Consider the following 1,153,433-nt stretch of genomic DNA (forward strand, 5'->3'; position numbering starts at 1 on the left):
CCACAACAAGAGAAGCCACCGCAATGAGAAGCCTGTGCACCGCAACAAAGAGTAGCCCCCACTCGCCACAACTAGAGAAAGCCCGCGCGCAGCAACGAAGACCCAATGCAGACAACAATAAAGAAAGAAAGAAAGATAAAAAAAAAAAGATATTGAGTATAGTTCCCTGTGCTATACAGTAAGTCCTTTTTGGTTATCTATTTTATATATAGTAATGTATATATTTTAATCCTAAACTCTTAATTTATCCTCCCTCCCCACTTTGGTAACCATAAGTTTGTTTTCTATGACTGTGAGTCTATTTCTGTTTTGTAAATAAGTTCATTTGTATCATATTTTTAGATTCCACATATAAGCAATATCGTATATTTGTCTTTCTCTGTCTGACTTACTTCAATCTCTAGGTCCATCCATGTTGCTGCAAATGGCATTATTTCCTTCTTTCTTATGGCTGAGTAATATTCCATTCTATATATGCACCACATCTTCTTTATCCATTTATCTGTGGATGGACACTTAGGTTGCTTCCATGTGTTTGGCTATTGTAAATAGTGCTGCTATGAACATTGGGGTGCATGTCTTTTCTCAAATTATGTTTTTCTCTGGATATATGCTCAGGAGTGGGATTGAAGGACCATATGGTAGCTCTATTTTTAGTTTTTTAAGGAACCTCCATACTCTTCTCCATAGTGACTGCACCAGTTTATATTCCCACTACCATCTCCTACAAAACTCTTGTTTCCTTCCTCTGTGTTTCCATCAGACCTTGTCTATGCTTCCATTACAGTATTTTCATATTACCCTTGTGTACACAGTTGACCTTTGTTATTCACTATTCCATATTTGCGAATTTCTCCACTCGCTAAAATGTATCTGTGATCCCCCAGGCAACACTTGTGGCACTTTCATGGTCACTTGTGGGTATACCCACGGAAGCAAAAGATTTGAGCCACCCATCATGCATGTTCCCTGCTGAGGTTAAAGGGGCAGCCTTCTTGTTTTAGCTCTCACAGATTGAACAATTATCCTTTTTTTTTTTTTAACAATTATCCTTTTGTGGCCTGTTTCAGGCTACGGTTTTCACATTTTTTGTGCTTTTTGTTAGTGATTTTGCTGTTTAAAATGCCCACCCCCAAACATAGTGCTGAAGTGTTGTATAGTGTTCCTAAGTGCAAGAAGGCTGTGATGTGCCTTACAGAGAAAATACACGTGTTATATGAGCTTTATTCAGGTATGAGTCACAGCCCTGTGGGCCATGAGTTCGATGTTAATTAATCAGCAATATATATTAAGTAAATTGTTTTTAAACAGAAACACACAAAAAACAAGGTTATGTATTTATGGGCTGAGAAAAATGTTATGACTGGAGGCTTGCAGGAACCTAACCCTATATTTCCTAGGAGCAGTGTTTCAGTATTTGCTAATTCAGCACTTGTGGTGATTTAATAGAACATTAACAATGGTGAATAATGAGAATCAACTATATTGTTCCTTCCTCAAGGAATTCCTTGGGACATGGAACCATCATCATTGTATACCTAACACTTGGAATAATGGTTAAAATTAAGAACATGGTAGGTGTTTCATGTTCTTGACATTAACAGCAAAGGATATTCCAAATACTGATTTCATTGGTAATTATGTGTTCTTCCTTGTTCCAGGTCTGCCAAGGATGCCTGCTTAAAGGCCAGATGGTTCTAATTCACTTTTTAGTATTAGCTTGGGCATCAACTCCTAAGGAATTGTTAATGGTCTTAAACATTTATTGACTTAAGGGGATTGTGGGCTTACTGCAGTGGGAGTTATGTAACTCTAGGAGAAGTCAAAGCATAGAATGTAGCACACCCAGACAGAAATAAGGCTCCTTAAGACAGAATTTTGCTAAAGCAATGAGTTTCAATGGTAGGGCCTAGGGAATTTGGGTTTTTAATAAGGACTCTAGTGATTCTGATGTAACATGTTCACGAACCACATTATGAGAAATACTGCTATTCCAGGTGTTCCTCACCTGGTTGTCCTTTCTGGGGATCCCTAAAGGGATCTTTAACTCAGTTTTTTTTGAAGATGAATAAAGTATTTTTTTGACAAATGAATGACTCCATAAGCCATCTATCTTTTATTATATATGTGCATTTATAATAAACTCTATTGGGTCTGTTTCATCTTTTCTTCACTAAGGAGCAGGTGCTGATCAGTTTGGCTAATGAAGAGCTCGGGTTCATTTTGGCTTCTCTTTTAGGTGTCTCCCACTGCCCTTCTAACCTTTACAGCCTGAGCTTCTAATGGCCGTCATAATGCTGAGTTTTAGGGTATGATCAGGATAGGCTGGGTTATGCTGTTGTAACAAACAACCGTCAAACTCTCTCTGTTTAAGATGACAAAGGTTTATTTTTTCTAATACTACACATCTAACTTGTGTTGGCAGGGGACAGTGTTCAACAATGGTCATTCAGGGGCCCAGGCTGATGGAAACTTTATCATCTTACAACATTGCTATCTCAACACAAGTTTTCAGGGTTTGCTATGACTGGGGAAATAAGCATGGATGATCCTGCACTGGATCTTAAATGCATCTGCCCAGAAGTGACACATCATTTTGCTCATATTCCATTGGCCAATGCAAGCCATTGGCTATGCCTTGACTTCAGGAGACAGGGAAGTACAATCTGCTAGTATTCCGAGAAGAAGAGGAGAAGAGAAATATTGGGAAGTAATCTGTAATGCCTACCATAATCTGGTAACCAAATGTTAGGTTAATTTTTTTTTTCCCTACACACAGAATATGGCCCTACCCCCTGTGTCTTAGTCCATTTGGACCACTATAATAAAATACCAGAGACTGAGTAGAATATAAGACAACAGATATTTATTTCTCATAGTTCTGAAGTTTGCAAAATCCAAGATCAAGATGCCAGCACATTTGGTGTCTGGTGAGAGCCCATTTCCTTGTTCATATATGGCATATTTTTGCTGTGTCCTCACATGGTAAGAAAGGGAGCTTTCTTGAACCTCTATTATAAGGGCACTAATCCCATTCATGAGGGTTCTGCCCTCATCAACTAATCATCTCCAAAGGTCCCGCCTGCTAATATCATCACCTCAGGGGGTTAGGATTTCAGCATATAAACTTTGGGGGACATATACATTCAGACCATAGCATCCTGCAAAAGAGAGAATCCCAAATCCCCATGAAACACTGTGAACTAAAAAAACAAATCATCTGTCCCTCCCCCTTTCTCTCCCTATAATGGGGACAGGATAACTTCAATAAATGTTCATATTCTATAAGAGGAAGGATGGGAAACACAACAATTCTAAAAACTTACTGACATGTGATGGTTCCCTACCTTGGAAGTAGAGAATATTCCTAGATTGGGCTCTATTCTGATCCCTAGGAAACTCTCCAAGTCCATCAATCTCCTTTACTTGGCCCTCTAGGAGGTCCTTCCTTCTCTATTATCATCCTTGGTCCCATATCTGAAGTGGGCATTGGATGATGCTTCCGTCTCAACATGGGGGTTCAGGCTTTGCTATGGCAGGAGAAGTGGAGAATTGCACTCTGGATCTTAAATGCTTCTGCTATGAAGTATACTATGTCATTTCATTGGCTAAAGTAACTTAAATGGGTAGGGTCATGTAATCCAACCATGTTTTCAGAAGGAGAGAAGAACCCATATATATTGGTAAGCTTTGGTATTGTTTACCACACTTAATTTCTGCTGATGCACTTGCTCAAAGTATAGAGTTCCAGCAGACAGATTGGGGTTCAAGACTGGCTTTGCTTCTTACTTTCCATGAGACTTTAGGTAAATTGCTAACCTGCTTAATAAACCTCAGTTTCCTTATCTATAAAATGGAGATTATAAGAGCACCTCCTTCCCTGGGTGGCTCCAAGGATGAATGCTTGTTAAATCCCTAGCCAAATGCTAGGCATATACTGATAGTAAGTGCTCTTAAATGTTAGCTGTGATGTTTGCTACCCTTTGGGCCACAATGTTCTGTACTGGGATGTTCTGGAAACTGTATTCTTTTTTGAAGAATAAGTATTCTCTGCAGTGGGGGCTGTAATCCCTCTGTTGGATTATCCTTGAATGTGGCAGAATGACAGGGAAAGATTGTAGAAGTCCTTTGGTGGGCAGAGTCTCTTACTGAGAGCCCCATTTGTGTAGCACATGACACCTGCTGTGTATCATCATTAAACATCTTCCTGGTGTAGTAGGTAGGGAAATTCTTCACTTCATGCCCAGTATCATCAGGGTCACAGACTTCTTCTAGGCACCTGCATTTCATTGCTTGAGTCATTGTACACAATAGTACAATACACAAAGGTTTCTGAGAAATGGGTGAATTTCAGCAAATCAGGAGAAATGACAGAAAATCAATGTATTAATAACATACTGAGGGGAAAAGCTCTCTGCTGTGGACATTGTCCTTTGAGCCTTCCGAATGCTGCTAATGACACCTCTTCCTTTACTATCCAGAAGGAAGATTTCAAAATAAAAATGGTGTCTAATTCCTTTGCACCAATGGAAAAACATCTGTTTTAACTTAGACTGCTATAGCAAAAATACCACAGACAGGGTGATTTAAACAACAAATATTTATTTCTCACAGTTCTGGAGGCTGGAAGTCCAATATCAGGGTTCCAGCATGAATGGGTGAGGGTCCTTTTCCTGGTTTGCAGGTGGCCGCCTTCCTGCTGTACCCTCACATGTTACAGAAAGAGAGCTGTAATCTCTTTATTCTCTTATGAGAGTCAGTCTCATCACGGGGGCTTCATTTTCATGACTTCATCTAAACCTAATTACCTCCCAAAGGCCCCAATTCCAAATACACTGGGGACTAAGGCTTCAAAATGTGGATTTTGGGGGCACACATTCAGTCCATAGCACCGTCCAGCTGACTCCCATAAAACATTGTGGACACCAGCGAGGTGCCAGGCATTATACTCATCACGGGGCACATAAGATGTTGTTCCTGCCTCAAGTAATCCCAACCCAATGGGGAAGAGATTGATAAGTGAGCTGAAAATTCCATACAACATATTATAAATACTCCAACAGAAGAAGAAACAAAATGCAATGGGCTCCCAAATGTGGCAACAACTTAGGTCTGCCTGGGATGTTAAGATCTAGTTTAGTTGCCATAGTGAGTGGGCTGAACTGATCATCAAAGTAGAGTTTTTATTTGTTTACTGTGACCTACTTATACACCCAAATCATGTTCACTTCAGTATCTTGGGAATTAAGCCAACTAGATTGTTGGTTCCTCTCAAATTTGCCTTTGCTTTATTATATTTTATAACAGTAGGATGGCCTGTTATTCCTTTTGTTTTGTTTTCTTTCCTGGGTCTGTGTAAAGAATTGTATATAAAATAAAATACTCATTTGGTTTATATATTGGCATCTGGGCATCCCTGATCAAAGACTGTTCATGATTTCACATTTTTAGTGTCTCTCTCAAGAACCTCAGAGATAGATTGGTTAATCTTATCTTTCAATCTGCCTTTCTTTTCATTTTTTGGCATGCTGAATTTGACCTTTTCCAGACCAGTTGCTTCATCTGTCTGGGACAAAGGGAGTAAAAAAGGCTGTAAAAGGAAGTCAGAGAGAAAGATTACTGATGAGAAAGAAAGCCTGATTCAGAAGGGAGGCAATGACATTCAGAGTTTTTAAAGTACTTAAGATGTCGTACTGTCTCAAGAGGATCTGTCTTCAACAAGCAAAAAAGAATGTCAGGAAATTGTATAGCTCTTGAAAATAGCTCTCCATCAAAGAGTGGTAAGAGAGCTCTCTGAAAGCATGAACCTTACAGAGTAGAGAGCCTGGGTAATACCAAGACTATCATCCAACAAACTTTCTGAGACTTTTGGTCATTATCTCAAAGTTGACAAAAGGTAGCTGAGTGAGGAATTAAAAACAAATCTGGGTTAGAGTCCACCTGTCAGAAAATAATACAGATATAACCCCAGTATCTAGTTAGACAAAAGCATAAACTATGCCTGGCCAGTCCAGGTAGAGGGACCACACGTGGCTGTGCACGTTGTCTGGTGCACAAAATACCACATTACAGAGGACATTGTCCACATCATAGATAGGGTAGATCTGTGCAGTAATTATTTTGGGGCAGATGGCAGTAAAGTATCTTGTTCTAAGAAATCCATATAGGAGGACAATTTTCTGATAGGTGTATATAACGGGTTTTTAAAAGGGGTTCCTTTTCAAATTTGGACACACTGTATGGGCCAGCAGCAGCTGCTTGCTCAGAAACATAAGTTCAGATGTATTCTTCAGCACTCTATAATGCTTGAGTCCACTCTGGTAGGATTGTGCCACTGGATCTCATTCATTCATCCAAACAAGCAAACACACAACTAATTGGACATCTGCCACATGCCAGCCACTGCTGTAGGCACTGAGACACAATGGAGAACAAAAATTCCTGCCCTCATGGGATTCACTTTCCCTCCAAAGTGAACTATGAACTGGGGAGGTGGGAAGAAGAGAGGATATGGAGATTTGGTGCAGAGTACCATGAATAAGCTTTGAAGGGAAAAAGATCCAGCATTTAGTCCCAGCTCCAGAACGGTGTGGCCTCGGGCAACTTGACTCTCCTCACTTTTGTGGTCTATAGAAATGGTTAATAATACTGTCCTCATTGGGTTTGTTGGAAGAGTTAAAGATAATATAGTAAGAAAAACTTTTACTGGGGAGCTTATGACATCACAAGTGTATGATGATGGTAGTAATGGTTATTATTATTATTGTAATTATTATCTTAGTAAGGATAATAGCATGGACAGTCCAATCCTCCATCTCCCCCTGGACAGCAACATTTGATGCTTGTGGTTGGCCTGAGATGAAGGGAGGGTGTTAGAATGGGAAGGTTTACTTCTTGTGAATTTATTTCTCTTCCCCACTGTGTAAAACTTGCTTTCTTAACCCCACTGAAGAAGTCCAGTAGAGTGAAAACAGACAGACCTCATGAGCTGCATAAGAAAAAGAACTCAGAAGGAATTAAGACCATAATAACCTATGTGGGAAATGGACGTTGAAATGAGACTCATCTGAGCTGGCAAGGTTATGCTGAGTTATGTTTCTACGTGTTTCCAGAGCGGTTGAGTTTTACGTGAAAAAGAGATTGAATCAGAGGTGGTCTCAGGTCAGTTCTGGCTCTGGGAGGCTGACTCTGAGATGGAGATTCGTATGCATGAGGCTTGTTGTGTGTGCTCCCGGGATCAGCATCTGTAGGCAGAAAAGACAGCAGGATAGGGCAGAAAGGGAAATTAAACTGTGGTGCATTGAAACAGAGGCCTCAGTTGAACCTAGAGAAGCTCTGGGGCTGGAGTGGCCCTTCAGACTTGACAAGAATTGGGGAGAGGAAGCCAGGACTTCACTCCCATTCTCCATCATTGAACAGTCATCCCCTGCAGGCTGTCCTGGGGGAGGGCAGTGACCCTGAGTCAGGTGGTTCTATTCAGCAGAGAGCGAGAGCCCCATTGAGGGACTCTGCTGAGAGCTGTCAGCTGCCATCACCCCCAACAGCTAGGGAAACAAGTGCTTCTGTCCAGGGAGGGGAGACCTGAGCAGCATGTCCATGACAAACCCAGGCCACCTCCAAGGCAAACCCATCCATAAAGAACCCTGCAGACAGATGTGTTTGCTGTGCTTTCTAATCTTTTCTTCATTGTGACATATCAAAAATAATATTTTTATACTGCATTAGGATAAATAGATTTGGCTGCTTGTGGCTAGAGATGACAAGCTCAGGGGCTCCAGCTACCACATGCCCACCTGACAGCCTGGGGCTTAGAGAATTAGTGTTTTAGCGAGCTGATTCATATAACCTGAGTCTAAGCACACCGCTTGGGAGATGCCGAATTAAGGTCATAAGGAAAGGTTTTGGTGGGTGCAAAGCTGATAGGAAAGGCACGTGATCACTGGTCCACATAAGGAGTAAAGCACAGGGGCTTCCCTGGTGGCGCAGTGGATGAGAGTCTGCCTGCCGATGCAGGGGACACGGGTTCGTGCCCCGGGCCGGGAGGATCCCACATGCCGCGGAATGGCTGGGCCCGTGAGCCGTGGCCGCTGAGCCTGCACGTCCGGAGCCTGTGCTCCGCAACGGGAGGGGCAACAACAGTATGAGCCCCGCGTACCGCAAAAAAAAAAAAAAAAAGGTAAAGCATAATTCTTCCTGTCACAATTCTTCCTGTATGTCTCACTCTTTGAGTACCTTAACTGCTAGAAAATCAAAGGCTAGGCTCAAGTTCATAGTGCCTTCACTTTGAAACCTCCCTCCCTCAAAGGGTTTTTTATTTTCATTTATTTAATTTATTTTTTTTTATTGGAGTAAATTGCTTTACAATGTTGTGTTAGTTTTTGCTGTACACTGAAGTGAATCAGCTGTATGTATACATATATCCCCTCCCCGTTGGACCTCCCTCCCCCACCATCTAGGTCATAACAAAGCACCGAGCTGAGCTCCTGTGCTAGACAGCAGGTTCCCACTAGCTATCTATTTTACTCATGGTAGTGTATTTACGTCAAACCTAATCTCCCAATTCGTCCCACCCTCCCCTTCCCCCTGTGCAACATGTCCGTTCTCAACATCTACATCTCTATTCCTGTCCTACAAATAGGTTCATCTGTACCATTTTTCTAGATTTTTCTAGATTCCACATATAGGCGTTAATATACAATATTTGTTTTTCTCTTTCTGGCTTACTGCACTCTGTATGACAGACTCTACGTCCATCCACATCTCTACAAATGACCCAATTTCATTGCTTTTAATGGATGAATAATATTCCATTGTGTATATGTACCACATCTTCTTTATACGTTAAGCTATTGTTGGGCATTTAGGTTGTTTCCGTGTTCTGGCTATTGTTAATAGTGCTGCAATGAACACTGAGGTACATGTGTCCCTTTGAATTATGGTTTTCTCAGGGTATATGCCCAGTAGTGGGATTGCTGTGTCGTATGGTAGTTCTATTTTTTAGTTTTTTATGGAAACTCCATACTGTTCTGCATAGTGGCTGTATCAATTTACATTCACACACAACAGTGCAAAAGGATTCCCTTTTCTCCACACCCTCTCCAGCATTTATTGTTTGTAGATTTTTTGATGATGGCCCTTCTAACCAGTGTGAGGTGATACCTCATTGTAGTCTTGATTTACATTTCTCTAATGATTAGTGATGTTGAGCAACTTTTCATGTACCTCTTGGCCATCTTTTGTCTTCTTTAGTGAAATGTCTATTTAGGTCTTCTGCCCATCTTTTAATTGGGTTGTTTATTTTTTTGATATTGAGCTCCATGAGCTGTTTGTATATTTTGGAGATTAATCCTTTGTTCGTTGTTTCATTTGCAAATATTTTCTCCCATTCTGAGAGTTGTCTGCTCATCTTATTTATGGTTTCCTTTGCTGTGCAAAGCTTTGAGGTTTAGTTAGGTCCCATTTGTTTATTTTTGTTTTTATTTTCATTACCCTAGGAGGTGGGTCAAAAAAGATCTTGCTGTGGTTTATGTCAAAGACTGTTTTTTCCTATGTTTTCCTCTAAGAGCTTTATGGTGTCTGGCCTTACATTAGGGTCTTTAATCCATTTGGAGTTCATTTTTGTGTAGGTAGTGTTCTAATTTCATTCTTTTACATGTAGCTGTACAGTTTTCCTAGCACCACTTATTGAAGGGTCTGTCTTTTCTCCATTGTATATTCTTGCCTCCTTTGTTGTAAATTTGGTGACCATGTGTGTGGGTTTACCTCTGGGCTTTCTATCCTGTACCATTGATCTATATTTCTGTTTTTGTGCCAATACCATACTATCTTTTTTTTTTTTTTTTTTTTTTTTGTGGTACACGGGCCTCTCACTGTTGTGGCCTCTCCCGTTGTGGAGCACAGGCTCCAGACGCGCAGGCTCAGCGGCCATGGCTCACGGGCCTAGCCGCTCCGCGGCATGTGGGATTTCCCGTACCGGGGCACGAACCCGTGTCCCCTGCATTGGCAGGCAGACTCTCAACCACTGTGCCACCAGGGAAGCCCAATACCATACTATCTTGATTACTGTAGCTTTGTAGTATAGTTTGAAGTGTGAGAGGCTGTTCCTCCAGCTCTGTTTTTCTTTCTCAAGATTGCTTTGGCTATTAGGGGTCTTTCATGTTTCCATACAAATTCTAAAAATTTTTGTTCTAATTCTGTGGAAAATGCCATTGGTAGTTTGAGAAGGATTGCACTGAATCTGTAGATTGCTTTGGGTACTAGAGTCATTTTCACAACTTTGATTCTTCCCATCCAAGAACATGGTATATCTCTCCATCTGTTGGTATCACCTTTAATTTCTTTCATCAGTTTTTTATAGTTTTCCAAGTACAAGTCTTTTGCCTCCTTAGGTAGGTTTATTCCTAGGTATTTTATTCTTTTTGTTGTGATGGTAAATGGGATTGTTTCCTTAATTTCTCTTTTTGATTTTTTGTTCCTAGTGTATAAGAATGCCAGAGATTTCTGTGCATTAATTTTGTATCCTGCAACCTTACCAAATTCATTGATTAGCTCTGGTAGTTTTCTGGTGGAATCTTTAGGATTATCTATGTTTAGGATCATGTCATCTGCAAACAGTGACAGCTTTACTTCTTCTTTTCTGATTTGGATTCCTTTTATTTCTTTTTCTTCTCTGATTGCTGTGGCTAGGACTTCCAAAACTATGTTGAATAAGAGTGGCGAGACTTCCGGGAAGATGGCGGAAGAGTAAGACGCGGAGATCACGTTCCTCCCCACAGATACACCAGAAATACATCTACGCGTGGAACAACTCCTACAGAGCATCTACTGAACGCTGGCAGAAGACCTCAGACCTCCCAAAAGGCAAGAAACCCCCCACGTACCTGGGTAGGGCAAAAGAAAAAACTAAACAGAGACAAAAGGATAGGGACCGGTCCTGCACCAGCGGGAGAGAGCTGTGAAGGAGGAAAAGTGTCCACACACTAGGAAGCCCCTTCGCGGGTGGAGACTTCGGGAGGCGGAGTGGGGGAGCTTGGGAGCCGCGGAGGAGAGCACAGCAACAGGGGTGCGGAGGGCAAAGCGGACAGATTCCAGCGCAGAGGATCGGGCCGACCGGAACTTGCCAGCCGAGAGGCTTGTCTGCTCGCCCGCCGGGGCGGGCGGGGCTGCGAGCTGAGGCTCCGGCTTTTGTCGGAGCGCCGGGAGAGGACTGAGGTTGGCGGCGTGAACACAGCCTGCGGGGCGTTGGTGCACCGCGGCTGGCCGGGAGAGAGTCCGGGGAGAAGTCTGGAACTGCCGAAGAGGCAAGAGACTTTTACGTCCCTCTTTGTTTCCTGGTGCACGAGGAGAGGGGATTAAGAACGCTGCTTGAGAGAGCTCCAGGGACGGGCGCGAGCCGCGGCTAGGGGTGCGGAGCCCAGAGACGGACGTGGCTAGGGCCGCCCAGAGCGGCTAGGGCCGCTGCTGCCGCCACCGGGAGGCCTGTGTGCGAACACAGGTCACTGGCCACGCGCCCTTCCGGGGAGCCTGTGCAGCCCGCCACTGCCGGGGTCCCGGGATCCAGGGACAACTCCCCCGGGAGAACGCACAGGCGCGCCTCAGGCTGCAACGTCTCGCCGGCCTCTGCCGCCGCAGGCCTGCCCCACACTCCGTGCCCCTCCCTACCCCTGGGCCTGAGTGAGCCAGAGCCTCCGAATCAGCGGCTCCTTTAACCCCGTCCTGTCTGAGCAAAGAACAGACGCCCTCCGGCGACCTACACGCACAGGCGGGGCTAAATCCAAAGCTGAGCCCCTGGGAGCTGTGAGAACAAAGAAGAGAAAGGGAAATCTCTCCCAGCAGCCTCAGAAGCAGCGGAATAAAGCTCCACAATCAACTTGATATACCCTGCATCTGTGGAATACCTGAATAGACAACCAATCATCCCAAATTAAGGAGCCGTGTGGATGAAAGGCTCTTGGGGCTGCAGCCAGGAGTCAGTGCTGTGCCTCTGAGGTGGGAGAGCCAACTTCAGGACACTGATCCACAAGAGACCTCCCAGCTGCACATAATATCAAACAGCAAAAATTTCCGAGAGATCTCCATCTCAACGCCAGCACCCAGCTTCACTCAACGACCAGCAAGCTACAGTGCTGGACATCCTATGCCAAACAACTAGCAAGACAGGAACACAACCCCACCCATTAGCAGAGAGGCGGCCCAAAATCATAATAAGTCTACAGACACCCCAAAACACACCACCAGACGTGGACCTGCACACCAGAAAGACAAGATCTAGCCTCATCCACCAGAACACAGGCACTAGTACCCTCCACCAGGAAGCCTACACAACCCACTGAACCAACCTTAGCCACTGGGGACAGACACAAAAAACAACAGGAACTACGAACCTTCAGCCTGCAAAAAAGGAGACCCCAAACACAGTAAGATAAGCAAAATGAAAAGACAGAAAAACACACCGCAGATGAAGGAGCAAGATAAAAACCCATCAGACCTAACAAATGAAGAGGAAATAGGCAGTCTACCTGAAAAAGAATTCAGAATAATGATAGTAAGGTTGATCCGAAATCTTGGAGATAGAATGGACAATAGAATGGACAAAATGCAAGAATCAGTTAACAAGGACCTAGAAGAACTAAAGATGAAACAAGCAACGATGAACAACACAATAAATGAAATTAAAAGTACTCTAGATGGGATCAATAGCAGAATAACTGAGGCAGAAGAACGGATAAGTGACCTGGAAGATAAAATAGTGGAAATAACTACTGCAGAGCAGAATAAAGAAAAAAGAATGAAAAGAACTGAGGACAGTCTCAGAGACCTCTGGGACAACATTAAACGTACCAACATTCGAATTATAGGGGTTCCAGAAGAAGAAGAGAAAAAGAAAGGGACTGAGAAAATATTTGAAGAGATTATAGTTGATAACTTCCCTAATATGGGAAAGGAAATAGTTAATCAAGTCCAGGAAGCACAGAGAGTCCCATACAGGATAAATCCAAGGAGAAATACGCCAAGACACATATTAATCAAACTGTCAAAAATTAAATACAAAGAAAACATATTAAAAGCAGCAAGGGAAAAACAACAAATAACACACAAGGGAATCCCCATAAGGTTAACAGCTGATCTTTCAGCAGAAACTCTGCAAGCCAGAAGGGAGTGGCAGGACATATTGAAAGTGTTGAAGGAGAAAAACCTGCAACCAAGATTACTCTACCCAGCAAGGATCTCATTCAGATTTGATGGAGAAATTAAAACCTTTAGAGACAAGCAAAAGCTGAGAGAGTTCAGCACCACCAAACCAGCTCTACAACAACTGCTAAAGGAACTTCTCTAGGCAAGAAACACAAAAGAAGGAAAAGACCTACAATAACAAACCCAAAACAGTTAAGAAAATGGGAATGGGAACACACATATCGATAATTACCTTAAATGTAAATGGACTAAATGCTCCCACCAAAAGACACAGATTGGCTGAATGGATACAAAAACAAGACCCATATATTTGCTGTCTACAAGAGACCCACTTCAGACCTAGAGACACATACAGACTGAAAGTAAGGGGATGGAAAAAGGTATTTCATGCAAATGGAAACCAAAAGAAAGCTGGAGTGGCAATTCTCATATCAGACAAAATAGACTTTAAAACAAAGACTATTAGAAGAGACAAAGAAGGACACTACATAATGATCAAGGGAGCGATCCAAGAGGAAGATATAACAATTGTAAATATTTATGCACCCAACATAGGTGCACCTCAATACATAAGGCAAATACTGACAACCATAAAAGGGGAAATCGACAGTAACACATTCATAGTAGGGGACTTTAACACCCCACTTTCACCAATGGACAGATCATCCAAAATGAAAATAAATAAGGAAACACAAGCTTTAAATGATACATTAAATGAGATGGAGTTAATTGATATTTATAGGACATTCCATCCAAAAACAACAGAATACACATTTTTCTCAAGTGCTCATGGAACATTCTCCAGGATAGATCATATCTTGGGTCACAAATCAAGCCTTGGTAAATTTAAGAAAATTGAAATTGTATCAAGTATCTTTTCCGACCACAACGCTATGAGACTCGATATCAATCACAGGAGAAGATCTGTAAAAAATACAAACACATGGAGGCTAAACAATACACTACTTAATAACGAAGTGATCACTGAAGAAATCAAAGGGGAAATCAAAAAATACCTAGAAACAAATGACAATGGAGACACGACGACTCAAAATCTATGGGATACAGCAAAAGCAGTTCTAAGAGGGAAGTTTATAGCAATACAATCTTACCTTAAGAAACAGGAAACATCTCGAATAAACAACCTAACCTTGCACCTAAAGCAATTAGAGAAAGAAGAACAAAAAAACCCCAAAGTTAGCAGGAGGAAAGAAATCATAAAAATCAGATCAGAAATAAATGAAAAAGAAATGAAGGAAACGATAGCAAAGATCAATAAAACTAAAAGCTGGTTTTTTGAAAGGATAAACAAAATTGATAAACCATTAGCCAGACTCATCAAGAAAAAAAGGGAGAAGACTCAAATCAATAGAATTAGAAATGAAAAAGGAGAAGTAACGACTGACACTGCAGAAATACAAAAGATCATGAGAGATTACTACAAGCAACTTTATGCCAATAAAATGGACAACCTGGAAGAAATGGACAAATTCTTAGAAAGGCACAACCTGCCAAGACTGAATCAGGAAGAAATAGAAAATATGAACAGACCAATCACAAGCACTGAAATTGAAACTGTGATTAAAAATCTTCCAACAAGCAAAAGCCCAGGACCAGATGGCTTCACAGGTGAATTCTATCAAACATTTAGAGAAGAGCTATCACCTATCCTTCTCAGACTCTTCCAAAATATAGCAGAGGGAGGAACACTCCCCAACTCATTCTACGAGGCCACCATCACCCTGATACCAAAACCAGACAAGGATGTCACAAAGAAAGAAAACTACAGGCCAATATCACTGATGAATATAGATGCAAAGATCCTCAACAAAATACTAGCAAACAGAATCCAACAGCACATTAAACGGATCATACACCATGATCAAGTGGGGTTTACCCCAGGAATGCAAGGATTCTTCAATATACGCAAATCAATCAACGTGATACACCATATTAACAAATTGAAGGAGAAAAACCATATGATCATCTCAATAGATGCAGAGAAAGCTTTTGACAAAATTCAACACCCATTTATGATAAAAACCCTGCAGAAAGTAGGCATAGAGGGAACTTTCCTCAACATAATAAAGGCCATATATGACAAACCCACAGCCAACATCGTCCTCAATGGTGAAAAACTGAAAGCATTTCCACTAAGATCAGGAACAAGACAAGGTTGCCCACTCTCACCACTCTTATTCAACATAGTTTTGGAAGTTTTAGCCACAGCAATCAGAGAAGAAAAGGAAATAAAAGGAATCCAAATCGGAAAAGAAGAAGTAAAGCTGTCACTGTTTGCAGATGACATGATACTACACATACAGAACCCTAAAGATGCTACCAGAAAACTACTAGAGCTAATCAATGAATTTGGTAAAGTAGCAGGATACAAAATTAATGCACAGAAATCTCTGGCATTCCTATACACTAAGGATGAAAAATCTGAAAGTGAAATCAAGAAAACACTCCCATTTACCATTGCAACAAAAAGAATAAAATACCTAAGAATAAACCTACCTAAGGAGACAAAAGACCTATATGCAGAAAATTATAAGACACTGATGAAAGAAATTAAAAATGATACAAATAGATGGAGAGATATACCATGTCCTTGGATTGGAAGAATCAACATTGTGAAAATGACTCTACTACCCAAAGCAATCTACAGATTCAATGCAATCCCTATGAAACTACCACTGGCATTTTTCACAGAACTAGAACAAAAAATCTCACAATTTGTATGGAAACACAAAAGACCCCGAATAGCCAAAGCAATTTTGAGAACGAAAAATGGAGCTGGAGGAATCAGGCTTCCTGACTTCAGACTATACTACAAAGCTACAGTAATCAAGACAGTATGGTACTGGCACAAAAACAGAAATATAGATCAATGGAACAGGATAGAAAGCCCAGAGATAAACCCACGCACATATGGTCACCTTATCTTTGACAAAGGAGGCAGAAATGTACAGTGGAGAAAGGACAGCCTATTCAATAAGTGGTGCTGGGAAAACTGGACAGCTACATGTAAAAGTATGAGATTAGATCACTCCCTAACACCATACACAAAAATAAGCTCAAAATGGATTAAAGACCTAAATGTAAGGCCAGAAACTATCAAACTCTTAGAGGAAAACATAGGCAGAACACTCTATGACATAAATCACAGCAAGATCCTTTTTGACCCACCTACTAGAGAGATGGAAATAAAAACAAAAATAAACAAATGGGACCTAATGAAACTTAAAAGCTTTTGCGCAGCAAAGGAAACCATAAAGAAGACCAAAAGACAACCCTCAGAATGGGAGAAAATATTTTCAAATGAAGCAACTGACAAAGGATTAATCTCCAAAATTTATAAGCAGCTCATGCAGCTTAATAACAAAAGAACAAACAACCCAATCCAAAAATGGGCAGAAGACCTAAATAGACATTTCTCCAAAGAAGATATACAGAGTGCCAACAAACACATGAAAGAATGCTCAACATCACTAATCATTAGAGAAATGCAAATCAAAACTACAATGAGATATCATCTCACACCAGTCAGAATGGCCATCATCAAAAAATCTAGAAACAATAAATGCTGGAGAGGGTGTGGAGAAAAGGGAACACTCTTACACTGTTGGTGGGAATGTAAATTGATACAGCCACTGTGGAGAACAGTATGGAGGTTCCTTAAAAAGCTACAAATAGAACTACCATATGACCCAGCAATCCCACTACTGGGCATATACCCTGAGAAAACCATAATTCAAAAAGAGTCATGTACCAAAATGTTCATTGCAGCTCTATTTGCAATAGCCCAGAGATGGAAACAACCTAAGTGTCCATCATCGGATGAATGGATAAAGAAGATGTGGCACATATATACAATGGAATATTACTCAGCCATAAAAAGAGACGAAATTGAGCTATTTGTAATGAGGTGGATAGACCTAGAGTCTGTCATACAGAGTGAAGTAAGTCAGAAAGAGAGAGACAAATACCGTATGCTAACACATATATATGGAATTTAAGAAAAAAAAAAATGTCATGAAAAACCTAGGGGTGAAACAGGAATAAAGACACAGACTTACTAGAGAATGGACTTGAGGCTATGGGGAGGGGGAAGGGTAAACGGTGACAAAGCAATAAAGAGGCATGGACATGTATACACTACCAAACGTAAGGTAGATAGCTAGTGGGAAGCAGCCGCATAGCACAGGGAGATCAGCTCGGTGCTGTGTGACCGCCTGGAGGGGTGGGATAGGGAGGGTGGGAGGGAGGGTGACGCAAGCGGGAAGAGATATGGGAACATATGTATATATATAACTGATTCATTTTGTTGTGAAGCTGAAACTAACATACCATTGTAAAGCAATTATGCTCCAATAAAGATGTTTAAAAAAAAAAAAAAAAAGAGTGGCGAGACTGGACATCCTTGTCTTGTTCCTGATCTTAGTGGAACTGCTTTCAGCTTTTCACCATTGAGTATGATCTTTGCTGTGGGTTTGTCATGTACGGCCTTTATTACGTTGAGGTAGTTTCCCTCTATTCCCATTTTCTGGAGAGTTTTTATCATAAATGGGCGTTGAATTCTTTCAAAAGCTTTTTCTGCATCTATTGAGATGATCATATGGTTTTTATTCTTCAATTTGTTAAGATGGTGTATCACATTGATTGATTTGTGTACACTGAAGAATTCTTGCATCCCTGGGATAAATCCTACTTGATCATGTTGTATGATCCTTTTAATATGTTGTTGGATTATGTTTGCTAGTATTTTGTTCAGGAATGTTGTATCTATGTTCATCAGTGATATTGGTCTGTAATTTTATTTTTCTGTGATATCTATGTCTGGTTTTCATATCGGGTGATGACAGCTTTGTAGAACGAATTTGGGAGTGTTCCTTCCTATGCAATTTTTTGGAAGAGATTGCGAAGGATCAGTGTTAGCTCTTCTCTAAATGTTTGACAGAATTCACCTGTGAAGCCATGTGTTCCTGGACTTTTATTTGTTGGAAGATTTTTAAATTTTTATTTATTTATTTATTTTTGGCTGTGTTTGGTCTTCATTTCTGTGCGAGGGCTTTCTCTAGTTGTGACAAGCAGGGGCCACTCTTCATTGCAGTGCGCAGGCCTCTCAGTATCGTGGTCTCTCTTTTTGCAGAGCACAGGCTCTAGACATGCAGGCTCAGTAGTTGTGGCTCACGGGCCTAGTTGCTCCGCGGCATGTGGGAACTTCCCAGACCAGGGCTCAAACCCATGTCCCCTGCATTAGCAGGCAGATTCTCAACCACTGCACCACCAGGGAAGCCCTGTTGGAAGATTTTTAAGTACAGTTTCAATTTTTTTAAATAAATAAATCTATTTGTTTATGGCTGCATTGGGTCTTTGTTGCTGCATGTGGACTTTCTATATTTGCAGCAACTGGGGGCTACTCTTTGTTGTGGAGTGTGGGCTTCTCATTGCAGTGGCTTCTCTTTGTTGCAGAGCACAGGCTCTAGGTGCGTGGGCTTCAGTAATAGTGACATGTGGGCTCAGTAGTCTGTGTCTTTCGGTTGGGGCATTTAATCCATTTACATTCAAGGTTGTTATCTATTTGTATGTTTCTATTACCATTTTCTTAATCGTTTTGGGTTTGTTTTTGTGGATCTTTTTCTTCTCTTGTGTTTCCCGCCTAGAGAAGTTTCTACCATTTGTTGTAAAGCTGGTTTTGTGGTACTGAATTCTCTTAGCTTTTGCTTGTCTGAGAAGCTTTTGATTTCTCTGTCAAATCTGAATGAGATCTTGCTGGGTGGAGTAATCTTAGTTGTAGGTTTTTCTCTTTCATCACTTTAAGAATATTGCCACTCCCTTCTGGTCTGCAGAGTTTCTGCTGAAAAACCAGCTGATAACCTTATGGAGATTCCTTTTTATGTTATTTTTTGGTTTTCCCTTGCTGCTTTTAATATTTTTTCTTTGAATTTAATTTTTGTTAGTTTGATTAATATGTGTCGTGGTGTGTTTCTCCTAGGGTTTATCCTGTATGGGACTCTCTGTGCTTCCTGGGTTTGGGTGACTATTTCCTATCCCATGTTAGGGAAGTTTTCCACCATAATCTTTTCAAATATTTTCTCAGACCCTTTCTTTTTCTCTTCTTTTTCTGGGACCCCTATAATTCAAATGTTCATGTGTTTAGTGTTTTCCCAGTGGTCTCTGAGATTGTCTTCAATTCTTTTCATTCTTTTTTCTTTATTCTGCTCCTTGGCAGTTATTTCCACCATTCTGTCTTCCAGCTCACTTATTCGTTCTTCTGCCTCAGTTATTCTTTTATTGATTTGTTCTAGTATATTTTTCATTTCAGTTATTGTGATGTTCATCTCTGTTTGTTTGTTCTTTAGTTCTTCTAGATCTTTGTTAAACATTTCTTGTATTTTTCTCAATCCTGCCTCCATTCTATTTCCAAGATTATGGATCATCTTTACAATCATTACTCTGAATTCTTTTCCAGGTAGATTGCCTATTTCCTCTTCATTTATTTGGTCTTGTAGGATTTTACCTTGTTCCTTCATCTGTGACATATTTTTTTGGCATCTCATTTTTTGTTGTTGTTGGGTGGGATTGTGTTCCTGTTTTACTGGTTTTTTGGCCTGAGGCTTCCAGGACTGGAGTTTTTAGGCTGTTGGGTAGAGCTGGGTCTTGGTGTCAAGATGAGGAATGATGAATATTCCCTGGGGTCTGGGGTTCTTTGTTAGTCCAGTGGTTCAGACTCAGAGCTTCCACTGCAGGAACTCTCACCTGACCCCAGCTTGTGAGCCAACATCCCGCAAGCTGCATGGGGTGGCAAAAAAAAAAAAACAGATAAAAAGGAGCAAAACAATAACGAAGAGTAAAAAATAAAATTAGATTAGAAAACTAACAGATACATTAGAAAGAATAAAAAAATAAAAATATAGATGAAACAAGAACCAGAAGTTAAAACAGAACCACAGTAGTTAAAAAGAGGAGAAAAGAAACAAAAAAAGAAAAAAAGCGAGAAAAAAAATGCCAGAAAATGTTTTGGCTGTGGGGGTGTGGGGTTTAGGTGGTGGGCAGGGCCTATACTTAGGACCCACAGCACAGGAAAAGGCCCTGGGGGGGTGGGGGATAGGGCTTAGGTCCAATGCAGCAAGAGGGGCCCAGGCCTGCCTCTAGCCTTGCAGGGCAGAGGACCAGGTCCAGGACCCCAGCAGGCTCACTGGGCCTGAGTGGGCAGGGGAAATGCTAGGTGCATTCCCCCCAATCCTCCTATCCTGTAGGGCCCCTACCCTTTGGCCTCTCTTCTTCTTCTGCCCCCTCCCTCTCTCCTATGCCCTTAGGACCCCCACAGCCAGAGGGGGCCTCAGTGGGCAGAGGACCAGGCCCAGGAGCCCAGCAGGCTTCCCGGGGGCCCAAGTGGGCAGGGGGAAATGCCCGCAGTGCTTCCCCTGATCCTCCGGTCCTGGAGGGCCCCTCCCACCTGCCTATCCTCTTCTCTCCCTGCCTCCCTCCTATGCCCGTAGGACCCACATGGCCCAAAGTGGGTCTTGGAGGGTGGGGGACACAACCTTGGAGTCCAGCAGGCTTCCCAGTGCCAAGTGGGTTGGGGAAAGGCCCACCGCAACTCCCCTGATCCTCTGGTCCTGGAGGGGCCCCCACCACCATCTGCCTCTCTTCATCTACCCCCTCGTCCATCCCTCCTATGCCCCTAGGACCAACATGGCCTGGAAGGGGTCTCAGAGGGTGGAGGACACAGCCCAGGAGCCCTGCAGACTTCCTGGGGTCCGAGTGGGCAGGGGAGATGCTAGGTGCACTCCCCCTGATCCTCCGAACCCCCAGGGTCCCCAGGAACCCCTCCCCCCTCCCAGCCACCCCTCAGGTGTGCCAGTCCTGTCTGGCCTCCACTTCTCCTCCCTGTTCACTCCCCCATCATCTTACCTGGTCACTTGGGGGTTCCTCCCATGTCCTTGGGTGTCAAGGTCTCCACCAGCATCTGGCAGGCACCCTAGTTGTGGGGAGATGCAAACTCTATGTCCTCCCCTGCCACCATCTTGACTCCACCCCCTCCCAAAGGGTTTTGAAACCCATGGAACCTCCCTGGGTCCAGAGATATGAATTTAGTTTCTCTAGGGCTGCCTGTTACTTTGAAACCAGAATTCAGATCATGGTTATATAGCCTGACTGAGGTGCCCCTAAAATATATTACTGATTCTTCTTCTCTTTCCTTTTCTATGTAATCAGCAAGAGAGAAGCAAATAATATTGTGTAGCTTCCATCTAGGATTCATTTCTCTGTACCACTCAACATAATATTATGGAAGCTAGAGAGCCGTGATGTGACCCATTGTCATTATCTGCCTGCTGCTGCTCATCACAGATTCACATATCATTGTCCTGTTAATACTTCTATTCTTTTTTAAAATTTTTATTTATTTTTATTTTTTAAATTTTTATTGGAGTACAGTTGATTTACAGTGTTGTGTTAGTTTCAGGTGTAGAGCAAAGTGAATCAGCTACATACACACATACATCCACTCCTTTCTAGATTCTCTTCCCATAGAGCCCACTACAGAGTACAGAGTAAGCTCTGTGCACTACAAGTAGTTCCTTATCAGTCATCCATCTCATATATAGTAGTGTGTAAATGTCAATCCCAATCCTCCAGTTTATCCCTCTCCACCCCACCTTGGCCCCTCGTAACCATAAGATTGTTTTCTATATCTGTAACTCTATTTCTGTTTTGTAGGTGAGTTCATTTGTACCCTTTTTTAGATTCCACATATAATTGATATCATATGATATTTGTCTTTCTCTGTTTGGCTTACTTCACTCAGTATGACAACCTCTATGTCCATCCATGTTGCCGCAGATGGCATTTTTTGGTTCTTTTTTATGGCTGAGTAATATTCCATTGTATATATGTACCAAATTTTCTTTATCCATTCCTCTACTTATGGATATTTAGGTTGCTTCCATGTCCTGGCTATTGTAAATAGTGCTGCAATGAACACTGGGGTGCATGTATCTTTTTGAATGATGGTTTTCTTCAGATATATGCCCAGGAGTGGGATTGCTAGATCATACGGTAGCTCTATTTTCAGTTTTTTAAGAAACCTCCATACTGTTCTCCATAGTGGCTGTACCAGTTTACATTCCCACCAACAGTGTAGGAGGGTTCCCTTTTTTTCCATGCCCTCTCCAGCATTTATTGTTTGTAGATATTTTGATGATGGTCTTTCTGACCGGTGTGAGGTGAGTTTTGACTTTCATTGTAGTTTTGATTTGCATTTCTCTAATAATTTGTGACATTGAGAATCTTTTCATGTGCTTTTTAGCCATCTGTATGTTTTCTTTGGAGAAATGTCTATTTAGATCTTCTGCCCATTTTTTCATTGGGTTGTTTCTTTAATATTAAGCTGCATGAGATTAATCTGCATTGTATATTTTGGAGATTAATCCCTTTTCAGTTGCTTAATTTGCAAATATTTTCTCCCATTCTGAAGGTTGTCCTTTGGTTTGTTTATGGTTTTGTTTGCTGTGCAAAAGCTTTTAAGTTTATTAGGTCCCATTTTTTAATTTTTGTTTTTATTTTCATTACTCTAGGAGGTACATGAAAAAAGATCTTGATGCGAGTTATGTCAAAGAGTGTTCTGCCTGTGGTTTCCTCTAAGAGTTTTATAGTATCCAGCCTTACATTTGGGTTTTTAATCCATTTTGAGTTTATTTTTGTGTAAGGTGTTAAGGCATGTTCTAATTTCATTCTTTTACATGTAGCTGTCCAGTTTTCCCAACACCACTTATTGAAGAGGGTGTCTTTTCTCCATTGTATATTCTTGCCTCCTTTGTCATAGATTAGGTGACCATAGGTGTGTGGGTTTTTCTCTGGGCTTTCTATCCTGTTTCACTGATATATATTTCTGTTTTTGTGCCAGTACCATACTGTTTTGATTACTGTAGCTTTGTAATATAGTCTGAAGTCAGGCAGCCTGATTCCTCCAGATCTGTTTTTCTTTCTTAAGATTGCTTGATATTCAGGGTCTTTTATGTTTTCATACAAATTGTAACTTTTTTTGTTCTAATTCTGTGAAAAATGCCATTGGTAATTTTATAGGGATTGCCTTGAATCTGTAGATTGCTTTGAGTAGTACAGTCATTTTCACCATATTGATTCTTCTAATCCAAGAACATGGTGTATCTCTCCATCAGTTTGTGTCATCTTTTATTTCTTTCATCAGTATCTTATAGTTTTCTGAGTATAGGTGTTTTGCCTCCTTAGGTAGGTTTATTCCTAGGTATTTTATTCTTTTTGATGTGATGGTAAATGGGATTGTTTCCTTAATTTCTCTTTATGATCTTTCGTTGTTGACACTTCTATTCTTAACCAACATGTCATACATCACAAACTGGGGTTACAGATGTGTTTCTTTTGTTCCTCATAGTGTTAGTTCATACAGTATATATATTAAATTAGTTGCCAGCATAAAAAAATTGGGAGATTTCTGAAAAAGTCAAAGGATTTGGAATGACTGGGCCCTTATTTTTTCCCACATGGCAACAATTGGTTGAAGAAGACAGCTGTTCCTTCTTGAGTTGGGGCATGTTCTCTCTAGTTTGCCTCAGTCCCCACCATGTCCTAGTGTCTCCCTATCCATTTCCTTCAGTCATTTATGTTACATACTGGACCTTCTAGGCATAAGAGTTTAATACTTGATTTGTATAATTTCAGGGACCTCTTGGGATTCATAAAGGGCATGAAGCAAAATGGTCAATATTAGTTTGGGGACAACATAGGTATTATAATTTATTGGTATAACATTTATTGATCAGCTAGACTAGAGCACAGCTGTGGTCATGGGGACCTATGGGTGTTGTGCACATGAGGGAAGAAGACAGCCAAGCAGCAGCTGCTGAAGTAGGATGGATGTGGAAAGGGTGAGATAGGGGCACCCTCCAGTGAAGGTCAGCAGTGAAGACCTGTGGTCAGAAATGGGATAGTGAGGGCTTCCCTGGTGGTGCAGTGGTTGAGAGTCTGCCTGCCGATGCAGGGGACATGGGTTCGTGCCCCAGTCCGGGAAGATCCCACATGCCGCGGAGCAGCTAGGCCCGTGAGCCATGGCCGCTGAGCCTGCGTGTCCGGAGCCTGTGCTCCGCAACGGGAGAGGCCACAACAGTGAGAGGCCCGCGTACCACACAAAAAAAAAAAAAAAAAGGAAGGAAAGAAATGGGATAGTGAGAGGCTGCTGCTGAAAGAGTCAGAGAGTTCAGGAGATGAGCCAAAAGATGTGTTCTAGGAACCTAGAAAAGGTAGTAGAACTGGAAAGATACCTGCTTTCCCCTGGTGGCCAGGGGTTCCCTAACATCAGTCCTGTTTCCCTTGTGTGGTAGACTCTTCATAGTTTTTAAGAGATCACGGATCTGGCCTTCAACACCACAAGGGAATTATACAGCTGACATACGAAAACTATTTGATTGAAAACAAACATATTTGTTCCAGATAGATAGTATTCTGTCCCATCCCAACTCAGAATACTAATTTCCTGACTTTTAATGACCAAAGCAAGTTATTATTCATGTAACTAGTATAAGCACAGGGGTACTTTAAGTTTAAAAGTCATGTCACACATGTGATTGGGTAACCATAATAGAATAGCTATGGTGAGATAACGTACGAAATCAACCCATTGTCAATAGATATCCCATCAGACTCCATAGGACGTTTGCTGCCCTATTTCTCCTTCTGGACAGCTCTGTGCCTTCCATGAGCATAGGAGTTTTAAGTCACGTATTAGACGGGAACCTGTGAAATTTGTGATGTTGGATAGTCCTGCTTTCTACAAAAGTCTGCAATTGCTACAAGATGACTGTACATGGAAAGAGTGGGTTCACCATGTTGGTTCTTTGACCAAGTTGTTACAGATAGTTCTGTCCTTTATGTTAGATTTCTGAATACCTCTTGTATAAAATGGTCACACTGTTGGGCTCTCTCCCCCCCTTGCTTTCTGCCCCCTTTCCCCTCATGCTCTTCCCTCACTATCCCCCCTGCTTTTCCTCCTGCTAGTGTTCACCTCCATCCTTCTTACTGCTGCCGAGGGAAAATCCTCTTCTTCCGTTTCTCCTTTCTTTGCTGCCCATACCTTTAGCTAACAGGCAGTCTATTTTTTCTTTGTTTGCTGGACTTCAGGGTTCCCTGCCATCCTGTGGCTGCCTCTCTCTGTTTTTATTCCTTTGATAGAAAAGGCAGTGCTTTAAGTCTCTGAGGAGTTGGGGGAGCAGACACTGGAGTCCTCCCCTCACCCATTTTTGGGGATAGGGAACTCCCTCTTTCCTGAGGTTTCTCCACCCCACCTGGGTTTTGGGGACCTGTGGCTGGAGTTTTGAAAGATTAGGCTAAAGCTACCAAATTAGTTATGTTTTGATCTATTTAGGCTCATCATTCTCAGGCGAGCTGTGGATCAGAAGCCTAGGTCACCAGCCACAGTGCCCTGCCAAGGGGCAAAGACATGAGGTCAGTGAGAAGCTGTGGGCATCTGAAGGAGGACTCCATTCCTCTGAGCCAACATTCTTGTTTGTGTAAGAATCAACAAAAGCAAGACAAAAATAATTTTAGAAAGACTGGGCATAACTGTGAAATTAAGATAGAAAGCAAGAATCTATACAGAATGAGAAAGAACTTCTACTTTGAATAAATTTTGTGGCCTTCTGAGCAAAGGTAGTTCCTGATGTTCCTTCCATTTGTGAGTTAAAAATGACCTTAATGAGAGTTAATAAGAACAGCTCCTGATTCACAGGAATTAAGAAAAAGGAAGCTGTGATTGCTCCAAGTGTAGATGTGTATCTCAAATGATTCCAAGCTTACCTGCCTGTATGTATAAATGAGCTTGTAGTAATACTAATTTCCATATCCCGTTGGTTCCAGGCCTGGCCCACCCACTCACCTATTCCCCCCCAGTATATTTGGGAGTCCCCAAGTCTTACTTAGGATCAGGACTGCTATCAGCCTCAGCAGCTGCTGGCTGCTTGCTGGCCTGGCCGACTGAGCCACTTCCAGGTTCCTGTGATACCTCTGTGAGCCACTGTGTTTCTGGGAGCAACGCCAGCATTGACATGGATGGCAGATCCAGGTCTTTCATCCTGGACCCGATAATGCTCAGTCTTAATTTAGGTAAGCAGTCTGCAGCTCCTGTCCTCTGTGATATGATTGTGTGTGTGTGTCGGGGCCTCACAAAACATAGTCACTTGGACCTAGGAATGTCACGGTGTTTCATGAAGTAGCTCACACACCAACAGTCTCCCCAGTGGGGTAGTGGGCCTGCCATGGACCACACTGCATTCATACCTTCCTGCCCTACTGCTTCATGGCAGGCCATGACAGCCCCCCCCAGCCCCCACCACCACCACCACCACCCCCCACCAAAGGAAGGCCCTAGAGGCCCTTTGTTCTGCGGCTCACCGCCTCCGCCTCTGCCCCAGGCCCGCACATGCCCAGTACGTGCTTCCCTGTGGACGGGGTTCAAGCGTTTTTCACAGAAGGCGCTCAGCTTCTAGGAAAAACGGTGGGTACAAACATAAACTTGGAGGCATTTCCTGACACATCTAGTTCTTATCTAAGTCCTGGCCTTGAACAAAAGGGCCAGTGGCCGTCTTATTTAACAGCCTTGAAGAGCAATGTTGAGGCCACTTCAGAGGATTCTTGACAAAAATATCAGTCTAGTCCCCACCCCTTTATCCGCATTTTCACTCAAGCACCAGAGTTCCAGAGAAAGATTTTTAAATCAATTTCTCCTCATTTTTGTCTTATGGCTATTTTGTCAGCTGGTCAGTATAAGGTAATATCTTTAGGGAATAAGGTAGGTTCACAGGTTTTAGTCTATTGCTTACTCGGTATGGATTAAAAAGATTTGCATGGAAACAAACCATCCTTTGTAACATGTCAGAAAAATGCACTCGTATTTCCAAACTTACAAATGATTTTTTGTGTCTGGTAATTTAAGACCTTGGTAAGGAAACTATTTAAATTATGTGCAACTACTATACCTAGTCTTCTAGAATGTACATGACGAATAAGAGTAAGTATTCCCAAAGAATGACAATGAAGTTATATTTTTTCTTTCCAACCTTTTTTTTTTTTTGAGTTATAGCTACTATTTTTATCACTTTGTATAATATTACTAATCATCATCATACTGGAGGTCTTCTGTCTTCTCTTGCCTCTGTGGAAAAATGATTTGGTATAATCTCAATCTAGCTTAGGATATTCATATCTTTTCTTTTTTCTCTTTTCTTTTTTTCCAGTCTTTAATTTATCCCTGTCTACAATCAGCTTACCAATTTCCTCTTTCCTTAAGAACAAAACACAACAAAAAAATTCTGTCTTAGTCCATTCGGGCTGCTATAACAGAATACCATAGACTGGGTAGCTTATAAATGACAGAAATTTATTTCTCACAGTTCTGGAGGGTGGGAAGTTCAAGATCAAGGCGCTGGCAGATTTGGTGTCTGGTGAGACCTGCTTCTTGGTTCATAGATGGAGTCTTCTTGTTGTGTATCCTCACATGTTGGAAGGGGGAGAGGGACCTCACTGGGGTTCCTTTAATAAGGGCACTAATCCCATTCATGAAGCTCCATCCTCAAGACCTGATCACCTCCCAAAGACCTACCTCCTAAAACTATCACACTGGTGGCTAGGTTTCAACACACAAATTTTAGGCACACAAACATTAGAGTCTGTAGCAGACTCTTAACTTTGTGATTCTTTGCAGCTGCAGTTCCTCTTCCACCTCCTTTACTGCTGAACGTCCAAATAGTAACCTCAACACTCACTGGTCCCACTTTATCACTTCCTCCTCTCTCCTCAACCTCTTGCAAGGCAGTCTGATTTCACCCTCACTGCTCTGTTGAAACTGCTCTTTGAAAGATTAAAATGATCTAATTGCCAAATCCACTTCTTATCATCCTCAACTCCTTGAAGCACTGTGAACATTATGTCCTATTTAAAACTCCTCTTTTGATTTCACTGAGGTTGTGTTCTGCTGATTTTCCCCTTTTATCTCTCATCTCTGACCTTTTTTCCTTCTCTGGGTTATTTTGTCCTTTAGATAAAGGGTTTTTAAAAATGAACTGTTTAATACATACAAAAATGGGTAGAGAATATATAAATAATACCCAAGCATCCATCACCCAGCCTAAGAAATAAAATATTATAGCTGTAGCCGAAGTCCCCTGTATAGGCCTTCTTTATTATTTGCCCCTATTTCCCCACCAAAGAGATAAACAGTGGCCTGGGCTGGGGTTATCATTCTCATGAGTGCTTTGTACTGTTACTAAAAATGTTTGCTGTGATACTTCCTTGTCCACCAGAACAGTGTGTGCTTGCACAAGTCTAGGGAGTTGCTATTTACAAAGGCTATGGGAGGGAAAGTGTTCCCTAAAACTGTGCAGTAGACAGCCTGCACAAAGAAAGATGCAGGACCTTCACTGTTTTGCCTACTTGGGGGCGTTTTATAAATAGTATTATACTGAATGTATGTATGTATGTAACTTGCTTCTTTCCCTGAACATCATTGCAAAATTGGGGAGGGAAGTATACCCTCATGTATGATACCAACTGCAAGTTCAGGGTGTCTCAAAACCACTCTCATACTTGGTAATTCACTAAAAGATTCACTGAGCACATTGAAAGCTGTTATACTCATATTTATGGCTTCATGTAGGGAAAACATACAGATTAAAATCAGCCAAGGGAAGAAATGCATACAGCAGGGCCAAGGAAACTACCACACATGGATCTTCTAGTCATCTTCTCCCTGTGGAGTCATGGATGGAGTTACTTTACCAGCAGAAATGTGTGACAACGTGCATGGAACATTACCAGCCTGGAAAGCTCACTCAAGCCTTGGTGTCCAGAGTCTTTATTAGAGCTCCACGGTTGACTGCCCATGTGGCTAACTTCTAATCTGCAGCCTTTCCAGAGGTAAAGTGGATACTGAGTGTCCCAACCCCCCACCATAAATCACACAGTTAGATTGTCTGGTGGCCAAGGCCCCCAGGCAAAGAAAGACACTCCTATCAGGTATGACATTCCAAAGACATGGAGATCAACTCCCACTAGCCAAGGGCAAAGAAGGTGTCTCTTCAAGTAAATTTAATTCTTGATTACTCACTTATGCTTGGGATATTTATTGATATTGTTCCAAGAAGCTGAAGTTTGCCTATTTTCCTCTTGAAACACATTTGGGGTGGTTTCCAGGTTTGGGCTATTAAAAACAGTGCTGCTCAAAAACAGAAATATAGATCAATGGAACAGGATAGAAAGCTCAGAGATAAACTCACGCACATATGGGCACCTTATCTTTGATAAAGGAGACAAGAATATAACAATGGAGAAAAGACAGCTTCTTCAATAATTGGTGCTTGGAAAACTGGACAACTATATGTAAAAGAATGAAATTAGAACACTCCTTAACACAAAAATAAGCTCAAAATGGATTAAAGACCTAAATGTAAGGCCAAACACTATAAAACTCAGAGGAAAACATAGGCAAAACACTCTATGACATAAATCACAGCAAGATCCTTTTTGGCCCACCTCCTATAGAAATGGAAATAAAAACAAAAATAAACAAATGGGACCTAATGAAACTTAAAAGCTTTTGCACAGCAAAGGAAACCATAAACAAGACAAAAAACAACCCTCAGAATGGGAGAAAATATTTGCAAATGAAGCAACTGACAAAGGATTAATCTCCAAAATATACAAGCAGCTCATGTAGCTCAATATCAAAAAAACAAACAACCCAATCCAAAAATGGGCAGAAGACCTAAATAGACATTTCTCCAAAGGAGATATACAGATTGCCAACAAACACATGAAAGGATGATCAACATCACTAATTATTAGAGGAATGCAGATCAGAAGTACAATGAAGTATCACCTCACACCAGTCAGAATGGCCATCGTCAAAAACTCTACAAACAATAAATGCTGGAGAGGGTGTGGAGAAAAGGGAACCCGCTTGCACTGTTGGTGGGAATGTAAATTGATACAGCCACTATGGAGAACAGGATGAAAGTTTCTTAAAAAACTAAAAATAGAGCTACCATATGACCCAGCAATCCCACTACTGGGCATATAATCTGAAAAGACTATAATTCAAAAAGAGTCATGTACCACAATGTTCATTGCAGCTCTATTTACAATAACCAGGACATGGAATCAACCTAAGTGTCCATCAACAGGTGAATGGATAAAGAACATGTAGCACATATATACAATGGAATATTACTCAGCCATAAAAAGAAACGAAATTGAGTTATTTGCGATGAGGTGGATGGACCTAGAGTCTGTCATACAGAGTGAAGTAAGTCAGAAAGAGAAAGACAAATACCGTATGCTAACACATATATATGGAATCTAAAAAAAAAAAAAAAAAGGTTCTGATGAACATAGGGACAGGACAGGAATAAAGATGCAGGCATTGAGAATGGACTTGAGGACACGGGGAGGGGGAAGTGTAAGATGGGACGAAGTGAGAGAGTTGCATTAACATATATACACTACTGAATGTAAAATAGATAGCTAGTGAGAAGCAGTCACATAGCACAGGGAGATCAGCTCGGTGCTTTGTGACCACCTAGAGGGGTGGGATAGGGAGGGTGGGAGGGAGAAGCAAGAGGGGGGGTATATGGGAATATATGTATACATATAGCTGATTCACTTTGTTATACAGCAGAAACTAACACACCATTGTAAAGCAATTATACTCCAATAAAGATGTTAACAAAAAAACAAAAACAGTGCTGCTATGAACCTTTGTATACATGTATCCTGGTGCACATATGCAAGAGTTTCTTTTGGGTATATATACATAACTAAGCAAAGAGTATATGCCTCTTCAGATTTACTAGACAGTGTCAAACTGTTTTCCAAAGTGAATACCAATTTATAATTCCACTAACAGTGTATGAAAATTACAGGTACTCCATGACCTCACCACATTTGTTATTGCTGGATTTTATTTTTTTGATAGGTCTCTAATGGTATCTTATGGTTTTAATTTGCATATCCCTGATTACTAGTAGGTTTTTTTCTAAGCATTTTAATTTTTAAAAATATTTTTCTTTTTATGAGAACTGCATTATTCTTTTTTCTTTTTTTTTTTTTTTTTAATTAACTTATTTTTTTGGCTGCCTCGGGCCTTAGTTGTGGCACACGGGACCTTTTGCTGTGGTGCGTGGGCTCTTTGTTGCGGTGCACGGGCTTCTCTCTAGTTGTGATGTGCAGGTTTTTTCTTCTCTAGTTGTGGCAGGCAGGCTCCAGAGTACATGGGCTCTGTAGTTTGCGGCACACAGGCTCTATAGTTGAGGTGCGCCAGCTCAGTAGTAGTTGTGGTGAGCTGGCTTAGTTACCCCACAGCGTGTGGGATCTTACTTCCCCGACCAGGGGTCGAACTTACGTCCCCTACATTGGAAGGCAGATTCTTTACCACTGGACCACCAGGGAAGTCCCTACTAGTGAGTTTTTATTTTTATTTTTAATTATTTATTTATTTATTTTTAATGTTTTCCTTTATATTGTTCTCTTTTGTATTTGTGTTGCTCTATTTTTTTTAATTTTTATTTATTTATTTATTTATTATTTATTTTTGGCTGAGTTGGGTCTTTGTTGCTGCGCGTGGGCTTTCTCTAGTTGCAGCGAGTGGGGGCTACTCTTCGTTGTGGTGTGAGGGCTTCTCATTGCAGTGGCTTCTCTTGTTGACGAGCACGGGCTCTAGGCGCACAGGCTTCAGTAGTTGTGGCGCATCGGCTCAGTAGTTGTGGCTCACGGGCTCCAGAGTGCAGGCTCAGTAGTTGTGGCGCACAGGCTTAGGAGCTCTGTGACATGTGGAATCTTCCTGGACCAGGGCTCGAACCCGTGTCCCCTGCATTGGCAGGCGGACTCTCAACCACTGTGCCAACAGGGAAGCCCCCCTACTAGTGAGTTTTTAAGTGAAAGAAACAGTTTTATTTTCAAATAAGCATTCAACAAGAATGTGATGTGAATCACAGGCACTCCGCTAAGAGACTGCAAATACAGGAAGAAATCTCACTCTTTTATGTTGCTACGTGGATACAGCCCATTGCATTCATATTTTCAGTATTAAATTGCTAATTTTCCCATATCTTTCTGAATGGAGGTAGATTTTATCATTTGGAGTCAGGAGACAGCTGACAAATTTTCAAATGACCCTAGGGGGCAGTACTGGGCCCTTTGAGGTCCACACATAGGAGTGAAATTGCAGGGTGAAGCATGAGCTCACCTTCAAGTCCATTAGAAATGGCAGTGCCTCTACAAATGGTCCTGCTGATTTAACAGATCCACCCCTGGTGGATTTGCACTCCAGTTGCTCAACATCTATACATTCGTGAGCTGCTTTTCATAGTGTTATTGGCCATTGGGTTTCCTTTCCTAAGAATTACCTGTTCATATTGTTGGTTCATTTTTCATCTGAGTTGTTTATCTTTCTCCTTATCAATTTGTGTGAGTCTATTACTGTTATGGGACTGTGGGAGCCACACTACTGTGGTTCTAGGCGTTGCAAATACATTTGCCTAGACAGTCTTTTCATTTTTGGTTTGTGATTTTAGTGTTTTGTGTGAGAATCACAAATACCTGAAGTCAATATATTGTAATCTTCTTGAAAGTTTGGTTTTTAAAATTAAGTTTTTAATCATTTAGAATTTACTTTTGTTTATAGTGTGAGGTAGAGGTATACTTTCATTTTTCTGCACATGGAAAAATCAATTTTAAAAAATCAATTGTTTTAGCATGATTTATTTAATAGTTTATACTTTACCTAACGACTTATGATGCTACCTATGTTCTAGATTAGGCCTTTATATATGCATGGGTCAGTTTCAGGGTCTCTATTTTGTTCTATTGGTCTTTTATTTATCTCCAGCTAATATCAAGTTGTCTTAATTACCACAAATGGATAATAAATTTTGATGTTAGGTAGGACAAATCCCTCAATCTTCTTTTTCTTCTTCAAAATTTTCTTATTCACTTTTGGTCATTTTCTCATATACATTTTAAATTCATATTGTCAAATCCGTGAAGACTAAGTTTTGACATAACATTAAATAATTTCAGGAAAACTGACATCTTTATAATATTGAATCTTTTTATCCACAAGCATTGAGGTTCTCTCCATTTATCTGAGAGAGACGTCTATAATATCTTTTAATATTTAAATATTTTTCTTCATAAAGTTCTCTGTACCTTTAGTTTGAATTTATTCCTCATTATCACATATGTGACATATATGTATATAAATATATATACATGATATGAGATGTATATGATATGATGCCCACATGATATATATATATATATTTCTTTTTTTTTCTCTTTAACATCTTTATTGGAGTATAACTACTTTACAATGGTGTGTTAGTTTCTGCTTTATAACAAAGTGAATCAGTTATAGATATACGTATATCCCCATATCTCTTCCTTCTAGCATCTCTGTCCCTCCCAACCTCCTTATCCCACCCCTCTAGGTGGTCACAAAGCACCAAGCTAATCTCCCTGTGCTCTGTGGCTGCTTCCCACTAGCTATCTATTTTACATTTGGTAGTGTATATATGTCCATGCCATTCTCTCACTTTGACCCACCTTACCCTTCCCCTCCCCGTATCCTCAAGTCCATTCTCTAGTAGGTCTGTGTATTATTCCTGTCTTGCCCCTAGGTTCTTCATGACCATTTTTTTGTTCTGTAGTTTAGATTCCAATTATATGTGTTATCATATGGTATTTGTTTTTCTCTTTCTGACTTACTTCACTCTGTATGACAGACTCTAGGTCCATCCACCACACCACAAATAACTCAATTTTAGGTTTTTTTATGGCTGAGTAATATTCCATTGTATATATGTGCCACATCTTCTTTATCCATTCATCTGTCGATGGACACTTAGGTTGATTCCATGTCCTGGCTATTGAAAATAGATGACTCTTTTTGAATTATGGTTTTCTTAGGGTATATGCCCAGTAGTGGGATTGCTGGGTAGTATGGTGGTTCTATTTTTAGTTTTTTAAGGAACCACTATACTGTTCTCCATAGTGGCTATATCAATTTACATTCCCACCAACAGTTCAAGAGGGTTCCCTTTTCTCCACACCCTCTCCAGCATTTACTGTTTGTCGATTTTTTGATCATGGCCATTCTGACTGGTGTGAGGTGCTACCTCATTGCAGTTTTGATTTGCATTTCTCTAGTGATTAGTGATGTTGAGCATTCTTTCATGTGTTTGTTGGCAATCTGTATATCTTCTTTGCAGAAATGTGTATGTAGGTCTTCTGCCCAGTTTTGGATTGGGTTCTTTGTTTTTTTGATATTGAGCTGCATGAGCTGCTTGTAAATTTTGGAGATTAATCCTTTTTCAGTTGCTGTATTTGCAAATATTTTCTCCCATTCTGAGGGTTGTCTTTTTGTCTTGCTATGGTTTCCTTTGCTGTGCAAAAGCTTTTAAGTTTCATTAGGTCCCATTTGTTTATTTTTGTTTTTATTTCCATTTATCTAGGAGGTGGGTCAAAAAGGATCTTGCTGTGATTTATGTCATAGAGTATTCTACTTATGTATTCCTCTAAGAGTTTGATAGTGACTGGCCTTACATTTAGGTCTTTAATCCATTTTGAGTTTATTTTTGTGTATGGTGTTAGGGAGTGTTCTAATTTCATTCTTTTACATGTAGCTGTCCAATTTTCCCAGTACCACTTATTGAAGAGGCTGTCTTTTCTCCATTGTATACTCTTGCCTCCTTTATCAAAGATAAGGTGACCATATGTGTGTGGGTTTATCTCTGGGCTTTCTATCTTGTTCCACTGATCTATATTTCTGCTTTAGTGCCAGTACCGTACTGTCTTGATTACTGTAGCTTTGTAGCATAGTCTGAAGTCAGGCAGTCTGATTCCTCCAGCTCCGTTTTCCTTTCTCAAGATTGCTTTGGCTATTCGGGGTCTTTTGTGTTTCCATACAAATTGTGAAATTTTTTCTTCTCCTATGAAAAATGCCATTGGTAGTTTGAGAGGGATGCATTGAATCTGTAGATTGCTTTGGGTAGTAGAGTCATTATCACAATGTTGATTCTTCCAATCTAAGAACATGGTATATCTCTCCATCTATCTGTATCATCTTAAATTTCTTTCATCAGTCTTATAATTTTCTGCATAGAGTTCTTTTGTCTCCTTAGGTAGATTTATTCCTAGGTATTTAATTCTTTTTGTTGCAGTGGTAAATGGGAGTGTTTTCTTAATTTCAAAATTTTTGTCATTAGTGTATAGGAATGCAAGAGATTTCTGTGTATTAATTTTGTATCCTGCTACTTTACCAAATTCATTGATTAACTCTAGTAGTTTTCTGGTAGCATCTTTAGGATTCTCTATGTATAGTATCAAGTCATCTGCAAACAGTGGCAGCTTTACTTCTTCTTTTCTGATTTGGATTCCTTTTATTTCCTTTTCTTCTCTGATGGCTGTGGCTAAAACTTCCAAAACTATGTTGAATAAGAGTGGTGAGAGTGGGCAACCTTGTCTTGTTCCTGATCTTAGAGGAAATGGTTTCAGTTTTTCACCATTGAGGAGGATGTTGGCTCTGGGGTTGTCATATACAGCCTTTATTATGTTGAGGAAAGTTCCCTCTATGCCTAATTTCTGGAGGGTTTTTATCATAATTGGGTGTTGAATTTTGTCGAAAGCTTTCTCTGCATCTACTGAGATGATCATATGGTTTTTCTCCTTCAATTTGTTAATATGGTGTATCACATTGATTGATTTGCATATATTGAAGAATCCTTACATTCCTGGGGTAAACCCCACTTGATCATGGTGTATGATCCTTTTAATGTGCTGTTGGATTCTGTTTGCTAGTATTATGTTGAGTATTTTTGCATCTATGTTCATCAGTGTTATTGGCCTGTAGTTTTCTTTCTTTGTGACATCTTTGTCTGGCTTTGGTATCAGGGTGATGGTGGCTTTGTAGAATGAGTTAGGGAGTGTTCCTCCCTCTGCTATATTCTGGAAGAGTTTGAGGAGGTTAGTTGTTAGCTCTTCTCTAAATGTTTGATACAATTCTCCTGTGAAGCCATCTGGTTCTGGGCTTTTGTTTGTTGGAAGATTTTTAATCACAGTTTCAATTTCAGTGCTTGTGATTGGTCTGTTCATATTTTCTATTTCTTCCTGGTTCAGTCTCGAAAGGTTGTGCATTTCAAAGAATTTGTCCATTTCTTCCAGGTTGTCCATTTTATTGGCATAGGGTTGCTTGTAGTAATCTCTCATGATCCTTTGTATTTCTGCAGTGTCAGTTGTTACTTCTTTTTCATTTCTAATTCTATTGATTTGAGTCTTCTCCCTATTTTTCTTGATGAGTCTGGCTAATGGTTTATCAATTTCGTTCATCTTCTCAAAGAACCATCTTTTAGTTTTATTGGGCTTTGTTCTCGTTTCCTTCATTTCTTTTTCATTTATTTCTGATCTGATCTTTATGGTTTCATTCCTTCTGCTAACTTCAGCGGTTTTTTTGTTCTTTCTCTAATTGCTTTAGGTGTAAGGTTAGGTTGTTTATTTGAGATGTTTCTTGTTTCTTAAGGTAGGATTGTATTGCTATAAACTTTCCTCTTAGAACTGCTTTTGCTGCATCCCATAGGTTTTGGGTCATCATGTTTTCATTGTCATTTGTTTCTAGGTATTTTTTTATTTCCTCTTTGATTTCTTCAGTGATCTCTTGGTTATTAAGTAGTGTATTATTTAGCCTCCATGTGTTTGTATTTTTTAGATTTTTTCCTATAATTGATATCTAGTCTCTTAGCATTGTGGTCAGAAGAGATACTTTATATGATTTCAATTTTCTTAAATTTACCAAGGCTTGACTTGTGACCCAGGATATGATCTATCCTAGAGAAACTTCCATGAGCACTTGAGAAGAAAGTGTATTCTGTTGTTTTTGGATGGAATGTCCTATAAATATCAATTAAGTCCATCTTGTTTAATGTATCTTTTAAAGCTTGTGTTTCCTTATTTATTTTCACTTTGGATGATCTCTCCATTGGTGAAAGTGCAGTATTAAAGTCCCCTACTATGATTGTGTTACTGTCGATTTCCCCTTTTATGGCTGTTAGTATTTGCCTTATGTATTGAGGTGCTCCTATGTTGGGTGCATACATATTTACAATTGTTTTATCTTCTTCTTGGATTGATCCCTTGATCATTATGTAGTGTCCTTCTTTGTCTCTTGTAACAGTCTTTGTTTTAACGTCTATTTTGTCTGATATGAGAATTGGTAGTCCAGCTTTCTTTTGCTTTCCATTTGCGTGGAATATCTTTTTCCATCTCCTCACTTTCAGGCTGTATGTGTCCCCAGGTCTGAAGTGGGTCTCTTGTAGACAGCATATATACAGGTCTTGTTTTTGTATCCATTCAGCCAGTCTATGTCTTTTGATTGGAGAATTTAATCCATTAACATTTAAGGCAATTATCAATATGTATGTTCCTATTACCATTTTCTTAATTGTTTTGGGTTTGTTATTGTAGGTCTTTTCCTTCTCTTGTGTCTCCTGACTAGAGAAGTTCCTTTAGCATTTGTTGTAAAGCTGGTTTGGTGGTGCTGAATTCTCTTAGCTTTTGCTTGTCTGTAAAGGTTTTAATTTCTCTGTCGAATCTGAATGAGACCCTTACTGGGTAGAGTAATCTTGGTTGTAGGTTTTTCTCCTTTATCACTTTAAATATGTCCTGCCACTGCCTTCTGGCTTTCAGAGTTTCTGCTGAAAGATCACCTGTTAAGCTTATGGGGATTCCCTTTTGTGTTATTTTTTGTCTTTCCCTTGCTGCTTTTAATATTTTTTCTTTGTATTTAATTGTTGATAGTTTGATTAATATGTGTCTTGGCATGTTTCTCCTTGGATTTATCCTGTATGGGACTGTCTGTGCTTCCTGGACTTGATTAACTATTTCCTTTCCCATATTAGGGAAGTTTTCAACTATAATCTCTTCAAATATTTTCTCAGTCCCTTTCTTTTTCTCTTCTTCTTCTGGGACCCCTATAATTCAAATGTTGGTGCATTTAATGTTTTCCCAGAGGTCTCTGAGTCTGTCTTCAATTCTTTTCATTCTTTTTTCTTTATTCTGCTTTGCAGTAGTTATTTCCACTATTTTATCTTCCAGGTCACTTATCCGTTCTTCTCCCTCACTTATTCTGCTATCGATCCCTTCTAGAGAATTTTTAATTTCATTTATTGTGTTGTTCATCACTGTTTGCTCGCTCTTTAGTTCTTCTAGGTCCTTGTTAAACGTTTCTTGTATTTTCTGCATTCTATTTCCAAGATTTCAGTCATCTTTACTATCATTATTCCGAATTCGTTTTCAGGTAGATGGCCTATTTCCTCTTCATTTGTTAGGTCTGGTTGGTTTTTGCCATGCTCCTTCATCTGCTACGTGTTTCTCTGTCTTCTCATTTTGCTTAACTTACTGTTTTGGGGGTCTCATTTTCGCAGGCTGCAGGTTCGTAGTTCCCGTTGTTTTTGGTGTCTGTCCCCAGTGGCTAAGGTTGGTTCAGTGGGATGTGTAGGCTTCCTGGTAGAGGGGACTAATGCCTGTGTTCTGGTGGATGAGGCTGGATCTTGTCTTTCTGCTGGGCAGGTCCACGTCTGCTGGTGTATTTTGGGGTGTCTGTGGCCTTATTATGATTTTAGGCAGCCTCTGTGCTAATGGATGGGGTTGTGCTCCTGTTTTCCTAGTCGTTTGGCATAGGGTGTCCAGCACTGTAGCTTGCTGGTCATTGAGTGGAGCTGGGTCTTGGCGTTGAGATAGAGATCTCTGGGAGATTTCGCCATTTGATATTACAGGGAGCTGGGAGGTCTCTTGTGGACCTGTGTCCTGAACTTGGCTCTCCCACCTCAGAGGCAGAGCCCTGACACCTGGCTGGAGCACCAAGAGCCTGTCATCCACATGGCTCAGAATAAAAGGGAGAGAAAAAAGAAAGAAGAAGAAAAAAGAAAAGAAAAGAAAAGAAAGTAATAGAAAATAAAATATAGTTATTAAAATGAAAAACAAAAAATAATTATTAAGAAAAAAAATTTTTTTAATAATAAAAAAAAGAAAGAAAGAAGAGAGCAACCAAACCAAAAAACAAATCCACCAGTGATAACAAGTGCTAAAAACTATACTTAAAAAAAACCAAAAAAACGGACAGACAGAACCCCAGGACAAATGTAAAAGCAAAGCTATACAAACAAAATCACACACAGAAGCATACATGTACACACTCACAAAAAGAGAAAAAGGGAAAAAAATATATATATCATTGCTCCCAAAGTCCACCTCCTCAATTTGGGATGATTTGTTGTCTATTCAGGTATTTCACAGATGCAGGGTACATCAAGTTGATTTTGGAGATTTAATCCACTGCTCCTGAGGCTGCTGGGAGAGATTTCCCTTTCTCTTCTTTGTTCCCACAGCTCCTGGGGTTCAGCTTTGGATTTGGCCCCACCTCTGCGTGTAGGTCACCTGAGGGCCTCTGTTCTTCGCTCAGACAGGACGGGGTTAAAGGGGCAGCTAATTAGGGGGCTCTGGCTCACTCAGGTGGGGGCGAGGGTGGGGTACACAGTGTGGAGCAAGCCTGAGGCGGCAGAGGCCGGCGTGACGTTGCACCAGCCTGAGGTGCGCCGTGTGTTCTCCCGGGGAAGTTGTCCCTGGATCACAGGACCCTGGCAGTGACGGGCTGCACAGGCTCCCGGGAAAGGGGGTGTGGATAGTGACCTGTGCTTGCATACAGGATTCTTGGTGGCTGCAGCAGCAGCCTTAGCATCTCATGCCTGTCTCTGGGGTCCACCCTGATAGTCGCGGCTTGCGCCCACCTCTGGAGCTCCTTTAAGCAGTGCTCTGAATCCCCTCTCCTCGCGCACCCCGAAACAGTGGTCTCTTGCCTCTTTGGCAGTTCCAGACTTTTTCCTGGGCTCCCTCCCGGCTAGCTGTGACGCACTAGCTCCCTTCAGGCTGTGTTCACATAGCCAACTCCAGTCCTTTCCCTGGGATCTGACCTTCGAAGCCCAAGCCTCAGCTCCCAGGCCCCGCCCGCTCCGGCGGGTGAGCAGATAAGCCTCTTGGGCTGGTGAGTGCTGGTCGGCACCGATCCTCTGTGCGGGAATCTCTCTGCTTTGCCCTCCACACCCCTGTTGCTGCGCTCTCCTCCATGGCTCCAAAGCTTCCCCTGTCCGCCACCCACAGTCTCCGCCCGCTAAGGGGCTTCCTAGTGTGTAGCAACCTTTCCTCCTTCACAGCTCCCTCCCATTGGTGCAGGTCCCATTCCTATTCTTTTGTCTCTGTTTATTCTTTTTTCTTTTGCCCTACCCAGGTACGTGGGGAGTTTCTTGCCTTTTGGGAGGTCTGAGGTCTTCTGCCAGCGTTCAGTAGATGTTCTGTAGGAGTTGTTCCACATGTAGATGTATTTCTGATATATTTGTGGGGAGGAAGGTGATCTCCACATCTTACTCTTCCGCCATCTTGAAGCTCCTCTCATGATGTATATATATTTGCTGCTATTATAAATGGCACCTTTTAAAATACATTTTTCTGTTGATGGTGTTTAGAAATGCAATTCACTTTTATATACTGATCTTCTATTTTCCAAATTTATAGAAAATTTTTTTATAAATTATTAATTATTTGTTAATTTAAAATAATTTTGCTATGCACCACATTGTCTGAGAGTAATATTTTTTATTCTTACTTTATAATCCTTTTATTTCTTTTTCTTGTCTTGCTATACAGGCTTAGACCTCTAGTGAAATATTGAATAGAAATGTTGATGGAGGATATTTTTATCTAGTTTCTGACTTTATAAGGAATGTTTCTAATGATATACCAGTGAGTATGTTTGCTCTAGGTATTCTTTATCATGTTAAGACATTTCTCATCTATTCCTAGCTTGCTAAGAGCTTTTTTGAATTCTGTCAAATGTTTTCTTTCTGCATTTATCGAAATGGTCATTCATTTTTTCTCATTTAAATTGGTAATATGGTAAATTATACTAGTAGACTTTCCATCGTTAAACCGTCTTTCAACTTCTTGAATAAATCTTAATTGATCATGTTGTTCTGTCTATATCTATCTGTTTACCTTTTCACATGCACACGTGCATTGTTAAATAAGATTTCATAATACTATATTTAGGGGGTTTCTTTTTCCTTTTCAATTTCTTAAATTTTTTTTTCCATATTCCGGACTGAGATTGTCAGTGAGGGCATTTTGTCTTCCACTCTCATATCTCTCACCAGATGCATCTCAGATCATTATCTCCAGCCCTGACATTTCTCTTGAGCTCCAGACCACACATAGTCACCTGAATAGTTCATTTGTACTTGCTCAAAAATCGTCTTCTGCCAATGCCTATTTTTGTTTTTCTAATTCCCTTAACCTAAAAATTACCCTTGATCCCTCCTCTTTGTTGTATCCAGTATCCAATAATTTCAATGGTCTCTTAGTTCTGCCATGTGACATACCTTTACTCTGTCTCTTCACTTCCAACCTGTCAGAATCCAGGTCCTCTTTACTGCTTGCCTTATTTTATTGTGAGAACTTTCTAATTAGTCTTTCTCCATGTAGATTTGATTCCCTACTCCTATTCTCCCATTCTAGTCTACGAGCTGTGCCAGATAATCTTTAAAACACACATCTCTCATTATATGGGTCTCCAGGGCATGCCATGGCTCTTGGTTATATGATAGTCAAATGCTTCCTGCTTTAGACTTGACATGTGTCTCCAGTCACAATTCCCATCAGTTCCCCTCAGAACTTATCCTCCAGCCATACTATTTGCCCCTAACATGTCCTGCATTTCCAACCTCCAAACTTTTCCCAGATTGTCCTTACAATGTCTCTGACTCAAAATCCTAAATCATCATAGCACATAGCTAGCGTTTCCTGAGCTCTTATTATGTTCCAGGTAATGCGCTAGCTGTTTGATATACATCTCATTTAGTTGTCACTATGTTCCTCTTACAGTAAAAATTACTACATTGACTGAATGCTTACATATTCCAGGCACTGTTCGAAGTATTCTCTTGTTTAATCCTCACAACAGCCCTATCAGATAGGTGCTATTATTATCCTTATTTTACAAATGAGGATATGAGATACAGAGAGAGAAATTAACTTGCCCAGGGCTATGCAGCTAACACAAGGGAGATCCAGGATTTGAACACAGCTGGTCAGGTTCTAGATACTCCATTCCTTACCATTACAGCTGAGGAGACCTAGACTAGGAGAGGTAGAATAATTTGTCCATCTGTGCCAGAGCATTGATTAATGACTCTTTCTCTGATTCTCTTATTTCCTCTTCCAGACCTTTACTTCTGCAGCTCCTGCCATGTGTTGTGTAAAGTCTAATTCCGCTACTAAATCCTTTATCCCATAATATTCACAATACTTTGCTTTCCTAACTGAACCCTGACACACTGACAGTACTTTTCAGGTTACACATAATTTTCAAAGATATGATCTCATTTACTTCAAAGCTTTCCTGAGATTCAAATTATTATTATTATTATTTTTTATGAGCCCACCTAAACTAATCCTGAACCTCTAAAGAGTGAAGATGGTAAAAGATGAGAGAAAATGCTCTCCCTGTAGTGCTCTCAAAAGTCTTAAGTAAGAAAATAGATACAAAATATTGGAGTCACAGTTCATGAGTTTGACAGATGAAAGTAATTCTGAACTTCCAGATGCTTTTTCAAGAAGGTAGAGGTTTGCAAGTCTGGAGGACAGTTCCTGGGGAGTGAAAATAAATTCTGCCACTTTCTGGGAGAGTTTTATTTCCTCCATATGTTTATGCATTTTTCTTTCCTTATGTTTGGGATTCATCTCTGGCCCAAGCCCTGTCTGTGAGCGATGCTGGGGAGATTGATGGCTGGGAAGGCTGCAGGAATGGTGAGATTGTTGCTACAGTGAGGTGATGCAATTCTTGGCATTTGCACAATGATGGAGAGTTCAGACAGCCACAGAGTAGTGGAAATAGCTCTGGGAACCCTGACGTTTACCAAGAAGTCATTTGATTTTCGGTGAGGCCAGGAGATCACAAAAAGAAGATTCATAACAAAAGTTTATAACAACTTGGGGATAGCCTTTTCTATGTGGAAACACTTTCACTAGCAGTAGCGAGGATTTTAGCCCGTGGTCAGACCAATGATGAGGCTTTCTCTGCTCCCTTGTCTTCTGCTTTCACACCTCTTTTTTTTTAACACTTTATTGGAGTATAACTGCTTCACAATGGTGTGCTAGTTTCTGCTCTATAACAAAGTGAATCAGCTTTACATACACATATATCCCCATATATCCTCCCTCTTGTGTCTCCCTCCCACCCTCCCTATACCACCCCTCTAGGTGCTCACAAAGCACTGAGCTGATCTCCCTGTGCTATGTGGCTGCTTCCCACTAGCTATTTATTTTACATTTGGTCGTGTATGTATGTCCATGTCACTCTCTCACTTTGTCCCAGCTTACCCTTCCCACTTCCCACGTCCTCAAGTCCATTCTCTATGTCTGAGTCTTTATTCCTGTCCTGTCCCTAGGTTCTTCAGAACCAGCTTTTTTAAGATTCCATGTATATGTGTTGGCATATGGTATTTGCTTTTCTCTTTCTGACTTACTTCACTCTGTCTGACAGACTCTAAGTCCATCCACCTCACTATAAATAACTCAATTTCGTTTCTTTTTATGGCTGAGTAATATTCCATTGTATATATGTGCTACATGTTCTTTATCCATTCATCTGTTGATGGACACTTAGGTCCCTTCCATGTCCTGGCTATTGTAAATAGTGCTGCAATGAACATTGTGGTACCTGACTCTTTTTGAATTATGGTTTTTTCAGAGTATATGCCCAGTAGTGGGATTGCTGGGTCGTATGGTAGTTCTATCTGTAGTTTTTTGAGGAACCTCCATACTGTTCTCCATTTACATTCTCACCAACAGTGCAAGAGGGTTCCCTTTTCTCCACACCCTCTCCAGCATTTATTGTTTGTAGATCTTTTAATGATGGCCATTCTGACCGGTGTGAGATGATATCTCATTGTAGTTTTGATTTGCATTTCTATAATGATTAGTGATGTTGAGCATCCTTTCATGTGTTTGTTGGCAATCTGTATATCTTCTTTGGAGAAATGTCTATTTAGGTCTTCTGCCCATTTTTGGATTGGGTTGTTTGTTTTTTTTGATATTGAGCTGCATGAGCTGCTTGTATATTTTGGAGATTAATCTTTTGTCAGTTGCTTCATTTGCAAATATTTTCTCCCATTCTGAGGGTTTTCTTTTCACCTTGTTTATGGTTTCCTTTGCTATACCAAAGCTTTTAAGTTTCATTAGGTCCCATTTGTTTGGTTTTGTTTTTATTTCCATTTCTCTAGGAGGTGGGTCAAAAAGGACCTTGCTGTGATTTATGTCATAGTGTTCTGCCTATATTTTCCTCTAAGAATTTTATAGTGTCTGGCCTTACATTTAGGTCTTTAATCCATTTTGAGTTTAGTTTTGGGTATGGTGTTAGGGAGTGTTCTAATTTCATTCTTTTACATGTAGCTTCCCAGTTTTCCCAGCATCAATTATTGAAGAGACTGTCTTTTCTCCATTGTGTATTCTTGCCTCCTTTATCAAAAATAAGGTGACCATAGGTGCGTGGGTTTATCTCCGGGCTTTCTATCCTGTTCCATTGATCTATATTTGTGTTTTTGTGCCAGTATCATACTGTCTTTATTACTGTAGCTTTGTGTATAACCTGAAGTCTGGGAGCCTGATTCCTCCAGCTCTGTTTTTCTTTCTCAAGATTGCTTTGGCTATTCGGGTTCTATTGTGTTTCCAAACAAATTGTGACATTTTTTGTTCTACTTCTGTGAAAAATGATACTGGTAGTTTGATAAGGCTTGCATTGAATCTGTAGATTGTTTTGTGTAGTATAGTCACTTTCACAATCTTGATTCTTCCCATCCAAGAACATGGTGTTAAACCTCCTGAGTTGTTTCTCAAAAGCCATTTCCCAGAATATTGCACAGGTAACAGAAAAGGAGAACCATTGTAAAGCAATTATACCCCAATAAAGATGTTAAAAAAAAAAAGAAAAAGAAAAGGAGAGGCAGACATTGTAGGTTAGTATAAGGTTTGAATGAAATAATCTATGTACAGCATTTAGCACAATGCTAGGCTCAAATACATAATAAAGTACCTGCCTTGTAACAGGCGATCTGCTGATTAATAGTAAAATCAAAATTAATACCAAGGACATTTGACTTCTATTTGATGCCCTTTGCACAGTAACTGTTTTTGTTTTTTAAAAAATTAGTTATGTTACTCATATAGGGCCTTCATATTCCATGTGGTGAAGCAGACACATGTGTTGTAATGCCTCATCTGGTCTGAGCCTGACTTCCTGGTTCTATTCTTTACGTTCCAACTTTTGCCTATCCTTCAAACTTCCTTCAGCAGGACTATTTGTTGGGCCTGCTTGATGCAGACACCAGGTGGCGCCTGACATCAAATTTGGAGAAGCAGTCGTCAAGGGAACCGGCTCTCTGCCAACTCAGTAGGCGAGCTGGCGTTCCCCCTCCAGAGAAGCTAGTCCAGAAGGGAGAGGTTGTATGCTGGATGCACTAAATTTCAAGAATTCTCCCTCTCCTGTCATTTGGAAAGGAAAGGAATTTTAATTTTTTTAAAGATAAACTCTAAATTTATAAGTTCACCCCTAAAAAAGGCCCTATCACACCCAGCTACCAAAAAATCCCAAACTGATAGCTTCTTGATGTGTATCCAAGGCCTTCACTGGAAACAACATTTCCAAAAGGGCCCATTTCTGTGGCAACAGAAGGAAGCAGAACATAAGCTCTAATAAGAAAAGCAGTTACTCAGACAGGGGCGGAGAGACTCCAGAGGGAGCTGAACTGCAGCTCTGAATGAGAAATATTACCATATTTCATAGAAGCTAAGGTACCATCAATTATAAGTCTCCTCACTGTTTTATTTGCACTAAGAAAGAAATAAATCTTGCCAATTAAATTAAATCATTTATGGTAAGGCCATCAGATATATTTCAGGTATATTAAAATGTGAAAAACTTTGTGTCTTTGAACCAATGAAATACAGTAAATCTGAGGACAGTATCCAGAACCAGTCACCTGCTGGATGTCTTAGCCTCTTCCCTCAATTCCTCTCTACGCTACAGCACTGAGGAGATGGGCTTGAAAACAGTCAAGTGTACTGGGCTGCCAGGAAAATGGTTCTTGCCTTTCATGAGGTTAAATGCAGACTGGTTTGTCATAGTCCATTTGGTCTGCTATAACAAAATACCAAAGACTGGGTAGCTTATAAACAACAAATTGATATCCCATAGTTCTGGAGGCTGGAAGTCTGAGATCAGTGTGATGGGTCATGGTCAGGTGAGGCTCCTCTTCCAGACCACAGACTTCTCCTTGAATCCCCATGTGGCTGAAAGGACTAGGGAGCTCTGTAGGGCCTCTTTTATAAGGGCACTAATCTCATTCTTGAGGGCTCCATCCTCATAACCTAATCACCTCCCAAGGGTCCCACCTAGTAATGCCATCACCTTTGCCATCACCTTTGCGGGGTTAGGATTTCAACATAAGAATTTGGGGTGGATACAAATATTCAGACCATAGCAGGTGCCTTCCACTTCTCCTTGAAGAGATAAATCAAGCCCTGGAGTTAGTGGTGACTCACTGCAGCCACTAGACCAAGGGTTGGCAAACTGACTGTTGGGCAAATCTGGCCCACTGCCTCTTTTTGTAAGGATTGTTTTTATAAATGAACATTTGCTATCAATTTGATGATAGGAAATATTGACTATGACCCCAATTAAGTGAAATATTACCCTCCAAAAGGGAATTTTATTCTTGTTGTTATTAGATCTATATTATAAAAACTTGTATTCAATTATTATCATTATATTTTGAATTTCATCAATAATACATAACATCCTTAATTTTGCTGCTTGGTACACAAGGTCTAAAATATTTACTGTCTAGTCTTTTACCAAAAAAATGTTTGCAGACCCCTGCTCTAAACCAAACTGGAAATCATAACTTATCATTAACAGGAATCCCAGGATATCTGAACAGAAGTCAGGCTGTATAAGTCAACTTGTTGCAAATGGCCAGACCCAATCAATGGATACATATTAGGAATGTGGCAATAAAGTAAGGAGATTTTAAAAACAGTGGAATTTACACATATAAAATCAGTGCTAATTCACTCAAAGTAGACACCTAAGAGAGACTGTGGTTATTCTAAAACTCTCAGAATGGTCTTCAGAACTAGTTTATGACCCATGCAATGAAATCTATTATCCGTTCTGACTAGCATTTCTTGAGAATGTGATCGTGTTAGACACTGAAAGGAGTAAAAGATGAATAACATATTCTGGCTATAACTTAATAGTCGTATTTTAGTTTGACCTCAAACTATATTTACCCAATTTTAATCACTAAATTTAACTCTAAATGACTTAGAACACATTTCAAAAATAATATACACCTCAAAGTTTGAAGATTCACTTCAAACTAAAGATATTGATATGCTGCAATCACAAAAGAGAATTATGAAGGAGTTTCAGAAATATCTGGAGTAGTGGCACAATTGCACAGCCTCCCAATGTGATTGGAAGTAGACACTCTCTAGAAATTGTCAAGCATACACAAGACTTATATTTTTGATAAAAAGTTTATTCTGATATTTTTATGATCAGCCTCCCAATGTGATTGGAAGTAGACACTCTCTAGAAATTGTCAAGCATACACAAGACTTATATTTTTGATAAAAAGTTTATTCTGATATTTTTATGATCACACTTCACAGACTCATATACCACACCAGACTATGACTTGGCAAGTAAGCAATTCCTTGTTTTAGTTGGAAGAAGGGCTGTATCTAAGTGGGTGGATGAGTTGGGGAAACTAAATCCCGGGTGATTTTCCATTTGAAAAATCATTCTGCTTCAGAATTAATGGTCGTGCTCATTTTAAATCCTCCATTCTCCAAATCAGATTTACACCTGATTTCCTTAGTGGAACCCATATCTGATAGACTGCCCAGGAATCACTAGACAAGTTAATTTTGACTAATGCAGACCATATTTGAAAAAGGAGAGAGAGAGAGAGAGATAGCGGGAAAGAAGGAGGGAAGGAGAAAGATACACATAGAGACAGAGAGAGAGGGATTGAGAAAGAAGATAAAACATTGCAAAATAATCCCGTGTGATCAGCGTACATTCAGGAGTTAGGAATTGGATTTAAAGTTGAACAAAGGAAAATGGGAAGGGCGCTCTACCCCCTCCCCCCTCCCCATTTATCCTATTTCTGTAATTAGATAGGTAGCTAGGGATGTAATAGTTTACATTTGTATTTGTGTAATTTGACCTGACATGCTGACCAGACAGACTGATTTCATTTCTTTCACTAACTCTCTGTTCTAGTTTCTTTCAAAACTATGTCTCTTCTTGGAACAAGGGAAATTGTACATTCAGGGACCTCTGTAAATTCACTTTTGTTAATTATCAGTTAGGATCTTATAGTCTGTGAACTTGGTTTGTTGTGGCTTTAGCTCAGATAGTAATGTTCTTAGTGGTCTCTGATATTTCTGTTTTGGGGGTGGGACAGATCTATAAGAAATATCAGTATAGTTCTATTAAAATGTACAATTTTATCAGGCAACTTTCCAAAGGACATTTTATTATTTATATCATAAGGATGCTTGTCTCAAGCTTTTTCCCCACTTTTTTAAATGAACTAGTATGAAGCAAGGTCATTTGTTGCAAAAGCTTATGTTAGCAGATGAAAAGGGGCTAGGGAAAACATGAAGCGTCAGGATTTGGCAATCTTCAAACTAAAGAGGATTGCTTGTTAAGAGGTATAATATCAGGTGGTCTTCTAATGCTTTGGGGAATGTGATGAGATGAATTATTTCAAGGGCTGTCAAAGCTTTGACCTTTCTTGGATTTTCAATATGGCAGGGCAGTCAAGATGCAACCTGGCTGAAAAGAATGAAATCTTGCCATTTTTGGCAACATGGATGGATCCTGAGGGCATTATGCTAAGTAAAATAAGTCAGACAGAAAAAGACAAATATCGTATGATCACATTTATATGTGGAATCTAAAAAAAGAAATACAGAGAACAGATTGATAGTTGCCAGAGATAGGAGGTAGGGGGTGGGTGAAATGGGTGAAGGGGGTCAAAAGGTTCAAAATTCCACTTATAAAATAAGTAAGTCATAAGGGTGTAATATACAGCATGGTGATTATGTTTACCACACGTATTGCATATTTGAAAGATCCTAAGGAAGTAGATCTTAAAAGTTCTCATCACAAGAAAAAATAGTTTAACTATGTGTGTTGATGGATATTAACGAGACTTACTGTGGTGATCATTTCTCAATGTATACAAATATTGAATCATTATGTTGTACACCTGAAGCTGATACAATGTTATCTATCAATTATATCTCAATTAAAAAAAATAGATGCAACCTGGTTGAATTCCTTGCTGTCTACTCCACCAAGATGGCAAAAGATTGTCTTTAGCTTGCTTCCATGGGAAGACACAGGTTGAATTAACATTTGTAATAAATGAAGTCATGAAATCTTTTATGCACTGGTCTTTTCTTTTGTCTTAAATGAATTCATATTTGGGCACAAAACCTCACCAGAAGCAGATTTCATGTCTTATAGCCAGGCAAAAGAGTTTTCTGATAGAAAGTAACGCTGAATATTTTGTTTTGTGTTTGACTTGTATGAAAAATGTTCTTTGTACAGAGCTGTCTGGAACTGATTATTCATTGAAGAATTTTCTTTTACATGCTTTAAATGTTCGTCCAGAAGATTCAGCCCTGGTTCATTAGATAAAAGACTCCACACACTTATGCACTCAGAATATTTAAATATTGCAAAATAAAGAGAGTTGAAATGCCTTTTTTTTTTTGTCCAGATGCTGATCTGTCATCTTTAACCTGGGAAAATCTTGGATGGCTTTGTTTTTCTAATTCCACGTAGATTCTGTATGTTGTGTTCTCTGTCTGCATGGTACGTGTGGCAGCAGTCCCTAGGAGTGGGTATTGAAGAGTACAGATGTAATTGGGGTTGCCCCTGGAACATCCTTCTTGAATAATATAAAGAAATACTATTCTAATGGATTTGACAGTTTTTAAATAAGGTATTTATACTGGAATTGGCACACAGAAGCTTCTGGTGACACCTGTAAATGTTAACAGCTGTAGGAGAGAGAAGGATAGAAGTATAATTGTGGCCATGACTGCCAACTTAGAATATAAGGTTATATAGCGTATTCTTTTATAAACTATCCATAACCTACCAGCACATTTAAACCTTTTCCCTAGTCTCACTGGAGAGGAGAGAGAGCTTCATAGTGCCTTGAGTTTATTCTTTGTTCATGTTCTATGAACCTTAGAGGAGCTTTCTATTCAAAATTCATCAGTATTACTACATTATATTTATGTATATAATTTATTGATTATATAGAATCTGCAGGCACTGTTCTAAATAGCTTTTGTGTATTGATTCTTTTAACCCTCACAACAACTCTATGAGGTATATGTATCCTTTTCCTTCCAAGGAAACGGCTACTAACACCTACTCACATACTAGCTAGTGCTAATAACCTCTTGATTTTATTCCTGTCTGGATTCATATTTTACTTTCAAACAGGGCTATTGGTATCATGAGGACTCTTTGGTATCATGAAAGGCTAATGAGGAGACACAGCAGATGGGCACTCTGGCATCCCTGAAATCTCATCCTCTTCCCTGTCATATTGGCCATGCACACTGGCATGGGTGAGTATTTCCTGGAAGACTTCACAGGGTCCTGAGCCATGGCAAAAGCACCTCAAGTCAAATATAGCATTTTCTTTGGTTCTTAAGCATTTTCATCACGTTGCCTATTATAGCAATACTGCTGGCTATGGGAGATAAAGATTGACTCCTTTTGTAATGTTTTTATTGTTGTTTGAATAAAGGGGGCATTGGAAATGCAAAGTGGTAACATTTCCTGTGATTCAATAACTATACATTTTATTTGGCTAGTGTCAGCACTAATGTTTTACATTTGGAAGTTAACTATTATCAGGGTGTCATTTAAAATTTTCTAAAGGGTAAAAAATGGCCTTAATGGAGACCTCATTCTGCAATCTGCCTATCAGGAAAAAAGCTATCTCATTCTTTGAGGTCTATTCACATATTTGAAAATTATATAGGTTACCCTTATAAATCAATTTGGAGTTTGAATATGACATGTATTGCATTTTTCAAAGGAAATATGCAATCTTTCATCTTAAATTCATATTAAGTCAACACCCCCTTCCCCAATCTAACAGATGAGAGAAACTGGGAAAAAACCAAGCAACCACTAATTTAACAAACTATAATGGTAAGAATGGAGATGGGAAATGTAGACTCAGAAGAATTTTTTTATAAAGATATTTTTATTTTGTGAAAGGAAAACCAAAATGGAGTCGGTATTGCTAAGAGAGCTCACTGAAATGGAGCCAGGAGACCATTAAGGAAGTGTGAGTTATGCACATCTCAGACTGGATGGAATCTGACCTTTTGAAGGTTAGATGAAGTCATCCAGGACACCTGCCAGAAATTCAAGATGCTTACAGGAAACTTACCCTAGAATAACTCATGACAGCCTATCTACTTATTGGACCCCTACCATGAAACAACTTGTGATTCCTTAAACGCAAATATTTTCTGTCTTGTGTCTTTTCTGTCTTGAATCGCAATTCTCACCAGGCAACTTTTACCAACCTTGTGACTTTTTGTCTTTGTAAGCCCCTGACTCTTTCTCTTCCTTGGAACTCTTTCAGAGTTACCCAAATCCGTGTCTTCCAAATTGCAGTTCTTAAGACCCCAAATACACTTTTCTTATTTGCAGCCCCCTGCACTATTTATTTTTTAGTAGACAATTTAAATAAGCCAATCAAGTAGTTTACCTTAAAGGCCACAGCCATGAACATAACTAACCCTTCTGTGGTTGTTGAGAACTGAGACTGTTTAGTTTTCTGGAGAAATAACCATCTCTTTCCTTTATAAGATAGTGAGTGCCATGATCTATAAAGGAAAACTCTAAAAGTGAGCCCTTTGGTTATCATAAAGATGCCGTGGTTATTAACTCCGCTAAATACTTTCCGAAGCCATTTTCCCTTTACATTTTGGACTTTCAGTTTTAATTCTCCCCTCCCTCAACTTTATTTCATCCCTTCTTGCCCTGACCTTGGAAAGGCAAACATTTTGTTTCTTTCTAATTGTAATTCAATCTTGCTTTCTTAATAACAAAGTAAGTCTTGTTTATACTAAGACAATGAAAAGAAGCAATTTTTCCCCCTCAGGGTACTTTCATTCACCTCCTTCCCCATCCTTGAAGTTGACAGTTCTGATGGAATCTTACCTTAAATCAGCAGAATATTTGGTTTTGTTATCAAGGAAGGCCGAGCTACAGAAATTGCTGGTCTGCAGATTCAGATAATCCCTAAGAGAATTCTAAGGTGATATTTTTGGCTCTATCTTAGAGGGGTGAATGCTCCTGGAACTAGCTGTCAGGATGTTGATATTTGGAGCTTTAATACCTTAATTTTGTTGTCACTTTAATGCTAACTTTCTTCTGCATTATTTTGCCCAGACGTGGTGATTCACTCCTCAGTCAAGAAACATTTCAGATAATAGTTTTGGTCAGGGAATCAACTTGTTTCCAGGAGGTTACTTTTTTTTTTAAGCACTTTGATTTCTTTAACTGTTCTCACTTGATGGGAAGTGAACAGTTTCCTTCTCTAGTAGCAATTTTTTTTTAAGTATTTTAAATTTGTCAATAAAAATAAAGAAGATTTGCCATCTGTGGTTTCTTAACTGGCTCTGACCATTGCATAGTTAAGAGAGATTACTGAGAAAAGTCTTAGGAAAGCCTGTTGCACTGTTCACTTGACTGTCTTTCTACCAGATTATGAGCTACTTGAAGGCAACAATTGTGTTTTATTCATATTCATATTCCCAGAGCTAGTGCAGGGCTTAGCATCCACTGGACACTCAACACAGGAAAAAGAATGAGTGAATTTTGAAAGAAGGTCCTGGGTCATTCTTCTACTTCTGAATAGGACTGCATCAAAGGCATCTAAGGGACATGATTATAGCATATCCTAGATTTTAAGAGTCTTTGGAAAAGAACAGTCAGCAGAAAAATATGCAGCATGTGGCATATTTACACAGTGAACTTCCCCCAAAACTTACATTATCACATCTATCCTAATGATTAGGTGATATGGAATTGATCCCATTTGGGCATTTGTTCATAGTAGGCACTCAATACTTGCTGAATGAGTGAAGAACTAAAAAACTTAGCAGATGAGGGAACTGAAACACAACTAGACTTTGACTGACTTAAAGTTGCAGAGCCAGTTAACATTAGAATTTGGACTAAACTCCAAGTCTCCTCACATGTAAACATATCATATTATCTCTTAGTGCATCTCTGACCTTACATATATAAAGTGACCACTTCTTCCAGATACTAGTAAATTTTTTTAAAGCTCACTAACAGCTTAATTTGGAGGAAGGTCAATATGAACTACTGTAAAATTAGAAGTATGATATTTTATAAAACGGTCTTTGACTTTCTTCCCTTGGTTTTCAGGACATGACATTTTCTCTTTTTTTTTCTACCTTAGTAGTTGACTCTTTTCAGTCTTCTTTGCTGAGTTGGAGTAGCCCAGGACTCAGCCTATGATCCTATTTTCTTCTCTATGTGCATTCACTCCCATGGTGATCTCATCCAGTCTAATTGCTTTAAGTACCATCTATATGCTGATGACTCCTAAATTCATATCTCTAACCCAGTTCTTCCTCCCAAACTACAGACCTGAACAACAAATAGCCTGCGTGATATCTCCACTTGGATGTCTCGTGGACATCTTAAATTTAACGCTTCCTAAACTGAGGTCCTGACCAGGTATTATTGAATACCTATTACATTAAGCTATAAAGTTAATAAAATTATTTTAATGACTCTGCTCAATAATAAAAGGGGTTAAAGAAAAAGTATCATCTCACCCTTTGTTGGATACATCTGGATCATTAAAAAAATCTCTTACACACATATTCTTTGTAAATTTACTGCTGCTAACATATAAGCTCTAGAGCAGACTTTTTATGAAGTTTTATGTGTTTTCTACATTGGGATCCCTTTTATAATTTGTGTGTATATTATAGTTTTCTATTCATTTTCTAGGACTTGAATCATACCTTCATTTTTTCAAGTGATTTTAAAGAATACGATAATTTTTTTTTTTTTGCGGTACGCGGGCCTCTCACTGTTGTGGCCTCTCCCGTTGCGGAGCACAGGCTCCGGATGCGCAGGCTTAGCGGCCATGACTCACGGGCCTAGCCGCTCCACGGCATGTGGGATCTTGCCGGACCAGGGCTCGAACCCATGTCCCCTGCATTGGCAGGCTGATTCTTAACCACTGCGCCACCAGGGAAGCCCAAGAATACGATAATTTTATTTAGCTTCTTATATGTATTTTTATTATATATATTATGTATTGTTTACTATAAATTTATTTAATTTTATTTTAGCTTTTATTTTATGGTCTTGAAATATATATTTCATATATATGAATTGTTGAATATGTAGTATTATTATTAATATTATTGTATATATTGATTTTAAATACCAAGCATTATTCTAGGCACTTTATGTATGTAACTTAATTTGATCCTCACAACAGCCTCTTAGGTCAGTAGTAGTATTATTCCTATTTCACAGATGAGAAAACTGAGGTATAGAGAGCTTGAGTCATTTGTCTAGCTCCTGTAGCTACTGAGTGGAGGAGCTGGGCTTTACAGCTGGCTCTAGACTGTGTCTCTAACCAGTATGTACACTGCCCATGGCTCTCACTACCTAAGGTACTCCATGGGTTACAGAGGAAGATGTGACTGAATAACCAGAACTTCTCTTAGATTTCTACTTGTAAGCAGATATGCTTTTTTCCTCTCCTGTTTTTAGAACAGAAGTTAACAATAGCCCTCATTCCAGGTGGATGAAGATACTTTTGTGTCCACCACAAAACTGCTGGTAGATATTCCACAGAGGCTCTATAAAGGAAAAAAAAGAAAGTCTTCCAGGTGGAACCTTTCTAATCAAACCAGGCAGGTTTTGGCAATAAATCATTGTCATTTTCCTCTTCCTCTTCTACCTCTCTAGGCTAGTCTAAGAATTAAATTGACGTGAAACAGATTTACAGGAGAAAATCAAGCAAAAGTTTAATAACATGTAAACATGGGAAAGACACAGGAGAACTGAGTACCTCCCCCAAATGGCTGAAACCCTCACCTTAAATACCATTTTCAGCTAAAGACAAAAGAGGATTTGGGGATAGTGGTTTGGGACTTCAAAGGGGAGGAAGGCAATTCACACAGAGATGAAAAGCAGATGTTTGGTAAATAACTGTTTGCTGGGCTGTGTAGAGATGATGGGACAAAGAGAAATTTTAACAAATAGACTTTGCTAGGTTTCTCCCTATTTATAATACAAACCTAGTTCATACTACAGTCATCTATGCTGATAGCTCCCTTCCTGGAACAGGTCCTCTACATCATTTAGGCAGTTGGCGGGGGAAGGTCAGTTTCTTCCTGAGCCTTTTGGGCCTTGATGGTTTTCAGCTCAAAATGATATGCATGCCAAAGAGACTTTCTTGGGATGGCAGGTTTTGCTCCCCTACACTCCAAATCATCAGGGCCTAGATCATTCCTATGCTTCAGAACGAGGCTCTGTCGAGGCCACAGGTGCAGATGCAATGAGGTCATAATGAGGATCTCTCTTCTGATGTTAAATGAATGGGAAAATGGTGAGTTGGCTCCAGTTGCAGCAAACTTAGAGGCAAATTTCAAATCTCAAAATTTTTATTACTGAGTGATATTTTAGATGGATAGATAATGGTAGAAGGTAGGTTGTGCTTAGTAACAAGACATATCCATTTTTTGGTCTATTTTCCAAGTCAGTCTGGAAACCTATTGACTCGTCCAATTTGAAGCCAACTCAGACATCTATCACCAATAGATCAAACTGATGCTGTGCAGAGATGCTGAGTGATGCCTCTGACTTTGGAATTTACTGTATCTTCTTAGAAAATGTCCCTAGCTCTTATGCATATGTCTTTTAATCCTCCTTTTGGCTCAGTTTTGCAAGTGGTATCTTCAGCTGATGGTGCAGAAATTTCCGTTATCTCACCCTTAACTGATTTGCCAGCAAACAGAATGATCCTGAGTGACTGCCATGGTCTTGGATAGTGGCAGTGGCTTAAAAAAATTATCAGCAGCCCCTGAGAAGGCTTTTTTATTTCTGTTTTTATTAATGAGCTTTGAACTCGAAATAGGCAAGCAGCTGCCTTGGATGGAATTTGGCCTGTTAAACTTTAAAGGAGGTCTGGATGACAAGCTAATGTTTCTTGACTTCTTTCAGTTTGTGGCTTTGTGTAGTGCAAAGCCATCATTTAGGATCTTCCCTCGGGCTGCATTGTGGCTCACCCAGGATCCTGTACTTTCCAGTTACTCTATGTGAGTCTCACAGAGATGTTCACAACGTCAATTCAGTTGATGTTTAATAACACAGTCTGGTACTCAGTCACACGAGATGTTCACAGTGTCTTGAACAAATATTTGGATCAAAGAATGTCCAAAAAGCAATCCTCTAAAATCTGTATTGTGAAGACTTCTGAGAATAAAATGTCTATAAAGAGGGTTTTTTTCATGATGAAGCCATGGCCAGGAATAAAAGTAAATCTTTGCTCCCTTGTTTTGGTAAAACAGAATGCTATTAATGTGCAAGCTAAGAGAGAATTTTCATTGAATTTTTAACTAGTTGTCCCTAGCGTTAGAAAAAGGACAGCAGGAAAAAAAAAAGAAAAAGAAAAAGGACAGCAGGAGAATGAACAGCTTATATAAAATTCTCTGCCATGTGGAGGTGAGGATTGTTGATTTGGATCAGAAAGAACTGATCATCCTTTAGCAAAAGGAGAGAACAACAAAGGCCTAAGTGGAACATTCCACTAGACAAGGAGGAAGTCTTCTCTATGACTTGAAGCCCATGGAGAATCATGTTGGAATTGTTTATTTCTGTTGGAAGCATCTGTGTACACCCAGGCGATGTCCAAGGGTGCCTGGCATGGAAGACTCCAAAGAAAGTCTCAGCTCATCAGAGGATTTCTCTTGGGATGCTTCAGGCCATCTCAGGCCTCGCAGGAGATGCTTTTGTATGCAGCTCTCCCTCAGCATCATCCTCAGGGGCTTTAAAGTATTTGGATGAACCAAATAAATCCACAGGGAAAATTATCCATTGAAGTGCACATCTCCGCAGAATAACGAGTTGTGAATTGCCATATTTTCAACCATGCCTCGGGGAGAAGAAAATGAATTACTGCAGTTTCAGCATCAAAGCAATAAAGTACATTAACCCCCTGGAGTCATGTCATGACCCCTCCAGATGCTCTGTGGTTGATAAAGATTCCTCAGCTGGAAGGGTGAGAAATCAACACTCCCACCTGTCAGGGTCACTTCAGGAGCTGGCCAACTTTAGTGCATTAATTAATGCCTTCTTTCACACAGCCTTAGGGCTTAATGAAGATATGGCCTCTCTTTTCTGAGACAAGAATCAGAGAATATCTTCTCAGTTATTGTCAAGTAAAAGGGGTTTTTGTGGAAACAAATGGTGAATCTAGACAAATATCTGCAAATAAGAAAATTAAGTAAGCTTGGGGGGCGGGCAGGCATTACAGGTCTACAGTACAGGTGCTCACCAATCAAAGCTTGAGAGAATTACAGTTAGATAACCAGGACTATAAAAGAAGTTCCTATAAGGTCCTGAACTGCTGTGGACATCATGGTTGTCACCCCAATTTCACTCTCCCTATTATGCTCTAGCCATGAGGGCTGGGGAGCTGATCCTCAGCTAAGGTGACCCCATTGCTCCTTTCCACAGTTATGGGTTCAGGGTTAGGTACGTCTGAAGCCAATTCAGAGCAATGAGACTTGATAAAGAATTTTCCAGAGCCTTCTGAGACAACATTTCTGGAAATGGTTCTCTCTCCTGCTGGATGTGAACAAAACAGCATGCGTTACTGATTGCTACCAGTCCCACGAGGGGAACTAGGCTTAGGAGGAAGCCAACTCTGTGGACAGGAGACTGGAGACATGGAACAAGGACCTGGGTCCTTGATAATATCATTGTGGTCCCTGGATGAACCAACGCTTTGGGCAGGGATCAAGAGAACTTCCGGGGCTTCCCTGGTGGTGCAGTGGTTGAGAGTCTGCCTGCAGATGCAGGGAACACGGGTTCGTGCCCCGGTCCGGGAAGATCCCACATGCCGCGGAGCGGCTGGGCCCGTGAGCCATGGCGGCTGAGCCCGCGCGTCCGGAGCCTGTGCTCCGCAACGGGAGAGGCCACAACAGTGAGAGGCCCGCGTACCACAAAAAAAAAAAAAGAGAGAGAGAGAGAACTTCCGGATCTTCCTGACTAGGCCAGCAAACAAGGGATGGCCACTCAGGGTGCAAAATTTTTAAATTGCAACATGTGAGATTTCGGAGAGGATAGTAGTATCCATGAATGAGTCACCTAGTGTTTAAACATGATCTAGTGTTCGCTCACAGGAAATGTTTTGTTATAATTAATTTCTGATGTGGTAGGACTTGTAGTCCAGGAACCTGACCCCACTGGATGCAATTGTTGATGGAGATAGTAGTGTATGAGGTCTGATGAGATATTACTGGTTTTAAAATATTCAACAGGACTTGGAAATAAAGATCAAGGTTGTGACTGGCTTGGGGAGATTTGGATGCAGTATGGAAAATCTGTTTAAACTGGGGAAAGGGGGAGTCACTGAAAGTTCTCCATATGAAATACTGTTTAGACGCTAGACTCACTTCACCTCTGTTCTGAGGTGGATGATACCAAAAAGTCATCTAATATTTAGGGGTGACATGGATATATGTGATATTTGAGGCTATTTATTGCAAAAACGTCTATTCTTTTCAAAACTAGGAAGTCTCAATAAAGGTTATCTCTCTCTCTCTCTCTCCCCCTTTCTCCCTCTCTCCCTCTTTGTCTCCCTCCATCCCTCTCTCGCTCTGACTCCATGTGCCTCTCTGTTAATCTTTCAAATTCTTGGTTCTTATTCTAGCAATAGTATGGAAGTGGGCAATGTGTATTGACATATCTAATTTTCATTTCTTTTTATACTCATGGGAATTTTCACAGCACACCGATCTGATGCCTTATATAATACTCTTATAAATTGTTGATTGAATCTTGTGGGTTTTCCTGACACCAGCTCAGAGTTTGTGAAGTTTAGTCATGTTTTTTTTTTGTTTCCGAGGTAAAACCCATCTGGACCAAGTGTCTGGGTCCAAATGCCTAGAAATCTCAGCAACAGCAGGGGCCCAGAGTCATCACTGTTCTTGTTTTTTTTTTCTTCTTCTTCTTCTTCTTTTTTTTTCAGTAAAAATTAACTCCCTTGCTTTGCTTCTGTTGCCTATCGAAATAACTGACTCTTGGTAGCAGGAATGAACCAAAAGATCCTCTGGATGTTTTAAGACTAAGCCTTGAATAGTGTGGCTAGGGTCACAACAAAGTGAAAAGATTATTTTGCAAATTCAAATATGGTAAAATTGAAGTTAGCATTACTAGACATTTTCAGTTACTCCATCCATCATGAAACTTTCCTTGAATCTCCCAGTGGTAATTAATCATTTTCTCCTTTGTACTTCTCTCTCATACACCTTACCTGTACCTCTCTTCTAAGATCTATGTCATTCTAATTTATAATATAGGCTTTGGGCATTGTTTTATTCATCTCCACATCCTAGTACCTGGTTTTAGAGCTAAATACATAGCACATGTTGAGTTAATACATGATCAGATGTGCATTTTTAAAAGGTCATCCTGGGCTTCCCTGGTGGCGCAGTGGTTGAGAGTCCGCCTGCCAATGTAGGGGACACGGATTCGAGCCCTGGCCCAGGAGGATCCCACATGCCGCGGAGCAACTAATCCCATGTGCCACAACTACCGAAGCCTACGCGCCGTGCTCCGCAATACGAGAAGCCACTGCAATGAGAAGCCCGCGCACTGCAACGAAGACCCAACGCAGCCAAAAATTAAAATAAATTTATAAAAAAAAAAAAAAAAGGTCATCCTGGTTGTGATATCTAGGATGGATTGCAGTGGTGTGCAAGTGGATGCAATGAAACACACTTGGAGAAAATATCTCCAGTAGAAGTGGATTAGAGTATAGGCGATGAGGGTGGTGAGCTGTGGTTAGATTCTTAATACAGTTTGGAGTTCGAGCTATCAGGATTTATTTTGACCTATTAAAACACTCCCACAAAGTTTGTACCTTATGAAAGTGACTCTAAAATGCAGGCCGATGCTTCTCTGCTCAGGTTGTAATCTAACACGGTGGTTCTCAAACTTTTTGATCTGCAGACTCTTTATACTCTTAAAAATTATTGAGGACCCCAAAGAGCTTTATTGTTTGTTTATGTGGATTAGATCTATTGGTAAATATTTTAAAATATGCATCTATTAATTAATTTTAAAACGATAATAATAAACCTAAACCTAATAAACTCATTACATGTTAACAGAAGTAACCCATTTTTTGTGAAAACTAGCTATATTCTCCACAATGAAAAAAATTTAGTGAGAATAATGCCATTGCTTTACACTTTTAAAAATTTCTTTAATGTCACTTAGAAGATAGATAACTGAATTCTCATATCTGCTTCTGCATTCAGTCTATTGTGGTATCATACATCCTGTAGCCTGGAGAACTCCACTGTACTCTTGTAAAAGGATAGGGTGAAAAAGGCCAATAACATCTTAGTATTATTATTTTTTAAATGTTGACCTCAGGATACTACACTTTGAGAATTGCTAATCTAAAGGAAAACAATCTTGGTGGTGAGACTACAACTCTGTCTAAAAGAGACATTAGCATTAATCTCATGAGTTAGATGATGAAGCCATTATAGAATCCCTTTATCACCTGTAATTACCAGCATTGGAGGTATATAGAAAACCAGACCAGAAATTTTTTTTTTTTGAAAAATTCTGTGCCTACAGATTTCTTTTCGAAATTTAAAAAAAATATTATTGAAGTATGTTTTTTTTTTTAAATTGGGGTGTAGTTGTTTTACAATGTTGTGTTAGTTTCTACTGTATAGCAAAGTGGAGTTCCCTGTGCTATACAGCAGGTTCTTATTAGTTATCTATTTTGTACATATTATTGTATACATGTCAATCCCAATCTCCCAATTCACCAAATTCATCCCATCCCCCACCCCCCACAGACCACAATTTAAAGATTGCTTTGAATTGGGGGTCCACAACCTTTTAAATCCTGATAAATTAATAGGGTTAAATGTGAAATGGCAAAGGTTCAGAGACAGCACAATAAAGCAAGGAAAAAAAGAAAGAAGAAATAGTGGTAGACCAATGAGAAGAAAGAAGTGATTATGTTCCTGGTGAATTTGAGGTTCTTTCTTCATCATGAAAGAATTCGGAGACAAAGTGATAGGTAAGAATCAGATTTATTTAGAGAGAAACACACCCCACAGACAGAGTGTGGGCCATCTCAGAAGGTGAGAGAGAGCTTGGGAGAAACACAGTCCACAGAGTATGGGTCATCACGGAAGGCAAGAGGCTTTGAAATATGGCGTGGTTAGTTTTTATGGGCTGGGTAATTTCACAGGCTAATGAGTGGAAGGGTTATTCAATTATTTTGAGGAAGGGGTGGGGATTTCCAGGAATTGGGCCACCGCCCACTTTTTGACCTTTTATGGTTGGCCTCAGAACTGTCATATCACTGGCAGGTGTGTCATTTAGCATGCTAATGAGTTACAATGAGCGTATAATGAGGCTCAAGGTCTACTGGAAGTCGAATCTTCCACCATCTTGGACCTCGTTGATTCTAACCAGTTTTTGTCGTTTCCTATGGCCATGTCATTCCTTTTAAGGTTGTGCCCTACCCCCTCCCCTCCCGGTTCAATTAAACAGAAAGGGTATACGCTGTGGGAGTAGGAGACGTACAATAAAAATTGTCTGCTCTGTGGCTCCAGGTACCCATTACCCATACTGATCTAACAAGCCGACTCTGTTTCAGCCATCAGTTCCAGATGGTGTGCCTGAGACCTTCCCCACAGATGGGCTCCAAAGGCGGAGACACTGACATGTCTAAAGCCGTATGTTGGTCTAACATTACTCCATAGTGTACAAACACAACCTCTGCCTAAGCTTTTCCAACTCAGATGCCAACACTTCATTTCTCCAAGTGAGACTCTGGCTTGAACACCATAGCTGCCATAAAATCCATGGCAGGTGAGTATGACTGAGTGTAAAATAACCCAGCAGCTCATTTGCCTGAACCAGAAACGGAATATAATCAGACAATCCTATGAGTGAGAGGAAAGGTCAAAACTCACCTCCAAACTGAGCATGAGACAAAAAAACCCAGCTTCTCCTTCCAGAAAATACAATGACTCCGTAAACAACATTCAAAACCAAGACTACATTAATGCTCAACATTTGTCCATGGGAGCCATAGGAATCCACATGATTACATGCCTTGAACTTCAAGGTGATGGGAGGGACAGAAGAGGTTTGAAGTTCAAGTACAAGTTTCCAAAGAAGTTCTACTGACTGCCACTCAGCCATAGACTACAAACCCAACTAATGCTAAAAGTAGTGTAGCTTCAAACTGCTGTGCTGGGCGAAAGGTGGCCAAGGCTGTAGTGACCTGCTCACTCCTGTTGCAGTCACGGGGCTTGGTATTCTGCCATGGGTGTGACACCATTGATAAAGGTGATTTAAGCCCATCAGGAATGGTGGGAAAAAGTCTAAATGCCTACCTGCTTGTGACTAGAACGGGTGTACCCCACTGGATTATCCCAGGATTGTGTGGAATTAATGTTTTTTTTTTTTAATCTGAAAAGTCCCTCTTCTTTTTCTTTTTAAAAATGCAAATGAGAATGGCACTGACGTCTGCGGGCTTTGAAGAGCAGAGGCTGCCTGTTGCGCTGGGAGTCATGACTCAGGGCAGACAGAGCAGGTGGAGAGTGGCGCATTCTCAAGAGCAAGGCGCGAATCCGTGAACCTGTGGGTTTAAGAAGGCCACGACTCATTTCTGACAACTTGTTTTTTTGGCACTGAGGTCAGTCAAGTGTTTACAGGTTTGAAGAGAGACTGATGTATTTACATAGATTGGTCTCTTTTGGAAAAAAGCACGTCTGAAATATTTCTGAGATTCTCGTAGCAGTTATCACTTTGTCTTATTTTAGTTCCAGTTTAGCAGAGAATAAAACGGGCTCTCCGTGTGTGTGAAAGTTGTATGTCAACTTCATCGTCAGGTAGAATTCTGTTCTATGCTGTGAAAACAGGCAGGCTGAAAGTCATTAGTCACTGCGCATGTTTTATCCGTGTTTTTCTGGTTCACTCTGGTAGCATTGGAGGCAATAAAACAGGCTGTCGAAACCACTTGTAGGCAAACTTCTAAGGTGGGAAGTGATTCCCTTTGGATTATTCCCCCTTAAAGGCAGTGGATGTTGCAGTGAGAGTGAATTACTGCCATGGGCTTTGCAATCAGAGACATCTGTGTTTGAACTGCACTCATTCAACACATATTTATGGAGGGCCTACTAAGTGCTAGACTCTGTTTGAGACCTTAGGATGCAAGAGTGGGGAAAAAGCAAAGCACGGTGCCCACCTTCTAGTCGGAGGGGCAGCCGCTATCATCCAGGGGACAAGCTCAAGGCTCACTTAGCCCTATGCTGGGCCAGTTTTGCAGGTGTTACTTCTCAGCTGCAAATCCCCCCTTCCACGCACTACTCTGTGGGGCTGGGCTGCGATTCTGTAAATTTCTCCTTTGCCAGCTGGCTTCCTGTTAGGGTCTGCAAATAGGGACAGCAGAAGGAGACGGTCAAGGATGGAGGAAGGGTCTTTCTCCTCCCTGTTTTCCTGTTGTTCCTCTCAGCAGCACCCCAGCAATGGGCTTCATCTGAGAGCAGCAGTTGGTTCTGGTCTCCAGTCTCTTTTGGCACTCTCAGAACTAGCCCCTGGGCATGTTCTCAGAATGTTAGCAGCAGCTGGGTCCTGCCCCTCCTCAGAGGTCCGAGGGATTCTCCCTGAGCTTCTGAGCTTCGGTGATCCAGCCTCTTCCCTGGGTAGCAGCTGCTCATGCTGTTGCATATCGGAGTTACCTTGGTGACCCCTTTTGCCCATTCAGCTTTCCACCACCTGGAAAACCAATTCCCTGTAGTAATGTCATGTTAAAAATACCCCCTTGGGCTTCCCTGGTGGCGCAGTGGTTGAGAGTCCGCCTGCCGATGCGGGGGAAGCGGGTTCGTGCCCCAGTCCGGGAGGATCCCGCATGCCGCGGAGCGGCTGGGCCCGTGAGCCATGGCTGCTGAGCCTGCGCATCCGGAGCCTGTGCTCCGCAACGGGAGAGGCCACAACGGTGAGAGGCCCGCGTACCAAAAAAAAAAAAAAAAAAAAATGCCTCCTGCGGTTTTTTTGTTTTTTTTGTCTGGACCCTGTCATACATATACCATACCAATTTATCTTAAGATAGTTAAGATTTGTAACAAGGATACTGGGGAATACTTACTTATTGATTATGAAGCACATCATCCTGGCTTAGTCACCATTCCCAATAATGAAAAGAGGGTGAGTACTTTTATTCGGTTGAGTATTTTGTATGATTTCGAAGAGGACAAAATACAAATGTCCACATTTACTTTCAGCAGTACAACTTTGCATCTTTGTGAAAATGAAACAAATGTTTCTTAACATTAGTTTAAGGTGGTGGAGAAATAGTTTCATGAATTTTTACCAAAAACGAGTTGGATATTGTAAATTTTATATATATATATATGTATTACATATATTTTAACTTGGGAGCAAGGCTCCTATTCACTCTCATCCTTAAACCTTCTCTCTGCAAATTTATTTTATTTCTATCTCTTTATACAATATAGATTAATTTAACCAGAATATGTGTGGATTCTATTGTAACGAATGCGCTTACAACAATTGTTGCTATACCCATATTCACTTTTAAACCAAGCCCTTACTACCTGTTGATGTTAATTTCTAAGTATAGAATGAAATGTTCCTTAAATGCAATCTAGCATGTAATGCACTGGACTTTAGAAAGCCAACTTCTTCACTTAAATAGGATCAACATCTCCCTCTCAGATATTGATATGCTTGTTCCAATTCTGTCAGATTTCTAACTGTAAACTTAATAATCTTCAACTATGGAATGAAAGTAGTATAATCTCTCTTTATAAATGAATATCAAGTGTTTGTCTCTCTATTTGCCAGGTCCTTTGAAAGTTGTTTTGATATGTCTTATAAATGAGTGTTTGGTAAGAAGATATAGACTTGTTCACAGGCAATGGGAATAAAAAGCCTAAAATGTACAAGTTCCAGTTTCACCGAGTTTTAAGTTTACAAACAAGGTGCCTCTTGTGGAAGTGAAAGACTATAATGAGTTTAATTAATGATGAGTGGTCACTTGATAAATCTCTGTAAAGTGACTGTTGTGGTTAGCTAGAGTTCCCAGGAACTGAAAAGTAAATGGCTCTAATGCCTCGATAACATACCCTTTTACAAGTCAGACTGTTTCTAATTCCACGTTATTAACAAAATTGAAGAGGACCCCTTTGAATTGTCAGATGAAAGCTCATGAAAAAAATAATTTTTGATGATAGATCACTGTGTGATTTTTGGCATCTAACTTAGGAGATCAAGAATTGAGTAACACTGTTATAACAGAACTCTGTCCATTTCCACTGAACGATTCCTCAGCACTTAAATGCATTAAAAGATTGATAGGATTGAACTGATATTGAATTATTTTTCATTTCAACACTAAATAATATTCATCCAAGCTTACATAAATTGAGAAAGAAATCTATCGTACTGAGGTGTATTCCTAGTAACATTTTACTTGTTTTGTCCAATAAGTACTTTTCAAAATTGGAAACATATATAGTTATATTGCTTTAATCAACCACCTACAACGAATAATTTTAAGAATAACACAATACTAAAAAATAATTTAACACTTAGATCTTCATGTTTACAAAAGAAATAGTTTCTTTCCTATAAATTTCATTTTAGAAATATATTTGTAGCAGAGAAATTGAGTGATCAATAAAATACTTTCCAGCATAGCATAATATTACATTAGGATAAAATTATGTGAGGGAAGTAGAATGGAAAAACTTCACAAGGAGAAAAAGTATTGTGTAAAATGTCCAAATGTCAGAGTATGTTCATGTATCTTTTATTTCTTAAAGATTTTTTTTTTTTGATGTGGACCATTTTTAAAGTCTTTATTGAATTTGTTACAATATTGCTTCTGTTCTGTGTCTTGGTCTTTTGGCCCTGAGGCATGTGGGATCCTAGTTCCCCCACCAGGGATCAAACCCACACCCACTGCATTGGAAGGCAAAGTCTCAACCACTGTCGGCTAGGTAAGTCCCTCATGTATCTTTTAAATAGATGATGGTGGGTATCAAGCATTTTGGTATTTAGATTCCACTGTATTTACTTAGAAGCATAATGAAACACGATATTTATAAATGCGAACATTTCCAATATGCTACAAATTATGTCTTTGCAACTATTTTAACTAATATTGAAACATTTAAGGTAATGGTCTAAGAATATATAAAGGGGTATTTAGTTTTTCATACTTCTGTTAGGGGACACATGAACAAGAAAGTGTGAAGACTATTGGCATACAGAGACCAGCATGTAGCCAGTTCAAAATAGAGAATTCAGTGGTTTTGATGGTGAATGTGCCTCTGCATCACCGTGGAGGCCCTGCATCCAGCAGCAGGGGATCTCTTCCAGGGTTCTCTGCTGTTCTTGGGCACAGGATACCATTTCTCAAAGGTGGGCCATGCATAATCATGAAAACAGCTGTAAAATTGCATTTAGTATTTTTCTTTCACATACATTAAAATTTTTTGAGGACTAAAATATTATTTGGCATTCTATTATTAATACCCAACAGATTGTTTTTTTCTCATGCACTATTAGTGTTCCATGGGTCATCATCTTGGTGTACTATTTTTAGTCTAACTCATTGACATGTACTTTGTACCTTGTACTTTCCTCAGCATGCAGAAGCTAGCTAATAAATGTTGTTGAGTTTAATTAAAATTAAGTAAGATAAAGGCCAATCCATCTTTTATTATTTAAAAAGGTGAGCCTTCAACATCAATAAATAAATTGAACTCCAGAGATGCAGAGAAAACTGATGCTTCATTCCATAACTTCAGTGTAACAGAGCAAGGGCTCATGTGCCCACAGCACAGAAAGCCAAATTCTGGCAGCTGGTGTTTGTAGCAAAGTAAGGGTTTATTACAGGGGGCTGAGCAAGGGAGTGGGAGACAAGTCTCAGCTCTACTCCAACTTGGCCTTTGAGTTTGGGGTTTTTTAAGGGGAACAGCAGAGGAGCTGAGATTAATCATCATTTTGCAACATTTCTGTGACATTTCTTAATCTTAGTTTTGGGAGTCAGGATGTCTCTGGTTTACAATTCTCTGGCCAGGTGGTCCTTGGCTCCAGGATCTGTTAGATCTTGCCCTGTAGAAACAACCTGATTTTGTACATTAATGATGGTACCTATAACAGTAATTTTGGTACATTAACAATGTTATCAAAAGCAGTGATTTGAGTACATTAATGCTGTTATCTACAACAGCAATTTTAGTCATTTGACTCTGATTGGTTAGTGTTCAGTTAGCATAGGATTGAGGTCAGAGGGGACAAGAAAGGGAATAAAGTTGTGGATAGAGAGATTATTCATGAACTCAGTGTGCAGGTTTTAGGGGGACTTGGTTTAACAGTTGAAATAACATCTCCAACCCAGCCATGTTCGGCTGGCCAAAGTGGGAAAAATGGTTACCTGTCACTTTTCTACACCCAGATTGAAAGGTCATGGACACTTGGTTCTAAATAGGACTTTTCAAGTCTACAGGGTTTGTAGGTTGCTGACGTTCATGATGAATCTGTAGCCTCTAGACGTAACTACAGATTGAAAATTCCATGATTATTCTGGGATAATATGAAGTTCTTTGCAATGCACATGGCAGTGGAACAACCAAAATTAACCTTGCAAATATATTGAAAGGTAAATGTCAACATATCCTCAATTGGATATGAGCATTCACAAAGTTGTGTTCAGGTGTCAGGGGTGCCCGGAGCATTCGAAAAGCAAACTCGCAACTCTTAAAAGACAAAAGCAAAAATGAAAGCTGTTTCTTCCTCTGTTTGCAAGTGTATTTTGCACAGGTGTCATCAAATCCTTGTTCACAGAACCCAACTTGAGTTATTCTGTTTAAATAAGCTGTCAGTGTCCTCTCTTATTTTCTATCAAGAAGTGGTTGTGCCCTTGAAACTGCTGTTATACAAGATTTTCTGCATTTCTTACCTCCAGCCTCACGCACTTTTGCCCTAAAATTGATTCCAAACAGCAGGCAGAAAACATAACCATGGAAAGTGTATTCTGTGCCAATCCAGCCTTCCTAAAAAGCACGCAATCTCTTTGCTCCTGCAATTTTGCGTGGCCATACTATAAATAGTCAGCTGTTGATGCTAGTTCGCTTTTTATTTACACTTTTATAAGGTTGGTGAGGCCACTCTTTGTCCAAATAATTTCACCAACTGGAGGGATGGGGGTGGGCAGGTCACAGTTGCCCGAGTACGTGTCAAGGTGTCTCTTAGTTTTGTACCTACAGTTAATTCTTTATTTAACTAACACAGTCAAGAAGGGAGTCAGAAGGTATAGTAGGAGGGGTGAACACCGTGCTGAGTTATTTTGTGAGAATGAGAAGCCTACAGTCAAAACTTTGGATTTGTCTCTTTTTATGTGCTATCTGGAGAGAGTTTTCTTAAAAACATCTTTGTGAACACATCCACTTTCTCAGTATAGTTGAAGGTAGGGTTTAATAAATAGCCTGAATCCTGTACCGCTGGTGCATTCAGTAACCACTATATTCGAGTAACATGTTTCAGTAGACATGTTTGTTCGTGTTGGCGTTGTTAGAAGACCAAAAAAGGGCAGCATTTTCAGCCCTAAGAGGATAAAGAGAACTGTGTTTTTACAGATATATATGAATGGCCTTGAATCATGGGCAGAAGAACTCCTCCTTCAATTTACATAACCTCTTGATGGCATTATACAGGTATCTCTTCCTCTAAATATTTTATTAGCCAAATTAGAGCATTCACATACACGCTCAGTAAAAATGGATTTTTTTCTTTTTTGGCTGTGTTGGTTTTTGTTGCTGCGCACGTGCTTTCTCTAGTTGTGGCGAGCGGGGGCTACTCTTCGTTGTGGTGCACAAGCTTCTCGTTGCGGTGGCTTCTCTTGTTGCGGATCATGGGCTCTAGGCACGCGGGCTTCAGTAGTTGTGGCTCGCAGGCTCTAGAGCGCAGGCTCAGTAGTTGTGGGACACGGGCTTAGTTGCTCCGCGGATTGTGGGATCTTCCCGGACCAAGGATGGAACCTGTGTCCCCTGCATTGGCGGGTAGATTCTTAACCACTGAGCCACCAGGGAAGTCCCTGTAATGGGATGGATTTTAAAGTCAGAAGTTCAGAACAGTTAATGAGTGTGTTGCAAGGTAATAGAAATCCTTAGAAACACTCAGCCAGTTTGGTCTTGTTTGGTGAGGCGAGGTCAGATGCACTGAGTAACCCCCTCTTCAGTCGACCGTTAAACAGCGGTAGGATGTATCCCTGAGGGTCCCAGCACTGCACGTGATGCCACCAGGAGAAGTAATGAGGACTGCAGGCCCTTGACACTTGTTGTCTTCATCACATCGAGGCTCTAGGAGCAAGCAGTTTAAGCTGCTCATCCACTGTGATGGGTTCTGAGGTGCGCGAACTTGAAACTTCTCTGGGAAAAGCTGTATTGTGGGCATTGATCCCTGTATCAGTGAAGAGGAGCTCATGGCTGCGGAGGTCAGAATAGTTAATAGCCTGCTCTGCTAAGAGGGGAAGGGCTAATAAATTAGAGAGCCCTTAATATTGGCACCACTGAAGGTGGTATGCGAATTGATAGGTCTAAGGGTGAGGGAAAATCTTGTGACACTACTAACAAACCCCCTAATCTTTAAACCTTTGTCACAGAATGCTGCGTTCCCTTAGTCTCGGCTGGACCCTGGTTCTCCCCCCAGTATGAGACTGTCCCTCCAGCCCTGTTCAGTATGCATACCACAGGTGGAGGGTCGGGGTGTGCATTAGTGTTCCCCATGCACCCCACTGCCGCTTCACACAAGCATGCATCTCCCTGGTGTAAAACTCATACTCTGGGGAGGTTGACACCACCAAGCTGTACCAGTGTATAAGCGACTACTGTTTATGGAGCCAGAATATCACTCTGACTAATTCACAGGAGCCTCTCGCTTTCGCTATCACTCTCCACGCCAACTCCTGCCATAATTGTAGGGTGTTTCAGGGTCCTGGAGGATAGATGAATCAACCCCCATTGGGCCCTCACAATTTTCCTGAACTTTCTAAACTCGTTCCATTTCAGCCACCTAGGTAGAAACCTGTGAATTCTCCTTGACTCCTTCCTCCCTACATCAAGCCCTACCTAATTACCTCTCAATTCTTAAATCCATCCTTACAACCATGCCCTAGTTTAGGGTCTCATTGAAGTGCTTCTCCACCTCCTAACATCTTTATCCAATATCTTTTCTACAAGGTTACCAGTGTGATATATTTTATTCAAATACAACTATATCAATTATTTATTTAAATGCTCTGGTTGCATTTTCTACCAGTTTTCTACAGGATGAAATTCAAAATCCTTACCATGACATACCTCCATGAGCTACTTCCTGCTATCGTTAGCCTCCTCTCTTCATGTTCACCACTCTCTGCCCTAGACCTTGTGGGCAGCAACACTGAATGGCTTGTAGCTCCCTGCACACACTTGCTTCCATGCTTTTACAGGTGCTGTTCCCTGTACCTGGACTACTCTTCCATTCTCCCTCTTGCTAAACTTCCTTTTATCTGGTAAGACCTCCTATGTGATACTCATTAGGAAGCCTTCTCTCACCTTATGACTTAGATATTCTTCCTCCATGCTGCTTACGTATCTCTCTCCCGATCTAGACTATGAGTTTCTTGAAGTCTTAGAAGCTGTCCTATTCATATTTCTATGTCAATGCTTAGCACAAAGTGATTGCAGGTGAGAAATAATGATGAAAATTGTAGCAATACATTGACAGTGTCTTATGCAGAAGGTATTTAATATGCATCCTATCTCATTTACTTCTCACCACAGCTCTTTTCTTTTTTTTTTGGTGTGTGTTAATTTAATCATACAAATATTCATTTATACAGTAAGGAAAAACCTCCTCATCTTCATCTCCTCCCAGGCACCATAAGGCCCCACCCCAAGCACCCACCCAGCTTGCTTGCCGCACACCACTGTCCAGGTGGAGAAGGCAGCTACTGCTGCTCCAGCATTCACACGAGGAAACAAAGAAAAGGCGAGGCAGGGTGGGGTGGGGAATCAGCTTGCATTTCTGAGCCCTGGCAACCCCACCACCCTCTCTCACTGGGGCTCACATTGAATTTGGAGGGGTGTTTATTCTTATGCCCACTTCCCACCTTGGCCACCCTTGGGCCACATCAGCTGTCTTGGTGAGGTTCTCTCCTGGTTGGAAGTGCCTTTGATGGACTTTAGGTAACAGCCAGTCCTTGCTGGGGGAAGAGAAGGCTGTTTCTTGGAGAAAAATGCCCCAAATTCAACTGTCCCCATGGCAAAAACACACACGCGCCTCACTCCGTGCACACAGATAGGTTCCTCCCAAGTCTGAGCCCCTCTGCCTCCCATGCTGGGCTTAAGGATGGTGCCTGCCTCACCTCATGGGTACCAGACACTCTCACCACTGCTCTTGATGTCCATTTTACAGCAAGGAAACTGAGATTCAGAGAGATGGTCACCTGACAAGTGAGTGGCAGACTTATGATTTGAAGCCATGTTTGTTCGTCTGACTCCAGAATATACATTCTGTTTAAGCAACCACAAGATGAAGGTCATCCTGGAGGGGTGCTCTTCTTTCTGAATCATAATGAGATGAAAAAGAATGAAAGCCACTGATAAGAAAGTTAGTACATTAAGAGGCTGGGCCCCTCACCCCAGGGCAAATGCAGAATTTCATCATTGCCTGCATTTTCACTTTCTTCACCCAGGTCCGTCTTGTGGCTATGGACGCTCAAAAATAGTTAACAGAGTGACTTGCTATAAAACATAACTTATTCATAGAGCAAAGACTGGCATAAAGAACATGCCTTTCAGATTTTGGTTATGTAAGGAAACTAAAGGCTTTACAGAAAAAGAGAACCCACAGATGCTGTTTCACTCAGTGTTATTTTTTTCCATGATTTGTATGAAAAATTCTTAAATGTATATAAATGAAAGTCATCAATGTAATTAAATAGTTACAAACTTCATTTTGAAAAGAATAAAAATATATGGATTGAAGACTGTACCAGAAAATGGAGAAAATATGAGCATTATATCTTCTGCACCATCACAGTATAGTTACAGTAAGTATTACATAGATGGCATCTATGCATATTTCAAAACAAAATATCTGTGACTTAGATTAGCATCTGTCATTGTGACAGCTGCAAACCATTCCCGAAGCTTCTCATCTTTATGTGGAGACTAAGCCAGCCCATTAGTCAGCATCAGGTCAAAATCTCTCTCCATGATGTCAGCAAATGGATTTCAATTAACTGAGAAAATTCAACAAATATCTATTGAACATCTGTTGCATGATCTGAGCTAGGCATTGTGTAGGATATAAAGGTAGTACATCTCTCCCTTTTTTGTAAGACTCTTTTACTCTATTTTGTAAGACTCTTACAAAATCGTTTCAGATTAAAAGTTAAATCAGAATACAAGGTATTGTATTAAAAATGAGTGTCACAGACTGTGGATATTAGAGACTCCCTTATCCTGCTTGATATTTCCTCATAGCACTGTTTCCTGGAGTTATAATGTATAAATGTAAATATAAATATGTGTGTGTGTGTATATATATATACACAGAGAGAGAGAGAGAGAGAGAGAAATTACATATATAATTTTGTTGTTGTTGTTAACCCTGGTCTTCTCCACTAGGATTTTAAGCTCAGTAAGAGTGGGAACTTGTGTGTCTCCCTCACCATTGTATCCACGGCACCTATAACAGCGCCTGACCTATAGTAAATGCTCAATAAATACTTGGTGAATGAATGAATTAATTTGGAGTATAGAGAAATTGCTATAAGGAGAGCTGATTGAAGAGCAGGGAGCGATTTAGCTCTTGAAGATTGAAGATGATTTGCATAGAAGCAGAGAGACATTTCAGGAGCGAGATATTTAAGGAGGGCAAAGGTTTGGGAGTGATAATAAACTTGCAGTAGATTTGCCTGGCTGGAGGGTATGTTTCCTATCGCGGATTATTCTGCCCTAAAACGGATTGGGGCCTCGTTGACCAATTCAGTAAGGAGTTTCCTCTGGAGCATAGGCACTAGAGCTATTTGAGACACTGAGTCACTCATGTCAAAGCAATTTATGTTTTCCCAAGTTTGTGGCCGTCTGTCTGTGCTTGTGATCACGGGTTCGCCTCAACTACCGGAGACCGCATGTGCATTGTCTTGCCTGTAGCAAACGCTAACGAGGCCTGCTTTGAGCGGGCTGTCAGCACTGACAGGCTCAAATGTTACACTCCACTGAGAATGACAGTTCTCTACCAATATGTGTTGCAGAAAAATCCTTCAGAGCAAGGACACTGGTTTTTTCAGTGTGTTTTAATCCTTACAATCCCTCACACGTGCTGGAAGATTCATCTATCTTGAATTCGCTCCCTAAGCACCCACAAAGGTTGATAATCATTCAGAGTTCAAAACCCCAGCACATCCTTTATCAATCCTCCAGATATATCTGAATAAAGACTCTCAGAAGTGTGCTAAGCTGAGTGACTTCGTCATCGAGGTCATCCTCAGTGGGGATGAAGTTGGAAATTTTAACTTTGGGTAATCTGAGTAAAATGTATCTCAACGTGGAGCGTTATGCAGAAACTAAAATTTATTAATTTGCTGAGTTTTTTACATTATTTTTTGCCCTTGGAGGTTCATCAAATCTGATTTTTGCCTCATGTTCTTCCCCAACTTTTAAAAATGAACAGCAGGAAACTTCTATATTTTACTTACAGAGATAAAAATTTAAATTTCCAACATTAGTACTTTGGTTAATATTTTTTTTAACAGACACTTTCGTTAAATCCTCTTAGCATCTCTAATGTATAAAACAGATCAGAAGAGAGGATTGCTCTGGTTAGAGAAGGGAGCTCAGAGCGCCCCCTGCTGATCTCCTGCTTTTCTTCCTCTCCACCCTCACCTGCATGGCAGGCATCATTCTTGAACTTCACTGAACACAATTTGATAACTAATGAATCAAAACTATATATAAGAATATTTAGCTGGACCACCATAAGGACAGCCATTAATCAAGAGCTCACTCTGTAGTACAGCTGCCCAGATTTACCCTTATTACCTGGTGAATTATGCCACCAATAGTGTTCTTATTTTTCTGGAAAACTCTTCCTCCATGTTCTGGGAATTTAACTGATAAAGTATAGTCTGCATTATGTTCTAACTAAATACAGAGCATCATAGCAACAATATAAATGATTATTGTGAAAAAAGAAACGTTTACTTGCAAAATTCTTTAGATTTTGCATGAACTCTCCATATTTCGGTCATTTAGTAAAACTTTACAGTCAGTCCACAAAATAGATGGTGGATCTGAGTTAAGAAATATTAGCATAGCACTTTGATCATCACTAGGCACTGTACGATTTATAACCTTTTGTTAATATGCAGAATCCCTGTTCATTAGTGATGCTACTTGCACTCCTGCACAGATGGTACAGTGTGGCTATGGAAACTCTTGTGAGGGGACAGGTCATGTCCCAGGCGTGGGATAGGCTTGGAGTTAGGCTTGGCTCTTACCCTTTGATCCTCTCCAAGAGTTATGCTCCTTTCATGTCACCTACAGTTGAAAAGTCACCAGTGCTGCCTGTTGGTAATTATATTTGGAATAATAAATTCACATGTAAAAATACTAGGTCAAAGTATTCATAAGAATTTACCAAGACAGTGTATAATTAATTAAACTTGGCAAAGGGCAGCCTCAGTCAGAGATGGTGCATAGATTGCAGGGGTCTTCAAGATAACCCATTGAGTTGGGAGAAGAAAATATTAGAAAATATTTCAATTTTTATAGCATTTTACAATTTTCCTACTTTTGTATTTTTTACAATGTACACGTTATGCTATTACGACACCACAAGTACATAATTTATGAATCTATACATGTTTGTGTATTGAGGTGTGTTCTGGAAAGATTTTACTAATAGGATGGGAGGACTACTTCATATGGCTCTCACTGCAAAAAAGTTAGTTCATCATTTTATGGTTCAGTAGTTCAAATGAATACAGATCCAAAGAGAGAGGCATAGGGACACAACGAAGACTTTGATACCAACAGATCCTGGGTTCAAATCTCAGCTGACCACTTACCACCCTGATCATGTAGGACAAGATTACATCTCTGAATATCAATTTCCCCATCTATGAAAAAAGGATAATAATCCCCATTATTTTAAATGAGGTAATTTGTTTAAAGTGCACACTAGATTGTTTGGCACAATAAATAGTACCTATTATCATTTGTAAAATCTTCTACTCTATCCTCTAAGTTATCATACAATTTGTCACATTTTCAGATGTGTCAATAGAACATGGTTACGTTAAAAACATAAATAATGTCTAGTCCTTTGGGCTAGAGATACAGATTTTCTTGTCCTTTCGACTCTTAAACCGTAAAGTGTGCATCCTGCACTTATTAATTTGTGCAAGACCCTTTGATTCTTGTCTTCATGGGCTCAGCTCTGCCCAGCCATGGCTGGATTAATGCATGTCCATGTCCACATTACAAGATTCATTAAGAAAAGTAGAGTCAGCTCACACTATGTGGTTAAGGATAATGGAAATTTGCTTATTAGAAGTCTTCCGGACAGAAAATTTCTTAATTGCTTGCTTTCGATTAAAATGAAGGTAAATAGAAGCACTTCTGAAGCAAAGCCTCGTGACTGTGTTTTCCTGAACATAGTGTGGGAGTCTGACAATTAGGAAGCAATTTCCTGCAGTTCTCTTACATTTGTCTGTGTCTCAGACAGTTTGCAATGAAACTAAAAAACAGGAGAGTCACCTCACATACTTTTTAGAAGAGGATGATGTATAAGCATGGAGTTTACCAGGAAAAAATTTCCATCAGATCAGCCTAACTCTTAAAGGAGTAATTAGGCCAGTTAGTCAAGGGACTGCTTTAGACATAATGTATCTGATTTTGGAAAAGCATTTGCAGGGTATATCCTGGCAACTCTGTAGTCAACATGGGATATGTGGTCTTGACCACATGATGGTTAGGTAGGTAAGATTGTAACCCAGTATATACAGGACAGGGAGTGATTAGGTAGTAATGCCTTGAGTGTTTTGAGGGAGATGGTTAATGGTGTAACAGTTTTGCACAATAGGGGAATTCATTTTTAGTTTGGACTATAAGAAGAAAGTGATTCTTCTGATTTTAATATTTAAAATGCTCCTCAAATTACTACAGGTTTCAGAAAACCCTGATTGCTTCAGAAACAATGCGACATACAGACAAGGTAGACAAAAAGAGATCCAAAGCTGTATCATCATTTTGTTTCCAAGGAAAGCAGAGGATCAGATTCTCCTGTAGTAATCAATTGGTAAAAAATGGTTGCCATGGTCAAGGGCATGAGCAGACTATTATCATTTTTCTAATTAGTAGGAAGGTCTTGAAGAGTGGTGTGCTGGGGAGTGTTTAACAATGTATGCATATAGATACCATAGAAATAAATAACCACAAGACCATAGATAATAGTAAAATGTAGTAAAATTGGGAAGTGATGTTTTGAGCATTTATTGTCTTTTTCAAAAACTTTTTTAAAAAGCTTTTAAAGCTTTTTATTTTGAAATTATTTTAGATTTATAGAAGAGTTACAAAATAGGATAGAAAGTTCCCACATACCCTTCAGCCAGCTTCCCCTGATATTAACATGTTTTAGAATCATGGTACATTTATCAAAACTAAGAAATGAATGTTGGTATAATGCTATTAGGTAACATGCAGGCTTTATTTGGTTTTCACCAGTTTTTCCACTAATGTTCTTTTTCTGTCCAGGATCCCATTCAGGATACTGTGTTACATTCAGTTGAAATGTTTCCTTAGTCTCCTCTGGTCTGTCACAGTTTCTCAGGCTTTCCTTGTTTTTCTATGACCTTTGTTTTTGATATAATTTATTTAATTGTAAGTTTATTTTTGAGCCATCTACTCATAGGTTCATAATTATTGAAGCACAATACCCAAAGAGTGTAGTTTAATGGATCAATGTCATGAGGATAGAGGTTTCTAAGGACATAGCCACAAGGAGTTGGCATTTGTCTTTGCTCTTCAAAGGTCTTAATAATGCCTTGGATAAGCTTGTTGCTGCCATGCAAATCATATTGGCATGTGATATCGATCTGGGAATGTAACAAATATGTTGGATTATAGTCTAGAACCACAGAGACCATAACATAATAGACAAATCTAACATCATACAATTTTATAGAGATAAATGTATTAACCAACATTTATGTACCAAAACCCACCTCCATAAATGTGCCTAGGGAGACATGATAACACATGCTTAGGGCTTTGGGGTTATCCATGTTCCTTTGTGGACAGAATGGGACCCCTAAGGCCTAGCAGGAAGTGACTTGGAGGCCTGGGTTCAGTTCAGGGGCATGAGCCCTCCTGAATGTGAAGATGTGGATATTGCCAGGGACATGTCCATCCACAATCGCATAACTTGTATAAAATGGGATGTGATAAGCATGATATAATTTTCAAGGGAGAGTGTCCAGATTCACAAATAGCCGCTACCTAGGGAGGAAGTTGTGAAAAGGGACATGGAAAGGTGAGGTTAGGCAAAACCACCTCAGCTCATGAGCACGTAGCCACAGAGGCCTTGTGTGAGGTTCCTGTGGCCAAGGGCAAGTGTGTGCCCTCAGGGATAAAATGGACTCTCTATGTAAGGGTATGGGTGACTGCAAGTGATGAGCCAATGATGTGATTTGACTGCCAGAGCTTATTCCCTTGCTCGGCATCCGTAGAAATACAGTGCCTGGAACAAATGAGCTAATAGTCTCACTCATGTCTATGTTGTTCAGCCAGATCTGGAGTGTTGTCAATTCTGGACATCAAAACCCGGAGCATTTTGAAGAGAGGTAGCCTGAGCGGTCAGAGAACTCTAAGCAATGCTGTATAAGGGGCATGTGAGAAACTTGGGGACGCTTAGCCTAGTAAAGAGAAGATGTAGGAGAGTGAAGATTTCCAAATACCTGAAAAGCTCTCTCATGCAGAAGCACAATTAGACTTGGATAAATGGCTGGGCACTACAGAAAGACAAATTTTAGCTCAACAAACAGAGAGCTTTTAATTATTAGAGCTCTCCAAAAATGGAGTAAGCTACCTGAGGCAGAAGTATTCAAGTAGAAGCAAAATAAACACTTGGTAGAAATGTTGTCTAGAAGATTGTTCTGCTCCAACAACCATGTGTTTCTAAGTGTGACTTAGCTCGTATTCCACTGGCCACTAGCATAATGCTATCAGTATGACGTGGGATGTTGTGTTGGATCATTTATGGTTCACATCAGCCCTTTGATGTTTTGCACCATCATTCAGTGGTGGCAAAGTGCCCTCACACTGCTGAACACGGCAAGTTCAGCCATGGAGGGGTGCAGTGCAGTATCCAATGGGACCACATTCCACACTCTGTATATCCAGTGTAGAAGTACTTCTTGTGTAGCTCTCCCCAATCTTTGTAATTTTCTCCATCAAACTAACTTCACCTTTTTTTTTTTTAAGGTTAAGTCTTATATTTACTATACCTACTTTTTTGAGGACGTAACATTTAAAAAACCATGCTAGTGTTTTTCTATTGTTACTACTTTTTGTTGCTGTTGTTAATGCCCTGGTTATCAAGTTGCATGTGTTTTCCATGATCTGCTTCTGTATCTATTTTGTCCATACGCTCAAGAATTTTCAGGGTATAACGTGGAAGAATAAATGGTGATAGAACAGAGTTGTTTCTACTGGGGGTTTGGACTTGTAGCGATGGTTCCCAATCTTAACTGCACATCCTAATCACCTAGGGAGCCTTAAATACTCCAAATTCCCAGGGTCCACCTCAGGGTCTCCCAGGGGCAGGACCTATGACATTGTGCTTTTAACAAGTTCTTTGCAGTCAGCCTGGAACCAGCTAAGAAGCTGTGATTTGAAATCACTAGACAGATGACCTCTTAGCTCTGTAATTCTGCCACCTGCCTCCTCCTGCCATCTATTAAGATGAGACAAATGCTATCCTTGAAATAGTGAAGTAGCAAAATAAGCATTTCAGTGTGGACATGGACATCTGTCCCCACAGTGGTGAACTTCAGGTATCCTGCACAGTGTGTATGTTAGAACCATGGGAATTTTGCAAGATAAGCATCTCTGGTTGAAATGGCCTTCAAATCACAACATTTTTCATACTGCTAAAGTTAAGCTCTCAAGAAGATTGTGTTTATTAAGTTATTTTGAAAGTGAGCTTATCTTTCACCCAGGCAGTCAGAAATTTGAACAGATTAGGATCATTATGAGGCCAGAATGCAAATTGGGAATAGGACGTGTCATCCCAGTGAACTCCCCATTGGCGCAGGACGTTTTGACATAATTGAAAATTTTCACTTGGGAGAACTGTTATCAGAACAGGAAGGGTGGAGCAGGTCAGCACCGAGGTATGTTAGCCCTGCAGCTGGTCATTCGCTTGGGAGTTGATCAAGTCAATTTTATGGCTATTAATCTCAATGTCCCAATTATAAAATTTACTTCAAAGGCCATTTGGATGGCATCTGCTCCCCGTTTCATGCTTGTCTTTCCCCCTCAGTAAATGTAATTCCACAGCGACTGCTTAACAGACAGTTTTAAGCAGGCACATCTTGAACTTTCCACACGAAATAGGGATCTAACTTTCTAGAAAGTTATCTATAGCAGTGAAATGTTTTCTCAGTCTTGTATTAAGCATAAATAGGCAGCTAAGCTACGGGCCCACTGCTGTCGAATCTTGATAAGAGAAATGCCAGGAGGTTTGAAGAAGAAGAAGAAGAAAAACCTGATACAAAGCTGTGCTTCAGTACTCTAGCAAATTAAAGGATATTTATAACCCATCCGAGTTGTCTCAAGTGCAGGCAGGCGTATTGTAGCAGAACAGAGAAGGCGCCCTCCCTTGCGTATTTCAGATGTTTGGCAAAACAGATTTAAAGCAGGAACCTTAACTCACAGATCGAAGATGGAAAAGAATTCCTTTTAAACATTTCCTTGAAATGACTAGGCCTGTTCAACAACTGTCCTCAACTGCCATTGAAGCAGAATTGCATTAGGATGGCAAGTGATACATCTGGCAGTCAGGAACCTGCACCTTGCAGCTGCTGGCTTCAGAGTCATCACCGCTTGCCTCGGTTTCTGGCTCTTGTCTTTACGACAAAGAGTCAAACCAGAACAGCATGTCTCCAGTCTTGTTCTAAAATAATGTGTGTACAAAATCGTACCTGATCGGTAAGACAGAGAGCTAAAGATTTAGCCAGCTAATTCAAAATAATGATAAGAAGAAGAAGAAGAAAAGGAAAAGGAGTGAAAACAAGCCCCAAGTAGAAACCAGAATCCCTGCTACCCTCCAACCTAAGCAAGAAAACAAGGTAAATGCAAAATTTTTACTAAACCCCAAATTCTTCTAAATGAGCAAGACTGAATTGAGACTTTTAATAGTCTCTAGGCTACTTTTTTAAAATTTATTTTATTTTGTTTTTTAAATTGAAGTATAGTTAATTTACAATGTTGTGTTAGGTTCAAGTGTACAACAAAGTGATTCAATTATACATATATATATATTCTTTTTCAGATTCTTTACCATTAAAGATTATTACAAGATATTGAGTATAGTTCCCTGTACTATACAGTAGGTCCTTGTTGTTTACTTATTTTATATATAGTAGTGTGTATATGTTTATCCTAGGTTATCTTCCCCCCTCTGCCCCCACTATCCCCTTTGGCAACCATAAGTTTGTTTTCTATGTCTGTGAGTCTATTTATGTTTTGTAAATAAGTTCATTTGTGTCATTTTTCTTAAGATTCCACAAATAAGTGATATCATATGATATTTGTCTTTCTCTGTCTGATTTACTTCACTTAATATGATAATCTCTAGGTCCATCCATGTTGCTGCAAATGGCATGATTTCATTCTTTTTTATGGCTGAGTAGTAGTCCATTTTGTGTATGTACCCCATCTTCTTTATCCATTCATCTGTTGATGGACATTTAGGTTGTCTAGGCTACTTCTTGAAGGAGAGACTCTTATCAGGAGCAATCAAATGAATGACTTCACAACAAAGTAACTGAAAATATAAACAAGAAATAAGAGGAGAGGAAGAATTGAGAGGGGGAAAAAAGAGGAGAAAGAGAGAAGGAGGATGGAAAGAGAAGAGAGTATTTGATGTATTGTGTACAGCAACATCTTAGAAACATCATTAGAAAATAGCTATTCCTTTTCCAGGAAGTTAAATTAAATTTCAATACATTTAGTTGTTCTTTTTCTACTCCACTGTAAGTTCCCTCTATTGTGATTCATCTTCTTCCAGAGTATTATCACACACCTAGCACATAGTAGCTGCTCAATTAATTGTGGAAGGGAGAGGGAATGGCAGGTTAATATTTGCTTTTTTATTTTAAAATTTAGTTTATTCTATTATTTTGAATAAATATTTCATTCACATGTGTTACAAACTGAATTGTATCCCCCCACCGCCCCAAATCCATATGTTGAAGACCTTACCCCCAGTGTGACTATGGATAGGACCTTTAAGGAGATAATTAAGGTTATAAAGGTGGGGCCCTAATCCAATAGGACTGATGTCTTTATAAGAAGAGGAGGAGGTAGAGGACTGTAGTCACACTGGGGAAAGGCCATATGAAGACACAGCTAGAAGGCAGCTGTCTGCAAGCTAGGAAGAGGGGTCTCATCAGAAACCAATCCTGCCAGCACCTTGACTTGGACTTCTAGCCTCCAGAGCTGTGAGAAAATAAATTTCTGTTGTTTAATCCACCTGGTCTGTAGTATTATGTATGGCAGCCCAAACAGACTAATACAATATGGTTCAAAGATTGAAAGGTGAAACAAAAAAACTTCTACTCTTGCCTCTTCCTCAAATATCCTTCCCTGCCTTTAAAACAGTAAGCAGAATATTATTGAACAATTCTCTTATAGATTCATGAATCATATGTCTTTTAATTACACAGTGGGCACTAACGGGCTGTGGGTAGTGATGTCCTTATGATATCACAAGTTATACAGGGCTTTGAACACTTACCCTCTTTTATCCTTACCCTGTGGTAACTTTCAAATTTTTTTATGTTTAATAAAAGATTAAAAAATAATTTCCTCTGTCAGGTTATCAGCAGTGACTGGAACAGTTCATGTGCTTACCGGTAGCATTATCTGTTCCACTTATGGCTGATTACCAATTCTGCTAACATTGTTTATTAAATAGGAGTTAGTAAGAGCTCAGCAAGAGCTGAGTTTTTGTATGAGGAAACCACGCAGGCTTTGATCTCTCTTTTACCTTTCCAGAAGTCTTTTGTCTTTGTTGTCTAATTTCTGGCTATGTTCTGGTAGCTGGCGTTACAAGAGAAGTAACTTCCAATTAGCATTCTGTATTCATAACTGGCCATCCTCCTCTATGTTTTCACTCTAAAATTACTGGCTTTCCCAGGAGATGACACTGGTTTACCGGAGAGCTTAGTTATAGGCTTTGCAATTCTTGTCTTTGAGAATTTCCAAAAGTCCACCTCTTCTCAACCTATAAATTCCATCTTATTCCCAGATGCTGTGATAGTTATTACAGAAAACTAGTTAGAGCAATATATTAAAAATTAAACAAGGAGCCCCTTTACTTAGGTAAAAGCTTTTCCATTAGGCATGCATGTGATGTTCTCTGGAAAGGCTCTCAGTGGGTGGTATTTGGGTTGAAGGCTAGACTTTGAGAGCTCCTCTGACCCGCTGCCTGCCAAGCATTGTCACTACCACATATTAAAACAAGATAGAAGAAAACTGCTCTTTAATACTCTCTCCTAGTCTAGAAAGGGAGCAGCACCTTTCTTGCCCCTTAGTTTAGACTTACCCATACAATAAAATATGACTAGTTGTCCATTCTTAGTCCATTTAGGAGAACCAGCCAGGCCTGCATGTATCTTTAGTTATTGAGACACACGAGTCTGGAGTCTGATGAACACGAGTTCAAATCTTGATTCCAGCACTTACTGGCCAAATGACTGTATTCAAGTTTCTTAACGTCTCTAAATCTCATTTTCCTTATACGTAAAATAGGAATATTATTAGTAGCTACCTCATAGGGTTGATATGAGGGTTAAGTGAGATGATAGATGTGCAGGACTTTTTACTGTGCCTTGCAATGTAGGAAACACCCAATAGTTGTGTTTCATTAACCCCAGTGTCTGCGTCCAGCACAGATTCACCAGAGGTGAGCGACATTTTGGCACACAGACCAATTTAGGACATATTAAATATTTATGAGCCACTTCAAAAATGGAAACTTAAAATATATTTAAGCCCTCTGGAAAGAATGTATATCTATACAAATTAAATTACCTACTTTGTTTAATAGAAGAGTGACAGCAAGAAAATGGCACTACTTATCCACAGAAATTTTGTTATCATGGCATTGCTCTCTAATCTTTCATCCTCAAATTAGCTCTTGGGACAAAAGGGTCCCTTAGATCTTGGAATTCTGGAACACAATGCTAATAGCTGACATATAATTTGACTGACTAGAATGACACATTTATTTGTCAACATCAATAAATCAATAAGTAGGACATGAAACCATACTACATACATTCAATATTATTGCTTCAATTCTCATCCTCTTCTCACAACATGAAGCATTTTACCTAACAAGATCTGTATCCTTCTTATTAAGATGAGTCTATAAGAAATGTCTTTAAAATGGTCGTCTAAGACCAGAATTGCACAAGAAACTTGTTAAAATGCAGATTTCTGAGGCAGGGCTGGTCCTGGGAATATGCAATATGAGGACCTCAAATAATGCCAAAGTTAGAGAATTGTTGCCCTAAAACATACAGAGGTTGACATTTCAAGCCTCTTTCTTAAGCTTTCTAGTTTGTTTGTTTTTTTTTGACACATTTTCCAAAAAAGGAATCAGTACAATGTAAAGCTAGAATGGTGAATTCAAACCCCAGGCTCCATCTGCTTCTGCTTTCAAAGTGGGATTCAATATATGGAGTAAGGTTTAGATCATTCTGATGTTTCTGCAGGAATCACTCTTCTGGAACTCCTGATTTTATCAAAGTTTTTGTGATTGTTAAATAGTCCTTCTGCATGGAAGGCAAATATCTTTCTTTAGTTAATTCTTTTTTCAAAAGTGGATTACAGTATGTTTTATCCTACTGTGGGCTTAAAAGAAAACTCATCTCAAACCTTTATCTGATGGAGTACTTTGTACTCTGAAACATAATGAAACATTTGGAACTTTCAAGAACAATCTAGAAATTTCAGGCTTGCAAAAATTTTTTAATATGCTAGGATCTGGATAAACAAATCCTTTTGTCTAGGCTGAGCTAAACCAGATAACTGTCCTAGTGCACTAATCCAGATTTGAAGTAATCTACGGCCCTGTCCCACTTCCATAACCAACAGTCTTGGAGAGGCACACACTACTTTGCCTCAGTAAAGCCATTTTTTCCCACCCTGGGGGGAAGCCATCCTCCTTGGCTATCACCTCAGTTGGTTCACTTATTTTTTAAGAAGTTAAATGATTTGGCTTCTATGTAACTGGAGGGGTTCAATTATCTTAAAAACCTCACTGGCTTCTTATCGGGTATCTTCAACAGTGACACACATGAGGAAAAAGAATACTTCTCTGAAGGTCCTCAAGAAGGTGGATCTCTCTTAAAATTACTCAGGCCTCAATACTCAACCTCTCAGCAAGGATAGGTGTCCTTCCTGTAAGAGGAAAAGTCAATATTCAGCAAATGTTTATTGAGTTAGAAACCTAGGTCTCAAGGAACAAGAATGAATAAGGTTTATGACTTTGCCTGAAGTCATGAGTGGTAGGCAACACTTATTTTAGTGGCTGTGATACAACATGATGGCCCCATTAGTAGGTGTCGAGCAAGGAGCTGGAGGAGCCCCATGCAGGAAATGATTAATCTACCTGAGAGGTGAGAACAGTGGTAAAGGCTCAAAGCAAGGGTTGGTTGGAGATGCTTTCCAATGTTTGAAGGCATCTTTCTTGTTTCACATTCTAGGTGGGAGGGGAATGAGTGGTGGGGAGAAAGGTCTACTTGTTCATTTTCCATCTTAGGTGGAGTATTTGACTTCTGGAGTTAAAAGCTGGCATTTCTGAAGTTTCATTTAAGATTAGTTTTATTGTTTCAATTGTCAATGATTTAAGATGTCCCAGGTGATCTCTTTTACACTTTGGTTAGACAGTGTGATGGTACTTCGATTGCTACTGCCAAATAGCTGAGCCACTTGCCAAATTTTGAAAAGCAGATCATCAATCCAAAGAGTGTGACATTGAATTTACATACAACGGAGAACTGCAAATGCAATTTTAGCACTAGACTTTTTATCTAAGCAGTTTGCCAGAACGCTTTGCATAAATCAATAGTTAAGATTATTTATAAAGTTCCCCAGTGATCTAATGATGCAACTTTTCTCGTTATTGATTATGCATAGACATCGGTAATCTATATAGTGTCTAATCAAATTGTCCGGTTTATACACTGAGACCCCTAGAGAAACCCAGAAATTTTCAGAGAAGGGTTAATTACCTCTAGAAATGTTAGTTTTTTCACTTTCTTTCTCATGTCACCAAATAATTCCTTATGAACTCTATAAGGAGGTAATCTATGTGCTCTGTTAGGTCTTTTGTCCATAGTATCTTGTGACAAAATAATTCTGCTGGTTTTGCTCTGAATCATTTCTGTGAGCTTAACACAGACACAATTCCTTCCCCATCAGACTGAGGAATGCCCTAAAACTTCCTTAGTCACTCCAGGCTGCATTCTTTCAGGATAACACCAGTGTATATGTAACTGTTGCTTTCTCTAATTCTGGTTCATCACAGTGGTATATATAACAATGCCCACCTTTCAGGGAGTGCAATACAACTACAGCATTTAATGTACACTATTTATTTTGATCCTCAGGAATATTATAATATATATTTACATAATGTATATCTGTAAAGAGCAATGTATATATTGCTCTTTACAGATGGTATTGGAACCACAGTGCAAGGGCAGTAACCCAAGGTTACTAAACAAGTGAGTAGTAAGATTAGGATTTTAACTAGTCTTTGGTTTCCAAAGCCTATTTTGATAAAACTCATAAAATAATTCTTTTGTTGAGCTAAGTCCCTTGCCTATTTATGTAGACCACTTTAAATTTATTAAGTTTACTAGTTAGAAATATTGTGATTGCTGGTGATAAAAACCCAACTCAAACTAGTTTAGTCAAAAATGGGAATCCATGTGGGTTCAGTTGTCTGCAGGAGAAAGCAGTGGTGCATCTGAGGATAGACACACTGGAGCCAGGGACTCTTGCTCTGCCAGACCTCTCCTTCTCTCCATCTCTTGCCTTTTATCTTTGCACACCAGATAACAAATGCTGGTTAGAATATAGCGAAAAGGGAGCCCTTGTACACTGTTGGTGAGAATGAAAGCTGGTACAGTCATAATGGAAAGCAGTATGAAGGTTCCTCAAGAAATTAAAAATAGAACTACTATATGATCCAGCAATCCAACTTCCAGGTTTATATCCACAGGAAATGAGACCATTAACTTAAAGGGATATCTGCACCCCCATGTTCACTGCAGCATTATTTACAATAACCAAGGTATGGAAACAACCTAAGTGGTAACAACAAATGAATGGATCAAGAAAATGTGATACACACACACAGAATATCATTCAACATTAAAAAAGAAGGAAATCCTGCCACTGCAACAACACGCATGAACCCAGAGGGCATTGCGCTAAGTGGCATAAGCCAACAGAGAAGGACAAATACTGCATGGTATCACTTACGTGTGGAACCTAAAAAAAAAAAAAACAAAAAACAAAAAGAAAACGGAAGTCCAACTCATAGAGTATAAAAGCAGCTGCCAGGGGCTGTGGGGTGAGGTTGGTGAAAAGTACAAACTTTCTGTTTTAAGATGAATAAGCCCTGAGTGTCTAGTGTATAACATGTCAATTGTAGTTGAAAACACTGTATTGTATAATTGAAATTTGCTAAGAGAATAGACTTTAAATGTTCTCACAAAAAAAGAAAAGAATAAATATGTGAGGTAATGAATGTGTTAAACAAATGCAAAATGACTTCCTCCACTTTGTGGGAAACAAAGCCTCTGGCAGTATCCTTGCCTGGTTTGGATCACATGCTCATCTTTAGACTCATCACTGGTGGGCAAAAGAATGGGGTCCTACCACAGGCAGCCCTCATTAGAACCTCTACGTTTATGAAGACAGGGGGAGAGAAGTTTCCAAAAAGAAGGGAGTTAGCATTCCCAGGAGGGTCGCATTGACCCCATACTGGGAGACTTCGCTGAGATGACTAAATGGAAATCTCCAGCCACCTTGTCCCTAATTTTATAAGGGGATGTCCTTGAATAATTTTTGACTTACATCTTCATAAGGATAGAAATGCATTTACCATGCCCCTAATTTAAATCATAATTTCTGATTTTCTTATGCCCTAACCACATTTCCTTATGCTATATCTCACCTAGCACGATACCTAGCACCCAGCAGATGTTCAACCCTTATTCTTGAAAGTATAAATACATTTTACCCATTCTACCTTCATCCCACTGCTTCACTTGCAAAATAATGTATTTGACACTATTACCCCTCTAAAATAATATATTAAAGTGGTAAGAATTCTGTGGTTTTCCCCAAGAAAATAATAGTCGTAAACCTAGTTCTAACCCCAGCTCTGCAGCCTACTAAATGACTTCAACCTCCTGACATTGTGGATAAGATTGTATGTAACTGGAATAAAAGCCAAGGCAAGGATTCTCATAGAAAGAACTTTAATCCATCAAACAAAAGTAATAAAAAGCAATTCACATCTTTGTTAGAGACTCTTAGAAAATATATAAGGAGATCTAATTTGTAACTCTGACTACATATACTTAAAATTCTTTCTTCAATCCTCTTGTTCTTAATTTAAAAATATTTATTAAATGTCTCTTATGTGCCACGCATGCTTCTATAGTGGACAAGGTTTCAATGCCCCAAGGGCTTGTAAATCTTCCATCCCTCCCCTTGCACTCAACTCTTAACCTCAAACAGACTGCCAAGTGCAGCCAGATGGGGCTCTTGGTTTCCATAGCCTCCCCCTCCCTTTCAAGGTCTTCTTTAATAGTGCGCTTTCAAAAAGGTTTTTTTCTAACAAGTACCTTGATCTTTAGATGCAAAATCTAGTGACCCAAAGGCAGCTCTTACCCTCCCTAGGACTTGGTGGGGATGGGGATGAAGAAAGAGCTGCTCTGCAAAGGATGGCTTTTCCTTAGTACATGGAACAAACTGTAAACACTGTAGCAGATAGTCATTATCTTTTCTGTTAATTGCATGACATTTTAAAAAGCATTTTTCTATGTTTCAGAAACTGAAGAAGGGGAAAGAAGAGGGGGGAAAAGGACGGGGGAAAATCATAGAAAATATGAGAATGGCTGGCAGCTGAGGAAGTGAGAGAGAGAAGAGATTCCCTGCAACCTCCCTGCTTCCTGCCCTCTCGTCTCCCCAAGTGCCTTGTATGCCAGCCTTCCTCTTCCATAGGCAACTGTTGTGAAGGCTCCATGGTGTACTTTTCTCTTACCACTGTCTGCTATTGACAGCACAGAATTATGTTTTGAAAAGGTGTGTAGTGGGAGAAAAATGCAGAAAAATGATCGAATGCAAATGGAATCATAGGAATTAACCAGGAGAATGGCTTAAAATAATATTCCAGGTTTTGAGGTCATTGACTGTCTCCTTTAATCTGCTGGAGCCTAATCTAGTAACTTCACTTGGCTTTCCCAACCAGACATCTCTTCTCCAAATATACCAGAAGAAAGCAAACTGACAGCTTTCAAATGGCCAATTTTCATGTACATTGATGAAATCTATAGGCTTTATTTCTTGAAGCCCAAGAATATTTCTTTCTATATATGTATTTCAAAAATACTTTTGAATTCTTAAATGGAGTAAACTTGTATTTGAAAGAAATGCATGTTTAACTTGTTTCAGGGTGAAAAGCAGACCTGTCTTTGAGATGATGCTAAAGCACTGTGAGGCGACCACGTGTATTTTCAAATCAACTTTGAAGAATTCATGAAACCTGGAAAGGGTGTAATAACATACTGCCTATAGCTGAGCCTCACAAAATCTTATCAAAGGGTTAGAAGAAATTCATGTAAACTCACATGAACATCAGAAGTTTCCTCTTACTGGGAAACTTTTGCAGTTTTGGAAGTCCCTTATAATTTAAAGACCTGGGTTGCAGTTTAGCTAATAGGCATCTAAATCTGGCACTAGAAGCAGATGAGAAGATATTTCAGTATACCTGGCCAGAACCTCATCATTAGAATTTCTGAATACCTTCTTATTTTTCACAGTTGCCTCACTCAAACTGAGGCAGTCTTTTAAATTTATGTCTAAATTGGACTGGCATCTTCAGGTATATTGGCAGCATTTTAAAAGCCACTTATTTTAAAGAATATGTGAATTTGAAAAAAAAGCATAGTATATGCAAACTACTGGATCAGGAAAGTTCCCTGCAGAGTGTCTGGATGTGTTTTATCTATAGTATTTGGCAAATACCTAGCTGTCACTCAAAAAAGACAGCTAATGTTCAGGTTAATCTAAAATACCTACTTGAAGTCTGTTTTATTTTTTCCAAGTTGGTCTGGTAACTAAACAGTTTGTATTTCTGGGATGAGAGGGAGGGGAATGACGGAAGTGTTTCCAGTAATTTAATTCAATTCCATATACTTTAAAATTTACATTGAACATTAGAGAGCTCTTCAAGCAAATGAATCTTAATATGCCATTTAACATTAGATTTAATGTACATAAGTCCCCAAATCAGTTTGATGCTAAACAGGACAATAGTCATTCTTAGTGTTAATCAACTCAGGCCCAGATTCATCTTTATTTTAAACCATGAATAACCAAATTACTGATGACTACATTTGCTGATGGAAGCTATTGTCTTAGTCTATTTGGGCTGCTGAATACCAGAGACTAGGTGGCTTATAAACAACAGAAATTTATTTCTTACAGTTCTCGAGGTTAGGGAGTCCAAGATCAAGGTGCCAGCAGGTGAGATGTCTGGTGAGGGCCTGCTTTCTGGTTTGTACATGATGCCTTCTCTCTTTCTTCACGTGGTGCAAGGGGCTAGAGATCTCTCTGGCATTTCTTTTATAAGGGCACTAATCACCTCCCAAAGACCGACCCCCCATACCATCACATTGGGCATTACGTTTTCAATATATAAATTTTGGGGAGACACAGACATTAGACCATAGCAGCTGTGGATCAGAAGTCAACAGGATTTAGGGGTTTGAGGTAGGGTAGTTTTTTTTGGAGTTTGTAAAGATCTTTCATGGGGCTAAAGCAGAGCCAGAATTCACTTCCTTGGTATTTGAAATTTATCCTTAGTGTATAATGGAGGTTTAGGACAACTGACTCGACTGGATGATGTTGATTGCCTACCTGCATCTTTTCTTCTTCTCCCTTTTTATCAGAACTTTGATTTTGTTTGGGTATTTCCTCCTCCCGCATGTAATCATGTGTTTTGGGAGTAGCTCACCCCAAACCTGGCTCTAGGGGTGGGCCTGATTGGCCGAAATATAAGCCTCACTTCCTTTGTCAATATTTGCTTGAGTGATAGACATGTGACTCAGCTGTGGACAATGAAACCAGAGGAAAAGTCTGCTGGGTCAGGGTAGGAGAGGGGTTCTGAGGAGCATTCTTGAGAAAGAGTTATAAGAAGATATATTTCTCTGAATGTTATTGTATCTGGATGTGATGCCTGGAACAGCTGCAGCTGTTTTGCTACCATCCTGAGGATAATGTGATACTGAGAAAGGCACAGAGGAATTGGAAAGAACCTGGGTCTTTGATGACAATGGGCTTTTGATGACAATGATAAGCCACTGAATCAACTAACTACCTCTAGACTTCTTCCTTTGTGAGATAATAAATTTTCCTATTGTTATGCCATTGGGTTCCTTTTACTGCCAGACAAATGGACCATAACTGATAAAATTGTCCAAGGGGATTTGGAGCCTTGGTTGATTCAGTTGCTGAAATAGCTTTTCTAGTGCCAGAACTTAAAATGATGTAGGCTTTAACTATTCTATCAAAGATGAAAGCTGTATGAGACAGCTTAATTTGAGTATACGCCATTTTGAGCAAGAATCAAAGCTAGTCTCTGTGATCTGGGGTGATCCAATAAACTTCAGTGTCACTTATTAACTTGGGCTAAAAGCACCTCTATTTCCAGGAATGCTTTCAAGAAAAATTAAATTACATAGTTTAAAATTACCTTTAGAAGAAAGATACGTCATGAATCCAAGTAATGATAGCCCTTTCTGACCTGTCTTTATATCTGCATAGGAACAAAGGCTTATCACATTTCCTCTCCTGAGCCTACAGGGTAATCATGCATGTGTGCTATTGTAATTTCAGTGGTAACAATGAAAAAAATATTTAAGGATGTTATAGAAAAAATCTTTTTAGGGATATACTCCCCAGATCCATTTTAATTATACTCAGACCAAATATCCACACATATGTGACATATTAAACAATATAGAATTTCAGTGCTAGGCTTCTGACACACCAGTTGAGTACTCATTCTTTGATACCATGCAAAATCCATAGAATGTTTTTGAAGCAAGTTTGAAGAAGTTAAAATTCAGTTATTTTAAGAGGAGAAACATGCCATGCTTATGGATAGAAAGATTCAAATTGAAACATGCTAAATGTTCATGAGCAGGAGAATGAATGAGTATGTTGGAATATTATATATAGCAGTGAAAATTAAGAAATAGAATCTATATACATTCATATAAACAGATCACATATCTATAAAGGCATGGACAGAAAAAGCAGGCTGCAGAATGTAAACAATATGATTGTATTAATATAAAGTATAGAACCATATGAAATGAAACTATTCTTTAGGGATACATACATTTATATAGTAAGTATTTTAGAAACTTATGATGATGATAGTCACGGATAATTGTTACCTCTGTGTATTAGGAAAGGGAATGTGATTGGAGGGAAAGGCATATGGTACTTTAAGCTTTAAATTATATTGGAAATATTTTATTTCTTAAGTTGAATAATGAGTTCACGAGTCTTCACTCTATTATTTTTTACAACTTTTTGTCTGAAATTGCATAATATATTAAAAACAAAACAAAATAAAAATCTCAGTTTTCTCCCCAATGGGGGTGCTAACAAATTTCCTGATTATATGAAGATGAGATTCTCACCCTCAATCTAGAAGATTCTAGATTCCCCATTCATTGTAATATTTTCTAACTATACAGGGATGGAAGCTCCTTAGTACCTATATAAGAAAACTAGACAAACATGTGAGTTTAATCACATTATCTGGCTGATATATCATAATTTATTATTTTTCTTTTAATACATGTCTGTTACTAGACTAGACAGTACTCTAGCAGGAAGGTGATACTATGTGGATACTCCTCTCCTGGCAAGGTAATTAAAATCATCTTTATCTTTTGTTACTGTCAGTCCATTGTCCTACTGCATCTTGCAGTAACTTCTCTTTTAAACTGTATGCTGCATACCTCTCCTCCACAGCAGTTATATTTATATTTTTGTGTGTGATTATTTTGTCAAGGTCTGTTTTCCAGACAGGAACGCGAGCTCCAAAAAGGCAGAGATTATCAGTTTTGCTCACTATTACATTCCCAGAGCTTAGTAAATTGCCTGGCACAGAATAAGTCTTCAATATATACTGGCTGAATGGATTGAATAAAATAGAATTGCATCACTTTTTCTTTCTTACCATAGCCTACTAACATCAAGACCTTCTCAAATTTTCCCCAGTGATATGAGAAAACTATCTTCCTTTTCATCAAATCCCTCTGCTTTGTTTTTCTTGAATATTCTTATCATTACTTGACTATTTTATTTTAGGTTTCCCCCAGCTAAAGCCTGATTTGGGTACAGACGATACTAGGAAATATTAGGAAAGAAATGGGAAGAGAAAGCAAAGAAGAAAAGCCAATGAGGGAGATTGGAACAAGATCCAGGACTGAGGAAAAGGGGCCTGGAAATTCATACCTTCAGCTGAAATGTCTGGACCTCATTTCTTGCTATAACCTGAAGGGGAGAATTGAAAGAGATGCTCACAATTAATCCAGTCAAGTCAGTTGGCCATTATCTCACTGCTCATGTAGGTTCTGGGGACATAGCATGGCATAGTAGTTGAGATCTATATTGTAGAGTCGGTAGCCAGATATTGTTTGACTCCTGCCTCTTCCGCTGCACCAACTGAGATGCTTTGGGTTACAAGTAATGGAAAACCTGGCTCTGACAAGTGTGATGAGAAAAACAACTTCTGTTTTTCTGAGTTGCTACCTAGGCATTTTACGGTGTGATAACCCTGCTCATACCCAGAATCTGGACTTTTAGATAAGAATTTGAGTTTAGGATTTCCTATGTAAGTTCCCACTTTGCTTTTCCCAGGGCACCTTTTAAAATAAGCACTTAGTGTTAAGCCTGGGAAAAGTTAGTGACCTCTGTCCCAACCAACTTATAAGTAATAGGTGTTTGCTACCCTGCTGTCCATCTCCTGCTCACTCATGAGCTAGGGTGGAACTCTGCCCTTTCCTTGACTCACTGCACCCACACCCTGCCCCCCTTGCCTCCTTTTGAGATCTGTAAGTAATAAATCTTGTGATTCTACTTTCTTTGTGAGGGTATATTGAAACTGACCTTTCAATCAAAACAACCCAGTAAGTTTCACTTTCACAAGGTGGGAGCTCAGATGTTGAGGGAGCTACCTGCTGACCCCGTGTGCGTGGCTTGTGCCCCCTCATTCAGCAGACCATAATCTGCATATTCTTAATTCAGTACAGCAGCTCCACTTCTAAACACAAGAAGATTAAACAATAAGAAAATGTACTGACATAACTGGAAATTCAAGGTAGGATGGCCTTCAGGGTTGACCTAATCCAGTGGCTCTGGCTCTTTTCTCCCCATATTTCCCCCCGTCAGGAAGTCAGTGTGTTTTCCTTCATCTGTTTGTTTTGTCACCAGGTTGGTATCCCCCTTGGTGACTGTGCATACACCAGCCTTTATCTTTTCTGAGAGAGCTCAGATTTTGTCAAGCGTTTGTTTTTCTATATATTCAGGGAAGTTTGACCCTCTAGAGCTTAAGGGGAATATTAATTAGTCAAACCAAACATGTTAATTCCAATCTTGCATGAGACTGGTTTAGTCATGGGCATGTGATAAAACCATGGCCAATAAGAACTAACGAAGCTACCTGTGATACCCAGAATAGTGTCAGCCTTCATGAATAGTGTCAGCCTTCATGGGGAGACAAGTGCAAGTATCAAGTCAACATGCTAAGCATGGAGGAGAAGAATAGTGGAAAATCCCAGTATTTTTTTCTCTTAAGGATATTGCTTAGCCAAGAAATTAACTCAAAGTTCCCTATCTACCTATAGGCCCTCTGTTTGTGAAGCAACAAATTTTCCTAATTTGTAAGCCAGTCTTAGTTGAGTAACCCATTTGCTGCCAAAAATTGTCCTGATACCATGGCAAAAACCTCTTATAGTTCCAAGCATTGTGTCTGCAAATCACCATGTTCGGGGAAAGAGTGTGCATCTCTAACAACGGCTACCTCTTACAAGTGGGGAGACTCTTTTGCAGGAACCCCAAGTCAACCTCCCTTTGTGTCTCATTGGCCCAGATGGGATCATATTCCTATTTTTGAACAAATCCTCCTGTTCGAGGAAATGCCATGTGCTAATTGTTATAGGCCTGGAACAAATTACTATGTTGGCAGGATGGAATTATCTTAGATGCATCACAGCTTTTTCTGAAGTGAAGGCCAGAACACAGTGGAGTATTGTTAGAAAAAGGACAGTGAGAATGGTTGTTTGGTAGGCCAACAATACCTTTTCCAGAGACTACTGCAAACTGCATCTCTAAAATGGGGGTAATAATTGTACCATCTTCATGGGGTTGCTATATGCCTTAAAAGAAATAATACTCTGCCTGGCAGAGTAAAGTACTTGACAAGTGTTTGTTATTATTGTTGTTGATGATATTCAGAAATCCTAGCCCCTTGCCCAGTCCTTTGGCATATAGCTAGTACTCAAATAGCCCATATTCTTTTTTTTTTAAGTATTCTTTTTCATCATGGTTTATTACAGGATATCGAATATAGTTCCCTGTGTTATATAGTAGGACCTTGTTGTTTATCCATCCTATATATAATAGTTAGTGTCTGCTAATCCCACACTCCCAATCCATCCCTCCCCCACCCCCCACCCCCTTGGCAACCACAAGTCTGTTCTCTACACCTGTGAGTCTGTTTCTGTTTCATAGATAAGTTAATCTGTGTCATATTTTAGATTCCACATGTAAGTGATATCATATAGTATTTGTCTTTCATTTTCTGACTTACTTCACTTAGTATTATAATCTCTAGCTGCACCCATGTTGCTATAAATGGCATTATTTCGTTCTTTTTTATGGCTGAGTAGTATTCCATCGTATATATATACCACATCTTCTTCTTTTTTTTTTTTTTCCACATCTTCTTTATCCATTCATCTGTTGATAGACATTTTGGTTGCTTCCTTGTCCTGATTATTGTAAATAGTGCTGCAGTGAACACTGGAGTGCATGTATCTTTTTGAATTATAGTTTTGTCCAGATATATACCCAGGAGTGGGATTGCTGGATCATATGGCAACTCTATTTTTAGTCTTTTGAGGAACCTCCATACTGTTTTCCATAGAGGCTGCACCAATTTACATTCCCACCATCAGTGTAGGAGGATTCCTTTTTCTCTGCACCCTCTCCAGCATTTGTTATTTGTAGACTTTTTAATGATGGCCATTCTGACCAGTGTGAGGTGGTACCTCATTGTAGTTTTGATTTGCATTTCTTTAATAATTAGAGATGTTGAACATCTTTTCATGTGCCTCTTGGTCATCTGTATGCCTTCTTTGGAGAAATGTCTATTTACATCTTCTGCCCATTTTTTGATTGAGTTGTTTGTTTTTTTGTTATTGAGTTGTATGAGCTGTTTGTATATTTTGGAAATTAAACCCTTGTCAGTCTCATCATTTGCAAACATTTTCTCCTATTGCATAGGTTGTCTTTTCATTTTGTTTATGGTTTCCTTCTGTGCAAAAGCCTGTAAGTTTTATTAGGTCCCATTTGTTTATTTTTGCTTTTATTTCTATTGCCTTGGGACAATGACCTAAGAAAACATTTGGTATGATTTATATCAAAGAATGTTTTGCCTATATTCTCTTCTAGGAGTTTTATGGTGTCTTGTCTTATATTTAGGTCTTTAAGCCATTTTGAGTTTGTTTTTGAAAACACAACCATACAAAACCTATGCGATGCAGCAAAAGCAGTTCTTAGAGGGAAGTTCATAGAGATACAGGTCTTCCTCAAAAAATAAGAGAAATCTCAAATAAACAACCTAACCTACCACCTAAAAGAATTAGAAAAAGAAGAACAAACAAAACCTAAAGTCAGCAGAAGGAAGGAAATAATAAAGATCTCAGAGGAAATAAATAAAATAGAGATTAGAAAAAAATCAATAAAACCAAGAGCTGGTTCTTTGAAATGGTAAACAAAATCAATCTTGGCCAGACTCACAAAGAAGAAGAGAGAGGACCTGAATAAACAAAATAAGAAATGAAAGAGAAGAAATAATAACCAATACCACAGAAATACAAAAAATCATAAGATAATACTATGAACAATTATATGTCAACAAATCTGACAACCAAGTAGAAATGGACAAGTTTCTAGAAACATACAGCTCACCAAAACGGAATCAAGAAGAAATAGATAATTTGAACAGATCAATCACTAGAAGTGAAATAGAATCTGTAAAAAAGAAAAAGAAAAAAAAACCCAAAACCCTCCCTACAAACAAAAGCCCAGGATCAGATGGCTTCACTGGAGAATTCAACCAAACATACAGAGAAGAACTTATACTGATCCTTCTCAAACTCTTCCAAAAACTTGAAGAGGAGTGAATACTCCCAAAGTCGTTCTATGAAACCACCATCACCCTGTTACCAAAACCAGACAAAGACAATACAAAAAAGAAAATTACAGGCCAATATCTTTGATAAATATAGATGCAAAAATTCTTAACAATATATTAGCAAACCGAATCTAACAACATGTAAAAAAGATCCTATACCATGATCAAGCTGGATTCATCCCAAGATCACAAGGATGGTTCAACATATGCAAATCAACCAATTAGATGCACCACATCAACAAAAGAAAAGACAAAAACCACATGATCATCTCAATAGATGCATAAAAAGCATTGGGTAAAATTCAACATCGATTTATGATAAAAACTCTTACCAAAGTGGGTATAGAGGGAACATAACTCAACATAACAAAAGCTATTTATGACAAAACCACAGCCAATGTAATACACAACAGTGAAAAGCTGAAAGCCTTCCTGCTAAAATCTGGAACAAGACAAGGATGCCCACTCTCACCACTTCTATTCAACATAGTATCAGAAGTCCTAGCCACAGAAATCAGATAAGAAAAAGAAATAAATCGTATCCAGATTGGAAGAGAAGTAAAATTGTCATTATATGCAGGTTACATGATACTGTATATAGAAAATCCTAAAGATGCCACACAAAAACTACTAGAACTGATAAACGAATTCAGCAAGGTAGCAGGATACAAGATTAACATACAGAAATCTGTTGCATTTCTTTACACTAACAATGAAATATCAGAAAGGGAAAATAAAAAACAATCCCTTTAAAACCACATCAAAAAAATAAAATACTTAGGAATAAACCTGACCAAGTAGGTGAAAGACTTATATGCTGAGAACTATAAAACATTGATAAAGGAAATTGAAGATGATTCAAAGAAATGGAAAGATACCCCATGCTCTTGGATTGGAAGAATTAATATTGTTAAAATGGCCATACTACCAAGCAATCTACAGATTTAATGTGATCCCTATCAAATTACCCATAACATTTTTCACAGAACTAGAACAAATAATCCTAAATTTTATATGGAATCATAAAAGACCCAGATTGCCAAAGCAATCCTGAGGAAAAAGAAGAAAGCAGGAGGCATAACTGTCCCAAGACTTCAGACAATACTACAAAGCTGCAGTAATCAAAACAGCATGGTATTGGCATAAAAACAGACATATGGATCAATGGAACAGAATAGAGAGCCCAGAAATAAACCCACACACCTACAGCCAGTTAATCTTCAACAAAGGAGGCAAGAATATACAATAGAGAAAAGACTGTCTCTTTGGCAAGTGGTGTTGGGAAAGCTGGAGAACTGCATGTAAACTAATAAAGTTAGAACACACCCTCACACCATACAAAAAATAAACTCAAATGTCTATGTTCTTATCCCAAGTTATAGGTCAGCAGTTTTAGTAGCAAGGAACTAAAAAAGTTACTCATTCAGCATTTCTTAAGAAAAAGGGGGGACTTACCTGGTGGTCCAGTGGTTAAGACTTCACCTTCCAATGCAGGGGGTGAGAGTTCAATCCCTGGTCAGGGAGCTAAGATCTCACATGTTTTGCGGCCAAAAAACCAAAACATAAAACAGAAGCAATATCGTAACAAATTCAATAAAAACTTTAAAAATGGTCCCCATCTAAAAAAATTTTTTAATAATAAATAAATACGTAAAAGAAAAAGGAGATTTAACTAAAGGATACCGATAAATTGAAAAGTTATGCCCTACTTCCCATTTGCATTTTTGCTTTAACAATACTAATTCTCCTTGAGCCACTTCAAATGTCTTATTGAATAAATGGAAAGACACAAACAAGGAAGTGCAGGGACAAAGCACTATTTGGGAATATATCATCCTTGCTACAAATATCCTTAACATAAATAGTTGAAAAAGAATTTAGTTGGTTTGGTTATCATTTTGAACCATGTCATATGTTACTGACTGCCCTTAGATGTACACCCTGTTACAATCAGCTATAGATTAAATCACAGGACCAACATGCCTGATGTGTTCAGTGGGATTACATGTGGTGCAGTAGGCAAGACAGTTATTCTGAGGCTTTCCCAGGCCTTCAAATCCTCTTTGTGATCAATATTCTTTCAACCCCTCTTAAGGATGTTATTTGTTGGCTACCATCCAGACATCTCCCCTACCCACACCGCCACTGCTTCCTCCTTCTTGAAAGAACAGACTTCCCCCAATATATAAACTGGAAATGCCTAAGCTTTCCCAGCCCACATTGCAGATAAGGCAGGGACATATGACCCTAATGTGACTGACGGTACTTGGGCTCTGTACCTGAGATCTAGAAAAGGTTTTCCTTCCCAACACAAAAAAGAAATGCTCTGTCTTCTTCTTTTATTTTTTTTGCCCAGAACATGTTCTATCTGAATATAATGCCTACAACTTCTGTAGTTATTTTGCAACCACAAAGAGTGAATGCTGATAATATGCTGAATTGAGAAGAAATATGGAAAATTCTGTGTCCTAGACTTTGCTGAGTCACTTGTACAAACTCTGGAACCGCCCTGCCTCTGGGCTTCTTGTTGTGTGATTAATTAAATGTATTTTTTTACCTGCTATTTTGTTCTTTGTAGCCAATTCTCCTTCCTCATTACAGTCTACTCTCCTCATTCTGTCTTCATTTTATACATTATCTAGTATGTGCGTCAGGCTGATGTGCTATCTACCACCCAGGAGCCTGTTGCTTGGCATTGAACTTCCGTTGTTCCCACTGGCTGGTGCAGAGCCCTTGGTTCACAGTTCCACCAATAGTAAATGAGCACTGATGATGTTCTGGGCACCATATTCGGGACTGGGAGATGCATAAGCATAAGTCCTATCTTTGAGAAGATATCTGTGTATTGAGAAACAAACGGATAACTCAAAATAATGTGGCAAATACATGATGATGTTATATGCGGATTACATATGGTCAGAAGACCTGAATGATCTCTATCTGGCTTTCTCTACTCTTAATTCTTGTGTAGGGTGTGGAAGTCAGAAAATGGGACCTACAGGGTCATGCTAACATTAGCTATTTCCTCACTGACATTTGGACATTTTTATTCGTCTAAAAGAATCCTTATTTCACTATTTGCAATAGCTGTTGAAACCCTTTCCCATTCTTCAAGCCTTAATCACATCACTCCCACAACGACATCATTATCATCGTTCATCTAAACAAATAACCTTGACTCTCATTTTGCTGAGCCATCAGGGCTTGCTACTCCATTCCTTTGACATTCCTTTCATTCACTCCTGCCTTTGAGAGAGTGTCCTTTTATGTAACGAAGGCTAATCCTTCCTCCTTTCTCTGTACCTTTCATTCAACAAATATTTACTGAGTGTGAAGTACTGGAAATACCAAGATGAAAAAGATACAGATTTTGCTTTCAGGGAGGTGATATTTATTTACAGTATCTAGCCTAGGTCTGACACATAGTAAATATTCAGAAAGTGTATTTTTTTTTCTTTTGCCTTGATCCCTTTTTCCCTCATGCTTTTGTTCAGTCTCTTCCTTTCCACCAGCTCCTTCCCAATAGCCTAATACTCAGGCCTCTCTTTTTTTTCACTAAAACCTTTCCTTGACCTTTTTCCTTCCTGAAGTCATATCTGAATCCTTCTTTACCCTTTATCTATGCCCACCAAATTCTCTTCTCTCCATTCCCTCCACCTACACTTTTGTGCATGTCCTTATCACACTGACATCTCTGGGTCTTCTTACCTTTAGTCTTTCCTGCTCCAGTACATCTTCTGCTTAAAGCACAACTTTGATCGTGTTATCTTCTGATCAGAAGTCTTCAGTGGATTGCTATCCTCTAACAATAAAATTTGTTATCTTGGACTCACTTTCAGAGTCTTCCACAACATGGCCCTAAATTGTCTTTCCAAATGTGCCCCACTTTTCCCTACACTTACGTACTGCTCCATCCACCTGAGTGTATGCTCTTCTTTCCCATTCCCTGCATTTGTTAACTTTGTTCACTCATTCTAGTAATTCATCTGCTTTTATTCCCAACTGTTAAAAAAAAAATCTTGGTTCTTTGCTTTTTGTTGTTAATATCTTGGCTAAGAGTTTTGGATAGTAGGAAATTCAGGTCTTCTGACAGGATAGTGGAGATGATACTTTAAGCTGGGAAAATTTGAGTGTCGTTCATTTCTAAAGGCTTACATGTCCATGCAGAGAGTGACTCAGTTATCTGAAATGGTGGGGAGCTAATAGCATCGGAGGGAGGGTTGAGAGCGATGGGTTAGAACTGGGTATTTCATTTAATGAACCTGATTTCGGATGCAGACAGCAGTAAGCGGCAGCAGTAGCTGGAAGCAAGATCTTAGTTCCCGGGCTGGGAGTCCTAACTGCTGGACTACAGAGGCCAGCTGCTAGGGCCTGGGTCCTTAGTTCTTGCCTGCCTTGTCAGGAATGAATTCAGGTGAGGAGGCAGAAGGTAAAGAGAAAAGTAAAAAGTTTATTGGAAAAGCAAAGTACACGCGGAAATACGCACGGGCGAACTCAGAAAGAGAGCCGCGCCTTTGGGAAGTTTAAATCCTTTATAAGGGGACAGTTTTACAGGGTTTTGTTTCCCTTCTGGCCAGTCATCTTGCTTTGTCTCTCCTGGCTAATTAGTCTCAGGACCTTCCTCATAGGTGCACATGCACCTCTCAGTCAAGATGGATCCCGCCGTGAAGGTGTCTGGGAGAAGCAAGACGCATTATGGCCTGTCCCCCCACTTTTGACCCCCAAGGAGCCTTTTTGTGCATGCGTAATGTCTCCCTTGTCCCAAGGAAAGGGGGGAGCAGAAATCCCTTGATCTTTTATTCACACAATGTTCTGCCCCTCTTTGTTCTTGCCATGACTGTTATCTTAAGACATCCACAAGAGACAAAGCTTGGGTATTTACCCTGTCTCTGTCATTGCTTCCATTTCGGAGAGCAAACAGGAGGCTCATTTTAAATGCCTAACCTGAAACCCACCTATCTCCTGTCTCAGGAAATGCAAACAGGAGGCTAGTTGTAAGTGTCTGGCCTGAAGCCCACTTTTTCCTGCCGCATATAGTGTAAACAGAAGGCCAGTTGTAAATGTCTAACCTGGAGCCCATCTGTCTCCTGCCTCAAACCCTGGATTTACATGGCTTTGCAATCAATGTTATTTGAAGTTGCACTTGTATTGATGTTATGTTGAATGATAAACTTAATTTATTAAATCTCATCCATGTTGTGCTTATTGAACTAAGTGGCTCAACTAGATCTTTTCCTGGAGTCCATGGAAAGGTGTGTCCACTGTATAGGCACTTATAAGTAATTTATTGAGTATTTACTGCTATGTAATGGAGGGTTTGATAGTGGGAGGTGTGATTAGTGAGGAAATTAATTTTATTTATGTAAATTATTGGGAACCAGGTTCCTTTATTTTATAACACATCTCAACTTTGGCATATAAAGGAGTTAGTAAGCTTAAAAATTTTTAAGGCTAAAATTATTTTAAAAATTTTTTTCTTAGTATAAAAACAATACATATTCATCTTAAGAATTTGGAAAATACAGAGAATAATAAGTAAAAAATAGAAATTATTACTAATACCACTAATATTTTTCATCTTAGAAAATCTCCTTGTATGTATTTTTATGTATGTGTATAAAAGCCAAGATGTTTAAAAATATTTTAAGCTATTTAAAATGTTAATTTTAACATATATGATATATAAGGTATAGCTATCTTTAACATACATATCTTCATACATATACATACATCTTTAAGATGTATCTATGTGTATATGTATATAAATCTCATAAAACGTGTTAAAACAGTTTGACTTTTATTTACATTTGGTTAGGCTACCAGACTTAATCTTTCCTAATTAGACATTTTATTAGATTTTTATAAACATGACATTGTTTTCCAAAAAGAAATTAATTTGAACTATATATATATAATACAATTATATACAGTATCTTTGTTTAAATGACCAAGTTATGTCTTTTACCTAAAGGTATTAAACCTAAGAAAAACAAATTTCCTTTGTTTTGGGGGTTTTTGTTAAGTTGATAGTACTTGTCTTTTTAGAATGCTTACCAGGTTTGAAATTGAATATTTGTTCTCTGGTTTTGCCTTGGGTTGTTTGATGTTGATTGGGGAATAGTTTGCCTGGGGCCTTCCTAAACCCACATTGAAGCCATTTCCTCATCTGGCGATTTCATGTCAGAAAAGTTCTGTGAACTTGTATCATATTTGCTCCCTGGCACAATGTTACCATGTTATCTGGGGAGCTCTTATAAATATATATTTACAAGCATAAGGATGGTAAATTGATTGTGAAGAATTCCCTTTATACATACAGAGGAAATATTTTTTAACAAAACTCCTAAGTCTAACACTGCCAAGAATATGAAACCCCAAATCCCTAGCCTGTGTAAATGTGTAATTATCTGTGAAACTAGATTTTTTTTTTCAGTCAAAACACAGTTTGGTCCCCATCACCTGTAGGTAATTAGCTGGGATTACAGGGTGCATCTGGCCATCCTTTTAGAAATCAGTCTCTGTTATGCAGAACAAATAAGGTTTCTGAGCCTGGAGACAACCCCCTGCTAACCTTGGTGAAATAGCAGTAGCACTCACAGCAGCTCTTCTTTGATTAAAAATTAATGGTGATGTGGGCGCTGCGAATTAATTATGAGCTGTGAAATCTATGTCTGATACATTTAAGAAAAAATGAAAACTATGCTCAAAACAGACTATTTTCAGTACCTTTTCCTCCATACAAAAAAAAAAAGTTTTAATTGATTTCAATAGTTTTTTTCCCTTAAAGAACAATGTTAACTACATGTTTTGTTCCTCTATGATTTTTTAAAAATCTCAAATAATATTTTCTTCCAAATAATTCTAATGAAATTGGCAATGCATTCTTAATTTTGTTAGCAATTTGAGTACAAGAATGTTTATATTTTATGGAGGGCTTAGAACAATGAAAATGAAATCAGAAGAGATTTGTTATTTACTATTCTCTGTTACTTGTTTAATATTTGTTTTAGTTAATTATTAGAATTACATGAAATATGTTTTGCATGAAATATTTCAGTATGAAGGAACAGATGCTTGGGAAGATATAAAATAATTCTTTTGCCTTGGGAATTTTTTTCTCCCATTTTTCATGATTTGGTATTTGGTGCTTTTCCAAGGTGTTCTAGTTGCTTAATGAGGCCTGAGAAAGATGAGATGACAGGCTTATTGGAAGTGCTAATTTTTACAAATGGCTTCCTTCAGGATTTGCCCTCAAGATTTCATTACCCTATGTTTTCAAAGCAAAATCTTGACGTAAGGTACTAACGTCCTGAAATATTTGTGGGATACATATTTTCCTCCATCCCCCCTGCCTGCCTGCCTTTCTCCCTTCTCTCTTTCCTCCCTTCTTTCCCCCCTTCCTCCCTACCTTCCTTCCTTGGAAAGGGAATATTGCCTGCCATTGCAGTAATCAAAGAATGTTGTCTGCCATCAAGCCATTAACCACTCCAGTGGCCAAATGTGCGCCCTGAGGGGAATTCAGGATGGAGAAAATCAGGAAGCATTCTGTGCTCTGGATACTGGCCCTAGATAGTTAAGATGCATATATAAGGAATCATTTCAATGGGCCCAGACTCTTCCATCTTCCCATACATAGAAAAGCACTAAAAACTTTAAATTGAGATGTCTGTTCTTTATGATTAACAGTAATCTTTTGATGTTTGGCTACAGGTGTTTTGTTTTCTGGTTTATTTTTAACAAAAAGTCCTATATATCCTGGCTCCTCCCTTACCTCTTCTGAGCAGTTCCTCTGAGCTGTCTGAGAGCTGTCTCCAGGCTATAGTACTCAGTAAGGTCCCCAAGTGAAACTTAACTTCCAACTTTTAGGTTATGCCTTTTTCTTCAGTTGACCTTCCCTCCCTCCCTCCCTCTCTCCCTCCTTTCCTCACTTCCCTCCTCCCTCCCTCCCTTCCTTCCTTCCCCCTTCTCTTCTTTTTCCTTCTCCTTCATTTATGTATTCAATCATTTATTCATCCTTCATTATTGATTACCTTCTAGATGCTCACTACATTTAGTTCTCTGAGGTGACCAGATAAAACAAAGCCCTAACTTTTTTTTAAGTTTATATCTTTTTTTTTTTTTTAATTTTGGGCGTAATGTGCAGCTTGTGGGATCTTAGTTCCGTGACCAGGGATTGAACGCGGGCCCACAGCAGTGAAAACACCAAGTCCCAACCACTGGACTGCTAGGGAATTCCCTGAGCTCTTATTTAATCCTCCTAACAACCCTATGATTTAGGGTTATTATTATTCTTATCTGCATTTAAGAAATTGAAGCTTCGAGATGTTAAGTCGTTGCTTGCCTAAGGTCATTGAGCTAATAAAAAATGAAAGGTCAGAGTCTTTTCTCCTCTCTTTGCCCGCCTCAGAGCAAACCCTCTCTCAGCGTATCAGAGATAACTCTGAACCCAAATCTGTCATTTTCCAGAATGGAAGCTCATTATGCTACCCCATTCTGCATTCACACACAAAGGTGGAAAAATGTGTGAAAGAGGAAGTGTTGGCTACTTTAAGCAGAATCAACTAAACATTAGAGGGATCCATGATGATAAAAACTTTGGGGAATCTTTGTAAGAATACGTACCACTTATTGAGCACTGTGAGGTCTAGGAAATTTTCATATTTATCTCCAACTCTTACAGCAGTTCTACAAAGGTTGCCCCCTTTACAGATGGAAAACTGTGGCCTAGTTTAGAACGATTATCTTGCTGAAAATCACAGTCTAGTAAGAAGTTGGGGATTTGAATTCAGGTCTATTTGATTTATGTTCTTTCCACTACACTACAGGATGTCTGGAGGATGAAGCCAGAAGGACCAACTAAGCACTCTCATACATATTCTCTTATGTGTATTTTTTAGATTTTTTTTCTCTTTTTTAAAAAAAAAAATTATTGGAGTATAGTTGATATACAATGTTGTGTTAGTTTCAGGTGCACAGCAAAGTGAATCTGTTATCCATACACATATATCCACTCTTTCTTAGATTCTTTTCCCATATAGGCCATTACAGAGTATTGAGTAGAGTTCCCTGTGCTATACAGTAAGTCCTATCTATTTTATATATAGTAGTGTGAGTGTGTCAATCCTAATCTTCCAATTTATCCCTCCCCCACTTACCCCTGGGTAACCATAAGTTAGTTTTCTGATAATACATCTGTAACTCTATTTCTGTTTTGTAGATAAGTTCAATTGTACCCTTTTTTCAGATTCCACATGTAACTGATATCATATGATATTTGTCTTTCTCTGTCTGACTTATTTCACTCAGTATGAGAATTTCTAGGTCCATCCATGTTGCTGCATATGGCATTATTTTGTTCCTTTTTTTATGGCTGAGTTGTATTCTCTCTCTCTCTCTTTTATTTTCTTTCAGTTTATTTGAATTTTCCACAGTGCAAAACATGCTGTTGATTGTCAGCCACTGAATGGAATTTATTTATTTATTTGTTTTTAAGTTTTATAACTTTAAGTATTTGTCGATTTTAAATATAGTTGGAGTATAGTTTTTTTTTTAATAGATCTTTTTTGGAGTATAATTGCTTCTCTTATTAAGTGTTTATTATGCCAGTGTTTCAGTGACTGAGGACAGACAAACAAACTCTTCCCTCATAAACCTACTCTCTAGTTCTTCTAATACTGAAGCCAAAGTTGTTTTTAGCCTATTGCCTATGAGAACATTTCTTACATGCTTATCTATTTTGGCTAAAAATGATGCATAAAATAGAGCCATATTTCTGAAAATGTTAATTAGGAGATTGGTTTTCTGTTTTCATCAAGGACAAATGTCTTTTGTGAGGAGAGGAAAGAATAGAAGTTCAGTGTTTATGTAACACTGGGCCACACTAGCCATCACATTAACTGCGGGATAAAAGTCAGCTTTGGTGTGGAGTTTTCGGTTTTAAGTGTTTAGAGCCCTCTAGTTAAAACGTTTCTGTGAAGTTGTTATGATTACATTTTATTCACAAAAGGAAAAGAGTAGAGGAAGTGACCTAAAGAAATAATAATAAAAAGCCAACATTTGCTGAGTGCTCACTGCAGGCTAGGTACTGTGCCTTGTGTGTACACATAGAATTTAACGTAATCCTCACAGCAACTCTAGAATGAGATAACCTTAGAGTCCCCATTTCACAGAGAAGACTGAAGCACAGAGAAGTCAAGTAATATGGCCAAGGTCACACAGAAGAATGGGAATTTGAATCTAAGCAGTTGATGATCCAGGTTAATTAAATTCACTTAACAATTGCTCATCTCTCCCTTTATTTTGCACATGTAAACACAGTATCACATTCATTTCATTTAATTCAACTGACAGTTTTGCTGTGAGACGTCTAAAGTGTCATAATTTTTCATTGTCATCACCAAACATTTATTTAGCACCACCTCATGCTAGGTGGCCAACATACACAGTGTTTGACAAAAGCTAAGTAATGTTTTTCTTCCAGGTTTTTTATTTGTGTCCTCTCAGTGTTGTATCTCTTCATATTCTTTCTGCAGAAAATGATAAGCTCTCTTCAGAATACCAGTGATTTATTCCTTTCTATTCTTGTGTAAGACATAATTCAGATTATGGAAAGGGCCGTTTTCAGAAGCTTAAGTTTAGGTCAGGTAGCACAAACGTGGGATTCATTCAGGTTCTAGTTTTTATAGCTTTCTAAAATCGGTGAGAACTGGAGTGTGTCTTGCTTTAAAATTTTTTGTTTATTTTTTCTTACAAGATGATCTTGAGGTGCAGCAAGAATCAAGGTCATAGGAAGCAAAATTCCATGCAAATGCAGGGCAAGGCTTTGGCTATTTGGTTATGGGAGATCAGATAGTGTAAGGACCACTGCAGCTTCCCAGTCCCACCTCTGGCAGCAGGGAGCCGGGTCCATCCTGAGCTGCCTCTTTTTAGGCCATTCCTCATCCTTTGATGTGTTGTATCTGCATGTCATTCTCCAGCTCTGATCTCCAGCATTTCATTGTCAGCCATGGATATGCACCCTGCTGCTTCTCACTTCCATCCCAAGGCCAGCCCCAGGCAGACTGTTTAAAAAAAAAACAAAAAACCCCACAAAAAACCTGTCTTGCTTCTCTGCGGATGGAATGTTTTACAAAGAGATAATCCAGCTGATTCTTTTCTCCCAGTGTGAGTAAGAATGAACTGGCCTCTGGATCAGGAATGAGCTACACTGTCAGAAGGAAAGGCAGTTAATGATGGAAGTCTGTGCTCTTGGTTTTGAGTTCTTAAGTACTGATTTTGACACAAGGTCAAGAATTCAAGTTCTATATTGTTACTCACTAGCCCCCTCTTTGAGTCTCAGTTTCCTCTTCCATGAACTCAAAAGTTGGTGCAAGAAGTCAAAGAGATGATTCATGCACAGTGTTTAGCATATGGCCTGATACATGCTGAGGGCTCAGTCAACGTTATTTATTACTGTTGTTGTTTTGGGTTTTTTTGGTGTTTTTAAAATAAATTTATTTATTTAATTTATTTATTATTTTTGGCTGTGTTGGGGATTCGTTCCTGCATGCGAGCTTTCTCTAGTTGTGGCGAGCGGGGGTTACTCTTCGTTGCGGTGCACGGGCTTCCATTGCGGTGGCTTCTCTTGTTGCGGAGCACAGGCTCTAGGAGCGCGGGCTTTAGTAGTTGTGGCTCACGGGCTCTAGAGCACAGGTTCAGTAGTTGTGGCGCACGGGCTTAGTTGCTCCGCGTCATGTGGGATCTTCCCGGACCACGGCTCCAACCCATGTCCTCTGCACTGGCAGGCAGATTCTTAACCACTGCACCACCAGGGAAGGCCTGTTGTTTTGGTTTTTATTTCGTGGAGAAGGAAAAAGCATCCAACTTCTGTTTTTAAATCTTCCCCAGAAGCATGGTCACCAGTGTCCTACAAAACAGCTAATAATGTTAACCCCTTCACACCAACCTCGTTCCCAGTGGAGCTAGGTGACTGTGCTTTGCCATATAAGCATGTAAGAGTGTAAGAGGCCCTTCAATTAATGAATGACTTTTTCAGGGAAGCCTCCACTGACATCTTATTGTAAATTTCAACTCCCTCCTCTTCCCCCATCTTCCATATCCTTCCCTACTTTTGACTCCTGATCCATCCATTTCAGAGGGATGTGTCTCTTTTTTTTTTTTTTTTTTTTTTTTTTGCAGTACGCCGGTCTCTCACTGTTGTGGCCTCTCCCGTTGAGGAGCACAGGCTCCGGACGTGCAGGCTCAGCGGCCATGGCTCACGGGCCCAGCCGCTCCACGGCATGTGGGATCCTCCCGGACCGGGGCACAAACCCGTGTCCCCTGCATCCGCAGGCAGACTCCCAACCACTGCGCCACCAGGGAAGCCTGGGATGTGTCTTTTAAAAATTATACTGTGATGGTGAATTTTAAAATTGCTCCTAGTAATTTTGTCAGGCAGTTTTCACTTTAGATACTTTGTGGTTATATTGTTAGAAGCATGGAAATTAATATTTATATTACTTTCTTGGCATAATGTGCATAACTTTCTTGGCATAACAGGCTTCTCCTGTTGTGGAGCATGGGCTCCAGGAACATGGACTTCAGTAGTTGTGGCATGTGGGCTCAGTAGTTGTGGCTTGTGGCCTCTAGAGCACAGGCTCAGTAGCTGTGGCGCACAGGCTTAATTGCTCTGTGGCATGTGGGATCTTCCCAGACCAGGGCTCGTGTCCCCTGCATTGGCAGGCAGATTCTTAATCACTGCACCACCAGGGAAGTCCCTTCCACACATTTTTTAACTGGATTGTTTGTTTTTTTGATATTGAGCTCCATGAGCTGTTTGTATATTTTGGAGGTTAATCCTTTGTCTGTTGTTTCATTAGCAAATATTTTCTCCCATTCTGAGGGTTGTCTTTTCGTCTTGTTTATGGTTTCCTTTGCTGTGCAAAAGCTTTTAAGTTTAACTCCCATTTGTTTATTTTTGTTTTTATTTCTGTTACTCTAGGAGGTGGGTCAAAAAAGATCTTACTGTGGTTTATGTCAAAGAGTGTTTTTCCTATGTTTTCCTCTAAGAGTTTTATAGTATCTGGTCTTACATTTAGGTCTTTAATCCATTTGGAGTTTATTTTTATGTATGGTGTTAGGTAGTGTTCTAATTTCATTCTTTCACATGTAGCTGTTCAGGTTTCTCAGCACCACCTACTGAAGAGGTTGTCTTTTCTCCATTGTATGCTCTTGTGTCCTTTTTCGTAAATTAGGTGCCCATATGTGTGTGGGTTTATCTCTGGGCATTCTATCCTGTTCCACTGATCTATATTTCTGTTTTTGTGCCAGTACCATAGTGTCTTGATTACTGTAGCTTTGTAGTATAGTCTGAAGTCAGGGAGCCTGATTCCTCCAGCTCTGTTTTTGTTTCTCAAGATTGCTTTGGCTATTTGGGGTCTTTCGTGTTTCTATACAAATTGTAAACATTTTTGTTCTAATTCTGTGGAGAATGCCATTGGTAGTTTGATAGGGATTGCACTGAATCTGTAGATTGTTTTGGGTAGTATAGTCAATTTCACAATATTGATTCTTCCAATCCAAGACCATGATATATTTCTCCATCTGTTTGTATCATCTTTAATTTCTTTCATCAGTGTCTTATAGTTTTCTGCATACAGGTCTTTTGTCTCCTTAGGTAGGTTTATTCCTAGGTATTTTATTCTTTTTGTTGCAATGGTAAATGGGAGTGTTTCCTTAATTTCTCTTTCTGATTTTTTGTCGTTGGTGTATAGGAATGCCAGAGATTTCTGTACATTAATTTTGTATCCTGCAACCTTACAAAATTCATTTTTTAGTTCTAGTAGTTTTCTGGTGGCATCTTTAGGATTTTCTATGTATAGCATCATGTCATCAGCAAACAGTGACAGTTTTACTTCTTCTTTTTCAATTTGTATTCCTTTTATTTCTTTTTCTTCTCTGATTGCTGTGGCTAGGACTTCCAAAACTATGTTGAATAAGAGTGGCAAGAGTGGACATCCTTGTCTTCTTCCTGATCTTCATGGAAATGCTTTCCGTTTTTCACCATTGAGTATGATGCTTGCTGTGGGTTTGTCATATATGACCTTTATTATATTGAGGTAGGTTCCCTCTATACCCATTTTCTGGAGAGTTTTTATCATAAATGCATGTTGAATTTTGTCAAAGCTTTTTCTGCATCTGTCGAGATGATCATATGGTTTTTATTCCTTGATTTGCTGATATGGTGGATCACACTGATTGATTTGCATATATTGAAGAATCCTGCATCCCTGGAATAAATCCCACCTGATCACGTGCTTTTAATGTGCTGTTGGATTCTGTTTGCTAGTATTTCGTTCAGGATTTTTGCGTCAATGTTTATCAGTGATATTGGTCTATAATTTTCTTTTTATGTGATATCTTTTTCTGGTTTTGGTATCAGGGTGATGGTGGCTTCATAGAATGAATTTAGGAGTGTTTCTCCCTCTGCAATTTTCTGGAGGAGTTTGAGAAGGATTGGTGTTAGCTCTTCTCTAAATGTTTGATAGAATTCACCTGTGAAACCTTCTGGTCCTGGACTTTTGTTTGTTGGAAATTTTTAATAACAGTTTCAATTTCATTACTTGTGATAGGTCTGTTTATATTTTCTAATTCTTCCTGGTTCAGTCTTAGAAAATTGTACCTCTCCAAGAATTTGTCTATTTCTTCATGGTTGTTCATTTTATTGGCATATAGCTGTTTGTAGTAGTCCCTTATAATCCTTTGTATTTTTGCAGTGTCAGTTGTGATTTCTCCTTTTTCATTTCTAATTTTATTGATTTGCATCCTCTCCCTTTTTTTCCTGATGAGCCTGGCCAAGGGTTTATCAATTTTATTTATCTTCTCAAAGAACCAGCTTTTAGTTTTATTGATCTTTGCTATTGTTTTCTTCGTTTATATTTCATTTATTTCTGCCCTGATCTTTATGATTTCTTTCCTTCTACTGACTTTGGGTTTTCTTTGTTCTTCTTTCTCTAGTTGTTTTAAGTGTAGGCTTAGATTGTTTGTTTGAGATTTTTCTTGTTTCTTGAGGTGAGATTGAATTGCTATAAACTTCCCTCTTAGTACTGCTTTTGCTGCATCCCATAGGTTTTGAGTTGTCGTGTTTTCGTTGTCACTTGTTTCTCTGTATTTATTTATTTTTTGTTGTTGTTGTATGTGGGCCTCTCACTGTTGTGGCCTCTCCCATCGCAGAGCACAGGCTCTGGACGTGCAGGCTCAGTGGCCATGGCTCACAGGCCCTGTCACTCTGTGGTATGTGGGATCCTCCCAGACCGGGGCACAAACCCGTGTCCCCTGCATCGGCAGGTGGACTCTCAACCACTGTGCCCCCAGGGAAACCCCTCTCTGTATTTTTTTAATTTCTTCTTTGATTTCTCCATTGATCTCTTGGTTATTTAATAGTGCACTGTTTAGCCTCCATGTATTTGTGTTTTTTACAGTTTTTTTCCTGTACTTGATTTCCAGTCTCATAATGCTGTGGTCAGAAAAGATACTTGATATGATTTCAATTTTCTTAAGTTTTCCAAGGCTTGATTTGTGACCTAAGATGCGATATATTGTGGAGAATGTTCTGTGTGCACTTGAGCAGAAAGTGTATTCTGCCACTTTTGAGTGGAATGTTCTATAAATATCAATTAGATCTATCTGGTCTATTTTGTCATTTAAAGCTTGTGTTTCCTTATTTATTTTCTGTTTGGATGATCTGTCTGTTGGTGTAAATGGCGTGTTAAAGTCCCCTGCTATTATTGTGTCACTGTCGATTTCTCCTTTCATGGTTGTTAGCATTTGCCTTATATGTTGAGGGGCTCCTATGTTGGGTGCATAAACATTTATAATTGCTATATCTTCTTCTTGGATTGATCCTTTGATCATTATGTAGAGTCCTTCCTTATGTCTTGTAACAGTCTTTATTTTAAAATCTACTTTATCTGATATGAGTATTGTTACTCCAGCTTTGTTTTGATTTCCATTTGCATGGAATATATTTTTCCATTCCTTCACATTCAGTCTGTATGTGTCCCTAGTTCTGAAGTGGGTCTCTTGTAGACAGCATACATATGGGTCTTGTTTTCATATCCATTCAGCCAGTCTATGTCTTTTGATTGGAGCATTTAATCCATTTACATTTAAGGCAATTATCAATATGTATGTTCCTATTACCATTTTCTTAATTGTTTTGGGTTTGTTATTGTAGGTCTTTTCCTTGCCTTGTGTCTCCTGCCTAGAGAAGTTCCTTTAGCATTTGTTGTAAAGCTGGTTTGGTGGTGCTGAATTCTCTTAGCTTTTGCTTGTCTGAAAAACTTTTGACTTTTCCATCAAATCTGAATGAGATCCTTGCTGGATAGAGTATCTTGGTGGTAGGTTTTTCTCTTTCATCACTTTAAGTATATCCTGCCACTCCCTTCTGCCCTGCAGAGTTTCTGCTGAAAAAATCAGCTGATAACCTTTTGGGGATTCCTTTGTATGTTATTTTTTGGTTTCCCCTTGCTGATTTTAATATTTTTTCTTTGAATTTAATTTTTGTTGGTTTGATTAATATGTGCCTTGGTGTGTTTCTCCTAGGGTTTATCCTGTATGGGACTCTCTGTGCTTCCTGGGCTTGGGTGACTATTTCCTTTCCCATGTTAGGGATGTTTTCCACTATAATCTCTTCAAATATTTTCTCAGACCCTTTCTTTTTCTCTTCTTCTTCTGGGATCCCTATAATTTGAATATTGATGCATTTCATGTTGTCCCAGAGGTCTCTGAGATTGTCTTCAATTCTTTTCATTCTTTTTTCTTTATTCTGCTCCTTGGCAGTTATTTCCACCATTTAGTCTTCCAGCTCACTAATTCATTCTTCTGCTTCAGTTACTCTGTTATTGTTTCCTTCTAGTGTATTTTTCATTTCAGTTATTGTGTTGTTCATCTCTGTTTGTTCTTTAGTTCTTCTAGATCTTTGTTTATCATTTCTTGTATTTTCTCAATCTGTGCTTCCATTCTATTTCCGAGATTCTGGATCATCTTTGCTATCATTACTCTGAACTCTTTTTCAGGTAGGTTGCCTATTTCCTCTTCATTTATTTGGTCTTGTAGGATTTTACCTTGCTCCTTCATCTGTGATATAATTTTTTGCTGTCTCATTTATTTGTTTTATGAGTGAGATTGTGTTCCTGTCTTACTGGTTGTTTGGCCTGAGGCTTCCAACACTGGAGTTTGTAGGCTGTTGTGTAGAGCTGGGTCTTGGTGCTGAGATGATGAACTCCTTGAGACCTCACTCCAATGAGTATTCCCTGGGGTCTGAGGTTCTCTGTTAGTCAAGTGGTTTGGACTCAGAGCTCCCACCACAGACGCTTTGGCCCAACCCCTGGCTCATGAACAAAGATCCTGCAAGCTGTGTGGGGCTGCCAAAAAAACAAAACAAAACAAAGAACAATAACAAAGTAAAACATAAAATTAGACTAGGAAGCTAACAGATATGTTAGAAAGAATGTAAAAATAAATATATAGATGAATCAACAACCAGAAGGTATATCAGTATCACAATAGTAAAAAAGAGGAGGGGAAAAAAAAGGGGGGGCGGGGAAGGGCTTGGCTGTGTAGGGTGGGGCCTAAGCAAGAGCGAGTTTTGAGCAGTGGACAGAGCCAATGCTCAGGAAACACAGGGCTGGAAAAGGCCCTGGGAGCCATGGGGAGTGGCACTTAGGCTCAAGTAACAGAAGGGGCCCAGGCATGCTCCCCACCCATGGTCTCAGAGGGAAGGGAACCTCACCTGGGAGCCCAGAAATCTTCCTAGGCTTGAGTGAGTGGGGCAATCGCCCTCCGCTTCTCTTCCGCCTCACCCAGTGGGCCCCTCCCACCTGCCTCTCCTGATCTCCCTAGCCTCCCTCCTATGCCCTCAAGGACCCACACAGCCTGGATGGGGCTTTAGGGGGTGGGGTTACTGGGTTGGGAGCTCAGCAGGATTCTCAGCCCAAGTGGGCCAGGCGATCACCCTCCGATCCTCTCCCTCTCTTCCTGGAGAGTCCCTCCTGCCTGCCTCTCCTGATCTCCCTGGCCTCAGGGCTGCCAATCCTGTCTGGCCTCCACTTCTCCTCCCCCCCCCAGTCCTCCTACGTCCTACTGATTCACTTAGGGGTTCCTCCCATCTCCTTGGGCATCAGAGTCCCCCACCAGCGGCCAGCAGGTGCCCTAGTTGTGGGGAGACGCAAACTCTGCGTCTTCCCACACCACCATCTTGACTCCCCCTTCTTCTTCTGGAATTCTAATTAGATATATGTTAGACTTCTTATTTTAACTTTCTAGTTTCTTAATATTCTTTTCACATTTCATATTTTGAATACTTATATCTCTTTGTGCTACATTGTCTTGGAATAATTTCCTTAGGTCTATCTTCCATTTCATTTATTCTCTTTTCACCTTTTAAGGATTTTTATTTCAATGAAGGATTTTTATTTCACTGTTAAAATGTCAATTTAATACCTTCCAAACATGCCTGTTTGTTTTTTATACTGTCCAGTTCTTGCTCTGTGTTTTCTGTTTCTACCTTTAGCTCCTTGCACAATTTAAATGTGTTTATTTCTAAGTCTCTTTCATTTTCTTTTATTATCCCAGGTCACAGTGTACAATTTCCACTCTCTGCTGTGTCTACATCCTGTTTCCCTATGTGGTTTGTAATTTTTGATCACAAGTTCATTTTCAGAAGGGTTGTTTCCCATGTGAATCCCATAAGGCCTGAGTTATGGAAGTGGTTTTGAGTTTGCCTCTGTGAGGTCCCTAGAAGTTTCATTCATCCTGGCCTAATTTTTATGTTTAACTTCTATGCTAGATTGTGTTTCCAGAGAACACCACAACAATATCTCCCCTCCTACAAGCTCTTTTATAAAGTACTCTTGCCACTCTCTCATCAAGAGGTGGAGTTTATTTTCCCTTCACCTGAATCTGGGCTGCCCTGTTGCTGGCTTTAACTAATGGAATGTGGTGGAAATGACATTTTGTAATTTCCAAGACTGGACCTTAAGAGATACCCAACTTGCACCTTCACCGTTTAAAATGCTCCCTCTTGGAGGCCAGTCATCATGTTAGAAGCCTAACTACCTTGAGACCCCCTTGTGAAGAAGTCCATGCTATCCACATATAGAGGGAGAAGCTGAGTGGCCACCAAAGCAATCAAACATATGAGTGGAGATTTCTTGGACCTTTGCCTCACTCAGCCTAGCTGAGTCACCAAGGGAATGACCACCAAGTCACCAAGTGAATGACCCCAGCCTCAAGTAGAACAGAAGAACGATTCAGCCAAGCTCAGCCTGAATCCCTGACTAACAGCTCACAAGCAAATAATTTTAATACATCATATAGCTTTAGGTTTCTGATTCTTAGTTGACTCTTTTCTGCTCATGGTGGAGGTAAATAGCAAGCTCTCTTAACACTGCTGTAGTTTAGTTGATACAGCCTTTCAATTCCATCATTCAGTGGGGTCTTTCTATGTTCCCCGCAACAACTGGAAAGGCATCCTCATTCATTAGGACCCAACTTAATTCTCAGTCTCCCTGGCCCAACTTTCTCTGATCATCATAAGGAAGAATGAATAATTATTTCATCTCTCATGCTACTCTTCTACCTACAACATGTAAGGGTTTCTAATTTTTTCATAGAATGAGATTTCATCTTTCAGTTCAAGATATTTTACCTGAGGAAAATCCCACATTTCCTATCTCACTAGTCCTTTTCACATATCTGTGTCTCGGTCAAACCGAGCTACCTACTCTTCCTGTACATACCCCATTCTGCATCCTGTATGCAGAGTTGCTCATGTTGTTCTCTTTGCATGAAATACCCAACCTTCTGGTGCCCATATGTAGATCTAACCAATCTTTCAGCCCCTGCTAAAGTGCTTCCTTTCCCATAAAGCCTTTTTTCATAGCTCAAACTATAATCTCTCCCTCTCTTGAAGTCCAATATTGTAATTGGTCTATGATTGCCTTGTGATTTCAACCTTCTCAAAACTTTAGAACATAGTGGGTTAGAACAGAAGTCGGCGAAGTAAGCCCACCACACATCCAGTCGACTGCCTGTTTTTGCATATAAACTTTTATTGGAACACAGTCACAGTCATTCACTAATATATCGTCTATGGTTACTTTTGCACTGTAATGGTAGAGTTGATTAGTTGCAACAGAGACTGTTAAGCCCAGAAAGTCTAAAACATTTACTATCTGGCCCTTTACAGAAAAATTTTGCCAATCTCTGGTTTAGAGCACGAGAATTGGACTTCGTATCACCCCTTAACATTTATCAGCTGTTTGATCCACAGGCTTGCTGTGAAGGTCAAATGATTGAATGGGAATGAACTATTTTGGAACGTTTAAAGCATGATTATAGAGTATTTTTATTGCTGTTACTTTTGGCTTAACTTAGACTATCTTATGGTTTACCTCTAACTGAGTAAACAGTTCTCATAAAGAAGTGGAAAGAAATTAGAAAGATCATGGTGTTATGTTAGCTATTATTGTATTCTTTTTATAAGAGTGTATAGATATATATAAACATGTGAAGTGCTCTAGACATGAGCTTCACTAAGCAAATACCCAGATTAAGCTTAGAAAAAGAGAGGAAAACCTTCCCTTTGTAAGCTCTAATGTGGTACGTTATGACTGCAAAACAGACCAGCACATCCTTAGTTGTTTGTGTAAAATATCCATTTCAAGATGATATTTAGAAAGTGAGGAAATTGATGATGCCATTTCTAGTCATGAAATGATCCCTCAGCTTTTGTGTTTTTGCAGAGCCAGATTTTGGAAAATAGAATGTCAAAGATGGTTTATCAGTATGGATAAAATAAGTGAAAGGCCACTGTTAAAAAACAACAACAACAGCAATCAAAAAATGGATAGCTCAGTGATGGTGGTAAAGGGAGCCCCCTTTTTTAAAAACAAATCTCCCAGCCAGTGGTATTTTTAAAGAAGGAATGTATTTCCATCAGGAAAGTTTGCTTCCTTATCCCTTCTGAAACAATATTAAATTTTCTTCTAGGGAGGAGACCCCAGTAAACCACAAATTGTTTTCTCCACTGTTTGTACAGTGAAAACAGCAGGTGGGAGGGGGGTGTTTAAGGAGCCTGGCACTCTGCAGAGCATCAGGGCCTCTTTAATTAGAGAGAGGCTGTTAGGGAAGATGAACAATGCTCCCTTTGTTAGAGCAACACAGTGTCTTTCAAAATCATATTTGTTTTTAAACTCAGTGGATTTGCACACAACCATGATGAGAAACACAGTTTAGATGGTGCATAGGAATATGAATAGGAGATGTTTGCTTTAAAAAATATAACAAATAAAGATACAGGCTTTGAAAACCTGGAGTTGCAATGAAAGAGTGCTGTAAAAAGTTCACTCAAACTTTGAAATTTTCTGGCAAACAAGTTATATCAGCTTGAGGGGAACTATAATACACATGGATACTTTGGATATGAAAATGGAATCAAAACTATTCTCTTCTGGCAGTCAAAGTAAGTTTTATGACAATGGATTCTTAGTTGCCTTTTTTTCTTTCTTAGGCTTCTTCAATTTTAACTACATTTGTATGATAGTAAAATGATAATAGATAGTGAAAACTTTAAAACTCCTAGGAATTTCATTGACTTGGGCAATGATATCAAGAGGGCTTGTTGTTTCCAAGTAGCTTAGTGATGAAAAGCACATCATCCAAGAAATTTTATTTTCTAGGACAAATGGTCTGATATGGCTACTCAATAGTGTATTTACATCTTAATGAAGCATTTCCTTTAAGAGAAGTGTCCTGGGGATCAGAACCAGTTATTGAGATTCTGCCTAGGTCTCTGTGCATATTAAATGCCTTTGTTGTGTTTATTTTTCCCAAGGCGGTTTTATGATAATGAAATGCTGGATTACCCAATGGGCAAAATGTACATATTCGAAAAGCATCAACAAAATAGAGACACCAAAAAAGAAACAATTTGGGGTGGACAAAAAGTTGATAGTGTGTGTGTGTGTGTGTGTGTGTGTGTGTATGAATATATATTTATTCTTCTTATGTATATTGTGTGTGTGTGTGTGTGTGTGTGTGTGTAAAGCATCAAAGTAATTTCCATGAAAAAAACAAACAAGAGCTTTGTTGGACTTCCTTCCAGCTAATTTGTTTTAGTAGGGTTTCTATGCTAAATTATATACTGAGGGAGGGGACACCATAATATTTTCAGTCAGGACTTGATTATGTGTCTTGCATCATACTGAGCCTTTCAGAGGAAATCAAAGAAAGAAAAGACACAGCCCTTTTTTACAAGGAGCGACTTACACAGGCATGAGACATAACCAGGAGACAGAGTTCTAGCCAGTATATAATGTAATTATAATTGTATTTGTTTGATGTTTTACTTGGTTTGATTATGTTGTTAACTCTCATGTTGATAGAGTTCTTTATTAAATTGTTAAATACCATTTGTTCAAAATATGGGTAATTTGCAGTTACTGATTAAATACCATGAGAGATAATCCACCACACCACAGGCAGATGATCAGAGAGCATCTCTCCATAGTTGGTTTGCCCAGCTGTAGCCCAGCAGACTAATGAGTATGGGAATAAGCTTCATGGGAACCCAACTAACTGGAACCTTCAAATAATTGGATTTTTCCCCTTGCACTTCTGTTTGATGAAAAAGAAGCAATGCTAAGACGGTAACCAATAAGAGGAACTTTTTCACCGAGTTCCTGAGCATGGTTTTGGATCACTATATATAAAGCCCAATTTCCTAGCCCACCTCCGTCTTAGTTCTGCTTAGTGAAAACTATTATTGCTAAGAGTGACCCTGAAAAATATCAGCCTTTAAAGAAATATTAATTCTGTTTGCAATATTCCTCTTATAAAGTGGACAAGCACATTCAGAAACACTTTTTGACCATAACAATTGAGGCAAAATAGTTCTCTATATAAGTCTTAGTTCATTTTTACTGAAATCGCACTTTTACTTACTTGGCTCTATTCTACCATTGAGGTAGTTTTGTATGTCTGGAAATGTGCTCTGTGGCCTGACATCCTTCTCAGGGTCTATAAGGATGGCAAAATCTCTAAAAAGGCCTATCAAAGAGACCCATCAACAAACTCATAATAAAACAAAGCTCACAATACAGTGAAGAATATCCCAATTACCATATGAGTCAGAGTTACAGTAAAGTCCACAGGAGTTTAGGAGAGGAATTGAATGCTGCAGGTTCAATAAGGCCAGGAACTGTGTTTGCCTTGTTCAGGGCTCCATGTCTAATGCAAATGAATTTGTTGAATAAATATTTCCTATTAGGATGGTCATCATCTAGATGGTAGCTTTTGAATGAGGTGTTTAAAGATGAGTTGAATTTTGACTGCTGAAGAGGAGAAGGGAAGACCATCCAGCTGGAGGAATGAGTTGTGAAAAAAATGCAGAGGTAGAAAGAAAAGTGGGGAATGAGGGGTGAGATTAAAAACTGCATAGAGCTGGATAAAGTCATTTACTAGATTATCCTTATGTATTATCTCATGGTTAGACTTGGTGGCGGCTTTGGAGAGAGATCATTTTGTGTTTGTGTTTTTATTCCTCTATCTATCATTCTTACCTGTCCTTCCCCTCCCCCAACACACAAATTTTGAATTAGGAGAAGGAGCATTGCTTATTGCTAGGGTCAGCTTGGGTTTTAGCTTTGAAACATCCTGAACAAAAATGATAACTGGGTACGTCTACCCTGAGGTGCAGAGCTAAAAGAAAGCTCTGCAGGACTCCAGAAGTATTTCATCTGACAACATGTCTTCAGTTTCATTCATGATGAACTTCTGGCTAAATCTCATTATTTTGCTTTTCCTAAATCCATAAAGAAGCCACCTGAAGTGTCGCTGAAGGACACTAGTGTGCTGATTGTTAGCATGGCTGGGCTGGTGCACAAGGTCTCTGGCACTGTGTACCCTGCGGAAATGCCGTCTCAAATGCATCATTTTGCTGAGTGCCCCTGCTCAATGCCAGCACTGGTTTGTCTTCTGAGTAGGTGTGCTTCCTAGAAATTAGCCTTCAGCTGACCCCACAGTACACCACACATGATAAGTTTAGTGATGTCACTCCCATGCCCCTACTGCAGACAAGAGATGCCTGAGAAGAGGAGGAAGTTTACCATTGAAGGGAAATGGAAAGTTTATTTTATGTCTCATCAGAGGCTCCACTGCCAGACACACGTTTCAGGGCCCAGTGTTCTGGACATGCAAATGCACACGGACACTGGAGTGTGGAGAATACAAGTGGAATGTGGGACAAAAAAGAGATGGGGTGGTCAGAGTTGTATGTAATTACTTTAATTTGTTGCAAGGGAAATGTCAGGTTTCACATGAAGAAGGATTTGGGAAAGATTAGAAGTACTGGAGCTGAATGTCCCTAAAGAATGTTGTAAAATTTCCTTTTCAAATATGATGGGCTCTCTCCTTTCTGAGATGCATTAAGTTAGCACAATCTTGCTTGAAAACAGAAGGTTAATTCAGATGCGCACTTAAGACATTATTAACATTTGTGCAGTAGCCACTGCTTCATGTCATTCAAAAATAGATAGAGCAATTCTGCAAATAAAGGGCCCGACTATACTTATTTTCTCTAATTCCTTCCTGGGCTTAGCAATATTTGGGTTTGCTGAAAATAAGAAAGCAAATAAAAAAGAAGTGTAGTTTAAAGGGAAAAACCCTTATTTAGTTATATGAGCACCTTGAATGTTTAGCAGAGCATCACTTATTCAACAGTAAGGCAGTCACCATTCTCTACATAGCTAAAGCTTTAATGACATTTTATGTAATCTCTGTTCAAAAGAAAAACAGAAAGTGTGTGTGTGTGTGTGTGTGTGTGTGTGTGTATGTGTGTGTAGCAGAAGAAACAAAAAGAAAATAAAATAAGATATTTTTGAACTCAGTGGGTAAATATTTCATTTTAAAGCATACAGTGCCTTGATGGAATATGGTGTCTGGGGTTGGAGGAGAAATAAATATTTTGAACCTGTGTTTACTTTATTATTTATTTAGTTGCACCAGGTCTTAGTTGCGGCTTGCGGCCTCCTTAGTTGTGGCATGCAAGCTCTTACTTAGTTGTGGCATCTTAGTTGTGGCATGCATGTGGGATCTAGTTCCCTGACCAGGGATCGAACCCGGGCCCCCTGCCTTGGGAGCACGGAGTCCTAACCACTGCGCCACCAGGGAAGTCCCATGAACCTGTGTATACTTTAGAATTAGTTAATATCAGTATGATTTTTACAAACTCTGCTTCCTAAAATGTTACTTGAGGCAGCTCACATTCATTCAACAAATACCACTGAATACCTCATATGCTTTTCCAGTTGCCTAAATTTGTTGAAGACAGGTACAGAGTACCAAATCAGACAAAATTCATAATGACATGTACAGTGAATGTGATTATTAGTAGGAGACAATTCTCAATTTGGTCTTTTAAGTTTGTGTATATCTTGCCTTTGTTCTGGATTATCTTTTCACGGATGTTTATAGAGTTACCAGTCTTGGAAGAGAGAGAATTCTCCTCAGGAGCAAAAGGCCAGCATGCTTATTGCCCATTATAAAAATTTGAGTTCCCTAAACTCAGGGTTCTTCTACTAAATGCAACCCACAGTGGGTGCAGGTATGTGGTTTTCAAGTTATGTTGTGAGGACTGGAGTTTGGGGAATGTGTGCAGGTGATGATACTCTGCCTGGGGTAATTGCTGTGAGTGTTAAATGCCCTATGCCTGTAAATTATAGTCCTATATCTCTGGTCCCAGGATCTTGGGCTTTAGCCAAGAGCCACAAACATGTACAGATAATTTCTTAGTTTGCATGTAGGGTAAAATCTCAGGCCCTTCACAAATCTTGTCAATTACTTTGAGTATTTGCATTTTATTCAGACAAGTACTTGAGCCAAACTAGTACTTTCTCAAGGTGAAATATCTCCGTTGGATTTTAATTTTCTTGTTAAATTTAAACTGAAAAAACTCCCAGGGAAAAAAGGGTAAAGGATGTTGTAAAAGAAGGAAGAGGTAAAATGGGGTGATGGGAATACCAAAGATAGTGAAAAAAAAACAGATCAAAGAAAAGAGCAGGACATAAGTATGAAACATTTTTGTATGTTTAGACAAATGTAGTTTATTTTTAAAATTTTGGGTTCATCCAATGGCTGTGCTAATAGACATACTTTTGTTGAAAATACAGAGAGGCTAGTTTATCAGGAGAGAGGTGGTTTAATACTTTTCACCTATTTTTAAATGGCAAGTGTTTATTACAATTCAAAAGTGGAGAAAACTGTAACTCATTTAAAATGTAAGCTGATAAGAGATAAAGGAAATGGCAGTTTTCCAGTGTTCTAATCATGCCATACTTATCCTAAATACTGCTGAATTCACCACTTGGAAGGGAAGACATCTTATTTGTACTATGCCATTATTTAGAATGTAACTTCTTACTATTTCTTAATTACAAAAGTGTCAGTAAAAACTGCAAACTCAGTTATTTAAATACTTGATATCTTTGAAAATCCAGATCTCTTCATCTATTCGACAAAACAAATTTATTTATAAGATCCTATTCATTTCATTTTAATAAAAATAAAGATAAAACAAAGTGGAATGAACTGAAAAAAATAATAGCGTAAGTCCCAAGTCATTTTTTAATGAGAATAAATATCGGATAAACATAATGCACTGTGACTGATTAAAAAATACTGTACGCAGTGATTTTTTAGAAAAAATATCATGATGGAAATAAGGCAGTTTTCATTTAGAAGAAAACCATCACTCTTCTTAATCAACTGAAAACAGCCACAGGGGTAATTACAGGCCACTCTTGTCGTTAAACATGGACTGCAAAATCCATCTAAATCAAGTAATCACTCTGTTAATTAAAAAATAAAAAAGACTAAGATGATCTGATATATGCCTTATAGAGAAATATAAGATGATCTGAGAATATCATATGTGGTGGTGGGATTACTAATACATGCAAAATTCTCTTCTCAAAATCTTTGAGTAGTATCCAAAATGATAGGACAGTCTGATTTTCAATTTTATAAATTTGTGGCTGCAAACACTTTCTCACTTGGCATTCTTAGTTATCTCTTCAGAGTTGCTGTGTTTCCTTGCTTGGGGCATAGAGAGGTGAAGGGTGCAAAGAAAAAAAAAAAAAAAGCCAGGAAACTTGTGATCTATTTGGGAAGTAAGACCAAAAATAAGAGTCAAAATAAAGATTCAGGTAATAGGACAAGTTAATGTTAGAAAAAATGCCACTAGAAAGGATGTGATTAACAACCAAAGATTTTTGCAAACAGTAATTGCTGGAATTCAAGTAGGGGAAACTACAATAGACTAGGGTGGTCCAAAAAGGCATCAAAGGCCAAATGAGATTTGATTCAGCCTTGAAGGATGGTGAAATCTGGCTGAAGTGTGCAAAGATTAAGAGATGGGGTTGGCAAACCAGTTTTGGGCTAAATCTGGCCTGGAGACTTCTTTACATACATGCAGAATCAAGAACGGATTGTACATTTTTAGATGGTTGAAAAAAATCAAATAAGAATAATATTTCATAACACTGAAAATTACATGAAATTTAAACTTCAGTGTCCATCAATAAAGTTTTATTGGCACACAGCCACTCTCCATTTGCTTATGTCTATGACTGTTCTTGTGCTACAGTGGCAGAGTTGAGTAGTTGTAACAGAGAACAAATGGCCTCAAAGTCTAAAATATTCACTGTATAGATCATTACTAACAAAGTTTGCTGACTCCTGATGTAAAAGATAAAGGGCAATAATGGAAAGGAATGTTGGAAGGCCTATAATACACCCAGCTCTGGAGATGAAAAGGAACCCCTGCAGGTTTTGAATATAGGAGGAAGCCAAACTGCCTCTGCTTCCTAAACACATCACCTGTGCCTGCAAATGTTTGTTAAATCAAAACAAATGAACAACAATTTTTAGATTCCTAATCCAACTGTTACTTTATATTTGTTGCTCTTCAAAAGGATGAATGACATTTCAGCATAGGAAATGTACCTTGACTCTCTGAGGTTGTCCATCCTAACCTCACACAGGTGTGCTATGAGCAGCTCTCACTGATTTTGACATTGTTGGACATGAAACAATACCTTGTATTTTGGGGATTTTCTAAGAGCGTATTTAGATGACACCTCCCTGGACCTTTCTTCTTTGGATTGCATGACATAATTTGTCTTCTACTTTTCCTACATAGCTCGGATATAGATACAAAAAGTGAGGGTTTATATTGACACAAAGAATCGGTAAAAAACCCTAGCTCTCTCTAGAGCCAGATCGTTAGAGAAAAAATGGTTCAGGCAAAGACACACTGAAGAAGGAGGCCAAGTGTTAAACCCCTCCTGTGGGTGTTCCCATCAGATCCACCATGGATACATTTCAGATACCAAATTTCCTCTCTAATATTTTAAGGCAACATGTCACCAAGCCTCACTAAGGGGTGAAATCTAAGAAGAGTGTAGAGAAACACACATGGGAAGAACATCACAATAAAAAGAAAACAAACTCTGGGAAATGTGGTTAAGAAATATCAGACTCAATTAATAGTGGAGACTTCAATAGCCTTGGAGAAATCCAATACAAACCAAATTCAAATGACATGTCAGTGCTTCCAGCCATGTTTGCTTTCAGTTGATTACGTTTTTAAAAAATCTTAGGGGGAATTCTTTAATGAAACCAAATCTGGCTAAAACCTACATTCTTCTAGGTAATAAAGATTAGGTAAAAACATTAATTTCAGATTTTTCTCTTTTATTTAAAAACAGGTATCTTTTAAAACATTTTTTGGTTCATTTGCAAAAAATGTTTTTGAGAAATTATGGGAACTTTCAATGGAAAGAGTAGAGCTGAGATGAAGTTAAGGGAGAACATTAAGAGAAAATGAGAAAATATACAATAGTTTAAAAATGCAACTTAAAGTCAAACTGCATAACTTGTTTTGGAGTTAATCCCAGATAAGTATCAGTATAGTCAGGGATAATGATGAATTCTGGATTAGAACTGTGTAAAGCTTTGTAAAAGCAGTAAGCTCAAGTCTTGGGAATGCAAAATCGATGACATTTTGGAATGAACTTGTACCCTAAATGGAGGGAAATAAAGTTTAACTCACATGTCAATATATTCTCATAAATATCCACCTAGAAGGGCACAGCTACAGGATACTTGGACACTTATACAGATACAGATACACACATGGACGTGGACAGATAGACATGTGCTTTAGGATATGAAAAAGTTCCTAGGTAAGAATTGTAACAGTGCAATGGTTTCTAGAAGAAAACCGTTTCCTATCCTGGCTCAGAATGTAAAAAAATGACTTTCCCCTAACATTGTATAATGGATCTTCCAGTCACAGTCGCCTATAGAAGCATAATTTATGTAGTGGATGACAAGAAGAGTTTTATGATATCTGGAATTCATTAAAAATTTTTAGATGGGAAAAACTGAGATCCAATTAAAACCTTAATAAATGTCTCTGTGTTGAATACAAATATATTAAGTTAATATGTGTGCAAGATGAAACTGGAAACGTTATGGGAGTCTGCATTTTAATTCTAGTTCTATCAGGAAACTATTTAACTCAGAGAATTACTTGGTAATGGGACTGTTTACAATGAAGCAAAACTGAATTTAAATAGGACATTTTAGCTCATGACTTGTCATAACTCATGAGATCTCAGCCTTAAGGCATGTTAAGATCTCACTGGTGAAAGGCTGGCGAGGAAAAGGAAGACGGACCAACTAGCGCCAAGAAGAGCCCTCAGGAGGCTAAGGCAGCGATAGGGCCAGTCCCCAAGGATCTTACCTTGAAGGGAAGCAAGGGCTGGCAGGATACTACATGGCAGGCCCCACCCATGTCATACTCGAGATACAGCAGTGACAGTCTTTGGTTGGAGATAATTCTCATGGACAGAAGGTGGTAACAGCTTGGTTTTACAGGAGACCTGGATGGGATGTGCAGTGTCTGTTAAAGTAGGACCCAAGAGCTTAGGGTTTATAGATACAAGTGAGTGTACCTATCCTGTATACTCAAAAAGATAGAATGTATCTATTTTCCACAGACTTACCTACTTGCTCTAGGTTTTGTATCCTAGGATGTATCCTAGGGAGGATATATTCTTACCCTACATTTTCTGACTATCAAATCTAAGACAATAGGGGACTTTCCTGGTGGTCCAGTGGCTAAGACTCCATGCTCCCAATGCAAGGGGCCTGGGTTCGATCCCTGGTTGGGGAACTAGATCCCCCATGCTTCAACTAAGAGTTCGCATGCCGCAACTAAAGATCCCTCATGCTGCAACTAAGACCCAATGCAGACAAATAAATAAATATTTTTAAAAAACTAAGACAATAGGCTACATTTGAATGGTGTCAAATGGTAGAGATTAGGCCCCTCACCTACTTGGCAGCCGAGTGTAGTAGTTATGATGGCAGAGGCAGAAGTCCAACTATCTGGGTTCAAATCTCTGTTCCCCGCCCTTACCAGCTGAGAATGACAACATTCATACAGATGTTGTGAGGATCAAATGGGATACTGCATATAATTGCAGGGTGCCTCCGTTTTGTTATTATTATTTTTGGAAACAGGCTTTTGGCTGTAAGTCACATAACTTGAGACTTGGAAAATTATACTATGTCTCTGGGCTAGACTAAGCTATTCCTGTAGTTTGGCCAGTTTTAAAACAAACAAACAAAATCCTGTCCATACCCTCCTCCCAGCCCCCACCCACCTGCACATCTAGCTGCACCTTCATCCCCTAATAGGTTCAGAATATGCTTTTATTACCATCTAACTGCTCTTCCCCTTCCAACTGCTGTCCGGATCAAAGTGATTGTTAATATTGTTCTGTGAAACTTCTGGTCCAGATTTATTCTAGAATTGATTGACTTTGTTTTTAGGTTGTTATAAAATATGACTATTCCTGTCTATATTTAGTTATAATTTATGGATGCTAATAAAAGAATAACATTTTGGGAAGTGTGGACATGGGTGGGTGGGAGTTTAATTGAGAGATCCATACTCAAGAGTGAGGGAGCTAGTGAAACCCTCCCTGTGGTATGCCCAAGTCACAAGATGCTAAATGTTTGCCTCCTCAGTGTTTAATTTTCTGAGACACCCGAGAAGAATGGCAATCATCCTATTCATACTCTCCTACAAGCTACCTTTAGTGAACATCCCCCCCCCCCCCCGTTAGGAAAAAGAGCTACCATTTTGAGAATGTTCATAGTGCCAGAGAGTGAGGTAAGTGGATTTACAAGCATTATCTTATTTAATTCTCACAAGGAATTATATATTATTAAATAAACTAAGGATTCAAGAGAGGTTAAGAAGATTGATCAAGGTCACCCAGCAAGGAAATGCTCAGCGGGGTTGCTCGCTGGATTCTGCCATGTTGTCTCCCAGACATGCAGACTTTCTGTGTGGACAAAGAGAGCTCTGCTCACCCTTGCCCTTCCCACCTGCCACCCTGTCAGGCTCAGTCCTTCTTTCCTTAGAGCTTTGCTTCCACTTTGGTTAAGGACCTTACCACGTTATTTTATCACGTATCTCTCATCTTTCCCACTCGGCTGAACCTCAACTGATGTCAGAGACCATGGAAATCATGCTCTCATCTCCGATAGGTCCTGTAGTACTTCCATAAAGGTTTCCTCCTCCAGTTAGTGGTAGCTCAAAAAAAGATTTATTCTTCCAGTAGCAGCTCAATAAAGGTTTATTGAATTCATAAATGGATGAAATACTGGGTTTTCCTGACCCACTAGAGACTGAGCTAAAGTAGTGGTTTGAAATATGCAGTCATGATCAAGGAGTTCTTCCTGAAAATACAGTAGATCTCTGAAGCAGATGGCGGGGCTGGAGGAAGGAGTGGGAGAGCAGAGTGTGGTCCCTCAGCGAGACTGAGAAGAGGAGCTTCCCTTGGGAGCAGGCAGTTCCTCCACAGCCCAGCCTCCACCCTTTCCCGAGGTTCCTCCTGCTCTCCCAGGATTCTGCGTATTCTCATCAAGAAAACACCAGATCTCTTGAAAGCCGAGGTTTCTGCTTTGCGGTTTGTGAGCCAATCTCATGACGCCACAGCCACCACCGGCAGCCCGCAGTGCTTTTCCTGACTCCACGGAGGCAAACTAGACTGGGCTTCCAGCAAGTGAAACCTCTTGGGTAAATATTTTGGGCCTGGTTTTTAGATTTCTCTGACAGACCAAGTGGTGGAGATCTGTGTATGTATACAGGACGGACGGTCTCTCCCTTTTTCTGCTATGTGTGTGATGTTACTTTCGTTATAGAAATAATTCTGCTTCTCTTAGTCAGCTCTTGCTGGGGAATTGGGCTTTCCTTGTTGATTTTCATTCAACAAGGAAAGAGGGTTTGTTGAGGAGAGGTGGAGAGGACCCACAACATGTCTTCTCACAGGCCACCTGCTTCTTAGGTTGACCTCCTACATCACCCTGTGTTTTAGCATCAGAGAGTTCAGGTTGGACGGTGAAAAATGGCCTTTCTGGGTTTCCAGTCCTAATAGGAATGTGTAGATCTAACCTTGTTACTGAAGTTGCAACAAAATTCATCAAATTCTAAACTTGTTGCAGGAAAGAGCTAAGTCCTGTGCATGTGCGTGACCGCCCGTGCCCACACACACACGCGCACACAATTTATATATTAATTATACAATTAATGTATATATGAGAATATACTATATTTTCATATACACATATATGCTATTTACAGTATATTTATGTATACACACATTTTTTCACAAACACAGAAGCTTAAAGCAGGAGAGAGCAATGCATTATATATACACACACATACATATACGTGTGTGTGTACTTACAAACAAAATATATCATACACGGTGTATGGCTCACGGCATCTTTCGGGGATAGGTATTTGTATTTGTGCTCCCCCCCTTTTTTTTTTTTTTTTAATTTTCAAATACTTGGGCCTCTCACTGTTGTGGCCTCTCCCGTTGCCGGAGCACAGGCTCCGGACGCGCAGGCTCAGCGGGCATGGCTCACGGGCCCAGCCGCTCCGCGGCATGTGGGATCTTCCCGGACCGGGGCACGAACCCATGTCCCCCGCATCGGCAAGCGGACTCTCAACCACTGCGCCACCAGGGAAGCCCGCTGTGCTCCCTTTTAATGGCAAATTATTTTTAGGTAAGGCCATCACAGAGTCTTTAAGCAGAGCGAAGGCTCTTTCCTTAAACAGCTCAGGGAGAATTTTGTTTGCTACTTTTGAAGAATCCTTTGATGTACCCAAAGCCTGTGGAGGGGTGATTCCAAACCCACTGAATTAAAAAGTGTGAAGTGTCTGCTAGGAGTTCGCTTATCTGTTAGGGGAGACGAATCGAGGAGAAGAAAAGGCCACTTTCTCTCCCCAGCGGGACCCAGATTCCTGCCTGCTGTTGAGCGACTTTATATACAATGAACTACAGAACGTTTACAGAAAAAAAAAGAGAAAAGAAAAAGTAGCAAGCACCGAGGGGCAGCCGCCGGCGCCCGGGATGGCACGTGACCTGGGGGGCGGGGTCCCGCGGCTCGCCAGCCAGTGGACGGGGCCGGGGGCGGGCCCACGACTCGGGGGGCGGGGCCTGTGCCCGCGCAGCTCTCACCGCGGTCCCCTTATTTGGATCTGCGGGAATGTGGGCTGGAGCGGTCCTGCAGCGGTACCAACCTCCAGCCTGTCGCCTGGACTGCCCCTGACCCAGGCGCCCCGCTGCTCGGTGGCAGGAGGGCCGGCGGAGCGCCATGGCCTGCATCCTGAAGGTAACGACTCGCATCTATGGCTTGGACGCGTGGTTGGGCAGCCTCTTGCTGCTAAGAGGCGTGGAGCCAGCCGCGGTCCCACGGCATCCTCATCTCAGTTGTCTTTTCCTGGCGTTGCTTTTCTTTTTGTTCGTTTGGCAAATGCATAGGGAGGGAGATTCTGAAACATGCAGCTGGCACGGCTTCTCTTCCGACCATTCCTGCTTCTCGCGCCTGCATTGAAGGAGCTGCAGACTGTTGGCTCCAGGGGAGAGCAGGGCTGTGTGCCGAATAATGGGGATGGCAGGGAGGGGAGGGGTGCGCCCGCGAGTCCCGCGGCTCTGTTGCCTGAGGCCTTTCTGGGGCCACGCAGAGAAAAGGAAAGGCTGGACATGGGTTATTGGTGCTGAGGGGTACAGGGCTTTGAATGGGGGTGAGAGTGCAGAGGGAGTTCTACCGAACATTTGATCGTATGAAGATAAAAACTTCAGAGTTTACAGGTAGTCCCTTAGGAATGAGTTTTCTGTGAGATCTGCTAACTCTGTATGCTGTTAGCTCTACTTCGGAAAAGTTCACAAGAGGGTGTATTTATTAGGTGAGAATTTCAAGCCTTCCTTTTGCTTATAAATTTAAACAGACAAACCTCCCTTGTGCTCATAAACAGACAAAATTATTTCACTCCCTATCAGAGTCTGTTCAGCCACCCCTTCTTTGTTGAGTTTTCTTTCTCCAAGTGTGTTCTTAGCCTGGACTGAGCATCTTTCTGGGTTCTTGTGGCATCAGGTGGGAGAACTTGGTACGAGTGCCTCACTTGAGAACTTTTTATTCCATAGGGAGTTTGTTTGTTTGTTTGTTTTTCTGACTACTGTTTCTACTCATGCCTAACCTGACTACATGAACTAAAAACATTCACAGCATGAAAGTTTCCTGGGCCTTGACTGGGAACGAAAGGCCTATTTGTTCCGAGTTTGGGAGAGCTGTGTGTGACAGAGGAAAACACCAGAAATCAAGTTGTTTGGTTGTGCTATTGTGAAAGAGCATTTACTTGTCTGTAGGATGATTTGAAGCCATCTACTGCTGTATTAGTTACCTGAATCCTCTTCCAACATGCCTTGGTGTTAATGATGCAAGTAAGAGACTAACCTAGTAGAGTTTGTTTCCATTTCTTAGAGTAAAGGAGATGAGGTATTTCCTGTGATTTTTCTGAACTTCCTTTGTTTGGTTTCAGAACATTTTCTGGGACATAATGGTAGCAAGATCAAGAGGAAATAATACCTTGGTATTACAATATGGGATTTTTACCTTGGAGACTCCTAGCCCAAGGACTGAAATATGAAGATGAGTCATCTCTACTATTTATTGTGTTATTAACTGAAAGAGAAGTTGAGGAGCGTGACATTTATTGTTGGCTGTCTTCTTCCCTTTTGATTTCTCCCCTGCCTCATCTTGCACATGTTCCAAACATGTTTAATACACATCCCAAGCTGCAAATGAATCTGATCCAACCATTCCTTCCCTTTCCAGCCCCTCACACTGACCTCAGACATTTGGGGCATATCTGATTCCTCCTTTATTTTTTTCTCCGCTGAAACTAATCTGGGGTGCAGACAGGTAAACTGCAAAGAGCAAAGGCTTTGGACTCAGAAAGACCTTGGTCTGAATGCAGGCTCTGCCATGTGCTACCTGCGTGACCTTGGATAAGCTACTTAAATGTCTCTGAGTCTCAGTTTCCTCAATATAAAATTAAAGTAATAGCACCTCAGGGTTGTAATACTCCACAGGGTTGCTGTGGATGAAATAAGATATGAAAAATACTTTGTGGCACAGGCATTCAATAGGTGCTATTTTTTCCTCACATATAATAATAACTACAATTTAATTAATCTTTACTATATCCTCAGCCCGTTTCATATAATATAACTCTTGGTCTTACATCAAACCCTGTAAGGTGAGTATCATTGTTTAAAACCGCATTTTACAGATGGGGAAGCTGAGGCTCCCGAGCTTAAGCGATTTGCCCAAGGGAACAGGGTTAAGGACAGAGTGAGCCTGGACTTAGACCCAGATCTGCCAACCTTCTTTATATTTTAACTCTGTTCCCTGTACTTTCCCAGATGATGACTTTCTAAGATGCCCTAATACCGTTCAGAGTCCTTACCACCTTTGAGAAACAAAGTACCTTTGTGCAATGGTCTTGATGGCCTCTGGTGGGCCTTTTCCCCTTGTCTTTGAAAGGCCATGCATGGGGGAGTGGAGAGTCCAGAGACCTGGGTTCAGTGCAAGCTTTTTCTCCTGCATATGATTTTAGACAGTCACTGCAACTTGCAACCTCAATTTGCCCAAGCTGTAGAATGCCTGATAGGGTTTTGTGAGGGTAAAATGATATACTGTTGTTGTTGTTTTTAATGAAATATTTTCTGCCCTATTGGTGTTGGTATCACAAGATGCATAAGCCATTGACCCCATTCTCCACTGGCTTACAGTATAGTAAGGGGGATAGAAAAGTAAATGAATGTGTTACAATGTGAAGAATAATAGGCCTGTGGAAGGCATAACAGAAGCATGGAGGGAGAAAGCAATGAACCCTCTAATTGGATAATTAGGATAGTGTTCCTACTTATGATTTGGAGCTGTGTTTTGAAGACTGAATATGATTTACTGTGATGAAGCTTGTGCTTTAGAAGGATAACTTTTGAGTCAGGGTCAACTTTATGCTGTGGGCAAAATCTACTCTTCTCAGCAGATTTTTGAGGTAGATCTTATTATCCCGAGATACAAAGAGGTTGATTAAAGTATCATTATTGCCTAAACAATAGTGACCCTAAATAGGAACCTTTGACTAGCTAAGAAGAGGAGCCTATACCATGGCAGCAAATGGTGGTCTTTTGGGGCATACAGAATATCCCCTCAAGGTATTGTGCGTGGTAAGGGCCCATTCTGCCCATGTGTAGACCTGGTTCTCAAAACAGAATAATGATTACCTCAATAATCATTTAATTGTGGAATACATACTTACTCCACGTTGCATGGGCTTCGAAGCCAGAAATATGTGGATTTTAATTATGGCTCCACCATTTACTAATTGTGTAACCATAAGCAAGTTTCTTGATTTCACTGCCTCAGTTTCTAAAATGGAGATGATCATGCATTCCTCAATGGGTTATTCTAGGGGTTAAATGGGAATATCTGCACATTAGTTAGAATAGGCTAGTTTACTGCAGAAAAAACAACCTCAAGTCTTAGTAGGTTCATTTCTTGCCATGCTCCTGGTTAGGCAGCTCTCCTGGGGAGCTGTGCCATTGTGAATAATGAAGTCAAGGGACAGTCTCTTTCCATGGGGTGTTTTAAAAGTCTTCAAAATTTGGTAGACAAGAAAGATATTTAATTTGTATTTATTTGGTTATTAGTGAAATAAAACTTAAATTTATAGAAGTCATTTGTTTTTCATCTCTTATAAATTACAGATACTTTAGTATTTTATATAATAAAAGCTGTTTGTATTTTCTTTTATGATTTCTACCTTTGGTCAGCAGGTACTTTTTTGAGAACAGTGTCACGTATACCTTTGACATTTAACACATATTTAGTGAATTGTATTAAGGTTTTTTTTTGGATTCAGTACTGAAATGGAAACTGAGTGAACATGTGGACACAGACACTTATTTCGGCCTTGGAGAAGATTATGGTTTTGCCAGGTTAATGATACTTAGGAACTTGAAGTAGTTAGACAATAACACAGTAGGTGCATGACTAAGCTACTGTTATCTTCTCTACCAGTCACCTGTCCTCGTATGACATTGATCCTTTTTTTTTGCTTTTTTGGCTGGACCTTAGTTGCTGGACCAGGGGTCAAACCCGTGCCCCTGCAGTGGAAGCACGGAGTTTTAACCACTGGACCACCAGGGAAGTCCCTACATTGGTCTTGATTGATGGGAAATTTGATGAATATTGATATCAAGTTATGGACTTGGTGTCTTCTTATTTACTTTTCCCCCACTGCCCCAGATCTAATCCTTCACCATACTGCATCAATTCTGTCTCAGGAAATCTCTCAAATATGCCCATTATTCTCTATCCCTATCACCTCTGCCTTGTCTAGAGCCTAGTATTTGGTCTGTCTTTTGAAATAGCTTCCTTTCCTTCAGGCGCCTCATAATCTCGCCCATCTTCCACATCACTCTCAGATTATTGTGCAGAAGTGCAGTGCTGATCAAGCCATTTGTAGGCTTAAATGCTTGTCTTGGCTTCCCAGGCCCTGCAGGGTAAACCCAGCTGTTTAGCTTGGCATTCAGGTTCCTTCAGAATCTGGCCCCTGCCCACATATCTGGCCTCACCACCTACTACTCCCTTCCTCATGATCTAGACACTTACCTAAATGAATTCCAAGTCTGCAGATATAGAACCTCCTTTCGTGGCTCTGTGCCTTTGTAGTATAGCACAGGGATTGAAAGCCTGGTCTTTGATGTCAGACCAACCTGTTCCAGCAGTGAAATCTCTAAGCCTCAGTTTCCTCGTCTGTGAAATGGGAGCAAAAACAGTGCCTACTTCTTAAGGTTATGAGGAATAAATGAGCTAATTTCTATAGAACAGAACCTGACACATAATAAGTCCTTGATAATTATTAGCTATTAGTTGTAGTTGTACATGCTGTTTTCTCTGCAGGAAATTCCCTCTGCTATCACTTTTCCTCCACTGAGAGTTCAATTTATCTTTCAACTCCTATTTCAGCATCACATCTGTGGTCAAGTCTTCCCCTGCCTCAGGCTTCCTCTGTGGCTCCATGGTTTGGTTCTTGTCTCTGTAGCAGCAAGTATTACCCTGTACTGTAAATAAGCTCAACTCTTTTGTTTTACTATGAACTCATATAGCACAGGGGCCTTTAGTAGGTCGATCAGCTAGTGTTTACTAAGCATATGTAAATGAATACTGTAAGATTACAGACTCAATGAGAAGAAAGGTATACCTAGTGAGTATACGAGTAGTGGTGGTGTTGGTAGTTACCTAATTGAATCTTGGGGGCAGAAAAGGCCTTGTCTTATTCAACTTGATATCCATAGCAACTAGTCTGACTCACAGTAAAGTGTTTCCTAAATGTTGAATGTATAAATGATTTAATTTTTTTTGAGATGCTACTTACAGACAACAGCCTAACCTGGTCTCCTCTAGGAGCAGCCTAATTCTTCTTAAACATGCGTGGAGTTTTCACTCTAGCATAAGCAAGCAGATTAGAGTTTATCAATTAGTTTTCTCCTTAAGTTCCTTCTCAGTTTGTTTCTTTTAGATCTGTTAGGGCTTCTCATAAAATCTGGAGCCAATTTGAAATCTAGAGGAGGGAGAAGAGAGACCTGGACTGGAAAGAAGAAAGAAGAAAAGTATAAGAGTGACTTATCTTTTGTCATGATCATTTCAGTTCCCTGGGTTAATAGAAACAAAAAAAGCAAAAGCAAAAAACAAACAACAGACCTCAGCATCCACACCACAATTTGTGGTTCTCAAACTATGAGGTTTCAAAGGATTGGAAAATAATATGGCTTCACTGAGACTGGAAAGCCACAGAAACTTCACAGGTACACAGATTGCAAACCTGAAACTCTACGATAACCCCAGCAAGTAGAATAGACAAGGCACTTTGTTTAATAAATCTGCTATGACATTTCTTTCTGCTGCCCAAAGAATGCTGAAGTCTCAGTAGCTGCCCTGCCTGATTTTTAGGCTTATTGTCACTGAGCAGATGCTTTTGCAAATTCTGTTAGCACACTTTGGGGAATGAGTTGCTTGTGTAAAAAGCTTTGCTTTTTGGATGAATTGAGAAGAACAGCAGCAATAACAGTTGTTCTTTATTGAACACCTAGTGTGTTCAGGCTGGGTCCTGGGCTGAGTGCTTTACATGTATCATCTCATGTAAACTTTTATTACAAATGAAGATACTGAGGTTCCGAGAAGCAAACTAACTTGCCCCAGGTCATGGTTAGTAAGTGGTGAAGGTGGGGTTGACTCAGGCTCTGGGTAGTGTTGTAGTGTGTATTTTACCTTCAGTGCCAATTCAGTGAATGTTTATAGGGGCTTTGAGTTTATTTCACCATCTTTTGAGTCTAGACAGCTTCCTAACAATCTCCTGATAGAGCTCTCTTTTAGCTGTGTTATTTTTATTTGTTCCTTCCTCAGAATTTCCTTTGTGACAGAGGAACTAGAGGATATAGAGGGGCCACAGAGACTGGGGAAATAAGAAGGTTCTAAGTCTGCCTCTAACACTAACAGCCTTTTGATCCTGGGCAAGTCACGTGACCACAGCCTTCTTTCCTGAGAAACCCCCATGTCCCTTTGAAGGTGGGAGTGAAGGAGAGGAGTGATAGAGTTAGATTTACCCTTAGGCTAAGCTTCAGGGCCCCTTCAAGGCTCTGGGAAGAGGTTCTGGCATGTTTGTATTTATAATTTATATTCATTTTCTTAAAGAGACCCACAGATCATATAAGCTTCAGGCTTCCCAGCCAGCATCCCCCCTGGGGCAGTGTTGGAATCCAAAAGAGATAAAGTTCGTGAATGCACTTTGTAAAGCAGAATGCACTGTACACATGTGGCAAAACTATTATTGGTATCATTAATAATTAGATAACAGCTTGAATCAAGGAAACCTTTCTTGGGGCTGGTGGGAGAAAAAAAGTTTAGATTTGAGGCAAGCAAAGGGAACCCATTAAGCTTTCCAGCAGATGACTGGGGAAAGTTATGATATCTCCTCCCCAGGAGGAACATATTCAGCTGTTTCTGAGAATTTTACACACGCTTATGCCTGAGGGTTGGGAATTGGATGAGTTCTCTATTTCCTGGATTCCGGGAAAAGTGGAGAAAGGCATTTTTCTAATTGAACAGAGTAGATTTACAAGTGTTACCAGGATCCCATTACAGAAAGCTGCAGTTAGATCCTGGTTATTAAAAGGGTCATTGTTCAATTTATGGATTATCCAGATCCTGTTGGTCCCTGGCCACTCTGATGTACACCTTTTATGCGTTTTACTGCCAATTAGCACTTCCACCAGAGCCTGGAAAGGGAGAGGAGCTAAACTCCAAATTGGTTAATTCCTTTTCCTTGTTAGCAGCTTTGTCAAGGTGTGTCAGCAGGAAGGTAAAGAAAATGGCTCAAATGCGGTGAAGAGATTATCTGTGCTTTCACTGTTGTTTTCTTTCTTCCTCAACTCAAATTTAAGAGTAGGCCCTGCTTCTGATTTTAACTTGATTTAAAGTCAGTAAATCAAAGATCTTGGCCTAGGGCATCCAGGGACTTCAATAAACAGCAGCCTTGGGGTAGGTAACATTTTCAGAGAGCCTTTTGCCCACACCCCATATCTCCAGGCCTGTCTCTCATTTCCTGTGTGATGTGGAGGGGTGGAGACTCAAAGAGAGGTCCAGTACTTAAGTCATTCAAGTGTTTGTGTAAAAAAATGTGTGTTTCTCTACATATACATGGTAAATATAAATAGAAATGTGCGCCCACATTCATTCAATCATATCTTAGTATTTATTGAGGTTTGAAAACTCTCGCATGTAAAAGCCTTTTCTGGAAGGGATTTCTCTCTAATTTCAAAGGCTATTGTGTTTCCTAGGGAATTTATTAGCTGTGCATTTACCAGACACAAAATAAAAACTTTGGTCAGTTATGAAAACTCTATTTGCATCTTGCTCTGAGAAGACCATGACCACAAGGGAATTGGAAGTAAAACGTGTGTGTCCTGCATGGGAATGAGTCATAATGTGCGATTAAAATGTGCATGTGGAGCTCATCTTAGATTTTAAGGATTGGAATGAGCAAGCGAGTGTCCTGGGACAATTCTCCTCCTTGGGACAAGTGGAATACCCACCTGTGGAGAGCAGGGCTACGATTCCTGGTATTGTTGTTTGTTATTCTTGGCTCCAACCGTGTGCCTGACTAAAGAAAGAGATGTGAAGGTCTCTCTCTGTGAAGGGCTTGCCTTACCAATCAGGGAAAATGGTAAGCAGGAAAGAAGGGCTGTTCTCTACGGTGTGGGCAGGAAGAGGACTGTGGCTTGCAGAGGTCAGAGCTACACAGACTCTGATTCCAGCTTTGTGATGAGTTTGAGTAATGACAATAATACTTTTATTTAATTCTCTGTAACAGTGCAGTCCAGGAGAAATACAATGACGGCCACTTAGGTAATTTTACATTTCTAAGAGCCACATTAAAAAGAAAGCAATAAGTAAATAAATAAATAAAAAAGCAAAAAGAAGTAGGCAGAATTTACTTAATAATATATATACATATATTTTTTGTTGTTGTTATTTTTTTTGCGGTACGCAGGCCTCTCACCGCTGGGGCCCCGCCCCACCGCGGAACACAGGCTCCGGACGCGCAGGCTCAGCGGCCATGGCTCAGGGGCCCAGCCGCTCCGCGGCATGCGGGATCCTCCCGGACCGGGTCACGAACCCACGTCTCCTGCATTGGTAGGCGGACTCCCAACCACTGCGCCACCAGGGAAGCCCAATAATATATTTTATTTAACACAATATATCCAAAACATTTTCGTGTCAATATGTAATCAATATCAACTTACGAATGAGCTATTTATATTCTTTTTTCATGAGTCTTCAAAATTCTGTATATATTTTGCCATTACAGCATATTTCAATTCGGATGCTAAATTTTCATCACAAATACTTGATCTCTATTTAGATTTTATAAAATGTACAGTTGAAAAAAGTAGATTCACATGTCTGAGTTGCTCCAGAGATGCTTAAAAGTTTTCCAAGAGTTGTATCGAGTATCAGGTTTTAAGTGTAAATTAAAGAAAATAAAATGAAATAAAAAATGTGGTTCCTCAGTCACACCAGCCATGTTTCAAGGGCTCAACAGCCAAATGTGGATAGTGGCTACTGTATAGGACATCGTGTTCATGCAGGTGGTCATCCTTAGCACCAGAAGAGACTGCTAAACTTAGAGGCAATGAGAACACTGTAAGGGGACCTGGGGGAAAGGATTGCCTACGGGGTAGGGATCAGAAGGGGAGGACACCTCTGTTCGTCAGACTCTTGGCACCCAAAGAAGGAGCAAATGAAGAGCATGTAATGAGTGCCAGACCCAGGGGTACACATTTGAGCCTTTGATGAGCGCTTGAGATTTCACCTGAAATGGAGTCCTAAGCTTTTCCATATTCTGAGCCTGATTGGCCCCCCAGATGTTGAGCAGCTGTGAATTCTCCCAAGAGAGTGCTGCTTTGGTCTCAGTGTGGTCATGTGAACTCCTGGAGGCTTTGAGATCAGAGACAGACTTTATACACTTTTATTTGAATAGTTCCTTTGCTCTAGGAGGGAGGTACACATATGGCAGCAATTTAGACATCCAGAATAAACCACATGTCTTCTTTCAAGTCAAGAGAGGTGATTGGAGTTCCTTTCTACAGTTTGCTTATTTATTTATTTATTTATTTTGCGGTACGCGGGCCTCTCACTGTTGTGGCCTCTCCCGTTGCGGAGCACAGGCTCCGGACGTGCAGGCTCAGCGGCCATGGCTCACGGGCCCAGCCGTTCTGAGGCATGTGGGATCTTCCCGGACCGGGGCACGAACCTGTGTCCCCTGCATCAGCAGGCGGACTCTCAACCACTGTGCCACCAGGGAAGCCCCAGTTTGCTTACCTTTTGACTGTTTATTTGTATCTATAAAGTCAGCAGTATGCTAATAGACGTATGTCCAATGGTGCTTAGAGCAAATCGGTTTGTAAACCTGCAGCTGTCTTGCTTGCCTGTCCTTCTGCATTGTACTCCTGCCCGGTTCCACCTAGGCTTCCTGAATCAGTGTTAGCACTTTTTCATGTGATGAACATTTCATTGTAATAATGACAGCAGGTACCCTTTGCCGGGTGCCTTCTCTCTGGCAGGTAGCCTGCCAGATATTTTACAGATATTTATTTTCCCACAACAAGATTGCAGGATGGGTATTATTACTTGCATCTGTCAGATGAGGAAACTGGTTCATATTGCTTAACAATATGCAAGAACACTAGACCAAAGTCCGCAAACTAACAGCCCTTGGACCAAATCTGGCCTGTTGCCTGTTATATATATATTGTGCTAGTTAAGAATGGGTTTTGCATTCTAAAATGGTTGAAAAAATCAAAAGAAGATTTAATGACGTGAAAATGTATGAAATTCCAATATCGATATCCCTAAATAAAGTTTTATTGGAATATAGCCATGTTTATTCATTTCTTAGTGTCTTTGTGTGCAGAGTTGAGAAGTTGACATGTAGACTGTAGGGCCTGCAAACCCTTAAATATTTACTGTCTTCCTCTTTACAGATAAAGTGTGTTAACCCCTATGCTGAACTGTTAAATTCTTACTGTAGACTGTAAGAGCCAGGGGCAGGGGCGGTGAGGGTCACACCTGGGGCCCCATGTCATGAATGTCAGGGATATTTAGTGGGTGTGGAGCCAAGCACTCCATGTGGAAGAGGAGACTGAAGCCTAGAGGGGATCAGTAACTCCCCAAAGTCACATAGTGGGACTGGAATCCGACTCCAAAGCTTGATACCTAAGTCTGTGGCTTCGCAGAGATAAGCTGACCACGATGCTGCTCAACTTGGACTGCACCAGGACCCCCTGAAGGGCTTGTTACACCAGAGATTGCTAAGCCCCACCTCCAGAGTTTATGATTTCATAGGTCTGGGCTGGGGTCCAAGAATTTGCCTTTCTAACAAGCCCCCAGGTGGTGCTGTTCATGCCCATCTGTGGACCAGCCACACTTCAAGTAGCCCTACCGTACTACATCCTGCTCAATAAATAGCTGCTGAGTTATGGAAGGCTTCAAACCCATGTATTCCCCAACCAAAACTAACGAGAAATTTAAGTCAAGTGCATTCTAATTACCTTTTTAAGCATTGTAATCGTTTGATTTCGGCCCCCATTGTTCTCATTAAACCCCGAGCTTTCTGATGCTATGGGACTCAGGCCACCCTGACTGTTGAAATGCATGTGCCTCTGTGCCTGGCAGCAAGGGGCTGGGTCTGAAATGAACCCATCACTGGTGGCATCCCTCTTGCCTGTCTAGAAACTCTGTTTCTTTCACATCAATTTCAAAATCAGTTTATGATGATTTATGAACCAGGAATTTGTTTCCTGCTGATTGTATGTCAAATCCTTTCTCGCTCTGTGCCCCCTATTTCTCTGCTAGCTAACAAGGAGCCCTGGGGGTGCAGGAAACAGCTTCTGTAGTCAGATTATACTGGCTTTGGTCATGGAAGTTAATGCGTTAGTGCTAGAGTTCACTATCTTAATTATTGATTTAGTCTCATATTTTAAAAGTCATTATTTAAGGATTAGGAATGGGGAAAATGAAGCCTGGTGAAAGATGATAGCTATTTTTTTTTGTTGATTCATAGCCTAGTTTGGGATTTTAATAAGTAACAAAAAGCATTGGAAACTGCTGATTTAATCTCTTCTTATAGGCTCATATTGGCATAAAAAAGAAAATAAATCTCTAAATTTTTGCTTTCTCCTGGCTCTCCATTATGTGCCTTTGTTTATTGTGGAGCCCATTTTTCTGATTTCCCCCCTTTCATCTTTGGCCTCCTAGCCCCTCTCCAGTACAGGTGTTATAGAGATCATTAGCTAGTACAGTTGTCCCTTATATAAAATGGCATAGTATTTGCATATGTCTATGCACATCCTTCCATATGCTTTAAATCATCTTTAGATTACTTATAATAATTAATACAATGCAAATTTTATGTAAATAGTTGTAAACACAATGTAAATAGTTGCCAGCACAAGGCAAATTCAAGTTTTGCTTTTGGGAACTTTCTGGAATTTGAGTGTTTTTGAATATTTTTGACCCACGGACAGCAGAACCAGGTTCAGCTGACTATGTCTAAAGAACGGTCATCTCAGCCCTGTACAAGGGAAGCCTTATAGAACTCTGTTGCTGAGCAGATAAAGCTATCTTGCAGAGTCCCATGATACAAGCCATTCCAACAGGAAGAATTCTTCTCTGGGAAATGTGAGTCTTTTCTACTCCTGGTATACAATCAGTGGTGTGGCATTCCTGAGAGCCCATGGTTGTCACCCCACACACCTTTGCCATGGTCTAGAGGCTGACTTTACTATCAGTCGCTCTTTTATTGCTGACCTTCTCAACCATGTCTTCCTTTCTTTCTCACTTGGTTCTCAGAGAAAATTCATTCCCCAGTAGCAGCAGATAACTGAACCAATGACACCTTACGCCTGTTTTCTTTTTCTTTCTTTCTTTCTTTTTTTTAAGATGTTGGGGGTAGGAGTTTATTAATTAATTAATTTATTTTTGCTGTGTTGGGTCTTCGTTTCTGTGCGAGGGCTTTCTCTAGTTGTGGCAAGCAGGGGCCACTCTTCGTCGTGGTGCGCGGGCCTCTCACTATGGCGGCCTCTCTTGTTGCGGAGCACAGGCTCCATACATGCAGGCTCAGTAGTTGTGGCTCACGGGCCTAGTTGCTCCGCAGCATGTGGGATCCTCCCAGACCAGGGCTCGAACCCGTGTCCCCTACATTAGCAGGCAGATTATCAACCACTGCGCCTCCAGGGAAGCCCACGCCTGTTTTCTTATTTATTTTCCTTTACATTCTTTCAGTTGGGAGTTAAGAGAATCTTTCTCTCCTACGCTGGTTTATGTCACTTAATTATTTGTTCCTTGGCTGGTTTAATGTTTATTTAATTCTGCCATGCTGTTTAACCCTAGTGGCCTGGTTGATTGCTTGAACTGAGCCAAGATTTCCTCATGTGACTTCTAACTTGTTGGTAAATTAGGGTTTGTTTTTTTCTCACCTATCCTGGACCCTTGATACTAAAATCTTACTTAAAGAAATTACCACTCTAGATTTCTGTATTGGAACAATTGAAATTCACTATTTTTCCAGATTTGTGTAGGTCTGTGTTTGACTTTTTTTCCCTCCTACCTTTGGGAAGTTTATTTTCAAGCATTTAGAGAGAAGCCAAGTACTATGGGTGAGAGGAGGGGTAAAGGGAATGGAGATAAAATAGAAGCTGAAGATTTTAATTCTTTCTGAAGGGAAATTAGGGTCTGTATGAATAATAGTAATTGTAACAATAGCTTACATTTATTGAGTACTTACAGCTACTGTGTCAGGGCTTCATAGTTTTGTATTAGCTCATTTAATCCTGACAAGTACCTCATAAAATAGGTACTATTATACATTCCCATATAGATGAGGAAATTGAAGCTTGGAGAGGTTACTTAGAGAGACTATGTAACCTCCCCAAGGTTGTACCACTATTAAAGGAGGGGGTAGGATTTGAATCCAGGAGTTTGGCCAAAGAAAATATTCCTATAGTCATGTATGGGCAAACCTATTTGAAACTTGCCCACAATAATTTAATAACTTAATGATAAAATAATATCAGTAAGCTTTTTGAGCACTTAATTGTAGGTACTGTATTTAAGGCATATACATGATTTCCTTTAACAGTCAACAATCCTATTAGAAAAATAGTATTATTATCATATCTATTTTACCTGGGAGGAAACACTGAGGCTTGCAGAAAACTTTGGTTTTTTGCCCAAGGTCCTTGGGCTAGTGAGTAGAAAATTTGTCTGACCATATTATTTTACAGTTATTGTTATTAGCTAGCATTTACTGTATGCAGTAAGGGCTGGGCACTATTCTCAACACTTTACACTTACTGATTCATTTAATGCCCATTTTTCAGATAAGGAAGCCAAGGCACAGAGTGGTTAGATAAGGTCACCAAACCATTTTTGGTAGTAGTGAGACTGGAACACAGGCACTTTGGCTCCAGGGTCTGTATCTGTAACAACCTTGCACAAGGCCACAAATCCCCCCTCCCCCCCCACTTTGGTGTTCTACCTCCTAGTGCAGAGAATCACTTAGGACTATTGAAATCCATTCCAGTATCAAATCAGCCCACTTCAAAGGAACTTGTGGCGATTAAAAAAAAATTGCTTGATTTTTGATGAGATAAACTGAATTAAAAAATAAATTTGTTGAGTTTATTTATTTTTTGAATGCCTTTGAAGATTTTTGAACCAGATACATTTAGAAGACCCACTAGGTCAAGTCAGACCTGGTGGAATTAGTTTCCTCGTGGAGGTGGAATTTGCAATTGAGCATGAGACAGTCATTCTGACTGGGTGGGGAATGCCAGGCAGTTCTCCCTCTGCTCTCCCCTTCTTCACCTGTACCCCGGAATAACTCCATGGGGAAGCCAAAGTGCTCTTTTAAACAGTAAATCAGGTCACGTCAGTTTCCTTATCTGAACCCTTTGGTGGCTTTCCATTTCACTTTGGATAAAATCTAAACTCCTTTCTATGGCTCACACTGCTCATGACCTTGCTCCTGCTTATTTTTGAGAAATTATCTCCTGCATCTTGGTCCCCTGCTTATTTTCATTCCATCCAGCTCTGGACCATGCCAAGTTCCTTCCTGCTTCAGAGCCTTTGGGCTGCTATTCCCCTGCCTGCCATACTTTGCCCCCAGGTTCTTTTTGAGGCTATTTCATCTTACCTTTCATGTCCCAAATTAAAGTTTACTGCCTTGGACAGGCCTTTGCTGATTTATACCAATGAGATAGAACTCTTCCTGATATTCCCTATTATGCTTCCCTGTTTACTGTGTGCATAACACTTTCTTAACATATGAAGCCATGCTTATTTGTTTGTTTGCCTCTCAGTCAAAAGACTAAAAGGGCAGAAATCATGGTTATTTTGTTTATCACTGTGTGTCTAACTTCTAGCATAATATAGTCAACAAACGAATGAATCATTTAATTAATTAATTTCAGGCAAAAAGAATAGTAGGTACAAAGATAGGGTGGCATGAAGGAACAGGTCATTTTGGGGAACAGTGAAAAGTTGCGGATGACTGTCACTGAGTTCGTTTTGGGAGCCGGAGGAGCTGATGTAGTTGGAGACAGATCATGAAGGACCACGTAGGTCCTACAAAGTAGTATGGACTTTATCCTTTAGAAATGGGGAAACACTAATGGGATTTAAACAGATCATTAAATGTGGTGGAGATATTGGGTCAGAGAGAATATTCTGTTGTCTTATTTTAGAGTACTTGGAGTCCTTGGATTAACTCTGGTCATTGTCGTTGGTATTTGGAAATTACTTGTCCCAATTATGATTTTGCTACAATGATTGCACAGGCAGAATTTCAAATAGAATGCTGGAAATGAAAATGTGCCGAAGATGTAAGTGTGCTGGTTTATAGCAGAGCTTGGTGTTTTATCTATCATTGCCTAACCGGTTATATTCTGGGAGAAAATATTTGCAAATCATGTCTGATTGGTTAATATACAAAATATATAAAGAACTCATACAACTTGATAGCAAAACAAAAAAACAAAAACAAACAATCCAATTAAAAATGGCCAGAGGATCTGCATAGGCATTTTTCCAAAGAAGACGTACAGATGGCCAACAGGTACATGAAAAGCTGCTCAACATCACTAATCATCAGGGAAATGCAAATCAAAACAGTAATGAGATAATCACCTCACACCTGTACCTGTTAGAATGGCTGTTATCAAAAAGATAAGAAATCACAAGTGTTGGCGAGGATGTGGAAAAAAAGGAACCCTTGTGCGCTCTTGGTGGTATAGTCACTGTGGAAAACAGTATGGTGGTTCCTCAAAAAATTAAAAATAGAACTGCCATATGATCCAGCAGTCCAATTCTGGATACTTATCCGTAGGAACTGAAAATACTAACTCGAAAAGATACCTGTACCTCTATGTGCATTGCAGCATTATTCACATATTTGGACATTGCTTGTTCTAAATATGGTGGCCTTAGTGATTACACAGCCCGAATTTCTCCTAGAAGGCTGTAAGATAAAACTTGGCAGTGTCATTTCTCTCCCTGGGTGTGGTACAGTCAGTCACATTTAAGATACATGTTCATTGAAGTCAAGGAGCTGGGCTGGGCCCAGTTTGTGTGTCCATGCTTTAATGAGAGTGTATCATCTGTAAAAGCTTTACAGTTTGGATAAGCAAATACATCAATCCATTTGAAAGTGCTAATAAATGTAAAATATTGTTGGCAAATGAAGCTACTTCTCCAGATGTTGAAATTTTCATTTAGCCTGGGGAATCCTAAGTTTAGAAGTAATCTTTTGAGCCCTTAGATCATTGAATGCACAGTTTAGGTTCTTTCTGGTATTGATGAACAGGTAGTGCTTGTAATATTAACTGTAATTTTGGACAAGTGAGGTACTTCTGGCCCATTGCACATTAAATGCCTGCGGTTTCCTGGACCTGACTTAGAGTGTGGTTTCGTATTACTGCCCTTGAGGCACCTGTTTATATAGCAGTACTGAGCTCCAGACCTCAAGCGAAGCACCACATATGTGTATATTTATCAGTTAAAGCTTCAACACCCCTGTGACTCTGTTTTGTAATCTCCCTGTAAATTTGTATCGTTAATGAGGAAATGTGGGTTTAGAGAAATTAAGTGCTTGAGGTCAAAGAGTTAGTGGATCTAGGGTCAGGGAGTCCAATGCAGTTCTGACTCCCAAAACCCTTGCTCTTCACCTCAGCCCTGTCCTAGACATAATGTTGTACTATAGACAGGTCAGAATGGTAGGTAGGAACAGAGGGAGATCTCCTTTCCTATAGACTGTACGTAAAAATGTCTCTCAAGCCATTTTGTCTGAAGCCCATCTTTCTGTCTTGGGTTCACTTCTATTTTTAGAGATACTTTGTTTTGCCTAATATATATATATATATATGTATATTAGTAAATATTGCAGGCATCAGTCTTTTGTAAACTGAATCATAGTTAAATAAAGAAGTTTGCTATTTAAAGGACCTTGTGGTTAATCCCTTGATAAAGAATTGTTTTGTAATTGAATATTAATGCCCTAGTTATACTGTTTTTAACTTGACTTTCAAAAAAGTAACAATGGCAAAAGCTAATATTTTTTGATATGTAACAGGTGGTCTTGTAAGCATTTCTTTTCTTATATGGGAGTTTCTAATTTGATGCTCGCAACAACTCTGCAAGATGGGTGCTATTATTTTGTCAGTTTTACAGAGGAGGAAACTGAGGTACATGGAGGCTAGATGAAGGGACAGCTTCATGGCATGTGACATGTATGATCACACAACCCCATGCTCAGAAGGGCCACACTTGATTTAATGTTCTGCAGTTGCTGTCTAAAAATTCTTCATAATTTTGAACAACAGGCTCCACATTTTAATTTTGCACAGGGTCCTGCAAATTATGTAGCTGGTCCTGCCTAGGTGAGCTGTCCAAGGTCACTCAATGGTTAGTGGCAGAGTTGGCATTCAACCCCAGACTGCCTGGCCTTAAGCTTACACGATTCCATTTACATCCCCTGGTTTCCCATATCTCATATCCTTAAAGCAAGGTCCCTCCTCCACCTTCTTTTTCTTTGGGCCTGTCTTTAGAGGCAGGTGGTTTGATTCATCTCGGTTCAATCCTTTGGATTTGAGCTTTGTTGGTCCGAGTGTCTGATGCATACAATTTCCCCATTAGGTTTGTAGAAGAGCAGTAGGGAAGATTTTGAAGATATGACAGGAATTGCACATCCTTGCCATAGTGAAAAGTCATAGCCTAAAAATAAATAGGAGTAACATGGAATCATTGTAACATTTTTGTTTTGGCGCAACTCTCCTGGGGGGAGGGAAAGAAAAGAAAAAGAAAGCCCCAATGTATATGAAAGGAAGGCAGTCCCTCAGACTGCTTATCTGCATGCGGTGCTCTGGGGACTAGTGACACTTAATTACCACATACAGTTTTATGGACTGTTTTATGAGAAGCTGCTTTTTAGCCTTTCATGGATTGCTGTAAAGGGAAATAGAGAAAGACAGAAGAGGATTTCTATCACTTTGGTAAACAAACTGTCTCTCTGTGGTCTATGCCTAGAACCTGAGACTGCCTGCGTTCCCTTTCAGCATTTCCTGAGAACTTTCTGTGAAGAGGTGGAGGCCAGCAAGACCCTGGAGCTCGACGATGGAAAAAAGCGTGACACAGTGTAGTCACCACACTACACAGTGTAGTCACCACACTACACAGTGTAGTCACCACAGGGCATCTAGGGCTCTGAGAGAGGCAGGCATCAGCCACGGGAGCCCCAGGAAAGCAGCAGCTGACAAAAGTTAAGAGGAGTCTAGGAAGATCAGGGGAATTATACAGGTGGAGAAGCGAGAGAGCATTCTAAACAGAGGGAACAGCAAGAACAAAAGCGTGGAGGTGAGGGAGAAAATGGTCAGGGTGAACTGCGAATATCTGCTCCTGGCTAAAGTGTTGGCGATGGTGTTGGAGAGGTAGGTGGGGACCAAATACTGATGAACTTTGTATGCTAAGTTAAGGCGTGTGGATTTCTACCTGAGGTATTAGGGATGATAATGACAACAGCCAACATTTACTGAGGGCTTCTCCATAAATTATAAATATCCACGTAGTCCCTGGTAACATGTATACCTGTTTGAGTGATGTGTGTGCACACTCACTACGTGAAATGATTGGGGACCCAGGTCAGTTATGTCCTCACTCTACCATTTACAGCCCTGGGATCTGGGAGCAGGAAGCTAACGTTCTGAACCTTTGTGTCCCTGTCTATAATCTAAATCATATCTGCCTCACTGACTGTTGGCAGGAACAGTATGAAGTAAGACTGTATACTTTGTATAGATAAAGTTTATTGTGTAAGTTTTCTCTAGTGTAAGAAATTTTATTTACTACTTTACTTTTTTTGGGGGTAACATTCATGGCAACTTTATATATCATTTCAAAGCTGGGGAGTTCTGGAGTTCTAGAGGTGGACTGTGGTTAATTAGCTGCCTTTTACAAAGACTGGGTGAATCATTGCCCTAATGGGCTGTGGGGACGATAACAGTTTCCTCCAGGCAGTGGGTCAGACTTCTCACTAGGTGTGATCTTGGACACATCACTTAACCTCTCTGAGCTACCATTTCCTCCTGGAAAATGAAGACAAAGCTGCCTACTTGTCAGGACTAATGTGAAGAAGATTAAATGAGATATTTGATGTAAAGTGCTTGACACATAGTAGGTGTTCAATAAATAGTAACTATTATTATTTTTATTCCTGAAAAGAAAGGAGTTAGTATTTTGGTGTTGAGTGTTGGAAGAGTAGGGCATGGGTGTCAGAGGTGTTTATATACTTTCTTTCCTCTTCTCTCAGTTGTCCCCTCCTTCCCTCATCTCCAGTCATTTTCTCCCCTCAAGGTGGAATGAAATTGGAGGTCTTGTAAATGTGGAGCAGCCTTTGTCATAGTGCCCTCAGACATGCCCTTCTAACACTCTGACAAATGAATCAAAACCTGAACAGCCAAGGGTGGTTGGTTGAATTTTCTAAATTTTCATCCCCTCACGAGCGGGGATAGTGCCAACTCTGCCTGGTGAACTCAGCCCAGACAGATTGAAGGAGCTGGCACTGCTGGGAGAGGGCTTGGTTACCTAGGAAACATTCACCTGTGCTGATGACAAAGGGACTGTCACCGCCACCTGACACATGCAGACGTGTATCAAGTTATGGGGAGATGGAAAGAAACAATTTCCTTTGAAATGAGGTAGATGCATCTGTTAATTTCTTTTGAATAGCAGCTAATTTTCTGTTTTCAGAGAAGCAGGATAAAGCTTAAACTTTAACTTCTGGCTAAAAATACTCAGTTTGTGAACCTGGCAAAGCCTCTTAAGAAAAAAAAAAAACAACCCAGTCCTGGCACTGGTCTGTTAGGCTTCCTGTCTTTCAGCAGCTTATTGCATTTACTTTACTGCTTTGGGGGATTAGAAAATAGTCTCTGAAGGCTATTTCTTTAATGACTTGGAATATTAATGTGGAAAATTTGCTTGTTGGACAGTACAGTGACTACTATAGTTTTTGCCTATAATTGGCTATTGGGTTTTTCACTCCCTGAAGTCTTTTTTTTTTAATGTTTTCTTTATTGTGAAAGATAATGCGCATTAAGAAAAGTGCATAAAACAATTAAATAGCCTAATGATTTATCATAAAGTGAATGTTTGTTAATGAGAAATGTTGCCTGCCATCTCAGTAAACAAAGGATGTTGCAACTCAACAAGCCATCACATTACAGCTACCCCCGACAATGAGCCCAGAGGGAACTCAAGGATGAAAACAGGCTGCTCACCATCAAGCCATCAGTAACTGCAGCCATCCCCCAACAGTGCATTCTGAGGAGACTGAGGATGGAAAACACAGCATACTGGCCCCCGATAGCTGTGGTACATATCAAAGGAATGATTTCAGTGAGCCCAGACTTTTTCATCTTCCTATACATAGAAAAGCGCTCAAATCATTAACTTGAGATGTCTGGTTTTCTTTAATTAACAGTAATCTTTTGATGTTCTGACTGCCTGGTTTTTGCTTCAAAACTCCTATATATCCTGGCTCCTCCCTTACCTCCTAAGAGCTGTCCCTCAGAGCTATCTGAGAGCTGTCTCCTGGGCTTCAGTCCTCAGAAAGTCCGCTGAATAAAACATAATGCTCAGCTTTTACGTTGTGCCATTTTTTTCATTCGACATGTTCATGATTATTACTGAGGTTCCAGAAGCACCCCTCCTATTACCTTCTCTCACTCCCAAGGAGATCACTGTCTTGACTTTATAAAGAAAAGCAAAGAAATTATTACTAGAAGTTTTGTCACCTAAACATATATTTCTAAACACTGTGGTTTAGTTTTGTATCTGTTTTGAATTTCATATACATGGAGTCATAAAGTAAAATATTGTTTTTTGTCTGGTTACTTTTTCCCCAGCATTTTGTATCTGAGATTCTTCCCTCTTGTGCTGTGTAGCTGTTATTCATTCACTTGCTACATTTTATTATCCTAATATACTACAGTTTCTTTACCCATTTGGCCATGGATGGATATTTGGGGTGCTTCTAGTTTTTAGCTATTATAAATAATGATGTTATGAACATTCTTGCACATGTCTCTTGGAGCACAGATGCACGTGTTTCTGTTGGTTGGAATTGTTGGGGCATAGGATAAATGTATATTCAGCCTTAGTGGCGTTAAACAATACTTTTTTTAAAAAAGTAAAATCATTACTCTAATACAAATGTAAAATGAACATGTGTCAGAGATTTCTTTTGACACATCAATTAATGAGAGAACCAATAAGATGTTACAACTAGTTCAAAGGAGTATTGAAAGACCCACACATATGTAGGCAACAAGGGATGCTGAAATGAATTTGAGTAGATGCGGTGCAATCGTCCATTGCATTCTACCGGACACAATTCATTTACATTTGTATGGATGAGAAGCATTTGTATTATTAGTAGTTTCTACAACTTAAGTAGTTGTAGAATAGCTCAAAGACAATGAAAGGCAGGATAACATACATAGGAGGGGCACTAGCCTGGACACTCAGTACTTTTTTTTCCCCTTTTCAAAGTCTTTCACAATTTTTTCTGGCAGTAGATAATACCAAACTGTTTTCCAAAGTGATTGTTTCAAATTACTCTCCCACTAGAAGTGTACCAGAGTTCCTGTTGCTCCGTATCCTTGACAACAGTTGGTATTGTCAGACTTTTAATTTTTGCCATTTGGTAGGTGTTTAGTGGTATCTCTTTGTGATCTTAATTTGCATTTCCCTGATAAGAATAAGGTTAAGCATTTTTTCACCTGTTTATTAGCTATTTGAATTTCCCCTTATGTGAACTGCCTATTCCAGTCTTTTACCCATTAAAAAAAAATTGGGTTACCTGTCTTTTTCCTTTTTTATTTGGTAGAAATTCTTTATATATATTCTGTACATTAATATATTATATATTTTCCAATTACACATGTTACAGAGATCTTCTCCCACTTTTTGGTTTGCCTTATTCTTTTACTGGTGTGTTCTGATGAACAGAACAATTTTAATACAGCTCTGTTTATTACTCCTATTTATAGTTCATGATTTTTTAAACTCTCTTCTTAAGAAGTCTTTGATTACTCAGATTTCTTGAAAATATTTTAGTATATTAACTTTCAGAAACTGTATTATTTTGCCCTTCAAATTTAGATTTAAAAACCATTTCAAATTTTTTATTTCTGTTTGATGTGAAATAAAGTATCCATCGCCTCTCCCCCAATTTGGTACTCAGTTTTCCTGGCACCACTCATTAAAAAGAGTGTCCCTCCATTCACACCCAGCGGGGGCACCTTGGTCATACACCAAGTGTTCATATGTGTTTGGATCTATTTCTGGGCCTTTTTGTTAAATCCCATAGATTTGCTTGACTATTTTTACAGCAACACCATACTGTAGTGTTTTTATAATAAGTTTTATAATGTCTTTATTTCTGATAGAGCCAGCACTTCTACCTGTAGCTATTTTAAGACTAAGTCTAACCCTTTATATTATCCTTTTGAGTTTTAGAATTAGCTCATCAAATTCCACAAAAACTAAGGAATTTTATTTGTGGTTTTTCATACTGCATTGAATCCTCAGAAATTTCACTCCTAGGTGTTTATCCTAGAGAAATGAAAATATATGTCCACGAAAGAGTTGTAAATGAATATCTATAGCACTTTATTCATAATTGCTCAAAACTAGAAAGAACCAATATGTTTGTACATTGTAAAACTACCATTGAAAAGGAGGGAGCAACAGGTATACCCAACGATATGGGTGCATCTCAAAAACAGTGCGCTGAGCAAAAGAAGCCAGACACAAAAGAGGACATACTGTGCAACTCCATTTATAAGAAGTTTTATAACAACCACAACTACTCTGTAGTGATAAATATCAAATCAGTGTTTGACTGGAGTAGAGAGTAGAGGAGATTGGTGGGGGGAATGAACTGCACGGGACATGGGGGTACTGATTGGGGTGGTGAGGTCATCAAACCGTACTCTAAAAATGTATGTATTTGATATGATGTATACAAATGATGTATTTGTATCCTATGCTTTAGTAAAGCGTAAAACATTCTTTTTTCAACCTTCATTAACTCTATGTAGACCTGTTTGGGAAGAACCGACGTTTTTACAAATTGGATTTTCCAACCTATGAATATGGTATATAACTTCAAGTGTTATTGTCTTTAAATTCTCTCAATAATATTCTATTGTTTTCTACATAGAGATCTTTCACATCTTTTAAAGAATTATTCTTAGGCACTTATTTTTAGATATTCTTGGGTATTTCTGATGTTATTATGAAAAAATTTCATTTTGTTTAGAGCTGGTATATAAACATGCAATTCATGTTTGTATATTGATTTTTTTTTTATCCAGCAATCTTGCTAAACACACTTATTGCCATTTATCTAGATTTTTTTGATTTCTACATCCATAGTACTATCATCTGCTAAAAATGACACTTTTATTTCTTCTTTTTAATTATTTTATCTTTTATATCATTTTCTTACTTGATTGTACTGGCTAGAACCAAGATGTTGATTTTAAAGAGAAACCTTTCAAAATTTCATCAATATGTGTTGGTTTTGCAGTAGTCTTTTTTAAAAAAGATACAGTTTTAAGGAATTTTCCTCTTATTTCTATTTTGCTAAGTTTTAATCATCAGTGGATATTGACTTTTATTTAAGCATTCTTGCATGTATTAAAATCATATGTATTTCATCCTTAATTCTGTTAATGTGGTGAATAACATTTTAAAAAAATGTTAAACAACCATGTGTTTCTGGAATAAGCCTAATTGGATCAAGATGGATTAATCTTTTTGTATAGTGCTATGTTTGGTTTGCTAATGATTTTTTAGGCTTTTTACCTCTGTTCATGAATGAGTGAGATAGACTTCAAATTTTCCTTTCTCACAAAGTGCATCTCAGGCTTTGGTTATTAAAGTTATGCTTAAAGTGAGTTAGAAAATGTTTTCTCTTTTTCTATTCTCTGGAGATGTTTGTGTATGATCAGCATTGTTTGTTCTTTAAATTTCTGGTAGAATTACTTGGTGAAACTTTCAAGATCTGGTGTTCTCTTTGTGGTAAAGTTTTACCACAAATGTATAATTATACATTATAATTATTTAATAGTTTAAGACTTAAGATTTTCTATTTCATTTTGTGGAAGTTTTGGAAAGGTAAAGTTTTCTAGAATTTGCCCCTTTCATCTAAATGTTCAAGATTCTTGGCATAAATTTGTTCAAAATATCTTCTTATATATTTAACCTCTGTATGATCTGTAGAGATGTCCCCTTTAAAAATTTCTGACATTGGTTTTTTCCTAATCAATCATTCCAAGGGTTTATCAATTTTATTAATCTTTTTAACATTTCCCTGGGTTGATCCTCCGTATTGTATTGTTTTTTCTTTACTCATTTCTGCTCTTTTTTTCCATTTCCTTCTACTTTAAGTTTGCTGAATTTTAAAAATGATTTCTTGAAATGGGGTGCTTTATTCACTGATTCTCAGCTTTAATCGATTGTAATATACATATTTAAATAATAAATTTCACTTGAAGCATTATTTTTATTGCATCCTACAATTTTATATGAAAACATTTTATTATCATTCAGATAAGAGTATTTTTTAATTTCTTCTGTGGATTTTCTAGCCATTATTTTGTTACTGATTTTTAGCTTCATTGCATTGTGAGCAAAGAACATACTCTGATTTCAGTACTTTAAATGTGTTCAGACTTGTTTGGTTTCATAGCACATGGCCCATGTTTGCTATGCACTTTCAAATGTGTATTCTCTGGTTGATGGATTCAAGGTTCTATACGTTTATTTGGCCAAGTTTACTGTTTATGTTCTTCAGATTTTCTATATCTTCACCAGTTTGTTTTGTCTTATTTGTTGTATAGGTTTCTGAGATGTGTGTTCACATCCCATGCTATGATCGTAGATTTGTCTTTTTCTTCTTGTACTTCTGTCAGTTTTGCCTATACATATTTGGAGCAATGTTAAAGAAATTTTAAATTTGGAGTTGTTATATCTTCCTGATGAATTGAACCTTTTGACATTACAATTTGACTCCCCATACACCAAATAAGAATTTTTGCCATAAGTTCTACTTTATTTGATATTAATAAAGCCACACGAGCTTTCTTTTGGTTAGTGTTTGCCTAGCATATCTTTAAAAATAAATCTTTTTAGTTCTCACGTTTCTATATCCATATTTTTTTTTTTTTTTTTTTTTTTTTTTTGCGGTATGCGGGCCTCTCACTGTTGTGGCCTCTCCCGTTGCGGAGCACAGGCTCCGGACGCGCAGGTTCAGTGGCCATGGCTCACGGGCCCAGCTGCTCCGTGGCATGTGGGATCTTCCCAGACCGGGGCGCGAACCCGTGTCCCCTGCATCGGCAGGCGGACTGTCAACCACTGCGCCACCAGGGAAGCCCCATATGTTTAAATGTGTTTCTTATATATACAGCATATTATTGGATTTGACTACTTTTTTCTGTTAACTGGAGCATTTAGTTCACTTACTTTTAATGTAATCACGTACATAGTTGGGTTGAAAATTATTATTATATTAAGTGCTTTCTTTTAGTCCTGCTTATTCCATGTTCCTATTTTTCTTCCCTTCTTTTGGATTGAGTTTATTTGTTTGTTTACCATTCCACATTTTCTCTCTGTTACCTTGGAAGTTTTACATTCTTTTATTATTATTTTAATGGTTACATTAGAGATTTTAGTATGCATTCTTTTTTAAAACAATTTTTTTTTTTATACAGCAGGTTCTTATTAGCTATCCATTTTATACATATTAGTGTATATATGTCGATCCCAATCTCCCAATTCTTCACACCCCACCCCCGCTCCACCACTTTTCCCTCATGGTGTCCATATGTTGGTTCTCTATATCTGGGTCTCTATTTCTGCCCTTCAAACCAGTTCATCTGTACCATTTTTCTAGATTCCACATATATGCGTTAATATACAATATTTGTTTTTCCTCTTTCTGACTTATTTCACTCTGTATGACAGTTTCTAGATCCATCCACATCTCTACAAATGACCCAATTTCGTTCCTTGTTATGGCTGTGTAATATTCCATTGTATATATGTACCACATCTTCTTTATCCGTTCGTCTGTCGATGGGCATTTAGGTTGCTTCCGTGACCTGGCTATTGTAAATAGTGCTGCAGTGAACATTGTGGTACATGACTCTTTTTGAATTATGGTTTTCTCAGGGTATATGCCCAGTAGTGGGATTGCTGGGTCATATTTTAATTTTATTTTTAGTTTTTTAGGGAACCTCCATACTGTTCTCCATAGTGGCTGTATCAATTTACATTCCCACCAACAGTGCAAGAGGGTTCCCTTTTCTCCACACCCTCTCTAGCATTTGTTGTTTGTAGATTTTCTGATGATGCCCATTCTAAATGGTGTGAGATGATACCTCATTGTAATTTTGATTTGCATTTCTCTAATAATTAGTGATGTTGAGCAGCTTTCCATGTGCTTCTTGGCCATCTGTATGTCTTCTTTGGAGAAATATCTATTTAGATCTTCTGCCCATTTTTCCATTGGGTTGTTTGTTTTTTTAATATTGAGCTGCATGAACTGTTTATATATTTTGGAGATTAATCCTTTGTCTTTTGATTCATTTGCAAATATTTTCTCCCATTCTGAGGGTTGTCTTTTCGTCTTGTTTATGGTTTCCTTTGCTGTGCAAAAGCTTTTAAGTTTAATTAGGTCCCATTTGCTTATTTTTGTTTTTATTTCTGTTACTCTAGGAGGTGGATCAAAAAAGATTTTGCTGTGATTTATGTCAAAGGGTGTTCTTCCTACATTTTCCTCTAAGAGTTTTATAGTGTCCAGTCTTACATTTAGGTGTCTAATCCATTTTGAGTTTATTTTTGTGTATGGTGTTAGGGAGTGTTCTAATTTCATGTTTTTACATGTAGCTGTCCAGTTTTCCCAGCACCACTTATGGAAGAGACTGTCTTTTCTCCATTTTATATCGTTGCCTCCTTTGTCATAGATTAGTTGACCATAGGTACATGGGTTTACCTCTGGGCTTTCTATCCTGTTCCACTGATCTATATTTCTGTTTTTGTGCCAATATCATATTGTCTTCATGACTGTAGCTTTGTAGTATAGTCTGAAGTCAGGGAGTCTGATTCCTCCAGCTCTGTTTTTTTCCCTCAAGACTGCTTTGGCTATTTGGGGTCTTTTGTGTTTCCATACAAATTTTAAGAAGTTTTGTTCTAGTTCTGTAAAAAAATGCCACTGGCAATTTGATAGGGATTGCATTGAAACTGTAGATTGCTTTGGATACTATAGTCATTTTCACAATACTTATTCTTCCAATCCAAGGACATGGTATATCTCTCCATCTGTTGGTATCATCTTTAATTTCTTTATCAATGTCTTATAGTTTTCTGCATACAGGTCTTCTGTCTCCTTAGGTAGGTTTATTCCTAGGTATTTTATTCTTTTTGTTGCAATGGTAAATGGGAGTGTTTCCTTAATTTCTCTTTCAGATTTTTCATCATTAGTGTATAGGAATGCAAGAGATTTCTGTGCATTAATTTTGTATCCTGCAACTTTACCAAATTCATTGATTAGCTCTAGTAGTTTTCTGATGGTATCCTTAGGGTTCTCTGTGTATAGTATCATGTGGTCTGCAAACAGTGACAGTTTTACTTCTTCTTTTCCAATTTGTATTTCTTTTATTTTTTTTTCTTCTCTGATTGCTGTGGCTAGGACTTCCAAAGCTATGTTGAATAATAGTGGTGAGAGTGGACATCCTTGTCTTTTTCCTGATCTGAGAGGAAATGCTGTCAGTTTTTCACCATTGAGAATGATGTTTGCTGTGTATTTGTCGTATATTGCCTTTATTATGTTGAGGTAGGTTCCCTCTATGCCCACTTTCTGGAGAGTTTTTATCATAAATGGGTGTTGAATTTTGTCAAAAGCTTTTTCTGCATCTTTTGAGATGATCGTATGGTTCTTCTTCAATTTGTTAATATGGTGTATCACATTGATTGATTTGCGTATATTGAAGAATCCTTGCATCCTTGGGATAAACCCCACTTGATCATGGTGTATGATCCTTTTAATGTGCTGTTGGATCCTGTTTGCTAGTATTTTGTTGAGGATTTTTGCATCTATGTTCATCAGTGATATTGGCCTGTAGTTTTCTTTCTTTGTGACATCTTTGTCTGGTTTTGGTATCAGGGTGATGGTGGCCTCATAGAATGAGTTTGGGAGTGTTCCTTCCTCTGCAATTTTTTGGAAGAGTTTGAGAAGGATGGGTGTTAGCTCTTCTCTAAATGTTTGATAGAATTGACCTGTGAAGTCGTCTGGTCCTTGACTTTTGTTTGTTGGAAGATTCTTAATCACAGTTTCAATTTCATTACATGTGATTGGTCTGTTCATATTTTCTATCTCTTCCTGGTTCAGTCTTGGAAGTTTATACCTTTCTACAAATTTGTCCATTTCTTCCAGGTTGTCCTTTTTTTTTGGCATAGAGTTGCTTGTAGTAGTCTCTTAGGATGCTTTGTATTTCTTCAGTGTCTGTTGTAACTTCTCCGTTTTCATTTCTAATTTTATAGATTTGAGTCCTCTCCCTCTTTTTCTTGACTAGTCTGGCTAATGGTTTATCAATTTTGTTTATCTTCTCAAAGAACCAGCTTTTAGTTTTATTGATCTTTGCTATTGTTTTATTTGTTTCTATTTCATTTATTTCTGCTCTGATCTTTATGGTTTCTTTCCTTCTTCCAACTTTGAGTTTTGTTTGTTCTTCTTTCTCTAGTTCCTTTAGGTGTAAGTTTAGATTGTTTATTTGAGATTTTTCTTGTTTCTTGAGGTAGGCTTGTATTGCTATAAATTTCCCTCTTAGAACTACTTTTGCTGCATCCCATAGGTTTTGGATTGTCGTGTTTTCGTTGTAATTTGTCTCAAGGTATTTTTTGATTTCCTGTTTGATTTCTTCAGTGATCTCTTGGTTATTTAGTAACGTATTTTTTAGCCTCTATATGTTTTTATTTTTTACATTTTTTTTCTCTGTAATTGATTTCTAATCTCATAGCGTTGTGGCCAGAAAAGATGCTTGATAGGATTTCAATTTTCTTAAATTTACTGAGGCTTGATTTGTGACCGAAGATGTGATCTATCCTGGAGAATGTCCTGTGAGCACTTGAGAAGATAGTGTAATCTGCTGTTTTTGGATGGAATGTCCTATAAATAGCAATTATGTGTATCTGGTCGATTGTGTCATTTAAAGCTTGTGTTTCCTTATTAATTTTCTGTTTGGATGATCTGTCCATTGGTGTAAGTGAGGTGTTAAAGTCCCCTAGTATTATTGTGTTACTGTTGATTTCCTCTTTTATAGCTGTTAGCAGTTGCCTTATGTATTGAGGTGCTCCTGTGTTGGGTGCATATATATTTATAATTGTTGTATCTTCTTCTTGGATTGATTCCTTGATCATTATGTAGTGTCCTTCCTTGTCTCTTGTAACATTCTTTATTATTAAGTCTATGTTATCTGATATGAGTATTGCTACTCCAGCTTTCTTTTGATTTCCATTTGCATGGAATATCTTTTTTCATCCCCTCACTTTCAGTCTATATGTGTCCATAGGTCTGAAGTGTGTCTCTTGTAGACAGCATATATATGGGTCTTGGTTTTGTATCCATTCAGCAAGCCTGTGTCTTTTGGTTGGAGCATTTAATCCATTCAAGTTTAAGGTAATTATCAATATGTATGCTCCTATTACCATTTTCTTAATTGTTATCGGTTTGTTTTTGTAGGTCCTTTTCTTCTGTTGTGTTTCCCACTTAGAGAAGTTCCTTTAGCATTTGTTATAGAGCTGGTTTGGTGGTGCTGAATTGTCTTAGCCTTTGCTTGTCTGTAAAGCTTTTGATTTCTCTGTCGAATCTGAATGAGATCCTTGCCGGGTAATCTTGGTTGTAGGTTCTTCTCTTTCATCACTTTAAATATATCATGCCACTCCCTTCTGGCTTGTAGAGTTTCTGATGAGAAGTCAGCTGTTAACCTTATGGGAGTTCCCTTGTATGCTATTTGTCGTTTTTCCCTTGCTGCTTTCAATAATTTTTCTTTGTCTTTAATTTTTGTCAATTTAATTACTATGTATCTCTGTGTGTTTCTCCTTGGGTTTATTCTGCCCGGGACTCTCTGCGCTTCCTGGACTTGGGTGGCTCTTTACTTTCCCATGTTAGGGAAATTTTCGACTATAATTCCTTCAACTATTTTCTTGGGTCCTTTCTCTCTCTCTTCTCCTTCTGGCACCCCTATAATGCAAATGTTGTTGCATTTAATGTTGTCCCAGAGCTATCTTAGGCTGTTTTCATTTATTTTCATTGTTTTTTCTTTATTCTATTGCATGGCAGTGAATTCCACCATTCTGTCTTCCAGGTTACTTATCCGTTCTTCTGCCTCAGTTATTCTGCTATTGATTCCTTCTAGTGTATTTTTCATTTCAGTTATTGTGTTGTTCATCTCTGTTTGTTGTTTAATTCTTCTATGTGTTTGTTCTTTAAATCTTCTAGGTGTTTGTTAAACATTTCTTGCATTTTCTCGATCTTTGCCTCCATTCTTTTTCCAAGGTCCTGGATCATCTTCACAATCATTATTCTGAATTCTTTTTCTGGAAGGTTGCCTCTCTCCACTTCATTTAGTTGTTTTTCTGAGGTTTTATCTTGTTCCTTCATCTGGTACATAGCCCTCTGCCTTTTCATCTCGTCTATCTTTCTGTGATTGTGGGTTTTGTTCCATAGGCTGCAGAATTGTAGTTATTCTTGCTTCTGCTGTCTGCCCTCTGGTGGATGAGGCTGTCTAAGAGCTAGTATTTATTCTTGATTTAGGCCTTAGAACACGTTAATATTATTTATGTCTCTTTTGACTTACAACCTTGTCTAATATGTCATTACAGTTGTGTATTTTACTTCTATATATTGCAAATACGCAAGGTATTATTATTGTTTTACACAATCATTTATTCTGATTTACTCATGTATTTATTCTGTTCTTTGCTCTCCATTTATTCTTGTGTCATTGATTTTTCATCTGGGATTACTTAATTTTTGCCTGAAGAACAAATGTCCTTTAGTGTTTCTTTTATTGTGGGTCTGCTTGTGACAGATTCTTTCAGTGTTTGTTTGTCTGAAATGTCTTTATTTCACCATCATTCTTAAAGGATATTTTCCCCATGCATAGAATTCTAGGCTGTCAGTTAGGTTCTTTCAACACTTTAAGGATATTCACTTATTTCTGGCTTCCCTTGTTTATGTTGATAAGTTAACGTCTAATTTTTGTTCCTTTATTTTTCCTTTGACTGATTTTAAGTTTTCTGTTTGTGGTTTTCAGCAGTTTTACAGTAATATGCTTAGATGAAGTTTTCTTGTTATTAATTCTGCTTGGAATTTCTAGGGCTCCTTGTCTTAGCTCCCTCTAAGGCCAGATGTTATTCTTCAGTTTTGGAAAGTTCTCAGCTATTATGTTGTTACATATTGCTTTCTTCCATTCACTCTTCTCTCCTCCTTGGGCTATAATTACTTTTATTTACTTTATTAATTACTTGGGCTTAATTACCATCTCACTTTATCCTATAATGTATCTTTTCCTGTATTTTCCATCATTTGTCTTTCTGCACTCCACTCTAGCTTTCTTCTGACTTCTAATTCCTACTTCAGCAGTATCTATTTTACTAAAGCTAAATTCATTCATTAACTTATTAGTTTTAGTTAATATATTTTTAGGTCTAAACTTTCCATTTGGTTCTCTTTTTTTTTGAGTTTCCCATTTATCTTAATTTCTTAGGGCATTTGTAATAATTTCCTATATTACTAAAAAGTGAATGGCCTAAAACAACAGAAATTTATTCTCTCATGGTTCTGGAGTCTGTAAGTCTGAAGTCAGGGTGTTAGCAGGGCCACACTGCCTCTGGGTGCTCCGAGGAGGAATCCATTCCTTTCCTCTTTCAGCTTCTGGTGGCATTTCTTGTCTTGTGATCACGTGTCTCTGTGCTCCATCATCACATTGTCTTGTCCTCTGTGTGTCTGTCTTAAAACTCCTTATGCTATTATCTTATAAGGATACATCTGGTTTCATTTTGGGCTCACCTGGGTAATCCAGGAATAGCTCCTCCTTTCAGCACCTGTAATTTCGTCAGATCTTTTACCATATAAGGTAATATTTACTCCTTTGCCATATGAAGTAATATTCACAAGTCTCAAGAATTAGGACATGAACATATCTTTTGGGGGTCCACCATTCACCCCACTATACCATTCCATGTTGAAATTTCTAACCTTGTAAAAAGTAAAACTTCTAATAAAAAGTTTCAGATAATTCCAAATATAGAGCCCTGTGGATATATTTCTGTTTCTCTTGTTCCTGCTGGTTTTTATTTATATCTTCTTATCTTCTCATGTGCTTAGTTATTTTTAATTGTGTGTGAAATATTATATTTGCACAGTTGTTTGCAGATATAATTTTTGGTCAACGTTATCCAACTCTAGAGGGGATTAAGTTTGCTTCTGCAAGTCCTTGGAGCGTTAGCATTCTAGAAGCACCTTATTTCAGTTTCAGAACTGAGATGGTTTGAAGATAAGCCACAGTCCTCTGCAGGGGCCTGTTAGCTTTTTGTTCTTCCTTCCTGCTAAGGTGTAGCTCTTTGGGGATCCTAACCCAAAGCAAATGATATGCTCAGGTCTATTCATCCTATTTCCAACAGACTGTGAACACAGATCTCTATCCCCCTGGCTCTTCAAAGCATCTGTAGAGGGACAACGGGTCCAAAATGTTGTTCTCTTTTCTCTGGACTTCCTTACTTCCCTTGATTCTCATTTAATGCTCCACCCCCACCCCTATCTGGTTGGCTTTGGGATGTTTTTAAGCATTTCATAAATATTTGTCTATCTTTCCTTCTTGTCTTTGATGGAAAGATTTATCTGGCAGATCTGGCATATCTAGTGGCTTATTATCAGAAGCAGAAGTCTCCCTGAAGCTTTTCTCTTCTATCTTAAATTTTTATGATGAAAAATTTCTGACATCACAAAAGTAGAGAGAACAGTGCAAAGAACTGTGGCCCATACCACCACCCAAATTCAACTGTTATCAAGGTTTTGTTATGTTTGCTTGAACATGTTCATGACGTATGAGAAGAGAAAGTTAGAAAGCAGGGCAGTATTTAAACAGAGTCGTCCCTTTACCTCTTACGTCCAGCATCAGAGGCAGGACTTCTTCCTTGGTTACGGCTGTGTCCTCAGCTCCTAGCATAGGGTGTAGCTGTTGCATATTTTGCACTTTGTGAGCTCCTGTTGAATGAATGAAATATTCTGTATAACCATAGACTGTTGAAGCTGGAAGAGGTCTTAACTTACCATAAGGAACCTCAGTTTATAGAAGGAGATGCTGAGATCCTAAGATTTGAGATGTGTTGAAGGTCACATAGATGCATAGTAGAGTTAGGCCAAGGTCCTAGCTCAGGGCTTTTTCCAATTTCTATACTTCTTCCCCACTTTGCTAGCTGTTTCACTACCACTTTTTCTTCTCTTCTGATAAAACTGAAGTTTACGAGCATTTCATTACAAGTATGATGATATAACTTGGCATTAAGATATGACCAGGCAAGTTTTATTGGCCATTACTACCTGCCTCAAGTGAGTGACAAAGCCTTTGACCACTCGAGGCATATATTCATAGCTCCATAAAATACATGCTGGATTTTTAGTGCTATTATCATCTGGCTATTACGTTTCCTAAAATTATTGTACAAATACCACTTTAAACAATTTTCTTTTTTTTCTTTTTAACTGGGAAGATTAGCCTTCTTTTAAGAGGGACAATTCTTCATTTGCTAAAGAAACTAGAATTGTCAGTTAACTTGGAAATTTCTGAGTATCAGCATTGGAGTCAGACTCATCTGTGTTCGTGTATTTGCTTTCTTATTTACTGGCTTTACAACATTTAGGCAACTTTCCTAACCTCTTTGAGCCTTCGTTTTCCCTGCTGTCAAATAACAACAAAATACCTATCTTTTAGAATTCATATGCGGAAAACACTTAACATAGTCCTTTGAACATAGTAAGCAGTCAGTAAATCAAATATTGTTGTCATTATTATGAAGTTTAATTGTATGTTGTTGTGATGATGAATGCAAAAGGGAATTTTTTTCCTTTGATTAGTCAATTTATTTGTAAGATTAAAAAATGTCTCAGAGCACTAACGTGAACTTTCGTTTAATTTCTTATTAATAAAAGAGCTAATGTGAGTTGAACATGTGCGCTGTTCCAGGCTGTGTACTAAGTGCTTAGGTACACTGTTTAATCCTGACTTTATGAGATAGGTGCTGTTATTATCCTCACAGGTGAAGCAATTTAGAAGATAAGTGATTTGTCTGGGATTTTCAAGCTGATAAGAGACAGAATTCATAGGAAACTCAGTGTTCCCCTTGCCTGTGGTCTTAACTGTTCTGCTGTACTGCCTCCCTCCAGGACTTCCGAAGTTCACAGTTGATGCCAGGGAGTTCATTGAAAAGAAAACATGTCTGATAAAAATTAAAATTGAGTGGGGAGAATTGGATCAGGAAAATGTTGCTAATGCAGATGGCTCTTGCTCATTTGGAGGCTGATGGAGGGCTTGGCTGCAAGTCTACACTGGTGCTTATTTTGAAGGTGGCCATGGTTAAACAAATGAATCATATAAACAAAGGGAATCTTGAACCTATTTAAGTAAATAGACTTTTCCCAAGCATTTTACCACTTCTCCACATACAAAATTTAATGCAATTTGTTCTAACGTGTTTATGATTATAGTGCCTTCAGACGTTCTCTGCTTGGCACACTTTTGGACATTTGTTGATTACTTTTTAGCATCCACCTCCTTTTTCTCACAGCACCTAGATAATTCTTTTGGGAACCATTTTATACCTCATTCGATAGCAGCCACTTAACCTGGGGGGGGGGGATGGACTCTGATTGGCAGGACCCATCTTTCAAATACCATCCTTCTTGAGGAGTATTGGGCAGACCTCACCCAGTCATTACTTAAGTCAGTGTATAACATTTTCCCTGTCTATGTTGATGAGGTCAGCACTGGGCATGTGATCTAAATTGGTCAAGTCAGTGTGAAGCACAGGACTTTTGTTTGAGGAAGAGAAAATTGCTCTTTCTCTGCATGGTCTGGGCTGCCCATGTGAGGCTTGGTGCTGCTGCAGCCATTTTGCTTCCCTGAGGTAAACCAGCCTAAGGATGATGCAGACACAAGGAGGAGGGCAAAGGTGAAAGAATTGCAGAGAGGGTGAGCTGGAGCAATGATCAAACCATCTCTAAAGTTTGTCCTACTGCAGGACTTTTTTGGTACATGAACTAATAAGTTTCATTTGTTGTCTAAGCTCGTTTAAGTTGAGTTTCCTGTTTCATGCACTTGAACTTATACTAACATTTTATTGCATTGTACATATACATTTCCTATGATTTGGGTTTTATGGTAATAGAGATTGAACCTCCCCATCATTGATTGGGATAAGCAAAGTTTAAGTATTAAGGCAAAACTCCCTGGCAGAAAGCAATGTTGTCCATTGCTTTTGAGGGCCGTGTAGCCTCTTGAGATGCCCTGGCAAGATTTTTTTTTTTTCTTTTATGCAGTACGTGGGCCTCTCACTGTTGTGGCCTCTCCCGTTGCGGAGCACAGGCTCCGGACGCGCAGGCTCAGCCGCCATGGCTCACGGGCCCAGCCGCTCCGCAGCATGTGGGATCTTCCCGGACCGGGGCACGAACCCGTGTCCCCTGCATCGGCAGGCGGACTCTCAACCACTGCGCCACCAGGGAAGCCCTGGCAAGATTTTAGATGTGTTATATTGTAGGTCTTCTCTGTAAGCCTCTCTACTGTGGGTCACTCTCTGTTTTACCCAGTTATGTGATATCTGTAACCCTCACTTTCCACATCTGTAAATTCAGGAGAGTAATAGTATCTACTTTATTTGGGGGGTGTAAGGCCTAAATGAGCTGATTTGTGTAAAGTGTCTAGCATAGCATATGTCACATAGTGAATGCTTAATGAGTGTTGGTTGTTTCTATTATTGGTATTATTATTGTTTTAGTTAGTTTTCTTAAAATTCTCTCCCAGAGCAAATCTTTGTTCCCTTTTTAGACCTCATGCCTAAAAAATTGAACAGTGTTGATCAGAGCAAGAGGGGCAGACAGAGAAGTTTTGCGAAGTCTATAAAATGACTTTGGAAACTGCGTCATTTCCCTTCTATGCTGTGCTTCTCAGACTTGGAGCTCTGTGAGCGGGCCCTGGTCTGTGCTTTGACCTCAGCCGTATGCCTTGTGCTTGGGTTGACTGTGTCCTCCACGTGATTCTGTTGATGGCCTGCAGGGCTCTGTGCAGGAATCATCGGATGGTGCCTCCGAGTTCTTTGTGAGCTGAATAATCATGTCACTTGGTGAGGTGAGGCGGAGCAAGAGCAACAAAATACCTTTGTTTGCCTTTTTGAATTAAGCAAACAGAAAATCCATTATTCAAGTATGAGGAATGGTAATTTTTAGCTGGACGAGAGTGAACTTATTAATAACAATGACAGCAGTCTGGGACAGAGAATGATGACGGAAATCAGGGGACCGAAGTATATAAATAAATAAAATAGGGGCACTTCCTAAGCATCTTTCCTGCCCCAGGCTCACTGCTGCTGTCAAGGGAAATATGTGTGTGGCAGCATTCACTCCGAAAAGGGAACACGTATATATTTCCCTGTGTCTGAGATTTGTACATTCTGAAGAGCCTAAAGACGATTTTTTGCTATCTTTCTGAGAAATTAACTTCTGTTTTTCCCTTCCTGTGAGCCAAAAGAATAGTCATCACATGCTCCCCGCTCATGAGTTTATGGAAAGAAACATAGGCCTCACTCGGGGTCTTCCCCAACTGGGTAGGGTTTAATTGGTCATGGAGGAAATTTCCAGTGCTGGTTTGCAGTTGTGGTACATGCACATCTCCAAGTCTGAGTGGGCTGGGCCCCTCTTTGTGGACTAACTTCTTCCCTGACTAATCCCATGAGTACCTGGCCGATGAGAATAAAAGCAACTGTTGCTAATTAAGTGCTCATCAAACACATTATTCTTTAAATGTGTTCTCATTCTATCTCATAATAATCAATAACCCAATGATATCTGTCTATTTTTATCCTCATTTCACTGAGGAGGGTTTAAACGGAGGCTCGGAATGTTCAGTAACTTGCCCAGGATACAGTCTTAGGAAGTACAGCCCCGCTCAACCTCAGGTTGGTCTGCCACCAGAGGATGTGTTCTTAACAATTATTCTACTCTCCCTGGATGCCATGATTATCCCCTTGCCTCGTAAATATTCTTGTATGTGGTATTATGTTTGTGTTCTTATTATTCTTGGTATGCAGAGGCATCTTTCTGCTTGCTTCTGCTTCCAGTTCCTTCCTTATTAATCAGTGTGCACCTCTTTATGACTGAGCCCCTTTTTCCTATTGCCCTACTCTCTAGCCCACCTCATGTTTACATACAGTCCTGTGGGTGGACCAGAGTGGGTAGCCCATGCGCATAGGCTTTTACAAAGATGCAATGTGGAGAAGAATGGAAGCTTCTGTGGCAGGTCTAGGTTCTTTTTTCCACCTACTTCTTCCTTCTGCACCCCAGGGTACTTACTGTCCTTGTCTTTTTGCTCCTACATGCCTTTCCATTATTCTTGCGGCTTACATTCTGACATTCTGTCTGGAGACATTTAGATCTCCTGGCATCTAGGCTACAGAGCCCTAATACTTGAAGCAATTTTCAAAAGTGTGGAAAAGAGTTATATATAAAGAGTAATGTTTGGTAAAAGAACTGAGGGACAGAACAGCAACTTGGTCAGAGCCTGGCTCTTACATATGTGGTAATAGCTCAATATCTCCAATTTTCTTTCCACCATCTTCTTTAAAGTGCTTCCAAAGAAGAATTTGATCATGGAAGGTTATGACTGGTGGTAAGCTGCTCTCCCTGAGTTCACTTATTCATTTATTCAACAAACGGTTATTGCCTGTACTCCTTAAGGTTCCTAAATTTCATTGGCTCACCAATGCTTTTATTGAAAGCTATGGATTCTTTTTCCATAAAAATCCACAGCCTTGCATGTAGTTTGAACGGATTCATGGGCCTTTGAAGCCCATCTGAAGACTCCCAGCTAGGAACCCCAGCTTTGTGATGTGCCACCTTTCTTGTTTAATCACATTCTAATCTCCAAATCAAGGCCTTCTTCATTGATGAATATAGAGAGAAATTCAACCCAGATTCTTGGATGGCACTGTGTTCAGTCAAGTTCTGTTTGTTCATCACTGAAACTATACAAGGCTGTTGAAAAAGAAAGAAAGTAACTATGCGGAATTACTTATGATCAAAGAGGTGTCCTTAGCAAAGGTGTGCTGTCTTCATCCATCGGCCTTCTGAAACTTGGTATGTAGGGAGGGTCTCTAAAATATTTTATGGGGAATTTAAATACTTTGAAATAAAGGTCCTAGGAGAGAGGAAAAAAAATCTCAGGTATGATTAGGCATAGTGGGTTAGGTAAGTCTCAGTCGTTTTGAAAAAAGTAATACCAATACAATGAGTTCTCAGATCTGTAGATGTGTTTGTGTATGTATGTGTGTGTGTGTGTAATGTCTGAAGAAAATGAAGGTTTTTACACCTAAAGGAAAGAGCATCTTCCTTTGGGGTTCCTTAGTCCACAGCAGTATGACAGCTAATCAGAAAGCTGCCACTCTGTGAGGGGTTTCATTGACTCTGTTTTCATCTTATTTTCTTGGATGATTTATAGTTTCTCTGACAGGTCTGGTGCACCCTTTGCATTCCTAGGAGGAATCATACATCACTCAGAGTCCTAGAATACAGAAAGAGAACCACAGGACCTGGGCTTCATTGCTGTTGTGGTTTACACTGACTTCTGTCATAAACAGAAGTTGACTGGTTACAAAAAAGCGAATGGAATTTTTTGCTGACTTCCTGGTTACACACTCACTGCTCCCTCTCCAGTAAGAGTAACAGGAGAGTTCTCAAGCTAGAGTGGCATTGTGTTTCCACGCAGAAAACCAGAGCCTCCTGTAAACTGAGGTGAGGTGGAAAGGGCATGAGATCCCAGGGCTGGACATTTGTCTTTTGTTTTTAGGAGCTATGGTATAATTGGTCAAAGGGACTCATTATCTAGAGCTTCCCGTATGTCATTCTGGAATGTTCTGCTCAAAGGAGAAGAAGCCAAGTCCTATCTTCACCTTCCTGAAGTCTTCAGTGGCTCCTGACCATTGGGTGGAGTGTTCTGCTCAGTGCCAGACTATTTTGCTGTAGCATTTTGGAGAACCCAGATTCCTCTCTGGTCTGGCAGATCCCCTCTCAGGCTGAGCAGGGAGTGGCTGAGGCCATATCTGCATTGCTTGCTCCTGGCGTTGCCTGCCTGTCAGGGCACCACGTAGAGCCTGGGTGAAGTCATTCTTCCCTGAAAACCGAGACGGGAAATTTCTTCTGAAGTATAGGAACTGACTAAGAAGGTTAAGAAGAGCCTAGCTGAGAATAAGGCTGAGGAGTGTGTTCTTTCAGGTTTAGAAAGGAATCACATTACTTTTACTTCTAGGGTTTCCTCTACTAACAAATTATTAAGATGAATTTCCACTGTAAAAAAAAATGGCCATTTGAAAGTCTTTGAAAATGTACTAAATTAAGCATTCATTTTTAAAACTATAAGGCACAGTATGAGACGATCAGGCAGTGAGCTGAGAATTATCATTGAAGTTTAATTTGCCTGTTTGACTCTTGATGTCTGGATGGAAACCAACGGGGCTGGCCATGCTCATTTCTTCTTTCTCTACCTTCTACCCACAGGGCCTCATTATAATTCCTTTTCATTCTTTTAGTTCCCTCATATCGTCCACATCCTCTCCTCCCCTGGAATCTTGCTCTCAGGAAAGAATCTGATCTCAGTTATCTATAGCTTATAAACCTTAATGTGAATGTAAACCTGGATAGTGATACTCCTAGGGGAATTAGAATGATATCACTTACTATGAATTAGAAGTCTTGCTTCTTTTATGAAGGCGGTAGAGACCAGTACCTAAACACATTTCAAAAATAAATTTGAATACTTACCTGGCAGGGGAGATACCATGATGAAGAAGGTGGTTTTCCCAGGGTGAGGCTCACCCATTAGGCTTGGGTGTGGTGAGCCCTACTATTTCCCCAAAATGTGGGAAGCTCGACTGCATCATTTGTCTAAATTAATGCTGAGTGTAACAGAGATATGAGATATGGAAATAAAATCCTGTAGGCAGAGTTTGACCATGAGAACATAGCCTCATATAGAAATCTGCAGAAATCTAAGCGAGAGATTTGTATTTCTATTGGGCATGGAGTTGAGGGGGTTCCTAGCCAATCTTTAAGATCTATCTAGATCTTAAAGGACAGATGAGGTTGAGGAGTTCCCAAATGACATTGTTATGGGATCTTCTCTGCAAACCTAGAGCTCTGATAAAGTAATGGTGGGTGAGCAACTTTGTAAGACCCTGGAAGGAAGAAGAAGAAGAACCTGGAATGTGTTCTTATATGCTTTTGATTATACCTTTGGTATGATGTGATGACCTCTTCCAGCTCTCAACAATGGCTTCCTTTTGGCCAGAGGTTATTTGACTGCTTCCGAGTGATCCTGAAAACATAATTCCTTGATTTCATCTGTGGCCACTTGTAACTCATTGATGGCTGTCTTGCCTACCGTTGTTTCCTGGGAATTCTTAGAGAAATTCTGAGATAAACAACTCCTTTGTCTGTGGAAGTTAGCTTTGGAAATGACAAATGAAATTTTTATCTTCAAGTCGTATGTACTATCCAATCCCAGGTGGATACAAACTTATGTATATTTAACAGTTTCTCTGAAACATTATAGGAAGCATTGGCACCAAGATATTAACTAGAGTAAGAGGTCCCATTATAGTTTTCATAGCATCCTATCCTGTATTTTTTTTCTTGTAGCATTTATCAGAATTGCAATTCATTACTTGTGTAATGAGTTATCAGTTTCTTTCCTAGAACAAGGACTGTGTCCTACACCAGGCCCGGAGTAGTGTTAACTAAACTTCTGAGTGATAGAATGAGAGGTGCTTATTTTCTTGTTTCTGGTTTTCTCTAGTTTTACAACTTCTACCATGAGCATATTTTTTTTTCCTCATTACAAAATATGTCTTACTAAAATGAAGGGTGCATAATTAAGTACTCTGTATTACTTTTAAGAGAAGATATTTGTGCAGCTGAAGAAAAAACCTCCATGGAAAGAACTAGCAAAGAAAGGGACATATGGAAGAGTGTGTGGAAATGATAAGTTTACTCTCCTGGATCTGAGAGCTTGCTAAGTGGAGGAGATACTCTAAAGGGAGTACAAAGTGTGCTGACATCAAGAAGAGAGAATCCCCATAATAGCAGATAATTGGCCTGGCAACTTTATCTTCACTTAAAATAATGACACAGTTCATAGTTTGTTCTCTACCTTTTAGAATTGGGCTTGTTTTTTCAAGAAAAAAATAAGTGAGACGGTTACTGTACAATCACTTGTTAGATGTATGATGTTTCAGGATATATTTCCAGGCACTTCATGGTGGAAATTTGGCCTTTGGGGGTTAGGCTTGGTTTTCATGTATTTTCTGTGTCAGTATATTTTAGTATGTCTTTAAGTAAATTGGGTAGCACACTCTCACCCCCAATGATTTATGACTGATTTGGGAGTAGCTACAATTTTTTTTAATGTCAGAAGCATTTAAATTTACTACATGACAATCATATTCCAAAGTCACACTTAGTAGTGAAACCACAGAAGAAGTCATTTACACTTAACAGGGACTGTAGGTCTTAAGCCGTGGTCGTTTGGTAATGTATCTTTTGATTTTAGGTTGAAAAGAAGCTTGATGTTTTGGGGTCTCTGGTTTTCAGGTGAGTGGCTAATAGTCTACTGTCAGAAAAGCACTGGGGACAGGAACATGTACTTGGCTTCTTCGAGTGCAGAAACTCTGCTTCTTGGTGGACCACAGTTTGACTTTGTTTTCAGGGTTGCCGTGGTGTCACAAAGCATCCCTGTGCCTTTGGGGTTGTCCTTGCCACCCATCACCTGCCAATTGGTTCCTGTCTATGGAAGTGTTCTGAGTTGGAAAATGAGGTGTGAGAAATACTTTATATAATTCTAGGCTACTCTTAACTTTTGGATACCGTTACATTTGAAAGTTTAGGATTTGGCCTGGTTCACTTGCTCATCTTTTCATTTGAAAATATGCATTAACTAATGTTTGAGCATTTGCTATTGCAGGGCACCATACTAGGCACTTTGGAATTAGATTGAGAGAGGAGAGATAGGCTCTGTTCTCATTAAGTTTACAGTGTGAGAGGCAAGAAAAAACCATCAACTGAAAAGCTATACAGCTTTTATAAAATATTTTTATTTTATATTGGAGTATAGTTGATTAACAATGTTGTGTTAGTTTGTGGTGTACAGCAAAGTGATTCAGTTATACATATACATGTATCAGTTCTTTTTCAAATTCTTCTCCCATTTAGGTTATTACAGAATATTGAGCAGAGTTCCCTGTGCTGTGTAGTACGTCCTTGTTGGTCATCTGTTTTGAATACAGCAGTGGCTACACAGCCTTTTAATTGAAGTTGTGATCTGGTCTGGTATAGGTGTTATGAGGAAGTCTAAGTGGAAGATACGCTAGGAGGAAGTAGCTAGATGGGAGGGAGGGAGAGTGTGGTGACTTTATGTGAAGACCTTGAAGTGAGAAGGAACTTTGTCATTGTAGAGATGCAGTGACTACAGCTCAGTGCGAGAGAGCGAGTGTGTTCCCAGGGCAGATAGAACAGAGGTCAGGGGCCAGATGGTGAGGCTCCTAGCCACGTTGAAGGCTCTGGACTCTGTAAGCTAGGAGCTTTCAGCTGATATAAACGTCTACTTCAGGAAGGATGTGTAGGGGACACATAGTATTCCATTTGTGTGTAGCTTGGCCGCCCCTCTGTTAGCCCCCTTGCTGTTTTGGAAATTGCTTCCCTATCACTATATCTCCATGATTATCATGGAGGCAGTCATGCTGCTTTAGGATACTCTGTGTCTGAACCACAGTGGATTGATCCAGGGGTTTTTCTTATTTGATGCCCTGGGGTATTGAAATTGGCACTGAGAAAGAGAAGTTAGTTTCTCTCCTGGGGGCTGAAACAGGGGACAAAAGTGCAGAGCTGTCTGGAGGCCATGTTCTGTCAGGTGGCCTGAGACACAGAGATGGAGGAATGAAGCAAATCCACAGAGAGAATTTAAGGTGAAATCAGAGACACAGAACCTATTCCTGAGTCCTCCACATGCTCCAGGCCTTGGTTCTAGACCTTTCTAGTATGTATCTTAGCCTTGGATTCCACAATATAATAGTATTCCTCTAAAAAATCTTCTCTCCCCACTTTTTGTTAAAATGAGCCAGAGTTAGTTTCAGTGACTAATGTAAAATTATTTTTTTCTGTGTGTGCAGACATTTATAGACATATATTACAATTCTGCTTTAGGCCCATCTTCTGATTGTAAGTGGGCCTCAAATCTTGTGAAGTCATGGAAAGTCAATTATCCTGTAGTTTAGTTTGAGGACACAAAGGAACAGGAGAAATTCAGTTCATCTAACACTTCCCAAGGATGAAAATGTGTTCCAAGGAAACTGCTGCATAAGCAGAAACACTTTAACAAGATAATTTATGGATTTGAGTGTAAAAACTTAATAACAAGTGAAATTTTTTACCTGTAGTATTCTCTCTCATCTGAGTCTTTAAAGCCCACTCAGGTCTTATTTCTTTTTAAAGGTGATACAAACTGCAATAGTATTAGCATAAATAAAAAATGTGGTTTATTTATGAGCATGACCGACTACATTTTCTGAATTCAGTCTTTGCTGCACTTGCAGCTCTTGGAGTGAGCAGCTTTGCTAATGGCAGGGCCACTCGCGCAGGTCTGGCCTCTGGACCTGCTCATTTGAATGACCAGCCTCTGCAAACCACTGCTGAGGTTGGAGAAAGCACTAGCCTGAAAATAGGCCAATTAAAGACAGTTCTATGGTGGTGTGATACCAACTAGTCCTCTTACCTAGTTACTGACCTCATCGTGAAACGGTGTAGTACAGCGGAGAAGAACAGGCTTCTGTGGATTCAGGCCTGTGTGGAAACCCCACCTCTGCTCTTCACACACTGAGTGACTTCAAGCAAGTTACCTGATCTTTCTAAATAAAATGGGTTACTAACAGTACCTACTGCATTAGAATATTATGCTTCGGTAAAATAATATTTATGAAGCACATAGTAAGCTTTTCATATTAGCAATTATTATGGGTATTATTATTATTATTTTTGCGGTACGCGGGCCTCTCAGTGTTGCGGCCTCTCCCGTTGCGGAGCACAGGCTCCGGACGCACAGACTCAGCGGCCATGGCTCATGGGCCCAGCCGCTCCGCGGCATGTGGGATCTTCTTGGACCGGGGCACGAACCCGTGTCCCCTGCATCGGCAGGCGGACTCTCAACCACTGCGCCACCAGGGAAGCCCCATGGGTATTATTATGTAAAGCAGTTACCACAATGCCTAGAATTTGATAAATGCTATGGTTCTTTTAATCCTTAAAATGTACATATCCATATCTTTAAAACTTCAGTGGGTAAACATCTCCCCTGACCTATCTGTCCCTGGGCATCAGGTGAAGAATTCTTGACTCATTCCAACGTCTCATTTGATAGGCAGAGAGATTGAGACCCAGAAGAGTGGCAGTTTCCTAAGGTCAGGCAGTGCCTGGCAGAGCTGGCTGTGGAACTCAGGGACCTGTTTCTTAATTCAGATTTGTACACACAGTGTTGCCTATTTCATGTGTAGAAGATCTAGCTCATTCTTTGGCTTCATTGATATGTATACAGAGGGCACATGACATTTGCAAAAGATGCAGTTTGAGGCCATCCCAGACCTTCAGACTTGTGAATATGGAAATGTTTATACAGATCCTTGTTTGTCCCAAATCATATTTCTGTTAGGGATCATGTGTTTCCTATGCAGAGCCTTATTTACTAAAGTATCTTCCTGAGATATGGGAACATATGTATATGTATAACTGATTCATTTTGTTATTAAGCAGAAACTAACACACCATTGTAAAGCAATTATACTCCAATAAGATGTAAAAAAAAAATTAAAAATAAAGTATCTTCCTTTGCTTGATGGCAAATTTTCACAAGAAACCTGAGTTTGTAATCACTTCGCAGGTATTACTGCACCCAAGGACAAGGAGGGAATCTCCAAGTTTTATTGCTAGAAAGATGCTGGGCACCTGGATTCTAAATGATTGCCCCAAACACTGGTTGCATCATGTAGTTGAGCCAAATTTGTACTTCAGTGAAATTTCACACTAGAACATGTCACGGATCTTTGGAATTGCGCATGAATAATTGAAGCAATGATTGTTAAGTCCTTTAATTCTAGACATTTACTCTATGATGGTTCCGTTATACTTGACATTGGTCAGACTACTGGGTTCCATGGAGGGCCATGTTTTAAGAGGGCTGCAGCCAAACATAATACACAAAGGAACAAGCAATGAGGATGGGAAGAAGTTCTAGGAGTTGGGTTCTGTGAGGGATGGTAAAGGAATTGGGTATATTTGCCCTGGAAGAGAGATGACGAGGGGTAATCAAATCTGCCTTCAGATATTTTAAGGCTGTCAGGAGGAGCATACCCAGTGTACTCTGTCATACTGGGTATTTCAGAAGACATATTTCAGGCTGTTTATTAAAAAAAATGTAGGTGATACTTGAATAACATTAACTATAACAATTAAAGCTTCCAGTTATTGAGCACTTAATGGGTATGAAGTACTATGCTAAGTGCTTTCCGGGGATTATAGTCCCTATTTTATAGATGATGAAACTGAGAGTCAAGTAGGTTTGGGAATTGGCCCCAAAGCGCCCCTTAAGTGGAAGGTCCACAGGACTCCAGAGCCTCGTGAAGAGCAAATGCCTCCCTCACAGGGTGGATGAGAGGTTCTAGGAGGGATAGGCTCTGGGAGCACCTCCCTGCTTTGTGTTCCACTCTACCTGGCCATCCTAGCACAGGGCTTGGCCTCAGCCTGGGCTCAGCAAATGGTTGTCCAATGAACGAATGAGGGGATCCTGCATTTGGTGGGAGCTTGGACTGTTTTGACTGGGCTCTAAGGCCCTTTCCAATCCACTAACCATTTAGTAGGAAATAAAATATACATCCCCATCACTCAGCTGTTGGATATAAGCAAGTCACAGCTAGTCTGGTGTGGCTGGATTTGGGGGGAGAGAGGCAGGTGATGAGAGTACTGAGGGTGGGATTTTCCTTACAGTCTGTTAATGGGGCAGCCCAGGGTTATCTGGTGTTTCCTCCAAGTGCTGCTCTGTGCATTCTGTGGAGCTGTGCAGGGACAAAAGACTTTAAAAGTCTTTGAAAAATGACTCCTGTTGGGTTAAGAGGCCAACTTATCGGAATAATAAATGCCTTATACTAGTGGGACACCCTGAACTTGCATAAAATGTCTCCTTTGATCCTTGAGGTGGATAAATGCGATATAACTCCATTTTACGGAAGACACTGAAGCTCAGAGAAATTAAAGGACTTGCCCAAGGTCGCGTGAAGTTCCAGTTTCCCTCTAAGCTGCGGCCTTGGTCATCATCTGTCTATTTGGTATCTCCACTTGGATAGGTTCATGAGTACCTCAAATCCAGCATGACCTAACAAGAGCTGCTGATTCCTGCTCCTTTTCCAGTGCTCTCTGTCTCAATAAATGGCATCATAGTAAACTCAGGTATTTTAGTTTCCTATTACTGCTGTAGCAAGTTACCACTACCTTAAAACAACAGTAACTTGATTATTTCGCAGTTCTGGAGGTCAGAGTTCTAAAACGGCGTGGCAGGGCCGCGTTTCTACTGGAGTCTCCATTTCCCTATCTTTTCCAGCTTTGGAGGCTGCTTGTATTCCATGGCTACTGGCCCTGCATCGCTCTGACCTCTGCTTTCATTGTCACATCTCCTTCTCTCCCTCTGACCCTCCTGCCTCCATATTTCCTTTATGAGGACCCCTGAGATACATTGGGCCCACCCAGATAATCCAGGATCATCTGCCCATCTCAAGGTCCTTAATTTAAACACATCAGCAAGTTTCTTTTGCCATGGAAGATAACATATTCACAGGTTTGGAGATTAGATTACACATATCTTTGGGAGCCATGAGTTGGCTTACCACACCAGATTCTAGGGCCAAAACCAAGGTGCTGTCCTCTGGTTTTTTTCATCCAGTCCATCAGCAAGTCCTGTTGGGATCTCTGCCATCACCACCTTGCCCACCACCCTTTCTCACCTGGTCCATTGATACTCAGGCCTTTTCGTCTGGTCTCCCTGTGTCCACCCTTGCCTCCCTACTGTTTGTTCTCCACATAGAAGCCACAATGGCCTTTAAAAATGTGGGTCAGACCACACCACTCCTCTGCACAAGCCCTCCAGGAAGTCTATATCTTACTCAGAAAAAAAAAAATCCATATCCCTTTCCATGGGTTATGGGCCTTACCGTTTGGCCCCCTTGGCCTTGCATTTCTGACCTCCTCTCCTCTCTCTGCCTTACTCTGCTCTGGCCGTGCCAGCTCTCTTGCTGTTTCTTAATCATGCCTAGGACATCCTTCCCTCAGATATCTACATGGCTCCCTCGCTCCCTTCTTTCCTGTCTCTGCTCACATATTACCTCCTCAAAGCATTTAAGAGGCATTGCTGTAGGAAAGTGATAATGACCATAGCAGATAGTTACTGTATATAGCACCATTGAGTTAAGAACGGGCAGTGTGTGAAGTACCAGCTGCCCAGGGAGGGGCATCAAATCTAAACGAGTGTGTGAGTGTGCTTTTATGTGTGGCACTTAGGGGATTGGTAGAGTGGCATTGACGGAAAAAGCCAGCAGAATGAGGTAATAGCTAGGTTAGCTTTGAAGAAAGGAGTAGAGATTTTAAGAACAATAATCATAGCTACCACTTATGGAACACCCTATAATGGTATAATAAGTAATAGTAATCACTTATATACTTAGCATGTTTCAGGGTCAGTGCTACTCATTTTAATTTCTATTACGCTTATTCAGTACATTAGCTCATTTTAATCCTCACACATTTCTGTGAGGTTGGCATGGTATTCTCCCCGTTTTTCAGGTAAGGAAACTAGTAGTAGAGGTCATTTGCCAAAGGTCACACAGCTAGCAAATGTCAGCAGTGAGATTTGGATTTGTCTTCAAAGCCTAATCTATTAACTACACAAACACTATTCTGCCTCTCCTCTTGGGGTGTGTGTGTGTGTGTGTGTGTGCACGTGTGTGCGTGTGCAAGCACGGGCGTGAGGGGGGGCACCAGCTGTATGTTACTACCAAAGTATGAAATGGGAGGTGGGGAAGGTAAGGACGTGTGAGACAGAAGGCTGGAGGGGTAGGCCTGAATCTGCTTCCATTTCCTAAGTTTAGGTGTTAACATTTCCCCCTTTCCTCTCCCTGGGGGGTGAGAGTTTCTAAGTAACAACTTTTGGAGTTATCTGAAGAGAAAAAGAATGCTCTTACTTTCAGGTGCAGCTGTGAGGTCTAAGCTGGAGAAGTGAGGCCAGCAAATTGAGCTGGGCACCTGACTAGGATTGCTGGAGTGCCCGGTGATCCTGAGCTGCGCAATTCGATTCATCTCCATCCGCCCTTCCTTCCTGGGCACCCGGCTTGCTGATGATGAGCTTGCGGTGGGAGGAGAGCCAGAGCCGAGTCCTGTTAACATCCCCACGATGAGGAAATCACATGCACCCTTTCAAGGTGATGTGAAGAGATGACTAAATGATTCTGAGAAGCTCCAGCTAGAAATCTTTTTAGATGGCATTGACCGGGCCAGAGAGGGGTTGGTTGCAGTTCCCCCCACCTGACCTTGCGTAACGTAGCATGTCCCTGGATGGTGACATGCAATACTCCACCCACTGTGTATTAAAAAGCTGTATTGACTTATTCCTAACAGGGAACCAGCTCTGATCTCCATTTCACAGCAGCTGTCGTCTGCTGCCCTGTTCATCAACGAGCACGAGGTCAGCCTGTCCCCAACTTCTTTTCCTTTTGTGACAGTGTTCAAAATAAAACAGCTCCCTAATTGTTCCAATTCTCCTTCATCTGGATTTGATATCCTGCTTGCTACCTAGGCCTTTCAGAGAGCTCTTGTTGATCATACACTTTTTCAGAGTTCTTATTTGTTTAAATAAAACTTGGGGAAAGGTAAAGTGTTTGTGTGTAAACTGCAAACCTGCATTGTCCCGTATGGTAGCCACCAGCTACATGTGGTTCCTGAGCACTTGGAATGTGGCTAGTCCAAATGAGATCTGCTGTAAGAGTGAGATACACACCAGGTGACAAAGACTTAATACCAAAAAAAAAAAAAGAATGTAAAATACCTCATTAATAATTTTTTATATCGATTACTTAGTGAATGATAGTATTTTGCTATATTAGGTTAGATAAAGTATGATACTAAAATTACTTTCACCTATTTACTTCTACTTTTTTACTGTAACTACTAGAAAATTTAAAATTACAAATGTGGCTTACATTCATGGCCTGCATTATATTTTTCTGGGATAGCCCCTCTCAACCTATAAGTAGCTAACACGATTTCTGTCTGCTGTAATCCATTCTTAGAGCAGAAGATCAAGTGAATTAAAAACTTCCCCTCCTCTCCTTACCCCTTGCCTTTGTGGTCCTGGACCCACTAATCAAATGCTGTTTAGGTTTTAGGCACTGGGACTACTGATCACCAAGTGGCTGCTGCTTGGCACTTTGCCTCATTCTTACCATCCTCTGGTCTTTCTCTGGGGCTCCTCTGCAGGCTCTTCTCAGTCAGCCAGCCCTAAATGTGAGCGATCTCACAGTTCTGGCCTCAGCCTTCTTCTTTCACTTCCCTCCTCTTCTTACTTTCCTCTCCTTGGATGATTCCATCCATGTTTATGGCTTCATTTACCATCTTTAGACAGATGACACCCAAATTTGTGTCTTCTGCCCCAACCCCTCTCCTGACATCATTAACTCAGCTGCCTCCTGGATGACTTCACTGGGTTGCCCTGTAGGTACCTCAAAGCTCAGCATGTCCTCAGTGAGACTCTTGACTCTTCCTCCCATGTTTGTGTTTGTCCTGTTTTGTCTTCAAATCTTAGGAGTGGTGCTAACATCCATCCATTTCTCCAAGTCAGGTACCCAGGCAATAATATCCTTCCTTGTTGCCTCTCTCTTACATCCCTACATCTGGTCAATACCCAGGCCCATCAATTCTGCTTCTAAATCTTTTTGAGTCCACCCTTTTTTCTCCACATTCTCTGCTACTGCAGTAGCTCAGGACACCGTCTTCTCTCTATCTATGTCTGCCTCAGTCTCCCCACTTCCTTCCTCATTGTCTCTAGTCTTGCTCCCTCCAGGACCCTTCTCTTCAGTACAACAAATAGGATCTTTGTAGAACAGAAAAGTCCTTGCTTTTATCATCAAGTCCATATTCCTTTCCATGACCTATAAGGACCTGTGTTTTCTGGATTCTGCCAGTTCTTCCAGCCTCATCTCTTGCTTTTCTCCCCACCAGCCCCAGCTCCCTACCCACTAGCCAAACCAGACTTTCTTTACACCTCACAGGACTGCCTTCCCTTGCCTTGCCTTGGCTAACTTTCTCAGTTTAGGTTAGGTGTTCCCATTGTGCTCCAGGCTTCCTCTACCACCATCCTGATGATGATGCTGGGCGGCAACTGTTGGTTTAATTGTCTTTCCCTTCCCTTTAGTCTATGAATCCAGGAGATCAGGGAGTCTGTCTTTCTTGTTTATCTGTATTACAAGGGCCGGAACAATGTCTAACCCATGCAAGAACTTCAGTAAATCTTCGTGGAGTAAATGAATAACTAATTCAACTATTAGAGGTAGTTATAACATTGGACAGGAAGTGGAAGCCACACTCACATCCCTTGGCTCCTTGCCTATGGGTGGAGTATGAGCACAGCCACTCAGGACAGGGCTGGCTGGCCATCGCCCTGGACTGGGTTCTGCTCCACCAGCTAGCTACTCACCGTTTAGTTACTAGGTCTTGGGGAGGCACAGAGTTAGCCACCATTTACCAATAACCGATATGGCTGAACTGGCACATACTGGTGAAAGATCTGGTGAGGGAAAGAGTTCACATTTAATGACTCAGAATAATTTTTATTTGTGTTTGTGTGTATCTGGAGCTTTCATTTACCTGTTCTGCTCTTACCTGAACTTCCTAAGACCCACTGGCAAATTTGGAACACTTTATAATCGAAATGCACGTGAGACAAGATCCCTATGGGAGCCCTTCTCTTTTCTGGCTGTGCAGCATTTACCTGAAACTCCTGAAAAGATGCATTTAACTTCCAGGCAATTACAAGGAACAATGGCCAAGTGTGAGATGGAGATAGTTACAGGACAACATGAAACATACAAGATGGGCTTTTCTTCTCGCTGAACGGTATATTTCACGTCTACTAGAAGGTGTGATTTAGAAGTGTTCTCTAAGTTATATAACCATTTACTGTCCAGTCCATTCCTACTTCCTTCCTCTGCAGGAAGACACAGGTGGTCTCTCACTGTGTTTCTGGGCTGTGTTGGCACTGCGTCTGCACTGCATCCCACCAAATTGTTCATGACTTTGGTAGGGTCTGAGGATTTGAAAATGTTTAGATACAGATACAGCAGAATGATGAAACATGGAGTGCTGGTGGTCAGAATATGAATGGTGGTTTGGGACGCAGCTTCATTGAACTCCTTTCACGTTGCAGTGCAAGACTCTGTTGTCCATCTGGAAGGAGCCATAAAGAATCTTCTGTCATCTTATTTCAGTACCTAGAATACAGTCAGAAGATCAGAAGTGGGTTTCTCTGTACAAAAAAAGCATGTGTTTCCCATCCGCAGACAGCAGACTGTTTTGTAGCTGGGTTCAAAATCTTTGTTGTGGACTGTTTCTGGCATCCTCTCAGATTCTGCAGATCTGGGGATGATTCCTTTTTGTGTCCCTGTCTTCTCTTTAACAGCAAGATCTGCTTCATCCTGATATAGTTGTAGATACCAGTCAGGATATGACTTGTGCCCTTGCTACGGTATTCACTGACACCCACCAGTCTCCAGTCTCCTACTTTAATTCCCAGTTTCTATGTTAGAATCCTGTTTAGATAGATGGAGCCAGTTGAGCGGGCCCTGTGGAAGAGCCACATTCAGTTAGTGTAAATCTTCCTGCTGGTGTTGGAGACAACGAGGTCTCCTGGGAGTCTGTCTGGAAATCTTACTGGATTTGCAAGACTTAAGTTAATATAGAAACCCTCCCCAGATAGTAAAGGGCCTCATTTCTTTGCCTTGAAAGATGTTTTCAGAGTTCTGTCTCAAGAGTGTTGCTGATAAGGAAGTTACTCCTAATATTTCAAGAAAAACAGAACACACAAAGTCTTCTATTAATACTTTCCCTCTCCAAGCTCTTCCATCTCTTTAGTGTCATTTTTATGCTTCTCCTCTACATTTCTTTCTCTCTTTCTCTCACTCACTCATTAACCTTAGGGCCCTGTTTCAAATGGAATTAATTACTAACCATGAAACTTGGTAGTGATGCCCTTAAGGGAAAAGTCCTTCTTTCTTTCATTTGTTTTCCTTTGGTGAGGAATGAATGTCTCTTACAGATGTAAGGGAGTACATTTCACGATGAAGTGCATTTTTTTTTTTTTTTTTATATAATCAAGTCAGCATCTCCTTACTCATATAATGGGTACTATTCTCTGACTGCTTCTCTGGGAAGCAACATCTAACAGAAGAAAGAGTGTGGGCCTTGGAGTCAGAACCATGAGCTAGAGACCCAGCTCCACCTTTATTCTGAGCACATGATGTCACTGCTCTGTATTTCCATTAATTTGTCTATGATATGGGGATAATAATATTTACCGTGCCATTATACGTTAAGAATTAAAAGAGTGTACACAAATCAAAACTACAATGTGGTATCACCTCACACCAGTTAGAATGGGCATCATCAGAAAATCTACAAATAACAAATGCTGGAGAGGGTGTGGAGAAAAGGGAACCCTCCTGCACTGTTGGTGGGAATGTAAATTGATACAGCCACTATGGAGAACAGTATGGAGGTTCCTTAAAAAACTAAAAATAGAGCTACCATACGACCCAGCAATCCTACTACTGGGCATATACCCTGAGAAAACCACAATTTAAAAAGAGTCATGGGGCTTCCCTGGTGGCGCAGTGGTTGAGAGTCCGCCTGCTGATGCAGGGGACACGGGTTCGTGCCCCGGTCCGGGAAGATTGCACATGCTGCGGAGCAGCTAGGCCCGTGAGCCATGGCCGCTGAGCCTGCGCGTCCGGAGCCTGTGCTCCGCAACGGGAGAGGCCACAGCAGTGAGAGGCCCGCGTACTGCAAAAAAAAAAAAAAAAAAAGTCATGTACCACAATGTTCATTGCAGCACTATTTACAATAGCCAGGACATGGAAGCAACCTAAATGCCCATCAACAGACAAATGGATAAAGAAGATGTGGTACATATATACAATAGAATATTACTCAGCCATAAAAAGGAACGAAATTGGGTCATTTGTAGAGACATGGATGGATCTAGAGACTGTCATACAGAGTGAAGTAAGTCAGAAAGAGAAAAACAAATATCTTAACGCATATAAGTGGAACCCAGAAAAATGGTACAGATGAACTGGTTTGCAGGGCAGAAATAGAGACACAGATGTAGAGAACAAACGTATAGACACCTAGGGGGGAGAGTGGTGGAGGGGGCGTGGTGGTGGGATGAATTGGGAGATTGGGATTGACATATATACACTAATATGTATAAAATCTAATAAGAACCTGCTGTATAAACAAATAAATAAAATTAAATTAAAAAAAAAAGTCACAGAAGGAAAAATAAATAAATAAATTAATAAGAGTGTACATATTAAGTACCTAGCACCTAGCGGACAGTGGACATTCAGATGGTAGTTCTAAACAACTCCAGCCGGGATCTTTTATAAATGTCTTGTTTCAGCCTTCTCGAGTCCAGGAGCCTTGTAACCTTCATGCCTTCAGTAAACTAGGTCTTGTACTTCCAAAACTCAGAGACACATGAGAAAATGATTAAAACAAAATTCAGAGTTTCCCAGATCTGCAGGGATGCTTTTAAAAGGGAAGTTTTGAGGTAGGAGATAGACTTCTGGCATCATCTTTAAGATTTTTGTGTGCTCATGTGGTGGGCTTTGTGAAATGCATGGCCTCAAAGATGTGGGTGGATGTGTAAACAAGGAAGCTGGTGTTACAGGAGCCCAGGCAGCATGGAGAGGCCCAAACAACTCCCTCTGGGGAGGGCTGACTGTCCTTGGGGCTTGGACTTTTATTCAACATGAAGAGCCATCATGGGGGCCCTAGGCCATTAGTAATATTTCTACTGACAGCAGAGTGATGCTGTATCTGCTTTGGCTAAAAAATATAAATTTTCTACTCTCTTAATAACAGATGGTGGTGAAGGGGTACATGGTAACCGTTGTGGACTGCCTGTTTGTGTGCCCCCCAAAATTCATATGTTGAAACCCTAATCTTCCATCTGATGGTATTTGGAGATGGAGCCTTTGGGAGGTCATGAGATCGTGAGGGTGGGACCTTTATGATGAGATTAGTACCCTTATAAGAAGAGATAGGGGAGAGCTTGATTCCCCTCTGTCTGTCTCTCTGTCTCTCTCTGTCTTTGTCTCTCTGTTTCTGTCTCTGTCTTAGTCTCTGTCTCTGTCTCTCTTCCTTTTCTCTTGGCCATGTGAGGATCCATCGAGAAGGTGGCTATCTATACACCAGACAACGGATCTGCAGCACCTTGATCTCAGATTTTCCAGTCCCCAGAACTGTGAGAAATAAATGTTCATTTAAACCACCCGGCGTATGTTATTTTTGCTATAGCATCTGACTGAGACAGCACCTAAAGGGAATATGGCAACAGGTATGTTATTCACAGGGTAGACTTTATTGTAAATTTGAAATAAAGTCAAGAGTCTGTATTTATTTACAATAAACGTTTTGTGTTAAGTGGGCTTTTCTATTCTTATGTTTTACTGGGTTGAAATAAACATTTATGATGTGCTTATGGCATGCGCTGTTTTCAACATTTTACGTGGATTATCTTATTTATTCCTCACCATGGTGCTGAGGAAGGTATTTTATTATTATTTTAAGTAGCATCAAGAGATTGGAATAAAGATTCCACAAAGCCACTTGGTAGTGTATCAGTGGTGTCTGTCTTCTGAGATGGCAGTGATGGAAGGGCTGTCTGCTCATTCAGGGAGGCAGCCTCCTGTTAGTGTTACGAGCCATGGATTGTGTGCCTGGGGACATGCACACAAGGTAGGTGACCACATGCACACCCTCCAGCTGATCCCATCACATTAGAACATCCACAGTCTTTATCTCGTCTTTAAGGTCCTATATGACCCAACTTCATCTTTTGTAATTCACCCCACGTCTCTCTTTTTCCATAACCTGATTTATGTTTCCACGTAGCAGTTGTTGCTACCTGACATTGTTATGTGTAGACAAGAAGATCCAGCTACCAGTCCCAGGTGAGGATTCCTACCACATGACGGATGGCAAAGAGCATAACGGTGCCAAGCCCCAGAACTAGGAGTCCACAGTCCTCAATCCACTGTAGCACCTGTGGGCTCCAAGCTTCCAAGGAAGACTTATCACACGACGTGCTAGTTGGAACAGGGCTTTACTCAGAAAGGAGAAGCGATGCAACAAGATCATCGTCTCTGGTGTGTGCTTGTCTCATGGCCAGCAAGTTTCTCCTGATAACTGACACAGGAGGATGGACTGCATAGACCCCTCTGCAGGCAAAGACCCCATTATCTTTCTGTGGAGAAGGCAGAGGGCACATGTGCCAGTGGGGCTGCCTAGGTGCCATGTACCACCCAGACAGGGAACACTTTCTTCTCATAAGGAAGAAGAATTTGGGGCCAAGTAGCAGCTTGGCACCTGGCCTCCCTATAAGGGAAGGTCCCAGGCCCAGAGCACCAATTGTCAATGCTGGGGAGAGGATACAGGTTGTGCGAAGGCTGCTCCCCCAACAGTCCACCCCCAGCCCTCACCGGGATGCTAGGAAAAAAAAACAAACGAAGCACATCACACCCAATGGGACCATTGGCCACCCTGAACATGAGGCAGAGGTGTGTTCTGTGTGGTTCATGCCCCACAGAGCCTCACAGAGCCTGGCCACTTGAGACAGCAGGTGGTCAGGGCCACTAACAGGGCCTTCTGAAGAAGTCAGACTTTCTTGGAGTATGCGCTCAGCCAGGAGCCCCGGGTGTCAGGGTTTAGCCAGCTGGAAAGATTAAGGAATGAGCGTGAATGGGACTGTGGATTTACAGATGCCCACCATCCTGCTTTGGCATGGTTTTTCTCCAGCTCGGTCTTGACTTTCCCCGAATTGTTGATGTACACGCAGCAAGAGGTGTTGGCTAGAACACCCTGTTCTGCCGGCAGGTAATCCAGGGTGATCTGGTTACCCATGATCAGCTTGGCTGGCGAGTTCAGTGAGTCCTCTTGGTCCTGAATGGCCTAGATGATGGAGTTAGCCATTTCTGCCATGGTCAAGGAGTGGGTGCCTATCATCTTTCCTGGGGCCTGTGTGCTATCCCGGTATTTAATTTTAGTTGAGTGGAACCGATTGTCAGTCTTCCCCTTGGGAAGGATGTCACCTGCCACCCTTCGACGGGCCAGCAGAGTGGGGACCCTCTAACCTGCCATGCAGTTATCCACGTGGATGGTGGGTCTTAAGACCCCGAGGCAGCAAGACTCTTCTGTAGGGGAAAGGCCATAGCCCATTGAGGTCCGCAAAGAAACATCCCAAGTGAGAACAAGGGACTCCCACCAGGGTGTGGTTGTTATATCATTGACTAATCCGGTTATACCTTGTCTCTGCCTGTTGTTGTCAGCTTGTGGCCTGAAGAGAAATATTTACACGTCTGCCTCTGCCCAGATTGCCTGTATGAGTCAGCGACACCTGACCCCCTGCGGGGTCGTTTCCAATCGTGTTATAGGTGACGTTAAAGCAGAGGACACTGGAGTGATCCTGCATGTGAACTTGTGTCAGTGGAGTCACTCAGTGGACAGATCCATTGATGGCCTGTGTCATTATGTATCAGCCAGGCCACCAAGGTGGGGGTCTGAGGCAAAAGAGTTCTCAGTCTTGGGTGGCAGATCCAGCTTTGTTTCAGGTCATCTTATTTGGCTACAGCAGCGCTGACTTTGATGAGGGTGTTGTCAGTCTAGGCATCACCATGCGTCCTGGGGAGGAAGAGAGATATCTGTGTTCCCCCCACCCCCATACCTCCCAAGGCAGAGGGTGCTCCTGTTGTCACTTGAGGTGTGGAGTGTCTGGGGATGGCCACGCACGCTGTCTGTCTTAACTAAGGGGCCAGTACCTCCTCCGGAACCCATTGCTCTTGCTGTCTCACTCAGTCCTTTCAGCCCATCATTCAATCCAGGCAATGAAGTTATGTCCTGTACAAACTTTGCATGTCTTATAACATCACCCGTACAGGGGAGTGGGACTTCCTGTTGCTACCAGGGAATCCTAGCATTGTGGTGTTCTGTGACCCCCCTCCTTATTTCCTGTGAAGTCCTAGAGGAGCTAAGCACCCTGGGGCAGCATGATTTCCAAGTTAGAGTGGGGGTGGGGGACCTGTGTCAGGTGTTACTGCTGCATGGACCACAAGCCATCCTGGGCAGAGGATTGAAGATGGAAAGAAGAAGAGGAGTGGTCAGATATACTGAAATTGGGATTCCTCAAGTATAAATTATTCAGGCTACTGCCTGGTTCTCCACCCCCTCCAAGCTCAGTATTCTCGAGTATGCCTTGCAGTGCTAGAGCATCTCTGACCTCAGGAGGTGTGGGGGAGCGGATACTGACCACTCCATCCCCCTGAGTGTCCGACTGTCTCTAATGAGACGAGGATACCGTCCTGCTAATAATCCTTGATGTCTCTTCTTTGTTATCTTGGTCTTCCATCCCACCATTCCGTGGCTCCTTTAGCTTGTGGGTGGTGTGGAATATGGAAGGTCCAGTGTATGCCATGGGCTTGTGCCCGTTGTTGTGTGGTTTGTGCTGGGAAAGAAGTTCCCTGATCTGACCGTGGGGCCAGAAGGTACCTGAACGTGTGGCAGAGATTTTTTTTCCAGCATGACTAGGGTGGTATTGGCATGTGGGTACCATATGGGGATGGCAGTTCCACATCCAGAGGAAGTGTCAGTGGCTGTGAGTCACCAGAGCAATGCATAGCTGGGTGTTAAAGATCCAGTATGATCAGTCTGCCAAACCCCAGCCTGCAGATGCCCCTGCAGATACGTCCTAATTCTCCTCGTACTGCCTGGGCTTGTTGGCAGGAATTGCAAGATGTGCAGAACCACATCCGGGGCTTCTGCATCTTGGAGGATTACTCCCCTGGATTTGGCCCATTCCTGCATCTGAGGTGGGCTTCCATGACTGGTTCCTAATGCACCCAGTAGACTACCATTGCAGCTTGTTGGCTAAGGAGTTCCATTCGTGTTCTTGTTCGAAAGGCCCTTTGCCATGAGCATCCTCATGAGTGATAGAGATTTGCCTGTTTCATGTGGCAAGGTATTGCCATAGTCCTTCTTCTCACACGGGGAGTCCTTTACTAGTCCAGTTGTTTAGTTGCTAGTCTCCTGACCACATGGCTAGACTGTTTGCCACAGCTCAGGAATCAGTAAAAATCTAGCGAGGCGTGTTGGGTGGGTTGACTTGCACAGCCATTACCACCTCACGCAGTCCACTGGGTGGAGCGTCCTCTAGTTTCTGTTAAGAGGTGGCCATCCATGTGGCAGATGGCCGTGGCAGCCCAGTGGACTCCACCAGCTTTCAATTTTGCAGAACCATCATTAAATCAGGCCATGCTTTCAGCCAGAACCTCTTCAAGGGGTGGCCCCCAGGTGGTTAGGGGAGGGGCCAGGGCATCCCTTACAGGACACTGTGCCTGCTGGCAGGGTGGCTATCTGCTCATGGAGTCCACGGATCCCTTGGGATCCTGGCCTGGCTCGGTTTTGGATGTACCATTTCCATTTGATGATGGAACTTGTCCAACTTTGTTAGTAAGATTGGTGAGAACCCAAGCAAAGATGGTTACCTCAAGCCTCAGGGTCACATAAGGTCCTTTGATGGTGAGATGTTCCGTCTCCACCAGAGCCCAACAGCAGTGAGAAGCTGCAGTTCAGAGGGTGTATATTGGGCAGTGGCTTCGGGTAGCTTGTGGGTCCAGAATCCAAGAGTCTGGCACCCTAGTGTGGTTTCCTGCTGTCATAGACTCCAGTCAGTGTGTGTGGGCATTGAGGATACCTGCAGTTCCATAGGGCTAGTGAGCACCAAGGTCACAAGGCCAGTGCCTGGGCCTCAGCTTGTTGAACAGCTTCCAGTGCTTGTTGTTAAGAGCCCCATTCTAAGGCAGCTTCCAGAAGGATACCCAGGTGGGTCTCGTGCTGTCCGCAGTATCTGGAGAGGCCCACTAACTGCTGGGCTTCCTCTTTACTAGTGGGTACAGCCGGCAGCAGTGACTTCTGTTCAGCCTTCCCTGGAATACTCTGTGGACTCTTGTTTGTGTACTCCTGACCACAAGGTGTGGTGACTGAACTTCTGCTGTGATTAGTGTTCTCCTGGCTGCCCCGAGAATGTACTGGTCCCTGTCTGTGTCATAAAAACCACCCTGCTTCAGACACACTGTCTCTTTCAAGAACTCAGTGGGTTTTTTTTTCTTCTTTAATTTCAGCGTATATATCTTATTCAATTTATAAGTCAAATAAATTTTAACAATAACCCTGGGACCGTTTATAATTTTAGTCTTATTTTACACAGTTAATTAAATACTGTCAAACATTTAATTTTTTAATTTATTTTTGTTGTTTGTGCTTTTTATTGTGTTTTTTTAAAAATTTTATTTATTTGTTTATACAGCAGGTTCTTATTAGTTATCTATTTTATACATATTAGTGTATATATGTCAATCCCAATTCATCCCACCACCCCCCCCCCACCACTCTCCCCACTAGGTGTCCATATGTTTGTTCTCTACATCTGTGTCTCTATTTCTGCCCTGCAAACCAGTTCATCTGTACCATTTTTCTGGGTTCCACATATATGCGTTAATATACGGTATTTGTTTTTCTCTTTCTGACTTACTTCACTCTGTATGACAGTCTCTAGATCCATCCATGTCTCTACAAATGACCCAGTTTCATTCCTTTTTATGGCTGAGTAATATTCCATTGTAGATATGTACCACATCTTCTTCATCCATTCGTCTGTCGATGGGCATTTAGGTTGCTTCCGTGTCCTGGCTATTGTAAATAGTGCTGCAGTGAACATTGGGGTGCATGTGTCTTTTTGAATTATGGTTTTCTCTAGGTATATGCCCAGTAGTGGGATTGCTGGGTCATATGGTAGTTCTATTTGTAGTTTTTTAAGGAACCTCCATACTGTTCTCCACAGTGGCTGTATCAATTTACATTCCCACCAACAGTGCAAGAGGGTTGGTTCCCTTTTCTCCACACCCTCTCCAGCATTTGTTGTTTGTAGATTTTCTGATGATGCCCATTCTAACTGGTGTGAGGTGATACCTCATTGTGAACTCCCAGTTTTAATAACTACCCTTTCCTTAAACTGTAAAATTTTGCCATTATAAAAGTAGTATTTTCTTCTTCAAAGAAAATTTCAGAAAGGAGAAAAACCTTACTCATAATCCCTCCATGCGAAGGTAGAATGGCTAAGGCTCTAGTGCTTTTCCTTCTACTCTGTTTTGTATATTTGTTTGCTCCATGGCACAGAACTGTGTTTATGTTAATGCTTTGCTTTTTGAACTTAATATGTATTTTCCGTGTTGTCACGTGACTTGTTTTAAAAAAGAACCAAATATTGAATATCTACTGATGTGATGGAGACAAATTGGGAGTTTCTACATAAGTTATCTCCTTTACTACAGCATCTAGTGAGGTGGACATTATTATCCCTATTGTGCTGTGAGGAAATGAAGGCTCAAAAGGTTTCTGTCACTTGCCCAGACCATAGAGCTAATAAGGGCCAACGTCAAAATTCATCTGATGTGGGGCTGACTTCAAGAACCTATGTTCTTTTGACTGTGTGTTTTGATGGCTAAAAATTATGCCATCTAATAGTTGTGAAACTGAATCAGTGAGAGCACCAGTGGTAGGGCTACCTGCCTCGTGAGACATCATTCCTCCTTTCAGGCAGCCTCTGTCTTCCAGGCCCGACCCGGCACACAAGCAGGCGGTAGAAAGGCGACTGCTTTCCTTCCCGGTGCAGCTTTCCATTCATGGGGCTCTGCTCTGATCTTGGGCACACGTAATCGATGCCAGGTGTCACACGTGTCTCTCGTTTTGTTGTGGCAAAGGGGCGCCCACAGCAGTGCTCTTGAAAGGCTCCGCCCCACCCTAGAGTTGTGCCCCTGAATCTGTGATTGGGTGCACACCCCGGGCTTTTCTGCTCTTGCTCATTAAAGACCTCTGCGCGGGATGGGGCTTTTTTGAGGTCAGGCCTTTCGTGCTGGCTCGTGTGCAATCTTCCGGAATCCTCTGCACAGGGCGAGGAAGCAGCACTGCCTACCACTAACAGGCTCACAGTGGACTTTTAATACAGGTGCTTTATTTGAGAAGTTTATATCCTTCACTGTAAAGAGCTAATAAAAAGAGACAGCTACAGGCCATTTGTAAGTGCACTTCCGAAAACAAAATGCAGAGGGTTTACTAAGTGGCAGGAGGCTGGTCAATAGCTGTTTTAAATGCATTTATTTCTGTTGGGAGGCAGACTTTCCCCCAAATACCTTTGTTGTCAATAGGCTCTTTGTTCCTTGAGGTACAGCGTACAAATAAATGCATTTATAGGACTTGCTAATGGGCGAGGGCTTTGAAATTAGTGCTAAGTTTGCAGTCTATGATATATCATCTAGTCATCTTTGATAAACTCAATTTTAATCTCATTAAGTGGTGTCTTCTGTGATTCTGTGTAGAGATCCCTGAGCTAATTCTATCCTACTTGGTTTTCACAGGAGAAAAAAAAATCCCCAATGGAACTGTTTACCAAATGTGTGTGTGTGTGTGTGTGTGTGTGTGTGTGTGTAAAATATTCCTTTTAGATGAGCAAGGCCCAGAAGATGCCTGGTAATAAATAGCTTTTACAGTTGGTTAAACGTCAGAGGTGGGGAGGCATCTAACCCCAGAATTATATGACATCTTTTGTGCATGCCAATTTCAGGAACCTTATTGTTGTTCAGAAAAGGTTTGAAATATTTGGGAAGTTATGTCTTTCTTTTCACTCCCTTGGTTAGGATGATTTGGAATTGTAGTCTTTGTCAGTAACCCTTTGATGAGATTATTCCCCCAAAGTCTGCTGAATCTGTAGGCCTCAGAAGTGGCAATTCTCCTACAAATCCTGGTACTGATGCTAACCATCATTTATCCAGTGTCAGCGTCAGCTGTAGGTGCTTGAAAAATAACATCTCACCTAGTTTTACAAAAGCTTATGAAGTTGACTTTTTTTTTTTTTTTTTTTGTGGTACGCGGGCCTCTCACTGCCGTGGCCTCTCCCGTTGCGGAGCGCAGGCTCTGGACGCGCAGGCTCAGCGGCCATGGCTCACGATCCCAGCTGCTCCGTGGCATGTGGGATCCTCCCGGACCGGGGCACGAACCCATGTCCCCCGCATCGGCAGGCGGACCCTCAACCACTGCGCCACCAGGGAAGCCCTGAAGTTGACATTTTTAACTTACTTTTTTGATTGGAAAGCCAAAACTCAGATTTGTTCAGTAACTTGGTCAACATTATACAGCCAGGAAGTGACAGAGGAGGGATTGAAAGTGAGGTTTGCCTGTGTGGGCATCGGTTTTCAGTCCACTCTGCTGCCACCCTGCCTGTTTATGCAGGGAGGAGGTTACTGCTAGGCTAAATGACTACCTGGCAGAAGACTCCGTGGAGCTGGTCCTTTCTATTATATCATGTCTGTCTGGGAAGCCTGAGGGTTTACGGACATTCTTTCCATTTTTTTAGGCACCTTCAGCTGTTAGCTGCTGTATAGACCTAACGTTTGGGAGAGTTTTTGGGAATCGATGATCAGTTGCGTGAGAATGAGATTTTCTTTAACTTGCTCTAAGTACACATGCTCCATGGTTGAAGTGTGTTGGTAGAAACATGTTTCTGGGAGGCAGGTGATCCAAGTGATAATGGTCAAGAAACATGAAATAGACAGAGATAGGACCCAAATAAATGCAATGAAAGTGCACGTCATTTTGTTCAAAGTAGAAACTTCCAATGGAGCAGAATCACCCTGCCCCCCACCTCCGTCAGCTCAAGATTTTGATTTGATAAATCTTTGTGTGTAATCTTCAGTATTTGAGCAAAAGACATTACTGGCTTCCTTTTTCATCCAGTTGAGATCACGTCCCCACAAGGGAAATTGTGGGTTACCGTGGGCTTCAGGGTGGGGATCGTCTAGGCTGGAAATCCTTCTGAAGGATTCAGTTCCTTACCCAGGGCCAAACTGCTTGTCTGATTCAGCAGGAAATGTCTACTTGAATATGCTTTTCTTGCTTTCAGCTGCTTGTGACTCTGAATTCCCTGCTGCCCTGAGGAAGCCTTCCCCAAATCCTTGACCCAGACACTCCTTGGTAAGCCACTGGCGTGGCTCAAATGATTTCAGAACCTTACAATACATGCTGTTGCATCACCTCCAGAACAAATCTTCATGCTTTTGTGGTAAAACTTGTCTCTGTGGTATTCAGACATATATTAGGTAATATCTCCACTCAGTTAAACATATGCCATGCACCATGACAGGTCTTGGGGATATGGAGAAAAAGTACATGGTCTTTGCTCTGAAAGATCATACAGTCTAGTGAAGAAGACTTCAGTCTCAGAATGCAAAAAAGTGCCGATTGAAAAGATGTCCTTTTCCTTAAACATGAGGAAAGGTACAATCATTTTCAGAAGGGCTTGTGGAGGGGAAATTTCTGGCCCTTTAGAAAGACAGCCCCTTAGTGCTTTAGAGGGGTGACAAAGCAGAGGGTCCTGGGGGTGATGTGTCCTCCTGCAAGGTCCCCCCAGATGACGCAGTGTGGGGTGCTTCCTGAGGGCAGTATTGGTACTGCCAGCCTGCTCAGGTGGAGGCCAGTTAGGAAGTGTGAACAAATACATTAGCCATAGAGCCAGAGCTTGATGCTTGAATCCTTGTACCCCACGTTACAGCAGCTCTAATGCTCTTCATGGGCACCTCCCTAAATTGGTCCTTATATGTAGATTCAAACAGCCTTCCAAGTACAATACCCCTCTCAACTCAATGAGTTTCTGTGTGCTTTCTCTCTAAAATGGAGAGAAGTGAAAGCTGCTAGTATTTATTGATTTGTGTACCATCGCTGCTGGTGCTTTTTTTTCCTTTTACAATTCAATGAGTTTTTAAAAATTGAGTTATAATCGGCATATAACACTGTATAAGTTTGAGGAGTACAGTGTGTTGGTTTGATACATTTATATATTGCAATACAATTACTACAGTAGAATTAGCTGACACTGTCACGTAATTATCATTTCTTTTTTTGTGTTGAGAACAATTAAGATCTAGTCTCTTAGCAACTCTGAAGTTTCATACAATACAGTATTGTTGACTATAATCACTATGCTGTGCCTTAGATCTCCAGAACTTTTTATCTATTGGTTTCAAGTTTGTACCCTAAAACAGCATCTCCCCAATTCCCCCATCCCCCAGCCTCTGGTAACCAACATTCTACTCTCTATTTTTACAAGTTCAGTTTTTTTTAGATTCCACATATAAGTGATACCATACACTATTTGTCTTCCTTTGACTTATCTTACTTAGCATAACGCCCTCAAAGTCGATTCATGTTGTCACAAATGGCAGCAATTCCTTCTTTCTCTTGGCTGAGTGATATTCCATTCTTCCTATCTATCTACCTACCTATCTATATATCTATCTATCTATCTATCTATCTATCTATCTATCTATCTGTCTCACATCTCCTTTATCCATTCACCTATCAGTGGATGCTTCGGTTGCTTCCATATCTTGGCTATTATGAATAAGGCTTCAAGGAACATGGGGTGCAGATATCTCTTCAAGATACTGATTTCAGTTCCTTCTCATATATAACCCAGGAGTGGGACTGTTGGATCATATGGTACTTCTATTTTTAGTTTTTTGAGGAACTGCCATACCGTTTTCCATAGTGGCTGTACCAATTAACATTCCCACCAATAGTGTATAAGGGTTCTCTTTCTTTACACCCTCATCAACATTTGTTATTTTTTAAAATAAAAGCCACCCTAATCATAGCTATATATATATATATATATTTCTTTAGGCTTCCATTTGCTCTTTAGAACTTCAGAATAATACATTTTTCATCCACCAAACACTAAAAAGGGCTTCTAGGCAGGTGATCCCCCAGTAACTATCCAGTGAGACAGACGCATAGTTTTGTAAACGCAGCCAAAACCAACAGAATATTCTTGTTTCCACTTCCTTCTTTTTCCCCCCCATGAATATAAGGTGGAGTTAAAAATATATACATAAATATATACAACTATATGTACAGACAAACACAGAAACACATATATATGCACACTGCTATAGACTGAATGTTTGTGGTACCCCCCTTCCCAAATCCATATGTTAAATCATAATACTCAATGTGATGTTATGTGGAGTGGAGCCTTTGAGAGGTGATTAGGTCCTGGGTGTGAGGTGGAGCTGTTGTGAATGGGATTAGTGCCCTTATAAAAGACCCCACAGATCCCCTGTCCTTTTCACCATGTGAGGACACAGTGAGAAGACAGTCATTTATGAACCAGAAAGCAGGCTGACACCAGACACCAGCACCTTGATCTTGTACTTCTAGCCTCCAGAATTGTGAAAAATAAATTTCTGTTGTCTATAAGCCACCCAGTCTATGGTATTCTGTTACAGTAGCCTAAATGGAGAAAGACAAATACGTACAAATTCACAAATGAGACCTTCACACACACACACGTTCACAACTCAGACACACGTATGTACATTTAAAGCACTCTCACATTCACATAGATACAAATACACGTAAAAACATGCACATGCATGTATATATGCATGTATATACACATCTAAACACACACACATACACTCTTACATGCACATTTCCTGTTTCCTGGGAAACATTTCCTGTTTCCTGTTTATTTGGTGACAGTGGCTTCTTTTTTTCCATTTGCAGATTTACTCCTTGGCGTTTATCCCTGTAGGAAGCCAGGCTGAAAGCTTTTAAACAGCAGCAGCTTTTGTCCTGATGGCTATGTCTTTGTGACATAGATTCTCAGAGAGACAGAGGTATTAAAGGAAAAAGGTCTCTAAGCAAAGCATAATCTTTCCCAGATAAGTACTTGTCTAGTGCCAGGTTTCTGGGCTCAAAGTGGATTAGTGGGACAAGCACTTGAGTGAACATTCAGGGCCTGAGTTCTAATTCTGCTTTTGTCACTAACCAGTAGGGCAAGACTCTTACCTTCTCTGACCCCAGATTCTTCACCCGTAAATGAGGGTCTGGCCAGATGATCTCCAAGATTTTAGCTCTGAAATTCCCTGCTTGTCTCTTTCCCAGTGATAGAGGAAGTACAAAGCAGAATAGGATGGAAATAGTATGTGAATAAGATCTGAAGATCTGAATCCCTACCCGTCTTGAGGAGTAGGAATCCCCATTCCAAAACAAGAGAACCTCTTTACTTCCTCCCTGCTTTGCTCAATGCCTATGTTAGATGTATCTGTCAATCACTGGTTTGTACATATGGTGCCTCTCACCGTGAAAAGTAGGCTCTTGAACAATATAATTGGTCTCATTTTGGTTTTCTGACTGCAGGAGCGGTTCCTTCCCCTGCCTGTCTCTTGCCTCAGCTCTTATTGATTTTCATGGTGAAAGGGATTCATCTGATGCTCTGTGGAAGTAGGTATCAATCCCTTGAGCAGAGAGTTTTGCATTCTACCTGTTTGGCGTTTATAAGGTATTTCATTAACACTGCGGGTGATTCATGCCCCTTTTACTTTTGGCCGCCCTTGCAATGAATGCTGCTGAGGTAAGGAAGGCCTTTCTTTTGCCAGGTGAGGATCAAAAAAGAGGTGGCTCTTAACACCGCCCTGGAGCCTGAAGGGCATCAGGTCCATCCCGCAGCGCCTGGTGGTCAGATGGTTCCCTGCTTACCTGCCTGTGCTCACCTCTGGCCGCTCCCACAGATCCTTGTACTTCCTTTAGCATACTGTTGAGCAGATTCTATTGAAATCACCTGTTTATTCTGCCTCTTACAGGACTGTAACAGCCTTGAGGCTTTGTCTTGTTTCTTATTGTATGCTCGATGACTTGCCTCTAGTAGGTACTCAACTCAATAAGTGTTTCTTGAAATAATTAACGACGGGTTGATCTGGGTGAAAGCAGGAATAAATGGAGGGCATTTCTGGGGGGGAGCCTGGAGATGTGGTTTTAGCGCCCCATGCTGGGATGTCCCTGTTGGCTCCGTCTACTGAGCTGGCACCAGGGAGTTTGCTAGTCTCCTTTGTGGCAGGCCTAAAGCATGTTTTCATTGGCCGGCATGGTCTATTTTATAAGGCTGAGTTGGAACACCCTGCATAGCCAGGGATTTCTGCAGTGGAGATGAGTTTTGAGAGCTGTCCCATTTCTGAATAAGCGATAGTTCCTCTTGTCTGTAACACAGGGAAGAAGTGAGTTTGTATGTCCGTCTACCTCTGGACAGGCTGAGAGGTGACCACAGCTACTGGCGTGCTAGACTGAAAGAGTCCAATATTCCTTCCAGCCACACTCGGAAGCAAATAGCTCCTCTTGTGTCCCCCAATACCCCTGTAAGGCTTGTGCTCAAGTCATTTGAGCAACTAGAGAATCCAGGTCAAATCTTGGGAGTCAAGATTCAACAAAAGAAAGCATGTGGTTTTTTTTTTTTTTAAATTGTGAAAGACTAAAGCTTATCTTTTATGCAGATGGTCAGCATCATGCTTGCTTGTGGCAGAAAAAGCGTAAAAGATGCATGAGGGTTTTTACAATTTAAAACACTTATTAAAATCCCTGTTGTATGCCAAGTTCTATAACTATGTTTTGGGGGAAATAACATGTACAGCTCCTCTTGTCTGGAAATGAAACGGAGAAATAAAATTCTTTGAGCATCTTCATTATAATAGATATTTTAGCTTGCTTCATTTTTGTCACAGCAACTATGATTAAAGGATATATTCCTTCATGTCTTCCTGGGAGGGGCAGTGTGGTATTTTAGGCTTTAACAATACACTGCATTGCCCCTCCCAGGAAGAGATGAAGGAAAATACCCATGAAACAATTGGAGTCCGTTTCAGTTAGTACCTGATCAAGTGCCAAAGCTTCAGATTGAAAGGGCAACAGAATCTCTAAGAAAGAGGGATCTGTAAAAGTGGACGAATCTTTAGAGGGGAGAGAGGAGAGCACGTAGACCTTGGAGGATGAATACATTTAGTCATGAAGAGGACGTCCCAGTAAGGGGCATGTACCCCTGAGAGCAAAGACATGGAGATGGGAGGGAATGTTGGGAAGGTTGGAAAAATTCTATCTCGGTTGGGATACAAGCCCAGCATGAGTGAATTCGTTAAGGAAGAGGCTAAGCTGTTAGAAGAGAGATTTAAAAAGTCGGGGGCTTAAATCCAATAGAAGTTTGTTTCTCTTTCACATGACAATATAGGCGTAGGTGGGTATCTAGAAAGGATAGTTGCCTTTGTCCAAGGTGCCTTCCAGGGACATGGGCTTCTTTTATCTTCGTGCTTCATCATCTCCTAGGGTACCGTCTGTGTGCACGTCGTCATGGCTGGCTTGCCACTGCTAGCCATGGGGAAGAGGAGGAAAGGCAGCCTCCTTTCCACGATGAGATGTGAAGCTACATGGCACTCTGAGGCACAGGATTGAGATGTCTGGCCGTGCCTACCTGCAAGGAGGAGTGATACTGTAGGTAGGGTGGCAAGATCTGTCGCTAAGAGAAAAAGGGAGACAGTCCTCTCTGCCACTGTGCAATAAGGAAGGTGGGAATAAAACTGTGAAAGACTTTAAATGCTTTATCAGAGAACTTGTAGTCTTTCTAAAGATACTGAAAAATCATTTTGGACCTTTTCAGCTGGTGAGGGAGCGGCCAGCTTTGGCTGTCTGGTGAGGGAAATGGGCAGAACTTGCTGGTAGTGGCCACGCTTCGCTGTCTTGAAGACCTGATTTTTTTTTTTTTTTTTTCTGAATTTTGCATCTGTTTCAGGACCACATTATGGCGAGCCACATTGAGTCAATTCACATGCAGTATTACATCTGGGTACACCATGTCTTTTATTTCTTTGGCTTTGTTCTGTTTGAATATGTTGGCCTGAAGTCAGAGCAGGGAGAGGGCGCAGGAGGGATTACTTTCCTATCACAAAGAAATTAGATGCCTAAACTAGTGACAGTGATTTTTTTAAAAACAGTTTTTAGAAAAATTGAACTTATTCTGTTTACCCTTATGGTAGGCTTTCTGGGTGGTGGGAAGGAACCTATTTTTATTTCATGAAATGGATCTTGGCAGTAGAGGATTTAAAACTAACTTTGAATTTATTTAAAAAGTAATCGCCTTACCACTAACTTGTCTTCTGTTCTTAAAGAGAGGAGAATGTTTATAGTGCTTATAGAATTTGCGGTTCTTTTCCAGTTGTGTGACAGTCTCATTAGCAAACTCATCTGTCAAAGCCTTGTTAGGTGATCACAAATTGCCCAGGACCCAATGTGGACTTCTAACCAAGCCGTGTGTGTATGTGTGTGTGTGTGTATGTGTGTCTACAGTATGCGTATGTCTGTGTGTGTGTGTGTGTGTCTGTCTATCTGTGCATATTTGAAATGTGGTGTTCAGGACATGGTGGTGAGACAGACTTTAACAGCATCCATGTTTTTCTCAAACAGTCCCTCTCATAAAAGGTTGTATCCAGAAGAGGACTTAAAACATGTGAAAGAAAAAGTAAATTGAACGGTTCTGTTAGAATATAATACCAAACACTATGGCTTTTTTTCTTCTTGCCTCTTCATGTTGGAGAATCCATGAACATTTTTCAAACGATTCAGTAAATTACTCTTTGGCTGACTCCCATGTTGAGATAAGAACCGCTGGGGAGAAAAACTGTTATCTAATAGCAGTATGGAGCCCTTTTTGCAGAGAAACAAAGACTATCTTTCCTACCGACTGCCACTCAGTCTCAGGTACCAAACATGTGCTTGAGATGAAGACTGTGAATCAGACAGCGTGATCACCAGCGCCTGCACTTTGAGAGGCAGTTTGGAGAATGGGTAGAAGAATGGCTTCTACAGCCAGATTGTCCAGGTTTTAAGCTCACTTGGCCACTTCCGAGCTGGCTGACCTTGGGCAAGTCCCTAGCCTTTCTGGTCCTCAGTCTCCTCATCTGTGAAATGGTGTGATGTCCCCTTGCACAGTTGCTGTGAGGACTAAATGATTGGTACCAGTAACGTGCTCAGAGCAGTCTCCAGTACGTAGAAGCACTCAATTAAAGAGCCAGGTTTTTAAAACTCCAGAGCCCATGTTTTTCTCACTTCAACACAATACCTCACTGAGAAAGGAGGGCTCAGGTATAAGAGCCGGCTCTTGGGCACGGAATGAGAGGACGGGGAAGCATGCTGCTCGGCCCCAATGGGTGGAGAAGTGTCACGAATGTCTGCTCAGAGGCCAAGAAAAGGGAAGGAGAAAGGAGCAATCAGAGCATCAAGTGTCACATAGCTTTCTTTCCAAAGTATTATTAAGAAAACAGATGTTAACTATTTGTAGTCAGGGACTATATCTTTCTTTTTTAAATTTTTTAGCCGCTCCGCGTGACATGCAGAATCTTATTTTCCCGACCAGGGATCAAACCTGTGCCCCCTGCAGTAGAGGCGTGGAACCTTAGCCACTGTACCACCAGGGAAGTCCGTCAGGGACTGAATCTTATTTATTTTTACATCCATAGTGCTTGGCCCCTACTAGGAACTCAGTAAATGTTGGAGTGTGTTGGCCTCTTTCTGGTTCATTCATTTGTTCAGCCATTGGACAAATATTTATTCAGTACCTGTTGTAGACTAAGCACGGCTTGAGGATCTTGGTGATCAGCAGTGAGGAAAAAAGACAGGGACACATCCCCCCTGCCCTGGCGGAGGCTTCATTTCATCTGGACAATGAACCTGTGCCGGCTTCTAATGTTCACCACCTCTTTTAATAAGTACAACACTCCACTTTCCCTCCCCGCCCCCAATTTTGTTAAGCAAACTAGCCTACAGTTCCTGATATTTTTATTTCTTGAAAGTTTGACATCAATGGTTTTCTCAAATACTGGTTACCAACAGTGGTTTGGGGCTCTCCTTGGCATGTTGTGTAATATAGAGGAAAGAACTTCTTTCTTGGTGTCAGAAAACTTCCTGGGTTTGAATCTTAGCTCTGTTATGAGTTGAGTGGACTTGTGCATCTTCTGTGTTTCCAATTCCTTTATTGCAAAATGAGAAGAATGCTTATCTTGCAGTGGCTTGTCTAGAACTTGTGTGGTCCTAAGAATCAGCTGGGAAATCTGACTCCTGTACCTTAACCCAGACTAAGCTAAGAATCCCCCTCTTTATTATTCTTAGCAGCTCAGAGTACAGAGTCTTGCACCAACACCACGCTATTATTACAATTTCATGTTTCTCCCTTGCATTTGTTCTTCCACAATTTGCTCGTATGATTTTAGAACCTGAGCTTTCCAAGTGTAACCAAACAGAAGGGGCGGCAACACTTTTATAGAAGGTTCAACAAGATTCACCAGGCAAACTAAGAAAGCAGTTCAGTCGCTTTCACTTTCAGCTTAATTCATCTAGCCATGCTGCCTCCCCTTAAGGCTCAGCCCTGGAAGATGATCCGTTGCTTTGCCACTCAAAGACTGCGGTATATATATAGCACCATGGGCATCTCTGGGGAGCTTGTTAGACATGTGGAATCCCAGACCCCACCTCAGACCTACTGAATCAGACTCTGCAGCTTAATAAGTTCCTCCCATTACTGTTTGAGAAGCACCTCTGGGTCAAAACACTATTCAGGTGTACTGTTCTTTTTAAATTATGGTAATAATTAGTGACTTGAAACTCACTTCTGATTTAGGACTGCATGGCTCTTTAAATAGATATATCTGCATTAATGCTGTAGTAATGACATCACAGAATTGCTGGGATTTATGAGCTAGAGAGTAAATTCTATATGTGTTGAAAAATTAGATAAATTTGAATTTCACATGACAGTTTAATGGGGGGGGGCTTTAAAATTTTAACATGTGTAAATCATCTTCTGAGATGATTGAGAAAAGCTTTCTCAATGGCTTTTCCTGAGTAGTGGGATCAGAAGAAATTTATGTTATTCTGAGTTTTTTTTCCAATGTGGACTTGTAGGTGATTAAATGATTAATTTATAAATTTGCTCTCTGATTAGGAGGTGACTTTGATAATCTGGATCTGTACTGGTCTTGTAAGACAACCTGGTAAATAAACAGAAATGGCTTCCTGGGTCTTTGTTTTTTAAAACTCACTGCCAGCTGAAAGATGTAAAGGGCAATTGAATAGATACAGACAACCTGTAAGCAGCTGAGGACAAGAGATGCTTGAATTATATATGTCTGTGTGAGTGGACAAGATGTGCTTTTCAAGATTGATGATTTAAGATGTTCTTCACATTCCTAGCCTGCTTAAACAAGTCTTAATTCTAAACAACATTTTCTTGTTTTCTTGCTTTTTCAAAATGCACTGTCCTTCCCCATCCCTTCAGGATTGATTGCAGGAGTGATCTAGGTTGCTGCCTGTCTGAAGCTGTAACTTCTCTGTTTTTATAAAAGGAAGATTATCCCTTTCTTAATTCTTTGTTTTCGTTGCTGTCAGATGGAAGGCTTTCAGAAGAAGTCAGTTAGCATTCATTGCACCTTCCCAGAAGGTGCCTCAACTTTTTTTTTTTTTTTTTTTTTTTTGCGGTACGCGGGCCTCTCACTGCTGTGGCCTCTCCCGTTGCGGAGCACAGGCTCCGGACGCGCAGGCTCAGCGGCCATGGCTCACGGGCCCAGCCTCTCCGTGGCATGTGGGACCCTCCCGGACCGGGGCACGAACCCGCGTCCCCCGCATTGGCAGGCGGACTCTCAACCACTGCACCACCAGGTAAGCCCCTCAACTTTTGATTGAGATGTTCTTGAGAATTGTGTTAGTGGCATCTTGGCATCCTCCTGTCTTCTTTGACTTTGGCGGCTCCTCGCCTCTCCTCCCTGTTCTGGCTGCTCCCATCAGGCGTTTGCCTCTGGCTGCTCCCATCAGGCGTTTGCCTCAGCTTGCCATTCAGCTGCTTCTCTCCTTCACAAATCCATCCTCTCCTTAGAATTTACAGGGTTTGATTACTTTCGCACTTGATCTGCGGTTCACAAACTTTGTCCTGCCAGGTTTTAATAGGTCTTCTGCTCTTCTTGACCCCTAAAAAAATTAATTGGTCAAGAAAGAGTGCAAATTGCTGATTTAGACAGAATTAAACATGGTTCTGCTTGTTTATTTAACAACAGGACAACTCAGAACGTTTAATATGCTGCCAGGTGGGGGTTAGGTTGTTGGGGGTCTTATTCTGAAATTTCTTTCCTGGTACAACCCTCTTAGGAAGTATCTAGCAAGACCAGTGTTCAGTGGAATGTACTTCGGGACCTCTTCCTTAGTATCTCTCCCACATGCCTCTCTCGGTTCTATGCTGTGTCTGACGATCTCATGTGCTGCTGCAAATTTAGTATTCTTAAGTTCGTCCTGAATGCACCACCACCACCAATAACTAACCTCTACTGATCACTGATTTTACTGCCAAGACATTTTCTCAGAAAAGCTCCTTTGCCTCTTCAGTGTCTGTGAAATCAAATTCAAACACCCTAATCTGATATTCAAGACCTTCTTGGACCAACCAGCCGGCAACCACACTTCTCCCTTCCCCAGAGTTCAGCATCCTGACTGTACCATTTATGTATTTTGTTTATTGCTTGTCTTCCTCAGCTAGAACATGCACTCCATGAGACTGGGATGTTTGTTTTGTTCGTGTGTATTCCAGGCATCCACCACAGTGTCTAGCAAGTGGTAGGTGCTCAGTAAATGTGTCAAATATAGATTGAACGAATGATGAAGTGCTCTCAGTTTTGTCTCCTGCCTGTGCTCAGTGTTGATTCTCTGCTCTCTGCTTGTTCTTGTTCACTTGTTTTAGCCCTTCATCTTGATCTGACATCCTCTCTCTACACCCTTCAGGATCTACCTAAGTACCATTTCTTCCAAAGAGTCTTCTGTAATCATGACCCTTCTCTCCTTGTAAGGATCCCTCTCTTTGGAATGTTGTTCTTTATACCTGTCTTGTCAGTAAATACAGTCAGCCTTGCAGTAAAGTTACTGTTAAGCTGAAAAAGGATCCTGGGGTATTCATGTTTGCCTCTTACGTCACTGTGGAATATGCTCAATACATTTATAAATGAAGAGAACAAACCCAGGATTGTGCTTTTTGTAAAGTGGGCCCTGTTTGTGTCTTTTCTGCACAGGGTGGACTGCGGCAGTGCTGTCACGCCTCTGCATCCTCACTTGAGCCTTTGACGTGAATGCTTGACATCCTCAACAGTCTGTTACTGGGAACTTTTAATTCTCCAATGTTTCTTTTTTCCCAGAAGACATTTCTTTGGTATGTTATAAAGCTTGGGTTGCAAAAATTTCAGCTGCTCATCGCGTTAGGAGAGGATGGGCTAAGAATTGAGAGATGAGAGGGTGGCCAGGGGCTCGATGAGTTTCTTTTCTTTTTGGTTTCATTTGCACATTTCATTCTTTTTTCCCTCTTTTGGGCAAACAGGTTTCCCACCTCACAGCAAAATTTCTGTTTAAATTTTTTTCCCCAGTATCTTTAATTCTTTCTCTTTGTTACTTGCTTCCCCTCCCTTCCCTCAGAGAAAATTCAGACACTCCCATATGTATAAACAAATGCTGGGAAATTGCAATTCTCTTTCATGCAAAGTACATTTTCTCGGGCAGCTCTAAGCCCCGTGTGTGTTCTAAGGCTGCTGACATGGGCTTTCCACTGAGCCACAAGAAAGTGTGTCATTCTTTCTCTTCCACAGCCTGTCTCCTGTCCCCAGGGGACTCAGCAGCAACCAATCCATAACTTGTCCTCTCTCTCATAAACCCTCTCTAATCCCCCAGGCCTTTTCTAATACAGCTTTTCCATTTATTCATGTATCACCAGCCATGACTTGTTCTGTTCCAAGGCGGGGACTGACCAAATGAATAAAAATGTATGTTTATTTGGGACGTAGGATAGCAAAGGCTTGGGAAGCAGGCAGACTTTCTTCCTCAGATTCCCATGTACTAGTTGTGTAACCATAGTTATTTTCCTTTCCTAAGCCTCAGTTTCTTCATCTGTGAAATGGGGATAGCGTGACTGCCTCATAGTGTTGTGGCAAGAACCAGATAAGAGAATTCATGTGTAATTTGGAGCAGAGCGTGTAGCACCTGGTGATCACTCTCTAAATGGCCAGGACAGTGTGGATGATGCTCTCAGCCTTTCTGGCATCTGGGGTCCTAGGGCCTGAATCTTTTTCATCCTTCTGTGCCTGACACATAATAATCAAGTCATTTTTGTTTCAAAGACAAAAATGCAGGATTTCGCCTTCCAAAGCCATTCAACTAAGTAAAGCAAGGAGCAGGACATGGTTGGTCTCAGTCTGCCATGTCCAGGCATTTAGAAGAAGAGGCTTGTACGAGAAGTGCAGTGGAAAGGTGTATATTTCCTGGGAGTCTGGCGTTCCCTATTAGTCTATAAGCAGACCTTTAAGCAAAGGAGGGCCTTTATGAGTTGTTTAGTCCGTTGGGTGACGTTTCTTGGATGATGTGGTGAGATTCTTAAGAATCTCATTTCATTCACTTATAAATGAATGGAACAAACCCAACATTGGGTTCCAGTAAAGTAAGCCCCATTTGTGTCTCAGGCTGCACAGAGTAGACTGCAGCAATGCTCTCCAAGCATCTGCGTCTCACTTGTGCCCTTGAGATGAATGCTTGCCGTCCCTCCTCAGAGCGTGGAGATGACCTGAGTCTGTACTCTGGCAGTGGTGCTAGACCTGCTCGGAAGAATGCGGATTTCTTCACATTTCCACACACGGTCCTGTATATTTCTGGCGTGTACTTTCTCCTGTGTAGAATGAGGAGATTGGCTAGATTATCTCTAAGATATTCTAGCACTGAAGATCACATTTTCAGCCCCAATTTAAGAGCTTCTTTATATTTCCTGAAGGGAAACTTCTTTATATTTCCTGAAGGGATCTTCACCAATCACTGCCTGGAGGACTGGCTTTTATGTTGAGTGCTCTGGTGTGAAAGGCAGACATCTTTCAAGTTGACCTCAGCTTTCCTCTTTTACCTTTTCTCTTTTGTTCCTGCTTCCTCTCTTCTTTAAAGACGTCAAGTAAAGCCAACAGTGATGCATCAGGTTTACTTTTCTTTTGGTGACGGTGAAATCGGTGAGTGGAGAGGTTTCGTCCTGTCTCAGTCTAGGTAGACTCCATTCCCTTCTCATTGCCTGTTTTCCTTTTGCTCGTTCACGTCTCCCTTACTGAAATTTCCCTGGAGCTTTAGCACGTTCTCTCTTCGTCATGTCTTTCCCTTTGTGATCTAAGATTTTCTGTGGATAGTGCCAGTTTTCTGCAACCAGCCATGGAGAGCAGCGCTGCTTAAACTCACAAGGCCCAGCAGATCCCCTGTGAGTGTGGCTTGCACAGGGGTGGGGCGATGGTGGGATGCTGTGAAACACCTCCAGATGCATGAGTACGGAGCTGGGTAAACAGTGTACACTCACTGCTTGGTTTCCATCTGTTTCATCTGGGTGATGACAGCACCTCGGACTGGGTGCAAAGATTTCTCCAGTGCTGGTCAAACGGTGGCCTGAACATACAGCAGGCTGGGAACCAGAGGTGACTATTTCAGCAGATCTGGGCTGCAGCTGAGCCTGTTTCTGCCAAGCCAGGGGTTGTCTTGGTCTCAGTGGAGCCGGGACTTCTGTAGCATTGTTACGCTCTGGGCTGTAATCCTGCCATTTCAACCTCTTGGACACTGAAGAGTGGTTGGGCCTCGCATCTTCAGCCACGACTCCCATTCAGCCTGCTTTGCGACCTGACATTTCTGGCATTTAGGCCTCTTTCTAAGCGTGTATTAACACATTGGGGGTCCCTATCAGAGAGGGAACAGGGAGCTCAGGAAGTGGGATAGTGGCCCTGTGTTGATGTCTTTAGATCACTGCCCTCTGTCTTTGTTGGGGATTCCTGGTGAGGACTCTGCTAGGGTGTCAGGAGGAGCCATCAGAGCCCCCCTTGTTAGAGGGGAGACACACAGCTAAGCCGTGTCACCTTCGAAACTCTGCATTCCTGTCAGCTCTGGGGAAAATTACCTCCTTCTCTCATCACAAGGAAAGAGTAACTGTTTAAGGACAGGCCATTTGCAAAGACCAAGACCCTGATAGAAAGGCACGTAACCCCCTGCTCTAGTTTGGGTTTCCACAGAAGCTGAACCTGAGACAGGAATTCCAGGGTGCATTAGTTATACGGGAGAGGATCCCGAAAACGGGAGGAAGGATGTCAGCAAAGGACGTGTTATCAAGCAAGCTGTCCCTGTGGACAGCTGGCACCTGATCCCCCCCGGGAAAGTCTGGGATACAGTGTAGCACGGGTGCCTCCGGGTCATCCCACCTGAGACGTGAAGGATCTGCTGGCCAGACAGTCTCGGGCAAAGAGATGCAAGGGGAGAAGTAATAAAGGCCACGGGGATGTGGTGTAGCACCGGCAGCTTTGCTCCAGCTGTTATCCCAGATTCACCTTCTGAAGGAGCTTGTCATTTTCTTTACAGAGAATAAATCCAAAACTCAGAAAAGCAGCTGTGCCTCAAGGTCACAGAGCCAGTTCTTGAGATTCAGGGTCACAAGGATCCAGGTTTCCTGACTCCGGTTCTAGTACTCTTCCCACTTGGCTACTCAAGGCAGAAATCTAAATTTGTAATGATTTATGAGGCGTATGGTATCAGATTAATGGAACAATATTCCCTTTCTGTCGTGGATTTGTTGGTCTTTTTCTAAGTGAAAAATTGTCAAAGGGATTCAATCCTGAGAGCCAGAGAAAGAGCAAAAAATGGCTGAAAGTGTAAAGTCTCCCAGGAAGATCATATTTTTGAAGGTATTCATTATTCATGTCTTTCTGTCATTGTCATGTCTTAAGTGTTTACTTGGGCTTCTAGCTTTTTGCTTTTCCAAGGACAAGCCTGATCCATTCTAGAAGAGCCTGACAGCCATCACCTTAACAATGACTTATTAATATCTAGGTTATTTAAGATGCGGAGGAAACATTTATCACAGAAGAGCAGCTTCTCAACATGTCCCGCCAGGTGCGATGACACATGTGCCTCGTGCATATCACGCATTTGTGGAGCTCTGGATGAAAGGGTCAGGATTGCTTATAAAGCATTGCGTTAGGTGAGAGTGGGCTTGCTCTTCGATTCCGAAATGCCCACAAGCCTTTGGTAATGCTGAGAGTGAAGCACCTGTGTGATTCCCAAGGCTGAGCCAGAGGCTTTAAGCAGCCTGCACCATAACCAGCTTACACCAAGGGGAACACACGCTGAGGATGCTGGCCGTGGCCGCGGCAGAAACAAAGCCCCTAGCAGACCGGAAGTGTTTACATTGGAAACAAAATGCCTGGGTGTGACTCTGAACTCGTGGGACCAGCTAGAAACATGACAGGTTATTCTGAGGTTTGGGCTAATCATGGGATTAGCCAAAGACCACGTAAAAGTGGAGAAGAGGCTTGGAGATTCCATCTACATTTTCTCTAATTGTTGGATGCATTTTGGTTGCTGAGTTATGTCTCCATTTTCTTATTTATCTGAGGCCAAAAGTGTAAGTCCTACTATGTGATCATTTATAAACTTTTGGAAAAGGGAGCTTCATATTGGAAAAGCTTGTCCAAGTCTTTCTTTAGAATTCCCAGAAGGGAATTGCTAGGTTTTAAGGCCAGCACATTTTTTTAAGGCATTGGGTGCATCTGGTCTTCAGAAACGGGAGACCGTTTTCATACTCCCTTTTCTTGTAGTTTCTGGTATCTCTTCCCTTAGATCTTCTTCAGTTACGGATGTGTCATTCCTTTTTACTTTGCCAGCCTGATAAGTAGAAAATGATATAACGTCATTGCTTTAATTTGTATTCCTTTGAATATTACTGTGATATTTTTTCTTGTGGCTATTGCCTATTCGCATGTCATATGAAGTTGCCTGTTCTTGAAGGACACTGATAATGCTCTCCTCCCCTGCCCTGCCCTTCTCTGCTGCTGGAATAACTTTAACTAAGCCAGGTGTTCCATTGCCTCTTCCCTTGGGTCCCTATATAGCTATGGGCTGGCTAGAGAGTAACTGTGAGACCCTGGGGAGATGGACCACCCACTAGAACTGCTCCCAGCTCAGGGCATCACCTGCCTGTGTGTGCAAATTAGACCAACTGGTAACTTCTGGTTAACAAACCTGTTTGGCAGAAGGGATTTCAATTGGGGATAATCCTCATTCACTTCAATAAAGCAGGGAATGAGTCCGGACAAGGGGGTCCACTTTTTACTCTCTAAAGTCAGACCTTTCTGTGTTTTGTTGTTGGTATCGCTTGCTCTGTGTTGCCAACTTTTGAACTCAAAATGTGTTTTGTTTAAAAAAAATAAACATGGGCTTCCCTGGTGGCGCAATGGTTGAGAGTCCGCCTGCCAATGCAGGGGACGCGGGTTCGTGCCCCGGTCCGGGAAGATCCCACATGACGCGAAGTGGCTGGGCCCATGAGCCATGGCCGCTGAGCCTGTGCGTCCGGAGCCTGTGCTCTGCAACGGGAGAGGCCACAACAGTGAGAGGCCCGCATACCGCAAAAAAAACCCAAAAAACAAAAAACAACATGACTTTCTTTGAGTGACTTACTTTTGCCTTCTAAGGAAGTGACTGGACGGGGACAACCATATTCTATATCAGGCCATCGACTCGGAGCCCCTTCATTTCTCATTTTCCTCTGTCTGGGGTGGTGCTCTGGGCTGCTGTTTTTGAGAGAAAGGTCTGTTAAAATCAAGAAATATTCACCCTTTTGGTATTTGCCCAGAGTTGGGCCCCTTGGAAATGGGCAACTTTCCCCATTTGGGTGTGTTCTTTAGGACCTTTCCTACTGGCTTAACGAGTTGGCTCGATCTGTATTTTTATTTTAACATCTTTATTGGAGTATAATTGCTTTACAATGTTGTGTTAGTTTATGCTTCATAACAAAGTGAATCAGCTATACATATACATACGTTCCCATATCCCCTCCCTCTTGTGTCTCCCTCCCTCCCACCCTCCCTATCCCACCCCTCTAGGTGGTCACAAAGCACCGAGCTGATCTCCCTGTGCTATGCGGCTGCTTCCCACTAGCTATCTATTTTACGTTTGTTAGTGTATATATGTCCATGCCACTCTCTCACTTTGTCCCAGCTTACCCTTCCCCCTCCGCATATCCTCAAGTCCATTCTCTAGTAGGTCTGTGTCTATTCCTGTCTTACCCCTAGATTCTTCATGACATTTTTTTTTTCTTAGATTCCATATATATGTGTTAGCATATGGTATTTGTCTTTCTGTTTCTGACTTACTTCACTCTGCATGACAGACTCTAGGTCCATCCACCTCATTACAAATAGCTCAATTTCGTTCCTTTTTATGGCTGAGTAATATTCCATTGTATATATGTGCCACATCTTCTTTATCCATTCATCTGTTGATGGACACTTAGGTTGTTTCCATCTCCTGGCTATTGTAAATAGAGCTGCAATGAACATTGTGGTGCATGACTCTTTTTGAATTATGGTTTTCTCAGGGTATATGCCCAGTGTTGGGATTGCTGGGTCGTATGGTAGTTCTATTTGTAGTTTTTTAAGGAAGCTCCATACTGTTTTCCATAGTGGCTGTATAAACCTACATTCCCACCAACAGTGCAAGAGGGTTCCCTTTTCTCCACACCCTCTCCAGCATTTATTGTTTCTAGATTTTTTGATGATGGCCATTCTGACTGGTGTGAGATGATATCTCATTGGTCTGTATAAGTGGTGAGGAGATATCAGCTGTCCGTGTCGAAGATGAGCTATAGGCCAGGTAGATGCTAATCAGGAGAGAAGTAAAGCTGAACGTGGCCCAGTCCGCCTGAAATTGGGTATATTTATTTCCCCCAGGAATTTTCTTGTATATGGGATGTGGCCTATTCTCTTGGAACACCATCAAGGTAATGAAAAGGAGAAAACAGAGCATGAACCAACAGCATGAACGCAACCTGCAACAGGTTAGGCAGGTGTCGGGCACAAGGTTTATACCCTGCATGCAGGACCCTTTCTTTCCCACTAGAGGGCACTCTTGTCACTCTTAAAGCGATAGTACCTGGGAAAAACTGGTTGCTTCTCAGTTGAAGTCCCCAGAAGCACACTGCATTTAAGATGCTACTTTGTGTCTCAGCTTCCATTCTCAAGGTGTGTTATGAACATAACACTCTCCAGCCCAGACAGGAATGGGAAGATTAGTGTCTGGAAACTTCTGTTGTAAGTTAAGCATAGTCAGTTCTTGCTTATTTGTGTTTCATTAATGAGATGTGATTGTAGCCCTGGGACTTTTTTACACTTGCAGAAGCAATGTCTACTTTTGAAGTGCTGTACATCCAGTCTGCTCTTCTCCTTTGCCCACATACTTGGTGTAAATGTGGCTGCAGCAGGTTTATAAGAAGGTCGGTGGAAGATGAGGACTTGATCCTCTGTGTTGATCCTGTTAATTTTGGGAGAGCTGCAGAGTACCCGTGGTTGGGGTGGGTCAGCCTGACAGGAGATTTTCCATTTAGAGAGGATTTAAAATTTCAAGCAAGGGAAATGCAAGCCATATTTTACTCACTCAATACATCAGGGAGTGCTACCATTTAAAAAAACCACCATTCTGACTTCTGGGGTTTCCAGGTCATCTGGCAGCTGCTGTATGGGATCAGTTCCTTGACCCTTGGTCAGAAGTTCCTCCAGATTACAAGGCATCTCTTTATGGACATCTTTGCATTTACATCAGTCTTTTCTTAAAAAATTTGTCAGCCTTGGAGGATGTGCGAGATGACTTGCCCTTTCCTTGTAAGAATGAGGAGTGACTCCCCCCCTAGAATGTCACCAGTGTTAATCAGTAGAGCTGCTGGCAGTGCTATTCCTGTTGGGGGTATAGGTTTTGGGAGTGGTTGTTGCTTGGCGACCAGCACAGTGACAGCTTGCTTTCTGGCTCCTTGAAACTAAATTTCCACAGGAAGAGCATAAAGGACTCACATAGCAAATATTCCCCCCTCCCACCCCCGATCCATGACTACTACTACCAGCATCATTACTAGCTAATAACTATATAGCATTACTATGCTCCAGACATGGTTTATTTTTGTTTATTTTCATAAGTTTATGTTTTAGAACAGGCTTAGATTTACAGAAAAACCGTGAAGACAGTACAGAGAGTTCTCATATGGCCTGTACCCAGTTTCCCTTATTATTAACAAATTAGTAGGCACATTTGTCACAGTTAGTAGACCAATGTTGGTGGTACATTACTATTAACTAAAGCCCGGACTTTATTCGGGTTTCTTTAGTTTTGACCCACTGTGCTTTTTCTGCTCCAGGGCTCCATTCAGGATACCACATCATATTAATTGTCATGTCTCCTTAAGAGCCCCTTGGTTATGGCAGCTTCCCAGACTTCCCTTGCTTTTGATGACCTTGACAGTTTTGAAGAGCGCTGGTCAGGTATTTTGTAGAATGTCCCTCTGTTGGAATTTGTCTGAGGTCTTCTCATGGTTAGAGTGGGGTTCCAGATTTTTTTTTTTTTTTGCGGTACGCGGGCCTCTCACTGCCGTGGCCTCTCCCGTTGCGGAGCACAGGCTCCGGACGTGCAGTCTCAGAGGCCATGGCTCACGGGCCCAGCCTCTCCGCGGCATGTGGGATCCTCCCGGACCGGGGCACCAACCCGCGTCCCCTGCATCGGCAGGCGGACTCTCAACCGCTGCGCCACCAGGGAAGCCCTGGGTTACAGATTTTGAGAGGAAGACCTCAGAGATAAAATGCCATTCCCATCACATCCTATCAAGGGCACATACTGTCCACATGATTTGTCATGGTTGATGTTGACCTTTGTCACCTAGCTGCAGTAGTGTTTAGCAGGTGTCTTTCCTGTAAAGTTACTACCCCCGTATCCAGACTGTGTTCTTGGAAAAAAGTCACTGTGTGGAGCCCACACTTAGGAGTGGGGAGTTACGCTTCACCTTCTTGAGGGCAGAGTAGCTACACAAATTCTTTGCAGTTCTCCTGCCCAGGCAATTTATCTCTTCTCATCCATGTATTTCTTTATTCAGTTGTTTATTTGCATCAGTATGGATATTCATGGAGATTTATTTTATACTTCGGGTTATCATAAAATATTACTTTTCTTTTTTGCTCAGATTGTTCCAGCTTTGGCCACTGGGAGCTCTTTCCATTGCTCTGTGTCCTCTGACCTACTTCTATCATTGTGAGATGGTTGTTGTGCTTTTGAGTACTTTTTTATTTTCTGACACAAGATACTCCAGGCTCATCTTAACACTTCCTGCCCTAGGTCTAGAATCAGTCGTTTCTCCGAGGGTGGTATTAAAACCAAGATCTGGGCACTAAGTGTTCTTGTTGCTACAGGGTTGCTGTTGCTTAGAGGCCCTCTCAGTGGACAGAGCAGGGAAATGAATGTGTGTGTACTAATTTATAAATTGATCTGTATGTAACCATCTGTATCTGTATTAAGCTAAACATGAGCATACTGATGTCTGCAATTCTAATCCATTACCACGTGGACCATTCTGGCCTCCTCCCCTTGAGGATCTGTGATCTCCTACTCCAACAGTATGGTAAACTTGGCTCCTACCATCCGCCATGTATTTACTTAATTGTTCAGTTCCAGTATGCATGTATAGCAGTGTCAGAATTGTTGACAAGACCCCCATGGAAAATAACTGTATCCACTAGAGTACAGTGCTGCTTACGTACAGTTTCCTTTGCCATAGTTTTACAGACTTCTTATTTCCAAAGTTGCTTAGGGAGCACCTTTTTTTTTTTTCCTCCACTCCTTTCAGTGAGGTTGTTTCATACATTTGTAATACAGTTAGATTGTTTGGTCACATTCTGCATTTCATCTTGGGATTCCCCTAACCTTTTACATGATTTAAAAAAAATTACATATATTAAAGTTCACTCTTTGTGGGTTTTGAGAAATGCAGGTATCGCCATTACAGTGTCATAGAGAATAGCTTCATCACCCTATGAATTCTCTGTGCTTCACCAGTTCACCTATTTAACCCTTCCCCAATCCATTGATTTCGTTTTTTTTGGAGCAGGAAAGGCCATAACCTCACTTTATTTGTATTTCCTCCTTACCCAAAATCATCAAAATAGGAACAGAGATGGGCAGGGAAAAGGGCTGAAAATTTGTTCAATCCACATGTTCTCAGGGCTATCCCAGAGAGCACTTGAGGCTGAGTGCCTGTTGGAGTAGCCGCAGATCCAACACGAATTCCTCATGCCTTGGCCTGAAGTCTTCACAGATCGGTGGCGTGAGCCCTGCAATTCTCATCCTTTGCCCATCTTGACGTAAGGCAGGAAAGTGGACTGAAATGCTCCTTTCTGATGGGCAAGGCAAATCAGAACCCATGGTGTACTTACTGCACCTTTGGTGCTACAGGGGTAAAACCTGAAGCTGCTTCCAAGGCTCTAGACACTTGCAGGCGGGGCTAGAGGCCGATGGTGTTAGAGCGGCCTGTGGGGTTCTGAGTAGCAGAACAGACTGGTGCTGTCACAGCCCACTCATACCGCACCATCTTGGAATTGCTGCATTTCCAGAAACGCACACAGGTGGTCTGGCCTTCACGCACGGTAATGGGCTGCTTAATGGGGAAGAGGGTGGGAAACCATGAAAACATCTCAGGAGAGTGAGTCTCTGGACAGATACTCAGAGTGATGTCCTGATAAAGCACAGTCTCAAAGTAGGCTGCAAACCCATGCAGCACTGTGTTCACCTCCACGGGAAACGCCAAGGTGCAGTAGCGGTTGTTGTCAATCATAGGATCTCTGTTGGGACGGCTGAAGGTAAAACAGGGCTGGGGTGCAGATGGCTGGTGGAAATTGTGCAGCCACAGCACATAAAGCATCTCAAACTGGGCTTCAGGGTGGCGGTCCTTTTCCCGACAGGCTCGGACCTCACTGTACAGCGTGGAGGACAAGATGGGAGCTAGAAAGGAGGTACACTCCCCAGGAATGCTCACGCCATCATCCGGTGACAGCTCATTATCAGCTTAGGACCCCAGAAGCTCACCAACAATCATATCCACTCTCTCTGGAGCCACCCATTCCCGCATGTCTGATGAGACTGCTGTCACCTGTCTTCCCCATTCTTCAAGCTGCCAGTTCTCCAGCGTCACCACGGCATTTGGGTTCTTCTCCACAGTGTACAGCTTTATCCTCCAGTCTGCCTGCTTGGCTGCCCGCAGGGAAGTGTTCACCAGGGGCCCCCGGCCTGTTCCCAGCACCGTCAGCGCTTGGACATTGGTGTCCTTCTCTTCCTCTGGCACTCGGTCTAACAGACATTTATAGATGGCCTGCTGGTATCGAGAGTATTTGATAGGGTCCTTTTTAAACACTTCGTATGTCTGAGATTCCAGATTATCCGTCAGTGGCTGGAGTGGGGACTGCAGGTAGTCTTCATAGCCCTTGGCAAAGAGTTCATAGGCACTGGGTGGAGGTCGATTCTGGCTCCAGTTTTCCAAGTACTGGAGGCAGGAGCAGAACTCTTTCTCTGAGTGGTGGTTGGTGCCTGTGATGATGAATTACACATCCAACTTGAGGAGTTGGAAGATCAGCCTCTGGTGCATCTTAGAAAGAACAGGAAATCCCTTCTTATTGGTCAGGAAAATGCTGGTGGGGAGAATGGTTGCTTTGATGGGCTTCCCCAAGCCAACGATCAATGACATGATTAGATGGGAGGTCAGCAGCAGTTTCGAGAGCCACCGCAATCCTCTTGCTATAATCACACAAGGTCCGGAAGTTGTGCCACCACATCCATGTCTTCTCCTCTCCACCGCGCTCCTCTGTGTGTGAAGTTGGCACATCTCTCAGGTCCTCTGGTGCCACCAGTGGCACCCACATCCAGAACATGGAGGAGTGGTGGCCAGTGGGATGTGGTTGGTCAAAACTCTCGCCAAGTTTGTGTTATCGTCCTGATTCAGGGGAAGCAGGAAAGCTGGAAGACCCAAATATGCCCCAAAATTCAGCTCCTGCAACATAGCTGCCTCAGAGTGCCTGCGGATCTTCTCCACTTTTGAGTCTGGACGAATCCATGGAGAAAGCTTCCCCACAATTAGTGTATTCCAGTCCCTTCCTGACAGCAGTAGGTCTGATCGTGTCTGAGGGCCTGGCCGATTCTTAGCAGGTTCCTGAGTGAACTCCCTCTTGAAACATGGGTGGTACACAGGCATACAGAGGAAATCAAACCCCTGCTTGGCCACAGCCCCCAGTGTGTCAGCCATTTCGGGGATGCAATTCAGGTCACTCCCGCTGGACACGCGACTTCCACTGGCACCGCCGACCACCATCGCCTCCACCTTTTCCCTCGCACTGTCCACGCTGAGATTCCCTGACCCCACTGATTTTTTTAACTGTCTCTGTGGTTTTGCTTTTTCCAGAACATCGTATCGTATAATTGTAATAATACAGAACATAGCCTTTTCAGGTTGGCTTCTTTCACTTAGCAAAATGTATTTAAGATTTATTCATGTCTTTTCATGGCTTGGTAGCTCATTTATTTTTATAATATTTCATTGTGTGGATATACTCCAATTTGTTTATCCAGTCACCTATTTAAGGACATCTTGGTTGCTTCCAAGTTTTGGTGGCTATGAATAAAGCTGCTATAACATTTGCTTGCAGGTTTTTGTGTGGACATAGTTCTGAAGTCAGTTGGGTAAGTACCAAGGAGTGTGATTGCTGGATTATATGCTAAGACTATTTTTAGCTTTGTAAGAAATCGTCAAACTGTCTTCCAAATTGGTTGTGCCATTTTGTATTCGTGCCAGTGAAGGATGAGTGTTCCTGTTGCTCTTTTTCCTTGCCAGCAATTGGCATTGTCAATTTTCTTTTTTGTATTTTAGCCATTCTAATAGGTATGGCTATAAGGTATGCTGTGGTATCTTGTTGCTTTATTTTGTAATTTCCTAATAACGATGTAAAACATTTTTGTCATATGCTTATTTGTCATCTATATACCTTCTTTGGTGAAATCTCTGCTCAGATCTTTTGTCCATTTTTATTGGGCTTTCTTACTGTTGAGTTTCATGAGTTCTTTGGATACAAGTCCTTTGTCAGATATGTGTTTGCAAATATCTGCAAATTTCTGTGGCTTCTCTTTTCATTCTTTTAACAGTCTTTTGCAGAGCAGAAGTTTTTAATGTTAATAATGTCCAATTTAGATCATGCTTTTGGTGATGCTTCTAAAAACTCATCTCCAAACCCAAGGTAGCCTGGATTTTTTCCTTTGTTCTCTTCTGAAAATTTTATAGATTTGCATTTACATTTAGGTCTGTGATCCAGTTTGAGTTAATTTTTATGAGACATGTAAGCCCTGTGTTTAGTTTTTTTTTTTTTTTTTTGCATGTGGATATTCAGTTGTTCCAGCACCGTTACTTAAAAAGACTATCCTTTCTCCATTGAAATATTTTTGCTCCTTTGTCAAAGGTCACTTGACTATTTGTGTGGATCTGCTTCTGGGCTCTCTGTTCTGTTCCACTGATGTATGTGTCTGTTCTTTCACCAGTACTGTGCTGTTTGGATTACTGTAGCTTTACTGTAAGTTTTGAAATCATTTGGTGTGATTCCTCTAATTTTTTTGTTCTTCAGTATTGTGTTTGCTCTTCTAGGTCTTTCGGTCCAGGCATGGTTTTAAGTCCTTTACATATATTAACTCATTTAGTCCTCACAGTAACCCACTAAGAGGCCCAAAGAGGCTAAGTGGCCTGTTCAAAGTCACATAGCAAATAAGTGGGGGAGGCAGGACCCAAGCCTCGGCAGTGTGGCTGCAGTCGCTGGCTCACATCCACCCACCAGGTGACCTCTGAAGGTAATAAAGAAGGGATCCTTGTTTATTTTTGACACCTTAATGAGAATACTTAGAGGGGATTTCCTGAACCCATTGTCTTGGGAAACAGGCAGCATAGTGGGGAGTCTCAGAGTTCTTGCTTTAATTTCAGAGACTTAGGTTGACACCTTGGTAGGGTTCCCAGCTCAGCCACTTGCCACCTTCATGATCTTGGGCATACTCCTAAACATCACCATTTCCTCATCCATAAACTGTGGCTACCGTTTCTACCCATTTGTTAAGGAGAATAAGCAAGCAACACAAGGGTGTGTAGTTTACATGATAAAACACTAGGTAAATACCAAGAGCTATCATTAGATAATAGTGAAAGCTACTAATTACCAGGTACTTACTCACTGACAGGCTCTGCTCTAAGTGCTTTGTACATTATCATTTTTAATCCTTGTAAGCAATATGATAGCTACTGTTATCCCTGCACTAACTAAGGTACCTGTAAGCAAGAGAGAGGTTGATTCTTCCTGGCTTAAGTTTTTTTTTTTTTTAATATACATTTTTAATCCAAATCTTGTGGTGTACCTTTTTTTAAAATAAATTTATTTATTTTTATTTATTTATTATTTTTGGCTGCGTTGGGTTCTCATTGCTGTGTGCTGGCTTGCTCTAGTTGCCGCGAGCGGGGGCTACTCTTCGTTGCGGTGTGTGGGCTTCTCTTGTTGCCGAGCACAGGCTCTAGAGTGCGTGGGCTTCAGTAGGCGCGGCGTGTGGGCTCAGTAGTTGTGGCTCGCAGGCTCTCGGCGCGCGGGCTCAGTAGTTGTGGTGCACAGGCTTAGTTGCTCCGCAGCATGTGGGATCCTCCAGGACCAGGGCTTGAACACGTGTCCCCTGCATTGGCAAGCAGATTCTTAACCACTGCGCCACCAGGGAAGCCCCCTGGCTTAAGTTTTAAAAAATAAAAAAAAGAAGGATAAAAAGGATAAGAAGGAGGAGGAGAGGATTAGAGGGGGAGCAGGGGGAGGAGGGGGAGGGGAAGAAGAAGAAGAAAATACATTTTTTAAAAGATACTGGAGTTACTCAAAGAATGAATCAGTCCCTAAGCATCCAGCCTGGGCTGGGTAGCGACCAGGGGCAACCCCAGAAACTGCAGCAGCAGACATTGATGGACCTGCTCTCCAGACTATATAAAGGTGCATAAAGGTGCCTCAACACCAAGAGCCCCTGTCACTGGGTTTCAAATTCCTAGGCTAGAGAAGTTAATTGGCCTGACTCAATAATTTATAGGAATACTTACTATATGTGAGGCACTGTGCTAAATGCTTTACATGAGTTAGTTAACTTAGTCTTCACATCCACCCTATGTCATTGTTCCTGTTTTACGGATGGGGAAACTGAGGCAGGAGATGTTAAGTAACTTGCCCAAAGTTATGCAGATAGGTGTTGTGGAGACAGGTTCCAGAGCCTGCCCTGTTATTTATGGCACTGAATTACCCTCCCCCCTTCACACCCACAGAGGGTCTGAATACATAGTTCTTTCTGGGATGGTTGTTGAGACTTTCAGAGGAGGCATTATTTGAACTGGCTATTAAAGGATGAGTAGGAGTTTATAGGTGGATTAGAAGGGAAAGAGTATTTCAAGTAGAGGAGACAATATGAGTTAAAGCACAGGTGGATGAAAGTATGTAATGTGTTCAGAAAATGACTAATAATTGCGGAGGTCAAGGGGTAGAAGGGAATGGCTGGTGATTAAGCTCAAAAGGTTAAAGCTAATGCAGTAGGCATTGGGGAGCTCTCAAAAGAATTTAAGCAGGGGAGTAATTGTCTAGATATGTTTCAAAACACTTCCTGTGGTAGCAGTGTGGAGGCTGGCTTGAACGTGTGTCAGAATAATTTGAAGGTAGGGGGACCTGCTGGAAGGCGCTACCATAGTCTAGATAAGACAGTGCATCAGCTTCTGAATAAGACAACAGACGTTCCTGCTTTTGGTGGTTTGGGGAAGTTGTACTTCACAGAGTGAAGGAAGAGATGCTACAGGTTCATCAGAGTCCCATTGGGAAATGCTACCTTATTAGTCTCCGACAGTACTCCATGAAGTAGCCAGTCTGGGAACTGTTTGTCACTGTTTGAACCAAGATAAGGGACTTGCACCAGAATGTAAATCAAGGCACTGCTTCCTTCATTGAGAAAGTCGTGGCATGCACCCCCCCCCCCACACACACACACATTGACTGAAGCAAACAGTAAGCTCGCTTCGTGACAAAGTTGATTTACATTCTAGAGCAAACTCCTGTCTCCTTGTAGCCTGATAACAATTTGTAGACCTTCACCAGTCCACAACCACAGTTAGAGGAGCTTGCTATATGATCAATTTATTATATTTATTATATGTAGGTGTTATACTTTAAATATCTTTTTCTCTCTACGGTCAAACCTTTAATGTGGAAAACATGGTTTCAGCGTTTTAAGAGTTTTCTTTTTATTCTACAGGCAAGCCACTTATGTCAAGGGCTCCTCTTTTGCTTTTTATTTTTTGGAATTGTTACATGATCACTTAACCTTGATTAATAATTAATAACTTTCTGTAGAGATGGGCTTGTGACCTCTTCCTGCTCTCCAGTATTGTTAAGAGCTAGTTGCCCTTCAGACCTCAGGTTCTCTCCAACCTTCAAGACTTGGGTTACGATGCCTTCTCCAGGTTCTCAGACATTATAGAACGCTGGAGAGGGAATGGAAGTAATGATTTCTCTATCACTTGAGTGTAAAGCGTAAACCGAATCAACACTTAGCAGTGATGTTATTAAAGGGATTCAAACATCAGTAACGTGTCTGAACTAATGGACCTTAAAGATTCTTGGTGACCCTGAGATTTTTCTATTTGACTAAGGTCACAGAGCTAGTGTACGGCAGAGTGGGGCCGGCATCTGGGTCTCCTGACCCTGTGTCACGCTGCTTCTCTGCTTGCTTCCCAGTCCCCTCCCCTCAGTCCTTCACTAAAAGCAGCAGAAGAAATGACAGGTTCCTTAGAGGATGGAATAGATGCCATGGGTCTTCATTTAATGATGGGACCTTTGGAGGTTTTTTCTCTGCTAATGACCACAGCAGAAAGATGCTTTACATACTGTATTGAGATCTAAATTTAGATAGCAGATGGGCTGACACTGATGTTCTAACGTACATGTTGGGAAGATGATTCCCAATCTCCTGAGGAAAGAGGTGTCAAATTCAGTTTTACTGAGGAGCTGAACTGTAATTTGGCTATTCCAACTCTGGCTTGCCCGAGCAATGAGCCACATAATTTGCCTTGAAAGGCCACCCCTTGATTTGGACACAGTCTGTACAGATGCCAGTTTAACATAGTGCCTAATGCTGAGTCTGTGCATTTCTATTGGTTTGCCTTGTCTAAATGCTATTTAATCATAGTGGTGCCTGTTACTGTTTCAGTTAAATATTATCAGGCTTTCCTCATAAACCCTCAAGTGAAGATCAGAGTTGGTCAGAAAAAGTTGTTAGAAATGGACATTTGTCAATGTCAATTGGCCAAAGACAGTCAGCACTTAGCTTGGGGAATAGGACCAAGAAAAAAAAAGAGATCTTCAGAAAGCGTGCTCCAGAATCCTCTGAAATCCATTGTCCAGACTGACAGCTCATCACCTTGGCTTTGCTGCTTACCAGCTGTGTGAGTGGGCATGTTACTTAGCTTCTCTGAGTCTCTTTCTTTACTGTAGTGTAGAGATAATAAGTCCAAATCCATGGTATGATTGTGAGAATAAATGACTCATATCAGAGGTGCTCAGCCCACTTTCAGGCAATTGGCAGGTCCTCGATAAGAGTTTAACTTGAATCTGATGCACATGCATTATCCATTGTATCTCGATGTCTCTCTGTACCACAACATGCCATTTTATTCCTGCCTCCATGCCTTCTGCTTGCGAGCTGGAGCTGGGTATGGCCTAATGGTTAATGACCTGGCTTTGGCGTCGGGCACATCTGGCTGGAGTTTGAATTCTCTGTTGTGAGACGTGGTTAAATTAATTGACTTCTTCAAGCCTCAGTTTCTTCACCTGATAAAACGGGGGAAATAATGGCACCTACCTTCCAGTGGCGTAGTGAGGATTAAAAGAGGTAAGGCTTGTGAGTGCTTTGTCAAGATACCCATGAGTCAACGTACTGAGCTTCTGTTATGTGTTATAAGCCCTGGAAGTAGAGTGGTAGGCAAACTGGACAGTCCCTGCCATCACGGAACAGCCAGGCCTAACAGGGTGTGACTATATACAGTTATAAATGTGGAAGTAAATAATTAGAAATAATTCCAGGGCTTCAAAGTATTGAAAAGAAGAATAAGTGCTGTGAGAGAACTTATAGGGGGACCCAGCCGGGCCTGGGAATCACATAAGACTTCACTGAAGGTTGATGTGAAGGATAAAGGGCGGGTGACTAGGTCCAGAGCCAGAGAAAGGCTGTTCCCGGTAGGGGGACTAGCGTGTGTTTAAACTCAGAGGTAAGAGAACGTGTGTATGTTTTGAAGGGGGTCTTGTTCCTTGAATAAAAAATGAGGATAATATTAAATAGTTCATTGATTTTAAGACTCACTTTTTTCTTCACATTTTAATGTATTTAAAACTTACATGTGTCTTACAATGAATGACATGTTATAGTATTGGCAGTATTCTTTTCTTTCTTGGTGGTGGCTAAAATAATGGGGTGTCTTACATTCAGAGCATTTTAAGATTTGATGAAATACAGTAACTTTTGCTTTTTTAAGATCGTTGTGAAAATTCAAGTTGAGGTACACAGTGCATCTGATATTTACCTGATACTTCCACAGCAGTTTGAAGGTAGCTGCAGACTATAAAACCAGACCCACGACCCGGTACAAACTTTGCAAACTGCCAAAGTTAAAAGCCGTTACGGCCCATGCTTAGTAAAGCATGCCAGAGCTCAGAGCCACCCACCCTTAGCCTTAATGCCTCCCAGTGTATTTTGCCAATTTTAATATTGTTAAGGTTCATGGCAAAATGCTCAAGATGTTGGCGTCTTTGAGAAGCTGTCTCTCCTGCCCAGGTTCTGAACTGACCGAGAAATAAGATGAAAGAACTGGCAGAGGGAGAACCAAAACGTCACTAGTTCTAGGTTGGAGTGTGTAGCTTGCATCTATGGGTAACTGGGCTCCCGGCTACTGCACCCAGAATTATCCTGTGCAATCACAGGTACCCCGATAGGGAAGGTGTGGAGGAACAACGGAGATCTGGGCGCTCTGTGGGCACTCCCTCCAAGGAGAGAAGGGAGGAGCAGACAACACAGGAGCCTCACAGATCAGACCAGTCACTCTCTAGGGCAGGAGGGGAATGCCAGTAGGGCCCCAGCCAAGGAAAGGAGACTGTTGGAGTTGGGTACCACCTTGTATTGAATAGGCATAAATAAACACATTAGGAAGGAGAAAAGAAAGGATGATGTTAGTCAATTACAAGGCTGAGTTGATGGAATCAGAATGAAAAAATACATTTGATTGAAGAAAGTGGGCATTTAAAAAATGTCCAAGACTTAAAAAAAATGCAAAAAGTAGTAATAAACTGTGTTGCTTTAGAGAGGGGACAAAATGTTTTAAAAGGAAATTATTTCAAATAATGGATTCTGTAAAGCCTTGGATTCTGTAAAGGCTGGTTCATTACTGGCCTGTCTCTCTGCCCGTCAGGGAGTTGACGCGGAAGAGAGATCTGTGGTGCTGAGAAAAAGCCATGGGTGTGTTTTGCTCCGCGTATGGTTTAGCTTTGTTTTTGTATCCGACAAGCTAGTTTAATTTACGCATGTAGTTTTGATACACTCAGCACTGTGAATAAGTACTGGGGGGTCTGGTGAAAGGCCACAAACCACAGTAGCTCATTTCCTTTCATTGATCCAAGCCCAAAGCATTGCTGTTGCATCCTAGAGATTAAAACCCTTGATTCACATAAGAATAGTCTGGTGCAATCTGGAAAGATGTTGTCATGGTCTCTCAGGAGTAAATAATATGAATTTTTAAACATTCCACAGGAATAATTAACATGATTTCAAGTATTCTAAAGCATCAGGATGTACAGTATTGCTTATTACAGTGGAAGAAACAGCCAGATATTTTGAGAAAAGTGTAGAGGTAGAACTGTGTATTTTTAAGGACTAAGTATTTCTTCTGTTTGTTCTTAACCCAGCAGGTATTTGCTGAGGCTATTGTGTGTGTGTTCTGGGGACAGTGTTATCCCAAATAATAATATTATATAGAGATAGTCTATAATCTCCTACTTACAAACTCTCTGATAGATTCTACCTCTTACCTTATGTTGGCATTTCTCTAGTGGAGCTATTGATATTATTGTCGTTTTTAGTGTTCTGCACTAAATTAAAAAAATAACTCTCCCTAAGTAATTACAGAATGTTCTAATTAATTTTATCATTAGCAGATATCCTAAAAATCGTAAACAAGCACAAAGGAAAAAAAACGGAGCTAACCACTGTTTACATTTTTGTGAATGTCTTTCTAATATTTTATTTATTTTTGTATACATACATATATAATAAAATTATGTAATTATATGTATCATATATAAATTTTGTGTGTATGATAAATTTTATATAAGTAAATTTATATATATTGTATAATTTTATTATATATGTATATCTGTATAAGCTAGCTTAATTTACAATGTTAATATAAAAATTTATATTAAATTTATATTTACATATAATTTAATACATATATTTATATGTATTATAAAACATACATTTATATGTTTGTAGTCTGCCCATTTCTTTAACTTAGCAATAGGTCATGAAGATTTTTTTCATATCAATAAATATGTTTCTGTGATGTGCTACTTAATGGTATCCATGTACAGTAAGTCCCCTACATACAAACGAGTTCCGTTCTGAGAGCACGTTCGTAAGTCTGATTTGTTCGGTAAGTCCAACAAAGTTAGCCTAGGTACCCAACTAACACAACTGGTTATATAGTACTGTACTGTAATAGGTTTATAATATTTTTCACACAAATAAAACATAAAAAACAAACACAAACAAAAAATAAATAAAACATTTTTAATCTTATAGTACAGTACCTTGAAAAGTACAGTAGTACAGTACAACAGCTGGTATACAGGGGCTGCCATCGAGTGAACAGGCATGAAGAGTTACTGACTGGAGGAGGGAGAGGAGGTGGGAGATGGTAGAGCTGAAGGATCGTCAGCAATAGGAGATGGAGGGCAAGCTGCCATTTCACTCATGCCTGACGTTGATGGCACAGGTTCTGGTTCCTTGCTGGATTCAATTCTACATACTGTCTTGAAAAAATGATCCAATGATGTCTGGGCATTAGCTCTTTTTCTCTCGTCATAGATGACACGGTAGCACTGGACTGCATTCTGAATGGCTGCTGCAGCCTTCGTGTACCGTTCTATGTTCTAAGGCACCATTCCTGTGCCTTAAAAACTAACAGTGCCTTCTCAAGTAAAGAAAATCCCTTGCTATTTCTTGCATTGTGAATCTCTTCGGTTCTTCAGTAACTTCTTGCTCTGTCTCTCTTTGTCCTATCTCTGGGTCTCCAATCCCATCAGGTCTTCATTAGTAAGCTCCACATTCACATCTTTGAAAGCTCTGAAGTTGAAGGTTCGAATGTAGGGGACTTACTTATAGTTTTTAGTGGTGTTTTTGCTGGGTCAACATTATACTTAAAGAAAAAAAGACTTTGGACATGTATAACCAAAGTGCCCTCCAGAGAGGCTGTAAACAGTTTACACTGTTTTTTGGGTGTTCTTATTTTTCCATACCCTCTCACACCAGATAATCTCATTATTTTTAATGTCAGGTGAGACTATACAGTTGACCCTTGAACAACATGGGGGTTAGGGGCACTGACCCTCCAAGCAGTTGAAAATCCATGTATAATTTATAGTCGGCCCTCTGTATCCTCAGTTTCACATCAGGAGATTCAGCCAACTGTGGATCATGTAGTACAGCAGTATTTACTATCAAAAAACAATCCACCAAAAAAAAAAAAAAAGAAACAATCCACGTATAAGTGGACCCATGCAGTTTAAACCCATGTGGTTCAAGCATCAACTGTATTTTCATGTTTTATTTGTATTTTTTGACTTTTTGATGGTAAATATTGCAAAGCTATTACTTGAGAGCAAAACAGAAAACATGAAGTCTTATTTCATCCATATCTTGGTTTGATTCATTTGCTTTGAATCCCTTGGGTTCAGCTGCTCTGAGGCACAGGCCTTTGGCGTTGGCCTGGCCAGGATGGGGACCCAGTTGGGAAAGCAGTGAAATTAAGGTAGTTTGAGAATATCATGGTCCCTGTAAAAGAAGTACCAGAAGATGAGAAAGAAGTATAGAGAAGAAGAAAGAGAGAAGTCAAAGACTTTTTTTTTTCCTTAAAAATATTCTCCTTAGGTCTATGCCACGAAAAGAAGGAAGAAAATTTCTTTCCCCCCTGTTAGCCACATTACCCCTTGGCCACTGTTCCAGAGCTCGGGACAGACTGTTTGTCCTATACTTTGTTTCTAATGTGGATGAAATAATTTTTGTGTGATCTTTTAAAAACGAAGATCCCAATCACATTGCTTCTCCAGAAAAAATACTTCCTACGTTACTAACTTTGGGAACATAAGTTATTGGTCATTTGGGAAACTACTTATCCTTTTATTTTTCCAATTTAAACATTAACCAAGGCAATCTAAGCTTTGCCTTTTTTTCTCTTGGGTAACTTGATTCCCCAATTATAAATAATGATTATTTAATGTCTGTTAATTCTATCGCAGTTTAGGGTGAATTCTAATTAGCCATTTCCCTAAGATGTGTGGTTTGTGGCTTGAAAGGTTTTCTAATGCCTTCCCACCCTAGAACTAATGACTCAGAACCAAGAAAGACTGACACAGAGCTTCATCTTATGCTGGGGCTGCAAATGCTCCAGAGGGTGCCTACACCTCTTGCAGCCTTGCTGCTACATGGCAAATAACACCATTATTAGGTGTTCCCATTAGGGTGGAAAGGCCACCAAGCTGGTCTCAGTATCATACCTGCTCTGCATTGTGCCCAGAAGGCTTGGTTTGACTTACAGGATGCTCATTTCTGGGAGGTCACAAGCACTGTTTCTTCACTGGAGTCCTAGATAGTCATTTTTCCTAGTGCTTTAAAAAGGTTAAAATGTGGTTTTATGAATAGTCATCACCCAGATTTTTGTGAAAGCGTCCCTAATCCTAATTAATGGTATAAACAGATTCAGAGAGCGTAAAGAAAGATATCTGTGGCTTCTGATTCAAATTAGGCTAACTGTAGTGATTGGTCACCCATTGTCTTAGTCTGTTGAGGCTGCCATAACAAACTACCATAGACTGTGTGACTTATAAACAACAGAAATTTATTTCTGGGCTTCCCTGGTGGCACAGTGGTTAAGAATCTGCCTGCTAATGCAGGGGACATGGGTTTGAGCCCTGGTCTGGGAAGATCCCACATGCTGCGGAGCAACGAAGCCCGTGAGCCACAACTACTGAGCCTGTGCGTCTGGAGCCTGTGCTTCGCAATGGGAGAGGCCGTGACAGTGAGAGGCCCATGCACTGCAATGAAGAGTGGCCCCCACTCACCACAGCTGGAGAAAGCCCTCGCCAGAAATGAAGACCCAACACAGCTAAAAATAAAATAAATAAATAAATAAATTTATTTAAAAAAAAAAAAGAAATTTATTTCTCACAGTTCTGGAGGCCGGAAGTCTGAGATCAGGGTTCTGATGTCACATTCTGGTAAGAGCCCTCTTCCAATTTACAGACTGCTGACTTCTCATTGTATCCTCACATGGCAGAAAGAGGACAACCTTGCTCTTTGGCATCTTTTTACAAGGGCACTAATCCAGTTCATGAGGGCACCACCATCAGAATGGGGATTAGGTTAGATTTCAATGCATGAAATTTTGAAGGACATAAACATTCATAACACCCACCAGCTTTGGTATGTAGATGCTTGGAGATTAAACATGACTTTCTGGAACAAAATAACAGTTCTTTCCTGAGCATAACGTATAAACTGGGCTTAAAATATAAGTTGATTCATAAAAAAGTTGGTCCTAATTTTACCCTATATAAGAATGAAACATCATTCAGAGTATTTAAAGAATGGGGAATTCTGTTCAGTAGAATTTTTTGATTGAGTTAAACAGAGGAAGGTAGGGAGTTATTGTTTAATGAGGACAGAGGTTCAGTTGTGCAGGATGAAAAGAGATGGATGGTGGTGATGTTTGCATAACAGTGTGAATGTGTTTAATATCACTGAACTGTGTACTTAACAATGGTTGAGGTGGCATATTTTATGTTATGTGTTTTTAAACAAAATTTTAAGAAAGAGTTAAATGGAAGTTTCCTTTTGGAGAGCTTTTCAGTCCACATTTTGATTTAGTAAATGTAGGAGATTAAATTTAACTGTGTGTGTACTGGCTGTTTGAGGGTCGTCATTATGCATGCAGCCCTCATTTTATAGGACTGGAGAGGCAGAATGTGTTTTGGATCTAGGACATGTTTGAGAAGGAGCTTAAAACTCCTTTATATTGTTGTGCATTCCTGTGATTTGCATTTCTGTCCTAAATGAGCAGAGAGAAAAATAAGTTGGATCCCAATTAACTGGGTTCTAATTTATCAGTGTTTTAGGCTCTATATTAAAAGATCAGCCACCTAACGTAGTATTTAATCGTAACCAATTTTGTATGTAACCGCACAGGAGAAAAAGAGTTGAAGTACAGCTTTCTTCCCATCCATGCTTTCCCTCGGCCATTGTGCTTTTGCGTTCTTGAGATTCAGTAAATTCTTTTGAAGGTCAGCTATGGCGCAGAGGAGAATTAATATTAAAATGCATTTAATAAATAAGCTGTCAGATGATTCTCTAAGATACCATAGCAGCTGAAAGTCTTCTCTCCTTTTTCTTTCAGGTCTCTGCGTACAGGGGGAATGATGGTTAATATAGAGTCTCTGTTGGCATCTCCTAATGGGCCTTCAGTAATCATTTCTATCACAGTGTTGCTCCATTGCTGTCATCAGCCTTGAGTGACGGAGCACTTTTCTCGCAGAATACAGCCCCTCCCTGGAAAGGAGGAAGCAGGAAGAGTCATCTATGTACCAGTGTAACAGGACGAGAATAGAAACAAAATCACAGATTTGGCAAAGAAGGCCTGCATGCTGACCCCGTGTTCCTGGCAGTCTGAGTGGGTTTTTGGTCTTTGGTCTGAATTGTCATGATTATTTAATGTTAAACCTGCAGAGTGTTATGAGGCCATGATTTTGAACTCTGTGCCCTTCAGAGGGGCTCTCCTTAAGGCACAAGTGCAGGAAGATTAAACATTAATTAAAGTATCCAAAGTAACTACACAGGAGAACAAAAAATGTAAAGAAGCAGAAAAATAATTGGCCTCCCCACTAGAGAAAGTCATTTTTAAAAGAAAGGTCTTGTATTGCACTTTAGAGGTGGATGTAATAGGACTTCTCTAGACCCAGAGGCATGAGTAATTTCTTGGTAGAGTATTCTGCCTCTGATTCCTCAAAAAAAAAAAAAATCAGCAGGTGCTGGACCATCTCAGGGGCCCTAATGGTATGGCGAGAAAGGAAACAAGAATGTGTTCAAGTTGTAAGTTGTAACTGTCCTTGATGTTTATTGAGAACCCATGGAGGGGTGGGGGAAGGGCTTCCCAAGCCTGACTGAATGCCTTTCCTCCCTGTAGATTCCAATTCAGTGTTTTGGATGTAGACCTAGGAGTCTGTATTTCCAAAAGATTTTTGGTACACAGCATGGTTTGAAAACTACTGGTCAAGGTCAATAGTTTTAATTAAAACGAGAGAGGGTGGTAGGACAGAGGGAAATTGACACAGAGAAAGAGGGAGAATAAGCTTTGGAACCCTTTGTTCAAATATCTGAGGAAGAGGAACATGTAAATCAGTCCAAAGCAGAACTGTGCTGGCTGAATTGGAGGCAGGAGACCTGTCTTCCTTTCCAAGGTCTGAGCAAGGGAGATTTAATCCTCATGCATTGGCCTGTGTGCTGTCATTTCCTTCCTCCCTGTCTGCTGCTGCCACCTTCAGCCTCTCTCGGCTGCTTCATCCCTGTGTGTCAACTCTACACGCACATGCTCTTGTTTTGCCCTTTCCGCTATCTCTCCTGGGTCCTGTCTGTTTTCTGCCTTGGCTCAGTGCGCTCACAAGTGAGCCTTCAGCATGACACCTGTCTGCTTCCCCGTAGTACCAGAACCTCCACTTTCCATGTAGGCAGGGGCAGCCTGGTGGACAGGACTGGACACTCAAGGTGGGTCTGAATTGAATTCCAAACTCATTTTGATAGATGGTGCACTGTGTGAAACGGCATGATGATTTCAAGAGAGCATGGACTTTGAAGGCTGATAGATTTTCTGTAGGCTTCTTTTCAGTAAATGGCCCAATGCCTTTCCATTTGCTAAGGGCAAAATCCTTGGAGTCGGGCTTCCCTGGTGGCGCAGTGGTAGAGAGTCCGCCTGCTGATGCAGGGGACACGGGTTCGTGCCCCGGTCCGGGAAGACCCCACATGCCGCAGAGCGGCTGGGCCCATGAGCCATGGCCGCTGAGCCTGCGCGTCCGGAGCCTGTGCTCCGCGACGGGAGAGGCCACAACAGTGAGAGGCCCGCGTACCGCAAAAAAAAAAAAAAAAAAAAATCCTTGGAGTCATCCTAACTCCTTTCTGTCTTTTACACCCCACACGTAAATAGTGAATTCTTTCAAATATATCCAGAAGCCATTTATTCTATCTCTATAGTTTTTTTATTTTTTATTTTATATTGGAATATAGTTGATTTACAGTGTTGTGTTAGTTTCAGTTATACAGCAAAGTGATTCAGTTATACATATACATATATCTATTGTTTTTCAGATTCTTTTCCCATTTAGGTTATTACAGAGCATTGAGTAGAGTTCCCTGTGCTATACAGTAGGTCCTTGTTGATTATCTATTTTATATATAGTAGTGTGTATTTGTTAATCCCAACCTCCTAATTTATCCCTTCCCCCATCTTTCCCCTTTGGTAACCGGAAGTTTGTTTTCTATGTCTGTGAGTCAGTTTCTGTTTTGTAAATAAGTTCATCTGTATCATATCTTAGATTCCACATATAAGTGATATCATATGATATTTGTCTTTCTCTGTCTGACTTACTTCACTTAGTAAAATGATCTCTAGGTCCATCCATGTTGCCGCTTTTTTTTTTTTTTTTTTTTTTTTTTTTGCGGTACGCGGGCCTCTCACTGTTGCGGAGCACAGTGGCCTCTCCCGTTGCGGAGCACAGGCTCTGGACGCGCAGGCTCAGCGGCCATGGCTCATGGGCCCAGCCGCTCCGCGGCATGTGGGATCTTCCCGGACCGGGGCACGAACCTGCGTCCCCTGCATCGGCAGGTGGACTCTCAACCACTGTGCCACCAGGGAAGCCCCAATTTTTTTATATACATATGTATATATATACACACCACATCTTCTTTATCCATTTTTCTGTTGATGGACACTTAGGTTGCTTCCATGTCTTGGCTGTTGCAAATTCACCATCTCTATTGTTAACATTTGGTCCAAACCACCATCACCCGTTGTCTGGATTATTGCCACAGTCTCCTAACTGATCTCACAGCTTCTGCCCGTGTTCCTAGAGTCTTTTCCCAACGCAGCAATCATAGTGATCCTTGCACATATTACTTAGGCCCTCTCTTCTTTGCTCAGAAGTCTTCCCTCTCAGAGTCAGAGCCAAAGACTTTATAGTGTCCTCCGAGACCCTCCATGATGCGGTTTTCCCAACTCAGTTTCTCTCACCTCATCGAAGGACTTATTTGTCCTTTGATCACTCTGCTCTAGCCATAATTTCCTCCTTGCTGTTTCTCATTTGGCCAAGCACATTCCTGCCTCTGGGTCACTGCCCTTGTTTCCTCTGCCTGAAGCGTTTTTAACTGAAATATTTGTACGGTTCCCTCACTTTCCTTCAAGTCTACTTAATTTTTGCCTTATTAGAGAGTCAATTCTGGACCAGCTTATATAAAAATGGAACCCCCTGCTTTGTTTTTCTTCATAGCACATTTCATCACCTGACATTATGTTTGTTTATTTTGTTTGTCAAGTGGTAGTAAATACAAGCCCTGTGAGGGCAGGGCCTTTGTTTTGCAGAAACATGGGGTTCTTTTGCAGAATAGAACTCATGCTTAAGTTTCCCAACAAAAGTGTCAGATCAAGTTTGCACTAAAAATATAATAGCTACTGTTATTGTTGTTAGTGTTGATTGAGGTTTGATTTAAAAGACTGAATTTATTCAGGTGTGTGGTTGGATTTCAATGAAAGTGGGATCCAGGACGTGGCTCCAGTCCCATAGGATAGTGTTGGTTGCTTCTATTCCACTTCTCCTAGAAGAGTGTGGGCTACCTCCTGATGGTTCCTGGGCTTTTGCTTGAATGATCTTTGTGTAGGTAAGGACTTCCACAGGATAAGTTTTCCAGCTGTTCTTAAGCAAGTTATTAAAATTAAATGCAACTACAGAATGGAGAATGTTCAACTTTTTCAATTACACAGGGTCTGTGAAGGGTTTTTAATTATATAGGGTTCATTCTGTGTCCCCTTATATTTAGTCAATATGCAGTATTTTAAGTGCTTTTATCATTCGTGTGTTGAGGAGGTAATATCCATGGTAACCAACTCTTTTCTACATTAGCCAAAAAAATATGGTTAGTGCTCCATCCTGTGAAAAACATGTATGCAGGTAGTTTGCTTATTAACCAGGTTTGGTGTCATCCACACGCTTAAAATGTTAATAATTACTAGCTATTAATATTGTAAATTTAGTTTAAATACTGTAAATGTCTGTTCTTCCAAGATTGAATGTTCAGATTAGAATTTCGTATAAGTATGTATAAATCATTTCAAATGGAAAAAAATGAATGCAAATCAGAGACCAGCTGGGAGGCAGATTTGCATGATTATTTTAATGTTACGACAGGACACGAACACCCAGAAATTCGAATCAGAATGCTTGTGTCTCATACCTGCGAGGGTTGCTGAATCTCTCTTATGTGGCCAAGTATCACCCTGTGTTATTTGCAGATCCTACTGATAGAAATTTGAGAGTCCAGGATCAAACTCACTCTGCCTATTTGTTTTCTCTGTAGCCTGGGTTTGAAGATTCAAATGGAATAAGCATTTTCACTACGTAAGCAGTGCTTAGCACTAACCTTCGTGTTCCTTAGAATTGCTCCAAGGTTTTTCAAAAGATAAATCATGCCATTTGATTATTGGCAATCATTTGTCCACTCAGCACCCTGATGCAGAATGCCCTCTGTGTACTGAGCAGACACACTGAAATGAGAATAAAAGAGTAACAGCATGGCAATTTCTGCGAATGAGTCTAGACATAGCCTCTTCTGTAGCATGAAACCAGTATCCGGCTGATTGAGTCTTGTTGCAGATCATTGCTCATACATGTGCTAAATCCTTTAGTGCTATTCATAAAGCTTCATAATGATGACTTCAAAGGAGTTTCTTTTCTTTTTAGAGATGTGATTAGCTCTCTGCTTTCAGTTTACACTGTGGCACTTGAAGTGTGCGTGTGTGTGTTTGTGTGTGTGTATGTGTAGGTATAATGTCCTCTGGCCTTTTCAGCAGTGATTCTCACTTTAATTATTCAGATGAATTGCTGATTAAAAATAAACTTCGATGGTCATGTTTATTTTTAAACATTGGGGATGATTCTGGTTTAAAAAGAAGGCTGGACAAGTATTTCTGAAAATTAATAAGTAAGGGTATCACTCCACATAAACAAAGTAATTTTTTAGGAGCAGAACACTTTATATATTGCTTGATGCTTTAGTCTGGTATGGTATTTGAAGAGCATAAAGTTATAACATAGATTTTTATTTTAATGGGAGAGTTGTAATACCCTCATAATTTTTTTTTTTTTTGCTTCTCATTACCTTTTACAACCTATGAATTACCTAAAACAACTTCAGTCATTTGAATTTTGACTTGCCACTTATTTTCCTATGAGCTAAATCGTCGTTTGAGAAATGGAGTCTATATTTATGGTATTGGTGTCTAAGGCTAGACGTGAGGAATATTACAGGGTTTGCAGACGCTGGCGTGTGTAACGCAGTTCTAATGCTATCTGTTTGGGGCTTTGTTCAATATATGATTATGGAGAAGAATAGAAAAGAATGACAATGAAGTAGTAGTTACTGTCAGTCTTGTGGTAATATAATGAGAATTTAGGAGACGTTTCTGTACACTGGTTTAGCTCTACTATTTTAGACTTGTCTGGAGGACATTTTGTATGATTTATTGTAAGCTTATTTCTCCAGTTCATTTATTTGTTGATATATTATTACATTATTCTTTACCTAAAAAAAAAAAGGTCAGCACAAAACTTCAAGTCTTATTGTCCTTTTTGTTGTTGCTGCTGTAGCTGACTTCTGTAATAAATTTCAGAAATGGCATTTTTAGGGGGTGGGTAGAGACAAGTAATAACTATATGTTCATATATACTTCATATATATTATTGAATATATGTTATATATATATGTATTGAAAGGGTGGAGACAAGGAATGTTTATACGTCCATATATATGTTATTGACTATGTTATATATGCTGCTGAAACCTCGGGGCATTGTCACATACTACGTATACATCAATACATGGTTCAGTGTATGCATCCGTATACAATTGTAACTATGGATATTGTTTAGTGTTTAGTCTCTCTTGTTTCTCTTCCCACGTCTCCTCTCCCTCTTCACTCTGAGCCCATCCAAGTAACCCATTTTAATAACTATTTTTATAATCTTTCATAATTTTCTGCCTTTAGCTCATTTCCAGTCATTAACCGTGTTATATGATCATCCCTTATGTGAGCAAAATGCATCTCCACAGGAGTATTTCTCTACGAAAACTGTTTCTGCTTCATTATAGATAAGCTAGCTTATCCAGGTCACAAAGCTCAGGAAGTTCTAGCTTTTCCAGGTTTGCCCAGGACAAAAACTAGAAATACAGAGTTGACCGTTGACCCTTGGAGAAAGGTCACTGGGAGCAAACCAACTAATGAGAGCCATCAGCGGGAACTGATGCTGTTTGGAGTTGGGCTGGAAATCAGGGCTCACTCTAGGGAGGTCATTTGCGTTGTGGCAGATCAGAGGATACTTTGTCGCCCAAAATGGGTTGTGTTGGCCTGGTTGGGGGGTCTCCTTTAGACATGGTTATCAGGGGGGGAGAGTTCTTATGTATCCAACTGTCTTACTGTGAGTTAAAAGGTTTGCAGGTGAGGATTTGCTCCAATTTTCTTCTCACACTCTCCAGCTGAGCACAGCCGTGGTCCTGTCCCTGTTGAGGAATAATAACGATAATGATCCTGATCGTGTTCTGAGAGCAGCAGGGACCATTTCCGGACTACCAAGTGCTCTCCTCTGCACTAATTGCTTTAAAGCAGCACGTCTTTTCTTGGGGCCTCTCACTGTTGTGGCCTCTGCCGTTGCGGAGCACAGGCTCCGGACGCGCAGGCTCAGTGGCCGTGGCTCACGGGCCCAGCCGCCTCGCGGCATGTGGGATCTTCCCAGACCGGGGCACGAACCCATGTCCCCTGCCTCGGCAGGCGGACTCTCCCCCACTGCGCCACCAGGGAAGCCCCGAAAGCAGCACGTCTTTTAACCCTCATCACAACCCTGTGAGCTACGGATGACCCATTATCTCCACTTTACAGATGGGGAAACAGGATCAGAGAGGTAAAGTCACTAGCAGACGGTCACCAGGCTAGTCAGTGGTAGAGCTAAGACTTAAATCTAGGACTGCAGTGCTTCCTAACCCAAGCCAGTGTTGTTCTGTGCTTCTGCTTCTCTTTTTTGTGTGTGTGCTACGCGGGCTTCTCACTGTTGTGGCCTCTCCCGTTGCGGAGCACAGGCTCCGGACGCGCAGGCTCAGTGGCCGTGGCTCACGGGCCCAGCCGCTCCGCGGCATGTGGGATCCTCCCGGACCGGGGCGCGAACCCGTGTCCCCTGCCTCGGCAGGCGGACTCTCAACCACTGCGCCACCAGGGAAGTCCGCGTCTGCTTCTCTTAATGCCTGACTTTGAGTTCAGTTCAAAAAATACCTCCTTTGCCCTTCCTGTGGGCCCGCAGGGACTGTAGCCAGTACTGCAGAATCAGAGATGACCAAGACATGGGCCTTGCATGGGAAGGCTCACAAATGAATGGAGGGAGACTGACACGTAAATCATTTTACTGTAACATAACTGAGTAGCGCTAGAATGTAAGTAAGCTCCAAGAAGAGAGGCCTTTTCTTTGTTTCATTCCAAAGCACTTAAAGCAGTGCGTGGGACATAGCAGGCACTCAAATGCATGTATGCATGTGTCATGGAGGGAAGCATTTTTTGCCTTGTCTGGGGTTTTCATTTGTGCTCTCACTCTGAACCCTACTCCTGGCTCCGGATCCCTAGATAGCTTTGCCCACGAGCTCCTAGAACGCTCTGCTGCCCTTATAATTCATCCCACAAATGCTTTATGGAGCACATACTATGTTCTAGGTATTGCTTTGCCATTAGGGACATAAGGGTGGACAGACCAGGCACAGGCTCTATCCTCATGGAGGAATACTCTTACACTCAGACAATCCGAATTCAAATCAGCTCCTTGCTCACACATGGTCCTCTGCCACCCACCATCACTGTGTCATCAGCAGGATTGATTCTTAATGGCAGAGAAGTCTGAATGGCAGAGAAGACCCACATACCCCAACTCTGACTTGACCAGGTGCCACACCCAATGAGTTTCTCTGTAAAGACCTCCTGCCGTGGATTCTCAGGTGAAATCTACTTCTTTGTTCACATGACATTGTCCATGGAGGAAAGAAGCAAACAGGTCAACATAAACCCATTGACCATTGGGAAGATAAAGATCTTTAACATGTATGAGCCCCCTACTATGTGCCTGGCAACGTTCTGGGCATTTCCTCCTTCATTTAATTTGCAAAGTAACCCTGAGAATACAGTGATGTTTTTTCTGTTTTTCCAGATGAGGCCCGGTGAGGTTAGTGGGGTGTCCAGGCTCAGAGAGCAAGGCAGGGGTGTTGAGTGAGGACGAGGAATGAAGCTCAGTCTCCCTGCAGACCTGCTTGTCTAGGACTGTGATACATTCCCAAGGCCTTGAGAAAGGATCAAGGAGAGCTGGAGAGCAAGCTGCCCTGTGGTGCCTGTTTATATCAGTGTCCTGAAAATTGTTTGCCGCCATCGTCTGCTTTCTGCAGCCTCACTGGGGGCCTTCCTTGTGTTCCTCTGTAGATTTATGAGCTGGTACACAGTACCTCCACTCCACGGCAGTCTTTAGAGTTCCCCGAGGATTCTCGTAGAGATCACAATTATTTAGGCTCTAAATTACCCTTGTCCAGTTTTAAGCAGATGAGCAGTATTTTCACCCTGTAAACAATGATTCTTGAGGCTTATTGCTGCAATAATATCACATTTAGTTTCCAAGGAAACTGCATATCCATCCCTTCTCTCCATCTCTTCTCTCCCATTTCCTCAAGCCTGAGTTTTTTTTTAAACTCAAAATGTGCCGTTTTAACCTCCTGCTATTGTTAAAGTTTTAGTTCCGGCACCAGTTCCTAAGAAATTACAGTTTTCCTTCTGATGTTCTTAATGTTTTGGATGCTTCTCTACAGAGTAGCCGTGCATTCTAAATGGCACTGAAACAAATTACTGCCTTCATAATGACACACAATAGATCAAAGTATCACACTTCAGAGTCACAGCTTCTTTAGCCAAAACACCCTGGTTGTTTTGCATCCTGCAGTTCTATAATTGCTTACTTGATATTCTGTTGTGAGGCCCAGGAAGAAAGGAAAGGTTAGGCTATGATATATATGTATATTTTACTCTCAGTATGTATGTATATTCCAGTTAACTGGATAGGTTCAGTAAATTTGCAACTTCCAGATAAATTAATCCTTGGATCTAGGCATCACTTTTTGTAAGTTATGCTACTGGTGACTAAAAAATATCCTTGGACGTTGTTTAAACCACTGAATTTGTTACTACGAAAGGCAAAGAAGTATGTACTTACTTTGTAATCCTGCTGGAAGGCAGGGGGTAGCCACACAGTGCCATAGGACGTCAGCATGGAGACCCATTGCTTAGGCATTTGAGCTATGTTGATTGAAACCTCTCTCCTGACTCTTCAGCTTCCCTACCCTAAACACACACACACACACACACACACACACACACACACACACACACACACACAATCACCTCCCCTTATAGAAAACAGCAGTGAACAGCCCTGTGTTTACAGAGACCCACTCGTGGCAGTATCCGCATGTCTGCAGCCGCTAACTTCCATTCACTGGGTCCATCCTGGGGGTTGCCTTGAGCCTTCATGCTTCCCTGCATTCTCTGAGCTTTTCATACAGAGATCTACACCTTAGGAGTTTTTTTTTTCTTAAAATTGCTCTGAGACTTAGCTCTTGGAGAATTTGGAAATTGGGGTCTGATCTGTCTTCAAAGAAATGAGCAGTAATTAACAGCCTATGAGTGGATACTAGTAGAGTCAGAAATAATCTGTATGGGTTTTGCAGGTAAGAGCAAAAGTGATTATTACTGTGCTTTTGGGATTTGGAAGGAATTAGTTCATGTAGGGTTAGAATTGTGAAGTCTGCGAAGGGATTGCTATATGTGGGAAATTGATGTTTCATTTACCTAGTCTTTTAAGCACTTGGAACTGCCTGGGCTTCTTACCAGGTACTAGCTTCTGGTAGGCAGCAAGTCCAGAGCCAACCTCTCCAGAAGAGTTGGATGGGGCTAAGAGGGTGTAATCCTCTGCCCCCCTCTCCCCAAAGGAGAATGGGAAAGGGAGTTTCCTTAAGGGATCCTGGCTTTGCCAGGGTGTATGATCTGATGGGAGAATTTGTTCTTCTACTGGAAGAATACACTTCGTGTGCCCATCTTCATACAGGTAAGTTCTTAAATTATTTTCTTACAGCAAAGCAACTTGTACTTTTTTGCCATTGTTTGTCACCACCACCCGTGTGCTAAGCCTACAACTTCCAGAAACCCAGAGAACAGCCATGGGTGCATAGGACCTCTCTGGCTGTTTTGTATCCATTTCTGTATGCAGTCACCGTGGGCTTCTTGGTGTCCCCTTTTTGTTCTGGGCTGGAGCCTACAGGTCAGTGGACAGTGGAGTGAAATGTGGATGGATTCAGATTCACTTTGTGATTAGTGAATTTAGAATTTTAAAATCTGAGATGAATACACCTTATGATGAACAGTGACTAGAAGGACTACTCAGATCAAAAGCCTGCAAAGAGTAAATCCAACAACAACAAAAAATAGCCTGGCGTTTGAAATTCCCTAATTTTAAATGGAAATGCCAGCTTCATTTGCAATTAGATTTGTCCCCTCACCCCACGTGGAATTGGAGAGAGAAAGGCTCTTGGGGGAAGTGTAAGTAGCGCAAGTGGAGAGTGAAAGGGCAGAGACAGGTGAAGGGCAGGGCCCAGCTACAGCTGCTGAAGGGTCTTCTGGTCCAGGCTAAGGAGCTGGAGCATCATCTGGGAGGCTTGAAGGGACCCTGGAGGGGTGTCAAGCGGGGGCTGGCATTGTGAGAACCTGACCCCGAGCCTGGCTGGAGGCATGAGTTTCTAAGTCCTTGGATCATAGAATGTGAATTCTGAGAGTTCCGTTGTGGCAGATAAAGGAAAGTTTATCTGATGATGCTCTTTTCCTTATGAGAACCTTCTGACTTTGCGGTAGAGCTTAACAATCCTTGCTTTAAGACAACTCATTGTGTCTAACTGGTAATTAATGCAACAAAAGTATTGTAGTTACTCATGACATTTCTCCCATATAGTAATTTATGCTTGTTTGTCCATGACTGTTCTGTGATAGGGATAGGACCCAAGGACTGTATTATCTGTGTCTGCACTAATAGATCGGGGGGTAGCGTACAATGAGAGTCAGGATCAGAGACAGGAAGGAAAGATTTTTGCAAAGCAGCACAAAGTTGTTAGAAGAGTACACAGTAGCACCTTTCTCCAGGGAAAGGCAATCCCTGTTGAGGCATAGCCAGTTGGGGAAGAACGCTCTTGCCTTAGAGAAAAATGCACAGTAAAAGAAGCTTTCAGCCTAGTCACTTCATGCTGCTTTGAAATGGTTGCTCTTTCCTTTCTTGTAAGCTTTGGGACATATGCCCAGCTGTTGGAGGGATTTAGCTTATATTATATCAAAACATAAAACCAAGCAAAGCAAACAAAACAGCATTACCCCCCCCCCCCCCCCACCACACACACAGGTAAGTACAAATAAAATTATTTGGTGAGGTAATTTCTTAAGAATTTCAGCTAGATGCGCAGTAGTGGTTCATGCCTCTGGTTCACAAGGGCTTCAGGCATTTAACCGCCCTTGTTGATCAGATTTGTAAAATAATGGTTCCGTCATTTGTCGAAAAACTTTATTTGCTATTCAGCATATTTGCTTATACACAGAGGTCCCCTTTTCTTGAGATAAAGCTTGTTAGTCATCCAGTCCAAACCCTGGCACCAATATACTGTTTGCCATTGTTCTTATGGATGTATATACACACACATATATATACATCTACATAAATATATGATATATAAGGGTGTGCTATATTTATTTGAGGCCCGCAGGAGCAAGGGGCTCTTACTCAAAGGACATAAGGGAATAGAATCAGGCAGTTTTCCCAGAATCCCCTGAATCCCATTCAAAGATGAATGTTGGTTTCTAGTAGCAGAAACTAGAGTGTAGAAACTTACTTTTCAAAGTGTGGCCTGCAGACTAGCAGCGTCAGCATCACCTGGGAACTTGTTAGAAATTTAGAATCTCTGGTGTTTCCCCAGTATTACTGAATCAGAATCTGCAACTCACCATGCTCCTCAGTTGATTGTGCATTAAAGTTTGAGAAGCACTGGTGTGGCCTACTCTTTCAGGAAGCTTGGCTGTGCAGAAAGTAGAGTAGATGTGGAGGGGGCCCTAGCTAAACTGGAGCATAGACTCACGGCATTTTTTTAAAAATTTGGACAAACCTCGAGTATGTATGTCCCTGTAGAAAAGGAGACGTCTAGGAATGCGAGGTTTCAGAGAAAGGAGAGAAGTGGCTGAGGTTCTTGGGGGAGCTGGAGGAACAGAGGTGCAGGAACAGGTGGGAGATTAGGTTGACCTGGGTGAGTGACACTTTGTTCTTTTGAGATGGGAGGGAGAGAGGAAAGGGTGGAGGTGCATATAAATTAGCTTGTATGTTGAGGAAGAATTAGGGAAGTTGAGAATAGTAAAAAATGATGACTTGCTTTTGCTAACAGCGGAGATGAGAGGTAAAGGGCAGGCCTGGTCATGGGACTTAAGGAAAGTCCCAGGGACCCTTGGAAGAACCCACTGTTGGGGGGTGGGGAAACAGTAGATAAGATTAAGGAGGTAACAGCTTGCTTTGGCCAGCTCTCTTTGACAGTTCAAAACACCTTCTAGATCTCTATAATGGAAGAGTTACCCTAGATCTAAATATATTAAATTCCAATGGTAAACATCATACAGGTCTTCCTCAGCTTAGGATAGGTGTGGTCCCCATAAATCCAAGTGGTAAATACCATGTCAAAAATGCATTTAGGAGGACTTCCGGGAAGATGGCGGAAGAGTAAGACGCGGAGATCACGTTCCTCCCCACAGATACACCAGAAATACATCTACGCATGGAACAACTCCTACAGAGCATCTACTGAACGCTGGCAGAAGACCTCAGACCTCCCAAAAGGCAAGAAACCCCCCACGTACCTGGGTAGGGCAAAAGAAAAAACTAAACAGAGACAACAGGATAGGGACGGGTCCTGCACCAGCGGGAGAGAGCTGTGAAGGAGGAAAAGTGTCCACACACTAGGAAGCCCCTTCGCGGGTGGAGGCTTCGGGAGGCGGAGTGGGGGAGCTTGGGAGCCGCGGAGGAGAGCACAGCAACAGGGGTGCGGAGGACAAAGCGGACAGATTCCAGCGCAGAGGATCGGGCCGACCGGAACTCGCCAGCCGAGAGGCTTGTCTGCTCGCCCGCCGGGGCGGGCGGGACTGGGAGCTGAGGCTCCGGCTTTTGTCGGAGCGCCGGGAGAGGACTGAGGTTGGCGGCGTGAACACAGCCTGCAGGGCGTTAGTGCACCGCGGCTGGCCGGGAGAGAGTCCGGGGAGAAGTCTGGAACTGCCGAAGAGGCAAGAGACTTTTACGTCCCTCTTTGTTTCCTGGTGCACGAGGAGAGGGGATTAAGAACGCTGCTTGAGAGAGCTCCAGGGACGGGCGCGAGCCGCGGCTAAAAGTGCGGAGCCCAGAGACAGACATGAGACGCTAGGGCCGCTGCTGCCGCCACCGGGAGGCCTGTGTGCGAACACAGGTCACTAGCCACACGCCCTTCCGGGGAGCCTGTGCAGCCCGCCACTGCCGGGGTCCCGGGATCCAGGGACAACTCCCCCGGGAGAACGCACAGGCGCGCCTCAGGCTGCAACGTCTCGCCGGCCTCTGCCGCCGCAGGCCCGCCCCACACTCCATGCCCCTCCCTACCCCCGGGCCTGAGTGAGCCAGAGCCTCCGAATCAGCGGCTCCTTTAACCCCGTCCTGTCTGAGCAAAGAACAGACGCCCTCCGGCGACCTACACGCACAGGCGGGGCTAAATCCAAAGCTGAGCCCCTGGGAGCTGTGAGAACAAAGAAGAGAAAGGGAAATCTCTCCCAGCAGCATCAGAAGCAGCGGATTAAAGCTCCACAATCAACTGGATGTACCCTGCATCTGTGGAATACCTGAATAGACAACCAATCATCCCAAATTAAGGAGCCGTGTGGATGAAAGGCTCTTGGTGCTGCAGCCAGGAGTCAGTGCTGTGCCTCTGAGGTGGGAGAGCCAACTTCAGGACACTGATCCACAAGAGACCTCCCAGCTGCACATAATATCAAACAGCAAAAATTTCCGAGAGATCTCCATCTCAACGCCAGCACCCAGCTTCACTCAACGACCAGCAAGCTGCAGTGCTGGACATCCTATGCCAAACAACTAGCAAGACAGGAACACAACCCCACCCATTAGCAGAGAGGCGGCCCAAAATCATAATAAGTCTACAGACACCCCAAAACACACCACCAGACGTGGACCTGCCCACCAGAAAGACAAGATCTAGCCTCATCCACCAGAACACAGGCACTAGTACCCTCCACCAGGAAGCCTACACAACCCACTGAACCAACCTTAGCCACTGGGGACAGACACAAAAAACAACAGGAACTACGAACCTTCAGCCTGCAAAAAAGGAGACCCCAAACACAGTAAGATAAGCAAAATGAAAAGACAGAAAAACACACCGCAGATGAAGGAGCAAGATAAAAACCCATCAGACCTAACAATTGAAGAGGAAATAGGCAGTCTACCTGAAAAAGAATTCAAAATAATGATAGTAAGGTTGATCCGAAATCTTGGAGATAGAATGGACAATAGAATGGACAAAATGCAAGAATCAGTTAACAAGGACCTAGAAGAACTAAAGATGAAACAAGCAACGATGAACAACACAATAAATGAAATTAAAAGTACTCTAGATGGGATCAATAGCAGAATAACTGAGGCAGAAGAACGGATAAGTGACCTGGAAGATAAAATAGTGGAAATAACTACTGCAGAGCAGAATAAAGAAAAAAGAATGAAAAGAACTGAGGACAGTCTCAGAGACCTCTGGGACAACATTAAACGTACCAACATTCGAATTATAGGGGTTCCAGAAGAAGAAGAGAAAAAGAAAGGGACTGAGAAAATATTTGAAGAGATTATAGTTGAAAACTTCCCTAATATGGGAAAGGAAATAGTTAATCAAGTCCAGGAAGCACAGAGAGTCCCATACAGGATAAATCCAAGGAGAAATACGCCAAGACACATATTAATCAAACTGTCAAAAATTAAATACAAAGAAAACATATTAAAAGCAGCAAGGGAAAAACAACAAATAACACACAAGGGAATCCCCATAAGGTTAACAGCTGATCTTTCAGCAGAAACTCTGCAAGCCAGAAGGGAGTGGCAGGACATATTGAAAGTGTTGAAGGAGAAAAACCTGCAACCAAGATTACTCTACCCAGCAAGGATCTCATTCAGATTTGATGGAGAAATTAAAACCTTTAGAGACAAGCAAAAGCTGAGAGAGTTCAGCACCACCAAACCAGCTCTACAACAACTGCTAAAGGAACTTCTCTAGGCAAGAAACACAAAAGAAGGAAAAGACCTACAATAACAAACCCAAAACAGTTAAGAAAATGGGAATGGGAACACACATATCGATAATTACCTTAAATGTAAATGGACTAAATGCTCCCACCAAAAGACACAGATTGGCTGAATGGATACAAAAACAAGACCCATATATTTGCTGTCTACAAGAGACCCGTATGCTAACACATATATATGGAATTTAAGAAAAAAAAAATGTCATGAAAAACCTAGGGGTGAAACAGGAATAAAGACACAGACTTACTAGGAAAAAAAAAAAAAAAAAAAAAAAAAAAAGAGCATGTGTCTCCTCTTGCCCTGAGTCAGAGAGAGGCGACACCTTTGTCACTGACGCCTTGACATCTGAGCTCCCACAACAACCTTAATATACATCACTACTGATTCTGACTGAAAATCCCTGTGCCTTTGTTTTCCCATCTCTCAAACGGGCATGATGTCATCCCTCTATGGGGTTATTGTCAGAAAACACAGTAGGATGCCTAGGAGGGCACCTGGTGCAGGTGTACAGAGGGGTTGATAAGTGTATATAAAATGAATTGATGGATCACACTGGAACCCATCATTTGACAATGATTGTGTGCCTTGTCCTGGGCTAAGTGCTCCAGAGGTAGTTTCTCATTAAAGCGAATTTTCACAACCTCAAAAAAAAAAAAAAAAAAAAAAAAAAATGCATTTAATATACCTAACCTACTGAACATTAGCCTATCTTACATTAGCGCAGCCTGCCTGACACGTGCACAGAACACTTACATTAGCCTACAGTTGGGCAAAATCATGTCACACAAAGCCTATTTTATAACAAAATGTTGAATATCCGTTGCTTACCCTCATGATTGCATGGCTGAGAGAAACCTGCTGCTGCCACCCAACATCACAAAAGAATATCATACTGCCTATCACTAGCACAGAAAAAGATCAAAATTCATGATTTAAAGCACAGTTTCTACTGAATGTGTATCACTTTCACACTACTGTAAAGTCAAAAAATCACTAAGTCCAGCCATTCTAAGTCGGGGCCTGTGTGTGTTCTTAAACTCATATAATGCTGGTCTAAAATGTGGGATTGCATTGACTATATTAATATCTCTTATTTCTAAAAAATCAGAGTATCTTTCCATATGAACTAATTTTCCTCCAAGGCCATTATCCTCGTGAGAGGTGGAGAATCTTAGGACAAAATTTTCCCATAGTCACAAACTGAGATTGGTACCAGGATCTGCTGGCTCCCACCAGAAGTTTCTTCCACTAGGCTATTTACAGTTCCTGATTTCTCCAGAGCCTGCACTCTACTTGAGCTGGCAAAAGAATTTTTGAAGAGTCCTGCTGTCACAGAACATCTGTGGGAATGCTGAAGGAAAAGTTAAATTGAGACGCACTTTAATATTTTATTATCTTGACACGGCATCAGAGTTCCTTTGCATTGTCTCTGCCAACAGGAAGTCATAGCTGCTTTTCATCCTTCTGTTGGCTGCTTGTTGCTGGGGCCTGTGTCTTGGTAAGAGGATGTTTTGTTTTAACCACCTGAGGCCAGGTGGTTAAAATAGACTGCCTTAGCTGGAATATTCGCCGCTATATACTTCTCAGCGCTGTGGATCATTTTTCGAATCTTTTCACTGCTTTTGTTCTTTGATCAGGAAAAATCACTTAACAGGGAGACTGGAATCTCCTTTCATAGACTCCCATGTGTCCTTGTTTTCACCTTACTGGTCTTTACTTCTCTGAAGAGTCTGACCTTATGAATTAAATTCTTTCTGATTGTAACATTAGTCGGGTGAATTGAGAAACTGGGGACTTTTGTTTATTGATCCTTTCATCTCTTGTTTTTTTGCCTGTAAAGGTCATTTTTCAATTGCCCTAGAAGATGATTCTACTTCTACCAGTAATTCTCAACAAACAGTAAGCTTAGGATATTAATATAAAGCCAGAATAAACATTAAGTTTAGAAGGGTCATAAAAAAATCTAGAAACAAGCATTTGTGCTACTGAATGTAGCTTAAATTAAAATCCATTGTCTAGCTTGCACTTTGAGTGGATTTTTTACCCATGCATGATTTTGTCACATCTTGCACCGGTCATTTGAAAATATTGGTTCACTGAGTTAATGAAGATCTTACAAATGTTGACACGTTTTATTACACAGTAGCCAAATATTACATTCCTTAATATCTCCTCTCAAATATCTTATCAGAAAAGTCTATAAGAACTGGGAAGCTGTCAAGCTCATGGTGGTAGATACAAGTTTTATAAAATCCTAATTTTCATTTGAAAACTAAATTTTTATCATCGGCATCAAATACCGTTAGTTGTTTTTCTTGAAGTGGTAGGATCACTTCCTTCATTTTTCAAGAAAAGATCTGCCCAATGCCCGAGTCTAAATAATCATACTTTGTTAGTTTTCCTTTCAAATAAAAATTGTGTTCAAGGAAAAAAGCAACTAGTTGAGCTCGTGACTCAAGCAGTTAGACAAGTGCTCTTCCTTGTAACAACAATTGTATTTACGTGTACAGAGGTGCTTTATTCATCTTCCCCATTTCATCACATAGAATATTAAAAGGAAGTATACTCAAGGTTTAATAAAATTAATAATTCTTACTGGTCCATTAAGAACCCTCTTAATTGAAACCACAATTTACTTTATAGCAAGTGCATGGCCTTGAGGAACACAATGACTACCACTGCAGTTTGGTGTCACTGTCTTAATTCATGCTAAGGCACTAACACTTTTACCTACTACCATTGCTTTTGTATCTTTGTGGCAATGTCAACAAAGCAAAAAAGGCAAATACATCTTAGTATTATTATAAAAACAGTTTTGCCCTTATAGTCCCCTAATGGGGTCTCAGGGACCTTCCCACCCTCAAGTGGACTACACTTTGAGAACTGCTGGGCTAGAGGAATTGTCTTGTGGGAATGAGTTCCCCAAGGGAAGCCAGGAACAGGCATGCACTTGGTTTGAGTATAAAGTTCAAGGATTAGCATGCGTACCCTTGTAGTTGCTAGATGGGATTCTGCCCTAATCATTAAATTGCCTAATAAAGTTCAAGGATTAGCACCTCTGAGATAAGTGTGGTATGGATGACAGGGGCAACCCTTAAATGAGGTTGGTAAGAGGGAGAAAGGTTTTAGCAGAGTCCTAAAGCTCAGAAGCTCAGATTCTGTGGTAATTGCTCTTCAAGGAAAACCAGAAGTTTCTGTAGTTCATAGGGACAGAATGATACTGTTCATCTGTTTCCTCATCTGTAAAATGGGAATGTAATATTATTATGGTGTGAATTAATGTATAAACAGCTTAGAACAGGGTCTGGTACATAGTAGGGCCTATGTAAGTGCTGCTGTTGTGAAAATGGAGTTGGGCCCTAGTTATAGGATGAATTAGGAAGCTGTTCTCAAACTTCAGTAAGCAGCAGAATGCCATGCAGGGCTTGTTAAAACACTGATCGCCAGTCCCCACCTCTGGAGTTTCTGATTAGGGATTTCTGAGATGGAGGTCTGATCTTCTGGATAGCACGCTCCCTGAAACTCTGAGTCGGAGGAATTCATTTGGCATCCTTTTTTTTTTTCCCGGGTTATTCAGCAAGCCATTGCCTTTTAGTTGATATCCTTGGATGAAAAGTAATGTCTACTTATTCTTCCTGTTTCATTTGTTTTTTTCATTTAACTTTGTCCCAGAACTGAAATGTTCTCTCTCTCTCGCGCTCTCTCTCTCTCTCTCTCTGTGTGTGTGTGTGTGTGTGTGTGTGTGTGTGTGGTTTTTCCTCTGGGACAGTTAACTGATTTAGTATATACTTTTTTTTAACAAGCTGTTTTGCCATGCCTCATTGTTATTAAAGCTAGGTCAGATGGCTGGGTTCCAAAAATTCACCTGATGCCAACAGTCTTACTCACCAGCATGGTTTTCAACAACTCTAAGTACCTTGACTAATATCACAGGGCATCTCTGCCACTTTTCTGAACTTGCCAAAGCTTACTTTCTTTTGGGTCTTTGAAGTTTAGACAAGGCTGCTGCTTTTAAGGCTGCTGATGAAGATGTGCTAAATGAAGAGTGTTGGTAGTTTGATGATTACCAGTGATGCTGGTTTCAAAGCATATTTCTTTTAATAAGTATGCAAGTGCCAGCCATATGAAAAGCTTTGTGTTAGATGCTGAGAACGAAACAGACGGCAAGATAGGCATGGACCAGTGTGGGTCACCGATAAGCCAACAGGCAGTTATGAAACAGGGAAGGACAGGGAGCTGATTGGGCTGAGGGGGGCACCTAATTCATGGGGCAGGGATGTGTTGCCAGTGTATGTGATATCAGAGCCGAAACCTTGAGAGAGGCTATGAATTAGTCAGGTAAAGAAAGCAGGAAAACCACACGGATAGTATTCCAGGCTGAATAAATAGTGTGCAGGAAGACCTAGAGGAGAGTGAGATCACAGTGTCTTTGAGAAAAAGTTTAATTTGGCTGGTTCGTTGAGGTTAGGTCTGGGGTGGGGGGTTGTAGAATGTAGTAAATCACCAGAAGGTAGGAAGGTTAGGCAGAGCTCTCTATGCCTTTTGGGTTTCTTAATCTCAGCACTGTTGACCTTTGGGGCCAGATCATTCTTTGTTGGGGCGGGGTTGGGGGTTGTCCTGTGCATTATAGGGCGTGTAGCCACATCCCTGGTCTCTGCCAACCAGCGTCACCCCCCTCCCCGCCCCCACCGCCAGTTGTGCCAACCAAAAATGTCTCCAGACATTGCCAAGTGTCCCTGGAGGATGGGAGGTAAAATTGCCACTGGTTGAGAGCCACTGTTACAGAGTTTTGTCTTTAAGGGCAGTGGAGGGCAGGTGCCAGGTTTTATTCCGGTGAGTGACATGAACAGATTTATACCTTTGGCCAAGCACTGTGAGAGTGGCGTGGAGAATGGTTGGGAGTTGGCAAGACCGGAGGCAGGGAAACATATTGTTGCGGCAATTTGAGTGGAAACTACCAGCCATTTGATCTAAGGTAGTGGCTGTAAGGATGGAGAGAAGTGTATGGACTTGAGATATATTTAGATGATAGCATTGACAGGCTTTGGTGACTAATTAGACATGAATGGCGAGGGAAAGAGAGGAATCAAGGCTGTCGCCAGGATTCTGCTTGGTCCCTGAAAAAAGATGGGGGTGCTGTTGCCTGATAAAGGGAGCACAGGAGGAGGAACAGATTTCTTCGGGAGGATCAGGAGAGAATGGCATGGATTTAGGTATGTCGAAATTGAGGTGCCTTGTGAGAGCCAAGAGGAGATTTTCATCTGTAGGCGGAGTTTTTGTTCTGGAACTGAGACGGATCAGAACCAATAACTATGTGAAAGTTGAAACTCTAGGTGAGCCTGAGGGAGAATGCATTGAGTGTGAAGAGCAGGACACTCAGGGTAGGTCCTGGCAAGAGTAGGAGGAGGGGCTGATACGGAGGAGGAAAACCAGGATGTGGCAGTGTCAGGGAAGTTTAGAAGAGCTCAGTTCTGTGAAGGGGAGCTAGCTTTGTGTCCATGGCTAAGGTCCTTTCTTTCCTTCAATGGATTTAAGTTTCATGTGGTGCCAGATGTTCATTAGGGTCATTCTACAGTGACTGGAAACTCCAAGAAAACAGAAGGGTGACCGGTTATGGAGATGGCCACATTTACGCCTGATACAACCCAAACGGAAGCTCTGAATCAATAAATCTAGAGTCGAAGACAGATGCCGTGCCTCTCCAGGATTGATGCTGGCCCAGGCTACTGAATCATGTAGTGGGCTCTGTAATGTAGGCAAATCTCCCCATCCAGAGGTAGCTTGCCGCTTCCGTAAAGAAAAATCTCTTTTGGGTTGATGAGTAGCAGAACTGTGTTTCTGTTTTATAAAAGCCACTTTTGATGAAAAAGTAATAACTTTAGAGATCGTGTAGCTGTCACTGAAGTGTTACGATGCCATATAGCCATATCTCCAGGATCAGCATTGTACAATACTGTATGATTTTTTTTCCCCTGAGTGGTATGTGTTCCAGATACCTGACTTTGGAAGGTACTAATGTATTATTTACATGAAACTAAGATCCAGTGCATTCTAACTGGGTGTGGTTTATCACAACTATTTCAGAGTTGGGTCCTGTGGCCATATGCTAATTTGACTTGAAGGAAATTCTGTGCTGTGTACTTGGATTTCATGCTTAAAAATTTCATCAATCGTTTCACAGCTCTATTAATTAAAATAAGATGCTTCATAACTTTTTCTGCATAATATGGAATGCACTTGGTAGCTCATATTTGAATTAAAACCCTTAGAAGCTTTACATTTTCTGGTCTGGCAATCTTTGTTTTTCTAATTTATGTGTCCCATTTGTCCGGAAGGAGTTGGGAAGTTGAAACTTACAGTCATCCCAACTGGGAGAGTTAAGACTCTTGATTAAATGAGAGCTTGTTTGTGTATTCAAACGGAAAACTGTGGTCGGGCAAAATAAAATTTGTAGTAAATTTCTAGCGGGTCATCTCCCAAACTTAGTGCAGTGTCCTCTTTCCTGGTAATTCCACCTGCCCAACCCCACATGCTGACTATGGGAGAAACCATTTTTGTATATACAATTTTATAGCAGTGACTGATTGGACCACAGTTGGGTTTCAATACCAAGCTATGCTCATCAGCCCCTGCATCTGGGACTTTGTAATTGGTTCTACCAGATTTCCAGCATGTCTTTGGGTGTGGCCATTTTCTGCTGTGTAAATAGGGAAATTGAGGAATCAGGTCTACAGACACGGAAGAAGGAAGGGAGAGGAGCAGAGACAAGCAACAGAGAGGAAGAACTCCCAGGTTTCTCTTGAGCATCTCAGTCCCCAGTTCCAGTATGTTCCCAAGATCCGGCTCATCTATGGCTTTGGAGGTCTCTCGCAGACCCCTGAATGCTTCTAATAAATCACCCTGTGAGCTTAAGCCAGCTCATGGTTTCCTGCACATGGGAGCAATGAAATAGGCTACATTGCCTAGATTTCTATTTTCTGATTGGGTGCTTATCATGCCTTGTTTATATCCTAAAACAAGCTCTCTTATGAAGTGAATATTGTTTGATAGCTTTAAGTTGAGCTAGTCTTTGGTTTAAATGTTATTGATATTTTCTGAAAAATATAACAATGAGTATAGGAAATGTAATACCACACACACAAGTTTGAAACCAGATTCTTAAAACAAAGGAAGGGTGTGTGTGTGTGTGTGTGTGTGTGTGTGTGTGTGTGTGTGTGTGTGTGTGTAAGCAATGGCTGGTTCCAGGTCTAGGAATCCAAGCCTTTTAAAGCTTGATGTGTAGACAAGGAAAAGAGAGTGTAGTGTCTCAGTGGGGGTTAGGAGCAGTACTGTGGTGACCAAAAGTAACCTTGGGGTGAAAGGTTGTTCCCAAGTCTTTTCCCAGGAGACTTTGTTTCTCATTTTCTAGTCCGATTCCTCTTTGTCCCCTGAAATACATGCTTTGGGAGCCCAGCCTAACTGGGGCCCTCTGATCACCCAGTGTTTTTTTGTTTTCTTTCTTTTTTTTTTTTTTTGCGGTACGTGGGCCTCTCACTGTTGTGGCCTCTCCCGTTGCGGAGCACAGGCTCCGGATGCGCAGGCTCAGCGGCCATGGCTCATGGGCCCAAGACGCTCCGCGGCATGTGGGATCTTCCCGGACCGGGGCATGAACCCGTGTCCCCTGCATCGGCGGGTGGACTCTCAATCACTGCGCCACCAGGGAAGTCCACACCCAGTGTTTTTAATGATTGGGAAGAAGACTGCTGTTGCATCTTTGACATTTGAAGATTAATAATAATATCCTTACAAAGTTCCTCTGTCCATAGCACAGTAATGCAAAAACAAATTGTATCCCAGCGTATCTAGTGTGTTCCTTTTTTATTATCCAAAAACTGTGAATAAATATGGGTTTATATACTGTATATAAACATATATTTGTATGTAGACATGCATTTGTATGTGGAGATAGATATGTCTTGGTATGTTTAGAAAGATTTTGTGATAGATAGCCCCTAAAGAGTTAAAAGTGATTACTTCTGGAAAGTGGGGTTGACAGCAGAACAGGAAACTTTCACTTGTTTTACCTTAAATTTTTTAAAGTGGTGACATTAAGATTGAGTTTAACTTTATATGCATTTTTATTACTATAAAAACAAAATTTTAAAGTTTTGTGATTTGAAATCATTATAATGAGAGATGAAAAACCAATAGTTGTGCTTACCTAAATATGATTAGCTATTAATTAGGTTGTTAGAATAGTGTGATGTGTGCGTGTCCATGAGTATGCATGTGTAAAGGTATAAGGAAAACTGATAACTGACTTCTAATTATAATAGATTGGGAAATTTTAGATGTCATATATAAATGTTTTAGATAGTGAAAGTTGTGAACATCCACTTCCATTATTGTGTAATTTCCACATTATTAATTGACATCAATTGGTCTTTATGTAGCATACTCCTATTTTGTAAATGTCAGTTATGTTCATTTAAAGAAACTTTCTCATAGTGACTTTTTAAATTTCACTTCATCTCATCCTGGTTATGGCCTTTAGAATCCCAACGTAAGGTTCTTAGAAACTTCTCGGTACTTTTACTGTGTATTTATGTTAACATCCTGTCATCAGTGTTTATGTAAGTGAGGGTATATGGAAAAATGTATAAGGGAAAGGGAAATTTGAGAAGCTGGTCCAAGTATTATTCAGTGTAAATATGAATGAGCTATATTTCTTGGTTTTTCTTGGAATGAAAAGAAATTGTTGCAAACATAGCAGTAAAGAGTCATACTTCTTGGTTCTGTTACTTGCTGGATCTTTGATTTTGGACAAGTTATTTAACCTTTCAGAGTCTTAGGTTTTTCATCTTCATTCATTCATCAAATATGCTACGACACCATGATGATTCAAAATTTCCCCTTGTACCTTACAGTCTACATTGCTTCTAAAATGTTAGCAAGCATCAAAATCACCTGCAGAGTTTAACGCAGATAACTGCATTATGCTTCCAGATTTCTGATTTAGTCCCTCCCAGGTGGGAGCCCCGAAGTTTCATTTCTAACATGTTCCCAGGTGATGCTGATGCTACTGGTCCCAGAACCACACTCTGAGGGCCATCAGTCTAGAGCTTGCAGGCATTAGTCAAAGTTGTCGAATTCCAACAGTGCTGACTAAGTAGTATGGAAGAGAAAGGGCCTGGTGCTACAAAAGGGCATGTGAACTTTGGGAGGTCAGGTAAGGTTGCCCTGACTGAGTGGCTCAAGCAAAAGGCAGAGAATGAGTGGGTAAAGGAGGAGTGAGACTGAGTAGAGGCTCTGAGGAGGGAGCCTGGAGCCTGCTGGGAACAGTTTAGCTGTCGTACTGAGAACCAGTGAGATGGAGGTCATGAAATGAAACTGGATGGACAGGTAGGGCCAGTACAGAGTCATGATAAGGATTTTGTCCTTTACTCAAAGGGCAGTGGGAGAGCATTAATGTTCCTAAGAAGAGACATAAGGAGAAGAAAGTACAGTGGAGTGGGAGGCAATGATGTGATCTCTTTAATGTTTCAAGACAAAGCACTTTACCATTGTCTGCAGTGTTGAGAACATGAATGTGGGGAGACGAGAAAGGAGACGATGTCTAAGTCCAGGTGAAAATTGATGGCACCTTTTAAAATGGGGTTAATAATACGTAAGGTTGTTACGCTGAAAAAGTAATGATGTGCATAAAATACTCAGTGCTGGCGTACAGTAAGTACTTAGACAATGTTATTTGCTATTGTAATTAATAAAAACAAATATTTTGAGGCCCAGATGCTCTCAGGGCCATGGAAAATGCCATTAAAATGTCATCTACGCTTGAGTTTTCAGGCTTCTCCTACTCTACCCCAGCTAGAGTGACTTTTGAAAGTGTGACAGTGAGCAAAAAAGAAAAAAAAAAAAGGAAAAAAAAAACGCAGATTATTAAATCCTTTCAGACTGAGCAGATTATTAAATCCTTTCAGACTGAGAATCTGAAAGGAAAGAGAATTCATCATTGAGAAGGAAACAGAATTTATAAGTGTCTATATGGCTAGTTGGCACTGATGATAATTGTTTGTAGTTCTCTTGTGTGTAGGAAAAAATAATGACTTTTCTGCTTAGGAGGTAGGTGGTAGGGAGAAAATAGCTGTCCAAAAAAGGAAGACTACAAAGAATAAGCTATATTTCAATGGATCTGCTAAATTAAAAATAAAAATAAGACGGAAAAGAAAGGTAAAGTGTGGGGTGAGATGTGGAGAGTCAGAGGCCTCAGCGGGAAGGAGGTAAAGAAGTACCTTAGATAGTATCATTTGGGATTCTAACAGGAGGACCTGCAACAGGGCATGAATCTGTCCTTGGATTCAGAGTGGCAATTTCTAGTTTATAATTACTAATATCCCCCATGTACATAGCATTTGGCATGTGCAAAATATACTGGTAAATGCATTAGTAAAATTTAACTATCCAAAGCTCTGGGAGCATTGACTTGGTAGAATAATGGAATCCCCATTAAAGCAAGAGTAATTAACTGACTCAGCACTCCTTCTGGCTAAAGTGGCTAGGTGTCAGAGATGACCGTGAAGGGCACAGAGGGCAAATCAGGGGAATTTTCTGGCTACAACAGAAGGATGACACATGGAGAGACAAAGCCATTGCACGTACCTTTGAGTTTAACTCAGAGGCACTGTTCCTTACCCAGCGAGCAGGGGAAAACTGTTAATAGATGTTTCTAAGGGGGTCCTTTAAGTATGTTTGGGCAGATTGTGTGTGTCTGTGTGTGTGTACATATATACGTACATATACAATTAACCCCAAGGCTTTAAAGAAATTCAGCACAAGTATTTATTGTAAACCTTTGTGTAAGGTCTCTGCAAGGTTGTGGAGGGGATACATACATGGGTGAAGCCCTAAACTCTGTTTTCTGAAAACTGAGCCTCAGACGAAGGTGAAGAGCACCCCGACCTCTACTGCAAGTCCTTCTACCTCATCCTCTTCCAGTCCTGGCTCTGTTGAAGCTCTGCGTGGGAACACACGAATGTGTTGGTGAGTTGTTGGAAAGGGAAGTAGGGGTGATACTTAGACAACATCAAAGGAGAAGAATGAAGTGTCTGCAATCAGAGACTGCCTATTTTATGCTGATGAGACCAGTTAGTCTTAGATGTTGAGATGAATTTTTTTCAGTGAAAAATCTGCCTAGAGTCTTTAAAAAATGTAGGCAAGTCATCTATATGTGGCCTTAGTGCATTGCATTTTCGAAATACTGATTTATTAGGAGTGTATTGATGTGGCCTTTGGACTGTTGGTGTTAAATAGGGAGATCTGAAAGTTCTTCAGTTCATCTTAATTGTGAAGTAATTGCCTATCAAGGAAGGAAATACTTTCTGAGATAATCAGGTCTGCAGTTTTATAGGGATCCAAGTATGGTAACTTTTAGCGTATAATTAAACTTTATTGTTTCTGATTAGTTTGTGGGAAGTTGTAGAATCAGAGTTTAGAAAATTTTAAACAAAATTGTTATTATATATTGAAGAAAACTTAATGGCTGTCAGCCATGTGCAAGTGCTGTGCTCGGTCTTAGGATAGGTGCCAAAGAAATGTAAGGTTGTTCTCAGTCTCAGCTTCAAAGTAGAGTCACCTGGAGCACTTAAGAGACTTTTGGGGACCCAGGTGAAACTCAGATCAATGAAAGCTTCACTCAGGTCAATGGAGGCTGCACTCAGATCAACGAAGGTAGAACTCACATCAGTTAAGTCAGAGTCTCTGGATATGGACCTAGGCATCACTAGTTTGTAAAGCTCCCCAGGTGATTTCAGTGTGTAGCCACATGTGAGAAATAGATCAAAGCTCGGGAGAGCTCTAAAAAAACTACCCAGTATCAATTAAATAAAACCTCTGGGGATTAAGGTCGGGGTGGGGAGGGCTCCCCAGGTGATTGTGACACACATTGAGGGTTTAGCACCAATGGGATGGGCCTTACCCTCCAGAGGATACAGTCAAATGAGAGAAAAGGGTGATTTACCTGTGAAACTGTTGAGGAAAAGTACGAGAAAGTCTATGTTTGAACACCAAAAAAATAAAAAAAAAAAGCCAAGGAGTGATAAGAAAACATAAGTAGTAAATATTTGATGATAAAATGGTTTGTATTTAGCATGTTGATTCAGACAGAAATTGTGTTTTTGAAGTGTAGAAATTCTTGGAAATCCTTTTTTCCATCATATGTTTTCACCATTTATTCTACATTATAGATTAAAACTTGATCGTCTTACCTGCCAGAATTACTCTAAATTCTAGAGTGAAAGATTTAGAATTGAGAACTGCCCCTTTAATCTGGTCTCTAAACAAAGTCTGCTGTCTGTTTGTCAAGGAGAGTAGGGTGGAGCTGGGTTCCCTGGGAGAGCCATGACGGTAGAAGGAGTCCTTTTTATCCCACTGTGGAGGTGGGAGGTGGGGTGTGTGTGAGAGTGGTTGTTGGCCTGGATATCCAGGAGCATGTTTCTCAAACGTGCACTGTTCGGAATACTCCATATTGCAGGATGTGTGTTTTAAGGCTAAAATCAGGCAATAGCAGTCTTTTTCTATGGGGTGTGGGGAGATTTACTTGATGGAACTTTCTCAATTTAAGTTTTTTTGCCATAATCTTTTAGCCCTTTGGTAACTGCTACTGATAGTTTCTTAAGAACATTGAGTGAGAGGTGGCACTGGAGATTTCTTTGGATTTCCACAGCACTCCATCAGAATGCCAATAGCCTTGGAATTTTATATTATATTGTACCTTACCTCACAGGGTCCTTACATAGACTTAGATGAATTGGTATATGTAAATGCGCTTAGGACAATGCTGGGCAGATGGTGAGCACTCAATAAATGTTAGCAATTCTGTACTTTTCCCACCACTGTTGTTACTTCCATCATTTGTTTCGGGGGCTGTGGGGCCCTTGAGGGCAGGCAAGATCTCTTCCTTGTCTTTATTTTCTGAATCCCCTAGCACAATGCCTGGCACAGAATCACGACTACTAAATGTGTGCTAAGTGAAGGATGGGCCAGCTTGGACCTGATCGGCCAAAAACACTTATGCAATTATTGTAAGTGTAGTATATCAGCATTTCAGTGGTGTTCTACCTGAGTGAAGAGCTCCATGCCTTCCAAATGCTCTGACATGTCAACATTGTGGAGAATGACTGCTTTAGAGGAAAGGGCTTGTTGTACATTCACTCGTCCAGGGTCTCTCTTTGCCTTCTTAATGGTGGAGAGTCCATTCCACCTCCCCGCCTACCTCCCTGACTGCTCAGTGTTCTCCAAATCACAGGTCGGTCCCCAAGTCATCATGCCCTGCAGAAGACTGACCTCAGGGCCAAAAACGTGGTAGATAAAGATGTGGAGAGAGAGATCCTGGTGATGTGCCAGCTGGACATCTGAGCCCTCTTTCAAAAGAGCATCTTGTTTGGTCCCATCCGGCATCCTCTGAGGGAAATAAGTGTGCGTTTGTGAATGGGACCCTTGCTGCTACTACTTTTCTGTTGTCAAGGAGGAGGGGAATCTACAATGGATTGAGACATTGAAAGTACATATATTTTTTTCCTCCCAAAGAAACCAAAAGCATTTCCATAGCTATATTAGCTGATGCTGCTGATTTTATGCTTCAAAGGATTGATAATGAGTACCTGGCAGTAAGTACTAAATCTGTGTGTGGTGAATGACAGATTAAGCACTAGGGATGTTAAAAGATTAGACCATGGATTCCCCAAACAGGAAATGTCAGTATTATTTTCCATCTTGGAATTGAATGAAGTTGCCTGTATGTTTCTCACCATAGCCAGTGCCATTACATTCTCCCAATTTGGTTCTTACATTGTTTCTCTCTTTAGGACATCATTCATTTATTCAAATAGTGTTTCTTGAGCTCCTTTCATGTTATGGCTTTGTTCTAGCTACTGAGAAAATATAACGAAATGTGAGACATGGTCTTTTGACCCTAGAAGCTTATATTTCAGGAAACAGAAAAATGAGACCATAAGATGTGAGGTCTTACGTGATAAAGTTCTATGAAGCCATGGTGAAGGAGTCCTTTCAAGTGAGGGGAGCAGCACAGAAAAAAATACCACCTTTCAGCATGAATATAATCATGCTTCATCTGTTGTCAGCCTGAGATAGCTGAGGGCTGGTGGCTTTTAATTTTCCTCTAGGCTGTGGAAGACAGTGGGGATGGTAGAACTAGGAGTATGGTCATTGGAGTTATTTCTGGATTTGAATCCTGACCCTGCCAGTCTTCAGTTGTAGGGCTTTAGACAGGTGACTTAATATTTCTGAGCAAAACTAACTACATCTGTAGCTTTCAGAGATGAGTAAGGAGTAGCACTAATGCTCACAGCTAGCAAAGTATTTGGCACTTAGGAGGTATTCAATAGGTGGTGATGGTTATTAACGGTAATCGTAGCAGTAAAGATATTTCTACTGGGCCACTAAACTCACACTTAAAGGGTTACTTCCTACAAAACAACTCCATTCACCTTGCCCAGGTTAACCTGTCTTTCTTTATATGAAAGATTTAGTACTTTTCATTCCCCTAAATTAGCAACATTAGACAATATATCATGGAGTAATGCTTGCTTTCGTTGAGGAAGCAATATGTTTTTTATTTTTCATTTCATTGACATTTCTTAAGAATTCCCGAAGAAGGAAGCCTCAAGTAGTTTCCACCTCATATTAAGAGGTGGTTGTCAGTCTAATATTTTAGACTTCTGGTTCCTCTTTCTGTCATTTCAGTGGTAACTAGCAACAACAAGCTTTTTCCTTCTTGTGTTTGAGTCACTGTGCTGAATATCTTACACGAGTAATCTCATTTAATTCTCCTAATAGTTCTGTGAGGTAGGTGTTAGCCCCATTTTATAAATTATGAACCCGAGTCCTCAGCTGGCCAGAGAGTGATAAGGTGGGATTTGAACTCTGGCAGTTTTGCTCCAGAGCCTGTGCTGCTCTCCCTGGTGCCTGGCTGTCAGCTCCTTGCACTTATGGTGTTTAGCACCATTTGGGAGACTACACAGTAAGGGTGGTTACCTGCCCCCATTTCAAATTGATGCTAAAGGATGGATGTTAAATTTATCTCCTCTCCAGTGTTGATTCTCCACAGTCCAAATTCTTTACTGGCTGTTCAATTTTCTCCTTGGATGCTCCAATGTACCTATCATATAAAATGACCTTGGAACCTACTTCATGAGGAAGCTGTACTGTCCTTAGACCTGGGCAAGAGGAACTGGGCCCTGAGCCCTGTCCCTATGCTTCAGAGGGATCCACTTTAGTGTTTGCTTTCAGCTGCTCCCACCCATGGAGTGAGGAGTCCCCATGGACAAGGAGATGGATTGCCTGGAAACTGCACCACCCCTTCGGCACCACAGGAACCTAGGACCCCAAGACTCTCCACCCACATAGCTCTTACCCTATCTCAGGACTTGCTGGGAACTTTTCTCTGGGCCAGTCCTCCTGAGAACTGACTTTGGCTCCCTAGAGGGAGCACCTCTAGGCTCAAGGGATATGGGAGGCTATTGGGATGATGCTGCATCTTACAGGGTGTCCTGACAATCACTAAGACACTGATTTTTCTATATCAAAGTGTTTTGCAAATGATAAGGTATTGTCTTAATCTGTTTGGTCTGCTATAACAAAATACCATACAGACTGGATGACTTATAACCAACAAAATTTTATTTCTCAGTTTCGGAGGCTAGAAGTCCAAGATTAGGGTGCCAGTATGGTTAGGTGAGGGCCCTCTTCTGGGTGGCAGACTTCTCACTGTATCCTCACATGGTGGAAGAGGAAGGAATCTTTCTGTACCCTCTTTTATAAGAGCACCAATCCCATTTGTGAGGGCTCCACCCTCATGACTCAGGCATCTCCCAAAGGCCCCCCCTCCTAATACCATCACCTTTGGGGGTTAAGATTTCAATATATGAATTTTGGTGGGGACACAAACTCTAGATTATAGCAGGTATCATACAAATTTAGCCATTATTATTTCATGCCTGCTTGAGCAACAGAAACTCAGATTACAATCCAACGTTTGGTTGGAGAATTAGTCTGTGGAAGGATTAGAATCTGGTTGGTCACAACCTACTGGAAGGAGAATGGAGACTCCATGTGCCTCTGCCTTCCAGAGCATTGGAATTGCCACTGCAGATGAAATCCTAGGACTTTCAGTCTAATACTTTCTGAGGGAAGCACTCAGGGGACTTTTTAGTGCCAAGCCATTGAGTCAGACCTCAAAGGCTGAGGGTGGGCTTGGGAAAGGTAGGGTGAGTCACTGTACCTGTCTCTGACTTTCGTCTTCGGTTAGGAGCTGAGTGGCCCTGTTGTACATAACAGGATTCTCTTTCTGTTATGATGATGGGGTTTCTGAAGTAATTGTTGGTTTCCCTTTTTTTAAACATCTGTCTCTACCATTTTCCAGTCACCCTGTACCTGGAGAAATATACATCATCAATGTTTTTCACGTTAAACGTTCTCTTCCAGTGGGTTTGCCTGTATTCTATAGGCTTTTCTCCCCCCACATTTCTCTGGACAGTTAGTGCTGATAAGGATTTTATGGGGCTTCTCTCTCTCTTTATCTCTCTCTTTGGTGTTTTCTTTCATTCTTCTTGGCCCAGTGTTGAGTTTCTTTGGTCTCCAGAAACCTTCCATGCATCATCTTTTTTTTTTTTTTTTTTTTTTTGCGGTACGTGGGCCTCTCACTGTTGTGGCCTCTCCCGTTGCGGAGCACAGGCTCTGGACGCGCAGGCTCAGCAGCCATGGCTCACGGGCCCAGCTGCTCTGCGGCATGTGGGATCTTCCCGGACCAGGGCACGAACCTATGTCCCCTGCATCGGCAGGCAGACTCTCAACCACTGCGCCACCAGGGAAGCCCTCCATGCATCATCTTTAGAGATGAATTTATCTTTTGTACTTCTCAAAGCTTTTGTGTTTAGTGGCTCATTTTGCATATATGTTGGTGCTTTCTCAGAGCTTTTATTATTTTATTCTCCTCTTTTCAAAGATGTCTTAGAATTTGCTGGGCTGATATACTAACGTTCACTTGGTAAATTGCTAAGTTGCACTTTCTTGAGGCTAGGTTTGTGATGTTGTGCCCATTATGATGGCTGTTTCTACCCTATGTCCGTTGCGCTTGGAGTGCTTCTTGTAGCCATTGAGCTTGTGCTGGGATGAAAGAATGGACTTTTTACTGTTGTGAGCACAGTGGCTCATGAGCTTCAAAAACTCTGTCTTTTACAGAAGAGCATCTCATATAGTTGTGCAGATTGCTTCCTGCTCAAGCATGCCGTCCCAAGGGCCCAAATGGGGGCTGTCTGCCAGCCTGTGCTTCCCTTGCCAAGCCTTGCATCCGGTGCAAGGCTGCATCCCCAAGGGAGGACCCTTTTCCTAATACACACGAGGGTGTCATGTGGGCCGGCAGCCTGTCTGCTTTAACTTAGCGAGGTATCTTTAGGGGAGAAGCTGGAAGAAGAGGTTGTGGTGTTTCTTGTGGGGAGCAAAGATCTGCTTACTTGCCTGGAATCTTGAAGTCTCCCAAGATGAAGGAAGTCATTAGGGACCAAAACAAATTGTTTAAAAGTTGGTAAAGAACCACTTGGCCTGTGCTAGCATTTTTCATGCCCAGGATGATTTTTATGTTCCATTGGTTATTCAGTATACTCAGTGGGGGACTTGCAGTAAGAGCTACAGATCCGATTTCAGCCTGTGTAGCCCCTTGGTCACCCTTGCCTGCTGAGTCCTACTCTCCTTAGAGAATTGCTGCCCCCTGAGCTTGTCCCCAGGGGCCTTCAACCACCTGGCTTTCCATTTTCCACCTACTTTGATCAATGCCTGGAGCAGCCCCACTTGGATTCAGGGCTACGTTTTCTAGATGTCAACAATGTAGTGACTTGGCAGGCTTTGCCACACTGTAGTTGCATCTGAGAGCTGCACGTACCTTAGGTTTTTCATTTTTTTCCTCATGTCAACCATAAATATCCTTCCTCTGACTAGTATGCTGAAGGGATAGTACGCTTCCATTTAGCAGACATTTCTTGATGTTGCCCTTTGTTCTGAATCTGTGACTTGGACCTTATCTATATTGAACTGAATTTGTTATCTATTCGCCTGGACGCCTGTTCTAACGTGGCCTGAGGCTTTCTGTATTCATCCTTGTATTAGTGCGCTAGGGCTCCCTAACAAAATACCACAGACTGTGTGGATTAAACAACAGAAGTTTATTTCTCACAGTTCTGGAGGCTGGAAGTCTAAGGCCAAGATGCCAGCACGGTTGGTTTCTGGTGAGAACTCTCTTTGGCTTGCAGATGGCTGCCTTCTCCCTGTGTCCTCACATGGCCTTTTCTCTGTGTGTGCATTTGTGGTGTCTCTTCCTTTTCGTATAAGGACATCAGTCCTATTGGATTAGGATCTCACCTGTATGACCTCATTTAATTTTAATTAAAAGCCTCATCTCCAAATACAGTCACAGTGGGGTTAGGATTTCAACATATGAACTTTGAATGGACACAATGCACTCTATAACAACCCACACTTGCTAGACTTCCTCATTTAAACATATCCAGTAGATATTAAAATAACAACATTTCAGAGGTACCTTTTTTGTCCATTTGGGCTCATGCAGCCAAGTTAAAGACTTCATTTCCACCCTCAGAAAAACACTCCATTTAGCAATAATTACACTTTGGATCTTGCCCCTTAGATGGAGTCCTAATTGTTATTTCCAAAAATCTAAGCCTCATTTTTGGAAACTGCTCCCCTATGTTAAATATAGCGAAATGCTTCCAGACAATCACATTTTGTTAAAATTAAACTGGTGTTTTCTGGACTCTATTTGTCCCATAAGCTGCATTCTCTAAGGGCTTGGCAGGCTGGGGCCCCCAGCCTGTGCTTGCAGTAATCATGTTGACTTTTAATCAAGAGCTTTATTTTGGCAGGTTCTCTTTTATGGTCATTTGAAAAATACTTCCTGATGGTTCAGAGTTTAAATTCACCAGACTTAAAGAAGTGCTGGATCATGAAGAGGAATTTTTCTTGGGAAAAAACGGCTATCCTTGGGGCTTCCCTGGTGGCGCAGTGGTTGAGAGTCCGCCTGCCGATGCAGGGGACACGGGTGCGTGCCCCGATCCGGGAAGATCCCACATGCCGCGGAGCGGCTGGGACCGTGAGCCATGGCCGCTGAGCCTGCGCGTCCAGAGCCTGTGCTCCGCAACGGGAGAGGCTACAACAGTGAGAGGCCTATATACCGCAAAAAAAACAAAAAACAAAAAAACAGCTATCCTTGTGTATAGTATTAATCGGCAATTTTGGTAATGATGGGGAGGATTTGATTATCCACCTGGACCTTTAAAAATTTAGGGAACATCAGGACTTATTTCACATCTACCATGCAGTATTGAAGAAATTCAACAGTTTGATTTTTTTTCTGGGAAGAAAAGTGATTTCCATGAGAAGAGGGTTTTTTTTTTTGAGACCATTTTGTAATGCAGGTGCATGATAAAAAGTGCACATTGTTTGGGGATTAATCATGAAATGTTTCAGGTTCGTTACAAGGAAGCTCATTAGTCTAGTGAAATAAGGGCCACTTTCTTGGTCATGAATTTTCTGTTTGCACTATTTGATCAGTTGCTTGCTGGGCTAGGTGGTATCTGTGGGTGCCACTGGTGGATCTAAGACACAGGAAGGGAGAAGGAAAACACCTGAGGCTTATATAGTAAAGTCTGATCCTTTCTGTGCTGGAAACATTTGGTAAATAGTTAAATCTACTGCATATGCTTGAAATGAATAACCGAATGAATAAATGAATGAATTTCATTAATTCAGGCTGGGCTATTTCCCAAATAACCCAAATTAGTGATACGCAAAGACAGTGCTATGTGTTCATCAAGCCCCTGTTCCTTTTCCTCCTGAGCGCATGGCTGAAATTGTACTTCTCACTCTTCCCTGTTGTTGGGTAGGGCCATGGGGTTGAATTCTAGCCAATGGAGTTTGGTGGGAATAACATATGACACCTCAAAACCTGGCTTCTGAAATCCTCTTACATGATCCTCCACATTTTGTCTCCTCCCTTGTCCAGTGATTGGATTCAGAAGATGCAGTGGAAAAGCTCAGGGACAGTAGAGCCATAGATGGAAGCGTGCTGGGTCCCTGAAACACTGCATGGCAAGAGTCCCCCATCAACTCACATGAAACTGTGATGTGGTTTGAACAAGACATAAATCTTTATTATGTTTTAAACCACTGATATTTGATTTTGGGGTCATGTCACAGTAGCTTGTATCAGTTACAATAGAGTTTCATCTTGGTTTTGTTTCTCAGTATCATTATGCTGAAAAATATTTGACCTGAAAGCAATGAACACGGCAACCAAATGTACCTATGCCAGTTTCTGCCCTATTAAGACCATATTTTTTGTTGTTGTTGTTCTACTTATTCCTAGTAGAACCACAGGGATGTGCTAACTTAGAGGCCTATTGAGCCCTCGTCAGAAATCTTGTGAAGTTACATGCACATTAAAACAACCAATAAACGCACAATCTTTTAGAGAGGGGAAGAGTGCCAGGTATTTATTCTGCCTCTGAGATGTGTTTAGGAGTCTGCCTTCCCTAGACATAAGCTAGCAAATGAGATCATCTACCTTTGCTGGCTACCACCATCTGACTAGGGGAAGGCAGACACCAGTTCAGGCACATATTCTTAATTGTGAAAATCCCACAAAAGAGATATATTTGCAGAGACAAAGCACATGAGTTCCATGTGTGACGACTATCTAATTTATTTTAGGTCCGAAGTGAATGCTTACTTTTTGTGAATGCATTAATGGACTGCTTGCCCCTTAGGATTGTTTCGGGAGAAAAGGATTAAATGTCATTGAAAGAAACCCAAGAAAAAGCAATGACCAAAGGCCATAAAGAGTGAGTTTATAAATTTTTTGTCCCTCTCCTCACTTTGAGAGGTAGTCATTTCATAACCTAGATTCCTCTAGAGCTGTGTAGCCCAATACGGCAGCTGCTAGTCATATGTGACTATTTAAATTTAAGTAAAAATTAATTAAAATTAAGTGAAATTAACAATTTATGTCCCCAGTCACATTAGCCACATTTCAAGTGTGCAATGTCCACATGTGGCTAGTGGCACAGACTGGACAACACAGATATACAATGTTTCCATCAATCCTGAAAGTTCTATTAGACAGTACTTGTATAGAGAGCTTGCTTCGATATTTTCATCCTTTCATGATGCAAACACATTTCCAGATTGTCTTACTTCTCAAATATTTAAAAGCACTATTAAAAACAAAACAACAGGCCCAAAATGGAGTCATTTATGCTAAGCCCGATGTCACCAAACTGAGACTTACTTACAGTTTTGCTTTTCCCAGAAATGGAATATTAAACCACTCAATCAGGAATCATCAGCGTTAGTTAGGTAATCTGCCTGATAAACCCCTGCTATCCCTAAAGGAAGTAACCTTGCAAGAACCAATCTGCTCTTTTTGCCCAGTGCAGCCTCCCTGTTCCTGCTCCCTTCTGTCTACAAAATCTCTTGACTTTTATAGCTCCCTGAAGCTCCTTTCTGTCTGCTAGATGGGATGCTGCCTGATTCATGAATTGCTGAATAAAGGCAATAACATGTTAAAACTTACTCAGTTGAATTTTGCTTTTTTAACAGCACTATGGTGTTTTTTAAAAGCACATGAGATGTTTTTAAGATTGTTGTAATATAAATTTTGGAAAAGGTTCTGGAACAAGTCACAAAAGGATGATTTCTGAGTACTTATAAAAGGAAGTTGTGACAATTAGGCGCTATCAAGGGTTCATCAGTTAAGTTATGACAGATTCGTTTCATTTTCCTCTGTGACTGGCATAACAATATAAGCTTCATAAAAGAAGAAATTTTTAAAATCTGTTTTCTTCATTGCTGAGTTCTCAATATTTCGGTGCTTACAGCATAGAAAGTATTCAATAAATATCTGTTGAACCACTATCAGAGAAATAGGTGGAGGCAGTTACATGCTGTCTTTGAAGCAGTGACTGCTGGATAATAAGACAGTTGGCTGAGTTGCTAACTAGTTAAATAACCATGAGAAGCAGCTAATGAAAAGAGCTTGTGAGTTGTAATCAGATTTAGAGCTACCTTCAGTTCTTGGCTTTTTCACTTAACCTGTGTGATCCCAGGTAGTGATTTCGCTTCTCTGAATAACTGTTTTTTCATCTTTAGATTGGGCATAATAATATCTAATCATGAGGTTGTTGTGGGTGTCAGCTATGGTGATATGAAAGGCTGGCATGAGCATAGCATGGAAGGAGGTCTCTAGTAGAATTTTATAGGGAGAGTCTTCACTGTGACCTAGCCAATGTTTGTATCTCTGACATCAATAAACATATAGTGATTGGATTTGTGGATGACCTAAGCTGGAGTAAAAATCAGAATTCAGAGGGACCTTAGTAGACTGAAAAGATAGGCTAAATCTAATCCTTTAAGGTTCATAAGGAGAAATATGATGATTACACTTGATTTAAAGAAACATTGCAATGGTAGTGGACAGACGACATGTGGCTTAACCTCCGTGTGCAAACAAACCTGGGGACTTAAAAACAGTTAGTGTCCCATGCACCATGTGCTGTGGCTGCCAGCAGTTAGTTTTAGCAAAGGAGTTACATATTGGAACTCCTGGGAAGTTAAAAGTGCTGATGACTGGGCCATTGCCAGGGTTTCTGATTTAATTGGTGTGGGACACAGCTTTAGCGCTGGGAGTTTTAACTTCACCTTCCCCACCCCTGGGCCCTTCTAGTGTGCAACCACGTTTGAGGTCTAGCTGAGGGAGGTCCTGCCTAGTTCTGTTTACTCCATATTTACACAGTCTGTAAATGTTACTTGCATGGAAGAATGCCTGATGGTGGTTCAGAATGCCCTGCTCAAGCTTGGAGTGTCTTCGGGGAAGATGTCAGGACAGTGAGTGGACTGGCAATTCTAATATTCTGAGGGGAAGTTTGAAGGAGCAAAGCCCTTTGTCTTGGAGAACAGTTGGAAGAGGTAACAAACAGCCTTGGACATTGCTTGCTTGGTCTGTCGTAGGAAGCTAGATTCAGTTCCTCTCTCCGGCATTTCAGAGGGTAGAGAGGGATCCATTGAGTGCAAGCTTCAGGAGATAGATGGGGAAGTGCTTTGCTGACAGTAGTGCTTTCTGGAGGTGGCAGGGTTGCCGGACTCTCGAAATTTACAGAGACCTCACAGATTTTGTGGTGAATTTAAAGGGATTTAAACAGGCTCGGCGATGGGTTCAACTACTGGCAAGTTTTCTTTCATCCGTGATTCACCACCTGCTCTCTCACTTTCATATCCTGCCTCAGGCATACCGGTCACATCGCTGTTCTTTGAGCCCCACTCGCTCCACCCCCAGCACTTTCTCTATCTCAGGGTCTCTGCAGTTGCTGTTTCTTCCTCTTGAAGTACGTTTCCTCCAGATATCTGGATAGCTCCAGATATCTGCACAATTTACCCTCACCTCCAGGATTTTGCTCAAAGTACAGTCTCTCCTTCTACTCCTTATATCCCTTTCTTTTTCATTTTCCTTTATCAGCATCTGAAATCACGCAGACATAGACACACCCACACCCACACCCACACACACACACAGAGGTGTATACCTCTGTATGTATTCCTTTAATAGACTGTAAGCCTCACATGGTCCAGGACTTTTGTCTGAAGTGTGCACTGATGTATCCCCCATGCCAGAAAAATGCTGGGCTTTCACAGGTGCTCAAGAAACATTTGTTGTTGCACAAATCTCCAGGGTCATTGAGTTCTATGGACTCGCACCAACTGTATCTTGCATTTTCTGTTCTGGCCTGGATGAACTTCCTGGAAGGAGGCCACCTAATTTATATCTTTGAAGGATAAATTTAGTAATATATGGGTAGAATGACCACTTTCAAACTGTTTCTCTTTTTTTCTTTTCTTCCCTTACATCAGATGGGAACAGCGTTTCTAAGGACAAAACTTTATTACTGATTAGCAGTTGTCAGGCAACCATTGAATGAAATCCAATGTGGAAAGGAAATACGAAACTTTACTGCAGTGTAATTTGTTTCTTCTGAACCACTTTGGGCACAGTAAGGGTCAGTAATGCACAGGAAAGCTAGGTTTATTTCCTTTGATGTGTAAAAATTAGTGCTTTGTCGTCAAGTACAGATGCAGGAGGACAAATCACCGGCACATTAAGTTGTTCCTGCTACATAAATTACAAATCTTGTTAGGATAAAAGTATTAGCATCATCCCTTGTTATTTTAAAAATGCCAACTCTGATAAACAGTCAGCCTTGGGCATGTATTAAAATGCTTGAATTGTCCTAAAATAAATTCAGCCTTTTAAGATAACACCTCATTTTAATTTTATACACGATTAAATCTGTCAATTCAGAAGTCTTTTAACATATAAGTTTTGAAATCATAATAGTACTCTTTAACTCCCTGTGGAAAAACTTAAAGCTCTCCCTGCTTCTTTAATAACTTTCCTTTATTGACTGAGAATTCTAAGAAATCCTCAGTTACTTTGTTTTGTGTTTTTGTGTGTTTCGCTCAAGGAGAAGAGGAAATTAAATTGTGATCCTAAATCCCTTTCATTTTTTGAAGGAGATTTTGCTTTTAATCATAGTACAGAAGGAGGTTGAAAAAGCTTTGTGAATCAAATATTTTATCTCTCTCATGATGAGATAGTCTAAATTATTGTCTTATATCCAGCAAAATCTTTATTCCTACATCCAGTGGAACTTTTGAATTTTTCATTCTTAGCAGAAATAGTGCCTCCTCCCTGCCTTTCACGGTGACTGCTTCTCAGCTGTTTTGTAACTTGAAGGCCTTTTCTTGCAAACGTAAATCTGAGGAGACGGAAGCTCAGGGCGGGTTCTCACTGCCTGGCCTGGCCCAGGAGGCTGTCTTCAGACAGAGCCGCAGTACCGCCTTTCCAGAAGGAGGCATCCTCCTGTCCAGTTCAGAGACCTTGGAGGCTTGAATAGCCTTACCTGTGTCCTCTTCAAAATCTCCTTTGAGAGGAAACTCTGTCAATACATATTTATTGTTATTGAGAACTTCTGCATGTCAGAGTTTGTGCTTGGGGCTGGAGGTACAGTGGTGAGGAAAACCATACGTTCTATAAAATACTCGACCTAAAGAATTAATGCAACATGTGCATATTACCTCTTTGAGATAAAGAAAAACTGGAAAAATTTTCACTTGCTGCAGAAAAAAGTTATATATATAATATATTCATACGTATCAGTATTTATCAAATATTTATTTTTTCTTTCCTCACTTCTTCCTCTTCCCCCCCTTTTATTCCTTCCTCCTTTTCTCCTCTTCCCTCTCTCCCTCCCTCTCACTCTTCCCTCCCTCCATCCATTCATGCATCTTGATTCCTATTACCTAAGTACTGTATTGCATATAAAAGAATTAAAAGTGAAGGCTTTAGAATCAGAAAGACCTATAGTTGAATTCTAGCTCTGCCACTTCATAGTAATATTGTTGCATTTGTCATCACTACTACTATTATCGTTGTTGTTATTATTTTTAGTATAGATAACAATTACTTTTGCTACTTGTATTTGTCTCTTACCATGTCAGGCACCCAGGGATTTGCATGCATTTTGTATTTAATCCTTTCAACAATCCTCTGATGAAGATAATACTATTGTCCCTATTATATAGCTAAGGAAACTATGCCTTGAGATTTTATATAATATGTTTCCCAAGGTCACATGGTAATTAAGGAATTGAGCCTAGCTTTGTGATTTGAACTGAGACTTGGTTCCTCCTTTGTAAAACAAAGGTACTAATTCCCACTGTGGAAGCTGCTTGGGATGATTCAATGAGATGAATGATTTCACATTTGCAGTTTGGTTCCTGGCAAACAGAATAACAAGATAATTGCTCACAAGGCATATGGCTGATCCTGCTCTGCCTTCAGCTGTCTTTTTTTTTTTTTTTTTGCGGTACGCGGGCCTCTCACTGTTGTGGCCTCTCCCGTTGCGGCGCACAGGCTCCGGACGCACAGGCTCAGCGGCCATGGCTCACGGGCCCAGCCTCTTCGTGGCATGTGGGATCTTCCCGGACCGGGGCACGAACCCATGTCCCCTGCATCGGCAGGTGGACTCTCAACCACTGTGCCACCAGGGAAGCCCCAGCTGTCTGTTTTTAAGACTGAAAAATCTGCTTCCTTTCTTCTGTCTTCCTAGCTATTTCCTAGCCCCTTACTTAAGTTTGGGACTTTGTTCTTGTCATCATCCTAGAAAACCCAGTGAAGGCTGGAGTACTGAGAACTCACGAAATGTTTTTGAGGTCCCATGTGACCCTGTGACAAATGCAGAATGGGCACAAATGCAAATTTCTGCGCTGGAGGATGTGAGACCTCTGCTGGTACTTTCTCCTAGCCTGTCTCTGTAGCCAAGCAGGTGCTGGGGGCTAAGTGGGTCTTCTAGGGCAGCCTTCCCCTGTGCACAGAAAGAAGCCCTCCCTAGAGGTGTCACGGGCTTTTCCTGGTGACAAGGGCCCTGAAGAGTGAAAGGGAGATTGGGCTTTGGCTCTATGTTGCTAAGTGTGTGTTGTGAGTGGCCTGAGGCAGCTGTAGGGTTGGATATGGCAAACATGTCATATGACATGTATGAAATGTCACTATTTGATAGTGTGCAATTTTCTGTCTGTAACTGAATAAAATTCCATGGTAGAAATGACATATTTGACACATAGACTTTGCTTCCTCTAACTCAGTTATAGTTCTTGTGTTAAGCAAGCTGGTGTTGGAGAATTGGATCTCTAGAGACCCATGGAGTGGTTCTAGATCTTTTTCTGTTTTCCTGAGATGTAGCCTGTCCCAGACCTGAGTCATTCCTGTGACTCACGGTGGTTGTTACAGAGAAGGTACTTATCAGTGAATGAAGAAGAGGCTTATTACTGCTATTTGTAAACATGATTTTGCTTGAAAATCTATAATGGCAAACTCTACTAGAGTAGAAACTTTTTTCCCAATTAATTTCTTTTTGCTCTAATTTTCTCTTAACTTTTTGAAGGTTTCCTGGTTCACATTTCAAAGAACTCACTTAATAATCTGGTAAATTTCATCAGAAGTATGAGGATAGGGTAAAACTTCTCAACTTTTTGCCCTGAAACTTCATAGTATGATTATAGGTAATTTCTTAAAGGCCTATCTATACTAATTTTGTATTTTGGGGCAGACATTAGAGACAGAAAAAATTACGTGTTGAGAGTATGCATATTACACAATTCCCATTGTTTACAGTTGTTCTTTAAATACATGCATTTTACACAGACTAAAAGTATTTTAGCAATTTGGTTCATTTTTAAACTATCTCATATCTTCATGCATGATTAACTGAGTCGTTCATTCCATTTAGTTAATACTTGAGTGTCTACTATATGCCAGGTAATGGGGCTACTCAGGCCTTCACAGGTCTTGTAATCTACTGACAGGTATGAACAAGTAATCAGATCATTGTAACTTAGGGGGAGCACTATGGGAGCACATAGTAGAGGTTGGCCTAACTCCGACATGGGGGGAGGTGGCAAGGACTTCCTCCTGGAAGAAGTAAGATATAAGCCAGGTCCTGAAGGGGCAGTGAAAGGTAACCTGGTGAAGCTGTTGTGGTGGGAGAGGGGGTTTGGACCAAGGAAGTAGCTCATGCAGATGCCTGGAGCTGGGAGCATGCCATGGTGTTATTGGGGTCTTCCTCTTCTCAGACATATTTACAAGAGCAAGAACTTCAAATTGTGCCTGATCGGGACATTTACAGTTTCAAAAATATTACAGAAGCCTGGTGAACACCATCCCAGTCTTGACAGGTGCGTGGTCTGATATGTCCAAAGATAGCACTTGTCACCCAGGTGATCCCCTGCCCTTAGGGCACAAACCTGAGCTTTTAGCAGTTTATTCTCACCTGGTGGCCAGGTTGGCTTTGGGTTGGTTAGTGCAGACTGGTGCACCTGGAATAGGGATCCTCCTGGGGATGAGGTGGGAAGCCCTTGTAAACTGAAGATTCCAGGACTGCTTCTGTTGGGAAGAGAGAGTGATTGGTGTGAGATGTAAGTATCAGGGAACTCTGCATTCTGGAACCCCTAATGAAGATGAGCTGTAGAGGCACATGGATCAGAGTCATGGAGTGTAATTTGATTAATTTCCCGAGAAACCAACTCAACGTTTTGCGGTGCAAAGAGCGCTGAAATTGGGAAAAGTCCAAAAGGTCTCGGTTCTAGTTCCAACTATGTGTCCTGTAACAAAGCTATTATTGTTTTGTGCCACCACCGTAATATGGACTTGGCTGTACAAGGACCTAAAATACCGTAGGACCAACTGTGGCTCTCACCAGGCTGTAACCATTGCTGGGCTTCGTAACTTCCCTCTCCCCATATACTCCTTGGAATGTATTTTGTCGTACGTTGTTCAGATCATCTTTCATCCATCATTCCAAGTCCTAGTCTCTTGACTAAGTGATCAGCAACGAGAACCTGTCACCCTACTTTTGCTTGCCCTCCCTCTTTCCTTTCATTTCATGTGCTCAGCAATTCAAAAGAAAAGAGGAAAACAGTAAGATATGCATTTCTTGTCAGACTGGAATGTAATTCTTGGAATAGGCTTTGTATCTGCTTGTTCCTTATAGCATATGATAGATTTCTCACTTAATTTAAGTGTACAGGTTATTGGTATAGAATTATTAAGATAAAAATACTTTGACTCAAGGAATATCTCTGCTGTTTCACACTCCATGCAATTTTGTTACCCAGCTCTTGGCATGAGCTTTGTGTTGAAAGAATGAACTTGCTTTTTTGACTCTGTAATGTGAGTGATGAATAGGGGAATGATTGGTCTGTTGCTAGGTGGCCACCCTCTTGAAGAAGAGAATTCTGAAATTCTCTTTTCATCTCTGTTTTTTTTTTTTTCCATTTTTGGCCTCATTGAAAGCTCTAAGTGTTAAAAATTAAACATCTGAAATGTGGTTTTGGAAGTATCCAGGCTACAGCTTACAAAAATCCATGTTACTGGGCTTCCCTGGTGGCGCAGTGGTTGAGCGTCCACCTGCCGATGCAGGGGACAGAGGTTCGTGCCCCGGTCCGGGAAGATCCCACATGCCGCGGAGTGGCTGGGCCCGTGAGCCTTGGCCGCTGGGCCTGCGCGTCCGGAGCCTGTGCTCCGCAGCGGGAGAGGCCACAACAGTGAGAGGCCCGCTTACCGCAAAAAAAAAAAAAAAAAAAAAAAATCCATGTTACTATCTTGCATTGTCCAGTACAGTTAAGAACCTGTTCAGTGGTGTTTTCTACAGTATTTCAACATTTTTCTGTTGTACTGACTCTACTAATTCACCTTTCCGTTCTGCTTATTGATGCCAGGATGATCCCCCTCACCACCACCCCCCCCCCAAAAAAGCACTTAATTATGTAGACTTTCTGGCTAAAACCTCCTAGCTTTAGGAATTCTTTCTTTCTTTTTTTTTTTTTTTTAACATCTTTATTGGAGTATAATGGCTTTAACAATGGTATGCTAGTTTCTGCTGTATAACAAAGTGAATCAGTTATATGTATACATATATTCCCATATCCCCTCCCTCTTGCATCTCCTTCCCACCCTCCCTATCCCACCCCTCCAGGTGGTCACAAAGCACCGAGCTGATCTCCCTGTGCTATGTGGCTGCTTCCCACTAGCTATCTATTTTACATTTGGTAGTGTATATATGTCCATGCCACTCTCTCACTTCGTCCCAGCTTCCCCTTCCCCTTCCCCGTGTCCTCAAGTCCATTTTCTATGTCTGCATCTTTATTCGTGTCCTGCCCCTAGGTTCTTCAGAACCACTTTTTTTTAGATTAGCTTTAGGAATTCTTAAACCTGGGTCTACAAATTGCAGTCAAGAAATTGGTGAACTCTCTGAGTACGTATGCAAAATTTTATGAATAAAGGATCCAGAGTTTTGGTCTAAGTCTCAAAGGCATCCTTGACCCACTCTCGAATATCCTAACTCTTTCATAAGAAACACACCTGTCCAACTTTACATGTGACCTCCAGCTATCATATGATGCTCCCCTCACATTGACCTGTTCAACATTTCCTGACCCCTCTGTTCATCCATACATTCCTGCCTTTGACACTGATGATCATTCTGCTTGCGATGCCTTTTCTTCATCCTTGGCTTTGTCTGGTGAACTTCTATTTTACCTTCAAGATTTTATTCCAGGGCCACCTTCTCTGGAGAGATTTTACTGCCTTTGTCAGGAACAAAATGCTATTCTCTCATTTTTTTGCCTCCCTTATAATACTTATCACATTTCCCCCCCTCAGTTTGAGGACAAGAAATGTATTCTGTTCAGCTGTGTGGACCCAGCCTAGAGGATGGTGCTGGCCCAAAGTAAATGCTCATTAAACATTTGTTTAACAAATAGGCAGATGGTCGGTTGGAAGGCCCTTCTTTACTTAGATGGAGCTGAGACTGCCTTACAGAGCCATAGCGCTGGAATCAACATTGCCTTCTTGCAGGTGAATGGTTTATGTAAGCTGAACATCAAGTTTCCTGTCCTGTGGATGAGGTATCTTGGTCTCCTGTGTTAAATAATAGTATATTGATTCTCTGTTCAACACAAACAGGTTATAATTGATTCCTCTAAGTTTTATGAAACGAGAGATTTCTGGTGCTGGAGATTGATTTTGGTGCTTATTAGCTTCTCAGTAAATCTCCAAGGGGACAAAGGGCCTAGACAGATAGAAAGATTTCCCCTAAATCAGCCTGATAAAAAGTTCTGCATGACAGGATAGCCTTTGTCTTGTATTAAAATGCACTGTTTTCTCACCAGGTGACTTTGGAAGGTGTGTGAATCCCTTATGAAAAGAGAGATCTGGTCTGGAGTTGTGGTCCCCTGGAGATTTAGTTGATATTGTGGGCATCTGATGATAGCAGAGAATGCAGGAGGGTCAGCTTAGTTTATTTCAGACTGCATGGGTGGCAACCTGGCATTAGAGGACAGCTAACTACCTAAGCAGATGGCTGCTTCCTGACTTGTGGATCAAGAACAGGGGTTGAACAGCAGCCAATGCAGTGATTCTTGTGATGCTCTTCTGAAGCCCTCTTTTATTTTTGTCTGCTGAGAAACTGAGCACCTACCTGCTTATCTATGAGACAAAGCCTTCCTTATTTCGTATATTCGATATAATCAAAATCCACTATTCCCAAAGACTTTAAAGAGCCTCTAAATTTCCTGAAATGAGATTTAATCTGATATTGAATTTCATGCCTTCTGTCCAAAGAACAACCCTTCCTCAGTCCCCATTCCTGTGTGTGGATGCCAGGAATTTCATAATTAGAAACTTGTTACTTTAGCTTAAGGCTTTGTCCCCTGTGAAGAACGCATTATACTTTTCATGCGATGACTATTAGTCTGATGAGTCCATCGGAAGCTCCTTTTCCTGAGATTAGCCACTGATGGAGGTAAGAAAAGGAGCTGTTACAAACATGAGGGGAAAAACAGACCCATTAAAGAAGGAAAAGAACCTTCCCCCCCGTACCCCACCAACAATAACATTTAAGGCCCCCAAAGGTAGCATTGCCTATGTCACTATTTATTCTGGAGGCAGTTTCTAACCTGCCATTTGCTTCACTGGATTTAGAGAGCCTAGTTAATGCCCTCTCATTTTGTAAGGAAATAGTATTACTTAGATAATAGCTTGCAGAAAAGTGGGGAAAATGTTTGCTAATAAGTTGCATACCTCTATGAATTACACCATGGAGAGAAAATGATGACAGATTGGGATGAGAGGGCAATGCATGTTGTATGGGAATCAAAGACTTAAGCTCTGAAAGGAGCTATTTTATTTTAAGAGCCACTTTTTCTTTTTCTGCTCATCTTAGGACCCCAATTATTACTTACTTGCTTCATCCTACCCCACTCCACTCACCCCCACACACACCAGTCACCCAAAATACCCCCAAGTGTTTTCTTTTAATGTTATTTTTGTGTTTAATCCTCATGAAGGTTAATAAAGTCTTCTCTCTCTCTGTGGTATAAAAGCATAACCGATGACTTTATTGGTGCAGATATATTATGGCTGCTTTGACATTTATGTTTTCAGCCCTGATAGATGAATGATTCTAATGAAAGTAAATCAATTGTACCCAGACTACGGGTATAAAATACCACACTCTGGGTTTTCTTCTTGTCTGGCAGATAGGGGAGGGTGAGAAATATTGAAATTTGACTTAATACTGTGTGTTTCTTCTGAAAAAGAGAATTCACTTTGTTGTCTTCTAAAGTACGTTCAGGATCAGTGTTTGGCCTGGCGTTTAGTGCTAACCTAGGGACAGAGGTCTCTAATGCTGGGGCCTATTTGCTCTCAAGGGACCCTAGACTGGAATGACTTCTTTTTTCTTCTAGAGTGTTGCACTCAATTAAAAATATTTACAAATATAGTTATTAAGATTCTTGTTAGAGATGGCAAATGGAGTTTTACTAGAATCCCCACAACTGGAAATCCCAGAGAATAATTCCAGTTCCTGGGTTAGGTTTAACTGACTTTTGTGATAAAAAGAGAAATATTTATTTATCAGGCAGAAATACAGGTTTGTTTTTCCTTTTTTGTTTGTTTTTTGTTTCCCCAAAATAATTTGAGTTTACAATGAAGTCGAAACCAGATGCAACTGGAAATGTCAGTTGGCTGTGCAAACTGACAGGTAAATTCAGGAAGCATATCCCTATTTTTTTTTTTTTTCTGAACCCTGGAACTCCTCCCTCCCCTACATTCAGGAGTGCTGTGGCCCTGATCAGTCAAAGTGGACTCGGGCTGTAAATATTTAGTATGATGGGCTTCCCTGGTGGCGCAGTGGTTGAGAGTCCGCCTGCCGATGCAGGGGACACGGGTTCGTGCCCCGGTCCGGGAAGATCCCACATGCCGCGGAGCAGCTGTGCCCGTGAGCCATGGCCGCTGATCCTGTGTTCCGCAACGGGAGAGGCCACAACAGTGAGAGGCCCGCGTACCGCAAAAAAAAAAAAAAAAAAAAAAAAAAAAAATCTAGTATCGTGCTGGTATCTGGGTTGAATGTCAGCCTTCCCAGGTCCTTCCTGGAAGAGGTCATTGCCTTCTCATTTTGGATGCCTGAGAATTTCAAGATCAATCTCTCTTGTGGCATTTATCACATAGTATTAAAACTATTTGTTTGTTTGTCCATCTGAATTTATCACTAGACAGTGAAGTCCTGAAGGCAGGGGCTGTATTTACCCATTTTTGTATCTTCATCACCAACTTGATGCCTAGCACAGAGACAGCACTTAGTAAATATCTGCAAAATGAATTAAAGCCGTAGCAGATATTTAGAATTTAACAGAAGCAGAGTCACAGAGTTAGAAGACAAACTTATGGTTACTAGGGGATAAGGGGGAGGGATAAATTGGGAGATTGGGATTGACATATACACACTACTATATATAAAACAGATAACTAATGAGAACCTGCTGTATAGCACAGGGAACTCTACTCAGTACTCTGTAATGGTCTATATGGGAAAAGAATCTAAAAAAAAAGAGTGGATATATGTGTATGTATAACCAATTCACTTTGCTGTATACCTGAAACTAACACAACATTGTAAATCAACTATACTCCAATAAAAATTGAAAAAAACTAGAATTTTTACTCTAAATAGATACAAATGTATCATTGTGTTGTGCACATATCAGGGTTTAAAATCCCACTTACTGGATGTGTGTTTTAGCAGCAATTTAGGTTGTCATCCTGATACTGACTGGGTGAATTTCTGACCTATATTTAAAAAATATTTAGGGAAGAAAATGCCAAAACTTCCTTCTTACTCTTTTTAAAAGTTCAATTACATTAATAATCAGCATGTATTGAGTATGAGCGTATTTCTAGGATTATTTGTTCTCATGTGACCGTATAGCATGTATCAAAAGTGCTGCAAGAGATTTGCAGCTGGACTATACTAAGACCTTGGAAAATATTGTGCTGAGCTTTTCTGTAAGGGATGTGGTTTCTATAATCTGTGTTCGGGGCGGGGCAGTGGGAAATATCTAAAACCTGCAAGTACTCATTTGTGGAACATTTAATTTCATTACTTTGTTAACAAAGTGTGTTTCTGGAGGTAAACACCAATCAGCTACAATTATGCTTCGGGCTCAAGAGAATTGAGGTTAGGATGTCAAGGCAGAAAGATGCATATTATAGCAAAATATATTTGCTCTAGATGAGGATGGATTTTCCTATTGAAATGTTGGAAATAAACCATGGCATAGTGGTTTGCCTACCGCTTAGGAATTTTTAAGAACATTATAGTTCAAGGGTGCCAAATTTTAAGCAAAGCCTTGAGGTTTCAGTAATACTGTGAATCAAATCATGACTCCTGTAAAAACAAGCTCTCTGACCAAGGTTGAGCTTTCTTCTCCATCTTGCATTAACCTGAGAAATTTATGGCATGAATCCAATTCTTTTCCTTAAACACTTGTATTAACCAGGTTAATTCATAGGTGGTCTGGTTACCCCAGAAAGAGAGGTCAGCTTGGAACCAGTGCACATGAAGCTCTTTCAAATTCATTTCAGCTCTATTTTGTGTCTGACTTAATCCACCACATTTCTGTGTCTACTCTGTGCTCTGGGTCAAACTGTTGCAGTACATTTAAAAACCTTTAAGAAGTGGGTCTCAGAACTCTGGAGGAACTATTATGCCCGTCTTACAAATTATTTTTTAATTATTTGTTCCTCAGTCTCCCACTTGGTTTACTTCCAGGAAAAATGTTATCTCTGTAAATGAGACATGCTTCATATTGTAAGAAAACATAAAATGTGTAACCCTTCTTATTTTAGCTGAGAGTAAATTTAGATTCAAATTGTTTGTTGTATATCAGTTTGTAAGTTTGAAATGAAGCAACATAAGCAACTGTTTCTGCCTGGAGAAGTTCACACCAGTCAGGGAGAGAGCCCTGTGTGTTGACGATCATTCTCAGATGATAAATGTTTACGGACATCTGAACAGAGAATAAGGCAGCTTGGGGAAGAGAGTCGCCCTACATTCAGATAGCCTTTATCAGATTCAAGTTAGACTCACCAGGCTAATGGCTGCACCGGCTTAGGTTTCATGTTGCGCTGAGAGACTGAATATACAAACAGTGTGCCAGACCATATATAAAAATAGAACTTTGACCTACGACCTGCAGCAACCTGCCCAGGAAACTAACCCCTTATCTACAATAAATAGCCCAGAGACTCTAGGAAATCATGCTATCTCTAGTAACAATCCAGGAGGCTAAACAACAACTTCTGATAACACTCAGCCTCACGTGGCCAGGACTTGATTAATGACTGACAGCTTCCCTAATTCTTCTTCCCACTTCTAGTTAAGGACCAACCAGAGAAAGCCAAATATGCCCACCTAACCAGTCACACAGGATGTCCCATTTCTAGTTAGCCTGTTTCCAGCTTCCCTGTGCCAACGGCCTTCAATCAGGACACGCCTGAAGCCTTCCCTTCTTTCCACCATGGGAAACTTTCCCACTCCTCTGCCTGCCTTAGAGTCTCTGCAAAAACACAAGTGACCGACCGTGACTAGCTGACTCCCTCGCTGTAGTAAGCGCTGGATAAATAGCCTGTGCTTGTTCTCACTTGGTTGGTCTTCGCTTATCTCCACAAGGCCTGGTTGGACAGGGAATGATATTATCCAGGAGGACTTTTTAATCTCCGTAGGTGGCTGATTCCGTGTGGCTGTTGTTTTTTCGGGTACATTAGCATTTCCTAGCTCAGGAGGGGCTGTGACTGGCCTGAGAGAGATGCACCATGGCCCTCCCAGTTGCCTTTCCACGTGTGGAAAGGGCAGAGCAGTAAAGCACATTACTAAATGTCAAGGCATGCGTTAGATATTTCTATTTGATGGAGGACTCCATTCTCATGGCACCGAGTGGGGAGGAGCAGAGGGCTTCTTTGTGACAGAGATCAATGGCCAATGGCTCTTCTTAATGTTAAAGTATAAAGGAAAACCTTTTCAAATATTATCCTCAAAAGCTTTGGAAATAGGAGATCTGAGTTTAGCGGGTCACCACTTGCTTATAGACAAGCTGGCTTAGAAGCTCCAACTTCCTCATACTCTTGTTTGTACTGATAATAGGACCCAGTACAACAGATCTGAGAAACAAAAGCCAAGTTATTCCTTTTCTTTTTTCTAATGAAAATTCAATGACATTCCAACAGTGACCTCTCCTCAAATTTGGAGTACATATGAGTGTTGATAAGAGTTGGAACAATGGCCTAAGAACAGTTTGTAACCGTATCACACCTTATTTTGTTATTATATTTGGTTCTTTCTGCACTGAGTTCATTATCTGTGTTCATTCCATTATTACTATATTTAAAAATTGCAATTATGGAGCTAATAAGATAAAAGAAAAGAAGGTACAAAAGTACTTAAACATTGTTCATGGTGAAAGATGTACATTATTTTCACATTATCTTTTATTAGGATCCTATGGAAATGAACTAGAGTCTAAGCATTTTTTCAAAATAATCTAATTTTATTCAATTATGATTAGGTAAACTTACTGATTATCAGTTTATAGGAAAACTGTGAGATTAACATTATTAAATTTCATATTTTAGTTTGGGGTTTGCCTTTTTAAAAAAGGTTTTAGATATAGAAAGTTATGTATAAGATATGTATATAAGATATAAGACATATATCTTATATAAGATACAATATCTTAACATGTAATATATGTCTTATATATTTAGATATATAAAGACTGAGCTATAGATGCCCATTAGTAACTGATGACTTTTCCTCATCTTTGGGATCAGGAGAAATACATTGGAAAGATATCAGAATCAACTCTGGTTTGTCAATTGGCAAACCTTTCTGGATTTCAAAGAATTGCAACAACAACAAACATAACAAAACATAGCAGTCCTGTATTGAATACTTACTATATGCTAGTCACTGTCCTTAGCACTTTACTCCTGTCACCTTAAGTGGTAGTTTCTTTGTGAAGATCCTTATAATTCCTTCCCAGCTCATGCATGCACGTTTGCAATCTAAATTTGATGTCTACCCCTCCCCACTCCATGAGGGGAGTCTATTTTTCCATTCTTTGAATCTAGGATAACTGTGTGACTTTCTTTAACCAAGTGACTGTGGTGGAAGTGATGTTTTGCAACTTGCAAGCCAGGGTCTTGAGAGGCCCCACTGCTTCCTCTCTCACCCTGGGAACACAGGGCTAGGATGAAAGACCACACAGTTTGGGAGGTCCAGCCAAGAGCTAGCACCAACCCCTTGATATTTGAGTGAGGCTGGAGTAGTCTGTGTTCTCCAGAGAAACAGAACCAATAGGATATATCTAGGTCTAGATTTATAAAGATATTTATTATAAGGAATGTCTTATACAGTTATGGAGGTTAAGAAGTCCCAGGATTTGCCTTTGGCAAACTGGAGGCCCAGGGAAGCTGATGCTACAGTTCCAGTCTGAGTCTGATTTCAAAGGCTGGAGAAGACTGACATCCCAGCTCAAACACAATCAGAGCAGATTCTCTCTCACCTAGCCTTTTTGTTCTATTTAGGCCTTCAGTGGATTGGATGAGGCCCACCCACATTGAGGAGGGCAATTTGCTTTACTCAGTCTGCCTATTCAAATGTTAATCTCATCTAGAAAAACCCTCACAGGCATACCCAGAATAACGTTTACCAAATATCTGTGTACCCCGTGGCCCAGTCAAGTTGACAAATAAAATTAACCATTACAGAAGCCACCTTGAACAAACCAGGTCCAGCTGAGCCACATGACTGCAGGCAAGGTCCAGCCCAAATTGCTGTTCCTGAGAATTGTGAGCCAAGAAAATGGCTGTTTTTTAAAATTTTTATAATTTTATTATTTTCAATTGTAAAATACAGCTAACATAAATTTACCATCTTAACCTTTTTTAAGTGTACGGTGTTCAATCTCCAATCTCCAGGACTTTTTCATTTTGAAAAACTGAAACTCTGTACACATTAAACAATTCCCCATTTCCCCTTCTCACCAGGCCCTGGCAACTACCATTCTTCTTTCTGTTTCTGTAAATATGGCTACTCTAGATATCTCATATAAGTGAAATCATGCAATGTTTGTCTTCTTGTGACTGGCTTATTTCACTTATTATAATGTCCCTCAAGTTTCATCCATATTGTAGCATGTATCATAATTTATTTCCTTTTTAAAGCCAAAAAACATTCCATTGTGTGTGTATACACACACACACAAACACACACACACATGCACACCCCATTTTTTGTTTGTCCATTCATCTGTCAGACATTTATGTTGCTTCCACCTTTTGGCTATTGTGAATAATGCTGATATGAACATGGGCATACAAATACCTCTTCAAGATCCTACTTTCACTTCTTTTGGATATATTTCCAGATGTGTGATGTTGCTAGATCATATAGTAATTCTGTTTTTAAAATGGTTGTTCCCTATCAAATTACCAATGGCATTTTTCACAGAACTAGAACAAAAAATTTTACAATTTGTATGGAAACACAAAAGACCCCGAAGAGCCAAAGCAATCTTGAGAAAGAAAAATGGAGCTGGAGGAATCAGGCTCCCTGACTTTGGACTATACTACAAAGCTACAGTCATCAAAACAGTATGGTACTGGCACTAAAACAGAAACATAGATCAACGGAACAGAATAGAAAGCCCAGAGATAAACCCACGCACCTATGGTCACCTAATCTATAACAAAGGAGGCAAAAATATACAATGGAGAAAAGACAGCCTCTTCAATAAGTGGCGCTGGGAAAACTGGAGAGCTACATGTAAAAGAATGAAATTAGAACACTCCCTAACACCATACACAAAAATAAACTCAAAACGGATTAAAGACCTAAATGTAAGGCCACACACTATAAAACTCTTAGAGGAAAACATAGGCAGAACACTCTTTTGACATAAATCACAGCAACATCTTTTTTTTTTTTTTTTTTTTTTTTTTTTTGTGGTACACAGGCCTCTCACTGTTGTGGCCTCTCCCGTTGCGGAGCACAGGCTCCGGACATGCAGGCTCAGCAGCCATGGCTCACAGGCCCAGCCGCTCCGCGGCATGTGGGATCTTCCCGGACCGGGGCACGAACCCGTGTCCCCTGCATTGGCAGGCAGACTCTCAACCACTGCGCCACCAGGGAAGTCCCCAACATCTTTTTTTTACCCACGTCCTAGAGTAATAAAAATTAAGACAAAAATAAACAAATGGGACCTAATTAAACTTAAAAGCTTTTGCACAACAAAGGAAACCGTAAACAAGATGAAAAGACAGCCCTCAGAATGGGAGAAAATATTTGCAAATGAAGCAACTGACAAAGGATTAATCTCCAAAATATACAAGCAGCTCATGCAGCTCAATATCAGAAAAACAAACAACCCAATCCAAAAATGGGCAGAAGGCCTAAATAGACATTTCTCCAAAGAAGACATGCAGATGGCCACCAAACACATGAAAGCATGCTCAACATCACAATTATTAGAAAAATGCAAATCAAAACTAGAAAGAGATATCACCTCACACTGGTCAGAATGACCATCATCAAAAAATCTACAAATAATAATTACTGGAGAGGGTGTGGAGAAAAGGGAACCCTCATACACTCTTGGTGGGAATGTAAATTGATACAGCCACTATGGACAACAGTATGGGGGTCCCTTAAAAAACTAAAAATAGAACTACCATATGACCCAACAATCCCACTACTGGGCATATACCCAGAGGAAACCGTAATTCAAAAAGACACATGCACCCCAATGTTCATTGCAGCACTATTTACAATAGCCAGGACATGGAAGCAACCTAAATGTTCATCAACAGAGGAATGGATAAAGACGACGTGGTACATATATACAATGGAATATTATTCAGCCATAAAAAGGAATGAAACTGGGTCATTTGTAGAGATGTGTCATAGAAAGTGTCATACAGAGTGTGCCTAGAAAGTGTCATACAGAGTGAAATAAGTCAGAAAGAGAAAAACAAATATCGCATAATAACGCATATATGTGGAATCCAGAAAAATGGTATAGGTTTATTCAAGTTCATGTGGTTTGTACTTAACAGGGCCAGACTTTGATCTTGGGAAATCTGATACCAAAATCCAGCTCTTTAGCACAACACCATGTAGTACTTTACAAAGACGCATACTCAGAATTGTTTTATCTATAGTGGTCTACACTGGATAGAGAGTTGCACCAGTAACCAGCAACATTGAAACTAGCTATGACTATCTATGACTAATATAGTTCAAGGAAGTGTGCTTTCCCAAAGTTGATAGTATTTATCCATCATATGGTGGTATGTTAGTCCATTAGGGCTGCTATAACAAAATAACACAGACTGGGTGGTTTATGAACAACAAAAATTTATTTCTCACAATTCTGGATGATGGGAAGTGCAAGATCAAGGTATGGTCACATTCTGGTGGGGCCATCTTCCTAGTTTATAGCTGGTGCTTTCTTGCTGTGTCCTCACATGGTGGAAGGGGCAAGGTATCTCTCTGGAGCCTTTTTTATAAAGGCAATAATCCCATTCACGAGGGCTCTGCTCTCATGACCTAATTACCTCTCAAAGTCTTTGCCTTCTAATACTATCACATTGGGCATTAGGATTTCAACATATGGATTTTGAAGGGACACAAACATTCAGACCATAGCAGGTGGCCTCTGAGCTTATTTCTGTGTTGTCAGTTGGGTTTAACGTCTAGTGGTAGTGAGAGTGGTACTGGGTGATCTATAGGGAGGTCCATTCACCCCACTCCATGGCCACTGGGTACATTTGGGGAAATTGGATCTGAACAAAGTCCCTTGCCTGCATGGACTCTGAATCCCAGCCTACATTCCACCAAGCCTATGCCCTGGCCATTTGGGAGAAAGGGCCCTTTTTCCAATTGACCCTGCCCAAGGAGCGTCCTTTGTACATTTCAACCAACCAGAGGAGCTCCTTTCTCTAAGGCCCTCTACGTGTCCTGCTCAGATTCCTCTTTTCCAGGATAGTAGGGCTGTAGTTGAACAGTCAATAAATTACTCCCTAGATCCCTCTATCCTCACCAACAAGTCCCTGCTTCCCGGTGCTGGGTGACTATTGTCCCTCCTCCTTTGGGTAACCTGTATCTTGGAAGAAGTAACAGGTACGACCTATGGTTAAGCAATGACAAACTCCTGACCTGATATTAATGCAAGGCCTGAGTGGTTTACAGCAGCAGTCCCTAACCTGTTTGGCACCAGGGACCAGTTTCGTGGAAGATAATTTTTCCACGGATGGGCAGGGGTGGGGGGATGGTTCAGGCAGTGGTGTGAGCGAGGGGGAGCCAAGCTTTGTTGCTTGCCCGCCGCTCATGTCCTGCTGTGCAGTTCCTAACACGCAGCAGCCTGGGGGTTGGGGACCCCTGGTCTACAGGAACTAGCCAAGCAGAGATAGACCCAGATGAGCCACCTGTCAGCATGAGATCAGGGAAAGTCTCTCTGCTACAGGAACCTATGGGCCTGAGCTTTGGAGCCAGAGCAATTCCTGGTTTTACCACTCAGGAACTGTATGATTTTGGACACTGTACTTAACCTCACCAAGCCTCTGAGACACGGGCACTTGAGGAGTGCCCGCCTCCTAGGGTTGTTATAGGATCAAAAAATGAACTCTCTAAATGGACTGGAATAGTGCTTACTTTATAGTAAATGCTCGGTTCATGTTTGCTGCTGCTGTACTACACCCATGCCTCCTGGTTCCTTCACTTTCTCGCAAATTCCTTTCCAGTAATAATAATATAAATACTGGAACTACCAATTCATACAGTGTTAGCACTGGAAGAGTCCTGTTTAGTTAGATTTGGTGTTTTCTAATATGACTAAAATTAAGAGAGTTATAAATAAAGACCTGCTTTCAATTACAAAAAAGTCACCTGCATAGTTATAGGATGCGTGAGATGCGGATTGGCAGCTATGTTATAAAAAAGACTTGAAAGTTTTAGTTGAGAGTAATCTAACATCCATTGGCCAAAGCAAGCTCACACGCAAACTCAAAAGTGAAGAGTGGGGAAGGGCATCCGCCAACCATGAGGTCAAGGCAAGGTGTGGGTGTATAATGTCTGTACAGGAGAGTGAAGAGTTATGACCTCCCGTCTAACCTACCACACAGGTTATGCAGTGGTATGGATGACCAGCTGTTAGAGCATTTATCTGTTCTAAACAGGCGGTGCCCATGCTTAATGGGTTAGTGCCAGCATTATACTAAGAACTTCGTCTACAGTGTATCGTTTACTCCTTAACAAGAACCCTGTATGGCATGCATTATCAGTAGGGACGAGTCTTAGTCAGCTTGGGCTGTTACAACAAATTACCAGAGACTGGGTGGTTTTGAACAATAAACATTTAGTTCTCACAGTTTCAGAGGCTGAGAAGTCCAAGATCCGGTATCTGGTGAGCACCTTCTTCCTTGTAGCCTCACATGGTGGAGAGTACAGAGGGAAAGGACTAGCTCTCTTCTTCTTATAAGGATACATTCCCATCAGTAGGTTTCCACTCTCATGCCCTAATTATTTCCCAAAGGCCCCATCTCCAAATACCGTCAGAGTAGAGACTCAACATATGAATTTTGGGAGGACGCAAATACTCCATAGCAGGTCAAGATCTCAACCAAGGGCAAAAATGATTCTTGGGAACAAATAATCTTACTTTGTTTATATGTAAAGTATATATATATATATATATATATATATATATATATATGTACAATATATAAACAGATGTGGAATATATCTGTGTATTAAAATTTAATAGGTGGGCAATTAAATATGTCTAAAGAGGCTCCTTAGGGGGTTGGTAATTTTTTAAAAATGTAAGAAGTACTGCCATCAGGTATTATTGTTCTTATTAAATAGATGTGAAAATGTAGGTTGAGACGTAGGTTAAATAATTTGCCCAAGAACACAAAATGATGAGGTGGGAGAGCTCTGACTTAAACCCACGTCTGTGGTGCCAGAGCATATGCTTTTATTCACTGCACCACACTGCCTCCTGGTGGCTTGCTCTGAGGTTGGGGAAAGAGCTCTGACCCTCCACCTTTCTCCAGGTACTTTTGTGCTTCCCTTCCGCCCAAGTCCCTCTGTGCCGGCCTGGGACCTACGAAACTGCTGTTTCCCCCTTTAGGATCTGAGATCCCACCTCCTTGGCTTCACTATTAGTCAGGAAATGCTCCAGGAGAATTTTGGCTGCGGGGTTGGAGGAATGGGTACTTGCATGTTAATATCATGCTGAGGAATTACCCAAAGTTACTGGCTCTTTCCCAGTGAGATTTCAGTCTCTTCCAGGCCAGTGGGAAGCAATCTGAAGCTATGTGCTTTGCGGATCCGTGCAAATCACAGCAGAATAGCAGATGCCTGTCTCTGACCCAAGCCTTGTATGCTACATACCTTCATCTGACCCTCTTGACTAGAATCTCCTGGTGCTGTTTTATAAACTAGGCTCTACACCTGAGTTTCTCTGTGTAGCCGTTCCAAGAACATTCAGTCTTCAAACACATTTCATAGTTAACAGAGGCAGCCATGAGAAACACTTTGTAGTTGCTTTGAAATGTTGTTGCTTTGAAAGGTTGTTGCTTTGGAAAAATTGAATAGACAGTCTCAGCTTTTTAACCAGGGTTTCTAGGATCAACTTATCAGGAATTAGTGGATTTCTTTCTCTTCTTCCCAGAGGGCCCATGGAAGATAAGGAATATAAGCAAGAGCAAATCAATCAAATTTACATTTAAATGCTTCCTTCACAAGAGCACCCCAGGGCTTCCCTGGTGGTGCAGTGGTTGAGAGTCCGCCTGCTGATGCAGGGGACGCGGGTTCGTGCCCCGGTCCGGGAAGATCCCACATGCCACGGAGCGGCTGGGCCCGTGAGCCATGGCCGCTGAGTTTGCGCGTCCGGAGCCTGTGCTCCGCAACGGGAGAGGCCACAACAGTGAGAGGCCCGCGTATCGCAAAAAAAAAAAAAAAAAAAAGATACACAAGAGCACCCCAGAGGGCCCTACTTAAGATAATCAGATGCTAACAGCTACCCTTTCCCCCATCAAATATAGCCCTCCTTTGGTCAGAACCAGGAAGGGTGGGCTTCAGCTTCTCCACAGAGATTCCACTGTTTAAACCTGAGGTATCAGGGCTTGACATGGGCGTTCTCTGTAGTGGGCACCGAGAGTCAAGTCCCTCAACTGATGGTCTCTGGCTCTCAAGAGAAAAGCAAGAACTGTTCAGAGCCATTGTTCAAAAGAGAAAAATGGTTACCCACCCCACATTTTTAGTGCCCAAACTCACATGTGAGTAAGTACCTTACCTACCTGGGATGCCTGTAAAAGCCAGGGTTATTTTCTTAGAACAGTAAGTAAATAGGTATCTCTCACTTGATATAATAATAAACTCCTGTGCTTCAGTTCCTCATCTTTAATAAATGGGGGTCATAAGAACACCCACCTATTTTAGTTTTCAAGGGCTGATATAACAAAACACCACAAACCGGGTGGCTTAAACAACAGGAATTTATTGTGTCACAGTTCTGGAGGTTAGAAGTCTTAGATCAAGCTGTTGGTAGGGTGCTTCCTTCTGAGGGCTTTTGGTGACCTGGTGGCAATCTTTGGCATTCCTGATCTCTGCCTTTATCTTCACGTTGTTTTATCCCTATGTGCATGTCTATATGCAAATTTCCCCTTTTTATAAGGACACCACTTATATTGAGTATGATTGGAGTAGGGGCCTGTCCTACTCCAATATAACCTCATCTTAACTAATACATCTGCAGTGACCCTATCTCCAAATAAAGTCACATTCTTAGTTACTGGGGTTTAGAATTTTAACATATGAAATTGGGGAGGGACACAATTTAACCTGAAGCACTACGTCACTAAAGTGCTGTGTGAGGATTAGCTGTAATTATTACTAGTAAGTAGACATATGAAAGAATTACAATATAAATAATTATTACTACTATTTGAGGCCCTACTATGTGTCAGGGACTATTTTGTTATACTCCCTTCTTTTTTTAAAAAAATGTTTATTTATTTATTTATTATTTTCTTATTAGTTATCCATTTTATACATACTAGTGTATACATGTCAATCCCAATCGCCCAGTTCATCCCACCCCCACCCCCCGCCACTTCCCCATTTGGTGTCTATACGTTTGCTGTCTACATGTGTGTCTCTAATTCTGCTCTGCAAACCGGTTCATCTGTACCATTTCCTAGGTTCCACATATATGCGTTAATATATGATATTTGTTTTTCCCTTTATGACTTACTTCACTCTGTATGACAGTCTCTAGATGCATCCATGTCTCTACAAATGACCCAATTTCGTTCCTTTTCATGGCTCAGTAATATTCCATTGTATATATATACAACATCTTTATCTGTTCGTCTGTCGATGGGCATTTAGGTTGCTTCCATGACCTGGCTTTTGTAAATAGTGCTTCAGTGAACATTGGGGTGCATGTGTCTTTTTGAATTATGGTTTTCTCTGGGTATATTCCCAGTAGAGGGATTGTTGGATCATATGGTAATTCTATTTTTAGTTTCTTAAGGAAGCTCCATACTGTTCTCCATAGTGGCTGTATCAATTTACAATCCCACCAACAGTGCAAGAGGGTTCCCTTCCCTTTTCTCCACACCCTCTCCAGCATTTGCTGTTTGTAGACTTTCTGATGAGGGCCATTCTGACTGGTGTGAGGTGATACCTCATTGTAGTTTTGATTTGCATTTCTCTAATAATTAGTGATGTTGAGCAGCTTTTCATGTGCTTCTTGGCCATCTGTATGTCTTCTATGGAGAAATGTCTATTTAGGTCTTCTGCCCATTTTTGAATTGGATTGTTCATTTATTTAATATTGAGCTGCATGACCTGTTTATATATTTTGGAGATTAATCCTTTGTCCGTTGATTCATTTGCAAATATTTTCTCCCATCCTGAGGGTTGTCTTTTGGTCTTGTTTATGGTTTCCTTTGCTGTGCAAAAGCTTTGAAGTTTCATTAGGTCCCATTTGTTTATTTTTGTTTTTATTTCCATTACACTAAGAGGTGGATCAAAAAATATCTTGCTGTGATTTATTCAAAGAATGTTCTTCCTATGTTTTCCTCTAAGAGTTTTATAGTGTCTGGTCTTACATTTAGGTCTCAAATCCATTTTGAGTTTATTTTTGTGTATGATGTTAGGGAGTGTTCTAATTCCATTCTTTTACATGTAGCTGTCCAGTTTTCCCAGCACCACTTATTGAAGAGACTGTCTTTTCTCCATTGTATATCCTTGCCTCCTTTGTTATAGATTAGTTGACCATAGGTGCGTGGGTTTATCTCTGCGCTTTCTACCCTGTTCCATTGATCTATATTTCTGTTTTTGTGCCAGTACCTTATTGTCTTGATTATTGTAGCTTTGTAGTATACTCTGAAGTCAGGGAGTCTGATTCCTCCAGCTCCATTTTTTTCCCTCAACACTGCTTTGGCTATTCGGGGTCTTTTTTATCTCCATACAAATTTTAAGATTTTTGTTCTGGTTTTGTAAAAAATGCCATTGGTAATTTGATAGGGATTGCATTGAATCTGTAGATTGCTTTGGGTAGTATAGTCATTTTCACAATACTTATTCTTCCAATCCAAGGACATGGTATATCTCTCCATCTGTTGGTATCATCTTTAATTTCTTTATCAATGTCTTATAGTTTTCTGCATACAGGTCTTCTGTCTCCTTAGGTAGGTTTATTCCTAGGTATTTTATTCTTTTTGTTGCAGTGGTAAGTGGGAGTGTTTCCTTAATTTCTATTTCAGATTTTACATCATTAGTGTATAGGAATGCAAAAGACTTCTGTGTATTAATTTTGTATCCTGCAAGTTTACCAAATTCATTGATTAGCTCTAGTAGTTTTCTGGTGGCATCTTTAGGATTTTCTATATATAGTATCATGTCATCTGCAAAGAGTGACAGTTTTACTTCTTTTATGATTTGGATTCCTTTTATTTCTTTTTCTTCTCTGATCGCTGTGGCTAGGACTTCCAAAACTATGTTGAATAATAGTGGTGAGAATGGACATCCTTGTCTTGTTCCTGATCTTAGAGGAAATGGTTTCAATTTTTCACCATTGAGAATGATGTTTGCTGTGGATTTGTCATATATGGCCTTTATTATGTTGAAGTAGGTCCCCTCTATGCCCACATTCTGGAGTTTTTATCATAAATGGGTGTTGAATTTGTCAAAAGCTTTTTCTGCATCTATTGAGATGATCATATGGTTTTTATTCTTCAATTTGTTAATATGCTTTATCACATTGATTGATTTGCGTATATTGAGAATCCTTGCATTGCTGAGATAAATCCCACTTGATCATGGTGTATGATCCTTTTAATGTCTTTTTGGATTCTGTTTGCTAGTAATTTTTGAGGATTTTTGCGTCTATATTCATCAGAGATATTGGTCTGTAATTTTCTCTTTTGGTAGTATCTTTGCCTGGTTTTGGTATCAGGGTGATGATGGCCTCATAGAACGAGTTTGGGAGTGTTCCTTCTTCTGCAATTTTATGGAGGAGTTTGAGAAGGATGGCTATTAGCTCTTCTCTAAACGTTTGATAGAATTCACCTGTGAAGTGATCTTGCCCTGGACTTCTGTTTGTTGGAAGATTTTTAATCACAGTTTCAATTTCATTACTTGTGATTGATCTGTTCATATTTTCTATTTCTTCTTGGTTCAGTCTTGGAAGGTTATGCCTTTCTAAGAATTTGTCTATTTCTTCCAGGTTGTCCATTTTATTGGCATACAGTCTCTTAGGATGCTTTGTATTTCTTCAGTGTCTGTTGTAACTTCTCCTTTTTCATTTCTAATTTTATTGATTTGAGTCCTCTCCCTCTTTTTCTTGATGAGTTTGGCTAATGGTTCATCAATTTTGTTTATCTTCTCAAAGAACCAGCTTTTAGTTTTATTGATCTTTGCTATTGTTTTCTTTGTTTCTATTTCATTTGTTTCTGCTCTGATCTTTATGGTTTCTTTCCTTCTGCTAACTTTGGGTCTTGTTTGTTCTTCTTTCTCTAGCTCCTTTAGGTGTAAGGTTAGATTGTTTATATGAGATTTTTCTTGTTTCTTGAGGTAGGCTTGTATAGCTATAAACTTCCCTCTTAGAACTGCTTTTGCTGCATCCCATAGGTTTTGGATCATCATGTTTTCATTGTCATTGTCTAGGTATTTTTTTTTTTTTTTTTTGCGCTACGTGGGCTCCTCACTGTTGTGGCCCCTCCCGCCGCGGAGCACAGGCTCCAGACGCGCAGGCCCAGCGGCCATGGCCCACAGGCCCAGCCGCTCCGCGGCATGCGGGATCCTCCCGGACTGGGGCACGAACCCAAGTCCCCTGCATCAGCAGGCGGACTCCCAAACACTGCACCACCAGGGAAGCCCTGTCTAGGTATTTTTTGATTTCCTCTTTGATTTCTTTAGTGATCTTTTGGTTATTTAATAACGTATTGTTTAACCTCCATGTGTTTGTGTTTTTTATGTTTTTTCCCTGTAATTGATTTCTAATCGCATAGTGTTGTGGTCAGAAAAGATGCTTGATATGATTTCAATTTTCTTAAATTTACTGAGGCTTGATTTGTGACCCAAGATGTGATCTATCCTGGAGAATGTTCCGTGTGCACTTGAGAATAAAGTGTAATCTGCCGTGTTTGGATAGAATGTCCTATAAATATCAATTAAATGTATCTGGTCTATTGTGTCATTTAAAGCTTGTGTTTCCTTATTAATTTTCTGTTTGGATGATCTGTCCATTGGTGTCAGTGAGGTGTTAAATTCCCCCACAATTATTGTGTTACTGTCAATTTCCTCTTTTAGACCTGTTAGCAGTTGCCTTATGTATTGAGGTGCTCCTATGTTGGGTGCATATATATTTATAATTGTTATATCTTCTTCTTGGATTGATCCCTTTATCATTACGTAGTATCCTTCCTTGTCTCTTGTAATATTCTTTATTGTAAAGTCTATTTTATCTGATAAGAATATTGCTACTCCAGCTTTCGATTTCCATTTGCATGGAATATCTTTTTCCATCCCCTCACTCTCAGTCTGTATATGTCCCTAGGTCTGAAGTTGGTCTCTTGTAGACAGCATATATATGGGTCTTGTTTTTGTATCTATTCAGCAAGCCTGTGTCTTTTGGTTGGAGCATTTAATCCATTCACGTTTAAGGTAATTATCGATATGTATGTTCCTATGACCCTTTTCTTAATTGTTTTGGGTTTGTTTTTATAGGTCCTTTTCTTCTCTTGTGTTTCCCACTTAGAGAAGTTCCTTTAGCATTTGTTGTAGAGCTGGTTTGGTGGTTCTGAGTTCTCTTAGCTTTTGCTTGTCTGTAAAGCTTTTGATTTCTCCATCAAATCTGAATGCTATCCTTGCCGTGTAGAGTAATCTTGGTTGTAGGTTCTTCCCTTTCATCACTTTAAGTATATCATGCCACTCCCTTCTGGCTTGTAGAGTTTCTGCTGAGAAGTCAGCTGTTAACCTTATGGAAGTTCCCTTGTATGTTATTTGTCGTTTTTCCCTTGCTGCTTTCAATAATTTTTCTTTTCCTTTAATTTTTGCCAGGTTGATTACTATGTGTCTCAGCATGTTTCTCCTTGGGTTTATCCTGTATGGGACTTTCTGCGCTTCCTGGACTTGGGTGGCTATTTCCTTTCCCATGTTAGGGAAGTTTTCGACTATAATCTGTTCAAATATTTTCTTGGGTCCTTTCTCTCTCTCTTCTCCTTCTAAGACCCCTATAATGCGAATGTTGTTGCATGTCATGTTGTCCCAGAGGTCCTTTAGGCTGTCTTCATTTCTTTTCATTCTTTTTTCTTTATTCTGTTGCATGGCAGTGAATTCCACCATTCTGTCTTCCCAGTCTCTTATCCGTTCTTCTGCCTCAGTTATTCTGCTATTGATTCCTTCTCGTTTAGTTTTCATTTCAGTTATTGTATTGTTCATCTCTGTTTGTTCTTTAATTCTTCTAGGTCTTTGTTAAACATTTCTTGCATCTTCTCGATCTTTGCCTCCATTCTTTTTCTGAGGTCCTGGATCATCTTCACTATCATTATTCTGTATTCTTTTTCTGGAAGGTTGCCTCTCTCCACTTCATTTAGTTGTTTTTCTGGGTTTTTATCTTGTTCCTTCTTCTGGTACATAGCCCTGTCCCTTTTCATGTTGTCTGTCTTTCTGTGAATGTGGTTTTTGTTCCACAGGCTGCAGGATTGTAGTTCTTCTTGTTTCTCCTGTCTGCCCTCTTGTGGATGAAGCTATGTAAGAGGCTTGTGGAAGTTTCCTGATGGGAGGGACTCGTGGAGGGTAGAGCTGGCTGTTGCTCTGGTGGGCAGAGCTCAGTAAAACTATAATCTGCTTGTCTGCGGATGGGTGGGGCTGTGTTCTCTCCTTGTTGGTTGTTTGGCCTGAGGCAACCCAACACTGGAGCCTACCTGGGCTCTTTGGTGGGGCTAATGGCGGATTCTGGGAGGACTCACACCAAGGTATACTTCCCAGAACTTCCGCTGCCAGTGTCCTGTCCCTTGTTGAGCCGCAGCCACCACCAGCCTCTGCAGGAGACCCTCCAACACCAGCAGGTAGGTCTGGTTCAGTCTCCCCTGGGGTCACTGCTCCTTCCCCTGGGTCCCAAGGCACACACTACTTTGTGTGTGCCCTCCAAGTGTGGAGTCTGTTTCCCCCAGTCCTGGCAGAGTCCTGCAATGAAATCCCACTAGCCTTCAAAGTCTGATTCTCTAGGAATTCCTCCTCCTGTTGCCAGGCCCCCAGGTTGGGAAGCCTGATGTGTGGCTCAGAACCTTCCCTCCACTGGGTGGACTTCTGTGGTATAAGTGTTCTCCAGCTTGTGCGTCACCCACCCAGCAGTTATGGGATTTGATTTTATTGTGGTGCGCCCCTCCTACCATCTCACTGTGGCTTCTCCTTTGTCTTTGCATGTGGGGTATCTTTTTGGTGAGTTCTAGTGTCTTCCTGTCGATGATTATTCAGCAGTTAGTTGTGATTCTGGTGTTCTCGCAAGAGGGAGTGAGAGCATGTCCTTCTACTCCACCATCTTGAATCAATCTTTGTTATACTTCCTTCTAATCCTCATAGAAACCTTCAAAATATGTTCTTTATCTCTAGCATCCGCAGTTTATAAATGGATAAACCGAAGCTTAGAGAGGTGAAATGATTTTGATGTGGTTGAAGCCTCCCAACTTGTTTAGAATTGTAAACAAGACTGTAAACTCAACATGATTGTGCAATCTTTGAATAACAGAAGAATATTTTAAAAATTTATAACTTCTTACTTGCTTTGTATGTAAAAGCAATTTTCCATGTGATGTATTGAGTTTTCATGATCAAGGTTCTGCCACAATTTTCTAGATAGAAAGGTCAGCCTTCTCATAAAAACTGTTAATTAGACTGGCATAAAATAGTCATTTTGATATTGTCAATAATTTCTTTAAAATAGTGATGGTTTCCTGATTTAGTTAACATTCAGTAAACAGAGTCCCCAATACCATATTAGGAATCATTAGACCAATAAAACCTGTCCCCTGCCTTCAGATAGCTTATGTTGAATTTCTGAGTGCCCTGAAGGGGATGGGCCATTGGCCAGGCCTGGAATGGGCTGAGCTGAGTGCAGTGGGCTGGGGCATGGTGAGGAAGAGTCATAGTGATGGTATCTGGGGGAGGGGTGTAGAAGGGCACATGGAGCCAGTGCATCCCTTCAGGCATTCTGATATTTATTTTCAGTAAGTTAGAGGAGGTGGGGATTCATTTCAGCTGCACCTTTAGGCTCATTGAAGGGGCCAGTCAACAAAGCTGCAAGGTCTGAGGTATGCTTACTTACATTGACCCTTGCCTGATTTCCCAGAAATATAGTAGAAGTTAAATGGTTATATAGGCTTAGAATTTATCAGGGAATCAGTGTAAGTGGAGAAAAGAAAACTCGTTTCCTTCTCTTAGGGCCATCTTCCATGGAAATTCAGACTAGAGTGAAAGGAAGTTATTTGGAGGGCATTTAACACCCAATGACCCACGAGGACTCCTGACAAAATGAATACGTTTCTAAATATGGCAATGCTGGGTTTGATGCCATGTGCAAAAATGAAAATGGCATGGTCCTTGCTTTAGAAGAGTGTATAGTCTAGTTGGGGAAGATAGATACTCCAAACTTTCCTCCTCACTGGTATGAATATGAAACACTTCCTGCTCTTGGATGAATTATGTTGATGTTGATGAATGATAATGGAATAATATTACTTTGCATTTGTAGGATGCTTTTAACTTTTCAAAGTGCTTTCTCATACTATTTTTCCTGCCAGACTGTCAAACAAACATGGAGATGGATGGGGTCAGGGCTAAGACCAGGACTGGTATGGGACTCCCAGGAGCCTGGCTGCCACTCTTGTGAGGGGAGTGGCTTTCCCTTGACATTGCTTCTTAGCCTTCGGCTTCTACTCTTCCTCTCCATTTTCCACACTGCTGTCATTGTTCTGGTCTTCCTTGCTGTTGCCTTGGAGTTTTCTACCTATCACGCTGGGCTCTTTGGAGGAAAGCTATTACAGAAATCTAATAAATAATAAATTCCAGTGTTCAGACAGATCAATAGGACGCATGATAAGCAGAGGCCATTATGGCAAATGAAAAATGCACTAGAGGATGCCCACAGCATGAGTCAACCTTCAGCCAGGAGAAGCTGAGCCTCTTGAAACACCAAAGAACAATAGGCCATCTTGAGGCATTTTGAAGTGTTCCTTTCTTAGTTCATCCACAGAAGTTTGTTGAAGATCTGTCTCCTGCCTGGCTGTGTGCTGGAAATTAGATGTGCAGAAACATTCTGCCTCCAGGGGCTCGACAGTTTAGCCAAGGACATGGGTGATGCAGCCATGGCTAATTGTAATGCAGTGCCATTGCCTCTGTAGACAATAAACAAAGAGCTCTGGGGAGCTCAGAGGGGGAAGAAACCAACTATGCAGAGGACAGGGGAGAGGCTTTCATAAAAGTGATGACATTGGATTTCAACTGTAAAGGATGGATTAGGACTTTTTTTCTGGTGGAAGAGTTGAAATAGGTGTGTGAAAATGTTTGCTAAGGGCGGGAAGTAGCATGTGCACACATGCTGGATTGAACACATACTGATACGTCCAGGGATTTTTTTGGTCCCGACTTTTTATCAGAACATTTAAAGTCTTTCTCAGTCTGGGGCAATGTAGGTAACCCGCCTTATCTTTTTACTCAGCCTGCTCCAATATTTTAGATTTTTACCGTTTAAGAATGTATAAGGTCCGGTAAGCAAGAAGTAAGCACAGGAGCAAGGAGGCTCAGCCTCAAGAGTGTTGGCAGAGCTGTTGTGGGCCGCCAGCTGTTTCCTGGGGCTCCAGGTTGGCCCAATAGAAGGGAAGGCAGAATCTGAAGGATATGGTCCAGCCTTATCATCACTCTGGTCACATGGAGAGAGCACATAGAAGGGGCATTTTGCCTCAACGATGCTCTTCTTTTTAACTCCCCAGTTTCCAAATATGTGGTCCAAGTCAGCATCCTTGAACTTGATCTATCAGTAACCCTAATCTTCTTCCATGGAGGAGGAGGGGAGGATGTGGAAATAGGAGCCTTGCATTCTCCTGGGAAGAAAAAACTTTGTTATGAAATCTGATGCAGGGCTGAAATGAGATGTGAAGAAGGCCCTGTGTTAATAGAAGTTTCTTCTCTCAGCACCTTAATCTTTTCTTCTGGATTCTCCTCCTTTTTTTATCTTCCTACTCTTTATTTCTACCTCTCAGTTGCAAGTTTTTATCCTCTGCCTCATTTCTTCTTTTTCCTATTAAGGTGGCCTTTGATAAATTAATTCTGGGGAAAAATATATACACTTTGAAGTCATAGGTGGGTTCAAATCTATGAACTATTACTAGCTTAGCTACATGACCTTTGGAAAGTTACTTATCCTCTCTGGATCTTAGTTTCCTTAAATGTAAATTGGAAAATCAATTTGTGTCTTTAGATTTGCTGGGAAGATTAAATAAGATAACGTATGTATAATACATCACATAGTGCGTTGTAGGGCAGGCACTCCATAAATGGTAACTGTTTTTTTTCACTGTTAGTTCTTTAGTGGTGGTGTGATATACTGCAAAGAACTTGAGATTGTAAGAGCACTCTCTCCAACAATTATTATCTGTTTGTCCATGGACAACTTATTTAACCTTGACTAATTTCAGTTTTTTCTTTGGGAAATTGAGAAAATGATACCCACTTCATTGAGTTTTTTTGCAGATTAATTGGGAGAACCTACATTAAATACATAGCATGGTTTTACATGAAAGGTGCTTACAAATACCAGCTTTTCCTCCTCTTTCAAGTCTATATATAATTTCTAACTCCTTCAATCTTTGCTAGCATTCTTTCTCAGTTCCTTGCAGAATTATATCTAAGTTAGCCATGTTGAGAAGTAACTTCTGGCTGATCACCCAAATCCATTCTCCTGTTCTTCTTTAGTTTGACCATCCTCACTGTTGTGGCCTCTCCCGTTGCGGAGCACAGGCTCCGGATGCGCAGGCTCAGCGGCCATGGCTCACAGGCCTAGCCGCTCCGCGGCATGTGGGATCTTCCCAGACCGGGGCACGAACCCGTGTCCCCTGCATCAGCAGGCGGACTCTCAACCACTGCGCCGCCAGGGAAGCCCCTTCCCAGCCTTCTTTATAGTTAAGTGTGGCTATCTGACAAAGTGTCCACCACTGGAATGTGAGTACAAGTGATGTGTGCCACTTCCAGGCTTGGCCATTAACTTCCTACAGGTCTCCTCTGGGCTGTTCCCTCCCTTCCAGACAACAGGGGTGGGGTGGCCAGAGCGACCTTGGAAGCCTGTCAGCTAAGTTGCCCTCAGCTTGAGTCCCTGAATAACTAGTGATCAGAGTAAACCCTCCACCACCACAACTAGCAGATGCGTGTTCACACACACACACACACACACACACACACACACACACACACACAGAATTGGAACATTTGGAAATAAACTTGTCTTTGTTCTGACAGTTTAGCCTACTGTAATACTATTTTTTTAATTCAATCTCCAAGTTTAAGTGAGAAAGGTGGAAAATGCCAAACTGTAAAGCACTTTTGAAAGAGCACTGACCTGTTTGAGACTTGCTTTGCACCTAACAGCTATGTGATCTTTTTATTTACTTACTCAACCCTTCTCCTTCTTGTTGAAAAGAAGTGATGATAATCTATGTGACTCTGTTAGACCATTTAATTTCTTCTGTCTCAGATTATTTACCTGCAAAATATGTCACAGAATTATTGTGACTATTAATTAGGAATATGCATGTCATAATTTTAAATTTGTAGAGCCCTATAGAACTTTACTGTCCAAAACGGGAGCCACTAGCCATGTGTGGGTATTGAATACTTGCAGTGTCGCTAGCCTGAATTGTGATACTTTGTAAGTGTAAAACATACACTGGATTTCACAGGCTTGTACAAAAATCTTGAAAAAGGAAGGTCAGATGGCTCAAAAATTTTAATTGTTGATTACACATTGAAATGATAATATTTTAGATATATTGGGTTAAATAAAATAAATTTTTGAAATGAATCCCCCCTTTTTTTAGTGTGGTCACTAGAAAATGTAAGATTATATATATAGCTCACATTATTGGACAGTGCTTCTCTAAACATTAAAGTTATCAGACATACATTTAGTATACTCAGATATCATCTCATACCTCTGAATATGGGACCTAGGTAGTGGGAATTGGGAAGCAAGTTTTCTTTAAATGGAGATGATGGTTCTTATCTTGCTGGGCTGTTACTGGGATTAAAGATCTTATATGTACAGTGCCTGGTGTGCAGAAGTTGTTCAGCAAATAGTAGCTGTTGTTACTCTCCCACCTTTTCCTTTCATCCAAAAGCAGCTTCCACGCTCATCAGTGACTGGCTTTGAATTTTCTCATTAAGGAAAACATTCTTTTGTTTTGTCTTTTAAAAGCGCTTCTAAAATGTATTTGCAGTATCAAAGCTGAGACTATTTTTGTTCTTTACAGCTTTCTTAAAGTCACCATCTCCCTAAGTATGCAGTTATAACAGCTAACCTCTCTCTCTGGGTCTAATTGAAGGAAACTGAGAGCGCTTAGCTTCCTTGGAATTAGGGAAATGGGTTTCAAGTCTAGCAATCCCTATTTAAAGCCCTTTGCTTAGCTAATGCTTTTCTTTAATCAAATCACTGCCTCAGTTTTTAAAAGGAGGGGGTGGTACTAAATGGCTATTACGCTAAGCCTAGAAGTGTTTTGGGTCAGAGATCCATAATTTGCACTGTGTACATGAAGTATGTGCTTTCCCACTCTGCTCTCTTGGAACCAAACACTTGTTTTCTCTCTTCTCTTGTCCTCCCCTCTCCTCCCTGCTGAGTACCTACTTCCTCCTCTCCCCTCTTTTCTTCTTCCCCTTCTGTTCCCTCCTTTTCCCTTCTCTCTCTTTTCTCTTCTCCTCCTTTGTTCACAAAGACAAAGATGGAAAGAGGTTGACACATTAGGAAGACTGAGAAACTGTCCCATGTGGCCACATAGAAACCGGAAGCCACGAAGATCGGACACTAATAAATTTCTTCTCGAAGCACTGATGTATTCTGTGTTAACACGACTCACTTCCTGGACAGAAATTGTTTATGTTCTTCCTCGAGGAGGCGGCCTTGAGAGATGTATGTATTTGTAAGTTTTCTTTCTTCCTTTTTAAAATAATAGCTTATTGAGATATAATTCACTTACCATAAAATTTATCCTTTAAAGTACACAATCCAATGGCTTTTAGTATACTCAAAAAATTGTACACCCATTTCCTAATTTCTTCATTTTTTTGAGCGCCCCCCTCCCCAAAGCAAGTACTTATTAGCAGTACTAACAAGTAGTCCCTGGAAACTACTAATCTACTTTTATCTCTATTGATTTACTTACTCTGGACATTTTCTATAAATGGAATCATATAGCATGTGGCCTCCTGTGACTGGCTTCTTTCGCTTAGTATAGTATTTTTGAGGTTCATTCATATTGTAACTTGTGTCAATACTTCATTCTTTTTATTGCCAACATTTTGTACTCTATGAATTTACCACCTTTTGTTTATCCATTCATCAGTTGTATTCACTTTTGGACTATTATGAATAATGTTGCTACAAACATTTGTGTATAGGTTTTTGTATGAACATCTTTTTAATTCTTTTGGGTATATACCTATGGGTGGGAGTGCTGATCATATAGTAACCATATATTTAGTCACCAAACTGTTTTCAAAAGTGGCTTCATCATTCTACAATCCTACCAGAAATGTATGAGGGCTACATTTCTCCTCATCCTTGTCAACACTTGTTATTGCCTGTCTTTCTGATTTTAGCCATCTTAGTGAGTGTGAAGTAGTAGTTTGTGGTTTTGAATTGCATTTCTCTAGTGATTAGTAATATTGAGTACCTTTTGATGTGCTTATTAGCCATTTGTATGCCTTCTTTGGATAAAGTCCTTTTCTAATGCTTTGCCCATTTAAAATATTGAGTTGTCTTTTTATTGTTGAGTTATTCTGCATGCAAGTCCCTTATCAGATATATGATTTTCAAGCATTTTCTCCCTTTCTGTGGATTGTCTTTTCACTTTCTGAAGCAAAAAATTTTAATTTTGATGAAGTCCACTTAATCTATTTGTTGTTGTTGTTGCTTGTGCTTTGAGTGTCACATCTAAGGAATCATGGCCTAATTCACAAAAGTTTCTTTCAGGGCTTTAAAAACAGAGACATGAAGAAGAGGATGGTCTATAATTTCTAACCTGCCCTTGTCAGGCCTCAATGGCTTCCAGACAGAGTTTTGGCTGTGCTATCAAAGAATTGTTAAAATCTTATTTTCATAGTGGGTCAGCGGTGGGAGGAGGGCACAGCTGCTAGGCATTTGGACACTGCATCAATTGCCTTAATTGGGCATTCCTCACCTCTCTAGTCTGGCTTGTTAATGGCTTTTTAAGTGAGACACACCAGCCAAGTGAATTAGACTGCTTGGCAAGTCATTTCTTGCTCACTTGGAAGCGTTAATCCATGGAAAATAAGCAGATGCTTTCATCCAGGAGGAAACCTGCATCTCATTTGCAGAGGTGAAAGAGAAAGAGCTGCTGTCTGCAATCTCAGGAACTTCCAAGTACACTTCTGAGGGCTGTCTGGAAAAGGTCTTCTCATCGAATGGCTCTGCCTTCTCCACTACTCTTCTTTAATTCAGCAAATGTTTGTTAGTGCCTGCAACATGGCTGTGAGGCACACGAGGGACATGTGCCACAATGCCTGCCCTAAGGAGCTTCTACTCATGGGAAGGGATAGAAAATACACACATGAACTGGTTAGAAGTAATTCACTACCAATGTAAGATACTTTCCATTCTCTCCTCAACTTTGGGTATTCTGGCTTCAGTCAACCACTCTACACAAGTTCTTCTTTCAGAGAACAACGAGAGTCACCAATAACCTGCTAGTTGCCAAATTTGATGAAATTCCAAATCTGTGCTTACAGCCTTGACCTTTCTTCTGGGTTCCACCCTGAATTTCCCCTTGTCTATCACGGATCTTTACCTAGAAGTCTTGGCAGCGCAAGTTTCAAACGTCTAAAATTGAACTTCTCTTCTCCCTTCTTTCTCACCTCTTCTACCCTCACCCGTCTGTTCTGCTCCTTTGATCACGGCAAAACCACCTACCCTAGGTACTAAATTCTCCAATTTTCACCCCAACGTCACCAGTTCTAGTCTATTTATGTTTCTTCTTTTCCAACCCCACTGTCTTTTTTCAGGTTTTGATGATCTCTTTCCTGGACATTACAGTGTAAAACTACTCTTCACCCAGTTTCTCCCCTAATCATTTGTCTACATTTCTGCCAAAATTATTTTTCAAAACCCTGAGCCCTATCCTGCCAGTCCCTTGTTCACATCTGCACTGAATCCCACAGCCTGGAGAGTAAAGTTTCAACTCTTTGTTATGCGGCTTCTGTAGACCTGTTGATTCTTGCCTCCCTTTCTAGCCTGATCTCACGTAGCTCTAAATTCCTCTCTGTTCTCTGATCACACTGGGGTCTGCTGTACATCCGTCCCTTTGTCCGCTCTCTTTCCTCTTCCTGGAGTGGTGGCCTTTCTCTTGCTTCTCTGCTCCGTGAACTCTTACTCACCTTGAAGTTCCCAGACCCGAAATGAACCCTGGAAAGGCTTCCTCGAGACCCATGGCACCTTGCGTTGGCTTCTGTTAGAGTTCTTCTCGTACTTCTGTGATTGGTCACAAGTTTCCTTCTGGCTCGAGTCCCTCACTCTGACTTTGATCAGTGCATTCTTCAATCCCTTGCTCTCCTTTCTCAGTCTTTCTGTGTCCCCCAAACTCCACTTATAAACCTGTCAGCTCCTAGAAAAGTAGAGACCCTCTTGCCTCAGCACCTAATGTAGTGCCTCACTCAGAAAAGATGTTAGATAAAGGTCCTCATGAATGAATTTGCTGACTCAAATATGATTAAAACTACTCTCCTCACCCACCGAAAGGCAAACATGTCCAAATTTCAAATTAGTCCACCGTATGGTTTTCGTGTGTTAATGGTTTTGTTTGGGTCTTTTTGGAAGGTGGGGAGAGTTATTATGTAAGTGTAACAAGAACCAGGGAAACAAATGGGAGAAACGTAGTGATGCTAAATTGGCCATGGAGGGCCACGGGCCAAGCCTGGGTGGGCTCATCTGGTCCTGTACTTGGCTCAGCAGCTTCTGTAACCGTGACACACAGTCCCATAGAGATGGCTTGTGGAATGGGTGGCATTGTAGTGTAGTAGTTATGTGGACACTGGGATTTGAATCCAGGCTTACAGGTCTCATTCAAGGTCATCTGCCTAACTTCTCTGCAACTTGGTATCTACCACTGTGGTATGAAACAGGCACCCCCTTCAAACTCTTTGTAGGAATAACTAGGATAATATGTGTGCCGAGTCCTTAAGTTGTCAAATGGGAGCTATTTCATATGTATGTTTGAAAAAGTATGTATGTATTATTTAACTAGTCTGGAAAATGTATAGATGATATTTGTAATACATCTGATCCAATTCCCTTAAGCACGGTTTCTTTTCATAATTTTTTGAATCTGGGACCAGGCTTGGACTCCTGAATGCTACTGGTGCTGAGAGAGATGTATGGTTAAAGACAGTGAACTGAAATTGGGCAAAGTGAAATTCTTCCTAGAATTTATATCCTTTGGGGGTATTTAAATAGCAATGTCCAAGGCTGTAAACACAGCTGAGAAATGCTGTTATTGCATTTAAGAATCTCTTTTCTGTAATATTAAGACATCTTGATTTAATTGGTAAGCTGCTCGGTGATAGCATTCAATTTAAATGAGGTTTGTGTATTGGGAGATCATAAGACAATCTCTCACAGATCAAAGATTGCTGATGAAGTCTACCTTATTGCCATGTGTCAGAAGTTAAATCACTGTCTATTGTCATGAACTGATCGATCAGATTCTCTTTTTTGATGGTATAATGCTAGTGGGGAGGAGGTAGAGAAAGTGAGGATACAAAATAGAATTTTACCACTTCTGTATTGTGCTGCTTACCTTATGGTATTGGAAGGGCTCTGTCTTACTGTACTGGGGTATTATCAGTCAGCATTTTCATATGAAACAAAACAGACACACACATATTGACACACAGACACATGCATGCACCCCAAGGCTGGAAATGTGAAGAAAATAGAATATAGAGAAAAGTATAATTTTGTTTTACAAATTCCCAGGAGCCTTGGGTTCCCATGTTTAGAATTATTTCCAATTTAAACTTTCTTCCGCATTGTCCATCTATTAGTAAATTGGCAACAAATTCCGTTTCTGAAAAAGAAGTAGAGATGAGTGTTTGCTGAGTTCCCTAAAGTCCTGGACAAAACATACTGTCATTGATATCTTTGGGCTCGGATGAAGATGGAGGAGCTCATTTAAAATGTGAAGCCTTTCACTATTAAAGCTTCAGATGAACCTGAACTGATGCAGAATAAAAGCTTTTTTGAGAGCATGATAGAAAGAGATTGATTATGTCAGCACCCCAGGTCTTGAAAATGTTTGTGAAGCATCAGACTTCCTAGTATATTCCATGACCCTGCTAGAATGTATCTCAAATTTGGTCAAATTAAAGGATTCTTTTACTGTTTCTTTTTTAAGATGGGCTTAATTGGAGCATACCCTCCATGGAAAATTTTGGATGCAATTACATTAACCCTGGTCACCTTGGTGACATATACCAATAAGCTTGGTTGAAAGCACTGTAAGGCAGGCATACTAGGCATCAGTTACTCTTTTAGCATAGGAGTGTGCCCCTCTTTTCAGAACATTCTGAATTTTTTAGTTTCCAATATTCTAGCAGATGGCCTAGGTTCTTGGGGGTACAATTAGTTCCCTGTGCACTGACTCGCATCTTTCAATGGGATTCTGTGGAAAGATGGTGTGTGCAGCACAGATCTTTTTTTTTTTTTTTGCGGTACGCGGGCCTCTCACTGTTGTGGCCTCTCCCGTTGCGGAGCACAGGCCCCGGATGCGCAGGCTCAGCGGCCATGGCTCACGGGCCCAGCCGCTCCGCGGCATGTGGGATCTTCCTGGACCGGGGCACAAACCCGCGTCCCCTGCATTGGCAGGCGGACTCTCAATCACTGCACCACCAGGGAAGCCCTGCAGCACAGATCTTGAGATCCTTCAAGGGATTCTCAGAGCCCCTCAGTGGCCAATCAGTAGTTAAGGGGGAAATGGTGGTAAATGAGATAGAAGCCCTCTGTGAATGAAGTAATGGTCTGGAAGGGGCTATAAGTTTGGATTCTCATTCTGTTAATTTTCTCTCTGACCTTGGCAAATGACTTTATTTCTCTGCCTTTGCAGAGAAAATTTCCCTGCTTTTGTAGGAAGGAATCATGCGAATAGTCATACGAAACCTTGAAACCGCAAAATGCTATAGAGATGCTAAATATACACCATCTAGGATGTGATTTTCCTCTGCTCTTAGGACAGTTACTATTTCTAGGCATAAGTGGATCAGAGGAGAATAGTACTCTGATACTCTAAGGAGGAAACGCGTGTTAAGCTGGATATTGGTGTGCTTAGCTACAATTAAGGAAGCTGCTGTGGCATTAGTGACTTACCCTTCATCAGGATGGCAAAGCTGTCTCATGCCGAGTTTTTGATTTTTCTCCCCTGTTCAGTTTGTTAGAAGTCTCTCTTCTGGGATAGGAGAAATGGCAATTATCCTCCTCTTGTGTTGTTTCCATTTTTGGTAAGCAGTGGGCAGAATTTTCATTGGATAAAGCTTCAAAGGCTGTTTTTGTGAAAAATCATTCCCTCTTGACAATGACAAAATGGTAAGGGAGAGACTATAGTTGGCTTTTATTTCACAAGGTTCAACCATCTCCAAAGGCTAAATTCAATGTCTGTCCCATAGACATTGGGTATCTAGTAATTGCCACAATCTGCCTGTGAATTTCTAGCTTTAAAGCTGTACTGAATTTTGCATTAAGCTGTTTTTGTCCTATGACGTTGACTACATTCCTGTGTCCGATTTCATCACCTGTGTCAATTTCATTGCCTTTCTCCCTTTCACCACTGAGTTGGTTGGGGTTGGGAGGAATACAAACTATTTTTAATTTTTATTTTGTTAGTTTGAACAAATTATAGTTAAATGATAAAATTTGTAGGAAAAGCAGTGCACACTGAGGCCATCTGTATGCAGATTTCATCTGCTCTTTTTTTTTTTTTTTTTTTGCGGTACGCGGGCCTCTTATTGTCGTGGCCTCTCCCGTTGCGGAGCACAGGCTCTGGACGCGCAGGCTCAGCAGCCATGGCTCACGGGCCCAGCCGCTCCGCGGCATGTGGGATCTTCCTGGACCGGGGCACGCACCCGTGTCCCCTGCATCGGCAGGCGGACTCTCAACCACTGCGCCACCAGGGAAGCCCTATAGTACTTTTCCATTGGTGCAAATAAGAAAGAGCCAATTGAACTTCCTGTCTGGAGAGAGAAAAAACAAGGCTGGAAATGCAGTCTTGCCGAGACTGTAAACTGGCCCTCTAAGGCTGAGTTTGGTCCCTGTGTGTATTCTGTTTGGTTGTTACAAATTTAAATTCACCTGCATTTAAGTGGCTTTCTAGTGCAGTTTGCTACTGTCCCCATTGCTCCTCAATGTCTTATCCTCTACCCGGTTCACTGCTTTATTGCCTCCTGCTCCCTGGATGAATTTGAGTTTGCAGCCCCCGTTGAAAGACTCATTCCTACTAGGAAGATGTGTGTGTCTATGCTAAGGGCTTGATCTTTTTCTCTTGTGTGTAGGAAAGGCTATCTATGCCAGAACAATAATTGGAAACTGAAAGGGTAGAAAGAAAACAAGGACAAAAGCAAAAGGCAGTAGAGGGGAGGGAGAAATGGAGTGTTGCTATTCAATGGGTACAATGTTTCAGTTATGTAAAATGATTAAGTCCAGTCCTAGAGAGCTGCTGTAGGACATTGTGCCTATGGTTGAATACACTGTATTTTATGCTTAGAACATTGTTAAGAGGGTAGATCTCATGTTAAGTGTTCTTACCACAGTAATACAAAAAGCAAAAGGGAATATATAAAAGTCAGAAAAATAATGATATAAGGAAAATAAAATAGAAATCAAATCCCTTTATTTCTAATAGAGCTCCTATAAAGGAAAAGGAAAAAACAAAGTATAATGATACAGGGTAAAAATAGAATTAAAGAAGCAAAAAAAATTCTCAATGGTAAAACACACGCGCGCGCGCGCGCACACACACACACACACACACACACGGTAAGGTATAATTAGGAAAAGCTATAAAGGGGCCCCAAATCTAACTTATTTAACCAGTGTGGGAAAATATAGCTACTTATAATATAAAACTCGGCAAAATTGAAACTATCTAATTTTAAAGGTACTTTAAAATAGTTTAAAAATATATTTTTACTTCATATGCATTTGACTTGTTATAACAAGTGTTAAATTACCTTTGTAATTTAAAAAAGAAAAGAAAAAGGTAATAGTCTTCCCTCCCTCTCTTCAATTCTTTTTCTTTGAAACAGCCATTGTAGAATAGATTGCAAATCCATTCACTTTTTTAAATTGTAGTAGTTTTTAAAGACAATCTTCATGTAAGAGAAGGCCAGCTATTTGGAATATTCCCTAATCATAACAAAAAGGCACTGAAACTCAGAGACAGGAAGAGACCCCCATTATTGGTGCAAAGAGTAACAATGGAAGGAAAAGAAGGTTCCTGAACAAGCTGTTTTCCAGCAGGGTTGGTGTATGTTAAAGTGGTATCATAAGTGGCATCCTCCTGCTTCCATGAGTTTAGATTGTATCAACCAAAAATAAAATGTAAGACAATTAAAAAAAATGGAATTTGGAGGATACATGTGGGTAGGTTAGAACTGGATGTGTGTTCTTTTAAGTATGATTTAAAAATATCTCCTTCTGGTATTTATTATGGGTTCACAGGATGGCAGCAGATATCTCCAGTGAAATGGTTTGGAGTACATCATAAAGTTCTGAAAACAAAATTACTTGGAATTTTTTTTCAGTCTTCACGAGACTTGAACAAGTGCTGTGTAAGTTATAAACAGGACACACTGAATAGTGATTTCACAGAAATGGGATAAATCTCAGCCACAAAAGTTAAAATCAGAGTAATCTGAGGCATTCACAATACTTTGAATATCCTGTCCATATCCAGGGCTACTGATTATATTTCTAAAGAAACTTACAAAACCAGATGTCTAGCTGGCAATTGGTTTTGATGAATCTCCAAATCTTAGCAATGAGAAAATTTGACAGTTGTCAAAAGTAGCTAGTTATTATGAGTGAGAGAGGAAATTTTCTTATCTGCAAGTATAGAACTATCACAGGGAGGCATTGCATTATAATGTTGAGTTTATAAAGAAGATTTCAGAGCATATGGTTTAAACCTCCAATTTTTAAAAGTGACGATGAACTGTCTTGGATGTTGGGAAGTTTTTTAATACCTATACTACATGAATGTGGTTTTATTATCACCAGCCAAAATGTCTTCATGTTTCTTAATTTAAAGAAATTCATTTTCTGTTGCCAAGATTCACACTGTGACACTGATGTGGCTTATAATCGTGGTTCTGAAGGCTGCCTGTGCATCAGAGTGATTTGGAGGGACTTGTGAAATATACAGTTGCCTGGGTCCCTCCCCACTCCTGGAGATTCTGCTTTAGTAAATCTAGGTGGAGTTCAGGCATCTATATTTTCAACAAGCCCCATGGGCAATTCTGAACCATAGTCAGGTTTGAAGACCACTGGTTTGGGTAGCACCTGATTTAGCTCAAAGAATCTTCAAGTGTCTTTAGCTGTGCTCTTCAGCAGTAGTAGCACTTCGTACCGCAGTGTATATTCCAGTAAATCTTCCTCATTTGCTCTTTCATTGCCCCACTTGAGTCTTGGCTTACGCTCTGTTGCTAAATCCACTGTTCACTAATGAAAACGGGTAGCTTGTGAAATGGGTTGAGATTCAGTTGATAATCACCCAAGAAAGAATGACAGATTATTCTGCTGAATGGTATTGGGGAAAAAGAGTGTGATAGAAGCCTGATGGTGTTATTTTATTTTCTGTTCAGTATCTTTGCGCTTTTAGGTGCTTTTCCTTTCATTAAGTTGAATCTTACGCAGAATCCCGCTCTATACAGCAGGTAAATGTGGAGTTCCTTGGCTGGCAGCCCTGCCCATTTGGCCTCCCTCTGACTCGGCCACTGGTGTTCAGGCACCTCTCGTGAACCTGAAAACTGCTGTGACCTTTAAGTTTTTGTGTCCCACCTAAGGAAATAAGCAAATCGCCGTGGCTTTGTTATGTTTAAATTGTCTAGTGTAACAAGTACGTTCTCAAAGTAGAACCGGTCCTTCATTAAAATGATTTGTATGTTATTTACAGTGTTTTTTGTCATAAGCCTGTATCTCCAACTTTTATGGTGAGATTTGATTGTAAAGTAGGATGAGGTGTTAAGTTTAATTTTTTTTGGAAGAAGATATTCATTCAATAAATATTTTTAAGCACTTGCTGTGTATGACACAATTCAGTTTAAAAAGTGCCATGTACTTCCTTATAAAATTGCATAATTGTTAAATTGGAAGGCCAGATATTCTCATCTAATCTTGCTTCTTCAGGTCCTTACTTCCTTAGCTTTTTAAAGAAACGGGCACCTTTAGCACAGATGGGTCTATATCTAGATGATAATTCCGGAGCCATCAGAGCTTCAGGTTGCTGAGGAAGGAAATCAATTTTATTGTCACTTGAAGGCTCCTCTGGGATGGAGCAATACTGGAGGAAGCAATGCAGTCTAGAGTGTCGAATTTCCAGAGTTTTGGAGTTTGCTTAGAAGATAAATGATCTCTGACAAAATTCTTTTGAGTGCTTGCTATATATAAGATTCTTTGGGAGGGCTGGGTGTGCATAGCATTGTAAGATGTGGCTCAACCCTCAAGGGGCTTGGAGTCCAGCCGGAAATAAAGATCTGGCAGTAAGAAAACACAATGAACCCAAATAAAGGGTTTGGACTCTACATACTGCACGATGCATAATATGATTGAAGAAATAGAAATCACCAGTTTACACATCAGACCTAGAAAAGCTGGTAAGTTGTTTTGGACATACGTGTGACCCTCCAAATTTACTTCCTCCAGAATTTTCTTTCTTTTTTTAAATTTTTAAATTTAATTTTATTGATTTTTTTATACACCAGGTTCTTATTAGTCATCAAGTTTATACACATCAGTGTATACATGTCAATTCCAATCTCCCAGTTCATCACACCACCCCCCCCCCCGCCGCTTTCTGCCCCTTGATGTCCATATGTTTGTTCTCTACATCTGTGTCTCAATTTCTGCCCTAAAAACCGGTCATCTGTACCATTTTTCTAGGTTCCACATATATGCGTTAATATACGGTATTTGTTTTTCTCTTTCTGACTTACTTCACTCTGTATGGCAGTCTCTAGATGCATCCACGTCTCAACAAATGACCCAATTTCGTTCCTTTTTATGGCTGCGTAATATTCCATTGTATATATGTACCATATCTTCTTTACCCATTCGTCTGTTGATGGGCATTTAGGTTGCTTCCATGAGCTGGCTATTGTAAATAGTGCAGCAATGAACATTGGGTTGCATGTGTTTTTTGAATTAAGGTTTTCTCTGGGTATATGCCCAGTAGTAGGATTGCTGGATCATATGGTAATTCTATTTTTAGTTTTTTAAGGAACCTCCATACTGTTCTGCATACTGGCTGTATCAATTTATAATCCCACCAACAGTGCAAGAGGGTTCCCTTTTCTCCACACCCTCTCTAGCATTTGTTGTTTGTAGATTTTCTGATGATTCCCATTCTAACTGGTGTGAGGTGATACCTCATTGTAGTTTTGATTTGCATTTCTCTAATAATTAGTGATGTTGAGCAGCTTTTCATGTGCTTCTTGGCCATCTATATGTCTTCTTTGGAGAAATGTCTATTTAGGTCTTCTGCCCATTTTTAGAATGGGTTGCTTGTTTTTTTTAATATTGAGCTGTATGAGCTATTTCTATATTTTGGAGATTAATCCTTTGTCCGATGATTCATTTGCAAATATTTTCTCCCATTCTGAGGGCTCTCTTTTCGTCTTGTTTATGGTTCCCTTTGCTGTGCAAAAGCTTTGAAGTTTCATTAGGTCCCATTTGTTTATTTTTGTTTTTATTTTCATTACTCTAGGAGGTGGATCAAAAAAAGATCTTGCTGTGATTTATGTCAAAGAGTGTTCTTCCTATGTTTTCCTCTAAGAGTTTTATAGTGTCTGACTTACATTTAGGTCTCTAATCCATTTTGAGTTTATTTTTGTGTGTGATGTTAGGGAGTGTTCTAATTTCATTCTTTTACATGTAGCTGTCCAGTTTTTCCTGCACCACTTATTGAAGAGACTGTCTTTTCTCCATTGTATATCCTTGCCTCCTTTGTCATAGATTAGTTGACCATAGTTGTGTGGGTTTATCTCTGGGCTTTCTATCCTGCTCCATTGATCTATATTTCTGGTTTTGTGCCAGTACCATACTGTCTTGATTCCTGTAGCTTTGTAGTATAGTCTGAAGTCAGGGAGTCTGATTTCTCCAGCTCTGTTTTTTTCCCTCAAGACTGCTTTGGCTATTCGGGGTCTTTTGTGCCTCCATACAAATTTTAAGATTTTTTGTTCTAGTTCTGTAGAAAATGCCATTGGTTATTTGATAGGGATTGCATGGAATCTGCAGATTGCTTTGGGTAGTATAGTCATTTTCACAATATTGATGCTTCCAATCCAAGAACGTGGTATATCTCTCAGTCTGTTGGTATCATCTTTAATTTCTTTCATCAATGTCTTATAGTTTTCTGCATACAGGTCTTTTGTCCCCCTAGGTAGGTTTATTCCTGGGTATTTTATTCTTTTTGTTGCAGTGGTAAATGGGAGTGTTTCCTTAATTTTTCTTTCAGATTTTTCATCATTAGCGTATAGGAATGCAAGAGATTTCTGTGTATCAATTTTGTATCCTGCAACTTTACCAAATTCATTGATTAGCTCTAGTAGTTTTCTGGTGGCATCTTTAGGATTCTCTATGTATAGTATCATGTCATCTGCAGACAGTGACAGTTTTATATCTTCTTTTCTGATTTGTGTTCCTTTTATTTCTTTTTCTTCTCTGACTGCCATGGCTAGGACTTCCAAAACCATGTTGAATAATAGTGGTGAGAGTGGAGATCCTTGTCTTTTTCCTGATCTTAGAGAAAATGCTTTCAGTTTTTCACCATTGAGAATGATGTTTGCTGTGTATTTGTCATATATGGCCTTTATTATGTTGAGGTAGGTTCCCTCTATGCCCACATTCTGGAGAGTTTTTATCATAAATGGCTGTTGAATTTTGTCAGAAGTTTTTTCTGCATCTATTGAGATGATCATATGGTTTTTATTCTTCAATTTGTTAATATGTTTTATCACATTGATTGATTTGCGTATATTGAAGAATCCTTGCACATCTGGAATAAATCCCACTTGATCATGGTATATGATCCTTTTAATGTGTTGTTGGATCTGTTTGCTAGTATTTTGTTGAGGATTTTTGCATCTATGTTCATCAGTGATATTGGTCTGTAATATTCTTTTTTCGTAGTATCTTTGTCTGGTTTTGGTATCAGGGTGAAGATGGCCTCACAGAATGAGTTTGGGAGTGTTCCTTCCTCTGCAATTTTTTGAAAGAGTTTGAGAAAGATGGGTGTTAGCTCTTCTCTAAATGTTTGATAGAATTCACCTGGGAAGCCATCTGGTTCTGGACTTTTGTTTGTTGGAAGATTTTTAATCTCAATTTCATTACTTGTGATTGGTCTGTTCATATTTTCTATTTCTTCCTTGTTCAGTCTTGGAAGGTTATACCTTTCTATGAATTTGTCCATTTCTTCCAGGTTGTCCATTGTATTGGCATAGAGTTGATTGTAGTAGCCTCTTAGGATGCTTTGTATTTCTGCAGTGTCTGTTGTAACTTCTCCTTTTTCATTTCTAATTTTATTGATTTGAGTCCTCTCCCTCTTTTTCTTGATGAGTCTGGCTAATGGCTTATCAATTTTGTTTATCTTCTCAAAGAACCAGCTTTTAGTTTTATTGATCTTTGCTATCGTTTTCTTTGTTTCTATTTCATTTGTTTCTGCTCTGATCTTTATGGTTTCTTTCCTTCTGCTAACTTTGGGTTTTTTTGCTCTTCTTTCTCTAGCTCCTTTAGGTGTAAGGTTAGATTGTTTATTTGAGATTTTTCTTGTTTCTTGAGGTAGGCTTGTATAGCTATAAACTTCCCTCTTAGAACTGCTTTTGCTGCATCCCATAGGTTTTGGATCATCATGTTTTCATTGTCATTTGTCTCTAGGTATTTTTTGATTTCCTATTTGACTTCTTCAGTGATCTCTTTGTTATTTAGTAACGTATTGTTTAGCCTCCATGTGTTTGTGTTTTTTACATTTTTTTCCCTGTAATTGATTTCTAATCTCATAGTGTTGTGGCCAGATGCTTGATATGATTTCAATTTTCTTAAATTTACTGTGGCTTGATTTGTGACACAAGATGTGATCTATCCTGGAGGATCTTCCATGTGCACTTGAGAATAAAGTGTAATCTGCTGTTTTTGGATGGAATGTTCTATAAATATCAATTAAATCTATCTGGTGTATTGTGTCATTTAAAGCTTGTGTTTCCTTATTAATTTTCATTTTGGATGATCTGTCCATTGGTGTAAGTGTGGTGTTAAAGTCCCCCACTATTATTGTGTTACTGTTGATTTCCTGTTTTAGAGCTGTTAGTTGTTGCCTCATGTATTGAGGAGCTCCTATATTGGGTGCATATGTATTTATAATTGTTATAGCTTCTTCTTGGATTGATCCCTTGACCATTATGTGGTGTCCTTCCTTGTCTCTTGTAACATTCTTTATTTTAAAGTCAACTTTATCTGATATGAGTATTGCTACTCCAGCTTTCTTTTGATTTCCATTTGCAATGAATATCTTTTTTTATCCATCCCCTCACTTTCAGTCTGTATATGTCCCTAGGTCTGAAATGGGTCTCTTGTAGACAGCATATATATGGGTCTTGTTTTTGTATCTATTCAGCAAGCCTGTGTCTTTTGGTTGGAGCATTTAATCCATTCACGTTTAAGGTAATTATTGATATGTATATTCCTTTGACCCTTTTCTTAATTGTTTTGGGTTTGTTTCTGTAGGTCTTTTTCTTCTCTTGTGTTTCCCACTTTGAGAAGTTCCTTTAGCATTTGTTGTAGAGCTGGTTTGGTGGTTCTGAATTGTCTTAGCTTTTGCTTGCCTGTAAAGCTTTTGATTTCTCCATCAAATCTGAATGACATCCTTGCCGGGTAGAGTAATCTTGGTTGTAGGTTCTTCCCTTTCATCACTTTAAGTATATCATGCTGTTCCCTTCTGGCGTGCAGAGTTTCTGATGAGAAATCAGCTGTTAAGTTTATGGGAGTTCCCTTGTATGTTATTTATCATTTTTCCCTTGCTGCTTTCAATTATTTTTCTTTGTCTTTAATTTTTGCCAGTTTAATTACTATGTGTCTCAGCGTGTTTCTCTTTGGGTTTATCCTGTATGGGACTCTCTGCACTTCCTGGACTTGGGTAGCTATTTCCTTTCCTATGTTAGGGAAGTTTTCGACTATAATCTCTTCAAATATTTTCTCGGGTCCTTTCTCTCTCTCTTCTCCTTCTGGGACCCTATAATATGAATGTTGTTGCATTTAATGTTGTCCCAGAGGTCTCTTAGGCTGTCTTTATTTCTTTTCATTCTTTTTTCTTTATTCTGTTACATGGCAGTGAATTCCACCATTCTGTCTTTCAGGTCACTTATCCGTTCCTCTGCCTCAGTTATTCTGCTATTGATTCCTTCTAGTGTACTTTTCATTTCAGTTGTTGTATTGTTCATCTCTGTTTGTTTGTTCTTTAATTCTTCTATGTCTTTCTTAAACATTTCTTGCACCTTCTGGATTTTTGCCCTCATTCTTTTTCCGAGGTCCTGGATCATCTTCATTATCATCATTCTGAATTCTTTCTGGAAGGTTTCCTATCTCCACTTCATTTAGTTGTTTTTCTGGGGTTTTATCTTGTTCCTTCATCTGGTACATAGTCCTCTGCTTTTTCATCTTGTCTGTCTTTTTGTGAATGTGGTTTTTGTTCCACAGGCTGCAGGATTGTAGTTCTTCTTTCTTCTGTTGTCTGCCCTCTGGTGGATGAGGCTATCTAAGAAGCTTGTGCAAGTTTCCTGATGGGAGGGATTGGTGGTGGGCAGAGGTGGCTGTTGCTCTGGTGGGCAGAGCTCAGTAAAACTTTAATCTGCTTGTCTGCTGATGGGTGGGGCTGGGTTCCCCCCCTGATGGTTGTTGGGCCTGAGGTGACCCAACACTGGAGCCTACCTGGGCTCTTTGGTGGGGCTAACAGGGGACTCTGGGAGGGCTCACGCCATGGAGTACTTCCCAGAACTTCTGCTGACAGTGTCCTTGTCCTCATGGTGAGCCACAGTCACCCCCTGCCTCTGCAGGATACCCTCCAACACTAGCATGTGGGTCTGGTTCAGTCTCCTGTGCGGTCACTGCTCCTTCCCCTGATGTGCACACTACTTTGTATGTGCCCTCCAAGAATGGAGTCTCTGTTTCCCCCAGTCCTGTCAGAGTCCTTCAATCAAATCCCGCTAGCCTTCAAAATCTGATTCTCTAGGAATTCCTCCTCCCGTTGCTGGATCCCCAGGTTCAGAAGCCTGACGTGGGGCTCATTACCTCCACTCCAGCGGGTGGACTTCTCTGATATAAGTGTTCTGCAGTTTGTGAGTCACCCACCTAGCAGTTATGGGATTTGATTATATTGTGATTGCGCCCCTCCCACTGTCTCACTGTGGCTTCTCCTTTGTCTTTGGATGTGTGGTCTCTTTTTTGGTGAGTTCCAGTGTCTTCCTGTTGATGATTGTTCGGTAGTTAGTTGTGATTCTCCTGTTCTCACAAGAGGGAGTGAGAGCACGTCCTTCTACTCTGCCATCTTGGTTCAGGGCCTGCACAATTTTCTAGTGAAGTGAGGGCATCAAAGAACTCTAGACTCTTTCAAATGTGATTGGGGAGTCTTGTTTCTATGAGAAGATTTATAGTCTCCCTGCCTTTTCAACCCTGTTTTTCTATCTTATATGCTATAAAGAAACCCCAAGAAACAAGAACATAGAAGATGAATGCATGCTCTGCAAGAATGTAGAATTATGTCACTCATCTCAATGGCCATGATTTCTTTTAGGAGATGAAAAAATTTAAAACGTAGGTGAGAAGCATTAGAATAAAATGCTCTAGGTTACCATTTGCTTACAAAATATTAGAAGCAGCTGCAGCAATGGAAACTTCTAATGGCAGAAGAAATCAAATGCTAGATACTGGAGGGACCAAGGACTTTAGAGACCTAAATGAAAGGTAAGAGCTAGGGCCCAGAGGAGAGACTGCCTGGATCTAAACTGTGGGTTATCACTCCCTGGGAGTGGTTACTTAACCTCTTCTAGTCTATTTCACATGATAGTATGTATCACATGAATTGTTGGGTAAAACACTCAGCATAGTGCCTGGCACCTGGTTAGTGCTCAATAAATGTTAGTTGCTAGTACCACGACCACCACCATTCTTCTTTTTTTTTTTTGGATTGGAAACAATTTATTAGGAAAAAATATGGAAGCTTTTTTTATAACAATTTTGATAAAAAAAAGTTGACAAATCAGTGTATAGAGAGAATATTGGTTATTTTGGAAACTATCATAAAATGGATGGGCTCCACAAATTCTTCGATGTACTTGAAGAAAAGAGTGCTGAGTCAGTTTGGGCTGCTGTCACAAAGTACCAAAAACGGGGCGGGGTGGGGTCTGGTAAACAAAAATGTATTTCTCAGTCCTGGAGGCTAGAAGTCTGAGATCTAGGTGCCGGGTGTAAGGTCGGATCTTAACAAACGGCACCGCGAAACAGAGGAAAGCTTCAAGTGAGCTTTATTAGGGAGCGCTCCCGGGCGAGGTTCACTGGTCCGAGAGAAAGGGGCCAGAGAAGTCGCACCCGGCGAGGGTTGGGCAAGATTTTATAGGGGAAGAAGGGAAAGGGGTGTGGTGAATCTGGGAGGGCGCAGGGTATTCCTTATTTGGTGGTCTTTTCGGGTATCCTGGGGAACCGTTAGTCCCGCCCCTCGAAAGGCGGGAAGGCTGGGCCGGGTGCAAAGTCCCCAGGTCAGTTCCTGGAACTGGGTGGTCCAGAATGTCTCCAGGTCAGTTTCCGGAACTGGGTGGTCCGGAGAATTTCGGTCTGATGCAACCTGTGAATCTGATTGTGTTCCCCTGCCTCGGCCCAGTTGGCCTTACACCGGGATCATCGCCTTCTGGTGAGGACTCTCTTCCGGGTTGCAAACTGTCCACTTCTCATTGTGTCCTCACAGGGCAGAGAGAAAAAGCCAGCTCTCTCATGACTCTCACAAGGATAAGAATCTCATCATGAGGGCTTCATCCCGATGAGCTCATCAAATCCCAAAAGACCCACCTTCTAATACCATCACATTGGAGGTAGGGTGTCAACACGTGAATGCTGGGAGGACCCAAATATTCAGTCTATAACAAGTACTAATGGGGAAATGAGAGCTTCTCTTGAGGATGTTAAGGGCTGCTACAAAGGTCAACGGTACATGTGTTTCCAGAGAGAACTACAATATAGAATAAGTTCTATAAGGCGTTCACAGAATAGATTCATCTTTCTTCCTGAAAACAGTCCTTGGTAACCAGGGACCCATTCCTGGAAATTCACTCTTGCTCAAGGAAATCCATCCTCTCATTAAAAAAAAAAAATCTTAGGAAGCTACATGAATGACACTAAGGACTTTTCCAGCTCTAAGATTCTGTGTGTAAAACCTGTTAGTCTAAATTTATTTTCAAAAGATAGACCCTCCGCGGGGTCTGCTCCTGCGGGAAAGGTGGGACCCCCACTTGTGTCCCGGCCCCCAGGTATGGCTTCCTCAAGTTTGGGGTGAAGCCCCCAGCCCCCTTGGGCTCTGCAGCGGGGCGGTGGGCTCGGGGGAAGGAGCATGGTCTCCGGGGGTTTCTCAGCAGGAGATGCCGGGGCTGCCAGGCAGGAACCCAGCGGCCCTGGGTGGGGCGCAGACTCGCCAGGCCTGGGTGTCCCTGCTGTGCACGGCTGCTGAGAACAGGGTCCGCGATGAAGCTCTGCCTGGCAAACGCGGACTGTGGGCAGCTCCATCCTCCCCTTCTGTCGGCAGAGCCCCATCGCAGCCCTCCCTTCCAACAGGCAAAGCCTGTGACCTGCGGCCGGACAGCTCCACACCCTCACACCCCGGTGCTCGCCCCACGCCGGGAACAGGCACAAGCCCTGTGCCGGCCTCTCCGGACGGCTCGAGCGGGACATCTTCTTCGGCGTGCCTGTCACCCACCCCGAGCCCAGGGGCCGGCAGGGAGGTCTGAGGGCCGCTCGGGCCCGGGTGGGGCGGAGGCACGGGCTTCGCAGCTGGGCCGGCCCTCCTCGCCGCCTCCTGCCTCTGCGCCCCGGCCGGCCCGTGGTGGGCTTCCCGTGGCCCCGTCTCCTTCCCACCCCAGTCGCGCCTCTTGCTCCCCAGGCCGCGGGCTCCACCCGGAGCAGCACCGAGTCATGAGGGTGCGGGAGGGCGCCCGCCCTCGGGGCTTCCCCGACACCTACCCCCTGAGGATGGTCCGACTGGCACCGCGCACGAAGCGGCCCTGGCAGGAGGGAGACCAGGGGGGAGGGGTCGGTGGGGAGCTTGACTCGCAGTCACTTCCGAGGGGACGCTGAGCCCCCAGGGCTGGGGCCTGACCGGCCTCAGCACTCCCACGAGGGTGTGGTCAGGAAGCAGGGACCCTGTCCCCGGGGCCCAGGGCGCTCCCGGGTCAGGCAGAGTCGCCAAGTGTGTCGGGTGCCGTGGACAGCTGAGGCACATTTTGCCCAAAGGTAAGTTCTAGCGCATCGCAGAGAGCAGACGAAATACACACACGGTGGTGAAAACTCCCTGTTGCTAAGGGTTGAAACGAACCAATAATTCCTCCCGTTTCTCAGGGTGTTCCTTTTGGCTGTTAATGAAATGTATTTCCAAGGAATGCAGGCATGTGGCTAAAAAGGCCAGCAGTGCCTGGGGGGGGGGGTCACAGTGAGACCCTCCCATCTCACCCCCCTGGGCCATCCTGTGCTCTGGGAGCAGAGCTCTCAGCCAGAAGTGAAACATAGTAGCTTCCATATCCAGATTCTAAGATTTTCTAAAGCCCTTTAAAGGCCCCCCTTCTCTGAGTGGTGCTTGACCTGCTGGTGTTTGGGGCGGGAGGGTGGGCTGGGTGGAGGGTCTGAGCGCCATCCCCAGGGAAGGGCTTTGGAGGCCTGTGTGAGCCTGAGACCGGGGGCCCAGTGCCCATGGCCGAGGGGAGGCTAGCGCTGACTCCAGCCAAGCCGAGCCAGACGTCGCCCTCCTTCCCGACAACCCAGCAAAGCCTGTCGCTCACATTCCTGGCTGTGCTGCTTACACTTGCCCTCTGAGAAGGCCAGCCTGGCAGAGCTCTGTTCCTGCCCTCTGGGCTGCTGGGAACTGAGTACCTAGGCTGGGTGCTGGAGGGGAGGAGCCATAGATGGTGGAGGCCTAGTCCCCGCCCAGGGTGCTGCCCCTCTGCTGAGCTGAAACTTCTAATCAACGTCTTAATAAAACCAAAAGGGACGTGATATTGTTCTGCCACCTGTGCCCGACCAATGTTAGCCCTTTGTCATATGGGGCAGTGCTGTCTAATGGTAAAGCTTCCAGTATCAGATCCCCAATCCCTTCTCCTACCCCCTCCCATGGGGGTTCAGTGGGTACATCTGTATTTCATAGAACCTGAAACTCTGATTTTACAAAGGAGCTGGAGGTCTGGGGAAAGAACTGGTCTGATCTCAGTTAAGAATGCAACTTTATACCTGGACGATACTAGAGCACTTTAGCACCTCATGTGTTTGAAAATGAGATCTTCACAAAGACCTCATGGGCAGGAGACACAGGCAGGAGAGGGGACAGACTGAAGCTCTGTGATCAAGTAGCAGAGGTCCAGCTGACTTCCAGGCCTACCGCTGATTTACTATCACCAGAGCCACGTAACACACCTTCCACATAGAGAACCAGCAGAAAAATGAGTTTGAAGTTCATTTTAGCTAAATCCAAGGTCATTTTGATCATTAGTGAAAGTCATTCTGTTCCTACACGCTGCCCACACCCTGACCCTCCTTCCTAGAACCAAATGTGTTCTGAGATTAACGTGCAAGTGACAAACCCGGGGGTGACCAGGCTTTACTTTATCATCTCTTTCTTCTTCTTCCACGTGTGTTGCCGGTCTTACTCTTCCCGGTTCTTCTTCCGGGGGCGGTCCAGCAACCCGTTCTCTGGATGTAACTCTACGTCTCTTTTCCTTGTAGACCGGCAACGGCTGCGGGTAGACGGCGGGCTCGGCCCCCACAAGCGACTCCAGCCTCAGCTCCAGCTTCTCCCCCATGTCTTCGCGCGCGGCCCCTGCACCGTGCTAGTCTGACGGTTGGGGGAGGGGCACGGCGCCGCCGGCGGGGGCGGGGCAGACGGGCAGGCGGGAGGCTGAGGGTTGGGGGCCTGGCCTGGGCCTCAGCTGCCGCCGCGGCGTTCCCATCCAGCCCCCGGCTCCCTCTTTGTGGTCACAGGCCAGAGGCCTCCAGCGCTGCTGCGAACTCGGGCCGGCATGAGGCAAGCACAATGAGCCAGGGGCCGGGCTGAACCACTTGAGTCGTGCGCGGCACCACCCCCCCCCCCCCCCCGCCACCATTCTTCTGTAATAAAAATTAAGCCCCGTTGTAGCTCTATTTACAATAGCCAGGACATGGAAGCAACCTAAATGTCCATCAGCAGAGGAATGCATAAAGAAGATGTGGTACATATATACAATGGAATATTACTCAGCCATAAAAAGAAGAAAGTAATGCCATTTGCAGCATCATGGATGGACCTAGAGATTGTCATACTGAGTGAAGTGAGCCAGACAGAGAAAGACAACTATCATATGGTATCATTTATGTGTGGAATCTAAAAAATGGGTACAAATAAACTTATCTACAAAACTGAAATAGAGTTACATATGTAGAAAACAAACTTATGGTTACCAGGGGGTTGGGGGGAGGGATAGATTGGGAGATTGGGATTGACATACACACATTACTATATATAAAATAGATATAAGGACCTACTGCATAGCACAGGGAACTCTACTCAGTACTCTGTAATGGCCTATATGGGAAAAGAATCTAAAAAGGAGTGGGTATATGTATATGTATAACTGATTCACTTTGCTGTACACCTGAAACTAACACAACATTGTAAGTCAACTCTACTCCAATAAAAATTAGAAGAAAAATTAAGCCTTATTTCTTGGAGAAGTCCATAACCTAATACCAATGCTTCCTTTTAAAAAGTTTTAAAGCAGCCAGCACTCCATAGATTGCTGTGGGGAAATTGTAAGTGAAATGGGTGCTATGACCTACATGGTATTGGCAATAATACCTCTCTATCAGTGTGTAAGTACAAGTGCTGAGTATACACACTCTGAAGCTGAATTTAACTAAAATTGGGCAGTAACATTTTCACTGTTGATAAGCTAGTATTTATTTGCTCTGGTTTACAAGGCAGCTGGGGTTGCCCAAAAATCTAGGAATCTCTTTCCAAATTTAAAATTTTCTCCTTCATTCATACAGTTGCTCTAGAACCTACAACAGCACTCCAGAGGGTGAATGGAGACTGGCTCGTCTGTCCTCCTTTCTCATTCTTATGCCCTCATTTTGCTTTTTTCTTTCATTTTGCAGCTGAAGCGTGAAATAACTAGGCTGTGTCATGGAGCTAATTACCTCACCTGCTTCAGGGCCTTAGAACCCAAAGACCTGTGGGTGCTCTGTGATCATGGCAAACAGGAAGCTTTGGGGACCATGCTTCACATTTGAAATCATTCTGGTTTGAAAATGCGGGCGGGAAGCCGAGCAGCTGGAGAGTAGCATGTGGCTGCCTTATCAGAAGACGTTGAAATGGAAAGATGTTGCAATAGAAAATCAAATGTCATTTATTCATCAGCCCACGCTTTCACAAGTACCTTCCTGGAAGCCTTGGCATATTCTTTGTGGTGGTGGCCTTTTAAATGTCAATCTACAGAAGGGTTTCTGTTTTTAGCAAAGGCTGATTTTGAAGGCAATTAGATTATAGTTAAAGTAATAGTCACCACTTATTGAGCACTTGCTATGTGCCAGGTACTGTGTTTGGCACTTTCTTTACATTATCTCATTCAATCAGGACAATATCCCTATAAGGTGGAATATTCTTAGCATCATTTTTAGTTGAGGCAACTGAGGCTTAGAGATACGTAACGTGCCCGAGGTCACAGGTAGTTAGTCGTAGATGATATATGAACCTGGATCTGTCTGATTGCAAAGCTTGTGCTCTTAACCACTTTTCTATATTTCTTCATGTACGTTTCATGGGGGTACAGTTTCTACTAAAAGCGTATTTTAGTTTTCCGATAAATCAAAGAAAATTAGGTCCAGGCTCAGATTAGATTCAACGTGTCCATCTCTGTCTTATTCTCCTTGGGCTCATTTTTTCATTTAACAGTTTTTTTAAAGCATTCTTTTTTTAACTTAACAAAATACCATGAACATCCATCTAGGTTAAAACGTATCTGTTTGTCTGCAATGGCTGCATGATATGGTTTGGATATACCATAATTTATTCAATTATTTTTTTATTGGAATGGCTGCACCATAATTTATTTAATCATTCTTTTATTCCAGATTTTTGCCAATTAGGTGACTTTTCTATTTGAAAGCTGCTGTTGTCTGTATCTCAACTGCTATGTGATAAAAGTCGAGTATTGGCAATGCTTGGACAATCAGGAGACACAAGCCCAGCGGTGAGCACCTGGATGGTAGAGTCAGCCAGATCCTGGCCCTGTCATCCATCTGCTGTGTGACCTTGGCCAAGACATCCAATCTCTCTACGTCTCAGTTTCTTCATGAAAAATTAGAGAAATATTGTTGTTCTCCAAGAATAAGCCATAGGACCAATGGAATACCATGTGCAGAGGGCTTAGCACAGAGCCAGGCATGGAGCAGGTGCTACACAACAGGGCAACCATATCGCTGGGACCCAACAAAACGTCCTGTGATTAGAACTGGGACATGAGTTCTCTGAGGGCAGGAGCATGCCTTTCATCTTTGGGCCGGGTGCATAATAGAGACTCAGTGATATGTGTTGATCAAAGAGGTCTGAAAACTTACTACTGCTCTGGGCAATATTTGCCTCTTCTCTCCTATATCTTTATTCCAACAGTTGCTGGACCACATTTCAAGAGTGTCTGGGATGGAGAACTTCCGGTGGTTTAAGTAGTTTTACCAAGGAAATGTTTTTCACATGGAAAGAAGACAGGGTGGAATTTATAGAGACCTTGACTCACAATTTTCATTTGCCCAAACCATGTGTTTATGACTCCAGTGTCTGAGCTCTTAACCACTAAGCCACAATGCTGTAATAATCATGATATGATGATAGCTAACACTTATTGAACACTTGTCATGTACCAAAAAATGTGCCCAGCACCCTTTACAAACTACCTCCTAATCAGCACAGCAATCCTGCGAGGAACATACCCTCATTATCTCCATCTTACACTTGGGGAAACTGAGACTCATTGAGATGTATCAGATTTGCCCAGGTTGGTGGGGCCAGAACTCTACCTCAGCTCTGCCCAACCCCAGAGCCACCACGCTAATTCCATGCCATTCTGCTGTAACTGTGTATTATTGGGCTCAGTTTTTATGGAGGTCTGTATTTGTAAAGATACGGGAATATTTACTATAATACTTATGGTATTAAAAGAAGGATATACAGAGGGCTAATACAGGAGAGTATTGCTTTGTCAACTTTTTTTTGTTTATTTTGTTTTTTTGATGTGGACCATTTTTAAAGTCTTTATTGAATATGTTACAATATTGCTTCTGTTTCATGTTCTGGTTTTTTGGCCACGAGGCATGCGGGATCTTAGCTCCCTGACCAGGGATCGAACCTGCACCCCCTCCACCGGAAGGCAAAGTCTTAACCAATGGACAGCCAGGGAAATCCCTTGCTTTTTCAACTTTGATGCCTTTTCTTTGATGTTAATATTTGGGTTGTATAAGCAATTAAGTTGTAATCAGTTTGCCAACTAGGTTGGTGTAAGATGAATACAAAATTCAAGAGTCTGTCTGGCTACTTTGTGTAGAACAAGGTAGAGGTGGTAGACACTGGAAATGATGAAGGCAGCTAAGAGACCTTTGCATCATTAGGCGTGACGTGAGGAAATCCAGGATGAGAAAGATGTAAGTGGAAATAGAAACAAATCAGCAAGTGTGAAAAACGTTTGTGGTAGAACTTAAAATGGGTAATTAGACCTCCATCCTGGAGTGGGCTGGAGAGCAGGGAGCCTGGTTTGTCATCCTTCAGGATGTCATCTGTCCCTGGAGATTGGAAAGGTGTGCCTGAGGATTTCCTGCTTCCCCTTGAAAAACTTTAGGGAATACTCACAGGTGGTATTTCCTGACCTCTCGGAGTGATGGCTGTCATATCCTTGACGAGGAAGTACTTTCTTTTCTCTGAGGCTCGCTGGGGCCAGGGTTACGTGGTGATCTGAAGGCCATATCTGTGAGGATCTTGTCTAAGGGTACCTCAGGCAAGGGTTCTCAGCAACAGTCTTATCTGAGCCACCATGGTCCAGATCTGATCTTCAGTCTTATGAGTATAGAAAATGGTTATCTTCAGGTCATCCGGTTCAGTCTCTGTCTCATGAAAACTAAATTAGAAGAACAATATAAATGTTATGGATTAAGTCCTTTGCCACTTTTTTTTTTTTTTTGGCGGTACACGGGCCTCTCACTGCTGTGGCCTCTCCCGTTGCGGAGCACAGGCTCCGGACGCGCAGGCTCAGCGGCCATGGCTCACGGGCCCAGCCGCTCCGCGGCATGTGGGATCTTCCCGGACTGGGGCACGAACCCGTGTCCCCTGCATCGGCAGGCGGACTCTCCACCACTGCGCCACCAGGGAAGCCCTGCCACTTTTAACTGTGTAGCCTTGGGTAAGTTACTCAATCTCTCTCAGCTTCAGTTTCCTCCTATTAGCATGGGATCTTCCTTGTAAGATGCTGTGTTGATTAAGTAGGCCCATGTGTGTAAAGCGCTTACAGTAGTGCTTAGAATATAGCAAGTGCTTGATAAATATTATATGCTAATACTATCATGACTGATCTATAAGTCAGAATTAACTTATCATACAGTATCCTTTTTATAGGGGCATCAAAATTTAAATTCATATATCAAGTCTCTCTGTGCCCCACCCGCTTGTCACTTCTTCTGTCCTCTACCCCCATTCTCTTACTGAGGTTACTTGGAAACAGTATCATTAATCAGATGGTAGCTCAAGGAACATGGAGTCAACAAAGAAAGAAGATCATTTAGGCATGCAATACTGAAGCTCTGGAAAAGTGACAAAATATTCAAACCTCATAATAGTGGTTACCTTTCTGGTAATGGAATTGGTTTAGTTTTCTCAGCTCCAGTGTCTCATTCTTTTGGACACTGCTAAGTAAACACATTTGCCTCTCTGAACATCATGTTTCTCTAATGCTTATCCCTGGCAATTGGCATATTCTTTCTGTTGATGTGTTAGCATTATTCATTAAACCAAAGTCAGGGTCACCTTTTTTGTGGGCCTGGGAAGTGCTCTTTTTCTGTCTTTTATCTGTTGATTAGCTCTTGTGCCTGATTGGCATTTTGCAATGGCATACCATTATAATACCATTGTTACTTTGTATAGCATGCAGAAACCATCGCATACTCATGGAGCTGGAAGGAACCACACAGATTACCTCTGTCTCCCTCATTTTACTGATGAGGAAATTTACTTAAGTAATAGCCTGAAATTCTATTAGAACCAGCAGAGGATGTGTCTGGAGGGGGTTGGGGTTAACTCTGCAGCCACATCAGCATAATAGTAGTAGCTTCAGTTTTTCTTTATACTGCAGTGAATTCATTTGTTATAATGAATCTATCTATCTATCTATATTATAGCCATCAAATTATCTTCAGTAACTAGATAGGTGTTATTACTTTAAATGTTTAAGACCCAGGAAAATATTTCAGTTCACCAAGCACATCTGCCGTATGCACTTAAGGAGATTCTTCCCTGAATGGTAATTGTAGTAACTGCTGCCCTACTCTTGTAATATCTTCTATAAAAATAATAATTTGTGCTTCAAATGTCTCTTTCTGTGAGTTGCTCAAAGTACTTTGCAGGAATCACTGATTTAAATCCATCCTTCGAGATGGTGTATGGATTAGTTTACTGTGGAGCGGCTCAGAAGGAGGTGGGGACGAGTACCAGGAGCTCCTAAAATCCAAGTCAAAACCCGGTCTTGGGGCTTCCCTGGTGGCGCAGTGGTTGAGAGTCCGCCTGCCGATGCAGGGGACACGGGTTCGTGCCCCGGTCCGGGAAGATCCCGGAGCGGCTGGGCCCGTGAGCCATGGCCGCTGAGCCTGCGCGTCCGGAGCCTGTGCTCCACAACGGGAGAGGCCACAACAGTGAGAGGCCCGCGTACCGCAAAAAAAAAACAAAACTTGGTCTTGTTCAGACGTGATCCTTATTAATCACATTAGAATAAGAACTTAGGTATTCAAAGCTATTTCTCATTGATTGAATTAATAGATTCTTGTTAAATTCTGCTGAAATAATAGTGGTAGATATTGTATCAGGTGATTAAAACAAGATGGGGAAGCCTTTTTTTGCCCCTAAAACCACCAAACTGATTATTGATGGACCATACCCCAAGACTCTTGACTATAACTCTAAAGCTTTGTCTACTAGATTATATTTCTTAGAGACATGTTTTCCACTTTTAAGGAATGGCCTTTATACCTCTAGATTCTAAAAAATAAATTCCCTGTTTATCATTATATGAAGCCAGTTAGCTCTTGCAGGAACGTCAAGAGAGCATTTACAGCATGCAAACGATAAAACTCAATGCCATTTTGCTCCAGGAATATTTATATGGGTGATATTTGACTGTGGCAACTGCTTTGAAGAAAGAAGAAAAGCCACTTCGACTAGGGTAAGGGACAATTAAAAATCAACACATCAGCTTTCAGTGTGTCATGTTTTTTGGGCACAGTTCAATTTTTTGAGACCCTTTATGGTTGCATCGTCCATCAAGGTTACCTGTAGGCAGGTCACAATAGTTATATGGGGTGGTGATATTGGTACAGTGTCATGGTCTAAGCATGTTATAGGCTAATAACCCAGCATTGCTAACCATTTTAAATCAAGACCGTGAAATTCAACTGTAACATTTCACTTCAGTGTACAAACATTGCATTGCTCATCCATGTTGCTATTTTCCTCCCTTATGTTTTCCCTGCCTCTACTCTCCTCACGTTCGTAAGCTGTGAAAACATGAGTGCACACAAATGCAATCACATTTCCTCTGAGTTCTTCACCACAAGCATATACGGTCATCAAAACTAAAGGGAAATAAGACTGAACGTGAGACACAGAACATTCTACATTTTATTGGTTCTGTGTCCAGTGTTCATTGAACTCATTCCTATGTGTAAGAGCAAGGATTTTGGATTTAGGCAGACCTGGGATGAATTCTGGCTCAGCCACTTACTGGCTGCGTGACCTTGTTCAAGTCAGTTTCCTTATCTATAAAATGAAGAGGATAATACTTGCCTCATGGCATAATCATAAGGGTTAAATGAAAGTGTATATGAAGTCTCAAACTTAGGATCTAGAATAGAGGATTTTTCAGTAAATGTAAGTCTCAGTGTTTCTCAAATTATTGTATGCCTGAGTATCACCTGCAGTATTTACGAAAGCTTCAGATTCTTGTGCTCACGGCCATCCCCCTCCAAGGATTTGGGAGCAGTAGGTCTGGTTAGGGCCCAGGAATCTGCAGCTTCACAGGTAGATGGCCTGAGGATCCTAGTTAGAAAAATTATGCTTGAGGTTCTAAGCAAATGGGCTATATATAATGAGTTCTTCAAACATTTCTGGGTTATGGTCAAATTCCCTCAATTTTTCAGAGGCAGAAATTCTAACTTTCAGGGGTCACTTCACCAACTGCAAATAGCTAGTAATAGAAACTTGGCTGTTGTGGAATTTATTTATTCACTTACAGTATGTTATTGGGCACCTTGTCTCCAGCAAACCCTCTCCTAGCTCCAGGAAACACAGGGACAGACAAGGCAGGTGTGAAGGTAGAGCACTGGATGACCACCTCCCTTCCCTGGGTGCCCAGGGCTCCACTTCTCAGGACATTTCTTCCTTAGCCTCACGGTGACTCTATCAAGTAGGTCTGTAGATTCTTTCAAGTCCCCACTTTCCAGGATTTCTACTCTTGCTCCAGAAAGATGCTGGGTCTCAAAAGAAGTCATTTCAGAGGAAGTAGAGCTGGAAGCCCCTGCTTTGTTGGGACCAAACCCTGCATTCCCGGATAGGACCAGGAATTTACTTGTTCTTATCATCAGATGTGGAGCACAGGCTGTTAGGGCGGCAGATGTGACCTCGCGCCTATGAGGGTAAAGCCTTCTAAAGCCTAGAGGACAAGGCTTGGTCTCTAGGAACAAGAGAGCAGCTATTGCTTTGAGGGCCTAACAACTGGCTCAGTGGGTACCATCTCCAGCTCTCATCTCCCTGCTCCGTCTTGATTCCAGCCACCCATCTGAGCTTCCTGCTGCCACCTTCCCTGCGAGTATACCGGCCACTAACCATGCTACCTTTTCTTCCACTCGGGGCAGAAACAATCCTGCATGTCGGCAAGTTGGGGACTATCAGTCCTCGTTTCATGTGCCTCTCAGCCATGTATTAGTTTTGTGCCTACCTGCCATCTCAGGCTCAGTCGCTCTGTGGAATCGGTCACAAATGGCCCAGGGAAGCGTTTTCTTTGGGTTGGGTCCCATGGAGGGTCATGCTTAGGTCTTCTTGAGAGGCAGCACGGTGAGTGGTGAGAGAACTGGGCTGGGAGCTAACACTGCCAGCTAAAGCCCCTCTGCTCCAGCCAGCTTCCCAACCTTGGCCAAGTCCCCAGTCTTTCTAGAGGATTCCAACTCTCCTTCCAGCCCAGGACGGCTGTGGGGCAGCAGCAGACAGTGTCTGTATTGAGATCTCTTTCCTACATCCTGACCTCTTTGACTCAGGTTGCTGAGCCCTCGTCCCCAGTTGTCTTCCCCAGTGTGGATCCTCAAGGCCTGGCCTCTTGATCATGACTCTTTGCTTGATGGACCCGTGGAACTCTCTGCCTCCTTCTTCCAGCTTGAACTGACCTGTCTTGGACTTGGTCACTAGTCTGCTTCATGTAGGGTCTTGATAAGTCACCTACTCTGTTGCCTCCCTTCGCATCCCGCCCAAGCTCTGACCCACTGTGGTCCAAAGTCAGACGACACGGAGCTGCCTTCCTCGCAGTATTTTCCCCTTGGCTTCTCTCTTTCCTTCTCTGTGCCAGAGAAGAGCACCCGCATTCCCCGCACTGTACTTTTGCCACCTTTTCTTCAGGGCCCAACTGAAAATCAGATAAAGATTATGAAGGAAAGTATGTTAGTCCTGAGGCTGAACGTGAATCTGATCTTCATAATTCTCAGATTTGAAAAAAAAAATACATATTTTCTGAAGAAAGTAGACTATTATCTTAATTATCACCTTTGTAAAATTGCTATCGGTCAGAGGCCCAAGAAATGACTTTGCTCTGACTATGTGTGATGTGCAAATGAAATGAACTCATGGCTACTGAAACCCCGGCTTTAAAATCAGCTCTTTGTGAATCAAAAGCAGCCAATATTCTGTAAATCCTCCCCAGAAAGGTTTTCTTACAGAAATACTGGCAGACTCTGTAATGACTGTGGCTGCTTTGATATGAGGATGTAGTCAATATCTCATGAAAAAAATTTCAACTTTCTACCTTCTGCAGTATAGAGAGAAGGGGAGGAAGTTCCCGATGTTCTCATGTCCTTCTGACTCAGCGACCAAAATGCTTTATAAATTTTTAATTGATTCATCTGGATAGAGTCCATTCCCTGTAGAACTCACAGATCTCCATTTATGTAGGGAAGAAAATTGTCGTCCTATTCGCACGGCTGCTTGAAATTCCATTATTGATGTGATGAGCTCTTTGTTCCCCATTGTGATACAGATAAGATATTGAACTGAAGAAAATGCACTAAATACGTCTTTCTCCACGAATAAACCGAGCAGTGGTAGTGGTGCTGTTTGTTAATTCAAGATTTGTTTTGCTTTGCCAGATGGATTTGCCATTAATTTTACTCAGGCCACACAAAATTTTACATCAGCAACGTGCAGAATAGAGGTGGGATTGTTGAGTAGTTGCCAGAATTTGTCTCGATGATGTTTGATGCAGATTTAAGAGAGAGAGAAAGCGAAAGCGATACACTGTGCTAGGGTACCAGAGCCAAGGGCGGGACTGGCGCTCTGGGTGGACCCTTTCCTTCCTGAGCACCGCCTGGTGACCCTCAGCCTTTCCTTCAGTTCCCACACCCGTCATCTAGTCAGCAAAGCCACGCGTGGGTGATCTTGATTGGAAGAGAGAGAGAAATTGGGTCTCGAAGTCTCAGAGCTGAGGTACTTATGCCCTAAACTCTAGGAGGCACTTCATTTTTAACTAGCGTCGCGTCTCCCATAGTTTCACAACGACTCAAAGAAAATACTTCAGGAAGAAAGCAGAGCTGCTGGAAATTATGGGCAGCACCTGTCGGCTGAATGAACCTGACACGTTTTTTTTCTATTGTTTTGACATGATTGTGTTTTCCTTTATGCAGCCCGTAGTGAGCTCTGTGTAACCGTGATGTACCTGTCTTTCCGAGCCCAACCAAGGGCTTCTTTGTCAGATCACTTTGTCACCAATACCACATATTTTGGCACTTTGTGTGGCCTTGTATTGCTGTTTCATGTTTAATAGCTTCATGGGATTTAATGTTATTACTATAGAAAGACTGTATTTCGCTAAAGGGGAGATATTTGGCTTTATTTGGGTTTTAGACTCTAAGCTGCAGTCAGTCGTGAAGAAGTCGGGAACCAGATTCGCAGCCCATCTCCAGCTAAGTGGACAGGACTGTGTGGTGGACACTGGGACATGGCCCTATTCCTGGCTTCATCGCGTGCTTTCGTCTCCTTCCTCTCCTTTCTCCTTGTTGTCTATCTCTTCTAAGCCTCTTTCAGTCCTTTTAGGGATTAGGCAAAGTATAAATAACCTTCCATACGCTAAGCCAGAGGTCAGCACAGATGTTTGCAGCCTCCAAGTGGGTAATGAAATGACTCAGCCCAGAGCGCCTGGCCTGTCTCTGCCCAGCACCAGGCGCAAGGGGCCACACTGGAACGAGGGCTTGTTACTGCCCAATCTTTAGATATTTTCAAAAGAAGTCAGAAATCCAGAGGCTTAAGTAAACTCCACAATTTTTAAACATAGGCAATTAATGTATGTGTACATATATATATTCCTAGGTGCTATCCCAATTACCATCCCAATACTTAGCTGCCATAGTGCACCACTGGTTTGCACCATCTGCTTTTAAGTTTTATTTGGTAGCTGCCCAGTTGTAATGGGATTGACTATCCTACCGTGGCTCCCTAGTATAAGGCCATGCATATTTCATCACTTACCAAGTGCTGTTTGCTGATCAGCAAAAGCTGTCGAAGGATTCTGAAAGGAATAGAAAAAAGGAAAGCTCATGGCTTAGTTCCGTAAAGACCACATCCGCTATGAATGTACCCTACAAAATCCTGGACCTTGCTAATGAGCCCTGTCTTCTCACCCAGACTGTAGCTGCTCTAGAGCACTGTGACTTAGAATGGATCCCAACTGTATGTGTGCCTGAAACCCGGTGAGGCATTAAATTAGAGTCGTAGCCATCTCCCCAATGGCAGAATCACTCTGAGGTTTTATCATTCTAGATAAGGGATTCGGGGGCACTTACAGCAATGCTCTCCAAATGCTGGCTCCTGAGAAAATTTCTCTGACCTATAGCTCATACTGCGAGGAAAACCAGGTATTTCATGAAGTTAAACTTGTTAAACTCATTTTGAGATTATGTACTTATTATTTCCCAGGAGTGCGCCAAAATACCCTGCTGAGCAGGTCTTTTTCGAAAGAGTGCCTTTGCTTGACACAATAAAAAGTTGACAACCTTAGAGCGGTTCCTCCCAGCTCCCTTTATTTCTTCACTTCTAGATTGTATTTGTCTGTGAAATGGAAAAGTCTGTGACCAGACTTGTGCAAATCCCTTAGCTGATGGAAGGTGCAGAGAGGGAGGGAAGGAGGGGAAGGGCCGGGAGCTCCTGTGCGGGATGAGCACACCCATTCTTACTGAAAGTGGTCACCTTTGTGAAGGGAGCCTATCCTTATTCAGTCCACGCTTGGAAGAGATTTATCCAAAAGCTGTTGCAAGCAGCTCAGGTTTTTTTTGGGGGGGGGAGGGGAGAGGGGTTGACCTTTACTAGTTTTGGAAGGAGAATGTATGACTCTTGAGAAGCAAAAGATCTTATTGCCAGCGTGTTTGAATTCAGCAAATAGACCTGGAGATGGCCCCAAGGGATGATGGGCTCAAAGAACATGGATGAGACCATGTAACTTTGACCTATTTCACATGAGCGTTGCTGAGCCTGCTTTTTGGAACTGGCTGCTTTGTTTGTTTTATAAATTGATCCTCATATTGATTCCTTACTTGATGGCTGTGGAAAAGAAGTCTCCCTGTTGTTTGAACTCATGTCTCTGTGGGGACATGATAAGTAAAGGATTGGCCTGTTTATTACATAAAAGTCTCTCTAGCCCTGGTTGATTTGGCAAGTGACTTCCTTGCTGAGAATTTTGCAAGCTGTAGTGTGGGTGTAAAGTGATCTGCTGTAACGGGAAAGGTTAGAAGAGAGGATCCTATCTCCATTTTAAAATGACACTTAACTGATGTCACTTCTTGGAACCAGAAGAACTTATTCTTGGAGTGAGAGAGATTATTGGTAAATTCATAATTAGCCACAATAATTTATTGAGGACCCCCTTTGTGCCAGGCTCTATTCCAGGCACTGGAGCTATAAGCAGCCACTAAACAAAACAGACCCAAAGGCCTGTCCTCAGCGATCTTATGCTCTAGTGGGACGAAACAGACAAAAACAAAACAAAACAAAATCTACAACATAGGAGTACTATCACACAGTATGTGAGGCGGACACAATTCTATGTGGGAAATAGAGCTGGATAAGGGTGATCAGGAGCATGGGAAAAGGGACTGCTATTTAAAACAGGGTGGTCAGAGCAGGCGTCCCTGACTAGGTGACATTTGAGTGACAACTTTATTTATGCTTTAAAAAGACTGCTTCTACTGGGAAAAGACCACAGAGGAGCTGGGGTGGAAGCATGGGGGACCCATTAGGAGGCCATTGCAATAATCCTGGTGAAAGAAGCTGGTGGCTGGGAGCGGGGTGGCAGCAGTGGGGGGGGATGAGAAGTAGTCAGATTCCAGTGTATTTTGAAGGTATAGTTAACATGAATTTCTGATGGATTGGATACGTTTATAAAGTAGGCTGGGACTTTAAGGATTGTTTAGACCTCTTCTGAAGCCAGGTAGGGAACGTAAGTGATTGAAACTAGTTGCATGACAAAGGAACTTTTAGAGACTCAATGCTATGCCCTATTACATTAAAAAAATTAAAACACCATGTGAACCAAACTAAATATATTTGCACAATTGGCCTGTGAACTTCCAAACTGCATCCTGTAATAGTCAAGCCCTTCATTTTACAGATGAGTGATCCAAGGTCCCAGGAACTTCACTGACTTGTCCAAGGTCATTAGTGGCAGAATCGGGATTGGAGCCTCAGGCTTCTTTGTTTCTAGTCCAGTGTTCTTTCATTACGTCTGTACTTGAACCATGAATAGCTTTTCCACCTTAGTGTCATTCTCTGAGTAAGCGCCAGTGGAGTAAAATGCTCTTTTTTTTTTGCACTGAGGCAGCATGATATATCCATTTTACTTTTCCTTTCAACTCTATCAAGTGTCATCTTCTTAAACTTGCAAGCCTTTCTGTCTCTGTCCCAGCTACCCCACAGAGCTCCCTTGGGACTGACTGACCCAATGTATGTGCCCTAGGGACTGTGAGTGTTGAGAGGATAGGGGTAACAGCATCCTCACTAGTTTGATGGACACTGCAGTGAGGTAAAGAATAACGGAAAGAGCCTATATAGAATGGGAACAGAGGGCTATACTTTGCTTTGGGCAGCTTGGTGGATGGACCAGTATTTACATAACAGATAAAAGAGGTAGTTGTGGGGCTTCCCTGGTGGCGCAGTGGTTGAGAGTCCGCCTGCCGATGCAGGGGACGCGGGTTCGTGCCCCGGTCCGGGAGGATCCCCGGCTGGGCCCGTGAGCCATGGCCGCTGAGCCTGCGTGTCCGGAGCCTGTTGCTCCGCAATGGGAGAGGCCACAGCAGTGAGAGGCCCGCGTACCGGGAAAAAAAAAAAAAAAAAAAGAGGTAGTTGTGGGGAGAGAAGAGGCCATTTATAAGAGTGTTCAAAGGTTCACTTATAGTCCTTTCAGTGATGAGAGGTTTATTGCATTTATAAAGTTAAAAAATTATAGCCTTTTTCCTATTATAAAAGAAATCCGGTATATGGAATAATTTAATGTATTTCATAAAGAAGGTATTGTTAGGAAAAGAATGTCGAGGAAATTAGATATCTGAGGAAACATCAAGTTATATTTTCATCTCATGTCATAGACAGAAATAAAAATCTCCACAGATTAGAATATAAATGAAAAAATCATAAAAAACTAAGGAAATTTAGTGAATATTTATTTGATCTTGGAATATAGAAGGATTTTGACTGTTTAAAAGCAACGAAAACAGAAAAAAACAGCATTTATTACATAAAAAGTTAAAACACAACCAGAAAAATATTCATAATACATATTTGACAAAATTTAACCTTAATGTAAAAAGTTTATATATATCTTGAAGGAAAAAACCAAACATGAATAGGTAATTGAGTTGAGAGGAAGAGCTCACAATTCACTAAAGAGGAAATATAAATGGCAAATAAACTTATAGGAAAAGCTTTAGCCTTCCTAGTATTCAAAGAAGATGAAAACTTCTTTGATACCATTTTCTGTTTGTCAAGTTGGTAAAAGTTAAATACAAATTTTAATGCTTAAAGCTAGGAAATTAAGATAGACCCATTTGTATGTTCCCAATATAAATATTTCCTGGTATATCAACCTGGAAAGCAATAGGCAACATGCATTGAGAGCCTTAAGATGTTACTATTCATTGATTCATTAATCTTACTTTTGAGACTTTATTCTTGAAAAGAAAAAGCTAAAATTTGAGCAAAGATTTATATCGCAGACTTGTTTATAATAGGGAACAGTTGCAAACAATCTAAACATCTACTCAAGAAGTGTAAATTTTGCTATACGATGGTGGAATGATATTTCTGGACGTTTACCTCTCCACACGTTTAGTCCTCATGCCACTCTTGTGCTTTATATACTGTGGAGGTCTATTGTTAAGAATCTCTGGCCATTTCCAAAGCCAGTGGCACCTCACTGCTTCATTCAGTGGGAACGTATTATATGGCTCGGAGGTGAGAGTCTCATTTGTCACAGAAACTTTGGAGCATAAAACTAAAAGGAAGAAAAAGACCAGCCATAATCATAACATCCAAAGTTAGACATAGTTAATATTTTGGTATTTTTCCTTTTAATCTTTGTAAAATATATTTATAGTTAGAAGGAATTTTACTTAGCTGTCATCTGTCAATAATGAAAAACCCCTTCAAACTATGCATTAATTATATATGTGTGTACTTGTGTGTACATATGTATCATGTATACATGTAAGCAACTTTTATCCTAATTCTCCAACTTCATATAGACTCTGAACCTATTCCAACTCATATTAATTTTTTATAAAGATTCTAATTTACCCACAGCCTTTTAAAAACACACCTGCTGTGCAAAGTGAAGTTGGAGGACCCAGCTGTGAAATCTGTCTCTGTAAGTTTTTTAACCACACAGTGGCCTGGAGCAAGTATGGGGTGGTCTTCTATGGTTTGCCCTCAGCTCTCCCAACCTCCAGTAATACAACCTTATCTCTGATCAGCGTCTTCTCCCATTACTCATTATTTCCACATCAGGAATCCACAAGCAAGCAGTTCAAGAACCTTGAGTGGAACATGAGTTAAAACTATTCTTGTGGCCCACACTACTTCAATCAATAAAAATTGTCAGCAGTTCTATAGGCAGAACTTAATAAATTCTAATACTATTCTTTTTTTTTTTTTTTTTGCGGTACGCGGGCCCCTCACCGCTGTGGCCTCTCCCGTTGCGGAGCACAGGTTCTGGACGCGCAGGCCCAGCGGCCATGGCTCATGGGCGCAGCCGCTCCGCGGCACGTGGGATCTTCCCGGACCGGGGCACGAACCCGCGTCCCCTGCATCGGCAGGCGGACTCCCAACCACTGCGCCACCAGGGAAGCCCATCTAATACTATTCTTATATTGTTTTTAAAATGCTAGTCCCAGTCTTCTCTGTCTCTTTTCTAATCTGTGAAGGAAACAGTAAATGCAAACATAAGCATTTTAAGGGGACAGGCATGGAAATGGGATGCTTTTCCAGGATGCTCTCTTACTGTTTTCTTGACAAACTTGTGTGATTCAACACTTACTGGTAGAGACTTTCACCAACAGTTTGCTGCTGTGACAGCAGGAGCAGTCAAATTTGGGGAATGTTGAACTTCATCTTGTGGTGAATTCAAACCTGGCGGAAGGCCATTGCTTCACTAGGAGATGGAAAAATGTCACTCTCCGAGACTGCAGTAAGTGGAGCCTAGAGTTCTGCTTTGAATACTGAGTGAGAGGGTAATGATATGGCGTCCTTGAAGACAGAGAGGCTGACTTCTTATGCCATATGGAGACTGTGTTTTCCAAAATGTGTTTGGTGCAATTATAGTTTTTCGGCTTGTGATAGATGTCCCTCTGGAAAAGTTCATTGCTCAAATGCATTTAGAGAAAGATTCATTGCAGGGCTTTAATATTCTAAGATGCATTGTGAATCAATGTGAATAGGTTGTAGCATACAACATTTCCTAAACCTGTATGAACATGAAACCTTTGTTCACGAGAGAGTAGTGTTTTCTAAAGCTTACTTTGGGAAATTCTATCCTGGGGTCTTGCAGGTGTAGCAGATTTGAATCTTGGTCTACAAACTCAGATATGTAAGAAATAGCATTTTTATTTTTAGAAATATTAAATTCTGATTTTAAAGCCTGTCTCTCCCAGGTGGCAAGAAACCTTTCTTGGGGCTCTGTCCCTACCTGTGCCAAAGTTCTGATCATTGCTCATTCGTCTACACTTGACCAGTTACCAGACAGTGCCTAGTAACCATCTTGAGGTCTTCCCTGGACAATACTTGAGTCTTCATTGCTAGAAATGGGGATGTGAATCTTTTTTCCCCCTCCTGACTCCCTCTCTCTACCCCAAAAGTTTTTTTCCTCCCTCTTCTTTTCTTTTAATTTAAGCATAGTTGATTTATAATATTGTGTTAGTTTCAGGTGTACAGCAAAGGAATCAATTATATATATATTTTTTTCAGATTAATTTCCATTATATGTTATTATAAGATATTGAATATAGTTCCCTGTTCTATACAGTAAATCCTTGTTGCTTATTTATTTTATGTATAGTAGTTTATATCTGTTAATTCCATACTCCTAATTTATCCCTCCTCTCCTTGCCTTTCCCCTTTGGTAAGCATAAGTTTGTTTTCTTCTGTGTATCTACCATTAGGTTCTCCTGTTTTGTTTTTTTCTTAATTGATTGTTTCTTGGTATTTAATAAATCCCTCCAGGATTTATACATTTTAAACAACAAGGGGATTTACTGACTATATGTCTGGGTGGTCCACTGATGGCGCTAACTTCAGGACTGGTTTGATTCAACAGTTTAATAGTATCATCATGGTACCAGTTTCATTCTTCCTGTGTACTGTGTTAATGTGATATGAGGTTGCGCCTAAGATGTATTTCTTTGTGGGGGGAAAATGGTTAAAGTGATTCCAGGCTTTATATTTGCATACCATGTCTTCCAGAAGGAGAGACAGTTGGCCTTGGGTAACTTCTCAGAATATGAAGTATCTTTCTCTCATAATAACTCCCATCAAACCTCTCCTAACATCTTATTGGTCTTCATTGGATCCCACAAGTCCATTAACATTATTTTATACCTATAAAAATATATATAACCTATAAGATAATGAAGAATAATATAATACAAACCCATGGACCTACCACCCAGCTTAAGAAATAGAGTATTACCAGTTCTGTTGGAGGCCCCTTCTAGACTTCCCTAGCTGTACCTCCTACATTCACTGCCAGAGGTAAGCTTTCTTTGTGTTTATTAATACCTTGCTTTTTAATATAATTCTACTCCATATGTATATATTCCTAAACAATATATTGTTTAGTGTTGTGTGATTTTGAATTTTATATTGATGATAGCATCTATGTATATTCTTCTGCAACTTGCTTTTTTCATTCTGCATGGTTTATGAGATTTGCCTATGTTGATGGACTTTTTCACTGATATAGCATTCCACTGTGTAATTAAACCACAGTTTATTCATCTGTCTACTCTTGTTAGACCTCTTTTGGTTTCAGTTTAAGGCTATCATGAATGATGCCGCCAGGCATCTCTCTTGTGCATTCTGGTGCCTGCATGGAAGGAGTTCCCAAAATATACATATATATTTGTTTATTGGTATTTTTATTTCCTCTTTTGTAAAATATCTGTTCATGTCTTACCCATTTTGCTGCTGGGTTGTTTTTCTCTTCTAAATTAATCTGTAGAAGTTCTCATATATTCTGCTTATAAATCAAGTGTCAGTTATTTACGTTGCAGTATCTTCTCCCGATTTGTGATTTAGAGTTTCACTTTTTCTATTTTTTAAAATAATGTCTTTTAATAAATTAAAAAATTTAAGATGGTTAAATATATCAAACTGTTCCTTATGATATATAGTTCAGTGTCTTATTATAAAAATATTTCTTACTTCAACTTCATTATACACCCGCACCCCCTTCCCCACATGCATCTTTAATTGACCTGGGATGAAAAAGGGGCACTATTCCGTTTATTTTTTGAATATGACTATTGTATTAATTGTCTCAGCACCACTTATCTTTTCCCAGTGATCTGCAATGACATCACTGTTATCTACCAAGTTTCCATATATGTGTGGATTCATTGCTGGGCTGTTGTATGCCACTGTCTGTGTGTCTGTGTTTGTGTCAGTACCATAGTGTCATTGGCTTTTATAACTTTATAATAAGCTTTACATCTGATTAGGCTAGTCTCTTCCCTTATTCCCTTATATAAGTCTCTACCTTATTCTTCAGGAGTGTCTTGGCCATTCTTGACCTTTTGCTCTTCTGAATAAGTTTTATAATTGGCTTGGAAATTTCCAATATTTTTACTGAATTACATTAAAATTATAGATTTGGGGGAGGATTGACATCTTTATAATTTTATAAGTTTGAGCCTTCCTATCTGTAGCTTAATCGACCCATATCTTTAACCAATTTAGGTCTTTGTGTCCTTAGTTGCTATGATAAATGATATCTTTCAACATCACATTTTCTAACTATTGCTAGGCATTTTTCCCAATGGACTTTAGTGTTTACATAACACAAGAAAGGCCTTTGATATTGGCTTACCTCTACTTTTTGATGAGCCCAAATCCTTGAGTCAAAGAATGATAGAGTTTACCTACTTGTCAGAAAGGAGAAGGAACAGAGAATTAGAAATAAAGGGAGAACAATACAATTTAGAAGTAGTTTTTGTTTTGTTTTGTTTTTGCGGTACGCGGGCCTCTCACTGTTGTGGCCTCTCCCGTTGCGGAGCACAGGCTCCGGACGCGCCGGCTCAGCGGCCATGGCTCACGGGCCCAGCCGCTCCATGGCATGTGGGATCTTCCCGGACCGGGGCACGAACCCACGTCCCCTGCATCGGCAGGCGGACTCTCAACCACTGCGCCACCAGAGAAGCCCTAGAAGTAGTTTTGATAAATGTTCCTGCCACACCTATATGACCTTACTAAACCTGACCTCTCAAGGTAGGTGTAGTTTCTCCCGTTTCAATGACAAGGAATCCAAGGTTTAGAGGAGCCAAGTGACTTGCTCAAAGTCACACAGCTGATGTGTTTATGGCAAAGCCAGGGTTTAAAAGTAGGTGAATTTCACTCCAAAGTGGTTTTACTCATCATACTGTACATTCCCTGAGGCAAAAAGAATGTTCAGAATTTTCTAAGCACTGAGTACAATGACCAGAATGAAGAATTCATTCTATAGCCCAATTACGTGACATTCTACCCCCTCCCCAAAGTCAGCAGAGGTTCGATAGTACTCTCTCCCACTCCTTTTGTCACTGTCGCGGGCAGAGGAGGCCAACTGTCCCCCAGGGAAGAGTTTTTACACACCTGAGGAAGCAGATAGCAGACATCACCAGCATGCTTCCCTTAGACTGCGTGTTGATGCGCACAGCCAGGCTGGCGAACTGAAATTGTAAAGCAGAAGTCTGTGTGTAGATTTTTAATATTTTCTTAAACAGTCGGTGATGGAAAACTCCAATAACAACTCAAGTAAAAGCTTATAGCTGTGAAAAATCTCCTCTGTGGATCTGACTGGGAAGGTTTCTCTGCTGAATATGGCCAGGATGCCTGAGCCCAGTGTTCTTTGGTGAGAAAATTACCTCGAGTCATCTAGCCATCTATGATCCTCATGGGTGGGATAGTCCCCTGGAAGACACAGTTGTTATCAATCAACTTGCACTATCCAACAGGCCCCGGAGCTGTGGCGGGATGTTTTTACGGCATAAATGGGAGAAGACTTTGTGGGGAAGAGATGACTAGTGTTCCTGATGGCTTGTCAGAGGCAGGTAGTGGCCATAATCAAGTGAGTGCAGCACATGAGAGTGCTGGGTTCAGCTGTGGTGCCTGGGGTAATGTCTGCCAGTGGTGGTCGGTCCATCTGTCCAAGGCAGAAGAGGAGTCCACAGTGGCCATGGCCTCAGGCAGTCTCCGTGCTTTATAGAGCCAGAGCAGAACTGTGACACCTGTGCCAGGCATGCCAACCTCAGGCACCTCACCTGGGTCTCCTCACCTGTGTTGCCTCAGAATCCAACAATGAAATAGGAAGAATTAGGTAGAAAGTTTCCAAAACTTAACAGACATCCTCAACGTAGATGCAACTTCAGAAACAGGGTAGAGATATAGGTTATTCAACCAGAAGAGTGCTAAATGTTTTCCTACCATAAAGGCTTTTTGAGAAAGCAGGTGCTCAGTAAACATTTCTTCTGTTTCCTTTCCTCTATTTCTTGCCTCTCCCCTCCATCCTGTTCTGCCCTTTGTCCTTCTCTCATCTGTCATTCTCTTTTCCATTCCTTCCCCCTGCCCACTTCTCTTTCCTTCACTTGCCTATGTCTCCTCTTTCCTCCCCTCTACCATTTATGTCCTGAGTCAATGATGCCAAAGTAGAAAGTTGGAAAAAATTTCAGAAGTCCTATTTATATTTACTTCATCAGTTGTATAAGTCTGCCTTTTGTGTGAGTAAATTGAGGACATGTTCTTAACCATATGTGGCTAGGAGTAAAGAAGTACTGGAGACTGCTGCTTACAAATGTCTCTGTTTTCATCTTAGAACCATTGTGTCCTTTCCAGTTTGGGTACATGAATTATGTTTTTTTGAATGGTTCTTTCAGCATTTACTATTTTTGGTAAATGAATACCCAGCGTGCCATTTGGGGAGCTGTAACTGTTTCGATCAAGGGTGAGGACTGTGATCTTCTTTTGGCATGTCCCTCACTGATGCCACCAGAGACAGCAGATTGAGTTGGATGCACTATGGGCCATGGCAGGGGCCGGTCCTATGTACTATCACTAAGGATTCTTGTAAGAATGAAGTGAAATAATGGGCATAGAATTGAGAATGAAATAAATGGTAGCTGTTATCACCATTATTAATGTTATGTGCATGGTGTTGTACAAAGATTTGGACTCAGATCAACCTCTATTCAGATTCCAACTCAGTCACTTGCTAGCAAGTCACTTTATTCTATTTGAGACTCTGTGTTCTTTTCTGTAAAATGAGATCAAGAACACCCATTTACAATTTGGTCGTAGAGACAAATGAGATAATATATGAAATCATCTGATACAAGGTAGATGCTCACTGAAATTGCCTTCTTTCTCCCCACCCAAGTCTATAAGTGTTTTATAAATTTGACTCTTTAATATCATAATAACCTTTGAGTACTGACTGTTATTACATTATTACCCCATTTTACAGATAGGGAAGCTAAAGCACAGAGAGGTTTAATGACTTGCCCAGAGCCACATGGATAGTCACTGGCAGAGTCACTGTTATTTGGGGGAAGACACCTTATTGTGAGCTTTCTTCCTTTTCATTGAAGATATTATTACCCTGAGATATTGCCTAGGAGCAATACGGATTTTTCTCGAGTCTGCAAATTTTCTTAGGAAGAAAACAACATGAAACAAAAGCACACTTAATTATGAGTTTATTTTCTGTGTTAATGAAGTAAGGGGGCGAATGAACTTCGTTTGGTTCCAGTCTGAGGGAGGCGTCAGACTGCAGCCCTGGCTGCTTGTCAGTGGTGAAGCTGGCCAGACAGAGATGCCTGCAGCCTGCGGGGCAGAGCCTGTGCCAGCCGCTGCAGCCGTGTGCCTGCGCTCCTCATATGCACAGAGTGCACGCAGTGTGCAAAGGCACACAGAGGGGAATTCAAGTAGGGCCAAGGTCACTGGGAAAAGCATTGGAAAGTGAAGCCTGGCCAACAGACAGCACCCTTCTGTTTCACCGGAACTCAGGAGCTGGATCCAGAGGATAACGACTACAAACTGGCTGTGGTTTGGGTTTATTCAGCGTCTTGTTCTTGTTTTCAAACGCTTGGTCCTTGGGAAGGCCCCAGACCTCACTTTGCTACACAATTGTACTGCCTATTTAGGAGCTTTCAAAGAAAATGTTAATCCATGTGGCCTACACTTATTATTCTTGAAGATCATTAACACATGTTTAGGCACAATTGACAGTAAAGAGAGGGAGGAAGAGACTGTATATTGAGTCACACCAGGTGCCGGGTGCTGTGATATCATCTCTACCCATGTTAGCTTAATTGATGACACCAGAGAAGCAGAAATATCTTCAGACAGAAATGGAAAAGGGAGGAAAAGGTTAATGGAGAAGGTAGGATGCATGGAAAATGGAAATGAAAAAGGTAGGACGTCTGTAAGCCTTTTTGATGCCAAAATCCATGCCCTCAAGTCACCTGAGGTGATTAGAAACAATATATAACCACCTTGTGTGAGGAGACAAAATCATATTACACGTATTTCTCATTTTTCTCTTCTTCTGCCTGCTTGAAGGAGTTCTGGCTTTATTTGTTCAATTCCTTTCCTTCCTTTTGTCCTGCCTTGAGAGACTGGTGATATTAAGCTTTCGTGAAGGATTTTAGGAGGTGGGGAGAGGGCAAGAGGCTTATGGACACAAATACATATTCATATGTATATGTGTATTGATATTTTATATATTATATAAATATATAGTTTCATACGTGATAAATACATAGACAATGTAAAATGAGATCATACCATACTTAATCTCTTTTTTTATGTTTGAAACCCTTCAGATTTATTATGAACATCTTCCCATGTCAAAATGTTTAAAACTACACTATCATTCTTAATATTGCCTAAAACTCTATACTAACTGTATCCCAAGACTTGATTATTGGGTATTTAGGTCGTTTCCAGTTTTTAACTTTATCAACAGTGCTGCAAATAAGACTTGGAAAAAAAACTTTTTAGTACAAATTCCTATTTCTCAGAGAAAAGCTTTATTGAGTTTTCTTTTAAGTCAGAGGAATTATCTATATTTTCAAACTAATTTTTTTTTTTTTTTTTTTTTTTTTTTGCGGTACGCGGGCCTCTCCCTGTTGTGGCCTCTCCCGTTGCGGAGCACAGGCTCCAGACGCGCAGGCTCAGCGGCCATGGCTCACGGGCCCAGCTGCTCCGCAGCATGTGGGATCTTCCCGGACCGGGGCATGAACCCGTGTCCCCTGCATCGGCAGGCAGACTCTCAACCACTGCGCCACCAGGGAAGGCCTCAAACTAATTTTTTTAAACCACTGAGATCATTCTTGCAACAGTGTATTATGTAAGACGCACTGTGTTAAAGTCCTAGAAATGTCACTTCCTTCCATGGTTTCCCTCTTGTCCCCCAGTGACCCCAGAGCCTCCACAGTACCTCAGAGTGCCCCAGGACACTGTGGTAAAGCCACCGAGCTAGGTAGTAGCTTTGTTTTTTTTTCTATGATATTATTATTTGCTTATGTTACACAGGACTGAAAATTTGTTTTTTCCATGTAAAGAGGAAACTCCATTTTCTTTTTCTAACTCACATTGAGTTTGGATGTACGACTTAACCAACTGAATTAATAATAACATTTATTTCTATTTTTATATATTATAATAGAGCCTTTATATTTAAACAAATTCAAATGTATTCAGGCAGTCTGGGGTAGAGCTCATTGAAGGGTCGCATATGCCTGAGGAGGAACCGGTCCATTCGGTTTCCTTTGTCCCATCAACTTAGGGGAAGGCACAAGGGATCAGGATCTTCCATAGCTCCTGAAATCAATAATAAAAAGAAAATCTGGCCTGGTTGGTACCCCTGAGCTTCTCCATGTCTTGCCCTTTTTGCTCATCTACCTTAAGTTTGGGTTTGAAATGTTAACCCTACACATCTTGTCATGACTTTAACCAGTTAGATTATTTTCCTGTGCAACAAGGTTTTTTATCCCTATGATTTCTATGTTTCTTTGACGATGCTGAGATGGGGAGTCGGGAAATATAAATACAGGCATCCACCTTTGTGTTTCCATTGCATTTCTTTTGTTTGTGTCCTCCAAGGCGAACCCAAGTGTGAAAACAGTTAGCTAACAAATAAATAGGTGGCTGGGTCATGGATGGACCTAGAGTCTGTCATACAGAGTGAAGTAAGTCAGAAAGAGAAAGACAAATACCGTATGCTAACGCATATATATGGAATCTAAGAAAAAAAGAAAAAGGTCATGAAGAACCTAGGGGCAAGATGGGAATAAAGACACAGACCTACTAGAGAATGGACTTGAGGATATGGGGAGGGGGAAGGGTGAGCTGTGACAAAGTGAGAGAGAGGCATGGACATATATACACTATCAAACATAAGGTAGATAGCTAGTGGGAAGTAGCCACATAGCACAGGGAGATCAGCTCGGTGCTTTGTGACCGCCTGGAGGGGTGGGATAGGGAGGGTGGGAGGGAGGGAGATGCAAGAGGGAAGAGATATGGGAACATATGTATATATATATGGCTGATTCACTTTGTTATAAAGCATAAACTAACACACCATTGTAGAGCAATTATACTCCAATAAAGATGTTAAAAACAAATAAAGAAATAAACAGGTGGCATCTTTTCTTCGGATGTTGGGATTCAGATTGCTTGGAAATTCACATGTTGAGCTTAACTTATAGACTTCGTGTGACCATGCAAAAGGGAACCTTCATGAATATGTTATTAGGAACCTGATCTCCTTGTCATTCATCCTTTTTGTGTCCTTGCTTGTCGGAAGATGAGAATTTTTTGATTGGTTCAAAGCAATGGAAATGTCAGAGAACTGAGTTAGATATGCATAGGATATTGAAAGGACAGAAATTTATGCCTTAAAGTATTACCGTTATTAGATTTATAATTTTAATTTTTTTCTCTCGTCTTTGATAAGGTGAATCGTTGACAGGTCTCTGAGACCAGAAGGAAATTAGAAGGTAAATGTGTGCAGGTAACACCAAAGGATCAGAGAGGAAAATCCATTAGCAAATAAAAGCAAATAGGAAGAGGACATTATTGTAAGCAAAACTGGCAAAAAAGGTTCAGGGCCAGAAATTGTCAAAATCATTGGAAAAGTGAGAATTCTAATTTTCAAAGAGCACATTGGACCTATTTTTATTTTACTGGGGCCAACGGAAATAGATAGGAAAGTATAATTGAAACAGGTGGGATTTAGTTGTTTTTCGAAACTTTAACAAGCATAAAAGGACATTTTGGGGGGTTCCAATTAGTAGCATTAAGATAAATTTAATGTGCTGGCTTTCTGGGATTTGTGCCTTCAATTTATAAGCTTTACTGATAAAGAAGAAAATCAATTTCATTGATTCTGTTTCCCAGGGAAATAGCAAAAAGCTTAGGGATTTTGGGGGGGACTTTTTAATTAGGACTATTACAGAAACAAGTTAAAGAACCAAATAGCAAACCTGAAAACTGTCTCTGGGGACAGAGTGTGGATGGTGGTTAGGTTTGGAGGCAAATGATTATTCTCAGTCTTCCCAGGCTAAGGTGGTCAAATGTGGCCACTTGCTCCCTACCCCCACCACGTGTCATCGCCCAGCTAGCTCTCTGAGAAGACGAAGCAAGCTTCATTATGTGTGAGATGCCAAGGCATCCTTAGAGAGATGATGGTGGTGTGAGTTGTGTCACAATGGGGTGCCAGTACATTTGTGGATAGGAAGATGCATGGCCGCACATCCTTCTGCCTTTATCCAGCCAGGTCTCCCAGTAAGAGAGGCAGGAAATGAGGCAAGGAAAAGAGCATCTGAGTCGGGCTGGAGCTTCAGCTACATCCCCAAGGCAGATGTCTAGTGGACTCGACCTGGCTGCGTGGAGAACTCCTTGTGCCTAACCTAGAATTTGAAACAGGCAGAAACACACACTTTGTTTCTATCCTGAAGCTCTCACCAGAAGCTTCAGTTGTAACTTTCCCGAATAAGGACAGGACAAGCGTTACCACCCTAACCTGTGAGAAGTGGAAGAATGTGCCGGAACAAAATAACATTAGCCCCAAAGCTTAGAGCAAAAGTAGACTAGATGATCTTGCTTACAACTTTCTAAGCTGGGAACGCAGGGTCAGCCTTCTGTTGGAAGGGTGTGGTATGTGTGTGTGTGCAGGTGTGAGTGTATATAGGGAAAGACTCTGACTGCAGGGCATGTTGCCTCAGGCCCATGATAATTTTAGGGGGTCCATAAAATATTTAATTAATTTTTTTAATCAGGAGAAAGACTAAATATAATAATAATGAATATACAGTTATGGATCCATCCTGGATTATATTTGTCTCTCTACCAAAGCGATCATAAAATGTGTTGCAATATTTTTTTCCCTAGAGGAGGGAGCCCATGAAGGCAAAAGTGCTGGGCCTGTGAAAGTCATCGTGCAGGCCTGAATGACTGGACAACCACGAGAGAAGCACAGATGGACCAGCAGAGCCTCAAAGAGGCAGACAGGGACAGCAGAGAGAGGAAGGGACGGGAAGATACACACAGGCTGAGAGAGACAGAGACAGAGAGAAGGAGCTAAGGAAGGACACATACTTGGAGGGAGAGACAGGCAGATACAGGCACATGCGCACGCACACACACACACACACACACTCAGAAACAATCTGACAGATACAGAGAGGCAGAGGGAGTGATGGAGAGCCAGGACAGACATACTGAGCTAGACAGACAGACACAGACAAAGGTATCACAGGGAGCATTCTGCTGGACAGGGGCAGCCATCACCCCAGTGTGATGTTTTCAACACCGCAGGAGCAAATGTGTCTGAAGAGTCACAGGCCTCTCCAGGCCCTCTCTCATCTCCAGCCACAGAGAATCAAGTGAGAGAGGAGAGAGGGCCAGGCCTTCTCTTTTCCTGTGCTCCTGGGTACATAGCAGTCCCAAGAGGAAGGTTTCTGCCAGTCCTTGGTTTTGACTGTGGGCTGTACTCCTTCTCTCTGTGGGTGGAATAAGATGCAGTGGCCTTTCCCTTCCTCCGAAAAGTGCCACGGTCGATGCTATAAAGCCACTGAGCTCATGGGTGTACTTCAGCCAAGGCAGATGGGAATTGCAAAATTAGGCAAGGAGCGCCATAGCCTGAACCCTAGAACTGCTGCCTTGATTGTGAGTGTACCAGGAGAGTGGGACAATTGGAACATGAAGACCTTGTCCCTTAATTGAAATTCACAGTTTCTTTTCACTTATATTGTCTCTGGAAAGTAGGGTTGGAGGTTGTTTATAAACGACCCAGTTAAGATACACACCATTTGAAATGTCCTACAAGAAACCCCAATGAAATGAAATAATTTACACTAAAAAGTGTATATGCTTCAATCCGCTCTGAATTCTGGTCTGCTCATCTTGCCAGCAGATGGTTGTAGGAAGAAATCAATAAGGAAACAAAAGAAGTTATTAAACCAGGACAAGCTCGGCCTTTATACCTTTCAGGGCCAGAGAGGAAGCGATAGGCAATGGTACGGTGCCAGCCTTGAGGCAAAACTGCTTATGTGTCCTTGGTTGTGAAAAGTGTTTCTGTTTTTCTTTCTTTCTTTTTTTTTTTTTTTTATTTGTGGTACACGGGCCTCTCACTGTTGTGGCCTCTCCCGTTGCGGAGCACAGGCTCCGGATGCGCAGGCCCAGTGGCATGGCTCACGGGCCCAGCCGCTCCGCGGCATGTTGGATCTTCCCGGACCAGGGCACGAACCCGTGTGAAAAGTGTTTTTAGGTGAAATAATTTCTTATTTTGCACAAATGATCACAGCATGTGTCTGTTTGTAAATTCATTCATAGCCACTGTCTAGCATCATTATGAAGATAATTTGCTTAGTTAAGAGAATACGGGCAGTTGAAGTTATTTATAAGTTTGCTTTTTGTCAGTTGTAGGTTATTTTTCTGCCATTTGTTGACACCAGTGGAATGTGGGGTGGTGCATAAATCCCATAAGAAATGGAGTTATATGATCACATTAAACTGAAGCCTCCTTCCCCCACCTCAAGCTAACAGCTATTATTTTGGATTCATTTTAGTAAGTGTGAGAAGCTCATTTGTTTAGAAGATGAATAGTTTATCTAGGATCATCTGGTAGCAGCAGGTTAATTAAAGAGTGACTCTGTCATCTCTAGCCCAGATTGTGGGTGTTATAAAAGGCAGCCTGTATTCTATGTGTTTCTACTGTGAATAGTACATTACATGTTCTAACTGATGACTACACAAACACAGAGAGGGGGGCTTCCCTGGTGGCTCAGTGGTTGAGGGTCCGCCTGCCGATGCAGGGGACACGGGTTCGTGCCCCGGTGCGGGAAGATCCCACATGCCACGGAGTGGCTGGGTCCGTGAGCCATGGCCGCTGAGCCTGCACGTCCAGAGCCTGTGCTCCGCAACGGGAGAGGCCACAACAGTGAGAGGCCCACGTACCGCAAAACAAAACAAAACAAAACAAAACAAAAACCCCAAAAAACACAGAGAGGGTATTGATTTTTGCTATTGATTTTTAATCTGGCCAAATTACTGAATTATTTTATTCATTATATACTTATAGTAGATTCTATTGGCTGCCTTATGTGGACAATCACAGTACCTGCAAACAACAATATTCTCCTTTGTCTCTTGAAATGGTCTTACCATTTAATTTTATTTTCTCCCTGATTATATTGTCTATAAATTATTATTGTTGTCAAATAAATGTTTCAGGAATGTAAATAAATAAAAACCAGCCTACTTTATCCTGTCATGTGAGAAATGTACACAGTGATGCCCAAAGAGTTTAAGCATTGTTGAAAGTTTGTCTCTCTTTGTTCTTCTTCCACATTATACAGACATAAAGAGCATCTGCTAGTTTATTCTTTCCTGATTATATGAACTTTTTATAATATAATAAAAAAGTGATTGTACTTTTGTAAACAGTAGTGTAGCTAATGACACTCTTCTAAGTGTATCATATTTAATTGTTACCACAGTCTTTGAGGTGGGAATACTGTTATTAATTCCATTTTCAGATGAAGGAACTGAGACACAGAATAGTTAAGTAACTTATCCAAGGCTGAACAGCTTGTGGGCAGCAGCGCTGGGATTAGCAATCAGCCTGCCTTGGGAGCCAGTGTTCTTACTGCCTACACTCCACTGCCCTCCTCAGAAGTAGTAGGAAATTACATGTCCCGCTCTCCGTTGAGAGGATATTGATTCGTTTTGCGACTGAGAGGGCGGGCTCTTCTGCTTACTGGGATTTTTACCTGCTACCTTTTTAGCCTGTGGGCCAAAAAGCTTTTATACCTGTTGTCTGTTGTCTAGAAGCTTTGGGGGAACATATAAGATCACTGTGGAAACCAGAGCTGAAATGTTGATTATTTTATTCTCTCCATCCTTGTATCCAATATTAACGTTTTTTAAGTCCTGGGGTCCAATTTCTGCTTTCAGAGTGACCAAAACAATGTCTCCGCTCACTCCTCCAGATAGATGTTTTGGTATGCACGTTCTAAAAAGCAAACCACATCAGACCCAGTCCCTCAAACATGCCAACCCATCAATCACTATTTACTGGGCCCTGGGGAAAGTACCTAGAAGTGTAAGTCCTAGCCAAGCCTTCCCACCTGGGAATGGAGGTCTCGGAGGGAATGGCACACAGAACCAAGTCAACCCCTACCGCAAAGAGCTTCAGATGAGCATTGCGCTCGGTATGTGCTAGGAAGCTCAAAAGAGGGAGAAATCCGATCTGGCTGGCTGGGCAGGGGTCTTCCAGGAGGGGACAGGATGTGGGCTTGTCTGAGGTGGGGAGGAGATTGGATTTGAGGCAGACCCTCAAAAGTAGGCTGGACTTGGATGACATTGCATGTGCAGAGGTGTGTGAGTGAGCCTCTAGGAATATAAGAGACAGGTGTGGCCAGAGCCAGGGAGGGAGCACTGTTTTAGGAGTCCCAGGCGATGAGGTTGGAAAGACACCAAATGACCCAGGCTTCCCCACAGGGAGCAGGAAAACATATACATTGCTCAGTGATGTATGAAGGCATGGAGCTCAAAAATCTGATTTTTGCGTATGGTGTGTGGAACCAGTCTTCACCCTCCAAAGTTATGTCTTGTGCTATTGTGTGTTCTCATCTTGTTCTGTATTTTTAACTGCCATGAACTCTAGCAAAAACAGGTTTGTTTTGTCCTCCCACTTGTGTTCTTGAAAACTGTGCTTACAGGACCTTATGTTACTTACACTCTGGTGTGTTACCTTTAATCTCAACCTCTGCGTGCTGTAAACATGACGGAAGGGTGACAGTTTCATTCGGAATAAACTCCATTGATCTCTGTCTGTGAGGCAAGATATTTTTCTCAAGCATTTTGGGGCACATTTTCTCTGAGAAGCAGTGTGAACACAGAAGGAAGTCAGACTGTCTGGGTTCGGACCCCAGGTCTGACACTTATGACCATGGAACCTATGGTAAGTACTTATCTGTGCCTCAGATTTCTCAGCTGATTTGGGCGACTAAGTATGTCCAATCAGGTACGATGCTTTAAGCAGTACCTGGTACATAGTAAAGAATGGGTAGCTTACTTAAGTCCTCAACAGGGATGAAAGCACCCCCAAGAGGGCAGAAATTCATGAATGGTGTGATTAGGAAAAAAATTTGCCCTTTGGCATGGCAGGGGCTGCAAAAAAAGGGGTTGGGAAACACTGACTTAAATCAACTCCATTAAATTAGACTGAATGAAGCATTGACAGAAAGAAGCCAAAAGGAAGTTTAGATGTACTTTGAGGCCTAGTAATCAACAGAGTCTGACATCTACCAAGGGCCTATTGTAGGCCCAGCCTGGGGTCCACCCATTCACTTTTTGGTCATTTACACTGTGAGGTAACCAATGAAAGGACGTTCCACTTTCATTGGAGCCAGTCATGGTGGGAGAACTGAACTGAGGAGGGAGTTGCTTTGCCCACCTTGTCCAAGGAGAAAATGGCCAGGATATGTGGGGTTTGGCCTGGGCAGAGAAGATAGTAAAAGTTCACGTCTACCAAGCATTTTTTTGTTTTTTTCCAGAGTAGTTTCACACACGTATCTCACAAGCACTCTTTTCCTTTCAAAATAACTTTTAATTACACGTTTAATAAAGAAATACACTTTAAAAAATTTTATTGGAGTATAGTTGATTTACAATGCTGTATTAGTTTCAGTGTACAGCAAAGTGAATCAGTTATACATATACATATATCCACTCTTTTGTTTTTTAGATTCTTTTCCCATATAGGCCATTACAGAGTATTGAGCAGAGTTCCCTGTGCTATGCAGTAGGTCCTTATTAGTCTATTTTGTATATAGTAGTGTGTGTATGTGAATCCCAATTCTATCAATTTATCCCTCCCCCGCCTTACCCCTGGTAAGCATGTTTATTTTCTACATCTGTAACTCTAAAAAATACACTCTTTAATAAGAAAATTAACATATTACAAATAAGAGTAAATATTCCCTTTGAGCAGCACTTCTGTCTCAGTTCCCTGCTCGCCCCACAGGGCTAACCACTACCATTAATAGTGTATTATATCCAATATAGTTTTCTATTCATTTACATGCAAACTAAACATAAAAAAATGTACAATGTTACTTTGTATTCTTTTTACACTAATGATAGCATACTATGCATAATTTTTACTACTAGCTTTTTTTTTTTTTTAAGCCCATGCATGTCTTGGAAAAATCATTCCGTACTAAAACACACTGATCTATCTCATTCTTTTAAACTGCTGCTTGCCCATAGAATGAATATTTCATTATTTACTTACCCACTTCTCTTTCTGGTAGATATTTATGTTATTTCCATTTTTCCCTTTTACTACAGCTAAGACTACGGCCTCTTTGAGTATGTGGGTGTATTTCTATAGCTGCTCTTTGAAGCAGATATCCTCTTTCAGCAGAGGAAACCAAGGCCCAGAGAGGTGACACAGGACCAGAATCCAGGTCTTTTTGTTCCAAATTCAAGTTTGATGGCTGTTCTTCCCCTCCCCTTCCAAGGCTAGCTCACATTCTCCCAAGACTGGAACATTTGCATTTGGAGACCTATTTCCTAATAGCAGTGACATCCTAGGGGCTTCCCCAGACATTGCTGCTGCTTTTTTTCACTCAATGATAGATCAGCTACTGCATGTTCCCTGAAGGAAGGCGGCTTTCAGGAGGTGGACAGGTCTGTGTGAATAAAATGGAGGTGGAGGGGATTGTACAGAATGTCTGACCCGACCTATTTACCAAGCTGCTGTGCCGAAGCAGGCGCCGTGTTTGCCTGAATGGCTGAATATGAAAGCTCCAGCTGAGAAATGTCAGAATGAAGTAATGCTTAAATTATTAAATAAGAGGGTAGTAAAGAGGGTGAAGGATCATAATCTGTGGAGACTGGCTTGTTTTGAACTGGAAAGGAAGAGATGGATGTTCTAATTGGCTTTTACTTTAAAATAAAAAGGGTTCCTGGAGCCTACTAAAAGCTTAAATTTCAGAGAACCCAGAGCTTCTTTTTGATGAGCCTTCTTTAATATTTTACAGTATTGTTGAAAGAGTTTCTTACTTAATTAAAGTCTCCCAATACGTCACTGGAGAGGGTGCAGATCCGGATGGCTGGACCAGCCCTCTGTTTCCCAGCTGACTGAGACTGCAGTGCCTGAGGCCAGAGTGTCCCCTTCCATCAGCTGTCCCAGCCCTGAGCACGCCTGCAGCCCTGTCAGAGAAGATTCCAGTGGGAGCAGATACTGGCAGAGAGCATGGAGCCCAGCGAGTTCATCACGGCCTCACTGCCGCAGTTCATCCAGACACTCCCCTGGACCCAATTAGCAGATTGGAAATAGCATCCAAGTGTGTTGCAACCACTAAGGTAAAGAGGAATAGCAGACATGAAAGAATCAAGTGGGAAAAGAACATTTTGGATCCAGAAGGAGCAAGTTGCTTGTCAGAGATTTAACGAACCGAAAGAAAATAATTTGCTGCTCCTTAAGCCTTTTTTCTAACACTGCTGGATTTCATTAGCTTAGGGAAAAGCACCGAAATCGCAAAAGAAAAAAAGGAATACTTATTGTTCCCCTGTTCAGTTTCTTATTTAATATAACTTTTTCTGAAAAAAAAACAGATTTAATAGAAAAGGGAGGGCATCATTAATTTTAGAGTCTGCAAGAAATGAAACTGAAAAATGATCTGCTGATTAGTGATATGCAATTTGTTCCTTGAACGTCTTCAATAATGTGTGAATGTCACATTACATAACACTTATAATGATTAAACCAGAAGATGAAATAAGATGGGATAGATCTTGTGTTCTTCCCTTGACTAGTAGACAACCCATCTCATTAATCTCTCTGGGATTGCAGCCTTAAATTGAATAAGCAGTGGTACTGGGGGGAGATTTATAGCCACAAGACTTCGCAGTCTCACCGAGGAAATCTTACAGTGCTATTCTGAGAGATCTCCAAGACAATTGCTGGGATTTGTATTCGTTGTAGCCTGTCACAAAACATCAGCTGAACCAGTAATAATCAGTGAACCTTCTCAGGAACTTAATATTCTGACAGCAACATTGCAAATGGGTGGTTGTTGGTGCCCGATTTGTTGGGAAGTTAAAGCATTCTGGGTCCCCATTTAAATTATTTTGTTAGAAATGGTGGCTTCAGGCTAGTGGGAGACTGTGCAGTGATAGACCTGGGTACTGAGGAATTCTCATGAAAAACCGGTGAGTTTTCGACATCGTAAGGGCAGACCTCCACAGAGCAAGTGTGAGAGGAGCTTATGGAATGTTTGTTGAAAGAATGAATGAACTGATGACCATGACTCCTCATTTCATTTAAGTACTCCCTGTGACTGAAGTCCTGACATTTGGTATATAAATGCCATTAAGATCAGCTTATTTAATGCAATTTTTAAAGGAAATGCCCTGCCACACCTTGGACCAGTAGCCTGGAGTGAAATTTGTAAAGAAGTTTTGTTTTTCCATTCAGCTTTATTGAGGTGTAATTGACAAATAAAATTGTACATATTTAAAGTGTGCAGTGTGATGATTTGATATATGTATACATTGTGAAATGATTACAACAATCAAGTTAACTAACACATCCATGACCTGACACAGTTACTATTTGTGTGTGTGTGATGAGAATGACTAAGATCTATTCTCTTAGCAAATTTCAAGTATACAATACAGTATTATTTACTAGTCATCATACTGTACATTAGATCCCCAGAACTTTTTAATCTTATAATTGAAGGCTCTTACTCTTTGACCAGCATCTCCCCATTCTACCTATTCCCCAGGTTCTGGTAACCACCATTTGACTGTCTGTTTCTGAGTTCAATTTTTTTTTTTTTTTTTTTTTTAGATTCCACATTTAAGTGAGATCATAGAGTATTTGGCTTTCTCTGTCTGGCTTATTTCACTTAGCATATTACCCTCTAGGTTCATCAATGTTGTTGCAAATGGCAGGATTTGAACTTGAAGTTCTTTCTTTCTCATAGCTGAATAACACACATGCACACACACACACACAAACTGCTTGCAAAAGCAGTTTAACTTAACAAATCATCCAATACAAGATTTCCCTTTAAAAGTCACCGGTAAGCCTTTGCGTAACTACTTCCTCCTTTGAAGTGTTCACTTCCTCTCAAATTAGCCTATTTATTACTTGACTTGAGCTCAAGGACTTGAGCTCCTTGAGCATGAGTCTATGCCTATCTCTGTAGCCCCATATCTTGATTATGCCTAGGACATATTAAATACCCTGGAAACACTTTCCAGTATATGAAACAAAAGTTATTATTTGTATGAAGTCAAAATCTATCTCCCTGAATTTCCACTTGGTAAACCTAGTTCTATACTCAAAAAAAAATATGCCAACTCCTTCTTCTGTGTGAGAGTATTTTGATGTTTAATCACTCCTCAAGTTTTCTCTGTTCCAGATTAATCCTTAGTTCCCTCAATTAATTATTTTCTATAGCAGCTGTGTCAATCATTTTGAACTTTCTGGTCAACTAAAACCTTCTTTTTTTTCCTTCTAGCAATATCAAGGAAACATTTCCACCCATCTTTTATTGGAGCAATGCTTTTTTTTTTTCTCTCTGAATTTGTGACCTATCCCATTTATCATTGTAAAATTTAATCATATTGGTTTTTACCCATCTTTCTACCTTACTGAGAATTTTTTAAATGCTTACTTTGTCAACAATGTTGTTGCCGTAGTGTTATATCTTTGAAGATTTGATCAATAAAGTTGGTAACAGAAAACTGTGGGTACTTTGGTAGATGCCAGTAGGGTCCTCTTTTCCCTTTAGGGTGGCACTAATCTGTCATTTACCTTTCTTGTGTGTTCATTAGGCCTACAGAATTTCCACATGGTGCTAGAATTAGCTTTCGAAGATATTAAATCTGTTGATTCTATCCTCCAATTTTACATATAAGGATACTGAGTCCAAAAGAGCCCAAGGCTACATAGCTGGTTAGTAGATACACCCAGACTAGAACCAGAGCCAAGTGACACCCAAGGCAGGTGTTCTTTCCTTTTTATCACAGCTGCCACTCTTTTTTAAAAAAATAGACTGGAAAGAAGTTTTAGGTTCACAGCAGAATTGAGCTGAAGGTACAGAGATTTTCCATATACTCTCTGGCCCCTTTCATGAGTAACCTCCCCCGCTGTCTACATCCCTCACCAGAATGGTACACTTGTTACAACTGATGAACCTACATTGACACAGCATTATCACACACAGTCCATAGTTTACATTAGGCTTCATTACTGGTGTTATACATTCTGTGGGTTTGGACAAATTTATAATGATATGTATCCATCACTGTAGTAACATACGGAGTAGTTTCACTGCCCTAAAATTCCTCTGTTCTTCCCCCATTCATCTCTCCCTCTCGCCTAACTCCTGGCAACCACTGATCTTTTTACTATCTTCATAGTTTTGCCTTTCTGAAGTGTCATATAGTTGAAATCATACAGTAAGTAGCCTCTTCAGATTGGCTTCTTTCATTTAGTAACATGTATTTATTAAGGTTCCTTCATGTCTTCTCATGGTTTGGTAGTTCACTTCTTTTTAACGCTGAATACTCCATTGTCTGAATGTACCTCGGTTTATTTATCCATTCACCTACTGCAGGACATCTTAGTTGTTTGCGTGTTTGGGCAATTATGAATAAAGTTGCTGTGAACATCTCTGTGCAGGTGTCGTGTGGACATAGTTCTCAGCTCCTTTGGAGCACGATTGCTGGGTCATATGGTAATAGTATGTTTAGTTTTGTAAGAAACCACTAAACTCTCTTCTCCAGCTGCTGCTCTTCATATCATTCTCAAGGTTAACACTGGAAACATTAAATGTCTTGTTGAAATTCCAACGTATTGTGGAAGGTTTCTTAGTCTTTTAGGTGAAAGTCATGTACTAATGTTAATTTGAAGGTGGAGGGGTGGTCTTTTCCTCTTTCTTCTTCTAAGACCATCAGTAAAATTCCTTCTGTTTCTAACAACTGGTACATTATAGGTAGAAATAAGTGTGTGTGTGTGTGTTTGTGTGTGTGTGTGTAGGTGGATGTGCATTTGCTTTATGCCACAATTAAAGAGTAGGAGAAACAGGATGATTTACTGGTCAGTGAAAACCTTTCACATAATGGTAAACTGGTCATTTATGCACAGTCATTTGGGGGGAATGTGGCCTTGCTTTGTGCTCGGTAAGGGAGCTCTATCTTTGATGAGAGACTACATTTGTTCAATGGAAAGAAAATAGCTCTTTGTACCTTGCTGACTAAATTGCTAACTATTCTTCAGGTCTCATTGTTCCCATTATTCAGTATTTAAATACACATAATGTCTTTACTACCATTAGTCAGTATTTCAAAAGAGCTCTTTTTCTTAAATCTCTGAAACCCAGGACCAAAGAACACTTTTCTCTTAGGTATATTTTATTATTGGTTAGAATGGAACCCATCTGCAAATTTTCAGAGTCAATAAACAGTGAGAAAAAGTTTCCCTTAGAATCTTCTTAGAATTTAGCTATTAGATGGTGTTTTTGTTTTGAAAAAAAAAAAACAAACTTTAAAATCTGTTATTTCATCAGAATTGTTTGTAGGGAAAATATAAACCTCAGTATTGTTTAACTGCAGTCCAACAGAAGACTATCGTATCGCACTTCTAATCAAAAATAAATTGAACATAGTGGTAGGCTTACAGAAAGAGAGAGAATTAGATTTGATTAGATTAGCTTTAACCTGCCCGGAATAAAACTGTCTGCCTTTCCTGTTATTTGTTAGTGTTTATAGCAGGTTTCGTGTACAATGCTTTCACTATTATTTCCAGGTAGTAAAAAGCAGTCAAGCAGAAAAGACACTCATAAATGTCAGAAAAGAGTAAGTTTTTTTGCATTTCAAGGGCTTTGAAGGTCAAGTTCAACCCACTTAAGAGAAGCAGAGTGATGGGTCTGTAGTAGCATGTTGTTAGTTGGTGTTAGTTGGCATATAATTTATGTGAAATTAATAGTAATGTCTATTACTCTATGAAAGTGAAATATCCTGGGAGGATTCTATTTATTTTATATATTTTATTCACCTGTTAGAAGGTAAAATAAGCTAAATTTCCGTAATTTGGGGTGAGGAAGAGAAGATGTTCAATTTGTAAAAAGAGATCAGGTTATGGAGCGTTGTGATTCTTTCCTTGTTGCTTCCATTATATAATAATTTGATTCTTCCTGGTAGTTTCCCTCGTCCATGCTATGAGAAGAGCTCTGTTAAGAATTTTTGCAAACCAGTGAGAGATTTTTTTCCTCCAGAAAACCTTATTGAGATGTTTTCTTTTTCTGTATGAGACTTTATTTCTTTTCCCACCAGGGAGCCTGAGCAATTATAGTTTAAAGCTACTGAAAATAGGTATGTTCTTTGATATCAAAGAGCTTCTTGAAGATTTTTCCAACTGAAGAAACCCAAAGATTGTATTTCAGGGTGCCACTAGCATGGGCCTTTGTAGTTTAAAACTTTCAGAATGTTCTACCAAGTGGATTATTCTTTGGAGGTGTTGGACTTTAGTACTGTTGTATTTGGTAAAGGTAAGCTGTTTGAATCTGTATGTGTCTATGTGTTCCCCCCTCTGCTGAACTGAGACTCGGTAGCTACAAATTGTTTCTCTCATGATGTAGGATGAATAGAGAGAGGCTAGGGAGTAGGGAGTAGAGGAGACATTTACTGAGCACTCACTGTGTGCCAGTTACAGAATATATATTACTTTTCAGTCCTCACTGTTACTATGAGAAGTGGTAGGTTACTATCCTCATTTTCCAAATTACAGATTCAGAGCTGTAAATTTCACTTGTCTGGGAGCAAACTCAGGTTTCTTTAGTGTCCGTGGTTAGGTCCTCTGGAGCCTCCACTGGGCTTGGCTCCAGAGAGGAAGAATTATATATAAGGAAGAATAAAACCTGCAGATCAAAGCCAATTTCTTGGGAAAAGTGTGTGTGTGTGTGTGTGTGTGTGTGTGTGTGTGTGTCTGTGTGTGTATGTTAGGTGGGGGAGAATATACATGCAATATAATGCTTTGAGAACTGGAATATCAGTAGATGGTGAAAGTTCAGGTGTCATTTCCTAAGGAAATGTCTTTTGGTCACTCCACTTAGGTCCTGGCTTGCTCCTATTTTCCTGGACTTCTTGACTTTTTTCAACCTTCTCGTCCCTTCCTCTTGTCAGTTTGCAGTCTGCAAATTCCTGTTGCTTTTCCTACATGGAAAATTGATGATTCCAGACCATGCCTTATCTTAGAAACCCCAAATGTCCATGAGAGTATTTTACTAAACAATGAACTGTGAAGGTGTATTCAATAAGTATTTGTTGAGCACCATCTGTGTACCAGATATTATATGAGGATGATGTAGTAGCAACAAAAACAGACACAGTTCCTGCCCTTGTAGAATTTCAACCGTAATAGGAAAGAAAGACATTAAATTATTTTATGATGAATACATACTAGTTTTTCTTCTTCATATTTTTCTGCCATCATCAACTTTCTTATTTTAGGAGAATAGACTGAACTCAGACCCTGTATAGACACGGTGTAGGTGCTCAATAAATGTGTATTGATGTGTAGAAAATATTAAATTTCTTTAGCCCTCATCTTTCTTCTTACAAAAGTAATATTTTAAAATAAATAGTCTTTGAGGAAAATCATCGTCTGTAGTTGACTGTCAACATCAGTCAACATTTGTATGGAAATGAGGTGTTTGTGAAGAAAGGGCTTTTCATAGCCTTTATCAGAGATAAACCTCATAAATTTGTGAGGAAGGGGCTCCTATAATCTTCATTTTACAGTTTAGAAATCTGTATATAGGAACTAATTTGTCCACTGTGGAGCTGAGATTATAATCTCTGTCTCCAAATCAGCTTTTCTTTTGACTACATTGCCTCTTGAAAATGACTAAAACAAAACATCAAGAGATGTACAAGCATCTCAGTTTCCACTTACAATAACCGTTTTTTCACCTGAAAAGCACAAAGGCAAATTATTGTATTCATTTAATTTATTGATTCACCAACATTTCTTGAGCACCTAGTATGTGCCAAAGAATGAGTTTCCAGGACTAAGGGTCCAAGATGTAGTCCTTTCCTTCAAGGTATTATAGTTTATTGGAGTAGATAGAGATATAACTTAATCAATACAGGGCTATGAGAGAAGATATCCTTGAGGTATAATGGAAAGATCACTAGCTTTTTAGACAGTCTGGTTTGAATCTTGACATCGCTACTTATTAGCTGTTATCCTGGGAAAATCATTTTTCCCCTTTGACCAGCAGTTTCCTCAAAAGTGTAAAGTGGGGGATAAAAGTATTTATGTGTATTACAGTTGTAAATATTAGAGGAAATGTGAGTAAAAGGTCCAGCACAATTCCACACACATAGTAGATGCTCAGTTAATGCTACTACAGTTATAACATGGCTGACCCATATATGTATATATGTTCGTTTTGTTCTTATATCTCTATTTGTTATCTCTCTCTCTCTCTCTCTCTCTCTCTCTCTCTTTGTCTGTCTGTCTCTCTTTCTCTCTCATCTGGCTATGGACTCCCCAAGAATCTAGGGACTAATTTCCTGATGAGGCAGTAGAAAGGCTAGGGGAACGGTCTGAGAGGAGGTGAAGGTTTTTAGAGTATGAAGACAGATTTTTATTTTTTGTTTTGTTTTGTTTTGTTGTTTTCTTTCCCCCAAACTGAAATTTTGGATAGAAGGAACTATACCAGTATATGAAGCTATCAAAAAGCATGGAGCATTTCAAGGACCACAGGATGCTTACTATAGCTAAGATATGAAGAATGAGCTTGGGGAGGCCGAGAGCTAGGCTGGACAAATAGTCAGAGGTCAGACCATAAAGGGGCTTTTATATCATGCTAAGCCACTTGGGCTTTATCTTACCATACAGACAGCTTCTCACCTAAATAGAAAAAGACAAGCCTAGAATTAAAGTGGTTGAAACAACTTATCTTGGTTGGTGGAGTTCTTGATTGCATGGAAAGAAGAGGAAATCTACTAAAAACATATTTGAAAACCTAAGAAATGATATATATTGAATAAGAATTTTTATGATTGATGGATAATGGAGAGGTGAGCGTTCTAATGAAATACACCATTAGGAAGCATCTTAAATTAAGTCTCAGAAGGAGCATGTGAGGCTGAAATGTTACAGGCTAAAGCACCCTGGGGCAAATTTTGTCCCTTACATGGCAAGTTCTAAAGCAGCAGAGACAGGCTCAGAGTGCCTGGACCCCAAATAGGACACTTAACCTTTTTCCCTGAAAGTCAGCATAAATATTTGATACCATCTCCCTTTCTGTGAAGGGGCCCTCTCTCAGTGGGAGTGGTATCTGGTATTGCTCAGCAGAACAGAATTATTTGTTTTCTTAAGCCTTTCTTTATGTCCTGGAGGTGGATTCTCAAAGCTCTTAAAGTATTTTGATTTTGAATTCTCACAAAAGTATGTTTTCTTTCACAGTAATTCAATATAAAAGGCAATAAAAGTGATATATTCAGAAGTATTCAGGGCCTGCTGTCAGTGCCACGTGGGAATAAACTATCTTGCCACTTGCTCATCCCACTGGAGAAAAGAATCACAATTCACATACAGGAAATATTGCCTGTGTTTGCCTTCGTTTTGCTGGTATTATCTGCTTTGCTGAAAGGCAGATTTTTTTTTGCAGATAAAAGCTGCCCTGTCTTGCTGAACTGCTCATCTGTTTTGCTCAGGAAGAAGAGGCTTTGTTAAAATCAGGAGCAAAGCCCGATTTGCAAAATAACGCCCCAAAATAACAAAATGCAGAAAAATGTCAAAATATGCCGACTTTGGGCCAACTTCACGCTTTGGAAAATTACCTAACAAATTTGGCAGATATCGTTTTTTTAAGTGAACAGGAATGATGTGTTTTCTAAGCACCATCTTACGAATTGGTGGTCAGGTGCTCAAGAAGAAACGAGGGTGTGGAGGTGGCCTAGCCCTTGTCGCTGAGCTAGTCCAGGAGATATGTGGCTAGAGAAGGTGAACTGTGTCATACTCACCTGGGCCTCCAGAACCGTTCCCGGATTACTCATGTGTTTTGGAGTTTTGTTTACGCAAGGCTTCTGGCTTGGCTGCTTTTGCCAAAGGGGAAGCATTGATGAACAAGACAGGTAGAGCTTCTGCTTTTCAAGGGCTCGCAGTCCCACAGGGAAAGAGATATTAAGCCAGTCGCTGCAACAGTGAACAGAGACATTTAGTAAATGGGAGGCTCAGTGGTGGAGGTGGTGGGATTGTGAAAGTTCAGTCATTGGGACCTAATTCTGCAAAAGAATTCCCGCCTAGGCTGGGTCTTGGGCACCAGTGCTGAGAGTTTAGTTAAAATATGAAGATCTAGCACAAGCTTACCTCCCATCAACTGAACCTGTTTCTAAATTTGGGAAAGTGACCTTTGTTTCTTCACAACTATTTATGGGTAATTCTTTTCCTGGAACTACCTTTGTGTATATTTTTATGATAATGTTTACTGAATAAATGTGAATATTTGGTTCATAGAAGTAACAATTTCCAGAGAAACCTCATCTTTATGCAGTCACATATAAGACACAGGGACAGCTTTGGTTTTTGTTCTTGTTTTCATAAATATACGTAGAATTGAAAATGTTCAGACTCTCTTTGCTTTGATATCAGGTTTTCAACAAAATAACTCAGTGGACATTTAAAATTCCTATTGTGAGTGTCAGGGCTCAGTGGAAGTGGTTTGACTAGGGGTGTTAAGCCATCAGTGTCCATAGGCATATGAAAGACTGAACCTGATCCTATTCTGTATAACTGGGTGAAAGTATACGGAAGCTTCTTTTCAGACAGGGATTAAAAAGGAATGATCTCTTTTGCTGCAAACTTTTTCTCAGCAGGTGCAAAATCGCTGCAATCAGGTAGGCTTTGGTAAGTGTCAGCTGCTGTCTAACAAGTTGAGAGATCGCAAATTCTCATTCCATTTCTATTTCACTTACGTAAACACCATGTTCAATTTTCAAGTGTCTGAAGGCATGCGTAACTCTGTGATAAAAAATGGGCCTGGACCTAGAGTGGGGGCTATGTACAGAGCTGTTCTGCAAACCTTCCTCAAAGTGACATCAGCTACGACCAATCAGGGTTCCTGGTCATGATTATAGTGTCATTAGACTTGAGAGCCAGCTAGGGTCCTAAAAACATTCTATCATACGGATGAGGAAATTGAGACCTAGAGAGGATAACAGTCTTATCTGTGGTCCCATGGGTTATAGACTTATCAAGGTATAGCCTCTGGCCTTTAGTTGCTAACTGTTTTGTGCCACAAAGGTAAATATATCAGGTCGCATTTATCAGCATCACTACTGACTGGAGCATTGTGTTGAAAGTGTTCTGAATTTGCATCCTCACTTGGAGAGAAATGGTACTGCGGTTGATTAGTAATGTCTGTCTGGAGAGAATGTGGAGGCATGGTATGCCATGTGTTTGCAGAATTTGGTTGAATGATGAAGTTCACTGGTAATCAAATAATTACCAAGTGTTGTGAATTATGCTTCAGAAAAAAGTGCTCTAAAATCTTCGTGGAGAGTCAGGATCATTTCAGAAGAGATGACCTTTGGGTTTGGTCTTAAAGAATAAGTAGCAGTTTTCTGACAGAGAAAGGAAAGAAGAAGACATTCCACGAAGGAAGGATAGCTTGTGCAGGGGAACCAATATGTGGAGAAGAGAAGGAAATCAATGATCATTGATTGCCTGCTATGTGCTCGGTCCTAAGCTTGGTCCTTTATGTGTTACCTCATTATTTAATTTTCATAATGACTCTGTGATTTTATAGATGAGGAACAGGGAGAAAGAAAATGAAGATGCCCCATGTCATACTAAGCAAAGTTGAGATTTTAATTATTGGGGCTCCAAAGTAACGAGTGGTAGCTACTCAGAGGCACACTCAGAGGTAAGGGGGAGAGGGTTGTGGGTAGAGGATATCATTAGTTTGGATTTGGACTATTACTATTGAATTTGAGTTGCCTCAGACATCCAAATAGCGGTGGCTAGTAGGCTATTGGAAATATGTCACTGACTGATCTGGTTATGATAAAAAGAAATATCAAAGCCTCACTGATGGCAGACCTTGTGCGTAACAGGGGAGATCTTTCTGCCTTTGCTATTTTAGCACAGGGGACTACAAGTAATAAACTAATATGCTTTATGTTTCATGAGCAATTCAAATTACAGTCGAATGTTAAATCCAGAATTAGTAGGAAAACTGTTACTTAGAAATGCAAGTGTTTTTGGCACAATACTACTTATTATCATCATGAGACCTGTGCCCTTGAAAAACTGTACTTGTGTTCAGCGAAAGACTGTTTAATATGTATGCGTTCCTCAACCAAGGTTCAACTTTGACCTGTAAGAGGATTCTTTAAAGAGATGCTGGAAGGTGCAGCAGTTGATACCTGTGCATGAGGATGGGGTCCATATGAATGTGTGTGAAGGGTAGTCTAACTATTTTCAAAAAAAGGGGGTTTGTTGTTTTTTTAACTTGTGCAGTCTTGACAAGAAGAAAAAAAACCCAGAGGGTTTTTACATTGGTGAATTCCAATGTCCTGGGAAACTCCAGGACTCTGTCATCCTCTCTTCATGGATTTGAGGTTATACTTCCTTTAGGTTTTAGGGTGAGGGACAGGTGTTTAAAATAGTCCAGGCTCCGTTCCTGATTCTCTTTGTTCCCTAGAATGATGATGATGACAATGATAACCATGACAACTATAATAATACCACCATATTTCATGTATTTAAAAATGTTTTTCTATTTTTTCACATGTCTGAGAAGGAGGTGTGTCTTATACACAATACCTTGCAGTTGCTATTTGCCTACAACGAAGTTTAATTCTTCCAGATAGGATTTGTGTTGTTTCAGATGGTCACCTGGGGATACTACCATCTGGAGACCACTTTAAATTGAATTATTTACTGACTTTTACCTTGAATCACACTGGTAATGTGAACTTGTATCAAAAACCTGCATGAGTATCTGACTGTGGTTCAGGTTCTCAGGGGGGATTATTTTTCCTTTCTCTCTTCTTGCTGTGCCTTTCTGGATGGCAGCTCTATTTTTAGAATATTCTGACTTTAAGGGAATAGTATTTTGGTGTCAGCTTTTTGCAGAGACAACTTAGACTCCCCACCTTGTTTTCCTTTCTTATCATATTTAGAGTAACGGTGTGATGGACAATTGATGGTGTCTTAGATCTCATGAAATACTCTAACAGTAAAAGCTAACATGTGCTGAGCACTTTCCATTTTCCAGGCAGTACTGTAAGGCCCTTCATACGTAGTAACTCATTTAAACCTTTAACAATCATATTAGGCAGGTACGATTTTTTCTCCAATTTTAAGTAAGAAAACAGAAGCACAAACAGGTTAAACAATGTGCCCAAGGATACGTATATTGGCTCATTTAGTGTAACTTGACCACCCTGAGTCTACAGATAGGCTGCTGGTGAGAATCTAATTTCATCCCTATAAAGCTTCTGGCACAATACCTGATAACTTGCTGAGCACACAGCAAACAGTTGCAAGTTCCTTCTCTCAGAAAATGGGCCATTGTCCTTACTAGAAGGACAGGCAATCCTTCTTTTATGCACTTTTCATTCCATGATGCGGAATTCTAGCTTTAAGTGTTCTCCTCAGACAAGAGTTGGTTTTCTAAAAAATGTGAATTCTTGTAAGTCTTTTCATGATGTGCTGTATAAATGATGTTGCTCTAAGCAGATCTGAGAGTTCTATCAGGAACTTCAAAGCAGTGCTCAGCGAAAAGTCCGGTTTAACAAAGACTCAAATTCTTCCCACTTCACTTTATATTCCCCCTCCTAACCCTCCTCCCCGACCTCCCCTCCACACTCACATCAGATTTACACAGAAATCTCCAAGTGAGGTGAATTAAGAAGAAGAAAGAAAAGAACAATTTCCCCTCATAGAAAAACATTTTTCCTAATGATCCTAAACTAAAACTTTTTGGATGATTTACTGCTTATATTTAGAAGAGAATAACTTTGAATCCCTCCATTCTTTCTTCTTTCTCCCCTTTATTCTTTCCTTTCTTCCACAAATATTTACTGAATGTCTTTTAAGTTCAAGACACTGTGTTTGATGCTGTCTGTATGAGAGATGTTTCTCAGCCTTTGTTCACGTCCTCAAGGAATTTTTATAAAGAAAATTATAGAGGACTTTTTCCCTCTCCCCCTTCCTCCCTCTGCATTCCTCTTTATCTTTTTCTTCTATCTTCTTTCACTACCCACCACCCCCACCCTACCCTCATCCATGAACTGGAAGCCAGGGAGAAATAGAGGGCTTTGGGGGGGTACACTATTTAAGCTGAGTTATATTTGAACTTGTAGAGATGGGGATGGTAGAAAACAGCAGGGCACCAGTGCGGAGCAGCCTTGACAAAGTCATAGGAACTGGGTAGCCAAGGGCCGTTGGAGCATGGTGAGAAGTCCAGGTGGAAACATGGAGGGCATGAAAGGAGAAATGGGAGATGAGGCTTTCAAGCATCCAACCATCCCTTCTTACTTCACTGGCTATGTGGAGAATCATGTGAGGTGGTAGGCCTGAAACTGCTTAAAAGGTAAGTGTTTTATAGTGTAATGTCACATAGATTCATGTGACATGGTAAGAAAACTCGGTGTCATCGTCATCGTCCTCATCATTGTCATTCTCATCATTATCGTGGTGCTTCTGGGCAGGACTCCTTCCCTAATGACATTATGACCACCAGAATTTATCCTTATGCTCCACTTCTGTGTCCTAAACACAAAGTAAGAATTGGATTCTAAAAGACAAACATCTTTTTAAGAGTAAAAGATGCCAAGCAGATGTTCATAGAAAACAAGTAAGGCCAATGAAGACTATAAGTTGGCTGAGAATAAAACAAAAGCACCTGGTCTGATGACCTAATTATCTTCATTACCCCTGGTTAGTTAGCCCCTCTCTTCGCTCAACAGAATGTCAGGGGACAGGGAGAGGGCAACAGGTGGACTGGCACATATTTCTTCCCATAAGTACTAGGATTTAATGAAAAAAGGAGAAAAGATAACTTCAGGTTCATCTGCCCCAGTCTCTGAGGTTCTCATCATGAGAACCAGTCTTTTGGATTAAATTTCTCTGTGTCTATCTGTACAGCCACACTGAGAGACTGCTTGCGGGGTCCTTCATTTTTCATATTCAATATCTGTCTTCAGCTCTATCTTGTGGTTCTGAAGAACTTTCATTTTTTTCTGCTATGTGAAAGGATATATGCTGAAGCAATACGATAAAGATGAAGAAGCAAAATGATATAAAACTGGTTTTATATAATTTTACAAAATAGACAAACTCAGCGAATGTAGCCATGATTTTTTTCATTTGGTACTGTAGCAGTTTAAAAATCGAAATGGGTCAGGGAACCTAATTTCCTCCTCAAATAAAAGAAGGAAAATGTGCAGGCGTATTGAAAACTCATTGACATGTTTCATTAGGTTTTAAAATGTGTTAGAAAGTTCAGTGTGACCTCTTATCGTGCCATCTGACACTCAGAATGTTCACATTAACTTGAACTTCTCTAGTGTTTGCAGCTATAAGAAGTCTCCTTTGGGGGAAAAAAAAATCCCTGAAGAAGTTTTGGCCATCTGTAATTTTTCTCTAGGACTAGCGTTTTGAACAGAATAATTTATGACAATGGGGGTGCCCATGAGAACTCTATTGCTTTGGCTTTTGTTTATTGGATTTGTAATTCTTACTGGACTGTACCCAGCCTGAACTGGACTGTCTGAAGGTGATGTGTGATGTGGCTCCGAATTCTTTTTTTTTTTTAATTTAATTTAATTTATTTATTTCTTATACAGAAGGTTCTTATTAGTTATCTATTTTATACACATCAGTGTATACATGTCAAGCCCAATCTCCCAGTTCATCCCCCCCACCTCCACCACCTCCCACCCCCCGCTTTCCCCTCTTGGTGTCCATATATTTGTTCTCTACATCTGTGTCTCTATTTCTGCCCTGCAAACTGGTTCATCTGTACCATTTTTCTAGATTCCACATATATGCATTAATATACAAGTATGGCTCCAAATTCTTAAAGTAGATCACCGTATTGAAGATGTTCCACTACTGTAAAAAATTCATTTTAATTTTATTTATTTATATATTTATGCATGTATTTATTTAAAGAAACCATCAACATTTTTCTGTTTGGCTGCATCTTCACTGAATAAAAAGATTATAGAATTGTGGAGCTGAGAAAAAAAGACATACCCATTCTATCATGTTGGTTCCTATAAACTGTCTGAATTAAGGCTCCACACTATTAATTGACAAAGGGTACCTAATATTCTCCAGCAGAAGTGGAAGAATAATTGCTTTATTTTCCCTTAGTGCTAATCAATGGTACCCTGTAGTTGTTTTTTTTAATACTGGGAATAGAGCCAGAGTTAAATTTGTCCACAAATTACTGATTTTGAAATAATATAATTGCTATGCTTCAGATCAGCCTCTTAATTTTCCATATGAATTAGGTATTTTGCTTATTGACAAAATGTATTACAAAATCTGCTAATGGCTAGTACCAGTTTTTAAAATTTCTGAACCAATCCTGTAAGAGTATTCCTGTTGGTATGAGTAACAATTAACAACTTAGTTAATTCATACAGTAAAACACAGACTCTGGAGTCAGAATATCTGAGTTCAGTACCTGTCTTTACTATTTTCTTGCTCTGTGACCTTGGGCAAGTTACTCAACCTCTTCATATCTCTATTTCTTCATCTGGAAAGTAGGGATTACAGAAATATTTCTCCAACTAATAACACTCATTAAATATTATCTTCTCTTAAGTCTATGATGATTATTCATCCGTATCTGCTGTATCTGGACTTTATTCCCACTGGCCCTACTAGGAAAAGAAAAGCCAGTCTCTGAAAGTAACAATTGCAGTTTTCATATTGAGAATTCAGTGTCCATTAGTGATATCTGAAGAAGTAGTCCATTGTTGGCTTTTGTCATTATCTTTCCTGAAGGGTCTTTCCCGCCTCTCCATTCATTGACTACACCACCTCCAGAGTGAGCTTTCCTTGATCAGATCTGACCCTCTCTATCCCACACTTAGACCCCTTCTTTGTATTCTGCAGAAAAGTCCAGACTCTGGCATGATATATAACTTCTTATAACCAGATCCCTTTCCTGCCTCTCTAGCTTCACTTCCTCTGCCTTCTTCAAAGCCTGCTCTCAAAATATATTGCTTTTACCTATCACATTTTCTTCATCAGCCTCCTGGATTCTGAAATGCCACTCGTTCTCCCATGTTGACCTTGTTTTTGACATTCACTACTCCATTCTTGATGGCCTCTAAGATTCCATTACCAGCTATGCTGCCTAAGGCTGCCCTTGGTAAGCTCCTGTGTGGACTCCACCAGTCTAGAATTGTCCACCTTTTTTTACCCTCCTTTTCTTATCCCCCCAACAAATGAGTGAGATTTCCCCCAGAGTTCACCATAGTTTAGCAAGCAGGATCCAGTTTGTTGATTCAATAAATAAAGTGAAACAAATGAAGGGTTTTATGTATATACTCTGAGCTTTGATAATTCATCCTTGTGCAAATGGGATGAAGCTTTGTTGTATTCAGGGAGAACCAGATTTGGAGCTTGGCCAGTGGCACAACTTTTTATATGGGAAAAGAAATTATATTTGATCAGGTCACAAATAAGCAATGAGTAGGGTCCTATCAATGTGTGAGGTTACTGAGTAACGGTATAAATAATACAGTTGGCACTGTGCTTTCATATTTATTATTGAGTAGATGACAGCATATGGACAAAAGTGCACCATTTTACCATGTAAGCAACTAATTCAGTCATTAAATAATACGATTTAAGTAGAAAAATACGCCTTTGTACTGTTGTTTATCATTTACGAAAAAGAAGCCAAAAATCTAGCAACCGACTAACCTAAAAGTTAAAGAATTTATTCTGTGGTTGAAGTTTGTGGTAAAAAGAATAAAAACATAAAAATGTTAATAAAGGTTGCAAAATTGCTAGGTCCAAATCTCGGCAATTGTTTTCTCCCTAAATCATGAATTCTCTGTGGGTTTTATTTTGAAATAGGTATTTCTGCTATGAAGTCTGATATCCTACCCTAAAGAGCGAGCAACTGGAATGCCACATTTTTGATGCATATTTTTGCAGCACAGAGGGGATTAAATTCTAAATGTCTCAGCTGTTAAAGGCCCCTTCAGACTTGCCCAAAAGAAGGAGAAAGCTTTCCCTAAAGCAATTCATCAGATCTATTTGGGCACAGTGACATTCTCTCAGAGCTTGTGTGGATGAGTTGTACTGAATAGTTCAAGTGTTTGCAGCTGCTTGGAATATTTAAGAAAAAGATATCTCTCAGTTCTTATCGTTGTTCCCACAGGCTGGCCAATGCTCACCACTGGCTGATGTCCACCAAGGATCTCACAATTCGTGGTTATATCATAATAGGGACACCTTCCATTTTTGAGTGCTCACTATGTGCCTAAAACTGTGCTTTGCTTTTTCCACCCATTATATCATTTAATGTTCACATGTCTGATCTTAGGGCAATGCCTTATTAAATTTATGTCTGTTTTCTGCAGTACGAAAAGTTTGTTGAACTGAATCTTATGCATTATAAACTTGACAAGTACTTACTGTTGCTTTCTCTTACCTAATTGTTGGTTGTTGAATCTAGGGGATGCTCTGATTACCTCAATAAAGGCAACAGTGATCACATCCATAAACAAATCGTTAGACGTAGAACACATGTGTAAACAAGTAGAGTCTAATTTGCTGACTGTTGATAGACTCAAAACAGTTAAAAGAACAAGCAACTGATGGGATAAACTTAATTCAAACAACTGGAAACAAGGTGTGGTGCCTAAATGGCAGTTCGGAATAAAATGAAGTGATTGATACATCTGATTGGAAAGTGAAGAATATTTTAGAGTTATAAAACAGCACTTTGATGTATTTATCCTTTCATTATCCTAATGTAAGGTAGATGGGACAGATAAATGCATCTGACAATGCGTTCGGCTTATTATTTTTTGTTATGATTTGAACCTTGTCCACTTCCCAGCATATCTCCCACTACTTATCAAATGACTTGCATGTTTCTGACCAAATTAAGGCCTTTCAAAAACTCCTGTGCCTTTGTCTGTGCTGTTCCGTCTGCCTGGCATGGCCTTCCCATCTCCACTTGCCTAACTCCTTCTTGTTCTTCAGGACTGCATTTGAACATCACCTCCTCAGACAAGCATTCTTTGAATTGTCCCAGGCACGGCTCTCCCCCGTCTTCCTCTGGACTGCCACAGGGCCCTGTGCATACCTCCATCACCCCATTTGATATGTGGTATTATAATTTTCTGTTTACTTGCCAGGTGCACTGAACTGTGACTCTTTGGAAGCATGGTCTGTCTGTCTGTCTTTTATGGTTTTATTTCTGTTTTTCAGCACCTTGCCAAGTCTACACAGAATGTGGACTCAATGAGCAGTTGCACCTTGAAGGAGTGAATATATTCACGTATATCATGGATATTGGTATTTTGTTACTTCCCCAACTCCCACATCCCTACACAGAGACACACACATTCTCACTGCCTTCTGGTGTCTGTAGATTGTGAGTAGCCTCATCCATGGTTTTCATTGTAGTTGTTGAAGCTCAAGGTCATGATCTGGCAGAAGTGACTACTAGAAGAATGTACTTCATGTTGAGTCCCATTGTCCTTGTGTCCAGAATGTGCTTGACATTAGACCTCTTCTAGTGAAATTTCAGGGTGGTTTTATATCAGCACTATGGGAATGCGTTCATGTTAAACAAGAATATGGAAATATAAAGAAAGGCAAAGAATCGGGTTCAGACAATGCAACAGAAATGGGACTGGAAGCCGGAGCTGTGAAAAGAGCCCATCTGCCCACTGCAGACTGTGATCCAGGCTCAGCACAGAGGAGTCGGTGTCTGGCTTCCACTCCCCGTTTGCTCCCCTCGTCTGCTCTCTGCTCATTACTTGGTTCCCTTTGACAGAACATGGGAGGCAGACACGGATTACTTGGGGAGCGGGCTTTTACAAGTGTGATTTAATTCCATTTTGAAGTTTCTGTCAAAAGGGCTGATTTATTTTCCTCTCATGGATGCATTATGTATGTGTTGCTATGTGAGATCAGTGAATTCAGAAAGGCCCTCCATGCTTTGGTCCCCAGACCCTCAGCCGTGCAATGCAATGCGGCAGCTGAGAGAAGCAGAGAGCCATGCTGGGCTCTGGAATAGACAAAGGCACAAATCCCATCTGGGTCTCCTTCAAAGCAAGCTGCTGTTTTGCAACAATCTACCCGTAAAAAAAGGTTCTTACCAGTTTACTTAATGGGTGACTGGCCCTTTTGCTTTTATTTAGCCATCTGTTCTGGTCTATGTCCCTTTCAACTTGTAAGATCCGTCACCTCATTTAAGCTGTTACCTTGACGCATTGCGATGTTGTGGACATAGTGCTTCCACAGAGGAGCAAATTAAAACAGGTTTTCATGATTAGAAAGTTAAATGAGGTAAGGCTGTGGTAGTTACTGGTGAGATGAGGGGTTTTGAGGAGGCAGAACTCAAGGGACTTTCAGGTGATTGGAAGATGGGGCTGGCTGGACAGGGGGATGGATGGGCTTTTCCACATCACGGGAGCTGAACAAGAGCAAAGACTTCTTTTAGGTGTGTCTGACTTTGTGGCCTTGCTCTGCTGCCCTGACGGAGACTCTGACCAGGGAGGATACAGGGGCCACCTTTGGGTTTCTTTTCTCCTTTGGGACATTCTGTGACGAGTAAAAGGAAGCCAATTCCACCAGGAAGTGGTGAGCTAAAAATACAACAGCACCCATTCCCAGAAAGTTACTTAGTTTCCCTTAAGTTTGAAGAAGAATCAGGGGTGAAGCCCAACTTCAGGAAGGAATACTTCACTGTGTCTTTGAAATGGAGTGGGACCCTGTGGTCCCCACCCCCCATGTCCTCTGCCTGCCTTTTGTCTGTGGAAAAACTTTAGCCAGAGAATAAGTTTAATCAGAGAAGTGAGAAAATGCAGAAGCAAAGGAAAACGGTCCAGCAAGACTAAATAATAATAGTTTAGTCAGTAAGCCTAGTTGAGGACCTTTAGCTCCTCCTTAAGGGCTATAGATAACATTCTGAGCCGTATCCTGTGAGCTGTCTCATAGATACTGAAATCCCCACCAGGTGGAAGAAGTTAACTATGTGATGACAAGACTGTAGCCATGACATAAGCTGCCACAATTATGAGAATTGGCTTCAAAGAAATAGGAACCAACCGACCCTGGAACTTCAGACTAACTGTCCCTAACACAATTAAGATGATGCTGGTCAGACTGCCACATGACTAATTTCAAGATGACGGAGCTGATAGAACCCCCCATCTTTAAAAGCTCTTGACCACTGGTTGTCAGTGCGGGGGCCACTCAGCCTTTGGGCAGGCGTCCACCCTCCCCCGCGGCGCTGGCACCCAAAATAAAGCAAACTTTCCTTTCCATCAACCTTGCCTCTTTAGTACTGGCTTTTGAGCAGCAAGCAGCCGGACCCCCGCTTTCGGTTACATCTTCACCCTGGAGACAAGGCTGAGTTGTTCCTGACATCTGCCCTCAGCTCTGCTCTTTCTTCTTGCTCTATACTTGACTTTCTGCCTGACCCCTTGATGGCTCCGTCCCGACGACCCATCAGTCCTTGAAAAGTAGGACTTAGAAAGCCAAGTCTTCTTACTCTTTTAAATCAATTCTGCCGTAACCACCCTGGTTTCTCCTGATATGATCAGTATTATTGCAGTTACCTGGACTCAAAATCTCAGGCATCTCTGAATTTTCCACCTGCCACTTCTATCCAATCAGATTATTTTCTGTAGCCAAGTTCTCTGTCTTCCACCTAAATTGAGTTTCTCATGTCTTTTCTCACCTTTTTACACTCCCTGCCACCGCTCTCATTTCCATCCCTCCTAGCCAATTGGAATGCTCTCCTAACTAGTTGCTGCCTATCTTTGGTTTCTCCCTGCTCCAAAGCACCTTACACACTGGCGTTTGATTATAACTTAAAACATTCACATTTCAAAAATTAAACAAACAAAAGTCTCCTTCTGCTTTCCATCAACTAACAAATTCAGTAGAGACTTCTCAGCTTGGTATCTGAGACAGTCCATAAAGTTATCGTTTGTATTTTCAGCTTTTTCTTCTTCTGTGTCCCAGTAAAACAACGTGCTATGTGGCTATGAATAACGTCATGTTTTCTTGCCTCCTTACTCTGTTTCCTCTTCCTAGAAAGCTCTGATCGCACATCTCTATTGATTAAAATGCATGAATTTTATCAAGCTCAGTCTCAAATACATCTCTCCTTTCCCATGGCAGTCAGATGCAGTTGCTCCTACTCTGGTTTGATGACAACATGTTTAGGGGATGTTGTTATGCTGCTTGACATGGATTTGTTTTCCTACTCTTATTGTTAGCTTTTTGAGTCTTTTGCATATCGTATAGCACAAAGTTTCCTTCCTGTAGAGGGTGCTAGGTGAAGAAGCGGAATATGATCTGTAAGGAGACTGGGTCTATAAGAATGTGAAAAATCCATTTATTCATTCACTCAGGTGTTTGCTGGGTGCCTACAGTATGTAAGGTACTGTGTTAAGGACCTAGGATACGCAGAGCAGTATGGCACAGTACGCCCCCGTTCTCGGAACTCAAAATTACATGCAGGAAAAGTCACATAAGGAATTATACCATGAAAAGTGCACAACAGTAGAAGTGCCTTCGAAGTATTGGAGTGGTGGGACTTCTTACCTCTATTAGGGTAGATAGGCTGGGGCTCAGGGGATAATGGTGGGGAGGGAACTGAGCAGTTAGGAAAGGCTACCTGTAGCTGGGAATGTCTGATTTGGGTTTTGAAAACTGCATAGGAGTCACCAAGGAAGGTGGGAAGGTAAGGAGGGATTGGAATGGGATGGAAAGATAATCCAAGAAATCTGCTGTTTGTTCTCAGAGGCTCAGCACACTAGGGCAACCTGGTCACCAAATGATTATTTTCTGTCTCCAAGTGAAATATCCTAAATGACAAAGTCCTTTGATCCCTTTGAAAGAGAAAGGGAGAGGAAGCACCTCTCAGAGACTGCTTTTGACTGAAAGTCATTCATTCTTCTTTTCTTTTTGACTGTTTTGTAGAGAAAGTCTGTGATTGCAGTGAGCTTCATAGCAGCATTCCTCTTCCTGCTGGTTGTGCGCCTTGTGAATGAAGTGAATTTTCCATTGCTACTAAACTGCTTCGGACAACCTGGTGCAAAATGGATACCATTCTCCTATACATACAGGCGGCCCCTTCGAACTCACTATGGATACATAAATGTGAGGACGCAAGAGGTAAGACCTCAGAGGGTTACATAGGGTTTGAGGGTATCCATGGTAACAGCTTTTCTTTAGGAGCAAGGTGGCTTGCAATCAGTGAACTCATTACTCTCTGCCCCAGTGAGCTTCTTTGGGTCCCTGACATTTTCTGTTTTCTCCTTCTTGGACATTTACTGACACACGTCTAAAGTCTGCTGCCCCTCCTACATCAAATCTTCTGATTCACTGGCTTCATGTGGAGTTGAGGAAGCAATTACATGTTTTCCTGGTGGTTTGTGGCATAACATACATATCTTTCCATTTAGAAACTCTGATCAGCAGTTACCAGCTGGAGAACTGGCTGGCTTTATTTCTTGGAGGTCAGCTGGTTGGGAACGGCTCTTTGTAGAACTGCAGAGAAGCATTTATACTCGTTAAAACTCTGTAATCCTTAGACCTGGAGCTAGAAAAGGCCAAGCTGATTTAAAAATTCTCAGTGGCTGCAGAGAAAATGGGGTTTAAAGAGTTTCCAAATTTAAAGGGGTTAAAATCATTCAAATCCTATAATCACTGAACCTCTAAATCTTTGTAGCCAATTGATGGTATAGAAGAGGATGGAGGTATATTGACAAGTAGAAAGTATACACTGTGCCAGCACTTTTGCAAGCAAGGATTTGTGTCATGGAGCGAAGTAGAAATAAAATGGACCTCACAAAATGTATGAAGTGTATAGAAGTGATTAATAAAATTGTTTTCACCGTTTGTTTCAATGGAGTGGGATGAATGCGAGGTTAATATTCATCGATGCCAAGTCCAAGCCTGTTGGAAGTTGTTGGTGACAAAGGTACAAGTCATTAGTGTGTCTACATCACTGGGAAGAGTTTTGGATCAGATCCCGTTGAAAGGTCATTTTTGCAAAGATACGAGAGAGGTTAGTTTGCTTCTGGTTAGTTTGATTCTTTGAAAATTGTTTCTATATCTGCAGGATTTACAAGCTTTCTATTAGACCTTTATAGTTAAAAAAAAAAAGGCACCATTAATAACATAAATTTTTAGGAGCCTTGATGTTTATCCTTTAATTGGCTTTGAATTAATTTTTTTAAAAGTGTCTACTGCTTGAATTTGTTGAGTGTCCTAATAAATTGATTACCTATATAAAAATGTATCTCTTAGAGAATAGTTTGTGTTTCACTCTTGTCTTTTGCTACTTTTATTTCTGGCTGTCGTTTAATATCCTATAACTCTACTGGATTGTGTTAATCATTTCACAAGTGCCTGTCATGGGTAGAAAATGAAACATGTGACTGAATTGTCTCACGAATTACTTTCATGAGGGAAATCCCACCAAAGAGCCTTTCATTTCTTTAAATGTTAATAGACTGGATTTTGGAGTGTTAAGGGGAAAACTGACCTAGGGCTGCAGTTATTTAGTTAGACATATTAACCAGCCACCTTTGAAATTCTTTTGGTATAATTTTTAATACAATGACTTTACTACGGGATATTGATCATTATTTTGATCATGTGGAGGTAATTTCTTGAGAGGGAACATGATTACTGGATAGAGTTTTTAGACTACAGAGGCACACAGGCATGATTTGAGTGCCAGTTCTCACACTTACAAAAACAAGGTCAACTAGCAAGTTATTACGAGGATTAAATAGGACAAAGTACATGAGGTGCCCAGTTCCAAATTGATGTTCAATGAATGAGTTTCTTTTGCTGTCCCAGTACTTACCAGTTATGACATGAAATGCTCAGTGTGAACAACACCAAAATACCAAAGTCTAGAGTACCAGACTTTAAATTTTAAAGGATCTGGATTCAGGAAGTAAACATATGAAGGAGTTCCCAATCTCATTAGAAATCAGAGTTTTGCAAATTAAAACCACAATGAGAAGGAAGAAAACAGCACAAGGAGGTAAATGTACACTAAATGTCAGATTGGCAAAACATCAAGAATCCAACAATACCAAGTGTTGGTGATGATGTGGAACAATAGAAACTCATATATTAGCAGGGGGAACAAGCACTTTGGAAAAAACAGCTTCCCATTATCGATTAAAGCTGAAGATCTGCGTACCCTATGTCCCAGCATTTCCAGTCATCCGTATATTCACTAGAGACATCCATGAGCACATGCAGTGGGAGGCGTGGATGACATGTGTATCAGCATTATTCGTAACAGCTAGGACCTGGAAGCAACCACATGTCTCTCAGTAGGAGAATGGTTAAAATTGTGCTACATACACTGGAATACCACACATCGTTGGAAAAGAGGAAATTGCAGCCATATGTGATAATACGTATGAATCTTAGACAAACATAATTTTGAGCAAAAGATGCAAAAAATGAGAGAATACAAACAGTGTGATTCAATTTATAGATCACAGGAAGAGACAAAACTAAACGATGTTGTTTAGGGAAATGTATAGGAGGTAAAACTAAAAAGGAAAAAAAAGAGCAAGGGAATTAGATATCACATAAGTGAGAAGAGCAGTTACCTCTGAGAGAAATGTGTGGTTTGTGATTGGTGCGAGTTTCTGAGATATCAGCAACATTCTGTCTCTTGATCCAGCTGGAAGTTACATGGGGGTTCACATTCTGAATACTTATTAAATATGCATTCATGTTGTATGCACTTTTCTCTATGTCTATTTTATAATAAAAAATTAAAAATACATTCTGAGCCCATGTAGGATATTTAGGGACTGGAATCACACAAAGCGTTTTCATCTACTTTAACAGCAAGAAATATTTAACTAAAAAAAGCAATGGGATAGTAACCTATTTAAAATAAACTAAAAATATTTGAAATAGGCAATTTCATTTTATGTAAAAACTAGCAGATATACAGCTAACTTATTCCTCTAGTCTATGCATGATAGAAAGGGAGGCCCCATGCTGTGACATTAGTACAAGTAATAAGCAGAAAATTTTGCATGGAAGTTGAAAAACAATGTATAACACTCCAAAAGAATGACAGATTTTCCTCCAAACTCAGATAGTTCTAGGCTAAATTGGGAGGAAAACAAGTTTTGGTGACCCTTGTTGATTTCATCTTTCCTTCTCAAAATTCTACCCTTCCCACCCCATGTCTGTGCTCTACTCTTAGCCCAAATTCTCTGTGCATTAGTCATCACCAAATAATGGCTTCAAGTGCAGGCCTTGCCAGAGATAATTGTATTAGACTATTAGACTCAGAACGAAAAATCTTCAAGAGCCAAAGTAATATAGCAAAAATGATAAGTGGTGGATTTGATGTTCTGGGGCAAATAGCTATAATAGTGGCCCTCAAATTTTGCTTCAAAGATAACTACACACTCCTGTGTGCCTATTCACTCTATTCTAATCCGGAGAAGGGTCAATAGCGATGGCTGAGCTGAGTCAAGTGGTAACCAAGATGCTCTATTTATTTGAAAATCTTGGTCCTTGAGGTTTTTTCAGAAATTTCTCAGAAGAAAGCACATGCTTTCTAGAAACCACCAGAAGTCCAAGAATTTTTTTAAACACATGGACATGCCAGCAATGATTTCCAGACTTAGAGCATCTGCAAACATGATCATTGTTGATGATGGTTTTGTGGCCCAGTGCTTTAGCTGGATCAGACATTGCTGCCACTAGACAAAAATTTTATGAGCGGAAATGTTTACAAGAAAGAATGTCTCTCCACTACTGTCTAAAAAAGATGGGGCGTGGGAGTGGCAGGATTAGGTTGAAGATTTCGCGGACACTGGAGAGCTGAGTTGCTTGGGAGCAAAATTTGATTCTCTTGTTATCTTTAAAAACACACCATTGTAAAGCAATTATACTCCAATAAAGATGTTAAAAAAAAAGAAATAGTAAGTGAAAAATTAAAAAAAAAAAAAAATAAAATAAAATAAAAAACCAAAGATGAGATGAGTTCCGGTCCCTTTGGCTTGGCACAAGCGGAAGTATAAGCAGTCTCATGAATCTGTGACAGTCTGTCGTGAAGGCCTCCCATATAGTAAATTATACCCAGTTCAAGCTCAGCTTCATTTTATCAATTCACCTAGTTTTTGAATGGTCTGCTCCCAAAGGAAGTACAAGAAGTAAATGTGCAAAGAACACAGGAGAGATAAATAGATGGACTTAGTTATATTTCATATGGTTGGAGTATTTTTTTTCTGGTCCAGATCCATAAAAAGGAATATGCAGTGAAAACTATGAGGACTAATCTAGAAGAGTTAAATTGAAAGAATTAAAATACCCATCCCATCGCAATAATGATGGTCTAAATATAATACAGTTGGTGATTGGCTCCCATTTTTTGCCCTGTCCCCCTTCCCTTTCCTAACCAGTGTAGGCTAAAGTTCTTATATTTGGGGGAGGAGAAGTCTTGAGAAGCAGGGAAACAAAATGAGTGCCAACTAACTCGATGAGTGCTGAAATGCTGAAAGTCCCTGCTGGCCCCAGAACCCAGAATTCCTCATCAGTACTTACGTTTGAGCTGCCCGCCACCAGGAGGTAGTGCCATGCTGAAGCTGGGACCGGGAAAGATTTAGATTTTGCAATAGGTCCTATACTTACCCTGTGTCCCACCCCTGCTTTAATCCCTGACCTGCTAGCTGTTCATACTTGCCCTCTCATGTCACTACTGGTTAATAATGCAGCCTTCCATTTTAACAGGACTGAATTTGAGAGAATCCCCTTATAGCTTTATGGCAGTTACTGTATTAACCTTTGACCTCGGACATGGTAAAAAGCGTATAACATCTATATGTGTTTCAAAAAAAAAAAAACCTCTGCTTTCTCCTTAATGCAAGTTTTAACGATTCATTTTAAATTAATTGCGGCAGAAAAAAGGTATAAAAGACCAAAGTACCGCAGGGCTTGGTTCCAGGTAATGGTTGTTTCTCCCTGTTGAGATCTTGTCAGATTTTGAGGAAAGAGAAGGAAATGAACTTTAGGCTAGATTCTATCTGTAATTTCCAAACCATGGAATCAGTCATTGTGTTATCTCTTTTGTGGTGACCTGGTGTGAGACATTGCTCAGAGCAAGCAACCTGCAACTCGTTTGCATTAACTACTAGATAAGAGAATCAAGCTCTGGAGTTCCATAGGATGCCACAGCCAGATCTTCCTGGTGATCAGGGGGGTGACAGATGTCTCCATCTGATAAGAGAGCCCTAACACATTACAGCTGCGGAGGATTTCAGGTACTTGGGGCAGAGTGCTCTTTCAGGTGGTGCTAAAGATGTGCTAAGTGAAGAAGCACAGGATTTCTAGAACATAGCAATCAAGTTGTAGGGCTTATATTGGTTTGCTTAACAATTTAATGAGGCCGAAATATGTCTCTTATAAAAAGAGAACATTTTAAAGCTTCAAGTAGACTAAATAAGAATACTTAGGATCAGTTGCTGAGACAGACAGGCCGCACTAACCTAATTAAAGACGTGCATAACATATTGATGTTGCAATAGCATTTCCCGAATTGTAGTTATAGCGACAATTAAGAAACAGAGCTGACTTTCTTGGAAGTAAAAGCACACACTCCACACATTCAAATAAATGTACACGTGTAACTAAAGCTGACATGAATAGGTTTTCGGTATTTGGGAATATAGACTTTGGATTTTACATAAGTATATTGAGAGCAATTATATGCAAATATATGTTCCAAAAATTTTAAACTGATCAATTTACTTGTTAACTGAAATCTGAACATTCCATTTGTGTAATCGTAAAGCAAAATAACTTTCAACTATTGGCTTGTTATAAGAAAGGAAACACCTAAATTAAAATATAGCAAAGATTACTTCCTTGGCATGGGCATATTGGTTTCGTCATTTTGAAGACAATTTATCTTTTTCCTAAGCATGAGGGAGTGTACTTATTGAGTGGAGACAAGATTATGTTTCTCAATCTGGTTGTGAAAGAGCAGCTCCCAAACAGTGGCCAGATCTCAAGGCAGTCTAAGCTCCACTGCCAAATGAGAGGGACGGACACTGCTGCGGGTGATAATTCCAGAAAGCTTTTGTGGGAGAGGTGAGCCACGTGCATAGCGTAAGGATTTGATGAGACTGAGAGAGAAGGGAAAGTAGAGTTGAAGAGAAGAGCGAAAGTTTTGCACTGGCCATTTTCCTTCGGCTCCTACCACTCCCAAGTAGGCCAAGAGCGCTACACTTAGCCATAGTCAACTAACGTCTGCACTAGGAATCACCACCGCCTCACACTCTGTTGATTCATTTTTCACCTCTCTCTGGTTCCATTACCCTTACTTTTTATCTTCCAGTTCCCTATATTGTTTGGTTGGTTACCCAGTCTTGGAGTGCTCTTACCTTGATCCTGATGCCACGAAAACTGTATACGAGGTCACTTCTAATAATGCTTCATTTTGTGTACCGCTGACAAGGACGTGGCACCCCATGTTCAAGGGGCTCCTGAGGCACCGCCATAGGCCTGAGTGCTCCTCTGACTTTCCAGAGAAAGAAATCAGACACCTGTGGGGGCAGTAAGTAGGGCAATCTGCCTGGAATGCAATTTACTCTAGGGGATAGAAGGTAGAGGATACATTCACTGGGTAATTATGATCTGGGGATGTGAATGGGATCCCTGGAAAAGGAAAAACTACACTCTTACTTGCAAAACAGTAATGCATATGTACAATGTATGTATCCATCCATAGTCATGAACCACTATGTAAAATATACAGAAAATAGATCCATATGCACATACATGCATGCAATATATACATGTACGCATGCTCACAGGACAATTTACACTTTCTCAAATACAAACATACAGAGACTATATACATATACACTATATTATATCATAAAATGGTTAATAAATATAATTATCTGGTTAAGTATATATAGTGCCTTTTATTGGTTGCCACTGTCCCTTTATTACAGAAACGATCCCTTCCCTTCTGACTACAGGGGTGAGCAGAAGATTCAGGCCAGTGATTGACCAATCTCTTGACGGGTCAAGGGGTGGACATATGGCCTGAGATGAGCCATTCTGAACCCTTCCCAGAGTTTATTGTTTTTCTGTGTAATGCTATGAGAAAGGCCCTCTTTTCTTTTTAGTGGTAGAGCTGTGGAGATATGATTCTCTGGGTGTCAGTGGCTGTGTTCCCTGGAGAGAATGAGACCAAGACGTTGAGAGAAGCAGAAACCAGTTGCAGAGCTCAAGCAAGGGCCTGGACCGTACTCTAGTGCTGAGACCAGCCATTCTTGAAGTCAGCCTACCCACCTCTGTGGTTTGACTGTAGAAGCCAGTAAATCGCTCTCTTTCATGTCTGCATGTTTCGATTATGTTTTGGTCATCTGCAACCACAAGAATCCTAGCTGAGATATATATACATTACATATTATAGTTATTTGACAGCAACAGCAACCAAACATTCTGAATCTCATCTTTAAACAAAGTGCTGCCTGGAGGATGTGAGGAGTTGTCTTTCCAAATCCATGCTTCAAACGTGCTGGGAGGCCGAATATGAGAAGACACATCCGTCATTCCATCAGTTGGCTCAGGTGTCTGCAGAGATGCGCCCTATATATCTCCCTGCTCAGGGACATATGTTTAGGAAATTAGTTTGTCCTTTTGAGGTAGGAATGTGAAGGTCACAATTTCCCAAGGTTATAAAGCCAGAAAATGACCCGATAAGACTCATTACTTACTGAATTTCTAGTCTTACTCAACAGATTAATCATATAGTTTTATGATGATTATTCAGATGAAATCTTCCTTATTGCTATGAGGCATCATCAGTCAAAACAGATTGATTTTTACTTTACAAATCACATCTGTTATTGATGAAAGATCTGGTATTATCATGGTTTTCAATGTTGTAATTGGTTCCCCAGGAAGATATAAGGGAATTTTATTCATCATCCAACCTTAGATAGAAAAATGCTCATTTGCCAGTTGTATGTTAACACTCTTGAAAGGGGCGTATTAGAAATTCAAATATCAAATTACCTCATATGTGACAAGCAAAGAAAAACAAAACAGAGTACCCACAAAGACCACCCTGACTTGAAAGTTGAAAAAGATAATAGAACTGGGGCCCCAATGGTAAGAGTTTTTGTTCATCTTTTCTCAAGTTCCAGCTAATAGCCTGACAGAGTGACTAGCACAAAACCATTCATCAAGTAGCAGTTCAGCCACCAAATATTGAATAAGTCCTTGTTCAGTTCCAGACAATGTGCTAAGGCTCAACAATGAACTCCACTTTAAAGAAAAATTAAGATTGGGGTTCACTACGGAAGAGAAAGAGATAGGTTTGGTTTGATTACAAGTATCCTGGAACAATACCACCTAGAGGGCATTGACATTTCAGCATAACAGATTTACTCTGTTGCTGTTAAGAATAGTGAACATTCAAGTAATTTCAACTAAACGATTGTATTCAATACCTGGAAGATAATTTGTCACTAAGTAGATGGCATCAGATTGTGATTTCTCATTTTCCAGAGTAGGCTCACAAAGGCTTACTGACAAAAGAAAAATATTCATTAAAAAATTTTTTATTTCAAGAGTAACTATATAGCTCCTATATTAAATATTATTCCGTAAGGCTTTGGAAGAGGTTTATCTAGTTAATTGAGTAATCTGGCTAATAGAATATTTTAAAGTATTTAACAAACATATTATTTAAAAGGAAAATGAAATTAAGAGTTCTGGTCTGGCAATACGGTGGCCTGAGATAACCTGACAATTCTGCTGTAACACCAAGACATGCTGGATAAAATAGGATATATTATTTACTGCCCAGCTGGCTTTGCTAGAAAGGAGGGAAATCGTCAGGCACCAGAAACTGAAAAGGAATGGAAAGAGAGGTATAAGCCCGAAGACTGATGGTGTGGTTTCCTGGGAGTTTATCAGTATCAGTGACTGAGGAGATGGGTTATATCCACCGTACAGGTTAGAGGGCAAGGCCTGGGTCCAGCAAAGGCAGAGAGTGAGAAACCCCCCTCCCCCATCCTAAAGCTGGGCTTTTACAAGCTTTCCCCAAGTGAAAGGTTGGGCTAGGAAAGAAATCATGAAAACTGGCACAGAAAACAGATGAGGAAGCTTATTTATATCTTTGGTCTTTAGATAACAAAAAATTGTCCCTGGAACTTCAAAATGCCAGACGTGTACCCTAGTGGTTTTACAATTTGAATTTTACTGCTTGCACTTTCTAGGAACTGTGCAAGCTGAGAAATCAACCAAAAATGTGGTCCCTAGCTGGTAATAAACTGGAGCTAAAGGAATTGGGACTCCTCTAGAGGGTGTTCCCATAACCCAGACACAAGGGATTCTTAGAATGCACTGTTAGAAATTATAAAACACAAGGAAATGGTCTATTTATTGTGATTATTCACATGCTTTGCTATAAAAAAATATGACTGTTTGACTACGATGTGTTTCCCTATGCCCAATCGTGGTGTTTCATAATATACTGAACATTTGCTCTATCATCCTCCTCAACTGAAAATTCTGAATTCCAAAATATACCTAGTCAAAAGAATTTGGGATAAGGGATCATAGGCCTGTGTGTTTAAACACCTCACACACCATTATCTTTTAGTCCTTACAGACAACCTACTATTTCACTAATCTAACTCATTTTCCAAGGCCCCAAATTGGTGATGCTATGCCTGTGACTTTGGTTATCTTGTGAGGCAAAGGAAGAGACTGAGAACGCCTTGGTCAGCAAATTACATTAAATGGTTTCATGGAGGCTTTATCCATTCAAGTCGGAAATCTCATTGGATCACACTTGCTGAAGCCACTACGTGCTGGGCACTTTGCTAGGCTCAGGAATTGTAAAGACGAGAACACTCTGTCTAAAACTACAGAACAATTTTTCTTAATGTTAAATGGTAATAAGTGAGATAAAGTAGTATATGCAGAGGATTATTTTAACTCTTTATATGTAGACATAGAAAGAAGTTTTGGAGACGATACCTCGAAATATTAACTGTAGTGGTCTATGTCTGGGTGGTACATTTTAGGTGACCTTTTGCTTAAACATGTTTTCCAGTTTTTATACAATGAGCACATATTGCACTTATTACTAGAACAAATTACTAGAATTAAATATTTTTTAAGCAATATCTATCTGTGAAACACAGATCTATCTGTGAAACAGCTGTTTCTGTTATCAAAAAAAATAGAATTAAAAATGTCTAGATAGGTATATTGTTTGGAGTACTTTTAGAAGTGAGTATTCTTTTACTCCGTTGTGGCTTGCTTATAGTGACTTCCTTCCAAAGTACAACATGGAAATGGGAAAAAAAGTAATTTTACAGTGGAGAAACTTGACAGACTCTACCTGAGCCAGGTGGTCAAGGTCAACATCAATAGCGATAAATCATGTTGGTAGTATGTTCCCTTAGGAAGATGTGATGAAAATGGCAGTTTGCCTCTGAAGTCTTCTTTCCCCAAACCCATAACCCCTGACTAATGAGAAAAACACCAGAGAAAAAACAAGGAAAGTCTGAGAAACTTCCAGAGCCTTGAGGATCCTAAGAAGATATGTCTACTAACTGTAATGTGGTATCCTGGATGGGATCTTGGAACAGAAAAAGGGCTTTAGGTCAAAACTAAGGAAATCTCAATCAAGTATGGACTTTGGTTAATAGTAATTTACCAGTATTGTTTCATTCATTATAACAAATGTATCATACCAAAATACGATTTTGATAATAGGGATAACTGCATGTGGGGTATATGGAAACTCTGTATTGCCCTCTTATTTCCTGTAAATCTAAAACTGTTCTAAAATTTAAAAAGTTATTGTAAAAAATGGATTTGGGTTTTTGACCTGTGTATCTATCTGGAAGGCTGGGATTGCCATTAACTGAGATGGAGGAAGACACAGAATGAGTGGTTGAAAATAGTTTGAAATATATACTAGTCCAGCTCCATAGGGAAGGGATGTATAAGACAAATGCATTGCGAATACATCATTGTTTTAATTTTCTATACCGAATACAACATACTTTCGGGGAAAAAAATAAGTATTATAGAAATAATTCCTGCCTTCTCCTCAAAAAACTTATGAAATACAAGTCCTTCAAAGATTCCCCCAAGAATACATGTGGAAGTCAGTGTTAGCTTTTAAATTCCTCTTAGCTGTACTCATACACTTCAGCAGTTTCTTTTATTGTACAGCAAACCACTTTTTTGGCAATGTAAATTATTTGTGGAATTTCTGGGAAGAAAATGTACAAACTAAACAACTTTTTGGTCATTCCATATAGTATTGTATTTTGCCAGTAACTCTTTCTAATAAAGTTTAATAATATTTGTTGGACTGAGGACACTTAGCTATCAATAACAGTGATGCTGATGGTGGTAATAAGCCAACACATGTAGTGCTTACTATGTGCCAGACATTGTTCTAAATGCTTTACATATACTAGTTTATTTAAGCCTCATAATAACCCTAGTAAGTAGGTATTATTATCATCCCATTTTTCAGATGAGGAAACAGGGGCATAGAAAGGTTAAGGTGGAGTTGCTGAGACTTATATCCTGGCTCCAGAGTTCCTGCTCTTGATCACCACACATACTGTCTCTCGTAATAATAGCTACCATTTATGTAATCACATCTCTGCTCTGGAAAGGCTTATGAAACTTGAGGATAAAGAGAGGGACCACTTTTCTCCTCAAAAAATGCCTCTTTCACATTCCTTATATATGCCAGAGATAGGCAAATGCTCACTGAAGCATTTTGATAATTTCAAAATGTCCTGTATAGGTTATTTTGCCTATAGTTTTAGTACATGGAAATACTGCGCACAAATGTTATATTTTTCTCGTCTTTGTTATTTCTCCCAAAACCCTTGAGACAGAAGTACTTTTATTTAAATATCCTGTTATGCAATCATTTTCTATATATTCTTTCTCTATATGCACATATTTGTGAAGTTGTAATTGTGGTGTATGTAAAAGTTTATGGATATTTTTTACATTGCTAACCATTTATCATTACTATCCTACAATCCTCTCTTTCCCTTTGTTTTGGGAAGCCCATTTCATATATATATATATATATATATATATATATATTTATGTTTCGATTTTCATACACTGTGAAATGATTACCACAGTAGGTTCAGTTAACATTCATCTTCTCATATAGATACAATAAAAAGAAAAGAAAGAAGAAAAGAAAAAAAGGATCATACAATTCTAAACACTTTTCTGAAAAGTATCTGTTTTGCCCACAATTTTTTTCTATTTTTTAAATCAAAATATAGTTGATTTACAATATTGTGTTAGTTTCAGGTGTACAGCAAAGTGATTCAGTTATATATGTATTTCTTCAGATTATTTTCCATTCTAGATTATTACAGCATATTGAATATTGTTCCCTGTGTTATACAATAAATCCTTGTTACTTATCTATTTTATGTATAGTAGTTTGTATCTGTTAGTCCCATACTCCTAATTACACCCCCTCTTCCCCTTTGGTAACCATAAGTTTGTTTTCTATGTCTCTGAGTCTGTTTCTGTTTTGCATATAGATTCATTTATATTATCTTTTAGATTCCACATATAAGTGATATCATATAATATTTGTCTTTCCTTGCCTGACTTACTTCACTTAGTATGATAATCTCTAGGTCCATGCATGTTGCTGCAAATAGCATTCTTTCATTCTTTTTTTATGGCTGAGTAATAGTCCATTGTGTGTGTGTGTGTGTGAGTGTGAATGTATATATGTATATATATGTATGTATGTGTGTATATATATATATTTTTATTAGCTCTATTTTTTGTGCTCATTATTTTGGTTCATTGATCAACATTTGTTTTTGGTAAATACTATTTTTTTTTTTTTTTTTTGCGGTACGCGGGCCTCTCACTGTTGTGGCCTCTCCTGTTGCGGAGCACAGGCTCCGGATGCACAGGCTCAGCGGCCATGGCTCACGGGCCCAGCTGCTCCGCGGCATGTGGGATCTTCCCAGACCGGGGCATGAACCCGTGTCCCCTGCATCGGCAGGCGGACTCTCAACCACTGCACCACCAGGGAAGCCCGGTAAATACTATTTTTAAAATTATTGTTCCTTGTGGGATTAGACTTGCTTCCTCTTTGCTCAACTTTTTTTTCAGAATATTAATTCACCTCTACATCATTTTGTTGAACAAAATGGAAAGTCTCAGTTGTATCAGCCAACTATGTGCATAACAGTGTTGTGTAACAAATCACCCCCAAACTCAGTGGCTTAAACAATAATAACTTATTCTTGCTCACTCTTCTGTGGGTCAGCGGGGATACTGCCCATCCAGTGGGCTCTGCTGGGCTTAGCTTCAAATATGCAAGTTAGGCCCAGGTCTGCTTCCTGTGTCACTCTTCACTGATGACCTCTGGGCCAACTGGAGTATATTCTTCTCACGGGGAAGGCAAAAGCACAAGAGATTAAGCCCAACTTTGGAAGCACATTGCAAGCTTCTGCTGGCTTCACATCTGCTGACATCTCATTGACCAAAAGCAAGTCACAGAGCCAAGCCCAATATGAAGATGCAAGAAAGTACACTTCACCCACCATGAGGCCAAGGCAAGTTACATGGCCGAGTCCAACATCATTGGAGTGGAGTGTACTCCTCCTATGGAGGTCAGTGTAGAGAGAATGCATATTTGCTTCAAGTAACTTCATCTACCCACACTAGTGAAATATTGATTGGAATTGCATTATATGCTAACTTAATAAAAAACAAATGTTTTAATAACAGTTGCTCTTTCTATTAAGAATGTATTATCTATACAAGTAATTTTTAAGTAATTTGCTGAAAAAGCATGTATATACATTTTAAACAAAGTTCTTGTGGCATCTAATAGGAGTTCAATAAATGTATGCTGAGCTGTTTTCTTTTTCTTATCTTTAGTACAAGCTAAAATCATATTTATAGCTGTTTAATTTTGGTATGCAGAAATGCTATTAATTTCACATATTTGTCTTGCATTTTTTGCTATACTAAAGAGTTCTAGTTAAGGTTTAGAAGTTTCCTTTGGATTGCTCTGGTGTGCAATCTCAATGTTTTTAAATGATCTTTTTCTCATTTCTTTTCAATGTTTATTGCACTGACCAGAGCTTATCAAACAGTTGCAAATTTTAAAAGAGTGCTTCTAATGCTTGGTCACTCAGCATAAAGTTGACCTGACTGGGTTTTCTTTACCATATTAAGGAATAACTCAATTGGTTTTAAAATTGTTTTTCTAAAATTGTATCTATATGTGTTGAATTTTATCAAACGACTTTGGGGCCTATATTGAAATGACTATGATTTTTCTCTTGAAACTTATCAAGATGGTACTTTCTTGTTTTAAACCATCTATGCCAAATAATTTCATCTGTTTCATGATGTATGTATTAGGATTCTCCAGAGAAACAGAACCAACAGGATGTGTGTATATATACAGAGATTTCTTTTAAGGAATTGGCTCATGCAGTTGTGGAGGCCTGGTGAGTTGGGGCAGTCCACTGTGCTTGAGACTCAAGGAAGAGTTGCAGTTTGAGTCCAAAGGCAGTCTGCTGACAGAATTCCTTTTCACTTGGGAGAGGTCAGTCTTTGTTCAGTTAGGACTTCAGCTGATTGGATAAAGCCCACCCACATTATTGAGTGTAATCTGCTTTACTCAAAGTCCAATTCAAATGGTACTTGCATCCAAAAAAACCTTCCCAGAAATATCCAGGATGATGTTTGACCAAATACCTGGGCATCATGGTCCAGGCAAGTTGACATATGCAATTAACCGTAACAGTGTGTATGTAAGTCTTTTAATGAAGCATTGAATTTGAAAATTTTTCACAAATAGTCTCTGAGTTATGTAAAATTATTCTCCTATATTGTAGATAAGGAAACAGAGACAAGGACAGGTTATACAACTGGCTCCAAATCACACTTGCTCAAAATGGCAGGGCTGAGTCTTGAAATCCAGACTCCAGAGCATCCAATGTGCTGAAACATTATTCTTTATACCGACCCTACTTCCTTTGCTCAGGGTTCAATGGCTTAGATCTTTCATATATGTCTTGATTGCTTTTGTTGATGATGATGTATAGGAGTTGCGATTTTTACTTACTAGTATAAGCTGATCTAAGTCGATTATGGTGTCACAGTTCACATCTGGACTGAGAACAAAAGCGAAGCCCTCCTGAATTTTTACTGTATTGTACTGGTAGGCACAACAACTAGAACACCACCATTCTTGCTATCTTGCTGATGAATTGACCTCATTATTCTCTCCTTAACATTTTTCAAAAGAAACTGCTGTTTTATGAGTTACTTAAGCCCTGTTTCAAAAGCAGTATGGTTGATAACTGTATTTCATCCCTGGCTGCACTGAGCCTTTGAACCCTGTATTCTTGAAACAATATGAGTGTTCAGACAGGATGTGTTCAGGACAGCCTTTCCGTGTGAAAATATTGACTTTCTCAAATTAAAGAACTTGGCGAATATGGTAATATATTCTCTTGATTTTAAATTAGGTGGAAGTTGATACCATCAGAAATCCACAGAGGATGAAAATGAGGCACAGTTTTAGGTGCCGAGCTATATGCCAAATAGCCCTTGTGTTTCCTTCTTGAATATCTCCTTCAAAGAGGCAGATTTGTCTTTGATATCCATGGGAGCCACATGAGTATGACCTGACTCCAATTGCCCTCATCATCTCCAGAATTTACTTGTTTATTTATTTTTAAATAAATAAGTGCATGAGTCTGTGGTCAATTTTCTTACTTGCTTCTTGAAACCAGCATGATCATTATAATTTTCCTTTTCATTAAATAACCCACTCTCAGCCTGTTCTTATTATCCCCACTTAGAAGTTGGGAATGGAGTCACCTAACATGAGGTCATTCATCTCTTCAGTGAGTGGCGTGCCTGTGTTAAAAATACTTATGCTGACAAACCCTAGGAATCATGGCAACAGAATAACTGAGCCACCTTGACATTTTCCTGCTAGTAGGAAGCTTTCTTTTTTCTTTTTTGCTTTTAATGTAGAAGAATGCATCTTAAATTCTGTAGGCTACATAATCATGCCCGTGAGCTTTCTCTTTTCAATGTGTCCTGCCCCCATGACTAGTTTTTTTTTCCATAAGTGATGTTAAGTATGCAGAAAGCCAAGTAGGAGATTCCACTTAGGATTCCTTCTCTTAACTGTTTCTCAAAGCTTATGTGCCATAACTACTAGAAAAGATGTTAGAAGAAGAAGAATATATTCTATATTGGCCCTTCAGTTTCTCGCCTTCATGCCTTAGTTCAAACTGGCAAGCTTCTGCTGTCTCCACATGTAGAAAATATACCCATTCCACAGAGCCCAGTCCAAAGGCCATTTCCTCCATGGTGGTTTGCCTGATTCTCTGTAAAGTCACAGCTCCTTCTTGTGACCCTCTTCAGCACTTTTTGTTGTAACTAATAATGATAAACACTTGTATAATTCTTTACGCTTTACAGTTTATAGACATATTATCCCATTTAATAATTTTGTGAACTTGATATGTTCTCCACTTTGAATTGAGAACATTTAACCAATGAAGCACAGAGGTTAAGTAATTTGTTAAGTGCCACACAACTATCCTCTGTCTTCTGACATCACATCTCTTCCTTTGTCAGGTATATCCTGTTGGTCTCAAATCATCATCTTCTTAGCTAGCCCTTATTAAGTACTTCTTTTCTCCAGGCATTCTTCTAGGTGGGTATATGCAGCAGAAGTAAAACCTAACACCTCCTTCCAGATACCCACATAGTCTTCAAAGGAACCCCACACAATATTATTATCCCACTATTTACAAATAGTAATCCAAGGGACAGAGAAGGTATATAACTTATTCAAGGTCAGATAACTGCAGGAAGCTACTGGGAATGCCAGTTTTCCACACCACAAATATGGTGTCTAATTAATGAAAATGCTACAATTGCCAGAGGCTACCCTTCAGCCAGCAATGCTACAGGAAGATTGAGCCCCATTTCCTTCTGCAATTCACATTTTGCAGGAGTGCTTTCCATTGGCAGAATGTAAATGGCATCCAGAACCGTAGTGGCCAGGAAATCTGGGAAATGTAGCTGTTAGTTTTCCAGCTCTTGCTATGTAGGATGGAGAAAGAGCACAGAAGGAGGTAAAAATGGATACTGAGGACCAAAGGACATTAGCTAGCATAGCTGTGATAATTATGTGAGGCTATTGGCCATTCCTTTTGAATAAGACGCTTTTAAAATGGTCATTGAATATTGAGTCCCTCAGATTTGCTGTGGTTTCACCCAACCAATGGAAGGAGACGAACCACTGCATGGTTTGATGTAAAGAACAATTGCTTTTTAACGAGTAGTGGAACAGGACGGAGGAAGGAGTGGATGTTTTCTACAGCTCATGAGGAGAAACTTATTCTAACTTTATTGGAAAATTAATCACACAAACAGATGCCCAGAAGGGTATATCCAGATGCATTCCTGGTTGCAGTCACTCACTCCTTCGACTCTCTAAGTAATGATTGAGTAGAAACTTTCTCCCCCTTTCCTGTTCAAATGCTACATCATTAGCATTACTTCTTGTCCATAACTGTTATTTCCTAAACGTTCTGCAACTTATCGATTTAAATACTGGATGAATTGCTATCAATTCCTCATCTGACCGGTCACTCATTTCACGAATCATTTATGGGTTCCCATTCTGGTAATGGTCTTATCCTGAAAATGTCCTATCACTGTCTTTTCCCTATGACTTCCAACTGATTAGGGCAAATTTTTCTCTGATGAGTAAGTGTCTCAAGTGGATCTTTGTTCGAAAAAGTGTCAAGACTCCTTTTATGGGGAATTAATGTAAATGCAGACATTTATTTACCAAAGAGTGTTAACTTAAGAATTAGTAGCTAATAATCACCCTACTTGTCAGTGTATTGTGTCTTTCCTGATTATTCCCCTCTTTTTATAAAGAAACCTGCCTAGAATATCTCATGGATTTACTCCCTCAAGTGTGCTTTCATGAAGTTTCCTGGAAGATTGATTGGAACACAAGGATTTCAGTTCATGGCATCCAGTTAATCAGCTCAGATTTGTTAAAGTCGTTAGTGCTATAAATTTCCTTGTGCTCACTTTCACGATTTTCCTAACCTGGAGTTAATTCTGTGGCAGTGCATCAGTGTGGACAGGCTACCTTTCACCAAATGAGTGTTTTGAATGGAGCTTCCCCAGGTTAATGACAGTGGGGATCCCCAAAGGGAAAACAAAACATTTGGTTCAGATGTCTTGTGGGAGCTGAACCTGCTAGAATGCTCCTCTGGAGGTTTCATCACTAATTGGCCAACAACTGGAGCCTGCACCCCATCAATTCCTCTTCACGGAAGCTTTGGGATGTGGTACACTTTCTTTATCCAGCCATTTCCTTTTTCTCATTTTCTAATTCATGAAAAAGACCCGGAAACATTTGGAAAACTTGGGACTCAACAAATTGTGAGATTGATTTTCCTCTGCTGGTCCCGTAGTGCTCAGATTGAGATGAGGTACTTAACTTCACTGAACTCTAAGTTACCTTGTATAGAACAGAGTCGATACCACGTCCTTGGAAAGAAATAAGGCCGTGATGAATCAAGTTTTTATCATGTGTAGGCTGTGCTAAGTGTCTCAGGGCTAATGGCATTCCCTGAGGTAGTGGATAAGGTGGCTGCAAGGGTAGAGCCTGTGTTTTGAATCAATCTATTAATACGACTAGTCCTTAAGACCACTCAGTCTATAGACTCTGACATCTGCCTGCCTCTCAGCTTATCACTCATTGAACTCCCTCCGCATGGTGCTCAAAGCTTTGGCCATGCTGAATCACTTTGAATTCCAAAATACACAATGTATTTCATGCCTTTCTGAATTTTCAAATGTCTGCCCCTCCCCCTCGTTTACCTGGTGAGCTACTACCTTCCAGGCCTTTTCTGATTACCTTCTTCTCCTTGGTGTGCTTGTGTTCCTAATGTAGCCTCTACCTATTTCTATCAGAGCACATATAACCATTTATTCCCATCACTTGTGTGTAGAGCTGACTTCCTCTATGTACCCATAAACTCCTAAAGGTCAGGTCCTCTGTATATCTCAAGTCCCTTCCATTCCCTTCCTGTCTGTAGTGGTGCCTTCACACAGAGAGAAGCACATGCAAAAATATTTTTAAATGTTTGAGTTTCAGGGTAGTATTTATTTCAACCCTAACAGAAAAATGAATTAGTTTTATCCAGCGATGTAGCTCTCCTCAGTTATAATATGTTCAGTGGGTGTGAATGCTCAGGAAGATTTGTATTTCGTAAGAATCACAGGAAGGAGGACAGTGATTGGAAGGTGTGAAGGCAGATTGAGCTCAATATAAGTAACAACTTTATGACATTAAAACTGTTCAAAATTCAAATGTGCTATGTTGTCAAATAACGAGGTCTCAATGACTGGAAGTATTTGTACCAAGACTCACAGGGATGCTACCAAATATATATTCTTCTATTGATTTGGAATACATGCTTTGCCAAGATCCTTTCTAATCTTAAGATTCTTTTTTTTTTTTTTTTTTTTTTTTTGCGGTACGCGGCCCTCCAGCTGCTGTGGCCTCTCCCGTTGCAGAGCACAGGCTCTGGACGCGCACGCCCAGTGGCCATGGCTCACGGGCTCAGCCGCTCCGCGGCACGTGGGATCCTCCCGGACCGGGGCACGAACCCGTGTCCCCTGCATCGGCAGGCGGACTCTCAGCCACTGCGCCACCAAGGAAGCCCAAAGATTCTATTTTTATCTCTATAATTTTGTTCAACTACCATTAAATTCTCATAATTGCCAATTATGGGTTTGACATCCATCAATTTATCTCAACCTTCATTTAAAATTTTCTTATTAATCAGTCAATGAAAAAATTATCTTCTGCCTCTCTTCTCAGTGAATCTAGCTATCCTTGTTTATGCATGTTTTCACTCCCTGTCTATATGTATTGTAAAATTCCTAAGACTTTTATTAATATCTTTCAATTTAAGAAAACAAATACTTGAATGATGGGCCAGATGCAGTAGGAGATAGAAAGAACATATGATAATGACTATGGTAGCTAACATTTATCAAGTGCTTACTGGTAATTTACGTATAAGAGCACACTTGTCACAGCGATCTTATGTGGTTGGTCCTATTTTCTCATTTTATAGATTAGAATACTGAGGCACAGAGAGGTTAATTAATTTGCCCAAGATCATAGAGTTGCTAGGTGGAAGAACCCAAGCAAATCTAAAATCTGAACCTGTAACCATTAAGCATTGCCTACCTTTGAGGAATAAATTTAGTAAGATAGTATCTCTTACTTCAAAGATGATTTCAGCTGGTAGAATTACATGTGTTTATTATATACTGGATAAGGCAGCCCTTGCTAAAGATTTCTTCTTTGAAGCTTCTCTTTATTGTTATTGCTTTCTAGTATTCTGACATTGGCCAACCAAATCCATGCTTACCTAATTATACCATTTATGATTTTCTAAACTTGCTATCTAACTATATATCTATATATTTTTTTTAATTTTTAAATTTTTATTGGAGTCTAGTTAATTTACAATGTCATGTTAGCTTCAGGTGTACAGCAAAGTGAATCAGTTATACATATACATATATCCACTCTTTTTTACATTCTTTTTCCATATAGGCCATTACAGAGCATTGAAGAGTAGTGTTCCCTGTGCTATACAGTAGGTCCTTATTAGTTATCTGTTTTATATATAGTAGTGTGTATATGTCCATCCCAATCTCCCAATTTATCCCTCCCGCCCTTACCTCCAGTAACCATAAGTTTGTTTTCTACATCTGTAACTCTATTTTGTTTTGTAGATAAATTCATTTGTACCCTTTTTTTTAAAGTTTATTTTTTATTTATTTAATTTATTTTTTGGCTGTGTTGGGTCTTCGTTGCTGTGGCCTTTCCCTAGTTGCGGCGAGCGGGGGCTGCTCTTCGTTTTGGTGTGCAGGCTTCTCATAGTGGTGGCTTCTCTTGTTGCGGAGCTGGGGCTGTAGGCATGCGGGCTCGGTAGTTGTGGCTCGTGGGCTCTAGAGCACAGGCTCAGTACTTGTGGCTCACAGGCTTAGTTGCTCCACGGCATGTGGGATCTTCCCAGACCAGGGCTCGAACCCGTGTCCCCTGCATTGGCAGGTGGATTCTTAACCACTGTGCCACCAGGGAAGTCCCCATTTGTACCCTTTTTTTAGATTCCACATATAAGTGATATCATGTGATTTCATCTTTGTCTGATTTACTTCAGTATGACAATCTCTAGGTCCATCCATGTTGCTGCAAATGGCATTATTTCGTTCTTTTTTATGGCTAATGTTCCACTGTATATAAGTACCAAATCTTTGTCCATTTCTCTGTTGATGGACATTTAGGTTGCTTCCATGTCCTGATTATTGTAAATAGTGCTGCATTGAACATTGGGGTGCATGTATCTTTTCAAATCTTTAGTTTGAACTCATAAGGATGTGATTCTGTCGCCATGTTTATGTTAATTCTCCTCCACTGAGACGTTTCCATTTATATTTTGCTTTTGTGGGAACCATAATAGTATGAAATAACCCAATGACAAATTGACTTCTTCTATAAGCACACCTAAGTCCCTGGAAAGTATAATTTAGAGAAGCAATTTTCAAACTTTAATATTCATCAGATTCACCTGAAGCATTGGGTAAAATACTAATTTCTGGGCCCTAATACAGGGTTTCAGAGTCAGTAGATCTGAGGCCAGTTTCAAGAGTTTGCATTTGTAGTATGTTTCCAGATAATTCTCATGCTTCTGGTCCTGGCACCATACTTTGAGAGGCTAGGCTTTTCAGAGGTTAGGCTGTGTCACAGATATCACAGGTATTTTTAGAAAGCTTCACAGGTGATTCTAATGCACACTCAGGAGTTACACATATTCATAGTATTATTCCAGCTCTTTCAAAATACTTGAGTTGATGCCATTTAATCCTCTACTGACTTTGTTAGTTTGATCCAGAACACTCTACATTTTTCACTATTTGATAATATGTCTGCATCTACTTGCTTCAAAAGGTCGTTTGGGAGTAGAACTCTACCTGATGCCTACCTCAATAAAGACCAAGCAAATAATTAACTGAGGTTTTTAATACCTACTTTTCCAAATTATGTTTTCCAATTGTCATAGAGCACGTAGCAGATGCTCAAGGAATGTTTGTTAAGTGAATGAATATCTCTTACAGGGAAACCTTATTCTACCAGCCTAGACTGACTGACCACCTATCTCTAACCATGCTGGAGTAAGAATAACTTATTCCTGGTAAAAATCATTAATTTTATTGATCCAAAAGAGCCATGTAAAATTGTTTTCCCCTTCTTACTTGCTATTTTCAATGTTGTCAGTTTGGGCTCAGCCAGCAGTGCCACAGCTGAAGGGGCTGCATGGATTTTAATAAGGACTCCTGTTTTGGGGAAAGAGAATAAGTGAATCTGGAACGCAGGGTCACACTTTCAAAGCCTGCCTGACATGAGGCAAAGATTAGAATGCTAGGGCAGGCTGAGAAGGCTGGGAGGAAGCTGCAGTTTCTCACCGTGGATTTCCTCAGAGTGCCATTAGCTTACCAAGAAGAACTCAGGGTAGATTGCATTTACATAAGGGAAGCAAGACAGGGCTCAGTTATCTTAATTTCTTTTCTTTTTTTTTTTACATCTTTATTGGAGTATAATTGCTTTAAAATGGTGTGTTAGTTTCTGCTTTATATCAAAGTGAATCAGTTATACATATACATATGTTCCCATATCTCCTCCCTCTTGCGTCTCCCTCCCTCCCACCCTCCCTATCCCAGCCATCCAGGTGGTCACAAAGCACCGAGCTGATCTCCCTGTGCTATGCGGCTGCTTCCCACTAGCTATCTATTTTACGTTTGGTAGTATATATATGTCCATGCCACTCTCTCACTTTGTCACAGCTTACCTTCCCCCTCCCCATATCCTCAAGTCCATTCTCTAGTAGGTCTGTGTCTTTATTCCTGTCTTATACCTAGGTTCTTCATGACATTTTTTTTTCTTAGATTCCATATATATGTGTTAGCATATGGTATTTGTCTTTCTCTTTCTGACTTACTTCACTCTGTATGACAGACTCTAGGTCCATCCACCTCACTACAAATAACTCAATTTTGTTTCTTTTTATGGCTAAGTAATATTCCATTGTATATATGTGCCACATCTTCTTTATCCATTCATCTGATGATGGACACATAGGTTGTTTCCATCTCCTGGCTATTGTAAATAGAGCTGCAATGAATATTTTGGTACAGGACTCTTTTTTTTTTTTTTTTTGCGGTACGCGGGCCTCTTACTGCCGTGGCCTCTCCCGTTGCAGAGCACAGGCTCCAGACGTGCAGGCCAGCGGCCATGGCTCACGGGCCCAGCCGCTCTGCGGCACGTGGGATCCTCCTGGACCGGGGCACGAACCCGGGTCACCCGCATCGGCAGGTGGACTCTCAAGCCCGACTCTTTTTGAATTATGGTTTTCTCAGGGTATATGCCCAGTAGTGAGATTGCTGGGGCATATGGTAGTTCTATTTGTAGCTTTTTAAGGAACCTCCATACTGTTCTCCATAGTGGCTGTACCAATTCACATTCCCACCAGCAGTGCAAGAGTGTTCCCTTTTCTCCACACCCTCTACAGCATTTATTGTTTCTAGATTTTTTGATGATGGCCATTCTGACTGGTGTCAGATGATATCTCATTGTAGTTTTGATTTGCATTTCTCTAATAATTAATGATGTTGAGCATTCTTTCATGTGTTTCTTGACAATCTGTATATCTTCTTTGGAGAAATGTCTATTTAGGTCTTCTGCCCATTTTTGGATTGGGTTGTTTGTTTTTTGTTATTGAGCTGCATGAGCTGCTTGTAAATTTTGGAGATTAATCCTTTTACAGTTGCTTCATTTGCAAATATTTTCTCCCATTCTGAGGGTTGTCTTTTGGTCTTGTTTATGGTTTCCTTTGCTGTGCAAAAGCTTTGAAGTTTCATTAGGTCCAATTTGTTTATTTTTATTTCCATTGCTGTAGGAGGTGGGTGAAAAATGATCCTGCTGTGATTTATGTCATAGAGTGTTATGCCTATGTTTTCCTCTAGGAGTTTGATAGTTTCTGGCCTTACATTTAGGTCTTTAATCCATTTTGAGCTTATTTTTGTGTATGGTGTTAGGCAGTGTTCTAATCTCATACTTTTACATGTACCTGTCCAGTTTTCCCAGCACCACTTATTGAAGAGGCTGTCCTTTCTCCACTGTATATTCCTGCCTCCTTTATCAAAGATAAGGTGACCATATGTGCATGGGTTTATCTCTGGGCTTTCTATCCTGCTCCATTGATCTTTCTGTTTTTGTGCCAGTACCATACTATCTTGATTACTGTAGCTTTGTAGTATAGTCTGAAGTCAGGGAGCCTGATTCCTCCAACTCCGTTTTTCAAGATAGCTTTGGCTATTCGCGGTCTTTTGTGTTTCCATACAAATTGTGAAATTTTTTGTTCTAGTTCTGTGAAAAATGCCAGTGGTAGTTTGATAGGGATTGCATTGGATCTGCAGATTGCTTTGGGTAGTATCATCATTTTCACAGTGTTGATTCTTCCAATCCAAGAACATGATATATCTCTCCATCTGTTTGTATCATCTTTAATTTCTTTCATCAGTGTCTTATAACTTTCTGCATACAGGTCTTTTGTCTCCTTAGGTAGGTTTATTCCTAGATATTTTATTCTTATTGTTGAAATGGTAAATGGGAATGTTTTCTTGATTTCACTTTCATATATTTCATCATTAGTGTATAGGAATGCCAGAAATTTCAGTGCATTAATTTTGTATCCTGCTACTTTACCAAATTCATTGATTAGCTCTAGTAGTTTTCTGGTAGCATGTTTAGGGTTCTCTATGTAGAGTATCATGTCAACTGCAAACAGTGACAGCTTTACTTCTTCTTTTCCGATTTGGATTCCTTTTATTTCCTTTTCTTCTCTGATTGCTGTGGCTAAAACTTTCAAAACTATGTTGAATAAGAGTGGTCACAGTGGGCAACCTTGTCTTGTTCCTGATCTTAGTGGAAATGCTTTCAGTTTTTCACCATTGAGGATGATGTTGGCTGTGGGTTTGTCATATATGGCCTTTATTATGTTGAGGAAAGTTCCCTCTGTGCCTACTTTCTGCAGGGTTTTTATCATCAATGGGTGTTGAATTTTGTCGAAAGCTTTCTCTGCATCTATTGAGATGATCATTATGGTTTTTCTCCTTCAATTTGTTAATATGGTGTATCACGTTGATTGATTTGCGTATATTGAAGAATCCTTGCATTCCTGGAATAAACCCCACTTGATCATGGAGTATGATTCTTTTAATGTGCTGTTGGATTCTGTTTGCTAGTATTTTGTCAAGGATTTTTGCATCTATGTTCATCAGTGATATTGGCCTGTAGTTTTCTTTCTTTGTGACATCCTTGTCTGGTTTTCGTATCAGGGTGATGGTGGCCTCGTAGAATGAGTTTGGGAGTGTTCCTCTCTCTGCTATATTTTGGAAGAGTTTGAGAAGGATAGGTGTTAGCTCTTCTCTAAATGTTTGATAGAATTCGCCTGTGAAACCATCTGGTCCTGGGCTTTGTTTGTTGGAAGATTTTTAATCACAGTTTCAATTTCAGTGCTTGTGATTGGTCTCTTCATATTTTCTATTTCTTCCTGATTCAGTCTCGGCAGTTTGTGCATTTCTAAGAATTTGTCCATTTCTTCCAAGTTGTCCATTTTATTGGCATAGAGTTTCTTGTAGTAATCTCTCATGATCTTTTGTATTTATGCCGTGTCAGTTGTTACTTCTCCTTTTTCATTTCTAATTCTATTGATTTGAGCCTTCTCCCTTTTTTTCTTGATGAGTCTGGATAATGGTTTATCAATTTCGCTTATCTTCTCAAAGAACCAGCTTTTAGTTTTATTGATCTTTGCTATTGTTTCCTTCATTTCTTTTTCATTTACTTCTGATCGGATCTTTTTGATTTCTTTCCTTCTGCTAACTTTGGGGTTTTTTTGTTCTTCTTTCTGTAATTGATTTAGGTGCAAGGTTAGGTTGTTTATTCAAGATGTTTCCTGTTTCTTAAGGTAGGATTGTATTGCTATAAACTTCCCTCTTAGAACTACTTTTTCTGCATCCCATAGGTTTTGGGTCATCGTGTCTACATTGTCATTTGTTTCTAGATGTTTCTTGATTTCCCCTTTGATTTCTTCAGTGATCACTTCATTATTAAGTAGTGTATTGTTTAGCCTCCATGTGTTTGTATTTTTTTACAGATCTTTTCCTGTAATCGATATCTAGTCTCATAGCGTTGTGGTCAGAAAAGATACTTGATACAATTTCAATTTTCTTAAATTTACCAAGGCTTGATTTGTGACCCAAGATATGATCGATCCTGGAGAATGTTCCATGAGCACTTGAGAAAAATGTGTATTCTGTTGTTTTTGAATGGAATGTCCTATAAATATCAATTAAGTCCATCTTGTTTAATGTATCATTTAAAGCTTGTGCTTCCTTATTTATTTTCATTTTGGATGATCTGTGCATTCATGAAATTGGGGTGTTAAAGTTCCCTACTATGAATGTGTTACTGTCGATTTCCCCTTTTATGGCTGTTAGTATTTGCCTTATGTATTGAGGTGCTCCTATGTTGGGTGCATAAATATTTACAATTGTTATATCTTCTTCTTGGATCGATCCCTTGATCATTATGTAGTGTCCTTCCTTGTCTCTTCTAATATTCTTTATTTTAAAGTCTATTTTGTCTGATATGAGAATTGCTACTCCAGCTTTCTTTTGGTTTCCATTTGCATGGAATATCTTCTCCCATCCCCTTACTTTCAGTCTGTAGGTGTCTCTAGGTCTGAAGTGGGTCTCTTTTAGACAGCATATATATGGGTCTTGTTTTTGTATCCATTCAACCAGTCTGTGTCTTTTGGTGGGAGCATTTAATCCATTTACAATTAAGGTAATGATCAATATGTATGTTCCTATTCCCATTTTCTTAATTGTTTTGAGTTTGTTATTATAGGTCTTTTCCTTCTCTTATGTTCCTTGCCTAGAGAAGTTCCTTTAGCATTTGTTGTAAAGCTGGTGTGGTGGTGCTGAACTCTCTCAGCTTTTGCTTGTCTGTAAAGGTTTTAATTTCTCCATCAAATCTGAATGAGATCCTTGCTGGGTAGAGCAATCTTGGTTGTAGGTTTTTGTCCTTCATCACTTTAAATATGTCCTGCCAGTCCCTTCTGGCTTGCAGAGTTTCTGCTGAAAGATCAGCTGTTAACCTTATGGGGATTCCCTTGTGTTATTTGTTGTTTTTCCCTTGCTGCTTTTAATGTTTTCTTTGTATTTAATTTTTGACAGTGTGATTTATATGTGTCTTGGCATGTTTCTCCTTAGATTTATCCTGTATGGTACTCTCTGTGCTTCCTGGACTTGATTAACTATTTCCTTTCCCATATTAGGGAAATTTTCAACTATAATCTCTTCAAATATTTTCTCAGTCCCTTTCTTTTTTTCTTCTTCTTCTGGAACCCCTATAATTCAAATGTTGGTGCGTTTAATGTTGTCCCAGAGGCCTCTGAGACTGTCCTCAGTTCTTTTCATTCTTTTTTCTTTATTCTGCTCTGCAGTAGTTATTTCCACTATTTTATCTTCCAGGTCACTTATCCATTCTTCTGCCTCAGTTATTCTACTATTGATCCCTTGTAGAGTATTTTTCATTTCATTTATTGTGTTGTTCATTGTTGCTTGTTTCATCTTTAGTTCTTCTAGGTCCTTGTTAAATGTTTCTTGCATTTTCTCTATTCTATTTCCAACATTTTGGATCATCTTTACTATCATTATTCTGAATTCTTTTTCAGGTAGACTGCCTATTTCCTCTTCATTTGTTAGGTCTGGTGGGTTTTTATCTTGTTCCTTCTTCTGCTGTGTGTTTTTCTTTCTTCTCATTTTGCTTATCTTACTGTGTTTGGGGTCTCCTTTTTGCAGGCTGCAGGTTCTTAGTTCCTGTTGTTTTTGGTTTCTGTCCCCAGTGGCTAAATTTGGTTTAGTGGGTTGTGTAGGCTTCCTGGTGGAGGGGACTAGTGCCTGTGTTCTGGTGTATGAGGCTGGATCTTGTCTTTCTGGTGGGCAGGTCCACGTCTGTTTGTGTGTTTTGGGGTGTCTGTGGACTTATTATGATTTTAGGCAACCTCTCTGCTAATGGGTGGGTTTGTGTTCCTGTCTAGCTACTTGTTTGGCATAGGTCCAGCTCTGTAGCTTGCTGGTCTTTGAGTGAAGCTGGGTGTTGGTGTTTAGATGGTGATCTTTGGGAGATTTTCGCCATTTGATATTTCGTGGAGCTGGGAGGTCTCTTGTGGACCAGTGTCCTGAAGTTGGCTCTCCCACTTCAGAGGCACAGCACTGACTCCTGGCTGCAGCCCCAAGAGCCTTTCATCCACACGGCTCAGAAACGTGTCTGTCCTCAGTGCTGTGTTTGTGGTGAAGTTCCATAGTTATTACATGTCCTAAGTATATATTCAAATATATCTATAAATGAAAAACAAAAGGCTAAACACTCACTGGCAAAAGATTGAGCTGCTCTATCAACATGTCAGGAGCACTTCAAATAAATGATCTCTTCTAAAATCCTTTGGAAGAATGATTGCATATATCTGGCTTTTCCTGTCTCCGCCCCTGCTGTATCTTAATTTCTTTTGGTATCATTTCAATTATTTGTTAGAATAATAGGACTTTGATCTAAAACATGTTTTATAGTATTGTATTTCTTAGCATGGCAAGGCACAGAATATTTTCTGTTTTACCCTAATGATTGTCATGGAATGCTCTTAAATTTACCATATAAGTGAATCCCAAGATGCTTAAGTATAGAGATCTCCAATTCTAAACAGTAGTGTATCTCTGTGGTATAAACAAGGCTTTTGTATCTCATTTGGCATTGGTGATGGAATCTCAGCATTTGGAGCGGTTTACAACAGTCATATTCATGTTTGACCTCCATTAGAAATTCATGAGATAATCATTGGGATCTTAGACCCATTATGTAGGTGAGGAAACTAAGTCACTACAAGTTTAAGTTGTTTTATTTTGTCCAAAATAAAACAACTATTAGTGGTGAGGACTGTGACAACATCTCAGATTGTTTTACCCCTGGCTCAATGCCAGGTTCGAGACACTGCACTCCCAGCACCTCTGTGAAGAGTAGCTCCTTTTATTTCCATTTATCTGCTGAGGAAAAATATGAGGCAGGGGAAAGGTCAAGGTCAAAGGGCAAGGCTGACTGGGTGGTGCAGGCAGGGGTGAGAACTGATTCGTTGGGGAACCGTATCTCTGAAATCTAAGCAGAAATCCATCCCACCCTGCCATAGCAAAGTGATTTCTTAGTGATTATCCCTTTCTTCCCCTCATGGTCTGGGCTGCTGTGAGATTGTGAACAGCAGCTGCATTAGCATGTAGTCAGGGCTTCCTCCAGATAAGCTAATATGCCGTGAGAGTGCAGACTAGCGGAGCTACCTTCACTGGCCAAGGAAGACATCTGCATTTGCCTCACAGCCCTAGTTGTTCAAATCTGCCCACAGCTCGAGGGATGCCGGTCAGTCCAGGCAGAGTTCAGCCTTTGATCTCCGGACTCTCCGCCCAGCTCTGTCCCCTCCTGTCATTTAAGCAGAGGCTAGGCTGAACCCCCTTGGACGTGGAGCACAGTCATTCCCACAGACCCCAAGCCCCTTCTGGCTGCTGTGTCAGCAGCTGGATACTCTCCCGGGCTCTGCAGGACTCTGGAGTCTGGAGCCTGCTGGCCCCGGAGGCAGGAGGGCTGCCAGATGTGTATGCTAACAAATGGCAGAAGCTACTGTGCAATTACAGTGATACAGAAATAAGTCAGGAAATTCTCCTATGGCTTGGAATGCAGAGTAACTGAGGCAGCAAACAAACTTCTCTTTGTGTGTGAGGCGGAACTAAGTGCACCAGTGGCTTCTGTTCAGGGATATCCTCCTCTTGGAATGAGGCCTTTTCCAGCTGTCTAAGGGTAAGGGGTTTAAAAGCAGGTTGTCTTAGTATTTGATACCTAAAGTGTGACCTATAGGTTACCATCACCTGTGGTGCTGGTTAGAAATGTGGAATCCCAGGGTCTAGCCCAGACCTACTGAATCAAAGTCTGCATTTTAACAGGATCTCCAGAGGGTTCGCTTGCATGTTTGAGAAGCCCTCACCTAAATAACACTCACGAGCCTGGGGAGAATCCTGGGGGCTTGTTCAACACTTGGGGGCTGTGACATTTTCTATGTACTTTCCTAGCATAACTTGGTCACATCGAATGGGGTTCTACCTCCAGTACTGGGGGATGGGGTGGTATTAACCCTCCTGTGCTTTCTGGCCCAGAGCGACACTTCCAAAGGACTGTGTGAAGTGGTGAATGCCCAGACAATGAATTACCAGTTGGGCAAGGACTGCAAAGCTTTCTCCCGGCAGCCCTTGAGCACGTGGCCCTCCGTGGACCAGCCACTTACATCGTGCCTTCTGGTCAGAAGAGCCCACAGCTGCTCTGGTAGGGGCACAGCGAAGGGAGGAAAAGCATACTGAAAATGACATTGTGGCTATTAACATTTTTATAGGCAGACTGCTTTACAAAGCAGAGGGAGAGTATTACTCTTCTAGGATTAATATTCTTAACAAAAAGTCTGCTAGGAGAGGAGACTTCTCTGCTAGTCTGATAATTCTGCTGCTGATTTATCTAGTAATGGAGACTTGAAATTACAGGAATCAATGTGTATGTGAAAGCCATTGTCATTTGGTTAATTATGTTTTGCCAGCAGCATGGGGAAGTACTTTATGCTCAGTGCAGCCAAATGTGTTTCAGCCAGAATTCTTTATTGTGATGGGTCTAATGTAGATAAAGACAAAGACACCTATAATTTCAGATTCCTGGACACGTGATTCATCTGGAGGCTTGACTTCCCTGCTCCCCTGCACCGGCGCTGTGGCATTTAGGTCTGCTTCCTCTAGAGCAGTGGTTCTTACCTGGGGTGATTTTGTAATCCCTCCCCCACCCCATGGGATATTTATGAATAATGGGAGACATTTTAGTTGTCATCACTGGGATGGAGGTGGTGTGGGTAGAAGACAAGGATGATGCTGGTGCTAAATATCCTATAAAGTGCAGGACAGCCCTCACTCTCGTCCCCCAGCAAAAAATTATCTGGCCCAAAGTATCATCGGTGCTGAGGCTGAGAAACCCTACGCTCGAGCACTTCTGCTTGTGATTCTGACCCAAAGAATTGGGGCCAAGTTCATGTCCTGTTTGTCAACAGATAAAGAAATTAGGTCTATGGACGTCACTGTCATCCAGGATTATCTACCAGGATATCCACCTAGGATGGAATCGAGGTGAGCGTACAATAGAAGAGGTTGGAATGGTCCCCAGGCCGCTGCCACCTGTGTGTCTTTGGTAGTGATGCTGTCTCAGTTTTCCTTTTCCTTCTTTCTGATGAGTCAGTCATTGGTTTGGAAAGCCTAACCTGCATTATAATCTCAGCGTTGCTATTTACTGAGTGACCTTGAGTATAGTAGGCAGAATAATGGCCCCCAAAGATGTCCATGTCCTAATTCCTGGAAACTGTGAATATGTTACCTTACATGGCAAAGGGGAGCTGAAGACGTGATTTGGTCAAGGATCTTGAGGAGATTTTCCTGGAGTATCCTAGTGGGCCCAGTGTGATCACCAGCGTCCTTATAAGTGAAAGACAGAGACAGGAGAGTCAGAATCAGAGGTTTAAAGAAGCTATGCTGCTAGTTTAGAAGATGGAGTGAAGTTGGAAGATGGGACATCAAGGCAAGCTACGCATGCTACCTCTAGAAGTAGGAAAAGGCAAGGAAACAAATTTTCCATTAGAGCCTCCAGAAGGAATGTAGCCCAGCCAATACTTTGATTTTAGCCCAGTAAGGCGCATTTTGGACTTCTGACCTCCATGACTGAAAGATAATGAATTTGTGTTGTTTTAAGCCAGTAAATTTGTGGTAATGTGTTATAGCAGAGACAGGAAACTCATATATTGAGTCAGACGTTTTTCCTCTTGATGTCCTACTCTGTTAATAGGGTGTGGTCCACTGTAAAATGGGCCTTGATCATTCATTCATTCATTCATTCATTTTTTCCAGCAGTTATTTACTGATTACCTATTATGTGCCAGGCACTATTCTAAGCACTTGGGATAGAGCAGTGAACAGCACAGACCATCTACAAAAAATAGGTAAATGTACAAGTGATACGTAAGTCATAAGTGCTATGAGGGAGAACTGAAGCAAAGAAAGGGAGCTGGAGTCCCAGTCTATTTCATAGGAGGTGTTTGGGGAAGGTTTCTGTGAAAAAGTGACATTCATCAGAAACCTCAAGGAAGAGAGGGAGAAGGCCATGCAGATAGCTGAAGGAAGACTGTTCTCGACAGAAGAAAAGGCAAGAACACATGTCCTGAGCTAGGAGTTTGTTTCAGGGATTTCAAGTACAGGGAAGGGACCAGTGCGGATAATGAAAATAATTACATCACAAGGCTGTCCTTAGAATTCCGGGCAGCTAACATGAAAATCCTTGGTGAATTTCAAAGCACCTTGCAAATATCAGTTATTATCATTTGTGGTCCCTCAGAGCATATTTGTGGGGCTTCCAAGTGACCCAGAGGTTAACCTTTATTTTTTGTCTCTATAAAAGTCAAGAGGAAACAGCTGTTGGCCCAAGGCTCTGGTAGTTGGGCACAGAGGCCCAGAAATAGGAGTGTTTTCCCAACTAGGAGCTGATGGTGATTCTGCGTGTGCCCTTCAGACTGACGAATCTTTGCGGGGTGGTGAGGACCGGGTAAGATGGATGGGAGATCTTTGTTGCTGTGGCCAGTCTCACCTCTTACACCTCTCTGGTCCAGGAGGGTGCTCCCCACAAGCCAGCTGGGGCTTTGAGCGGTCAGCTTGTCTCTCACAATGGTGCACAGCCATCCTGGGAAAGGAATCATTGAGGAATTTAAAGACCTTGGCCCCTGCCTGTCCAGGGACCAGAGAGAAGCTGTTAGGACCGCAGCCTCTGACAGCCCAGCCTTGCCAGCAACTAATTCCCCAGGAGAAATCAAACTCTGCCAAAGGATGAAATTGAAATATTTGAAATATAATCTGCACACTTCCTTTTCCAAGGCAGGTGATAAAATGGTCTAGTTTTTATAAAAGGCTGAGAAAATGAAAATGCTGAAAGGCTTTGTGTTTGGGAGTAAGACTTTCCTTGGCAGCGGGGGCCAGGGACTGGAGGAGGCACCCCGAAGGCTCTGGGAGTCTAGAGCTGGCCTGTGTGCTTACTCATTAACATCTTAGGTTTAAGGGGGCTTTTTCAGTGCATTTTGCATCACGAATCTTGGAATGACCACGGCAAGGTCATAGATGATGTGTGTGTATTCCATCCTCCCTTAGCTGAATAAACCACTTTTAGGTAAAAGGCATTTCAGTCATTAATTTGATTATCCTGTTCGATTTTTTTTTTCCCTAAATGCGTTTCTCTAAGCTGTCTTTCCCCACTTTTTGATAGATAAATATCTTCAGAACTGAAAGACTAATGTGTGTGCTTTATCATCTGAGTTCCGGAGCTTTCTCCTTTTAGACACAAAGTAACAAAAGTAAAATGGACATCTGCAGCCCTGCCACTTTTCAGCGAAAGAGTCTTTTTTTTTTTATAAAACTTATGCTTTAATATCAGTTTGTTCTGCAGTCTGGAGGGATTGTAAAAAAAAAGGAAAAGGAAAAGGAAGGCTAAGCATGATGACAACTCCAAACCAGGAGGAATGAAAATAAAAATGCGAGATCAGTGTGTGTTCTGAGTTCTATGGGAGCTGCATCTGCAACCTAGAAAGCTTGGGAAACTAGTCCAAACCAGACAGAAGTCAGGCACGCAGCCAGGACGAACAGCTAGAAAAACTCTGAGGCATCATGGCCTGTCAACTACTGGTATGCAGGCGGCCTTCCCCGTCCTCAAGGTCAGAACAAATGCCTACCTTACTTCTCCTTTCTTCTCCTCAACATCTAAAGCAAAACCCTACAGACTACAGGGGAGAAGTGAGGACCAAACACCTTCTAGCTTTGAAGTGCTTTGATATTCTCTGCCTTTTATTTTCTTAAAGCCTTGATAGCGTGTTAACGCCATGGAATAGCAGGAATCCCTTACATTATATGATAAATGTGCTGTGAAAAGTAATTGTAAAACAGGTTTTTACTGAGGAATTAAGGCTGTCTCTGAGGATTGCTATAAGTAGCAAATTCATTCATTTATTCATCAAAGAGTTGTCAGGCACTGAGCTGAGCAGTGGATGTGGACAGGTGTGGGACAAGACCTTATCCCCGGCCTCCTGGATCTCACAATATAAACAGTGGGGGAGACAAACATTCAAATAAACCAACATGCAATTGAATTACAAATTGCTGAAAGTGTTATGAAAGAAACAGATGTGATATTATGCTAGGGAGTTATGGCTGGTAAAGGATGAGGAAAGCAACTTTAGCCAGGATTGGCCTTCCTGAGATTTAATCTGAGACTTGAAGATGAGAAAGAGCCAGGTATACCATTACAGTCCAGGAATGGAAACCCTTCCCTCTAGCTCCTCTGGGAAGACGGGAGAGCCTGTCAAAGGGAGATTTTTTTTTTTTTTTTTTGCCGTACGCGGGCCTCTCACTGTTGTGGCCTCTCCCGTTGCAGAGCACAGGCTCCAGACGCGCAGACTCAGCGGCCATGGCTCACGGGCCCAGCCGCTCCGCGGATGTGGGATCTTCCTGGACCGGGGCACGAACCTGTGTCCCCTGCATCGGCAGGCGGACTCTCAACCACTGCGCCACCAGGGAAGCCCCAAAGGGAGATTTTTGATTGAGAAAGTCACATGGTCTAAGAGGAGCCTGTCACCCTTGTGCTTCTAAGGAGACGTTCCCTGGTCCCCCTTCCTACCCACCCCCTGTCTTTTGCATGTCCTATTCCCTTTCCCAGCATTTTTTTCTCCCTAGCTATTACTAATATCTGACGTACTTTCTAATTTGGTTATTTATCTAATTTATTGCCTGTCTACCCCACTAGAACGTGAGCTCTACAAGGACGTGCATTTTGTCCATTTTATTCACTGTGACTGTGTCTCTAGTGCCTAGAAGAATAGCCATGTGTTCAGTGAAGACCATTTCTGCTATATTAAGCTAGCTCTTTTTGCCCCTACAGAGGAGAACGGTATTGAAGAAAGATCAAGAATTTTGAGAACTGCCAGATCTGGAATAATATGCTATACTTACAGGGTTGTTGTGAGATTTAAATGAGGAAAATGTATGTAGAAATGAGTTCCATGCTGGTGTATCGTAAGAGCTGAGTAGCTATCATTCTCCAGTGGTTCCGCAACTGTCTTAAGAGAGCTATAAACATTGTGAAGCAGGAGAAGTTATCAGTATCAAATGTCTCTCCATTCCCTTGTTGGGGCCCCCCAGTCTCTTTCAGTTCTTTCTTCCAGCCTTCCTCTCTCTGTCACACACCACATCTATCTGCCCTCCTAGGCCCTCGGGACCCTTGGCTCTGGTTTACAAGGGAACAGCTGATTAATCTGCAACCGATTGCTGCTGAACCCCAAGCTGACAGCTGCTGTGCCTGGAGCAGGCCAGCCCTCCTTACCGTGCGTGGGTAAGTGTGGGTAAAGCAAGAAGACACCATCACCCTGCTTGTGGGCTCAGGTTTCCTCTCCCCCAGCGGTGAGAAGCAGACACTGCCCCTGTGGGCCTCTTTACCTATCCCGCTTTCCTGTTGCTGACTTTTTAAATCCCTTTTTGAATCCCTTTTCCTTAGAGTAAAAGCAGGAGAATGAAATAGTATAGAAGAACGAGAAAACAAGGCTAGAGAGCAGAGGTATAGAGAGAAGACAGAGTGCGGAGAGGAGAAGGGCGAGAGAAGGAGAAGGAGAAGGTAGCTAAGAGATGAACGAAAGAGCGAAGGAGAATAGAGGCAGTGGGTAAACAAGCCTGCTGGATGTTTATAAGCATATCTCATACCCACACAGAGGCTGTTAACAGCAAGGTCCATGAAAACCCTAGCAGGGTAGTGTCTCTACCTTGGAATATTATTTCTAACGCTAAAAGTAATAGCACAATAACATTCAGTAAACACAGTGCTAAGAGTTTTACGTCCATTATCTCCTCTGCATGTTCCTTTCAGCTGAAGACAAATCCTGTCATTCCTATGCTCAGAATTTTTCACTCATGCCCCATCTTAGAGTAAAAAGCAATATCTTTATGGGATCTGCTCCCATCCCCACCTCTCAGTAGGATCCACTTCCCACCCTCATCTCAGAAAGTATTTCCTCCTACTCGCTCCCTTGCTCCTTTCATTCCATCCGCATTGGCCTCCTTGCAATTCTTGTTCAAACTACCTGTCCTGCCTCAGGGCCTTTGCACTGGTTCTTACTTTTCCCCAAACAGTCTTTTCCCAGATGTCCTTATGCCTTTCTCTCTTGATTCCTTTAAGACTCTTCTTCCTTCCCTTCCTAAACAAAATTTCCTCCATCTCTTATAAAATGTCACAAAAGTTCCTCCATCTCTTATAAAATGTCAGCTCCTCATTGCCTTCCTGCTACTCATTTTCCTCACCTTGCTTTAGTTTTCTCTGTACTACTTATTATCCCCTGGCATATAATATTATTTTATATCAATTGTTGGTCTTTTGACTCTAGGCTATGAATACCAGGGCTATGTCAGCTTTCTTCTTGATTCATAGCAGACTTTGTTGGACAATATAATTTTCTTTGGCTTATTATTTACCATTGATTTTAGTCCAAACTCTATAAAGCTGATGTTAATGAATAGAAAACTATGGGATGCAAATCACTACTGTCCAATAGAGAAGCAAATGATTTCTAATAGTAGAGAACATTTTATCGGGTTTTATTGCTCTCTAGACCATTAGGCAGTTTTGTATATATATCTTAGAAATGTCTTCTAGCAATCTTTTCCCATCCATCTCTCCATCCATCCACCTGCCTATTGCCCTACCTACCTTCCTGTCAGTTTCTTGTATTCTCTTTTGAATTAGCTTTATTGCTTTCTGGTTCCTTCGTTAATGATTTTAACATATCTTTGACACAGGCCCCTTATGTATTTGTATGAGAATATTTACGTTTTTAACTTTGTGATATATATTAAAAAGAACAGAATAGAATGAGATGGAATGATAATATAATATAGTATGGTAATATTATATAGTATCGTTTCCTAGCAAGGAAATGGTGGTATCTAAGCTATTTAAATCCTGGTGAACCCTAACAACTATCTAGTTCCCATGGTGCTACCCCCGATGAAGTTGACTATTTATATAGTAGGGTTTACTGTACTTTTGCTTACTAGATATGAGAAGGGTATATAATAGTGGTTAGGAACCAGGGTTCTGGTGTCAAGACTGCCTGTGTTCAAGTTCTTGCTTTGCCATTTATTAGCTTTGTGATTGTGATGGTTAATTTTGTGTATCAACTTGACTAGGCCATGGGACACTCACATATTTGGTTAAATATTATTTCTGGGTGTGTATGTAGGATGTTTTTGGGTGAGGTTAACTTTTTTTTTTTTTTTTTGCGGTACGTGGGCCTCTCACTGCTGTGGCCTCTCCCATTGCGGAGCACAGGCTCCGGACGCACAGGCTCAGTGGCCATGGCTCACGGGCCCAGCCGCTCCGCGGCATGTGGGATCTTCCCGGACCGGGGCACGATCCCGTGTCCCCTGCATTGGCAGGCGGACTCTCAACCACTGTGCCACCAGGGAAGCCCGAGGTTAACAGTTTTAAATCAGTAGCCTGAGTAAAGCTGATCGCCGTCCCCAATATTGGTGAGCCTCACCCAATCCGTTGAAGGCCTGAATAGAATAAAAGAAATAATTCTTTGTCTGCCTGTCTTCAAGCTGGATTATTGGTCTTCTGCTGCCTTTGGATTTGGACTTGGACTAGAACACTAGAACAGTAGGATACTACTAGCTCTCCTGGGTCTCTAGCTTTCTAACTGTAGATCTTGGACTTCTCAGCCTCCATAATCATGTTAATCAATTCCTGATTTTAAAAAATCTTTTTATATATCTATCTCTATATCTCTAGATATATCTATCAATCTATCAGTTAATCTATCTAATCTGTCATCTATCAATCTCTCTCTATTTATCTACTTATCCATCTATCCATCTGTCCATTCATCCATCTTATTGGCTGTGTTTCTCTGGAAAACCCATACTAATACAGTGTTCTTGGACAAGTTGCCTAACTATACCAAAAAAATAGGGCCATATTTGTATGTCTTATCTCAGAAGGCATTTTTAGAAGTAAATGAAGTTATATATATATAAAGTGTTGAGCATGGTGTCTGGTATGTGGTTTAACAAATATTAGTTATTATGGTATGTGCTTGATGTTCGTCTTAGAAACTTAATAAAGAAAATGAAAGTTTACAAATCTATTGACAGTGTTTAATTAATATTCTCTCTGCAAACTGTGGCAGCAATTGTATAATAAGACAGCTTTCTTCCTGTTTTTCCTAGAAGCCTATGAACTGGAAGCTCTGAAAACAAGTTTTTACTGTAAAGGATATTCTATTCTTAGAGAACCCTACAAAATAAAATCACCCATGCTGAATGCACTTGAAAAGTAGCTCCTGTCAGCCTGGAGGGGTGGGATAGGGAGGGTGGGAGGGAGGGAGACGCAAGAGGGAAGACATATGGGAACATATGTTTATGTATGACTGATTCACTTTGTTATAAAGCAGAAACTAACACACCATTGTAAAGCAATTATACCCCAATAAAGATGTTAAAAAAAAAAAAAGAAAGAAAAGTAGCTCCTGTTATTTATTTTCTAACTTTCTATGCACTGTGTTATGGAAATAACTCATTATTTAGCACTGCCTGTCTAGTCTGTAGTTTTATTGTCTTGTGCACTTTTTGACCCTATTGATTTACCCTGAAAGTCTGATTTAGTGTGAGAGACCACCTGTGATTTTTGTACATTTCAGAATGTGGAAGTATCTTTCCCAGACACTTGTACATTCTGATTCCCTTTGCACATGAGAGTGGATGTGGAAAGGCAGCAGAGCAGAGGCTGGCAAGCTTTCACAGGTGCTGTGCCAAGTCTCCATTCACTCTAATTTAAGGTTTCTGTGCTAGAAGAACCTCCTCTCCTCTAAACCACTGCAGACCGAGAACTTCCAAGACACAGGGAGGCTACAGAAATGGAAATTATCATTGAATGATAGATTTTTCTTGCTCAAGCAACAAGAACTTTGAAAAAGCTGATGCCAATTTTATGCAATCCAGGCAGAATGATCATATATGTGATGAGGTGGTTGGTGGACAAGATTGGAGTTCTGGAATTTTTTAAGCTTTTCATGCAACATTTGTTATTTATGTAGCACATCTATATGCATGCACTGTGCATTCATTTAGTAATCCTATTGGGCCCCTATCTTTACATATGCCGTACTTAATTTTTTTTGAATAATAAGGAAGAAAATGTGTTTAAAGCACCTAGCATAGTGCCTGGCTAACAGTAGGTATTCAGTGATGAAAGCCAAGAGTTTTAATCTTCTCTTTAAAAATTCTACAAAGGTAATAAATGTACATAAAAAGAATCTAATAGTACACAAGAATTGAAATTCCCTGTGCTGCTTCTGTTCTTCCCCAGTCATGTTTTTTAAAGCCTCAGTTTAAAAAAAACTCAGTTCTTCCGATAGTTGCCTATATTCCTTCAAACAATATAGGTACCAGTGGTGCTGCATTCTCCACTGAACTCTTACAGAGAAATTCCCTGCTGGGCCAATCTAGATTCACCCAGTTCAGGGGCAAAGTTCCCTCTTACCCTTTTTCAGGTGGGGGTCTCACAAGTGTCCACGATTGTTGAACGCCAGACCCGTTGTCCAGCAGGGGATGGATTGGTATGGAGTAGTCCACAGCTGAGGACAGCTCATGTTCCGAATCCTTTCTGTGCTACTTTACAGAGCTCTGTGGGAGCTGTTCTCTTTCAGTCCCTCCAGGATATCTTCCCTTTCTTTCTTCTGTGTTGCCCCTCACCTTCTCTCATACTTTTCTCCACATCCAGTCTTACTCAGCCTCTCCTAGAGGAAAAGCCCTGCCAACCTCTTAGTCTGTGGCTCTTTGAAACTTTGTTTTCCCCTTTGGTGTCGACTGGGGATAGGTATGGAAGGAGGAAAATAACTCTTGGGGTACAAATAAGACAAAAGAACTGGAGGGAAATGCACAGGGAACAACTAGATTAATATTTTGAGATAGAACCTTCCTGCCTTATTTTACCACTCCTCGACCTATCAACTTTAGACATTATTTATTGACTCTGCTCTATGAAAAGGGGGGATTTCACTCTTCCTTTCTCCCTACCTTTCTTCTCCTTCCCTTCCCAGAGTTTGATGGTTATGTTCATATTTTGCTTCTTCTGCTTATTTTCTTTTTAACTTTAAATACTAAACTTAGACTTTGATTTTTTGTTCCATCACCATTAGGCAGCCTGTCTTGCCTCCCCACCAAGATGAGCATATTAGCTCCCCTGCTCTTCTCTCCCCTTTTACATTGGCAAGGTTGCTAGTGTTCTGTTCCATAACCATATTTGAAGTTTCCAAGTTTTATATATAATTTGATTATAAAAGTTTTAAACTAATAAACAGGATTTGTATTATAGTATTGATTGGCAAAATTTGAAAATGGACTCTATATTAGAAAATATTACTTTCACTAGTAAATTTCCTCATTTGTTAAATATATTGAGCTTAGAAAAGGAACCATCACTATACTCACAATATATATGCTGAAGGGTCATGAGGTCTGGAATGTATTTTCAAACACATAGCAAAAATATGTATATAGGGAAATATAGAATGATACATAGATGGATAAAGAGATAAAGTACATGTGGCAAAATTTTAACAACTGGTCATTCTAGGTACATAGGATATTCATGTTCATTCTCTTAGTCATGTAACTTTTATGTTGGTTTAAAGTTTTTCAAAATAAAAATTTGAAGGAAAAAAAACTAGTCCATTTCCAAATCCAGAAATTTGAACAAGTTTAAAATAGATGAATGTATTGAATGCTTACATCTCCCTCACAAGATTTACCAAGTACTGAATTTAAAAAGAGGTATTTTAAGCTTGAGGGTTTTTTTGTTTTTTGGGTTTTCTTTATTATTTTTTTCACATCTTTATTGGAGTATAATTGCTTTACAATGGTGTGTTAGTTTCTGCTTTACAACAAAATGAATCAGTTATATATATTCATATGTTCCCATATCTCTTCTCTCTTGCGTCTCCCTCCCTCCCACCCTCCCTATCCCACCCCTCCAGGCGATCACAAAGCACCGAGCTGATCTCCCTGTGCTTTGTGGCTACTTCCCATTAGCTATCTACCTTACGTTTGGTAGTGTATATATGTCCATGCCTCTCTAAGCTTGAGTTTTTTTAAGGTATTACTACTGAGAGTTAATAAGACTAAGAGAAAAACCATGAAAATGTTCTTTGAGTGACACATTTTAAAAGTATTCGTTTGAATCAGATTCTTCAGCTCAAGTGCAATTAATAGTCTAATAAAAGGATCATCAGTAAGACGGGTAAATGTAGGAATCATGTCTTAGATTTTTAAACCAAGACAGTTGAAAATAAACACGTTTTCCAGCTTCTCAGACAAGCTTTCTATTATACCAGCTATACGACATGGATTAAAATTATTGTTTTATCTCATCTAAAACATGAAATATTAGTGTCGTAAACTCTTTTAGTACTTACACTAATACAGGGGCTGACAGTTGTGAAGCAAACACTACATTACTGGAGCTTTCCTAAGCATTATTATTCTGATATATGATCATACTATTTTAAACACCACATCTCAAATTTCTGACACATTTTTCACTTTTATAGTTCTAAGGATTTGCAGCATCACATTCTTTTCTAACTCCTTACCCCTGTGACTAGGAAAAGTGTTAAATGAAGTACAAAAGTTCCAAGTGTAACTTAGTGCTGAGAAATTAAGGTAGATTTTGTCCTGAATCATGCATACTAATCAGCTTGTGAGAGTGGATTAATTTGCTAGAATTTCTTTGGATGTTCATGTCTATATTCATATGCGAGACTGGGCTACGGTTTTCTTCTTTGTGTATTAACTGTCAAGTTTTGGCATTAGGCTTGTGCTAGCTTTATAAAATGAATTGGAGAACTTTCTTTCTGTTCAGCTTGGAAACATATTATGTAGCATATCATTATGTGTGTTTTGAAGATTTCAAAGAATTTTTTTCCAAAGAAATGTATGGCCTAAATTTATCTTTGAAAACATTTCATTGATAACATTTTCTTTTCTTTTATGATTACTCATACTGTTTTTAAGTCCTTTTTGAGTTCATTAAAAAAATTTATACATCCCCAGAAAATTCCCTTTTTATCTAGACTTTCAAATTTCTTAGTACAGAATGTATATAGTGTTCTATGATATGTTTAAAATCTGTTATATCTATGTTTTTATATAATTTTATAACTTCTGATTTGCTTTGCGTTTTCTCTTTTTCTGTCTGTCTTAGATTTTCCATCTTTGCTCATTTTTTTCATTTTTTCTGACAAACAAGCTCTTAGATTTATTGATTTGTTCATTTTAGAATTCTTTTATTGCCAATTATATTTTTACAATTTTTTTTCAGAGTTCATGATGACAGGAGAATCACACACCCCAGTTTGCCTGGGACATTTTGGTGTTTGCCTACTGTCTCAATACAATTACCAATAACACCCTCTTTCCTCTCAAAAATATGTCAATTGGATAATAAATTATATGGTCATTCTAATGATGAGCGCATTACATAGTTTCCCCTAAGTACAACTTTAGCAGCAGCCTATAATTATAAAGTGTGCATTCTCAACCAGAGTGATGTTACATCCACAGGGGAGTGAAAATTGATTCTGGGGAGATTTGGGTGGGGCAAAAGTTATTTGATATTATAATGGTTTGTGGCCATTCAAAGGGCCACAGTACATAGATAATATATAGTCTATCTGTGGTATTAAAATGTCATGGGGGTGGGACTGCAATTAGGAAAAAATTGTTTAAACAGGCTCTGTAGAGGGACAATAATGAAATGTTGAAAAACGCTGTTGTAATACTGTTTTAATACTACCATTATTTTATTTCCTTTTTTGACTTACTAGTTACTCAGGTAATTTGTAACCAGTAAGTGATTATAGTTTATAATCACTTTATAAATTTGAAAGTGATTATAGTTTGTTTAAAAAATTCGTTAGTTTTTCAACACTGAAGTGCTCCTTCAAATGAAGGAAGTTGACTTCATTTGTGACATCAGTGTTGTCAACACAGTTGTTCGGTCTGTGTCCTTGGCTGACTTCACCTCTCACCAGCATCTCACCCAGTTGACTACTTCATCCTTTTTACAGCATGAATGCTACCAGCCTTGTAGATTCCCGGGAACTGACAGTGAAGCACTCATTGCAGTGCCTGTCTTCTGGTTTTTCCTCGACCTTGCTGGCTATTGTCAGACTTGTTCGATAGCTTTTTCACCTCTGGCTGATTTCTAATAGCTGGAGTGCTAAAGAGCTTGAGCCTTGGGTCCTCTTTTCTTCTCTATCTATATTTTATTCCCAGGTGACCTTATCCATTCCATCGCTTGAAGTACCCTTGTATAACTTTATACCTCTATCCCTGATGCCTACCATGAGTTCCTTACTTGTATATTCCATTGCCTGCTTGACACTTCCACGGGGCTGTGTATTAGTTATCTCAGGGCATGCTCAGAATCGAGTTTTCTGTTCAAATTTGTTCTCTTCCATTCCTCCCCATCTCAGTAAATGGCATGGTTATCCACCCAGTTTCCTAAGCCAGAAACCTAAGAGGCATCCTAGAGATTTCACTGCCTGTCTGCCCCTACATCCTATCTATCAGCATGCCAGCCAGCTATATTTCCAAACCTGTCCACTTCTCTTGATTTTCCCTGTGACTCTCTAATCTAAGACACCGCCAACTTCGTCACCTAGGCTGGTCTTCTGCTTCTACTCTCATCCTCCAATTCCCATCCCAATCACCCATTCTCGAGAGCTGCCAAAGAGATTTTTTAAAAATTTAAACCAGATTACTTGGTGCCTCTCCTTAAAATCTTTATTGGTATTTTATTGAGGTCAAAATAAATGCCAACTCCCTATCATGGTCAATAAAGGAACCCACCCCACATCTTCTCTCTAGCCGCACTGGCCTCCTTCTTTTCTGCTTTTTTTTTTTTTTTTTTTTCGGCTGTGCGCAGCTTGTGGGATCTTAGTTTCCCAACCAGGGATTGAACCGTGCCCCCTGCAGTGGAAGTGTGGAGTCTTAACCGCTGGACCACCAGGGAAATCCCCACACTGGCCTCCTTTTATCCCCAGAACATGCTGCACATATTTCTGTCAGGGGATTGCTTGCTGTTTCCTCTGCCTAGACACTGTTGAGGTCGTGGTCTTCACATGGCTAGCCATTCTTGTCTGAAAAATCTCGGCTCTGTCGTCACTTCCTTAGAGAGGCCTTCCCTTGTGGTACTACAACGAATGTTGGCCCCTCTACTCTGTGACTATGAAGTTACCCTGTCCCAGTTTTTTTGTTTGTTTTGAACCAGAGTGATTATTGCAGAAATCTGGCCAAGGTTTTAGTTGGGTGGTTCCATCTAATTTGGGGCTGGGCAGGCAGGATAGAGGAAGGGGTAGCAGAAGGCCGCTGGGTGCAGACCTCAGAGCTGCAAGAGGGTATTGGGAGCCAGGCTGTAGGTGAAGGCTTTACTCTTGGGCCCCACTTTCAGGGCCTTCACAATGCTGGCATCTATCGCCATGGAGAACTTCTTGTGTCATTTACCTCAAAGAGTAGCAGCAGAGAATTATCTAGTAATAAGTCTGTCCCCTTCCCAAAGGCCCCATGGGGTCAGCTAGGATTTGAACATTGCCTTCCATATTGTGGGCTCATCCCCACTTTCCAGTCACAGAGAAATTGACCTTCAGACATGGACTTGGGCCTCCTTGGTCTTTCTAGCCCCGTTCTGCTCCACAAACCCCAGCAAGTGGATCTTGGGACATCCCAGGGTAGAGGCACCCTTCTCGTCTTTGTACAGATCTGCCAGGTTCACCTTGTTCCCACGCTCCTTTCAAGCAGCACCAATGTCAGGATGACATCTGCCACCTTGATAGGGGCTATGGCTACAGAGGTGCCACTGAAGCTGTGGGTCCTGCCAAGTGTTCACCTTCCACCTCCTTCTGGTAGCTGTCCTGCTCCTGCTGCTGTCCCTGATGTAGATTCACAGTGGCTGCCCCAGTGAGAACCAAACCACTTTGATTTCCTGTCCCAGGTTGCCTGGGCCTGCCAGCCCTGCCTACCCACCAGCCCACCATCTACCCTGTACAGTAGTCTTAGAGTTGATCTTAGTTTGGGGAATGGCTCCTTTTTTCCTGTTGGCCTTCCACTTCTGTCTTGTCATCTTCACAAAAGAGGGGACCTTGTTGCTGCATGTACAACTCATCTTCAATAGCTAGAGCAGCCCCTGCCTCTCAGTGGGTATTTGTTGTGTATTACATGGAATGAATTTTTGGCTTAATTCTCATAGATCCAAATGATGGAACTTCAATTATTAAATGTCAAGGGTGTGCCGCATTTAGAGGATGATGGATTTGTCACTTTAAAAATCAAAGCAGTTTTTATTTATGTGAAATTTTATGGAATTTGGTGAGGTGTGTACCTATGTGGCTGGGTATATAGAGGAGAGGTTTCTTTTTTATTTCCTTCCAAATGATTAGTTATGCTTTGCAAGTATTGCTCCAGAACTTCTACGAATGTTGGTTTGGGGGAAGTAGACAGTACTGACAATTCTACATTTATCTATATTTAGCTATCAGGTTGGTTATTTACTCCTTGCATTTCTTCTTTTTTTTTTTTTTTAAATGGTCCTAAAACAAAGCAAACCAAAACAAACCAAACATTTTTGTAGACTCTAATTGAGATAAGAAGGGAAATTTTGAGGTTAAAAAATATAAATTATTTGAAATACTCTTTGGATGCAGAGGCTGACTTTATGTACTAAAACAGCATTTAAGAGGTATCTATGAATTTAATATAATTTGATGTATTTAGCATCTCATCGGGGTGATTAGAATTGCCTATGCTTTAGTCGTTCCAAAACACTCACGTGGTTTCTTTTTTGCTTAAACTCAAAGTGACTTGCATTGATATAAAAAATCCCCGTCGCTCCTCAATTAATTTCTTCTTTCCGTGGAGACTGCAAGCTGTCAGAATTTCTTTAAAATGACCCATGAGCTTATATTCAAGCAGCTTTAAACCAGTGATCAGTCTTTTAAAGCAACCTTTTATTTATTTTTTTCTAATTGGAGAGTAATATATATTCATTATAAAGAAATAAAGTAGAAAATATGCATATCCCCACCAAAGAAAATGTCCATTTTAGTGTATTTCCTTTCAGTCCTTTTTCTGATATATGACCTTTTTCTCTTTCACTTTGAGCTATGCATTGTGATCTCCCTTTGTGATAAAGAGGATAAATCTGCTAGCTCCTTTCCTTTTATAGACTGCCCCTTTCTCCACCAACCAAGAAAAAGGGTATTCTGGATTTCGCTTGGTTTGCAGCAATTTATGCTAGAAGAACTATAAAATGTAGAATCTGTAATCTGAATTTGGCCCACTCTGTATGAGAAAAAATAGCTTCCACCACAGGCAGAGAGAAAACTTTACGTATCACCCAGAGAGTCAGTGCTTTTGATACATATTTCATGATCACAGCTGAGGCTTTTCCAAGCTCAGAGTGCCTATCATTCATTCACTCTTTTAAACTACAAGATTATTTTTGGCCCTTTGTGTTGGCACGCAGGACTTCCTGATCTGCATGAACTATTTATCAAGTCAAGGGTTTAATCTATCAAAGTCACAATTTCTTTGTTCTGCCTCTCTCTGTCTCGCCTTCCCATATGGTATTGTCTCATAAGTGTCTACTTTTGGCTTAAAGAAGGTTATTTGGAATGCAAGGATTTATCACATTTCTCTGCTTTTTCAAAATAATATATTATGGTGCAAAGTAATATTTTATAGGAAACAATAATAATACTGTTAATCAGTTTCTAGAATATTAATCTCCAAACCTGCTTCTTTGCTGGTATCCCTGGTTCTGTTTTTGCCAGTAGCTCCTACTTTTCCTACTTACTTAGTCTGAAAACTTGAATTATCTTTGATTTCTTTCTCTCACCTTTTCTAAGCATTTATTGAATTGTCAAATACTTTGGACTCTCTACCTCCTGGATATTTTTTGAGTCCACCCTTCATCACTTTTGTTTACTGCACTCTTGACGCTGTCTGCTATCTTCTAAGAAGAAAGCCAGTCTGTTTAGAGTGCTTTTGATGGGATCTAGATATAAGCGCCAAAACGAATTAGGTAGTGCGTTCAATAACACGGAGTGCTTGCCATTTGCCAAACCCTCTTCTAAGCTCTGGAGATGCAGCATTGAACAACAGAGTAAAAAAACAAAAAATTACCTCACAGAGTTTACATTCTAGTGGGAAACGGGAGAGAGACGAAAAAAAAACAGCATAAGTAAGTAAAATATAGTGTGTGGTTGTTGTTAAGTGTTATGAAGAAAAGTAAAGCAATGAAGGGACATAAGGAGAGCTGGGGTGGACAAGGAAGGTATTAGATATAAAGCAGGTAATGGAGATGATAATGAAAGTTAATTAAAAATTAAAGGAGTATCATGAAAAAAAGAATACAGCAAAAGGCATTCTAGTTCTTTTAACTTTTTCTTGAATCTCCTAGTCTTGATACCAATCCATAGTGAAAATCTATGCCTGAGCATAATTCCATAAAAACTGTTACAATAGCCACAAACAATTCTCCCTCTCTCTGAGCCATCCCTGTACCAGGTCAGTACTTTCAGTGAAACCTTACTGAGATCCAAATATAATAATTGTACTGTCAATAAATAAGGAACGAGGGAAGGAAGAAAGCAAGGAAGGGAGGGAGGGAGGGAGGAAAGAATTCTGTTTGAGGGAAAGTACTAAGGTTGTTCCAAAGAGGCATGCCCACAGTACGTAACTCAAGGGACATAAAATGGGACTTCCAGGATGAGACACAAGTGGGAACCATGAATAACATTTAGTGAACTCTTACTGCCAATAAGAAACAGTCTAAAATTTTTAGCCAAATAATCATAGCCCTCCACCAACTAATTTTCCCACCTTTTCCCCCAGTGCTCCTATGCACACTCCCCAACACCAGTCTTCTGATTTCCTTCCCTGCTGCCTTTATTTTTTGGGTTTTTAAATTTTGTTTTGTTTTCCTAGCTGGAAGACCTTTTCCCACCATCTCATCAGTGTCTAAATTCTATTCACCCTACTGGACTCAGCTCAAATGTTTCCTTTTCTATAAAAACTTAATGAAAATAATGACCACCTCTTCTGAATGTTAATAACAGACTCTTTTGGGGGCACTTTGCATTGTATTTACTTATATATGAGTGTGCCCCCACATGTCTGTTGGACTGAAAGCTCTTTGAGAATGAGCTTCTGCTCTGACTAATCTTGTATCTTCCCCCATGACCAGCAAGTGTGTAACAGGGATGAGGGAATAATGAACAAAAGTGCTCTGTGGCATATTCATAATAGAGTGACTTTATATGAAGGCACTGGAAATGGGAATGTTGTGACATGCTTAATAGACGAAAGACATGAGATGTTTAGGTTGGAGAGGAGAAAAGTAATGACAGATAAGTTTTTAAATTCTTCTTCTTCCTTCCTTCCTCTTTTCTTCTTCCTCTTCTTTTTTTTTTTTTCAGTCTTTTTCTCAGCTGAACTACTGGCAAAATTTAATGGCGTTTACCACCCCTAATTTTTGAAACATTTTCTCCCTTCCATATCCGTGATGTGAATTGATCCTTTTCATCTCTTTTGCTGACTTCTCTTCTATCCGGTGTTTAAATGTTGCAGTTTAAGCTCAGTGTCTTAGGTACTTTCTTCTCCTCATTTTTGACTTACTGATGTTTATGGCTTCAGTTACAATCTACATGGTGGAGATTCATTATATATCCACCGTGGACAAGGCCTCCGATCCCCCAACTGCCCACTCAACATTTCCTTCAAGATGCCTCAGGGGCTTCTCAGACCCAACATGGACAAGCAGAACTCATAAGCCTTTTCTGCTCTTTCCAATTTTAACAAATGGCATTAACGGCCTTCCATGTACCCAGGCCAGAATTCTAGAAATTATCTCTGGCATTCCCTTCTCCCTGATTCGTCATAACCGATCCACTTCCAAGCACTCATTTTTTACCACCTAATATCTCTGGAACTCACTTAGACCATTTCCAAGCTAGAGAACACCATCATCTCTTGCCTGAACCTCTTCAATAGCTTCAAACTGGGCTTCTCACATCCACATTTGCCTCTTCCCCTTTGTTTTCTGGTTCTCTGCAGTTACCAGGGTGATTTTTTAAAATCACCTGGGTGACACTCCTGTGCCTTCCCCACACTCTTGTGGGCATGGCTGGGTAGGGCCCACAGGGCCCTGCTTTGTCTGGCCCTCCCTGCCACTCCAGCCTCATCTCACGCCAGGCTCCCCTCACCTTCCTTTAGTCTATCCTTTAAGCATGGAAGACAAGCTGCTCCCTCTCTCAGGGATGCCTTTCTCTCCCTTCTTCAAATACCTAACCTTCAGCTATTTCACTTCTCAGATTAGTCATCACTTCCTTGAGGAAGCATCCTCTCATCTCCCTCATTCGCTCAAATCCACTGTTAGAATCTCTTATAGCACCATGTTATGAAAACACATATTGCTATTATAATTTTACATTTATTGTTGATGATATCTGGGAGGGGGATGGGGAGAAAGAGTGTTCCAAGAAGTAAAACGAGAGAACCTAGGGGCCAGATTAAGAAGCATTTAGTAGGGCTTCCCTGGTGGCGCAGTGGTTGAGAGTCCGCCTGCCAATGCAGGGGACACGGGTTCGTGTCCCGGTCCAGGAGGATCCCACATGCCGCGGAGCGTCTGGGCCCGTGAGCCATGGCCGCTGAGCCTGCGCCTCTAGAGCCTGTGCTCCGCGATGGGAGAGGCCACAACACACGTGAGAGGCCCGCGTACCGGAAAAAATAAATAAATAAATAAAAATAAAAAGAAGCATTTAGTAAACCAGGGATTTTATCCTACAGGCAGTGGGGACCCATTAGATCATTTGAAGAGGAAATGACAGGATCATATTTACATCTTATAAGTGTTTTGAGTTGAATTATGTCCTCTCTGCCCACCCCAGAAAGTAGAATCAACTAGGACAGGTGAGAGATGGGCTTGGATTGTTGAGAGAGGAGAAGAAAGGCTTGAGAAATGATGGAGGATTTCAAGTCCCATTTATTAGCTGATGACTCCCAAATGCACACCTTTAGCTAAGACCTCTCTCCAGTCTTCCAGATTCTCATATCCAAATGCCAAGTCAGCTCCACTTGGATTTTCCACATCCACTTTGATGATGTTTGATTAAATGAATTAATTAAATTACTAATAATTAATAAGGGTTACCATATAGATAAATAACCCATCCCTCCAAATAATTATATGCTAAAGGGAGACATACATTCAAGAGTTTTTAATCAACCAGAACTTCTCAAGATGAAATGGATGCTCCTGGGAGGTAGATTTTTTTTTTTTTTTTTTTTTTTTTACGGTACACGGGCCTCTCACTGTTGTGGCCTCTCCCGTTGCAGAGCACAGGCTCCGGATGCACAGGCTCAGCGGCCATGGCTCACGGGCCCAGCCGCTCCGCGGCATGTGGGATCTTCCCGGACCGGGGCACGAACCCGTGTCCCCTGCATCGGCAGGCGAACTCTCAACCACTGTGCCACCAGGGAAGCCCTGGGAGGTAGACTTTTATCTCTGATGTCTTTTATCAGAGTCTAGATGACCATAAGTCTATGACTTCAGTCTATTTTTTTCTCTCTTTTGCATTCTTATAGCCCTTTGTTTATGGTTCTTTTATTATTCTCTCTACGTTTTAATTATATATAGAGGCCTAGCTAAATTCCTCATTTTGTTATAAGAGCTCTAAGAGCCCAGACTATGCTTTGTTTATTTTACCAGTGTAGCCTAACACTAAGCAGTATAACTTAATAACTGCTGCTCTGTTGAGAATGAACAAATTTGGGCCCTGATTTCAAATATTCTCTACCTCAACCATTTCTTTCAATAGTTTAATAATAAATATACTTGTTTATTTCCTTACTTAATAATAAAAATACAAAGTGTTGAGATGAAATATTTCTGGTGGCTAATCAATATTCCTGTTTTCAGTTATCCATGCTAGATTATATTATGTGTTAATTTAAAAAAAATTTTAATTTTATTTATTTTTTTATACAGCAGGTTCTTATTAGTTATCTATTTTATACATATTAGAGTATATATGTCAGTCACAATCTCCCAGTTCATCACACCACCACCCCCACCCCCCACCCCCCAATATTATGCATTAATTTGATTCCATGCTTTGCAGTATATGGTATGTGTATTCTGCAAAGGCATAATTGCTTGTGTTCATACATAATAAGTAGGTTGGGGAATTTGCCTAATGGTATACCTTAGTTATTAACAGTGATTGTCAAGTGTACATTTCAAGTTTAGAACCTCATTGGCCTTCTGGTGGTAGCATCGCAATTTCAAGGAAAATTTAAACCTTTCCTTTCGTGTACTCCTGTTCATTTAATCCTGTCAAAATAGGAGATTTTGTGTCTCAGAAAAAAGAGCTAGAGGCTAATTAAAGGGCTGATGGCAAGGGTTTCACGGCCCTCTGATTTCTTTGCAAATGAGTGATGAATTAAATGTAAGTGAGTCAGAAACATATCTTAGAGTTTGCTTTTGGTTTTGTTTTTTCAAATTGTGGTAAAAAATACATAACGTGGGCTTCCCTGGTGCCCCGGTCCGAGAAGATCCCACATGCCGCGGAGCGGCTGGGCCCGTGAGCCATGGCCGCTGAGCCTGCGCGTCCGGAGCCTGTGCTCCGCAACGGGAGAGGCCACAGCAGTGAGAGGCCCGCGTACTGAAAAAAAAAGAAAAAAAGAAAAAAAACCGTAAAATTTACCACTTTAACCATTTTTAAGTGTACAGTTTCGTTAGTGTTAGGTACATTCACATTATTCTGCAACAGATCTCCAGAACTTTTTCATCTTGTAAAACTGAAACTGTATATCAGTTAAACAACTCCCCATTCTCCCCTCCCCCATTCCCTGCTAACCACCATTCTTCTTTCCTTTTCTATGATTTGACTGTTTTAGATATCTCTATAAATAGAATCATACAGTATTTGTTGTTTTGTGGCTGGCTTATTTAACTTAACATAATGTTTTCCATGTTCAACCACGTTGTAGTATGTGACAGTATTTCCTTCCCTTTAAAGGCTGAATAATATTCCAGTGTATGCATATACCACATTCTGTTTATCCATTCATCTGTTAATGGATTTTTGGATTGCTTCCACCTCTTGGCTACTGTGATATTTTTAAACTAAGTATATTTGAAAATATAAAGTTCTTACATTAGACATGCTGTCAATTTTCTCTTTATAAAAATGAAGGAAGAATATTTTAATACACTTGAAAAGTTCTCAAAAATCTTCATCATTTAAGTCTCCTTATTCTAGATTGTTTTTCTCTGACAATAATGGTACCAAAATATTTCTGTAATCAGAAAAATATTGTGAAACTCAGTGCAAGAAACATTTAAAACTCCAAAAACAGATATTGGATGTTTTGACAGATAAGTGAATAGACTCTGGAAATGAATGACTCTTGACCTCCTGAAGGATCAAGGAAACTTGGGACAGAATTATTAAGAAAAACCCATCCCTTTTAAAAACTCTTTTAAAAATTAAATTCTTTTCCACAGTTACTGAAGATAAAGCTATTATTTTTGTTTTAACAAGATAATGTGCAGAATTTTCTGTGATACCTTAAATAATTTCAGGACCTAGAGTCTGTGGCTCTGAGGTTTGTGCCAGTGAAAATCAATGTGTCGTCCACATAATTAAGATGCTTTCGAAGAAGAATTCACAAGAGCTTTGAGTATGTTTGTAAAAGTAGGTCCTAGAATTCTTCTAAAATAATGACAAGCATAGTCTTTCCATTCTTTCACATTCTTAAAACTGATAAACTAACAGAGCCATGTACATTGTCTCTAATTTTCTGAGGATTAGGTTTATTAGTTTAATTCATGATTATCGTTCTTGTGTCAACTACATGGAAGTATGGATCTGTAAATATAATCTTCCACTTTCATTTGCTTTTTCTCTCTCCTTCAAGTCCTTATATTATCCACAATCCCTGGTAAAACATATGTGTTAGGTGTGAAATTACAGAATTGCCAGCCTCAGAAAAAGCTATTGCCTTACTACATCAGACTGAGTCCCTCCTGTTTCTCTTTTCACATTGGATGGTTTCTTTAATCAGATTTAACTTCTTGAATTTCTTTTTCTCTAAGCTGATTCTTAATACATTTCAGAATTCCTTTCAATGCATTCAGAATGCATTGTTTTCTTTATAAATCAATTTGTGCATGAAATATTCAATTTTTAACCCAGCTTAATTTTGTCCAATGCACTATTTGTTTTGCTTTCAAAGCAGGAAATAAATCTGTGAACTCAAGTCCATGGATCTCCTTTTGAAAACCCAGTCTGATTAGCCTCTCCAAATTCTTTTTCCCTGACTTTTAATTCAGCTTCTAAAATGAAGTATCTACTGTTTATACTGTTAGACATTTAGACATTTGAAGACATTTGTAACTAGATCTTAAGTGCAAAAAATGCACACAGTCAGTTCTACTTGATTCCTGAGTTTGTTGAAGCAACACCTGTGAGTTTTTTTCCCCTCCATGGATTATCTACTTCCCGAAAGAAGTAAATGATAAGAATAAGAATAAATGTAAGGACACAGGTTGCAAAATGAATGCCTTGTACCATGATCTTTCTCCCATTTTGAACATCTTCATTGAGGAGCTCTAGGTCTTTCCCTACTTGGTTTATTTCTTCTGTGTGATTGTGGGTATAAAATGATTAAACAGAAAGTCTCCACCCAGCAAATATCAAGGTGCCCCTGGTATCATAACTTGAAATCAATCAAGAAATGACTTTTTCTTCTGGGTAAAAACTGCCTCCCATTTCCCTGGTCTGACAGAAAATACAAGCGCTGAAAACTATAGCCGATAAATAGTACCGTTGCTAGGCATAAGATTTGGAAGCCAGCACTTTGCAAGGAAAATTGGAATAAACAAAGCTCCATAGAAATATGGTTCATTAAATCTTTATTATAGACGAGAGATTGAGAAGTCTTTAGAGTAAATATTAAAAATTCTGACGTAAAGAAATGTCTATTCTAGCGGATCAGTATTGGAAAATGGCAGTGTAGGACTCTGAGGCAGAGAGTCAGTGGGATTGCAAAATCTAGACAAAATAAAGCAGAAAAAGATATAAACTACAACCAGAAAAGAGAATATTCTCTAAGCAACCCCTGGCTAATTCCTCAGTGTGAGGGAAATGGTGGTTGATATCAGAACCATATGGCTCATTATTCATGTAATTATGCTTGTTAACTAAAGAGTGAACCATATATAAAACTTTCCTTTCATAACATTGATTCAATCATTATTGGTTTTTCCTTTTCATTAATACGTTAAATAAATATATACTGAGGACCCACAAATGTTTCAGGCACTGACATACAGTGGGAGAAGGTTACAGCGTTGCCCTCAGGGATCTTACAGGAATGAGGCAGATGACAGGAAAGAACCACCACTGTATGGTAAGTGCGCAGTGCACTATGGAAACAGGAAGTGGGGATATTTATCTGAATCCTTGTAGGCAATGGAAATAAATGTAACTACAAAGGATGGTAAGATTATAGGAGAGTAAGGGAGAAGGTTCCAGGCAGAAACATGCACTAAATTTTGAATGGGGCAAAAGTTCCGTGAAGCTTTTGTTGTCATTCTAAAACCCCAAAGTAAAGGTTTTCTGTTCATATATTACTGATACCTCTCTGAACCAGATGAATGTCAACTGTGATTTCAGTCAAGACCTGACAGTGTGGCCACACTGGGTGTGCCACCTGCCTTCAGCGTTTCATCTTAAGAGGGCTTGTCGTGTAGCTTGTCAGATAGTGTGTTTATTCTGCGTGTTGCTGGCAATTTGAGGCTATAATCTAGAAACACAGTTTTTGGTCCCAGCAGCACGTAATGAGTTACTGCCTCCCAGCAACTTGGATAAAAATATGTCCTATGGGGCTTCCCTGGTGGTGCAGTGGTTGAGAGTCCACCTGCCGATGCAGGGGACATGGGTTCGTGCCCTGGTCTGGGAAGATCCCACATGCCGCGGAGCGGCTGGGCCCGTGAGCCATGGCCGCTGAGCCTGCGCGTCCGGAGCCTGTGTTCTGCAACGGGAGAGGCCACAACAGTGAGAGGCCCACGTACTGCAAAAAAAAAAAAAAAAAAAAAAAAAATGTCCTATAAAAAGGCTCCACGAAGCACCAATGTAAAAACATACCACAAAGCACCTCTTCCTTTCATAGTGCCACAGGGGCTATTGCTTTGAGTTTGACTTGTAACCTGAATGGAAAAGTGTACCCGTCGACTCATTTCGTTTTGCTTTATACTTCTGTCCAATCCAACACCAGAAAAATGCTGAAGGAAATTCACTGGGAGAGAGCTCACCACTTTGCCACTTGCCCTGTTATGTTCTAGAATGTTTTTTTCTGCAAAGGTCCAGATAGTAAATATTAGTCTGTGCAGACCGTACAGTCTCTGTCACAACTACTCAACTCTACCATTTGTAGCACAAAACCAGCTATAGACAGTATGAAAGTGAATGTTCCAATAAAACTTGATTTACAAAAACAGGCAGTGGGCTGTGGGTCACACTTTGCTGGCCCTGCTTATAACAGTTCTGTATGGAGCGGCACCTGGACCCTCGCCCATACTATTGCCGTGGCTTAGAATGCCGCTCATCCCTGTCTCTGCCCAGCTAGATTGCAGTTATTCTTCAGCTCCTCAGCATAGAAGTCATTCCTTCAAGGATGGAGCCCTCACCGGTACCCCAAATCCACATTGTGTGCCCTCATGTGCTCCCCCAGCTCTGCATACCTTTCCCTCCAGAGCACTGACTGATTTCTAGTTGTCTGGGGACTTGTCTCTTCACTCCAGTCCACTGCAGACTGTGAGCTCCGTAAGGGCAGAAACTGGTCCGTTTTACGCTGCCTTGTATCCCTTATTGCATGTAACACACAATACCTGGGACATAGGAGGGGCTTAATAAGTATTTGTTTAATGCTTAAGGAATGAAATTATTTATTCCTTCTCTGACTTTATTAGGATTGTACATCTAGCAGGTGAAGTTTCTTTATGGCTTTAGAGTTTATGAGCCATGTCACGTTTTTAGTCTCTGTATTGTAACAAAGCAACAGTTTCATTGGATCTTGGTTCCAATGGCATTCAGAGGGCTGTGGACATCAATAGTTTCAGCCCTTCTTTAGCTGAGTGCCATGTGGGCAGTCTGTGACCACTAAAAGTTTTGTCCCCCATTCCCCATCCCCTCCCCCTCGACGGCTGCTCTGCGGAAGTGGAGAATAGCACCTCTCTGTCCCCAAGAGTGTCTTTCACTCTTTAGAGGGTGGTCCCAGGACCGTGCTATCTGTGCTCCAGTGTCTAATAGGATTTTAGTAAAATGTGTCTTCCCTTTTCAATATGGCTCATTATCTCCCTAGAAACAAATAAGTCTATTTGACTTATGAGACTAGCCTGAAGTCAGATCAGATATAATCAGAACAATTCTTTCCTCCACCAGGACCGAGGTTTCATTACTGGATCTAAATCGTGAAGCTCAACCCTTGGGAAGAATTCTTTCCCAGGAAGCTCCTCTATCCCTTACAGGCACACACGTCAAGAAGCCTGCCCCCCAATTTGTCAACATGCTCAGACATCACTTTGAATCCTAGCCAGAGGAAGCTGAGACCCTGGCCACAGAAGAATCTCTTTTTTTTTCCTCTTCCACTTGCAGGAAGAACAACTAACGAATACATGGAGCTAACTAGGCACCAGACATTCACTATCTACAGACAGTAACTTATTTAACCCTCAGGACAGTTCGATTGCAGTATCTTTATTTTACCAAAGAAAAAATTGTAGCACAGAGAAATTTGCTACATTGCTCAAAGTCACACAGCTAGTAATTGTGGAGCTAGGAGCTGAACTTGGACAAGCTGATTCTGAGCTGGTGCATTAACTCATTTCACTGATGCTATGGTCACTCACTTCTTACCCTCAGCCCTTCCGATGGCATACACAGCCTCCATTCTACTGGTCTCTTAGAATCTCAGAAAATAAGAAGGAAGAAGGGGCAGGAAACAAATAAGAGTGCATGACTTATGCTAGAGGCTGAGACTGAAGTGGAAGTGTTCACAGAGACCACATTAGCTATTAGGCAATACTGTCTCTACAATAGGTAGAAAATTCCAAATCAGAATATTGTGAGCCTTGAAAATCACAAAGGAAATGGAAATGCACTTGAATGGCTATGCTGCTTTCTCCTTTCAGAGAGCTAGCTTGGAACACTGAAAAGATGTTCTTATTCACTAAGTGTTTTTCACTAAGTTTGAAGTCGAGTTTTAGCCACAAATAGATGTTTTCTCTAAAATCGAATCAGCTTATGAAATAATGTGGAGAATATAATGCCTCTAGCTGTTTTTCCCAGTGACGAGGCAGCAGAGACCAAGCATGAGATGTGGCCACCTGTTGGAACAGGTACTCACCCCATCTGTAGAATGGTGACGCGTGAAATGATTCTCACCATTCCATGTTGCAAAGAAAAATTAGTAACTTAATAACAATAAGCTTAATGGACTCACTTGTGACACAGAAACTGGCCACTATGGGTCTGAAGATCTCAGGTCCCAACTGCTTTGTGAAAACTGTCTTCATTACAAGCTTGATTAAATTAGCATAAACAGACATCTATTTTTCAAAGTAAAAATCTTCCCTGTTTCTTCCAAACTTTTGCCTTCTCATATTTCCATCTTCAGTGGTTAATTCTTATTTGAAAACAACATTCCTTTTATAGGGGCATCCCCAGACTAAAATGTGCTCTTTCTGACCCAAAGAAACTGCTTCTTCATAAACTCATGGGCATTAAAATATTTTTTACAAGGTCACCAAAAGTGACTTGTGCAAGGGCATCTGAAATCAGTACAGCAATAAATTGAGAAATCAGATTCTCTGTCCTCTATTTATCTAAAATTATTGTGGATGAGATGAACCATCACTTTTTTGGCCTCAGAAACTGCTTTATATAGAGAATAGAAAATGTTCTGGGAAAGTTTATTTTCCCACTGATAAAGCCAGTTTTTTACTTTGTAATCCATCCATCTACCCACCCATCCACAACTTATTTATTTTGTTTATTCTCTGCCTCATAGTTTAGAATGTAAATTCTATTAGGTCAGAAATGCTAGTCCCCTTTGTTCACAGCATATCCCAGCACTTAGAATAGTACCTGGCAATAAGTGATGATGAATGTGAGGACTGTTGAGTGATTTTTTATTAGATAAATATTTATTTAGCATCTTCTACTTTTCAATGTACTGGACTGACAGCCAAAAAGGATCTAAGATGAAATAGATATGGATCTCACTCTCAAGGAGATTCCAGACTAATAAAGCCATTACCAAAATATATTCTTTTAATAGCATCACTTTACAGGGGAAAGTAGTTGTTTCCATATGAGAAATGAAGCAGAAGTGCTATTTATACTTCTCCCTGAGAGGAAAGCTTCCCTGAGGAAGTGACACGTGAGATAACCATTGAACAAGGGGGAAATTTTGGAAATGGGGAGTTGAAACGAAAAGGCATTCTACAAAAAAGTGATAGTAGGAATTAACAAGTGGAGGTTGGAAACACAGGATATATAAGAAATAGAAAAGCAAGTGATTCAGGTTAGAGGAAGCTTGGTAGTAATGGAAGATCTATTTGGAAAGAGTGATTGGGTCAAATTATGGAGAATTTTGATGTCACTTGCTGGCAGTGGTGAGTCCAAGATTCTCTTTCTCTGTTATCTGAACCTCTCTATCTCACCTACGTTATAACTTCTGAGTGACAATATTTTGTGCTCCATGTTTTGGGTTTCAGATCAGCAACTTGGCCAATCCAGTTTCTAGAGCCTGGAAGGAATCTTGTGGGAAATGCACTTTTGGTCTTTGATCTACATTTTGTAGGTCAACAGGCTTACTTACTTGGCAGAAATTACAGGGCTCACAAGGATGTTGTTCTTGAATAATTTATCTAATATATTAGCCGCAAACAAGCTTTCTGCTAAGCAGTTCACTACCCCTGTTCCTGCTTTGCAGGAGGGAGCTATGAATTGTTGCTTGTTCCAAGAGATTATTTCAAAGTTGATCTGGAGTATGGATTTCTCCATTCACCAGAGTTTTAGCCCTAGAGCTGTGAAAGACATAGTATTTTCTACTTCCAGTATCATTTAGGGAGGACACCAAAAAGTGTTTTTATCTTGGCATGTGAGCCTCTCGAGTGTGTCCTTGTTCCATAAGTGTACCTTGGCACCAGGAAGCGGAAGCAGCAGTTTTCAAGTGACAGGAGAAGCAGGCTGATTAAGAGCTCTGCATGGCCAGACGGTACTAAAGCTGCTTGCAGAGTCCTTGCCTAACAGTTGGGGGTTTTAATGGAAAATTTTTCAATTTTCAATCTTTTGGGTAGAATTTATTATTTCCCCCCTTCCCAGTTTCTTTTCTTCTAAATTCCTTCCCTCTCAATGAGTGCCACGACTGTCCTATCTTTCCAGGTACTCAGATTTGAAACTTTAGTGCCATTAAGAAAAACTGGTGATAACATCATTTATTGAAATAAATTTAAGTAATTTATTTATTTAAAAAATAGAGGGCTTCCCTGGTGGTGCAGTGGTTGAGAGTCCGCCTGCCGATGCAGGGGATGCGGGTTCGTGCCCCGGTCCGGGAAGATCCCACATGCTGCGGAGCGGCTGGGCCCGTGAGCCATGGCTGCTGAGCCTGCGCGTTCGTGCCCCGGTCCGGGAAGATCCCACATGCTGCGGAGCGGCTGGGCCCGTGAGCCATGGCTGCTGAGCCTGCGCGTCCGGAGCCTGTGCTCCGCAACGGGAGAGGCCACAACAGTGAGAGGCCCGCGTACCGCAAAAAAAGAAAAGAAAAGAAAAGACTAATTTATTTAAATTAGCGCTGAAGGCCAGAGCTGATTTCCATGGCATGGGTATTTGTTCTTTCAATTCATCTTCTCCCATTATTTTCACCTCCTATCTCTTGAATACATTCTGGAATGAAAATAATATCAAGTGCTAATCCATGAGTTGGTGATTTGAGAGTTCCCGTCGTCCTACTCTGTAGGATGTAGCACAGCTATCTCCTTAAGAAAGCGATCAAGGTCATTTTCCTAATGACTTCCCTGATCGAAGCAGCCAGACATGCTCCCTGCCTCTTCTACATTTCTAAAATAATAAAAGATTGTATCAGTAATGACACCATACTTATTTTGTACCCTCTTGAGGCTCTAATGACTGTGACTTTGAAGTGTTACCTTTTGTTGAAAGAGCTCAGGTGTGTGGCCAGGCAAACCTGGGTTCAAAGCTTTGCATTCCCCCAAAGCATTCCATAGCCTCACCCTTCCCATCCCCAGCATTCTTTTCTTCTGGTGCCTAGTAAACATGACATTAAGACATGAAGGAACACTCAGAGGTACCCAGTTGTTTACATTCAAGGGCCACAGATGAATTTCCAATTCTTTCTCCTGAGATTTATGTAGCCTATAGTTTCACTACCACTAGTTAGAGAGAAGGAAAGCTTACACATTTTGCAGTGAGCCAGGGTAAAAGAGAACTCTTTTGTCAAGGTAATAATAACACTTAGCACTTACATAGGGCTTTTATCTTCAAAGGGCTTTCTAAACATTAGCTAATTAGGAAGTCTGCTCAATGTGCAGCAGCTGTTGAAAAAATAAATGTGATGCTTGGGTGTATGAAAAAAGGGAGCAAAAACATGAGGACATCCTATACCAAGCAGCTGTGGTGCTCTGTCTAATTTGTTTGCTTCACCTGGTGGAATAGATCAGACATTAAAATAGTCCTGCCGCACAAAGTAATAATCTTTAGGGATAAGGCAGAGCTTGCACATAATGGAATATTGCAAGGGCTACAGAATATTTACCTGAAGAGGGAAAGCCAAAGAGAAGCCTCATCACCTTTCATTAAACTTTCATAATCACAGACACATGCAACACTAATGAAACAGACATCTGACATGTAGGTACAGATGCTTTAAGAAAACTCATTGACATAAACAGGCATTCTCATTTATTCATTCAAATTCACTCGACAAATATGCGTTGAGCACTTACCAGACACTGGAGATGTACGTTTAAAAATTACACGGGAACAATTTAAAAACAACTGTGGATCATCTTGGTACGTCATTTACCTATTGGGCCATAATTTTACATTAATATCAACACACACACGCGTGCACACAAACATATTCAGTTCTGTCAACATTTTCCTTTGTTGACTCATTGGCAGAAATGAGCTAACATACCAGTGCATGAGCTGAGCCATGACTTTGGTTATGAAAACAAAGTAAACAAACAACTGGAAAATGCTTTTTGTTGTGATTTTCCACAATTGGCATTGGGAAATAGCCAGCTTTTCTTTTTTCTTTCATGTTTTCTCACAGCAAGAACTTTACATTCTTTTTATATGTTATATATTATATATATTATTATACATAATTAGTATTATATATATAAATATTAATTTATAACTGCTATTCTGTTTAAAGTGTCTATTTGAAAGATTGGAAATTCCGCAGAGATGAGGGGAGGTGATACATAAAGAGGAGAGGGAAGAGAAAGTTGCTGTGGCTCTGGGAGCTACGGTCTCCGAGGCTCAGCTGGTGTCAGATCGCTGGCCGGAGCCGGAGTCCACTGGCCACGCTGGCTGCGCAAGGAGCCGAGGACTCGCACTGAGGCAAGATGCTCCCGGCCGGCGAGATCGGCGAGTCGCTGGCAACCACGTGTGGCTCTGAAAATGGTGACCGAAAGAAGAACATCAAGGAGAAAAGTGACATAAATATTGCAGCTCTTGTTGGAAACAAACCAGTCTGCGAAGGTACAGATAATGGTGATCTCCCTTCCTATGTGGCGGTATTTATAGAAGAGGAAGTCGGAAGTGACCTTAAATCTTTAAAGAAACTTGATAAACTCATAGAACAGATGACAGAAAGTAAAATGCAGTTAGAAGAACAGGTACCTACAGTTTCATCGGAAATCCCTAAAAGAATTCAGCATGCCTTAAAAAATGCAGAAGAATCAAAGCAATTCCTTAATCAATTTCTGGAGCAAGAAAGCCATTTTTTTTCAGTTCCATCAACAGCCATCTGCTGGACTGCAAAGCCCTGGATGGAAGATCTTGGAGCCATGGTTAACCAAATTGAAGAGATTGGACAGCATCTTGCTTATCTTAAATAGCTTTCCCTCTACTCTGGTCTCTATGGCAGAACTTGACATCAAGCTTCAGGAATCATCCTGTACTCATCTTCCTGGTTTCATGAGAGCCACTGTTAAATTTTGGCATAAAATTCTCAAGGACAAGCTCACAAGTGATTTTGAGGAAATTTTAGCACAGCTTCATTGGCCAGTCATCACACCCCCTCAGCTGCAAACTGTTGGCATAAGTCGACCAGTCAGTGCCCCTGAGATATGCAGTAACTTAGAGACACTATTTTGTCAGCTCCTGTAACTACAAACCTCGTATCTTTGTTGGAGTTAAAACTTATTAAAATTTCTTGGGCTTCCCTGGTGGCGCAGTGGTTGAGAGTCTGCCTGCCGATGCAGGCGACACGGGTTCGTGCCCCGGTCCAGGAGGATCCCACATGCCGCGGAGCGGCTGGGCCCGTGATCCATGGCCGCTGAGCCTGTGCGTCCGGAGCCTGTGCTCCGCAACGGGAGCGGCCACAACAGTGAGAGGCCCGCGTACCGCAAAAAAACAAAAACAAACTTATTAAAATTTCTTTTTTCTAGGGTGGATTTGTGGCCAGAGAGTAAAGTGACCAGAGGGTAAAGCTTTTTGAAACTGGCCAGGGAATACTGGGCTTGGTCTTGATCTGTGTATGCCCATGGAGTGGTGGACTGTTCTCCTTCCAAATAAATTGCATGGGGGTGGGAGGTCTGTGAGGAATTCTGAAATTCATGACTGTGCAAGTTTGCATCACATATAGGTCTCGTGGGACAATCAAAAAGATGGACAATTTGGAAGAAACCTTAGTAACTTAGTTTAATAACATGATTACTTGAATATGTTTCCTTACTACTTATCATTCTTTATTTTAGGAAAGACAGATTAATTCTAATAACATTTTTCATGTACTTTTTATTGAAGTCATATGTAATGTAAAGTTAGACTACATATTATCTGTATTATAATTCATTTTACTTAGTGTCATATATGTCTGATGGAAAAGTATATTGTGTGTATACATACATAAGAAAAAGAGGAAAGGAGGAGGGATCATATGATGTCAAAGTACAAGTGCCTGCTCCCCATTCAAGTACACACCATACTATTTATACCTGGCTACACGCCTGTGAGGCATATTACAACACGTCACTTCCCTTGTACTCAAAGAGAAAGAGCAGTTACACTTTTGATTGAGCTGCTTGTCAAAATGGGATTGTAGGAAAAAGTAGTTCCCCATTCTAGGAGGACAAGTCGTGGCAGAGACAGCAGGGAGGTGAATCAAGAAGAGAGGGTGCTCTAGGTTTTGGGAGACAATCAAGAGGAAACATGTTCTTAAAGTAGAGAAAAATGTCTGCAGGAAATTATAAGTAGGTTCGCTTTTACCAAGGGAAAGTTGCAAGCCTAAAAATAAAGTAACAATGAGAAGCTGAGTGATGCATGGTAACAAAGATAAATAAAAATCTGCTCAGTGTTTGTTAAGTTCAGAGCATAACACACCATAAAGTGATTAGAAGATCTAGGCGTGGCTCCCAAGACCCCAGAACCAAACCACCCTCGTTGTTTGAGCGTGCATGTATGGGGTAGGATTGATGTGGTTAGAAAAAAATCAATTCAGTGATTACTGGCTCACCTGGTGCATTATTTATAATAGGAACTAATTGGAAATAAGCCAAATATCTGTTTTTTGTTGGATCATGTTTTTCCGTGAACAAAGGATTGATTAAATAAATCAGTATCTATAGGAGGAATGCTATGCACCTATTAAAACAAGGTGCTCTATCACTACTAAAAGCTCAAAGATAAATTGATAAAGCAAAGTCGGGCGTGGGGGAAAGTGTACATGATGTTAAAATCTGTTTAAAAACTGTGTAAAAATCTGTGTGTACATTCACACATATTTCTATGTGGAGAGACTGCCGACTATCTCTGGAAGGATAAGTAGGAAAATAGCCACAGTAGTTACTCCTGGGGAAGAGAATAGAAGGATTGGGAGGCAGAAGCAAATGGAAGCCCTCCTTTTCAGTGTATATTTCTTCCTCCATTAAAAAACAACTTTTTATTTTGAGATAATTGTAGATTCATAGCAGTTGTAAGAAATAATACAGAGAAATTCTGTATACCCTCAGCCAGCTTCCTTCAATGGTAACATCTTGTGGAAGTATAATTTCACAACCGGAAAGTTGACACTGATGCAAATCCACCGCGCTTATTCAGATTTCACTGGTTGTACATGCACGTGTATGTCTGTGTGTGTGTGTGTTTACATCTATGCAATTTTATCACGTGTAGGTTTACATAACCAATACCGCAGTCATGATAGAGAACAATCCCATCACAAGGATCTCTTGTGCTTTTATCACCCTTTTATAGCCACAGCCAGCTCCCTCCTTTTCTCTTCTTCCTTACTCCTGGCAACAACTAGTCTATTTTCCATATCTATGATTTTACCATTTTAAGAATGTTGTGTAACTGGAATCACACAGTATGTAACCTTTTGAGACTGGCTTTTTAAACTCAGCATAATTCTCCTGAGAGCCGTCCAAGCTGTTGCATGTGTCTGTTCTTATAGACAGCGTATTGTCGGATTGTTGTTTTTATCCACTTTGCAGAAACCTCTGACTTTTAATTGGTGTTTTAGACCACTTACGTGGGAGGTATTTATTGATGTGTTAGGGCTTAAGTTTGCCATTTTATTAGTTGTTTTCTGTTTGTTTCCTCCATTTGTCATATTTCTCTGCTTCTCATATTCCTGAGGGTTACTTGAACATTTTTAGGATTCCATATTTATTGCTTTATAGTGTTTCTGATGGTATCACTTTATATAGTATTCTTAGTGGTTGCTCTGGGTATTGCAACATACATGTATAAATTAGCAAAGTTTGTTAGTATTATATTCCTTTTTTAACTTTTGGAAGTTAATAATGGAACCGACCTCACAGAACTATTGTGAGGATTTGCTGAGAAAATGTATGTAAAGTTCTTAGTATCATGTCTGGCACATGACAAAAATTCAAAGAAATTATTTCTATTATCTACCTGAATTGTCCCCTGAGTTCAGAGGTTGGGCCGGGCTCAGAGTTTGCAGTTGTAGAGTGACATGGCACATTCCTCAGGACAAGAAGCTAATGCCCCCAGACGTGCCTTTTGGTATTTCTCACTCCTCTGACTGCATGGATGGTACCATCTTTCTACTATTTTTCCCACAAAGGCCAGATTGTATCATATAACAATGTTTGGGGTGAAAAGGGCTTACTCCAGGCCTCTTGGCTCATTTCCCTACCCTTAGACTGATGGTCTTTGGTATTTTATAGTAGTTGGATATAAAAACAAAGGGTAACTAAAAGATAGATATGGATTCATAGGTTTATACCCTGGGAGGATGAGAGGAAGATGTCAGAACTGGCAGCATGGTCCCTAGCAATAAGATACATGATCAGTCTTTCCAACTTTCCCTGCCTCCTTGTTGATAGATCTTTGGCTAGAATCTCTTGTCGGGAATGAGTGATGCTTACTTGCTTTATACAGGACCCAGAATATATGTAAATGACTCTTACAGTTGCTTTTTTTTAGTGTTTTCTGTGGTACAAAAGATCATCCAGGTCTGTTAGATGCCACTTCACACAATCAGAATGGTCAGTTTAGGCTATTCTAACTGAATAGCCATTTCAGTGTACTTCCCAGAAATGATTTCTCTTTTCCTTATTCCTTACTTGATACAGAAATTCTCAGACCAGCAGAAAAATTACCATGAGACCTAAGAATGTTTTCCTCTTTTTGTGACTCCTCTCTTTATGGGTCCTCAGCCTTTATTTTAAAATTTCTGATTCATTTTGACTAACCATACTTTTTTTTTCCCCAGGGCTTTTTTCTCATGTGTCTTGCCAATATCCCTAACCCCACTGCACCCTTCACCAGACCCTTCTAAATCTCCCATCATGAATTTTGTACCCAGATTAGAAGTTTGGCCCCCTCTCCCATCCTACTGAGCAAACTGCAAAGAGATTAAGACTAAGGGCAGTTTAGAGTCAAAAAGAACTGAAAAAACTTGCAGCTGGTGGTACCATCTGTGCCTGTCAAACTGTGGCCAAGTAGTTTTCCATGGTGGAGAAAGATGGAGAATCTGATAATGGCTTTTGGTTTGAGGTTACTGAAAAATGAGGAATACTACCCAGGAGGAAGATTAGGAGAGCTGGTGGGCTGTTCGTTCTCTTTGTAATGTGTGGCTCATCTCTCAGAAAAACAGGTTTCTCCTGGCAAATGGTCAAATTTGACATCCAAGACTGTAGAGTGGTCTCCTGTGTGTGTTCTTTCTTTCCTAGTCCATCTGCAGAATTTAGTCGATGCCAGGTGCCCAACATGGCATAGGAGAGTGTAGAGTCATGAGAAGGAATTAAAAAAAAACCTCACAGAACTTACAAGAAACTGCTAAAGAGACGTTTCCTGGGCTTCTGGTGATTCAGAAAGAGAAGGATGGTATAGAGTAGCAGCAGGGGAGGAAGGGGGGGAGGATTCCTGCTGGCTGCAGCCCAGGCTCTCCTGTGTTGGGGAGAATCTGAGTCTTGGATGAAGCAAAGAGGTAAGGAGCAAAGTATGGCAGGTAGGCCACATCACCTTTGTTAAGGAGAATAAATGGAAGTAGGTGAGGAGGCATGGGGTGTGGCAGATTAGCCACTTGGGCTTCTGGGAGAAGAAAAGGAAAGCAGGAGACTTTTGAGAAGTGTTTTTAAACTGGGCAAGAAACTTGAACAGGAACTTCACGAAAGAGTGAAGGATAGTGAAATTGACAGTGAAAGGATACTCAACCTCATTACTCATCAGGATAATGCAAATTAAAACCACAATGAGGGGCTTCCCTGCTGGCGCAGTGGTTGAGAGTCCGCCTGCCGATGCAGGGGATACAGGTTCGCGCCCAGGTCCGGGAAGATCCCACATGCCGCGGAGCGGCTGGGCCCGTGAGCCATGGCCGCTGAGCCGGCGGGTAGGGAGCCTGTGCTCCGCAACGGGAGGGGCCACAACAGTGAGAGGCCCGCGTACCGCAAAAAAAAAAAAAAAAAAAAAAAGGAAAACCACAGTGAGATAAAAATATTACCTGAATGGCCAAACTAAAAATGACTGACAAAACCAAGGATATGCAGGAATTGGAACTTTGCTACGCTGCTGGTGTGAGTATAATTTTTTTTTTTTTTTTTTGCGGTACGCGGACCTCTCACTGTTGTGGCCCCTCCCATTGCGGAGCACAGGCTCCGGACGCGCCGCGCAGGCTCAGCGGCCATGGCTCACGGGCCTAGCCGCTCCGCGGCATGTGGGATCTTCCCGGACCTGGGCATGAACCCGTGTTCCCTGCATCAACAGGCGGACTCTCAACCACTGCGCCACCAGTGAAGCCCTGGTGTGAGTATAATTAATACAACCCCTGTGGTAAACTGTTTATCACTATCTCTTAAAATTGAACATATGGCATACCTTGTTTTATTGTGCTTTGCTTTATTACATGTTGTAGGTATTGCGTATTTTACAAGTTGAAAGTTTGTGGCAGCCTTGTGTCAAGTAAGTTTATTGGCACCATTTTTCAAAAGCATTTGCTCCCTTCTTATCTGTGTCACATTTTGGTAATTCTCACAGTATTTCAAACTTTTCATTATTACCATTTGTTATGGTGATCTGTGATCAGTGATCTTTGATGTTACTATTATGACTCACTGAAGTCTCAGATGATGGTTAGCATTTTTTAGCAATAAAGTATTTTTAAATTAAGGCATGTACATTGCTTTTTTAGACATAATGCTTTGCACAGTTAATAGACTACAGTATAGTGTAAACATAACTTTTATATGCATTGAGAAACCAAGAAATTTGTGTGACTCGGTTTATTGCAATATTTGCTTTGTTGCAGTGGTCTGGACTTGGACTCCCAATAGCTCCAAGCTATGCCTATATCCTATAACCTAGCAATTCTACTTCTAGGTATCTACTCAAACAAAATGAGTACATGTGAGCACAGAACGTCACGCACATACATGTTTATAGCAGCTTTCTTCATAATAGCTACATTTAGGAATAATAAAAATGTCCATCAATAGTGGAATGGATAAACAAATTGTATATTTATATCATGAAACACTATATAGCACTGAAGAAGAATGAAATATGGGTGAGTCTCACAAAGATAAAAAACAAATCAGATGTTAAAAGCTATATGCTGTATATCTAATTTATATAAAATTCAAAAGTAGACAAAGCTAACCTATGTTTGTTATAGTGGTTGCCTTTTGGGAACAGAGAGAGGGTAGTAATTGGGAAAGGGCAGAGGGGCTTCTGAGGTCCTTGTAACTTTCTATTTCATGACTTTTGGTAGTGGTTACATACCCAGGATCAATTTGAAATAATCCATTAGGCTATACATTTATTATTTATGCCTTTGTTTATTCTATACTTCAATTAAAAAGTTTATTTAAAAGGAGGAGGAGTGTTGGATTATAGCTTAGATCTCATTTATTTATCTATTTAGCTATCTATTTATTTTAAAATTTATTTTTGAGAGACCAAAATAAGATTGGAATTATTTTTAAATTAGTTGTGTTTTTCAACTCTATTCTTTTAACTGTGACATTGTGCCCAAACAATAGCACATGGAACCTAGAATGTCTGCCCTTCTATATAACATGCTTGGTTGTTCATCTTTTTTCTTTTTCCTTCCTAGTGCTTTCATACTACACACTTTTCTTCTGTGTAGCTCTCTTCTAGCAATGAAGAGCCTAACATTGACATTTAGACCATCTTGAGTCAGAGTTGCTTTTGATTGTACGTGATAACTCTGCTGCCTCATCTGATACTTGTTTATTCAGATGATAAACAGGCATAGTACTTAGGCCATGACGTGTATTTAGCATATTATGCAGGAAATGCATAATAACTTGGATTCTGATGAGCACTACAGAAGTGGAGTGATGTGTAAAAATCACCAGAAATTTTGGTTGAGCCATGCGGGGCCTTTCTATGGTGGGACTTAAAGAAGATAAAATGTTGGGCAATGTTTTCAAAATTATGGCATTAATATTTAAGGATTATTTTGTTTTAAGAGCTGCAGTGTCCAGAAATTGTCACTATGGTAGTAGTTTTTTTGTTGTTGCTTATTTATTTATTTGGCTGTGTCAGGTCTTCGTTGTGGCATGTGGGATCTTTTGTTCTGGCATGTGGGTTTTCTCTTCTCTAGTTGTGGTGGGGGCTCTAGAGCACGTGGGCTCTGTAGTTTGCAGCACATGGGCTCTCCAGTTGAGGCACACGAGCTCAGTAGTTGTGGTGTACGGGCTCACTTGCCCTGCGGCACGTGGGATCTTAGTTCCCCAACCGAGGATCAAACCTGCATCCCCTGCATTGGAAGTTGGATTCTCTACCACTGGACCATCAGGGAAGTCCCGGTAGTAGTTTTTAAACTGGGTTCCTCAGAGGTTTTGGGCTCCAAGACTGTACAACTCAGGAGTGTTTATCTACCTATCTATCTATTTATCTATGACAAGGAAGGTTGAGATAAGAGTAACCAGAACAGGCAGCTCTGGGTGCATTTATTGGGAATCTATGTAAGATTTGTTTTCAAATAGTTTGGGCTACTAAAAACAAAACCAAAAGCAAACAACACACACACACACACACACACACACACACCCCTTTAGAGGATTTTAAAGGACTTTTGATGGTGGTAAAAAACTACCAGACACCAGGAAAATCTAATAGCATGTAACCTAAAGGCAATACAGATGCACTTGCAATGCCAGGGGCAAGGGTTGGAATAAACAGCACATGGCATTGGAAGTTTGGAGTAAGGGCTCCCAGGAACATTCACTAAAAAATGCCCCTGAACTAAACATTAGCTAATATGTAGGAATAATAATATTAGTAAATACTTATTAAATATTTGCTATTATTTAGTGATGTTAGCTATTTTCTACATTATTTAATCCTGTAAGCACACTGCTTACAGACGTGATGGAGTAACTGGTATCAGACGAATTCCTCCACTAAGAAGCTGGATCAATTACTGCTTGAAGGCATCAGAGTGCACCTGAAAGGGCCAGAATTTGAGAGGTCAAGACAACTGAAAAAAAAGGACCTTCTCTGTGCCTTGTTTTTCTTCTGTGATGCATTTGTAATACATAAAAGGGGCATAGAGGCTGAACAGAAGGTAGTGGCCTAGATCTCACAGGAATCTCAGTGGAATTAGGAGACAGAAATTCATATTCAGGAGTACTAAGACAGCCATAATATGAAAGACCAAGATGCGAGAGAAAAGGGAACTCAGAGATATCTGAGCCAGCATTCTGCATGCAAATTTCCCTAGGAATTTGTGGACCTCTATCTACACTGTGCACTAGCAGACTGAGAAACCAAGAATGCAGCAGTTAAGAGATCAAAAGTCCAAAAAAAAAAAAAAGAGGGAGAGAGAGAGCAAAAGTCCAAACAGGGATTTAAACAATCCCGTAGAATTTAAGGGGCAGAAATTATAGTTCAGAGCCCCCTAAGGAGGAAGGGCCCTGGTAAAAATGGAGAACTCTCAGTTGAGACCCAGAAGAACTAGACTCTTAAAAGCAAAATAAAACTGGAAATAGACCATTTTCTACAGGACCAAGGTAATATGTCTATGCTGTTTTCCAGAAGCAAGTGAAATTCTCTGTGTAGGAAGATATCCTCCAAAGCCTTATCATCCTTAAAATGTACAATAATCAATGGACATTTCCAGGTATGTCAGGAAATAAGACCAAATAACTGAATTTCAAAAGAAATAGAGATATATTACATGTTATTGATATAATGAATTATCAAATTTTAAAATAACTGTGATTAATATGTTTAAGAAAAATAGATGTACAAATTGATTATTTCACAACTGGAATCTATAAACAAGGATCAAATGTTAATCCTAGAGTTGAAAAACATAAATTAAGACTATAAGAGATGGCTTTAATAGTACATTACACATAGTAGAAGAGAAGATTAGTAAAGCAGAAGATGTTAGTAAAACATGATAGATTGAAGCACAGAGAGGAAAAGAATGAATGATAAAGAAAAGAACACAACAGACATATGAAACCCAGTGAAAAAGAAAACATAGTGCTTCTCAAAGTATAATCTTGAGACCACTTTTAGTATCAGTCCCTGACAAGATGAGTAAATAAGGATAGAGTATTTACAAATATTTACAGCAATTGACTTTGCCACAAAATCTTTAATGTATTTTATGACAGAATTAGTCTACAAGAGATTATAAATAAAAGGAAAGAAAACATTCACTACAAATAGTTGGCATAACATAGGTGTACATGGAGTCCCAGAAGTCAAGGAGATAAAGAATGTAGCAGAAGTAACATTTAAAACTGTATTGGCTAAGGATCTTTCAAAATGTTAAAGACCTTAAGGTACAACTTCATGAAGGTCCATGAACCATAAGCCGCATAAATACAAATAAAACCATACCTAGGAGCATCAGAATGAAGCTGTTAGGAACCTAGGACAAAGAAAAAACACATTGAAGGCTGCCAGAGAAAAGGAAAAAAAAACCTTCAAAGGAACAATAGCAAGATTGAAGCTACTTTTTCAATAGAAATGGTGGAATCCAGAATTCCAATGGACAATGGAATGGCATTTTCAAGGTACTGAAAGAAAATAATAATTATTAGCCTGCTAACCTAATTCTATACAAAGTGAAAATACCCTTCAAAGTAAAGATGAAATAAAGATATTTGCAGGTGAATGAAAACAGAATTTGTTGTCAGCAGACTCACATTAAAATATTAAAGAGAATTATTTAGACAAAAGGAAGTGAACCTATTTGGAAGTACAGGAACAAAGAAAAAAGGGAATGAAGAGCAAGAGAAAGACTTAATATGAAGGTAAATATAGATAAATATCATGCAAAACAAAAATAATAATGTTCAGTTAAATTAAAATACATGACAATAATGGTAAAAAAATGTAGGAGCAAGGTAAAGTATTAAAATGTTGTAATATCCTTGCAATGTTTGGGAATTGACGGAAATACTAAATTATACTCTAATAAATCAAGGTTGAATAGTGTAACTTCTAGGGTAATAACTTAAAAAAAGTAATACAAGGATGTAGAGTAACAGGTCGATAAAGAAGAAATGGAAAAATTTTTTAATTACTTGATTAATTTTTTAAAAGACAAGAAAATAATAATAAAGAACAAATGGAAATAGGAAAAAAGAAGGTGGTAAATTTGAATCCAGATATATTCATAGTTATATTAAATATAAATGGTTTAAATATTCCCATTAAAAGATGTATCTCTCAACCATATAAAAATGGTTTTTATGCTACCTGAATAGACACACATTAAATATCAGGACATAGAAAGATTGGAAATAAAAGAATGGCAAAAGATATACCATGCAAACACTTATCAAAAGGAAGCTGGTATAACTATACTGATATTAGACATTGTAGATTTTAAGGAAAGAAGTCATACTAAAAATGAAAGAGGCCATGTCATGGTGATAAAATGGGCAATTTGACAGGAATATTCAATAATCTTAAAAGATATGTATTTAATAACAAAATATTTCAAGCAAAAACTGAAAAACCTTCGAAGTGGACAATCTGACAATCACAGTTGAAGATTTTAATAGATCTCACTCTCTCTTTAATTGTTAGCATTAGCAGACAAAAATATGAGTAAGAATATAGTATGTTTGAAGACACAGTTAAAAAATGTAACTTAAATGACATATATAGAACTCTATACCCCCGAGCTGCAAAATACACATTTTCAGATAAACATGAGACAGTCAATAAAATTGATTACGTACTAGTCAATAAAGTAAGTCTTTAAAAAATTCAGTGTATTGAAGTTACGTGTAGTATTTCCTCTGATCACAGTGGAATTAAGCTACAAATCAATAGCAAAAGGTAACAAGAACATACACATATCCTATGACCCAGTAATTCCATTCCTGTATACCTAAAACAAATGTGTACTTTTGGCAGGAAAGGAGATGTACAATTATGTTCATGAAGTCTAAAATAACCCTTTGTCTATCAGCAGTGGAATGAAAAAATTATATGTCATATATTTATATAATGGAATAATGAATGAGCTACTGCTATACATACAAAACAGCATAGTTGAGTCTCGCAGATGTAATGATGAGCAAACAAAGACAGACCCAAAGAATGCATCACATGTGGTTCCATTTATGAATTCCAAATCAGGTAAAATTATGCTATAATGATACAAGTCAGAATAGTGTTTTGTTTTCTTACTGTATATATGTTGTACCTCATCAAATGTCTTTTAATAAACCCCCCCAAAACAAAAAAACCTCAAGATTAAAAAATGAAGTACTTTCTGGGTGAAAAAGGTGGGCAAACATTACAAACAGGGCATTTCTTGGGTTTCAGTACTGTATTCTTCATGAGCCTTCCTCCACCTAATAAAGTCTTACTTTTAAACCCCATTAACATTCTCATCTATTATTTATTATGGAAATAAATATACCAGCTAATGGTATTATTTAATTGCCTCAGATCTTTTTTTCTCCCCCATCATATAGGGCCTGTCATGTGGGGCAGCATGATATAGTAGTTAAAGACACAGCCCTAGAGACAAGACTACTTGGTTTAAATCCCAGCTTAATATTTGGACAAATCACTTGAACTCTCTGTGTCTTATTAGTTTCTTCACTGTAAAATCAAGGTAACAATAATACCTATGTCATAGTGCTGTTTTGAGTATTAAATGAGTCAATTACTTAAAACAGTGTCTGGCACAAAAGTAAGCACTCTATAAATGTTTGTGATTGTCACTATAATTACCTTAGGGGATTGGACTGTTCCTTATATTTGTTTTAAATCCTTCTAATACCTAGAACTATACTGAGCAATCAAGAATATGGGATTTCCAGAAAGCTGGAGGCACAGATATTTTGGGAACTGACTGTTTTCTCTCTATGGATGAGGATGAGCTTACACTGATGACAAGGCTGGCTCATGAACCAGAAGCTTAAATAGAGCTGCATAAATTAGTGTAAGTGTTAAGAGTAAGATGAGAAGAATTTGTTTTCCTAACTCTGGTGGGACTCTACAACCCTGGAGAGTCAAGAGCAGCTTAGAACTGTGCTAAGACCCAAATGGTGAGTGCCAACACATGTGACATCAGTCCCTTCCCGATGTACTCACCTTGCTTCCACTGCTAAGAACTCATGGCTAAGTAAGTTGGGAACTTATAGCAAGGGCATGTATATGTCATTTTCTGCAAATGTATAAGCTACCTGAACTCTGAAAGCCTATGTATTTGAAAAACTAAAATGTTTGTGGATTTAATTCAATTAAATTATACTGATAGGAACTGAATTGAATCTTGAGAGGTGGGTAAGAACTATAGTAGTTTAGTGGTTTAACTTGTAGGCTTTGGAGTCAGATAGATCTGAATTTGATTTACCAGATATGTGAATTTTCACAAAATACTTAACTTCTCAGGGCCTCAGCTTCCCCATTTGTAATGTGTGGGCAATAGTCACAGAAACTCCACAGGGTCATTGTAAGGATTAAATGAGATATGTGTCTGGTACATGTATTAAGCACTCAGTAAATTATAGCAAATACTATTATTGTAGATGTTGTTTTTTAGTTACTCTCAGTCAAGAGGCTTAAACCAGGCTGACCTGAATTGTGAAAATGAGCTGTGAGCTTTCCAAGTGTGTCCTTTCCTTGTTTCTTAAAATCCATTTTGTTTTAGTCTCCTGATAACCCTTAGTTTGGATAGGGAGGTCCTATTATCAGCAATTGGCATATGAAATAACATAGAGAGATAAAGTGATTTGCGTAACAATCTCATAACTATGGGTGTTAGAGATGAGCTTAGAACTCAGGCCTCCTCAATGTTAGCCTTGAAATTTTTATTCCTTCCTGTTTTTTCTACATTCTTATCTCCAGATACCCAGTGAGAGAGTATTTATAACCCCTATGTAAAGGATTCTTGAAAGAGCCGGGTATTATCCTAAATTACTAGCCCAAGAACATCTCATCATTTCAGATGTGGTAGTTAGATAGTTGAATAAGTCAACAGAGGTTTTTTAGGAGATCTAAGAGGTTTGATACTAAAGCTTGATTTAAGGATGCTCCCACTTTTAGGACGCAGCATTTTCTCTCTCCCACACTAGAGCTCATTTTAGCCTGAACCTCTCTCCAGAATGGCCTTTCATCTTGCTGAATTCTTCTTGCTCTTAGTTGGGGCTTTTCTGTTCCTCTACTTCCTAGGCTGGAGATGATTGCCTCATCATGTCTCCCACGTTTGTTGCTCCTCATTTAAAGCTATCAGCTCGATGATGAGTTTTTACATTGGAGCTCAGGGTTTCCTTGAAGAAAATTTAGGTCAACAGACAAGCCATTTAATTTTTTTTTTTTTGGCTAAGGTAACTCTAAGGCTGCAGGAGGTGTTCTACCTTCCCTCTCAGTACTAAATGTGAGCTTCACGAGGACAGAGACTTTGTCTCTTTTTCCTGCAGAATCTCCCAGGGCATGGAACAGTGCATACGCTCATTAAGTTTTTCCTGAATGAATGAATGATGATCCAACTCAGAAATCCTTCAGATTTTAGTTAATTTCCTATCTTTGTTATCCCTTTTTCCATACATTTCAGATTTTTGGTTTAGATTCTGTTTAGATGCTTTTTTGGGTTTTGGTTATGTTACCAAACTCAGGTTTAGCTGCTCGCTGCTCAAAAGTCAATAATTTGAGAGGCAAGGGTCAGTAGAAAGGAAAGGTGCTCTAATCAGAAAATCTGGGGAGAAGGTGGACTTGTGTCCAGAGACCAACTCCAAAGATTCTGCTCAGCTATGACAGTTTTTAAAGAGAAAAATGGGGGGGAAGACTCTCAGTGAATCATTGAGGCAGGAGGTTGGGTTCTGCATCATTCTCCATTGTGTGCACACCGGCTGACTCTCTTTTCAGATGTTATTTTGCCCTCATGATGCAGGACTCCTTAGGGGTAGAGAGGTAATCATTCTTTAACCACTTCATGCTTCATTCTTAATTGTTTTTATCTAGGGAAACAATGGACAGGTTAGGCAAGGTATGGTGTGCATTCAGGAAAGTGTAAGTCAGGAATTAGTTTCAATTGCTTAGTGATCCCTGTAATTATAGTGAACCCTATAATTAGGTTTTTAAGGTTAGAGGGGGACAGAAATGGGTACCTAGGAAAGGGGCAAAAGAGCTGCTTTCAGGTACGTGGAAAGACTGTAGAATTACTTTGTGTTCTAGTTGAATTTTAAACTTCTGGCTTCTTAGTGTATTCTACCCATACTCTGGTCCAGGTGTTTATGGCCATGAATTTACCTGCTTTTGAAAATTGGATTTCAGAGTAAATGAATTAAAAATGAAGCTATTAGTTTGTCTTAATTAAATTCTAGAGCTAAGTTACTTAGAAAATTTCAGATATAAGATTTTCCGATGATTAAGATCATAGGGTATTCTTAAAATTGACTTTCTGTCAGATGCTGCTTTCCACCCTCATTGCCAGAGCACATAGGATAGCATTGGCTGCTATTAGTCATGTTTGATTTTCCCCAATAGGACTTTCAGCAACCTTTTCTGACCAAACAAACAAATGAGCCCCAAAATAACAAAGTGTAAACCAGCCTGTGCTGGGCCAAGAGATGAGTCTCTGGTGTACTCTGGACCGGAAGTGGTGAGCTCCTTCAGACTCCTGGGACTGCCTGATGCTACACGGGGAGCAGGGGGAGGTTTGCTCTGTTCCCCTTTAGTGCCAAGTCAACCAGAGACACTTTGATCCACTCTATTTCAAACAGTTGCAAGCAAAGGAAGAATGTCATGGGAATATCCAGACTTGGGCAGATAACAGCCCTACTCTTTATATCCCACTTATTAATCCCTAGGAAGGAAGGGGAGAAACGGTCTTTGAATGGTCAGCTATCCACACGCAGTAGCTGGATGCTGAGCCCTTTTCAAATGTACTCAATAAAAATGAAACCCTACTACTTGTTTTGCCTATTAGATACCATTATCTCCTTGGAACGCCAATTCATATCTCTTTGTGCTGTGTGTGGTTCTCACATATGGGATTTTAATAACCTCCATGCTGTGCTATGAATTTATAAGCAGGCCCGATAGAGGAAAAGCACCACAGGACTTTATTTTTTCATTATTATTCTTTTGAAAAACAGGTTCTGCCCTGTTTTGGCAGAAATGCCCTGCCACTTCTGCAAGGTTCTTCTGACAGCACTGGCAGTGTTGCAGCTAGAGGTATAGTTGTTACCATGGAAAGGAATGAGCTCTTTATTTATTTGCTATCTATTTTTTCTGGACTCCCTTTCCCACCCCCATCCTGCCTTTACGCACTTCCGTAACATCTTAGGCATTGTACTTGCAGCTTCAGTGAACTGATTGCACAGAAATAGGACCTGTTCTCCAGCTCTGTAGTTCATCTTACATTCTGATATTTTTTCTGCACATCCTTTTAAATGTGGTTGCATTTCTGCTCCATACACTTCTGCAAGTCCAAAAAGTCTGTTTAGTGTGGTGGGTAGGAAAGCAGACTCTGCAGTCATCTAGTCCTGGATGTGAATGCTAGCTTTGCTCTCAGATCCCGCAGAAATTATTTGGATTGTTTTAATTCATTTATAAAATAGTAATGATAAACCTTCCTCCTAAGGTTGATGTGATGATTAATTGGTATATTATTTATGAGCCGTTTAGCACAATATTTGACAGAGTGTTAATAGAAGTTGCTATTATTCATTTAACAAATATTTACTGATTGCCTACTAGATGTCAGACACTATTTTTTAATTTTTATTTTATTTTTTTTCAGACACTATTTTAGATGCTGGAGTTATACAAAGAATAAAACCATTTCCTTGCTTTTATAGAATTTATCGACTAATTAATCATTAAAATTGCAATCGAATATTACATATTGTACTCCTCTCAAATAACACTTAAAATCTGCCTTTTTCTTAAACATGAAGGTTAAAATTATTTTATAGTCTTATGTGTAGATGAATAATCCTACTGTGTTGTTATTTTTTATTTTTCTTGCTTTCAAGCCCCTCTTCCATTTTCATGTTGTACCCATTTGAACTGACCTGCTTAATGAAGAAAAAAATCCTGTGATCCTGGCTTCTCCAGCTATCATCACCTTTTTATTATAAATTCAAGTCTCTTTTAGATTCAGTCTCTCTAACTCAATATGATACTTTATCTGAAATTTCATATTAGACCTCTTGGATGCTAAAGTAAAATGTAGGTTAAAAAAGCAATTTTTGAAAAGTTCAGGAGCAGAAAGAACTCAAGGGCTAAATCCTCACATATCTTTATCATGAAAGTGTCCAGCAGAGCTCCTGACTAGGAATCTGCTATAGTGTGTTTTGACACATGTGCACATGTGCTTATATACACAAAGGCATATATTTGTGTGGTTTAGACACTGAATACAGAGTACAGTTTATATTTTATATTGTTTCCCAGTTCAATAAGAAGTTGGTGAACTGTATGACCCAGTGGTACCAGAGGTCTCCATATTCTTGGAGATTCCTCAGAATTCACTGCACTTAAAAAAATTTAAGACTTACGTTCTGAAAAATATAAGATGCTATGTAAATAAAGCAGAACACTATTTAACATTGACGTTTGGGTAATGGTGTTAAAACCACTCTATCAGTAAACATCGCAGATAACGAGTGTGATATTTACAGTACATCTGAATCTATTTTCATGCATTCAAAAATATTATTAGGGCTTCCCTAGTGGCGCAGTGGTTGGGAGTCTGCCTGCCAATGCGGGGGACACGGGTTTGTGCCCCGGTCCGGGAGGATCCCACGTGCCGCGGAGCGGCTGGGCCCGTGAGCCATGGCCACTGAGCCTGCGGGTCGGGAGCCTGTGCTCCGCGGCGGGAGAGGCCGCAGCGGTGGGGGGGCCTGCGTACCGCAAAAAATATATATATATATTATTAACACCTGCTTTGGGGCAGGTAGATTGTTAGTGCTGTTGATGCAGTTGCGAATGGATTGTTCTCTTCCTTCAAGAAATGTAGGGTTCAACCGGAGAGACTGACAATAAATGAGTAAATGGATTAATAAGTACACAGTTACAATTATGATAATGTCTCTGAGGGTACAATGCTGTGTGCTATGAAAAGACCTAATGGGGAGGATTTACTTTGAGCTGGATGGGTGGTCAGGATAAGACTTTGAGAAGCTGACATTTAAGCTTGGTGGTGCATGATGAGAAGTTACCTGCAAAAATGGCAGGGGAAGTGGAGGGCAAGTATTCCAGGGAAAAAGAAACAGAATAGTCCAAGTTCTGAGGCTGAGGCAAGAACATGACCTGGTCAAGAAACTTAGAGAAATTTGGTTGCTGGCTGATTATGACTGGGAACCTAATGCCAGAGGGCAGTGTCTTGCTTTGTGTCCTTTGTGTTTGGATTCAGTTACTTTCATGGACCTATATGCCTTTTGAGAGTATGAAATGTGGATTCCCAAGCTCAGGATCTCCATGTTTATTTTGAATGCTAATTACCACAGATATGTTTTTAATTGGTAACTGTGTATCTTAGGCACACTTCATTACATTTAACCTTTGAGATCACTTTTAATTTATCCTCTTAAAAATGTTTTCTATTAAGAAAGTATGGCACACATCAACCACATTTTAATTACTTTCTCCTGGAAGATTTTTGTGCTGGACACAATTTATCTGTCAAGGAGGAAATGAAAAAATGGTCATACTTTGAGAGAATGATGAAAATAAGATCAAATGCCAAACATCTCGATGTGTTTGTTTTCTAGATGATTTAGTATTCTGCTTTTACATAATACTGTTTATACACTCAGCCTAACTTTTTGGCTCCACATATTAAGAATGTATATGATTTAATTTTTTATAATAGCCAGCAATTTAACACAGCTGGATATTTGCTTTCTCCCCTATCAATAATCTGCTACCACTTTCTATCATTGTATCATGCTGACCTTTAATCCAGCCTTTACATACGAACTCAGTTATATGTCCAATTCCTGTTTTAATGGGTTTTGATAGATTTCCCTGTGCTCGTTTATTTATAGAAATGATTTACTATTTATATTGTTTTCACGGTATTTTTACTTCTGTGTTTCATTTTGTTTCGGAGGAGCCACCTTGTATCCTAACAAATATTTCTTCATTGGGTATACATGAATTTTAGATAAGTTGTTCCATTGTAAATAAATGTTGATGATTCTTTCTACCAGTATCTGCAGCTATCATTATCTTTACTCTCCAAGTTGTTGTTTTTTTTTTATTTTTTGAAAGGAATTTATTATATTAAATCTGAGCCATGAGAGGGACTCTGATGTTAACTAATAGGGATGGCTGCCCCTCTCTGGCATCTACATTATGGATTTATTGACTACTGAATTTCTATAACACTAGCATCCTTCAGAGTTCAAAACTTAGCTAAGATTTATTAAAGGTTCTGCTACTGGTAATCAACCTTTTAGCTAATGGAGCACATACTGAGTTTTTGCACAGAGAATGATGGTTCCCGACCAAGGGGTTTTGGCTCCAAAGACTAAGTGTTGCTCTGTGGCTTTGGCAGGCCTCAGAGGAGCCTGGCTGCTGGGAACTGAAATGCTCAGAGCTTGCCAACCCCAAACCACTGTGTTCTTCACAGCTCTCTAGTGCTAGGAGTTTGTGTGCCAAGGAAACAGAAACCTGTCTAGAATATAAACTGTTTTCTCTTGACTTTTCCTGTAGGAAGACTAGAAGAGGTTGAACCTGTAAGTTGTTTTATGATCAAAAAATAACTTAGGACTTTACCTTGGAAGTTGAATACTACAATTTCATACAGAAAACAAAATGGCACATTATTTATGCTCCCCAAATTACTTTATTCCCAATTATCAAAATGTCTATTAATTTTTTAAGTGATTAATAAAATTGTTGTGTTGGTGACAGTTATTTCAGCTCTTGAACTAAAGCAGTCCCTGTGTGTGAAAGGCCTCAAGTTTTAAGTGTGTGATGTAAGCCTGTGACAGGATGGAAATTATTCCACCTGCGTGGTTATATATAAATGAATGTGGGTTATGTGGGCAGGTAATGCTGATGATATTGGTAGCACATAAATTCACTAGCTAACAAACTTTTTGCAGGATTGCATATTCTTTAGAAATAAGTCTCAAAGCTATTAGGAATATATATGTTTGACTCATAACATTGGAATTGATTTTACTCACTTTCACTCAACCATCCCTGTCTCTTCTTATTTACCATCTTTCTATTCTTTCCTATTTCTCCTTCAGTACATACTTTTCTCCATCCAGTTTTCATCAGAGGGAAAGTTTTCTACATAATCTAGCACAAGACCGAGATGTAAACCTGGGATCTTACGAAATTAGGGCTTAACTTACATTCAGTACAATCAGTACTATTCTAAGAAGGTAGACTCTTGTGAAAAATCAGTAAAACTTGGAACACAGAAAAGGTTAAATTCATAGCATTTGTATAGCTTAATTTCATTAGACTGTTGCCTAATCGTTTATTAGGATTCCTTGATTTCTTTTAGACCTGAGTTTCTCCACCTCAGCACTACTGACTTTTTGGGCTGGATAATTCTTTGTTGTGGGGACCTTTGCTGTTCATTGAAAGATCCTCTACCCACTAGATGCCAGTAGAACCTCACCCCACACCCCAAATCTCTCCAGACATTTCCAAACGTCACCTAGGGAGGAAAACCGCTCCCAGTTGAGAACCACTATTTTAGACCCAGGTACCTGGACACATGATGTTATAAATCAATACATTAAGCATAGGTTTTTTTAAAAAGTCTGTTTTTAAAGACTGGATGTCCCCATCTTATCTCATTATTTCCAACAGCATTCAAATTCAAAAGCTGATGACCAATGCTAACAAAGCCTGAATAGATAGAAAGTAGATCTCTTCCTTTTTATTAGATAAGATGTCCGGCAATGAAAATCCCTGGATACAAAGAGCTTGTTAAGATGTATTATGTCAGATGAAAGTGCTATTTTAATAACTCGTTATTCTTAGCATGGACATTTTATTTTAGAAAAATGGATAATTAGCATTTTGGCTTATCACTTTCTCTCCATGAACACAAATACTTTGATAGACAGACAACCAAGAGAGACTTCATTAAATAATGGGTCTCATCAGCCTGGGACTAGAGTAAATTAGAGGTTAGACTTCCAGCTTGAGAGTTGGAACTCAGGGTTTGGTGGCAGTGTCCTCTCATTCATCCAGGATATTTTTGTGGATTGACCTCATGCTGCAGTCAAAAACCAGAGCACAGGTCAGTTAGCTAGAAATAAAAGTCGAAATTCAGCTTGGGAAGCCATAGGCTACTGCATTTAACTTGCAGCTGGATACTTGCAAGAACACATTCAAAGCATAACTACAAGTCCTATGGTGTCTGGACTTAGCAGCTTCAATTTCTAGATAATGGCCCATTATTAATGTGGAAATATTAGAAAGTTTTCCAGGGAAAAAATATCAGCCTGGAACCATTCCCCTTTGCATACATTATACACGTTACTGCCATCTGTGGTTATCCATACTACGCATAAAACCTAACTAGTTTTCCAAAAAGGACTACAAATAACACTCTATTTTTTTTGAGAACAGCCTTCCCAACACCCAGCTAGGAATCTATTTTAAAATTAATTTTATTAAAAGTTTTTTTTAGTGTAATCTGTCCTTTTGTTTCTAAGAAACAAAGCCCAATGCTGTTTGATTAGGAACTATCTTATCATCGCTCAGAGAAGACAAAAAGCATTAGTGGAATTTTCCTGGCCTTGGTCTTCTTTTAAAGCTTGCAGTGCAGTCTTAAGAACGGATCACAATTGTTACTTAGATTTCCTCTGTGGGGCAGCGGGGGAGCTCAGGTCTGAGAAATTCTTCTTATCATGAGATGGAAGAATGATTTTATTCACCATTCATAATCCACATGTGTGATCCAACCCACACAGAAGCCTTCGCTCTGTTTGTCCTTAAGCTGAATCTGACATTTTACCTCCTGATGTTTTCTAAGTAGCATTTTTCTACCAAGCAGGCTTGTGTGGAAAAAAAATGAGGGTAACAAGTGTACAATCCTTCTGAAACATATTTAACTTTATTACTAACATATTCTAAGAAAAATAACAGAGCAAAGCCTAAACAAAATGATTTTACAAGTTCTGAAGGGAATCCTCACATGATACAATGCAGGAAATAAAAAGCCTTTATTTCCCCGCGAAAATGTGAACGTGTGTGCTTCTGTTTATTAATCACATGATTTATTATCGATGCATCTCTACTCACCCCTAAGAAGCGTGGATCCTAATAACTAGAGAGTCTTTTTTTTTTTAATATCTTTATTAGAGTGTAATTGCTTTACAATGGTGTGTTAGTTTCTGCTTTATAACAAAGTGAATCAGTTGTACATATACATATGTTCCCATATCTCTTACCTCTTGCGTCTCCCTCCCTCCCACCCTCCCTATCTCACCCCTCCAGGCGGTCACAAAGCACCAAGCAGATCTCCCTGTGCTATGCGGCTGCTTGCAACTACCTATCTACCTTACGTTTGGTAGTGTATATACATGTCCATGCCTCTCTCTCGCTTTGTCACAGCTTACGCTTCCCCCTCCCCATATCCTCAAGTCCATTCTCTAGTAGGTCTGTTTCTTTATTCCTGTCTTACCGCTAGGTTCTTAATGACATTTTTCCCCTTAAATTCCATATATATGTGTTAGCATACGGTATTTGTCTTTCTCTTTCTGACTTACTTCACTCTGTATGACAGACTCTAGGTCTATCCACCTCATTACAAATAGCTCAATTTCCTTTCTTTTTATGGCTGAGTAGTATTCCATTGTATATATCTGCCATATCTTCTTTATCCATTCATCCGATGGTGGACACTTAGGTTGTTTCCATCTCCGGGCTATTGTAAATAGAGCTGCAATGAACATTTTGGTGCATGACTCTTTTTGAATTATGGTTTTCTCAGGGTATATGCCCAGTAGTGGGATTCCTGGGTCATATGGTAGTTCTAGTTTTAGTTTTTTTAAGGAACCTCCATACTGTTCTCCACAGTGGCTGTATCAATTTACATTCCCACCAACAGTGCAAGAGGGTCCCCTATTCTCCATACCCTCTCCAGCATTTATTGTTTCTAGATTTTCTTGATGATGGCCATTCTGACGAGTGTGAGATGATATCTCACTGTAGTTTTGATTTGCATTTCTCTAATGATTAATGAAGTTGAGCATTCTCTCTTGTGTTTGTTGGCAGTCTGTATATCTTCTTTGGAGAAATGTCTATTTAGGTCTTCTGCCCATTTTTGCATTGGGTTGTTTGTTTTTTTGTTATTCAGATGCATGAGCTGCTTATAAATTTTGCAGATTAATCCTTTGTCAGTTGCTTCATTTGCAAAAATTTTCTACCATTCTGAGGGTTGTCTTTTGGTCTTGTTTATGGTTTCCTTTGCTGTGCAAAAGCTTTGAAGTTTCATTAGGTCCCATTTGTTTATTTTTGTTCTTATTTCCATTCCTCTAGGAGGTGGGTCAAAAAGGATCTTGTTGTGAGTTATGTCATAGAGTGTTCTGCCTATGTTTTCCTCTAAGAGTTTGATAGTTTCTGGCCTTACATTTAGGTCTTTAATCCATTTTGAGTTTATTTTTGTGTGTGGTGTTAGGGAGTGTTCTAATCTCATACTTTTACATGTACCTGTCCAGTTTTCCCAGCACACTTATTGAAGAGGCTGTCCTTTCTCCACTGTACATTCCTGCCTCCTTTATCAAAGATAAGGTGACCACATGTGCATGGGTTTATCTCTGGGCTTTCTATCCTGTTCCATTGATCTATCTTTCTGTTTTTGTGCCGGTACCATACTATCTTGATTACTGTACCTTTGTAGTATAGTCTGAAGTCAGGGAGCCTGATTCCTCCAGCTCCGTTTTTCATTCTCAAGATTGCTTTGGCTATTCGGGGTCTTTTTTGTTTCCATATAAATTGTGAAATATTTTGTTCTAGTTCTGTGAAAAATACCAGTGGTAGCTTGATAGGGATTGCATTGAATCTGTAGATTGCTTTAGGTAGTAGAGTCATTTTCACAATGTTGATTCTTCCAATCCAAGAAAGTGGTATATCTCTCCATCTATTTGTATCATCTCTAATATCTTTCATGAGTGTCTTATAATTTTGTGCATACAGGTCTTTTGTCTCCTTAGGTAGGTTTATTCCTAGGTATTTTATTCTTTTTGTTGCAAAGGTAAATGGGAGTGTTTTATTTATTTCACTTTCAGATTTCTCATCATTAGTGTACAGGAATGCCAGAGATTTCTGTGCATTAATTTTGTATCCTGCTACTTTACCAAATTCATTGATTAGCTCTAGTAGTTCTCTGGTAGCATCTTTAGGATTCTCTATGTAGAGTATCATGTCATCTGCAAACAGTGACAGCTTTACTTCTTTTTTTCCAATTTGGATTCCTTTTATTTCCTTTTCTTCTCTGATTGCTGTGGTTAAAACTTCCAAAACTATGTTGAATAAGAGTGGTGAGAGTGGGCAACCTTGTCTTGTTCCTGATCTTAGTGAAAATGCTTTCAGTTTTTCACCATTCAGGACGATGTTGGCTGTGGGTTAGTCATATATGGCCTTTATTATGTTGAGGAAAGTTTCCTCTATGCCTACTTTCTGCAGGGTTTTTATCATAAATGGGTGTTGAATTTTGTTGAAAGCTTTCTCTGCATCTATTGAGATGATCATATGGTTTTTCTCCTTCAATTTGCTAATATAGTTTATCACATTGATTGTTTTGCATATATTGAAGAATCCTTGCATTTCTGGAATAAACCCCACTTGATCATGGTGTATGATCCTTTTAATGTGCTGTTGGATTCTGTTTGCTAGTATTTTGTTGAGAATTTTTGCATCTATGTTCATCAGTGATATTGGCCTGTAGTTTTCTTTCTTTGTGACATCCTTGTCTGGTTTTGGTATCAAGGTGATGGCGGCCTTGTAGAATGAGTTTGCGAGTGTTCCTCCCTCTGCTATATTTTGAAAGTGTTTGAGAAGGATAGGTGTTAGCTCTTCTCTAAATGTTTGATAGAATTCGCCTGTGAAAGCTTCTGGTCCTGGGCTTTTGTTTGTTGGAAAATTTTTAAATCACAGTTTCAATTTCACTGCTTGTGATTGGTCTGTTCATATTTTCTACTTCTTCCTGGTTCAGTCTCGGCAGGTTGTGCATTTCTAAGAATTTGTCCATTTCTTCCAGGTTGTCCATTTTATTGGCATAGAGTTGCTTGTAGTAATCTCTCATGATCTTTTGTATTTATGCCGTGTCAGTTGTTACTTCTCCTTTTTCATTTCTAATTCTATTCATTTGAGTCTTCTCCATTTTTTTCTTGATGAGTCTGGCTAATGGTTTATCAATTTTGTTTATCTTCTCTAAGAACCAGCTTTTAGTTTTATTGATCTTTGCTATTGTTTCCTTCATTTCTTTTTCATTTATTTCTGATCTGATCTTTATGATTTCTTTCCTTCTGCTAACTTTGCGGTTTTTTTGTTCTTCTTTCTCTAATTGCTTTAGGTGCAAGGTTAGGTTGTTTATTCGAGATGTTTCCTGTTTCTTAAGGTAGGATTGTATTGCTATAAACTTCCCTCTTAGAACTGCTTTTGCTGCATCCCATCGATTTTGTGTCATCCTATCTCCATTGTCATTTGTTTCTAGGTATTTTTTAATTTCCTCTTTGATTTCTTCAGTGATCACTTCATTATTAAGTAGTGTATTTTTAGCCTCCATGTGTTTGTATTTTTTACAGATCTTTTCCTGTAATTGAGATCTAGTCTCATAGCATTGTGGTCGGAAAAGATACTTGAAACACTTTCGATTTTCTTAAATTTACCAAGGCTTGATTTGTGTCCCAAGGTATGATCTATCCTGGAGAATGTTCCATGAGCACTTGAGAAAAATGTGTATTCTATTGTTTTTGGATGGAATGTCCTATAAATATCAATTAAGTGCATCTTGTTTAATGTATCATTTAAAGCTTGTGTTTCCTTATTTATCTTCATTTTGGATGATCTGTCCATTGGTGAAAGTGGGGTGTTAAAGGCCCCTACTATGAATTTGTTACTGTCGATTTCCCCTTTTATGGCTATTAGTATTTGCCTTATGTATTGAGGTGCTCCTATGTTGGGTGCATAAATGTTTACAATTTTTATATCTTCTTGGATCGATCCCTTGATCATTATGTAGTCTCCTTCTTTGTCCCTTGTAATAGTCTTTATTATAAAGTCTATTTTTTCTGATATGAGAATTGCTACTCCAGCTTTCTTTTGGTTTGCATATGCATGAAATATCTTTTTCCTTCCCCTTACTTTGTCTGTATGTGTCTCTCTGTCTGAAGTGAGTCTCTTGTAGACAGCAAATATATGGGTCTTCTTTTGTAACCATTCAGCCAATCTGTGTCTTTTGGTGGGAGCCTTTAATCCCTTTACATTTAAGGTAATTATCGATATGTATGTTCCTATTCCCATTTTCTTAATTGTTTTGGGTTCGTTATTGTAGGTCTTTTCCTTCTCTTGCATTTCTTGCCTAGAGAAGTTCCTTTAGCAGTTGTTGTAAAGCTGGTTTGGTGGTGCTGAACTCTCTCAGCTTTTGCTTGTCTGTAAAGGTTTTAATTTCTCCATCAAATCTGAATGAGATCCTTGCTGGGTAGAGCAATCTTGGTTGCAGGTTTTTCTCCTTCATCACTTTAAATATGTCCTGCCAGTCCCTTCTGGCTTGCAGAGTTTCTTCTGAAAAATCAGCTGTTAACCTTATGGGGATTCCCTTGTGTGTTATTTGTTGTTTTTCCCTTGCTGCTTTTAATATGTTTTCTTTGTATTTAATTTTTGATTAATATGTGTCTTGGCATATTTCTCCTTAGATTTATCCTTTATGGACTCTTCTGTGGTTTCTGGCCTTGATTAACTATTTCCTTTCCCATATTAGGGAAGTTTTCAACTATAATCTCTTCAAATATTTTCTCAGTCCCTTTCTTTTTCTCTTCTTCTTCTGGAACCCCTATAATTCGAATGTTGGTGCATTTAATGTTGTCCCAGAGGTCTCTGAGACTGTCCTCAGTTCTTTTCATTCTTTTTTCTTTATTCTACTCTGCAGTAGTTATTTCCACTCTTTTATCTTCCAGGTCACTTATCCATTCTTCTGCCTCAGTTATTCTGCTATTGATCCCATCTAGAGTATTTTTAATTTCATTTATTGTGTTGTTCATCGTTGTTTGTTTCATTTTTAGTTCTTCTAGGTCCTTGTTAAATGTTTCTTGCATTTTGTTCATTCTATTTCCAAGATTTTGGATCATCTTTACTATCATTATTCTGAATTCTTTTTCAGGTAGACTGCCTATTTCCTTTTCATTTGTTAGGTCTGGTGGGTTTTTTATGTTGCTCCGTCTTCTGCTGTGTGTTTTTCTCTCTTCTCATTTTGCTTATCTTACTGTGTTTGGAGTCTCCTTTTTGCAGGCTGCAGGTTCATAGTTCCCGTTGTTTTTGTTGTCTGTCCCCAGTGGCTAAGGTTGGTTCAGTGGGTTGTGTAGGCTTCCTGGTGGAGGGGACTAGTGCCTGTGTTCTGGTGGATGAGGCTGGATCTTGTCTTTCTGGTGGGCAGGTCCACGTCTGGTTGTGTGTTTTGGGGTGTCTGTGGACTTATTATGATTTTAGGCAGCCTCTCTGCTAATGGGTGGGGTTGTGTTCCTGTTTTGCTAGTTGTTTGGCATAGGTTGTCCAGGACTGTAGCTTGCTGGTCGTTGAGTGATGCTGGGTGCTGGTGTTGAGATGGAGATCTCTGGGAGATTTTTGCCATTTGATATTATGTGGAGCTGGGGGGGTCTCTTGTGGACCAGTGTCCTGAAGTTGGCTCTCCTACCTCAGAGGCACAGCACTGACTCCTGGCTGCAGCACCAAGAGCCTTTCATCCACACGGCTCAGAATAAAAGGGAGAAAAAGCAGAAAGAAAGAATTAGTAGAAGTAGAAAGAAAGAAAGAGAGGAAGGAGGAAGGAAGGAAGGAAGGAAGAACGAAAGGAAAGAAAGAAAGAAAGAAGATAAAGTAAAATAAAATAAAGTAAGATAAAATATAATAGTTATTAAAATAAAAAAATAATTATTAAGAAAAGAAATGTTTTGAAAATGGATAGAACCCTAGCACAAATGGTGGAAGCAAAGCTATACAGACAACATCTCACACAGAAGCATAGACATACACACTCACAAAAAGAGGAAAAGGAGAAAAAATCATAAATCTTGCTCTCAAAGTCCACCTCCTCAATTTGGGATGATTCATTGTCTAAAGGAGAGAAGGAAGGAAAGAAAGGAAGAAGATAAAGTAAAATAAAATAAAGTTATTAAAATAAAAAATAATTATTAAGAAAAAAAATTTTTTTAAAAAAAAAAGCAAGGCTAGAACCCTAGGACAAATGGTGGAAGCAAAGCTATAGAGACAAAATCTCACACAGAAGCATACACATACACACTCACAAAAAGAGGAAAAGGGGAAAGAATCATAAATCTTGCTCTCAAAGTCCACCTCCTCAATTTGGGATGATTCATTGTCTAAAGGAGAGAAGGAAGGAAAGAAAGGAAGAAGATAAAGTAAAATAAAATAAAGTTATTAAAATAAAAAATAATTATTAAGAAAAAAAATTTTTTTAAAAAAAAAAGCAAGGCTAGAACCCTAGGACAAATGGTGGAAGCAAAGCTATAGAGACAAAATCTCACACAGAAGCATACACATACACACTCACAAAAAGAGGAAAAGGGGAAAGAATCATAAATCTTGCTCTCAAAGTCCACCTCCTCAATTTGGGATGATTCGTTGTTTATTCATGGATTCCAGAGATGCAGGTACATCAAGTTGATTGTGGAGCTTTAATCCGCTGCTCCTGAGGCTGCTGGGAGAGATTTCCCTTTCTCTTCTTTGTTCTCACAGCTCCCAGGGGCTCAGGTTTGGATTTGGCCCCTCCTCTGCGTGTAGGTCGCCGGAGGGCGTCTGTTCTTTGCTCAGACAGGATGGGGTTAAAGGTGCCGCTGATTCGGGGGCTCTGGGTCACTCAGGCGGGGGCGGGGGAGGGAGGGGCACGGAGTGCGGGGCGAGCCTGCGGCGGCAGAGGCCGGCGCGACGTTGCACCAGCCTGAGGCGCGCCTTGCGTTCTCCCGGGGGAGTTGTCCCTGGATCCCGGGACCCTGGCAGTGGCGGGCTGCACAGGCTCCCCGGAAGGAGGTTTTGGAAAGTGACCTGTGGTCGCACACAGGCTTCTTGGTGACGGCAACAGCAGCCGTAGCGTCTCATGCCCGTGTCTCGGGTCCGTAGTTTTAGCTGCGCCTTGCGCCCGTCTCTGGAGCTCCTTTAAGCAGCGCTCTGAATCCCCTCTCCTCGCGCACCAGGAAACAAAGAGGGAAGAAAAAGTCTCTTGCCTCTTCGGCAGGTTCAGACTTTTCCCCGGACTCCCTCCCGGCTAGCCGTGGTGCACTAACCCCTTCAGGCTGTGTTCAAGCTGCCAACCCCAGTGCTCTCCCGGCGTTCCGACTGAAGCCCGAGCCTCAAGTCCCAGCCCCGCCCGCCCCGGCAGGTGAGCAGACAAGCCTCTCGGGCTGGTGAGTGCCGGTCGGCCCTGATCCTCTGTGCGGAAATCTCTACGCTTTGCCCTCCGCACCCCTGTTGCTGTGCTCTCCTCCGTGGCTCCGAAGCTTTCCCCCTCCGCCACCCGCAGTCTCCGCCCGCGAAGAGGCTTCCTAGTGTGTGGAAAATTTTCCTCCTTCACAGCTCCCTCCCACTGGTGCAGGTCCCGTCCCTATCCTTTTGTCTCTGTTTATTCTTTTTTCTTTTGCCCTACCCAGGTATGTGTGTGGGGGGGGGGGGGTTCTTGCCTTCTGGGAGGTCTGAGGTCTTCTGCCAGCGTTCAGTAGGTGTTCTGTAGGAGCTGTTACACGTGTAGATGTATTTCTGGTGTATCTGTGGGGAGGAAGGTGATCTCCGCGTCTTACTCTTCCGCCATCTTCCCGGAAGCCTCACTAGAGAGTCTTTAGGGGGCTGGGTGAATGGTAGGTGTGAGCATTCAACTTGGAGGAACCCAGAGAAATATACTGCTCTGTAAATAAATGGAGAGATATAGAGTTTATGATATGTTGCTTGGAAGAAATGAATGTTTGGAAGGGGAGAACCTTTTTTCCATATTCCCATATCATCTTCGGTAAAATTTCCATTGTCCACTTATACTCTGTGGGGTGGTTTTTCTTTTGTGGGAAATGAGGAGTAGTGTTGAATTTTACTCAGATTTGCTGTGGGACAAATATGGAGGTTGCTCACGGGTAGCCAATAAATTAGTTGCAGAAGTTAAGAAACAGAGAGTCAAGAGTTGAGAAATCGTTGCAAAAGTACGCAGCTAGAAAGGGGCAGGGAGGGATTTGAATGCTAGTCTGATGACAAAGCCAACTCTTGTTTTTATTCTACTATGCTGCTGGAAACTGGTTCCATTATAATTTTCCCAAAACAACTTAAGTTCTGATGAGATAGAAGCAGAATGTGAGAGAATGTAGAAGGTTGATGGTATTGAAATTACTCGATAAAATTATATATATTTATATATAAATGTTTATATATTAAACCTTCAAAGCCCTGGTGTTAATAGCTTTTATTTTAAATTATGTCTTTATTGTTTAACCCATTTTGGAAAGTATGGTTTATGGGCAAATGTATGCTTTTGGAACCAAAAAGGTATAGAAAGGATATGGCCACAGTATCATTAACTTCTTGTCTCCTCTAACAAGCAATAAACACTTAATTGGAGCAAATCCCATTTTTTGAAATGTTACCTAAACTTTGCCTAAAATTAGCACTTGTTTGTTTACAGCAGTTGCACACACACACACGAAAAATGTTTTCATAAAAAATAGAAATAGAAAAATTATTTGACTTTTCATACTCACCCTCTCTGCCTCACCCCCTCATTTCCCAACTCCCTACTCCCCACCAAGTGAATTATATGGTACTGAAAGGTTATTTATTTATTTTTATGATCAGGCCAATCAATAATATATTCCTACCTAATTCATTAGATTATTAATTAGGCCCTGTGTTTCAGATCTGCAGTTACAGACTGGAGCCCAGGAGTGAGGCAAGGAAGCTGTGCTGAGGATTTGTATGTTAGCTGCAGCACGCAGCCAAGATTCTTGCAAGGTTCAGATTTCCTTCTTTAAGGTGAGAAGGAATCCCACTCTCTCCATGGCCTGTCAGTAAACCTATTTTGTAAGTGAAACAAAAATTAAACAGTTGTTTACATTTTGCATTGGCTATGCTTTAACATTTTATGGCAACTGATCTGGTTTCACTTAAGGACCTTATTTTTTTTTTTTTCAGCTTTAAAACATGTAAAGTTGCTACAATATTTGGTACCTGCGAGATGCCCAAATTACTCTTTATCAAAATTATCCCATGGAGAGTTCTAAAATCTAGTTTCGTAGACTTTGGAGAAGACGCTAAGAAAGTCTGAAATCTGCTCTTAAAAATGTGGCCAAGATGTACCATAATTTTCAACAAAGCATTTTGGTTCATTCATCCTGCAAGTAATTATTTGTTTATTGTTGTCGTTTGATCTTCTGAAACCTGAGTGGAGTCTTTAGTTTGTCTAGTTTCTGCAATCTTGGGTCCTGGAAGAGTGGTATTTTTCAGTTTTAACTAATTGCTGTGCTTTACATGGTTATAGGGACTGTGCATTTTAGAAAGTCACTTCATTAAAGCATTAAAATACTGTGGGCTCAGTAATTTCATTTACTGGGTCAATAACCCATGATATCTAGAAGAAGATTTAAAATAGTTTAAAAATAATTATTCAAACAAGAAAGGGATTTCAAATTATAATTACCAATAGCAATAAAGGAAAAAGAGACTCCAAAGCAAGTATAAATATTATATTTAACCTTAATATCAGATTCCAATAACTCAAAGGGTTTGACTTGTCCAATAGTAGATTACAAGATCTTAGACCTGAAATAAACTTCAGCAATTATCTAGCCTGGATGTAGCAATTCAAGTTTTGTTTTGTTTTGTTTTTTTCTTAAAAACCACTTATAATTCTGTATCTGGACAGCCTATTGCAGTTCATTCTTATATAAGGTGCTCATTTTCTTAGAGCATTCACAAATTTCATATTCAGTTTTTTTCCCTAGGTATTTTTTCTGTTGGTTGCTACTGTACATTAGAGTTCTTTTTATTCTAGTTCTGGTTTTCCTGATGGTATTGTTGATAATTTTGTACATTCATATTGTAGCTGGCTACCATTTTTTAATCTGCTATTAGTTCTAATCATTTTTCTTTGGTTGGTTGTGTTTGCAAGGAAGATTATCATATCATTTGCAAATAATGATGATTTTTCTCCTCTGTTCCAGTATTAATACCTCCCCCAACCCTGCCTCTGGGCTTCAGTTATTTTATTGAACTTCCAGAACAATGTGAACTAATTATGATATCAGTGGGCATTCATGTCTTGCTCCCAGCCCTAACAAGACTATATCTAGTGCAGAGTTTCCAAACTATATTCCAAACTCTTATCCCATAAGATGTTAATCAGTTTCCTACACCCCCGTCCCCCCCAAAATAAGGTGAGGTTTCCAAATAATTTTCTGGAACTCTGAATTAAGCAAAATGAGACATATTTCCCTAGTGAATGACTTTACATAGCCTTTAGTGTTTAATATGCATTGGCAATCTAAGAGGTGGAGAATATATGTGGCATTTCTCAACATATTTGTCTACAAAAAACTGTTTTTGAAGACCATTTAGCTACCATCTTACAACACATGACTGCTACCCTGGTAGGGCACTGTGATGTTGGTTTTGGTTTTGGTTTCAGAATGATATTCTTTATCACATTAAAAAAAAATCTTACTCTTAGCTTACTAAGAGTGTTATATAAATAGAATCTTCTACTATGTGTTTCTTTGTATCTGGCTTTTGCTCAATGTAATGTTTTTAATATTCATCCATGTTGTTGATTTGTTTTCAATGCTAGATAGTATTCCCTTGCATAAGTGTGTTGATGAAAATTTGTGTTGTTTGCAATCTAAGAGTTTTATAAACAATGCTGCTCTAAATATTCTTGTACATGAATCCTGGTACATAAAATAATGCACTTTTATAGGATACATATATCAAGAAGTAGAATTCCTGGGTCTTAGGGTATATACATATATTCAGATATACAGGATAATGCTACAGTTTTTCAAAGTGTTAATATAAACTTAACACTCTTACCAGTTATTGCTTGAGATTTCCAGTTACTATACAGTACATTCTTTTTAACACTTGGTATTGTCAGACATTTTAATTTCAGGCAACCTGGTAAATTTGCAAACACATCTTATTGTTTTAATTTGTATTTTTCTGATTACTAATAATAGGCACCTTTTCTTATGTTTATTTGCCATTTGAATTTCCTTTTTTACGTAACAATTGAATTTTGTCAGTCTTTCTGTTGCTTTGGCTGTTTCCTGTCTTTTATTATTGATTTGTAAGAATTTGTTATATATCTTGTATATTAACTCTTTCTAGGATACACACACACACACACACCCTAGGAGAGGGAGAAAATATATACCGTGGACCCTTGAACAACGAGGGGGTTACGGGCACCAATCCTCCATGCAGTTGAAAATCCGTATATAATTTATAGTCAGCCCTCTGAAGACATAATTCCTCAACATCCGTGGTTTCACATCTGTGGATTCAACCAACGGCAGACCATATAGTACTGTAATATTTACTATCGAAAAAATAATCCCTGTGTAAGTGGACCCCTGCAGTTCAAACCTGTTGTTCAAGGGTCAACTGTATAAATACCTCTGTGGCCTGCCTTTTCACTCTCTTAATGTCATCTTTTGAAGGACAGCTATTCTTAAATTTAATATGGTTTATTTTCTCAGTCTTTTTCTTTCTTGTTAGTGCTTTTATATCCTAAGAAAAGATTTCCTATTGTGATATTATAAAAGTTTTCCCCTGTATATTTTTTTCTTAAAGCTTACTGTTGTCTTTCAGATACAGGTTTCCAATTCACCAGAAGCTGATTTTTGCATATAAGTAAGAGTCTAGATTTATTTTCTTCCATGAGTTTATCCAGTTCTTCCAGCTCCACTTTTTTTTAAAGCCTGATTTTTTTTCTCTACTACTCTGCTTGGTGCTTTCATCACAACTCTTTGGGCCCTTTACTGTGTTCCATGGGTCTCTTTGTTTGTCCTTGTGCCAGTACCACCTTGTTCTTCCTCAGGGGTGTTTTAGCTTTCTTGGCCCTTTGCATTTCCATATAAATGTTAGAATCAACTTATAAAGCTCCAGAAAAGAAATCCTGTGGTATTTTGATTAAGATTACCTTGAATCTATAGACCAGTTTGAGGAGAATTTACATCTTCACATCATTAAGTTTTCTATTCCATGTCCATGTTATAACCCTCCATTTATGGAGAGCTTTTTAAATGTTTATCAAGAAAGTTTTGTTATTTTCCCCACAGAGGTCTTGCACATATTTTATGATATTTATACCTAGGTATTTTATATGTTGATGCCATTGTAAATGATACACTTAAAAATTTTTTATTGTTGCTGATATATTGAAATACAATTGATTTGCATTCTGATTTGTACCTAACAATTCTAACTTTAATAAAAATTATAACAAATTATACGTGGATTATCTGATACCATTTTAGGGGAGGAATATTTTTCCCTTCTTTCTTTCTAGGTACTTTGGCCAGCCTAATAATTAAATTGACCTAAGAGATTTAACAGGAGAAAAACAAAATTAATTTTGTCGATATGAAAGCTCATAAAAATATGAGACTCAAAGAAGTGACCAAAGCAGGCAGCTTTTATACCTTTTAGAAAAAGAAAGAATAAATTTGTGAAGAATTAACAAAACAAAGAAGTTTGGGCTTGGGGTAGTAAATTAGTGAAGAAGTAACAAGTTTTGTTTATACAGCCTTCTTGGCCCTAAATTCTCTATCTCTGGTGATAAGGATGTCTCTTTACCTTCTGGTACAGGGAGGGTACCTTCTACGTGACAGATTTATTTCCTGTGTTCAGGGGAACAAAGGAGGGTCAGAGTATCCTTATTGCACAGGCTATTTCTTAAGTAACTCTAATTCAAAATGATCAATATGCCAAGTGGCGTATTTTGGGTGGCTTGCCTTGAACCGCATCACCATCATGTCATCTGTGAATAATTATATTTTTGTTTCTTCTTTTCCAATCATTATAGATTTCTTTTTTTTTTCTCTGATTTGCTGCACTGGCTAGGAACTCAGTACAATATTGCATAGCAATGGTGATAGTGGAAATCCCAACTTCAAAGAGACAGTTTCCAACATTTTACCATTAAATGTGAAGTGCAATGTTTGCTATAGAATTTTTGTTTTGTAGAAACATTTCATTAAATTAAGGAATCTCCCTGTTACTTTTTCTTAACTAAGAGTTGTTTGTTTTTTTGTCTTCGTTGGGTCTTCGTTGCGGTGTGCGGGCTTCTCATTGCGGTGGCTTCTCTTGTTGCGGAGCACAGGCTCCAGGCGCGCAGGCTTCAGTAGCTGCGGCATGTGGGCTCAGTAGTTGTGGCTCGTGGGCTCTAGAGCACAGGCTCAGTAGTTGTGGGCGCATGGGCTTAGTTGCTCCGCAGCATATGGGAATCTTCCCAGACCAGGGCTCGAACCCGTGTTCCCTGCATTGGCAGGCGGATTCTTAACCACTGCACCACCAGGGAAGTCCCTAACTAAGAGTTTTTAATCATTAGTTGATGTTGAATTTTATCAAACTCTTTTTCTGCATCTCCTGAGATGATCATATGGTCATATGATTTTCCTTTTGAAGTGATCATATGATTTTATTATTAATGTTGCAACTTACATTGATTTTTCTTCCTAATTCTTTTATTTTGAAAAATTTCATACGAGTTGCAAGTTTCACCGGACATCATTTTTACTTGAAATAACAGCCAACAGACAAATTATGAATATTCAGATTTAGGTGTTTGGCAGACATTTTCTAAAATGAGTGAAGTGAGCTTGTCAATAACAGGCAGTATATTTAACTAATGACAAAAATTGAACTTTCAAGTCAAAATTAGCATTTTGGAAAATTTCTATTTGTCACCATCAGCTTTCTGGTTTTCCAAAACTTAGAGGCTTTTCTGATGAGGTCAGTGGTAACATCAATAAATGTGTTTAAAATATACATTTGGAAATACCAATGTTTCAAATATCTGCATAACTCGTTGGACTAATATTTTTCCAGATTAGCAGTGTATGATGTTATAAAATCATGCATGAGTTGAAGATCTATGCAAGATACAAGCTAGACAAATGGATTCTGATGCAACATAGACAATTTTATTGATATGGTTTTAGATTCCATATTGCAAATAAACTTTAAGAAACTGCCATTTGTCAAATTTTGGTATAGATTCAAATAAAAATATCCAGTTATCTCCCTTTTACTATGACATATCTTTGTGAAGCTGGATTTTCTTCATCTACTTCAGCCAAAACATGTTTTAATGGATTGAAGCAGAAACAGATGTGAGAATCTGGCTATCTTCCATTAAGCTAGAGATTAAAGAAACTTGTAAAAATATAAATAATATCTTTTTCACTATTTTTGTGGAAACTATGATTACTTTTCATAAAAAAGTGTGTTACTTAGGTTATATGAAATGGACATATTGGTTTTTAAAAAATAAATATATATGTAATTTTTTAAAATTTTCTATTTCTAATATGGTAAATATTAATATATATTCAGCTCACATAAACAACAGATCCTTAGAATACTCAATAATTTTTAAGACTGTAAATGACACCGGAGACCAAAAAGGATGAGAACTACTGCCCTAGGAATAACACCAGACATCCTAAGTTTATGAAAGTATAATGTTACTTAGCACATTTATCCTCTTCCCATGACAATGTAAGAACTTTAAGATATTTGAACTCCATTTACCTCCCTCTCAAATTATATGCTATTTTATGGTACTTTTAATTCTAAAATTTCCTCTTTTTTTTTGTTCTTATGAAGCTTCACTATGATGTGTATAGATGTTGATTTATTTTTATTTATTTCGCCTGGGAGTCATCAGCTGAGCCTTTTGAATTTGTAGATTCTTATAAGTTCTGGAGAATTCTCAGCCATTGTCTTCTGTCCACTCTCTCTCTCCTCTTCTCTGGTCTTTCAAATAAATTTGTGTTAGGCCTTCAAATTGTATTCTCTGTGTCTCTTAAACTATTTCTTTTTAAATCTCATGTTTCATTCTGAACAGTTGCTTCTGTCTTCTAGTTCACTAATTCTCTTTAGTTTTGTTTGCTCTTTGTTCAGCTAATTTACTGTTAAATACATTCATTGAATCCTTCATTTCATGTATCATATTCATCAGTTATAGAACTTCTAAGCGGTTTTTTTTTTACGTCTTTATTGGAGTATAGTTGCTTTACAATGGTGTGTTAGTTTCTGCTTTATAACAAAGTGAATCAGTTATACATATACCTATACATATGTTCCCATATCTCTTCCCTCTTGCATCTCCCTCCCTCCCACCCTCCCTATCCCACTGCTCTAGGTGGTCACAAAGCACCGAGTTGATCTCCCTCTGCTATGCGGCTGCTTCCCACTAGCTATCTATTTTACGTTTGGTAGTGTATATATGTCCATGCCACTCTCTCACTTTGTCACAGCTTACCCTTCCCCCTGCCCATATCCTCAAGTCCATTCTCTAGTAGGTCTGTGCCTTTATTTCCATCTTACCCCTAGGTTCTTCATGACATTTTTTTTTCTTAGATTCCATATATATGTGTTAGCATACGGTATTTGTCTTTCTCTTTCTGACTTACTTCACTCTGTATGACAGACACTAGGTCCATCCACCTCACTACAAATAACTCAGTTCCGTTTCTTTTTATGGCTGAGTAATATTCCATTGTATATATGTGCCACATCTTCTTTATCCATTCATCTGATGATGGACACTTAGGTTGTTTCCATCTCCTGGCTATTGTAAATATAGCTGCAATGAACATTTTGGTACAGGACTCTTTTTGAATTATGGTTTTCTCAGGGTATATGTCCAGTAGTGGGATTGCTGGGTCATATGGTAGGTCTATTTGTAGCTTTTTAAGGAACCTCCATACTGTTCTCCATAGTGGCTGTTCCAATTCATATTCCTACCAGCAGTGCAAGAGGGTTCCCTTTTCTCCACACCCTCTCCAGCATTTATTGTTTCTAGATTTTTTGATGATGGCCATTCTGACCAGTGTGAGATGATATCTCATTGTAGTTTTGGTTTGCATTTCTCTAATGATTAATGATGTTGAGCATTCTTTCATGTGTTTGTTGGCAATCTGTATATCTTCTTTGGAGAAATGTCTATTTAGGTCTTCTGCCCATTTTTGCATTGGGTTGTTTGTTTTTTTGATATTGAGCAGCATGAGCTGCTTGTAAATTTTGGAGATTAATCCTTTGTCAGTTCCTTCATTTGCAAATATTTTCTCCCATTCTGAGGGTTGTCTTTTGGTCTTGTTTATGGTTTCCTTTGCTGTGCAAAAGCTTTGAAGTTTCATTAGGTCCCATTTGTTTATTTTTGTTCTTATTTCCATTTCTCTAGGAGGTGGGTCAAAAAGGATCTTGTTGTGAGTTATGTCATAGAGTGTTCTGCCTATGTTTTCCTCTAAGAGTTTGATAGTTTCTGGCCTTACATTTAGGTCTTTAATCCATTTTGAGTTTATTTTTGTGTATGGTGTTAGGGAGTGTTCTAATCTCATACTTTTACATGTACCTGTCCAGTTTTCCCAGCACCACTTATTGAAGAGGCTGTCCTTTCTCCACTGTACATTCCTGCCTCCTTTATCAAAGGTAAGGTGACCACATGTGCGTGGGTTTATTTCTGGGCTTTCTGTCCTGTTCCATTGATCTATCTTTCTGTTTTTGTGCCAGTACCATACTGTCTTGATTACTGTAGCTTTGTAGTATAGTCTGAAGTCAGGGAGCCTGATTCCTCCAGCTCCGTTTTTCATTCTCAAGACAGCTTTGGCTATTCAGGGTCTTTTGTGTCTCCATACAAATTGTGAAATTTTTTGTTCTAGTTCTATGAAAAATGCCAGTGGTAGTTTGATAGGGATTGCATTAAATCTGTAGATTGCTTTGCGTAGTAGAGTCATTTTCACAATGTTGATTCTTCCAATCCAAGAAAGTGGTATATCTCTCCATCTATTTGTATCATCTTTAATTTCTTCCATCAGTGTCTTATAATTTTCTGCATACAGGTCTTTTGTCTCCTTAGGTAGGTTTATTCCTACATATTTTATTCTTTATGTTGCAGTGGTAAGTGGGAGTGTTTTCTTGATTTCACTTTCAGATTTTTCATCATTAGTGTATAGGAATGCCAGAGATTTCTGTGCATTAATTTTGTATCCTGCTACTTTACCAAATTCATTGATTAGCTCTAGTAGTTTTCTGGTAGCATCTTTAAGATTCTCCATGTAGAGTATCATGTTATCTGCAAACAGTGACAGCTTTACTTCTTCTTTTCCGATTTGAATTCCCTTTATCCCCTTTTCCTCTCTGATTGCTGTGGCTAAAACTTCCAAAACTATGTTGAATAAGAGTGGTAAGAGTGGGCAACCTTGTCTTGTTCCTGATCTTAGTGGAAATGCTTTCAGTTTTTCACCATTGAGGATGATGTTGGCTGTGGGTTTGTCATATATGGCCTTTATTATGTTCAGGAAAGTTCCCTCTATGCCTATTTTCTGGAGAATTTTTATCATAAATGGGTGTTAAATTTTGTTGAATGATTTCTCTGCATCTATTCAGTTGACCATATGGTTTTTCTCCTTCAATTTGTTAATATGGTGTATCACATTGATTGATTTGCGTATATCGAGGAATCCTTGCATATAAACCCCACTTGGTCTTGGTGTATGATCCTCTTAATGTGCTGTTGGATTCTGTTTGCTTGTATTTTGTTGAGGATTTTTGCATCTATGTTCATCAGTGATACTGGCCTGTAGTTTTCTTTCTTTGTGACATCCTTGTCTGGTTTTGGTTTCAGGGTGATGGTGGCCTTGTAGAATGAGTTTGGGAGTATTCCTCCCTCTGCTATATTTTGGAAGAGTTTGAGAAGGATAGGTGTTAGCTCTTCTCTAAATGTTTGATAGAATTCACCTGTGAAGCCATCTGGTCCTGTCTTTTGTTTGTTGGAAGATTTTTAATCACAGTTTCAGTTTCAGTGCTTGTGATTGTTCTGTTCATATTTTTTATATCTTCCTGGTTCAGTCTCGGCAGGTTGTGCATTTCTAAGAATTTGTCCATTTCTTCCAAGTTGTCCATATTATTGGCATAGAGTTGCTTGTAGTAACCTCTCATGATCTTTTATATTTCTGCAGTGTCAGTTGTTACTTCTCCTTTTTCATTTCTAATTCTATTGATTTGAGTCTTCTCCATTTTTTTCTTGATGAGTCTGTCTAATGGTTTATCAAATTTGTTTATCTTCTCAAAGAACCAGCTTTTAGTTTTATTGATCTTTGCTATCGTTTCCTTCATTTCTTTTTCATTTATTTCTGATCTGATTTTTATGATTTCTTTCCTTCTGCTAGCTTTGGGTTTTTTTTTGTTCTTCTTTCTCTAATTGCTTTAGGTGCAAGGTTAGGTTGTTTATTCGAGATGTTTCCTGTTTCTTAAGGTAGGATTGTATTGCTATATACTTCCCTCTTAGACCTGCTTTTGCTGCATCCCATAGGTTTTGGGTTGTTGTGTCTCCATTGTCATTTGTTTCTACGTATTTTTTGATTTCCTCTTTGATTTCTTCAATGACCACTTCGTTATTAAGTAGTGTATTGTTTAACCTCCATATGTTTGTATATTTTACAGCACTTTTCCTGTAATTGATATCTAGTCTCATAGCATTGTGGTTGGAAAAGATAGATGCAGTTTCAATTTTCTTAAATTTACCAAGGCTTGATTTGTGACCCAAGATATGATCTATCCTGGAGAATGTTCCATGAGCACTTGAGAAAAATGTGTATTCTGTTGTTTTTGGATGGAATGTCCTATAAATATCAATTAAGTCCATCTTGTTTAATGTATCATTTAAAGCTTGTGTTTTCTTATTTATTTTTATTTTGGATGATCTTTCCATTTGTGAAAGTGGGGTGTTAAAGTCCCCTACTATGAATATGTTACTGTGGATTTCCCCTTTTACGGCTGTTAGTATTTGCCTTATGTATTGAGGTGCTCCTATGTTGGGTGCATAAATATTTACAATTGTTATATCTTCTTCTTGGAACAATCCCTTTATCATTATGTAGTGTCCTTCTTTGTCTCTTGTAATAGTCTTTATTTTAAAGTCTATTTTGTCTGATATGAGAATTGCTACTCCAGTTTTCTTTTGGTTTCCATTTGTATGGAATATCTTTTTCCATCCCCTCACTTTCAGTCTGTATGTGTCTCTAGGTCTGAAGTGGGTCTCTTGTAGACAGCATATATATGGGTCTTATTTTTGTATCCATTCAACCAGTCTGTGTCTTTTGGTGGGAGCATTTAATCCATTTACATTTAAGGTAATTATCGATATGTATGTTCCTATTCTCATTTTCTTAATTGTTTTTCATTCGTTATTGTAGGTCCTTTCTTCTCTTGTGTTTCTTGCCTGGAGAAGAGCCTTTAGTAGTTGTTGTAAAGCTGGTTTGGTGGTGCTGAACTCTCTCAGGTTTTGCTTGTCTGTAGAGCTTTTAATTCCTCCATCAAATCTGAATGAGATCCTTGCTGGGTAGAGTAATCTTGGTTGTAGGTTTTTGTCCTTCATCACTTTAAATATGTTCTGCCAGTCCCTTCTGGCTTGCAGAGTTTCTGCTGAAAGATCAGCTGTTAACCTTATGGGGATTCCCTTGTGTGTTATTTGTTGTTTTTCCCTTGCTGCTTTTAATATGTTTTCTTTGTATTTAATTTTTGACAGTTTGATTAATATGTGTCTTGGCGTGTTTCTCCTTGGATTTATTCTATATGGGACTCTCCGTGCTTCCTGGACTTGATTAACTATTTCCTTTCCTATATTAGGGAAGTGTTCAACTATAATCTCTTCAAATATATTCTCAGTCCGTTTCTTTTTCTCTTCTTCTTCTGGAACCCCTATAATTCGAATGTTGGTGCATTTAATGTTGTCCCAGAGGTCTCTGAGACTGTCCACAGTTCTTTTTATTCTTTTTTCTTTATTCTACTCTGCAGTAGTTATTTCCACTATTTTATCTTCCAGGTCACTTATCTGTTCTTCTGCCTCAGTTATTCTGCTATTGATGCCATCTAGAGTATTTTTAATTTCATTTATTGTGTTGTTCATTGTTGCTTGTTTCATCTTTAGTTCTTCTAGGTCCTTGTTAAATGTTTCTTGCATTTTCTCTATTCTATTTCCAAGATTTTGGATCATCTTTACTATCATTATTCTGAATTCTTTTTCAGGTGGACTGCCTATTTCCTTTTCATTTGTTAGGTCTGGTGGGTTTTTATCTTGCTCCTTCATCTGCTGTGTGTTTTTCTCTCTTCTCATTTTGCTTGTCTCACTGTGTTTGGGGGTCTCCTTTTTGCAGGCTGCAGGTTCGTAGTTCCTCTTGTTTTTGGTGTCTGTCCCCAGTGGCTAAAGTTGGTTCAGTGGGTTGTGTAGGCTTCCTGGTGGAGGGGACTAGTGCCTGTGTTCTGGTGGATGAGGCTGGTGGGCAGGTCCACGTCTGTTTGTGTGTTTTGGGGTGTCTGTGGACTTATTATGATTTTAGGCAGCCTCTCTGCTAATGGGTGGGGTTGTGTTCCTGTCTTGCTAGTTGTTTGCATAGGTTGTCCAGCACTGTAGCTTGCTGGTCGTTGAGTGAAGCTGGGTGTTGGTGTTGAGGTGGTGATCTCTGGGAGATTTTCGCCGTTTGATATTACGTGGAGCTGGGAGGTCTCTTGTTGACCAGTGTCCTGAAGTTGGCTCTCCCACCTCAGAGGCACAGCACTGACTCCTGGCTGCAGCACCAGGAGCCTTTCATCCACACGGCTCATAGTAAAAGGGAAAAGAAGTAGAAAGAAAGAATTAGTAGAAGAAAGAAAGAAAGAAAGAAGAGAGAGAGAGAGAGAGAGAGAGGGAGGGAGAGAAAGAAAGAAAGAAAGGAGGAAGGAAGGAAGGAAGGAGGGAAAGAAAGAAAGAAGATAAAGTAAAATAAAGTAAGGTAAGGTAAAATATAATAAAGTTATTAAAATAAAAATATAATTATTAAGAAAAAAATTTAAAAAAAAACAAACGGATGGATAGAACCCTAGGACAAATGGTGGAAGCAAAGCTATACAGACAAAATCTCACACAGAAGTATACACATACACACTCACAAAAAGAGGAAAAGGGGAAAAAATTATAAATCTTGCTCTCAAAGTCCACCTCCTCAATTTGGGATGATTTGTTGTCTATTCATGTATTCCACAGATGCCGAGTACATCAAGTTGATTGTGGAGCTTTAATCCACTGGTTCTGAGGCTGCTGGGAGAGATTTCCTTTTCTCTTCTTTCTTCTCACAGCTCCCAGGGGCTCAGCTTTGGATTTGGCCCCGCCTCTGCGTGTAGGTCGCCGGAGGGCGTCTGTTCTTCGCTCAGACAGGACGGGGTTAAAGGAGCAGCTGATTCGGGGACTCTGGCTCACTCAGGCCAGGGGGAGGGAGGGGCACAATACGGGGCGAGCCTGAGGTGGCAGAGTCTGGCGTGACTTTGCACCAGCCTGAGGCGCCCCGTGCGTTCTCCTGGGGAAGTTGTCTCTGGATCCCGGGACCCTGGCAGTGGCGGACTGCACAGCCTCCCAGGAGGGGCAGTGTGGAGAGTGACCTGTGCTCACACACAGGCTTCTTGGTGGTGGCAGCAGCAGCCTTAGCATCTCATGCCTGTCTCTGGGGTCCGCGCTGATAGCCGCAGCTCGTGCCCGTCTCTGGAGCTCCTTTAAGCAGCGCTCTTAATTCCTTCTCCTCGTGCACCAGGAAACAAAGAGGGAAGAAAAAGTCTCTTGCCTCTCCTAAGTGGTTCTTTTTCACGTACAGTCCATCACTTTTTATAGTTTTCATTTCCCTGCCAACATTCTTACTTGGCTTTTATCTCCTTGAACACAGTGAACATAGCTGTTTTAGTCTGCCCTGTAATTCCATATGTGGAGCTCCTATAGGACTGTTTCTATTGGTTTTCTCTAATGGTGTTTTGTCTTTTCATATATTTGAAATTTTATTTGTAGCAATAATTTGAGGCCTAGGGTGCCATTATGTTTCTCCAGGGAAGAGTTTCTTTGCTTTGTCCAGATGTCTAAGGTCATTTAGATGTTTAGGACTACATCATGTAATTTCCAAAATTGAGGTTTTCAGAGCCAACCAATTGACGTGAAAGAAGATGATAGATTTTTGCAAGACTGGTTTATTTCAAACTTACTCTTAGGATACCTCTTAGCAGTCGTAGTCTTGTCATGTCTGCGCACAGGTTGGGAGAAGAATTTCCAGACACGAAGTATTTTAGAAAAGAGTGAGTTTATGAAGAACAAAGAGCAGAGTTAGTGAGGGGCACTTCAAATACAGTGGGCCGACTTCCTGATAGACCAGGGAGAGCCGGCCCCCTTTGTGGGCTAGTAGCCAACTTTTATAGCCTCAAGACAAAGAAAATTCCTGCTGGCAGCATGGCATTAGGTGATTGGTTAGGATGCTACAAGGTTACTACATGGTGATTATTTTGCCTAATGTGGGGTGGGGGGGACACTGTCTGGTTTAGATTAGGAGAGCCCATGGCAACAGTTGCTTTTGGAGCTTGGTTAATTCTTGAATTTTTGTCCTGTGAACTTGATGTAGGGTGTCCTTTATGTAGGGTTCCACATAGTCCAAAGTGGATGTTGATTTACCCTTTTTGGGCTCTGGATTCTGATCTCTGTCCTCCTAGACCCAGGAGGCTGCCAGAAACAGAACTTAGCTAATTATTCCAGAGCCACAAATTCCTCCAGGGCAAAACTAGTCCTTAGTGTTGGTGTACCTCCCTGAGTTCCAGACTTCCCCAGACTGGCAACTCCTCACTATCTTGTTAGGTCTTGGATAGTCTTAAAGAGATGGTTTTTATATTTTTTTCAGTTATTTTAGTTACCATACATGGAAAGATGGTCTGAATTTTGCAAGTTAACATACTGAAGCAGATATTCTCATGCTGGTTTGTTTGTTTGTTTGTTTCTTTCTTTCTTTCTTTTTCTTTCTTTCTTTCTCCTATTGAATGATTCTTTAAATTCCACAGTGTTTTACAATTTTCAACAGTTTTTCACATACATGATTTCATATAATTCCATAATAACCCTTTTTTTCCCCTACCCCTATGTTGCCCCTCCCTCTTTCCTCTCCCCACAGGTAACCACTAGTTTGTTCCCTATATCTGTGAGTCTGCTTCTTTTTTGTTTTATTCACTAGTTTGTTATATTTTTTAGATCCCACATGTAAGTGATATCATACAGTATTTGTCTTTCTCTGTCTGACTTATTTCACTTAGCATAATGCCCTCCATGTCCATCCATGTTGCTGCAAATGGCAAAATTTCATTCTGTTTTATGGCTGAGTAATATTCCATTGGATATATGATATACCACGGCTTCTTTATCCATTCATCTGTTGATGGATATTTAAGTTGCTTCCATACCTTGGCAATTGTAAATAATGCTGCTATGAACATTGGGGTGCATGTATCTTTTTGAATTAGAGTTTTTGTTTTTTTCAAATATATACCCAGGAGTGCAATTGCTGGGTCATATGGTAGTTCTAGTTTTAGTTTTTTGAGAAACCTCCATACTGTTTACCATAGTGGCTGTACCAATTTATATTCCCACCAATAGTGTGCAAGAGTTCCCTTTTCTCCACATCCTCATCAGCATTTGTTATTTGTAGACTTTTGATGATAGACATTCTGACAGATGTAAGGTGATATCTCATTGTGGTTTTGATTTGCATTTCCCTGATGATAAGTGATGTTGAACATACTTTTATGTACCTATTGGCCATCTGCATTTCCTCTTTGGAAATATATCTATTCAGGTCTTCTGCCCATTTTTTAATCAGTTTTTTTTTTAATGTTGAGTTGTATGAACTGTTTTTATTATGTTGGATATATTAACTTCTTATCAGTTATATCATTTGCAAATATTTTTTTCCCATTCAGTAGGTTGTCTTTTTGTTTTGTCAATGGCTTTCTTTGCTGTGCAAAAGCTTTTAAGTTTAATTAGGTCCCATTTTAAAAATTTTTGCTTTTATTTCCTTTGCTTTAGGAGATAGATCCAAAAAAATATTGCTACAATTTATGTCAAAGAGTGTTCTGCCTATGATTTCCTCTAGGAGTTTTATGGTTTCTTGTTTTACATTTAGGTCTTTAATCTATTTTGAGTTTATTTTTGTATCTGGTTTTAGAAAATGTTTTAATTTCATTCTTTTACATGTAGCTGTCCAGCTTTCCCAACACTACTTATTGAAGAGACTGTCTTTTCTTCATTGTATATTCTTACCTCGTTTGTTATAGATTCACCATAAGTGCGTGAATTTATTTCTGGGCTGTTTATTCTGTTCCATTGATTTGTGTGTCTGTTTTTGTGCCAGTACCATGATGTTTTGATGACTGTAGCTTTGTGGTATATTCTGAAGTCAGGCGGCATGATTCCTCCAGCTCTGTTCTTCTTTCTCAAGATTCTTGTGGCTATTTGGGGTCTTTCGTGTTTCCATACAAATTGTAAAATTTTTTGTTCTAGTTCTGTGAAAAATGCCATTGGTATTTTAATAGGGATAGCATTGAATCTGTAGATTACCTTGGGTAGTATGGTCATCTAACAATATTAGTTCTTTCAATCCAAGAACATGGTACTTTTTAATGATAATGAATTTGAATATTCTCTGTTCTTTGGTTTTTGCATTTCCAAACTGGAAGGAATGACTTATACTACAGCTTCCTTCCTGAAGCCTGTAAGCCACATTTTTCTCCTTATTCGCCAAACAAGCATACCCTTAAGATATACAATACAAGCTTATCTCTCCCTGTCTCCAGTGAAGGAACATAACCCCACTAAGACATATTTGTTTCCTTATCTCTTCCATTTACTCATTTTCCTACCATTTCCTTCCACTTTCAGTTTGGAATTCATGTTACTAGTGCCCATAGTTATTTCTCAACTTTGAATTTTCAGTACACCACTTGCCTCAATCTCCAGCCCTGAATCAAGCTAGCTAAACTCTTTCTTCATCCTTGCCTCTGTGCTCCTAAACAGTGTGAGAAAGAATGCATAACCTTACAGTATATTCATCAAAAGTCTATAATTTCTAAATTCTAACTGTGGCATAATTGGCAATCCTTTTGATTCTTGCTCAAAATATTCTCTTTCTCAAAAGTTCATGTCTCTTCCGCCGTCTGTTAACCTTACCTCTAAGTCTCTCAATAATTAACCCTTACTTGCTTTATAGAAATATAAGGGAATCTGGAGTAAACCCTAGTTGTATTCCAGTCTTGTAAGGTTACATGTTTCTCCTCATTCTTAATTCTTTTTTTCCTGTCTCAGAGGAAGAGGTGTCTCTACTTTTTCAAAGGCTATTCATCCAACTGTGCTCTTAAGTTTTATTTATTTATTTATTTATTATTGAACTATAGTTGATTTAAAATATGTATTAGTTTCAGGTATACAGAAAAGTGATTCAGATATATATATCCGAATATAAAAGAAGTAAATATACATACATTTATATTTAAAATATAAAATTCTGAAAAGGATTTTCAGATTCTTTTCCATTATAGGTTATTACAAGATATTGACTATAGCTCCCTGTGCTATATAGTAGGTCTTTGTTTTTTATCTATTTCATGTGTAGTGGTATGTATCTGTTAATCCCATACTCCTAATTTATCCCTACCCCACCCTTTTCCCTTTTGGTAATCATAAATTTGTTTTCTACATCTGTGAGTCTGTTTTTGTTTTGTAAATACGTTCATTTGTATTATTTTTTAGATTACACATATTAGTTATATCATGTAATATTTGTCTTTGTCTGATTTACTTCACTTAGTATGATAATCTCTAGGTCCATCGATGTTGCTGCAAATGACAATATTTCATTCTTTTTATGACCTAGTAATATTCCTTAAATTATTGATTCCTATCTTTCCTGGGTTCTCACTCCATTAGTGGCTCCTTTTCTTGTATTTGCAATTACTCCCTCTTCACCAACCCCTTCCTCTCAAACTATAAACCCCCTAAAGCATCCTCCAGCCTAGAAAATAAAACAAGATGAAAAAAACCAAAAAACCTGTATTGAATGAATGTCAACAAATGTTCAATTTATCACTAGCCTTATATGCTGGCAGAAATTCTACATGACAATTAAGAGCATTTGTAAGGTAACATGATTTTCCTTGCTTCCAAAGCAAATTCTGGCGAGTACATAAAGAACACCTCTCATGCTATATAATTAACAATATCTTTGTGGAAATGAAGTTCTCATGCTTGGTACTACATGCAAACCTGCAGTATCTTTCCCATTTGTTCTTCATAACCTCTGACTTATAGGACTGATTTCAATCCTAACTGCTGCTCACCAATCTAGCAGTGTTTGAGGGGTAATGGAAGGATTTACTACACTAGCATCTAGTGCGTGAGGGATCCAAATTTACCATTTTGTTTTTCATCCTTTTTTATCAGGCATTATGGTCTAATTTGCCATTGCTATTTCCTCTAGGACAATATTTCTCAAACCTAGATGCCCACTGTAATCATGTGTGAAACTTAAAAAAAAAAACTTACGTGCAGGCACCATCCTCAAGAGTTGTCTGATTCAAATAGTCTGGGGTGAAGTCCAGCCATTATAATTTTTTTAAAGCTCCTTTGGTCATTGTAATGCACAGCTAGTTAAGAACCATGTCCCTAGTTGAGCGACATGTGAGATACTAATACCATAGCATAAATCAGCTTTCTCTCTTACTCTCTTTATGTGATCCATGAAGAGATAGTATGTTAGCACTGGGTCCTGAGCTCATCTTCCTGAAGGGAGAGGAAAATAATCCAGAGGTAAGTTGGCCTCAAAATCAGTCAAATTTTGGTATGATCTGATAGTGATAGTGAAATATGAATTACTCCCATTTTCTCAGTCTATAGGTGAAAACTCTTTTTTGGTTTGAAAAGACTCATTGTTTGCCTTCCAGTCCAGAGAAAGCAAACTGCTTTCCTTTGGTGTGCCTTCATGATTATACAGATGGCATTTTCTAAAGGAAGTTCCAAATAAAGAGAACACATCATCTACGGTGACTGAGAAACATAGTTTTATGGTGCTGGTTTTAGAATTATCTCTTGACATTAACATTTTTATGCACCCCCCTATTAAGTTTTATGCTTGGATGTAATGCCACCAGGTAGGAATCAAGGTAAATGCCATATCCCAAATCCACAGAGTCAGAGCCAAACTGTGGGTTATCAAATGTATCTTTTTATGTGCTGTTGCTCATAGTGTATGATTTATACACACTGCTTTTGAAAGCTGCATTAACTGAAAGAAGCTGGCTGTGGAGGGGTACAAAAGTACATATACAGGCTGGCTTAGTTGAACTGTGTTGATTTCTCTCTAGAACAGTCTTTACAATTCTTTGTTCACAGAGGTCTGCTGAAAGTGACTCAGTGTAGATGAAAACAGCTTGCTTAACCATTCCTGAAACACAGGAAAAATTAAAATACATTTTTTTCTTTGTCAAGCAATAAAAACAATGCCAGATTGTTAATGCCTTTTTTGTACCTTTCACTTGAAAGACCTCAAAAGAACATCGAGGAGAATAAAGGCAAAATCTGTTCCCCAATGGCGTCATTATACATGTTGAAGCCTCTAAAACTAAAATTCTAAAGACATTCAGGAAGAGTAGAGGAATAAATGACAGCAAACTGAAGAGTGTGTCTCCAGAGCTTTGTTCAACCTGCTTTGTTCAAATTTATTCAAATTGCATGATGAAAAGCAAAGATCTCATTTATTTCAACATTAAAGTAGTAGATTAGTGAATGGTGAGTCGCTAATTGTCCTGTAAAGCATTTAAGGTGCCAGGGGTGCCCCACTGCCGATACTTTAGATTGCATTCTCATGGTTGAAGTGAAAGCAACCCTTAGAAAATATAAAACAATGTTTTTAATAATTTAAGCCGGTTCGATTCAAACATGATTTTCGTTCTGAAATATTTATCGAAGCTCCTGCTTTAATTTGAGATGAGCAAGTTTCATTTTAGACTTCAAGACATCAAATAGAAATTCATTTTCAATATGGGGCTAAAGTAGGGAGATAGATTATCTCTGTCCAGTGCTGTGTGTCATCCCTGGCTGTGTCTGCTTACTTGAATTAGCAGGTTTGGTTAAATTTTACTTGAATTTTTAGTGACCTTTTCTAATCCTGACTGTTTCATAATTTAATGTCTTGACCTTCGTTTTCTGTAGAGCCACCTCAGTGATAAATGCAGAGATTTAATAACTAGAACTGGTTGACAGGTGACCTTTCGTACCTGGCCATTTCTCTTTGCTGGGGAAACCACACTGTTTTGCAAGTTTTAATTCACAGATTTTAATTATCTATTGTATTGTCTATAAGCTTATTCATGGAGAAAAAAGTAAAGGTTAAATATTTCATTCTTCTTACTGATTAAAATGTAAAGTGCTTGGCAGTTGTCCCAATATATCATTCAAAAAGGAAAGGGCAGTTTGTCAGATTCTTACCCAAAGAAGAGAGAAGGGGAATTTTCCAGAGTGGTTGGTAGCGAGCAGGATGGAGAAAGTGGCCAGGGGGTGAGCTGTCTCATTAGCTGGATGAGGGTGACCGTGTGTGTGTGTGTGTGCGTGTGTGTGTGTAAATTTAGAGCAGAAAAACAGAAAGAAGTCTTTAACTATATGTGTCCTAGTTTGAAGAGAAAAGTGACTGTGACTCAACAAAAGGTGAAACTTGCCGATCAGAGTGAATGACCTGTTAGTTTTGGTCATTTTTTCTTTTTTCAACCAGGCAAGGATCAGTTGGGCATGTCATGGTAAATTGGTTCCTAGAGTCCACCTAAATAATATTTACACACAGGAAAATAAGGCTAATTATTAAAATACCACAGACTCTTAAAAAGAGATGAGAAGAGCCACGTCTTCCTCCTTACCTCCATAGTAGCAAGGATTTCTGGCGCTTACGTTCTTCAACGTTTATGCAAACGAGAATCCATTTCTGTGCTACATGCTCATGCTTCGGAAAAGATAAAAATAAAAATCAGCATGCCTGTAAAATGACCTACAGGATGAGCATAGTATCCCAGGCAGCCAGTGTCCTAGAACCTACATGCCTTCTTCATATGGAGAGGGGAGCGACTCAAAGAGTTAGAGGAGGGCTTGGCGTCTCCAGCAGACTTTGCTTCCCAAGGACTTGAAAGCAACCACTGGGGGCTTCTAGAGTGCATTTGCCTCAAGGAGTCTTTCCGACAGGGGGAGGTATTCTCTTTAGCCACGGAGACCAGCTTATAACAGCATCTGCCATGGCCTTTTGTTTTCTCGGACATGGACTGTAATCATTTAATGCTTCAGAAAGAAACACGATTCACTGCTGCTATGAAAAAAAGTTTGAAAAGCAGATTGAGTGAAAAGATGTGGAGGACCATTTTAAAGCCAATAAAATTGGTCATGATTAGATTATCTTAGACTAAAATTTCAGCCGTATTTCAAACTGAAATATTAAGAAAAAAATGTCCACATAATTTCTTCTGCCATCATAATGCCATTGTCAGAAAGGAGAGGTTAATTCTACCCCCATGCAAACTGTAACACTCCTGAGGGGACTTTCATCAGCTAAGAACTTTGTCCTGTTTTGGTGAAATTCTTGGCCGCCAGCATGGTTAAGAACATTAATTTATAATTTAATATAAATAATTTTAATATGATACTGGGTGAGATTTGCGGTGTTTGCCTGTATGTATATTAGGAATAGTGCAAATTAATAGTAAATATTTCTTTAATATCCCCCACTTCTTAATAGTGCTGTGAATGCATTTCATGAAAGGTAATATATGCTCTCTTTTTAACCTGAAAGACATGTAGTACCCACTGGACATCATGTTTGTCTCAATTTCGTCAACTCATTAATGGGAAATAAAAACTAACTTTTGAAGAATTTATTATGAGAACTGAATGGAATAATGTAATAAAGTGCTGGGCAGGATGACTGGCCCATAGTATGTATTCAATCATGTTAATATCAATAAATGTAATACACCATACTTATACATCTCCCTCACACTGCTTCTTCCCTCTCTCATCCTCTCCCTGCATCCCAGACAGGAATCAAGTCCTTTTTCTTATAAGGAGGCAAATGTCAAGATTTGTTTTAGCAGAGAAAGGACCTGTTTTTCAAGGCAATCCCTTAGACCTTTAAAATAGTATATGAATTGACCCTAGCTGATCATAAAACTTCCCCACCTACCTCAAGGCTGTGTACTGAGGTTAAAACTCACACTGATTAGAATTCTAAAATTATTTTACCCTTAACAGAGCCTTGCACAGAATAGGTGCTAGGTAAAAATTACTTGATTGTTTACTAGATATCACCAAATACTTAACTTTCCCCAAGCTGACTGTTATTTCCAGATATGCAGGTATAGAGCCAGTATTATTTTGCAGAGGGAGAAAATACCCAAATCACATAAGGCAAATCTTGGAGATATTGCAGGTTCAGTACTGGACCACTGCAATAAAGTGAATATTGCAGTAAAGTCACACGAATGTTTTGGTTTCCCAGGGCATGTAAAAATTATGTTTACACTATACTATAGTCTATTAAGTGTGCAATAGCCTTATGTCTAAACAAATACATGCCTTAATTTAAAAAATACTTTATTGCTAAAATACTCTAACCATCATACGACAATGTGGGTTGCTGCACACCTTCAATTTGTAAAAAACGCAATATCTATGAAGCGCAATAAAACGAAGCCCAGTAAAACAAGGTATGCCTGTATAATGATGTTACCACTAAAAAAAAAAATCAGTGTCTTAGATGTCAAATAAAAGAAAGCGTTTGACATTTGCGAGCTTTCTCTTAACAGTGACACAGTTGCCTAGACAGGGTCAGCTGTATATTTGTGGTGATCTCAGTTTATAGACACAGCCCAAGCCCAAGCAAAGCGTTTGGCTTGATGTTTTGAGTGTGCAAGAGGAAAAGACAAAGAGGTCAAGTTTGTTTTTAATAAAGAAAAACAAAAAATAGGGACAAGTCAACTGAAAAGGAGAATTGAAAGTTAAGATGAGGCTTGATAAAGTGGAGCCAGATAAATCTTTCCAAAGGTCTCGGAAAATCCAGGGCCTCAATCTAGAAAGAAACTGCTTACTGAGGCAGAACTGAGCGAGTGGACACATATGGAATAAATTTTCAAGCAAGGGCCTCAAATCAAATAACATAAACGAGCTCAAGAAACAGCAGGACGTTTTAACAAAGAAAGTTGAGATCACAAGATGCAGCGATAAAGCTAATAAAAGGAACTGAGATAACCAGATAAGAGCAGCTCTTGGGTCAAACCATCCATTCATGCCCAGGTGCGGCTTTCTTTTTATCATAGCTTACTGTAGTTTGAAGGTGCCTTCAAACATATAAATGAGTCCCTTGTGCTTTAACAAGCTCTTTGTGTTACCTGAAGCTTCTGATTATGATTAGGATTGTTTCATTCATCTAGCCCTGCGCTCTTATCATGCTGTAAAGATGGTTCCTGCAACCAGGTGGTAAATAGAGCAGTCACTCCATGCAGCCATGTCTCCCGGCACCTCATTCAGGAAACCAGACAGCTAGGCAGGTCTGAGAACAAGAAGTATGACATGCAGAAGTTTCTTACCACTCTGGCCGTGGTGACAATATGGCCAAGCGAATAGTATAAAAGAAAGGGGCAATTTAAAGATCACAACCTATCCCCAAAGTCATTACATTCGTAGCACCCTGCCCAATTACATGTTTGTCACATAGACAAGCTGTTATTCCCAGTGTTTGCCCTCAAGTTGTTAGTCAGCTGCTGACCTCGTAAACTGCACAGCTGCAGCATCCTGATATGTTGTCATGAAACAGATTGTGATGTCTTAATTGATCACTCTCAGAGGTCACAATTGTCAAGTGAAACCAGTATACTGATTTTTATTAGTTAAATTAAGCTTTGTTACAGCAGAACCAGCTAATTCACTTTAACGACTTGGAAATCCAATGCAGATTGCTACATGTTGTAGATTAGAACACACCCAAGGCTTTTTCTTTATATCTTTCTTTTTGATTCTTTTTTTAATGTGTGGAGGCCTGTATCCTCAAAATGTTTTTATTATACAGTGAAGCAACTTCTTGGAACAATAAATGGAACCTAACCTCCCTGTACCATATGCATCTTGGTGATAAGTTGGAATGTGCCATGTGACCCACACAATTTAAATCAGGCATTGATTTGTGTGACTCTAAGTGAGTTTGGAGGACTCCGCTAAGTGTAATGGATGTCAGGCCCAGCTGCAAATCGCCTGGCAGGAAGAACATTGTGTTCTTCCTTATCATCCCCAAAGACTGTGGGCTCCTAGGTGCTTGAGGAAGGGGCTTAGATCAATGCCTGATTCTCAGAGGCATCCCCTTGTGCCTCCATTTGCCCACTGGTGAAGTTTTCACTATGACACCAACCTAGAGAACCCCATTTCCAAGTGCTCTAATATACTCACCCGCTTTGAGCAGACCTATTCTAACCTGGCGCCTGGATCACCTGCTGCCCACCTTAGTTCAGAAATCTTACTGTAGCAGGAGTGATGGACAGTCCCTTTCATAGCAGAGTTTTAAGGCACTTCACAAATGGACCTTTGTGGGCTGCATAAGTAAAGCTTTTTTGAAATTCTTAATTTGACATCTCAAATAAATACCCTTGTCATTCTAGTGTATTTTACAGTGTACCATGAAAACAAAATCAAAGAAGTAAAGTTAAATTAATGTAATAACTGTTAGCATCCAGAATACAATGGGAAGCATAAGGATGCTCATCAAAGCAATTTTTTTGTGATATAAAAAAATCAGATAATAGCTAATGCCCAGAAGGAGGCAGATAGGTACATTATGGTACATCCATACAATGGAATATTATGCAGGCATTAAAAATATCGCTAAGGACTATTTACTAACATGGGAAAGTTTAATGATGTGGAATTAATTGAAAAATCAAGGCGGCCAAATTGTATAAATGGTATTTCTCAACATGTCTAGAAGGAAGAAAATACCACAAAACATTGTAGCCGTTGTTGAGTGGTGGAAATATGGAGAGTTTTAATTCTTTTTATATTTTTCAAGTTTTCCACAATAAGCCCATATTACTTTAATAATCAGGAAGATAAATAAAAGCTGCTTGAGTAGTTTTGTTATAACATTTGCTGCAGGAGTCTGTGTTCAAGTCACCTTAAATCTAACAGGTCTGGAAATGAGCTCCTGCTTCCTCCCCCGGTCTGTTTCTCCTGAAGCCTTCTCCTTCTCAGTTAAAGGCAGCTCCAGGCTTCCAATTTCTTAGGCTAAAAATCTGAAGTTATCCTCGACTCCTTTCTCTCTCTCAGATCTCACCTTCCATCTACTGGTCAACTCAGCAAGCCCTACCTTCAGAAAATATCCAGCATGTGACCAGCTTCTTACCACCACCTCTGCTACCCAACCTGGTCCAAGCCATCATCCTCTCTTGCTGGGATTATGGCAGCATCCTGTTCTCACAGTTTCTACCCCTGCCTTCCTTGTGTCAGTTTTCCACACAGCAGCCAAAGCTGTTACAACGTGACTTGGATCAGTCATTCCCCTGCCCAGAGCCCTCAGTGGCTCTTAAGTAAAAGGCCCTAAGTGACGGCTCCCCTGCCACCTCTCTTGCCCCAGTACTCACTTGCTATTCTCAGTGCTCTGCCAGGCCACATTGCCCTCCCTATTGTTCCTCTCCTACCCTGGGGTATTTGCAGAAATGCCTTTTTTTTTTTTTTGCAAAATCCCATGGTCAGCCCTTTTACTTCGTTCAAGTCTTTCCTCAAATATAATTTTTTCCTGAGGCCTTTTCTGGTCACTCCACCAACACACACACATACATTCACATAGATACATCCTTACTTCCTTCCTTGCTTTAATTTTCCCTATTTAGTACTCACCTCCATCTAACATATACTGTGCAGATTTGTCTGTTACCTTTCTTCCCTCACTTGAATGTAAGCTCTGTGGGAGTAGGGATATTTGTTTAAAATGTTCACAGCTGAATCCCCAACCCCTAGAACATGGTACATAGTAGTTAGTAGTTAGTCAAATAACTACTTTGAGTCCCTACCATTGACAGTTGTGTGATAATTATCCTGGTGACTTTTCTGAGTCTCTTTGCTACTCAGTTTGCCCACCTAGATTGAACCTGTTGGTATGTTGATATGTTTCTTCTGGATTGCTTTTCTCTTTTCAACTAAATCAGTAATTCTAGATGAATTGGAAAAGTCCATTTCTTCCCTAATATTAAGTTCAGGGTCTTAATAAATTATCTTAATTAATGAATTATCTTAATTATCTAAATTAAATTGCTTTCATTTCCTGACTTAACCACTATATATTGAGCTACTATAGTATTCCAGGGACTTCTGGGGAGTGAGGTTAAAATGAAGAAGACAGACATTGATTCTGCTGTTACTGAGTTTACCGTCTAGTAGACAGGCATAATTAAATAATAAATTAAAGTGCAATACAACTACTGTTGGTTTGGTATAAATATATTTCAGAGGTATTCCCACACTCAGCAGTTATGCACAATATCTGGATTTTCTGTTTTCCCAGAGGAACTTGTTTGGATAGATGGAACTTACTAATTTACACATTTCTTCCCCCGCCCTGTTTCTCTTTTTGTTTTTCAGCCTTTGCAACTGGACTGTAACCTTTGTGCCATAGTGTCAAACTCAGGTCAGATGGTTGGCCAGAAGGTGGGGAACGAGATAGATCAGTCTTCCTGCATTTGGAGAATGAACAATGCCCCCACCAAGGGCTATGAAGAAGATGTTGGCCGCATGACAATGATTCGAGTTGTATCCCATACCAGCGTTCCTCTTTTGCTGAAAAACCCTGATTATTTTTTCAAGGAAGCAAATGCTACTATTTATGTTATTTGGGGCCCTTTCCGCAATATGAGGAAAGACGGCAATGGCATTGTTTACAACATGTTGAAAAAGACTGTTGACATCTATCCCAATGCCCAGATTTACGTGACCACGGAGAAGCGCATGAGTTACTGTGATGGAGTGTTTAAGAAGGAAACTGGGAAAGACAGGTGAGTCCTCTGAGAAGCAGCCTTATTGTCTTTTATGCTAAATCTTTGCTGAGTTCTTTTGCCAGCTGTCAAATGAACAGAGTAACTTTTCAAACTGATTGTTATATGTTTTGGACTATTATGATTACTTGATGAGCCAGCAGCTAGGCCCCATTTATTCCACCTACCCCACCTTCTGTTCTCTCCCTTTTGATTGGCTTGAGGCTCCAAAAAAGCACTGGCTTCTTCCCCAAGGTATCTTTAGATTTCTTCTTATTTAGCTCAATTTGCTATTGAATAAATTGGATTTTAGCCGAAAGAAGTCTACACATTTCTGTTTTAAAATAGAAATGTGAGAGAACTTTAGGACCTAAACTCCTTTGGAAGCTGTGGCAAAAATTTACTGAGAGCACAAAACAGAACAAGCTATTGATTCTCTAATAAGGTTGCATAGCTTCTTGCCTGCAAATAGGTCCTACGATCGTGAACACCATAACTTAGCATTTAACATGTTAAGCAGAATACCATGTTGAAATTATGCATTCCTTAAAATCATTAACAGTGGATTCTTGAAGGGAAATGAGATATACATACCGTTCACTCAATGATCTAAAAACCAATTTGCATTTTTCTCATTACATCCGGTTTTCTGCAGCATTCTGTAAACCGCCTTTCCCGAGGCCTGCCTGTCTTCTTCTTCTACTCCTTACTTTTGCTGCTTCCTCCCCCTGCTTCTTCTTCCTCTTCTCCCTTGTAACTATTGCTCACCACTCTTTCTTCCTCTTTAGAAAGGTAACCAGTATGTGAGAGAGAAGTAGAATTATAAATTAGTTTACCTTAGTTCATATATCTAGTTCTAATCAAGAACGGCTGCAGGAAAATATTGAAACTGATTGCTGAAAGTTTGAATTACTGTGAATTTTGCTTTTTTGTGTAATACTATGGATAAATTGAGCATTGACTATAATTCCAATGTTAACATTCTGATTTCCTCAAAATATCTGTCTTTTATTCTTCCTTATTATCAAATTTAAACTTTCAACTATATTGCAGTGTGTGCTTGAGAAGGGAAGTTTCTGATGTCTCTGGATGTAATTTAAATGCTGATAATTATTTTAAAATCTTATCTGGCTCAACTCTCCTACTGATAATGTAGGTGGAATTTAGTGTTTTCTACTTCTGAGCACCAAAAATGCATAGCTTCTAATGAAATGCAAGACAAATAGCCACGATAGTGGCCCCTTCCACTTTAGTGTTAGCAAGAAGAAGCCCAGTGTTAAGATTTGAAGCAGTGTAGCATAAACAGTCCAAAGAGACAGGCACTCGGGATAAAAGGAGTAGGTACGTGCTTCAAAGAAATACTCTCACATGTAGCACCATTCTATATAAATACGACCATTCTCAAGTGGCTTTGGAAATTTCTGGTCTCTCACTAGCCCAGAGCAGTGCAGTTAATTAGGTATATTTGGTTTTTCATTAGTAACATTTAGCCCTCGGGGTATGCCCTAGTCATAACTATAAGCCCTAGAATAATTCTGGGGTATCAGAGAAGAGCTCAGCATGCTGTCTGTCCCCATGTGTTTATATCATGCTGGCTTTGCTGTGAGCTTTCGGTGAGACAGCACTGTCACAGATGTGTGGATTGTACAACAAGCACCGGAAGAGAATAGCTTTGGGAGATTCAGTTTCCTACTGGCTGTGATGAGGAAAGCTGTTTGTATAGTGGGAAAAAGCACACTTGGTAAAATTAATTTGCAGGTATCATTCAGTTGGTAGAGTTACCAAAATAAAAGTAGAAAAAACAAGTCACAATGATTTTATGATGCTTTCTTGCTGTTTTCTTCCCCAAGTCTAATCCCGTCTGGTGCTTCACTGAATACTACAAACAGACCAAAGAAGACAACTATGCTAGAAATGAGCAGAACAGATGGTTTTGGTAAAATCTGGTTGGATGACAAAAGGTCTACCAAAACGACCTCAAGGGTAGCAGTCTCCACAATGATTTAAATCTGTACCCTAAATTTAGCCGTGTGGATTTTATTGTTAAAGATTTTCCCATAATGACCTGATGTTCATTGCCAGATTTCAAAGAAGGATATTTTTTAGCTTTTTATGAAGGAAAATGTCAGACTTATAGGGAGACTAATGCTGTAGTGAACTGCTGTATACCACAGCTCAGATTGAATAATTATTAACTCATAGCCAATCTTGTTCTATCTATACCCCTGTACACTTTCTCCCTCCCCAAGGATTATTTTGAAGCAAATGCCAGATATCATATTATTTTATTCATAAATATTTCAGCATGTATCTCTAAAAGATAAAGATTCTTAAAAATAAACACAATGTCATTGTCCTACAGAAAAATCAGCATACTTTCTTAATAACGATATATATTTAGTCTGTTTTCAAATTTCTCCAATGATCTCATTAATATTTTTAACAGTTAATTGAATCGGGACTAGTGTTAAATTCTGTGCATGTTCAAATCAGGATTAGCATAAGGGCTTTACAAATAATTGATACGTCTCCTATATTTCTCTTAACACATGGCTTCTTCTCTCCCACTCTCTCCCTGTATTATTGAAAAAAAACCTAGTCATTTGTGCACAATCTAGATTGTGCTGATTGCACCCCCATGATACTTCTACTTTGGTATCTCTATATTGAGGATTTATTGGATTCGGGTCTAATTTTTTAAAAAAAAATTATCAAGACTATTAGGTGATACCTCTATCAGGATGAAGACCATCTAGTTTTCTGTCTCTTTATGTTAGCATTCATTAATGATCATTGTCTAGATCGAATAGTTCATTAGAGATTACAGAATGGTGATATTTCATCATTTCTTTTTCATTTATTAACTAATATACCTTATAAAGAGAAACTTGGTCTCATTAACCATTTGGTTACCATGAGATAGAAGATGGTACCAATTCTTTCTCTTTATTAGTTATTTTTTGTTTTTCTTTTATTTTTTTATACAGCAGGTTCTTATTAGTCATCCATTTTATACACTGCAGTGTATATATGTCAATCCCAACCTCCCAATTCATCACACCATCCCACCCCCTGCTGCTTCCCCCCTTGGTGTCCATATGTTTGTTCTCTACATCTGTGTCTCAATTTCTGCTCTGCAAACTGGTTTATCTGTACCATTTTTCTAGATTCCACATACATGCGTTAATATAGGATATTTGCTTTTCCCTTTCTGACTTACTTCACTCTGTATGACAGTCTCTAGATGCATCCACATCTCCACAAATGACCCAACTTCGTGCCTTTTTATGGCTGAGTAATATTCCATTGTATATATGTACCACATCTTCTTTATTCATTTGTCTGTCGATGGGCATGTAGGTTGTTCCATGACCGGGCTATTGTAAATAGTGCTGCAATGAACAATTGGGGTGCATGTGTCTTTTTGAATTATGGTTTTCTCTGGGTATATGCCCGGTAGTGGGATTGCAGTGTCATATGGTAATTCTATTTTTAGTTTTTTAAGGAGCCTCCATACTGTTCTGCATAGCGGCTGTATCAATTTACATTCCCACCAACAGTGCAAGAGGGTTCCCTTTTCTCCACACCCTCTCCAGCATTTGTTGTTTGTAGATTTTCTGAAGATGCCCATTCTGACTGGTGTGAGGTGATACCTCATTGTAGTTTTGACTTGCATTTCTCTAATAATTAGTGATGTTGAGCAGCTTTTCATGTGCTGTCTTCTTTGGAGAAATGTCTATTTAGGTCTTCTGCCCATTTTTGGATTGGATTGTTTGTTTTTTTAATATTGAGCTGCATGAGCTGTTTATATATTTTGGAGATTAATCATTTGTCCGTTGATTTGTTTGCAAATATTTTCTCCCATTTTGACGGCTGTCTTTTCATCTTGTTTATGGTTTCCTTTGCTGTGCAAAAGCTGTGAAGTTTCATTAGGTCCCATTTGTTTATTTTTGTTTTTATTTCTATTACTCTAGGAGGTGGATCAAAAAAAGATCTTGCTGTGATTTATGTCAAAGAGTGTTCTTTCTATGTTTTCCTCTAAGAGTTTTATAGTGTCCGGTCTTACATTTAGGTCTCTAATCCATTTTGAGTTTATTTTTGTGTCTGGTGTTAGGGAGTGTTCTAATTTCATTCTTTTACATGTAGCTGTCCAGTTTTCCCAGCACCACTTATTGAAGAGACTGTCTTTTCTCCATTGTATATCCTTGCCTCCTTTGTCATAGATTAGTTGACCATAGGTATGTGGGTTTATCTCTGGGCTTTCTATCTTGTTCCATTAATCTATATTTCTGTTTTTGTGCCAGTACCATATTTTCTTGATTACTGTAGCTTTGTAGTATAGTCTGAAGTCAGGGAGTCTGATTCCTCTAGGTCTGTTTTTTTCCCTCAAGACTGCTTTGGCTATTCGGGGTCTTTTGTGTCTCCATACAAATTTTAAGATTTTTTTGTTCTAGTTCTGTAAAAAATGCCATTGGTAATTTGATAGAGATTGCACTGAATCTGTAGATTGCTTTGCGTAGTATAGTCATTTTCACAATGTTGATTCTTCCAATCCAGGAAAATGGTATATCTCTCCATCTGTTGGTATCATCTTTAATTTCTTTCATCAGTGTCTTATAGTTTTCTGCATACAGGTCTTTTGTCTCCCTAGGTAGGTTTATTCCTAGGTATTTTATTCTTTTTGTTGAAATGGTAAATGGGAGTGTTTCCTTAACTTCACTTTTAGATTTTTCATCATTAGTGTATAGGAATGCAAGAGACTTCTGTGCGTTAATTTTGTATCCTGCAAGTTTACCAGATTCATTGATTAGCTCTAGTAGTTTTCTGGTGGCCTCTTTAGGATTCTCTATGTATAGTATCATGTCATCTGCAAACAGTGACAGTTTTACTTCTTCTTTTCCAATTTGTATTCCTTTTATTTCTTTATCTTCTCTGATTGCTGTGGCTAGGACTTCCAAAACTATGTTGAATAATAGTGGCGACAGTGGACATCCTTGTCTTGTTCCTGATCTTAGAGGAAATGCTTTCAGTTTTTCACCATTGAGAATGATGTTTGCTGTGGGTTTGTTGTATATAGCCTTTATTATGTTGAGGTAGGTTCCCTCTATGCCCCATTTTCTGGAGAGCTTTTATCATAAATGCATTTTGAATTTTGTCAAAAGATTTTTCTGCATCTATTGAGATGATCATATGGTTTTATTCTTCAATTTGTTAATATGGTGTATCACATTGATTGATTTGTGTATATTGAAGAATCCTTGCATCGCTGGGATAAATCCCACTTGATCACGGTGTATGATCCTTTTAATGTGCTGTTGGATTCTGTTTGCTAGTATTTTGTTGAGGATTTTTGCATCTATATTCCTCAATGATATTGGTCTGTAATTTTCTTTTTTTGTAGTATCTTTGTCTGGTTTTGGTATCAGGGTGATGGTGGCCTCAGGGAATGAGTTTGGGGTGTTAGCTCTTCTCTAAATGTTTGATAGAATTCACCTGTGAAGCCATCTGGTCCTGGACTTTTATTTATTGGAAGACTTTTAATCACAGTTTCAATTTCATTACTTGTGATTGGTCTGTTCATATTTTCTAATTCTTCCTGGTTCAGTTTTGGAAGGTTATGCCTTTCTACAAATTTGTCCATTTCTTCCAGGTTGTCCATTTTATTGGCATAGAGTTGCTTGTAGTAGTCTCTTAGGATGCTTTGTATTTCTGCGGTGTCTGTTGTAACTTCTTTTTCATTTCTAATCTTATTGATTTGAGTCCTCTCCCACTTTTTCTTTATGAGTCTGGCTAATGGTTTATCAATTTTGTTTATCTTCTCAAAGAACCAGTTTTTAGTTTTATTGATCTTTGCTATTGTTTTCTTTGTTTCTATTTCATTTGTTTCTGTTCTTATCTTTATGATTTCTTTCCTTCTGCTAACTTTGGGTTTTGTTTGTTCTTCTTTTTCTGTTTCCTTTAGGTGTAACGTTTGATTGTTTGTTTGAGATTTTTTTTTTTCTTGAGGTAGACTTGTATAGCTATAAACTTCCCTCTTAGAACTGCTTTTGCTTCATCCCATAGGTTTTGGAGCATCGTGTTTTCATTGTCTTTTGTCTCTAGGTATTTTTTGATCGCCTCTTTGATTTCTTCTGTGATCTCTTGGGTATTCAGAAATGTATTGTTTAGCCTCCATGTGTTTGTGTTTTTTACGTTTTTCCCCCTGTAATTGACTTCTTAATCTCATAGAGTTGTTGTCAGAAAAGATGTTTGATATGATTTCAATTTTCTTAAATTTACTGAGCCTTGATTTGTGACCCAAGATGTTACCTATCCTGGAGAATGTTCCGTGTGCACTTGAGAAGAAAGTGTAATCTCCTATTTTTGGATGGAATGTCCTATAAATATCAATTAAATCTATCTGGTCTATTGTGTCATTTACAGCTTGTGTCTCCTTATTAATTTTCTGTTTGGATGATCTGTCCATTGGTGCAAATGAGGTGTTAAAGTCCCCCACTATTATTGTGTTACTGTCAATTTCCTCTTTTATAGCTGTTAGCAGTTGCCTTATGTATTGAGGTGCTCCTATGTTGGGTGCATATACATTTATAATTGTTATATCTTCTTGGATTGATCCCTTGATCATTATGTTGTGTCCTTCTTTGTCTCTTGTAACATTCTTTATTTTAAAGTATATTTTATCTGATATGAGTATTCCTACTTCAGCTTTCTTTTGATTTCCATTTGCATGGAATATCTTTTTCCATCTCCTCACTTTCAGTCTAGTCTGTATGTGTCCCTAGGTCTGAAGTGAGTCTCTTGTAGACAGCATATATATGGGTCTTGGTTTTGTATCCATTCAGCAAGCCTGTGTCTTTTGGTTGGAGCATTTAATCCATTCACGTTTAAGGTGATTATCGATGTGTATGTTCCTTTTACCTATTTCTTAATTGTTTTTGGTTTGTTTTTGTACGTCCTTTTTTCTCTTGTGTTTCCCACTTAGAGAAGTTCCTTTAGCATTTGTTGTAGAGCCAGTTTGTTGATGCTGAATTCTCTTAGCTTTTGCTTCTCTGTAAAGCTTTTGATTTCTCCATCAAATCTGAATGAGATTTTTGCTAGGTAGAGTAATCCTGATTGTAGGTTCTTCCCTTTCATCACTTTAAGTATATCATGCCACTCCGTTCTGGCTTGGAGAGTTTCTGCTGAGAAATCAGCTGTTAACTTTATGGGAGTTCCCTTGTATGTTATTTGTCATATTTCCATTGCTGCTTTCAATAATTTTTCTTTGTCTTTAATTTTTGCCAATTTGATTACTATGTGTCTCATCATGTTTCTCCTTGGTTTTATCCTGTATGGGACTCGCTGTGTTTCCTGGACTTGGGTGGCTATTTCCTTTCCCATGTTAGGGAAGTTTTCGACTATAATCTCTTCAAATATTTTCTTGAGTCCTTTCTCTCTCTCTTCTCCTTCTGGGACTTCTATAAGGTGAATGTTGTTGTGTTTAATGTTGTTCCAGAGGTCTCTTAGGCTGTCTTCATTTCTTTTAATTTTTTTTTTCTTTATTCTGTTCTGCGGCAGTGAATTCCACCATTCTGTCTTCCAGGTCACTTATCCATTCTTCTGCCTCAGTTATTCTGCTGTTGATTCCTTCTAGTGTAGTTTTCATTTCAGTTATTGTATTGTTCACCTCTGTTTGTTTGTTCTTCAATTCTTCTAGGTCTTTGTTAAACATTTCTTGCCTCTTCTCGATCTTTGCCTCCATTCCTTTTCTGATTCCTGTATCATTTTCACTATCATTATTCTGAATTTTTTTTCTGGAAAGTTGCCTCTCTCCACTTCATTTAGTTGTTTTTCTGGGGTTTTATCTTGTTCCTTCATCTGGTACATAGCCCTCTGCCTTTTCATGTTGTCTCTCTTTCTGTGAATGTGGTTTTTGTTCCACAGGCTGCAGGGTTGTAGTTCTTCTTGCTTCTGCTGTCCACCCTCTGGTGGATGAGGCTATGTAAGAGGCTTGTAGAAGTTTCCTGATGGGAGGGACTGATGGGGGGTAATGTTGGCTGTTGCTCTGGTGGGCAGAGCTCAGTAAAACTTTAATCTGCTTGTCTGGGGATGGGTGGGGCTGTGTTCTCTCCCTGTTGGTTGTTTGGCCTGAGGCAACCCAACACTGGAGGCTACCCGGCTCTTTGGTGGGGCTAATGATGGACTTTGGGAGTGCTCTCACCAAGGAATACTTACCAGAACCTCTGCTGCCAGTGTCTTTGTCCTCATGGTGAGACAGTGCCACCCCCAGCCTCTGCAGGAGACCCTCCAACTCTAGCAGGTAGGTTTGGTTCAGTCTCTATGGGGTCACTGCTCCTTCCCCTGGGTCCCGATGTGCACACTGCTTTGTTTGTGCTCTCCAAGAATGGAGTCTCTGTTTCCCCCAGTTCTGTCTAAGTCCTGCAATCAAATCCCACTAGCCTTCAAAGTCTGATTCTCTAGGAATTCCTCCTCCCGTTGCTGGACCCCCATGTTCGGAGACCTGACGTGGGGCTCAGAACCTTCACTCCAGTAGGTGGACTTCTATGGTATAAGTGTTCTCCAGTTTGTGAGTCACCACCCAGCAGTTATGGGATTTGATTTTATTGTGATTGAGCCCCTTCTACCATCTCATTGTGGCCTCTCCTTTGTCTTTGGATGTGGGGTATCTTTTTTGGTGAGTTCCAGTGTCTTCCTGTCGATGATTATTCAGCAGTTAGTTGTGATTTCAGTGTTCTCGCAAGAGGGAGTGAGAGCATGTCCTTCTATTCTGCCATCTTGAACCAATCTCTTCTTTTTTAGTTTTAAGGCATTCATGCCCTATCATTCTCCAAAAGTCACCAGTAAATTTATTATTTTCAGTATTTACATATTGACTTATGTACTTAAACATTTTTGAAATATTTTGATTCATTCCAGTTATGTTCTTATGCTTAACTGTCCTATTTTGAGCTGTGGGAACCTCTTCAGGCTGGATTTTGAGTGTTTTTGACATCTTTAGTAGTCTTGTAAAACAAAGTCTTTTAAATCTCCTTTGCTTCCTGGTATTATAGGATGTTTCAGGCTCTTCTTGTACATATCCTGATGCAAAAATGGATTCAGACTTTTTTTTCCAAAGAACTTTCGTCTTTTAGTATTGAAGAGAGCATAATCTTGGCACTACACATGCTCATTACTACTGGATTGGTCTTTGTTTTATGGTCTTTTCATTGGACAGAGCTAGTATATAAACAACATATGCTGTATATATTGTTTAAAGATAAAATTGTTTTGAGTTCAAACTGAAACTTCCAATACAAATTCAGGTCTACCAGATTTTTATCTTACCTCATCTATCTTACATCTGTTCTTCTTTCTGCCATGCTGACAATCACAGGTCCTAGAGACACCAATGTAAATACTCATCTGCTTTATGCCACAGAATACACACAACACTTTTAGAATAAAAATAACAGCACAACCAAAATATGATTACTATAAACATTTTAAGATTATTTTGCATCAAAGAAAGTGTTTTATGCAAGCATTCATGTAGGTACATGCTTACAAAGTGTGTGTTGGTTATATGCTAATAAATGTTTGAAATATTTTTCTCCTAAGTAAATAGGAGGGGGTTAAGTGGTATACATCACTGCAGGCATGAAGGGATGAGGAAAAAGCATTGTCCATATAATTTGACTTTTGTGTAAAGTATTTTGGTTGATTTACCTGCACTTCCTGGAAGCAAGTGCTAATTTTCGTCATCAGGTTTTTTTTTTTAACATCTTTATTGGAGTATAATTGCTTTACAATGGTGTGCTGGTTTCTGCTTTATAACAAAGTGAATCAGTTATACATATACATATGTCCCCATATCTCTTCCCCCTTGCGTCTCCCTCCCTCTCACCCTCCCTATCCCACACCTCTAGGTGGTCACAAAGCACCAAGCTGATCTCCCTGTGCTATGCGGCTGCTTCCCACTAGCTATCTTTTTATGTTTGGTAGTGTATATATGTTCATGCCACTATCTCACTTTGTCCCAGCTTACCCTTCGCCCTCCCCATATCCTCAAGTCCATTCTCTAGTAGGTCTGCATCTTTATTCCCGTCTTGCCCCTAGGTTCTTCATGACCATTTTTTTTTTTTTTTTAGATTCCATATATATGTGTTAGCATACGGTATTTGTTTTTCTCTTTCTGACTTATTCACTCTGTATGACAGTCTCTAGGTCCATCCACCTCACTACAAATAACTCAGTTTCTTTCCTTCTTATGGCTGAGTGATATTCCATTGTATATATGTGCCACATCTTCTTTATCCATTCATCTGTTGACGTCATCAGGTTTTTAATGGAGAAGTTATGTCACCATTATGATGTATAATTTATAAAATTAAAAAAATATTTTTCCGGGCTTCCCTGGTGGCACAGTGGTTGAGAGTCTGCCTGCCGATGTAGGGGACGCGGGTTCATGCCCCGGTCCGGGAGGATCCCACGTGTTGCGGAGCAGCTGGGCCTGTGGGCTGTGGCCGCTGAGCCTGCGCATCCGGAGCCTGTGCTCCGCAGTGGGAGAGGCCACAACAGTGAGAGGCCCATGTACCGCAAAAAAAAAAAAAAAAAATATATATATATATATATATATATATATATATATAGTTCCTAGTAGTTAGAGTGATTCATGATAGGAAAGTGATTAAATTAAGTTCTTCAAATAAAAATTTGCCTCTCAGCTTAATTCTTCAAATTGTCAAAATCATTTTTAAAAAATATTAGCCCCTCCTCCATTCAAGGCGGGCATCTTTTCAGTTTTACAGTGGTTTTAATTTTTTTTTTTTTTTTTTTGTGGTACGTGGGCCTCTCACTGTTGTGGCCTCTCCCGTTGCGGAGCAAAGGCTCCAGACGCGCAGGCTCAGCAGCCACGGCTCACGGGCCCAGCCGCTCCGCGGCATATGGGAATCTTCCCAGACCAGGGCACAAACCCATGTCCCCTGCATCGGCAGGTGGACTCTCAACCACTGGGCCACCAGGGAAGCCCCCCAGTGGTTTTAATTTTTATCCTAAGGGATTCCTTATTGAGAAAACATGAAGTAATAAAAGAAAATGTACCCTGTTAAATTTCTTAGAATGAGTTTAGATCAACTCATATGCATATTGGAATACTTTTTCAAACCAAATGAAATTTAATTTGCTTTCTTATCAGTTACTGACTAAAATTATTTGGCTTGCCAGTTAGAAACGGTGACCTTGTGGGAAAGGTTGAGAGAACAGAGAGAGAGACTGCTTGCCCTTTCTCTGTTCATCTTCTGGGGCTCAGTTTTCTTTGGAATTCTAGGTAATTTGGGCAGTGGTCACCTTTATATTTTTACTTACCAAATATTTTTCTGGGAAACAGCTACCTTCAACAAACCAGAAACCTTTGGAATTAAAAGTCTTGTAGTCAAAATAATCTGGACCAAAATGGATCTCCTTTCCCCCTTTGAATGATTGGTGTGCATGCATAATACTAGCTTGCTGACATTTCCACATTTGCATTAATACATTTTAAGACTGAAATACCCTAGAGGTACTGTAGGGCTGACAGTGGCACATGGTACTGCATTCAACATTTGCAGAATGTGATTATGTGCCTGGCCATGTACAGATGTAAAACGAATGTTAACTCTCTTGGAGAAGCAACAAATCCTGTATGAGGTGTTCTGCTTACCTATGGGCGTGTAGGCAGTTGCAGCTCGCATCCCACTTTAGAAATACATTGGCAAATGCAGGCACATTATTTAATTAAGTAATAATCCCATTAAAACTGCAAAGCTAATTCAGGGCTGATAAAGGGCCCTGAGCTCCCCTAAATAGGTCTTCATTAGCGGGCATAAATGTGGCTCTGCCTTCAGGGATGGATGAAATTAATGAAAGCTAGCAGCAAATAGATCAATATTTCAAGACCTTACTGCTTCAGGTGCAGAGGATGTGAAGGGAAGGAGTTACTTTTCAGGATCATTTAAGAAACAGGGTACACAAAAGTCAGTTTCAGAAGACACTGTCAAAATGGGAAACTGATTGGTAAATATCGAGATGGCTACATGGCTAATCATTGCCTGCATGCTCCATCCATTCCCACTCAGTCCTACAGAGAGAAAAAGAAATCAGTGATGTGTTGTTTCTCACAGCCTTGTGTTGGAGTCGGTTTTGTCATCTGGTGTGGGTTTTAAGTGCAGCCCAGGTTTCGCTGTTTTAGCTTTGGCCATTTTGAAAGTTTCTTGTGCTGCTGTGTGATCGATTTTAGGGATTAAATTGTCTCACATCCGTTAGGTTTACAAACCCTTAGTATTTCCTAGAGTGGAAAGAGGAAAGCGTCCTCCCTGAGAATTTAGAAACTCTCTGAGAGTCCCCTCTGTTGGGACACAAGGCAGGCAAACTGCCTCAACAAATGCAGTACAGCGAGAGGAAGGGGCAAAAGCAAAAACTGGAAGATGTGCTAGCCCGAGCACCAGCCAAGAGGCACAGACACGTGCCTAGTTCACCCAAAGAAGTCCTGTGACTCGACCTGGACTCTGAAAACAAAAATGTCTAGTTATTTCTAACTTGGAATAAATAGGTACTAACCTTAGGAAAACCTGGACCAAGAGAAAATAGGCAAAGTAGAAAAATTCTTGGATTGAGAGACAGAACCCAGTATTAAAAACAGTATTTTCCTTTTTTTTCTTTTTGAAGACAGCCTTTGCAAATATAGCATCTCAGCACTTTTACAGGAGCAATGTTGACTCATCTCTGTTAAAATGAATTAATGTTCCCACCCCAGCTGATGTATTTGGCAGGAACAATGAGTTCACACAGCAGTCACGGGCAGACCCATAGGACTTCGGAGTCAAAAAGCATAATAAGGCGTCCAGGGCTGTGTTTTCATGCTAACAAGCATTGGGAAATAGTTGACTTCCTTTTTCCCATTATTCATGATGGCATGTAGTGACCTACATTAGGCCTCCTCTGTAATACACACAGGCTGGAAATTAAAAATTCACTAAAAATAGGGAAGAACCTATTTTAATAATGGGAAGATGGAAGGGATGTTTTTAATTTATCAATATATCAGTACTGACCTCTCTTTTGTTTAAAATTACACACATTCGTGCAAGGGCACCTGCACGCACGCACTGGGTGAAACTAATTTGTCAAAACAGCTTAGTTTAGGAGTAAAACAAGAGAAACATCTTTAATTCAGTGACTATATTTTTAAAAGGAAGACTATTCAGACTACTGGTAGTTGTAGAAATCAAGACTTGCAACCAGTCTACTTCAGAAAATGATGTTCTCCTGCGCCTTAGGATATGACTTGACGGAATGGCTAGATACATAGCCAGATTATGCTGTATAGAAAGCAGTCCCAATAGACATTTATGCTAAACAGTCCCTCAATATAAAGGCTTTTGAACACTACCAAGGGTGTGAACCTCAAAGACAAATAGACCTTAAATCGAAAGCTTCGTTAGAGTATATCTAACGAAGGGCTTTAAACTTTATAAGGGCTTTAAGGGTCTTCTTTTCTTTTCTTTTCCTGTTTATTTATTTATTTAAAGTCACGGGATTTTTATTTATTTAAGTCATGAGGTTTAGCTCTTTGGTTGATTTGCTTCCCTACTATAACTTGGATTTCTCCTCTCCTTTGATTTTTTTTTTTCATCTCCCAAGTTTAGATCAAAATCAAGGAAATTAAGAATGGTTATATACTGTCCATGAAAACTATGAAGCAGGGGCAATCTCTTTCTTTTTTCCTCAATTCTTGTATACCTTGACTCTTAAGACAGAGTTGGTTTCTTTGAGACTTTTCAACCTATACGGTATCCATCTATACTACTAGATTTTTACTTGCTTGGACAACATTTCAAGATATCTTGCTGAGATGCTGTAGGAGCTCTACAAATGTTTGTTGAATTGAATTTTTGCTTCTTTGAAAACAAAAATAAGAGACTTTTTATTAGATGTAGTAATGTTGACCTTCTAAATGGACTTCCCTCCTTAGCTTTTTTTTTTAACTAAAGAATGAGTCCTCTAGATCAGTACAGTATTGTCTTTCTTTCCTTTTCCCTTCCTCGCTTCCTTCCTCCCTCTGTCTCCCTCCCTCTCTCTCTTTCTGTTTAGTTACGGTACTTTTCAAACTTGAATGTACATGCAGTCACCTGCTGATTCAGGTGATTTGGAGTGGAGCCTGAGAATTTGCATTTTGAACAAGCTCCCAAGCCAGGCCAGTGCTTTTAATCTGCTGATGACACTTAGAACTGCACTATGTTAAATTGCTTTGAATGAAGAGACAGGACAACGTTTCATTTTTCCTTGAGTCAGAGAAATACGTAAGGGAAGAATAACTATGTCTCAAATAGCCTTGGTAATCTACTTGTAGTTGGATGCCAGTTTCGTGACTATGACCTGTTCCTGGCCATTTAAGCATGATGGCACTCTGAAGTCCTTAAGAATTCAATGAGGGTCTTATTTATCTCATCTTACTATGTTTATTTGTCCTCTTCTCTCATTAGACAACACACTTCTTAAGAACAGGGACTTTGCTTATCTCCAGTTTATTTTCAGACCTAGCACAGTGGTGGTTTACCATCAAAAGAGCAAACAAACGTGTTGTTTTCACTCTACTTCTCTCAGCTAAATGGCCCACAGATATTTCAGGTTTCCTTGAAATGACCTCAGCAATAGCTCATTTTCTTTCTTCTATCGTTACCACTACTGCTGCTCTAGTTGAGGCCTTCCTTTCCTCTCATATGGGTGACTATGAATATAGCCTTGCCTCTATGCCTTTGCAGAGATTGCTCTCTCTGCCTAAATTTTACTTCCTCCCATTACCATGCACACAAATGCATCCTTTATGACCAAATTAAATGTTACCTCTTCCATGAAGCCTTTGGTAATATCTCTAATTAGAACTCATATTTCCTCCTCTGAAAATCCATAGCATTTGGACTTTTTTTAAAAATAAAAATCATCACTCTCTACCATGCATTATTATTTATGTCTAATCCTCCAGGTAGTCCATAAACTCTTTAAGGGAATATCAGCTCTTATATATTTGTTTCCCCAACACCTGATACAGTGTTTGACTCTAATAGGTGTTTGGTAAACATTTGATAGATGAATGAATAAATGAGTTAAGGAGTGAAAGAAATAATACCCAATAGTTTTGTTTTTTTTTTTAAGTTTCCAAGTCCCTTTGCCACTTGTTGAAATACTTGTGAATTTCCAAACACTTTTCTTCAGTATATAGGGGTCACAGTAATACCAAACGAGGCAAGTTATAGGATTGGATTTTGATAGAAAAGTTTCCACAGTTCTACTCAGACAGACCACTCCTTGCTCTGTCTTACCCAAAGGCTGGCAAGTCTATTACCTTTGCCAGATATTTTGCAACTGGGCACTGGGTTTTTAATTAGTCACTGACAGAGCCATTCCTCAAATACAGGTTTGCATTTTAGTTTCACTTCAGTGGCAAAGCAGCTTCCAAGACTTCACTCACAATTCTGTTAGCTGTCAGTTGCCTGGTGAAAAAACAATTCCTAGCACCCAAGGTCATACTCTTGGGCCTTAGGCAGAACGGCCACAGAAGGCAGGAAACCAAAGACCCAAGTAAAGGAGAACTGATCACTATCCAACTGTATCTTCTAATTGTCTTCTAGACAATATTTTCTTCACTGATAACAAAGAAAGTGAATTGCCTTAGTGAAAATAGTTTTAAATAACTTTATGAAGGACATAAAGAAAAGGAAAAAAATAGTAGCAGTATCTTTTAACCTGCTGCATAAATGGTTGATGAAACTGTACACAGACTTAGAGGAAAATCAATTATGACATAATTCAGATCATGTCACTCTTCTGCTCAGAACCCTGAGGTAGTCTCCTATTTCCCTTAGAGTAAAAGCATAAGTTTTTTTGTTTTTTGTTTTTAAACATCGTTATTGGAGTATAATTGCTTTACAGTGATGTGTTAGTTTCTGCTTTATAACAAAGTGAATCAGCTATACATATACATATATCCCCATATCTCCTCCCTCTCGCGTCTCCCTCCGACCCTCCCTATCCCACCCCTCTAGGTGGTAAAGCACAAGTTTTTACAACGACTTACAATGCCTTCCAGGGTGACCTGGACCCTTGTTTCCTCTCTGGCCTCTATTTATTAAACTTCCTTCATGCTCATTCTGCTCTAGCCACACAGTCTTCCAAGCTGCATCTCAAACACACCAGGCATGCTCCCTCTTGCAGGCCTTCATTTCAGCCCTTTGCTGGATCACCCTTTCTCTTCATGTATTGCATGATCAACTCCATCATCTTCAAGCTTTTGCTCACGTCACCCACTCAGTGAGTCTACCATGATACTACTTAACATTGAAATCCCCACTCCCAATAAGCAGCATCCCAATTCTCCTTACTTGGTTTAACTTTTCCTTTCTTTCCCCAACAGCATTGTTTACCTTCTAATATTTTTGTACTTATGGATTTTATCATTTATTGTTTGTCGTTCTCCCCTACTAGGATGTAAGTTCCTTAAGGGCAGGGATCATTGTCTGTTTTTGTTACTTATATATCTCAGCACCTAGAATAGTGCATGGCATATAGTAGATACTTAATACTTGCTGAATGAATGACTAAGGGGTGGAAAACCAATTAAGTAAATAAAGGATTCAGGCAAACTTGCAAAACTTGTCTCATGGGGTCTACCAAAGCAACTTAAAAGGAAGAAAATACATGTGTTCAGAAACTATACAGTTAAGGTACAGGGTTTTTTTTTAATTAATTTTTTTATTGCAGTACAGTTTATTTACAATGTTGTGTTAGTTTCTGCTGTACAGCAAAGTGAGTCAGTTATACATATACATATATCCACTCTTTTTTAGATTCTATTCCCATATAGGTCATTACAGAGTATTGAATAGAGTTCCCTGTGCTTTACTCTATGTAGGTTCTTACTAGTTATCTATTTTATATACAGTGGTGTGTATTTCTCAATCCCAATCTCCCAGTTTACCACCCCCCCACATTCCCCCTTGGTAACCGTAAGTTTGTTTTCTACATCAAGGTACAGATTTAAGGCAATTTGTTCTGCTGTTATTCTATAAAATGATACTAGGATGACAGTTCTCTTATTCGAAGAGATCATCATGTCACTCAAGGAACTGGTCTGACTGATTTTTATTCTTCAGCACATGGACCAGTAGTTTAAACAGAATAGACCAAATTAGCTAATTTCTTTGGTATCCACAAAAACAGCAAAAATCTCTCTTATTTGGGTTGGTAGAGTAGTAGTTCCCAAGCATGAGCCTATATCTGAATCGCCTGGAGGACTGGTTAACACACAGATTGCTAGGGCTACCCTGAGAGTTTCTGAGTTGGTGGCTCTGGGACAAGGACCTAGAGTTTGCAGTTCTTACAACTTCCCAGGTAATTCTGTCATTGCTGGTCCTGGGAACACACTTTGAGAACCTTTGTGGTACAGAAAGATTATAGGATATCAGGAGTTATATTCAATTGTTTTGAATACATTTGGTCCTATAATCTTTATACTGTTGGCGTAGTGTTCTGTGACCATCTAAAGTTACTTTTATTACGATTATTTTTAATGGTGAGGAATTTTTTAACTTGCTGTGAAAATCCTACTGCAGCTCTGTCATTCTATTCTTCACTTCCTTACAATCTTGCTCCTCTGTAGTCATGCCAGATGGTTCTGCTCATTAGCTTATGAAGAAGTGATGCTTTATCATTCTAGACAGACAAATCATTCTGTTCTCTGACTCTGAGTCAAGAATCAACATTTGGGTGTATGTTCAACCACTATTTGCTTTACAATTTTGCTCATTAGGTATTTATTACCCTGAAAATATATGAGCTAGTCACTATCCCTCTGTCATGTATTTCTCTCAAATTATATTCATTTAAAGTTCATATTGGCACCGTTTGACAACTGCCATCGTCACAGCATTATCTCCCCTAACATGTAATTTCTCTTTTGCCTGAATATCCGTAAAATTAAGATGCTGGATAATATTCCATTCTCTGACTCACCATGTTCCAAAGGGATAACTGGGGCAATTGGTGTTGCTGATTTGTGAAAAACAGTAAAACTTAAGGACAATACGTAGCATTATGATCAATGTCATCACATTCTTTTTAATTCATTGTATGTTTTCCTTATGAAGAAATCAGAATGAGGAGCCTATATGATTTAATGAGAAGTATAAAGAAACAAAACAAAACTAGAAACACTTAGCAAGACACTGGAAAGGTGGATGGGGAAACTTTTCCCATGTGAAGTGGAGAACTCGTTAAAACTCAAGATCTGGAAAATAAAATAACATACTTGTGCTATTCAATTATTGGAGCAAAACCACATTTTAAAAAGTTCATAATTTTCTCTAAAAGGGTAATTAAAGTTAGTGCTAGGTAATTCATGCCCAGGCACCATTACAGGCATACATGTAGCAGTCTCTTGATGTGAATAGGTCATTTATTCTCCCCAAGTATGCTTCTCTACACAGTTGCAATATTGAGCATGTCAGGTTTTCTTGAACTTTTGCTGATTGGAGTGTAGGAAAAAGAGAAGGGTGTATAGTTGGAGGCTTCCAGGAGAGGTTGTCAATCTGTCTTAATTCTTCTAGTTGAGAGTAGATCTTTGACTATTAAATCTTTACCAACTAAGATGTTCATATTACACAGCATAGTTGTATCATTGTGGAGGTGCAGAAGCACTGAAGGTAAATGCAAAACAAAGAATGGTTGCTTTTTCAAGGTAACTTTTCTACTCTGCATTCTGTATTTCTAATATGTTATGCAGTCCTAATCTGTCAGTCCATAACAAACACAGTTGGGTTTACTTAATTGTGTATTAAATTTTCTTCCATCAGTGGAGCAAATTTCACTTATTCTTCATGGTGACCATAGTTCATTTGTTCTTTATCATCTACTTCACCCATAACTTATAGCTCACCATCCCACCTTAATTAGGAGACAAGACCCTTCCGAAGAGTGAATCATTGGCCACTCTGTCACCTGGATAGAGTTACATAAAATATGTTAAAAACAGAAATGACTGCATAACTGGTTCATCATATTTTCCTTAGCAGGTGGATTCTTAGTGGGCCGAGAGTGTGTTTCTGGTGTTTTGGCTGCCAAGCACATTGTGGGTGTTCAATAAATATTAAATAATAAGAAGAATTTCCTAATTAAGATGAACATTTTTCTATATTAAGCAGGTGGTGCTCAGTAGGAGTAGCCCGTTATTTACAAGTAGGACACAAGGTGCTGCAACTGCATGGCTCCCACTTTGTATGCTGATTATATGTTAAAGCAAACTTTTGTGGCAAACAGCTTGATCAATATTAGTTAATGTTTGTGATAAAAACTGTGACTAGCGATGGACTTTGTGTGTATATGCCTGTAATTCTGCTGTTTTGATTGTTAATATTGGCTTCGACTATAAAAATGTTTCTTGCTGGTTGCTGCAAAGCAAGTGTTGGCAAATCAGTGTAGATCTGATTTTATCCCATAGGTTCGCCATTTGATTTGAATCCTCATTATTGCCTGATTTCTAAAGAGATTTTTCTTTCGAGCCCTTTGAGTATCTCTTTGGGTTACTGAAACTAGATGTGAACACCTCCATGATATTTGCAATGCTTATATGAGTAGCTAAAAGCTCAGTGGAACTAACTAGAGTTAATTAGGCATTCCCAAAATACACATCATTTTATGATTTTGCAGATCACCGCGATGAAAATAACAGTCTAATTTCGTCAAGTCATGTATATTATAGGGAGAGGGATGATGAGAGAAGGCAATTCTCAGTTCTTCGGAGGAGTTAATTTTGTTGTCAGCACATCCACATTTCCAGAAATCACAAACCACAGGCAGAACTTTCTAGCAAAAGTGATCACATACTGTTTCCGTTTCTAACTTCTGCCTTCTATAGTGTCTATGCAAATAGGGGCTTTCAAGGATGTAAAACTAGCAGCTTCGTCTATTAGGAGCTCAGCGAGCAGCTGCCATGCTTTCTCATAAAGGATAGAAAACATCCTGTTTACTAACATAGTCCCACATACACTCACACTAAGCTATTCTATTTAAGCAGAGCTTTTATTTTGGTTTGAGATAGGCAGCATGGAAGTAGAGCGTTATTCAAGTCTCTTGCAAACATTTCATTCATTCTTCAAGCACATATTCCCTGGGTGCTAACTAGGTGCCAGACATTGTCCTAGATGTGGAGAATCCACTGGTGTTTGAAACATGTTCTCCGGTTTTACCGGGAACTCATCAGAGGTTCTGGCATGTGTTGGCAGGTTCTTTGCACTGGGTCTCACCCCCTTATTTTTAATATTTATAAATCATGCTCATCAGGCTGTCAGTAGGTAGGAAATGAAAGCAGCTGTCAAGACAGAACAAATCCCAGAGTGAACTAAAAAATATGTTGACCACAGGGATGTGTGGCAGACCAAGATGTGTTCTTGAAGTGGCAAAAAATAAGTATGAAAAAAAAAAAAGTATGGTACAAAAGTCCAGGCTTTACCTCATTGTCAGATAATCAGTGGGCTAGAGATTTCACCTGTGCCCTCTACAGTCTCTGTTAAGGAGTCATGATCATGTGCTCTTCTGTAAGCCTGGAGTCTGCCCAAAACATGAGCTTATAAATATGTTAGCTTAAGTAAGGCTTATGATAATATAAAAGATGAATTATCTTCCTGTTTTGAAAAGCATGTATTCTATAACTCAATATGTCTGGAGTCCTCCCAGAGACCTGTATGATTTTTCACCTTCAATTCCTTTAGATCTTTTTTTAAAATTTTTATGTATTTTATTTTATTTATTTTTGGTTGCATTGGATCTTTGTTGCTCTGCCCGGGCTTTCTCTAGCTGCGGCGAGCAGGGGCTGCTCTTCGTTGCGGTGCACGGGCTTCTCCTCGCAGTGGCTTCTCTTGTTGCAGAGCATGGGCTCTAGGCGCGGGGGCTTCAGTAGATGTGGCACGCGGGCTCAGTAGTTGTGGCTCGCGGGCCCTACAGTGCAGGCTCAGTAGTTGTGGCGCACGGGCTTAGATGCCCCGTGGCATGTGGGATTTTCCCGGACCGGGGCTCAAACCCACGTCCCCTGAATTGGCAGGCGGATTCTCAACCACTGCACCACCAGGGAAGCCCCAGTTCCTTTAGGTCTTGATTCAAATGTTGCCTTATCAGAGAGCCCTTCTTTGACAACACCCTCCATCTGACGCCCCACCACAACCTACCTACCAAACTCTATTGTCCTTTATGTCACACTTATCATGGCCTGAGACATTCTCTTTTTGCTCTTGTTCTTCTACCCCCGCCCCACACTAGACCTGTAAGCACCATGAGAGTAGGACTGTGTTGTACCCAGTGCTGTACCTCTGCCCCCTCGAATAGTACCTGGCACATAGGAGATGCTCATTACACAGTTATTGAGTGGATAAAGTGAGTCTGTTTGGAATTGTTAGTTCCTTAATTTAAGAAGCAACATTAGTCAAGAACTCCTAGGGTTGGACTGGAACTTAGAAATGTCTATCCCACTGCATCCCAACATTTATGCAATTTTACCCTGTGGACTTTATGCTTTGAAAGATGTGATCTACAAAAAGGACACAGTTCAGTAGTATTTATTTCTCCATTTTTATAAATCTGAGACAAATACAACTGCCATTAAAAATTCTGATAACCAGAGGTGATATATTTTTAGCTGAAAAGCAAAAAAGTGGATGTGTCAATAAGACTTTGTGTTGGACAAATAAATTGTTGGACTCCTACATGACCTTTTGAAATTTTATACATAGCTCAAGAATTTCTATTGCCAACTTCATGGTACCCTTGTCCAGAGATTTCAGTAAGGAAACTCCAAAATGAGCCCAACACACACATCTCATGGGTGAGGAAACCTGAGACCAGGATACTTTTAGTGACTTTCTCAAGGTTGCACCTCTTATTGTAGTGAAGCTTCGATCACAGGGTGTTCTGAATCCTAGACCAGTGCCGTGTTTAGTGGTTCAGATATATACTCTGTGGAGCACCTGTTTCAGAATCTTCTGGAGAGGGTTGACAAAAACATAGCCTGTTAGCCCTGTAGATTCATAATCTCTGGGAATAGAACCTGGGGCTCTGCATTTTAATCAGTTCCCCAGGTGTGTCTTATGCATAGAAATGTTTAAGAACCAGGGACCTATTATGTGCCAGGATTCTTGATTCTTCTCCATTTGAATGGAAAAAAAATAAACCAATCAAATCGTATCACCAAACTATACGGATACATGTTTATTGAACACTTTAACCAACATCTTTACTCAAGGAGGGACACAGGGCCATGTTAAAACCTGTTTAGTTTTACCATCAAGTAGATTATATAAGTTATGAGGTACTTTGAAATGTGGGGCTTAAATCTAACTAGCTCATTAATTTCTTCCACAAACCTTGTAGAGTTCAAGGTGCCAGGGAGTCACAGATAATTGGGACAGCCCCAGTGTAGTTGGGGGAGACATATATGGTTTCACAGGGCTACAGGGAAGCCCTGAAGAGCTTGATGCTTCCATACAAGGCCTCAAGAACAAGTCACACACCAGCTAAGGCCAGGTGGTTAGCAGACTACGTTTTTAAATCTCTTTGCAAACTGCTAGGTCTTTCTCCAAGTCCCCCAGATAGTCTCAATCTTCACAGAAAGAATAATGAGTGAGTTCTCAGAGGTAGGGGTTAGAAGCAAAAAGTTTATCAGATGCTATTATTATTGTTGTTATTATCACTCGTTTTCAGGACCCACAATTACTGTTGCCATAATCACTGCCCAATCACATTGCCCTTGGCCTTTGTTCTAGTAAATGTCCCCCACTCTTCATCGTCTTTGGGGGTGGATCATAGTGCATCAGCAGTTTACTTCTTGACATACGACCCTGAGATTGAGCAATTCAAAAAATTTCTCAAAATGGCTTTGTGGGCTATTAATTTAACTCGCTGAATGGTGAAAACTGTTTAAGACATTTTTCAAAGGTTAGGCTATTGAATATTTCATACCATGGAAACTCTCTTAGGAGAGAGTTGGAGAATTAAGGCACCAAAAATGGAAGGAAATATACTTGAGGAAACCTTATGAACTAGAACTTCTTATAAGAATATTAATATATTCTTTTTCTCCATCTTGAAATTTCCTCAGGCGTGTATTGAATGCGCTGACTTCATGGCTGTAGTTTTGTTGTTCTTTCTATGTTACTTCGCAGTCCACCCTGTGGCCATCATATTGATTTCAACACTGTGGTCTTCACTATAGGAAAATGAAGGCATTAATAACTTGGTCTCTATGGACAGATTGTAGTAGAAAACCTTATAAATAATTGCCCACTAATGGGAAAATTGAAAATATGCACTGTACTATAGTTGTCATAATGTAATCATTAAAATTATAATTATGTGACAATGAAATAACTCATTATGCATTAGTTTATCTTTACATAATGTTAATAGCTAATGAAAGCGTGACAATTACATCTAATTTAGTTTAACAACATTTATGTACTTCTTGTAAATGGACTACATTTTGCTTGAAACCGTGTATGTGGAGGCATTAGTGAAACCAAGGTCCCTCTCTATTATGAGTTTTGAAATGCAACCATCAGTCCAAGCAGAAACTGTAACTTAATGCCTTTTTGTTAAATGAACTGCAAATGTGAGTTCTTACTAAGGGTAGCTTTATAAAAAAAGTTTCTTGGATTATGTCATTGATATAGTTAAAATACCCATTAGCCCTTCCCCTCCCACAAATGTGTGTGTGTGTGTCTGTATGTGTTTGACTCATGTGTTTTGTCTATAACTATAGACTAATTTTACTAGACTTTCAAGTTAGAAGAGGTTCACCCAGATTTGGGTTATAATGATGAATGGGGGTAGGTGTTCGTTCTTTGCTATAGATTATAGCACGCGACTGTCCCCAGCATCCTACCCACGTGACTTAGGCCAAGAGTAAACTCTCTGTGCTTCAGTTTTCCCATGTGTAAAGTAAGGTTGGAATAATAATATCTGCTCTCTGTACTTTTGTTAGAATGAAACTAAATAATATTTATAAATGTCATAGCTAGAGCCTGGTACATGGTAAGCATTAGTAAATATTTGTTATTATTAGGAAATATCTTACATCCATGTTATAAAATCAAGAGAATAATTCCAAGCTAATATCATGTTTCCTTCACTGACATTTTATTATATATAAAGTAATCTTTCAGACTTTGATTTTTCCCTTCCTTAAAAAAAGTCCCTACATGTATTCATATTGAAAACAGCATGGGGGCCCTTGATCTGTAATCAGCATGCTCTCCAGAATGGAGTTTTGAGACCCTTGAGCTCTGGAAGGCATTGGCCAAGTCACCAGGGTTTCCAGCTACTCAGGTTTCACTTTCAGAGCGATGGACTGTGGGATTCTTTCCAGACCCCAGGCCACTGTCATCATTCTTGGGTCATCAGGAAGCATCAGGAAGCAGAGGCTGTTCAAGGGAATCCAGGTGGAAGTCGGCAGACTTGGTCAGTTGCTACCGTACTTCCAAGAAGCTGTGACACTGGTCTTTTTCTTCTGTTCCCTTGATATGTTGAGCATAAATGAAACATTCCCTCCCCGAGAGAACTCATTCAATCCCATAGTGTCAACCATCATGGTTACATGTTATCTCCACCTCTGACATCACTTCTAAACATTAGTCTCTTAAACTAGGTATGCAATTTCTATAGGCAAATTAATCTGTCTAAAACTTGGCTAATCTTTCCAACCAAACTCTGATTGCATTACCAAGTCCACCATCTCTTACTTCATAATATTGATTACATGCTTTATTTCTATTTCAAGTTTCCCATCATCTCATGTTGAGACTACTAAAATTTTCTCCATCTATTTTCTCCTTTCCATCTTTTGCCCTTCAATCCACATTTTATACTTCTAACACGTTAGTCATCTTAAATCACCTTTGCATTTCATTCACCTACCCACAAATTTTTGATGGTTCCTCATGCCAATAGTATCTTTCATCTGGATTCTTGTCCCAAGAATTTTGCCCTACCTTCTCTCCAAGTTTGTCACCAGCTAGTCCTTACAAATCTTCGCTAGCCCAAGCAAATGAATCTGCTCCTTTTCCTCCAACATGCTCTGAGCTTTGTATCTTTGCTGGTACTGTTCCCACAACTGAAATGCCCTTCCTTCCGTATCCTTGTCATATAAATAAGTTCAGGCACAGCCCAAGAGTCAACTCTTTCATGCAGCTGTTTCTAACAGCCCTATTTGTCTCTCCCTGCTATGAATTTCTCAGCCATTTATTTTTCCTGCCCTGAATCTTACTTTGTTCAGACTGTTTTGGCTTTTCCTTATCCTTTACGTATGATTCTGGCTGGCCAATGAGATTGGCAAGATTGGAAGCCCCTCAAGACTGTCTTACATCTCTCTTGTGCAGAGTACTAGGTGTATATTAGGTCCTCAACAAATATTTGTTGACGAGAATGTCAATTTTGTAAACACTTGAAGACAATACTCAAAAGCCTTCTTGCAACTACTGGAATCTGCCTGGAGCTGATTTCACACTTAGAAGGATTGTTTTCTGAGCCTCCTCCTTATAGGAGTCTTGTGAAACCTCTTGGCAGAATTAAGCACAACCCCCTCTGCCCTGAATTCAAAGACCTTTTCCTTAGGGAAGTATCCTTTTAGCTGAGAGTTTATGGGAAAGGACAGACACACACGGATCAGCATCACAGCCCTGGTAGCCCCTCTCCTGCTAAGGGCAGCTTTCTCAATCTCCCATCTTAGTAGGGCCCTAAACTTACCTCATTTCTGAAAGGTGCTGGATCACCTGTAGCTGATTCCACTTAGCGAACCCCAAAAACAAAAGCAGGTGAACTCTGAGTATGCTTGCTTCAACTCACTAACTAACTGGGTAAACTTGGACAAGTCACTTCCCATAGTCTCCAGGCTTTATTTCCTCCACTCTAAAATGGATGAAGAGCTCAAACATCAAAATTTGATGACTTTTGTTTTTTAATCAGAAGCTAGAGGGGTCCAAATAAAATGAAAATCACATTTTGGTAAAAAAAATAAAATTCAAGGCAAGTCCACCTGATTTTTTGTAGCTCTTCATTTCATAGAGGGAAATCTATCTCAAATTCTGTCTTCTCTCTGTCTCTTTGTCTCTCTCTCTGTCCTTGTCTCTCTCTCTCTCACACACACACCCACAATTCTCTACCAAGTCAGTTTTTTCTCAGGTATCTCTTGCACACTTAGTTCTCCTCTATGTGGAAAGAGCTGCCAATGAAATAAGATATGGAAACGTGATAAGAAGCTGACCTTCTTTTAGAATGTCTTATTTCATACACTGAAAAAATTCCAGCTAAAATGTGTAGCTAAGTTACCTTCATTAGTTTTTTTTCCCTCTCTTTTATGGTACTGAGTGATTTTTTTTTGAGTTAGAAATAGTGACTATAACTGGAAGTCTTTTTCTTTCATTTGTACCATCTAAAATATTTCTATTGTTTAACAAAAATAAAACAAAAGAATCGGGCAGATCACAAACTTACACAGGTGGTCTTCGAGGGTGAGATGTGGCAGGTGGGCATCTTTAGTCTTATGCTGCTTTTCTTCTTGTGGTGACGCCCTTTTGCCATCCCTGCTGCCTTCTGACTCTTGTGCTCACTCTGTCCTCTCTCCTCCCGGTACCTGCTCACAGGGTTCCCTCTGGGTCTCTCTTTGTTCTTCCTCAGAGCTCTTGACTCTGCTACTTAATGCTTTTCAGTGCCATGGTTCTTTGGCACAAGCTGATTTGATCACTGTCTTTTTTTTCCCCTCCCTTTGAAAACTTTGTCTTGTGTATCTTCTAGATTTCTGGTAATGCTTGTCATTCTTGTTAGGTTTTGTTCTTGTTTAGATTTGATTTTTCGTTAAGTTTTTTTTTAACTCTATGAGAGGAAAAGAAAGAGATTTTATCCCCCCTCTTATTCCAGGTTTTCCCTTCTGCTGCATTTTGTACTTTGGGTATGCATTGTGCCTTAAAGTCTGAAGAAATAGTTAGCAGAGCCGGTGGCGGGGTTAGGGATGACTTCTACTTTCTTCATTATAGTATTCTATATCTTCTGAAATTGTTCCATGGTACCTATGTACAAATATTTATAGTTAGAAAAAGCAATGAAATGAGTTGCATTTTGGCAAGGAAAAATATCTTAACGAGTGCCTGACTTTGGGTCTTGCTTCTAGCCCTCCATCAAACCTCCTTTTTCATGTCTGTCTTCACCCACTGTGACTACAATGGCTGGCTGAGCTGGAGACGGACAGTAGTCCACGGGATTGCGGAAGTGAAACTATGGTTAGCAGGCGCCTACAAAGCTGCAAGTCATGGGTCACTTCTGTTGAATTCCCTAAGGCTAGGCGCTTGCTGCGAATTGTTCCTGATGGGAGGAAATGCAGAGAAATAGCACTGACGACCTTATGAAATCCAGCACCCTTAGTTTAACATGACAATTAGTTTTGAAAACTGCTGGTGATAGCAGATAGAGGTGAGATGTGATGAGACTTATTTATTATGATAGTATCACATTGTGATTACAGAGGTTTTTAAAAAAATCTTTTATCTATTTATTCATTCATTTATTTATTTTAGTCTTCTTATTGATTGCTCTTATTGATTACTGGGTACTCATTTAAGTTGCATGACCAATGCTGCTACTTGCTCACTCCTCACAGATGACAACCTCAAAAAGCAAACCATGGCAGGCCCCCTCAGGAACTAAGGTGGCAGGGCTCTGAGTAAAACCCAGGCTCCCAGATTTCCTTCCAAATGATGTGATCATTAACATGGGTTAAAACCTGTCTTAGGTGGCAAGAATCAGAGACAGAGGTAATAATCTTTGGCCAGAGAGCAAGCCCATTTTTACATGCCCCTAAAATTGCTACCTCTCATTGTATACATGTGAACATAAACATGGTATTTCACTCATTGTATACATGTGAACATAAACATGGTATTTCATGACTATAAACTGTCATGGTCTAAGCGCTTTGGTCTATCAGGTCGTTAACCGAACATATAAGCTTCTATCCTAAGAAATCAGCTCACATAGTAGACAAATCAGCATTTCATCTATTTATATCACAAGATTTATTAAACATCTCCTACGGACTAAAAACCCCGCAACAATGAAGAACATTGGAATTTCCTTAAAGCACTTCTTCCAGTGAGGGATGCAGACGTTTTAACAAATAAATGCAAAGCAAGATTATAAAAAAGTATTTTAGAAGAGGTAGCTATTTACAGGATACACTAGTGAGAGAAGTTAACGTTCTGGTAAACATTTTCTATTGTCATATAAACAAATATGTCTTTGTATTGAATTCACTGCAATTCGCTGATGTATGTGTACAACTGCACACTACAAGCTGTCACTGGAAGGTGACTTTTTATTGCCATTTTATATTTTGGTAATTCATATTTAGTACTCATAGTCACTTAGCTTCTCAGTATCTCATTTTCCTTATGAGTAAAGTTGAGGTAATATTTCATGTTTTTGATATTTAATAGGTTAAGGATATTAAAAATATATATCAAAGAGTTGATTGAAAATATCAAGTAAGACTGAATCTAAAAGCATATATATATATATAAGATGAAAGATACTGTAACTGTTATTATTATTAGCTTATATATGGGAAAATAAGTGATTAAATAAACATACATATATTTATGGAAGACAAATTTATGAAAAGTGTGACTGTAGCAAACGGTGAGAAAAATCTAGTATCTCCTTTTTCAGAAATAAAAAACATTCTTATTCAGTTGCTAAAGGTTAAAGGAATTCTAAGAGGTTTGACATTCCCATGTTTGAATGTTAGATCATAGATAATGATTGTCCTGAATGCTGGGTAAATAATTGACTAAATCTAAAAATGTGAAAAGCACTGCGCTGAGGTTCTGGTAATACTTTCCCTGAATAATGTTATTTGACCAAAGCTAAAAAGACTTAACTATAAATCTCCTAAAATGAATGTTTTTTCCTTCCTGAAAAAGTAGTTTCCATAGGACTTTGGTCAGTATTTCAGTATAACTTCAAAATAATATCAGTTTTGTTGTGTTCATGGTTGTATTGGCAAATTATTTTCCATTGATGATTAAACATCGATGAATCATCATAGAGAATATCAAATGACAGCAGACCTATTGCCTTATGTTTCAACCTTTTCTAAAATTCCTCAAATTGGAGTGAAAACCCAAATCTCTTTCTTTGTTCTTAAAACTCCTTTGAGTGAAATTTGTAATCCAATCTCTTTTGCATTAAAGCATTTGACTGCAAAAAGTATAAATTTTCTCTGTGTCAATATGCAATTTTCTAAACTCACTTAAGCTCAGACTGCTAATAATCAAATGAAACTGAGTTCTAAACTAGATTAAAGGACAGATGATTGAGGATGGCAGTAATTCCCCAAGAACCTGGAAGTCCATCAGCATATCACATTTGGGAAACTGTTGGTCATTAAGGCTATGGGTGGTAAATTTAAGCCTAAAGGGAAGTTGCTCTCTTTTAAAATTGAATCGATCAGTGTTACTATTGAGCAATCCTGAGTCACAATTTTTTCATTTAATGAGGACTGTGTATCTCTCAAAAAATCAGGGTCAACATTTCTGTTTTACCTGTTTGTGGTGCTTCAGCCATTATTTAATACATTAAATATTGGAAATAATCTCTTAACCAAATATACAGTGGGTATATAAATGTTAGGGCTTTATTCTTAATTTATTTAACAAATCCTTAGCTTTGTATTGGGCACTGTGCCAATTATTACATTACCTCATTTAGTTCTTACAATAATTTTATGAGGAAAAATATTCCTCCCCCTCCATACACACACACAAACACACACACATACACAGATAAGGGAATTGAAACATAGAGACCTTATGTATAATCCAAATTTGTTTTTGTCCAAGATGATTTACAACATATCTGAGGATTTTTTAATTTTAAAAATTGTCTGTATTTTGAAAACTGACACAACTATTGATTATGGATCACCAGTTTTAGGAATTGAACCATTGCATATTCTAGGGGTTTTATCTCCAATCCCCAATCCAGGTGGCATGATGTAAAGTGGTCTCTTGCTCTGACCAGAGGTTCAGTGTGAGTGAGCTTTGCTGTGCATTCAACTGACCTATTCTTTCTGTTGTCGACACAGGGTTCTGAAAGCTCCTTTTTGCCGGTAATCCCTTGCAACCTTGTGTACCCATACCAATGGAAAATGCAATACTACAAAAACGAGGAAGACATTTCCTAATCTTGTGTTAGGTTTCATATCATTGCCTCTCGGCAACCCTGTTCAATAAGATTTTTCTATTGCCCGATTATTTTCACAGGTGTGCTTTTTTGATTTCCAAGGTGAATTTGTTCTCTGATAAATACATCATTTGTTTACTCTTAGTGTTCAGTGAAGTCTTTTTCTTTTTTTTAACTTGCTGAATTCCTTATTATAGAGAGGCTACATATAATTTTAAATTAATAATAAGGTTAATTATTTAGTTTCATTTGGAACTTTTTTCATTTTTGTATTTTCTTAATTTCTTAAAATCAGTTCTATGAATGTACTTGGTTAATAATAGGTTCTCAAGCAGCATTATTTTTTAAATTAATGTCCACATATAAAGAACTGAATATTCTAAGTGTGATCAAGTCTTAATATAAACTTATTTTTGCCTAAGATAATTCATCTTCTAAAGTTTTGAACCAAACCTAGATACTGATTTTTCAAATACTGATGACTTGGGGACCATTTAGGAAGGCCTTATGATTTTCCTTAAAAAAATGAATTCTAATCATCGTTGTATGATATGCTATCAAACAACATTTTCTGACTTTGTAATAAATCATTTAATTGTATTTAATTCCTACAGACCTTTGACATCTTCCTTCTTAATATTCACACATAAGATTCATAGCTATAGCCTCTGCCTTCCTTATATGAAGTAGGAAAAATCTTATTATTATTCTCGTTCTTCCCCTCTCTCTCCTCCTTTTATGTCATTAAACACCCCATGCTCCAACAAAACAATATTTTAAGCTTCTCTTCTTGCCTTTGTGTTTGTAAATGTTTGCTTTTCATTCCACCTGTAAGTGTGGTCCCCACTTTGCCTCCTCCAAACCAACTCACCAGGCCAAATCTGGTGCTTCTTTGAGGCTCAGAAGTGGCACCTTTTCCATGAACCCTCCCTGCTCTGCCCATATGTAGGCAGAGTGATTCCTTCTTTCCTCAGGCTCTCATATTTCTTGAGTACGGGCCAGATTGTAGAACGGAGTAGCTATTTGAGTAGATGTCTTCCTGACCAGCTAGAAGTGAGCTTTCTTGAGAGCAAAGGGCAGTTTTATGCTTTTTTGTAACTGTAACACTGTGCTCAGTAAACATTAACTTGGAAATCAGAAACACAATGGTATCATGAGCTAAGTGTCCCATGATTTACTTTTTCTTCTTTGAAATAAGCACACAGTTGCTCATTGCCACACACCTTTCTTAAAGGCTGAATGGATACTGAGATGTCTTTGGAAATGTCTGAAGGATTTCTGTAATGGTATAGTAACTTTTCCATAGTAATTCTCTCGTTGGTCAACATATATTCGATGGAATATTACTAAACTAAACTTTGATCAACATATATTCGATGGAATATTACTCGGCCGTAAAAAGGAACAAAATTGGGCCATTTGTGGAGACATGGGCAGACCTAGAGACTGTCATACAGAGTGAAGTAAGTCAGAAAGAGAAAAACAAATATCATATATTAACGCATATATGTGGAATCTAAAAAAAATGGTATAGATGATCTTATTTCCAAAGCAGAAATAGAGACACTGACATAGAAAACAAACGTATGGATACCAAGGGGGAAAGGGAGGTGGGATGAATTGGGAGATGGGGCATGACATATATACACTACTGATACTATGTATAAAATAGATAACTAATGAGAACCCACTGTATAGCACAGGGAATGCTACTCAGTGCTCTGCGGTGACCTAAACAGGAAGAAAATCCAAAAAAGAGGGGATATATGTATACGTATAGCTGATTCACTTTGCTGTACAGCAGAACCTAACACAACATTGTAAAGCAACTATACTCCAATAAAAATAAAAATAAAAAAAAAACTTTGGTCAAGATAAGTGATGTCCATGGAGGGCATGAAATATATATTATCTGTTTTCTTGTGACACCTAACGGGAGAAGTGAGTCCTGGAGAAATGGGGTAGTACAAAGTTTTTGCAAAATAGTTACTGTCAAAACTAAACGAAGCTGTTTTAAGAGGCTCTTAACTCTCCTTAATATGTATAGCTTAAAATAAAACCTAATGTATAGAAATGAAAAAAAGGACTTTTTTAAAAAAGGTTTAGGCTTTAAAAAGCTATGCTTTATGTTTTCAATTTCTCCTTGTATGCTTCAGAAACTCTTAAGGATTTAGGAGTGTGTAAGGCATTGGGTTATTGCTTAGGTTGAAACATGTATTTTTACAAAAGTATTCCATCTCTGAAACTATTTCCTCTCATATACCCACGCTTATTTCTATCAGTTGCCACTATATCCATTTTTGCAACCAACTAAAGATGTAATAGCATACATGATGTTAGGGAAATCTGTAGAGAGCATAACTACATTTTTCTTTCTTGGATTCATGTAGTTGGTAACCCCTAGATAAGCACTAGTGACTACATGTAAGGTACAGTGCTGGACACTGAGAATCCAAAGGTAAACAAGAAAAGGAGCTTATAACACATCAGACTGTAACGAGCACCAAAATGGCAGTATAAACAAGATCCTATACTAGGAAAGAGGACAGAATTAAATCTAACTGATCAGAAATAGCTTCTACTTACCGTTAGTGTGACTGTGGACATATTACTTAACCTCTATGTGCCTCACTTTTCTCTTCTGTAAATAGAGATGATAATAGTACCACCTCATCGGATTTAGTGGAGATTGAATTAATGTTTATGTTGTAAATGCTTAGAACAGTCCCTGACACCCAGTGTGTGCTCAATAGAATATAAATATGACTGGTTTCATGAAGGTTATTCTGAATTTCTTAGGAGGGAAGATGAGAAAGGACTTCCCAGCCAGAGGTAATAGCTTGAGGAAAATCACAATGTCATGAAGGTATGAAGTGTGCTGGAGAGGAGTTCAGTGTTGGCAGAACTTTCTTTTAATGGAAAATATTGAGGAGATATCCTGGGAGTGAAGTTAGGCACTAGTTGAGAAAGAGCCTTGTATGCCAGATCAAGAATTTCTGACCCTGGTGTTTATATTTTCAAAAAGTGAGCTTTGGGCTTCCCTGGTGGCGCAGTGGTTGCGAGTCCGCCTGCCAATGTAGGGGACACGGGTTCGTGCCCCGGTCCGGGAAGATCCCACATGCCACGGAGCGGCTGGGCCCGTGGGCCATGGCCGCTGGGCCTGCACGTCCGGGAGGGGCCGCAGTGGTAAGTGGCCCACGTACCGCAACAACAACAACAAAAAAGTGAGCTTTGTGGCAGAAAATGATGTTTTATGAAAGGGTACCAAGGGTACCAAGGAGCCCAGTTAGGGTCATAACTGGTTACTACAACAGCCCATATTAGATATGATGGGGCCAGGATGGGGCCAGGCTGTCCATGGAAGGGCAGCAAGAATACGGATTTGAAAGCAGAGACTATACCAAGGGCAAAATACCCACTACAAGTATATCCTTTCACTTTCCCAGAAAGTAGAACTGTATTTGATAAAATCTTATTGTTCCTCATCAAATTATGTCTCAGATTTTTATCTTCAGACCACCCAGGAACATTATAGCCTCATGTACTATAATTGATTAATTTTATGACTCACTGTTTAAAGTAAATGGAAATTTTAAACTTGTTTTTTATCACGAGAGTCCTTGTCTGGCAGTAACTAGGCAGAGAAAATAAGATAAAAGATGTACTTTTTTTCACGAGCTGCTGAGTAGAAAGAGAAGCAAAAAGCAACATGGACACGAAATTTTAAGGAAATATGAGAGAATGTGGATTTGCTCAATCCAGAAGGTTGAACAAAGGTGTGTGGACCTATGATCATTATTTTAATGGTAATAAATATTTGTTGAACACTTACTATATGCCAGGCCCTGGGCTGTGTATTTCGTACCTCATCTCATTTGATAGTCTCAATAACCCTATGAGGCGGATACAATTATTAGCTTTATTTTACAGGTAAGGAAAGTGAACCTCGGGAAGATTATGTTACTTGCCTAAGCCAGCAGGGGGAGGGACCATAGAGGAGAAAATGTGCTCAAGGTGGGATTCCAACACAGATTTAATCCTAGAGCTTGCACACGTAGCTGTCCTATATACTAAGAGCACCCAAAAAACATTGCAGGAAACACCATGTGAAGAGCTAAACAATTTTAAATTGAGACAAATGCCATTATCCTTCATCAAGTAGGTTCCTTCTCTGGCCATGTTCTCTGAGGACACACTTTGGCAGGGTAAGCTTCCCTTTGATGCCCATCTCAGTCTTCAAGCATTTTAATTTCACTAAACAACCCTTTGATGGTGTCTCACTCATCAGTTTATTAGAACTTTTTGTCGTCTCATTTATGTTCTTCCAGTGCACTCTAAGTACTAATGTGCAGATGCATGGAGCAGGTAAGTGGTACTGAGTGGAAAGGACCTCAGGGTCAGAGGTAAGGGACTTCTAACGGTGTGACCTGGGTCAGGTGAAGAAACATCAGCTGCAGTTTCCCATTTCAGATGAGTTGATGTCCATTCCCCTTTATAATGGAATGATTAGTCAGCTCTAAATTTGCCACCTGGAATTTATCTACAGAAATGTTCCATTCTAAACTGATTTGCTCCTCCTACCTCAGTTGTCTCCTCTGCCAGTTGATGTGTACTTAGCGGCTACACATTAATATTCACATTTCTGCAAGTAAAACGCAAACACAAAGGTAAACCCGATGCCTGTCAAATAATACAGTATATTTTATAGACCCGAATAAGGGACTTTCTGATTTTGCACTCTTCTGGATTATCCACATCACTGTCTGCTTTCATTAGCATGACATAGTTCAGAGTTGACTAGATTGGTTTTACTCCATACACGTCCAAGAGGCAATCTATCTGTGTTGTGAAATAACTCACCTCAGGATTTATTGAGCAATGATGTAGACTAGGGAAAAAAGTATGAGGTGCTTTTTTTTTTGCTAAATCAACCAAGAAAAATTTCCTATCTTTTTTTTCATCTGTTTCCAGAAGCAGATCTGTTATCTGACGGGAACCTCCAATTTGTACTCAGCTTGACATTATTCTAATACCACCCAGCAAGGGACCCGACTCAGTGGGCTTTTTGACACTACCCCTTTTAGGATCCCTCTTTTGACTTTCACCAACGAAATGTGACTGCCAATCCAAAAATGTACTTCTTTCGTGGAATTTAAGACTCAAAAATTTGAGTGGAAACAACTTGGCTCTTCCTCTTTCATCAGACTCCTGGGGAATGCAGCCCTCATTTTTTCACACATAGGACTGATAAGGAAAGTCAAAATGGTCTCCTACTGTGTTTTAGACCTTTCCTTTTTCTTTTTTTCTCTTTAAATAACTGGCTTTCTATAGCTTCCTTCTGTGATTTCTGACATCGATAGTATCACAATTATGATTACTCAAGATTTCTCTTCCTTGAATTCTCAATTTCTGAAGTCTTTAAGAGCACCAACTTGGTTTTATTACAGCACATTTACTGGTATACTTTTTTTTGCGGTACGCGGGCCTCTCACTGTTGTGGCCCCTTCCGTTGTGGAACACAGGCTCTGGACGCACAGGCTCGGCGGCCATGGCTCACGGGCCCAGCTGCTCCATGGCATGCGGGATCTTCCTGGACCGGGGCACGAACCCGTGTCCCCTGCATCGGCAGGCGGACTCTCAACCACTGTGCCACCAGGGAAGCCCTACTGGTATACTTTTGAATTATAAGATCCAAGTGTCTTGGCCAGACCAAGACAAAGCCAAGCAAAGCCAAAAGCAGAGCTATCATTGTTAATTCAAACAGTTTCTGGGACAGGTTAAGGCTGTGTTATCCAACTTGGCCTTAAAGAGTGATGGGTTTATCAGTTCATTCAGCCTGGAATTGGGAGGGCTCTGCCTTCTGTCTGCAAGAACGTGTTGCAGAGTACAAGGCAGGACTTCTTAGAAGTCCTGACCATGGCCAGAAACCCATGGCCCTCTGTAGTTCCTAAGCATCTCTCCCCTTTCCTAACCTATCCCCATCAAGAATCCCTAAACCAAAAAGGATCTTACTTTCTGTTTTCAATAGCTTTGGCTGAAGTGTGAAGGGGACTGTGGTTTAGATTTTTTAGCCTTGTCAAGTTTTTAAAGCACAGCCTGATGCTGCATAAAAGTTATTTTATGAAGATTGAAGCAAAATGATTTGAAAATGAAGATATTATGATAGAAAATAGCCTTCTGGTCTTGACTTACGCATTCCAAAGAGGTCAGGCTCCCATGCAAGAGAGATGGCAAGAGAATTAGATTTCACTTAAGTGCTGTTTACTTTCACTCTCTAGGAGATTCTATATTGGGTGCAGTTGGGCATCTTAACAACTGTGGAAAATAGTGTTTCCAATAATTTCTCAATACAAATTTTCGTTAGGTTAGTTTTACTAGAATAGTTCATACCAATGTTTCAGGTAACTGGAATTGACTTTCTGCTTCTCACAGAATCAGAAGCAAAGAAGTCGGCATCTTTCTAGAGAAGGAGGTTAGCTTTTAATTTATGCTAGACGTGGCCAACTACAGGCTTCATCGTATCTCCATCCAGAGTTTTTCCTTTCCCAGTGAGTCAACTGATAGCTTCTAACATGACATCCAGTCTTTAGCATTCATCTCTCTAAAAATTGATCAGATTATAGATCCTTTGAGTTAGATAAAGGGATATTAGAAGATGTTTTTTCAATCTATCCATGTTTATGAGGCTGGATGCTCTAAATGTATCCTTCAGTTCTCTCATACAGCTTCTACAACATTTGCTTACCCGTTTATTTAACAATTTTTACTCAATACCAATTCAAGACCATGCTCTGTGCTAGGCACACAGTCCAGTGAGAAGCAGGCAAGTTCATGAAACACTGTGGTGAAACTGGAGAAGTTTTCAGAAATCAGCTCATGAAGAGCTTCATATGCCATTCTAATCTTGAAAATAATGTTGAAAATTCCTGGCAGATAAAATTGGCAATAATGTCATAATACATTTGCGTAGAACCTTTATTTTCTAAACTATTTTCTTGTTTTTGATGTCAGTGGATTTTGATGCCTACCCTGTGAAGCAAGGAAAGGGGATCTTTCTGTCTCCTGATTACAGATAAGGAAAAGGAGGCTTATCCAAGATCACTCAGCTAGTGAGAGACAGGGCAGCCATGAGGAACCAGGCTGTGGATTCCTAAATCAAAGACATTTCATCAGTCAGCCTCTGCTTATGCACTTTGAGTGCAGGGAGTGGTATTCCCACTAATGACATGTTTGCTCATGGACATGTGCTGTGTTATCTGGAAGATGACTGGGTCATCTCTCTATCCTTGTCAATGCTCACCACAGTGCCTTCAGCCTAGTCTGTGCTCAGTAAATGACTTTCTGTGTGATGTATTATATACTGTCTGAATTTCAAATCATATGTCTCCTTTATTTTCGTCCTTAGGAAAAAAAAATAAAACGTGAAAAAATCAATGAGGAGAAACTAGCTGACTAACATGTGAGCAGAGATTGGTTTTTTTTGATGCATTCTTACCATCCTAAACACCTAGGGATGTCCTTACCATTGCAGGGACTATCAAGGGCATAAGACAGTGTCTGGGCTCTGGTAGGAAGTCACTAATATTGGTCCTTCTCCACTTACCCTCTGCTCTGGAGAAATGAAGAGAGGAACGACGTCTGACAGGGAGCAGAGTCACAGCAAGGAGTAGTCCTGACTCTCTCTTAACCAGCTGGCGAGTCTTGTGTCCTCTGTTTATTAGACTGAATCAGGACCCAGACTTACTCGGGCCCCTCCCGGTCATCCCTAGCTCAGAAGATTTTGGTTATCAAACTACAATTCTTAAGTAATAATTTTTTCATTTCTCCATTTTGGTAATTAAAGACATAGAAAAATGCCAAGCAGAGCTGCTGATTTGTCTGAAATAACCAGTATTGACTAGAGAATTCTGTTCCAAAGCAGAGAAACATGATGCTGGTAGTTAGTATGTACAGTCTTGTCATTGGTAAATCTGGAATTTCTGGTAAGCTTTGTGAGCAGTTGAAAATGGTTTTCCAACTTGGTGAGAACTTCGGAGACCATTTAAGAACCATTTAAGATGCAACTTGGGAGCATCTTTTCCAGGAAGCCTTTGACGCCCTTGCTGTCCAAGCATCTCAGATAAAAGTATCAGTGGTTGGACTTCCCTGGTGGCGCAGTGGTTGAGAGTCCGCCTGCCGATGCAGGGGACATGGGTTCGTGCCCCGGTCCGGGAGAGTCCCACATGCCGCGGAGCGGCCGGGCCCGTGAGCCATGGCCGCTGGGCCTGCGCGTCCAGAGCCTGTGCTCCGCAACGGGAGAGGACACAACAGTGAGAGGCCCGTGTACCGCAAAAAAAAAAAAAAGTATCAGTGGTGCTAGAAGTGTGGTCCCAGGCCAGTAGCATCAGCATCTCCTGGGACTGTGTTAGAAAAACAAATTCTTAGGCCCTGCCCCAGACTTGTTAATCAGAAACTCTGGGTGGAGCCCTGAAATCTTTGTTGAAACAAGCCCTCCAGGTAATTCTGATGCATGCTCAAGTTTGCGAATCCCTGCATCCTATTGACAAACATATCATATCAAAACTGTCAGCTTATATGTGTGCCTCCATACTGGACTAGAAGTTGAGGGTGAGGACTGTTCATTTTTGTATCTACAGCATATACCCACTGTGTGTGTGTCTATATGTGTCCGTGTTTTACAAAAATGGGACTATACAAAATATACTGCTGTAGCCTACTTTTATTTTCCCCTCAACAATATATCATGAACATTCTTTCTTTTGGATACAGATGTTTTGTGATATGGTATTTGATGGCTGATAACCAGTCTTATATTGGTTATATCAAAAATTTTAATCCTCTATTATTATAGGACAACATGGAGTTATTTTTTATGAAAAGAATGCATGTGTATACTTAAAAGTCTGTTTAAAAATCGCAGCTCATCCACCACTCCCCACTCCTCATTCTTACCTCTAGTGGCAATCAGTTCTCATCTTCGGATGATACTCTTTACATCCATGTTTTTAAATAACATACATATATGTCTCTGGTGTCTCAACTTTAGACATCTCCTATGAAATTCCTGGGATGGCAGTTGAGAATTTTTTTCTCTCATGTCCCCACACACATTCTTCACCCATTCTCCCGGTATACCTTTGTCATAATTTTTACTTAAAGCAAAAGTTCAGCGTTTAAAACTGTATAAATAATGTTTATTGCAAAGGCAAGAAATAGGCTATGGTTGTGTTTCTTTTCCTGAAAAACTTTTTCCGGTGATATTAAATGCCTTGTATTTTTACTTGCATAGTTTTCTAAACAGTCCATCAGCACTGCCACGTGCACATCAGTATCTTTCCCTGAGTATTCAAACATATATTCTCCAGGCCTCTCGCATAGTTGACATTATAGGATCCCCACATCACATTTGTTGTTGCACCTCTGGTTCTCAGATCCTTGTCTTCCTCTTTCTTGGCAAATCCCTCATTTTGCTCTAGGACATCTTCCAGGAGCTCCCTAAGAAAGGGTGAATAAGAAAGATGAGTTGCTTTGCATTTTTTTCTGAACAAGTCTTTATTCTACCCTCCTGCTGGACCAGTAGTTTGTTAAGAATGGAATTTAGCTGGGAAATCCTTTCCCTGAGAATGTTGGAGGAATTGTGCCATCATTTGCTAGTTGGGAGGTCTGATACTATCTTGATTAGTTTCAGACCTTTTGCTCCTTTGCCTGACCTGATTTTTTCTCATTAGAAATTTTAAGCATTTTTCATCATCTCTGGAGTCATGATATTTCAATGTAATATGCTTAAGTGTGGGTCCTTTTAAATGAATTGAGCTAGGCTTCAGTAAGCAGTTTGAATATGCAGATTCTGGTTTGTTCTTACACTCTGGGAAATTTTCTTGAACTATTTCTTTGATGATTTCATCTATATTTTTCAGCTCTCTTTCTGAAACCTCTGTTAATCTTATATTAGATATGGCTTTGTTCTCTGGTTTTCTCTCCTTTTCTTTTCTCTTTGCTTTTTTATTCTGCTTTTGAGCAGGTTTACTTAAATGTATATTCTAATGATTAGGTTTTTGATATTCAGCTATTAAATTTTTCCTTTTCAAGAGTTCTTTTGCATTCTCAGTTTATTTCTGTTCCATAACAACCTGTTCTTTTTTTATGGATGCAGTATCTTTTTTATTTATATCATGTCATTACATTTTTTATGTTTCCTGCACATATTATGTGTGCATATTATTTTTTACCATTTCCTCTTTTTCTGTTTGTTTTGATTTTTGGCTTTCATTTTGGAAGCTTTCCTCAATTTATGGCGATCTTCTGCTGCTGATTTATATTTAAGAATAAAGCAGAGAATGAAAGCTGACTGAAAGTTGTGTGTTGGGTGGTGGGTTTTGTGTTCACTGTAGCTTGGTCTTGCTGATCCAGCTCTTTTGAGGACTCTTAATTTTGTATATGTAGGTTTTACTCTAGGGAGACATGCAATTTCTTCAGGAAACTCCCCACTCTCCTGGGGATATAACCTTGGTTGCTGGGATGCTGAGGATCTTGCCATTCAGTGTGCATATTTGTGAGTTTTAGCTACCAGGTTTTACCCCCACTTTCCATTGTGCCACTGCTCTCTTTATTTCAGTTACTCTAGATGAGAACTCTGCCTCCCCTCTGAGGGATGAGTAGTTCTCTAACTACTGACTTTGAAGAAATACTCCATCTCTCTTTCAGCCCAGCATTTTGCTTCGCCTTTTAGGGTACCTTGGATTCTTAGTCTAACTGTTACTATCCCTACAAATGAAAGTTGCTTAAGTTTTCAGAGCTTCCTTACCACTCTCCATGAAATGCCAACCTCGCAAAGGCATTGTAAGGATTGAGTGAATTATATATATACAAACACTTTGTGAACTAACTGCAATACATTTCTTTCTTTTTTTTTTTAACATCTTTATTGGAGTATAATTGCTTTACAATGGTGTGTTAGTTTCTGCTTTATAACAAAGTGAATCAGATATACATATACATATATCCCCATATCTCTTACCTCTTGCGTCTCCCTCCCTCCCACCCTCCCTATCCCACACCTCTAGGTGGTCACAAAGCACAGAGCTGATCTCCCTGTGCTATGAGACTGCTTCCCACTAGCTATCGGTTTTACATTTGGTATTGTATATATGTCCATGCCACTCTCTCACTTTGTTCCAGCTTCCCCTTCCCTCTCCCCATGTCTTCAAGTCCATTCTCTACATCTGCATCTTTATTCCTGTCCTGCCCCTATGTTCTTCAGAACCTTTTTTTTTTTTTTAGATTCCATATATATGTGTTAGCATACGGTATTTGTTTTTCTCTTTCTGACTTACTTCACTCTGTATGACAGTCTCTAGGTCCATCCACCTCATTACAAATAACTCAATTTCATTTCTTTTTATGGCCGAGTAATATTCCATTGTATATATATGCCACATCTTCTTTATCCATTCATCTGTCGGTGGACACTTAGGTTGCTTCCATGTCCTGGCTATTGTAAATAGAACTGCAGTGAACATTGTGGTACATGACTCTTTTTGAATTATGGTTTTCTCAGGGTATATGCCCAGTAGTGGGATTGCTGAGTTGTATGGTAGTTCTATTTTTAGTTTTTTAAGAAGCCTCCATACTGTTCTCCATAGAGGCTGTATCAATTTACATTCCCACCAACAGTACAAGAGGGTTCCCTTTTCTCCACACCGTCTCCAGCATTTATTGTTTGTAGATTTTTTGATGATGGCCATTCTGACTGGTGTGAGATGATATCTCATTGTAGTTTTGATTTGCAATTCTCTAATGATTAATGATGTTGAACATTCTATCATGTGTTTGTTGGCAATCTGTATATATTCTTTGGAGAAATGTCTATGTAGGTCTTCTGCCCATTTTTGGACTGGGTTGTTTGTTTTTTTGATATTGAGCAGCATGAGCTGCTTGTGAATTTTAGAGATTGACTCTTTGTCAGTTCCTTCATTTGCAGATATTTTCTCCCATTCTGAGGGTTGTCTTTTTGCCTTGTTTATGGTTTCTTTTGCTATGCAAAAGCTTTTAAGTTTCATTAGGTCCCATTTGTTTATTTTTGTTTTCATTTCCATTTCTCTAGGAGGTGGGTCAAAAACGGATCTTGCTGTGATTTATGTCATAGAGTGTTCTGCCTATCTTTTCCTCTAGGAGTTTTATAGTGTCTGGCCTTACATTAGGTCTTTAATCCATTTTGAGCTTATTTTTGTGTATGGTGTTAGGGAGTGTTCTAATTTCATTCTTTTACATGTAGCTGTCCAGTTTTCCCAGCACCACTTATTGAAGAGACTTTTTCTCCACTGTATATTCTTGCCTCCTTTATCAAAAATATGTCCGTGGGTTTATCTCTCAGCTTTCTATCTTGTTCCATTGATCTATATTTCTGTTTTTGTGCCAGTACCATACTGTCTTGATTACTGTAGCTTTGTAGTATATTCTGAAGTCAGGGAGCCTGATTCCTCCAGCTCTGTTTTTCTTTCTCAAGATTGCTTTGGCTATTCAGGGTCTTTTGTGTTTCCATACAAACTGTGAAATTTTTTGTTCTAGTTCTGTGAAAAATGCCAGAGGTAATTTGATAGGGATTGCATTGAATCTGTAGATTGCTTTGGGTAGTATAGTCATTTTCACAATGTTGATTCTTCCAATCCAAGAACATGGTATATCTCTCCATCTGTTTGTATCATCTTTAATTTCTTTCATCAGTGTCTTATAGTTTTCTGCATACAGGTCTTTTTTCTCCTTAGGTAGGTTTATTCCTCGCTATTTTATTCTTTCTGTTGCAGTGGTAAATGGGAGTGTTTCCTTAATTTCACTTTCAGATTTTTCATCATTAGTGTATAAGAATGCAAGAGATTTCTGTGCATTAATTTTGTATCCTGCTACTTTACCAGATTCATTGATTAGCTCTAGTAGTTTTCTGGTAGCATCATTAAGATTCTCTATGTATAGTATCATGTCATCTGCAAACAGTGACAACTTTACTTCTTCTTTTCCGATTTGGATTCCTTTTATTTCTTTTTCTTCTCTGATTGCTGCAGCTAAAACTTCCAAAATGCAATACATTTCTGCAATAAGGTTGTGACTCCTCTGTGTGGCATTAGCCGAGACCCTCATACTGTTGCACCAGCGGGCCCAATGCTACATTGCTGCAAATTTATATGTTCTACTGCAGTTTACAAAAGTGCTTTTATGTATTCCTGAAGGCAGAGAAGAATGAACCTACCTCTTCAGTGTCTGGAAACTGGTGAGAAATTTTTTTTAAGTCTTGTATAATCTTAAAAATACACATGGATCTTGCATCTTGCTCCATAAAGTATCTGTTTTAATATAAAAATAATTTCTTAGATCCCTTGTCATGGAAAGAAACTGACAATTCAGGAAGATGTACTATATCTGGGATTTATATACTCCTAGCATGTCAGTAAATATCACTAGGAGTGAACATACCTCTGCTTAAGTTGTATAGAAAGAACTTCTAAGCTATCAGTTCTGAGAAATTTGGTTTCTTCCCTTTCCTAGTTTTTTTTTTTTTAATAAATTTATTATTGTTATTTATTTATTTTTGGCTGCATTTGGTCATCTTTGCTGCATGCAGGCTTTTCTCTAGTTGTGGTGACCTCTTCGTTGAGGTGCACCAGCTTCTCATTGCGGTGGCTTCTCTTGTTGTGGAGCATGAGCTCTAGGTGCACGGGCTCAGTAGTTGTGTCTCACGGGCTCTAGAATGCAGGCTCAGTAGTTGTGGCACATGGGCTTATTTGCTCCACGGCATGTGGGATCTTCCTTGACCAGGGCTCGAACCCGTGTCCCCTGCATTGGCAGGCGGATTCTTAACCACTGTGCCACCAGGGAAATCCCCTTTCCTAGTTTTTAAACTTAGATTCAAGATGGCCTGGCAAATTAAAATAGTGTCCTTAGACAATAAGGCACCCCTGTCTAACAGAAATATGGGGATAGAATGGGATTGATTGTGGGCTGCTGGGAGGGAGTAGCTTATTACAAGTTTGTAAGCACGCTTGTTCCCTATCACTGTACAAAACAATAAAAATTGCCAGGAGAGTGGAGAAGAAAATTAGCAGTGTTTCCATATTACAGGGGAGAAAAATGGTGACACTGCAAGCAGAAATTATGGGCTATGCTCATTTAAATAAATACAAATAACAAAATATGAACTTGGTTGAATGCAAAAAGTCTATTTTATTTTCTGTGCATCCACTGTAAGGAATAGCATCCCATATTGATTATTTAAAAATGGAAACACTGGCTACTTCTATGAGATGTTTTAACATGTGCATTTAGCATTTAGCAGTGCTGTGGGATAGTTCTCATAAGTTTCTCCCTTCCTTAATCTCCATCATTCCCTGACTCCCAGCCATCCTAAGTAAATATCCAAATTAAGTGAAAATCATGTTTATGCTTAGCAAACACAGTTTTTTTTTTATTGAAGTACAGTTGATTTACAATAATCTGTTAGTTTCAGGTATACAGCAAAGTTATTCAGTTATATATTTTTTCCAGATTATTTTCATTATAGGTTATTATGAGATATTCAGTATAATTCCTTGTCTTATACATAAATCCTTTTTATTTATTTTACGTATAGTAGTTTGTATCTGTTATTCCCATACTCTTATTTTATCCCTCCTACCATCCTCCCTTTCCCCTTTGGTAACCATAAGTTTGGTTTCTATGTCTATAAGTCTATTTCTGTTTTGTATGTAGATTCATTGTATTATTTTATAGAGTCTACGTATAAGTGATATCATATAATATTTGTCTTTCTCTGTCTGACTCCCTTCACTTAGTATGATATTGTCTAAGTCCATTCATGAGGCTGCAAATGGCAATGTTTCATTCTTGTTTACGGCTGAGTAATATTCCATTATATATATATATATATATATATATATATATATATATATATATATATATAAAATCTTCTTAAACCACTCATCTGTTGATGGGTTGTTTCCATGTCTAGAGTACTGTAAATAGTGGTGTTATGAACATTGGGGTGCATGTATCTTTTCAAATTAGTTTTCACCTTTTCTGGATATATACCCAGGAGTAGGATTGCTGGATTATATAGTAGCTCTATTTTTAGTTTTTTTAAGGACTCTCCATACTGTTCTCCATAGTGGCTGTACCAATTGACATTCCCACCAACAGTGTAGGAGGGTTCCCTTTTCTCCACACCCTTTCCAGCATTTATTATTTGTAGACTTTTGGATGATGGCCATTCTGACCAGTGTGAGTTCATACCTCATTGTGGTTTTGATTTGCATTTCTCTATTAGTTAGTGGTGTTGAGTATCTTTTTGTGTGCCTATTGGCCATCTGTATTTCTTCTTTGGAGAAATGTCTATTTAGGTCTTCTGCCCATTTTTTGATTGGGTTGGGTTTTTGTTTTTCTTTTTCTTTTGGTATTGAGTTGTATGAGCTGTTTGCATATTTTGGAAATTAAGCCCTTGTTGGTTGCATCGTTTGCAGATATTTTTTCCTGTTTTGTATGTTGTCTTCTCATTTTGTTGATGGTTTCCTTTGCCGTGCAAAAGCTTTTAAGTTTGGTTAGGTCCTGTTTGTTTATTTTTAGCAAACACAGATTTGATGCAAAGCCTCTAGATCTTTTCAAACGTGTTGATGCCCTTAAGCACTTCCCTCAATTCTATATAGGACTTCTGGAGCTGCCATTGTGTGCTTGTGTGTCTGTTAAAATACACATAATATAAAAGTTACCATTTTAACCATTTTAAAGTGTATAATTCAGTGATGTTTAGTACATTTACAATGTGCAACCATCACTACTATCTAGTGTCAGATCGTTTGCATCCCACAAAAGGAAAAGCCATACCAATTAAGCAGTTACTCCCTATTAGCCCTTGACATTCACTCATTAATCTGCTTTCTGTCTCTATGAATTTGCTTATTCTGGTTATTTTATATAAATGGAATCATGCAATATGTGGTCTTCTGTATTTGACTTCTTTCACTTAGCATGATATGTTCAAGGTTTGTCCATGTTTTAGCATGTGTCAGTACTTTATTCCTTTTTATGGCGGAATAATGTTCCATTGTCTGGATATACCACATTTTATTAATCCATTGATCAGTTGATGAACACTTGAATTGTTTCTACCTTTTGGTTATTGTGAATAGTGCTGCTATGAATATTCTTGTACAAGTCTTTGTTTGAACACTAGTTTTCAGTTCTTTTAGGTATATACCTTAGAGTGGAATTGTTGCATCTTATGATGATTCTATGTTTAACTTATTGAGGAATTGCCAAATGGTTTTATACCATAACTGCACTATTTTACATTTCTTCCAGCAGTATATGAGGGTTTCAATTTCTTTATATCCATGCCAGCACTTGTTATTTTTTTCTTTCTTTTTTTTAATAGCTATCATAATCCATGTGAGTTGGCATCCTGTTGTGGTTTTGGTTTGCATTTCCATAATGACTAGTGAGAGTGAGCATATTTTCATGTACTTCTTGGCCATTTACATATCTTCTTTGGAGACATGTCAAATCTTTTGCCCATTTTAAAATGAGGTTGCCTTTGTGCCGTGAAGTTTTAAGCATAAAACTTGAGACAAAATGGAAGCTACTTGTGGTTATTTTATTAGAAGTTATACCACTTGGAAAAGTCTCAAGGATAAATTTTGCTAAGTTCTTTGTCCACTATTCACCAAGAAGTCCCTTTCTCATTTCTTTCCCTTTGATCATTGGTCCCCTGGCTCCATCTGTCAAGAAATAAGGCAGTCTTTGATTCCAGCAAATAAATGATGCACTGCAAAACCAAGTCCCACTATTGCACCTGAAGTTTTATCACTGTGGGTTTCCAGGAGTCGGCATTGCCTTCAAAGACAATTGTTAAATGGCCCCGGCTTCATTCTTCTTCATTTGCATTAGCAACTGCTGTAAGCAGTAACAAGATAATAACCCAAACCAGCATCCTGTTATTGTTCATTTATTTGATTTAATACATAGAGATGTAGTTTCTTAAAGAGCATTTACTTTTCTTCTTCACATCATCAAAATCATTCTCAGTGGAAACATTTAGCCTGATAATGGGGATGAATTCATTTTTAGATCCAGTGAATAGGCTGGGGACTCAGAATTTCTAATTTTGTTTAAGCATTTTGGGTAAATGGGTAGGAGAAGGAATGGTAGTAGATTTTACCATGGTTTGGTTAGGCTTCTGTAGTCAGGTGAGTAGGAGTAATGTTTGTGACCATTTTATTTGAATATCTTATTTATTAAAGTAAGATCAGAACATAAAAAAATATAACTTAGGAAAGATGGAAGTGGAAATTGAATCTTAGCAGTCAAGATTGGTCATTGTCTTATTTAATCTGTCTCTGGTTTTTTCTTCTTGTCTATAAAATTGTTCTTCATAATACCCCATATCTGCTGGTAGTTCATATTCTCCATAGACTCCTCTAACTATGCAAGACACATAGTGATCAACGATCAGTTATCATTTGAATCTTAGTTCAATTTAATGAGCTGTGCTTTATACTTGTCTCTCCGCTGGTGGTTGCCCATGGCAGCTCTTCACTCCTTATTTTACATTTCATCTCTAAGTAATTATACCCTGTGCCCTTAAGCCTCAAAAGCATCAAAATGCTTAAAATTACACAATTAAACTCTTCAGATGACAGTATTAAAACTTTAGGTAAAGATACTCGGGACCAATGATGCTTCATGCTGGAGCCTTTATTCTACATCTTTCTTCTCTAAAGACTTCAGGCCATGGTCTCCCTCTCAGCATGAACAACTGCCATGCTTGTACAAGTTCAGGGGACCCAGCCTTAAAAAGTACAGTCATTCAGGATATCATTTCGCAAGGGAGCTCTTGCCACCAGCGTTGAGGAAGAAAGCAGAATGATGATCTTGATGTTGACAGTGGTAGTGATAGTAGCAGCGAGCATGTGTTGGACTTCTGGTACAGTGCTAAGCTCCTTATTCTACATCGTCCTACTTAATCCTTATCACAACTTCACTAGGTGGGTATCATTACCTTTTCATTTTACAGATGGAAAGACTGAGGCTCAGAAGGCTGTTCAAGGTCACTCAAGTAGTAAAAGGCAGAATAAGTATTGACACGTTGGTTACCCTGACTGAAGCCCTGAAAAGGCAAGCTGGGCAGGTTCTTGAAGGTACCTAGCATGTCTTTAGCATGGCCTCCTGTGGGCAGTGTACCTGACTCTCCCAGTCTGGCTGATCACAGGGCCTCCTGCTTCCTCAGCATCCTGTACATCTAAAGCAGCTGATGTCATCCGTGTAATAATTATCCCCACACTTGTCTCCATCTTCCCAGATTGTGAACTGCTGGAGAGCATGGGTGCTGTGTTTTTTACCCTCTATATTTAGGACACAACACAGAGAAGGAACTCAAAATCTGTGGAATGAGTGGTTGAATTAATGGAAAGAAAAAAATGTGTGTGTGAGTGAACTAATAGGTTATTTCCTGGTCTTTCTCCCAACTCTTCATAGAAAATGGTCCCAGCCATCGCCATAGGTCCCTGGATAAATGATCCTGTTGTTTTTCTCTTTAGTTTCTCCAGTCCCCATTATTTCTTTTTTAGGCTGCACAATTGGCAGTTGTATATAAGCTAAGTCAAATCAAACCTTTTAGAATTGTGAATCTCTATCCATTAGTGGGTCTTGAAATTAATTTAGTGGGTAGTAGTCAGCAATTTTTAAAGAAATAAACAGACCAGAAAAGAATACAACTTATCAGCATGGATGGCACATAGAAAGACAAAGTATTTGTTTCAGATGGATGGATAAATAGAAGAGTCACTTGTATCAATAGCACTTTTTAAATATCATACATTAAGGCATGTTTTAAGTAGAGCAAATGCCACACTGGCATTTAGGAAAGTGTATTTCAAAATGTTTGACCACTATCTACACTAAGAAAAACATTTTATGTTGTTATTTAGTATATATCTGAGTGTGTGCTAGATTGCTATGTGAAGTATATTGCTTACTGTTTGAAATACACCATCCTAAATGACATCCCAATGTGTGACCTGTGACCCAACGTCACTTGTCCTGCTTAAACAGTTCCTAAAGTTTTACATTTACTCAACTTTTGTAAAAATTATGGCCAAGATTTAGGAATTTTTCTCCTAGTACAATTATTTTAACATTTTCTGATCAAAAATAAAAATACCACAGAGAATTTTAATAGGAAAAACATAGAAAGTTTTTAAAAATTTAATAGCGGAAGCTTAACTTTAAAATTCACAGGATTATTTCATTTTTGTACTCTTCTTTAAACTTGCTCCTCCAAATGTTAACCTAACAGCACTGCTACTTTAGGTAAATTGTGGGGCTCCATTTGTATCAGTCAATAGCATTAATATAGGATTTAAACTTCAACTTGCTGTGAGGGAGCCAAACTTTGCTGTGGAATGCATTCATGTGCAGAGCTGCCTTGCACAGCTCGTTGGAGATAAGACAGTTTTGACTTCACATGCCAAACTTTTGTCACTTTGTCTATTTTCATATTTCTCTATGACTCTGCAGAGACAAGCTTTTGATTGGTTTAGTAGCAAACTGAAAATGTTCTTTAAAAAATCCAATACTGAAGAATACCCAATCAATACTGCTCTTCCTAAAACAAACATTTGTTGGGTGCTTACTCTAAGCGAGGTAATTATTGGACAATAGGATTACAAAGTGAGCAATACCATTCCTGCTCTAAAGGATCACCTGGTCTATGAGCTTTCCCACTTTAAGACTTGGTTCCATCTTGCCTGGGTCTATGGGTAGACGGAAGGTCCTCCATCTGCCCTCCAGGCCCACTCTATGATCTGCACCTAGCTCTCTGCCCTGGGAGGTCGGCCCATATGGATTGCAGCCAAGGACTCCTTTGCTCTCTGCCCTCTGGTTGGGTTTAGCCAGTGGGTGGCCTGGCAGGAGATCAGAAGGAAGGAGGAGAATGAGGTAGGAGTATTTATTCTCCCAGCTCCCTCCTTGCAAAGTCATGCCAGGCAGGCTCTGTTGCTGTGCCGAAAATCAGAGCTCCTTTCAGGCACTGTCTCCACACAGTTGTTCTGTCTCTGTGTTCCAGTGACCGCTGCCCCTCCTCTTGTTTCTCCACTGCCCCACTGTTGCCAGGTCTGGGGTACAGCATATCACCATGGTTTCTCTACCCTGCCCACTTCTTTCTAGATCATCCCTTCAGCGTTGTGTGCCTTGACAGAGCACCACTTTCACTCTAACGTCTTCCTTTAAAATCTTCCAGTTCTCTTGACTTATGCCTTAGCTAATTTTCTGACAGACACAGTTGAAACAATTTCAGAAGACTTATTTATTTTTATATATGTTTCCAGGAGGCCATCTGATTAATCAATATGGAAAGGTATTTAAAACCACAACCGCTGGTTCCTACAAATATATTTTATCTCTATCTAACACATACTTGAAATGCTCAATAAATACTTGTCATTGTGGGTGATGTTGATCACGACCCATGAAGGGGTCACAGCCTTAGTCGTTAATTACCCAGTTCACTAGGCTTTGTGGCAGGTATCCTGGGAGGAAGACTCCTGTGGAAGAATGAGGGAACTGTCTTGCTAACAAATTTGCCCCCAGCCCCCAATTTGCGAGTCCTAGTTGGGTGTTGTCATCTGTTCTCAGGGAAGAATGAAAGAGTATGGGGTGATAACCTAAACCCTGGCAACAGCAATAACAGAGCCAGTGGCCATTTATTCATTGCCTGCTATATGCCACACTTTGTATTGGACAGGCGTCATACTAGGATCTTTACATTATCATCCTATTTAGTCATTGCAATTGCTCTACAAGGTAGCTCTTTGTTTTTTTAAACAATATTATTATTTTTAAATAAATTTATTTATTTATTTCTGGCTGTGTTGGGTCTTCATTGCTGCGCGCGGGCTTTCTTTAGTTGCGGCGAGTGGGGGCTGTTCTTCGCTGCGGTGCACAGGCTTCTCGTTGTGGTGGCTTCTCTTGTTGCAAAGCATGGGCTCTAGGCGCGTGGGCTTCAGTAGTTGTGGCACACGGGCTCAGGAGTTGTGACTTGCGGGCTCTAGAGCACAGGCTCAGACGTTGTGGTGCACGAGCTTAGTTGCTCCGCAGCATGTGGGATCTTCCTGGACCAGGGATCGAACCTGTGTTCCCTTCATTGGCAGGTGGATTCTTAACCACTGTGCCACCAGGGAAGTCCCTATAAGGTAGCTCTTAATTCCATTTTATAGATGGAGAAGCTGAGAGTTGAAGAGGATAAGTGTCTTGTGCAGGATTACACAGCTAGCTTCAGAACTAAGATTTGAACTTGGCCTCATCTAAGTCAGAAGCATTCTTCCCACTATTCCATCTCCCAAAAGCCTCTTTGTTTTTGCCATCAACTTTGCCAAAAGTCTCATTTGCCATCATGTTTGATCTCATCAAAGCTTCAAACATGTTTTAAAAAGCAGGCATTCTATAAATTGCGGAAAATAAAATCTGATTGGGATCCGTTTCTTCCCTTCCAGTGGTAAAAGATTAAAGAGAATGGAATTTGAAGGAGAAGGAGGAGGAATAAATGAACTATATATTAGCAAAGGACTTTGGAAACCCTCAAGTAAATAACAATCAAGCATTGAATTTCCTGCATTTTAGATATTGAGTTATTTGCCCTACAACCCAATGAGGCTTTCTCCTGAACTTGTGTCCTTGGAGAATAAAAGGCTTTACCACTGACCAACTGATTTACTTCTATGTGCTTTTAAAAGAACCCTACCTACCCTTTATTCCCTTGGAAGCAAGAGTTTCCCAGAGTTTCTATGCTAAGATGAGGGAATGGGGTTAAAAGAGAAAGCCAAGAAGTCTATCTGAAAACTGTCAGTATCATCTCAATGGGGAGTTGATGTTTTGACTTCAATGAAATAGTAAAAGCAAGCAAGCCAGCTGGTTATAAATTTAATTTGTGAAAATACTACCTGAGGCCTAAAACATTCAACAATACAGCCATTGATTCTTCTTTCTAGTTAGTTCACTGGGAGCCGTTGCTGTATTTGATATGGTGAACTTCAAATTGTCTTACTTTATCATTTAAATGTTGTATCAGCGGCACCCTGAAAGTAGCTGAGGAGTTGCATACTTACTGGAAAAAGACAAGAGAGTGTTTTTCACTTCTTTTAGGAACAAATATTCCTTGGTTGACAGGTTTTCCTTGTTAGTGAGGATTGCTATTGTTTCCTATTCTTTTCCAATCCTCCTTTGTTTCCACCATAATGTTGCATTTCCTCAGTTCTGTGTGAGGCACTGGGAGAGGGTAAATCATGAGGTTCCAGGTCTACGTTCTTTCTGGTCTTTCTTAACCTCAGGGATTATTTTCTTTAACGTAGTTCTTGGAAAGTCAGCTGTTACCTGCCAGAAAATAAAATAACCAATTTTTCATTCCAAGTTAAGTAAACATTGAAAAATCAGCATTCTGCAGGGACCATTAGCTTATGTATCACTGTAAAATGTTTTATGACTCTTGGTATAAAGAAAGCTCATATAGAAATAAATTGTGTCATAACAAACATTTCTCCCTGTGGTGGTTTGTAATAGCCTTAATATCAAATAAATCTAGATTGAATATTGTTAGTCTCCAGAAAAACTGACCTTCAATTTCAAATAGTTGTTTTAAATCATTGTGATGATGACACTGACTCAGATATAAGGAGATACAAACTTGTATCAACTCCCCAGATCATCTCTTATTTAGAAGGGGAGAGATGTCTCAATGAGCTGAAATTGCTCTGGAGTGACCCACTTTATTTTCATATCTGCTTGTTCTGACTACCACTTCATCAAATGAGAATCCAGCACATAGCTCCCCGGGGTTCTTGAGAGAGCAACTCATAGAAATACACAGATTAAAACCCATGAGCAGTTATCATTTTACATCTGTAGATTAGAAATTCTCTTAAAAGTATAATAGTCACTGCTGGTACAATATTGGTGAAGCTGCTGAACTCATATCCTATTGGTAGCAATACAGTTGCTTTAAAAAGCATTTTGGCAATACATAGACGTGTCTATATCCTTTAATCCTATATTTACACTTCTGGGGATTTAGCCTAAGGAAATCATTTAGAGGAATAAAAAAAACTAAGATGTTCATTGCAGAATTTTTTATATTAGTGAACAGTTAGAGACAACTCAGCACTCAGCAAATTGAGAGTCAATTTTTTCAATCTATGTGAATTTAGATACATGAAGTCTAATTGGTGACATATAAAATTTTATGATATAAGGCTCAGTGAAAAAATATGATTCTGAGGATATGAAGTTATTGTGAGTATATGAAGAAACAGAATTTGGTAAAATGTGTTCAGATTTAGCTTTTAAATTTAATTTTACAATGTTGTTTTGTGTTCAGCAATAATTAGGATCTAAAAACTACCTAACTCTAAAGATTAATATCAATGAGAAAGATTTTATATTTTTTATTGGAACTTTGCTAAGATATTGTAGCTGTTCAAATGTAAACCTTTGGGCCTGAGAGTGTCAAGGATTTGGAAAATTGACATTTAACTGATCACATTTAAGCAAAAGAGAAACCAAATAGGTAATCAGAAGAGTTAGACATCTTTCCATAATAATGAAATCTTCCATTCTTGTTCCTTTTGTTTTTTTTTTTATTATACTCGTGCCTCGAGTGAGAATCTCTCATCAGATAATTTAGACAGGAGTCATTTTCCTTAACATGTTGCATCAGTGTAGTTTGTGGGGCATGAACTGAAAAATCCTTATATGAGTGGGATAAATAGGCTTTGTGGGAAGGCTCTATCCCAAAGAACCACAGGACAGAAAGGGAATATGAAAATATCCCTGCCAGGCTTGAATCAGACCTAAAAGTATCCATGGAAAAAGACCTGTTGGAAATAACCTAAATACCCAACAATAAAGGATTGGTTAAATAAAGCATGTTCTAGTCATACTATGGACTATTAAATGGGCATTGAAAGTAAAGTAGAAAAATATCTGTTAATCAAGTAAATGTCTATAGTAAAGTTATGTGAAAAAAAGTGAGATAGAAAATTATGAATAAGACATGACTCCGATTTTTACACTCTCACTCATAAGAAAAAGAAATTAAAGAGGTGTAAACTTGTCAATAGTGGTCACCTGACTAGTGGGATAGCAGGCAACTAATTCTATATTCATCACGTATTCTCCAATTTTTTCTCCCTTAATTAAGAGAAAGTTGTTTGTAAAAATTGTTTCTTGAATTTAATACAGGTGCTTAAATACATAGTGATTGAACTGATGCCTGAAAAAATTTTAGAAAGAGGTAATATATAAATTAAAATAAAATGAAATAAAATGCAATTTTGATTGCATCAATTGACTGAAAGTCCACAGCAGTGTTCAGATAAGGTTATTTGCTTTTTATGTAACTCCACCTGTGAGTACCTTGTGTTGAAATGCCAAATATTGGTATTTATGCAAGCTCTTGCTGACACTCTCATGTTTTCTTTTTTTTTTCCGAAAATCTTTTTTTGCTAAAATTATGGTATTATATATACCAGAATCAATCATTCTTCCTCCTTGCCTTCCCTCCTTCCATCCTCCTTCCTTTCAGTTCTACAACAGTAAGCAGAGTGAGTGAGGATGGGTTTAGCTCAGTTTGCCCATTTGTGAAAAGTCTTGGGTTCATAAAATCTTGAGAAAATGAAAGCAGAGAGCCAAGACCCTCACCTAAGTACTGGTTAGCAACTAGATAAAGCCTTTACTTCCAAGCTGTTTAGTGCCTATGATTTAAATGGCTATTTGGGTCACATTGATGAAGAGCCTGTTAGCCTTCTAGATTCATACAGTAAGAAGCAAAAAATCCTTTAGCCTTGAATTTTACTAAATAGAACACCCTGCAAAAAGACAATGTTGTATGTATTTCTTGGTTGTAAGTATATTGAGGGAGATTTGCCCCCAAATTTGTCAGCTTCTCATCACTCAATATACCAGCCCTGCAGTAAATGAAACGATGTAAACTCTCGAGGCGCCTACCTTCACCCACACCACTAAAAGGACTGATAAATGGGGGTTTAGTCATAGTTTTGTCCAGGAACAAAAAAGGAACAAAAGAAACACCTCATTTTTTACCAAAATATGTCTTTTCTTGTTATACTTGAGAATCTAGACACCTATCATTTGAGATTGAGGGACTATGGAATTCCAGGTCCAGAATATGAAGGGCCAGTGTAGTTAATTAGAAGGGGTTTCTAATCAATAGCAAAAACTATGGAAATTTCTCCTAAACCTTTTAGTGGTTTTGAGTAAATATTTATGAAGTAAAGAAACGAAGGAGGCAAGAAAAGAAGGACGGAATCAAGAGAGGCAAGGAGGAAGGAAGGGAGATACTCTGGCATCACCCATGAAAAAAATAATAGTCTTTCCCAATGTATTTGCAGATGGGGACTCATTGCTTTTTCTGCCGCAGTAGTCTAAAAGAAAAAGTGACACGAAGGATAATTTATTGATTATTACAATATTATTAGCTAAGTAGTAAAATAATATTATTTATGCAGGAGACAATTATTGTATCTATTTCTTTTAAATTCCTCTGGTTATGTGTTGCAATGATTTAGCCTGGGAGTTAGCCAAAATTGTTGGGGGGTTTTTCCCTAACAAAAGACTATTGTTGAAAGACTTCTTTTTCCCTGTTTATTGCTACCCTAACACAACACACCTCCTCCTGTTTCCTCCTTCATGTCCTCCTCATTTACATTTTTGCTACTTTATTATGGATTTGAAGGATATCTAATAGCACAAAACATCAGATTGCCCCAGGATCCAGCACATTGTCTTGCATAGTGTAGGCGCTCAGTAAATATTGAATAAATTCAATTCAGAACCTTGGGGGGGAAAAGTCACAAATTTATCAAATAATTCACAAAGAGACAGATACCTGGCAGCTAATCCAGTTAACTATATTAAGGAAAGCTGAATCCAGAACATGTTTCAAATCATTTCTCTTCTTACAAAAGTTTTGTTTAGTGGCTAGAACACTTGTATCTCAGTATGTTGATCAAATGTGACTTGAGCCGGGGAGATTCATGATAAATAACACCAGAGGCTTATGAATGATGTATAAAGCCCACTGATTTGATGACAGGTGAGGCAGAGGAGAGCAGTTACTTCATTTCAGAACAGCCAAAGCCTTGGCAGTGGAATACCAACATGGGAATACTGAGTGGCTGTGACTGATTTGTAGTAAGCTCCTATAATGAAAAAAGTTTGAAATGTTCTGACGGGTATTTGATTTTTTTTTTTTTCTGTATTAATGGAGCCATTGCTTCCGGTAGGCACAAACGAAAATGGCCCCTTTTGCTTCTCTAGCATTTTCCCAGTGGAGATTATTTAGTCCAGCTGAGCAGCATTTCCAGTATTAACCTCTTTTCACTTGCAGCGAAACTATACTTTTTTTTGGAAACAGGATCCTTCATGACTTGTTTTCTCTCTAAAGCTTAGGTTCTGCCACACATCAATCAAAGGATTGATTGCATTGCTACTGTGTGCCTAGTACTGTGATTCTTTCTCTGTGATTGACTTACTAGAAACATATCATAATACTGTTGGGTGGAAATGAATCATAGCTCATGGGTGAAAGAGATTCTAAGTGAAACTAATTGACTGCCGGCATCTAGGAATGGGGCATGATATGGTAGATAGTCTAACAAAAGACTGGCCTCCTCTCCTACTAGGTCTATTCTGTTTCTGCATATAAAACCAATCACCCATTCTTATGTTTATTCCTTAAATAAAGCTCTTATTGTATCATCCAGGATCCTTTTTATTTCCAAGTTAGATGAAAGTTCCAGCTAAAAATGGCTTAAGCAACTTAGGAAGTTATTATATCACAAGCATAAAATACATTTTCTCCTGTGTTGTCTCTATTTTCAAACAGGTTTTTCCCTCATACTTACCCAAATCCAAGAGGAAGAAAAATCAAGGGCTTTCTTCCCCAAGAATTTGGACAAAAACTAAAGTTCTGATTACTTTAGTCCAAGTCAGTTCACATGTCCATCTCAAGAACCCATCACTGAGGCCAAGGTTTTGCCTGGGTGAACTGTTCTCCCCTGGAGCTAGGATCAGCTCCAACTGGGCTGAGCATGGGACGAAGATGATTTTGCTCAGGTGCTTTTACCAGAAGCAGGAACTGGATGCTGTAAGCAGATGGCAGATGTCTATTCTACTGACTGACAGCCAGGCCTTGTGCTGGTTGTTGACAGAAAGACAAGCATGACTTGGTTTCTTCTTACCCTCTCAGAATCTCACCCCTCCTGCCTATGTTAACACCCCATTGCCAATTCACCTTCTTAAGTCAAAGTTCTAATCCTTTCCTACTACTCCTCAATAATGTTGCTGGTTCCTTATTATCTATTGATTAAAATACTAACTTCTTGGTTAACCTCCCAATCCAGGCAAAAGCAACTGGTCACATGTCTTTTGGGTTTTCCTGCCTCCATGGCTTTGCCCTGGAACATTTTTCTCCATACTATCAATGGTAATCTGAATCTCTTTCAGGTCCAGTTCAAATATATCTTCACTGATACACTGAAACACCCACTGAGTTCCTTATTCTAGTGTTTGTAGCACTTAACATGAACTTATGTTATAGCACTGACTGTTTATTTAACAGATATGTATCGAATGTTTACTATATGCTTATAGCTGTTCCAAGTGTTTAAAAGTATTTTTCCTACTTTGTATTATTGTTCATGGTATTCTTGTCTTTTTTATCCAGTGATTTATAAGCTCCTCAAAAGTAGGATCCTTAAAGGCAGTGACATACCTACTCATTGTGGGCAATCGGCGTATGCCTCATGGATGAACAAATGTTCACCAGTTTGCACATATAGTGAGCTCTAGCATTTAAAGCTGAAAAGTGTAGGGCCTGTTTTTTCTCAGATCTCTCTCTGCACAGAGTACGGCAACATGCATACACTTAGCATTCAATAAACATTTGTTGACTAAATGAGATAGAAATGAAAAATATTCAAATATCTAAGAATGATCTATTTGCCCTTTGTTTTACATTCTTCAGTCTTTTGGCATAATTTGTGAAACTTCTTGTTGTCATTGTATTTTTCCAAACAGCTTTCACAAGAACGTCTAAGTTCTGTTTTCGAACTTGAAACAGGATGAAGGTTATTTTTTTTAACAATGGGGACTTCTTTCAGTAGTTGCACATTTCAACACAATTGACCAATTGTTATAAGACTGAGTTTTATGAAGTTCTTCTAACAGCCATAGTGCTTTGCAGGCCCATGTTCTGTGCAGGTGTTAGTGAGTAAGGGCATTCAACAGCCCTTGCAAAATTGGTGTATAAGAAGGTAAACACTCGATTTGTGGAGTGACTCGCAAGCACAATGAACACTTACCTTTATTTGTGAGTTTGTGATTTGAATTGACTAACATTTCAGATGTTTCCATGCAGAAATTTGTTCTAAAATACATAAGCCATGAATGGGCAGGAGAAAAGATCCATCTTCTTGGTCTCAGCCATGCTGGACAAGGACCAAATTTCCCATACTTTGCCTTCCCAACCTGAACAGGAGATGGAAAGTCTCTGCCCTCTTTCTTCCCTTTTCAGTTTCATTGTTCCTCATCCCTCTTCACAAATAATTTGTCAGCGACCTTAGATGAGTGTCAATTGAAACTGGCAACTAGAATAGCCTTGGTGATTTTGTGAGAGCAATTTCAGGGAAGCAGTAAAGGCAGAAGCCAGACTGCAGTGGACTGAACAGCATGAATAGTTGAGTCGCTGAAGTCTGATGAATGAGTCCACAGACTCTGGAGGTGGACCATCCAAGTTCAAACCCAAACTCTGCCAATCACTAGCTGTTGACTGTGGGCAGGTTACTAAATATCTGTCTGCCTCAGTCTCCTCTTCTACCAACTGAGAATAAAAGTAGAACCATCTCAAGGCTGTTATGAGGAGTAAATGAGATCAAGTGGGTAAAATGCTTAGAACAGTTCTAGTTTCCTTACAAGTCCTCAGTAAATATTAGCTGTGGATTTTGATGAGATTGCAAAGACAAGCTGAGATTACTTTTGAAGCTTGGCTGTAAGAACTTGAAAGAAGATGAGGTCATAGTTTGCTAGGGGGTAGAGATTAGGAAGTTTATTCCAGATAAGGGAAATATGAATTTTTTTTTTTTTTTTTGTGATACACGGGCCTCTCACTGCTGTGGCCTCTCCCGTTGCAGAGCACAGGCTCCAGACGCGCAGGCTCAGCCGCCGTGGCTCACGGGCCTAGCCGCTCTGCGGCATGTGGGATTCTCCCGGACCGGGGCACGAACCCGTGTCCCCTGCATCAGCAGGCGGACTCTCAACCACTGCGCCACCAGGGAAGCCCTGAAATATGGATATTTTATAAGCTGGAGGAAAAGAAGTGGTTCTCAGAGAGTGATGAGTTGAAGATGTAGAAAAATTATGGCTTAATTGATGGAATAGTATTACTGAGAAGATGAGGGAGGGTGGAACTTAGAGAAGGGGTGGATGGATGGATAACCCTTGGATAGAAGGGGTTTCTTGTTTCCTAAGGCTGGGGCTAGGGTGGGGGCAGTAAAGAGGGGCAAAGCTCAGGACACATATGGAGCAGAAAGTTGAAAGCATTCAAGACTAATAGCTGGTTGTCTTTGTGAAACAAGAACAAGCTCATCTGGTGGGAGAAAAAAAAGTGTCAGGAGTGAGAAATGGAGTAGGACTGATAAACAAAGTAGTTACACAGCAGTAACTTCCGGAGACAAGATGACACTAGCCAGAATGTATAGTCTGACAAAGGAGTGAGAATTCTGCTATGATGAGAAACTGTGCTCACAAAGTGAGACACTGGTGTTTGCTTCCACAGGTGGTAAGTCTAAGGTAAACATTTGAAAATCATTGTGGTCTACAATGTGAAGTTAGCATTTACAAGGATTCTCCACTAAAAAAAAAAAAAAAGGATTCTTCACCACAAATAAATGATTGACATATGTCCATACTTTTCTTGATTTATTGAGTCATCTTTCTCCTTACAAATTTGCAATGCTATTGGAAAGGTAGATGGTAGAGTTGGATTTGATGCTACCCCTATACCACCCAATCTGTCCTTGAATATACTTATAGATGGGAAATTAACTTTTTATAGGGCTGACCAGTCTATTTTTGAGTAGACTGGAATCCATTAAGGTAGAAACATAAGTGCTAGAATATGGATTTTATTTTATTGTGGATGGTCACACAAAAAGCCTTCCCATCCTACGTGCCCTTCTGCAATGTTATTTTGTCACTTTTCCCATCAAGAGGTGGAGTTTATCCCCTCCCCTTAAATCTGGGCTAGACTTGTGAATTGAATGAAATAAAAGTGACACAGTGCAACTTCTGTGCCTAGGCCCTAGGAGATATTGCCATTTCCGTGTTGGCCCTCCAGGAATCCTGAGCTACCATGTAAAAAAGTCCAACTTCTCTGGCCTGCTGGAGAGAGAAGCCAGGTAGATAGAGGCCCTGGGGATGAAAGATCATGGGAAGAGATAGGCCCAGGCAGCCCCAGCTGGCTCAGCCACCCAACAGTGTCACCAGATGTGTCAGTACTGCCAGCTTGATTCCTGCAGCCTCAAGTCAAGTTGCTCCAACCAACACATGTGGAGCAGAGACAAGCCATTGCCACTGAACTCTGCCCACATTGCAGAAACGTGAGCAGATGAGTGGTGGTTACTACTTTAAGCCTCCGAATTTTGAGAGCTTTATTGTGCTGCAGTGGGGTGTGAAGGGGAAGAGTCTCAAGACAGGGGGTCAAATTAAAAGCCCTTGGACATAATCCAGGTGTCAGGTGATGAGCTGGCAAGTACAGAAAGAGAAGTAGGTGAAAATGTGGGAGAGCAGTAGGCGGCCAGGTTCAGTATGACCTGGTGATTGGATGGGGGGCAAAGGAGAAAGGAAAATAAAATTATTATGAAACTCTATGTCTGGGAAATAATGTTGTTGTGGACAGCAATATGTCTAGATAAGGAACTGGATTCTTAAGGAAGGTAAGTCCAGTTTACAGTTGTTACTTTTGATGTGACAGCACAACTTCCCTGTAAAACTGCTCCCAGAACAGCTAGAGGCCGGTAACTGAGCACCTAGTCAGGGCTGGAGCTGTTAGAGGTTTCAAACAAAAAGATGCAACCAGCTCCCTTTCCCTTTTGTTCCAGCCTGAAGGGTATTTTCTAATTCCTTTCTCCTGCATTTAGTAGCAAAAGCGGAGACATCAAGCAGAAGGGAGAAAGAAAGGAGAGGGAGAGACACATGGGAGAGAAAACAAGCAACGTAGTGCCCTGTGGGATTGCACCTTATTTTAGTAACACCTCTTGGAAGGCTGCACTGCTTAAGTAGAAATAAGAAACACAACACTCAACTAAAATGATTGTCATTTACAGCCTCTCCCTTTAAATAGCCTCAAATGAAGATAAGAAACCCTAACCTCAGCTTTTTAAATCACAATGAAAGGAAAAGAGATGCTTTCCTTTTATGGATTCTTAAACTTTCAGAAAGGGTGCGTTTGTGTCTTGAGCAGGATGGCTGTGTGTGCGCGTGTGCGTGTGTGTGTGCGTGTATGTGCGTGCGTGTGCGTGCACATGTGCGCGCGTAGGGAGGAGGCTGAGATCCCAAGGTGTGAGGTTTCACCTAGCAGGCAATGTCAGGACTTCCCATTGGCCAGGTTGTGCTGTATTTGTGAAAAAAAGTGAAAAATAAAGTATACTGCATCTCTTCTAAGGGAGACATTATTGTGTTGAGATTGTATAGTGCAAAGATTACTTCCCCTTGCTCTGTGATCAGCTAGAATGGAGTCCAGATCCTTGTCCCATTGCTTACTAACCACGAGGCTTGGACATGCTATTAACCCCTCTGAGCCTCAGTCACTTCAGCTGTAAAATGAGGAGAAGGCTGTCTACCTCATGGGGTTGTTTTGAACAGCCAATGAAACATTGTATGCGAAGCACTTAATCTGGTAAGGGCACAATAAGTGGTACCTATAGTCATAAGAATTTGTGCTAATTTGGGGTCTTGTCATTTTTGGCCTATCATTGAGATGATTTTTCAGAAATGTTTACAGAATAAGGAAATGAGGTCTGAGTGCTTTTAGTCAATGATTTAAATGTAACAATTTAATATAATACTGTTTCATAACAGGTCACTTTATAATTTATGTGTCTTTATGATTTCCCTCTTAGGGGACAGATTCCGTTGTTTCACAGAATCTTTGTAAATCTTTAGGCAAACCAAAACTTACCTGTTGGTTCCTCCTTATTTCATTGTTCATAATTCTGGATGTAAGAAAATAAAAAATGTTCTAATGCAGGATTCAGCAAACTTTTTCTGTGAAAGACCGGATAGTAAATATTTTTGTCTTGCAGGTCACTGATGATCTCTGTCTCATATTCTTCTTTGTTATTTTTTTACAACCCTTTAAAAATGTACAAACCATTCTTAGCTCATATGAAAACCGGTTACTCGTTGAATTTAACCTATGGGCTATAGTTCGCAGACTCCTGCTCTAGTGTAAATTTGTATTGTTGATAACGAGGGTACTAGTAGTTAACTAGTACCCTAGTTATAATAAATAAATACTGAAAAACGAGTGAGAAAATACATTAAGTAAATAACATGTAAGCGATTCTGATTCTAATTTACACACATGCTGGCTTCAAAAAGACCGATGATTGCTTTCCTTAATGGAACAGGGCCATTTTCATGGAGAAGCAATGAGCTTAGGTATGATTTTCAGGACTGGAGACCATTCAGCAGATTAGTTCTGAACAATATCCTTGTACTTTGCACAAATTTCTTTCCCCTCCTCAGAGGAGCAGTTTGGATACAGGGTTTTATGGCATCAGGCACAAGCTTCCATTAAAACCCTAAACTGAAAGTCGTGTTGCCCTTTACGAAAATGAACAGCTGGTTAGCCTGGACCATTGGCTGCCGTCACATCTATTTGTGTTGTTTACAAGTAGCTTGAATATCCCTTCACGTTGAGGGGCTTTTAGGACGTGTTTCAATCACCCAGTGGGAGGGAAATCCTCGTCAGCGATTAGTGTCTCTTGCAGCGCCTGCACCTGCCTTGGCTCCTGCCTCTCTGGACCCAGGAGAAAAATATTCTCATGGATGCCATGATCTAAGATTGTCTCGATCTTTTCTTTTCTGACTTGTGTTCCAACATGCTTCCTTGGAAACACCAGTAATGTCTTTTTCCCCGGCCCTATTGTCGTGCCTATCTTTCTACTTTCCACTGACTACAAAGAGAAAAAGGGGAAATATTTTTAAAACCTATAAAGTACCCCAAAATATTTATCCCTGGATATGCTGAGAGCAGACCATATTCCTGTGTTTTAATCAAGCATGTTTTTGGTGAGTCCTATATTTTATGTTAAAAGAGACAGATGGAATCATGACCCACTATCTGAATAGCACCTTAGCTGAGGTCCTGGTACTCTGTGAGCCAAGCTGGACCATCAGAGATCCTTTTGGGTGGCTTGGTCTTAGTATAACCTAGAGTCTGGAGCAAATTAGGGCAAGGAGCTTCCTGTCTTCCTTTTACCCTAAGCCTACACTGGAGCCTGGCCTTTGGCATCTCACCCATCTAATAAGGAATGAAGGCTGGCTCTGGAAGAGCACATTTGTCAGAGAAGAGAAGCAGCTCAAGATAGAGACAGCCCGAGCGTGTTTGTCATAGTTGTCCAGGACAGAGCTGGCCTGTGCTTCCTCTCCTAGCTTTCTTGGGGCCCTTTGCTCCAGACGTTCTTGGGGCAAGTGTTGCACCAAGAGAAAGAGCGCCCTCCAGCCTCCACTCACTGCTTCATTCAGTTATTCATCCACCCAGCACAGATTTATTGAGTAGTGATCACGTGCCAGACACTCCTCTATGTCCTGGCGACAAAGCAGTGAACATGAAAGACAAGGTATCTCATCATTTTACTCCATACCTTGTTCCAAAGATACCACTTTTCCTCAGGCTCTATCTTTGATCACTTACCTTCAGTATTGTGACACCTGTGGGCCAGTGACCAAGGGAAATATCTTTGAACCAGACCAATCCATAGCATAGTGCTTCTTGGAAGGGTTGATAGGAGTGATGAAAAGGGAGCTGTGAGTTTCTTCTGCCTACTGGCCCTGTTTCTTACTGTGGATGACAATCTCTCATTCTAACCCCCCTCTAGTTCGTGAGAATAGGGGCAGTCCTGTTTGTTTTCATCTCCTAACCTCATCTGATCCTATTCTGTTCGTCTGGTCTGGGCTAATTTCCCTTTAACTGCTTTATGGTCTTTAAATGAAGTCTCAGCCTATTGTAGGCCCACCTTGCAGGTACCATCTCTATCATGTCATGTGGTCAAAGGTTGTTTTGTTTGGGGTAGGGAAGTTTCTTCTTCACCGGATGTAGACCACCTGTCCTGAGCTTTTGCAAACATGTCCTTTTCTGTTTTGTGGAGGCCCTTTTGGTTTACTTTCTGAGGAAATTTTGTTGAATCCCAGATTGAACCAATGCTTGTCCTATGTTTGATGTATCCAGGCTTTTCTGTTCTGGTTGATCTACTATAGGTAATTTTAGAGAGACTTCAGTTCCTCAGTGAAGTCAGATTCCTTGCCATCAGGCCCAGTATCTCTAACTCCCATTCAGATGGGAATGGGCTTTTAATACCCATAAGACAAAATGATGTTTTTTTTCTGTTCTAAAATCAAAATATTCCCAGTACTATTATTTCTTACAGTCATGTGGCTGTAGATTTTTTTTCTCTGGTTGACCTTCTTCTTCTCATGTTCAGATTTGTGGCTGTAGCTCTTCCTCTTGTTCAATAATTTATAATACCTTCCTCAGCACAGTATCAATATGCTTAAAGTGGTATTCTGGTGACATACAGCAGAACTGAAATACTACCCACTCCACATACATCTTCACATCATTAGAAGAGGCTACTCCAGGAAGTGATTTGGGAGGGGCCAGTCACTGGAATGTATAGAAAAACAAAGTCAACATTCTTCTTTTTTCCCCAAACCTCACATAACATCATACAATCAAACAAGATCCTGATGTATGGCCTGTAAGGACTCCCCTGAGTATGTGAGCGTCAAACCCTTATTATCCAAATTTTTTATCCCTTTACTGGTCAATCCACCTGTTAAAAAAAAAAGTCACATTTTTTATATAACATACTGATTTCAAAGTAGTGAAGTTGTCTATAGTTGTTGGTTAATAAATGCAACAAAATTGACAACTCCCACGTCTATAATTAAATGTGTGAAACTAACAAATGGAAGTAATAGAGGAAGATTTTTTTTTTTTTTCTTTACTGGTCATGTTGTGACATCAATTTGTATTAAATAATGAGAGTGAGAACTTAGAGGATTTGCTTTTCATTATGGTGCAAATTAACATTCAACTACTGATACGAAATAGATTTGCATAAAAGTTACCACTATCAATAATCATTTAGACTTCATTTTACCCAGATAAATTAGAATCTCCAGTGATAACAAGCAAGACTTTTCCTCTGTATTGCTGAAAAAAAGATTAAAATAATAGCTTTTTCTTATAACTGGATCTTGCGATTGGACACAAGCCTTGTATATGTGGCTTTCTATATCTGTTCTTAAGTTTAAGTGTAAACATGAATTAATCCTTCATGAAACTAAGAAAATAAGATGGAATTCAAAGATGATGTTGGATAGACAAAGGTCAGGAAATGATAGCTAGTAAGATACCAAAATATCACCTAGTCCATTCCCCTGCATGGGATGCATAGTACCTCCAGCTGCTATTGTACTTAATTGATCTCTGAGGAACAAAGAGGAAAAAGATCCTTCAGTAATCTGTTTAAGAGTCCCTTCACTCCTGCCCCAAATACTAGTCCTTCAAACCCTCTTTATAGCAGTAAATTCTTATGTATGTATATAGCTTAAAGTAACATATTTGTTAAGAGATGATAGAGGTAATGACAAGAGGTAATCACTATCCTTTATTACCCTGCAAATATGGTATATAACCGTAATATCAACCACAATCAAAACACCATAGAGTGGGTGTTTCAACAGGCTAGACACTTTTCTGAGTCTTTTTTAAAGCATCATTCCAATACTATCCATTGCTATTATCTACAAAGAAATAGAGACCTAGAGAAGATAAGTAATTTGCCCATTTCCACCTTTTGTAAGGGACAGAGCTCGAACTTAGATCATCTACTCCAAACCCTCCCTTTTAACCATTCGGATCCTTCATCATTACAGGGTAAATGTGAATCTATTGAAAAACTCTGGTTGGGTCCCCACTGGTGAGTTTTCTCCTCTCTGAATTAACTATATCCAGTTTCTAACAGTTTGTCAGAGTGTCATGTTCTACCATTAGTCGCTAACAGAGATGTATGGTGTATTGTTATTTTAAATCCACACACATCAAGAAAATAGGCCTAATTGGAGGAAATTAAGGTAGTTGAAGCTTCCTGATGATTAAGCACAAGAATTTGTTGCTTGAGGAAGTTGTAGAATTTTCTCTTCTGAAAATCTGAAAGCAAAACACAGATAAGGTTTTAACAAACTCTGACTTTGGCAAATGGATGGTTCAGAGTAGGTGATCTCCCTTGGGTCTCCTCAGTCCTAACATCCCACAAGTCTGTAACTTCAGATAGGGACTGGATGTTTTAACCTTGCAAGGTCCCTTTTAGACTTCTGTTTTTATGCTTGAGTGATTCTTGACTCTCTTTGGTTCAGCTCCACATTCTCGCGTCTCTTGTAAATGGAGATCTCATAAGAGCTATTATTTAACAGGTTCCCAATGCACAATGTACAGAATTATATACAACTGTGCATTTAGGACTTCAGCAGTCATAGTTCCTCAGCACTGTCTGTTCATTCTCCTATTTGATTAAGGTTAAACAACAAGACGATATTTCCTCACTGGGTAACATTTTAAAGTGCACTGTGTATGTGACAGATGGGATCTTATAAATGCATTAAGCATGCTTATTTTAATATCTAAGCATATGCAAAAGTTCTAGAAATATTTTACATGCAAATGTCGGGCTTTGCAAAGGCCTGTAATAGAAATCCATACTCTGACTTCAAAGCCTTAGTCTCGACAGCTAACCACTTGGCTATTTCCAAATCAAATTTCTTCAAACAAATCAAAGGCATTTGTCCTTCCCAAGAACCAAGTTCTGCGGCAGATTTGACATTTTAAAATCAAGCTGCTTATTGAGATATTAATGCACTGAAAAAAGCACCCAGAATTTCTTTCAAGGGATGAGAAACACCTTTTTTCATGCTCCAATGACTCAGAAATTTGTCAAAGAGAATTTTATCAAATTTTCTTCACATACACACACACACACACACGCGCACACACACACACACACACACACACACACCTCACCTTTGCAATAAGAGCCAGCATTTGGAATTTTAGCCCAAGAGAGCTTTCATTTTCTGAAAGGTTATGAGCCCCTGAGATTTCAATCCTTTTGGAGTCATGATCACTGTGTTGCTTCTGAGTTGTTAACAGTAACGCTGATTAAGAGGAAAAAAGAGAAAAGATCCCACATACCAATATTAAATGCTTCACAAAGTAAGAATATTTTAAACACCACAGCATTTGTAGTGAGTAGAATAAAGTGCCCAGTTTCCCAGGGAGCAGAGCAGAAAAGAAACAAAGAGAACGATCATGGTAAGTAACTAACCTTTATCTAGGGCTTCCTGTGTGGAAGGAAGTGTGCCAATGCCTTCACGTGCATTGTTTCATTTAATCCACCCAACAACTCTCCAAGGAGTTACGTTTACTGTAGCATTTTTAACTCATGGGGAAACTGAGGTTCAGTGAAATTAAATGACTTGACTGGAGGCACCTAGACAAAATTCAGATAGGGTTTATTCCATATCCCTGTTCTTAATTGCTTGACTATGTACTGTCTTCTCTAAGAAAGGAGTGGAACAAGAAGCCCCGGCAAGAAGAGGTATCAGGAAGGAACAGAAACAGGAAGATCAGGGTGGGCTTCCAATGGACAGTTCTCCAGCACCCACATCCCAGAGCATACAGGCTGGCTCAGAACCAACACTTAATAAATATTTATTGAATGAAAGACTACATGAATGAATGCAAAACAACGTAAGACAATTTCCAGGCATTCTGGCCTTCAACCCCCATTACTTCCCCAGCCATCCATTCTAGCTCATTCTAACATCTGTCATTTGTCCATGATTGTGTAACAACCTGGCTTCCACTTCCAGAACCATGCTGCACGAATTTGTAAAGAGAGCAAAATGCTTCTTGTTCTTTGCTGGTACCATTATTTCCCCAGCCCATGCCGTCCTTTATGCTGGCTGCTGGCTGTTCAGAACTCAGCAAGCCCAGGGCAAATACCACTCATGGACTTTTTGTGATCATCTTTCTTCTCCTTTCTCTTCCTCCCCGGTCAAAATTTCAGTATTTCTGGAACGAACTGTGTGTTTGCTTATCTGTCTTCCCCCTTTGAACAGTGAGATCTGTAAAGACAGGAGCTGCATCATCATTATATTTCACTGCCCATCATGATACCTGGAATAAAGAAGTTGTTTAGTCAACATTTGTCATCTCAATTAGTGAATGAATGGATGAATGCTTTCCACTGCAAATCTTATTTATCAAGATCGCAGGGAATTGGGTACTACCACCGTTAATAATTGTTATAATAATGTACTTATTTAGAGGTATTACTGTAGGAAACTTTATAGTTTCCAGAGTTGCAGGTGTATGTGTGTGTTCACACATATATATGTAAATGCAATATTTATTGAATACGTACTATGTGCCAGGGCTCTTCTAGCATCGGGGTATACTGTCAACTACTATGCAATCAAAGTGCAACTTTTGTTTTCTACCGTCCATTTACATTTGTTTTTTTGGAGAGGGATTCTCTTTCCCTGCTCCTGGATGAAAATTCTAGTAGGCTCCATAATTCCTCTGCTCACTCAAGGGTAAAATGGTCCTAAAATGCCTTGAAGTCACAAATACAGTCTCAATTCAGTAATTGTGATTTCCAGTTCTAAGGAATAATCAAAACTCTGAACCTGAGTTAGTATTCAATCTTCTCCCCTTCCCCAGATGGAGCTCTGCAGTCTGAGAGGGGACCATGGGCTGAGGTCCTTTCTCTACTCTCCTTTGCTCATCTCTTTTCTCATCTTATAGCTGCTGTTTAAGGTCACCTCAGCTCAGGGTTGAACAAGAGGTGGGAGGAAGGTTAAAGGGGATGGTACCACACTATCCTTACTTGAATAGCTCTTACTTGGCTGTTAGTTCTCTGAGCCTGACAGATGGTTCAAGTTGATCTGCCTGGTTGAGGAAGGTTTCATGGCTCCTTCAGAGGTTCCCCGCTGGGCCCCTTCTTCTGAGGACCCTCATCCTAAGCATGTTCCTAAGCATATTCTAGTCTAGATGGTTTCCTGTGGCTCTTTTCTCAGCTCTTAGGAGCTAGAGGGTACATATGCTGGGTGTGAGCCTTCTAGGCAGACATCATCTAGGAATGATGCAAGAAAATCCTACACTTGCTCTCTCTCCTATATGACCCACCACTGCTCCATGGGAAACATTCACATCCCTCCCCAGAGTGACTCTGGGAGGGGAGGCCGGTTAATCAGCGGTTAGTGAGGCATCAGTCTTTTCTAGCTCCTGACCAGGAAACACAGCCCATAGATGTCCCAGTGATCTTCTGCTTTTCCCCTCATCAGACTTGGGGTAGAAGTGGGGAGGTGGAGATTTAGGAAAGCAAGAGCCTTCTGATGAAGTCCCTTCATTCTTTCCCTTCCTTGCACCAGACTCTAGACCCTCTTGGATTCTCAAAGTGGGGATTAAGTTCTAGGATCCAGGAACAGTTTTTTGAAAATCTTCACATAATGGGTTGACCTTGGAAATTCCCATCTATTTTACATTGCAGTCTCTAGACACTTCAATTTTTAGCATAATATTTTATATAACATTTTTATACTGTTTTATATATATATATATATATATATATAGTGTGTGTGTGTGTGTGTGTGTGTATCTCAAATACGTTGAAAGCTAACAACTTGGAATGTAATAATAAAATTATTTTGTCACCTCTCTCTTTATTTTCAGTTTTTCCTCTGCTGCCAGATGAAACCTCAACTTGGATATACCCATGGGTTTTCTGATACCTTTTAAGAAATAAAAATATTCTGGTCACTTTAAGCAGCAAAATACTGTCACAATTTGGTACTTGAGATGTCCAGTCCCATGTAACAGTCAAACCTAATTTCATTCAAAATTATAGCTATTCTTTCTCTTCCCAGTGGGCCCACAGCCTGGAAATGGGATGCATTTGGTTCCTTTTTCCTCTCTTGCTTCTCTCTGCACTAGCTAGCTGCTATTTATAGACCATTTGGAATTGGAGCAAGAGGTAAGGAGGAGAGGCAAGCTCTTGCATGGCCAGTTCTGCTGTGGGCTGGCCTCATGCTCTCTGGGCCTGGCCTATATTAAAACACTTTTTCTCATTGAACACTTTCCTGGCTTCTTTGGAATCCCCCTTCTACCCTCAGTGCCGGGAATTTCCCAACTGCGCTGTTCTCTTGATATAGGCGATGATTCATTTTCCTCTGACTACTTCCTTACTCCTTCCATAGTCCCAAGGAACTGGAGGGGGGTGGATAAGAGGCCCACCCCCAGCCTCTATTTGATGAGTTTTCCCATCTCAGGGACGGAATGGAGCTAACACAACCTCATTCTGGTTCCCTTGCTTACGTGGCCTATGTTTAATCTAAGGCACACACTCACACAACTTTTGTCCCAAGAAACTCTGGGAGACACTTTTCAACTCATTATTGCCACTGAATGTTAGACGCCAGTTCCACTACATCTCCTGTGCTGCAGAGGACAGATACCAAATTTCCAAGAGGTCCTGTGAAAGTCCCTTTCACTTGATTGGCTGTGAAGGGATAAACACCCCTTTGGGGAAGGGACCTCACAGCATAGCTCATGCTGAAGTTCCCACTCATTCTTTCCTGTCCTAAGCCTCTTATATTCTGTGTAGTTGACCTGCTTAAGATCATGTAATTGGTTTTAGTTGTCTCCTTTTCAAATCCTGCAGACTGGTCTGTCTGATAAATCACTTTGACGTCTATTATCTATGAAAGCGGAGTATTCAGCCAAAACTTCCAATTTAACATCCTGATATGAATATACAATTTAATGTACACTGTCCCATGGCGTTTGCAGCATATATTATTTTTCCTGTTTGACAGATGAGTAAACTAAGGTTCACAGAAGTTAGTACCCTACACGGTGGCTAGTTAGGTTTTCTCACTCCATGATCTTTGCTCTTTCCCTGACAATGAGTTAACCTGTTGCCCTTCTAAGAATGGACTGGAGGCCCAGTGAGTTAATGAACAAGAATAATTTTATTGATGTTCTTTAGGCCAACAAAATTACCAAGAGAGCCTTACACTGGATAAATAAAACACACAATTAATGAGAAGTAAAATAAAGTAGTAGATTTAATGATGCTTTAGAATAAGTAGGCTTGAGTGAGAAAAATAGGCTTACATCAAAAAAGAAACAAAAAAGCAGACCAAAAAATATGAGCTTAGTAAAAATTAAGAAGAAAAAACATTATCTATTGTTGCAAATTAGGTATCTGGTTATTTGATGATAAAAACTTAATGTGGTTTGAAAGAAAACTGGTCAGCAGTAGCTTAGCACCAACACTGAACCCCACCCATGCCATATAAAATGTCTTAGGAAACCAAGCTACCCTTCATGTTATAACACCGTGGTAACACAAGGAAGTAGTTATGCAAAGCTAACTTGAGCATGGAAGTAGGCTATGGTATAGGACTACTTAGCATACAGTATAAGCCACCCTGAGGGAAGTACTGAGCAGGAATCTAGATGGACTCAAAATAAGAGAATGAATAAAGGGGAAACGTGGAGGTTAAATAAATACGTAAGACTAATAAGCACATGGGTTTGGAAGTTTGGGATACTGCAGATCTGTTGCAGGGTAATGTCATTCATAAGCCATGTTTCATCACCTGTTCTATCAACTAGCTGATTCTCCTGCAAGGAGAGGTCATCTCCTGGGGCCCTGGGATTGTCTGAATTGCCTCTAACCCTACACCCTTTCTTCACTCCAAGGGTTGGGCCTGCAAAGGGATGAGTGAGGGATACAGAACAGAGAGTTGACATCTTCTTACGTTTGTTGACTTATTTTTAAAGTACCACTAGACCTACATTTATAAATCATTTTACTCCCTGTTAAGTTCAATTTTAGATTCTTTTTCCTCTCCCGTTGCAGAGCACAGGCTCCGGACGGGCAGGCTCAGCGGCCATGGCTCACGGGCCCAGCCGCTCCGCGGCACGTGGGATCCTCCCAGACCGGGGCACGAACCCGTGTCCCCTGCATCGGCAGGCAGACTCTCAACCACTGCGCCACCAGGGAAGCCCTAGATTCTTTTTTTTTTTTTTTTTTTTTTTACAATTGCTTATACCATTCAGTAACTTTTCAAAACTGAATACTGGGGGCTTCCCTGGTGGCGCAGTCCCACGTGCCGCGGAGCAGCTGGGCCCGTGAGCCATGGCCGCTGAGCCTGCCCGTCCGGAGCCTGTGCTCTGCAACGGGAGAGGCCACAACAGTGAGAGGCCCGCATGCCGAAAAACAAAACAAAACAAAACAAACAAAAAAAAGAACTGAATGCTGTCTTTGGAAGTAAAGAATAAACAATTTGTGCTGGAAGTATTTCAAGTGGCTGGAGAGGTAGATGCTGCCGTGTAGAGTTGGCAAAGTCCAAAAGACGTGGCCTCAGGGCACACCTAGAAAACCTGATGAGGGGACTAAAACTAAAAAATAGCATTTGGAGTGGGACTTGTACGACAAGGGAATTTAGGGGATACCAGAAGTAGAAAGGTGATCTTGGTTTGAAAGAAAGACACGAAAACTACCCCTGTCATCTCTTCAGCTCTGGTGTCTCTGCTCAAGCGTATCCTTTGCTCCTGATTTTATGTTAAGATCTCAATGTACTGATTACTGACTTTGATTATTTCTCAAATGTGCCCTGTTAGTTTGACAGCTTCTAGTTTTCTAAAATGTAAGCCTTCTTGGACTGTCTGAAAGGAATGCCTGTCTTCCTGCTTTAAATGAGGTAACATATAGAGGTGTGTTTTCAGCTCTTCAGAGTAAAAGACAGTGCAGACATTGGTATGACTTCTGTCTTTTTATTATACAGTTTATTCTGATCTCAAAACATGTTTAATATGTATTGATTTATTTATTTGGTCCACATTGTCCTTTTAACATGTGCTTTAAAGAAGAAGAGGTATTGAATTTGGTCATTCAGAACTTTTTCAAATTGATATCAACAAACTTATCAAGAATCTCCACAATCTGAAAATGTTACCTACGTGCAGGGCCATTTCCTCAGAGGATATGAGCAGTTTCATGTATATGTCGCACACCTCCAGATTAGTTCCCCTTTCTCATCAGAGCTCCTTTCTCATCTCTGCTCAGGCTCTTAGTAGGGTCTATGCTCATATCTCTGTAAATCTCTGCAACTTTATGACATTTTTCAAATAGTAGAATATCTGTGAAAATGTCTTGGTGTTTATCACAACCTTGACTCAATCTTGGTAGTAGGATTTCTGAACGTGTTTCTTGTTCCATTTTCCTAATACATTTCCTATCCATTTTGAGACCTAAATGATATCTTAACCACATCCTGTGCTTTCTAGAATCTATACCACCTTAAATATCTAGAAATCTCATTTCTGACATTCTAATGGAGAATCCTGTTTTTAAGTAAATTTGCATTTTTTCTTGGAAGAAATTTTGGTATTATCAAGTCTCTTGAATTAAGTTTTCTAATCCATTCGTTCATTTACAAACACTCATTGGGTGTGTATTACAGTTCTTCAGAGAAACAGAACCAAAAGGATAGAATAGATACATACATATATAAATATATACATATATGATTTATTTTAAGGCATTGGCTCTCCTGGCATGGAGGCTAAGTTCCAAGATCTGCAGTTGGAAACTGGAGACCCAGGGGAGCTAATGATGTAGTCCAGTCCAAGGGCCTACAGGCCCAAGGCCCAAGAAGAGCCAATGTTGAGTCCACAGGCAGGAAAAAAACCAATGTCCCAGCTCAAAGCGGTCAGGCAGGGAAAGTTTCTTCTTACTCAGGGGAAGATCAGTCTTTTATTTCTATCCCAGCCTTCTACTGATAGGGTGGGGCCCACCCACATTAGAGTGGGCAATCTGCTTTACCCAGTCTATCGATTCATGTTCAACCAAATGTTTGGGCACCCTGTGACCCAGTCAAGTTGACATTTAAGATTAACCTTCACAGAGTGCACACTGTGTGCGTGTGCTAGGTACTTACTTAATACACATTTTTACTGGTATTAGAAAATGGAGAGAATAATAGAAAGATTGGATTTTACTATTATTAGAGAAGAGTGATAAAAATTACATATCCTTGTCATAATCTTGTTGCATATGAATTAGGTGCTTAAGGGGGGAATTTCTTGCTCTGGCTGGAATGTATGCTATGGCTGCCAATGGTGTGAAAGATTTCATGTATTTGTCAGGGTAAGTAATGGTATGTCCTGTAACAATCAACCCTTGTATTATGCTAGCTTAAGAAAAAAAGTTATTTCTCACTTTCGTCACAGTCTGATAAAGGTCAGGAGGCTAGCCTAGGTAACTCACATCCGAGTTGTAATATCTAGTTGTAGAACCCTTCCATGTGTTTAAATATGGATTTTTAAATCAACATGTATCTCACTGGACTTTGAAAAGGAAAGAGAAATAAAATCAACTCCAAACATATATATTTAATTGATTACTGGCTTAGAAGCCACATAATCTTAGACAAATGATTTTTCTCCATTGATGATCTCTGTGGAACCCAGTGGGAAAGTACTACAAGTTGAGATAGTAAGTTAAACTTTCAACAAGTTTTGTTATTTGAGAGTCTTCCTTTGCAGGGAATTTTGGAAATAGGGACTTGCTGTTAAGATGTAGCAGAGGGAGCCCTCCAATTGAGCTTTAGATTCAAGTACCAAACTCTTCACATCAAGCTGGGTAACCTAGGCAAATAAGTTAACTACTCTGTGCCTTAGTTTCCTATTTTGAAACTTTGGATGTTGGCCACACTGGTATGTCTAAGATCACTTCCAAATCAAAATTTCAACTCTTCTAATTGGACAGTCCTCCCTTTAGGTTTAAGAATGAGTTCTACTTGGAAGTGAGAGGAGGAAGTGGAAAGATGTGAAACGGTTCCTCTGTCCATATGCAACCATCCGTCTGGGACGTAGACAGGTGCTATTCAAATCTTTAAGCCCATGGAGCATCAACTGTGGTCCAAAGAGTGCTTTGTACCAGCAACACTGAGTCCACAGGTCTCACTTACAGAGTATTAGCTGCTTGTTAGTCACAATGTGCCAGAGACTTAGCTGGAAAAGCTGAAGCAGAACGCAGCTCTGTAATGCTGTCACTATCGCAGAGGGACATGGAGAACCCACACCAGGCATTCTGGCTTCTGGTTTGATTTCATTTCTGGATTAGACATCCTTATTTTAATCTTTATGCATTGTTTCAATTTGTTAGCATTGTTATATCTGAGCTTCACACAGAATGCAGATTTGCTCAGATGAATTCCCAAGAACTTGTAGCAGGAGCACTTAGAACAACCCTGGGCAGACCCCAGCTGTGCCTTACACAGGCACACCACTCTCAAGGAGTCACAAAGACACTGCCACTGAGCCACTCCACTCCCGACCACATTGCTACAACCCCAAGAGAAACCACCTGCCTCGAGAGCTTTCCTTTCCTGTGAAGCAAGAGGTATAATTAAATTGTGTCCCAACAGTGAAGGTTCCTTAATGATGATGAGCCAAAACTAATTGTATCGATTTGTTTATTACTGACTTAGGAGGCCCATCAAACAAATGGACTGAGACTATTTCCATATTCTTATCTGTTGGGTAAATGAGAAACAAATGACCTCTCCATATGTCCGCATCCTGAAGTCACTGCCCTTGAAAGCTGACTGCTCTGTGGCCTCAGGTGGGAGCTTTCTCCAGTGCTGGGGCCCTTCTGCCATCTGCCTTCTTCACATGCCTGAAGAAACGGAAAAGCTTGGTACTAGTTCTTTAGTTTTAATTTATTTGGGGGGATTCGTTTTTAACAATTACAATTTGGAACCTTACCAAAGGTGCCAGATGGTCTGCTTTCTTCAGGGGACCTAGTCAGGAGTATTAATAACCCTAATTCAGGATTCAAGAGTGAGGAAGGGGGAGCTACAATATTGGGATGGCAGGAAATGAGGAGTCATTGACAGCACAGAAATTCAAAGAAAGGGACTCTCCAGTTCCTAGAGGGGAATGAGGTATAACTGTGGGCAGCTTTTGAGGGGGAGGGGGGACAGAGGAAGAAAGTCTGTTGAACCTGAGCCTATTGGGAGCAGAGCCATCATCCAGTCTACTGCTCCATAAGTTAAGAGAAATGAAGCAGAATAGAGGAGAGTTCTGAAGAGGGCCATGGTAATGTCCAAGACTGGAACATTTGGGCCCAGGTGGAAAAAGATAAAAGAAATGGTATTGTTTAGCCTCAAAAGCATGAAGCCAAACCATGGATGGGAGGTTAATCTGTGACTGTTTGCCTTCACTGAGGTGAAGGAACAAAACTAAGCCTGATCCTTGTAAAAGATTTAGGTGATACAGAAAGAAAACTAACATTTATTGAGTTCACATTCTGCTCCAGTTACTCTGCTAATAGCCTTATATGTGTTGTCTCTTGAATTCTCCCCCTACCCAGCAGGTAGGCATTCATGTCCCAGGTTAGAGAGGAGGCAGCTAGGAGTCAGAGAATTTAAGTAACTTGCCTAATGGTACCCAGCTAGGGTCAGTAGATTCAAAGCCAAGATCATCCACATCAAAGCCCATAATCTTAGGGGATGAATACTGATCTCTGTCTCTCCTTCATGTTTCCAGTAGAAGACAAGGGAGTTCCTATCAGCACCTCTTCAACGTGGGCAATATTTTTAAAAAATGACCCTTCTTTCCTCTCTCTCAGTGTCCTCACTCTCCCCAAGGGAGGGCCTTATCTGAAAGGGGAGAATGCAGAAAGCCTGAGTGTCTTTGACCAGGCTGGTCAAGGGCAAGACGACAACACAGACCCTTTGGCTGAGCTCTCTCATGCCCTGTGCACCAGTCTGTCGCACTCTGAGGGCTTTGCCCCTGTGACTCCATGCAGCAAACGGGCCACACAAGAGCTGCTTCTGGCAGCCCAACCAGGGCGCTGCCCTCTTGGTCTCTGCATTTCTGCTTGTACCTGGTGGCCAAGTCAGAGCAGTGAGGTCCCAAGAGAAGGTGGTAAGAAGTCCTTCCACATTCTCCAATGCTTTTTATCACCCATAAAGCTGATGCTCTACTGTAATCACCAAATGGCTTGTTCTTTCTGTTCTCAATTGGTTAGAACCCCTACGATATGAAGAGTAAGTGGTTAGTGGGTTAGTGTCTTAAGTGTCCATCAACAGATGAATGGGTAAAGAAGATGTGGTGTACACACACACACACACACACACACACACACACACACACACACACAATGGAATACTCTCAGCCATAAAAAGGAATGGAATAATGCCATTTGCAGCAACATGGACGGACTTGGAGGGCATTATGCTAATTGAAATGTCAGACAGAGAAAGACAAATACTGTATGATATCACTTATGTGTGGAATCTAAAAAGTAGAACAAACTAGTGAATATAACAAAAAAGAAGCAAACTCACAGATACAGAGAACAGACTGGTGGTTACCACTGTGTGTGGGGGGTGTTACAATATAGAGGTGGGAGAGTGGGAGGCACAAATTATTGGATGTAAGATAGGCTCAAGGATATATTGTACAAAATGGGGAAGATAGCCAATATTTTGTAATAACTGTAAATGGAAAGTAACCTTTAAAATTATATAAAAAATTTAATTTTTAAAAAATAAATTTAAAAAAAAGAGTAACTGGTTAGGTTTTTCCTAACCACCAGTCTCCATGACTGAAGACACTTGAAGGAACTTTCTGAATGTGAGGGTCATTAAGATGCTCTGATAGCTTACAGTATCTGGGATGGTTTGGTGGCGCTTTGATCAACAATAGAAAGAAGCTTTCATAAAATCCTCTCTTTGCCTTGCTTGAAATTTATATAGTTGATTCCACAAATGTGAATTACTTTTTCCTATTTCAAGTGTTTATTTTTGAGGAATTCAGTTTCTGAAAATCTGTCACATTTCCTCCTTCATTTGCAGATCTAAACTACTTTACCATTCATGAACACTGTGTAGGGTGGAGAGCCTTTGATAAACTTTGCCTCATTCAGTTCTCAGGACAGCAGAGAAAAACAGAGGGAGACAGATGATAAAGTTTCCTCTCTGTAGAGGTAGAAAATTACTGAAGTTTATGTGACTTGTCCAAAATTGCTTTCCTGGTAAGTGGCTAGAATGAGATTCTGACTGCTTTTCTGTGTTCTGATACATTAACCAGCTGGCATTAAAATATAACAGCACTTCACAACAGAATCTGTAAGAAAAGCAATTGATGAATTTGATTACTTAAGAATATAAATCTTCTGGATAGCAATATTGATTAATTAATTAAACAACATAAAAAGATTAATAACAGATGGAGTAATTTGCCCCACTTAACAGATAAAGGATTAATTTCCTTAATATGCAACAAGCTCTTTACATATCAATAAGAAAAAATATAAACAACAGGAGCCAAAAAAAAAAAAAATAGGCAAAGAAGACATAGAATTGGTCAATGATCAAGAAAAGATGCTTAAACATATATAAAGAAGTACCACTGAGATATTATTTTTCACTAATTGGCAATAATTTAAAAGTTTGATGATAGAAAACATTGATGAGGGTTTAGGGAAAAACTTTAGGTGGGGGAGGAATTTGAAACCGCTTTTCTGGAGGGCATTTTGGCAATATTTATGATCACCTCTTAGTAATGTTCATAATATCTGGTAGAGTGTGAAGGTAGAGTCCCATTACTGGAAATAAAATGTACACAAAACCCAGAGGATATGTTTTCTAGCCTCTCAGCTCCCTTATCAGACTACACAGAGTTCAGCTCAGATGAAAACCAGGGAGCCTCTGCTCTAATCTCCTTTTCTATGTCCTCTCTTACCTCCTCTTTCCATGGTTTTTCCCTCATCAGATGGTCTTTTTATCTTTTGAGTCATTCTCCAGATTTGCAGCTCCCAGAGTCTCAGTTCTGTTAGGTCCTCCCCTAGTGGGATCCTGCTGTGTGCTGGGCTTAATGGAGGGGAAGGGGCCCTACGGACTTCAGAGTGAAAATATATAAGATAATAAAGCATTTCCCTTGCTGATTTTGACCGCCACATACAGTGTGACACAAATGCACTATACTAATAGAACTCCTCCTTGTGAGGAAGAAAGAAAATAAAGGAGGAATAGAAAACTCTATTCAACTATAATATAAATTGACCCAGAAATTACACGTGGAGGAATTTATTCCATAGACATTTTTGCAAGGGTGCATGAAGACACATTTGAGGAAACTGATTGCAATCTTGTTTGTAATTGCAGAACATAAAATATAAATGGCCGTCATAGAAAACTGGCAAAATAAACCATGGTGTACCTCTGTTACAGAATACCAGGCAGCCCTCAAGAATGGAGTAGATCTTCCATTATGCTCTCATAGAAAGTTGCCTAAAATAGAAAGCAGTCTCATATTCTTCAATGTGAGGCTTCTTTTTTAAAGGCTTTGGTTACTTAAAATGTATATGCTTTTACTGTTATAAATGGAATAGTCAAATGTCTACTTATATTTAATTTTTTAATCTAATTACACATTCACATTTAAGATCACATAATTGCTTTGGAAATGTTCCCACTTTCTGCATTTCTAGAATCAGTATTATTTAAATTATTTAAATATTAAACAAACTGGATTCCTTTCTGTGCCATCTAACATATAATTTCAGAGTACGTTTCACTTATTTCCATCTGTTACTTGAGATGCAACATTTGTTGGCCCACATATGACGCTCTCACTAGAAATTTTATCCTAAACCACAAGTCCCCGTTCACATAACATCAGGAAAATTGTTTTACTACCACTCATTCTGTAAGGGTATATGTGAGGTTTCACAGTGCAACTACTTATTCTGTTGTTTATTGAAAGATCTTTGAAAGGCTTGTTTACACAATGTCAAGCTTGAAATTTTGAGTTCTTACACTCAGGAATAAAAACTAATCTGATCAATTGATCAATTTCTTTACCCCCCTTTTAAGCAATTCCATCAGGAAACCTCAATAAACATTCAGAATTACGGTTGAACGAGGTTGTTTTAGGCTGATGCATCTTTCCCAAAAAACAATCTTTTGTTCAAAATTAAGTAATGAGAAAACAAACTTATGGTTACCAAAGGGGAAATGTGGCAGAGGGAGGGATAAATGAGTTTGGGATTAACAACATATACACACTACTATATATAAAATTGATAATAAACATGGATCTACTGTATAGCACAGGAAAGTCTACTCAATATTCTGCAATAACCTGTATGGAAAAAAAATCTGAAAAAGAATGGTTATATGTATATGTATAACTGAATCACTTTGCTGTACACCTGAAATTAACACAACATTGTAAATCAACTATACTCCAATATAAAATTAAAATTAAATTAAAAAATTAAGTAATGAGGAAAGCTCTCCATGATCTGAGAGACATTGTAAGAACTCCAAAATAATTATCCTTCTTTCCTGAAGGATAATTTTAGGAAAGTAATTTCATCTTTTACTCAGGCATCTTTTACTCATCTTTTATGGAATGTATATAGATGTGGGAAAATATCCAAGATATATTTTGAAGTAAAGGAACAGGTTGCAGAATAGTATTTACAGTGAACCCATTTATACAAAATAAAAATGCAATACTAGTACACATTAGCTCTAATTATACATGGCACGTAATCATAAACCTTTCCTGGAATAATACGCAGTGATTACTACTAAGGTAGTGGGGGGAGGACCCCAGGAGGAGGAGGAAGACACATATTTTTCTCTTTTTCCCTTGTTCTAGTGTTGGCAGTAATGTATTAAATGGAAATTAGTTTAAAATGCACTCCTTTTCTTTTCCTCCCTGCTTCCTCATCCAAGCCATTTCTCATTTGGATTTCTGCTTGCTATTACCTTGGGCCAAATTAAACTACTGACCTCCTGGTGGAAAAGGCCAGAGCCTGGTCGATGATTCCAGCCTCTTTCCCATCCATTCTCTACTGCAGGCACTCCCAAAGCCCTGGGCATGCTCCATCTATAACTTGTAAATCCCCAGATGTATACATGATGCTTTATAAGGCAAATCTTTCAAAAGGCAAGGTCCTTATCCCAAGAGATCATGCTCTAAGTCACACAAACACCAGGGAGACGAAATCATTTTGTTGAGCTGAAACAGAAAGAGAATCAGTTTAGGGAAAATTGACTGAAGGAAGCAAATTTTATGAGGTGAGTAAAGGAAAAGAAAAGAAAAAATATGCTTATGGACAAGCTAAATACAATTTTTCCAAATTAATGAAACCAAAGATTGAGAAGCAGGATATCCAGGTACCCTAAATGAGTAAACCTCAAGATGGAGAATGGGGAACAAAGCTACGGAGGCTTCAACAGGAGAACAAAGGGGAAAGGCGGCCCACGTTTAATGAGTGCATACTATGAAATAGCAGCCCTGTTGCTTCAGTTTGAGAATCCCTGGCTCAGATGCCCAAACAGTAGAAGTTTCTTTTCCTCATATAACAAGCAGACTGAAGATAGGGAGCTGCTGAAGTTGATTCAGCCAATCAATGAAATCAGAGCTCCTGATCATTTCAGCATCTCTCTGATACTTGTGCCCTCCCCAGCATTCCTGCATTCTGAAATGTCAGTGTTAAGCATCACATACTCCCACGATCCACTTCCAGGCCTTGAGACAAAGGGCAGTGTTTCTCCACCTGTGACTCTCTTATCCAGGAACAGGATCGTTCTCAGAACCCCTCCCCCAGCAGTTTCCCCTCACATCTCCTTAGCCATAGCTGCGTCACATGCTCACCCTATTCCAAGGATTGCATCCACATTTCTGAGATCAAGGGATATCTTCCTGATACCTAAAGAAAAATCAGAGTTCTGTTAGCAAGTAAGAAAAGGTGATGGTCTTTGGGGAAGTGACCAGCAATGTCTGACACATTAATCTTCTCAAATAACCTTTTGAGGTAAGTATTATTATTGCCATTAGTATTAGTTTTCTAGGGCTATCATACCAAATTACCACAAAGTGGGTGGCTTAAACAACAGAAATTTCTTGTTTCATAGTTCTAGAGGCTACAAGTCCAAAATTAGGGTGTTGGAGGACTTCAAAGGAAGGATCTCTTCCAGCTCTTTCTCTTTGGCTTGTAGATGGCTTTTTTTTTTCCCTATGTCTCTTCACATCGCCTACCTTCTATGCTTACCTCTGTGTCCACATTTCCCCTTTTTATAAGGGTACCAGTTACATTGTACTAGGGCCCACCTAAATGGGCCCTAGTAAATCATTTTAACTTGATTACCCCTGTAAAGACTTTATTTCCAAATAAGTTCACATTCTGAGGTACTGGAGGTTAGGACTTCAACACATGAATTTTAGGAGGGCACAATTCAATCTATAACACCATTGTACAGAAGAAACTGAGGCCAGTAAAGGTTAGATAACTTGCCCAACACCACAATAGCTCCAAACCTAGCTCTTTTTTTTTTTTTACAATAAACTTGTGTTCTTCCCACCATAACACAAGCAAGCAAAAGTTAATGAATGAAAAATAGTGAGTGAATAATATTGTGATATTTCTAATGTTTAGGACAGAATGTAGGAATATTAATATGGTTATGTTAAAAAAATATACATTCTCAGCTAAAACATTTGAATCTGTATCTGAGCATAGACAAAATTTAAATTACACTTACAGGCCAGATAACATGAAACAGACATGAAGTTAAGTATGCTTTAAGCTCTATACAGTAAAATAAATGAAGCCAGCAGAAGAATTCAAGGAAGTGGGGCGGAAAGAATAACTGGCCCATCAAAGACTATCGGCAAGCAGGAGTTGCCAGTGGAGAAGCCATTCAATGGTGCCTTAATTACATTTGCAAAGATCCTTATTTTATATAAGGTCACATTCTGAGGTTCCAGATAGACATAATTTTGGAGGGTCACAATTCAACCCACTACAGTATTGACTGAATGTCTGGGGGAATAAATGAATTAATATTCAGTGTGGCTTCACTATTTAGTGTGAGCATTTATACATTTATACTACAAGAAAGTAACCTGTTTATTGAATTATACAGAAATGTAAATGCAGATCAAACATGCAGATAGCATAGGAAACCCAGAAATGGATGTTTGAGGAACATTTAGATGTTTGTGTTCGAGGGTAACACCATGATATCTTGGGCCTTCATTGTGTGGAGTCTTAGAGTTGACAGAACCTAACATAACTGTGCTCAGTGGCATAATAGATCATATTACAGTGAGCTTTTGCTGTTGCTGGAGTTATATTCACAACTTGAGTGTCTCTAAACTATTAAGTAGTACTATTAATATTGATATTTTTAAAAGATTTAGACTGTAGTAATGTATTCTGATATGGAAAGCCTTTTTTTTTTTTTGCGGTACGCGGGCCTCTCACTGTTGTGGCCTCTCCCGTTGCGGAGCACAGGCTCCGGATGCGCAGGCTTAGCGGCCATGACTCACGGGGCCAGCCGCTCTGCGGCATGTGGGATCTTCCCGGACCAGGGCACGAACCCGTGTCCCCTGCATCGGCAGGCAGACTCTCAACAACTGTGCCACCAGGGAAGCCCTGGAAAGCCTTTTAATAGGATCATGCCACGATCATTTTTTTCTAGCATATTTCAGGTGTGGCCTTGTTCAGTGATAGATCAGAAGCTTCTAGTACTTCTCTCTTATCTTGTAATTTCACATTTGAAACCCAACATGACCAGCAAGGAGGTGGTATCATTACACCATAGTCCTACTAAACAGAAAGCAATTCTCTATCAGATAATGGGGCTAAATATTTTCTGGTACCTAATAGAAGCATTGTTATTTTAGGTAGTGATGTGCTAATTAGCATACTTAGGCAAAAAAATGGACAGCCAAAACTATTATTGAAAAACTCAGGATAATATTTAGACATGTAATCAAACTAGAGCTGTCTTATGTCATCAATTATTGACACCACAGGGTGGTCATTCTTCACTTTATAAGTAGATCCAAGTACAGTCTAAACTGGCAAGACTCAGTCAGCCTAAGTTGAGAATTTCATTTCCAAAGAGGCAAAGACTTCAAGAAGTTTAGATGTAGAGAAGCAGAGCTAGTCCCTCTGTCTGTACATTGCTTGAAATGCCGCACCGTATATTAAAAACACTGAAAACAGAGCTCAGAACGGAGGGCTGTAGACTGCACAATCATGAATATTTCCCCTTTGCTGATCTTAACAATCAGACATGATTTTAAAATGGACATATGGAGCAGCTTGTGCCTGGGGAGAAGAGGTGCCGCATAATTTCAGAGCCAGGCACAGTGTTGATTTGACTGTTTGTACTTGTCAATAGCCGCTGAGGGCAACCCTCTTTGTTTAACAGCAGAGGAAAAAATGAAACGCGTTCAGCTCCTACTCTGAGACGTAATCATTATTTAATAATGTGCTGTATATGAGACGTGAGTTTTATTTGACACCTCATATGCCAATAAACTTCAGAATGTTGCTGAGGCCCTTGGGAATGGAGCCCTTGAGATAAGAATGGTCTTCTGGTTTCATTAGGTAGTCCCCTGCACCCTATTGAATCTTGGGGCTCTTGCAAATCTTTACTAGCCGATGTATACCCAAGGGGAGAGAGAGGCTAATTTTACTATCACTGAAATATGACAGAAGTTCAATAGTAGTAGAATAATATTGCATTAAGATGGAATAAAGCAAGAAGACTCTTGTCCCAGGGTAAAAAGGAGTCTGGGCCTATCCCAGGCAAAAGTGTAAATTAAGTGAAAGATCTCTTACACTAAAACTTCACCTTTCCATTAATGGTCCTTTTCTCTCTTTCAGTGACCCACATAAACAGATGTTCATTGCCCTGAGGCTTTCCCTGGCTCTGTGCATCTTCCCAGTGCTGAGGTTGTCAACACAGCAAACTCTTCCTAGACTGTGCTGCTTGCCCCAGACCTTCCCAACCCATTCTTGAAAAACATTATTGAGCAACTGTTGTGTTTGACTCTGTATTGGGAAAAATATATGTGGGTATATAATGATGCTTTCCTTTCCAAGGCACATTTATAGTTCAAGGAGGACTTCTGTGCCTTATCCCAAAGGAGAGGCTAATAATGGGGGTTTTAGGTCCAAGACAGGAGGATTAGCTAGTGAAAAGGGGAGGCTGGAGACAATTTGGCTAAGGAGGCTTAGCTCAGACAACACTCAGATAATGTCATAAAGGCAATCAGCTGTCACCTCTCTGTGGAAGGCAGGCCCTGGAGAAATGACTAGAAATCAACAGAAGTAAATAGGCATGAATGTTGACATAGTGGAGTGAAGCCTTAGAGCATACGTGGAAGGTAACGGAAATAAATATTTAAGGTGAACATCCCCTTGGAAATAATGAAAAATGATATGCAGTTGGGCTCTGGCAGGACTTCTCAGGAAGAAGCCAGAAGGATTAAGCAAATGCCCCCTGCCATTCATTATTTCACAAACAAAACATACAAAATTCTGGCCAGCTTGGCACTGTGTCTCAGGAGCTGCTGCTGGTTTTGATTCTGTTGGTCCTAAGTAAAGAGGAGGTGGAGACAGAGGGAGAGCTGGTGGAGGAGGTAGTATGGGTTATGCAACCAGTGATGCAGCTCAGGATGCAATCTGGTGGGAAATATTCATTTGTTCCACTTCTTTTTTATAAAACAGGTTTGTTAAGATATAATTGACATGCTATATAATTCACTCATTTAAAGTGTATGATGCAGCGGCTTTTAGTACATTGGGAGTTGTACAGCCATCACCATAATTAATTTTAGCGTATTTTCATCACCCCAAAATGAAACCCCATACCCCTTAAGTGTCATCCCTCAGGTCCTCAACCCCCTCTAGCCCTAGGAAACCACTAATCCACTTTCTGTCTCTATGAATTTGCTTACTTTGGATATTCCACATAAATGGAATCATACAATATGTGGTCCTTTGTGACTGGCTTCTTTTAGCATGTTTTCTAGATTCATCCATGCTGTCACATGTATTAGTACTTCATTCCTTTTCATGGCTGAATAATATTCCATTATATGGATATACCATATATTAGTCATATATTTATTCATATATTTATTCATTCATCAGTGAATAGACATTTAGATTGTTTTGACTTTGGGGCTATTATGAATAATGCTGCTATGAACATTCATACAGAAGTTTTTGCATGGACATAAGTTTTCATTTCTCTTGGCCGTGTACCTAGGAGCAGAACTGCTGGGTCATGTGACAACTCTATGTGTAAACTTTTGAGGAAGTGCTAGACTGTTGTTAAAGCAGTTGTATCATTTTACTTTCTAGCCAGCAGCTTATGGAGGTCCAATTTCTTCACATCCTTGCCGATTACTTGTTACCCTCTATTTTTTAAATTATAGCTCTCCTAATGGGTGGAAAGTGGTGTGTCATTGTGGTTTTGATTTGGATTTTCCTAATGATGTTGATCACCTTTTCATGTCCTTATTGACTCCTTTCACTTTGTTTTGACTAGTAAACTTGCCTTAGATAGATTTGTCATGCAGAAGAGTTTCACCTCTGATGTCTGTGGACAAAACAGCCCCTAGAGTGTCTGCAGAAAGACTCAGGAAGGCTGCATCCTGCTTGAAGTCTGTCACTTGAGCCCTAGTATTGCTGAAGCATGATATACAGAAGTCTGCCACTAGAGCACATGTTGCTGAGAAAGGCATATAGAGGAGGCTCTAGAAAGGGAGGAAGGGAGAAAGGGAGGGAGGGAGGGAGGAGGGCCTCACGACAGGCACCAGACAGGGGCTGAGCTGGACCCCAGGCTCCTAGGTGAACATCAGGTAGCACATATCCCATGGCCTCCTTTCATTCTCTTCATTTTATGCTCTAAAATTTTACAGGTTTTGGAACACAGTGTCACTTTTAAGTTAATGAAAAGTTGGCAATTGATGATGATGTCTGAGACACTGAGCGTATTTCTCACCTAAGAACCAGTAAGAAAGGTTTTTATTGGCATATAAAGATATACCGAAACTGCCAGGAGAAACCAGATCATGAGCGTAGAGCGTCAATTTAGTAAGGACAATGTACATTTAGAATAAATATCTTACCACGTAGGACAGAATTTTCTAGGTCTGAGAAGCTTCTAATATAAAAGTCTATGAGTTGAACAGCTTGTCACTTTTAAGCTCATCAAGAAGTGGGAATGGCATTATTTAGAAAGACCAACGGAGTTATTCTTCAACTGTTGGTACAAAAAGTGTTAAATGATTTGAATGCTGATGGTCTAAGGAAGTATCTTTTATCACTCAGTGCAGTCTAAGGAGAAAAAACAAACAAACAGGTAAACAAGTGAACACAAAATGGAAGCTAGAGAAAAGGGGGAGGGGGGAGGATTATAGCTGCTATCGAATTTGCATTCAAAGAATGGTTCCAAAAGTATTGGCAAAAATTCAGAGTACTGGCTTGGGTCAAATTGACTTAACATATTAAGAATAGATGGAAATTTATAATATTGGGTTTGTTTGTGCTGATGCTACAGCCATATCTTGGTTAGAATCATAAAAAGAATGAAGAGTCATGCTTACTCTGACACTATGAAATGTAAGAGCAGTTCTTGAGATATTGGAACTACATCAAAGGGAACAAATAAACTGGATATTGTTTGTACCAATGAGATTTGAGTTAGGGGAGTGTATTAGCTTCCCACTGCTGTTGCTGTAACAAATTACCACAGACTTACTGGTTTAAAACAACCCAAATTACTTTTCTTACAGTTCAGGAATGAGAAGTTGAAAATGCGCTGGCAAGGTCCTTTGCGACTGGTCCTTCTGGAAGCTTTAAGAGAGAATCTTGTTTTCTTGCCTTTTCCAGCAAGATGTGTGCAAGGCTGTCCACATTCCTTGGCTCATGACCCCACATCACTCTGAACTCTGCTTCTATTGTCACATCTCCTTTCTTCCTCTCCTGCCTCCTTTTTTGCTTTTTATAAAACCCCTTGTAATTACATTGGGACTGAATAATCCATGATAATCTCTCCATAGCAAGATCCTCAATTACAATTTCAAAGTCTCTTTGCCCTGTAAAGTAACATATTCACAGGTTTCAGGGATTAGGACGTAGACATCTGTAGGGGGCCATTCTAACTACCTCAGGGAAAATGGAATTTCTCAGTTCTTTGAATATCAGCCTGAAAATGGTGGAGAGTGTGTTTGTTCTGTGAGGGCTGAGCCACACTCTCCAGGGCACAAGTTAAAACATGGTGGGCTGTTCTGAAGTGTCACCTGCTGATGATGAAATCAAAGGCTTGGATGACATAGATTTTCCACCTTAGAATAAGAGATCACAGCACCAACACATAGGACATGATTTAACCCACAACATACTAAGAGCTGTGGACAGGAACTTGAAAATGGGTGTCCACACTGAATTTATTACCTAAAAGGCATGTTTTTGAGCTAAAAATAGTACTGTAAGATATTATGGGCTTTGATTCCTACCCTTCACCAAAAATGCCTTAAATACCCTGAGTAAGGTAGTATGCTGGGTGCTAGGGAAGACAATACAGATGAGACATAGACATGCAGTCTAGCAGCTCACAGCCAGAGAAAGCATATACACCCTCCAAATGTGTCGTGATAGGAACAATAGAGTGAGGGAGAGACCAGAGGGAGGGGCACCAGAGGAAAGATGGTCCAAGAAGTCAGAGCAGAAAGTACTAAGGAGCAGAGAGAACATAGTAGATCCAAGAGCAGCATGTGGGATCTTCCCGGACTGGGGCGCGAACCCGTGTCCCCTGCATCGGCAGGCGGACCCTCAGCCACTGCGCCACCAGGGAAGCCCCTCAGACCCTTTTATATATAAATACATTTAATCCTCACAAGTCAAGTCTAGTAAATTGACTATCTAGGCAGAGTTTCTCAGACCCATGTCTACTTCCCTTACCTGCTGTTACCACTTTAGTTCGGGACATCAGGATCTTTTGCCAGTGTTTTCCTAACTGGTATCTCTGCTCCCTTCTCTTATCCTACACCAGAGAGATCCATTTATAAGGTAAATCTAACTCTGCGATTTAAAACCCTTCAAATCCCGCCCAGTATAAAATGTAAATTCTCTAACTCTCCATTCAAAGCCCTGGAGAGTCTGACCTCTTTGACCTCACCTCCACCCATCTCTTTCCCCCGTTCGCTCTTACTACTTACAATCCAGACACAGTGGATTCCGTCTCTCCATAGGCAGCTGCGTGTCTCACACCCATGGACCTGCCCTCCACACCTCGTTCCCCCAAGTAAATCCTGCTGTTGTTCTCCCCTTAAATGGCTGCTTGTCCTCGGAATTCTTTGCCAGTCCCCTCCTTCCCCTGCTGAGTGCAATGCTGCTCGCTCCCCTTCCTCCCACAGGGCCCTGAGCACAGGCCCAGCGTGTGCCTCTGCCCTCCCTGCAGATCTCAAGTGTCTTCACATCAAGACGTGGAATTTTCATCTTCCCCTCCCCAGCCCTTGCACAGTACTTGGCACACAAATGTTTGTTACAGTCAACTAAACTGAGCAAGAAGACCCTCTCCCTCTACTCGGACTGTGCTTTATTACATTCAGAGAGTGGTAGTAGAATCGCGGGTGATTCGAGCAAAGTTCAAACTGGAAAGGGCTCCACACTGAAGGCCTCTTGAATGTAGTGAAAATGAATATCAAAATCAATATGCTGCTCAGTTTAGGGATATGAATAAATGATTTCAAATGAATTGAATTTTCCTCTCAACATTTAGTGGTGGAACAACATGAATTATTAGGTAACATATTTGAAGGAATAGCTCTCTCCTGACTTCTCCTAAAATTTGTTTTCACTTCTCTTACAGACCTCTATACTTGTGTCATGGCCACCTGAGAAATATTTATCCCCCTTAACGTCCCAAAGGGCAGGGACTGTATCTTAGGCTCCAGATTCGCAATTATTTCCTGGCGTTAGTTTCTTCTTCTTCTGCGCTACCATAACATCATTTCTTCCTTAAGTGATTCTTCTTACATGAAAAAAACCTCATATTTGAATATTATGACTTTTGTAGGGGAAGAATTTAATAATATGTAAACTACAATTTAAAAATTTGAAAGATTGCCTCCATTTTTCCTTCAAAGTAACCTCTAGTAAGAGTCTAGCCCTTTTTCTATGCATAGACACACACCCGCACACACCCTGCACTTACATGGTGTTTGTTCTTTCTGCTGCTTCCTATTAGTAGATGCAATTATACTAGCATTATTCTGCCACTTGTTTTTCAATTTTTTATTTTTTTGAATTTTATTTAATTTATACAGCAGGTTCTTATTAGTTATCCATTTTATACATATTAGTGTATACATGTCAATCCCAATCTCCCAATTCATCACACCCCACCCCCCCATCCCCGACACTTTCCCCCCTTGGTGTCCATACGTTTGTTCTCTACATCTGTGTCTCAATTTCTGCCCTGCAAACCGGTGCATCTGTACTATTTTTCTAGGTTCCACATATATGCGTTAATATACGATATTTGTTTTTCTCTTTCTGACTTACTTCACTCTGTATGACAGTCTCTAGATTCATCCACGTCTCTACAATGACCCAATTTCGTTCCTTTTCATGGCTAAGTAATATTCCATTGTATATATGTACCACATCTTCTTTATCCATTTGTCTGTTGATGGGCATTTAGTTTGCTTCCATGACCAGGCTATTGTAAATAGTGCTGCAATGAACATTGGGATGCATGTGTCTTTTTGAATTATGGTTTTCTCTGGGTATACGTGCAGTAGTGGGATTGCTGGGTCATATGGTATTTCTATTTTTAGTTTTTTAAGGAACCTCCATACTCCTCTGCATACTGGCTGTATCAATTTACATTCCCACCAACAGTACAAGAGGGTTCCCTTTTCTCCACACCCTCTCCAGCATTTGTTGTTTGTAGATTTTCTGATGATGACCATTCTAACTGGTGTGAGATGATACCTCATTGTAGTTTTGATTTGCATTTCTCTAATAATTAGTGATGTTGAGCAGCTTTTCATGTGCTTCTTGGCCATCTGTATGTCTTTTTGGGAGAAATATCTATTTAGGTCTTCTGCCCGTTTTTGGGTTGGGTTGTTTTTTTTTTTAATATTGAGCTGCATGAGCTGTTTATATATTTGGGAGATTAATCCTTTGTCCGCTGATTCATTTGCAAATATTTTCTCCCATTCTGAGGGTTGTCTTTTCATCTTGTTTATGGCTTCCTTTGCTGTGCAAAAGCTTTTAAGTTTCATTAGGTCCCATTTGTTTATTTTTGTTTTTATTTCCATCTCACTAGGAGGTGAGTCAAAAAGGATCTTGCTGTGATTTATGTCAAAGAGTGTTCTTCCTATGTTTTCCTCTAAGAGTTTGATGGTGTCTACCCTTACATTTAGGTCTTTAATCCATTTTGAGTTTATTTTTGTGTATGGTGTTAGGGAGTGTTCTAATTTCCTTGTTTTACATGTAGCTGTGCAGTTTTCCCGGAACCACTTATTGAAGAGGCTGTCTTTTCTCCACTGTATTTTCTTGCCTCCTTTATCAAAAATAAGGTGACCATATGTGCGTGGGTTTATCTCTGGGCTTTCGATCCTTTTCCATTGATCTATATTTCTGTTTTTGTGCCAGTACCATATTGTCTTGATTATGGTAGCTTTGTAGTATAGTCTGAAGTCAGGGAGTCTGATTCCTCCAGCTCTGTTTTTTTCCCTCAAGACTGTTTTGGCTATTCGGGGTCTTTTGTGTCTCCATACAAATTTTAAGATTTTTTGTTCTAGTTCTGTAAAAAATGTCATAGTAATTTGCTAGGAATTGCATTGAATCTGTAGATTGCTTTGGGTAGTATAGTATATCATTTTCACAATACTGATTCTTCCAATCCAAGAACATGGTATATCTCTCCATCTGTTTGTATCATCTTTAATTTTTTTCATCAGTGTCTTATAGTTTTCTGCATACAGGTCTTTTCTCTCGCTAGGTAGGTTTATTCCTAGGTATTTTACTCTTTTTACTGCAATGGTAAATGGGAGTGTTTCCTTAATTTCTCTTTCAGATTTTTCATCATTAGCATATAGGAATGCAAGAGATTTCTGTGCATTAATTTTGTATCCTGCAACTTTACAAAACTCATAGACTAGCTCTAGTACTTTTCTGGTGGCATCTTTAGCACTCTCTATGTATAGTCATATGTCATCTGTAAACAGTGACAGTTTTACTTCTTCTTTTCCAATTTGTATTCCTTTTATTTCTTTATCTTCTCTGATTGCCATGGCTAAGACTTCCAAAACTATGTTGAATAATAGTGGTGAGAGTGGACATCCTTGTCTTGTTCCTGATCTTAGAGGAAATGCTTTCAGTTTTTCACCATTGAGAATGATGTTTGCTGTGGGTTTGTCATATATGGCCTTTATTATATTGAGGTAGGTTCCCTCTATGCCCATATTCTGGAGAGTTTTTATCATAAATGAGTGTTGAATTTTGTCAAAAGCTTTTTCTGCATCTATTGAGATGATCATATGGTTTTTATTTTTCAGTTTGTTAATATGGTTTATCACATTGATTGATTTGCGGATATTGAAGAATCTTTGCATCCCTGGGATAAATCCCACTTGATCATGGTGTATGATCCTTTTAATGTGTTGTTGGATTCTGTTTGCTAGTATTTTGTTGAGGATTTCTGCATCTGTATTCAGCAGTGGTATTGGTCTGTAATTTCCTTTTTTCGTAGTATCTTTGGTTTTGGTATTAGGGTGATGGTAGCCTCATAGAATGAGTTTGGGAGTATTCTTTCCTCTGCAGTTTTTTGAAAGAGTTTGAGAAGGATGTGTGTTAGCTCTTCTCTAAATGTTTGATAGAATTCACCTGTGAAGCCATCTGGTCCCAGACTTTTGTTTGTTGGAAGATTTTTAATCACAATTTCAATTTCTGTACTTGTAATTGGTCTGTTTTTATTTTATATTTCTTCCTGGTTCAGTCTTGGAAGGTTTTACCTTTCTAAGCATTTGTCCATTTCTTCCAGTTTGTCCATTTTATTGGCATAGAGTTGCTTATAGTAGTCTCTTAGGATGCTTTGTATTTCTGTGGTGTCTGTTGTAACTTCTCCTTTTTCATTTCTAATTTTATTGATTTGAGTACTCTCTCTCTTTTTCTTGATGAGTCTGGTGAATGGTTTATCAATTTTGTTTATCTTCTCAAAAAAACCAGATTTTAGATTTATTGATCTTTGCTATTGTTTTCTTTGTTCCTATTTCATTTATTTCTTCTCTGATATTTATGATTTCTTTCCTTGTGCTAACTTTGGGTTATGTTTGTTCTTCTTTCTCTAGTCCTTTAGGTGTAAGGTTAGATTGTTTATTTGAGATCTTTCTTGTTTCTTGTGGTAGACTTGCATTGCTATAAACTTCCCGCTTAGAACTGCTTTTGCTGGATCCCATAGGTTTTGGATCATTGTGTTTTCATTGTCATTTGTCTCTAGGTATTTTTTGATTTCCTCTATGATTTCTTCAGTGATCTCTTGGTTATTTAGTAATGTATTGTTCGGCCTCCATGTCTTTTTGTTTTTTAAGGCTTTTTCTCTGTAATTGATTTCTAATCTCATAACAGTGTAGTCCAAAAAGATGCTTGATATGATTTGAATTTTCTTCAATTTACTGAGGCTTGATTTGTGACCCACGATGTGATCTATCCTGGAGGATATTCCATGTGCACTTGAGAAGAAAGTGTAATCTGCTGTTTTTGGATGGAATGTCCTATAAATATCAATTAAATCTATGTGGTCTATTGTGTCATTTAAAGCTTGTGTCTCCTTATTAATTTTCTGTTTGGATGATCTGTCCATTGGTGTAAGTGAAGTGTTAAAGTCCCCCACTATTATTGTGTTACTGTCAATTTCCTCTTTTATAGCTGTTAGCAGTTGCCTTATGTACTGTGGTGCTTGTATGTTGGGTGCATATATATATTTATACTTTTTATGTCTTCTTCTTGGATTGTTCCCTTGATCATTCTGTAGTGTCCTTCCTTGTCTCTTGTAACATCCTTTATTTTAAAGTCTATTTTATCTGATATGAGTATTGCTACTCAGGTTTCTTTTGATTTCCATTTGCAATGAATACCTTTTTCTATCCCCTCACTTTCAGTCTATATGTGTTCCTGGGTCTGACGTGGGTCTCTTGTAGACAGCATATATATGGGTCTTGTTTTTGTTTCCATTCAACCAGCCTGTGTCTTTTGGTTGGAGAATTTAATCCATTCACGTTTAAGGTGATTATCGATATGTATGTTCCTATGACCATTTTCTTAATTGTTTTGGGATTGTTTTTGTAGGTCCTTTTCTTCTCTTGTGTTTCCCACTTAGACAAGTTCCTTTAGCATTTGTTGTAGAGCTGGTTTGGTGGTGCTGAATTTTCTTAGCTTTTGCTTGTCTGTGAAGCTTTTGATTTCTCGATCGAATCTGAATGAGATCCTTGCTGGGTAGAGTAATGTTGGTTGTAGTTTCTTCCCTTTCATCATTTTAAATATGTCATGCCACTCCCTTCTGGTTTGTAGAGTTTCTGCTGAGAAATCAACTGTTAACCTTATGGGAGTTCCCTTGTATGTTATTGGTCATTTTTCCCTTGCTGCTTTCAGTTATTTTTCTTTGTCTTTTATTTTTGCCAATTTGATTACTATGTGTCTCAGCGTGTTTCTCCTTGGGTTTATCCTGTATGGGACTTGCTGCGCTTCCTGGACTTGGGTGGCTATTTCCTTTCCCATGTTAGGGAAGTTTTTGACTATAATCTCTTCAAATATTTTCTCAGTTCCTTTCTCTCTCTCTTCTCCTTCTGGGACCCCTATAATGCGAATGTTGTTGCGTTTAATGTTGTCCCAGATGTCTCTTAGGCTGTCTTCATTTCTTTTCTTTCTTTTATCTTTATTCTCTTCCGCAGCAGTGAATTCCACCATTTTGTCTTCCACATCACTTGTCCGTTCTCTGCCTCAGTTATTTTGCTATTGATTCCTTCTAGTGTATTTTTCATTTCAGTTATTGTATTGTTCATCTCTGTTTGTTTGTTCTTTAATTCTTATAGGTCTTTGTTAAACATTTTTTGCATCTTCTCAATCTTTGCCTCCATTCTTTTTTCGAGGTCCTGGATCATCTTCACTATCATTACTCTGAATTATTTTTCTAGAAGTTTGCCTCTCTCTATTTCATTTAGTTGTTTTTCTGGGGTTTTATTTTGTTCCTTCATCGGTACATAGCCCTCTACCTTTTCATCTTGTCTATTCTTTCTGTGAATGTGGTTTTTGTTCCACAGGCTACAGGATTGTAGTTCTTCTTGCTTCTGCTCTCTGCTCTGTGGTGGATGAGGCTATCTAAGAGGCTTGTGCAGGCTTCCTAATGGGAGGGACTGGTGGTGGGTAGAGCTGGTTGTTGCTCTGGTGGGCAGAGCTCTTTAAAACTTTAATCTGCTTCTCTGCTGATGGGTGGAGCTGGGTTCCCTCCCTCTTATTTGTTTGGCCTGAGGTGACTCAACACTGGAGCTTACCTGGACTCTTTGGTAGGGCTAATGATGGACTCTGGGAGGTTTCACGCCAAGGAATGCTTCCCAGAACCTCTGCTACCAGTGTCCTTGTACTCACAGTGAGACGCAACCACCCCCCATCTCTGCAGGAGACCCTCCAACACTAACAGGTAGGTCTGGTTCAGTCTCCTGTGGGGTCACTGCTCCTTCCTCTGGGTCCCGATGTGCACACTACTTTGTGTGTGCCCTCCAAGAGTGGAGTCTCTGTTTCCCCCAGTCCTGTCGTAGTCCTGTAATCAAATCCCGCTAGCCTTCAAAGTCTGATTCTCTAGGAATTCCTCCTCCTGTTATCAGACCCCCAGGTTGGGAAACCTGACGTGGGGCTCAGAACCTTCACTCCAGTGTGTGGACTTCTGTGGTATATGTGTTCTCCAGTTTGTGAGTCATCCACCCAGCAGTTATGGGATTTGATTTTATTGTGATTGGGCCCCTCCTACCGTCTCATTGTGAATTCTTCTTTGTCTTTGCATGTGGGTTATCTTTTTTGGTGAGTTCCAGAGTCTTCCTGTCGATGATTGTTCAGCAGTTAGTTTTGATTTCAGTGCTCTTGCAAGAGGGAGTGAGAGCACATCCTTCTGCTCCACCATCTTGAGTTGTTTTTTAAATGTTCTCTAACAATATGTCTTGAGAATAACTATATATAGATATACGTACATATACATATAAATAGACGTATATATATATGTATCTATAAATAATCATATACATACATATATGTATGTGTGTATGTATTTATATACATATATATAAATTTTCTTCTTTCTCCTGTTGTTTTCTTTTAATGGAGGTATGGTTTTTCCTTTTTTTGTTGTTAATGTTTTGCTTAAACTAATTGAGTTGGGCTTCTGTAAATGGCAACTGAAAAAAATCCTCTCTGCTCTTTTTTTTTTTTGCTATTACTCAGTATATATGACTTTTGTATAAATGCAAGATTTTTGATAGGAGAGATTCCTAGAAGTGAGGTTTCTAGGTCAGGGAGTATATGCATTTTATATTTTGAGAGCTACACACTGACAGATTGCTTCAAAAAGAGTATATGTCTGGATAGCATCTGAACTTGCTCTTTTCACCACATTTTCAAAAATACTATCAATCTTTTCAACATTCTAAATCTAATATATAACATCTTCTTATTTTAATACTTATTCTCCTATATTAGTGAGATTGATGAATTGTGCCTAAATTTCTTAACCACATATATTTCTTTTCTTGTGAATGGTCCTATTTTAAGATTTCTAATATCTTGTCTTCATAATTTTTCCAAAGAACTCTGTATAAATTTAATAATAAACCATTGTATATTATGCATGTTATTGGTATTTTCTCCTAGTTACCTTATAACTCTGCTTACAGTAACTTTTTCAATATAGAAGTTTAAAAATACATTTTAAATAAAAGCTTTCAGTCTTTTCCTTTATTTTTTCTAAGTCCATTTATCATTCTATTTATAAATTTGATAACTGGTGAGACAGATCCGAATTAATTATGCTTTAATTTGTAAAGTTTTCTTTGATATACTTGAACCTTTTATTATTCTGTATAAACTAAATAATTCTCTGTTTAAATCTATAAGTAACCATGGATTGTGATTGAAATTTTATTAACTTTGTAGATTTATATTGAGAGAATCAACTTTTAAAATATGAACTCTTCTCACCCTGAAATATGATATATTGCTTCATTTATTCAAGGCTCCTTTTATGTCTTACAGTAAAATTTCTTCATTTTCTTCATATAGGTCTTGCACATTTTGCATAGATTTATGTCCTTGTGCTTTATACTTTTATTGTTCTAGTGAGTATGACTTTTTAAGTATGCTCTTAATGTTTTATTTTTGGCATATAAAAAAGTTAATTTTTTTACCTAACTTATCTCATATAGTTTTTCATTAGACTTGTCAATTTTTTATAGATCTTCTTTACTCTTGCAAAGAATCAGCTTTTGTTGTGATTAATCAATCTTATCTTTTTAAGGTTTACCTTCAATTATTGCTATGGTGTCTACATTCTACTTTTATTAATTCCTTCCTTTAACATTCTTTTGTTTGCTTTGTTGTTTATAACATTATTAAGTTGATTTTTTATTTTCTATATGTTTTTGTTTTTAACTGGTACATTTAAGCCCCCCCCATTTTTTAACATCTTTATTGGAGTATAATTGCTTTACAATGGTGTGTTACTTTCTGATTTATAACAAAGTGAATTAGCTATATATATACATATATCGCTTTATCTACTCCCTCTTGTGTCTCCCTTCCACCCTTCCTATCCCACCCCTTTAGGTGGTCACAACGCACTGAGCTGATCTCCCTGTGCTACACAGCTGCTTCCCACTAGCTATCTAGCTTATATTTGGTAGTGTATATATGTCCATGCCACTCTCTCACTTCATCCCAGCTTACCCTTCCCCTTCTCTGTGTCCTCAAGTCCATTCTCTATGTCTGCATCTTTATTCCTGTCCTGCCCCTAGGTTCTTCAGAACCATTTTTCTTTTTTTTTTAAGGTTCCATGTATATATGTTAGCATACGGTATTATTTTTCTCCTTCTGACTTACTTCACTCTGTATGACAGACTCTTGGTCCATCCACCTCACTACAAATAACTCAGTTTCATTTCTTTTTATGGCTGAGTAATATTAAATTGTATATATGTGCCACATCTTCTTTATCCATTCATCTGTCAATGGACACTTATGTTGCTTCCAATGTCCTGGCTATTGTAAATAGAGCTGCAATGAATATTGTAGTACCTGACTCTTTTTGAATTATGGTTTTCTCAGAGTATATGCCCAGTAGTGGCTGGGTCATATGGTAGTTCTATTTTTAGTTTTTAAGGAACCTCCACACTATTCTCCATAGTGGATGTATCAATCTACATTCCTACCAACAGTGCAACAGGGTTCCCTTTTCTCCCCACCCTCTACAGCATTTACTGTTTGTAGATTTTTTGATGATGGACATTCTGACTGGTGTGAGGTGATACCTCATTGTAGTTTTGACTTACATTTCTCTAATGGTTAATGATGTTGAGCATCCTTTCATGTGTTTGTTGGCAATCTGTATATCTTCTTTGGAGAAATGTCTGTTTAGGTCTTCTGCCCATTTTTGCATTGGGTTCTTTCTTTTTTGATATTGAGCTGCATGAGCTGCTTGTAAATTTTGGAGATTAATCCTTGGTCAGTTGTTTCATTTGCAAATATTTTCTCCCATTCTGAGAGTTGTCTTTTCAACTTGTTTATGTTTTAAAAGGATCATACACCATGATCAAGTGGGGTTTATCCCAGGAATGCAAGGATTCTTCAATGTATGCAAATCAATCAATGTGATAAACCATATTAATGAACTGAAGGAAAAAACCCATAGGATCATGTAAAGAGATGCAGAAAAAGCTTTTGACAAAATTCAACACCCATTTATGATAAAAACCCTCCAGAATGTAGGCATAGAGGGAACTTACCTCAACATAATAAAGGCTATGTATGACAAACCCACAGCCAACATCGTTCTCAATGGTGAAAAACTCAACCATTTCCTCTAAGATCAGGAACAAGACAAGGTTGTCCACTCTCACCACTATTATTCAACATAGTTTTGGAAGTTTTAGCCACAGCAATCAGAGAAGAAAAATAAATAAAAGGAATCCAAATCTGAAAAGAAAAAGTAAATCTGTCACTGTTTGCAGATGACATGATACTATACATAGAGAATCCTAATGATGCTACCAGAAAACTACTAGAGCTAATCAATGAATTTGGTAAAGTAGCAGGATACAAAATTAATGCACAGAAATCTCTTGCATTCTTATACACTAATGATGAAAAATCTGAAAGTGAAATTAAGGAAACACTCCCATTTACCACTGCAACAGAAAGAATAAAATAGCTAGGAATAAACCTACCTAAGGAGAAAAAAGACCTGTATGCAGAAAACTATAAGACACTGATGAAAGAAATTAAAGATGATACAAACAGATGGAGAGATATACCATGTTCTTGGATTGGAAGAATCAACATTTTGAAAATGACTCTACTACCCAAAGCAATCTACAGATTCAATACAATCCTTATCCAACTACCAATGGCATTTTCCACTAATTAGAACAAAAGTTTTTCGAATTTGTATGGAGACACAAAAGACCCTGAATAGCCAAAGCAATCTTGAGAAAGAAAAACGGAGCTGGAGGAATCAGGCTCCCAGACTTCAGACTCTACTACAAAGCTATAGTCATCAAGACAGTATGGTACTGGCACAAAAACAGAAATATAGATCAATGGAACAGGATCGAAAGACCAGAAATAAACCCACGCACCTATGGTCAACTAATCTGTGACAAATGAGGCAAGGATATACAATGGAGAAAAGACAGTCTCTTCAATACGTGCTGCTGGGAAAACTGGACAGCTACATGTAAAAGAATGAAATTACAACAGTCCCTAATACCATACACAATAATGAACTCAAAATGGATTAAAGACCTAAATGTAAGGCCAGACACTATAAAACTCTTAGAGGAAAACGTAGGCAGAACACTCTATGACATTCATCCTATTTTAGATTCTTTTGTTTTTTTCTGGAGCATATCCTCAAGTGCTCCCTTCAAAAAGAACCTATGGGATAATACATCCTGAGAACTTGTGTCTAAAAGTATCAAATTCATTTTCACAGTTATAAAATAATTTAAATGTGAAATTCTAGTTTGAAAATAATGTTTACTAGAACTTTGAAGACTTGGTTGGTTCTACAAGCTCTGTGCATCCAAATTTTCTGAAGAAGAGACTGACATCAATCAGTTCCTTGTTTCTTTGTAAATAATCTTTATTCACTGTATTGTCCAAAATAGTAACCACCCACATCACAGGTGGTATTGAGCCTTTGAAATATGGCTAGTAGATTTTTTAAATGAATTTATAATTTTATCACATTTTAATTAATTTAAATGTAAATTTAAATAGCCACATATAGCTAGTTACTATTGTACTAATGCAGCTTTATGATCATGCAGATATAGCTAGTTGTTTCGTTAATCTTTATTAATACTCAGGATGAGCTTCCATTCTCCATGAGTCATTCTTTCTTTCATACTTTTCAAGTCTTTCTTTTGTACTTTTTTGTAGTCGAATCCCTCAATTTGATCTTCTAGTTCATTGTTCATTTTTCAACCATTCTGCTGATTTATGTTTATCATAATTCTGTTTTTAATTTCAAGAACTCTGCTCATTTATTTTTCATAGCAGCCAGTTGCTTTTATCATAGATAATATATTTTTAAAATATGTATGAGATTAAAAATATGTGTATCTTTTTTTTTCTTGTTTTCTCTGTTAACATACTTTTTTTCCCTTGTTTCCTCTGTTAACTTCTGTTTCCTTGGTGGTTACTTCCTCTGTTTGTTGAGCCAGCGACTCTTTTCATGCTGTAGCTTCCCTCAAATGCTTAGTGATTCATGCATGTTTGCTCATATTTGTATCTAAGGATCTTGATTGAAAGGTATTGATAGTGACATTTATTTACTCAGTACAAATGAGAATCTCTATTGACCTAGCAGCAAATACAGGCTCTAATAACAGGAGCCTTTGTTCCCAGGACTAAGGAAGGGAAGAGAGACACATAACCAGACAGGCCTCTCTTGAGAGATAGTTCATAGCCTCTTATCTTGGTGCAGAAGACCATAAATTATCAGAGGTACTTCTCAGAATTCTCACTTTATATAGCTATACTTAGAGCTTAATCCTAGAGGCAAACATAGGAGTTGGCTGCTGTAAGAACCGGGGGTTGGTATAGTAAACACACACACACACACACACACACATACATACATACATACATACATACATACATACATACATACATACACACAAAATTATCTGACCAATCACCCACAGTCTATTATTTCTAGCCTTCATTACTACTTCTGATCCTGTGGTTAGTTGGGGTTCTCGTGGAAATTTTCACTTATTTGGGGGGCTCTCACTTTTATCTGTATGGCTTATAGATTCCAGAGACCTGCTAAGTTTGTGTTTTTTAATATCAGATGCATAAATGATTTAGAATTATTATATCTTCCTGGGGGACTGGCACCTTACTATATTATGACCTTGTTCAGCCCTAGTAATCCTTTTAGACTTATAGTTTTTTGAGCTGGTATTAGTATAGCTATACCAGTTTTCTTTGGTTAGTATTTACCTGGTACATAGTACCTCCTTATTGTTGTAAATACATGTAAGTTTTTAAAACCTAGCCTGAAAATATTAATCTTTTACTTGAACTACTTTGTCCATTTATAGTTAATGTACTTATATATTTGGGTTTACAACAACCCTCTTATTATTTGTTTAATATTTGGCCCATCTGAGGGTTTTTTAAAAAATGGTTTTTAGTATTTTGCCTTCTTTGGGATTAATCAAGAGATTTTTGTCATTCAATATTTTCTATCTAATATTTTCTCAGCTTTACATTTTAAATAATTCTCTTAATGGTTAACAGATCAAAATATTCATCCATGACATTACTAATACAAATGTTTATTTTTACCTCTTCCATAATAATAATAGAACTTATCCCTTTTATGTTATTGTCATCACACATTTTAATTCTGCATATATTTAAAATTCCTTAAACATAACCATTGTTTTTGTGCCATCTATATTCAGTTATATTTATCCATGTATTTATCTTTGTGTTGCTCCTAATTTCTTCCTCCATTTCCATATTTTCCTCTGTGATCATAACCCTTTGGCCTGAAAACTTTCTTTGATATTTCCTTTAGTACAATCCTGCTGACAATGAATTGTTTTAATTTTTCTTTTTCTAGTAATGTTTTTTCTTTTCTTTATTTTTGAGGTACATTTTCACTGGGTGTGGAATGCCACATTAACAGTTATTTTTTTAGCACTTCTAAGGTATTATTCCATTGCCTTCTGGCTTACCTCATTTCTACTGAGAAGCCAGCTGTTTTCTTATTGATGTTCCTTTGAAGATAGTGTCTTTTTCTTCCACTGGCTGCATTTAAGATTAATTTTATTAATCTCTCTTTTTTTTTTTTTTTTTTTTTTTTTTTTTTTTGTGGTACGCGGGCCTCTCACTGTTGTGGCCTCTCCCGTTGCGGAGCACAGGCTCCGGACATGCAGGCTCAGCGGCCATGGCTCACAGGCCTAGCTGCTCTGTGGTATGTGGGATCTTCCCGGACTGGGGCATGAACCCGTGTTCCCTGCATCAGCAGGTGGACTCTCAACCACTGTTGCACCAGGGAAGCCCCTATTTATCTCTTTTTTTAACTCAGTTTTTTATTGATGTACCTTAATTCTTTTTTTTTTTTCTTAATTCTTTTTAACAGTATTTATTTTGCTTTTAGTTTGCTGAGAATTTTGAATTTGTGAATTGATGTTTTTCTTTAGTTTGGAAAATTTTGTGCCATTATCTCTTCAAATACTATTTCTTTTCAATTCTCTCTTCTCCTTGTGCTAAACCAATTACATATATGTCATAATATTTCTCTTTTGCTCTGTTCTCTCCGCACTGGTTCTTTGGTCTCTCTCTGCTTCCATTTGGATCTTTTCCACTGTCTTCAAATTCATTATTTTTTTCTCTCAACTCTGTTCAATTTGGTGTTCTATGCATTAATTTAGTTCTTATTGTAAGATAGGACACTTTTTATTTCTGCAACCCCCATCTAATTATTTTTATAGATTCTTTGGTGGCTTTTTGTGTGTGTCAATTAAGCTAGACTGAACTACATTTCCAAGAATTCTCTTGCTTACATGTTTTGAGTTCAGGTGGGCCAGTGGGATTTGGAAGGTAGAATTGACATAGTAGCCATATAGATTTCACACTTAGAAGGTCATGCAGTGACATCAAATGCCATTGCACCTCACACACGTTGTCACTGATCTGTTTGTTCACCTCATTGGGGTTGGGCAGCAGTCAAGTGTTCAGCTGCTACTCCTCTTTCAGCTTCTCTGAACCCTCAGCCAAACGTGTGTTTAACTGGGTGATGGAGGGTAGGAGCTTCTTGTGCATGACAATTGCCATTAAAGTTAGAGGCAGTGAGAGACTGGTATGGGTGTTAGTCCATCCCTATCCAGCTCATTCTTTTGGATTCCAGTTTATTCTCACTGTCTGGAACTTTATGTCCGTCTTTCTTTCCCAAATACCTAACCTTTAGACATAAAGCTCCAGTATAAGACACAAGGACATCCACTGTATAGTGAATTTTAACCAACTGTCACAGTTGTGTAGAGATAAATCCCTATAAAAAATTAGAAAATCACATGTGAATATATATATATATATATATGTGTGTGTGTGTGTGTATACACACACACACACACATATATAATGTATGCAAATAAAAATAAATATGTAACATGACTGATTCAGATTCTTATTACCTGGGAAAATTCTCCAACATTTATCTTTTTTCTCTATCATTTTCCTTTTTTCTTCATATTAATCAGTTATTTTATACCCCTTATAGCACCAATGTCTGTATCACCTATGAATCTGTTTCTGTTGCCTGTTTTTTTCTCCCTTGGTTTTTGGACATATGGTCCTGTCTCTTGCCATATCTAGGATGATTTTTAATAAATGAAGAACACTGGGTATAACTATTGAAGAGGTCCCAGATTTGTCATCTAGCATCAGAAAAGGATTATTTTTTCTCCTGCTAGGTAGAGTGAGAGGCTATCTTAAATCATTCAAGAATGAGCCAGTTTGGGGGCTCTACTGAAGTTTTTATTAAACTAAACTAAAACTCAGTCTATTGCTGGTTTTTCCTGCCTCTCCTCCAGAGACCTCCATTACTTTCAGTTAAGAGCCTGCTGTATTCACTAGGCCCACTGGCAGGTCTGTCTTCTCAGCATCAGGAGTATACACATTTTTCCACTTTACTTCTCAGAGTTTGTGGTTTATCTCTTTAGTCTTCTATCTTGTATACTTTCACAGTTTGGTGTATATTTTGAGGGAAGAATCACTTCTGACTTGAAGCTCCTCAAGTATCCAATTTTGTGAGTCCATCTCATTTAAATGCCAAAGTATCTGCTGGTTTCTCTGTCTTTGGCAGTGGTCCTCTACCCAGTGAAAGCCCTGGTTCCCAGCCTCGTCTTGCAAGAATCAGCACGTTTCCAGGGAAAATGCCACTGAAGATTATTATTACACCCTTCCAAGTGTCTCCTCTTTCCACGATTTTAGCCTCTCTAGTCCTTATTATTTCTGTAGCTGTATATATCTTTAAACAGAGAATTTTTGTGTTCATTTTGCATTAAAAAAAATTCTCAGCAGGTGAATTGGTCTACCAAAAACTACCTTAATCTACAAGGGACAGAAAAACCTGTCAATCTGTTCTTATTTATATCATCCCAAATTCCTGTCAGTGTAGTGCTCTGCTGTTAGGATGCCCAGTTTTCCAGTCTTACCATGCTTTTATAATGGTTTTCTGTAAGGTCACATCAGAAGTAATTTGAGAAGAAAGGCAGTACCTGCAGTAAGCCATTTGAACTAGAAATCCCATAACATTTTGAACCTTCTGCATATTATTGTTATATGATTATGTCTGTCTCTACTACTCTATTATACGTTTCTTAAAGGTAAGAACTATACTGTATTCATGTTTGTGCTTGCTATAATACTTACCATATGTAATCACATGTAGGAGGTGCTTATCATTTACTTGTTAACTAAATTATGAAATAAATGAGTAAATGACCTCAAGATGTTCATGGTCAATGACTTTATTGATATCTTCCACATTTTGAATAGTATTGCTTTTAAAAATCTAACATATTGTATGAAATATTAGAGAAATAGAGACAAATATTTTGTTTCTTTAAAGAATGTAGTGTAGTCTATGCCCTTAAACAAAACTTACACAATAATAAAAACAATTTTTCTCTAGCTTCTAGGATTTCTCAAAGAAAATTCTTTAAAAATGAAGGACTTTAATCATCTGGTCCCTTTAGATTTTATAGTAGTTCAAAATATATAGGAAAAAATCCTGATATATATTTCACTTCTCTCCTAACACTTATATTTCCCTTTAGAAAAGAAAAAAAAAAAATCACATGAAAAAGAAAATTGAAAAGAAATGTTACCTAACACATAAAAAGTCATACTTTTCAAAGATTATATTTCCATTTCTACATAATATGCTCATTATGAAATCATCAGTGCATTTTTTTAGTCATAAACAAGGCACTGAAAAGAAAATGAATAGCAATGTAAATGACTTTCTGGAAAGTGACATCTATTCCAATCTCAGAAAAAATTAACTTTCTGAAATATTAATTGATCATAGTGAGGAGGCCAAACTAGATAAACAGAGGAACCAGGGAGTACTTCCCATAGGCCTGCAGCTTGTTGTGAAGACACCTATGAACACTGGCTTTGAATTTAAATTTAAAGTAAGTAAAAACAGATCAACGTATCAGGCTGTCAACTTGAAGACTTCAACTGGGAATGCCATGCTTCTGTTCCTTTGCTATTCAAACAGAGTAGGAAGAAACATAATTGTACTAGAAAAGAAAATTGCCAGGATTCCTGGCCATTAGATAGGAATTCCAAAAAGATCAGCCTCTGTTCCTTTCTTCCCTAACTTAGAAATAAGCTACGGCTGTAGGTCATCCCATGAGCCAGTGAACAAACGTCCAGTTGTTTTGGCAATATTCAAACCCAGTAGAGAGAACATTAACGTCTTTCTCATAACTGGTACAGGAGGCAGCACCACTAGCTACGAACTTCCCAACCCCTTGTACTCATCACATTCTGGACTTGCCCTTTTACTTTATACTTGCATATTTCATTTTCCATGAGACTGCTATTTATACAGCTTGTTTGCAAGGAATAGGACAACTCATTCAACAGAATTCCTTCAAATACCTAACTTTTATTACCAGAGACTTCAAATGAACACCTCTCTGCAGTGGGCCTAATGTGTGATGGAGTTAAAGATGGAAGCAAACTGTCCAGATTCAAGCTCAAGGACAAACACCAAAAACAATGACAAATGCAGAAGCTGTGCAGTACTGCAAAGCATTCAGAAAGTGAAGCCTGACCTTTCTTCATCTTTCCATTTTGTTCTAAATTTGCTACCACTGTATTTTGGAATAGCATAAACTTAGAGGAATGAAGGCTCATCTTCCCTCCTCTTTTGCATGTCTTTCCATGAAGCTAGAACTTTGCTTTCTCTCAGCATTCACCCTGTCCCTGTAGTTTACAATACTCCAGCTCTTCTCAATAGCTTAGTGGGCACATGACTTCTGTTTCCAGCACTGTTTTTAAAGCAGTGAACTACAGAACCAAAAGGAGGCAATTTTTTTTTTAGAATCTGGTCTCAGAAACCTAAAACCCTGTGATTACAACTTCAGATAGTTTTATGCCCAGAGAGGGAGCTGTAGCCCTTTGCAAATATTCATGCATGAAGCTCATTAATTTTCTTCTCTCGATACCTGAAGATGAATCCTTTAACTTGAAGTGGCCATAACACTAAAGAGTCATGTCATTACTCTGGAATCCTTTAAGTTGATTTTTTTTTTCCTCATTGACTCAGTGAGGTAAAAATTAAGGACAGTTCCGATTAGCTCTATATATGTCCTGAAGCATCTGCTCATGGTTGCAAATTGATCCATCCTAAATATTTATTTTTCTGTAAATGCCATGGAGTCAATGCTTCACTTTAGATTTCTTTCTTTTTTTTCCCCAACACAAAATTTCTTGTAAAAGTTCTGTCAGTAACATCATTTGCAATTTAAATGCTTTAAAAATATGATCCTTCCTGCTGTGTTTTTTAATACTTCCTTCATATTTAATTGCTGTAGACACTTTAGTTCCTAATTAAACTTTATTGTTTATAATGTTGCAGTCATTAATAGACATGATAGGGGAAAAAATGGCTGGTTCTAGCCCATTTTCTGACTGCTAATTCTAGTCTTAATACTTTTCATAGCCGTAATGAATTCATGGAGCACAAAGGAGGATGGGTAGAAAGTGAGACAAAAGCAAGTGTACAGTTCATGGTTTTGAGGATTTACTAGACGTTCTGGAAAACAAACTTGAATTGGACTTGAATTGAATTGGACTTCTTGATTTGTAGGGGAAATTACTTTAGAAATAGCGTCTCAAACACTTGCAAGATAAACATCCTCATTTCTCAAGGCTCCTTTCTCTATCATATCCCCAGGTTTTGCGCCAGTGACAGAGAGGAGGATATATTGCACACACAAAACTTACCTCATCGTCAGAGTCTTAAAAGACTTTTATTGTGAGAGAATGGAGACACTTGATGAATCTAACGGGTTTTGGTCATAGAAAGATTTGCTATGAACCACTGCACCAAGGGTGAAATGCCCAAGAGGCTGACAAGCTTATTGCCCTTTTCAGAGATTAAATAGTTTTGGAAAAATTTTCTCCCCTGGCAGTTGTAACTGTGTCCGTGAAATAAGTGTTCACTCTGCTTGAGCACCGTGGTTTGAATGCTTCCTTCTATATATTCCCCCGGTGGATTGATTCTAAAAAGATCTGCTCAGATTTCCCTATACCAATGCAAATTAAACCATGAACTTGATAACACCTCCCCTCAACCTTCCACATCCTTGCCATGTCCCAGGCTAATGGGTAATCAGAGGCACCATCAAGTGCCTTTATTATGGATTATCTTTGTAGCTGTTTGAAGGAAGGGAAAGGAGCTGAAAAATCTTCCAGGTTAATAATGTGGTGACAGGGAATTGACAAAGGCTACCATCAGTAACCTTGAGAGTCTTAAGCTGCCAGAGTAACACTCATGAGTAGGTAAAGTGGTCATTTAGTTGTTGGAACTTCCAAGGCATCTGGGAGGGCCTCAAATGCTCCAAATAAAATAGGGTGAGGATAACATCTCAAGAAGAGGGAAGAGGGTGCAAGCAGAAAAACACAAGCTCATCACAGACATATCATCTATTCCCTGACTTTGCCCACTGTCAACATTGCATGTTAGTCTGCTAACAGCTGGCAAGTATCTGACCTGTTGGGTGATTTAGAGCATTTCTGTTTCTAGCCTGTGCTTTCCTCTTACATGGCAGTCATTATCTAGAATTCCTGGGTTTATCATTTTAAAGCAGCCTCAATATCATACCTCAAAATTGAATGTGAGAATGTCAAAGAATTCTGGAGACAGTTAATAATCTTTATTTCTGAGTATTCAGTATATCCCTGGCACTGTGCTGAGCTGTGAGTGAATTATCTTACTTAATCCCTTAACAGTTCTACCAGGTAGGTTCTGGTATTATCCTGTGGTAACTGATACTCCGAGAGACTGAGCAACTTGCCTAAAATCACACGGTTAGTAATTAGTTTAATCAGTTTGAAGCCAGGTTCTCCTGACCCTAGAACTTGAGCTCATAACTATTTTCTTGTAGTGCCTTCCCTTTAATCCTCAGTACCTTGAGAAAGCAGAATGAGCTGATGTTAGAAATAAGATGATTGTTTATAACCAGGATTGTATGCTCACCTGCATTCGCTCTGATTTTTATGCCATTCTATTAACGGGATTGCCTTCACAATAATTTTTAAAGTATTGTTTGTGGCTCCAAAGCCTCCTAGGATGGTGTTTAGCCCTATTACCTTGTTCAGGTACCTTTCTCTATGCACCTTTTTGGGTTGTCAGTGGTGATTAACATCCATGCCTGAGGAGAAGCAGGGGCAGTCACAGTATATGAGTGAAAAAGTAGTGGCCAAGAATATCTTTGTTCAGGTGACTGGTGAGACCACCTCAGCATCTCCTGCTATCTAGAAGCAGCTGTTAGCCAGATGACAAGAGAACATGAAGGAATTCATACTGAACATAGCCAAAACCATACCAGATGTTAACATCAGGCAGATCCTTTTTGAGAAAAGTAGAATTGGGGTGGGAAACAGGACGTGGAATATACATATACAAATACTATGAAAATTTAAGGAGGAAGTCTTAATCAATGGAAATCGCCACCGATAAGGTTAAGTGACAGGTGTACGGGCATTTGAAGTGGATTGATCGCTGTTTTCTTACATTTATAACCAATCAGAAGTGAATAATGATTATTCTATGGATACTGTATGTTTAAAGTTTACGTGTCAAGGACAAACCTCTAAGTCAGAGGATATTCCTTTCGCATTCACTGCCCGCGTGTCTCTGTCACTCCCGGTGGCAGGCGTTTGTTTCCTTACTTGGTTTATCTGATTTTTTTTCTTCCTCCCTTCATCCACCAAGTATTTAGATACCAGCTTGTAGGGAGATGGGAGGCAGGTTCAGGAACCTTCCCTGAAGGTTCCATCCTTACATGGATGTTGTAAGGATTAATGAACTAACACATTCTAGAATAATTTTAAAAGGTGAAGTGCTATGTAAGTGTCAAGCATGATTAACTAGCAGCCAGGTTATTAGGCACCTGAATATTCTGCATCTTTTCTGAATTTCAGAAAAATGGATGTGCATATTCATTTTCAAAAGCACCATTATTTGAATGATAGTCAGGCACTGAAATAAATCCTAATTATCTCTACTCTTCTCACACCAGTCACATAGACCTTAAGAGTGACATATTTATGCAACTGTGAGTAGAATAGACATAATTAGCAATCTCATGGAGTTTTCAGTGCATCAGGAAAAGACACAATGCAAAATACTAGTTGCTTTTCAACCTACATCCCATTATCCTAGTACAAGAAATATTGAGGTCCGGTGGTTGGGAGTGTGAACACTGGCCCAGACTTCCTGGGGCCAAACCCTCACCCCACTGCTGGTTAAGTATTGATAACTTTGGGCAAGTTGCTTTACCTCTCCTTGCATGAGTTTATTTACATAAAAACTGGGGACAGTGTTAGTATCTATCTCGTAGCTGATATATATAAGTTGCTCAGAAAAGCAATTCCTGACTTGCAGTAATTGCTCCTTAAATATTAACTATTATCAGTATAATTGTCGTTAATACTGGCCTCGGCAGCTTCCACCCTCAGAGAAAGAAATAATAACTAGAATTGGTAGTTAATTTGCTAGGATTCACGGATGACGTCTGGCAGCTTACAAAGCCCATTTAAGTATAATATTAACCTGTGGTTGTTCAGCACTTGCCATGTGCCTGGGTGCTAACAACAACCTGATGAGATGGGTTAGGACAGGGGCAGCTTTTAGTTTTGCTTTATTTGCTCAGCAAGGTTTTGATTCCCCTTCTGGTAATTCACTCTGGCCACATCCTTTCACCGTAGGTGCAGGGGCGGGCACAATGCCATGCCCGTCAATCAGACTTCTCATCCTAAGGTTAACGTGTGAACCTGCGGGGCCAATCTCAGGCCTCCTCTGACATACTAGAGAAGGATTCCATCTGAAAGTGAAAAATAAACAGTTTTGCCACTGTGTTCATGATGCTAAAAGACTGTGAAATTAGGGTTAAGAGTGACCAAGTTCATTCCAAGTTGAAGAGGTATGGCTGCAGAAGGAAAGTGAAGCCAAGCGGAGCTGAGCTGAGCTGAGAGATGGAGGAGGGAGTGCGTTCTGGTGGCTTTGAGTCCTGATCCTAGCATTTGAGGGCCAGGCTCCCATCCCTTGATTGGGTCAGATAGCCCAATATCCCTCCCAGCCCTGTGAGCCACTAGACTTATTCTTCGTGTTTCTCTTAAAGTAGTTTGAATTAGGTTTCTGTCTCTTGCAACTTAAAGAATGCTTACAAGACAATTCACCCATTTTACGGATAAGGGAATTGAGGCTCTGAGAAGTTAACTGATTTGTTCATGAAGATCACATTACCAGTGATTTTCAGAACTTCATGCCCCATTTAATAAGCCCAAATGTTATATTCCAGGGAAGAGAGCAAAGCTGAGGAATTGGAGATGGAGCTGGTTATTAATGAAAGGGGCAGGGAAGTTTCGGGGCACACTCAGGTCACAGCTATTCACATGGCTAATTCATTCACTGGTTCATTAAATATTTGTTCAGTCACTAAGAAACATTCTAAAGCGAGTTGTTTGGCAAGAGGGAGTGAGTGGTCCGCAGGTGCCCTCAGCTCTGCTGGCTGGCTGGCTGCTGTCGGCATAGGAAGGGGTGAGAAGCCACAGAGCCAGCCCTCCTGTGTTTTTCGAACTGTTATTCCAGCGAATGCAGTGTATGCAGAAGGTGTCAAACCCTGGGGTCTCTCAGAAAATTGATTATGGAGCTTGCCCCTTCCTTAAAAAGCAAGCTTTTGTTTTTATTAGCATGCGTAAATACGGAATAATTTCTGAATGTAAATATGGATGATATTTTATTTTCCTGACATGTTTGGAAGCAGCCTGGGGCAGGGTGGCAGTGAATCAGTAAATGTCATGGGTACTACGCTGGGAATTCATCAACTGTGCACACAGTTCATGGACTTATGCCGTATGTTCCGTAATAGCATGTTTGTTGACGTGGGATTGGGCTGCCTAGTTGTATGACAGAGCTGCCACGTCAGTTTCTCGATGTATAGAAACAGGCTCTGCTAGCCAGATGTAGAAATCTAGCAAGGTCATTTTAGGAGTAATTTCCATTTTGTGTGCTTTTTTTCCCCCTCATTGACTGTAGGAGAATGTGGTTTGCCTCATTACAATGTGATGCCAGGTGCACAACACAATAATGACCTTTATGCCGAAGTCTGAAGTTCACATAATTGATTAGATAGACTCCCATTCAGCAATGTTGGAAACCATTAGCTAGAGGTAGGAACCGTGTTAACTTCTTGACATAGGAGGTCACAGGGTCAAGGTGAAAGCCCAGGTCTGGACTCAGATGAAAGGAAAACAGTGCTGCCTGGCAACACTGGGGTTTGAAGCCTTCCCTCTGAGAGTCAGAGATGCCCTGGAGCGTGTGGAAAGCTAAGGGGAGGCCTGGGGAACCAAGGTGAGAACTGATAAAAGGGCTGCAGATCCCCCTCCATCCCTCCCCCACCCTTGGCAACCACAAATCAGTTCTCTATGTCTGTGAGTCTGTTTCTGTCTCGTAAATAAGTTCTTTTGGGTCATATTTTAGATTCCACATATAAGTGATATCATATGATATTTGTCTTTCACTGTCTGGCTTACTTCACTTAGTATGATAATCTCTAGGTCCATTCATGTTGCTGCACATGGCATTATCTCATTTATTTTTATGGCTGAGTAGTATTCCATTGGGTATATATACCACATCTTCTTTATCCATTTATCTACCGATGGACATTTAGGTTGCTTCCATCTTTTTATTCTCTTGGATTCTGGATTGTTGGTGTTTACGTGGGAAACCAAGGATTTCTTATGAAGTCTTTACAATAACTTGGGAAATTTGAGGATTCCATTTTCACCCACCCAGGGATGGGTTTCCTGCCAAAACCATGCCTGACTTCTGTCTTTTATTGAAATTGGCCAAACAAGTTAAGTCCTCTGCTTGTTGATGATGGCAGTATTGACTGCCGTTTTATTAAACACACATTTACAAATGGCACCTGGATATCCAACAATGCTCCAGACCTCAGAACCCTTCCTAATACCACTGTGTAGGAGTTACTGACAGCCAGCTCTTGCCATTCCTTCTCTTTCTTCCATTTTCACTCTGACTGAGAATGCAGTGTTTCATATCTCCTACAAACTACAAGAACCCAGATGTAAAAAATAGGCGATGAAAAGGGCAAGTAAAAAGGCACATGTTATCTGCAACCTGAAGCTTGTAAATAAAGAAAGAAGTAATAACCAGATGAAAATGCATTTGGTCAGAAGGAAAAAGAATGGGAGCTTGAGGGTGTTAAGCAGACGAGACAAGATGCTTAAAATGATAAATAAAATGGCTTGTTTGTTTGTTTGTTTACATCTCTGGAGTTATAAGTATCTTTGTCTGACCACGGGTTAATAGTTTTTCAGTAGCAGCCTATTGTGTGTTTTTATCAGTGTTTGATTTCCAGAGCTTCCGGCTCAGCCTGGGACAAAGGCTCTGTCTTTCACTAATGCTCATAGACGAATAATGCCTTTTTAAAATATTGCCAATTCTGCTGTCATTTCAGGACCCCAGAGATTCTGCTTATTAGGATGGCAGGCAAGCGAAGAAATGAGTTGGACATACAGGTGGCAGGGGTTAATTTCATATTTGTCACGAGATCTTGCATGATTTCCCTAAAAGATATTTAATTTCCACTGGGCATAATAACTTGCAGCTGCCGGAATATGCTGTATACTAGTGGTGAGTTCTTGTCTTCAGAGATTTATGCAAGTCGTTATTTAAAAATAGAGATCCGGGAGTTACAGCTGGCTAATTAATCTACCACTAAGGAAAGCTAAGCAAGTGACCCACTTAACTGTTTTCAGGAACCACGGCTACACTGAAGCAAACTTTCAAAAACTGTCCTGCACAGAGAACCAAACTAATGCATCCCTGTGGCATTTTTGTGGTCTTCCCACAGTGTGTGTGTCCCTTCTTCATCTCCCTTTCTTCCCCACGGACACCACTAATTCAGCCCTCATCCACGCACATCTGCACGTTCCACAATTTGAATTCCTAGATGCTTCGCCATCTGGGTCCTTCTTCCCAAGGACGCTGGCAGGCTCCCCTTCCTTAGTCTCCTCTTTCACTGCATCACTCCCCTGCTCATGTTTTCTACTATCACCTCTGAGGCCTCTGCCCGACTTCTGAGGGTTCCCCTAAGAGACCCAAGCCATATATCTGCCCATACTTCCTCTACTCCCTCCACATGCACCTTCCCCTCTGGGCATAATGGTCTCTCCCCTCTCATACTGTCCCCTCACCTAGATCACCTTTTCCATTCCTCTCTCAGCCTGAACATGGTCTGTACAGCTTACAAAGCTCCACTGTGTCTGTCCCAGGCCACCTTGATTTTTTTCCCTGTACTTGATGTCAGAGAGTTGACTTAATCAGGTCATGACACAATTTCATCAACATTGGTCTCTGAGGGCCCTGATCTTATCTTTAAATTAGTCAATCAATTAATGTTTTTATTATATTTATTCCTATCTCCTTACCTCTCTGCATAGGCAGGCATCCTATTACGTTTTATGTGCATTATTTTTTATTGCATACACCTTTACCAAATAATTATTACTGTGATATGTACAATTATTTTGCTTAACACACATATTAAATTTCATGTGTCTCCTATTTTCACTCAGGCTTATACCGTTAAAGTCCATCCATGTCTCTAAATCTGGCTGCTGCATACTGCATTGTAGGCAACCATCACCTTCAACTCTCCACTTTCGCCATGATGTACACGCCCACATCCCTCCCACTCTCTGGATCTCCCCTTCTCTGAAATCACTCGGTATTCATTTACCCTACACTGGGCTCTTAATTGTACTGTATTTTCCTACGGTGTTTCATGTTTTTCCCTTATCTTTTGTGTAACTCCTTGGAAATCAGGGACTATTTCTCATAGTACTCCCTCTCCCACTCCACCTCTTCCCATCCCCACCTCTGCAGACCTTCTCTGGAACTCGGTGCATAATCAGCGCTCAGTAAATCCTTGTTTACTTAGTGAATTGAATAGCGTGACTCCATGAGGGTAGGCATTTTCTCTATTCTTAACCATATTTACAGTGTCTGGCAAATGGTGCCTGGAATGTTGTAGGTGATCAGGAAATATGACACAAATGAGTATCTCACTTTTCACAGAGGAAAAGGGATATGGAATAGTAGAATATACAGGGGTCAGGATACTATGTTCTAGTTTCTAATCTGCCACCAGCTAGGTGTTCAACACTTAGAACATCATTTAGGTCTTGGTTAAACTGAATGATTTCTTGAGTCCTTGTTCACTCTAACTTGCTAAGTTTCTGTAACTTCACTAAAGTTTTTCAACAGGAAGAGAGTCTTCAATATGAAATCATCTCTGTGGAATACAGTAATCATATGCAAGGCTCTACTGGGTTGAGGTGTTGGGTAGAGGTGAGAGTCTGTCCTATGGCTTCTGATCTTAGGCTCCCAGCATGATAGGAAGGACAAAATGATTACTACCTGTAAAGTGCTTAGAAGAGTGTCTGACACATAATAAGTGAAGTATAAGTATTTACTCTTATCTTTATAAATTTAAGAAAATCTACCAACATTTGCAGCAATCCCTTGTCTGGCATATGGAAGTCTGGTCTTCATGCTTATGTGCCCCAAAAAAGGCCCCAGGAACTCTAGTATCACTGCTGATATTAACAGCTCTCTTTTATAGGACAATAATCATCAGACAACAGTCTGATTTCTTTTAGGCCCAATCTGTTGTCTTTCTGATAATGGGCAGGTTCTTTTTTTTTTTTTTTTTTTTTTTGCGATATGCGGGCTTCTCACTGTTGTGGCCTCTCCCGTTGCGGAGCACAGGCTCCGGACGCGCAGGCTCAGCGGCCATGGCTCACGGACCCAGCCGCTCCGCGGCATGTGGGATCTTCCCGGACTGGGGCGCGAACCCGTGTCCCCTGCATCGGCAGGCGGACTCTCAACCACTGCGCCACCAGGGAAGCCTGGGCAGGTTCTTTTTTGAAGTAAAGCAAAAGAATATTGTCCTTCAGGATCATGCAGCAGCTAATAAAGATGTTGGGACAAGAATCTTGAGTTCTATATTTGGTATCTATCAAAAACAACTGTTTCCTCTATAGAGTAGTTAGAAATGGAAATTTAGAAATGGAACAGAATATGAATATATTAATATTTTATGCAGATGATATTTTTCCCTTTAGTAGGGAAGCAGTAACTAAATAATCTAATTGGCTTTCTCTTATCTTTAAAGAAGTGAATTCAAATATTGAACAAACCATTCTTAAAATTCTGAACAGCGTTTAAATCATGAGCTTCTTTGTTGCTAGATGGCTTCTTTTTCTCTAGGTCAGAGGTAAAGCTATTTGTCTTAAAGAAAAAAACACTAAATGGTGTTGGTAATGGGCTACAGGTATTATAACCTAACTATATTTGCTTCATGAGCAAAAGTAACATTTGATAACTCTTTTATTCTACTGTTGTACTGGGCAAATGAAGTCTTAAACAGCATTTCAGTTTAATGCTTTTACATACAAAATCCAATTTGTGAATATTAAAAGTTAAAAAAAAATCAGGTAAAAATACAAAATGAGAACTGGGGACTCCATAAGGGCTAGAAATTTTTGGACCAAAAAAGAAGTACAACCTCTAATTAAAGGTTGGAGAAATAAGTAGGTAAAATGTTCAATTACCAACAACAGCACAGGAAAACGACTTTGAATCATTTGTTTTAGAGATCAGAAACACTGGAGTAAACTGTAAGACTTACCTGGGAATGGGGAATGGGGATTTTTTAAAAAACACCTCGTGGTTTTGCTTCTGTTTCTGTTTTTCTTTTCTTTTACTCATGAACTTTATTTGGAGGAGTACCATTGCTTCCTATTAAAATAAAGATGGACTGTATTCTAATAACATCTTTCTGTGTTGTGTTTCTCAGGTAGTTCTCAGCTACAGCTGCCATTTATTTCCATATGGAATAAACTGAAGTAAAATATACACTTTGAATAGCCAAGAAGGATTGCCATGTAAATTCAAAGAGATATAAAATGTTGGAAGATGCTCTGAAAAATCTAAAGTCCTATACACATATTTGTTTCTGTTATTGCTGCATTAAGTGAAAATCAGAAGAGTGCCTGCCATGTACCAGGAAGTGCTTTAGGCACTGAGGATTCAGAGAAATAATAACACTGATTTTGCCCTTAAGGATTTATAATTAGGTTGGAGAAACAGGGAATGTCAGTGTATTGTGGAAATGATGGATATGTGCCAGGTGCTTGGGAGCATAGAAAGGGATAGTAAGGGATCCCTGACTAAGTTTTTAGAGCCAGGGAGCCAGAGGAAGTTAGGGAGAGGAGAGGAAGGGAGTCCCAGGAGGAGAGGACATGAATATAGCCTTGGGGTAAAAATTAGTGCAGTATATTCTGAGTCAGTAAGGGGATCAATATGACTAGAGCTTAAAATATCAAGCAGAGAATAACAAAAGGTGTCTTTGAGAGGTCAGATTACAGCAGGCCTGTATACTGTGTTAGAGGTTCAGATTCTACCCCATTGTTGACAGAAACCCAATGAAGCCACGGCACAACGCGGTCACTCTGGGAGAGGATTGGAGGTGGATTTGAGGGTCAGGGAGAGCAGTGAGGAGGATATTACTGTAGTTCAGGTGAAAGACGGTGAGAGCGGGGACTTAAGCTCTCAGATAGAACAAGGAGGGCAAATCTGAAAAATAGTGAAGAAAGGCAACGTATGGTGATTAATTTTATGAGAGTTGGTGAGGATGACCCTCAAGCTTAGAGTCTGATAGGCTGGGTGATTTGTAGTACAGTTTACGTACGGAATATTGAAGGAGAGTCAGGTATAGGGCATAAGATATATGTTCATTTTTTGTCATGTTTATCTCAAGGTTGCTATAAGACATTTGAGTGAAGGTGTCCAGGAGGCAGTTGGATATATGGCCCTGAATTATGAACTGCAGATCTGAGTAGGCAATTCAGGTTTCTAAGTCATGAGCATTTAAGTGGTGGTTAAAACCCTCAGAGAAGAGAAGCGAGGGCAGAAACCTGGGAAGGCCAGTGCTTAAAGAGCGGGCCAAAGAGAAAGCCAAGAAACCCTAGAGGGGACAGTGAGATGGTGCGAAGGCACCTGATACAGTGTCATAGCACAGAAACCAGAGGGACAGAGGATCAGGAACGTGGTGGGATCCAAAGGGAAACCAAAGCAATAAAAGCCAGTATAAGGACTTAAAAAGAATCCTTTAAATTTAGGAAACTGTGACTTTAGGTGACTGTATCAAAGCAGTCTCACTGCAGGGGTGGCAATCAGCTACAATCAATTGCGGAATAAATGTGGGGAGAATGAGCACAGGTCTTTCTCTGCAGAGAATTTTGGATGGGAGAGTGGAGAGGGATAGATTGGCTGCGAGAGGAAATGCAGGGGCAGGAGCAGGTTATTTTAGGAGCGTAGAAGTTTAAGTTAAGGTCGGAGGCTGAAGAGAAGGAACCAATAACGGGAAAGGTAGAAATATATCAGAAAACAGGAAAAAATGGTGTAGCATGTTCCCAAAGGAAGTGGGAGGTGTGGAGGGGATGGGATCCACAGGAAAGGTTGTCTCTATGCCAGAAGGACTTAAAGTCTTAAACCTCCAAGGCTGGAAGGATGGGTAGAAGGAAGAGAGTGGGCGATCGGGGAGTGGAGGAGGGAGGTCAGTCGTGCTTCATGGCTTCAGGACAAGGTCATTAGTATTTACTCATTCTCCTAAGGTCCAAACACACTGATTAGCAAGTGAAATCATCTTGGGAAGTCCTTCATCATCCTTTTCAGGGCTGCTCTCCCAGCAGCCATGAAAGCTTTTCCCCTGAGCAGCTTCAGTTCTCTTGCTGCTCCTCTCCCACCTCCATGCACAAGTTTTTCTCCAGCAGTGCTGGATTACCCCCCAGCCACTCCCCCTCACCCCACACTGGCTTCCCCTTAAAATATCCATTGAGGTCTTCCCTGGTGGCGCAGTGGTTGAGAGTCCGTCTGCCGATGCAGGGGACACGGGTTTGTGCCCCGTTCCGGGAAGATCCCACATGCGCGCGGTGGCTGGGCTCGTGATCCATGGCCGCTGAGCCTGCGCGTCCGGAGCCTGTGCTCCGCAACGGGAGAGGCCGCAGCGGTGAGACACCCGCGTACCGCAAAAAAAAAAAAAAAAAAAAAAAAAAAATCCATTGACTATCTGCATTTAAGTATATTACAGACTACCTCCTTCAAAGATGTAAATATCTGATACCCAGTCAACTGTGCCAGCCTTCCCAGAAGCATCTGCCCTATAGATGGGCACTCGGGCTTTCAGAGGCCCTGCCCTATTAGACCCACCCTCTCAACCTTTCTTCCCACACTCCATCAATATGCGCCCTCTGGTCTATTCACACATAAGTCTTCACTTTTTCAGAAAGTGAAGCACGTGGCATGAAGGTCACACAGTTGGAATAATAGGACAGTGAAGATTATTTGAGGTGTCCCCATTGTCAGGTATGCCACAGGCAGCCCTGTAAGGAAAGGTTGCTGCTACTTCTGACATGGCATATTCCAATATACGTTACCTCCATTCATTAGAAGTCTTAAGCTACAGATTAGGAGTACTGCTTACCCCTTCTGTCTTAATAGAAAGTCAGGAAATTTGAATCGGTGCTACTTTTTAAAAATCAGGCTTTACTGCTGTTTGCTGGTTAGTGTTACAATCACAAAAGCAAAGGCTAAGCCATTTTCTTCTTTAAAAACAATAGTGTTTTCCATTATGTCCAAACGATCTCCAAATGAGTAGAAGGAAAAAATACCCACAGCAGCTCCTTGGGCTCAGTATCATACCTAGATACCTTAATCCCAGATGTACTGGCTAAGCCCAGGCTGATAGGATGGCTGGGCTAATAATAAAACACCCCAGAGGCTCTGATCTCTATGGAGTCTGTATCTAAAATGTACAACTTTATGGTTAGGGGTACTGGTTTTACAGTCAAACTGATTTGCTTCCTGATTACCACTTACAACCTACGACACACGTCTCATAGAGTTGTGGGGAATAAGTATGATCATGAACTTAAAGGGCTTCTCCTCATTGCCAGTACACAGTAAGTTCTCAATAAATGGAGACTGCTATTGAATTATTACCATTAATAATTCATGCTTTGATTTAAGAAACTGCCTGGTCTAACTATCTCCAGGCAAAGGCTGCTTTCTCATCCAGTCTCCGCTATATGGCTATAAAATGGTGAGTTTCCTTTTCAGATGTGCACACACACTTGCTTTGCTCTCATCACTGATGCCTACTTTCTGTAGTCAATTAACATGATCGACCATTTAGGGTAATCATTTCCTAAGAACCAAATGTGCTTACATTCAGTGGCACCCACTATAATGCAATTAATTTTTCCAATAATATTCATCTAGTAGATAGGCACAGTATAAATGAGAGCTGTGATGATAAGCTACCTCCTGTTTTCTCATTTTAAAGAGAGATTCATTAGGGACAGTACTCCTCAATGTTAGTGAAATGACACAATCTAATTAGAGAATTGCAGTTATACACACTAGTGCTAGAAAGAGAGGAATTGCTACCTGACAGGTAATGTCACTGTCTGCATCTTGCTTCTGCCCTCCTTTAGTATGCTTCCACCTTGGTCCAGATCTCATCCTTTCCTTGGGCCTATTCAGCCATCTTATTAATGCTGGGAAAAGCCTAAGCTATAAATAACTTGCTTTTTGATAAGATGATTCATGCCTGAAAAAGTTGATAATGATTTCGGAATTTCTTGTAATTGAGTTTTTAATTACAACACAGATAGCCAATATCTCACTCATATGTAATTTTAACAGAGATGACAAGCAATTTTATATTCTTTGGAGATCATTTGACAAGTGTGGGAGCCTATAGTTAAGTACCAATGGCCTTGTTTTTGGACAGGAGTACCTGACAACCACTCACTCAGGGAAGATTGGAAACTGGAACATCTGGATCTCAATAAATTATTTGATAGAGCAATCCAAGTGCTATAACACGGGCTGCCACTGGGAATATAAACCTGATTGCTTGGCTTAGAATCTTGCTTTTCTAATTTATAGTCCGCATATTATGATTTGAGATACTGTAGAGCCAATTGGTATATGGACAAGGTTCTACCATAAATAAATTTTTCTATCTTTAGACTTTATCAGCACGTCAGATAAAATTGGCAAATAATTTTTTCTAATATATGCAGAGCTTAACCTTGGGATGGGTACCATATTTTCTTTACTCCTTTACTCCTTTAGCATTTACTTAAGAGTTCTAGAGGCCATGCCCAGAGTTCTAGAGCTAGAATTAGACCAAAGAAATTGCTCCATCCAAAAGAGCAGAGAACCAGCCCAGCATTGGCTGGTTCCTACTAGTACCTCCCACAAGCTTTCAAAAGCCACTCGCATAGACCGTTACATCCAGAGGTGCAAACTGATTTATCTTTTTCAACCACAGAGCAGTATTTCTCAGATCTTTGAATTTCAGAGACCAGGAAAAAAAAATTATTCTTAATTAGAGTCCTATGAAGGGTGGTAACTTTTTAATTTTACCAAGTAAAGATGTTTACATTTTTTCTTCCTTCCCACTCACTCGTGAGTGTTTATTGAGCACATACTATTGGCAGCTACTAGAGTATGCCCTGGGAATGCAACAAAAAGCCAAGCTAGACATAATCTATGCCCTCAAGTATCATAAAGTCTGGTGGGGGAGATAGTTTTTAATCACTTACACTAATGTATATAAAATTCACAGTGATAAAGGTGCTATTAAGGAAATAAACGTGGTTTTCTGACAGCATGTAACACATTAATTTTGTATGGACAGTGAGGGTCAGGGAACTCTTCCTCTTTAAAACTGATGCTTGGACTTAACAGGTCTCAGACTATGTAGGCCATGATGCGAAATTTGAACTTTATGGTAAGAGTAATAGAAAACAATTAAAGATTTTGAAGCAGGATTTATGTTCTTAAAAGATGCCTCTGGATGCTATTGGAGAATGGATTGGAGGGAAACACGAGTGGAAGGAGTGAGATCAGTTGGGACGAAATTTCAGTGGCACAGATGTAACTAGTGTGATGGCTATGGTGATGGTGAGTAGTTGGATTTGAAGAATATTTTGAAACTAGAATTGCTGAGACATACTGATAGATGAAGGGGTGGTGGGAGGAGGAGAGAGGTATCAAGGATTTCGCTTATATTCCTGTTTGAACAACTTGCCATTTAACGTACTGTTTACTGAGGTAGAAAGACCAAGAGAGGAAGAGGTTGAGGCAGGAAGGGAGACTTGAGCATCACTTTTTGGGCTCGTCAGTTTAAGGTGCCTGTGAGATATCCAGTGCAGGCAGATACATGAATCAGAAGCTTGGAGGAGTATTCTGCTACTAGATATACATTTAGGAGATATCAGCATATCGATGGTATTAAAGTCATGGGACTAGATAAGGTTTCACAGAAATAAGTATTATGGAACGTTGAGCATTTCGAGGCCCAATACAGGAGGGGAAGTCTTCAGAGCATCTTTCCTCCTATGAAAGGGATGACTTTTTAACACCCACAAAATAGAAAGAACACAATATCAGTCCTTCAAATTATGGACATTTAGTTGCATGAACTCCTCTCACCATTGTTGTTATCATTCTCATTTTGCTGCAGATCAGTCATGCTTCGTCATGAAGCAGCGGTTGCAAATCACTGCCCTAGAGTTTCTGCAACTGCCTTAGCAGGAATGACCTCATTTTGGTAGCAGAAGGTCATATCCACAGCCAGCTTCACCTGACCTCTTAGTCTCTCCACCCTTAAAAACACATCTGGGGTTTCTGATTCAGAGTAATACAGGATTGAAACTCACAGAATGACACAAGATCCTATGATATGACGTCAATTTCTCCCTACCCTGAAATGCAAAGTCCGTTCCCTCCTATGCACTCTGTGGCCTTCCTAAGTCAGAGGACCACATTGCGAGTGTAGTACAGTTATTTGTGTGCATCAGCATCGCTTAACACTTGCATGGCTTTCTCCCCCTTCTGCGCCTCATAGTATTGGCATCCATCACAGTATTCTTTTCTAGTGGACCTAGTAAATGTTTCTGAATGATCCTATCACAATGTTCCAGACAGCTTGATCAATCAGATTGAATGTGGGAGATAATAGTAAAACTACTACTAACAATAATAACCACTTTATTATTATACTTGTAACTGATATTATCAATACTAACATTCTAAAGACTTTGTGTAATGCATCATACTAAGTGTTATCCCTACTTCATATCATGAAAACCCTAACTACAACTTAGAAGAATGGTGCCATTTCACAGGTGAAGAAACCAAGGCTGAGAGAATGACATCCCAGGAGTACCTTTCGTTATTGTTTTTGCATTGGATTATAATTATATGCCGTTATCTGTTACAATGGAAACTCACTGAGACTCTGTACTTTTCCTGTTTGAAACCTCAGCACCTAATGATGCTTGGCACGCTTAAGGTGCTTATTAAAATTTGATGAATGTATATAAAAGCATACTCATTGCGCTTCCCTTTATTACATTTTTTTTATAAATTGAAGTTTTGTGGCAACCCGGCATCAAGCAAATCTATCAGCACCATTTTTCCAAAAGCGCTTTGCTCACTTCCTGTCTCTGTGTCACATTTTGGTAATTCTCACAATATTTCAAACTTTTTCGTTATTATATTTGTTACGGTGATCTGTGATCGGTGATCTTCGATGTTACTACTGTAACTGTTTGGGGGACACACCCATAATAGAAGGCGAACTTAATCAATGTTGAAATGACAACAAAGGATTTAGACTATGACATAAACTTAGTTGATAAAGTAGAGTTTGAGAGGATTGACTCCAATTTTGAAAGTTCTACTGTGGGTAAAGTGCTATCAAATAGCATCGCATGCTGCAAAGAAATCGTTCGTGAAAGGAAGAGTCAGGCGACACAGCAAACTTCTTTGTTCTCTTATCTTAAGAAACTGCCAGGGCCACCCCAGCCTCAGCAATTACCACCCTGATCAGTCAGTAGCCATCACCATGGAGGCAAGACCCTCCACTAGCAAAAAGATTACAGCTCACTGAAGGCTCAGATGATGGTTAGCATTTTTTTTAGCAATAAAGTATGTTTTAGCCAATGTATTATGTACATTGTTTTTTAGACATAATGCTATTGCACACTTCATTAATTAAGCATGGTGTAAACATAACTTTTATCTGCACTGGGATACTAAAATAATCTGTGTGACTCGCTATATTGTGCTATTCACTTTGTTGCAGGGGTCTGGAAGTAAACCCGCAATATCTCCAAGGTATACCTGTATTCTGTGAATCTAGAAGCCTCTTGAAGAGCAATAATTGTGTCTTACATGATTTGGAATCTCTCACAGCACCTAGCATAATTCCCAATACATGTTTGGAAGGTTGAGTGTGTGGGTTTAAAACTGGCTGAAAAACTACTGTAAACCGAGAAGGCTCTGAGTGATGCCGGTGGAGGTGGGGTCCCTGCTGAAGGAGGATGAAGATGTGCCGCCAGCTCTGCTGTTGGCACAACTGTGGGTCCGAGTCTTATTTAAGTGTTCGTATGGCCTGGATGGAAAGAGGGAAGAGGCTGCTTGTTTTTGGAATTCACTAATGGTTCCAATTTGGAAAGTAGAGCGAGCAGCTCAGGCAACAGAAATAAAATGCAAACGACCTTTGAGACTTGAGGTATGTAGGCTGGGAATAATGACTTTGTGAGCATTTGAAAAAGGCAAGGCAGTGAATACACCTGGAGGAGGAGAATCCAAACACAGAGCTGTTCTCTGGAAGTAGGCGCAGGGGGTACAGTGGTCTGCAAATTAAATTCAGGCCAGCCAGGCCGTCCGGCAGGATAAAAGGGAAGTCCAGGTTGAGGCCGCCTGTGCAGAAGGGCGTGGAGTAACAGTTCCTCTGTGGCCAGTTCTAGCTGAGTAGCACCTGGCCCCTCGTGCTGTGTTCCCACCACCTCGTTCCTAGGGAAGCTCAGGCAATTTGGAAGAAGTGCAGAGAATAGCAACAAGGTGAATGAATTCAGGAGGCTGAGGAGAGGATGCAGACGAAAGAGTAAAAAGATGAGAGAGCTAGAGTTTCGCTGCAGAAAGCTGAGGGAGAGAGGAGGGAGAGATCCAGAAACTAATAATAAATATCGAGGTCTATTCGAAAATAGCCGAGTGGAAATTCACAGAATACCCATCAGATTAAGATTTTTCAGATGAAAATGGACATTTTTCTTCCAAGCCATGGGCTTCTTGCCTGGACTGGCACTCTGCCTACTCAGGTGATCAGTAAATACTATCTTATAAAATAACCTTCATTTGCCATAAAATTATACGATCCAGGAAATAGGCCAATAGGAAGCACATTAGAAAATAAGCCAACCCTTTCCATAATGCCCAGTGAGGACAGGATTAAAGCAACTAGATTTTTGTTGTGCTGTTCAAATCAGACTCTCTTCAACAATGAAGTCACCTCTTCCCATTCAGATAAATACAGAACAAAACAGAAACCTTTGTAGCGTGGGAAATGCCTAAGACACTGTTGGCTAGACTCTGGTTAAGTCCTATCATTGCAAGTTACTTCATGTCAAGGGGGCTGGTGAGGTGCTAATTTTTTTTTTCCCCTCCTAGGCAGTGGAGGAGGGGGTAGAGGAAGCTGAATCTCTGGATTTAGGTGGACTAGGTGGACTTCATTTTTAAAAATTCAAACACAAAAACCCAAGTAGATTGATCAGGGGTTAATTCTTTGTTTTATAGAGAGGAGTCTCTAAAAATAGCAACTACCTGAGTGCTATTGAATTCACCTTTGTTTACAGATAGACTGTACTGTTCTTAGCTTGGAGCCTGAGAAAGAGAGTCAAGTATTCAGATTCCAAGCCAGCTGCAAACTGGTTCCTTTATCAAGCTCCAGCGTCGGGAGGGCTTCCCTGAATTCCTCAAACGTGCTGTCCCCTCCTCTGCTGGCCTTCTCTACCCTCCCTCTCCCCTGCCCCATCCTGCTTTCTGCAGGGTTCGCTTCCCCCCAGTCCCCTCCTCTCACCTTCAATGTCACATCTTCTCGAAGGTAGCTGTTTAGAATGATTTGGGCTGCAAAAGGAAATCTTATTAAAAGCGGCCCAAGCCAACAGATCTTTATAACCTGCTAAAAAGAAGTTCGGAGTAAACAGTCCACGGCTGGTATCATGGCTCAGCCATGTCATCAAGGGACCAGGAGCCTGTCCCTCTTGCTCTACCCCTGGAATATATGACTTCCATATTCATTCATCTCAAGATGTCTGTTCCACGCCCAACATCACATCCTGCTGCAGGCATGGAGGAGCTAAGGGGGCAGAAAGGCTTTCTTCCTGTGAGGCTTAGCTTTTTTATTCAGGAAAGGCCCCTGTCCCCAGAGGCTCCTAACTATATCTAATTGGTTAGAACTGCGCCAGATGCAAGGGAGTCTGGAAAATCATGATTAGCTTCCCAACCTCGATCGTAGAGGAAGGCAAGGGAGAAGGGGGGATGTGAATAGCTTCTAGGCAGCCAGACCTGCCACAGTATGTGCCTGCCCCAGTTATTCAGTCATAGTTCCCTGCTCTTCTCTTCATGGCATTGATCATGGTTTGCAGATGTACAGTTGTAATCCCACTGGAATATATATATATTCCCTAGCTGGATCTCTCACCACGGCATTGCCAGAACCTTGCTCTGTGCCTCATGAATGGCAGGCACTTAATAAATATTGCTTCAGTCGCGGGCTGCTTGGCTTCTAAAAGAAGAGAGAAGAGAAGCTACCTCTGAAATTATCATGGAATCAAAACCTCCTGGGAAAATATGATTCTGGTTATAAAATTTGATTTCCACATAGCTCCTTTTTATTTATTAAAAATATTTCAAATATAAAGAGAGGTAAAATATAAATGAAATGGAATACTGAACATTCAAATACCCACTACCCAGCTCTATCGGATTTGCAGATTTTGCCATAGGCCTTTGTGGTCAGTGGAGGCTATTGTGTTTTGACAAAAAAAAACCTTTCCAATACAGCTGAAGACCCTGTGTCCCTTCCCCTGGCTCCATGCTCCTGCTGCTACTCCTGCCTTTCTCTCACTGGAGGTAAGCAGTATCCTGAATTTGGGTTTACCAGGCTATGCTTTTATACTATGACTGTATACATATCCATAAGCAATATAAAACTATAGGGTATTATTGTACATGTTTCCCAGCTGTATATAAATATTCTACTTTGTATAAACACTATAATGAATTATATGAATATTAAAAGTATTATTCGCCAATATTTTTGAACTATCATGTTATTGATATTTAACCCTATTTTTGTACGTACTGTTTCATTGTATAAATATACCACAACTTAGTTATCCTTTTTTCTCTCGGTATTTTTGATTGACTGTTTACAGTCCTTTTCTATTACAAATAATGCTACCCATGATTAACTTTCTTCTACATATTTCTTTGTCACACGTGTGAGAGTTTCTTGTTCTAAGGTATTTATCCAGAAATAAAGTTACGGGGTGAAGGAGGTATATTTCTTCAATTTTCTTTGATTTTGCCAAAATTCTGTAGTGGATGAGTGAAACTGCTTCTGTACTCAACATTTGGTATCAGATTCTGATTTTTGTCAATCTATTGATGTGAAATGGTATCTCATTGTTTTATTGTGTATTTCCCTGACAATGGGGAAGGTTGAGGACCTTTCAATAGGTATGTCAGCCAATCAGGTTTCCTTTTATGAAAATTGCCTATTCACATCCATTGCCCTTTTTAGGGGAACAGGGAGTTGTTTTTTTTTTTCTTACTGATCTGTAAAGTTCTTTATATATTCTGGATAGCAATCCTTTTGGTTAACACACAGTACCAATATCTTTCCCAGACTGTTGCTTGACTACTCATGTTGTTTACAGTGTTGCTTTGTGAATAGAAGTATTAAACTTTAATACAGTAAAATATACCAACTTATGACTTTGTGGTTTGGGCTTTCTATGTCTTATGCAAAAAATTCTTTTCTTTACCTCCAAAATCTTAAAGATATCATCCCATATTCTCTTTAAAAAAAGTTCAAGTTTTTGCTTCCCACAGTTAGTCCAGGTGGAATTATTTTTATGTAACATAAAGGCATCTAGTTTTCTTTTATTTTTTCCACATGGATAACTAGCAATCTCAGCAGCATTATTGAATGCTTCCTTTTTGATCATTGCTTGATATCAGGTTTCCATTTATCCCTGGGTCACTTTCTGGGTTCAGTATTATATTTCAGTGGCTGTTTTTCTATCCCTGTGTCAATAAGACACCGTGTATGTCACCATAGCTTTAGAGACATTATTGCATAGGGTTAGGTGCAGGGGCTCAGGACCTGCTTGGGTTTAAATTCTAACTCTGCCATTGCTTAGCCTTGGTACCTTGAGAGAGCTCCTTTATCTCTTTGTGCCCTCATTTCTTTCTTAACTGTAAAATGGTGACAATAATTGTACCAAACTCATAACACATGAAAGGTTTTGCCTGGCATTTAATAAATACTCAGTAAAAGTCAGCTGCTATTATTTTAGCTGTAGTATCACTATTATTATTACTAATTGTGATATCAGATAGGTTGAGCCATGTCTGCCCTTTTCTTCTTCAAAATGGTCTTAACTATCATTGACCTTTTGTGCTCTTTCAAATGGATTTCAAGATTGGCTTATAATGTCTCATGAAAAAGGCTGTTGAAAATTCGAATGTCGTTGCATTTATACATAGATTAATTTGAGCCTTCTTATCCATAAACTTGGTATACCTCTCTGTCTATTTAGTTCTTTGATGTCGATTGGAAAGTAATTTTATAATTTATTCCACAAAGATCAACACATATTTGTTATATTTTTTCTTAGCTATGTTTTAGTTTGTTGTTATTGTAAATGAGGTACTTCTTAATATTATTGTTCTTGAATGAGTTATTACTGCTGTGTAGGAATCCTATTATTATTTTTAGTTTGATCCTGTATCTAGCCACCTTGCTGAACAATGACTAATTCTAATGGTCTGTGGATTCTCGTGGATTATTTACACAAACACACTGATCTTTTACACAAAAATACAGTTTTGTTTCTGTCTTTCCATGATGTACCTCATTTTATTTTTCTTTTCTTACTGTATTGACTGAGACCTCCTAACAGCATTAAAAAGAAGTAGTGATAGCAGGCATCCTTGTCTTATTCTACCTCTAATGGAGACATTGTTAAGTTTCATTGTTAAGTTTGATCCTGGCTATAGATTTTTGATAGATGATAATTATCAAGCTTAGGAAGTTCCCTTGTATTCTAATTTACTAAGAGTTAAACACAAATGAATGTTAAATTTTATTAAATACTTTTTTGGCATCTATTGAGTTTATCATGGATTCTTTATTCTTTACTTTGTTAATATTATATAATGCACTGATAGATTTTCTAATGTTGAAACATCTTTTACTTCTTAATATAATACACATTGGTGTTCAAAGAGAATTCCATAGAGACCCCTGGGTCATTTCCTAAAGGATAAGAAACGTTAAGGTTTTTAAGCAATTATTATTTTTATTTTACTTTACATAAGTTTCTTTTTAGATCTTTGTGTGTTTAGTTCATAATTTCTTTCCCTTTTTTGCATTTCTACATTTTTAAAATGAAATATGTAAGACGTGTAATAGCAAAAGGTATGAACAGTGAGAGATGAAGAGGGTGGAAGTATTAGCTCTGCTTATTCTGGACCATGAAATAAGGGGGTAGAAGAACTTCCTATCAGCCAAGGATTTCTGAGGTAACGTGATCCATAATGACCTTATTTGCTGAGTAGGTGAATCATGCTGGCCATTGGCTAAAAACTTGGTGAGGCCTGTATTAAGAGTCATTTAGGAAACAGGCCCTTAACTGCTCCAGGTAACTGGGTCCTGCTTGTGAACTGGGAGGGCTTGTCCTCCTAGAAGCTGTCCTGGGTAGCACGAATGGTGGTGAAGAATGCATCAGCTCTTATTCCCTTAGCTCCACTTTTGGTTTTTCCTCTGTTTTTATTCATCTTGGGTAATTGCATCATTTTTGAGACTCACATACATGTAAAACCTTTTGTAGTTCTGATGCTTAGCAAAGAAACTATATTCTGCTCAATAATTAGAGCTTCCATATTACAAAATTATTTCAGTGTAATTGCTCTTGGTGGTAAAATGTCAGGTCAGGGTAGAAATATAGTTTTGATGGTTGTTGAGCAATCCTGTTTCTGAATATCTATCCTAATTATATGCACATATTCATACAATTACTGAGAAGTTGCTGTACCAAAAGAACTGTACACAAATAGTAACAATAATGTGATGTCCTGGTCTGTTGGCTTTAAAAAAGATTTCAGAAATTGATTAAAACATTTAATGTTAGTTTTTCATTCCAGGTTTTGTGAACCAAGTGCCTTATTCCAATTGGAAATGTGTTACAAAGAGAATATTCTTTTGTCTTTCCTGCCTCATCATATAGAACATAGGGAGAAAGATACCAAACTCCTGGGAGTTATCTCTTTGATTAACTGTGAAGTGATAAACACAGGAAAGCAGCAACAATTCATGCAGTTGGGTACTAAATCTCCACTTTGTGGTCTGCATTTGCCAGCTGTCTCCATATTTGACAGATAAGGTGCATCTGTGAATTTTAAGTTTCTCAGATTACAGTTAAGATATGTAATGACTTTTCAAGTTATACACCTTCCCCCAAAACTTCTGCTACAGGGGGTAAAACCCAATTAAGCCAGCTTTACTCAGCTTCAAAACAAAACTTCAATGTGAAAATTGGCAGAAGAACTTAACTAATGAGGACACCCCTGCCCACCCTTGGAGAATGCTAGTGCTTGATGGAGCCAGTGCTCTCTGGGGACACAGGCTCTTCCTTCTCTTAAGGCTGAAGTCTGGAGGTTTACTTGGTTAATAAAGCCAGTTCCTTTAGACATCCGGATTGATGCAGGGACTGGTGGAAATTATTATTTGGAACATTTGTTGCATATAGTCTTATCAACATTTATACTTATTGGATAAAAGTTATCTGAGGAACTGTATTAACGCAAACAGGCCCATGAAGAGCACGTTCAAAGCTCTGAAGCAAAAATAAATTCCAACTATGTAAAAATCTTTGGGTTGCTAAGGACTGATTCCAGACTAGAAATACTTCCAATAACCATAATGACTATGATGATAAAAGTAACAGATATTGCCTGAGCGGATACCACAGTTAAGCACTCCCTAAACATTAAAGAGCATTAACTTGTACTCACGAAAAACATACATAATTGGTATTCTGTCATTTTACAGTTAGAAACTGAGGTTCAGACAAGTTGAGTAATTTACCCAAGGTTACCTAAATGTCCCCTTTGGCAGGTTAAATTCTTTATCTTCAGTGTAATGGAAACAGAGTGGTTGATTATTGCCTTTTATAAAATAGCCTTAATGCCCTTAAATGTAAAAGTTTCCTTGAATAATATAAGAAGGGAATTCAGGAAGACACGAGAAATGTCAGTTCATTAGGGTAAACGTATATTTTATCGTTAACGGGCACAGGAAATTCACGCAACATGAAGTTACTGTATATCTTCAAGAGGATTGTAATGTAATCAGGCAGATAAATACATGAGGAATTGCTTGAGGTAATTTTTTAAAATATCAACAAAGGCAAAGTAGGCAAGTGCTTGGAATTGAATTCTGTTTCCTCTGGACCCCATTTGTATCAGCTGTAAAACCAAAATGATGGGGGTAGGGTGGACAACTACTTCCCTTAAAACTTTCTTCCCACTTGCAAACCTATGTTGGTGACTCTAACGGGTGCACGTGAACAAATCAATGTGGAGAACACCGCAAAGCAAAGTGGGGCTGGTCATTTAAGGTCTCCTGGAGATGACATTTGAAGCAGATCCAAAGAAGGTGAGTCACGTTGATTAGTTCTGATTTGGGGATAGGGCAGAGTGAGGATCTTGAACAACTGGAGAAAGAGTGAGAAAATAGCAGGTGTAAAGAAGGGAGCACGAGTGGCAGATTGAATGAATTTTTCTAAAGTAGATGGGTCAGGAACACTAAAGGAAGAAGTTGATAAAGAGCACATTAGAATTACCAGGAATCTATATATTTTTAAGGCCAGGGTGCCAGAATAACTGAATCAGAAACTCTGGGAGTAGGGAATTTTTATAGGTTTATTGAGATATATAATTCACACACCACATAATTCATCCATTTAAAGTGTACAGCTCAGTGCTTTCAGTATAGAGCTGTGCAACCATCACCACGATCAATTTTAGAACATTTTTATCACCCCCAAAGAGAAACTGTACCCTTAGCAGTCACTCCCAATATCCCTAATCCCTCTCAGTTCTAGGCAACAACTAATCTATTGTCTGTATAGATTTGCTTATTCTGTATAATTCATATCAGTGGAATCATACAGGCCTTTTGTGACTGGCTTCTTTCTTTAGCATTATGTGTTCAAGGTTTATCCACACTGCAGTATGTATCAGCACTTTATTTTTTGTGGCAGAAAAATATTCCATTATATGGGTATATACCTATACATTTTATTTATTCATTTATGTTAATAGACATTTGGATTGTTTTTACTATTTTGACTTTTATGAATAATGCTGCTATGAGCGTTCATGTACAAGTTTTTGTGTGACATAAGTTTTTGATTCTTTTGATACATACCTAGAACTGGAATTGCTGGGTCACGTGCTAACTCTATGTTTAACATTTTGAGAAACTATCAGATTGTTTTTCGGAGCAGCTGCACCATGTTACATCCCCAGCAACAACATATGAGAGTTCCAGTTTCTACGACTTCGTCAACTCTCATTATTATCTATCTTTTGGTAATAGTCACCCAAGTGGTTATGAGGTGCTATCTCATTGTGGATTTGATTTGTATTTCCTCGATGCCTAATGGTGTTGGGCAACTTTTCGTATGCTTTTTGGCCATTTGTGTATCTTCTTTGAAGACATATCTGTTCAAATCTTTTGCCCATTTGTTATTGGTCTTTTTGTTATAGAGTTGTAATAATTCTCTATATATTCTAGATAGAAGTTCCTTATCAGATATATGATTTAGAAATATTTTCTCTCATTATTTGGGAGTCTTTCTACTTTTTGAGCACAAAAGTTTTTAATTTTGATGAAGTCCAACTTACCTATTTATTTTTTTGTCATTTGTGCTTTTGGTATCGTATCTAAGAAGGATTAGCCTAAGTCAAGGTTAAGAATATTTACTCCTGTACTGTCTTTTAAGAGTTTTATAGTTTCAGCTCTTACACTTAGGTCTCTGATCAATTTTTAGTTAATTTTTGTGTATGGTGTGAAGAACTTTATTCTTTTTCCTGTAGGTATGTAGTTGTCCCAGTACTATTTGTGAAAAAAATCTGTTTTTCCTCTATTGAATTATCTTGACATTCATGCGAAAAATCAGTTGAGTATAGCTGTATGGAGCAAATTTTGAAATCAAAAAGTATGAGTTCTCCAACCTTGTTTCCTCTTTTTCAAGAGTATTCCCTTGAATATTCATATGAATTTTAGGATTAGCTTGTCGATGGGATGTGGGTTTTTTCAAATTCCCCAGATGATTCTATGCGTAGTCAGGGTTGCAAACCACTAATATAGAACTGAGAGGAAGGCAAATAACATTTACTGATCATCTACTATGCATCTAGCGTTTGCATTGGGTAACTTACATTTTTTAAATCATTTGATCCTCACAGTAACCCTGTGGGACAGACACGATTATCTCCAATTACAGGTAATAAATCTGAATCTAAGAAATGTTGTCTCGTCAATAGTTAGTAGTGATACTGAGATTTAACTAGGTTTTTGCATTAATTATGCTAACTCCCTTCCCAAGAAATGGAAACTAACTCTTGCACTCCTATGGCCTTTGTATCACTATTATACCATTTATAATATGTTAGAGTTTATATGTATGCTGCTTGCATTTGGAGAATGGGATTGGGTGGGGACGTTCCCAGCCAGAAGCAAAGAAGATAAGAAACTAAGTCCTGTTTTTTCAGTATGGCTGCATCATCATAAGGTATGTAGGAGGAACATGACAAGAAATGAAGCTTCTTAGGCAGGAAGAGTCATGCCGTTTCACAAATGACAGACTGTGATAAATATTTCCACCAGTACACAGGAACATGAAAAAAAGAAGGGCTATCTGCTGAGTTTTTAATAAAGCTAAATTTACTTAAAATACTTAACTTCTGAGATTATTTTCTTTCCTGGTATGTGCATCCATGTAAAATACATTCTTGTTAAATTATGTAGAGAGAGTATATAAACACTATTTGCTTTACTTATTGCTCTCCCGAATAATAATAAAAAGTTTGCAACCTTACCTAAGTCTTCCAAAATTATTTTGCTTTTCTGGTTCATGGAGTCCAAGTCTAGAAATCAAACTACACTCAATAGGGAACTACTAAAGAATTTTGAGTGTGAAATGAAATGAAGCCATACCTTTATGTGTAGTAAAGAGCACCCTTTCAACAAACTGTGTTAGGACCACTGTGTATCCACATACAGAAGAATGGAGTTGGACCCTACCTCATACAATACACAAAAAGTAACAAAGTGGACTACTGACTTAAATGGAGTAAACAGAACTATAAAACTCCTAGGAAAAAACACAGGAGCAAATTTTTGTGATCTTGGATTAGGCAATAGTTTCTTACACCTGACACCAGAAGCATAAGAAACAACAGCAAAACAGATAAACTGGATTTCATCAAAATTAAAAACTTTTGTGCTTGAAAGGACACTGACAAGAAAATGAAAAGACCATCCACAGAATGGGATAAAATATTTGCAAGTTATTTATCTGATAAGGGACTTGTATCTAGACTATGTAAAGAATTATTACAACTCAATAACAAAAAGACAAATAACCCAATTTAAACATGGGCAAAAGATTTGAATAGACATTTCTCCAAAAAAATATATGAATGGTCAAGAGCACATGAAAAGATATTCAACATCATTAGACATCAGAGAAATGCAAATCAAACCCACAATGAGATACCACTTTCTACCACTTGGGTAACTATTATCAAAAGATTGATAATAAGAGTTGGCAAAGATGGAGAAACCGGAGCCCTCGTACATTGCTGCTGGGATGTGAAATGGTGCAGCTGCTCTGAAAAACAATCTGATAGTTTCTCAAAATGTTAAACATACAGTTGTACATGTTCTAGTTACTTCACTCCAAGATAATGAAAACTTATATTCACACAAAAACTTGTACGTGAATGTTCACAGCAGCAACGTTCATAATGGCCCAAAAGTGGAAACAGCCCAAATGCCTGTCAAGTAATGAATGGATTAAAAAAATGTGGTATATACATACAATAGAATATTATTAAGCAATAAAAAGTACAGGTAAGTGCTACAACATGGGTGAACATTGTAAACATTATGCTAAATAAGTCAATCAAAAAAGGCCATGTATTGTATAATTCCACTAATACGAAATATTCAGAATAGGCAAATCTATAGAGACAGAAAGGAGATTGATTACTGTCTCCTAGGGCTGGGGCAGGTATGAGGAATGACTGCTAATGGGTGCAGGGTTTCTTTGGCGCTGATAAAAATGTTCTAAATTAGGTCGGAATTGATACGAAACTTAGTGCATGTACTAAAACTCACCAAACTGTGTACTTTAATGAATAATGTGATATGTGAGTTATAGCACAACAAAGTTGTTACAAAGAAAAAACGACAGGTTATTAAGTGTGAATGTGGAAGACAGGGTGTCAGAGACTGAAACTGTACATAAGGAAACAAGCTCAAGAATGTAGATACGTCCTAAGATGTGATAAGTAGGGCTTGAACTAACATAGTGGTAAAGGGGATGGTACAGCGAGAACAAATGCAGGATTATAAGGAGGTCACTGGGCAGGCTCTCCCAGCATCATCCCTGATGGGTGGTGAAACATCACTTTATTTTAAAACAGCCAGAGCTGAAGCCTCTGTCCATCACTTCTTATCCTCCCACTGGCCTAGTTGGAGAATCATTTTAATTCATTCTATTGTTTCTGAAGCAAAATTTACTTGTCTACAACATCTATCCATTGTCTTTAATTCTGCCTTGTAAAAACAGATATGTTGCTGTGATAACTTTGGAAAACTTTGTTTAGTAAACGATCAGGATCTGTTGTGGATTATAGAATGTATACATGTTTGTACAATAAAGGTCAGAGAGCTTAATTCTCTAATTAGAATTCTATTTTTGAAAAACTAAACTGTTAATCAGATTGCAGATGAAGGGATCAAACCCCCATGTGGTGTTGATCCAGCTCTCTCACCATGAATACATCTGGACTATGCCTAAAAGGCCAAGCAGCCCCAATGCCATGTGGGGCTTTACTGATGGCATCTCTCTGGAATACTGAGCAGGTACTCTTGAGACTCCTGACATTCAGCTTAATCAAGAGGTGACCCTTTCAGGCGATCTAACAATATGTTTACATTACACAGACAGAATTTTTCTCTTAAGATTCCATTAAATACTTAACTAACACCACTAAAGAAAAATACAGCCAACAACATAGCTGTATCAAAATGAGAAATCAATCAGTTTTCAATCTTGTTTGACAACACTCTCACCAAACCAGGCAGGCAGGAGACCTGTGGAAAGGGAGGGAGGGATGTTAGGCGTTGAGCCAGAGTTGAAATTAAATCTTGTCGGCCCATCTATTTTAAAATCTGCATCACTTTCCATGTCCTGCAAAGGGAAAGACTGAGAGAGGCAGATGCCTGACGTCTCTTTTGTCTGGAGAATTCAGAGGTGTCTCAGAAGTCATGCTGATGGTTTCCAGCACTTTCTTTAAAATGTTGCTCTTTTTACCTGTACAGTTTTCTCCAGGATTCCCCAAAGGAAGATAGTACTTAGGATTTCAGAGTCTCAGCATCACCCTGACGAAAAGGTTAGGCATATTTAGTAACCAATTTAATTTTCACACCCCAAAGGAGTAGAAATAACAACGGTAACAACAATAATAAAAATATTTTACATTGATTTAGCAGGGTGCAATTACAAAGTACTTTGCATGTATTGCCTTATTTAATTTACACAGTGGAGAAAACTGTACTGGTTTGACGGTTCAATATATGTTTTGTTTGATTTTACTGTGAGAAAACGTGAAGCAAAAATTTTTCCTCCACAGAAAACTAAAGGCCATAGAAGGGATCTTAACACAGCTTCCATGAGAGCGCTCAGTAATGTTCTTTCTTCCTCCTGCCCCTGCAAAGAGACTTTGGCTAAGAGTCAATGTTCCTAATACCTTCAGCAGGACTAGAGAGTAGTAATGATTTCTTCCATTTTGTGCAGGAAGGATCCATTAAGCATCTCATGTCCAGGGAGAGGTAGAAGAGGCATGGGAGTGAGCATATTATGACCACGTTCCCCTTTCTCTAACAAGGCCCTTCATAGACAGGAAGTACGCTATCCTCTCCTGGTCTGCTATTTTGCCTCTAAGTAGACTGTAGACTTAATGTTGCAGCATAAGTTCTTATAGAAAACAGGGTAACATACTGGAATAAACTGAGGACCAGAGATTTAACATGAAGCTAAGGAACCTTGGACATCAGGGCCCCTTGCTTGCATGGAGTAAAGAAAAGGAACTAAATCTCCATGTCTTCAATAATTTGTTATGATTTATTTGGTCCTTCTAAATATTTCCTTTCATACCTAATTTGTATTCGTAATTTCATTTTTTTTCGTAAAGACCTTCATGGCCCCCAATCATATAGCCTTTAGGCTTCATATCACCTGGATCCATTCTTGCCGAGAATTTAATTCAAAATAATTATTCAGGGCTTCCCTGGTGGCGCAGTGGTTGAGAGTCCGCCTGCCGATGCAGGGGACACGGGTTCGTGCCCCGGTCCGGGAAGATCCCACATGCCATGGAGCGGCTGGGCCCGTGAGCCATGGCCGCTGAGCCTGCGCGTCCGGAGCCTGTGCTCCGCAACGGAAGAGGCCACAACAGTGAGAGGTCCATGTACCGCAAAAAAAAAAAATTATTCAGAAACCACAGCAAATGACTGTAACCTTCACAGCAAAGCCAGATTTGGATTAAATGCCAAATTAGTGGTAGATCCACTGGTGATACCAAACTGGTGAGATCCAAAGGTAACGCCAGATTCAAATATGCAAAGTAAACGTGGCATCTTTATTTTTCTGAAATTGATCTAAACTTCATGAGTTTTCACCTTCCTCCTGGGTAGGAGAGAAACTTTACCTTGACAGTTCTGTTTCTTCTTTTTATTTCTATTTACAGTACTCCTTTCTGGGAATTCCCTGGTGGTCCACTGGTTAGGACTTGGCACTTTCACTGCTGGGGCCCGGGGTTGGATCCCCGGATGGGGAAGTAAGATCCCATAAGCCTTGCAGCGCAGCCACAAAAAAAAAAAAAAAAAAAAAAAAACTTCTTCCTAGGAAAATGCTTGAATTCTTCCCCTCCCCCTTTCTGTTCCCAAAGATGGTGTCTGGGTATATGGGGGTGGGGCGGAAGGTCCCTTGGTCCTGGTTTGGGGTGGGAGGGAGGACCCCTCTGATCTCATTGATGATGCCCATGGTTTATTCTGAGCTCTCATTGGGTAAGTTCACAGGGACTTGCCATGCTGGGAACAAAATGACTCCAACTGAAAGTACGCCTGCTTCAAAGCTTACCGTGCATGCTCCTTCTGCTGTCTTCCAGAGCATAGGAGGAAGCTTCTGGATGGCCTCTATACCACACGTGAGTTGAGAAAGTTTCTGGAGTGCTAAACACAGGCCGTTTCTCTTTGGTGAGGCCGCCACTGCAGTCTCTTCCCAGAGCACAACTGTCCCCCCTTTCCCCAGGAGACATCAAGGCACATGTCTTCCTATTGGTTTCGCCTACCACTCTCTTCCTCGTTCTTCCCACAGAGAAATTCCTCAGAGAAAGGGGAGGCCCTTCCATTTTCTTTTCTCCTCTTGAATGAGCTTCCTCTAAGTCCGACCTTTTCTTCCTGGAACAATTAGACAGCAGCTCAGCTGAAGTGTCAGAAGGTGTGTCCTCTCTACTTATAGAAAAAGCACAAGCATACCTGATTTGTGCTTCAGGCCTGGTTCTTCGTGTGTTAATTGAAGCTAACAGATTTTAGAAAATCCTTTTCATGTTCAACAGAGCCAGTTGTTAAAAACTATTGTCTTGCCACCTGTACCAAAGATCTGAATAGCTGCATCTCAACTCTCCCCTGACCTTTGCAATCCTGCCCTAACAATCCTAATCCTCCCTGGGGCAGATGGATGCCTCTGGAACAATATAGGGGTGTGCACAAAGGAAGGAAGAGGAAAAGAGCGCATTAATTCAAAATTATTATCTCTACCATTTAGACTACTAAAAGTCCTTTTTAAAAAGATTTTCTTTTGAAAGTGTTTCTATTTTGAGCAGTGCTGTATTTTTTTTTTTTTTTTTTTTGTGGTACGCGGGCCTCTCACTGTTGTGGCCTCTCCCGTTGCGGAGCACAGGCTCCGGACGCGCAGGCTCAGCGGCCATGGCTCACAGGCCCAGCTGCTCCACGGCATGTGGGATCTTCTCGGACCGGGGCACGAACCCGCGTCCCCTGCATCGGCAGGCGGACTCTCAACCACTGTGCCACCAGGGAAGCCCCAGTGCTTTATTTTTATTTTAGTTTATTTCAGTTATTGTTCTAAGTGAGAGTTTGGTATTGTGATATACTTAGAAACTAGCCAGATAAGTACATATTTATATTTGGTTAATAAACAATTTTGTTCTTAAAGAAAAGATGACTTCTTCGGCTAGTAGGTATGAGGTAACAGTAAATGGCAGGTGCCATCGGGATCCCTAGAGGCTAAATTCCAAACAGCAAGTATCTCCCAGATTCTGAACCAAAATAGTGACACGCTATATCTCTGTATCGGTCTATTCAACCATGTACCCTTGCATCCTTCCATCCATCTGTCTATCTATCTCAGACTGGCTTGATATATAAAGCAGCTTTCAAAGGGGTGTGGCTTAATACCTGGAAGGTAAAGAGCAATTCATACTCAAAACATCCCCAAAATAGAGGAATTACGGCAAGAACTTCCTAACTCGTCTTCCTGCTTCTACCCTTTCTCCCTATAGTTTATTTTCTATACAGAAACCAGAACCTTTCTTATAAACTTGAATACCCCTCCAGTGGCTTCGAAACCAGACTCAGAGTAAAAGCTCACCTTCTTTACGATGTGCTGTCAGGTCCCCCATCTCCTACTTCCCGCTTCCTCTCACTCCATTCCAGCCACACTGGTCTCCTTGCTGTTTCTCCCACCCTTCCACACACTCCTGCCCCAGGGCCTTTCCCATTACTGGAATACCCTTCCCTGAGATACTATGCAGTCTTCCCTCATTTCCTTCCACCCTGTTGAAATGTCACCTAACCAGAAAGTTTTTGCTAAACCACCTTAAATAAAATGAGTGCTCTCCTTGCCTTACCCATCATTCTTTCTCTTATCCTGTTTCATTCTTCTTCCTAACACTTACTAGCTTTGTCAGAATTAATTTTTGGTCTCTCTTCATTGGAAAATATGCAGCATGAGATGGGATCTGCTTTATTTATTACCAAATGCCCAGCACCTGGAGTAGTACCTGAACAAAGCAGACCAGGCAGGAACTACTCTAGGTCAATTAACTGACCAGCTCATCCAGTTTGCTTGGAAATTTCTCAGGCTTATCAGTGAAAATTTCACATCTTTGGAACCCATTCTGTCTCAGGAAATCCCGGAGAGTTGGTCACCCTACTCTCAATAAATTGTTGTTGAATGAAAGAAAGGAAAAAAAGAAAAGAGTGAAGACAGGGAAGGAGGGAGGGAGCTAGGAAGGAATGGAGAAGGGGAGAGAGAGAAAAAGAGTCAGGGAAAGGATTAATATCTCCTGATTATTTATGTGGAAAGTAGAAGAGGTATTTTTGTACGGTATTTAGGGGAGATCTGGATCAAATTAAATATGTGCTTAAAGCCTTGAGACCCTTTTTTTCTGGGTTTTGATGCTTCACAGCGCTACAATGCATCTGATTGGAATTTCAATTCCGGGTTTAATATACTGTGCAAGTTGGTGTAGGCCCTGTAATTACACATATTCATGGGAGCAATCATGACCTTACTTTTGATGTGACTGGCAAAGTAAGATACCAACAAGAGAACAGTAATCAAAGAAACAGGGGAGGTACCAATTGTTATTTACCTATGACATTTTACTAGAAAAACTCAAGCAAAATGAAAGACTGTTTCCAGTGATGTACTAACAAAACAATATTATAAAATGCCATTTTTTCTTTCCATTTACACAATAAAACATTTTAAAGCTGCACAACTTGGCAGTCACACCACCAGATGTTATAATATCCTAATGTGAAGGTACTTAATGATATTGCAGTTTTAATTCCTTTGATATTTCAAAGATATACTTTGAACAGCCCAAATCAAATCAAACTTGTGCTTATGGGAAATAGGTGCTTCTCATGAATCCTTATATTGTGGTCCTAAGAACCTACTACGTCTCTTCTAGGTGCTTTTCAGTTATTTACCTCAACAATTTTTCAGCCTGTCTCAGGTGGGTGTGTGAATTTGTAATCAGTTTGTGGAATGTGATGAGGGAGGACCTGCCTTCCTAAGCTTGGAACTGTCAATTGGGTGTCAGGACTGCCCGTTCTCTATTGAGTATCTGTTTTATTTGACTTAAGCAAATATTTATATACCTCTGTGCCTCAGCAGCTGCGTCTGGTAAAAATAAGATTATTGCCTCTTGAGGTCTTATGACAAAGGGAGAAGAGGTTTTAGATATTAAGGAAAGGAAGAAACACTTGAAACTCAAGACAGGAATCACATATTATTTTGCATCCCCAGTGCCCTCAGAATGCCTGGATAACTCGCAGTGGGCATTAGAAGGTTGCTTACCTATTATGTCATCCTATCCTGTAAGCCCTCCTGTGAAGCGGGTGTTAATCACACCCTCCTGTGAAGCTCAGAGAGATTCAGCTCTTGCCCAGAGCTCAGAAGGCAAGTATAAGAGGCATGATTTGAACCCTGCCTTCCAACGATAGTCTGGTACTCATTCCAGGACACCTGTGCATTTTCTCCAGCAATTGAACTGATTTATACGCTAAGCACTTCACCTTGTTTTAACACACTGAAGTTCATGTACAAAAATGTTATGGAAGGTTTGTGCCCAAGCCTGCTTCCGTATCATGTGTGTACTTTCTTCCTGGCACTCTCTCAGACCATCTCTATCCCAGCGTGAGTGTTGTCTATAAACCCTGTGTGGTTGCATTGTAATTTGGAATGTCTACAGGAGCCCGAAATCATTGAACCAATGCATGAGTTAACACCTACTTCGACACACACAACCATTCCCCACCTATACTGGCAGTTTCTACCCAGCCAAACCATAGCAGACTGAGATTCTACATATGGAGAGGGGGCAATGGAAAGGCACAACGGAGACACTGACATGCTGCACATTACTTAGCATGCAGGTGCATTAATGAGCACTTGCTTCAAATCCCAGGTTTGCCAAGAGTGTCTCTGTTCGCATATCAAAGCAGTCATCTCGGGTGTGAGTGGAAATGTTAGTAGTATTCATTCCTGCCTAAATATTTCCTGGAACCCATTACAAAAGATTCATTTTCCAAATGGATTTTGTTAATTTAATTTATTGTGCTCTTGTTGCAGCTAGAAACCGAGAGGTAAATTGAGAATAAATGGGTTAAACTGCCCCAGGGGATGGCTTGTCTGGGGAAGCATCCCAGGGGTACAGAATGGACCTTAATGAGTACTGCTTGTCAAAGGATCTGATATGCATTTTGCAGAATAAAATAACTCTTTTTTCAGCAGTTGATAAACCATTCTTTAGGGAAATGAATGAAGGGCATATACTACTCTCTTGGCTGCCCAAATATACTCTTGTTTGAAGTGAAGGCAGCAAAAACAATACAATAAAAAAATAATAAAATACGGGTTTCTCTATTTTCAGGTTACCTTTTCCTTCCAAGACATATTATATTGTATTGGTACAAAACAAAGTTCAGTATATGCAAGGAGGAGAAAGTACTCCAGCCTGAAAATGGATTTCAGCCTGGCAAAAATGAATTGATAGAAACATGGAAAGTCAATTACTTAACCCAGTCCAGGGTCTGCCAAATTAACCTTGTGTGAGCTGAGACAACTAAAGAAAATTCTGTTTGTTCTGCCGCAAAATTAGCCCAGGCAAATCAAAACAAGACTCCTAAGCGAATCAAAATGACACTTTCAAAATAAAATCATGTTAATATGGATTGCAAATGCAACTTTATTAGCAAGTCAACTTTAGAAGTGCAGTCTGAATGTGAAAACCTGACTGCTTGAAATAATAAACAAGTAATAACTGGCCCAATAAGACTACAATTAAGATCATGTAGGACAGCATCTAGGGAGCTTCTTCCTGCTTATTCTCACCTTGTATGTTATTTATGGCTGCAGGTTAGGTTGTATCCCTAAATATCATATTTCTCACCAGAAAGAGCACTGAGTAATTGGATGCTACAGGGCTTAATGTGCAATACTGACTCATTTTGATTAGACCCATATTTTATCGCTTGTGCTATTAGCATCAGATATTTTTAAGCCATGAAACTTCTGTGTTCTTCGATATGATGTTCATAAAATTAGGGAAATCAGTTCCTAACATCTACTTTTCAAGAATCAAGTGACTTAGTATCTCAGCCATGTCTAGGTGGCCCAAATCACTGATCATTTTTGGTCTGAGGCTAGATGTGAACCCAATCCATTTTCTGTAACGAAGCAGCAAAGTTAAAGAAGGGCTGACCCATGCTCTGAACTATGGAAGTAATGGATCTAATAGTTAATTCAGTCATTTCTGAATAGTGTGCACTCATATTGGTTGAGCTAATAATGTCCATCTTAAATCAACATGAAATTTAAACCTTTATAGGATATCTTTATGAAAATATTTTTATAAAATATAAACCTTTATGAAATATCATTAAAATGTATATATAGTAATGGGCAATTCTTCACCTGTGCTTTGGATCTTCTGCCCTCAGACCAAGGGTCCTTATTTTGCCTCCCTCCTTCTCTCCCTCCTTCCCTCGTTCCCTCCCTCTTTCCCTCCTTTACTCCCTCCTTCCCTCCCTTCCTTCCTTCCTTCCTTCCTTCCTTCCTTCCTTCCTTCCTTATCTCCTTCCTTCTACACCTTCAATTATTTCTCTGTACTGTTGATTTTTCTCCATACAGCCTATGAACTTGCGTAATTCCATCCATTTTTTCTTATGTTTTATTTTCTCAGTCCCATGTTCTCCTGTATGTACTGTGGTAAAACTCTCCAATACTTCATATTAAAGTACTTCAAAGAGGTGTGCGCTTTCCATGTTTCTCTCCCTAAGTTTTCATTTACTCTGTAACCCATATGGCTGTTTTTTCTTACTACCACAGCAATAAACTTACCAATGACATTCTATGTTGCCAAAGTACATAGACATTTTCTGTTTTTTAAACTTCTCTTTCTGGGACATTTGACATATTTCCATTTATCAACATGCTCTCTTCTTTTGCCTTGGAGGACACCACTCTTTTTCATCTCCTTTGTTCTTTTTTCATCTCCTTCTATGGATTTTCTTCTTCTTAATCCAGAAATATTCTCCCTAGGACTTAGGTTCTCTTCTTCTCTTTTTATTTGTAGTCCTTAGGTGACTCCACCCACGCTCATGGCTTCAGGTACCACTTAGGTATTTGTATTCTTGGCCTATGCCTGCTGAGATCCAGACCCGAATATCAGTCATCTGCTAGATGTCTCTACTTCAGTACCCTTCAACAAAGCTAAAACTCAAACTGCCTGAAACTGAACATATTCTCCTTTCTCCCAAAAGTGTCCTTGGCTTATTTTTCCTAAAGCACAAAGATGATGCACATCCTTGGTGATGAACAAGGCTCCTTCCTATTCAGGCCTAAAGCCAGAATCTCAGTTATTTAAGATTCTTCTTCCTTGTTTACCACATTCAATTTTACGCCAAATCTTACCTATCCTACTTCATATCTATACACTGCTCCCCATTTCCACCACTTTTTAATTCTCTCTCCACTGAATTATTAAAATATTTTCTGGAATATTATCTCTACTTCTGATATGGCCTCCTACTAAATGCAAACCCAATCACATCAAACCCCTGATAAAAATCTCTCAGTGGCTTCCACCTGTATTAGTCAGGGTTCTCCAGAGAATATCTATCTATCTACCTATCTATCATCTATCTATCTATCTATCTATCATCTATCTATATCTATTTGTCATAAGATACTGGCTTGCACAGTTATGGAGGCTGAAAAGCTGAAGACTCAAGAAAGCTGGTAGTGTAGTTCAAAGACCTGAGAGCTGGAGAGCCAATGGTGTAGATTCCAATCTGAGTCTGAAGGCCTAAGTACCGGGAGTGCTGAGCAAAGGAGACAGATGTCCCAGCTCAGTCGGGCAGAAAGTGAATTTAACCCTCCTTTGCCTTTTTGTTCTATTCACACCCTTGGTGGATTGGATAGTGCCCACCCACATTAAGGAAGGTCATCTGCCTTACTCTAATTCAAATACTAATCTCTACCAGAAGAAGGAGCATGGCTTCCTGTTCAATTTTTTGGAATAGTGTGAGAAGGATAAGTAGTTATTCTTCTTTAAATGTTTGATAGAATTTTCCTGTGAAGCTGTCTGGTCCTGGTTTTTTGTTCGTTGGGAATTTTTTGATTACTGATTCAATTTCATTACTGGTAATTGGTCTGTTCAGATTTTCTATTTCTTCCTGACTCAGTCTTAGAAGGTTATATATTTCTAGGAATTTATCCATTTCTTCTAGGCTGTCCCTTTCTTCTTTGTGTCCAGAAGCATGCTCACAGACATACCCAGAAATAATGTTTAACCAATTATCTGAGCATCCCTTAGCCTAGTCAAATTGACACATAAGATTAACCATCACACCCACTATTTCTATGATAGAACTTCTATAGACATTTTCTTAGTGCTTACCATGGGGTTTACGTAAAGTATCTTGTAACAATCCATTTTAAGCTGATAACAGCTTAACTTCATTTAACTTCACTTCATACAAAAACTACACATTTACCTCTTCCCACACTTTATATGTTACTGATATCACATTTTACATCTATTTTTATTGTATCTTCATTAACATAATTTTATTTATAGTTATTTTTGATACTTTTGTCTTTTTCCCCTTATACTAGAATTAAAAGGGATTTATCCACCATCCTTTCAGCAGTACAGTATTCTGTATTTGTTTATATATTTACCTTTACCAGTGAGTTTCATACTTTCTTATGCTATCACGTTGCTGTTTAGTGTCCTTTTGCTTCAACCTGCAGAACACCCTTTAGCATTTCTTGTCAGGCAAGTCTAGTATTCGTCTGAGAAAATCTTTATCATCTCTCCTTTATTTTTGAATCACAATTTTGCCAGGTGTAATTCTTGTTCAGCAGGTGTTTTTTTCTTTCAGTACTTTGAATATATCATCTTGCACCCTTCTAGCATGCAAGGTTTCTGCTGAAAAATCTGCCGATAGTCCCATAGGTGTTCCTTTGTATATGACAAGTCAATCTTGTCTTGCTACTTTAAAATTATCTCTTCATTTTTGACTTTTGACAGTTTGGTTATACTGTGTCTTGGTGTGGATTTGGGGAGGTTCATCTTTTTTTTGGATCTTTTGAGACTCCTGGATCTGAATGTCTATTTCCTTCCCCAAATTTGGGAAATTTTCAGCCAATATTCTTTCGAATGATTTCTTCCCCTTTCTCTCTCTTCTCCTAAATAATATATACATTATACTCCCATAATGTGTATACAGGTCGGCTTATGGTGTCCCATAAGTCCCGTAAGCCATTTTTACTTTTTCACTCTTTTTCCTTGCTGTGCACCCACTATTTCTAGACCCTAGTTTAGCAGAAGAAACTTTTCTTTAACCTGTCCTGAACTTCTCTCCTACCTGCATGGCTTCCTCCTATGTCTACTGATACAACAAACTACTTTTACTCTCACAAGTACATTATGTTTTTGTTTTGTTTGCTTGTTTTTTACCAGTCTGTGCCTTCCTTTGCCCTAGGGAAACTTCCTATAGCCCAACCTCCTTCTTCTTATAGCTATCTCCTGCTTATTCTTCAAACCTTAGATCCATCATCCCCTCCACTGGAAACTCTGGTTTACACCCCCCTCTCAGGTTCACGTATCCTTCTCTTAGCACTTACTAAACTTTACTGTGGTAAAGTTTACTGTAATGTTCTATTTGCTTTCATATGCCTTGAACTTTTCATGCTACCTAGCTCTTGTGAGATGTTCAGTAAATGTTTTTAGAATAAATGAACAAAAAGAAGGTGAATAAATGACTGAGTCCCTCTTGATTCCTTGGACCAAAAACTGTGGGCTGCTTCTGTATCCATCTACTTTGAAAAGAGGTAACATCTACATTTATAAAGTCTAGTATCCTCATACCAGTTTAAGGGTTTTCACAGCCATGATTTTAGCAAGGTTGTAGAACTGAATCCTCTTTCTTTAAAAAAAAAAAAAATCATGTTTTGTTAGGGGACTGTGTTTAATTCTTCACTTCTGTTAACCTCTGTTTTAAATCTTCAGAGCGCTAGAAGTGTTTACTATATTAGAAATGCAAAGGATTCATTTTCCTGGATAAAAGAATGGAAAAGGATAACTAGAATTGTATATAGGAAAGAAAGGTCCACTGTGCATGAGTGAGTGGGTGCTCTTTATTTACCATATAGAAAGAGCAACTGAATTCATTATCATCCTATTATGTATGTGTTAATTCAAAACCATTGTGGCACTCACTATATAGTTAGTACTGTTTGGTTCTGGTGGTTTGTAAGGTAATGATTTATGCAAATTCCACATGACTTTCTTAATTCTCTTATTAAGAAAAAAAGAATATTTCTATGTTCTCTCATAGTAATTCTCTTAGAAGAAATTCTTCCCCTTTTAATCAAAATACATAATAATAACATCACTTTGTATCTTCTATTGTTATCGTACGTTAGGCATTTTTTTTTTTATCAAGCTATATTTTTCTCATGGAAAAGTGATACTTTTCAACAAAAAATCGGCCAGAATTTTTACTGTAATACCTTTTTCTTTTTATTTATTTTTTTATTGAGGTATAGTTGACATACAATATTATATTAGTTTCAGGACAATATTATATTAGTTTCAGGTGTACAACATAGTGATTCTACATTTATATACAGTACAAATTGATCACCACAGTAAGTCTAGTAACCATCTGTCACCATGCAAAGTTATTACAATATTGTTGACTAAATTCTTATGCTGTACATTATGTCCTCTGACTTATTTATTTAACATGAAGTTTGTACCTCTTAATCCCCTTCACCTACTTCATCCAGCCTCCTCAACCCCCTCACATCTGGTGACCACCAGTTTGTTCTCTGTATCCATTTATATGTTTGTTTATCTGTTTTGTTTGTTAGATTCCACATATAAATGAAATCATATGGTATTTGTCTTTCTCTGTCTGATGTATTTCACTTAGCATAATGCCCTCTTGACTTATTTCACTTAGCATAATACCCTCTAAGTCCATCCATGCTGTCACATATGGCATATTTCATTCTTTATTACAGCCAAGTAATATTCCATTGAATATATATGTACTATATCTTCTTTATCCATCCCTCTATCAATGGATACTTAGGTTGCTTCTACACCTTGACTATGGTAAATAATGTTGCAACAAATGCAGAGGTGCATATGTTTTTTATTCTTTGTAATTTTATTTTATTTTTTATTTTATATTGGAGTGTAGTTGATTAACAATGTTGTATTAGTTTCAGGTGTACAGCAAAGTGATTCAGTTATCCATATACATGTATCTATTTTTTTTCAAATTCTTTTCCCATTTAGGTTATTACAGAGTATTGAGCAGAGTTCCCTGTGCTATGCAGTAGGTCCTTGTTGGTTATCTGTTTTAAATATAGCATTGTGTACATGTCAATCCCAAACTCCCAGTCTATTCCTCCCCTGCACCATCCTTCCCCACTGGTAACCCTAAGTTTGTTCTCTAAGTCTGTGAGTCTGTTTCACATGAAAAGATGCCCAACATTACTAATTATTAGAGAAATGCAATGGATTGGATTTGGATTGTATGGTAGCTCTATTTTAATTTTTTTGAGGAACCTTAACACTGTTTTCTATAGTGGCTGCACCAATGTATATTCCAACCAATAGTGCACCAGGGTTCACTTTTCTCCACATCCTCACCAACACTTGTTATTTGTTGTCTTTTGATGATAGCCATCAGGTATGCGGTGATATTTTATTGTGGTTTTGATTTGCATTTCCCTGGTAGTTAGTGATGTTGAACATCTTTTCATGTGTCTGTTGGCCATCTGTATGTCTTCTTTGGTAAAATGTCTATTCAGATCCTCTGCCAATTTTTTAATCATGTTGATTATTTTTTGATGTTAAGTTGTGTGAGTTCTTCGTACATTTTGGATATGAACTCCTTATCGGATATATAATTTGCAAATATCTTCTCTCTTACAGTAGGCAACGTTTTTGTTTTATTGATAGTTTCCTTGGCTGTGCAAAAGCTTTTTATTTGATAAAGTCCCATTGTTCGTTTTTGCTTTTGTTTCCCTTGCCTGAGGAGACATATCCAAAAAAATATTGCTAAGAATGACGTCAAAAAGCATACTACCTATGCTTTCTTCTAGCAGCTTTATGGTTTCAGGTATTACATTTAGGTCTTCAGTCCATTTTGAGTTTATTTTTATATATGGTATGAGAAAGTAGTCCCATTTGATTCTTTGCATATAGCTGTCCAGTTTTCCCAACATCATTTATTGAAGAGACTATCTTTTCCCCATTGTATATTCTTGTCTCCTTTGTCATAGATTAATTGACCATATAAATATAGGTTCATTTCTGGGCTCTCTGTTCTCTTCTATTGGTCTGTCTGTTTTTGTGACCCTGTCCTACAGCTTTGATTACTATAGCTTTGTAGTATAGTTTAAGACCAGGGAGTATGATACCTCTAGCTTTGTTCTGCTTTAAGATTTCTTTGACTCTTAGTCTTTTGTGGTTCCATACAAACTTTAGGATCATTTGTTTCAGTTTTGCGAAAAATGTCATTGGTACTTTGATAGGGATTGCATTGATCTGTAGATTGCTTTGCCTAGTATGGATATTTTAATAATAACCAGTCTGTCAATTCATGATCACAGTGTCCATCTTTTCATTTTTCTGTGTTGTCCTTAATTTCTTTCATCCATGTCTTATAGTTTTCAGAGTACATGTTATTCACCTCCTTGAATAAATTTATTCCTAGGTATTTTATTTTTTTTGATGCAATTGTAAATGGGATTTATTTCTTAATTATCTCTCTCTGATAGTTCACTGTTAGTGTATAGAAACACAACAGATTTCTGTATATTGATTTTGTATCCTGCAACTTTACTGGATTCATTTATTAATTTAAATCATTTATTTGATGGAGTCTTCAGCGTTTTCAACATATAGTATAATGTCATTTGCAAATAATGACAGTTTTACTTCTCCCTTCCAATTTTGATGCCTTTCATCTCCTTCTTGTCTGATTGCTGCAGCAAGGACTTCCATTACTATGTTGAATAAAAGTGGCGAGAGTGGGCATCCTTGTCTTGTTCCTGAACTTAGAGGAAAAGTTGCAGTTTTTCACTGTTGAGTATGATGCTAGTGGGTTTGTCATATATTATCTTTATTATGTTGAGGTATGTTCCCTCTATACCCACTTTGTTGAGGTGGGTTTTATTGAATACTTTTTCTGAATCTATTGAGATGATTGTATGATTTTTATCTCTCATTTTGTTAATGTGTATCACATTGATGATTTGTGGATATTGACCACTCTTGCATCCCTGGAGTAAATTTCATTTAATTATGTCATATGATCTTTTTAATGTATTGTTAAATTTAGTTTGTTGAGAATTTGTTGAGAATTTTTACATCTATGTTCATCAGTATTATTGGCCTGTAATTTTCCTTTCTTTCTTTCTTTCTTTTTTTTTTTTTTTGTATTGTCTTTATCTGGTTTTGGTCTCAGGGTAATGCTGGCATCACAGAATGAGTTTGGAAGCATTTTGTCCTCTTCATATTTTTTGGAATAATTTGAGAAGGATGGGTATTTACACTTCTTTAAATGTTTTGTAGAATTTACCTGTGAAGCTGTCTGCTCCTAGATCCATTTATCATTATGTAATACTCTTTTGTCCCTTATTACAGTCTTTGTTTTAAAGTTTATTTTATCTGAGATAAGTATTGCTACCCGAGCTTTCTTTTTGTTCTCATTCACATAGATATCTTTTTCCATCCCTTCACTTTCAGGCTGTGTGTGCCTTTTGATCTGAAGTGAGCCTCTTGTAGGCAGCATATAGATGGTCTTGGGTTTTTTAATCCATTCAGACATCTTATATCTTTTTATTGGCATATTTAGCCATTTACACTTAAAGTAATTATTGATAGGTATATACTTATTGCCATTTTATTAATTGTTTTCTGGTTGTTTTTATAATTCTTCTCTCTTCCTTTCTTCTTCTCTTTTCATGTTATTTGATGACTTTCTTTAATTCTATTTGTGTATTCATTTCTCTTTATTTATTGTATATCTGTAATGGATTTTTGGTTTGTGGTTACAATGAGGTTTCTATATAACAACCTATGCGTATAGCAGTCTATTTTGAAGTTATGGTCACTTAAGTTCAAGCACATTCTAAAAGCACCACATTTTTACTCCTCCCCCATTACATTTTATGTTTTTGATGTCATACACATATGTATGTAAAAATGTAAATTTTGATGTCATACTTTACATCTTTTTATTTTGTGTATTGCCTAACAAATTATTTTTGATATAGATTATTTTACTACTTTTGTCCTTTAACCTTTATACTATCTTTATAAGTGGTTGATATACTACCTTTATTATGTTTGTCTTTACTGGTGAGACTTTTTCTTTCATAATTTTCTTGTTTCTCATTATGCCCTTTTCTTTTCAGTTTAAAGAAGTCCCTTTAACATTTCTTATAAAAGGCCAGTTTAGTGGTGATGAGCTCCTCTGCTTTTGCTTGTCTGGGAAACTATGTCTCCTTAGATTCTGAGTGATAGCCTTGCCAGGCAGAGTAGTCTGGTTGCAAGTTTTTTTCTTTCAGCACTTTGAATATATAATGCAAGTCCCTTCTGACCTGTAAAGTTTCTGCTGAAAAATAAGCTGATAGTCTTATAGGAGTTCTTTGCGCATAGCTAGTTGTTTTTTCTCTTGCTGCTTTTAAGATTTTCTCTTTAATTTTTGAAATTTTAATTACAGTGTATCTTGGTATGTATCTCTTTGGGTTCATCTTGTTTGATCCTCTCTTTGCTTCCTGGATTTGGATGTCTGTTTCCTTCACCACGTTAGGAAAGTTTTCAGCTATTATTTGTTCAAGTAGGTTTTCTGTCTCTTTCTCTCTCTCTTGTCCTCTAGACCCCTATAATGTGAATGTTAGTACCCTTGATGTTGTCTCAGAATTCCCTTAAACTATCCTAATTTTTAAATTCTTCTTTCTTTTTGCAGTTCTGATTGGCTGATTTTCACTACCCTGTCTTCCAGATCACTGATCTGTTCTTCTGCATCCTCTAATCTGCTATTGGTTCCCTGTAGTGTACTTTTCATTTGAGTTATTGTATTCTTCAGTTCTGATTCCTTCTCTATTATATTTTCTATCTCTTTTTGAACATCTCACTTAGTTGTCCCGAATTCAGTGATGAACTTTATGGCTATTATTTTGCATTTTTTATCTGGTAAATCGCTTAGCTCTCTTTTGTTTAGTTCTTTTTCCTGAGGTTACTTTGTTTGCTCATTTTGCCTAACTCTCTATGCTTGTTTCCATAGTTTCCAAGACTATGTCCCACAGTCTTGAAAGAGTAGCCTTATGTAGGAAGTGTTCTGTGGGGCCCAGTGGCACAATCCCCCCTGGTCTCCAGAGCTTGATGCTCCAGGGGTATCCCCTGTGTGGGTTCTTCTGTTGTGGTTGGGCCACAGTTGCTGTGAGCATGCTGGTGCATAGGGTTGTCCCCCAGGCCAGCTGGCAGCAAGGCCCAGCTGCAACTGTTATGGGCATGCTGTGACTAGGCTGGCCCCCCAAGAGTGGGAGCTGCTTTGGAGAGGTGCCAGTGCTGGTAAGGCCACTTGTTGGGCAGGCTGGGGCTAGCCCTCTGGAGGAGGAATTGCTTTGGAGGGGCACCAGTGCTGGCTAGGGCTGTCTGTCAGATCGGGTGGAAGCTTCTTTGGAGGGGCTGGCTGGGAGGGTTCTCAGAGGAATGCCAGGACAGGGTGAATGATGTTAGCTAGGTTAATGGAGAGTAACATAAATGGCACCTACCAGCTCCGGCCAGCTAGGTGGAAGGAGAGAAAAAAAATGGTGCCCACCAGTGCTCCTGTCCCCAGGGAAAGTTCCACCAGATCCCTGCACCTCCAGCATATGCCCTAACATTAGTCAATGAATCTCCTTCTCATATGACCTAGGTGCTTTGCAAGTCATTGCCTCTGAACTGGGACTTGGAGAGAGTGAGTTTGTGAACGAGCCCTTCAAGAGCAGAGTCTTGGTTTCCCACAGCCCTCTGGCTCTCCCTGACATAAGCCCTGCTGTTTTTCAAAGCCAGATGTTTTGGGGGCTCATCTTTTCAATGTAGGTCCTCCAGGATGGGAAGCCCAGTGTGGGACTCAGACCCTCACTGCTCAAGGAGGACCTCTGCCTGCAGTTGTAATATCCCTCCCACTTGTGAGTTGCTGCACTGGGATGTGGGTTCTGGCTAGACTGCATCTCTGCCCTTCCTATCTGTCTTGAAATGGCCTTTTATTTATGTTGTTAGTTGTAAAATGACCTGCTAGTCTTCGGGTCATTCCCAGAGATAGTTGTTCTATATGTATTTGTAGTTTTGGTGTGTCCATGGAAGGAGGTGAGCACAAGAGCTTTCTACTCTGCCACCTTGACCCAGATTCCCTCTTTTTTTTTTTTTTTTAATTTTGTGTCCAAACAACTGGTGGGTTGATTAGCTTTATAATTTTTTTACATGAACTAATTTTTTCTAACCTATTCCAGTAATATCTCAATATCTAATTTATATTTTAAACAAGATAATGATATTTTCTTAACCACACAACATATCTTTTCTTCTTTTAAAAAAAAAGGAAAATAGGAGACTTTGAGGTGACTTAAACAGTGCCTGACACATAGTAAGTGCTCCAAAAATGTTACATGAATGAAAGAACTCAAATCCAGGTAAACATAAGAATAAAGAAAAAATAAGAGTGAGGCTGTGATTAGTTCCTTTGTTTGTTTGTTTTCATATCCATCACTTCTTGGTAGTTTCCCAAGAATAGTTAATTTTTCGTGTGGCAAGAACTTTATATCCTTATGTCACCTGTCTCCATTCCCTCCCCCCACCAGGTTTTGAAATAATTTTACCAGACAACCTGATGCACACTCTTAGCTACTGAAGAATCTCTTGTCTGTCTCTTTAGCTTCTCCATAAATACACACATTTCTTCATTTGTTTTTAAGGCAGTGCTGTATGTGTAATCATGTGTGAATCTTTATTGAACACTTATGGAATGAGCCACCTGTTCTTACAAATTAGCCAGGTTCTCAAGAAGGCCCAGATTAGTGTATTAGTTGATGAAGGAAATTTGTTGCAGACAGCAGGCAGCTAAAGAATTTTTCAGCTTGTTAAAAGTATTGTTAGCCTCATAGCTTGGTAAAGAGACAAGAATATACAATTTTGAACAATTCTAGGTAGTGACTTAGTACCTTAAGCTCACCAGAGAAGAAAATAAAATTGCTTGTCTTATCAGCTAAGGGAAGCTTTGCTGATCTCAGACCACAGCCCAGAAAGTTAACTAAGTTTTGTAGAAGTGGATAATCTTTTCTCAGTGATCGATGGCTAGATTAGAAGTATGTTACCAGGGGAGTCATGGGGAAATAGGTTTCATTGTTTTAGCTGTACTTCTGGCTGAAGGCAAAGCTGAAAAAACCTTAGAAGTCACTTGGCCAGGTCTCATCCACGGAGCGTGCAAGGCACCTGATGATTTCTACAGGCACTTTTTTAAAGTAATTACCAGTCCTTGTGAGTGAAACTGCCTTTCAAGTCCCCTCACAAGCATCCAGTTACTCGTTGAAGCATCAAAGGTAATATGAACCCTCTGACAGGTCATTGTGTCACCGGCCTCCTCCTTTCACATTACAAATCCTGTTGTTGATTGGCAGGCAGCAGCATCCGTCACATATATTTTAAACACCCAAAGGTAGTGTTCTTATTTTCAAGGAAGCAGGGCTCTGCATGTGACTTGCACAGTAGGGGGCAACTCTAGATTGGACCCTGCCCTGATCCAACTGGGGAGCCCTACTGTTCAGCTTGTCTCTGCCCAGATCTTTGTGTGACTGTGTGAATTAGGTCACATTTCTTGTGCTTCATCCATACAGAGAAAAAGGGCAAACATCCTCTTGACGCTATGTTTATAAAGATGTTCCTCAGATTTGTACGAAAGTATGGCCAAGGTGGGATCTTTTTCCCATTCCACTTTCTTTTAATTTTGTGTTGTACTATTAATAAAAGTTCATTTAAGAAAAACTATTAAAAAATGAAAAAGCGTAAAGAAAAAATAAACACATTCATAATATAAATACTGCTAACATTTTGTATTTATCCTCTGGTCTTGTACTTCTAGGAAATAATGAGTGGTCTGGTCGTATTTAAATACTGAGAGCAATTATGGATAGAAGTGAGTGGCTGGCAGGAGCAGTGGAGAGGGATACAAGGAAAATATCTGCTGTAGACAGATGCCTTTATCTTTTTGTCTGGATAAGAAAATGTTCATTGTTCGATAAATGAAAACTGAATATCTACTATGCACCAAGCACTGTTTTAGATACTAAAAACACTGCAGGGAATAATGCAAAAATGCCTTTGTAGAAGTTATAATCCATGGAAAGTAGCCAGGAAAGGGTAAAAACACCCAGTGTAAAACTTGAAAATCCAATAAATAATTTGCAAGCAAATTGTTCTAAATAAGGACTTACAGGACCTGGTATCTGGCAGGTTTTGAGTGATGATGTGTTAAATTCATGATCAGGAATTTTTATCCAATTTGTGTGTCTAAAATAGTGTATTACATAAAAATGAGATAGTCATATCAGTCTTATTTCTAGATGGTATTTTACAGTTTTTGGACAATTATTTAAGCCTGCATATAGAACTTATCATAACTTGAGTCAAATCTATTAGGCTCATAGAATCTCAAAGATGGAAGAGACTTGAATGTTATATGGTCTGCCCGCTCTGTTCTTACCTGCTCTACACCCCTACTCCCCATGGCTGAATCCTCTCCCCAGCATATTAATTATCCACCTCTCATTGAAATCTTCAAGCACAGGAAGCTCTCTACTTCCTGGGGCAACCCATTCCACCAGCCAGTAACTCCAGTTTTAAAAATGATCTTCCTCCTATGAAGCTGAAATCCACGACCTATAGTTTCTTCTGTTGAAAGTAATGTGCAAGTCTCAGGAACCATCTCAGGCAGTGGAGTTGAGGCATGAGCAGATTTCTTTCCCAGGAGTGAAAGGTCATGCAGCCAGGAAGAGCCCTGAAACTGTCTAAGGTACTAAACTCTCTTCCATAAAACCAGTGAGGAAGATAATGGAGTGGATAAGGAAACACCAGTGAGGTATGGAAGGACGAGGGGGAAGTAATCTGGCTTTGACATCTGTCACTCCCTTGTCTGCAGGGCTGATTTTATCTGATTAACTAGTTAGAAATGTGTCACCTTCCTCCCTCACTTTCCATATGTGGCCTGCCTCAAACTGTAAGGCAAAAGAGATGAGCTTCTAAGCTCTATCTGGACTCCTCTTTGATCAAAGGTATCTGAATAGTTGAGTTATTTTAATAGAAAATCTGAATGTGGAATTGCAGTTTAAAGCAGCCCAAATACCTATTTTCATAGCTGAGGAGAGATTCTAACATGCAGAATATGTCATGGAGAAGCCAGTGATGAAATGTCTTCGTTTGAGCCATAACAAATGTTAATCTTGATGTGCAGAGGAAATGAAAATCCACTATAATTATCAATGGAAAGATAATCATTCTTAAGTTCCTTTCCAATATCCATCACAAACACACTAACTGTTTCATTGTAAAGATAAAACAACTGCATTTTTTTCTCCATCTTGTGATTTCCAATAGCACCTTAAAACTACAGTCATATTCACTTATGTCCTTTGTTGCCAATCAGGAGGCAGAAAGACTATTCATTAATTGCATCATTGATTCATTTACGAAACATATTGAGAACCTAGGCTGTGTCAGACACTGTTATTGTGCTGAGGATTCACAGACCGATCAGACAGAGCATCCTCTCATCTCCCAGAGGAACTCAAGGAGACAGACAAATATACAAGTTATTTTAGAGAAAAGCACAAGGATATGAAAACATCTACGAGGCATGTTCCATAGGACAAATGAGAGCTACTTAGAAAAAGAAGGGGTAGGACGTTCTGGGCATCGTTGGAAAAAGGCTTGTGCATCATCTGATGGTAGTGGAGAGCTACTGAAGGGCTTGAAGGAAGGGAATAACAAGAGAAGATTTGCATTTCAGAGCAATCATTCCGATTACAGTGTGCAGAAACAAGTAAACGGGAATAAGGCTAAAACAAGGAGGGCAGGGGACACTAAGAGTGGATTGCCATCTACTTGCTCTAATCCCAGTGAGAAATCGTGAGAGCCTAAAATGAAGTAGTAGAGTGTGGGTGGATTGGAGTGGACTAAGTTAGAAGGTATCAAGGAGAGAAGTTTGATGATAACTAAATATGGGAGTGTGGAAGGCATCAAGGGTAACTCTCAGGTTTCTGACTCGTAGTTAAGGGGATGGTGGTGCTCCCACAGACATAGGTAAGGAATCATGAAGGAGCAGCATACTGATGAAGATCTACAGGAAAAAGGAGTGAGTAATGGCGTGTTCACCAATGATGGTGGTCATGCACCAGGATCTGGGAACTTTTCTTTAGGTAGGAAGCCCGGGCTTGGTGGTGTGGTGGACTACATGATAAAGAACGGGCATCTTTTCTTTGAAACATTGGCTTTCCATTTTAAAATAAGAGCTCCTGGTTAAAGCTGTATGTCGACCCCATATGGGGACTCTAAGATCTAATTTTACTTAAGAGGCTAGCCAAGATCCTGAGAAGATATCAAATAAAAATCTTGGAACCTATGGAAAGCAATTTTCATAATTAGGAGGAACAGAACCCCATATATCATCATTAGTCTGAGACAAGGAACAGAAGGTTGGAGGAGGGAGGATGGTTTCTCTAAACAGGGAACAGGTGGCCAGTGTAGTTGGGGCCAGCTAGGGAAACCTTAGGCAACTCTGCTCAGAGAATTTCTCTGCTTCCCCCCTAGAGACTATCAGATGCAGTGGAGAACAGGATTATTAGCTACTTGGCAAAGGATGTTTCTCTTCATGATGGTGCTTTTATTCTTACAGCAACACAGGGAAAGGCCAAGGGATAGAACTTAATGGAACCCATTAGACACTATGGAAGATGGAGTGTTTTTGTATCCCTTGATAAACCAAAGTTTTTATATCACAGAATGTCCAAAAAGAAATTTGGCTCTCATTTGAATTGCTTCCTGCAAAGTTAATTGTTTACTCCCAATCCATAATTGATGATAGCTTTTCCCTTGCTGCAGTTAGACCAAGGAATCTTGGCAGTCTAGTGCTGTGGAAGCCAAGCACAAACAGGTAATAACACCCCAAGAAGAGTTGAAATATTGGTCTCCTGAGACACGGGCCGTGCAAATTTCTCTGACTTACAAAAGAGACATCAGTCACACCTTAGAGCCTGTCTTGTAGACTTAGTTTCATAAAAGTTGCATAATAACTCTGGAATGTACAGATGACATGTTAGACGAAACGCCAGAAGGACAAGCTCTGAGGAGCCTGATTAACCCTTTCCACAGTAGTCATGGAAACGAGAGTGTTCTGATAACTGAAGGACTAGATTTGCATGCGTAATGAATTCCTTTCAGTCTCTCAGAGAGATAGAAAGATAGATAGATAGAAAGAAAGATAGATAGATAGATAGAGAGATATACCTATATAGAAATGTATTTTTCTATATATATATTATATATACTTATATCTATAATGTGTATTTCTCTGAAACTTCCATACTCATTCATTATCTGGAGGCCAGAAACTCCATTACTGATCTAGCTGGATCTCTTGCCTGGAAGGAGTGTCCCTTCCCACTGTAGCCATCAAAATTCTATCCTCTTCCATGTCCCATTCAAGCCCTCACTCGTCATCTCTTCTTTATGGAGTCCCTTCCTGTTCACTGTGAATGTCCTTGATTTCCTTTCTCCATGAACTATTTAGAGTCTGAGACATAAGGCAATGTCATCATCCATTTTGCCAAACTGTGCCGCAGTGGTTACTCTCCCCTCCTCCCTAGACTGAGACCAAAACAAGTTCTGAAATGACTTCTCCACTCCCACGATGGCTAGTACAGAAGTGCCCATGCAGTGTCGCGTGATTGAACAGTGGCTGCCACCACCGGCAGTAGGAAGGAAGGAAAGAAGGAATAAAGACAAAAAGGAAGAAAAACAAAACCCATTTCTGTTTCTATGGTTCAAAGGTTAAAACTGAATCTACACAGTGTTCTTCTTTTGCTTTGTTGACTTGATGCATAACTATTCAGCTATAATGGTGATTTTTTTAAAAAGGAGGGAAAATTGTGCTATGTAAATATTTTTTCATACGAAGGTTTTCTTTCTTTTCTGATCTGTTTTGTTTTATTTAATTTGTCCTCATTGAATCTTATCCAAGCAAAACTTGTTCATCTTCCCATTACTCTGATTTTGATGACAAGACTATAGAATGGAGCTCATTTTGATTCCTTTAAGGGAATTGTTTTGTAGAAAGGCCACGCTAGGTTTCCATCACCACCGCATCCTTCTGCTGGGAAGGTAACCTTTAGCAAGAGCTATGGCCTCTTAATCTTTTAGTGGAAACTGCTCTTGTGAAAATGGGGCCTGATGGTATCTGGGCTCACTAATTCATGCCATGTGGGCCAAAATTAAAGCATTAAAATTTCATGGATATAATATCATTTATAAATCATGTCATAAAAGCATTCATTTCCCATAGACCTTGAAAACTGGGCATGTCTTCCTCCAGCTGTTGCTTAGAGTTCATTACAAACACACCAGTAACTGTCAAAAATAAAGCTGCGGGGAAGTGGGGGAATATTTAGTATTGACACCCGCAAAGCATCAAGGCACTGTCCTCTTCCCTGTGCACACGCTGCCCGCATCAGTGGTGATTTAACCTGCAAGGCTGCCTCAGCGCGGTGACGGAGCCCCGCAGAATTGTATTCATAGGCCAAGCAGCTCCGCGAGGGCAGCTTTCTCATTTTTTGTGACCGTATTCCGTTCAGATGGAGAAAGAGACTATTTATTACTTTCCCTAAGTTTCTCTTCTATAAAATTTCAATATGTTTAGTGAGTGAGCACAGTAGACTGATTGAGTAGATGGTCAACATTTGCTACATTTCAAAACATGACAGACGCTTCTTTTTGCCATAGCAGATGGGGAGTTAATAATCGTTTAAGTTACAAAAATAATTTGCCCTAGTTTACTACTCGGTTTTTAAAAAATTATTTTGGGCTACACCTGGATAAAATCCCTTTGTTCTTTTGAAATGGTGGAAATCAAGATATACACATTGAGGTGCTTCCGGGAGGTATATGGCACGTTTGTTTGACTTGCAGATGCTAATGGATATATAATCACATTTGCCAACCATAAAACCCCTGTTGGTAAATCACTTTCATCTGCAAAAATCCACTACTTTCTTGAAACATGCTAATTTGCTCTAATAATGCAGGGGCCCTTGAGGGTTTTTCTATGCTGTCTAAACAACTAGTTGTGGTAAGCAAACAGACGCAAGAGGCCATTATATAATAACCTGCCCTTTGTTAGTTTTCAGGAGTTTGGGGAGGGGAGTTGTTTGCTTTCCTGTGTTTCCTTTTAAGAATTTTATTGTGTTAACATTTCATAGGGCAGTTTTAAGATGGATGCTTTGACCTGTGATATGAAAAGTAGGTGATCTATCTTTTTATTGCTTGACTTGTTGGAAGAGTTTGTATGTATTCAGTTTTAAAGATTAACCCCAGGAAACTTGGAGCTGCTCTGCAGTGTGAATTCCTGGATCTAGTGCATTTTCTCCAGGCTGAAATCTACCTAGACGCAGATATTTGGTCATGTAGAATTCCCTTAATCATTGAGGTCCAGTGTCTGCATTCACATGGACACACTTTATATATTCTACCTACCCATGCCTCATTTGTCTGGTATATAATCTGAAATGTGGTTTTGTGCTAATTGAAATATTGTTTTATTTGCTTTCAGCCTGATCTCAGCCTTCCCCGACAAGACTAAAAACAGTGTCAAGCAGAATAGATCAAAAAGATGCATCTCGGGATATATCTATGCATACACACATTTGTGTGTATGTGGACATATATATATATTATATTCTACACAAATGCACCTTGGAGAGAGAGTTCCTATTTTCTTTCTATCATGTTTACATATATTCATATGCTTCTAGTGGGTATAGCTTTGGACCTGAGAAAAATCAGACCATTAGACGTATGTTAACGTGACTGAAAAACCTGAAACAGCTTCAATTAGCCAGTTTCTGCTGGTCTTTTGGGTATATGCGTTTATATGTCGACTAATTTTTTTTTTCTTTTTATTGTGGAGAATTCCAAACATATACAAACATGAACAGACTAGTGTAATGAACCTCTGCATATCTATCACCAGCCCCAACAAACATCAACTCATCAATCTACCCTGACCAGTCTTCACCACTAGCCACATGTGCCCAATCCCACTTTGTATTATTTTGAGGCAAATCTAAGATCATATTTTTTTCATTATTTCATTTCTAAATATTTCAGTATGGACTTCTAAAAGATAAAAACTCAGTTTTTATATATGATCAGAATACTAATGTCACACTAAAAAACTTAACCTTACTTGTTACTTAACCTTACTTGTATCATCAAATATCCAGTCAGTGTTTACATCTCCAGTTATTTCATAAGTGTCATAAATACTTATACCTTTAAAAAAAATCAGGATCCAAATAAAGTTTGTATATTACATTGATTGATAGGTCTTTAAGAATCTTAGAAATAGATAGGTACTCTCCTTCTTTTTTTTCCCTTGCAGTTCATTTGTTAAAGATACTTGGTTGTTTGTCCTGTACCTTCTCACAGTCTAGCTTTTGCTATTTGCATCTTCACGGTATAGTTTAAAATGTCCTTTGGTCCTCTTATTTCTATAGTTAGTAGTGGGATCTAGAAATTTGATCATATTCAGATTTGATTTTTTTTTTTATAAGACAGCTACGTATCTGATATTGTCTACTTAGTAGAAAGCACATACAGTAATGGCTAGTTGTTTCTTTTGGAGATGTTAGCCATTAGAGTTCAATGCCCAGATCCACTAATTCATTAGAGATTGATTACAAACTGGTGAGTTTCTTATTTTCTCATGCATTCTTCATTTACTAGATGTAATATTTCTACAATCAAAAAATTCCCCTTAATTACTCTTGGGTTAACAGTGGTACAGTTAGTGTAGAAAAGGGAGGATAAATTTTTTATTCTTTTGTAGTTTTCAGAGTAATGACTTAGGTCCCTGGCATTCTTTTTTTTTGCGGCACACGGGCCTCTCACTGCTGCGGCCTCTCCCATTGCAGAGCACAGGCTCCGGACGTGCAGGCCCAGTGGCCATGGCTCACGGGCCCAGCCGCTCCGCGGCATGTGGGATCTTCCCAGACTGGGGCACGAACCTGCGCCCCCCGCATCGGCAGGCGGACTCCCAACCACTGCGCCACCAGAGAAGCCCCCAATATTTTTTTTAACATCATGAAGAACACAGGAATTTAAAATTTATTGAAGTATTTCTATCCATTATAGTTATTATCCTTACTGATGCTCAAATTGTCCCATTTTTGCCCAGTAGGAGCCCCTTAAAGTTGGCTAAGTTCTTGTGACACATTTCTGTCCACTCTCCACTCTTTTGCAGTTTTGTATCTCAGAGACTTTGGAAATGGACTCCTGCCTCTCCACTGCATTCAGCCTAACATACCTCATTTTCAGCTCACTCCAGGGGTTCTGTCACATGATTTCAACTCTGGGATAACTTCTCAAGGAGCAAGTTTTTAAATGTAAATGACTGAGAGACACAAAAGTGCCAGAACACATTAGTTTTCAACCACATGTCTTATTCTTCTCACATTCTCGTGTTATCTTAGGGAACCAAATTGACCTGGTGTTTGGAATTCTGATGTGTTTTTGGTGGTCTCTTAGTCCCAGACTGCAAATTACTATGCTCTTGTGTCTCCTTCATCACTGCCTGGCACCTGGTAGCCACTGGAATATTTTTTGAATGAATCCATGATGGAAAAAAACAAATGAAAAAAACACCCATGACCTCCTTTGACTTTCAGGAATAAATTCAGTTTTAGATACTGTGCTGTGAAACTGAGCACAATATTAGCTGATGGGAGATAGGATATTGCATGAGCTGGATGAGGGTGGACTTCCTGAGCCATTTGGGAGGAGGGCTTCAACAGGAAATTATCCCTTGTGCTGAGAAGCATTCCCTATGCAGTCTTTCGGACGCTAATTTTGACAAGCACCAAAGCAAGACACATGCATTGGAGTGTTATGGGATTTTGTGTCAAGAGGTTAAATACTTCAGTGAATCTGAAGGAGCTGGAGGTAGCTTAGAAGTATGGTTGCTTTATCTATTTCTTCTTATCTGTTTAGGTAATTTATCTATTTTGATTTCCCTGAACTGTTTAGCGCCGAGATTTCATGGAAATAGGTGTTCTAAAAGCCACTAAATATTGTTTTTTAATTACCTCATGGCCTCAAAGGAACAAGTAATCCTCATCTTCTTGCACTAAAATTCTCTATAAGCACCAACTCCCATAAAGATCATTCTTTTTAAAGCCTTGTTTCTTCCTAAGGAATGTTGATTTTCTACATAGATCACTGCAGAATGGAGTCAGGCAAAGAATAATCATTGTCATTCAAGTCAGTGCTTCACAGTATATCCGGGTGCTAAGAGCCACTCTAACTGGAAGGGGTCCATGTGTTGTAATAAAATTATTTATCCCCCAGACAAAGAAAGCAATAATTTTGTAACTTGTCGTGTGTCAGTGCTTGCATAGACACAAGAGATACATACAGTTGGAGAGCAGTGGTAAACAGTTTCCTGTGTACACTAAATCCACGCTTATCATACGTCTTATTCCTTAAATCAGTAGTCTACAGACAATTTTTTATTGCCCTCACTCTAAAGGTAAGTGATTTTTGAACATTTAATCTCAATAAGTTAGGTTAAACCATCTATATGAAATGGACATTTTATGGGTCAAAATATTTGATTATTGGCAATTTCTTATTTTTTAACCTTCTATTTATATTTATTATTTACAAGTATGCACATAGATGCTATGATCACTAATACGCCAAAGCACAACTCTTTAAGGCAAGGGCCAGTAATATAATGGGTATAAATCTGTATTTTATATGCTCCTAGATAGTTTCTGAATTGCTTAGTTAGTTCTGTTCAGGTCGTCACAGCTTTCATTCTGGCACTGTGACTAGCAAGAAGCTTGACTTTGGAGGGGGAAGTGTCAGCTCTGCCCGGTTTCTGCTGTGTGCCTGTGTTTGCATTGGTAGTATTTTTTGTCAGTCTGTGGTTTCTTTGCAGGCATATATTTAAGGCTCTCGTGCACTTTGAAAGGGCTAATTAATAAGTCAAAGTTAAATAAAATAATAAATGTATAACCCAATTTGACTAAACCTCCTAAATCAGAGTGTGTCACAATATGCTGAAAAGAATGTTAATATGTTGACTCTCTGATATATGGATGAGTGATGCTGCCATTGTCATGTAGAATATTAAATGTTAGTAGAAGTTTACTTCTAATTTTTCAAATAGAAAATAGATATAAATGAAAGTTTAAATGTAATAGGGATTTTTCTTCCCACATGTGATCTTTCCACATGACTTGGATTTCTCACAGCACGGTGGCTGGGTTCTGAGAGAGAGCCTCTCAAAAGCGAGCATTCCAAGAACACAAGGCAGACACTGTGTAGCTATGACCTAGTTTTGGAAGTGACATAGTGTCACTTCTACCATCCTTTATTAATTAAAGCAATTACAAGCCTACCCAGATTCGAGGAGAGGCGACATAGACCCTACCTCTCTACAGAAGGAACGTCAATTTGTCAAATTGTCAAATTGTCAATTTGTAGCCATTGTTTATAAACCACCACACTAACCAATTAATGAGTCCCATATATTGTGTCTCTAACAAATGGTCATCCAGGATTACTACCTCTAGTGATAAGGAGCTCATTATTGCAGAACACAAACTATTCCTTTTTCGGACATATAAAATATTAGAAAAACTTTTCTCAACTTAGACAAAAATATGCTTTTTCATAATTTTTACTTTTTGGTCCTCCTTCTGCCCTCTGGAAGTAGACAGAGCATGTCAGCTTCACTTTTCAAGTAAACCTTTTTCTTTTGGATGTTCATATTCCTAGGTGCTCTAACCAACTTTCCCATATCCCTCATGACCTGGTTATCCTCTAAGCAAACAGTTTATTCTTACCCCTCTGAAAATGCTGCTGAATTTGAACACATGTTCCAATTAATACTGCCCCTTGCTGTCTGGGTAGCTACAATACTATTTGTATATGAAATAGTTTCCCAAAAGAAAACACATGCATTTATAGAACAATTTATTAAGGCACATTGTTAATATATAATTTTTCGGATCCTCGGAGTGTCGACGTACTCTGAGCCAGCGAGAGCTGGTGTGGTAGACTGTTCTATATGCTTCCAGGCAGCAAACATTCGTGCCCCACATGGCAAATATTCTCATCCAGCGAACACTCCACTGCACCGTATTGAGTTGAAAGTGTTCAGCAATGTGTGTTATATACCCCTCAGGAGCCTCTCTTTTTGCCATATATTTTTGTGTTCTGGTGAACGGCTTCAAACCGTAATGGCAGACAAAATGTATGCAAGTCTAGTGCTGAGAATGAGGCAAAGAAACACAGGAAGAGTATCATACTGGGTGTTAACATGCAGGGTTTCCAGCAGCTTGAGGAGCTTTTGATGAAAAGGTCAAGGTAGCAGATGGTAAAGATCAGCAGGAAATTAGGGATTGGTGTTAAGTCCTTTTGACATTCTGAAGGGCCTTGTAAAGCATCCCTGTAGGATTGACCAACAGTCGTCTGAAAAATTCCTAGAAGAAACTAAAGCTAGAGCATGTCATGATTCCTAGCATTTAACAAAAATGGTAGACTGCTTGCTAGCATATAATGCCAAGAACTCATCTTTATAGAGGCTATGTTCTTAGGACCCTGTGTGATGCAGATACAGAAACACATAGCTCACACCAAAAAGCATATTTCAATATTCTAGGTGAGTTTTGATCAGGGAAGACTGAAGGAGAATTAACCTTGCTAAAATATGACATTTTCCATCTATTATTTCAGTTGGATTTAGCCTTTAAAATAGCTACTTTACGCTGTTGACCCATCGTAAACTTCTTCAACGAAGACCTCCAGATCCTTTTCAAATGAAATTCTGCAAAGCCAGATTCTCTTCCTCACCCCCATTCCAACACCAAATGTGGTCATGGTGATGACGAGGCCCAGGACTAATGTTTATTGGACACTTGCTGTGCTCCAGACACAATTAAGTGCTTTCACTATCTCAGGAAATCTTTGCAACAAAAGTATGAGGCAGTTACTTATATTCTCTCCACCTTGGTATGGAGAAAATTATAGAAGCTAGGTAGGTCTTATAGTCAGTAAATGGTAGATCTGGGCTCAGTGTATCACTTGGGGTGATATCAGATATTGAATATGCCATTTATAAAGTCAGCTATCCCTACCCGTTTAGGTTGTATTTGTAAACTCCATGAGGACACGACTTTATGTGGGACAGTGCTTGCTTGGTTCACAGAAATGCTGAACAAATGAATGAATGAATATGTTATGGGCCAATCAATCCATGAATCCACTAATAAGCATCTATGATACACAGCCCAATTCCTCTTGATGCAAATCAGGTCTGTCACTCTTAATGTATACTGAAAATATTTATTTTAATCTACGATTCCATAATCATAGAATTCCATAAAAATATCCTTCTGGGAGATTCAGCAGCACTGAGACAGAGCAATCCTTTTTTCAGGACATGTTATGTGTTTGTGCTTTCCAAATATTTTAAAAGCTAGCAGCAGCCTCAGGCATGAAATTATTTAATGGGCAATCCTAATGGAAAAAACAAGCTCTAAAAGAAGAACATACAAGAAATCCTACTTCTGACTCTCAGTGGAAATTGACATGGCTCATGCCAACTTTAGAGAAATATGGTACCCACCATTGACATTATGTGTCAAAAGAAACAAAGCAAGATCATACAGTTGAGCTTTCTCAAAGGTGGAGTGAGGAAGGGAACCTTATCAATTAGCTAATTGTAGTAGATTGTTGAAAATATTGCCACTTCTCCTTATGGGCCCCTTCCTGTGGGGCATCTCCCTGTGGAAAGATGATACCCCTCCCCCCACTTCTTTGATATCCAACTTGGACAGTTGACTTTTTTGGGCCAATGGCATGTGAGCAGAAGGGATGTGTGCCACTTCCAACATAAAGTTTTTAGAACCATTATGGAGTATACTGCCACATGGCCTTTTTTTCTGTGACAAGGCCAGCAATATCCCAAATATGAGTATTCCATTAGCTTGGGTCCTGGAGTGAAGAAGACATATAGGAAACCCATTATGGTCATGTAATACTAGCAAGAAATAAGTTGTTATAAGCACTGAGGACTTGGGGTTATTTGTTACCACAGCATGCTTAGCCTAAGCTGACTGATACACTAGTGACTACGCTAATGAAATCTGAACTAATCTTGGAGAAACATGTTAGGCATAAAAGGAAGAGCAGCCCCTTGCTGTCCCAGCCACTTTCAGCAAAGGGAGAGCCCCATTACAGACACCGTTTCTGAGGGTAGAGTTGGACAGACTAGGGATAGAGGCATACACAGAGTGGATGCACAGCCCATGCTGAGACCAAGTCCACAGATGAGGGTGTGAGAATAATATGAAAGAAGATGGTATTTTCCTGAAGAGTGGCAGAAAGTAAATAACATTTACTTTTTCTAATCTTATTGCTTCTTCCCTATCATAATCAACTGATTCCATAATCCCTTCCTTTGAAATACATAGCGCTCTACCATCTGTGAGTACCTTAAAATCACTACAGTACCTTAAAAACAAACAAATACCAAATGGATTTTTGTTTTACTTACTTATGGGTTGAAATAGGAGTTTTAGGTTGTGCATCTCAGAGTCTACTGTGGCATTAAGCAGTCAAGGGTCTGGAGCACCCTGCCCCCCTCATAAATCAACTGACCTACTCCACTTCAATCCATTTCAAATATTTGGCTTCTAATTAGATTTCATTTGTACAAAGCGTTCTGTGACCAAAAATGTTTAGAAAACCACTGCCTCAGATAAGGCCATGAGATCATTTCCACTATGTGAAATGATTATCATCAAATTCTGCGGACTCTCTTCTGGTCTGTCCTAATCTCAACCCTTCTTTTCTGAGCATGTGGCAGCAGAATCGTCGCTGCAGAGATAAATATTCATGTGCATTGCATTTTGCTCACAGGCACTGTATAAACTATATTTAGAACTCTGAATGTTGAGATGTACTGTGTCAACATTGAAATTTAATTACTGTGATGGACTTTAAATCCATGTACCTTCTTACACCATGGAGTGAATATTACCTCCTATGTTTGTTCATTCTCCTTTACACTCCTGGAGGAAAGGGTTGCATTCTGTTTAACAAGAACACCCACCTGCCCTTCTCTTCCAAGTCAATGAAATGAACTCTCAGTTTTACGACTCTTTTATCTTTGTATTGTGAAAAAGAAATATTGTCTTGCTAAACTCTTGGGACACTTCCTAATGTGTGATATCTCCCTGCTACTCCTATTATCACTCTTTCTGGTAATAAATGATAATGTTCATTGCTAAGATTTGTAAAGCTCTGTCAAGTTAGCCTGTTATTTTAAGCTCAGGTTAAGGTAAGAAATTTAGATTTATATGAGCCTGGCACAGTTTCATTAAGAACAAAAAGCATTTTAACTTTTCTCTCTCTTTCTGCAATGGACTTTATATATCTTAATGTTACACAAATCAGTGTGTTAATATTTCTTTGAAATGTATCTATTCTTTGTATGCTTTGTCAAAGTCAATAGCAAGAATAAAAAGTATCTACATGATAACTCAGAAACTACTGCCTTCTTGGCCCTTAAATAATAGCTAAGTGGATGCTTTTAAAAATGAATCTATCCCTGGTACTTTTCCTATTCCTGTATAGGATTTTGATTTTATTTAAAATGAATAGCATAAACCCCAGGTCCTAAAACTAATAGAATTTTTGCATTTACCTGCTGACCCATAACATTTAGGTTAGAATGTGTGCCAGTTTTCAGTCATTCAGTTAGATAAAGCGGTGCTTTACAACTGAAATGAGATGATTTCTGTTATACTCCAGCAGGCACCAGATATGATGGCCAGTTTGGGTGGATTATTTTTAGAATAACTTTATAATAGTCTTGATAAGTGGTACAAAATAAGCTGTAGGAAGTAGATACAGGCCCCTAAATGAGGAGAGACAAGGAAAGAAATGTGTTTGATTACCTGACACTGATTTACCCTGTGAGATGGGAGGCTGATTAGAAGCCCAGGCACTGGGAGAGGATATTGTGTGAGTCCTAGTCAGTACACCAGGGGCATGTACATGTCAATGGCCAGCTGGGTGTCCACGAAGGCTTTACTGCCCATCCAGTTCTCCTCAGCTCCTGTGTGTGTGTGTGCAGAGCTGTGGCTGGGTTTGAGATGCCTGGTTAAATGACCAAGTTCTTTAGATGCTGATACCTGGTATAAGTGAGGAGTAGCCTGCAGTACTGCTGCTCTGTACTGGCCCTGGGCTGTCTGAGATGGTATAATGGAATACACGCTTGGACACAGAAGCTGGTTCAAATCACACATCTATGACTTACTGGTTGGGTGACCCTGGGCAAACTACTTAATCTCTGAATCTGTCTCTTCATATCCAAACTGGGAGTTCCCATGAGGATTAAATGAAAGAATACAGGCAAAGTATCTAGTCCAATTCCAGACACATAATGGGCTCTTGATAAAGGGAAGTCATGAAGAGAGCCCTACCCTCAGGAGGTGAGATTCAGGCCTAATAAGTTTCAGTGGCACAAGAGAAATGGCATATGGGCAGTAAAGCCTGGAGGCTGGGATTGTCTAGAGGCAGGCTCCTGGCACAGAAAGGTGCAGAAGATCCCACTGCTGTTTATGGCAGTACTAGCTCCCCAAGAGCATCTACCATGAAGGCTCTACCTGAGCCTCCAGGAACATGAAGAAGTTACCAGGTGCGCTATGCTCCAGGAAGCCTGGGGAATGCCAGATGGGGATGGAAGTGGGAAGCAGGGATGATAGATGCATAGAACACACTTTGCCCTTTTTTCCTTTTTTTACCCATAGCCATTCTACTCCTTGCTGGAACAGATCACAACCTAGAGCTCACTTCTGTTCATACTCTGTGTACCACTAAACCCATCCTAAAAATGAATGATGGGAGTCATTCTGGTCTTTTGAGCTGCCTGTACTCCTTACTTGGCCTTGCAATAAACACTGCAGTTTGCTTCACCACAACCTGGTATCAGTGGGCTGGCTTTACTGTGTGTAGGAGACGCTTGAATACTCCTAGACCAAAGGCTGGGTCCAGAAAATTATCAGAGCTTTTCTTGCAGACTCGGCTACAGCTCAGTGAGAAGTTGCAGGTGGCACAACTAATGGGAATAAGAGCTGATAAAAACAAAATGAGAAGGCAGAAGATGGGAATGCTTAAAATTATGCAGATAACTATACTTCACAGAAAATATTATTTGAACTAAACTCAAGAAACATTGATTGAAAAAGAAACTTGTCTTCTATTCCTAACATAATTGTAATGTGAAGAAATACAATTTGTCGTCTTTGAGAATAAAAAGTCCTTTGTGATACCAACACCAGGAGTGTTTTTAAGAGTTGTAAAAATGTAGTACCTTTAAAGCTACTGTCCAAAAATAAAGCATGGCAAAATAAAATTTCGAAAGTCCAAAAAAAAAGAACGATGGACTCAGTAAATGCTCACTAGTCATGAGTACTTTCTTTAAATGTAGACTCTGTCAAAAGAAACAAATTTAAATAGTGAAACTAAAACATTTCACCCAGATTTTTTATTAATGAAGCTATAATCGAATAAAGTGTACAATGTTTTCCCACTGTTCTCCGCCTTTGGTACATTCCTCCTGATCTCTGCTTTTCTGTCACAACAAACTTCAGCATCTATGTGTTACACAGGACACAAGGGATAGGTCAATAACAGTCAATAGAAATATAAGGAAAAGAAAAAGTTAACTGAATTGCAAAGCTTATAGCACAGAAGGAATGCACTTGATATTTGCCATGGATGGGAAGCTAGAGGGCAGCACACATGAGCTTGTTGGCCATTTGCCTGTTTGTCCTTAGGTCCATTTCCCTCCCTTCCCCTGCTCTACTGTCAATCACAGGAAACACCATTTTTCAGATTCCCTTGACAACCAACTTCCGGGTAGTTTTGGCCAGCAGAGGATACTGGCAGAAGACTGGAGGATGAGAAGAGGGAGAATTTAAGGTATTTCTCCCTGTGCCTTTGGAGGGTATTTCCAGCAGAAGCTGTTTCTCCTTTAGCTCCACTCCCACTGGACGTCCCTTCCCTCCACGGCCCCCAGCTTCTGCTAGGCAGCCTCCACAATGGTACATGTTTCAGCCTGAGTGTACTGGTTTCCAGAAATACCACTTCCTGGGGGAATTGGATTCCTGGCTGCTGCCTATATTTGGGATGCCTCATCTTCCCTTCATTGGCTTTTCATGTCTTTCTGTGTAACCAATTCCAGTATTAAATTTTCTCTATTTGAAGTACTTAGAGTGGTTTCTGTTTCGTTTCTAGACCCTGTTACATTACACATGGTGATAGGAACCTACTTCTGTCCAATGACTCAGTTAGAATGGAAAAGTTAATGTATTTCAGCAGATGTGTGTCTACACAGCTCTGAATAAAAACAAAATTGCATGAATAATGCACCAAGACATTCCATCCCAGCAAAATATTGCTTTGGTCTCTAATATTTCATGCCATTCGCAAATATCTCCCTGTTTGTTATTCTGAGGATTTTTCATTAGGGCTAAACTATTTCATATGACAATCAAACACTTCTACAGTAGTTTGCAAGAATTCTGTATTTTTCCAGCTGAGTAAAACAGCTCTGAACTCAGTTTTCCCTTCACCCTGTGCTTTCTAACATATAGTTCATTCCTACTCACCAGAAAGCCTGTCCATTGCCCTGGTGTAAAGAAATTTGCCTGGTTAGCAGGACGAATGTGCCCTGACCTGCTTTCCACTATCCCCTTCTGAATGAGAAAACCTGGAGAGAGATTTTATTAAGTGGTTAGAAAACAAAACTTGCTAATTTTTGTAAGATTTCAGACAGTAGCTTATAAAACGGGCCATTAAAAGAATTCATGTCAGGGCTTCCCTGGTGAGGCAGTGGTTGAGAGTCCGCCTGCCGATGCAGGGGACGTGGGTTCGTGCCCCTGTCCAGGAAGATCCCACATGCCGTGGAGCGGCTGGGCCCGTGAGCCATGGCCTCTGAGCCTACACGTCCGGAGCCTGTGCTCCGCAACGGGAAAGGCCACAACAGTGAGAGGCCCGCATACCGGAAAAAAAAAAAAAAAAGAATTCATGTCTGAAATTCAGTATTAATATGATGCAAAATGTCAGGTGGAGAACTGACTCCTCAGAGCTCTGGTCCTAACTGCATGGCTGCTTGAATAATATTCAGAGAACCCATCTGAAACAAGGGGCACTAAAAAAACTGGCTTGTTTTAAGGGTAGCTGAAATTGGCATCAAAAATAGCAAGATTCCACTAGAAACCGATAAACTGGGCATTCAGGTATCTAATGAGTTAGAAACCAATTCTTCCTTGACAACCAGCACTCCTTCATGCACAGAGCTTTTCGTCCACACCAGACTTGGAAAGGAGGGGGCAACGATACTCCTTAATTTCTCTCTGAGGGGTAGCAGGTGGGTTCCGCTTCTGTTCTTGTAACCCATTTTGTATTGTGTCACCTGCCTTTTCACTGGGCTAAGCACCCTGCAAACTGGGCATGTATTTTGGTCATCTCTGGCTGAGTCTAATGGCAGCTAAGAGCGAGATCAGCAAGGGGCCTTGGAAAATGTGTTCAGTGTGGCTAAGTTGTACCCATGTTGTACGTCTGTACTCAAGATGTGCCTCTATTTCTACTCCCCATTCACTGGGGTCCATAAAACCCTGTGTAATCAAGACCCACCCTTTACTGAGGTTCTGAACAACTGCTTAACGTGTCCACATTTCATCTGCCATTATGTTTCAGTGTCTTTTCATAGGAAAGAACCTATCTATTCTGTAAGAGAAATAGGATTAGGATTTTAGGAAGGCTATAAAATAAAACAACAATAAATTTTCCAATACCCAGTTGTCAGATATGTTTCACTACATTGCAAATATCAGATTACATTTTTAATCATTTCAAACTCACACTGGGAATTATACAAGAACCATACATTAGAGGAGAAAATAGGCTTACCTTTTCTATTGTCAGACTCCTGACACCCACACGGATCTTCGTGGTGGAGACTTCAGGAGCACTCTTGATACTGAATTATTTCCAATCAGAGCTGAGAGATCAAAAAAGATGAACCCTCTGTGGATCCACTCAGTTTTTTAAAAAACTCATGTTTAAAATTAATAATTTTCTTGGGCATTCAACAGTGAATAATAAAGCTGAGCTCATTCATTTAAAGTTTTTAAAAAGCTCTAGATTAGTTCTCTGTGATACAGGAAGCCAGTATGCAGAAACCCAGTAACTGTCCCAGGGTTTCATCCTTGACTGTGTGACTTTGGGCAGGTTATTTAATTGTTCTCAGTGTCTGCTTTCCCTGGAAAATGCAGATGATAATGGTGTTTACCTTGGATAATTATTATGAGGATTAAATTAGATCATTCATTTGTTTGTCATTCAACAAATACACTTTGAGCATCTCCTATGGAACAGACATGGAGCCTGTCCTTGTCAAGCTTATGGCTTGGAAGGGGAAATAGATATTGGTCAAATGATTACACAAATAAATATAATTACAGGTGGATAAAGGCTACAAAAAGAAGATATTTGATGCAACAAGAATACATGACAGGGGGACTTCACTTAATCTGGGGAAAGGGGGGATTAGAGAAGATTTTCTGAAAAAATGCAAATGAGTGGAGATATGAAGGATTATTGAGTTAACTAGGCGGGGAGTGTGTGTGTATGTGTGTGTAGGGTGTGGGGTGGATATGCTGTGCTCAGGTTCCCTCTGGAAGCCCACCACCCTGAGAAAACTATTATTAACTTTCCTGCCAGTTTTGTTTATTTTTATTCTTCAACAAAATGAGTTTTATTTTTTGATCTGGAAATTTGGGGGATTACTTAGACAGTAGGTATATATGTGGGTCCTCTGGTGATGTGTCTGTACTTTGTAGAACACAGGGCCAATGTGCATGAAGTCCATGTCTCCTGGACACGTATGATGGACAATATTTGTCATTCATTCAGAAAACATTTCCCAGCCATTTCCTCCTGCCAGGCACTACCCCATACACTGAGGATACAGAGATGAAGGAGGCACAGCCTCTGTCTTCAAAGACTTCAATCCTAGAATTTAGTGAGGACAAGAGATACCAAAGCACATATTTATAATATCCCATATCAGAGCTGTGTATGTTTGGTCAATAAATTCTGGTGGTACAGGAATGGCCTGGCTGCCTCTTCCTGGGAGAGACAGTAAAGGCTCCCCAGGACGGGCACTCCAGAGCAGCCTGTGCAAAGACATCATATCTATATCCTCAGGAACTAGCAAAGTGCCTGGCACCTTGTATCTAAATAATAAGTATCTGTTTAATTTACAAATGACACAGTATGGAGTTCTATAAGTTATTCTAAGTGGTTCAAATAAACCATGCAAGAGTCAACTTATAGATATGAGGCCAAAAATGTAAACAGGGGTAAAATAGTGAAGATTTTTTAATACAAGGTAAAGAATCCTAGCCTTGGTTCTCTCTCGTCTCGATGGTGGAAAGCAATAGAAGTATTGTAGGCAAGGGGAATGTTGTAATCAGCTTTGCTTTATAGAAAAATCACTGCGAAAGCAGTTTAGGAGATGGGTACATTGGAGAAAAGGCTGAAAGTAGAGAGACCAGTCAAGAAGCGATTATAGTTTCTTGGAACAGGGATGATTCGGTTCTAAGTGAAGGAAGATGAAGGGGATGAATCTGAGAAACATTATGAAGAAAAATCCAGCAATAACACGTGGAGTTAAGGGAAAACAAAGAGATGGAAATGATGAAGAAATGTTTCTGGCTATGTGACTGCTGACACCCTTAACCAAGACGAGGATACAGAAATGGGAAAACGGTTGAGAAAACACACAAAGATCAGTTGGGGACAGAGGAGCACTGTACACACAGAGGGAAATTGTCCAGATGGAGAAAGCCCTGGGCCTCTTGTTACATATTTGAAGATCATAAACTTACATCTTTATTTACGCCCTCACTCAGGGAAGAGAAGGCATAAAAGAGAACCTTGGAGCCCCTGATTCTCACCCCATCACCCTCTACTCATCTTCATCTCAGACCTCCTGGTCCCTCCTCTGAGTCACTGAAGACCTTGTAAACTGGCTCACATCTCCCCTCCGCCCAAATTCCTGCTATTGCCCAGCCATTGTCCTCAAGACAAATTAGCTATTATGTGTTAACCTCTTCAGGACAGGAAAACCAGGATAAATGCTACCCGACATCTTGCCCCTCCTGGCCATCCATCTGGGGATATAAAGGAGAGGGAGATGCACCTCACATAACTTGGAATGGTGAGGCTTGAACTATCATACAGAGAACATTTTACAGAACAGTTATACTCTGAAAAGAACCACTCATGTCCACACATGCAAAGAATACAAATTTTGTGCGTACGTGTTTTGTCTTCTTTTTTGTTTTTAAATGGGTGTTCACTCAGAGTTGCTAAGTTGCTAAGAATTAAAACTGTCAACGTGATTTCTTCTAAATAACACCCTGAGAAAGCACTTAAAACCTCCATTTATTATCCAAATGTAACTTAAGGACAAGAATGGAATAATTATTTTTGAAAGAAAATAATCAATGAATCATTTATCAGTTTTCCTGCCCCTTGTATAACAAATTGTAATTAGTATGATGTCTGTGCTGGCAAGTGATTATCAGACAAAATGCAGTATAGAAGCAAAGGAAGATTCTGTAAAGAACTGTGTTGTTTTGCAGAGCTAATTGTGATGCTATCACTGGAATTTTGTGTGATTGCATTGTTAATTTTTAATTTGGTATCTTTACTAGCAACAAGGTTATTAGCTCCTACCCTGAGTTCTTGGTGCCCACATTAGATAACAAAATCTTGGCATGGTGAGCATTTGGAAATGACTATTCATCTAAAATAGAAAAGAGATCCGGAGACTCTGCTAGCCTTGAACAAGGCACAATTTTAAGAAATTGAACTTGGCAGAATAAATAGATACTTTATAAACTATCTTTCTAAAACACTTTTATATTTTCTCTCTTTGGTAAAGAATATAACAACACTGTCCAGAGTTTCAAAATCACCTACCGGACTCTATCTGTGACTGTTTGCTCTACTTCCCCCAAAGTTTATTTTCATTCCAAAAATTAATCATTGAATACCTACTAGTTGTGATACTTGTTGGAGGATCAAAGATAAATGGGACCCAGCCTCTGCTCTCAGGGCACTCACACTGGAGTCTAATGGGAAACACAGCCGGCAAGCAAATGGTTTCAGTACAACGGAATAAACATGCTAATGTCATAGGTCATAGGTAGGTGCCATGACGGTGAAGCAGGGGCATTTACTCATTTGGAATCTGCAACCCATTCACCTGCAGAAATCTCTAAGAATTGTCCCAGTTCACCAAAGCCCATCACAATCAGCATAAGAAAGAACCTGGAGTGGAAGGCACCCTCGTGCTACATCTTCTCCCTGCATTTCATCCATAAGGAGCTCCTGGATTGGCTTAGGACAGGACTCTGAACATGGGTTAGGGGATAACTTTCAGTGGCTGCTGAAATCCAGTTATATGGCCGTGGGATTTTAGTTGTGATTCTTGGAAATAAATATATTTTTTCTGACAAATGTAGAGAATGAAAGAGTACTAACATAAAAATGAAGCTATTAAAAAAAGAAGCTATTTCGACAGATCTAGAACTGATTTTGTTTTTAAGTAGAGAGCTAGCAGTCCCATCAGTCAGTATTACAAATATGATATCCCATGATTTCCATTTGCAATACTACTTAGGGGTAAGCAGAAAAGAAGTAAAACATACCATATCTACCCAATTCTTTAAACGTTTTATCCTCCTTTTAGAAAAAAATATACTTGTCTCTAAGTATTTTTCTTGACTTTTGGGACCTTCAAACATATCAAAGATCTGTAATACCCTCTTGTTACATTTAGCTTTTGAGAAGACCTGAGTTACCAATTTACACTTCATAATAAGTTGTTTTTAACTATATCCTGATATTGTCCTCTCAGGAAGGAAAACCTCAATAACAATAGGTAAATAGATGAATGGATGGATGGATGGGTGGATGGGTGGATGGATGGATGCACAGAAAGGGAGGGAGAGAGAGAGAGAGAGAGGGACAGAGAGGTGTGACCCTTTGGGCCCTTTACCTTTTTTCTTTGATCATCTTTGAATTAACTGTGATTGCACAGAATTTGCCTGAACAATTACCGATACTACCACTGATCTTTGAATTGATTTATGCAACTACTCAATAGATGTATGAAAGTATGTCTGGGTGTATGAACGAACATATAATACCATTTCTCATCTGTCTGCAGCCTCTCTGAGGAGGTAATGATATAAGTAGTCAATATCCACCAGGCAGTGTTCCCCTAATAGGCTCACAGGTCTCCCATAGGCTATGTGTGGTAGTTTAGTTGCTCGGAAAACTTTAGGACAAGGAATACAGCCTGCCAGCAGGGCAGCATCAGGCTCTCCTCTTGGCGGACATCTTGCAGAATCCATACAACTATCCGGAAGCTATTCTCTTGGCATCCAGGTGACCGCTGAAGTGTAAGGAAATGAGCTTCATGCCAGGCAGGTGTGAGAGCTACCTTGGTCTAAAAGCCTCATGTCTCACAGAGCCACTATCTCCCACAGCACCATAGGTATAGCTTCCAAGGCCCCCGCAAGGGTCATGCCAATTAGGAGGAGCCTCCACACTCAAGTAAGCCTAAAGCTATGGCTTCCTATCAGGTGTTTATAGTTCTTCCAGCACAGATGCAGTTTATCAACCAGGTGACATTTTTATCATAAGCAGTGTTGGCCTAGTAACATAGATGATATTCTACCTTATTAGGTTACAGGGGAAGAGAGCTAGAAAGTTAAAATTCTCATGCAGAAAGAGAAAGGTAGCACTGACTGATGTATATAAGCTTTAAAAACAAAAAGGAGAGACGTTTCTAAAAGAAAGTTAAATTTTTGAACAGTTTTACATTTACAATATATTTCAAAGATTGTAGTACAGAAAGTTTCCATACACCTCACATCAGCATCTTACATTAATTTTTTCATTTGCCATAATTAATAAGCCAATATGTACAGATCATATTAGTATTAACTAAGATCCATGTTTTATTCAGATTACCTCCATTTTTCAGAAGACAGGAGACTTCTATTTGGTGATATATTCTATATTTAATCCATTGCATACTTAAAATGTTCAGAAACCACTCAGGATAGTTTAAATGAGACAGGAATCATTTCAAGTACTTACAACCCCACAGTATTTAGTGTGTAAGAATCTTCAGGTCCACATACTGATTTATAATTCTCAAGGCCCAGTAACTATCAATAAACATCATTTATGTGTATTAGGCCACTTCGGACCTGATTTTTACATTGAGTGAAGTTAGGTATATAAAAGTGAAGTTGTGGATTTTAAACCTTTGGCTTTTCTATACACATTCTATATACATTTCTAGTCCATCTATTACCCTCCTCCCAAAATAATGGTCCCCTTGGCTTAAGGCAAAGAAGCTGTCCTGTAGTTGCTTACTGTGGAAAAATAGTTCTCAGGTCTAGAGATAATTTGAATCACTTGGGGAAATTTTTGTGTGGGACCAGTGACTGAACTCACTCCAAAGACTGAATTAATTGATCTTTGTAGTCTCCTCCTCCCCATGTTCTGAGCTCACCCCAGGTGAGCTAATTCTAATTCTAATTCTAATTCTAATTCTAATTCTAATTCTAATTCACAACCAAGGCTGAGAACCACTGCATTGGAAAATGGAGACTTTATCTTTTTAATTCAGATAAACACATGACATGTGGGCGTTGTTTATTAACATGAGGCCTGGAGGACTCCTGGAAAACTCTTCAAGGACCTCCTGCTTTAGCTTTTGTTTCCCCTTTGCCTCCCCAAACAGAATTAATTATTCCCTCCTTAATAATTTATGAATGCCTCTTTTATTTGTCGCGTGAAGTTATCATAATTTTTTAATGCTTATCTCTCCAGTTAAATAGTCAGTCTCTGAGGTAGAGACCATCTTCTGTCTATGTAGATAGTCTCAGCTTTTAACACAGTTCCTGGCAAATAATAGTTGCTCAATAAGGGCTTTAGGAAGGGAGGGTGGTTGTAAATCTGAAAAAAAAAAGACAAAGTATTCCTTAGTATTAACTGAAAAAGTTCTTCTTGGACAGCACTAACTTCAAATTCCAAGAAATTCAGTAGAGACAAATCTGCACTTGTATTGTTACTGATAATTATAATATATATAGCACATATCAAGTTTTTATTTAAATAATTTAGCCTAGCATCTTAGTTTAGAAAACAAAGAAACATATAGTAAAATAGGGATTGCTAACAAGTATGACTAGTTCCATTAAGCCACAACAAAATTGAAATATCATCAGTCCAGGACTGTCTCCCCATATTTCATGTCAGAACATTTGTTATGACTGTTGCTGTCAATGAATTGTACACTTGGCCAGCCACAGTCTGGATCTCCACACACCGAGATGTCTAGGATGCTATTAGTCACTCTCTTTAGAACTGAATTCAGGGACTTCCCTGGTGGTCCATTGGTAAAGAATCCGCCTTGCAATGCAGGGGACACCAGTGCAATCCCTGGTCGGGGAACTAAAATCCCACATGCCGCGGGGCAACTAAGCCTGCGTGCCACAACTACTGAGCCCATGTGCCACAACTACTGAGCCTGCGTGCCTCACCTAGTGAGCCTGCATGCCGCAAACTACAGAGCCCATGCACCCTGGAGCCTGTGCACCACAACTAGAGAAGAGAAAAACTGCACTCCACAACTAGAGAGAAGCCCGTGCACCACAACAAAGAGCCCTCATGCCTCAAGGAAGATCCCGTGTGCCGCAAAGAAGACCCGAGACAGCCAAAAATAAATTAATAAATAAATCTTTAAAAAATAGATAAATAAATAAAATATTTGAAAAAAGAACTGAATTCAGTTTTGATTGAACATGTTTATACCTGTGAGCTTATAATTATCCTTGAGTTCATTTTAAGAGATGGTTTAAAAGGTTTTTGTTTTTTCCTTCTTGCTAACTACTGCTGTGTTTTCAGAGAGATTTACTAGTCTAAAAGATTTCTGGGGACATTAATAAAAGAAAGAAAATCCATAGTTTAGTCTGAGTCTGTAAGCATAAAGCAAAGAGATGGTAGGCAGTTTTCTACTGATTAGTTTTCCCAGTTGATGTGTGTAGGAGGCCTGCCAAAGACACTCCTACCCAGAACGTTCAGGGAGTGGCGAGAAGCTCTAATGAAGCAAAGAACCTAGGTATTCCAATTTGACTAATCATTCATCTTGAGTCATCTTCTCTTCATTTATTCAATAAATGTAAGTTGCTTGCTTACCATGTGTGGGGTCCTGGTGATGACAGTGGTGAGTTTCCTTCCCTTTCTAGTGGGCACCTATACCCACACACAGACCATACACACATACACACACACATACACGTATCACTTGACTTCACTTTTTCCGTATAAAGCTGAGTGGAAGCTCTAAATACCAATTAAGTTATACATCTTATACATCTGATTTTGTGTCCTGATATTCAGACCCACTCTCCGTTAACTCAAGAGTGGTCAAGCATGACTTGAGAAGCATGGGGAAATTTCTGATAAAACTACTCACCTGTGCTGAGAATGGTCCCATACGTTGGTAGACTGTTCAACTCTGCACCATGTGAAGAAGTGGGGTAGGCACTGAGTGCAGATGCTGGAGCTGGCAGTTCTCCATCTAACTATTGTGGGCATCATTTCTTGTGGGAGGGCAGCAGGCAGACTGTTTACCTTTCTCTCCAGATTTGCAATGGGCAAAAGAATTCTGTTTTTTAAAAAGGTACCCCCATAATACACCAATAATGAGGAGAGAAAATTTATTCCTTGCTTTAAACTTTGAAGGACCAGATTAGACTGCCATTTTGAAAGAAATTTAAAAATTGGTTACCTTGGACTTAACAAGCAAATGGACCTCTGAACAGCTGTTGATAATCTAAACTATTAGTAAGTAGAGGGCTTCTGTACTTTTACTGTCACTTTACTAATGAAGAAATTGAGACTTCAAGAGATTGAGTGATGGGCTCAAATTCACACTAATAAGTATCAGACCTGGGATTGGGAGCCCTGGGGTCTGTCTGTGCTCTCTCTAAAATAATGCATGGCTCACACTCTTTGCTCTGTCTGGCATGGCTCTTGTTCACCAGGACCTGATTTTAATCATCCAGGCTCAGTTTAAGAGCACATAACCAGATGCCTTCATAACCAAGATGGCAGACTCTTCATGAGAAGGGTGCCAATCAGACTCCAGAAGGGCAGGGATCCCATGCTCTTTTGCACTTCTGCCCACTCCAGAGTATCCAGGGCTTTCAGAAGGAGAGGCTGCCGCAGGGGACCAAAGGAACGACTGGAGTCGAGCTGACAAGTAGGAATGTTTTGCAAAATGTTGCTTACAGATTCAGAATTTAACTGATGTTGAGGCCTTGGGAAAGAAATATAAATTCTAATCCTGTTTCAATCTTTGTGGATCAAAACTTTTTGTATCTACTCCACTGTATTCAATGATGGAAAAAAGTAAAATACCTTTTCAAACCTCCATTAATCCTTCTACTGATCTCTCCTATACCATGATTCAGGTGTGCTTCATAGACAAGCACATAGTTTCACTGCCCATTCCTGCCATAAATACTTCTAAAATTAAAAAATAAACAGGAAACCTCTGTCAGACCAAAAGAAAGGATTCTTTTTACTAAGTGAGGAGTAATTAGGACGTTTCTTCAATAATACCAGCATCTACCATATACTTCCTAATATACCTATATAAAAAATAAATTTCTGGCAAAAAAATGTGAAATCTAAGTATATCTAGTTTTCATTGCATTTCTGTGTTTTTCCTGGAAAGTAAAAACACTTTATGAAACTGAGTATTGAAATATTTATTTTTCAAAAATAATCTACCTTTATTAGTATTATTTGATTTTTTTTTTCATGGTTGTAGTTTCATTGCACTGCTTTTTTTCTTACAGATATTTTTAGGATTGCAGATTTCCATAAATTTGATAGAAGAAATACCCTTAATACTTCTCATTTATTTTTCATTAGCTATTCACATTAAAATAAATCATCTTTTATCATTCTCTTGTGCATAAAATGATTGAAATGTTTATGTAAGAGTTCATGATTGTTTTCACTTTTAGAGTATGAGCTTATTGTAAAAGAGCAATTGTAGAGTGAACATTGTGAAAAGGAGCTGAGTGCTATGTCTACCTATGAATATCCAAGAAATTATCATAAAATGCATTATTTGCTTATTTTATTACCCTTTCCACTTTTTAGCTCAGTGTGTGTGTGTGTGTGTATGTGTGTATGTGTGTGTGTGTGTGTGTGTGAGAGAGATGGGAAGAGTGTTGCTTAAAAAATACTTCTGTTCTCTATCATATTTTATTATTTTTGGTAATGCATATCAATGACATTATGATCACTAATACACAGTTTTCAGGACACACAATTTGATAGCCTATGTGCTGTGTTTATCCTCTACATCTGGAAAACTGATCTAGTGTGAAGAGAGAAATAGGTAGGAATTAAAAAATCCATTTTTTATCAAGGTTATTTTAAAGGTATACTAATCTGGAAATGGGATGACCTTCACCTCTCTCAAATGAAGAGTCTTATTTCAACCCTACTCTCATTATTCAGTCCAACCTTCTCTGAGTACCCTCTCTGACGACATACATTCTTCAGGGAGCTAGGGATATAACGGCCAATAAGACAGGACCCCTGCTCATTTTTCTGTTTCCCCTTTCCCTCCAAAAATTCCTGGATCTGAGTGTACGCCTCACCCAGTATATAAATCTACCTTATCCAGTATATAAGCTCACCCAGTATATAAATCTCTTCCGCCTCTGTGGCTGTTGCGCTGTGCCGAGACTGCTGTACTGTGTCTTGAAGATGTCTGCTTGGTATGTTTTAAAACATGTCAGGGTTATTCTCAAACAAATGCATCAAAGTAACATTATTTGGCCAGCTTTCAACGTATGAATATGGATTAGCTTTAATAATTGGATTAGAACACTACTTCAGAAGCCATTTATCTAATGTATTTTTCCCAATCCCATTTCACTAAAAATTTTCCTGGAAATGGTCATCTATAAAATAGACAAAACATATTAAGGCCACCTTCAGGCTTTTTCAGGAAAACAGCATATTAAAGTTCGCTAATTTCAGTTCTTTTTACTTTTTATTTTCTAATATTCACTGAAATATAACCAAATAATAAAATTAAATGAGTAAGGTAGTTTGAGGGAAATGTATAATTATTTTTTTATTTTTTATTTTTTTTGCGGTACATGGGCCTGTCACTGTTGTGGCCTCTCCTGTTGCAGAGCACAGGCTCCGGACGCGCAGGCTCAGCGGCCATGGCCCACGGGCCCAGCCGCTGCGCGGCATGCGGGATCTTCCCGGGCCGGGGCACAAACCCGTGTCCCCTGCATCGGCAGGCGGACTCTCAACCACTGCGCCACCAGGGAAACCCTGTATAATTATTTTTAATAAATAAAGGAATTAGGACATTGGGTCTTGGTTAAAAGAGATAATTACGGGGTAAAAGAATTTTAATCATTAGCTCAAGAAGCAATAGAAATTTATTTTTCAATGTTAAAAGAGGAGATTAAAGAAAAGGCAACTAAATTAAAAGATAAAGAAAGGGAATTTACACACGTAGAACTCCTATCATGTGCTGGCATGAAGCTCAATTTCAAAGACTGTTTTATTTAATCCTCACAGCAACCCAATGATGTAGGGGTAATTACTCCCATTTACAAGGACACTGTGGCTGAGGAAAATTCCTTATCTTTCTTCCCAAGCTTGGAAGTTCGTGGCCAAGCCAGGATTAAAACCAAGTTCTCCTAAGAAAAATCATTTGGAGTCCATGGCCTAGAGACTGAATGGGAGAAGCCAGTTTGCACTGGAATGAGGAAGAAATGGGCTGGGAATAAAGAGATTATTAGCACAGAGAGTGCTGAAAGTAACCAGTTGAGGGAGAGAGCAGAGTGGTATCATGTACCAAGCAAAAGCCAGGAAAGGAGAGACTTTTTTGAAGGAGTACGAAGAAGTCTAACTAGAAGTTGGCAGGGACAGGATCCAAACATTGGGTCCTGGATGGAGTGGGAGATATCCCTCTCCACCCAAATAAATGAAAACAGATGACAAATGAAGAAAAGTTCAGAGACTTAATCATCTCTAATTGCTTTGCAAAGAGGTGAGAGAGAGAGAATGTTAATAAGGCTTCTAGAAAGAGAAAAAACGCTGTAAATGTACACTTGACAGCTGAAAAAAACATAACATGGGAGTTAAAATGGGTCAAAATTTAGCAAATAAAGTACTGTTTGGACGTGGGAGTTGTCATGAGGCTGTGTTGAAGTGACAACTATGCTGAGTAGACACTGAAATGGATTTGTTCAGCCATTTGCATTAGTCAGCATTTAAATGCAACAAATATAATTTCGGGTGACTTAACGTGAATTAATAAAAATCAGTTCTCTTGGATTAAAAAAAGAGAGAAAGAATAAAGAACTGAAGAAAAATGAATGGCAGCCCTAACTACTGACAGCTTGGTTAAGGATTGCGCATAGCAAGCACAGATAGAAAGAAGCGTTAAGTGTGAAAGTCTGTTGCTGGCAGTGCACCCGGGACCACTTCAGTGGCGCGGCAGAAACGGAGATGAGGGTAAGGAGAGAAAGATGTGCAGGTGCACCATTTGTGTGTGTGTGTGTGTGCGCACACGTGTGCGTCCACATGGGAAATGATGAGTGAGCAGAGACAAGGAAGGGGGCCAACAGGAGAGAAACAAATGTACACTTGAGGCTTCCTAAACCCTTTTGTTTGTAAGTTGTTAGTATAATAAATCGAAGTATAATAACAGGTTTGTGATTTTTAAGTGTAAGGCAAGGAAAGGAAATGTGCTTTTTAAAGAATCTTAAATTTGACATCCGATTAGGAATGGATTTCTTAAAAATAGCTCCCAAAGCACAAACTATAAAGGAAAAGATTGATATATTTGATTACTCTTATTAATTATGTTAGTTAATAAATTAATATATTAATTTTTATTTTTAAAGTTTTCATCAGTTTAACTGATTGATTAATTTTAAGTTTAAAAATTTCAAACTAAGTAAAAAGTAAAAGCCACAGAGGCAGAAGATACTTATACACATAACAGACTGGAGGAGCATAAAGGATTACTAAAAAAATCACTAAGCAAAAGACAACCCACTGGAAAAAGTAAGCAATAACCTGGACAGTTTCACAGAAGAAGAAACATGTATAGCTGATAAACATGTGAAAATATTCTTCACCTCATTAGTAATCAGGGCAATGCAAATTCAAACCAAAATTAAATACCATTATACACCCACCAGATTGGCAAAATTTTTAAGTCTGAAAATATATAGTATTACTGAGGATGTACAAACATCAGCAGGAGCTATTATACGCTATTGATAGACATAGAAATTGGCCCCAGCCTTTAGAAAACAATTGGGAATTACCATGTAGTTGAACATTTGCTTACCTTTCTACCTAACAATTCTACTCCGAGATATTTCCCTAGAGAAACACTAGTACAGGTGTGACTGTTCATAGTAGTAATGTTTGCAAGAGGAAAAAGAAAACTGGAAACATCTTAGATATCCATTGACAAAATAATGGATAAATAAATTGTTATGTATTTAATGGACTTTACTATGGTAGCAAAAAAAAATGAAGGAACTGTAGCCACAAGCATTAACAGACATGAATCTCACAAACAAAATATTGAATGAAAAAGACAAGTCACAGAGGAATACATTAAAAAATGATGCCATGTATATAAAGTTGAAAAACTCACAAAACCAAATAATATCTTGTTTATGGACACATACATGTGGAGTAAAAGTATACTAAATATAATATATAACTAATATATAACTAAACTAAATCCAAAAACTAAAGTAATGAATACTCCCACTAGGGAGACAAGGGATTGGAATACAAGGGTCTGAATTGATAATGCTGTGTTTTTCAAGCTTGGTAATTTATTATTCTGTGGACTGATGAACACATTACCTCTAGTCCTTTGTCTGTGTGAAATATTTCATAATAGTGAATGTAGATTTGGGCCAAAATGAAAAATCAAGTATATAGAAAAAATTTGGTATTAGTCTATAAGCATACATATCTGGTTTAAATGTATAAATCTTTGTGAATTTCACCCTGAACAACATAAAAATTGGTTGGTCCTTGCAAAGTCATAGCTCTTTGAAAGAATGGTTGACTATTTGAATTATAACAGATCAATTTAGTGTTTCATTTTTAATAGGTAAGAAGTACTTTATTATAATGAATCTGTCAATTTAACTTCTGTACATAACACAAGATTACTAAAAATATATAGTATAATTTTTTCCAGAATATGTTCTATGAAACATCAGAGCTTAAGTGTTCTTTAATCAGACGTGTTCAGGAAATGCTGGATACTATACCCACTCGTAGAAATTCATAAGTAAGCACCTAATCTGGCTGCTATATTGGGTTTTTTTCTATTAAAAACATTAATGAAAAGAAGAGTATGCACAATTTAAATACTCTTTATGAGAGATGGAGAGAGGATATAAATGTAATCTCTAGCAAGGTCTAAAAGGATCATGCATCAGATGACCTCTGACACTGTTTTCTCCATCTCTTTCTTTGACCCCTTACCCTCTACAGACCCATCAAATGTTGGAGTTTCTTAAAGATCCATTGCTGTTCCTCTTCTCTCCTTAATCTCCCTTCCTCCCCTAATCCATAGTCTGGTTATGTCAAGACCTCTCTATCTAGACCTGACTTGTCTGAACTCATATTCTAAATTTGATTTGGAAATTCCCAAGCTGAGGTTGCAAATTTCACACATCTGTACCAAACTCTGTTATCTTACAGCCTAAAATATTGTGGTCTCTGGATTCTCCATTTCCATTACGGTGTCACTATCCCACCTAGTCTTCAAATTAGAAATACCTTCAGTTGGCTCTTTGCTGCATCATCTTGCATTCATTTTGCTATTCTTCTAGAATGTTCCTTAGTTCTAGTCTCTCTTCTCTTTAATCCTTTGTCATACCTTAGTCTCCATCTTCATTATGTCCTAACTGGGCTTCCTGTCTTGTCATTTTATCACCAATATTTCCCAAATGTGGTTCATAATTCACATAGGCTTATTATCATAAAAATCAAATCATGTTATTTCCTAACAAACATGTGTGAGCTCTCTATGGGTTAAAAGGTACAATCAAACACATAAACATAGTGAAGAAGACTCTTACAGTCCAGATTTTAAAATCTACCTCTTTCACCTAATTTCCTGCCTTTCCCTCATGTATACTCTATGGTATGGTGATAGTAAACTTCTTATCATCCACTGAATGTGCCACAGTTTAACTTGTCTTTCATCATATACAGTCCATCCGTCAGGAATGCTCTCTCCTTCTTCATCCAACAAGCAAACTCCTATTCATACTTTAATACCCAGAAATATCACTTTCTATAGAATACCTTCTTCAACATTCCCAATATGGACATCCATCATAGCACCTAACACATTGTACTGTCTCCTCACCTAACTCTGTCCTCCTTGTATTTTCTGTAACCTATTGGCACTTGGAAGAATCTCACTAAATGTATGGATTCATGAAAAGAAGCATAGATGGAACTTCTATTTTAAACATTTATCAATTTTACTGAACTTAATTTTGGGTGTAAACTTATTCAGAGTCTTTTGTAAGGTCATGTTTCCAGGACTGTGCTCACTTTGGTCCCCTTGTTTTCATTTTTATTTCTTTATTTTTTAGTCAATGATTTAATATTGTAAAAAGCTAAGCAGATTTTGTAATCAGATTTTATAAGGGAATGCCATGGACAGGAAGGGGCTTTAGATCTCTTATTTGGCCTCAGGCTTTGGAGCAACAAACTGTGGAACAGGTTCTTAGAACCTATTCAATTAAGTCTCTTTGTTTTTTAAAAAAAATTTTTTTAGTTAAGCTTATTGGGATTTATTAAAACAAGGCATTTTGCTCCCCTAACTGCTAATTAGTAGAAACTCTTCCCAGGACCTTTCTTTTTCTTTTTTTTTTTTTTGGCAACAAATGTTCTATCTGTGGAATCTCTGATGATTTCCTTTTTTCTCTGCCTTCTGAACTAGACCTTAATATACTAAGGAAAGTCTCCAGTATGGTCAGGCCCAGTGCTATCATATCCCTTCATAACAGAAAAGAAAGGCGTCCCATCTAGGTGAGGGATTACTGAAAGTCATCCCTTTCCCTGGGCTTATGCAGCCAGAACCAAAGCATAAGTCTTGGCAAGCAGAATAAAGGCTGATTTCAGGCCCCACGTGCCCCCAGCCTCCTTCCTGGCCTTGTGCCCTTGTTTAGGGGACAAGCTGTACAGCCGTGACCTACAGCTCTGGTGCAGACTCAGCAATGCTGTATCTTATATGGTCCCATGACTTACCCAACCAAGCATAGCATTTGCCTAATTATCTCTGACAGCCAGCCTGCTGCTAGGTAACAAAGCCTCTTAAACTACCTCGCTTATAGGAATCTTCTGATACACTGAGATGAGCCAATCAGTCAAAACAGATGGGAATTTTCATAGGTCTGTGATGGATTTCGATTAAACTGTGGTTTGTACCTAGTTTGTATCAGTTCCTACTTCATATAAAGTACAGTTTCATTGTAAAAGAGCAAGTCTAGCCTAAGCCAATGAGGTAGCCCTAAGTACATGAACCTAAGGCATGAACATACTGATACGAATGAAAAAGACAGTTACATATAAAATAAATGAGTCAAAACATCCAGTGAATTTAGGAAATACTTAAGTAAATAGAAGAGACTAAATGGTATTTATTCAGTCAATCAACAAATTCTTATTGAGCCCCTACTATATGACAAGTATTACTCTAGATCCTGGAAAAACAGAAATTAACCAAATAACTGACACTCATGTAATTTACAGTCAAATGGGAGGAGAAAGAGTAAACAAATCTCTACTGGTATTTGTCAGGTGGTGATAAGTGCTGTGGAGGAAAATGAAGCTGGGTGAGGGGACTAGGGGTGAAGAGTCGTCAATTTGCTGTTGATACAGGGTGGTCAAGGAGAGCTCACCAAGAAGGAACACTTGTCAGACAGAAGACCAAAGTTCGTGAGCTGGAAAGGTGTGACTGTGTGCACCTGTGCCCACTTTATTCAGTGTTTGCCTTTTTAAAATCATTTTTAAAAAGCAATTATTTTCAACATCTTTATTGGAATATAATTGCTTTACAATGGTGTGTTAGTTCTGTGGTATAACAAAGTGAACCAGCTATACATATACATATATCCCCATATCCCCTCCCTCTTGTGTCTCCCTCCCACCCTCCCTATCCCACCCCTCTAGGTGGTCACAAAGCACTGAGCTGATCTCCCTGTGCTATGCGGCTGCTTCCCACTAGCTAGCTATTTTACGTTTGGTAGTGTATATATGTCTATGCCACTCTCTCACTTCATCCCAGCTTACCCTTCCCGCTCCCCATGTCCTCAAGTCCATTCTCTACGTCTGAGTCTTTATTCCTATCTTGCCCCTAGGTTCTTCAGAGCCTTTTTTTTTTTTTTTTTTTAGATTCCATATATATGTGTTAGCCTACGGTATTCGCTTTTCTCTTTCTAACTTACTTCACTCTATATGACAGACTCTAGGTCCATCCACCTCACTACAAATAACTCAATTTCATTTCTTTTTATGGTTGAGTAATATTCTGTTATATATATGTGCCACATCTTCTTTATCCATTCATCTGTTGATGGACACTTAGGTTGCTTCCATGTCCTGGCTATTGTAAATAGAACTGCAGTGAACATTGGGGTACATGACTCTTTTTGAATTATGGTTTTCTCAGGGTATATGCCCAGTAGTGGGATTGCTGGGTCATATGGTAGTTCTATTTTTAGTTTTTTAAGGTACCTCCATAATGTTCTCCATAATGGCTATATCAATTTACATTCCCACAATCAGTGCAAGAGGGTTCCGTTTTCTCCACACCCCCTCCAGCATTTATTGTTTGTAGATTTTTTGATGATGGCCATTCTGACCAGTGTGAAGTGATACCTCATTGTAGTTTTGATTTGCATATCTCTATGATTAGAGATGTTGAGCATCCTTTCATGTGTTTGTTGGCAATCTGTATGTGTTCTTTGGAGAAATGTCTATTTAGGACTTCTGCCCATTTTTGGATTGGGCTGTTTGTTTTTTTGATATTGAGCTGCATGAGCTGCTTGTATATTTTGGAGATTAATCCTTTGTTAGTTGCTCAATTTGCAAATATTTTCTCCCATTCTGAGGGTTGTCTTTTGGTCTTGTTTATGGTTTCCTTTGCTGTGCAAAAGCTTTTAAGTTTCATTAGGTCCCATTTGTTTATTTTTGTTTTTATTTCCATTTCTCTAGGAGGTGGGTCAAAAAGGATCTGCTGTGATTTATATCATAGAGTGTTCTGCCTATGTTTTCCTCTACGAGTTTTATAATGTCTGGCCTTACATTTAGGTCTTTAATCCATTTTGAGTTTATCTTTGTGGATGGTGTTAGGGAGTGTTCTAATTTCATTCTTTTGCATGTAGCTGTCCAGTTTTCACAGCACCACTTATTGAAGAGGCTGTCTTTTCTCCATTGTATATTCTTGACTCCTTTATCAAAGATAAGGTAACCATATGTGTGTGGGTTTACCTCTGGACTTTCTATCCTGTTCCATTGATCTATATTCTGTTTTTGTGTCAGTACCATACTGTCTTGATTACTGTAGCTTTTTAGTATATTCTGAAGTCAGGTAGCCTGATTCCTCCAGCTCCGTTTTTCTCTCTCAAGATTGCTTTGGCTATAAAAAGCAATTTTTATATTAAAACATTAACCCTTTGCATTCCATGTGTGTCACCAATGTTTTTTCCCCATTCTGTCAATGTATTTTACTTTTGTGATTATTTTTGCACCAGTGGAATTTTTTTTAATTGAATATGTTGATTTATAATGTTGTGTTAATTTCTGCTGTACAGCAATTTGATTCCATTATACATATACATACATTCTTTTTTTATATTCTTGTCCATTATGGTTTATCACAGCATATTGAATATAGTTCCCTGTGCTATATATACTGTAGGACCTTGTTTTTTATCCATCCTATATATAATAGTTTGCATCTGCTAACCCCAAACTCCAATCCATCCCTCCCCCAACCCCCACCTTGGCAACCACAAGTCTGTTCTCTATGTCTGTGAGTCTGTTTCTGTTTCATAGATAAGTTCATTTGTGTCATGTTTTAGATTCCACATATAAGTGATATCATATGGTATTTGTCTTTCTCTTTCTGACTTACTTCATTTAATATGATAATCTCTAATTGCATCAATCTCTAATTGCAACAATCATCTAATTGTTGCTGCAAATGGCATTATTTCATTCTTTTCTATGGCTGAGTAATAGTCCATTGTGTGTGTGTGTGTGTGTGTGTGTGTGTGTGTGTATGTATACCACATCTCCTTTATCCATTCATCTATCGATGGACATCTAGGTTGTTTCCACGTCCTGGTCATTGTGAATAGTGCTGCTATGAATGTAGGGTGCACCAGTAGAATTTTGGTCAGAATTGCATTCAAAATAATTAATTTGGGAAGAATAGACATATTTTCAGCCTTCAGTCTTCCCAGTGAGTGAAACTGGTAGTCCAGTCCTGAAAGCCCCACAAATTTTTATTAAGATTATTCTTTAGTATTTAAAAAAATATTTGTGCTGTTATTATGAATTTTAGGAATATTTCAGTACATTATATTTTCTACTTATTAGTTCTGGTTATAAGAGAAAACTATTCATTTTCAAATATATATATTTTGTATTTGACCATTTTATCAAGTTCTCATTCTAATAGTTTTGAGCTTCCTTCTACAATTTTTTATTTTCTTTATTGCAGTATAGTTGATTTGCAATGTTGCGTTAGTGTACAGCAAATTGATTCAGGTGTACAGCAAATTGATTCAATTATATATATATATATTCTTTTTCAGATTCTTTTCCCTTATAGGTTATTATAAAATATTGAGTATAGTTCCTTGTGCTATACAGTAGGTCCTTTCCTTCTACAATTTTTAAACAATTATTTCATGTAGGTATAAGAGCTCTGTTTCTTCTTATCATTAACATTTCATGTCTTACTCCATTCTCTAAAATTTCCAGAACAATGTTAAAGAAAAAAAATTATAACAGCATACACATTTTTCTTATTCCTGACCTTAATGACACATACCTTCTAGTATTTTACTGTTACTTATGATGCTGGCACTTAGTCTAAGAGAGGGATTCTTTATTACATTAAGCAGATATACCTTTGGTTGTAGATTAGAACAATTTTATTTGGATTGAATATTGGATTGTATCAAATTCTTTCTGGTATCTCCTAAAGAAATCATATGGCGTCGCCTTCAATAACTGATACAATGCATTAAATTAATATAGGCTCCACCAAAAATATTTCCCCAAGAACACTTTTTCCTCAGGCTGGTCCATCAAAAAAAGTTGAGGCGGGGAGGAAATTGTCATCTAGTCAAAGAGCTTGGGGAAATGCTGCCTCACATATTCACTTCTTAGAGATATATTAGCTCTTATCATATGAAGATGTTGAGAAGTCCAGCAGTCAAGAAATTCAGTTAAAAAAATATAGACACCATAATGCTATATGGTGAGTAATTCTGTATTTGAAGGTTGCTAAGAGAGTAGATCCTAAAATTTCTTATCGCAAAAAAAACCCACATGTTTTTTGTATCTATATGAGATGATGGATGTTAACTGAACTTATTGTGGCAATTGTGTCAAAATGTATGTAAGTCAAATCATTACGCTGAACATCTTAAACACATACAGTGCTGTATGTCAGTTATATTTCAGTTAAATTTGTTAAACCCACCATTCCCAAACATTACCTGTTCCTCTTTCCCTTGTATAATACTGTTTAGTATCCCACTGATTTAGGGTTCAAACAAACACACTTGAGAAGTGCCATATTAACAGCTTTACTTACATTAAATTATCCTTGCCCTCCTGGAATAGAACCTGTCTGGCCATAGAGTATGGCTATTTAATTTAGTGCTGTGGTCAGTTGGTTGGGTTTTTTTTTTTTTTTTTTTTTTTGTGGTACGTGGGCCTCTCACTGTTGTGGCCTCTCCCGTTGTGGAGCACAGGCTCCGGACGCTCAGGCTCAGCGGCCATGGCTCACGGGCCCAGCCCCTCCGCGGCACATGGGATCCTCCTGGACCAGGGCACGAACCTGCGTCCCCTGCATCGGCAGGCAGACTCTCAACCACTGCACCACCGGGGAAGCCCCAGTTGTTTGGGTTTTAATTGAAGATTTTTGAGTCTGTAATTATAAATGGGATTGTACTCTCATTTTTCATCCCTACCCCCTTTTGGCTCTTTCTTGGGTTTCAGTATCAGTGTGATGCCAGATTGGTTATATGAACTGGGAAATTTTCCATATTTTAGGGTACTCTGGAACAGTTTATGCAGCATAGGAATTATCATAGGTTTTTTTTAACATCTTTATTAGATGTTAAAAAAATTATTAGTATAATTGCTTTACAATCGTGTGTCAGTTTCTGCTTTATAACAAAGTGAATCAGTTATACATATACATATGTCCCCATATCTCTTCCCTCTTGCATCTCCGTCCCTCCCACCCTCCCTATCCCACCCCTCTAGGTGGTCACAAAGCACCAAGCTGATCTCCCTGTGCTATGCGTCTGCTTCCCACTAGCTATCTATTTTACTTTTGGTAGTGTATATATGTCCATGCCTCTCTCTCACTGTGTCCTGGCTTACCCTACCCCCTCCCTGTGCCTTCAAGTCCATTCTCTAGTAGGTCTGCGTCTTTATTCCCGTCTTGCCCCTAGGTTCTTCTGGCCATTTTCTTTTCTTTTTTTTTTTTTTTAGATTCCTTATATATATGTTAGCGTACGGTATTTGTTTTTCTCTTTCTGACTTACTTCACTCCATCTGACAGTCTCTAAGTCCATCCACCTCACTACAAATAACTCAGTTTTGTTCCTTTTTATGGCTGAGTAATATTCCATTGTATATATGTGTCACATCTTCTTTATCCATTCATCTGTAGATGGACACTTAGGTTGCTTCCATGTCCTGGCTATTGTAAATAGAGCTGCAATGAACACTTTGGTACATGACTTTTTTGAATTATGGTTTTCTAAGGGTATATGCCCAGTAGTAGGATTGCTGGGTCATATGGTAGTTCTATTTTTAGTTTTTTAAGGAACCTCCATACTGTTCTCAATAATGGCTGTATCAATTTACATTCCCAGCAACAGTGCAAGAGGGTTCCCTTTTCTCCACACCCCCTCCAGCATTTATTGTTTGTAGATTTTTTGATGATGGCCATTCTGACCAGTGTGAGATGATATCTCATTGTAGTTTTGAATTGCATTTCTCTAATGATTAATGATGTTGGGCATTCTTTCATGTGTTTGTTGGCAATCTGTATATCTTCTTTGCAGAAATGTCTATTTAGGTCTTCTGCCCATTTTTGGATTGGGTTGTTTGTTTTTTTGATATTGAGCTGCATGAGTTGCTTGTATGTTTTGGAGATTAATCCTTTGTCAGTTGCTTCATTTGCAAATGTTTTCTCCCATTCTGAGGGTTGTCTTTTTGTCTTGTTTATGGTTTCCTTTGCTGTGTAAAAGCTTTTAAGTTTCATTAGGTCTCATTTGTTTATCATAGGATTTTATTTTCTTAAGTTGAAATATTTTCTATAAAAAGAGAGATGAACCCAAACACAGCACCAACTGGTTGTCAGTGAGCTTGTAGAATCCCCCTGTTAGCTCTAGTTTTCTTTACTGAAGAGGCTTCAAGTGTCTCCATGTTTTCTTACTGTGAGTAAACACGATTGCTCTTTGCTCCGGAGGGTTAATCGTTCAGATAGCTTCCTCTGCTTAGAAGCAATAACTCCTTGTCTTGTCACTCCAGTTCACCACAGAACAGGGGGGCATCAAAGGTAGGTCAGGGAAGCAGGAAATGATAGAATCCCGGACAAGGGAGTCAAACTTCTCCATGAGCACGTTGTCCCTGATGCTGGGAACAAAGTGAGGAGACGAGGACAAAGGCCGGAGGGAGAGAGGAAACAGAGCAGGGTGAATTGTGAGGGTCTATGATCCCAAGAAGAGGGTCGAAAATTATCGATCTGACTTTTAAAAATACTTCCTTTGAAGCACTGTTGAGACAATGTTGGACATTCCATAAGGGGAGAAATGGGGTTTTAGGGCCACTTTTGACACCATTTCCTCCCCAAGCCATAGAACTCTTTATTCAGAGAAATGCCATATTATTATAGACAAAATACTTCATGGCTCTTCTAAGGGCTTGGGCATAAAAACACACAAAGATGTTTATGTGTTTTCCTTTTTGATACAAGAATTACTCAACATCAAAAAGCAAAATACCTTAGTGGTGCAGGGCCAGGCTCATGGCAGGCACCTTGCTGTGCTTGGTGTTTGTTGAGTAGCTGCACAGTGCTCGTTAAATAAATGCACACGTGTTGTCTTCCGCTGTTTTTATGCAACCAATGTGCTCCTGAAACAATGTGGGGCATAAATTATATTGTGAGAAACAAATCCTTTTTTCCATGTTTATATATATATATATATGTATTAAATAACACCTTAGGTACTAAATATATATTGTTTTTTACTCCTTCATTAATTAGTGTATTTCTTAGCACTGAATCTTTAAATTTCAGTTTTCTTTCCCTCAGTACTTTCAAGGTACAATAATCATTTCAGATATTTCAGCATATTCAAGAGGACTTAATATTCAAAATGATTCTTTCTAAATAAGCTAGTAAGTTACCAATTTTTTCTCCTATTTTCACATGCCAGGTAGCCTAAAAATAAAAATAACGTACCTTTGTCTAAAACACAAATTGCACAAGATGTAACTCTTGAACCAAATCCTGGATGTATTTCTTTTAAGACAAAAAGAAACTGCTAAGATCACGTATCCCTGAGTTATCCTCTGTAATGTCGTGAATGTCAAGAAGGGAAATATGTGTGTTAGTGGAAAATAATGGTTATCAAGAGAAAAGTGGTTCCTTCCCCTCTATGCTCCATCCCGCTCTTTACAGAAGCACATTTTTCTAGGTGACTTGTTGGGAGAAACTAATTCATCCATTCATTCACTCAAAGATCCTTCCACTTAATAGTGCTAGGCCTATGTTTAACATGCTTATTAAATACTGTTACTTTTGTATTGGTGTACAAAGGAAAAAATGATAATAATCGAAAGAAGTTTTGGGTGGTATGTTGCAATATGAAATCAGGACTTGAATGGCTATAATATTTTAACCAACACCGAGTTCTTTGAAACTCCTTGATTATCACAAAGCTAGAAATCATTCCTTACCCTTGATTAGAGAAAAATCTGATTTTCCTTTGCATTGCCTTCTTGAAAGAGATGATGGGGGAAAGTGCCGCAGTGAAGAGTTGAAACTGAATCAAAGAATATTGACTCTGTGTCTAGCCCAGCTTGTGCTTTTTCAGTTTCAACACCTCACCAGGAAATACAGAGAGGCTGTTTCCACAATAAAGTCACCTGTGACTAGAAAATTATTGGGTAGGGAGATCGGAAAACATATCTTTCTTCATAGCAATGCTTAAGTGTTTCCCTTTTTAAAAATTTTACCACCATCCCCGCTTCCTATTTTTTTGTGATTTTAAAGAAAATGCCAAGATTGTGAAGGGACGTCTTGGGTGTTGGTGGTGGCTCCCTGAGACTGGACTCATATCCACTGTTGCCTCCAGCCCAGCCACCACGTCATTCCCTTCTGTTAAATGTGTACACAGATTTCATAGATGTACCACAATGGGTGACTGTCCCAATCTGAAGCCTACATCCAAGCCACCTTGTTACCCAGGTTTTTAAAGTAGTAGAGGGATACAAAGAAACAGATGTGAGAGGTGACGTGAAGAGTTAACACAACCCAGTAACTAACGGGACACGAAGGATGAGGAAGAGGACAGAGTCGAGGGTGATGCACATATCCTGGAGAATCATGGAGCCGTCATCCAAACAAATAAATTAAACAAGATAATTCAGGAGCTGGAGCCATCTACTCTCTGACATCTTTCTTGGCTGCGTAATATCACCATTAATTCTCGAACTATGAATGGAAGGAAACAGTACTCACAGCACCACAGTTGCGAGCACTTAGGTTTTCTTCTCTTGCAATGTGCAAATCAGCAGCTGCCGGCTTGTTTTAGAAAGGCTTCTCAATAAGGCTGGGCACTGTCTCATGCATGAATCCTGTTAGCAGCATACTAGTTATGGATGATTGCTAGCCACAAGCACAGCCCGAAGTGAATGGCAAATGCTCTTACAGTCAGCGTGGCTCAAAGAAGTGGCAGGTCCAGAGCCATTTAAAAACTGGAAAGTGGCCTTCTGATAAATAAAACAGCACTTCTGAGGCCGAACATAATTGAATGAGCTCTGTGCTGACAGGAAGACTGAGGAAGCTTTTCCTACGGCGTCAGTATGCAAATGTCACTTTCTGGACTTTGTTGATTGCAAAACTGGAGGCAACAGTGGCAAGAGGGGTGCCTGATGGCAGCCAAAATCAGGGAGGAAAGAGACTTCCCTGTGCCTGTAGAATGACCTAAGACATTAATTGCCACAAGATTCCATTAAGCATGTGCTTTATGACTACAGGAAGGTACAAATGACACTTAATTTTCTGAGAGTTTGCTTTGCAGTGAAAAATTCAAAAGACTAAAATTAACTTAGGTAAATTGATATTTTACCTCATGATTTCAGGAATTTAACAGTGAATACACCTCTTGATGTTGATATGTCTACTGTGGGTCCAATAAATTACAAAAACACATCTTCCCACCTTTTGGAGCCCCATCTTTGTTTATTCTCCTTTCTTTGGCATGCCATGTATGGCCACCGCTGTGCTATGATTTGTTATTTATAAAAAATACAGAGCACATTTCAATCCTGATAGATGAAATCGGAATTTTGGCTGAGCTGTGGGTCAACTGACTAAAAAAAGGATTTTAAAATTTGATTCTATCTCAATTATAAGATAATAAGAGCTGGGGATCTAATGCACAGCATGGTGACTATAACTAACAATAACGTATTATATACCTGAAACATTTTGAGAGAATAAGTCTTAAATGTTATCAACACACACACGTATACGTGTGCACACACACACAAATTGTAATAACATGAAGGGATGGAAATGTTAGCTAACCTTATTGTGGTGATCATTTTGCAGTGTGTACATGTACCTAATCATTATGTTGTACACCTTAAACTTTCATATGTTATGTGTCATCAATATCTCAGTAAAGCTGGGGGAAAACCTGATTCTGGAGGTAAATCGATACAAGGGGTACATGTGAGGTTTACCAAATTTTGCATGGTGATTTGGCTTGTATCTCTGACATGTGGTATATCCTTAGACATATCAGTAAGTACCTCTGTTACATCATCAATGAGAAAACATTGGTAAACTGTTTAAAATTCCTTGGGGGAAAAATGTTAGCAATTTCTACTTAGGAACAGCCTGCCTTCCAAAAATTATTCAACTAAGTTGGACAAATTGAGCGCCTAATGTGTGCCAGACATAGTTATTAAGATGGGATCCATTTATATACACACAATGGAATATTATTCAACCCATAAAAAAGAATGAAATTTTGCCGTTTGCAACAACATGGATAGAACTTGAGGGTATTAAGCTTAGTGAAGTAACTCAGACACAGAAAGACAAATACTGTATGTTATCATTTATATGTGGAATCTAAAAAATAAAATAAATGAGTGTATCTAAAAAAATAGAAGCAAACTTACAGATATGGAAAACAAATTAGTGGTTACCAGTGGGGAGAGTCAAGACAGGGGTATGAGATTAAGAGATACAAACTACTGTGTATTAAATAGATAAGCAACAAGGATGTATTGTACAGCACAGGGAAATATAGCCATTATTTTGTAATAAGTTTAAATGGAGTATAATCTATAAAATATTGAATCACTATGCTGTACACCTGAAATTAATATAATATTGTAAATCAACTATACTAATCAATTATACTTTAATTAAATAAATAAACAAACTTTTCAAAAAAGTCAGGATACCTTTGCTTACCAGCATTCCTTCACTGGCAAGTTTCCAGTCAGTTTGCAAGTCAGCTCTTTATAAATTGGGACATATTTTCCTAAAGAAACAAATTTTAAAACAGTGATTAGATTCTCAGGCCATCCTCAAAAGCTAATTTAATTCATAATAAAGTGGAACTCAACTTCTAATAGAATCCTCAAACCTAACAAACATTTATAGCAGTGATTTTCAACCCTGGCTACACACATCGCATTATAATCACCCAGGAACCCCCCTTTTTTTTTTTAATTTTTATTAAGTACGAATACCCAGACTATACTCCCAGGACAATAAAATCAGAATCCATTATCAGTAGCAGTGGTGGTAAATGGAGCTTGGGAAAAGGTGCAGAGGATGGAAACAATGCCTCTAGGGAGAGTGGGATCAGGGCTATGGCTGGGAAGTGAAGCCAGGACTCTGGGTGTAGAGAGTGGGATCCCAGTACTGCATAGGAAGAAAGATGCCCCTGGGAGAAGGAATAGAATGTGGAATCACAATCATCACATCAGAGATTTGGGCCTCTGATGACAGTAAAGAGTTTTTCCAGAGTGGAAAAATGGTGGAAGTGTCTAGAATATTCAGCCTAGGAGCACAAGGATTGTGGCTGCAAAGATGGAGAGGGAGCTGGTCGACATCACTCACCAGTTCCCTTTAACCAGTTCATAAGGAAAGAAGGCAGCTTCCTTCAACCTATTTTCTTATTTTGGGGTGAAGCTTTCACAAAATTTCATGCCTCATATTTCCCCTCTACAAAAAACAACTATGTATTTCTTTTCATCCTCTTGGCATGATTATGGACACAAGACTAAGCAGGGGTAAGGGGAAGAGAGAGGAATGAGGGGAAGCCAATCCGTGGGCTCCAAAAATAGGAGCGATTCTGTTCATCTACTGCTGCTGTTCGAAAGCCTTCAGAGTTCAGTAGCTCTTCTCGTCACTTCTTTGCAGCCCCTTTAGTCAGAAACATGGGCATACACTGTTATCATCAGCTGGTGAAAGCAAATATGCAAGGTGGAGGATCTTCTCAACTGTTTTCCTGTGTCCTCATTTTTATAGCTAGGCGTGGAGATTTCTGACATTTTGTGACTGTTGCAATGTAGGAAAATCTGTGGAGCTAAAAACATTCTCATGTTTCAGTCAGATGCTCTCAAATAAGAGGAATTTTCTAAGTTCTATTCTGCATTTCTCCTGGCATCTTCTAAGATATATTGCTTTTGCTCTGTGTTCTAGTTCGCACTTTATGAAATTTTGTTTACTCTGGATCAACAATATTACTGGGCTTAATGTATATACAAAACAGAAACTGGCTCACAGACATAGAAAACAAATTTTTAATTACCAAACAGGTGAGGGAGGGGGGAGGGGCAAATTAAGGGTAAGAGATTAACACATACAAACTACTGTATATAAAATAAATAAGCAACAATGATATACCCTATTGCACGGGGGATTATACCCATTATCTTGTAATCACCTTGTAATAATAATTGTATAATGGAATATATATAATTTACAAAACACTGAATCACTATGCTGTACACCTGAAATTAACACAATATTGCATATCAACTATACTTCAATAAGGAAAATAATTACTGGGCTAGAAGAATTCCAGAGTCACATGAAAGTTATCTCTTCTGATTGGAAGAGTGGAATTATTGCCATTACCTTTTCTCTGATCAGAAAGATCGTCCTTAGATAAAAGGACCTTGTACAGGAGAAGTTTTGGTATGGGGAGGGTGTGCACAGAAGGACTTCACAGGTACAGATTTACCATAAGCAGCAGACACACAGGTCGTTTCCCCAGATTGCCAGCCAACCTGTGTATCAACGCTATGGGAAGACATACCTCCATGAAAGAAATTCTTTCCTTCACTAGGCAAGGAATCTAGCTCAACTGGAAAATCTGGATAGCTTTCAAACCCTATCCCATCTCAAGAATAGAGAGAACAGTGGATTTCTTAGGACTAAAATTCCTGGGCAGAATTAAATTGGAATAACATTCTACCTTAGTGGACAATCATCTTGTTTAATAGGTGAGACACCATGAGCTTTGACTGTTTCAAGGAAGATTCCATCACTAAGTCACCTGAATTCGGGTGTTCTTCTGGCGCAGACAGATGCCCCTCTTAGGAATCAGCTGGTACTGGAGTAGAAGAACTAGATAAGTGTCTGTTTGACACATTGATGATAGACTATAATTTGGCAAAGGTATTGTGTATAAGGTAGTCAATGAATCTCAGCCTATTGGAAAAATGACAAATAAAACCTCCTTCTCTAAACTGGAGACTAAAATTATCAGTCCCTGAAGACCCATATGTCAGTTGTTACTTCTGACCTTTTCTAATTGAATTATCCTTCTAATTGAATTATCTTTAGTGAGCCAAATAAAAACAACTTTAATAGACGGGGATGATGGGGGTACAGCTTAGCTTTGCCTATTGAAAATAAATATTCCCCTCAAAATAATTTATTTCAGGATTTATTGAGCCGTGTAACTCAGAATAGCGATAATAGATTCAGATAGACAGGAAGTGGCAGAAAAATTGGTCTTTCTTAATCAGAAGAAGGTCAGTGCTGCTTTGTATTTTTTTTAATTTCAGTTGTATGTGTAGCTGGCTGCTTGGCTGTGGACGAAGGTGGTTTAGTGATGATCCCAGTGATATTGGAGACCTTAGCATCAAGCATGGATACCCAATTCTCCTTCAATGGGGTGAAACCACCTCAAGTCTCTGTCTTAAATCCTTGTTAAATCCTGTCTTAATCCTTTTCAGTTGTTTAAAAATTATTTTTTAAATTCTGAAGCTGTGTGTGGTGACGAATGATAACTAGATTTATTGTGGTGATCATTTCGAAATATATACATACAAATGTCAAGCATTATGTTGTACACCTGAAACTAATACAATGCTGTATGTCAACAAGGGCTCATTTTTGTCAGAAGCAAGTTTGAGTCTGATTCTGTGCTAGAACTATTTCTAAAGGAAAAGCTTGGTTTAACTCAATTTCCAGTTAAGTCAAAAAGCTAAGGGAGGGCTTCCCTGGTGGCGCAGTGGTTGAGAGTCCGCCTGCCGATGCAGGGGACACGGGTTCGTGCCCCGGCCCAGGAGGATCCCACATGCCGCGGAGCGGCTGGGCCCGTGAGCCATGGCCGCTGAGCCTGCGCGTCCGGAGCCTGTGCTCCGCAACGGGAGAGGCCACAACAGTGAGAGGCCCACGTACCGCAAAAAAAAAAAAAAAAAAAAAAAAAAAGCCAAGGGAAAGTGAGTCCTTTCTTTTCTCTTCTAAAAACTTCAAGTAGCAGGAAAAAGTCTTTTATCTATTTAGATATTCTCCTACCTGATTACAATCTTTCCTTTTTTTTTTTTCTCCTTAGTCTTAGGGAAATATATGCAGAGGGAATTGCTGATAAGAGAAATAGGAGAGAAAGCCAAAACCTTCCTTTAATTACCTTTATCAGGTTAGCAGGGAACAGGCACCTATGCCTTAGGTAGAGACAGGTGATTAGCATTCAGAATACTGAAGACCACATCAATTTAGGAAGGGCATGATTTCAAGATAAGTTGAAGGGTAAGTTAGAAAGAAGCAACTTATTTAAGCCTAAGTATAGGACTTGGATCAGATCAGATAGTGATTGTTAATAAGAATTAAGGATTCAGTAGAAGCAAAGCCCCTATTTATACCTAGAGTATTAAATAGACTCATTATGTTAGAAAGGATCTTGGAGGTCAACCAATCCAACTTCAAATCTTTGGTTGCAAGGAACAGATGCCTCCTTCAGCTGACACAAGCCGAAGAGGACAATTTATTAAAAGGTTGCAGAACCTAAGGGCTGAAAGGAAGCCATGCCTGGGGAATGAAGTAAATCTAGGAACTTGATCTTTATTTTCAGGACTTACCCCTTCCTCCCTCCCTCCCTCCCTCCCTCCTTCCCTTGTCCTTTCCTCCTTTCTTTCGTTTCTTTTTTTTTTTTAATTAGAGTATAGTTGCTTTACAATGTTGTGTTAGTTTCTGTTGTACAGCAAAGTGAATCAGCCACACGTATATGTATATCCCCTCTTCCTTGGATTTCCTTCTCATTTAGGTCACCACAGTACATTAAGTAGAGTTCCCTGTGCCAAACAGTCTGTTCTCATTAGCTATCTATTTTATACATAGTAGTGTATATAGAGAAACTGTCATACAGAGTGACGTCAGAAAGAGAAAAACAAATATCGTATATTAACACGTATATGTGGAATCTAGAAAAATGGTAAAGATGAACTTATTTGCAAAGCAGAAATAGAGACACAGACGTAGAGGACAAATGTGTGGATATCAAGGGGGGAAAGGGGGGTGGGATGGATTGGGAGATTGGGATTGACATATATACCCTTTATTTCTTTTTAAAGTTAATGTACATATCTACATCAGTGGCCTAAAGCTATCGTTTGAACATGGCCATGGCTGAAATTCTAAAACGTGTTTTGAATGGTAAGGCTATAAACACAAATCTATAAAGTGGTGATAATAACTCTTTGCCAAAATACAGCTAGACATTCATAATCTCTCTAACATGGATTATGTTACTATAACTACAATTACAGAACTTCAGTGATGAAAGACCCTAAGCCTGCCTAGGTCAATCCTCTTATTCTGCCACCAAAAAAAAAAAAAAAAATGTGGCCCTAGAAGAAGCAACATGTTCAAGATTGCCTAGAGAGTTAACAATAGAACCAGAAGCATTGAGGTCTTTTGATGACTGCTCTATTAGACATGTGATACCTCCTCAGGCAATACTGAGAATGACGGTAACCAAGAAAGAACTTAGTTAAGAACCTGATTTCTCTGATATGACTGTCTTTGGGCAAGTACTTTATATCTCCCCAAACCTTCATTTGTATAGTGGGATATTAATACTCCCTATAGAATGGGGTTGTTGTGAGAATTAAATAAAATGACCTATGTACAGCTCTTGGTACAATGCCTAGTACATATAAATGCTCCATAAATAATAGCAGTTATTATTTATCAAAAAATGTTTACTTAGCTTTTTGCTGCATATCAAATAACCCTAAAACTCAGTGGCTTACAAGAACATTTATTTAGTAGTATTCACAGGTCTGTGATGAGCTATAGCTCTGCTAGGTTAGCTGAACTTGGCTCTAGTTTTGGGCTCGTATCTGCGTCACGGGACCCAGGCTGAAGGAGCACCCTCTACCTGGGATGTGTTGTTCTCATGACGGAGGGAAGAAGTGTAAGAAATGGGAACCATGTGACACTTCTTAAAATCTCCACTGAGAACTGTCTCAATGTTCACTTCTACTTATGGTCCACGGGTCAAAGTAAGTCATTTGGCCAAGCCTAAAGTCGTAAGGCAGGAAAGTTACTGACGCATGAGCAAGCCATGTTCAAGGAGGAGACAATCTATCACAGGAAAGTTGACAGAAAATCTATTGTTTTTGAGACAAGGGCCTCTATGGTAGCTTGAATAGTCTGAAACTAGAACCCACACAGACTATCCGTAATACCTCACGTCCTCAAAATTATGGGCCATTTAGGAAAACCGGAGATCCAGGGAAGGCAACAGTTACTCAGAGTGGAGGTTAGGTGTTAGTGTACATAGTGTAATCCCTTCTCCCAGAAGCTTCACTGGGTAAAGGAGATGTTACTATGGAAGTCATTTAGCTCAGCATTTCTAGACCAGAAAGGTATTTCAAAGGGTTCATGTCCTTAAAGCAGCAGTGGTATCCATTTTCATCTCCAATTAAAAAAACAAAACAAAACAAAAAAAGCAAACTCAGTAAATTAAATGTTTTTGTAAAAACTGTTTCCCTTTTAAGTGGAACAGGTTGTGAGCCTTCAGGTGTGTACTGAGGAAGTCGGCTTGGAGACTACGTGGAGATTAGATGAGTTTGCTCCTGCCTTGTAACTTAGTTTATAACACAGATGAACACCACTGGGTACCTCCAATAGCCTCACACATTTTTTAATTGTTTTTATTCTTAGTCATATATTGTTAACACTTTTCTCAGTTCTGAATTAATGAAGAATTTAATGAGGAAGAAAAAGTATAATTCTGCCAATGTTCCCCCTAGATACTTTTCTCCAGATCCATAAATTTCCTTCAGCTGAAAAAACTAGCTATACAGAATATCCAGATATCTCTAATATTTCAAAACATAATGTAAGGGGAAAAAAATAAGTCAGTGTTACTTATGCATCCTGTCTCTAACCAATAATTTATTATGGAAATTAAGCACTGATGATGCTTTGAGGTTTCTTCCAGATTAGAGGACAGACCAGAGCTACCCTGTATTCCCGTTAGTCTCATTCCTCAAGTGCAGCTGCACAGCCCATTCCCTCTGCCTGAAAGGCTCTCCTTCTGCTCCTTTTTCTGCCTGGTGTGCTTCCTTAGCCTTAATCTGCAGCTCAGCTCTCAAATCCTACCTTCCCCAATTCCCTCCAGCGACGTCTGTTGCTCTTCCCTCAGTACTCTCATAGCACTCACAGGGGAATTGATAACCCTATTTTTGAAAATAATCATCGAGTCTGTCTCCCTCCCTTGACCCTGATTTGAGATCAGGGGCAACTTGGTCTTTCCAGTGCCTGGCGCAGTGCCTCACACTTACAGTGCACCCAGCGAATCTTTCTTGAAAGGACGAGGGAATCAAAGCTTTATAAGATTAGAAACAGGAGAAGTCATGGGGAGAGCATTTCAGGAAGAAGGAACATGTACACAAGTCAAGAGAAAAAAAAGACAGAGGCTGACACATACAAGATGTGCTAAGGAGTCATAAATGGACCCATGTGACTAGACATGGGAGTTCAGGAAGAGAAGTCCTGGAAAATACAGTGGGAGGTCAGGTTTGTCAGGGGAGGGCCCTGAGAAGTACCCATTGCCTTAGTCTGCTTGGGCTGCTGGAACAAAATACCATATACTGGGTGGCTTAAACAACAGAAATTCATTTTCAGATAGTTTTGGAAGCTGGTGGTCCAAGATCAAGATGCCAACATGGTCAGTTTCTGGTGAGGACTCTCCTTCTGGCTTGTAACCTTCTTGCTATGTCCTCATATAGCATGAAAGGAGAGAGCTCTGCTGTCTCTTTCTCTTCACATAAGGGCAGTAATCCCATCAGTAGGGCCCTACCTTCATGACTAATTACCTCCCAAAGGCCCCATCTCGATACACCATCACAATGGGGGGTTAGGGCTTAACCATATGAATTTGGAGGGGATACAATTCAGCCAATACTGAATGGTTATGGAACCAGTCCTGCCTTAATGAAGTTGCCCAAAGAGATCTCCACTATCCATCCTTGCCATACCTGAGGTTCCATTGGTTCATTTAAAAAATTGAATGAAATCCCAGAAATCAACTTTTCCAGTTGAGAGGGCTTTAAAGCCCAAGGGTAAAAGCAAAATAACCTTTTAATTTCTGAGATGAATGAAAAAAGTAAACTTTGTGAGTGGTATCTGCTATTTCTACAGCAGTCATAAATCATATCTTTGGGAGCTATACTATTTTACTTTTAAATGTACATTTTGAAAAGAACACAGTCATTTCTTATTATGCTCCTTTTGTACAATTTCATTGCATGCGTCACTAGTCATAGAGTCCTGTTGATTCTACGGCAAGAAAATTGTTCGTTATATTTACAGTCCAAGAGCCTACTGATTAGCACAGGCATTTTGCATTAGCGGACTGGGATGGTAGTACAGTCCTCTAAGATTTATGGCTTTCTCCATTTACCCATGGTCCATTTTTCATTATTTTCCAGGCCTAGATCCTTTCATTTGGTGCATTCTCTTAGGAGTCATCCACAGTATGATGTTTTTATCCATTTGAAAAGTTTATGTCCATTTGCAAATGATTCAAGCCAAGATGGGGAGTTCTGCCGCCTGATTTGCAGAAAGTTGTTGCTGCCTAAAGATTTGCTGGGCATGTCCCATTGACAGATAGTACCAATATACAGTGTTAATACAATGGGCCAACTCCAGAGTATTACCATAGCTCCCGACTGTCGAATGACATACAAAAATATATGACTTGGGGACAGCTGAAATTGCTTCCACACTTTGAGCTCTCCTTTCATTAGACTGGTTCACAATATTAGATTGAATCCCAAGGTGCTACTGTTAATCACCAGCTGTTTTTCTTGGCCAGTCTCTTTGTTTAAATGTATGCTTTCATTATCCATGTGCTTTTGAAAAAAAATGGGGGAAGAATGCTTTTAATTGAATAATCTGTATTCTGTCAGGTATTCCGTCTCCCTAGGAAGGTATATGGAAACTTACTTTCTATTTTTATTTATCCTGCCAGTATAGTATAGTGATGAGAGAACTGAGATCCAACAGTGTTAAAACAAGACATGAAATGTTGATTAATTCTTTTATAAAATTTCCTTTTTGCTCCTGAGTATAGCAGATTTCAGAAACTGCTGCCAATGTCGTGCTGTCCAATAAATCTCCATTGTTGGGAGGGTCTGGATCTTCTCTGGGCTTTAATAAATGATTATTATGTTTTTGAAATTTTCGCTTGGAATGCCCCAGACCTTGTTTGCATTAGCTCATGAAAGAAATGAATTAGAAACAGTAGGACCAAAGGCCCCCAAAGGAACTATTCCATGAAGAAGAGGCAGGCACAGAGATGGAGGCAACTGGACTCTGCATCCTTGTTCCTTGACACTTGTTTCCCTTCCTCATTGTACGTCCCCCATTGCAGGCTACGACCTGCCCTTTGGGTTCAGGCCAAGTGAATTTGCTGATTCCTAGGGCTGTGTTGAAAGATAAGATAATAATTCAGTATTGAGCAAACCTGAATGGCTTCAGATAGACTTGTCAAGAAGGAGAAGGAAGTAAGATGCTTGGCTGGTGAGGAAAGCCAGTGGGACAGTGAGAAGCCAGACTGGGAACTGTAGATAAGGAGAGCCTGGAGAGCCTGCATTTGGGGTCAGAGACATTCCCATGGCAAACCCCCCTGAGCCAAAGACTATACACCAGGGAGTCAAGAAGTCTACTGCCCTCTTTGGGCTCAGGGGAGCTTGGAACAGAGAGGAATCTGGTGAAATGTGAAAGAGAACTTATTACACAGGACATACCCCACAACAGAGAACTGTCTCATTTAAAATAGGCCGAGGACTTCCCTGGTGGCGCAGTGGTTGAGAGTCCGCCTGCCGATGCAGGGGACGCGGGTTCGTGTCCCGGTCCGGGAAGATCCCACATGCCACGGAGCGGCTGGGCCCATGAGTCATGGCCACTGAGCCTGCGCGTCCGGAGCCTGTGATCCGCAACGGGAGAGGCCCACGTACAGCAAAAAAATAAATAAATAAAAATAAAATAAAATAGGCTGAGATTAAAAAATCGTAATATAGAGAAAGTGCTATTATTTTGCCCATCAAAGTATAAGCTTCTTGAGTTCAGAACCCAAGTCACTGAGCTAATGGTGCTCAATAATTAGAACATCTTGTGAATAGATAATAAGTTCAATGTAATTCAGTTTTCTTTTGAAAAGTAACCATTTCTGTGTCCTCAGTTCCTCTCCTGAAATTATCCCACAGGGAAATGTCACTCACTAGAAAGTTTCAGCTTGCCAGGCAATAGGAAAGAAATGCTTCATAATATGTTTCCAGAAAGGAGAAGGTGAGGGAGCATGCTCAGAAGCAAGCGTGCAGGTGAATGAAGGATGCTGACAGCCACAAATATTGAGACTGTTAAAAATAAGGCCAGCATGACAGACAACGAATCCTTGTGGCCACGTGATGGCCTTTAGACATCAAGGAACAGGGGTAAACATCAAGGGGCATGGTAGCTTATATTTTATTGGTAATAAACTAGATGAAAGATCATATTTTAAATGATATGCCTTCAAGCATGTGCTACATCAAGGTGTTGACAACATCATTTTTCCAAGAGATGAGCAAGTAAATTTAAGTAGTTTCCAAGTGGTAACTATCTTGATTACCAAGGAGCAGTGGGATGCAAAGCTTGGCCGGTGGAAACAAATGATTGATAGCTTCCTTTTAACACTCCTGCCTTTATTTTCCCCTGCATGGCTCATTATTCTGCTGCAGTAATTTAAGCTTTCTTATTGTACTGAATTAGGGGCTTAAATTCTCTTATCATCCCTATGGGAATCTTGATTGTTTATTTGTAGATGACAATAATTGTTTTTATCGATCCCCAGATGTGGAAGGTATAAAAAGTGCCATGGCTGATGGCCAGCTGGTACATAGTGTTGCGTGCATGAGTGACAAATTACAAGACAATATTTGGTCCCAGAAGAGACCCTTTTAGAATTTTTTTAAGGCATCTGATGGTTATCACTAGGTCTCTCTAAGCTGAAAAACATAAACAACTTCATGTACATCAGCTCAAGTCTTTTTGTTATTGTTTTTATTGAACCTCCAAAGGTCTCCTAGGGTGTATAATTTATACTTCCTCCTTTCTAGTACACCCACACAGCAGGAGAGTTTAGAAATGGTGCAGCTACAAGAATTCCCAGATACAATGCCATCCAAGCCAGTGAATTCCCTTAGGGACCCAGATCATCAGGACATTTATTCAGAAGAATTCCTGTATTAATCCAGCAGCTGCCATTATTCCACTGCAAGTATCGTTATATAGACATTAGCTCTGAGTATTTTGAGAAGAAACCACTTTGCTAGCCCCAGCAAGTATTATCGGTAGGAAACCTCACACGATATCACATCCCAAATATATCAGAGGCACCAGGGAAAAAAATGCAACTGTCTAATTAAGTGCTGTTTGTAGGACAGGGCACTTGGGCAGTATGAACCTCCCAGTCTGAATCAAATGCAACACAGCTTGCTTGAAGAGCTTTTGAGCTAATGATTATGATGTCTATCCAGAAACAAAATAAATTAGGTTAGGCTTAAAAGTAATAAACAATCAGAAATGTAAAAATTTCCTTATTAGGTGGTGAGGTGGAAAGATCTTTGACCGGATGCCAAACCCTGAAATTCCTGACCCTCTTTTCCTGTGGTAAAGAGAAGATAAATATGTAGAGAAATCACTTTGACAGTTGTACCCTATGGGGTTCTGTTCTGAAAGCTTGGCTGTTGAACTCTCAGACATGAATATCTGGGCTGGATCAGAGTGAGCCAGCGGAGCTTATTTTGCAGAGGAGGGAGGGGTCCATATGTCACACAAATGATCCCCCCTTTGTTCCAGGGCTCTAATATTACTTTGGTCCTTGACAGCAACTCCGTGGAGGGACTGGCTCCTGGAGAAATGCATAAAAAGAAAAACAATTTGCCCTAATTTAGATTTTTTTCTCACTCAAATTAAGCTTTACCCTCAATGCTATGGCTGTGCCTTTGGTCTTAGCCATTCCAACACCTTCCATGAGCAATCGTGTGAAAGAGGAAAAGATGGAGCTTCTCCCTCCAAAATTTAGTGACTGTAGCCACTACCATTGCCAGGTAAAACTGTATACCCTTTCTATATACACCCCAGGCATTTAGTGGCATGCCCATCACACAAGTGTGCGTTAAATGTGACCTGATCAATTAATATGCTTGTTAATTACCCATCCAACACACATGGAACATGGAACTGCCAAAGGGCTAAAGAATAAAACAGATTGACCACTGAAGGTGATGATTGCAGAATCATTTGATTTTAAAATTAGAAGAAACCTTAGGTAGGACTAGTTGAACTATCTCACTTTAGAGACAAGGAAACAAAGATGACCCTAAGAGGCCAAATAAGTTGTCCAAAGCTTGACATTTGAGTAGTGGCACAGCTGGATTGGGAAACCAGACATTCTCACTTCTGTTCTGTACTGCACTTGGTACTGACTCTGAAACTCCACTTTGTTACACTGATTGTGACTAATTGTGTTAACATGTGTGCCTCCCTCCACTAGACCGTGTGCTCTTTAAGAAAATATCCCATATTCATCACCAGCTCCTAGCAGAGTCAGTGGCATATAATAGGATCACAATGAATGTTTGTTGAAAAAAAATGAACAAATGGGTGAATATGTGAGACCTGTCTTTTCTCATCATGTGCAAATAGATGCTGTAATTTTTAGTGATCTCTACTAGTGCTTGGTCAGCCTAGTAAGGAAGAAGGATAGAGAGGATTGGAAGGTAGAAAAAGTAGAAGGAAAAGGCAAGAAGAGGGGAAAAAATACAATTCAGCAGGAATAATAACTGGAAAAAATCAGTACATAGATAAAATTTCTAGTTTCGATTTGGGAGCTTTTAGTCAAGACTCTGTTCTTCTGATCTCTCCCAATTTTCAAATGACTTTTTAAGCAGATGATGCTTTAAGCAGGTCCCATCATCACTGTTCCTCCTCAGACCCCAGAATGCAGGATTGACTGCAGGTTCCATTCTCTTCTAAACCAGCTTGCTCTTTTGTGTCTTCCCCTTCCTGTGCTGTGTCTTCCCACCCATTTGGCACCTGCTCCTAACCCATGCTGCTGCTAGTGTTCCTATCACAGAGGAGAGTGCATGTAACTTAATGGGATCCTGTTTCTGGAATGTTTTCCATTTAGAAGACACACCGGGAGATACAAAGGAAGTCAATTTACATAGCGGCATTTCAGACTCAGTGACAAATAGGCAGAGGGGGTGGATATAAATGCTCTGGGTCTGTTTCTTCTTCCAAATCAACCAAAGTCGATGAAAATAAAGGTTAAAAATCCAGTTATCAACCCCCACTGTGTGTCTGAAATGCTTGCCTGTTTTAAGTGATTTGATACCAAGTGGTGCCTGTTTAAAAAAAAGAAATCAGGGCTTCCCTGGTGGCGCAGTGGTTGAGAATCTGCCTGCTAATGCAGGGGACACGGGTTCGAGCCCTGGTCTGGGAGGATCCCACATGCCGCGGAGCAGCTAAGCCCGTGAGCCACAACTACTGAGCCTGTGCGTCTGGAGCCTGTGCTCCGCAACAAGAGAGGCCGCGACAGTGAGAGGCCCGCGCATCGCGATGAAGACTGGCCCCCGCTTGCCACAACTAGAGAAAGCCCTCGCACACAAGCGAAGACCCAACACAGCAAAAATAAATAAATTAATTAATAAACTCCTACCCCCAACATCTTCTTTAAAATAAATAAATAAAATTTAAAAAGGAATCAAAAGATTCAGGGTCCTAATTGTAGCACACTGATGGCTTGGTCCTGAAGAACGGCAGCAAGGATATTGGACATCAGTGGGAACAATTACTGGCTGGAGTGCTGTACCAGTGGTGAAGCGTTGGTTTGGAGGAGAAGAGCCGGCCATGTTCTAGTTTACCAAGACATCTAGATGGAAGATAGGAAACATAGTCTTTTTAAGACAGTGGCGCTACTCAGTGGCCAAGCAACCTGGGTGACCCAGATGCCCCTGCGGGGAAAGTTTTAAGCAGATAGGCCATCATCTGTATTGGATGGATTGGGTTGTCTTGGCTAAAGACAAATACGGAGATCAAATATTCCCTTGAACCATTTGGAACTTGACAGAATCCTCCAGTCAGGACTTAACTAATTACTCTCCCCCTTCAGTTACCGTACTTCCCACCTCTTCCTTAAACATACCAAGCACACTCCTCCTATTTGTGAGATGGAACACTTCCTGGGACACTCTTCTCTCATACGGTCTGTTGAGCAAGGGGCATCTGTGGCTTATCACCAGGAGTAGAAGTCCAAACACTTCTGCCCACTGTATCTTGGTATTGGAGTCACAAAAGAAAACACAACACAGTCAAGCACTGGATGGAAAAATGCTATCCTCACACAGAGAAGAGACAGAGCAAGGTCAGGTCTAATAGTGGGCATCGGCCCCCCCACAGCCAGCAGGTCCCTCCCAGCAGCTGACACAGGCTCTTGGCCTGCATGCAACCCTCTTGTGCCACAGAACAAAAGACCCCATCCCCTTTTTAAAGGAGATGGATATAGCAGTGAGGTTAGCCATGTGTCATATGACACTTAAGCAAATGCATACAACTTGACTGTGAAACAGAGAAAGATATTCACACACAGGGTGATAAGTCCGGCACAGGCTGTGAGAACTCCTTGGTAAGGAAGTGTTCCGGGCCCAAGGCCCACTCTTATGTGACCAAGAGGGCGTTGAAAGGCTACCCACGTGAGGCTGCCTTTCCATTACGGCTTACACGGTTTCTTCCCATTCACCCTCTCCCACCCCCTTTTTTCCCAGATCTTTGCTTCTGTTATCAAAAAGGCCTTCCCTGATCAACCTTTATAATATAGCCACCTCCAGATCCAATCCTCTGGCCTGCAGGAAGACAAAAGCCTTGGTTTTTGTGATAATTACTGCATCCACGGCACCTACAATGGTGAGGGGCACAGGGTAGGTGTGGTGTTCAATAACAGCGTATTAAAGAGATTGGTATGATGGGTCTTACAAAGGAAAAGTCTTGTCTCATGATGCCTGGAAAACAGTGAAGGAAGACTTTTCAGATGCTTTCACAGACCAAGTCATTCACCTGCACTGCATCCAATTTTCACTTAGCAAGCCTCAGAGAAAGTGACATGTCCAGGTAAGTAAGATAACACCATTATCACTCAGCTCCCATCGGGGCTCCAAGCAACTTTAGAAAACCTGTCCTCTGATATACAGTACTAATTTGTGTCTTACGGGAAATCAACTAAATTATTTTTCACCTGAAGGGAGCAGGGTTATTTGACTCCAGATATTCACCATTTGGCTTCTCTTCCATACAGCATAGCTTCTAGGCTTAAGGTACTAAGAGTGAGAGCATGCCTATAAATTATTCAGAGATAATTTGAAATAAGTGTGTATCTTTGACAGATTGTCAAGTTTCCTTCTGTTTTTTCCTGATAACAAAGGCTATGTTTTTGATAAAATGTTGCCCGTTTCTCATCACACTTTGCTGTTGCTCTGTGTATGTCTTCTGTGTTGTTTTGTTTTGTTTGTCATTGTTTGTTTTTGTTCCGCCTACAGAGTCCAGTCTGGCTCTTATCTCAGCACGGGTTGGTTTACCTTCATTCTGGCCATGGATGCCTGTTATGGCATTCACGTCTACGGGATGATAAATGACACCTATTGCAAGTAAGATCACAGGAAATTATTTTTATGCATCTCCAATTCTGATATGTTGTCAAAATATCACAATTCATTTTAATACCATAAATCTGAGAAACAGATAAAGCAACAATTATTTCCCAGCATTCTTTGCTGACATGACATTTTATTGTCAGTGCATCAAGTTGTGACTTTTAGGGATGATAAAAAAGAAAAATATTTACCACAGTCTAATGTCAAATGTCAGAAGGAACATTTTTCCCTTAGTCTGAGGCATATCAGGGACTTGTGGCTTGGAAATACAGAACAAGTTCGGTGGTTATTTAATTTGCAAAGTAGGTTTGTCATTTCTGCTGCTCTAATGGTTGATAGATGGCTGTCTACTCAATGGTTGTATTTGATCTTGAAGGACAAAATGTCCTGAAGCCTCAGAGAAGCTGATACCTTAATGAGAATTCCTGGAAATTATATTTCACTACTAAGTGAGTAATCTGCCAGATTGTTATTTAAAATGGGTATGTTTATCCACAGTATATTCCTGCTGGTAGGATAGTTTCTAAGTAGATAATAAAACAAACGTTCCATGCTTCATGAAGGTAATGAAATATATTTCCCTACCAACGATGGGCACAATATAATTCAGAGAGCATTTTAATCATATTTTCAAAATGGTAACTAAGCCACAATCCTCATAATCAAATATTTCTACCCTAACTATAAGCATGATGGAGCACAGATGAACCAAATATCTTACTCTGAAAAATCACTAAGCTTCTTCAAGCTCTGCAAGAGCAATCAGGTTATCCAAAGTTTGTTTCCATTATACACCATTTCCTCCTTCAAAGGGTAGCTATATTTTTGCATGTAATTGGTGTGATATATACATTTTATTTGATTTATTAAGGCACTAAGGATCTGGTATGTCTTCCAAAAAGCTTTTATGTATAATAGCTTTTAAGTGAGTTCATGGACAAGAATCATGCATGGGTTTGCAAGTAAATGCATTTACTGGGCACATAATGGAGTCTTGTAAATGAATACTTCATTCTTCATCTCAGTCTTTCTCTCCTTTTCTTTATTTCTTTTCTAGGACAGAAGGGTATAGAAAAGTCCCCTACCATTACTATGAACAAGGAAGAGACGAATGTGATGAATATTTTCTCCATGAACACGCCCCATATGGGGGGCATAGGTTTATCACTGAAAAGAAAGTGTTTGCTAAATGGGCCAAGAAACACAGGATAATATTTACACACCCAAATTGGACAGTGTCTTGATGTTGGCTTTTCTGACCTTGCCACACCACTTGACATGATCATGATACTGCAACTGTGATGCTAATGATGCTGATGCTGGTGATGATAAAGGCAACAACAATGATGATCAAGTTTCTGTACATTCTCAGATATGGACGGTGATTCTGCCAGTAATTTGAACTTGGGATTTCGTGGAGTGTAGTTGTGTTCATTATGTTCTTTCTGAAGGTTCAACATTTCATACTGCACTTTATAATCTAACTGGAATTGAAATAAAGGCCAGTAACATGACAAGAGTGACCTAAGAAATGGGAAGATTATCCTTCAAGATAGTTGCCCAGGATTCTTGGACAGTGAGTAATTTCCAAAAGCCCTGGGATTTGGTCTCATGAGGCAAGGTTATTGACTCTGCTGTCTGTTGAACCTAAGCAGCTCCACCATCTTGAAGAATGGTTGATTGTCAAACACTGACCCAAGAAATGCTTTCTGGGTACAAGGGTCTTGCCACAGTAACTAGTTGGCCTGGGGGCAGGAAAGGAATCTCTTCCTGACTTACCATCTTCCTACAGTACCTCCTACAGCTAAAGCCTCAGGCCATTTCCTAATTCACAAGGAAGATATGGACATCCTACCCACCGGGATTACTTGACTATCTCAAACACTTCATTCAAAATGAGCTAACTAGCAAATCTTTTTGAACTTCTACTCTCATCACTCCATTCTTACTACCCCCCAAAATATAACTAAACATATTACTAGAATGATCTGTATTAATGTTTAGTTATTTTTGGTTGAGTGCTAAATATTTCAGAAAGCTATTCAACAAGTAAGATACCAACACTGTAGTAACATAGACTGTGAAAACATTCTTAAAACATAACCAAAAGGGTTTACTAACTCTGCTTCAACATCCAACAACACAACATTTTATGCTTTTTAAAATCATGAAACAGGGAAATCAAAGCATATTTTTACATCAATTTGTATCCTACCATACTTCATAATATATATTTGTATATTCAAATTTCTATTTTATAGGCCCAAGATGTGTCTCTCCACACATTTCATTATCATTGCCAAGTGCCAACTGTTAGACATGGAGAGGAAATGATTCCTTGTATTTAATCTGACCAGAGCTTTTGCCTTCTTGGGGTTTATTTTCCCCAAACTGTATCAGTTGCTATACCATAATAACAACAATAATAATGACCTTGATGTCTAAAGTGCTTTGTCATGTAGAGTCCTTTCACATATGCTGTCCCATGTGATGCCTGTGACCACCCCATCAGGCTATTGCTTATGCATTCTGACATATTAGCAGATGATCTCTAATTTGTTAATTGCTACTATATATTCCAGATTGCTCCCCTTCCTAATATTTGTATAGAATAGAGTTTATGTAGACTAGTAACCAATTGATTTCAGTGCCAAATACAATGTATTATATCAGGATTATGCAAAAAGTATCCCAAGGATGGCCCTGGCCATAAACTAGGAATCCTGTGAACAAAAGTACTTTTGATTTTTTTTTTTTTCGTGGCTCTATTTAGGTGGGGAAAAGATGAGGTAGCAGAGACAACAGGAAGAAATAAAAGTAAAGAAATACAGTTTCTCGTCCCCATCTTAAGATTACTTTGTTCTCCATATATTCATTGCTCATTAAATATTAGAGGGTTGATTTGCTGAGAGAGTAGCTGAGAGACCAAAAACATCCTTACCAATGATTCAAAAGACAAAAGCTGGGCTTAACTTACAGCCTGTTTTGGAGGCTGGAAGTGATGATGCATTTCACCTTGGGAGCCCTTTCCAGGTCTCTACCAGTGCTAAGTCCCATAATAGGCTATCTTTAAAATCGTCCATCTTGGACAAAAACCTCTTTCCTGCTTTTTCTACCATTTTAATACCTCAATATTCACATCCATAAAAATGACCAAGTGCCACTTACGTTGTTGGAACTATTATTGTTGTTATTCTTTTGTTGCTTCCTTATGTGATTTTCAGTACTACGTATGCTAGTTTTTGTGAGCTAATGATGGATAGAAATGCCCACTCAAAGAAAAATAAACAGATGAAAATGTCAAAATTGTAATACAGACTGTTTTTCCTCCCTGTTGTGATACAGAAGTTCCACTTTTAAATAAAAAAGAAGTTTGGTTATCAGAGTGTTTCAGGGAATGACATAATGTAATTTATTTAGTTTCCTGGTAAATGGAGGACCAACCCTATTTGTTTTAGCCCTTACTAATGAGAAACTTTGGAAAACATCCTTGCTCTCCTACTTCACTGTCGCGCTCTCTGATGGAGACTTTTACAGAGCCCTGCATCCCTCACTCTATGACAGTAGGTGTGTGTAGAATAGGCAGTGATTCCTTTGGAGTGGTAAGGGGTGCCTCCCCTTCCCTCCCTTTCTTTTTTTTCCTTAACTAAACCCCAACTCTACACTTTTTATTGTTGTCTCTTATCTCTTTTTTTCTAAAATTGAGAAACAAAAACCAGATTATTCTTAACATGGAGACCTAATTGAATGACTCCCAGTGTCATCATCATTTTGATAGAGTCACATGACTTATTTTTCTCTGCATTCTTAATGTTCTCTGCTTCCATTTCCTGTTCTTCTTTATCCTCAGCTTCCTAATGTGGAAATATAAAGTGGAAATTTAAAGTCTAATTTCTCCCATGTTGAGAAATTTTCCATCTAAGATTTACTGATAGAGAAGAGAATGGTAAAGGAGCAATTCAAGGAGAGACCTTTGTAGTGCAAATTTCTGGTCCATTTTCTAGCAACTGAAAGAGATTTCATCCAGCACCTAAACATTGGAAAATTTAACTCATTCATCACTGATATGCATACATCCCAGAAGTTAAGTAATATCTGTGAAAAATAAAAATATTTCAATAGCGTCCAAGGCTCTAGGCAAATGGAGTGTGGAAAATGGCCACAATTTTCTGAAATCAACATAAAAATATGCAAGCTAAAGATAATAAAGTAAACATTATTTTTAATTCTGCAGAATCCTTGATAAAAAGTAAGAAAATTTTAAAGGGGTTTTAAAATGGATGTTTGAATCCTTTCTAAGTTAGCCTAGTGATAAGTACTAATTATTTATATTGTTATGATGGTAATGTGAATTAGAAACCTTTTAGAATATATGATTTTACATTGTTGTCAAACCTATCAAAGAAAAAGCAATTTGGGAGGACGTTTGTATGTATGCCCATAGAGTCCCTCTGTGTGTGTGTGTGTGTGTGTGTGTGTGTGTTTATAAAGATATACATGCAATCCTATATTTCTCACTGATGCGTATAAATCACAGAAAATCTGTTTTAGACTTTATCTGAAATTTGTGGGATTACATTTTGAATCCTGAATAAGAAAGAAAATCCAGATTAAATGTACTGATTGCTAAGAGTACATAAAATCATACTCAGTGGCTGGACAAAAGAATAAAGCTAGAGAAGCTGCTAAATCTAGAACTGAGGACACAATTAGATGCCACAGTTGTCACAAATCAGACCTGGAAGTATAGCAATCTGTATCGTAGACTCTGCTGATTGCAGTTCAGCTAATGTCACATCGAAAAACAGCGCATCAAGCTCCATTTGCACTGATGTGAGTGAACATTGGTCCCCCTATTCAAAGAAGACTGTCTTTACCGTAAGCAAGCTCAGATTTGCATGATTTTTATTATATGGCTAGAGAACTGTGACCACTGTGGAAAAGAGAAAATTATATAAGGAGATTGCTCTTTGAGGATTTGGAATGAATCAGCTGATGTGGGAGCAAGAGTCTGAACTGGGGACTTTGCTGACCTTTCCAGAAGTATAAAGCCACTAGAAGAGAATCACTCATTACTTCCTCAGGAAAAAAACAACACTAAAGTACTTCAACTGGTGCTGTTAATCGGATGTTAATTATAAGCTCAGTTTAATTTCAATAAGTGAGAAAATATAATCAGATGGCTCACCTTTTTGTTAAACAGCATACCCATCTAGTGTTTAATGTGGCATGTCAAATGCAAAGAACAAACTCTGTTGTCCAGTGTCAGTTGTTTGCATGTCTTAGCACAATAAATGATTTATAGTCCCAGGGCCAAGAGGGGAAAATGCTTTTCCCTTAACTGTAGTTTTAAGAGGCAAGACCTCATCATTTTAATAGTTTACATAGACCCCATGACTGAAGGAGCCAGTGCTAGCCTTTGTAAATTGTCTTGACGTGTAAAACTGCAAGGGGCTTTAGTGACCAAACAATCCAACTCCTGCATCTTGGAGTTCAGGAAATTGACGGTAGAGGTGAAGTGACTTGCCGGTGGCTATAAAACAGACTAATGGAAGTACTGAGACTTAAATTCTTATCTCATGTCTCCTTTTTTAATACTTTATCCACTGCGTTGTTCGTTTTAGCACAGAAGAGTAGCTGGAAAATGCATAAGTGACTCATTGGAAGAGTCTATTCCTGGAAACCAAGAGCTCCAATTAATGTTGATTCTACTCACGATCTGAGAAATGTCTATACTAAAGTATAGAAATATTTGCATAATTGAAGTAATATCTCAGTAATTGTTGATATGCTCTATCATCTATGTTTGTTGCTTATACTGGGCCATGTTCGATTATCACAAGATTCTAGGATTCGTTTAAAGTATGTAAAAGTCAGTTTCTTCTTTTGTTATTGAGGATGATGAAGCCACTGATAGTCCTAAGAGCTGTTGAGTATGGAGGTGGCCTGGTGTAACTGGCAGGTCCTGTTGTTGAATTATCCCCAGAGCCTAACTGTCCTCGTCCTGGAACCAATTCAGCTGCCTGGGTTAGTGAAATAATTCATCTGTACTGGTAGGTGAAATGTTACCTTTGGTATCGTGCTCATGTTTGTACTACACATGATTTTGAGCCCACATACTCTCTGGAAGGTAAATCAAATGCCCCACAAGACTCAATCACCATGAAGATTGAAAGGGCTTTTTCTTTACAGCCCATTCATGTGATACTGTTAGAAGAGGAGAATTTTGAAATACATGCACTAGGTTCTGAAAAGCCTCCTGTGGCTCAGAGATAGCATATTGTCCTGTTCCTTGTTTTTGCTGAATCTTATAGAAACCACTAGAGTAAAATTCCATGTAAATTGCTAAGGCATCAGATCAGAACTGTCCTTGGGCATTGTAACATTGCAGAAAATGTCATTTTTTTTTTTTAGTTCTCTACTTTTTTTTTTCTTTTTGGAATAGGTACAATTTGTTTATGGAGTAAAAAGCTCCTCTTTCTCCACAGATATGTCTCCTTTTGTTCCTGCCTTGGAGACTTCAGAAAAATAGAAGTTCACTTTCATAAAAATGAAAAACATCTTGACAAGTAAAATAACCAACTGCTAAATTCATATATTTGCCTACAGAGCGAGCAGCTTCTTCTAAGAAACTCCAAAGGGACCAAAAGCAGGGCATTTCATGGTTCCTTGTTACCTAACCTACAAAGCACTCATTTCCCTGTGTTTAACTTTGTTGTCATTGCTACTGAGTAAAACCCATTTCTATTACATACACTATATTTTATGCTTCACTCATTTTTCCAAATTCACACAACTTTTGCTGTAGTCTTTCATTCACTTTAAAAACCTGTAATCTTCATCTATTTATAGAAGAAACTGTAAACGCACAGTTGTGAATTTGGCGAGGTTTTATTTTCCTCTGGCATCATATTGCTTTATTTATAGGCATCATGTCTCAGAATAAAGCTTACTAAGTGGCAATGGACTACTGGTATATTTCAGTTTGGTTTACTTTTACAACAAGATAAATGAGGAGAGGTGAACAAAGCCAGAGAGTATATGTCATTGAAGGGGAAAAAAAAAAGTTGGGCAGCAGTGGGGTGGGGAGAGAGAGAGATTCAATATATTCAACATCCAAGGCAGAAAGATGTCTAGGATACTACTGCAGATAATGGCAAGAGAAAATGTTGGTCAGCCTCCAGAATTTGCTTTGTCTACATTCACTATCTGATGCTGAAGTAGATTTCCTATCTTGCTGTGTCAGACCTGTTAGCAAAGTTGGGTTAATACGTAAGCTGCTTAAAATAGAGAAGTCTTCGTTCTTTTCTCCCTCCCTCTTTCATTACTTCCTTCCTTTCCTCCTTTCACTCCTCCCATTCTCCCTTATTTTCTTCTAGAAAACTCAGCACGCTTGCAGTTGAACATCATACATGAATAGTTTCTCATTTTACAAATTAGCTTACAGTTCTCTACCAAACTCTGTAAGAGACCCCTATTTGGATATGATCTTAAAATGAGAGTGTTTCTGGTAATAAAGTAATAATAACCTATGCTTATATGTCAGGTTTATTAAGGGGCTGTTATACCTCATTCAGTCACCTCAAATACTCTATGAGGTATGTAATATTACTATCACCATTTCACATATGAGAAAACTGAATCACAGAGAATTTAAGTAACTTGTTCAAGCTTGGCCAGCTAGGGATAGAATGAGGTTTTGAACCCGGGCAGTTTGACCTAGAATCAAAACCTGGTTGCAATAGGCTAATAGATGTAACCAAAACCCCCCACCCCCAAATTTCAGTGGCTTAACAAAATAAGGTTTTTTTCTCTCTAAAACATGAGACCCCTATAGATGCTCCTCTCTAACCAGCTTGTCTCCAAGGATGACTCAGAGACACAGGCTCCTTCCATCATGTGGCTTTGCCCTCCACAGCATCCTTAGAGACCTCCCTATGTAGCCTGCTAATAGGGAAAGCATGGGGAACTTGTTTTTCAGGCAAGTCCAGAAGTGGTGTACATAATTCCACCCACATTCTACTGGCCAGGCTCAGTCGTGTGACCTGGCAATGTTGTCTGTGTGCCCAAGAGGAAAACAAACAGGACTTGATGAACATTTAGCAGTCTCTGCCATAATATTCTTAGTCATGATGATATATAGCCTTAAAAAAAAATCACTCAGTTTTGTGCAGCTATATGGATGACTCATTTATGTTCATAATCCTTATCAAGAACACAAGAGAAAAAACGCTTTACATGGATGTCAGTACCCACACCTCAACAAAATAAACTAGGGAGCAAAATGCTGTTTTAGATCTTATGCCAAGAGAGGATATGATTTCCTTTACCAGAGAAGGTGAGACGAGAAACTAGTAAGTAAGAAACACTTCTAAGCATTTACCAACAGTAGACTTTGAATGTCTTAATGATCTGTGGTTAAAGTAATACAGACTGATCCTTGCCTCTGATCATCCCATCTTCTTTGGATACCTATTTCCTTTGCAAAGATTAGCCTCCCTTTTCAATCTTCCTTTGGTCTTCAGGTCTATGCGGTGCTGCAATGATATTTTAAAGTAAAAAAAAAAAATGAAACTTCTAGTTCTCATATTTTAAAATGACAAATATCTCTTTCATACCCTCCTCCCTTTCTCTGTTCACACTGTCATATGAACTTGTTCAAGGAAAAAGGTCCAAATAGGCCATAAGTGTTGTCCATCACCAAAACAGCACAGGGTGTATTCTCATGGAGAGAAGCCCCTTATACTCTCTCCCGACATTTCTCTTCCCTTCCCAATACTTTCTATTCTTTGATATTATTTTCTGTAAGATATCTAGAAATCCTTTACTCCTAACAGCAATTGTATTTCACATCCTAGAGTTCTTTCTCATTTAATAGGAAACTGCTGTCTTGGGAGAAAAATGCTTTGCATGTTAGCATATAAATTTTCTTAGTCTGTCTATTGAGACAGATTAGTTGAGACTCTAAAAACAAAATAATTAGAGAAGAGAACCTGCCAGTGTTTACTTTCTTCCAGGTCAACGTGAAATTCCTTTTAAGGACAAGAAACTATAGCTCCTGGTTGGTAAATGACAAAGGTTTCAATTTCTAACAGTTGTAACCGGTGATAAGAATATCTTAAGTTGCTTTGCAAGGATGAAATGAGGTTCTCACTATCCCTCATCCTATGGCTAAAATTCTTGAATAATACAAGTATACAGTGTATACCAGGAGCATCTTACACCATGCAGTGTTAAGAGTTCTTGAATCTAACATTGGTAAAACTTTTCAAATATACTGTTTTCTATGCTTATGAAATCACTCAAAAATCTATATAATCTTCCAAAATTATTTTCCTCCAAATGCCTGAACTTCTCCAGAAGTAAAACACCTACAATGAAATTAACTTAGAACGGTCTTCCATCTTCAGTGGCAGTTTTAACTTCAAATTATAATGGCTTGTCCAACATATCTTTTGGTGATGCTGGTTATAATGTGTTTCATCTCTAGTAAAAAAGGGCATACTCTACAATCTTTGATGGATGAAAGGGCATTAATGTTGGATGAGGACATTATTACCATGCAAATGCAACTGTGGATCATGTAGAGCTGTGGGTGGTTGTTCAATATGAAACAATAGAAGAAGCGAAAAAAAAAAAAGAAAGCATTCAACAGCCCAACATATGGGTTCAATGAAACCAAATGAAATTTGACAGGAACAAATGTAAATACAGGCACTTTGGTTCAAAAAAGACAGGAGCATGACTTAACTGCAGTACTTGTGAAAAATATTTGGAGGTTTTAGAGCAATCTAATGTGAGACGTAGCAATTTAAAAGACCACTATGACCTAGGATGCTAGGAGAGTCTACGAACAAGTAGGGAGGTTCAGGATTAATCAGACCACTTCTGGAAGTATTTTTATAACTTGTTTTCACTCAATTTCTGATTGGACAAGTAGTACATGTTCACCATCAAAAACATTGAGAAGACAGAAAGGTATGACACTCATTATCAAACTGCTTGGTATTTATCTGGTACTTTTCTATAGATAATAGTTAAATTACATAAATATAAAATATGCTATTTTATAGCCTGTTTTGCTCCTTAATAAGAAATCACAAGCATTTTCCCAATGTCACTAAATTATCCTACAACTTTTCTGTTGCTGCATTGTGCCATAATCTATTTATCCATTCCTCCACTGTCATTTTTCTTCTATATGATGAACAAGTTTGTCCATGAATTTTTGAACACTCCTCTGATTTTTTTTTATTGTTCCAACATACAGTGTGCCTGCTTCTCTGCATCCTTGCCAAAAATTGGTGGGTTTTTTTCATCTGTGCCAATTTTACATATGCAAGAAAGGTTATCTTGCTTTAATTAGCATTTAATTGCTTACCATGGAAGTTAAACATTTTTGCATATTTTTTGACACTTTATATTTTTTCTTTCATTTATTAGCTCTTCCAATATTTTGTCCATTTTTCTATTGCAGTGGGAGTCAGGATCACTTGGGAACTGGAAGTCATATTATACCAGGAATTGAAAACATTTATCTAGCTTGATAGAATGTTTAAAGGAGAACTAAATTCAAACATTTAAAAGGCATTAATGGAGGTGCGAAATTAGTGTTAAACTCTGTGGCTCCATTGGACAGAGCTAGAGTCAATGAATGAAATTTCAGATTATATCTCAGGAGGACATTCAGAAGAGTCCAAAAGTAAAGTGTGGAGTTTTAGACTGAATTTGTGTGAAATATTCTCAGAGAGATCAGATCATCCCTCGTTCAGTGTTTCACACAATTAGATAGAAAGTTGGATGTACTGGCCTCACCCCCAGACTCCCTACAAAGCACACGTTCTGTGAAATAGGATGCAACTCCATGTGAGAAGATTTCACACTGAAGCTCTGAAAAAATAAGCCTAAAATGGCTGAGCTTTGGGAGCCCTTTTCTTTACCAGCAGTGTATTCAGAAGCCATCTTTTAAAACAAGTTATTTCTGATGATGGCAAATTTCACAGAATTCATGTTCAGAGTTGGTTCCTGAATTCTGGGGACACATTCAATTGCTGGTAGATACACACACACACACCACCACCCCCAGCTTTACAACTGCCTATTACTGACTTCATTCTTGTAATGCTTCACAAGGAGCCATGATTTCCTTTGCTTCCCAGTGGGGGAAATTTGTTCACATTTCATATATCCATATTTTTATATACTTGCTATTGTGCTATGTCTTTGAAATGTAATGACTCAAGAAAATTACATTTAGTATCATAACATTCCTCACGTTTGTAATTTACAACAATGGATATCACTGTAGATTTAGGAGTCATTTATATTGTCCACCTTTTCCTATTACTGCTAGATTAAATAAATTCTTCATACTGAGTTTAGCTACATTTTTCAGTTTTCTAGTCTGTACCACTCACTTTCAGTATATTTATAATCCTTTTATCTGATCTTAGTAGTTTCAAAATGTTGCCTTGGATATTTTAAGTTTTGAGCCATCAATGCCCTTTTCAAATTGCCTTCTTAAGATTTTTGTAAAATAATATTCTCCATAATACAACTTTAAATTACCTGCCTTTTCCTTTACTAGACTTAATCCAAGAAGGCTAATTGAACATTAAGCATTTTAATCATCCCACACTGTCAAATTTGTCTTCTCATTACTGAGACTTGGATAAGCCATAAGCTTAAGTATGTTCCTGGCAATGTAACTAGAGTGAAAGTCTGATGATATAATTAGTATATAACTATAGAATTAGTCCTGGTCTTTATTAATATCTATACAAAAATATTATTTCAACAAATATACATTGAATATAACCAAATTCATGGTACTTCATTAGAGCTTTGGAAAATACAGAGATGGGTAGGCTGTAGTATTTATCTTTATGGAGTTTACTGAAGAGCTAGAAAGATAAATCAAAATTTCCAGTAATTACAAGATGGCCTAGAACAAGGTAATAAACAAAAGAATGATGCAAACAAAAAATATCATATGTTATACAGAAAAATAAGAAGTATAAGGAAATGATGATTCAGATATAAAAATTGTCATTACATTATATGTGCAAGTAATTGTTCAAATATACCTATAGGGTGATTCAAACTCTCCAGATGACACAGCACATGTTAGATGTCAGGAAGTTCATCTTGAAATTCTATTAGCAATGCCTTTTGGAAGTGGTTAATATAGGAGATAGCCGCCAAGACATAAAGACGCTTTCATCTAAAACAAGATGAGGCTTCGTGACAGTAGTATCTTGTAGAATAGCGATGTTTATTTGAAAATGTAGGGTTTATTTTTGAAAAGTGAAATAAAAATGTCCATGATACAGTAAAATGCAAATATCTTCTTTGAAATCTGCTAGAGGAACCCCAGAGAAGGCTCTGGTACTATTTTTAAATGTATTCATTGAACAAATAGCACCTTTAAAGGACAGTTCAAAGTAAGCTGTGAATTTAAATAGCATAGGATGTGGAACAAATGTAGGTGTAAATATGGATCCATTTTATCCCTTTTATCCATGTAGATCAATTAGTCTTGTGTTATTATTCTCTATATGCATTCACTCTCAGCTTTAGGAGTGACCATGAATGTGAATTACCCTGATTATGCTTTTTCTCATGATGGCTTTATCTATATGTATCTACTGAGCTTGAATGAAAATTTTCTAATGTCATGATAGCTATATGCATCTACTTGGAGACTTAAGCAGGGCTAAGAAACAGACCGGGAAAACAAAAATCATAACATGCACCTGACCTGATTTTCACCTGTTGTCTACAACTTCCGAAGAAAATCTAATGAAGGAATCACACTTTTTTCATGTGATTAAATAGATTTCACGACCTAAGTAACCTACATATGTTTCTCTAGAAGTGACCTATTCCAGGAAAAATTACTCTCCTGTGTGGTAGGTGAGTTACCTTGAGTGGGGAGAGGGGAGAGGTAGTTTCAAAATCATAAATGAACAATTTTCCATGTCTCTTCTCAATCTCTGTGGAAATCTTACATTCTTTCCTAATGGTTCCTCTTCTCCATTATATATTCAGCTGGATGGGCTACCCAGTTCTCATGAACTATGGTCACTGAGTCCACACTTCCAAAAAAGATCCACATATTTTGGTCAATTGATTTTCATAGAGATGTCAAAGTAATTTAATGGAAAAAATATAGTCTTTTCAACATATGGGGATGAAAAAACTGGATATCTACATGGAAAAAATAAATCTCATTTCTTACTTCACACCATGCAAAAAAATTAACCTGAAAAGGATGATTGGTCTAAGCATAGAAGATTAAAAGAAAAAAATCTTAGAAGAAAACAAAGTATAAAATATTCATGACTTTGGGTTAGGTAAAGATTCCTAGGATACAAAAATCATAAAAGAAAAAATATTAATAAATGAGATTAATCAAATTTATACCTTTTCTTAAAAGATACTATTAAGAAAATGAAAATAGAAGCCACAGAGAGGAGAAAATATTTGCAGAGGACTCATATTCTGAATATATAAAGAATTCTTACAACTAAATAATAAAAAAATCTGAATTTAAAATGGACAATTTGAACATATGCCTCACAAAGAAAGATATACAAATGGCCAATAAACACTTTAAAATGTGCTCAACATCACAGTGAACAGGAAATATCAATTAAAACTGAACACTCTACTAAGCACGAGGGACTCTTTGGTGAAAAAATTTGACATAGTTCTTGCCTTTATGGAGTTTATAGTGTAATGATAGAGACAAACAAGTTAAAAGCCTTTCACAAACAATTGGATAAGTGCTGGGACAGGAAGAATACAGGTGCTTTGGGGGTGATGACAGAGGGAATCCTAACACAGACAAGAGGTTAGACAAGGGAATTATCAAGGCATGCTTTCTGATAAAAGTGAATTTAAGTTGAGATCAATGAGATGAGTGGAAGCAAATTGAGTAAAAGGGGTATGAAGAAGATAAGCATGGACAAGGAACAGCGTAATACAGAAAGTCATAATGAAGAGAGAAAGCATGACATGTTCAAGAATCTAAAAGAAGTTTACTATGACTGGTTGGAGAAAAGCCACAGGGGTGAGAGGTGGAAGGTGGTGGTAAGAGATGGATGAGCAGTTTAATCAGCAGTCAGACCACATAAGTCTTTACAGGTTGTCATAAGAAATTTTAACTTTATTATGAGAATAACACATGGAAAGCATAGAAAGACTTTAAACACAGGACTTGTTGTTTAAAAGCATCACATAGAGGGAAGAGAAATCAAGGACAATTCACAAGTTTTTGGCTTGAACAATTGGGCAGATGTTGATACTACTATCTATGCTAGGAAATATACTAGAAGAAGCAATTGGGGATGAATTAAGTTTAGTAGACGTGGTTAGTTTGACACGTGTATAGGACATGGAAATGAAGTTCTATATACGAAGCTCAGGAGATAGATCTAATCTAAAGATATAAATTTTGGAGTCATCTGTATAATGAAGAATAAAGTGTGATAAGTGCTATGACAGAAATATGTATAGAATATCACAAAAGCACAAAGAACATTTCTATTAGTTACCTATTGCTATGAGACAAACTACCAGAAACTTAGTTGCTTACAACAACACACATTTATTATATCACAATTCCTGTGAGTCAGGAATTAATGCATTGCTTATCTGGGTCCTCTTCTTTAGGGTCTCTAACAAAGCTACAATCAAAGTGTCAACCAGGGCTGACATCTCATCTGAAAGCTCAACTGGGGGAGGATCCACTTCCAAGTTCATGTAATTGTTGGCTAAATTTAGTTTCTTGATGGCTGTCAGTTGGAGACTGCTCATAGTTCCTTGCCATGTGAGCCTCTCCACAGGGCAGCTCACAACATGACAGCTTGCCCTCAAAGTCACCAATGGAAAGAGTCTGCTAGTAAGATTAAAGTTATAATCTAATCATGAGCATGATATCCTTTCAATGTTGAGATATTCCATTGGTTAGAAGCAAGTTCCTCAATGAAAGGGGATTGCAAAAACCTGTAAATAACTATAGGCAGGATTATTTTGGGCTACCTACCTGTCCATCTCTACCTAGAAGAAGTAAAAAAGCTTCCACATAAAAGTGACTCATGAATCCGAGAGAAGATATGTCAATTCCAAATAGTCAAAAGAAGAGGGCAGACTAGTGATGCCCCAGTTTTCCATCTTGATGTTGATTAACAAAGCTTCCATATTTTCCTATGTGAGGATTGATCATGGACCAAATTGACCAAAATTTTAAAAGTTGTAATAAATCTAGTGTATAACATAAGAAAATGAATTCAGCCAGGAATAATCAAATGGAGTTGCTTTTTCAAGGAAAACCAAGATGAAAGGGGTAAGAAAGACTATGAGAAGTTATCCTGTTTAAACTCTCAACAAAGTGGGTATAGAAAGGACATATTTCAACATAATAAATCCATACATGACAAACCTACAGCCAACATTATACTCAACAGTGAAAAGCTGAAAGCATTTCCACTAAGATCAGGAACAAGACAAGGATCCCCACTCTCACGACTTTTACTCAACATAGTATTGAAAGTCATAGCCACAGCATTAGATAAGAAAAAAATAAAATAAAGGGAATCCAAATTGGAAAGAAGAAGTAAAACTGTCACTGTTTGCAGATGACATGATACTATACATAGAAAATCCTAAAGTTGCCACCAAAAAAAAAAAAAAAAAAAAAATTAGAACTAATAAATGAATTCAGCAAAGTTGCAGGATACAAAATTAATATACATATCTCTGTTTCATTTCTATACACTAACAACAAACTATTAGAAAGAGAAATTAAGAAAACAATCCCACTTACAAATGCATCAAAAAGAATAAAATACCTAGGAATAAATTTAACCAAGGAGGTAAAAGACCTATACTCAGAAAACTACAAGACACTGATGAATTAACTTGAAGATGACACAAACAGATGGAAAGATATACCATGCTCATGGATTGGAAGAATTAATATTATTAAAATGACCATACTACCCAAGGCAATCTACAGATTCAATGCAATCCCTAGCGAAATACTAATGGCATTTTTCACAGAACCAGAACAAATCATGCTAAAGTTTGTATGGAAACACAAAAACCATGAACAGCAAAAACAATCTGGAGAAAGAAGAACAAAGCTGGTGGTATCCTGCTCCCTGATTTCAAACTATACTACAAAGCTTTAGAAATCAAAACAGTATGGTATTGGCATAAAAACAGACACACACAGATCAATGGAACAGAATAGAGAGCGCAGAAATGAACCTATATTTATACAGTCAATTAATCTATGAAAAGAAGGCAAGAATATACAATGGGGAAAAGACAGCCTCTTCAATAACTGGTGTTGGGAAAACTAGACCACTATATGCAAAGAATAAAATGGGACTACTTTCTCACACCATATATAAAAATAAACTCAAAATGGATTAAAGACTTAAATGTAAGACCTGAAACCATAAAACCTTTGGAAGAAAGCATAGGGAGTACACTCTTTGATATCAGTCTTAGCAATATATATATATTTTTGGATATGTCTCCTCAGACAAAGGAAACAAAAGCAAAAATAAACAAATGGGATTACATCAAATTAAAAAGCTTTTGCACAGCAAAGAAAATTACCAACAAAATGAAAAAGCCACCTACTGAATGGGAGAAGATATTTGTAAAAGATATATTTGATAAGGGGTTGATATCCAAATTATACAAAGAACCCATACAACTCAACATCAAAAAAACAAACAACCCAATTTAAAAATGGACAAAGGACCTGAATAGACATTTTTTCAAAGAAGACATACAGATGGCCAACAGACACATGAAAATACACTCAACATCACTAATTATCAGGGAAATGCACATCAAAACCACAATGAGATGTCACCTCATACCTGAAGAAATGGTTATAATAAAAGGACAACAAATAACAAGTGTTGGCAAGGACGTGGAAAATTGGGAACTCTGGTGAACTGTTGGTGGAAATGTAAACTGGTGTTGCCACCATGGAAAACAGTATAGCAGTTCCTCAAAAAATTGAAAATAGAACTACCACACAATCCAGCAATTTCACTGTTGAGTACATCTCCAAAGAAAACAAAAACACTAATTTGAAAAGATATATGGACCTCTATGTTCATTGCAGCATTATTTACAATAGCCAAGATATGGAAGCAACTAAGTGCCCATCGATAGATGTATGGATAAAGAAGATGCTATAAATATATATAATGGAATATTATTCAGCCATAAAAAAGAATGAAATCTTGCTATTTGTCACAACATGAATGGACCTGGAGGGTATTATACTAAGTGATGTCAGACAGAGAAAGATGAAAACCATATGACTTTACTTACATGTAGAATCTAACAAACAAAACAAATGAACAAACATAACAAAACAGAACCAGAATCATAGATACAGGTAACAGACAGGTGATTGAGGGGAGATGGGTGGGGGCTGGAAAGAAAGAGGTAAGGGAGATTAAGAGGTACAAACTTACAGTTACAAAATAAATGAGTCACAGGTATGAAATGCACAGCTTGGGGAATATAGTCAATAATTCTATAATATTTTTGTGTGATGACATATGGTAAATAGACTTATTGTGGTGATATTTCAAAATGTATAGAAATTTCGAATCACTGTATTGCACACCAGGAACTAACATAGTGTTGTAGGTCAATTATACTTCAAACAAGCAAATAAACTCATAGAAAAAGAGATCAGATCTGTGGTTGCCAGTGGTGGGAGTGGAAGAGGGGGAAATGGTTAAAGTTGATTAAAGATACAAACTTCCAGTTATAAAATAAATAAGCACTAGGGATATAATATACAATATGATTAATATCATTAACACTGCTGCATGTTATTTATGAAAGTTATTAAGAGAGTAAATCCTAAGATTTCTTATCACAAGAAAAAATTATTGTTTTCCTTTTTCTTTTATTTTGTGTCTATAAGAGATGATGGATGTTCCTTAAATGTATTATAATCATTTCATGATTTATGTAAGTCAAATCCTTATGCTGTAAACCTTAAAATTATATAGTGCTGTATGCCAATTATATCTCAAAACTAGAAGAAAAAAACATATTTTTACAAATGTAAAAATGACTGGGGGAAAGAATATTACATATTTAGAGTGGAAGTCATGGTGATATAAAGAAATATGGCAGAATGAGTAGGTATGAAGGAAGGAGTATTAAATCAGTCATTATCAAGGGAGTGAGATTTGTTTCTAAGCACGCATTTTTTGTGGTTTGGCTTCCTAGATAGGAACAAACACTTTGGGAACTGAGAATCCCAGACACCTTGGCACTGGATAGGTTCTGAGATGATGGGAAAAGGACAAAACAGTGAGAAATGCATTCAAGTATTAAAAATTGAGGTGATGTCAGGAAAACTCCTTTCCAGAAATTCTGATATTACATTTTAAAGTTTGGGTGAAGGGCTTTCCTGGTGGAGCAGTGGTTAAGAATCTGCCTGCCAATGCAGGGGACACGGTTTGAGTCCTGGTCTGGGAAGATCCCACATGTAGTGGAACAACTAAGTCCATGCGCCACAACTACTGAGCCTGTGCTCTAGGGCACGTGTGCCACAACTACTGAGCCCAAGTGCCACAGCTACTGAAGTCCGTGTGCCTAGAGCCCATGCTCCACAACAAGAGAAGCCACCGCAATGAGAAGCCCATGCACTGCAACGAAGAGTAGCTCCCGCTCGCCACAGCCAGAGAAAGCCCCTGTGCAGCAATGAAGACCCAACGCAGCCTAAATTAAAAAAATTTTTTTTAATAAATAAATTTTAAAAATTATAAATAAATAAAGTTGGGGTGATACATGCATCGTGAATGTTAAGTGCATAGAGGGAAAATTATAAGATCTCAGAAAAAGACAAAAATATCTTTGATATTTGATATTCTGAACGAACAGTATTTATTATTCATTTAAAATGCATTTATTTAACAAATATTTACTAAGTAACAGTTGAAAGTTCAGAAGTAAGAGAGTGGCATGGACATATATACACGACCAAATGTAAAATAGATAGCTAGTGGGAAGCAGCCGCCTAGCACAGGGAGATCAGCTCGGTGCTTTGTGACCACCTAGAGGGGTGGGATAGGGAGGGTGGGAGGGAGATGCAAGAGCGAGGGGATATGGGGATATATGTATACGTATAGCTGATTCACTTTGTTATACAGCAGAAACTAACACAACAATGTAAAGCAATTATACTCCAATAAAGATGTTAATAAAATAGTTTGGGACATTTTTTTAAAGTAGGAAACTATAATATTTCAAATTAATATTCAAGCCTGGGGCTAGGCTATCTATATCACAGCTGGAAAGTGGCAAAGGGATAGAGAAAAAATAGTAAAGAGCTTTCAGATCTATACCACCTATGGCTAAAATAAAGTTGAGATTTCTTTCCTGGCTCTAATGATAGAATATATTCCTGACTTGGGAACACAAACTGACAGTTCAGAACTCCTGAGAGAAAGAAGAGAGTTAAGTTTAGAATATATTACTATAAGTAATAATTTCAGGAACTTCTCTGATTGTTATCCTACTCAAATGAAAAACTTGATGGATGATATAGGTATGGAGTTGAAGAAGAAATAAGATACTTAACCAAAAGAAAAGATAAGACAATTGTATCAGGTGTAATATTTTGTTCTCTTATTGCACTCCATATGAAGGCTGTTATTTTTCTTTTCCCAGCACACATTCTTTCTTCTCCTGTGTTCATCCAGTAACAAACCATGATCATACAGGTGGGCCTGTAATCCAGGATGGGCCAAACTTTGTACCATATCACCTTGGTCATGGTGATTGGTTTGGAATGGGTATCTATCCCAAGTAGGGACAATCAGATCCCTTTCCTGTGATTTACGTATAGACTCTGGGATAAAGGAATTAACTCTTCCCAATGATGTTGCTACAAAGGTATGCTAACAGCCTATCTGGCCAATAGCTACAGTCCCTTCAAAGAGAAAAATACCCATGTTGCATAGAAGTGAAGAGATAAAAAGATAGCTGCTTGGTGATACTTTTGAACGCTCAAAAATTCATGAATGATGCCATTCCAGTTTTTCCTGATCACATGAGCCAATAAATGTCCCTTTTCTCTTTTGTTTCAGAGAAACTAACTAAAAACAAAATTGTATTTTAGATATTTTGTTATTTGCTGTCAAAAGAATCTAGACTAATGAAATCTACCAACAACATGAAGGTCCCATTCTTTGAAAGATATTGTCTACTACGTTGCACCTATTAAGTAAAAAGTAATTTGTCTTACTTTTTTTTTTTTTTTTTCAGTACGCGGGCCTCTCACTGTTGTGGCCTCTCCCCTTGCGGAGCACAGGCTCCAGACGTGCAGGCTCAGCGACCATGGCTCCCGGGCCTAGCCGCTCCACAGCATGTGGGATCTTCCCAGACCGGGGCATGAACCCGCGTCCCCTGCATCGGCAGGCGGGCTCTCAACCACTGCGCCACCAGGGAAGCCCTGTCTTACATTTTTAATAACTGAGAAATTTTACATCTATTCTAAACTAATAATCGGGATAAGAAAACTAAAATTACTAATTGAGTTGACAGAATTCCAACCAAAGAAACAAAGAGTAATGCTTCACTAACCTCTGGAAACCTAATTAAAGGTAAACATATCATTTCTGTGAAGTTTTTCAAAATATTACAAAGGTTTTGGGACCTACACGACTACCCTCAAAGTGCTCCAGATTACCGAGACTCCAGTGTGGAAACTATGCTCACCAAGATAAATCTCTTTTAGCATTTACAATATAATAATGTAACACATGATTTGCATGTTTATGTTCCCTATCAGACCTTCAGATTTTTAGAAATAAGGAGAGTGGTGCAGAAATTGCTGGCTTTTTGCTAATATCTATTTTTCCATTCCTCCATAATGACAGAGCCTCTACTTTTTGGTTGGGCATATGGTCACATACCTTTGCAGATGGGTGTGGTCATATTAAATTCTGGTCAATGACATGTAAGCATGGATGTTGTGTAAGCCTGAGGTTGAAATTTTCTTAAAAAATAGCTGACAGTTTTTTGATTCCATTTAAGGAGTGAGAACACTCCACACTATTTCTGACTGATTAGAGCTAAAATCCCTAATCCAAAAATAAAAAGGAATTATCTGAGAACTCTGAAAAGTAAATAATAGCAGTCAGACTGAGCATGCAAACGAAAATTTGAAGACCATCCCATATAGCAGTGAATTCCCTGGTGTTTTGTTTTTTTTTTTCCTCTCATATATCCTGGATTATACTCCAGGTATCCCAAATCCTAGAACAGTGCATCATGCATTGACAGAAATCTATCCTCCAAAATTATCTCTCTCTTCAGCCAGAGGGCTAGAGAGATAGGTTCCTACAAGATGGAACTATGGTAATGAAGCTATGACACTACAGTAGTGGTGGCAGTAGCAGGAGTGGCTCTGAAGGCTCTTTTCTCTGAATTCTCTACTCCAAGGTGGACCCAACTGGAGGAAGTATAGGGCAACCAGGGAGGCTAAAGGCCTGGATTAATAGAGCACCAGAAAAGGGTGCTTCTGAGAGCCAGAGTATGTGGGAGAAATCACAGAGAGGAAGGAGGTGGAAAAAGGAATCCTTTAAAATTGTATATGAAAAGTGGCATCTACAAAACCTGCGACCTAACATCATATTGAATGGTGAAAGGCTGAATGCTTTTCTGCTATGTTTGGCAACAGACAAGGGTTTCTGCTTTCTCAATTCCTATTCATCATTATACTGGAAGTACTGTCCAGTGTGATAAGGCAATAAATAAATAAAATAAATAAAAAGCATAAAATGAGAATAAAATTCTCCCTATTCCTAGATAACAGGGTTGTTTGCATAGAAAAACCCTAAAAATCTACAAAAAAACCTTGTAGCACTAATTAGGGATTTTAGCAATGTTGTAGGAAAGAAGGTCAATATATGAAAAAATAATTGTATTTTTATATGTTGACAATGAGTGATTGCAAACATTTCTTTAAAAAAATACCATTTAGGGCTTCCCTGGTGGCGCAGTGGTTGAGAGTCCGCCTGCCCATGCAGGGGACACGGGTTCGTGCCCCGGTTCGGGAAGATCCCACATGCCGCGGAGCGGCTGGGCCCGTGAGCCATGGCCGCTGAGCCTGCGCGTCCGGAGCCTGTGCTCCGCAACGGGAGAGGCCACAACAGTGAGAGGCCCGCGTACCGCAAATAAAAAATAAAAAAATAAAGACCATTTATAAATTTACAATAGCTAAAAAAAGAGAGAGAGAAATGCTTACATATAAATTTGGAGGAGACAAGTTTTCATGGGCTTCTTACATTCCTACCTGTCTTGCAGTCAAAGCACTGGCTGCCCTTAGTTCCAAACTACTCTTTCAAGAATATTCATAGATTTAAAGAAACATAAATAAAAATCCCTGCAAGATTTTTTGTAGATGTAGACATGCTGATTCTAATATTTTATGGAAAGCAAAGAAAACTAAATTAACTAAAATGATTTTGAAAGAGAAGAACAAAGTTGGAGGGCTCACCCTACCCAATTTTAAGACTTACTATAAAGCTACAGTAATGACAACAGTGTGGTGAAGGGATAGAAACATAGATCAATGGAACGGAATTGAGAGTCAAGAAATAAAACCATACAAATATGTTCAATTAAGTTTTGCCAAAGGTGCAAAGGCAATTTAATGAAGGATAATAAAGAAAGGAGAGTCATTTCAACCAACGGTGCTAGAACAATTGGACATCACTATGCAAAACAAAACAGAACCTAGATCCATTTCTCAAACAAAACAAAATTTAATTCAAAATGGGTCATAGACTTAAAAAAACCAGTAAAACTCTTAGGAGAAAATCTTCATGACCTTGGGTTGAGCAAAGAGTTCTTATATATGACATTAAAAGTACAATCCACAAACACACACACACAAAACTGAAAAGTTGAACTTCATAGAAATGGAATTTTTTTTTTTTTTTTTTTTTGCGGTACGCGGGCCTCTCACCGCTGTGGCCTCTCCTGCTATGGAGCACAGGCTCTGGACACGCAGGCCCAGCTGCCATGGCCTAGGGGCCCAGCCGCTCCACAGCATGTGGGATCCTCCCGGACCAGGGCACGAACCTGTGTCCCCTGCATCGGCAGGCGGACTCCCAACCACTGAGCCACCAGAGAAGCCCAGAAATGGAAAATTTTTGCTATGAGAAAGACACTATGAGAAAGATCATTAAAAAATAAGTCGCAGCTTGGGGAAAATATTTGCATATCATTTATCTAGCAAAGGATTTTTATACAGAAATGTTTTGGACTGCTATAACAAAATACCATAGACTCTTTGGCTTAAAAAACAGACATTTATTTCTCAAAGTTCTGAAGTCAGTGGTGGCTACACAAATCTATATATGTACTAAAACTCAAAATTGTATGCAAAAAGTTAATTTTTCAGTATGTAATAATAATTAAAAGTCTTTCAAAACTGGACAGCTGATACCCATCCTTTGTCCCATCTACTTTGTCCTGGGAACATGAATGCCAGTTTGGACCATGACAACATGGATGGTGGAAATTACCTGGAAACAAGCATATATTACTGCTGTACTGCCTATTATTTTGGGGTTTCTGTTAATAGCATTCAAAACTGTTGTAAATAATACAGTCAATATCTTTTATTTATGATCCCCCCAAATCTAATAATGTATGTACTCAATAAATAACTACTGGACAAAGAAAGATTTATTTAATGAAATGTTACCAATTAAATATTAAAATACTATATCCCCCAGTTAGGCAAGATATAAAATAGTATTAAAACCATTTCACTAACAAGTTGAAAGAGAAGAGTTTACCATCATATTCTTCCCTGGTAAAATGAAGGATTTGGTTGCGCCTATCCTGGATAAGTCAGGCATTTTATCTATGGAACCACCATAACAAATAATCCATTCAACTGGTTTAAAACTATTTAAATAAAGTCATCAGACTCTCTCCTGGCTCAGGTTTCCAGGACTCTGACTGGAGTTACCCTTGCCCATATTTTCCTGGACTGTTCAACTTAGATTAAAACTCCTGTTTCAGAGACTCTGAGTTTCCAAACTCTCCTGTCTGCTGGAATCTTAGAAGCCTTTTTATGTTAACAAAAATAGGCAATACTTCAGAGGTGCTTTTATTTTGAAATAACCTTTGCCAAATCCTGTGAATCTAATTTACCATCTTCCTGTGACCTAAGTTATAAGCACCTCACATCTAAGAACTTCCGGTAGCAATCAGAACCTACACTTCAACAACTTTCTTGAAATTCAGTTGTTCATTCAATAAACATGTATTTTCCACAGTAAGCATTCAATCTGGAATTTGGAAGATGGCTCTTGTTTCATGCTGTCTAGGCATGAAGACAGTCTATCTACTGTCTTCATCATATATATCACCACACACACACACACACACACACACACACACACACACCTGTCTCCCCTATTTTGGAAAAAAGTGTTCTTTTTAATACTTTCCATATCCCTGTCTGCATCTATCCCTGTCTGCATCCCAGCCCTAGTATTTGCATGGTATTTAGCCCATAGTAAACACTAAAATATTTCTTAAATAAATAACTATAACAAAAACCATAATTCAAAAGACTGGGAAAGGAGAAATGACTATTGTTATAGCAAGTAATTGAAGAAAGGAAAGAAGAAATTGGACAGATTTTCAGCAACATATTTATCAGTTGTTTGCCCCTCGCTGGGCCTTTGGTCTATGTATTTATGGTTCCTCTGGTGCCATAGCTGCTGGGGACTCTAGAGATTAGACCTCTTTTCTGCAATGGTTCAAAACCTGATTATGGCTTTGGATCAAAATCAGAGGAGCACTTTGAGGCCTTAAGGCTTCTGAATTCTGACAACACGAGGATGTTGGATCAAAGTGTCAGTAGCAAAACACCTATTTTGTGTAGCATGAATAAATTCTGGGGAGTTAAAGGTTTTCAGAATTTCTGTGTCTGACTTTTCTGACACTATTTTAAAACTTTGATGTAACTTAGCTGGCTCACTTTGCTGAGTCTATATTCACCTATCACAATAACTCTTGAATAGCATCTTTATGAGAAATTTTAACTCTTGAAGAAAATGAGTTTAATATTATCTTTTTAATTGGGATACACCCAATAAAAATTCATTAATTCAGTCAGTCAGTAATGTATGTACTATAGGTAAAGCAAGGTGTTATAAGTAAAACATCGACTTGTCTTCTAGGAGTTTACCACCTAGTAGTAAAGATAAAATATGTACATCAAAAATTACAATCTGAAAAGCATGATAAGAGGTTCTGATTCCAATGATGGCATACTAACTTATACAGGACTAACTTCTGCCAAGAACAACTGGGAAAGCAGGATAAAATATGAACCAAAAAAATCTGTTGGAAAACATTGGGGAGCCATCAAGGAAGCAAGATCCTTAAAGAAAGGAAGTACAAAGAGTAAAGTCTGACACTTGGCTCTTCTTTTCCCTTCAAAGAATTTGCTGATTTGCAGGCAGCCTCTGAGAGGCTGAGAAGCTAAGCAAAATTTTAGACTAATAGGTCTTGGGAGTAAAAAATTCAAGTTCAAAGTCCCCAAAGAGAAGAAACTATGGCAAACATCTAAGGTTTCCAGTTCAGGTCTTTGAAAGGACTACTCACTAGAAAAAAGGTTAACGAGAAATAGACCAGCCCACCTGAAACCAGATCCTATTCAACTCTATCTCAAAGTGAATTAAAGCAATTTGCTCCCAGGCTAACTGGCTTCTAGGATGAAAATAAACCTTCTCTGAAAGAAAATAATATTACCTCAAATCAAACTATGTGTACATTTTTTTCATATGCAAGATCCAAAAATTTTTTAATAAAAATCTATTAGGCAAACCAATAGAAGAGACCAAGGAAAAAGTAGATAATGGAAATGAACCTATGGGAAATACAAATATTGGAGTTATCATATATAAAACAAAAACAACAGTGTCTAATATATTCAAGAAAAGATATGTCAAGATGAACAATTCAGCAGATAAATAAGAAATTAAATAGAAATTATACAACAAGAAAACTTCAAAAACTGAAAATGAAATTCAGTAGATAGGTTCAATAGCAAACTGGACATAGCTGAAGAGAGGACTAGTGAACTGAAAGATAGGTCAGCAGTAGAGACCCAGGCTTAAACACAGGAAAAGTTTAACATACATGTAATTGAAGTCTTAGAAGGAGAAAAGAATGAGAATATTCGAAGATATGTGGCCAAACATTTTTCTAAAACAAGACAGACAACAAGCCACAGGTTCAAGAAATACTTTAAACTCCAAGAAGGATAAATACAAAGAAAGCAACACTTAAGCAGCTCGTAATACAACTGGGAAAAAATGAAGAGAAAGTCTTAAAAGAGGTCAAAGAGAAAAAAGACGCATTAATTTTGAAGGAGCAACAAGAATACTGACAGATGACTTCTCAATAGAAATAATGAAACCAGAAGATAATGTAATGCCATCTTCAAAATTGCCAACCTTAAATTTTATAACCAGTGATAATATCCTATAAGTATGAAGTAAAAACAAAGACATTTTCATGCAAATGTATTTTTCACCAGTAAGCCGGGCTGAAATAAATATGAAATCATTACTTAAGACAGAAGATAGAAATCTATCCTAAATGGAAACATAGAAATGTCAGAAGAAGTAAAAGGCAATAGAAAGATTGATATGTAAGTAAATACATATTGATAGCATATGATCAATTTATGGAATTTAAAATATGTTAAATAGAAATATATGACACGGGATTCCCTGGTGGTGCAGTGGTTAAGAATCTGCCTGCCAATGCAGCGGACACAGGTTCAAGTGCTCATCCAGGAAGATCCCACATGCCGCGGAGCGACTAAGCCCATGCGCCACAACTACTGAGCCTGTGCTCTAGAGCCCGGGAACTACAACTACTAAGCCCGCGTGCTGCAACTACTGAAGGCCGTGCATCTAGAGCCCATGTTCCGCAACAAGAGAAGCCACCACAATGAGAAGCCCACGCACCACAACAAAGAGTAGCCTCTGTTTGCCGCAACTAGAGAAAGCCCGCGCGCAGCAACGGAGACCCAACACAGCCAAAAATAAATAAATAAAGAAATATATGACACAAAAATCAATAGGCATGAGAAGGATAAATAAAGTTTTCTTAATTCCTTATATCTTACAGGAAATGGTAAAAGTACAAATTTATATTAGACTTTAATAAACCAAGGATGAATTGCAATCTTGAGATAACCACTAAAAAATAATAAAAGATTATGTAACTAACAAGCTAATAGAAATAGAAAATATAATAAGAATACTTAATCTAAAAGCAGGCAGAAGAAAAAGTTTCCTTCTACCCTTCTAGTTTCTTTGGCTTGTCTAATAATCAAATTGACATAAGACAGATTAACTGGAGAAAAATAAAGTTTAATAACCTGTATATCTCCTGTATACATGGGAGAGACCCAGGAAAACTGACTAACTTGCCAAATGGCTGAAGCCACCACCTTAAATACCATCTTCAGCTAAAGGCAAAAGGAGATGTTGGGGATGGGTGCCTCAGTTATGGGAGGTTACCAGTAAAAGAACAGTAAACAAGGGTAAGGTTGTGATACAAACTGTTGCCTTCTCTATTGATCAGAGTAAATCCTCTGTATTTTTATAAAGGGTAACTTCTACAGGGTTTTCATAGCTTGTCCTGTGCCTGCTATTTCCTTCTTTGCATTGGGTCCTCGTTGCCGCACGCAGACTTTCTCTAGTTGTGGCGAGCGGGGGCTACTCTTAGTTGTGGTGCATGGGCTTCTTATTGCATTGGCTTCTTTTGTTGCGGAGCATGGGCTCTAGGCCTGCAGGCTTCAGTAGTTGTGGCACATGGGCCCAGTAGTTGTGGCTCTCAGGCTCTAGAGTGCAGGCTCTGTAGTTGTGGCGCATGGGCTTAGTTGCTCCACAGCGTGTGGGATCTTCCCAGACCAGGGCTCGAACCTGTGTCCCCTGTATTGGCAGGTGGATTCTTAACCACTGCACCACCAGGGAAGTCCCCATGTGCTATTTCTTAAAAATAGCCAGCTTAAAATAATCCTTATGCCTGTCAACTTAAAGAAAGATGCAGAACATAAGAGTTTTGAGTTTAAGTTGTATTCAGGGTCTTGCTGAGGACTGTAGCCCAGGACACAACTATGCAGTTAGCTCTGAGAAGACTGCTCTGAAGAGGTGGGAGAAGCCAGTTTATGTATGATTTTTGGCTGAGGAAAACATGCAGTCAAGCGTACAACTCGGTTAAAAGTTACTGCTAATCACAGAAAACAGATATCTTGAGGTAATGATTTTAGTCCTTTTCTACATATGGGAAGATGCAAGAATCTGGGGTCACTAAAATTCTTCCTGAGATATACATCTAACTATCTAAGGGGTGTGCTTGTCCAAAGCACAGAGTGCCACATCCTGTTATCATCTTAATTTCTTCTCAAATTGCACTGTTGGTCAGCAATTGCAGTGGGTTATGACTTAACCCTTGTAGAACTGGGTGGTGAGCAGCACGCTCTGTCTTACCAATCCTGATTTTTCTGCATCATGTCAAAGAGGCACATTTTGGGTTGGCAAACTCTGCTCCCCTATAGCAGACTAGTACTGCATCTGATCATTTCATGTCTCCATTTTGACTGATATGCATAGGAATTTCTGATGGCATCCCATGCATTCCTCCTTGATTGGCAATCATCTACATAGCAAACTATCTTGCCTTAGGTTTTGAGTAGGTAGGAAAATCTTCTATGAGGCTCTCAGAAGAAGCCAGCTCCTCTGGAAACCATGGATCCCCTCTTCTATGATTCTATCTTGCCTTTCTTCCTTTCAACTTTCCTGTTGTCGGATCTTCCTGCCAGGGATTGAAGCCATGCCTCTAATCACATCAAAGCCTGTATGAAGTAGATTATAATAATTTTAAAATTACAGGCAGGAGAAAAGTGGATAAAAGCTTAATCTCTGGAATCAGAAGCATAGCTTTCAAATCCAGCCTCCAACTTATTAAACTGTGTGGTCTTGAGCAAAACACTGATGATAATGAAGGTGGTGCTTATCTATCATGTGTTGGGTGCTTACCCTGTGCTAGGCACTGTAGCTAAGAATTTTTCACACAGTACCTCATTTAGTGCTAATAACTCAAGGGAATCCAATAAATACCTACATTGTCAGATGAAGAATCTGAGGTTTTTCAGATTCACTACTCACAAAATGTATGGCTTTGGGCAAGTTACTTAATCTCTCTAAGCCTCATCTACAAACGCTATCAGGGCTAATTTCTGTAGCTACTGACATGACTAAATGAGGATGCATGTAAAGAACTTGGCCTACAGTGAGCCAAATAAGTATTATCTACTAATGCTATTATTACCCTCCACTTTCCCATATGTGAATTCTTTATATATGATATGAAGAAACCAAAAAATTATGCAGCCAATTATTTCCAAGAGACGCAGCCAAATTGAATTATTCTGACCAAAGTCTTCATTTTCATGTTAGTTGACAATATCCACTTCATTTTGCATTATGAAAGCAGAATTCTAGATAGCAACATATGAGATTAGGTGTCAGGTTAAATAAAGATAAGCAAATAATCTGGGATCACTTTAAAAATACCAGAAATGTCCCTGGATGACCTAGTGATAATGAGGCAGACAGACGTCCCTTCCCACCTGCTTCCTCACACCATCTCCACATTCACCTGTTTGAAGAAATTCAGGTACCTCGGCCCTCCGCCAACTTCATAGCCTATGCTGTTATACCAAGCAACCCAAGCTCAGCTTCCCCACAAGTGCTGCTGCTGCTCTTGCTTAGTGCAGCCTTTTGTTTATCACTCTGGGCATCTATGGTCTCACAACTCCAGAGGGAAGAATCAATGTAGTCACTATTCATTTCCACCTATCATGACACCTCAAAGCAATGTCCTTCACAATGACACTATCTTATTCTAATGCTTTACACCGTGTATTCTTTTGTCTCATTAATAACTTGACTGACGATGATAAAAGATGCCTTGAAATTCATCTTGCCTGTATGTGGTCCTGCTTTCTGGAAATTCCAATTATGTCCAGATGTTTTCCTGCCCTCTCTACTTCTAGACACTCACAAGGGAAAATAAAAGCATTCTTTATTTTACTTTTTATTGCTGATGGTGTGCTAGTTACAGAAAAGATGATTAGTTCTATGTTTTCATGTGATTTCTGGTTCTGAATTCTTAAATTTATCATTAAAAAAATCAAATAGTATTGGCCAGCACACGTGCCAAAAGTGGCTTTCCCTGATCAATAAATGACAGAAATAAATTCAAGCCTTCTGACATTTCTTGTGGTACATACATTAAAAGGTATTTTTTTTAACAATTAAAGAAAAAATTTAAAGACTTCCTCTTCTGACCATGATAAGGAAGGCTGGATTTAACTTTTTGCCTGAAACAACCAAAAAAGTAAACTAAATATATAAAACCTTGGTTTTCAAGATACTGAACACCAAGCAACAAAGGATAGTAATCTCTGAGAAATGGGAAATAAATGAGGTGAGTCTTATGATTGCCCAGCTTACTACTTGAGAGTTTCCTGTCTCAGGGAGGGGGAACCCAAGAAAAATCTGGTGAATACTGTGAGTAGAGAATAAGAAACTGGAATTCTAGAGAGGCCAAGGTGACCAGAGTTGGCAGGACAGAGTACCAGAAAGGAGAAAGATGCACAGAGAGAGAACTTCAGAGATTTGCAGGAGGCTCCCTAGAGTCTTCAGACGGTTATCAGCATATACCTTAGAGACCAGGGGATTAACTACCTGAAAGTATTAGAAGGAACAATTGCCAGAGTTCACACAGCCATGAATAGGGCCCATTCACATTAGCAAAACTGGAAAATCTCATTATTTATAGAGCGCTGAGTACAGTACTCGGAAAGTTCTTGATTGAGTACTGGGGACTGATTAGGTCTATCCTCAATACCACTCTAGTCCCACCTAACAAATCTTAAGAGCAATATCTGAAAGGATTAAACTGAATCCTAGTAACTTAACTATGTCCCAAAACAAAGCTCAAGAATATTTCTAGAAATACAAAGATGTCCATTACCCAACAACGTAAAATCTACAATATCTAGTATTCAATCAAAAGTTACTAAGAATGCAAAGAAACAGGAAAGTATGAAGAAAAACTAATCAATTAAAACCAATCCAGGGCTTCCCTGGTGGCGCAGTGGTTGAGAGTCTACCTGCCGATGGAGGGGACACGGGTTCGTGCCCCGGTCCGGGAAGATCCCACATGCCGAGGAGCGGCTGGGCCCATGAGCCATGGCTGCTGGCGTCTGGAGCCTGTGCTCCACAACGGGAGGGGCCACAGCAGTGAGAGGCCCGCGTACCGCAAAAAATAAATAAAATAAAAAAGTACCAATCGAGAATTGACACAGATGTTAGAATTAGCAAAGATATTTTAAAAATTATTATAACTGTTTTCCCTATGTTCAAAAGATCAAGTAAAGACAAAGATATATAAAAGACTCATATCAAATTTCTAGACATGAAAACTGCAATGTATCAGATTAAAAATACACAGGATAAAATTAACAGCAGATAACTGAGAAAGGAAAAAGCTAGTGAACTTGAAGACATAGCAATAGAAGCCATCCAAAGTGAAACACAGAGAGAAAAAATAAATAAAGGGGTGCTCAGGATGGATCTCACAGAGAAGGTGACTTTTAACAAAAAATTTTACAGAGGCAGGGACATAGCCACATGATATCCAAAGGAAGACAACCTCAGGTATTACTGAAATGATGGGTCCAGAAATAGTGATCATCACGTATTTAACATAGTATTTAGCATTTAATAAGCACTCAAGAGATTAAAGTTATCACTGCTGCTGTTGTTATTGTCCTCGTTAAACACTAAGAGTCTGGGAAGGGAACTCATGTATACTCATGTATATAGCGGCTTCCTTTCGCTGGCACACATCTAGGCGTTTCCATATATATTACCTCACATAATCCTCAAAATAACCCTGTAATATAGGTAACCCCATTTTATAAAGAAGAAAGCAGATATTTTGGGGAGTTGAGATATTTATGCAAGGTCACCAAGAGACTAAGATGAGACTTGATTTTTTGTTTGTTTGTTTGTTTCTTGCGGTGTGTGGGCCTCTCACTGTTGTGGCCTCTCCTGTTGCAGAGCACAGGCTTCGGACACGCAGGCTCAGTGGCCATGGCTTGCGGGCCCAGCCGCTCCGCGGCATGTGGGATCTTCCCGGACCGGGGCACGAACCCGTGTCCCCTGCATCGGCAGGCGGACTCTCAACCACTGTGCCACCAGGGAAGCCCTGATGAGACTTGACTTGACCTCAGAGTTCTCTGACTTCAAATCTTAGACACTTTCCATTCCTCCACATGGAATATGGGGACTTGGGGAAGTTAAATGCTCCAAGCTTTCACACACCTCTCTTTTGCCCAGGAGACACAAATTCAAATGGAGCTATCATGATAAGTGATGTGGGGAGCCTCCACAAGGCAAGTCAGCAGCCACTATTCAGCCCTGAGTTAGTATAGACAAGATAGAAGGTAGGCAAGTGTTGCTTGGGCTTCTTTGTAAGTTTTCCCAAGAGAAGTCAGAAATCTATGATATTTTCTAATTTTTAAATTATTTATAACATGTCTTTACTTGAAAACTTTCTATGTGGGCCATTCAAAAGAGGATGATGATCCTAAGTACAGATTTGGAACCATTTATTTACCAACTCTGGTCTAGGTAATTAATTAATTAATTAGCATGAATATAAACTTATTGTTTTCTCTGATTATAAAAATGATGCATATACGTGGTTAACTAGTTTTTGATGAAGGCACCAAGAATACCCAGTGGGAAAAGGGTAATCTCACCAATAAATGGAGCTGGGAAAACTGGATAACTGCATGGCAAAAAATGAAGTTGGAATCTTGTCTTACACCATACACAAAAAATCAACTCAAAATGGATAGAGAATTTAAACATAAGACCTGAAACTGTAAAACTCCTAGAAGAAAATGTAGGGAAAAACACCATGACATTTGTCTTGGCAATGATGTATTGGCTATGACACCAAAAGCACAGGCAACGAAAGCAAAACAAATAAGCTGGACTCTATAAAACTGAAAAGTTTATGCACAGCAAAGGATAAAGTTGACAAAATGAAGAGGTAAGCTACAGAGAAAGCATGTGTGTGGTGGGGGAGAGGGGGAGAAGTTGCAAACAATATATCTAATCAGGGATTAGTATCAGGGATCTGTAGGGAACTCATACAACTCAATAGCAAAACAAACAAACAAACAAAAACAATTAAAAAATGGGCAAAAGCCCTGAATAGAAATTTTTTCAAAGAAGATATGCAAAAGGCAAACAGGTATATGAAGGGGTGCTCAGTATCACTTATGACAGGGATTTACAAATTGGAACCACAAATGAGAAGTCACCCTGCACCTATTAGGAGGGCTTTTATCAAAAAGTCAAAAAATCACAGCTGTTGGTGAAGATGTGGAGAAGAGGGAATCCTTATGTATTGCTGGTGGGAATGTAAATTGGTACAGCCATTATAGGAAAGAGTATGAAGAGTCCTCAAAAATTTACAAGTAGACCTACCAGAACAGCAATCTGCTTCTGAGTGTAGAGCCAAAGGAAATAAAATCACTATTGTGAAGATATATCTGTACTCCCATGTTTATTGCAGCATTATTCACAAGGTCAGGATACGGAGACAACCTAAATGTCCATCAACAGATGAATGGATAAAGAGAATGTGGTATACAATGGCCTATTATCCAGCCTTAAAAAGGAAGGAAATCTTGCCATTTGCAACAACATAGATAAATGTAGAGGATGTTATGTCGAGTGAAATAAGACAGACACAAAAAGATAAATACTGCATGATCTCACTTACATGTGGAATCTTAAAAGGTCAAACTCATAAGAACAGAGAGTAGAAGGGTGATTATCAGGGGACAAAGATGGGGGAAATGGGGAGATGTTGGCCAAAGGGTACAAATTTCAGTTATAAGATGAAGACATTCTGGAGACCTAATGCACAGCATGATGACTGTAGTTAATAATGTATTATATGCTGTACTTGAAATTTGCTAAGAAAGTAGATCTTAAGTATTCTTATTGCACACACAAAAATAACTACGTGAGTTGATGAATATGTTAATTAGCTTGTTTGTAGTAATCACAATGTATACATATATCAAAACATCAAGTGTTGATGTTTTGATACATCTTAAATATATATAATTTTTATTTGTCAATTATACCTCAATAGAGCTAGGGGAAAAAAAAGGAATACATAGTGAATGGAAGAAATTTGTTAAGTGTTCTCACCACACACACACAAAAAATGGTAACTATATGAGGTGATGATGTGTTATTACTTGATTGTGGTTATCTCACACTGTATAGGGATTTCAGATCATCACATTGTACTCCTTAAATACATACAATTTTTATTTGTCAATGATACATTAATAACACTAGGAAAAATTTTAAAAAGTGAAAAGGACATAGTAAATGAAATCATTTCTCTCTCAGTATCCCTAAGCATCATACTCCCCAGTTAATTTACTCTGCAGCCCTCACATGTGCCCTCAAACTTCTCACACTCTTACTTCCACATTGACCCTGGGCTGGTATCGAAGCCATCCTATCCACAAGATGTAACTCAAATGCCATCACCACCGTGAAGCCTTTCCTCAACCTCCCTTCTGTTTTGAAAATCACTGGTAGGCTTCTCTACCTTCTACTAGAATCATTTTAGTATTTGACTCATCCTTCCTATAAAATTGTCCTTTACCTAAGAACAAACTAGCCTTGTTTTCTGTAGTTTTTCTTTTATCTAACACAACACATAGGACAATCTTCTAAAAAATATTTTATTATGAGAAATTTAAAATATACACAAAAGTAGAAGGAATTGTATAATGAACCTGCATTACCCATCACCCAACTTCAGCAATTCTCAATGTATTGCCAAATTTGTTTTACTGTACCTCACACTCTCTACCTTTTGCTGATTATTTTTTACAGCTTTATTTAGATATTATACAACTTGTATACTGAAAAATTCACCAATTTTAAGTGTAGAGTTCAATGAGTTTTAGTAAATTAACAAGTCGTGCATCATCTCAGTACAGTTTTTGAACATTTCCATCAGCCTAACAAGCTTCTCCAGTGTCAGTTCAAAGACAATATCTGCTCTTACTCCCAGTCCCAGGCAACTACTGATCTGTGTTCTGCCCTTATAGGGTTGCCTTTTCTGGATATTGCATATATATTGTCATACGATATGTATACTCTGTCAGTCTTAACTTACTTAGCATATATTTGGAGGGTTCCCTTATGCTGTATTACGTACCAATACTCTGTTCCTATCCATTATGAAGTAGGAGTGCTTTGGAAGCATGAACTGCATTTTGTTGACCACAACCAGCTGATGGACGTTTAGATTTTTCCAGTGTAAGGCTGTGACGAGTGGTGGTGCTATGACCATTCACATATAACTCATTGTGTGGACATATGATTTCATTTTTCTTGGGTAAATTTCTAGGAGTGGAATTGTTGGGGAATCTGGTGAATTTGTGTTTAACTATTTGAGGAACTGCCAAATGTTTTGCCGGTGGCTGCCTTATTTTCATTCTGATTAGAAATGCATGAGGGTTCTGGTTTTTCCTCATTGTCCCTGACACTTGATATTGCCTGTATTATTGATTATGGCCATTCTGGTGGGTGTGTGGTAGTATCTCATTGTGAATTTTGATTTGCCTTTCCCTGGTGAAGAGCGATGTTGATCATCTCTTTGTGTTTTTATTAACCATCACATATTTTATTTGATGAAATGTCTATTCAAATATCTGGTGCATTTATAAAGTGTTGTTTATACACTTATGACTAAGTTGAGAAAGTTCTTTATATGTTCTAAATGCAGGTCCATTGTTGGTTGTACGGTCTGCAAATGTTTTCTCCCACTCTGTGGTTTCTCTTTCTATTTTTTATGAATCATAGATGTAAATGTAAAAGCTAAAAGTATAATAAATCTAGAAAAAAACCAAAACCAAAAACAAAGGATGCATAAGCATTGTAAAAATATTCAAAAAATACAAAAAAGAATAAAAGACAAAACAAAACTTACTGGAATTTCTACAAGTAAAAACTACTATGCCCTTTTAATGCATATTTTTCTGGTGCAAATATATCTTGTATTAATCAGCTGCATTTTTTTTTAAAAGACTTGAATAGAAATTTCTCCAAAGAAGACATACAAAAGGCCAATAAGCACATGAAAATATGCCCAGCATCACTAGGCATTAGGGAAATGCGATAGGAAAAAGCAAATCAAAACTACAGTGAGATGCCACTTCACATTCAGTAAGATGGCTATTATAAAAAAGAGAAAAGAAAAAGTAAATAACAAGTGTTGGTGAGGATGTGGAAAAATTGGAACCCTTGTGTATTGCTGGTAGGAACGTAAAATGGTCCAGCAGCTGTAGAAATCGGTATGGAAATTCCTCAAAATATTAGTCATAGAATTACCATATGATCCAGCAATTCCACTTCTGGGTATATAACCAAAAGAAGTGAAAGTAAAGAATTGAGGACAAGAATCCAATTTACACCCAGACATAAAGATATACTTATATAGTTTACATAAAAGACATCGTGCATATCTAATTCATTCTTGATAAGTCACAGAATTGGAAGAACCTGGTTCCTAGTTTTAAAACTTCCAAACACCACAAAGTTTATTAATAAACTTAGATATAAAAAAAGGAATACTTACAGCTGCTTGGACTTTTAGTAAAAATCCGAATTTTTTTTTTTGTTTGCTACTTCGCACCTGTGAGTTTCCCCAGAGATCAACAGTAATACTCATGAATCAAAATAGTGATACAAGTAACCTAGAAAGTAAATAAGGAACACTATAACAGGTGTCTTTAACATTCCAGAACCTGCAAAGATATATTAGCCATTTAGGGAGAGAAATGATTTTCATACTCCATATGGCCCCAGATGACACGGACCATGTAGAGGAAAAGAGCTGTATTTTCAAGAGATTCTAGCACCAAGGTGCTCCATCCCAAATGAAAAGACTAATCGTTTTTCAAAAATGAAAGGGATTAGAAAAGGAGGTAGAAGCATGACATTTTCTGCTTAAGAAGGGGACTTTTATAAAATGTTTCCATTTGCCCAAGGTCAAAAACAAAGAGAATTTCAGATCTAGTATATTCTATCCAAGCAAGAGCTTCTTCAAGCCTGAAATGTTTATTTCTCACCTAGATTATCAGACAACAGGAGGTGGAAAAATAAATCTTGTGTCATCAGATAGCCATGTTTCTATTGCAATGTAATGTATTTATAAAATGAAGTTCCAGATTGTGATCTGCTAGGTGCCTGACCTTTGCCCTGAGGGGTATTTTGGGGAATGATATCATCTTATAACTGTGGTGGTGCAACCCTTTATCTTCTCAGTGCTTTGGACACAAAGACCATGGGATTAATTATATACTGTGAGCAACAATTCATGAATATTTAACACACTCATCTATACTTAATGAATAAATTTGCATCTTGACACTATTATTTAATGTGCTTTAAGGAAATACTGCTTATTACCTTTCAATTTTGTAGATTAGTTGAATGTAATCAGAATGATAAGGCAGGAGAGATATAGTATTATTTAAATAACATGGTTTTTTATGACTGCTTCGGCTTCCATCAGTTCCCACCACTCTTTTCTTTTAAGTAACTAGGTTTATTTTATTGTATTCTGGCTGTTCTGTATTAATCATTTTGTCTCCCTGCTCCTTGCAGAAGGGAGTTTCTTTAGATTCATGGAAAAACAGTGCAAATTAAATAATCAGTGTTTTGCTTCCCTCTGTGTGTTCTGTAACAGGGCATTCTCTCACACAAAATGTCCCAATGCAATTGGCAGTAATTGCTTCCTGGGCTGGCAGGCTCAGCGAGGTTGCTACAACCTGCACAGCAAGCAGAGGGAGCTGCATAACCAATGGCAATGAGCAGACATCTCTTAACTTTCCTAAGAAAGATAGAATCCTAAGGAATCAGGGCTGAGAAAAACCAGCTAACTGGCAAGGATATAGTCTGAGATGAGCTTCCCTGTTTGTTTGTTGTTTGTCAGTCTTCGGCTCGTAGTGAGGAGCTTTTTCTCATAAGGATCCTTTGTTTGTGCAGTGGGCACCTAATCTACATATCCACTTTAGGGAGTCTGGGCTTGAGAACATGCCTCTAGGAATCTTATTTGCATGAAGGTTCCATAATCTTTCCAAAAGGAAGGAGACTTTGAGACAAAGAGTCAGGCTCTTGGAAATCAGAATTAATACTGCCCAACAAAGATGGAGGACAAAAATTGGACAATAACAAGAGGAACAGAAAAATAAAATCTTAATGCCAGACACTGTGCTAAATGTTTATGTACATTATCTCATTTAATCCTTACCTTATGAGGTTTCTGTCGTCATCATTATCATCATCGTCAGCATCATCACTGCCGTTTTACAAATGCAGAAACTGAAGCTCAGATAGGTTAACACAGATAGTAAAAAACAGAGCTAGGATTTGAACCCAGGTCTGTTGGAACCTAAAGTTCATATGCTTTCAACAGTTCTCAACTAATTGGGGCTTTAAAGGGCTTTGCTATCAAACGTACTGGGGCTGAGTTAAAATAGGGAAGCCTTCCTTGCCCCACAGTCCTTGGTCGGGTTCTATGTTGATTATGGTATATATGTATTATGTATATCGTTCCCCCCTTCCCATACTTGACTGTAAATTCCAAGAGGGAGGGGACTCCTGTTTGCTCACCACTCCATCCCTGGGACCTAGCAGAGTACCTGGCACAACGTAGGCGTGTGTGTGTGTGTGTGTGTCTCAGTTTCTTTGTCTATAAAAATGTAGTGAAAAATACCTAACACATGGTGAGAATTAAATGAGATAATTTATGTAATGTGACTCTCACAGAGCCTGGAAGATAAAGTGCTCAATAAATAGCAGTTTAACAAAGTAAAGATGTGTAAGTGGGCTTCCCTGGTGGCGCAGTGGTTGAGAGTCCGCCTGCCGATGCAGGGGACACGGGTTCGTGCCCCGGTCCGGGAAGATCCCACATGCCGCGGAGAGGCTGGGCCTGTGAGCCATGGCTGCTGGGCCTGTGCGTCTGGAGCCTGTGCTCCGCAACGGGAGAGGCCACAGCAGTGAGAGGCCCGTGTACCGCAAAAAAAAAAAAAAAAAAAAAAAAAAAAAAGATGTGTAAGCTACTCTGAGCCCACAGGAAAAGGATGAGACCAGGTTTTGAGTCCTGATAACAAAACGTAAGGGTTCCAAGTCAAATACAGAAGCTCTTAATTATCCCCAAGACTAGTGTGACCCAGGAAACCAAGTAAAGAATATAGGAATAGCAGATAGGAGAAGTAGTCTTACCGTCAGGGTAAGATGTGAACAGATCCCGTAGCATAAAAAGGAATAATGACCAGATTTGAACTCTCAGTCTTCATGGGGCCTGTGCAGCTGCTTACTGCGTCCTACAATCTGATTTCAGAAACACAGATGCAATGGAAACGGAAGAAAACATTTATACACTCTCCACCACCTCACAATCCCACTACCCTTTTTTCAGATGGCAGGATTCCAGCTTTCTGTGTCAGCTTAAGATATTTTAATAGCAGTTTGGAACTGAGACCCAGGAAAAAAAAAAAAAAAAAACTATGAATGGGAATGCACAATCTAACCAAATGGCATTAAAATGTCTTCAGAATTGTGACTCATTGCTAAAGTTCAGAACTCAATCAAGAATTGAGAGAAGTTAACTGAAATATGAGTGAAAATATGGGATTCATATTACCCAGACCACACGAAAGCATTGGGAACGGTATGACCTTTGAGTCCCCTGATGACGTAGGGAATAGTTTTTTAAAAGGACTAAACATATCCATATATGCTTCAGAAAGAATGACGTGGGTGAATTTAGTCCCTATATCTCCCCTGTAGTCTCAAAATCTTGACCAATAAGTATGACTATTTCTTTAGCCTGTCTAAGATGGTGACTGTAACATGAGTATGAATTACTGATCCAATGACCTTAGCTAACTAGAGATTAAATTGTCACATAGCTAAGTCAGTATCTTTTCAACCCTGGGAAGGTTTGGAAATAAGTAAAGAATGAATAAGCAACTCAAACCTACAGTGTAAATCCTGTTGTGTCAAGTTTAAGCTAATCCGTATTTCTTATTTAAAGTGATCATATATACAAATATTGAATCATTACATTGTACACCTGAAACTAATATAATATGTCAATTACACCTTGATAAAAATGGTTTAAAAAAAAAGGAGTTTACTAGAAAAAAAATAAAATGATTATAGTAGTTAACATAACTTGGCATATCGATTCTGGAAGATTAGTCTTCTATTGCCAAAATTAAATCAGTAATTGATTTTAGATTTATGATGTAAATTGAAATCTCTAGAAGAATTTGACTGTGAACAAATTGGAATGCTTATGTGAATTTGAAATTTCCTATACTAGTTTAACTTATTACATTTATAAGGATTGCTTAAGTATGTGAGAAGATTTTGCTTGTTAGGATTTTCAATTTTCCTTTTCAGACATTTTAAAGGCTTTAAGGAAAATTAAATGTGTTTAGTACATATGTGAAATTGAAAAGTCTAGGCATATTTAATAATTAAGTCTATAAAGGGGACTGCTGGTTTAAAGGGTCTGTATCAGGCAGGGTCCAATAAGAGACAGAAGTCATAGAGAAATTGTTGCAGGGAAAGTTTAATATAAAGAGTTACTATCTATAATGGAGGATTGGAGTAATAAGGGATTGTCTAGTAAGAAGTAAAAAGTACCATAAAGAATAAAGGAATAGCAGGTATAAGAAGCAGTCTTACCCTTAGGGTGAGATAGAACACACAGGAAGAAGCCTACGCAGGATAGGAGTGAGATCCAGACCTCGCTGAAGGCTCATTGAATGGCAGAGAAGTCACTGTGGTGCTCTGCTGGTGGAACTTTCCAGAAATCCACTCTCTAAGATGCCAAGGAAAGCTGTTTATGGGAATGTCTTACCAGAGGGAATCCTGCTAGGAAACCTGATGAGGCTCTGGGAAGAGTCACTTGCTTCCAGTTGTATACTGCAGGCAGCAGATGCTGGAGAAACCATCCACACTGCAGTAGCCTGGAGGTGGAAAAGCCATCTTAACAGAAAACTCTAGACTTTGGAAAAGCCACTCACACCACAGTAGATGGGCACATGGAGAGGGTGCATTTGTGCAGGAGGCTTTCTAGAAGAAAAGCCCCTTCTTGCTGCAGTATCTCTCCAGCGCCCACTACTGACATCAGGCCCGCTGACAAAGGAAACCGTATTTCAAGGGCTCATTTAGGATTGATTTTTGAAAAGCAAGTAATGAAGGATGGAGTGGTCCAATTTGACAACAGTCACGGCGAACTTAGTCTGTTAACCTGAGTTAATGGACATTGATAAATTGTTTTTATTTTATGCCAAAATTACTAAGTTAATAAATAGAATAACAAGACATGCTAGTTAAAGGCTGAAAGAAAACCAGGTTTTAAAATTATGACTGATTTTAATCAACTAATAGTAGTTTAAAACCCAGGTAAGTATAAATAAAACCAATTTCTGTCTATTCTCAAAAGCCACCCTTGGATATTAAAAATTTCATATTGACACTCAGGTCTCACTTATTCTAAAGGATCCTATAAGTAGGTAAAGAAAAAAAAAACAACTAAGTCAATTTTTATATAAAGAAATGGGGGCAAGGAAGAGAAAACAAAAAAAGCAATTAGGATAGTGGTGAGGAGATTCAGGCAAAGTTTTGAGCACAAGACTCAGGAAACAACTGAGACTGTGAAAAAATTGGAGAGGAACAAACAGGATTTTTGAATAAGTGCTTCTGTGTTTTGAATTGAATCCTTTTCGTTATCTTTAAGGAGATGCATGTAAAAATTGGAACCAAAATACTTTTTAGTTATTTTTTGTTGCTGGATTGTGTTTCTTTATGTGAGACATGATGGTGACACTGAGTTTTGTGAAACCGTGGAATTTATCTGGATAGCACTTAAAAAATTAAATCTGACTAATAATCCATTTGAAAAGCAAATGCACTGCAAAAGCCCTTCCCAAGGTGATGACATCTCCATCCAGAGCTAGGAGATGACTCCCACAGGAGGGCTGTGTCACTGGCCGAGTCAGCCATCCAGGGCGTGGCATTTGCTCCCTCATTTGTGCACCACACTATACAGCATGGGATAATGGAGTGAGGAGCAACCTCCCAACACTCACCTGTAAGGATCTGAGAGGGTTTATTCTTAACATTACTCTCCCTTCTTCACCCAAGTTCAGAGTCAATAAAGAGACCCAAGTTTAGAACAAATAAAAAGAGAGACCCAAAAGTCAGGCAGATTATTAATGAAAGCTGATATTGGAGACTGATGATTTAGGTCTACTGGCCAAGTGGGCCTGGTCATACGTTGCCCTGATTTAAACAGACTTACCCATCCACAATCATCAGAAGTGCTGAACAACTGTAGGCTTCCCCTGGAAGGGAGGAGCGAAACAGAGCATAATGTGTGCCCTCCGTCAACTACTGCCTCCAAAGACTGCAGGGAGAGGAAGGAACTTCGTATTGTGAACTCAGTGCCCCCAGTTGCATCAATTAATTGAGGTTTCATCATATGGAAACCTGAAGCTGGAGAAACTAGTTTCTCCCCAGATATTCCCTAACCTAAGGGTCACTCAGGGCTGTGGTTATTCCATGGAAGGAAGAAATCACCCTTTACCAAGCACTAGTGGGAAGTTTAGATTTTGCCCCAGAAAACTTTGAAGTTGGTTAGAACAGTACAGGAGAGAACAGTACAAGTTCATTCTATACTCAAGGCTGAAAATTTGCTCTGCCATTTGGTTCCCCAACCTAAATCATGTCCATCACAATGTCTGATTTAGCTCATTACTGCTTCTGCAATGAGATTACGTGACAACCTAAAGACTCTCCAGTAACAAAGACTGCCACATAATTGAACTAAAGCCATCTTCCTTTGTGAAATTCCCAAGGAGAAATTGAACTTCGCAGATTAAAGTCCCAAGGAATGGCGGGCTGCACTGAACACTTAAAGCTCTTACCTCTCCCCTGCAAAACTACAAACACCAAACACGAAGGAACAGAGCAGACTGTATGCTTCCTAAGGGAAGCCAGCTCCCAAAGAGAGAGCGAGAGAAAGTGCTACGTCGTGCCTCCCCTACTCCTCCTAAACTCACTAAGCAGTGAGACGCCAGCAGAAGTCCCCAAGGAAGGAAGCAGGAGAAATACCCCCTCTCCCACCCGCACTCACAACACGCACAGTAGACCAACCCCCCTTTCCAGAAGTGCTGCAGAAAGACTGCTATCTTATAAACAGGCTAGAGAACACAAGTTCATGATGCACATGGCATTTTGAATTTATCCGCCTTTCATTTCTTGCTGACTCAGAGACTTTCTAGCCCACCTAGACCCGCCTTACCTAATGTCAGCTCCCCTCCTGCTTTCCTTGTACCTAGGAACCTCCTATTGGGGCTGCCTGTGCCATTCTTGTTCTGTGGCTGAATTTGGATGACAATCCATCAGTCTCTTCCTTTTTTTGTATATATATTCCCCATCACTAATTCAAACATTTTATTTCTCCAGTACTAATAATGGATATATGCCCTCCTATCTACACTCTTTTCTGAAGCATTATTATGACAGGTTAAGGCAGCTTATTCCTGGGATTTTCCAGCGTTAGAATATTCTTAGACAATATATCCTTACTGACAGTTCACACAACCATCACTCTCTTCTAATCTCTCAGTGTCATCACGCCACTAACAGATCTCAGCTTCTGTGCAATGTCTGCAGAGATGTTAGTTACAACTAGATACTGTGAAGTATGCTCGATAGAGTTTCTAAAACTTTATCCTGAAACCAAAGTCTTTCAGTTATGGAAAGACTGCTTTGACACAAAGCACTACGTTTCCCATTTTTAAATCATTTTTAACATGACCTATAAATATTTTTATTTCTCTGTGGACAGACCTCCTTACTGAAAGAAAAAAATGAAAGTGTTGGTCACCACTGCCAAAAGGTGTCTTCATACTTTTACTGTCCCTCATTCTCTATGTCTCACCTCCTCTAGCAAACATTTCTTAGCTCCCCAGTCCAAGTTAGGGAACTGTTCTGTGCTCCCACAGTTCCCAGTGTCCACCTCAATTATTGCTCTTTCCACTTGGCATTGAAATGCTCTGTTTATGTACCTAGTGGACATACTGCTTATGAGTCTTTTGGATGAAAAGTTCTTTGAGGACAAAAACTACCTCTGCCTCCCCAGCCCTGACATAATGTCTTGACACATAGAACAATTAATTTGTATTTCATAGAACAATTAATTTGTGTTTGAGGTAATCAAATCAATGCAGTTTCTTGAACAGCTTCCTATATAGAGCATTCTGCATTGCAAGGCACTTGATGAAATCAAAAGAATGATTAACAATAACAACAGTACCTTATATATGGATAGCTCTTGCTTGTTTTTATAAAACACTTTCAAAGCTCTTACTTCACCTGGTCGTTTCAACATCCTTTGAGAAAATTAGGTAGAAGGGGTACTTTCAAGCCCATTTGACACTTGAGGAAAATTTGACCAATTGCATCCTGTTAGAAAGAGGCAGAACTGTGTTCAGAGCCCTTGACTTAGAGCCTCATCCTCAGAAACTGTGAGGGTCATTCCAGACCTTGCTGGGCTCTGATTGAAATGCTAGGTCTTCTATAGTGGAAACTCCATCCCTTTCCCCAGGAAAAACTCCTGTCCAAAATCACAGAGTTCTCTATCTGCTGCACAGACCCAGACACTCATTTTCAATTCACTACCATGGAAATGCTACTTTTCATCACCATCTCTAAGTTTCTAATTTAAAAAATTATTTACAAAGTGATGAGTTCTCTTCCTAAATTTTCAATTTCCTTTCCAAACAAACTTCAAATAACAATGAACAGCCCTAGACAATGTAGCTCTATTTCTTTCTTTCCTTTTTTTTTTTTTTTTTGGGTCACACAGCATAGCTTGCAGGATCTCAGTTCCCCAACCTGGGCCATGGCAGTGAAAGCCCGGAATCCTAACCTCTAGGCCACCAGGGAACTCCCAGTCTATCTCTATTTTTATTCTACTTGAAAAAGAAAGAAAACCACATCAGGTGATACATGACTTTTGATTCAGCCTACATTGTCTTTGGTGTTCATGAAACTAATTTGGGGAGAAAAAAGTGCAATGTTATCTAAGTTTGTTCTACTATGTTGGAAAGCAAATGCTCCTGAGATCAGAGTAAAGGGAAATCAGGTGAAAGTACATTAGATGGCCTTTTCCTGCCCATTTTGCTACTTCTGCTGGCAAGCAAAGTTGTAGAATGTGAGACATTCCTACAGATATTACCCACAGTCCATTTTCCAACTTTCTAGATGTTGCAACTCCAGTGCCACGGAGGTGGCCAAGGCAGAAGCAGCACCAACTGCAATGATTCCAGGTTCCAGAACCCTGGATCACATGTACAAGAGCATGTTCTTGAATTCTTACCTCCAGTGATGGTTTCAGACGGTAGCTCCCCTAGGGGTCAGTGAAGAATGGGTTTGAGAGCCCTCTAGAACCTCCTAGCACCCACTCCATCAGTCCTTCTGAGAATTTTGAAAGCAACCAATTCTCCATCTTAAATTCCTTCTTGCTTTAAGTATTTAGAATGATCTGTCTCCAGTATGAATCTCTAACTGACTCATTATTAGCTCTAAAGCCACATAGCTCACCCAGCTAACTCTCTCAGCTATAATTCAGCCACTTATTCATTTCTTAGAATCTCACTTCTCTTCTATTTTTGGGCTCAGTGTTGAGCACTGTTTATCATCCAGTTTCATTCAGGGCCCTAGGTCAGTAATCTCACTGTGTGATACCCATTAGTTCATCTTGGTGGAACTAGGACAGGGTCAGAAGTGATTTTGCTGCCTTAATATTAAAGCAAGAATGTGGTTCCCACCATACTAAGCAGTCAGGATGGATCTGGAAATTCTTTTCCCCAGAAAAGATATTTTAAAACTGTCCCTTAAAGAAATAACCTTGCAAGGAAGAACTACTCATCAGTAAATGGCTATCCTAAGTTTCTAGGTTTTTTTGGCTGTGCTGGGTCTTCGTTGCTGCGTACGGGCTTTCTCTAGTTGCGGCGAGCGGGGGCTACTCTTCGTTGCGGTGCGTGGGCTTCTCATTGAGGTGGCTTCTCTTGTTGTGGAGCACGGGCTCTAGGACACGCAGGCTCAGAAGTTGTGGCTCGCGGGCTTAGTTGCTCTGCAGCATGTGGGATCTTCCCAGACCAGGGCTCAAACCCGTGTGCCCTGCATTGGCAGGCAGATTCTTAACCACTGCGCCACTAGGGAAACCCCCTATCATAAGTTTTAAAAGGCTAGCTAATAGTGGAATTATTCACAAGAGTCAAGAGGTAGAAACAACCCGAATGTTCACCACAGAAGAATAGATGAATAGCATGTGGCATATACATGCAATGGAATATTATTTCACCATAAAAAAGAATGAAGTTCTGATACATGCTACCATAATGATGAACCGTGAAAACATTACAGTTAGTGAAATTAGCCAGACACAAAAGGACAGATGTATAGTTTCACTTCCATGAAATATTTAGAATAAGCGAATTCATAGACACAGAGAGTAGATTAGAGGTTAACAGAGACTGGAGTGACAGGAAGGATGGTGAGTTATTGCTTATTGGTTACAGAGATTCTCTTTAGGGTGATGAAACGTTTTAGAAATCGATGGTGGTGATGGTTACACAACACTGTGAATGTAATTAATACCACTGAATGGAATTGTACCTTAAGAATGATTAAAAAATCAAATTCTATATTACATATATTTTACCACCATCAAAACAATGAAAGGTTAAGTAAACGGCAATTATGTAAAAGCAGTGTTTAATTCCCTAAAGGTTTCTCGTAACAGTCTGGGGAGTAATGATGATGTAATGCAGTTTTCACCAAACACAGGAGCGGTACATCTGGAAACCATCCCTAACAAGAATTCTCTTAGAGATTTCTTTCTTTTTTTTTGTCTAAATGTTCTACTTCCTCATGCCTCCAGCCAGCCTTTGTTTAACTCTGTTGTTCTCCACTGTCTCCCTGGGTCTATGCTCTTTATCTTTTGGTCTCCTTTATCCTGCTGGAGAGTCACATTTTCTATACTTGGAAATGACCCTGAACACCGCCAATCTTCTTTCTGATTTCCTTAGTCTGATAGTGAGGGCCTGGGAAGAGCTGGAATGGGAGAGAAGAGGTGTCTCAAAGGACCTGGAGGAGTTCTCAGGGGATCCCATGTGGGTAGTAGAGGCATTGCCAGTTTTTATGTTCCTCCTTTAAGGGAGGGAGGAGAAGAGGAGGAATAAGCACCTAGAGATATTAACAGCCTAAAACTCCAAGTTACTGTACCGCAAATAAGTAATTTCCAGCTATAACACCTTCCCTCATGGTCTCGATATTACACAAGCACTCTCCTGACACTGACTCTAAATGTGAGTTCTAACCTGGTTCAGCTATTCGGAGCAAGGCCAGAGAACCACTCGCTCCCAGCTGGAGGCGGCACGCCTTTGTGTATATCCCAGACAAGGCTTTATTTTAAAAGTTTGTAAAACTTAAGCTGAAAGGCCATACAAGTGTGTCAGAAGCAAAAACCAAAGGGAAAAAGTTGGTTGCAGAAATCAGTCTCCTCAAATAAAAACCATACCACTAAAAAGTTTCCCTAAACTTATAATCAGCACCCGAAATAGGCTTCAGAAGTGTAGGAGGAAGACAATTCATTCAAACAAAAGGAACTTAGAAGAATTCTTTGCCTTAGAAAACGTCTTTCAATCTCTCTCAGATCAAAATATGAAGCTCGATTTGCTTACCCGCCTACGTATATTTTTCATTTTTAATCTTAATATCAGAATAACATAATAGCCCTCACATAAATCTGTCTCTGACAAAGCAGCTTTGTCATTATACATGCCAATGGTGGACCACACCGTAGCTCCTGTAATATCTGCATCTCAAGGTTAAGTAGAGCGTTAGTCATAGAATTCTAAAAATAAGAATGATACTTCTTGAAATTCATAATGCTTTTTGTGCAGCGGAAGGTAATTTTCTCCAGATACGTAAGGTTCTCTAGACTGGCATTCTCTTCACTGACCTTACGCCCCACAGGTAATCTCTGGGCTGCAGGATTGTTGTTTAAACTATGCAGCTTTGCTCTAACCAAGATGATTTTTTTTCCACACGACCTGCTGATGTGGGTGGGACATGGCTGAAATGAATCCCCTACAAGCTGCGGGGTTAACAGGGACACTTCTGCCTGGTTCCAGGGTGAATCTGGTTTTCACCTAGCCCCCAACTTCATTTACCAAAGAAGACTACCTGAACGTGACTATTGAATCATCATTTTGAGATCTATATTTTATAACATTTACTCAACTGCTAAAAAAGTGACAATCTTAAGAAATAAATCCCTTGCCAGAAACATTTTTTTGCTTAAATTAAGAATTTTTTATAACACTTCTCTCTATCTCCCTTCACCCACTTCACAACCCCCCACATACAACCACAACCTAAACTAATTAAGGAATTATTCTCCATCATATTCCTTTGAGAGAACTGTGTGCTTTTGTATGACAAAGACACTGTTCAAATGTGATATGTGACAACCCTTATTCCACTTTAAGTTGCTAAAACTTGTGGGTGGGGGGGGCTTTAAGACAATAAATATATCCAGGGGAAAATCAGAGGTGCTGGCTGGCGATGGACACCAGGTGAGCAGAATAGTTAAAATCATACTTCAGGCTCAATAGGCTTTTCTTTTTAACATCTTTATTGGAGTATAATTGCTTTACATTGTTGTGTTAGTTGCTTCTGTATAACAAAGTGAATCAGCTGTATGTTTACATATATCCCCTCCCTCTTGCTTCTCCCTCCCACCCTCCTTATCCCACCCCTCTAGGTGGTCACAAAGCACCGAGCTGATCTCCCTGTGCTATGCGGCTGCTTCCCACTAGCTATCTGTTTTACGTTTGGTAGTGTATATATGTCCATGCCACTCCCTCACTTCGTCCCAGCTTACCCTTCCCCCTCCCTGTGTCCTCAAGTCCATTCTCTACGTCTGTATCTTTATTCCTGCCCTGCTCCTAGGTTCTTCAGAACCATTTTGGGTTTTTTGTTGTTGTTGTTTTTTAGATTCCATATATATGTGTTAGCCTATGGTATTTGTTTTTCTCTTTCTGACTTACTTCACTCTGTATGACAGACCCTAGGTCCATCCACCTCACTACAAATAACTCAATCTCGTTTCTTTTTATGGAGGAGTAATATTCCATTGTATATATGTGTCACATCTTCTTTATCCATTCATCTGTTAAACAAAGCAACTAATGAAGGATTAATCTCCAAAATACACAAGCAACTTGTGCAGCTCAATATCAAAAAAACAAACAACCCAATCCAAAAATGGGCAGAAGACTTAAATAGGCATTTCTCAAAAGAAGATATACAGATCGCCAACAAACACATGAAAGGTTGCTCAACATCACTAATCATTAGAGAAATGCAAATCAAAACTACAACGAGGTATCACCTCACACCAGTCAGAATGGCCATCATCAAAAAATCTACAAACATACAGAGTGAAGTAAGTCAGAAAGAGAAAGACAAATACCGTATACTAACACATACATATGGAATCTAAGGAAAAAAAATGTCATGAAGAACCTAGGGGTAAGACAGGAATAAAGACACAGACCCACTAGAGAATGGACTTGAGGATATGGGGAGGGGGAAGGGTAAGCTGTGACAAAGCGAGAGAGAGGCACGGACATATATACACTACCAAACGTAAGGTAGATAGCTAGTGGGAAGCAGCCGCATAGCACAGGCAGGTCAACTCAGTGCTTTGTGACCACCTAGAGGGGTAGGATAGGGAGGGTGGGAGGCAGGGAGATGCAAGAGGGAAGATATATGAGAACATATGTATATGTATAACTGATTCGCTTTGTTATAAAGCAGAAAGTAACACACCATTGTAAAGCAATTATACTCCAATAAAGATATTAAAAAAATCAACAAACAATAAATGCTGGAGAGGGTGTGGAGAAAAGGGAACCCTCTTGCAATGTTGGTGGGAATGTAAATTGATACAGTCAATAGGTTTTTGAAGAGCTGGAAAAATCTTGGAGATCATTTAACACTTTAGACCAATTTCTCCATTTTGAAGAAGAGGGTTTGCTAAGGCTCGAGAAGCTGAAAATCTAATTCCAGTCTGGACCAGACCACTGGCTCTCTGTGATGAATGTCTTCATGGGTACAGGTCTGCTGTGAATTGTGCTTCACTTGATCCTGTCTTCCATCCATGTGTGCCTACTCTTGGTTATGTGATACCATAATGAAAGGAAGATGGAAGGAAACAGAAGTGGAACCAGAGTAAACCCTTCTCTCACTGGCAAGGATAAACAGACCACTTTAGAGCTGTGATGGCCTCTTGCATACCTACATGGTTTAATAAATCAGTTCTGGCCCAGGATGCAGAAACATAGATTCTGGTCATGTCTCTGGCACTCTCCACCTCTGCCCATTCATATGCCCTCTGCCAGAGTTCTCCCCATCTCAATTCCCAGCATGAATAGGCAAGCTAGAAGACAAGCAGGCCGTAAGTGAAGCATTTGTTTATACTCATAAGAAACATAATTGAAATTTACTCTGTTGTTCAAGAGGATGATGAGAAGAGAGATTGCTGTTGGAGCAATCCAGGGGGAAGAAGTTATTTTATCAGCTTTAAATGGCACAATGACACCATTTCTTGCACCAAGAGTTGCAGTGAGAGAGAGCTTCACTGACACAGTTATAGTGGGTAAGAAATTTGGTGGAGTGAACATACATCACTGACCCAGTGAGCTCAAGAAAGGAAACAAGAGGAGGAGAGGAATAAAGGGTGGGAGGGGGAGAGAGTGAGAGTAAGACAGAGAAAGAGGGAGAGAGAGAGAGAATTCCTCAGACTTTAAAATCCAAAAGAGACCTTATCAAGCCATTTTCTCCCTGTTAAACTCTAAGGAGAGTGCTCATCCAGTGCTATCTCCACCCACACTATGGGCCCGCCTTACTAGTGGACAAGTTCGTTTATGCTACCTGTTTAAGATAACATCCTTGGAGAGGTTACTTAACTTTATGCTAAACTCTAAGCTGTGGCAGGTTGCATTAGAGTGATATTCCACGGTGATAACTAGCCTTTAAAACATGAAGCAGTCCTGGATTAACTTACCTAATGAATCTCAGGAATGGTCCCACTCAGTTATGAGTCATTGTGTTTCCCCATCTGATGACACTGCTCTTCTCAGCAGTGGAGACTGACACCTTTGTCCATACATCATATTCACGGCAACACAATCATTTTAAGCAGGCTTCTTTTCTTCCAATATTTGTTGAAACTCATTTTACACTCACTTGGTAGGTATTTCATTGCCAAACACAAAGGCAATTCCAGGCCCACTGTGGCCTGCTGTTTACCCACGACAAGGAAGGGGGTCAGAGTACCGAACTTCCTGCCATCTTCATACTAGCATGGCCCTGATGTGATTATTCAATATCAAAACAGGACGTTTCTGTTTCAGAGATAACATGGAAAATTAAGAATGCCTTTTCTCTCAATGCTAATTAATGAAGGACTTTTAAGATGGAATCAGACACTGTCCAAATGGAAATGACACTGTCCTTGGAATGGAAAGTTGGGTTTGGAGTCTGTCTTTCATTCATTCAGTAACTATTTACTGACAGCCTACTGTTTTTCAGGCACTGTGCTAGAGGTTCTGTCACTTTCCACTCCCATGACCTGGACATGTTATTTAATACACCCCTGCTTCATTTAGGCCAGACCCCTTTTACAGTGCCCAACTGCCCAACTGTACATGGCAGCCCAGTCTCAGAACCTCCAATGCCATCCTTCCTGCATAGATGTGTGCGTTCTTTTGCCATTGTTCCATGTCTGAAAAACAAACACAGGCACAGTCCTCAAGGGCATTTCCTGCTAGTGAATCTTCCAAAACCCGCAGTACATCCTGTAAACACATAGAGGTGGCTCAAGATGGAGATAGTGTGGAATCCTTTTAGCCCCTAAATGTCTAAAGTCCAGGTGAGTATTCCCCCCTTTATTTATTTTTTATTGAAGTATAGTTGATTTACAATAGTATATTAGTTTCTAGTGTATAGCATAGTGATTCAGTGTTTTTGTAGATTATATTCCATTGTAAGTTACTACAGGCTAATGGCTCTAGCTCCCTGTGCTATACAATATATCCTTGTTGCTTATCTATTTTATGTATTGTAGGTTGTATCTGTTAATCCCATACCCCTAATTTGTCCATCTCTGCTTCCCTCTCCCCTTTAGTAACCACAAGTTTGTCTTCCATATCTGTGAGCCTGTTTCTGTTTAACATATACATTTATTTGTACTATTTTTTAGATTCCACATCTAAGTGATATCATACGGTATTTGTCTAATATTCCCCCTTTTAAAAGTTAGTCGGAAAAGCAATGGGGCTGGATAAATTGAGAGTGAACCAGTCTCTGCATATGTGAAACTCTTGATCATTTGCGTTTATCCTTAGTGGGAAACCTGTCTCTCTAGTACTGGAGCCATTTACCATATATGTGACCCTACCCAAGTCACTTAATGTCCCCAGGTATCCATGGGTCTTACTGATGTTATCTTCATTCTCATCCTCATTCTCATCTGGACATCTGGTCAGAAAGAACTTGGTTGGGAGATTCTCCGTTCAGGCTCTCCGACACCCTTTGTGGGTAGTCAGACTGCCTGGGTGAGATGAGAAATGCTATCTCTCACCAATGATCTCTCAAACATGGAAAGGCTGTCTGCCCACTAGAAGTCTATCTGTGTGAATGTCTCTCACAACCAGTGCAGATATTTAGGAATGAGAGGGAGTCATAGCAACCTTACACAATCAGCCTCATTAATCCAGTAGAGCCAGAGCTCCTCATTCTTCTTTTAATAAACACAACTGGGCTGGGCACTGGCTGTTGACAAAGAAAGCCATAGGTGCCTCCACTTCAAGACAGTCCTGAGAGCCTCAATCCTCTGGCTGTATTGATGAGCGGTGGGGGGCACTGTGCTTCAGATTCTGGGAGGAAGCCCACTCTCATTCTGAGAACCTCTCTCGGGAGGTCATGTGATTGTCCAAGCCCTGGACCATCAGGGGTGCTGACCACACTCAGGCGGTGCTGGCAGCTCAGTGCTAAGAGGCAGAGCATTTTCAGTTCCCATCTCTATGCCGACGACACAGAAATTCATTTTTCCAGAGAGATGGTATCAGGGGCATTGATGGTCGGAGTAGGGAGCCCTGATCACCCCCATCTGGCCAATGAATCCTCTACTTTCAATATGGCAGGTGAAAAGGTTATAGCATTTCCTAGGTTAGAGTGATCGCTTGCTTGGGTTTGCACAGCCCAAAGGATGTTCCTGGGAATATGAGGTCATGGTTTGAGGTCCAATTCTCACCAGTAGGAACCAGGAAGAGCCTCTTGAAGAACTGAATCAGAGTTGGGTACGTGGTCCCCAAAGGAGGGGTGTAGTGGAGTAAGATCCCAGGTTGTTCGATGTTGTGTGGGTTTATACATTGGGCAGCCTAAGGCTACCTAGTAAAGTGTGTATCATGAAACAGCTCTTACAACTTAATGGGGCTTAGTGTCTAGGCCTCTTTTTGGCCCATTAGAAACTAGTTTGTTAGCCTCGAAAATGAATTAGGCTGACAAAAAATATTTTAGATTGATAGACAGGATGAAAAGAAAGATTCCAAGTGGAAGATTCAGCAACCTACTCAACCTGTCTCTCTGAGTAACAGCCTTCTACTCTTTGAATAAACAATGGTTCTGAAAGAGACTCTGGGGCAGCCCACACACATAACATGCCCTCGCCTACACCAGGTATCGTTTAAAATGTCTGTGCCGCACCAATCCCTTCTGAGGGAATCTGCCCAAGCCCACACTCTCTGTCAATGGGCCCAGCCAAACTCTGTACCACCTGACCTCTCTCTGGCCACAGCTTCAGCCCAGGGTCAGCATCTCTCCCAAGGGGAGTCCACAGCAAAGACAGCAGTGACCCAAGATTTATATGGCCAGGATCAAAATGTTTAGGTGAGCTGGGCCAATGAGGTTTCTCTATAAATATTTGGAACTGGAAGGCTGAGAGGCTCTTTTTGTTATGTGGGCCACCACAAATAGAATGACACAGGTTCAGGGCAACCCTAGTGGGACATGCAATAGTCTGAGGTAATGGGGGCAGAAATATGAGTAAGCAAAGGAAGGTGACAGTGGAAGAGGGGCCCAGAGCAGGCAAGAGAGGAAAAAAATGCTGTTGGGAGGGAGAGATCAAGTAGAAGGTAGCCCTGAGCTCTCCTCCCTGCTGTTCCTGGCTTGCACGTCCTTTCAGGCAACTCCTCTCTTCTTGCCACTAGCTCACACAAATGCTGAATTTAAAATACCCCTCTGGTCACTCCAGGGACAGGCTGGCATTTGCCAGGTGGCGCATTGGGGAGGTCCATGGAGGCACATTTCTCTTTCAGTTTCCAGCTAGATGGGGTGTCCAGTCTCTTACACGACACGACTTTGTTTTCCCTTCTTCACAGGCAGAAACTGCTTATGGTTGCACACTCTTGACATTAAATATATGGTACCTGCATCCAGGTCAGTCGGTAGAAAGTAGTGGTTTTTACCCCAGAAACTGATTGTTTGATCACAGACTTATCAGAGCTGGAAACTCTCACTTTTGAAATGATTCTTTACTGCAGTCTTGACAATAGTCTCATTTTTCTTCCTGAGGACACATTTTCAAGAGCCAGGTGGTGCATAGGCTGCAGCAGAACTCTCTGTGTTCTCTCCCCCACCCCCTCAGATTAGCTTCAAACACTTCTTTTTAAGTCAGAGAAAATATTTATGGCCATTTGTTTAGCACTATCCCAAATATCTCATTTGGTCCTCAAGCGATGAGGTGATGGAAGTACATGAGGTAGTATTTCTCACAAATATAAAATTAGGCACCTACAGCAAAGAGAGAGATAGTAACTTACAGAAAGTCACACAGCACTGGCAAGTAGCAGAGCCGAGTCTTGAATCCAAGCCTTCTGATGCATGTCCGCTGTCTTTTCTGCCACAACAGAGGACATCTCTATTTTTTTTTTTCTACCAGAGTTTTCCCATTAAATTAGTACTGTAAATAGTATAATTAGGTTGAATCAAAAGTCCTTTGCCTTTGGACAGAATATCTTTGGGGCACACATGTATGCTGAAAAGAAAAGTACACACTGGACTTCCTCTGCTCATCTGCAATGGTCGACAGAACTCAAAGCCATGACCCTCAATTGCCAATGTGTTAAAAAGCATTAAAGTGTTCCTGGTGTTCGTTGTATTCTTCCAATTGTTCATTTATTTAAAATGTACTTAGTGAGTGCCTGCTATATGCCAGACATTACTTTACCAACTAGGGGGAAACATGAATAACGTGACACAAAGTCCCTATCTTCACGAAACTTGCATTTTGGAGGGGAGGTAGACAGTAATAAGGAATTACATAGAGTCACGTAGCGATAAGTGCTATGGAAAAAAAAAAGAGCATAGTAAAAAAAACAGCAAGTGACAGGGAGATCATAAGGGAGTCAGACAAGGACTGAGGAAGTGACATTTGGTGCGGAAGCAAGGCCTGTGAAAGTGTGGGGAAGAGTTCCAGCAGAAGGAACAGCAAGTGCGAAGCCCTGTGCCAGGAGAATGCTTGGTGCATCTGAAGAATAACAAGGAGCCTGGTGTGGCTGGAGCTGTGTATCTGAGGGGATGAGCAGTAGGAAATGAGGGAGGAGGATGAGCCAGGCAGGGTCAGACAAGTCATGGTAGAGCCTTTGCATTTTATCTAAAGTGTGATAGGAAGAGAGCATGACATTATTTGCTTTATGATTTAAGAGGACCACTAGCAGGGGTTTTTGGAGAAAAGACTGTAGGATGCAGACGTAAGAAAACAAGTGAGAAAGCCACTGTAGTGGTAGACGCAAGAGAGGATGGTGCTATATGTTGCTCCCATTAGCACAGTGCTATTTCTTCCATTTCTCTCGACCCCCATGTCTCCCTTTGCTCCTCTTTGCACCAAAGCTCCTCCAAACAGGAGAAGATTCACTGTTTCCACTTTCTCATTCTCTCTTAATCTCTTAACATTCATGTTTTTATTTTTTTAATCTTTATTTGAGTATAATTGCTTTACAATGGTGTGTTAGTTTCTGCTTTATAACAAAGTGAATCAGCTATACATATACATATATCCCCATATCTCCTCCCTCTTGCGTCTCCCTCCCACCATTCCTGGCCCACCCCTCTAGGTGGTCAAAAAGCACCGAGCAGATCTCCTTGTGCTATGCGGCTGCTTCCCACTACTTATCTATTTTACATTTGGTAGTGTATATATGTCCATGCCACTCTCTCACTTCATGCCAGCTTACCCTTCCCCCTCCCCATGCCCTCAACTCCACTGTCTACGTCGCGTCTTTATTCCTGTCCTGCTCCTAGGTTCTTCAGATTTTTTTTGTTTTTTTAGATTCCGTATATATATGTGTTAGCATACAGTATTTGTTTTTCTCTTTTTGACTTACTTCACTCTGTATGACAGATCCTAGGTCCATCTACCTCACTACAGATAACTCAATTTTGTTTCTTTTTATGGCTGAGTAATATTCCATTGCATATATGTGTCACATCTTCTTTATCCATTCATCTGTCGATGGACACTTAGGTTGCTTCCATGTCCTGCTTATTGTAAATAGTGCTGCAATGAACATTGTGGTACATGATTCTTTTTGAATTATGGTTTTCTCAGGGTACATGCCCAGTAGTGGGATTGCTGGGTCATATGGTAGGTCTATTTGTAGCTTTTTAAGGAACCTCCATACTGTTCTCCATAGTGGCTATATCAATTAACATTCCCACCAACAGTGAAAGAGGGTTCCCTTTTCTCCACACCTTCTCCAGCATTTATTGTTTGTAGATTTTTTAATGATGGCCGTTCTGACCAGTGTGAGGTGATACCTCATTGTAGTTTTGATTTGCATTTCTCTAATGATTAATGATGTTGAGCATCCTTTCATGTGTTTGTTGGTGATCTGTATATCTTCTTTGGAGAAAGGTCTATTTAGGTCTTCTGCCCATTTTTGGATTGGGTAGTTTGTTTTTTCGATATTGAGCTGCATGAGCTGCTTGTATATTTTGGAGATTAATCCTTTGTCAGTTGCTTAATTTGCAAATATTTTCTCCCATTCTGAGGGTTCTCTTTTCATCTTGTTTATGGTTTCCTTTGCTGTGCAAAAGCTTTTAAGTTTCATTACGTCCCATTTGCTTATTTTTGTTTTTATTTCCATTTCTCTAGGAGGTGGGTAAAAAAGGATTTTGCTGTGATTTATGACATAGAGTGTTCTGCCTATGTTTTCCTCTAAGAGTTTTATAGTGTCTGGCTTTACACTTAGGTCTTTAATCCATTTTGAGTTTATTTTTGTATACAGTGTTTGGGAGTGTTCTAATTTCTTTCTTTTACATGTAGCTGTCCAGTTTTCCCAACACCACTTATTGAAGAGGCTGTCTTTTCCCCATTATATGTTCTTGACTCCTTTATCAAAGATGAGGTGACCATATGTGCATGGGTTTATCTCTGGGCTTTCTATCCTGTTCCATTGATCTATATTTCTGTTTTTGTGTCAGTACCATACTGTCTTGATTACTGTAGCTTTGTAGTATAGTCTGAAGTCTGGGATCCTGATTCCTCCAGCTCCATTTTTCTTTCTCAAGATGGCTTTGGCTATTTGGGGTCTTCTGTGTTTCCATACAAATTGTGGATTTTTTTGTTCTAGTTCTGTGAGAAATGTCATTGGTAGTTTGATAGGGATTGCATTGAATCTGTAGATTGCTTTGGGTAGTATAGTCATTTTCACAATGTTGATTCTTCCAATCCAAGAACATGGTATATCTTTCCATCTGTATCATCTTTAATTTCTTTCATCAGTGTCTTATAGTTTTCTGCATACAAGCCTTTTGTCTCCTTAGGTAGGTTTATTCCTAGGTATTTTATTCTCTTTGTTGCAATGGTACATGGGAGTGTTTCCTTAATTTCTCTTTCAGATTTTTCATCATTAGTGTATAGGAATGCAAGAGATTTCTGTGCATTAATTTTATATCCTGCTACTTTACCAAAATCATTGAATAGCTCTAGTAGCTTTTGGGTGGCATCTTTAGGATTCTCTATGTATAGTATCAGGTCACCTGAAAACAGTGACAGTTTTACTTCTTCTTTTCTGATTTGGATTCCTTTTATTTCTTTGCTGTCTCTGATTGCTGTGGCTAAAACTTCCAAAAATATGCTGAATAATAGTGGTGAGAGTGGGCAACCTTGTCTTGTTCCTGACCTTAGTGGAAATGGTTTCAGTTTTTCACCATTGAGAATGAGCTTGGCTGTGTGTTTGTCATATATGGCCTTTAGTATGTTGAGGTAAGTTCCCTCTATGGCTACTTTCTGGAGGGTTTTTTTCATAAATGGGTGTTGAATTTTGTCAAAAGCTTTTTCTGCATCTCTTGAAATGATCATATGGTTTTTATTCTTCAATTTGTTAATATGGTGTATCACATAGGTTGATTTGCATATGTTGAAGAATCCTTGCATCCCTGGGATAAACCCCATTTGATCATAGTGTATGATCCTTTTAATGTCCTGTTGGATTCTGTTTGCTAGCATTTAGTTGAGGATTTTTACAACTATGTTCATCAGTAATATTGGCCTGTAGTGTTCTTTTTTTGTAACATCTTTGGTTTTGGTATCAGGGTGATGGTGGCCTCATAGAATGAGTTTGGGATTGTTTCTCCCTCTGCCATATTTTGGAAGAGTTTCAGAAGGATAGGTGTTAGATCTTCTGTAAATGTTTGATAAAATTCGCCTGTGAAGCCATCTGCTCCTGGGCTTTTGTTTGTTGGAAGATTTTTAATCAGTTTCAATTTCAGTGCTTGTTATTGGCCTGTTTATATTTTCTATTTCTTCCTGGTTCAATCTCTGAAGGTTGTGCTTTTCTAAGAATTTGTCCATTTCTTCCAGGTTGTCCATTTTATTGGCATGAAGTTGCTTGTAGTAATCTCTCATGATCCTTTGTATTTCTGCAGTGTCATTTGTTACTTCTCCTTTTTTCATTTCTATTGATCTGAATCTTCTCCCTTTTTTTCTTGATGAACCTGGTTAATGGTTTATCAATTTTGTTTATCTTCTTAAAGAACCAGCTTTTAGTTTTACTGAGCTTTGCTGTCATTTCCTTCATTTATTTTTCATTTATTTCTCCTCTTAGCTTTATGATTTCTTTCCTTCTACTAACTTTGGGGTTTTTTTGTTTTTCTTTCTCTAACTTCTTTAGGAGTAAGTTTGTTTATTTGAAATGTTTCTTGTTTCTTGAGGTAGGATTGTATTGCTATAAACTTCCCTCTTAGAACTGCTTTTGCTGCATCCCATAGGTTTTGGGTCGTCGTGTTTTCATTGTCTAAGTATTCTTTGATTTCTTCAGTTATCTCTTGGTTATTATATAGTGTATTGTTTAGCCTCCATGTGTTTGTATTTTTTACAGTTTTTTTCCTGTAATTGATATCTAGTCTTGTAGCATTGTGGTCAGAAAAGATACGTTATATCATTTCAATTTTCTTAAATTTACCAAGGCTTGATTTGTGACCCAAGATATGATCTATCCTGGAGAATGTTCCATGAGAACTTTAGAAGAACGTGTATTCTGTTTTTTTTTTTTTTTTGGATGGAATGTCCTATAAATATCAAGTAAGTCCATCTTGTTTAATGCATCATTTAAAGCTTGTGTTTCCTTATTTATTTTCGTTTTGGTTGATGTGTCCATGGTGAAAGTAGGGTGTTAAAGTCCCCTACTATTATTGTGTTACTGTCGATTTCCCCTTTTATGGCTGTTAGCATTAGCCTTATGTTTTGCAGTGCACCTATGTTGGGTGCATAAATATTTACAATTGTTATATCTTCCTCTTGGATTGATCCCTTGATCATTATGTAGTGTCCTTCTTTGTCTCTTGTAATAGTCTTATTTTTTTAATGAATTTATTTTTTTTGCAGTACACAGGCTTCCCACTATTGTGGCCTCTCCCACTGCAGAGCACAGGCTCCGGACATGCAGGCTCAGTGGCCATGGCTCACGGGCTTAGCTGCTCTGTGGCATGTGGGATCTCCCTAGACCGGGGCACGAACCCGTGTCCCCTGCATCGGCAGGTGGACTCTCAACAACTGCGCCACCAGGGAAGCCCAATAGTCTTTATTTTAAAGTCTAATTTGTCTGATACAAGAATTGCTACTCTAGCTTTCTTTTTTTTTTTGCGGTACGCAGGCCTCTCACTGTTGTGGACTCTTCCATTGTGGAGCACAGGCTCTGGAAGTGCAGGCTCAGCAGCCATGACTCATGGGCCCAGCCACTCCGTGGCATGTGGGATCTTCCCAGACCAGGGCACGAACCCATCTCCCCTGCATTGGCAGGCGGACTCTCAACCACTGCGCCACCAGGGAAGCCCTCCAGCTTTCTTTTGATTTCCATTTGCTTGGAATGTCTTTTTCTGTCCCCTCACTTTCAGTATGTGTGTGTCCATAGGTCTGAAGTAGGTCATTTGTATATAGCATATATACGGGTCTTGTTTCTGTATCCATTCAGCCATTCTATGTCTTTTCTTTAGAGCATTTAATCCACTTATGTTTAAGGTAATTTTCGATATGTATGTTCCTATTACCATTTTCTTCATTGTTTTTGGTTTGTTATAGTAGGTCTTTTCCTACTCTTGTGTTTCCTGCCTAAAGAAGTTACTTTAGCATTTGTTGTAAAGCTGATTTTGTGGTGCTGAATTCTCTTAGCTTTTGCTTGTCTGTAATGGTTTTGATTTCTCCATCGAATCTGAATGAGATCCTTGCTGGGTAGAGTAATCTTGGTTGTAGGCTGTTCCCTTTCATCACTTTAAATATGTCCTGCCACTCCCTTCTGGCTTGCAGACTTTCTGCTGAAAGATGAACTGTTAACCTTATTGGAATTCCTTTGTATGTTATTTGTTGTTTTTCCGTTGCTGCTTTTAATACTTTTTCTTTGTATTTAATTTTTGATAGTTTGATTATTATGTGTCTTGGTTTGTTTCTCCTTGGATTTACCCTGTATGGGACTCTCTGCACTTCCTGAACTTGATTGACTATTTCCTTTCCCATATAAGGGAAGTTTTCGACTATAGTCTCTTCAAAGATTTTCTCAGACCCTGTCTTTATCTCTTCTTTTTCTGGGACCCGTATAATTCGAGTGTTGGTGCATTTAATGTTGTCCCAGAGGTCTCTGAGACTGTCCTCAATTCTTTTCATTCTTTTTTCTTTGTTCTGTGGTGCAGTAGTTATTTCCACTATTTTATCTTCCATGTCACTTATCCATTCTTCTGCCTCAGTTATTCTGCTGTTGATTCCTTCTAGAGAATTTTAAATTTCATTTATTGTGTTGTTCATCATTGTTTGTTTCATCTTTAGTTCTTCTAGGTCCTTGTTAAATGTTTCTTGCATTTTGTCCATTCTATTTCCAAGATTTTGGATAATATTTACACGGTGCTGATCATCCTCAAACATTTAGATATTATGCTTAATTTGGTGGTCTGTCATCCCCAACTACAGTTTAAGCTCCTTGAAGGCAACAGTTTTGTCTCTTCCCTAATGAAATCAAAGTTTATGGAATAGAATCATGAACATATTTAGTGTTCAAAAAATATTTATTGGAGATTAGGGAACAAGATGGTGGAGTAGAAGGATGTGCTCTCACTCTCTCTTGCAAGAACACCAGAATCACAACTAGCTGCTGGAAAATGATCAACAGGAAGACACTGGAACTCACCAGAAAAGATACCCCACCTCCAAATACAAAGGAGAAGCCAAAATGAGACGATAGGAGGGGTACAATCACAATAAAATCAAATTCCATAACTTCTGCGTGGGTGACGCACAGACTGGAGAACACTTATACCACAAAAGTCCACCCACTGGAGTGAAGGTTCTGAGCCACACGTCAGATTCCCAACCTGCGGGTCTGGCAACTGGAGGAGGAATTCCTAGAGAATCAGACTTTGAAGGCTAGTGAGGTTTGATTGCAGGACTTCAACAGGATTGGGGGAAACAGAGACTCCACTCTTGGAGGGCACACAAAAAGTAGTGTGTGCATCAGGACACAGGGGAAGGAGCAGTGACCCCAGGGGAGACTGAACCAGACCTACCTGCTAGTGTTGGAGGGTATCCTGCACATGTGGGCAGTGGCTGTGGCTCACCGTGGGGGCAAGGACACTGGAAGCAGAAGTTCTGACAAGTACTCCTTGGTGTGAAACCTCCCAGAGTCTGCCATTAGCCCCATCAAAGATCCCAGGTAGGCTCCAGTGGTTGGGTTGCCTCAGGCCAAAGAAGCAACAGGGAGGGAAGTCAGTCCCACTTATCAGCAGTCAAGCAGATTAAAGTTTTATTGACCTCTGCCCACCAGAGCAACAGCGAGCTCTACTCACGACCAGTCCCTCCCATTAGGAAACTTGCACAAGTCTCTTAGCTAGCCTCATCCACAAGAAGGAAGACAGCAGAAGCAAGAATTACAGTCCTGCAGCCTGTGGAACAAAAACTACATTCACAGAAAGATAGACAAGACAAAAAGCAGAGGGTTATGTATGAGATGAAGGAACAAGATAAAACCCCAGAAAAACAACTAAATGAAGTGGAGAGAGGCAACCTTCCAGAAAAAGAACTCAGAATAATGATAGTGAAGATGATCTGGGACCTTGGAAAAAGAATGGAGGCAAAGATAGAGAAGATGCAAGAAATGTTTAACAAAGACCTAGAAGAATTAAAGAACAAACAAACAGAGATGAGCAATACAATAGCTGAAATGAAAACTACTCTAGAGGAATAAATAGTAGAACAACTGAGGCAGAAGAACAGATAAGTGACCTGGAAGACAGAATGGTGGAATTCACTCCCGCAAAACAGAATAAAGAAAAAAGAATGAAAAGAAATGAAGACAATCTAAGAGACCACTGGGACAACATTAAATGCAACAACATTTGCATTATAGGGGTCCCAGAAGGAGAAGACAGAGAGAAAGGACCTGAGAAAATATTAGAAGAGATTAGAGTCCAAAACTTCCCTAACATGGGAGAGGAAATAGCCACACAAGTCTAGGAAACGCAGTGAGTCATATACAGGATAAATCCAAGGAGAAACATGCCGAGACACATAGTAATCAAACTGGAAAAATTAAAGACAAAGAAAAATTATTGAAAGCAGCAAGGGAAAAACAACCAATAACATACAAGGGAATTCCCATAAGGTTAACAGCTGATTTCTCAGCAGAAACTCTACAAGCCAGAAGGGAGTGGTATTATATACTTAAAGTGATTAAAGGGAAGAACCTACAACCAAGATTACTCTACCCAGCAAGGATCTCATTCAGATTCGATGGAGAAATCAAAACTTTACAGACAAGCAAAAGCTAAGAGAATTCAGCACCACCAAACCAGCTCTACAACAAATGTTAAAGGAACTTCTCTAAGTGGGAAACACAAGAGAAGAAAAGGACCTACAAAAGCAAACCCAAAACAATTAAGAAAATGGTCATAGGAACATCCATATTGATAATTACCTTAAACGTGAATGGATTAAATGTTCCAACCAAAAGACACAGGCTTGCTGAATGGATACAAAAACAAGACCCACCTATATGCTGCTTACAAGAGGCCCACTTCAGACCTAGGGACACATACAGACTGAAAGTGAGGGGATGGAAAAAGATATTCCATGCAAATGGAAATCAAAAGAAAGCTGGAGTAGCAATACCCATATCAGATAAAATAGACTTTAAAATAAAGAATGTTACAAGAGACAAGGAAGGAGGCTACATAACGATCAAGGGATCAATCCAAGAAGAAGATATAACAATTATAAATATATATACACCCAACATTGGAACACCACAATACATAAGGCAACTGCTAACAGCTCTAAAAGAGGAAATCGACAGTAACACAATAATAGTGGAGGACTTTAACACCTCACTTACACCAATGGACAGATCATACAAAAAGAAAATAAAGAAAGAAACAGAAGCTTTAAATGACACAATAGACCAGATACATTTAATTGATATTTATAGGACATTCCATCCAAAAACAGCAAATTACACTTTCTTCTCAAATGCGCATGGAACATTGTCCAGGATAGGTCACATCTTGGGTCACAAATCAAGCCACAGTAAGTTTAAGAAAATTAAAATCATATCCAGCATCTTTTGTGACCACAACGCTATGAGATTAGAAATGAATTACAGGGGAGAAAATGTAAAAAACACAAACACATGGAGGCTAAACAATACATTACCAAATAACCAAGAGATGACTGAAGAAATCAAAAAATACCTAGAGACAAATGACAATGAAAACACGACGCTCCAAAACCTATGGGATGAAGCAAAAGCAGTTCTAAGAGGGAAGTTTATAGCTATACAAGCCTACCTCAAGAAACAAGAAAAATCCTAAGTAAACAATCTAACCTTACACCTAAAGGAACTAGAGAAAGAAGAACAGACAAATCCCAAAGTTAGCAGAAGGAAAGAAATCATAAAGATAAGAGCAGAAATAAATGAAATAGAAACAAAGAAAAAAATAGCAAAGATCAATAAAATTAAAAGCTGGTTCTTTGAGAAGATAAACAAAATTGACAAACCATTAGCCAGACTCATCAAGAAAAATAGGGAGAGGACTCAAATCAACAAAATTAGAAATGAAAAAGAAGTTACAACAGACATCGCAGAAATACAAAGCATCCTAAGAGACTACTACAAGCAACTCTGTGCCAATAAAAAGGACAACCTGGAAGAAATGGACAAATTCTTAGAAAGGTATAACCTTCTAAGACTGAACCAGGAGGAAATAGAAAATATGGACAGACCAATCACAAGTAATGAAATTGAAACTGTGATTAAAAATCTTCCAACAAACAGAAGTCCAGGACCAGATGACTTCACAGGTGAATTCTATCAAACATTTAGAGAAGAGCTAACACCCGTCCTCCTCAAACTCTTCCAAAAAATTGCAGAGGAAGGAACACTCCCAAACTCATTCTATGAGGCCACCATCACCCTGATACCAAAACCAGACAAAGACCGAACAAAAATAGAAAATTACAGACCAATATCTCTGATGAATATAGAGACAAAAATCCTCAACGAAATACTAGCAAACAGAATCCAACAACACATTAAAAGGATCATATACCATGATCAAGTGGGATTTATCCCAGGGATGCAAGGATTCTTCAATATACGTAAATCAATCAATGTGATAAACCATAATAACAAATTGAAGAATGAAACCCATATGATCACCTCAATAGATGCAGAAAAAGCTTCTGACAAAATTCAACACCCATTTATGATAAAAACTCTCCAGAAAGTGGGCATAGAGGGAACCTACCTCAACATAATAAAGGCCATATATGACAAACCCACAGCAAACATCATTCTCAATGGTGAAAAACTGAAAGCCTTTCCTCTGAGATCAGGAACGAGACAAGTTCCACCACTATTATTCAACAGGGTTTTGGAAGTCCTAGCCACGGCAATCAGAGAAGAAAAAGAAATAAAAGGAATACAAATTGGAAAAGAACAAGTAAAACTGTCACTGTTTGCAGATGACATGATACTATACATAGAGAATCCTAAAGATGCCACCAGAAAACTACTAGAGCTAATCAATGAAGTTGGTAAAGTTGCAGGATATAAAATTAATGCACAGAAATCTCTTGCATTCCTATACACGAATGATGAAAAATCTGAAAGAGAAATTAAGGAAACGCTCCCATTTACCATCGCAACAAAAAGGATAAAATACCTAGGAAAAAACCTACCTAGGGAGACAAAAGACCTATATGCAGAAAACTATGACACTGATGAAAGAAATTAAAGATGACACCAACAGATGGAGAGTTATACCATGTTCTTGGATCGGAAGAATCAATACTGTGAAAATGACTATACTACCCAAAGCAATCTACAGATTCAATGCAATCCCTATCAAATTACCAATGGCATTTTTTACAGAACTAGAACAAAAGATCTCAAAATTTGTATGGAGATACAAAAGACCCCGAATAGCCAAGGCAGACTTAAAGGAGAAAAACGGAGCAGGACGAATCAGACTCCATGTCTTCAGACCATACTACAAAGCTACCATAATCAAGACAATATGGTACTGACACAAAAACAGAGATGATCAATGGAACAAGATGAAAAGCCCGGAGATAAACCTATGCACTTATGGTCAACTAATGTATGATAAAGGAGGCAAGGATATACAATGGAGAAAAGACAGTCTCTTCAATTAGTGGTGCTGGGAAAACTGGACAGCTACATGTAAAAGAATGAAATTAGAACACTCCCTACCACCATACACAAAAATAAACTCAAATTGGATTAGAGACCCAAATGTAAGACTGGACACTATAAAACTCTTAGAGGAAAACATAGGAAGAACACTCTTTGACATAAATCACAGCAAGATCTTTTTTTGATCCACCTCTTAAAGTAATGGAAATAAAAACAAAAATAAACAAAGGGGACCTAATGAAACTTCAAAGCTTTTGCACAGCAAAGGAAACCATAAACAAGTTGAAAAGACAACCCTCAGAATGGGAGAAAATATTTTCAGATGAATCAATGGACAGAGGATTAATCTCCAAAATATATAAATAGCTCATGCAGCTCAATATTAAAAAAACAAACAACCCAATCCAAAAATGGGCAGAAGACTTAAAAAGACATTTCTCCATAGAAGACATACAGATGGCCAAGAAGCACATGGAAAGCTGCTCAACCTCACTAATTATTAGAGAAATGCAAATCAAAGCTACAATGAGGTATCAACTCATACACGTTAGAATGGGCATCATCAGAAAATCTACAAACAACAAATGCTGGAGAGGATGTGGAGAAAAGGGAACCCTCTTGCACTGTTGGTGGGCATATAAATTGATACAGCCACCATGCAGAACAGTATGGAGGTTCCTTAAAAAACTAAGAATAAAATTACCATATGATCTAGCATTCCCACTACTGGGCATATACCCAGAGAAAACCGTAATTCAAAAAGACACATGCACCCCAATATTCATTGCAGCACTATTTACAATAGCCAGGTCATGGAAGCAACCTAAATGCCCATCGACAGATGAATGGATAAAGAAGATGTTGTACATATATACAATAGAATATTACTCAGCCATACGAAGGAATGAAATTTGGTCATTTGTAGAGACGTGGATGGATCTAGAGACTGACATACAGAGTGAAGTAAGTCAGAAAGAGAAAAACAAATATTGTATATTAATGCATATATGTGGAACCCAGAAAAATGGTACAGATGAACCGGTCTGCAGGGCAGAAATTGAGACACAGATGTAGAGAACAAACTTATGGACACCAAGGGGGGAAAGTGGTGGGGGTGTGGGGGGTGTGGTGTGATGAATTGTGCAATTGGGATTGACATGTATACACTGATGTGTAAAAAACTGATGACTAAGAAGGACCTGCTGTATAAAAAAAATAAATTAAATAAAATTTAAAAATTTAAAAATACATATATTTATTGAATGGATGAAAGAATGAGAAGATGATACTAAATGTTGTCTAATTTTTTCTCTAAATATGTCCCCAAAGGTAATACCAAGCAGTCATGTAAACAGTTACAATATTTAATGACTTGGAAAGCTATTTATGACCTAGTGGTAAAATTTTTACAATCAGGGCTTTCAGAAAAATAGTTACAATATTATCTGAGTGTTATTTAAGTAATGTATATATTTTCATTAGAGAAAAATGAGAGGAAATATTTATCTAGCCAGTATTTCTGAAGTGCCTACTATGTACCAGGCATTGTGCCTATTAACTCTCCCTGGAGAGAGGTTATAAATTGATTTTATTTCCTCTTTTTGCTTGTCTGTATTTTCTGTGTTTCTGTACTAGTCACTTATTAATTTTATATTAAAAATAATTAAGCTGAGAGCTTTTATTTGTTGATGTGCTTTAGTGGCTGTCTTTGGGAAGTGCATTTTCAGGATAAATGCATAGCCCTATGTTCATACTGGTTTACTACAGTAGCCATGGAAGAGGCTACAAGTTTTTTCTTAAATTCCACTAACTAGAGAGAATCTCAGATCTCATTGCCTGTTCAAACAACTGCAGGGACAGCTATGACATCAGCAATCAACATTCCTCCAGTAACCAAAGAGATATTCTAGGCAATTTGTAAGCTACTGGGGGAAGAGCAGACATTTTACCATTGCCCATCCCTGGTCCCTCATATTTTAATTGCTTGTTAGTAAGACACTTTGGAAAGTCTTGAGCATGAGAGAGACAAAACACTGTAAATTCCAGTATAATTTCCTTGTATTCATTAAATCACTGCCAATGTGAACATGATTTCCTTAGTACAGAGGGTGTACTATCAATTCTAAGAATGGTAACTTCTATGTGCAGGTTTGAAGAGCAAACTTTACCTGGAGTTTATTCCCTGTAGGTATTTCTATAACATGCTATTTGAAGATTCCTCTATTTCAATTTTTAAAAACCTCCATCTGCACATGCTGTCCTAGGCTGTGAAATTCTCAGCATTCGAGTAGGACAGATGTTTCCCAATGCTGATTTTTTTTTCACCGTCACTGTGTGCTTTGTTATATCTGTCAGTTAATGAAATGCTTAATTAGCTCTTTCTTTTTGCCACAGAATCATTTTATAAAACAGTAAATTAAGAGCTTTGAAAATGAGACATCTCTATGTGGCACAAAGGTATTGAAGTCCAGGTGTGTCCTTTAGCCATCTTTGTCTAATTGAAATAATCATGCAGGGTTGCTCCTGGTTCAACACAGGACACAGGCTTCTCTACAGGCATGGGTTTCTGGCGATGTTGGCCACACCAGCTCTACTTCCTGAGGACCCCAAATATCACTTGATTTATCTGTAAATGACCAACTGGGGAAAATCAGGGAGAGTCATCCTGGTTTCTGGGAAAGTACTTCCAGTGAAGTTCACTCTAGGCTACTTAGAAGCTTTGTCTCTCTAATGACATCGACAGCAAAAGTCTTCACCCATCTTGACCACGCTATGATGAGCAATGCAGTTGGAGAGTCGATGGCTCTTCTGAGGGTTCTACTGCCCCCCAATGCAATTCACATTGTCAGGTATAATCTAGTCAGTCAACTGCTCTAATCTTTTTTTTTTTCCAGTTTGAGTCTTACTTTTATTTTTATTTATTTATTTATTTAAACATCTTTATTGGGGTATAATTGCTTTACAATGGTGTGTTAGTTTCTGCTGTATAACAAAGTGAATCAGCTATACATATACATGTATCCCCATATCTCCTCCCTCTTGTGTCTCCCTCCCACCCTCCCTATTCCACCCCACTAGGTTGTCACAAAGCACCGAGCTGATCTCCCTGTGCTATGTGGCTGCTTCCCACTAGCTAGCTATTTTACATTTGGTAGTGTATATACGTCCATGCCACTCTCTCACTTCGTCTCAGCTTACCCTTCCCCCTCCCCGTGTCCTCAAGTCCATTGTCTACGTCTGCCTCTTTATTCCTCTCCTGCCCCTAGGTTCTTCAGAACTTTTTTTTTTCTAGATTCCATATAAATGTGTTAGCATACAGTATTATTTTCTCTTTCTGACTTACTTCACTCTGTATGACAGTTTCCAGGTCCATCCACCTCACTACGAATAACTCAATTTCGTTTCTTTTTATGGTAGAGTAATATTCCATTGTATATATGTGCCCATCTTCTTTATCCATTCATCTGTCGATGGACACTTAGGTTGCTTCCATATCCTGGCTACTGTAACTTAAAAGCATTTGCACAGCAAAGGAAACCATAAACAAGACAAAAAGACAGCCCTCAGAATGGGAGAAAACATTTGCAAATGAAGCAACTGACAAAGGATTAATCTCCAAAATTTACAAGCAGCTCATGCAGCTCAATATCAAAAAAACAAACAACCCAATCCAAAAGTGGGCAGAAGACCTAAATAGACATTTCTCCAGAGAAGATATACAGACTGGCAACAAACACATGAAAGGATGCTCAACATCACTAATTATTAGAGAAATGCAAATCAAAACTACAATGAGGTATCACCTCACACCAGTCAGAGTGGCCATCATCAAAAAATGTACAAACAATAAATGCTGGAGAGGGTGTGGAGAAAAGGGAACTGCTATAATCTTAATGAACTTATTTTCCCTCCCTCCACTCCATCCACCTTGTCATCCCTCCAGCATTTGCATTTGCCTCCTTAGAAGGTGATGTGTTCAGCCAGCCGCCTGCCCATGTTTCCTTTCCGTCTAGCCTCTTTGGCCCTAGGAGTGAACAAGGGTGTTTTCTAAAGAAGAGTGTATTTTATCTGTAGTCAAACTGGGATTTCAAGTGTGAGCTGTTTTTTTTTTCCCCTTGGCTGGCTTATATTTGCTCAGGGAAAAACTAGCAGGCAAATCAGCTGCCATATCGCCCGAGGTGACCAGTCAAAAACTAAGACCTCAGGATGTTGCTATAACTACTATTTTCAGCCAGAATAGACATTCTTTCTGCTTGTAAGGACGGCAATTTGGTTGGGTTAGGAGGTGTCACAGGAAACAAGAGCTCAAGGCTGATCACCGTTATGCAGACCTGGATGACGGCACACGCATGATCAGCTGATTGCATTAATGTATCAGTGCATTCATTTAATGTAGTCAAGGTCAAGGAGGTCTGCTTCTCGGTGGTGCTAGACAGGAAGCTCAAAATATTATGTATGCTGGCAACAAGTGCCATGATTGATTTTTGTTATGGAATTAATATGTCAAGAGTTGCAGTTGCAGGTTTGCTGCTGTGAATTATATCTCTGGTTCAGCTGGAAGACACAGTGCTGGAGAAAAGGGCTAAACTGTCTTTGGCTATTTGCATCAATAGGAGCTTTGTTAAGTCCTTGCTGCTGCTACTGTTGATAGGGAGGTGTATGTGAGGGCTGGGGCCCAACCTCATTCCATTGAAATTGCAATTAAAAGAGACCCTTCCCCCCATGTAATGGTAGCCAGATCAAATGTGGATGGATGGTTGGGTTGAGTTTATTAACCTCTGGGTTCCTCTGCAGAGATCCTGATTTAGTACATCTGGGTGGAGCCTAGGGAGCTATATTTTAACAAACATCATGGGTGGTCAGCAGCCTCAGTTGGAAAACAGGCATAAGGTGTGGAGACTTCACTGTGGTTGATGAGTCACTAGACAAAAAATTTACATGTCATAGCGTAGATGTGAGGGAAGCCCATGAGAGGCATTAGGTAGAGATGAATTGTCATTTTAGAAGGAACATTCAGGCAATAGTACACAAGTGGACTGGAGACAGGGAAGTCTAACACAGTGTGAACAGTGAGGAAGCTGCAATGCAATAGGGAATTATCACATTACTTTGAGGTGGGGACACACATTAGGGCTGTCATCCTGACCCCCAACAAAGCTTGGTATTCACAGCAAAGGGATGTATTCACCATGGCCCAAGGTAATCATCCTTCATTTTGTATCCATCACACTGTAAAGAGTCATTGTATAGACTGGTCTCTTTTGAAATGAATTTAATTTTGATTCCCATTCCTCTCCTCTTTCCATCTGTATCCCTGATGCTCCTCGGTACCCAAGTGCTGGTTTGAGGGAAGCTATTTTCTTTTGGGAGTCATAAAATAATTATATGACTGATTGTTCAAACATACTACTCATTACTATTCAAAAAAAGGTGGTCAAACTTTTTTTAGAGAATCATGAGATTTTGTTGTTGTTTTGTTTTTCAAAAATATCTCAGCCGGTGCTCAATTGATTGGCAATTTTAAACCCTTAAAGGCAGGGAATATAGAAACACGGAATCCTGGGACCTCAGAAGAGACAGATACCTTATTGATTATCCAGTGAAACTCATCCAAAGCATGAATTTCTTCTACAACAATCCCTCCAAGAAATGCTACCACTAATAGACCAATTATGTCTGAAATATTAAACTAATAATGTCTAAAGCTTACAAAGCACTAATGTGCTTTACATTTGTTAATTATTTAATCCTCACAACAACCATATGAGGCAGGCATTGTTTTTATCTCCATTTTACACTGAGGCACAAAAAGGCACAGCTTGTAAGCGACAGAGCTGGGGACTTGAACCCAGTCAATCTGTCTCTAGAATGTTCCCTTACCCATTACACTCTCCTGCCTTCAGTGCAGGTTTTGCTTGACTACTTCCAGGCATGGGGAGTTCACTAGCCCCAGAAACAGCCTACTTCATTCTTGTCCGTTCTGGCCCTTGGACATTCTTCCAATGACCTAAAGTTTTCTTTTCTTTTCTTTTCTTTTTAATTTTTATTAGAGTATAGTTGCTTTACTATGTTGTGTTAGTTTCTACTGTACAGCAAAGTGAATCAGCTCTTCATATACATATTTTCTTCTCTGATATTTCCACCCATTGAGCCCTCTGGAGTAATAAGAATGTTTAATATGTCTGTTGCCAAAAATCTTTTCCTGGGAATTCAAATTTGCCCTCCATGACTTAAAATGTCTACGTCAGTTCTCTGTAAAGTTTCTGTGTGTGGCAGTTAAAAGCTGGTGTCTTTTTTTCTTTTACAAGTTCTGTTGGTCCCACTCTGAGTGTGTGTTTAATTACTACTGCATTTGTGCGTTGGGTGATGTAATTTTTTTAAATCACAAGAGTAGAACTTTATATTTCCTTATTAAATTTCTTTCAAGATTGAGCCTATATGCGGCAACCTATTGAGATCTACTGCTGGTTTCATGGAAATAATTACTAAAACACGAAGAAATCAAAGCTCAGAGAGATTAAGCTGCCCAAGGTTTTAGGAAATGGAATTTGCACCCAGTTCTCTCTAACTTAAAAATGCATGCAAATCCAGTTGCTTGCTCTTGCTACCAGATCTGCTTTTCACTGCATCTGTTTCTGACTTACCTCCTGCTCAACCCCTCGTCTTCCCACTAATGTGAAAGGGACATGGCTGCAGAGGATTGCCTTGTTTCAGCAGCTACCTCACTCTCTGTTCCTCATTTTTATTTGACTTGAATTGTGAGAAAAGATGTTGTCCTGATATAATGCCTAATCATAGTGTAGCTTTTGGCTTGATAGTGACTCTTTTTAGCCATCTCAACTGTATTATCTGTGATGATGGTTTTCAAAAAAACTTAATTAAAGCCATAATGAAGTTAATTCACTGTTGAACTAATAATGTTTAGAAAAACATTATTCCAAAGACCAATGCGAATAAGCAGGAGGGTTTTTAAAGCTCTATTATTGGTCTAAGCGACCATACAAAGTCAAAACTGCCAGCATTATTTTTTCAAGACAGCATGATGCTTAGGAAGGTATTTGTAAGTTGTATAATCCAGATAGAAATATGCAACTGTCAAGTGGTATGACAGCCTGTACTGAGAGGGAAGGGTGTAGTAACAGTGGAAATAACCTCAAATATCACTTTGAATCCTAAAAATAAGGATAGTGATAAGGGAAGAAAAAAATAGAATTCTCACTGCAGGATCTTGAGATAATTTCTAATCTTTTCCAATTTTTCTATCCCTTTCCCCATACCAAGATACATCTGTGGACATAGGACATTCCTTACCATCATTCTAGAAGTACCAGTCTCCATTTCTATCTCAAATCATGCTCTTCACATCCTTTCTTCTTTAATCAACCTAACAAGGTATTACCAGAAACCAGCTATGATCTTACATCCATGCTAGTTACTCTGAAAGATTCATTGAAAGATAACTACAGTATAATTTTCAGAATTTTAAATCAGTTGGTAAGGCAGACTATACAGAGAAGAAACAGCTCTCCTGCTGATATATTCAGTGCATCTTCGAGGACTGAATCCATCATGCTAGATACATATGCTATAAGAATTACATAATTTATTCATTTATCCTAAAGACATCCAGTGAATGCCTGCATGTGTAGGATTCTAGAGGAGGCCTGGAGAAACAAAGATGAATCAGATATGCTCCCCGACCTCAGGGGCTTGAATGCTACTGAGAGACAGAAACATAAGCGGATGATCAGAAATCACCATGGTTGGGCTTTTTGTTAGGCTTGGAAAGACGGGTAGGGTTTTAATATAGGCAGAGCAAAAAGGAGCTGGTAAGACGGCACAATTCAGCTCAGCAGGAGGAAAAGAGAAATATAGGAGCGTGGTAAGGTACACAGACTGGGGAAGGAAGGGGCTTTTTATTTGGAGGAGGACTGCACTGCAGAGGAGTGAGGAAGCCAGCCTGATCTGCAGGACCACCTTGTGGCTTCAGCAGTTACAGTGTTGCTAGACCCCTGTGTTGGGAAGCCTTGCAGCAAGATGCTGTGCCTTACTAAAAGAGACACCTAAAGTATTTATTTTTCATGACTTTTATTTTAATACTTGCATTGTTTTGTGACATTATTTTATATATACACCAGCCTTAACAATGTCTTTCTACCCCTTGTACACCAACCCTAACATCTATAGGATGCAGACCAAGATATACAATATGTATAAATATTTATAATTCATAAATCAATGTAACAAAATGTCAAATGAAAACTGTTCTGTCTTTCTACCTTGACAAATATATCTTCATAACAACCTGGAAGATCAGTTTTGAATTTAAGAGTTCCTGGAACCCTCCCAGTTCCATGCTGGAATTTGGTTGTTTGGGAAAATCTCCTCGATAGCCCCCTGCTCACTCTTCCCATTCTTGACTCCATCCCACACTGTGGGATGTTCAAATGTATCTGGATACCTCTGTCCATTGACGAGCTCCATCTCATCCCTCTCTCCGACCACGACCAACCACTCACTGGTCATACCCATGGCCTAGAGGGATGTTCATTTGAGGTTTGGTCCACTCTTGGGAGGACATAATGTCAGGGAAGAATTCTGCATAAGCCTTAGTAGTGGGCTTTGAGACATGGATGATGAGTACCCAAAATGCAGCCTAGAAGTCGAGATTTGGGGAGATGCAGGTTCCTGGTAGGCCTGTTCCCTTACCTCTGTAGGGAAATGGGCACTTCTACCCCAGTAGGAAAGAGCCGGCTAGATAAGGGCCAAAGTTAGGTTCCCTAAAGTGCAGGATACAGGGGTTAGGGGTGGGGATCTCCTAACCAGAACCAAAGGCAGTATTCCCCGCCCCCCCATCTTGCAGTGGTTGAGTTATCTTGAGTCCTTTACCCTTCTAGGGACAGCACTGATGGTTAGAACTGAGGGTTTTTTATGCTGATATTCCCAAAGTTTCCAATAAGATGGCTCCTTCGTTCACCTGTTACATTTAAATTTCTCCCTTAAAGGCCTATCTGTAGCAGCCATCTTCCTCCAAGCCAGAGTCAACAGCCAGTTTGTATGTGTATGTGTGGTACAGAAGAGTGAGTTGGAAAATTCACCTTTCTTACAGGCCCAATATAATGGATTATTAATTATCAAACATTAAACCCTTTCCGAAGTTCTTTAGATCATATTTCGCCCTGTGCTTCTCCACCAGTGCACAGAAGAATACCTACCACCTTTTACCATTGAGAAGGAAGAGGGAGTAAAAGAATATCAGGTAGGCAAAGAAAAAGCCCTGTTTCTTCTGGCTGCCAGGAAGGGTGGGCAGGAGTTTACCAGAGGAAGGAGGAGTGTTGGCAGTGAGAGTGTTGTGCTATGAGCTCCACCCTGAAAGGAAAAGGAAAGGCTTTGGATTATGGACCAGAACTCTGAAGGTACAAAGACTCCTGTCCCTCTCTCTTTACAGGAACCTAGAGGAGGCTACCTCACAGGCTTGTGCCAACCACAGTGGGGACTGCCCCACTACGGCTGGGCAGCAAGGTTAGCAGAGAGGGGCAGCCTGAGTGCTCTTATCAGACTCCCCTTCTCCTTGGCTCCTTGACAACAAGGACAGGACCCCAGTGCCCTGAATTCTGGCAGCTAGCAATAGCAGCTCTTGGCCCCACTCATCCGCAGACATCTGCTCCCATCAGTTGAAATACACAATCACTAGATCCTTTGGGATCAAGTCTTAATCCTCATCTAACTTGGCAACATGTGACACAGTTAAGCAGCCCCTGCTCCTTGAACAGCTTTCTTCACTGAGCTTTCAGCATGTCACTCTCTCTGGGTTTTTGTTTTTTTCTTCCCTATTTCACTAGCTTCTTTCTTTTTTCAGTCATTTTTGCCTGTTCTTCCCCATCTCCCTATCCCATAAACACTGGAGTGGCCCATGGCTCAATCCTCAGACATTTATTCTTCTGTCTTGTTTTCACTCTTTGTGTGATCTCATCTAGCCCCTGGGCCTGAAAGATCATCTACATGCAAGGATTTCTAGATTTACATTTCCACATTGGACCTCTCCTCTGAACTCCATACTTGTATATGCATCTGCTTACTCAAGAGTTTATTGGGAAGTCTATCTTTACACTAAAATTGGATATTGACAATTTACTATCATAATAGGGCACTTAAACACAAGGTTCTCAATAGCTGATAGAATATGCAGTCAAAATTGAGTGAGGATAGATGAAATTTAAACAGCACAATGAATGTTTTTGTACTAGTAAGAGCATTGTACCCTAAAACTCCAGAATACACATTCTTCTTTGGTACACTTGGAATATTCATGAAAACTAATGATGTGCTAGGCCATAAAGACAGCCTCAATATGTTTTAAAGGATTAGTACCAAACACAGCTTATTTCCTGATTATAATGCATATAGTTAGAAATTAACAACAATAATGACAAAAAATAAAAACTAAAGAAACCATAAATGCATGGAAATTTTATATTATACTTCAAAACAATTCCTAGTAAAAAAAATTGCAGAGGAAATTAGGAAATATTTATAACTGAACAATTTTGAAACAATATTTATCAAAACTTGTGGTGTGCAGCTAATATGTTACTTAGAAGAGAACTTATAGTCTTAAATGTCTTATTAGAAAATAAGAACAACTGAAAATTAATGAATTAAGTTAGAAACAGAACACAAGGTAAACCTTAAAAATAGCAGAAGGAAGGAAATAATAGGGATAAGAGTAAACATCAATGAAATGGAGAATAAAGGCTACTCTAAACAGTATGAACAAATCAAATATCTGTTCTTTAAGAAAGAAGTTTCTTAAAAATAGGCAAAAATATGGAAAGAATAAACAGAAAAAAGTGACAAATGAATAACTTTAAGAAGGCATCAGGTGGTATAACTACACATAGAGGGGAGAATAAGAAATAAAAAGAAAATATTTAGATCAACTTCACGCCAAAAAATCTGAAATGAATTAGGCAAATTCCTAAATACTTATAATTAACAAAATTGACTCACAAATCAATAAGAAAACTGAATAGTCACATAACCATTAGTGAAAACAAACCAGACGTTTTTTTTTTGCTGGTTTTACTGATATTTCCATAAAATATTAAGAGACCAATTATTATTCTAATCTCACACAAAGTATCCCCAGAGTAGAGAAGAAAGAGTACGTTCCCTTTTTAATTTATTGAGGTTGACACAACTTGGATATCAAAATTTGATAATGATAGCACAAAAGGGAAAAGTTACAGTCCAATGTTTCTTATGAACATAATTGTAGAAGTGTTAAATTATTAGCCAACCAAATCCAAACATGGTTGACCAAGTTGCATTTATCTCAGAAATTCAAAATTGAATTAACATTGGAAAATCAATAAATGTAATTCACTACATTAAGAGATAAAAGAGTAAAAAATGATATGAACATCTCAATGACTACAGAAAAATTACTTTGATGAGGTTCAATAAAGCAAGAAACAAAATTATTATTATTTGACAATAACATTATTATGTTTATAGACATCCCAAAAGATCTTACTAAGCTATTAAAGAAAAAGTTAGTTAGAAAATATAATTTTAAATATACATTTATAATATCAAGAAATATATAAACTATCCAGTAATAACTTTTTTTAATAGAAATCCAAATTTATTATTTTTTAACACCTTTATTGGAGTATAATTGCTTTACAATGGTTAGTTTCTGCTTTATAAAAAAGTGAATCCGTTATACATATATTCCCATATCTCTTCCCTCTTGCATCTCCTGCCTCCCACCCTCCTTATCCCATCCCTCTAGGTGGTCACAAAACATCGAGCTGATCTCCCTGTGCTATGCAGTTGCCTCCCACTAGCTAGCTATTTTACGTTTGGTAGTGTATATATGTCCATGCCACTCTCTCACTTTGTCACTGCTTCCCCTTCCCCTTCCCATATCCTCAAGTCCATTCTCTAGTAGGTCTGTGTCTTTATTCCCACCTTGCTCCTAGGTTCATCATGACCTTTTTTTTTTTCTTAGATTCCATATATATGTGTTAGCATACGGTATTTGTTTTTCTCTTTCTGACTTCTCTCTGTATGACAGACTCTAGGTCCATCCATCTCACTACAAATAACTCAATTTTGTTTCTTTTTATGGCTGAATAATATTCCATTGTATATATGTGCCACATCTTCTTTATCCATTCATCTGTTGATGGACACTTAGGTTGCTTCCATGTCCTGGTTATTGTAAATAGAGCTGCAATGAATATTTTGGTATGTGACTCTTTTTGAATTATGGTTTTCTCAGGGTATATGCCCAGTAGTGGGATTGCTGGGTCATATAGTAATTCTATTTCTAGTTTTTTAAGGAATCTCCTTACTGTTCTCCATAGTGGCTGTATCAATTTACATTCTCACCAACAGTGCAAGAGGGTTCCCCAGTAATAAATTTTTAAAAAATATAAAAGACTTTCAAGGATAAAAGTATAAACTCTTATTGAAAGATATTAAAATGTTAAATAAATGGAGAACTTTATCATGATCATGAATATGAGACTACAATATCATACAGTTGTCTATTTTTCCACAAAGGGAAATTAGGGAAAGTTTCCTACAATATAAAAAAAATTTATAAAGCTATAGCAATTATCAGCTTTGCATTGGCTCAGGGGTTGATAAATAACCCAATAGAACAGCAAGAGCCTAGAAATGAACCCATTTAACATAGAAACAGAATATATGAGAAAACCAGCATTGCAGATTAGTGGGGCAATGACAGATTACTTAATAAAATGCACTGAGACAATTGGTTCTTCACTGAACAAAAAATGAAATTAGATTCTTACCTAATGCCAGACACAAAAATCAACTCCAAATAGTTTAGCTACTTATATGTGAACGGAAAATTATGAAACATTTAAAACAGAATATAAGAGAATTCATCTATGACCTTAGGATAATAAAGATTTCTTAAACAGGACATAAAATTCAATTTATAAACTAAAAACAATACATCTTATCACATGAAATTTTTAAAAATGCTTGTTCACTAAAAGATACAAGAAAGAGAGATATGAAAATCCAAAAACTGGCAAAAAGATGCTTATTACATTTATCCAATAATGGATTAGCATCCCAAATAAACAGTAGGAAAATATCAAGTGTTGATGATCATGATTCTATGGCTGGTAGGATTGTAAATTGGCCCAGCCTCTTTGGAAAACTGTTTGACATTACATTGTGAATTTGAACATGCCCACTATCTACGACCCAGTATTTCCTACACATAGCCAAGGAAATATTGTATATGTGTGTGAGGAGACATGTACAAGAATGTTTATAATAGTAAAACCTAGAAACAATCCACTCTCCATCAACAGTAGAATGGATAAATTTGAAATATGAAATAATTAAAATGAGTGAACAGTAGAAATACACATGAGCATGGATGCTTTTTAAAAGATAATTTTGAATGAAAAAAAGTAAGTCATTGATAGGCTTTATGATTACACATATATAAAGTGCAAACAATAGCAAAATTAAAAAAAGACATATTTTCAGGAATATTTACACATCTAATAAAACTATGCCAGAAGCAAAGGAACTGATTAACACAAAATTCAAGGTAAAGTTTACCTAAGAAGCAGAAGAAGAGTGTGTAGCCTGTTGGGAAGGGGAACCCAGTAGGGCTTCTAGGATACAAGTAATGCTATATTTCTAAAGCTGAGTGGTAGATACATTCTAAAATTGTAGAGAGATATATTTTGATTTGTTTGATGCATTTCACCATAAAAAATGAATATAGGGCTTCTCTGGTGGCGCAGCAGTTAAGAATCCGCCTGCCAATGCAGGGGACATGGGTTTGAGCCCTGGTCCTGGAAGATTCCACAAGCCGCAGAGCAACTAAGCCGGTGCACCACAACTACTGAGCCTGCACTCTAGAGCCCGCGAGCCACAACTACTGAAGCCCGTGCGCCTACAGCCCATGCTCCGTAGCAAGAGAAGCCACTGCAATGAGAAGCCCGCGCACCGCAACAAAGAGTAGCCCCCGCTCGCCGCAACTAGAGAAAGCCCACGCACAGCAACGAAGACCCAACGCAGCCAAAAATAAATAAATAAAATAAGTAAATTTATATTAAAAAAATGAATATAATGTCTTGGAAAATCTTGTTAAAGATAGGTCACATTTAAAATGACTATCCAATTAGATGTGGGAGAGACAACTGTAAAAGAGGAAGCTGGAAATTTGCTCCTTTTTAAGAAAATTGAAACTTAAAACTGCAGAAAACACAGTGGATGTAGCTTATGCAAAAAAGATAAGATTCACTTGAATTAATAATTCATACACAAATGAAAGTCTTTGAACTTATATTAAAAGCTAGGCAAAACAATGCCTATTTATGCTTCAAGTTGAAATCTTTAATGTATTTATGAATCTATTTTTGTGATTTCCTGCCTTGCTAAGCTTTTTCAAATAGCCAACCAAATATGGATAATGAGAACACCAGATAAGAAGGCTTCTGTGGTATTATACCAGTCAATTAAACTAAAATCTAGTTGCTTTTCTTTTTCTTTTACCAGTGGGTGGCAGCTTGTGAAAAAGAGTGAATAGCTAAGAGATAAAATATATATCTGTGTAGAGTGTGAGTAAAACTTTTAGTCCTCTTAGCATAAGTATCTTATGTTTTCTGGGAATTAATAGCTTATAAATACCATGTCTACTTAATCTGTGTTGATTACCGTGACAGAGACTGTCTGCTTTTCTCCTCCTAGAATAATTGTTCAAAAACATTTCCCAGTCTCCCTTGCAGCTCGATCTGGTCATAAGACTGAATGGTGTTGGTAGAATATAGGTGGAAGTGATGTACACAACTTCTAGGCCTATGAAAATTCTACCATAAAAACCTCCCAGGTAAGACCTTCTGTGATATATTCCCCTTCCAGCTGGCTTGAACGGAGGTGACCCCACAGTGTAACCTGGAGACGCAAGTGGAAGGCAGTGGAGCTTTAAGATGGAAGGAGCCTTAGTCACTGTGACATAACTTGCAAACAGGCTTACTTGACCAGGAGTATCTGCGCTGGATGCCATGAGTAAGGAATAAACTTCAGCGATATATACTTCAAAGATGTTGGGGTTTATCTGTAACAGCCATTAGAATTTACCCTAATCAATGTCAGGAAAGCTAGTTAAGGGAAAAAGAAAAGGAGAATGAGGCTGCAATTTGATACCTTTTTCTTCTCTCTAGAGAATAGATCCAGAGCACTTCCGTATACACCAGCTGGCTGGGCAAAGTCTAATGAAGGAAGAGGTAACTTTGCTCATTTGCTGCCCAATGATCTTTATGAACTGGCAAAGTCATCTGTAACCAAAGTTGTATTATTACCAGTGGCTAATCAGCCAACCAGTGATAAGATGCAAGATTATGAAAGGTTTGAATTGAATTGACACATATTCGTGGATTCAACAAATATTTATTGAGCAACTATTATGTGTTGGAAACTGTAAAAGTTCTGAGGATACAGTATTGTAAAAGTGCCTTACAAAGTGGAAATGCCCATCATTACTAATGTTGGAATTATTGATATTATTGGATGTCTAGAATTCATTAATCCTCAAACCCCTCCACACTCTTGAGAGGAAGGACAATTTCTTTGTTTTGTTTAGATACACCTTGAATTTTCCTTTTCCCTCTTCTCAATAGAAATAATTCTAATTTTTTAAAGATATGGCTGAGAGTGTTGGTACTCCAAAAATATCCTCACTCACAAAATGTGCTTCACCGTATTTCTCTGTCCTCATGTATCTAGGTGGGTGCATGTGACTAGTTCCTGCTGGTGAAAAGTTAAAGCAAGTCTGCATCCTTTCTAATCTGGGGCAGAGAAGAGTGGATGTGCCTTCTCCACACACTTTGTCTTCCAACAAAGAGGTTAAAAGCAAAGGATTCTGGGATTCCCAACTTGCAAGATGGAAATAGCCTGGTCCCCAAGTCATCGCTAGGATGAGAGCCATGCAGGATTGCCACATGGCCTGCATTGCCCTGTGCCATGAGTAAGAAATAAACATTGATTGCATTAACCTAACAAGACTTAGGGCTTTATTTAATGAGCTGATTCCTTACAAATAGAAAAGACTGTGCTATAGATTAAGACAAAGGAAAACAGTAAAAGATGAACACAATTTATTGAAAGATTAGAAAGGAAACCAAGGAAAAAAGTACAATCTCAATCTCACCTGTATATTACTGAAGAAGCCTCTTGCTGAAACTGGCAAATGAAGGTGCCAAGTCCCAGCTCCTTCTAACACCTCAGGAGCTTGCTCTTCCTTTCCCCATGACTGGTCACAAAAATGCCACATGTAGAAGCTGAAATGGAAGACCTGAAATGTTACACACAAAGGCCTTATTTATTTACCACATTTCTGTGGAAATCTGAAAATACAGCATTAAAAAAATTGGAAAATTTTGTGAATCGATGTGGAATTACTAATGATTTCATTCTAGCACAAGGGAATTGATTTAACTGGGAAAGAGAATTAAAATACTTTAATGTTGCTAACGTGATTATCATTAAATATTATTAATACACCAATAGTGATATGTGCACTGATCTGCTACAGGGAGAATAAATAAGAAAACAATAAAAGCTTTGCATCAATTTGTAGATTTGAGAGGGTAGAGCTATTCCCTAGTGCAGGAATTTTTATATTGCATTTGTAAAAGAAGTATGTTCCTTTTCCAAAGTCTGCTAAAGAGAAGGAAGCCAAGAAAAGAGTGCATTGGATGTAAACAGCTGCTTTCTTTACCATGAACATAATGCTAGCAAAGAAAATATTGAAGAGATGATGCTACATACTAATAAAACAAGTTTCTGTGCTTCTCTTTTCTGTAAAATACAATTTACCTATAGTGACATAAGCTGGAAGTGTTTCTTCTGAAAATGTTCCCTTACTGCTTTTCAATTTTTTTCTGCCGATAATCAACAAAACTTCACTACTTATTAAGAAAGAGTTATGTTTATTCTTTAAGCAATACATGTATTCTCTAAGAATTACGCTGCTATCACTCTGTTGATAGTTGCTTTTATGAGCCAATTCAAAATCCAAAATATTTGCCTCAGATATTAGCTACAGAGAGTACACATTCATAAAGATATGTTCTTACAGCATAATTTCCTCTTTCTTATTAATCACCTTTCTGAGCTCCTTGTTTGCCAGACTTTGGCTTTATTTTTGTATTTTCTAATCAGTAAAATGCACTTCCTAAAGAAAATAGTTTGTTGCCATTAATGTGTGGCAAGAAAGTACATATGGTTGGTGCTTTCAACCAGCTCCCACTGTGATACGATAAGACGTGTTTAAAACATGTAATCATAATCACCAGAGGTAGGCTAAGGCTGGCATCAGACTAAAAATCTCATCATGGCAATCGAGGAAGGGACTGGGTTCTGTGGAGAAATTTGCATAAGTTCCTTAATAATCACAAGCCTTATTTCTCCAATCGTCCCTCAGACCAAGTTTCTATTACCTCTGTATTGACATACTGAATGAAAATAAGCTGTTGATGTATTCAGAAAAACAAAGGCTCCATGGCTGTATACATGGGTAGAAATAGTAGTTTGCTTGAGAAATATTGATACAGTGTTCTCAGACGACAAAATATGTAAGATTGAGTTTTTGTGTCATATAGCACAAACAGCATCACAAACAGCATAAAATCACAGAATCACAAACATTTAGATCTGGAAAACATCTCTTACACTGTCATCATTTAATGCCTCTATTTTCAGAAAAGGAAACAGAGCTCAGAAGGATAAAGTGACTTATTCAACATCACACAGCTAGTCAAAGACAGATTTAGGTCTTTCAGATAGTCAAACGTTTCTTTTGCACATACAATGCAGAGGGTTGACCAGACAAGTCACGAGTGAATGGAGGACAATTCACTACCCAAGTGATCCATGGTGATACCTGCAGGCAAAGCTATTCATTGATTTGCTACAGACATTGCAGAGGAACTTGAAAATGTACTCATTGCAAAACGTACTCACTTGAATTCAATATGACAAATGTTTATGGAGACCTCACTATGTGAAGTCACAGAATCAGGGAATTTTTGCACTTTCTTTTTTAGCATCTAATAAAATCCTTCAGGTTATTCTCATGGAAGCCACACCGTGTCCTCTGCATATTTTAATTTGCATATATTCATCAGTACACGTCAGGCAATAGAGAGGGATAGGAAAAGGGACATTTCAATTTTCCTGGGAAGAAATGGAGGGAACAGCAAATGGATCATGGTAAAAGGTATACTAAGTTTCTTCTGCACCCAGACTGAGTCCAGTACTGTTTTCCTTTTCTCTATTCCCAATTTCCCCTCCTCCTCCTTCCCCTCTCCTTTCTTTCTCCAGGGCTTCCCAGGTTTAGGATATTTTCTTTCTTTCTTTGAGACTCTAAGTACATAAAATTTTAAAAATGACAAATCTAGAACATACATTAAATGTTTTCACTTAACAAATTGACAATTTTGACACACACACAAAGCAATATAATTGCACTATTCATAAGATAATTATATTTTTAAAGAAATATTTCACTGCACAATAGTTGCTGTGATCTGAAATGATGCACGAGCTTAAAATCGTAGGAAGGCTACCCTCTTTTTAACCTGTGTTTCTAACTTCTTTCTAAGTTATGAGAGAAGCCAGAAGTTTAAATTTGAGGACTTTTGTGTACATGTCAACCAAGTACCCTCCTCTCTCTTCCCCGCTTCTATCCCACCTTAATAATCACCATAGAATTAATAATCACTTAACAGTTTCCCTTTCTCCTGTTGCCTGTACCCACACACGGCAGAGCATTGTCAGGAAGCACAAATTCAGGACCACTCTCAGGCCCTCTCTCTGGGCTGCAGAGTTGGGAAGGTGGGGATTAGTTTGGCAGCTGCATACCAAAAAAAGGAGTTCACTCAAGGAAACACCAATAGCTATTGTGAGGGAATAAAATCTAAGAACAAATCAAGTCAAAAAGTAAATGGGATAAGCATGACTTTATTTTGAGACCAGATGCAAACCCCAACTTGAAATTTGAATGATGGGCCAAGGTGTGGGCCAAGGAGGGCAGAGACTGAAATTAGAGCAATGCAGGTGAGACACTGGAGTTTGCTGTGCAAACTCCACAAAGGGACTGGCCTTTTCAGTCCATTTTCATTGGTCTCTCTGGATCAGACTTAAAATGTCAGCATGGAAATCTTCCCATCATCTTGAACCTGAATGGGGAGAAGTTTGGTCCACTGGTGAGACCAGAGTTGGTAGGAAAATATGGACAAAGCCATCCTCTAATCTTTCACTTCTTCCCTATCTCAAAACTAATAGTCAACTTTCATTACTCAGGAGCTGGTCATCTAAAATTCTCTTTCTTTGTCCACACACTAGACATTTGCTCGCCATTGCCCCTCTACCAGCTTAAACATGGGAAGAAAGAGAGGGCAAAATCCAAGTCAGTTAGAATCTGGCTTGGCAGGAAGCCTAGGAAAACCATTTAGGTATAATCATTTTCTTTTTTTTTTAATTACATGGTTTTTGTTTCACCACTATCATTGACCTTATTAAATCAAATGTTTGAGAACTGGCAGTTGCATAAGTTTTACCTGGATAAAGTGTTGCATAAATTGATAATGGCCACTTCGTATGTATAAGTCAATCTAGGACTGCCAGCTTCCTACTAGGTTTCTAGCCCTGAGATTTCATGCAAAACTAGTATGTATGTGCATTTTCCTGGAGTGATTGTCTACAGATTCCCTTAGATCCTCAAAACAGGTCTGTGACCCTAAAACTATAAAAATATCTTGTTGTTTTATAGCTTCACATTCATTCCCTGCCCTAAGCAACTTGCTTCCAGGTCAACAGATAATTTACTTTGTTCTTTTTACATGTGTCAGACATCAAAATGGTCCTGTTGCAGACAGAATATACCATTAAAAACAGTCTCTTGCCACATAAGCTTGTTATCTAAGGCATAATGAGCACAGCTGGCTTGAAGCTCCAGGCTGTGACCTGACTGGATTGTTGCAAAATTTGGACTGGAGTGGGTAGGGCATGTATACACATCAGTTTTCCAGGAGAGTTGAGTTTCAAGTCCTGGTCACCATGCTTTAATCCTGTCCTATAAAATTATAGAAGAGGAATAGGAAAAGGGATCTGAGTTTGAGTTTCATGCAGACTTTCCCCACAAAGAGGGAGTTATGCATTTTTTCTCATTATAAATACCAAGACTTTGAGGCTTCCTCCATGAAAGACAAAGTGGAAGAGTCTCTCTGTTTTAAATGGCTTAACTATGGTCCTGCTAGTAGGCAGAGGGATGGATCAGAGGACATCCCCCAAGGATCTCTGAATTTCCAGCATTCTGTGAAGTTGAGACTTCATTTTACATTCCTCCCATCTACCTTGAAAATGGCCAGAAATGACATCTTGTTACTAGAATGCATCTTCCCCTCCAAAATCTGTCTCCAGGCAGGTGTCTGGGTGTTGAAGGGCTGAGCCCTCGCTCCATTCTGTCAAACACACATAAGTAGGGCACTTTTCTTACACTTCAACTGAATTTCAGTGCCTGACCCTTTGTCTAGATTATTGTTTTCAGCCAGCCTGATGTTTGGCTGACCCCCAGGGTTCTGATAACCACATTTGGAAGGTTATATCTGAAAATGGAGAAGGCCATATAAATTGTACTTAGAAGTATATACATTTAAAAACTTCATGGGACACATCCATCACTCCTGGACAGCAAAATGATGATTTTATAGATCATGTAATTGTTCTGAACACCCTCTCTTAACAATCTTCATCTTTGAACTTGTAGCTGTTTCATTTATTACAGCTATTTGGATCATTTAAGATTTAGCCCACTTTTCGCCAGGTGATTTATGTTGTGTTTCTAAGTCCATTTTGACATCTTCTTCCATTTCTTCCACCAAAATAATCTCACCCTTACCATCTGAGTGGAGGCATCATTTACAGCTAGAGAAGCATATCTGGAAAATGCATTACCTTTAAATAGTAGGATTCATCATATCTGAGTTCATATGTCTGATAGCCAAAAAGCCCCATTTCATTTCAAAAGAAAAATTGCTTCTGTCAGTGTAAACAGAATGCATTATCTTCTTTTAGTAACCATTCTTAAGTACGCTGCTGTATTACTTTTTCACAGCTGTATTCCAATAAGCTATAGAGTAATTGCCAGTTCTTCTAATAGGTTCATTATTCTTTTGCCATAATTGCAGCCATTAAATGTTCAATTGTTAAATTTCCACTCCTACGTTTACTTAGTGTTACATTTTAAAATGGGGCATGTCATTACAGCACCCCAGTGGCCATGGCTGTTGTTCAAAGTATTTCTAAAAGTCACTGAGATCTCTTTGAAATATGTCTTCATTTTTCATTTGTTCAGGTATCCCCCGCACCCTGCCACATGACCTCTTCCCTTTTTTAGACCTTCTAAATAGGCTCTTAGAAATTGTTATATTTTACTAGAAGTTTGAGGACCAGGAGGAATAAAGCTGAGCCCTCAATATCTATGAGCACCACTTTTTCACTTTAATAACGTGATTCATGTATAACAAGGTAAAGAAGCAAAGATTTCACTACGGAAATGAACACTTAATGGTTTTCCAAGAGCTCTGATTTATCTCTCATCATGTTAAATTTGTGAGGCTTTTTCATCAAATGAAAGACACGTTGGTCAGAGGTTATGTGATTGTTAACCCCTGGTCCACAACGTTCATGGTAATAAAGCAAATGTCTTCCCTTTATTGCTTGACATTTCTGGATGTGTCACATCCTCGGGTCTAGGCTCACCTATTCCATCTGATGCAATAGACTGCGTTACTTTGGGAAGTTATGCTGATGAAAATGGACAGCGAAATGGTTAGACATTTTAACTTAATCACTTAATCATACAGTTCAGACTCTCCTGATTTGTTTGGCTTTGTTTGTTTGTTTTGTTTATTTGCTTTGGGTTTTCAGTATAGGGCGGAAAGTTCTTTTATAAGACATCTTGTATTTCTTAAATACTCAAATATTATCCAAAAGCTTTGATCTAAGTCACATTTCATTTTTAAAGACTTTTCTAATCATCTATTCATCAGTTAATCATCCTTTTCAAGGTAATTTTATTTCACTTCCATTCATTGCATTAGCTTTTATTTCCTTCAGAAGCTGAAAATAATTTTTACAGCCCATGGGTTAGCATTGTAATTTTTTCCAACTCATTTCAGCTCTATGTTCTTTCAGGAATCTTCTATGATTTAGAGTACATTTTGAGTTTTGGTAAAAACAACAGAAGCCTTTTTGATAACATGGTTCATGATATCAGACGTGGTTATACCCCTTACACCATAAACACTTTTATCCACACATCCACTTCCTTTGCTCATTTGCCTTGATATTAGCAAAAAATTAATAACTACATTTGTTGAGCATTTACTCTCATCCTGTCTCTGTATTATATGATCATACACATTTTCTCACTTAATCCCTATGAGGTAAATACATTTATTATTCTCATTTTACAGATGAAGAAACTGAGACTAGCGAGGTTAAACAACTTGCACAAAGTTATAGCTAATAACTGAGTGCAGAGCCCACACTATTTACTTCTACTCAACATAATTATTAAGGGAGTATTACTATAAACAGTGAAAAGAACTTAATCGTATTGATGAAGCAGCAAATGGTAAATAATTCTTGAGAATTCTGCCACCTCCCTAGGCAGACGGTTTGGGAACTTGTTAAAAGTTACAGGGCAAAAGAGACACCCAAGACAGAATTCTTCCACCCTCTGTTCTCCTCCACAATAAGCCTGCTCACAGAATAGACTAACAAAAGTAACTGTAAAATTGACCTGAGAGCAACTTATAGCTTACAGTCCCACTAACTTTCCTACAAAGAAAAAAACAGATACAGGTATAACATATTTAACATAGATGTGTTCATCCTAAAACTCTATCAAAAGTGTCCAGGCATTCCTGTCTTTCACATACTGTTAATATACATTTTGTAGTAAGACTTTAGATATAATTTGATTGCTGATGACAGAAACTAGATGACGCTTCTTTTTCTCTTCCCTGGCTACACTGGCTTTGCAACATTGCAAAAGAGAACATTTGTTGTTGTCAATAAAGCAGTCAGCTGTGTCACTTGGGGAAGAGATATATGGAGTGGGATGGTATTATTTTGACAATCACTTTCTTCCAAAGCAATACAGTAAACGTACCTTATTTTGCTCATTTATTCACAACACAATGGCCAAGATGGAAAAAGAAAGAGCACAGCATAGATTTGGGTCGATAAGAAAGCCATACTGTGTAATTAACAAAAAGAGGCACATTACTTGATGAAGTCAAAGGCATCACCCAAGGAGAATGGCTACAATGGCTGCAGGAATAATTGGAGAGAGAGTAAAAAGGTAAGCATCCCCATGTCTGAAAACAGGTTTCTTACCTGTCTCATAAGGCAGGTGACCTTTTCACGGTATTGTATTTTAGAAAATGGTCAGCTACAAGACACAGAAGTCATAAAAGATTTGCCAATCATAAAATGTCTATCATTAGAGTTTATTTAGTGCATGATAAAACTGGCTGATCAACTCTTAGAAGCTTTCTGAAAGGATTGAGGATAAAGTGGTTTTTTAAAAAGTGTGTGTTTTCTGCTCAAATTCTCTTTAGATTTGAGATTCACAAAGATTTGACATAAAGAAAATACATACAAGATCCATGTCTCTATTATATTTTAAAGCTTTTGTCAGATCTTTGAGAGCTAGCTCCAATAACAAACACTGTACTTATTTATTTAAATTAATTATAATAAATTACAGGGTTTGATAAAAATTACATTTTTCAGGGGCTTCCCTGTTGGCATAATGATTAAGAATCTGCCAGCCAATGCAGGGGACATGGGTTCGAGCCCTGGTCTGGGAAGTTCCTACATGCTGCAGAGCAACTAAGCTCGTGCACTACAACTACTGAGCCTGTGCTCTAGAGCCCGCGAGCTACAACTACTGAGCCCGTGTGCCACGGCTACCAAAGCCCGTGCACCGAGAGCCCGTGCTCCACAACAAGAGAAGCCGTCACAATGAGAAGCCCACGCACCACAACGAAGAGTAGCCCCCACTTGCCACAGCTAGAGAAAGCCTGCATGCAGCAGCGAAGACCTAATGCAGCGAAAAATAAATAAGTAAACAAACAAGCAAATAAATATATTTTAAAATATCAAAATTTTTTAAAAATTACATTTTTCAGATATACATGTATGAAAATTATAAATGGTGAAACAGAGAAAGAGATCAAATGGTGATTTTTTTTTTCCCTGTTCTACAGAAACATTGAATGACTTAAAACCCTCTCATATCCTTGTTTGTTAACAGAAAAAAAATACACCCATAAATATGAGATAGGTTTAGAAAAGTCTAAACTGAATCTCTCTATTAGATGGAAAACTAACCCAGATGTAATTCCACTTTCCAAATCTAATCCGATCCAGAAGCCATAGAAAGATTCGTGGTGCCAAAACATTACAAGAGCAGTGCAAGAACCCCCTGGAGAAACAGAAGTGTGTGCTGGGGCTGGAAGGGGGCAGGAAAGCACCTAGAGTAGAAGAGGAACAGGGAGGTAGGGGAAAGTTTTCTTACAGTGTACTTTGTTCCACCTTATACTGCCCTACCTAGAGCAAAAATTCAGCAACTCCAACCCAACTAACTGGGTGTTTTGTCTACTACTGGTACAGAAATGGAATCTTTCTTCTATATTGATCTTGTATCCTGCAAACCTGCTAACCTGTCTTATATTTAAGTAATTCCAGAGTGTATCCTTTTACACATTTGAACACTTCTGAAATTAAAATGTACCTTATACTCAAATTTATGATCATTATTTTGTAGATAGTAGTCATCATAGCCTGTGAATAGTGAACTTGGTCTTAGCTATTGTCATCTTTTCAGTTGAATTGTGTATATAGTTATTAATACATATGCTGTGTGTAACTATCAATTAAAGTGTCTTTAAAGCAATTACACTGTTATTAAGTGGGTTTTTTTTGACCATGTCATGCAGCTTGCAGGATTTCAATTTCCTGATCAGGGACTGAATCCAGGCCAGGGAAATGAAAGTGCTGAATCCTAACCACTAGACCACCAGGGAACTCCCTATTAGTAAGTTTTTGAAAGAAAAATTATTGAGTACACAAAAAGACACAGAAAAAGAGCAACAGAGCATAAACTAGATATTAAGGTAGTAAATATTCATTATGAGAGGTATAATCATATCATATGTGAGGAAAATATTATATTTATTTGCAAAACAATAAAGTGCTATACAGAAGACAAAAAAAGGAAAATGTACATAAGCAGATAAAGTTGTGTGACAGGTTTTTGCCCTAATTAGTGCAAAATAATTATCTGCCATAAATCAAGCAATGAACTGAGAGCAGAACTTCCCTAAACTCTGAAAGGACTGACAAATCCTTCTGTAGAAATAAAGACTAATTCATGCAGTATGCAGGACTATTGTTAAGGCAATGTCAGAATTTAATTGGTATCATTTTTTTTCTTTCTTAGTAGAAAATAATGATGAGTCTTAACAACTGAGAAAAAATTAAAGGCTCAATGTAAAATAATATGAATTCTAATAATACTCATTATCATAGTAGAAAAATGACAGCTGAGTTTCTTTGTAATTCTTTTATTTATTTTTCCTGCTTTATTGTGCTGGCTGGGATCTCCAACAAATAACTAAAAGAAGGGAAGGTGGAAGCCTTTTGTCTTTTACTGATTTTAAAGGCAAAGCCTTAAGAATTTTATTTCAAACATGAGGTTTAAAAAAATTGTTGTAAATACCTTCTTGGGTTAAGAAATTTCCCAATTGGGAATGACATATACACAATGCTATATATAAAATAGATAACTAATAAGAACCTACTGTATAGCAAAGGGAACTCTACTCAATACTCTGTAATGATCTATACAGGGAAAGAATCTAAAAAAGAGGGGAGATATATATATATATATATATATATATATATATATGTATATATATATATAACTGATTCACTTTGCTGTACAGCAGAAACTAATACAACATTGTAAATCAACTATACTCAAATAAAAATTAATTTAAAAAAGAAACTTCCCTAGTTTGCCTAGAGTTTCAATCATGAATAGATGTTAAGTTTTGTCAAATAATTTTTCTGCATCTATGGAGATAATCATGTGGGTTTTATTCCTTTCACCTGTTGATGTGATAACTTACATTTATTAATTTTTCTAGTATTAAATCAATCTTGAATTCTTGGGTTAAACCTGAAGTGACCATAATGTATTATTATCCCTCATATATTGCTGGATTTGATTTAATACATTTTGTTTGTAGTTTTTGGATCTACATTTATAAGTGACCTGTATTCTTCCTTTCTTGAATAATCCTTTTCAATTCTTAGTATCAAGATTAAACTAGTCTCATAATGTGCGTTTGAAAGCATTCCTTCTTTTTCATCCCTCTTGAATCATTTGCTGAGGATTAGAAGTAACTTTTCCTTTAATGCTTGGTGAAACTTGCCAGTGAAGCCATCTGGCCCTGGAGCTTACATTATGAGAAGAATTTTGACTACTAATACAATTTCTTTAATGTTTATAGCTCCATCAGTTTTCCTATTTCTTCTAGAGCAGAATGGTGCATATAACCTATTAAAGAACATAGTCTATTATATTTATATTTTTATATTGTACCAGATTATAACCTATCTCATCTGTATATTCTAATTTATTTCCATGAAACTGCCTATAAATAAATAATACTTTATTATCTTTAATGTCTGCAGCTTCTACACTTTTACATTCTTAATATAGTTTGTGTCATTTTTTTTGTTTCTTCACTCTCAGTCATCAGTTTGTAAATTATATTAGCCTTTTCAAAGAACAGTTTGTCTTTTTAAATTCTCTATATTTTACATTTTAATTCTATTCATTAATTGCTAATTATTTTTATTTCTTTTCTGTTGTTTTCTGAGTTTATTCCACAGTTGTTTTCTAAATCTAGTTTGGATGAGTACCTTATTAATTTTTAAAAAATTTTTCTTACCTTTCAGTGTCAGCCATTTTACACTATATGGCTATGAAATTCCCTCTAGTTTTTGTTGAATCCCAAAATATTTGATATGTAGCATTTTAATTCTTGTCAGTTCTAAAGTGTTTTCTAATTTCCAATGTGACTTCTTTTCTGATCCATTGGTTGACTTTACAAATGTATATTTTAAAATTTCCATATATAATTTTAAAATTATTGATTCTTAAGTTAATTGTATTGTGGTCAGAAGATGTGTCTATATGATTCCAATCTTTAGATATTTGTGGAGATATGTTTTATGAGCCAGAAAATGTTCAAATTTTGCATGTGTTTGAATAGAATGAAATACATTCTATGTAGTTGTTGGATGCAAAGTTCTGTATGTGTCCATTGCATGAATTTTGTTAATCATATTACTTAACTCCCACCCAAAACAAAACATTATAAGTGTAATGCAATTGTCATTTAATAATGAAACTATATGACAAGGACTACAAGTAGTTTAGAAATTATGCACATATGACATATTGTTCATACACTCAGGTGGTGTGTTCAAATCTTCAACACTAATGTTGCAGAATTACTGGCCATAAAAAGAATGATGTTGGATGAAAATGTAAAAGAAGACATCAAAATCATAAAATGTTGGGGAGGAGAGTAAGAAAATGTAGGTTCTTTTTTTTTTTTAGAATGTGTTTGAGCTTTTATGACTATCAGTCTAAAACAAGCAGGTATAGAAAGGGGTTAACACACTTGAAAAACAGGGTAACCACAAATCAGAAACATACAACAGATTCACAAAAACCAAAAAGAAGAGAGCACAAGCAAAAAATAAAAGGAAATCATCAAACCACAAAAAGAAAAAGAAAAAGGAATAAAGGAGAAACATAGAATCAACTGGAAAACAAGGTTTAAAATGGTAATAAATACATATTTATCAATAATTACCTTAAATGTCAACAAACCAAATCCTCCAATCAAAAGGCATAGAGCAGCAGACTGGATAAAAAACAAGAGCCTACAACATGCTGCCTACAAGAGACCCACTTTAGGGCAAAGGATATACATACATTGAAAGTGAGGGAATGGAAAAAGATACTTCATGCAAAAGGAAATGACAAGAAAGTGGGGGTTGCAATACTCATATCAGACAAAATAGACTTTAAAACAAAGGCCATTAAGGAAGATAAAGAAGGACACTACCTAATGATAAAAGGTTCAATGCAAGAGGAGAATTTTACACTTGTCAACATGTATGCACCTAATATTGGAGTACCCAAATACATAAAACAAATACTAACAGACGTAAAGGGAGAAATTGATGGGAATATAATAATAGTAGGAGACTTTAACACCCATTCACAACAATGACAGATCTTCTAGACAGAAAACCAATAAGGCAACAGAGATCGTAAATGATACAATGGAACAGTTAGACTTAATTGATATTTTCAGGACACTATGCCCTCAAAAAAGCAGAATACACATTGTTTTCAAGTGCACATGGAACATTCTCTAGAATTGACCACATACTAAGGCACAAAACAAACCTCAACAAATTTAAGTGTATAGAAATTATTTCAAGCATCTTCTCTGACCAGTGGCATGAAGCTAGAAATCAACCACAGAAAAAGAAATGAAAAAAACAATTACGTGGAAATGAAACACATGGTACTAAAAAACCCAAAAGGTCAACAAAGAAATCAAAAAGAAATATAAAAATACCTTGAAACAAATGACAATGAAAACACACAATCATACAAAATTTCTGGGATGCAGCAAAAGCAGTTAGAGGGAAGTTCATAGTGATATAGGCCTTCCTCAAAAAGCAAGAAAAATCTCAAATAAACAACTAAACATATCCCCTAAAAGAACTAGAAAAAGAAGAACAAACAAAACCTAAAGTCAGCAGAAGGAAGGAAATAATAAAGATTAGAGAGGAAATAAATAAAATAGAGATTAAAAAACAATAGAAAAAATCAATAAAACCAAGAGTTAGTTCTTTGAAAGGGTAAATAAAAATGACAAACCTCTGGCTAGGCTTACCAAGAAAAAAAGAGCGAGAACCCAAATAAACAAAATAAGATATGAAAAAGGAAAAATATCAACCAATACTGCAGAAATACAAAAAAACCATAAGAGAATACTAAGAACAATTATTTGCCAACAAATTCGACAACCTAGAAGAAATGGAAAAATTTCTAGAAAACACAGCCCACCAAAATTGAATCAGGAAGAAATAGAGGGCTTCCCTAGTGGTGCAGTGGTTGGGAATCCACCTGCAAATGCAAGGGACATGGGTTTGAGCCCTTGTCCAGGAAGATCCCACATGCCGCGGAGCAACTAAGCCTGTGCATCACAGCTACTGAGCCTGTGCTCTAGAGCCCGCGAGCCACAAGTACTGAACCCGCACACCACAACTACTGAAGCCCATGTGCCTAGAGCCCATGTTCCGCAGCAAGAGAAGCCACCGCAATGAGACACCCACGCAATGCAACGAAGAGTAGCCCCCGCTCACCACAACCAAAGAAAGCCCGCACACAGCAGCAAAGACCCAATGCAGCCAAATAAATAAATTAATTAAATTAAATAAATAAATTAAAAATAAAATTAAAAAAAAGAAGAAGAAATAGATAATTTGAACAGACCTATCACTAGAAATGAAATAGACTATATAATTAAAAAAAAACCCACAAAAAGTCCAGGACCAGATGACATCACAGGTGAATTCTACCAAACATAAAAAGAAGAACTTCTACTGATCCCTCTCAAATTCTTCCAAAAAGTTGAAGAGGGGGGAACACTCCCAAAGATATGCTATGAAGCCACCATCACCCTGATACCCAAACCAGAAAAGATATCACCAAAAAAGAAAATTACAGGCCAATATCTTTGATGAATACAGATGTAAAAATTCTCAACAAAATATTAGCAAACCAAATCCAACAACATATATAAAAGATCATACACCATGAGCACGTGGGATTCATCCCAAGTTCACAAGGATGGTTCAATATACACAAATCAATCAATGTGATATACCACATCAACAAAAGAAAAGACAAAAACCAAACGATCATCTTAATAGATGCAGCAAAACATTTGACAAAATTCAACATCGATTCATGGTAAAAACTCTTACCAAAGTGGGTATAGAGGAAACATATCTCAACATAATAAAAGCTATTTATGACAAACCCACAGCCAATATAATACCCAATGGTGAAAAGCTGAAAGCTTTCCTGCTAAAATCTGGAACAAGACAAAGATGCCCACTCTCACCACTTCTCTTCAATGTAGTATTGGAAGTCCTAGCTATAGCAATCAGACAAGAAAAAGAAATAAAATGTATCCAAATTGGAAAGGAAGAGGTAAAATTGTCGTTATATGCAGATGACATGATACTATACATAGAAAACCCTAAAGATGCCACACAAAACCTAATAAAACTGATAAATGAATTCAGCAAGGTAACAGGATACAAGATTAACATACAGAAATCAGTTGCATTTCTTTACACTAACAAGGAAATATCAGAAAGGGAATGTAAAAAAAAAAACTTTTAAAATTTCACCAAAAAAATAAAATACTTAGGAATAAATGTGACTGAGGAGGTGAAAGATTTATATGCTGAGAACTATAAAACGTTAATAAAGGAAACTAAAGATGACTCAAAGAAATGGAAAGATATCTCACGCTCTTGGATTGGAAGAATTAATATTGTTAAAATGGCAATACTATCCAAAGCAATATACAGATTTAATGTGATCCCTATCAAGTTATGCATAACATTTTTCATAGAATTAGGACAAATAATCCTAAAATTTATATGGAACCATAAAAGACCCAAAATTGCCAAAGCACTCCTGAGGAAAAAGAACAAAGGACAAACCCTCCCAGACTTCAGACAATACTACAAAGCTACTGTAACCCAAACAGTGTGGTATTGGCACAAAATCAGATACATGGATCAATGGAACAGAATACAGAGCCCAGAAAAAAACTCACACACCTACAGTCAATTAATCTTTGACAAAGGAGACAAGAATATAAAATGGGAAAAAGACAATCTCTTCAGCAAGTGGTGCTGGGAAATTTGGACAGCTGCATGTAAATCAATGAAGTTAGAACACACCCTCACACCATGCACAAAAATAAACTCAAAATGGCTTAAAGACTTAAGTATAAGACAAGACATCATAAAACTCCTAGAAGAGAACATAGGCAAAATATTTCTGATATAAATCTTACCAGTATTTCCTTAGGTCAATCTCCCATGGCAATAGCAATAAAAACAAAAATAAACAAATGGGACCTAATCAAACTTACAAGCTTTTGCACAGCAAAGGAGACCATAAACAGAATGAAAAGACAACCTACGGATTGGAAGAAAATATTTGCAAATGATGCGAACAGCAAGGGCTTAATTTCCAAAATATATAAACAGCTCATATATTCAACAACAACAACAAAAACCCAATTGAAAAATGGGCAGAAGACTAAAACACATTTCTCCAAAGAAGATATACAGATGGCTGGTTAATAGGCACATGAAAAGATGATCAACATTGCTAATTATTAGAGAAATGCAAATCAAAACTACAATGAGGTACCGCCTCACACCAGTCAGAACGGCCATCATTAAAACGTCTATAAATAACAAATGCTGGAGAGGGTGTGGAGAAGAAGGAACCCTTCTACACAGGTGGTGGGAATGTAAGTTGGTACAACCACTCTGGAAAACAGTATGGAGGTTCCTCAGAAAACTAAAAGTAGAATTACTATATGATCCAGCAATCCCACTCCTGGGCATATATCCAGACAAAACTGTAATTCAGAAAGATACATGCACCCTTATGTTTATAGCAGCACTATTCACAGTAGCCAAGACATGGAAACTACCTAAATGAATGAATGAATAAAGAATCAACAGATGAATGGACAAAGATGAGGTATATATAATATACCATATAATATAAATGGAATATTACTCAGCCATGAAAAAGAACAAAACAATGCCATTAGCAGTTACATGGACGGACTGAGAGATTATCATACTAAGTGAAGTAAGTCAGAAAGAGAAAGACAAATACCATATGATATCACTTATATGTGGAATCGAAAATGACACCAATGAACTTATTGACCAAATAGAATTAGACTCACAAACAGAAAACAGACCTGTGATTGCCAAGGGGGAGGGAGAAAGAGAGGGAGAGGGATGGACTGGGAGTTTGGGGTTAGTAGATGTTAACTATTACATTTAGAATGGATGGACAACAAGGTCCTGTTGTATAGCACAGGGAACTATATTCAATGTCCTGCATAATGGAAAAGAATATAAAAATGAATGTGTATATATGTACAACTGAGTCGCTTTGCTGTAGAGCAGAAATTAACACAACACTGTAAATCAACTATACCTCAATAAAAAAAAGAATGATGTTGGGCCATTTCAGTTATTTTTCTCTCACCAAAGTCAACCTACATGACATACAAGAGATTTTGGAACACTCTTGTATTGTACTTACACAGGATGTTTTTTTAAAAATCAGAAAAGCAGCCTCTGTGTGTTAAAAGAAAAACAACAAAAACCATAATACTATACATTGCAGTGAACAATATCAATACAGCAGGATGTGCTAGAACACATGAAATAATGTATTTGCTAGAAGCTGCTGAAGAAGCAACCAAACTCACGTGCCTTGAAAATGCAAGTACTTCTTACCTGACACCTGCTGAAAAAAAATTTCTCCCATCATTCTACTCAAAAGAAGAATTTGAAATTATTGTGCATGTAGAGAAAGCTGAGATGCAGATGGAAATTTTCACGACTTTTAAAAGAAAATCTTGAAATATAACCACATTGTTGCATTGCTTCATTTCTAAATTCGAGGTTTAAAAACAATTTTTTCCTCAATTTTATGGGTGTAGGAAAAAATTGAAGGAAAAAATATTAGAAATAAAAATGTGTGAGGCTATTATTAATAGCTTAAATATACTTCAGAAAATAGATATTGATCTTCTTCAAGAAATACCCATAGCTTTGCTTTGTTTCAGTAAAATTGCATCATCACAATAGACCAAATTTTCAAGTTCCTGAGTTGAAGTGGAGCTGTGCCTTTTACCTAACTAGTTTAGTGAAGCTAGCCTGTTACCACTAGAAAGAAAGGAATGCATAATAAGCACTGGTGCCGACATCTTCCTCATAGAACCCTATCTTGGCAGAGTGGGTGATGATACCTTGTTTCTCCCCTGACTCTCATTCAAAGTAAGTATCTATTGTAAAAATGCATTATGGGGCTTCCCTGGTGGCGCAGTGGTTAAGAGTCTGCCTGCCGATGCAGGGGACACGGGTTCGTGCCCCGGTCCGGGAAGATCCCACATGCTGCGGAGCGGCTAGGCCCGTGAGCCATGGCCGCTGAGCCGGTGCGCCCGGAGCCTGTGCTCCGCAACGGGAGAGGCCACAACAGTGAGAGGCCCAGTTACCGCAAAAAAAAAAAAAAAAAAAAAAGTAAAAAAAAAATGCATTATGGTGATCATAGTTTCACCAACAGAACTGATAATGATCAACAGCACTGAGAAACAGTGTGTCATTTCAAATGTTTTAAACTTGCTTACTAAAAATTTCAACATTTAGACTATAATTACATTTTAGTAAAATTTCAGATTTTATTCTTATGCAACAGAATTGATTCTATTAGTATGGCATTAACATTTGACCTCAACTTTGGTTGAATATTGATTTCCAAACCTTGCTGAAATGTACATTTGGTGTACTTTCAGAATATAACTTAGAGAGACACCAGAATCTGTGCATCCAGAAACATGTTCAAAACTGTTTACAGCAGCACTGTTCATAATTTTAAAATTGGAAACACAAATGCCTACCAACATTAAATTGAATAAATAAAATGCAGTACATTTATAGAATCAGATACTACTTAGAGGTGAAAATAAACAAACTAGAGATAGCACATTAATAGGGATAAATCTTACAAACGTAATTTTAGGGAAAGAATCAAATCCCTGAATAATATGTGCAGTATAACTCCATCCATGTAAATTCAAAACCAGACATAATTAAATGTTATGAGGAAGAGGAGGGGGAAGACACATGTATAGGTATTAAACTATTTCTAAGAAAAAGCAAGGAAAGAGTAATACACAGCTCTGGATCCTGTGTATCTCTGGGAAGGAGGCAATGGAATGGGATAGTTGAGGAGCAATTAGGAAGCTATAAGTTAGTGGTAATGTTCTAGTGCTTGTTAGGTAATGAATTCATGTTCATCATATTATTATGAAATGGAATGAAAATAGCTACCTCTGCATACACCGATCATAACAGTGTGTCATGAACCAACAACTATGACTAACACAATTCTGTGCACCTGGAACCCATGAGAAAAAGCAGGGAACAATTATCCCCCCAAAATCAGGGTAGTACTTCCTGACCTTGGCTACCACTGGTTAGTGAGGGAAGGGGCCATGACTGGATGTCTCTAAGGTACTGTCAACATTCCAGTTTCCAATCTAGATGGTGGTTATACAAGGATTCACTTCATGATTATAGGTTTCATATATTTTTCTGTATGTATAAAATAGTACATGATTTCTAAAAGTTATAAGTAAACACATACACGCAAACACAAGGATACATTCATATTACATATTCACTTGGATATATTAAACACATGGAGGTAAGTTTTGGTGGGAGTGGACAGTGGCAGTAGTCACTGGGGATGGGGAATCAGGAGGCGGCAAATCTGTTTCTTATAAGCTAGTGGTTTGGTCAGTTTTGCTTACACTCCATCTCCATTAACTGGTGATCGTGGAAAGAAAACCATACACATAACGCCAAGGCTTAGAACAGCTCCATTGGACTCACTTCACCTGCATGGCCATTTTGATTATGAAAGGTAAATTATACTGCACATATTTAGAGTGATTTTCCTCTACTGAACTAAAGCAACAAAATTTCCACAAGCATCATATAGCATTGCCTTATGTATCCTCTTTGCCAGTTTTACTCCATTATTTATTTTTATCAGTTCTATTTCCACTGCACTTTATTAAAATGTATCATATATTAAACCCAATTTTGAAAAAAGAAAATAAATCATCCATAAGTCCATCAAACTAACATAACATAACTATATTGTCGTGCACACTTTCTTTCCACTCACATACATATTTTTAAACAGATGCTATCATAATGTACGCTGTGTTTTAAGTCAGCTTTTTTGCTCTTAACGTCATAGTGTGAACATTTTTCCTTGTTATTCGTGGTCTTCATAATTATAATTTTAATGGCTGAATAATATTCCATAGACTTAATGTTGCATAATTTACTAAAGAATTTCACAACTGTTTTATACATATATTGTTTCTCAGAGGCATTTTTCTAGTCGTTATTATAAAGCTGCTACAATGAATATTTTCTGGCACATAGATGTCTTGCTTGGGTGGAATTATTTCCTTAGGACCCATTCCCCAGGGTGAGATTCCTGGACTAAGAGCTATGACTGTCTCTACAGTTCTCCCTTTGTGTTGCCATATTGCTTTCAAGAGAATCATACTAGTTTACAATTGTCACCAGTAATGTACAAAAGTGCCAATTTGAATGTAAGCAGCTGGCGTTTGTGGGATTAATCATTTCTGCTCTCATAAGTTCTTTCCCCAAGATAGAAATGCTTGACTCTTTACTTTTCTTTCTTTTTGAAAAATTAAAACTTCCCTGAATCAGGCTTGTCCAAAGTTTCTTCACCAACTAGTTTGACTGAACACCAAAGTTGTGCACAACTTAATGGAGAGCCATGCAGGCTCTCCCTCTGTACCACATGCTGTTTCTTCTGTAACAGGAGCTCATCCTTTCTGAGACCAGGCATTTGTTATAAGGAGTCCATATTGCCCAAGATTCCTATCTCACCCAACTATATCTCAGTAGTTTCTTGAAGATATTTTTAAGATCTTCATTCCCAAATCCAATGTAGATCTTTCTACATTGGATAGCATGCTTGTATGTCTGCCTAAATCTTGGAACTTGACCTTTTCTCTGCACTGCCTTCAGAACATCCTGTTTCTGTTTTGGCCTTTAAAAATTTTTTTTAAAGCATTTCTTTTCAAAAGAGCTCTTCTTTTCTACCAGTCTTTCAACATGGGCAGGACCTATTTGAAATTAACATTCTGTCATTGTCACTTTCTGCCATCTGCGTTTCAAAGCACAAGAAGGTTAGAGACTAGAACAGTGATGCATTAAGTAAGCCCAGACCTAGGCTCCTTTGTTCCAGTGGGCGCCCCATCCATGGCATTCTGGTGACCTCCACAAGCTATTCCGGGACTCACTCAAAACACCCCATCAGCAAGTCCACATACCTGCTGGGGAGAGCGTAGAGAAGACACAAAAATTAACACCAGAAATTTGGAGGCAATTTTACTCTGTTTTCTAAGGTTAACTCCTAAGTGTGTATCCTCTCATATTCTTTTATTTTATTCTTCCAACCTCTTTTTGCATATTCTCCCCTTCCAGAGTGTATAGTTGGACTCTGCAACTTGTCCAGAGCCCCTTAGGAAACAAAACCCTTCATGAACCTAGTTCAGCCATAAAGATACATACTGGGCACTGAAAACAGTTTGTGCTGCAGCCATAGAGAGGAACACTGACAAATGTTGTTGATCCAAGTATTTAAACTCGTATTTCATTGTACACATGTTAAAATCCCAAAAGAATGTAACCTAGCTTTTTTCACCTTTCGAGTGTCTATCAAACCTCTGTCAGACTATGCTATAGTACAATGATATGAAACTTGCATTTCAGAAACCATATTCTTACAAAAAGCATCTACCCCAGATTACATCCTTTTATTCCTCTTCTCTGCTGAATGTTTGGGAAGGGGATAGTCATTTTTTATCCTGTGTAGCAGATACACTAGGTTAAAAACACACACACGTGAAAGCAAAACTGTTTCTCCTGCTTTTAATCAACAGCCATGGCCTTCCATGGGCTGGCTTCAACTTTAATGACGTGACATAATTAAAGAACAATTCACAAAATGAAAATGGGCATTTCAATGCTCCCTGTAACACATTACCAGCTCTAATATCATTCTTTTGTGCCCATTTAAGCCTCAAATTAATTTCCCAGGCTATAAGATTTACCAGCAAGTATATGTTACCCTCACATTGGAACTTGAATTTCTACCTGAAACATTTTTCTTTTAGACCTAGTTGCACAGTTGATACACCTAACTTCAGAACATTTGTATTCTGAACTGTAAAAATCTCTAAGTTTTAGCAGATAATTCTCTGAGCTTTTTTATACGGGTAATAAAACTTTCAGACTATGTTTCTACACAAAGCGGATGACTGTTAACGAAACAAGTAGCATAGGCCTGGTTCACAGGACCCAAAATATCCTACAAAAGCAGGCGAGAGCCATTGGCAGACTGGATGAGGAAGTTCAAAGAAATAAGGAGGACACAGACAGGAATGAAAAGCAAGACTGAAGCATCAGAGAGAGTGCACAGGTGACTAGGAGCACATAAAAATCTGTAGGGGAAAGCCTCATTTTTCACGCTTTTTTCCCATAGTGCTAGATTTTTAAAATATCCTCCTATATCCTCCTACTATCGAAGCAATTGAGTTTATGTCTCATGGAACACAGGTATTTCTGAATTCCAAGAAAAACAAAAAATTTGAAATGCTTCTAAAGAGAAAAAAACCAACAAATTGGTATTCAAAACCTTATATAAACCACTAGATTCTGGAAAACAATAGGGCAATGTCTTAAAGCTATATTGATTTTGAACATAGATTTATTTGACAAGCCAACCAATGAAGGAATATAGCTTTAGACACACAAAGGTTCAGAAGGCATACCACCCAAGAATCTCTTCTACCAGAATATACTTCTGCAAAAAAAAAATAAATCTAGGGCTTCCCTGGTGGCGCCGTGGTTAAAGTCCGCCTGCCGATGCAGGGGACACAGGTTCGTGCCCCGGTCCAGGAAGATCCCACGTGCCGCGGAGCGGCTGGGCCCGTGAAACATGGCCGCTGAGCCTGCGCGTCCGGAGCCTGTGCTCCGCAACGGGAGAGGCCACAACAGTGAGAGGCCTGCGTACCGAAAATAATAATAATAATAATAATAATAACAATAAATAAATCTAAGCAGAAGGAAAGTTTCGGTGTAAGGACAAAAACGGTGATGAAAAGACCAATAAGACAAAGAACTATTTACATCTGTGTCAATTAGGTGTTAACGAATGCTTCTGCTTCTGGTCATGACAGAGTATCAGGGACTAAATGAGCAGTACTACTTTAAACAACTGGACAACCAGTCAAAAGAGACGACATGTTGGTTTTCATTTATTGGACAACAGGCAGTACAGGATAGTGCTGCCTGAAAGTAAAAAACCAAACAAAAACCCCCAACAAGTTCAGTCCTGCCACTTTCTTAGTTTACTGCTTGGGGTGAGTTTCCAGGCCTCAGTGCAGAGAGAGAGAAGCCAAATATCTCAGCAGTTGCTGAGCTGAGCTATTTCATATTACAGAGATGTCAAATGACAAAAGTGATATCAAAGGGCAGAATACCAGGGATGAGGGAACAGCACAAAGACACAACTCAGAGAGGTCCCCTTACAACTCGGTCTAATCTGCACATGCAGGAGAAAAATATTTCCAAATCTGGAGAAGAAGCACTGGAAGAGAGTAGATGTAATAAACCCTGGAGCTCCCACAGGGCTGGGACGAGTCTGTGTTCAAACCAGGAAGGGTAGAAAACCCACCAAATATATAAAGCATTGGGTAGAGTCCTCAGTAGAGTATTAATTAGTAATGGAGCAAAATTAGCCCCTGAATAAAGACAGCTCTGGACCCACCTTCACAAAGGCCAACAATATCTAAAGAAATACAGCAAAATCCAGCATCTAACATTATAAAATTCAAAATGCCTAAGCTCTAATAAAAAATTATAAGGCATATAAAGAATCAAGAAAATGCAACTCTTTAGCAAGAAAAAAATCCATTAGAGGAATGAAATCAGCAAAAATGGCGGAGTCAGGAGATCTAAATTCCATTCTTGCATAAAAGTAATGAAAAAAAAACTGATAAAAACTTTCAGAATCAACTTTTTCAGAACTCTGAAAATTAACCAAAGCCTTGCAGCAGTCTGGATAGCACTTACTCAACAAAAACAGCTGATTCTCAGTCAGGACAGAGGACTCTGTGGCATTTTAACTTACCCCAGTCCCATCCCCTGCTTTTCAGCTTAGCAGTAGCCATGAAGATACCAGCTCTCATTCCCCTTACCGGAGGGAGCAAAGGGGCCTCATTTAAGAGACTTGTAATTATTTGTTCTGATTTTGGTGGCTCCCTGGGAGACAGGCTCAAAGGTTTTGTCTTTATCACCTGGTCCAATGCTAAAGCTGCTTCCCATGGGGCTTTTGTTGAAAACCTTTGCAGGCTGATGTTTTAGTTGCTGCTGCCTAAGGTACAGTTGGAATAGGCAATATACTAAACAAAAAGTTTGGAAGGAAAAGATAGAAAATGAGATGTCTGTTAGGGCTTTGAAAAGCTCCAACATATTCATGGGAACCTCAAAGGCCATGTGTATGCTCAGGGCTATGTGTGTGCTCAGAAGGCCCCAAGGTCTCATCTCCTTCTCACCTTGAGGCACTGCAAGAGCAGGAAATAAAGACTACGTTGGAGCCATAAGCTTCCTAGCTGAGTGTTGAAGGCGTGCCCCGACAGGCACGCAGAGTCCCTCAGCACAGTCTGCAATCTTTATTGGTTCCAAGAGTTCGAGGAAATCTCTGTCCAGTCACTAGTTGACTACTAAGCTAATGGAACAGAGATTTCAGGAGCCAGACACAAAGTTGAAGGATTTATATAATCTGATTGCAAGACTTACTATAAAGCTACAGTAGTCAATGTAGCATGATATTGGAACAGAATAGAAAGTCCAATATTAGACCCATGCATATGTGGTCACTTGGTTCCTTTGTGATTTTTTTTTTTTTTTTTTTTGGCCATGCTGTGTGGTTTGCAGGATCTTAGTTCTCCGACCAAGGGTCGAACCCGGGCCCCCTGCAGTGGAAGCGTGGAGTCCTAACCACCGGACTGCCAGGGAATTCCCAGTCACTTGGTTTCTGATAAAGCTACCATAGGGAGATGGAGGATGGATGGAGAGAACTGACTGCAGTGCATTCCATAGAAAACTTTCAAGGTGATGGACATGTTCTACACAGGCTTACTTTCTTTCATAGCACTTCACTTTATTGCACTTTGCAGATACAATTAACAAATTGAAGGTTTGTGGCAACCCTGGTTAAGTGCGTCTATTGGTGTCATTTTCCTAACAGCATTTGCTCACTCTGTGTCTCTGTGGCACATTTTAGTAATTCTCACAATATTTCAAACATTTTCATTATTATTATATTTGTTATGGTGACCTGTGATCAGATCAGTGATCTTTGATGTTACTATTGTAATTGTTTTGGGACTCCATGGACTGTGCCTGTATAAGACAGTGAACTTAATCAATAAATGTGTGTGTTCTACTGACTGGCCCTTTCCCCATCTGTCTCCCTCTCCTTGGGCCTCCTTATTCCCTGAGAGACAACAATATTGAAATTAGACCAGTTAATAACCTTACAATAGCCTCTAAGTGCTGCAGTGAAAGGAAGAATCGCATGTGTCTTGTTTTAAATCATTTAAGCCTAACTATAAATGATTAGGCTTAGTGAGGAAAGCATATTGAAAGCTGAGATAGGCTGAAAGCTAGGCCTCTTGCACCAAACAGCTAGCTAAGATGTGAATGCAAGGGGAAAGTTCTTGAAGAAAATTAAGTGTTACTCCAGTGAACACACAAATGATAAGAAAGTGAAACAGCCTTATTGCTGATATGGAGGAAGTTTTAGTGGTCCGAATGAAGAACAAACCAAATATACCATTCCCTTAAGCTGAAACCTCATCCAGAGGAAGGCCCTAACCCTCTTCAATTCTTCTAAGGCTGAGAGAAATGCTGAAGCTACAGAAGAAAAATTTGAAGCTAGCAGAGCTTGGTTTGAGGTTTAAGAAGCCATCTTCATTACATAGAAGTGCAAGGTGAAACAGAAAGTGCTGATGTAGAAGCTAAAGCAAGTTATCCAGAAGACCTAGCAAAGATAATTAATGAAGGTGACTACACTAAACAACAAACTTTTAATGTAGACAAAACAGCTTTATATTGGAAGAAGATACCATCTAGGACTTTCATAGCTAGAAAGGAGAAGTCAATGCCTGGTTTCAAAGTGTCAAAAGACAGGCTGACTCTCTTGTTAGGGGCTAACACAGCTGGTGACTTTAAGTTGAAGCCAGTGTTCATTTACCATCCCCCTAAATCCTAGGTCCCTTAAGAATTATGCTAACTCTACTCTGACTGTGCTCTTTAAATGGAACAATAACACCTGGATGAGACTTCCCTGGTGGCACAGTGGTTAAGAATCCGCCTGCCAATTCAGGCAACACGAGTTCGATCCCTGGTCCGGGGAGATCCCACTTGCCGCGGAGCAACTAAGCCCATGCGCCACGACTACTGATCCTTGCTCTAGAGCCCGCGACCCACAACTACTGAGCCGGCAAGCCACAACTACCGAAGCCCGTGCGCCTAGAGCCCCTGCTCTGCAACAAGAGAAGCCACCGCAATGAGAAGCCCGTGCACTGCAACGAAGAGTAGCTCCTGCTCGCCACAACTAGAGAAAGCCCATGCACAGCAACAAGATCCAACGCAGCCAAATAAATAAATAAATAAATAAATAAAATAATGCCTGGATGATAGCACATCAGTTTACAATATGGTTTATTGAATATTTTAAGCCCACAGTTGAGACCTACTGCTCAGAAAAAATGATTTCTTTCAAAATATTCCTGCTCACTGACAACGCACCTGGTCACCCAAGAGCTCCAGTAGAGATGTACAATGATACTAATGTTGCTTACATGCCTGCTAACACAACATCCATTCTGCAGCCCATGGATCAAGGAGTAATTTCTACTTTCAAGTCTTGTTATTTAAGAAACACATTTGGTAAGGCTGTAGCTGCCATGGACAGAGACTCCTCTGATGCATCTGGGCAAAGTAAATTGAAAGCCTTCTGCAAAGTACTCATCATTACACTTGTGATTCATGGGAAGAGATCACAATATTAACATTTACAGGAGTTTGGAAGAAGTTGATTCCAAGCCTCATGGATGACTTTGAAGGGTTCAAGACTTCAGTGGAGGAAGTAACTGCAGATAAGGTGGAAATAGCAAGAGAACTGGAATTAGAAGTGGAGCCTGAAGACGTGACTGAATCGTTACAATGTCAGGATAAAACTAAGACATGAGGAGCTGCTTCTTACGGATGAACAAAGAAAGTGGTTTCTTGAGATGAAATCTACTCCTGGTGAAGATGCTCTGAAGAGTGTTGAAATGACAACACAGGATGTAGAATAATACAAAACTTAGTTGATAAAGCAACAGCAGGATTTGAGAGGCTAGACTTCAATTTTGAAAGAAGTTCTACTGTGGGTAAAATACTATCAAACACTACTTCATGTTACAATGAAATCATTCATGAAAGGACGTGTCAATCGATACAGCAAACTTCACTGTTGTGTTACTTTAAGAAACTGTCACAGCCACCCCAGCCTTCAGCAGTTACCACCCTGATCAGTCAGCAGCCATCATTATGGAAGCAGGACCCTTCATCAGCAAAAAGATTACAGCTCACTGAAGGTTTAAATAATGGTTAGCATATTTTAGCAATAAAGTGTTTTTAAATTAAGATATGCACATTGGTTTTGTTTTGTTTTATACGTTTTGTTTTTCTGTACACTGGTGTTTTAGACATAATGCTATCGTGCACTTAATAGAACTACAGTATAATGTAAACATAACTTTTATATGCACTGGGAAACCAAAAACATTGTGTGACTCTCTTTATTGCAATATTTGCTTTATTGTGGTGGTCTGGAACCAAACCTATAATATCTCTGAGGCAGGTATGCCCACATCTTGATTTTGGTTGTGGTTAACAACAATTTATATTTGTCAAAATGTATTGCATTACAAATTAGAGGTATGGGATTAACAGATACAAAATAGATAAGCAACAAGGATATATTGGGAATTATAGCCACTGTCTTATAATAACTTATAATGGAGTTAAATCTGCAAAAATACTGAATCATGGTGATCCAGGGACAACTTCCCCGGAAAAAAACATGTGAACACATGGCGCACCTCAGGCTGTTGCAGCGTCATGCTGGCCTCTGCCACCACAGGCTCGCACTGCATTCCATACCCCTCCTTCCCCCCAGCCTGAGTAAGCCAGAGCCCCCTAAACAGCTGCTACTTTAACCCCATCCTGACTGGGCAGGGAACAGATACCCTCAGGCGACCTACATGCAGAGGCGGGGCTAAATCCAAAGCTGAACCCCAGGAGCTGTGCAAACAAAGAAGAGAAAGGGAAATTTCTCCCAGCAGCCTCAGGAGCAGTGGATTAAATCTCCACAATCAACTTGATGTACCCTGCATCTCTGGAATACCTGAATAAACAACAAATCATCCCAAAATTTAGGCAGTGGACTTTGGGAGCAACTGTAGACTTGGGGCTAGCTTTCTGCATCTAATTGGTTTCTGGTTTTATGTTTATCTTAGTTTAGTATTTAAAGCTTATTATCATTGGTAGATTTGTTTATTGATTTGGTTGCTCTCTTCCTTTTTTAATATATAATATAGATTTTTTTTTCCTTTTTCCCTTTTTGTGAGTGTGTATGTGTATGCTTCTTTGTGATTTTGTCTGTATAGCTTTGATTTTACCATTTGTCCTAGGGTTCTGTCCATCCTTTTTTTTTTTTTTTTTTTTTTAGTATACTTCTTAGTGCTTCCTATCCTAGGTGGATTTGTTTTTTGGTTGGGATGCACTCCTATTTCTTTTTTTTAATTACTTTTTAATTTTTTTATTTTAATAACTTTATTTTATTTTTCTTTCTTTCTTTCTATCTTTTTTTTTCTCCATTTTTTTCTGAGCCATGTGGCTGACAGGGTCTTGGTGCTCTGGCCAGGTATCAGGCCTGAGTCTCTAAGGTGAGAGAGCCGAGTTCAGGACATTGGTCCACAAGAGACCTTCTGGTCCCACATAATATCAAATGGCAAGAGCCCTCCCAGAGATCTCCATCTCAAAGTTAAGACCCAGCTCCACTCAACGAGCAGCAAGCTACAGTGCTGGACACCCTATGCCAAACGACTAGCAAGAGAGGAACACAACTCCACCTATTAGCAGAGAGGCTGCCTAAAATCATACTAAGTTCACAGACACCCAAAACACACCACCAGACACAGTCCTGCCCACCAGAAAGACAAGATCCAGCCTCAACCACCAGAACACAGGCACCAGTCCCCTCCACCAGGAAGCCTACAAAACCAACTGAATGAACCTTACCCACTGGGGGCAAACACCAAAAACAATGGGAACTATGAACCTGCAGCCTGTGAAAACGAGACCCCAAACAGAATAAATTAAGCAAAATGAGAATACAAAGAAATACGCAGCAGATGAAGGAGCAAGGTAAAAACCCACTAGACCAAACAAATGAAGAGGAAATAGGCAGTCTACCTGAAAAAGAATTCAGAGTAATGATAGTAAAGATGATCCAAGATCTTGGAAATCGAATGGAGAAAAAACAAGAAACACTTAACAAGGACCTAGAAGAATTAAAGAGCAAACAAACAATGATAAACAACACAATAAGTGAAATTAAAAATTCTCTAGAAGGGATCAATAGCAGAATAACTGAGGCAGAAGAACAGATAAGTGACCTGGAAGATAAAATAGTGGAAAAAACTACTGCACAACAGAATAAAGAAAAAAGAATGAAAAGAATTGAGGACAGTCTCAGAGACCTCTGGGACAATATTAAGCACACCAACATTCAAATTATAGGCATCCCAGAAGAAGAAGAAAAAAAGAATGGGGTTGAAAATATTTGAAGAGATTATAGTTGAAAAATTCCCCAACATGGGAAAGGAAATAGCCACACAACTCCAGGAAGCACAGAGAGTCCCATACAGGATAAACCTTAGGAGAAACATGCTGAGCCACATATGAATTGAACTAAAAAAATTAAACACAAAGAAAAAATATTAAAAGCAACAAGGGAAAAACAACAAAAAACATACAAGGGAATCCCCATAAGATTAACAGCTGATATTTCAGCAGAAACTCTACAGGCCAGAAGGGAGTGGCAAGATATATTTAAAGTGATGAAAGGGAAAAACCTACAGCCAAGATTACTCTACCCAGCAAGGAACTCATTCAGATTTGATGGAGAAATTAACACTTTTACAGACAAGCAAAAGCTAAAAGAATTCAGCACCACCAAACCAGCTTTACAACAAATGCTAAAGGAACTTCTCTAGGCAGGAGACAAAAGAGAAGGAAAAGACCTACAATAAAAACCCAAAACAATTAAGAAAATGGTAATATGAACACACATATAGATAACTACCTTAAGTGTAAACGGATTAAATGCTCCAACCAAAAGATGTAGACTGGCTGAATGGATACAAAAACAAGACCCATATATATGCTGTCTACAAGAAACCCACTTCAGACCTAGGGACACATACAGACTGAAAGTGAGGGGTTGAAAGAAGATATTCTATGCAAATGGAAATCAAAAGAAAGAGTAGTAATTCTCATATCAGACAAAATAGACTTTAAAATAAAGACTATTACAAGAGACAAAGAAGGACACTACATAATGATCAAGGAATCAATCCTAGAAGAAGATATAACAATTGTAAATATTTATGCACCCAACATAGGAGCACCTCAATATATAAGGCAAATGCTAACAGCCATACAAGGGGAACTGGCAGTAACAAAATAATATTTGTGACTTTAACACCCCACTTTCATCAATGCATAGATCATCCAAAATGGAAATAAACAAGGAAACACAAGCTTTAAATAATACATTAAACAAGATGGACTTAATTGACATTTATAGGACATTCCATCCAAAAACAACAGAATGCACTTTCTTCTCAAGCACTCATGGTACATTCTACAGGATAGATCATATCTTGGGTCACAAATCAAACCTTGGTAAATTTAAGAAAGTTGAAATCGTATCAAGTATCTTTTCTGACCACAACACTATGAGACTAGTATCAATTACAAGAAAAAACTGTAAAAAATACAAACACATGGAAGCTAAAGAATACATTACTAAATAACCAAGAGATCACTGAAAAAAATCAAAGAGGAAATCAGAAAATACCTAGAAACAAATGACAATGAAAACATGATGACCCAACACCTTTGGGATGCAGCAAAATCAGTTCTAAGTTTATATACAATCCTACCTGAAGAAACAAGAAACATCTCAAATAAACAACCTAACCTTACACATAAAGTAATTAGAGAAAGAAGAACAAAAAGAAACCCAAAGTTAGCAGAAAGAAAGAAATCATAAATATCAGATCAGAAATAAATGAAAAAGAAATGATGGAAACGATAACAAACATCAATAAAACTAAAAGCTGGTTCTTTGAGAAGATAAAAAAAATTGATAAACCATTAGTCAGACTCATCAAGAAAAAAAGGGAGAAGACTCAAATCAATAGAATTAGAAATGAAAAAGGAGAAGTAACAACTGACACTGCAGAAATACAAAGGATCATGAAAGATTACTGCAAGCGACTATATGCCAATAAAATGGACAACCTGGAAGAAATGGACAAATTCTTAGGAAAGCACAACCTTCTGAGACTGAGCCAGGAAGAAATAGAAACTATAAACAGACCAATCACAAGCACTGAAATTGAAACTGTGATTAAAAATCTTCCAACAAACAAAAGCCCAGGACCAGATGGGTTCACAGGCAAATTTTATCAAACATTTACAGAAGGTCTAACACCTATCCTTCTGAAACTCTTCCAAAATATGGCAGAGGGAGAAACACTCCCAAACTCATTCTACGAGGCCACCATCACCGTGACACCAAAACCAGACAAAGATGTCACAAAGAAATAAAACTACAAGCCAATATCACTGTTGAACATAGATGCGAAAATCATCAACAAAATACTGGCAAACAGAATCCAACAGCACATTAAAAGGATCATACACCATGAGCAAGTGGGTTTTATCCCAGGAATGCAAGGATTCTTCAATATATGCAAATCAATCAATGTGATACACCATATTAACAAATTGAAGGAGAAAAACCAGAAGATCATCTCAATAGATGCAGAAAAAGCTTTTGACAAAATTCAACACCAATTTATGATAAAAACCCTCCAGAAAGCAGGCATAGAGGGAACTTTCCTGAACATAATAAAGGCCATATATGACAAACCCACAGCCAACATTGTCCTCAATGGTGAAAAACTGAAAACATTTCCACTAAGATCAGGAACAAGACAAGGTTGCCCACTCTCACCACTATTATTCAACATACTTTTGGAAGTTTTAGCCACAGCAATCAGAGATGAAAAAGGAATAAAAGGAATCCAAATCAGAAAAGAAGAAGTAAAACTGTCACTGTTTGCAGATGACATGATACTATACATAGAGAATCCTAAAGATGCTACCAGAAAACTACTAGAGCTAATCAATGAATTTGATAAAGTAGCAGGATACAAAATTAATGCACCGAAATCTCTTGCACTCCTACACACGAATGATGAGACATCCGAAAGAGAAATTAAGGAAACACTCCCATTTACCATTGTAACAAAAAGAGTAAAATACCTAGGAATAAACCTACCTAAGGAGAAAAAAAGACCTATATGCAGAAAACCATAAGACACTGATGAAGGAAATTAAAGATGGTACAAACAGATGGAGAGTTATACCATGTTCTTGGATTGGAAGAATCAACACTGTGAAAATGACTATACTACCCAAAGCAATCTGCAGATTCAGTGCAATCCCTATCAAACTACCAATGGCATTTTTCACAGAGCTAGAATAAGAAATTTCACAATTTCTATGGAAACACAAAAGACCCTGAATAGCCAAAGCAATCTTGAGAAAGAAAAACAGAGCTGGAGGAATCAGGCTCCCTGACTTCAGACTATACTACAAAGCTACAGTAATCAAGACAGTATGGTATTGACACAAAAACAGAAATATAGATTAATGGAACAGGATAGAAAGCCCAGAGATTAACCCACGAACATATGGTCACTTTATCTTTGATAAAGGAGGCAAGAATATCCAATGGGGAAAAGACAGCCTCTTCAATAACTGGTGCTGGGAAAACTGGACAGCTACATGTAAAAGAATGAAATTAGAACACTCCCTAACACCATACACAGAAGTAAACTGAAAATGGATTAAAGATCTAAATGTAAGGCCAGACACTATAAAACTCTTAGAGGAAAAAATAGGCAGAACACTCTGTGACATAAATCACAGCAAAATCCTTCTTGACCCACCTCCTAGATAAATGGAAATAAAAACAAAAATAAACAAATGGGACCTAATGAAACTTAAAAGCTTTTTCACAACAAAGGAGATGATAAACAAGACCAAAAGACAACCCTCAGAATGGGAGAAAATATTTGCAAACAAAGCACTGACAAAGGATTAATCTCCAAATTATGCAAGCAGCTCAATATCAAAAAAACAAATAACCCAATCCAAAAATGGGCAGAAGGCTTGAATAGACATTTCTGCAAAGAAGATATACAGATTGCCAACAAACACATGAAAGGATGATCAACACCACTAATCATTTGAGAAATGCAAATCAAAACTACAATGAGGTCTCACCTCACACCTGTCAGAATGGCCATCATCAAAAAGTCTACAAACAATAAATGCTGGAGAGGGTGTGGAGAAAAAGGAACCCTCTTGCACTGTGGGTGGGAATGTAAATTGATACAGCCACTATGGAGGACAGTATGGAGGTTCTTTAAAAAACTAAAAATAGAACTACCATACGACACAGCAATCCCACTACTGGGCATATACCCTGAGAAAACCATAATTCAAAAAGAGTCATGTACCACAGTGTTCATTGCAGCTCTATTTACAATAGCCAGGATGGAAGCAAACTAAGTCCATTGACAGATGAATGGCTAAAGAAGATGTGGCACATATATACAATGGAATATTACTCAGTCATAAAAAGAAATGAAATTGAGTTATTTGTATTGAAGTGGATGGACTAGAGACTGTCTTACAGAGTGAAGTAAGTCAAAATACCATATGCTAACACATATATATGGAATCTAAAAAACAACAACAACAAAAAACCCAAAATGGTTCTGAAGAACCTAGGAGCAGGACAGGAATAAAGACACAGACGTAGAGAATGGACTTGAGGACACAGGGAGGGGGAAGGGTAAGCTGGGACGAAGTGAGGGAGTGGCATGGACATATAAACACTACCAAATGTAAAATAGATAGCTAGTGAGAAGCAGCCACATGGCACAGGGAGATCAACTCGGTGCTTTGTGACCACCTAGAGGGGTGAGATAGGGAGGGTGGGAGGGAGACATAAGAGGGAGGAAATATGGGGATATATGTATATGTATAGCTGATTCACTTTGTTATACAGCAGAAACTAACACACCATTGTAAAACAGTCATACTCCAATAAAAATGTTAAAAAAATACTGAATCACTATGCTGTACACCTGAAAATAATACATTATTGTAAATCAACTGTACTTCAATTAAAAAAAAAACTTTTTGCACTGTATTTAAAATTGGTGAATTTTGTTATCTGTGAAATGTACCTTGATAAAATTAATTATAAACATTAAAACAAATAATATATTAAAATTGCAAATATCCCAACCATAGGAATTTGAACTTTGAGTAGTGTATCTAGGTATACAAAATTTTTTGTCTTAATTTATCAATTTTCCCTAGTGTTGCATATAAATGTATGGTGAAAATTAAGAAAGAATTGTTTTCCAAGGAGAATACAGGATTAATGGGGACAAATAGCTATATAGAACTGAACCTCAAGTTATTTCAGTAAGGTATGGGAGAAGCTAAGGGAGTTGTAAAGCGTGCTAAATGTCTTGGTTAGACTAAGGAAGTGTATAGAGATTAAATACATGTAAGAAAATATAAAGTTAACCCCTATGAGGAAAGAGATAAGATGTATGACTTCAAAAGTCCAGAGGAAAAAGGAACCAAGAAAAGCAATCTAGGTAAAGGTAAAAAAGAATTATAATGAACCCAAATGCATCAAATAGCCCCATTAAAAGATTCTGAGATTAGGTAAGATACCAAAATTCTGGTAGGTGCTATTTACAAGAGACATACCTCAAATAAAATGACATAGAAATGTTGAAAATAAAGGGAAGAACAAAGCTCTATTTGGCAAAGGCCAGCAAGAAGAAAGGAGGAGTGGCAATATTCACTTCAAACAAAATAATTCAACATAAAGAATTAAAGAAGATAATATATAATTATGATTTAAATTATTTACCATAGCCAGAGGGAATAGAAATGGTCTGTGTAACTGGGAAGGCTTCAAGTAAGACTGACTCTCTGAAATGAATGAGATTTGTGGTGACTGGTGAGCAGAAAAGAATTGGGAAATTTCCATATGGAAGGAATCAAGTAAGGAAAGTGTGATAGATTACAAATACAGCCATACAGCCATTGAAGCACCTACCAAGAAGTGGAATCTACTTCCTCACCCCATGAATACTAGTTGACTTTATAACTTGTTTTCATGAGCAGAATGTATTAGAAATGACATTGTGCAAATTTCCAGCCTAGACCTTGCAGCGTTTGCTCTTGGACCAGGAGCCATTCCATCTCCATGTGAACAGGCTCAGGCTAGCCATTTGGAGGATGAGAGACCCTTTGAAGGAGGGCCCCAGTGGTTCCAACCCTCCCAGATGAGGCCCCAGATATGTGAAGGGGCCAACTGAAAATAGCCAAGCCCTACCCAGACCAGAAGAACGTCCAGCTGAGCCCTGTCCAAATTACCAACAGAACTGTGAACTAAATAAAATTGTTGTTTTATGCTCCTAAATTTCGGGTCGATATCTGATTCAGAAAGGTATTTTGTTTGAGGTGTCATAGGATGAGGCCACTCTCCTTAAGAAGAAAGAAAAGCTCTTCTGTTTTGGGGTGTGTTCAAGTATCTCTCACACATTCACAGGTGATCATACCTTGTTTAAGGTGTAATCACAGGTCTGGGGGACCATTTGTACCAAAGGAATAGGGGTCCCACATCATACTGTTGAATCTCAGTCTGATACCCACTGGGTTACTTTATCCCACAGCTTTCTTTGCCTCTAAAGTTATAGAGCTGATGTGGTGCCACAAAGGGACATCATCTAGGGCTTAGGGTCACATTCAGAGGATTTATTTAAATGTGGTTTCAAGTGTCACAGAGTGCCTTTCACACTGAAGTTCTGGAATCAGTGCAGGCCTCAGTGACTGAAGGACAGGTCAGTGAAGCAACATGGCACAATATGAAAATGACGGCCTTTCGAAGTTTGAATCGCAGCTCTGACTCATACTAGGTACGTGTCATAAGTCAACTCCTCTTAGCTTCAGTCTTTGCATGGGCAAATTAGAATGAAAGTACCCACCCCGAGGAGGCACCTTGAGAACGAGACATGGCTGAGACTACTGGATCTGGAGTGAGACTGCCTGATGTGGGCTTTCTGTTCATCACCCTGTACCTCGGTTTTCTCATCTATACAAAGGCAAGAATCGTAGTGCCTACATAAAATTCTAAGAACACTGCCGAACACGTAGTAAGTGGTCAATAAAATGTTACTTCTTGCTCTTGTCATTCCTTCCTTTCTTCCTTTCTGTGTTAAAAGTGAACAACCTAGAAAAGAACCCTCAAATCCTATTTTATAGAGTTATTTTGAGTACTAAAGATTGAAAAGCGCATTGCATAGTTCCTGGCACGTAGTGAGCAATCACTAAATGGTACAAATAAGAGGCAAGGTGAAGGAACAGCAACGGCTAGTGGGGGACAGAGAACAGCTGGCGGGCTGGTCAAGAGGAACATTATGAGTGTGTGCAGACTAGTGTGACCCTCTCAGTTTCAGAGTCTTGTATTCAGGTTTACCCTCTAAATTTACACACCCAAGAGGTAAGCTTTGCATCCAGATAGCTTTTCATCTAACAGGTCTTGGGTATATTATTTAAAAAGTTAAGCCACAAACAGGAGATAATTGTTCTTCCCTTTCAAGTGCTTTAAAGGATTATTTAAACTGTATATAAAATACCAGAACATAGTATATTCTTAATAAATCATAGAGTTATTTTTCCTCTGAGATTGGGAAAGCAGTATTATCATCCTTATTATGAAACATCAGAGAATGCACGGGATTTGCCTGTAAGCACACAGCAAGCATGTGGCAGCACTTAAGCCCAGATCTCCTGACTCTATTGGGCTCCTGAGTCTATTGGGCTTCTACTGTGTACGTGGGTCTATACTGGGCAATACAACATTGTGGCTAATGGCACAGATTTTAGAGTTAGGCTGCCTAGGTTCAATTTCGAGTCAGCTCCTATATAACCTCGGAGAAGTCATTTAATTATTTGGTGCATTGGCTTACTCATCTGTAAAATGGGGAAACTAAGAAGTTTTTGAGAGGATTCATGCATGGAAAGTGCTTGGCGCATAGTAAGTGCTCAATAAATGCTAGCTTTTACTATTATACATTATTACACTACACGACTTCATCAGATTAACCTAGATGGGTCCTTTTCGTGGGGAGTTTTACAGCCACCTTCCCTCTCTGTAAGTGTGTGGGAGGCTCAGAATCATTTCACTAAAATCAGGTTATGCCGAGAAGAAACAAGGAAACAGAACGAAGACCATGGACCAGACCTTATCGTCTAGCTGTGAGAACTTCTGGGCATGTGGGGCATGAATTCAGTTCCCGACGCCATCAAACTGGCTTTGCTTAGCCTGATGCCGAGGCCAAGACATTTTCTCAGGCCTTAACTTCTGGGCAGTTCTGAAATGGGCTGAATCATCAATAGCTATTTACTTCCCTGATGATCCAGTTTTTAAGTGTAATTAAAAGTGCATCTCTGGCTTCCCTGGTGGCGCAGTGGTTGAGAGTCAGCCTGCCGATGCAGGGGACACAGGTTCGTGCCCCAGTCCGGGAAGATCCCACATGCCGGGGAGCGGCTGGGCCCGTGAGCCATGGCCGCTGAGCCTGCGCGTCCGGAGCCTGTGCTCCACAATGGGAGAGGCCACAACAGTGAGAGGCCTGCGTACCACAAAAAAAAAAAAAAAAAAAAAGTGCATCTCCCTTCTCTTAACACCATCAGGAGGAAGGGTGGAATTTTGAAAAACTCTGTCCTTTAGTAAGACATCTCAGCATAATCTTGGGGCTATAACATAGCTCTTGATGTGTAATTACCCTGTCACCTAGAGGAACTATTAGTTTCCTTCTTACTCAAAGGACAAACGTGAAACACAAAAGCATCCATCAAGATGAAGGATTAAAAATATTTTAAGAGGTGTCATTATTTACATATTACATGGCCCATAACCAAGCTGACAGGTCCAAACTGTGGTCCAATGAGCTGACAGCTTGAAATCCCAAAGCTTCATTCACCAAAGAATGGCAGCAGGATTTAGTGGACAAGAGGACAGGTGACAACTGAGAGAGAAGCAAGGTAGTATTTTGTCTGTGCATGTGTAGATGTGTCCACATAGAAGGAGGCTTCAGGGAAGGAGTTCTAGACTGGATGTGTGCCCAAGCAGTAGAAAGCAATGAAGGGGAGACAAGGACTGTTTGCTGGGTGTAGGGCACTTTTCACAGCGATCATATCTATTCTTTGCAATGGCTCTGCATGACAGGTAATCCCACCTCCATTTTGCAGATGACAAAACCAAGACTCCAAGAGAGGTTACATAAACTGACAAGGTCCCAGGACAGATATCAAGCCCAGAGTTCCAATCATTATCACCCCAGCACTCAAATGCCTGCTTTTTCTACAACTCTTGCTGTTCTTTGCATTAAGCAATTATTCTGTGAGTATAGATCTTTCCCTATTACTGCCCAGATATTTCAGTCAAAACAAAATTTCCACACACACTGCCCACATAGAAGACATTCTTCTAAGTCAAGATGAAGTCATTTAAATTCAAAATCCCTCTCTCTCTCTCTCTCTCTCTCTCTCTCTCTCTCTCTCTCCTCTCCATCCACCCTGGAGAAGGGTACTAGCCAACAACACATGAGAAGAGATAAAGGGACTGATGAGAAGAAAGGAGGTGATAATAAAGTATGAAAGTCAGGTTCTCTATTTATAATTTGCTTCAGTTGGGAGTTAAGTGCATGAAAGAGAGTCTAGATCAAGCTCTTTATGTATAATTATCAGGAGAATGATTTCGAGATTCTGAGATGTCATCTTGTTACTCTATATATCTGCTTCTGCCTGAGACCCTGTGCTGCTTATTGTCATATTTTAATAATATTCCACCAGACAACAGACAACAGAACACTTATAGCCGGGAATAAGCCACTGGATTCCGTCATTCTTTGCAAATTCCTAACAATTAGCTAATTTTACTAATGATACATGTTGGAGGAGGTAGATGATTTTTGCTGCAGGTCCAGTGAGCAGAAATTCTTTATGGCCTTACCACTCACAAGCGCTTGATGTCTATTTTTCTAATTTCTCCCCTTGGTGTTTTCCTTTCTTTCTCTTCCTTGTTTTCTGCTCACATGGTCTTTCTCATCTCTCCCTCTCTCTTTCTATGTCGACCCTGCTAGTGGCACTCAAGGATAAAGAGTTTTCTTGTTCCTGAATAAAATATCCAATGATTCACATGTGTTTTCTTTTCCCCAAGAGCCTACTGGGGGGATTCTGCCCATATGTTACTTATGTTTGGAATAAGTTAATTCCACTAGATGATATGAATAAGCTTCCTGTAGGGTAATGGCTTGAACTCCCTGATTCAAACCATTATCATCACTCTCCAGAACCACTTTAATGACCTCTCCTAAATGGCATCCCTAGTTACAGTCTTCCCAACCCCACTCTGCAATCCACTCTCACTCAGCTGCTAGAGGGTTTTTGGGTGGCGGGCTGTGAGTGTGTGTGTGTGTGTGTGTGTGTGTGTGTGTGTTTAATACAAATCCATTCATGTAGCTCTCCTGTTAAAATCCTCCAATGGCTTTGATCACACAGAGAAATAGCTGCGTAGAAAAGAGCTGGTCCCTGCCTCCCTCTCTACCCCCATCTCTTACTTGTCTTCCCACCCTCATCCACCCCAGCTGCAAGGACCTTCTCTTTGTTCCCACAGCCGGCCAAGCTGGGTGCCTCTTTAAGCCCTTGGCTTTCAGCTGGCCTCTCTATGCTCTTTCTTAAATCTTCCCGTGCCCAGCCCCTTTTGTCATTTGATTCACTGCTTAATGTCATTTTCTGAAGGAGGCCCCCTCTGCCTAACCAAACAAAAGCATCCCCCAAGCTCCATCTATCACATCAGCCTGCTATGTGGTCATCATAATTTCTTATGTCTTTATTTTCTGTTCTCTTCATACCCCTACTAGAACGAGTCCTCCGCTAAGTCTGGAATTTCCTCTTTTCTTCACAAATCTCCATGCCCGGAACAGTGCCTGGCACATAACAGATGCTTAGTAAATACATGCGAAATAAATGAATATATATTCACAGTATCTTTTTAATGGGAAAAAAACAGGCTGTCAAATAGGTATATCTGCATTTCTGTAAGTATGAGTGTATTGCCTCTGTGTGTGCGTACAGAGTAACTATTAAAGTAGCAAAAATAATAACTGGTTATGTCTAGGGGCCTATAAATTCTCTTCTTTTTGTAAAATGTCTGTAATTTCTGGGTTCTTCAATTATCATGCATTTGCATGGGATTACCAGGTCAGATCTTACTTCCCAGTATTTGTACTGAGTCTGTCCAGCCACCTCCACGGAGCCCCGTCACACCTCCCCCGCTTGCAGGTTATGGCACCTGGAATTTCAACCGTTAAGTTGCTCCCCTCAGTGTGAGCTTTGTGTGAGAACGTAGATGACACAATAGCACGCCACGACAGCCATGGAGTTGAGCAGAAATTCTGGCTGGCAGTGAAGTGCTTACCCCAGGAAACATCCCCGTGGCACTTTCAAACATGAACAGAAACAAGGTGCACACAAATCACACGAACCTGTGCCTCTAGCAGAGAGCTTGAGACACGTGGACCCTCAATAAACCTCTGCTGAATAGAATGGAATATTACAGCGTTTATCGTTCACAATAAAGTAAGAGGCGGAACACACAGCTTGATGTTCCCATCTTGGAACTGCTCTGTGGTTCTCGCCCTTGGCAAAATGACCTCATCAACCTGTATGCTTTGTGGTTTGAAGAGGATGGAAACCACAAAATGAAAGTAAAGGTAGCCATGGCCTTGGTATCGTTTTGCTGTCATTTCCAAGATATCTATTTCTCAGTTCACAACGAGGAGCTGGCAAAACGGCTCATCTGGAAAGACTTAGATGCTTTTGGGTTTCACCTGCCTTAAAGTTCTTCAGGGGACATTCAGTGGCAAACCACTGTCATTTTCCCTTTCGCAGCAATGACAGCCAAATCGGCTTTGGTTATGTGGTTATTGGTTATGCAAAATCAATTTTTTAATGCCATAATTATCAGCTGTTCTGAAGAAATTGAGAACAATTCAATAAACAATAAATTGGGTTTATTGACGAGAGTCAGCAAGTCCTATGCATATGATGTATCGGGGTGAAAGCGTTGCTCTATCTGCTAACCGCTAACTGCTCAGTGAACAAGCTTGGGCGTCTGCAATTTTCATTATGATGAACTGTTGACCCAAGATAGATTTTCTGACCTGTCCGCTATAATATCTTTCTGTTAGGGCAATTCCATTGCAGCAATGGTGGCTGTTACTGAAACTTGAATGGGAAAATAAAGCTAAACATTACCAGGCTAAGGCATAGCATGTTTCAGATCAATAATCAGTACTGGGTGAGTGAGGCTGGAATATATAGAATGAGCCTCTCTGATTCATTTTTATTAAGCTGAAGTGGGTTTTATTGCAGCTGTTATGATCAATTGAAGGCAAATAAAGAGGGAAATCTACGTGGAAGAGGGAAGGGGTGCCTCTCAAGGGCAGCTAGAAATCCATCACGTTGACCTAATCGCACCTGGCACACTGTGATCCTCGTGATTCTCTCACCAAAGAGCTTTCCATCAGGACACCCGCAAAAGAAACAGCGCATCGTTTTGTGAGCTTCACAATCGCTGAAAATACCTTGTAAATTTCTCATTCCCACACTCTTACTTAACATGTTGTATGAGGTAACAAAATGAACATTCTCTTAAGGCTGAAGTTGGAGCCATACTCACGTGTTTTCTACCCAGGTTCATTCTAGTTAAGCGCCACTCTGCTTATGGGCAAAAGGGGGTGGATCTGCAACTAAACGCTCCAGATTCGTGATGCGAAACTGAAAAGCAGATGGGAAATGTATGAATATTTGCACAAACATGTCAATGAGGTACCAATAATCCACGTGATTCCAATTCTCTCTCCTTCAACGTTCGTGCCACCTCAGCTCTAATGTGTTTGCAGGGGGAGTAAGTGATCGTGACAGCAACAGCTGAGTGCAGGAAAGCCTCATTAAGTCCATCATCACTTATTTGACGTTTTCTGTGTTCAGCTTCTTCCCATCCTGGCATGCCTTGCTCTCTGGCACGGCTGCGTCACTGTGCAGCTCACCCCTGCACTGAGAATGCGCCCCCCACCCCATGGCCACCTGTCATCGTCCTGCCTCATGTGTGGGCCCCATTCCTTCCATCCACCGCCGGATGGCTCTCTCCGGCCTCCTCAATCAGAACCCCGTCCTCACACACACACACACACACATACACACACACACACACACACTGCCCTTGGTCCTTACTCCCCACCCAGTACTCATTCCAGGTCCGGCCCCACCACACACAAGCCACAGAAACCTATAGACCGACTTCACCTCTCAGCGCTTCAGTAACATGGAAAAGTAACATGAATTTGTTCTTTTTTTCAAAAACAAATTTTTTTTGAAAAAAAATTTTTTTGTTATTTATTTCACAAATCACAAATCACCAGGCTTGGTGAAAATCAAATGAAACGATGCCTTCTCAGCATCATACCTTACAAAGAGTAGGCATTCAATAAACATGATTACTATCATTTTTATATGAACATATCTTTTGGTTGATTGAAGTATAGTTGATTTACAGCATTGTGTTAGTTTCAGGTGTACAACAATGTGATTCGGTTATGCACATATATATGTATATATCTATATTCTTTTTTCAATTATTTTCCACTATAGTTTATTACAAGGTATTGAATATAGTTCCCTGTACTATACAGTAAATCCTTGCTCTTTATCTATTTTATATATGGTAGTGTATATCCTGACATATCTTAATTTTCTTTTAGGAAATCAATTTCTTCCCTTTCAGCACATGTGGCTGAGAAGGAGGTGACAGAGAAGCCCCCCATTCATCCCTTCCTTTTCCAGCGGTGAGCACATGACATAAGGTCAGATCAGAGCTTCTGTCCCACTGGCCACAGTGATCAGTACAAGGATTGGTAAGTCACCTCAATTTACGAGGGACTATTAGGAAGGAGAAGATTTCTTTCCGCTGGGTTTTCTGAGTGGGAAGGTGTAAGCTTGGGTTGCTGATGGCCACCAGAAAGAGCAATTCAGTAAATGAAGCCAACATAGCTGAAATATTGGAGAGGGAAGGAGAGAGTGTCAGGGGGTGGTTTCCAAGATGACAGAGCTTAAGCCCCTGGATCCAGCTGTGCTTGGAAACAGCCATACCCAGGGACTGGCAAGAGAAAGAGTCCTTGGGTAAACAACTTCCTCTCCTTCCTGCACCTCCAGAATTTTGAAATCCTAATGGGCAAAACCTGTCCTGCCACAATGGTGCCCACCAGTGTTCACTGTGCAAAACAGGTGCTCAATATCTTTTAAGCTAACTTGTCTTTAAATCACCGCTAGTTCCAGCTGACCCAATAGCTGGAGCCACATGACCTCAGCCACCTGGTGCTCTTCAACCAGCCTTGTCCTCCTGCTGAGTCATCCCCTCTCTGCAGGGGAGAGAGCAGTGGCCTGGAGGTCACATTTTCTCCCATTCCTAGTAAGATGCCCCTTCACTGGCTCCACACTCACAGAGCTGTCCTGGATGTTGAGCTGCCCCTGAGGAGGCCCCTGGCCATCCTCCAGGTCTACACACCATTCTAAACGATAGAAGTGACCCGGACCATGATGCTTTCCCTGATTACCTTCCTTCCATAGACAATGAGGGCTGATCCCAGGAGAGCTCACGTCTCTGGTTTCTCCAGGCACCCGCAGGTAGCCAAGCTGATCGTTTTCATTTATTATCACACTCCTTCTGTTCTTCCAAAACTTCCGAGTTACCCTCTGGTGTTCAGTCTGTCATCAACAGTCTCTCCAACCTCTTCTCTGAAACTTGACTTCACTTTCTGGCTCTGAGTCAGTGGATCTCAGGGGGTGGTCTGTAGACCAGCAGCACCAGCATCACCTGGGAACTTATTAAAAATGCAAATTCTCAGGCCCTAACCGAGACTTACAGAACTGGAAACTCTGGGGATAGGGCCCAGAAATCTGTGTTTTAACAAGACTCCAAGAGGATTCTGATGCTCTAACTGCAACTAAGTTTTCCCTTGAAGATACTGCTTTCCTGGCACTTTCCTGAAGATGGTTTCCCCACCCCCATCTCTCCTAGGCCTGTATCTCAGACATAGGGGTAGAGTATGTCCTGCTTGCTCCACTATGTGCTCCCAAAGCTATTATTCCCCTTTGTCCCAGAACCTTTAAAGTGCAAGTCATCAAAATTTGGTCCTCGCCATCCTTTCTGATTGCTTCCACCCACCAACACTGAGGTCCCTTCCCCTCAGTCATGGCCACTATAGCATCTGAGCCTCTGTCTTCATCTCCATCTCTGTTCTTGCAGTCATTCTAAGTGACTTCCCATCCCAGGGGAGGACCAACCACCATTCCCTGACATATTATCCTCCACCGTCCACTTCAGTCCCTCCTTCCTGTGCTCCTAACTTAGGCATCATTTTCGCCAGTAACACACACAAACTCCCAATTCATCTTACCTTCTAAATACTCCTCCTTCTACTACTCCAGCTCTCTTATTCCAGTCTGCCCAATCCACCTCCCCTTTGACCCTAGAAGAATGTTCAGTCTATTAACCCTCCACCATTTCATTATCCTCATGATTTCCAAATCTATATCTCCAATCCTGACCGTGGCATGAACTACAGACACATATTTATGACTACCTATGAGATATGTCTATTCGGATGTCTAAAAACCTACCTCAAATTTAATGTCTTAAACTTAGCTCTTGTTTTTTTCCCCCCAAACTTGCTTTTTCCCCAATGGTCTCTATCTCAGTAAACAGCACCACCACCCAGGAAGTTGTTCAAACTAAAACTCTAAAGTTGCCCTCTATATTTTTTCTTTTTTTTAATATAACCTTCATTCTGTCCTTCAGCAAGTATTGTACACATGACTGTCAACATTTATCCCAGCCTAACCACTTGTCTCCACCTCCAACTTCCAAAGCTTCAGTTAGCTCTTGCTTACACTAATGCATTACCTCCTGTTTTCCTGTTTCCTTTTGGTCACCCGAATACCATGCTCCACACTGCCACCAGAGTGATCTCCACACTCACATTAAATCACACCACCCACCACTGTCTTTCCATTGTAAAGGTATCAGGGAGCGCTGAATCTCCTGCTGACCTCCTCTCCTCCTTCTCTCCCACCTAATATATTCTAGCCACAGCAGGCCTGCTTTCTGTTCCTCAAACACATCATTTTCTATCATGTCTCAAGGTCTTCGCATATGTTCTCTCCTCTGCCTTGGTGTCCTCTTCCTCCCACAAATTAGTTTGACTGTCTTTCTGTCATCATTTAGATTTTAGACCAAATCACCTCAGAGAGCTTTTCCCTAACACTCTAACTAAGGTAGCCCCCATTCCCTTAGGAATTCTTTATTCTAACTTCCTATTTAGTGTGTTTATAGCACGTAGTGACATAAAAATGTGTTGTTAGAATAAATATCCTATCTCATCATCCCACTCACCAAAATAAATGAAAGTTCCATGAGGTCAGGAACTAGGCTATATCTCTTAGACCTAGATTAGATTGAATCAAATTGAGAAATGGCCTACAATTTAATTTTGTACTAATAGAGATGAACAGAACATTTCAGAACAGTGAAATGTATAAGGGAGCTTTCAAAGAGGATGTTTGGCTACGTCATAGAACAAAACCTTTGACCACCCCAGAAACACCCATTTTCATACTAACTTTGTGATCATCTAAATGCTTATGCTGAAACTTTGATTTAATAGCTATAAAATATTTTTTTTTATTTCTGTGTTAGGGCAGGACAGCTGTCTACCAACACCTCGACTGGCATAATTTCTGACACAACACAGAGCGAGGATTGTGATATTCGTAATTGTTTTAGAAGAGCCCACAGTTCAGACATTTTACTAATTACTCCAAACTAGAACAGTTTAATCAGACATGATCTTTGCACTGTATGCCAACGTGACAAGGCTGATTTTAAGTAGCCGACACTGGGATTGTTAAAGGAACATTTCAAGGATGTACAGCGCACCAAGCTGGTCCAGGATGGCAGCCGAGTATTGGTGAGCGGCCACCAGTTTTCATCTCTGTCATTTTTTGTAAACACATGTCTATAGAGACACAAAAAATGGCTGATTAATTATTGGAAGTCATTAGCTAACAATTGACAGAGCTTGACCAGAGCTGTGCACAGCCTGGAATTGTACTGTCTCTCTAATCGTTCAAATGTACTCTGTTCCAAGTGTGTTTAGGTAGTACCAGGACACGTGTGAAAGTGTTCATTTTGTTTGGAGCCTGAAGAAAATGTGAAAACACTGAGCAGAAGACAATTGCCATTTATAGTCGGAAAGATTAGATCTTGTTAAAAATTATACCCTTTAAAAAATAGGATGTAGCTCCCATTATAGCTTTCTCCTCTTCATCCTATGATTCCCTAACTCGTAATACTATTCACCATCATCAGGTCACCCAGGCTGAAACTGTGGTGTCATCAGAACTTGTCTCTCTCTCTCCCTCCCGTTGCCGCTTAAGCTCGGATTTCTTCCACTCCACTGGTTCCTACCTGTGTTTTTATCTAGCATTGCAGAAGTCGCCTAAACTACCTCCCTGCCTGCTGTATCCAATTCTCTCCATTTCCAGCATTGAGGACTGGGGATTGAGGGCAGGGAGCGTTGCTGAATCCCTAAAGGCGTGCACGGGAATTACCGAACTCCCTCACACAATGAGGGAGCCTCATTACAATGGGGAGGGTCAGAGGACTCACTGAAAAAGGTCTTTGCTTTTGCCCTGTGCCATTCATTATTGGATGATTAGATCATCCATATCAGTAATCCCCACTGAAGAAAAATTTCGTGAAACAGAACAGAAACTGTTCTTGACACGCCATCCCCACTCCTGTGGAGATTAGGTACCATTCCTCCACGCTCCCTCAGCATCTGGGCGTGGCTTTGTCAGGGACCTGACTGCCACATGTGGGAAGCTTATGTAATTAAAGCTTTGTCTGACTCACTTGAGCTCCTAAGACCACATACTTACATTATCATCATTTTATCCCTAGTACATAATTACAATGCCTAACACAGAATAGTAGCCTAGAAAAGCACCCACCATGTCATAGGCATATGCCATAGCTCTCTGGTTAACCAATTAATTAATTATTGCATGATTGATTAATTAACCAAGTTGTTCATGGGCTGGAGGAGAAGGCATTAGGGACTTGTCAACCTACTTTTTTGGGTACACAGAAGGTGTGGCACCAGGAGCTCCAAATAGACCTGGAGCAGCTGATGATCTCAGTGCTATATTGTGAGAGAAAATCATTAAGTTTTTAAAAGACTTATTTTTATATGAGAGGAAACACATGCTCCCCAAAGTAAGGGCTTAATTCTCTGTATTCATTCTATACTTCTTCAGAGCCTATGGATGGTACATTATGCCTGAACTTTGCTTCAAACAAATCAGCCTTGAAAATCCAAGGTTCCTTAATGAGTCAGCAGAAGAAAGATATTAATTTCTTTACAGTCTCATCACATCCACCCATGGATCTTTTCTGAAACATTTGTTAAGCACATACTGCATGCCAGGTGCTGTAGTCATCCTTTTAGATGTATCATAGCACTTAATCACTATAACATTCCCATGAGGTGGGTTTTATTTCCATCCAGATTTTGCAGGCAAGAAAACTGATGTCTAGGAAAGTTGAATTACTTGCCTATGGTCACAAAACTAGTAAGTACAAAGCAAGAATTCTAAACCAGTTCTGTCCAACCCCTAAGCCATGTCTTAAGCATTCTGATATTCTGCTTCTGCACCAAAGGTGAAGGTAAATATAGAAAAGAGAGTGGAGAAAAGCACCTGTTTCCAGAGCAATACTTTGAGGTAGTGGTAGCATCATCAGGTAGTGTTAACTTCAGTGTTATCTACAGGAGGACAGCAAGGGTCTCTGCACTGGATTGTCAATAGTGAGTCATATATGTGCCTTGAATATGTATGTATGCGCTGCACGGAACAAAATCAGTAAGCCATGGCACCTGCTCTAGAGATTGCCTTAATGTACAAATGAGATAAATGTATGTTCTCAGGAAATACCAGATACAGTCATTTGGTCCAGTCTGGAATCTGGAAAGACTTCCTGGAGAAGCTGATGCCTAGGAGTTAGTTAGTTATCAGAAGAAAAGTAAAAAAGGGTTTCCAGGCTAAAGGAACAGAATTTACAAAAACTCAGAGGATTGAAATCATATAGTGGGTAGAAGAACCTGAAAATACTTGAGTTTCACTCAAGTGCATAAAATAGAAATTAGGGAGTGAGCAGATGAATTAGGGCAGCTATAAGCCCAGATTTTCCTGGGATGGTACTGTTTTATACCTGATGTTCCAACTAAATTAAGTGCGGATATCTCTTTACACTCAAAAGTATGCTGGCTTGTTTGATAAATTATATGGCCACCCTACAATCGCCCTACAGATGAGGTTGCAGAGTGAAATAGAGGCCAAATCATAAAGAGTCTTTTATTTCACACTGAGAAGTTTCCAAAAGTATACTACGTTTATCACTGATATAAGGAGCTAATTTTAGGTAATACACAAACGTTAAAAAAAAATTTTAATAGTTAAATGTGCTTTTTAATGTATATTGCAGGAAAGCATAGCTAGCACATCAAACTCATGATTTCATGAATATTTATGCCTTGGATAGACTAAAAATGGTTATTGCTCTGGTGATTGTTTCTACCTGGACCCATAAATTTCAGGCCCAGTGTTCTGACAGGAGCATTTCAGACCTTTAACAACTGAAACGTCTTTCACAGCTCTTTGGAAGGTCGCAAAGAGCACGTGATAAGGGTTGGTCACATGGATTCTCCAGTATTGAATATTATGGGTATAAATGTATTCTTTTCAACAGTACACCGAATATCACTTTCAATGGTGTAGGAACATGGCAACAAAACGAAAGGACTATAAACATGTTGAAATCTAGGAAGCACTGCACTGGGAGAGAGGGAGTGTTGAAGGGCTGTAGACCAGGGATTTCCATGAGAATCTCCCCATTTTATGCTCCTACATATAAGCTCTTCACTCTGGTCCCAGGTTGGACTTCAGGAGGCAATGGTGAAAGGGGAAAATCTAGGAGGAAAATTATTTTTGTAATTCAGGTAAAGGGTGGTGAAGCCTTAAAACTAACAAGGTAGTGGTGGGGTGGAGAGAAGGTAACATTCTGAGATATATTCAGGAGCTAAACATGAACACGACTTGAGCAGATTAAGCAGAAGTGGGAGAGAGAAAGAATAAATAGTCTAGTTTGACTCCTAGGTCTCTGACTCAGGCAACTGGGTAGAAAATGGTCCCATGAACCAAGACCAGGCCTGTAAGAGAAGAAGCAGGTTTGAAGCAGAAGACAATGAATTCACCAGTTCTCCAGCTACAGCTTGACCATGTGCAAGTGGGAGGTAGATGGAATGTTTGGAAAAGAGCATCACATTTAGATTAAGAAGAACTTGGTTCAAATTTCAGTTTTGTTATTTACTTCTGAAAATGTGCATAGTATATTAGGAGGTTGTTGTGAGAATTAAATGAGAGGCTATGTGTGAAAGCACTTTGTAAATTGCAAAGTGTCAGTTGTTATTTTGAAGTAAATAAGCAGAAGTGATAACGGAGTCTAAGTGTTTAGAGATTATAAGGCTCAAAGGCACACTTAAGGAGGCCGACCACATGGTCTGTTCTTAGTATGCTGTACTTCAACCACCTCCCAGAGATGAGACGCTACCTTATTTTTTTTAAATCCTAGAGAAAGTAACCTTGTTAACCCATTTTAGAGTTTTAAAGCCCTTGATGTTTAACAATACCTAGCCTGATTTTATTGTGCTTCAACTCCTTTTGTCTATATCCTTGGGTTCATTATATTCTTAAAAACCCTTCCTGAGGGCTTTCAATTTTTTCTTCCAGCTGAATGATACCTTATCTATAAAGCTATCTGTAAGCTATTGAATGTGTTCCTGGGGTAACCAGATTAAAGAAATAACATTTCCCCACCTCCTTAAATCCTTTTTGGAAAAATGTAGGTTATAAATAAGGAAAGCTTATGGTATGTTATTTTTTCAAGCCTAAACACTAAGCTTTACCACTTATAATTTGAGTTTAGATCAATTACAAGTCATTCTAGCCTTAGTTTCTTAATCTTTCAAGAATGGGTGCAGTGATGCCTGCCCTCACTCTATTTCTTGACATAAAAGAACATTGACAAATGTCACAGAGCAGCCTGGACCTTGGCTTGCTTTCTGTACTATGTTAGCAATTTGGAAGTAATGAAGGAGAATAATCTCTAACAATAAGGGTTCTAAATTGAGTTCTTTTTTTTGTTTTTTTGTTTGTTTGTTTGTTTTTGCGGTACGCGGGCCTCTCACTGCCGTGGCCTCTCCCGCCGCGGAGCACAGGCTCCGGACGCACAGGCTCAGCGGACATGGCTCGCGGGCCCAGCCGCTCCGCGGCATGTGGGATCCTCCCGGACCAGGGCACGAACCCGTGCTCCCCGCATCGGCAGGCGGACCCCCAACCACTGCGCCACCTGGGAAGCCCCTAAACTGAGTTCTTTAAAATGTCTATCAGGGCTTCCCTGGTGGCGCAGTGGTTGGGACTCCACCTGCCGATCCAGAGGACACGGGTTCGTGCCCGGTCCGGGAGGATCCCACGGGCCACGGAGCGGCTGGGCCCATGAGCCATGGCCGCTGAGCCTGCGCGTCCGGAGCCTGTGCTCCGCAACGGGAGAGGCCACAACAGTGAGAGGCCCGCGTACCGAAAAAAAAAAAAAAAAAATGTCTAGCAACATGGCTGCTAGATCACAACTTTAGAAATAATGTAGACATCCCCAGGGTGATTGGGCAGTGTGTGGTCAGAATTGCTCGCTGTGTGCTTTGACTTTCTTTGTGTGATGCTCTGCTGCCATGACGCACAGAGTTTGTATACTTTTACACCTAAGTATAGGTGTATGTGAGATAGTAGAGACATAGTATCTTAGAACAGATGGCTATGTATTCTGATGAGGGGGATGCAAAACAGATTCTTTCTGAGATCAGTCTATTTACATGGACTTATAGATCCACACCATCTGGATATAATCCCAAGTAAGCTTTAATGTCCTGGTCCTGCTGAGATCCAGTGGAAAAGAGAACGGAGGATCCCTGTCAATGAACGGATTAAGGCTTCAAGTTTCTCACGGAGCAACCTGCTGGTGGGCATTTTTCTGATGGCCACAGATCCTCTGAGCTCTGGATCTCTTAGTCCGTGGGTCCCAACTGGTACAAGGGCAGCAGCGTGGGCTGGCTGAGTGTCCTGCTGCCACAGGCTGTCCTGAGAATGGGCTGTAGCACCCACCTCTGCTAGGCCAGCTGAGAGTAGTCCTGACCCAAGGAAGCAGCAGAGCATGCAGAGATCAGGATCCTAGTTTCATCTGTGGTAACCAGGTACGCACATGTTGACAGGCATCAAAAGTGGCCAGACAGGGCTTCCCTGGTGGCGCAGTGGTTGAGGGTCCGCCTGCCGATGCAGGGGACGTGGGTTCGTGCCCCGGTCCGGGAGGATCCCACATGCCGCAGAGTGGCTGGGCCCGTGAGACATGGCCGCTGAGCCTGCGCGTCCAGAGCCTGTGCTCCGCAGCGGGAGAGGCCACAACAGTGAGAGGCCCGTGTACCAGAAAAAAAAAAAAAAAAAAAGTGGCCAGACATTCAAGACTTGGAGATTTCAGACTAAAGTAACTAATTCTCCAGTCTTTTAAAAACATATACTTAAAAGCCAATCACACAATGCTTTTCAAAAACAGCAGTGGCACCAAAGTTCAAGCTAGCGTGTTAAACTCTGGTTGCAACAGCTGGTTTTACATCCAAGGCCTAAAAACTTTATAAAAACTACTCCGGAGTCAGTCTGATGAGAAAAAAAAGGAAGAGAATCTGTGCCTTCAAGGCAGCATCTAATAAAAATTAAACAGCATTGAATAAACTTTTGCAGATTTCCTATGAAATAAGAAGTCATTACCCCAAAATCAGAGAAAATGTTTCATTCATTTAACAAATATGTATGGCATGCTGATTTTATCAGGCCCTGTGTTTTTAACATATCAGGTGGTTATACAGTCCATTCTTCACTGTGCACCTAAGGGTTTTGCACCATGCAGGTCCATGTGGCAAATTTTTAGCGTAGCCTGAATTTCCCAGCCAGCTAGCATGCTTCCAGGCCACTTCTTTCCTCCAATACTTTCCTTTCTTCTCTCCTTTCAGGCAATCCACTTGCTACCAAACATCCTTCAAATGCAGATGGAATACAAACTAATTTTACTACTAGCTTGAGCAAATAAGACTTAAATCCTCCACTAAAGAAGTCATACAGCACATTCCAAAGCCCAGTTTTATATGCAGTTTTAAGATGATCTACTGTTTGGTGTGATTCGTGACACTGTTCTCCTTCCATTAACTCAGAGTTAATTATGTCGCCTCTTCTTTTCACTGCCTGAGATTTCCAAATTGAATCCAGCATTCTAAGGGCCCCCGTTTTTCTTAGCAGCCACCACTATTATATTAAAATACACAGAAAATCATCTCGAGCATCAGCGCCCCCCAACCCCTAATCCCACGAGCAGCTTACTTGGTGCTTATATATGACCCACAAGGGCTAAATAGAGTTCCCAAGATACCAGTAACTTCCTGGATCATTGAGTCCATGTATCAGCACAAAATTTCACGAACAGTTTAGGTGAAATGATGGTAGAGCAGCTCTGAAAATAACATTGTAAAGGCTCAAATTAATCTCTAGCGGTAGAAATTTCATAACCCAAAGCTCTTGCCAGGGAGAATTCTTTGTCCGTTTACGCTTCGCTGCCTTGCTACGCTCTCTCTTTCACTGAATCGGACTGTTTGGTGGTCTGGAGTTAATTTTCCCAGGCTTTGTTTTCACAAGCCTTTTCTTTTTACGTTTTCTTTTCTTTCTTCTTCTCCTCCTTCTTTTCTTTTTTCCTCTTATTCTTCTAATCTCTAATTTCTTCAGTTTGCATGCCTTTCTTTGTTCCAAATGACATTTGCTAGTACTCTTAATTTATGTCCAAAAGTAAATGTAAATTCCTGGTTGCTAATGATAAGCAGGCAATGCTGCCAGAGTGTCTTGCTAGCATGTAACTCTGGTCATGTTACCCTGCTGCACCAAATTCTTTAACTGCCCTTCTTATGCACTCAGAATAAAATCGCACTTCCTTATCAAGGCCTTCATTTATTCATTCAATCAAACAAATGTGTTTTTACTAACCTGTGTGCTAGGCATGGTTCTAGTACAGACAGATACGATATTAAACAAGATATCATATACCCTCACGAAATTTACATTCTAGTGTGAGACAGTGAGATAATAAAAAATTAAGTGAGTAATATAATTTCTGATATAAACTATGAAGAAAATAAAGAAGGATAAGGGTGAGAGGGGGTCGGGAAGGGGGCCCCTTAGCTAGGAAGGTTAGGAACCCTCTCTGAGGGGTGACATTTGACCTGAAACCTGAATGACAAGATTAAAATGTTAGTTACCTATAAATTCAGTAACATGAACTAAGTTATTCTCTTATATATGAATTTTACTTTGTAAGAATTGTTTTGAATAACAGCCTAACTTTGCCTATTTCTACATACTGCTTCCTTGTAGACTACATTTTTGTACTTGTATGAATTTTTTAAATGAATAGAATCTTACAGTTGGAGGAAGCACAAACTCTCTTCCAGTTAGTCCTGCTACTTACTCAAAATATGGGCCTTACTGGGCTTGAAAGCCCTGAGTATTGTGAGACCTTGGGCAATGGGGTTTCCTTACCAGGTAGAAAATGAGAACATCTAATATCTAAGACCCCTTCCTAGTCTTAAATGTATAAAATGCCATGATTCTCTTTTGAGTTATATATTTATGATCTACCAAAAACTAGTACCTAGGTTGACAAAAATCTATTAATCTATGAAATAATGTTTTAATGACACAGGAGGTAATTAATAATAATTGATGAATTTTCCATGTTTCAAAAATCAATTTATTGCTTAACTTCTAGATCCATTACGTATGCTAAGACCCTTAATGCTTCAATGTTAGTGTTTTGATTCTTTTTTTTTAAGTAGTTGCTTAGTTTATTTAAAATATATAGAGTATTTAAAATTTTGTAAATGCAATATAAACTAATATCAGGGTACTTGATGCTCTGTCTTGAATCTTGCAATCTAGTAATTTACTATTTTTAAAAATTTATTATTATTATTTTTTGCTGCATTGGGTCTTTGTTTCTGCGTGCGGGCTTTCTCTAGTTGCAGCGAGTGGGGGCCACTCTTCATTGTGGTGCGCGGGCTTCTCATTGCGGTGGCTTCTCTTGTTGTGGAGCACGGGCTCTAGGCACATGGGCTTCCGTAGTTGTGGCGCGTGGGCTCAGTAGTTGTGGCTCACGGGCTGTAGAGCACAGGCTCAGTAGTTGTGGTGCATGGGCTTAGTTTCTCCGTGGCATGTGGGATATTTCTGGACCAGGGATGGAACCTGTGTCCCCTGCATTGGCAGGTGGATTCTTAACCACTGCACCACCAGGGAAGTCCTGTTTTAATTCTTTTTGAATTCCAGTGTTTGTAGTTTTAGAAGACCATTTAAGGAATGGCTTTGTCTCTGTAGTTTCAAACGAGATAAATAAAAAAAAAATAGATAATAATAGCTAACACTTATTGAGGTCTTATCAAGAACGCTGCTCTAAGTCTCTACACGTAACTTTTGTTGTTGTTGTTGTACGCGGGCCTCTCACTGCTGTGGCCTCTCCCGTTGCGGAGCACAGGCTCCGGACGTGCAGGCTCAGCAGCCATGGCTCACGGGCCCAGCCGCTCCGCGGTATGTGGGATCCTCCCGGACCAGGGCACGAACCTGCGTCCCCTGCATCGGCAGGCAGACGCTCAACCACTGCGCCACCAGAGAAGCCCTCTACATGTAAATATTAACTTGTCCCTCTTAACACTGAGATAGGTTATGAAACTTCACAGATGAAAAATCAAGTTATGGTTATTCTAATAGTCCAAAACCATTAAATAGAAGAGCTGGGATTTGATCCCAAGCAGTCAGATATCAGAGGCTATGCTTTTAATTACTACACTATACTATACTCTTATGCCCTGTATTGATGACCCTAGATAGATAAAGGCAAATTCGCACTTAACAATAGGGCTATTGTTAAGTGGGGGGCAGGGAGCTAGAATGGTTTTTTAGAGTTTTTTAAGAAAAATATGAATATGTGGCCTAGAAGTTACTCTACTCTGAGAATCCTTTGAAGGACCTCTCTGCACTAAAAGAAATGGCATCCATTTTAGAGTATAGGGAAAGTATATTATATATGCCCTTTGCTAAGTCATAATATACAGGTGAGAGGAAGGGTAGGAATGGAATTCACATGCCGCTTTTTAAGACCACAGTGTAGGGGAGGGATCAAGACCGTAACTGAACCTGCAAAGCAAATACATGACCACACCAATAATTAGCTTTACAGATATGGGGTAAAAGGGAAAGGAGTTCTATTCACGTTCATGCCAAGATGAGCTAGGTCAATTTCAGGCTTGATGGGCACAACATAGTAAAGGTTTGCTCACTAGACTCAGGCCAAACAGCAGGGGAATGTGACCTCAGGTACCATCTTACACATATGTCCAATAAACATAATAAAAAAATTAGGCTGGTAGTCGTGTGTGTATAGGAAATGGATGCAAACTTCATATAGGGTTTTCCTTCATACCCATAAAAGGCAAGTGAGATACTGAGAACTAAAGACTACAATCTAGAGCACACGCTGCTGATTCTAGGGGCTACTTTTTCTTTTTTTCTTTAACAGGGGAAGAAACTTCTCTCCACTCTGCTGAAAAGGGGAATAGCATTAGGTCCATAACTCACCAGAAGACCCAGTGGGTTTGAGACTCAGACAATTATTGCTCAGTGAATCGACTCTGATGGGAGATTCTCAGAAGAGGGATTACTGTCATCACTCTGGCTATTACTGACCAGTGGGCTGGACCTGTTAACAGGCCAAGCCTCATAGGGAGCATCTCACTGCGTCTTGACCACAAGAATACATCCTTTAACTCTTCCCCCCGGTGTTCCTCAGGGTTCCACAGTCCACTCTTACAAGTGGGCTCAGCCCATGCTATTTTCTTGCAGCTATGATGTACGGCTTATTTACAGCCTGCTGGAGTCAACTTTATAAATAGTCTTCACTATTTGCAAAGCATTGGGGATGCAGCATTAGCAAAAGGATACAAAGATGAATAAGATATAGTCTCTGATCTCAAAAATCTGATTAAAAAAATGTAACTGTAATACAAGGCAAAGTGAAATTCATTCTAAAGGCATTCCAAGAAACAAGCTGTAGGAGGACAGAGTGTTGGGAATCCTTAAAATTTAGTATAGAGCCTGGAATTTGGAGGTCATCAATCAGTTGCAAGCAACGGACAGCACCCGTCACTAATATGAGCAGAAAATGAATTGAATAAAAATTCATTGAGTAGCTTACAAAATCTCTAGGAGAGCTAGGCATGGAGGCTTGGCCAATGCCCAAAGTCACATAACACAAAGCTGGTCTGACGAAGACGCCACTGCCACAGGAGCTGGGTGCAGGTTCCACAACATGTACCACTGACAGTGGACACAGCTTTCTGGTCCCAGAACGGCACTCTGCAGTCTCTGGAAACTGGATGTCGCTGCTGCCACTGTCACCAGAGCAGAGTCCATGCAGTTGCAGCTTCTCCATGCCACCAGCATCCAGCAACAAGCCGGGAGTGGCTATCTCTCATTGCCAGCATCTGGGTCATGTGCCTACACTGTAATTTCAAGGATCTGAGGAATAATCATGATATTTTCAGCTTCTCTAGTAAGGTCCAGCTCTTTATAATTCGATGTGTGGGGAGGTGGCTCACAAGCATATGAAGGGTATTCAGATGCTGGGGGGGCCAACATTCACTGCACCATCTCCTACATCAAGCAAGCTATACTGGACACCCAGGTTAAGGGGAGGAGATTGGGAGGCAGTCCACTGTGGCTTGCATGTCCTTCTTCCTTTGTACAATGAGATGATGCCTTTTTTCACTTGCCACCATTCTATAGGCCCATTTATCTGAGAACATTTTGCAGTCTCCTTGGTGAGACAGTCTGAGCTGAGACTCCTAGGATTTATTTAATCATGGTATTTTCATTTGTGCCCAGGATTATAAACAAGGCTATATTGAAGGGCCAAATGCTTAATTAAAGGGAAAAATAATAATTCTTTTAAATTAGATGATGGTGTGGAAGAAAAATAGACATTATTATAACAAGTGTTTTCAAAGAGACAGTTGGACGTAACTCATAGAGGTGGGTAGTTTATCTGACAACCAAGGAAAGGCTGAGACTGTAGAAGCAGAGATAGCACCATCAGCTCTTTGTTTCCTGACAATGAGCAATATTCAATACATTTAAGGCTGCAGAATGATTTCAGGCAATGGAAAAATGCAATAAAGGGGAAAACCTCACTCAAGCATTTAACAGGATAATATGGAAAAGATTTCCCCAAGAGGCTCTGATTCACTAGTAGATACTCCCTTGAATTCCTTGACCATTAACTGAAAAACTTTGGTAACTAAGAAGAAATGTAAATCAAATGATTACATAGCATGAACGACTATTTAGAAGATCAAGGAATTCCCTCTGAATTTCATATACACAAATGTCCCCAAGTTCATAACCCTCAACACCGCTTCACCACCAACAACTGAATTATATTAGCATCTCGCCAATCCTCGTTCCCTTTCTAATATTTCCTACACAGCAAATGAAGCCCTCATATGCCCAGGCAACCAATCAGGAGCTAGAACATCACAAAAAAATCTTCCCCAGCCTATCCTCCTACATCTATTCCATCAGAATATTCCTCAAATTTTATGTCCTAAATATGCTTTCAATCTGTCTGCTTCTCTCAGTCCTCATTACCATCACCCCAGCTGAAGGCCCCGCTCTCACAGGACCACGGCCGTGTGCTTATGCTTGCCTCTTCAGCTCTGGACATGTAGCCCTCAGCCGTGCTCCATGCAGCAGTCAGAGGACCTTCTGAAACTCAGATCTCATCATGGGTCCACCTTGTGTGGATTTTTGGATTCAGAGGAATCTGGTTTTGAATTCTGACTTCTCCACTAAGGTAGATTGGACAAGTCACTCAACCTCTCTAAGCCTCAGTATCTTCATTTTAAAATGAAAAGTAATGCTTTTCAAATGGACATTGCTCTAAGGATTAAAAGAGAAAATGTGATGAAAGTGTCCAGTGCAGTAGCCAGCATAAAATAAATCCTTCAATGAAATTTTCTGTAATCATTATTAAGAATTAAAATCTTTTCAGTGTAGATTCACCATTAGAGGAGGATTCTAACACAAAGCAGATATTTTTGTTGATGTTTAAATAAAGAGACAGAAATAACAATGGATAAAGGATTATTTGCATGCCATAAGGAGTACCATGTAACAAATGACACTCTTGGAATCTCCCAAAGGGGAAGGGGGTTCTTTACTTCTCAGTGGGAACAGTGTGCCAGTGCAAAAAAAAGAAAGAAAGAAAGAAAAGAAACCCACCGATATGCATGAGGAGTGACAGCAGCAACAGCTGCAGCACCATTAAGTGTTTTCCAGGTATTCATTCATTTATGTATTCATCAAACATTTATTAAGCAGCTACCATGTGCCCTGTGCTTCTTTCTGGGAATACCAAGAATAGAATTCAAAGTGCGCTCTTGAAGGAGTTCACAGCTTAGGGAGAAAAGCATAATTTAATGTGCTTTATATGATAATAGAAATACACCCCATGTCTCTTTAGACCTGTAAGACCTCCATCAAAAGGGGAAGGAACTGAAGGGAGTGATAAGAGTAGGAGGAAAGAGAGGGGAAGAGAAGGTCACAGCAGCACACTGACAGACACATCATGGGAGACATCCTAGAGGATGAATCAGTGATGGGTCTTTTGATGTGGCTGAAGCGCATGCATCTGGTTGTGACAGGCCCTTGTTTTGTACTGGACGTGAATCTGGGACAATAATAAGTTTAGTACTATTGCCTCTGGAACCTGGGCTCATCTAAAGTGCCTCCTTGATCACTGGTCTCTCCTGTATCCACGTTTAATTCATTCAAAGGCCGATACTCCTTCAGCCCTTTCTCCATCAAAATGCTCAAGGGGGGTGAAATCAGCCCTTTTTCCGGGCCATACTGTCCATCCACTTCCAGCTGATAGAACACTCTGAAAGATGCAGTGGCTTGAGGCTTGCTGGAGGGATAGCAGAAACCAAGAACAAAGGAATGAAAGGTCACATTTTAATCAACTGAGTTATGACCAAACAAGGATTTTTTCATACTCAGTGCTTCAGAGGGAAGGAGGCCAGCAACAACTCTCATTCATCTCTGATTCTCATATTCTCTCTCTCCCTCCCCCTGCCATCTCTCCCCCTGTCCTTTCTTCCCCATACCGCTCCTTCATATCTCTGTTCAAACACCAAACTATTGTTCAAGAAAACTGAACTCCTTTCCAGCAAATTTCTTCCTGTATGCTCCTGCCTCAGTTACCCATGGCATTCTCTTCAGCCCAGTCACTGAGGGCCCCAGAGAAAGAAGGAGGGAATATGACTCCCCAGTTCCAATTTCATTTCCTTTTCAATGAGACCTGCATTTTCCCTGACTTCCTTACTAATGCTGAAATCGAGTTACCTGAATTTGAATCCCAGCCCGACCTCCATCTGTAAGATCTTTGAAGATTTAACTTAACTCTCTATGCCTCCGTTTCTTCATCTGTAAAATGGCGAGAATCATAGTATCTACCTAGTGTTGTCTAATGATTAAATGAGTTAATACATATGAAGTGTTTAGAATAGTGTCAGTATACAGTAAATGATAAATATTATCATTATTACTTATGAAGTAAGGACGCTTCAAAAAGATATTCATTAATCCTCCTCATGAAAAGTTCCATATCTTTGGAGGAAAGGATATTTTGCTAGTTGGTATAGTGTTGGATCTGCTCGTAGATTAAATATCCCACCCCACCACCACCTTATACTGAGAAGCCCTTGACAGTTCCTGCCTCACCTGAGTTTGGCTGTGGTATGAGACATTTACTGCTCCTTGCTACCCAGCCGGAAAGACAACGGCTCCTATGCTACAGCTCTTCGTCCTCTTGGAACTGATTCAGTGTTCCCTAGGCCCAGTCATGTGGGACATACCAGGGGGTTAAGATTTTCATCCTAAGGCAGTGGGTATCTGCTGAAACTCTTGAAAGAAAAACTGGTGATCGAATTTTCATTTTAGAAAAAGAATTCTGGCTGCAGTTTATGAAGATATGTTGGACTGGAGGTAGAAGAGGCTGAAGCCAGGGAGACCATACAGGACACTGTTAAATAGTCCAGGCAAGAGATGATGAGGGCCTGGCCCCAATCATGGCAGAAGAAAGGAATTTCTTCTGAAGCAGACATACCAAAACTCTGACGTGGAAGGGAAAGATAAGCTTTTAGCTTAGACAACTGAGTGGGTAGCAGTGCTGTTAGTTGAGACAGAAATAAATGATCTGGACGGAAGACAGTGAGTCCTCCCTTTGACCGTGTTAAGTTGGAGGTATCTCTGGGTGGAGATGTACAGTACGCTGTTGGAAATGTGGATCCACCTCTTGATAGAATGGTCCAGGAGATAAAAATCTAGGAGGCATCACCACATAAGTGAGGGCGACATCACTAAAACGGATGAGATTGCCTAAGAGCAAGATATAGAGCAGGGGAGAAAGAGGACCAGGAACAAAACTCTAATGTCCAAGGTGGATGAAGAAGGCCAAGTGCAAATGAAAGGTTTGGTCAGGGAGGCAATAGGAGAACCAGAGAGTGCAGCATCACAAAAGCTAACAGATGAGGGACATTCAAATTTGTTCATTCAACCAGCATTTATAAAACATCTACTATGTGCAAGGCACCACTGTGGGTGCTGAAAATGTACCTGCAAAAAAAAAAAAAAAAAAAAAAATCCCTGCCCTCATGGAGTTATATTCAGGGAGAGGCAGACGAGGAAAAGGAAGGTAGTGAAGTGTACTGTGAAAAAACTCTAAAGATAAGGGAATTGGAAGTGATGAGGGAAGTGGGTGTCACTGTAGATACCAGGGCTCACGGGGGGCCTCTTTTTTTTTTAATTTTTATTATTTTTTGGCTGTGCCACACACCCCCCCCAGCAGTGAAAGTTGAGGAGTTCTAACCACTGGCCTGTTAGTGGGATTCCCCAGGGAGGGCCTTTTTAAAAAGCGACATTTATGCAAAGATCCGAATAAAGAGAAGGAGAGAGCCATGCAAATATCTGGGAGAGAAACGTTCCAGAGGCAAAGGCACCAGTACATGCAAAGGCCGTGAAACAGCAGGGCTGGCTTGTCTGCAGAACAGGATGTAGGCCAGGGTAGCTGTGGAGGGGTGAGTAAGGGGAATGTGATGGGAAATGAGGTGAGAGAGCTGACCTTGGGCCAGACCATGCGGGGTCTCGCTGAGAGGTCAAGTGTGATGACTGAGAAGACACTATTAGATTCAACAATTAACAGGCCATTGATGACCGCCGCGAGAGCAGTTCTCTTAAACTCTATGGAAAGAAGCCAAATAGATGCAGGAGTTGAAAAGTCAGTTCCACGAGAGAAAGGAGACACAGCTCGTATGAGCTCTCTTTCAAGATGTGTGTCAATGAAGCAAAGGAGAGAGGGCAGGAGCCTGATGGCATTGCAGGGTTGAGAAAGGAGTTGTTGCAAGATGGGGAAAACCTGACAAAAAGGAAGATGCAAGAGAGAAAGAGGGAGAATCATGAACAAAGGAAGGCCCCATAGAGTAAAGAATGAGATCAGGTGCGCAAGTGCAGGAAAGCTTTGGAGAAGAGGAAGCACCTCTGTGCTTATACTACTGTGCACATGTGGTGGGCGAGGTGAGCCCGGGAGCTCGCGTGCACTGGCCTCTGTTTCTCCTGAGAATGACGATGCAAAGTCCTGTGCTGACAGTGAGACGACTGGGTACAAGTGGGAGCCTGGGCAGGATGGGGGGAAGAGTATGGAGAGCAAGTGGCCTGGAATCAGAGAAGGGGTTGGGAGAGTGGCAGGCCACACTGAGGGCACTGGCAAAGGCAGGAAGGCCATGAGAGGGTTTGAGAACCCCTGCATCCAGAGAGAGCCAGCGCAGAACCTTGAGGGTTGGTGGACAGCAGTCAGGCCAGAAAGGACCCCAAGGGGTTAAAGGGAAGAGATGAGGGAGGACTAGGGGCCATCTGGGAAGCTGATGCCCACACACTAGTGCCAACCCCTAGTGCAAAGAAAGTGGCCGTTAAGGAAATCCATACTATACGACGTCTGTGCGTTTAGCAGCACGTACTCACAGCTCGTTAAATCCATGCACCATCTGTCCATATCCAACTATTTCCTTTGTTTCTGAGGTCCTCGTAAAGCACATCTTTCAAGTATGGTTGACTGAAAAATACTTAAATTTGAGAGCATTTCAGCATCAGTTATCTGGACATTACATAACATTACATCGTCTCTAACACCAGGCTGCCTGGGTTTGAACCCCTCCTCTGACACCAGCTCCATGACCTTGGGCAAGTTTCTCATCCTTTCTATGCCTCATTTTTCTCAGCTGTAAAATGGATATCATAATAATACCTCCCCTCATAGGGTTATTATGAATGTTTCTAGATCACTCAGGATAGGGTCTGGCAATATGAACACTGTATAAATATTTGTTTAAAAATAAAATTCTCTTTTGGTCAGTAATAATGCTAACCATTGGGTATGAATTAACCTAATCCTCATTTAAAAATTATAAGATAGGGCTTCCCTGGTGGCACAGTGGTTGAGAGTCCGCCTGCCAATGCAGGGGACACAGGTTCATGTCCCGGTCCGGGAAGATCCCATATGCCACGGAGCGGCTGGGCCCGTGAGCCATGGCCGCTGAGCCTGCGCGTCCAGAGCCTGTGCTCCGCAATGGAAGAGGCCACAACAGTGAGAGGCCCGCGTACCTCAAAAAAAACACACAAAAACCACAAAAACCTAAAAAAAACTATAAGATAGGTTTTATTGTTCCCATTTAACAAATAAAAGAGACTCAGGAGGGTTAAGTGATGTTTTCAAGATCACACCACAAGGAAGAATAGAACTGGGATTTGAAGCCATGTTTATCTGCTCCCAAAGCATGTACTCCTTTCACTAAATCATGCTACACTGTGAAAGTCTGCACTTGCAAAGGTTACATTGGTATAGTAATTTCCCGTTACAGAAGGCCATCTATGTACTTGATGCTCTTCCATTTGAGTGGCTTATGTGGGCCGTTTGCAGCTTGGCTATCAAATTCAGCTCATCACACACACACACACACACACACACACACACACACACAGAGCCAAGCTCAGCACTGAATCACAACCCAGATTCTGAGGTTAAGTTTAAAGTATATTAGTTTTGGTTTGGTTGTTCTAAACCTTTGATGACATTTGATATATTAACTTTCTGCCACCCTGAAGTATTTTCAAAATGTCAGCTGAAATGATTGATTTGTACTTACCATTCTTTAAGTAGAGATGACTGATTAAAGAAAAATGAGCCATTTCCCTGTCTGCCTTAGGAATTCCCTCCATAAACAGCACAGTGCATTTCCATTCTGGGTCCCTTGCTGGGGCCTAGTCTTCAGAGAAGCAATCTGGGGCTTCCCAAATGCCAGTCCAGACTGCTCTGTGACGATGTTATCACAGGTATGCAAGAAAATGGGGAAAATAGAATAAAGATATCCACACACATTCAATTTGTGGAGGTTTCTTTTTTGGGAAGGACCGTCTTGTTAGAGACATAAGGTTGTACCGTATTCAAAATCGCATCATACGCTCCAGAGCTAGACTTGTGAATTCAACTCCCAGTCTCACCACTTACCAGAGGGTGACCCTAGGCAACTTTTAAACCCGGTGCCTCAGTTTCCCCTCTTACAAAATGAAGGTAGTAGTTTCAACCTAACATTTTTTGTGAGGATTAACTGAGTTCACACATATAAAGCTGTTAGAATATGCCTGGCACATAGCACTCAAGCACATATAACCCACTAGTATCATCATGACATTCTGTCCTTTCTACCCTTTTGGTTTGCACAATATCTTTTCCTTTTATAAACAGTATCACTAGTACACAATTGCTAGAGATGTTGGTTTGGGGTTTTTTTGATATGTTTAGTTGGTGGTTGGTTGTTGTTTTAATATTCTTACTTGGAAAAATAAAAAGTTTAAATGATGTCGCTGGCACATGGTGGTTGTTGATTCTTTTTCATTTTGTCATTTGTTGTTGTTTTAATATGCTTACTTGACAAAAGAAAAAAATTTACAAACATATGTCAGTCCCCAGTTTTTAAAAATTTACTGGTTCATGAAACCCCCAAGTTTGGGTATCACTATTCAACTTCAGGAATTTCCTCAATAAAATAACTGCATCACCAGCTCCTGTGCAGTCACGAATTGTAGGACTTTCCATTTTAATTCAAGCCAGTGGGAAATAGGAATACAATAAAGACAGCGCAACTCCTGGGACACTTTTGCCAACCCATCTAATTAAAGCTGCAGCAGTTATTCAGGCAAGGCAGGAAGATTACCATCAGCTTAAGTTAATGAAACTAGTTTCATAATTTGAGGATTTGAGGATATCAGAGGGCAGTGTGTCCATTTGCTTTACAAAATATCTCATATGGTTGACCTTAGATTTTTCTTTTAAATGTGAAATAAAATCAATGTAGTCACAATTAACTCTACCCACAAATACACAGAAAATCTTAAATTGAGCCTTAAACTTCTTAAAATCTTAAACTTCCGCAAATATGTTCTTAGACTGCTATAATTGCTCTTCTGGTAAGCCTGTTAAGCAGTGTTTCTCAAAGTAAGTTCTTCAAAACAGGATTCCCCTGAATATTGTATTAGTTTCCTGGGGCTGCCATAACAAAGTGCCACAAGCTGAGTGGCTTAAGCGACAAATATTTATTCTCTCATAGTTCTGGAGGCTAGATATCTGAGATCCCCACCTCGTGTCATCAGGGACACGATCCCTCTGAAGGCACTGGGGGGGATTTTTTCCTGGCCTTTCTCCTAGCTTCTGGTAGTTCCTTGGCTTGTGGCAGTACAACTGCAATATTCACATGGCGTTCTCTTTGTGTGTGTGTGTCTGTCTCTATGTCCAAATTTTCCCCCTTTATAAGGACTCTAGTCATATTGGATTAGGGGCCCAGCCTACTCCAGTATGACCTCATCTTAAACTAACTGCATCTGCAATGACCCTATTTCCAAATAAGGTCACATTCTGAGATGCTGGGAATTAGGGCTTGCTGTAGACTGAATGTGTCCTCCCAAAATTCATAGATTGAAACCTATTCCCCAGTGTGATAGTATTAGGAGGTGGGGCCTTTGGGGAGTGATTAGGTCATGAGGGTGGAGTCCTCATGAATGGGATTAGTGCCCTTATAAAAGAGATCCCAGGAGCTCCCTTGCCTCTTCCAGCATGTGAGGACACAGTGAGAAAACAGCCATCTATAAACTAGGAAGTGGGCCCTACACCAGACACGGAATCTGTCAGTTCCCTGATCTTTTGATCTTAGACTTTCCAGACTCCAGAACTGTGAGAAATAAATCCTGGTTATGCTACCTAGTCTATGGTATTTTTGTTACAGCAGCCCAAATTAAGACAATGCTTCAATATATGAATTTGGGGGAGACACATTTCAACCCATAAATACTCTTCCAAAGTAGAGTTCTGAGGCTAAAAAAATTGGGAAATTTTTCCAACTCTATCTACTGTCTACATTCACAGGGTACATCAGCATCTTAAAAATATTGAGCCTCTGCACAATGAAGAAACATTGTACAATAAGAAATCTTTGTAAAACCCAGTGTTTCTCAAATTTAGGTGACTTGGAAAGCTATTTTCTTAAGTGACATTTGTATATATCCCACCAATATCCCTCAGAAAATTCAACCGGAATAACCCTCAGAAAATGCAATTGGATTTCAAGCAGGAGAACAGCCCAAGGCTAAAACCATGGTCATCATCTATAACAACTACAAAAACAAATTCCAGGCAAGGCAGTAAGCCTTTGACAGTCTATAACCCTCTGGCCTCTTCTTGTCTCTTAGGGAGGAGAGTGGGAGTGTTACAAACTCCTGGACACAGAAGCCCTTTGTGGCAATTATGACAGACACAGAGTCAAGTGGCCAAATGGGATGCCATTATTAAAGGTGGAGGGAAAAACATGACGCTGACATTCTGCCAAAGCGCCATAAATGAGATCATGCACTTGAGTGCACAGACTATTACTGATAACAGGCAGTGCCGGAGGAATTTGTAGGAAACTAGAGAGCATGGTGGAGGCTGTTTTATGGGGGGGCTGTGGGAGAGAAAGGCTGGGTGGGGAACAAGCACCAGAGCTGTCCTTGCCTCTGCCGGTAATCAGGTCCGCAGCTGGCTGCCTGGAGCAGGTGCTCAGTGGGTCCGGGGCCCCAGGCACACAAGGGCCAGAGCTCTCCGGCTTCCCTGGCAGCCACAGCGCTGTGGTTTGTTGCCCTGCTAACCCCACCCTGCACATACCCCTGCTAGACAGGAGCAGGAAAAACGTCACCATGCAGGGGCCAACGTGCTTTTCTTTTCAAGCAGATGGTGCTTTATTGGACGCCTGACTTTGCGATTAACTTTGGCTTATTGTTGCCATATGCCTTTCCCAAAGCCACTTTAGCTCCTGGTGCAAGTTGAGCCCCTGCGATTTAATTAATCCAGTACTGCCTCTGCTCTCTGCAGCTGGCTCACCACTGGGTCTGCAATTGGCATTTTGCTCGCCTCCTTTGGCCTGGCTAGAACAATTGCTGGTCTATTTGTCTCGACATGCTCATTATCGATTTAGCCCATAGACTCATATCAGACACTGCAGAGCCACTGTCTTTATCCAGAGCTGAAAGAAAAATATGCTAAATATGACAACACCTGTGGCGTCTTTTTAGGCCTGATATGGAAAGGGAAGAAATGAACAATTGTAGTGCAGAGAGGCGGAGGACCACCAACTAGGGGCATTTAATTGGAAAGCAAACTAGCCTCTGGTATGTGAAGATGTGGGAAATGACACCCGAATTTTGATGAGAAACAAATATTGAATAAAACATTTGGAAACAGATGGGGGAAGAACACGAAGTCTACTTTTTAAAGAAAACCCACTCAACTGAATTCACATAAAAGGCAGCGTGATCTAAAGGCAATTGGGGCTTCCCTGGTGGCGCAGTGGTTGAGAGTCCGCCTGCCTATGCAGGGTACACGGGTTCGTGTCCCAGTCCGGGAAGATCCCACATGCCGTGGAGCGGCTGGGCCCATGAGCCATGGCCGCTGAGCCTGCGCATCCGGAGCCTGTGCTCCACAACGGGAGAGGCCACAACAGTGAGAGGCCCACGTACCGCAAAAATAAATAAATAAATTAATTTAAAAAAAAAGGCAATTGGCATCCTCTGGTTAAAAATGAGTCTTCAAAAGCAAACTTCTGGGGCTTTCAATTATAGCCTCTAAATCCCAAACATGCGCCTTTATCCACATGAAACAATTGCTTGCCAGGTGAAATGATTAGCTGAACAGGAAGATCAGAGATCGAGATACCCACGGGATGTTAGTATCATGAAGCGCAACCAAGCGGGGTCTGGGAGATAAGCCTGAGCTCCTGTTTGGCCATTATTTGAAGCCATAGAAGAAGATCCATTTTCTTCCCTATTCCCACACCCCAAAGGACTCAAGTCCACACACACACACACACACACACACACACAGCTGGAATTCCTGCTTCCCATTTAGAAAAAGATCTGCACTTTTTACCTGCCTCCTTGCTCCATTCCATCTTAAGGGAGGGCATGGAACAAAATAAAAATGAACATATTGGGGAAAACTGTGTGAAAGTATGACTTGGTTCTTCTAGTGAGAAATTGAAACCCAACAAGACTGTGGGATAAAATGCAATTGTTCTTCAGTCTGCGTTACACTGTAAATTCTGCCTTGGAAACCAAACTGAAGGACTGCAGAAAGCTTGGAGGTCAGGAAAGAAAACAAAACACAGGAGGTAGTCAGTGATTCCCCACAAGTGGTCAGGGGAGTTCTTTAAAACCGCATCATTATGACAGGCTCCCTGCAGGCCTTTTTCTAAGCAGTTGCTTCTAAATGCCCTTAGAGTGCAAACATGTAAGTTCAAGGAAGACTGAATTTCTGAGATGGAATATGCCACCTCTTTGGGATCTGTGAACCAGGGTGGTGCAGGAGGGCATTTTGATGCTAGGAATTAGAATTGCTACAGGAGATAAAATAGAGTGGGAATCCAACCCTGTTTTGGCAAAGTTTGCAATGTTCTGCAAAGTTTTCACAAGCAAAGAGAAAAACTCAAAGCATTTTATTTCAAACAACATTGCTCTCTTTCCCACCTCAAAGCTGCCCATTTGTGGTTGTTGTTTCCACTAATCAATCATTGTAACAACAATATAGGAGCCGAGAGATGGTGAATTTCTATTCAAATGCACTTTATTGTCATTGAGATTAAACACAAGGTGTGCCTTCAATGCCTTTCTGAATGATATCTTCTAACCAATGCTCTTGATTTTGCCTGAACATTGGTATGACCCCGGGGGAAATTTTAAAACAACTGGATTCCTGGATCCTCCCTCCCCAGAGGTTCTGAGATAGGTATTTTTTTTTAAGCTTCCAGGTGATTTAGTATAACAGGAGGTTCTCCTGAATTGCACTTTCCTGAGCCTCAAAAGGAAAGTATCCCTCGCGGGTAGTTCCCCCACTATTTGCCAGGGCTCCCTGCCGTCATGCTAACGAGCTCCTCAGTCAAAGGCTTTCTTTCCCAAGTTTCTCAGTAGAAATCTCAAACTTCTCCAGGGAAACTCTAGCTCCTTCTGAGGGCTGTGTGGGACAATCTGCTCTGTGCCTCTCTCCCAGCTTCGGGGGATTTGCTGGCGTTTGCCAGATGGCCGATTGTTCCTGCAAGCCAGTATTCCTTGGCCTGTAGGCGCATAATCCTCATCTCTGCCTTCAGCTTCACGTGGCATTCTCCCTGCGCGCAGGTCTGTCTCTGTGTCCAGATTTCCCCGTTTTATCAGGACCCAATCATGTTGGAGCAGGGCCCCACCCTAATCTCTTCTTAACTTGATAATTTACAAAGACTATTTCCGAATAAGGTCACATTCCCAGGGCGTGGGTGTGGGGGAGGCAGGGGTTAGGACTTACACATATTTGGTGGGGGAGTGACCACAGTTCAACTCGTAACATAAATAGATAAAGAAATGTATGATAATGATAAATGTTAAATTAAGGAAAGTGGTTAATTCAGGGGAAAAGGAGGAATATGTATTCAGGAAGGGATTAACAGGACTTCAGCTGCCGTGGGAATATTTTATTCCTTAAATTGATCATGAATACACAAGTGTTCACCCTGTTATTCTTTACAATTCTTTTGATGTGTATTTTTTTTTTTTTTTTTTTTTTTGCAGTACGTGGGCCTCTCACTGTTGTGGCCTCTCCCGTTGCGGAGCACAGGCTCCGGACGCGCAGGCTCAGCGGCCATGGCTCACGGGCCCAGCCGCTCCGCGGCATGTGGGATCTTCCCGGACCGGGGCACGAACCCGTGTCCCCTGTATCGGCAGGCGGACCCTCAACCACTGCGCCACCAGGGAAGCCCTGATGTTTATTTTGTTCTTGGTTTTTGTTTGTTTGTTTGTTTGGCCGTGCCATGCAGTTTATGGAATCCTAGTTCCCCAACCAGGGATTAAACCTGGGCTTCGGCAGCGAAAGCTTGGAGTCCTAACCACTGGAGCATCAGGGAATTCCCTTTTGATGTCTATTTTGTGATAATTGTAAAATGTATATATGTGTGTGTTTATATATATATATATATATATACATATATAATGACAATTAAAATACTGTACCTTTTTTCTTCTTAATGTAGGTCTTCAAATTACACTGGAAAATATATGAGGGAAGTACCTCTGTGTTACAAGCCTAGCACAGTGCTTGGCACTTAGTAGGCATTTAACAAATCCCTGAATTAGTTAATGAGGGACATTATTGTACTACTTGAAGATGAGGACATTGAGGTACAGAGGAGGAAACTGAGGTTATAACTGCATTATTGTACGGATGCTCAGCAGAGCTGGGGCTTTAACTCCGTACTCTGACCTGCCAAATAACACTCTACCCCCCTTTCTTCGTGAGTAGGAGGAAAACTGAGGACTCCAGAAAACCAAACATCGATAGTTCCTTTATTGTTGCCCTTGGATACTCAACAGTTAATTAGGCAGAGCCACTCAGATGTTAACAGACCTCAGCATCTTCAATGAATTTAGAGGCCAAGTTGTTACGAATCTGGCCTGGACGTGGGTGGGTAGCCTTGAAGAATTACAGTGATTATCTCTTCCTTATGGCAAAAGCATATAAATAATGAGCTGGAAGGATCTACAGGGAAATACGTGTATGATACAGCATGTCTCTGAGGATATGAATACCTGTTAAGTTTGCCCATATTCCCAACTGTCTCCCCTTATTTGGGAATTGTCTCTTGGTCCACGAAAGTGCATCTTCCCATCAACTTGATATTACGTGCCCCTACCTCTCTCATCATGGCTGATTAGACCAGGGATAAGCACCAGAACAAAGCCCACCATTTCGACGTGGATGTGGACCTGGGACTGAGCGGCAGTGATCAGTCTCTTCCACTGAATGGAACTATAACACATGAATTTGGGTGCTGTGGGGTGGCCACATTCCACCTGATGGACCAGAACCCTGAGAAGAGGGTCTACAGAGAAAGAGAGAGGGAGACAGAGACAGCGAAAGAGACAGGGAGAAAGCCAGGGAATCATGAGACACAGAGATAAGGGACAAAAAAGAGAGAGAGCCAAAGACTCATTCCAGATCCTTCCTGAAGTCCACTAGTCCTTAGATTCTGTGCAAGATCCCTGTATACTTAAAATAAATGTCGCTTTTATTTAAGTGAGGTTAAGTTAGTCCCTGTTACTTGTAACCAAAGAGACCTGACTAATATAGCTTGGCAGATGGTGGGGACAAAGCACAAAAGAGAAAAGAATGAATTGTGTAGTCTAACAGGTGGCAGGAATGAGGCACCCAGTCCTGTTCTCCCAGCCTCGCCCACCTACTGCCTTTCCATCCCACTCAGCAGACAAATTTCCATTATTTTCGATCCAGAATGGGAAACAAATGGAAGAAACAAAACTTAAATTATTATCAAAAGCCAAATGGAGGTGGACAGCCTCCAGCTACCACTCAGCCACGCTCAAGCAGCTGTCTCTAAGAGCTAAATGGAAACGACCGAGCCAATAAGAATTCAGATAGGAGCACACAGCAGCCTACCCCAGAGCCAGGGGAGAGGGAACCATGAGAGTGGGAAAAGGTTCCAGGGCTGAGACATTTGAGTGACCAAGTTAAGAACTGGCAAAAAGAGAAAGTGAGTAGGTAGAGCCACATGAGTCACTATCCGGTGAGTCAGGAATAGTTTCCAGCCATAAAACACAAACAAACAAAAAAACCAAACTCACTTTGTTAGACCTGCGCGGTCTCCTAGGAGTTTCGACTCGCCCAGGAAACAACAAGAGTCGGAAGTCGATGCAAAACGCAAAAGGTTTATTGAAGGCCGGTGCACCGGGGTTCCTTGGTCCTCACGCAGGAGGTCGAAGAAGGAACCCTTTTGGGCGCGAATATGTCAGTTTTATAGGTTCCCACTTCCCCGTATGTAAATTATAGATTTGGTTGTGTTCTCCTGCTGATTGGTCCCGGCTTAGGCTCGGACCAGAGAGGGAACTTGTCCCCAGCTGCCTGATTGGTCTTTGACAGACACCTTTTTTACATTTTGTTTATCTCCCTCCTTCTCCCCAGCTGCCTGATTGGTCTTTGACAGACACCTATTTTGTTTATCTCCCTCCTTCTCGGAAGGGGGCCGGACATCCTGGAAATTCACCCATTGTCTAAGAAGCCCCTATTGTCTGGAGAGTTCTTAATCATTAGCTGGAACAATGTCCCTCGAGTCCCACATTTCCCCCTTTTTCTTGTGACTATTGATTCCAATCATGGAATCTCAACCTTCTGTTCGTAAACTTTGGTACTGTTGTCTTAACATTAGAACTTGTACAGTACTGATACGTTCTCTAATAAATGCTATCAAGCGATTTAGAACACATGGTCCAAAAGTTAAAATCAACAATAAAACAATAAGAGGTCCCAACAGAGTAGAGATTAAGGTGGTAAACCAGGGGGACTTATCAAACCATGATTGAAACCATCCTTTTTCGTTTTCTCTCTCCCTTTGCCTTTTACCTAAGCGTTCCCTTAGTTTATCCATGGTTTTGGTAATGGTTCCTGAATGATCAATATAAAAGCAACATTCTTCTTTTAGAGCGGCGCATAATCCCCCTTCTTTAAGAAACAGCAAATCTAGGCCTCTTCTATTCTGCAACACCATTTCTGAAAGTGAGGTGAGTGATTCCTTTAGTTGAGTTATGGAACTTTCTAATGCTCGAAGGTCGATGTCTACAGCCTGTCTTAAACTTGCATAATACTGGGGTTGTTGTATGAGGGCTGTGGTTCCTGTTCCTATCCCGGCAGATATTCCTAGTCCTAGAAGGACAGCCAATGTGAGGGTTACAGGTTCTCTCTTCCTTCTTGTTTTTCCCTCGTATTCATCTAAGAAGGACGAATCTGAATGATAGATAAGTCTAGGAACTAATTGCACTAGCACACAAAAATCAGCTGAATTGTTGAGAACCTCTAGAGAGACACAAGGGGTTAGCCCCGTGTTACATGCCCACCATCCATCTTGGGGAGGTACAAGATATCCCGAGCCTGAAGGGAGGCTGAAATCATGACAAAGGTGTCGATGGGACTGGGGAGGTGTTCCTATACAAGTACCATTTCCAGAAACCGAAGACAGAGTTAATTTACTGTTCCCTTTCTGTTTCCATCGACAATGGTCCGGGGAGCTGACATTAGTATAATTAGAACTATATCCTACAGCATCATAATAAGGGGGAGGGGCAGCATAACAGAGCCAACATGATTTTGTAGCCTCCGGGTTTGTAGCATTAAGGACCGTAAAGGCTGCCTGCACCAAAGAAAGCATCCTATCCTGAGGAGTCCCAGGCTTAACTGTGGGTTCTTTGGATCCAGAGGTTTCATTAGTCTCATTCTTTGTTGACGTAGTTGAAGGGGCCGGGGGAAGCAAAGGGGGGCCAAGTACGGGATTTGGGCCTATTGATATAGGAGCAGGAGTCTCAATCTTTAGCTTAAGGGTCATCAATATTCCCAAATCATATCCATTCTTGTAAAATCTAATGCCCCATGAGTGGCCATTTACCCATTTTTTATCTCTTTTTCCAGGATTACTAAAGGAAATTTTGAGGGGGTGGCACCATCCTGAACATTCGGGGGCGACGGGTTGGGGACCCCTATAAGAAGTATGAGTGTAGTTGGCTGTTACTGTAATAAAATCCCAAGTTGAGGTGGGTCTCCAATAAGTATCTCCTGTGGTTTCACATCCCCAGTTTTGGCAATATAAATTTTCAGTTCCCCCACATTTATAATTCAGGGATCGGGGGCGATGGAACCCGGGGCATACATAGAAGGAGAGGGTTCTGAGCCAACTTCTTCGGACCTGGTTTTTACAACCCTCTCCGGAGTAATCAGCTTTAGTTAGAAGTTGGGACGGAGCATTATGCTGATCATAATAACTCTCTAGATCCCAATAGGGAGCTCCTATGGCCAGTTTACAGACATCAGGAAAAAGGTCTGGCCACCAGGTCCAGGGAGGGGCAGTATGGCTAATGGACCAGGTTATATCTCCAGTTTGAGAAATTACCTGCCAAGTTAGACGTTGGGGCAGGTGAGGGCTAAAATCACTTACAGTCAGTAAAGGCAGTAAAACCAAAATTACAAGTCTTAGGTTCATAGAAGCTTGAGTTTGAGCGGGTTGTCGGTTCTTTGGGCCTGCCATCCTGATGATGCCGCCGCTGGTGCAGCTTTCACGTGTGAAGAATGGATCCAGGCAGCGATGCCGTCCACTTTTATGGCCGTTGGGGTGGTTAGGAGGACGGTGTATGGTCCTTTCCATCGAGGTTCCAACGTCTGAGTTCGATGCCGACGGACGTATACGGAGTCTCCAACTTGGAAAGGATGAGTTTCTCCCGGTGTTCCCGGTTGGTAGGCCTCGGCGAGTTGGGACCATATCTCCTTTTGGACCAGTTGGAGTCCCAATAGCCTAGCATACAAGTCAGTGTTATTTTGACAGTCTGGTTTTATTTCTTCTCCTAAGGTGAGAAGGGGAGGTGGGGCCCCGTATAGCACCTCAAAAGGAGTAAGATGGTACCGGGAAGGTGTATTCCTAACCCGGAACAGGGCTAAAGGAAGGAGCACCGTCCAATCTGTACCGCCAGTCTCCAAGGACAATTTGGTTAGGGTCTCTTTTAGAGTTCTATTCATTCTTTCTACCTGACCTGAACTCTGGGGTCTATATGCACAATGTAATTTCCAATCAGTCCCCAAATATCTGGCCACATCCTGACTTACCTGGGCGACGAAGGCTGGACCATTATCAGACCCTATTACCTTTGGTGCTCCAAATCGAGGAAAAATTTCTTCTAAAATCTTCTTGGCTACTACAGCAGCTGTTTCTTTCTTTGTTGGGAAAGCCTCTATCCATCCTGAAAAAGTGTCTACAAAAACTAAAAGGTATTTAATACCGTACCTTCCAGGACGCACTTCGGTAAAGTCCACCTCCCAGTAAGTTCCTGGGCGGTCCCCCCTGAGTCTCTTTCCAGTTTCAAGTTTCCCTTTGTGAGCATTTACCTGTTGACATGGGACGCATTCCTGCACAATTTGTTCAGCTAATTTTGTCATTCCAGGGGTTTCATACCCGGCTTTTTGTAACAAGGCTACCATCTTTTTAGTCCCCAAATGTGTCCATCTGTGCATCTGTTGTAACATGGATTCTGCTTGCTGAGGGGACAAAGTTCCTTTTGTTGTGGCCGGGATGATTTCTTCATCGCGGCCTGGTTTTTCAGGAACTTTATCTGACAGTCCTAGAATGACTTCTCCCAATGCTATTTCTCGGGCCACTTGGTCAGCCATATTATTTCCCCTAATTATTGGGGTATTTCCTTTTTGATGTCCAGGGGAGTGGATGATACTGACTTTAGTAGGAAGCATGAGTGCAGTCAACAAAGCCATGATTTCGTCTTTGTTTTTAATTTCTTTGCCACCTGAAGTTAGTAGCCCTCTCTGTTGGTAAATGGCACCGTGGATATGAGCGGTAGCAAACGCATATCTACTGTCTGTGTAGATGTTTACTTTTTTATTCTCTGCCATCTCTAATGCCCTCGTCAGGGCAATTAATTCAGCTCGTTGGGCTGAGGTCCCTTGTGGTAGCGCCGCTGCCCATATGACTTGTTTTCCGTCTACCACGGCTGCCCCAGTTCGACGCTTACCTTCCTCCAGGAAACTGCTCCCATCCGTGAACCAGGTGAAATCAGCATCAGGGAGGGGCAGGTCCATCAGATCTGGCCTACTGCCGTGTGCTGCGGCCAGTACTTCCTGACAATCATGTATGATGGTGGAGCCTTCCAAGTCAGGATCAGGTAGCAAGGTGGCTGGATTGAGTCCTGTGGCTGGAGCAAACTTGATGCGATCTGAGTTTAGCAACAAGGTTGGTAATGGGTCATCCTGGCATTAGTTAGCCACCTATCCGGTGGTTGACGGACTACATTTTCCAGGGCATGAGGAGCTGTTATCGTTAGATTTTGTCCTAAAGTTAGTTTGTCAGCATCTTTGACTAGAACGGCCACTGCAGCGATTATCTTTAAACAGGTGGGCCATCCTGATGCCACAGGGTCCAATTTTTTTGACAAATAAGCAACTGGGCGATTCCAGGGACCCAATTTCTGAGTCAATACTCCTTTTGCAATGCCCTTATTTTCGGCCACATATAAATGAAAAGGTTTGGTTACATCTGGCAGTCCTAGGGCTGGAGCTGAAAGTAAAGCTCGTTTGATTTGGTCAAAAGCCCGTTGTTCCTTATCGCCCCAAACGAAAGGACTGCTGTTTTCGGTTAGAGGGTACAATGGGGCTGCCAGCTCAGCAAACCCTGGAATCCATAGTCTACAGAATCCGGCCGTCCCCAAAAATTCTCTAACCTGCCTGGCGTTTTTGGGAGCCGGAATTTGGGCCACCGTGTCCTTTCTGCTCTCCGTGAGCCATCTTTGCCCCCCTTTTAATAGATACCCCAGGTAACTGACCTGTTGTTGGCATATTTGTGCTTTCTTGGCTGAGGCTCTATATCCCAGGGTTCCAAGTTCCGTTAACAGTTTTTCAGTACCCTTGATACAATCTTCTTGGGTCTCAGCAGCTAATAAAATATCATCAACGTATTGGAGTAATGTTACCTGGGGATTTGATTCTCTATATAATGCCAAATCCTGATGGAGGGCTTCATCAAAGATGGTCGGGGAGTTCTTAAACCCCTGAGGTAGCCGTGTCCATGTCAGCTGACCAGACATTCCCGATGTTGGATCTTTCCATTCGAAGGCAAAGTAGGGTTGGCTCAGGGGAGAGAGTCTTAAACAGAAAAAAGCATCTTTAAGGTCCAAAACAGTATACCACGTATGTTGAGGTGGAAGAGTGCTCAGGAGGTTGTAAGGGTTTGGAACTGTGGGGTGGAGGTCTGCCACCCGTTTGTTTACCTCTCGTAGATCCTGCACCGGCCGATAATCATTTGTTCCTGGTTTCTTTACCGGCAGGAGAGGGGTGTTCCATGCTGATTGACATCTTATTAAGATGCCCAAGTCTAGTAGCCTCTGTATATGGGGACGGATACCGTCTTTGGCTTCTCTACTCATGGGGTATTGACGGACCATTATTGGGGTGGTAGTTGCCTTGAGTTCCACTAGCACCGGGGGCCGATTTTTGGCCATCCCCATACCGGCAGTTTCTGCCCAGGCTTGAGGGAACCGAGTTACCCAATCTGTAACATTAACTCGTGAGGATGAAGGCTGCTCGTATAATTTATATTCATCTTCTAATTTCATAGTCAATATTTGAAGTAACCTTCCTTTATTATCAGTTATGGTGGGACCTTCTGGCTGAAAGTGGATTTGAGCCCCTACTTTGGAGAGTAAATCTCTTCCCAGCAAAGGATAGGGGCATTCTGGAATAATCAAAAATGAATGGGTTACTCGTCCAATCCCAAGATCTACTGTCCTTCGTGTGGTCCATGAATATTGTTTATTCCCAGTGGCTCCTTGTACCCATGACCTTTTAGCTGAGATAGGACCTTTTGAGTGGAGAAAGACGGAGTGCTGGGCTCCGGTATCTACCAAAAATTGAACAGGTTCCCCCTCCACTTTAAGAGTTACCCGGGGCTCGGGGAGAGGGTTCGAGCCCTGACTTTCCTAGTTGTCTTCTTCCAATGTTAAGATTTTGTTTCTGGTTGGCCTTCCTCCATTCTTTTTCTTAGGGCATTCTCTCACCCAATGTCCTTTTTCTTTACAGTAGGCACATTGGTCCTTGTCTAATGGTTGCCTTCTGTCTGCCGTTCGCCCTTCCTGCCCATTTCTATCCCCTATATTTCTTCCTCCAACCACAGTGGCCAGTATCTTACTTAAATTCCTCTCTTGTCTCTTATCTCGTCTTCTTTCACGGGCTGCCTGCTCTTTCTGCTTTCTTTCTTCCTTCTCTTCCTCTGTTTCTCTTTTGTTATACACTTTATCTGCCTCTTTTACTAATTCCTGAAGCGAAAATCCCTGCAAGCCATCTAGCCTCTGTAATTTCTTCCTAATATCAGGGGCCGCTTGATCAATGAAAGCCATTGCTACAGTAGCCCTATGTTCCTCCGAAGTTGGATCATAAGGGGTAAAGCGTCTAAAGGCTTCCATTAAACGTTCCAGGAACACAGTTGGCGATTCCTGGGGCCCCTGAGTTACTTCCCTTACCTTAGCCAAATTAGTGGGCCGTCTGGCCGCTCCATGGAGACCCGCCACCGGAGCCTGGCGATACATTTTCAGGCGCTCCCTACCTTCCGGGGCATTGAAATCCCAGTTTGGCCTGACGAGTGGGAAACCAACATCAATCTCGTTAGGCAGCTGGGTAGGTTGCCCATTGGCGCCTAATACATTTTTTCTGGCTTCTAAAAGAACCCGTTGCCTCTCCTCAGTCGTTAGGAGAGTCTGAAGCAGCTGCTGACAATCATCCCATGTGGGCTGGTGGGAGAAAACAAGAGATTCTATTAAAGCGGTAAGGGCCTGTGGATTTTCGGAAAAAGTTGGGTTATGCATTTTCCAATTATAAAGATCTGCAGAGGAAAAGGGCCAATATTGGAGAGATCTATTCCCTTGGCCGTCGGGGGGGCCATATTCGCTAAGAGGTAGGGCAGTGGAGTCCGGGGAGATAGCCCTCCGGCTCCTAGTGCCCGCTGAGGGACCCCTTTCTTCTTCCATCATGGATGGTTCCCTTGGTGCCGAGGGCAGTGGAGCTGGGGGTCCTCTAGGTGGTAGGGGATTTGGGGCCGGAGGATAAGGGGGTGGGGAATCCAAAAGAAGCAAATCGGACTGCGGGTCAGGATAAATTGCCTTCGGTGGATCCGGGGCGTCAGGTAGCTTTTCCGTGTTGCGGTTTTTCTTTAAGGCTAATATCTCCGACGCTGCTGATGTGTGCGCGGACGTACCTGTTGAGGAAACAAAGGGCCGGACCCACGGAGGTGGGGAGAGAATTAAATCTTCCCAGACCAAGACATATGGTACTTGGTCTGGATGTCCGTGGGGATCTATATTAAATATCTTAGACTTCAGCAGCTTAATCTTGTCTAATAAAAAGGATCCTTCGGGGGGCCATCCTATCTGAAATGTTGGCCATTCAGAGGCACACAAAGTCTGCCACTTTCCTTTCTTCACCTCTACCGAAAAATTATGGGCTCTGGCCCGAACTTCGGTCCAATGGCTTAGGGTAAGGGAAAGAGGAGTCGTCACAGTTTGTCCCATTGTCGTCCGTCAGAGAAGAAGAATAGACCACAATACAGAAACAGTTAAAACTCCATGAAACACATATACGCATGGGCCACCGCGAGCTCGCTTCAAAACCGAAACCTCTTCAGATGGCAGTTATCACCAAGGGAACTGCCGAAACCGAGTGAAGGGGAGACAGAGTTTGCCTCTCCTTCCAGATGAGCCACCAGGGCGTCCCCTAGGGCTCATGGACGCCGGCTATTAGCACGTCTGCCTAGCCAGAGGTCCGATACAGATTCCATAATAAGCCGATTCTTACGGCTTTCCTCTGATAATGGCCCACAAAGAACAAGGGACAAACAGACAATCAAGCTCGAGCTTACCTGGTACCTCCAACTCCCGATGTTCTTGTGGTCCGGGGCGAGTGGAATCCCGGACGAGCCCCCAAATGTTAGACCTGCGCGGTCTCCTAGGAGTTTCGACTCGCCCAGGAAACAAGAGTCGGAAGTCGATGCAAAACGCAAGAGGTTTATTGAAGGCCGATGCACCGGGGTTCCTTGGTCCTCACGCAGGAGGTCGAAGAAGGAACCCTTTTGGGCGCGAATATGTCAGTTTTATAGGTTCCCACTTCCCCGTATGTAAATTATAGATTTGGTTGTGTTCTCCTGCTGATTGGTCCCGGCTTAGGCTCGGACCAGAGAGGGAACTTGTCCCCAGCTGCCTGATTGGTCTTTGACAGACACCTTTTTTACATTTTGTTTATCTCCCTCCTTCTCCCCAGCTGCCTGATTGGTCTTTGACAGACACCTATTTTGTTTATCTCCCTCCTTCTCGGAAGGGGGCCGGACATCCTGGAAATTCACCCATTGTCTAAGAAGCCCCTATTGTCTGGAGAGTTCTTAATCATTAGCTGGAACAATGTCCCTCGAGTCCCACAACTTATTGGAATGTTTCCCTGTCTACCAGTTGCCCCGCCCCACCATAAGCATGTATTAGATGAATAGCATCATCTTTAAGAAGGTACACAGATCTCAGCCATATCTAGATGATAAGCACCAGAAACCATGTCTTACTCAACTTTGTGTCACCTGTAAGCAGCCTGATGCTTGATTTAGAGTTGGCACTCAAAACATGCGTGGAGAAATTAAGTAAATGGAATTGAATATGCAGTCAAGATGATCACTATTGGTACTGCAAGTTGGAAATATTCTCTTGATTACTGCAACCAGAGATGAATGTCTAATACTAATACATGGAGCCGGTGTTTCTGTCCAAAAGGGAGAAGATCAGAAACGTGCTTTTCTACCAAAAAAGTTCAAAACAAAGTCTCCTACAATGTAGCATAACTGGGAAGACAAAACATAAGAAGAGGGTCTAAAGCATCCAGATTATAAAGACAGAGCTGCAGCTCTAAGCAAAGTAAGACAGTGAAGTGCTCCCTACATAGCTAGGGTGGGTTTCTCTACTGTGCAACCCACCCATGTTCCCTTACCCACTGCTAACATGTCTATCAGCATCAAACATTTTCATCATTTAATTAAGGGAGCTTATGTGTGTCCCAGAAGGATTGAAAAATGGAGGAATGTCCACTTGGGGCAGCTCAGATGGGGCTGAGCAAAGCCTCACTTCTTCTGGTGGACAACCCGCTAACAACAGGTGTGCTGGAAGCCGTAACTAAAAGGGCCCCACCAGGCATCAAAGACAACACGAAGGGTTTACATGGATTCCTCACTCAGATGATGGACAGTGCCTCCCAGAATGCTGAGTGGAGGGTCTGCAGGGCTGCTCTGGCTTCCACAAGGCCCCACTGTATGAGGGCTCAGTAACCTTCCGTTGCTCACTTCTTGCCCTTCCCTGTGGTTCCCTTGGGTGTGGCCCCTGCCGCTGCTCCTTCTCTAAGCCCATGCCCCATCCCACTCTCTACTTTTCTTCAGGTCTCAAATGCTAAATGCTTAGCATCTTAGCTTAGCTTTGATATCATTTCAAGGCCCTGGAGGCAAGATCATCTGATCTTTTTGTTTCCCTTGCCAGTATGACATTCTGGCATAATCTTTAGGTCCTGCATGCTTGAGGGCTGTCTTTGTGATTCTCAGAGCCTCTCCTTTCTTTTTTTTTTTTGTTGCGGTATGCGGGCCTCTCACCGTTGTGGCCTCTCCCGTTGTGGAGCACAGGCTCTGGACGCGCAGGCTCAGCGGCCATGGCTCACGGGCCCAGCCGCTCCGCAACATGTGGGATCCTCCCGGACCGGGGCACAAACCCGTGTCCCTTGCATCGGCAGGCGGACTCTCAACCGCTGCGCCAACAGGGAAGCCCCTCTCCTTTCTTAATGTATCTCTTCTAACCCAAGTTTCTCCTTTCAAAACTTGTTTCTACTGTGGGCTCCAATAGCCTATAATGAAAGCCAGAAAAAAAAACCCCACTTGACCGTTTCCTCTCTGCATTTCTGCTGCAATTCTCATTCTTTTCAGGGCAGAGCGGAAGCCTCCAGCCGTGAAAGGAACACATCAATCACCTTCAAGGGAGTGCTGAGGACAAAAGTGCACATTTTTTGCCATTATCTTCATGTATCATCTTAACAAGAATCAGGTGGCCAGAATTTTGCAGTCTTTTGGAGGAAGAAAACTTGGTAATATTATTTCTAAAGATTGTACGTAAAAGGAGCTAAGAGCTGGGCTCTAAATAGGGAATTTTAAAAGCTGATAGTTCTTTCTAAAGTTTTATAGCAAAGAACTGAAGTGCCTGAATTCTGACCCCCAGCTAAGCTTCTAATGGCTAGAGTCCTAACAGAAGCCTCAGAAAAATGCAAACTCCTTGTCAATAGCTAGGCTTTTGCTCCACTTTTCTTTCAGGTCTTACCCTGGTGAACTGAGCTGGTATGTGTGAGACCTGCAAGAAGGCTTTAACCTTTCAGTCTAAACTCAAGGCTAGAGGCAGACCTCCCTCCCACCTTCCCCTTGAGGCCCACCATTGACTCCTCACATGATGATGAGGTTGAGAACTGAGGGGATCGCCTACGGTCAATGCTATATGAGATGGAAGGAAGAATAAAAGGGAGGAAAAGAGAAGCAAGAAAAAGAGAGGAAGAAGATAACTTTTTAACCCTCTCCTCTCATCCAATTCAGCTACATTCCTATCAGAGAAATCCCATTGCCTGTAACTCGAAGATTCTATGTTGTCCTTTATCCAGTCAAACTCCTTTCTTGAGACTTGTACTGTCCAATATGGTACAAATGAATATTAAAATTTTAACTAATTAAGATGACATAAAATTAAAGATTCAATTCCTCATTCACACTAGCCACATTTTGAAAGATCAAGAACCATGTGTGACTAAAGGCTACTCTTACGTCAGCGCAGATGTAGAACATTTCCATCATTGCAGAAAATGAACTGCACTGTAAATCTAGACAATGGAGAGAAAGCGGGAGGGTTTAGAGTTCCTTAGAGCTTAGTGAATGTGATCAGTAAAGGTGACATCACAAGGTAGACTCAGTTAGTGGCAGTGGTAGTGGTAATAGCTTACCATTTATTAAGCACCTACCGAGGTAGGTATGGGAATTATTTCCATTTCACAGAAGGGAACAGGAAGATTACGTAATATGCTCAAGCTTACACAGCTATGAGGAGGGCGAGCCAACTTTAAATACAGTCAATTGGGTTTCAAAAGCCCATTCTCTCAACCACGATGTAGGATATAGAAAAGGATCCATAGAATCTGAAAGAAGAGTTCCCCATCCCAGACAGGTGGAGCCTAATAAAGAGATGTTTGAAAAATGAATAAGACTGTGCTTTTGCAGACACTGGCTATAGCTTTCCATCAGCTACTCAGAGGGAAGAACGGGGACATCAGTATCAGAACCCACCTGTGCATCCTTTGTGTATATATTTGCAGATGTTGGTGTAATGTAAAATACATGTTCATTATTATTCCATAATCTCTAATAATCCTTTAGCTGTCATCCTATTCTTCCTAGGTTATAAGATCCATGGAGGTGGGTTTTATATCTGTCTTTCATATAACTGTATCACCTATATATATATATATATATATATATATATATATATATATATATATATATATATATATATTTTGGCCGTGCTGCTCAACATGAAGAATCCTAGTTCCCCGACCAGGGATCGAACCTGTGCCCCTTGCAGTGGAAGCGTGAAGTCTTAACCACTGGACCACCAGGAAAGTCCCTGTATCACCAATATTTAACACAGAGATTTTAGTAGTCTCCCAATACATATTTTTTTGCATGAAAAATGAAGGAATAAATAAAAATAATCCTGTGAGGTTTGTTATATATAGATATGTGGACCCGTAGAAGCTACATGATTATTAAAGTCAGGATGAATAATCATTCACATATTCTGGTGGTACAGATATTCAGCATCCTTTTCAGAATGTCTCTCTTATGTAATGGGCATTTGTTGGTTTTCCACTAAGCTTGCATTCTCCGTTCCTGCGTCACAGCTCCCCAGTTTCAAACTAGGGAATGACTCCTTCCCTGTGGTATGCAATCTTGGAGTACTGTCAGTCAAGGAGACCTGCTCTCCTCTAGCCATGTGGCAAGCCAAGGTGGACCCATCCAGCTCCCCCTCCGGACCGACACTGCAGAGTGGAGCCGCACAGGCATAGACAGCCAGTTGGAACAGATCCACCCCAGCTGCAATACCCATAAGATTGTCCTTTGGTTCCTGAACTTGGATCCCTGGAAGTTTCTGATTTCTTCCTGTTCTGAATTGTTTTATCAGCTGTTTTTTTCAGTGCTGTGAATACCCTGCATCCTTCCCAAACAAAACAAAAGAAAACAAAAATGTTTTTGATTAAGTTAGCCAACTTGGTTTTGCTTTCTTTAAACCAAAGTATTCAACCAGTGCATCTAAGGAGAATTTCCCTATTTGCCTGTGCTCAGCATCTCAGGACCATCATACCCTCTAGGGCTGGCTGCATCATTTGTGAGCCCCATGCAAAGTGAAATTGTTGGGCTCCTTATACAAAACAGGGGAAAGTGTCGTTAAAGCTACTAAAATATAAGCTTTTCCTTTCTTCTGTGGTCTCTCAACTCATCATGGAGTTTCTTTTCTATTTAATGTTCTAAGTAAAAAAGAAATTAAAATTTGAAATTATTATGATGAATTTTACTGTTTATATTTATATTGTGCAATGTCTGTTTTAAATACAAATATCAGAGCATTTAACTGATAGATAAAATCACCAACACTACACAATTCATATTTTGTAGCTCATACATATGGGTTTTATTCTTTCCAGAATAGTGGGAACTCTACACAAAATTAATCCAACTGCGTTTATGTCACTTCTTGGTACACATACACTTCACCTTTGACTTACTGATGAGTGAGGAAGTACCCAAAGAAATAAGAATTACAGGAACCTTCTCTTTAGTCATCATTTTCAACATATGTTCCAAAGAAGCAACACAAGTGAGAAAGGATCTGATCATCTTTCTTGGTTATACACGTTTCTTAGAAATCACTGCCTTCTTCCCACATGCAGAGGAAGTTCTGGTTAGAATAGAAAGCATGGCCACTTGGGGCTGTCGGCACTGAGTTATAGACACACCACAGTTACCTTATACTACCTTTAAGTCTCAGTGAGTTCCCACCTTGTGAATCCACCAGAATTCTGTGCCCCTGGGGCATTGGAAAGGCTATATGCAAATGGGGTGACAAAGAATAAGAGTGAGCATGCATGTTGCCTGTACCTCCTCTGCTCATACACCTACTCCATTATCCCATTGTACTTTATGTATAAAATATAAGGTAAAAAATAAAATTATTAAGAATTTCAGGACAGTGACAAAGACACACCACTTCTGGGCATAAGCCCCTGTGTGACAGGTCAGACTATGAAACTGGCCCTGATACCATAAGAACTTGTATTTGGAGCAAGAGCCATCAAACAGCCTACCCTCCCAACAGCTTCAGCCCTGAAGTCTGCTTAGCCTGTGAACTCCTCATTATAAGGAGGTGTCCCTGTATAATGCTCACCCCAGTGTCCTTTCTATAGGATTCAGGAAGAATAAGAGGAGGCGGAGTTTCAACTAAGAATTTTATACCTTTCCTACTGAGGTACATTTCAAAGAAGCCTCTATAACTCTACTTAACACAAGGGCAGGGAGAAAAATCTCTGAATATTCTACTGTTTCCTACAGCTGGAAATGAAGGGAGATTTTTACACAGCAGGAGAGTATCCAGTAGTGACCCGCTACTAGAAAAGATGCAAACATTGCTAGAAACATCCTCAGAGAGAAGCCTGGAGAGTGGCCTTCCTTGTTCCCAAAGCCTCAGCTCTGCCCTCCTATTGTGTCACTTCCAATCTGATAGCACTAGAGCCGTGAAATTATAACAATTTTGAATTAGAAAGGACCTTTGAACTCATCAGACCTAACTCACTTTACATATGAGATTAGATGACTTTCTGAGGTCACAGCATTAGTGAGTAGCAGCACCAGCCAAGGACCTTAATTTTAGCTTTTAAGGCATTCTTTCTCTTAAAGATAAAAATAAAGGATATACTGTATGATTCTTGTTACACAATGTTCTTTTTTTTTTTTTTTTTTTTCCGGTACGCGGGCCTCTCACTGTTGTGGCCTCTCCCGTTGTGGAGCACAGGCTCCGGACGCGCAGGCTCAGCGGCCATGGCTCACGGGCCCAGGCGCTCCGCGGCATGTGGGATCTTCCCGGACCAGGACACGAACCCGTGTCCCCTGCATGAGCAGGCGGACTCTCAACCACTGCGCCACCAGGGAAGCCCCACAATGTTCTTTAAATAAGAAAATTTTAGAAAGGGAGAGCAGATTAGCGATTGCTGGGGGCTAGAGAAGAAAGAGAGTGGAGGAAGAGGGTGTGGCTGAAACAAGAAAGTGTGGCGTCTTTGTGGGCTCTCTGTCTTGACTGTATCAATATCAGTATCCTGGTTATGACATTGTGCCACAGATTTAAAAGTTGCTCTTTGGGAGAAACTGGGTAAAAGATACACAGGGTCTCTCTGTATTAGTTTTTATAACTGCATGTGTCTGCAATCATTTCAAAACAAAAATTTTAATTTAAAAAAATGAATAAAGGACACATTGGAAGTTTAACTTCAATAATTCAAGATAAATAGTAAAGGAGACAAAGACTAAGTTGATAATCATTGAAATACTGAAATGAACCCTATTCTCTTACGTGAGTGACAAGAGGTTGTACCCAGGCCTTCATATTGTATGCTATTCCTGACTTTTCAGAATTATTATTTCATTATTGGCAGGCCTTACTTTTCAAAGTTTTTCCTGTTGTAGGCTATTTGACAGCACCCTTTGAAAAAGCAAGAAGTCCCAGCCCCAGAATACACACGATGGAGGTGACATTGCTGATAACTGAGAATGTTTATGTTGTTTAGAATCCAAAGAGATTGCAAACATCATGCAGCACCTCTGGACACTGTTGTTTCATCTCTTCACGATATCTCAATGCAGGAGAAGAGAAGTCTTTAAAAGACTGTCCATTGAATACAAAATCACCTAGCAAAGATTATTAAGGCCCTTGAGGGCTGTTAGAGCCCATCCCAAAAGAGCGGAGAAGTACCAGAGTGTTCCAAATTTGTCAGCCTCATCTCAGACGATAGGCATCGCTAAATGATGGTGTCATTTCCTTACGTAAACACTGGTCTCAACTCAGCCTTCTGTACTAACTACCATCAGAGAAGAAGTATTCATTCCTTGGTCAGATACAACCTCCCTAACAGGTGTTTTGGAATGTAACTTTAAGGAAAGAGGGAAAGAGAAAAAGGATAAAGGCATTAAAATTCACAATAAGAATAATAAATTGGCCTCAAAGGAAGTTCTATAAAGGGAAGCTCTTTGTTCTACAGACTTCCCAGTGGGTCAATGTTGATTACATTTGGAGGTAAAGTTAAAACGTGATCGCTAAGAACCAGAATATATTCAAGGGTGGATGTGAACTGCCTTTTCACAGATATGACTGCTTGGTATGCAATCATGAAACGGAAGTCATGTATATTATTAGAATCGTTAGGAGTGTGACTACGTAAACAAAACATAGTGAACCACTTTGGGCATTTATCCTGATTTTTGACTTTATTCCAGCATTTGGAACAAAGTAAAGGTAGTTTGGCAAATGTGGACTTCCAGTTCTCTTAAGAAAATAATTGTTTTTTTCCAAAAAGAAAAAAAAATTGTTTTATTTATCCATTCATTCTTTAAAAAAAAAAAAGAACTATTCTATGTAAGCACTGTACTAGCTAGGTAGTGGGGATGGCACCTGTGAAGAATAATTATAGCAGCAAAAGTTCGTCTAGTTTATATAGGCACCAGTCATATTATAACAAATATTAAATCGTATAGTTTTTCTAATAGCCCTGTGAGGTAGGTATCACCCTTGCTATACGGCTCAGGAAACTGGGCTTTCCCAAGGTTACAAAGCTAACGCAAGTGAAGCTGGGATGTGAACACAGTAATCCTAGCTCCAGAGCTAAATTCTTAACCCCTACACTATGCCTTACACAGAGACTGATTGATATGCCCCAACCCCATGGTTTCAGTTTACTGGGAAAGACAGACATTAAACAAATAACTTTAAAGAATATTAAGAACTGGAAAGGCAGGGTCTGTCTCTCTCCCTGAGTGTTCTAACCACTCCTCTTTGCTTTTGTGTTTCTTCTCTACCAAGCACGGAGCAGTCACTTGCCTTGTACTGGACCCTGGCTATCTTCAGCATGGTGCATATGAAAACTTGTAAATTCTCCGGAAGAAAAATCACCTCTGGTCCACGGTAAAGAGCAAGGCTATAAAATGTGCTGGCAATCAGGTGTCAGTTTCCTAGCTGCTTTTTGTGGGCATTTAAAAAAATGCTTGCTATTGGTATTTTATATTTCTTGCTGCTGATGTGTCCACTGAAAATAATTGTATTAATGTGAGCATTCAAAAGGACAACGTGAAAGGAAAATTAAATAATTTTTTCGTATTACAAAACCTTCATGTGGGAACTGATGGCAAGAGCTCAATCTTCTTTGCTCGCGGGTCCCACAAGCCTAATTAACACCGGCTTGCAATCAAGGTTACTATTCTAGTGGCTACTTCCTCCACGGGCCTGACACCACAGCACCTCTGACCCTACTTCTTGTTTTCAAGTTCTCACAATAGATCTTTTCTAAAATGTCTCTTTTTCCCTTATGAGAATGAAACTAGTGGTATTAGCTATCTCCCCCACTGCTTTTCTTTCCAGATTCCTTTTTGGTATTTTATTCCTAGGGTTCTCTCTGGAATGAAAGCACTTTTTCTATTTTGCACAGGCTTTTTTTCACAGTGGAAAAATTGGAGTTTGGTACTAAGTAAAGTGGAGGCCCTCTGACAGTAAAATGATTAGAAAGCACTTTGTTCAGAATTCTAATCCCCTGCCCCACTGTGAGCACAGGATTACTCCCCAGAACGTGGATTGAGGGGTCCTGCAGGGAAGTGGAAGGACACAGTCTTCAGAGCCAGCTGGATTTAATTTAAAATTCCAAATCCATCACTTTCTAACTGTGTGACCTTGGGCAAGTTATCTGAACCACCCAAGCCTCAGTTTCCTCATCTGTAAAACAGAGATAATAACATCTACTTTGCAGAGTTGTTTTCAAGATTCGATAAGAGCAGAACAGTGCCTACAGCAAAGCACATCTTTTTCTTTCTTTCTTGTGGGGAGAGGGATTAAGGTCAGGGTGTAGGAGCATTGGATAGAGAGTTAAAGGAGGACAGAAGAGAACACTATCAAGAACTGGGTCTGAGAATTAGCGACCACAAGGAAAGCACGCCCCCAGGGGGATCACTCTGTTAGAACTTCATTGTGGGGTCCACCATGAAAGCCACATGTGAGGTCCCCGGTCAGACAGACCTGGGTTAAAGTCAATCCTCACCACTTACTGGTTGTGTGATCTTTCCTTCTCCTGTAACTGGGGGAATTAATACTTGTTTCAAAAGATTATTATGAAGATTAAGGTGGATATTATTTGAAAAGTGCTTAGGCCAGTGCCTGGCACATTGGAAGCTGTCAATAAATGATAGCTGTTTTTAATTATCTTGGTAGCTATTAGTTGTCAGTTTTACTTTAAGCAACTTTCTAAATCTTTCCAGGCCTTAATTTTCCCATCTGTAAAATAGGTGTAGTAGGAGGTACCTCATATGGCTATTGTTAGAATTGAGACAAACTATTTAAAAACAGATGGCAAGGGACTTCCCTGGTGGTGCCGTGGTTAAGAATCCGGCTGCCAATGCAGGGGACATGGGTTCAAGCCCTGCTCGGGGAAGGTCCCACATGCCGTGGAGCAACGAAGCCCATGCACCACAACTACTGAGCCTGCGCTCTAGAGCCCGTGAGCCGCAACTACCGAGCCCGTGCACCTAGACCCCGTGCTCTGCAACAAGAGAAGCCACCGCAATGAGAAGCCCGCATACTGCAATGAAGAGTAGCCCCCACTTGCCGCAACTAGAGACAGACCCCGCGTGCAGCAATGAAGACCCAACACAGCCAATAAATAAATAAATACATTTAAAAAAAAAAACAGATGGCACCTGGTGAGTAATCAATACTTGTTTCTTCTCTTGCCTGCTCTGGTAATTATAATGCTTGTTAAAGATTACTCTCCATATACCTCCATGAATGAATATTCCATTAATTATACTAATTTCTCATAGCTTGTCTGTTAGTATTTCTCTCCAGCTCTTCAAAATCTTGTTTTTTTTTTTCTGTAATTTCATAACTGCACTTGGTGTGGGATCCTTGTTTATTACCTGGTAGGTGTGTCTGAAGTTTCCCAGGAAGACCCTCCTTCCAAAACATGTCTCTACTATGGATCTCACATTTCTACTATTAGCAATTTATTTCACCGTGTTCTCCATAAAACAGAAATTCGTGTTAACACTTCAACTGGAGTCAATGAAAACTTTTTCCTTCTTGATAGGAAAACTAAATATCCTAGAAGGGAATGGGTGACAAAGTAAATGAAGGATGTGGACACAGAAGGTAAAGCTCTCAGAAGAAAGGCAGAGGGGAGGGTCCTCAATGGACATGAACTTCATATTTTCACAGTGCTTTAAGGAATGGACTGGCTTCTATGCTTTCTAAATTCCTCCCCCACTCTCCCCTCTCTCTGTCTTCTTCTTTCCATCCCCCTCTCCTCTTTCCTTCCTTTTCTGATTCACATTTATTTTTGTCCACTCAAACAACAGTCCCTGCTTTCTCTTTTTCTCCTCAGAGTGTTTTAAACTGTTTCCCATTTCCTCTTTGTTGTTTCGGATACCATTTTTACTGCATTTGCAATCTGTATGCTGACACAGCATCATTCCCCTCCTTCCCTTTTCCCGTTTATATCAAATACTGTGCAGGAAATTCATCCTGCTCAGTGTCAAATGCCAGATCCACTTTGGATATGCATTATTTTTTTCAAGGTAGGTTTTATACCCACTGTCTTTCCTGCAAACCTAACAACACACACACGCACACACACACATGCACACGCACACACACACACCGCACACACCCTCACACACACGTTCCCTATCCTTACCTGACCTGTGTATCCAGAAACTGTCTATTCTTTATACCCTTTAGAGATGCATGGAAATATTAGATGGTGAAGGCTGGACCAATTCAGAGTGAATTAGTACCCCAAATCTAGGAAGCCTGGAAACTTATCGGATCACATTTCTCCCTTTTTTTCCCCTGAAATGTATACCAGCTTTTGAATTTGTAAAAGTGAATGAATAATTTGGTGAGAAACAGATTTCTGAGAAGATTTGCCGAGTCTCCAGCTTCTCTTTAGGGCTGAATTTTCCTAAGAACATTCTTTCCTTCTGGCAGTTGGAGAAATTCAGGTCCAGGGAAATAGAATGGACTCACAACTGCAGGATTCACAGCTAGAGGAAACACATGTGCTATTAGAAATCTGAAGTGAGTCTGTAGTCAGCCATGTTTGAGTCCCATGTACACCTAATACAGAGATTAGTGTTTACTCTGGTGTAAACCTTCAGTGGATTAAAGATCTAACGTGATCTATGACCAAAACTGTTGGAGAAACCCACCTGTAGCAATGCCCACACATTCAGACTCCAAACAAGTAATTCTTTAGGGACACCAAGAGCAAGGTACTTTGAGATATAATAATTGTAGTCCTGTGTCTGTCTACACCCACTACGGTCTCTTTGAAGGAAGGTTGTGTGTGTTTTACTAATATTCCGGACCCCTGGTCCCCTAGCACAGTACACGCTCCATGTCCTCTGTAAAGACTTTCTGAGGCAAACTGAACTGAGTGGATGTTAACTAAGCCACGCTTAGTGTGCAAAGTGCAAGATGAAGAAATTAAAGTTTCAAGCTACAACAACACACCTGTTATCACATTCCACGGATTCGTCCCAACCAGTTTCAACACAGATCTAGGCTCAATTTAAAGACAGAGACTGTGATCAGAGAAAGACTGCCTTTCTCCCAGGTTCTTGTCCTTTTTTTCCCTTTTGTAACAGTGCTATGCATGTTCCATTTATCTGGTTTGTTGCTTCACTGGATTGTGCATGCAATCAGTATCACCAGACTGTGAGTTGAGATGATCAATTTATGTGCAACCAGAGAGATCCTGGGAAGCAGTCATGTTGCTCTGAAACAGTTCTGTCCTGACAGGAGGCCATTAGCAATGAGCTGCATCACGCCCAGGAAGATTTGCTTTTCTAAGACCACAACACGGTCATTCATTAGAGCATCATTTTTCATAGAAACTTGGAGTGGGAATCAGGAATTCTGGTTTCCACTTCTGCCTCTTCACACACTTGGCTTTGGGACCATGGACAGGTCACTGAACCTCTCTAGACTCATCCAACTACACCTTGAATTTGTGTTTTTATATGCGTATTCTCATTTTTTCCCTTAATTCAGCTTTTTAAGTTAATGTTGCTACCCTTGTTCTACAGGCCCAACAGCAAACACTAGTTGAGCACTAAATCCTGTGCCCTGCACTGTTTTAGGTGTTAGAAATGATCAAATGTAAGGCGCAGAGAAATTTAGTAGTGACACCACTACATAGAAATTTATTCTAATGATGGCAACTAGGTAATTTTAATTAACCCTCTATCTGAAGACAGCAAAAAGGAGAGATGAAATATAAAAAGCATTTCTTAAAAGCACATAAGAACTAACAAAACCCAAGAATGACAAGGCCATAGTCTAGGAGTTGCTGAGGATCCAGAGAAGGAAGTCTAGCATCCAAAGGTGCTTTGGCCTGAGCACACTTGACTATTTGGGAGAAATAGCTGCAAAACCAAGCTGTGTTTCTGGTAGCATTGAAAGGAGAGGAAAAAACGCCCCTCAGGACCTGCCCCATCTGGAGAGTCTGACAATCCCTCCACATTAAGGTGGGACTCCAAAGGGCTACAGTCTCAAGGGTGAACCAGAAATAAACTCTTGCTAGACTTACAGCCCAGGTTTATTGGCAGAGGCCAATAAAAATCCTCTTGCAGAAAACTGTCATTATCCTAGGCCTCCAATTTTTTGAAATATAATGTCAAGTACAGAAATATAACTAGACAGCAAGGAGACATAAGTCAACAAGAATATCTTCTCTACTCACAAGAAATTGACATGCTTGAAATATCAGACATAAACAATAAAATAATACATTTTGCTTGCCATGTTTAAAGAAATAAAAAGCATGCTATAAATTATCTACAAGTAATATGAAACTATAAGAAGTTACATGCCAGACCTGAAGAAGAACCAAGTACAACCTTTAAAACTCAAATTATAATAACAAATTAAAAACTGAGTTGTATTTAAACTACATTAAATCCAGGTGAAGAGAGAATTGGTGAACTGGAGGACAGGTCAGAAGACATTGTACAGAATGTAGCACAAAGAAACAAAATATAGAATATAGAAAAGGTAAAATACATAGAAAATACTGTGAGAATGTCTAACCCACGTTTAAACCAGATTTCCATAAAGAGAGGAGAGAGAGCATGAGATGGGAGCAATATTTGAAAAGACAATGGTAGATAATTTTCCAAAAATGGAGAATTAAACTCGAGGCTCATAACTCCAAACTGTATGCTCTTTCCTTGTGTTTGGAAGAGTCATGGATCTCTTCATCCCAGCCTTTTTTATAGTTTGATATTTACCCTTTTCCTTCATTTATTCTTATCATCTGTATTTGTTCTGGAAAAATTCTGTAATATTTCTGGTTCTTAGAAGAATGGTGATGATGCAGCTCCCCATATCTTATGGAGTAAAAGACTTAGTGAGTAACTCACAAGGAGCTCATTTACAATGTCAAGGAATCAGTGCTACATGACATGATTTTTAAAACAGTACTGTGGGGAATATAGAGCAGGAAGAAACTGACTCAGCCATGGGGAGTTTGAAAACCCTTCACCAAGGAGATGACACTTTAACTGGATCACAAAAAGTCTTGAGGGATGAATGGGAGTTTGTCATCTAATAATGTGGAACGGCCACTCGAGGCAGAAGGAAGAAAATGTGTACCTGTATCAAGACATTATCATTCACAGAAAGTCTGAGAGAGAAACAACTGATGTGGCTGGAAGATAGAGTATATGATAGGAGAGGAGGGAAGTTCTGCTGAACAATTAAGATGGCACTAAAATGGAATGAACACCCACTTAGCAAATTTGGTCTATAAGTGGCCTATAGGCCAGTATTTCTCAAACTGGAGTCCACAGACCCTTGGGGTGGAGGAAGTGAGGGCACACTCTTGAGAGGCAAATGTTCTCCCAGAAAAGCTTTCTTTTCCCCCCCATTTAGATGAGAATCTGAACAAAACAGAAGCAAACAAACTAAAGCCCTAAAATGAATACAGATGTATTCTGACTCATTTTGATTACCACTGTATTTATTGTCCATGGTTACACTGTCAACTTGATCCAATATGGGAGTTGAACACTTAATTGATTCCATTTTGCAAATAAGTGATCATGCTGGCTATAAACAATCAAGAGTAGAAGGGTCCACGGTATATTAGAGACTACATGCCTTGTTTTAAAAAGTATTCAAATCTGATGTTAAAAGAAATAACTCTGTGCAGTTCAAACAAACATGGCACTTCCAGTTTGCAACCCTGACCTAAAGTGACAGTTTTTAACTTTTAATGTGTTAGTAAGTGTATTTGATTGTATGGGGTTATAGCAACACACCCTAATGGCAAAATGACAATTGTCCTACACTGAATTCATTGTATTTATGCTGAATTATTTTATCAGTTATTACAAAAAAAAGTTTCTTTCTCATTGACAAGTGAAATAAAACACACTTTCCTAGAATATGATATTTGTTTAAGTTAGACAATAAATCGAGACCAATGTGAGATCATGAAGACAACATTGCAAGAGGAATGATGGCCCCTTCAAGCATTTCTGGTTTATAACAAATGATCAGAGACATTTATTAAGTAAATACTTTGTTTATGCCAAATAAAGGCCAAATAACATCATGGGGCACTGTACAAAGGAGGTTTTGTTTTAGTTTGAATAGACTTTTTTCCAAATTTCAGACAAAATGGAAACAATGATAGAGAACTTGATTTATGGTTGAGTCATTTCATAATGGTCTGAATGAATCACTTCCAATATTTACTGACATTTTTTCACTAGCTCGGTGTTGCAGCCATGAACATTTCTTTAACAACTACAAGAACCAAAAAATGACTTCAAGTGTTATTTTCCGATTCACAAGTCCAGTAATAATTGGATTAGGTAATCATTTAATGCAAATTTGTGTGTCATAATAATAACTTATCTTCAAGTTACCAAGATAGCCTCATAGGATCAAGAGACAGCTCATTAAAATTGGCATTTGATGATTATTCCACAGAATAATCTAGGCAGAATTAGGATAAGTAGGTGGTCTGAATATCCTAAAATAGTAAACAAAACTGTGAGGTTACTTAATACCATTATGGACAACATTGTTAAATAAATGGTATTGCCCTCTTTAAAAAGAGTATTTTTAAATTTAAGATACAGATTAAAAATAGAACATAAAAATATAGAAAGATTTAGCTTTATCTTTTTACTATTAATCTTTCACATTAAATTAATATTGTTAATTAGAATTGTATAAGTTTTACAGTTTTGTTTATATTTAATTGTGTATTTATTTTGGATTTAATTTGTACATCATCTATGAGATAAAGGAGTTGTTATATCTAGTCTTACATGTTTATAGATTTTGTTAATATTATGATAAATAATTTAAGTCAACACTGGGAGTCTGAAAGAATTTTTTTCCTTTAAAAAAAAGCCACCATTATAGGCCCTATGTGGCTACTGAACGATTTAAAAGAAGGAGTAAGTGATGAGATTTTCATTTTAAATTTACCCTCAGGTGTGTGAAGGTTAACATGAGAAGGAGCAAGACCCAAGGCAGGAGCTCCGTCCGGAAGCAGTGATGTACTTGAGCGGTAATGAGGATTTTAACAAAAGATGTTGCTTTAGGAGTAGAGAAACTGTGATATGCCAGGTGGGTCTCTCGTCGCTTATCTCCTGTTATGTACAATGGTTTGGGATGTATTTTACAAGGCCATATGGCAAGGGTTTAGCAATATGTTTTCTTAGGGAAAAGGATAATGTACAATCTGGATCCAAAAGTCAGGAAAAGGTGAGGGTCTCTAGATCTTAGCATTATTTCACAGAGTGCATGCTGGGGCCTAAGCTTGCTGGACATGCATTTTGGGTCTACATTCCAGTGGAGAGATGCCCCCCACTTAGCTATAGGTCTGTCTCTTTGTAGGACAAGCTTGAGAAAACAGCCTAGCCATTGCAGGAATACACAGGCTGCCTAGTACAAGACTATCTGAATTTGAGGTGCTAGCAGTTTGGGAATTGACCAGGAGTGCTTGTTCTTCAAAACCTAGAAAGTTTGGGCCCATGAGATGATGAGATTGACCCTGTTGAAAGGAAGAAACTTCTTGACCCATGGGAAGTGGAGCTTGGGTGCAGCCCCTCCCTTTGGGAGAAGAAAAATCCTAGATCTAGCTAGTTCTCTGTTCAAATAATGAGAGTGAGCTTCCAGCATCACTTTTGGACAATTCTGCTCATTACATCACAATATAGAAGTTATTTTATGGAGAGTGTTCATCAGACTTGGTGATTAATGGAATCTGGAAGAGTGTATAAGACAGGGAAAGAGGAGTTAAGAATTACTCTGAGGTTTACACCTTGGTTAATTGAGTATATGATGATTCCATTAACGGAGATAAAGGATGCAGGAGAAGAAAAGGCTTTACGAGGAGGTGGAGATGATGCATTCGCATGTGGATATATTGAGTTAGAGGTATCCCTGGTACATTCATTTGAAAGAAATGGAAGCTAGGGAACACTGATTTGCAAGTCAGAGGCACTGCTTAGCTTGAAGCTTGGGAAGTGAATGGCAATGACATTGTTCTATGTAGACTGAGGAGAAGCGAAGGGACTTTTAACATTTTAAAAGCAGTTCAGTATAGTAGATCAATTGTTGAGTGGGGATGAGGCTGGGGCAAAAAGAGAAAAAACATATATTAGAAGCCCAAGAGCTATCAACACAATGAACCATTCACAACATGTGAGAAATTTTAGGAAAGCATATTTTGCCATTGTTTAAGATACAGTTGAGTTGAGGAAGCAGATGACATTTTCTCCAGAAGTTTGCTGATGAAGAGGAGAGAAAGAGGAGAGATGGACTGGGGATCAAAGGGGAACCACAGGAGAGGGCAATATTATTTACTATACTATCATATCATATTAAAGAAATACCTATGAGGTTTTGGGTTGACAATATATAATATGTATGGGATAAAGTTGGGTCATATTTGCCAACCTCCAGTTTTTTAAAATAATAACTATTTTACTTTAAGTATAAAGTGATCTGCAAGATAATTTCTCTATTGTAATACCCTTCTATTGCTCGCCCTGCCTTCATTTTTAGCCCCTCGGAATCAGCCCTCCCTCCAATTCCCAAGACTGTGGTAATCTATCAAAAATAAAATTCCAATCACGTCTCTCACATGCCCATGACTTCCGTGATCTGGTCCTTGCCCAAATTCAAATATCCATTTAGCATGTATTCATTACATATCTCTACGTGAAGTCTGGTATGGGAGACAGACAAGTAAATGAGCAATCCTAATACATAACATCGTACTTTCTATGATAGGGAGGCCTGGCACACCAGATCTAGAGAGCTCCCCAGCTTGGTGATGGTTGAGCTGAGTCCTAAGAGAATGTCAGGAGCTCGCTGCGTCTTTCATAAATGCCCCACTTAGCTCTGGCCTTTTTGTTTCAACTTCCATGCCATTGTATACGCTGTTCTTTCTAACTGAAATACCCACCTCCACGTCCATCAGCCTGTGGAATTCCTATTTATCTTCAAGATTTCACACACATATCATGTTTTCCCTGATGCTTCTTTTACATTCCTCAACTGGGTTAAGTGCGCCAGTTTTATAATCCCAGAGGATGTTACACTTACTTCTGCAGAAACACTTGTCTCCACATCTACCTATGCATGTACTCTTTCAGGGCAGGATAGGTCTTTCATCTCTAATACCTCCCTCCTAGTATAATGCCTGGCATATAGTAAATGTTCAATAAATGTTTGTTAAATGACTGAGTGAATAAAAGTTCCTTGACAAGTGAATTACCTAATTCTAGAGCTTTTGAGATTTGAGGCAAGGAGGTGCTGTGACCTTTGAAATACTCATTTAATCTCTCTGAACTTTTCCAACTTTGTGTTTAGCTATTGATAACTAAGATCCTTTACCACAATAAAATCCCATTACTCTATTTGATTCTCTGTGTCTGTGAATATAACATAGTAAGATCTGATTGCTCAAACACGTCTGTTATCAGCAGAGTCTGACAGATTATGTAATACATTTAACATTCAACCAATATTTATTAAACACTGTGTACAAGGATCTGGTCTCAACATAAGTATTAACCATGCAGATAAAGGCCTTGCCCTCATTGAGTTTACGATCTATGAGGGAAATATAGTAAAGAACTAAGCTTGTATGTAAATACAGTTTGCGATAAAAGCTATGGGAGAAAAATAACATGGTGCAGCAAGAGAGATTAACAGGGACGGCTTACTTTAAATTATGGGGTCAGAATATGGTGAAGAGATATTTAAAGCTAAGATCTAATGGGTGTATAGAAAGTGAGGACAGTGAGAAACTATTTCCTTCTAAGAGGAGGCATTTGAGAATGTATTTTGGACTGTTTTTTTTTTTAATTTATTTATTTTTGGCTGCGTTGGGTCTTCAGTGGTGCGCGTGCTTCTCACTGCAGTGGCTTCTCTTGTTGTGGAGCAAGGGCTCTAGGCGAGCGGGTTCCAGTAGTTGTGGCATGCAGGCTCAGTGGTTGTGGCTGGTGGGCTCTAGAACACAGGCTCAGTAGTTGTGGCTCATGGGCTTAATTGCTCTGCGGCAGGTGGGATCAAACCTGTGTCCCCCACATTGGCAGGTGGGTTCTTTAACCACTGTGCAACCAGGGAAGTCCCAAGAATGTATTTTGACAGCACAGTTTGTATATCCAGAGCCTGGTGAAGGAGGGGGTAAATCCCTGGAGATAGGGTTGGAGAGGTAAGCAGGGGCCACATCATGCTAAAGATCATAGAATTATTTCTACAAGTAATGAGAAACCATTGAAGGGTTTTGAATAAGGAAATTATATAATCTCTTTCATTTTAAAAGATCACTTGTCTGTGGTGTAGAAAATAGATTTGAAGGGACAAGAAGGAATATGAGAGCCCAATTAAAAGACCTTTTGTTTAGAAACTTAGATTTTTTTGCTTATAATAGAAAACCCCAAAGAACAATGGCTTACAAGCTAGTATCTGACTCTCCTTGCATGTAAAAGGAAGAGCTAACTAGGGCTGGAGCAGAGGCTTCTATGACTATCTGGGCTTTTCCCTCGTGGGGTAGTCACAAGACAACCACTCAAGAATATGCCAGCACATCCATACTTTGGGGAAGAAGAGAAAAGAAGCTCTAAGTCAAAAATGGAACTTGAACTCAAGCATCTGTCCTCACCCCTTTTAAAAGACCTTCCCAGAATCCACCCAATAGCGTTTACTCATATTTCGCTCCTCAGAACTGTGTCACCTGGCCAACTCTATCAGCAGGAGAGCTGAGAAACGCTGATTTTTTTAAAAACGGGGTCTGTTACCAGGCCAGACAAAATCAGACTTAGAAAAGAAGTAGAGAAAAACGGATACTTGAGAGGCAAAAACCTGCCTCTGTCCCTGTCCACCCCTTTTCGTCTCTTGAGGGGAGGGTGAGCATGGTTGGCTTGTATGCGGGAGGGCTGTGCTAGGTTAGGCAGAAGCAAGCTGCTGTTTGTAAGTTTAATGATGGAAAGAGAACTGTGCTTGAATGTAAAGGGCAGAAAAGGAGGCCTGGAAGATACTGTACATCAGCTCACTCAAAACACATCCAGCCCTCTTCTAACTTGCTTTCCTAGACTAGATTCCCAGACTCCTTTGCAGCTAGAATGCTGCCATACTTTCTAGTTTACACCCATCCTACAAAGTCTCCCAAATTTGGGATGCAGACGTGAGCCATGTGTGGTGCTATTTTAATACTTGGGATATCAGCTTTTCTGGTCAGCAGTTGACAGAGATGTCTGTTCTTCTAGTGCTGCCAGGGTACTGGGGTCCTGTCTTTGAGCTTAATAGGTCAGGGGTGTGGTTGGGTATTTGGTCTGAGTCTGTAGTCGCAGTTGTGTTGTTCATGGCTATGTAGGATCCAGAGTTAATCCTCTGGCTCCCTTATAGATTTTTTTTAGTTAACCAGTTTCCTTTAATAAACACTCTCCTGCTACAAGTAGCTAGAGTGGAGTCAGTTGTCTACAATTAAGGAACCTGACCAATGTTGGAAATACTAACCCATGGGACAGTGTATAGTCAGTTTCTTGAACTGTTATGAATATATGTTTATATAATATGATGAATAATACACTCCATTTTATTAAAATCTTACTGTGTGCCAACTACCTACTTATCTCTCCTTTTGGAGATCTCAAAGATACCCCAGACTTAACATGAGATCACAAACTCCTGATATTTGCCATTCAGACTTGTTCTTATGGCTTTGGGTTATGCAGTCCAGAAATTTAGATAGTCCGCTCAGTGCACACATTCATTCCATAACCAAGTTCTAGTCGGCCTCCTAAATGTCTCTGGATTTCATTCACTTTTCTATGTTTCTACCATCGCCATCCTCGTTGAACCTATCACAATCTGTCTCCTGAACGACTAAATTCATCTCTTAACTGATCTAATTGCATATTCTCTGGGTCCCCTCTAATCTAGTTTTTACAGTTTTGCCAGTTTTCAACATGAAATGTTGTAGATTAAGACAAACGTATTCACTCATCCCAAATCCCCGTGCAGTCAAGCCCTTGCCCGCCTCTTTCGGCTTACCTGTCACCCTGCCTCTGGTTCTCTAGCTGTCTCTTGTGCATGTCATGCTCCCCAGCCACCGCAGGTGCTAATTCTTCTTCTAGAACGCTCCTCTTTCCATTCTCTCCCCGGGGCGCTCTTACGCATCCTTTAGATCTCAGCTTAAGCGCAACTTCCGACTTGAGTAGGATCCTGAAGGTATCCTTTATAGCATCTATCACAGTGGCAATTTATTTATTTATTTACTTTATTGGAGTATAATTGCTGTACCATGGTGTGTTAGTTTCAGCTATACAGCAAAGTGAATCAGCTATATGTATACATATATGCCCATATCTCCTCCCTCTTGAGCCTCCTTCCCTCCCTCCCTATCCCACCCCTCTAGGTTGTCGCAAAGCACCGAGCTGATCTTCCTGTGCTATGCAGCTGCTTCCCACTAGCCATCCATTTTACATTTGGTTGTGTATGTATGTCCATGCCACTCTCTCACTTTGTCCCAGCTTCCCCTTCCCCCACTGTCCTCAAGTCCTTTCTCTACATCTGCATCTTTATTCCTGCCCTGCCACTAGGTTCATCGGTACACAGTGGCAATTTTAAATTTACTTGTTTTTATTTGATTAATGCTTATCTAAACCCACTGGACTGTCAGTTCTAAGTAAAGAGGAAAATGTCTTTTTTGGTTCCGTATGTACTTCATATTGTTTTAATTTATATTTTTCTAGTTGCTGAGGTTGAACAAGCACAGTGCCTTTTGAACCACGAATAAAAGAATGAACAAACCAGATCGTTGCATATGTAATTAATAGTTTTTATATCAAAACCACAAAGTAGGAAAGTATTCCAAATTTGCAGACAGGTTCCACAAACATCAAGCAGCAGAGGCGGAACTTAAGTCCAGGCCTGTCTGAATCCAAAGCTTGAATTCTTTCCCTGTTACCATTCTGACTTCTCCTCTTAACTGAGACAATGAATGTGAGAGCACTTTGTAAAAAATATTAGTGAGGGTTGGGTGTTTTTATCATTATCATCTAGGCTGAGAGAATTAAACAAAGGGCAGTATTGCTGCTCACCATCCATATGAGATACCAAATGATGAAGAGAAGTCTCTAGCACATCCTGCTTGCACAGCACCACACTGTCAGCATCCTTGCATTTTGGTTTGGTTGGCAGTCTCAGTAATTTAGTATTTTGTTAGGTGTCTTGTGATAGCAACCACTAAAAACAAAAGTTCATCTTGATTATTAATGTCTCTTGAATATTTCTATAATAAATACAGCATTCTGATCTGAACCAGATAAAACTAAGACTTTATTCAACTCTCCCCATCTTAGAACCCATAAGTCATCAAGGATGTAATGTCGGAGACAAAGAACAAAGGGGTAGGAAGATGAGTACAGACGAAACCAACTCATCGTTTTCTTATCTCTGAGGAATGTGCCCTCCCTGTAGTTCTGACCAACTCCAGCCAGTTACTTTAATTGGTAGCTGAGAGCTGGTAGCCTCCAGGTAAAGCATGGTCTGCTTCTTCCACTTAGCACAACAGCAGGAGGGAAGGCGCATAGCTCCTTAGAATCTCAAGAGGACCCCAGTCCTGAGGGCAATAACAAAAGCAGATTGGGACTGGGGACCACTACAAGAGCAGCAGGGGCAGGAACTCTGCGGACTGTGAATGTCATGGCTTACTGATGACCAGCTACTCCAGCTCCTTGTCTCAAACGAGGACAGGAAGGAAACAAAATCAGAACAGTTTTTCCAACACGTTCAACACGATCAAAATAACTTGTAAGTGGTGATAAATAGTATGAATAATGCTCTGGTATATTGTTTTTTAAAAAATAACCTTTATTATTTTTGCTAAGAGGAGATTTGAAAGAAATGTAAGAAGTGAATTAGCCAATAACGGTGCCACCCAGAAATAACCTCTGTTCGTTTTGATCAGACGTATTTACTTCTAGTATTTTATAAGAAGATTTTCATGCAGCTTTTAACATCTAAATATACAATTTGTATTCTTTTTGATAAGATATTATAGTATTATTATCTCACCATGTCATTAAAAATTCTTTATAAACATAATTTTAATAGCCAACGTAGTATTTCATTATAAAGATACACATATTTTACTTAACCCTAGTCCTAACTGAAGATGTTTTCTTTTTTTCCTTTTATTATATAACACTGTAATAAACACTTTTGTCACTAAATTTTTCTCTGTATATGTCATTATTCCCTTAGACTAGATTCTGGAGGGGAGATTTTTGCATTAAAGGATATAAAGAATAAGGTTTTCAACAATATTTCCAAATTGCTTTCCACTGCCAGCATGAGTACATTTCACCATATATTTATCAGCTTTAAGTATTAACAATTTTTAAAATCTTTACTATTCCAATAAGGAATAATAGTCTTATTTTAATTTATATTTCTTTGATTGATAATAAGAGTCAATTAGAATATTTATTTATTGTTTATATTTCTTCTTTTATAAAATATATTTACATACCCATTTTTCTATTTGGCAGTGCTCATTTTCTTAAAAATTTATGTAAGTCCCTTATATAAGGATGAATATAGCTTTGTGAGACTAAGGTCTATGAGTAGATGTTTTTCCTGAAATCAATAGAATTTGGCAATTCAACTGACTCTAATTCATAAAAGTTATTATTAACATTTCAGAAGATGGTCAAAGAGATAACACAGATTGAGAAAACTAACAACCAAGCTTAAAATGTTTATCTATAACCAGTGATCTTTATATAACAAGGGATCCAGTGAGCCAGGCATTTTTAGGAGGAGAGAGGAGTCCCAAAGACTCTAATGGCCTCAAGGGAATTGCAGTATTTGCCTTCAAGGTAAGAATTCTATTTGATTTTTTATCTAGTTGATGACTGATTATGAATATTAAAAATCCAAACTGATCCACGGATAATCAAATTAAGATGATAAGAGTTACAGATCACCTTCTATGTTGCTTTATATTGCTGGAATGATGGGTTCCTAGACAAGATAAAATAAATTATCCAGGAGTTGAGCAATAAAAAAATATTACAAATGTGGAGAAAAAAATAAAAATCAAACATTAATAATCACCTGGAAGATGGGAAGTGAAGTGTTCTTTATTTCCATCCCTATGCTTTTTTGTATTTTTTCAGTGCATATGTACTACTTATAATCAGATGAAAGGATAAAATTATCCAAAAAAATGGCCTGGAGGATTGGTAAGTTCAACAAAATTAAAATAAGGGGGAAATGGAGAAATAAAAGGTATCCAAATTGGAAAGGAAGAAGTAAAGCTGTCACTATTTGCAGATGGCATGATACTATATATAGAAAACCCTAAAGTATCCACCAAAAAAACTATTATAACTAATAAATGAATTCAGTAAAGTTGCAGGATACAAGATTAATATAAAGAAATCTGATCCTTTTCTACACACTAATAATGAACTATCAGAAAGAGAATTCAAGAAAACAATCCCATGTACAATTGCATCAAAAAGAATGAAATACTTAGGAATAAATTTAACCAAAGAGGTGAAAGACCTACACTCTGAAAACTATAAGACACTGATGAAGGAAATTGAATATAATACAAATAAATAAAAAGATATGTTTACAGATTGGAAGAACTAATATTGTTAAAATGTCCATACCACCCAAAGCAATGTACAGATTTAATGCAACCCCTACCAAAATACCCATGACATTTTTCACAGAACTAAAACAAATAATCCTAAAATATATATGGAACCACAAAAACCCCAAATAGCCAAAGGAATCTTGAGAAAAAATAACAAAGCTGGAAAGATCACATGCTCTAACTTCAGACTATATTACAAAGCTACAGTCATCAAAACAGTATGGTACTGGCACCAAAACAGATACATAGATCAAACAAATAGAATAAAGAGCCCACAAATAAAGCATGCACTTATGATCAATTAATCTATGACAAAGGAAGCAAGAATACACAATGGAGAAAAGACAATCTCTTTAATAAGTAGTGTTGGGGAAACTGAACAGCTACATGTAAAAGAATGAAATTAGAACATTTTCTTACACCATATAAACTCAAAATGGATGAAAGACCTAAATGTGAGACTGGAAACAATAAAATTCCTAGAAGAAAAACATAGGCAAAACACTCTTTGACATAAATTGTAGCAATAATTTTTGGATCTGTCTCCTAACAAAGGAAATAAAAACAAAAATAAACAAGTTAGACCTAACTGAACTTAAAAGCTTTTGCATAGCAAAGGAAACCATTGACAAAATGAAAAGACAACCTACTGAATGGGAGAAAATATTTGCAGATAGTATGAACAATAAGGGGCTAATATCCAAAATATATAAACAGCTCATAAAACTCAATATCAAAAAAAGAAACAACCCTATTTAAAAATGGGCAGAAGACCTGAATAGACATTTTTCCAAAGAAAACTTACAGATGACCAACAGGCACATGAAAAGATGCTCAACATCACTAATCATTAGAGAAATGCAAATTAAAATCACAATGAGATATCACCTCACACCTGTCAGAATGGCCCTCATCAAAAAGTCTACAAATAACAAATGTTGATGCGGATGTGGAAAAACAGGAACCTTTGTACACTGTTGGTGGGAATGTAAATTGGTTCAGCCACTATGGAAAACAATATGGAGGTTTCTCAGAAAACTAAAAATAGAACTACCATATGATCTGGTCAATCCACTCCAGGGTATATATCAAAAGAAACTGAAAATTTGAAAACCTGCATGGAGGCTTCCCTGGTGGTGCAGTGGTTGGGAATCCACCTGCCAGTGCAGGGAACATGGGTTCAAGCCCTGGTCCAGGAGGATCCCACATGCTGGAGAGCAACTATGCCGGTACACCACAGCTACCAAGCCTTCACTCTGCAGCCTGCGAGCCACAGCTACTGAGTCCACACACCACAACTACTGAAGTCTGTGTGCCTGGAGCCTGTGCTCCATAAGAGAAGTCACCGCAGTGAGAAGCCCGCGTGCTACAGTGAAGAGTGGCCCCCGCTCGCTGCAACTAGAGAGAGACTGTGCACAGCAATGAAGACCCAACACAGCCAAAGATAAGTAAATAAAATAAATAAATTTAAAAAACCATAGTGCTAAGGGCAATTTATTAAAAAAAAAAAGATGCATACACCCCAATGTTCATAGCAGCATTATTTACGATAGCCAAGATATGGATGCACTCTAAATGTCTATCAACAGATGAATGGATAAAGAAGATGTGGTATACACACACACACACACACACACACACACACACACACACACTGGAATATTACTCAGCCATTAAAAAGAATGAAATTCTGCCATTTGCAACAACATGGATAGAACTGGAGGGTATTATACTTAGTGAAATAAGCCAGGCAAAGAAAGACAAATACTGTATATTATCGCCAATATATGGAATCTAAAAAATAAAACAAATGGATATAACAAAACAGAAGCAGACTCACAGACATAGAAAACAAACTAGTGGGCAGGGGGTAAAGAGACATAAACTATTACGTATAAAATAAATAAGCTACAAGGATATGTTGAACAGCACAGGGAATATACCCAATATTCTATAATAGCTTTAAATGGAGTATAATCTGTAAAAATTTTGAATCACTATGCTGTATACCTGAGACTAATATAACATTATAAATTAACTATATTTCGATTACATAAATAAATAAATAAATACTGTAAGTCACTCCCCCAAAAAAGGTGGGACAGAGAATAATACCACTAGAGCTATAATAAGTACATGAGACTCTTTCTGGAGTGAAAATTAGAAGCAGCATCCCTACTAACACCAAAGAAGGGAGACATGTAGTAAGTGATGAGATAAATTCTCTTGTAGTTGCCAAAGGACCAGAGAAGAGATCGCCATTTGGAGCAGCACAGACCTAGACCTGGACCACCACTTTTACCTGAGTGATCTTATGAAAGTCCCCTAATCTCTGAGGACTCCTCATCTGTAAAGCACAGGCTAATAATACCCATTTGCAGGATAACTGAAAATTAGTGACAAGATACGTAATGCATTTAGCATAGGTTGGCACAAAGTAGGTACTCAGTAAATGTTATTTTTATATATTTATATATTATATATATATATTTATATTAAAAATGTTATTTTTATTACTACCACTGTAACATGAAAATGACTTTTTATTCCCACTTTCCATATAAAGACATGGGTGTTCAGTGAGTTTAAATAACTTGCTCAGAAGTAGGTTAGCTGTAGAGTGGGATTGGACCAATGTATGTTTTGACTTCATATCTATGCTCTGAACCACTAAGATGTTCAATACATGGTATTTGAGTGAATGAATAAACACTGAATGTAATGAGCAGATCCCCAAAGCCAATGATGCAATCAAAACCCCCTAGATTTTTTCCCTGGAGACTGTAAAATTCTAAGTAGGAAATAGGAGGACTTGGGGTCTACACTGCATTTTAATCCCTTTTCCCAATAAAAATTTCTCTCTGTAGGAGAAAAGAATACACCAAGTCACATAGCATTCTACAGGGTGTTAGGCGAGCAGAATTTAGCTGGTGGATGCAACTTCTGGCAAGAGATGAAATACATTTCACGAAAACTGGGAAGAACGGGTTAGGAAATAAAAGCCATAGGCCTGGGTTGTGTGGGATACAAGAGAGTGAAGCACTGCAAATAACTCATCAAATATGAAACATCTGCACTTGCTTCTTTTCTCTTTCCCATGTCTCTGTTAAAATGTCATTTCTTCAAAGTAGTCCCTGACCACCTTAACAAAAATAAAGCCCTTCCCTAGTTTCTGTCTACCACATCATCCTGCTAATGTTTTTCATAATAGCAATCTCAATCGAAATTATTTTACCTATTGGTTTACTAGTTTTTGTCTGTCTCTCTCATTACATCATAAACTCAATGAGGAGAAAGACCTTGTTTGTCCTATTCATCAGCACAGGGCCAGACACATACTAAGGGCATGAGAAATGTTAGTTGAGTTCACGTTCCTAACCTGGGCAACTGAGAGAGTGCGGTGCCAATGACAAAGTTAGAAAGTACAGAAGAAATAACAGATTTCTGTGGGAATGGAGGAGGAAGAGAAGAAATTCAGCTTTGTAAGTTTTAAGCTTTAAGTATCAGTTTTAAGTTCTTGAAGAAATTGCAAACGGGAATATCTAGTGGCTCATTAATTAAATGCATATGAAGCTCAGGGCACTGATGCGGGCTGGAAATAGGGACTTAAGTGCCAACTATATTTGACAGCAGCACTTGAAACCATTTGTATGACAAGGTACGTGCACACTGGTACTGATCCAAGGGATCAAGTGGGGGCTGAAATCCAGCGTGAATCTGTGCAAGCTTTGTGTCCTGGAGCAGACCTGAGGTCCCTGGAAAAAAAAAAGGATGTTGTACTCTTCGCCAAAATGTGCTATTTGCTGGGTAAGCCATGTGCCCAAGGAACTGTCACACCCACCAAAGCTGGAGGAGAACGTTTTTCTAATTTGCACAGAAGTATAATACAAAAAAATAGCATGCCTGAGTATGAATGAAGAGCACCCAGGAAAGAGGGTAGAATGGCAACAAAGGACCTATCGCCTGTCTCATTCAGCTGGGCTACGTTTTGATGCATGGATGCTTTTTGTTGAAAATATGAAGAAGGTTGGATGTGGGTTTCTCGGTGTAAGTGATTAAGTTCAAATTCCAGTTCCTTTGCTTACTAGCTGTCACCTCTGAAAGGTCAGTTAACCTTGATGGCCTCGGTTTTCTCATTTTTAAGATGGGGGGAAATAATGACACTTGTCCCATAGCATTCTTGAGAAGATTAGATGAAATAGTCAATAAGTCACATGGCACAGTGCTCAGCACAGACCAAGCCCTGGGAAATGCTGATTGCCACTGTTATGACTGTAGTTTGACACTGATGCACCACCCTCTAGATTCCTCTTCAGGAAGAAAGGAACTTCTTCCCCTAGGTTAGTGTATTGCCAACAGAAAGCCCTATCAGCTTCAACAGGGATAGCCTTGGCTGCAGAGAGCCACCTTGCCCCAGGTCACAGACCCTTCCTGGAGCAGGAAGCGTCCAATGACTGGTCCACGTGGGATATAAAGCCCCAGCCCTTTCACCCCTTTGACCTTTCACCCCTTTGACCCTTTCAGAGTCAGGACAACTCTGAAGGCTTATCCCAGCTTTAGAAACCCCCCTTAGGGTCAGCTCGGCCTCCACTGAGATTGTATCCCAGTTCAACTTCTCTCTCTACCCAACTGGGTGTCCTTCTACAGTTGAAAACACTCCCCAGTAACATTGTGCACATTCATCTCCATCTCAGAGTCTGCTTCCCATGAACCAGATCTGAGACAGCTGGTGCTGGGAGTGACTGGAGGAATCACGTGCCTGGGTGGGCTCTCAGAACTGGATTACCTGCTGCTTGCTGTCAACGAGAACCCAATCACTGGTGGCACAGAGAGCCTCTGACACACAGTGCAATTGTTTCACCAGCAGTAAATGCAGAAGGTACACCAGTGGAAGGTAATGCCTATGCTTTTCAAGCTTTTGAGATATATTTGGGAAAATAGTACCTCTAGGTACCTGGAATTGAGTGGCTATCCTTAAGCCCACATGACCTCTGGAAAAAGATAACAACATATTAGGAGTTCTTGATCATCAATTAAAAGCTAAGTGTGAAAGCCAGATGACTTTTTTGGAAGCAGGTACAGATGCTCTTACCTCTTACAGTGGGAAAGCAGAGAAACTAAGGACCAAGCCCAGAACTTCACTAAAAGCATAGCAGAGCTCCAAGAAAGTTAAATTTCAAAATGAGGAAGGTCTGCTCTGCCAAGCTCAGGGGCCTGGTAGATAAAGAATGTGACCCTGATACATGGGGTAGGGATATCTGCGTTGACACATCTGAAGGTATTGAATCTCAGATTCTCCTTAATGCTCTGAACCTACAGAAGTAGCCCAGTCTACTAAGAACTAGAACCCCCCTCCTTCACTTGAGGATGATGTAAAGGACAAAATGTGTTCCCCTCCAGCTATGCCCCCACATCTCTTCCTGCTCACTTCACAAATAACTAGGGAAAGGTCACAATATAACCCAGCTAGCATTCTCCAAAAGAGGTACTAATGTGACGGCAGCAGCTGGGAGGATACACAGAGGCCTGGATTCTGTGGATGCTTGATTAAGGGGCTTGAACATAATGTCTGATAAGGAAAATCCTATCAGTTTGGAAGCACTCTACCAGGACACAAGATTTAACACCCTGACAAGGACTTTGGAAGATAATATGAACATGCTACCAGGATAATATCTGGTAGCATCTGGAAGCATGGTAAACATGATGATCCACACAAATTGAGCTAGAATAATCATGACAGATGGTTAAAAAGGGAAGTGGGGATAAAAGACTCAGAGAAGGGAACCATAATAAAGAGGATATACTATGCAAGCCTGAAAAACCAACTAGAGGACTATTTCATCAGAAAGCCCAAATGATACACCAATTACCAAAGTAATAAAGAATGCACTGGTGAGACGGGTGCCAGTATCACTGAGAAGTTCAGTGGTGCCTTTCTTCTGCAGGCCAGGGCTGAGCTGGAGATTCCATTATAGTGCTGGACTCACAAATAGCAGGTGGACAGTAAGACCTTAAAACATAAGGCCAGATGCCAGAAGCCTGATGGATGCAATTATGGTGAGTGACAGTCAGAAGTGCAAGCAGGGGCCCTGACCTACAGAGGATTATAAAGATGGTTAATTATATTTGGCATCCCTGAATGGGGAAGTGGAGAATAAATGGGCAGCCAGTATGGGTACTAGTCAATATATGTAATCAAATGATATCAAGGATAGATGAACTGATACCTTGCAGAGATTAAAATCAAGGAAGAGGGCAGTCTCCCCAATTTAAGGTCACAATTCCTCACCCAGTTTGAAGGCCTGAGCCAGGATTCAGATCTAGAATCCACTGACTGAAAGAGGGCGGGCCCCAGGAAGAAGGGCCTTCTAACCCCATGCAGGTGTACATAATAGTGGTTCCCCCAAAGTGACCTATAGCCATTTGCTTGAGTAGCTGTACAGAAGAAAGAAGATTACCCAAACATTGAGAGGATTCTTGGACACGGAGTATGAGCTGCCACTGACACTTGGAGGTGGCATCGTGGTCCCCCATTAGTATGAGGATATAGAAGGACCAGGAAATAAATGTAGCCCTGGACTAGGTTCAGGTCACAGTGGGTCCACTGAGTCCATGAACTCACCCAGTATTCACTCTCCAAGTCCCTGAATGTATAATTAGTCTGAACACACCTAGTAGTTGACACAACTACACAGATAGTGTTTGGCCTGTATGGCAAGTGCTATCATAGTGAGGAAGGCCAAGAAGAAGCCTCTGACATTGCTCCACACTCTAAGATGGGAAAATAATAATGTCACATCTCAGAGAGAATGGCAGAAAATACTGCTACTATTATACCTAAAAGATGTAGGGATGGAGATTCTCATCATAACAGAATTCAGTTCATAAGTTTGGCCCCTATCAGGAAACAGATGAATCCTGGAGGATCACAACATGCTACTGCAAACTCAAAAAGTAGGAGCCCCAATTGCTATGTTAGATGTGCTAGAGAAGATTAACACAATCTCAGATACATGCTATGCAGCTATTGATCTGGCAAATGAATTATTTTCCATCCCTATCAGAAAAGACGATCAGAAATAGCTGCATTCACTTGAGTAGACAGCCATGTATGTTTGCAGTCTTGCCCCAGGGCTTTGAGAAAAAGATCACGGAGCATCAAATGACCATACTGCCAAAGCTGTTCATCATGACCTGAGTTTTGTCAGACTCACCAAGTCATAAAATTGGATGGGCCCGACAGTAATCCATCTTAAACTGGAAGTGATACAGCCAGGATTGAGCACAAACGATTCTAGAGGGCACGGACAAGCTACAAGAAGAGTTAGGACAGATCCACGTGTCATCCACCACTGTTTTCATACCAGCAGTCCTCCCTCACCTGCTCTTCAACATGGGGGGGCCCTGAGACATCCCTCATGACCCACTAATGGAAAAGACCCCCAAGCCTTGTTCATGGGGTGATCAGTTTGGTACAGGGGTGAAAGTTGTAAATTAACTGTGGCAGCAACACAACCTCACTCAGAGGTATCCTTGATAGACAGTAATGAGGGGAAATCCTATCAACGGGTAGAGCTTTGGGCAGTTTATGAGGTCATCCAATTTGTGTAGAAAGAGATGTGGCCCAAGGTAAGGGTATAAGTGGACTCATGGGCTGTGGCAGATGGCTTGGCTGGTTAGCCCAGGGCCTAAAAGGAGCAATATGGGAATCCCAGGAGCAAGGAGTTCTAGAGAAGAGGGATGGGGTAGTGGGCCCCAAATGTTTATAATTTACCAAGATTATAGTGCAGCTCACTCTTCCCCTTTCCAATCCTTCTTCCCGCCCTTCCCTTCCCCATGTGTTGAACCCAGGAATATAATCTAATAAATCTCCAACTCAAGAGTCTGCTCCCTGGTAAAACCTGCCTGTCAACATTACCTACAACATTGAAATCATAACTTTGTTTTCTGGTCTACCTCCAGTGCCAGTTCTGCCTGACACACATTAGGTTCTCAATAAACACTTGTTAAATAAATGACCAGACCCCAGGGATGCTGATTTGACAAGGTCCACGACAGAACTACATCTGAGCTCTGTACGCTCATGTAAATTCTAGCCTTCTTGGCTCTAATGCAGGTTTTGGTAGCCTGAGGAGGACACAAAATGGTGGGGGTAAGAGGATCATTCCTGCTCTGTTTTGTCAGTCCCAAATTGTTACGGCTGCAAAAATACACACACACACCCCTCAAACAGACATACCAAAACACACATTTTTGTCTGAATCTTAGATAGCCAGATTGCATATTAATAATTTTCAAAATCATCAATAACACAACTACATCATTATCACAGAGCAGTTATCGAACTTCTATTCTCAGTAAATTATCTTACAGAAAAATAGCACTTCACAGAGAATTAGAATTCTTCACACACACACAAAATAAGTTACTTGTTATTCAGTATTCCTGCTTAAAATTCTCATGGAGGCTCAAATGCAACACAACGGTAGAGTTGAAAATGTGATTTGTATTGTAAAAACTATCTCTTTTCATACACTCAAAAAATAGAAATATAAATAAATTTTGTTAAAATATATGTGGTGTTAGTTGCAAGGTCATGCAAAAAAGAGAAAACTGGAAGGGAACTTGCAAAATGTTCTTGGTGAGATTAGATGTCATGCATAATAGGCTCCTTCCTAAAATGTGAGGAATCTACCTGCTTTTCTTCAAATCCTCTCTCTAACTTGCTCTCATATTCTACTTTCCTGAAAAGAGAAAGAACTGTAAGTTCTGCTTGCACCATTTGTGGGATAAGGAAAATTCTAATTTTTATCAAAATACTTTCCTTTGTAGATGGGACAAAACAACTGGATTGAATATGAAGTTTGGGTTCTCACACAATTTAATAGAACTGTGTTGATCCAGCCTGGATATAGGAAAGTGCTAGTGACTTCCAAAGTGTCCAAAGCCTGTGGTGGCAGCAGCGGCAGCAGCAGTAGCAGCCTAGGAATCCTAACATCTGACTTCATTACCTGAGTCACTGAGGTGATAGCATTTTAACAGTCAATTGTAGATGATAGGTAGCAATTTACATGTCCCAGTATTTTTTGGTCCAAATCACTGCTAAAATTTTAAGGTAATCTCTATTACTGGTTCATCTTTCATTTATTTGTTTAATTGTTAAAGTATTATATCATATTTACCAGGTTATAAAATAAATACTTAGGTACCGTAAAAAAAGTGCTACAGATAAAAAGTTATATTCCTCCCCCCTTCCCCTCCCATTTCAATGTATTCGTCAGCTCTATGAACAGGTAGTGTGTGTATGTGGGTAGAGATGTATAAATATTTTTATATGCACTCATTTTTATATAAATGAGATAATAAAATCACCTGAATTTTCGTGTGTTTTCAATCTTTGACTAGATGGTCTATATTTTACGTATATTTTGTTTCGTAAATTTTCATTTCTGCTCTGCTTTTAGCTCTTCTGGTGTTACTTTTGTAACTGCATGAAATGTACATATGTCCCCGTTTCTTGGTTTAACAATGTTATACTGAATCTGTTGAGACTCCAGTATGTAAGTTGAAGATATTAGTCCATGTAAGTCTCTCATTTCTCTCCAAACCCTCACCACCTCATATCTTGGGTGTTTTCAGTTGTGTTATTACTCTTACCTTTGTCAAGTATAACAACGTTTACATTTTGGTCTCTGACCTTGATTCTCAGTCTATTAGTCTCTTCTTTCTTACTATGTCTTTCTAATGCCAGAGCCCTTCATTTGATTCTCATGGTTGTCTTGATTTCTTCATCATCTGTAGCTCAAATGTTTGAGAATCTATTTCCTCCTGTCTTTATTAATGAACTACTTGATACAGATTCTTGGGTTACCCTTTCTTCTCTCTTCTCAGACTACTAAAGATATTGCTCCAATATCTCCAAACTTTGAGGCCAATCTGATTTTTTCCTTCCTGAATGCCATTTTTTCTTTTTACCTAGATAACAGTAGGACTCTTTTTTATTTTTTTTGAGTTTTGTTGCTTCACCATACCATGTCTTGGGATTATTTATTTTTTTGTATCTTGTTGTTGTTGTTGTTTCTGGAACAAACTTATGTGAGGGAATAATATACTCTCCTGGAGATCAGAAAACCTGGGTTCTAGAACTTGATATAAATGGGTGACCGGATCAGTCATTGAGGCTCTCTGGGACTAAATTTCCATACAGTAATATAGGAGGAAAGAGTATATCATCTCCAACAAATCTTTTCAATGATACCCATGCAGATGCATGGCTTTATACAATATATTTTAAGTCACTACAATCTTTCATAAACTGTGAATATTATAAGAAACAAGATGATTATAATAAAGAAGAGAGAATAGATATGGATATCTCTTTAGCTCTTCCTCCTTGATACATGTTGAATGGGTTACATCAAACATAAATAAAGGTTCACGTATGTGATGTTATGAGGATATGGGAAATTTACCAGGAGGGAAGAAGAATAGTCAAAGCCTCAGGCTTTATTCTCAGGGTCCAGGTTCACCCTGGCTTGGAGGCATCATAGGGAGTTGGAAGAGAACTGGGCTCTGAGTCAGAAAATCTGAGTTCTTGTCTTATTAATGTAGCTGATTCACTGGTATGAGTTTGCGCAATCGATTCAGATAAACTCAGGTTTGAATCCTGGTTTTGCCATTTTCTCGCTGCATGATTTGGGGCAAATTACAAGGCCTCTCAGAGCCCCTGTTTCCTTGGATATACAATAACAATAATTAGTTCAACTTTCTAGTTATGTCATGGGTATTAAATGAAGCAAATTTATTTAAATGGATGTTTAGGTCTCTACCTCCCAACTACTTTCTCTCTGAGCTCTCTTCTCATGTTAACGTTCCCTGAGTCTAATTAAAGTCAGGATAATATAGTATATTATTCATTTCCCCCTATTTCTCTGTGATATTTCTGTAAGGTACTTGCCATTTTAGCTTGGGTGTAATATTTTTCTACTACTTGGAAATCTCATTTTTAATGAAATATTTGCTGAAGACCCATTTCTAGTCCCTAATTAGGCATGACAGATGGGTATCTCTGTGACCACCATTTAGTAACTGCAAAACATATCATAAAAATACATAAAGAGGAAGAAAACTGCCTGAGAGCAGCCAGATTCTCCTCATTCCTCTACTTAGCAGTTTCATTCGATTTGGGGAATTCTCTAGGTCAAGAAAAATTAGGTGTGTGAACAAGAAATTTGACATTTTATTTCCAAACAATCTATCTGCAGAATCTCAATGTGACATGAAATCTTGCTTAATTAAAGAAAAGAACAAGTTAAATGTAGTAGTTTGCAAATAATGAACAAGTGTTGGACTGTATTCTAATTCTATTTAAAATGCAAAAGAGAAATAAAATATATGCTTAACTGCTTTAACTCTTTTAATTTTGTTTCCTGAAGCCATACATCATCTGTCTAGGTGATTGATGATATCATTTAAATTCAACTCCCCCCCAAAAATAGTCGATTAGGTTGCAAATAAAATTGTCATATTTTCCACTTATGACAAGAAAAGGTAAGAAATGAATAAATTAGTAGTCCAACATTCCCCCTCAGGGAATCCTGTATTAATCTTTTTAAAGTAATGAGCAGTGTGGTGGAATCAGCATGGGAACGAGAACTATTTACTAGCAGTGTGACCTTGGGCAAATTGCTCAACCTCCTCCAGCCTCCTTCTCTTCATCTATAAAGTAGGGGTAAAAACAACAACAACTCAAAGGTTGTTTAAAAGAACAGGTTAAGAGAGCAACCTTGAAACAGCATTGTAAACCAAAACGATATCACCAATACCGGTTCATACTTAAAATTAAATCCTGGCATCCTTTTTTGTTTTTTATTTCACTTCTTTATAACCAACCCCAAATCTAGAGTATTTTTATTTCTCTTCTTTCTCCCAACGTGTAAGGGAAAGTATGAGTTTTGAGAAATTATCATGTCCCTCTAAATTTTACTTCCAAATTTAAAGCATTAGTAAGTTCCATCTAATCAAATCAAGACGCCTTGTTGAGCTTCTCATGTGTGCAGTGCGTTGCATTAGGTACCATAAGGAGAGAGGAAAGGCAGAGGCATGTTCACTTATGGGACTTTATGAAATAGAATCACATTAAGCAAAGCCTGCCTTCAGTATAGATGGTGCTGGACATTTAAGTCATCCTGTTAAAAGGATTGAACCTTCTCTTTTTCTCTATTCCCTTGTGTTGGATTCTTCATTTTGCTTCTACAGACCCATCTCCCTGCTGTACCATTGTGTCCTTTGCCCCCTGGAGGCAGATCTCTCTGGTTACATCAGCGGACCGCCTGGTGGAGTTCAGTGAACATGCAAGAGAATGGAAGTGGGAAGGAGTGTCGTGTTGCAGTACTTCCCAGCCGCTTCTGTGCGCTGGCTGTGTACTTCAGCTGAAGGCCACAGCCTCTCTGTTTCTATTCTGGCGATTACTCCTTTCTCCATCCTTGCTAACCTGGGGTGTTATGGTATCTGGACACTGTACCTCCTTCATGGTTTTCCTGGACCCTGAGCACCTTTAGCGATACTCTCTTTAATAAGCTCTCCTCCAATGACTCAATTTCAATGCTTTTCTATTTGCTGACAAGACCCTGACAGATACACCCGCCTACTCCCAACCTCCCACCCGCCTCTACCTACCCCCGACCCACTTCCAATTCCAGGTACTGCTTGGTTTGGTGTCTCTACATCAGTGTTTTTCAGACTTAGGAACTTGCAGGCCTCTGAAAATACATTTATGGACTCCAGGAGTCCACAGACAGGAGTGTGAAAAGCATTGGTTTATCCAGCATTCCAGCCCTACCCTCCAACGTAAGAACCCAACGGGTTATTTTCTATTTACAGGAATCTGATCTTGTTAGAAAGAAGTCACAATAACAATCATAGGTTATTGTTTGTTTTTATAATTTATTAGATAACACAAAATCCCAATAGTCTACAAAACCTAAGTTCTTAGGACTTAAAAAAAATATCAGAGAGAGTTTAATCTAGCACTTTTATTTTATAGTATAAATGAATGAACCCAGATTTAGAGAAGTTAAGTGATTTCCTCGAGACCATACAGCTTTCATCGGCCAAAGCTACAATCCACTTCCTGAGTCCTAATCCAATGTTATTTTCTGCCTGACATCTTACCCAACTTACACTATCTTATAGAGAAAATAATGAGACATGTCAATAAAATGTTGTGTACCTGAACAGGAAGACTTTTCTAAGAATCTGTTCCTAAAAGCAAGAGAAAAAATATAGACTTTTGAGACATTAGGGCTAGAAGATACTTTTAGCCTCTCCCTGAGTTCACAGGCAGGGAATCTGAGCCCCAGAAAAGATCAATATCGTATGTTTCTCCTGTTTCCTGAAGTATTTTCATAACATTTTCCCCATCACTTTCAAGATCTCTCAGGGAACTTTGAATAATTTCACATCCAGAGTGTCTCCATAAATCTATCATTTTTCCTGATGATAAGATTTTAAGACTCAAAGAGGTGGTAAGATAGAGAATAACAAAAAAGCGAAATATGCCATCTGATGGAGAATATCTCAAGAGCTAACCTGTAAATTGAAATATGAGTTAGTTAGGAGTTTTCTTTATACTAATATGATGGCAACTGACAAAGGTTCTCTGAAAGAGGACACCCTCAACCAGTGAGCCCACGAAGTCAAGGTACCTGCGGTGATGCACTCTTCCACCAACACATACGCTGGTGCTGACATTTGCCCAGGACGCCAACACCAGTGCAAGACATTCAGGATGAAGTTTTCAGTCTCTGTCTGAGGAAGGAGCAGCTGCCATTCAACCCACAGGAACACTTTCTCAGTGTCAAAAGATGCCGTTAACTCTGAGCTGGCATCATTTTTCATCTTAAAGAGGATATTAAATAAGTAAATTCATACAGGTGAGCCAACATGTACTAGCCATAAAACAGTACATTGTTCAGGTTGAATTCCTTTATTAAGGCTTCTTCTGTGAGTCAATTGGCCAATAACTTTGCCAAATTGTTAAGCTCTCTACTGAGGAAGGCTCCCACTATGATAAAATCAGCTCCAATCTTCTTCTTCTGCCCGTGTGGAGTGGTACGTTGGAATGGGACAGAGACCCTGGAGTTTTGTTCTTAGATGTCCCTTTCAGACAACCCAGGGCTACTCATCCCTGAGGTCTGGTCATCACCCTTTGCTCACCTCTAGAACAGGAGGACCTCTTTGAACACAGGCATTTTGCTCAGTCAGGTTAGAGCTTCTCTCTAAGAAAACAAGAGATGGGAGGGGGGAAAAAAAGGGAAAGTGTCTCCAAGTCAGAGATCCTATTGAGGAAATTCAAGGACTGGATGGATGATTCCCCAAATCCTTTCCAACTTTCTAATCCTCTGGTGTAGAACCACAACAAATGTCTCTGCCATGGTCTGCAGACTGATTACAGCTGAATGTAATGCATAGTGGTTTGCTGCAGAATAATCTAGACTTCTGAGTTTCACTGCAAAACATTTCTGCCCCTCCTTCTTCCCTCCACCCTCCATCCCAAATGGCAGTGCTATGACTTTCTGAGACTTACCTGGCCAAGAGAGGGCCCTTTAGGATGGTAGAGGACTTCTCAGGTCTGTCCTGTTTGAAACCCCCAAATTCGTTGCAAAGCTAGAGAGAGTCCAGAAATAAAGCCCATGGAGCCTGCTGGAGTATTTTACCCAATTTAGTACAGAGCGAGGGCCTTGAATTCATAGTCCTGTGTCTGAACGTTGGTGTAATCTTAGCCCAATTGAATAACCTCTCTGAGCGTTAGCGCTCTCATCTAGAAAACTGAGTGTAGATATTTACCCAGTGGGGTGGATAAAGGGTTAAAAGAGATAATGTATGAGGCCTGCATTGAAGTTCAGCTTCATCCCTGGGGTTTAGCAAAATGTGGTATCTAGCTTCAACGTTGGCCTTGATCTTTGGAAGGTATTAATAGCCAACTTACCTACTTCATCATCATTTCTGGCATTCCCCACCTTGAGAGTCATCAGTGATTGCGTGCTCTCATCAGTTACACAAGATCAATGTGACACACAGCAAGACTGGCAATAAAAGCAAGCGTTTCTATTCAGCCTCATCATTAATGTACGAATATTCACCTTCTAGCATAGGTAAGTTACACCTGACCCTTCTCTATTTCTCTACCTGACCCCTATGACTACCAGAAGATAATACAACATTTATGTTTTCTATATATTGTATGTCTCCCTAACTAGTATGCAAGCTACACCAGAGCAGGAATTGATTTAGTTTTGTTCACTGCAGCATCCCCAATGTCTAAAAACAGTGCTAGCCACTTCATAGGCACTTAATAAATTATTGTTGAATGAATGATTATGCAACAGATCCTAATTTCTCTCCTCATACTCAAGTCTGCAAGGACAATCATTTTCTTTATTTTTCCATAACTGGACTTAGCTGCTCTTCATGAGATTGGCAGTGCAAGATTCAGCTCCATGTTTCTGTGGCAGGGTCACCCATCACAGCTAAGGTCTGGGGGCCTTATATAGTATCAAGGTGTTGGAGGGTGGGCAACACATCCTCCCAGGCATCTTTCCATGTGGACACCCACAGAAATATCCTTCTGGTTGCCTCTGAGTCATTCGTTCTCCTCCCCCAGACTTCTCTGGGTTAGTGGCCCTCTCGCTCTTTCTCTGCTACTTCGAGGCTATCATTCTGCAGCTCCCAAGCTATACTGGAACTCTGAGTATCTCATGTTCATTTCACCTACACAGCACAGTCATTTGTCTTCTGGAGCCCTGTCACTTACCCACGACTCTACCTAGGAAAGGGATAAGAGACCTTCTGTTTTCAGATCCGACAAACCAATCTGGGTTTTCCAGTGGCTGCACCCACCTTGGCCTGGGGCTGGGTCCAGAGAGCAAAGCATACAGAACTTCTTCTTAGGGGCTCATCCATGCTTCTTGTCTGACTGTCTTCTATCTCTAGTGACAGATTTTTTTTTTCCCACTCTTCTTTCAACAGTCAGAATCTGTGCTTTTGAAACTCAAAAGCCAGGAATAAATTTCCTTTTCTCTGCTCTATGTACCCACTTTCTTCTTCTGTGCCAGTGAACACAGACTAGTTTAGCTGATCAAAACGTGGGAGAAGGGTCAAGACATAAAAAGAAATATGAAGAGAAAACAATTATTAGCATTTCCAAAGCATCACACACACGCACACACACACGTGCACACACACACACACACACACACACAGAGTAAATTTAAAAAACCAGTCCAGTTGTTTAAGCCTCTCAATGAAAATCTCCAGCCCTCTCTTATTTGGCAAATGGCAGATCAATTTATATAAGAGCTCTCAAACCCTCCTTCTAATAAGTTTGTCTAGAACATGCCAATAGTATTTATAAATAGACACAGTACCAAACTCCTAATATCTGGGCGCCATATCGGGCGGCAGGCCCCCTGCTTAAGCATCACCTACTCTGAGAAGCCTTGCCTGCCCCCCCCAAAAAAAATCACCAGTCCCTTCTTAGTGTCTCTCACTGTATCCTATTGCATTAATTCACTGAAGTTAGACTAGAAGTTGCAGAAAACTCAGGAGAAGAGTGGCTTAAACAAAAGATATGTTTATTTTTCTCTCATGATATTTGAAGGTAAGAAGCCCAAAGCTGGGCTTTGCCCCATAATCACCAAGGATCTAGGTTCAGGGGTAAATCTGCTTTGCTCCTGCCTCACCCCCTCCCTGCAGGATATCTTCCTCAGGTCCAAGATAGCAGCTTATGCTCCAGCTATTACATTCCAGGTAGCAGAAAAAGAAAAGCAGACAATGAAGGAATATCCCTTAACCTTCAGGAAACATCCCAGATGGTGCACACAGAGGCCCCGCTTATCTCCCACTGGCTGTTACTTAACTGCAAGGACATAACTACTTGTCAACTGGAGTTTGTAAAATCGTATTTTAACTGAAGGGCAGCGTTCCCAGAAAAATGTGGGGTTCTCATTTGTAAGGAAGAACAGATGTGTACTACAAGGCAGCTAGCAGTTTCTTCTACTGCTTGTTGTAAAATGGTTACCACACTTGTTTACCTGTTTTATCAATCACATAGTAAGTTCATTGAAGAAAAAAAAAAACACAAAACAAAACAGTGTCTCATTCATCTTTCTTCCCAAGTTCTAGCACAGGGTAGACTGGAGTTACACTCAATGTTTATTAGTAAAGGAGAATTTGAAGCCCCTATAATGGAAGGCACTTGATAGATGTAAACTCTAGTTCTTAATTAAAATACAAAACAAAAACCAATAAAGGTATGTTTAAGAAGAACCTGTTTCCATCCCGTTTTATGAAAAATAGGAAAGAGGCTCAGAAATATTAAGTAACTTACATAGGATCTCAGGTCCTGTGAGTGGCAGAGGTTGGACTTAAAGGAAGTACCGACTGACTCCAAAGTCACAGTCTTCGTATTATGTGGGCTCCTTTACCTACTGCTTCTAGCCTTTCCTTACCTGCCACTAATGTGACAGTAGCAGGGGTTATTTATGAACCTTGGTTTATTAACCTGTCTCACCATCACTCCAGTGAACGAAATGACTTGTAAAAGCAGTGCCTCCCGGCTCTTGAGGATGAAAGCTTAGTACATCTCCCTTACTTATGATGAAAACCCTTCCCCATTTGATCTCACACCATACCATCTACTCCAACCATTCCTTCACGCTGAGCCTTACTCCAAAAGCCAACTTATAAAACCATGTTCTGCTCTGCCTCGATGACCGCTTACTTCCTTTGCATGGAGTTTTGCTCAGCCTACTATCTTGAGATGAGGAGGGCTTCAGTACCTGGACCACCAAGAGTGATGATTATAAAGTCCCTTCTTAGCCAAGATCTCTGCCCCATTTCATGAGATTCTGATTGCTGTCCCTGGCTCTTGTCATTGCTATGGTCATAAAAACAGAGATTCTCACAGCCTCCTTCTCTCCATCTTGACAATGCCTTAAAATAGTTTACTGTCTAAAAATCTATTCCCCTAATCCACTGATTTAGTGTATTCTATTCTACTCATATAACACAAATTATTTCCAAGCGTATGTAACCACACAATTATATCTCTATAAACCCTCTAACCCAATACATTTTATATGCTTATTAATTACACTAATAAAATTTCCAATAAAATTTCTTACTGATCTATATTACCCATCACATCACACTATTTTCCTCTCTAACAGAGAAATTCTTAAACACTTTAGCATATGACTATACAACTAGAATTAGTCACAGATCAAGATTAGTATATAAGGTCTTTGGAGGAGTGAACTAACTGTATGTCTTAAATGTCTATACTCTCTGACCCTCACCTTGCTGTGCATCATATCAGCACTCACTTATTTCTCAGATTGATCCACATGGGAGAGTAAAGTCTAGAGCCAGATGAATCAGGCTGGCTCTAGATAATCCACTGGGTTATTTTCAGCAACAAATTATATTCTCCTATGAAAACAATATTATGGTCTTATGGTCAATAATGCTGAGTTCCTTGTCTTCTTTCCAAAATAGATCTTTTCAAGAAACCAATCTGACTTAGGAAAAGAGGGTTTTACCCATGTTTGGGTCCTACATTTTCTGACCAAGCCAGGTGGCTAATGAATAGCATTAAAAAAAATTTGTTTTTACCAGAATAGCAAACTGCCCAAGGGTAGACATTTCTCATTTTCCTCAGGAAGTGTTTATGAGAGCCCTGCCAGCATCTCACCAATCCTTGGAATACAGCCAGGGAGGGACAAGTGCCAATACCACTGGCATCCCCGAGGCACAGAGTTGAGGCACAAATTTCAGGTGATTTCAAGGGACTGGAACCTGGGATAGATCTGCAAATCCTAAGTTTCATTTTTTTTAATTTTTTAAAAATTATTTATTTAGGCTGTGCTGGTTCTTAGTTGCAGCATGTGGGATCTTTAACTGTGGCACACGGACTCTCAGTTGCAGCATGAGGACTCTTAATTGCAGTATGTATGCAGGATCTAGTTCCCTGACCAGGGATCGAACCCAGGCCCTCTGCATGGGGAGCATGGAGTCTTACACACTGGACCACCAGAGAAGTCCCTGCAAATTCTAAACTTTAAAAGAAGAATTTTAAATCATAAACCAATTCTATTTTAACTAAATTCAAGAAATATGCACTGACTGCTTACTACACACCAGGAGCAGTACTAGGCACCTGGGACGCACAGATGAGAAGACACACTTTTCACCCTCAACAGGTTTACAGACTAAGGAGGGAGACAGAGCCAGATGCAATTAGCTCATGCTTGTCATACTGTGCCATGCGTTCCAATAAAGCCCAAGGAATAAAAACAATAACAAAAATAAGAATACAAATACAAATATAAGATTGACTGATATTTGCTGGTGCCTACTGTGAGCTCTAAATGCATTATCTCGTTTATTCCTCTTGGCACCCAATAAGGTCTAAGTCAGTACTCCGCATTTTGCAAACAAGGAAATGCTATTGGGATGAGCAGAAGAGAATAAAAAATTCTGCCTTCAGGCATTGGGAAAGGCTTCACCGAGAAAGTAACATTTGTTGGAATCATCAAATCTGGTTCCTCCTATAGCCCCCAGCAGGCAGTGATGGAATTTCATAATAAAGTCACTGACAGAAATTACGTACTTGGGGATTCCAATGCAATTGCTAATGGGGAAACTGCCTATACTAGATGACTAAATATGTTGTTCTGGGTCATTAAAATTGTATTATGCATATGCTGAGGTTGGGGATGGCTAAAACGTTATAGAGAGCAGCTAATCTGACCACTAGACCATGTTCAGTAAATTTGTTCAGGGATGAGCCAGAGTTAAAAGTATAGATCCAGCTGTAAATAAGGAAATAATTGGACTGCCTGCATCAGTTGATGAAAATCTGTGGCCAGCTGGAAACTTTTTAAAATTTTAATTTTCATGAAATATTTCATACATTCAAAAAATTATGTCTAGTGAATAGCTAAGGTATAAAGAATGATTGACTGACCATCCATGTGCCCAAGACAGCTTAAGAAATAGAAAATGACTAACTATGGCCCAGCCCCTGATATCCTTCCCCATTAGTTTTTCCTACTTCCCTGACTCCCCACCAAGGATTATGGCTTTTAAAAATAGTTTATTATAGATGCACTTTAAAAAATAGTTTATTATATATTATTATATATAACCATACATGGTTACATATATAACCCAGAAATATATGCTACTTATTTTTGTACATTTGAACTTTATTAGGTGAACTCTGTGTATCCTTTTGTGATTTGCTTTCTTTACTCGCATTATGCTTTGGTTCCCATGCACGTTGAAGCAGGCAGTTGTATTCAATCAACTTCACTACTATAGTATGCAAAGTATTGATCCATTCTCCTGGCAATTGACATTTGGATAGACATTTGTGTAAACCCAGGATGAACATTTTTATACACTACGCACACGAGCAAGAATTTCTCTACAGTATACACCTAAGAAAGAAATTGCTAGGTAATATGTTTTCTTTAAGTTAAAAAAATAATGGCAAATAATTTTCCAAAGAGTTTGTACCAGTTTATACTCTTACAAGGTCTACGTGTCTCTCATTCTCATCACAACTAGTATTGTCCAGCCTTGCCAGTCTAATGGGTATAAGACACTAATTCACTGGTGTTTTAATTTGGATTTCTCTGGTTATTAATTAAGTCGAATATTTTCTTCATATATTTACTAGCATCAGGGGCTCTTGTTCTGTGAAATGTCTTTTTCATGTCTTTTGCTCATTTCCTTTTAAGTTTTCTTTTTATCTGTCTTCTGGTAAACATAAAATTTTATGTTAATGTAATCCAATTTATTTCTTTTTCCTTTATGGTTTATATTTTGTGTGAATTGTTTAAAAATGCTATGTCCCTACCTGAGGTAAAGATTTTATCCTATATTCTCTCTTATAGCTTTAAAGATTTCTTTTCATTATTAAACTTCTAAGTCACCTGAACTAGACTTGTTTAGAATATGAAGCCGAGTTCCCACTGTACTTGTTTCCAAAGGAAGAGTCAATGGTCCCAGCACCATCGATTGCATAGCCCATTTTTTCCCACTTGGTTTGCAATGTGAGCTCTATATATGTCAGGTGTCTATGTATGGGTGGGTCTGTTTCTGACCCTCTCTTCTGTTTAAGTGATCTCTTTATGTACCCATACATCAAGCTAATATAAAGCATTAAAATAAATCGTTACAGTCCTAGGTCAAGTTATGCCACATTTTTCTTTTCTCAAGCTCTTCTTGGCTGTTTGCTTGCCTTTTCCACGTATTCACTTTGGATGCTATCTATCAAGTTTTATCAACAATTCAATTGCTATGTTAACAGATCAATTATGGGAGACCTGATCATATCTAGCAACGTGTCATGTCTCCATTTATTTAGGCCTTCTTTCTACATAAAAGTCAGACATCTTTTGTTAAATTTATTCCTTGGTGTCAATTTTTTGTTGCTATTTTTAGACATTTCATGTAACATTAACACTTTATAACTATTGGTTTCTATTTTATGACTATGCAATTGACTTTTAAGAATTGATCTTATACCTAGCAATCTTCCTAAACTCTCCTAATGTGTTGTGTGTGCGAGTGTGTATACGTGTATATACATTAGATCTTCTACTTGGACAATTTTCATGTCATCTCTGAATAATCAGTTTTGTTTATTTATTTCCCCTCATGGCAACTTTTCTTTCTTTTTCTTGCCTTACTCCAGTGGCCAAAGACTCTAGTACAACACTGAATAAATTCATAACATGTGACTTCCAAAATTGGAATAAATCAATAACTTCTTGCACAGGAGTCATGCTAATATTTTTGAACTCATTCCAGTGTTGGTATATGTGCTGCCAAAGTGAGAGAGCTAAACTCTGCTCCCTCAGGTGGCAGCTGGTCCCTCCTGGGTAGACATGCAGGGACCTGAGGAGATGACTCCACAGATGAGCTCTGCTTTCTGAGTGAGAGGCGGTTTCCAGGGCAACGAGTTTGAGCCTCTGGACCAGAATCATCCCTTTGACCATATCTCCCTCTAGCCCACCTCCTTGAAAAAAATCTCATTAGAAGCTGTGACATTTGTCTGTTTTCTCTTAGTTCAACTACTTTGAAAAGTGAGGCAACGTTTCTGTCACAAGTTGAGCAGTAGGAGATCCCAGGCAAATGCAATATCAATCCTCCAGAGGACAAAATTTGCATTAGGTACTAATATACTTGATTATCTTGCCAGCCCCAGATGTGTCATCTTTATTACCTAAGTAACCAAGTGAATGTGCCTAGGCTTTTCAGCATGCAGTCTCTTACCTTTCCTTCTAAATTCCTATTACGCAAATTGGAATTTCAGCAGCCAGTGGCAGATTTTGGTCCATGCTACTTTTTTCTGGCTCATGAAAGTGAAATTGAGCATTCAGTGTAAACTCTGCTGGATATTTAATCTATAGCATAAACTGGGACACTGACAGTGAAAAGGGATGCTAAATAAATGTCTGAGCACAGGTATAAACTGGGACTCTCCTGAAAAGCCCAGGATATACAACCACTCCAGCTATGCTGTTTTCATAAGTGCCCTTTCTCTAGCTCCTCTCTGCTGCAGTGTTTCTTCCTGTCATGTCTCATATCTAATTCAAATGTTTCTCAGTTCTATTTTGCAAGGGATTCACCCAACCACCATCCAGCCTACAGTTCACTTGGAAACCATGAAACCGCAAATGAAGTATAGTTTTAGTACCTCATGGAAAATGATTTGAAAGAAAAACTGATTGACCTCAAATGCTGTCTTTCACATCCTTTGTAGTGTTGCAGATAAGGGTCTAATCTTCTCACCTGTACTTTACTTTCTAAATTACATTATCCAACTTTCCTGTTACAGTGGACGGCATGCATTATCTAACACATATATACACACAAAATATAACGTAAATGATGTATTTGTCCTTGATCAGGGAAATTTGCTGTAAACAGCACCACATCAAGATGCTCTTTGGTATACTTCTGTGCTTTACTGATGACACTCAGAGGAAAGCATTTCAGTTGTTTTCAAAGAACATTTAAATAGGTTTCCAGCTTATTCTGCCAACCTGACAGGCCTCCTGGGCAGCTTGTCCCTGAAAGCCTCTGCCAAGCCAACATCATTCTACACCAGCGTTATCATTTATTAATTGCATTTTAATTGGTTTCACCGATTGCCAGCTAACAAGAGGAGATGACCATTAAGTGTGGTTACATATTAACTTGAAAGAGAATGGAGTAGGAATTACTCCAATTGAAGAACTGGCTTATCTGAAACATAATTTAAGTTCCACAAACCACATTTATTGATACTCCAAATAGTCTTCTAATGGTCTCCCATTTTATATTTGCATAAGAAATTAAAATGTTTAGGGACTTCCCTGGTGGCACAGTGGTTAAGAATCCGCCTGACAATGCAGGGGACACGGGGTTCGATCCCTGGTCCGGGAAGATCCCACATGCCACGGAGCAGATAAGCCCGTGCGCCACAACTACTGAGCCTGCACTCTAGAGCCCGTGAGCCACAACTACTGAGCCCACGTGCTACAACTACTGAAGCCCGCGCACCTAGAGCCCATGCTCCGCAACAAGAGAAGCCACCGCAATGAGAAGCCCAGGCACCGCAGAGGAGAGTGGCCCCTGCTCGCTGCAACTAGAGAAAGCCCAAGTGCAGCAACGAAGACCCAACACAGCCAAAAATAAATAAATAAATTTCTATTAAAAAAAAGAAATTAAAGTGTTTATCTGTCATGAAAGATGGCTCGAAAGAGCTAGATTCAAACCTAGCACTGGGTCGAGTCTTACAGGTACGTGGAGAATGAGAAGTTCACAAAAGGGCAAATGATAATAATAATGAACATTTATTAAATTCCTACCATGTGTCGGGTTCTTATCAAGAGCTTAATAGTTATTATCTCATTTAATCTTCATGCCCCAGTGATGTTGGTACTATTGTTATCTCCATTTTACAGACGAGAAAACAGAGTGACTTTCTTGAGGCCATAGCATGGAGTGGTAGAGCTGGGATTTGATGCCGGAACTGGTGCCCTTGAATACCCCAGGATACAATAAGGCTTGTTGTGTGTATGCATTAAGTGCCAAACCTCTGAAGCTTGCCTTCAGAATCTCTTGCCACCAGATTCTGCAGACATACCCAGCATACCTGACATGCTTTACCCATGCTCCTTGACTATAGTAAGATACAAACTTATTTATCATCCCTCCATAGATTCATTCACCAAAAATGTACGCTGCTACAGCTATACAAAGAAGAGAGTCTCGCTTTCAGACTGTGATAATAAAGGAAAATATCACAGGTGAGGCTACAGTTGACCTATTCTAAAAGTGAGGATGGGAATCTTTCCAAGTTAGAAGAAATAGAATGCGACAAGAGGCAGAGTTTGGAAAGCAGAAGGATTGCTTGGAAACACGGTGGTTCAATGTGGACACAAGATAATATCCTGTGATAGGAAATTCATTTGGAAAGGTAAGTTGGGCCAGATCATAGAAGTTATCAGATGAATTCAGGCAGCCACGCACATCCCAGAAACACCTATGGTTCCTTAGAGTCAGGGGCTGTGACATTCATCTTAGTGACCCGCTCTCCTACACAGGGCATTGCATGGTGTCTAGCTCATTACACTTATAAATACGCTAAACATATAAGGAAATAAAGTTTCAGTCTTGCCAAGGCAATATGCTTTTTAAAAACATGGATCAAAACCTTAAGTGAGGGGAAATACATTCAAGTGGTGTAGTGGGGCTCCCTTAAGAAAATAGTAAAGAGTTTAAGGAGTTAGCAGCATCTCACTAGAACTCCTAAAACTGCATGAATTTATAATAGCTAACATTTTCTGTGCTTGTGTTGTGTGCTACCCAGTGTCCTTGGTGTTACATTCAGCATCTCACTTAACCTCCACAATCCCTATGAATACAAACAATTATTATTCCCAGTGTTCATTCAGGGTTACTGGGGGCCATTAGTAATCTGTGTCACATTGAACTAAAATTAGTGTGTAAGCAGAATTTATAGAAGTCTATAACTTAGGATTGTATTAGGTATGACCACTCTTCAAGGCTTGGCAACACTAGAAATCTTATTCTACATGGACAAACACATAGTTAAAACTCCCACTGTTTAGAGGAAGAAAGCTTGTTATTAGAATATTATTAGTGTGGTCTTGATTGATCAGGGTTTTCAACAGGTGCTATGCTTGCTTTTCAACTACTATTCCTTTAGTTTCATTATTTTTACTTCAGTGTTTATGGGTTAATAACTCTAAAATTGGTAATGACTTTTTGGTGGGGGGCTATAATTTTTCAGGAACTAACATGGAAGAGTTTGAGTATAGTGCTTATTATTTTGTTTTTCTCCAATTTTTTTGTTACCATAGAGTTTCTTTTTTTTTTTTTTTTTTACACTAGAAAGTGGGAACAGGTAGGATAGATGAATCAAGAAATCTTTTGTTCCACCTAAGCAGGCAGCAGTCAAAAAAATAGAAGGGAAAAACTGACCTAGAAGAGGAATGCTAAATAAATGTCATCAGATCATCCTGCCCGTGCTCTCAGATCTGACACCTCTAAGCAGTCACAGCACTTTCTCCCACTGAGCTAAGATGCAGCTTCAGAATCCTTCCTAACCCAGCATTCAGATAGCATATGCGCAGAGGAGTCACACCCTATTTGCAATCTCTATCCTATAGCTATACTCTAATCTTTGATTGGAAAAGAATCTGTGACATAATTACTGCTTATAAGGTATCATGTTGGGTGGCATGCACAGGGCTATTCAACATCATCAACATCGTCACTCACACAGCCATGTTTAGGCATCATGCTAAGGGCTTTATAGATTATCTCATTTAGGCCTCCCAATAACCATCTGAGGCAAGGACAACCAATCCCTACTTTGTGACAGTTCTGTAGTCTCAGAGGTGAATCATATTTCCAAGCTCCTGACTTGATAGCCCCCAAATCCTAACAACTAATGGCTTCTTAGTCTTTGGGCAAAAAAGGAGTTGCTAGAATAATGCTCTGGAAAATCTTCAAATAACAAATATCTAAGTGATCCTGAAAATATGTGAATACAAGTGCCATGAACAAAGTATATTCATGAAAGACAAGAAGGCTGTGTAGTGGGAGTTCTGAAAGGTGGACAAGGTTAGAGCTGAAACAAAGCCTCTAGAAAAAATATAAAGAATATTCTGCAAGAGTATTCATTCAAGGGAATGTGACAGGTACTTTCACCATGCTTATTCTCCACAACTGCCTGGGGGGTGAGTGTTATTAGCCACTTCTACAATAAACAATATTCAGCGAGATGAAGTTACCTTTCAAAGTCTCTCCTCTAGGAGCCCGGATTCAAACAGGGTTGTCTGAATCCAAAGCCTGGGCCCACCCTGATGAGGCAACCTGAGAAGCAAATCAGTATCAGCCTTAAATGATGTTTGATTGGGCTCAGAAAGCACTGACACTGAAATTCAAAGCCACTGGATCCTACATTCGGAGACTGGCCGAAGTCTGTGATAGACTCAAGAACCAGATCTAAGTAAACTTTAGGGTTAGGTACTGAGATGGAAAACAGAGCTAGCCACACATCTGAACACTCTCTTATCCAATAGCTTTTCGTTTTAATCCAATATTTCTTCTCTCCACTAGGACAAACTCTTTTCCTTTCTCACCTGATGTGCAGGTGCCAAGGGCTGTCATCATTCACTTTACCCCACTGTAGTGTCATCAGGCAAATAATGCCAGTGATTATTTCTGTTCACTTGCCAGAGAAAATGCGTCAGGAAATGTCAACCTTCCATTTCTCATCTTGAAGACGACAACATTAAACAAGAACTGAAATTCACACAGGTGAACCCATCTGTGCTAAGCATAGAAGCACAGGGTCCTTACGATGAGTTATTTCAGCATTTAAGCTTTTGGAGTCACATGGCCAACTTGGCCCAATTATTAACGTGTTGGGTGTTTTTATGTTCTCTCAGAAAAAGACAATTCAGAAGGAAGTTCTCACTCATGCATGCCCTCTTAGCATCTTAAATTTAAACCTCAGGTTTCAATGGCTCAGATCTTCCTGACATTTTGAAAGTAATTGGGGGCTGGAGACTTTGCATTCTTTTTCCTTCTTGTAATTCACTAAAAAACATGTGTTGGGCTTCCCTGGTGGCACAGTGGTTGAGAGTCCGCCTGCCGATGCAGGGGACACAGGTTCGTGCCCCGGTCCGGGAGGATCCCACATGCCACGGAGCGGCTAGGCCCGTGAGCCATGGCCGCTGAGCCTGCGCGTCCGGAGCCTGTGCTCCGCAACGGGAGAGGCCACAAGAATGAGAGGCCCGCGTACCGCAAAACAAACAAACAAACAAACAATGTGTGTCTCCTATTAACCCGCCAACCATTAGGCAGCTCCTAAATCAAATATACTTCCTCGTTGCTCCCCATCTGCCGGGATAATAACATTGATCAAACTTCATTGAAATCTCACTTAGTTGATGGTACAGATATTGCAGGGAAGTGGAAGACCACTAGGAGGTTCAGGATTGGGAACCTGTTACTTTTCCTATGGCTCACTTTGCCATAATCTAAAAAGAAATTGAGGGCAATATCCTTCCCTTCATATTTCTTTAAATGGAGTACGATTTATACACTAACAAAAAATTTGTAAATTCTTCTCCTGGCAAGCAAATTAAAATAAAATTACTTTTATAGGTATTTAAAGAATATATTGCTAAATTTTTACTTTAGTATTACAGTCATAATAATTAATATCAGTCTTTTCAGAATTATTTGTCAACTCTTCCATTTTATATTATGTATAATAAGGCTCAAAATTAGGAGATTAAACATAAAAATTAGACTTAACCATAATTACCCAACTTCTTATCCCCTAAATAAATATGTTCTTTAATTATTTTTCTTCTCACAAGAGTAATACATGCTTCTTGAATGTCATGCAAGTTTTTCTAAAAGCAAAATAAAAAATATTTTAATGTTTAATGTTGTCTTGTTTCACCCACAATCCACTATCTGGAGTTAAGCTCTGCTAATATTTTAATGTAGATGTCCCTGACTTTCATCTTTCCCTGTGAATTAACATATAGATTATGTATTTATTGGATGTGAGCAAAGGAAACCCAATTGAAGGAATTAATGTAAAAGGGCGGGGGGATTTACAATAAGCATAGTAATATGTCTCCCTGAACTGACAAGAAGGAAGGCAGCCAGGTCTTAGACACAGACTAAAACATGGCAGTGAATTGGAAAAATCAGTTCCCTCCATCCTTCACTCTATTTCCTCATCCTGTTGCAGAAAATGACAAGTACCAACATCTTGTGATTTTAAATTCCCTCTATTCAAGCAAGCAGCCAAACGGAGACTGAACATTCTTGGTCACAGTCCCAAAGCTCCCTGGGAAGGTTAAGATTCTTAAAAGAGTCCATCCTGATCAAAGGGGCACACATGTCCCAGCAACATGGCTGCTTCCTTTGTAACTGCATGCTTGGGTTGAAGGACAGTAACCAGAAGGGAGAAGTCACAGTGAGCCACAGATATACACTAGCAATAGTTCTAATATTTTTATTTTGCAAAAGCAAAAGATAAACCATACATATTATTCTATAACTTGCCCCCTCACTTAATACATGTTGGCCAATGTTCAAATAGGCTTCCTTTATTCCCCCTTTATTTTTTTATTGATGACACTTTCTCTGCATATTTATTTCCCTAAAACCATGTTTCCCAATCATTTTTACATTATGACACACACAGATGAAAATTAATACTTCTGTTTCACACTCAGAAAACTGGAGGAAATATGAAGACATATATACAGGGCTTGGTGCAAAATATATTTCCTTTGTATTATAAAATTATGATTAAAAATAAAATAGAAAAAAGTAAAATTGAGGAACATTTAAAATACTGAATTTGTATAAAGCTTCCAAATAAAATAGTCTCAAGGTGTTTAATTAAAAACTAGCTTGCTTCCATACTCTTATTTGTATCTTATTTATATCAGAGTTTATGCTTAAAATAATAATACAAAAGTCCTGATGAAGAATTTTTCATGATGATATTTTCAAATTCTTTAATAAGGACCATCAGTGAGAAACTTTGCACAGGTTGGTGATAAAACAATGTAAAGCACTTTTACTATTACTCAAAAACGTACACATTTAGATTACATTTAAAGAAACTAGCAGCTCTTTCATTTACCTTTTAAAGTAATATTGAAATTTCTTGTGATAATGGGAATAATTTTGAATCCATTGAAAATTTCCATATTAATTATTTCAAAATAATGACAGTGCTCTACTTTTCAGAATGAACATATATCCTTGAAGTGGCCATCCTGAAGCTGGCTAAGTTGCCACTAAAGAGGCATTCTGACACCAACGAACAGAAGTTTTTGGATATATGTGAAAACAGGGAGCTGTGCCCAACCCGATGTCCCCACACTGGGCCAGCTTCTCCTGGAGCTAGTGTGGTTCCCCTGACCACATCTGGTTATTTTAACACTGTCTGCTGAAAGAGGGATCCAGGATGCACAAGTATCTCTTCAACTGTGCTCTGCACAGCATGGTGGAGCAGATGGCAAATGAGGAAAGACACAGCCACCCTGTGGGGACTAAGAGGCACCATCAGACCACTTCACCCTTCAAGGAGTCCTGGACCAGGCAGCTCCAGGTCAAAGGCTATGGGACTCCAACAGCCCCAGGCTTGGTCAGCCACCCCACGGTCAGAGGAGATCTTTAGCTGGAGGCTGTAATCCATTTATAGCACCTTGGCACAAGTTGTGATCTAATGACATGGAAGATTTATTCATTTTTATCTACTAGGACAATGGTTTTCAAATTTTGTCCTATGAGCTCCAGGATTTTGTTCCAGGGCCTTAGAGGCCTTGGAAGTGGAAGGGAAGCCCAAGGATTAGAGTTCTGGGTTTGCTGCCCTGTCTCAACCAGAGCAGGTGTCACTGTGACCTCTTTTATATTTAGGTACGTGGGTGTGTGTATAGGGAGAGGGGAAGATTTCAACTGCTAAAAACAAAAAGGTTTTAACCTACAGGACTATATTGGTGTTCATCTTTAAAATTTTTTAAATCATATACAAACACGTATTTCTATTAACATCAAACATGAAACAGTATACTTCCTCCTATAAAATGTGAAATTTCACATCCCCCTTTACCAGCCAGTTTTTTTTGAAATCATCTAGGACTTTAGATCTCAATCTTTTTAATACATTTTGACATTATGTATCTTCTCCTTCCCTTTATTTTTGACATTTGCAGAAAGTTTCATAACTAAATTAGCAATAGTAATCTAAATTTAATGCTATTTCACTGGTTCCACCTTTCACTACATTTTCTTTTATAAATCTTCCTGATTTCTAAATTCTTTATTATGATTAATTTCTTGGCTCACTGGAGCACTTATTCAATAATTTTTTTCAGGAAAGGTACACTAACAGTATGCGTTCTGAAGCCTTGCACATTGGAGATTGTTTTCCTTCTACTCTTCCATATGAAGGCTAATGTGTCCAGGGCTAGAATTCTGGGAACACAATATTTGCTCCTCGAAATTGCTTCAAAAAAAGAGAAAGGAAATCTACACTCTAAGCTGAAACTTTTCACAGCAGTCATTATGTGGACAGTGTTGCATTGTTTTCTTCCAGTGTTTGTTTTTTTTTTTTTGACTTTATTATTTTTATTTTATTTTTATTACTCTGCATTGACTTAATATACCCAACTCATACATTTACACCAACTTTCAACATGAAATTAAATTTGTTTACATAGAATCATTTCGGCTCTAATAAAACTGTAAAAGGAAGAGTTTTGATCTCAGCTGGATTATTTTCCATTATAACGAATGCTTCCCTTGAATCTGCATGCTTTAAAGCATTGAGAAATCATTGAATTAAGAAACTTTGCCCTGATGTATCTAGTCATTTTAATTAATTCAACTCTAAGATTCAAATTTTTCTTCCACTTAAAAATATTTTTCAGGACTTCCCTGGTGGCGCAGTCGTTAAGAATCCACCTGCCAATGCAGGGGACACCAGTTTGATCCCTGGTCCAGGAAGATCCCACATGCCGTGGAGCAACAAAGCCCGTGTACACAACAACTGAGCCTGTGCTCCAGAGCCCGCAAGCCACAACTACTGAGCCCGTGTGCTACAACTACTGAAGCCACGCACCTAGAGCCCATGCTCCGCAGCAAGAGAAGCCACCACAATGAGAAGCCTGCGCACCGCAATGAAGAGTAGCCCCCGCCCGCTGCAACTAGAGAAAGCCCACATGCAGCAACGAAGACCCAACACAGCCAAATAAATAAATAAATAAAAATATTTTTCTTCTACTGTTTCTTTTTTACTTCCCTCCACCTGTGATGTCCTCTCCTGAAGGTATTTCAATTACAGGGTATCAGCTCACTTCGATCATGTCCTGTGTCTTTTTTCTCTTATTGTTTCCATTCCTTTATCCTTTTCCTTAGTGTCTTGGGACAATTTATCAAGCTTACTTCTCATTCATTAATTCCATTTTCTCCTGGGTTCAATTCACTGTCTGCTTCCTCCACTGCATGAATTCAGAGTTGATGTGCATCTCCAAGATGATGACTTTCAGACTCCTCCCTTTTCCAGATTGCCTGCTTTTACATCATAAATGCAATTTACTCTTATTGAAAATGCAAATAAGAGGTGATCTGAGAGTTTTCCTTCGTCTTCCTGTGACTCAAAGGGTGACATCTGCCCTGTGTCATTAGCATGCCTGCTGTCTTTTGAGCTGCTGTTGCTTTATATCACATGTCCGGTGAGTGTTCTCTGTCTGCCCGCTCTGCAGAGCGACAGGTATGTTTGCCCAGCAAAGTTCAGGCAGATTCTGCCCCAGAGAATATGGGTCCCTGAGCAAATATTTCAGGCTCAAGGCACATAGAGAAAAAGAGGATTTAGATTTGCTGTAGTTTTACTCTGTGAGATTAGAGGTATGGCTGCCCCCTGGGAAATCGGGAGGAAGCTGCAGCCCCAGATCAATCACTTCAGGGAACCTCATCGCTGTGCAGTGGTTCTTTTCCACAGCTGTCCTGGCAGCCAGAAAGTTATCTGGGGCTCTTGCTTTCCTTCTCAACCTGACACTACCACCTTCGTTAGGAGCCTGCACAACGTAACTCATCATCTGAGCTAAACTGTCAGTGAGTGCTCTGAGGGCGCCCTTTCCTCACAAAGGAGAGGCACTGCTAGTACTTACCTCGTGGTGGTGGTTGAGGATGGGATGGAGACGTCTCACACACACACACACACACACACACCCTTCTGCCACATCTCCTGCCCCGGCCTCTTCCTCCCCCACCACCCTGCGGTTTCAAAGCTGGAAAGTACTTCCCTCAGCCCGGACTCACCATCTTTTCCAACTGCAATCATTTGTTGTTTTCAATGGGAATTTGAAGAAGGGAGTAAGTTCTTACCCCATTCCAGCAATATCTGGCACGAAGTCCGTTCTTAATTTAGATCTGTTGAACGAAAGACATCCATAGCATCAACTCCCCTCTCAATCCTAAAATTGTCCTGTTTATAAGAATGAGAAAGTGACCTAATGTCACCTCCAGAATGTCGAGGCTTACTGAAAACAGTTTGATCACAGTTGGCAGCAGCTGACACCAATCAAAGCCCAATTACTCAATGAGAAGGTCAGAGAAATGATTTTAGAGTCCTTTAGACTGGGAGCTAGAAAGGCAATTGGTCAGTGGTGGTTGACAAGAGGCTTGGACATTTACTGAAGAGTTTTTAAAGGAGTTGGAACACCTAAATGAACATATCCTAATCAAAGAGAGACTGAGCAGCTGAAATCTGTTCAAAGGCTTTGAGAGCTTCAGCACGGAGCTAATTTTAATCACCATCTTTAGATAAGAGAGAAGTAAGCAGGTCACTTTGGTACATTCAGAAATTCTATGTGAGGCTTAAGACGGAGAGTGCGGAGGAAGGAGACAGAGTCTACAGCTTCTCCCCACACCAATACTACGGAGGCCCAAACAGCTCTCTACATCATAAGACCAACACTGCTTCACAGTTTCTGGAATAAGTTCAAAAGGATATTGGATTTGGAAAATAGAATGGAATTCATTTTGGAGCCACCAAATTAATCCTTCTTTAATGAGGAAAAACATGGCACATCCAAGATCGAAACAAATCTCAGAATGGCAAGAGTCAAACTATATAAACAGGCTAAGAGGATTTGCAGAACAAGAGGATAAAAATAAAAATTCAGACCTTCACGAGGCTCCCTCCCAGTGGATTTGGTTGTACATGGTACAAAGAGACATTGGTCAGATAAGTTCAAAGCAATGATTGTTCATGACAATTTGCCTAAAAGCAGGCTGCACACTAAAGAAAACGGATCTCCCCTCACCCCACCCTAAAGGAGAGCATTAAATTCTTACGTTAAGCCACTCAGAAACGGGGATTTATTTACTGCTGTAGTACAGTCTGGCTGTAACATTAGCTTTCACTAAGGTATGCTGTGGAAACAACCACGAAATATCGGTAGCTTAGAACACTACCAGATGTTCTCACATTAGATGTGGTTGTGGTTGGCTCTGTCTCTGTTTCATGCGTCTTCATCCTGCATTCACAGTGAAGAAGCAGCCCCTATCCGGGGGTGCTGCCGTTCTCACAGCGGTGGCAAGAAAGTGGGAGGAACCACATGACGGCTTTTAAAGCTCCGGCTCAGAAGTGGCACACAACACTTCTGTCATCATTTCATCGCTCAGACCAAGTCACGTGGCCAAGCCTTACTACAGTGGAGCAGAGAACTCTACCCCCTCCACAGGGAGGAGCAGCAAATAACCAATAACCAATAACCAATAACCAATAATACAGCCTACCATAATGCCTGAGCCTGGCTAATACACATATTTAGAACAGAAGCGAGCTGTCACCAAATAACAAAGCAAAAGTAAACCCCCAAAACCATAATATGTGGTATTAGTCCAGCTGAGATAGGTGTTGTGTGTCTGTGTTCCTATAGCACTCCATGCCTATTTTCCTCTGAAATAGCATCTACTGCACTATATCACAACTTCATGCATATTGATAAGTTTCCCTTAATCAGTGGAAAACTTCTTGAGGGCAAAATCTTCCTATCTCTCAATCTCCGTGGTTTGCAATAAATGTTTGAGCAACTGAACTGAACTGGGGAGAATGTCACTACCTAGATTTGACCTTGCATCTTCACTAGTCTTTAAATTCAATGTAAATCTATACCAGATTATAATTTCCTGCAGTGCTATGAATTCTTTGATATTTCCCTAAGAGGGACACTTGATAGCAGGTGGAAAATGAATTAGATGAGAGTCTTTCTTTTGGTAATTATAAAAGCTAAATGAACAAGAAGTTATTCAAGGTTAGGTTAGATGTCAGACAAGGCTGGACAATTGTTCTGATCTCTAAGACATTGACTGTAAAACTGAATCTTGGAAACAGTGATATCAGAGAGACTTTATGGTTGTGTGTTAGGGTACAAGCTAAGCTGCTATAACAAAGAGACCCCCAAGCATACTAGCTCAAATATAGAAATTTATCTTTTGTGTAGTTTTCCACTGATTAAGTTTTCCACTGATTAAGGGAAACTTATCAATATGCATAAAGTTGTGATATAGTGCAGTAGATGCTATTTCAGAGGAAAATAGGCATGGAGTGCTATAGGAACACAGATACACAACACCTATCTCAGCTGGAGGCAAGGGCCTAAGGCAGGTTTTGCAGAAGAGGCGATGCCTTAGCAGAGTCTTAAAGGCAAAAGTGAAAAAAATATCTTTGCAAAGGGGAAGGGAACAGCACTTCAGGCAGAAAGAGCCACAGGAACTAAGTCAAGTATGTGAAGGTGACATCTTTATTCCTATTCCAGGTTCCCCAGTTGAGTATTTTATCCAGATCTGTCACTCTTTATGGACTACCCGGCCACAGGGACTCTGGAAGCTACCTCTTGTGCTTGCCTTTCTTTTGTTGGGGAACCATTTCAGATGGCCAGCCTTAGAGAGTGTCCTTAGATACACCTGGTCATGTGTGTAAAGTTGCTGAGGGCTTAATAGTCTTCCTTCTCACAGGTTGGTTGACAATTCTCCATAGTGTTTCTGCATGTCCTGTATCAGCTTTTGTTCCACACTGCCTTTTCAAGGTTGTTTGTGTAACAGACAGCCTTGGAAGATAGAGATAGTATCACCCTCCAGGACAGAAAGCACATTAGCTTCATGACCCAGGATAATTAAGATAATGTCTCCCTCCAGACATTATCACAAGCTTGGGCAAGTTTACCAGCATCACTCTTTCAAAAATAGGGATTTCCTCAACTGTGATGCACAACTTCACCTACGTGTCCTGTGAGACTTGGGGGCAAGGGGAACCAATGTGAACATAAAGATTGTGCAGCCTGTGAAGTAATCAGTAATAGAGTCCTTTGTCCCTGACCCAGAAGATGCAGGTCCCCTGCCAGTATACAGGAAATTGTGGCAGGATAAACTTGTTAGCTTGCGAGGAAATAAAATCTCAGACTCCTCACAGTTCTTGACATTCCAGGGATATTTTCATTTTGGATCAGAAAACATTCCCTTAAACCAAGGGGATGAGTTTCTAATGAAGAATTTCTGGCATTAACAACAGATAAAGAAATAGTTTTTAAGCAATTCACTCTCCCATTGTCACCACCTTACCCAGCTGTGTGTTAGGAGAGCCCTGTGTGCGTGCTTCGGAACTGGCTCACCCTCTGAAATGGAGAAGTGGGAAAGTCAAGGTGAGTGGAGCCTTCAGAAGGAGCTTACTAATGCTTCTCAATGTACTGCAAAAAAAAAAAATCTTTGGAAGCCTGGCAATGATTCACGTGTATGCTAATAACTTTTGTATTGTTGAGTATATTGTGTCATGTTCTAGAGTGTGGAACTGTGGTTAAATCAACTTTGTGGGAAACCATACATGTCAAACTCCCTCTCTTCTGAACTATAGGGGTTTTGCCATCTCCTGGGAAGTGGTCCTTGTTACATAATCAAAGCTATCTCAGCAGCACAATATCCATTTTCAGCCTCTGGAGAAGCAGAAAGAGAGCATATGGAATACAAGCAAATTTTTTTTTAACATCTTTATTGGAGTATAATTGCTTTACAATGTTGTGTTAGTTTCTGCTGTATAACAAAGTGAATCAGCTATACATAAACATATATCCCCATATCCCCTCCCTCTTGCACCTCCCTCCCACCCTCCCTATCCCAGCCCTCTAGGTGGATACAAAGCACCGAGCTGATCTCCCTGTGCTATGCAGCTTCTTCCCACTAGCTATCTATTTAACATTTGGTAGTAAAATAGATAGCTACTATTTTACTAGTAGCTAGTAGTGTCAACAGTACTCTCTCACTTCGTCCCAGCTTCCCATTCCCCCTCCCTGTGACCTCAAGTCCATCCTCTACATCTGCATCTTTATTCCTGTCCTGCCCCTAGGTTCTTCAGAACCTTTTTTTTTTTTTTAGATTCCATATATATGTGTTAGCATACGGTATTTGTTTTTCTCTTTCTGACTCACTTCACTCTGTATGACAGACTCTAGGTCCATCCACCTCACTACAAATAACTCAATTTCGTTTCTTTTTATGGCTAAGTAATATTCCATTGTATATGTGCCACATCTACTTTATCCACTCATCTGTCGATGGATAGTTAGGTCGCTTCCATGTCCTGGCTATTGTAAATAGTGCTGCAATGAACACTGTGGCACATGTCTCTTTTTGAATTATGGTTTTCTCAGGGTATATGCCCAGTAGTGGGATTGCTGGGTCATATGGTAGTTCTATTTCTAGTTTTTTAAGGAACCTCCATACTGTTCTCCATAGTGGCTGTATCAATTTACATTCCCACCAACAGTGCAAGAGGGTTCCCTTTTCTCCACACTCTCTCCAGCATTTATTGTTTGTAGATTTTTTGATGATGGCCATTCCGACTGGTGTGAGGTGATACCTCATTGTAGTTTTGATTTGTACTTCTCTGATGATTCGTGGTGTTGAGCATCCTTTCATGTGTTTTTTGGCAATCTGTGTATCTTCTTTGGAGAAATGTCTATTTAGGTCTTCTGCTGATTTTTGGATTGGGTTGTTTGTTTTCTTGGTATTGAGCTGCATGAGCTGCTTGTATATTTTGGAGATTAATCCTGTGTCAGTTGCTTCATTTGAAAATATTTTCTCCCATTCTGAGGGTTGTCTTTTCGACTTGTTTATGGTTTCCTTTGCTGTGCAAAAGCTTTGAAGTTTCATTAGGTCCCATTTGTTTATTTTTGTTTTTATTTCCATTTCTCTAGGAGGTGGGTCAGAAAGGATCTTGCTATGATGTATGTCATAGAGTGTTCTGCCTATGTTTTCCTCTAAGAGTTTTATAGTGTCTGGCTTTACATTTAGGTCTTTAATCCATTTTGAGTTTATTTTTGTGTATGGTGTTAAGAAGTGTTCTAATTTCATTCTTCTACATGTAGCTTTCCAGTTTTCCCAGCACCACTTATTGAAGAGGCTGTCTTTTCTCCATTGTATATTCTTGACTCCTTTATCAAAATAAGGTGGCCATATGTGTGTGCGTTTATCTCTGGGCTTTCTATCCTCTTCCATTGATCTATATTTCTGTTTTTTTGCCAGCACCGTATTGTCTTGATTACTGTAGCTTTGTAGTATAGTCTGAAGTCAGGGGAAGAACATTTCTTTAAGTGGCATGGAAGTTGCATATTTCCCTTCTACTCATCCTCTTTTGGGAGAACTGGTTCATATGGCATACCCAGGTGCAAGGGGAGCTGGGAGATGTTGCCTTTAGCTGCATTGCCTCTAGCTGTGTGCCCTGATAAAATCTGATGGGGTTGAGTAGGGGGTCTATGACTACAGAAAGGAGAGAAAGAACACTGCGAAGCAGATAGCTGTCTTCTTCACAGACTCAAAATATGATAATCCACTGTCCTGTGCCTCCTTGCAATAAATCCATTTACCAAAGGGGAAACATGGAGAAGGAAGTGATAAATCAGCAGCTTGGGATGAACATACACACACTACTATATATATGATAGATAACCAAGAAGGACCTACTGTATAGCACAGGGAACTCTACTCAGTATTCTGTGATAACCTATATGAGAAAAGAATCTAAAAAAAGAATGAATATATGTATATGTATAACTGAATCACTTTGCTGTACACCTGAAACTAACACAACATTGTAAATCAAGTATACTCCAGTAAAATGAAAAAACAAGCCCACGGAGGTGGAGGTGATGGAGAGATAGGGTTAATCCTCCCTTTCCCTCTGTGTGGGCCTACTGCAGGAAGACACTATGAAAACAGGAAAGAGAGGGGAAATCTTTCTTGCCTGGACACAGGTTGTTCTAGAATGAAGAAGAGAAGCAATGTCCAGTTAGGACTGGTCTGTTTTCTTAGTGGATTATCTAAATAATTCAGCAACATATTTTCTTGCTTGATGTAGAGGATGCAGTTAAAAAGGTGCCAACCAGGGCTTCCCTGGTGGCGCAGTAGTCGAGAGTCCGCCTGCCAATGCAAGGGACACGGGTTCGAGCCCTGGTCTAGGAAGATCCCACATGCCACGGAGCGGCTGGGCCCGTGAGCCATGGCCACTGAGCCTGCGCGTCCGGAGCCTGTGGTCCACAATGGGAGAGGCCACAACAGTGAGAGGCCCGCATATAGCAAAAAAGAAAAAAAAAGGTGCCAATCAGCATTTTATTTGATATTTGTAAGAATTTGGACTAAATTGGTTTGGGTGCCAAGAGTGATTCAAATACAAGTTTAAAAAGAAAAAAACAAAAAAAACCCAAGAAGCCCTCCATCAGTATTTATTCGAGTTAAGTGAAAACACACTCAACTAAATGAAAACTAAGTTGGGAGCCTAGTGTGATCAGCACAATCTCTCTTTAGCCAGTCACGGCCTGAGGGAGACACCTCTAACAGCTTAACCCTTCCGCAGGTGTCACGCGTGCCATTAGAATCTGAAATAAGCCACGTTCGCAGTGTATTTTTATTATTTTAGTTTGTTGACTGGTTTTGCTCTGTGCTGGCAATTCTAAAATGGTTCTCCACCCTGCACTCTCTGTCACATGTTCTCTGCCTGTTTCTCTTTCCTCTGGATCCTCCATCTTGTGGCTGGAATAATCCTTCTAAAACACAAATTTCATCATGTCACTCCACTACTTTATTCCCTTCAGTGGCTCCTCATGGCCAAGGTCAGTGGCTCTCAATGTCTCCCCCACTGCAACACCAGGACAAATGTCATTTAGATGTAAGAACCCACCCCTTGCTGACCAAACCCCAACTCCCCACATTTTGTAGAGAAGCAAAGCGGATACTGTCACAAATATTTGTTAACAGAACCTTATGTACATGAAGCCAACAAAACATCTAATTTCATGAGAAAAAGAAATAGCCAAATACTGGCAATCTTTATTCTAAGGGGAGTTTCGACTTTTTCCAACAGAACCCTAAGGTCCTTCCTACTTCAGGGCTTACATCCTCCCAACTTTTCCCATGGTTTGCACTCACTTCTTCCAGCTTCTCCTCTATTGCCACCTCCTTAGGGAGGTCTTCTCTGATGGATCCCAGTCAATGTTATCTATTTCCTTATGCTCTGCATTGCATTTTCTTAATTTCTTCTTCACTGAATTTATCACTCCCTGAGATTTTATAATTTTATTCATTTTTGAATTTATTTTCTCTCTCCACTAGGAGACTATAAGCTCTTTAAGGGCAAGATCTTTCTTTCTTGTTTACTGTTATATTCTCGGTAACTACAAGAACAGTGCATAAATAAATTTGTTGAATGAATGAATAAACGTTGAGGCACTGCTATTTCTTAAGCTAGAATTATTTTTATATTCAAACTTGGTATTAAAGTATAATATACTTTCAGAAGAGTATACTTACATGTCCTAAATGTGCATGTTAAGTTTCACAGATGAGGCACATTTGTGTAACCAGCACCCAGATCAAATAACATAATATGACCAACTACTTCAAAATCCCCTCATCCTCCTTCTGTCATTCACTCCCACCACAGATAATTATTATCTTGACTTTTACAGCATGAATAATGAGTATATTATCTTTTGTGTCCGACTTCTTTTACACATGAGGCTTGTGACATTCATATATATTGTTGTATGTAGTTTGGTTTTTGTTGTTTTTCAAAATTTTTATTGAAATATAGCTGATTTACAATTTTGTGTTAGTTTCAGGGGTACAGCAAAGATTCAGATAGATAGATAGATAATTTATTTATATATTCTTTTTTAGATTTTTTCCATTGTTAGTTATTACAAGATACTGAGTGTAGTTCCCTGTGCTATACAGTAGGTCCTCATTATCTATTATCTATTTTATATATAGTAATGTGTACATTTAAATCCCAAACTCCTAATTTATTGCTCCTCCCCCTTTCCCTTTTGGTAACCGTAAGTTTGTTTTCTATGTCTGTGAATCGATTTCTGATTGTAAATAAGTTCATTTGTATCATTTTCTTTAGATTCCTCACATAAGCAATATCACATGATATTTGTCTTTCTCTGTCTGACTTACTTCACTTAGCATGATAATCTCTAGATCCATCCATGTTGCTGCAAATGGCATTAGTTCATTCTTTTTTATGGCTGAGTAATATTCCATCATGTATATATACCACATCGTCTTTATCCATTCCTCTGTTGATGGACATTTAGGTTGCTTCCATTCTTGGCTATTGTAAATAATGCTGCTATGGCCATTGGGGTGCATATATCTTTTTGAATTTTAGTTTTCTTCGGATGTATACCCAGAAGTAGTTGTAGTTTGTTCACTCTCATTAATGTATAGCTTTCCACTGTAGGAATACACCATAATTAATTTTTCAATACAATGTATCGGTGGCCACGTGGGAAGTTGCTAGCTAAGGGCTGTTACCAATAGTGCTGCTATGAACATTCCAGGACATGTTTTTGGTGCACATATGCATGCACTCCTGCTGGATGTATACTTAGAAGTGAAATTGCCATGTCATAGGATTTGCTATAGGTTCACTTTTAATAGACACAACTTTTTCACCAAGTATCTGTACCAATTACATTCCTACCAATGGTGTGTGAGAGTTCTGGATGCTTTTGAGCTCTTCAGAGTTTCAGTGATTATATATTTTTTCCTAAACATTTCTGATTGGTTTTTTTTTTCTTTTTTTTTTGTGGTACGCGGGCCTCTCACTGTTGTGGCCTCTCCCGTTGCAGAGCACAAGCTCCGGATGCGCAGGCTTAGCGGCCATGGCTCACAGGCCCAGCCGCTCTACAGCATGTGGGATCTTCCCGGACCGGGGCACGAACCCGTGTCCCCGCATCAGCGGGCGGACGCTCAACCACTGCGCCACCAGGCAAGCCCTTCTGATTGGTTTTGATAGTCTCTCGTTCTTTGATTTTTAAGTTTCATTTCTATTTCACGCATGGGTATGTTATATTCTATATGGGATAATACAAACAGCTGACGTTTATTGAGCCCAAATCGTTGATTGGTTGTTTCTGCTGCTTTTTAAACATGGAGGCTTGTTTTCTCATGTGTTTGATGTTTGGGTTTTTTTTTTTTTTTTCCTTAATCATGAACTCATATTTGCCTGAACTTAATCTTGGGAAATTTAAGTAGCCTAGGTTTAAAATGGCCTTCTCCAGAGAAGACTTGCAAGAGCTTCAGATTCCAGAACCAGTTTAATTTAATCTCAGCTTGATATTCGCCTAGCCACAGAGGTAGTCTAAATTTAAACCCCAGACACCGCACAAGAGTAGGTCTATGGTAGCAAATTCTCAGGAGATACTTTTGTTTTTCCCCTTGGAAGAAGTAGGCTGGTTTCACCGTCAATGTCTAACCCACCTTTTGATGAAGGTGTGGCTCCTTTTAGTGCCCAGATGTATGTGGGACTGGTCTGCTCATCTGCCCACATTGCACAGGCCTCAGGCCTAGTATTTCTTATCTCTCTAGGAGACATCAATCCTCAAAGTTCTATTATACTGGGAACTACATTCCCTCCCCCTTCCCACTCAGGACAGCCCAGTTATCTGTGTCCACTTACCACTCTGGTTTCAGCTCTTAATCATTATAATTTTAAATTTTGTTCTGTTTACTACGTTTTAGGGGTTACCGCCCTTTAAAAATTTCTCTTGCTTTCTTGAACATTTAGTAATGCATCAATACTTAAAACTTTTTTTGTTTGTTTGATTTTTAATTTATCCACCACTTAGGTGTTTGTCAGTGAGAGAGCTTTTCAAAATGTCTAATCTGCCATGTTCCCAAAAGCCTAAGTCTATGCTTGACTTCTTAATTTAAAAACAAGAAGCATTCCCTCTTCTTTTTCACTTCCCTCCCCTTCCCTTCCCTTTCTCTTGGAGAAGTAGCATGGATGGGGCTAAGCAAGGGAGGGGCTGATAGGCAGTAAGGCCAAGGAGGTACCTGCAAGTTTGGGGGGCCAAGGAGGCAGTGGTGTGAAGGAGGTATTTGTGAGACCAAGAAGGCAGCAACAAGGACAAGGAGACAGCAGTGAGGCTGAGGATCAAAACAACAGCTGGGGGCTTCCCTGGTGGCGCAGTGGTTGAGAGCCCGCCTGCCGATGCAGGGGACACGGGTTCGTGCCCCGGTTCGGGAAGATCCCACATGCCGCGGAGCGGCTGGGCCCGTGAGCCATGGCCGCTGAGCCTGCGCGTCTGGAGCCTGTGCTCCAGAATGGGAGAGACCACAACAGTGAGAGGCGTACCACAAACAAACAAATAAACAAACAAAAAACAACAGCTGGCATGATCTAGCTATTGGTGACATGCAGTGGGACTGAACAAATAAATAAACATACTCAAAATAATGTGAACCAAGTTTCTCACTATAAGAAGAAGGATTACAAGTATAGAAAAGGGGAAGACTGCAAAAGAACTCTAAAGTGTTCAATTGGAATTGGGGGGCGTCAGTGGGAACTCATGGTTTTTTAATAGCTATATAAATAAATACTAATGTATGTGTATATAAATATATGTATATGTACGCATCTAAGCTCTGTCCGCTGACCCAGTATAAATAAGCACATCATACCAAAATCTTGGTTTCTAAATTCTGTCTAACATTAGCAGGAAACAGGACTCCTTGCGGAAATAACTAATCCTAAGGGTGAGACAGGGAAAATACAAGACAAACCTAGAATATCTTATTGGACCAGAATTGAAGGAATGCTCAAAGAATAACAAAGATACATCAAAGGGACAGAGGAGTCAGCTTGAAGGGGCTCTCACTGGTCAAATATGGACATTACAAACATCAAAATAAATACTGATAGTAACAGATTAAAATCTATTATTGAGTAAAATAAATACCCATGAGTCCACGCTGATATGAGTGAATGAAGGGGAAAGAAGGAAAAGTTTTTCCTTACAATAGCCAACTAATAAATATAGAAGGAATGATGGAAATAGAAAACACCATCTGGCAATCAATATACTGGTAGTTGATTTAGGCAGAAGTTGCCTTGGAAGTAAAGGCTGGTGGCTGATGGTTTGAAGAGGAATAGGATAAATACTTATCAATTACAAAAGAAAAAATGGTGACTTTGCAGTGTAGAAACCTGGACGATACCCTCATCTCATGACCCAGTGACCGAGGTTAACATCAGCAGTGATGAGTCAGGTCAACACCATGTACCTCCTGATGTGACAAACCACAAAGAGCATGGCTTCATTTCTACAAAGAATGTATGCCTGAGTCTGGTCATGAGGAAACTACTGGGGGACCCAGACTATGAGACACAGTGACAGTGCACTGTCCAGTATGCTAGTGCTGGCCGCATGTGGTTACTAAGCGCTTGGAATGTGACCAGTCTTAATTGAGATGTGCTATATTTGCATTGGATTTCGAAACTTTTATGTGGAAAAAATAACATAAATAGATAATTTTTGCACTGATTACATTTTTAAATAACATTTTGAAAGAAATGGGTTAAATAAGTATATCATCACTATTAATTTCACCTGATTCTTTTTCCTTTTCCTAATGCTAGAAAAAAATTCCATTTTGCTTTTCCACTAGAAAATTTTAAAATATATACTTAGTGCATGTTTTGAGCAATGCTGAAAGGCCTGCACTATTTGAAACTACCATGGATGTGAAAGTCGGAAAGACTGAAGCACTATTCCAGGCTGAAGGAGACTAAGGAGACAGGACAGTTAAATGCACAGTTGGGGTCCACCCCGTTTCCTCATGACTAGACTCAGGCATGCATTCTTTGCAAGAATACCACAGCAATGAATGATTGCTTGATATAGATAGATAGATAGATAGATAGATATGCCATCTTCTCTCATCTTTCTGATATATATACATATGAGAGATTAGAAGACATAGACAGAATGCAGTAATATGTTAACAATTAGGAAATCTGAATGAAGGGAATGTAAGAATTTTTTTATACTATTCTGTTAACTTTTGCATAAGTTTGGATTTTTTCAAAATAAATAATAAATGTACCTGAGGGTAAAATGAACGATAAAAGAAGGTAATGATGGAACTACAACTACAACACCTCGACAATGCATTAGCTCTATAATCATCAGTGTCACCCCAGTACCAGAGGCTCGCCATGCTCCGTGACGGAGACAGAACAGACAAATGATTTGTGTACAATTCTCGGAGCAGCAGTTAAAATTCCACTCAGTTCTCTCCCACTCAAGAAAACAAATCAGAATACAAGTAGACAAGATGAATTTATAGAAAGGACAGCCTTGAATCTGCTCTAATTTATAAAAGAAGTAATGGACCTGTAACCCTTGACATTTCAGCTAATATCAAATTGCACCATGAGAGGGAAATGTGTTAACCACTCTACAATCGAGAACTGCTGACAGACCAGTTGTTCTTTACCATTTCAATGGTAAGACTTCTTGTAGTTAAAATTTTTTCACAGAATAGCACATGACAGTACTTCCATGGATTTTCATTCAATCTACAGATGAGGTTCTTAAAGAATTTGTCTTTTTAGACTGTGCAGTAACCTAGAGATCCAGAGCCCACATATTGGGAATCACCAGGCAAGGATAAAAACCCCTTCAGGATTAATTTTGTACTGACTCTCTGTTCTGCGCTACTTGAGGTTATCCAGACTCATCATGTTGTTTAAGACCATCATCACTTTGCTCATGACTTCCTTATGTCAAGAGTATCTATCTTTCCCCTTCCTGCCTGCTTTAAGAGCTTTTCTACTCTGACCTAGTTAGGGTTATTAGATTCCAATCTAGTCTTGGAATCCAATCTAATCTCTAATTAACATGAAACAAAATGAATTTGTTGGACGGATATAGGATGGTTCACAAGATGGAAGGAATATTAGAAGAATTGGGCTCAGAAGGGGCAAGAATCAGGACAGCTCCAGAGATTCTGCTGGGAGGAGCCAGACATGGTGCTGCCACCATGGGGATGAGTCCACTTCAACCTGATTTTGTTTCCTTTGCATCAGTCTGCTCAAGCTCTCACCTATTGGAAGATAAAGTCCAATTAGCCTAGGGCATGTGTGCGGGGTCATGAACCCACTCATTGGTTAGAGAAGGGCAGGGCCCCTTGACTGAGAATTCCATCTAAATGACACAAATGAGAGGTGATTTGTGGGGGAGAGGTGATTTCTCACGAGAAAATCTTTCTCAAAAGAAAACAGAGGAGAATGGATTCTGGGAGGCAGGAAAGTTAACAAAACTTACCCCTCTAATCTTTAAAACTTAATTCAAGCAACACATTTATCAGGTAAAAGAAAGAAACCATACCAAAATAAAAATGTACTTACACTCTCTCCCACAAAAGGAAGACTGTGCCAGTGCAATGCAATGTGATTAGATTGACTCCTGGCCTCCACCCAGCTCCTGTTCCAAAACTGGGCTGAGCTAAAGTTCTTATCTTCTTGAAAGGGGTTAGGAGAAAGGGTAAGTTAGAGAGTGACTGCCTTATAATCATTTGGGACCTTCCTAGTTTTGTTTATAGGACATACTTTGTTTGTAAGTTGGTCTATTTTCCACATAACTAATAATTGAAAACATTTCCTTTTCTTTTACACAGTGACTGAAAGACCAACCGCAAATATTGCTCTTCAGGAACCTTATAAAATCACAAACTTTTTAAAAGTTTGGGCTCCAATTTTCATCTTATGGTGAAAGGCTTTATTATGTATGTATGTATGTGTGTGAGGCGAACGTAATAAACACTACACTACGGAAACACCTACGTATGTATCAATATGTATGTGTGTCTGTGCTTATTCAGCCAGCCAACCAGTCAACCAGCCAACCTCCTAACTGTCTATCTATCTATGTATCATCTCTATAGAATAGCAGGGAAGGAAATACAGCTCAAGGCTACACATTCTGTGTCTCTTTGCTTTGAACCATCAACTAATTTGTTGGGGTTCTTGGCTCAGTTCACTGACACAGACTTTCATTCTTGAGGGATATGAGTCCTTGGTGGACCTGCCTACGTGGGGTTGTGACAGTCTTCCATTAAGATTCCACGAAGCATCTAGCGTTTCCATCCTTGCTTCTCCCTAGTCTCACTGTGTATGTAGCTGTAACCCTATTTTGCTCTGCATGATCAACAAGTCCAGATGAAATACAGTCTCTTTGGGGGGGCAGTTTCCTAGTGGCATGGAGAGTCTGAAAGGACAAGGCAGCATTGGTAGCTTCCAATTCATGGGAACAATTATTGTATCTCCTAGTAGAAATAGAACCCAGAGGCGTAAGGACAGGAAGCACAAAGGTTGCTGGGAGGCATAAGATGTAATCACACAAGGCACCACTCCCCTTAGTTTTTGGTTCCCCAATGTCTGTATTTCGGTCATAGATAACAGGAGGAGGAAAACATACCAGATACTAACCTCTGGTTTATAGCAACCTATAAGACAGCACACTAACTTTACAGAATGCCGGCTTCAGCCAAGAACAAGTCTTCAATATTCTATTTTTCCACCTTAGAAGAGTAGCTGCTCCTGGGGGTTGAGGAATATGATAGCACCAGTGATTTCCATAAACATCGTCCCGTTGCCCTTTATGCTGCGATGATGTACATTCTTTGGTCCAACGTTGCCCAGACCGTCATAATAATACTGTATTATAAGGCATTGGTTTGCACAGAGACGGTGCTGGCAGAGGCATGATGGATGGGGAAACCAAATCCAAAGCCTGTTGTCAATCCTGTACTATAGATATTCGTTTATTTCCATTTTACATATGGGGAAACTGAGACAATAGTGAAATAACTTGCCTGAGGTCACTCACACAGTAAGTGGCAGATACAGGATCCACGCCACCTGACCAGCTCCAGTGGGTGATCTTATCTTCTCGTTGGAGAAGTGAGGTGACTCAACCAATGGAATGACCAGGCCTTGGTCCTCTAACGACTGCCTTATCACCCTGTACTCTCTGCTCTACTACCTGCCTGCTTGGAGGGTGCTGGAAAGAGAACACCAAGGATTTACAATCTGTAGGAGCCAAAGAGTAAATATTCTTTACATAACCATTGAAAGTACTAAAGAGATCATGTTGTTTATCTTACAAAGATGAAATGTGAAACCTCTTTAATTTTTAAGTAGCATAGATATAATAGCATAAATTTTCACCAAACAGAAGGAAACTGAAATCATTGTCACCCTCCTCGGTAAAACCCTTCAGGTATACATTACTACCTTTCACACGAAGTCCAAATTCCTGATCCAGGCAAACTTCACGCACTGCTGCTCAGAGCTCCACCCGCCCCACTGCTCACATTTCGTCCTGACTCCGGACTCGAAACATATGAAAATACAAACAGGTTCTTCCACGTCTCTGGATATTTGCATAAACTGAACCTTCTGTCCAGAAAGCTCTTTTGCTCTTGGTTTAGTCCTGTTCTCCTGGCTGCCCTGGCCGACGTGGTTGTATTAACCATATTCTTCATTTTGTATATTTTGATGCTTTGCTATTTGGGGTCTTGCTGTTTCTGGACAGCCCGCTCCTCCAAGGGTTAGCTAATTCCTAGAGAAAGACAGCAAACAACTAGCCCAGAAGCATGCCTTTCACATACGAACTAAGCAATCCAGAGCCCATAGCCCCAGCAGTCTCCTTTACCAGCTCTCATCCACTTTCCCTAATCACCCTAGGACCAGACACTAGACAACTAGAGCCAGCCCCTCAGCCCCAGAGCCTGCTGCAGTCATTCAACTAGCCACTCCTAAACTTGCTTATCCTGCCTTTCTCCACCACAAGAAAGGCTCCTGCCCACATCTCTTCCTCCCCCTACACCCTGACCAACACTGGAGCTTTCTCACGTGGCCGCCTGTGGTATAGCATGCCCCTCCTCTTGGGATCTCTGAATATAACAGAGCATAAATTATTTTTCAGTGGCAATCATCTCGTGATCTGTTGGCTTCATCATAGCATACTTGAAAACTTAGTGAATTGATTGCTCCTGCCTTTTTGCTACCATTACACCAGTGCCGCTGTTGCTGCACTTTCCACATACCACACTGCAATCCTTTATGGAACTGTCTCTACTGATTGCCTGTTAGCTTCCTGAGAAACTCTTTCGTCTTCGTATTATTAGCACAGAGCATGCTGCGTGTCAACCGTGTAGGCTCTCAATAAATGCTAGATAGGGGAAGCAATTCATTATTTAATTATCCTAGAAGCCCTTGCATGTCAAATCACTTAGATTCAAATCTCATCACTTTTCAATTAGTCTTCCCACTTATGACACGTACAAATGCAGGCACCAAAGTTACACATGGAAAGTGAAAACTCAACTCATTGACTAGTTGACATAAGCATGAAACGATGCCAACCATCGTACAAGTGTCCAAGTTGAAAAGAAGTTTCACAAGTGGAAAATACTATTATTAGGTCCAAAAATGTATGTGAAAGAAGTTCTGAGACAAAATGTGGAATGGAGCCTTATTGCTTCAATTTTATATCATTCGTTGAAAGTCCATGAATCTGAGGGTTCATAAATTCTATTTGATGATAACCTAGAAAAGGAAGAAATGACCTCCATATTTTTAAGTCCTTGATGTATAACAACGCATAAATTGTAAATGATCTCACAGTATATAATTTAGGCTACTGTGTTCTTAAAGAAGAGGGAAAATCATATGTAACTGAGGGCCTGCTATGTGCCAGAGCCTGTGTTATAGAGGTCAAGTTTCATGACCATCTTGCAAGTGCTGTGACAGCCCTGTCCCTTCAGAGATACCATGTTGAAGAAAACCCCTGCCTTCTGACTTGAAAAGGGAAATAAATTCACATGAGAAGTTTACCCTGGTTGGAAGGGCATGGAAGTAAGGTTCTGAAAATAGAAAATGAAACAACGCATGCCTCTATGGGAAGTGACGATAGAAACATTACAGAATATATAAGAACACGTGGGAAAAGACGTTAGTGTCTGGATTGAGATGATGCAACACAGAAGTGGTCATCCAGACTACACACAGAGGGAAATGGGCAGGCAGGGGCACCTGCAGGTGCCAAGTGGGATGACTCGGGGAGAGGAGGTGTGCGCATATATAGCTGGCTTTCCACTTCAGTATCTTGAGCCCAACTAGCAACCCCCAAATACTGGAGCCATGTCTGATACATACTTTGTACTCTATGACTATTTGCTTAATGAATTAATGAGTGAATATTTTTCAAACAATTTAAGTTGTTAAGTACAAATTTTAATGCGAAATTATCTGGCTGTGCCACTGACCTACCCTCGTTCGGATCTCACAACAACAGGCCCCCCTAAAACCTCTCATCATGGCTCTTGCCTTGTCTGTCATCTTAGGAGATGCACCTGTTTATTTGAGGAGCGACAGGACAGGTGTGGGACATAGAAGGCATTCCAAACAGAACGCCTATAAGGATCCGTCAGTTTTTCATTTTTTATTCATGTTTATTTTTCTCTACCAGCAATAGGAAGGCCAGTGGTTTCCAAGCATAACTTCCAAGTTATGGCCACCTCAGGCAGGAGGAAGAGATCTGGGTTTCCCATTCCTACCTCAACCAGACAGCTCCAATCTTAACTCACACAATGAGTCTCCGGGAAATGTTTTATTTAAACTACAATAATAATTGACAGGTTTTTTTTAAGTTCATTATGTGTGAGGGTCCAAATATTGATACTACGACTTAGTAACTCTGTGATATTGAGCAAGATATTTTGCCTACGTATGCCTCAGTTTCCTTATATGAAAAAGGACACTACAACAGCAGCTAACTGAGAGGGTTGTCGTAAGGATTAAATACATAAAAATTCTATATACCTATTGGAAACCCTCATCATTACCTCATTTAATCCTTAAAATGGCCCAGCTGAGGAGGGCAGTATTACCATTGCCCTTGCATGGATGGGATAACTGGAGCTTAGACAGACTTGGTATCTTGTTCAAGGTCACAGCCTATAAATGGTAGAGCTAAGATTCAAACATGGATGTAGTTGACAGTGGAGCCTGTACCCTTAACTTTATACAGAAGTGAAGTACAGGTTCCACAGATAAAAAGAAATTCAGAAGTCACAAATTTAGGTCTTTTAATTAGTCAACTTTTAAAAAAAGTTGACTCTTTAAAAGTGTCACATTTCAATGCTACTTAAATAAAATCAGCTGTTTTAAATGGCATATGCAATATTTTGAAACAAAAGGAAAAAGACGCAAGAATGATATAAATTAGCATGGGAAGAGAAGCAGAAAGCTGCTCATAGATCAATCGTGCTTTTTACATTAGCAGAAATATCGCAAGGACACTCAAGAATGCACTTTTAAATTCATTTCGAAAACTCTTTAGCTGACTTCCCTCTTGCAGCTGCTACCCCTTTCGTTGCATGTTGAACAAAAAGAATAAAAAGGCCGGCCTTCCTTGATGTAGGCCCAGCATCACCCCTGACTTCCCAGGTTACCCAGGAGCACAGCGAGCTTTACAGCACGTGCTCACTCAGATTTCAGATCGTTGCACTGGGTCCTACGGGGATGGTCCTTTGTCTTTCACATTTGGAGGAAAAATGTGTTTTATTTTATGAGGGTCACAGTGTTTGCCCCTATTTGTCTTTCCCCATTCTACTTTGAGATATCGTAAATAATAAAACAAAAGTCAGTTCCTAATGTGAAAAACTCCCTCCCCTGAAGCTTCCTGGCCTTCCTTTCTAGTTGTTGGCCTACCTTCAAATACTCCAAACTTTATAGGCCTGTGGGATTTACGAATCCCCGACAAAGAGTCGCTATGCCCACCCTCACGGAGCTGCGTGGCAGCAGCAAGATTTCTCGAGAGGAATGTGGAGGAGCTGAGTTCAAGTCCTGTCTCTTCTAACTGGTTGCGTGACTCTGGGTAAGTTGCTTTAGCTCTGTCAGTCCCAGTTTTAACACCGTTAAAATGGCGATGATAATAGTCATTCATCCATCCACTCAATTAAATTCACTAAACACCCACTGTTTACCAGGCTCTGGGAAAACAAAGGTGAATTATACAAAATTTCTAAATTCAACGGCCCACTATCTATATTAGGAGACAGATATCCCAACCAGTCAGTAATGAGGAAAAGGGGAGGGACCTTGAGAGACGTTTCTGTTTGGTGCAGCAGCTCTGGAGGCCGGTGGAACTGACCATGAGCAAGAGCTGCTCAGGCTTAGCTGGAAACCACACATTTTTCTAGGTCACAAAACTATCTGGAGGTTCAAACAACCTAAGGAATTTGAATCCTTTGAAAACTCTCAAGAGTCCTTTGAAAACTCTATGGGGGGGCTTCCCTGGTGGCGCAGTGGTTGGGAGTCCGCCTGCCAATGCGGGGGACGCGGGTTCGTGCCCCGGTCCGGGAGGATCCCACATGCTGCGGAGCGGCTGGGCCCGTGAGCCATGGCCGCTGAGCCTGCGCGTCCGGAGCCTGTGCTCCACAACGGGAGGGGCCACAGCAGTGAGAGGCCCACGTACCGCAAAAAAAAAAAAGAAAAAGAAAAAGAAAGAAAACTCTATGGGGACTTCAACTTCCGGCACCTGCCAGTTCCTGCCTGAGGGTCTTTTCCAGCCTCCGGAGCCTGCCTGCACGGCCACGTGTGAGGCAGTCAGCACGGGCCAAAGAACCAGCGCCCATCGCTCCAAGCCCAGGGCAGCCCTCAACCAAATGCCCCTGCTCCCCCAGCCCCCGGTGGAAACACCAAGGCCTGACTTCTACACTGGCTGCCAGAATTCCTCCAGCAGGACTGAGCCCCAGTTGTCTACCGTTGTAACTTGCTGGATGATGCACCATTTACTGGCTGCCGTTCGTCCCTATATCGCTTCCCTACACTCCCCAAAGGGGTTTGCTCCACCTGCCAAAGAGATGCTTGCACGTGGATCTTTATTGCAGGGTATGCTTGCGAGAGAACCCAAACTACGGCATCATATAAGCCATTTTTTATTATTATTCTATATCATTTTGAAATGTGGCCAGAATTATACACTCCATTTTGCATGAAAAAAGCACGTTTTGGAGGGAGGGGGCCGCACCGCACAGCTTGTGAGATCTTAGTTCCCCGACCAGGGATCGAACTCGGGCCCATGGCAGTGAAAGCACCGAGTCTTAACCACTGGACCCCCAGGGAATTCCCCAAAAGACACTTATTTATAAACCCTCTTCTGCATAGTTAGGATTTGATCCATTTACCCATTATAACATAATACCTGCCTAAGAATTTCTTCAGTCCATCCCAACAGCCACTGCCCTGGCTGAAGCCTTTATCTCTCACCCAGATTTCCACAACAGGGTCCTAGCTGTCCTCTCTGGCTCCAGTCTTTCCCCCTACAAAGCCATCCCTCTCACTGTCTCCAGAGACATCCACCTAGAAAGTAATTCTGACTACACTACTCCCAGCCCAAAGGGCACTACTGTGCAAATTTTTAAAGGCTTCTGGTACTTACAACACTCTACGTCTATCTAATGGAAAATTGTTATACTCTGATATGTGTAAAGCATAGTCTACATATGGTCATGGTCATTTTCAAGGAAACTGATGAAATAAATATACAAATCTGCAGTATCTGTGACTGTGATACCCACTTAGATGCACATCCTTGCCCACTGCACAACCTGTACAGCTGTACAGAACCACTCTGGTTCTGATAACTCTCTACCTTACCCACAAACTCCTTCTCTGTTGTCAGCACCTACCATGAGGTTCCATGCTTCCACGGTTTTGCTTTGTTTATGCTATCCTTTCTGCCAAGGGACACTGGCCTTCTCCTGACCTGTTTCTAGTGATCCCTTAAAACCAGCTGAACGTTTCTCTTTTGCCAGAAATCATATCTGAAACACTCCCACGCAGCCATATGTCCCTCTTCTGTGATCCCTCTAATTCTTCATTTGTAACTCAACATTTAAAATCAACATATTGGGGTATAATTATCTGCTCATGGATTTGTCTTCTGTAAGTGAGGGCTGTGTCTTTCTCCTCTCTGCAACTCCAGCACCCAGTGGAGGACTTGGCCGAGAGTCAGAGCATGTAGAAAACAGTGGAGTGTGGAATGTGGAGCTTGTGAGGGAAGGCTTTGCAGTCAGACAGGTCTGGTCAAATCTTGGTTCTAGGGCTTCCCTGGTGGCGCAGTGGTTGAGAGTCTGCCTGCCGATGCAGGGGACACAGGTTCACGTCCCGGTCCGGGAAGATCCCACATGCCGCGGAACGGCTGGGCCCATGAGCCATGGCTGCTGAGCCTGCGCATCTGGAGCCTGTGCGCTGCAACGGGAGAGGCCACAACAGTGAGAGGCCCGCGTACCGGGAAAAAAAAAAAATCTTGGTTCTGTCCCTTTCTAGCCATGTGACCTTGAGCAAACGACCTCACATCTCTACATTTCAGGTTCCTTGTTGGTAAAGTGGAGATGACATCATTCCCGATTTAAAAAGCCACTGCCTCCAATTAGCACCATGCCTGACAATACCTATTAACTATTATTTTTGCTAAAAGCTCAATAAACATTGGAGGATGAATTCTTTTATACCAAACAGGCGGCCCCTTATGAAAACATACCTTTTGTTTGATCCATCTGTATAGTCGAATGGTGATGAACACTTTCCATATGTTAGTGTATTTTGTCTATATAACGACTCTGCTCGAAAGGTTTTACTATCTGCCTGTTACAAATGAGGAACCTGAGAAGGGCAGTCTGTCTTGCTCTCAGTCGCCAGAGGTTGGGCCAAACCTGGTCTGTGTGATTCCAAGCCTGTGCTTTTAACTGAGCTGGAGAGCGTTAAGGGGGGGCCTCAGTGTCCGACTGCAGGATCAGAAAGTGGGCGATGCTGGTGGATGGGGCACAGGCTGAGATGTGAAGGAGCAGGACAGAAAGGGACTTGTTGAAAGACCCAGCTGACTGACCATAAGTACTGTAAATTCAAAGAACAGTTTTTATGGCTAATTCAGAAGGTTCCTGTGTAGAGATGAGATTCAAAGGGAGTGGTGGATGCATAGTTGGGAAGGACCTGGGATGCTAAGCAAGGATTTCTAACTTTATCTGGAAAACTGTACAAAAGCCAAGAGACATTTAAAAGACGACCACACCACGTGCTGACAGGATGTGGAACAACTGAAGCCTCATTTGTTGCTGGTGGGAATAAAAAATGGTCCAACCACTTTGGAAAACAGTTTAACAATTTCTTTTAAAGTTAACCCGACACCTATCACATGACCCAACCATTCCACTCCTAGGTATTCATGCAAGAAAAATGAAGCCATGCATCTACCAAAAGACAAGTACGTCCTCAGTAACTTTATCCCTAAGAGCCCCAAACTGCAAACGACCCAAACGTTCATCAACAGGAGAATGGATAAAAACAACTGCGTCATTTTCACACAGTAGAATAGTACTCAGCAATAAAAAGGAACAAACTATTAAAACACCAACGAGATGGATAAACCTCAAAATAGTGTGCTAAGAGAAGAATTCAGACTGAAAGGCATATGCTGTGTGTTTTCATCTATGTTAAGTTCTAGAACAGGCAAGGTTGATCTATCGTGATAAAAATCAGGACAATCTTTGCTGTTTGCCTATTGGGTGAGAGGTAGTCTGACTGGGGGGAAGCATGAGGGTATTCTCTGGGATGATGGAAATGATCTATATCTTGACAGTGGTGGTGGTGAACAGGTGTATAATTTTGTCCAAACTCATTAAACTGTACCCCTAATTTTATGTATTTTACTGTCTGTAAAATATATCTTGAAGAAATAAAAGTAGCAAAAAAGTACATCACAAAACAAGGCACTGCTTTGTTTATATTTGTTATATATAAACAAGGTTATATTATCTAAAGATTGGGTGTAAACTGTATTCTTATAAATCAGACCAATTTGGAGTTTAGTGGAAGAACGTGGTTATGGGAACTCCTACAAAGCGTCTATCCATTCATTCTTTAACAAATATTGATTTGTTTTAACAAATATTGATTTAGCCTAATGCTACCACTTGCCAAAGTCTGGGTGGCTTTGGACAAACGACTCTCAGTGCCTCAGTTCACTCATTTGTGAAATGGGGAAAATAATAGTACCTACCTCGTGGGGTTGTTGTAGGGACTAAAGGTATGAATACATGTAAAACTCTTAGACTAGTGCTGGCACATAGTAAGGAGCTGGATAAATGGTAGTGAGTAATATCATTACCCTCACTTATATGCTGGGCTTATGGGTTTATGGAGGATATAAACAGTAAGAGGACATAGTTCCGGTTCTAGAAAAGTTATGATCTAGAAGGAAGGATGAAAAATAAATATATAAATGAATATGCTTGATACAATAACAGAATTTGAAAAGTGCTCTGAGGGCATAAATGACTCACTGTCTTGGGATGGAAAATCCATTCAAAATGAAAATAGTCAGCCATCTAAATCAATTCAAGCTCAGAGTCAGTCACTGTCCTTTCAGTATTATCATTACTGTAATAATGCCTCCTATTCTTGGCATCTGGAATTTGGAGCTCCCAGGGCTCAGGCCGGTGACTTCTTTTCTTCTGTGTCCTGGCTTATCCCTAGGTGACTTCACCCTTTCATCAACTGTGATGCTTTGTCCATGTCTCTAAGCCCAGCATTATGCCTGAATTCCAACCGCTTGTGACATTTCATCCTCAGCACCTCTAAGTGCAAATCCTCCATTCACAGCCCCTCAAACCTGCTGTTCCACAGCGTTCCCCATCTTGGAACTAGCAGCCTTGTTCCCCAAGCCACCCACTCCTAAAGACTTGCGCTTGCTTGCCTCCTTTCGTTTGTTCATGTTTCATACCAGTATCGGCACATCCTGAAACCAGTCACTTCTCCTAAAAGCACCACCACCTCCTTCACCTAGACCACTGCAAGAACTTCCTAAGTGGCCACTGCGCCACCAGGGAAGCCCCGCACCGTCCTTTTCATGGTCTGTGAGGCACTAGACAACCTGGCCCTGGACTACGTCTCTGCCCTCCGCCCACACCAGTCTCCCTCTCACCCCCTCCACTCCAGCCACACGACCTCCTTGCTGTCTCTTCAACATGCCAGCCAAGCTCTTACCTCATGGCCTTTGCACATGCTGTTTCCTTTGCCTGAAATGCCCTTCTTCCAGATAGCCTCATGGCTCCCTCCCTCCCTTTATTCAAATCTCTCCCCAAATATCTCTATCCTAGCGAAAACAGTGCTACACCCCACCCCAATCTCTAGCTGTTTTACCCTGCTTTTTTCCCTAGTGCCTGCTATTCTATTCTATTAGTTTATTGCCCTCGCTTGACTATAAGCCTCATGGGCTTGCTTGTCTTTGTCACATCCTCACGGCCTAGAACAGTGCCTGGCACATAGTAGATGCTCAATTGACATTTGTTGGATGAATGAATGAATGACTGTTATCTCAGCTCATACAGAGCTTCATCATTTACAAAGCAGTCACGTCCACATCTTAACGAGCCCTCTAACAAGCGGGGGCTAGGCTTTGTTTAGTCATTTTACAGGTCAGTCAAGAGTCTGCTTAATATTTTTCAGTGCTTTTTTCATCATGCAGCTCTTGGTCACACAGGTCAAACCCTGGTCTTTCACCTTTAAATAAACATTATGATGTTTATTCATCATAATCAAAATATTATTAGTCATCGTTAACCGTCAGTTACTCCTCTTGACACTTCACTTGTGGTATCTCACTTAACTTTCACAACAAAGCTTTAAGATAGGTGCTCACGGTTGCTATTCTACAGGTAAGGAAATTAAGGCACAGCTAAATAACTTACCCAAAGTCACAGAGCTGGGAAGTGGTAAAGTCAGAATCTGGGTCCTGGCAGCCTGACTCCTCGGACTTGTTCTCAGCCAGCCAGCCCATTAGGCACAGCTTGCGAAGTAAAGAGAGTTAAGGAAACTAAGGAACAAGTATCCACTTTGTTCTAGGACTTTCTGCCATTATGAAGCTTTTTGCTCTTGCAGCGTTTTCTTTAAGGTCATAAGGTGAAAATCAGTTGCATCCCAAATGCAGTTTATGTTGTCTTTTGCTTTTCATACATCTTTAGAATGTTTGCAACATTTGTTTCTAATGTGAGAGGTCATTTAGGAGTCATGGGCAGGGCTCACTAGTTTCCAGCAGTCTGTCTTCTGCCTCCCTCAGAGCCTTGTGGTACCACGGTAGGCCGTGGCCGCGTGCACTGGCAGACACTCCCTCCAGCTCCAGGTCCCACCTCTCCACTCCTCCTCACCCCATGACATGGCTTGTTTCATAAATAATTGCCTTCAGCCTATCACACAACCTACATTGTGGAACATTCAATTTCTTTTCCTTTCCTTTCCTTTCTCATCCTTTTTTTTTTTTTCCAAAAGTAAGAATCTATTTGATTGGATGTGATGGCACCAGAGGCAGAAATATGGAGAAATTTCAAACCGTGAGAAATCCATTTCAGCTACCTGGATTCTGAGAAGCAAATTGTGACTACCCAACTTATTGAACTGGACAAGTTAGATGAACTAAAAAAACTTTACTGACTTGTCTGCTCGTCTCCAAGTCAATCAAGTGTCTGTGAATGTTGCCTATTTTCTGTTCTTTCTGGTTCTTCAAATTATTAACCTAGAAGTGTGCAAAAAGTTACATAGAGGTGGCTAATCTTATGATATCAAACCCCTCAGGTAATAATAAGCAAGCACGCAGAATTTGAAAAACCAATCAAGTATTTTGACAGTTTCCTAATTTTTTGTAATATAAAGATTCATGGCAGTTACTTGGGAATAGTAGGCTGTGAGTTCCTTCAGGGCAGCATGTGATCTATTTATCCAGATATCCCAATGCCTGCCATGTAGCAGGTGCTCACCAGAGGAGGTGCTTAACATGGTAGGCACTTGACAAATATATGTTGAATCTCTAGTACTCAGTCTTTTATTGCCAACTTGAAGACTTGTCACACACACACACACACACACACACACACACACAAACCCTAGGCTGTGAGCTCTTAGGTGAGAAGATCTGTGCCTTATTCCTCTCTGCATTCCCTAATATAAAACCACCCAATAGCAGGTGATCATTAAATGATCACTGAATTAAACAGCACAAGGATTTTAACTTGTCACTTGTTTTACCTGCCCTTCTCCACTCCCCCTTGTTCATCTGGCTCTCAGGCCAGAGTGCCTAAAACCATTGCATCAATCTAATCAAATATTTGAAAGCCAGAGACCTTGAAACTATTCAAATCAACTTCAGAATTACATTTTTCAAATTTACCCTGGTCATTTCATAAGTAGATCTAGCTACTCACTAACCGCTATCCCAGGAGGTAAAAAAAAAAAAAAAAAGCATAAGCTTAATGAAGTTGGTCAGACATACTGTGTAATGGATGTCCAACATGCTGCCATGAGCTTAAATCATAAATATGATGGCTCTGTTTGGCATGGCAAAACATATTAGAAGTGTTTTATTGGTCACTGGGCAACTTACTAGATAGAAGGGGAATGATTCTGAAAACTGCAGAAGCTACCACTAGTAGCATCTCAAAAGGAGCCCTGGAGAAACACAGATAATCTGCTTGCAATGATTCATCTAGTTGGTCCTTTGTTTCCCTAATTTGAGTGTCAAGTGCAACCATCCAATAAAGAATTGCCAAGACCCAATAAGATTCTCTTCTGGCTGCTGCGTTTTCTGCCCTAACTGGTACTATTCATGCCTAAAGCACAAATTGAATAAATAGCTTCAAGGCTGGCAATGTTGGACAGTGTTTGGATTTTTTTGTTTTTCCTTGAAAGGCTGAATCCCATATGTTTCTCACTTTCCCCCAAACACATTGCATTGATAGTCATTGTTGCACCAATTAATTTTAACTTTCTTAATACTGGGTATAGAAGGATGCCTCATAAGTTAAAAATAGTTCCTGTTTTATCATTGGTCCAGCAATGGATTAGTGAAGATTAAAAAAGGGTTGTAATGCCTTTTTTGGCCTTGAGAAATCTCTTATTGTGCCTATGGTTCAGTTGGCCTGCTGATCATTTCCATCTTAACGTAATCTTTAACATTACGCTGCTACAGGTGAGGTGTTAAGTAATACATTAAGACAACTATTTTCGCTGGCTGAGCAATTTCACAAGAAATATGTTTTAAACTAAATTAGACATTTAACAAATGCCGTGTGTAATTCAACGCAGGGCGGGAGGAGGGAGAGTATGCTTAAAACAAGCTATGGATGTGAATTTCCCAAGAAAAAACAAATGATTTAAAAAAAATTAATTTAAGTTCTGAATGTGAAATTATATACTGTCAGTGCAGTAGACCAACACAGGAGAGCACCAAAGGCCTTAGGATTCTTACAAAATAAACAGTAAGCAGTTTTAGCTCTAGCAGCCAGAAATCTTTCATTTAAATTAGGCAGAATCTGCAGGTCCAGTTAATCCTGTGGATATGATGTGCTGAATGTTCTTAACACTTTTATATCATTTAGATGAACACTAGGAACCTCAAGGTTCTGATAGAAAAATAAACTGTAATATTTAAAACAAGTAATGAATGAAATAATTTCGATGAAAATGAGTATATAAAGATTGCATGAGAATAACTCGATTTAAAAAGTAAAATTAAGGGGAAGAGAATATCAGAAAGCTTACAATTGGGAAACTGAAACAATAATTTCTTTGAAAAAATTATTTCGTGACAGATTCCTCCACGCTATGAACATAAACGCAAATGCTATAAATAGAGCTATTGACATTTGGGGTGTTGACTTGTTTTTATCAAAATCACAGAACAGAAATCGTAGTTTGTAAATTTTCAAACGGCTATCATGTTCAGAATCCAATAGGGTTCTCCTTCCCTTTTACTTGATGACTTCATAAAAGATAAATAAGCCTTCGGACCAAGAGGTGGGTATATGGACACGGTTAACTCTCTCGCCCCAGCAATTCTACTCAGCTGAAAAGATGATTATTTGGGGGCGGGAAGGGGGGAATGCAGAGGGCTTTAGGACCCGGCAGGCGGCAGTTGTGTAGATCGCTGAGAGACTACGAGGGTCCGGTTCAGCTTCAATTCTGTCTCTAATCTCTGCAACAGCGGCTCTTCCTGGGTCCCGCGGCTTTCCTGCTCACTCAGCCGCGGCTGGAGGCCCGGCGAAAATCAGAGCCGTTTCCGCCCCATCACCCACGATGGAAATCCTCCAAGAAAAAGTGGCCCCGGACGCGTGTGCCTGAGGATTCCGCACAAAAGAGGTGCCCAAAATGAAGACCCTGGTGGTGAGTCATTTGTTATAACTCCTCTGGGCAGAGGCGGGACCCCCGGGCGCAGCGTCCCCGGGGCGCACGGGAGAGCTCCGGGGTGCCTGACCCTGCGCTGCGAGGTCGCCCGTTACAAAGGGACAACTTTCCACCTGCTCCGCGTCCACTCCCGATTCCTCGCTTCAGCCTGGCTCGGAATCCCAGAGCCCGAATGGAAACTCGGGTTGCTGGGCTCCTGGATCTCCGGCGGGAGTTCCGAGCGGCCAGCGGAGAGCTAGAGAAACCTTGGAGTGATGGGCGCCTTGCTCGGGGATGGGGATGCCCTAACGAAACAGCCTGGCAAAAAACTAAGAGGGGCGGGAAGGGGGGACCTTTGCAGACTTTCTTGGTTTCCTTGTCGGATTTCAAACTTGCAAGGATCGCCAAGGTAGAGCCCCACGGGTCCAGAAAGGAGAAGCTAGACATTCCAAAGCCGAGCTGGGGCAGAGGGCCCCCTCCCAAAGTGTGAGCCCACCCCTGCCCCCGCCGCCGGCGTGCTCTTCTTCGCGTAGCCGGGCGCCACGCACCACCTGTCCTCTGCCGAGGGATGTGGGAGGCGGCGGCGGCCCAGAGCAGCGACGCGCGGGGAGCATGCCCTGCCGTACGTGGGGCGACGGTGCCTCCTCTACCGGGCTGCGTGCTGCCAAGGTGGGACCCGGGCTACCCCCGCTGCCCCCGCCCGTCTGACCGTCGCGCCGGAGTCCCTGCCGGGCGCGCTCCTCCCAGGTCGGCGCTCAGCGACTCTCCTGTGCTCTCTCCCGCTCTCCCGCAGCGCCATGGTCTGGCAGTGTGTTTAGCGCTCACCACCATGTGCACCAGCTTGTTGCTCGTGTACAGCAGCCTAGGCGGCCAGAAGGAGCGGCCCCCGCAGAAGCAGCAGGCAGCGGCGACCGGCAGCCCCCCGACGCACCCCGATGCCCCCGCGGGACCGCGGCCACTGGACGGATACCTTGGCGTGGCGGACCACAAGGTGACAGCTTGCTCGCCAGCCTTCCCGCCACCCAGCCTGGGGATCCCGCACACCTGAGCTTGCCCCCTTCCCCGGGGTTGGGAGGCGCCGTGAGTAGGTGCCATTCAGAGGCTGGAAGTGCGAGTGGACCCGCTGGGGTGGGACAAGATAGTTCCTACTTGGTGTGAATTTCTATTTGGAGAAGGAAGCAAAGTTTTTCCGGGAATAGGGATGAGATGGGTGCACCCCAAAGCCTAATTTCCTAACAGGAACTGTCCCTGGAATTAGAACCGCCTCATCCCCAGAATTGCAGCTATCGCTGGGTGCAGGGCTCCTGAAGCCTCGGGTTTGGCAGCCAAGTCGCGCCCTAGTGGGAGGAGACCCGGGAATGGCGCGTGTACCAGCCCGAGCTTACCTCCGACAGGGAACCGGAGGCTGAGTAGCAGCCAGTCCGCGGCCGCAGCTCAGGCTCGCAGACTCCTATCTGATCTCTGCTTCGGATGCTCTGGGCTAAATTACTACAGCCCTGGGGAGCGGTGCCCAGGCAAGCGCGGAAGGCTTGAGGCACAAACTCAGCTTCCATTGGCTTGAAACTCACCGTTGAGGGCCTATTTTCCTCTGCCTTCCGGGAAGCCGCTGCATGGCTTGGCTAATAATTAATAAGGTGAATTTTTAAGAAATTGAGCCTTCTTTCCCTGGAATAATAAATCTCTCGTTTCAGTGTGTGAAGCCTCTGGGAGAATCCTAATCAAGTTTCCTGATTCTGAAAAGATATTTTAATACAGTTTAAATGTATTCCCCATTATTTGAAGCTGCTACTATATTTTTATTAAAACACAATTCCATTCTGTATATGCCCTATAAAGCTAGAGGATTTCTTGAAACCACCCAGCTATCCTGCTTTTTGTATTACTAGGTTGTATGGTTGTGAACCAAAGTAATATTTAGCAGGTGCTCCTTTTGTGTGAAAAGATGGTTCTAACCATGCATGAAAAAGTCAAACTTTTTTTAAGTGGCAATCAAAATACTTCTACTCACTTGTGCAATGGATAATGCTAAGGATTTTGGAGGATGCAAAAGAATTTAAGGCAGGACGCAGCCTTTAGGGATCTTTGAATGCCTGTGGGAAAACAACATACCGTGAAATGTGGATGGATGGATAGATGACAGAGAGACAGAGAGATAGACAGTAGATATAAATGTATAGGAAATACCGGATATAAACAGTTATTACTGTTGGAGTACAGAGATGGGAAAGATCTCTGCCCGGCTAGGATCAAGGAAAGTTTCTTTGAAAAAGTGGAACTTGCACTGGGAAGAATTCACGGAAGCAGAAAAGAGGGAGAGATGTCATTAGGAAGTGATTTACTGGGGAGGGTGCTGGTGGTAGATCTTAAATCAAAAGTAGAGAGGGCCATCAGTTTCACAATTTCTGTTTTCACAAGCTTCTGTTTTCTCTTTAAGTTGTTGATTGATTACATACTTTGTATCTGCATGTGCAAGCAACCCATAAGGGCTGGAGTTCTAGAAAAGTTTGTGCATTGACTTCCCACTGTGGAGGGATGTGGTGTTTATGTGTTTATAATGAATGTATTGAACATGGTGGCTTTTCATGGCTATTGTTTAGTGGAAATGGCTATCTAGCACTTGTGAAGCTTTGGTTAACAGGGCTGTCAAAAGGTAAATTTGCTGTAAGCTTTGATCTGCCTTTAGGAATATATTGCTAATACTTCCCTTCCTGTGCTCTCCTGCCGGACAGACACCAGCTAAGAATATTGATAGCCTAAGTCAAAATATGATGCCCTCATCTTCTTTTTCAAAACAGTGTTTATTCACACAAATATGTTGGATTCCATTTTCAATGTGTCAGAGCCTTATTTCATTAAAATGAAGAACAGCCCTTTTGGGGAAGGAATGTGGGAACTCTGTATGAGAAATTGAGATAATCTGTAGTGAAGGGTTTTGTAAACTGTGAAGTGTTATGTGAATGATACATATGTGTGGAAGACCTTGGAATTCTTAGCAGAGAATTAAAAATGTGACCAGGAAGGTCTTAGCAGATAATACCAATGAAATTCTTTCATAGAAAACCAACCTCTCACAAACTTCCATACCCAAAGGGTTCAACAAAGCTTACCCTACCTCAAGCAAAGGAACAAATGCAAATATTAAAATCTATGCCTTCTTTTTAGGCATTATTTCAATTGTTCCACTGAAGGAAATATAAACTTCTGCTCAGAATGTAGTCACTTTACTGCTACTATTTAACCGGCCGGAAGTTGGGCAGTTTCATTTCCAATGGCTATCTGAAGGTGCACGTGTAAAACGTTTATGTCTTCTCCCAAAATTGCTGTTTAGGTTTACTTGGGATCTTCCTATAGTCTTGCTTAAGCAGAGGTAGAAATCAATCGTTAGACTATTACTAAGATGTTTTTTTTCCAGTTAACACAGGGGATGATAAATGAAAGCTTTTCTATTCTTCTTATGTTGCCAGATGATACTCTGATTGCTTTTTTGTCCCACTCTCACATCAAGCTATAGAAAAATTATAGGATATGCTGAATGTGATGACCACCAAGCCATATGCTGCTGCATATTGAATCAGAATTCCAACAGACTTTCAATTGGCCATTGATTTACTGAATCTGGAGAGAGTTACAGATACCATTTAGGAAAACGTTCACATCTCCATGGCTAGAGGTCCCAAAGTCTGATAAATATGTAGTGTTTTTGTTCAGTTACATGATGGCATTAACATTATAACTCCAAGGTTAAATTCAACAGGTGGTCCTGAACCCCAGCACCTGAATTTCACAAATTACCGCCTGTCTGCAATGATAGTCTTGTCTCATATGCTGCAGACTGAATTACTGTTGAGATTAAATCACTATGTGCTTTTGTTGAAAGACATGCTGTAAGTCAAGCCAGTGATGAGCAATATGTGTTGAAGCTTAAAATATCACTTTCCATGGTCGTATTCCCTGCTTCCTCTTTCACAAACGATGCTAGCGGAAATTGTAATTCCAGTATGACTAAGTAAGTGAAGGCTACTTGGAGTTTCTTGTGATAATGAAACCATTTCATTTTCTCTTAGGTAGATTTTTTTCTCTTCATTCCCAATCCTTCCCCTGACCTTTTCCCACAAATATTCCACCAACTCATTTCCATCTCGTTACATGTCTGTCACTGCAGCTACTGTATCTGCATCCTGCCATTTCCTGGTCCCCGATTTTGGAAGCCATTGATTTCTAATCAGATCTTCCAGATCTAAGCAAAGAAGTCAATCTTCATGGCTTGGAGAAACTTCTGCCTTTAGAACTGCAGCATAATGTATAATCAAACTAAAACACACATGCACACACACACACACACACACACACACACACACTCACTAAATCAAGCAACCCTCAGAGGAAAGCTCCCAGTCTCCCAGCAGAGTGGAAGGGGGCATGAAGCCCATTATGTGTTCAGTCTGGGTTGGCTCCGGGTAGATAAAGTCATTTGCCATCCGGTGGACCCTGTGAAATGAAACTGTGAGCTGATTCCCATTTCCAGTGGACCGGAGCCCTTTCACAGAAGGCCCACTTGTCACCTGGCTTGCCCTCTTCTTAGGTGGCTTATGAAAGAGCAGTGATCATGGGGCCTGAAGCTGAGCTGCTATCTCCTCGCTTCGGTAGTAGTCTCCAAGAATGGATTTTACACGTACCGGTGACATGCTTGCCCTTGGTTCTTTCTTTCCTTAAGCACTCAGTTATTCAGACAAAACCAAACTGCTTAGAGGTAATAGTACTATTACTCTTAATTGGTAGATGTCCAGTTGGAATGATAAGACAAGTCAATGCAAGAGTTGAAAAGTAATTCAAAACCGGAAATAAAGGTATATGCCATATAACTTATGTTGAAATTATGGCTTAAGAATTCTTCCTTTAGAGAGGTATATACATTCTCAAATATAAGTTTACACCATTTATTAGACCCTGTTGTATAATATTTGAGGCATCCAATGAATGATAAATAATTTGGATCTCAAAGAAATTTAAAGTGAACTTATTTTCAGTGCTCAAGTATTACAAAATGTAATCTGCCAGTGATGACAAAATTGTGTTATCACAAAGCATCAACCAAATGGAATCATGAAATGAACTGTTTTTTATGGGAGAAGAGTTCCAATAACGTGGGTGTTTTTAACTGGAGAAGTTAAACTATTTTAACATTTACTGAATAGTTAACCTTCCTTAATTCTGAAACCAGGAGTATTTCTCCACCTTCCCACAGGAGTAATCCCAAGATACTTTTGTGCCAAAGCCCAGATTGTACCTAGTAGATGGTCTGACCTAGCTCCCTCTCAAGTTTCAGGCATTCTGGCCTTCTTGCTGATCCTCGGACACTCATTCTGCCTCAGGACCTTTGCACTTGCTGTTTCATCTCCCTGGAAAGCTCTCACTCAAGATCTTTTGCATGGTTGATTCCTTATGGTCATTTAGTCCTCAGATCACATATCATCTTCTTGTGTACCACACTCTTTAAAAAGCCCCCTTCTCACGAGTCATTCTCTATCATACCAGCCTGTTTTATTTTCCTTATAATACTTAACAATATCTGAAATAATCTTAAAGTTTACTTGTCTCTTGTCTGCCATCCCCCCAAGTAGAATCTAAGTGCTCTGATATCAAAGCATTTGATACATCTTGTTGACCAGTTGAAATCCAGGCCCTAATACTTGGCCATTGGTGGGCACACAATAAGTATTTATGGAAAGAAAGAAGAACGCAGGGCGTATTGGGGGTGGGGTATCCCTGAAGAAGGACAAAGCTGCCTTACCTTATGTCAAGTCCTTTCTCTGCAAGACACATCAGTGCAGTCCCAGGCCCCGGTATGTCTCATCTTTCCTAAAGTTGATTTACTCCTTCTCCTCCTAATAATGATAATAGGAAATGATTTGAAACATAAGAGTCTTTGGGAATGAGATTTGGGAATCTACCATTTTAATAGTCTTCCCTTATGGTTCTTGTGCACGTTAAAGTTTGAGAATCATCATTTGAAACGTTTTTAATCATCACAGTGTGTAGTTCTGTAGCTAATTTGTTTCTGGGTTTTTGAACTACTCATAGCCCTTAGTAAATATTCATTGAAGGCCTGATAGTTGCAAAATTCCAGGGTATCCTGGAAGAAGAACACAGTCCCTGCCCTCAAAGAACCTTTGATCTAATTGGAAAGAAAAGACAAAGAAGCAAGAAAGATTAAATAATAAAGCAAGTCCTGAATAATAATATGAAACCAAGAAACAGTACATCAAGGCACGGACACTAAAAAGGGGGCAATTTCTGTGATCTTTCTCATCTATAAAGTACGTTAGATACTGTTGTTACCTTAGAAGTTATAAAACTTTCAAACTAAAATTCTATTATTCATTAGCCGTTTTATATATATGGCTTCCTTCTGGCTTCCTTTCTCTCATTGGTTGTGAAAAGGAGTTATTAGAAAAAGAGCTATTTCAAGTCAAAGAGCGATTAACGTCAAGCCCAAGCATTCCCACTTAGAGATGTTTTGGAAAAGTCAGATTCAGTGACAAACGTGTGTAGAGTCACAGTGGAAAGTTCCGTCTGCACTTAGACTTAATTTGCCAAGAACAGATTAGGATGATTTGATCTGTTTTCTACTCATTAGCAGGGTGATGCTGTTTGACTGTTTACAGAGGATGTGTCCTAACATAAAATATGTGTCCTAAAGGAAAATCTGTAATTGCTGGGATATTGTGCTTTCTTTCTTTTTTTTTTTACATCTTTATTGGAGTATAATTGCTTTACAATGTGTGTTAGTTTCCGCTGTATAACAAAGTGAATCAGCTATACATAAACATAGATCCCCATATCTCCTCCCTCTTGAGTCTCCCTCCCACCCTCCCTATCCCACCCCTCTACGTGGACACAAAGCACTGAGCTGATCTCCCTGTGCTATGTGCTGTTTCCCACTAGCTATCTATTTTACAGTTAGTAGTGTATATAATGTCCATGGCACTCTCTCACTTCGTCCCAGCTTACCCTTCCCCCTCGCCATGTCTTCAAGTCCATTCTCTAAATCTGCATCTTTATTCCTTTCCTGCCCCTACATTCTTCAGAACATTTTTTTTTTTTTTTAGATTTCATATATATGTGTTAGCATACAGTATTTGTTTTTCTCTTTCTGACTTACTTCACTCTGTATGACAGACTCTAGGTCCATCCACCTCACTACAAATAACTCAATTTCATTTCTTTTTATGCCTGAGTAATATTCCATTGTGTATATGTGCCACATCTTCTTTATCCATTCATCTGTCAATGGATAGTTAGGTCGCTTCCATGTTCTGCCTATTGTAAATAGAACTGCAGTTAACATTGTGGTACATGACTCTTTTTGAATTATGGTTTTACTCATATGGTAGTTTTAGTTTTTTAAGGAACCTCCATACTGTTCTCAATAGTGGCTGTATCAATTTACATTCCCACCAACAGTGCAAGAGGGTTTCCTTTTCTCCACACCCTCTCCAGCATTTATTGTTTGTAGATTTTTGATGATGGCCATTCTGACTGGTGTGAGGTGAGACCTCTTTGCAGTTTTGATTTGCATTCCTCTAATGATTAGCGATGTTGAGCATCCTTTCATGTGTTTGTTGGCAATCTGTATATCTTCTTCAGAGAAATTTCTATTTAGGCCTTCTGCTCATTTTTGGATTGCGTTGTTTTTTTTTTGATATTGAGCTGTATAAGCTGCCTGTATATTTTGGAGATTAATCCTTTGTCAGTTGCTTCATTTGCAAATAATTTCTCCCATTCTGAGGGTTGTCTTTTTGACTTGTTTATGGTTTCCTTTCCTGTGCAAAAGCTTTTAAGATCCATTAGGTCCCATTTGTTTATTTTTGTTTTTATTTCCATTTCTCTAGGAGGTGGTTCAAAAAGGATCTTGCTGTGATGTATGTCACAGAGTGTTCTGCCTATGTTTTCCTCTAAGAGTTTTATAGTGTCTGGCCTTACATTTAGGTCTTCAATCCATTTTGAGTTTATTTTTGTGTATGGTGTTAGGGAGTGTTCTAATTTCATTATTTTATATGTAGCTGTCCAGTTTTCCCAGCACCACTTATTGAAGAGGCTGTCTTTTCTCCATTGTATATTCTTGCCTCCTTTATCAAAGATAAGGTGACCACATGTTTGTGGGTTTATCTCTGGGCTTTCTATTCTGTTCCATTAATCTATATTTCTGTTTTTGTGCCAGTACCATACTGTCTTGATTACTGTAGCTTTGTAGTATAGTCTGAAGTCCAGGAACCTGATTCCTCTAGCTCCGTTTTTCTTTCTCAATATTGCTTCGGCTATGTGTTTGCATACAAATTGTGACATTTTTGGTTCTAGCTCTGTGAAAAATGCCGTTGGTAGTTTGATAGGGATTGCACTGAATCTGCAGATTGCTTTGGGTAGTATAGTCATTTTCACAGTGTTGCTTCTTCCAATCCAAGAACATGGTATATCTCTCCATCTGTTTGTATCATCTTTAATTTCTTTCATCAGTGTCTTATAGCTTTCTGCATACAGGTCTTTTGTCTCCTTGGGTGGGTTTATTCCTAGGTATTTTATTCTTTTTGTTGCAATGGTAAATATGAGTGTTTCCTTAATTTCTATTTCAGATTTTCCATCATTCGTGTATAGGAATGAAAGAGATTTCCGTGCTTTAATTTTATAACCTGCTACTTTACCAAATTCATTGATTACCTCTAGTAGTTTTCTGGTAGCATCTTTGGGATTCTGTATGTATAGTATCATGTCATCTGCAAACAGTGACAGTTTTATTTCTTCTTTTCTGATTTGGATACCTTTTATTTCTTTGCTGTCTCTGATTGCTGTGGCTAAAACTTCCAAAAGTGTGTTGAATAATAGTGGTGAGAGTGGGCAACCTTGTCTTCTTCTGGATCTTAGTGGAAATGCTTTCAGTTTTTCACCATTGAAAATGATGTTGGCTGTGGGTTTGTCATATATGGCCTTTATTATGTTGAGGTAATTTCTCTCTATGCCTAGTTTCAGGAGAGTTTTTATCATAAATGGGTGTTGAATTTTGTCAAAAGCTTTTTCTGCACCTATTGAGATGATCATATGGTTTTTATTCTTCAGTTTGTTAATATGGTGTATCACATTGATTGATTTGCATATATTGAAGAATCTTGCATTCCTGGGATAAACCCCACTTGATCATGGTGTATGATCCTTTTAATGTGCTGTTGGATTCTGTTTGCTAGTATTTTGTTGAGGATTTTTGCATGTATATTCATCAGTGATATTGGTCTATAGTTTTCCTTTTTTTGCATTACATCTTTGTCTGGTTTTGGTATCAGGGTGATATTGGCCTCATAGAATGAGTTTGGGAGTGTTCCTCCCTCTGCTATATTTTGGAAGAGTTTGAGAAGGTAGGTGATAGATCTTCTCTAAATGTTTGATAGAATTCACCCGTGAAGCCATCTGGTCCTGGGCTTTTGTTTGTTGGAAGATTTTTTGTCACAGTTTCAATTTCAGTGCTTGTGATTGGTCTGTTTATATTTTCTATTTCTTCCTGGTTCAGTCTTGGGAGGTTGTGCTTTTCTAAGAATTTGTCCATTTCTTCCAGGTTGTCCATTTGATTTACATATAGTTTACATATAGTTGCTTGTAATAATCTCTTATGATCTTATGCTACCTCTCCTATTTCATTTCTAATTCTATTGATTTGAATCTTCTCCCTTATTTTCTTGATGAGTCTGGCTAATGGTTTATCAATTTGGTTTATCTTCTCAAAGAACCAGCTTTTAGTTTTATTTATTTCTGATCTGATCTTTATGATTTCTTTCCTTCTGCTGACTTTGGGTTTTTTGTTTTCTTCGTTCTCTAATTGCTTTAGGTGTAAGGTTAGGTTGTTTATTTGAGACAGTTCTTGTTTCTTGAGGTAGGATTGTATTGCTATAAACTTCCCTCTTAGAACTGCTTTTGCTGCATCTGTAGGTTTTGGGCTGTCGTGTTTTCATTGTCATTTGTTTATAGGTATTTTTAAATTTTCTCTTTGATTTCTTCAGTGATCTCTTGGTTATTTAGTAGTGTATTGATTAGCCTCCATGTGTTTTTTTTTTTTACAGATTTTTTTCCTGTAATTGATATCTAGTCTCATAGCATTGTGGTCAGAAAAGATACTTGATACAATTTCAATTTTATTAAATTTACCAAGGCTTGATTTGTGACCCAAGATATTATGTATCCTGGAGAATGTTCTATGAGAACTTGACAAGAAAGTGTATTCTGTTGTTTTTGGATGGAATGTCCTTTAATTTTCAGTTAAGTCCATATTGTTCCATGTGTCATTTAAAGCTTGTGTTTCCTTATTTATTTTCATTTTGGATGATCTGTCCATTGGTGAAATTGGGGTATTAAAGTCCCCTACTATGATTGTGTTGCTGTCGATTTGCCCTTTTTTGCCTGTTAGCATTTGCCTTATGTATTGAGGTGCTCCTATGTTGGGTGCATAAATATTTACATTTGTTATATCTTCTTCTTGGATTGATCCCTTAATCATTATGTAGTGTCCTTCTTTGCCTCTTGTAGTAGTCTATATTTTAAAGTCTATTTTGTCTGATATGAGAATTGCTATTCCAGCTTTCTTCTGATTTCCATTTACGTGGAATATCTTTTTCCATCCCCTCACTTTCAATCTGTATGTGTCCCTAGGTCTGAAGTGGGTCTCTTGTAGACAACATATATATGGGACTTGTTTTTGTATCCATTCAGCCAGTCTATGTCTTTTGGTTGGAGGATTTAATCCATTTACACTTAAGGTAGTTATCCATATGTGTGTTCCTATTACCATTTTCTTAATTGTTTTGGCCTTGGTATTATAGGTCTTTTCCTTCTCTTGTCTTTCATTCCTAGAGAAGTTTCTGTAGGATTTGTTGTAAAGCTGGTTTGATGGTGCTGAATTCTCTTAGCTTTTGCTTGTCTGTAAATGTTTTAATTTCCCCATCGAATCTGAATGAGATCCTTGCTGGATAGAGTAATCTTGGATGTAGGTTTTTCTCTTTTATCACTTTAAATATGGCCTGCCACTCCCTTCTGGCTTGCAGAGTTTCTGCTGAAAGATCAGCTGTTAACCTTATGGGGATTCCCTTGTATGTTATTTGTTGCTTTTCCCTTGCTGCTTTTAATATTTTTTCTTTGTATTTAATTTTGGATAGTTTGATTAATATGTGTCTTGGTGTGTTTCTCCTTGGATTTATACTATATGGGACTCTCTGCGCTTCCTGGAGTTGATTGACTATTTCCTTTCCCATATTGGGGAAGTTTTCAACTATAATCTCTTCAAATATTTCTCAGTCCCTTCTTTTTCTCTTCTTCTTCTGGGACCCCTATAATTCTAAATTGGTGCGTTTAATGTTGTCCCAGAGGTCTCTGAGACTGTCCTCAATTCTTTTCATTCTTTTTTCTTTATTCTGCTCTGCAGTAGTTATTTCCACTATTTTATCTTCCAGGTCGCTTATCCGTTCTTCTGCCTCAGTTATTCCGCTATTGATTCCTCCTAGAGAATTTTTAATTTCATTTATTGTGTTGTTCATCATTGTTTGTTTGCTGTCTAGTTTTTCTAGGTCTTTGTTAAACGTTTCTTGTATTTTTTCCATTCTATTTCCAAGATTTTGGATCATCTTTACTATCATTACTCTGAATTCTTTTTCAGGTAGACTGCCTATTTCCTCTCCATTTGTTTGGTCTGATGGGTTTTTACCTTGCTCCTTCATGTGCTGTGTGTTTCTCTGTCTTCTCATTTTGCTTAACTTACTGTGTTTGGGGTGTCCTTTCTGTAGCCTTCAGGTTCGTAGTTCCCGTTGTTTTTGATGTCTACCCCCCAGTGGGTAAGGTTGGTTCAGTGGGTTGCGTAGGCTTCCTGGTGGAGGGGACTGGTGCCTGTGTTCTGGTGGATGAGGCTGGATCTTGCCTTTCTTGTGGGCAGGACAGCATCAAGGGCTGTGTTTTGGTGTGTCTGTGAACTTATTATGATTTTAGGCAGCCTCTCTGCTAATGGATGGTGTTGTTTTCCTCTCTTGCTCGCTGTTTGGCATAGGGTATCAAGCACTGTAGCTTGCTGGTCGTTGAGTGGAGCTGGGTCTTAGCGTTGAGATGGAGATCTCTGAGAGAGCTTTTGCCATTTGATATTATGTTGGACCAGGAGGTCTCTGCTGGACCAATGTCCTGAACTCGGCTCTGCCAACTCAGAGGCTCAGGCCTGACACTTGGCTGGAGCACCAAGACTCTGTCAGCCACATGGCTCAGAAGAAAAGGGAGAAAAATAAAGAAAGAAATCAAGAAAGTAAAATAAATAAAATAAAATAAAGTTATTAAATTAAAAAATTAAAAATAATTAAAAAGTAATAAAAAGAATGAGAGTGCAACCAAACCAAAAAACAAATCCACCAATGATAAGAAGTGCTAAAAACTATACAAAAAAAAACCCCAGACCAACAGAACCCTAGGACAAATAGTAAAAGCAAAGCTATGCAGACAAAATCACACAAAGAAGCATACACATACACAGTCACAAAAGGAGAAAAAGGAAAAAAATATATATATTAGAAAAAAAAAAGGAAGAGAGCAACCAAATCAATAAACAAATCTACCAATCATAATAAGCTCTAAATACTAAACTAAGATAAACATAAAACCAGAAACAAATTAGATGCAGAAAGCAAACCCAGAGTCTACAGTTGCTCCCAAAGTCCACCTCCTCAATTTCAGATGATTCGTTGTCTATTCAGGAATTCCACAGATGAAGCGTACATCAGTTTGACTGTGGAGATTTAATCTGCTGGTCCTGAGGCTGCTGGGAGAGATTTCCCTTTCCCTTCTTTGTTCGCACAGCCTCTGGGGTTCAGCTTTGGATTAGCCCCCGCCTCTGCATGTAGGTCATCTGAGGGCGTCTGCTCCCTGCCCAGACAGGATGGGTTTAAAGTAGCAGTTGATTCGGGGGCTCTGGCTCACTCAGGCCACGGGGAGGGAGAGGTACAGAATGTGGGGCGAGCCTGAGGCAGCAGAGGCCAGTGTGTCATTGCAACAGCCAGAGGCGCGCCGTGCGTTCTCCTGGGGAAGTTGTCCCTGGATCCCGGGACCCTGGCAGTGGTGGGCGGCACAGGCTCCCGGGAGGGGAGGTGTGGATGGTGACCTGTGCTTGTGCACAGGCTTCTTGGTGGCTGCAGCAGCAGCCTTAGCATTTCGTGCCCATCTCTGGGGTCCACGCTGATAGCCGCAGTTCGTGCCCGTCTCTGGAGCTCCTTTAAGAAGTGCTCTTAATCCCCTCTCCTCACGCACCCCAAAACAATGGTCTCTTGCCTCTTAGGCAAGTCCAGACTTTTTCCCAGACTCCCTCCTGGCTAGCTGTGGTGCACTAGCCCCCTTCAGGCTGTGTTCACGCAGTCAAGCCCAGTCCTTTCCCTGGGGTCTGACCTCCAAAGCTGGAGCCTCAGCTTCCAGTCCCTACCCACCCTGGGGGGTGAGCAGACAAGCGTCTCGGGCTGGTGAGTGCTGGTCGGCACTGATCCTCTATGCGGGAATCTCTCCGCTTTTCCCTCAGCACCCCTGTTGCTGTGCTCTACTCCATGGCTCCGAAGCTTCTCCCCCGCCACCCCCCATCTCTGCCAGTGAAGGGGCTTCCTAGTGTTTGGAAACATTTCCTCCTTCACAGCTCTCTCCCAGGTGCAGGTCCCGTCCCTATTCTTTTGTCTCTGATTTTTCTTTTTTCTTTTGCCCCACCCAGGTACGTGGGGGAGTTTCTTGCCTTTTGGGAAGCCTGCGGTCTTCTGCCAGCATTCAGTAGGTGTTCTGTAGGAGCTGTTCCACATGTAGATGTATTTTTGATGTCTTTGTGGGGAGAAAGGTGATCTCCACGTCTTACTCCTCCACCATCTAGAAGCTCTGCCAGCATGAATTAATTTTAAGTTCAAAATATTCAATCTCTTTATGATTCTCCTTTGGTATGGCATAGGATCTCCTGGACGCTTGAAAGGAGTGAACCTTCTTACCCTGTTCACATGTGTCTGTAACATATGGTGACTATATTTCTGAACCAAATCTCATAACTCATGGTATGATGAATTTGAACATAATTGTGTTGGCCACAAGACAGAATATTTGCAATCAGATCCATCCTGGAAACGTGACATCTGTTATAGAGGGGACTTTCCATACTCTGAAGTCAAACAGCAGCTCAGTATAATTCCTGTCCTGCAGATATTGGGATAAAGAGAGATGAAAGATGAGAAAAGACTGAAACATTAAAATCCATCATCAATCAATAAATCATTCTGGAACCCTTCTATACACCTATTAAATAGCCTTTGATCAGCTGTGAAGGATCTTAGCTATAGAAAGACAAGGAATGATTATTTCTTAAATAATAATGTTATTACCCATACCTTGTGATTCAAGAGAAGAATCCCCTTGTGAGTCAGTAGATTTATGATCAAATGATCAATAAAAACTTGGGGGTGTGGGCATTTATGAGATGTACTCAAATTCCTCTTCATAAGCTCTTTTAGTCTTAAACTCTTAGTGTGGGCCTGGGACAAATAAATATTTTCATTGCATGCTCTATTCAATATGGTTTCCCAAATAAAAGCCACAGGCGTGAATAGTCTCAGTTTAGACAGTATATCAGCAGGGAAGCCTTCCTGGACTTGTAGCCCAGGATAGATGTGAGCTGTGTGTTTTGTCATCACAGCCAGCATCGCATGATAATACTTATTCTGGTTGATTGTCATTTCTTGTCTAAAATTGTCTGCTTTCTCAGCTTGACTTGTGGAGACTGGGAATTTTTTCTCTTTTTTTTGTCATTGAATTCCCAGCCTGGCATATAATGGGTCTTCAATAAATATTTGTTGAATAAATAAGTGTATCTATATAAAGATTTTATATTTCTTCTAAAATAAGACTGTTTCTGACTGCTTGGAGTTACTGACAAGGAATAGCTACACATCATAAATGTCAATTTCTCCAGCCACAATTTGTAGTTCTGTAACTATTTCATTTCTACTTTCTTGTACTAATGAGAGCTCTTAAGACACACTCAAAATTTTAGAGCTAGAATGAAAACTTCAAAATTATCAAAAGGAATTCACGAGTGGTCATGCGATTTGCCCAAAGTCGAGGGTTAGTGGCAGAGCTAGGGCTAAAATGTGGGTCTCTAATGTGAATATCATCACCGTAAGGGAAATCCAGTGCCAGTATATTCTAAGCCGTGACTCAATAGTATTTGAACAGAATTTATTAAAATGAAGAGCCTAGGCCTATCCAGTTATTGGAAAAAGATAAATATTTAAACATCTTATTATTCTGAAATGAATTTGAGAATATGCCTCTGGGTAGTTAAAAAGAGCTCCCACCAACCACTGACTTAGCAACGGGTACTCTAAAGGCTGCACAAAATGCATGACACCGATGTAATTGGAACAATTTGCAAATCAGAGTGGACTTTGCCTTTAAAAAGTAAACCAAGCCAAAAGAAGTGTCGTGTTTAATTATTTGCAGAAAATGTCATGACTAGACCACTTATTTATCTGAATTACCTTCTCCACAGTGGGGAAGGAAACACCATTGGGAGACTCAGTTCACCAGGTATCTGGACTGCCATTCTGCAAGTAACCATTGATTCCTCCTAAATTCTGAGATGTGATTCTTACTCTGAGATAGAATTACTTTAGGCAAATAAGAAACCATTTTACCCATGGTAGGGAAAATTAACCTTGATAGTTGTTGTAGCTCAGAATGAAAAGGAAACTTTATTATATTCTCCTTTAATAGCTAAGGAGGTGTCTTTATTGTTCCTGGGAACCTCACAGAGTCTGAGGATACCCTGGCAGACTGAAATGCAGCGTTAAACCAGTTTTTAATAAGAAAGCATATTCTGGAAATTAACTGCACATATGGGACCTCTCCACTGACTGAACTGCATTACTGTGTTTCTCATTTACAGATTTGCTTGTGTTCCTTGCATGCCTCCAATGGCTTCCCACTGCCTGGAGGATCAAGTTCAGACTCCATAGGAGGCTCACAAGGCCCGACAGGGTCTGCATGGCCTAATTCTCCAACCTCACCTCCCACAGCAGCCCACAGCCCAGGCAGCACACACCCTGGGAACACAGCTTGCTGTTTCACACTTACCTGCTCTTCCTCCCTCTCTCATTTTATCCACCAGGTAGGGGACGAATCATCCATTAAAATCCAACACAAGCATCTCCTTCCTAAAGTTTTCCCAGATACGACCTCTATGCAGAGTAAGCCCCACATTGTCTTATGCCAGCAGTGTATCAGTTAGTCAATCACATATTGGCTGAGTGCCTACTATGTGCTAGACTCAGAGGAGGAAAGGAGAGGAAGGACCTAGTCCTTACCCACAGGAAAATCACAGTGGAGGAAGCACATATGACAATGACTGTATCTTTGTAAGTGTTAAAATATTCTTTGTATCCTGTGCAGGCCTCTAATCACAAAGTATTGCGATTATTTGTCTGCATGCTTGTCTCCTCGACTAGGCTGTACCTTCTTTTTTTTTTTTTTTTTTTGTGGTATGCGGGTCTCTCACTGTTGTGGCCTCTCCCGTTGCGGAGCACAGGCTCCGGACGTGCAGGCTCCAGACGCGAAGGCTCAGCAGCCATGGCTCACGGGCCCAGCTGCTCCACGGCATGTGGGATCTTCCCGGACTAGGACACGAACCCGTGTCCCCTGCATCGGCAGGCGGACGCTCAACCACTGCGCCACCAGCGAAGCCCGGCTTTTTGAGACCAGGAACATAACTTATCCATCCTGGTATTTCCAGAACCTAAAGCTGTACCTTATACATGGTGAAACTCAACAAATCTTTGTTGAACGTTAGGTGGACAGAATCCTGTTGTAATTATATGTAATAGGAAGAGATTTGAACAAGTCTGGCTAATAGACTTAACATAAGAATGACAGAAATGATAAGTAGGGGCAGAAGGACTTCACATTTGTGGCAGACACATCTTTAGTTTCTGGTTCCCCTTGAAATGCAGAGCAGCATTTGCTGATCTTTCCAGAGTGGTTGCCCAGGTGTTGAGAGATGGGAATGCCTGTATTTGAGGACAGTATGGTATCCTGGGAGGCAGGGAGGCATGTCTGAGCTTTTTACTTGTTATGAGCACTTTGGAAAGTCATGTAAATGTTAGGCTAGTCTGTAGAAGGAGCAGTTAAGCTAGTTTCATTCATTCTCTCATTTATCAAATAATGTTGTGTGACTTGCCATTGTGTTCGTGACCCAGAAGGCAACGGTGCACAAGGTGGGATCCCTGACTCTATGAAACTTACATCTAGGAGAGAGGTGTGTAAAATTACAGCACAGATTTGGAAAGAAAGATTTAAATGTTATGGAGATTAGCTTTTTTTCCTCAAAGCTTCGAGGAAATCTTTAAAGGGTGAATTAGAGGAGTGACTTCATCAGAGGTGTGTTTCAACGGATCCCTGTGGCTTTGGCATGGCACAGGTCAGAGCGGTCCTAGATTATAGGAAGAGGGACCAGTTAGCGGAGTGTGGATGTGATCTGAGTGAGTGAGAGGAAAAGAGACCTAAGGTTTCTGCCTGCCTTAAGTTTCTGTGATCACCCACCCCACTGTGTCGGTGCAGACAGACTGAGTGCATCTTCTCGAGCAGCAGAAGGTTTGTGGTTCAAGATTGCCTCTCTGTATTTAGTGAAAAGAGTTTGAGGATGATCCCAGATGGCATTCCAACTTTGTCTAATTTTGAACCTCACTGTGCATATTAATACCGCATACTGACTTGAGCAAAACAATGGTGTGATGGTTAAGGCTGCAAGCTGTTCGTGGAGACTCCCTGATGCACACTGGCAACGAATGACAGGAATTAAACCCTCCACCTGCAGCAGAGCCAGTGGGGTGTGGAATAAATGTGATGAAGACACTTTATTAGGTAACAGTTCTACTGGGAGAGAATTTATTCTAGAATAACCTTATCAAGGGAGACTTTGCTGCATACTAAATCTCACCAGGTATAGATCTGTTGGAAGTATGGGGTGGAAGGTGGTTTTCTCTCCTTTCATTCCCATAGTTACAGAGAGAGCAATTAGTGTTCTTTTAAATCACTTAAGTCTGTTCACATCTTCTAAGAAAAGTAAAGTTTCTGTTGGCCTTGCACCAGAAGGAAAAGTTTGTCGGGGGGGGTCTGGTTCCTAATTCATTCAAAAGCATTTGGTTGGGAGCAAAAAATATATACATCTGAATGAACTCTGGTTTTGGGGGGCTCCTATTTGGAGTTACTTGGCAATGTTGCACCTGCCAGGCTGCCATCAGGGTTTTCCACGTCGTCTCCCATTACCTAAGTAGTATGTGCTTCCATTCTGTAGTGCAAATCATAAAGCTGGATCATTTCATTTTTATTACTCTTGTTGCAAGTTTTGAACAAAGTGGTGGAAGTGATCACATTCTGCTTGTTTTCTGGAACTTGGAAAAGGGAGAGGGGATTATAAGAATCTGTGTGTGTTCCCCGCTACCAAAGAAAAAGAAGCTTTATCCTGATGCTCTAGCCATCATGAATCCTTTGAAGAATTATGCCCATCACTCTTACTAACAACTGTGTGTGGTTTTTGGCTCCATTTGAAATGTGATGGAGTTTTAATACAGAAGTTCAGAAATAAAAGTCAGAGAAAGCTGTCATAAGAGAACAGGGTATCCGGACTGGATGGGCCTGCACTAGTGAAGTATAAAGATGAAATAACTGGACCCAGGACCAAGAAAAAGGACCAGAGTGAAAAAATAAGACCAGTTGCTTCTTCCCTGTTAACAAAGGGGCTCTCTTTCTGGCTGTACAGGCATGAAATACTGATTGGGTTCTAGAAAGGCAATAAGGGTGGCTTGTCACGGGCTCTGCAGTGGGGTAACAGTGATTTGACATTATTATGTTTGAATGTGATTTGTTGTGCTGTGTGACAACAGAATAGAACATCAATGGACAAGGAATCCGTCGAAAATAAGTTCCTCTGACTAGGAATCACAATGGTTTTTTTTTTTTCCTGCAATGAGCACCATGGTGGCCCGCTAAGATGAGCAGGCTCAGGTCCTCAAGGGAGTTATTAATCTCTGCCAAGTGAAGGATCATTCTTAATGGGTCCACAGAGCATCTTGATGGTGTCTCACCCTTTAGAAGGTCTGAAAGATGGAAAGGAGGCAGACCTGTATCTTCCAGGGTATTCTGCCTGAGAACACCAAAACTCAGTACTGTTTCATGAAAACTATGCCTGTAGGCCATATTTGAGAACATGGAACGCCTTCTACCTGAGAAGAGCTGCTTCTGCGTCATCCCCACAATAGCATGTTGAAAAAGAAATGAGAGAAGATACATAGAAGGCTAGTTTTGAAAAGCAAACTTTACCCCCACCCAGTTGCATATATTCTCATTGTCTTCTCAAAATGGCAAATGGTAAAAAAAGAAAATAACAATTATTCCTAAACTTACCACCCAGACATAATTACTGTTGATAATTTAATGTATTTCCTTACAGATTTTTTCATACATATCAAATGTATGTATCTGTTACACTTTAATGTACTTCTATCCTGCTTTTAATTCACATATGTTAGGTATTTTGGGTCTATATGTATATAGTATTACCATATCATGTGATTGGTAGTATAGCAGAGAGAATGAGCTATACAGTTAGATCCTAAAGACTTTTTTTTTTTTTTTTTTTTGGCTGCATTGGGCCTTTGCTGCAGTGTGCGGGCTTCTCATTGCAGTGGCTTCTCTTGTTGCGGAGCACGGGCTCTAGGCGCGCAGGCTTCAGTAGTTGTGGCGTGTGGGCTCAGTAGTTGTGGCTTGCTGGCTCTAGAACGCAGGCTCAGTAGTTGAGACACACAGGCCCAGTTGCTCCGCGGCATGTGGGATCTTCCTGGACCAGGGCTCAAACCTGTGTCCCCTGCATCGGCAGGTAGATTCTTAACTGTTGCACCACCAGGGAAGTCCCCAAAAGACATCTTTTTTAATACCTTAAAACCCAAATATATTCCAATTAGAGTTGGGATAATTAGTAAATGTGTCTTGATATTGGTACTGAGTTCTTCACTTATTAATCCTGAAGATGTGTACATCCCTTATTAACATAAACACTTTTGTTTTTTCCTTTGGTGGTGGTGCGCGGTTTGTGGGATATTAGTTCCCCGATTCCCCGACCAAGGATTCGAACCCGCACCCTCAGCAGTGAAAGTTTGGAGTCCTAACCACCGGACCACCAGGGAATTCCCTAAACACTCTTCTCTTTCCTCATTGTTTACAACTCTCCAGCACTTTTTAGTGGTGACGATGCTTCCATCCCTACCTTTCATCCTCTGCCTGTTTGCTTAGTTACAGAAAGTGTTCCAGGATTTTTCAGTTTTATGAATCATTCCCAACAGTCCCTTAATCCTTCTGGTCACTTTTCTCTAAATTCCCTCCAACCCATCAGTACCTATTTTGGGGACGTAACTGGTGGCAAACTCATACGGGCTTCCAGGACTCAGAGATGATTGACATCTTCCTGGTCAGTGGCTGGTCCCTTTCCAGATGTATGCCTCATGTTAGCCTTTATTTTCTGGGCTTCCACTTGCGATTTAATTCCCTGTCCATATATATTACAGATCTAATTGCTTGCCCGTATACAATGCAGGTTTACTTTGATATAACTGTCTATCCTAAAAAGAAATTTTGCGACACAAATGTTTATAAGTATCACCTTCTTAATCAGCAAACTTTTCTGTATTTTTTTTTATCTTCTAGTTTTATAAAACATTTTAATTCCTTTATCTTATTTTAACTCAAATTGTTGAATCTGTGACTGTTCTTGACTTTTTTTTGGTACTCAATGATGTCTCTGAGCTACTCTTTTTTACATTTTTCAAATATGTGCTTAGTGTTATTTCTTGACTTTAGCATAATTTCAGAACTCCTCATTATTCTTCTAGTCCATGGGTAGAATAATTCTGTCATTAAAGACATCAGGGCCTGCTTCTCCCATGACAGCCAACTGGCAGGGGGTATATTTTATACATCTTGGTTTGGTGGCTTCCAAGAAAAGGGATGAATTGGAGAACAGGAGATCTTTGCCAATAAGCTCTTTATGAAATCAGTCCTTTGTTTTGATGCCTGAACTCCCTCTTTTATCCTCTAGATTGAAGCATCACTGAATCCTTCTGCTCCATTTTTGTTGCTGTTGTTGTTGTCTACAAAAAACCCACTTTATTTTTTTAATTGAAGTATAGCTGTTGTACAATATTACATGTTGCAGGTGTACACTATAGTGATTCGCAATTTTTGAAGGTTATACTCCATTTATAGGTATTATAAAATGTTAGCTATATTCTCCATGTTGTACAATATATCCTTGTAGCTTACTTTATACCTAATAGTTTGTACCTCTTACTCTCTACCTCTTTATTGCCCTGCCCCTACCCCCTTCCTGCTTCCCACTGGTAACCACTAGTTTGTTCTCTATATCTGTCTGATCCACCTTTACAAATGTTTTTATCGTGGTGACACATGTGTAACATAAAATTTGACATTTTAAGTGTACAATTCAGTGGCATTTTAATTACATTTTAATTAATTCACTGTGTTGTCAATCATCACCACTATTTCCAAAAATTTTTCATCACCCCAAACAGAGACTCAGTAACCATTAAGTAATGACTCCCTATTCTCCTCTCCCTCCAGCTCCTGGTAATCTCCATTCTACTTTGTTTCTGTCTCTATGAATTTGCTTGTGTTACACATTTCATAAAGTGGAGTCATTGAGTATTTGTCATTTTATGTCTGACATTTCACTTAGCGTAATCTTTTCATCCATGTTGTAGCATGTATCAGAACTTTGTTCCTTTACACACCTGAATAATATTCCATTTTATGGATAAGCCATATTTTGTTTATCCACTCATCTTTTGATTGACACTTGGGTTGTTTCCACCTTTTGGCTATTGGGAATAATGCAGCAATGATCATTGGTGTTCTTCTTGATTTTTTGAAGTACCTCCTTCCTTTTTCCCTCCTTTCCCATCCCCATGACAGCACCTGAGTCTCAAGCTCTGATCACCTCACACCTGGAAGGCCACTCTACCCCTAGCTGTTTCCCACTTACATGCAAAAAAAAATAAAAGTAAAAAAATAAAGACAAGAAGAAGCCATTAATTGCACTAGTTACATTTGTCTAAAGATCATGTAAACGTTTTGAAAAATAGAAAGGGGAAATATTCCCATAATCCTACCACTTTAGTGTAAGTAATGGTATAGTTTTAGTTTATTTCTGACAATCTTCTGCATTGCATTCTTCATTTTTTAAACTTAAATGTGAACATGTTATGTGTTTTTTAAAAAATTGTGTGTGATTTAAAGTCTGTTTTGTTTCCATTTTGCTGATAGCCATTAAGATTTCTTTTGGCTAATGTTTGCCTTTTGTATCTTTTTGCCTTTTATATCCATCCTATAACTTTTAGTCTTTTGTATGCTTATGTTTTATATATGGCCAGACCTGTCGCTAATATTTGCAGGACCTGAGGCAAGAGTACAAATGGAGGCCCACATACATCCTAACTGCTTTAATCAGTAATTATGTTTTCATTTAGGAAAGATTTTCAAGTTTCAGAGATTTCATGTGACCTACCACAGTTATGGATTTAATCAGAATAATTATCTTGTACATTTTATTTTTTGATCAATAATTAAATCTTCATTAAGGGAAAAGGTTGTAATATCATACTTGATAATTTTATGTGGGTAATGCTTGACAAAAGTCAGTCTACTTGCATTATCTCCAATTCCTTAAAATGTAAGTAGACTACTTCTTTGAAGATTTTCTATTTATTTTTTCAGTTTTTTCCCCCTGAGGCCCTTTTTCTTATGTCCTATTTTATCTCAAGCTAAAATTCTTCTCATTCTACCCCCTTCCCCTTACACACACTGAAGCAGTGACAAGCTCCACCCCAGCAACAGTACAATCCATAAATCTTCATAGCATTTGAACACAGTGGCCTTTTGTTTCAAGGACAGAGGGCAAGAAATATGGAGAAGCACTTTTTCTGGGGCCTGAATGGTGTTCAGTATGAGTGGTTGTTTACAATTATGGATAATACTGTAACAATGAGAGAGGTGCCCGTGTGGTCTTTGATATAATTGTGCACTGTTTATGATTTTCTCTGCCCTTTAAGCAGTGCTTCTCAAACATAAATGTGTGTATGAATCACCTGAGGATCTTATTAAAATGCAGAATTTGAATCTTTAGTCTGAGTCAGGGCCTGAGAATCTGAATTTCTAACAAGCACTCCATGCAGCTACTGGTCCAAGAACCACATTTTGAGTAGCACAGGGCCCAGATCAGAGGTCCTTCTCATCTCATATTAAGGGTAATACTGCTTATATCCTGTATGAATAGCATATAGCAGGAATTAATTTTTAATCTAAATTTATAATCATTGTCTTTTAAGAGTTAAGGTTAGTTCATTTACATTTATTGTGATTTTTGCTATACATTATTGATATATTGAAGGTTTTTTTTTTTTTAAGAAGATGTTGGGGGTAGGAGTTTATTAATTAATTAATTTATTTTTGTTGTGTTGGGTCTACGTTTCTGTGTGAGGGCTATCTCTAGTTGTGGCAAGCGGGGGCCACTCTTCATCGCGGTTCGAAGGCCTCTCACTGTCGCAGCTTCTCTTGTTGCAGAGCACAGCCTCCAGATGTGCAGGCTCAGTAGTTGTGGCTCACGGGCCTAGTTGCTCTGCGGCATGTGGGATCCTCCCAGACCGGGGCACGAACCCGTGTCCCCTGCATTAGCAGGCCGATTCTCAACCACTGCACCACCAGGGAAGCCCTATATTGAAGGTTTTTTTAAAATCTCATTTAAACATTGGCTTTGTATTCATCTCTTTTTCTATGCTTTTTTTTTTTTCTTCTCTTTTCCCCTCTTCCTCTGGGTTGGTGGAGTTTTGTGTGTGGGAGGGAAAGGAGATTGTCATTCTTATTCCATTTTTTAACCTACACTGGCTTGGAAGTTATACTCTTGATTTCTATTCTTTTAATGTTATTCTTGAAATTTTAACATGCATACTTACCAAAGTCATAAGATAATTAATATCTTTATCCTCCTTCCAGAAAATTCAAGGACCTTAGAACACTAACTCTGATCAACCCAAACAGTAATTTTACATGCTGCTATTGTATTGAAGTATTTTATTTCTCTTTTTTGAAGCCTAACAAATTGGATATTAGCATTATTATTGTCATTATTTCAGATAATCAATGTTTATTTAGATTTACCTGCATATTACCAATGTTTTTACTCATCATTTCTTCTTTCAACTTATATTTCCATTATCCTTCTTCCTGAAATAAATTTTTTAGAAGTTCTGCTGATGAAGTTCTCTTGGTAGTAAACACAGTTTTAGTTTTTCTGAAAATATCTTTGTTCACATTCTGGAAAGAGAATACAATTCAAAATCACTAGTTGTTTTCTCTCTCAGTATTTTGAAGGGCTAATTCCTGTGTTTTCTCCCTCTCATTGTTGGTATTGAGATGTTCGCCATCAGGCTAGCTGTCATTACTTTTTAGGTAATCTAAGCTATTATCTCTTTAAATATAGTGTCTCTCCTTCACTCTATCTCTTTGTAATGTTTTGTTTATTTGTCTATACTGCATTATGGGTGATTTTTTCTGATTTTTCAGTTTGTTAATTTTCTATTCAGCTATGTCTAATCTGTTATTTAACTCATTCACCAAGTGTTTTCTCCCCAAGTATTTCATTTTAATCATGATTTCTAGATTTTTTTTCCCCAAATCGTCCTGGTCTTTTTTCATAGTGTCTTCTTACTTACATACATGTTATTTCCACGTCTGATAACTCCAATATTTTAAATCTTTGGAAGTCTAAATATGTTTTTTGGTTTTGTGCTGATTTTATTCAAGGAAACATTTATTTATGTGTTTTGTCTGCGCTTGTGTTGATGTGTATATTTATTGTGACTCCATGTTCATCTGGATTATATCCGTGGAAATTCTTAGTGACCTATGTTGAAAGTGCATTCCTCCAAAGACAGCTTTCATTTGCTTCTGTCAAACTCCTGGGGGCCATAACAACTAAGAAATGCCACTTTCAAATAAGCCTGACCTTCTGAACGCATGCCAGTGGTGTGAATGTAAACTGCAAACCTATGTGCTTTTTGTGAATTCTCAAGGAAGATTGTTTACCCCTTTTACCCAGATTCAAGGACAGAACAGGCAGGTTTTCTTATACTTGCCCTGTTCTGGGTATATTTTCTTTTTCTAGTTCACTCTTTCTTTGAAGGTTATGGCCTTACAGGGTTCTCCTTCCTTGCTCAAGCTCAAGGCTCTGCCTGCTGTCCCTCCACGTGGCTGCTGAAATTTAAGGCTGTAAGTGAAAGGATCAGCAGTTACCCTTAGAGCAGCAGCTGTCTTCAGTGCCCACTCTTCATGCTTGATTTGTACTCTGGCTTCATTGTTAAACTCTGGGCACTTCCTTACTTGCTTGTTAGCTTAATAAAAAAGATTTTAAAACATTTTATTCAGCTTTTTTAGGAATTTTATTATCTGAGTGCTTGTATCAGTGGCAAATTTTTAAATATTATCTTTTAAAATAAATATATGGTTACTATGGTTAATTTAGAAATACAGAAAAGTAGAAGAATAAAATAAAAAATCTCCAGGGATTTTTTAAACTAGAAATGGCATAACCATTAAAAAATTTTGGAATGTTTTCTTAAGGTTTTTTCTATGTACATTATTTTTACATAGATGAGTTCACACCATATGTATCAATTTAAGCATAATTAAAAGATATTCACAAGTGGGAAAGTGGAGGATTATATAGCGAGGTTGGCAGCAAATAATATCAAGTCTTTCCAGTAAAATTCTCTATTATGCAGACTTCTATTTGTAGAAGGTGGAAATATTTTTTGTTTAATCATTCTTTTAGCACAACGTCACAACCATATAAAAAAAATTTTAGAAGCGTTGAAACAGAACAGTATCAATATTTAATTTAGATGGTCATCAAACATGGCAAGAGATTTCACCTAAGGCATAGACTTAAAAATAATAATAAAAGATCTAGTCCTGTGACTGCGATAAAAATCTTAAGTGGAATAACTGAGGAAGCCCCCAAACCAAAGAACCCATGAGAAAACATAACCCATAATTGGATTTCTAACTTTCATTTTAAAGCAGATAAGGGAAGATTCCCCTGTCATTTTTGCCCCAACTTTCTTCTTATTGTATTGATTTGTCTTTATCTCATTTGGTTGGAATATACATATAAATCACTTTTTCAATTATAATAGATAGGTGAATTGACTTCCTGATTCCTTGCCTAGCTGACATTCTTAGATGCTTTAAATTTGACTGATAAAAAATTATTGGGTAACAAAATTTTTATTTCTAATCTCTCAGCTAGGTGCATTAGGGGATGAAATAGAACTCTAATTTGGAGCTTCCAATATATTTAGAAAAAAACAGACAATAAAGCAACTATTCAATAAATGTTTCTCAATCTGATTTGATTTTTAATAACAGCTTTATTCATATATAATCCATCCTTTTAAAATATGCAATCCATTGGTTTTTAACATATTTACACGCTTGTGCCACCATCACCATGATCTAATTTTAGAACATTTTCATCATTCCTAAAGGAAACCCCATACTCATTAGCAGATACTTCTCATTCTCTTCTGTCCCCATTCCCTAGTTAACACTAATCTAATTTCTATTTCTATGGGTTACCTATTCTGGACATTTCATATATTTCATATAAATGAAATCATTCAACACTTGGCCCTTTGTGACTGGCTTTTTTTATGTTATTATTCATTTATTTATTTTATACAGCAGGTTCTTATTAGTCATCCATTTTATACATACTAGTGTATATATGTCAATCCCAATCTCCCAATTCATGTCACCACCACCCCGCCACTTTACCCCCTTGGTGTCCATACGTTTGTTCTCTACATCTGTGTCTCTATTTCTGCCCTGCAAACCGGTTCATCTGTACCATTTTTCTAGATTCCACATATATGCGTTAATATACGATATTTGTTTTTCTCTTTCTGACTTACTTCACTCTGTATGACAGTCTCTAGATCCATCTATGTCTCTACAAATGACCCAATTTTGTTCCTTTTTATGGTTGAGTAATATTGCATTGTATATATTTACATCTTCTTTATCCATTTGTCTGTCGATGGGCATTTAGGTTGCTTCCATGACCTGGCTATTGTAAATAGTGCTGCAATGAACATTGGGGTGCATGCATCTTTTTGAATTATGGTTTTCTCTGGGTATATGCCCAGTAGTGGGATTGCTGGGTCATATGGTAATTCTATTTTTAGCTTTTTAAGGAACCTCCGTACTGTTCTGCATGGTGGCTGTATCAATTTACATTCCCACCAACAGTGCAAGAGGGTTCCCTTTTCTCCACACCCTCTCCAGCATTTGTTGTTTGTAGATTTTCTGATGATGCCCATTCTAACGGGTGTGAGGTGATACCTCATTGTAGTTTTGATTTGCATTTCTCTAATAATTAGTGATGTTGAGCAGCTTTTCATGTGCTTCATGGCCATCTGTATGTCTTCTTTGGAGAAATGTTTATTTAAGTCTTCTGCCCATTTTTTGGTTGGGTTGTTTGTTTTTTTAATATTGAGCTGCATGAGCTGTTTATATATTTTGGAGATTAATCCTTTGTCCTTTGCTTTGTTTGCAAATACTTTCTCCCATTCCGAGGGTTGTCATTTCATCCTGTTTGTAGTTTCCTTTGCTTTGCAAAACCGTTTAAGTTTCATTAGGTCCCCTTTGTTTATTTTTGTTTTAATTTCCATTACTCTAGGAGGTAGATCAAAAAAGATCTTGCTGTGATTTATGTCAAAGAGTGTTCTTCCTATATTTTCCTCTAAGAGTTTTATAGTGTCCGTTCTTACATTTAGGTCTCTAATCCATTTTGAGTTTATTTTTATGTATGGTGTTAGGGAGTGTTCTAATTTAATTCTTGTACATGTAGCTGTCCAGTTTTCCCAGCACCACTTATCGAAGAGACGGTCTTTTCTCCTTTGTATATCCTTGCCTCCTTTGTCATAGATTAGTTGACCATAGGTGCGTGGGTTTATCTCTGGGCTTTCTATCCTGTTCCATTGATCTATATTTCTGTTTTTGTGCCAGTAGCATACTGTCTTGATTACTGTAGCTTTGTAGTATAGTCTGAAGTCAGGGAGCCTGATTCCTCCAGCTCCGTTTTCTTCCCTCAATACTGCTTTGGCTATTCGGGGTCTTTTGTGTCTCCATACAAATTTTAAGATTTTTTGTTCTAGTTGTATAAAAAATGTGACTGGCTTCTTTCACTTAGCATAATTTTAAAAACTTCATTCATGTATCAGACCTTCTTTCTTCTTTATTGTTGAATAATATTCCCTTCTATGGATAGACCACATTTTATTTATCCATTCATCAGTTGATTGACAGTTGGGGTTTTCCATCTTTTGGCTCTTAAAGATAATGAACATTCAAATACAAGTTTTTTGTGAACACATGCTTTCATTTTTCCTGGGTATAAACCTAGTAGTGGAATTACTGGATCATATGGTAATACAGAGTTTAACCTTTTGAGGAACAGCCAAATGGTTTTCAAAAGAGGCTGCACCATTTTACCCATCCCACCAGCAATGTATGAGGGTTCTAAATTTGTCCACATCCTTGTCAGCACTCGTTATCATCTGTCTTTGTCTATTCTAACCTTCCTAGTGGGTATGAAGAATTTTTTTTTTTTTTTTTTTTTTTTTTTTTGGCCACATTGCACAGCTTGTGGGATCTTAGTTCCCTGACCAGAGATTGAACCCATGCCCTTGGCAGTGAAAGTGCAGTGTCCTAACCACTGGGCCGCCAGGGAGTTCCCTCGTTGTGGTTTTTATTCACATTAACCTAATGAATCATAGTTTTTAATTTTTATGATGTTAACTTATCCTTTGCTTTCTTTTATCATTTGTGTTTTTGGTGTCATATTTTTTAAAAACCATCACTTATTCCAAAATCATGAAGATTTACTCCTGTTTTCTTCTAAGAATTGTATAGTTTTAGCTCTTATGTTTATTGCCCAATTTGAATTAATTGTGTACATGATGTGACATAGGGATCCAACTTCATCTTTGCATCTTGCACATGGACATACAGTTGTCTGAGCACTATTTGTTGAAAAGGATTATTCTTTCCCCATTCAATTGCCAAGGGACCCTTGTCAAAAATAAATCATTCATAAATTTAAGGTTTTACTTGTGAATTCTCAATTCTATTCTATCAATTATTTTATATGAATAGTCACTAGCCATACCAGGCATCACATGTTCCTACAGGCTTAAGACTGGCAAGGACAATGATTATCAATAGTCATGGAAAAGAATCATGATCCATTATTTCCAAAGGTCCTGCAGAGATGTCTGTGCAGCTGAGAGTTTGTTTGGTTTATATAGACTAAGAATAGGTCTGTTTTGTACACTATTAAGTAGTTAAAAGATTGTAAAATTCTCAGGTCTCTCAGAGCTCACACTTGACTTCATAACTTGTACATGACAGTCTCACATAAAGGTATTCCCATGAGAGTGTTACTAGGGACAGAAAAAAAGACTCTGCCTCTTTTATTGCTGCTATTGTTATTTAAGGCCCCTTTGTTTTTTTCTTGTTTCAAAAGATTGCATTTTGCAATAAGCAAAACCATAGATAGATCCCGAATAGAAAGAGCCATGTTTAGGGTTTTTGTTTTCTTTAGTCACAGTGATTTTTCCATTTACCTTGGAAGGCAGTCAGCATTACTTGTAAGCAGTGAAGGAAGATAAATAGGGTTTCTTTCTTCCTGGCTGTGTTGGGTCTTCATTGCTGAGCATGGGCTTTCTCTAGTTGCAGTGAGCGGGGGCTACTCTTTGTTGGGGTGCACTGGCTTCTCATTGTGGTGGCTTCTCTTGTTGTGGATCATGGGCTCTAGGCGCACGGACTTCAGTAGTTGTGGCATGCAGGCTCAGTAGTTGTGGCACACGGACTTAGTTGCTCCACGGCATGTGGGATCTTCCTGGACCAGAGCTAGAACCCGTGTCCCCTGCATTGGCAGGCAGACTTTTAACAACTGCACCACCATGGAAGTCCGAAATAGGGTTTCTGATACTCATCTTTATGAATAGTCTATATGTGTATGAATAGAGCAAAAGCAGTACCTCAAACTTTTCCTTCAACTCTAGAAACATGTGAATATATTTTAAGTATTCCACCCAAACTGATCTCACTCCTAAATAATGAGATTATTGTTGAATGTCTAAGGTGGAAAAACAGAAGACCCTTAATCAACACCACACAATCACATATTTTTAAAGAAGGAGGGTCACTTGTAGCTGACAACAGAGGAACTAAGGGAAAAAAAATCAACTTTCTTATATCTGGAGTACTTTTAAGCAACAAACAAATGAACCAACATAAAACACAAATGGTACCCTCAGAACACAGAATTAAACCTCTTATTTTAAGTTTTTGCACCTCAATCTGCCCAGTTGTGCAAAGAAAGGGAAGAGGATTAGATATACAGTGGAATAGTGGGTGCCTCTAGCTGCTTTCTAGGCTGTTCCTCAAATGAATCAACACTTGTCAGTCATTCATCATAACTTGTTTATTCTCAGCAGCAGTTGCTAGAAAGTCCAGATTCTTTGCTGTAGCCCCAAGCATGTGAGGTTCCTACAGAGCACGACTTTTCTCTAATATCATTCATGTATTCACTCTCTAATTTACACCTGTAGTCTTGGTAAGCATAGGGAATATCACAATAGAAAATGTAGATCCTGCCCTTAGGGATTGTGGGAGCTTTGGAGACGCAGCACTCAGAAAATAGCTTTAGTAAAACTTTGTTAATAAGGGAGGAAAGGAGGGAGGGAGGAAGGGATGGATAGACAGAAGGATGGACGGGCAGACTTGGATTCCATCCCTCATAACAGAGAAAGATGAAATCACATGATGGCCTATTGAGACATAAAGTGGTGTAAAAGGTGAGCAGAAATGAGCAAAAGGAAGGCGGAGGCATTAGAAAAGGTGAATCATAACATGATGCTTGAAGGCACTGTCTTTGGAGACAGATCAGATTTCAGTCTTAGGTCTGCCATTAATTGACTGTGGTTTGGGAAAATGCACTTTATTTTTGAGCCTCAGTTCCCTCTATAATATGTAAGGAGTAGCAGTATCTGCCTCACTGGATTATTGGGAGGATTTAATAAGATGATAATAGCATAATAAATGTTATCCCTTTAGTATGATACCCAGCACATAGGAAGCACTCAGTAAATATCAGTCATTAACAGAAGATGCTAATTATACTCAGGTTTTCTTTAACCCTGAAATGTGGCCTTAGCATACAAACGTAAACATTTTCAAATCAGTCATGTGTGGTATAGGCTTTTAGATTTTTTTTCCTTACCTTTGAAATAAGTTCAAGACAATGCTGTCATGGAAAGCCTCTCTATAAGAAACTGTCATTTTTTTGTACCATTTGCCTTTCTAAAATCTGTCAAATCCCCAAAGTTTCCCCCTTGACTTTCTTGGAAGCTGAAACAAAAACTGAATTATCATAAAACTTTTTGAGGTTTGCTTTGAATCTACTTTGGAGCTATATGAATGAGGTCTCTTGCTAACTGACCTTCTGTTAACCTGAATGGGCCCGTTACAAGGCAGAGTATACAGCCCCGCCTGGCCACCGCCCCTGTGGCAGCAGTGTTCCAGATCCTAAGGAGTTTCATGTGCGGAGTTATGACAAAGATCAGCCAAGTGTAGTTAGCCATATCAGGTGACATGGCAGTTTGGAGCACAGAAGAGGCAGGGGGGAACTTTAAGCAAGGAATCTTTGCCTCCAGCTGGGCCCAATAGACCTTCCCTATGGACTTTATAAGCACCTCATTGTCACTTGCCATTTGGTGATTGAGCCCATACTCAAAAGGAAAAAAATCCTTACCTTTCACAATGTTATCTCTCAGTAGTGCAACTTCATGAGAAAAATGGTGATGTTCCAATAGGTAATGCAAAGTCTTTAAAATGTTGGAACTAATCAATAAATTCAGTAAAGCTGAAAGATATGAAATCAGCATACAGAAAGCAGTTGTATTTCTATATACTAACAACAAAATATCTGAAAAAGAAATAAAACTGTCTCATTCAAAATAGTATCCAAAACAATAAAATACTTAAGAATAATTTAACCAAGGAAGTAAAAATCCATACGATAAAAAGCACAAGAGTTTGATGAAGTAAATTGAAGAAGGCGTAAATGGAAACATATACTGTGTTCATGGATCAGAAAAATTAATATTGTTAAAATGTACATATTACCAAAGCCATTTATAGATTCAATGCTATCTCCAATGGCATTTTTTAAATAGAATTCTTTATTTTTTTAACATCTTTATTGGAGTATAATTGCTTTAAAATGGTGTGTTAGTTTCTGCTTTATAACAAAGTGAATCAGTTATACATATACATATGTTCCCATATCTCTTCCCTCTTGCGTCTCCCTCCCTCTCACCCTCCCTATCCCACCCCTCCAGGTGGTCACAAAGCACCGAGCTGATCTCCCTGTGCTATGCGACTGCTTCCCACTAGCTATCTATTTTACGTTTGGTAGTATATATATGTCCATGCCACTCTCTCACTTTGTCCCAGCTTACCCTTCCCCCACCCTGTGTCCTCATGTCCATTCTCCACGTCTGTGTCTTTATTCCTGTCATGCCCGTAGGTTCTTCAGAACCATTTTTTTTTTTTTTAGATTCCATATATATGTGTTAGCATATGGTATTTGTTTTTCTCTTTCTGACTTACTTCACTCTGTATGACAGACTCTAGGTCCATCCACCTCACTATAAATAACTCAGTTTCATTTCTTTTTATGGCTGAGTAATATTCCATTGTATATATGTGCCACATCTTCTTTATCCATTCATCTGTCGAAGGACACTTAGGTAGCTTCCATGTCCTGCCTATTGTAAATAGAGCTGCAATGAACACTGTGGTACATGACTCTTTTTGAATTATGGTTTTCTCAGGTTATATGCTCAGTAGTGGGATTGCTGGGTCGTATGGTAGTTCTATTTGTAGTTTTTTAAGGAACCTCCATACTGTTCTCCATAGTGGCTGTATCAATTTACATTCCCACCAACAGTGCAAGAGGGTTCCCTTTTCTCCACACCCTCTCCAGCATTTATTGTTTATAGATTTTTTGATGATGGGCATTCTGACCGGTATGAGGTGATACCTCATTGTAGTTTTGATTTGCACTTCTCTAATGATTAGTGGTGTTGAGCATCCTTTCATGTGTTTGTTGGCAATCTGTATATCTTCTTTGGAGAAATGTCTATTTAGGTCTTCTGCCCATTTTTGGATTTGGTTGTTTGTTTTTTTAATATTGAGCTGCATGAGCTGCTTGTAAATTTTGGAGATTAATCCTTTGTCAGTTGCTTCATTTGCAAATGATCTCTCCCATTCTGAGGGCTCTCTTTTCATCTTGTTTATGGTTTCCTTTGCTGTGCGAAAGCTTTTAAGTTTCATTCCAATGGCATTTTTCACAAAAATAGAAAAACTCTAAAACGTGTATGGAACTACAAGACCCAGAATAGCCATCATAATCCTGAAAGAACAAAACTGGAAGCATCACACTTCCTGATTTCAAATTTCATTACAAAGCTGTAGTAATTAAAACAGTATGACAGTGGTATAAATATAGATACATAGACCAATGGACCAGAAGAGAGCCCAGAAATAAACCCCGACATATACAGTCAACTAACACCTGACAAGGGGTCAAAAATAGTCAAAGAGGAAAGAATAGTCTCTTTGGGAAAACTGGATAACCCCATGTAGAAAAATGAAATTGGATTCTTATCTTACACCGATCACAAAAATGAACTCAAAATGGATTAAAGACTTAAACATAAGGCTTGAAACCATAAAACTCCTAGAAGAAAACATAGGGGGAAAGCTCCTTGATGTTGGTCTTGGCAACAAATTTTTGGATATGACACCAAAAGGACAAACAACAAAATCAAAAATCAACAAGTGGGACCACATCAAACTAAAAAGCTTCTGCACTACAAAAGAAAACCACAAAATGAAAAAGCAACCTACGGAATGGGAGAAATAATTTCAAACCATATTTGATAAAGAATTAATATCCAAAATATATAAATAACTCATACAACTCCACATCAAAAAAAAATATCCAATTTAAAAATGGGCAGAGGAACTGAATAGACATTTTTCCAAAAAAGACATCCAAATGGCCAACAGGTACATGAAAAGATGCTCATCATCACTAATAATCAGGGAAATGCAAATTAAAACCAGAATGAGATATCACCTAGCAACTGTTAGAATGGCTATTATCAAAAAAACAAGAAATAACAGTGTTGCCAAGGATGTAGAGAAAAGGGAACCCTTGTGCACTGTTGGTAAGAATGTAAATTGATTCAGCCACTATGCATAACAGGATGGATGTTCCTCAAAAAGTTAAAAATAGAATTACCAAAAGATTCAGCAATCCCACTTCAGCGTATGTATCCAAAGGAAATGACAACCACATATTGAAAAGATATGTGCACCCCCATGTTCATTTCAGCATTATTCACAATAGTCAAGATCCAGAAACAACTGAAGAGTCCATAAATGGATGAATGGATAAAGAAGTTGTGATATATATATATGGATATGAATATTATTCAGCCATAAGAAAGAAGGAAATACCATTTGCAACAACATAGGTGGATCTTGAGGGCATTATGCTAAGTAAGATAAACCAGACAGAGAAAGACAAATATTATATGATATCACTTGTATGTGGAATTTGAAAAACCTGAACTCACAGAAACAGAGAGTAGAATGGTGGTTGCCAGGCGCTATGAGATGGGGTAGTTGAGATGATGTTGATCAAAGGGCACACAATTGCAGTTAGAACAGGAATAAGTTCTGGAGCTCTAATGCACAGCATTATGATTATGTATGGTATCTTTCAAAGTTGCTAAGAGACTAGATCTTAAATGTTCTCAGCACCAAAGGGAAATGTTAATTATTTGGGATGATGGAGGTGCTGTCAAATATGACAGTGATAATCATAGTGTAATATATAAGTGTATCAAATCAATGTGTTGTGCATCTTAGACTTACACAATTTTATGTTAATTGTATTTCAATATTTTAAAGATTTCCATCATCTAAATTTTTTTAATAAATAACTAATAAAATAAAATTCTACCAAGTACTTTACAGGTGGTAGATGTGCAATGAAAGTCGGTTGGAATGGGATAAGTATTGAAATTTGTTTGAGATGCGAAATTAATGTGATTATGCTTCGGTGTTTTCACCACAATCATAGGTATACTCAGTATCTTATATTCATTCCTAACTATAATTATTAAAAATTGTATGTCACAATATTGTAGAAATAGTCATTTCTCAAAGAAACATTTGGTGTTAATTAGCCCAGAATTAGAACGTATTTTTGCAAAAGAGGGTGTTTCTTTTTTTAACATCTTTATTGGAATATAATTTCTTTACAATGGTGTGTTAGTTTCTACTTTATAACAGCGTGAATCAGCTATACATATACATACATCCCCATATCTCCTCCCTCTTGTGTCTCCCTCCCACCCTCCCTATCCCACCCCTCTAGGTGGTCACAAAGCACCAAGCTGATCTCTCTGTGCTATGAGGCTGCTTCCCACTAGCTATAAGAGAGTATGTTTATCAAATGTGCCATAAGGAGGAGCCAATTATTCGTGGGTTTTTTTTTTCTAGGATTTTAATAAATCCCCTGATTCCTGGTCAAAGTGGTTGAACATTCTAACAATGAACAAAATGAAAGCGGTCAGTCTAATTTCAACAGTGAACAAACTGATAAAAATAATTATCATTTCAAATATTTCATTTTTACATTTTGCAAATAGGAATGATTTTTCTTAAATATGTTTCTTATTCCCTCAGTGATTAAAAAATCACATTTAGATACATTTATTGCTAATGAATATTTCCATAGTTTAATAACACTCGTTTGCTGAGAATTATCTGAATATATAATTAATTCAGATAATGAATTGGGAACAGACCTACAGATTAATATTTGCTCAGAACATCGGTGTTTTAGGAAATAACATGATGTTTACAGTCAGCACATTATTAGCCTCATTAGATGTCAGTGTAATTCTCAAATAAATATTTTATAAAGCTCCTCAGTAGTCTCAAACGAGAAAATGTTTTCCTTTAGATCACAGAGGTTGAGAAAATGGAACAGTTGCAACAAGTGTTCATGGTACATTAATTCCAACATCCTCTTCTGATGAAAATAAATGATTGGTATATTTATACACAATATAAAATACTTCAAGGACATTAAGAACTGTTTATTCATGAGATACATCTTACTTTCTTAGCCCTCAATATCTTTTTGGTAGAATAAAAGGTCTTACTGTATATCGCAGCATACTGGTCAGCCTTTCAGGACCTTTCCCAGCTAGGGTTGAAAGGAGCCTGGGTGCTCCAGCTAATACCTCCCTGTGTCCTCTCTCTGCATCTGCCACGAGGGGGCAGCACTGAGAGCACTTCAGCCCAGTGTTGGGTTTTTCTTTTTACAGTAGGGCAGTGTTCTTCATTGTGAGTATGGTTAAAGCCTATGTTTTTATGTGGAGCAGTTTGGCCCAGGCTGTGGTGATATATGATCTAACAGTCTAACATGGTATCATTTTAGCGCTTTTATTGCAAGTCATCAAACACTGTATCTGGGAAACATGAGGACAAATTATGGTACATTCAGAAACTGCTGAGAAATAACAAGAAACAAGAGAACAAGGCACTTTGGGAATATAAGACCTATTGAATGAGAAATGTTTTGTGCTGGGTGTAAATGGATTTGTTATTTTCAGAGAAACTCCATTGCATTGGTCTTCTGAACTGGGTAACATTTTCCTGATCTTTTGCCTAGTATAGCAAATAAAATCTTATGTATTATTTGAGAGAATTTCCAGAGTGTCTTTATCAATTTGAATTTTGCTTTTTCACTTTATTATAAAGCTGATTTTTAATTCTCCTCATTATGTTCACTAGGTGGCTATATAAAATGGAATAATCTATTTCTAACTGCAAAATGTTACACATGATTATTTTCCAACCTAATTGTACAGTCAACTGAGAAAACAGGATGCATTTTTTCTCCCCTGAATTCCTTTGCAGAGTATCCTTTAGGATCAGAGGATGTTATCTTATCATCTCCAGAAAATTGTTAGAAAATAATACATTGAGATTAACTTGTTCCCTCTTTGTTATGATTATGTTTCTCTGAGAGATTTTTTTTTAAAAAGACATATGATCTTTTATAAATAAAGTCCTAAGGACTATACTAAAAACTGTTAGAACTAATAAACAAGTTCAGCAAAGTTGCAGGATACAAGATCATTATGCAAAACTCAATTATATTTCTATACAGTTACAATGAACAGTTCTTACGGAGTCCAAGCTTACACTGCTCAATGCAGGACAGGCCAATGAATTGAGAGATGAGTTGTTGGGGCAAAGAATAGTGGCTTTATTCAAAAGCCAGCAGACCAAGAAGATGGTGGAAGAGTGTCACAGAGAAGCATGTTCCCTGAGTTAGAATTCAGGCTTCTTTTATACTAAAAGGGGAGAAAGTAAACTCAAACATTTCCTAGTCCTGGTCATCCTCTGGAGGGAATGAGTTAATTTCTTCCTTCTTGCAGTCAATCATGGGTGGGCCTGGTTAGGATGTTTCCTGTGAGCTAAACAAAGGTATTTTAGCTTAATGCTCATTACCTGGGAGGCAGGGTTCCCAGAGATGGGTCAGTATATATAATTTAAGCTTATAGGCAACATCTTTTTAGTGATTAACTTGTAAAAAAAACCAATAGAATACAAAGGTTAAATAAAAGAAATAGATCCAATATGGAGTCAGATTTGTTCTTCTCTATTATACAATCTGAAAATGAAACGAAGGAAATAAGTACAATTGCATTAAAAAGAACTAAATATTTAGGAATAAATTTAACAAAAAATGCAAAACTTATGCTCTGAAAACTACAAAACATTTTTGAAAGAAATTAAAGAAAATCTATATAAATGGAAAACATCCCATGTTCATGGATCATATGTCTTAATATTGTTAAGTTGACAATACTCTCCAAGTTGTTGTTCAGATTCAGTGCAGTCTCTACTCGAATCCCAGCTGGCTTCTTGGTACAAATTGATGAGCTGATTTTAAAATTAATATGGGATTGCAGGGGACCCAGAGTAGTCAAAACAATCTTGAAAAACAAGAACAAAGTTGGAGGCTTTCAAATTTCAAAATTTTTCCTATTTCAAAACTTATTATAAAGTGAGGGTCATCAAGACAGTGTGTTACTGGCATAAGGATAGCCATATAGGTCAATGGAACAGAACTGAGAATGCAAAATTAAACCCATGTGTCTATGGTCAACTGATTTTAACAAAGGTGTCAAGACCATTGGATAAAGAATAGTCTTTTCAACAAATAGTGTTGAGATGGCTGGATAATTGCATGTAAAAGAATGAAATTGGACCCTTTCCTCATACTTATTGAAAAATTAACTCAAAATGGATCAAAGATCTAAATGTAAGATATATGTAAATGCTAATTTCTTAGAAGAAAGCTCTAAGAGATTAGAAGAAAATTTAGGAGTAAATCTGCATGACCTTGGATTTGGCAGTGGATTCTTAGGTATGACACCAAAAACATGAGCAACAAAAGAAAAAATAAATTAGTCTTCATCAAAATTAAAATATTCTATGCTTCAAAGGATACTATCAAGAGAGTAAAAAGACACCACAGAATTGGAGAAAAATTTACAACTTGTATATCTGATTAGAGACTTGTATCCAGAATATATAAAGAACTATCACAACTCAGTGATAAAAAGACAAATACCCAATTTTTAAATGGGCAAAGGATCTGAAGAGACATGTCTGCAAAAAACATATACAAATAGACCATAAGGACATGAAAATATTCCCAACATCATGTGTCATCAGAGAAATGTAAATCAAAACCACAAGATAACCCCCTAGGATGTATCTCATACACATCTAGGATGGCTGTTTCAAAAAAGACAGGTGATCATAAATGTTGACAAGGATGTGAAGAAATTGGAACCCTCATACTCCAGGGGTCCCCAACACCCAGGTACCAGTACTGGTCCGTGGCCTGTTAAGAACCAGGCTGCACAGCAGGAGGTGAGCGGTGGGCAAGCGAAGCTTCATCTGCTGCTTCCCCATCACTCCCCATCACTCGCATTACCCCCTGAACCATTCCCCTTCCAACCCCCCATCTGTGGAAAAATTGTCTTCCACAAAACCGGTCCCTGGTTTCAAAAACGTTGGGGACCGCTGTCATACACTGCTGGCAGGAATGTAAAACGGTGCTACTACCTTGGAAAACAGTCTGGCAATTTCTCAAATGGTTACACATAGAATTACCACATGTCCCAGCAATTGTATCCCTAGGTATATATCAATATAAATGAAAATATTCAGCTACAAAAACATTGATCACAAATGTTTATTTGTGATCAATATTTTTATATGATCAATAGCAGTATTATTTATGACAGACAAAATGTGGAAACAACCTAAATGTCTGTCAACTGATCAATGAATAAACAACTTGTGGCATATCTGTACAATTGAATATTATTCAGCCATTGAATGAAGTACTGATACCTGCTACAATATGGATGAGCCCTGAAACCATCAGGGTAAGTTATAGAAGCCAGTCACAAAAACACACATATTATGTAATTCTGTTTCTGTGAAATGTCCACATAGGCAAATGCATAGAAACAGAAAGTATATCAGTGATTTCTTAAAACTGGGGTGGGGAATTGGTAGATAAGAGGGTGAGAGCTAAAGGGTATGGGATTTCTTTTTGAGGTGATGAAAATGTTGAAAAAGTGATTATGGTGATGGTTTCACATACTCTGAATATACAGGCATACCTTGGAGATACTATGGGTTCAGTTCCAGCCTACCGCAATAGAGCAAATACTGAAATAAAAGGAGTCACACAAATTTTTCGGTTTTTCAGTGCATATAAAATTTATGTTTACACTATACTGTACAATAGCATTGTGTCAAAGTAAACAATGTACATATGTTAATTTTAAAAATACTTTATTGCTAAAAAATTCTAACCATCATCTGAGGCACCAGTGAGTCATAATCTTTTTGCTGGTGGAAGGTTTGAAATATTGGGAGGATTACCAAAATGTAACACAGAGACACAAAGTGAGCCAGTGCTGTGTTGGAAAATGGTGCTGATAGACTTGCTCCACACAGGTTCACCACAACCTTCAGTTTGTAAAAAATGCAGTATCTGTGAAGCACAGTAAAGTGAACCATGATAAAATGAGGTCTGCCTGTACTGATAGCCACTGAAGGGTGCACTTTGGCTGGTGAATTGTATGGTGTGTGAATTATATCTCACACCATACAATTGCAGTTATAAATGTGAAACAGAACAGGAATGGGATGCTCTCATTGGCTTAGTCCAAAGGCTCCTTGCTTATTCTGGGAGGAGCCCTATCTGAATATCTGGGTCCTAAATAGGCAAAGGGTAGTTTTCCTGGAAGAAGGATGAATAAATGCCAGGTGGTAAAAAGTGAAAAAGTTTATTACACATGTCCTTGACATCATTAAGAGATCTGGGTCTTTACAAAGTGAGAGTTCTGTTAGACTCTTTGGTTGGAAGAGGAAAGGGAAGGGATTGCACTTCCCAGTTATTAGGCCTCATGACGAGCACCAACACATTCAGTAAAGACACGTACAATAATGTTCATAGTTCATAGCAATACTATTAATAATAATCCCAATATCCATCAATATTTGAATTGGGATGTATTTAAAATGGAATACGATATGACAACAAGAATGGATAAACTACAAAAGCACACAGTATAGATGAATCTCACAAACTTAATGTTGAATCAAGAGAGACATTTAGGAAGATAAAAACTATATGATTCCATTTAAATAAAGTTTAGTAATAGGCTAAACAAATCTATGTTATAGAAGACAGATTAGTGTTTATCCTTGGGGGAGGGGCTGTGAGTGGGAGCAGAGAAGGGGCTTCTGGGGCGTTGATAATGTTCCATTTCTTGATCTTGGTGCTGTTTACATGAGTGTGTTCACTTTGAGAAAATTCACTGAGCTGTCCACTTATTTATGCATCTTTCTCGCTATATGTTAAACTTTGTTAAAAAGTGAAGTAAAAAGTAAAGAGTGTTGTTTATTTTCTGTAGAGTTTGGCAGCAAATCCTGTTTATCTCTTATGTAGTAGTAGAGATTTTCTGCCAAGGATGGAGTGGAGGGGTCATCACTTACACGAATCAGAGTTACAGGGCACTTCCTGAGCATAGGAAGAATAGACCCCTTCCAGCTTGGCCATTTCATTTTTGCTGTCTTGGAACCAGACTGTCTAGCAGTTCTGCCTAAAGTCAGGTGAACAGTGGTGGTGGTCATCTCCTGCCTCATTGGTCAGGCTGCTCAGACATCCTCTCTACCTGATTTGCATAGATACAGAAGGCATAGACGGGAGCACAAATGGAGTAGGAAACTATATTTCTCTATGGTGTGCTTATGTCCAAATCAGAAACCATGCTCATTCTTTCGTTAAGAAATGTAATTGCTAACTCACAGGGTACAGTTCTTCAAACTGTGATTGGAGGAAGGGATATTTCTTTTTGAGTTCTATGAAAAACTAAAAATTCTGTGCTTTGATAATGAATAAAACAATCCTTCCAATTATAAAGACAGAAATTCTGTATTGAAAATTTATTTTCTTAGAATAAAACCTCAGTTTCTTAAGTCAGCCTTTTGCAAATCGGGGATTATGAATGGATTATCAAGAAAATATTCCCAATAAATGCACCCGGGCATGTTCTGGCTTGTTTGATGTATATGTGAAGCTTTGGGGGAGGTGAGTGGTACATTCATCTCTTTCATTTGCTGCAATCTTTCCTTGGAGCAGAGTGAATTTTAGCTGGTGTTAAGATGGAGAGAGGTGACTTCTGTAGTGTTTTTGTAGAACTATCTTATTCTTTTAAGCATACAGAAAGTTAGCATGACCTGACTGCTTCAAAGGAAGCAAAATGCTCTTGTCTTAAATGCATTCATCATTTTGGGGGAGGAAAAGCCATAATGAGTCCTTTTTTTGTCTTTTTCTTAACCGAATTGCAGCAGATGATACTTAAGCTATTATCTAGCAACAAAAACTTCCATGCTAATGTAAAAAAAAAAAAAATTGCCTGCCCCAATTCCTCTCTACAGGGCAGTAATATAGCCAAGTTAAAAGCCCTTTTGAGATGGAGAATATGACAAGGAAAGTAACACATCCCCATTTCCAAGAGCTTCCAGAATAAAGCCACTCTCATTATGGTTTCTCACACTGGTTTTTGTTGGCAGCACTTCTCAGGAATCATTTCCTCCATGGGGCAAATAAAGTGGTAGAATTGTTCATGACTGTTGCAAAAGGTGAAGTAAGAATTTAAATTGAGAAAGGCAGTTAAAATATTATCTGAACTTTTGAACTTCCTGAACACATAATTATTCTTGGAAATCTGTACAAGATGGGAAAAGAGAATTAAAGTCACTTAACGTATTGAATTTTAGAGGAATACTATCGTTAAATATAGTACTTCTCCCATAATTTTTTGATTGTTGAGTACAGGAATGACAAGAATTTTATGAAGACACTTCTGATTGATAAGATGCAGTATAAACAGAAAGTTCTCTTAAGTAGTAAGGTGAATGTGTTTAGAACTTGAACTTGTCTCTTTTTGCTTAGAAGTCGGCATGATTAATGCAAGACGTCCGTCTGTATCTCCACCCCAGGCCTTTCTCCTAAGCTGTAAATCTGCATATCCAACTACTTACTGCACACATTCCCTTGAATGCTCCAAAGGTATGCTAATTCAACAGGTTCAAAAGAAAACTCATCATCTGAGCTTTCTCCTGCGCCCCACACTTGAGCCTTTACTACTGTTTCCTATTTCTACTTTCTATTAATCATTGTTAAACCAGTTTCCAAAATCGTGTGTTTAGGTATCATCCTTGGGTTCTGCCATCTCAAATGCTACACACACCAATCACTCGCCTCTCCTAAGCCTCCTGAAGCCACCACTTTCTGTATCCCCACTCTCGCCCATCTAGAAGAGACCACCATCATTCCTCCACTGGCTCCCTTAGCATTATTCTAATCAGGCTTCCTGGGTCCATCCATCCTTTTGCCTCATTTAATCCATTATCACCAGAGCAATCTTTCTAAAACTCAACTCTCAGGTCATTTCTCTACCCACTTGTTGGGTTTCTGTTCTTAGGATAAAACCCTTAACATGGCTTTTAGGATTCAGTTATGATCTCGACCCTGCTTACTACTCTAGCCTCTGTGAGTTCCTATTGTCTCTGAGTATGTCCACCTATCTTCGGTGGCAGCAAGGGACAGAAAGAGCAACTGAGGCAGCAGGCTGTCAGATTGGCTAATAACCCAAGCAAACTCATAAAAGCCACTAAGTCCAACATGAGGTCTTTCTGAGGGGTGATGGTGACAAGACACTTCATTGATTTTCACTAGTTGCAACTACACAGGTGAGAGAAAGCCCTTCTCCACAATTTCTTACCTCACCAGGCTCTGGGCAGCCCCTTTCATTTGCCGCCCAAGTGCTTCCCCCTGTGATCTCATTCTTTGTCCTGGACTCAGTCTTCCAACTCTCCCATTCCACTCCACCTGACCCTAGTCTCGGTTGCTGTGTGCTTCATTTACATGAGGTTTTGCTCCTTATTAAGCTTGGGGAGAGGGATCTCATAATTGGGACCATCAAGACAGATATTTGAACTTAGGCTTTGACTGTTTCACTTAGTGGATTGCAGCTAAGTGGATATCCTTGGTTCACCCTAGTTGTAGTCCCAAGATCATCCTGGTCTTCTCCTTTATACTTTGTTATTATTTTCATATATCTTATTAGGAAGGAACACTAAAAACATTAATTTAGTGCATTACATTTCTATTATGGCAACACGTGAGCTATTACCAGCATGCAAGACCACCTGCAGAGCCTGTGGAAGGGTTTATTTCCCTCTGCCTGATTAACCTAAAACCCTATTTTAATGCAATAGATTTCCTTTCCTATTACTCACCTTTCACCATTTTCCTTCCCATCCAAGGCTCCAAGCCGACTAAATATGTCTCAGGTTCTGATTTTTGCCATGCTTTCTTTCTTCTCAACACGTTTACACAACAAATTGCCTCCAGACCACTGGGATCATACGCCTCCTCTTTGCTTGGCTACTTCTTAATCTCTGCTTAGACCTCCCTCCCTCCAGAAAGTTTGGGTTAGAGTTTTTTCTGTGTGCCCATAACCCCTTCCGCTTCTCTTCACATCACACTGAACACACTCTGTTGGGTTGTTCTGAATGTCTGTAAGCTCCGTCACAGCACGATGCTTGCGTTTCTTGTCCATCCTTGCGTCCTCAAAGCCTGTTGCAGTACCTGGCCCAGAGGAACTACTTAATGATCATTTCTTAATGATTGAATGACTAAATCCCTCCATTAATCTCTGAATCCATGAATCAATGAATTTACAATCCTATAGAAGTCTTTGATACTCTAAGAAGTTGAAATTTTATTTCCTGAAATTACATATTAGTTTCATTTCTTAAAGAATCTGATTTATCACTATTTTCAATCATCACTACTGTGTTTATTAAAGCCTTGCTACTGTACGGTAAAATGCATGAGACATCTAATAATGCCTTAAGAAACCTGTTTCAGGCCTCTTTGTCAGCACTTTCCATTTTATATGAAATTATTGGCATTTGTGTCTCTTTCACCTGTAAGACATGAAGTGCCTCAAGGGCAGTGATCATGTCAGATTCATCTTTGTATCCTCACAACCTCATATCTGTGCAGTGTCAGCAGTCAGTAAATGTATAAATGTTTAAGGTAGGCCTGAAATCAAATCTAGGCTTAACTACTTTCTGTCTCTGACGCTTATCTCTGTACTTAGGCTCTCAAAGCCTCAGTGTGTTCATGTGTAAAGTGAGAATTCAATTGGTGTAAAAGATCACCTTGCAGGGTTGTTATGAAATATTACATAAAATATACTGTGAATTAGTACCTGGAACATACAGAAATTATGAATAAGCTAGACTAAAGGATAAATCTAAGCTTCTTTGTGAAGAATTCTGGTATATCAGAATGTTAATTTTTCAATCATAGGATGGCAAGACACAGTTTCAGATCTAGAAAAATCTTTGCAAAAGAAAGCAAAGAGGCAACCTTTCCAATTTTTTTTTTTTTTTTTTTTTTTTGCGGTACACGGGCCTCTCACTGTTGCAGCCTCTCCCATTGCGGAGCACAGGCTCCGGACGCACAGGCCCAGCGGCCATGGCTCACAGGCCCAGCCGCTCCGCAACATGTGGGATCCTCCCGGACCGGGGCACGAACCCGTGTCCCCTGAATCAGCAGGCGGACTCTCAACCACTGCGCCACCAGGGAAGCCCCCAATTTTTATATTAAGGATATTTGTCTGAAATAGAAAAGAAAGTGAGAAATTGAGATGCAAATAAAACACACTACAGGACAATTTATGGAGAGTTCAAATGTATCAGTTGCATAATTTGTCTTATGAATATACTTTTCAAAAAAGAAAACAAATTGGACAAAAGACTGTAAATCCTTGAAAATGAGATGTACGCTTGGAGACAGCTTGTAGAAAAAAGGACAAGAAAAGCATAGCAGGACTTGCTCTTCCCTAACTAAAATGCCATAGCATGATCTGTAGTGTGTTCATGTTTTATCCCTTTAGTAATTCTTCTTCCTTTCTTTGAATTAACAAGAAATCACCAAGGAAAAAGGTTCTCTAGTCATAATGTTTAGGAAAGTCAAGATGTTAAACATTCACATCATAGGACTGGGAACCAAATTTACAAGAGAAAGAACTCTACCCTTAAACCTGAAGCCTCAAATTTCTCAGCATAACATGCTTCCATTTGCTAAGACAGACGTTTTGCTGGCATGGTTGTTCCTGTTGTTATTTTATTGTTTTATTCATCTTATAACTCTTTCTTTCTATTGGTTTGTCTGATGGTTTTCATATCATATACTGTTATTTTAGCTGGAATTTGTAATTTTTTTCAATTTTTGGCTCTGTAATTATTGTAATTGCATCTTATTATATAACTTGTGTAAATATATGCAATCATGGAATTAGAACACACAGGTGGTGATATGCAATGTCACAATTGCAGTGGTTAAAGATGGATAATTTTTTTAGTCTTTGGGGGAAAAAAACCTAAGTAAATATAGTAATTTCAGGGGAGAGCATTTTAGCTGTCTGAATTAATTGCCCAGAGAATTCAACCAAACATTTTTATTGAGTCGTAGATATGAGATTTTGGTTTTGCCTGTACTTATAACGAAGAGATTTGGACATCTGCATTTTAAATAACAAATCTGATACCTGGTGAAACACTTATAAAGAAAGTTCCAACATGAACTTTAAAACATAAAACACTGAGGATCAGATATTTCTAAAGATACCTTTCCTTGTAGGTTGTTATCAATGTGAATTTGAAGATGCATTTATTAACACCGTGAACTGGATGTGTATTATCACCACTGACATCTATATCTATAAAATTAAAGTTGTTTATGTGGATGTAGATAAAAATGCAGGTAGTGGTGATTTATATGCCGTTCAGAATTCCTGTGACTAGCAAATTTGTTCCTCTAATTACTCATTAGGTAAAGAGTATATTTAAATAAGTAGTCAAGGCCAAAAAAAGCATAATTCAAATTCAGCACCCACTGGAATCCTAGATGATGAAAACCAGGCTTTAATAAAGGTACCCCCATTAGCTCTAGGATTCCCTGTGCACCGAGAGACCACAGTTTATTGAGCTACATTCATCTTTAATTAAAGAGCTGCACTTGCTCTTAGAAAATGAGAGATGAGCAAGTAAGCACATCTACTCACTCAGGGAAGACTTGCAGTGGGTATAGATCTTTGTTAAGATTTTAACATGTTTCTAAAAATTCCTTGGTGGTAATAATAATAATTTGTGTATTTGAGAATTTAGAAAGTGAAGAGAAAACAGGTTTTCTATCAAAATAAAACAAGATTGATCTAGTTATATGCATTAAAAAAAATTATCTGAAGCATTCACATAGAATATATTTCCCATGGATTGGCTGCATTCATGGTTTTAGGAGGAAAGTATCTTTTGCTTTTGGACCAAGAAGAGAATCCAAATTTTGGTTGAAAACAAAATTTTCTATATCTGTGTTCTAGTGTTTTGGAGATGCAGGTTGCAGGTGGGAGGCTGGGACAGATGACACATAGAGGAGAGAAGTGAGTCAGCCACTTTGCACAGCTGCTCTGCATTGTCTCTCCCAACCCATCCCTTGTTCCGCATCTTAAGAACAGTCGTGCATTGCCAGAGAGGCTCTCTATCTTGTTTTCTCTTTAGTTCCTTTCAAAAGAAAAAAAAAAACACCTAACTCTTTACTCCCTATTCAGATGTCATACGTTGATCTCATAGACCAGAACTAAAACTTCATTATCCAGAAATTTTCTCTTCCAATTTGATCTTGGTCTAAATTGTATTTTTCAGTGAATGGAAAAAGTAAAGTTTCTTTAAACATCAAGATTTTAGTATTCATTAGAAAATGAATGAAATTATTAAAGGATGGGATTTTGAAGCGCTCTTCAGTGCCCAGTAAGGACAAACCACAAGGCGTGGATAAACTTTACCGTATTTCTCTTTCAGTACTCCAGTTAAAATCTAGCTGGTATGTCATTGGCATTGCAAAAAAATAGGATAATATTTGTCAATACAAAATTTGAGGGCTTTTCTCACCTTTTAGGTATTCTTGCAATTAGGATATACCTTAAAGTTACCTTGGCTTTGGCTTCATGGCCCAAACAATGAATTTTCCCTTATGTTTGGTTAAACGAACATGTTAGTACAGTTTCCCTGTAAATTAAGCTTTGTGTGTCAAATGCCACCAAAAAATTTAGTATAGATATTAACAAAGTAAGTTGACAAATAATTATAATGAATAAACTAAAAAAAGAAAACATCCTAAGTAGAATTGCTGCTCTTCTTGAGAATTAATTCCTCCTAGATTAATTGTGGAGTCTCCACAGGAACTCCTTCAGGATGAGTAGAAAGTCAGGTGGGCAAGGCTCTGAGCCCTACTTCCTTCAACTATACAAGTTTTGATTTGGAAAATGAAGTTTTGAATTCACTATTTGACCTTGCCTAGAACAAAGATCTTAGGCATGTGCTTTACTATTGCTCTTTGCACATGTATACATAAAAACAAAGAGGTATTTATGTCTTCAATTTATAATGAACGTTAATGATACAAATAATCGACACAAAATAAAGCTGAAAAGACTAAAAGAGCATAGAGTAAAATTTGCGATAGACAAAAACTGACTTGCTTCTCACATTGAACATTGTTAAAAATCAGGCTAGGAAAAATTAGGCTAAATATTGACATCAGGGTCAAAATGTCCTGTATTTGTTTATGAGTTATTATTGAGCTAGGATCACTAACACATATATGCAGTGTGATTCAATCATTTGGAAAAATTAAACTGACAACCTACACACACCACACACACACACACATTCCTATTGCCTCCGGTTAATGGAGTTATAAATAATTTGAATCTTTGGTTTCTTATTTTTAAATAGATAATTTTTTATACAAGTAACATATTAAAAGTAATATTTTTTTTCATTTGCAGCCTTTTTTAATAGATAAGAGAGGGTACATACAACCACCAGTCAGTGAACTACTTACAGTCACCTGGTTCCTGAGGTCAGTGCCTCATTTTAGTTGAGACCCTTAAATTAATAACACTTGATGCTTACACTTATAAGCTCTAAAAGTAATTTTTTAAAAAGAAATTTAATGAGTTGAATAGAAATTACCTTCTTTCTAAAAGATAGAGATATAGGCAAGAGTCAAATTGATTGATGTGCCTGAAATCTTTCCTGGCTTCTAACACAGTTTGAAAGTGAAGAAAAGAAGAAAGCTCAGTAAAACTTTTCTAAATATGGGGGTCGTTTTTCCATAGCGTCAATGTTGGAGAGGCAAGTCAGAAGAATGAGGTCCCGCCACAAGCGCTAAACACTCCTCTTTCCACAGCTTTAGTGTTTGTGAAATTTTGATACTTCGGACCCCACTGAACACTCTCTTTAGCTGGGTAGCAGCCCAAATCACTCTAAGTGGACTGCATCTATTATACACATATGCACACACACAGATTTAAAATGAGGTTTACTGACATGAAGTGACCTCTACAACAGAAGAATCTTAAAGATTCTGTTATGCCCACTTCTTCTTTTCTTCTCCCTTTCTTTCTGTTCATAAGTTAGGATTCCCAGAATGTCATTAGGATATTGTAAAGTAGCATTAATATCCTACCTTTTCACTTCTTCAGGTAAGCACCTTTCTGTTCTTTTTACCAATGTCTTGGTTCTCAGACCGTTGTCTTTCTCTTCAATCGTGTGTGTGTTGTGGGGGGGGGTGGTTGGCAGTTTAATTTTTTCTTTCTGAGCTGGTTTGTTTGTCTCTGGGTTTACCCCTCCAAATTTATCTTCCATGCACCTGACTGGGTGATCCTTCTGAAGAACAAATGTGACCATGACACTCCCAATTTAAGCAGCTTCCAAGCTTCCTGGGTGCCCTGAGGATGGAGCGAAAGCTCCTGCAGAGTGTAGACAGGCCCTCCCATCCACACTGCTCGCGTCTTGGCTCCTGCACTCTGAGTCAGTCATGTATTTTCTAGCACTAAACAGTGTAGTTTTTCACATGCACCAATTATTCGCACGATTTAATCCCACTCCTAGATTGCCACCCTGCCCAATCTCATAAATCTCTTCCTTCTTCCCTTAGTGAGTTTCTATTCATTTTTCAAGGCATGGCTCAGCCATCTTCTTATCTGAAAAGTTTTCTCTAACAGCCTCTCCCTCTGCAGGACAAGGTTACTTTCCTTTTTTTTCCAGAAGAAATACCCAGTGGTCACACTGGGTATAGATGAACCAACTGTCTCATCTGCTAGGCTGTAAGGTCTTTGATGTTAGAACCTGTATTAATTCATCTTAACGTCCCCAGTGCTTGACGGTGCTGAGTGAACGTGGGGTGCTCCAAGCTAAATTCCCAAAGATGAAGCCAAGGGCTCTTAGTTCCTTAAAAAAATAAACTTCTGACCTTTCTTCACTATAATCTTGACAAACTCAGAATATGTTTACCCTAAAATATCTTTGTAATTGAAGCTAGAGTGAGAATGAGAACTGTAGTGTTAAAGAATGAATTTTTTACCATTGTTCAAGAAATAATAGAAAAGAGCTATAACCAGTTTCACTGAGGAGTGCTAATAAAAATCAGAGAAAACACCATAAATATGGCATTAAATAAGGTGGAAAGCTATGCTGAAGCTTGAAGATGGAAATATTTGTGGAAAAATAAGGCAGTGAGAAATAACGTCCTGTATCATGTTTTGACATGCTGTATTCATCTTTCTGGTGATGACTGTTTTTCACATGTAAATTAGGGGGAAAAAAAAGGGAAAGTGTGTGCATGTCATATCTAGGAAAGGAGAGTCAAGTATCTTAGAATAGGTTCTCTAGTCAGCTCTATATACCTGGTCTTTTGAAGTACAGGTGAATTTTTTAGTCTTGCCTTCTACAAAGAAATAACAAAACTTAGAAATTTTAAAATCTCAACTGCTATAACTTCAGTGACTTCCCATGAATCAATCTTATTTATTCTTTGACATCTTAGAGGAAAACAGCCATATGACTGATAATCTTTGGTGAATTTGAGACTCATGTGACATAGAAACTGTGAAGAAATTGGAACTAAAAGTACTGATATTTAGACTCTTTTAAAAACCTATCAGATCAGATATAATGACTATAATAGAATAGTGTACTTGTCTCCTTTACCAAAAAGTCCAAACTAACACCATTAGTATACCCAATCTGGAACTTTAAATTGTGGTTTACTCTGAGTGCTTCATAGACCCTCTACCCACAGCTCCCTTCTGATAAGTTCCTTATGTATAGTTACCAAACTTTGTACCCATACTACCTTGTTATGCTGGTCACAGATGATTGGATTAGGGAACAGTGGTCTGCCCAGAGTCAGCCTATGGGCTAATCTTACAAAACAGACGTGACCATTCAGGCAATTTGTACTGGAGAGTGATTGGCCAACCAATCCAATACTCTCTTGAAGAGTGTGAATACAGAAACACAGATAATAGAGTGATACCAAAGCCCACAGACATAGAGATAATAGGCAGACAGTAAGCAGAAGCCACAACAAAACAGAAGACATGAGGTCAAAAGAAGAATACAAAGTCAGACTTGGGTAAAGGCAGTAGAAACTATCATTTAGTGAGAGGTTAGTGTCAGGAGAAGTGGAAACCAACAAGCATAATCAGAAGTAAACTGAGACATGGTTAGGATGAAGTAACTAGAATGAGGGAGGGTAGCCAGAATGAGTGGGAAATAAGGTGCTAGAGGCAGAGAATGTAGACTACCAGCTAGAGAATTTTGATGGTGAAGAGAAGCAAAATTTAGTGGGAATTGTGCTTGAGGGACTTTATTTAGGATAGAATAGAGATGGGAACAAACTTATGGGCTAAGAAGCTTGGAGCTGAAAGAGAAACCACAGTTTCTGAATGTGGCATGACCCCAGAGAAGAAAACTGAGACAAAACTGGGGAGAGGGTGCTTAGCCTTTGAAAGGAGGGAGGAGCCTTCTCCTGACACAAAAGGAATGAAGAAAAGATGGGGTGGGGACACCAAAAACTAGAAAGAAAATGAGAGAGACAAAGAGCTCTTCTTTTCCTCTCTTGGAGATATGCTCTTGGGCATAAAGAAGAGTGAGAAACCAAAAAAGGAAAACAATGAAACAAAAAGCAAATCAACAACAAAACAATCAACAAAACAAAAAGCTAGTTTTTCAAAAAAACCAATAAACTTGATAAACCTCTGGCAAGGCTGAAAGAGATATAAAGAGAGAAGACACAAATCACCAATATCAGAAATAAAACAAGGATATCACTGCAAATCTGCATCCATTAAGATGACAGTAATGGAATAGTATGAGCAATTGTACATTGATAGATTTGACAACTTAGAAGAAATAGACCAGTCCCTTGAAAATTACAAACTACCTCCCCTCAACCTGAATAGTCCTAAAGTCATTAATGAAATTAGATTTGTAATTTAAAAGTTCCAGAAAAGGAAATCTCCAAGTGTGTAAAACGAATTCACCACTTGAAAATCAATTGAAAGGCTAAAGGAGAAAAACATAGAATCATATCAATTGATACAGAAAAGCATTTGACAAAATCTTACACCCATTCATGATCAATACTCAGCAAGCTAAGAATAGAGGGGAACTAACTCAACTTATTAAGAATATCTACAAAAAGGATATGGCTAACATCATACTTAACAGCAAAAGATAATGCTGTCCCTCTAGGATGGGGACAGGAAGGAAAGGATGTGTGGTACCACTTTTAGTAAGCATAGTAATGGAAGTTCCAGCCACCAAAATAAGGTAAGAAAAAGAAATTTGAAAAGCATATGTATTGGAAAGGAAGAAATATAACTATCTCTTTTTGCAGATGACATGATTATCTACATAGGAAGTTCCAAAGAATCTCAAAAAAAAAAGAAAGAAGCCTATTAGAACTAATGAGCCCAGCATGGTCACAGGATAAAGGATCAACATGCAGAAATCCATTGGATTTCTATATACTCACAATGAATATGTGGAAATTGAAATTAAAAACTTGAAATGATTTACAATCACTCCAAAGTAAAGTAATACTTAGTATAGACTTAACAAAAACATGGACAGAATCCATATGTTGACAACCACAAAATACTGTTGAAAGATATCAAAGAAGGCAAATAAATGGAAAGACATTGTGTTCATGGATTAGAAGATTCAACATACTTGAGACTTTGCAATTCCTGCCGAACCCAAGCCACCGACAAACTTATTCTAAAATTTATATGGAAAGACACAGCCCTCATAATAGCTCAGACAATCTTTTAAAAAAAGGAATACAGTGACAGTAATCACTCTACCATATAACAAAGCCTACTGTATAGCTACAGTAATCAAGATAGTGTGGTATTGCTGGAGGGACAGGCACACAGATCCCTGGAACAATATAGAGAACCCAGCAACAGACCCATACAAATATGCCCCACTGATTTTCAACAAAGGTGCAAAAGCTATTCAATGAAGAAAGGGTAGCTTTTTCAACAAACAGTGCTGGAGCAATTGGACATCCATAGGCAAAAAAAGTGAACCTTGACTTAGACCTTATACCTTATAAACCAATAACTCAAAATGCATTATGGATTTAAAGTAAAATGTAAAAATATAAAACTTCCAGAAGAGAACATTAGGAGAAAATCTTCAGGATCTAAGCCTAGGCAGGATTCTTAGTCTTGACACCAAAAGCATGATCCATAAAAGGACAAATTGGTAAATTGTACCTCATCAAGATTTAAAACTTTTGCTCGACAAAGACCCTGTTAAGAGAAAGAAAAAATAAGATACAATTTAGGAGAAAATATTTGCAAACCACATATCCAACAAAGGATTAGTATCTAGAATATATAAAGAACTATCAAAATTCAGCAGTAAAAAAAAATAAAACTATCCAGTTAGGAAATGGACAAAGATATGAACAAATATTTCACTGAAGAAGATATATATGGCAAATAAGCACATGAAAAGATGTTCAACATTATTAGTCATCAATTAAATGCAAATGAAAACCACAGTGAGATATCACTGCCTACCTACCAGAATAGCTCAATAAAAATTAGTGAAAGCACCTAATGCTTTGCCAGTAACTGAATCACTCACACATTGCTGGTAGGGATGTAAAAGGATACAGCCACTTTGCTGTGCTTGACACAGCAAGCAGTTTAGTAGTTTCTCATAAAACTGGTTATATCATCTAGCAATAGCAGTCTGGTAATTTATCCCAGAGAAATGAAAACTTATGTTCACACAAAAACCTGTACAAAAATGTTCATAGCAGCTTTATTCATAATAGCCAAAAATTGGAAACAACCAGATGTCCTTCAATGGGTGAATGGATAAACAAATGAGCAAATTGTGGCATATCCATGCCAGGGGATACTACTCAGTAATAAAGGAAATAAATGAGTGATACAATAGCCTGTATGAATCTGCAGGGAATTATAATGAGTGAGAAAGGTTGATCTTAAAAAGTAACCTACTGAATGGTTCCATTTATATAATATTCTTGAAATGACAAAATTAAAGAAATAGAGAACAGATTAGTGGCTTCCAGGAGGTTAGGGAGAAGAATGGGGGTGGGCAGGAAGGGAGATCAATGTGGCTGTAATAGAGCAGCATGAGGGATCCTCATGGTGATGAAAATGTTTTAAACACCGACAGCATCATCAATGCCCTGGCTGTGATACTGCACTTTAGTTTTGCAAGATGTTACAATTTGGAAGATACTACACAAAAGGCATACAAGAACTCTCCCTATTATTTCATGTAACTACATATGAATCTACAGATATTTCAAAACAGAAAGTTTATTTTAAAAAATTAAACAAGGGACTTCCCTGGTGGCACAGTGGTTAAGAATCCACCTGCCAATGCAGGGGACATGTGTTCTAGCCCTGGTCCGAGAAGATCCCACATGCCGCGGGGCAACTAAGCCCAGGCACCACGACTACTGAGCCTGTGCTCTAGAGCCTGACAGCCACAACTACTGAACCTGTGTGCCACAACTACTGAAGCCCGTGCGCTCTAAGCGCCTGCGTGCTGCAACTACTGAAGCTCATGCAGCTAGAGCCTGTGCTCTGCAACAAGAGAGGCCACCACAATGAGAAGCCCACGCACTGCAATGAAGAGTAGCCCCCACTCACTGCAACTAAAGAAAAGTCCACGTGCAGCAACAAAGACCCAATGCAGCCAATAAATAAATAAATAAACGATATTGCCAAATGAAAAAACAAAGAGCGAGTGCAGGATAGGAGCAGAAATTGGAGACTTGCAGCCATAGGACAGCTCACGTAGAAGGCACTTGGTTGTCAACTAGAGATGAATAAAAGGTTTACCGAGTTCTATCATTAGCCCCGCTGAGGTTAGATTTCATGGATTTGAAGCAGAACAATTGACATAATTAAGTGTATTTGGAAAAGCATGATCCCAAGTTATGGCCGCCCCCTGCCACATCTAGGAAATACCATCCAGACGTTCACAGAAATTATAATGTATCAGCTCAACACTTCAAAAGTTAATGTGCCATTCCAATGAAAAGAAACTGCATGCTGTACTCCTGGGCTTTTGCAAATGCATCAAATGAAAGTCCTATTGAAAACATGGTCAGATAAACACAGCATGATGGTACTAAAATGAGCATTAAAGTAGGGGAAAATCAACACTGCTGTGATACCAAAGAGTGGGAGAGACAGATTTCTGCTGGGTTGTCTTAATTTGTATGTGTGTATGTGGGCACGTGTGTGCACGCAAAAGCACGAGTATATTAGTGTAGATTAGTATTGTATGTGTAAGTATATAAGTGTGGATGAGTTGAAGCCTGAATTAAAGACTTTTTCTTCCAGATAAAAGAAATATTTGTATCTTCAAAGTCCGCGAACCGGTGTCTGTTCAGTGGCATTGCTTTTGCACACCACTAAGCCCTTCCATTCCAGTGCCAACTGTGAAAGGTGAAATGCAAAACATTGAAGGGGTGCTCCACTACCTAAGTATCTAGAGATAATACTTCCCTTTAGGAAGGTTCATTCAAATCACATTTCATGATGGCAGGTCCATCTCATGCACCTTGATATACCAACCACAGTTATTTTGACATACGAACACACAAATGTTTGTTGCATGGTTGAATGTATCCACATGTATTATTGAGATCTAACTTTGTGTCTACCAGTTTATTGGACTTTCTGGAGAATACCAGAGTACTTAATATACTTTGCTTCTCATGAAATATTTATAACCAGAATTTTCACATGTCTTCTTTTCTCTGCAGTGCCAGCTTTACTGGTGGGCTTGTTCAAACATGTTTCTTTAGCTCCCCCACATACTGTCACCTACTTACCAAAAGTTCTTCTCTACTCTTCCCCTGAACTGGAGAATCAGCAGTCCTACTAGCTTAAATATCTAGGGTTTTAGACCAAGGACATTTTCAACCAAGGGGAAAAAGAGGTTCCAAGAGACCTTGAAGAATTAAGAATTATGCAGTCTTTTGGGTCCAAACATTCCTGACCAGTACAGACCCATAAGCAGTAATTAGATGTTTTTCACTTTTTTTAAACTAAAAAGAGTAAATAATTCTGGCTGGCCTGGTTTCCTTAAAGATTCCAGCAATCTATTTGAATTTGCCAACTCAAAGCCAAAGTCACATTTATCTTTGCTACCAGAGTAACTCATACTTGAAGATCATAGAGGTGAACAGACCAGTGCAGAGTCCATTTTTCTGCCTTCAGTCAGTAGTGTAGTCAAATTAATTCATAATAAGAACAGTCTGTCCTTTCTTTGAAATTTCAAATGACAGAGCCTCTCATGGAAATACATTCAGGAGTTTTAAAGCCTCCGTCATTAGGGGGTTATCCAAGCCAAATATGTGATACGGAAAGAAGAAAAACAATAAAGTGTTTGCGTCCTACATGATACACTCCATCATCGGTTATATGTTTTGAAAACAAATATAGAAAGAAAAACCTAGATTCTAATTTTTTACAGAAGTTACATTAATAAATGTAAGCATTCCTTCCATTCTTTGAAACTGGAGGGGATACAAATTGCCATTTCAAAAACTGCATGTGTTGCTTTAGAGAGATGACATTTACAAAGATAACTACTGACAAACGGTCTAGAAGAGATAGCTGGGACCTAGACTGGCACAGTTTAATCCATAAGCCAGCAACACTGAAACCAGGACTTCAACCCACAAGCAGCTTTTCCAGGCTCCCTGGTTACCGAAATCCGCTGTGTCAGCAGAACTCTTCAGCGCCACGCCCCTCAACTCCAGCTGACACATTTGTGGGAAAACTGAGCAAAAGTGTCTGCCTGATTGGAACAAAGAAATAGGCATCAGCAAGCGATTCCAGGGCTCTTTTCTTTCTTTCTTGTTATTTATTTTATTGATTTTCTTGTGAAAATGAAGCAAAGTAATAGTAGAAAACTTAGAAATTATTGAAAGCTCTAAAAGAAAAAAAATCAAGTTATAATCCTGCTATCAAGTGATATTCATCTTTGCATATATTTTTCTAAAATTAAAATAGCATGCTTATTTAGAAAATTCAAGCATTATAGAAAAAAGTGTAAGTATCCCATCATCCAGAGGCAACCATTGTTAATATATCATCCAGTCATCTCTTTATTCGTACCTACACACACAATTATCACTAATTTATGTAAGGGGTCATTCTCCGTATCATGCCCTGCATCTGGCTTTTTTTAATTCAATCAAATTTCAGGGAGATCTTTTCATATCAGGAAATATAGAAAAACATTCTTTGTAATGCATGCAGATAAGTCTTTTAAATGAATGGATGGTTGTTTTAGAAATTATGCAGCCAGCCCTTATTTATGAGTATGTAGGTTGTTTCTAGTTTTCTATTCTCTAAAATAATGCTTCAGTGAAACTCTTTGTACATGTATTCTTGTACTTAATAGCTCTTTGAGATAAATTTCTAGAGAAGGAATTACTGGGTCAATTTTGATATGTTTTTCAGGACTACCACAAAAAAGACTGTGAGGATGTATGCTTTCACATGTAAGCATACATGTGAAAGAAAGGTGGATTCTTCATACTGTCATCAGTATTACCAATATTTTCCCAATTTACTAGAAGAAAGTGAAACATTTACACCATTCGTTAAGTAAAAATGATAGGTCACTTTTACTAATAATTTTTCATTAATAATGCAGTCAAACATTTTCCATATATTTATAGACAGTTTAATTTCTTTTGTGAACTACCCATTTTCAAACTGGGATTTTGTCTTTTTAAAATTGCTTTGTAAAAATTTATTTTATGTTATAAATAAATACTTCATGTCTATAGCATATTGCAAATATTTTCCCAACTTGTCATTTGCCTTTTGATTTGTTTATGGTGTATTAAAATTATGTATAAATGTTAATACTTTCAAATAACAACTAATACATAATTTTATGTCTGGCTTTTTTCTTTTTAACATTATATTGTTTTTACCTTCCCTTGTTATTAAAATTTCTAGTAAAATATTTTAATGAATGTTTAAAATACACTTTAGGAATGTACCATTGTTTGTCTGTTTCCTTACTGTCAGCTGTATTTATACTGTTCCGGTTTCTCACCACTATAAATAATGCTGTATTCGAGGGTAGTGAGGTGATAAGCAGATAGAAAAAATAAGGTAGCTGTGATCTTCAAAACTTTAGCAACAGGAGAGACTGAAAGTGAAATGAGACTATTTTTCCTTTTTCACTATTGGGAAAGATGTCAGGGATTTATTTAGCGAAAGCCCAGTTGTGATACCTTCAAAAAAGATAAGATGCATGTTAAGAAAAAATAACCCTGGTGGAAAAATAAATATACAGAGGACAATAGTACATTAAACTTGTGTGATTTAATAGACATGATTTTAATTGAGCTTTCAAGTTTTTTCTTTGCACTTGTCCCATTTGTTTTAATGGGACATAAATTGTTTTTCCTTGACTGTAGAATCCCTCAGGATCTTCATCGCATTTTGTTACTCTTGGCAACAATAAAATGTATCCATTCTCTTTAGGCTGGTCTAATAGGTGGCATTATTGCATTTTTCAAGCATTTAAATTTGATTGATGAGCTTATCTGTAAAGGTTGTACATAAATCAGTTAAAGTCATTTATTTGTGATTCCAGTGTAATTGTGCATGCCAGTATTAATGCTGCTTTCCCGGAGCTTAACCATATGTTGTAGGGCTTAATTTGGGGTTCAGAGTAGAAAGCGGTGATCTTTTCAATGTGTGAGTATTGGGGAAAAGGAAGCTTGATGGGGGTAATCTGGGAGCAAACACACGGTTGGGAGGAGCCCCAGGTAGACCTTATGTTACTTTGCTGTTATTCAGCAATTTATATTGTGGGATTTCTAGCACCAATGAAGGTGAAATACAGTCTCACATTTTACTACCAATTCTGTTGTTTCTCTCTTTTCTTTACTAAGACCAGGGAATAGAACATAAAGGTTGACAGCTTTTTCCTAATCTGAATTGTTTTGAATATTGTACTTGTATTTTCATCCTTCATTGGTTTTTAACATGATGTGATGTATTATAGCTATATTCATTATAGTAAGCTGCACCAAAATTATGCTGTAGAAGTGGGACTTTTAATAAAAATGCTTGTGATTATTCGTGCTATATCAACTGTCACATCAAGTCCTTGGGGTTGGGTGTTTCAGTAGGGGTGTTTCTTTTCCAGTTTCATAGCAATAAATGCAGCACATTGGTTCCATTGCCATACCTAGGTTTTAGAGTTGTTTTGAACTTTTGAGGGTTTTGCTGGTAGTTTGTTTCCGTGGAATTTCAACTAAATCAGATGGGTGAGTCTACCACAGCTAGGAAGGGTCAGGTGCATAATTGGATAGCTGTAAGTGAGCTTACTCTTTTTGTTTGTTTTTCCATTTTTTGTGCTTGTCTAGTCTTGAGTAGGCTTGGAATTTTTCATCTTTGCTCTTCAGGATGTAGCCTCTTGCCATCCCTACTCCCTTGGCTATTGGGATTCTGTTTCCTGTCCATACCCGCACTGTAATGTTAAAGTATCTGTCTTCCTGTGTGCGTCCTACCAGAATTCGGCCCTATCATCTGTATATTCTCAGGGCTTGGTGCTTATTATGGGCTCTAGCTCAAGGTGACATTTAATTAATTCAACTGAGTGAACCCAGTCTTGCCATCTTAACTTACTCAGGGGTTAATACATGCAACTGATGATTAAAATACAAATCCATCTTCCTTCAAACCTTCCTTTCTTCCTTTCAAAAACAGTTGCTGAGTGCTTGCTTCAAACACTGTTTTTGACACAGAATATGGTGGTGAAAATGGTGGAAATAACCCCTGCCTTCCGGGAGTTAAAAATCTAATGAAAAAACTCAGTTGTCTTATTTGTCCAATTCACATGTTTTTAAGTTTCAGATTAGAGAAACAAATCAAGTATCCTCTCATATTAAAAACAATTCGGGGGCTTTGCCACTGGCAGCATGGTATACTAGAGAAGTATAGTAAAGAGCTGTGTAATCCAGTACTGTAGCCACTTTGCCACGTGTGGCTGCTAATACTTGGGATGTGCTAGTCTGAATTGAGGTGTACTGTAATTGTAAAATATGGCCCAGATTTTCAAGATCTAGTATGGAAAAAAGAATGTAAAATATCTTATTAATAATTCATATATTTATTATTATGTGTTGAAATAATAGTTTTTATATTTTAAGTTTAATAAAATGTTATTAAAATTAATTTCACCTAGGGACTTCCCTAGCAGTCCAGTGATTAAGACTCCACACTTCCACTGCAGGGGGCACTGGTTCGATCCCTGGTCAGGTAAGATCCTGCATACCACGTGCTGTGGCCAAGGGGAGAAAAGAATTAATTTCACCTAGTTATTTTAAAAAAATTTTTGTGACTACTATTTAATTTAAAATTACAGATGTCGGGCCTCCCTGGTGGTGCAGTGGTTGAGAGTCCGCCTGCCGATGCAGGGGACACGGGTTCGTGCCCCGGTCCGGGAAGATCCCACATGCCACGGAGCAGCTGGGCCCGTGAGCCATGGCCGCTGAGCCTGCGCTTCCGGAGCCTGTGCTCCGCAACGGGAGAGGCCACAGCAGTGAGAGGCCCGCGTACCGAAAAAAAAAAAAAAATTACAGATGTCATTTGCATTTGTGGCTTGCATTATATTGCTATTGAATACTGTGAGTATAGACAGTAGTACAGCATAGACTAGAGGCAGAAAGCATCCCTTCAAATCCTGATCTTGCCCCCTACTGGCTTTGTGGCCTTCAGCAACTTACTTGACCTTTCTTTTGCCTTACTGTATCTTCTTGTAAAATCAAGATAGCAGTAGTACCTAACTCATACCATTATTATGAGGAAAGATGCATAAATCTTTTAGAACAGTGTCTGGCAAACAGATTACACTTTTTAAGTGTTTGTTAAATAAGTAAATAAATTCAGTGGTCACTAGCACTTTCACGCTAGTGGGTAGAATTATCAAAGGGATAATGTCATTTTTAAGTAGCAGTGTTGTGACTAACCTATATTTTTCTAAGGGCAGTAGTAGCAATTATAGACTAACATAGTGACATTTTTGATGGTTTACTAGTCCAATTCGCTTCTTCCTGCCCTCCTCTTTCCTCAGAGCAGATGGAGGGAAGAGAGTAAAGCTCAAATGAATTAATTACCTTTCTCTCTAGCAGGCTATTTGGGAGAAGCATGCTGAAATAAATGGCAAATTTACAAAGTTTTCTCTTACATTATTGCAGTTCTCTATTACTTTGTGTTGTTTCCTAGAAAGAAATCTAAAATATGAAAGTCCAAGCTTCTAAGTTTGAGAATGGATTCTTGACAAAACAGATCCATTAAAAAACATTGTTGGCAATCTCTATGTATTTTTAACTAATTAGAGAGAAGACACTTTGAGGTCAGTCAAAAATTAAGATATTTATGATACCTGTATTTAAAGAAAATAAATATTTTTTAATAAATCACATATATTTTGATAGTTGAATCCTAGTCTATTCTATAGATTGTAGGGATTTCTTTTTGAATCCCTTATTTGTGAATATTTAAGTTGTTTCATTTTTTGCTATCACAACCAGAACAGCAAATATTTTCATATTGCATCTTAAAGCATTTGTGTAATTATTTCCACTGAACAAAATCCTAGAAGTTGAATTCCTTGTTCAAAAAAATATGCATTTAAAATTTTGATATATGTTGCCAAATTGCCTTTCAAAAATGCTGCAAGTTATTATCTTGAAAACAGAGCTATTATTAATATTTTTTGCCTAGGCTTTTGCCTATGCTAGGTGGCAAGTGTTAAGTCATTAAGGGTTTTAAAAAAATTTACTTTATTGAAGTAGAGTTGATTTACAATGTGGTGTTAATTTCTGTTATACAGCAAAGTGATCCAGTTATATATATATATATATATATATATATATATATATATATATATATATATATATATACACATATACATATACACACACAAACATTCTTTTTCGTATTCTTTTCCATTATGGTTTATCACAGTATATTGAATATAGTTTTCTGTGCTATACAGTAGGACCTTGTTGTTTATCCAGTTTATATATAATAGTTTGCTTCTGCTAATTGCAAACTCTCGGTCCATCCCTCCCCCACCCCCCCATACAAAACATATATGGATTGTGGCAAAGAGACTCTTTTTTTTTGCATTTTACTTATTGATTTTATAATGCAATTAACTATTTGTTCTTGAACCTGGCAAAGAGACTCTTAAGGTGACAACACCAGATTGAGATTAGAAGTGGATCCTACCCCAGTCGAGCCTCTGCTGAGACCACATCCCCAAAACCTTGATTTCAGCCTTGTGAGACCCTTTCATTTTTCTTCTTCGACCCTAAGCCGAAGACCCAGCAAAGTCATGCCCAGACTCCTGACCCATAGAAATTGAGACAATAAATATGTGTTATTTTAAGCCTCTAATTTGTAGTAATATTGTTATTCAGCAATAGATAACTAATACACTGATACTTTGACTTATCCAAATTTTCACCTCTAAGCATATTTTGTGGGTAAAGCAAGATATATATGCATTGAAATTATTGGAACTCATTGTTCCTTTTCTCCATTTTAGTTGTTTCTGCCATCTTAGCAAGCCTGGCTGAGGAATTTAGGTGTATGATATTTAATAATAAAATCAGTTATCATGTTTATAGTATTTTATAGCCTTTGAAAGTTTACCTGCAATAGATTTTCAGTTGGTAGATGATGACTCAGTTTCTCACATTAGTTTTGACCCAATTCTGTGGTTCAGAATGTATCATACACATATATCTAAGGTTCCAAGGAGAGCTATGGACCAGAGAGAGATTTTTTTTCAAATCATTAGCATATTCCAGATGGTAATTGGAGCTACTGAAATGGATTAAATCACTTGATCATCCATAGAAGGTAAAGAAGACTACAAGGCCCAGGAAAGAAACAGCATTTAAGGGGCATAAAGAAAAAGAATCAGCAACAGGGAAACCAAGTCAGGAAGACCAGCAGAGATTTAGGACAAAATGATGTCAGGGATGCCAAGAGTTTCAAGATAAAGAGAGTTCCAAAAAAAAGAAAAGTAACCCGAGTTAACTGGATTTAGGAATTAGAAAGTGATTCTTTTACCTTAGTGAGATGGGATGGAAGTTGGATTTTAATAAATCACTAAATAACTTAGGAATGCAAAAATCAAGGTAAATATTCACTTAGGTGATAGCTAAAGGGGAATAATGAGTCAAGAAAAGGGTTTTCCTTAAACGATGGAAGAGACATTTATGTTTGTCGTCCATGAAGAGTTACTAGAAAAGAGGTTGTCGATATGGGAAAGGAAGAGGATTATTGTTAAAGCGAGGTCCAGAATTTTGTGACAGGTCATGGTGGGGGTGGACAGCATGAAGAATTAGCCACCTTTCTCCCAGACTGGAGGTAAAGAAATTAGCCTACATGTGGAAGTAAATACATTCTAGGTGTTGGGGTGAGAAGTCAGGGGATTTACATGAATTTAGTCTTCCCATGTGTTGAGTAAGTGGGGTCCTGTTGAACAGGGGAGGTGGGAAAACGGGTACAACTGCTGATGGAAATTAGAGAGGAAGTTAACTGAACACAAATGAGAGTCTGGCTGAGTACAGCTCAGCTTCGAAGAGGAGATGAGAATCTCACCAAAGCTGAATCAGTACCATTCTGAAATCTCACTTGGAGTTGAAGGAGACAGGATTTTGGTTTGTCTCCATTAATGTGTGAAATACCTCGCAGCCCAGCTTTCAAGGCTGTTTCCAAGGCCATCTCTCTTGCACACAGATGGACTGTCCTCACACATCTCGACAGACTACACTTTTGTCTTGCCTTTTAACTTGACAGTCACACGCATACACACAATGTAGGCCTTCAGGTTGGAAGTGAGGAATTCCATTTGCAGGACATATTCTTTGCATGACGTGGCACATGCCCGCCATCCTCCCTAGAAAGGGCATTACTCCTTGCTTTCTCCTTCCCACTGGAACTGTTTGCAGTGCCCACCTCTTTCGTCTCCTGATTTAGGTAAAACGAGGTCAGAGTCATCCCTCATTTTTCTTTGAGACTGGTTCTTCTGGAAACTGTGCATGCATTACAACTCTTTAGAAGTAACTTGTCTTTTCTTCAGAAGAATCTAACTCCATAAAACTAGAATTGTTTTCCATTTCATTTCTTAAATATATCTTAAAATTTGGCTCCTCGCAAATGGTCTGTAAAAAAAGCAACCTCCATATCTGCATCATCTATGTACAGCTGGTGCTCTGGCCATGGCTGCCGCCAAAGTCAACTTTCAGATCTTCTGAAATTATCATGGCGGTTTATTCTTTCATTTAATATAATGATTAAGTACATGTTATGTGTCTAGTGCTGTTCTAGGCTCCAAATAAGGACCCCAGCTTTCAGGGAGCTGGCATTCTTATGTACGTGTAATGGGAGAGGGGAGGGAGGATGAAGCGAAAATAAACAATTAAACAAATACATATTAAAAAAAGATATGGGGCTTCCCTGGTGGCGCAGTGGTTGAGAGTCTGCCTGCAGATGCAGGGGACACTCCCACATGCCGCGGAGTGGCTGGGCCCGTGAGCCATGGCCGTTGAACCTGTGCATCCGGAGCCTGTGCTCCGCAACGGGAGAGGCCACAACAGTGAGAGGCCTATATACCGCCAAAAAAAAAAAAAAAAAAAAAGTCAGATTATAAGTGATAAGTATGAGCAAAATAAAATAGGTATGATGGAAAATGACTGGGAAAAGGCTGGCTTTAGACATCTAGAATACTCTCCAGAATTCAGATTATTAGATTGCAATCAGACAGCTAAATAGTCTGCGATTACCTTGGCAAGAATACAACTGGCATAAGACCTGCTGTGTCCATATTTTTGGAAAGCTGAATCTAAATCAGGAGAAAGAATTCTCTTCTGTGAACTCAGGAGTGGGAAACACACCCCAGAAATCAGCTGAGGTTAGTACAGCCAGTCCATCCTGTCCTCAGCCAAGTAACACCCTGAAAACCAGAAGAGAAGAAGCCAGGAAACCTTACCCATGAGGGAAATTATTTGTTGGAAACTCAGTCTCTTGTCAGTAAAGAGTCCTCTTAGTGTACTGGCATTCAGGCTCTCTCCTTTTACCACTCCTTTGTCTTACCTTTTTAAGCAATTGATTATATAACACTAATAATAAACATATTACCACCCTCACTTGTCCTGATCTTCACAGGGAAGGCCTCCAACTCCATATTCTGTTTCTTTTGTTTAGACTTTGGGTTCTGAACTTACTTTAACTACATGCAGATTCTGGAAAATGGAGGTTTCCGGGGTTACGTTTGAACGATCTTTGAGTGACAGGCTCCCTTTGGCCACACAGAATTTCAAGAGTGGGATTTAAAAAAAAAGAATGTGGCTTTAGTTCAAACTCCAGCAGCTTTTTTCACCTCAGAAATGGAATCTGGCTGTGGCGAGCCCCAGGGAATGTAAACAGAACCTTACCTGTAATTAACCCAGGGCTTCTCTTGTTCTCAATGCAAATGGAGTTATAATTGTATTTCCTTTAGTGGAATAGAAAGCCTGTGTTTCAGAGGGGAGCTGCCAGTTGAATAGAGGACAAACTGTCTAACTGTGACAGTTCCCTCCTATCTCCTTCTAGAAACCTGAATGATAATAAAACTGGAGTTGCATTTGATGTAAGACATATGGTAATTACTATAATAATATTATCACCCGAGTTCTGCAGTGGTTTTGTCAGTGAGGTGCAATTTCACATATTGTCTGCGATAAAATCCCAGTTTTTTTGGTTATTGATAGCAATGCCTTTCTAAAATGGTATAGGTGTTTTGTGACAGCTGCAAAGTACCTGCTTCATATCCAGGTAATTGGGTTGAGAATAAGGCCTGCGTGCTGAAACCTGAGGATGTAAGAAGTGGTGAAAGCCCAGGGAATACTGTGAATATTTTGGTAGTTATAAACAGGCTAAAAGGAAAGCCTTTGCTTGGCGGATCCTCTGAAGCAATCCTGAAGAAGAAAAAAAAAAGAAAGACAGACAGATGGCCCCCTTTTAGCAAGCCTCTGTGGGGTCTTGAGGCATGACTTTGAAATTTTGAGCCAATCAATTATATTATGAGTCTGTAGGTAATATTTTAAAGCTGTATAGAGTATTCACAAATTACACTACAATTATTTTCATTTCATTCTGCTCTTGGTTGTTTCCTAAGTCAGATTTCACTTTGCCGCCTAATTTCTGATTTAATAGAAATGACTTCTGCATAATAAGTATGTGGGCAGGTAATAAACACTTTTATTTATTTGTCACAGGAAAATTGGTTCCACAGTATGTTATCCTGAGCTAGCTATATATACTCAATTTTACAGCTGCTTCCAGGGAACCAAATATTGAAGACATGACAGCATGTTAAAATGGACTACTCTAAAGCTTTTTTTTGGAAATATGTGGGAAATGAGTAATAAATAACAATAGTACGTCTAAGCGATTCTATTGCTGAAATTAATAAAAGGAAACCAATATGAGGTCCAGATAGGGGGAAAAAATCAAATTATGGGTTTTTCCCTTTTCAATATCATCTCTCATGCAGAATTCATTGTTTTTAAATCCCACCAAAGACCCATAAAACAGTGAGCTCTCTTCAGGAGTTATTATTTAGGCACAAATCATCAGTAGTGGCGATGTGGCATTGCATACTCTTGTTGAATTGAATAAGTATGTATATGTAAAGGTATAGATTGGTAATTTAATTTTTCCATGAAGTGCTAAATAACCAGAAGTAATCCGAATAATTTAGGAATAAAATTGGTGTTGTATAGATGGTTATTATGATTTAAATTCCTTGGTTAGTTCTTTTTTTTTTTGAAAAGGAAAAATTGTTCAGATGTTGAAAAATTGAATTGTAAAGTTAGCACAAAACCTAAAGACCTTTGGCCCTAGCATTTAGAGTAAAACATTTGGGATTTGTAAAAAAGATTTATTGTAAGATGGTAATTCAAATCATTTTGATGCAATATAATTCGAGAATTATTATTATTAAATCTCTGAAAAGTCCAGGCACTTTCTTTTTTTTTGCAGTACGTGGGCCTCTCACTGTTGTGGCCTCTCCCATTGCGGAGTACAGGCTCTGGACGCGCAGGCTCAGCGGCCATGGCTCACAGGGCCAGCCGCTCCGCAGCATGTGGGATCTTCCCGGACCAGGGCACGAACCGGTGTCCCCTGCATCGGCAGGCGGACTCTCAACCACTGCGCCACCAGGGAAGTCCCAGGCACTTTCTTGCCCCGGGAGTACAGACATGAATAAAATTAAGTCCTACTCTCATGAGCTTACACTTACAAGGTATGGATTTGGTGCCAGACCTTGTATAGAACATTTCAGGTACAATTGATGATAACCCTTGGAGGCATTATACCAATTTCTCAACAAAGTTGAGACTGAGCAGTCATTTGTTAATATGGTGAAGAACCAGGAATAGGTCCAGACTCCCCAAGCACTCTGAACTTTCCTCTAGTGTAATAGGAAGGTTATCTTCTGCAGAGGTAAAAACATTCTTAATTTTTCAAAAAAAAAAAAAATTCAATAAAAACACCTCTAGTTCGGTTGAAAATTTTGCACATATTTGTTCGTATACAATTTCCTTTTGTATCTTGTTCTCTGACCATCTTCCAAGGGTCTTACTATTTTTACATTCACTTGAAGCTCATTATGTAATTAAGCTTTTTTTTTTTTTTTTTTTTTTTTTTTTGCGGTATGCAGGCCTCTCACTGTTGTGGCCTCTCCGGTTGCAGTGCACAGGCTCCAGACACGCAGGCTCAGTGGCCATGGCTCACGGGCCCAGCCGCTCCGCGGCATGTGGGATCTTCCCGGACCGGGGCACGAACCCGCGTACCCTGCATCGGCAGGCAGACTCTCAAACACTCAGCCACCAGGGAAGCCCTGTAATTAAGCTTTTATGCCTTTGCTGTATCTACTATAAATACTGTCCCAGTCTACCACTTTCTTTATTTTGTTGGTACCAGATTCTTAAAGTAAATATCTGATTGATTGTCTTCTATTTGAAGCAACGGCTCTATCTTTCAGATTGAAGTAAGAACCAAACTTGCAGTTTATTTGGTTGCTCATACTCTCAAATAGAGCAGGGAAAACATACACACCAAAAACGGTGGCCCGTTTCTTCTTGTGAATGAGCCTTTCCCCTTGGACAAAAGTTCACCGGCAAGTTTCACTGAAGGATGTTCTTTCTTTGAGACATTATGTGCACGTGCTATCGGAGTCTGAAGGAGAAGGAAGCATTTCTTTGGAGTAGTTCCCATTGTGGGACCAACCCTTACTTTAGAGAGTATTATTATAAGGTAATTAAATAGTATTTGTGAGGTTGCCCAAATGGAGTAAATCTGTGAGATTTATTTTCAGTTTTATAATGTCTTACCTTTTGAAATTGAATTAATCGTTGAGCCACTGATAATGAATCTTAGATACTAAAGATCTTTCTAAGGCCCATAGTAGAGGTTACATGGAGATGTAGTAGAAAGAACATTGGACTTTGTATCAGAAGATGTGGGTTTTCACCTACAGGTGAGGACATGGACCGAATGATTCCAAGGCCTTCTTAGGAGTGGGCGGTTCTGGGACCATTGGAAAATCTTCTTTTTTAATAAGGGTTATTTTCCTTTTTAAAAATGACTCCTCTTTTTTCTTCCCCTTCCTAGATTTAGAGAAGTTTAAGAATGCAGTTGTACATGTTGAGTCTCAGATATCTGAGCTGGCTCTTAGCTATGTGAGTTTGAAGTCCAAATGAAAAATTGAAACTGAAGATGCACATTTGGAAGCTGTTAGTAGGCAAATATTATTTAAATCCATAGAAACAGGTAACATAAACACAGGATATTAGAAGAATTCAGAATGGAACCCTGAAAAGATTCAATGTAACAGTTCTATAGAAGAGGCACTGGCCAAGGAGACAGGGAATCATGTCTGAGAATTGAAGATGCCATTTGGTTGTCCAGTGAGGTGCAGAACTGATTATGACATCATGGTCAGTGTCAAGAAATTACACAGATAATAAAGTATTTTAAAAACAGAACTGTAGTCTAAAATGATAAATAAGGGTATTGGAAGGGCCATGTAATATACCTTACTGATATAATTATTGTTTGAATTCCTATGTAATTTAGGATTTAGAAGAAAGAGGCCTCATAGCCAGTTTTAAAGGGAATGGGGGGAGGGACCAGGAAAGTCTTCGTGAGGAGGAAATAATTAATCTGGGCCTCAAAGTATGATGGGAGGAGCCAAAGTGAAGACATTCCAGACAGAGGGGAAAAACTAAGCCGAAACAGGAAAAGGGCACACATAGGATATGTTCCAAAAGCAGCATAGAACTCGGTGGTTTCCAGCCAGTCCTTATGTAAATGAGTTTGAGGGCTGAAAGTGGACAGGTAAGTAGGGCGCTATTATGAAGAGATTTAAATGCCAGGTGAGAAGCTTATTCATAAACAGTCAGGTAATTGGAAGTTAGTGAGTGAAACTGAAGTAGAGAAATTTGCTCCAGCTAACCATTTCAAATGGAAATTTTAAAATCATAGAAGTAGACAAATAATTTCTGACTTATTTATTAAGCATAATTAACTAATACTTGAACACTTTCAGGCTCAGAGAGCTTCCTTTGGGTAGAAGCAGAAGTATGACTAGAAGAAAAGGGATAAAACTAGAAAAGAAAGTATCCCCTTGTTGACAAAGTCATTCCCATACTCCATCATCAGTTCCCTGGCACCTCCAAGATACAGGAACTCCTCCAAATTCAGTCCAGTACTTGTTCTCCAAGGAAGGAGAATAAACATCCTCTGACTTGATACCAGATAGGTCCTCCTTTCTCTTTGTTGATAGAAGGATTTTAAGACAGAATCCAAAATCAAAATGGTGCAGGGGCAACGGGCAGGGAGTTTGCATGTTCCTAAGGCACCAGTGCCGTGTGTTCCAGCCTTCATTCAGCAAATATCTCCCAACTACCATCTAAGCGCCAGATGCTCAGAAAATCAGCCTCATTCACTGTTGACAGCCATCAAATCTAGTTGATTCTTGGGATATTGTCTGACTTTTTTCTTCTCCGATTTAGCTGAACAATAACAATTCATAACTCATTCCCTTCAAAAAGGCCCATGAAGAGCTAAGCCTGATCCTGTCCAGAATGGAAAGTTGAGCTTATTTCATCTTCCATCAATTCCCCTTCCTGTCTATCTCTCAGTCTGTCTGAAACCTCAGTGTGTAAGCTACACTGTTGCAAAGAAGGGATGGAGTCAGAGAAACAGTGGATTTCTTCAGGCAAAAGATGAGTCTCCAACGAGGGAAGTGACAGCAGAATTAGGTGCAGATGGTCGAATGTAAAAGCTATTGGAAAGTGAGAACTGATTTTTTTCTCTTATAGGTTATTACAAAATATTGAGTATAGTTCCCTGTGCTAAACAATCTGAAAAAGATACTTATATATGTATAACTGACTCACTTTGCTGTACACCTGAAACTAACACAACATTGTAAATCAACTATACTTCAATTTTAAAAACAAAGAAAAAAACAAACAAAAACAAAGTGAGAATTGATAGGACTTCGTGACCCACTGAAGGTGGAAGATAGGAGAGAGTAGAGACTCAAAACTGCATCTGGGGCTTCCCTGGTGGCGCAGTGGTTGAGAGTCCGCCTGCCAATGCAGGGGACACGGGTTCGTGCCCCGGTCCAGGAAGATCCCACATGCCGCGGAGCGGCTGGGCCTGTGAGCCATGGCCACTGAGCCTGCACGTCTGGAGCCTGGGCTCCGCAACGGGTGAGGCCACAACAGTGAGAGGACCGCGTACCGCAAAAAAAGAAAGAAAAAAAACAAAAAAAAACCTGCGTCTGAAGTCACACTCCCAACTTAGAACAGGAAGGAAGCTGGGCCTGTGTGTGTGCCTGTTTGTCGTTGGTGGGAGAGGGGTGTTTAGGAGGCTCGCTCTGGGCACATTTCTTGGAGATGCCACATTGAGATGTTTTGTAGATAATCAAATATCATCTCCCTCTCTAGAGAGTGGCCTGGGCTGGAGAATATAGGTCTGGGGATCAGCAACAAAGCAGTGGTTAATAGAAGCCAAAAAATAAAAAAGGGTAAGATTACTTCAGGAGGGGTTATAGAGCAGAGGTCCTGAACTAGCCCTGCAGGTGTTTTTGGTTTTGCTTGTCATTTATTTTTGATTCTTGTTTTTGATGATTTGGCAATAAAAGATTTTTCTGAAAGACCAAAGTTTTGTAAAATCACACACTAAAATAATAGGACTTTATGGAGGAGATAAGGATGAGGCAAATCACTCAAAACCCATGTTTGTAACCAGAACATTAATAAAAATAAAAATAATCTTATTAAATTATCAGCACAGTTAAAAAGCATGTTAAATTCCTAATAATTTTTTTTGGTGAGAACATTTACGTTTTACTCTCTTAGCAAATTTCAATTTTACAATACAGTGTTATTAACAATAGTCACTATGTTTTGCATTAAAGCCGCAAATCTTACTGACCTTATAGCTGAAAGTCTGTACCCTTTTACCAACTTTTTCCTATTTCTCCCCCTAATCCACCCCCTCTCAGCCCATGGCAACCACTTTTCTACTCTCTGTTTCTAAGGGTTTGGCTTTTTTTTTTTTTTTAAGATTTCTCATATAAGTGATATTATGCAGTATTTATTTATTTATTTTTGTTTGTTTGTTTGTTTTTTTGTGGTACTTGGGCCTCTCACTGCTGTGGCCCCTCCCGTTGCGGAGCACAAGCTCCGGACGCGCAGGCTCAGCGGCCATAGGCTCACGGGCCCAGCCGCTCCAAGGCATGTGGGATCCTCCCGGACCGGGGCACGAACCCGCGTCCCCTGCATCGGCAGGCGGACTCTCAACCACTGTGCCACCAGGGAAACCCCTGCAGTATTTATTTTTATCTGTCCACCTTGTTTCACATAGCACAGTCCCCTCAAGTTCCATCCACGTTGTTGCAGATGGCAGGATTTCCCTCTTTCTCATGGCTGGGTAATATTCCATTGTGTATATATACCACATCTTCTTTATCCATTCATTCGCTGATGGGCACAATTGGCTATTGTGAATAATGCTAGGGTAAACATGGGAAAGTAGATTTCTCTTTGATATCCTGTTTTTATTTCCTTTGGCTATGTACCCAGAAGTAGGATTGCTGGATCATATGGTAGCTTTATTTAATGGAACTTTCGTACTGTTTTCCATAGTGGCTGCACCAGCTCACATTCCCACCAACAGTGTGCAAACGTTTCCTTTTTCTGCATTCTCACCAACACTTGTTATTTCTTGTCTTTTTGATGATAGTCATTCTGATAGGTGTGAGGTGATGGCATTTGCATTTCCCTGATGATTAGTGATGTTGAGCACTTTTTCATGTGCCTCTTGGCATCTGTATGTCTTCTTTGGAAAAATGCCTATTCGGTTCCTCTGCCCATTTTGTAATTGAATTGTTTGGTTTTTTTGCTATTGAGTTGTATGAGTTCCTTATATACTTTGGATATTAACCTCTTATCAGCTATATAATTTGCAAATATTTTCTTTCATTCACAGTTTAAAACCATTTTAAATTCTCAATAAATGTTTTTTAAAAAGAGAATGACTCACAGCTTGATAGAAGGTGGTGTGAGGAAGGGTTGAGGCTGCTGAGTTGAAGAAGAAAGAGCAAATGTACTAATTAAGGTAAACACCCAATAAGTATTTCCAAGCCAGAGTGTATGCAGGCTTAAAGGAAGAACAGGGAATGAATGTACTTTGTGCTCAGTAGCTGTTACTCCTTGGTGTCAGATGATGAGAAAAACCAGTAGAAAATGAACACGAACCTGTCCCAGGTACTGATATCAGTCTCATCTTCACCAGGGGACACATAAAAGAAACATTCCTTTTCCTCCTCTGTCCTACCCGACCAATAATATTTATGCTTGCAATTCCTTGCTCTCAGCAAGGGCCCTGAAGAGATCAAAATGACTGTATTCCAGTTTGAATGGCTTTAGCATGAGGGTATTCAGTATCCGTTAGCCACAGCCTGCACCACTCCCTATTGTCTTTACACCCCCTCCTATCCCAACCATTCCACACGTTTATGTTTCCTGCTTTCTCTCTGTTGGATTTTCACTTTCAGGCCCTTGTGTAGAGAAGGAAAGAATTTAGGGGAAAAGCTCACCTTTGAGGGCAGGCCAGGAACTAAAAAGTGGTCACCGGAGAGGCAGATGGAGCATCGGAAGAAAATGTTAGAGCTGAAACCAGAGGACGGGAGGATTTCAGAAAAGCAGAGTCATGAGTGTGAGATGCAGTGGAGAGGTCCTAAGAGAGCATTGGGTTTATGGAGCAGTACAGCACTGGTAGCTCTGCCAGGAGCAGTTTGTGCATGGTATGGTGAGGGCAGGGGCAGGCTGCCACACAGGGAAACGGGGCTGCAGAGAGGGAGGAGGGAACGTGCTCCACTCTTTCAAGAAATTTGATGGGGAAAGAAAGGAGAGAGGAGCAGCTTCTACAGGGAGGCACGTTGAGAGAATTCTCTTTGTACGACGATGAGATAATTCTCTTTGTACGACGAGGAACACTTGAGCATACTATTTTTAGACTGAAGACAAGTAGCTACTGGAGAGGAAAAGGGAAATGATTGAAGATGAGAGAGCGAGAGCACGAGAAAAGACTAAATGGAACAACTCTCCAGGGAGCTTATTTCCATTACATAATTCACTAAACAAACGTGGATTCGTCTTTTTTTCGGTCCTAGCACCCTCGGACTGGAGGTATGATTTCTGGCAATACATTTACAGAATCTCCCCTGCCCCTCTTCACACACACCCCAGTAACTGCTCTGGGTAGAGCCTTTGTAAAGATCCCCGTACTATAGTGACGAGGACCAGAAAACATCTGTTGGCAGTGCTTTTGCCAAATTGGAATGAAGGGTTGCATCCCTGGAACAGCCAGGAACTGACGCAGGCCATCTCTGTTGTGACCCAGCCGTGAAGGCGGTGAGCGGATCTTCAGGATGAATGAAACCCCTTTATTACTGATATATCGCCTGTCTCATTATACTTAACATTTCAAACGTTATTAATTTTTAATTATTTACATTTAATTATCTGCATCACTTAAGCATCCAAATTCCACAGCTGATGTTCTCAATGAAATATTTACTAAACAATCAATCCGCTTGGATTCCACAGAGCTGAATATTTTCAATTTGCAGCCAACCTCTCCTCCAGGAGGCTGCCTTCTCATACTTGTGTTTTGGGTGGACGTGGCTGCACTCTGGGCGCTTGCGGCTTCAGCTGTGGCATCCGCTCTGTCTCAGGGATGCTCTGTCAACTCTAATGGGATGGATGGCCCTGCTCAACATTAGTGTTAGCAGGTTGAGTGCCATGGGGACACTCACGCCATCTCCCTTCTCATTTCTCTTCTGTTAGGGCTGGAAATGCATTAACAGGGAGCCAGTTCTGGTGATAGGAAAGCAAAACAGTCTTATTATTGGTGGTCAAAAGGCAGAGGCAGGATGAAAACTAATCATAGCTCACACAAGAGATGGTCACTCACACAACTGATCAAACAGCTGACTTTTCCTTGCAAAATCAGGACCCCCTGTCAATGGGAATGTCATTTCCAGAGCAAAGGCCAAGGAAAGCAGGTTTATTCCCTGACACAACTATCCCACAACTCCGTCATCCTTTGTGCAGGAGGAGGGGGCCCAGGGTCTACAAAATGTGCACTGGTTTCACTTGGTTTTCCAAGAGTGGAGTTAGAATTATGCTAATCTACCTGTGCTCACAAGTGGGGTCTCCCTTGCAGCCTCTTACAAGATCACTGAGAGGGTTGATTATGTGATGTATCCGGGAGAGTCGTTGAGAGTAAGGGATATGCGTTAGACCTTCATTCATTCCACAAGTATTTACTGATCACCTGCCGTGTGGCAGGCACTGGAGAGGCAGAGGCAAACAAGACAGACCTAGTTGCTACTTTCATGGAATTTATATTCCAGTAAATGTAAGTCTCCAGAATTTGAATCATGACTGCCATCTACTTGCTGAATGACTTTGCATAAGTTAATGAACCTCTACAGGCCTCAATTTCCTTATCTGAAAATGGGAGTAATCAGAGTACCTCCCTCATAGAGTCACTGTGATGATTATTTAGTTATGCACATGCAAATGCGTGTGAAACTCAGGAATCGTAAGACTGGCACCATAGCCAGCTTCACTGAATTGTTGTAGCTTAGTTACGCACGTATAGTTTCAAAACTTGTATTTGAGGCATTTAACAGAATTAACATTTTAATTATGAGTATTAAATTAAAATTGTTATTACGGGGCACAGCTCTAGTTTAAGGAGCAGTTGGAGACAAGATACAGAAGATGTGGCTGTGGTGACCAGATGTTAGAGAGGAAGGACTTCTGAGTTCAGGTAAAGTCAGACCCATTAGTATGCAACCTGGCATGAAATAAGTGTTCAATAAATACTAGTTGTTGTCAGTATTATTACACTTATTAGGCCCTGAAGTCTTCATAAATAAATAAGACTGACATAATGGAGCACAAGTGTGGTACTTGTACATATCAAATAATAATAAATGTTAGCTCACACAGACACGTGTTAGTGTGCTTTTTTATGACAGGCTGTTTCAAACATGTATTAAATGGAAGGGACCTTAGAAATGATGTCATCTGACTCCCTCAGGGTGATGAAACCTGAGATCCTTAGAAGTAAAATAACTTGCCCAAGTCACATAGTGAGTGGTAAACTGGAAAGCCAAATCTGGTCTTTTGCCCCAGCTGGAAAAGGTCTGCTGTACCTACACTGCCTCTCTTCGAAATACCTCACCTCCCATTTGATGAAAATGATGATAAGTTAGGTCCACACCACATGGCCGCTGCAAACACCTTTCCCTTTCATGCCAAGCTTAGTTACAAGCTTTGGAGTGCACCTATTTTGTCTTCGCTGGCTCCTCACTTTTCTGCCACCTGCCTTTTTGGGTTCATAATAAAAATAAAATCCAAACACAAAAATCGTAAACCTGGGCTTTCCTGGTGGCTCAGTGGTTGAGAGTCCGCCTGCCGATGCAGGGGACACGGGTTCGTGCCCCAGTCCGGGAAGATCCCACATGCCGCAGGAGCGGCTGGGCCCGTGAGCCATGGCCGCTGAGCCTGCGCGTCCGGAGCCTGTGCTCCGCAACGGGAGAGACCACAACGGTGAGAGGCCCGCGAACCGCAAAAAAAAAAAAAAAAAAAAAAATCGTAAGCCTGACAATCGTAGCTGGTTTCACTGGATGGCTTAGTTATGCTTGTAGAGATTCACTGAAAACTTTTATTTGGAGCCTCAAAAAATTAGCATTTTTATTGTATTAACTAAAAATTGTCATTACTGGGCACAGCTTTAGTTAAGTAGCAGTTGGAGGCAAGATATAGAAGCTGTGGCTACGGTGCCCAAGTGTCAGGATTGTCAACTCAGTAAGCTTGGGTGATGAGTCAGACTTTGGGTAATTTCTTGTATCACACAAGCCTCTTAGGAACTACCTCTGTTCCTTCTTAAACATACAGTGTTGTGCTCAGTGGTTTGCACTGAACATATAACAGGCAGCATTCAGAAAAGTTGGTTGGCAGCTCCTTCTAAAATAGACCTGGGTTTATCTTTATGGCATATAATTTCTCATGCTGAAGAGTTCACATTACCATCAACATAATGACAGGGCCACAGCAGGCAGTCCTGAAGTACTTCTAAATCCAGGTGCCCCCAACACCACAGCTCTTTCTAGCAGGCTGTGGAGAAGGCTATCGAATTCCATCCATGAACAATCAGATACAAGTAACATGAGAGCTTAACCAGAAGTTTCCCCCCGCCCCCCCTCCGCGATGTCTCAGTATGTAATTCATGCTTTTAATTCAGTATTGTGACAAGACAGTACATCTAGTTCACGGAGACCAGTTCTAAAATATGAAGACATGTTAGCGGCCGAGGTTCGGGTTGTACACATTTCAAATGGTATGGGATTTCTCTGGAGTACAACAATACATATTGTGTTCTTTAGCGAAAGTAGGGTGTGAGTTTGCACACGTAGGGTGCAGTAGGAAGGTTGTGGCTGCCCAGCAGATAATTTATTTAGTCGTCGTGTGCTGAGGAGTACAAGGGTTTGAGTGTAGACCCATCAACAGAGAGGAGGCCTGTGTGTCCCCACTGCTGCTTCTCTTACCCTAAGGCTGCCCAAGGTGATAGCTTTCATCCTGGTAGGATGTAGAAGTGCTTCCCCTGATAATACAGTGCCAGAAATCTAGTAGTAAACGTGTCCTGGTTCTGTCTGAGAATGCTGGCAACAATTCCTGTGGAATTGCTTTCACTTTTTAAAAGAGAGAAATAGATGGCTATTGGGTCACTTCCACAGCTAACAGTTTATAGGTCAGTATGATCCGGAGCTAAGAAATGTGATAGTCATTATGAAAAAGGGAAAGCTTTGTTTAGCAAAGAATTTTTGTTTAATCATAGGCCCAAGGAGGCTGAGTATAAAAAGTATTTAAGGTACCGAGAATAAGTTAGATTGCCCCCTCTCTATCTTCCTTTCTTATCCACCTAATTATTTATTCTGCACCCCTACCCACCCCTGAGAATGTGAGCCACATGGAGGTAGGGATGCTTGTCCATTTGCTCACTGTGTATCCTCAGGGCTTTACACAGAGTCTGGCATATGCAGTTATTGAGTATATACTCACTGGCAAGCAAATGAATGAATGAGTGAATTATAATCTGAAAAACTATCCTTCCAAAAGAATTCATTTTTGGAAATAAGCTAGCACATTGCCTGTAAAGCAGCTTCCTTGAATAAGGACAAGTTTTAGGTTCACAGGAGATTTTAGCATCAGCCTAATGACACCGATTTCCCCTGGAAACCGCTCTCTGCTTCTCTCTCCCAGTTTGTCTTCCCCAGCATTTTTTTTGGATCTGTAGTTATAGCTTTTTCTCCCCAGAATTCACCTGAGAAGAAATTGTCTTTTCCTTACATTTGGATCTTAGCAAATTGAGGAAAACCAACTAAGGCGAACATCTGACCATCTTTGGTAAAAAAAGAGGCCAGGAAGCTCACGACAGACCGTGGCACTGCTGCCTTAGGGGCTGCTGGGCAGCTTGGGCCCGACTCAGAGTGGTTCTCCTGGGAAACTGGGATTGACTCAGTAGAAGTCCCAGTGCCACGCCAGTCACAGGGTGAAGCAGCTGTGGCGTGGGCCCTACACGGCGAGGGTCTGTAAAACCCTCCTTACTGTCCCGAGCCCCGTCAGGAGTTCTAAGATTCCAGGACTCACCTAAACCTGATAAAGTGTGTCCAGAGGGCCTGGCATTAACGCTGAGTTGTTCTTTAAGTACAAGATTGCGGTTTCCAATAAAATGGGTTTGTGATGCCTGAGGTGATTTTGTGGGAGAAAAAAAGGAAGATTAAAAAGGCTGTGTCAAAATAGTGTTTTGATAAGACCAGAAGCATAATTTTAGAAAATGGAAAGTAGTAGGCATGCAGTAGAAAATGTGCTCGGCCCTGCCCTCCCGGGAGGAACGGGGGTGATAAATCATCCCTCGCTATTTCCAATTTTTCAGGTGTCAAATAGTTCTACATTTTGTAGACTTAAATCTTCTACATTGTGAGAAAAGAATGAATGTACAACCCCATATATTTAAGCTTCTATTATTGCATTTGCCATCTTTTTTTAATTTTTGGAAGATATTTCATTTACCCTTTTCAGGAATATATATGATCCCGTGCTTTACTTTCTTGTGAAGGAGGGAGAGTTAAACAATAAGCTTCTTGGTTTAGGAAGAACGAATTAGTAAATTTTCCTCCTGTTCTCCAGGCCTGTGGCAACTATTTCTTTCCTGACAACTGAACTTTGCATCCCAACCTCCATTACTCTTAATAGAAGCCAAGCATTCTCTCCCCCTCGCTGTGCTATGAGAATCATTTTTCCTCTGAGTGGAGTAATGGCTGTGAAGTCATTTAGGTATTCACAGAAAAAATAGCCTTTTACTGTTGTTTTTTATTCATTCCCGGAATGAGGCTAAGAGAAACCCTGTTCCATTTTACTGTAAATACTATTAATCCAGAGATGACTTCTTAGTATACAGACATGACTGGTTTGAATTTAAATGAGTTGATATTCAGAGTTTTCATCTAGACTCAGATAAAACAAAAACTTATCCAGTGACTGTGGTTGAATTTAGAGTTGCTATTTAGATTGCCTAAACAATCTTGTATTATATTTTCAGTACACCAGGTATGAAAAAAAGAGAGTAAGAGCTACATTCCACAATTCTGAGGTATATTAGATCCTGAAAGTATCTACTTCACCTCCCTTATTGCTGACTTATTCTTTCCTGACCTCATTCCCAAAGAAACTCACCCATTTCCTCCACCAGGTCCAGGACCAATATCTTATTTTAAGTAAGAAGTTTTCACTCAAAAATAGGTAGACTTTTGAATTTGACAAAGTAGAGATTAGAGTTATGGTGCTGTTTTAAGAGAAAAATTGGGAGGTCTGATTCCCAATCTACATAATAATTCAACAGAATTGAAGGCTGTCTTTAGCACTTTGTATTACCAGCAAGTAATTACCTCCAACTAGAATGAAATGAGGGTCGAGAATGGTCTCAAGTAATCAAGTGGAAGTGTTACTTGCTTTACTGAGCATGCTAATACAAAGCTGCATTTGGAAGAGTTAAAGAAGAAAAATGCCTCCAACCCAAATTGCCTTGTGAGCTTTTTTTGCAAGAGTGGGCCAGAATGGTTCGTGGATGATAAAAAAAGTTTAAGTTGTTTAGTTTTAATACTTTAGATGACTTTACCTAGGAATGTAAGTGATTTGGGATTCATGTTTTTGCGTCTAAATTTAATGGTGCATTCTATGTACATAAGGATAAGCAGACATACATTTTTTTGTACATGTAACTTAACTATTTTCAAATAGATGTGCCTATCCCTGAATGGATGGGTTGGCATCCTACCAAATTACAAAATTAAGTAGATATGAATTAGTATATGGAAGTGTTACTGAACCAAACTTGGGTTCGCCCACCCACCGCCCAGCAAAGCCAATCAACTGACACACTGCTGTGAAGGAAAGTACAGTCTATTTGCAGGGCGCCAAGCAAGGATAGTAGGCAGCTCAGGCTCAAAAGACCCAAATTCCTCTATGGTTTTCAGGGAAGGTTTTTAAAGGTAACATTTGGGGTGAGGGTTGCAGAGTGCATGACTTTCTTTTGATTGGGGTGGTGGTTAGGTGACAAGGTGGAATTTCAGGAATCTCAATCAACTTTCTGGTTCCAGCCAGACTGGGGTCAGCACGTTGTCACCATCCTCCACCTGGTCAGGGGTCTTAATTTCTGCATAACAACTCAAAGATATGCGTCAGATTGTTACGTATATTCCTTCAGGAGGACTCTTGTCTTATCACTGAACTGATGTTCAAGCTATCTTGTTTAATTGCTTTTCCTTTGTTTCTGCATTCCATCACTTCTCTAATTAGTAACCATTTGAGTCTTCTCTTTGGAGCTCAGGGAAGGCATAGGAGACTAAAATCTTTTCTACAGACAAGAAAGGGTGGGGAACACAGATGCTTTTGTACATGGGAGGGCCTCATAGGGTCCTGCTCAATTTCAATCCCCCCTTTTCTTTAATACTTCTTACTCCTGAGGGGAACAGGGGTGGGACAAGAAAGGGAATTAAGTTTTAGATAGAGAGGTTAATCATACTTGTCAGGGGAACTCGGTTTTAGCAGGGGTCCCGGTTTCAGAAGTACTAGCTGAGTTCAGTTCCTCTTGTGAAATTCTAGGCTCATAAAACGTACTGATCCAAACTCAGACACATTTTTATTTACTCAGTTATCCATGATTCCAGTCTGCATGAGCAACAATTCAAATTCATAAGAATAATTTATTTATTAGCAACAGACTAACTTTGAGAATAAAAATGCAACCAGGTCGAGAATTCCTGAATTTGCTTTTTCTTTTTTCATTAGACATTAACTGAAGTTTAGGATGAGTAATATTTTATACATCTAGGTTGATGATAATATAAATAATCCTGGTCTAAAAGCTGTATCCTGTAGCTTTAAAAACATTTTTTCTGGGCGCTTCCCTGATGGCGCAGTGGTTAAGAATCCGCCTGCCAGTGCCGGGGACATGGGTTCGAGCCCTGGTCCTGGAAGATCCCACATGCCGCGGAGCAGCTAAGCCCATGCACCACAACTGCTGAGCCTGCACTCTAGAGCCCGCAAGCCACAACTACTGAAGCCCGTGCACCTAGAGCCCATGCTCTGCAACAGAAGAATCCATCGCAATGAGAAACCCGTGCACCGCAATGAAGAGTAGCCCCCACTTGTCACAACTAGAGAAAGCCTGCGCACAGCAGCCAAAAATAAATAAATAAAACAAATAAATGTATTTAAAAAAAGAAATTTCTTCTCTATCATGTAACAGGAAATAAGTAGAGATTAAGCTCTCTTAAAATAATTAAAGAAGACAATTTAGATGATACAAACTTTATTTAACACTTCATGAAGCAAGCAGTCTCCGTTCCCAAGGGTCCAGAGAACTTCAAAATGGACTGGAAGGCAGGAAGCTTTTATAGGATAAAGAATGAGGAATAGAGAAGGGAAATTTTAAATGAATAAGGAAAAGGGAATATGTACAGAGCCCAGAGTTGGCTTGGCATGTGGGGACTGCTTGACTGTATATACTGCATTTCTGGTCAAGTGGAACATTTATAGGGACTTGAAAGTTACATGTTTCAGTTTGCTGACATGGCCCCCCAGGCAGAAGCAGCTCCATCTTGGACCTAGACATTTATTTCAACAGCTCTTTAAACTAAATTAGTAACTTTATTTTTTTTTTTTCAAGAGGAAAATTAGTTTTTATTTCAGATGTTGTAGTAAGAAACTCAATTGGTATCTTCTTTTTTTTTAATTGAAAATTATGATAACCATATTTACTCATTAAATACTGTTTTTCTAAAACACAGCTTGGAAACAGCCAGCATGCATGTTTCACCTCAGTACAATGGATTTAAAACCAAGTATGCATGTTACATGCATCAAGGCTAGATTACAAATTATCATGGTCATCATCATCTTCACATTTTATTTTCAAAGCATTTGATGATTCACTGGCAGTATTTTGTGATGACACCATGTTAGTGGTAACAAGAATGTCTTTGGACCTAATTAATGATGGATTAATTAGAACATTCTGAACTGCTGATGTTGCAGGAATTGATGCTTTCACAGCTGGGGATTGTGAGTGGGCATCTGTACTGTGAACCTTTGCCCTCTGAGGGACACTGGAGTCCCTACTTTAGTTGACACAGACATGGTGTGTGGGGTTGGTGTGTCAAGTGTGGGAGTACTTGGTCTGCTAATAACTGAACCAACACTTTATCGCAGAACTGTTCTTCTTCCCACAGAAGTAGATCCCTGTTTTGTAAAGACTTAAATCTATAATTTGGAGCAGTCAAGGAGTATCTACCAGTTGGCAATCTAGAGCCTGAACATGGCTTGATCAATGGCAAAGGGGTTTGATTTCTTTGCTTTGTGATATCTAATAAAAAATCTCTTGGGGGAGGAGAGGTAAATGACTCAGAATCTTCTCTTCCTTCATTACCTTCATTTCTGTCAGCTGCGGACAGGACATGACAACCAGAATTAATCTGCACATTAAAATGATTAACCATAAGGCTATGTAATTCAGAAGGAAGGAGTGGGGATGAAAGGCTGAGTAGGAAAAAGAAATGAAACAGGAGATAGGATTGTTTTCTTTGCTGTGCAGAAGCTTTTTAGTTTGATGTAATCCCACTTGTCTGTTTTTGCTTTTGTTGCCAATGCTTTTGATGTAAGGTCCATGAAATCACTGCCAAGACCAATGTCATGAAGCTTATCCCCTGTTTTCTTAAGGAAAATTAGTAACTTTAAGTGAGGGATTGTTAAAGTTAAAAGATCATGATTATTAAAAAGTTACAAAACTATTGAAAGTTTACCAAAGTATTTAATTCACCTTCAAAGTTTATCTTTTATCTTATAAGGGTGGTTTTTTTAGTACATACTAAAACAAGAAAGGAACACTTGGGGAAACTAGGGCCAGAAGAGAAAATTTGGGCATGTGTATAAATTCCCCTCAAATCCCTGTATCCTGTGCTGACACATTCATGTTTCTAAGCAGGATAACAGGAAAGGATCTCTAAAAAAAAAGTGCAAAACGTTGAATCCTGAAGAAGTCTCCTGTCCTGCATTCTGCCCCACCTTGTCATCCTCAGATGCAATGGGCTTGATAAATTAGAAGAAAGGTCAGGATAAGGTAGGCTATGCGTCAGTAATAAATAAACCTCAATGAGTAAATTGTTTAAGACACTGAGGATTTTATTCTGCACTCAAAGTCCAGAGTGGATCAGGTGACCCTCTCCTATCCTGCGGCCTGCAAGGTTGCTGTGTCAAGAAAAGAGGAGGCTAAAAGTTTCCCCACATGTCTGTAGGGGCCGGGAAGTGCCCTCGTGACACTTCTTCCACATTTCATTGATTGTAACTCAGCCACATTGTCCCAACCTAAGGGAGTTTGGGTCAGCAAGGGGACATGAAGTGGGACTTAGACGTCTCTACCTCGGAAGACTTTCTGACTCCTGTAAGCTCCTCCCACCTAAGTGATCAGCTCCCTGATTTCTCTCCTCAGAACCAACATCCCCCCAAAGAAAGAGAACTGGCCAGTGAGAAAGAGAGAGAGAGAGTAAATGGGAGCACTACGTCTCCTACCAAGCCCCAGAGCACAGAATTCCAGAATAGCACCATATTCCAATGTTAGAGACTCCAGGTCATCCCGCACGTCATTTTATTAATGAGTGAAAAAAGAAAGAAAGAAAACTATTGAAATAAGACTATAAACAGAATATACTGCTCACTCTACTTCCCTTCCTCCCGTGTGACTATTCCCACTATAGTGAATCTGATAAAGTGTATGTCTGGTTTTCTTACTCCAAAACATATCAAGAACCATAAGCTTCCTTAAGCTCAAATGACTCATTTTCAACCTCATCTTCATTTGTTAAAGGGCAGCTATTATTATATGAAAAGAGCCTTTTCATATTCTACATATTCTGTGACATTGGGGTCACCAGCATGAGTGACACTTTCTGGACTCATCCAACCAAGATTTTGAATGTCTTCCAGGTGCCGGCTCTTGTGCCAGGTTGATGCTTGGGCTATACTCTTCTCTAGGAGCTCACGGTCAGCAGCTGCCATCTGAGTCTGGGCAGATACATTACAGGAAACATAACTACTGTTTCTTGTAAGCCACGCCCTGAGGTGCGTCGCTGGGTCTGTGCTCAGCCAGAAAAGGAAAAGGGCCCCTGAGGCACCAGTTGCTCACTGCTCCTGAATAATCACATCCAGGATGGGGTGGCATATACATTAAAGACAACAATTTTCACTGTTCTCATGGAAGTTAGAGATTGGAATTAGTTTTTCCCAAAACCAACTTCAACTCTCTCCAACAGTCAGATTTTATTTGAGACCTGGGGGGCAGGGGAGAAGACAATGTTCATTGGTGCCTGTTTGGAACTCACTTTTGCCATCAGAGAGGCTCCTGGCCGGCCGTCTTACTGGCCCACAGCAGGTGGGACTGAAGTGGGAGCAGAAGCTGTGAGCCGGGACTCCAGGAGGTGCGCTTCCGAGACCCAGCTCTTCCATTAACTAGCTCTGCGACCTTGAAGGAGTCCTTTGGCCCCTCTGACCTTCAGTTTCCTCATGTGTAAAATCGAACGCTTAGACTAGACAGGCCTCTCCCAGCTGAGACACCTTGCTATTCTGGACTTCTGTGTTCCTGCCTCTGTAATTGAGGTCCCCAGCCCCGTGTCACATGGGGTCTGCAGGGAGGATGCACTGGTGCACTGTCATCAGAGTGATCAAATTGAGAGGCATCCCCCCCGCAGTACTTGCCAAGAGAAAAAGTATTAGATACGTCACCTCCAGAACTCTCTGGCATTGATTTTTTCCCCTACAACTTCCAAATGTTCACTGTAGTCACAGAATGAAGAAGGAAATAATCCTTCTCCAGCCAGTAAAGTCAACAAGTGGAATGGCTGGGGATCTCTGCACCCATGTGTACATCACCGAGACAACCTTGCCAAAGGGTACTTAGCCCGTTGCTGAGGGTTTAGAGAGAGGCAGTTATTGAAGGCAGTGTGCTGCCTGTCACTGGGAGCCCAATTCACCCAAGGGGACTTGCCACGTGGTATTGTGGAGGGACAGACCTTCAAAGAGGCTCAGGCTTCTCCTTGCATTCACACACATATTTTGCAGATAAGGGAACCGAAACCCAGGGAGGTTGACTAGCCCAAGATCATGAACATTGGGCAGAACTGAGATGGAAACTTGCATCTTCTGTCTGACTCCTGACTTACAGGCCTAAGCTCTTACACCACACTGTGCTAGAGAATTCATAGACACACTCACTGAAACTTGAACCTGGTATCAATAATAGTCATATGGTAATGATAGTGCCAGCAATGGTAATTATATATACCACATATTTATGTTATATGTGTATCCTATGTATTACACACACACACACACACACACACACACACACACACACCATTTATTGAGCAGCCACCATTAACCAGGCACTGTGCTAGTCATTTTATATATCTTATCTCTGTTTTTTACAATAACTATAAGATATAATCTCTTGATTATCATTCCTAACTTACAGGTAAGAAAACTGAGGCTTAAGGAGATGAACTCAACTTGTTCATTTGGTGACATATAGCCCACTCATTCCACTGAACCAATTTTTCAAAAGTCTTAACTATGTACGGACATTAAAGTAGTCACCATGGTGGGATTTAGAAATAAATTAGGGAAGAGCTCTTCCTCAAGGAGATAATAGAAACCTCTGACATAAGCCACAGATATATGTGACAGCAGTATAAGGGAGAAGATGTCAGAAGAAAGATTTGGCTATATTGAGGAATTCAGAGAAAAGGATGATTTTTTTCCATACTGAATGGATTAGGAAAGGAAAGGCAAGGTAGCTGAACTGAATCTCAATAGAAGGGTAGGTGCTGGGCACTGGAATTGGGGTGAAAGGCCTTCCAGAATAAACAGAAGCACAGAGCCCGAAAGTAGCTACACAGGGAACCAACAGCAAATTGGTTGGGAAGTTTGATCTCTGACCAGTATATGCCACAGCAAAGGGACACTGAGTGTAAAATATTTAGTAGGTAAAGGCCCAAGGTGACTAATCCCATGAACCACCAGTTGTAAAGAAATCTTGCTTTCAGATATTGTTATACCAAACAAAATGGAAAAATCACTAAAAAACTTGGAAATTTGGCATCTAACCTAAAAGCAAAGTAGAACTGACCCAGCCCACAGTGAGAGAGTCTTCATGGGAGAAACTAGAGCATCTTCTTGTAAAGTCAAAAGGGTTTACAGTTGTAGGAGGTCGTTGATTCTGAACATACATATCTGAACATACAGGGAGTCAAATCAGTCTCCCAGAAACAGAACATCTGCAAATGGTAAAATCCTGATGTGGCACAGGTAACCTACATCACCGCTTTAAAGGGGAGTGGTGATTTGTCTCCACTGAAGTAAGCAGAGAGAGGATTGGACTTAAACTAGCGTTGTGCCAGTAAATGTTTACATACTAGCACTCTTTTAAAATGTGCATATGTCCATGCTTCAGTTTATTATGAATTTTTTTGCTATAAAGGCAGTACACACTTTAGAAATAAAAATAAAATTCTAATACTACTACTAATAAGATACTAATATACAATACGCTTTGTTGTAAATTCCGTATAGCCAACTGGTCCTCACAGAATGCTTTCATTGATTTTTTCAAAATTCTTGTGTCTGTAGACAATCTGTGGTTGCAATTAATGAATGAGTATAGTCCCAACATGAATGTGGTTGATATTTTTGGTTACTTAATTAGAAGAAAGAGAAACAAAAAAGACCAATGTTGGAACTTTTCTCACTCAGGACAAACCTGAATCAAAACGTAACTTCTTTGCAGAATCAAACAATAGTTTTCAAATAATAGAAGACTTTTTAAAATTTGATGCTATTCATGATGTAATGGTTACAGACATAACACTCTTTAAAGCTTAATTTACAATATTAACATTTTCTCCATTATTTTTTTTGCAATCAGCTGTACAATAAACCAAGTTCTGATTTGTAGTGCGTACTTATTTCTGTGATATAAACACTCTCATATGGCTGGTTTCCAGCTACCAATGAGATATCATTGAATGCAGAGTAGGGAAGAGAGGCATAGTAGCAGAACTTGTATGATATTTCCACTGTTATGGACTGAATGTTTGTATCCCCCTAAAATTTGTATGTTGAAGCCCTAACTCCTAGTGTGATTGTAGTTGAAGGTGGGGCCTTTGGGAGGTAATTAAATTAAGATGAGGTCATGAGGGTAGGGCTCCCATGATAGGATTAGTGTCCCTATTAGAAGTGGAAAAAACACCACAGCTTGCTTGCTCTCTGCCATGTAAGGACACAGCCGCAGCTAGAAGACTGTCATCTACAGGCCAGGAAAAGAGCTCTTACCAGCAACCAGATCTGCCCAGCACGTTGATCGTGAACTCCCCAGCCTCCAGGACTGTGAGAAATGTGTGTTGTTTAAGCCACTCAGTCTCTGGTGTTGTGTTATGGTAGCCTGAGCTGACTAATATAACCAGCATAGAGTGAATGTGAATAACTTCAAGGCATAGTTAATACTAAAATGTTGTAAAGCAATTAGAAAGTGATGTCTTAAGTATTTATTTCTTCTGCATTTGTTTCGTTTACTTTTTATTTTGAAGTAATTATAGACACACGGGAATTTGCAAAAATAGTACAGGGTCCCACATACCCCTTACCCAGCTTCCCCCAGTGTTGACATCTTATATGACCGTAATACAATACCATAAACAGGAAATTGAGACTCATACAATACTACTAAAGACATTAATCAGCTATCACCATTTTAATATGGATTCATTTGTTGGGTGTGTGTGTTTGTGTATATGTGTGGTATGTGTGCAGTTTTATCCCATGTATAGATTTGTGTAACCACCAGGACATTCAGGATACATAAATGTCCCATCATCACAAAGGAATTCCCTTGCGTTTTCTCTTTAGATTGTCACCACTCCATCCTCGTCTTTCATAACCCTTAATCTGTTCTCCATGTCTATTGTGAATATAACAATAAATATCCAGAATGTTTAAAATATAGAACCATACATTACATAAACTTTTTGTTTTTTTGCGGTACGCGGGCCTCTCACTGTTGTGGCCTCTCCCGTTGCGGAGCACAGGCTCCGGACGCACAGGCTCAGCGACCACGGCTCACGGGCCCAGCCGCTCTGCGGCACATTGGGATCTTCCCAGACCAGGTCACGAACCTGGGTCCCCTGCATCGGCAGGCGGACTCTCAACCACTGCGCCACCAGGGAAGCTCCCAAAAATCTTAAATTTTGATAAAGGTAAATTTATCAATTCTTTCTTTTATGGATCATGCCTTTAATGTAATGTCTCAGGACTCCTCGTGTAGGTTTAGATCCTAAAGATTTTCTCTTATGTTTTCTTATAAAAGTTTTAAAATTTTGCATTTTATATTTAAATCCACAATCCATTTTGAGTTAATATTTTTGTATGGTATGAGGTTTTAAGTCAAAGTTATTTTTTTGCCCGTGGATGTCCAATTGTTCCAGCACCATTTATTTAAAAGCTTATTTTTCTCCACTGAAATTTCATTTGTTTTTCATATAATTTATTTTCTTGTAGGTTTAATTTTTAATAATGGCTGTGGCTTGACATCCAGCTCACAAACTCCCTGAAAATTTAACCATGGGTTCTGGGAGCCAGTACAGGCTGACTGTAGTACACCATTGATTTAAACTGTGTTGTAAGGTTCTGATTAGAGGAAAAAAGACAGCCATAGAGATGATTAGGGATGGTGAGCATGTGTAAACATTGAAATATATAACGTAAAGCATTAGAAAAGCACCAAGGCCCAGAGGTGGCATTAGTACCATCTTGTAGAAAATTAAAACTCAGATTTGAAATTCACATTTTATTGGCTTTGGAGAGAGGGAGCAGGAATTGAATGTAAATTTGTGCTATTAATTTGAAATTGCTTAATTCATAGGTTCCCTTTAAACTAATTGGGTGGCCAAGAAGCTTGCTAGGACAGTCATGGCCTCTGTGGTCAAATGAAGCTGGGTCTGATTCTTGACACTGACATTTTTCAGCTTTGAGGAACACCTCAATGACCTTTAGTTTGCAGTAGTGTTAAAATTGGGAGAAGAATCCAAAGCTGTATTCATTAATTTAACAAATACTTGATGAGTTCCAGGCTATGTAGAAGGGATTAGGGATACAGCAGCAAGCAAAGTCATCACAATTTTTGCCCTCAAAGATTTACGGTCCAGTGGAAAGCTAGACAATGAACAAAAATCACACTAGTGAAAAATGGTGTCACAATTGTGATAAGTGGCATAAAGGAAAAAAAAAGCAGGTGCTATGATTCAATTTATTACAGCTTTGGGTAATACGAGGGTGGTTCAGACAGAGTTCTGAAGACTTCATCTAAGGGCCTGACTACTCATCACTTACATTGCGTTATAATGCCTGCTTTGCATAGAGAGCTGGATTGGATATACGTTAAGGGCCCTCTTAAGATTCTTAAGTGTCTAAGAATCTGTGACCATCATGTGTGTCAAGAAGGGATTTTTTTAATTTGTTTACACAGAGACATGGCTAAATTCAGCAATCAATATGGTAGTCATTAAGTCAGATACTTCATATATTTATATTTTTAATAACATTTTTCTACCATACTCCCTAGTCATTGTGCCCTTTTAAAAATGGATTAAATTATGAAAAAGCACTTAGGGATCTACAGTTCTGAAACCTGGGACAGTGCAATGACTGCTGAAGTGTTTATCAATTTTATTTTCAACCATATACACATCGGGTTTTGTTTGGAAGTAAGTTATTGTTAATCAATGTTTTTTTTGTAATGAAGCCCATAAATCCACATTAAATAAACATCCAAACTTGTTGATATCCTTTTGCTTTCCTCTTTGAGCTTGTGTATTTTCATCAGAATAATTCACTAAAGTCAACTTGAGTCTTTTTTTTAATTTTTATGAGTTTTCCGCTGAGTCTCCCCTGACCTAGTGAGCAACCAGCCCCAGTGTCAACTGCCTGGGCAGGTCTGGGGCAGGGGCTGCGGGACATCTGAGTGCTTCTGCTTCTTAACTGATGTTCTTATTCTTTAAAACAAAACACATAATCTTTCCTTCCCACCACTGTCTCTACCACCTCCATTTTTTCGATGGGAAGATGAGGAGTAAAAGGGACATGTCTAATTCTTTCATTTTTTTCTGACTATCAAATTGGTACTACCTTATTGTAAAACATTTGGAAAATTACAAACACTTCAAAGGAGAAAATAAAATTTTATCCATCGTTGTACCGTTTGCAGAATTCTTTTCCCCATACCTTGAAATACTGGGCGTGATCATTCCAAAATTTCAGGGTTAAACTCTAAGTCACTCCTTCTGCATCCACCATGGTTTGAGACTAGTGGGTGAAGCCAGGTACCTAACCCAGGCCCTAGATTCAAGAAGAATGTCCAGCTCAAACGTGCATAATGCTGGGTGGCAGGAACTCTCCTTAGTACTTTGCAGATATATTTCTTACAACAACCCTGCAAAAGTACGATTATTATCCCCAGTTTTCTAAACTCACAGAGGCAGAGTAAGAGACACCCTGAATCCAGACCCAGGAAGACCAGTTCCAAGTCCACAGACTAAATAACCTTCTTAGATGATAGAAAGCTTAGTGACAGGTCCGACCCCTCTCCTCCCCTGGCACGTCCCTTTCTATGTGAAGCCAACACCTTCTTTGTTCCTTTGGCCCAATCCAGGTCTGATATTGACTTTGCTTATACTTTGACTTGTTAAGTGATGCTGTCTATCACTCTTGTGAGCAGAGGATCTGTTTTGTCCCTTTACCCTCTTTTTAGAACCTTCTCTCCACTCACTTCTATTGAAAGCCAACTGCATTTCCATGGTTCAGCAGTATTATTCCCAATCATCTCCCCATTTCTCCACATCTGGCGGTTCTACCCAATAACCAAAGTCTCATAAGATACCAAGCATAAATTTGGGAAGGAGGGAGGGAGATGATTAAGCTCACTTTTTAACATGGAGGGCAGGAGGATTTCTGAGGTCACTGAGGGGCAGGGACTCTTTACAACTATGGGGAGATAAATTTGGTTGATTGGTGTATGTCCTTGATTTTTTCCTATGCATAAGTTTAAAATTTTTAATTTATTTTTATTTTTTCCCAACTTGTGATTTTGAAATATTTCATACTCATGGGAAAAACCCAAAGTATTTTCACTGGACACTTTTAACCAGTACCTACCATATTAGTTTCCCAGGACTTCCAGAACAAATCACCACAAATTGGGTAACTCATACAACAGACACTTATTCTCTCACAGTTCTGGAGACTAAGAGTCTAAAATCACGGTGTCTGTAGGCCCTGCTCCCTCTGAAGGCTCCGGGGAAGTATTCTGTGCCTCTTCCTGGCGTCTGGTGGTTGCTGGCAGCCCTGGACATTCCTTGGCTTGTATGCCTCAAATCTCTGCCTCGGTCACCATGGCCTTCTCCCCTGTGTGTCTCTATGTCTCCTCTTCTTCTAAGAACCATATTAGGTTTAGGGCCCACATTTATCCCATATGACCTCATTTAATTTAACTAATTACTCTGCAAAGACTCTATTGCTAAACAAGGTCACATTCTGAGCTTCTGGGTAAATGTGCATTTTGGGGGGACTGTTTAACCCAGCACACCTACATTTATTAATTATTAACATTTTGACACCTTTGTTTTATCTTTAACTCCATCCATCCATGTGTACACACATGCATCTATCCACACACAGATTTTGTTGCTCCACTTGAAAGTTAGTACTAGACATGATACCACAACCCTAAATACTTCAGCTGATATCTTCAGCTAAGAAAAAAAAATCGTTCTACATAATCACAATATAATTACCACAACATAATAAATTTAACATTTGATACCATGATTTATATGAGATACAGATCATATTTAAATTTTCTCATTTATTCCAAAAATATTCTTTCTAGCTGATGGGTTTTTCCAAATCAGGATCGAATAAAGGATCAGACACTGCATTTATTTATTATGTCTCTTTATAGTCTCCTTTTACTAGATGAGTGCCCTCCCCCTTTTTTCTCATGTCACTGACATTTTTGAAGAGTCCATGCCAGTTATTTTTGAGAATATCTCATATTCTAGATTGGTCTGATTATTTCTTGATGATTAGATTCAGGTTAAATATTTTTGGAAAGAATACTACACAGATGATACCCTATTGTGTCCCCCTAGTGCATCACACCAGGAGGCTCAGAATGTCCGTTTGCTTCATTATTAGTGATGCTAAATACAATCTCTTGGCTAAGGTGCTGAGAGCCAGCTCTCCCTCTTGTGATGGGGTGCCCATGATTCCCCATTCAACCAATTCCTGTTTCACATTGTCTTTTGAAAATTTGCCCATTTCTGTTCTGAGCTTTTGTATTTCTGACTAGAGGGGTTTTTTTAATATACAAAGTGCTTTTTTATGGACATTTAATTCAGTTGGGGTTTGTGTTACAGTTTTCTTCTACTATGTCGTTTTGGCGGGGGGAAGAATTTTCACCTGCTGAAATATTTTGGTTTTCCATTTCCATGGTCTTACAGTGACTCTGCGGGGATGATATCTGCTATTTTACCTTTGAAGAGTCTTGCATTTTCCTGAATCAGAAACAACAGGTGATTCTGTGCAGACAGTGGTAAGATTTTGGGGAGGATCACTTAATTTCTTAGTTCAAGAGCACTGTCTTCTGTTGATACACTTAAGAGCACTTTTCAAAACTAGATGGCATGGGGCTTCCCTGGTGGCGCAGTGGTTGAGCATACGCCTGCTGATGCAGGGGAGGCGGGTTCGTGCCCCGGTCCGGGAAGATCCCACATGCCGCGGAGTGTCTGGGCCTGTGAGCCATGGCCGCTGAGCCTGCGCGTCCGGAGCCTGTGCTCCACAACGGGAGAGGCCACAACAGTGAGAGGCCCGCGTACCGCAAAAACAACAACAACAACAAAAAAACTAAATGGCACCTTTTATTGGTGGAGGGCAATGCCTTCTCGTTCTTTTCTTATGGACCCCTCATCTTGCTTCCTCCTGCTTCATCACCTGGGCTTTAATGACCCCTCTCATCTCCCCAAAAATGTGCCTTCCCAAGACTGCCACCTCTGGGCAGCTCCCTCCATTTGTGTGCCCAGTAATGGTGTCCTGATCCAACAGATTATAGACTTTTGTCAGTGTTTATCTTTTCAGAGTGTGGCATTTTCCTGCTAAGAATGATTTTATCTGTGCTCTGCCACTGCCAGGCCTGCTGCCTTCTCCTTTTTCCCAAGCATTCTCCAGACAGTTCTCAGCTCCAACAAGTCTTCAGTGCTGGCTCTGCAGGTTCCAGATTCTTCTTTTCCTAGCTGTGTGTAAATGGGATTTGTAGCATCCTCTGTCTTCTAGTTATGCAGTAGGCAGGGGTTATGGGTGGTTTTATTTGCTCTCCTTATTGATCTCTGTAGGTTCTGGAGGACACATGTAGAGAGATCCATATTTAGTTAATGTATAGAAACTCAAAGTCTACCTATATTTATTCTTACTTTCTTGGTATTTTAATGTAAATACAATGATATATTTTGCTTATTTTAAAGCTACAGTGGTAGCATAATTATATCTATTTATATCTATGTATTTCTCTTTTTGTGTGTGTGATTTGCTTTTTAGCTTTAATTAACCCTTGAATTCTTCTGAAGTTCTGCTTGCTTTTGGCTTGCTTATCTAGACCTTCTGTTCTGGCCTGTAGGCACAGTAGAACCTAAGGAATCGTGGCCTAGTTTGGTTAGAAATGGACAGATGCTTAGAGAGATGAAGGGTAAACTAGGGCCTTGTCCAAATGTGGTTGATGCTTTTTGAAGCACAAAATGGACAAGCGTGGGGTAGGGCTTGATTGTAAATTCTTACAGAGGTTGAGTGGCAGCCTCTTGGCACTTGAGGCTTTCATTTCTGCTGAGTTTTTTGAGGACCAACTGTCCTTCAAAGCCGGCTGCTCACCAGATTCCTCAGAACAGCTTTATGCGATGTCACGTTGTTAGACACTTGTTTATGTCCCAAATTCTTCATGATGATTTTAACTTCTCATGAGCAACTCCTACCTCCTTCTCTCCCAGGGCTCCCTGCAGGGGTCCTGCTCAAAGTAGGTTCTCAGGGACTATTCCATCACCTTTGAAAGCCTCTATCTTGAAACCTCAAGAGGTGTTACATCAAAAGCAATTTTCTTTGGAGACTGATGAGGAAAACAAAGGCACCTGAGCAGAAATGAGAATAGGAGCATTTGTGTGCTCTGCAGCTTCTCTAGGCTGACTCTAACATGTTAAGCCCTCTTCATTTTGCTCAAGAAGTGGTGAAAAAATAAAACAAGACCATTAGTAACCCCCGTTAAAATATATATTAGGGCTTCCCTGGTGGTGCAGTGGTTGAGAGTCTGCCTCCCGATGCAGGGGATGCGGGTTCGTGCCCCGGTCTGGGAAGATCCCACATGCAGCGGAGCGGCTGGGCCCGGAGCCATGGCCGCTGAGCCTGCGTGTCCGGAGCTTGTGCGCCGCAACGGGAGAGACCACAAAAGTGAGAGTCCCGTGTACCACAAAAAAAAATAATAATAAAATAAAATATATATTATATGGGTATGCCCCAAAATAGCCACCCAAGTTGGTGCCTGGACATTGCCAGTAAAGCCCTTTTGGAGGGACTAGATTATGAATTCAATTAAGAATCTCTGTATTGCACATTCAAAAGGTCTGATGTTATTTGAACTTCTGTGAGTTATTCTGTTTACAGTTATTATTCATGGCACAACAGGTCCCTGGGATGTAAATAAATAAATAAGGCAGGGAGACATGAAAATTGAATGATGTCACCCTCCCTTGGACAAGCCCTTCAGTGGTTTTCCTTGTCCTGGAGTAAGGAACAAATTTATTTTTAACATCTTTATTGGAGTATAATTGCTTTACATTGTTGTGTTAGTTTCTGCTTTATAACAAAGTGAATCAACTATACGTATACATATATCCCCATATCTCCTCCCTCCTGTGTCTCCCTCCCACCCTCCCTCTAGGTGGTCACAAAGCACTGAGCTGATCTCCCTGTGCTATGCAGCTGCTTCCCACTAGCTATCTATTTTATATTTGGTAGTGTATATATGTCCATGTCACTTTGTTCCAGCTTACCCTTCCCCCTCCCTGTGTCCTCAAGTCCATTCTCTACGTCTGCGTCTTTATTCCTGTCCTGCCCCTAGGTTCTTCAGAACCTTTTTTATTTTTATTTTTTAGATTCCATATATATGTGTTAGCATATGGTATTTGTTTTTCTCTTTCTAACTTACTTCACTCTGTATGACAGACTCTAGGTCCATCCACCTCGCTACAAATAACTCAGTTTCATTTCTTTTTATGGCTGAGAAATACTCCCATTGTATATATGTGCCACATCTTCTTTATCCATTCATCTGTCGAAGGACACTTAGGCTGCTTCCACGTCCTGGCTATTGTAAATAGTGCTGCAATAAACATTGTGGTACATGACTCTTTTTGAATTATGGTTTTCTCAGGGTAGATGCCCAGTAGTGGGATTGCTGGGTCGTATGGAAATTCTATTTTTAGTTTTTTAAGGAACCTCCATACTGTTCTCCATAGTGGTTGTATCAATTTACATTCCCACCAACAGTGTAGGAGGGTTCCCTGTTCTCCACACCCTCTCCAGCATTTATTATTTGTAGATTTTTTGATGATGGCCATTCTGAATGGTCTGAGGTGATACCTCATTGTAGTTTTGATTTGCAGTTCTCTAATGATTAGAGATGTTGAGCATCCTTTCATGTGTTAGGACCTAATTTTTTATAGGGCTTGTGAGCTCCTCTGTTGTCTGGCCTCTGCCTGTCTCTCTGCCAGCATCTGCCACCCCAACTCCCTCGCTCCCCATGCACCAACCGTACTGGCCTCAGTTCAGGTTCTCAAACATTCCATGCTCCTTGCCACCAGAGGATGTTTGCATATGCTGCTCCCCCTCCCTGGCTGTTCCTACTCCCTGGAATGTACCCATCCTATCCCTTTCCTTAGTCAATACTTGTATATCTGCCAGAGCTCAGGTCAAACACCAGTTCTTCAGAGAATTCTTCTTTGAATGTCCCTGTCACACATTCTCATAGAAACTGGTACTCCTGGGGTATTTCTTGAAGTTGTAATTTTACTTTTTTTGCAGGGTCATTTCCATAACAGTGTTCTCCTCCCCCAGACTATCACCTTCATGAATGTAGGAACAGAGTTTGTTTTTGCCAACCATTGAATCCCATATAGGTAGAACAAAGAGTGGTCCATAGAAATAGCTGAATAAATTTTTTGTTGGCTGCATGAATGAATTGATTAATATAAAACAACTGGTGAGGGCTAACTGTCCAAAATGAAACAAATACTGAACAATTGTTTAGTCAGATAGACAGTTAGCTGATTATAAAAGCCATCATTATTTGGTAATCTCAGGAAAGAATGCTGAAACAACTGAACACACACATAGCCTGAGAGACAGATGGAATAACTAAGAGGGAAAGTTGAGGAGGAAGGTTGAAGAAAACATGCTAAAAAATTCAGAGCTACTTGCTGGCTGTGTCTGAAAGCGGTGTTCATTTCTAGTCACATCACTGCCGCAAGGAGTTTAAAGACACAGTGAAGAGAAGAGCCTGGGAAGGGCAGCCTGAATGATCCCAGATCAAATGTCAAGCAGCTCACAGAAAGTTTAGAGACATACAGTGGAAAGTCAAGAGGACTTGGAGGAGATGTAATTATAGATCCAAAGCACAATTGTAGTATGTGATAATGTCACCTGCTTTCATTTTAACAAAGAGCTGTTTATACAATGCAGATCCTAGAGTGGAGGTCTGGAAAATTCAAAGCAAATTTATGAAGTATTTTCATCATCAATAACAACTAAAGGATCTAAAGGCATAGGGTAGAGTACTGACATTGATATCTGAGGATAAAGCATTATTGAATCTGTGGATGATTCCTCTCTCATGCATGCACACACACACATGTGTATTTTAAGAAAAGTATAAAAAATAGTGTAACAAAAAGATGGTGTTAATTTGATCTTTTAAACCAAAATACTGAACTTTTAATCACTCTCATTTTTTCATAGTCTGAGAGAAACAGAAATATGGCTGTTGTTCTCCACTCATTAGTGTATTCTTTTGACTACAAAAGTGAAGGGAGATTTTTAATTCCTTACTGTTTACCAAGGGCTTTGAGGGAATAGCTGAACACTGACGTTTTTTTAGAGTTGTTTACGTTAGACTTCATACCAGTATGGAAATGGAATTGACTTCTCAAAGCATAGTTCTTGAAGTATATCTCTCATATCTTGTGGAAATTTGTGCATAGGGTTGTTGGGACATTTGTGGAAGACCTGGTGAGAATAGAGAAGGGAATTGTTAGGATAACTGGAACAGACAGAGGGAGGGAGTAGGCAGGACTATGATAGTAGAAAGATATTGCCCACTACCTAGAGCCTGTCTAATTACTTACAACATTAAAAATGTGACTAACAGTTCAAAGAGCCATACATTTTTTTCCAGTTAGAAAACACATCAGATTTAATACGACCAGCCAATGCTTTATTGATAATAAGCTAAAATTACAGAGAGAGTGCTCTGGATAATCAGATTGCTGTGCATTTATGACCATTCCTATTAGAGCAGACACAGTTCTGCCTACAAAACCACCATGCAATTGTGCATAACCAGAGCCTTGATTTGGTCTGAATGTCTTTGGCCTTGAGAAAAGATAATCAGTAGGACTGAGAAAGATGGGGACTAAGGAACGAATTCAGGACAGGCCTGAATTGAAGAGTGAGGTGTCTTAATTATAGGATGATTATAGGTTTAGGTGATCATCATATAGAGAGTGGGTGGTGGAGCTAATTTAGAAGGTAGGCAGAGGCTACCAGAGGCAGCCAGACTGCTTCTCAAACTCAGGTGAAAACTTGAGTATGTCCTTACTCACACTATGTCCATTTGCATGTCTACCACTGTGACAGGCAGAATAAAAGCCCACAACGATGACCTAAATAGGAAAAAGATGTCCTAATTGGTCTTAATACATACCCTGATCCCCAGGACCTGTGAATAAGTTACCTACGATTCCTTGCCTTACCATACCTAAAGGGATTTTGCAGGTGTGATTAAGATTAGGGACCTTGAGATGGGGAGATTATCCCGTGTTAGCCAGGTGAACCCAACCTAATCATATGAGTCCTTAAAAGGGGAGAACCTTCCCTAGCTTAAGTCAGAGCCAAAGGGAGGTGTGACTACAGAAGAAAAGTGAGAGAGATGCAATGCTGCTATTTTTGAAAATGGACGGTGGGGGATTTGAGCCAAGGAATGCATGTAGTCTCTAGAAGCTGGAAAAGGCAAGGGAATGGATTCTTTTTAGAGCATCCACGAGGGACCATATCTCTGCCGACAATTCGATTTTAGCCCAGTGAGACCTGCATGGGGCTCTGTCTGACAGAATGGAATATAATAAATGATGTTGTCTTAAGCTCTTATGTTTGTGTTAATTTGTTACAACAGTGATAGAAAACGAATACAATCCCCTAATCCAAGCCACCAACATCACTCAGCTGAGCTACTGCAGTCTCTTCCTAACTGGTTTCCCTACTTCCGATTCTGTCCTTCTACAACCCACAATTATTCAGAGTTGTCCTCTTGAAAAATACCAGACAAGTAGTATTTTCTGGCTCAAAACTGTTCAACAAACCCATTAACCTTAGGCTAAGACCCAGAATTCTTAATGGCCTTTCTCTAACCACATATCACACTGCTTTCCCTCCTGTGGACCCAGAAATATCCCCTCAGAAGTAGCTTTTTCTGACTTTTGTAATAATTGCTTCCTTCCTTTTCTCCATAATTTGATCACCTGTGTATATGTCACTAAATTATATAATTTAGTTTTGTCACTTTCTTGAACAATATGTAAATGGAATAATACAGTAAGTATTCCTTTGAGTATGACTTTCACTCAACACTATCTTTGAGAATCATATGTTGCATATAGCTGGAGTTTATTCATTTTCATTCTAATAATTCATCTCTGAATTCTTTTGGATTTACTGTGTAAACAATCACATCATTTATAAATAAGGAAAATTTTGTTCCTTCCCAAACTACTTTTATTTCTTGTTCTTTATAGCACTGTTTAGGGCTTCCAGTACAATGTTGAATTAAAACAGTAATAGCGACCATTCTTGTCTCATTCTCAATTTCAGGAAAGTTTCAGTAAGTCATTAATAGGTACAAGGTTTGTTCAAAAATGTCTGTCTTTTTTTTTTTTTGTAAATAGTATTTATCGACTAAAGAAGTCTTCTCCTATATGTAATTAGTTAAATGTTTTTGGCATGGCTGAGTGTTGAGCTACTGAGATGATAATATCAACAATTTTTCTTTTTTATACTAAAAATAAGGCATTAAATAATCTTTAAAATGTTAAATCCAACTAGTATTCCTGAAATAAAGCCCCTTTAATCATGAGGGGTATGGTGTGTATCTGTGTGTGTGTGTGTCTGTGTTTTACTACATTCAGTTTACTCATGTTTAATTCAGGATTTTTACAACTATGGTCATGAGTGAGATTGTCTGGTAATTTTCTCTAGTGCTTTATGTGCTGATTGGATTGATTCATTTGCCTTATTATACACCAGAAACAGACTGCTTTAATTACTGAAGCTCTACAGAATATTTTAATTTCTGAAAAAGCTAGTTCTTCTCCCCCCTCTTGTTTTCTTGATGATTCTGGTTTATAAAATTGAAAATCAGCTTATCTGGTTACAGGAAAAAAACATGGTATTTTTACTGGATCTGAAGTTAAAATGTAAATTAGGGAAGGTTGACATCTTTATGATTTTGAATCTTCCTATCAAAACATGTAGTGTCTCTCTTCATTTGTTGACATCTTCTGTTATATTCTTTATGCCTTTTTTTAGAGGATTTTTTCCCCCTAATAGAATCCTGGATATATTCTTGGTAAATTTATTCAGAAGTATTTTATTATTTTTGTTGCTGTTGCAAATGGAGTCTTGTATGAAGGCTATTGATTTCTGTTTGTTAGTTTCATAAGCTGATATATTACTGCATTTCTTTATTGGTAGTATTGGGTTTTAGATATAAAACCTTATCATTCCTCCTCCTTTCCAAGTTTTATACCTCTCATTATTTCTCATCATAATTTTATAAGATTTTAAGTCTGGTACATGGTTAAATAATAATGTAAATACTTGGTATCCTTTGCTTGTGAGGATACTTCTAGTGTTTCTCTACTAAGAATGACACTTTGGGATAGAGGTAAATACATTATCTGATGTTAAGCAACTAACCCATGATCACTGTTTTATCCAAGAATGGATTTAGTTTTTTCAAATATTTTTCTGTATCTATGGAGATTATCACATTATTTTCTTTTTTGACCCATTAAAGTAATAAATTATATCTATATATTTCCTAATATTGAATCATCTTTGCATTCCCGGGATATATTCCACTTAGTCATAATGATTTTTAATTCTGCAGGGTAAGAATGTTTACAGCAACATTATAACATTCAAAAACTGAAAATAATCTACAAGTTCACCAACAGAATAATAGACAAATTAGGGTATTTTATACATGAATGGAAATTAACAGATTACAAACATTTGCACCAAGATGAATAAATCTTACAAACATAGCTTAAATTTTCCTAAAAGCAAGACACAAAATATATACTGCATGATTTCATTTATGTAAAGTTCAAAAGTGGGCAAAACTAGAGTATTTAGAGATGCATAGGTGATAAATGTAAACAAATAAAAAAATGATTTTCAAAAAAGTTAGGATAGTAGTCACTTTTAAAGGGGAGAGTGGGATGATTGGGCAAAGTTACCTGAGGGCTTCCTAGGGTGCTGGTGATGTTTAAATTCTTGACCTGGGTAGTATTTGCATGGGTCTGTGCTTTATAATTATTTATGGATCTTTATATTTAATGCAGTCTTTCCATATGTGTATATTGTATTATGAAAAGGTTTTTATAAATTACTTGCTAGTAATTCATTTAGGATTTTTGTGTCACCATTCAGAAGTGAGATGTCTATCGTTTTCTCTTGCTTTTATCTTTTTTAAGGTTTGGCATGCTGTTTTCATAAGAGGAACTTGAAGATTTTCCTTTTTGTCTAGACTGTGAATGTATTAGAATCACTGTACAATTATCTGTTCTTTAAATGCTTAAATGTAAGACCCTGAAACTGTAAAACTACTAGAAGAAAGCATGGAGAAAACTCTTCTTGATATTCATCTGGGCAATGATTTTTTTGGATATGACCCCAAAAGCACAAGCAACAAAAGCAAAAATAGACAAAAGATATTACATCAAACTGAAAATGCTTCTGCACAGCAAAGGAAACAATCAACAGAGTGAAGAAACAACCTACAGAATGGGAGAAAATATTTGAAAACCACACATCTGATAAGGGATTAATATTCAAAATATATAAAGAACTCAACTTGATAGCAAGAAAACAAATAACCCAAATTAAAAATGGGCAAAGAACCTGAACAGACATTCTTTTGAGAAATACAGATATACCAATGGCCAATATGTATATGAAAAGATACTCAATATCATTAATCATCAAAGAAATGCAAATCAAAACCACAATGAGATATCACCTGACACCTGTTAGAATAGCTATTATCAAGAAAACAATAGATAACAAGTTTTGGAGAGGATGTGGAGAAAAGGGAATCCTTGTGCACTATTGGTGAGAATGTAAATTGGTGCAGCCACTATGGAAAAACAGTATGGAGGTTCCTCAAAAAATTAGAAATAGAACTACTGTATGATCAAGCAATCCTCCTTCTTCAAAGGGAATGAAATCAGTATCTTAAAGAGATGTCTGCACTCTCATGTTCTTTGCAGCATTTTTCACAATAGCCAAAATATGGAATCAACCTAAGTGCCCACTGACGGACAAATGGATAAAGAAAATGTGACACACACACACACACCACAGAATATTACTCAGCCTTAAAAAAAGAAGGAAATTCTGTCATTAGAACAACATAAATGAAACTGAAGGACATTATGCTGAGTGATATAAGCCAGACAGAAAAAGACAAATATTGCATAGTCTCACTTACATGTTTAATCTTTAAAAAAAGTCAGACTCATAGAAGCAGAGAGTAGAGTACTGGTTATAAGGGGCCAAGGGATAGGGAAATGGAAAGATGTTTGTCAAAGGGTACAAACGCAGCTGTATATGAAGAAGATTAAGTCTAGAGATCTTATGTACAGCATGGTGACTATTGTTAATGATACTGTATTGAATACTGGAAGTATGCTAAGAGAGTAGATTTTAGGTGCTCTCATGACACATACAAAAAAATGGTAACTATGTGAGGAGATGATAGGTTAATTATCTTGACTGTAGTAATCATTTTACTATGTGTATGTGTATCAAATCATGTACACCTTAAATACACACAATTTTTATTTTAAAAGATAAAATATTTTTTAAAAAAAGAAAGAATGAAAGTATTTGTAGATCTCCATGACTGTGGCTAATATAGAGTTTCTTTTTGGGGTAAGGAAGCTCTTCTAAAACTGATCATAGTGATGGATGCACAACCCTGTGAATACACTAAAAGCCACTGAGTTGTATACTTTAAATAGGTGAAACATCTGGTATGTGAATTACATCTCAATATACTGTTAAAAAAAACTGAAGTCCCTTCTACTACAGTTTCTCCTTGTAAATATCTCTTTTTATTTTTACTCTGTCAGTCTTGATACTACTTTTTTGTTGCATATACTGTTTGTAACTTATATTCTGCATTGTGAATTGTATCATTTAACATTCTTTTTTTTTCTCACTTAATGCTTTTTGGCCTGGATAAGCAGGAAACATTGTTACTGAGATCACAAATTCTGGATTGGTTAGGTTTAAATTCAGACTTTCACACTTGCAAAGCTAAGTGTCTTTGTGTCCCAGTTTCTTCATCCAAAAAAAAATGGGCATAATGATAGTAACTATCTCACTGGGTTTGAAGCGGATTACATAAATTAGTATATACAAAACACTTAAGTAAGCAGTAAGTGCTTACTACATGCTTACTGGCATGTAATAAGTGCTATATAAATGTTAGGTTAAAAATTGTCTGCTATTAAGCTTCATTATCATGACTCCTGCTTTTTGTTTACATTTGCTGATACATTTCTGTTCTTTTTGGATTTTTTTTTTTACTTTTTGAATCCCTTTATTTTAATTGTATCTCTTGTACACTAAATATGACATCTGAAATTCATTTTCATTTGGTAGGTAGTTTTGGCCCAGTTGGATATATTTTGTATTAGTTCTATCACTTTATCTTTTATGACAAATTCTTACTATTTTTTAGAAACTGTTCACTATGATCAGTTTTCTTCACTTTGTTTTCTTTGTCAAGCTCTTTTGTGTTCTTGATGGGAAGTTTATGGTTTTTCTCTAGTTATCTTTAATTATAAATTACTCTTAGTCATGTTTATGAGTGTCCATCCTTATTAATTACAACTATGAGCAGTTAAACATTTAGTATGTTTCCTCCTCCCTCCTCTCATCTCTCCTCTGCATGTTGCTTTCAGTCAGAATTATCTTTCTTAGTATTTGCCTTGATATCCTTAAGAATGTTTAGGATTTTATTTCTTGATTTATCAAGTTTAAATGAAATCCTTTGACTTCCAGCTCTTGTACAAGACAGGAAACACACTTACTCTTTCTTCCATTTTCTTTCCCTCTTCCCCTCCCAATTTTTCAGTTGTACTATATCTTCCACTCTAACCAGCATTTTTTCTAGTTTTAGTGGTATTGTTAAATATATTCACTCTCTTCCAATCTTTTTCCAAACTTCTGGATTGGCTGAGTGTTGTTCTTTATTATTTTCCACAAAAAAGATCAACAAAATAATATTCCTCCGGTTTTTGCATCTTTAAAGTTGTTGTTTGTAGTCTTTATCCTTGAAGAAGAGTTGGCATGTATATACCATCCTTATCTTAAACTTTCTTTCCTTGAGAATCTTGGGAGTATTGCCTCTGGTATTCAGTGTTGCTGTAAAAAAATATGAAGTCACCTTGACTTCTCCTTGTAAAAGTGACTTGATCTTTTCACCTGTTTGCCCAAAAGATTCTTTCCTTATCTTTTAAGCCCAGTAACTTTACTGGAATATGTCTCAATGATCATTTTAGGTCTTTATTTCTTTTGTTGCATTAACTTTCTCATTTCGATCCTCTATGAACCTGCTGTAGTATCTGTAGATACTTTCTGTAGATTCTATCTTTCTGTAGTATCAGTTCACTCTTGTGCTGCATTTTGCTTTCATTTTTTTTATTTTGCTGTTTTTTTTCTTGTACACTTTTTCTAAGTTCTGCCAATTGGTAACTTATCTCCTGTTATTCTACTCTGTTTTCCCTGAGTTCTTCCATTTCTGCATTATTATCTATCTTCTTTTATCCAGTTCATCACTTCATTTTGGGTTTTTTTCCCCTTCAAATTCATGGCAAAACATGTTCACAACTTTCTTCTGCCCTATAATATTTTACAGGAGGATGTACTTTGTTCATAAATTTTGCTCCTTTTTGCCTTTTGTCTTAGAGTATTTTTGTATAGAAGTGATTTTTTTTTATTATTCATCCTTGAATGATTTTTGTTTTCCTAGACCAGGTATTTATAACAGCTTTCTTGAGAAAGGCCAGTTAGCATTCCTGTCCAGCACAGTTTCAGAATACAAAGGTCCTCTTCTTCTCAGAGCTTACACAAAGCTAAAATGTCTCCTGAAAATGTGTCTTCTTGGTCTGAATCTTTCCTCTTTTTTACTGAACTTGTTATGGTTCTGTTGGGGTGGAAAGTAACCTTCTGTTTCTGCTCAGCAAATGGTCCAGCTTCTGTTTCTCAGGGTACACTCTCACTTTCAGGAAGTGAATTTTTGTGGCATTTCCTGAGATCTGTCAAGGCTGGGCTCTTACCACTGACATCTTAAAATCTCTCCTCAGCCTTTCTCCACTTTCTCCTGGGAGAACTCAGTTGCTTTTAGAAAATATTAAAAACGTATTAGAATTCTCTTGAAGTTTTATTCAAAAATGAGTTTTTGTTTTTACTTTTTCATTCTTCTTGGGTGGTTTCCAGATAGAGGAGGTGTAAGGCTGCATTACACAGCCATGCACATAGGCTGGGAGTTTCTACCCCATACCCAACCATCATGAAAAGGATATTCTTTTATTCTTTTGAAGATTCTTTCTTTTGCCACTTTACTTTCTTTGTGCAGTGGCCAAAAATAGTACAAGAACATCTTCTTTGCAACTTCAAGGCATTGCTCAACGTATGACAACCTGATTTATGGAACTTCTCTACCGCAGAATTGATGGTTCTGAACATGAACTCAGACAGCAGTTACCTGAAAATCCAGACACATGAGATTTCGCCCCCCCAATCTGTCAGTTCTGTCAGGGTGAAATGTGGACCTTCTCAGCCTTCTGTTGTCTCTGTTGCTCATTTTAAAGTGGTTGAGTAGAAGTGCCCCAGAGGAATCATCTTGGTGCTGGCTCTGCAGCTCTGTGCAGACTGCTAGTCTTAAAAGAAGACAGCTTATGCCTCCCCAGATTCTCTCCTGCTCCCTCTTCCACCTAATTGTTTCAAATTCAACCCCCCTCCCGACACACACACACACACACACACACACACACACACACTGTATGCTAGGAACCAGTGGGAAAGTGGATCAACTGACAGTCGACAGATTGTTTTATGAACCAAACTCTTCCTGGAGGCAAACCAGGTAGCACACTCAACTGGGTGATTTGAGAATTTAATAAAGAGACAATTAATCCCATGAGACTTTGACTCCTCTGTCAGGATTTGGGGAAAGCTGAGAAGGGATAATGTAGTATCTTTGGGTTGGTAAATAGCAGGGAGCCTTTATCATCTCTAAGCCTGAAGGGACCAAGAGTGGGAGTGATAGAGGATCCCACAGAGGGTTAAGAGAAGGCTTCCTGAAGGGACTGTAGCCTTTAGTAGAGGGATGTAAACCACATAAGGAGAGAAGCAGGGGGAAAAAAATCCCAACCTCTCTCTTTTCTCTCTCCCATCTCCTGCAGTGCCTCTCACTGGCCAAATCCAAGTGAAAGCCAGATGGCAAATGGAGCCCATTGATCAATCCCTAAAGATCAGCCTCCCAGAGCAGAGGGGAGAAGAGCAGAGAGTGGATCTGGAGAGGCAGACAAAAGATAAACAGCACTCTATGGATCCACCAATAGACTAAACAACTTTTGAGAGGGACTTTATCCTGTAGCAAACACATTGCAAAGATTGGTGGCTTGCAAAAAGCAAATACAAGATTATGCTAAAGAAAACATAAATCTGAGGCCATATGTCAATTAAAAGGTGGGTTTTCAGGCTCAACACAGTTATGCATCACTAGGTGTAAATGAACAAATACGTAGATTGGAAAGCTAAGGCATAGAATTATTTAAACACATCCACTGAGCATTATCTAAAAATCATCCAGGTTCTATTACCATTTTGTTCTAACCCCCCCGATCACTTCTCATTTAGTTTCCATAAACAGTCCTCCTCTTCCCACTGTTATTTTAGTCCCTAGATTTCCTATTTCAGCCTTCTCTGCTGGTTCTATGCTTTCTCCTGGGCGGGTTTTTTCAGTTCTTTGACATCAGTTTCCACATCTTCCCTAGCGAGACTCGAAACTGTTTCTCTGGCTCAGTTCTGTTTCGTGAGCCCCCAGTCCATAGATCTAACTGCTTACTGGACGTTTTCACCTGGATGCTTTACAGGCATCTTCAATTTACGTGCTGAAAACGTAACTCATTAGCTTAAGCCCTCCTGACACCTCTCCCGACAACACACACTTATGCTTGCACCTGACTTTGCAAACTTATTTAACATTTTACGTTTTCCTTAATTTTTGTTTTCTAACAAAACAGATCAATGCATGGGGGGAATTTTCTATTTTGGCAGAGAAATAAGTAAATATTAAAAACTTTCATCAGTGCTTCTATAATGAAGAGGAAATCAACAATTTCCATAGTCTACGGGGGGAGTTCAATTTCGCAAAGTCACATCCCAGAGGTAATCCTCAACATCTCCTTTATTTCCCACAGCCAGGTAGTCATAAGTCTATAGTAAAGAAATAGAGCTCATGTCTTCCCTGCTTGGCACTGCACCCCCCATGCCTGATATTGCAATCAGTATTTCTTGAATGAATGAATGGCTCTACGTCTTGCAATTCTACCTTCTAACTCTCTCCACCTCCATCCCTGCTGCTACCACCTTGACAAGGATCCTCATCATCTTTTTCCTAGAGCCTTCTAAAGGTCTTCCTGCCTCCAACTATTCCCCTCTGCCAATCCTTTCTCTTCACTGCAGCCAGTAGCCTTTTTAAAGGTTAATTCTGGTCCCACCACCCTCTATTTTTTTTTTTTTTTGCGGTACGCGGGCCTCTCACTGTTGTGGCCTCTCCCGTTGCGGAGCACAGGCTCCGGACGCGCAGGCTCAGCGGCTATGGCTCACGGGCCCAGCCGCTCCGCTGCACGTGGGATCTTCCTGGACAGGGACACGAACCCATGTCCCCTGCATCGGCAGGCGGACTCTCAACCACGCGCCACCAGGGAAGCCCCCACCACCCTCTATTTTAAATAATATAATAAAATAAAGACTGCCACGAACTCTCCCTTGTTTGCTGGGCCCACAGATGGTTCTTGTGTGTTTGCCCAACAGTGTACCTTACATCTGAATTTGCATGCTTTTAAGGAGGCATCCCTCTCTAGTTACCCACTGGCCCCTGATCTACTTTCCAATTTGCTGCCTCTTACTTATAGGATAAAGACCCTTCTCCTTAGCATGGAAATCAACTTGCCTTTCTAGCCTCATCGCCCTCCTTACCCACCTACTCACTTAGAACTTGGATACCTCAACTTTTCACAGTTCCCTACAATGTTCTCTGTGTGCCATACACCCTTCTCTCCCCCTGGCTGGTCTATTCATACTTTAAGAAACACCTCAGATATCATCCCCACCAAGATGCCTTTGTGAACTCTAGTATAGCTGCTTTTTCCTCTGTGATTGTGCAGTATTTTGTATATCTTTGTGCTGCACAGTAATTACATCTTTACATTACTGGCTTCTCGGCTACTTCACAAGCCTCAGAGGCCTGGTCTGTATTATAGTTTTTCTTTGTCTTCCCACCCCTCAGTGCAAAATTTGGAAAACAGCAACGGCTAAGTCAATGTCTATTAACCTACTTTATTAACCTATATTTATAGAGCATTCTTAGTACCCATTAAACAGTACCATCTCTCATGTCTCAGCATTATGTTTCACTGCAGCTTTCTCTAATAAATTTTGTGAGAAATATGGAATATCGCTGCACTGTTCTCTGGTCATATGGGAGTTTCATTCCTGTTTATATTTTTCTTGTACAAGCATACCCCGGAGATACTGCAGGTTTGGTTCCAGATGACAGAAATAAAGCAAATATCGCAATAAAGCAAGTCACATGAATTTTTTGGTTTCCCAGTGAGTATAAAAGTTATATTTACACTATACTGTAGTCTCTTAAGTGTGTGCAATAAAAACTTTACATATCTTAATTTTAAAAGGAATTTATTAAAAAAATAAAAATTTATTGCTAAAAATGCTAACCCATTATCTGAGCCTTCAGCAAGTCAGTAGGAACATCAAAGATCACTGATCACAGATCACCATAACAAATACAGTACAAATAAAAGAGTTTGGAATATTATGAGAATTCACAAAGTGAGTAAATGCTATTGGAAAAATGGCGCCAATAGATTTGCTCGATGCAGTGTTGCCACAAAGCTTCAATTTGTTTAAAAACAAAACAAAACAAAAAAACACCACAATATCTGTGAAGTGCAGTAAAGCAAAATGCAATAAAACAAACTATGCCTGTATTACTAGAAATAATGACTGTAACTGCAGTGGTGAATCCCTGAGATTTCTGTTTAAGGAAATTGTTACTGTTGGAGAAATTGGCAAAGCCTGACTCAGCCAGGCTCAACTCCTTGTATCTAATTCTCTACTGTGTTATGTTTAGCTTTCAGTTCTTGAAAATGCTTCTTGTTCACCTCCTTTGTGCACATTTATCCAGCTGTCTCCTCTTTTTTTCATTAAGCTCTCCCCGTAAAGCTTTATTTCTTCTGTTTTCACTTGTGAATTTCTGTCCACTGGTGCTTCCTGACATAGAAGCTATTTGAGAAAGCTTTGGTTGAAAACAAGCAAGAGAGGACCAAAAAAACTTGTTTTTAAAGGTTCCCCCTTTCACCTAGTATTGGATGATATTTCTTTAAGATTCAACAAACTTGTTATAAAATAGCATACACTGTGAAATATACATACAACCACAATGTCATTGTAAATATATTTTTCTTATCAGAGAAGGCAACAGGCAAATCAACCACTCTTGCAAGGTCATATTTCACAGAGACAGCTGAACTCACCCACTGTTGAATTATGTTATGAAGCCAGTGATTTAGCATTGTCATCTATTTTGATTGACACCAAAAGCCTTCCAGGACAGTAAATGAAAAGACATTAGAAAAAAATCACATACAAAATGGCTTGATAGCTTTAATGAGTTTTAAAATGAGGTAAAATGACTTAATCAAATCAGACAGCTCCATAAAAGAATTAATTTGGTCACTGTCTATCTTTCTAAAATGACTTTGTTTTACTCAGTAAGGTGAGACTGTCTCTGTGACTAAAATAGTCACAATGAAATTCAGAATGACATGACCTGGGGTGGGGAATGCATTTCCCAAAGTTTCTCAGGAGCTCTTCGTATTGTGGCCTCCTGATAAATGAGATGTACACCTTTTCTTTTTTTCTCTCTCTTTTTTTTTTTTTGCGGTACGCGAGCCTCTCACTCTTGTGGCCTCTCCCGTTGCGGAGCACAGGTTCTGGACGCACAAGCTCAGCGGCCATGGCTCACAGCCCCAGCCGCTCCACGGCATGTGGGATCTTCCCGGACTGGGGCCTGAACCCGTGTCCCCTGCATCGGCAGGCGGACTCTCAACCACTGTGCCACCAGGGAAGCCCCCACCTTTTCTTAAGTTTCATTTTAATGAAAGTGAAAAGGAATGTGAAAGAAATATATTAAAAACCGTGAGACACACTTAGAACCTCCATTTTGGGTAACTTGTATATTAAATTTTAGAAACTGGAATGAGATGCGATTTATGGGCCCCCATGGGCGGGGGATTCAGGAGTATTCCCACACTGCCACAGACCACAGCAGCCATTTCTTGCAGTGTCAAGAGAGAAACGCCACACAGGACAACAACCAGCCAGAGACAGGAAGTCCTGCTTCAGTTTTTGCTAGACTTTTGGCCCATACTCCAGAATAGATTATTAGAAAGGTGGTCTTGGCCCCTATAGAAATGTGAGCTTATGCCCAGACTAGAGGCATTGAGTCAAAAAGACTCATTTCCTGTCTGCCCCAAACTTTTTAGTGTAGCTCAAAACTGGGGTTAGTTCAAAAGTGAGATCTAAGGAGAAAATTACATATGGTCAGAATTCCCCACCAGCTGTAAATCATACACCATTGATACAGTTCACTGTCTCTTGGCTTGAGCATGAGATTAAGTGGTCAGCTTACATTTTCTATGTTATTTAAAATGTTACAGCTTTAAATACTAAGAGTGCCCTTGAGAGGTAGGGGGAACTGGGACAGAGTGAGGAAAGAGCAGATCCATAGATTCTACCTCAAAATTATATAGGCCACATTCTTATTGACGGTCAAGTTACCTGCACTTTTCGAATGACTGTTTCTTCTTCCCTTCCTCTCCCCCTCCTTTCCTCTGCTTTCTTTTTCTCCTAGAGTCCTAGGAATTTAGTCTCCTAAATTCCTGTATGTAGCACTTGCCACCATCACTATTTGGTATTTACATTTGTGTTTATTAAATGTATGTCTGTGTCACCTATGAGCCTGTTGGCTCCAAGAAGGAAGGGGCCGTGTCTTTTTTGGTTCACCATTTCATTGTCAGCCGCTAGCATAGAGCCCAAGAGGAGCAGAACAAGTACATCTTCAATGAATGGATAAGTAAAAGAGAGACCACTAGACATCACCACTTTTGAAAGTTCTGCTCCCGGTAAATGTGGCTTAATCGCCTTGCAGCGCTATAGGCACCTTTTCATTTACAAAGGACTTTCACAAATGTGCCCTTATTTTAAAGGTGACAGGCCTGAGGGCCCCACCACATTCACAAAAGAGACTGAGACCTGGAGAGGTTAAGCGACTTGCGCAAAGTTGTACAGCTAACTTGTGGCAGAACCAGGCTTTGAACCCCCGACTTCAAAAAGCCTGAGCCAGGCCAGTTAGGGTTCCCCATACCAGGTGGCCTCTCCTTCATGTATGGACACTCCTCCGTATCAGAGTGTGTAGACCATGGGTGTGTGGAGCGGCGAGCGCGTCTCACCCCTCCCTCAGCAGGGTTGTTTCAAGTGCTTGCTCTGCACTAGACGTTGCCAAAGCTTTCAGACAACAAATGTGAATGAGGTGTGGTCCTTGCCCTCAAAGACACTCACAGTCTCACGCCAGCACAGTGTTGTGAGCACGTAAATTCCAGCGTACATTGTTGAAATCCTACTCTGCCCACAGCTACAATAATGCTCAGGTTAAACGGGAAGAAAAGCCAGGCTTGGTGGTTTGCTCACACGTTAAGGGCTATTGTTTCAGGTTTGAAACCAGATTTTAACCATCCTGCACATGTGTTAAGGATCCTTACGGTAATGCATGTTTGCAGAGCCGAGGCTAGAAGGCTTAAATTTATGGAGCAACTGTGGAACTTCTTTCAGCATGGAGAGTTTGGAACAAGGATGGCATTGCCAGGGAGTTGCCCTGGAAAATACAGGCAGCAAGCACATTGTGTCTTTCCCCTTATGCCAATGTTAGTGTCTCTGCAAAATTCCAAGTGAGAAAAGAGCCTGCAAAGGTGTGAGGTGGAAATCGTATCACAACATTCGAGTAGGTGAGACCAGCAGAGATGACAGGGGAGAAAATGGCACTTTAATGCGTGAGAGCAATCTTCCAGGATTTGTACCGGGATGTGTTCAATTTTAACAAGAAGCGTTCCCAGAAGGGTCAGTTTCAGCAGTGTCACGTGAGCCCCCGGAGAAGAATAGATGGCTGATGAACTGACACACTCGCAGGTTGAGTGTGCTAGGTAAAGCAGAGCGGGGAGGGGAGGTCCTGTGAAGTGCAAATTACAAAACAAATCTTTTCTTTTTTTTTTTTTTTGGTTTGTTTCACAATAGATGACTTTGAAACAAAAAGAGATAGATAACCCTGTAATTGAGTAGAAATTTGGGAAGTAAAACTAAGCGATGAAGGATTGTTTCTCACCTGTAGGAGATACACAGTGCTTGTAAGGTTTCTTGGAAAAGAAACAAGAACTCCTAATTTCAAGAAAAAGTGGACTTCTTGGGGAGGAGACAAGTATGAACAATGAAGGAACATGACTAGGTTGTGAGGGTCTGGGGGAGTAGTTTTGCATGAAACGTGGAGCATGGCAGCAACAGATTAGGCTAGCTTGGGCTCAAAATGACCTAAAAATCTATAGAAAGCTTCCAACCAAGCAGTGCTATATATATGGAAGACCCTGCCATGTGGATTGAAGCTTTTCTAGGACTCTTATTAGTTGATTCCTCTTAAACAGGATCTAGGCAACTAAATTACCACTCACTGAATACTGTAGTGGGTATATGTAGAGATTCGAACTTTCTTTCATTTTGTACTTAAGAAATAAAATTAGATTATCTCTAAAAAAGCTTACATTTGAAGCTAACAGTTTGGGGTTGTATCTGGCATAGAAACACTCTCTAAATGACATTTTAAAGGAAAAAATGTTTAGAACATCTACATTGTATAATTGAACAAAGTATATTCTGATTCCAGATTCAATGACAATCTGTAAGGACTATTGACAAGATGAATTATATCCTGGGCTGAGCAGAATTCAAGACATTATTCACAGGGAAAGAAGATCCAGTTTCCTTTACATACCATTTTCACATTGGGTTTTTTTTCTTATTAATAGAACTTAAATCTTTTAAAGTTTAGAGTTTTAAAATTCCCCAGAGACTTTGAGCCATCATTGAGTAACCCCTCAAAAATCCAGAGGCATTAAAATTTCTGTGACTAATATGTGTGAAACGTTTTTGACGATAAAATTCTTTTTTGTAATTATACACTGCAGAGTATGGAGTAATTTCTACCGTGTGAATTACCTACCCAGGATACTATTTGAAAGTTCTAACAGTCAGCCTCTTGTAGAAGAGAAGCAGTGTTTTCATACCTGGAATGGAAATTATGTTAGAATCATCTACATGCAACATTTTTTTCATTATCACTCGGATCTAGTGACTATGAAAGGGAAGTAAACTCACACAGCTGGCTCTTTCAAGACAGTGATTCAGTTTATTCTTGTTTCAGTATTGTAGGGGAATGAAAAGGTTAGAATTACCTTTTGGATTCAATGTGGTATTTCCCCTTGATACCTAAACAAATGGAAGGCAGGCGGCTTTGCCAGCTTTGCTCTAGTAAGGGATTTCCCTTGTAGTGTGTTTTATCTGAAATCTGGTACTTTTCCATCATGAAGGATTTACAGCCTGAAATCCTTTTTTTAATCCTTCAAACAAAGCCAGTGTCTTGTGACTTTTCCAGATATTGTCCTGGTTTATAAGGAGAAACACATGTACTTTAATTCTGGTCTAGTGTGTAAGTATGTTCTTTTGAGCCAAAACAGTTTGGGAAATGGGATGATCTAGTACAAACCTGCCCTGCCCTAGAGATGGTGACTTAGTGGCTATGAGGTGGGGTTTAGGAATATGTAGCGTTGGGTTTTTTTCTTTATTATGGTAAAAATTTATGTAACATAAAATTTATCATTTTAACCATTTCTTAGTGTACAATTCAGTGGCATTAAGTATATTCACATTGTTGTGCAACCAGCATGACTGTCCCATACCCAGAACTTTACCATCATCCCAAGTTAAAACTCTGTACCCATTAAACAAGAATTCCTCTTTCCCCTTTTCCTTCAGCCCCTGGGAATCACACCATCTTACAATATTTGTGCTTTTGTATATGGATTGCTTCACTTAGCCTGTTTTCAAGGCTCATTGATATTGTAGTATATATCAGAATTTCATTCCTTTTAAAGTCTGAATATAGTCCATGCTATGTATATACCACACTTTGTTTATCCATTCATCCATCAATGGATGTTGAAGTCGTTTCTACCTTTTGGCTATCGAGAATAACGCTGCTGTTGACACTAGGCTGCAAATGTCTGTTCAAGTCTCTACTCTGAATTTTTTAGGCATATATTTAGATGTGGAATCACTGGATCTTATGGTAATTCTATGCTTAATTTTTTGAGGAATTGCCATACTGTAGGAATATATAGTTTTGGGGGGGTTTTGGGGTTTTTTTTTTTTTTTTGCGGTACGCGGGCCTCTCACTGTTGTGGCCTCTCCCGCTGCGGAGCACAGGCTCCGGATGCGCAGGCTCAGCGGCCATGGCTCACAGCCCCAGCGGCTCCGCGGCATGTGGGATCTTCCCAGACCGGGGCATGAACCTGTGTCCCCTGCATCGGCAGGCAGACTCTCAACCACTGCGCCACCAGGGAAGCCCCTGGAATGTATAGTTTTTAACCAGTACTCCAGGTGGTTCTATGATCAGGTAATCTGGGAAACACATATTTATCAGTTACACATTGTTGCAAGACAAACTACCTCCAAAATTAACGGCTTAAAACAGCATTCATTTATTCAGCTCACAATAATGAGTGGCTTTTCTGGGCTGGGATAGGCTTATCTGATCTCTGTTGAGCTAGCTCAAGTTTTTGTAGTCACGTGGTAGGTCAGCTGGGTGCCGGCTGGTCCCAGTTGGCCTCAGTCATATGTCTCACTGTCGTTCAGCTATTGGTTGAGGCAATGAAGTGACTGGGCCTAGAATCTCTCATTGCCTAGTGGTCTTGTTCTTATGGAGGCAGGCTTCCAAGAGTGGCAAAAGGACAAGCCCCAACGCACAAGCACCTATCAAGTTTTTACTTACATTCCATTTGCTTGTCCCATTGCCAAAGCAAGTCATCTGGCCAAGCCCCGAGTCAACATGGAGGACACTCCAAAGGATGTGGAAATTGAGAGGCAGAAAAGGAGCTGGGACCAGGCTATTATCACCCCACCACAGCCCAGCTGCTTAATTCAGTTTTCCGATGAACTCCGGGTTATCTGAAAACTTTCCTGCCATCGTGAACCAGTGAGTGAAACGTAATGGTCTCTGAGTTTGCATATAGGCCTCAGAACTACATGCCCCAGCTGCTCTCAAACGCACTCCATTTGTGTGTTCATTCACTCATTTAATAAATACTTATTGTGCATCTACTTGGGTCTGGAACTCTTCTAGGCCTTAGGGACAAAGCCATCAACAACATAGTCCAAGTCCCTTTTGTTTCAGGCATTTCCATTCTCCTGTAGGTGGAGAAGTTCTGGGAGTGAGAATAAATGTGTTTGGATCCCTCACATATATCCAGAAAGTTTTTTTTAAAGAAAGAAAAGCCTGGAGAATAGTCCTCATTGCCTCATTCTCCACTCCTTTGTGCCTTTATGAATGCTCAAATATAGGAAAATAGGTTGGTTAATTAGAAGTTCCAGATATTTGAATGCCAGAAGGCAGATGTAAAGCTCTGCAAGGACACGAGAATTGACTTCAAACTTATAACCTTTGTATGCGAGATGGCTTTGTTTCTCACCTCCCGAGTGCTTTCTGCAAGGTTGCAGTGGCTATAGCACTTCTGGCCTCACAGCTGCCTGAGAGAGGGCAGCCGATCTTCACGACGCGGAGGGCACTGAAGAGTCACATACAGCTGAATAGTGATGGATGTCTAGGACAGGAATTTTCTTTGCACACTTCTTTCTTTTCTTTTACTTTGTGTGTATTTAGTCCTGTGGGAGTAGCGTGGAATTCTGTATTTTTCAAGTAACATGACTCTGTTGGAGAGGTTGATTTTTATAAAGTGATAGTATCTGTTAGCACCCGGAGATGAGATCAGCTTAATACCCAGCCAGTGGCTCAGAGGTGCTGGGACACTCAGCACTAAGAACTTTGCCAAAACTGAAACTCACTACAGGCACAAGAGCTTACTTTGAGTAAGCAACTGAGCTTCGTGTTTCTGTGTAATCAGACATTGCAGTGAGGGACAATGAGGAGATTACACGTGGGAGGGTTCAAAGCCTGCACTTTAGAGTCAGACTGATGCATCATTATTAGTAGTGACCTTGAGCAAGTGACTAACCTCTCTGAGTCTCAACTTATCTATCTATAAAATGGGACAATAATACTATCTGTCTCATGAAATTTGGAACTGTTAAGAGAATGCATGTAGAGCTCTTAGCACAGTACCTGTAGTAGGCGCTTGATTAAAATATTAGCTAAAGCTTACTTTTGTAATAAACGTTATTATGATGTACAGTTTCATCACCACAAAGAGGTGCCTTTGGCCTGGCTCTCTGGGCCAGAAATTAAACTGCAGGGAAGGTACTCTGTGAACCATCCTAGCACCAGTTCAAGCTGAGACAAAGACATTTATGAAAATAAATTTTGCTGTTTATTCATAGCCTGTCAGGAATTTCTATCTGGGCTGCTACCTGGTACTTAAGCAATTTTTCTATGACTTGGAGTTGCCCCAAATCAGTCTTTCCCTGACAACAGCAAAACACAGCACCTGCAGCACTAGGGTTTTTAGAAAGAAATCCCCCCAAATATCTCCTGGGTGGTTTTCCACCAGACTTTCTGGAACAGCCAACTATCAAAATGTAAATTTATTCAATCTGGTGTTTTCCAGTTTGGACTTAGCTGAAAGTAGCAGCTGGACCCAGTGGGAGTTTTGTTGGGAGTTGACTTTGATGGATGGGAACAGGAGTTTTATGACGTAAAAGGAGAAGGGAGAGAGGATTTGGGATCATGGGTACCAGAACCATGCAACCTGCGTTTTCTGGAAAAATCCAATTTCTCCATAAACCTGAGACACTAGGGAGAGGGTTAGATGCTACCTCTAGGTAGCCAGGGGATTGCAAGGCTTTGGTGCTAGGGAGAAGAGCGAGATAAAGAAATTAGGGGTAGGAGAGGGATCCAAAGGGGAAACAAATGAGGGTGAAAGACAAACTTTTCAGCCGAGTTGAATGAGCAACCTTAACTGTTATGCTGTGTGGAAAAATACCATCTTCCTGTCCTCCCGCATGTGACAGGAAGCTGATCTGTCTGCCTGGATTTATTTCCCTCTGGGGCCGTATTTCTCTCCTCACTTTTTGTCTCACTTCCTACCTTGCTATAGGTGATCTTTTTCCCCCTCAGGAAATCATAATTCTATCACTGTGAAAATTGAGGTGTTTTCAAGTTTCTTACTTGTCTTAGAGTATTTTCTTAGGACAAACTGCCAATTTCCTCTTTTATGGAAAATACTAAAATATTTTTTTAATAGAGTGACCTTGCTCCCTTCCCATTTGCTGTTCTTTCTAATTTATTGACTGGAGCTAGAAAAATGGAATTGAAGGGCTTATCAGCCTGGTGGCAATAGCCACATTGAGAGCATTAAAAAGTTTGCTCTGGAAGTCGTTGAAGCGGAGTCCTTGAGCATTTTCACCAGTGACCATCCATGAGGTGACAGCACGAAAGACATGAGAGTCATTGTGTCTCTCTTATCCAGGCACACGCATAGGGTCTGGTTCACAATCAGTGCTCGATAGATATTACTCAGTGATTGGAGGGATGGTCTATGATTAAAATAATAACCTTGCTAGATACAATTGAAACCATTGGGGGTGACACCTGTAACAAGTGGTCCTCGGGCAGCTCTGCTTTGGACTGTGTCTCCCTCCTCCCTGGAGCACTCTCCCACAGCCTGAAAGACCATCCCTCTAAACGTGTGGCCCTCGGTCTCCACCCTAGGAAACCGGGTGGCTCGGTGTGTGTCAGTCACCTGAACCTATGGCTCCAGGACACCCAGCTATTCTGGACTGAACACCTAGCCACTCCTCTTCTTAAATATGTCAAAGGTCACACTCTAATTAGTTTAGAAATGGAAATTCATAGATTATTTCTAAAAGCAACTGCAACTCCAGGGCAAATTGATTCAATTCACCCATTCTCTTGAAAATGATGTTTGAAAGGAATGTTGAGCTGCCTCTATCTTCCCAAAGAAATCTACATGTCATTCAGATGTTGAGGACCCTGAAGAGACAGAAATCTCTTCATCCCCTGATGTTTCAATTCGGATGAGAACCTTTGATCATTTTCCGTGAAGCCTGAGGCTACGGCTGTTGGACTCTTTAAAGCACAGACCGAACGCCCCAGCACTCTCTGGCTGGTAGGCAACTCCTTGCTGGGAATAAGGGCCAACTTTTTTCCAAGGTCGGCCATGACAGGAACAGAAACTTATGACACAACAGTGTAAAGCAACTATACTCCAGTATAAAATAAAAACTGGAAAAAGAAAAGAAACTTCTGAGTGGCGCTCAGCAGGACAACAATGATTAGAGCAATGAAGCTTTTACGGTGGGAGACAATGACTCCCTGCGCAGAATTAAGAGACGTGGAAACTTTTTTATTTTATGTGTCTTGGTCTCTCTGGCCTGTACGAGTTCATCCACACATTCAAAAAAGAGTAGAGACTTAGGGCACAAAAGTGTCACCAGTGGAGGCCACACTATGTTAACCCCTGGAGTAACACAGATATGCTGTCAGGGGGACAGAAAAACCATTAGAGATATTCTCTGGGGAGGTAGCCCAGTTATTTTTGTTTTTTAACAAATACCCCAAATGTCCCAAAGCATGACAAGGTGTGGGAGTCCCTGTCCCTGAGAGCACTTCCTCATTTGTAGTTTATACAGTTGTATCTCAGACTAGTTGAACTTGTTTTATTTTTATTTCATATACAATCATGTTTATTTTCATTTTGTGTATAAAATAATTTTATTTTTCTATTTTGTGTATGTAGCATATAATACAATATAATTATTTTGTATCTAGTATCTTTAGATTGTATTTTTATTGTGTAATATAGCGATGATGATAACATATTAACTGTGTACATAAAGGCTGCTTAGTATATACATGATATTGTTCCAAGTGCTTTATATACATTTTTACTATTAATCCTCACGTTTCTTTTTTGAAAAAGGTGGTATTATTATCGTCATCTTACAGATGAGGAAAGAGAGACACAAAGAAACTAAGTGATTTGCCCAAGATCCATAGCTGGCAAGCAGTAGAGCTGGAATCTACCCCAGACCTGGTGGTTCTCGGGCCCAAGACTTTTTTTTTTTTGCGGTACGCGGGCCTCTCACTGTCGTGGCCTCTCCCGTTGCGGAGCACAGGCTCCGGACGCGCAGGCTCAGCGGCCATGGCTCACGGGCCCAGCCGCTCCGCGGCATGTGGGATATTCCCGGACCGGGGCACGAACCCGTGTCCCCTGCATTGGTAGGCGGACTCTCAACCACTGCGCCACCAGGGAAGCCCGGGCCCAAGACTTTTAACTACCAACTGCCCTGGTCAAAGTGGCCTGAAGCTTTTGGAGATTTGATTGGCGAGAACTGCATCCCAAAGCATTAGAGAGGTATAAAAGTCAGTGTGAAAGGAATGGATGATGCGTTCTCTGCAGAAGTCATATTTAGGAGTTTTTTGAACCTTAGATAAACTTAGACTATCTATTTGTGGCCCGGAGCATTCTTAGTTGATTAATGTCCAAACTTATAGAAATAGAAACTTTGCAGAACCCCAGCAACCAGTTGTCAAGACAGATCTGGAAGGCACGGGAACTCCAGTACTTGCTCTAGAAATGAGAAAGGAAAAGCATCTGTATGAAGCAGCTCTTGGGCTTCACCCAACCTGGGACTGGGAGAATGTCTTGCTTCTGAATGGCAGTAATTTAAATCTTTGATGCAAAGCCTTGATAGGTTTTCTGTCTTATGGAAACCCTTCTGTACTGAGAGGAAGGCTAGAAGGACAAGTCCTAATTGAATTGGGTAGACCTCCTCTCAGTAGGGGAGCCCTTCTCCATTGTGAGCCAGCAGAAGGGCTTTTATAACAATGTGGCCTTGATGCTCTTAGCTAAAGTTCCAGAATATTATGAGTAAATTAGGAGAGTTTTCTAATACATCTTAGGATTCATTTATTCATTCACAAACATTTATCAAGTGTTTTTGCTGAACCAGCTGTACTTTAGGGGAGGCAGAAAGGAATAAGGTGGAAAGGGATATAGAAATAAAGAAGAAATAGTCCCTTTCCCTAAGAATCTCACAGGTGAGTGGTGGAGACAGATAAGAAAACCAGCACCAGCTTCCTGAGGTGGTGCCATAGACATTTGAGAGTTGCTTATGGTGTCTCTGAGGCAAAAGCACTAAAAACCTCTTTGGGGTGGGAAAGTCAAGTCCAAGAAAGCCCCTTAAAGGAGGCTTTTCATTGTGTCACAGAAGATTTGCAGTGGTCCAGGCTGCTGTGGAGGGCATCCCAGGCAGAAGGAGCAGTGTGTACACCCGAGAACCTAAGACAAAGGCAGCCCTTCAATCATGCAAGTGCACCGTGAACAACCAGAACTAACCAACTGGTCACCCAACTCTTATGTACTCTTTGATGGAGGGCTTGAACCCAGTTCTAGAGTTTCATGAACCCCAAGTCAGGGTCTGTGTCTCAGTAGGAAGTCAGACTCCCTGTTTCTAGGGTCTTCTCTAGGATTGTGTGTCTAATTTTATACTAAAGCGCCTGGAAAATGTATAATATTAAAGCCATTCAGATCGACAGATTTAATGTGATCCCTATCAAATTACCAAGGACATTTTTCACAGAACTAGAACAAATAGTCCTAAAATTTGTATGGAACCATAAAAGACCCAGAATTGCCAAAACAATCCTGAGGAAAAAGAACAAAGCTGGAGGCATAGCCCTCCCAGGCTTAAGACAATATTAGAAAGCTACAGTAATCAAAACAGTGTGGTATTAGAACAAAAACAGACATATGGATCAATGGAATAGAATAGAGAGCCCAGAAACAAACCTATGCACCTACGGTCAATTAATCTTCTACAAAGGAGACAAGAATATACAGTGGAGAAAAGACAGTCTCTTCAGCAAGTGGTGTTGGAAAAGCTGGACAGCCGCATGTAAATCAATGAAGTTAGAACAAACCCTCACACCATACAAAAAATAAACTCAGAATGGCTTAAAGACTTAAATGTAAGACATGACACCATAAAATTCCTAGAAGAGAACATAAGCAAAACATTCTCTATGACATAAATCTCTATGACATAAATCATACCAATGTTTTCTTAGGTCAATCTCCCAAGGCGATAGAAATAAAAGCAAAAATAAACAAATGGGACCTAATCAAACTTATAAGCTTTTGCACTGCAAAGAAAGCCATCAACAAAACAAAATGACAACCTACAGACTGGGAGAAAAATATTTGCAAATGATGTGACCGACAAGGGCTTAATTTCCAAAATATACAAACAGCTCATATAAGTCAATAACAAAAAAAGCAAACAACCTAATTGAAAAATGGGCAGAAGACCTAAATAGATATTTCTCCAAAGGAGACATACAGATTGCCAAAAGGCACATGAAAAGATGCTCAGCATTGTTAATTATTAGAGAAATGCAAATCAAAACTACAATGAGGTACCACCTCACACTGGTCAGAATGACCATCATTAAAAAGTCATTAAAAATTTTTTTTAAATAACAAATGCTGGAGAGGGTATGGAGAATAGGGAACCCTCCTACACTGTTGGTGGGAAAGTAAATTGATGCACTGACTATGGAAAACAACATGGAGTTTCTTCAAAAAACTAAAGTTAGAGTTGCCATATGATCCAGCAATCCCACTCCTGGGCATATACCCAGAGAAAACTAATTGGAAAAGATACATGCACCCACAATGTTCACAGCAGCACTACTTACAATAGCCAAGATGTGGAAGCAACCTAAATGTTCATCGACAGATGAATGGATTCATGTGATACATACACACATACACATACACACACACAATGGAATACTACTTGGCCGTAAAAAATGAAATAATGCCACTTGCAGAAACATGCATGGACCTAGAGATCATTGTACTAAGTGAAGTAAGTCAGAAAAAGAAAGACAAATACCATATGATGATATCACTTATATGTGGAATCTAAAATATGAAACAAATGAACTTATTTATGAAACAGAAACAGACTCACATAGATAGAAAACAAACTTGGTTACCAAAGAGGAAAGGGGATGGGGGAGGGATAAATTAGGAGTTTGGGATTAGCAGATACAAACTACTATATATAGAATAAGTAAACAACAAGGTCCTACCGTATAGCACAGGGAACTCTATTCAGTATCCTGTAATAAACCATAATGGAAAAGAACCTGAAAAAGAACATGTATATATACATACATATATATAGATTCACTTTTTTGTGTACCAGAAACTAACACAATACGGTAAATCAACTATACTTCAATTTAAGAAATTAACATACATATATTAAAATCATTCAGCCTCTTCTGTGAAATTAGAACAGCCAAGGAGGAAAGGGGCTAGTATTTCTTGAGCAGTCAGTCACTATGCTCTAGGCAAGAAGCTAAGCACTTTCTGGTTTGGAGGGATTTTCATTGTTGTGTTTTACATAATTGCCTTTACCAGCAACTTTCTCACCAAACCATACCTGTTTGCCTTGATCAACCACTGAGAAGCATCCTCTGTTAGCCAGAGATGAGTTGTGACTTGTTTTCTCCTAGGTTTCTATTTCTATCTGGATACATCTCCTTCCTCTGTGAGAAGCCATCCTTAAATCCGTGGCATTTCTCTTAGCGCCTTGCTTCACAGCCCCACTAGCTGCCATTCATCCCTTAGAGACTATCACGATTATTTACATCCATGTGGTGGCTCACCACCTTGAGTGAAAGGATAAACAATTAATGTCTCAGCTCGTGGCAGCAGGCTGGCCCTTCCAGAGTGCCATTAGGACTTGTCTTGAAGAGGGTCGTACAAAATGGCTACTCAAACTGAACTTTAACTAATTATTTGATCAACAATTTGGCAGGTCAGTCAATGGGAAACGGTGTCCAGTTGGCTGAAATTGACCACACTTCCTTTCCCATCAATTGTCAAGCCAAATTGTGGATAAAGTCATAAGTAAAGGATCATTGCCCATCATTCCTGGGTCTGGATTTCCCTATCCCTTCTACTTGCTTAAGCTCCAGGCTGATCGGTAAAAGCAAGTATTTTGCTCTTACAGAGGGAACCAGTATAAAATGTTTACCACCCTCTGCAATGCAAGGAGAGGGGAGAACAGTTTTATTTCATGATTGAGGCAGCTGCAGCCATATAATCCCCTAACCTTGTCAGGCAGCTCGGATGTGGAGGTTGGATTTGAAATCCCATGGTCCATTATGCACTGCTTGCTTCCACATCTATTACTGTTCCATCAGCCAGATGACAGGATTCCCCATCAGGGCCTCTGAACGCGTGGGACCCTTTCACTTCATGCCTCTGGATAGGCATGTGGAACTTCACACATGGGTTATTTACAGGCAAGTAGCAGGAGGCAATGGGAGATTTACTGTAGCTTCTCTGAAAGTTATGAATAAAGGATATAGGGAGGCAGATTTTTTGCCCCCAGAAAGGCTTGGAATTATCCCGGCAATGAATCTGGTGCCTTTAACCACTGCCCTCTCAGAAGATATTGTAAAATGGGGCATGTTCTCAACTAAGTTGGCTGAGAGCTTCTCAGACACACTGCTGGCCCAGGCTGGTGGAGAGAGCAGGACACAGACTCCAATTTACGTCCACGCTTCCTCACTGCACCCCAAATACCCCGTGCCCCCGAACCAGCTCACCTCCGTCCTTGCATCCTGGGGACCTGACGGCTCCTTATAAAGAGAAGGCCTCTGGGACCCGGTTGTCAGCCACCAGGAAATAACCAGGATGGAATTTTCTGAGAAACGTGTCCATGTGTAAAAATTACTGCATTTTCCTCACAATGATTTGTGAAGTAGAAAGGGTGGAGTTTTTTGATTTATATTTTGCAGCATAGGAAATCAAGGTTTAGAAACTTGAGTGACCTCCCTAATGTCTTGAGGTAACTTAATGACAAAGCTGGAATTACACTCCAGAGCTCCAGGGCAAGATACTTTTTTCCCTAAACCGTATTCCCTCAATCAGTAGATTTCTCTTTACCAATTTCTTCATGCATATACACATCCTTTATTCTCTCATTCACTCAAAAAATATTTATTGAGAACTCATGGTGTGCGTCTGTTTACTATGTACTCTCAAGGAGCTCACAGTCTAGAGAGAGAGAGACCAGCAAGCGAGCAAAATGATACAGTGTGGACAGCACTAAAGTAGTTGGATGGAGCATGGGGGCTTAGGGAGTACAGACGAGGGGCGCCGACTGCAGTCTTGTGGTGGTCCAGCAAAGTCTTTCCTGAGGAAATGGCATAAGGCCTCAAGGACAAGCAGGAGTGAGCCAGGTTGAAAAGACTTTTCAGGCAGAGGGAACAGCATATGCAAAGCCCCAGAGGCAAGACAGATCTTAACGGGCAGGTGGTCTGAGCTTAGAATACAAGGTGGAAAAGGGAAGAGGTGGACTGGAGAGCCTCCGGGCCTATTCATGGAGGAGCTTGTAAGCCTATAAGCGGCTGTCTCCACAGAGCCAGGCTCCAGATCCCAGCACCCCAGCAGTATCTTCCCCCTCCCCCTCCCCTCCTCCTCCTCCTCCTCCTCCTCCTCTTCCTCCTCTCCCTCCCCCTCCAGCTTCCCCTCCCCCTCTTCCTCCCCCTCCTGCTCCTCCTTCTCCTCCCCCCCTCCCCCTCCTCCCCCTCCCCCTCCTGCTCCTCCTCCTTCTCCTCCCCCTCCTCTCCCTCCCCCCTCCTCCCTCTCCCCCTCCCCCTCCCCCTCCCCCTCCTCCTCCTCCTCCTCCTCTTTCTCCTCTTCCGTTTCCAGGAGGAAGGAATATTGACTTTTGGTCACCGTCAAGCACTTCTTAGAGTGGCTACAGCAGAAGTAATGCTTCTGCCTCCAAGTACACAATGGTGATTGCTCACGCAAAGATTTTTTTTTCTCAAAAAAAAAAAAAAGTGAGGGGGGTGAGGGTGACTCTGTAGGCTGATTTGATCAAGGTCACTTGCTGCTAGTCTGGGAAGGAGCTGAGATTTGGGGTCAGGCTTCCTGTTCCAGCTGCTTTCACAGTGGTATTTAAACACACTGCCTTTGGCCTCTTTGTATATCAGTGTTTTTACTCAAAAAACTGACTGGGATGTGTTTCATACTGGAGAAAATAACACCATTCTCAAGCCTTTAAACTGTCCTACATCCACAAAAGGGGACGGGATATTGTACTGAAATTAGGATCTTCGACAGCTTAAATGCTTCCTTTTTAATTGAGTGAAAGTAATATACTCATAATTGTTTCATATACAATGTGGTAAGCCTTGTGATTAAAACCTTTTATTTCTTTTTTTTTTTTTTGGCCGTGCTCTGCTGCATGAGGGATTTTAGTTCCCTGACCAGGGATGTAACCCATGCCCCCTGCAGTGGAAGTGCGGAGCCCTAACCACTGGACTGCCAGGGAATTTCCAAGACCCCCTATTTCTGACTGACATGAATGATTCAAAAGGAAGGAGAGGGCTTCCCTGGTGGCGCAGTGGTTGGGGGTCCGCCTGCCGATGCAGGGGGTGCGGGTTCGCGCCCCGGTCCGGGAAGATCCCACATGCCGCGGAGCGGCTGGGCCCGTGAGCCATGGCCGTTGGGCCTGAGCGTCCGGAGCCTGTGCTCTGCAGCGGGAGAGGCCACAACAGTGAGAGGCCCGCATACCGCAAAAAAAAAAAAAAAAAAAAGGGAAGGAGAATTAGCAATGGCATGAATGGGACATTATGTGCTACAAGTCTGGGTACCAGCATTCAAAAAATAGAGAGAGACTGAGCCTTCCTGTAATATTTCAGAGTTGGTGAGCAGGAAGGGAGAGAACTTGTCCAAGCTGTGTGTTACAGATTCTGTAACCAGGAAAAGGCAAAAAGAAAGTGGAGACCAGTACCTCCCTGCTCCGTCCCCAGCAATAAACACTGGGGCACCAGCAGTGGGAGCCTTTCTGTAAGTACATGACATCAATGTCTATTTCCTTCAACATCATAATGTCAATGAGGTCCAACGGAGGATATTTCCACAAGATACTAAAATGGCGGAGTCTTATTCTCTGTTAACTGGAGAACAGAGTTGGCAGTTATCCAATTGGTATGGTTTAAGTGGTGCAAATACAGATGACTCCAGGAACCAAGAAGGAAGGATAAATGTGCAAGACTGACCTGATGAGTGCCGAGGACACAAGCTCTACATGCAGGGCTGGTGCTCAGCTCAGCCCCACATGCCTGGAATCTCAGGGAATAGGGACCCGGTGACACAGATCCTCCAAGGCTTCAAAGGAAGCTAAAATGCTAATTTTTGCATTTTCCTTTTGTATTTTTAAATTAGAAAGCTCTGATTTGTATCCTTATTTTGTGGGAGGAAGAGTTATAGTTTACTGTATATTATTTCTGGGATTTGGTAAATCTCAATAATTAGGGAAAGAGATAAGGATTTGGTATGAAATATTGAAAACAAGCCTTCTTCAAAATAGGGAAGCCATGTGGTTGCAGAGATAGTGTGTAAAGAGAAGTAATGGGGCTTCCCTGGTGGCGCAGTGGTTGAGAGTCTGCCTGCCGATGCAAGGGACACGGGTTTGTGCCCCGGTCCCGGAAGATCCCACATGCCGCGGAGCGGCTGGGCCCGTGAGCCATGGCCGCTGAGCCTGCGCGTCCGGAGCCTGTGCTCCGCAACGGGAGAGGCCACGACAGTGAGAGGCCCGCGTGCCGCAAAAAAAAAAAAAAGAAGAAGAAGTAATGGAGGGAAAGGAAAGAGCACTGGGCATGGGGTAAGAGTTTCTGAGCCTCGGCGTGTCCACAGTCAAGGGCTTAGTTAGCTCCTCCATCTGCAGAAGCAAGGTTTTGATTCAGACGAGAGCTGGGCTCATTTCTAAGCTTAATCCTCCGCCCCAGTGAGATCCATGCAGCACCTCATCAGGGGTGCCCTGTCTGCACCAAGCAGTTTTTGTTCGATTCTGAATTACAGGATTTTCTTCTGTGATGTGATAATGGAATAAGAATAAGAAGATTCTGTCAGGAGTGCAGAGAATATACATAGAGGAAGGGAGGAAGGAGAGTTCCAGGAAGAGTCACCCCTTGGAAAAATCTGGTGCAACCTCATCCTCTTGCCATCAGGATTGATCCCTTTATAGATCATAAGTAAACCTCTTATAAACAGTGAAGACTCGTCACAGCAGCAGTCATCTACTGAGTACTCACCACACGCGAGGTACCGCGCCAGGTACAAACATTTGTTTTCTTCACAACAGCCCCAAGCGGCAGGTCTCTAGGAAACTGTTACTGTGTGCAGATTTGCAGATGGGGAATGGAGGCTGGAGAGGAAAAGCCATGCGTGCAAAACACACAGCGAGGGTGAGACAGACCAACAAGGACTCTGGCTCCAAAACACTTGATCTCAGTCATGCCCAAGAGGGCAAGTTATGCGCCGTAGTTTTGGGCTCTCTGGGAGTCGGGCTTTAGTTCTAATCTGGCGTTTGTCACTCACTGACCATCCCTGGGAAAGTAATTTAACCTCTTGAAAGCCCCAGTTTTCTGGTCTGTAATTGGGAAGAAGGGAAGAGCCTGTCGCAAGTTTTGAGGATGAAGTGAGCTCTAGATCAGGCATATCACGTACCTGGAAGCATTCAATGAGGGGCACGATTATAGTTATTAGTCCATTATTATGCTCTACTGTCTTCTTTCTCATTGCACTGCCAGAAGAAAGAGGCTGAAAACCATCCCGTCGAGCAGGAAAGCAAGAAATCACGTAACAGATGAACATATTTCCCCAGGGAGCTGGAGACAGGGGGTGCAAAAGGGCTGCTGACTGGACACTTCAATTCTCTGAAGTCCCCCCAGGAAGATGTGAATCCACAGAAATTCCCTTGAGCTTCTGGGAAAGAAAAATGCCATCTCTGCTTAAACCATTCCATTGTAAAGAAATCGCATCCTCTGGATGACGGGGCAAGAGGAAATATACCTGGATCTTCCCCAGCGTAATTTGTTACAGGCAGCAGAAGTATTAGATGTTCCCCACAGCCCAATGGCATGGAACCTTGAAAAACACACATGAAAGGAGGGGGAGGTCCCCTCCTGCCAGCTGAGTGAGGCAGAAGGGGCAGCGTGCTTCGTTGTCCCCACGAAGTGTCTCGGAGCGCAGGGGCCGTGGGGCAGCAGAAAGCCCTCCAGTGCAGTGCGGACCGGCCCAGCCAGGTTTCCTTTTGCTGCTGTGTCCTCATCACACTGTGGCACAGGAGGCTCGAGCCCCCGGGAGTTCTCACCGAGGCAGCTGCATCTTCACAGATAAGGGCAGTAGAGAGCTGAAAGCAGTTCTCACAGTAACTCCAGCAGAAAGTTCCCCACACTGTCCCAAGCACCATCTTCCTTCTCTGCTTCATGGTAATTCTAAAGCCTGGCCTGGAGGAACTTCTGCAGACTTTATAATAGCCCAGCTTAATGGAAAAGTGGCACCTGAGTCCTTCATTCACAATAATCTGAGTAGCGGAAGGGTTGCTGAGAGTTCTTGCCCAGTTGCAATTACAGTGTTTTGGGAGGTTATTTCCTTTTGCAAGAAAGCCCAACTTGGAGGTACCCGCAGCCCTGGCACGTATTTAAAAAAAAAAAAAAAAAACTTGTCAAAGGAGCTTTGACCTAACTATTGCCATTTTGTTCATAGTTATGGAAATGGAGGAGTGTCTCATGATACATTTTCCTCCTGCAAATTCCTGTTTTAGACTTTAAACTGGCCTGAAAACTAAACGGTCTTGGCATCAGACCATAGACACCAGGCCACGTTGCCAACGCAACAGTTTAGCAGAAAGACTCAGACCATATTCTACATGAAAATCCCTCAGATTGTGTTTATACCGTCAAAACAATGCAAAGAATTGAGCCAAGTATCTGTACTCTTTTGACGATGAAGAAAACTTTGATTGTGATAACACCGAGCAAAGGCTTCAGCGATGGCTCTGAACAGTAGACTGGGGACGTTTTTTTTTGATTGACGTATAGTTGATTTACATTATTGTGTTAGTTTCAGGTGTACAGCAAAGTGGTTCAGTTATACATTTTTTTCAGACTCTTTTCACTTGTAGGTTATACAAAATATTGAGTATAGTTCCCTGTGCTGTACAGTAAATCCTGTTGCTTATCTATCGTATATTGCTGTGTAATAGTTGGTATCCATTAACCCCATACTCCTAATTTAACTCCCTTTCCCGTTTGATGGCCATAAGTTTGTATTCTATGTCTCTGAGTCTGTTTCTGTTTTAGAAACTGCGGAGTCTCCTTATGATCTATGTAATGATGACAGGTGTGCTTTGGAGGGAATTCTCGTGTTTAATTGGTATTTTTAAAGTGCCTAGAATGTGCTTCTAAGAGGTATTTGAGTCTGTGGTGTTGCACTTATGAGGCAGTTCCCACATCTTTTCAACTTCCTTCTGATTACGGTTCTATTGTTTGGGAGAGAGCGACCAATGGTGTTTATGCCATGTCTCTTACTAAATGTATTAGTAAAAAAAAAAAACTACCCTAAACTTGGGGTAAAACCACAAGAACCATTTACTACTCTTATCTCTCAGTTCTGAAGGTTGACTAGATCCAGCGAGGCAGATCTCCACCAAGACCTCCCTTATGATTCATATGATTGCGGTCAGATAGAGTCTGGAGCTGGAATCACTTAAAGCACCCTCACATCCCTGGGGGCTGATGATGGCTTTTGGCTGGGACCTCAGTAGGACGCATTGGTCAGAACACCAACAAATGGCATTTGTGTTGCCTGGGCTTCCTCACAGCATGGCTACTGGGTCCCAGGGTCTAGCGTCCAAGACAGAGAGCCAGGCAGAAGCTATACCACCATCTCCTAGTGCATTCCATTCACTGGAGATAAGGCAGTAAGTTCAGCCCATAGTTAGGACAAGGGGAATTAGACTGCATCTCTTGATGAGAGGAGTGTCAAAGAATTCCAGGACATGAAAAACTTCAAATCAGTCTTTTTTTAAAAAAAGCAGTCAAACCAGCCTCCTTTTTAAAAAGCAGTCAGACCTTTCCTTCATCCCTTCCTTATCCACTCACATCTGAGGAATAACCACTTGAATGAGTCTACCAGAATCCAAGAAACCAAATTGGTTGGGGCTGGATCATGTTGCTTTTATCTTTTCCAGGATGAAGTTCCCTGTGAAACCACAATGCCGGTTTCTCTTTTAGAAGCCTCTGAAATTAGCAAATGAATCTCAAGTTGGATGGGTAAGACTCTTGAGTGATCATGACGTCATTACATTTTGGTGCTGCCAGAGGCAGGCTACCGGATGTGACTCTTAAGTCGCCTCTCATTGTCCTTAAGCTAAGCAGTAGGCGAGACCCATTGTTTAAGAACCGCATTGTTCACGTGAGCCTTCATCCTGGATAACAGCTCCTGTTCATCAATATGATACATTGCACTCTGATGTTCCACTTCTGTCTTTCTGTCTGGTTATTCCTTTCTCCTCTCTGATTGCTTTTTCTTCTTGGACCATTGCTCTAGTTGATAGTACCAGGTTATCATTGGACCCCATCTCCCTCTCCAATAAGCCTGTGATTGATACTAATCTTCCTGGTGGGACATGTTTTATAGGATGCACGGTGGAAACCACTCTCTAAATCTTAGCTTTATATGTGCTGACAATTTACAAGGTTGCACCTCACTCTCATCTCAGGAGACTTAAGGGGAGATTTGAGAACCGTGTAATCAGACCTCCTAATAAGAATAGAAATGCCTTTCATACACAGACGCTGTCATGCCATTCAGCAGTCTGTGCTACACCCCTGTTTGTCTTTAAAATATTTTTTTTTCCAGCCAACAAAATGCACATCTAGGTAAACACTATTTGGGACGTGGCCAGCTCCTAGAAGACCAACCTGCATCATTTCTCTCTTTTGAGGAGAGTGGTATTTTAATTGCTCTAGTGGAAGCTTTCACTTGCCATCAATTCCATAAAAACAGAAAATTAAGGTGGTAGCAAGCACCTCACTGAAGCAGAAGCCTTGCTTAGTAATATAACTTCAACTTTCCTAAGAAAACGGAGCTCCCGAGAGACTTATAAACACAGCATGCTTCATCTGACACATGCTTGGGTTGCAATTTTATTTTTCCAGACCTGAGAAAGTGTTTTGATTCCTCATGTGAAGTTTGTACCCCTAAAATATGCAGACCAAGGGAGCCAATGTAATGCAGTAGTTGGTTGCAACAGTATTAGATTCCGGGTGTTCTTCAAATGAATGCCCGCATCCAGGACCTAGAGGTACTTATCAGACTCGAGGCTTTCAAGCCACATGGCTGAATTGATGATTCGTTAATTAGATCACGTGAAACTTGAAGAAGGAGGCTTCTGTCGCTTCTATCTCTGTATGGTCACATTGTGGACCAACAAAACTAACAATTATAAAAATTGGGCTTTTTTGATATTTTAACTTATCAGACTCAGTTACATCTGTTGGGGAAAATAATACAAAAACTTAGTTCTTTTGAGTAGTTAGAGCTTACTCCCATTTTGTTCTCGCATCTGAAAGTAGGACTGTCCTCTGGATTAGCGCTTTTAAAGGAGATGATATTCTAGAAACTTTCTATTTTTCTTCCTTTAACATCTGTGTTCTCTCTGAATAAATATTTCTCGTCAAACTGGGTGTTATGGGCTAAATTGTGTCCACTGCCCACAAGTTGTATGTTAAAGGTCTTAACCCGCAGTGCCTCAGAATATAACTCTATTTGAAGCTAAGACCTCTAAAGGGTAATGAAGTTAAAACAAGATTTAGGGTGGTCTCTAATCCAGTATGTCTGGTGTCCTTATAAGAAGCAGGGATTAGGACACAGAATGAGAGACAACCATGTGAAGACACAGTGAGAAGGCGGCTGTCTACAAGCTAAGGAGAGAGGCCTCAGAAGAAACCAACCCTGCCAACCTCTTGATCTTGGACTTCCAACCTCAAGAACTGTTGGACAACACATTTCTGTTGTTTACTCCACTCAGTCTGGCATTCTGTTATGGCAGCCTTGGCATTGGGAATTTTTCCTGCATATAAGCAGAAACTCATTTTTCTGGGTAACTAACTAAATGTACCTTGCACATTTCTAGGTACAGCTCTGCACAAGGTTACAGTGCCCTGGTCTCACATTCACAGTGTCAAAGATAAACAAAGCTGGACACTAGGCAAAGAGATAAGGATGGATTCTAATCAGTAATAGACTGATTAAAAGGGGAAATAATAGGGAAAAGAGTCCAGTGTGAACTGAACCCAACTTCGATTTATACAGAGGTGTCTGGGCATTTTAAAGGGAGAATGAGGGTGTAGAGAGGGCAGTAGCAAGGGCTCAGCAGAGTCAGGGAAGTGAAAAATGACAACAGCGGGAAGGTACTTGATCCATGTGAAACACAGCTGGGTTTCCTAACTGACACTTATGGAAGTTAGGCTTCCACCCTCCTCCAGGGCCCCTCTCTTCAGATATGGGCTATCTTCAGGTGGCAGCCTTGGGTTTTCTCAGGCAGACACTTTAAGGGGAGCTACGGTAATCCTAGGGATGCAGCCTTGGGCTATTAGAAACTATGTCAGTGTTTGTTCAAGCCTTTGTGAGCCAAGGTTGAAAAGCCTTGTTCAGAAGAAGGCTCAGAGGAGCCTGGCTAGAGTTTGATCAAGAAGAGAATCTTTGTCAAGGGTCACCGGAGTCCGCAGTGCCTATGTGCTAACAAATTCCACTTAAGCCCTCACAGCACAGGCTCCCACTGAGGGGCGTGGAAGGTAACCAGAGCTTTGTGCTGACACAGCAGCATCAGTAACAGAATCCAGGGCCATTCTGAATTGTGGGATGACACAAGTCTGGGAAGAAACTCCATCAAAGCAGACCTGAAATCTGGGGCAGGCTCAGAAATAATGGCAGGGGGGAGGCAGGAGCCTTCAAAGTTAGAATTTAGGATTGGCTTTTTTTGGTACCCATGGCATTATTATGCTGTGTTTACACAGCGTGGGCAGAGAAGCGAGAGGCTGAGCCTGGGGTCTAGCAGAATCGGGCCAGTGCAGAGACAGCTAGAAGGGCATGAGCTACAAAGCAGGTGAAATGATTTTAAAAGGGGGAGTGATCTGGGTGCCTTAAGCAGGTGTCCTGTGCTAATGCTGGCTACGTACAGCTCACACAGGTAAAGGGGTCACTGTCACGGTGACAATTCTGAGAAAGCCCAAGAAACTAGCCACAGTCCAGACCCAGGGGAGTGGAGGAAAGGATGGTGTGGGCTTGGGAGCTTGGGGGCATCTCAGAAGCCAGGACCACACAGGATTCTGACACCCAACACTAGACTGGGTCAGCTCCCACCAGAAATATTCTCATAACATACTATGCTTTTACTTCCTAGCATTTATTAGTTTATGATTATGTATATGTGCAATTATTTGATTAACATCTGTTTCCTCCACTAAACCATATGTTTCATGAAGGCAGAAATGCATAGCTACTTTACTTTCCGTTGACTTTCCAGTATCAAACGTGCTCCCTGGCAAGAGTTGACACTCAGGAAATACTTGTGGAATGAATGAATGAGTTGATTCATGTTGATACCCCCAAACAGTCAGAGCCTCTCTCCTAGTACAGAACCTTGTGGGATGCATTGAAGGTCAAGGACAGGAAGCAGTGTCCTCCCGGGGGTGAGAAACTCGTGTCCCCGCTGGACCTCAGAGCTCAGATGGCAGGTGTATCACTGTGAGTAGGGAGAGCATCTCACCTCTCAAAGGCCAGTGAAGATCTCAATGACTGAGTCTGTTTCTGGGGATTTTGACGTTTGGGGCCCAGAAACTCTCTGCATAGAAGAAAGGAGGCAGTGTACCTACCTGTGGAGACCGGCCAGGATATGATCTTTGTTTATAAAGTCCACAGTACTTGCAGGCAGCAGGCGGCACCGCACAGACAGCTGTCCCAAGCCTTGCCTAGATGGAGCCAACACAGACCGTAACAGTCCATGGAGCACCAGATCCCCAGCTTCCCAGTGCAGGGATTCACAGACGTTTCCTGTCCTCTGACCCCACCAGCTGTGACCTGCCTTTCTATGTCACCTGAATACTGGCCAGGTCACCTCCCAGGCCCTGTGCCCCTTCTAACTTCCTCTGTCTCCCACCCCTGGTCCCCAGCTTTCCCTCTGTGGATTCCCTTTATTTTAGGCATAAATATCATAGTCATTGAAATGTGCTGAAAAAGTTCCATCTATTCTGAAAACTCTCTCTCTCTCTCTGTCTCATACACACACACACACACACACACACACACACACACACACACACACACACCCCTGTCCCACTCCAAGGATGCTTAAATGCCTGACATTCCACCACAGTCACTCTGTTGGCTTAAGGAATTGAAGATATTATAATTAAACCATTCTTATACCTGGACACAATTTACTTGGTGAAAATCAGCTTTCTCTGCATACCTGGAATAGTTTTGGAAAAGATGGATCATGGACTAGGTGGATTTTGATCAGGAAATATGGTTAAGAAAGGTCTGGAACGTGGGATGCTTCTGTAGACACAGTGAGATACTTGGGTGGCTCTACCCATTGGGTCAAATCACCCAGGCCCCCCTCCCCCATCCGGCCCCTCCTCCCACAGGCAGTCTCCTCCTTTCCAACTGCAGAGCCCCGCCTGCCAAGACCACCTGGCTCAGAGGTTCCACTCCCCTCAGCAGATGATAAAATAGTAAACGTGTAAATACAGGCAGGTCAGTTCAGTCTCCTATCACAATGCGCACTTATTTCTTTAGGGAGGCTGGCACTTGTCCAAACTAGTTTTGGGGAAGAGTATCACCCCTAAGATTTTCTGTTAAGAGGCAGCATTGCATATTGGGAAGGAAACTGGGCTGGAAGTTTTAGCCCAAGTTCTAGTCCCAGCGTTGACGCTGACTCACTCTGTGACCTTGGACAAGTTCCTTCACCTCCCGAGGATGCTCTTTCTTTCTTGTAAATGTCATGCTGCCTTTGACTTGTTTGCTGCCACTGTTATGGGGAAAAGAGCCCTGGGAAATATGACTAAGGAGGGACTCCTGGCCCTCCTTAGCAGCAGAGGGGACCTTCGTGCTCAGACCCTGCGAGCGCTTTGGATCAGCCTCAGCTCTTCTTCAGTTAATTTCCCCCTCCTTCTCGCTAATCCTACTGTCACCATGTAAGGGCACAGCATGGCCGATTGCATTTAAAATTGCTTTCTAGAAAGTCCACATATGCATCCTGGCTGGGCTGCTTTTGTGTGGAGCTGAGACTGATTCACCTCAGAAGCCTAATTCCAGCCTTGGCACTGGCTTGCAGAGGTGTCATTGAGAGGAGTTCAAAGGGCTAAACTTAGTGACTCTCCGGGGCAGGGGAAATAGCCCTGGCTCCATGTGCCAAGGAGCCGCTGACATAATCCCGTGCTCTCCAAAGTCAACCTATTTATCAGTTTACTATGTGTCCCCCCAGTTTGTATGTAGCCTCCATCATGGCAGAGGTTCTGTCTGGTCAGCTCACTCTTATGTCTTTAGCATGTGGAATTGTACCTGGAAGATAGTAAGCTACTAAGAAATGTATTTTGAACTAATGAATGAATGAATGGGAATGTGTTTGGTTCCAGTGTTCTGCTGCCAAACATATTCTTGGAGTCTGGCCCTGGCCCCACTGTCCATCCCTAAGGTGATAAGAGAAAGGCAGACAGAGGTCTCAGGCAGGGATACAGTGTTTGGGGTCATCAGCTACCCAAGAACCCTTTGCTCCAGTGTGAATGTTCCCCCAGCTGATGGAAGGAGCCTGGAGGAGTGGTGCTGACAAAGGGTCCCTTCACCTCCACTCTAGAGACAGAAAACAATAAGTGTTAGTAACAGAGAGGAGAGCAAAAATGTGCCAGCTTCCACTGCACAGTGCTTATGGGTCCTTTCAAGCTTCTATCATGCAATTAATCCCAAAAGGATATATTCCCTGCCCTCTGGTCACTTACAACAAAAATAAATACTGCCCTTTACACTGAAGATAAATTGAAGTGGGTTCATGTTGATTTATACTTAAAATGTGGGGCTTATGACCCATCTCAGGGGACCTGAAACTGGGGACAGGAGTGAAGGTCTACGTCCGTTTCCCATTGGCCTCTTCTAATGGCTGGAAGCATGAACTTGAGATGAGTGACCACTTATTGAGCATCCACTGTGGGTCAGACTCTGGGCTAAGCTCTGGATGAGGCAACATCCTTATGGCATTTGTAGTCTAGCAAGGGACCCTGGCAAATAAACCACAGTTGTAACTAGAGTCGCAGTAATTGAAGTGGCAGATGGTGGAGGGCTGAACTGGGGTGTTTACAGTAAGAATGGAGAGAAGTGAGCAGAATTGAGAGAAATTGAGGACGAAGGATTGTTTGGTTGAGGTGGAGAAGGAAAGGGAGGGGTTCAGTAGGACTCCCAGGTTTCTGGCACAGGCAGCTGGATGGAGCTGAGACCTTCACTGAGACAGAGGAAGAGTGGCAGCTCTGGGGAGACTGAAGATGCGTTCAGTGCCAGATGTGTTGAGGCTGATGCTCCTATGTGCCATCCAAGGAGAAAAATCCATTCGGAGGTGGGATAATTTAGTACCAAATATTATTTAAAGACTGGAGGAGTTTCACTGTTCTCATATCTTTAAACACCAATAGTGTTCTAGAGAGACATGTCCTCCCGCATTTGAAGACTGATTTACAATCCTGGCATCTGTCATAAATAAGTCTTATTTTGTTTTTGTTTTTTAACTTTATTTTGGAGTCTAGTTGATTTACAGTGTTGTGTTAGTTTCAGGTGAACAGCAAAGTGATTCAGTTATACATATACATATGTCTATTCTTTTTCAGATTCTTTTCCCATATAGGTTATTACAATAGGTCCTTGCTGATTATCTATTTTATATATAGTAGTGTGTTTATGTTAATCCCAACCTCCTAATTTATCCTTCCCCCCAACTTTTTCCCCTTTGGTAACCGTAAGTTTGTTTTCTATGTCTGTGAGTCTGTTTCTGTTTTGTAAATAAGTTCATTTGTATCAATTTTTAGATTCCACACATGAGCGATACCATATGATATTTGTCTTTCTCTGTCTAAGAGTAAGTCTTTTTTTTTCTTTTTTTTGTAAGTCTTATTTTTGAAACAAACACCATGTCAGCCCTGAGTGTGACTGAGAATGAGCCGGGCCAGGCCAGTGGGGAATCCCGTCTGTCAGGCTCTGTATTTACCAGTGCCTTCCTGCACTGACTCCTGCCCTGGCCCCCTGTGCTGTCAGCTCTGAAGGATATTTAGTCCTTCCAGACTCAAATTACTTAACCCTCCTATAGCCTCTGAAGACAAACTCTGGGTAACTCAGACACCTCAGGCATGCCCAGGAATTAGCACAAAAGACAAAAATGTCCACCTCTGCTCAGCGTGGCCAGAGCAACTTACTAAGTTTCATATCTTCAAAGCAGAAGCAAACTTCCTAGTAAAACAGGTCCCTGTGCTCAAGGGGGGGATACTTTCTCTGGAGGTCAGAAAATGATCAAAGCTTCTTCAGAACTTCAGGATACTAAAAAGAAGCCTTGTCATTCTCTGATTAGAATTCAAACTAGAGGAAGACATCATGGTCCTCTGAGCAAATCATGGGTGAATGGAAGGATGAAACCCAGTTCCTGCAGCTTTAGAAATTCCTATGTTCATTTATTCAACTACCACATATTAGGCATCTTCTGTATTTAAGTCACCTTGTGGGATGGTGTGGGGACACAAAGATTAAAAAGTTATTCTGCCTCCCAAGGAGGTGACACAAGAATGGTTAAAACTGGGGAAGAAATAATTTTCAGTATGAAGTGTGAGATACGCTGAGGGCTCATGAGTTCACTGAAGAGCAAGCTACGGCTCCCCTGTGTATTCATGAACCTTCACAGCCCTATGAGGGAGGTTCTGTCCTTACCATTATTTTATGCATGAGGAATCTAAGGCACAGGAAAGTTGAGAAATCTGCCCAAGGTCACTAGTTAGTAAGTGATGGGATTTGAACCCGAACAATCAGAATTAAGGACAACTTTGTTGATCAAATGGCCTTAATGGAGGACTCGAATGGCAGGTTGGCTTTCAGTGACTGGAGTTGGGGGTGGCGGCCACTCTGTGGGCAAAGACCAGGACATGGCACGTTTGGATAAATGAGTGGTGGTCCAGTTTGGGGGAATTTAGCATTCTTGAAATGGACCGGTAAAAAATAAGGTATGAAGGGTCACTTTTAGAAATGTAGACTTCCCCTCTGTAAGTAACAGGGAGTTATGGAAAATCTTTGAGCAGGAATGACGTCATCAGAGCTGTAATTTAGAAAGAAAACGTGGTTCCCGCACTCTAGCCACTTGGTAAAATAAGTCTGCAAAAAAGAAAGTTTTCTGGCTGCCTGATGTGATAGTTACAGTTACACTGCCTGCTTCATAAACAGATCCAAAAAATGCATCATGGCTCAAAAGGACAGTTTTTTTTTTTTCTCACATAGTCAAAAAAGTGAGCGTAACTGATATCTCTCATCCAAACAATGATTCGTGGACCTGGTCTCTTTCCGTTCGTTGGCTCTGCCATCTTTGACATAGCGCTTCCAAGTTCTCGGTGCCATGTATACCAAGGCAGCAGAAGGGTGAAGAGTGGAGAAAGCACCTGCTGCTTGATTTCTTCAGTGACCTCTGTTCCGATTCCATGGGGAGGCACGTGCCTCCCCCTAGAAGCATGGGGACGAGAAATGTAGTCCTGACTGGGCAGCCATTTCTGTCTATGACTACACTGTGGAGGGAAAGCGTGAATTTTGGTGGAGAGTCTCTCACACCCGAGTGAGGAAAGAAGAGCTTATTTACCCTTCAGCAACAACTTTTCAAAGTTGTCTAGCGCCTCATTTTGAAGCATGGTTGAGGAAGGAGTTTTATGAGCAAATGAAGCTTAAAAGAACATAAGCACAGTCCCTTTTAGTGCAAAATCGTGTTTGTCTGAATTATTTTTGAAGTTTCCAAATTGATTTTATACTTTCCTACCTAAGTGAACAAAGCTTAACTTAATTTAAGCTTTTCTTGAAGACTTAAGATCCCCATTATGAATGTCACTTATTATAATGCAGTGTGTTATATACTGATGGCTTTTGAGAGGTGTGGAAACATTTGTTCCTGCACTGAATGCCTCCAGAATTCTAGGCTGTTCTGCTAAATTTCTCTTTAACTAAGAACTCATACAGCCACTGTGTCACCTAGTGTCTCCAATTTCTGTTTTCCAATGCTTTCTATGTTTTCCTGCCATTTTTGTTACCTAACTAGTCCTTTGCCTACATAGACTTCTTTTAATCTTCCTTTAAGACCCTTTGATCATCTTTGCTTTGCAATCTTTCCACTCAGCTCTTTGCCTGTCCTGTCCTGTACAAAGCGTGCGCACACTTGGGAGTGAGTTTGACCTCAGTGCCAACACAGGCTGGGCCTTTGAAACTATGACCTTGAGCAATTTAACCTCAAACCTCTGTTTCCTCATAATATAAACCAAGATGGTAATATACACCTTGCCAGTTTACTTTGGGGTTAACTGATTTAATAATGGCAATATAGAAAGTTTCTCTGTAAAGACTGGTAGCTATCGTTGTTGTTCTTTTGGCACTTATGGGACCTGATTTTTACTGGTATCCTCAATAGAAATAAATATAACCCACAAGACTGCAGGGAGTTGGGATCCAGGTACAGATGGAGGAAGAACCAGAATATGGGAGACATTTCCGTGGAGTGGATGGCTGAGGCCATGAGTCAAGGTCCTGAAAGTCGCCAGGAGTTATGGATCCACTAATATGCCTGAGCATAGTCTAAAGAAAGATCTAACATAAATAGATGAAGCCAAATATCAAGAAAAGAAGACCAGGTAAAAATCTCCCCTATTTCTTTTTATTTATTTATTTATGGCTGTGTTGGGTCTTCATTGCTGCACGTGGGTTTTCTCTAGTTGTGTCGAGCAGGGGGGCTACTCCTCGTTGCGGTGTGCAGGCTTCTCATTGTGGTGGCTTCTCTTGTTGCAGAGCATGGACTCTAGGTGCAGGAGCTTCAGTACTTGTGGCTTGCAGGCTCTAGAGCACAGGCTCAGTAGTTGTGGCTCACGGGTCCAGTTGCTCCATGGCATGTGGGATCTTCCTGGACTGGGGCTCGAACCCGTGTCCCCTGCACTGGCAGTTGGAAGCTTAACCACTGCGCCACCATGGAAGTCCCTCCCCTGTTTCTTATAAAAAAAAAAAAAAAAGCACCTCCCCAAAAGAAACTTTTCTTAACCCTGAATCTCTCTCACCTTATCAAACCTATCTGCCTTCACCAACCCCCAGGCTTCTTGAAGGAGCAGGGACACTGCTGTCTCTTCTTGCCAGGAATCAGCTTCCTTGTACTTTAGGTCTCCTCTCTGAGTCTGAGTATCACCAGAGGACCGAAGACAGTTGTATATGGGCAGCCTGCCCAAGAGGTCCCATTACACAGGCAGTAGGTGCTTAATAACTATCTGGTGAGCAAATGAAATGGGAAAAGAAGAAAAGGTGATTTGTCACTAACACAAAGTAAGTCATGCAGCCCAGAGGATGCATCATATTTAGCAAATTAAAGCAGGGGGCCCAGGGTGTGCATCATGTATAATGTCCATCAATGGTCAGCAAAAGAGGAGACTGTGCCTGCATCAGCAATCCTGTTTCTAGCTTTGTGCTTTATTTATTTAACTAATGGCTGTTTTGCTGGTAGCTCATCATGACACTGTTACTGAGCTTGGCAAAGTGAAAGATTACGATTTTGTTTACTCATGTGTTCCCAGCTGGGGTGCTGAGTTATCCAGGCTGCTGATGGCCATTCTTTCATTCTCAGAGCCCCTAAAGTATGCAGTTCAATAAACAAACCATCAGCCCAAGAACCAGAGTATCAACACCAATGCAATCTGGCTATTAGCTACCTGGCACTAGTCAATGTCCAGAACCCCAAATAATGAGTCATTCTGGAAAATGAGTATTTGCACCAAAGTAAATAATCTATTTTGGATGAGTTTGTTCCTTGGTCTACACTTGAGCTTATCAATGGAAATGAAAACCCAAACAGAAAGCCTGGGAGAGGCCTTGGTTCTGGAATGGCCCCCTCGGCTGCATGAGCTAGTTTGATTACTTGTACAGTAAATATTTAGTGAGTACCTACTATATATTAGGTCTTGGGGATATTTTGGTGACCTAAACTCAACGCAGATATAGACTCAATTCTTAAGAACCTTGCCATTTTGTGGGGAAGAGAGACACTGAATCAATGATTGCAGATATGATGAGAATTATAAAGGAAGAAACAGGATCCTAAGCTAATCTTGGAGTTTAAGGAAGGTTTCAAGGAAGTGGTACTTTGAACGAGTGATGAAGAATTACAAAAGTCATAAATGGGGAGAGGATACAGGGGAGGGAAACTTTGAATGTTGTTATTATTAGCTCATAAAATAACTCTGCCAGGTAGGTTATCAGGTTCCAGGGAAAGCACGTGCAAAGGCCCTGAGGCAAAGTCTTATGAATATTGCCACTTGGGGCTACAAGAAACTACAGAGTCAGAGTCAGTGTGACTAGAGTGTAGAGATCTACAAGAGAGTGGGGCATACAGTAGGACTTGGCAAGGTATCAGGGCCTGGTAAGCCACTGGAAGGATCTCGTCCTCAAAGCAATGGAGGTCATATAGGGGCACTAAACGAAAGCAGGACTTAATTAGATGTGCATTTTAGAAAGGCCACTCTGCCTGGGGAATAGACAGGAATGGGTGTGGTAGGACTGTCTAAGAGACATGGCAGTGACTGGGCAAATATCGTGGGTTGAACCAGGGAGGGGTCAATGAGAAGCCATGTATGGGTGGATAGAAATGATCAAACTCAACAGAGGTGAAGGAGGTTGAGTTCGCAGGCTCAGGGAGTGACCGGACACGAGGGGAGAGGATGAAGCAGGTTATTCAGGAGGCCTCTTTTTTATCTATAATGCTTAAGCCATGATAGTAATAATAGTTATTCCTTGCTTAGTGTCTACTATGGCTATTTTACAGAAGAGAAAACAGACTGAGAGTAGGGAAGCACCTACCAATAAATGACTGAACTGAGATTCGAACCCAAGTCTGACTCAAGACAGTGTTCTGTCTACTTTAATGTTATAAATTTAATGTTTTGTTCAATTAGATTTTTTTCTCATTTGGTCACCTGAAACCTTGGCTTTCTTCCCTCCATTTAACTAAGCTATTTGTGGAACTCCCGAGTTCTCATAATTACCTTGCCTTTGATCATCAATTATTAGTGCTCTTCCCAGATTCAGGCCATGCCGTATTTACCTTAGGTCACTTTCAAGTGTAGCAGAGGCCAAAGAAGCCAGTTCTGTGGAATCAGGCTTGTCTGGCAGCATTAACTTTCACTCCTCTAATGAAAATGGAGCTTTTTGTTTGTTTTAATGAGCACAGGGGGCCTTTATATCCAATCTCCTCCTAGAGGAAATAATTGCATATGAGTGACCTTTGAAGGAAATCACATCAGGGAGTTATTTGAAAGGCTGTGAAGTGAGTCAGGGTGTAACATCACCATTGTACCAGCATTTCAGAGAAGAGATGGGCTCTAGAAACAGGGTTGTCTCGCTGACAGCTCATCCACACCCCTTCTGGACAGAGAAAAATCTACTGCTTGCTGAAAAAGTAAGGTAGTGATGTATTAGGAGATTTCTTTATCTCTTGAGCACCTGTTGTATGCCATGCATACATCATGATCTCTGCCCGCATGGCACTGATGTTTTAGTGGTGGGGACAGACAATAAAGAAATTAAAAATGTAAATCATTAGAGATTGTGGAAAGTGCCATGAAGGAAATAAACAGGATCATGATAGGTGACTAATCTGTGTAACTTCCTCATCTGATAAAATTACAATGGTAGAACCTGCCTCTCAAGGCTGTTTCAGGATTAAGTTGGATGATGCATGTACTGTGCTTAGAACAGTGCCTTATACGAGCTGAACATTTTGTCAGTGTTATTAGTGGTTAATATCTTTGTTATGTAATAAGTGAGGGAGGCCACCTCCAATTAGAGCAGTCAGGGAGGGCTTCCTGGAGGAGATGGCTTTTAATCTGACATGTGAGAGATGAGAAGGGGCCAGGCATGTAAATAACAGGGGAAGCAAAGGCCAGAGACAAAAGAAGGACTGTCTTATCTCTCCCAGAAGCAGAAAGGAGCTCGGCGGTCAGTGGGGCTGGAGAATGAGGCAACAGGTTGAGGTCCATGAGGTAGGCAAGACTCCAGCCAAGTAAAGAATTTGGATTTTATTTTTCTAAAAAGGTGGGAGTAGGTGCTTTATGCTTTAAAATCTCCCTCTGGCAGCTGTGCAGAGAGTGAATTATAAGGGTGAAAGCTGCAGGACAGAGCCTTACTGGCTGGGGCACTGGCGGGAGGCTGGAAGGCAGAGAGTAAAGAACTTGTTGGGGGCAGTGTACTGGTTTCCTAGAGCTGCCAAAACAAATTCCCACAAACTGGGTGTCTTAAAACAACAGAAATTTATTCTCTCACAGTTCTGGAGCCCAGAAGTCTGAAATCAAGGTTTTGGCAGGGTCCCACTGCCTCTCAAAGCTCTAAGAATCCTTCCTCGCATCTTCCAGCTTCTGGTGCTTGGGGGCAATCCTCAGAGTTCTTGGCCAGTAGATGAATCACTGCAGTTTCTGCCTGGTCACCACATAGTATTCTGCCTGTGTGTCTCTGTGTGTCTCTGATCTCTTCTTATAAGGGCACCAGTGATTGGACCCACCCTAATCCAGTATGACCTCATCTTGATTTGCATCTTAAGTACATCCGCAAAAACCCTTTTTTCCAAATAAGGTCACCTTCACAGGTACTGGGGTTTAAAACTTCAACATATGTTTTCCAGGGGGACACAATTCAGCCCACAACAGACAGGAGGGTCCTGACTGGCCACGCCTCTGAGAGGCTGTGCTGGAGAGAAGCCCCAGTGGCCCAACTTCTGTGGCAAGAGCAGTCCCCAGACATACACAAGCATCAGCATCTTCCCTGTAGTAGAGGGTTTGGATGCTCTCTAGCTATTCCTGTTTCTTCCTTCCAAATAAGCAGGCAGGTGGTGCAAAGGCAGGCAGCCCTGCTGAGGGCAGCATATCACATAAGGGATGTTCCTTCTTATTCAACTGTCTCCACCATATCACTTCCATTTGTAGGTTCCATCTTAAGTAAACTATTAATTCATGACTCCTTTTCAGTGAGTTCCCAGTGATTTTGAACAATCTACGGACACAGGCGAATTTTCTTAGATTTGTGGAGTGAGGAGACCTGGGGTTTTATCCCAGGTGCTGCCCTTAGTGTGTGATCTTGAGCAAATCACATAACCTCATGAGTTCCAGCTTCTTCCTTGATAAAATCAAGGTACTGTCCTGGTCCAGGGGTTCTTAACCTTGAGGATGCATCAGAATCACCTGTGTTGCTAAAGCACAGATTGCGGGGCCTCACCTCAGAGCATCTGATTCAGAAGTTCTAGGGTGGGGCCTGAGAATTTGCATTTCCAGAAAGTTTCTAGACTTTGTTGTTGCTGCTGGTTGAGGAACCTTGCTCAGAGAACTACTGGGCCACTTAATCTCTGAGATTTCTGCCACTCGTTCTATCCTGTAATTCTAGAAAACTCATTTCAATATACTATGATTAGGTAAATTTTCTAACTTTAATTATCAAAATCTGGCTTTCTTTTCTTTCCCAGCTTTATTGAGGTATAATGGACAAATAATATTGTATATACTTAAAGTATATAATGTGATGATTTGATATACATATACATTGTGAAGTGGTTACCACATCAAATTAATTAACATGTCTATCACCTCACATTACCTTTTGTGTGTGGGGGGGGTGTGTGTATGTGGTGAGAACACTTAAGATTTACTCTCTTAGCAAATTTCAAGTATACAATACTGTATTATTAACTACAGTCACCATGCTGTACATTAGATCCCCAGAACTTATTCATCTTATAAATAAAATTTTGTACACTTTGACCAACATCAGCCCATTTACCCTACCTCCCAGCCCCTGGCAACTGCCATTTTACTCTTTCTTTCTATGGGTTCAACTTTTCTTTCCAGATTCCAAATATAAGTGAGATCATCTAGTATTCTGTCTGGCTTAATTTACTTAGCATAATGTCCCTTAGGTTCATCCATGTTGTTGTAAATGGAAGAATTTCCTTCTTTTCATAGCTGAATACTACTCCATTGTGTGGAATAGTATTCTTTATTTGTCATTTTTCTTTATCCATTCATCCATCAATGGACACTTATAGAGTTTCCATATCTTGGCTACTGTGAACAATGTGGCAGTGAACATTAAAGTGTAGATATCTCTCCAAAAGACTGATTTTGTCTCCTTCATATGTATATTCAGAAGTGGGATTGCTGGATCAAATGGTAGTTCTATTTTTACAAAATCAGTTCTATTTTTACAAAATATAAACATATGTCCCAGACAATGCTCACCTGATTCTCCACTTTGGATTTACCTCTCCTGACTTAAAGGTGTTGATTAAAAAGCCCCTCTTTCTCTCTATTTTCCATGCACATAGACTCTGCACCCTCCTCTGGCTTGTAGGTCCTGCACATACAAGACTCCTGCAGAAGTCAACAGAATGTTGACTTAGAGTTCAATAGAATCACCTACCCGTGGTGGAACTTATTTGGGGTAGAGATAGGGTACAATAGATGGAATTAGAAACCTGAAAAGTAATGGCATAAATAAGACCATGAAAAGATGTTCAGGATCATTAGTCATTAGGAAAATGCAAATCAAGAACACAATGAAAATTCCAATGGCATTTTACACAGAAATAAAGAGAACAATTCTAAGATTTGTATGGATCCACAAAAAACTTCAAATAACCAAAGCAATCTTGAGAAAGAAGAACAAAGTGAAGGCATCACACTCCTTGATTTCAAACTATATTACAAAGCTATAGTGATCAAATAGTATGGTACTGGCATTAAAAGAGACACACAGATCAATGAAACAGACTAGAGAGCCCAGAAATAAACCCATGCATTTATGGTCAATTAATTTACAGCAAAGGAGCTAAGAATATACAAAGGGGAAAGGACAGCCTCCTCAATAAATGGTATTGGGAAAACTTGACAGCCACATGCAAGAGAAAGAAACTGGACAGCCCTCTTCACCATACACAAAAATTAACTCAAAATGGATTAAAGATTTGAACATAAAACCTGAAACCATAAAACTCCTAGAAGAAAACATAGGTGGTTAGCTACTTGTCATAGGTCTTTGTGATGATGTTTTTTGAATCTGACACCAAAAGCAAAAGCAACAAAAGCAAAAATAAACAAGTGGGACTCCATCAAACTAAAAAGCTTCTGCATAGCAAAAGAAACCGTGAACAAGATGAAAAGGCAACCTACTGAATGGGAGATAATATTGCAAATCATATATCTGATAAGGGGTTAATATCCAGAGTATATAAAGAACTCATACAACTCAATAGCAAAAAACAGACAAACAAACAATCCAGTTTAAAAATGGGCAGAGGTCATTATGCTGTACACCTTAAATTTATACAGTGCTATATGTCAATTATATCTCAATAAAACTGGAAGAAAAAATGGGCAGAGGATCTGAATAGACATTTCTCTAGAGAAGACATACAGATGGCCAACAGGTACATGAAAAGGTGCTCAACATCACTGATCATCAGGGAAATGCAAAACTAAACCACAGTGAGATAACACCTCATATCTGTAAGAATGGCTGTTATCAATAAGACAAAAAATAACAAGTGTTGGTAAGGATGTGAATCTTTTCAGGATGACAGGAATGTCCTTAAATTAGATCATGGTGATGGCCACACAACTCTGTAAATATTCTAAAAATCATTGAATTTACATTTAAAATGAGTGAATTTTATGGTATGTAAATTATATATCAATAAAGTTGTCAAAAGACATTAAAAATATATAATACATGTAAAAAAAATAGAATGCAATTGCATTAAAAATTTTAAAAAACGAATGGGATTTCCTGGACTTCTTTTTGAAGGTCACCTAGTGCTGAAGGTGGTTATGACATATGCAGGAGAATTCAAATACTGTGCTTTAGAATATATCAACCTACTCACCCAGACAAAAAATAATATCAGGGACTGGTTACTAGTAGAATGGTGACACAAATACAGTAAGCACATTTCTTTCATACTGTTGATGTGCCGGGCACTGTGGTAGGTGCCACATGGTTTATCCTTCAGTCATTCATTCAAAAAATATTTGTTGAACTTTTTCTTTATTCTCGGTACTGTTCTTGAGGCTGAAGACAAAGTGTGAACAAGACAAAGCTTCACCTTTCCTGGAGCTTACATTCTAGTAAGGGAGAAAGGCATAAACATGTAAACACACAAGCCATAATTAAGATTATTTTAGGTAGTGATGCTTGAGTTTAAAAATAAGCCTGGATAAGGAATTCCTTGGCAGTCCAGTGGTTAGGACTTGGCACTTTCACTGTAGGGGCCCATGTTCAATCCCTGGCCGGGGAGCTAAGATCCCGCATGCTGCATGGTGCAACCAAAAAAAAAAAAAGTTTAAAAAAAAGAAGCCTGGATAATGGAGACAGTGACAGAAGATGGCGAAGGAGGGCAGTGGAAATATTAAAGGGTCAGGGAAGGTCTCTCTGGAGAGGTGGTTTGAGGTAACACCTGAAGAAGGTGAAAGTGTCATCATGCAAAGACCAGGAGAAGAACGTCCTGGGTGCGGAAATAATATAAATTATTATATTATATAATATAAATCACGTCAGACAACAGGAAATGGAGATATGGCAGTGTAATTAACAGAAAGAAGAAAAAAGTAGAGGCATCACACTCCCTGGTTTTAAACTATATTACAAAGCTATAGTAATCAAACAGTATGGTATTGGCATCATCTTGTACAGAACTCTCTGGTAATTACATATTAAAGGTCACCCCAGGAGCTTTGTGGAGACAGGAATATAGAGGAGGGATGGAATGAGGGAAGTAAAGAGTTACAAGTGTGCAGCAGGAACTAAAGAGAGATGATGGTGGCTTTGATGAAGGGGGAGGCAGCAGGGATGGTGAGAAGAGCTAGGATTTGGGACATCTATAGGAGGAGAGATCCAATAGGACTGGATGTGTTGTAGGGGGCAGAGAAAGAGGTGTCAAGAACAATCCTTGAATTTTGTCTTGAGCAGCTGGGTGGAAGGCACACCACTAATTGAAAAAGCAAACCTTTTCTTTGAGACTGACTTTACTATATCCAGATCACAGATGAAGAAACTGGAGCTCAGAGAATCTAAGCCAATTTGCCCCAAATTATCCACCTAAGGAGTGGAAGAAGCAAGTTCGAAGCCAATGACTCCAAAGGCCATATTTTAAACACTGCTCAGTACTTCCTCCTACCCAAGGAGTTCCTTCATCCTTAGCCAGCCAGTGGATGGAAATCATGGAAAGTGGCTCTGGTGAAGGGGGGAGGACTTCTTGCTGATGGGAGGGCTTTCATTGAACAAGAGGGAGAGGAACAACTTGGAAGAGTAACACTTTTTCCAGTGAATCGTATTAAATAACCAGAGCGGTTTATACCCAGTGTCAGGGTAAACGGAGGTTGACAGGTAATAAAAGCCCAGTAATTACTGGAAAATATCAGATTGGAAAGTGCAGAGATTCTTGAAACCTGCGAAACCATTTAATATATCTTATGTTTGCTCCAGACCAACAATCAGCTCCCAGAGCAAGACTGGTCTCATTACCAAACTAATGGACATTATGTTCTGAGGTGGCTTTCTCTCTGCCCAATAAATCAGAATTTTTTAAAGTGAAGCCTGAGATTGCCGTGCTGCAAATGTTTGCAAGGACGTCACTGAGTGTTTTAGGTGTCAAGTTCAATTGGACTTAGCCTGTTCTGTTCTTTTAAGAAAGGCTCAGGAGGCATCAACTGGGTCTCAGGGAGAATGCCTTCTGCTCTTGCTCTTCGGGCTGTGACAGAAATCAGACCTGGATTCCCTGAGTGTGCTTTCTCAAGCAGGAATTGCTTCTGTCGCCGCGGCCCAAAGGAGCAAGTTGTGATGAAAGTTGTCATTCTCCCCGACCCCTGATTGTGGGGTTTTTTCCCCAGGAGTCGGGGGTGGAAAGAGAAGTTTATTCACACCTTCTAAAATATTCTAAATATCCCCAATATTCTAAGACATTCATAAGCCCCCAATGAGTTGCAGCCACTGTCCTAGGAACTGGGATGATGCATTGCGTGTGCCCGTGTGTGTGTGTGTGTGTGTGCGCGCACTTCCTCTAGAAGCCAACCCACCTGCCCCCATAGTCTCCTGTGCACTGCACTCCTGGGACATGGGCTGCTGCTCTGAGCATCAGTGGTCTGGAGAAGAGGTAACTGCTCCGTGCCTTGTAGATTTTCCTGAGCATTTTTCACTGCACAACAGCCCTAATGACCTTGGCATCAAGCTCTTACTGGGGATTAATAACCAGCCGGGTTTAATGGCCCTAACTGTGTCCTGGGCCATTTTCCCAGTCAGCCATTAATTGCAAGCAGTGCCCTGGGCTCTGGCCATTGTGACTCCCTGGGCTGAGTGGCCCGGAGGCAAATGGTCCAGCCTCCTTCTCTGCAGACAGAGCTTCCTCTGTGCTCTCCCCTGCTTCTCCCCGTGGTATTAGTACACAGGGCTGCAGGAGAATTGTTGGTTAGGGCATCACATCATGTCTTCTTTGTATATATGGAGGTTTTCTCAGAGGACTGAGAAGCCTGGAGGTTGGCTTTCATTCACTCACTTATCAACCCATCAATCAATTTAGTATTAATTGAGTGCTTACATAAGTCAGGAAGCCAGAGAGATTACCAAGGTTGGAGTGACCTAACACGGGTGCCCATGTTTCCTACAAAGGGTGGAACCCCTCACCAAATGAGTCTTTAAGGAAAATGTCCCTAAGAATCAGGGAAGCTGAATACTGTGAGAAAGAAGTAGGAGAGAAGGCGTAGGTAGACAGTGAGTCCACCAGGAGCCACCTCCCCTCTCCTGTCCTCGGTGGAGTTTTATCTCCCTGGCCTGCTGGCAGAGCCCCAAGTTCACCTTCCCATGCTCCGCGGAGTGATTCATCAACCCAGCATCTGAGTGTTTAAGGGAAGAACATGTTCAATACTACATCAGGAATCTTAACTCACCAAGGCATGAGTATTTTCACCCATGTCGTTAAGACACTCAGGATGATAATGGTACTTCGATGTGCAGGAACATGGCTGTCTCAGGGGACTGTAACATCCCAAGAACCTGGGTCCCACAGTTTGTATAGCTCTTCTGCCTCCCAAGATATCCTTAGTCCCTCTGAATGCAGGAAAGAGACTTCGTTTCCGCCTTTGGAAGTGATTCAGCCTTTGGTACATGCTCTTCTCAACTGCAGGAAGTGTGACATTGTTTAGAACAGCTATTGTCACTTTATTGGCACCACTTAACGAAAGGCGCTTAAGGCATAATTCAGACTTAGATCTTTTTTGCATTGTTTGGTGCATCTGTACAACTCAAAGAGAGGATGCTGCTGCCTGAGGTAATCAATACCTCAGAGCTAAGGCAGGTGGGCAGGACTCATGAGGGAGGGCTTTCTGGGACTGGGTGGACCCCAGCATGTTCTGGTGGTGCCCGGTAATCACAGAGGGTCCGTATGGTACAGTCAGGAACCTTGGCCTTCCCTGAAAGGGTGCTCATCTGGCCTCACATGGGCATAGTGTGTGTGTGTGGGGAGAGAGAGAGAGAGGGAGGGAGGGAGGGAAGGAGGGAGGGAGAGAGAGGGAGGGACGGAGGGAGGGAGGGAGAGAGAGAGAAAGAGAGAGAGAGAGAGAGAGGCCTTGGAATCTCCAGAGGTGTTACAAGTTTCACCTGTCAAGCAGCCTATGCTCTGAGAATCACAGCAGAATAATTAATTATGGGGAAAGAAATGCTGGGACCTTTCTTTAGAATTTTTTCCCCAGTAAAAATGAGCACAATGTCTTGAAATTATAAATCAAACTGGAAAATTCAGGATAATAGTTCTAGGTGAGTCTGAGGGGAAAAAGCAGGTCCCAATGGCTTTCGGGTCCAGTGGAATTAAATCTTGCAAAGTGACCTTATTAAGCAAACAGACTGAGTTACACGGTACCTCAGGGGTGTGTTAAGTGCTTAATAAGTGTCTGTTAAATGAATGAACGAATGAATATCATCTGGCCACAGGTGTCTAGTTGGCGCTTTCTTTGTTTTACGGGTGAGAAAGTTAAGTACCCAATTTGTGATAAAGTCTGTTTAGACCCTGGGTCTCCTGACCCTAATCATCATTTACTCACATGCTATTTGCAGACGCCCCTGTCATCTTTGTAGGAATGTTTTCACACGAGTAGAGCTTTCCCAGGATACAGGACTTTGGATGCTAAAACCCAAACACCCCCTAACAAACCGGGCTCCTCTTCTACCTCTCAATATTCTCCTTAGTAAAACAGGGGTGATGATGTAATATCTTTCTTATAGGTTTAGTTGAAGAATTAATGCAATTATATAAAAAGCTCAGAACAGTGCCTGGCACAGAGAACATCAGAAATATTAACTAAGTTGACCACTCTTTCCTTTGTGCCCCCAGCCCGGCTGTGCTCTAAACAGCCCCCTTTACTAACAGTGCGGCACAGCCCCCCATTGTGTCACGTCATTGCACATCTCTGACCTACTGCCCCCCAGTAAAGTATAAACTTTGAGGGGTTCTGTTTTTCCATTCCATTCGCATTCTTGCTGCCCAGTACATTTGTCACCTAAGAGTAACTGGTTGTTGAGATGAGAAATGATGAGGGTGTTGAAATGATGAGAATTTGCAGTGGTAGAATTGCCATTTCATAAGCCCATGTGTCAATTAGAAACCCGGAGCAATCAGTACACACTGATGTTGTGCATACCTACCATGCACTCCACTCTGCCTGAAAAGCCCCAGAGCAGCCTTCACTTAATGAATGACGCCGTGCCACGTCCTATGGTAAGGACTGGGTTCAACCCCATGCAATTGCTACTTTTGCAGGTCAAATATTGGCAATTTTAAATGGCTCAACCTACCACTGTGTACATTTTAATTCTATCAAAGTGGAATGAGGCATCAATTATCCTCGGCTAAAAATGAGAAAAGTGAGACTTGCAGAGGTTAGTGACTTGCCAAGGTCCCATAGCTAACAGGTAGTGTAGACAAGCCTGACCATCCTATGTGGGTGCCCTTGGCCACTCTGCAGTGAGGGAAGGTGACCGCCCTCGGTGCTCTCTGTCTGGTTCGGAAGACAGAGCTATGGCTTAGGAAACTCCCAGAGTAAATACAAGACTGTATATACGCAGCACTAAATTGGATCCAGTTTTCTGAGACTGCAGGGAGCCAGCGCGTCCAGTTCAGAGTTAACAGAGAGGAAGGGCAGAGGCTCTGGGGAAAATCTAACAGTGCAACTGTCCTTCAGAACATTCTTGATTATCATTTTTTTGTGCACTTGCTGGCCTGGGCCTCCGGCCCTAATTACATTATCTTCAAACAGCAACTGAGAGATATTTCTCATTAAACATGAACAGGGAAATGTTTAACTTGTAAGAACGTAGGTGTTCAGAAAGTACATCACTGGTTCAGGATGTTGAAATGAGCATTGTCATTGGCGTTGTCCCTGGTGGACACCATAGGGCCAGGCCTTCCACAGGGCGCGAGCACAGTGGATGAGCTTGAGGCTTTCTTTACATTTCTGAAGATACACTGACTCAATTTCTCTCCCTCTCCCCTTAAAATGGGAGAAACTCTCATAATTGTCATTTCAAAATTATGGCTTCTAAGGGGTTACAATTTGCATGTCTTTTCTCACATGATTCTTGTACGATGTCTATTTAGGATAAATATATTTGTACAGCATCCAAGAACACTGATACATGCTTAACTTCCAATAAGGTGAGTTAAGAGCATTAAAACTAGTGTCACAGCAAATTGTAGTATAGTCTTTTCTTCAACTTGGGGGTAACTTTGGATTCAGAAAGACCTGGGTTTGAAAGCATGACTTCATTACTTGCTAGTTATGCATCTTTGGGCAAATTTTTCAACATCTCTGAGCCTAGGGTTATCATTATTTGTAAAATGGCAGTAACAGCAAGCTTGCTGGGTTGATATGACGATTTGATCTATTAATATCAGTAAAGCCCAGAGCCCAATGGTCAACAGGTCACCGCTGGCTCTCTTTCCCTGTTGTCCAGTACTCCCTGTCACCAGTCTGGAAGAGAATGTAGGGGTGGATGAGGTAATAGCAGAAGGGATGTATTCCGGCACAGGAGGGAGAAGAGCGAAGATGGCAGCCCTCGGAGGCAGGGAAGTGACCTGCTGGTGCCAAGCGAGTGTTGCCGCTGATGGGGTCCTTCTCCCCGTTCTTGCAGCCCCTGAAAATGCACTGCAGGGACTGCGCCCTGGTGACGAGCTCGGGGCATCTCTTGCGTAGCCTGCGAGGCCCCCGGATTGACCAGACTGAGTGCGTCATCCGCATGAATGATGCCCCTACGCGCGGCTACGGGCACGACGTGGGCAATCGCACCAGCCTCAGGGTCATCGCGCATTCCAGCCTCCAGCGAATCCTCCGCAACCGCCACGACCTGCTCAACGTCAGCCAGGGCACCGTGTTCATCTTCTGGGGCCCCAGCAGCTACATGCGGCGCGACGGCAAGGGCCAGGTATACAACAACCTGCAGCTCCTGAGCCAGGTGCTGCCCCGGCTGAAGGCCTTCATGATCACGCGCCACAAGATGCTGCAGTTTGATGAGCTCTTCAAGCGCGAGACCGGCAAAGACAGGTACAGAGGCACGGGCAGGGGGTGCGCGGGGTCTAGGGGAGGGTGAGGAAATGTCCTTGCTGGCTGATTCAACAAAAGCAAAGCTTTTTTTTTTTTTTATGCTTATGTCAGATAAGCTCATCTCCTTAAGCTTCTTTTTCTTTAATTTAATTTTTAACCATTTTTAAAATTGAAGTATAATTAATTTACAGTGTTGTGTTAGTTTCAGGTGTATAGTTTCAGGTGTTAGTTTCAGGTGTATAGCAAAGTGATTCAGTTATAGAGATATAATTTTTATATATATTATATATACACATACATATATAATATATATATTCTTTTTCAGATTCTTTTCTACTATAGGTTATTACAAGATATTTAATATAGTTCCCTGAGCTCTACACTAGGTCCTTGTTATTTATCTATTTTATATATAGTAGTAGTTAATTCCAAACTCCTAATTTATCTCTCTCCTCCGCTATCCCCTTTGGTAACCATAAGTTTGTTTTCTAAGTCTGTAAGTCTGTTTCTGTTTTATAAGTAAGTTCATTCACATTATTTTTTTAGATTCCACATATACGTGATATCATATGGTATTTGTCTTTCTCTGACTTACTTCACTTGATATGATAATCCCTAGTTCCATCCATGTTGCTGCAAATGGCATTCTTTTATTTCTGAAAGCTTTTGCTAAGTGCTTTTTGTTGTGACCACACTGCTCACGCCATCTATAGAGCTCACCGGGAGGGCCCTCCTGGAGACTGGACTGCTGAAGCTGAATTTATAGGGCAAAGTGAAAGGAAGCACTGAGACATTTATACAGATAATTCAGGGCCAAATCCCTACTCTGGAGGATGAGGCAACACTGCTCCTGGCTTACACTGGTAGTAAGTGCAAGAGAATAGGTTTATTGCATTTTATTTTACTTGTGTGAACACGAACCAGAAATAAGTGTATAGGGTTATTTTTCTCTTTCAAAGGCAAATATTTATTCAGTCAACATATATTTACTGAGTACCTACTACTTCCCTGCACCTGGTACTGGGGATATACACAGTCAGAAATAAGGCAGATCTAGACCCTGCCCTCCCAGAATATAGTCTTAACAGGGCCAGCAGATATTCACCAAGTAGTGGCCAGTGAGCTAGGTCATGTGAGGGGAAGAAAACGGTGCTACGACCAGTGGGACAGAGAGACCTGCCGTAGTCTAGGACAAGGCTTACCAAACTGCTGCTTACAACTCAGTAATGGAACATGAAATGTATGTATTGAGTCATTGCAAGATTGTTTTTAATGTAATGGAAAGAATGGAATAAAACAGACAATATCAGCATTCATCTCCTATAGTAAGTAAGGCAAAGTATTATTTCATGGGATAAAATTTGTTTCAGTTTTATACACAGAAATATACATATACAGGGTCTTCTTTTGAAGTGATAAAATTGCCCTGGAATTAGATAGGGATGATGAGAACACAATTCTGTGAGTATATTAAAAAAAACTAAATTACACACTTTAGAAAACTAAAATGAAATGAAAACCATGTACAATACATGTGAGCATATATGCTCAATCATGAGGCAAAATGTATTTCTGACTATAGGTCAAAATCTTTTGAAAAGCACTGGTCTAGAAGATGAGGGTGTGATGGAAAGACTTTCTCCAAAAGGTGTATTTAAGCTGAGACCTAGGCCAATAAGTATTTATCCAGGTAAAGAAGAACCTGAGAAGGGGAGAGAGAAACATCCTTATGGGTATAAGAGCTCGGAGGTGAGAGGACTTCCAGGGGGCTGGAGAAGAGTCCCTGTGGCTGCAACAGGAGTGCTGGCAGGGAGTAGCCAGAGAGGAAGCAGAGATAAAGGGTGGGGAGCTGGCCGAATCTAGGTGAAGAAAAGGACAGCTATAGACATTGAAAGGAGCCATGTGCTGTAGTCCAAACACACAGCTCTGGGTTGGAATTCTTTGTCCCTCACTAGTTATATGGTCTTGGACAAGATATCTAACATTTCAGTGACCTCACATGTGACAAGTGCATAGTGACTAGGCCTCGTAGGACCAGTCTAATAATTAAATTTCCTCATTTCCTTAATTCTAAAACACATATGTTTATAATTAATACACATTTAATGATGTAATTTACCCCCTCCCTTACAAAAACTGTTCCTGCATCAATTTCTTATCTTAAAACTAAAGAGATTCGATAAGTAAAGAATGTGAAGTACTAAATCCTTTTGGCTATCGCTTAGGCAGCTCATTATGAAGAACAGAGTTTTAAAGAAAGACCAAAGCCCAGCATTCCCAAATTCTTTGCAGGGAAGAGCTTTCTTTTTAAATCCTTAAAACCTTGTGACCATTTGAGGGCTGGTCCAGGCAAAAGTGGGCATGGCATCTGATGGACTGAGGAGAGGTGGACCTGGCCACTGGCACTGTGGCCTCCTTCCCTGGAAGCCCAGGTGATTCCATGGTTAACCCAGCCAGTAGATCACATGGGGGATCCTGGTCACCACCACACGCTGTCATGAAATCCAGTCACTTACTGTCCTTTAAAAACCACAAATAAGAAAAAAAAAACATACAAATAACAGACTGTTGCTCATTTGAATGAGTTATTTAACCAGGAGAGCACTTTTTAAGAGAAGGAGAATGAGGGAAGTTATTTACAGTTGCATTTTTTTCTGGTTGGAAAATTCAAAATAAGTAGAAAGACTCTCTTCAATAGAAAACACTTCTCTCTTTTGAGTTTAATGGTTGTTTGCTAAATGTAAGTGTTCCTGAAACACTGCTGCAGCGTTAGCTATTTAGGATATTTGCACATTGCTCTGGGTCTTCTTAAGGGATTAAGTTGAAAACTTGGAGACTAGTCATTACATCCTTACATCTTTAGGAAACAACCTCACGTCAAGACATAACCCACTCACTAAATTCATTAAATTCTGACCAGTGAAAACATTTTGCTCAATAAGCCTGTGTCCTTAGTGAGCCCAGATGGTAAGAGACAGGTAAAATTTCATGGACTGGCTACCAGGCTTCTCATCCATCTACTAGAATCCATGCAGTCCCCACACAGGGAATCACACTGATGGATTTGTAGGATGCCAAAGTACACTGTCAACTTTTAGAATCTTTGTGCCTCTTACCTTTAAGAAACTGTCTTAGGGGCTTCCCTGGTGGCTCAGTCGTTGAGAGTCCGCCTGCTGATGCAAGGGACGCGGGTTCATGGCCCGGTCCAGGAAGGTCCCACATGCCGTGGAGCAGCTGGGCCCGTGAGCCATGGCCGCTGAGCCTGCGCGTCCGGGGCCTGTGCTCCACAACGGGAGAGGCCACAACAGTGAGAGGCCCGCGTACCGCAAAAAAAGAGAAAGAAACTGTCTTAAATAAGCTAATATTGTATTGACTCAATATTCTCATGTGTCCACATTCTTAATCTTCAGTCTACTCCAAGCTAAAGAACAAAGTCAGGAACAGCCCTTCAGAAAAAAACTATTTCTATAAACTAAAATACAAAACACTTAGGGTCTAACAGTATTGCCTCTGTGTATGTTTTTCTTGAAACCTAACAAAACAGTGGCATGGATTAAAGATACACAAAGTATGGAATATCTAATTTTGCAATCTCACAATCAGGACATTCATTTCCGGCTAATATTTTGAAGAAATGAGATAATTCAATAAATTTTGATTTATGGAAATTTCACCCTACTTAAAAGTGGAGAAAAAAATGTCTCAGGAACAATCTGCAATTAAGAAGCATGACAAATGACATAGATGGCCAAGTGGTATTCTTTGATATTAGAAAGTAACTGCACTTGAAAATAACTTTATAATTGAACAGGGTACATTAGGAAAATATGATTCAGAACCAATATTATAGTAATTAGATAAAAGAAGTATAAATGAAATAACTGCAGGAAGAATATTTCCATAGATATTATAAATGAGATTCTGGTGGAGCAGAAAGGCCTTTAATTGTAATTTAGTGTGTACTATAGCATTATCAGCTTAGTGTGTTACTTCATCATATAAAAGAATATCTGATAATTTTCCCTAATTAGCACATGACAGCTCTTCATATTCCTTCATTACAGCTGATTCAGTGTAAAAACACTAGATATTCCTTTGTTGGAAAAAGAGTTCAAATCTTTTTAGAAAGCACAAAGCAGTTACATTTCTATAGCCTGTGATCCCAAAAGACTACTATTTCGCAAGTCCGGGGAATTTTAAGTGGCACTTTAAAGAAAGGTTCACCTTAGTTTCTTTAGTCCTCCACTTTTTATTCTCCCCATTTTTACCCATTACATCTTCTCCTGTAGAGTCACATCCCCCTATATTTCAGGTTATGGCTTGTGATTTCTACTACATCACACAAAAGAAAGCCAAAGTTGTAGGGAAGTTTCTGCCACTGGGAAAAGCCCTCTTAGTGTTTCCTACAACTCAAAAGCATAGGGACATGAGTGTGATTCTTGGATCAGGAATCTGGAGGTATAAGTAAGCTGTCATTCTCCTCCTGGGCTCCACATCATTCCAGTTATTCACTCTCCCAGTTTAAGTCTAGAACAACCTGCCATCTCAAGGTCACAGCCTTGGTGAAGACAAGGTCTAACTTGAGGCAAGGCACTGCCTTCTCTTCCCCTCCCCCATTCAGTCAGCTCTGCTCTGTCCCACCTCCTCCAGTCCCAAAGTTCTTATGAATTTAGAGCCCTGGTGAAAAACAAGGGAGATTGTTAATACCTATGTAGGCTGGAGGCTCCAGAATTTTCTAATTACAGTGAGTCCCCTGCATATGAAAACTTCCCGTTCTAAGAGTGTGTTCATAAGTCCAATTTGTTCGTAAGTCCAACAAAGTTAGCCTAGGTACCCAACTAACACAATTGGCTATATAGTGCAGTACTGTAATAGATTTATAATACTTTTTACACAAATAATACATAAAAAAACAAACACAAAAAATAAAAAAAGTTTTTAATCTTACAGTACCGTACCTTGAAAAGTACAGTACAACAGCTACATACAGGAGCTGGTATCGAGTGAACAGGCAAGAAGACTTACTGACTGGAGGAGGGAGAGGAGGTGGGAGATGGTAGAGCTGAAGGATCGTCAGCAACAGGAGATGGAGGGCAAGCAGCAATGTCACTCATGCCTGATGTTGATGGTACAAGTTCCATTCCCTTGCTGGATTCAATTCTATCTACCCTCTTGAAAAAAACAATCCAGTGATGTCTGGGTAGTAGCTCTTTTTTCCTCATCACAGATGACACCCTGGGCTTGTAATAAAGATACTGTACTACTGTACTCTATACTGTACTGTACAGTAAAGTACACAAAAGCACAACCACTTGTAGAGGATGCACGCATGTGACTATGTATGCCAGACACGTGAACTAACTTATGTGATTGGACATGCGAACGCACGTTCACATCTTTGAAAGTTTGCAACTTGAAAGTTCGTATGTAAGGGACTTACTGTACTGCCCTGACTACTGACGATGGCTCCTACACAAGAGCCAGTAGCAGTGTTGGAAGGATATCAGTTGTTTTGTGTGTGCTAAAAAGCACTGGGAGTAATGGTTGAATTATTATTTCATTTGCTCCAACCTAGTAACCAAGAGGCGAGGAAGGGATCTTGATGTATCAACACACCAGACTAGATAACTTTTTATGATGTTCTCTCCTTTAGTTCTCGAAATAGCACAGGAAGATAGAGCTTCCCATGCTTGCTTTCTAGATAAGAAATCAAGGTTCAAAGAACAGCAATAACCTGCCTCAGGTCATTTAGCTGGTGAATAACAGAAACTAGTAAGATACAAATCCATGCTATTTCCATCTTGAGAATATTTTAAATGTACTTCCTGGGATATTACTGGATCTGGATACAATGGAATGGAAAATAAAAATGAGTAAAGGAGTTAAGAACTAGAAAGTTGAAGCCACGAACTCAGGAATGACTAAATTACCCATTCCTGTCAGGTAGGTGACAAAACAAAAGACATCTTAAAATGTCTTTTTTGGTTGTTATTCCTTATGCGAAATGGAAATAATGCAAACTGCTTAACAAAAACTCTTCCTTTTCAAAGAGGGGTGCTACGCAGTGCAAGTAGAAAAGCTTTCCTGCAGCTCTTTCATTCACATCACATACGGTGCTATGGCTGGGCAAAATCAGACAGTCTGACCTTGGGGATAAGGTGTTTGAAACTGGCTAATGATGCATGCCACAAGCACTGAAAAAAAAAGTAAATGCAGCAACCCCCAAAGAATTGAAATTAATATCCACAGCAGCATAGCATGGTGGACCGAGTCATCCTCACAAGTCACATTAGACCTTGATGTTGTGTCTCCACGATTACCCTTAGACTTGGTGTGTGGTTGGGGCTCAATACAGATGTTTGATTGGGCAAATGAATGAATGTTGGAACCCACCGATTTATTCCTTAAATTCTGTCCATTTTTGGTCATTTAATAAAAATTTGCACAGGGCTCGGACTGTTCTGAGGTAAAATAAAGCAAATGCTCAATTACACGTAAGCATCCCTGTGTCCCTTTTCCTCTGGTCATTAGCCCATTCCCAAATGAATGTACTCCTTCTAAGGAAAGACATTCAGTCACGATGTTGGTGTTAATTAGTCTAGTTGAAGGCAAGCTTCTACCCTAAGATCATTTGGTCAATCAGTTGATCAATTGATAGATAAAGACAACTGTGTTTATTCACATTTAGTAAGCTCTTTGTTATCCACCCTGCGTGGAGCAAAAAAGAATACTTATAGCTAGTCAAGTATTCTAGTTAATAAAGAGCCGACACACGAGGATTGTCATCTTACAAGAAATTGAGTGGTAATAATTCGCACTTAAACATTGAAACATTGATCATCATCTTTGACTATGTAGAAGTCCCTTGAGAATCCACCATGATGGAGTACTGACACCATTTATCATATTATCATGGAATATGGTGGTATGAGTAACAGATTTCTATCTGCTGAAGTTCCAGCTTTAGCAGATAGAGAGAGAGTGAGAGAGAGAGTTTACCAAATGGAGAGAGAGAGAGTGTGTGTGTTTACAGTCAGCCTTGTTCCAGAAAAGGTTTAAGATGGAGTGGGTATAATGATTATTTTACCAGCTTGCACACTTAACTGTTGTTCCTTCCAGGAAGATCTCCAACACTTGGCTCAGCACTGGCTGGTTCACAATGACGATTGCCCTGGAGCTCTGTGACAGGATCAATGTTTATGGCATGGTGCCCCCAGACTTCTGCAGGTAGGATTTATTCTGCAAATGTAATTCATCAGCAGTGTTGTGCAGTGTTTATAAATATCTGATTCCAACTATCAACCATGAAACATGTCTTACTGTCTTCTTGAAGCAATTAATTAACATGTCCCAAGTCCTGGTTCTAGAAACAGCAAACGGCATTTAATTATGTGATATAAAATATTGAAAGTTTTTGTTTGTACTGCTGGAGAATTAATCCATCTTGTGGGCTTCATTTATCCTCTGAATATTTATCAACCAAAAGTAATGCAGTAATTGGCATAATATTAACAATGAACAAGCATTAAGAAATATTCGTTTTGGGGACTTCCCTGGTGGTGCAGTGGTTAAGAATCCGCCTGCCAATGCAGGGGACACGGGTTCAATCCCTGCTCTGGGAAGATCCCACATGCCGCAGAGAACTAAGCCTGTAAGCCACAACTACCGAGCCTGAGCTCTAGAGCCTGTGAGCCACAACTACTGAAGCCTGCTTGCCTAGAGCCCGTGCTCCGCAACAAGGGAAGCCACCGCGATGAGAAGCCGCGCACTGGAAATGAAGAGTAGCCCCCGCTCACCACAACTAGAGAAAGCCCGTGCACAGCAACAAAGACCCAATGCAGCCCAAAATAAATTCATTAATTCATTAATTCATTAAAAAAATATATTAGTTTTATTCTCATTTGAAAGGAATGTGATAATTTTTAATGAATTAAAGAGGGCAATTTCTTTGACGGTTAAGGCCTGTTTTCCAAAATTAAAATATTCCTCTTAGTCTCTTTCCCTTTCCACATCAGTAGCCTCGGTTTGTGTTTCTAAGACCAAAAGCACAGGCATAATTATTTTGATGTAATAATAATTTCTATTGCTACCTTAAGTTACCTCCTGGCATGTGCCCAGGTAGAGTTCGGTGTGTACTAACAGACACACTGAGAAATATTCAGGGCCTGATTTGTGGAAGGCCGATTGAAATTCACCTGTAACCTAAAGGAGCGATGCCAATAAAATCAGAAAGTTTCCTAGTTTTCAGGCATGCCTGCTGACCTGCACATGGCCTCAGTCATGATATTTAAATGGTAAGATCTGGGGTGGGAGGGCATTTTAAACTTGTTCATTAAAATTTATGCCTGCTTATACCTTCATGTGTTTTAAACCTAACAACTTCTCAAAGTCTGTGAGCCTTTAGGCAAATTCTACCATTTGGAGGTTTGATGCAAGAATGATGAAGCATACTTTATTGTGCCATTATCACTGTGCCACTTTTCTCCCACCCTTTTTAATCCAAAGACCACACAGCAGCAGTACTAGTTTATATGTAAGAGTCAGGTCACAGGGGAGAAGGAAAGGGGTGGACAGAGCAGGCCTTTGAAATCTGCCTGGACTCATGCATCCCCAGGGAAGACATGATGTAGTAAGGAAGTGGGTGGAGTCTGGACGCAGACGGCACAGGTTCAAAGCCCAGCCCTGCCACTTACTAACCTAGTGCGACCTTGAGTAGGTCACTCATTCTCTCTGTGTCTCAGCTTCCTTGTCATTAGAAGTGGATGTGATGATAATAATAGACTCTGCCTCAGAGTATTGGAGGTGGATTAAATAAGTGAATACATGTAAAGTGCTTTGAACAGCACCTAGTACATGGCCAGAGTGAGCTTGGACCCTCACCCAGTTCCTCATCACTTAATGCACTGGCCTTGTTTTCCCCTTTAACAACCTCTGTGCAAAAAAGTAGGTAAGATGGTGTAAAAAAGCCAACTGCCTCCTTAAACCAACAGGCTAACAAAGGCAGTGGCAGTGGCCCCTTTGGGCATGCAAACAGCCATCAAAGCTGATGGTTAGACGGCAGATATAATTATGTAATATTGCCCTTAGGGCACCGGAGAAAAAGAGCATGAAGAAATTGAAATGTTAATGACTTAAAGTGTTCAAGGAAATATTGCACTTATTATGGAAAACAAATGAAAGGCAAGTTAACCTGTCATTTCTCTTACTCAGATTTAGTTCATCACAGCTTGGTGCACTTAGGATGGGAACAATTTATACGATGACACTAGCAAGGAAGTCAAGATACCGTCCATGCACCGTGTGTTGGCAGCCGCTCTGAATTTCTGTTCCTCAGCCACCATCCCAAAGGTTCAACAGTTGTTCTCATAAGATGATTTTGGCCAGGACTCATCAGAAGGATCCCTAAACCCAGTGTCCTATCAGAGAGAGTGAAGAAGTGTGCTGGGCATCCTCTGCTGCAGAGGGTTAGGCTGGTGACATCATCCTCTTCAGTCCTGATGCCCGTTTAGGAAGGGTAAGAAAGGAAGGAGCAGTAAAGATTGATTCCCAGGTTCCTTTCATCTTCACGTCCAGGACACATGGGCTGAACCACCAGGCACCCAGTTCCTACCGGTGACCTTGAACCTTGCTGTCCTCATCTGCAAAATGGGCATAAGAAAATAATAATAAAAGGAAACAGGTCATGGTGAGGATTAAATGAGATCATGGCAGTAGAACGTTTGACACAGTGCCCAGCACACAGTTAGTGCTCAGGAAAGATTATTAATAACATTAGTGTTACTAATACTTTAATATTATACATAAAATATACAAAATAATTATTAATATTATCCTAAGCCCTTGAGAATTGCCCTGAAAGGTACCAAGAATTTTGGGAGGGGTTCAAAGAACAGGCCACAGCTCTTGCTTCCTGGAGGCTTACGATAAGCCTTACCCACACAGAAATCTAACAAGCACAGCAAAGCCACTTGGAGTCAAAATGACTCTTGCAAACAGTATCACCACCAGAAAATGAAAAAGCAACTTATAAGTTAATCCAGCTACTAGTCTGATCATTCCCCCTTGGTCTTGATTTTGAAAGAAGCTAAGAACTCTAAGGCCAGCAGGGTACACATGTCATGAGCTGTAGGACTTAGGGAGATAAGATATCACCGGGGCCAAAAGTGGTAGGGAAGCTTTTGTGAGATGACAGACCTCATGCTGGTTGAGTCCACCAGAATATACACACCTCGAGGGCAGAAACTTTTGTGTGTTGGGATCACTGTTGGAGCCATGGTGCACAGGACAGTAGATCAGTACCGTCCTGACCTATAGCAGATGCTCCGTACATACTGAGTGAATGAATGGCCCTGTCCTCTCTCTCTCGTGCTGTAGTCAAAGGGTGTTTATATGACTGAAAATGAGCCATATTTCTCAAGGTCAGAAGCTATGTGACCTTGAGAAAGTTATTCAACCTCACTGAGCCTTAGTTACCGTGGGCAGGTTAATAATGACCGTCTCAGAAGCCGTAGTTTCCATGTCTGCAGATGATGATGACATTAGTGCTTACCTCACGGGGTTATATGATAATTCCATGACATAATAGATGAGGAATTCTTGGCACAGTGCTGGTGTACATTAAGTGTGGATAAATTTACGAGGAGAAAGGGCTCACTCATCTGCAGGTATGCACCCATGAGCACATTTTAAGGAGCTGTCTGGCGAGCACTAATGAACGGTGCTTTGTTGGCAGGGAGGGCCAAGGACACGAAAGGCTCCCATGTGAATTGGATCCCACTTTCCCTCCAGCTCCTTGCAGGACACCCCACGGGCTGCTCACAGCAGACTCCCCCATTCTGTGGCTTCTTTATGCCCAGTCTCTCACTGGAATGAAGAGTTAGGCGCATGGGGCCAGGGTTCAGCAAACGAAAGGAGAGCCAACTGCTCTTTTTGGGTAAATTAACCTTTCCAGACTTTGAGATACAACTAGGACCCTCAAAAGAAGTCATTTACTAAACAAATCACAGAGACTCTGATTCATTCACCTAACTTGTGTTGGGCACTTAGGGACATAATCAAAGATGAATGAGACAGGGTTCCCGCCTTTGGTCTCCTGCGTGTCACTTGGACACAATTCAATCATAAGGGACAGAAGGTTCCCAAGGTTCCTGTGGGAGAAAATATTCACGTTCTGCCTGTCGTAGTCTCTGACGCGCAGGGCTTTATTGAAACATCCAGCTCTGGCTTTCTCCTGCCCTGATCCGGTGGAACAAGGGCAAGGAGCTAAGATGAAAGAACATTGCCCCCTCCTGCCCCGCTTCATCGGCAGCAGATGAACTTCTCTCTGTTTTACCTGTGGGCTCTCATATCACAAAGGGTCCCGTGGCAAATAAGAACATTGACAGCCTTGATGACCTCTGGTCTAAGATACGGTCATGCCGCTTTCCAATCTAAATCACACTCTCACACACTTTTAAGGAGAATAGAGTCATCACCTTCTCCTTGCCAAGGAAACCAAGGCTCAGGAGGACCAAACGCTGGACTACTTCTGCAGTCATTCCCATCAGCTTAGCGTGGCAGTGACCCAAAGGGAATGTCAGCTGCTATATGCTGGGATATATAGGGAGGTGCAGGAGGGGACTAAATTATATCCTGGGAGCAGACAGCTGAGCCATCCATGAGTGCCTGACTTCTAAGACGTGTGAGTGGGTTCACTCCTACAAGCCTGGAGCTGTCATTTTCCATCCAGCTCTCCTGGAGGTCTGGCCTTCTCATCCCTCCCACCCAAAGGGCCAGGCTTACTTCCAGGAATCATTCATTGGCAAGAAGATTTCCAGTAGCCTCTAAACTACTTAGCACATGGACTCCTTAGGGAGACGAATAACCCCACGTTCATATTTAACACCACAAATGGAAAGAGTGAATGTATAAATGGCCATGGTGGCAGATGAAGGACGTGTTATTCGAAACCTGGCAGAATCTAACGCTGACTAAAAGTCATGTGACTGGCGTGCAACCGTTTCCTCCTTAATCTGGTGCTGCAATAGACTGCTGACCGCTCTCCCCAACTCTGGTCTTTCTCTTTCCTCTCCAAACACCACTGTGCTGTTGGATAAACCGCAAGTCTGACTCTATCACTTAAACCCCTCATTAGGTCCCCACAGCTTTTAGAAGAAAGTTCACACTCCCTAGCTTAGCACAGAAGCCCTCAGGACCTGACCTCTGCAGCCACCTTAGTCTCATCTCCTCTACTCACAGACTTGTTTTAGCCGTACTGAGGAACTCAAGAAGGAGCTCACCCTGCACACACCTGTCCCTTTGCTCTCATCTCGGAACATCCATCCCCTCCTTCTTAATCTGGCTGATCACTACCGGTTCTTCACCGTAATATTAATGGCTGATAGCTTTTCTGCACATACCACACGCTGGTGCTGTGCTGAGTACGAGTACAGGTGCCATTTCATGGAACCTTTATGATAATCCCAGGAGATAAACATTATTATTATCGCCATTTTACATATGAAGCTTGAGGACATGAAACAACTGGCCAAAGTCGTGGGGCAGGTAAGTGATGGAGCTGGGATTTGAATTCAGGTCTTCAGGGCTCAAGAGCTAACACTCTTAACCCCTCCCTCCACTGCTTTGGAGGTCCTCTTCCTCCAAGCTTTCCTTGCCTTCCTATCTGAGTCAGACCCCACCTGGGCCCCTACTGGGGCCTCTGCCACCTTCCCCTCTGCCTCAGCTAACTGAGTGACATGTCCATCTCCTTCATCAGCCTGTAATCTCCTCAAGGGAAGGGGTCCTATCTCAAGCCACGTTTGTGTCCCTAGCTCTTGCCATTGTGTCTGGCACGTAGTGTATATTCGGTATTGATTAACTCAACGAATAAATAAAAACCTTCCTTTCCTTGACGGTGTTTAGGAGACTGATTCTATATTTATTCCAAGATCAAAAGTGCCAGGTGAGTGAAGAGTATAATTAGCCAGTGGCAAGTACCAATTTCGAGGGTCCAAAGAAGTCATTGGTGGCCACCTGTATCGTTCCCAGCCAAGGCCAGCACTGGGTCCTCAGGCATGAGACATCAGTCTCCATCCTGCCTCTATCACTGGACGCCAGGCTCATCAGTGTTCAGAAAGCCAGAGAAAATTAATGTCGTGTCACACCAGAGACAGCCTCAAAATATATTATTATGGGGACATAGACCTTTAAATCACGCCGTATCCATATGGGGAGGCAAATCCATTCTCTCTAGATGGACTATAAATTGCAATGGAAAGGCTCTGTTATCATTGCTTTCCAAACTAAGTGATGGTGAGTATTTTTAATCTCATTTTCCATTGTAAATTATTTGTGATAACAATGGGCCAAGCATTTAAATTCTATCTAACAGTCATATTTCTGGTCATACTTAACACATTACCAAGTTTACAACTCTCTGTTACCCATTATTTCCTGAGTATTAATTAGCAGAGTAACGACTCAGAGTAATCACTGTCATGGAACTAAATGAATATCTTATCCATAACGTGAAGGACATCTCAAAGGTATCGTGAATATCAGAGAGCTGATTCTGCCAGAGTTATTAGCTAGTGAACATTAATAAAGCTGCCAGCATTACAGGGCAAGTTCCTACTTGGCACCAGTCTGCCCTGTAGAATCAGACGCGTACAGAGGACGGGTATGGAATGTAATGCGTCCACGTGGTTCACATTTTATGAAGTGAACTTAAAATACTTTGTTGTACTTTTTTTTTCATAGATGCTTAACTTTGCCATAATTTCTTCTTCTATCTTTGCTATAATTTAACCAACTTACTGGTCACTGGGTGTCTTCATTACCTTCCTCTGTCCCATGGCTCCAATGCATCTGTTATGAGACGCTATGGCATCACCTGAGGTGCCTGAGTGGTTGGGTGTGGATATGGGGTTCAGGCGACTCACTTGGGCCTTTGACCCATGACGAGTGGGCAGCCGCAGGCTCTCGGCACTTTTTGTGCCCCAGAAGCACAAGTATTATTTCACTGGCTTCCAAAGTGTGTGGCAGTTTCCTTCCAAAAGAGGCTGTAAAAACAAGAAATGGAGGCAACAGAATAAAGGTGGTTCATGGGGCCTCCCGGGCCTGAAGTAGCTGTGTAGGAAGGCCTGTTAGGGGAACGTTTCCTTCTGAATGCTCCGTACTGTCCCCAAGACCCCCAGTGCGAGCCAGTTTCCGAACAACCGAGGTACTTGACAGCTACTGATTCAACACTATCCCTCAAACAGTCCCTGACTACCTGCTATATGGTACTGTATACCATGCCAAGAATAAAAGTGTGTTTGGAGAGAGTATCTGAGGCTCTCAAGAGAGGCAAAAGCACCATTCTTTCCTCAGGATCTTTGTAGCCTTCTAGATCGTCCAGCCCAAACTGGGAGATCAGGGTCAACCTAGATCATACCCGGAAATGGAAATATCCACCCTTACCTGTTAATGATACGAGGTTTCTTTCCAATTGCACAGCCTAGCTTTAGAAGATTTAAAATGGCACGTCACCAACTCCTGCTGCCATTGATAACATATCAGTGGGCAGAATTGCAAATGAGCATGAGGCCTGTGCTTCGCACCCTGACCCGCTGCACAGTGCCCACCAGGCACGGGGCACCTCGGTAGGTGGGTGCTTGGGAGAATGCAGCAAGGACACAGTTGCTCTCAACCATATGGTGCCAACCCAACGGGAACCTGGGGTGCCATTAGTGCAGACAGCCACCTGGTGGCACAGGAATTTTTCCAAGACACAGAGCCTCACTCTTAAGAGTACAGCTTTGGTTCAGATCTGGGCCCTGAAACTTCTTCAATTTCTCTGGGTATGAGTTTTCTCATTTGTAAAACAGAGGTAATAACAGTACCTCTCTCACTGGGGCGACGTGAGGATTAAATGTTAGTCTATGTGGAGTGCTGAGCACTATGTGAGTCAAGTCTAGAATCTTGGATGGCCCATGAGTGAGGCTGTGTGCTTAAACCAGGCACAGGACTCTCACCCTGGGCGCCGGATTCTCACCCTGGGTGCCGGATGCTCACCCATCACACGGAGTAGTGGTACTTAACCTTAGACGCCTGATGGAGAATAAAGGAGATAATATAAGCTAAGCACTGAGGCTTAGCAGGTATTTAACTAAATCAGCCTTCTTAAACCTGGCTGCATATTAGAATCTCCTACAGAACTTTATAACATTGTTACCTTTTTAAATTTTTTTGTTTCGAAAAAGTTTTAGACTTACAGAAAATATTGCAAAAAGTGTACAGAGAGTTCTTGTATACCCTTCACCCAGCTTCCCCTAATGTTACCATTCTGGTCCAATTATCAAAATTATCAAAACTAAGAAATTAACACCAGTACAATACTCTTAAATAAATTTCAAACTTTATCCACATTTCACCATTTTTCCTACTGATGTCATTTTTCTCCTGCAGAACCCAATCCAGGATCCCTTTGCATTTTCTTATCATGTCTCATTAGTCTCCTCCAGTCTCTGAAAGTTCCTCAGTCTTTCCTTATCTTTCATGACTCTGACACATTTGAAGAATTCTGGTCATTGTAGGATGTCCATCACTTTGGATTTGTGTGATAGTTTCTAATTATTAGATTGAGGCTATGCATTACTGAGAAAGATACCACAGAAGCAATAGCATTTCATATCAAGAGGTACATGATGTCAAAATGTCTTATTACTGGCGATGTTAACCTTGGTCACTTGGTGAAGGTGGTGTCTGCCAGGTTTACTCATTGTAAAGTTACAATTTTTCCCTCTATCATTAATAAATACATTGGGGGGACTTTATGCAAATAACCTATTTCTCCTCATGCTTTTCCTCTCTCATATTCCATTCGTCTGTGCATCTTGCCTGCAACAATTACTGCATTGTTCTAATGGTGATTTTCTATTCCCTCATTCTTTCTAGATTATTAATTGGAATTATTCTGTATTTCATTTATTTATTTATTCAGTAATTTATTGAAATCATCATGGACTCATGGATATTTATTCAGTTTTATTTTATGGGACTTATAATCCAATACTGCCATTATTTATTTTGATACTCAAACCTAAGGCACTTTTTAAAATACCTATGCCTGGGACCCTCTCCAAATCAATTAAACCAGACTCTATGGAGGTGGAACATAGGCCATGGTATTTCTTTAATACCTGTGCACTACATGGTAGTTCTTTCATTCTCCCTACCTGCTTTCTCTATAGAGAAAAAACAATCCTTCTTCACATTATTCTGCAGGATTTGTTCCCCCACTGGCCCCTGGAGGGCTGATGAGAGGCTGCTGCCACTTAGGGAACTGGCTCTGTGATTATCATGCCCGCACAGCCCGCACCGCTGCACCTTAATTCTCTGAGCATCCCCTGACCCCAGACAGCAACCTGAGCTCCAGAATCCTCTCTTTTACAGCAGTAGCCTCCTGATGTGGAAAGTCTGCTGATTTTTATTGCTGTTTTCATTTGGATCAGGTGGAGGGGAAACAAACTATGGCAGCCTTTAGAAAGTCAGGCTTGGGAAAAAAGGCTTAAGGAATTATAAGCTTGAACTTTCTGAAGGAAGGGCTTTCTGAACAGCACAGTGGATGACACCTGATGGCAGGCTGACAACCTACAGCAGAGCTGTCCCTGCAGTTGCTTCGGCTCTGCCTTCTAAGTCCCATCAAGCCCTTTTCTGCCATTTGCACAAAGTTTTAAAGCATGGAGATAACCCTCAGTTATTTGGACACCTTTGAAACCATCAGAACCAAATATGTAAATTTAATTCTCCATTTAGGAGAGCAGTGTGGAGCCAGATACATTTTCATTCAAGGAGATGGTCTTCCTGAATAAGGAAATTGATCCTATAGCATCCTTTATCTGGTTTCCAATTTCCCTCTATGCCTAGGTGTCAAATCAATCTCATGATATTTTTAGAAACCCGATTGCCTCTTTAGTCAGATTGATGCCAATAATATGTCCAAAACTTAGATGAATCAGATTTAAAACCTGATCCGTACTGGAATAAAAGCTTAACCCCAAGTTTACCATGGCAACATGAATTTAGCACGGTTCCCCAAATTAAGCCATATGAATCTGGGGAGACTTGTCCCACAAATTTCTATTTCTCTTTTTTTAATTTTGTTTCTTCATAGTGGTACGTTCCAACTTGAATTTTTCCTACCATGCACTTTCTATATTGAAAACACCTTCTATTAAAATTTTAAGGGGTTTCAATTTCTAGGGTAAGTAAATAAGCAAACTCTATAATAACTGGACAGGACGGGATCTGATGTCTCACTATAGAACATAGAGATACTTCTGAGACAGGCATAATAGAGATGCAAACTATTAACTCAGCGCAGCATCCAACCCAGGATGAGGAATGTTTAAATGCTGCATGACAAAAGTAAATCTCTCTTCCTGGAAGAACTTTAACCTCAGAGGAGAGGAAGCTCAAAGGTTTATTGTCTTCAGAGCCATGAACTCGACACCCCTCTTGATAAAAGACTTCGATCCCTGACCCCAGAAAACTTGCTACTCTAAAAGCCATTTGTGTATTGATCTCCTCTGAAGAAAACGAATAGGTATCTAGCAGGATGAGCATCTCTGGGAAACCAAGTTACTGTACTTAGAGTAAAGCTGAGTGCTGGGAGGGAGACCCCAGGGCATCAAACCCTGTAAGGTGGTTTGCAGGAAGCTGGGACACTTTTTAAGAGAAGCGCTAAGAAGAGACCAAGAAGAGCTTAGTCTTGCAACAAGGCCGCTTGATGAGTGTAGGTCAAGGTAGGAAGGTTTATCTGCTGGGATATCTTGACTGCTCTTATCATTTAGACTTCAAGACAGAAGAGGTGGGGTGGAATGGAACCCAGTCTGAGACCAGACCTCTTTGGGGCTGAGATATTTTAGTAACCCTACATCAGGGCACTCACCACCACCACATGTTAATCCTGTTCACATTACCTTGAACAAATGAGCCAGTGTTTCTCCTATGAGGCGGAGACAGGGATATAGAGACTGAAAAATGTGGAGACTCTCGGGCTACACAGCGGGGGTTGAAGATTTGGACTTTCTCAACGTAGAGACTCTAGGTTTAAGTACATTGTCCGTCTAAAACAGCAAGAGAAAAATGGTGGCGTCATGCCTGCTGAGTTTCTCCCGTGCGATCAAACTTGCATCATCCACTTTCCATACCTGGAGGAAGAATTGTCTTTAGAGGCCTGCCGTTTAGCTGCTAACTCCATATAAATTTCTTTCAACAACAGAACTTCAAAAAATAATTATTGAGCGCCTGCTAAGAACAAGACAAAGGCCTGCTCTCATGAACAGACAATAAGCAAGTAAACAACGACAGCAGTTTCAGAGAATGATTAATGCCACAAGGGAAATAAATGCAAGTGAGATAAAGAGAAGGGGCAGGCATCAGGTAAGCCCTCTCCGAGGAGGATACATTTGCATTGATCCCCAGCAGTGAGAAGGAGTGAGCTGATGAGAGAACGTTCCAGCCGGGTGACTGCCCTCAATAGCCAAGGCCTCAGGCGAGGGACCAGCTTGCTCGAGATGACCACCGGAGAGGCCAGTAAGGCGGGAGCATAGCAGACAAGGTCAAGTGGATTAGGAGAAGGCTCTGGAGAGGAGCCAGATCACGGAACACCCTGTAGGCCACGCTCTTAGTGGAAGTGGGAGCCCCTGGAGGGTTTGGAGTGGGGCTGGGCTGGGGAAGGAGGATGATGTGCTTTTGTTTTGTAAATATCTTCATAGCTGTTTGTGCTAAACAGACTGTGTGGGGCAAGAGTGGAAATCATAACTATAGCTGGCTCTTAGGACTACGTAGTTTCCAAATCCCAAAAGCCTGAACATCCTACGGGCTCACGTTTAATCTTGCTGTTTGATAATGATGGTCGCTGAGTTTATTTCACAGCCTCAGACCCTCTTCACGTGCATATTGCTTAAACATCAGCAAAACCGTTTGTTGAATTCATTTAACTTGAAAGTATGGTTTGTGCTTATCGGCTTATTAAAGATAACATCTTACCTAAATCTGTGAAAGGAATTTTTTTTTTTTTTTGGCTTTAATCAGTTATCTCGTTTTCCTCCTACAGGGATCCCGATCACCCTTCAGTACCTTATCACTATTACGAACCTCTTGGACCTGATGAATGTACGATGTACCTCTCCCACGAGCGAGGACGGAAGGGCAGTCATCACCGCTTTATCACAGAGAAACGAGTCTTTAAGAACTGGGCACAGACATTCAATATTCACTTTTTTCAACCAGACTGGAAACCAGAATCACTTGCTATAAGTCATCCTGAGAATAAACCTGTGTTCTGAGGAATGTGTGTGGCCAGATGGATATCCCAAGAACCCACTGTATCAGACATCAGGCCACTGAACTTCTTGAAACACCAGACCTGAAAGAGGAACAGAATGGGTCGCCGGGGTAGCTTCAGTTCTCAAGAAGTACCATGTACAGGTGCCTCCGAGGCGTGACTACACAGCAGTGCAGTTGGTTTGTAAGGGAAAATTCCAGAATGAATACATCCTAATGAGTGTCGTCCCTTTCAAAAGGGGTTACCGTAGGGGCTGAACTCTCATTTAAATGATGTTGCCACAGCTAAAAACATTTTGGATCTCTTTAAGTATTGCCTTCGAAACTGAGACATTAGGAACTCAACATTAGTTGTATTCCTTTGTAGAAATACCACGTCAAAAGTCATTTTTCTATCAAATTGTATCCTAACCTGAACCTTTGCCGTTTGTTGGACTCTGTATGTGTGATTTGTAAAAAGCAGCCTGAAAGTATGGACATGATTTCTGAAGACTATATCTTCACTGACTTTCATAAGCAAATGCCCAATATTTATTTATTGAGAGTTTTTTAGTGTGTTCTCGGCCATTATTTTTATAGATTATGATTATGTGGTAATTTATCCTTCCTAATTCTTTAATCCTGAGTGATGGTTGGAAAAGGCCCGGAACTGGGAGATGAGTTGCGGTGTTCCCAACGCTCATCGTTAGCATGCGACGGTATTTGGCTTGGAAACGTTGCATTGCATTTTTTGAACCCTCAGGCTTCAAGAACAGCTATGACATTTTCCAATATGCAGAAATGCTCCAAATGACAACATTGAAAACCAAAAACTGCGTCGTTCAAACAAAAAAGGTACCAACAAGAGAAACTTAAAGACAGTTTGCTTTAGTAATGATTGATGTAGGTTGCTTCACTAAAGCCCTAGTTTCCTCTTCTGCAGAATGATGTCACTGTACCAGCGGACCTCTTAAGTTTCATTCCAGATCTGAAATTCTCTCAACGAGCCTCTTGTTGACCCACATGAGGACTTTGCACTTGGAATGATGGGGCTCCCACAGTAGCAGGAGCCTTATTTTAGGGGGCCTTTTATATCCCCCTACTACCTATCCCCCTCTTGTGGTTAAAAACATACCTCTTCCATGGAACCCATTGGCCAAAATCCATCCCCTGCTTCTCTGGTGCTTCTTGCACCAGAGAGAGAGAGAGAGAGAGAGAGAGAGAAAACTTCCAGGCTATTCTAAGGGGGGGTGGGGGGTGGGGGGAATCTTTCATGCTATTCCCTGACTACAAGAGCAAGGAACTGCATTTCTGTGAGTTTGTGCGGAGAAGAGAATACAAGGAGATTCCCCATCATACGACTCATTTATCCTATGAACTATTCCGATTCACTTCCTGCAAATCTTACATTATATTCACTGCCGTTCCCTCGTCTTCAGAAGTATAAAGGACTTATTTTTATTCCGAGCCAAGATCAGCTAGTGTGAAAGATTTTCATTTACACAAGTAATATTGTTCAAAAATAGCCTTTAAAAAAATATACCAATGTTTTCTTTACACATGGCTTAGGAGGCATTAATTTCTCTAATGCCGAATTTGAAGGCACCAGCAAATACTATGTATGGAGACTGACATTGTTTTACAAAACATGACCTGGTTTGAGATTAAAGAAGGTTTCTCACATTACCACCTCTTTTCCCTTTCCTTAATTAGTACTGAGACTCCATTCCTTTGCATTAACTAGTATTATTAATTATATGGAGTACTGTTATTGAGATGCAAACACAGTCCAGATATTTATTTAGCAAAAATAAAGTTGGTATTATTGTGGTGTGGCGTGAGCTGTAAAAAGCCAATACAATGGAAATGTCTGTCCAAAACATACTGGAATGTGTCCTTTAAATTGTCTCAGTTTTTTAAAGAAACGATAGGATTCTATTCCAGCACAATCTCTTCTACAGCATGGACTCTGGACAAACAGTACTTTATGAACTTATAAAAAATCATAAGAATTTTACATAAATGATTCATAGGCCACCTTTCCCATCACTTGAAGAGATTATATTGCTCAGATGTAAGTAGCTCCTTTAACAAGTTTTATTTTTAAGGCATACCGGGACATGCAAAGATGCAGCTATATTACCTAATCAGATAATATCTCAAATGTCTGTATTATCCTCAGGTTTTAGGGGTTTTGTTTTTGTTTTGTTTTTTTAAGATCATAGGATAGCTCCATCTTTTTTGTAACTTTTCTCTCTCAGATACTCAAAAGAGTGTAAAGCAAAGGAATACTGAAATTCCTGGCTTCATTGGGAAATATTTTAAATCTACACGTGGCTAGGATATGTGAGTATGCGAATTTATATTTTTAAAACTATGGTATAAATATGTAAGAAATTATCACTTGGACAGTGGTTTTATTACAGCATTTAAAGAAAATACCTAGAACTCTGATAGACTGTGCTGCGGCAACTGGCTGTGGGCAACTGAATTCTTCTCTTGCCAATATCGTTTCATGACTATCAGTCTTAACACGATGCAACACCATTAAAATCAACTCATATAAAAGACTACAACCATGTTTACAGACCTCAGTGATTTCAATATCCAACTGTGTTTGGAGACTACATCATACTCATTATGTTACATACCTTTCTCCTCTCTCCCCAGCTGTGTCATCAGCTTCCTCTCAGCTTTTAAGACCCCAGTAACACAAAGCTACGGCTGGCCCATCCCCGGCATCTGTTATTTCAACGCAAGAACATTTGGCAGAGGCCATAGCCATTATGAGCAACGGTACAGGAATGCACAGGCAAAATCAATCACTTCAAATGGCCCATAAAAGGAGAATCTTGCCTGTAATATTCTCCAGTAAATATTCACCCAAGAAAGCATACATTAAAAGAACATTAAGAGGTAAATATTCAGAGTGCTGCTTCCCTCGCAGCACACTGAATATGTGGGGACTTCGCTGTGTGGGGACTTTGCTGTGTGATTTCCATTACGGTTAATGGGTATTTGATAACTAAGTCCCTGTGCTTCACTAACCCTGGTATGTGCTCCTAAGGGCTAGACATACAACCAGAGTGATGCAGGAACTTCCAGGGTCCTAAGATTGCAGAGTTAGAGCTTTTCTCCAAAAAACAAATGAAAGCAAAACACAAAGTACTGTACTTAAAAGAGAAATTTCTGTGAGGTCTCTTGGAACCCTTAGGTTCCTACCAGATATGTGTATCAGATTACAGACAAGAGCTCTCAAGACAGATTACCTTTGTTTTCTGAAGTTTTCTCCATTACTGATCTTTTTGAATTACACTAAAATGGAAGGCTATATCCTTATTTTGAAATAAAAACTCACCTCAAAAATTAAAATTATTGGTTTAGAAGGTAAAGGTATTTAGAAGGAAGGAAAATGTTGAAATTCTATCAGGACTGAGAGTGTTATTTAAATGCATGTGTATCGATTTAACAGGCCCAAATATTTGCCCTTATGTAGGAGTGACCTCATTTCAGAAATATACCCTGTATTCCACTGGCATGATGATTCAGGTTGTTAAACAGACCCACTCTGAAAGAAGGGTCTGTGTTCCCACTCTCTCTCTCTGAAGTGTTAGGAGGTGATGTTAGCCCACTTACATCTTTCGTTCCTGACCCAATCATTTCTTCTATCCTCATTGCTTCTCTCTTAAACCTCATTCTGTCTTTGCCATCATTCTCTCCTGCTGTCTTTTGTCTACAGTGTACTCTTAAACCAGCAGTCTTTGGTGTCTCTTAAGGTCTTTCTTATAGGTTTTTAAACTAGAGACCTACCTGGGGAACAGATTTGGGTTGGGTCCTACCAGAGCAATAGCCGTAGTAGGTTGGGAGGTCTACAGGACAAGGTTTTTCAGAAGTACCATCCTGGTTTCCCCATGGCCAAGGGAGGAGGGAAGGGGAGGAGTTCCAAAATATGGACTTTCTGTACCAAAACCAGAACAGTCCCAGGAAAGCCAGGACAGTGTGTCACCCTATCAAAAGGCCACTTCAATGAGAACTATAATACTAAAGCCTTTGGGGTAAAAGTGAACCAACTGCCTAGGTTCTAGCACATGCCATAAGACATTTTGGAGTGGGAAGAGGTGAGAGAGTGTCTACAAGGCTTATAAATGAATAGGAGTAACCCCTTTATTCTAGCTCCCTCATCCCCACCTACTCAGGGTATTGAGCCACCATAGAAATGCAAAAAAAGGCTGCAATCCAGTTTGTTTCCACTCAGTGCCCTAATATTATATGCTACCTTGGATTGTCCTTTGTCTTTTTATGTATGTGTCCTGTTAGTCTAATTAGATTGTAAGCTCTTTGAGAGCAGGGACTGTTTCTCCTTTGTCTTTGTAGCCCCATGCCTAGCACAGTGCCTTGCACACAATAGGTGCTCAATAAATGTCTGTTGTTGATGATGACCTCTTAACGTTGGCCCACTGGATTGGTAATTGGTATATATTCTTCCATGTAAAAAGTACAGGAGACAGAATAGGTGATGAAATAGTTACATTTTAAATGGTTTTTTATAGGGTCAGTCCTTAAACCTATAACATTTTTAATCAACAGAGATGAGCTAGATTTGGTAGAATAATATTGCTGATTTCATTAGGTTTGCTATGCTGGCTGTTCTGAACACACAAAGTGAAGTTCAGCAAGCTTTGTGTTCTCGCTGTTAGTGAGCTGCTCTTAGGACAAATTAAATTTAATATTGACAAATGCTATACCACATGAAAAAGTGGAAAGGCATCTTGGGCTCTGACTTCTGTGGTTCAACTATAAAAGGGAGGCTAAAATGAGATGAGTATAGCTTGCCTTAAACTTGACAGCTTACTTAAGCTGCTGAGAATCCAACTGGTAGTTACTGAGGGTCTATAAAAATTAAGCATATATTTATCTTAAAAACAAAATACCTCCCCCTCAAAAAACCTTTTGTTTCCATGAAGTTCATCTAAAATTGTTTCATCTCTATGAGAACCTGAGGGGTAAGGAGAACTCTTGAGAAAGGGTATCCTCAGGCGGAACATCCCAGGCTCCTGAGTCACCACCTGGCCAGCACCTGGTGTCCGATGACCACCTGGTTGCAGGAGAGGGTAAGATGGCATAAAGTCAGGAAGGGTGAGTAGCTGCTGGTGGGGGCTTCTACAGAAACCATAACTATTACCTCTTGAACATGTGGACACTCTGTAGATCTTTTCCCTTCATTGTCTGCTCTTCCACATATTTATTTAATTGTGTGATCTTGATTTCATTTTTTAGAACATAGGAAAAGAGCTACATGAATCTGAGAAGAGTGCTTATTTCTGAGTGGATAGGATTATAGATTTCCCCATATTTTCAGAGGTATTATGATCGCAAAATGTAATTTAATAAAATATTAAGAAAGACATTATGCCAGGATTTCAAACTGAATCCCAACAGGAATGTTAGTAAAAAGCTAGTGTTGATATATACCATGTCTAACTACACATAAAAGAATGTCATTGCTCACTACATAAATCATCTTAAGGATTAGTATCTTTAGTTCTTTACCACATGACTAGTCTTTAATTTCAAAACCAAATATAGGGCAGGGATAAGTTAGGAGATTGGAATTGACATATACACACTACTGTATATAAAATAGATCACTAAAAAGACCTACTGTAGCACAGGCAACTCTTCTTAATTTTCTGTAATGACCTATATGGGAAAATAATCTAAAGAAGTGTGAGTATATGAATATGCAAAACAGATTCACTTTGTTGTATAGCAGAAACTAACACAACATTTTAAATCAACTACACTCCAATAAAAATTAAAAAGAATTTTTTAATAGTTAAAATAGTAAAAAAAGAAAAAAAAACAAATATAGGAAATCCATGACACTGAGTCAAAATGTATACAATTATATTTTATCTACTGACTAATGAGTACTTTGCACAATGTCATTTTCTTTATATTTGTTTATTTTTTTTATTGGCGTATAGTTGCTTTATTTGCAGGGCAGGAATAGAGACGCAGATGCAGGGAATGGACATGTGGACACGGGGGTGTGGGTGGGATGAACTGGGAGATTGGGACTGACATATGTGCACTACCATGTGTAAAACAGGTAGCTGGTGGGAACCTGCTGTATAGTGCAGGGAGCTCAGATCAGTGCTCTCTGGTGACCTAGATGGGTGGGACGGGGCAGGGGATGGGAGGGAGTTCCCAGAGGGAGGGGATATATGTATATATATAGCTGATTCACTTCGTTGTACAGCAGAAACTAACACAACATTGTATTCCACGATAATCCTATGATCCCACTGTGAAAATAAGTAAGCTGAGACTAGGACAGGTTGCATACCCAGCCCCCAGAGTGATGAAGATGAGAGCAGACACTGCTTGCCATGGACCAAGCACTCTTCTAAGTGCTTTACATTTATAAATGCATTTCATCCTCACCATGACCCCAATAAGCAAATAGATTCTTTCATTGTTCCCCTTTTACAGATGTGAAAACTGAGACACAGGGAACTTCACTTCAGTAACTTTCCCAACTTTCAGTAACTTACTAGGTCATGCAGCTAGTAAGTGGGAAAGTCAGGTTAGACACCACAGGGTAGACCCACCCTCTGAAGTCTCTGCCTTCAGTCATCATGTACTTCCTGGCAGAAACTTAACCGTATAGGTAGCAATTTCTATCAGAATATTTATCAGGTTCTATTACATCATATTCATAATATATGTAATATTTGAGAAATACCAAATAATAAGTGGCAAATCTATAAATTATGAAGCAAACATAAGGAGAATATTACTACAACCCCTGAAGCTACCTGAGTGTTCCTTCCATCATCTTGGATTTTCGATTTCCCATTCTCTTGCTTTATAAATACTTTTATTACATACAGATATATCAACAAATAAAATGGTTTTTGTTTTAAATATTAATAAACATTATAAAACTGTTACAACATTGTGTACAGTCTTCTGAACGTTTTTCCCCAAGAGTCATCCATTTTCTTTGTGTGTAACTCTAGTTTATTCTCAAGATTGTATAATGCCATTGTGTAAATATACCATCATTTATTTCTATCCATTCTTTAAGTAGACATTTGGGTTTTCAGTTTGTTGCTAATGCTTTTATGAACATTCTGGAAAGTTCTTTTAGCACATGCGTGCAAGAATTTGTATACAGAGTATATATCTAGGAATAACATTCCTGGGCTATAGTTGTTCACATGTGCATGGTATTGCCAGATTGTTTTCCAAAGTGCTTTGACACTTTATATTCCTAACACTGGTTGTCCACATCCTTGCTAACACTTGACTTGGTATTTTCAGACTGTACATGTTTGCCCATTTTGTACGTGTAAATTATATCTCATTGTCCTCTTGTATTTTCTTTATTCCTTATAAGGTTTAGCATTTTTTCTTCTACATTTGTATTACCTCTCTATGAAATGGCTATTCATCTTCACACCCTTTTCTGCTGGGTTCCCTTCCTTTTTTCTTTTAAAAAATTCTTAGTATATTCCATATACTGTATTTTTGTTGATTATATGTATTGCAAATATCTTCTTCCAATTTCTGCCTTGTCTTTTCTTTTTCTCTATGGTGTCTTTCAATGAACAGAAGTTTTTAATTTCAATGTAGTCATGTTTTCTATCTTTTCTTATGTCATTAGAGCGTCTTATACTTTACTTAAAAAATCTTCCACTGTTCCTGGTCAATAAGTATCTTCCTATATCTTATTCTTAAAAATTTCAAAGCTTTTGTCTTTCATGTGACAGGCAGGGATTTATTTTTTGTAGAAAAAATATTTTTCATTTTATATAAATACTAACCATCCCAGCACTATTTGCTGAAGAATTCATTCTTCTCTAGTGATCTACAGTCAAATTTCCATATATGTGGGGATTTATTTCTATTCTGTTTTCTGTTCCATTCTAATCAGTCTACCCCTGTACTAATACCACACAGTCTTAATTACTATAACTTTATAATAAGTCTTGATATCTTGTAGGGCAAGTTCCCCTTCACTTTATTCTTCTTCCTGAGGGATGTTTGCTTATTCTTTTTTTTAAGTCACTAGTTTTTACTGAGGCATTTTTATTCAATACAGTACACAGATTTTATGTATACAGACTGATGAAATGTTATATATCTGTACACCCATCTAACCACTACCCAGATCACAGGTTAGCACACTTCCAGCACCCCAGAAGGCTCACTCATGCTCTTTTCCAGTTAATCTCCTGGTCAAGGATAACACTTTCTGACTTCCATCAATGTAGATTTATTTTGGGTGTTTTAAAGTTTTATGTAAATAGAATTACATGGTATATAATGTACTTCTTGTGTGTCTGGATTCTTTCAGTGAAAATTATGTTTGTAAGATTCATCCCCGTTCATGCATATGGGCAGTAGTTTTGTTTTTGTCGCTGCATAGTATCACTTTGCACTAGAATTACAAATTCTAATGTTGGTGGTCTTTGGGGTTGTTTCCAGTTTGGGGCTACTACAAATTTAGCTAATATGAAAATTCTTGTATATGTTTTTTGACGGACATGGTGCTCATTTCTACTAGGTACACGGCAAAGAATGGATTTGCTCAGTCACAGGATTCACCTGTGCTTGGCCTTAGTAGATACTTACAGATTTCCAAGATAGTTGCACCAGTTTCCACTCCCACCAGCAGTCACTGAGAGCTCCAGTTGCTTCACATACTTACCAGCGCAAGGTATTGTCAGTCCTTAGGAATGTAACCCTTTTTCTGGCTAGATAGTGGTAAATCATTATGGGTTTAGATTCATATACCCTTTTGTTGTTTAAATTTTAATAAATTTATTATTGGATATAACAGGAAGAGTGAAACTGACAGTCTAGGCAAAAAGTCAAGTGTGATTGTTAACTGGTTATATATATAACTGGATATATATATATTTTTTTTTATTTTTTATTGACATATAGTTGATTTATAATATTGTGTTAGTTCCTGGCTTACAGCAAAGTGATTCACTTATATACATGTGTGTGTGTGTGTGTGTGTATCTATATTTATGTTATTTTTCAGATTCTTTTCCATTATAAGTTATTATAAGATGTTGAATATAGTTTCCTGTGCATATATCCTTGATGAATAATGATTTTGAGCACCTTTTTATATGCTTATTGGCCATTTGCATATCCTCTTTTGTGACATGCCTGTTCAAAGCTTTTGCCCATTCTTTTAATTTTTTAAATTTTCATTTATTTATTTATTATACTGAAGTATGATTGACTTACAATATTATATTAGTTTCAGGTGTACAACATATTGATTCAATATTTTTACAAATTGCACTCCATATAAAGTAATTATAAAATATTAGCTATATTCCCTGTGCCATACAATACACCCTTGTAACTTGTTTATTTTATACCTAGTAGTTTGTACCTCTTAATCACCTTCATCTATTTTACCCCTCCCCCACTACTCTCCCACTGGTAACTACCAGTTTGTTCTCTGTATCTGTAAATCTGTTTCTCTTTTGTTATATTAGTTCATTTGTTTTATTTTTTAGATTCCACATATAAGTGAAAACATACAGTATTTGTCTTTCTCCATCTGACTTATTTCACTAAGAATAATACCCTCTAGGTCCATCCATATTGTTGCAAGTGGCAGAATTTCATTCTTTTTTATGGCTGAGTAATATTCCATTGTATATATATATACCACATCTTCTTTATCCATTCATCTGTTGATAGATAATTAGGTTGCTTCCATATTGTGGTTATTATAAATAATGCTACTAAGAACATTGGGGTGTATATATCCTTTCAAATTAGTGCTTTAATTTTCTTCAGCTATATACCCAGAAGTAGAATTGCTGGGTCATATGGTAGTTCTATTTTTAATTTTTTGAGGAAACTCTATACTGTTTTGCATAGTGGCTGTACCAATTTGCATTCCCACCAACAGTTTCTCTTTTCTCCATGTCATCGTCAACAATTATTTCTTGTCTTTTTGATGATAATCATTCTCATAGGTGTGAGATCATGTCTCGTTGTGGTTTTGATTTGCATTTCCCTGATGATTAATGATGTTGAGGATCTTTCATGTGCTTGTTGGCCATCTGTATGTCTTCTTTGGAAAAATGCCTATTCAGGTCCTCTGCCCATTTTTTAATTAGGATGCTTGTTTTTTTGATATTGGGTTGTATAAATTTTTTATACATTTTGAATATTGACCCCTTATCAGACATATCATTTGCAAATATCTTCTCCCATTCAATAGGTTGCTTTTACATTTTGTTAATAGTTTCCTTCACTGTGTAAAAGCTTTTAAGTTTGATTAGGTCCCATTTGTTTATTTTTGCTTTTGTTTCCCCTGCCTGAGGAGACAGATCCAAAAAAACATTGCTAAGCCTTATCTCAAAGAGCATACTGCATCCGAATTGGAAAGGAAGAAGTAAAACTGTCACTATTTGCAGATGACATGATACTATACATAGAAAACCCAAACACTCTACCAAAAACTATTAGAACTAATAAATGAATTCAGTAAAGTTGCAGGATACAAGATTAATATGCAGAAATTTGTTGCATTTCTGTGCACTATGAGAAAGAGAAATCAAGAAAACAATACCATTTACAATCTTAGCAAAAAAAATAAAATACCTAGGAATAAATTTAACCGAGGAAGTGAAAGACCTATACTCTGAAAACTTTAAGGCATTGATGAAAGAAATTAAGATGATATAAATAAATGGAAAGTTATCCTGTGCTCATGGACTGGAAGAATTAATATAGTTAAAATGTCATTACCCAAAGCAATCTACAGATTTAATGCAATCCCTATCAAAATACTCATGACATTTTTCACATGGCTAGAACAAATAATCCTAAAATTTGTCTAGAACCACAAAAGACCCCAAATAGCCAAAGCAATCTTGAGAAAAAAAGAACAAAGCAGGAGTTACCATGCTCCCTGACTTCAGACTATACTACAAAGTTACAATAATCACAACATTATGATACTGGCAAAGAAAAACAGAAAGCCCAGAAATAAATTCACACACATATGGTCAATTAATCTATGACAAAAGAGGCAAGAATAGACAATGGGGAAAAGACAGTCTCTTCAATAATTGGTGCTGGGAAAACTAAACAGCTACATGTAAAAGATTGAAATTAGAATATTTTCTCACAACATACACAAAACTAAACTCAAAATTCATTAAAGACCTAAATGTAAGACGAGAAACCATAAAATTCCTAGAAGAAAATGTAAGCAGTATGCTTTTTGTCCGTTCTTTTAGTTGGGTTGTCACGGTTTTTTCTTGTTTATGGGAATTCTTTAGTCTAGATTCAAGTCCTTTGTTATATATATTGCAGTGTGTGGTTTGCCTTTTCGTGTCTTAATGGTATATTTTGATGACTAAACGTTTTTAATTTTAATAATTTTAATTTCAATTTATAAGTATTTCATATAGTATTATTTGTGTCCAAGGTCATGAAGGTAACTGCTTATGTTTTCTTCTAGCTTTGTTTTTTCTCTCCTTTCCATATTGTATATATGATCCATCTCAAATTGACTTGGGGATATAATATGAGGTAGGGCTCAGGTCCTCTTTTTTTTTTCTCCTTAAGAAAATACAATTGACACAGCACCATTTATTGTAAATACCAACCTTTCTTCACTGGTGCTTTGGTGGTAAATCAGGTTATCATATATATGCTGGATTGTTTCTTGACTCTGAATTCGGTACCATTTTGTATTCTTGCACCATTGTCACATTATCTTAATTATTATAACTTCACAAGTCTTGATATCTAGAAGTGGAAGGTATCTAGCTTACTCATCTTCTTCAATATTCTTTAGCTATTCTTGGCACTCTGTATTTCTACATACAATTTTAGAATCAGAGTATCAGTTTCCATATTTAATAAAGCCTGCTGGGATTCCTATTGAGATTGCACTGATTCTATGGACAGTTTGGAGAGGGATGACATTTTAACGAAATCAAGTCTTCAGTTCTTGAGCACAAAGATTTCTCTATAGAGGTCATCCACAACTTTTCTTATATCTATTCCTAGATATTTGATGGGTTTGTTTGGTGCTCTTACAAATGATTTTGTTTTCAATTTAATTTTCTACTTATTTGTTATAACTATATAGAATACAACTGCGTTTTGTATAGTGATCTTATATTCAGCATTAGAGCTAAATGAACTCAGTGATTTTGAAAGTTTGTTTGCAGATTTTTTGGATTTTCTTCATGTACAATCATAATTCTGTGAATACTGACAGTTTTATTTCTTTCTTCTCCATCTTACATCTTTTATTTTCTTATTATACTGAGTAAGACTTCTGGCCTAGTGTTGGTTAGAAGTAATAAGAGTGGTCATTTTTATTTTCTTCCCAACTTCAGGGAAAATTGTTTAATATTATTTAATATAAACCAAAAATAATGATGCTCACTGTAGGCTTTTGGTAGATATATATACTTTATCAGATGGAAGGGGTTCCCTTTTTTTTTTTTAACATCTTTATTGGAGTATGACTGTTTTACAATGGTGTGTTAGTTTCTGCTGTATAACAAAGTGAATCAGCTATACATAAACTTATATCCCCATATCCCCTCCCTCTTGCATCTCCCTCCCCCCTCCCTATCCCACCCCGCTAGGTGGACACAAAGCACTGAGCTGATCTCGGGGGTTCCCTTCTATTCCTAGTTAGCTAAGATTTTTTATTTTAGTGTCTTGGATTGAAATAAATGTTTATTCTGTATTTACTGAGATGATCATATAGATTTTCTTCCTTATTCTGTAATTGTGCTAAAGTACATTGATTTTCAAAAGTTCAAACCAACTTGGATTACTGGAATACACTTTGTGATGTCATATCCTTATTGTATTTGAGTGCTAATATTTTGTTGAGAATTTTTACATCAGTGTTCATGAGATAGCTTGACCTGTAATTTTTCTTGTATTAGCTTTGTCAGGTTTTGCTATAAAGGTTACACTGGTGTCATTAATGAATTCAGAAGTGTTTGTTCTTTTTCTATTTTCTGGAAAAGTTTGTGTGATATTGGCATTATTTCTTCCATAAGTGTCTGGAAGAATTGAAGCCCCTTGGAACTGTGATTTTCTGTGTGGTGATATTCAGATTTTTCTCTTTCCGATTGTGTCAATTTTGGTAAATTGTGTTTTTTAGTATATTTGTCCATTTTATCTAAATTGAATAAGTTTCTCATAAGATGATTATTTTTTTAAATTTCTTTAGGCTATCTGGTATATCTCTTTTTTCTCATTCTAATTTGCCAGGGCTTTTTGTCTTTATTGTACATTTGCTTAATATATCCTTGAATATTTTATCTTTATTATCTTCTTCCTTCTCCTTTCTTCAGTTGAATTGGCTATGCTTGTTCTATTTTCTTGAAGTAGGTTAGATTGTTGTTTTTCAACCATTCTTCTTGTTTTGCCTAACATATAAATTTAGAGCTATAAAATTTTCTCTAAATTTTGCTTTAGGAACATCTCACAAGTTTTAGTAGGTTGAATTTTCATTATCATCCACTTCAAAATATTTCTAAGTTCTATTGTGATTTCTTTTAAATTCATGAGTCATTCATATATGTGTTGTGTAATTTCCAAATACTTAGGAATTTTCTAGAAATGTTCTAATTATTATTTTCTAATTCAGTTCCACTGTGGTCAAAGATCATACACTGCATGATTTCAATTCTTATTTGAAATTTAGTGAGAATTGTTTTATGGCCCAAAATATTGTCTATTTTGATCAAAGTTCCATGATCAAAAAAATGTGTATTCTGCTATGGTTGTGTACAGTATTCTTTAAGTCAATTAAGTCAAGTTCATTACTAGTGTGGTCTAAATCGTTTTTATACTTATTAACTATTTTCCTCTGCTGTTCTATCAGTTACTAAGAGGGATGTATTAAAATCTGTAACTATCATTGCAAATTTGTTTACTTCTTCTTTTAGACTGTAAATTTTTGCCTTATGTATTTTGAAAATGTACATATTAGCTACATATGTATTTAGGATCTTATATCTCCCTGTTGAAGTGATCCTTTTGTCATTATGGAATATCCCTCGCTATCGTTAGTAGTAATACCTCACTCCTTAAAGTCCATTTTGCCTGTTAGTAGTATATCTATATTTGCTTTTATTTTATTAATGTTTGTATTTTTATATTCTTTTCTATCCTTTTTACATTCTTTTAATTTCAATTTTTATGTCTTTTTATTTAAATCATTTCTCTTAAAAACAGCTATAGTTGATTGTTTAGTCTGTGTAGTCAAACAATGATAGAGAAGTATTTTAAAGTCTTCCAATATAATATTGAATTTCCTCCTATAAGTCTACAAATATTTTGCTTTAGCTGTTTTGAGGTGTATACAACTTTATGATTGTTTAATCTTCCTGGTGAAATTAATGTTTATCATTTGGTATTAATCACTTTTGTTCCCAATACAGTATTGCTTTTTCCTTAAAGTCTGTATTTTTCTGCCATTAAAATAGCTACCTCAGTGTTCTTTTGGTTATTATTTTCTAGGAATATCTTTTTTCACTCTGTTATTTTCAGTATTTCATGTCTTTGTGTTTTAGGCATTTCTCATAAACAATAAAACTTTTTCTTTCTCTAATCTGACTTTTATGAGAGAGTTGAGTTCATTTCCAATTTGAGGGGATGAATAATATATTTAGACTTGTTACAATAATCTTACTTTGCAATTTCCATTCATTCTTCTTTTTCTCAGTTTTTTGTTCCTATACTGTCCTTTTGTTTCAACTGACTGTGATTGTTATTATTTGACTTTTCTTTTTCTATCAGTTTGGAAGTTATATATTCTTTCTGTTAATGGTCACTGTTGAAATTTTATCATATATATGTATATATATATGTATGTATATATATAAAACAACTTTAAAAATTCTATGATAAATCAATATCTGTAGATTTCCTCTCCTTGCCTGAATAATCAAGGAACTTAGAATTCTGATTCTCAATGATAAAATTCCTACATACAGTATATTTCCATCTGAACCATTTTCAATTCCACACATTAGAAGTTATTTTTTATTTTATATATAATATATACAGTTTAAATATATTTAAAATCTAAAAATACATACCTGCTTACACTTATACGTTTTACTTGTTTCTTTGCTCTACATTTCTTAATGCATATCAGAAATTTTCTATGGGTTTCTTTCTATTATTCTTTTCTTTTTTTGCGGTACACAGGTCTCTCACTGCTGTGGCCTCTCCCGTTGCGGAGCACAGGCTCCGGACTCACAGGCTCAGCGGCCATGGCTCACGGGCCCAGCCACTCCACGGCATGTGGGATCCTCCCGGACTCGGACACGAACCCACGTCCCCTGCATTGGTAGGCGGACTCTCAACCACTGTGCCATCAGGGAAGCCCTATTCTTCTTTTTTTAACGTTTATTTATTTATTTTAACATCTTTATTGGAGTATAATTGCTTTACATAGTTGTGTTAGTTTCTGCTGTACAACAAAGTGAAACAGCTATACATATACATATATCCCCATATCCCCACCCTCTTGTGTCTCCCTCCCACCCTACCTTTCCCACCCCTCTAGGCAGTCACAAAGCACGAAGCTGATCTCCCTGTGCTATGTGACTGCTTTCCACTAGCTATCTATTTTACATTTGGCAGTGTATATATGTCAATTCCACTCTATTACTGTCTCAGCTTACCCTTCCCCCTCCCCGTGTCCTCAAGTCCATTCTCCACATCTGCGTCTTTATTCCTGTCCTGCCCCTAGGTTCTTCAGAACCTTTTTTTTTTTTTAGATCCCATATATATGTGATAGCATATGGTATTTGTTTTACTCTTTCTGACTTACTTCACTGTATGACAGACTCTAGATCCATCCACCTCACTACAAATAACTCAATTCTATTTCTCTCTGTGGCTCAGTAAGATTCCATTGCATATATGTGCCACATCTTCTTTATCCATTCATCTGTCGATGGACACTTAGGTTGCTTCCATGTCCTGGCTATTCTAAATACTGCTGCAATGAACATTGTGGTACATGACACTTTTTAAATTATGGTTTTCTCTGGGGATATGCCCAGTAGTGGGAATGCTGGGTCATATGGTAGTTCTATTTTTAGTTTTTTAAGGAACCTCCATACTGTTCTCCACAGTGGCTGTATCAATTTACATTCCCACCAACAGTGCAAGAGGGGTCCCTTTTCTCCACACCCTCTCCAGCATTTACTGTTTGTAGATTTTTTGATGATGGCCATTCTGACTGGTGTGAGGTGATACCTCATTGTAGTTTTGATTTGCATTTCGCTAATGATTAGTGATGTTGAGCATGCTTTCATGTGTTTATTGGCAATCTGAATATCTTCTTTGGAGAAATGTCTATTTGGGTCTTCTGCGCAATTTTGGATTGGGTTTTTTGTTTGTTTGTTTGTTTGATACTGAGCTGCATGGGCTGCTTATATATTTTGGAGATTAATCCTTTGCCAGTTGCTTCATTTGCAAATATTTTCTCCCATTCTGAGGGTTGTCTTTTGGTCTCGTTTATGGTTTCTTTGCTGTGCAAAAGCTTTTAAGTTTCATTAGGTCCCATTTGTTTATTTTTGTTTTTATGTCCCTTTCTCTAGGAGGTGGGTCAAAAAAGATCTTGCTGTGATGTATGTCATAGAGTGTTCTGCCTATGTTTTCCTCTAAGAGTTTGATAGTGTCTGGCCTTACATTTAGGTCTTTAATCATTTTGAGTTTATTTTTGTGTATGGTGTTAGGGAGTGTTCTAATTTCATTCTTTTACATGTAGCTGTCCCGTTTTCCCAGCACCACTTATTGAAGAGGCTGTCTTTTCTCCATTGTATATTCTTGCCTCCTTTATCAAAGATAAAGTGACCATATCTGCATGGGTTTATCTCTGGGCTTTCTATCCTGTTCCATTGATCTATATTTCTATTCTTTGTGCCAGTACCATACTGTCTTGATTACAGTAACTTTGTAGTATAGTCTGAAGCCTGGGAGCCTGATTCCTCCAGCTCTGTTTTTCTTTCTCAAGATTGCTGTCACTATTTGGGGTCTTTTGTGTTTCCATACAAATTGTGAAATTTCTTGTTCTAGTTCTGTGAGAAATTCCATTGGTAGTTTGATAGGGATTATACTGAATCTGTAGATTGCTTTGGGTAGTACAGTTATTTTCACAATGTTGATTTTTCCAATCCAAGAACATGGTATATCTCTGCATCTGTTTGTATCATCTTTAATTTCTTTCATCAGTGTCATATGGTTTTCTGCATATGGGTCTTTTGTCTCCTTAGGTAGGTTTATTCCCAGGTATTTTATTCTTTTCATTGCAATGGTAAATGGGAGTGTTTCCTTAATTTCTCTTTCAGATTTTTCATCATTAGTGTATAGGAATGCAAGAGATTTCTGTGCATCAATTTTGTATCCTGCTACTTTATCAAATTCATTGATTAGCTCTAGTAGTTTTCTGGTAGCATCCTTAGGATTCTCTATGTATAGTATCATGCCATCTGCAAACAGTGGCAGTGTTACTTCTTCTTTTCTGATTTGGATTCCTTTTATTTCTTTTTCTTCTCTGATTGCTTTGGCTAAAACTTCCGAAACTATGTTGAATAATGGTGGTGAGAGTGGGCAACATTGTCTTGTTCCTGATATTAGAGAAAATGGTTTCAGTTTTTCACCATTGAGAAGGATGTTGGCTGTGGCTTTGTCATATATGGCCTTTATTATATGAAGGTAAGTTCCCTCTATGCCTACTTTCTAGAGAGTTTTTATCATAAATGGGTGTTGAATTTTGTCAAAAGCTTTTTCGGCATCTACTGAGATGATCATATGGTTTTTATCCTTCAATTTATTAATATGTTGTATCACATTGATTGATTTGTATATATCAAAGAATCTTTGCCTTCCTGGGATAAACCCAAGGTGATCATGGTGTATGATCCTTTTAATGTGCTGCTGGATTCTGTTTGCTAGTATTTTGTTGAGGATTTTTGCATCTATGTTCCTCAGTGATATGGGCCTTAGTTTTCTTTTTGTGTGACATTCTTGTCTGGTTTTTGTATCAGGGTGATGGTGGCCTCGTAGAATGAGTTTGGGAGTGTTCCTCCCTCTGCTATATTTTGGAAGAGATTGAGAAGGATAGGTGTTAGCTCTTCTCTAAATGTTTGATAGAATTCGCCTGTGAAGCCTTCTGGTCCTGGGCTTTTGTTTGTTGGAAGATTTTTAATCACAGTCTCAATTTCAGTGCTTGTGATTG

General features: G+C 39.9%; 2 protein-coding genes and 3 pseudogenes across 7 annotated transcripts; 3 read left to right on the forward strand and 2 right to left on the reverse strand.

Annotated features, from left to right (window-relative positions):
• Positions 1 to 119,148: 119,148 nt before the first annotated feature.
• Positions 119,149 to 717,014, forward strand: ST6GALNAC3 (ST6 N-acetylgalactosaminide alpha-2,6-sialyltransferase 3). 6 transcript variants are annotated; one of them, XM_067726603.1, is made up of 6 exons: positions 131,509 to 131,680; positions 302,805 to 302,998; positions 378,628 to 378,822; positions 497,374 to 497,783; positions 713,595 to 713,702; positions 714,766 to 717,014. In XM_067726603.1, exons 2-6 carry the CDS (start codon positions 302,966 to 302,968, stop codon positions 714,950 to 714,952), a joined length of 933 nt encoding a protein of 310 aa, XP_067582704.1. In that variant the 5' UTR covers positions 131,509 to 131,680; positions 302,805 to 302,965; the 3' UTR covers positions 714,953 to 717,014. The 6 variants fall into 6 exon arrangements, with proteins under 6 accessions (XP_067582710.1, XP_067582704.1, XP_067582707.1 ...); XM_067726609.1 differs by lacking the exons at positions 131,509 to 131,680; positions 302,805 to 302,998 and adding an exon at positions 119,149 to 119,384; XM_067726606.1 differs by lacking the exon at positions 713,595 to 713,702.
• LOC137220363 (U1 spliceosomal RNA) lies at positions 171,676 to 171,816 on the forward strand (annotated as a pseudogene).
• On the reverse strand, positions 216,202 to 218,481 carry LOC137218886 (protein arginine N-methyltransferase 5-like; annotated as a pseudogene).
• Positions 717,015 to 960,794: 243,780 nt separating the features above from the next.
• Positions 960,795 to 1,136,374, forward strand: ST6GALNAC5 (ST6 N-acetylgalactosaminide alpha-2,6-sialyltransferase 5). The gene is made up of 5 exons (XM_067712828.1): positions 960,795 to 961,019; positions 961,813 to 962,010; positions 1,115,445 to 1,115,854; positions 1,122,974 to 1,123,081; positions 1,134,936 to 1,136,374. Exons 1-5 carry the CDS (start codon positions 961,005 to 961,007, stop codon positions 1,135,165 to 1,135,167), a joined length of 963 nt encoding a protein of 320 aa, XP_067568929.1. The 5' UTR covers positions 960,795 to 961,004; the 3' UTR covers positions 1,135,168 to 1,136,374.
• Positions 1,043,600 to 1,044,224, reverse strand: LOC137212493 (transcription initiation factor TFIID subunit 9-like; annotated as a pseudogene).
• Positions 1,136,375 to 1,153,433: the final 17,059 nt, after the last annotated feature.

This window comes from Pseudorca crassidens, chromosome 2, assembly GCF_039906515.1.
Source record: "Pseudorca crassidens isolate mPseCra1 chromosome 2, mPseCra1.hap1, whole genome shotgun sequence".
Taxonomy (NCBI): domain Eukaryota; kingdom Metazoa; phylum Chordata; class Mammalia; order Artiodactyla; family Delphinidae; genus Pseudorca; species Pseudorca crassidens.

What these genes read in the sequence shown, in the direction of transcription:
- ST6GALNAC3 (XM_067726603.1), top strand. Translation starts at nt 302,966, where the DNA reads ATGTTCTTCCTCGAGGAGGCGGCCTTGAGAGAT. An exon ending in TAAATGTGAGGACGCAAGAG is followed by an intron (nt 378,823 to 497,373) that starts GTAAGACCTCAG and finishes TTTGTTTTTCAG; the next exon opens with CCTTTGCAACTGGACTGTAA. An exon ending in ATAAATGACACCTATTGCAA is followed by an intron (nt 713,703 to 714,765) that starts GTAAGATCACAG and finishes TTTCTTTTCTAG; the next exon opens with GACAGAAGGGTATAGAAAAG.
- ST6GALNAC5 (XM_067712828.1), top strand. An exon ending in TTGGCGTGGCGGACCACAAG is followed by an intron (nt 962,011 to 1,115,444) that starts GTGACAGCTTGC and finishes CCGTTCTTGCAG; the next exon opens with CCCCTGAAAATGCACTGCAG. An exon ending in CGCGAGACCGGCAAAGACAG is followed by an intron (nt 1,115,855 to 1,122,973) that starts GTACAGAGGCAC and finishes TGTTCCTTCCAG; the next exon opens with GAAGATCTCCAACACTTGGC.